This window comes from Eurosta solidaginis, chromosome 3, assembly GCF_040869045.1.
Source record: "Eurosta solidaginis isolate ZX-2024a chromosome 3, ASM4086904v1, whole genome shotgun sequence".
NCBI lineage: Eukaryota > Metazoa > Arthropoda > Insecta > Diptera > Tephritidae > Eurosta > Eurosta solidaginis.
Window position 1 is genome coordinate 188,942,175 of NC_090321.1, and position 1,153,433 is coordinate 190,095,607.

The 1,153,433-nt window shown below is 37.1% G+C and overlaps 2 protein-coding genes across 5 annotated transcripts; both read left to right on the forward strand.

Annotated features, from left to right (window-relative positions):
• Window positions 1–214,309: 214,309 nt before the first annotated feature.
• On the forward strand, window positions 214,310–698,932 carry Sema2b (Semaphorin 2b). 4 transcript variants are annotated; one of them, XR_010951199.1, is made up of 17 exons: window positions 214,310–214,856; window positions 325,381–326,622; window positions 561,193–561,280; window positions 574,294–574,345; window positions 621,185–621,253; window positions 622,393–622,500; window positions 637,821–637,958; window positions 640,199–640,331; window positions 642,326–642,682; window positions 673,413–673,641; window positions 680,484–680,820; window positions 681,173–681,336; window positions 687,785–687,937; window positions 690,757–690,865; window positions 694,480–694,552; window positions 696,967–697,024; window positions 697,082–698,932. XR_010951199.1 is itself a non-coding variant. In XM_067774324.1 (16 exons), the coding sequence occupies exons 2-15, from the start codon at window positions 326,436–326,438 to the stop codon at window positions 694,543–694,545; spliced, it is 2,190 nt and encodes a 729-aa protein (XP_067630425.1). In that variant the 5' UTR covers window positions 214,310–214,856; window positions 325,381–326,435; the 3' UTR covers window positions 694,546–694,552; window positions 696,967–698,932. The 4 variants fall into 4 exon arrangements, 3 of the variants coding, with proteins under 3 accessions (XP_067630425.1, XP_067630427.1, XP_067630426.1); XM_067774324.1 differs by having other exon boundaries at window positions 696,967–698,932; XM_067774326.1 differs by having other exon boundaries at window positions 622,396–622,500; window positions 696,967–698,932.
• Window positions 698,933–777,295: 78,363 nt separating this feature from the next.
• On the forward strand, window positions 777,296–778,930 carry jtb (jetboil). Its single transcript, XM_067777874.1, has 2 exons — window positions 777,296–778,046; window positions 778,276–778,930. Exons 1-2 carry the CDS (start codon window positions 777,363–777,365, stop codon window positions 778,396–778,398), a joined length of 807 nt encoding a protein of 268 aa, XP_067633975.1. The 5' UTR covers window positions 777,296–777,362; the 3' UTR covers window positions 778,399–778,930.
• Window positions 778,931–1,153,433: the final 374,503 nt, after the last annotated feature.

Here is a 1,153,433-nt window from a genome sequence, read left to right on the forward strand (position 1 = left end):
GCAATTTTTGATGTTCTTTCTTTCTTGCTTCGTCCAACGCATTTCTTGGATGGCGGCGATGTCAGATTTTGCTTTGACGAGGACATCAACCAGCCGGGCATCTGCAGCAATCCCATTCAGGGAGCGGATGTTCCAGGTACATGCTCTCAATTCATTGTCCTTCAAACGTTTGCCATGGTCGTCATCAATAGAGAGTATATTTATCCGAGGCTTGTTGTTATATTTCATTGGAGTATGGTTTTTTTGTTTTTTTTTTTTATGGTTTTACGTGGCAGTTACCAAGCCCAGCGCACAACCCGCTCAGCGGAGGTGAAAATATTATTTGCACGTTTATATAGCGAGCCGCTTGCTACAAGACAGACGCCCGCTTGCAGCCGCACCTAGAGGTGTACAGTCGCTGCCGATGAGATCTCTCCCCGGCTAGCCCTTAAACCGATTATGTCAGAGTGGCCTAACCAGGTTGTCGCCTTCTTACATACTTGGCTGCAAGCGACCGGCAGTAGTGAGCTGCTTGAACCGCATGCAAAATAATCGCTCTGGCCATTCCCAGGTGAATGGCGGTCAGAAGCTTTCCCCACTTTCGTGGACTTCTACATACGGCTCCACCCTTCAAGGCATGTTGAGAAAAAGTGTACCTCCAAAGTGTGCAGTGAGTGGTAGGTGTTTAATTTATTACTTTTGTGGGACGCCACATCAATGTCAATGCTAAAACAGCACAGAATGTGCATAGGCAGGCTTGCCCCAAGTTTAATCCTGGTATAACGGGCAAAAGAACTCACATAACTACTGGTAACCTGCAGAGCTACAGGGCATGTGGACTTGTAGCCAATTTATCACCATTCAATTTCATAAAAATTGCGTTTAAGTATGCCAAACTGTTTAGAAATTGGGGTTTCGGTTTATAAGTATGTCCTTTGGGCAATTAATTGACAAACGTGTATGTTTTGTCAACATATTCTGAGCAAACGTAGCGACACGTAAGAAGGCCCTTGCTTTGTATACTTCGATCCATGTTTCTTCCACCAAAGCAATTTTCGGGAGCTCGAAAAATTTATAAAAAACCTTCTTTTCTAGACTGATATTCCATATTAAAATATTTCCAGCGCATGCAGCTCATTTTTTTTTTATTTAAAATATCTATGAAAGTAATTTAGTCATATCCGTTAATATGAAATCCATCAAAATTAGAAAAATTTGTAACATTTTTTAATCTGGTAGCTTGTTTTTGGTGAAATTGTCATTGCCCCCGCAAAAGTCAAGTGGTTAAGGTCACATTAAATTGAACTACCACCATTTTTTGTATAATGGATATTACTTTACACTCAGAGAAAACGCCGTTCTAAAATCCAACACCATCGGACTCAATTCAAGCTTTTCATGTTCTTACTTTTTTGTTCTTGAAAAACGAATGACCTGTTCTTAAAACAACAACCTTGTTCTTTATCTGACACCATTTTCTTGAAAAGAGAACGGCTGGTTTAAATATGAACAGATGTTCTATTAATGAGAACGATGTTCTTAAATTCAGGAAAAAAGGTACAATTCGTGTGCACTACAATGTTAAATACAACATTTGGCACAAGTCATCGAGCAGTTTTAGTGGCCAAGAGGCTATAATGTTGCGGTTACGATCGTGTCGCGCGAGTTCGATCACCGTCAAACTCTTAAATTTTTTAAAACAATTTTGTACCTTATATTTTTTTTTAATTCTTATTTTTCGTGCAGTTCCATTTACATATGCACAGATAATTCTCAAACTTGTTACGAAATCTTTTAAATATATATTCAGATTGCATCATCAAATAAGAAGAATTTCTCAATAAAAGAAATATATGAAAAAATGCATATTATAAATTTTGTGTTAGTCTTTTGGTTTTTAATAATAGTTTTTTTATTATTAATATTTTTATTAATGACGAAAAAAAAATTATTAATGGTCAAGCACGAACCGTTCTTGAATTGAGACCGAAAACTGCTAAATCGACCACAAACCGTTCTCGAAGGGTGAGAACGAAAAATCTTAAATCAAGCCCAAGTAGTACTTGAAATGAGCAGAACCTTCCAACACCAAACTGGTCATAAAATATGAACGGTGTGCTTTGAAAAACTGTTCTTAAAACAAACCCAACTGTAACGAGTTAAGAAAAAACGTACTTAACAGACCTTTGTCAACGAATGTTCTTAATTTTGAACTTGTTTCGTTTGTTTTAGAACGATTTTTAGTGTGTATAGCACCTGATCTCAAAATTTTCATGGTCCGATTATAGTTTCAGCCATGATACAATCCAACAACCCCTAGTCTTTATATCTCCGAATTCTGACGGGATATTGTATTTAGTCACGGATTGCTTTTTGAGGACCACATTCCCCCATGATATATCTAGAGTGTTCATGCCCAATATTTACAATGGCATGCCAGACTGGATTCTACCGTTGCTGACAAAAGATATCGAACAGGTTGGCCACCCTATTTAAGAACCCAACCTACCTTAACCTAATAATGATGGAGCAATTTGGTTACTCTATCAACGAGTGCTTCGATTTTCCATACGGGATAAAGCTGATCCCAAAGATTTTTCCGCAACGTTTATTCTGTGTAAAACAGAATAACACGTACTCAGCATGCTTTATTGTGTTTCCTTTACAGGACTCTGATGTCCAGCCTCTTCGTTGTTGAAGCGATGTAGGTAGTCCCGCCATAAGCTGTTCCATATTTATGTCAGTCTTGCCGTGTGATCAATTTATACAGTTTTCAAATGAGGGTATAAGCTTTTAAGCACATAGGCATTTGATGGAGGTAAGAATGCTTATAAATCTATATATATAAAAAGCAGATTGCCATGAAATTTTTAGTTTGGTATATAAATTTGCCCATATTAGTATTTACGATCGTTTTTTTTTTCGGGAAGTAGACCAGAGACGGACTGTGACTGGGATTAGGACTAGGATTGGGACTGAGACTCGGAGTGGGACTGGGACTGAGACTCGGAAGAGGATTGGAACAAAATACATACCACCCTCTGGGACTGGAAATAAAGGATGAAGAAGAATAAGAAGAACTTGAGAGAAGAGAAAGGAGAGAAGGAGACTGAGAAAGAGATAGAATGAGACGAAGATGGAGATAGATGAAGCGAAAAAGACGGAGGGAGGAGTAAACAAAAGGATTAGGAAAAAGTGTAGAGGGGGGAGGGCAGAATTAGACGGAAAAAGCTTATTAAAATGTATGCAGATAGACCAAATTTAGGGCAGAACAACGTCTGCCGGTTCTGCTAGTACTGAGTAAATAAGAAGGAATACTTATGGTGTATATTGTGGAAGGTTAACGCTACAATACCTGACTTAGTTTGGTTTTCTTTCTCTCCGTAGATGGTAAGGAAGTAGTGGTAGATGTTTTAAGGCAGCTTCTTTGAAGCATACTGGTATTATTCCCCTAAGCATCAGCGATATGCCCTCAAAACGGAACAAGCAGTTTATGGTTAACTTGGCTGATTACTAGCCTTAATAACTCCCTTGATATAGATTGCTAGATAATAAGAATGGTAAGACAGAGTTAATGTACTGAGTACACATAGTTAAGAGCCCATGCCCATATAAAGTTAAAGATAAAACTATTTATTTATTTACAATTGAATGAATTAACTTAAATTTGGAACATAAATATCTAGACACAGGAAAAAAAGGCAAGGGAAGTCTGCAGTTATTTCTTGACAAACATCTGAAAGTCCTATTACAGGACTTGCTTGCATTTTATCTGAGCACAAATTCAATACATCTTGAGCTGAGATAGATCGTTTGTATAAAAAGATTTAATTGTGAGATAGACCGTTTTTGAAACAAAATACGATGTAGGACGCTCTGTGAAAGTGAAATTTAGAGAAAGGATCATATTTCCCTTGTGCACCAATATGCTATGTTTTTTAGGGGAGGTTGACATAAGGTCAAAGGACAATTGACTTAATGACCACTTCAAATGGCCGCAACATTAATTGGCATTAAAATCACTTCAAATGGGCATAGGGTCGATTTATGTTATGAGCTTTTTATACTCAGCTGAGCGGAGCTCACAGAGTATACTAATTTTGTTCGCATAACGGTACCCGGTAACGACATAAACGAATCGGGATAGATATAGACTTCTGTATATCAAAATGATCTGGGCGAAAAAAGAAATTCATTTAGCCATGTCCGTCCGTCCGTCCGTCTGTCCGTGAACACGATGACTTGATTAAATTTTGAGTTATCTTAATGAAATTTGGTATGTAAGTTCCTGGATCGCTTTTAAAATGAACGAAATCGGACTAAAACGATATCGAAAATTTCAAAAAAACCGAAAAAGTGCGATAATTCATTACCAAAGACGGATAAAGCGATGAAACTTGGTAGGTGGGTTGACCTTATGACGCAGAATAGAAAATTAGTAAAATTTTGCACCGCCCACTTTTAAAAGAAGGTAATTTAAAAGTTTTGCAAGCTGTAATTTGGCAGCTGAGTATGTAATGTTCGGTTACATCCGAACTTAGCCTTCCTTACTTATTTAATTTCACTTTTTTACATTCAGGAAATATCGGTTTGACCGTATTATGATTTCAAGGAAGGACGATAACGATAACAGTAATTTAGGATCAACAAAAAAGCAAAAAAAAATTTGTGCAGGATTGGTTAGCTGCTTAGGTGAATATATTTTCCTTATTTCAAAGAAATCTTCAATGGCACAGTTTTTAATCCGATTTTGCACTTTAGTGAAAGCAGAATAAGGAAAAGTAGCGTCACAGTTTAATTAGTTTTATTTGTATCTCATAGGACAACTATTTACGGCTGGTTTTTTATTCGATTATTCACTAGAATAGGACCAAAATATATATATATATATATACTATCAGACCCGGCAGACGTTGTTCTCCCCTAGATTTGGCCTATCTGCATACATCTTAATGAACATACATTTTAATGAAAACATTCTAGGGGTATCCGGGTCCACGTTTTGGCCTATATCTTGAGACCCTAGTCACTAAGCGGTACAATATACTACTCTGTACTAAACCACTCATCAACAGCTTTCATTTGATATCCATATTATTTAAACACATTCTAGGGGTACCCGGGTCCACGTTTGAACAAAATCGACCGACGCATCTCTTCAAACACCGGCGACCAACTAACACACATTTTAGCCTTTCCTTTTATATATTGTAACGAATTTGCTGCAAATCCTCTTATTTGCCCCTTTTGCTAGGTTCGTATCGCTAAACTGTTGAATAAATAACTCCAATATTGAATAATGGAAAAATGGCCTTTATTAAAATGCTTCACAATAACACTCAAACTGTGCAACGAATAGCTTAATAACCAAACTGATATCTTAAAGGAAACTGACTTTCAAAATAATAGTGCTATTGCTCGCTAGATATCGTGTTACTCGTAGCTGCTGGACAATTCAAATCAAACTGAATTACTTTTTACTCGCTTGTGCCGCTTTTATAGTTTACGCTGCATACATCTAGGCTCTTCGATTTCCAGAACTTACCAACTATTTCGAATGTTTATAGTTCTCATATAGTTTCTACTTGTTTACAATTTTCTACTTTTCAGCGTCTCTCAGATGTATGTGAGTTTGTAGTTTACAGTCTCTCGCACACACATAGGCGTATAAGTAAATGCATCTGTGTGTGACATCTCTCGGCTGCCTTATATATGTGTATACATGATTTGATTATTGACTTGAACATCGCTTAGCATCGCCTTAGTGATGGTATAGCTTAGGGATGCTAATATCCGTGACAATATATAGATTTTTATTTTTCACACTTCACTATAATATTAAAACGAAATACAAATATTCGTTGCTTTTGAAATTCGGCTTACAAATTGCACATGGAACAACTAAAGACCCTCCTGAATTAAAAAAATGTCTTAGTACTTCTATATCGCGGACCCCCTCAGAAACCCCGGTGGGCGTCGTTATCCGGATTATCCGATTTCGCTCATTTTCAATACCAATCTATTCTAGGTCCAGATAAGTTCGTGTACAAAATTTCGTGAAGATATCTCATAATTTACTCAAGTTATCGTGTTAACGGACAGACTGACGGACGGAAATGGCTCTATCAAATTTTTTTTCGATACTGATTATTTTGATATATGAAAGTCTGTATCTATCTCGATTGCTTTATACCAGTACAACCAAACGTTATCTAATCAAAGTTATACACAGTGTGTACAAATACAGCTGGGTATAACCAAAGAGTATATATTTGTCAAGAGGCGTCACTCGATACTTTTGTTGTTGCCAAAGCAAATTACTCGATGTTTTCTCAAGGTAGTCGTTGGTTTTTTTTATCAGATGTATTTATAAAAACGCCTTCTATATATTTTCGTGGGGTATTTGTGTTTATTTTATTGATTGTATTAAATTAATTAATCAATTCTCTTTCCAAAAATCGTAATTATGCAAAGTCACTTTACCGCATAACTATATAGGATTCAATTAAAAAAAACTAAACAAAACTTCCTTGAGAATCACATTCGACATGACAGGGTTGCTTTGGCAACAACAAAGTATCGAGTGACGCCTCTTAACAAATATATACTCTTTGGTATAACAATAATACGGAACTGTAATTCAACAGTTGTTAACATTTTAATGCGTGGAAGTGCGAAAGAGAATGGTCGACCTATGACACTTAAAAAAATAGAGTTGACTTTATGACCATTTCGTATAAGCGGAATGGTCATGATGTCAATATCGTTGCTGTTGTAACCATTTAAAATTTGACAATGCGACCATTTAATATGATCGTAACTTCAATTGACTTTGTGGCCAGTTGAAGTGGTCATAAGGTCAACTGACGTTACAACCGTTGCCCTTGTGTCACCCCTTGTTAGAAAACGGCTTATGAAAACTTACCTAAGTTCCTCGGCAACAACAACATTAGCTTATCAAAATTCCCTCTTCCTTTTTCAGTGTCAATTCTAATCTATATTTTCAATATGCATCAAAATGCAGTCAACAGGCACATCAACCACAAAGACTTCCGTCTACAAGTGCGATGTTTGCTTTTTATTTTATGTACCCTTTTCACTGCTTTCTGGCACTTGGCTATCGCATTGACTTGCTTTTTCGCTGCCTATTTAACACGTCGCGTAAAATTCGTGCTCACTCACATCCACTCACATCTAAATACATCTGTCACTTCCAACTTATCATCAATTTATTATCAGCCACTTAGGATCAACATTATCAAATTCCATAGAGGCTTATTACAAAATATGAAAAGTGTTTTGACAAAAAAAAAAAATGATCCGAAACACGAAATAAGAACACAAAACTGTTTTGCCAATGCAAGAAAAATGTTACAACCACCAAAAGCAATTTCAACTACGACTTTATGTTGAACAATTCATAATTTTCATAAATGCAAAAAACTTACCAACAACAAACGCTATAAAAGTCTTATTAAGGAGTTGTGTGTTTGATTTGCAACCCTTCGCTGGTCTTGAAGTATTATTCACTCTTTATTTGAAGTATGTTTTTTTCCTTAGTTAGCCGGGAGTTGAAATTTTTATAGAGCGTCAAAAAGATATATTCGATGGCTTATATGACACCCACTTCAACAAATTTTACTACAAATGGCAATGAAAGGATACATTTGCGAAAATATTGCTAAAGTGAAAAGTTGGAGGATGGAGTACATGATAACATGAATTTGAATAAATACTTTTGTGAAGTACCTGTGAAACATTTGTCAAGTGGTTTGAGTTTGAGGAAAAGGAAAATATTTTTGGAAACAGACATACAACGTTAGCATATGCCGAAAAAAAACTTGCGAAGGAAAAAGTGTCCCTTGATTTAAGTAAAATTTTTCATCACACAGCGACGAAATTGTTAGGTGGGCGTATTTGGGTATTTGGTCTAAATGCAATGTAGATATCATAGACCTCCAAATTTGATCAAAAACTTCCGAGAAAATAACGCTTAGTCAAAGTCAGCAGGCCTATAGGACAGGCCGGTCGATATACACTGCATTATATTAGCTGACTATAGAAATTCAAAGTGCGCTCGAACGTGGAGAGGTGGTGCTATTCGCGCCTTTGAAAACACGGTCCATTATAATATGAGTCGAGCGCTTGAGAGTAGCTAAGTTCAGCGGAAAGTCCAAATGTGCAAAGACGCGCTTCTACGTACCAGAATTACCGAAACCCCAATTCGGGATGGTACAGTGCAGTTTAGAACCACAAGCGAATAACCTGCCACCCCGGCTGTAGAGCCTGGTAATAGGTGAATTACAGGAGAGGCTGTCAGAGAACGAAATCCACTGTGAGGGGCACGCGAACGATATTACCATAATTGCAAAAGACAGATTTGAGCATGCTTTTTGACCCAATGTTTTGAGGTTGAACAAAGAATGGTGTATAGAGTAGTTCTACGTGTCATCAATCGAAGCAAGAAGGATATTGTACCATTTACCAGGAGAAGAAACCGGTACGGAATGATGCAATTTATAATGGATGGAGCACGGTTGGAGCCAGTGGCCGAGCTGAAGTTACCGTGAAACTCTGTGGAGAAAGCACGTCGCCAACACCCTATTAAAGGCTACAATAGCAACAATGGTGTGTGGAGACATTGTAACAAAATCCTGTGACTTTAAGATAGATGTGCACGGTGATAGTAGGATCCATCATATGTACAGAGCAGTTGGATGGGCATCAAAACCAACTCTTTTCACCATGAAGAAATCCTTTACTAAGTTCCAATGCTTGTCATGTGTCTGCATTATGGGAGCCATGCGCACATGCCCAAAAGCGGCAATAGAGGTGCTGCTCGATTTAACGACGCTACACATGTTAGTTTAGCTGGCAACCAGAAGCACGTTGGTTACCATTGCTAAGGGGGGCTTTAGGAGAACCATAGTGATATAGTGCCGGAAGAAAAAGAGACTAGAAGAAAAAATTCCACACATCCGCTCCCAGTGATTACACCGGTAAGATTGTTTGGTTAAAAACCGAAAAACGAAGGGCAACTAAGTGGGAGTCCTTGTCGCCAGAACCGAAATGTATATACCTTTCGAAAAATATTTCATCAGAGAGAACAACCTGCAACGAGGCTACATTATTGAGAGAATTATGATACTTAGATCCTGCTCAAAGGAATATCATTAGTTGAGATTAGATAATCAACTTTTCTTGAGAGCGTGGAGATATAGAATATAGAACGAGCTAGCGAATGACTGTTTAGGAAGGCAGTGGCTAAAAGACGCATAGGATTTGAGGCTACCATGTCGATAGGGTTTCTTACAATAAAGGAAGAGTTCAGGCAGGAGACGGCATGCCTCAGAGAACATCCGTAGCATGAACGTCCAGTACGGCGACAGGTAGAGGACGTCCTTCTATAAACGGGAAAGAGACTAAAGATCCTTGGGTCACTAAAGCTGTAAAATTGGCACATGCACTCTCTTAAGCTAAGCTACATAGATTAGTCAGTTAGCTTGGCTTGGACAAGAATGAGCTATAAGTTACAGTGAATAGCCTTCCAAAAATCTTCCTACCTTACTTACTTAATTGGCGCTTAACCGTTTAAACGGTTATGGACGTCCAACAAGGCGCGCCAGTCGCTTTTTCGCTCTGCCAAATGGCGCCAAGGAAGTTTAATTAGTTTTCCACCTAGTCCTTCCAGCGGAGTGGTGGCCGCCCTCTTCCTCTGCTTACATAGACGGGTTCCGATAGAAACACTTTCTTAGCCAGAGCGTCATCTTTAATTCGCATAACATGGCCTAGCCATCGTAGCTGCTGCGTTTTAATTCCCTGGACTATCTATCTAATCTTTTGTTGAGTGTATATTAAAAATTTACAACCCCATAGCGGCCTTAGTATGTATCTTTCCTGAACGTACTTAACTACGCTATGATACGATTAACTTTTTTTAGAAATAAAAACATTGAAGATCATATTTTTATAATAGGTCGAACCAAGTCTTTCAAAGGGCACCAGATATGATTTTTCCGCATACTTCAATCACTGCGCACCCTGCTTATTAGGAAAACAGTAAACTCACTATATCTTTGCAAATATCTGAAGAAGAAATCCAGGTATTTGGTTTGAGAGGTTAAGGGGGAAAGAGATGTCGTGAGACGGAGGGGAATCGGGAGTGGGAGTGGGTTGGGTAGTAGGTGTGGGAAAGGGAGTTGACGTGGGTATTGGATTTGGAATTGGGGTTGGATTTAGAGTTTCAGTTTTAGTTTTAGTTTCAGATTTACTTTTCGTTTCAGTTTTGGTTTTAGTTTAATTTTAGTTTTAGTTTAAGTTTTAGTTTTAGCTTAAGTTTTAGTTTAAGCTTTAGTTTTAGTTTTAGTTTAGTTTTAGTTTCAGTTTTAGTTTAATTTTAGTTTTAATTTCAGTTTCAGTTGTAGTTTTAGTTTTAGTTTAGGTTTTAGTTTCTTAGTTCTGGTTTTAGGAAGAGTTGAAATTGGAGTTGAAGTTAAAGTGGGACTTGGAATCGCAATGAAAAAGTTATATCAGCCTTATTTTTAAGCTTGATCAAAATTTTGATAAAGCCATGCTACTTCCATACCGAGGCACTTAAATATTTTTTTCGTTTGAAAATAACACACCCTAATGTATGTTGACTGTTGCCAATCGCTCACAACGAAACCAAAGCCTCAACGACTGCGGCAATTTGAAAGAAACTTACTTACGCATAAGAAAAGTGAAACCACTTTCCGTCCCCGCTTATGTGACGCGTGCCGGGAACAAAAACAACATGCAACTTACAGAAAACACCAACAACAAAATCATTAACAATAACCAGCCATAAAAGCTATATTCGACATTATAGCCGGTGTATGCTTATTTGAATTCGATGGCGTAAAAAACTTCTTTTGATGCAATCAGAATGAAAGCACTTGCAGCTTAATATATAAATATGTATATGCTTGTGTGAAAATATGGCCATATGTATGTATGTACAAATGAGTGCCTCAGACTTTGTCCCTTACACATATGCTATAGTAACTTCGAATTTGTGCGTTCGTAGCGCCTGGATCTAACACTTAAGGGTGCCATTATATTTACATTTCATATTTGCTTACAATATCCATGAAATTGTTTTCTTTTATTTTTTTGTTGCACAAACCAAACACATTTATTATATTTATGGTTGTTATTGTTCTACATATTACTTCATATTTGTTTGTGTTTTTGTTTCGACAGAAATACGAGTGGGTGTGGCAGTGTCAAGGGTTGTAAAACATACTAGCAGCTCTAGAAGGCGCGGACATTTTTGGCTTTCAGTTAAGTTAACCGGCCACCGTGGTGTGATGGTAGCGTGCTCCGCCTACCACACTGAATGCCCTGGGTTCGCACCCCGGGCAAAGCAACATCAAAATTTTAGAAATAAGGTTTTTAAATTAGAAGACAATTTTTCTAAGCGGGGTCGCCCCTCGGCAGTGTTTGGCAAGCGCTACCAGTGTATTTCTGCCATGAAAAGCTCTCAGTGAAAACCCATCTGCCTTGCAGATGCCGTTCGGAGTCGGCTTAAAACATGTAGGTCCTGTCCGGCCAATTTGTAGGGAAAATCAAGAGGAGCACGACGCAAATTGGAAGAGAAGCTCGGCCCTAGATCTCTTCGGAGGTTATCGCGCCTTACATTTATTTATTTATTTAGTTAAGTTAACCGAACGGCAGACTATTGTTATGGTGTGAGGTCGCCGACCGGAATTCGCTATTTAAATATATAAATTTTAATAAGTATCACATTTATTTGGATAAAAAGGGTCGCATAAACCTGTACAGTTTGTAGACAATAGCACATACTCATATGAATGTATATGACGTCGTACAAAGTATGCCATCATACATTTACTCTTGCATTCTGACAAAGGTGCTTCATTCTAGGAAAAAATGTTGTATTGTTTATATTTATGTATGTATAACGAAAAGTTTAAAGCATTAAAAGTTTTTCACTTTTGGGTTTTATAATATAAATGCGCCTTTTCGAAAACACGGAAAACACACAAACACAGTTGCCGCAAGAAAGGTACATTCCTTTCTATTTTACATGGTAGTCAAGACCTTTACTACTTCCTTCAGAAATATTCTGGTAGCAAGGGTTCTCATCATCTCCACGCCGCAGAGTGATGATAAAAGAGGACCTCCATAGCCTTCGTATTCTTTTTTATTGGCTTTAAATTATCGTATCCAAATTGAAATGGACTAGCAATTTTCCCTATGATGTAGTAATTTTGTTTTGACCGGAATGTTGTTTGTAACTGAAGGCGAAAATCGATACATTCAATTTCCTCTTCCAACTCAAATATTTTTAAATATAAATAAATTTAAAGCTCACTATATTTCGCATAAAAGTTTATTATTTTTTTCTAGTAACTATGGGCGGCTATTCTTCGATTGCTTTAGCCATATCCGGTATTGATTCGCGTTTTACCAAAGAAAGTGAACTGCAGAGCTTCAAAGACATTAACCAAGAGAATAAATCTAAATTTGGAAGTTCAGCATCGACGTTGGAGGGAGCTGAAAAAGCAGTCGCAGAGAACCTAGCGTGGGATAAGAGTAGACTAGATAGCTTTAAGAGTTATTTGCAATTACGAAAAACTAGTGAGGCTCCAATGAACTCTATTGCCTTGGTAACTATTATGCTATGTACAGTTCTTGTTGGCTTTCTGCTGTAAAACCTGTGTCTAAGATCAATGAGATATCAGTTTAGTCATTATACTCAGTTGAGCAGAGCTCACAGAGTATATTAAGTTTGATTGGATAACGGTTGGTTGTACATATATAAAGGAATCGAGATAGATATAGACTTCCATATATCAAAATAATCAGGATCGAAAAAAAATTTGATTGAGCCATGTCCGTCCCTTAACACGATAACTTGAGTAAATTTTGAGGTATATTGATGAAATTTGGTATGTAGGTTCCTGAACACTCATCTCAGATCGCTATTTGAAATGAACGATGTCGGACTATGACCACGCCCACTTTTTCGATATCGAAAATTAGGAAACATGAGAAAAATGCCATAATTCTATACCAAATACGAAAAAAGGGATGAAACATGGTAAGGTAATTGGATTGTTGTATTAACGCGAAATATAACTTTAGAAAAAACTTTATAAAATGGTTGTGACACCTACCATATTAAGTAGAAGAAAATGAAAAAGTTCTGCAGGGCAAAATAAAACACCCTTAAAATCTTGCCAGGTATTACATATATAAATAAATTAGCGGTATCCAACCGATAATGTTCTGGGTCACCCTAGTCCACATTTTGGTCGATATCTGGAAAACGCCTTCACATATACAACTACCACCACTCCCTTTTAAAACTCTCATTAATACCTTTAATTTGATACCCATATCGTACAAACTCATTCTAGAGTCACCCCTGGTCCACCTTTATGGCGATATCTCGAAAAGGCGTCCACCTATATAACTAAGCCCCACAGCCTTTTAAAATACTCATTAACACCTTTCTTTTGATACCCATATTGTACAAACAAATTCTAGGGTCACCCCTGCTCCACCTTTATGGCGATATCTCGAAACGGCGTCCACCTATGGAACTAAGGAATACTCCCTTTGAAAATACTCATTATCACCTTTCTTTTGATGCCCATATTGTACAAACAAATTCTAGGGTCACCCCTGGTCCACCTTTATGGCGATATCTCGAAAATGCGACCACCTATACAACAACCACCACTCCCTTTTAAAACCCTCATTAATACCTTTAATTTGATACCCATAACGTACAAACACATTCTAGAGTCACCCCTGGTCCACCTTTGTGGCGATATTCCGAAAAGGTGTCCACCTATAGAACTAAGCCCCACACCCTTTTAAAATACTCATTAACACCTTTCTTTTGATACCCATATTGTACAAACAAATTCTAGGGTCACCCCTGGTCCACCTTTATGGCGATATCTCGAAACGGCGTCCACCTATGGAACTAAGGATTACTCCCTTTTAAAATACTCATTAATACCTTTAATTTGATATCCATATCGTACAAACGCATTCTAGAGTCACCCCTGGTCCACCTTTATGGCGATATTTCGAAACGGCATTCACCTATAGAACTAAGGCCCACTCCCTTTTAAAATACTAATTAACACCATTCCTTTGATGCCCATATTGTACAAACAAATTCTAGGGTCACCCCTGGTCCACCTTTGTGGCGATATCTCGAAACGGCGTCCACCTATGGAACTAACGATTACTCCCTTTTAAAATACTCATTAACACCTTTCATTTGATACCCATATCGTACAAACACATTCTAGAGTCACCCCTGGTCCACCTTTGTGGCGATATTCCGAAAAGGTGTCCACCTATAGAACTAAGCCCCACACCCTTTTAAAATACTCATTAACACCTTTCTTTTGATACCCATATTGTACAAACAAATTCTAGGGTCACCCCTGGTCCACCTTTATGGCGATATCTCGAAACGGCGTCCATCTATGGAATTAAGGATTACTCCCTTTTAAAATATTCATTAGCGCCTTTCTTTTGATACTCATATCGTACAAACACATTCTAGAGTCACCCCTGGTCCACCTTTATGGCGATATTTCGAAACGGCATTCACCTATAGAACTAAGGCCCACTCCCTTTTAAAATACTAATTAACACCATTCGTTTGATGCCCATATTGTACAAACAAATTCTAGGGTCACCCCTGGTCCACCTTTGTGGCGATATCTCGAAACGGCGTCCACCTATGGATCTAAGGATTACTCCCTTTTAAAATATTCATTAGCACCTTTCTTTTGATACTCATATCGTACAAACGCATTCTAGAGTCAACCCTGATCCACCTTTATGGCTATATCCCTAAATGGCGTCCACCTATAGAACTATGGCCCACTCCCTCATAAAATATTCTTTAATGCCTTTCATTTGATACACATGTCATACAAACACATTCCAGGGTTTCCCTCGGTTCATTTTCCTACATGGTTATTTTCCCTTATGTTGTCACCATAGCTCTCAACTGAGTATGTAATGTTCGGTTACACCCGAACTTAACCTTCCTTACTTGTTTTATATTGAACTGGATAGAAAGTAAAGAGATAATAGTACTGGTGATATAAACTTGAGATAAAACTGCCGATCGAGCAATATTTTATTTAAAAGCTGAGCTTTTATTCTTATTTATCCATAGTTCGAAGTGTTTTTATGAAAATTTACGAGGTAGTCACTTACTAAACTATAATAGTAAGAAAGTGGGCCGAATTACGTTCTGCTAACGTTCGAATCGCTAAACTATTGATTAAATTACTCCAATATCACTGGTTTACAGCCAAAATGCACCAGAAACGCCATTATGAAATTCCTATGTAAAATCACCCCCTGATTCCGAAAATCAAGATTATTTTTAATTCTATGGTAACGTTTTTGAGATATTTATGAATAACCATTTTTTCCAAAAAAAAAAAAAGAAAAAAAAAACACAAAATTGGGTCAACTTAATTCTATATAACTCAAGGACGAATTGAGCAATTTCAAAACAGTGTGAAGATTTTAAAAGGTAATAAAAGTAAACTGTGCATACAACACTTTTTGCTAGACCCTGAGATTCAAAGATAACGAACAATCATTACGGATTTTTTCAATTTTTTTGTAAAAATATAAAAAAATGTGTACTTTGCGAGGAAGGATCTCGAAAACATTTTATTTTTTGCAGGTTTTTTCTCTCTAAGCTCTGTTTTATTACAAAAAAATAAGCCTTCATTCAACAAAATCGATGAACTCATACAAAAGTTATAAGCATTCAAATAAATATATCCATATAGTAAAACTTAAGTACCCTACAAATAATAGCATATGTACATATGATTCTGTCTTAACTCTATAAGCTTATTTTATAATTGAAAAAGTTAGGTGTCTTGTTTTAACGCTTATTTAGATTAGGATCGGTTTCTCTTATGAGAAACCAACAGTAGTCACCCATCACAGCGACATCCCAGATTCCGATATCCGAGATACCGACTTTCAATCATTCTCATTTGCTGGTGAAACCTTCCGCCATGTTCGTCGCCTAGATTTTGCGGGAAAAAATTTAAATGGGAGTGTAGAAAATGAATTTTTAAAGACATATCGCTCATTTGCTGCAACGTCGTCATAACTCAAAAAACATGAAATTTGAGTTAATAACATATAAACGTACCCAATATCATGATCTATGTTGTATAAAAAAATCTTCGTGATCAGTTAAAAATTTGGCACGTGGTATAAAAAAGAAAATATTCCTTTATATGCGCAACATATGGCAGTTAAAATCTTTGAATGGCTCTCCTGGAGAATTGTGTTTTTTGACTTATGGCAACGTTGTAGCAAATGAGCGATATTTACTCCTGAAAGAAAATAAAAAAGTAAGTTAGATAAATACATAAGTGACACATTAGTATAAAATTTTCTTAGGCTGGATTTATCTTTCAATTCAGAACAAATTTTTTGTTTACATTTTTCTTGTTCTTGTTTGTTCGGAACTGGACGATGAATTCAGATTTAGGGCTATATATTCTCAGGTAAATTTCAAAATTTTCATACAAATTTTTTGTTTATCGGTTATAGGTTCTGAAGTTTACTGAGAAAACGGTCTTAAATATGTTTTTTATTTACCCATTTCCGCATAGTTTTTGATTAAGTTATTCACTATCATCTCGTAGTTAGGACTTTTGTGTTTGCCTAAAAAAGAAGTAAAGACCTTTTCAAAAGAATCCCACGATGCTGCCTCCACTGGTGACAATAGTTCTTTGAAATCGTTATTGGTCATCATTTTCCTTATTTGCGGTCCCAAAAAATCCCTTCCTTTATTTTTGCTTCTGAAATCTCTGGAAAGATTGTCTTCAAATGATGAAAAGCTTCGCCTACTTTGTCCAAAGCCTTGACAAAGTTTTTGACAAGGCCGAGCTTGATGTGGAGCGGAGATAGAATTATTTTTTCCTTCTTTATAAGTGGGGAGTATTTTACGTTATCCACACCAATTTGAAACTCGGCTCGTGCATAATGCATTCCTGCATGCACTCGTCACTATTTGACAACTCATTGGAACGGGCTTCCAATGTCCAAAAGGTTATATTAGCGCTGGGCGCTTTGCCACTTGCCTCTTTTTGCATCACCAATCCACAAGACGGAGCATCTCCATTAACGACACGGGATCCTACTCAGCAACAACTACAATCAACATACATAAGTATTCAACATAATTCTATTAAATCCCTTTATTTTGCGTAAATTAAAGTTTCATTTGGAATTGCTTTAAAGAATTACATAGCAATTTAATTTTGTAAATAATTGAATAATTTGATAAACTACTGAAAGTGAATACGTAACTTTAAATTAATTTTGTTAGACTAAGGCCAAAGTTTGCGAATAAATTGCAATCATTGAATTTAAAATATAAATCAGCTCGTCATTTAACAACCAGCAATGTCTTTCCAGTAACAAACACTGTCCTCCTTCGTATAGTACTTGAAAAATTGTTCGTGACGATTTCTATAATATGTTACTTAAACATCGGATGAAACAAATTTAAATTGTTGCATACGAGAGGCGTGTAGTTCGGCCTTTTCCTTTAACAATTCCAAATCCCTTATCCAATTATTGAGTTGTGCCTGTGACAAAGAGTTTCTTTAGTTTTCCATTTGAAATCCAGTACAAAATGATGCCGTGTAATCAGATACTGCTGTTGACAATGAAACTGGAGCCGGAACTAAAGTTAAATTTGATTTTGGCAATGTAGCTTCCGCTGAATTTAGTTCTGGTAATGACACTGTAGATACGCTCGCATAGGTAACTTTTCCTGACTTTCCAACCCCAAATACTTTTGTAGTACAAATATAGCAGTCCATTCAATGGCAAGTTGGTTCCCTCCACTTCATTGGTGTAATAAATTTCATATGTCGCCTAAATAGATAGTTTCAGAAATTAGTCAGCTATGCATTAAAAGGGAGTAAATTCCTAATTTTACAACGCACCTTTTTGTTCCGGTTTCCGATAAAATCAATTCGACTCGACATGTCTTGCACACAGCATTCGGTGTCCATGGTTTTTCTTTGCTTTTAGGCTCAATTCCAAAATACTTATAGTATGTAACTTTCAAAGGATTTGAAAACACACGTCGCATCCTTTTAACGATAAATTGACCGCAGATGAAATAGAACATATCTCGATAATTTGTACACTCAAACTCTCGCGCCCTTTTATTCATATTTTATTTTTAAGTAAATGAACGGTTATAAACTGCAATTATAAACTGAACAGTATTCGGCGAGCCTTGCAGATATTATGAAGGAACAAGGCGCATGTACTATTATTTATACCTAGATCAAGTAAAAATTCAAGCCTACCTAGACAAAAAGGTTCCCTAGTTCTACAAAGAAAACACTACCTGCCTTAAAAATATGCTCTTGCTTGGGTTTGTACCTGTGTTTGAGAAAACGACACTAACAGTTTTTTGTTTCTAATAACCCTTCGAAAATCTACCTGCTAACTAACTGATATACGAATACTAACACATATGTAGCAGTAGGGTACTAAAGTATTAAATGGATATATTTACTTGAATGCTTATAACTTTTGTATTAGTCCATCGATTTTGTTGAATGAAAGCTTATTTTCTTGTAATAAAACAGAGCTTAAAGAGAAAAAAAACCTGCAAAAAAAAAAAGAGGTTTTGTAGATCCTTCTTCGCAAATTACAAATTATTTTTATATTTTTACAAAAAATTTAAAAAAAATCCGTAATGATTGTTCGTTATCTGCAGGACCTAGCAAAAAGTGTCGTCCAGCTGGAGCACTAAGCCTACAGGTCACGGCAGCATACTGTGTAACTATGACTTCCTTCCTCGAAGTACAGACCGGTGTGCGAACACAACAGTTGCGGACAGCAACTTCATAGTAAAAATTCCCAGCAGGGAAGATTGGGTGGAGCCGAGCAGATTCCTGGATACCACAGGCAGCATATCCATATTTACCGACGGTTCTAAACTGGACGGTAGGGGTGGAGGGGGCGTAAATAATATTTGTTTTATTTTTATAAAAGCGGTATTCATGTATAAATTGCCGTGCATCGTGAAATGCCAAATTAAATATTCAACATTTGAATATTGGTTTTCTTTGGATATTTCATTTTTGTTCTGTAAAGTATTTAAAAAATAAAATTTCTCGACCTTTGGAGGGGGGGCGGTGAAATGTCCCCTATTCCCCACGTAGATCCGCGCCTGATGGTGGCATTCATCGCGTCTGTGCACACAGAAAAGTAGACTCCAATTCCTTCAGCCGGTCGTAGAGCCATTAACTGCCAGATTCAGATAAAAATTTAGAGTTGACATGTCCCATTGGCTGTCTCCGATATTTTACAATTTTCCGAACATTTCTTGTAGAAAGGATTGCTCTCACATATGTATGTATACATTAGGTTGGTCCAAAAAATTAAACATTGTTTTGTCTCACGCCTTCATTAGGTCAAGGATAAAAGATAGAAAATTTGGTGGCTAAGGACCACCCTAGCATACGTATGTATAAAGAAAACTCTAAGCCTTTCATATTTTTTATCACTTATGATCCCTAAACTATAAAACTTTTCGGAAATCATAAAAATCAAAGCTTCATATGAAATATTTAGGGAACCACAGAAATAAGATAACACTTACATACATGTGTAAGTATTACGTGTACTTATTAAATCGATTGAGAAATAGACAAAAGTAACGAAAGCGAAACTCACATTCAGTACAAAACATAAACAACTAAGGAATGAGTAAAAAAATCACCGAAGTTGAACCACAATTTTCGCCAAAATTTTGTTTGCGCAGCGCAACCCTCATGAATATTTAAGCGCATCACGAATACTTTAAGTAGTCGGCGCAACAAACAAAGTGCTTACAATTTAGTATCGGTGGATGGAGAACGAAGTTTGGGTTGCTAAAAAAGTATTAAATATTCACCGCACTGAACACGCAACATATTGGCCTAAGGGGTGGCACACATCTACCATGCGTGAAGGTGGGTTGAGCACAAATAAAGGTGGAAGCTATAAAATGTCAAAATGACGTAGAGCAAAGGCGAAGACCCAGAATACTTTTAATAGTCGCACAGATACGTAAATCAACAAAAAGATATACAAGAATAATTTAACGTACAGAAAAGTCTTCACATGTGCATGTGTTTAAGCGCGAGGGCATATGCATAAAGCTGGGAAAAGGGGGTCGTCGTACCCGCCCGAAATGTGGTTGTTTTACACGTAACCTGAGTTAATATGAAGTGTTCCGTTTTCCAATTCTATACATAACTTGATAGATAATATGTCAAGGGCCTTGAAAGGCTTTTGTATGATTAAAGAATGTTTGCTCACTTACGGCCAATGTCTATTATATTTTGTAGAGAACTTAAATAAATTATTCTAAATGTTCCCCATAAGAAAGTTTTGCCTGGGTGTAGTACGGGCCCTGATGGTTTTTAAAATATTACCTTATAATTTAGTAGAATATAAAATTCAGTATTTCTAGACATGCTGGTGTAGAAGCCAGGCGAATCTATCCAATCAGCCTTGGAACTATGCTGCACTCCCAGATTTTACTAATTAAGGCCGTCCTGTTAAAACTATATTACACCTAGAAAAAAAAAAGAAAAAAAAAAAATGTGGACATCCGTAACAACAATAACAAACAAATTACGTTGGTTTGCTTTCTTCACAATGACGGTTTCACGCACTTCACTTACAACGTGTTGAAATAGGTGAATCATCATTTCGTATATTGCGCCACTTATATAAAAAAATAAATGAAAGGCGCGATAACCTCCAAAAGGATTTGGGCCGAGCTTCTCTTCCAGTTTGTGTCGTGCTCCTTTTTATTTTTCCTACAAATTGGCGGGACGGGACCTACTTGCTTTATGCCGACTCCGAAATTGAAAAAAACTTGTTTCTAAAATTTTGATGTTGCTTTGCCCGGGGCGTGAACCCAGGATCTTTGGTGTGGTAGGCAGAGCACGCTACCATCACACATACTTATATACCACTCACTTATCGTCATTATTTTCTCACAGGGCTGGCTCAAGTTTGTTTGCGAACAGCTTTTCCTTCTCGTTCTTTTGTGTCTCATACTCGCTGTTGCTAGATACATGTGTGTGTGCTTTAGTTTTTATGGCGTTGTCTATAGCTGACTGCCGTTTGCAGTTGCCGTGTACATACCCGGCAATATGTACTTACCAAAGAGGATAAATATAATAAGAGCCGTCACTCGTTATTTTTTAGGAATTTACTCGATGTAAACTGTGAGGTAGTCGCTACATTTGTTTTATGAGGGACATTTTTGAATTGCTTTCCATTTATCCATGCGGTGTTGTCACTTTATGCAAACGTGTTTTTTGGAAAGACGATTAAATAATTAATTAAATACAGTCGGAAAAATAAAAAGAAATACCCCATGAAAATGTATAGAAGACGCCAAAAAAAAAGGTGCGACTACCTCATAGTTTACATCGAGTAAATGCCTAAAAAATAACGAGTGACGGCTCTTATTATATCTATCCTCTTTGGTACTTACATCTTTGCTGTGTGAGTAGCTTTTATTTCATCTGCTTACATTTGTTGTTGTTGTGCAACATATACTCACTTGGTAATATGTCGCACTTGCTAATATTCGCCACAATATTAACAAGTAAGGAAGGCTAAGTTCGGGTGTAACCGAACATTACATACTCAGCTGAGAGCTTTGGAGGCAAAATAAGGGAAATATACCATTTAGCAAAATGAACCTAGGGTAACCCTGGAATGTGTGTATGGGTTTCAAATGGAAGGTATTAAAGAGTATTTTAAAAGGGAGAGGGCCTTAGTTCTATAGGTGGACGCCTTTTCAAGATATCGCCATAAAGGTGGACCTGGGGTGACTCTAGAATGTGTTTGTACGATATGGATATCAACTGAAAGGTGTTGATGAGTATTTTAAAAGGGAGTGGGCCTTAGTTCTACAGGTGGACGCCTTTCGAGATATCGCCATAAAGGTGGACCAGGGGTGACTAGAATGCGTTTGTACGATATGGGTATCAAATCAAAGGTATAAATGTGGGTTTTAAAAGGGAGTGGCCCTTAGTTGTATATGTGAAGGCGTTTTCGGGATATCGACAAAATGTGGACCAGGGTGACTCAGAACATCATCTGTCGGGTACCGCTAATTTATTTATATATGTAATACCACGAACAGTATTCCTGTCAAGATTCCATGGGCTTTTGATTTCGCCCAGCAGAACTTTTTCATTTTCTTCTACTTAATATGGTAGGTGTCACACAGGGCCGGCGCCAGCCTATGATAGTATGGGTAGTATTACCCACTCGGAAATTCACTGGAAATCACGTATTTTGTTGTAGTTGTCCTCACGGTTAAAGCTTCTTCATAGCTTCTTCTTCATATAAGCAAGTTCGGAACATCATTATCTTGAAAGTAAATAAATACTCCACAAAAGCCACACACACACATGTGACAAGAAATGAAACAATCGCTACTACAAAAGAGAGAGAGCGCAGCCGATAGCGGGAATGCAAAACAACTACACACACACGTAGTTATATACACAAAAAGACAATATGAGACACGGCAAGTAAATAAACAGCAGAAGTTTCTTGAACTAACTAGGAACGATGTCAAAAGGATTGCATCCTTTTATAGGGGGGCTCCAAAGATCATGAACCTATAAATGATAGAGATTTTTTTCTTGAAATTTTACAGCGCGAAAAAACAAAGGTCAGGTGAAATCGTAAATTTTTTGAGAGAAAGCAAATGTTATATGGATCTTATTCCGGAATTTGTGCGATTCATTCGATTGATAATTACAATTCCTGGATCAACGTGCCCCAATCAAAGGAACTTTTCGGTTTTGGGTGAATTGATGAATGAGTTTATCATTCACAATTCGAAACGAACTGCTGTTTTTGCTATGTAATGATGCTTATATATAGTATGGCCTGTAAAAAAGCAAATACATTTTTAAACCTACATGTATTTGTACTAGTTATTGATTTATGTTGTGAACTTGAAATACTCTTCTATTTTCTACTTTAAAGGACTGCAAAATTCTAGTCATGGTCACGCAAAGGTTAAAAAATATTTTTTCACTACCCACTCGGACTGATCGCATGCCGCCGGCCCTGGTGTCACACCCGTTTTACAAAGTTTTTTCTAAAGTTATATTTTGCGTCAACAAACCAATCCAATTACCATGTTTCATCTCTTTTTTCATATTTGGTATAGAATTATGGCATTTTTTCGTTTTTCGTAATTTTCCATATCGAAAAAGTGTGCGTGGTCATAGTCGGATTTCGGCCATTTTTTACATTTTTGTGCGACTTATGGCATTAAAAGTATTCTAGGCGAATTAAATTAAAAAGGGCGCGGCCACGCCCATTTTGCAAATTTCTTTTATTTTTGTATTTTGTTGTACAATATCATTACTGGAGTCGAATGTTGACATAATTTACTTATATACTGTAAAAATATTAATTTTTTTTGTTAAAATTTGACTTAAAAAAAATTTTTTTTAAGGTGGGCGTGTTCGTCATCCGATTTTGCTAATTTTTATTAAGCATACATATAGTAATAGGAGTAACGTGCTTGTCAAATTTCATCATGATATCTTGGCGGTGCCACGCCCGTTGTCCAAAATTTTACTAATTTTCTATTTCGTGTCATAAGGTCAACGCACCTACCAAGCTTCATCGCTTTAGCCGTCTTTGGTAATGAATTATCGCACTTTTTCGGTTTTTAAAAATTTTCGTTATCGAAAAAGTGGGCGTGGTTGTTGTCTGATTTCTTTAATTTTAAATCGCGATCTGAGATGAACGCCCAGGAACCTACACACAAAATTTCATCAAGATACCTCAAAATTTACTCAAGTTATCGTGTTTACGGACGGGCGGACGGACATGGCTAAATGAATTTCTTTTTTTCGCCCAGATCATTTTGATATATAGAAGTCTATATCTATCTCGATTAGTTTATGACGTTACGGATTACCGTTATGTGAACAAAGTTAATATACTCTGTGATCTCTGCTCAGCTGAGTATAAAAAGGGAACCTTCTGGTCAGGGAGTATAATATTTGCAGGTCCTGTAACTCGACGGTCTAGGTCACAGATGGCTAAGACCTCTACTCTTAACATCTTTGTTAATGTTATCGCGATTGAACACCTCCACTAAAAATTCCACACCCGCCACTGCTAGAAGATTTTTATGTACAATGGTTGGTGGTAGATAGCATGCGCTACTAAATAATGCAGGCTAAGCAATTGTGCCATCACTGAGAAACTCTTTAGCAAATATAAAATAAAATGACGCCAGCCGGTTGCCTTTCGACTTGTTTAAAATACTGCAATTTACTGTTTTTATTACAGATCAACCTGTTCCACCACTACTGCACACAATTTGGCAATCTTACACTATATATATATTATTATTTCGAAAGCTAAATTAAAAATAAAATACGAAAAAGGTAGTACGACAACAGAAAGCAGCCAAGTCCAGAATATAAACAAAGAGGTTGTGTGTCGTACTTTGTTTGACTTTGAAAATGACATCAAACGCAGCGCAACGCGCAATTATTTCCCACGGGATGGCATTTATGCGGCCCTAAACTGCGTGACGCGTTGAATCGCAACAGAAGCAATCAATTGCACCAAGCTGCTACAAAGTCAATGCCAATGCGTCTTTGCTGCCTTTTTTTTATAATAGCTTCGGTTGGTTGCCTTGCTTCATTGTTGGTCTTTAGTATGTTCGGCGTCTTCTTGAAATTTCTTATGCAGCTGTTTTGGCTGTTCGACGTCCGTTTCATGTTTGCCAAAGTTAATTGTGCGTTGGCAATACATTTTACATTTTTAATAGATTGGGTGGTATTTACGACACTATCGTAAAAAGTTGTCTCTCTAATGGTTTTCTAGTGGAAGCACAATTTTGGTCCAATTCTTATAAATGAAAGAATGGTTCACACTTTGCTAAAGTACATTTTTCTTAATATTCTAGAGTATTTACCCGTAGACTGTATTCCATTCTCTGCATTGTGTTACCGCGGATGAGGAATCTGTTCTTATTTTTTTCTCAAAATTTTCACGTGTGAGTTAAAAATGGCTCCCAACGTTGGGCGCACTACTGTCACTTTAGGAGTCATAACAAATGTTTCGATTATTAAAAGGCTATGGCCAGAGAACCCTTTTTCAAACCTTATCAGATGTGTGAAGGGGTGTTTGTGGGAATAAGAATTATGCGGAAGTAATGCATGAAGTTCAACCAAGCAGACAACAACAAAGAACGGATTGCAAACAACGCCTCCAACTTAACTTATCCAAAAGAGCACACTGTACTAATTTTTTGCTACCAAATACTCATTTTACGACATCAAACCTCTAGGGATGCATAATGGCTTCCATTGCATACTGCATTCCACGCTAAACTGCTGCAATTTTCATACATTTTTAATCACAACCACCATTTCCTATAAATAATCGAACATCGGGCGGGCGTACGTGAAATAAAGTGAATTTGCTGTACCAATAAAAATTTACAGAATTTTTATTGAATTTTAGATAGAGTTAGCGCGTGCAGAAAATAAAACCTAGATTTGCTATGAATCACTTGGATTTCTGCTTAGTGTTCAACTAATTTACGCGAGTAAACATGTATACGTATATAATTAAAAATGTTTTTATTTGTATCAAATGCAATAAATTTTAGCTACGTAAAATTCTAATGCCCGTATTACAATTATAAATTTTAAAGGTGGTATGCTGACTTTTATTAGCACATGTAAAAATTTTATAAATTTGTATTTCGTTCTGAATACATTTCTTTGTTTTCTCGTACCAGACATTGTTTATTCGGCGCATTTGAAAATTGGCGACCTTTTAGTTTGAGCTGTCACTAAACGGATGGTTTCATGCACAGGTCTCACTATAACGTGGAGCTTACATTAATAGCACACTTTTCAAACTTTTGTAATATTTATTTTTATCTTTTTAAGATTAAGGGATACGGACTATCAAATCCATCGAACATTTTAAATCGCCGGAACGGAATGAAGTGATATCGGCCATACTGCAAGCCGTTTGCTACAAATTGATACCCCATCTACATGATATATTTTCAAGATGATTACAATATTCATTCCTAAAGCTTGGAAACTAAACCATTCGGAAGCCAAGGACCCTCCTCCTTTATTCTTAAAACAGTAGAGTGACTTTTTGATCTGGGGCTTGTTGAAGTTTTTAATTGAAATCCTTTTTTATGTGGCAAGTTTAAAGCCTAGCGCAGAGGGATCTGGATGTTTGCCGCCTCTTACGACAGGTATATACTAAGCCCCCATAACCCGCTAATGGTTTAAACATTATTAGCCTTAACAAATGACATGTGAGTTCTGCCTTCTCTAGATTATAAAAAGAAGCAAAAACGTGGGTCTTGCTGTAATGAGGACAAGATGAGGAACTTGCTGTCATTCAAGTAAGAGTGAATGCATTAAATTGGAGATTGCGAAGGAACAGCTTAAAAATCAATCGGAGAATACACTTGCCACCTTGTAATACTTTGCACTGAGTAGGCAATTGAAAAGTAAAGTTTTCTCTCGACGCACAGAAATCACGCTCTACAAGTCGTTCATCATACCTTGTCCTGATGTACGGCTCGGTATCATGTACGTTGTGTAGAGAAAGTAAGATGGGTTCTGAAGTGTACGGGAAAAAAGTTCTCGGGGAACGAGGCTAACGAATTTCGAAGGTAATACAAAAACTAGTTCCAAATTATTGCAGGCCAACCCAAACTGAAAATAAGAGCCAAAAAATAAATTATATTTTTGAATATTTTAAATTTATTCTTTTACTTTTATTATTTTCTGGGTAGGCACTATTATTATTTGGAACAAGTTTTTGTTTATTAAAATTTATTAGTATAAGCATCAGAATGAATTACCTTCACTTAAAAATATAATTATTCAAATAATAAATGAAGACTGGCCGGACCCGTGCGCATCTTGCGCAACAAATATAAGGCTGCGTGCGAGTTGACCTAAATTTCTACCTAAATAGAGAAAAAACCTAAATCACCGGAAACTGTCGGCAAGGCAGTGCAAAATAAAAATTTAGAATTTTTATGAGCATGCTTTTCAACCTTAATTCAAATCTCAAATTTCAAAAACAACAAGTAAGGAAGGTTAAGTTCGGGTGTAACCGAACATTACATACTCAGTTGAGAGCTATGGTGACAAAATAAGGGAAAATAACCATGTAGGAAAATGAACCGAGGGAAAACCTGGAATATGTTTGTATGACATGTGTATCAAATGAAAGGGATTAAAGAGTATTTTATGAGGGAGTGGGCCATAGTTCTATAGGTGGACGCCATTTAGGGATATAGCCATAAAGGTGGATCAGGGTTGACTCTAGAATGCGTTTGTACGATATGGGTATCAAATGAAAAGTGTTAATGATAATTTTAAAAGGGAGTAATCCTTAGTTCCATAGGGGGCGCCGTTTCCAGATATCGCCACAAAGGTGAACCAGGGGTGACTTTAGAATGTGTTTGTACGATATGGGTATCAAATTATAGGTATTAATGAGGGTTTTAAAAGGGAGTGGGCCTTAGTTCTATAGGTGTACGCCTTTTCGAGGTATCGCAATAAAGGTGGACCAGGGGTGACTCTAGAATGCGTTTGTACGATATGGGTATCAAATGAAAGGTGTTAATGAGTATTTTAAAAGGGAGTAATCCTTAGTTCCATAGGTGGACGCCGTTTCGAGATATCGCCATAAAGGAGGACCAGGGGTGACCCTAGAATGCGTTTGTACGATATGGGTATCAAATGAAAGGTGTTAATGAGTATTTTAAAAGGGAGTAATCCTTAGTTCCATAGGTGGATGCCGTTTCGAGATATCGCCATAAAGGTGGACCAGGGGCGACCCTAGAATTTGTTTGTACAATATGGGTATCAAAAGAAAGGTGTTAATGAGTATTTTAAAAGGGAGTGGGCCTTAGTTCTATAGGTGTACGCCTTTTCGAGGTATCGCAATAAAGGTGGACCAGGGGTGACTCTAGAATGCGTTTGTACGATATGGGTATCAAATGAAAGGTGTTAATGAGTATTTTAAAAGGGAGTAATCCTTAGTTCCATAGGTGGACGCCGTTTCGAGATATCGCCATAAAGGAGGACCAGGGGTGACCCTAGAATTTGTTTGTTCAATATGGGCATCAAACGAATGGTGTTAATGAGTATTTTAAAAGGGAGTGGGCCTTAGTTCTATAGGTGGATGCCGTTTCGAAATATCGTCATAAAGGTGGACCAGGGGTGACTCTAGAATGTGTTTGTACGATATGGGTATCAAATTAAAGGTATTAATGAGGGTTTTAAAAGGGAGTGGTGGTTGTTGTATAGGTGGTCGCCTTTTCGAGATATCACCATAAAGGTGGACCAGGGGTGACTTTAGAATGCGTTTGTACGATATGGGTATCAAATGAAAGGTGTTAATGAGTATTTTAAAAGGGAGTAATCCTTAGTTCCATAGGTGGACGCCGTTTCGAGATATCGCCATAAAGGTGGACCAGGGGTGACCCTAGAATTTGTTTGTACAATATGGGTATCGAAAGAAAGGTGTTAATGAGTATTTTAAAAGGGAGTGGGCCTTAGTTCTATAGGTGTACGCCTTTTCGAGGTATCGCAATAAAGGTGGACCAGGGGTGACTCTAGACTTTGTTTGTACGATATGGGTATCAAATGAAAGGTGTTAATGAGTATTTTTAAAAGGGAGTGGGCCTTCGTTCTATAGGTGTTCGCTTTTTCGAGATATCGCCATAAAGGTGGACCAGGGGTGACTTTAGAATATGTTTGTACGATATGGGTATCAAATGAAAGGTTTTAATGAGTATTTTAAAAGTGCGTGGGACTTAGTTCTATAGGTGGACGCCTTTTCGAGATATCGCCATAAAGGTGGACCAGGGGTGACTCTAGAATAAGTTTGTAGGATATGGGTATCAAATTAAAGGTATTAATGAGAGTTTTAAAAGTGAGTGGTGGTAGTTGTATATGTGAAGGCATTTTCCAGATATCGACTAAAATGTGGATCAGGGTGACCCAGAACATCATCTGTTGGATACCGCTAATTTATTTATATATGTCCAAGATTTTAAGGGTTTTTTATTTCGCCCTGCAGAACTTTTTTAATTTTCTTCTACTTAATATGGTAGGTGTCACAACCATTTTATAAAGTTTTTTCTAAAGTTATATTTCGCGTCAATAAAACAATCCAATTACCTTACCATGTTTCATCCCTTTTTTCGTATTTGGTATAGAATTATGGCATTTTTTTCATTTTTCGTAATTTTCGATATCGAAAAAGTGGGCGTGGTCATAGTCGGATTTCGTTCATTTTTCATACCAAGATAAAGTGAGTTCGAGTAAGCACGTGAACTAAGTTCATTAAAGATATACCGATTTTTGCTCAAGTTATCGTGTTAACGGCCATGCGGAAGGACAGGCGGACGACTGTGTATAAAAACTGGGCGTGGCATCAACCGATTTCGCCCATTTTCACAGAAAACAGTTAACGTTATAAAATCTATGCCCCTACCAAATTTCAAAAGGATTGGTTAGTTTTTGTTCGAATTATGGCGTTAAAAGTATCATAGACAAATTAAATGAAAAAGGGCGGAGCCACGCCCATTTTGAAATTTTCTTTTATTTTTGTATTTTGTTGCACCATATCATTACTGGAGTTGAATGTTGACATAATTTACTTATATACTGTAAATATATTAAATTTTTTGTTAAAATTTTACTTTAAAAAAAAATTTTTTTTAAAAGTAGGCGTGGTCCTTCTCCGATTTTGCTAATTTTTTTTGAGCGTACATATAGTAATAGTAGTAACGTTCCTGCCAAAGTTCATCATGATATCTTCAACGACTGCCAAATTACAGCTTGCAAAACTTCCAAAATTTTACTAATTTTCTATTCTGCGTCATAAGTTCAACTCATCTACCAAGTTTCGTCGCTTTATCTGTCTTTTGTAATGAATTATCGCACTTTTTCTGTTTTTCGAAATTTTCGATATCGAAAAAGTGGGCGTGGTTATAGTCCGATATCGTTCATTTTAAATAGCGATCTGAGATGAGTGCTCAGGAATCTACATACCAAATTTCATCAAGATACCTCAAAATTTACTCAAGTTATCGTGTTAACGGACGGACGGACGGACGGACGGACATGGCTCAATCAAATTTTTTTTCGATCCTGATTATTTTGATATATGGAAGTCTATATCTATCTCGATTCCTTTATATATGTACAACCAACCGTTATCCAATCAAACTTAATATACTCTGTGAGCTCTGCTCAACTGAGTATAAAAATATTGATTTTTCCATATTGTATGTGCAAATAATTGGCTCTTGTCCATTCAATCTAAATACGTCATAGATCATAGAGCGATGATTCCTGCTGCGAAGCGTACCAACATCACAGTAGTGAATTCGAGATTGTGCAAAAGGTTATTGTGCACGTACTCCACTATGTCCGAAAAAAGGCCTTATTTTTTTTAAACGGAGCCACTACATTTTCTTGAACTGCTATCATGGGATAGGTACTTACCGCAGACCCTAATTGACCTCTGTTCTTTTTAAACGTGAAAACGCATCAAAAATACCAAATTTACCGTATTGTTACTATTTTCTTAGCAGAAATAAACAATTTAGGTTTCCACATCAACTCGCACAGTTTTGACGGCTTTTTTCTATTTTATTGCAGTGCTGGAAAGTTCCAGTGGGATATTAGTTTAGTTACCTAAAATTTAGGCGAACTCGCACTCAGCCTAAGTCTCACATCAAATAACAACAGAAATCAGCCCATCTATCAACCAATCATCTATCAATAAAAACTTACATGCGCTTGCGCTGCCATCAGGCGAATGTTAGCAACTGCCAGTATTGCAGTGTTAGTTCGAATCAAATATTGACAATAGTATCATAGTACAAATAGATTTCTTAGTGTGCTCACAATCGTTTATTTTTAATAAATTATTTTAATAAAATATAGCTAAACAAAAGCACTACGACCAATAATGCACAAAGCTCGCTAAAAGCACGAATCTCCATCTTTACAACCAAAACTTTATTTATAGATTTGGATTCCAAATGAGAGCGAAAAAGGGACCTGCAAATAAAATCTAATAGCTGAAGTAATATACAAGAAGATTGTAGCGCGTTGTATGCGTCGATCTCGATCGCAGCATTTTCGGTAATTTTGACACTTCATTCAGTGCCAAAAGGCAGTGTGTTGGAAAGGGAAGGAAATAAGCATATCTTATTTGTAAACATGTACGATTGCCGTCTTAATAAATAGTATGTTCGTATAATGTTGGCCGCCGTGGTGTGATGGTAGCGTGATCCGATACCACAGCGAAGATCCTGGGTTCACACCTCAGACAAAGCAACATCAAACTTTTAGACACAAGGTTCTAAGTGGGGTCGCCCCTCGGCAGTATTTGGCAAGCACTCCGAGTGTATTTCTGCCATTAAAAGCTCTCAGTGAAAACTCATCTGCCTTGCAGATATCGTTTGAAATCGGCATAAAACAAGTAGTTCCCGTCCCGCAAATTTGCAGGAAAAATTAATAGAGCAGGATGCAAATGGAGAGAGAAGCCCGGCCCAAAATATCTTCGGAGGCTATCCCACGTTACATTTATTCATTTTTATATAGTGAAACTGTCGAGTTATATTTACTTTTTCCTAGCTATCTATAATATACCGACATCGATTTGATAAAATTTTTTTTTATTACATAAATGTTACCTAATCATAACGTGATACACAATTTGCAGGCGTTAAAGTCAAAAAAATGCTTTTTTAGAAGTAAGTACATTACCCAAATTTAACTCAATATTTTGCTTTTTGCCAATTTTTTTATTACTGTGAAATATATATTTGAAGTAACCAAAGTTTATGTTGCAAATTAGTTTGCAAAACTAAGCTCTATTTTCCACTTCCATAGCACTTGTTACGTACAGTTGTACGAGTTTTTTTTTTTGTTTGTTCCATTTTACATGAAATCAAGTTTACACCTGACAATTGCGGAAAGTTTTGGTGAACTAGAAATTCGCTATAATTTAGATGTGTATGTATGTTTCCTGCTGGAAATAAAACTAAATTTGAACTGGTATCAAAGTGGTTTCGACTAAATTACGTTTAAATTATATCCCTTTTTTACGAAAGGTAAACATTTTGATGAATTAAGTAATCTAGTCAATCTCTTTTATACGAATTAAAACCGCTAAATATCATTTTCATTATATTCCATATCTTTGGCTAAAACCTTAGCATGGATGAAAAAGCGTGTATTTTAACAACTTATTTAATTAGTGTTCCCTAATCAGCTAAAGATGAACTAAGCAATTTTCGGAACTCCGTCAAACAACTAACTATGAGAGGTACAGATGCGATCAATGGAACACATTTTTCTCTACAGGGCTAGCGGGTATCTTCCCTGTGCTTAGTTCTTACATATTTACGTGTAAACATAAATGTATATCTAGTTCAAAGTATGGACTCCAAACTTATATGTACGAATTTTTGCTATAGGTAAACTGCAGCTAAATACAAATATTTTTATGCAAACTCTTCACTGTGATTGGTCTTTTTCTCATCCTCTTGGTCATTCGACTGCCTACAAAACACCGTAAGGGAAATCATAAAGCTTTTGTAGAGAAGTTCAACTTTTGCAATTTTTATTTTTATTGTACCACAAATATTTATTGCATAGAATTTTTTTTCCTTTGACCTTTTATTTATATTTGGAGTTTTGTTAGTTTGTGGCTCAATATTTTTTGTTTATTGACTTGGCAATGACATTTTCCATTGAAGGAAAAAGTTTTATTGATTTTGATGTAAGATTTCTTTATGAAAATGCACACAGCACTTGAACCAAAGATATTTTGCTAAAATAGGGCACAAGTTTAAATTGATCTCCTTGCTGTTCCCTGTTTGCACTGGACATAAAACACTTAGCGTTTTCAAAAGCTACATCAAAAACTGATATTGCCACTTTATCGCAAAATTGAAAGGCCCTTCAAAATACATACATATGTATATACTCTAGGCCAATGGTGTTTTGGAAGACCATTTTTTAGTATGGGGTGTTGGAACAAATTTGAGTGGTGCTAAGCTGTTAAAGTATGCAGTGACTTTTTCTTGCAGTGCAAGCTGAGAAAAACAAAAAACCTTTTGGCTTCTTCTCAAGGCTTATGGTTACGTAAATACACTTCTTATATGAACCAAATGTAAAAAGGAAGTAAACTCAAAAGCTCATGTAGAACTTTTCCATATTGGCAGTATAGTAAAGTGTAAATATATAAGCCAGGTACTGCATCATATCATGTAACTAGCTTTACCCGGCGTACGTTTTAACGCCCGAGATCGAATGAATGTTGCGTTTGTTTTTCTGTTTTGTTTGTTGATAAGCTAGTTTATTGTTCTGTAAATTGAATTAAATTTTGTACGAATATTTGGCGAAATTTTCGTTTAAAACATTTTATTATTGTATCTTATTGTAATGCAAGTGAGTACAAAATATTTTTGGTTTTTTTTCGTTCGGAGCAAAGCTAAACAAATTTTTTGGTGTTCCAACTCTAGAGCAAGCAACATATAGCTGGCCATGGGAAAAGCACGAACTCTCTAAATTTAATCCTGTAAGAGTAAGCGATTGTCCTTGTGCTTTGTTGATTGTAATTGCAAAAGAAAAGCGTACAGGAAACTGTAAGAGCTTAAAATTGAATGGCAAATCAGTAGGAATCATTGGGATCCGTGGTATGAGCACATCTTAACCTTTACTTTTACCGCTGATGATTGTTGCTTCGATTACATTCGGCATTAATTTCTTAACGCAAAGTCTGGTTCCATTGCTCAATTTTGGTGGGTCTAAATTATGAAGAAGAATGATTGGTGAACCAATTTTCAAAGTTAATGTATGCGCAAGCATTACAGGTGGTTCTAAAGAGTTAGAAATTCAATTGGATAATTCACAATTTGATCTTCATCTGTAACTGTGTCGATCGATTTATATTTCGTCACTTCACCAGGAATTTGGTTTTGAATGCGATCATTGATTTTGTTAACATGATCATTTTTGAGAGCTAAGAGTGCTCGTTCGCATAGCCAAAAAAAAAAATTTTTTTATTTAGAATTCTAATTCTAAAATATGAAAAAACCTTCGTCTTGATCGAAGGAACCTATAGCAAAAATTTGGAGATTATTGAAGTGTTATTGTGAAGTACTTTAATAAAGGCCACTTTTCCATTATTCAATATTGGAGTTATTTATTCAACAGTTTAGTGATACGAACTTAGCAAAAGGGCAAATAAGAGGATTTGCAAGTAAATTCGTTACAATTGGTGTCAGAAGAGGAATTGTTGAATAAATTGCAAAGCTGCAGAGCACAACGAGGACATGGCGAAGTTAAGTGAATTAAGGATCCGCAACTGAAAAGAGTTGGAAGCACGTGTATTGAATCCCCCTAATCCAGGGTGTTATGCGGACCGTGCCTATTGGACGATTTGCAGCCAGGGGATAAATTCGGCTGTATTCGAACGGAGCCTTCCCGATACCGGGCCATCTCGGGAAGTATTTATGGCCTTACCGCAGTAAGGGGCGCTGCTGTGGCGGACGGTTCTTTCCCCGTATATAATACTGGACCGCTGAGCCCGCCTTGTCGGGCAGGTGGTCGTACGACCAAGATGAACAACTCATTACCTGAATGTAATAAGGAGGATGTAAAGAGGAGGACTGAGTCGCAATCCAAGGACCACAAATACGAATTAAGCGATGCGTCGGACTCGGGGAGCGAGAGTAGTGCTGATTCAATGAACTCCGTGTTGGAGAAGCACACAAATGAAAACGGAGTAGAAGAGTGGAGAAGGGTACGGAGCAGAGGAAGTAAAAGAGCTCTCTCGCAGTACCGTGCAGCACTAAGAATTGTACAACGCTTGGGAGCAGTGGTCGACCCAACAGAAGTGGAGATCGAGCGCTTGGAATGGGCCCATGAAGCGGTAGAAGTAGGTCGAAGGCAGTTCAAAAGGTTTGCTGCGAGAAACCCTCGGTTCTGCAACCGGTACGAGGAGGAAGAAGCGTCGAATGGCAGAATGAAGAGGCAACGTTCGGCACAAGGCGACAAGCCTGCTTTCAAGAGGCAGAAAGGACCCAGTCCTAGAGCCGCGAGGCAGGGCAGTCGCATAGACAAGACAAGTAGGCCCAAAGCTGTAAGACAGATGGGTTCCAATAGCGAGGTAGCAACTACCTCGAAAGCTGCCAGTCAGAGGGAAGTTCCAACTACGAAAGTAGGAGATAAGCCAAAGGGAGATAACGCTAAGACTCCGGCTTTCTCGGAGGCGCTAAAGGGAGTTAACGCGAAGACTCCGGTGTTCTCGGAGGTTCTAAAGGGAGATAACACTAAGACTCCTGCTTTTCCCGAGAAGATGAGTGATGTGGCAAAGCAGTCACTGACCGTGGCGCTGGTTGATCGTAGCAGTCCGTTCGGACAAATGACTACTGAAAGGTGGAGATCTGTGGAAAGGGAGCTTATTAGCTTAATGCTTAAGATGATGCGGGAACAACCAAGTGAGCCCCTTCCAACCTTTGATTCGGGGGGATGGTATAATGGTGTGAAGATGATAGCGTGCGACAACATCGCGAGCTTGCGGTGGCTGGAGGAAGTCGTTCCAAACCTCCAAAGGCAAGGCACGAACGCGCGGTTTGAGGTGGTGGATAAAGCGCAAATCCCCACGGTACCAAAAGTTAAGGTATGGATACCATGCGTGATGAAGTCGGAGGATACACTGCGACTTCTGCAGAATCAGAATCCGAACATACCGACACAGGATTGGAAGGTACTTACTGTATCTCGGCCTACCGAGGATGGTCAGTTCTACATCTTCCAAATAAACAAGCAGGCGGAGGATATTCTGTACACGCAGCTTGGCAAAATGTCCTTTGGCACTGGCAAAATTTACATGCGACTCAGGAAAAGAAGTCCCGAGGATAAAAATCCTAATACGCTGGAAGTGGGCGAAGTCGAAAAGGACCTCAGAAGCCTAAGGGAAAAAAGACAGGTGGAGGTCCCCGACGTCACCACGAACGTGCTAGAAGAGGACCAACCGCTAAATGGTGCTGTGACTCGCACAGAGGAACACACGGCACAACATTCACGAGGGGCTGAAGGGGGCCTCGAATACTCTAAACCAAAAGGGCAAGAGGAGGACGACGACGTCAAGACGAAGGTGCTGGAGGGGGACAAACAGCCCAATGGTGCTGCGAGTCCTACAGATAAACCTCCAACACAGTAAAGTGGCGTCGACCGAACTCCTCCTAACCCTTGAGGAGGGTTCGTTTGACGTGGCGCTGATCCAGGAGCCGTGGCTCTCATCGGGAGGAAAGGTTTCTGGACTTAGCGCGCGCGGGTTTGGCGTTTACTACGCACAAACGGAAGGACGGGTGCGAGCTGTAGAAATGGTAAGGAAACAGCTGCATTCATATATGCTGCCTAATTACACCACCGAGGATCTCGTAGCGGTGGCCGTTGAGCAAAAGAATAAGCAGGCATTTATCCTGGCGTCCTGCTACATGGCCCATGCTGCGGAGGTTCCACCGATGGAGTGCAAAAGGCTAGTACAGGAGGAAGGGCGCAAAGGGCGGTTGGTCATAGGCGCAGATGCAAATGCGCACCACAATGCGTGGGGAGGAGCAGATACGAACGAGAGAGGCGAATCTCTATTTTGTTACATCCTGCAAACCAATTTGCAGATAGCCAACAGGGGAAATGTTCCTACATACATTGGTCCAACATCCAGCAATGTTCTGGATATTACATTGAGCTCCGAACGTGATATATCAAGGTATGATTGGATGGTTCTCGATAGACCATCCTTCTCCGACCATGGGTATATAAGCTTCAGCATCCCACTAAAGAGGGTAGAGAAGGGAGGAACCTTTAGAAACCCTAGGGCAACGAATTGGACTAAATTCCAGAAACATGTAGAAACGAAACTGGGACAACCCAAAGAGGTTGCTAATGTAGAGGAACTGGAGGAGTCGAATGAATTCCTAACAAGGACGCTTATGACTGCGTATAACAAAGCTTGCCCTCTAAGAAGATTCAGAGGAAAAGCGAAGCCGCCATGGTGGAGCAATGAGCTGAGTCTTCTAAGAAGACAGGTAAAAGAAATGTTTAAACTCGCAAAGACCGCGGAAAGCGAAGCGTGTCGGGACGAGTACAGGGATCTACTGAGGATCTACAAGCGTGAAATTACCAGGGCGAAGAGAAACTCATGGAAAAGTTTCTGTACGGACATAGAGTGCTCCAGTGAAACAGCACGGTTGAAAAAAGTCCTAGCAAAGGGAAACATAGTCCAGGGACTAATAAAGAAAGAGAACGGGGAATGGTCACGTGATAGTGAGGAATCCCTTGAGGTGCTTCTCGATACACATTTCCCATCGGGAGACGGTTTAGAAGAACCAGCAGACATCACTCACACTTCGATCACGGAGCTAGTGGTGCCGGGCTTGGTGACCGATACCAAGATCGAGTGGGCAGTGAAGACGTTTTCTAAGTTTAAATCGCCGGGCCCAGATGGTATATTCCCGGCCATGCTACAATTCTCAAGCAGGGCGGTCGTGGAATGGCTTAAAATAATATTCGATGGGTGCATAAGACTGAATCATGTTCCGCACTCTTGGAGAACTGCTCGTGTAGCTTTTCTACCAAAGGCGGGGAAGATCGGTCACGTGTATCCCAAAGACTATAGACCCATTAGCTTAACATCATTTCTGCTCAAAACCTTTGAGAGGCTGATAGATGTGTACATAAAGTTCAACGTGGATGGAAAGCTGCTCTCCACTACACAGCATGCGTACACCAAAGGCAAGTCGGTAGACACCGCATTGCATAGGGTGGTAATAAGCATAGAGAAATCCCTGGAATATAAGGAGTATGCTCTAGGAGTCTTCTTGGACATTGCCGGGGCTTTCAATAATGTTGCAAAATGGGCGATTATGGATGGTCTTAATTACATTAAAGTACATCCTGCCTTAATCAGATGGATCGGCTGCATGTTAAATTGCAGAAAGATTACATCACAATGGGGATTGTACGAGGCCACGAAATCAGTGGACAGGGGCACGCCGCAGGGAGGGGTGCTATCACCTCTGCTGTGGACACTGGTCATCAACCAACTGCTCAGGCAATTCGATGAGGGACCCGTAAAACTTACGGCTTACGCAGATGACGTTGCAATTGTCATAAGTGGAAAATGCCTTCCAACGATTAGTTCTTTGATGGATCGGGCGCTTCGGGATATTCATACCTGGGCATCTAATGTCGGGCTGAAAGTCAATGCGGAGAAGACGGATATGGTCTTGTTTACAAAGAGGTACAAGGTCCCAAATTGGACCAGGCCTAAGTTAGGAGCGGTGACCTTACAGGAGAAACCTTGCACAAAATATCTAGGAATCATCCTAGACAGTAAGCTGTCATGGAAGCTCAACGTGGAGGAGAGGGTCAAGAAGGCCTCAACGGCACTCTATGCATGTAAAAGAATGCTGGGGTGTACGTGGGGCCTATCGCCCTCTCTTTCTCATTGGGTTTTTACAGCGATTGTAAGCCCTATTCTATACTATGGAGTTCTTGTTTGGTGGAAAGCCACACAAAAAACAACCTACGTCAAAAAATTAGAGGGGGTATGCAGACTATCGATGCTTTGCATTACGGGAGCCCTGAAAACAACCCCGACGGCTGCACTGTATGCCATTCTGCACATTCCACCTGTAGACCTGGTAGCAAAGAACAAAGCATTAACGACCGCAACCAGGCTCGGTGCTTCGGGGCAGCTTGAGCGCCGACCATATGGCCATAGTAGTATAGCGTCCTCAGTCACAAGACGAACAGACTACATGATTCCCTACCTGCACTTTGAGGGAGATCTTAAGGCCACAATAGAGGTGGACGGTTGGCGCAAGGGTGCGCAAATGGCGGACGAGGCGATACATGTGTACACCGATGGTTCCAAAATAGTGGAAGGAGTAGGGTCTGCGGTATACTGCGCTGATCCGGAATTAAGCAGATCCTACAGGCTGCCGGATTACTGTAGCGTTTTCCAAGCGGAAATATTAGCCGTAACCAAAGCAGTAGAAACCCTGGAAGAGAATAGCTTAAGCTGCAACCGTGTTAACTTTTATATTGACAGTCAAGCAGCAATTAAGGCAATAATCTCGCATAGCACAGCATCTAAATGCGTGTTAGAGTGTAAGCAGTCTCTGGAGAGAATCGGGACAGGGAGAAGCATACATCTATATTGGGCCCCAGGGCATATGGGAATAGATGGGAATGAAAAAGCGGACGAATTAGCTAAAAAGGGCGCATCCCTTGAAGCTTGCTCCGTAGACGTCCCAATTAGATTGGGCGAGATTAAGCGAAGGCGAGAGGTGGACATGATCGACCAAGCAGAAAAGACGTGGGTTCAAGCGCGGGGCTGTAAAGTGTCGAAGATTATGTGTAGGTCTTACAACCTTAGACTAACACAGTTGCTTCTATCATTAAAAAGAGAGGACTGTAGGCTCATGACGGGTATTCTGACTGGACACTGCCTTCTGGCGTCACATGCCTTTAAATTAGGATTGGTCAGTGATAGCAGGTGTAGGAAGTGCGGGTTGGAGGAGGAAACGATCGAGCACGTTCTGTGCTCGTGCCCTGCACTTGCCAGGCTAAGACTCCAGCTATTAGGAGTGATACAGCTGTCAGATCTAGAAGCAGCAAGTGGCTTAAGTCCTAGGAAGCTTCTAGTATTTGCCAAGAGGACGGAGTTATTTTATAACATAGGTCCTGGTTTTTGATAGGGTTTATCAGTTTGGTCGTTAAAACAAACTTCTGGTAACACTACGGACTCAATCAGTCTATGTGAGGTCCTCATGGACCGGCCAGTTCAACCTACCTACCTACGTGTATTGAATACAACCGGCAATAAACTGGACTTTCAGGCAAAATTAAGAGAGGCAATGGAAGCAGAAGGAATTAACGTGGAAGAATATGTCTTTCATCTTGATGGCGACGAAACAACAACAAAAATTGAAGAGAAAAACGAAACATCGCAGACAGTTACCAGCACAGACTCGAACACGATATTCGCTGCAATATCTGCACAAACATCGACAGTAACATCAATGACGTCGCAAATATCATCCCAACTGGAAGCACAGGAGGCACGCGTTTCAGAAATGTCGTCGCAAATATCATCCCAACTGGAATCGCAAAAGACAGAAATAACATCTCAACTGGCATCTCAACTGGAATCCCAGGAGGACCGTATTACATCCAAGATGGAAACTCAACTGGCAGAACAGAAGACAAGTATTGCATCTCAACTGGAATCGCAGGAGACACGCATAACATATAAGATGGAAACACAGTTAGAAGAACAGAAGACATGTAAGGCTGAGCAGTTGAAAGCACAAGAATCTCGCATATCTTCGCAACTGTCAGAACAGGAAGCAAGGGTATCATCAAAACTGGAAGCGCAGGATGCAAAAATCGCTCAATTTCAAGCAGAAGTCGATGCTTTGAAGGGTCGTATGGAGCAGTTGCAATTAAATCGCCCAGCTGTTTCAGCAAGCAATCCAAAGGTAAAAACACCATCTTTTGACGGTTCTGTTCCTTTCCAGGTCTTTAAGCTACAATTTGAGAAGACCGCAGCAGTGAACAACTGGAGTGATGAAGATAAAGTTGCTGCAGTGTTCATGGCGTTGAAAGGGCCTGCAGTTGAGATTTTACAAACCATTCCAGAGGGCGAACGGAACTGTTATGTAGCATTGATGGGCGCTCTAGAGAGACGATACGGAACTGAGCATAGGAGACAGATATACCAAATTGAGTTGCTGAACCGCTTCCAGAGGCCTGGTGAAACATTGCAAGAGTTTGCGTCGGATATTGAAAGGCTAGCACATTTAGCGAATGCGGACGCAACCGTGGAATATAATGAAAGGGTAAAGATTCAGAGCTTTATAAATGGCATACGGGACGTCGAAACAAAGCGAGCTACATACGCAAACCCAAATCCAACATTCGTAGAAACGGTGTCACAAGCTCTGATTCAGGAAACAGAGTCGCTTCTGTGTAAGCCAGTTTACAAAGCACGCCGTGTGGAAGTAGAACGGCCAGGGTGGGTAGACGAAATATTGGAGACGCAAAGCGGAGTGAAAAAGTTGTCAAATACTTCAAATGCGGGAAGTCCGGTCACATTGCACGTCATTGCGATCTTGGTCCAAATAGTTCCAACAATGTGGGTGGCCGTAAACGCAAAGCTGGAGGAGATGAGCAAGAGCGAGTAAAAGGTATAGATCGAGAGCTAGATCCAGCTATTGATTGCCCTGTGATATCTGTGTCGCAAATTGGTAGCAAATCGAGCTGTCTTACCGTCAGAGGGAATGTGGATGGTAAAGAACGTGTACTGACTGTAGATAGGGGCGCATCTCATTCCTTGATCCGATCTGACTTGGTCAACAGGAGAATAAAACCTTTACCTGGAGCAAGGGTGCGTACGGTCACTGGCGAGTATAACCAAGTTCAGGGAGAAGTGATATGTGAAGTCTTGATTGGAAAGGTCACGGTTCTACACATATTCGTTGCGGCGAAGATCGTTGAAGAAGTCATATTGGGAGTGGACTTCTTGGTTGACCATGACATCAAGATCGATATGCAGAGAAGTGTGATGTGTTATGAGAACCAGGATATACCACTTAACTTCAAGTTGGAGAAAGGATTCAGTAGTAATCGAGTAATGGTGGAGAAGACTCGACAAAGGCCACGAAAGTCAAAAGAAAAGGTTGATGGATCGAATGGTCCAAATAAAGCGAAATTATAAGTACCTGCGAGAAAAAGACCGGAATCAACAAACCCTAATGGACGCACTAAAATGACTAAACGAATTTTTCAGAAAGAATGCAAGGGTGGTTTCAAGCCAGCGCGCACTACTATTTTGAAACGTCCAGACGATAATGATGATACAAAGTCAATCCGTCAAGTGTAAGCTCTGCGAAGAAGTTCATTGGCCAAACAACAGAGGGAACGATCAAGAATAATGAGTAGTAAGATGAAAGGCAGGTACAATGAGAACAAAAATTCGGAAGGTTTCTTGGAGGGAGATTTGGTACTGTTAAACAACCCTCACCGGCGAAAAGGTGTTCCAGCCAAATTTCGGTGTAGTTGGGAAAGCCCTTACAAGGTTGTGAAGAAGATCAGTGATACCATCTACCGCATACAAAGCATTGAGAAACCACGGAGTAGAAGATTGGTACATTTGGAGATGCTAGCGACGTTTAGATCGGGAGATTTTTCTGATCGGGACGATCAGACTTAGGTGGAGGGCAGTGTTGCGAATATTAGCAAAACTAAGGGGTGCGGCTATCTCTAAGCCGATGCTAAGCAGTGACGTGAATACACATCAATAATTCAATCATTATGTATCTACATAAACGAAACAATAATTGCGTCTACACATATGTACCATGTACGTTTGCGAGCAGCGGAGAATCAATGCACAAACACATGCATATATCTGAGATACTCCTGAAAGTATGCAATGAGATAAGCTATAAAATCGTGCAATTGTAGTTACAGCTAAGAAGTTTGAGAGCTGATGGCAACTAGTAAATTCTGGAAGCGCCTAGAAGATGCGAATGTTGAAATCAGAGAGTACAAAAGGCAGCAAATGTAGAGGCGCTGGAATTCAGTTTGATTTGAGCTATCAAGCAGTTTCGATTAAGACGCTATCTAGCAAGCCATAGCAGTATTATTTTGAAAGTCAGTTTCATTTAAACTATCAGTTTGGTTATGAAGCCAGCTAGTTGCAAAGTATAAGTGTTATTGTGAAGTACATTAATAAAGGCCATTTTTCCATTATTCAATATTGGAGTTATTTATTCAACAATTTAGTGATACGAACTTAGCAAAAGGGCAAATAAGAGGATTTGCAAGTAAATTGGTTACAATATATAGATGTAGATATACTGAAGCTAACAATTGTTTTTAATGACGGCAGATTACTAAAGGTCCAAACGGAATAACAACCAAACTCAACAATGCAGTCAAACTTTAGGTGTTAAAATAACCTATGTTTGTACGGCAGCCATAGTTCTGAAAAATCCCATTTGTAGGCAAGGTGCCTTTTTTCCAATTCCATATTTTACTGGAGGTGTTAGGACTTAACGTCATATAGCTCCTTACCAATTTTCATTATCCTACCATTACTACATCCAGAGATATGCAGTATGATATATTCCATTTGTATGGGAGGTGCCACGCCCCCTTTTTCCTAATTCCAAATTTTCTTGGTGGTGTGCTGACTCGAGGTCCATCTATGTAGGAACAGACCACAGGTGGGCAGCGGAGTTTCGAAATCCTTACAGCCATCTTCATCCGCTTCGATTGTACCGATGCTGACCAAGAGATCCGCTTGACATTTTCCCGGGATATCACTTTGGTCCGGGTGCCAGATAATCTGAATCATTAAATACTTCAGTGCAATCACAAGCGACGCCAGGCACTCTCAGACCACCTTCGATCGCAATATAGTTGAACTCAATTCCTTGATACCGCTTGGCTATCAGAGTAGATGTTAAGTTCTCTAAATGTAGTAGCACTGGATAGCATTTTATCTACCGCATCCTTAATCGCAGCAACTTCCGCTTAGAAGACAATGCAGTGATCAGCCAACTTAAATTTTGGGCCTACATCTAGCTGACAGAAGGCTAGAGTGGCCCAAGTTTGAAAATAATTAATGTATATAATAGCAAATGTATCATTTTTTGATAACATAAGTAGCTGGGGTTTAAAGAAAAGGAAAAAAGAAATGGAGGTGCGAGAAAAGTTAAGAAATCGAAACCGAAGCCGGAACTGAAACCGGATGGCGTGCAATCGATAATGTATCGAAAAGTTATCCACATGATAACAAAAATGTATCGAAAAGTTATAGATTTGTGGTCAAGGAAAGGCTATTGATATGTTATCGAAATAATATCGATTTCAAAAAGTTTTCTGTTATTTTAGGTTAGGTTGGGTTGGGTTAGGTTGAGGTGGCAGCCCGAGGGCACACTTAGGCCAGTGATATTAGGCCCGTTGTGATAACACGAAAATACACCATTACCTTTCCTCTTCTAACGATTTTGAGGACCTGATAAAAGCTACCAGGTCCTTGACAACATACTCCAGAACCTGGCTCAGATTATCTAGAAATGGAGCACCCAGAAAGCGCTGCCGTGCTCGGCTTAGTGCCGGGCAGTTGCAGATGAGGTGAATCACCGTTTCCTCCTCCTCATCCTCTTTACAACAGCATCAACGTTAAGGTGCTCCTAACCTTTCTGTATGCTTACCTGTAAGGCAATGACCAGTTAGTACCCCACAAGTGTGGAAATTGTATCCCTATTTAGGTTGTGCACGTGACGGGATCTTTTAGGATCCCATTTTGGCCAGGTTTCCTTCGATATTCGACACTCCGGTGTCTGTAGCCATCTTTCGTCGGCTTGACGGTGGATGTGTTCTTTTAGCATTAGCTTGCGTGGGGCCAGGGGCATATCTAAGCGTTCTTGGTCTGGAAGAATCTGCCTGGTTGTACCTAGCCTAGCGAGTTCATCTGCAAGGCAGCTTTCCTCGATGTCCCTAAATCCAGGGACCCATGTGAGGTATACGCGGTTCTGTTGGGCCATCTCTAGAAAAGATTGGCAACAGTTTAGTGCTAGTTCAGAATTGAACGAGTAGGAGCCAAGAGATTTTATGGCAGCCTGGCTGTCGCTGAAAATAAAGATTTCTTTGCCGACATTGTATGTCCCTATCCTAGCTGCGGCTTCCATGATGGCTGAAACTTCTGCCTGGAATACACTGCAGTGGTCGGGAAGTGTGAAGGAGAGCTGGAGGGCAAGGTCTCTTGAGTATATTCCTCCTCCAACTCTACCGTTTAGCTTGGAGCCGTCCCTGTATATGGAAATGCTGCTGTCAATAGCAAAGCACCTATCCGACTCCGTCCAGTCATCCCTACTGGGAATGTTTATCTTAAAGTTGGCTTCCGCAACTGTTGTGGTCGCACAGCGATCCGTGCTAGGAAGGAGAAAACTGTATTTGTTTATTATACTAGAGTGTCCTGTGGTCTTTCTGTTCCAACACGACAACTCCCTTAGGCGCAGGGCTGAAGTTGCCGCCGCGCGATAACCAGCTAGATCTAATGGAAGGATGTCAAGAATCTACTGGAGAGCTTTGCTAGGCGTTCTTCTTAGAGCATCGCTAATGCTGATCATACTGGATCTATGGACTTTACACAACATGTTAGTTTTCGGTTTGTTATCAAAATATTTTATCCAAAAGTTGTCAATTTTATATCGCATTATCAATTAGTTATAAAAAGTTATCGATTTGAAACCGAAAAGTAATTTATTTTTTTTCGCAACCACCCATTTGCTATCTGCGTGTTATCGATCTTTTATGGACAACTTAACTTAAAAAATTCCTTTCCTATAATTACGTCTGTAAATTTAAATATCGAGCTTCACGAGTACTTGGTACTCACACCTTTTTTTATCGGATTAACATCCTAAATGTCAATCAACTTTGTTAACGATCGATACTTTATGTGCAGCGAGAAATCTAACCAAGGAAAATGTATGCATTTTCGCAAAAAGGATTATCTGGACCTTCCAATGAGTTGTCATGATGAAACCCAAAATTATACCGGTATAACTCCTTCTCTTATGTATCTTGAATATGATTAAAAAGCCTAACAGAGTCCCCAAGAATGCATGCAATAATTTTAAAGCATAACTTTGAAGCAAAGTACTTAATATTTTCAAATTACCTTTTTATAGCTATAACATGTCCTGGCATTGGAATAACGGATTTACATACTTTAATATTTATACATGCAAATATTTTATAACGGTAGCCCGGTAACATATTTCAAGCTGCCAGTTTTATATAACCGCGAAAATTCTTAATCTGAATATTCATATATGCAGAGAAACAAAAATATTGAATTTTGAATGTTGGTAACATATGTATGTGTGGTAGACATGGCGCCTAGAAGTCATGGCCAACTGTGTGCGAACTACCTCACAACTAGTATGAATCTGAAACAAACTGGGTGGTACAATTTTCAAACTACGGGAAGAGACAAACCAGTCTAAAACTATATCAAATTTGACAAAATTTCTAGTTCAAAAGCGCCATGCTTGAAGAATAAATATTCGGCCGAAAAGGGTTAGATTCGGATAGGTTATAGTGGCTGGCCCCCGCAAGGCCGTGGGGACACTTAGACTAGATGGTCCTTTGTAGTACCCCTGAATGAACTAGCTCCCTTGGTCCGTTTTATGTGTAAAGAGAAGCAATTTGTACATCTTATGTAGCGTAAAACGCTTTAGATTTCGGTGGCCGCTAAACAGCCGTTGAAGTGCTTATTCAATGCGTGTTCTGGCTACAGCCGGCTATTTTCAGAGGAAATAAGCAATGCTTTATTTCTCCTCCTCGTCCCTGCAGCTTCGACAGAAGTCATACATTGAGTTTCCTGTGTGGAGACACATCACATGCTCGCATTCTCAGTAAATGTAAACAGTGGAGGAACGATGTACGTTAAATCGGTGTGTTCAGTAGCTTTCCTGACTAGTTTATCAGCAACATAGTTCCCAGGTGCACAACTGTAACCCGGGACTAACCATTGTAGTGCAGCGGAAGGCTAGTTCGTTTAGTTGTTATCTGCATTATATTGCAACCTTTGACGAAGTGCTCCTGCCTTGAAAAGTTTTAATCGTTGCTTCACTGTAAGAGTAAATTGCAACGTACCAGAACTTCTTAGGCAGTAGGCAACGCGCAGTCACCTTTATAGCTGTTAGTTCTACCTGAAAGGTGCTGCTATAGCTCAATAGCATTATACTCAAGGAGAGCGGAAGATATTTTGAGTAGATGCCACTACCCACATTGTCATTCAGTTTGGAGCCATTCGTTAGAGATATCAGCTCATTTGTGTTGCTGTGGGATTTTGATAGAGAATTTTTTTTCTTGGAGAAGGGTCCGAGTGGTATAATCTGGTTGATGACATTTTTCTGCGATGGTTGTCAGAATGGTGGTATGACCATATCTGATGTAGCTTCAGAGCAGGACTGCACTTAGTCTACCCGCATTATAACTCGGCTAGAGCTTACCATACGAGCTTTACCCCGTTTAATAGCGGTAGATTCTGGGGAACAGAACCATTGCAATATTACATGGCTTCACTTTGAGGCCGCTTGCAGCGTACCAATATTCTAGGAGGATTAATGCGGTCTGAAGTAGTTTGCCTAGAGTCTGAAGATATTTTTGGTTGCCAGGAAGGTGCGTGTACATTAAAACCTCCAACATTACACCGCTGGGTGACGTCCTTCACCATTTTGTTTTATTTGTAAGTCGGTACAAGTGGGTTGTTTATGTAGCTTCCGAGTTTCTCTCTATATTGTCGCAGAAGTTGTCCTAAGGGTCTCTTTGTGCCTTTTTTTTTTTTAATTTTCATCTTGGCAATATTTACGCCGTGTTTGTAAGCTTGCGAAGATTCGGTAAGTTTCACTATATTAAAGAGTTCTCTGCAGTTTCGAACCGAGGAAACCTCAGCTCAAATGGAGTTTTTTGGACTAGTATGATAGCAGTCAGACAAAATATACATTGAAGCTAGTATATTTTTCTGGCTTGTTTGGTGTTTCATTGCATAGCGTATAAAAATAAATGGATTAAAATTTATTCATATCCATTCACAGAACAACATTTTCGTAGGTGCCAAGAATAAATTTGTAACTATGTATATACATATATGAGTTAAACTCTAAAGGTGGCTAAAAGTCCATTGAATAATAAAATTTTTTAATTTATACATACGAGAGTGGAACAATGAGTTGGTGAATATGTTTTGCAAAACCTTCACGCCCAAATAACTTATCCGATCTTTCTGGAGACTAAAAGCATTGCTAGTAGATTTAATTTTCTCAAATCATTAGAAACATAATATAATTTAATAAAACTGCAATTGTTGCAGACAACAAACAAAATACAAAAACCTCAAGCGCAAAATTTAGAAAATAGTAAGCAACAGAAAATCTTAAAATTACGTAAGGGACCTAGAGATTTCAACACTGTGCCAGAATGTCTTCAGCATTGTCTTACACATTTTTCTTTCCACTTCATGCTCCACTCTCCAACTCTCTTACAAATTTACACATTTCTATTTTGTATTCATTTATAATTTTATTTCACTACTCCATTCACTGCCATTGTCAGCTTGAGCAATGAGGCCCTAAAGCCCAGTGCAATAACTTAAAAACCGATTGTGGCAGCCGACAAAGTAAAATATTCCTAAAAGCAAAAATGTAGCTGAAAATGAAATAGAAGGAAAAGCAACAAGCCTGCAGTGCAGTGACGAGCAGGCGTGTCGGAATTTTTTTGTAAATATTGTAAAGTTTTCGAGGCAGCCAATTGGCAGTTGGCATAATAAGAAATAGATAATTCGAATTTTTGTAATGTTAATTTCCTTTGAAAGCACATGAGCGCCGAGCCTTATGATTTTCCAATACTATTCGACAAGTCATGTAATGAGATCAGGTGATAGTAGCCACAGTCACTAGGGCAGCCAATGACATTCGTAACATTACAAGGGCAGCATAGTTATTGTCTGAAAAAAGGTTGACATATAATTCATAAAATATTGTAGTAAAATAAAGTAACTTTCAGTTGTAAAATTTGCAAGCGAAATAATTTAGCTTCCTATAGTAGTTCCTTATCAACAAATCTATGAAAACTTCATGAGCTTCTAAGTGTTTGTATGATTGAACTGCAAAGAACACATCTCGGCAGCAGACCCGGCCACAGGGGGAGGGTTTTGGGTGTTCAAACCCCACCCCCAAGGAGAATTGACATCAAAATATAAAAATTTATATTTTTAAAGCATCAGCACAGTATTTAAAAATATAAAAGCTAATTTTAATCGCATGAAAAAATCTATAGAATATGAAACGTAAGTAACAATCAATATTGCATTCAAACCCCCAAATAAGCCGAAATTCGTTTTTATTGTAAAAGTAATACTTTCGGTAATACGGTCGCTTAAAAATCGCTTGGAATTTTTAGAACTGTTTTTGGGTCAAGGCGACTTTAAAACTGCTCAAAAGTGCCACCTTGTTAGACTAAAATTTAATGGCTACAAAACTTTTTCTCGGGTTTTTTGATCTTGAACTTTTAAAATATATGAACGTTGTGAATACCATAGATTGATATGGCTTTGAAATAACATTTCTAAAAAACAATTTTGAAGTAAAAATGAAATTATATAAATGGTTAAAACATGTTAATTATGAGTCGGTTATATGTATGTATTTGAATTTGGGAATATTATCGGTTATTTACTACTTTCTAATGACAAAAAAATAATAAGATTTAAGCTAACCTGCTGCCGAAAAACATTTTTAGTACCCACTAGATACACCCACGCCCCTACTCCGCCCCTCTAATTCTTCCTTCGAACACAATATTCCTTAGCCTGGCAGTAATATTTTTTACTCAAGAGGTTTTGATCACAAGCAAATTCCTGCCAACGATTTGCGAGCACATAGATACGGCACTTTGAAGCATGTAGGTAAAAACGGGCGAGTCTGAAATCGAAAATAAAACAGAACTTGTCCCTGGGTAAAAGGCATAACAATAAATATATCATATGAAGCAAAATATACCTCTCTGAATTTTGCAAGACAACTTTTACGTGGAAAAAATTGCAATTTGTCCGCGAAACAAAAAAATATAGGATGGCACGCCAAATTCACGTGAAGTTAGCGTGCCACCCTCAGAAAACCACCTTAGAGACCAGCTAGGAATATAATTCTTGCACACGAATTTGCCGTAAATTTGCCGAAGATAAATGGCATATTTTATAATTTCGAAAAAAAGTTAAAACTTTTTTATGGTGCACCGCCAACTTCACGTGAAGGCAGCGTGCCACTTTTCGAAAACGACCTAAAAACCAATTAGGAAAACAATTCTTCTAGAGAGTATTTCCAGCAATGGATTCAAAATAGTCCTCAATGTTCTTTGGATATCATTCACGATGAAATTACTGCGGCATTGTAGCCAAAGGATACGCTCCACACCATCTTACCAGCAGAGAGTCAACTCATTTCAATATATATGATCAGAGTTTCAGTTCGAGTTCCACTTCATTGTGTTGCTCCTAGTCCACTTCCTTGGTCAGCAGAAAGTCTCAACCAATCGAACCGAAGACAATTGGAAAATGTAGAGATAGATGGTTAGGTTAGGTTGAAGTGGCCGGTTCTTGACGATCTCATATAGACTGAATGAGTTAATAGTATTACCAAGAACCCCTTTAAGGACCAAACTGAAAACCCCTATCAGAAACCAGGACCCATGTTAAAAAATATGTAGCTGCTTCTAAATCGTATAGCCGTATCACTTCTAATATCCGGAGTCTTAGCCTGGCAAGCGCAGGGCACGAGCACAGAACGTAATCGATGAAATGTGGACCGTTTTCGTTGCTGTTTTTAACACTATCTTATTTACTACCCGGTCTACAGGTGCAATATGCAAAATGGTTGCTCTGTAAGTCGTCGTGGCTGTTTGCTCCCGTAGTGCTTAGAATTAATAGCCTGCATACCCCTATAATTTTTTGGGATAGGTTCTTTTTTGTGTGGATGTCCACCAAACAAGTACTCCATAACATACAAACAAGTACTCAATAACATACGATAGGCTTAAAAATCGCTAAAAGTACTGAATGAGAGCGAGAGAGAGAGAGGACGATAGACTCCACGTACATCCCACCATAATTTTTTCATGCATAAAGTGCCATCGAGGCCTTCCTCACGTTGAGCTCTCACAACAACTTACTGTCTAGAATGATTCCTAGATATTATGCGTAATGTTTCTCCTACAGGGTCCACCTTCTTGCAGAGGCCTAATCCAGTTTTGTACGTTTTAGTTACAAATCCATATCTAACTTCTCCGTGTTTGCGGTCAACCCTATATGAGATTTTTGTATATCCTGAAGCGCTCTCCCTCATAAGGGAGGGAGAAACAATTAAAGTATCTAGTCCCTTCTCTTCTCATCTCTCGCCACATCTTTCTTAGTCTTTGTCTGTCTCCTACTGTCGCTTCCAATTTTCTTTTCTATCAATTATTACTTTGTTCCACTTTTACCCACTACCTTATTCTCTCACTGTCCTTCTCCGTCTTCCTCTTCATTATTTTACATTTTTTACTACATTTTTTAACTTTTCCACTTCTTTCCATACGTTTAACTTGTGCACTTTTCATAATTCATATCAAATATATTGTAACGAATTTGCTTGCAAATCCTCTTATTTGCCCCTTTTGCTAGGTTCGTATCGCTAAACTGTTGAATAAATAACTCCAATATTGAATAATGAAAAAATGGCCTTTATTAAAATGCTTCACAATAACACTCAAACTGTGCAACGAATAGCTTAATAACCAAACTGATAGCTCAAATGAAACTCCACTAATCAAAATAATACTGGTTGCTCGCTAGATATCTTCTTAGTCGTAACTGCTGATCAACTCAAATCAAACTGAATTACTTCTTACTCGCTTGCATCGCTTTTATAGTTTACGCTGCATACTTCTAGGCTCTTCGATTTCCAGAAGTTACTAGTTGTTTCGGCTACAAAATCGCCAGCCACAACTACGTGCACAAATTATTGCTCTCTCTTGTGACAACTCAGATAAGGTATATGCATGTGTTTGTAGTTTACAGTCTCCCGCACACACATAAGCGTATAAGTAAATTCATCGGTGTGTGACATCTCATCTCTCGCTGCCTTGTATGTAAATGTTGCTCGTCGGAATGTGTACATATGTGTAGACGCAATTATTGATTCGTTTATGTAGATACATAATGATTGAATTATTGATGTGCATTCACGTCACTGCTTAGATCGGCTTAGAGCTGGCAGCACTCCTTAGTTTTGCTAATATTCGTAACACTGCCCTCCACCTAAGTCTGATCGTCCCGATCAGACAAATCTCTCGATCTAAACGCTGCCAATCTCTCCAAATGAACCACTCTTCTACTCCGTGGTATCTCAATGCTTTGTATGCGGTAGATGGTATCACTGAGCTTCTTCACAATCTTGTACGGGCCTTCCCAACTGCACCGAAATTTGGATGGAACAACTTTCCGCCGGTGAGGGTTGTATAACAGTACCAAATCTCCCGCCAAGAAACTTTTCGAATTATTGTTCTCATGGTACCTGTGTTTCATCGTACCACTCAATACCCTGGTTCGTTCCTTTACACTCTGTTGTTTGGCCGATGAACTACTTCGTAGAGCTTGCGCTGGACGGATTTGCTTTGCATAATCAGTATCGTTCCCACGTTTCCCCACAGTAGTGCGCTCTGGATTGAAACTACCCTCGCATTCCTTCTCGAAAATTCGTTGCTTCATTTTCCTGCGTCTTTTAGGTTTTGTAAATGCCAGTGTTTCTCTCGCAGGTACTTTTGATTTTGATTTATTTGGCCCATTCGATCTATCAACCTTTGCCTTCGACTTCCGTGGCCTTCGTCGAGTCTTCTCCACCAGTACCCGATTACTGCTGAACCCTTTTTCCAAACTAAAGTTAAGTGGCACATCTTGGTTCTCATAACGCATCACCCTTCTCTGCATATCGATCTTGATGTCATGGTCAACCAAGAAATCCACTCCCAATATAACTTCATCAACAATCTCCGCCACAACAAATTTGTGTAGAACCATGACCTTCCCAATCAATACTTCACATATCACTTCTCCCTGAACTTGGTTATAGTCGCCAGTGACCGTACGCAACTTTGCTCCAGGTAACGGTTTTACTCTCCTGTTGACCAAGTCAGATCGGATCAAGGAATGAGATGCGCCCGTATCTACAGTCAGTACTCGTTCTTTGCCATCCACATTCCCTCTGACGGTAAGACTGCTTGATTTCCTTCCAATTTGCGACACAGATATCACAGGGCATTCAATAGCTGGATCTAGCTCTCTACCTCTTACTCGCTCTTGCTCATCTCCTCTAGCTTTGCGTTTACGGCCACCCACATTGTTGGAACTATTAAGACCAAGATCGCAATGACGTGCTATGTGACCGGACTTCCCGCATTTGAAGCATTTGATAACTTTTTCACTTCGCTTTTGCGATCCTTTCAGTGCCTCCAATATTGCGTCTACCCACTCCGGCCTTTCTACTTCCATACGGCGTGCTTTGAAAACTGGCTTACACAGAAGCGACGCCGTTTCCTGAATCAGAGCTTGTGACACCGTTTCTGCGAATGTTGGCTTTGGGTTTGCGTATGTAGCTCGCTTCGTTTCCACGTCCCGTATGCTATTTATGAAACTCTGGATTTTTACCTTTTCAGTGTATTCCACGGGTGCGTCCGCATTTGCAAGATGAGCCAATCTTTCAATATCTGAAGCAAACTCCTGCAATGTCTCATTTGCTTTTTGGTAGCGGTTTTGCAACTCAATTTGGAATATCTGTTTCCTATGCTCGCTTCCATAACGTCGTTCTACAGCAGCCATCAATGCTTCATAATTGTTCCGCTCTCCTTCGGGAATCGTCTGTAGAATTTCCGCTGCTGGCCCCTTCAATGCCACGAATAGTGCAGCAACTTTATCTTCCGCATTCCAGTTGTTCACTGCTGCGGTCTTCTCAAACTGTAGCTTAAAGACCTGGAAAGGAACAGAACCGTCAAAGGATGGTGTTTTTACCTTTGAATTACTCGCTGAAACTGCTGGACGATTTAATTGTAACTGCTCCATACGACCCTTCAAATCATCGACTTCTGCCTGAAATTGAGCGATTTTTGCATCCTGCGCTTCCAGCTTTGATGTTACCCTTGCTTCCTGTGCTTCTAATTGTGAAGACATTTGTGCCACCTGCAATGATAAGCGCTCCTCTTGTTCTTCCATCTTTGATGTTATGCGTGTCTCCTGCGATTCCAGTTGGGATGCCATATATGTCTTCTGTTCTTCCAATTGCGTTTCCATCTTGGATGTAATCTGTGTCGACATTTCTGACATACGCGTTTCTTGTGCTTCAATCTTGGATGTTATGCGTGTCTCCTGCGATTCTAGTTGTGATGACATTGTCGATGTTTGAGCAGATATTGCAGCCAAAATCATGTTCAAGTCTGTGCTCGTAACTGCCTGCGATGTTTCGTTTTTCTCTTCAATTTTTGTTACTTCCTCGCCATCAAGATGAAAGTCGTACTCTTCCACATCAATTCCTTCCGCTTCCATTGCCTCTCGTAGCCGTGCCTGAAGTTCAAGTTTAACGCCGCTTGTATTCAATCCACGGCTCTCCAACTCCTTCTTTAGTTGCTGGATCTTCAATTCACTGAACTTTGCCATGTCGTTGTTGTCCTCTGGAATTTATTCAACAATTCCTCTTCTGACACCAATTGTAACGAATTTGCTTGCAAATCCTCTTATTTGCCCCTTTTGCTAGGTTCGTATCGCTAAACTGTTGAATAAATAACTCCAATATTGAATAATGGAAAAATGGCCTTTATTAAAATGCTTCACAATAACACTCAAACTGTGCAACGAATAGCTTAATAACCAAACTGATAGCTCAAATGAAACTCCACTAATCAAAATAATACTGGTTGCTCGCTAGATATCTTCTTAGTCGTAACTGCTGATCAACTCAAATCAAACTGAATTACTTCTTACTCGCTTGCATCGCTTTTATAGTTTACGCTGCATACTTCTAGGCTCTTCGATTTCCAGAAGTTACTAGTTGTTTCGGCTACAAAATCGCCAGCCACAACTACGTGCACAAATTATTGCTCTCTCTTGTGACAACTCAGATAAGGTATATGCATGTGTTTGTAGTTTACAGTCTCCCGCACACACATAAGCGTATAAGTAAATTCATCGGTGTGTGACATCTCATCTCTCGCTGCCTTGTATGTAAATGTTGCTCGTCGGAATGTGTACATATGTGTAGACGCAATTATTGATTCGTTTATGTAGATACATAATGATTGAATTATTGATGTGCATTCACGTCACTGCTTAGATCGGCTTAGAGCTGGCAGCACTCCTTAGTTTTGCTAATATTCGTAACAATATTTTGCAAAATTTCTTACATGTGGCATCGCTGTGTTTATTTTTACATAAAAACGCAATAAAACCTCAAATTCCATCATAAAAGTTTAATTTTCAAATTAACAAATTCAGATTTAGTTTATTGGTCAAAGAGCAACCGTAAGACGGTAACCAAAATTTCACTATTAAGGCACAAAAAGCAACAACACATCGTACATTCATTGCTGGTGCTGCAACAAAACATGATATAAAACCAATGACGCCGAAAACTGGCAATACCAACAACGATAACAGTAAAAGGAATCTCTTCGCTATTGGCTAATGCGGCAGTTACCCACCGACGTGTGCCGTACGTAAGGACGTTTGTCGTACGAAGCATGTTTGACCGAACTCTCAAGCCCGTAGGAATCAATGTGTGCGTCTGTGTACATGTACATAACATATTTGTGTGTGTATTGTTTACAGATAAGCACTGTTGCCATTGACCATTTTGCATGCATACTTATGGAAACATCAACTTTTTCCAATTTAATTTTTGATATTGTAAAAGCCGGAATACATATTAAATAAGTACAAATAGATTAAATATTTATAATCAGCACTTTTACATTATTATTTCGCATTATTTCCACAATTTTTCAAACTTTAATTAGGCGTTTTTGCATAAAATTGCAAACGGTCAAAAATTAGCGCACAAAAGTTTACTAGGCAACTCTGTCTAGTGAGAGAGCAATCAGCTGACACGTTCTTACGGAAAAATTCAAAATTGTTTTGATTTCTACGTTCCGGGCTACGTACGTACGGGCGTTGCACGTCGGTGAGTTTTCGTTTACATTGCACACTCATAAGATAGGTCGTGTCAGCTGACACGTTTTTTCTACGTACGTTCGTGAGTAACTGCCGCATAAAGCTTTATGAAAATATGATTAGAAATCAAAACAATTTTGATTTTTTTCGTAAGAACGTGTCAGCTGATCGCTCTCTCACTAGACAGAGTTGCCTAGTAAACTTTTGTGGGCTAATTTTTGACCGTTTGCAGTTTTATGTAAAAACACATAAACGAAATAATAATGTAAAAGTGCAGATTATAAATATGTAATCTATTTATATTTATTTAATATTAATTCCAGCCTTTTACAACATCAAAAATTAAATTGGAAAAAGTTGATGTTTCCATAAGTATGCATGCAAAATGGTCAATGGCAACAGTGCTTATCTGTAAACAATACACACACAAATATGTTATGTACATGTACTTAGACGCACACATTGATTCCTACGGGCTTGAGGGTTCGGTCAACAAACGTACGACAAACGTCCGTGTGTACGGCACACGTCGGTGGGTAATTGCCGCTTTAGACAGCAGCATCTCAGCAATCAGGATTTCCGACAAACTACAGCAAGAACTTACTTAATCGCTCAAATGTTCTTAAGCTAAAAAAATTCCATACTGGCTAAAACATTTACCAATGCAGCGATGTAATCGGACAAACTGTAGGAAGAAGCAACACTGAAGTAAGCTTGCAATATCAGTAATAACAACAGCAAAAGCAGCATTTCAATAGCGGCAAAATTTTCGAAAAAATAATCTAACAAAAATAGAAATTGCTACAACTGAAGCCGCAAACGTTTTCGTGTTGCTTAAGCTTGGAAGCGACAGCAAAATGGCAGCTACAACTGGGATAACAAAAGAGGTATGTTGGATATGTTGGAGGCATTGCAGCAAACACACTGCAACACACACTCACAAACATACATACCACTAAGTCGGAAAAGAAGTTGATGCGGAGGCAATGCAGACATCCAAGAAGAAAATTGTCTTCCTGTATGAATTTCATAATTTCCTTGGCCTAGCTGCTTAGCTGATACATATGAACGAAGAAGAAGAAGCAGAAGTTTCTACTAATACTAGCAGCTTGTAGCATCAATCGAAAATGTAGGAGGTGTCTGTTGTAGCAACCAATTTCCTTTTTGGTTAAAATCTAAGTCAAGTATTTGTAAGTTTTGCATGTAAGATGTACGGATTTGGCTGTGTGAGTGTGAAGTGTGTTATGTAGCAAAGTTGAATTGTGTATAGATGAAAGTGCTTATGTATTTGTAAACCTATGCCTCGTGTAGGTGAATGCATTTAATGCTGTGCGTAGTTGTAGGGGATTTGGCCCGACGTCTTACGGCTTACTTCTCTGCAACTTACAAATTACGAATTTTCATTTAAGCTGCTAGGTTTTTATTAAAAACTTAACACACAGTCAGCAGCATGCAGCAGAGAAGTAATTGTGGCTATGCTGCACAGTGTTATTACATTTGTAAGACAGAGCTAATGGAAAATAAGAACTTGTAAAAACTGTAGACTTCAAATCACGCTGAAACTCGCATAAAGGATATCTTTGTGGTGTTTGAACAATTTAAGCTAAATAAGCAGTTGGGTCAGGTGATGAATATTGGATTTACCAATGTGGTCGTTTTGTGAGATTTTGAAATTAACAAAACCGTATTTCGCAGTTGCGTAGTCTGAGTCTAACTAGGGAACTGGAAATGATATGTTGGGTTCAGTTTTTGATGCGAGAGAGATTTCAGCCTTTCGAATGGGAAATATTAGTGATAAAAGGGGCAGATAGATTCGTAGGCAAGGAATGCGCCTTTGATCATACATTCGGCAAGGTTAGCCTTCATTAGAAAAAAGGTGGTTTACGATATATCATAGCTTCAGCGTCCTTAATATTATCGCAATGTCACCCCGACCACCAAATATACTTACTTTTTACTTAATTGGTGCTTAACCGTTTAAACGGTTATGGCCGTCTAACAAGGCGCATCAGTCGCTTCTTCGCTCTGCAACTGGAGTAAATTTGTCACACCAAGGGAGCTTAAACCGTATACCACCTGATCCTTCCAGCGGAGTGTGGGCCGCCCTCTTCCTCTGCTTCCATAGGCGGGTTCCGGTGAAAAATCTTTCTTAGCTAAAGCGTCATCTTTCATTCGCATAACATGTCCTAGCCAGCGCGGCCGCTGCGTTTAAATTCGCTGGACTATGTTGATATCTGCATAAAGCTTGTACAGCTCATCATTAAACCTTCTTCGGTACTTGCCATCGCCAACGCGTAGAGGTCCATAAATCTTTCAAAGAACTTTTCTCTTGAACACTCCCAGAGCAGCTTGATCTGTAATGGTCCATTCTTCTGCACCATATAGCAGGACGAGTATTATAAGTAACTAGTAGATCATGATTTTTGTATGTTGAGAGAGTACTTTACTTTTCATTTGCCTACCCAGTCCTAAGTAGCATTTATTGGCAAGAACGATTCTTCGCTGGATCCCAGAGCTTAAGTTGTTGTCAGTGTTAATGCAGGTTCCCAAATAAAAGAAGTCTTTTACTACTTCGAAATTATGGCTGGCTGCAAAAAGTAGCGTGGTTGCCAATACGCATATGCGCTGGCTCTTTGCGCGATGACAACAGGTACTTCCTTTTGTCTTTATTCACCATCAAACCCATCTTTACCGCTTCTTTCTTCAGCGACCACCAAAAATAAGAACTGTCTTTTATACGGCGAATGATATGCTTCAATAACGGCAGCGAGAATTTGTTGTCCAGTGGATTCAAATACGGCAAAAAGTAAGAGGCTTCCCCCCGTAGAAGGGAGAGCATATTTCTCACTCGCTTTGTACTCCCCAAGATTAAAGGATTCCAGTCCACTCAGAAGAAAAATTTGTGTATTGAGAAATAACAACATCCTCAGAAAGGACACTTAAAGAGCCGCGTACGTACGCAATGTGGACAAGGTGTAGTGTTAATGAGCCATATCTTGAAGAGAAAGGGTGGAAGAATTTTTCATTCAAAAGATGCTCAAACAAAGGTCATTAGAGCATGAACCTTAACATGCTACGAACCACTGAGACTCCGACATCGTAATGTTTGTCGGACATAAGCATGCTTCAAACCATGACGCATAACCGACTCCAATATGTTCTATAATCATGAATGATATAATCCAACATCATGCAGATTGCCCTGACGAAGTGAACTATCAATTGTTTGTACTATAACACAAACAAAGAACCATTTGCTTTGGAAGAGAAAGAGAAGGGGTGAGAAGTAAGTATATGAAGATTGTAGGAAAGTAGGAAAGCCGGTGAATCATTTAAAGCTAAAGGGAGTCACAGATAAGGACGGAGAGGATGCTGGAAAAGTGTGAATAATGAGAAGGAATGGTGGCGAAAGAAATTAAGAGTGAGAAAGAGAGGAGAATACGAATAATGGTTACAAGTAACAAATAATAGTAATAGGATAGTAACAGGAAGAGGAATAGTAATAGGAATAGGAATTAGGAATAAAAGTAGGAATAGGAATAATAATTGGAGTTGGATTCGGAACAGGAATAGAAATAAGAATAGGAACAGGAATGGTATGAGAATGGGTGGGAATCGGAAAAGAAATAGAGATAGAAATATAAAAAAAATTAAGGATAAATTCAATATAAGTACATACATATGTGCATTTTTTTTCGACGGGACAGTTCAGCACTCAAAATGGTTGCCGAAGCACTGCTTTTTATTTAAAACTACTTTTTTCACAAATGTTTGATGTTGCTTTGCCCAAGACTTGAACCAAGGACCATTCGTCTGGTAGGCCGAGGACGTTATCATCGGAAAATATATACTCTGACTTGGTACAGCCTACCGTATTTGCAAGCTTTCGTCAAACAAGGATTATTTCATGAATTTCAACGGAGACGTAAACAAAAATGGTTTTATTTTTAATGTTCTTCCTCTCAGTTAAGATCGTAAAATAAATAAAAACACACAATACATAACTGAAACGAACAAACACACTTAAATATTTTGAAATGTGCCCGTGTAGTTTGCGTATTATTTACCCTTTCGAATATTTGCTGATGTCATTGCCTGATCCGTTTGTTTTGCAAAAGATGACCTAATCCGTTTCATGTGCAGGATATCCGGAGTGGGGGAAAAGTCGTATGTATGTTATGCAACCCTACAATTGACATCCATTTTACAGCCGCAGTTTTTTTCAATACTATTTAAAGGCTACTAAATTTTATTTCAAATTTTTTTTCGATAGCTATCACCGAAAAATGTTGCTTCATTTAACAACACGAATACTTGGCTCAGATAAAAATAAAAACGGGAATGGGTGGAAATACTTGAGGTAATGTGGAAGTGCTTGATTTTGAGGGCACATAGAAAATCAAAAACTTGCTAAGTGCTGTATAAATATGTATATGTGTATTAGGCCGGGTCGATTTGTGTGGAGGCAAAAAAATCGCCCACTGCTCTGTGAAAATCATATTCTAGGGATCAAAATAAGAAACTTTGCCGAAGGAAACATACCTCTAAAACGAATTCTGATGTCCCCCCCTTTGGGTCGTAGGGGCAAATTTTGAAAAATCCCACTTTGAAATGCCTATGTTTTTTCTTTTTGGAGTTTATTTTTCTCTTTAGAAATTTATTAAGTCAGAACATATGTGAATGAAAAAATGAATTTAACTTAGTAATAGAAAAGAAATTAAAAAAAAATTATTAGAAATTTGCGTTTTTACAACCCCCTTTTAAAACCAAGGCATCACTGTGATGCATTTGCATGTCGTAAACATAGTTGTGTGGGTTTTTTATTCCACCGTTTTAAAAAATGAAGGTATCACTGTGACACAATTGCAGATCGTAAAATTGCTTGTGTTGTTTTTTTAAGCCACCACAAGACATAGCAGGTAGAATTGAAATTGCCCCTTCCAAAAAGTTCGTCCCAAAGGGGAGGGGGGGGGGGGCATAAGAATTCGTTTTAGAGGTATGGTTCCTTCGGCAAAGTTTCTTATTTTGATCCCTAGAATACGATTTTCACAGAGCAATGAGCGATTTTTAAATCGACCCGCCCTAATGTGTGTACATTAAAGTGGTCCAAAATAATGCACTTTTCGGAAATTTGCAAACCCACACATTGTTCCTTGTGAAAAGGACAGAGACACAGAGGTTTGTGTCTCCGCTGTTAAGCACAAAGCACAACTCGTTTTGTAGCCTTCTTCAATAATTGCCGCTAGGTGGGTCTCTTTGAGAGCCGAGCCTATAGAGTTACAAACCAAAAAGAAGCTAATATAAGCGCGTTAAAAATATTCAGTCTTATTTGATCGGAAATTTTGAATTCTGAGAAATTAGATTCAAAATCAACAACCTCATAAACCCCCTAATACAGAGTTTTAAGAGAATATAATCGCTTTAAAAATATTTACCGCCATATTGGGTTCAACATTTTGAATTTAAAAAAAATGACACCAGATTTAAAGTCAGCTACCTCAAAGAACACCGCGTACAAAGTTTCAAAAGAGCAGAATTTGAATTTTTAAAAGCTGGCATCGAATTTCTCATCAGCGATATTAATGTACCCCGTAATAGGGATTTTGATCCCAAAACAATACGCAATATGGTCAGAATTACCGTTTTAATTTCACAGATTTCAATTTCGCGACATATTTTTAGGCGCTACGGTCATTCAACCCATCCGAAGCAGTTGTGAACTGATGGAAATATTTCTCACCAAAACACGAATTGTAATATACAAAAAAAAAATTTTGCCATTTAAGGAAAATGTGAGAATTGAGCGCATATCGATTTTCTTTATAAAAGCGACGAGCGTGACTTATAAAGTCACATTTTTACGAAATAAAAAAATACGTGTCCCGGTTTTTTACAAAGAACAATTTGGGGGTAACCTTTGCGAAGTTCACAACAATATTTTTTTTCTTTATTGGTTTCCGATCGGTTTGATAATTTTACATATATGTTTGTTAAGCTTTTCCGATCTATTGGGTGTAGTGCAAATAAAACAAGTAATTTCACCTTTCAGCTCGACGTTTCGCCAAATTTCCTTGGCTTAATCTGGAGCGAAGCTGTGTTTTTTCAACAATAAAAAATAAAAACACAAAAATAACAAGAACATTAATTTGAAATTATCACCAAATATACATATTCACATTTTACACTCATTTATGAATTTTTACTTACATTTAGATTACGGCATTAAATTTAGAAAGTAAAACATAATTTACAAAACTAAAAGGATACCATCTACTGTGGTACACTTGTTAATGCCGTAATCTAAATATAAGTAAAAATTCATAAATGAGTGTAAAATGTGATAGCAAGAAAAGGAGGTCCTAAATGTTCTTAATTATACCATCAAAATTTAACACGCTTTTATTAGAACAATTAGGACTGTGATATAAACTGTAAGATTTAATAATTTAGATGGAAAGTTTTAATGTTAAAAATATATAATTATGTACAATATGGAATTTTTAGGTCGCAGGCGAAGAAGCCTAATTATCGTTAAATGTTACAATGAACTTAAAAAGTGTTATATTTCTTTACAGTTAATTTTATTAACCAATAATAAGAGCTTATTTTTAAAAAAGTTTTTTTTCTTTAATTTTATTTTTAACTTTTTAGTTCGCTTTATTAACAAGTAATAAAAGCTTGTTCTTAGAAAAGTGTTTTCTTAAATTTAATTTAAATATCATTTTTTTTTAATTTTTAGTAGTATAAAATATTGTTAAAATTAGTTATGTAATCTTTACTTAGTTATTTGTAACGTTTCTCATCCTAACCATTTCTTTTAATGCATCAACATTACAAGGTTTCTTCGAAGTCAACTTTGAACAGTCAACTTCTTCAATTCGAAGACCTGCTAAAGACCTAACTCGGCTTCAAGGCACATAAGCTTGACCAGCCGCAAATAATTTGCAGCCTAGATAAATAACAGAATGATCTACAGTAGTTCCCTGCATTTTGTGCACACTTGAGCATTCTTCTTTCAGCTGTGCCATGATTAAATTTAGAAGGAAATTGAACTGATTTAGGCTATATTGTGTGAACGCCATCGTTACCAAAGTCTACGCGAATCGATGGTATATCGTTATGGTGTAGTTGAGCACGTCTGTAATATGGCCATATAATTTCAGTGATGTGACCTATTGCTCCATTTACAAGTCCCTTAGCAACGTCAACGTTAGATCTCAACATAACTTAGGCACCAACAAATATTTCTAGTTATTTTGCATAACCTCCTGTTTTGTTAATGTCTGAGTGTATTATATTATTAACATTAATCTGATCACTGTTTGTTGTTCCATCAATTAATTGATTTTGCTAATAATCAGTTATCAGGTGAGTGAAAGAAATTGTGCTTTGAAACGATACGTTTAGCCAACTGTCAACAACCAATCGATAAAAACGTTGAGTGAATAGAGCGGAAAATTTTTATGCTCACTAATTTGTCGTAAAGTTGCAACTGTGCGTTCCAAGAAGTTATCACTAATCAACTTCGCCAGCAGTTGTGCTTTTGGAATGCGCCCCATGCTTTGTTCAACTCATTCAAATGAATTTGTATATATAAGCATACACATGTTCACTTGTTCTTGCAACAACAAAACGTTAAATACATACCGCTCATTTGCTCCAACGTCGTCATAACTCAAAAAACATGACTTTTGAGTTAATAACATATAAACGTAGTCAATATCATGATCTATGTTGTATAAAAAAATCTTCGTGATCAGTTAAAAATTTAGCACGCGTTGTATGATAATGAAAATATGCCTGTATATGCGCAACACATGGCAGTTAAAATCCTTGAATGGCTCTCCTGGAAAATTGTGTTTTTTGAGTTATGACGACGTTGTAGCAAATGAGCGATACATACATACATAAGAATATACAGATTTTCAAGAAAACATATCGTATGTGTTTGCCAAAAGTGGTTTCACTTCGGATATCAGCATCTTCGGTTGTCAGATCTTTCGCGTTCAACGCTAACGCGGTGACAGGATGAAATAGACTCTCAACCAAATTACTAATACGAATCGCACGTTTAAATAACCATGACTGAATATGAGTACACGATTTTTTATATCATGATGCGAATATATTGGGGCATATTTGTAATCGAAATAAAATGTGACTAAGTTAGTTGAAGCATTTTTGATGAGAGCACATATAAAATTGTGTCAAACAGTGCTAACTAACTTAAAATCATATTTTATTGTAACTTTGCCTATGTCGCGTTCAGTTTACAACTACTCATTGCAAAACTCTGCTCTGTGGGTTAAATCTGTAAAACAAAATCAAGTGCGTAGAAAAGTATGCAACATTGAGCGATAACAGCCTAAATTCTACGTTCGTTGTATACACAAACAAATCCGTTCTTGAGCCGCTGTAGGTTATTCACCATCCCTCTAAACAAAGGACTTAGGATTTTATTCCCTTGTGAACACAAACCTTTACCGATAACTCTGTTATCGATTAATTTATCGAATTCTCGCAAAGTAATATTGCATTGTCATCAGAGTTATACATGTATGCAGAATTTCAGCTCAATCGGACACCGGGAAGTGTATCAAATTTAACTTGCAAGATTTGATCACAGACAACAGCCAAGTGAAAGTAAATAAAAGCTTATAAAAATAAAAATCTACATATTTTAGTAGTTTCAGTCTCCAAAGACAAATTTTTACTTGGAGCACTGTGCGACACCCTTTAACCGTGTTCAAGTGGGACCGACATTTATATGACATATTCTGACCTTACATTACATTGCGGGGATGATACTACAAAATCATTTATTTGATTTGCAAGGGTCACCCTAGTGTACATAAGCCATTGTTAAGTTTTTTTTTGCAATTTGTGTATCAACTTATAATACTCTACAGTAAAAATTGTCTACACAGCAATCTTTATCAAGAAACTCAATAAGTTAATGCATATATGCAGGGGCATATCCAGCACGATTTGGGAGGGGGCGATTTAAGACAACTTTTTAAGTTAGATAAAGTGATCTTAAAATTTTTACTAAGTTTTGCTTCGACCTTCATTATTTTCGATATTTTTATAAAAATATGTGTTATTAAGTATGTAACACCAACAATCCAAATATACACTTAAGACTTTTTAGAAAATTCCGGGAATTTTTATGCAAATTTTTAGCTTTCAGTAAGAATTTTTAGAAATTATCTCTCAGGTGGGGTTTTGCATGAACGTTTGCGGGCAATCAAAGAGATATTTTTTGAAATACATATCGCTCATTTGCTGCAACGTCGTCATAACTCAAAAAACACAATTTTCCAGGAGTGCCATTCAAAGATTTTAATTGCCATATGTTGCACATATAAAGGCATATTTTCATTTTTATACCATGTGCTAAATTTTTAACTGATCACGAAGATTTTTTTAAACAACATAGATCATGATATTAGGCACGTTTATATGTTATTAACTCAAAAGTCATGTTTTTGTGTTATGACGACGTTGCAGCAAATGAGCGATATGTGCATATATACAGTGTTGCCCTTGTGTCGCTTTGCGAAGATTTCATCCTTTTTAGAAAATTTTGCTCCTTTGAAAACTATTTCAAATATTTTTAGAACTATTTTGGGGCTCAATATTTTACCCTGTCATAAACATCAAAATTAACAAGTAAAGAAGGCTAAGTTCGGGTGTAACCGAACATTACATACTCAGTTGAGAGCTATGGTGACAACTTAAGGGAAAATAACCATGTAGGAAAATGAACCGAGGGAAACCCTGGAATGTGTTTGTATGACACATGTATCAAATGAAAGGCATTAAAGGGTATTTTATGAGGGAGTGGGCCATAGTTCTATAGGTGGACGCTATTTAGGGATATCGCCATAAAGGTGGATCAGGTTCGACTCTAGAATTTGTTTGCACGATATGGGTATCAAATGAAAGGTGTTAATGAGTATTTTAAAAGGGAGTAATCCTTAGTTCCATAGGTGGACGCCGTTTCGAGATATCGCCATCAAGGTGGACCAGGGGTGACCCTAGAATGCGTTTGTACAATATGCGTATTAAAAGAAAGGTGTTAATGAGTATTTTAAAAGGGAGTGGTGGTAATTGTAAAGGTGGTCGCCTTTTCGAGATATCGCCATAAAGGTGGACCAGGGGTGACTCTAGAATGCGTTTGTACAATATGGGTATCAAAAGAAAGGTGTTAGAGAGTATTTTAAAAGGGAGTGGGTCTTAGTTCTATAGGCGGACGCCTTTTCGAGGTATCGCAACTTAGACTTTGTTTGTACGATATGGGTATCAAATGAAAGGTGTTAATGAGTATTTTTAAAAGGAAGTGGGTCTTCGTTCTATAGGTGGTCGCTTTTTCGAGATATTGCCATAAAGGTGGACCAGGGGTGACTCTAGGATGTGTTTGTACGATATTGGTATCAAATTAAAGGTATTAATGAGAGTTTTAAAAGGGAGTGGTGGTAGTTGTATATGTGAAGGCGTTTTCCAGATGTCGACCAAAATGTGGACCAGGGTGACCCAGAACATCATCTGTTGGATACCACTGATTTATTTATATATGTAATACCTGCCAAGATTTCAAGGGTTTTTTATTTCGCACTACAAAACTTTTTTATTTTCTTCTACTTAATATGGTAGGTGTCACAACCATTTTACAAAGTTTTTTCTAAAGTTATATTTCGCGTCAATAAACCAATCCAATTACCATGTTTCATCCCTTTTTTAGTATTTGGTATAGAATTGTGGCATTTCTTTAATTTTTCGTAATTTTCGATATTGAAAATGTGGGCGTGGTCATAGTCGGATTTCGTTCATTTTTTATACCAAGATAAAGTGAGTTCAGATAAGTACGTGAACTAAGTTCAGTTAAGATATGTCGATTTTTGCGCAAGTTATCGTGTTAAGGGCCATGCGGAAGGACAGACGGACGACTGTGTATAAAAACTGGGCGTGGCTTCAACCGATTTCGCCCATTTTCACAGTAAACAGTTAACGTCATAAAATCTATGCCCCTACCAAATTTCAAAAGGATTGGTAAATTTTTGTTTGACTTATGGTATTAAAAGTATCCTAGACAAATTAAATGAAAAAGGGCGGAGCCACGCCCATTTTGAAATTTTCTTTTTATACTCAGTTGAGCAGAGCTCACAGAGTATATTAAGTTTGATTGGATAACGGTTGGTTGTACATATATAAAGGAATCGAGATAGATATAGACTTCCATATATCAAAATAATCAGGATCGAAAAAAAATTTGATTGAGCCATGTCCGTCCGTCCGTCCGTCCGTCCGTCCGCCCGTTAACACGATAACTTGAGTAAATTTTGAGGTATCTTGATAAAATTTGGTATGTAGGTTCCTGAGCACTCATCTCAGATCGCTATTTAAAATGAACGATATCGGACTATAACCACGCCCACTTTTTCGATATCGAAAATTTCGAAAAACAGAAAAAGTGCGATACTTCATTACAAAAGACCGATAAAGCGACGAAACTTGGTAGTTGAGTTGAACTTATGACGCAAAATAGAAATTTTGTAAAATTTTGGACAATGGGCGTGGCACCGCCCACTTTTAAAAGAAGGTAATTTAAAACTTTTGCAAGCTGTAATTTGGCAGTCGTTGAAGATATCATGATGAAATTTGGCACGAACGTTACTCTTATTACTATATGTACGCTTAATAAAAATTAGCAAAATCGGAGAAGGACCACGCCCACTTTTAAAAAAAAAAATTTTTTAAAGTAAAATTTTAACAAAAAATTTAATATCTTTACAGTATATAAGTAAATTATGTCAATATGCAACTCCAGTAATGATATGGTGCAACAAAATACAAAAATAAAAGAAAATTTAAAAATGGGCGTGGCTCCGCCCTTTTTCATTTAATTTGTCTAGGATACTTTTAACGCCATAAGTCGAACAAAAATTAACCAATCCTTTTGAAATTTGGTAGGGGCATAGATTTTATGGCGTTAACTGTTTTCTGAGAAAATGGGCTAAATCGGTTGATGCCACGCCCAGTTTTTATACGCAGTCGTCCGTCTGTCCTTCCGCATGGCCGTTAACACGATAACTTGAGCAAAAACCGGTATATCTTTACTAAACTCAGTTCACGTACTTATCTGAACTCAGTTTATCTTGGTATGAAAAATTAACGAAATCCGACTATGACCACGCCCACTTTTTCGATATCGAAAATTACCAAAAATGAAAAAATGCCATAATTCTATACCAAATACGAAAAAAGGGATGAAAAATGGTAAGGTAATTGGATTGTTTTATTGACGCGAAATATAACTTTAGAAAAAACTTTATAAAATGGTTGTGACACCTACCATATTAAGTAGAAGAAAATGAAAAGTTCTGCAGGGCGAAATAAAAAACCCTTAAAATCTTGGCAGGTATTACATATATAAATAAATTAGCGGTATCCAACAGATGATGTTCTGGGTCACCCTGGTCCACATTTTGGTCAATATCTGGAAAACGCCTTCACATATACAACTACCACCACTCCCTTTTAAAACTCTCATTAATACCTTTAATTTGATACCCATATCGTACAAACTCATTCTAGAGTCACCCCTGGTCCACCTTTATGGCGATATTTCGAAAAGGCGAACACCTATAGAACGAAGGCCCACTCCATTTTAAAAATACTCATTAACACCTTTCATTTGATACCCATATCGTACAAACGCATTCTAGAGTCACACCTGGTCCATCTTTATGGCGATATCTCGAAAAGGCGTCCACCTATAGAACTAAGGCCCACTCCCTCTTAAAATACTCATTAACTCCTTTCGTTTGATACCCATATTGCACAAACGAATTCTAGAGTCACTCCTGGTCCACCTTTATGCCGATATCTCGAAAAGGGGTCCACCTATAGAACTAAGCCCCACGCCCTTTTAAAATAATCATTAACACCTTTCATTTGATACCCATATCATACAAACAAATTCTAAAGTCACCCCTGGTCCACCTTTATGGCGATATCTCGAAAAGGCGAACACCTATAAAACGAAGGCCCATTCCCTTTTAAAAATACTCATTAACACCTTTCATTTGATACCCATATCGTACAAACAAAGTCTAGAGTCACCCCTGGTCCACCTTTATTGCGATACCTCGAAAATGCGGCCACCTATAGAACTAAGGCCCACTCCCTCTTAAAATACTCATTAACTCCTTTCGTTTGATACCCATATTGCAAAAACAAATTCTAGGGTCACCCCTGGTCCACCTTTATGGCGATATCTCGAAACGGCGTCCACCTATGGAACTAAGGATTACTCCCTTTTAAAATGCTCATTAACACCTTTCATTTGATACCCATATCGTACAAACGCATTCCAGAGTCAACCCTGGTCCATCTTTACGGCGATATCTCGAAAAGGCGTCCATCTATAGAACTTAGGTTCACGCCCCTTTAAAATACTCATTAATACCTTTCATTTGATACCCATATCGTACAAACGCATTCTAGAGTCAACCCTGATCCACCTTTTATGGCTATATCCCTATATGGCGTCCACCTATAGAACTATGGCCCACTCCCTCATAAAATACTCTTTAATGCCTTTCATTTGATACACATGTCATACAAACACATTCCAGGGTTTCCCTCGGTTCATTTTCCTACATGGTTATTTTCCCTTAAGTTGTCAACATAGCTCTCAACTGAGTATGTAATGTTCGGTTACACCCGAACTTAACCTTCCTTACTTGTTTTTTTTGTATTTGGTTGCACAATATCATTACTGGAGTTGAATGTTGACATAATCTACTTATATACTGTAAAGGTTTGTAAATTTTTTGTTAAAATTTTACTTTAAATAATTTTTTTTTTTAAAGTAAGCGTGGTCCTTCTCCGATTTTGGTAATTTTTATTAAGCATACATATAGTAATAGGAGTAACGTTCCTGCCAAATTTCATCATGATATCTTCAACGACTGCCAAATTACAGCTTGTAAAACTTTTAAATTACCTTCTTTTAAAAGTGGGCGGTGCCACGCCCATTGTCCAAAATTTTACTAATTTTCTATTCTGCGTCATAAGTACAACTCACCTTCCAAGTTTCATCGCTTTATCTGTCTTTTGTAATGAATTATCGCACTTTTTCGGTTTTTCGAAATTTTCGATATCGAACAAGTGGGCGTGGTTATGGTCCGATATCGTTCATTTTAAATAGCGATCTGAGATGAGTGCTCAGGAACCTACATACCAAATTTCATCAAGATACCTCAAAATTTACTCAAGTTGTCGTGTTAACGGACGGACGGACATGGCTCAATCAAATTTTTTTTCGATCCTGATGATTTTGATATATGGAAGTCTATATCTAGCTCGATTCCTTTATACCTGTACAACCAACCGTTATCCAATCAAACTTAATATACTCTTTGAGCTCTGCTCAACTGAGTATAAAAATGCACTTGATTGTGATGGTAAGCGTGCTCCGCCTATCACACCGAAGATCCTAGGTTTACGCCCCGGGCAAAGCAACATCTAAATTTTAGAAACCAGGTTTTTCAATAAGAAGAAATTTTTCTAAGCAGGCTCGCCCCTCAGCAGTGTTTGGCAAGCGCTGCGGGTGTATTTCTGCCATGAAAAACTCTCAGTGAAAACTCATCTGCCTTGCAAATGCCGTTCGGAGTCGGGATAAAACAAGTAGGTCCCGTCCCGCCAATTTGTAGGAAACATTAAAAGGAGCACGACGCAAATTGAAAGAGAAGCTCGGCTTAAGATCTCTTCGGAGGTTATCGCGCCTTACATTTTTTTTTTATTTTATTTTATTTATCTATAGAAATATGATTCAGAAATTATATCCTTTCTAAGTTATAAGAAATCCATAACTTAAAAATAAAGGTGCGTATTCAAAGTCGAAATATAGTTACCTATACTTCAAATTTGGTCACAGCTTTTTTGACATATTGTCTATAGCAAGTTATTTTAAAAAGCCTACTTACATAACATTGATTGTGAATATGGCCATAGTTTTTTGAGTATTTTAATGTAGAGAAGCATTTTTATTAGTCTTTTTAAATTGACTTACAGCTTATAGCTGTTAAAAATACCAATTAAAAGGTGCACTGCTAAGAGCTTGACTTTAACGGATCAGTTCAATTAATAATTTTGGTGCGGTCTTGCTACACAAAGTTTGGGGCACGCTTCTGTGTGGAAGTGTAGCATAAAAGTGAAATCCCTATTGACCGCTTTTTGAAAATTCTCAACGACAACACTGTTCACAGCATTTTCGAAGAACGGTACTTTTGACATAGCGGCTACGGTTACCACTTCGATCCATTTATACAAAACTGGTGCTTTTTGTTTAGGTTTGGTCTGATGGCCACTTTTCCTCCAGTCTGGTCCTTTGTACGGAAGCGAGAGCAAAAGTGATAAAAAATAGATTTGTTTGCGCCACTAAAATATATACTTACCAAGACCGATTAACAAAATTATAGATTTTTCTTCAAGATATCACATTGCAATGCATATTCAGGCGGCTTTTAAGTGTCAGCCGATATCAAAACTATGAAATAAAAGATTTATTTTTATGTGTGTATATAGTTATGTATAGAAGGATACATATATGAGCTTGTATTAGAAGTAGTATTAAGTTCTCTTAATTTAGTATTAAGAGAGAAGTTAACTTTAATTAGTTATAAGGATACCGTTATTCGAAATTGTTAACTCTTTGAACATTGGCATAGCTCCATTCGAATTTCGGTTTAGATCAGATGTAAAGTGAAGCTCGTGAAATAAAGATCATTTTAATCGACTTTCCGTCTACATCATTATTGGCGCAGTCAACGGTTGAACTTACGGCTCGTGGAAAATTAGTTATTAATAAACCACATGTATTTAAATTTCGGAAAGAAATAAAGTATATTTTAATTGCAAAAGTGCTGTTGGTTATTTGAACAAAAAAAAAAAAAAAAAAAAAAAAACTTTAACGAAACCAAATGTATGATTTTGAAATACAGACTGAAATGAGAAAAACAAAAGAAGTGTATAAGTTTGTGGCTCATTTAACTTTATATAATTTCAAACATTGATTTTAACAAAAAGCTGTGAAAAAAAAAATTCAGATAAATTAACGTTAATAATAACCCGTATAGCGAAGTAGCGTTTTAAATCGAAAAACAAGAAACAAAAGCTACAACAAAATTTAAAGGACAGTCCAAAGTTCAGTGAATTGATCATTTAAAGTCATTTAAAGGTCAAAGGAATTTTAACAGAAGTTCGAAAATATTCAAAGATTTAAAAGGCACAAAGTCGTTTAGAGGGCAAACTCATCAGTCGATCCAGCTAAAGTAAATCAGAGCAGAGAACTTCCTTTTCCAATCAAACAACAACAAGCAAGCATAGGTAGAGAGAAGCCAATTAAATTGAGAAGCAGCAACATCTACAACATAGACTTATGAGAAGTACACGAACAACTTGAATTTCGAAGGGCAAGAAGCTGCAAGAAACCGAAAATGGAAGGCCTGGACATAAATGTTAGATTTAAGTTAATAACAGCAAATATTAATAACATTTCAAGTTTCAATGGCGATAGAGATGCGCTCCTAATTTTCCTACAGAGAATAGATTCGATGGTTCCAATTCTCGATTCGTTTCCATTAGATTATCGTTGTTTAATTATGGGTAGCGTTAAAGATAAAATTGTAGGTGATGCAAGGAGATCTTTGTTGGTCAATGGAAATGCGGATAATTGGCCAGATATTAAACAAATTTTAATTGACAATCACGGCGAAAAAGATTCCGTAGATGACCTTATTGATAAAATTAGAACTTGCCGTTGTGATTCAACAATCGAAAATTTTTACAAAAAATTAAATACATTATTATGTAGGTTAAACAATGCTTTATATTTTAGCAACGAAAATAATGCAGTAATAAATAGTAGCAGCAATGCCAGAATTGCTTTACATACATTTAAACATGGTTTACCAGAGCCAGTTAAGAGCATTATAATTAGCAGGAATCCATCAAACCTTAAAGAAGCTTTTGATGTTATAAAAAAAAATGGTTATTTAATGTACACAACCAACAGTCATTATTCTGTTAGTAACAGAGCACAGCACGTAGGTAATGTACAAAGCGCAGATAGGAACGTGGAACATAACAGAAGTCGACAACAGCACAGGCAAGACAGCAATAGGTATTTTAATGACATCGGAAGCAGAGCAAATGTACGAAACAATTTGGAAGGTAACAGACACCAACAACACATGCAAGACAACAGGTATTTTAATGAGTATCCAAGCAGAGGAAATGAAATCGAAAACGGAAATGGACGTGAATTGAGACAAAATCCAAATACACAAACATCTATGCAGTCAAGGAGAGCGCTTAATTCTAATATGCAAGCAGTGAATGGTAACAGAAACGTGGGTAGGTATACATTTGGACACACAAATAATTCACAAAATTCATACATAAATAATACTCAACATCGCAATGATAACGAGTCTATGGAAATAGGTACAAATGAAATGATGCAAAAATTTTCAAGCACTAAGCCTAGAAGATTACCCTATATAATAATTAATACAAAGATAAGAAAACTTAAATTTATTATTGATACGGGTGCAGAATTCAGTGTCATAAACCCTAAAGTTTGTAGCCCTAAATGGAAAATGGACTCACCGGATTTCACACTAAAAGTATTAAATAAAAAAGTCAGTACTAATACTTTATATAGGATACCACTATTTAAAGAATTCAATAAACCAAATACTTTTGTTCAATTCTTGGAAGTACCATTTCACACATACTTTGATGGCATAATTGGAAATAATATTCTGTTTGATCTTAATATAATATTTGATTATAAAAAGAGAATGTTGTTAACAGACAGTGCAAGTGTGCCAATTTATTTCAACGAAGAAGAAGAATCTTCTTATGATAAATATTTAAATAATGAATTGGTACAGGTTTTTACATGCGAGGAAGAAAAAAATGAAAAGTCCTTAAATAGTTTATTTTCTGAACACTTAAATTCGAAAGATAAGGCGATGCTAAAATCTGTTTTAAATAAATACACTGATCTTTTTTATAAGGAAGGCGAGAATTTGACCTTCACAAACGAGATTAAGTACAGGATTATCACAAAAACAGATGTCCCGATATACAGCAAACTTTATAAATATCCTGCTGTACACAGAGCAGAAGTCGATAGGCAAATTAAAGATATGCTAAATCAAAAGATAATAGTTCATAGTAATAGCCCGTACAACGCGCCTCTTTGGGTTGTACCAAAAAAAATCGATAGCAGCGGAACTCCAAAGTGGCGAATCGTTATTGATTATCGAAAGCTAAATGAGCAAACGGTAGATGATAGGTTTCCTATTCCGAATATGGAAAACATATTCGATAAATTAGGTAAATGTAATTATTTTAGTACAATTGATCTCGCGAAAGGGTATCACCAAATTGAAGTTCATCCAGATGATAGAGCAAAAACTGCGTTTTCAACCGCTGATGGTCACTATGAGTTCAATCGCATGCCATTTGGGTTGAAAACTGCTCCAGCCACCTTTCAGAGGCTAATAAACTACGTATTGAGGGAATACATAAATAAAATTTGCGTAGTATATTTAGACGATATATTAATCTTTTATCTTTTCTACTGGATTTCAAGAGCATATCGACTCTATACAAAAAGTTCTAAATCAGCTACGCAAATCAAATTTAAAAATACAGTTTGACAAATGCCATTTTGCTGCAATATCAACGAAATTCTTAGGTCATATCATTTCTGTTGAAGGAATCAAACCCGATCCTTCCAAAATTGAGGCAATTAGTTCCGTGAAATTACCGCAAACTGAGAAAGAAATTAAACAATTTTTAGGTATAACCGGCTATTATCGGAAATTTATTCGCGATTATGCGAAAGTAGCATTACCGATGACTAAATTTTTAAAGCAAAATGCAGTAATTGACGTTAAAAATAAAGACTATATTAGTTCATTTGAATCTTTAAAAAAATTATTGACTAGTGATCCAGTTTTACAGCCACCTGATTTCGCGGAAAAATTTATTTTGACCACGGATGCGTCCCAATTTGCCATAGGTGCTGTATTGAGTCAGAAAAATCATCCAGTTTGTTATGCCTCGCGCACCTTAGCTGAACATGAAATACGATATTCAACCATTGAAAAGGAACTTCTAGCTGTAATTTGGGCTGTGAAATATTTTAGGACGTATTTGTATGGACGAAAATTTCTAATCCAAACAGACCACAAGCCTTTGACATGGTTACATAATATTAGAGAACCTAATATGAAATTACAAAGGTGGAAAATTTTTCTAAATGAATATAATTTTGATATTTGCTATATTAAAGGCAAAGATAATAAGGTTGCTGACGCATTAAGCAGATATTTAAGAAAATCAAACGACGACAATAGCGTTGACATTTTTAATAACGAGCAAATTGATTTTGCTGATACTAACATAGATATTCGCTCTACAGATGCAACTGTCCACAGTGGTATTGAGGATACTTTAAAATACATTTTTATTACGGAAAAAAGTGTAAATTATTACAAAAACCAACTTTATCTTAGTTACGGTGATACAGAAAATATTTTTACAGAAACTGTTAATAAAAAAAGTCATACTTTTGTCGTCATTAACGAGTCTTCTGATTTAGTATATATATTTAGTAAAATACTTTTGAAAAAGGGCATAATGTGTATATATTGCGAAGATGATGATCTTTTCATAAAGTTTCAAGATATTTATATTAATAATTTTCAAAACAGCAGCTTAATTTTGTACAGATCAATTACTAAGTTAGTAGAAATTACAGACAAAGACGAGATTTTAAGTTTAATTGAAAACGAACATATTCGAAACAATCACAGAGGAATTAAAGAAGTTTTTTACGAATTAAAAGATCGGTATTTTTATCCCAAACTTTATAAATTGATCACAATAGTAATTAATAATTGCAAAACTTGTCAGCTCGCTAAACACGATAGAAAACCACTAAAAATTCCGTATCAAGTTACGAAAAATCCAACTCACTTTAATGATATTGTGCACATTGACATTTGGTATCCAAATAGAAATTGTATGTTTTTAACCACAATAGACAAATTTTCCAAATATGCAACTTTTCACAAGTTAAATGATGGGAACTGGATAGCGATATTGGACGCTTTAAGACAGCGTATACAGTTTTTAGGAAGAATGAATAATTGTTTTTGATAACGAAAGATGTATGTTACACAGTGCTGTCGCTTTGTTCTTGAAAGAAAATAATATCGAAGTTCATAAAACTACGCCATACCTTAAAACAGGCAATTCCGATATCGAAAGGTTGCATGGTACATTAAATGAGCATCTGAGAATAATGAACGTGGATAAAAAGAAGAAAGGTTTAGAGTTAGAGGAGAAGCTTTTTCAAATATTTAATATTTACAATAATACAATTCACACTACAACAAAGAAACGTCCTATCGATTTTATAATTAAAAATTCTGACAAAGATTACATTCAAGACTTATGTAAAAAATATCAAGATGAGAAGGCTAAACGAATAAATAAGCTTAATGAAAATAGAAATCAACCAACTGACCAACAAGATAACCTTGTTAAAACCAGAAAAATTGCAAAAGCTGAACCAAAATATAAAGAACTTGATAACTATATTAAGGAAGGAAATTATGTTTTGGATACATCTACTAAGCAAAATAAGAAATATTATAAATCACAATTGAAAAGAAAATATAATTATCAAACCACTAGTTAAAGAAACAAGAGAATTTTGAAATATTAACAATGTTTTAAAATATATGTAACTAAAATTATTATTTTTTTTAATATCTTACCATTGTCGAATTGTTTTTAACATTTCTTTTCTTAAATAAGAAGACTGTGTTAACATTTTTAATTTTTATTGATAACGTTTGCAGAGACGCAAACATCTAAGGGTGGAGGAGTTATGTATAGAAGGATACATATATGAGCTTGTATTAGAAGTAGTATTAAGTTCTCTTAATTTAGTATTAAGAGAGAAGTTAACTTTAATTAGTTATAAGGATACCGTTATTCGAAATTGTTAACTCTTTGAACATTGGCATAAGCTCCATTCGAATTTCGGTTTAGATCAGATGTAAAGTGAAGCTCGTGAAATAAAGATCATTTTAATCGACTTTCCGTCTACATCATTATTATATCTTTTTTCATAGTAGGGCAATAGGATCACTTAACACACATTCTCAGATTTTTGCAGGGTCGATTTATTAACCTATATCGCGCCATCGATTTTTCGATAGGTTTTGGGCTCAGGAAAAAAAATTCCACTAAGCATACCCAAAAAAATAATTTTCGAGCCTGCAAAATTTGAGTTTTTTGACTATTGTTTTCTTTGATTTTTAAGTTTTTTTTCATGACCTACTTAAAAAATTTTCATTTGATTTTAATATTTTCATGTATATCCTGTCCGACTCAAAATTGTCCGCTAAAAACTTTGGCGATAACAGTTTTTTGAAAAAAAAAAATATTTTTTGGGTTTTGAGGAGTGTTTTGGTGAAAAAATTTATTTTTCGCCATTTTTTAAGGGTTTCTTCAGAAACGTGCAAAAGTGTTGCCAATGAAAACGAATTTGTCTCATAGTTCCTATCCCACTTAAAATTATGCGTTAAAAACGTTGGCATTAACAGTTAAAAAAAAAAATTTTTTTTTTTTGGTTTTTGGGACTGGTTTTGGTCGAAATCAATTTTTTTCATTTTCAAGGCTCCAAATCATTTTTTATGTATATGTTTCCGTTAGACCCACCAATAAGTATACCAAAATGAACAGGGGACGAGCTAAGTTAATTTAGCCATGTCCGTCTATCCGTCCGTCCGTCCGTCCGTCTGTCCGTCTGTCCGTTTGTTTGAACGCAAACTAGTCCCTCAATTTTTGAGATATCTTGATGAAATTTGGGTAACAGTCATATTTTGATGGGGGATTTGACATTTGTCGGAATCGACCGGATCGGACAATTATAACATATACCTCCCATACATTCGATTGTTCAATGAGAGGGTTTTCGCTATTCCTGCCTCATTTCTGCCTCATTTTAACAGCTAGCAACATCAAATTGTAACATATGCTGACGTATTGGGCATAGATGGTTGTCTGAAAAAATCGTCAAGATCGGACATATTTATAATAAAAAAAAAAAAATGTTGAAAATCCTCTGACCCGAACAGTCGGTTGTATGGGATATATATTATAAATATGTCCGATCTTGACGATTTTTTCAGACAACCGTCTATGCCCAATACGTAAGCTTGTGGTAAATTTGATATTGCTAGCGGTTAAAATGAGGCAGAAATGGGGCAGAAATGGCGAAAACCCTCTTATTGAACAATCGATTGTATGGGAGGTATATGCTATAGTGGCCGGATCCGGTCGATTCCGACAAATGTCAAATCCTCCATCAAAATATGCCTGCTTACCAAATTTCATCAAGATATCTCAAAAATTGAGGGACTAGTTTGCGTTCAAACAAACGGACAGACGGCCGGACGGACAGGTGGATATGGCAAAATCAACTTAGCTCGTCCCCTGATCATTTTGGTGCACTTATTGGTGGGTCTAACGGAAACATATTCATAAAAAATGATTTGGAGCCTTGAAAATGAAATAAATCGATTTCGGCCAAAACAAGTGCCAAAAACCAAAAAAAAAATTTTTTTTTTACAAAAAACTGTTAATGCCAACGTTTTTATCACATAATTTAAAGTGGGATAGGAACTATGAGACAAATTCGTTTTCATCGGCAACTCTTTTGCACGTTTCTGAAGAAACCCTTAAACAAAAAAATGGCACTCCTCACTCCTCAAAACCCAAAAAATATTTTTTTTTTTCAAAAAACTTATCGCCAAAGTTTTTAGCGGACAATTTTGAGTCGGACCGGGTATAAATGAAAATTTTAAAATCAAATGAAAATTTTTTAAGTAGATCATGAAAAAAACCTTAAAAATCAAAGAAAAAATGTCAAAAAACTCAAATTTTGCAGGCTCGAAAACTATTTCTTTGGGTATGCTTAGTGGAACTTTTTTTCCTGAGCCCAAAACCTATCGAAAAATCGAATGCGCGATATGGGTTAACTTTCGTCCATGCAAATCAACCCAGCTTAATGCGTATATATGTATGAGTGTATGTTTATATGTAACTAAAATCCTCTTTACGTCCATATGGATTTATATGTAGCTTTGTGGTCAAGAGTCAAGCAACCACTCATTCATATGCCGTTTTATATCTCTATAAGTTCACAAGCTTCTGTGTGTTTAAGCTAAGTAATCCAGTGTATGCTCCACTACACAACTGCATTATTTATTCACTTTTTATAACATAAATGCATTCACACTGTCACACACACACTCACATATGGCTTTGAATTTTATTGCATTTATATTTTTATTGCATATATTTTTTTAAACAATATGGTTTCATTCTTAATTTCCTTGTGTTTGTGCTGGATTAGTGCATTCATCAATGTAAATATGTATGCTTGCAATTGGTATTATTGTTGTTGTCAGATGAGTGCGGCCGCCGTGCTCTGCTCCTTGGTTAAAGCCTCGGACAAAAATCTGTCTCAATTGGAAACAAGTTTTACTAAGCGGGGTCGCTAATCAGCAGCGATTCATGAAAAGCGTCTCAGTGAAAACTCATTTGGCTTGCAGATGCCGTTCGGAGTCGGCATAAAATATATTGGTCACGCCAAGCCAATTTGTAGGAAAAAATTAAAGGAGCACGATGAAAATTGGAAAAGAAACTCGGCCTTAAATCACTTCGGATGTTATCGAGCCTTGCATTCTTTTTTATATGAGTTTTATTCGAAAAATATTTACGTTGAAAGAAAATAAATTTAAATATTTTCTAGTAAGTTTGGTTAGTACTTAGTAAAAAATTAAACAAATTGCTTTTAGCATTTTCATGAATTGTGTTTATCCCACTTTTAACACGCCGTTTACCTTTCTAATAGGCTACGAAATTCAAAGCAAATAAGAAATTTAAAATCGAAAGTATTTCTTTAAAAAATAACCCACGTGGTCATTCACTTTTTGGTTGGGCTAACTGGCTCCAGCAGGCCACACCAAAGGAATTTAAATTATTTTCCACCTGGTCCTTCCATCGGAGTAGGAACCGTCCTCTCCCTCCGATTTCATAGGCGGGCTGCGATAACAATACTTTTTTGTCCGGATCATCTTCTTTCATTCGCATAACATGACCTAGCCAACAAAGCTGCTGTGTTTTAATTCGCTGGATTACGCTGACGTCTGCGTACAGCTCGTACCTAGAGCTCATCATTAAAACCTCTTCGGTATACGCCGTCGCCAACGCGTAGAGGTCCGTAAATCTTTCGAAAAATCTCTTTCTCCAACACTATCAGAGCCGCCTCATCTTATGTTTTCATGGTTCATGCTTTTGTAGCCATCCTGCTAGTATAATAAGTGACTTGTAAATCATGATTCTCATTTGCCGAGAGAGGAATTTACTTTTCAATTGACTGACTCCCAAATAAACGAAGTCTTTTACGATTTCGAAATAATGGCTGCCGAAATGTTCGTAGTGTCCAAGCAGCAAATGCACTGACTCTTCGCTTGATGACAAATGATACTTCGTTTTGTCTTCTTTCACTATCAATCTTTTCTTGCGGGGTTTTCCGCTGTCCAAGCGGAGACTGACGTAGGCCGTTGTGGCCCATTGTGCTACCACGCGGGGGCCTCTATTTCCTATTTCCCTACTTCCGAAGAATGTTTAGACCACAGTGAGGCTAAGCCCGTGCGTTTGCCAGATGAAACGCAAGATGTCGTTTGTGTGTGCATATTCATTTGTTTGTTGGCCCATATAGGCATCATAAGTGCCCATGAGACAGTGACCTATGAGAAAGCCCACTATTGGGCTTATAGAGATACCGTTTAACAGTATCACCGATTGCGATCTCTTTTCATCCAGTTTAGGCCAGATTTGCTTGGATATTCTACATGTAGGTTCCATGGCCATCTGGCGTTTGCTTGATGCGTGAATAGAGATCGCAAGCAGTGCTTGCAGGTGTTTAGAGGAGGGCTGGCCCACGAGCGGAGGTTATTGTTTGCGGATTGGTGCCTTCCTTAGCTAGCTCGTCAGCAGCGCAGTTTCCTGCGATGTCACAGTGGCCAGGAACCCATATAATGTTCAGCTAGCTTGTTGGGGGTTTCTCTGCACTTCAACGCCACTAGTGACGAGGTCTTGCTGCAATGCAGGGATTTTATGGCAGCCTGACTGTCCTAGAAAATTGAAATAGAATTGGTCACCTGCAGGTTAGCAAGATAGAGGGCTGCTTCCCGGATAGCTTTAAGTTCAGCCTGAAAAACACTGCAGGGGTCGGGTAAGAGTAAGCTTTCGCTTTTTTATAAGATTTGGTACATAGTAAAAATATTGTTGATGGTAGATTAACTAGGTTGGAAGCCGCATTGATAAGGTCCAATCAATTAATGGACCGTATGGTATCTTGACAGGACCATATATGCGGAAATAAGAAGCTGATTCCGCGAGAGTTTGTGCAATTTTCTGGATCCCCCCTCTTGTGGACTGGAATTTTAATCGTCTGGTATGAACTTCTTCGAACAAATTTTGGATAGAAGTTGATGCATACGCCCGACCAACTCCTCGCGCAGTTCATGAGAAGCGCCACTGGCAATCCATCAGCTCCAGTGATCTATTCTTACTTCGTCAATGTCGTGTGAGCGAACATTTATTACATCATGTTCGATGGGAGTTCACATCTCTTTCCATTTAGGAGCACAGAGAAATTGTCCCTCTATAATCTGAGCACCCCCTAAACATCGGTTACCAGGTCTTTCTTATCGTCTTTATAGGAGTTTGCCCCGGCCTTAAAACCTTCTGTCTGTCGTCTGATTTTTTTTGGTAAAATTTTCCGGCGTTATTCTTGGTGGCTCGCACCTCGCACTCATACCTTTCTGCCTCAGTTTTTTCTTTCAACTTCTCGCTTCCCTGTTCAACTCGCGGTTGCATTCATACACTTTTCTTGTTGTGTAGGAAGCAACCTTGCGATTGCAACCAGTTGCTATTTTCTCTTATGTTGTTGCTTTTACCAGCACAAAGGCGGGCGAATATTTTGAATGCAGCGAGATAGTGATTCGAGCCGATATAAGGTCCTCGAATCGGGCGTACATCTAAGACGCATGCTGTCCATTTATCACGACGTCGTCGATCTGGTTACATGCATTTCGATCCGTGGACAGCCTTGTGGCTTGCTATATATATATCTTCATGCTTGAACCGGGAAGTCGGCCAGTCCCAGCCTATAAGGGGAGCTTTTTTCTTGTTGTTGTGTTCGTAGCGATGAGGACACTCCCTGGAGGGGAGCTTTCATTGTGGAGGTTGAACTTTCCGACCGTGGGTCCAGAAGCACCGTCATTGGCCATGCTGTCGTTAAAGTCGCCAAGCACCACTTTTATATCATGGCGGGGCAGCGCTCGTATATGCTTTCTATACACTCGTAGAATGCTTCCTTCATCTAATTATACTTCTCCTTCATCGGTGCATGGGTGGAAACGAATGGGGTATTAAAAGATTCCGATTTTATACATATAGTGACCAGACGCAGGCATGAGCGTCAGTAATTGGCGATGAAGTCACTCTCCCACCACAAGTTCAACACCGAAACTGCATGGCCACTCAGAATTTTTAATTGTCTTTTTTAATGGCTTCGTCCGTCACATTTCTTAGATGGCGGCGATGTCGGCTTTTGCTTTCACAAGACCATCAACCAGCCGGGCATTGGCACCAATCCTATAAGGGGAACGGATATTCCAGCCCTTTCAACTGTTGCCTAGGTCGTCATTGAAAAAGAGTTTTCTCTTCATAAAACGCTTAGTTGGTATTCTCATTGGATTCTACTTTTACGGGGTGGGTCCCAAGCTCAGACACAATCCGCTCAGCGGAGATGAGTCATTTATGATACGTGAATATATAGCGAGTCGCATGATTCAAGACCGATGACCACTTGAATCCGCAACTTATGGTGATCAGACGCTGGTAATGAAGTCTCCCAACCAGCCCTTTAGCCGGTTATGACGAAATGGCATAGCTAGGTTGTCACCTTCTCACATTAGCTCACGACCAAACGGATGTTCGGTGAATAACCAGCGGAAACTTGGAAGCAAGCGACTGGAAGTAGTAGGCTCCTTCAGCCGCATGCAAAGGAATAATCGTGCCCATTCGGTGGTGAATGTTGATCAAAAGCTTTCCCTACTTACGTGGACTTCTATACATGGCTCCACCCTCCTCCTTTCCTGCGTAGTTGTTATGCTTTAAAAATAATGTCAAATACTAGTTGTATAGAAGCCAAATCACAAGAGCATACACAAATTTAAAAATATTTTAAAAATAAGATCTTCACAAAGAATGCGCTAGTAAAAGCTTCGAGACTTGTCAATAAGTTTGAATTAGTATACAGTGTAAATGTCAGTTGTAGACCGGATATGTCCACTATATGAAGCAATAAAACTTAAAAATAGAAAATAAAAATAAAGCAAACAAACATCGAAGGGATATGCTAACATATATGACTTCATGTACGTAACGATGTCAATGTTTTTATGTTAGAAAGTAAGTAAAAAGGATTTCCACTAAAAGGATATGTTTATGTTCAAAGTTGGCATAAAAGTTCAAAACAACAAACAACTAACATATTTCATTCAAACTTATGCAAAATGGGGAAAAACGTCATACTAGCTATACTTGAACTTGAGCTGTTTAAGTGAAAGATTGAAATGCAAGAAAAGTCCTTTACATATACAGATACACATTCATACATTTGTATATATTTATATGAAATATATAAAATGTGTTGACTGGCCATGGGAAAGGTCGCCAAGGCGTGAAGTGGTCATAGCATGAATTTCTATTAATAGAAAAAATTTCAATAGCTGAAATTGGTTGACAATCCGAAGGGCGCCATAGATGCGCTATTATAATATTGCTGTTGTTGTTTACTTTTTTCGTAGGAAGATATATGGCAAACATTAATGTTATGGGGAAACGTAAACACATTCTCGCCCCCATTCTACTCCATGAGAGAAAGGGCTAAGCATGCTCCAATTTGTACGAATATAGGCATGGACAAACCAACTCATGATGTAGCCATTTACTGCTATTTTTCGAAGCATTAAATTAAAGTGGGTTTTGGAGAAATTATTATTTTGACATAAAGAGATGTGAATGTCTGAGCAAACATTAAGGACTATTTTGGCGCGCCTGAATGTATGCTTCTGTGTAATACAAATGCACGCATATTATGACCAAGAAAAAATAGCTGTAAATTCCCTGCAGCAATACTATAACACTATGGGGCAAATAAAGCGTTTTTCTAGCTATTGGACCAAATCAGTTTTATTTTTAAGATAACTAGGCATATAGAAAAGTATATACGAGGCGCGATGTACCTCCGCGAAGATTAAGCCAAGCTTTCCTTCCAATTCGGGCCGTATTACTATACTGCCGAGTGGTGACCCCACTTTAAGAAAAAACTGGTTCCAAAGGCTTTTTATGTTACTATAATCATCGCCCAAGCTTCCACGTGGTAGGCGAGCACGCTACCACCACACCATGGCAGCCGTCGTAGCATAAGCGCATAAAAAAGTCTCCCTTTTTAAAAATATAGATTTTTTCTTTTAAAGTTAAATTTGCGCTCTTTCTACAATATTTTTTTGTATTTAAAAGTTAATAACAGATAAAATGATGACGTCTGATTTTTTTCTCGTAGAGCCGAAACCTGCTCGTTATTGGAGACATACGAAGTTGCTTTGAATAAAATATCGGTATATTCACATTCTGCCTCCGCAACAGGAATAACACATCCATAGCCTTTGGAATCGTGGGGATCAGTGCTCTTTCCACTACCTCCAACCGTGCTCTTACGCCTTAAGTTTGGCGATTTGGTACAATTGCCCTTAGCTGTTTCTAGATCACGCTATTGTTGCATCTTATCAACTTAGTCATATTGTATGATCCTGCTGAATTGGACGATGGTAGTATTTATTATTATTATTATTATACAAATAGGGACACTTGGAAAGCATTTCCCTTTTTATCATCTTTATTAATTGGCGCTTAACCGCCCAACTGATTTTGACCGCCGCATAACAAGCCACACCAGTCAACCCTGTTGTTATCCTCAACTCAGTGAAGGCTCTGAGTCGATGTATCTCATCTAATTCTCAAAACGTAATCTAGGTAGCGAAGCTTTGAGATTTCGTACGTGATCTATACTGTTGTCTGCGTAAGTCTGATGCAGCTCATCATTGAACCTGGTTCAACACAAACGGTTGGCAGCATGAACATGACCATTAATCTGCGGGAGAGCTTATGAGATGGATTTTGATAAAAGCTTAGTTCATCAAGGGAAAATGAGAGGTGCCACAAAGCCCCATCAAAAAAGTTTTGTATTTTTGTGTGGACCAGCCTAAAGAAGGGCACCATAAAGGCGCAGCAGGTGTGGGGTAGCCGTAAGGCGACTAAACCCTCCACATCTAGCTTGGGCACGGGTGAAATTACATAAAAAGAAAGACCTCTTTTTTTTTTTTTTTGAATGGATGTTGTGGCAGCGCGCTGCCCTCAAGTAGCCCAATGAAACCAGGCAAATCCTGTTCACGCGATCGATTTATACATATGTATCTATATCATAACTTTGATTATTTTTTTTGCCGAGTCTTTTATGGGCAGCGATTTGTCAAGCGTCGAGTTCTGAGACTGCTCAGCTACAGAAGAGATATCATCAGCTAAGGGTAATGCTTAAAGAGAACAGAATCAATCATTTTCTACATTAATTATTAAGAGTGGTGAGAACAGCGTTTTTTATAGAAAAAAGGGAGTCCGAGCTATCAAATGTGTTTGAGTGAGAGTTAAAATCTTGGCATAAACACCGAAAAGGTTCATTTAGTTCGAAATTCGTTCTACATTGTTTCAGCAGGAGAGGTTTGAAGTGTCTCGAAGGTCGAGAGGGAACACAAAAGCTCACTTCATTCAAAAGGAATGGGCTTGAAATTGATCCACTTAAAAGTTTTGTCATAAATATTGCACCAAGCATTTCCCTTCCACTAGCAAGAGTTGGAAGATTGATAAGCTCAAATCGATTAGTATAAGGTGGAAGATTATATAAGGAGTCCCATTGAAAATTTCTTAAGGCAAATAGTAAACATTTTTTCTGTATTTATTCGAAACTGTCTGCATGGTCTTGATAACGCGGATTCCAGATTACTGAGCAATATTCCAATGTTGGCGTCATTAATGTTGTAAAAAGTGCTTTAGTTACGTAAGTGTCGTTAAATTCTTTTGATCACCGTTTAACCAATGCAAAAACACCTTTGCCTTTATTCACTGTAGTATTAATATGAAGGTTGAATTTACATTGCACCAGGTAACCAAGTGATTTAAATCCGTTTGAAGCAAGGAATGTACCTCAACGGACGCGTATGATTTGAAAAGTTTTACATCGTCAGCGTACATCAAGATTTTTGAGTATTTTATTGTATTGGATAAATCGGTTATGAACAACAAGAACAGAATCGGACCAAGATGGCTGCCCTCAGGAACACCACAAGAAACATTGATGACTCCAGAAAGTGTATTTTTAAAGATTACTTTTTGCATACGATTACCAAGATACAAACAAATCCAACATATAAGACGGGGTTGAAAACCAAGATGACCGAGCTTATAAATAAGTAATGGGTGTGATACTTTGTAGAAGGCTTTACTGAAATCGGTGTAAATTACATCGGTGTGAAGGCTTTTTCTAAATCCATTAGAAACGTGAGTGGTAAATTCCAGTAAATTGGTGATAGTTGATTATTCCTTACATAATACCTTTTTTGATCTTGCAATTATGGGCGAAATAGAGAACGTTAGATTGTGGGTAACAAAGCTTCAAATAACTTTGGGATTGAGGATAAATTTGCTATACCCCGGTAGTTTTCTATTGGAGACCTATTTCTATTTTTATGGAGCGGGATAAGAAAATATTTATTCCCCGTTGTTGGGAAAACACCATATATTAAAGATAAATTAAATAAATCCGTTAGCGGCTGATAGATGTTTGCAGTGCATTTTTTAAGAAAGTGTGTCGGGATCCTGTCAAGGCCGTATGTATATGATACTTTTAAAGTTTTCAAATAAGATAATACATCCTCTGAAGATATAAATGGCGCTCTGATTGAATTAAATGTATCAAGATGGTACAGGTATTCATTAGGCGAAACGTTGGTTTCAATAGAGTAATTTTATTTGAAAAAATCGCTGGATGATGATAACCTTTTAACCCTGCGTTTAGAGTTTACGAATCCGTAAAATGCTTTCGGATTGCAAATCATATTTTTTTTTTCATTTTGCAAATATAAGCTTTGTAACACTTTCTGTTCAATTGAAAATACTTATGACGTAGAACTGAGTACTGCAAGTAATGGTTATGTAAACCCGTCTTCTTAAACAACTTGAAAGACCGAGACTTTTTATTTTTTAAATTTTCAACTCTTTTTTGAACCATACTTGACTTGTATCGGAATGTACACAAATCCGCTTAGGTACGTATTTTTCCAAAAGCCAGTAAATGGTGTTGTAAAAGTGAGAAACTCTTTGCTCCACGTCAGCATTAAATATTAGCCACACTATTTGAGATAGATCACGATTTAATTTTTTGAAGTTGGCTTTCGCAAAGTCAAAGCTATAACTGGATTTGAATCGTTTATTATCGCGGTTACAAGTATTACTTAACACTTCGTAAACTATTTTTAGGGAGGGGTGGTAAACATCTTCAGGTTCAATAATGGGCTTAGACTAATGAGTTTGGTTGATACTCTCGTTGCTGCGAGTATAGACAATTTGGTCTGTATTTGCCCTGTGCATACAATCCAGTGTTGTCTGTATTACTTTGTTTCCAGCTATGGTTTCCCTAGTGTGTGCCTGTGTAAGAAGGGCTCTGGACCACACAATACTGCAAAAGCACCCCGCTAGGCTAAACATTTGCTTGTTTATTACTTTCTGATCCCTGAAGATCGGAAATACATCCTTAAAAAATCTTGATTTTGGCTCCCAGATCATTTAGGACTCCAATGCACTCATCCACTAGCTTAGAAGTGGAGGATTCGCCTCTCCTGCAAAATTCTCTGCTGCAAAATTCTATTGAATTGATTTTTGGCTGAAAAATAGTGGGACAGCATCCCATTGGTATTGGTTTCTTGAAGTTCGGCCCGTAGATGCCAGCCCCGTTTTTCTTTATCAACGGACACCTCAACATTTCGTGAAATTATGATTAAGGGGGAGAGCTGGGGTTGCCTTTAATCAGTCATAACCTGCGGGGAATGAAGTGCCAATTACAAATTCATTTTTTTACCCTTACTTCCTTATAATAGAGTTGAGAAATGAACTGCTTGCTTTGCAACCTGAGTGAATTTTACCATTTGCTCGCAACCATCGGTGTGCTTTGCTGTTTACTGCACATTGTACTGCGGCATATTTTTGGGCGCAGGCTAGTCTAACGCTACGTTAGGAACTTTTCTTTCGAATAATTCAAAAGCATCCCGTCGTATCTCGACAACGTTGATGTTTCCGTGTCATACATCAAGGTAGGTATGATAAGAGAATTAAAGCGCGTGAGGAGTGGGTGTATGCTATTTGCCAAATCTTCATTTTCGCGTTTCAGCAGCTCGACAATTTTATTAGTGCATCAAACTCCTCAGTTTCTTGTATGCGAAAGAGTTACATATCCCACTATTGGCGGTCATATATGGGCCAGAAAATGATTTTTCCTACAGGGCATATACATACATACGTTATGTGACCTCTACTTGATACTTAAAATCATATATGTAAGTACTGCTACTGCTTCTAATGTTTGTCATTGATGTGGTAAGAAACGTTCATACCAACTAGACGTCATTTGGTCTCCCATCACTGCAGACGGTGGGGGTATAAAAGAAGTATGTAGTATTATGAGTTTGTAACGCAATTCGTATTTAAATTTATTATTATATCGTTATGTTATGGTGTCTTTTTTACACAGCAAGTTTTTTGTGAAATTTTTAGTTATGGAAGAAAAGAAATTAAATTTACTCGAAACACACACATGAATTGAAAAGGGTAATATGAAATCAAAGTATATGCCGAGCTCCTGCCAACTTACTTAGTCGCGGAACATTCTTCATCATATGTCTACATACAACAACTACAAATTCGCTTATAAGTTATTCATATTATGTAAAACCTCTTTAAAGCACATCTACGCATTTTCGAATATTTTTTGTATGATTTTATGCAGAATTTTTTTGTGCTGCAGTTAATGCCAAAACATTTATGCGCAACACATTTTTCTGGCAGCCGTTTTTTTTCGATTACTTCCACATGAGTACAGCGTTTGTATGTAGGTACCGTTACGTTCAACGCCATCAATGGGTGAAATTTTTTAATTTAATTCCCTTTATCCATGTTGACATGGGTATTAAAAAGCGATAAGTGGAAACACATGCTTCGGGTTCGCTGTTACAGGGGGGGCAAGCGTCGAAAATTTCATATTTGGTAAGTAAAAATTTAAAAAGGCAGAATACTTAGAGCAAATTCTTTGATGCATTGTTCGGAATATCGCTCATCTGCATTCACGCTTTAATGAAATGAGGCCTTAAAAAATTATTTTTATATACACATCTTTGGACGTCAACTTGATGGATCAATTTAATGGCAGCGCAGGGACGTATCTCTGCATGAAAACTCAGCTTTCGCGGTATAACTGCCATTGAACAGTAATACGTTAATTACAACCAAAGCTCAGTCATTATTTGCCCGAGATAGCCATGAAAATTGTAAACCGAAAGCTAGAATCCTTTTAAAGACTTTTAATACTGTTAAAATAGAGCTTTTTCTCTTAGATGATTAAGGGAAAAAGGAAAGCCGCCATGGTGTTGTAAGGAGCTGAGTGTTCTTAGAAGACAGGTAAAATAAATGTTTTATCTGGCAAAAGTCGCGAAGCTTGCAGAGACGATTGCAGGGACCTCTTGGAGATCTACAAGAGCAAATTTCATAGGGCGAAGAGAGCCTCATGGAAAAGTGTTTGTGTGGCCATCGAGTGGTCCAGCGAAAAACATCCAGCTAGAGTCCCATTAAGCATTTGTTCATTTTATAACAATTGTTCTCGATTCTGATGGTGCTTTTCACTTTGGTCGTTGAGCAAATATCAGATAAAACTGTGGGCTCATTCTGTCCATGTGAATTTCTCACGAACCAGCCAGTTCAACCTTACCTACTCTTATTACTCAAAAACAGCTAGTATTACGGAACCATCTACGACTGAACCAGAGCTCAAAAGACCTGCAAAGAGGGGAAATTGCAGTTTAGTAGAACATCGCAATGGTAAAAGTGTCAGCAGTCTCCGACTATCTCTCATAGTGAACGGTTCGTTCTCTCGTTGTGTTATTTAACTTCTCGCAAATCGTGCTGCAATACACAGCCCACGTGTGTTTTCGTTGACGGATTCTGTGTTTCAATAATTAATTTCTTTTTTCTTTATATACACACAGTGCATATAAAAAATTAATTATTCCTAAATAAGTGGCGAAACCATGGCCCCCGGGCCTCCCCTTATAGGCGCTAATCGGTTTGCTTTGCTATCCGATAGCACAACAATAAAAAAAAAAAAAGTGAAAAATAAAAACAAAAAAACAACAATAATCACTCCAATTTTAAATTTCCCTGCACTTCAGTCTCCCAAAAAACCCAACCCCAAATTCATAGTTTTGGAATCTGTTGACAAAAATAAGCCGCTGTCACATTTCTCTTGCTTCTCAGTTCACAACTCCATTCGAGCTGTGAGCAAAGAATTCCAATCTATTTCTGAACTACGCGATGGAAACATATTGTTACTAGTGAATAACACCAGCGCCGTGGAAAGGTTCATCTCCCTAAAAGAACTTCCTGGTATATGCCGTATAAACGCAAAGTATCACGAAAACCTTAATTACAGGAAAGGCACAGTCTATGCTCCGTTCCTCAACAATGTATCAAACGAAGAAATAGTATGAGAGCTTAGTTCCCAAGGAGTTGTAGACGTCTACAAATTCCAACGGAAAGGCAACAATGACAAACTATTCCCAACTGGAGTCATATTATTAAAATTTGACCTTTTCTATATCCCAGAAAAGATGGACATCGCCTGGCGAAATGTCCATGTGAGGCAATATATCCCCAACCCCATGCGCTGTAAGAACTGTCAACTGCTCGGCCACACAGCAAAACATTGCAAGCGGTCGCCAGCTTGCGTTAATTGTAACCTACCCCTGCAACCCCCAGAACCCTGCTCACGCACTTTTTACGCAAACTGTTCCCTGAATCACCCTGCCTCCTCCAATAAGTGCGAGAAATTTATTCAAGCGAAGGAAATCTTAAAAATAAAAGTCACACAGAAATGTACCATGCGAGGGGCAGTAAAAATACACAAAACAAATATAACAATTCCAGCCGTATCCTCTGGCACATATTCTTCTACTCTCTCAAACTCCCAAAACAATACCGAATTAAATAACAACCAACCCACAAACATTACCCTATGTAATGAACAAACTTCTACTCCAGTAGTAGAAATGCAGGACGTCTGCATCTCACAACCAACCGACCAGTTAAGAGAAAACACTCAATTATTCCTACAATCACTCAATTCACACGCATTAGCCACTCAATCACAAGATCAACACGACAAGTACCCTAATAATTTACAACCTTCTGTTTTAAACAACAACTCAAACGAAGAAAATTATTTAAACAGTATACCTTACAACTATTCATTTCACTTCAATGGTATGAGCAACTTAAATGAGATGAACACTCATCCTCTCACAACACCTTTAGCTCCCATAGATTCCACATTAATGTCATCCGATGAAGATTAAACTAATATTCCTTAGCCTCCCTTTATCCGGTTCCCCTCTTGTCTTTGAGTCTGCCTACCCGCTGGGTATTCAAGGTGAATCGAGAGCCTTTAAACTCTCTCCACTCACCTCCGCCAACGGGAATGCGGTCTACAGGGGGAGAGGTGAATCGTGTAAAGAGGAGCTAAGCATTAAGTATAAAGCAAGTAACGATCAACTGACAAACATAACAAAAACATTTACACTAACAACTTACAAACATATCAACATACCTTTATATTTATGTACATGTTGCAGTTAAACATACATAACTTCTTGATTTTCTTTTCACTTATTCCTCCTTATTTACTTTATTGTATTTCTTAATGACGACTAAAGTACTTCAATGGAATATCAAAGGCTATTTTAATAACTATACAGAACTGCAACTAATGTTAAGTAAGCATAACCCTGACATTATTGCCTTACAGGAAACACATTTTCAGAATAAAAACTCTCCTACACCACCTAAGGCTTATGCTGGATATTACCATAATTTACCCACAAATACATCAAAAAAACAGGGAATATGTGTCTTAATTAAGCAAGATATCCCGCAGACAAAATTAAATGTTTCATCGAATATTTCGGTAATAGCAATAGAAATTAATATAGAGTTCAAACTCACTGTAGTGGCAATATATATTCCACCAGACCAAGACTTCAATTCAAGTGAAATCCTTTCCATACTCTCAAACATATCAACGCCAGTCTTGTTACTAGGCGATTTGAATGATTGGAGCCCCCTATGGTGGAATGGGACAGTAAACCAAAGAGGAAAAAGCATTGAAGAAGTCATTCTAGCCTCAAACCTTATCGTTATGAATGATGAATCCCCGACTCACTTCTCCACCCACAAGACTTTCACCAATATATATATTTCCATCTGCAGCGCAAATATAGCACCTAAATGTTCGTGGAAAATTCTGAAAAATCTCCACGGGAGCGATCACTTCCCAATCATTATCACTCTGGAATCTAACCACCAGAAACACAGAGTACGAAAACCCCCTAGGTTCATTACCGATAAAGCCAACTGGCCGCAATTTCAGAACTCCTGCATTGAAATGTGTTCAAAATTTCCCACCTCGGATAACATCAATAGAGAAGCTGCAACAATAAAAAAGATCTTACGCACAGCATCTCACTTAACTATACCTCAAACAAAAGCCAAATTGACACGCCCATCAGTTCCATGGTGGAATAATGATCTAACTAGCTTAAGGGATAAAAAACAAAAAGCGTGGATGGAATATAAAAAACATGAAAACGAAATTAATCTGATCGCTTATAAAAAGGCCAATGCCTCCTTTAGATACCATTCCAAAACAGCTAAGCGAAACTGCTTGCCAACCTTACCGCTTCCATCAACCCCAGCACTAACCCAAAAGACGTTTGGAATAGCATTCGGCTGATTTCAGGTTCTCAAAAACAAAGTAAAATCACAGTGATACATACAGAAAGTGGTCCGATCACCGACCCCAATGAAATCACCAAGCATTTTGCGAGAGTCTGGTCCGAATTGTCCAACGACGCAAGCTTCGATGAAAAATTTATTCATCAGAAATATTCAACACTTAATGCACCAGAATACCACCCTAACTCTATTTCGGAAGCTGCCAATTTTATCGAAAAGCCCATCTCCTTTGCCGAACTAAACATAGCGATGCAATTTGTTAAAGGTAAAACTACGGGACATGATAGAATATCATATGATATAATAAAAAATGCTCCAACTGATGTCAAAATTAGACTTCTGAGGCTTTATAATAATATCTTTGGGCAAGGGATTTTCCCACAAAACTGGAAACACGCTGATATTGTACCTATACTAAAGCCAAACAAATCACAAAACGACGTTAATAGCTATAGACCCATTTCCCTTCTCTCTTGTCTTAGTAAGATATTGGAAAAAATCATTGCAAAGCGTATAATGTGGTTCGCTTTGAAAAACAAGTATTTAAGTCCCAACCAAGTAGCATTTAAACCTGGGCAAAGCACATCCGACGTACTATTGCACTTCGAACATCAGCTGTCAACCGCTATTTCAAATCGAAACCACGTCACCGCACTTGGTCTCGACTTCGAAAAAGCATTTGACAGGATCGGTATACATGTAGTTTTGAGACAGCTCAAAAAACGGAATATAGGTGCAAAAATATTCAACCTCGTAAAAAGTTGTTTGACCTACCGCACTTTTCGAACAAAGGTTAACAATAAATACTCTGATAGGGTACCCCTGTATAATGGAATTGCACAGGGCTCCCCTATTTCGGCAATATTCTTTATTATCGCATTCGACGAAATAAATAATATATTAGCAAAATACGATGTCATGCACTCTATTTATGCCGATGATGTCCTTATTTTCTCAAAAAGGCACAACTTGAACGAAGTTAATAACACATTCCAGCATTTACTGAGTGATATCTCTCTATGGGCTTTGAGCTCTGGAGCAAGATTATCATTTAGTAAATGCGAAACATTACATATTTGTAGAAAGCGTAATTGCGACAGATTCAGCTTAACTTATAATAATCACACAATCGAAAGCGTAGACAATCTAAAAATACTAGGAATAATCTTTGATAAATCGCTTAGCTTTAAGGATCATTGTAATTATATCAAACGTAAAATTAACAATAGATTAAATCTCATCAAATATTTTGCCTCAAAACATAGTAACATTCATCAAAATACTTTAATGAATTTAAAAAAATCTTTAATTATATCTGTCATTGATTATGGTTTACCAATATATGGTCAGTGCCCAAAAAGCACGCTAGCATGCATATCGAAAGTCTACCATTCGGCAGTCCGTAAAAGTCTTCGGGCTTTCCCAACCACACCAACTAAAAACATCCTGGCAGAAGCTGGACTTTTTGAATTGAGGGATAGAATCGAGTACACTACACTTCGCTTGATCCCAAAAATCTTCTGTTCTAGTAATCCAATTATCCATAATGACTTAAAAAATGCTATCAAGAGAACCAACAAAATTAAGAGAAAATCAGTTATATGTAAGGTCGCCGAGGGAGCCGCGAAACTATGTGTGCCCATAAAACCTAAGCTCACTGTACCATTGAGATTCCCACCGTGGGAGCTCCCCAAAGAAAATATTATTACCAGCCTGTTACAGTACCCAAAGCAAGGTACTTCGAATTCCATATATCAAACATTATTCTCCGATATCAAGAATCATTGGAACATCAAAGGCTGGAGTTTCATTTTCACTGATGGATCTAAAGACAAAGATTCAACTTCGTTCGCTATCGTATCTGAAAAAGGTCACATTCTTCGTACAGGTCTTTTATATCCACATAACTCAGTTTACACCACCGAGATAACGGCAATCAGCCTCGCTACCGACTACGCGTTTTCAACTAAAGGGAACTGGGTAATCTGCTCGGATAGTAAATCCGGCATTGAAGCGCTCTTGAGCCCAAGCACGAAAGAACCTATTATCGAAAAAATTCGGTATAAGCTATGCCAGCACAAGCAGAAAATAAAAATCATGTGGGCTTCCGGACACAAGGGAATCGTAGGCAATGAAAATGCCGATATCGCAGCAAAAAGCGTTAGCAATATGCCTAGCTTCTTTTTTGATGTATTTATTAAAACCGACATCCTAAGAAAAATCATCTTTAATTCCTATGTATCTGAGAACTGGATCACCTACGATCACAGCTACAAAACAGTAAACACTGAAAGACTAAAAGCTATAATACCAACAGGCGTATCTTCGCTCACAACAAAAATCTTCACCCGTCTCCGAATGGGACATACACAAATCACTCATCAACTTCTTTTAAAAGGGACGCCTGCTCCAATATGCTCTGCCTGTGACTGTCCACTGTCCATTACGCACCTAATAGACAACTGCACCAAGTACAACAACGGCAGATTTAACATTTTCAATGGCAGGAAACCTTCCGATTTATTAAAAGAAATTTCAATAGAACATATTTTAAGTATTTACGATTTTATATACCAAACTGGACTACTTTATGATATATAAAAGCTGTTCTCCATTAATGTCTACACAATGTACTAAGCTATTCTGTTGATTATTTATAATTTAGTAAAAAATCCTCTAGAATTAGATTAAGCATCGTTAGAATTTTCAGGCCGATAGTCTTAGCCACTAGTGCCTTCTCAAAGTAATATAATTATTTATAATTGTATTTCTCATAAATAAATAAATAAATAAAATAAAAGTGTCAGTTTAAAACACTGCGCGGTAACCAAATTAGGATTAATTTAACCTTCTAATGAGATATTCTTGTGCTGGCTCAAAATCAGTGCGATTCGCTGCAGTGTAGCTCATTCAGCTTCAGTTTTTGACCACGAAATCTTAACTAAAATGGGCGTGTTGTCAATCGATTTTGCGCACTTTCACATTTCAACAAGATATCTCAAAATTTACTCTGGCCATCGTGTTCTCAGACGGAAGGGGCACATGGCTAAATGAGTTTCTCTTTTCATCCTGAGTAATTTGATGTGCCGAAGTCTAAATTTATCTCGATTAGTTAATGTCGTTACTGACCGCCATGTCACTAATGTTAATGCATTTCGTAAGGTTTGCACAGCTGAGTATAAAAAGTTAAGTATATGCTGGAAAGATTTTTACACTTGCAAAATAATTTAGGTCAATTTGACCTGTAGGGTTAGGGTTCTCCATGTCTAATGGGCACTCGTGCAGCTACTATTGGCATTAACCTCTATGAATACTACAGCAAGTACAAATGAATTAGGACTTGGAGATGAGTCGGCAGCTTCCTAGTTAATGTCTGAGTAATGATAAATTCGCAAATTAAGTAGATTTAAGTTCCCCTAGTGTACTCGATTTGTGCCAGTTGCTAAACTGTAGGTAAGCGCCAATAAGGAAAGTGAGGAAAATTCCAGGAGAGGCAACATTTTTTTTTGCTTTATTTAATGGTTCATTAGCTTATAACCTCTGTACTCACTGTTGTTGTTGTTGTTGTTGTAGCGATAAGGTTGCTCCCCGAAGGCTTTGGGGAGTGTTATCGATGTGATGGTCTTTGCCGGATACAGATCCGGTACGCTCCGGTACCACAGCACCGTTAAGGTGCTAGCCCGAACCATCTCGGGAACGATTTATGTGGCCACATTAAACCTTAGTCGCCTCTTACGACAGGCATACCTACCGCGGGTATATTCTTACCCCCTTACCCGCTGGGGGGTCTCTGTACTCACTAATACAGCTTTGTAGCAAATAAAGAGTCAACACAATGATGGTTAAAAAGTTTGCTGCATCTATCAAGGCGCACGTTTCCTGTCTTATTCTGCCTGTTTTTTCACTTCCTGAAGTTCATGGGTCTCCAAAAACGGTTGTTATAATTGGAGCGATAAGAATACTCCCCATAAGGTTTTGGGGAGTGTAAAAATTGTTGATGGTCCTTTGTCGGATATAGATCCGATAAGCTCCGGTAACAAACACCATTAAGGTACTAGCCCGACCATTTCGGGAACGATTTAATGTGACCGCATCGAACCTTCTTGGCCATACTCTGGTTCCATGAGGCATTTAGATTCGCTAGAGCCTCGCCTGCTTAATAAGTGAAGCTGAAGCTGTAAATTGCGCTTTTCAACCCACTGAGTCCAGTATCTAAACACTGAAAGTGAGTGACCCTTCGGAAACGCCATAAGAGCACAATTCTGCTATGGAACGCAAAGCCTTCGGCTCAAGTTTTCTGTTACGTAATTATAGACTTAAAAAAAAGCACGCCTGGAGGTATGCTACAAATATAGTTTTTCATCACGACAATCAAGAACATCAAGTACCAAACCATATAAGTAAATATATCAGGACAATATATAATTAGTATTTACACAGCGAATACAGGAAAGATATATGATTGTGCTTTCCAACTGGTTGTGTGGGTTCTTTTGAATATAGATTTTTCGTGACGAAACTACGTGAATGCAGCATGAAAACGAATTTTTCCTCCCTTTATGTACGTATATTTGGAAAACGAGAACGAATTTAATAAAACTAACTTAACAACTTCCCTGTCCAATGAGTCATATGTGACTCACAAGCACGTATTGAAATAAGTTCATGAGTCATATGTGACTCATTTCTTTATACAACTTAAATACGCTTTCTTGGTATGAACGTGTCGTTATATATTTGTGAATTCTATGTGAGCGTATATCAAAACACCTAAACTTTAGGCAAATGAAAGAAAATTTCGAAATTTTTTTTCTGATACCTTTTTCTCATTTTCTTCAATTTTGGTATATACTTCTAATTTCAATTAAACAAAAAAGCACACTAATACACGCTTTTGGTATTTATATATCAATTTACCGTTATTGTGATTCGAAAACTTAAATTATTTCTTATGGCCCTATATGTTCACATGTGACTCATTGAACGTGGTAAACAAAATTGTTTTTGCTACGTTCAGGAGTCACATTTGACTCGCAAAATAAAATAGCCAAAATAAGGTAAATATATGTCAAATTATTTATAAAAATAATATTTTATAATATATATTCATATTATTCAATTATGCAATACAAAAAAAATAATGGCCGTGGGGCATTCTCAAAGCTTCCAAAACTTCCAAAACTTTATTGACTTAATTAGAGGATCTGAGCTTGCTTATATTTCACACCTGTCTCAAACTTGATCAAATACACAACTGAACAAAACTTATGTATATATATACTTTTAGGCGCAAATATCTAGTCTACGGCTTTTTCAGTGCTAACATAGCAATACACATTGCCTATGGAATTCTTTAATTCAGCAGAAATGCATACACGCGGTTAAAGGCAGCCCAATAATCTAAATCCCTGCATTTGTTTCTGCTTTTAAGAGCTTTTAAGAGAAAAAATAAATAAACAGATCTTCATTCGCTTATTATTATTCCGCTTAAAAACAGCTTAGGCTAACGAAAAGCGACTTCCTATTAAACCACCACTAATTTTTTGTAGCCCCCTTTGAGAAGGGTTGACAAGATGTCATTTTGTATGGTCGTCATTTTTGAGGTGAAGGTGTTAAGTTCAATTGACAGGCAGACCACAACAATTGCCACAACACGCACTTTAACGCATTACAAATCGGTATTTTTGAGAATGAATATCATGATTACCCAATTAACATAACTGAACACAATTAACATAACTGAACATTTTCAAGTTCAAATGAGGTAAATTAGTATAACTGGAAAATACATACGTTCAACTTTGTCAGTTGGATGACACCTATGATGCATGTCATTTACGTTTTTTTTTTTTTTTTCAAAACACCTATTACCTTCCAAATGTAGAAGAAGCCTCAGAACTCTCGTTATCCATATCATAGTCCATAGGAACTGGGGACCAAAGGCAAAACTAGAGCTTGTAAAGTTACTATGCAGAGCTCTCACATGACCCATATTAACGTAAGGTATAAGATTCAGCCCTAGACAAGTAGTACAATATCATTAAACTGAAGAAGATACGACTGCCTTCCTATACAGAGATAACAGAAGTACTAAGGTCAAGTCCAACAGATGCGTTTAATATTTATTTACTATATTATAACTTCTATCTGGTTTTAATAGTGTTTCCTGATACAGATTATACTGGAACCAAAGTATAGATACTCATCATCCAGGTGTGGCCTCGTGCATGTCTCGTAATAGATTCGAAGAACTACTACGTTGTTTCCATGCAAGTGTGGATGGCCATAGTTCTCCCGATGACAAATTAAGGTATTTCTTGCGGGTATTTTCCCGCAGATAAACATTTATCTATAGATGGATCGACGATACCTTATTTTGGATAACATGGAAATAAGCAGCACATTCACGGCAAGCCAATTTGTTTTGGGTATAAAATATGGTCACTCTGCGCTAGATTGGGATATCTCATTTTTGGAGAACAATATCATGAAGTCAGCAAGGCTCGTCACGATGCTACTGGAAGCCTTAGAGCCAACAAAGTTGAAGACACTCCAATCAAAGATGTAAAAACTATGAAAAAAACTGCAAGGGGCTCCTACCATCAAGTAACCGATATAAATTCCACCATAACTTTAGTACGCTACAACGACACCGTCACCTTAACGGAAAGCTAGTTTCGCCCAGTCGGCAATGTATAGAGATGGATCAGCCGCATTGCTACCTAATATACAACAAGTTTGTGGGTGGAGTAGCTAGACTTGATCAAAACGTCGGAAAATACAGAATGGGAATAAGGCTGAAAAGATAGTATTGGCAAATCTTGATGTTTCCCATAAACGTGTGCGTTAATAATGCATTTCAGTTATACCGGCTTTCAGAAGCAGGACAAGGTAAAACCCTCTTTTTATCTTTCACGAGGTAAATAGTGCAGACGTACTTGCAATCAGCATCAATTCCACGACGACTTGCAGCAGGAGCCTTGACTGGCAATTCAAAAGGTTGCTGATTCTGCATGACTGGATCGAAACGCCCATCATATCATAAAAAATACAACTCAAATTCGATGCCGCCATTGCTACGAAATTTAAGTGCAGTAAATGTTCGGTTGGGCTGCAGCAACTCTGCTCCCAATTTTTCATACTATAAAATAACTTCAACTGGTTTATATGTTCAGTTAACTTATAAATTTAATTAAATTATTATTTTTTTAACGAGATGGATTGCTTTCTGAGATTTTCTTCCTTTGGGCGTTAATAAAATAATTATCAGAAATTAACTGTGTTCTTTATTTGCGTATCAAAATCCGCAGCCATATGCTCCCAGCGCCCAATTTTAAGGTGCGATCCTGGCACACAGGATGTAAAAAATTTGAAAAAATTAATGACATATTTTTGGTTCCTTAAGAATCTGCTGGGATGGTTAATACAAAGGGATAAATTTTAGCATTATTCACTGCTTGGGATAATATGGGTTAGTTTGGTCGCATTACTTCTTCTGCAAAGACAACTACAGTCACATGTCACAGATTTTAATAGAAGCAATTGTAAGAGTTTTTGAAAGCAAACAAGTAAACCATTTCTACTTTCTCGGTCCCAGCAATTGTGGCATTTTCATTTAGCACTTTCATTTCATTTCATTTATTAGAAATTACATTAGCACAGTAAGATAATATATCTTTTATATTACAACAAACAGTGTCATAGATATTTATTTAACAAGATTGAATAAAATTTTGGGATAAAAAAGGGATACACAGTATTACTAAAGTTAACCTAAGTTAATAATGCTATACAAAGTACAGTAGTAGTGATATGAAATATATATAGATATAGTAGACATATTAAAAACAGTTAATTAAAACTATACACAAAGTAAACGACTTGGGAAAAAATTTAGTAAAAAAGAAAAGAAACAAAATGGTCAGATTAAGATTAATGTGTAAAGAAATAATTGAAAAGAATGTGCTTATAATTGCTTTGGTTTACATTGTTCCTTATTGCAGCTTGGATTGAGTTCCATATACGTATGGTGTTAATTAAAAACAGCCTTGTAGAAACAACAAAATTGAAGCTGGGTACAACTATACTACATGACCTGAGAGATATAGCAAATGTTAGTTTTTCATATAAGTACGGTGGGGATTTAGTAGAAATCAACCTGAACAAGAAAATCACATTTCTAGCCTTCTGATAGGCGAATATGTCACATCCTAAGAGTTGAAACCGCCACGCAGAAATATGATCGAACCTGCGTAACCCAAATACGTAGTGAGTTACCTGATTAAAGGCAATCTCAATTTTATGTGCAGAGCACGAATCTAATTTGTTGTAAACTAGCTCCGAGTAAGTTATTATTGGCAATACAAGCTGTACGGCAAGCTTTCTTCTAATTTGCGGAGGCGTAAACGGTGCAGATTGCCTCAGATTGCGCAATGTACCATACACTTTACCAACAACAGAGTTGATATGGTCAACACAAGTTAGGTTTGAGTTAATTACGAAACGAAGATTCGTGATTTTAGTAACAGTTTGTAGACCAGTATTATCAATGCATATAGTAGGAGTTAGTACATCGACGACCTTTTTCTTAGAAATAGGTAATACAAACGATTTATTAGCATTAAGGCAAAGACCATTACTATTGGCCCAGTACTGCACGCATGATAGGTCATTATTTGCTTTGACACAAAGTGTGCTCAGGTTCGCGAAACTACCAGATAAATACATTTGTATATCATCTGCATACGTATGCATGCTCATGTGCTTACACACTGAAAAAATGTCATTTATAAAAATACTATATAATAAGGGCCCAAAGATGGAGCCCTGCGGAACACCTTGGATTAAGTTTTTCATACCCGACACTTCACTTCCTGTGTAGACAAATTGAACTCTTCCAATTAAATAACTTTCCATTAGCAAGGCGCTTTTAGTAAATCCGAAGTATAGCTGTAGTTTATAACAGAGCAACTCGTGGTCGACAAAGTCGAAGGCTTTTGAAAAGTCTAGTAAGCAGTGAGCTGGTTATTATCGAATTGCATTGCACATCAAAATTTTGGTTAACTGGGATCATCACAAAGACACACACTTTCACCCTTCGAGCACATGGCGGACGCAATAAAAACAAGTAAGGACGGACTGTCTTCGGCTGTGCCGAAGACTTTATACCTTTCATGAATGGCGCTGAACAATAATCTTATCCCGTTCGTAATCTCCAAATAATCGGATGTATAAGATAAGAAATATATAGTGAACAGATGTACAAACCTAAACGATTTTTAAGATAAATATAAAATACAAAATGGCAAAAAACCCCTCTTATCGGAACAATCGGTTGTATGGGATATATATTATATATAGCTCCGATCACAATGATTTTTACAGGAAATCTATGATATATTAGAATATATATCACGAAGTTTCACATTTTTATATTGGAAACTAAGGGAGAAATGGCCAAAAATGTTTCTATCTGAATGATCGGTTGTATGGGATAGGTATATACTATATACATATAGCTCCGATCAAAGTGATTTTCTCAGGAAATCTTTTATGATATATTAGAATAAATATCACCAAGTTTAACGTTTTTATATTGGAAATTAATGGAGAAATTGCCAAAAATCTTTCTATCTGACGATCGGTTGTATGGGATATATACTATATATAGCTCCGATCAAAGTGATTTCTTCAAAAAATCTTCTATGATATATTAAAATATATATCACCGAGTTTCACATTTCTACTTTCTAAATTAAGGGAGAAATGGCCAAAAATCTTTCTATCTGAACGATCGGTTGTATGGGATATAACTATATATAGCTCCGATCAAAGTGATTTTTTCAGGATATCTTCTATTACATATTGGAATATATATCACCGAGTTTCACGTTTATGCTTTCTAAATTGCGGCAGGAATGACCAAAATCGTCTTATCTGAACGATCGGTTGTATGGGAGATATATGTTATAGTGGTCCGATCCTACCGGATCCGACAAATGTATAATACAATACAAAAATACATCCTTGTGCCAAATTTCATTGAGATATCTCAAAATTTGAGGGACTAGTTTGCGTTCAAATAGACAGACGGACATGGCTATATCAACTCAGTTCGTCGCCCTGATCAATTCGGTATACTTAATGGTGAGTCTATCTTCTATATTTCTCAACGTTACAAACATCGGACCAAAGTTAATATACCATTTCATGAAAGGTATAAACAGTGTTGTAAAAATAAACGTAATGAACCACAAACGACCTGGCAAAGCGTTGCGCTTGTAACGGGATATAAAGTGCATTTGAATACCAAATAAAAACTGAATGACGTTGAAAAGCATATAAAATGCGTGTAAAAATAAGCCCTTGTAGGGTGGGATTTGGATAAATATAAGATGTGTGAAGTGTGAGTAGCAGTTGAGTGGTAGGTATTATGAGGTATTTGGTTGCGGTGCTTAAGGTAACAAAAGACACGCGTAATGCAGAACTAAACTTAAAGCAGGCGTCAAAATGTCTGCAAACGAAGTGAAAAACACCAAATACAACAAACAACAAAAAAATATAGTACCAACAACAATAGTTAAACTAAAATATAAACATGCCACATACTCATGTTATGTACAGACAGACAGAAAGGCAAACTTAGCGTCATACAGGCAGCGGCCAAAGCCACACATTTGAATGGCAAGAAAATGCAAGTGAAAGCAATAAGCAATGAACGCGAGTTTCAAATTACCCGCAAGTCTATTGTCATGAGGCGGTTAAGGGTGGTGGTTAAGGGAGAAGTGCATTTGATTCTATGAAACCTATATATGTATATTTATATGTATGTTTGTTGGTGTGCATCTGTAGTGAAATGCATTCTACTTGCCTTTCTTCAATCCTAAGTGTTGGAAGTTTGGTTTTAAGTGCGCTCTATTGTTTTTGTTGTTTTTGGTAATCCTGCCACCAGACAGGTTAAATACGCCACCAGGATATGCCGCATGTGTCGCCGTTGGGATGAAAACTAACACAAAAATATTTACCTACATGCATACGTAGATATAATAGATGAATGTACATTAGTAGAAAAGGCATTACTAAAACAACAAACAGAGTGGAAATCTTACTAGAGAAGATACAAAAAAACAAAACAAATGCATGCATGTAAGAATAGTTAAGATACAAATAACAATAAAAAAAGGAAATGCCATGATATCAGCGACATTATTTGCGGTGCAAGCGATAGCAAACTGCAGCAAAAGTTTTAGTTGTTGTAGACATGCAGCCTCAACCCGCTCAACAACAACGATAACGGCAATAAACAAATTGGCAAATCGGTTAATTCTTTTCGCAGCTATTTACTTTACACTAATGTACAACATACGACAGCATATTCATGGAAGTTTGCGTATGAAAGCTTCGTTTTTGTCGTAATGTCAACTTGATTTTGAGATTACTTTTCTGTTATTCAAAGTCAACTCGTTTTATTTAACAATGAACACAGTGTAACGTAGCAAATGCTACGCCACAATATCTATTTCCTATTTAGTGCCCACCCCTAACATCATATTTTCCATTTACTGCCCACCCCTAGTAGTGTATGTACCGACATACATATATACATACATACCGGCCCAACAACCATCGCGCAAGCACAAAGCAAGCCAGCGATGGTGAACGCACAATGCTTGGGAATTTTCATTCGTGGCGCGTTGTGCATACCCACCAAAACTTGTTTTGTTGTCAGCGTTGAGTTATCGGTTTATTATCGTTAAGTCATCGCCCTGTTATTGACGGGTTACAGATGTGTCATCGATTAAAGTGAAGTTTAATCGGTTTTTTTAACAAACCGATGATCCGTCGATAAGCGATAATAAATTGGTAACAATTCGAAAAATCGATAACTTTTCTATATTAAGTCGATAACATTTTGATAACAAACCGATAAATTTTCGATAACAAATCGATATTTTTTAAAACAAATCAATAATACACCGTTAACAAATTGATTACACACCGATAAAAAACGATAATTTTTCGATATCAAACCTATAGAGAATAGATAACTTCTTGGTAATATATGAATAAATTTTCGATAAGTAACCAATAATAAATCGATAAATTTTCGACAAATAATCAGTAATTTTTCGATAACAAAACGATTACTCGTCAACAAAAAATTTCTCCCAGTTAAGATTGAAAAACTAAGGCTATAATTGAAAAAAAAACAGGGTGGAGTTTTGTTAGTTGGTCGGTTGCTGTGCCGCAAAGACCCGGGCTCCATTTTGATGCACATTCTCTTAGAACAAACTGCTGCTGTTTAATTAATGCTCGCCGGAACTCCATTCATACAATTTTGCATGGACAATCAACCTGCTAATATCTTTTACAGAATATTAATCTACTTGCAGAAGTTGCGGCCGTAAATAAGTGTCGATAGCTAGAAATCCTGTGTGGTAGAGCTGGGCATTCATACAGATAGTGTGCAACTATTGTTTTGCTGTCCTCCTCGCTGCAGCTCCAGCAAATGCTGTTAAAAAGGATACCCATCCTCTCAGCATGTGGACGAAGTGGCCAGTATCCCATGATTGTCGCAGAGATCCTAAAGATTTCTTTCCTTAACGTATAAAGTAGCATCTCAGTTTTCCTACTGTCGTAATTCGGACAACTTTGCTTGGTTATCATGCGCATGTCCGAGGGGTACTAGTTGGAGACCGCCAATTCTTTGAATCAGCCATGTATGTTTCTTTTGATTGATGTAAGTGGAAGATGCATCTTGACCGCCTCTTCAGCATTCAGCAATTATTCTGCTTTTGTTGTCTCGTCTGCCTTCTCGTTTCCCTCAATGTCCTTGTGACCAGGTACCCATTTAAGAGTTATGTTTGCGAAATTTGCTACGGCTTGAAGTAAACTCTTGCAGCTGGTGGCGGCCTTATACGAAGTGATGGGTGAGGTAAGCGCCCTGAGCTGTACTTTGCTCTCTGGGTAAATGCATATCTCGCGAATCACTGTCGAGGGGCGATCGCGCTTCAAAAATCGCTTTTTCGTTCAGATCGGTCCATACATCTATACTGAATTCCCTGTAATAAAGGGAATTGGCAATGGTGGGTACAGTACTTGATGAATCGACGTTAGACGTCCAATTCCCTTTGGGAGAAATCAAAAGAAGAAAGGAGTAGCATATGATGTATCAAGCAAAAAAGTCGTGGACAGAAGCGCGGGGCTCCTAAGATCATATGCAAATCTTACAACGTCAGACTCACAAAGTTGCTTATATCTCTAAAGAGAGAAGGCATACAGTTTACGATGGGCATACTAACTGAACACGGCGATCTGGCGTCACATGCATATAGGTTAGACTTCTGCATTAAAAAAAATGCAGAAAGTGCGAGCTGTAGGAAGAAACGGTTGAGCACATTCTGTGTTGGTGTCCTGCGCTCGCCAGATCAGGCCTGCAGCTTTGTAACTACGCGGTAGAGTAACCAGGTCTCGAGGCAGCTGTTAAGCTAGGTCCAGGAGAACTTCTAATATTTGCCAATTGAACGAAGTTATTTTATTAGGTAAGTCCTGGTGCCTAATTGGGGGTTTTCGTTTGGTCGTCAAACAAATTCTGGTAACATTATGGAAACATTCAACCTTTGTGAGGTCCTTATTTACCAGCCAGCTCAACCTAGTCTAATACGCTTAGGTGTATGCCTTAGCATTTCTTTCAACACGAGGTAAAATTTTAAAGTATCAACTAAATTAATTATTTAAATATGAGTAAATCACAGTCACATGGATTACAATTTGCAACAACAATTTGAAAAAAAAAAACATAATTCATTATACTTTTCATACAAAAAGAATTTTAATAAACGTAATGCGAAAGAAGCTTATAAAGATTCACAACTCTCTCTCTCTCATATTCGTGACACCCTCGCTCGCAACTCATGTCCCCTTCCACTCCATTTCTTAAGTAGAGTGTGTCATGCAATTTGTCTGCATTGACACCTTTTCTAATTCTTGGAATTTACTGAAAACATAAAATATAATACACTAAAGGATCATTAACACGTGACTGGGACACAGGCAAACACAAAAACAAAAAAAAAAAACGAAACTTTATCACAAAATGAATTTCGGGTCACAACACCAAACAATTGGCAGGCGCAACATACCCCCAAAAAGAGTATTAATTTCACATAAAATTCAGCAAAGGTGTTAAAGGTAAAAATAAATATAAATGAGTGCTAAGCAAAATAAACAAAAACACCGGTAAATAACATCAAATATTAAATTAAAATAACAAAAAAAAACCCGAGACGACACATAATAAACAAACTCAGCAAATGAGTCAAGTTTTTTCGGCAACACAAAAATTACTTTTACCCATCCCCATTAACAACAACTTTGCCTGAACTCACATATATTTAAATATAAATAAAAAACGTTTGTAGCTGAAGGACACAGAATTAGAGGAATAAATGAAGTAACAAAAAAAATTTTACCGAATTTCACACCTTCATAAGGTTTCATGGGCTACCCTTCACTGCGAAATTTTACGCCTAAAAGTATGAAACGTATGCCGAACAAAGGCAAATAATACGATAGTATTATGTGTTTTATACCCAGCTGTGCTAGTAAAAACAAATTTAAAACTTTGTTTGCATACGGTGGGTTCTAGACTGGGTACGAAATAAAAAGATACTAAAGTACGCCCTTAAGTTTGAAGCTAAAGTTGGGTTATGGGAGCCGGATATTTTGTTGTTGTTGTCACTTCGTTATTTGGTGTTCAGTTTTTTTAGAATATATACATATGATCTTTTTCTCGTAGTACACCGATAATCATTCTTTAAGTGGTTACACTGACCACCGCCGTGGTGTGATGGTATCGCGTTCCGCCTACCACACCAAAGATCCTGGGTTCACGCCCCCGGCAAAGCAACATCAAAATTTTAGAAACTAGTTTTTATACTCCGAGTGTATTTCTGTCATGAAAAGCATCTCAGCAAAAATTCATTAAATTTGAAGGATTACACTTGATTAACTAGACAAAACTTTATGAAAATTACTTCTAAGCTCCAAATAATATAAGTGGATGTGCAAGGGATTACCAAGATTGTCAAGACCAAAATAATGATATATCAATTTAAAGGATGATATGCGAAATACTCAGATGAGCTAGCTAAATAGGGAGCATCGCAATCAGATTGGTGAGGTTTACGTTAGGTTACGTGGTAGCTGCTCTGATAGGGAAAGCTCATTTGAACAACATGAAGGTCCGTTGTGATACCACATACAATAAAATAACGGTGACGTAGCTATAGCTACTTAGAGAATCATTGCGGAGCAACGATATAGTTCCGAATGATACCGATCTCAACCTTGGATAAATCCTCGGGAGATCCAAGTGAGTCGCGACCCAAGTACTTTCGCCCAGTTCTGGCAAAAGCTTGGCAATCAAGCATGATTTGATGATTCCACCTGATCATCCTCCATACAGCTACAGCAGGATAGAGTTTCCAGTATATTGAGACGCACCGCATGGATACCCATGGGGCAGTACCCTGTGAAAACCCCAATGACCATTGATAGGTGAGCCTTAGTGAATCCAATTATTTCGGCAGACTTCCAGCCATCCACTTCCGGCCAGAAAGATCTTGCAAGAAGTGGTGTCCGCCCAACGTTTTCTGAGCTGACCACAGCTGGCCAGCGGAAATCCCACAGCTATCTTCATCCGGTTAAATTGTACCGATGCGGGCTAAGATATCCGCTTGACAGTTGCCCGGAATATCACTACGGTCCGGGACCCAGATAATCTTAATTATAAAATAGTTCGATGCAATCGCAAGCGAGGTCAGGCACTCCCAGACCACCCTCGATCGCACTGTAGTTGAACTTACATGATAGCCACTTGGCTATCAGAGTAGATGCTAAATTTCCTAACCGTAGTAGCACTGGATAGAATTTCATCGAGAGCATCCTTAATCGCAACTACTTCCGCTTCGATACACTGCAGTGATCAGCCAACTTAAACTTACGGTTTACATTTAGTTCTTGACAAAGGACCCTCCACCTGCCTTTCCATCCAACTTCGACCCATCCGTGAGCAAGTTAACCGGTCCCTGCCCCAGATGAGTCCTCTTCCCGACTACTCTCTCGAGAGAATGACTTGGGTGAAAGTTGTATATGGAGCAGTCATCGGCATACAATAGTCCGTCCTCTCCGGGATAAAGTCGAACCTGGTAAGAAGGCTAGAGGGACCGAAGTCAGAAAGCCCATAGCCCATATCACGAAGCCTGACCAACGACCGGGCCGCGGCCGCTTTTCCCGCAATATCTACTGGATGTATGTTCAGTATGACATTCAGTGCCAAGGTAGGCGTTGTTCTAAGAACGCCACTGATACCGACCAGCGCCGTCCGTTGCACTGACACTAACATTTTCGAGGTGCTCGCCGTGTTCACTGCTTTCCACCAGACCAGCACCCCAATCAGATTGGGCGATATTAAAAAAGAGCGAGAGATGCATATGATCGACCAAGTGGGAAAGGGATGAACCCAAGCGAGGAGCTATTGAAGATCATGTGTAAGTCTTACAACATTAAAGTAACGAAGTTACTCTTATCATTAAAACGAAAAGGGATGTAGGCTTAAGACGGATATTCTGACTAGACACTGCTTTCTAGCGTCACATTCTAGTCAGTGATAGAAGATGTAGGAAGTGCTGGTTGAAGGAAGAAACGATCGAGCACGTTTTGTGCTTGTGCCCTATGCTTGGCAAGATAAGACTCCAGCTATAAGGAGTGATTGAGCTATCAGATTTAGTAGATGTAAGTGGCAAAGGTCAGTTTGGTCGGTAAAGATTATGGACTCGTTTTACAACAGGTCCTCATAGACCAACCAAATCAAAATAACATAACTTTTGGTTAAAATCGTACAATAATGACATACATTTTTTCTATAAACAAGAACTCAACGAATAAAATAATTCATTAACTAATTTTTCAAATGGTTTCAGTCCTGGCATTTTATTAGTAAACATCTCCAAAACTGCAGCTATTAAGCTTGGTTCTAGAAAACCAAGAACAGAGTTATTTTTTAACATAAACCGCTGCCTAATTGGGGCTTTTCGTTTTGGTCATCAAAAAAATTCCTTTATATTGACGCATTCAAACTATGCGAAGTCTTTATTAACCGGCCAGTTCTACTTAACCAAACTTCCACAATAATAAGGGTGTTTCAAATATAGTAAAAATAGGTTCTTTCTAGTGCACTCAAAAAATAATAAAAACAAAATAAAAAATTTTAAGCACTTCCTTTATATAAATGGGCAAAAATGAGCGAAAAATGTCTCATATAAAAACATATTCTTGCTAAACTTTGATTTTTAAATTTTGACGTAGAAATTACAAAAATATTTGTGATAAATAAAAATATAAAAGTGGATTGGAAGGTTGGTAGGAAAGAAGATATTATTGGTCTATCAATTGCGCTCCACCTTTATTTTTTTACTTCTCCTAAATATTTTTGCAATTTCAATGTCAAAATTTAAAAATGAAAGTCTAGCAAGAGTATGTCTTTATATAATGAGACATTTTGCCCTGATTTTTTTTCCATTTATATAAAGGAAGTGCTTAAATTTTTTTTATTTTATTCTGTTATTTATCTGTTAAGTTTTTCGCTTGTAGCTCAATGAGAACTTACATAAAAATCAATCCCTAAATTCCCTCCGTTCCGTTTGATTTAAATATCTCAGTCCGTGTGCCCCCTAGCGAAACTTTTTGTATTGTGTCATCGGCTGTCATCGAGCTCTAAATTTTTAGCCTCTAGCTCATTGAGAAGTTACTTAAACCCTGTTTCAAATTTCCAAATTATTATCTAATTTTTTCGATCCGTGTGCCACCTAACGGAATTTTTTCTCCTTTTGTTCCTTTGTCACGGTGTCTTAACCAGTCTCTGAGGTTTCATGTTTGTCGCTCAATGCGAAGTTACTTTATAATCGATCTCAAAACACCAAATTTCCTAATTCTTATCTAAATATTTCGATCCGTACGCCACCTAACGGCATTTTTTTCTCCTTTTCTTAAACTTTCTCGGCGTCTTATCCTATACATGAAGTTTTAGAGTTGTAGCTCAATGAGAACTTACATAAAAATTAATCCCAAAATTCCCTCCGTGCGTCCCCTAGCGAATCTTTTTGTATCGAGTCATCGACCTCTGAATTAATTTGAAATTTCAAGTCACTAGCTCATCGAGAAGTTACTTAAAAGCTGGTTTGAAAATTTTCAAGTTCTTATCTAATTATTTCGATCCGTGCGCCACCTAACGATTTTTTTCCTTTTGTTGCATTGTCACAGTGTTCTAACCTATGTGTAAAGTTTCACGTTTGTAGCTCAATGAGAAGTTACTTAAAATTTTATTCCAAGATTTGTATGAAAAGCGAACAAACATTCAACCGACCTAATATAAAGGAAGTAAAAATAATGCCCATTAACTTTAAAGTGGATTTTTCTTCAAATACCTATGCTTGAAAAAATTATTTGTCAAATACATACGCAGCAACTTAATAAAAAAATATAAGGGGACCCTGCCATCGCCATTCCTTGAGTTGAGTTTCTACACATTGATGCTCGAAACATTTTTTGATTGCTCACGCATTAAAATACCGAGTCTCCGGTGCCTTTAAGTTCTCACATTCATCTTTATTTCATTATCTTCTGCTTCCGTCCTCGTTGTTGTTCTAGCAGCGTTCGTTTGCTACTGGCTGCAGTATGGAATTGCATAGTGAAAATTGGTTTTTCAACTACTAGTATAAAAATGAATAATTTCCTTCGTAGTATTAAATCAGCGCGATATTCCAACAAGAAAATTAAGGCTTGGGTTCCTTTTGTATCTGCTTTAAAATATTATTAAAAAACTGCTGAGAAAAATAATTTTTTGCTAGCTGGAAAACATGCAGCCACACAGCTGCAGTGAGGCAACTCTACTTAGAAAAATTTTGCAAAGAACTTTTAATGTTATTTGTCTCTTCACCTGAGTCTTCGGTATGGTAAGCCAGCACATAACCTTTATACCATTGCGGCATCACTTCCTTAGCTCCTTAGCTTAGCTTACCAGTAATTAAATTAAGTACTAACAATTTTAGATTTGCAACTGACCGCAAGTCATAACATCAGCGAAGGAAACATCTGCAGAGTTCATTTGGCTTGATTGTGGAAAGCGCCAGTTTTCAGTTTTAAGCGCCTAAAAGTATGCATCGTTATTGTAGCCACTAAAGTTTATTAAATCTCTGCAACCGTAAATGAAGTAAAGTATTTATGCGTCTATATATAATAAGTACTTGCAAAATTACCCTGCAGTAAAACACCGAACTAGGCAGAATAATGACGTCATTGTAATAAACTAGTCTTTTACTCCGCAAAAACTGTTCTGAAAAAAATGTAACCGATAACAAATTTTAAGTTATATTTTTTGTAAGTGGATCTCTCCTATTATATTGAAATTATGTATGGCGACAAATTGTAGACGAAGAAAACAATCAATATTTTTTTTTATTTTCGGCACGTTGAATGAGAGTCTGATGTCATGTCGACTCTGAGTGAAGCTTTGCACTAGATAGTGTAGCTGTCATTTCAAAATCGCTTTAGGTAGGAAAGGCTTGAAGAATGCTTTATATCAGAGTTTTTATCATATACGGCTCATTTCAGGTCAATATATGTATATTTAGATAATGCTGAGATAAGGTGTTATAGAAGGAGGTAATCTCAAATGAATTGAGACAGCAAGCCCATAAATTATAGACCCAGAACGAAGCAAATACTTTTTGAAAGGCCTTCAGTATTTTGAAACTAAATTCAGAATTTTTAAATTGTATTTCGAATTATTTGTACCCAAAAACGTGTCTTTCCTCCAAATTCATTTCGCCTTTTCGTGACGGAAACTACTTTTTGTTACAAAACAACATGAAAAATTTATATGTGGAACTTTTTTTAAGAACCTGTTTTTTTCTTAGAATGCTCGCCCCTTTTGCTAGTTGACATATTGTTCTTGGCACTGCATTGTGTTTGCGATATTTTCACAAATTTGAAGTCTACTTTTAGGAACATTAGGCACTTAACAACTGCATGAAAATATTAGATCAGCTAACCATGAAAGTTCCAATTAAAAATATATTAAATTAAAAAAGCAAAGCTTTTAAGCTAAAAGAAATTTTATTGACAAATCCCAATATAAAAAGTCTGCCTGAAAGTATGCTACACAAAGAGCTTTTGTTTGCAGCGATCAAGAACTTGTGAAAAAAACGTATACTATATCAATATATCACACGAGAATATAGGGAAAAATTAAGAGACGTTTTTGAGTATAATAATCGTGCAACGGTATACATATATAAATTTTTAATTGTATAAAAATGCACTAATATGGATAGGCGCACTGAGGGATTAAAGGGAGGTGGCACTTCACTTTAGTAAATAAAAGGCGCGAGAACTTTCGATTTCATCTAGGTATATCAAATAATAAAATTTATTTATTTTTTCTTAATTTAGTTATAGATTTAACAATTCCGAATTAAGACCTTTGTTGATTTAGAGTAGATGATTATAGTTAGGCTGATGGCGAATAACTAAATTTACAACGGCCCAGCACATTCCACTGGACCGTTTACTTCTTTTACTGAGAGCATACATATGTAGGTATACATAGATGTGTGTACGCTAAACAGTAATTATGTTTCTTATTTACAGGGTTCTTCAAACAGCTAAATATACATGGTATTCCAAAAGGGTGAGTATAGAATAAAGGTAAGTAATTTTAAGCAAATATTTCATATAGGTAAATGTTTCAAAGGTAAGTAAAAGGCAAGTATTTATAATATAGGTATTAGAAATTAATTTATTTCAAGATAATTATAATTTTTCTTTTCAGATAATGTATATATTATATATATAAATTTATTTTAATTCTCCAACTCTATGAGGTTCTCGCTCATGTCTTCAACATTAATGAACAAGTAAGGAAGGCTAAGTTCGGGTGTAACCGAACATAACATACTCAGTTGAGAGCTATGGAGACAAAATAAGGAAAATCAATCTGGGGTAACCCTGGAATGTGGTTGTATAACATGTGTATCAAATGAAAGGTATTAAAGAGTATTTTAAGAGAGAGTAGGCCATAGTTCTATGGATGAACGCCATTTAGGGATATCGCCATAAAGGTGGACCAGGGCTGACTCTAGAATTTGTTTGTACGATATGGGTATCAAATGAAAGGTGTTACTGAGCATTTTAAGAGGGAGTGGGCCTTAGGTCTATCGGTGGACGCCTTTTCGAGATGTCCCCATTAAGGTGGACCAGGGGTGATTCTATAATGTGTTTGTACGATATGGGTATCAAATGAAAGGTGGTAATGAGTATTTTAAAAGGCAATGGGCTTTAGTTCTATAGGTGAACGCCTTTTCGAGAAATCGCCATAAAGGTGGACCAAGGGTGACTCTAGAATATGTTTGTACGATATGGGTATCAAATGAAAGCTGTTAATGAGTATTTTGAAAAGGAGTGATCCTTAGTTCCATAGGTGGACGCCGTTTCGAGATATCGCCATAAAAGTGGACCAGGGGTGTCTCTAGACTGTGTTTGTACGATATGGGAATCAAATGAAAGGTGTTACTGAGCATTTTAAGAGGGAGTGGGCATTAGGTCTATAGGTGGACGCCTTTTCGAGATATCGCCATTAGGGTGGGCCAGGGGTGACTCTAGAATGTTTGTACGCTATGGGTATCAAACGAAAGGTGTTACTGAGCATTTTAAGAGGGAGTGGGTATGAGGTCTATAGGTGGACGCCTTTTCGAGATATCGTCATTAGGGTGGGCCAGGGGTGACTCTAGAATGTGTTTGTACGATATGTGCATCAAACGAAAGGTGTTACTGAGCATTTTAAGAGGGAGTGGACATTAGGTCTATAGGTGGACGCCTTTTCGAGATATTGCCATTAGGGTGGGCCAGGGTGACTCTAGAATGTGTTTGTACGATATGGGTATCAAACGAAAGGTGTTACTGAGCATTTTAAGAGGGAGTGGGCATTAGGTCTATAGGTGGACGCCTTTTCGAGATATCGCCATTAGGGTGGGCCAGAGATGACTCTAGAATGTTTGTACGATATGGGTATCAAACGAAAGGTGTTACTGAGCATTTTAAGAGGGAGTGGGCATTAGGTCTATAGGTGGACGCCTTTTCGAGATATCGCCATTAGGGTGGGCCAGGGGTGACTCTAGAATGTGTTTGTACGATATGGGTATCAAATGAAAGGTGGTAATGAGTATCTTAAAAGGGAGTAATCCTTAGTTCTATAGGTGGACATCTTTTCGAGATATCGCCATTAGGGTGGGCCAGGGGTGACTCTAGAATGTTTGTACGATATGGGTATCAAACGAAAGATGTTACTGAGCATTTTAAGAGGGAGTGGGCATTAGGTCTATAGGTGGACGCCTTTTCGAGATATCGCCATTAGGGTGGGCCAGGGGTGACTCTAGAATGTGTTTGTACGATATGGGTATCAAATGAAAGGTGGTAATGAGTATTCTAAAAGGGAGTAATCCTTAGTTCTATAGGTGGACGCCTTTTCGAGATATCGCCATAAAGGTGGACCAAGGGTGACTCTAGAATGTTTGTACGGTATGGGTATCAAACGAAAGGTGTTACTGAGCATTTTAAGAGGGAGTAATCCTTAGTTCTATAGGTGGACGCCTTTTCGAGATATCGCCATTAGGGTGGGCCAGGTGTGACTCTAGAATGTTTGTACGATATGGGTATCAAACGAAAGGTGTTACTGAGCATTTTAAGAGGGAGTGGACATTAGGTCTATAGGTGGACGCCTTTTCGAGATATCGCCATTAGGGTGGGCCAGGGGTGACTCTAGAATGTTTGTACGATATGGGTATCAAACGAAAGGTGTTACTGAGCATTTTAAGAGGGAGTGGACATTAGGTCTATAGGTGGACGCCTTTTCGAGATTCGCCATTAGGGTGGACCAGGGTGACTCTAGAATGTGTTTGTACGATATGGGTATCAAATGAAATGTGGTAATGAGTATTTTAAAAGGGAGTAATCCTTAGTTCTATAGGTGGACGCCTTTTCGAAATATCGCCATTAGGGTGGGCCAGGTGTGACTCTAGAATGTTTGTACGATATGGGTATCAAACGAAAGGTGTTACTGAGCATTTTAAGAGGGAGTGGGCATTAGGTCTATAGGTGGACGCCTTTTCGAGATATCGCCATTAGGATGGGCCAGGGGTGACTCTAGAATGTTTGTACGATATGGGTATCAAACGAAAGGTGTTACTGAGCATTTTAAGAGGGAGTGGACACTAGGTCTATAGGTGGACGCCTTTTCGAGATATCGCCATTAGGGTGGGCCAGGGGTGACTCTAGAATGTTTGTACGATATGGGTATCAAACGAAAGGTGTTACTGAGCATTTTAAGAGGGAGTGGGCATTAGGTCTATAGGTGGACGCCTTTTCGAGATATCGCCATTAGGGTGGGACAGGGGTGACTTTGGTATGTTTTTGTACGATATGGATGTCAAATTAAAGGTATTAATGAGGGTTTTAAAAGCGAGTGGCCCTTAGATGTATATGTGAAGGCGTTCTCGCGATATCGACCAAAATGTGGACCAGGTGATTCAGAAAATCATCTGTCGGGTACTGCTAATTTATTTATATATGCAATACCACTAACAGTATTCCTGCCAAGATTCCAAGGGCTGTTGATTTCGCCTTGTAGAACTTTTTCATTTTCTTCTACTTAATATGGTAGGTGTCACACCCATTTTACAAAGTTTTTTCCAAAGTTATATTTTGCGTCAATAAACCAATCCAGTTACCATGTTTCATCCCTTTTTTCGTATTTGGTATAGAATTATGGCATTTTTTTTAATTTTTCGTAATTTTCGATATCGATAAAGTGGGCGTGCTTATGGTCAGATTTCGCCCATTTTTTATACCAAGAAAAAGTGAGTTCAGGTAAGTACGTGGGCTAAGTTTAGTAAAGATATATCGGATTTTGCTCAAGTTATTGTGTTAACGGCCGAGCGGATGGACAGACGGTGGACTGTGTATAAAAACTGGGCGTGGCTTCCACCGATTTCGCCCATTTTCACAGAGAACAGTTACCGTCATAGAATCTATGCTCCTACCAAATTTGAGAAGGATTGGTAAATTTTTGTTCGACTTATGGCAATAAAAGTATTCTAGACAAACTAAATGAAAATGGGCGGAGCCACGCCCATTTTGAAATTTTCTTTTATTTTTGTATTTTGTTGCATCATATCATTACTGGAGTTGAATTTTGACTTAATTTACTTATATACAGTAAAGATATTAAATTTTTTGTTAAAATTTGAATTAAAAAAAATTTTTTTTTAAAAAGTGGGCGTGTTCTTCATCCAATTTTGCTAATTTTCATTTAGCACATATAGAGTAATAGTAGTAACGTTCCTGCCAAATTTCATCATGATATCTTCAACGACTGCCAAATTACAGCTTGCAAAACTTTTAAATTACCTTCTTGTAAAAGTGGGCGTTACCACGCCCATTGTCCAAAATCTTACTAATTTTATATTCTGCGTCATAACGTCAACCCATCTACCAAGTTTCGTCGCTTTATCTGTCTTTTGTAATGAATTATCGCACTTTTTCGGTTTTTCGAAATTTTCGATATCGAAAAAGTGGGCGTGGTTATAGTCCGATATCGTTCATTTTAAATAGCGATCTGAGATGAGTGCTCAGGAACCTACATACCAAATTTCATCAAGATACCTCAAAATTTACTCAAGTTATCGTGTTAACGGACCGACGGACGGACGGACGGACGGACGAACGGACGGACGGACGGACGGACATGGCTCAATCAATTTTTTTTTCGATCCTGATTATTTTGATATATGGAAGTCTATATCTATCTCGATTCCTTTATATATGTACAACCAACCGTTATCCAATCAAACTTAATATACTCTGTGAGCTCTGCTCAACTGAGTATAAAAATAAATACATAAATGAAGTTTAGGAGTAATTTAACAGACTAATATTGAAAACTTCTTGAGTTGTTCCCAGTTTACCAGCACAGAAAAAAGACTAACTAGAATAAGTAGCAAAAAAAAACTATTTAAGAGAAAACGACGCAGAAGTTAATAACATTTCCGCTTCACAATGTAGCAGGTCAGTGTGTGAGTGTATGTACTACCTTCAGTAGAAAACAACACTCAGAACGCATCTGTTGGGGGAAAAGGAACCGCAAGAAAGTTGCACCAAAGCTACCGAGAAACTATATTCACATTTACATGTAAGCGCTTACATACTTATCTAGCCTCAATGACTGAGCACAAAAGCGGAAAAACTGATGCAGTAAGTAACAAATATTTTAGTTTCGATGAGATAGAAGCAATGCGGAGGATAAAGTGTGAATGAGCGAGGAAAGTAAAATATTTAATGCGTTAATCTTGATTCTAATAAATCTTGAAGTTGTTGCCACTTTTTCACTTTACTAACTCTTTAGCTCATTTTTCTGTTTTGTGAGTATGTGTGTGTGTGTGTGCGTGTAAGTGTTTTCATCAGGCATGCTTAACCAACGAAACGATATCATTTCGTTACGATAATCAACGTTAATAAACGAAACGAAGTCATTTCGTTTCGTTTATTAACGTTAAGATCGTCAAATTAACGAAATGATTTCGTTTCGTTTTCAGCCATAGCAAAACGAAATCAAATCGTTTATGTTGATTATTAATTTCAAACTATGCTGGCAAAGCTGATTGATGGCGGAGTCATTAAAGGTGAAAGCATTAGCCAAGCTGATTGCAACTTTTCTCATGAATTTTGACAGTACGAACATTTCTCAAAGTATTTTTGACATTACCACCAACGAATTACACAAACAAATTACATAGAGTTTGTGTGTGTATGTGCGCTCGTTGTTGCCACCTTACGGCTTCACCATTGCTATAGCATTGCCAGCACAATTCAAACATAAAGTATCACGTTTTTGTTAACGTTTTTAACGTTAACGAAAGCTTCTCGTTTCAGTTAAAAACGAGATACAATTTATTTTGATAATTTCTTTATCGATAATATTTCGAAGTGTTTCAACGGAAACGGTGAAAATTTTTTGATAAACGATTAGCTTAACGTTAAGGTGCATCCCTGGTTTTCATAGACAACTTCATTGGGAGACAGCAAGCTGCTTGCATACCCCGAGTGCTAACTGCCATAAGCCGAAAAGGGTTAGATGCTCTCAAGTTTAACTACACACACACACACACACACACACACAAACAACGAAATATACACATATTTATATAAACTTTATATGTTTAAGGGTATTAATTTAAGTCAATTTGGCTGCTTTCCTAAGCACTGAAAAGTCCATTTGTTTACTTTTCGCATGACCACACAAACACACACACGCAAGCACCCATGCAAACAGACAAACAGACAGGCAGGCTTTGATTGTGCATACTTAGTTGCAGGTTGTGGCGAGGGGAAAAGACGGTGATAGTCTCACACTCTTGGGTTAAGTGCAACGCATTAGAATTTCCCTAAAGTAATAAAAAAATACTCACAAGTTCGTAACTTATTAACAAACTCCACAACGTAAGCGTTCCCTACGCGGGCGTCGTATGCGGGTGAAGAAGCGTCGCGTTAAGGGAAGTAATGCGCGATAAGGCGCTTAGGAAATGGAAAGTGAATTTGTTGGAAAATTATTTTGTGTTTATTTTGTTATACAGACGGTAATTACACTTGACACAATGAATATCGGGCTGCACTAACGGCAAGATATGCGTATCTAAATGAGGAAAAAAGGTTAAATTTCATGTGATGGTTCGGCGAAAACGCGTTGTGAAATAAAGCGTGAGTTAATATTAATTAGAGCACCTTGGTATGTGTAGTGACCAGTTTGATTAACTGTTTTAGTGACTTCAACTTCTTAAGCAAGTTTTTTTGAATTAACCTCCAGTTGCTTGAACTTTGAATGAGATTATAATCAATACTGAGTGGAGTTTGCAAAAGTTTGGGTAAATTGTTTCGTTGGACCGTAAAGAAACAAGTAAGGAAGGCTAAGTTCGGGTGTAACCGAACATTACATACTCAGTTGAGAGCTATGGAGACAAAATAAGGGAAAATCACCATGTAGGAAAATGAACCTGGGGTAACCCTGGAATGTGTTGTTTGTACGATATGGGTATCAAATGAAAGGAGTTAATGAATATTTTAAAAGGGCGTGGGCCTTAGTTCTATAGGAGGACGCCTTTTCGAGATATCGCCACAAAGGTGGACCAGGGGTGACTCTAGAATTTTTTTGTACGATATGGGTATCAAAAGAAAGGTGTTAATGAGTTTTTTAAAAGGGCGTTGGCCTCAGTTCTATAGGTGGACGCATTTACGAGATATCGCCATAAAGGTGGACCAGTGGTGACTCTAGAATTTGTTTGTACGATATGGGTATCAAATGAAAGGTGTTAATTAGTATTTTAAAAGGGAGTGGGCCTTAGTTCTATAGGCGGATGGCTTTTCGAGATATCGGCATAAAGGTGGACCAGTGGTGACTCTAGAATTTGTTTGTACGATATGGGTATCAAATGAAAGGTGTTAATGAGTATTTTAAAAGGGAGTGGGCCTTAGTTCTATAGGTGGACGCATTTTCGAGATATCGCCATAAAGGTGGACCAGGGGTGACTCTAGAATTTGTTTGTACGACATGGGTATCAAATGAAAGGTGTTAATGAGTATTTTAAAAGGGAGTGAGCCTTAGTTCTATAGGTGGACGCATTTTCGAGATATCGCCATAAAGGTGGACCAGGGGTGACTCTAGAATTTGTTTGTACGATATGGGTATCAAATGAAAGGTGTTAATTAGTATTTTAAAAGGGAGTGGGCCTTAGTTCTATAGGCGGATGGCTTTTCGAGATATCGGCATAAAGGTGTACCAGTGGTGACTCTAGAATTTGTTTGTACGATATGGGTATCAAATGAAAGGTGTTAATGAGTATTTTAAAAGGGAGTGGGCCTTAGTTCTATAGGTGGACGCATTTTCGAGATATCGCCATAAAGGTGGACCAGGGGTGACTCTAGAATTTGTTTGTACGACATGGGTATCAAATGAAAGGTGTTAATGAGTATTTTAAAAGGGAGTGAGCCTTAGTTCTACAGGTGGACACCTTTTCGAGATATCGCCATAAAGGTGGACCAGGGGTTACACTAGAATTTGTTTGTACGATATGGGTATCAAATGAAAGGTGTTAATGAGTATTTTAAAAGGGAGTGAGCCTTAGTTCTATAGGTGGACGCATTTTCGAGATATCGCCATAAAGGTGGACCAGGGGTGGCTCTAGAATTTGTTTGTACGACATGGGTATCAAATGAAAGGTGTTAATGAGTATTTTAAAAGGGAGTGAGCCTTAGCTCTATAAGTGGTCGCCTTTTCGGTATATCGTTATAAAGGTGGACCAGGGGTGACTCTAGAATGCGTTTGTACAATATGGGTGTCAAACGAAAGGTGTTAATGAGTGTTTTAAAAGGGAGTGGACCTTAGTTCTATAGGTGGACGCCTTTTCGATATATCGCCATAAAGGTGGGCCAGGGGTGACTCTATAATGTGTTTGTACAATATGGGTGTCAAATTCGAGATATTGCCATAAAGGTGGACCAGGGGTGACTCTAGAATTTGGTTGTATGATATGGGTATCAAATGAAAGGTGTTAATGAGTATTTTAAAAGGGAGTGAGCCTTAGTTCTATGGGTGGACGCCTTTTCGAGATATCGCCATAATGGTGGACCAGGGGTGACTCTAGAATTTGTTTGTACGATATGGGTATCAAATGAAAGATGTTAATGAGTATTTTAAAAGGGAGTGGGCCTTAGTTCTATAGGTGGACGCCTTTTCGAGATATCGCCATAAAGGTGGACCAGGGGTGACTCTAGAATTTGTTTGTACGATATGGGTATCAAATGAAAGGTGTTAATGAGTATTTTAAAAGGGAGTGAGCCTTAGTTCTATGGGTGGACGCCTTTTCGAGATATCGCCATAATGGTGGACCAGGGGTGACTCTAGAATTTGTTTGTACGATATGGGTATCAAATGAAAGATGTTAATGAGTATTTTAAAAGGGAGTGGGCCTTAGTTCTATAGGTGGACGCCTTTTCGAGATATCGCCATAAAGGTGGACCAGGGGTGACTCTAGAATTTGTTTGTACGACATGGGTATCAAATGAAAGGTGTTAATGAGTATTTTAAAAGGGAGTGAGCCTTAGTTCTATAGGTGGACGCATTTTCGAGATATCGCCATAAAGGTGGACCAGGGGTGACTCTAGAATTTGTTTGTACGATATGGGTATCAAATGAAAGGTGTTAATTAGTATTTTAAAAGGGAGTGGGCCTTAGTTCTATAGGCGGATGGCTTTTCGAGATATCGGCATAAAGGTGTACCAGTGGTGACTCTAGAATTTGTTTGTACGATATGGGTATCAAATGAAAGGTGTTAATGAGTATTTTAAAAGGGAGTGGGCCTTAGTTCTATAGGTGGACGCATTTTCGAGATATCGCCATAAAGGTGGACCAGGGGTGACTCTAGAATTTGTTTGTACGACATGGGTATCAAATGAAAGGTGTTAATGAGTATTTTAAAAGGGAGTGAGCCTTAGTTCTACAGGTGGACACCTTTTCGAGATATCGCCATAAAGGTGGACCAGGGGTTACACTAGAATTTGTTTGTACGATATGGGTATCAAATGAAAGGTGTTAATGAGTATTTTAAAAGGGAGTGAGCCTTAGTTCTATAGGTGGACGCATTTTCGAGATATCGCCATAAAGGTGGACCAGGGGTGACTCTAGAATTTGTTTGTACGACATGGGTATCAAATGAAAGGTGTTAATGAGTATTTTAAAAGGGAGTGAGCCTTAGCTCTATAAGTGGTCGCCTTTTCGGTATATCGTTATAAAGGTGGACCAGGGGTGACTCTAGAATGCGTTTGTACAATATGGGTGTCAAACGAAAGGTGTTAATGAGTGTTTTAAAAGGGAGTGGACCTTAGTTCTATAGGTGGACGCCTTTTCGATATATCGCCATAAAGGTGGGCCAGGGGTGACTCTATAATGTGTTTGTACAATATGGGTGTCAAATTCGAGATATTGCCATAAAGGTGGACCAGGGGTGACTCTAGAATTTGGTTGTATGATATGGGTATCAAATGAAAGGTGTTAATGAGTATTTTAAAAGGGAGTGAGCCTTAGTTCTATGGGTGGACGCCTTTTCGAGATATCGCCATAAAGGTGTACCAGTGGTGACTCTAGAATTTGTTTGTACGATATGGGTATCAAATGAAAGATGTTAATGAGTATTTTAAAAGGGAGTGGGCCTTAGTTCTATAGGTGGACGCCTTTTCGAGATATCGCCATAAAGGTGGACCAGGGGTGACTTTAGAATTATACGATATGGGTATCAAATGAAAGGTGTTAATAAGTATTTTAAAAGGGAGTGGGCCTTAGTTCTATAGGTGGACGCCTTTTCGATATATCGCCATAAAGGTGGACCAGGGGTGACTCTATAATGTGTTTGTACAATATGGGTGTCAAATTAAAGGTGTTAATAAGAATTTTAAAAGGGAGTAGTGGTAGTTGTATATGTGAAGGCGTTTTCGAGACTTCGACCAAAATGTGGACCAGGGTGACCCAGAACATCATCTGTCGGGTACTGCTAATTTATTTATATATGTAATACCACGAACAGTATTTCTGCCATGATTCCAATGGGTTTCGATTTCGCCCTGCAGAACTTTTTCATTTTCTTCTACTTAATATGATAGGTGTCACACCCATTTTACAAAGTTTTTTTCTAAAGTTATATTTTGCGTCAATAAACCAATGCAATTACCATGTTTCATCCCTTTTTTCGTATTTGGTATAGAATTATGGCATTTTTTTTCATTTTTCGTAATCTTCGAAATCGAAAAAGTGGGCGTGGTCATAGTCGGATTTCGGCCATTTTTTATACCAATACAAAGCGTGTTCAGATAATTATGTGAACTGAGGTTAGTAAAGATATATCGATTTTTGCTACAGTTATCGTGTTAACGGCCGAGCGGAAGGACAGACGATTTACTGTGTATAAAAACTGGGCGTGGCTACAACCGATTTCTCCCTTTTTCACAGAAAACAGTTACCGTCCTAGAATCTAAGCGCCTACCAAATTTCACAAGGATTGGTAAATATTTGTTCGACTTACGGCATTAAATGTATCCTAGACAAATCAAATGAAAAAGGGCGGAGCCACGCCCATTTTGAAATTTTCTTTTGGTTTTGTATTTTGTTGCACCATATCATTACTGGAGTTGAATGTTGACATAATTTACTTATATACTGTAAAGATATTAAATTTTTTGTAAAAATTTCACTTTAAAAAAATTTTTTTTTTAAAGTGGGCGTGGTCGTTCTCCGATTTTGCTAAATTTTATTGAGCATACATATAGTAATACAAGTAACGTTCCTGCCAAACTTCATCATGATATCTTCAACGACTGCCAAATTACAGCTTGCAAAACTTCTAAATTACCTTCTTTTAAAAGTGGGCGGTGCCACGCCCATTGTCCAAAATTTTACTTATTTTCCATTCCGCGTCATAAGTTCAACCCACCTACCAAGTTTCATAGTTTTACCCGTCTTTGGTAGTGAATTATCGGACTTTTTCGATTTTTCGAAATTTTCGATATCGAAAAAGTGGGCGTGGTTATTGTCCGATATCGTTCATTTTAAATAGCGATCTGAGATGAGTGGCCAGAAACCTACATACCAAATTTCGTCAAGATACCTCAAAATTTACTCAAGTTATCGTGTTAACGGACGGACGGACATGGCTCAATCAAATTTTTTTTCGATACTGATGATTTTGATATATGGAAGTCTATATCTATCTCGATTCCTTTATACCTGTACAACCAACCGTTATCCAATCAAAGTTAATATACTCTGTGAGCTCTGCTCAACTGAGTATAAAAACAAATTTTTTCCAGCTTCAATGGCTTTTAGTTGTCAGAGATCTTAAGGGCAGGCCAAGTACTACTTTACGGAACAAATTGCACAAAATAGCTTTTCTAGACTATTGAGCCTGTTATACGGCTGTAAGACTTGGGTTTTGTCGAAGGTTGAGCTAACACTTTGTCAATCCAGGGTTGGGTACAAGTCTCAGAAACTTCCACGCGTACACTCAAGCTATTGGGAGAATATCAGCTTCACCCACCAATGTTTTGGCGGGACAAGGGAGCGCGATGGTCTAGCTTGTTACCATGCGAATGAGTAAGTAGTTGATGGCGAATATTACCCCCCAGCGGATCAGGGGGCTTAGAATATACCCACGGCAGGTATGCCTGGCGTAAGAGGCCACTAAAATACCAAATTTTTTGAAGGGGTTGTATATCGCAAACTATTGAAGAGGTTGCCAGCACAATTGAAAGCTTTTCAACCCAATTGTCAACCTTACCTATTCGCTGCGAATCCTGTTTTAGTCCCTCATGGATCTAGGGGATCGCACGGCCTGTATGGTCTAGAAGGCTTCATGTGGTCATACTAAATCGTTCCCGAGATGGTCGGGCTAGTAAGTAACTTAATGTTGCTTGTTACCGGAACGTAACGGATCTGCATCCTGCAAAGTACCATAAACACTCGTAAAACTCCCCAAAACCTTCCAGGAGTGTCCTTATCGCTACAACAACAATAGCAGCTCCTACGGAGGGATTATCAAAAACAGTTAAGCATACAACCGCAAAACAGCGAAGCAACCGAGATGGCCAAAAACCATATTGAACAGAGGGCAGGATCGGATTGGCAAAAATTGCTCACTAACTGAGCGGGTGTGATAGCGGACGACCAAGGGTCACTGGGCAGCGGAAATATTGGGCAACAGATGCAAATAAATGAGCAGTGGGATGACAGTGGTGGCCAATGTTCATAGTAGAAGTTGTAGTAAATCGACTTAAGCTGATAGTCGGTGGCAAGATAACCGGCAGCAGCGACTAATGTCAGGATGGCAACATCTGACTGGCGAAATTATAGCGGAAGGCAAATAGTGGAACAAGCTGAAAGCTTGCGAAGCACCGCTCTCAGAACTACCACGATATCTCTTCTTTAGCGCCCAGAACATCTTTGAAACAGGGAAATTTGTTGAGTCATCTTGCTCCAAAACTCTGTTGATTGAAAAGTATTCGACCTCCTCTCCCTGAATATCGTTGAATATATACGAATTGATTTTCAAAACCTGGTCATTTCGTGGCGTCAAGATAGCCCTCTCGCAAAGCCAAAAGTTATCAGACTCCTAGATCATTATAAACAGTAGAGATTAGTTCTTGCAAAGAATATACGGTACGGCACAAATTATCGGGCAGTGTATTTTGTCCTCGTCTTCGGGGTATGTACCATTTCCAATCTTTAGCAAAGTTTCGGAGAAGTTCTGCGCATTTATGTTGCCTCCGATTCGAGCGCGCATATTTTCTGTTAAATGCATTCTTTTAATGTTACACCATAAATATGAGCTCTTCAAACACGCTCGTATTTCATTTGCTCTTGTACCGCGTGGTATGACCGGTAGTATCTGCCGAAAATCTCCACAAAAGAGAAAAGTAACACCACCCATAACTTGGTCATTTTGGCGTATATCCCTCAGCGTTCTGTCCACAGCTTCTACGGCTGTCCGGTTCGCCATGGTGAATTCATCCCATATTACCAACACACAGTCACGAATAACGCTGGCTTTTTCGCAATTTCTTGCTATGTTGCACATTGGATATTCATTGATATCTAAGTGTATGGGGATTTTGAACATGGAATGGGCAGATGAAGCCACTGCCAGAGCTATTTTGCCTTGAGCTCGCTCCTTTGCCAAAACAATTTTAGTTAGGAAAGTTTTTCCAGTCCCACCAGGGGCATCTAAAAACAAAATCTCACCTACTTCATTATCGACACTATAACAAACGCGTTCGAATACTCCTCTTTGCTCATCCGTTAAACGTTGAATGCCATTACGTAGAGTGTCCGCAAGTTCTGTAAGATTATACGAAATTTCGCTTGCGTATTCCCTGTTCACGCGTTCACCGTCTATAGATGGTTCGGGTAAGCCGTTTTGGGATAGTGAGTTCGACGATAAACTGACTAAATAGTCCACGAAATCTTTGCAGGTATACAAAACTGTTTGCTCTTATCCCCGTGACAAAAAATTAATGGCTATTGGAGCGCATTGTATGATCGATGTGTCTCGTATATACGATGAAGACGATCGTCATGAGTGCACAAAACAATATCGCGCCTTTCACACTCTTGGTCAACTAAAACAACTGCAACTTCATTTGTAGTAGGAGGATTGTACCTTCTTGGATGTTCTGTTGCGGGCCTTTTATCAGCACATATTACAAATTTATAATTATTTTCTTCGGGAACGAAATCAAGGGCATTTTTAAAATCGCGAACGTATGGATTTACATCATGTAGCATATTTTGCAGAATAGATATCAAACTACGATTAAGTTGTGGAAAGTTTTCGTTTCTAATAGCCGCCTGACCTTCATAATTCGCTACGAAATATATTTGCAGGAACTTTGGCTCATTCTCGGGTAACAATGGACCAATAAGGTGATAAACCTGCCCTTGGACTTTGAAGGTAGGTATAAAAGGTCCTTCCGTCACTTGTTTTGCTCCAAAAGATGTCATTTTAAATGCACTGGTATACGCACAAATGTTTTCTAAAAAGTGCTTTGACTGCGAGTGATCACCGTTGAGCAGAGCTTTCAAAACTTCAGGCGGATTTAGGAAAATTTCGTAACTGACCTTTCCATTGGAACAACACATTCCAACCGTTTCTTTTTGGAATTTAAGGGCTTCACAAAATCCGTATTTCAAATTCATTTCACCAATTAATGAGTATTTAGCATAATCTACTAAAGGGTTATATACAAAAGCACTTTTTGTCTTAGTAATCCCGGAGAGTAAGCCGTTACCTACATCAATATTTGGGGGAAGCTCTTCAAAGTCATTTTGTTCCCTATTTAGCGTATGTCGCACGCGGTCAACATGCAGGCGAACTTGGCGATTTTCCTCTGCCTCCAACTGCCGTATTCCGCGTATTCTTTCCCTCTCGTTGGCTCTGTATGTTTCTTGATCTTCATGTAGGCGTTCATAATTTTCTGCAGTCATAACTATACTGCTGGGTTGTTGGTTGCTACTTTCCAGCATTCTAGTAATGTTATGGCGATGTCGATCATTTATCAAACGTTCCTCACGATGCGAAAACGTTTAGGATGTCTTAAGCTCACAATCGGCGTTCAACATATCGACCCTTTCATTACTTGTTTGGCATAACCTTGGACATGCTGAGCGGATGCGCTGCTCATTTAACCGGGACTCCCTTTCGACAACAGGTTCAGAACCTCGAGACAATATGTGGCGCTCTCGGTCATTGCTGAGTCGTATAAGTTGTTCTTCTTCATTTTCAAAGAAGCGATTTAAATTTGTGCTAATTTGCTGCGTACTTAAACGAATTTCTCTCTCAGGGGAGGTTTCAAATTCGCGCGACAGCGCGTGATGTTCACGATCAGCCAATTGCCTATTGACCCATTGGTCACTTGTTCCCTGTGACCTTAAGTTTGCTGAGCGGATGCGTTGATCATTTTAACGGCATTCTCTTTCGAAAACAGGTTCAGAACCTCGAGACAATATGTGGCGCTCTCGGTCATTGCTGAGTCGTATAAGTTGTTCTTCTTCATTTTCAAACAAGCGATTTCAATTTGTCCTAACTTGCTGCGTACTTAAACGAATTTCCCTCTCAGGGGAGTCCCTGATTAACACATGTAAAAGGTTTATACTAGGTTCTAACACACACCAAATTGGCAATTTATACTATTTGGGCAATTTATTACGCAATTTGTCATATAATAAATTGTAATAATAAATTGCCAATTTAAAAAAAATTGCGTAATAAATTGTTTCAAACTGCAAATGCAACATTGTAAAGTGTGTTTATTGAGTATATTTAAACGTCAGCTACGCACGGCTGAACTATATGGTTGGCTCATCTCATCAGCTGATTTTATGTCTTTCATTTCACTGGAGTAGGGATTGTCAAAAGAAGATGGCAAACTCAAAATGAAACCAAAACATTGAACACATTTTCTTACAACACACAAAAATTTCAAAGTTTTATGTTTTCATTCCATTTCATTCGCCTAATACCAACACGCACATTTTGACAGTCTGAACAAAGGTATGTTCTTGCTGTAGAGATGAGCCAACCAGCTAACAAATTACTATTGTGTAAGCTAAATCGAGTTGTATGAACAGCACTCAATTCAAATCGAAATTTCCTCAATTTATTTTTCTGTTTGAACATAGTATTAAAATCTTAGCTAAAGGTATTTAATATTGTAGGTAAATTTATAGATTTTGTAGCAAATACATTTTGACCGATAACTCAGTCATCGATTAATTTATCGAAATATCACAAAATTCAAATGAAACCTGTGACCATTCTCTATTGTTTGATGCCCATATTGTACGCATATTAAGAGGTTTTAGGTAACCTCATTTTAACCGATTATCGTAATATGGCAGCGTGAAATAATTTTTTTTGGTACGCCACTGTATCTATTTATGAATTTGATTTTTAATTTATATGAAATTGAAAAAAAACTTTGCAAAGGCATTCTTTGATATTTGTTTGGAAACTAGTGTATTTTCCTTCGTTTTTCAAAAAAAAAAAATCCATAAAAGTAGCTTAATTATAGCTTAAACAACTATATCGTTTTTGTTTCTCACGCGATTTTAATGAAATAAGTTCTAGATTCCCTTCTGGATTACAGGCTATCCATCTGTGAAAGTCTCATAAAAATCCATTCGTTAGTTTCCGAGATTATCGATATCATACAGACAAACAGACAAACAGAAAAAGTGGTGCCGATGGATTTTACGACATTCCAAACGTCAAGTACACTAATTTTTTTTTAGAAATCTTGGATGTACAGACACGTTTTTCTAGAGATTTATCTAATATATAAAATTCTTCTGTCACGGTTTTAGAGGCTGAACTCCTCCGAAACGGCTGCACCGATTCTCATGAAATTTTGTGAGCATATTGGGTAGGTCTGAGAATCGGCCAACGTCTACCTTTTTTTCGCTACGTGTCTAGGGTCTTGAGATCAAAACGTGGACCCGGGTACCCCTAGAATGCGTTTATACAATATGGATATCAAATGAAAGCTGTTGATAAGTGCTATAGTACAGGATAATTTTCACACCCCTGGGTGACTAGGGTCTCGAGATATAGGCCAAAACGTGGACCCGGATACCCCTAGAATGTGTTTATACAATATGGATGTCAAATGAAAGCTGTTGATGACCCCTATAGTACAGGATAATTTTCATACAACTGGAAGGCTAGGGTCTCGAGATATAGTCCAAAACGTGGACCCGGGTACCCCTAGGATGTGTTTATACTATATGGATATCAAATGAAAGCTGTTGATGAGTGCTATAGTACAGGATAATTTACGTACAACTGGGAGGTTAGGGTCTCGAGATATAGCCCAAAACGTGCACCCGGGTACCCCTAGAATGTGTTTATACAATATGGATATCAAATCAAAACTGTTGATGAGTGCTATAGTATAGGATAATTTTCATACAACTGGGAGGCTAGGGTCTCGAGATATAGCCAAAAACGTGGACCCGGGTACCCCTAGAATGTGTTTATACAATATGGATATCAAATGAAAACTGTTGGTGAGAGCTATAGTACAGGATAATTTTCATACAACTGGGAGGCTAGGGTCTCGAGATATAGCCCAAAACGTGGACCCGGATACACCTAGAATGTGTTTTTACATTATGGGTATCAAATTGAAGCTGTTGATGTATGCTTTTGCACAGGGTAAGTTTTACACCGCTGGTTGACTACGGTCTCGAGATATATGTAGGCCGAAACATGGACCCGGATACACCTAGAATGTGTTTTTATATTATGGGTATCAAAGTGAAGCTGTTGATGTGTGCTATAATACGGAGTAAGTTTTACACCGCTGAGTGACTAGGGTCTCGAGATACAGGCCAAAACACGGACCCGGATACCCCTAGAATGTGTGTGTATTATGGATATGAAATGAAAGCTGTTGCTGAGAGCTCTAAAGTTCATTGTGATATTCGATTTAGTCGCATCAACCTGGCAAAACTGATAAATATGCATGCGAAGCCGAAATAAAGACAAGAATTAATAATACCCACATACCTATTTACATACATCCTAATCGATTTGCCTGAAATTTCGTATATATATATTAGTATATAAATTTGCCTATATTAGTTTTTACGATGCTTTTTTCCGGGAAGTATACCAGAGACGGACTGGGACTAGGATTTGGACTAGGACTGGGACTGAGACTCGGAATGGGACTGCAACAAAATACATACCACCCTCTGGGACTGGCAATAAGAAATGAAGAAGAAGGAGAAAAACTTGAGAGAAGAGAAAAGAGAGAAGGAGACTGAGAAAGAGATAGAATGAGACGAAGATGGAGACGAAGCGAAAAAGACGGAGGGAGGAGTGAATAAAAAATTAGAAAAAAGTGTAGAGGGGTAGGAGAGAGTTAGACAGAAAAAGCTTATTAAAATGTATACAGATAGGCCAAATTTAGGGCAGAACAACGACTGTCGGGTCTGCTAGTTATAGTATGGATTCCAGAAAATGGCGAAAGTCCCTCGAGTTGGCATCACTGCCTGATGCTTGCACCCTATTGATCAGTTGGACTGTGTACCTTTCACTCTTGTATATGGTTGTGTGCTTTTAGGCGCCAGTAAAGTTCAGAATTAGAATTAGATACTGGCGCAAATTACATTGAATTCGGGTACAATTTTTTCTTTGACTGCATATTTCATACAAAGTTGTCTTTGAAATAATCGAAACTTATAATTTGCTTAATTATTATTTAAAATTCCCTCACAACTTTTTATTCGTATTTAATTGTTAATTGCTAAAAAAAAAAAAAACACAGCAAAAACTAGTCTGATTAATTATCTCCCCTTTCCACTTTGATTTCCAACCCAAATGCACAGATTTTTTAATGCGCCCCTTGTAACAATTCATTTTACTTAAGTGGCCATTTCCACTTGCACTTACGACCATGTGAATGAGTGCTTGAGTGCACGCGCGACGACGCCTAAATATAGACCACCAACTAACGGGCCAACGGGCAATGACATTTATACATTAAAACAACGCCAGCCCAACCTTTATTACTACTGCTACCACAACTAGCGACTTTTATTGTTCGTACATACATACAAACATATTTTCAAAGTTGACACCCAATTGTGGACGAAAAAGTCCTCTGGTGCCATACAAAGTTGCAGTGTGACAGTTGTCATGGTCAAAGTTCGTTGCATACTTAAAAGCGGTAACGCATTAGCAAAAGTATCCTTAGGCAAGCGAACAAGGCAAATAAGGCATCTAGGCGTTGATGAGGGGACAACAAAAGTAAGTATGCAAGCAAGACGCTATGTCATAAGGAAATTGTAGAAATAAAATTTAATTTATGTAATTTGAATGAGAAATGACGGACGGCATAACCCTTTTCATTTATTCATGGCCAGTTGTGCGGAGTGGCGCGTGGCAGGGGAGTACGAGTGCTATAATGAATGTAATTGTATTGTGTGGGTGCACAAGAGTAATGTGGCAAGCAGTGGCTATGTGACTTGAATTAGGTAATATTTAATTTCTTAAGTACATGTAAATTGAAATGCAAGTTGTTTTCGTAGGAAGTTTTTAACAACAGTTGTCAAAACAAATTTACCAATTTGTTGTTTGTATTTGTTGTATCTAGTTGTATATCTTTTTTGTGTCGAAAATTAGGAAAACTTAACATACACTATTGGCGGTCGCGCTGGTGTGGGGATAGCGTGCTCGTCTACCACGCCAAATACATGAGTTCAAAGGCCAAAATATGCAAGATCAAAATTTTTAGAAAACACTTTTTCAATTAAAACAATATTTGATATGTAGACATCATTGCTCACGGCATGGGGGAATGCAGAATGTGTAGATAAGTGTAAGCATAAAGTAATCGAAAGTTTAATGGAAAGCTATCGATATTTTGTAGAAAAGTTATCGATTATTTTTTAAATATCAATTTGTTATCAAAATGGTACCGAATTGTTATCGAAAATTTGTCGATTCGTTCTCAGTTAAATTTTTTGTTTTAAAAAGTTATCGATTTGATGTGAAAATGTTATAGATATCTTATATAAGTGCTACTGATATGTTTTCGAAAATTCATCGATTTGTTAAGCAACAGATTCCAATAAGACTTCAACAAAATCGATAGAACGTCTGTATCCCGTCGATAACAAATGAATAAAAAATCTATGGCTCGGCGATAACAAACCGATAACTTGACGATGATAATTCGCCATATATAGTTAGCCGATACAATACAATATAATAACTGGTCGGTTGTTGCCTATAAGAAGCCATTGAAGCTCTTCTGAAAAGGTTCAAAATTATTTGTTTCTATTAAAGATACCTCTGGTTGTGGTTCAAATTCAACCCCTCGGTGCGCTCTATTTTAGCGCATTGGATTCACGAGATTAGATTATGGAGGGAATACTTCTCTGCTCTCCTAAATGGTGGCAGCAATTCACCGCGCAGAGATGAAGAACCCAATCCCGCAATTGATGATGATGGAATATATGTCCCCCGCCCGATTATGACGAAATTAGAATAGCAATAACCAGATTGAAAAACGACAAGGCCGTGGGCGCTGATGGATTGCCTGCTGAGCTCTTCAAATACAGCGGCGAGGAGTTGGTAAGGCGCATGCATCAGCTTCTTCGCAAAATATGGGCGGACGAGTGCATGTCCGACGGTTGGAATCTAAGTGTTCTTTGCTCAGTCCACAAGAAGGGGGGTACTGCAAAATGCACCAACTATCGTGGAATCAGCCTTCTTAAATCGCATATAAGGTCCTTTCAAGTGTAATGTGCGAAAGATTGAAGCCCACCGTGAACCGGCTGATTGGACCTTATCAGTGCGGCTTCAGACCTGGTAAATCTACCATCGACCAGATTTTCGCAATGCGCCAAATCTTGGAAAAAACCTCTGAAAAGAGAATCGAAACACATCACCTCTTCGTCGACTTTAAAGCCGCTTTCGACAGCACGAAGAGCAGCTGCCTATATGCCGCTATGTCTGAATTTGGTTTCCCCGCAAAACTTATACGGCTGTGCAAAATTACGTTGAGCAACACCATCAGCTCAGTCAGAATTGGGAAGGCCCCCTCCGAGCCGTTCGAAACTAAACGAGGTTTCAGACAGGGTGACCCCCTATCGTACGATTTCTTTAATTTGATGCTGGAGAAAATTATACTAGCTGCAGAACTTAACCGCACTGGAACAATATTCTATAAAAGCGTGCAATTACTGGCATATGCTGATGACATTGATATCATCGGCCTAAACACCCGCGCTGTTAGTTCTGCTTACTCCAAACTGGAAAAAGAAGCGGTAAAGATGGGTTTCATGGTGAATGAGGACAAAACGAAGTACCTGCTGTCAAAGAGTGAGCATACGCGCCTTGGCAACCACGCTACTGTTGGCAGCCATAATTTCGAAATAGTAAAAGACTTCGTCAGTGGCGGATCTAGGGTTTGGTACTGGGGGGCTTGAAATTTTTTCACTATCAAATTTTGTTTTTGTTTTCCATGATGTGTTAAATAAATGTATACAGAATATAAAATGACATGACAAAACGAGGATTTTCAAAATTAAAAAAAATTAAATAACTTACTAATAAAGTACAAGCAATATTTTCTGAAATGAAGTTCTTCTTTTATTCAGCACACTCGAGATAATGATATAACAACCGTATAAAAATAGTCATAAAAACCTTTCTTTCAAACCCACTTATTGCTGGTTCAATGTTCTATCGACCAATCCAAAGATTTGAGTAGTCGGGGCTTCGATTTACAGAAAAGATCGGTTATTTCTTCTATGTCCGTTTCTATTTCATTGTGGATGTTCCCTAGTGCCAGACCAGTCAGTCGATTTTCAGACATGTTGACTCTGAAATAAGTCTTCAAGCGCTTTAGAACAGAAAAAGAACGCTCTGTGGTCGCTGATGTCACGGGGATAGTCGCAAATATTTGCAACAGTTTCATAGGTAGGTAGGTTGAACTGGCCGGTCCATGAGGACCTCACATAGACTGATTGAGTCCGTAGTGTTACCAGAAGTTTGTTTTAACGACCAAACTGAAAAAACCCTATCAAAAACCAGGACCTATGTTATAAAATAACTCCGTCCTCTTGGCAAATACTAGAAGCTTCCTAGGACTTAAGCCACTTGCTGCTTCTAGATCTGACAGCTGTATCACTCCTAATAGCTGGAGTCTTAGCCTGGCAAGTGCAGGGCACGAGCACAGAACGTGCTCGATCGTTTCCTCCTCCAACCCGCACTTCCTACACCTGCTATCACTGACCAAGCCTAATTTAAAGGCATGTGACGCCAGAAGGCAGTGTCCAGTCAGAATACCCGTCATGAGTCTACAGTCCTCTCTTTTTAATGATAGAAGCAACTGTGTTAGTCTAAGGTTGTAAGACCTACACATAATCTTCGACACTTTAGAGCCCCGCGCTTGAACCCACGCCTTTTCTACTTGGTCGATCATGTGCACCTCTCGCCTTCGCTTAATCTCGCCCAATCTAATTGGGACGTCTATGGAGCAAGCTTCAAGGGATGCGCCCTTTTTAGCTAATTCGTCCGCTTTTTCATTCCCATCTATTCCCATATGCCCTGGGACCCAATATAGATGTATGCTTCTCCCTGTCCCGATTCTCTCCAGAGACTGCTTACACTCTAACACGCATTTAGATGCTGTGCTATGCGAGATTATTGCCTTAATTGCTGCTTGACTGTCAATATAAAAGTTAACACGGTTGCAGCTTAAGCTATTCTCTTCCAGGGTTTCTACTGCTTTGGTTACGGCTAATATTTCCGCTTGGAAAACGCTACAGTAATCCGGCAGCCTGTAGGATCTGCTTAATTCCGGATCAGCGCAGTATACCGCAGACCCTACTCCTTCCACTATTTTGGAACCATCGGTGTACACATGTATCGCCTCGTCCGCCATTTGCGCGCCCTTGCGCCAACCGTCCACCTCTATTGTGGCCTTAAGATCTCCCTCAAAGTGCAGGTAGGGAATCATGTAGTCTGTTCGTCTTGTGACTGAGGACGCTATACTACTATGGCCATATGGTCGGCGCTCAAGCTGCCCCGAAGCATCGAGCCTGGTTGCGGTCGTTAACGCTTTGTTCTTTGCTACCAGGTCTACAGGTGGAATGTGCAGAATGGCATACATTGCAGCCGTCGGGGTTGTTTTCAGGGCTCCCGTAATGCAAAGCATCGATAGTCTGCATACCCCCTCTAATATTTTGAGGTATGTTGTTTTTTGTGTGGCTTTCCACCAAACAAGAACTCCATAGTATAGAATAGGGCTTACAATCGCTGTAAAAACCCAATAAGAAAGAGAGGGCGATAGGCCCCACATACACCCCAGCATTCTTTTACATGCATAGAGTGCCGTTGAGGCCTTCTTGACCCTCTCCTCCACGTTGAGCTTCCATGACAGCTTACTGTCTAGGATGATTCCTAGATATTTTGTGCAAGGTTTCTCCTGTAAGGTCACCGCTCCTAACTTAGGCCTGGTCCAACTTGGGACCTTGTACCTCTTTGTAAACAAGACCATATCCGTCTTCTCCGCATTGACTTTCAGCCCGACATTAGATGCCCAGGTATGAATATCCCGAAGCGCCCGATCCATCAAAGAACTAATCGTTGGAAGGCATTTTCCACTTATGACAATTGCAACGTCATCTGCGTAAGCCGTAAGTTTTACGGGTCCCTCATCGAATTGCCTGAGCAGTTGGTTGATGACCAGTGTCCACAGCAGAGGTGATAGCACCCCTCCCTGCGGCGTGCCCCTGTCCACTGATTTCGTGGCCTCGTACAATCCCCATTGTGATGTAATCTTCCTGCAATTTAACATGCAGCCGATCCATCTGATTAAGGCAGGATGTACTTTAATGTAATTAAGACCATCCATAATCGCCCATTTTGCAACATTATTGAAAGCCCCGGCAATGTCCAAGAAGACTCCTAGAGCATACTCCTTATATTCCAGGGATTTCTCTATGCTTATTACCACCCTATGCAATGCGGTGTCTACCGACTTGCCTTTGGTGTACGCATGCTGTGTTGTGGAGAGCAGCTTTTCATCCACGTTGGACTTTATGTACACATCTATCAGCCTCTCAAAGGTTTTGAGCAGAAATGATGTTAAGCTAATGGGTCTATAGTCTTTGGGATACACGTGACCGATCTTCCCCGCCTTTGGTAGAAAAGCTACACGAGCAGTTCTCCAAGAGTGCGGTACATGATTCAGTCTTATGCACCCATCGAATATTATTTGAAGCCATTCCACGACCACCCTACTTGAGACTTGTAGCATGGCCGGCAATATACCATCTGGGCCCGGCGATTTAAACTTAGAAAACGTCTTCACTGCCCACTCGATCTTGGTATCGGTCACCAAGCCCGGCACCACTAGCTCCGTGATCGAAGTGTGAGTGATGTCTGCTGGTTCTTCTAAACCGTCTCCCGATGGGAAATGTGTATCGAGAAGCACCTCAAGGGATTCCTCACTATCACGTGACCATTCCCCGTTCTCTTTCTTTATTAGTCCCTGGACTATGTTTCCCTTTGCTAGGACTTTTTTCAACCGTGCTGTTTCACTGGAGCACTCTATGTCCGTACAGAAACTTTTCCATGAGTTTCTCTTCGCCCTGGTAATTTCACGCTTGTAGATCCTCAGTAGATCCCTGCACTCGTCCCGACACGCTTCGCTTTCCGCGGTCTTTGCGAGTTTAAACATTTCTTTTACCTGTCTTCTTAGAAGACTCAGCTCATTGCTCCACCATGGCGGCTTTGCTTTTCCTCTGAATCTTCTTAGAGGGCAAGCTTTGTTATACGCAGTCATAAGCGTCCTTGTTAGGAATTCATTCGACTCCTCCAGTTCCTCTACATTAACAACCTCTTTGGGTTGTCCCAGTTTCGTTTCTACATGTTTCTGGAATTTAGTCCAATTCGTTGCCCTAGGGTTTCTAAAGGTTCCTCCCTTCTCTACCCTCTTTAGTGGGATGCTGAAGCTTATATACGCATGGTCGGAGAAGGATGGTCTATCGAGAACCATCCAATCATACCTTGATATATCACGCTCGGAGCTCAATGTAATATCCAGAACATTGCTGGATGTTGGACCAATGTATGTAGGAACATTTCCCCTGTTGGCTATCTGCAAATTGGTTTGCAGGATGTAACAAAATAGAGATTCGCCTCTCTCGTTCGTATCTGCTCCTCCCCACGTATTGTGGTGCGCATTTGCATCTGCGCCTATGACCAACCGCCCTTTGCGCCCTTCCTCCTGTACTAGCCTTTTGCACTCCATCGGTGGAACCTCCGCAGCATGGGCCATGTAGCAGGACGCCAGGATAAATGCCTGCTTATTCTTTTGCTCAACGGCCACCGCTACGAGATCCTCGGTGGTGTAATTAGGCAGCATATATGAATGCAGCTGTTTCCTTACCATTACTACAGCTCGCACCCGTCCTTCCGTTTGTGCGTAGTAAACGCCAAACCCGCGCGCGCTAAGTCCAGAAACCTTTCCTCCCGATGAGAGCCACGGCTCCTGGATCAGCGCCACGTCAAAAGAACCCTCCTCAAGGGTTAGGAGGAGTTCGCTCGACGCCACTTTACTGTGTTGGAGGTTTATCTGTAGGACTCGCAGCACCATTGGGCTGTTTGTCCCCCTCCAGCACCTTCGTCTTGACGTCGTCGTCCTCCTCTTGCCCTTTTGGTTTAGAGTATTCGAGGCGCCCTTCAGCCACTCGTGAATGTTGTGCCGTGTGTTCCTCTGTGCGAGTCACAGCACCATTTAGCGTTTGGTCTTCTTCTAGCACGTTCGTGGTGACGTCGGGGACCTCCACCTGTCTTTTTTCCCTTAGGCTTCTGAGGTCCTTTTCGACTTCGCCCACTTCCAGCGTGTTAGGATTTTTATCCTCGGGACTTCTTTTCCTGAGTCGCATGTAAATTTTGCCAGTGCCAAAGGACATTTTGCCAAGCTGCGTGTACAAAATATCCTCCGCCTGCTTGTTTATTTGGAAGATGTAGAACTGACCATCCTCGGTAGGCCGAGATACAGTAAGTACCTTCCGATCCTGTGTCGGTATGTTCGGATTCTGATTCTGCAGAAGTCGCAGTGTATTCTCCGACTTCATCACGCATGGTATCCATACCTTAACTTTTGGTACCGTGGGGATTTGCGCTTTATCCACCACCTCAAACCGAGCGTTCGTGCCTTGCCTTTGGAGGTTTGGAACGACTTCCTCCAGCCACCGCAAGCTCGCGATGTTGTCGCACGCTATCATCTTCACACCATTATACCATCCCCCCGAATCAAAAGTGTCGTCACGTTTGGAAAAAATTAAGAAGAGTGTGCTGATTTAATGATTGTCAGTAGCTGTTTGAGCACTCTTGAATGGGTCACTTTTGCAATGGTTATGCCACAATAAAATCTCATTTTGAGCACTGTCTCATTGTGATTGGGGAAATCTTCTTTATAAACTTTAGCAGCAAGTACAATTTCTTCAATCGTTCTTCCTGCAGAGTATGCTGGAATCAGTCCCTCCAGAGGCAGTATCTTCAAGAATTCACCTTTGAACCTTGACGTCAATGAAGAAATTATGTAGTCCAGGAAAGGGTAGTAAATTATAGTTCTGTAAGTACAATGTCAACGAATCATTCACCCCTATTAAAAACGTAAATACACGCATTTACTCAACAAGAACTCACCGGAAAAATTCGAGAGGAATCTTACTCTTAGTTGGAACATTGGAGCGGTGCTTTTGTTGGCCACAAATGCGGGGAATTTCCAGTTTGATTCCCAATTCACATGCTTTTTCCTCGGCTCTCTCGAAGACTTCACAGAACGATGTTTCGTCTTCACTCGGCTGGACAAAAATCATGATTATATGATCAGTATAAGCACAGGCCGATTTCAGTTGCAATTCAGGTTGTTGAAGTGTTCTACTGAGAGTCACAATCGGCGAATTCACATCGTTGAAAGTGGAGAGCGATCAGAAATTCGGATTTCTCAATAGCACTGAGAAGTTGCGATGCTTTTGAAAACGTTTCAAGATCTTTATCAAACTTCAAGTTACCTAACACTTCAGCAATATGTGGGAGAAATTCACTAACGGTTTCCACACTATCGTGTTTTTCAACCCATCGAGTGAGGCAAAGTGTTCTGAGGCGAGTTTTCTGTGATTCGGGTGATCTTTCTTTGATTTCATTCTCAAGTGCTTGCGTTCTTTTGTGTGATGATGCGAAAAAATATATTACTGCAGAAACGGTTCCAAGCATATTTCGAATTTCGGGAACTTCACACGCCTTGAATACAGAGAGACTCAAGTAATGGTTGAAGCAGTGAGTGTAAAATGCAAGTGGTTTCTCTTTCAAAAGCAATGCGCTAACTCCATTTTCTTTCCCAGACAAATTCGATGCCCCGTCGTAGCCTCGAAGATTGATTAGATCCAATTCCTCAAATATTCGCCCCTTCACGTCTTGTCCAGTAGTCGATGTCAACAATATAAATCCTAGAAAGTCCTCGCGTAGAACAATGTCCTCCACATCGACATACCGGATGCATAAGGTTACCTGAACTTTATGACTTGCGTCTGTTGTTTCATCAGCTATCGAAGCGTAAAATTTGGCCTTTTTTATTATCTCCACAAGTTTAGTTCGAACGGAGAACACATGATACAGCTCTGGGGGGGGGTGCTTTAGCCCCCATATCCCCCTCCCACTAGATCCGCCACTGGACTTCGTTTATTTGGAAACCAGCATCAACACTAGCAACAATATCAGCACTGAAATCCAGCGAAGAATCAATCTTGCCAATAAATGCTACTTTGGACTAGGTAGGCAATTGAAAAGTAAAGTCCTCTCTCGGCGAACGAAAATCATACTCTACAAGTCACTTATCGTACCCGTCCGGCTATATGGGGCAGAAGCATGGACCATGACAACAGCAGATGAAGCGGCTTTGGGAGTGTTCGAGAGAAAAGTTCTTCGAAAGATTTATGGACCTCTACGCGTTGGCGATGGCGAGTACCGAAGAAGATTTAATGATGAGCTGTACGAGCTATACGCAGACATCAATATAGTCCAGCGAATTAAAACGCAGCGGCTGCGCTGGCTAGGCCATGTTATGCGAATGAAAGATGATGCTTTGGCCAAGAAAGTGTTTCTATCGGAACCCGCCTATGCAAGCAGAGGTAGAGGGCGGCCCCACTCCGTTGGAAGGACCAGGTGGAAAACGATTTAAACTCCCTTGGTGTAACCAATTGGCGCCGGTTGGCGGAGCGAAGGAGCGACTGGCGCGCCTTGTTGGACGGCCATAACCGTTTAGACGGTTAAGCGCCAATTAAGTAAGTAAGTACGGATTCACGAGTACTTGGTACTCATGCTTTTTTTTCCAAATCAAACGAAACTTTCTTCAAATTATACGAAAGTTACTTCAAATCAAATGAAACCTTTCAAATCAAATGAAACAATTTTAGTTTCAAAAGAAATTTAACTCTTGTGCCAAGTGGAGTATCACCCCATCGCGGCCGCCGAATCAAATCTGCTAATCTTAGAAAGTTTTTGAAAAACTACCGATTTCAGCGTTTGTGTGAAAAACACCATACTTTAATTCAAAAAATTGCTATCTTAGAACTTAAAAAAAAAGATATCTATGTATGTACATATGTACATATACGATCAGCGTACGCCAGCAATTCTGGGCTATTATACCACTGCGGAATAGCACTATTACTATCGTTCAGCAAATGAAACTCCTCGTGCCCACGTTTGCTGCTTTTCCTTCTAAGTGGGCGCATTTCTTTCTTCTCCACGTTGTGATAACCTGCCCATACACCCAGCGATGTTGCTAGGATGCAAGACTCTCAGTGGGCTGATCAACAGCTGTATGTTCCGCGAGCAGCTGGCTTGAGTCATTGCGTGCGTTTTCTTCACAAGTTAGTGATTCGAGTCGATATTTGGGCCCATAGCATGTAAGTAAATACCATACTTTGTTCTGTTCCAGTTGGTAGTCCTGCCAGTATTCGTAGTTCTCTTGTGGATACTCTGCAATATCGTTATTGCAGTCTATTGAGTCACTCTCTATAGCCTTGGCATTGTAAATACACTACACTTTATTAGCGGTGTGCAGGCTTTGAGACGGTGGTCTTTTATTGGCTGGATGGGCACTAGCATTTGCCACTCCATTAGTGAACCTTTGTAGTTTGCTACTAGTTGTTTGATTTTGTTGATATTGCGGCCTATTCTGGTAATTGACTTGCCTGATTTGGAGAGACTGGGCTTAGGATTATTTGCCAGTCGCCCAATGTTATTTGCGAGGATTGTCCTGTAATTCATATTTCCCAATTTGAGACACATATGGAGAGCCTGTGTTAAACAGGTTGGTTCACGTACACCTAGCAGACTTGGAAGATTTCCGTTAAGTCCCCTTATAAAGGTATCGAGTGCCTTTTCTCTATAAGTAGCCGTCATGGCAGATAGGGCTTCCTCGCCTAGCTCAAGGCAATCAATCTTATCTAAAATTAATGACAGGTATTGATAAACCTGTTGATAGAATTCTTCATTGCCTCTCTGGGCAAGGGTTGTCATCTGGTATTCTAAGGTGGTCACATCCGTTTTGTATGAGTAGTGTAACATCAGACATTTCTTAATTTTACCCCAGTGTAAAGGTGTCCTTTAAGACTCGAGGGCTGTGTCTGCTTCCCCGATGATCTTATGTCTAATTGTATGTAATATTGCGAAATATTTCGGGGCATCCTACATCCTGCCATACATTAGTAGTATTCTATTTACTGACTTCCTCCAGGAACTGAACTCATCATCCTTGCCTGAAAATTCCCTCAGGCACTTCACCACATCTGGCACTCTCTCAGATTGTTCTATGTTACTGCTGAAATCTACGGGAGTTTCCTAGGGATTCAACGGGTTGTGTAGCGCAATATATAGCTTCTCCAACCCAATTGTCAACCTCACCTTCGAGCGGCGAATCCCGTTTCACTAACAGACGAGGCTCTGGCGACCCCAAGCTCCTCATGGAATTTGGGGTGGGGAGGGAGGGATGGCCTGAAGGTTTAATGTGGCCATATAAATCGTTCCCGAGATGGTCGGGCCAGCACCTTAATGGTGCTGTGTTACCGGAGCGTATCGGATCTGTATCCGACAAAGGACCATCACATCGATAACACTCCCCAAAGCCTTCGGGGAGTAACTAATCGCTACAACAACAACAACAACAACAACAACGGGAGTTTCCTCTTCTTCTTCTGATGGTGGGTTTAATAAGGCAGAACCTGTGTTTTTTATTAGGGATGTCAATTCCCTTTTTGGCTAAGATTAAAAGTGGTTGGGGAATTGGAAGAGGATGTTTGTAAATTAAGCTTCGAAAGAGTCGCTGCTATCTGTTCTTCCTGACTCATTTTGTGAAAATGAAATTGTTTTAGTAATTTTAATCCTATAATTTATTTTTATATTTCTACAATAATTTTTTCCTAATGCTAGTTTACTTTCTAACTTTAACTTATAATAATTCTTTCGGGATCTGCGTCATTCCTTACTGGGTTTCCACAATGGAGATAAAGGCGGGTGTAAAGATGATGGGCGCAGATGATGAGGGTAAAGATGATTGATTTTATTTCTTTATTTTAATTTGTATGTTTCTTCTCTTTTTACCAAAGTCACTTAGAGCTTAACCGTTTACAATTGCTTATAACTTTTTTCCGTGTTACTATTTTTGCTTTCTATTTTTTGTTGTAAAGATGTTGAGAGTAAAGATGATTGCTTTTATTTATTTATTTTACTTTGTATTTTTTTTATTTTGTTACCAAAGTCACTTAGAGCTTAACTGTTTATAATTGTTTATAACTTTTTTTTTTTGTAACTGCTTTTTTTGTAAAGATGAGGGGGGTAAAGATGATAGCTTTATTTATTAATTTTATATTTTTTTTGTCACATATTTTTTTACGATTTTTCCTTAACTGCTAATATTTTTGTTTTTATACCTTTCATGAACATAAAATGGTATATTACTTTGGTCCGATGTTTGTAACGTTGAGAAATATAGAAGATAGCCTCACCATTAAGTATACCGAATTGATCAGGGCGACGAACTGAGTTGATATAGCCATGTCCGTCTGTCCATCCGTCTATCCGTCCGTCTGTCTGTTTGAACGCAAACTAGTCCATCAAATTTTGAGACATCTAATGAAATTAGGCATAAGGATTTATTTTTGTTTTTAATTAGACATTTGTCGAATCCGTTAGGATCGGGCCACTATAACATATATCTCCCATACAACCGACCGTTCAGATAAGACGATTTTTTTCATTCCTGCCGCAATTTAGAAAGTATAAACGTGAAACTAGGTGATATATATTCTAATATATCATAGACGATATCCTGAAAAAATCAATTTGATCGGAGCTATATATAGTTATATCCCATACAACCGATCGTTCAGATAGAAAGATTTTTGGCAATTTCTCCCTTAATTTCCAATATAAAATCGTTAACCTTGGTGATATTTATTCTAATATATCATAGAAGATTTCAAGAAAATATCAGTTCGATCAGAGCTATATATGTATAATATATCCCATACAACCGATCGTTCTGATAGAACGATTTTTAGCCATTTCTCCCTTAATTTCCAATATAAAAACGTTAAACTTGGTTATATTTATTCTAATATATCATAGATGATATCCTGAAAAACTCAATTTGATCGGGGCTATATGTATATAGTATATACCTAACCCATACAACCGATCGTTCCGATAGAAACATTTTTGGCCATTTCTTCCTTAGTTTCCAATATAAAAAACTGAAACTTGGTGATATATATTCTATTATATCATAGAAGATTTCCTGTAAGAATCATTTTGGTCGGAGCTATATATAATATATCCCATACAACCGATCGTTCAGATAAGGGGGGGGGGGGGCAGCCGAAGGCAGTCCCGTCCTTACTTGTTTTGTTTTGTTTTTTATGATTTCTTCTAATTGTTCGCTATTAGTGGCTGGACTATACGGTACGTCCGTTTTGCGAGAATACAATTTTCCTAGCTATTTAGGGGCCTGTTCCAATAGTAATTTTTGTTTATTATATTTTTTTACACTTCTCCGCGTCACTTTGTCGCTCGGGCGCGAGATAAATAAAACGCGAGACTCAAGTTTGTATTTTACTATTTATTTATTCCAAACTTGGTTAGACGGCACTATTTGCCTTTGACACTTAAATTTATGTTTTATTATTTATTCCAAACTTTGTTAGGCGGCACTATGTTCCTTTAGCTCGCGAGTGAGTTCAAGACAAACTTAACTTTAAGCTACCGCTTACCAACAAACCTGAGCCTGAGCCGGCCTACGTGACCAAAGATGCCTGGTCAGCAGAATAGGGATTGCGCATGTTTTTCTCACCTGAAATGTTTGGTTTGTTAGTTGCGCGTGTTTCTCTCACCTAAGGTGTTTAATTTCCTTAGCTAAGACGGCGGATGCGCGTAGAGCGCAATTGCATATTTGGTTGCAATATTATTCAAAAGTATGCGAGCGTTTTGCCGGTGGAATTGTGTGGGAACTGAATCGCATGATAATTTGCTGATCATGTGGGAATGGGTTTAACGAAGTATGGTATTAACTTGTACACTTCCGAAACACTCGGGCTATGCCTGCCGTTAATCATACGTGATCGCCTTGTTTTGTCAGGAAAAAGCCTGCCATGGCGTTTAGATGTCATGGCGGGGACAGGTAGCGTATGTATTTTCCAGCTTAGCTACTCATTGAAAATGTCCTTATTCAGTGGAGTGGAAAAAAACGGATTAAGAAAAGGTAGAGGAAGAGAAATATGGAGATAAATAGTGATCTATAAACATTTCTTGCTAGCTTTCTGCTTTAAACTTATCAAGGTAAAGCTGTTTGTTCTTGCTCTATGTTTTGGTATATCTACCACTCAAGTACTTCAAACGATTATTTTTTGTCTTTGAGTACGTGAAAGCTCGAACAAAAATAAACATTTTAAAGTGTAAGAATATGGCCTATGTCAGGTATTTTGTCGGTGGCAGTCAATCTAGGGTAAAGTAGAGGTCCTACAGAATAAAACAAAGAATTTTTTCACTATGCACCAAGAAGGTGTAGAGCAAGAGTATGTGATGGAAGGAGTCAATGAGATTGGATGTTGGATTACTATTACGGTGAGATGATTAGCGTTCGGCCAATAGCTGTAGTCAAGTAGGGTTTCAGCTGTGCGGCGATATGTTGTCGGCCGCCATAGCTGATAGTGATGCGACATGCGGTTGTTTGCCAACGCTATCAGAACGGCAACAGCAGGGCAATAGCGATGGTGAGACGACGGGGCGCGGAAACAGAGAGACGGGCGTGTCGGTGAAGAAGCAGGGGCCTTGTCACACCGGCAGAACTTCGAGGAATCTCCCTCTCTCTCTCTTGTGCTGACTCACTCTCTGGAGATCCTCGCCTCCATGACTGCATAGTCACAGAAGTGTATCAGCTTATACTCCGTATACCGATTCGTGGGCTAAGAGCAAGTGCACTATTAAGACACATTGGTAGCTACTTAAGTGTCGGTTAAGAAGCCAAAAGCAAATAATAGAATAAAAAAATTAACCGCTAGATTTTGGCACTTCAGTAAGTTTTGGCGGCTAAATTGTTATTGCCCAGCTATGAGATGTTGCCGCCCAGTTATTCAAGCAGTAACAAGATGCACTTTCAGGCGCATGTGATATAACAGAGTAGGAAAATGTTCTAACTCAGAAAAAAAACTTTTTTAAAAAACGCCCTATTTCTGAATATTTCTGAATTTGTTCCAAAAAGGCTTTGAACTGAGCTATGAGATAAGATATTTTTCAAATATATTCTGAGAATAGTGAGAGTTGTGACATCTATTGGAGTGGCCATACAAATAAGCGCAGTTTCGGCGTCGGATAGGTGGTGGGAGAGGGACTTTGTCGCCAAGTATTGGCGTTCAAGCCTGTGGACGAATGCCTCGCCGCTATCCGAATAAAAGCAAAATTTTTGGGTATATCATTCATCTGCGCCCATGCACCGACAGAGGAGAAAGACGATGAGGTGAAAGACGCTTTTTATGAACAATTAGAACGCACGTACGAGCGCCTCTAGTATTTTGGATGTGCGCACGATCCGTTGACCTAACATCGACTCGGACAATTATATCGTCGCAGCTAAAATACGCACCCGCTTCAGAACGGCTAAAGCCAAGGAACAAAAACACAAAGAAAGCTAGACATCGAAAAGCTTCAACCACAACAGACTGCCAATGATTTAGCAACTCGACTCTCACACCTACTCTCTGAGAGCACAACTCGGCCTGAAGGAATACAGGAGCAGTGGGAGCATATCTCAAAAGCACTTCGTACTGCCGCCGAGGAAAAAATTGGTTACCGGCGGCCACGTAAAAACAACTGGGCTGCGTTGCAACCGAAAGAAAGACGCTGCCTACAGGGCTACGTTAAAAGCGAGCGCAACAAGAGGAGTGTGTGAACGCTACCGCGAGTTAAAAAGGGAAGCGAGTCGCCTTTTCAGGAAGAAAAAAGCAGAAGCAGAAAGGCGTGAGTGCGAGGAGCTTGAGCTGGTAGCCACCAGGAATAATGGCCGAAAATTTTACCAAAAAAATTCGGCGACAGACGGAAGGTTTTAAGACCCGGTCAATATCCTGTAAGAACAAAAATGGCGACCTTGTAACTGATGTGCAGAGAGTACTTAGATAATGCAGGGAGCATTTCTGTGCTCTCCTAAACGGAGAGAGCGATTTACCGCACATAGATGACGAACCCAATCCCGCAATCGATGATGATGGAATAAATGTCCTGAATATGACGAAGTCAGAATAACAATAACCAGATTGAAAAACAACAAGGCCGCGGGCGCTGATGGATTGCCTGCGGAGCTATTCAAATACAGCGGCGAGGAGTTGGTAAGGCGCATGTATCAGCTTCTTCGCAAAATATGGGCGGACGATACATGCCCGACGATTTGAATGTAAATGTTCTTTGCCCAGTCCACACGAAGGGGGATACTGCAAAATGCACCAACTATCGTGGAATCAGCCTTCTTAATATCGTATATAAGGTCCTTTCAAGTGTATTGTGCGAAAGATTGAAGCCCAACGTGAATCAACTGATTGGACCTTATCAGTGCGGCTTCAGACCTGGTAAATCTACCATAGACCAGATTTTCACAATACGCCAAATCTTGGAAAAACTCCGCGAAAAAAGAATCGACACTCATCACCTCTTCGTCAATTCTAAAGCCGCCTTCGACAGCACGAAAAGGAGCTGCCTATATGCCGCTATGTCTGAATTTCGTTTCCCCGCAAAACTTATACCGCTGTGCAAAATGACGTTAAGCAACACCATAAATTCAGTCAGAATTGGGAAGGCCCCCTCCGAGCCGTTCGAAACTAAACGAGGTTTCAGACAGGGTGACCCCCTATCGTACGATTCCTTTAATTTGATGCTGGAGAAAATTATACTATCTGCAGAACTTAACCGCTCTGGAATAATATTCTATAAAAGCCTGCAATTACTGGCATATGCTGATGACATTGATATCGTCGGCCTAAGCACCCGCGCCGTTAGTTCTACTTACTCCAAACTGGAAAAAGAGGCGGAAAAGATGGGTTTGATAGTGAATGAGGACAAAACGAAGTACCTGCTGTCATCGAGCAAAGAGTCAGCGCATACGCGCCTTGGCAACCACGCTACTATTGGCAGCTATAATTTCGAAATAATAAAAGACTTCTTTTATTTGAGAACCGGCATCAACACTAGCAACAACATCAGCACTGAAATCCAGCGAAGAATCACTCTTGCCAATAAATGCTACTTTGGACTAAGGAGGCAATTGAAAAGTAAAGTCCTCTCTCGGCAAACGAAAATCATACTCTACAAGTCACTTATCGCACCCGTCCTGCTATATGGTGCAGAAGCATGGATCAACACAAGAGTAGTTGAAGCGGCTCTGGGAGTGTTCCAGAGAAAAGTTCTTCGAAAGATTTACGCGTTGGCGAAGGCGAGTACCGAAGAAGATCTAACGATGATCTGTACGAGCTATACGCAAACATCAATATAGTCGAGCGAATTAAAACGCAGCGGCTGCGCTGGCTAGGCCATGTTATGCGAATGAAAGATGACGCTCCGGGTAACAAAGTGTTTCTATCGGAAGCCGCCTATGGAAGCAGGGGTAGAGGACGGCCCGCACTCCGTTGGAAGGGCCAGGTAGAAAACGATTTAAACTCCCTTGGTGTGACCAATTGGCCCCTGGTGGCAGAGAGAAAGAGCGACTGGCACGCCTTGTTGGACGGACATAACCGTTTAAAAGGTTAAGCGCCAATTAAGTAAGTAAGTAAGATTCTGAGAATAGGGCGATTTTCAATTGAAAGCCTAGATAACGTAATATACAATAAGCCGTTGATATTTCGAAGGACTGGTCGATAAAAATACCAAGAAAAACAAATAGTTTTTAATTAAAATCCCCAAAATGAGTAATTGTAACTCAGCTTTATTTTTACGTTTTGGTAGGCTCCATTCAATGTGTACGCACATACATTCGCATCCAGCAATTCTAAATATGAAATTTGCCTCAACCAGAATTTATAGCATACCATTAGGCGTACAAGATTAATCAAATATTAATGTGCTTAGAGTCATAATTTTTTTGCGCACCTTTCACAATATTACACGCACAATACCGCAAAATTTTCCAAATGTCATGCATAAACTCCCTGCTTTCCCTTTTTGGTTCTAATTTAATCCAATGTGAAAGTTCATTTATTTGTTATTTCTCACTTTGCGCAGCATCTGTTATGATTCCATGAAGTTGACAAAGAGACGCGCATAAATTGTTTTGGCAAAAATATAAATTCATATTTAAAAATGTGTGAATTTTACCTGTAGCTACAATTTATATGGTATACTCCCGCATCCTTCTGTATGCATTTTACCCTCATCACTTTTTACTGCTTCTTCTATGCTACGCTAAACGGAAGTGTTTCTTGTTTGTTTTTTTTTTTTTTTATTTTTTTTTAAATAATTTCATTTCATTTTTTTCACTCATTACTTTCATATCTTTCCGCTTTCACTTTTGCCTTACTCTCAAAATTCTGTGTGTTGTATTCCATTTACCGTCATACCACTTTTTGCAATGAGCGGGGGCGTGTGGGGGGGGGGAGGAAAGAGGGCATCTTGTCCCGGGCGCTACTCACAGGGGGCGCCAAATGGTCCACAAAGCAGAACTTCCTGGATAGTTTGTATTTTTATTATAACTGATTTCTAAAAAATATTGATTTCCTAAAAAATGCACGCATATATCCGGAACACCTGCGACAGGTTGTTGAATAATTGAAAGCATATATCTTTTTTTCTCACGTTCAATGTTACGATGGGAATTATTAAAAGATGCTTTAACAAAAACTGTCAAACGTGAATCTGAAATACGATGGAGCGCCAGAATACAAGCGGTTAGCGTTATCATCGATGGGCTAGAGAATGTAGGAGAACACTTAGAACAATTAGCAAAGGACACTAACACCACAAGTGACACCAGAAGCGAATCTACAGTTCTGTTGGAAAATATACTCAATTTTAGTTTCATAATACTAGCTCATTTCTGGTATGAAATCTTAAGGAGGATTGATCGTGTGCAGCTCAGATTAAAAGATCCGGAGATGAATTTTTGAGAAGCGTATCATGATCTTAAATAAACAGCGACTGAACTATCCAAAATTCGTGACTTTCTCTGTAAAGAAGCAATAGAAAAAGCCAAGTCTCTTTGTGAAAAATGGGATACTGATACAGTAAAACGTGAAAGGAGGCACCGCAAAATAGGCTACAGATATTGGTCTTACCGCAGAATGTGAAATTTCTCGATTTATGAACAGTGTTCTCGATCCTTTTCAACAAGTAATACGTACTAGATTTACACGACTAAATGACCTTAATTATAGATTTGGATTTCTCTTAGACGTTGGAAATTTGTTAAACAAGGATAATAACGACTTAGAAAACATTTGTAAGAACTTAGGTGAATTTCATAATACAGATTTCGATGGAACAGAAATTTTTATGGAAATATGTGACTGTAAAATATAACTTCGCAGTAGAAAAGAAATTGAACATAAAACTCCATTAGAATTACTTACTTTTAGTATCTTGTATGGAGAAGCTGTTTTTCCAAACTTGCGAGTGGCACTTCAAGTACTCTTAACTATCTCAGTATCGATTGCTAGCTGCGAACGTTCATTCAGCAAATTAACATTGAAAATTACATTGTTTTGGTAATATAGCGGAGAGGGGAGAGGTGGGGGATTGGGGTGCCAACAAAATATTTTTCCGCGGGCGCAATAAAACCTCACTACGCCACTGGCAATATGTGTCACAATTCTTCATGCAAATTGGCAAAATTTACTTTTACTTGTCATGAATAAATACAACATTCATACATTCAAATAATTCTGTTACAACAATATTAAGCTGAAATTTGTCATTAGAAATATGTAAAACGCAGATTTTGTGCGCTTTTTTCCGCTGCTGTATTAATTTATTTTCGTGATTTGTGGCAGCGACATTTGTTTGTGTGTGAGGGAATGTTGGTTGCTTCTCTTCAGGTGTGGCGGTTTGTTGTTTGTTGTAACTTAATAAAAATTCTTTTAGGTCATAAACGAAAATGTATCGTAATTTTTATTTTCTTATGCTTGCACTTTTATTTAGTTAATGAATATCCACATTTCTTAAAGGCCATTAAGCAGTTGCAAATCATGACGTCATGCAATATATTTCGTTCCAAAGTTAAAGGTACTGGAGCTTGATTCGAGCCATAGGCCGAGAAAACGGAAACAATGTGGCTCTTGAGGAAAATTAAAAATATTTGTAAAGTATCACAAAAGCGGCACTTTAATCTTTTTTTCACAATTCTCGGTATAATTAAACTAACAAGTCACAAGAAGACTTAGGCGTTTAAAATAATTATCGTAAGAAGCCAATTACACGCCAACATATCAGCACCACCCGAAAGACGGGTACCGATGCATATAAGCAAATTTTTTATTATAACTTGGTATTAAAGAGTAGTGACATTGCAAATACTGCGCCACAATGTTCACATACCCATCCTCCACACTACATAACCATATAAAAAATTATATATATTAACTTGCGTACATACAATACGGCACACATACATATATATCAACCGCATACATGTCTACTTCACAACCACCATGCAAGCGCTATGCATTCTGGCGATTAAGCACAAGCATTTCATTCGCTGTCATACTATAGGAAGCAATTCACAACTTATTCATAGGCAGCGATGTACAAAACATTAAACTTAAATCGTATAAGGACAGCTAATCGTAGGTAAGTGGAGTGGCTTCCAGCTGCTGTGATGGTTGCCAAGGAATTCTCTTTGGCTCAGAGGGTGTCGTTTACCACGTGCGCTTCGTCATACCTACTCTCGCCCACATATCTTCTGAGTAAAAAGCGATTTGCCTCCCCCATTACTAACAGAAGAAAGGTAATGCATTCTGTTCGGGTAAGAGTAGAACACGTCCCAATGCTATGCCACACGCATTGAGACTCCCCTACTACCTGGGCGAATGCCAGAGTCAATATATGGAGCTTACATCTATCTTTAATGGGAGGGGGCTGTTTAACAACGTTGGCTTCGGTCAACGGGTCTCCCTTTTGTTTGAGAGAAATGAAATCGCGAGCATTCCACACAAGTAAGAGTAGCTGTTTACAAATTCGCCATTGGCATAAGACCGGTATTTCTACAACCATCGAGCTCCATGTAGTTAGTCCTGCATAATTAGCCAAAAGTTCATATTACTAATTTTTGGACATCCTATGTCCGAGGCTAAACCAATTCCGCCGTCATAACTCTCTAGTGAGTAGTATGGAAATGGCGGTTCTAGACCAAATGGAGAAAGGAAAAATGAGAAAGGAAAAGTATATACACACCGACACACATATATATACAGCAAAACAATTCCGTTGCCTGGTTTTAGGCGCATACGTATTAAACCGCAAAATATCAAAACAATTTCGTTGCCTACATTTAGGCGCATCCGTTCAAAACCGCAAATGTGTGTGTGAGTGTGTGTGTGTGTGTGAACTTTACTGGTCTGATACTGATCAGTCGCTCGATTTCTTGTTGGGTTCACAAAATTCACACACACGCACACACATTTGCGGTTTTGAACGGATGCGCCTAAATGTAGGCAACGGCATTTTTTTGCTGTTTTGCGGTTTTATACGTATGCGCCTAAAAGCAGGCAACGAAATTGTTTTGCTGTATATATATGTGTGTCGGAGTGTATATACTTTTCCTTTCTCATTTTTCCTTTCTCCATTTGGTCTACGGCCATAACCGTTTAGACGGTAAAGCGCCAATTAAGTAAGTAAGTAATTTGATCTAGAACCGCCATTTCCATACTACTCTGGTGAGAGCTGTATATAAACCCATACGGTCAAAATATATAAAATCACATTTCTTCGGAACAGTTCGTGACTGCTCCCAAAATAGAGACCTGATGCGGTCGAAAGTTGACAACTACGTACCTTATGCTTTTAATATTTTTACGAGATAACCTTTTTTCTGGGCGGTGGATCGGGTCCCTATACAATAAAATTCGTTCTGAGAAATTTTTCTGTACGCGAATTGGGCTGTCATTTTTCGAAACCATGTGTATCGAAAGCGTTTTCCATTGCTAATATCTGAGAGAGTTTTCCTCCCGGGAAGTGGAGCAGGGACCAAGCCACTCTAGAAAATCATAATGATATAATTTCTTTAAAATATTTGAAAAGAGTTGATTTAGGACGCACCTTTTTCGAAAAACCGTTATTATGATTTAAGAGAAAGAGGAGGAGAGGGATTGAAAGAGAAAGAGATAGATGGGGCGGAACAAGGACAGAGAGAAGATGAGGTAATAAGATGGAACGGTGATAGACAGAAGAAGAGGCAAAGGGAAAGAAAGATTTCCAGGGATGAGAGAGAGACACCAAGGAGGGGAAGGTCAAGAGGAATCAGAAGAAGAGGAAGAGTGAGGAAAATAGGCAGGTAGCGAAATGGGACAGGTAGAAGGCTGGAGGCGGAGAGGAATGATAGAGGTAGAGTAGGGAAAGAGGGCGTATTGATAGAGAGAACAAGAATTAAACAAGGAAAAAGAATAAGAGAGGAAGTGTGACAAATAAAAGTAGGAGACTATTGCTAAGATAATGGATTCGTTTTATCGGTATCAGTTACATATCGGTAGCAGTGTCATAATAAACCGATGAGTCCACGAAAGCCAATCGACAAGACGCCGCAAATAGATTTGGAACACTGATAAAAAGTCGATAAATTTTAATAAAAGATCTATGGGTTTTCGGTAAAAAACCAATAAATAACACGAATATAGCAATTCGACAACATTTTGATAGCAAAAGGATAACAAACCCATAATTTTTCGATAACACGTCTATAACTTTTCGATATAATCGGTAGTTTGCCGATAATATATCGATAACTTTGCAGTAAATTGTCGGCAGCATTCGATAAATATTCGATAAATAATTTTTTGGTTAAAAAACGATAACACGCTGATAACAAATTGATAGCGCACTAATAACAAATCGTTAACTCTTCGATTATATATGATAATATTTACTACAATTAATTGTTAACTTTAAGACAATAAATCAATACTGAAGCTATATATCTTCGAAAAAATATTGATAACCTTTGTTATCGACGGTAAGTTAATAAAACTACGATGCAAATCGATAACTCGTCTATACCTCGTCGATAACACACCAATAACAAACTGAAAATTCGTCGACAAGAAATGTATAACACGCCCATATCCCGTCGAAAACAAACCGATAACTCATTTATCACCGCTAACTTATGGATAACTAATCGATAACTAACCGCTAACATATCGATAGAAAATCTATAACATGCCGCCCGGTCTCGGTTACGGCGTTGGTTTTGAATTCCTATATTTTCTTTCCTTTACTTTATTTTGCTTTCCTTTATTTTCCTTTCTTTACCTTAACTTGCCTTGATTTGATGTCTGGTTTCTCTCATATCAACTTTACAAAAATTTACAACGTACATTGTTCCCACGTTATGATACGGTGTGGTGACTACACAAGTGTAGTGTTTACACATCAATAGTTTGCTTAATTTTAGCGCTACCTATGGTTTTTTTCTTCCAATATTAAATCTACCAGCCCGTAACCAACGTCAAGGTTGTTGTTAGTGAAGGAAGTAATAAGTGATATACGCAGGACACGGGATGCATATTAATCGTTTCACATCGCTTGCTGCTGTGTTTGATATCGCTTAGCCATTATTGTGTCAGTTTCCATTACTGTTTTACTTAGGCTTTTTTAACCGCCATTTCTCTAGCGATTAAGCGACTTATACCTGGTATCCATTGGAGTTTGCTTCAAACGCTTGACAGCTTTGCGGCCTCTCTGTTGATGACTTTTTTATTGTCACGAACTTTGGTATGAGTATTAAATGCTTTTCTTACGATTTGTATCAATATAAGAAATTTATTATTTTGAGTCTACACGCATGATTTGTACGCAATGAGGTGTGATTTTTGGTTAATTATAGTGATGTAGGGGTCCATTTCTTAACATTTGTGAGTATGTGCAAGCTTTATTTTGTGTCCGTTATAGCAAAAACTTGTTTGACTTATTGTTATAGAGGTTGTTGTCGATTCTGTGGAGCTATGTACGGGCACACCTAGATTACCGTTGTATTGCTAATATGAGTCATTATATTTTTACCTTTCGAATAAGTGAAATTGTAAATGACTAATGAGATACGTGATATGAAAGTTCAAGTTTGATAACTAATAATGGTAGAAGACTTTAAGTCGCAACAAAGTTAAGGATTCTTACGAATTTTTAGAGTAAATTTTTCCTTATGATGTGCAAACATCTTCGTATGCTATATAGCGGAATATGGAATGTAATTGTATGCGCAGTCACTACACTGTAGCGTAATTTGGAAACTATGAACGTAGTTATCGGTTTGTTATCGACGCGTTATCGGTTGTTGTAAGTCTGTTATCGACAAGTGATAGACTGGTTTTCGATTTGTTATCGGGGTGTTATAAACTTGCTACAGATAGGAAAGGTTTTTATTGAGTTACCTATTTTTTAGCGACGAGTCATCGGCTCACTATTGCTCAATTAGTTATCGCTAATTTCGTCATAAAAAATTTATCGATTTGTTATAGTTACGTTATCTTTTTGCTATGCAGACCTTACTATAATCAAAAAACTATCGATTTGAAATCAAAACTCTATCGATGTTTTATCGAAAAGTTATCGATTATCTTAAAGTTGTCGATTTTTGATCGAAAATTTTTAAATTTTTTATAAATATTTTATTGATTTTGTGTCGAAATATGATTGATTTCTTGTCGGATTTCTACCAGTTAAATATTGGTGTCTTATTGATTTGTTATCGCAGACTCATCGGCTTGCTATGAAACTGATACCAATAAAACTTCAATCGATTACATATCTGTAACCCAACCTTCAACCAGCCGATATTAAATCAAAAAGATGCTGATGACAATAATATTTCGCTACCTATAATAAGCTGAAAAAAGAGCAATAATAATCGGCTTTAGGCATTTCAAGAGAGTACGAAATTATTTGTCTCTGGTAAAGTGACCTCTGTTGTGGCTTAACTTGTGAGCTCAATTTAACTTACAAAAAAACATTGCACCTGTATGTTTCTACATCCAACTTCAAGAGTACTGCGTACTTACGACTCTATTTTAATGTTTCGAGTATTCAAGATTTCGGCGTGGCCTAAATTATCGGTTGTGAAAAACTTAAGAGAAAACGAGAGATATAAGTTAAACGACTTTCCGATCGCACAAAACAAAAATTTCATACAAAAGAAGCGCACAAAAAGCGGCTCGACTGTATATCATCTAAACAGTGAGACGCGGATATCAACGAAGCTCGAGGCAGGTATGGACGAAAAAGTAATGCATATTGATAAAAAGTTGTGGTCTAGTGTGTAGCTCTAAAGGGGCGTACTTCTTGTTGCATTCCTAGAATATTTTAGGTAGTTATATCGAATTCTATATTTCTATACTAAAATGTCGTATCCAGAAGGTTGTCGTTTTTGTAGCGATAAGGACACTACCCGTAGGCCTTGGAGAGTGTTATCGATGTTGATTGTCCTTTGCCGGATGGATATCGGATACGTTCCGGTACCCAGCACCATAAAAGTACTAGCCCGACCATCTCGGGAACGATTTGGTATGACCACATGAAACCTTCTAGGACATGCCCCTCCCACTCCCCTAGGAGTTTGGGGTCCCCAGAGCCTTTCCTGCTAATGAAAAAAGGATTCGCCACGGGTAGGTGAGGTTGGAAATTGGGTTGGAGGAATTATATATTGCGCTGGCAACCGCTTGAAAGGGTTGCGCTACACAACCCCTTGAATCAATTTGGTATTTTAGTCGCCTCTTACGACAGGCATACCTACCGCTGGTATATTCTAAGTCCCCTAACCCACTGGGGTGTATCCAGAAGGTCTATCTAAGTTGTCTGACTGCACCAAAAAACACCCAAAGAAATACCCAGATTCGAAAAAGTACATCGTTCTCTAAAACTGCGGATCCGAAAAAGTACGAAGTTCTGTAAAGGGCACGAAAAAGTATCTGTTTAAATGGTTTCAAAAAATTACTCGGTTCTAGAACAGTAACCAGAACCCAAAAGATAGAAAGTTTTGAAAAAGTACCTGTATTACAGGAAAAGTATCATACTCAGAAACAGTGCCCAAATCCGACAAATTTACACTTAGGGCCACAAAAATGATCTGGTTCTAAAAGAGTATCGGAATTCGAAAACGTACCAATTTTTTAGAAGTACCAGAATCCCGAAAAGTTCCCTGTTCTGAATAAGCACCCGGTTTTAAAAGGTAGCCGGATTTCAAAAATGGAGCCAACTCTGAAAAAGTACCCGTATCCGAAAAAGTACCGGTTTTTAGGAAGCACATGTTTTATTCTTTTAAGCAAAATTTATTTTATTGTAACATGGTTAGATATGCAATTTGATATATCTCTATAACTCTTTTGTTATACCTTCCAGCTTCAAATAGTCGTTTTTCATAGTTTTGTGAAACGTGTAGCATACTTTAAGGGTACACAACTTGTTAAGAAGACAAAATTATGTGTAAACGACAACGTAGCTCATAAACCAATTAATATAAAAAATAGAGCTCCACACTACCAAAATTGGGATACATGAAGTTTAACAATTAAAAGGCTGTTATGGTGTTATTCACAAAGATCAAAGAGGATGAACCTAAGAGGAAGAGCATAACAAAAATGGGGACTATACCCTCTGACAGCTATAATAGTAAAGGAAATCTTCGAAACGAAAATGAAAAGTGAATCGTATACATTCTTTAAACAATGAAACTACACATTCTCCCAAAAAAAAAAAAAGAAAAAGACTCTTGCATTATGTAATTATTACCAAATACGCCCAAATCACTGAGCTTTATTCGTGCGCTATGATATTCGACAACAGTTTAAGCTAAAAACGGATCATTTTTCAATTTCCTAGTTACATATTGACACACACAAGCACATGAGCAATGTACATATATGTGCACATGTATAAGTGTATGTTTTTTTCTGCGAAAAAGTTCTGTAGAAGAAAAAAATCTCAATGGGTGCGAAATGTGTAAGGTTTTTTTCTTTTGCTTTCTCATTCGTTTATGCGTTGCTTGGTTGTTTGATTATTTGTTGGCGAGTCTGTCCGGCCCAAACGTTCAAGCGATTACCATTACTTGCTTGGTAATTGCACGTCTCACCTGTAGACACAAACCATCATACGACATAGCATTTTGGAAGGGTCCATTCATGTAAGAATCTCTGTATTATGCTCTTAGTACACACTTTCATGGGCGTAGCTATGAATTTGTTAAGAGTGAAGAAGAAGTTCAAACATTAAAATTCAGTAGGTTACCTAGAGCACCCTCTCCATACATGGGAACTTCCAACACTTCCACATGCATATTTTTTATCCATTGCAAATGCCCATAGTCAGTGTCGAGTGAAGCACTTTCAACCAACCAGATAACTTCCACATTAGTCGTCATCAAACCACTTGCCTTTGGACTTGAACAGGTGGGCATTATCAACATTCCTTTCCTCGGGCAGACTGTCCAAATACTGTATCTATATTAAAGACACTGCAGGAGTCAAACAGTCTTTGGGCACTATCGCGTTATACGATCCGTGATCGAAATCTATTTTTAAATCACAGTAGCTTTGAAATGACCAATCGGATCAGTGAAATATGTGAAATGGTGGCTACCAGCAGTACTCGTTAGATCCATAACTTATTACGAATCTTCTGATAGTTTTTGATTTATTGTTTGAGTGAAATTGCTTTTCGACACGTTATCGCAAAACACGATACGGGTGCTGCTTTGCGATAACTGGCACCAATTGGGAGCACCACATGCCTCTTCCAGCTCATGGGAGAACTCCTCTTTCCTCTGCTTTCAAAACTGTGTTGTCGATTGAAATAATTTCTTGGCCGGAGTCTCTTCGTTTATTCGCATAACAGGGTCTAGCCGTCGAAGCCTTTCGATTTTTATTCGCTGCACTGTCTTCATATTGTTATTATACATATTTCGCAGAACTTTTTTTTTGAACACTCCTAGAGCCATTTAATCTTCTCCCCACACAGTCAGTGATTCCGACCCATACATAAGGATAGATATGATGAGCTATATGTAGAGCGTGAGAGAGGTCTTTACTTTTACAATTGTCAACTTAGTGAGAAGTAGCACTTATCTGTTAGATTTCTAAGCGGACATTGTTTTGCTGCTAATGCCAGTTCCCAGGAAGACGAAGTCCTTCACAATCTTGAATTTATATAAACCAACTGTGACGTGGCTACGAAGGCACAACAACCATATCCCAAGCTAAGCAGGAACAGAAAAAACCTGGTTAAATAAACAGCACTGGGTCAATTCAACTGAAATTTCTGTCAATTTTAAACAATCGCAATTAGCTGATGAATGAACTTCGCACAGATTATTGATTCTGAATTGCACGTTTCAACAGTCAAATCACCATTGTTAATCACACAGAAGCCATAACTCTGTTGACTTTAACAAAGAAAACTGTTAAAATAACAAAATAAGAAAAATGGTGCAGGCTGTTGCAGTAATTCTCACAATGGTTATATAAACGAAGAAGTGATCAATTTTCATATTAAAGACAACTTTTCACTGTTCAAATTACCAATGAAATCAGTTCTTTTAACAGAAAAATCAGGTTAACTTTTTGGGAATATTTAATTTTTACAAAACATTGTTAATAATAGACCAAGAGTTTCTCTTCTGTTTAAATGACAAAACAAATTTGATCTGTTGTTTTTTATTGTTAATAGTTGCGCTGAGGACGATTACCGAAGGTAATCGAAATATATCTGTTAAACAAGAACTTCTTGTGTTTTTATTAAACCTGACCTCGAGCCAATTTAATTCAAAGACAAATTTGATCTCTTGACAAAAAAACTTAGTTGAATTAATCATAATGCGATCAATGCGAATGTCTGTTAATGCAATAACAACAAACCCGATTTTTTGAGTTTAAAAGCACAATTTTTTTCGATGTGCAACAAAACTGCATCGAAAAGGTATTGCGGTGTTGAAAAGCTCTAATAGCTATCATACTTTCATTTTCCGACTCTGTGTTGTGGTAATGACCCCAGTTTAAGCCTCCTCCTCTGTACATGACCATGTGCACACTCACAGTTAAGCGCACACGCAGCTTAATTTTCCTTTGAGCTTACGCTACGCATACAAAAAAGCTTGACGTGCAGAGCGACAGAAGTCATTGTAGTGAAATTGGATTCCAGCATCTAACATTGCATTGTTATGAGAAATGAAAATTGAGAAATATTGGCAAAGTCGCGATGTATTGAAGCATGGAGTACAGTGAAAGACCAAATTCTGCCGCATAGCTCAGCGAAGCGGTAAGCCAAACGACCAGTTGCCATACGAAACAGCTAACATCATCACATTTTTTTTTACGCTGATTCATAGAAACAGACACATACGCATACATACATATGTACAACCCTTCCTGCATTAAAAATTCCACTCGCCTACATTTCGAATTTTCAGGAGGCAACAAACATTGGCCTTGGTGATGATGCTGCAAAAACATTTCACTTGTTTTGCTGCCAAAACGCGTGTCCAGAACAGGTGTTGCCTTTCATTGTATTCGTGATGTAGATGTAGTTGTACGTATGTATGTGTATGAAGCACCGTTATTGCTGTTTTCATTACTGTTTAAAATTTATGTTGCTGTTGCTGTTGTTGATTTTTTAGTCGTTATTGCTTTTAGGTATTGATATCTCACTACTTAAGTTACATACATTTGTTTTTATTGTTTTTGCTGCATGTAGTGATGACTTAAGAAATTATCTGAATTTCAACTGTAGAATGACGAATAGTTAGCAAAGGACTCTACAATAACATATAGGGACAGTGAGTAAAGATGGACTTAAATTAGAAAAAAACAAGTAAGGAAGGTTAAGTTCGGGTGTAACCGAACATTACATACTCAGTTGAGAGCTATGGTGACAACATAAGGGAAAATAACCATGTAGGAAAATGAACCGCGGGAAAGCCTGGAATGTGTTTGTATGACATGTGTATCAAATGAAACGCATTAAAGAGTATTTTATGAGGGAGTGGGCCATAGTTCTATAGGTGGACCCCATTTAGGGATATACTCTATACTCTAGAATGTGTTTGTACGATATGGGTATCAAATTAAAGGTATTAATGAGAGTTTTAAAAGGGAGTGGTGGTAGTTGTATATGTGAAGGCGTTTTCCATATATCGACCAAAATGTGGACCAGGGTGACCCAGAACATCATCTGTTGGATACCGCTAATTTATTTATATATGTAATACCTGCCAAGATTTTAAGGGTTTTTTATTTCGCCCTATAGAACTTTTTAATTTTCTTCTACTTAATATGGTAGGTGTCACAACCATTTTATAAAGTTGTTTCTAAAGTTATATTTCGCGTCAATAAAACAATCCAATTACCTTGCCATGTTTCATCCCTTTTTTCGTATTTGGTATAGAATTATGGCATTTTTTTCATTTTTCGTAATTTTCGATATCGAAAAAGTGGGCGTGGTCATAGTCGGATTTCGTTCATTTTTCGTTCAAGTAAGCACGTGGACTAAGTTCATTAAAGATATGTCGATATTTGCTCAAGTTATCGTGTTAACGGCCATGCGGAAGGACCGACGGACGACTGTGTATAAAAACTGGGCGTGGCATCAACCGATTTCGCCCATTTTCACAGAAAACAGTTTGCGTCATAAAACCTACGCCCCTACCAAATTTCACAAGGATTGATAAATTTTTGTTCGACTTATGGCATTAAAAGTATTCTAGACAAATTAAATGAAAAAGGGCGGAGCCACGCCCATTTTGAAATTTTCTTTTATTGTTGTATATCGTTGCACCATATCATTACTGGAGTTGAATGTTGATATAATTTACTTATATACTGGAAAGATATTAAATTTTTTGTTAAAATTTTACTTTAAAAAAATTTTTTTTTAAAAGTGGGCGTGGTTCTTCTCCGATTTTGCTAATTTTTATTTAGCGTACATATAGTAATAGGAGCAACGTTCCTGCCAAATTGCATCATGATATCTTCAACGACTGCCAAATTATAGCTTGCAAAAATTTTAAATTACCTTCTTTTAAAGTGGGCGGTGACACGCCCATTGTCCAAAATTTTACTAATTTTCTATTCTGCGTCATAACTAATTTTCTATTCAACTCATCTACCAAGTTTCGTCGCTTTATCTGTCTTTTGTAATGAATTATCGCACTTTTTCCGTTTTTCGAAATTTTCGGTATCGAAAAAGTGGGCGTGGTTATAGTCCGATATCGTTCATTTTAAATAGCGATCTGAGATGAGTGCTCAGGAACCTACGTACCAAATTTCATCAAGATACCACAAAATTTACTCAAGTTATCGTGTTAACGGACGGACGGACGGACATGGCTCAATTAAATTTTTTTTCGATCCTGATTATTTTGATATATGGAAGTATATATCTATCTCGATTCCTTTATATATGTACAACCAACCGTTATCCAATCAAACTTAATATACTCTGTGAGCTCTGCTCAACTGAGTATAAAAAACACGTGATCTCGGCTTACATGGCCCATGATATTATGGTCCCACCTCCAGAGCCCCGAGCATGGTACGGTAATCGGCTGTGATGCCAACACAAGACACAAGACACAAGAGGTAAGTGTCTCCTCATGCATCCTTAATTCTAATCTAAGTATTTGCAAATACTGGCACTAATGGTCCACAGAGATAGTGACTGACTGAAAATGGTCCACAGAGGTAGGGTCGCTATGATCTATATTCCAACAATATGGAGGCAAATAAACGTTATCCTCCCGTCGAAAGTGGTGAGACGTTCATACGAAAATGTCAAAGACTTACTTACTTAATTGGCGCTTAACCGTCTAAAAGGTTATGGCCGAAATGTAAGGCTCGATATCCTCCGAAGAGATCTAAGGCCGAGCTCCTCTTCCAATTTGCGTCGTGCTCCTCTTAATTTTCCCTACAAATTGGCCGGACGGGACCTACATGTTTTATGCCGACTCCGAATGAGTTTTCAGTGAGAGCTTTTCATGGCAGAAATACGCTTGCCAAACACTGCCGACGGGCGACCCCGCTTAGAAACATTTTCTTCTAATTGAAAAACCTTATTTCTAAAATTTTGATGTTGGTTTGCCCGGGGTGCGAACCCAGGGCATATGATGTGGTAGGCGGAGCACGCTACCATCACACCACGGTGGCCGATGTTAAAGACCACTGGCCTACAAACCTCATACTCTCAATCTTTAAGGTTGTGGAGTGGCTTTGAACATCTAAATTAGATCAGTTCACGTTTTGGGATGAACTCAATCAATGCCGGAGAACAGGACAATGCAAGACGATTTGGGCTCGAATTATGATGCTGATACAGTCCAAGGCAGGAATACTGGCTGGTCAAGGACAGAGTTTGCCGATTGGTTGGCTACCATCCACACATGCCCTGAGGTAGGCGAGCTGTTGTCTCTTCTAGAATTCGGCTAATCGAAATCTCCAAAAATTCAACTGTGGCTGTAGGCGTATATCATAAATGGTTTGTATAATGGAGTCATTAGATCGCGTGTACCTAATATATTGAGTTCCATTGCGATGGGGGGGCTTGACAAAACTAGCATCAAGCTGAAAGTGGGAAGGATCAAAAGCATGCCTGAGAATACTGAATGTGAGGGGAAGGACACTCCAAAAAGGTTTCAGCTTAATCCTTAACTTATAGCATGTACATACGCACGGGATCGACCGCAAAGGGTTGTCTTAAACTGAGAAAATACAAAATGTGGATGACTTCGCAAGATGTTTGTTGAACGCTGTCAAAACTGATCTTACCACAGTTGTTAACTTCGAAAAGGGGGTATAGAAAGTGCTGTGGATATTAGAAACTAAAAATAAAGTTAAAAACAGAAGATAGAACTATGGCAGGGCTGTACTGTAAGCATCCGCGGGTAGCCAGTTCTTTTTACTTCATCCAGGAGATGGTTTTAACCATAGCAAGAGCTGCTGGCGTTCATGAGGCATCCGAATATCATACTTTGCTGATTCCCTGCGCACAGTAAACATAATTAATTTTCCAAATCCAGGAAAAGTTTTGAAATGGATATGAACGAGGTGATCAATTAAATACGTACGACTTCACTGCTTTGTTTCCTTAGGAGAACTTTATTAGTGCAACGAACGTGAGTGTGAGGTCTCTAAGTCTTTATGGCCATGTTTGCATAGGATTGAAATAACCTTCTTTCTTAAGCTAAAAAAAAATTGGCATTGGGAGCACATTTTGGTCTCATCACATGTCATTGGGTTACTGAATTGATACTTTCACGCTGGCGCATATCAACAAGCTTGATCTGAAGAAGCTGGCAGACGAAAAGGAAATTGGTCGATCAGGAGGAAATAAGGAAGATTGATCTTTCGCCCATTCTTATTTAGATATGGGAAAAGCACGTGTTTTTAAAAAATAAATAAAAATGTAAGGCGCGATAACCTCTGAAGAGATCTGGGGCCGAGCTTCTCTTCCAATTTGCGTTGTGCTCCTATTGATTTTCCCTACAAATCGGCCGGATGGGACCTACATGTTTTATGCCGACTCCGAACGGCATCTGCAAGGCAGATGAGTTTTCACTGAGAGCTTTTAATGGCAGAACTACACCCGCAGCGCTGGTATTTCTAAAATTTTGATGTTGTTTTGCCCGTGGTGTGAACCCAGGGCATACGGTGTGGTAGACGGAGCACTCTACCATCACACCACGGTGGCCGCCGAGCACGTGTTTTTAGTGAAGACTTATTAAGAAACTCCTGGTTGAATGAACTCGCCCCTACCCGACATTTCCTGGTGAGGCATTTACAATTGACAAACGTATGGGACGCTCCGATGCACGCCTTCTCAACTTAACCTAGTGTATTAACTGATTTATTTTGTTTTGTTGATTTTCCAACAGGGTGCATAAATGATGTATATTGCGATTTTCCGTCATACCTTTTCAAATTTGGTTTCGAGACAAACCGGTTTCGGCGTTGTGTCATCAGCAGTGTCGATTTTCGCTCTCAAATTTGGCAAGGGATGACGGAAAAATCGTTCCAATATACATCTATTGTATTAAAGTGCCTTGAATACTCCTTTCGATATTTGAAATATCAATTTTTTTGAGATGCCATCCTGTTGGAACCTAGCCTAATTTGTAGCCCTCTGGTAGTTCTTGCACATATTTTAAGCCACCGGAAAATTAAGCAAAACCTACCTGCGATGACTGGCTAAATAGCATTTGTCAAAAGACCACTGTGTTAAGCAACAAACAATCGAGAACAGTAAAAAAAATCAATATTGCTCTAATTGTGCTCATTTACTCATTATTTCGAAGATACATAATCTCGCTTACAGATATATTTGCTGCTTATCTCTTCTGTGTTATTTGGCTCTTGTATAGAAAATTGATATTGTAACGAATTTAGGAAAATCCTGGTTATTATACACCTTCATCTAGCGTTCGAATCGCTGAACTGTCGAACAAATAACTCCAATATTCAGTATTGCAAAGTGGTCTTTATTAGCGTACTTTGGGAGTAGTACAATTATACTTCACTTTACAACTAATAGCGTGTTTAAATCAAACTGATTCGTCATTCCTCAGCTTGCGCTGCTTTTATACTCTCTGTTGCCTCGTCCGCCTATTTCTCCTAAGGTCTAGATGTTTCACCTTCTAGTGCTGTTGTAATTTAGTTATATGCGTGTGTATGTGCGAGTTAGAATTTCGGCTGATAACTACATGTGTGTGTGTGGCAGATATATCTTCACTTCGAGCTGCTGGTTATGCGTGTGCATGTACATAAGTTTGGCTGCTTGCAGTATTTGTTGTTGTGATTATTTACTAACAGCATAAAAATAAAAAATATAAGGCGCGATAACCTCCGAAGAGATCTAAGGCCGAGCTTCTCTTCCAATTTGCGTCGTGCTCCTCTTGATTTTCCATACAAATTGGCCAGACGGGACCTACATGATTTTATGCCGACTCCGAACGGCATCTGCAAGGCAGATGAGTTTTCACTGAGAGCTTTTCATGGCAGAAATACACCCGGAGCGCTTGCCAAACACTGCCGAGGGGCGACCCCGCTTAGAAAAATTTTCTTCTAATTGAAAAACCTTATTTCTAAAATTTTTGATGTTGCTTTGCCCGGGGTTTGAACCCAGGGCATCCGGTGTGTTAGGCGGAGCACGCTACCATCACACCACGGTGGCCGCATTTACTAACAGCATAGTGATACTAATTTTCGCCACAACATTCTCCTAGCCAGTTCCGGTAGCCATGTTGTAGGTTTTATAGTGAGTGTGATCAAAATTATATTGAGTGCAAAAGGGTTGGGCCTTTTTTTTCTGTAAATTTCAAAAATATGGAAATTCAGGAATAGGGACATACTTTTGTCTAAAACACTTACATCGTTTCAACGACATATATACGATTGAAATTCTAAGCTACGGCTTCTTCTCTTTATGCTGGTACCGCAAGAATCTATTTTCCAAAGAGAATTTTTAGCATAATATCAGCAAATTACAGTATGCAAAACCGTTCACTGTAACGTAATGAAATACCGATGAGTGTTTCATTCAAACCATTCACATTAAACTAAGCAAATAAACGATATGAACTAAATGACTTTGGTTTCACATATCCACCCCAAATGGCTTCGAAAAAGAAAAAAAAAATACCATGAAAGAATAGCTCTCGGTTATATCAACTACGCACCACCGCCTCTTTAACAGCAACAATATGCAACAACTGCAGCAATGCTCACTGGTAAGTACACATTCGTAAAATGATAGCAAGGCAATGAGCAACAAGCAATGAGATAAATTCTGCTGCCGCTGCCCGAGGACGTGTAATACAAGATGGACCATCCCTCAAATTACTGTAGGGATCAAAACAAATGACTGGAAACAAAACCTAGAACACCACCGAGTAATGAAAATATAAATATGTACATTAGAGCGTATCGTGAACGAAATCCAAAAACTACATCCTGCATACGCGGTATATATTTACAGGTGAAGAGTCCTTGTCGTAGTATGTGCTCTTTTTTAAAAAAAAACTTTTTTTTGAAGCCATGGAAATAACTTCGATTCCTGCAAACTTCGTAATTATTAAAAAAGTTAGCCCAGTAGAAAATGATGCACGTAATATATTTCAAACATGCCAAAAAATATAACTGAAAAGCGCGACACATTTTTTCTCTTCGCAACCAATTTGCGACTAAATACCGACCTATTACTTATTTGATGCACGAAGGCGCTTCGCTTACTCCACGTTGATATATTAAGACCAACCTTGTTTTTTGGCAACTAGCGTTACATTATTCAGAAAAATCAAAGTTAAAATTAATAACGCGTTGTAAACCCCTTTTTATACCTTTCATGAAAATGAAAAGGTATATTAATTTCGTCACGAATCCCAAAGTTGGAAGTCCTTAAAGACCCGCCATTAAGTCTGCCGAAATAATCAGGATGAAGAGCTGAGTTAATTTAGCCATGTCCGTCTGTCCGCCTGTCCATCTGTCTGTTTGTATGCAAACTAGTCCCTCAATTTTTGCGATATCGTGCTAAAATTTGGTGAGCGGGTGTATTTGGGTGTCCGATTAGACATTTGTCGGAACCGGCCGGATCGGACCACTATAGCATATATCCTCCATGCAACCGATTTTTCAGAAAAAGAGAATTTTTGTCATATCTTCCATTTATCAGATTGAAGCTTCAAACTTTCCTGGTAGAACGTCCAGACATTTTGTGCCTTTTCATTTACCACTTTGCCGGCAAAATGTTGCCAAAAATAATCCACTGCGTAATTGGTGTTCGCACTACAACAACTTGTATAAAGGCCCAGCTTTGAGTGAATACTCTCACGTCTGGCCTGATATTTTGTACTTTCTTTCATATGTACGGTTGAATTTAATATATACATTTGTATTTCATTATTTTTAATTGTAACATTAATTTTATGTTAATATATATCTAAGTAGTCTACCGCATTGTGTCTGTGTCGACTTTAATCCAAATAAAATAATATAAAGAATAAAAAAAAATATGCTTTTGTATATTGCACATATTGTTGTCTGAAAAAATGGATGAGATCGGTCGTATATATAGCATATATCCCACACAACCGACTGTTCAGATAAGAAACTTTTCGCAATTTCAGCTCAATTTTAACAGCAAATTCCATCAAATACTTACGCTTACGTCATATACTGTTGAAGTAAGTAATTCGTGGTGGTTCTTACATGCTGACCACAAAAAACGTGAAACTTTGCATCCTCACACAAAGTACCTACGTATTTTTATACTCAGCTGAGCAGAGCTCACAGAGTATATTAGTTTTGTTCGCATAACGGTACCCCGTGACGGCATAAACTAATCGAGATAGTTATAGACTTCTCTATATCAAAATGTTCTGGGCGAAAAAAGAAATTCATTTATCCATGTCCGTCCGTCCGCCCGTCCGTCTGTCCGTAAACACGATAACTGGAGTAAATTTTGAGGTATATTAATGAAATTTGGTATGTAAGTTCCTGGGCACTCATCCCAGATCGCTATTAAAATTAACGATATTGGACTATAACTGCGCCCACTTTTTCGATATCGAAAATTTCGACAACCGAAAAAGTGCGAAAATTCATTGCCAAAGACAGATAAGGCGATGAAACTTGGTAGGTGGGTTGACCTTATGACGCGGAATAGAAAATTAGTATTATGGACAATGGGCGTTGAACTGCCCACTTTTAAAAGAAGGTAATTTAAAAGTTTTGCAAGCTGTGATTTGGCAGTCGTTGAAGATATCATGATGAAATTTGGCAGGAACGTTACCTCTATTAGCAAAATCGGATGACGAACACGCCCACTTAAAAAAAAAAATTTTTAAGTCAAATTTTAACAAAAAATTTAATATCTTTACAGTATATAAGTAAATTTTGTCAACATTCAACTCCAGTAATGATATGGTGCAACAAATTACAAAAAATAAAAGAAAATTTCAAAATGGGCGTGGCTCCGCCCTTTTTCATTTAATTCGTCTAGAATACTTTTAATGCCATAAGTCGAACAAAAATTTACCAATCCTTGTGAGATATGGTAGGGGCATAGATTCTATGATGATAAGTGTTTTCTGTGAAAATGGGCGATATCGGTTAAATCCCCGCCCAGTTTTTATACACAGGAGACCATCTGTCATTCCGCTCTGCCGTTAACACGATAACTTGAGCAAAAATTGATATATCTTTATTAAACTTAGTTCACGTACTTACCTAAACTCACGTTATCTTGGTATTAAAAATGGGGGAAATCCGACTATGACCACGCCTACTTTTTCGACATCGGAAATTACGAAAAATGAAAAAAATTCCATAATTCTATACCAAATATGAAAAAATAGATGAAACATGGTAATTGGATTGGTTTATTGACGCAAAATATAACTTAGAAAAAAACTTTGTAAAGTGGGTGTGACACGTACCACACTAAGAAGAAGAAAATGAAAAAGTTCTGCAGGGCGAAATCAAAAGCCCTTAGAATCTTGGCAAGAATACTGTTCCTGGTATTACATATATAAATAAATTAGCGGTACCCGGCAGATGAAATTCTGGGTCACCCTGGTCCACATTTTGGTCGATATATCGAAAACGGCTTCACATATACAACTCCCTTTTAACCCTGCTTTCATAACGTACGTCTGCGAGGCGTATCACATTTTTTATTTTTGGTCTCCCTCTTACAATTGCTGTCTCAGGAAACTCATACTCACATTTATATCAGTCGTTACTCACAGCTTTGCAGTGGTGGTGGATTTTGCAGAGTGAGTTTCGTATTTCATGAAATATGGATATTACATACGCTTGAGAGACGTACCGTTATGATTTGTGTTACTTTTACGCTTTAAATTTATATTTTATTTAAGGTACCTAGGCCATCGTCGTAGAAATTTTAACTCAAAAATGGCAAGAAGTCAAGGACTAGACGACATGCAAATCGCTAAGTATCTGCAAAACCTTTCCAGCGACTATAGTTCCTCGGAAGAGGATAGTGAAGTGGAAGACGAGTTATTAGAAGATGTTGTTTGAATTGACACAGAAGATGAGTGTGTTGATGAAGAAGATAGTATCGAGAACCTAAATGACAAACGGTTCTACGATAAGTGCATAATTGTAGTACCTAAGCCCACAATACGTAGTAGAAGCCAATATTGCTGGACTACTTCAAAGGGAAGAAATGCTGGAAGAGAGCTGTCAATGAACATCGACGAACAGCCAGAGGTCCTCCTACCCGAGCATGTAAGTCTTTATGCTAACTTATCTCGTGTTTTGATGCCTTTTTCACGGATGAAATAATACCTGAAATTACGCAGTGGACAAATGTTGAAATATCTCTAAAACGTGGAATTAACATGACAAGTAAAACGTTTGGAGATACAAGTTCAATGGAAATTCGTTCCATTTTTGGAATACCTACTCTATCTGCCTTACTAAAAGACAAACACCTGTAATCTACTGAGTATGTACATTCTGCCCATCAAAAATTCGGCGTATGTCTAAAATGACTTGTACGAAAATGTTCAAAGCCCGTATGCAACGAAGATAAAAGTATTATTTGCAACTCATTTATAGAGAATGTCAAAATTGTACTTTTATGAATTAACATTGTATAAAAGAAATATTGGTAACTTATTGAATTATTTGAAAAATTGTTATTTTATTTTTTAGGAAACTTTTAGTTCCTCGCAAAGAACACTGGCTTTTTTGTTGATTTTTGGATGACAATAAAACTAAAAAAAAAGTATTAAAATAAGCAATTGCTTTTTATAAAAATGAATTTTATTAAAAAAATAACATTGAAATATCTGAAGCATGATGATTTTTTTTTATATGTACTCATTAATCATCAGGTGATGTCCTTAAACATTATACGCTTGGCACGCGTATCGTTGTGAATTAAGGGGTACAAAATAACGTTATGAAGGTAGGGTTAAAACCTTCATTAATATCTTTAATTTGATACCCATATCGTACAAACACATTCTAGAGTGACCCCTGGTCCACCTTTATGGCGATATCCCGAAATGGCGTCCACATATAGAACTATGGCCCACTCCCTTTAATAACACTCTTTAATACCTTCCATTTGAAACCCATGTCATACAAACATATTCCAGGGTTACCCCAGGTTCATTTTCCTAAATGGTGATTTTTCCTTATTTTGTCTCAATAGCTCTCAGCTGAGTATGTAATGTTCGGTTACACCCGAACTTAGCCTTCCTTACTTGTTTTATTTTATATTTATCTTAAAAATGTACATCTGCTCACTATATATTTCTTATCTTCTACAGCCGATTATTTGGATATTACGAATGAGATAAGGTTATTGTTTAGTCCCATTCATGAAAGGTATGAAGTATTCAACACAGCCGAAGGCAGTCTTGTCCTTACTTGTTATACCTGGTTTTGTCATACGGAAAACATAATTTTTTGATTCCTATTAAAATAAAATAATAAAAAAAAATTATGAATCCCGGGAAACATTTTAACATTTTTCTCACCCATTCTGATACGCCCTTATATATACATATATGGAGCTACAAATAAAAATATCGACATTTACAACAAACCTTATTTGGCAACAAAGACAAAAAGCTAAAATAACAAAGAACTTAGAACATATAATAAAAATAAAAAAAACAAGAACAGGACACTGAAAGTATAAGCAAAGTCAAGGCAAGGCACAATAATGCAACCAACCAAACACAGAGCAATAGCAGAACAACAGAGCAATTGATGTTCGAGGCGAGGTAGGAGAGTATTTCTGCTTTCGGCCTTCTCACCAACGTAATCAAATGAATTATAAACGATTTCTTAAACGTTTATCCTTTGGCAGTAGCGTGTATTGGACAATAACAAAAACAAGATGTTTAAGAGGCGGAGATATTTGTACATCAAAACAAAGCAACAATAAGTTAATATCAAATGACTAAGTTCGGGTTTAACGGAAAGTTATATAACCCACTGTGTTTTTTTTTTCAAATTATATAAGAAAGCATATTGTGTAAACTGTGCCAACTTTTCATTGAAACGAGTTTCCGTCATCCCTTGTAATATTTGCTCTCAAAACAGATTTTTGAAAAATTATCCTGAAAATGGCACGCTGCCGAAATCGGCTTTTCTGTAAGACAAATTTGACAAGATATGATGGAAATTTGTTCCAATATGCGTCAATATACCAGCTATCGTCAAACATATTGGGCGATATATTAAAACACATCGCGGACCGTCAAATTGGACGTCTTTAGTCCATCTTCATACCAGGTACATCTACCATCGACCACATTTGCACTACGCTCAAAGTATGGAAACACACCCGTGAAAAAAGAACTGACACCCACATCTTCATCAAGGACATTGCACTTACGCCCTGAATATCATGCCCAGAACCGCACCTTACTCCTTTCGTTTTATTTGTCAGTCCTCTGAGCTCTTCAGTGCTAACATAGCTGATGTTGCTTTACCATGACTGCAGCATTCACACTGCTCTATGATTTCGCCTAGTAAAGACGCTGATCTCCGGCCTTTTCCTCTCCGCTTTACTGAATGGTCACGAAGTCCCTTTTTGCTTCGAAGGCTGCTAGCGTGTTATGATTGTTATTCTTGACACTTCTCTTCATTAGGCTCAGAAAAATACTGCCTAGGCCCCAGGACATTTTTTATTGACTTATCATCCACCTGATTTTTTTAGAGGATGTGTTGCGAACCCTCCCCCCTGGGTGGTAGCGAAAGCTAAATCGCTTACTAGCTTGGTATGCGAATAGGCGAAGACGCTTTAGAATGAAAAGTATTTCAGAAAAAACTTCAGTTTAGAAAGAATCATAGGAAGGAGGAAACTTCCACTGAGTTTAGAAACGCAGATGGAAGATGCCTTAACCTCTTGGTGCTGCCAATCGGGTTCAGTTATTGCTGAACAGGGATGGAAGGCGTGACTTATTACGAAACGGCCGCAATCTCTTAAGTGTTAATAAATGATGATGATGATTATCAGGCTTTAGCACTACATAAGGTACAGCGCACCTTACAACTTTTTCACGCATTGAATCCATTACTTGAACTTTGGTAAAGTAAAGATCTGTGCTTCAGTTTACCACCTTATCCCAAGGCAACCATATTCTTATAAGCCACCAAATTAACCCAATGTAAGCGGTTTAATCGGTTTGTCTAGCAATATCTTAAGCTCCCTTTCTACATATCGCCATTTTTGAACTGATATCTGTTCATGGCAGCAGCTGGAGTCTCAGCATTACAAACTTTAGACTCTGGGCGAAACGCGGGGTCTCAGATTCACATCCCTTTGGCCTCTTAAAGAAATCTGGAGTCTCAGTGTTACGTATGTTTGTGTTCTCCATAAAAATTCGTATCACGATGTGACCCCCCTAATCTTCTCCAATAAATCTGGAGTCATGATGTCACCTGCCTCATCACCAAACTCAACATTCACGCAAAAATGTTGTTGTGATCGCGCTTATCAGAAAACTGTCTCCGACTGACCTCTACTGCCACAAGGAATTAAGGGATCATTCTCCTCGTAGATTGGACGAAAGGCTCATTTGCCCTCTCTGCAATACAGCCGAATATACATGCCGGTTGCAAATCATACAAAAGGCACGGTCTGCTTAGCAACATTACGGCGGGCAACTCTTGATCGCACAATATCGCCGCCCTCCTAGGAGGTGGAAAGTCGTCGCCACCAAATAGCTCAATTGCGCAGTCCAAATCTATGGGGCTTGGTTAAGTCCTCACACAATCAACAAAATCTCCACCCTAGTAAGTCTTTAATCTGTCCATTTCCATTTCAATGACAAGGTTACAGTATAGGCAGGGTGCGGAGAACTTTCAAGTGGGAAACTTTCAAACTGCCAGAGTAGGTTGTACTAAGTTTCTATTTCTCCCAATAAAACTCGTTCTTATCATTTTAGGCTCCCGTAGTAATACAGCTCCTGCCAATATATTTATACCGTCTTCAGAAACCTTCCTCAGTTGTCATCTACACGATCGGTTGAAATGTCGATGTGGTTCAAAAAGTTAATTTTTTGCTTATACTCTACTTTACAATAAAACAAGCAGGTAGGTATATTCAACCAAAAAATCAAATAATGCAGCTTTGTGCTATTGCTCTGTATCAACGGCAAACTTGTGAGCTCACGTTGATGACGGTATGAAGGTGTGCGTGTTCGCCAGATAAATGCCGCATCATTGGAAAATTTATTTGTGCACTCTATGTTCCAGCTGTAATGGCTCATTTTATTTTCCGACTGCTAAGATAGTCTAGCTGTCAGTCGACCGGACAGGTCAACAAGCATTGTCGTCGCAGACGTTATTTCGTAAGACGTTTATTCCTTGCCTTCGAAAGGTGACTTCGAAAAATTACAAGTGAGGCAGGAAAAGTTAAAAAGGCAAATAAGTTAGGCGTTATATTGATACGAATACAAACATACGAAATTTTGAAAATCGAACCATCTGTAGAGGTCTAATCAATGAGACGAGAACACCAACGTCAGTGAAACTTTGTTTGATTTTTTCGACAGTCAGCATCTGCAATTTTTTTGTTGTAAATAATATTTATACCTTTCGATTTGCAGTTAAGTTGTTAGATTTGGCTTATTTAATGCATTGTTTTGTAATTTTGTTTGTATTTATTTGTTTTTATTATCTTTTTTTTTTCAACTTTCATTCAGTGGGTTCTTAGATATTTTAGTTCTTGTTGAAATGGCGCTTTGTTGTCACACGTGGGCGTGGACTTTGTTGCGCTTGTTAACCCTCTCTATGCTGATGTGATTGATTTTTGTTTAGTTTTATACTCAGTTGAGCAGAGCTCACAGAGTATATTAAGTTTGATTGGATAACGGTTGGTTGTACATATATAAAGGAATCGATATAGATATAGACTTCCATATATCAAAATAATCAGGATCGAAAAAAAATTTGATTGAGCTGTGTCCGTCCGTCCGTCCGTCCGTCCGCCCGTTAACACGATAACTTGAGTAAATTTTGAGGTATCTTGATGAAATTTGGTATGTAGGTTACTGAGCACTCATCTCAGATCGCTATTTAAAATGAACGATATCGGACTATAACCACGCCCACTTTTTCGATATCGAAAATTTCGAAAAACCGAAAAAGTGCGATAATTCATTACAAAAGACAGATAAAGCGACGAAACTTGGTAGATGAGTTGAACTTATGACGCAGAATAGAAAATTATTAAAATTTTGGACAATGGGCGTGGCACCGCCCACTTTTAAAAGAAGGTAATTTAAAACTTTTGCAAGCTGTAATTTGGCAGTCGTTGAAGATATCATGATGAAATTTGGCAGGAACGTTGCTCCTATTACTATATGTACGCTTAATAAAAATTAGCAAAATCGGAGAAGGACCACGCCCACTTAAAAAAAAAAAAATTTTTAATTATGTTAATAATAATCAGCTTAAAGGCCGTGGTTAAATAAAACACAATGTCTAAAATTTCATTGTTTTTTTTAATTTGTCAATATTTCGGCTTCAGTCTGAACCACAAGAAGAATATCACGATCATCAAAAAAACTCTAGAGGATAATGAGTTTCCAAGTAGCTTGGTCAATAAACTGGTCCGAAATTTCTATACCAGAGCACGTAATGAACGTAAACCTGAAGAAGCAAATAACAAAATATACAAAGCGATAACCTATGTCCCAAGAATAGCAGAGAGGATCAAGAGATCGGATTTATATGACAAAGAAAAGGTCAAAATAGCGTTCACATACAACAATACATTGAAAAAAATTTACAGTAATACAAAGGACAGAATTCCAAAGAATGAGAAATCCAACCTAATATACAGAATCCCATGCAACGGTGACGGGTCTCACTTATGCGAGAAGGTATATGTGGGGACAACAAAATTAAAATTAAAGACAAGGATTTCCGGTCATAAGTCCAATATTAAACTTAGAAACAACGCTTCGGAAAATAAAACGGCCTTAACGGCCCACTGTAAGGATACGGGCCACTATTCCGATTTCCAGAATGTTACTATATTGGACATAGAGAAACAATATAATAAGCGCTTCACCATGGAAATGCTCCACATTATGAACACACCTAATGATAAGAGAATTAATTTTAAAAGTGACACAGACCAATGCGCATATGCATATCGCAATTTATTGCTTAAGCAACAACACAAAATGCAAGTCTCACAGCGCACATGAAAGAAATCAGCGTACAGAAATTATTCCGCTAGCAGCATACTTGGGATCAACAAATCATAATGTTGGATGACGACATATTCGTTGATCTATTGTTTGTATCCCTATATATTTGTTTGTGCATATTTTAGTTTACATTTACTGTACTTTAAAATTGTATACATTTTTGATGTTTATTTTACTTTTGTTTTCCGAACATATGATCAGTCGATAAAGAATAACCACAAGTGTAAGTTGTGTCTCGTTTATATGTATACCTAGTTGTATAACGTAAATTTTAATGACCATGTATCTGAAATGAATACCCCCTTTTTATACATTTGTATTTACTTACAGTCCTGAAGATGGCCTCAGACTTAAGCCGAAATATTGACAAATTAAAAAAACCAATGAAATTTTAGACATTGTGTTTTATTTAACCACGGCCTTTAAGCTCATTATTATTAACATAACGTAAACGCATAAGGCTATAAAAATTACCAAAAAAAATTTTTTAAGTAAAATTTTAACAAAAAATTTAATATCTTTACAGTATATAAGTAAATAATGTCAACATTCAACTCCAGTAATGATATTGTGCAACAAAATACAAATATAAAAGAAAATTTCAAAATGGGCGTGGCTCCGCCCTTTTTCATTTGATTTGTCTAGGATATTTTTAATGCCATAAGTCGAACAAAAATTTACCAATCCTTGTGAAATTTGGTAGAGGCTTAGATTCTAGGACGATAACTGTTTTCTGTGAAAAAGGACGAAATCGGTTGAAGCCACGCCCAGTTTTTATACACAGTCGGCCGTTTGTCCTTCCGCTCGGCCATTAACACGATAACTTGAGCAAAAATCGATATATCTTTACTAAACTCAGTTCGCATAATTATCCGAACTCACTTTCTATTGGTATAAAAAATGGCCGAAATCTGACTATGACCACGCCCACTTTTTCGATATCGAAATTGCGAAAAATTAAAAAAGTGCCATAATTCTATACCAAATACGAAAAAAGGGTTGAAACATGGAAATTGGATTGGCTTATTGACGCAAAATATAACTTTAGAAAAAACTTTATAAAATGGTTGTGACACCTACCATATTAAGTAGAAGAAAATGAAAAAGTTTTGTAGTGCGAAATAAAAAACCCTTGAAATCTTGGCAGGTATTACATATATAAATAAATTAGTGGTATCCAACAGATGATGTTCTGGGTCACCCTGGTCCACATTTTGGTCGACATCTGGAAAACGCCTTTACATATACAATTACCACCACTCCCTTTTAAAACTCTCATTAATACCTTTAATTTGATACCCATATTGTACAAAAATATTATAGAGTCACCCCTGGTCCACGTTTATGGCGATATATCGAAAAGGCGTCCACCTATAGAACTAAGGCCCACGCCCTTTTAAAATACTCATTAGCACCTTTCATTTGATACCCATATCGTACAAACAAATTCTAGAGTCACCCCTGGTCCACCTTTATGGCGATATATCGAAAAGGCGTCCACCTATAGAACTAAGGCCCACGCCCTTTTAAAATACACATTAACACCTTTCATTTGATACCCATATTGTACAAACGCATTCTAGAGTCACCCCTGGTCCACTTTTATAACGATATTCCCAAAAGGCTTCCACCTATAGAACTAAGGCCCACTCCCTTTTAAAATACTCATTAACACCTTTCGTTTGATACCCATATTGTACAAACGCATTCTAGAGTCATCCCTGGTCCACCTTTATGGCGATATCTCGAAAAGGCGTCCACCCATAGAACTAAGGCCCACTCCCTTTTAAAATACTCATTAACACCATTTATTTGGTACCCATATCTTACAAACTAATTCTAGAGTCAGAGTTAGTGTAATTCACTAACTTTTTTAACGATATTTGCCATCGCTTTATTTGCGAATCGATAACTATAACGATTTCGTTATTCAGTAACTATTTTTTATTGATATTCGTTAATCGACGATCAGCTGTGTTGTTAAATAAACAGCAAGCGAATTGGCTGCGTTAAAAATCACGAAATTTACATTTCGGCCAATTTTAGTTAAAACAAGTAAGGAAGGTTAAGTTCGGGTGTAACCGAACATTACATACTCAGTTGAGAGCTATGGTGACAACATAAGGGAAAATAACCATGTAGGAAAATGAACCGAGGGAAACCCTGGAATGTGTTTGTATGACATGTATATAAAATGAAAGGCATTAAAGAGTATTTTATGAGGGAGTCGGCCATAGTTTTATAGGTGGACGCCATTTAGGGATAGAGCCATAAGGGTGGATCAGGGTTGACTCTAGAATGCGTTTGTACGATATGGGTATCAAATTAAAGGTCTTAATGAGTATTTTAAAAGGGAGTAATCCTTAGTTCCATTAGTGGACGCCGTTTCCAGATATCGCCACAAAGGTGGAGCAGGGGTGACCCTAGAATTTGTTTGTACAATATGGGAATCAAACGGAAGGTGTTAATGAGTATTTTAAAAGGGAGGGGGCCTTAGTTCTATAGGTGGACGCCGTTTCGAAATATCGCCATAAAGGTGGACCAGGGGTGACTCTAGAATGTGTTTGTACGATATGTGTATCAAATTAAAGGTATTAATGAGGGTTTTAAAAGGGAGTGGTGGTTGTTGTATAGGTGGTCGAATTTTCGAAATATCGCCATAAAGGTGGACCAGGGGTGACTCTGGAATTTGTTTGTACAATATGGGTATCAAAAGAAAGGCGTTAATGAGTATTTTAAGAGGGAGTAATCCTTAGTTCCATAGGTGGATGCCGTTTCGAGTTATCGCCATAAAGGTGGGCCAGGGGTGACTCTAGAATTCGTTTGTGCAATATGGGTATCAAACGAAAGGAGTTAATGATATTTTTAAAAGGGAGTGAGCCTTAGTTCTATAGGTGGACGCCTTTTCGAGGTATCGCAATAAAGGTGGAACAGGGGTTACTCTAGACTTTGTTAGTACGATATGGGTATCAAATGAAAGGTGTTAATGAGTATTTTTAAAAGGGAGTGGGCCTTCGTTCTATAGGTGTTCGCCTTTTCGAGATATCGCCATAAAGGTGGACCGGGGGTGACTTTAGAATATGTTTGTACGATATGGGTATCAAATGAAAGGTGTTAATGAGTATTTTAAAAGGGAGTGGCCTTAGTTCTATAGGTGAACGCCGTTTCGAAATATCGCCATAAAGGTGGACCAGGGGTGACTCTAGAATTTGTTTGTACAATATGGGTATCAAAAGAAAGCGTTAATGAGTATTTTAAGAGGGAGTAATCCTTAGTTCCATAGGTGGACGCCGTTTCGAGTTATCGCCATAAAGGTGGGCCAGGGGTGACTCTAGAATTCGTTTGTGCAATATGGGTATCAAACGAAAGGAGTTAATGAGTATTTTAAAAGGGAGTGGGCCTTAGTTCTATAGGTGGACGCCTTTTCGAGGTATCGCAATAAAGGTGGAACAGGGGTGACTCTAGACTTTGTTAGTAGGATATGGGTATCAAATGAAAGATGTTAATGAGTATTTTTAAAAGGGAGTGGGCCTTCGTTCTATAGGTGTTCGACTTTTCGAGATATCGCCATAAAGGTGGGCCAGGGGTGACTCTAGAATTCGTTTGTGCAATATGGGTATCAAACGAAAGGAGTTAATAAGTATTTTAAAAGGGAGTGGGCCTTAGTTATATAGGTGGACGCTTTTTCGTGATATCGCCATAAAGGTGGACCAGGGGTGACTCTAGAATGAGTTTGTACGATATGGGTATCAAATTAAACGTATTAATGAGAGTTTTAAAAGGGAGTGGTGGTAGTTGTATATGTGAAGGCGTTTTCCAGATATCGACCAAAATGTGGACCAGGGTGACCCAGAACATCATCTGTTGGATTCCGCTAATTTATTTATATATGTAATACCTGCCAAGATTTTAGGGGTGTTTTATTTCGCCCTGCAGAACTTTTTCATTTTCTTCTACTTAATATGGTAGGTGTCACAACCATTTTATAAAGTTTTTTCTAAAGTTATATTTCGCTTCAATAAAACAATCCAATTACCTTACCATGTTTCATCCCTTTTTTCGTATTTGGTATAGAATTATGGCATTTTTTTCATTTTTCGTAATTTTCGATATCGAAAAAGTGGGCGTGGTCATAGTCGGATTTTGTTCATTTTTCATACCAGGATAAAGTGAGTTCAAGTAAGCACGTGAACTAAGCTCATTAAAGATATGTCGATTTTTGCTCAAGTTATCGTGTTAACGGCCATGCGGAAGTACAGACGGACGACTGTGTATAAAAACTGGGCGTGGCATCAACCGATTTCGCCCATTTTCACAGAAAGGAATTAACGTCATAAAATCTATGCCCCTACCAAATTTCAAAAGGATTGGTTAATTTTTGTTCGACTTATGGCGTTAAAAGTATCCTAGACAAATTAAATGAAAAAGGGCGGAGCCACGCCCATTTTGAAATTTTCTTTTATTTTTATATTTTGTCGCACTATACCATTACTGGAGTTGAATGTTGACATAATTTACTTATATACTGTAAAGATATTAAATTTTTTGTTAAAATTTTACTTTAAAAAAATTTTTTTGTTAAAAGGGGGCGTGGTCCTTCTCCGATTTTGCTAATTTTTATTAAGCGTACATATAGTAATAGGTGTAACGTTCCTGCCAAATTTCATCATGATATCTTCAACGACTGCCAAATTACAGCTTGCAAAAGTTTTAAATTACCTTCTTTTAAAGCTGGGCGGTGCCACGCCCATTGTCCAAAATTTTACTAATTTTCTATTCTGCGTCATAAGTTCAACTCATCTACCAAGTTTCGTCGCTTTATCTCTCTTTTGTAATGAATTATCGCAATTTTTCGGTTTTTCGAAATTTTCGATATCGAAAAAGTGGGCATAGTTATAGTCCGATAACGTTCATTTTAAATAGCGATCTGAGATAAGTTCTCAGGAACCTACATACCAAATTTCACCAAGATACCTCAAAATTTACTCAAGTTATCGTGTTAACGGACGGACGGACGGACGGACAGACGGACGGACATGGCTCAATCAAATTTTTTTTCGATCCTGATTATTTTGATATATGGAAGTCTATATCTATCTCGATTCCTTTATATATGTACAACCAACCGTTATCCAATCAAACTTAATATACTCTGTGAGCTCTGCTCAACTGAGTATAAAAACGCAAAGAGTATGACATTTCGGTGAATACTATACTAATTATCTCACTCCGATGAAAGGATCAAGTGAATACCCATGTGGCATTCCTTGGTGCTTCCAATTTTGTCGGCAGGCAACGAAACGAGGTAGGAACTGTCCAGCTTTATTTATCGGGAAAAATCGTGTAAATGGTTAAGTACGTAAGCAAGTACACTGTTACAAAGAATAAGCAAAATATAAACTTTGTTTGGCTCGAATTAATCGATTAAATCGATTTTTTTTCTAGAATCGAATCGAAAAAATATATTCTTCTATGATGACAAAATCAAATTAAAATTTATTGCGAACAAAGTTTAATAGTCCCCTCCTTTTGCTAAAAGTTTGTTTGTTATCCGCCGAATCGCTTGAACATCGTCGGTAAACTCGCTTTCGACCAGGCAAACAGAATTTCATAGTAACCAATGCCAGTTTGAGCAGCACTGATTGCATACAAGCAGGTTAATAAGCATATAAGCACATGTAGGGTTGGTTGTGTGTGTGCTTTTGCTTTCCTCTGATAAGCACGTTGCCAGATCCGGTACTTTAGTACCACCGAAAGTGGTAATTTTTTCATCGGTATAAAATGGTATGCTAAAAAAAATCTACTTGAAAACTTCGATATTGACTATACTCGCTGTCTGTAACAGTGTAAATATATTTCTCATATATCTGGGTTTGCTTTGATTTCCATTAATTTTCTAGACATAGCCAAAAGAATTTCATTATGGAATTGAATTTTTGTATGTATATTAGACTGGGTCTATTTATTAACCGATATGATAATTGGATTAAAAATAAGTATTTAAGAAATTTTTTTCTTTTAATTCCCAAATATGTAGATATCATTTAATTGTTTCAGTATTGTAACGAGGCTTTTAACTTCATCCCATTTAGTACATGTCAACAACAAAACCACGATAATTACTTCAATCACAGCGGATTTCTCATCCGACATTGTGTTTTATCAATAAACGTGAGCTATGGGATTTCTTATCATGAATTGTTTCGAGGAAAAAAGATTCCAGGAAAGATTTGGACATCAAAAAATAAGTAAATAAATGAATATAGTACTCACAAAAAAAAAAAATAAATAAATAAATAGAACGAGGTGTTTGAATTCTGGAAAATTCGAATAGCCTTAAACAATTGAATTGAATACCATTGAAAATTTTCAAAACGTTTAGAGAGCTGCAAAGAAGACCTTATTAGATTCGAAAGTAAATTTTTTGTGAAACGCGTATAAATATATGTACATATATACATAGCCCTGAAGAGTTTAATATCCCTGCACAAAATCGTGCGATTGATCCCTTTAGAGAGTGGTCTACGATTGATCTCTTTCGCCCACATTGGGGTATATAGGATGCCCTAGTCCCTATTGGTTAGAGTTGGAATTAGTCAGTTTGAAATCTATGTAGCCCATTTTAAGAAACATACCGAATCTTAGTTATATCTAAATTACAATTATCGTCGACCCAACCTTTTGGTATGAGTTGGCCACTAATAGATACTTGGTAATTGAATAGAGTCTTGACAATTTAATCCAAGTTTTGTATGTGTTCGAACTGAATGGACTTCGGATTCCAACTAATCAAAGAAAGTAAAGGCAAAATTTTCAGCAAACACAACTGGTAGCATTTCTTACGTAACGCGTTCTAATGTAATCAAGATCTAGTTCCATTTAAATTACTAGATTTGTATAATTACAGCATTAGGTTACAAAAGCGATTCTAAGTGACTGCACAAAGCAAACGAGCAAATTTAAAAAAATTTACAAAACGACGCATTACAAAAACTTTCGTATGTATATCTGCAACGAAAAGCTTCTCAGTGAAAATGTGGCTGCCAGATGCCATTCAGAGTCGAAATAAAACATGTAGAATCCATTCTACCAATTTGGAACAGGATGCCAATTCGAAGAGTACCTCGGCTTTAATCTCCTCGGAGGAACATCACGCTTTGTATTGTTTTGTTTTGCCTCCAATACATTCTCATATTGAGTCATCTTGAAAGATACTGCGGAAAAATATCGTCTTCAATTTGAGAAATAGTGTGTAGGATGCCAAAGGTAGAAGTTTTTTAAGTTTTCCTATAACTTCGTAGAACGGAATCTACATGCAGATGCGTTTTCACTAACGCCTTTATTCTTAGCTGGTAACAACATTATTCTAACCGATTACAAAAATGACACAACTTTTAGTATTCTGATTGCGGATAATTACGTTACCAGTAAAATAAAGGGTAACATCTTGCTTTGCCCTGGATTTGAACACAGAATCTTCCGTGTGGTCGGCGAGGCACGCTACCACCACACCAAGAGCGGCCGCGGTAAAAGGGTGTGATTTTGTTTTTTCGAAAGAAGAATTTACTTTTCAATGGCTTATATGGATATCCCTGATATCAATATCATCAGATAGATTGTGCCATCGGGTTTTAAATCTGCTGCTAGATTTATCACCTCCCGCATCATGTTAGAAAAATTACATTAGTCGTATTGTCTGAAACCTCGTTTGGTTTCATATGGATCTGAGAGGTCCTTTTCAAACCTTACGGAACGGTTGGTCTTGGTCAAGGTCATTTAGCAAAGCCTTTTAAATAGTGCAGATACCGATACAGCAAGTCGAAATAAATGCCAATAGACCAGTCTGGTTAAATACTACTCTTTTTTAAAACAGCTCTAACGTTCGAACTGCAGTTGTTATTTATAAAATTAATCGTGCTGGATAGCTTAGTTGACGGTTTGATAACTCAGCTAGAACCAAAATATATTTGTATTAGACTTCAAATGAAATAGAGTACCACCTCGAAAAATATTAGCCAAAATGCCCCAAAAGTATTTAACTGAAACATTAACTTTTCCGAAATGCTATTTTCTAAGCCGAGCGATTAACTTTCGCGAGAGTTGGCTTTCGCGCGATTCTGCTTAATGATTAATTAAAAAAAAAAACTTTAAATGGACCGTCTTTCATAAAAAGTCATAACTCTGAAGCAAAGTTTATTAAGTTCAAATATGGGGATAAACAATCAGTAAATGCATTTCCTTTCCCAGTAGGAATGTGAGGAATACATTGAAATTTTGCTAAATTAAAAGAGGCATGAACTTCTTCTGAAGAAAACATCTGCCCCACAGGCAGGTGATGAGTAGCTGTAGCGACACACAGGGCCGTAGAGAGAAAATCCGCGACCGGGACTAAACAATTTACGGGCCCCCTATAAAAATACTCTAATTCATTTGATTAATTTTAATTAATGACGTCTTATTCATGAATCATTATAGATGCATTACATCAAACCAAATTTTTGCCACATCAACTAAATTATTTTTGGACTAAGAGCTGAAAGTAAAATTAACACAGAATATTTACTATTTATACTATTTTATTGTAGCCTAGAAAAAAAATCCCTTTTAAGAGCCACATATTGTTTCAAACAATTATTTAAAAAAAATTAATGTAAGGTGCGATAACCTCCGAAGAGATATAAAGCCGAGTTTCTCTTCCAATTTGCGTCGTGCTCCTCTTGATTTTCCCTACAAATTGGCCAGACGGGACCTACATATTTTATGCCGACTCCGAACGGCATCTGCAAGGCAGATGAGTTTTCACTGAGAGCTTTTCATGGCAGAAATACACTTGGAGCGCATGCCAAACACTGCCGAGGGGCGACCCCGCTTAGAAAAATTTTCTTCTAATTTAAAAACTTTATTTCTAAAATTTTAATGTTGCTTTGCCCGGGGTGCGAACCCAGGGCATACGGTGTGGTAGGCGGAGCACGCTACCATCACAGCACGGTGGCCGCCACATCTTGAAAACATTTCGACCAAAATAGATGCTTTGTTCATTTGCACCAGGCTGTATTGTAGGCGTACAATGGGGACTGAAGGTACGCCTAGAATGTGTTTGCGCGATACGGGTACCAAACGGACAGTGAGAGAAAGGAGTTTTATTACAATGTGGTTTTCATAACCATATTTAAAATGGTTTTGGAAATATCGAGGAAAGTAGAAAGCAACGTAATTATAAAATGCACGACTATATGAATGATTCCAAAAATAGGCCTGAAGTGTACCCAAAAGGATGCCCTCACTGTCCAAAAATTATTCCGAAACAATTTTGAAATGGCTCTGAAGTTTTCCTGAAATTTTACCTAAAATAATTTCGGAGTGCTCATGAAATCGTTCCGAATTGGTACCGAAATATTCTCGAAATAATTCTAAAGGGATCTTGTAACTGTCCGGAAAAATTCTTGAAACTATCCTGAAGTTGTCCCGGAATGGTACAAGAAATAATCCGGCAGCGATCTCGAAACTGTTCGAAATTGGTTCCGATATATTGCCGAAATGACACTGAAGTCATCCCGAAATGTTCACGAAACGGCGCCGAAGTGCCCCAAGAATATAAAATACAGTACCATCCTCTTTAACACTTTATCAAAGTTCATCAATCCATTTCGCATGGACAAAAGTGGCATAAAGGTCTATATTAGTTTATATGTACGCGCAGAATAGAGAGGAAGGTAGAGTAGAAGAGGAATAGGTTCACAAAAAGCGATATGTAGGCCATTAGGCGAAGAAAAGCTTGCAAAAAACGCACGTATAGTGTAGAATCACCATCTACCAGACTCAACAGTTTAACAATTAAACATCCTCAGGTGCAGGTCGACCAGCAGTAATTGAAACGCGATCCATTGTCCTGCCGTTCGTTTGATTGTGATGCGACATATCTACTGGCACCAACGCAGTTTAAAATTTTTACCGAAAATCGATTTAGTTGTTGTTGTGAGTCAGCTAGAGCCACAGTGATGCCGCTGGGAGCCATAGGGAGCAAAAAGAAGAACCATTGCTATAAAACATGCAAAGAGATCAACATCGACTTCAGACGCACGTAGAGAATTTATTAAACACATCATTAATGATTGCCCCAAGACGGTGCTTCAGGGCTTGAGTATGACGTTCAGTTTTTGAAAATCTATAAACCAATATTTAGGCATAAACTTGGTAAACCGATTGTCATCAGGCAATCATTAACAATAAAATCCATTTGCTTCGAAACAAGAAAACATACATCAATATTTTTTTTAATGATAATTTTATTAGACAACAATATCGCAACGACAAGAGCCTCCGTAATTAGGAGCTTTTTTTTGCACGACCATAACAAATTAGCGAATTGATTTGAAAAATATAACCCTGCAAAAATTGTTGGATTACGTGTTCCATTTTCTTCATGTTGGAGTACTCTAACAATACTCCTTTGCAATGCGTTTGCGGACCACAATCAGCCGATCATTGCTCGTTTTTTATCGACCGTGATCACGACACGATGACGATCGAACAGAGTTGCCAAAAGTATAATATTGCATACAAATAACTGATGATAAAATTTTACTATGGCAACTCTGATAAAATGCAACAGCGCACTGGTTTTACCCTGCAAAAATCGCGAGTATTCCATGCATGCATGTATGGATTACTCGCTATGGACCAACCGAGTGCTCCAAAATTCCACAATTCATACAAAAAATATGGTCCAATTAACATTGCGATGTCCTAGGATGGGACAATATACTCCAGCTCCGCATTACATCAGAGTAATCCATGGAGTACCCACAGTCCAATAAACGTCGTGTAGTGATTACAATCGTTAAAAACGAGCAATGATCTGCTTACAATATGTTCGTGTAGAAACATGAGATGGTCCATTGCTGCATTACAGTGGAGCATAATGGTAAGTACTCCAGTGGACCACATGATCCAACGATTTTTGCGGGGAACAATTTTTGCACGGTATTTATACATTCTATAGTATAGAGAAATATTAGTCTCTTTATTCACGCAAATGCTAAATAACATAAGATTATTCGTAGTATAAAATATAAAAGTTGTATTCCCCCTCTTCATTTATTTTCATTTTGAATTAAATTCACTCCGATAATTCTTTCCGACAACACAATTCCTCTTTAGTGCTTTGGCATATGATCCTCTGTGGGTGCTCCATGGAGTACCACAGTGAAAGTACTTTGGAAAGTACTCTCACGTATGTACTCTATGGAATACTCACAAACAAAGCGAGAGTGGGATCACCTACTCCGCTCCTAGGACATCGCATTTTTTGTATGAATACAGTTCAGTTTTGGAACACTCCTATACTCCCAAAGGAGTATTCCTTACACTATTTATGGAGTACTCGCGTTTTTGAAGGGAAATGCAAAAAAAAAAAAAACAAGTAAGGAAGGTTAAGTTCGGGTGTAACCGAACATTACGTACTCAGTTGAGAGCTATGGTGACAACATAAGGGAAAATAACCATGTAGGAAAATGAACCGAGGGAAACCCTGGAATGTGTTTGTATGACATGTATATCAAATGAAAGGCATTAAAGAGTATTTTATGAGGGAGTGGGCCATAGTTTTATAGGTGGACACCATTTAGGGATATAGCCATAAAGGTGGATCAGGGTTGACTCTAGAATGCGTTTGTACGATATGGGTATCAAATTAAAGGTCTTAATGAGTATTTTAAAAGGGAGTAATCCTTAGTTCCATAGGTGGACGTCGTTTCCAGATATCGCCATAAAGGTGGACCAGGGGTGACTTTAGAATATGTTTGTACGATATGGGTATCAAATGAAAGGTGTTAATGAGTATTTTAAAAGGGAGTGGGCCTTAGTTCTATAGGTGGACGCCGTTTCGAAATATCGCCATAAAGGTGGACCAGGGGTGACTCTAGAATGTGTTTGTACGATATGGGTATCAAATTAAAGGTATTAATGAGGGTTTTAAAAGGGAGTGGTGGTTGTTGTATAGGTGGTCGCATTTTCGAAATATAGCCATAAAGGTGGACCAGGGGTGACTCTAGAATTCGTTTGTGCAATATGGGTATCAAACGAAAGGAGTTAATGAGTATTTTAAAAGGGAGTGGGCCTTAGTTCTATAGGTGGACGCCTTTTCGAGGTATAGCAATAAAGGTGGAACAGGGGTGACTCTAGACTTTATTAGTACGATATGGGTATCAAATGAAAGGTGTTAATGAGTATTTTTAAAAGGGAGTGGGCCTTCGTTCTATAGGTGTTCGCCTTTTCGAGATATCGCCATAAAGGTGGACCAGGGGTGACTTTAGAATATGTTTGTACGATATGGGTATCAAATGAAAGGTGTTAATGAGTATTTTAAAAGGGAGTAATCCTTAGTTCCATAGGTGGACGCCGTTTCGTGATATCGCCATATAGGTGGGCCAGGGGTGACTCTAGAATGAGTTTGTACGATATGGGTATCAAATTAAACGTATTAATGAGAGTTTTAAAAGGAAGTAGTGGTAGTTGTATATGTGAAGGCGTTTTCCAGATATCGACCAAAATGTGGACCAGGGTGACCCAGAACATCATCTGTTGGATTCCGCTAATTTATTTATATATGTAATACCTGCCAAGATTTTAAGGGTGTTTTATTTCGCCCTGCAGAACTTTTTTATTTTCTTCTACTTAATATGGTAGGTGTCACAACCATTTTATAAAGTTTTTTCTAAAGTTATATTTCGCTTCAATAAAACAATCCAATTACCTTACCATGTTTCATCACTTTTTTCGTATTTGGTATAGAATTATGGCATTTTTTTCATTTTTCGTAATTTTCGATATTGAAAAAGTGGGCGTGGTCATAGTCGGATTTTGTTCATTTTTCATACCAAGATAAAGTGAGTTCAAGTAAGCACGTGAACTAAGTTCATTAAAGATATGTCGATTTTTGCTCAAGTTATCGTGTTAACGGCCATGCGGAAGTACAGACGGACGACTGTGTATAAAAACTGGGCGTGGCATCAACCGATTTCGCCCATTTTCACAGAAAGGAGTTAACGTCATAAAATCTATGCCCCTACCAAATTTCAAAAGGATTGGTTAATTTTTGTTCGACTTATGGCGTTAAAAGTATCCTAGACAAATTAAATGGAAAAGGGCGGAGCCACACCCATTTTGAAATTTTCTTTTATTTTTGTATTTTGTTGCACTATATCATTACTGGAGTTGAATGTTGGCATAATTTACTTATATACTGTAAAGATATTAAATTTTTTGTTAAAATTTTACTTAAATTTTTTTTTTTTTAAAAGTGGGCGTGGTCCTTCTCCGATTTTGCTAATTTTTATTAAGCGTACATATGGTAATAGGAGTAACGTTCCTGCCAAATTTCATCATAATATCTTCAACGACTGCCAAATTACAGCTTGCAAAAATTTTAAATTACCTTCTTTTAAAACTGGGCCGTGCCACGCCCATTGTCCAAAATTTTACTAATTTTCTATTCTGCGTCATAAGTTCAGCTCATCTACGAAGTTTCGTCGCTTTATCTCTCTTTTGTAATGAATTATCGCAATTTTTCGGTTTTTCGAAATTTTCGATATCGAAAAAGTGGGCATGGTTATGGTCCGATATCGTTCATTTTAAATAGCGATCTGAGATGAGTGCTCAGGAACCTACATACCAAATTTCATCAAGATACCTCAAAATTTACTCAAGTTATCGTTTTAACGGACGGACGGACGGACGGACATGGCTCAATCAAATTTTTTTTCGATCCTGATTATTTTGATATATGGAAGTCTATATCTATATCGATTCCTTTATATATGTACAACCAACCGTTATCCAATCAAACTTAATATACTCTGTGAGCTCTGCTCAACTGAGTATAAAAAAAAATCGGAACTTTAATTAAAAACTTTCAAACACGAAAAGTTGCTTTATTTATAAATCAAATGGCATTTGAGTACTTAGCATACGTTTTATCATAAGATGAAGGGTTACTAAGTCCATCGCCAGTGGACAGACGCCTTCTTAGAGAAGTATATAAACCAGGCATGCTTAACGAACGAAACGATATCATTTCGTTACGATAATTAACGTTAATTTGACGATCTTAACGTTAATAAACGAAACGAAGTGACTTCGTTTCGTTTATTAGCGTTGATTATCGTAACGAAATGATATCGTTTCGTTCGGTAAGCATGCCTGATATAAACCATTCCACCTGAATGCAACGGAGTTTCGAAAGCTGTACCGAATAACCCCAGACTTGGCTCATGATATTATTTCTCAACTTGATGGTCAATTAAGGGATACAAGAATAACTGCGATATCAACAGAGAAAAAAATTAACTCTGCATTTACTTTCCTTTTGTTAAAATAGGTAAAAGCTTGCACAATAATGACTTTTAAAAGCAGTTATTATATGGAATTTGTTTCGTTTTGGCATTCCCTTTGTGCTTTTCGCATTTTTTAGGTTTCGTTAAGCTGTGCTACCACCTTTCTACTATTTTAAATGTCATTTATTGCGAGTCGTTAAAACTAAGTTAGTGAATAGTACAATCGATAAGGCAAGCGACAAAATCGTTAAATAAAATCTCGACAAATCGCATCGTTATAAGTTAGTGAATTCCACTACTGGTCCACCTTTATAACGATATCCCGAAAAGGCGTCCACCTATAGAACTAAGGTCCACTCCGTTTTAAAATACTCATTACCACCTTTCATTTGATACCCATATCGTACAAACCAATTCTAGAGTCAGGCCTGGTCCACCTTTATGGCGATATCCCTAAATGGCGTCCATCTATAGAACTATGGTCCACTTCCTCTTAACATACTCTTTAATACCTGCTATTTGATACGCATGTCATACAAACACATTCCAGGGTTACCCGAGGTTCATTTTCCTACAGGGTGATTTCCCTTATTTTGTCTCCATAGCTCTCAACTGAGTATGTAATGTTCAGTTACACCCGAACTTAGCCTTCCTTACTTGTTTTTGGTTTGGTTTTCTCTTTGTTTATCACCTTCATTATTGTTTCACGATTGGCTTTGGGCGATACGTTGTCAAAGGAATAGTTTCACTTTTGGAACTATCAAAGACGCTCTTTTTTCAACATAAAGTGACATTTGAGTGTCGATTGTTTTAAACATTCCCCGTCTGATGGCATCTTAACCCAATCGATTTCCTTTTCCCAGCTTTTTCGCATTTTTTTGCACTCAAGCGAGATACAAACTCAACGAACTTTTTCTGAATTTTTATTTAATTGTATGCCAACATCTTTGTTCACGGTATGAGGGAATTCAGAATGTAAGCGTAAGTGTAGTCACTACACGAACTGTTATCGATAAGTATGACCGTGTTACCGACTCGTTATCACTTTGTAATCGACAAGTTATAGGCGAGGTATCGATTTTTTGTCAAAGTGAAGCGAAATTTCTATCAATCAGAAAAGGTTATCAAAAAGGTTATTTATCGAAAAGTTTACAATTTGTTATCAAAAACTTATCACTTATTCTTGATTTGTTTTCGGAGTGTGTTATCGCGTTTTTATCGATTATTTAACTAAGTTACCGAGTTAAACACTTTTAAATTAAATAAATTAAAATTAAAAAATAAACTTAAATTACATTTAACATTAAATATAATTAAAAAATAATTTTCATCTTCGAACTACCTCTCTACTATGGGTTTTGACGGCTCACAGCAGGTCAGGGGGCTTAGAATATACCCGCGGTATGTATGCCTATCTTAAAAGGCGACTAAAATACCAAATTTATTCAAGGGGTTGTCCTCTCAAGAGGTTGCTAGCGCAATATATAGCTCCTCCAACCCAATTGTCAACCTCACCTACCCGTGGCGAATCTTGTTTCATTAACAGTCGAAGCTGTGGCGACCCCGAACTCCTGATGGATCTAGGGGGTGGGAAGGTGATAAGGCCTAGAAGGTTGCATGTGGTCATGCCAAATCGTTCCCGAGATGGTCGGGCTAGTACCTTTATGGTGCTTGTTACCGGAATGTACCGCATCTGCATCCGGCAAAGGATCATCAACATCGATAATACTCCCAAAGGCCTTCGGGGAGTATCCTTTCGCAACAACAACAACAACAACAATGGCCTGAATAAAGCAATTGGTTTTAAATTCGGCGTTAAACAAACATAAGTACCAGCAGGAGCTAGCAATGTTACAGTACACTCGTGTACGAGGACCCTGTATAACAACGGGAATTTAGTTTAATTGGTAGCTAAGTGAAATAAGTGGTAGTACTGCTATACTGACAGTGAGAAAATTGAGTCCTTGTGTAGAAAATATCAAGTATACAATCAACTTTTATTGACGATTCAGTTTTAAGTGTCACTGATAGTGCGAAATACCCAAGAGTACTTTTGCAACCCGGGGGCTAACAACAGAACATAGAGCCAAACGTACTAATTAGAGCATGTCGGTTGGTTGGAAAAGTTCCATAAGAGCAAAATCAATGCCGGAGATGTATTGAACGGAAACTCGGCACATCTTAACATATGAAGCACTGGTTTGTTAGAAAACAATCAGCTGAGGTACACAAACAACTGGGTAAATTTCAGCGATTTGTGTTCGCAAAAATCAAACGAACGAACTTCGGCCATTCTTTACAAAAATAGAATGGATATACATACATGATCGGAGAATTATGGAGCCAATTCAAGGTTAGGTGAGGAGAAGCGCAATTCTAGCGGGTTAGAGGGCGTAGAATATACCCGCGCCAGGTATGCCTATCATAAGAGGCGACTAAGATACCAATTGATTCGAAGGGTTTTGTAGCGCCTCAACGCTTCCAAGAGGACTCCAGCGCAATTTATAACTTCTCCAACCCAATTGTTAAACACACCTACCCGTGCGAATCTTGTTTCTTTATCAGCCGACTGGCGACCACAAGTTCATTATGGAACTAGGGTGGGGGAGCGGATTGCCTAGAAGGCTCAGTGTTGTCATACTTAATTGTTCCCGAGATAGTCAAGCTTATACCATAATGGTACTAGTTTTTTGAACATAACGCATCTATATCCGGCTAAGGACCATCCACATCGATAACACTCCCCCAAACCTTCGCGGAATGTCTTTATCGCTATAACAAAAATAACAACAAGAACAGCAATCGAAGAAACGACCGGGTGACTGTGAGAACCTTTGGGTAGTGCCAACGCTGCTGGTGGAACGCAGAACTGTGAATCGGTGGAAGAATTGTGGATGCCACGTCCAAACCATGAAGTTTGTGAAAGGCGAATTGGTTGAGGGATACCCAAATTACTAATAGATGTAAAAGCAGTGAATCTAAGGTAAGTCGACTGGTGCCTAGCACGTTCAGTGGAGTAAGATGTTGGTGAATTTGGGGATGGTGGTGGAAAATGGTAATCTATTTGCTGGTAAGTGATAAAAGGTTAATGGCAGATTGGCAGCGCGTGTTTAGTGGGATTATGAAATGGTAAGCCGGTATAAAAATAATCAGTAAAATGGTGGATCTGCGATTAACTGCTTGATATTGGATGTTACATGGAAAACTATGATAGGCGAACTTTGAAGTGTCGACCAGTGGAAGATGAAACGGCGAATAATTTATTTTCACAACATAGCCCTTGAAGGCATGTGAAGTGGTACCAGGGTTCCGACTGCTTGTAATGCTAATGGAGCAGTCTATCGGCTGTGGTACTGTGGTGCTGTTAAAATCGGCATTACAAACTTAAAGCGTAATTAGACTTAGCTAACTCGCTTCATATTGTGACGAATATTAGCAAAATTAAGGGATACTATCATCTCTAAGGCGATGCTAAGCAGTGACTTGTATGCACATCAGTAGATCAATCATTATGTCTGCACATATGTACATACACGCAGCGGAGAAGAGACGCACAAGCACATGCAGATATCTTATCTGAGATGCTCCCAAAAGTATGCAATTATAATTGTGGAAGTGTAGCTCACACATACACGCGCTTATGAGAAGCTATACACGTGCATCTGTAGCTATAATTTTATAGCAGTAACTAAGTAAATTCTGGAAGCGCCTAGAAGATGCAGCGAGGAAATCACAGAGTATAAAAGGCAGCAACAGTAGAGGCGCGACAATAAGTTTGATTTAAGCAAGCTACTGGTTCTGAAGTATCAGTGTTATTGTGAAGTATTTTAATAAAGACTATTTTACATTATTGAATATTTTAGTTATTTATTCAACAGTTTAGCGATACGAACGGTAGCAGAAAATTTGGAATAAGCGGAATTGCACAAAATTCGTTACAATTGGTGTCAGAAGAGGAATTGTTGAATAAATTCTAGAGGACAACAAGGATATGGCAAAGTTAAGTGAATTGAAGATCCAGCAACTGAAGAAGGAGTTGGAGAGCCGTGGATTGAATACAAGCGGCATTAAACTCGAACTTCAGATACGACTACGAGATGCAATGGAATTAGAAGGAATTAACTTGGAAGAGTATATCTTTCCTCTTGATGGCGAGGAGACAACAAAAATTGAAGAGAAAAATGAAACATCGCAGACAGTTACGAGCACAGACTTGAACATGATATTGGCCGCAATATCTGCACAAACATCGACATTAACATCAATGTCGTCGCAAATGTCATCTCAACTGGAAGAACAGAAGACATATATGGCATCTCAACTGAAATTGCAGGAGATATACATAACATCAAAGATTGAAGCACAAGAAATGCGTATTTCGGAAATGTTGACACAGATTACATCAAAGATGGAAACACAACTGAAAGAGCAAGAGGCACGCATAACAGTACAACTCGAAGCGCAAGAGGCGCGTATATCATCAAAACTCGAAGCGCGTATGGACGAGAAAATAAAGCAGTTTGAGGAAAAAATCGAAGCCGAAGTGGTTGCTTTGAGATGTCGTATACAGGAGTTGCAACTAAATTGCCCAGCTGTTTCAGCAAGCAATACGAAGGCAAAAACTCCATTTTTGACGGCTCTGTTCCTTTCCAGGTCTTTAAGCTACAGAGATTGTTGATGAAGTCATATTGGGAGTGGATTTCTTAGTTGTTCATGACATTAAGATCGATATGCAGAGAAGGGTTATGCGTTATCAGTACTAGGATGTACCACTTAACTTTAGTTTGGAGGAAGGGTTCAGCAGTAATTGAGTACTGGTGGAGAAGACTCGACAAAGACCACGGAAGTCAACGGTAAAGGTTGATGGATCGAATGGGCCAAATAAAGCGAAATGAAAAGTACCTGTGAGAGAAACACTGGCATTGACACAACCAAAGGGACGCACGAAAACGAAGGAATTTCCCAGAAGGAATGCGAGGGTAGTTTCAAGCCAGGGCGCACCACTGTTGGGAAACATGGGAACGATACTGATTTTGCGAAGCCAATCCGTCAAGCGCAAGCTCTGCGAAGTAGTTGGCTAAAAAACAGAGTGCCAGAGAACGATCCAGGATAAAGAGTAGTAAGAGGAAACGCAGGTACGATGAGAACAATAATTCGGAAGGTTTCTTAGAGGGAGATTTGGTACTGTTATACAACCATCACGGGCGGAAAGGTGTTCCATCCAAATATCGGTGCAGTTGGGAAGGCCCGTACAGAGTTGTGAAGACGATCAGTGATGTCATCTACCGCATACAAGCAATTGGGAAACTACGAAATAGAAGAGTGGTACATTTGGCGATGCTAGCAGCGTTTAGATCGAGAGATTTGTCTGATCGGGACGATCAGACTTAGGTAGAGGGCAGTGTGGCGAATATTAGCAAAACTAAGGGATACTATCATCTCTAAGGCGATGCTAAGCAGTGACTTGTATGCACATCAATAGATCAATCATTAGGTCTGCATATATATACGTATACGCAGCGGAGAAGAGACGCACAAACACATGCAGATATCTTATCTGAGATGCTCCCAAAAGTATACAATTATAATTGTGGAAATGTCGCTCTCAAATACACGCGCATATGAGAAGCTATACACGTGCATCTGTAGTTATAATTTTATAGTAGTAACTAAGTAAATTCTAGAAGCCCCTAGAATATGCAACGAGGAAATCACAGAGTATAAAAGGAAGCAACAGTATACAGGAGTTGCAATTAACGCGCGCGATAATCAGTTTGATTTAAGCAAGCTAGTGGGTGTGAAGTATCAGTGTTATTGTGAAGTATTTTAATAAAGGCCATTTTGCATTATTGAATATTTGAGTTATTTATTCAACAGTTTAGCGATACGAAAGGTAGTAGAAGATTTGGAATAAGCGGAATTACAAAAAATTCGTTACAATATGATATAAATAACTTCAAACTTTCTTGACTTGCGTTCACATTTAAACCTGTACTATATAAACTATCTAAACTATTTGAGAAAATAATATATTTTCATGGCGGGTGGCAAGTGAACCTCCAGACAGTCCGGCATTTTGCCATACTCTGTGTAACCCGGCTGAAATTGAAAAGCATACTCTGTATAGTCAAATCGAAAGCTAATTAAATGTAATCTGTGCGACGTGTTTCCATTCAAACAAATGTATATATGTTGCTATGGACTTATATTTGTATATACCGGTAAGTTACGAATAAATATTCTCCATGTTATGTTAGGGATTTAGTAATTGGTGAGACAAATTCCAAGTCTGTCATAAAGTTCTGACATTGCGTCGTGTTTCAGCTCAAGTTAATCAATAATTAATGTAGTTCGAATGCCAGTGATTGGCACCGAAACGGATCTTAATGCTATGTAACTTTGCGTCTTGTGGACGAAGTTCATGAAAATATGAAAATATTTAACAAAAAAGTTGCTGTCACGTAACGTATGGATGTAGATTGGTTAAATAAATTGTATTTGTAATACATAAATAGCAAATGGTCTTATATGAGAATGAATGTTTGTACGCCAGGCAGTTTGTGCGGGTAGGAAGTGAGCTTACTTAAATTAGTGTAATGATAAAATAATTTGAAATGCATTAAAGATTAATGATTAGTTCGGAAGTGAATTAGGTATGCAAAAGGCTCTCCTGTAGTCTGACACAAAAATAATCCTTTATATGTGCACGTTCAGACTAATGAAAAATTAAGACAAGACATTTTTTCCTGTCGGGACACGAATGAAGTATGTGGCTATACTCCCAAAGGTAATCCTTCCTACTATTTAAATCTGTTTCGTCAGCACTTTGTTGAAAAAATTGAAATATGACTTAAAAACTAATTGAATAAAAAATTAACCACTTATTAAGCCACTCTCACTAACACTTACATACACTCTCACATTTATTTTTCTCTCTTTACCACGGTCAATGAAAATATTGTATTGCTTAAAATTGTATTATATGTACTATATAGCAAAAGATTTAACAAATTTTTCCCTGACTTAACACAACATTTTTTAACGGCATTTTAATACTTTTATTATATACATACAAGCATGTACCCATGTAAGAATGCGCATTAGATCGAATTATGCAATTATTTGCAATTCAACAGTTTACAATTAATGCAAAATCACCAGCTTGCCATAACTTAAATTTTGAGTATTATTTAAAAGACAGCAAGGCGAATCCATACCAGGTGGTGGCAAAGCGAATTCAAGCAATTCGCGGTGAAGAAGAATGTCAAGTCAAAAGAAAATGTTCATTGATTTCGATTAACTGACATGTTGTAGTACAAGGCGCTGTATGGAAAATTATCAAGAAGAAGCAATCAGCTGATTGGATAACAACACCTGGTTCTGAATTCGCCTTGAAAGACAGTCTAATGCACTTAAATACACACTCTCACATACATATGCAAAGCGAATTCATTACATGTGGTGTTATCCCATCAGCTGATCGCTTCTTCTTGATAATTTTCCATACAGCGCCTTGTACTACAACATGTCAGTTAATCGAAATCAATGAACATTTTGTTTTGACTTGACATTCTTCTGTACGGCGAATTGGTTGAATTCGCTTTGCCACCACCTTGTATGGATTCGCCTTGGCCAGCGCTTATTGAGCTGTCGCACCTTTTGCACTATAAATTTTTAAAATAATTACACAAACAAATACGCATATATTTTGCATACTGATATAGATTATACTTAATATTTTTTTTATTATAATTATTTCATAATAAGCAATTTTCACTGATTAGAAATTAAGTTATCACTTCGCGATTGAGCGAACGTGCTTAAAGGGCCCATTATTCATATTTAGCATAGACTTGACTTGACTTGAGAACTGTCACTTACAGTTCTGTTAAATGAACATTGCATGTTACTGATTACTCAAAAGTTAGCAACACTTAATTTGACTTAGAAATCTGTTGAATTTTGATTTTCTATGTAAATTCTAAGTGACGTTTACATTCTGAGATGCCATTTGTTTGTTTCCACTTCATTTTAACATTTTGTCATACAAATTGACATTTATTTATTATGATGCCAGATTGTATGCGCTAAGTTTCCAAGTTTACGCCAAGTCAAGCCAAGTTTATGCTAAGTATCAGTAATGGGCCCTTAAGGCTTCGCTGCGTATATGGAACTAGCAATTGCGGAAGCTAGCATCATGGATAATGAGCGGCGGTTCATTACGGTTATTGCTTCTGGATCCCATAAAATAGTTTTTGTCCCATAAGATGATGTTATTTGGCGTTTATGCTTGATTTCCTTCTAAATTGGCATACTTTTGGGGAAATATTTTAATGCATTGGGAGCAATGTTCGGACTTTCAACCACGATAATATTGTTGCAGCATTCCACCGCTGTAGGGTGGTGTATTTGATCAATCTAGCGGCCAAAATTAAAACAGCAGTTATTTCTGTTAAAAAGTGGTTGTTTCACTGCATTGTTATGAAAGGAAATTTCGATCTATCAACTTTTGCCTTTGACTTTCGTGGTCTTTGTCGAGTCTTTTCCACCAGTACCCGATTACTGCTGAACCCTTTTTCTAAACTAAAGTTAAGTGGTATGTCCTGGTTCTTATGGCGCATAATTTTTCTCCGCATATCGATCCTGACGTCATGGTCAACCAAGAAGTCCACTCCCAATATTACTTCATCAACGATCTCCGCCACAACGAATTTGTGTAGAACCATGACTTTCCCAATTAATACTTCACATATCACTTCGCCTTGGACTTGATTATATTCGCCTGTGACCGTACGCAACCTTCCTCCAGGTAATGACTTTACTCTCCTGTAGACCAAATCAGATCGAATCAAGGAATGAGATGCCCCCGTATCTACAGTCAGTATGCGCTCTTTACCATCCACATTCCCTCTGACGGTAAGACTGCTTGATTTCCTTCCAATTTGCGACACAGATATCACAGGACATTCAATAGCCGGGACAAGTTTTCGTTCTTTACATTCGACACGCTCTTGCTCATTTCCGCCAGCTTTGCGTTTACGGCCACCCACATTGTTGGAACTGTTAGCACCAAGATCGCAATGGCGTGCAATGTGACCTGGGTTGCCGCACTTGAAACATTTAATAACTCCGGCATTCTTCTGTTGAGATCCCTTCAGTGCTTCCAAAATTGTGTCTACCCACTCTGGCCTTTCTACTTCCACACGGTGTGCTTTGAAAACTGGCTTACACAGAAGCGACGCTGTTTCCTGAATCAGAGCTTGTGACACCGTTTCTGCGAAGGTTGGCTTTGGGTTTGCGTATGTAGCTCGCTTTGTTCCGGCGTCCCGTATGCCATTTATAAAGCTCTGAATTTTTACTCTTTCAGTGTATTCCACGGGTGCGTCCGCATTTGCGAGATGAGCCAACCTTTCAACATCTGAAGCAAACTCCTGCAATGTCTCATTTGCTTTTTGGTAGCGGTTTTGCAACTCAATTTGGAATATCTGTTTTCTATGCTCGCTTCCATAACGTCTCTCGACAGCGGCCATCAATGCTTCATAGTTGTTCCGCCCTCGTTCGGGAATCGTCTGTAGGATTTCGGCTGCTGACCCTTTCAATGCCACGAACATAGCTGCAACTTTATCTTCATCATTCCAGTTGTTCGCTGTCGAAATCTTCTCAAATTGGAGCTTAAATACCTGGAATGGAACAGAACCATCAAACGTTGGGGATTTTACCTTCAGAGTAGACGTTGAAGTGATTAGACGGTTCAATTGTAACTCCTGAATCCGATCTTTCAAAGCATCCATCTCGGCCTCCACTTTATTTTGTCGTTCACTAACAGCCTCCAGCTGCGATGAGAATTTTGTTTCCTGTGCCTCCAGCTTTGTTGAGATACGTTCTTCTTGTGCTTCGAGCTGTAATGTTATGCGTGCCTCTTGTTCTTTTAATTGTTCTGCAATTTGTGACGCCATGTGTGTTTTCTGTTCTTCCAATTGTGATGCCATATATGTCTTCTGTTCTTCCAGTTGAGATGACATGTTGGTGGATATTTGCGATGACATTTCTGTTATACGTGCCTCTTGCGCTTCCAGTTGGGATGCCAATTGCGACGACATTGATGCTACTGTCGATGTTTGTGCAGATATTGCAGCCAATATCATGTTCAAGTCTGTGCTGGTAACCGTCTGCGATGTTTCGTTTTTCTCTTCAATTTTTGTTGTCTCCTCGCCATCAAGGTGAAAGACATACTCTTCCACATCAATTCCTTCTGCTTCCATTGCCCCTCGTAGCCGTGCCTGAAGTTCGAGTTTAGCGCCGCTTGTATTCAATCCACGGCTCTCCAACTCCTTCTTCAGTTGCTGGATCTTTAATTCACTGAACTTTGCCATGTCCTTGTTGTCTTCTGGAATTTATTCAACAATTCCTCTTCTGACACCAATTGTAACGAATTTACTTGCAAATACTCTTATTTGCCCTTCTGCTAAGTCCGAATCACTAAACTGTTGAATAAATAACTCCAATATTGAATAATGGAAAAATGGCCTTTATTAAAGTACTTCACAATAACACCTATACTTTGCAACTAGCTGGCTTAATAACCAAACTGATTGATAGCTCAAATGAAACTCTACTATTCAAAATAATACTGCTATTGCTCGCTAGATATCGTCTTAATCGCAACTGCTTGACAACTCAAATCAAACTGAATTACTTCTTACTCGCCTCCCCCGCTTTTATAGTTTACGCTGCATACTTCTAGGCTCTTCGATTTCCAGAAGTTACTAGTTAGTTCGGCTACAAAATCGCCAGCCACAACTACGTGCACAAATTATTGCTCTCTCTTGTGACAACTCAGATAAGATATATGCATGTATTTGTGCATTGCCGCTCAGATGTTCGTATACGTACATATGTGTAGACGCAATTATTTATTCGTTTATGTAGATACATAATGATTGAATTATTGATGTACATTCACGTCACTGGTTAGCATCGGCTTAGAGACGATAGCATCGCTCAGTGCTGCTAACATTCGTTACAATATCAATTAAAAACTTATTTACCTGTCCTAAAAGAAAATTTAACTAGATTTGATGAAGGCTAAACAAGTGAACAAGTATTTAGGTTAGAAAAGTATATTACTTTTTAATCCAAAAATACATCGAACTGCACACAATTTTTATACAACTTTAGATGTGCGCGGTTAGCTCCGTTGATGTTGAAGATGGGTTTTGTGGTATGTATGCTATTCAGTGGACATCTAGGAACGGCTATGGCAGGTTCTCTGAAAAATTTTCTACCTACTATTCCAAAACAAAATACAATTTTTCAATTATAGAAAAATTAAAAAAAACAATAATCATTACAAAAAATTATTGTTCTGGCCTTGAGCTCGTTTCGAACCTTGAATCTTTTATCAATAGGCTTTTAAAAGAAAAACAATTGTTAATAAAACAAGAGCACTTGGGAAATATCAAACAAAGTAATTGATGTACGAATCTTATTATTTCTATTTAACTTTGAGTTTAAGTTACTTTGAACTTTGTAATTTTAAAATGTTTTATCAATATTTTAATTTTCAATATTGATTTTTCAATTATCAAAAATTTTCATTATGAAAAGAAATTTGTAAAACAAAAAGTTAAAAGATCAAAATAAAACATAAATTTAATTTATTTATAACCTACAATTGACACTAACAAATCCAACATTATCAGTGTCTTGCAACAGATGGCGCAACGCTGATTAAATATAGTTGTTAAAGAGGAATAGAAGTAGCAAATTTATCAGTCAAAGAAACCACCGCTGTATAGCTAAATGGTTAGCGCAGCATGCCCAAAGCATACTGATGATGAAGGCTTAGCACCCTTCGAAATGGATCTATATGCGCAACTATGACAGGTTGTCTGAAAAATTTTCAACTTACTATTCCAAAAACAAAATACAATTTTTCAATTATTAAAACGAGTACAGCTATAAAAATGAGGGAATATGGTATAAATTTCATCATTTTCTTCGCACTTGATACTGTTTTCGATATTTTCAGAATTTGGGAGCAGCCCGCAAACTCTAATTTTCGCTACCGCTTAAACTCAATCGCCAAAAATATATAAAACAGTATCACGTGCGCAGAAAAGTGCGCAACATTTAGTATCACATGGTCACAAGAAATAACAGCTAACTTCTGTATGTTTATATTGGACTTAGACGGTTATTCCTTGTGAAGATATGATACTACATGTTGCATACTTTTTTGCACACCATACAATTTTAGATGTTTTGGCAATGGGGTTTTAGAGTTAGCGAAAGCTAACGCTAAAACTTCATCTCTAAAAATGAATGAATGCAACATTTAGTACCATATGGTCATGAGAAATAACCGCCTAAGTCCAATATAAAAGTATAGAAGCTAGCTGTTATTTCTTGGGACAATGTGGTACTAAATGCTGCATACTTTTTTATGCACTTGATACTGTTTTAGATATTTTTAGCGATGAAGTTTGAGCGTTAGCGAATGTTGGAATTTTGGGGCTGGCGGATTATGCTAATGATATTGATATTGTAACGAATTTAGGGAAATTCCGCTTATTCCAAAACTTCTGCTAACGCTCGAATCACTAAACTGCTGAATAAATAACTCCAATATTCAATAATGCAAAAATGGTCTTTATTAGACTACAGAAAGTACTTCATTATTTGCTCGTGCCTCAGCTGGTGCTGCTGTTATGCTCTTCGGTTTCCTCGGTCGCATATTTCTAGGCGTTTCTCCTTCTAGAGTTTACTAGTTCGCTTAAGATTGCATACTTTTGTGAGTATCTCAGAAATATACATGTGTATGTGTGAGAACTACTTTGCTGATGATTGCATACTTTTGTAAGTATCTTTCCGCTGCTGTATGTACATATGTGTAGACATAATGATTGATTTGTTTATGTAGATACAAGTGACTGCTTATTATCGGCTTAGAGACGATAGTATCCCTTAGTGTTGCTAATATTCGCACACTGCCCTCCACCGAAGTCTGGTTATCCCGATCGAACAAATTTCCTGATCTCAACGCCGCCAGCCTTGCCAGATGAACCACTTCCATTTTGGTTCGTGGTTTACCAATGATTTTTATGCAGTAAACTACATCGTTGATCCGTTTTACAAATTTGTATGGGCCTTCCCAGTTACACTGCAATTTCGGGGACAAACCTTTTTTCCGTTGTGTGTTGTATAACAGCACCAAATTTCCTTCCTGAAAACCTTGTGAATTAATTGCTTTATCGTATCTGGATTTCATCTTGTCACTCATAATCTTTGTTCGTTGCTTTATCAGATCGTTTATTTCTCTCAGCTCTTCTTTCAAAACACCAGCGGATTTCTTAACATTTCTCTCCGCATCGGCATCTATTCCAAACTTCAAATGGGCTGGCAGTCGAAGGCCATTGCCAAAAATTAATTTTGCAGGGGTTTGGCCCGTTGCCACATGCACTGCTGATCGGTCAGCCATCAAGTATAATGGTATGCGGGTATCCCATTCTTTATGGAACTAGTCCACTACTTACCTTAAGTGCTCCTCCAATGTTCTATTGAATCCTTCCACCATACCATCGGACTGAGGATGCAATGCAGTTGTCCGTGTTTTTCGAATACCCAATGATTTACACATTTCCTGGAACAGAATGTAACTCCATTGGTACACCATACCTTGCAACCCAATTGTTTATAAGCACTTCTGCTACTGTTTCCGTTTCTTGATTTGGGATTGGGTATACCTCTGGCCATTTGCTGAAATAATCCATAACCACCAGTACATATTTGTTTCTGCAGTTCCTAGTAGGAAATGGACCTGCGACATCCATAGCGATCCTTTCAAATGGCGCACCTGAGTTATATTGCTTCATCTGGCCATGACTTCGGGTTTTGGGCCCTTTCACTCTGCTGCAAACCTCGCAGTTCGCAACCCACTCAGTGACCGACTGACGGCAACAAACCCAATAGAATATCTGTTTAATCTTCTCGAGCGTCTTCGTGATTCCAAGATGACCTCCGCTTGGATCATTATGCAGCTCGCTGAGCACGTCAGGAATACTCTTTCTGGGAACAACTATCAGTTTCTTCTTGCCTTGACCATCCTCACTCTCCCATACTCGATGCAAGCAACCGGATATCAATTCTAAACTGTTCTACTGTGCCCAATATGACTTCGCAATGGGATTCTCTGCTGATATCTCCTCTCTATTTGGTCTTTCGTTTCGTTCTCAATTGCGACTTCATATGATACTTCTCCTAGAACCTTGGTGTCTTCTCCAGTGGCTGTACACAATCTTGCTCCATGCAATGGTCTTATTTTCTTGTTGACTAATTCCGCTCGAATGATGGAATGAGATGCACCCGTATCTACAGTCAGTAAACGTTCCTTTCCATCCACATGTCCTCCGACAGTAAGATTGTTTGACCTTCTTCCAATTTGTGAGATAGAGATTATGGGGCATTCAATTGAGGGAGCCAGCTGTCGTCCCTTGCGGCTGACTCGTTTTAGTTTAACGATTGATTGGTCTTGGAGATTTGCTCATCTCCTTCAGCTCTGCGTTTACGACCACTCACATTGTTGGAACTGTTAGGGTTGGTGTTGCAATAACGCACAATGTGCCCTGGTTTCGTCACTTAAAGCATTTGACTGGATCATTATTTTTCTGCTGCGTACTCTTCAATGCTTTCAAAATTGTGTCTACCCACTCTGGTCTTTCTACTTCCACACGATGAGCCTTATATGCTGGTTTACTCAATAGGGAGGCAGTTTCCTGCGTAAATGCATGTGATACCGTTGCTGCGAATGTGGGTTTTGGGTTTGCATATGTCGCTCGCTTCCTCTCAACATCTCGTATTCCTTTTGATAAAGCACTGAATTTTTACCCTTTCGGTGTATTCCACGGGCGCGTCCGAATTTGCCAATGAGCCAATCTTTCAACATCTGAAGCAAACTCCTGCAAAGTCTTATTAGCTTTTTGGTAACGGTTTTGCAATTCTATTTGGTGTATTTGCTTCCTGTGTTCGCTTCCGTATCGCCTTTTTAGAGCGCTCATCAATGTTTCGTTCTCCCTCTGGAATGGTCTGTAAGATTTCAGCTGCAGGTCCTTTCAATGCGACGAACAGCGCAGCAACTTAATCTTCAGCACTCCAGTTGTTTACTACTGCGGTCTTCTCAAACTGAATCTTAAACACCTGAAAAGGAACAGAACCGTCAAAGGATGGTGTTTTTACCTTTGGATTACTCGCAGGAACAGCTGAGCGATTTAGTTGTAACTGCTCCATACGACCCATCAATCATCGACTTCTGCCTGAAATTGAGCGTTTTTTGCATCCTTCGCTGCCAGTTTTGATGATACCCTTACTTCCTGTTATGACAATTGCGAGGATATGCGAGTTTCTTGTGCTTTCAACTACTCAGCCATACATGTCTTCTGTTCTTCTAATTGTGTTTCCATCTTAGATGTAATATGTGTCGACATTTCTGAAATACGCGTCTCTTATGCTTCAATCTTCGATGTTATTTCTGATGTTATTTCTGACGACATTTCTCCAATACCTGACTTCTGTTCTTCCATCTTGGATGTTATACGGTTCTCCTGCGATTCCAGTTGAGATGACATATCGGTTGATATTTGTGACGACATTTGCTTCAACACTGCTAGTATCGCGTTAGTGTCAACACTTGCCAATGGATTCGGAGTCTCTATCTTCTCCTCCATTTTAGTCGCTGGCTCTTTTACATCAGGATAAAAGACATACTCTTCTACGTTAATTCCTTCTGATTCCATTACCAGTCGTAGTCGTGCCTGAAGTTCGAGCTTATTGCCGGTTGTATTCAATCCACGGTTCTCCAACTCCTTCTTGAGTTGCTGGATCCTCAATTCTCTCCACTTTGCAATGTCCCTGTTGTATTCGAAATCTTCCAAATTTATTCAACAATTCCTCTTCTGACACCAATTGTAACGAATTTAGGGAGACTCCGCTTATTCCAAATCTTCTGCTAACGTTTGAATCACTAAACTGTTGAATAAATAACTCCAATATTCAATAAAGTGAAAATGGTCTATATTAGACTACTTGAAAGTACTTCACAATAACACTTCACAACAAATAGCGTGCTTAAATCAAACTGATTACTCAAGCCTTAGCTGGTGCTGCTTTTACACTCTTCGGTTTCCTCGTTCACATAATTCTAGGCGTTTCTTCTTCTAGAAGATTGCATACTTTTGTGAGTATCTCAGAAATATGCGTGTGTATGTGTGAGAACTACTTTGCCTGTGATTGCATACTTTTGTGAGTATCTCTCCGCTGCTGTATGTACATATGTGTAGACATAATGATTGATTAGTTTATGTAGATACAAGTGACTGCTTATTATCGGCTTAGAGATGATAGTATTCCTTAGTGTTGCTAATATTCGTCACAATGTCATGGGACTTAAAAAGCGTACTGCAATATCTGCCTTCTTCGGGCAGGATTATGAGTACAAGTTGAATCTTGCCAACAAATGCTAGTATGAAGTGAGGAGGCTATTTCAATGTGAACACCTCCCTTGGAAAACAAAAATCATATATTATTCTCTATAGGGACAAGATGAGATGGCCCTTGGAGTCTTCGAAAGAAAAGTTGTCCAATTGATGCTAATGCAGGTATAAATATACAGCAGCGAAGAAAACGCGAAGGGTACGTCGCTAGGCCCGCTCCAGAAAGTATGCGTACATACACCCGTTTTTGGTAGTATAACAAGGCGTAGACCTCCACTGAATTGAGAAGAAGACTTCATCGCCTTTTTTGCAACCAAATGACGTCAGTAATCGCGATTAAGCGATGACATACAAATTTATATATACATTTTTGAAAACAATAACGTCAGCCCTTGGGATACATTTTTCGTTCTTTTTTTCTCCAATACCCTCAGGATCACCATCAAAACAAATTGTATCATTTGCCGAACATCGATTATTCAGAAGCCAAATATCATCAACTTCAAATACGAAAATGGTTTGCATTTAGCGCACGAGTTTCCACAATAAGTTTCAGCGAAGCATCACATTTTAAATGAAAAGCTCACGCCTGTGCACTTTTGTGCAAATAAAAATGTCTGTCTCACATTTGGTAAGACGGCCGGTGGCTTCGGCTCAAGCGGCTTGCTTCCGAATTTGCTTGCAATTGTATGCCGCCACTCTATCTCACATAGAAGACAGTAAAAATGTGCCCCAAAGGCTTTTAAGCAACTTTGGCTCGCTGCTGCAAAAACGCAACAACAACCACCTTTTTTGTTGGCAAAGACGTTGCGGCGGTGCTAGCGGGCACGACATTGCCAAAACTTCAAAATATGTCTGCAACAATTCATTCATGCAGACATCAACGTGCAACGACAACAACAATAATAACGTAAAAGGCCCTATAATGCAGCAAGTGAGACATGTCTAGCACTTTCCAAGAAACAGAACTTATGTATGTATTATTGCGGTTGGCTTTGTATTTTGAATGCATGGCTCTGTTGTCGTTGACGGCGCTTTGGTTGCATTTCATTTTATAAGAGAAAAGCTAGTTTTATTCGTACTTGACCTTACTTGAGTTCAGCGTTGCCAGGTGATGAAAAAAAAGAAGCTAGATTGGCAAAAAAAAAAGGTTAGAAAAAGCTAAATTTAGAAAAAAAAAGAAGCTAAAAAAAGTCCAGAAATTTTTTTGGTTAATTCATAAAATTTTTTTTTATATTATATTTGACACATTTGTAAATAAAAACTTATAAACATAACTTCTTGTTTCAAAACATATCAGACACATTTTCCTTGACTAGCACATGGAATTACTTTAAATGATTGCATATGTGTATATACACAAAAAAAAAAAAATATTACAAACTAATTATTTATATAAAATATTCCCCGTCTGAAAAATCAGAAGAGCTTAAGTCTGCGTATAAAGTTTGGCTATTTACCATAGATATGGGATCATCGGTAATTTCAAAAGCATTACAACATTTGGATAAGCGTTTTAACGAGCATTTTAATTTTTAGTTTGTTCCTTAATTTCGTTTTCAGAATTTTCATGCCACTAAAAATTCTTTCAAGCTCCGCGTTACTGAGTGGTAATACTAAAAAACTAAATATGAATTCGATAAGTTCGTCTAATGCATTTTTATGTTCTCGGACTTCCGACCAAAATTCCATGGTGGAGTGTACATTTTTCCATTGTATAGTTATAAGTTTTCGCCACTGCAGCTCTATTAATGCTATTTGACTTGAAGAATAACTATACTTCTCTTTTTCAAAATAAGAAAATACATCTTGCTTTGAAACTGTCAACGAATTTTCAGCAGAAAAAGAATTAATCTTTTGTAGAGAACTCATATTATTAGGTATTAGGTGTTCACAGGAACTATTGAAATTGTTTTATTTTGGAAATTATTAAAAATACATTCGGATTAAAAAAGGCTAGAAAAAAGTCACGAAGCTAAACCCAAAATTTCGAGGCTAAAGGCAAAAACAAAAGGCTAAATCTAGCCTCGAAAAGGCTAACCTGGCAACACTGCTTGAGTTACTGACTGTCTTCTGTCTTGAAGACTGTTGCTTGCTGCTTACTAAATTTGTGACTTTGTAAACGCTGTAGATACTGTCTTACATTTCTACTAATTTTTTTTTATTATTCCTCATTTTCATTTTATAAACAAAATTTACGTTGATATCGTCAAATAGAACTTTGTAACTAAAAGTATGTATATTTGTGTGTGTGTAGGCAGAATTGGTGGGCCTGACTGCAACACGAGCAAGTACCTACGAGCTCTGGAAAAATGAGAAAAAGTTGGAAAAACGAAATTGCAATGCAGGCTTTGACATTGAGTTGTTGCTACTGTTCAACAACATGTGAGAAAAATAAAATAAATAACTTATTTTTAGGCAAAAGCTAAAATGACTTTGTCTGTTTACAGATATGCAACTCATTTGAATTCAACTACAAAGCGTTTTATCGATCAGAGCTGGAAGTCAGCAAGATTTGACATATCTACTTGGCGAGCAAAACGTACGGGACTATGGGGCATCTGCTTGCAGGAGTAGGGGAGAGATCTGAAATTTATTGTACAAATTCAACATTTGCCTTATCGCGACAAAACTGCTTAAGTAACACATGAGTAACTGCGTAAATGTGGGGACCAATACCGGCCAAGGTGTAGAGATACCCGTACCAAGGTTTTATTGCTGGCAGGTAGTTTGCATAGCTTGCAGCAAATAGCCTCTTCCGATGGCTAGGTTAGGTTGAACTGGCCGGTCCATGAGCACTGACATAGACTGAATGATTCCTTAGTTTTACCAGAAGTTTATTTTAAAGACCAAACTGAAAAACCCAATCAAAAACCAGGACCTAAGTTATAAGATAACTCCGTCCTCTTGGCAAATACTAGAAACTTTCTAGGGCTTAAGCCACTACTGCTTCTAGATCTGACAGCTGTATCACTCCTAATAGCTGCAGTCTTAGCCTGGCAAGCGCAGGGCACGAGCATAAAACATGCTCGATCGTTTCCTTCTCCAAACCGCACTACCTACATCTGCTATCACTGACCAAGCTTAATTTAAAGACATGTGACGCCAGTCAGAATACCCGTCATGAGTCTACAGTACTCTCGTTTAAATGATAGAAGCAACTTTGATAGTCTAAGGTTGTAAGACCTACACATAATCTTCCGATGGCTAAAAATGAATGAATATTTGGCGCGATGTGTCTCCGTGGAGATTTGGACCAAGCTTTCCTTACAATTAGCGTAGGCCTACTTCTTATGTTTTGTGCTGACTCCAAATGGCATAAATATACTCATAGTCTTCGCTCGGAGTATTAAGCTTTGATTAAGCATTTTGATGTTGCTTTTTTGATTTTAAAGAGTAATATGGAGTATGTCAAAGCGGGAAAAAACAAGGGTCGTGACAATAGTACTAGTTTCATACCAATCCAAGTAGCAATCTGTGGCGTTGGCAGCGCATCAACGACAAAGGCTCACAAAACTTTTGGAGGTTGAGGTTGATCAGGTACAAGTAAATCGTTGTCTTTGAGCTTCGTTACTCCATTCTTTCGCACAATATGCTGGATGGGACATTATATGCGATATTAAGCAGGTTGGCTCTGTTTTAATTATTACCAAATCGCCATTATTGTAAATAAAGTAGAGAATGCCTAAACTCAGTTCTATAGGCACTCGCATTTTACGTCGGAAATGTCTCACTTTATAGTGGTCACGTTCCCCTTCCTTTATGGTGTAAGAAGGTTTTGCAGATACAGGCAAATCTTTGTGCATATGGTATGGATCCGGTATGTTTTGATACTAGCAATTTCTGGTAGTATCCAGACTACTTTGGAAACGTTTTTTGACTTCTAAAGACTACGAGTCTGTAGATTTTAGTGTGTTCCTGGACTGGCATGATTACTGCGGGAAAATTTTAGTCCCGCCTTTGCTTAATAGATCTAGGGCAGGAATATTACCTTTTTCCATCTCGTTATAGTTGGGTGATGGAACGTATTCCCCTCGGCAGAGTTCGGAAAAAGGCATCAGTCGAAAGTTCAATTTTACATATAACTGCAGTGTCTTCCTGCCTTCGCGGGTTAGCATAATAAATACCGCTTTCCCAACTAGGGAATTTGTTGTTTATTCAGATAGCCAGTCTAAGCTCTGTCACTGTATGCTCTTCTTATTCTAGTTGCGATAAAGAGACTCCCTGAAGAGTTTGGGAAATCTTATGTTGTTTTAATTTTCACAGTGAAAAAGTGGTTGATGGTACTTTTTCCGAATGCTGATCCTTTACATTCCGGAAATTAGCACAACGGAGATACTACCTCGACTATCTGAGGAACGATTTTTTGTGACAACTTTGAACCTTTTAGGTCATCTATTCTGTGATGAACTTGGAGTCGAAAGAGCACACCTGATAAATTAACAGAATTCTTCACGGATAATTGAGGGTGAAAATTGGGTTCGAGAAGCTATAAATTGCGCTGGAAGCCCTTTTAAAGGCATACACTATACAAATCCTTAAATCGCGATAGCTTGACCTTCTTGCAATGGTAAGAAATATATTTTTTATTAAAACTAACTGGGTTTCAAAGCATAAATATATCTCAGACAACTACCATGATGATGGCAGGCACTTGCTTAGTGAATCTGGCTTTCAGCTGTCCCTTTGTGACTTTGAACAGGTGGCTCTGGAGGCAACTCATAAAGAGTAGGGCTGACACAAACTCTTGCCAGAAGTCGACTCTTTTGAGGTCAAATATTGAGTCTAAGAGCACGGCGGAGCTATTTTGGTATACCAAAGTTTATCTATGGTTGATAAAGAGTTTTCCAGTGTGCTGCACTTTAACTGGGTATATGCCACTCAACCTTATCTAACATTAACTAAAAAAACTGTTATTAAATATAATTTTAACAGTTTCCTCAAAGACCAGAGTTATAATTAAATGTTAACTTGCTAAGAGTTTTCTTTAAAGAGAAAGTTGAATCTCACGCAGACGCAATGCAATCAAAACAAAGTTGAACATAATATTTACATAAAAAAATTGCAAAAAGCCGGTATGACGATAACTATTCCCAGTATTTCCAAATGCATGCATACATATGCGCTTTGAAATGTTTTTGCTATTGTAGCGGAGGTTTCAAATGTGGTAAATAATTAAAAGAAATGCCAGTATTTAGTTAAGTAAATGCATCGGAATGCTGTTACTTCTATCATAGTTCCTACTTCAATACGTAATTCTCTTCAAGAGCGCGCAACATTTAGCTGTTAGCCCACCAAAGTGGCGAGCTTAAAAGCAATGCACAACAGCTGCTAGAATAGGTGCTACGGTGAACGATTCCAGTGAATATGAACACAGCCCACGAAGGTGGCACGAACGCTGCAATGAATGAGCGGTAAAAACGGCAGTGTCGACAGCGATTAAGGACATACCTTGCTGCTGCTGGACATATTTATGTATAATGTGGCGAGCTTGAATATTGTCGCTGCAATGAGCGAATTTTGTTGCATGAACGAGTATTATAGCAGGAAAACCAGAAAAACCGCTCACATACTTTTGATTTCTTGATGGGGCAACGATTTGGGATCACACGAAGGCAGAGTAGAGGTCGGTTATTGTAGATTTTTGGATGCATTGTAGGGATGCCGCTTGCGTTGCTGTCGTTGCCGCAGTGACTGCGACTCTTGGGATTTCGGAAAACTGGCTGCTGCTGCATTTGAGTTGCCTCTTCGCCGCCTGACTTTTTGTTAGGCTAGCATGCACAATGCGAATTGCTTTGGTATTATTTTAACGGACTGGTTGGTTGGTTGGTTGGCTATGTTCGTACGTTCGTTTGCTGTCAGAAGACAAACAGTTTGTGCGGCAATTGCGAAATGAGCGGTTCGTTTTGGCGGATAAGTCGAGTGTAGAGACGCGTTTAAAAAATTTGGCGAATATTTATTGTGAGTGTGAAATTAATTAAAAATATTTACAAGTACAGAGTTTTTGATATTACAAATAGTACAATCAACTATTCGAATACAAGAATACAATGCAAAAGTGTAAAATGTGTTGAACGTTTTTTGTGCTGCTTGAAGTAACTTGGACGAGTAAGAACTTTTCTTGAAACCGCATTCCAGTTAAGATAAATGCAGAAAAACTGGTCAGTGACTGCGATTTAAAGTAGTGAAACAAGTTTGAGGCTGCTTAGAGTAGGCAGTGTTAATATTAATTAAAACGTCATGTACTTAAATGTAAGGAACTGCAGAAAGTGCTGGTGAGAATTTGCTAATTCATAGATTTTACAAGTTAGTTGAACGAAAAAAGATAACAATATATTCAGTGAGTTCTAAATCATTTATGTATCAGCGGCCTAAAAGAAGCTTCACCATCGACAAATTCAACAGCTGTTACATTAAAAAGGTTAATATTTAGTAATATTTTATAGCTTAATGTATGGTATACATAACTACATATGTATTTATATGAAGAAACTAAACGAAAACAAGTAAGGACGGGACTGTCTTCGGCTGTGCCGAATACTTCATACCTTTCCTGAATGGGACTAAACAATGATCTTATCCCATTCGTAATCTCCAAATAATGCGCTGTATAAGATAAGAATTATATAGTGAACAGATGTACATACCTAAACGATTTTAAGATAAATATAAAAAAATGCCAAAAACCCCCTTATCTGAACCATTGGTTGTATATTAGAATATATATCACCAAGTTTCACGTTTTTATATTGGAAACTAAGGGAGAAATGGCCAAAAATCTTTCTATCTAAACAATCGGTTGAATGGGATAGGTATGTACTATATACATTAGGGCGGGTCGATTTAAAAATCATTTCCCATTTCATTGCTCTGTGAAAATCGTATTCTAGGGATCAAAATAAGAAACTTTGCCGAAGGAACCATACCTCTAAAACGAATTCTGATGTCCCCCCTTTGGGTCGAACTTTTGGGTAGGGCAGTTTCAATTCTACCTGCTGTGTCTTGTGGTGGCTTAAAAACAACAACACAAGCAATTTTACGATCTGCAATTTTGTCACAGTGATACCTTCATTTTTTAAAACGGTTGAACAAAAAACCCACACAACTATGTTTATGACATGCAAATACATCACAGTGATGCCTTGGTTTTAAAAGTGGGTTGTAAAAACGCTAATTTCTAATAATTTTTTTTAATTTCTTTTCTATTACTAAGTTAAATTCATTTTTTCATTTACATATGTTCAGACTAAATAAATTTCTAGAGAGAAAAATAAACTCCAAAAAGAAAAAACATAGGCATTTCAAAGAGGAATTTTTCAAAATTTGCCCCTACGAACCAAAGGGGGGGGGGGGGGCGCATCAGAATTCGTTTTAGAGGTATGGTTCCCTCGGCAAAGTTTCTTATTTTGATCCCTGGAATATGATTTTCACAGAGAAATGGGCGATTTTTTTGCCTCCCCACAAATCGACCCGGCCTAATATACATATAGCTCCGATCAACGTGATTTTTTCGGAAAATCTTCTATGATATATTAGAATAAATATCACCAAGTTTAACGTTTTTATATTGGAAACTAAGGGAGAAATGGCTAAAAATCTTTCTATCTGAACGATCGGTTGTATGGGATATACATATACTGTATATAGCTCCGATCAAAGTGATTTTTTCAGAAAATCATCTATGATATATTGAAATATATATCACCGAGTTTCACGTTTATACTTTCTAAATTAAGGGAGAAATGGCCAAAAATCTTTCTATCTGAACGATCGGTTGTATGGGATATAACTGTATATAGCTCCTATCAAAGTGATTTTCCAGGATATCTTCTATGATACATTAGAATATATGTCAACAAGTTTCACGTTTATACTTTCTAAATTGCGGCAGGAATGACCAAAATCGTCTTATCTGAACGATCGGTTGTATGGGAGATATATGTTATAGTGGTCCGATCCTACCGTATCCGACAAATGTCTAATATAATACAAAAATACATCCTTGTGCCAAATTCCATTGAGGGACTAGTTTGCGTTCAATCAGATAGACGGACGGACGGACAGACGGACATGGCTATATCAACTCAGTTCGTCGCCCTGATCAATTCGGTATACTTAATGGTGAGCCTATCTTCTATATTTCTCAACGTTACAAACATCGGACCAAAGTTAATATACCATTTCTTGTTCATGAAAGGTATAAATATATCAAAAGCCATTAGAATAAAATAATATGTATGTCAATAATCTCCTTTAATATAAACTAGACAACTTGAGACAAACTTGGTATAATTAATACTTGGGCTATTCCAAAGTGACAGGTGCAAACTTTAGTCTCGACTGTGGGTAAAATTTTCAGGTGAATATTTGTTTGATAAAGAGCGGAACATGGCAGAGTGTATGATGTAATAAGAAAATGCATAGAAATTTCCATATTGCAACTACGTGATCCAATGACCCCTACGATACAGAGCGCTTTGGGAAACAGGGATTCAATATACTGACCCTGATACAGATGCCTGTATCCGAATTCGAAACGGTCAAGGAATAACCGCCTAAGTCCTCTGTAAAATTATAGCAGTTAGGCTATTTTATATATCTTTGGCGAAGAGTTTTGGTGTTCGGGAATGTTGGAGTATGGGGGCAGGTATCTGTGGACCGAACTCCAAGAAATCGATAGCGGTTGGATGCTACCCCACAATTTTTCAGGCAGAAGTCCATACAATAAAAGTGAAAAATGTCTAACATCAAAAAAAAAAAAAAAATATTCCCAAAAATGAAAAAAATAGATATTAAAAATATTTTAAAGTGATGTATGATATTTGCCGTAGAAATTCTTCCCTAAATAAGCACCCAAATTCCAACCTTCGTTATCGCTTAAATTCCGTCGCCAAAAATCTAAAACAATATCAAGAGCGCAGAAAAGCATGCAACATTTAGTAACATACGGTCATAAGGAATAACCGCCTAAGTCCTATGTGTATTCCGACAACTTACTGAACTATCATTTACATGTGTCAATAGCTTAAAATTAAAATATGGATAGGATAAATTTAAAAATATCCTTTTTAGCCTTACAACTTGCTTAACTTTGATGCTCGGAGCCACGTTCATACCGACACCATCAAAAAACTTAATATATTATTTTCTTCTGTACGTGTGTTTGTGACTGAACTCCTCTTAAACGAGTTGACCGTTTTTGATGAAATGATGTGTGTATGTTCAAGGGGATTTGAGGATGCTTTAGATTCACAATTTGGCCCGTTTTTATACTCAGTTGAGAAGAGCTCACAGAGTATATTAAGTTTGATTGGATAACGGTTGGTTGTACATATATAAAGGAATCGAGATAGATATAGACTTCCATATATCAAAATAATCAGGATCGAAAAAAAATTTGATTGAGCCATGTCCGTCCGTCCGTCCGTCCGTCCGTTCGTTAACACGATAACTTGAGTAAATTTTGAGGTATCTTGATGAAATTTGGTATGTAGGTTCCTGAGCACTCATCTCAGATCGCTATTTAAAATGAACGATATCGGACTATAACCACGCCCACTTTTTCGATATCGAAAATTTCGAAAAACAGAAAAAGTGCGATAATTCATTACAAAAGACCGATAAAGCGACGAAACTTGGTAGATGAGTTGAACTTATGACGCAAAATAGAAAATTAGTAAAATTTTGGACAATGGGCGTGGCACCGCCCACTTTTAAAAGAAGGTAATTTAAAAATTTTGCAAACTGTAATTAGGCAGTCGTTGAATATATCATGATGAAATTTGGCAGGAACGTTACTCTTATTACCGTATGTACGCTTAATAAAAACTAGCAAAATCGGAGAAGGACCACGCCCACTTTTAAAAAAAATTTTTTTTAAAGTAAAATTTTAACAAAAAATTTAATATCTTTACAGTATATAAGTAAATTATGTCAAGATTCAACTCCAGTAATGATATGGTGCAACAAAATACAAAAATAAAAGAAAATTTAAAAATGGGCGTGGCTCCGCCCTTTTTCATTTAATTTGTCTAGGATACTTTTAACGCCATAAGTCGAACAAAAATTAACCAATCCTTTTGAAATTTGGTAGGGGCTTAGATTTTATGGCGTTAACTGTTTTCTGTGAAAATGGGCGAAATCGGTTGATGTCACGCCCAGTTTTTATACACAGTCGTCCGTCTGTCCTTCCGCATGGCCGTTAACACGATAACTTGAGCAAAAATCGATATATCTTTACTAAACTCAGTTCACGTACTTATCTGAACTCACTTTATCTTGGTATGAAAAATGAACGAAATCCGACTATGACCACGCCCACTTTTTCGATATCGAAAATTACGAAAAATGGAAAAAATGCCATAATTCTATACCAAATACGAAAAAAGGGATGAAATATGTTAAGGTAATTGGATTGTTTTATTGACGCGAAAAAACTATATAAAATGGTTGTGACACCTGCCATATTAAGTAGAAGAAAATTAAAAAGTTCTGCAGGGCGAAATAAAAAACCCTTAAAATCTTGGCAGGTATTACATATATAAATAAATTAGCGGTATCCAACAGATGACGTTCTGGGTCACCCTGGTCCACATTTTGGTCGATATTTGGAAAACGCCTTCACATATACAACTACCACCACTCCCTTTTAAAACTCTCATTAATACCTTTAATTTGATACCCATATCGTACAAACTCATTCTAGAGTCACCCCTGGTCCACCTTTATGGCGATATTTCGAAAAGGCGAAGACCTATAGAATAAGGCCCACTCCCTTTTAAAAATACTCATTAACACCTTTCATTTGATACCCATATCATACAAACAAATTCTAAAGTCACCCCTGGTCCACCTTTATGGCGATATCTCGAAAAGGCGAACACCTATAAAACGAAGGCCCACTCCCTTTTAAAAATACTCATTAACACCTTTCATTTGATACCCATATCGTAAAAACAAAATCTAGAGTCACCCCTGGTCCAGAAAGGCCCACTCCCTCTTAAAATACTCATTAACTCCTTTCGTTTGATACCCATATTGCACAAACGAATTCTAGAGTCACCCCTGGTCCACCTTTATGGCGATATTTCGAAAAGGCGAAGACCTATAGAATAAGGCCCACTCCCTTTTAAAAATACTCATTAACACCTTTCATTTGATACCCATATCATACAAACAAATTCTAAAGTCACCCCTGGTCCACCTTTATGGCGATATCTCGAAAAGGCGAACACCTATAAAACGAAGGCCCACTCCCTTTTAAAAATACTCATTAACACCTTTCATTTGATACCCATATCGTACAAACAAAATCTAGAGTCACCCCTGGTCCAGAAAGGCCCACTCCCTCTTAAAATACTCATTAGCTCCTTTCGTTTGATACCCATATTGCACAAACGAATTCTAGAGTCACCCCTGGTCCACCTTTATGGCGATATCTCGAAAAGGGGTCCACCTATAGAACTAAGCCCCACGCCCTTTTAAAATAATCATTAACACCTTTCATTTGATACCCATATCATACAAACAAATTCTAAAGTCACCCCTGGTCCACCTTTATGGCGATATCTCGAAAAGGCGAACACCTATAAAACGAAGGCCCACTCCCTTTTAAAAATACTCATTAACACCTTTCATTTGATACCCATATCGTACAAACAAAATCTAGAGTCACCCCTGGTCCAGAAAGGCCCACTCCCTCTTAAAATACTCATTAACTCCTTTCGTTTGATACCCATATTGCACAAACGAATTCTAGAGTCACCCCTGGTCCACCTTTATGGCGATATTTCGAAAAGGCGAAGACCTATAGAATAAGGCCCACTCCCTTTTAAAAATACTCATTAACACCTTTCATTTGATACCCATATCATACAAACAAATTCTAAAGTCACCCCTGGTCCACCTTTATGGCGATATCTCGAAAAGGCGAACACCTATAAAACGAAGGCCCACTCCCTTTTAAAAATACTCATTAACACCTTTCATTTGATACCCATATCGTACAAACAAAATCTAGAGTCACCCCTGGTCCAGAAAGGCCCACTCCCTCTTAAAATACTCATTAACTCCTTTCGTTTGATACCAATATTGCACAAACGAATTCTAGAGTCACCCCTGGTCCACCTTTATGGCGATATCTCGAAAAGGGGTCCACCTATAGAACTAAGCCCCACGCCCTTTTAAAATAATCATTAACACCTTTCATTTGATACCCATATCATACAAACAAATTCTAAAGTCACCCCTGGTCCACCTTTATGGCGATATCTCGAAAAGGCGAACACCTATAAAACGAAGGCCCACTCCCTTTTAAAAATACTCATTAACACCTTTCATTTGATACCCATATTGCACAAACGAATTCTAGAGCACCCCTGGTCCACCTTTATGGCGATATCTCGAAACGGCGTCCACCTATAGAACTAAGGCTCACTCCCTTTTAAAATACTCACTAACACCTTTCGTTTGATGCCCATATTGTGCAAACAAATTCTAGGGTCACCCCTGGTCCACCTTTATGGCGATATCTCGAAACGGCGTCCACCTATGGAACTAAGGATTACTCCCTTTTAAAATGCTCATTAACACCTTTCATTTGATACCCATATCGTACAAACGCATTCTAGAGTCACCCCTGGTCCACTTTTATAACGATATTCCGAAAAGGCGTCCACCTATAGAACTAAGGCCCACTCCTTTTTAAAATACTCACTAACACCTTTCGTTTGATGCCCATATTGTGCAAACAAATTCTAGGGTCACCCCTGGTCCATCTTTATGGCGATATCTCGAAACGGCGTCCACCTATAGAACTAAGGCTCACTCCCTTTTAAAATACTCACTAACACCTTTCGTTTGATGCCCATATTGTGCAAACAAATTCTAGGGTCACCCCTGGTCCACCTTTATGGCGATATCTCGAAACGGCGTCCACCTATGGAACTAAGGATTACTCCCTTTTAAAATGCTCATTAACACCTTTCATTTGATACCCATATCGTACAAACGCATTCTAGAGTCACCCCTGGTCCATCTTTACGGCGATATCTCGAAAAGGTGTCCATCTATAGAACTTAGGTCCACGCCCTTTTAAAATACTCATTAATACCTTTCATTTGATACCCATATCGTACAAACGCATTCTAGAGTCAACCCTGATCCACCTTTATGGCTATATCCCTAAATGGCGTCCACCTATAGAACTATGGCCCACTCCCTCATAAAATACTCTTTAATGCCCTTCATTTGATACACATGTCATACAAACACATTCCAGGGTTTCCCTCGGTTCATTTTCCTACATGGTTATTTTCCCTTATGTTGTCACCATAACTCTCAACTGAGTATGTAATGTTCGGTTACACCCGAACTTAACCTTCCTTACTTGTTTTCTTATCTTTTTGGGAAGTGAACAAAGGGTGACCTATTCTAAAAAAAAATGTTTATGGTGCCAATTGCTTGAAATTTGGTACAGGGGTATCTCGTTGGCTAAGTTAATACTTGAGAAACTCTTTTTTCCGAGTAGAGGATCCGGGCCGGACCTATTCCAAAAATTCTAATTTATGGTGCGAGATGCTTGAGAATCAGTACATGCCCTAACTCTTTGATATTTGAGAAAATTTTCTTTCCGGGAATGGGGCCGACCCAATATAAGAAGTCGTAGTCACGGTGTGATTTGCTTGAAATTTAGTGGAGGAGCTCCTCTCGGCAAGCTTAATATTTGGAAGGATTGTCAGATTTGTTTGAAATTTTTTATTTAGGCAGCCTATATAATGGGTTAATGCTAAACTTGACCATGAGTCAATAAAGCTAAATTCGAAGCTTTTTTGAAAAAAAAAAACTAACTTTTTCAGTTCGCCGGTCTCCAGAGATACGACTTTATTAACGACTTCGCTCAGATACGGCCATTCTCATAGAGAGTCTGAGATACGTCCTTCTTAACAAAACTCTTAAGTTACGACGTTTCTATTAAGCTAGATCGAATTATAAATTATTTATAATCAATTTTCTACGAGTGAATTTCGTCACGGCTCATTTCGTCATTTGCGGCCATCGTGGTGTGGTGGTAGCGTAGGTTCAACTCCCGGGCAAAGTAACATCAACAATTTACAAAAAAGCTTTTTTCAATTAGAAAAAGAGTTCGCCCCACGGAAGGGATTTGGCAAAATATTCTGAGTGTATTTTCTGCCTTGCGGCTGCTGTTCGGAGTCGGCATAAATCATGTAGGTCGCGCTCCGCTAAGAAGCTCCGCCTTAATCTCCCGGGGATAAATCGCACTATGTATTTTTTTATTTGTCATTTAGTACCACTTCTAGCAATGATGCTTACATTCTATATCAACACAAACACCTTCTCAGCACTGTCTCAATACTGTAATGATTTATCAGCACTATTTAAGGTTTATTTAACATTTTCCGGTGAAATTCAATGATTAGGTTTATTAACGCTTACCTTTGCTATTTGCTCGATTCAGTATTTTCGTTGGCATGTTGATTTCATTTTGTATATACATAAGTATGTACGAATGAGTATTGAAAAATCTATATATATTTATATTTTTATACCTATCGATTTTCGTTATTCCCAATTACATCATAGTCTTACTACGAACTTTGATTTTACTTGGGCTTTGCGAAAATTTTCAACAGCAATGAGCCCATTCAAGCATCAGGCCATTGCAGACCTTTAACCAGCTTGCATACAAATTTATTCATTGCTGAACTGGAAAGGTAAACCATTGCTATTCTGGTATTCTGGTTGGCCATTTGCTTGGTTATTTGCTTACCCGGCTGTATATTGTTTCCGTGGTTACGGGTACATCGGAACGATTTAGTGAACGTTGTTAACTCGTTGGTATAATTTAAAAATTCTTTGAAAAACTAGAACTTGAAAGGGGAGGTAATGTGTAGCTAGTACATATTTATTATTGGCGAAATAAATATTTATAGTTTTGAATGTACAGAAGAGGTTAGTATTTTGTGTTCTTTGTAAGAATTGTTTACTTAAATATTTAAGTTACTCACATTAGTGCGTGTCATGAGAAAGGTTCAAATGTTCCCACCGGCTGCGAATGCTTACCGTACTAGCGAACAGAGCTTTCTATGGCCCGTAGTTGATTCATGTGATCTCATAATTAAATGGTAGATAATGTTTACAGATGGGAAAGTGGTAAATACCCAAATGGTAAATACCTGGTAAATTGGTTATATATGGTAAAAATGGGTAAATACCCAAGTAGCATCAAAATGGCGCCTAGGGCGCTACTTGGGCCCGGCTCCATAGCCGGGCAGCACAGCAACCAACCAACCCCAATATTCACCCAAAAGAAGGGTAAAAATAATATTTTGGAAATTATGGGAAACAAACACACAAATTCAATCCAAAATGTACCCAATTTGTCCTATATTGGTGGGTAGTTATCCATTACGCTATCGGTTGAATTAGTTTTAATCTGTAATCCACCGTTTTTTCAAAAATATATACCCAATAACGAATTTCATTGCAAAAATTTAAGTTTATCCAGTAAACATTTGAAGTCAAAAAATAATAGGAAAAATATTTAAACTGGAGCGTTTACAGTCGGTATGCGTTTAAACAGCTCATATTATACTCTACTGTAAATTCCCAGCGTCATTTTTAACTTTAATAAACTCTGATTATCTTACACCCATATGGCCTTTTTTAGGCGTCTTCAGCGCTTATTGGGGTACCCCTGGACAGAGCGTGGGAGCTTTGCGGTCACATTAAAAATGTCGAGAAGCGTCCATGAGCGGAAAAACGTCGACGTTTATACAAAAAAACAATAGCAAGGGTAACAAAAATGTAAAAATGTAATTCATTTTGTATTAAAATGAAAAATTGTTGTAACAAAATTCCAAAATTTGTTCCAAACTCGCTGTGACGAACATAAATAGTTGATAAATGATAATTCTTGCATGCTAGGTTAGGAGCTTTTAGGCCGTTTCAATTTTCTTTAACCCTCCTACGCGTATCGACGCTTTTCTGATTCCTACATTGCCCACTTATCTTGGGCTCGTTTCGGATTCTTAAATTATGAGCACCGTGAGCATGTTTGAGGGGTAGCTTTGTTTGCGTAAATATGTGTACCCTATAAACATTCTCTTATAATTCTGGAGTTCAATATGGGTCCGGAAAATATCAGCTTCAAATATGCTATCACCTTAGAGCCATTTATGACTCCAATTTGATGAAATTATGAACAAACGAAAAATATTAAAATCAGTAAACTAGGCAGCTCCGGAATAAAAACTAAGAAATTTTTCTGCAACAATTTATTCTAAATAAATAATTAATTTAACTAATTTTGAAGAACTTAAAAGAAAGAAAGAAATATTTACTAGCATATTGCGATGGTACCATTTCGAAAACCGCCACGAATTCATCGTCAGGCAATTTCGTAATGTTATTAAAGGTTTCATCGAGATTCGAACCGCGAATCACACGGTGAAACTGCGGTTACCTTACCCACTAGGCTATCCTGCTTGTATTTGTCTCCTTGCTTAATTCAGTTTATCTTATTCATACACTAACAACAAAACTGAGACATTCTGCCTCTATTAATTTGTGTGTAAAGTTTCTTTTTCGGTGCGAATGAGAAGCTTTGTAAACTCGGGCTCAGTTTTACATATTTATGTTTGCTTGTTTTAATAGTGTGTTCAACTTATACTTATTATTAAGAATTCATGAGCTTAACACCGGCTTATAATAATTGAATATCCAATTATTATATTTTTCTAAAAGAAACTGAAAAAAAGAAACAAACATTTGTTAAGCTCATGAATTCTTAATAATAAGAATAAATTGAATACACCATTAAAACAAACAAAAATAATTCAACTAATACTTATTTTATTTCTACCTTATCCTCATGAGAGTTTTATCACAAAAATTTTCTCCCCTATGTTTTCCGCTTCGGATATAAGTCAAACATTCTTCCTAAAAGCCCTGAAGTAGTGTCATTAAAATACTCAAAATTAGCAGTATATGACGCCAATAAGGCTCATATATGATATCGAAAGGAAGCCTGTATAAGACTTATGTTAGAGGCAAAATAGGCTCCTAAATTAGTTCATAACGAGTGCAAACGATCCAAAGTTTGGACTCCTTTCAGACTAATTGTTGACTCCGAGTGTTTGCTGGGTTGTTTGTTTAAAATCAAAACGAAAATTTTTTAATTCCAAATGACGTATAAATTTAATTGCTGAATTGCAATTCCAAGCAGCCTCGATTCAAATGATTTTTAAATACCCAAAAAAAGATACAAAAAAGGAATATTCCGGGTATTTTCCTGGTATTTACCCATAAAAATGGTAAATACCTGGTAGAATAATGTTGGATTGAACGCGCCTCCGAGCACCAAAGTGAAGTTTGTTGAAATGCTTTTTCAAATTTATCCCATCTTTATATAAATTTTAAGTTCTTGACATGCCTGTTCTGGCGAATATAATTATATACATAAAAGATTCCTAACTTACTCGATAAAACAAAAAAATTATACGAGATTTGTAATATTACGGTCGATGTAACTTCCCGAAAAGCTAGAAGCTTGAAATATTAAACGAATTTCGAAAGTCAAAGCAAATGAAATGCCCAGCGCTAATCGCGACGATATTTTAAATGGTTTGCGGCTCTGCACTAAATACTTTACAAAACCAAATCTTGAGTATTTTGTATGATTCAAAAGTTTTCAAACTTTAAGCTGACTAAATTTATGCAATACAAAAAGAAATTGATTGACGTCCGCATGCATTGAATAACATTATTCTTCACTATCCTTTGCCATTGCACAATAATTATGTTTGTCTCAGTTGAAAGAAGATGCAGCTGTGCATATTTCAGACATATTTTAATTTACTTATTTATTTCTTTTTTTTTCAAATTCTCTTTGGCTACACTTGTTTGGCATAATCCTTTCACAAAATATAGCGAATAAAAAAGTGTAGATACTCCAGTAAAATGCTTATAATTTTAGTCCCAAGTCGACGAAAACGAGCACCAAAAAATTGTTGCCGTTTTTGTTGAATTTTTTAAGTTATCGTCAACATTTTTGCATGTCTCTCATTTCAAGCCGCTGTTGTTGGTTCTACCTCAACTGACCAAACAACCAAGGAGTGTGCCGCCACCACCACTAACAAACCACAAAAGAGAAGGCAGTTTGAGTGAAGAACGTAAAAAGAACAAAAACCTAAAAAAAGAAAACAAGTTTTGACTGCAGCTTGTTACGCGACATGTTGCCAGTTTGTTTGGCATGTTACATTACAAAATAAGCTAAAAGCCGGTTGCGTTATAGGTCGGTGATGAAGACTTTGAGCTGCTGTGGTGAATGAGTACAAAAAAAAAAAAGTGAACTACATGACAGGGGCTTGTGGGAGAGAGTTTGCATAATGAAATGTGGCGCTGAATATATAGGCGCAGCTCCTTTTTGCAACCGGTTTCGCCAAGAGAACATCAGAGAAAAGGTCTGTAGCCAGCAGATTCAAATTCGTAGAAGTAACAACAAAAAATATCTTGAGTTTCTTAAGCAGTAGCTGTTACATTGCTTGAGCCTCGTCATAATACGTAAGCGGTGCAATGAACAACGGTTTTGCGGTTGCATTGTTTAAGTGTGCTTGCACCATAAAAGTGTGGCCATTTTGTTGTTGATGTTTGATGTCAAAAAGCGGAGCTGGCTAACGCCGCATAAAAATAACAACAGCAAATAAGCAAACAAAAAACCTTTACACACACTTACTTATATATAAATATGCATATATTAACGACTTGTAAGCCACTAAATTTACCCAATCAACAACAAAATTTAAATTCTCAAAAGTTGAAGAAAATGATCACAAAAAGAAAAAAAATGATTATATCTTAATATATAAAAAACACGTGTCACAACATTTTTGGGCGCGATGGACTCGTAAACTACTGAACCTATTTTGAATTTGTTTTGCACTCCGTGTGTAGTTTGATCTAACTTGAGAGATAGGATGGAATTGCAAATTTTTTATTTTTGTTTATACGTAATAATAAAATGTTACGTATACGTAGTGGCACTCATATTTTCAGGTGATGCGAATATACTTCCGTGTAATTGCTTGGCGAATGATATCAAGTATATCACATCACCAGGCCCGTCGAGAGGGTGGGGGTGGGGTTCCTGAGGGGTCCGCGATTTAGAGGTACTATGACATTTTTAATTCAGGAGAGTCTTTAGTTGTGTAGAGGGTAATTTTCATACCCCTGGGTGACTAGGGTCTCGAGATATAGGCCAAAACGTGGGCCAGTGAATGCCTAGACAGTGTTTATAAAATATGGATATCAAATGAATGCTGTTAATAAGTGCTTTAGTACAGAGTAATATATTATCCAGAGACGGACTGGGGCTGGGATTAGGACTAGGACTGGGACTGAGACTCGGAGTGGGACTGGGACTGGGACTGGAATAAAGTACATACCACTCTCTGGGACAGGCAATAAGGGATGCAACAGAATGAGTAGAAATTGAGAGAAGAGAAAAGAGAGAAGGAGAAGGGGGTTGAGAAAGAGATAGAATGAGACGAAGATGGAGATAGATGAAGCGAAAAAGACGCAGGGAGGAGTGAATAAAAGGATTAGGAAAAAGTGAAGAGGGGGAGGCAGAGTCAGACGGAAAAAGCTTATTAAAATGTATGCCGATAGGCCCAATTTAGGGCAGGACAACGTCTGCCGGGTCTTCTAGTATATATATAAATCGATCGCGCAAGAGGATTAGCCTCATTGGGCCACTTGAGGGCAGCGCGCTGCCACAAAGTCCATTAAAAAAAGAAAAAAGAAAATACAGGTATCAGATTTTGCATCGTAACATCATGCAGGTTACTTTAAATATGCCTTGTATATCATTTTTAAAATAGGGCTGTGTTGATTTTGGTTTTTCTGTGCAGGTATTTATATCTACAATGCTTATCCTTGCGTTGCAACTAGAGAGACGTTCTGTAGCATGTTCAGGGTATACAGAACCAAGTGTTGTTAGCAGCGTCCATGTTACATTGTTCACGCTCTCCAAATCTGTGTCAGACCAATCGGTTGTACTAAAAGTTTAGATGAGTCGGGAATCGCGTATGTGTTATTAGCTTTAAAAGGGTTTATTAAGCTCATTTAGGATGGTCGATAATGGATTTATAGTGAGGCAGAATCATAGCGGGCTTTATACATCTCCTTCAAAAATTCTTTTCTTAAAAGCTATAGGAGCCCATTTCATGATATTTCCTTGATTTAAAGTTATTTTATGGCTAATTCCCACAAGACCGAAAGATGGCGCAGCAGTCGCTTTATATCACTGGTTACAGCCAAAATGCACCAGAGACGCCATTATGGAATGCCTATGTAAAATTACCCCATGATTTAGAAAATCAAGGTTATTTTTAATTCTATGGTAACGTTTTTGCGATATTTACGAATAACGGTTTTTTCAAAAAAAAAAAAAAAAACTTGGGTCCACTTAATCATATACATCGCAAGAACGAATTGAGCACTTCCTAAACGATTTGAAGCTTTCAAAAGATAATAAAATTTTCTATAAACTGTGCAAACAACACTTTTTGCTAGGCCCTGCAGATTCAAAGATAACGAACAATCATTACGAATTTTTTCCATTTTTTTTGTAAAAATATAAAAAAAAAATGTATTTTGCGAGGAAGGATCTCGAAAACTTTTTATTTTTTTGCAGAATTCTTTTTGTCTCTCAAGCTCTGTTTTATTACAAAAAAAATAAGCTTTCATTCAACAAAATCGATGGACTAATACAAAAGTTATAAGCATTCAAGTAAATATATCCATTTAATACTTAAGTAACCTACTGGTACATATGTGTTAATATACGCTAACTAACTGATATACGAATTGTAACATATATGTAGCAGTAGGGTACTTAAGTATTAAATGGATATATTTACTTGAATGCTTATATCTTTTGTATTAGTCCATCGATTTTGTTGAATTAAAGCTAATTTTTTTATACTCAGTTGAGCAGAGCTCACAGAGTATATTAAGTTTGATTGAATAACGGTTGGTTGTACATATATAAAGGAATCGAGATAGATATAGACTTCCATATATCAAAATAATCAGGATCGAAAAAAAATTTGATTGAGCCATGTCCGTCCGTCCGTCCGTCCGTCCGTCCGTCCGTTAACACGATAACTTGAGTAAATTTTGAGGTATCTTGATGAAATTTGGTATGTAGGTTCCTGAGCACTCATGTCAGATCGCTATTTAAAATGAACGATATCGGACTATAACCACGCCCACTTTTTCGATATCGAAAATTTCGAAAAACCGAAAAAGTGCGATAATTCATTATAAAAGACAGATAAAGCGACGAAACTTGGTAGATGAGTTGAACTTATGATGCTGAATAGAAAATTAGTAAAATTTTGGACAATGGGCGTGGCACCGCCCACTTTTAAAAGAAGGTAATTTAAAATTTTGCAAGCTGTAATTTGGCAGTCGTTGAAGATGTCATGATGAAATTTGGCAGGAACGTTACTCCTATTACTATATGTTCGCTTAATAAAAATTAGCAAAATCGGAGAAGGACCACGCCCACTTTTAAAAAAAAATTTTTTTAAAGTAAAATTTTAACAGAAAATTTAATATCTTTACAGTATATAAGTAAATTATGTCAACATTCTACTCCAGTAATGATGTGGTGCAACAAAATACAAAAATAAAAGAAAATTTCAAAATGGGCGTGGCTCCGCCCTTTTTCATTTAATTTGTCTAGGATACTTTTAACGCCATAAGTCGAACAATAATCAAGCAATCCTTTTGAAATTTGGTAGGGGCATAGATTTTATGACCTTAAATGTTTTCTGTGAAAATGGGCGGAATCGGTTGATGGCACGCCAAGTTTTTATACACAGTCGTCCGTCTGTCCTTCCGCATGGCCGTTAACACGATAACTTGAGCAAAAATCGACATATCTTTAATGAACTTAGTTCACGTGCTTACTTGAACTCACTTTATCTTGGTATGAAAAATGAACGAAATCCGACTATGACCACGCCCACTTTTTCGATATCGAAAATTACGAAAAATTAAAAAAATGCCATAATTCTATACCAAATACGATAAAAGGGATGAAACATGGTAAGGTAATTGGATTGTTTTATTGAAGTGAAATATAACTTTAGAAAAAACTTTATAAAATGGTTGTGACACCTATCATATTATGTAGAAGAAAATGAAAAAGTTCTGCAGGGCGAAATAAAAAACCCTTAAAATCTTGGTAGGTATTAGATATATAAACAAATTAGCGGTATCCCACAGATAATGTTCTGGGTCACCCTGGTCCACATTTTGGTCGATATCTGGAAAACGCCTTCACATATACAACTACCACCACTCTCTTTTAAAACCCTCATTAATACCTTTAATTTGATACCCATATCGTACAAACACATTCTAGAGTCACCCCTGGTCCACCTTTGTGGCGATATTTCGAAACGGCATCCACCTATAGAACTAAGGCCCACTCCCTTTTAAAATACACATTAACACCTTTCGTTTGATGCCCATATTGTACAAACAAATTCTAGGGTCACCCCTGGTCCACCTTTATGGCGATATCTCGAAACGGCGTCCACCTATGGAACTAAGGATTACTCCCTTTTAAAACACTCATTAACACCTTTCATTTGATACCCATATCTTACAAACGCATTCTAGAGTCACCCCTGGTCCACCTTTATGGCGATATCTCGAAAAGGCGACCACCTACACAACAACCACCACTCCCTTTTAAAACCATCATTAATACCTTTAATTTGATACCCATATCGTACAAACACATTTTAGAGTCACCCCTGGTCCACTTTTATGACGATATTTCGAAACGGCATCCACCTATAGAACTAAGGCCCACTCCCTTTTAAAATACTCATTAACACCATTCGTTTGATGCCCATATTGCACAAACAAATTCTAGGGTCACCCCTGGTCCACCTTTATGGCGATATCTCGAAATGGCGTCCACCTATGGAACTAAGGATTACTCCCTTTTAAAATACTCATTAACACCTTTCATTTGATACCAATATTGTACAAACAAATTCTAGGGTCACCCCTGGTCCACCTTTATGGCGATATCTCGAAACGGCGTCCACCTATGGAACTAAGGATTACTCCCTTTTAAAATACTCATTAGCAACTTTCCTTTGATACCCATATTGTACAAACAAATTCTAGGGTCACCCCTGGTCCACCTTTATGGCGATATCTCGAAACGGCGTCCACCTATGGAACTAAGGATTACTCCCTTTTAAAATACTCATTAACATCTTTCATTTGATACCCATATCGTACAAACGCATTCTAGAGTCAACCCTGATCCACCTTTATGGCTATATCCCTAAATGGCTTTCACCTATAGAACTATGGCCCACTCCCTCATAAAATACTCGTTAATGCCTTTCATTTGATACCCATGCCATACAAACACATTCCAGGGTTTCCCTCCGTTCATTTTCCTACATGGTTATTATCCCTTATGTTGTCACCATAGCTCTCAACTGAGTATGTAATGTTCGGTTACACCCGAACCTAACCTTCCTTACTTGTTTTGTAATAAAACAGAGCTTAGAGGGAAAACAAAAAAAACTGTAAAAACTAACTAACTGACATACGAATCTCAATTCGTTCTTGAGATATATATGATTAAGTGGTTCAATTTTTTTTTTTTTTTGGAAAAAAACCGTTATTCGTAAATATCTCAAAAACGTTACCATAGAATTAAAAATAACCTTGATTTTCGAAATCAGGGGGTGATTCTACATAGGAATTTCATAATGGCGTCTCTGGTGCAGAAAAAAAATTGGAGTTTGTGATCCAGTGTATTCAACGCTATCTCATATAATCTATAGAACTTTTAGTAGCCAGGAGTATGGACTGCTGTCCAAAGCTTTAGTAAAGTCAATATAGACTGTGTAAACATTCCTTTGCTTCATTTCTTTGTTCCTTAATAACAGAGTCATTGATGAATTGCTGATAACACCCTTTGCTATTTTTTGTACACCCTTTTTGTTTTCATAGGCCAGGCAGGACGTTAGGAGACAAGTAATTGGCCTATACTTACAAGTATCTTCTGGGGTTATTGATTCAGTTTAAAGTGGGTTTTTCTAGTGGCGAGATATGCAAGACACTTTGTTGTAAGTGCAGAAGTTATGAATACCGTCAGGGGACTTTAAGTTATGTGTATTTCCAACCGCTTTTCGCACATCGTTTTTCATTTCTGGTTAGGTTACTCATTTTCCCTAGGTTTATTTTATTATATTAAATTTTATTTCATTTTATTTTTGTTTTTGAATTCGAGAAATAAAGAAACTACATACTAATGATCTAATTTTTAGTGTGAGAAAGCTATGAAAGTTTTTTTCTATGCATTTGAGAATTGAAGCCGGAGATTTGAGAATAGTTTTAGTTCTCAAACGTATCCAAAATTGAGATTAAGCAAAAATGAGTATTGGGTTGTTTTATACAACACAGGAAGTATTTGTGTGTAGGTTTAAATGTCTCTATGATATTTAGTTGAGTGTTCACGTTTAATCCATAAAAACTGCTGCCTGGACTTTAGTCGGCTCTTATACTGACTGTGTACTTATAGTACTTCATTTGATAATTCTACTTTTTTTTGAAGGATGTACTCCATATTTTCGGCTACATTTCATCGCTTGTTATTCTTTTTAAGCTCGCTGTTGGCAACTACTTTGCATGAAATTCGTAATTGTTTTGCTTTCTTATTTTTTGGCTATTTTTGCTGCTTACTTTTGTGCTAGTATTTTGTGGTTGTTGTTATTTTGGTTTTTAAAAAATCTTAAAATATGCTGGTTGGATTTTTCTTTGGTAGGTTCAAAAGGGTCATTAATAAATCTTGCAGTTTTAATTTTTAAATAAATTTTCAAAATATATTAGGGGCCGTGTGCTAAAATTTATCTGCTAGATAAGGTTCAATACTCAAAACAAGTAAGGAAAGCTAAGTTCGGGTGTAACCAAACATTACATACTCAGCTGCCAAATTAAAATGGGCGGTGCACACGCCCATTGTCCAAAACTTTACTAATTTTCTATTCTGCGTCATAAGGTCAACACACCTACCAAGCTTCATCGCTTTATCCGTCTTTGGTAATGAATTATCTTTTGGTTTTTTCGAAATTTTCGATATCGAAAAAGCGGGTGTGGTTATAGTCCGATTTCTTTTATTTTAAATAGCGATCTGAGATGAGTACCCAGGAACTTACATACCAAATTTCATTAAGATACCTCTGGACGGACAGACATTGCTAAATAAATTAATTTTTTCGCCCAGATCATTTTGATATATAGAAGTCTATATCTATCTCGATTAGTTTATGCCGTTACGAGGTTCTGTTATGCGAAAAAAATTAATATACTCTGTCAGCTCTGCTCAGCTGAGTATAAAAATGCCACTCAGTACAGTGAGTTTATTATTTACAACGTACTGCCTCGAAAGGTGTGATATGTCACATTTTATTAAATTTTGTTTGTTCTGATAAGTTTTATTCCACTAAAATGACAAAATAACATCGCACCAAAATACCTGCACTATTAAGAAGTTACATCAAGAGAGATTCTGGCCGACTGGGTAAATTATTTTTTTTTTTGAGTAAGCTTTTTACAAAAATACTTTTTATAAGAACAAACAGTTGTATGGGACCTATATCTAGAAAGTAGACGCTTTAGCTCGAACGGCTCGATATGTCGCACAACAACATCACGTTTAGCGCCGTTTAGCTACCAGCAAAACATATCGGCTTACTATAACACGGAAAATATAACTGTATACGGAGCATGGAGCACACTCAAAGCAAACGTTACCACAATCAATCGACATTAATTTACTACTGCTCGACGAATAGTTGGCAATATGTAGTTAAAACTACAAAAATATTCTAAGATAGGATGTTTTTTCAAGATCGGTTAAGTTTTGCAGCGTGTATCATTTTCTTCACCATCAAATTAAAGAAATCGCATGATGTGTGGTCACCCTGTCTTTAACCTCATTCAGTTTCCCAATTCTGACTGTGAGGTGAGGGTGCTGCTCATCGTAGTTTTTCACAACCGTATAAGTTTAGCGTGGAAACCAAATTCAAACATAGCAACATAGCAACATAGATTTCACATACACTTCCTGTGATGTTCGTATCAGTTGTTTTTCCATGGTTAATTTAAGCTTAAGTTAACTTAAACTCAATCTCACATGTTTCTGAAATAAAGTTTACTGTTTGGTAGACAAACCGCATGAATTCCCGGACCATGTTCCATGCTTTCTGGTCCTCCCAATGATTTGTATTTTTAAACGGTTTTATTTAGCTTGACCTGAGTAAAAAACATAATTTTGTAATTGAAATTTAAGTAACTTCCCGATAAGCTACAAGCAGGCCACATAATATGCTTCAGAACCCGATGACAATGCAATAATTAGAAAAAAAAACTCCGGCAGCTGGCGCATGAATCGAAATATTTCAAAAAATCGTATTTGTGGTACGATTTGGCCCATTTTTGGAACAAATATTACATACAGTCCGGTAGAAGTAACATCAAAATACTTTGGAGTTCGAGGAGGGACAAACATACGTGGCACTGAGTTGAGTAAAGTCTTTGGAAGGATTATGTATTGAGGAGTTACAATTGTTACAAAATTGTCAGGAAAGAGTCTTTGCAATAATGAGGCACTAAATGAACTAAATAAAATGAGAAATAAAATGCAATTAAATAAAACCTAATAGCTTAGAAATAAAATAAGTTAAAATTTTTTTTAAGTTAAACGGTGTTATTGAAAACAATATTTACATTAAGTAATAATAATACTAAAAGATAGAAAATAAGTAGGTAGGTCCTAGGGACTAGTCATCACACTCCTCATCAATCTAGGGCGTTGATCAGAAAATTAAATAAAAGCATTGGCCGCGTGAAATTTCTAAAAACGTGAGGCGTAGCATAACCTGATTAAGGTTCAGTTGGTCTTACTTATACATACATATATGAAAATATGAATAGAAATTTGACGCGGCCCACACCTCTTTTTTCTAAAAGGTAGTCAATTCTGCAGGTAAGTTTTATATGGCAACATTAAAATATTTCTCTGCTGCTAACCTCTTATAAATAACATACATATGTACATTAGAGTGGGTAGATTTGTATGGACGAAAGTTCGCGCCATCGACTTTTCGATAGGTTCCACAACGTATACCCAAAAAAATAATTTTCGAGATTGCGAAATTTCACTTTTTTACTTTTTTTCGACTTTAATTTTTAAGGTTTTTTTTCATGACCTACTAAAAAAATTTTCATATGTATACCCTGTCCGACCCAAAAATCTCCTCTAAAAACGTTGGCGATAACAGTTTTTTGAAAAAAAAAAAAAAAAAAAAAAATCTAATATATAAAATTCTTCTGTCACGGTGTTAGGGGCTCTTAACTCCTCTGAAACGGCTGAACCGATTCTCATGAAATTTTATGAGCATATTGGGTAGGTCTGAGAACCGGCCAACGTCTACCTTTTTTTCGCTACGTGCCTAGGGTCTAGAGATCAAAACGTGGACCCGGGTACCCCTAGAATGTGTTTATACAATATGGATATCAAATGAAAGCTGTTGATGAGAGCTATAGTACAGGATAATTTTCATACTACTGCGAGGCTAGGGTCTCCACATATAGCTCAAAACGTGGACCCGGATACACCTAGCATGTGTTTTTACATTATGGGTATCAAATTGAAGCTGTTGATGTATGCTTTAGTACAGAGTAAATTTTGCACCGCTGGGTGACTACGGTCTCGAGATATAGGCAAAAACATGGACCCGGATACACCTAGAATGTGTTTTTATATTATGTATCAAATTGAAGCTGTTGATGTGTGTTATAATACAGAGTAAGTTTTACACCGCTGAGTGACTAGGGTCTCGAGATATAGGCCAAAACATGGACCCGGATACCCCTATAATGTGTGTGTATAATGGATATCAGATGAAAGCTGTTGCTGAGAGCTCTAAAGTTCATTGTGATATTCGATTTAGTCACATCAACCTGGAAAAACTGATAAATATGCATGCGAAGCCGAAATAAAGATAAGAATTAATAATAGCCACATACCTATTTACATACGTCCTATTCGAGTTGCCTGAAATTTCGTATATAAATTTGCCTATATTAGTATTTACGATGCTTTTTTCCGGGAAGTATACCAGAGACGGACTGGGACTGTGATTAGGACTAGGACTGGGGCTGAGACTGAGACTCGGTGTGGGACTGGGACTGAGACTCGGAATGGGACTGGAACAAAATACATACCACCCTCTGGGACTCTCTTGTTAGATGAAGAAGAAAGAGAAAAACTTGAAAGAAGAGAAAAGAGAGAAGGAGACTGAGAAAGAGAGCGAAGGAGACAAAGATGGAGATGAAGCGAAAAAGACGGAGGGAGGAAAGAATAAAAAGATTAGGAAAAAGTGTAGAGGTCTAGGGCAGAGTTAGACGGAAAAAGCTTATTTAAATGTATGCAGATAGGCCAAATTTAGGGCAGAACAACGTCTGCCGGGTCTGCTAGTATATATATATACGTTTTAGCGGCCATTTTTGGGTCGTACACATGGGTACACATGAAAATTTTACAATCAAATGAAAATTTGTTTAGTAGGTCATGAAAAAAACCTTAAAAATCGAAGTCGAAAAAAAGTCAAAAAATGAAATTAAAATTATTTTTGTAGGTATGCGTAGTGGAACTTTTTTTCCTGAGCCCAAATCCTATCGAAAAATCGATAGCGCGATATCGGTTAATAAATCGACCCAGTCTAATATATATATATATGAATACAATTATCATACTAATAAAACTTCATGCTCTATTTACATATATTTAACTGGAAACCACAAATGTCCATTGAATAAAAAACACATTAGTGAAATATAAAAGCGGGAACATTGAATAGTTAATAACTAAATGATTATAACCTTGCAGGGATACGCTATAAATAATATAATAAAAATAACAAAAACGTACCAAAGAAAAAACTAAAAAAAAAAAATATATGGTAAAATACAAATAAAGTAATTTCAGTCATTATTTCGAAATTAGGAGTTTCGAATTCCATAATCTACCCACTATCAATAAATATATGCGTGGCTTACGTATCAAGTACATTTTGGACACTGATTGCGTTGAAATATTTTATAGATTGCAATGTGAATCATATTAATTTCAATTTGAATATTTTCACTGTTTTTGGAGTAAGCAGAGTTGCCAATTTCAAACCCAAATTGGTGTGAGATTTTAAGAAAATGCCACAGTGGATCTCTAAAAAGCGTGATAGAGCTTATAATTTGAATTAAAGCGCTGTATTCCAGTTAAAGCGCGATATCTACATTATAAGAAATCACTGCAGAAATATTGTACACTTTTTTCTTATTATAAAATAGTAGCAGCCATTTTCTTTATCGCTCTGTTTCCTTAGAAGCGGCGTCTTTTCCATGCAAGGTACTAAAGTCAGATTTATCAATTTACTAGAAGAAAATTTGTTAAAGTTAACACAGTTAAATTAAAAAGCACTTAAATTAAAGAGAATCCAATAAACAACATATGGGAAAAAGGGCGGCAAATAAGAACGAGATTCAGAGAACCTATTAGAGATTACAACAAGAAAACACGGAATCCAAACATTAAACCTAAGTCTAACTTCGCGAATCACATGCTCGGAAATGAATGTCCCCCAGCAAACATCAATAAAACAGTTAGGGTCCTTTACATACAAGCAAAAGGCCGACGTTTCAACGTACTCGAAAACATGGAAACCTGCAAACAGAAAGCGTTCGACGGTAGAATAATAAAAGATCAAATAAACACAATTTCTGAGACAATATTTGAGCCTTTAAAATTTGTTTAAAAAAAAAAAAGTAATCACACAGGTACAACAGACAAACACACAACAACAAATAAACACAAAATAATAAACACACCAAAGCTACAAACCCATAAAGAAGTTCAAACGACTAGAATTACTGACTTTTACCTGCCTCAGCCAGCCACACAAATCGATCAGTAAAAACCACCCTCGGTTCTGAATGAGCACACAGCACATACACATAATTAAATATACACAAGCATCAATCTTGACAATACCTGCTCATGTACCTACCAACTATAAATACAAGACAAATGACAACAACAGATTAGAACGAAAATCTACACAGATGATGGCACAATGCCGAAACAGGTTTCTCTCGAAACCAAATTTAACAAGAGACGACGGAAGAGCGTTCTAATATACATCATTTGTCCACCCTGTCGGAAAATCAACAGAAAAAAATAAGAAAAAGGACACTTCTGCTCAAATAGAATTAAAATTCCATACCCAACCTTTTTCGAATGATTTTCATTGTACCCCAGAAATTTCAATCGCCATAATATATTTTCAGTATGATCTTCAATATGAAATTTACTACGTTAATATAATTTCGGTTAACTTAAATAGTATTATGAGAAAATTGTCATCTTCATCACGATCACCATTAATTGGCGTTTAATCGAATAAGCGATTTTGGCCCTTTCGTAACAAGTCAAGCCAGCTATCCCTAATTCGCGATAACTAACGCAAATTGGGAGCATTAAGGATGGTAATGCCTTCCTCCCCTGTCTCTTCCAGCCTGCTTATAAACTGTATCTTCGTCCATTCGGGCTAAATGACCTAGCCAGCGAAGCTATTGAGGATTTATTCGCTGCATTATTGCTATATCTACGTAAAGCTCACACAGCTCATAAATATACCTTCTTCAATACTCACCGTCGGTATCACGGACAAGACCATATATTTTTCGGCGAGCTTTTCTCTCGAATACTACAAGAACCATCTCATCTTCTATCAACACCTGATATTATTCCGAGCCATACATCAGGACCGGTATGATGAGCGTTATGTAGAGCGTGATTTTTGTTCGCTGAGACAGGATGTTACTTTTCAATTATCTAACCAGTCCAAAGTAGCACTTGTTGGCAAGAGTTATTCTCGTTTTATTTCTTAGCTGACATTGTTATTGTTCTGTGATAAATAAACCACAAGAAAGAGTGTGCTTTGTCTGAAGCCTCGTTTGGTTTTGAATGACGTGGAGAAGATTCTTTGCAATCCTTACGGTGCTGTCGATAGTGCTCTACGTCATTTCACAGTCTTATAAGCTTTGCAGAGAGCTTTAACTCAGATACACCAGCATACAAGCAACTTATTTTCGCGCTGTCAAAGGCTCTCAAAGCAGTCGATAAGAAGAGAGTGAAGATTCTCTTATCGTGAGCATTCTCCAGAATCTGGCGCATCGTAAGGTTAGGCTAGGTTAAGGTGGCCGCCCGAGGGCACGCTTAGGCTAGTAATATTAGGCCCGTTGTGATACCACGAAAATACACCGTTACCTTCCTTTTTCGAACCATTTTGAGGTCCTAATAAAAGCTAGCAGGTCCTCCACGTCATGCTCTACAACCTGGATCAGATTATCTAGAAGTTGAGCACCCAGAAAGCGCTGCCGTGCTCCACTTAATGTCGGGCAGTTGCAGATGAGGTGAGCCACTGTTTCCTTCTCCTTATCCTTTTACAACTCCTGCAGCATAGATGATAAGGCGCTCCTAACCTGTCTGCATGCCTTTCTGTAAGGCAATGACAAGTTAGTGTCCCCACAAGTGTAAACATTTTATCCCTACATAGGATGTACACGTGACGGGATCTTTTAGGATCCGATTTAAGCAAGGTTTCCTTCGACGTTCGACACCCTGCTGTTTATATCCATCTTTCCTGGGCGTTATGGCGAATGTGTTCTTTTAGCATTAGCTTGCATGTGGATAGGTGGATAGGGGCATATCTAAGCGTTCTTGGCCAGGAAGAATCTGCCTCGTTGTACCCTGCCTAGCTAGTTCATCTGCAATGCAGTGTATACGATTCTGTTGGGCTATCGCTTGAAGAGATCGGCTACAGTTTAGTGCTAGTTCAGAGTTGAACGAGTAGGAGCCAAGCGATCTTGGCTGCCGCTGAAAATAAAGATTTCCGTGGCATATACTCCACCTCCAACTATACCGTTTAGCTTGGAGTGGTCCGTGTATATGGAAATGTGGCGCATCGTAAAGATCTAGTCGATAGTAGATTTACCAGATCTGAAGCCCCACTGATAAGGTCCAATCAGTTCGTTGCTAGATAGAACCTTATACGCTGTATATAGCAGGTTGATTCCGCAGTAATTGGTGCGGTTTGCTGTATCGCCTTTCTTGTGGATGGGAAAGATCATAATTGAATTTTAATGTGAAGGCATGTGCTTATACGGGCATATTTTGCATGGTAGTCGATGCATGCTTTTTACCCACTCTTCTCCGCCGTGTTTGACCAGCGCGGTGGGTGCTCCGTCATAACCTGGCGCATAATGATTTTTTAGATTGGGTATTGCCATTCCAACTGCGTCATAGTCTGGTGCCGTAAGCTGTTTTCCATCATCGGCGGGTATCAGGTTCGTCTTCTCCTTCGCTAGATAGCAATGGAGAGAAGTGTTCCTTCCACAACTAAATCCCAGCCTGTATGTCAGTTACCAGCTTGCCACACCGCTGCCACTTCGGCTATCCTTTCGTTTCTTTAACAAGCAGACAGAGAACAATTAGTTGTACGTTTATGAAAAATGCATTCGAGCCGTGGTTCGTGAAACAATGAAAAGCAGTTAATAAATCTGTTATTAACTTGAAAATTGTCTAGACATTCAATGTATGCAAAGCACAAGGGCAAATAGAAATTAAAAACTCAGACACATTACGTCACATACCACAAACAAGCTCAAGCCCATATAAAAACGACCGTACATTAGAAAGGAAAACCCGGAGCGCACAGCAGCGGATAAAAAATGAAAATTGTATGATGCGAACAACATTGAAAAGGGGGCGTGAATTCAGAAACCTTGACGTTGAATAAAAGAAGAATAATGAAAGAGAAACAGAAATAAGTAATAAAAGACTGTGAGAAAATGTTGGAAATAAAATAAAAAAGAAAATATATATAGAAAGAAAAATATAAAAATTATAAAAATAAACGAAGAACTAAAATTTAAATAGGGACTGAAAATAAAATGGAGGATTTTAACAAAAAAGCAGAACGAAGGATGCTGTGTAACAAAAGCAAAATAGGAGCTTGAAAACAAAAAACAAACCGACAACAAACAAACAACAAATCGAACACGCGTCGACTGTTTATGTGTAGGTATTTTATATGTATGTGTTATAGAGCGGAAGTTAACGGTACGCATATTTGATTGTAGGCTAAAATGCGCATATCTATATAGGCGTGAATGTACCCTGCAAAAAACGCGATTAGTCTAGGCTGAATCCGGGATGAGTCGCAATGGAGCATGCGACCAATGCCAGTTTTGAGCTCTTTGTATGAGTTGAGCTGTTCCCTTTTGTTTGAGCATTACCTATGAAGTGACTAACTCTACCCATTTATTCCCGAAAGGGTTCGATAGGACCAATCCCCTTTGTACCCATATGGAAACATATGAAGACTAGTCCTTTTCGGTTCAATAAGAATAGAAATAGGGATCTGTAAGTCCTGCCAAAATTCAAAATAAGTTTGGTATAAAAGTGAAGTACGTTGAGTTAGTAGGAGTAGAGGATGATGTTTATTTTTTCCAAATTATGTAAAAATTTAAAAGTACATGAAAAACATACATACGGGCCGGACCCGTGCGCATCTTGCCCAACCAATATAAAAACCTTTTATCAAATATAAAGAGAAATCAACTGTTATATCAATCAATTAAAGATTACAGCTTGCGCTGCTATCTGGCATATGGTAGCAGCTGCCGGTAATGCAGTGCAAATATTCGCAATGGTGCCATAGTACAAATAGATTTCTTTGTGTGCTCACAATCGTTTATGTTTAACAAATTATTTTAGAATTAACAATTTTTGTTGTTATATCGGCCTACTGATTTGTAAGATCGCAGGTTTGAATCGAGCTCAAGGCTTGTTTGCTGTGACAGCTGAAAGGTTATAGCAGCGGCGCCTAAACGTTGCCGATGAAGGAATTTAGCAGTTCCCGAAATGGATCTATACAACGAGCTTTGGCAGTTGCCTAAATTTTTTCTTTCTTCTATTCTAATGTAAAATTTTTTTCAATTAAGAAAAAAAATTATCATAACAATAATAATGACAAAATAATTATTGTTAGGCCTTGAGCTCGATTCAAACCCGTGATTACAAATTATTTTAATAAAATATAGCTAAACAAAAGCATTACGACCAAAATTGCCCAAAGTTCGCTAATAGCCCGAGTCTCCATCCTTACAACCAAAACGTTATTTATAGATATGGATTCCAAATAAGAGCGAAAAAGGGACCCGTACATTAAAACAGCAATTAGAAATAATATATATGATTCTCTGAAAATTCAACCCTGACTCGGGCGTAGTCTTTAATTCCTAGTAATTTAGGTTCGTCCGTCCGTCCGTCCGTTAACACGATAACTTGAGTAAATTTTGAGGTATCTTGATGAAATTTGGTACGTGGTTCCTGAGCACTCATCTCAGATCGCTATTTAAAATACACGATATCGGACTATAACCACGCCCACTTTTTCGATATCGAAAATTTCGAAAAACCGAAAAAGTGCAATAATTCGTTACCAAAGACAGATAAAGCGACGAAACTTGGTAGGTGAGTTGAACTTATGACGAAGAATAGAAAATTAGTAAAATTTTGGACAATGGGCGTGGCACCGCCCACTTTTAAAAGAAGGTAATTCAAAACTTTTGCAAGCTGTAATTTGGCAGCCGTTGAAGATATCACGATGAAATTTGGCAGGAACGTTACTCCTATTACTATATATACGCTTAATAAAAATTAGCAAAATCGGAGAAGGACCACGCCCACTTTTAAAAAAAAATTTTTAAAGTAAAATTTTAACAAAAAATTTAATATCTTTACAGTATATAAGTAAATTATGTCAACATTCAACTCTAGTAATGATATGGTGCAACAAAATACAAAAAATAAAGAAAATTTCAAAATGGGCATGGCTCCGCCCTTTTTCATTTAGTTTGTCTAGGATACTTTTAATGCCATATGTCGAACAAAAATTTCCCAATCCTTTTGAAATTTGGTACGGGAATAGCTTTTATGACGCTAAGTTTTCTATGAAAATGGGCGAAATCGGTTGAAGCCACGCCCAATTTTTATACACAGTCGTCCGTCTGTCCTTCCGCATGGCCGTTAACACGATAACTTGAGCAAAAGTCGACATATCTTTACAAAACTTAGTTAGCGTACCTATCTGAACTCACTTTATCTTGGTATATAAAATGAACGAAATCCGACTATGACCACGCCCACTTTTTCGATATCGAAAATTACGAAAAATTAAAAAAATGCCATACTTCTATACCAAATACGAAAAAAGGGATGAAACATGGTAATTGGATTGGTTTATTGACGCGAAATATAACTTCAGAAAAAACTTTGTAAAATGGTTGTGACACCTACCATATTAAGTAAAAGAAAATGAAAAAGTTCTGCAGGGCGAAATAAAACACCCTTGAAATCTTGGCAGGTATTACATATATAAATAAATTAGCGGTATCCAACAGATGATGTTCTGGGTCACCCTGGTCCACATTTTGGTCGATATCTGGAAAACGACTTCACATATACAACTACCACCACTCCCTTTTAAAACCCTCATTAATACCTTTAATTTGATACCAATATCCTACAAACACATTCTAGAGTCACCCCTGGTCCACCTTTATGGTGATATCTCGAAAAGGCGTCCACCTATAGAAATAAGCCCCACGCCCGTTTAAAATACTCATTAACACCTTTCATTTGATACCCATATCGTACAAACATATTCTAGAGTCACCCCTGGTCCACCTTTATGGCGATATCTCGAAAAGGCAACCACCTATAGAATGAAGGCCCACCCCCTTTTAAAAATACTCATTAACGCCTTTCATTTGATACCCATATCGTACAAACAAAGTCTAGAGTCACCGCTGGTCCAACTTTATGGCGATATCTCGAAAAGGCGACCACCTATACAACTACCACCACTCCCTTTTAAAACCCTCATTAATACCTTTAATTTGATACCAATATCCTACAAACAGATTCTAGAGTCACCCCTGGTGCACCTTTATGGCGATATCTCGAAACGGCGTCCACCTATGGAACTAAGGATCACTCCCTTTTAAAATACTCATTAACACCTTTCTTTTGATACCCATATTGTACAAACAAATTCTAGGGTCACCCCTGGTCCACCTTTATGGAGATATCTCGAAACGGCGTCCACCTATGGAACTAAGGATTACTCCCTTTTAAAATGCTCATTAACACCTTTCGTTTGATACCCATATCGTACAAACAAATTCTCTAGTCAACCCTGATCCACCTTTATGGCGATATCCCTAAATGGCGTCCACCTGTAGAACTATGGCCCACTCCCTCATAAAATACTCTTTAATGCCTTTCATTTGATACGCATGTCATACAAACACATTCCAGGGTTTCCCTCGGTTCATTTTCTTACATGGTTATTTTCCCTTATGTTGTCACCATAGCTCTCAACTGAGTATGTAATGTTCGGTTACACCCGAACTTAACCTTCCTTACTTGTTCTTAAATAATTCGAACCAGTTACTTGTAATCATTTTTATTTTGCTCATTTCGTTGCCGTTTTTTTAATATTTCTTAAAGTTTCTTAAAGATATCAAACTGACTAATCGTAACCGTACCCGAAAGGGACTAAAGGGATCAATTATGCCCGAATGTAGACAATCGGAGACCAATCTCTTTAGGGGTTCATCGCACGATTTTTTGCAGGGTAGCTTCACCTTTTGCAAGCTATTTTTAATATTGGTGGTGTATGTACATATGTTTGTGTTTGAAAACGCAACAAAGAGCAATCATCATTATCGTTAAAAGAGGCGCTTATAAAACTAGACAAATTGCCACTTTAGAGAGCCAAACGCCACCGACCAACTGAGACCACCACTATGACCCATTGTTGGAGGAAATGGTGGCAAATATTGTACGTTGTACGGGCAGTAAAAAAAATAAAAACGAATGCTGTTACGGCAGAATAAAACGCTAAAATGCTAAGAACAGGGAAGGAGTAGCAGCAGTGCGAGAAAAAACAACAGTAGCACAAATGCCAAACACATTGCCGACATAGACTTTAGGGACAAATTGTAACTACGAATCAAATACAAAGTGAGTAGCCATTGCAACTGCTGGTAATAGTTACAGTTTTCCGAGTGTTGAAAGCACATAATACCAGTGGGAAAATGTTCATGACCAGACGCACATATATGTACGTGCAATTCATGACTGCTAGAAAACTAGAGATGTGCCGCCCACCATACGTGTTTTCCGGTAAGATTTCCAAAAATTGAATGTAAAGTATGCGGGAGTTTCTTAACTTATGTATATTGGAACGACTTTCAGTCATCCCTTGTTATAATTCTCTTTGAAGAAAAACCATTTTCAGCTTTGTTCCATCTTCAGTTCCACTTTTCATTGTGACCTTTTTTATTGCCTGAGTAGTAATTATATTTTTTTTTTTTATAGCACGAAGGTACAAGCGGAGGTATTGATAAAAAATGGTAAGGGATGGGTTCAACCAGGCATGCTTAACCAACGAACCGATATCATTTCGTTACGATAAATAACGTTAATAAACGAAACAAAGTCGTTTCGTTTCATTTATTAACGTTAAGAACGTCAAATTAACGAAATGATTTCGTTTCGTTTTCTGCCATATCAAAACAAAATCAAATCGTTTATGTTGATTATTAATTTCAAACTATGCTGTCAAAGTTGATTGATGGCGGAGTCATTAAAGGTGAAAGCATTATCCAAACGGATTGCAACTTTTCTCATGAATTTTGACAGTACGAACATTTCTCAGAGTATTTTTGACATTACCACCAAAGAATTACACAAATAAATTACATGGAGTTTGTGTGTGTATGTGCGCTCGTTGTTACTATCTTACGGCTTTACCATGGCTATAGCATTGCCAGCACAATTCAAACATAAAGTATCACGTTTTTGTTAACGTTTTTATCGTTAACGAAAGCTTCTCGTTTCGGTTAAAAACGAGATATCATTTATCTTGATAATTTATTTATCGATAATATTTCGAAGTGTTTCAACGGAAACGGTGGAAATTTTTTGATAAACGATTAGCTTAACGTTAAGGTGCATCCCTGGGTTCAACACACCAGTAACTTATGCGATGGATAGCTCATTTGAATTTTCTGTTTCATTTCTGTTGTTTTTTTTCTTTTTACTTGTTTATTCGTCACTATATGTTTGCTTGTTGAAAATCCGCTTGAAAGGTTCGAATTTTTCGTCAGAGATAGTGGATCGATCATAGAACGGCTCAAGATTTTGATGACACCCATAAGACTGACACTATACTGCATAGAGAAATCCTTATAATACAAGACACATGAATCAAACGTCTTCCCACCTCTGCTATTAATGTCGATAATGAACCAACTCCTCAAGCATTTCTAAAAGTAATCCGTTACATTCACGGCATAAGCAGCCAACATTTCAGTAAAGATAAATTGAAAATTACTCCCATAAATTGGCGCTCCGCAGCATCTATCGAGAAGGCATATCAATCAGGTCTTGTATACTGGAAGGTTTAAAGCCCCGAATATGACCACGCCAAAGTTGGCAGAAATAGGCTTGCAGAAACAAAAACACAACACAATATACTTGGGGGTCTTTGTGGAAGGTACTGTGTATTTATTAAACCTTAACCGTAACTGTAAGGTGTGGCAACGTTTTCCGATCTAGAAACACCAAGTAATTGACATTAATTTTTGGGAAATTCTTGTACCCTAGGTCTTAAAAAGAGAAATCTTACCATTCGTGCCTCTGTAGTATTCATTTATGGACTTCCTGTCTAGCAATGATATTCGACGAACTTTTTTAGTAGAAGTGTACAGAATGCTGGAATGATCAAATCTGATATTGCTCCGGACAGGACTGCATTCAGTCTAATCATATTACAACAGCATCAGCTTAAATCTATAGTGGAGCATCTTTTGTTAATGTTGCATTGTAGTTATCCCGCAGGCCATACTGCTTCATCGTAAAATAAATGTGCTTATTATTAGTTATATCCATCCTTGTTTATCGCAGTTCAGTTAACCGTCCAATATGTCGTAAACTCTGGGGAAAGTTTAAGTCTGACTCCTTTTAGGAGCTGCGCACTGAAAGATGATGTTTTGGCAGCGTCTGGCGAATAGAGCCATTTTAGTCTTCGAAGAATTGACCTTAAGTCCATTCACACACGTCGAAGGTTTTGCGGAGTGCTGCCGATGTGTATGGTCCTTTGTCGGTTATGGATCCAGTGCATTCTGGTAACAAGCATCATTAAGGCACTAGCACGACCGTCTCTGGGATGATTTAGTATGACAATATTGAACCTTCTATGAAAATCCGGTCCCTCCACCTAGTTTTTTTGGGAAAGTGAGGTTGACCATTAGATTGTGAAAGCTGTGAAGCTATAAAGCTGTGTATTGTGCTTACAGACCACTTTAATACCATGTTATCAATCTTGAATAGGTTAAGTTTGCTCTTCTTGAGCTTGTCTTGAGCTTAGAGCTGCTGTTAGAGAAATGTCAGCTGCGTATGTGTTGACATGGCAACCGGCTTTCCTAGTTTTTGAGTTATAGGGTATTCGCCGTGGTGTGATAGTAGCATGCTCCGCCTACCCCATCAAATATCCTAGGTTCACGCCCCTGTCAGAGCAACATAAAAAATTTTAGAAACAAGTTTTTTCAATTAGAAGAAAATTTTTCTAAGCGGGGTCGCCCCTCGGCGGTGTTTTGCAAGCAATCCGATTGTATTTCTGCCATGAAAAGCTCTCAGTGAAAATTCATCTGCCTTGTAGATTTCGTTTGGAGTCGGTATAAAACAAGTAGGTCCCGTCCCGCAAACTTGTAGGAAAAATTAAAAGAGAAGCTCGGCCTAAAATCTCTTCGGAGGTTATCGCGCCTTACATTTATTTTTAAGCCATCCGCCGTAATATTCACCAGTGTGTGCCTCTGGAGAAATAGTGCGAATAGAAAAGTCTGTTGGGCTTGGTTCAATAGTCCTTTTAGGAATAATTTGCTTTAGTAATTCCATAAATGGTCGATTTAAATGCCAAATTGGGAAGGCAGTCATTGATGGCTTGCGGACTGACGTTGCTGAACACGACCTTTATTTTCAGAGAGTCTCCCAGTAGGAAGTTCTTGAAAGCAATCCATTACTATATTTTCTCCACAAACCTTACCTAATTCCTTAAGCATAATTTACATCGAAAATATAAACTGTAAAAATTACAAAATCATTCGAAACACAGAAAAAAGCTCTAGAACTTTAAGCCGATCATCGAATTAAGCATAAAAAATGCTCATCCCCAACTCAAATACAAAATAGTTCGATGTAAATAAAAATGAGCAAAAGTCATGTGTAGGACCATAGTTTGAAGCGTAGAAGATAAAAGTCGTAAAAGCAGATTGAGGTCACAATCAGCCAAAGCTGTAACTCAAGTCGGGTAGTAGAAATATGAAGTACCTAGAAAAACGTGTGAGGTCAGTGTTGTGGACTGTTGATGATAGAAAATATTTTGTGAACATTAGTGCCCACAAAAGCCCCAAAAAGAAAGTAAAAAAAAAAAAACAACAAACAAACTAGAGCAAATAGTAATTTTTTCTTCTGCAAATAAGTAAATGGCGATGAAATGCAAGGAAAACGGCAAAGACCGTAATTGTATATTGCAGCAAGGGGAATTATGCTCGCCATCAGAGTATGCTGTAATATGTATGTAGGAGATTTGGAGGAGTAAACATTATAAAAACAAAGGCAAAAACACAGAAGAGGTTACAGAGGAATACAAATTAGAGAAAAATGTGCTGCGAAATTTATGAAATGAAAGCAACAAGCTAAAAGGACAACGATGTTAATGCTGTGTAGTAAAAAGCTTATCGACACACATACGAACTTAGTTACACATACATACATAAAACATATAAAATAAGTGAGGCGTCCGAGGTTAGGGACGTGTCGAGGAAGTTCATTATGATGGTCAAAGCAGTTGTTGATTATAAGGCAGTCGGTGCAAGGCAAAGACAAAAAAGAAAAAAACGAAAGGAGTGTTGAATAGCAGAAAACCTAGAACAAGTAGTCAAAGCAAACAAGCTAAACCGCGAAAGAGGCAGTCGTGAATGGGTAGGTAGGTGGTTGGTTGGCTGGACAGTTTGTGTGCTAGTTGTTGCTTTGCTCCATTGTTGTTGTGAGTATTTAACTGGTACGAACTAAACTGGCTATTATGTGGGTAAAAATGCAGTAATAATCATAATAATGGTAGTATAAAGCGTCACAAATACATGCACGCATAGACATTTTTTTCACATAAAGCCAAAGCCAATTTTTTGACAAATTTCCCCGTTTAGAAAAGGAGTGAATAAAGTGAGCTGTAAGACAAAACCAAATACCGATAAAAAGCTGAATGTTAGAATAATTGCAAACGACGGCATTAAATTTATGCATAATAGCAATAATGAAAGAGTGCTTTGAAGAAATATTTGTTTTAGCAAAATTTAAAATTGAATAAATTTTTTGCACTAAGATGAAACAACGTTCGTAGCGAAGAGAATATTGACAAAAAAAAAATTGTGCTGCTTTATTTACTCATTCCAGTTGGATGCGCTTGCTTTTAAGCGAATTGAATACAAATTTTTAAAACTAAAAAAACTTAACACCGCATAGTAATAATTTCAAAAATTTAAAATAAACAGGCAATAACTGGCATGTTGAGATGTCACTATTTCTGAACTATGTTGAATGTGCCCACAGTTTTAACTGAATTTTTTTTTTTTACCAAACCGGAGACCCTCTTTATCAACCAGGACTTATGCTAAAACATAATTCAGCCCTTTGTAAAATACTACAAGTTCTTTGGAACGTATCTTTATTGCTGCCTCAAGATGTGGAAAACTCTGCCACATCTTGTAGTAACTGCCTTTACCTCGCGAGCGCAGGTTACAAACACAGATAGTGCTCAATGGTTTCTTTCTGCGTGAACACAAAACTAACGCATTAACTAGCAAGTGAAAAAGAAACCAAAGCGAGCCAAAATAAAAATTTTATTCATTTTAATGGACAAAGACGAATTCATTAGAACTTGACCTCACCTCCTTTCTGCGCCATTGTTTGTGCTTGTAAAATTGTGCAAAACTAATTTGTCTTTTCTGTTTGGTTTAGTTTTTGGTTTAGTACTTGAATTGCCGAAACACGCATCCGCCCTGCCATCCCCTAGATCCATGAGGAGTTCGGGGTCGCAGAGCCTTGGTTGTTATTGAAACATGATTCGCACGGATAGGTGAGGTTGACAATTGGGTTGGAGAAGCTAGGGGGGGGGGGGGGGCCCGAAAGACGCTCTATGTTTGCTGAATAAATGCAGGCAGTTGACTTACTACTCACACCATTACACATATTTTCTCTACAGCACTGAATTTGCATCCACTTGTACCAACGTAAAGTGTAGCGTATAACTAATTCCTAAGTATTTCATAAAAGTCTTATTTGAATTTCATTTTAAGAAGGTATATCTGTTGAACCCAATGTTGCATTCCAATACATTAAATATTGTCCAAAATTATTTCTTTCCAAAATTGAATTTTTTGATTTATTATGTGTATTGTACATGTTAAAGTTTTTAACTACGACTCTTTACTGGAACTCCGCATTAAATGCTCACCAAATAAAAAAAAAAAAAGATTAAAGTAATGACATGTCAATCTTATTTCCTCTAAAAACAAATAAAATGACAAACAGATCTAGCGTGGCTCTTTTTGAAATAAGACAGACTAACAAATTGCAAAAACGGATTACTGACTTAAGCTTTTACTTAAACAAAAATCCTAATTTTTAATGTCGCTTGTATTGTTGGCAGCGAAACTATTGCAGTGATTTTATATGGCTGGCATACAACCTTAGTCACAAACAACAAAGTGCTGAGGTGCGAAGACGACAACAATTAATGGTGCAATTAAAAAGGCATTAACAACAATTAAACGCTGTGGTAGGGTGGCACAAAACACTATAAGCGTTTGTTAGCGCTAACGCTGCTGTAATCACGGTATGGTGCCTAAAAATAGGCAACACTTACTTCTGGTATAATTTAATTTTTATACTCAGCGTGCTTTGCACACAGAGTATATTAACTTTGATTGGATAACGGTTGGTTGTACAGGTATAAAGGAATCGAGATAGATATAGACTTCCATGTATCAAAATCATCAGGGTCGAAAAAAAATTTGATTGAGCCATGTCCGTCCTTCCGTCTGTCCGTTAACACGATAACTTGAGTAAATATTGAGATATCTTCACAAAATTTGGTACACGAGCGAATCTGGACCCAGAATAGATTGGTATTGAAAATGAGCGACATTTTGGAAAACACAAAAAACCTGATTGTTTAGTAAATAATACACCTAGAATGTTGAATTTTGACGTGTGGACTGATATTGAGATTCTTGATAAAAAATTGAAAAAATTTTTTAAAATAGGCATTGCACCGCCCACTTGTGACTAAATAAATTTTACAAATATTATTAATCATAAATGAAAAATCTTTAAACCTATCTTAACAAAATTCGGCAGAGACGTTGCCTTTACTATAGGGAATATTTTGAAGGAAAATTAACGAAATCGGTTTAGGACCACGCCCAATTTTATATAAAAGATTTTTAAAGGGGCGTGGACGAAAATAATAAGCTTTATATTAGCGAAAAAGAGCTTTGTATCAATGGTATTTCATTTCCCAAGTGGATTTATAACAATAAATAGGAAAAACTTCAAATTTAAAAAAATGGGCGTGGCACCGTCCCTCGAAGAAAAATTAACGGATCGTAATAAAATTGGGTACACAGATTTCCTCAATAACAGGAAATATTTCTAGAAAAAATGGACGAGATCGGTTAAAGACCACCCCCGCTTTTATATAAAAGATTTTTAAAAGGGACGTAGACGAAAATAATAAGCTTTATATTAGCGAAAAAGAGCTTTGTATCAATAGAATTTTACTTTTTAAATTGAATTATAACATTAAATTGGAAAACACAAAAATTTTTGAAAATGGGTGTGGAACAGCCCCTTTTATGACTAAGCAATTTTCTATGTTTCGGGAGCCATAACTCGAAGAAAAATTAACGTATCGTAATAAAATTGGGTACATAAATTATCCCTATAGTAGAACATATTTCAAGTTAAAATGGACGGGATCGGTTAAAGACCACGGCAACTTAGATAAAAAACAAGTTTAAAAGGGTCGTAGACTAGAATAATAAGCTATAACTTAGCAAAAAAATAGTTTTGAATAAATGATATTTCACTTATCAACTTTTACTGTAAGAGGAAATGGGGAGACATTTTTTTTAAACGGGCGGTGCCACGTGTTATGTAGAAAAGTAATTTACCTGAAATTAAATGTGCAATTGAAACTCACGCTGAGTATATAAGGTTCGGTTACACACGAATTTAAACATCTTTACTTGTTTCACCGCTATTTTTTTAAGGTTATGTTATTCGAGACCGTAATTTGGTTTGTGTAAATAATATAAAAAATATATATATCTTACCTTAAAAATTTGTACGTATTACATATAAATAATGAAAGCTATATTTTGGGGTGAAACGCTTGTAAATTGTTTTCAAACCGATTTAAGCTTAAATTAATTTAAACGTGGTCTGCATGAAAACCAATAAACAAAGTTATTTGAAGCAGTACATAGTGAAAATAATTATCAATTGACGTGCTTTTGATTAGCGAAACTGGCTCATATTGCCGTATACAGTTTTGTTTTTGTTATTGATCTTAAATAAATAATAGAAAATTTACACACCCGAATTCATCTGCATTCATACTGGTGGATGCCTCATTTGAATTCCCCGCTTCATGCTTTGTAATTTGCCTTTTGCCTTTTTGTTCATGATCCTTTGATAAATACTTTGATACAGATATACTATGTGTTTTTAATCTCAAATGTTGTGGAATATTTTTCGACGCGTTCAACAGAAATTGATCGGCGACATTGGATTTATAGCACTGCGTTATTATCAATGGTTCTGTCTGCGTAAAATTCGTACAGTTCATCACTAAATCTTCTTCTGAAACGCGTAGAGATCCGCGTATCTTTCGAAGAACTTTTCTCTCGAATACTCCCAGACTCAGCTCATCGGATGCCTGCATTGTCCTGCTTTGTGCTGCTGCACCATATAGCAGGACAAGTACGATTAGAGTGATTATTCGTTGGATTTTTTAATAAAGTTTCTCGCATTCATGGATTTCTGCCTCTGCTTTTTTCTTCCTGAAAAGGCGTCTCGCTTCCCTTTCACACACGCTTCTAATTGCATTCGCTTTTAACGTAGTCATCTAGTCAACGCCTTTTCTTTCGGTTTCAACGTGGCATTCTTCACGGTGCTAGTTGTTTTTCTATAGCCGCCACTAGCCAATTTTTTCCTCGGTGGAGGTGCAAAGTGCTTCAGAAATATGTTCATACCGTTCCTGCATTCCGTCGGGTTAACTTGTGCTTTCATAGAGCAGGTGTGAGAGTTGAATTGCAGCCATGGGGTCACCCATGTAGCTTGATGTATACTTTTATTTATTTACTTTGTGCTGTGTATAACCATGTTTCGAGCACCGCTGAAGTCGTTCAGCCTTAGTCCATTAGCAGATGTTTCATTGTGTAGGCTAAACTTTCCGGACATGTTGCCAAAAAAACCTCCTTCTCACCCTGGTGTCAAAGTCGCCAAGCCTGACTTATAATATGACATGGGCAGAGCTCTTGTGTGTGTTCTAAGCGTTTATAGCGAGTTCAGTACCAGGTGTTGTTATCATATCAGCTGATTGCTTCTTTTTGATGTATTTCATACAACGCTTTGGTACAACAATATGCCAGTAAATCGAAATCAATTTTTAATTTTCTTTTAACTTGGCATTCTTCTGCACGGCGAATTGGATTGAACTCGCTTTGCCAATTCGCTCTTCCTTTTTCATTTTTTTTATTTAGCTCGTACCTATTCGAACAGGTGAAATACTTTCAATGTATATTGGCTTTATTTAGAACGTTAAGATCAGAGACGACAAACCAATGCGCTAGCCGAATAAAGAAAGAGCAGTTGATTTGCTTCTCACACCAATACACATCTTTCCGCTGGAGTACATAATTTGCGTTCATTCGTAGCAATGCTTTGCGTAATGAAAATAAATTTAAAATTAAAATCCTAAATATTTCAGTAAAGGATAAGTGACTTTTATTTCTTAGTAGAGCTAAATGTATGAATCCTTTTTAAAAAAAGTTGCATCCGTATATGTTCAGCAGTATCTGATATTACTCCCCTCCAAAATTTAAGAGAGATATGTATAGATAAATACTCTTTAAAAATTGTGTTAATGTGCGAGATCCTTACAATTATTAAGTTTTTAACTGATCCATTTTGTTTTGAAACCTTTCTCTATACGTTTTCCCTTAACTTAATAAGGTGAACTCCTTTTAATGAGTTAAAAGCAAAGGTTTTGTAATAAGCTTGGCTGTAATCTGTTCAAACCGTTTTTGGCAACCTTCAATTACTTAACAGCAGATAAGCGAAACCACGAACATTTTCCATTAAATGAGCAATACAAGAAATTCAATCGTTGCACTTATTGGACATGTATTGGGATAAAAGCTCACTAAGAGACTGATGACTGTGCGAGTAAACACATATATACATACACGCATAAACCCACCCTAAGGGAAAATTTGAGTGTACTGTGCCCAATCCACAAAAGAGGTGATTCCGCAAAGCGCGTCAATTCCCGCATAATCAGACTGCTTAATATCGCTTATAAGGTTATATATATTATTCGTACAGTGGAAAAGACTGATGCGCATACAACAACAAACTGATTGAACCAATGCAGTGGGGCTCCAGTTCTTGTAAAGTTACCATCGATCAGATTCTCACTATGCGCCAGATCCTAGAGAAGATTCACGACAAGAGAGTCGACACTCACGATTTGTCGACTCCAAAGCTGCCTTTGACAGCGCGAAAAGAAGGTGCTGTTATGCTGCTATATCAGAATTAAATTCACTGAAGAGCTAACAAGGCTCTGCCAAATGACGTCGAGCAATATAATCAACTTTGCAAGGATGTGAAATGAACTCTCCGAGCCATTCGAAACCAATGGAAGTTTCAGATAAGGCGCCTCCCCTTCTTGAGAAATTTCTTTGCGCTTTTTAGAAGATAATTCTGCCAGCAGAACTAAACCGTGAGGTTAAAATCTATTGTATGAGCCTGCAATTGCTGGGATATGTTTATGACATTGAAATTATTGGCCTGAACAAATGCGCTGTGAGTTCTATCTTCTCAGGATTAGATAAAGAAGCAAAAAGTGGGCTTTGCGGTAAATAACGAAAATACAAAGTACTTGCTGTCATCCAAAAAAGAATCGGCGCATTCGCAACTTGCAAGCCACGTCACTGTTGAAGGATATAAATTCGAGAGTGAAGGATTTTGTCTGTATGGGAACAAGTATTAACAGCAAAAATAATGTGAGCTTAGAAGTCAAACGGAAAATAACTCTTGCCAATAAGTACTACTTTGGACTGAGTAAACTGCAGTCCTGATTTTTAAACAGTAACTTTGATCATTATTCATTCAGTTTCCTGCTGGGTATATGGAATATGTATCGTAAAGCAATCACAAGCTCTGTGGAAATCAATCAGCTGTTGTAGGTTTTTTCATATTAAATGTAATAAACTTTAAGCAAAGTGGTGGATTTAAAGCCACTGTTTGAGAGTATTGGAATAATGAGATATGACGGGGAAGTGCTTAATAAATGTGTTCTTGTATGTTTGACATTTATATGTACCTCTTGTGAAAGAGTGTAAAAGAAATATACTCATGTATTACGAGCCATCTATGAGGGGAACTACAAAATGTGTGTCGAAAATTTTCGCCTAGGCAAAGTGACTGAAAAATGCACTTAAGGCCCAATCTACGACAAACTTACTAATATATATTTAGCACAGTTAGATAATACCAAGGCGAATGAAGTAGTCTTCCTTGTGGTCTTAAATTTAAGAAAACCTTAGAACAGCGCGAAAAAGGCGGACAAATCCAAATCACAAGGTACCAACAGCGCGTTATGTAAACACATTCCTTTATACCGAAACACAGATGGCCCGCGTACCATACAATTTACTAGAGGCAACGCACAGGGATTAATACTCTATCTTAAATATCAATAACGAAGATATTTGCTTCCCCCAGGGGGTTAGGGGGCAGAATATACCCACGGTAGGTATGCCTGTCGTAAGAGGCGACTAAAATACCTGATTCAAGGGGTTGTGTAGCGTAACCCTTTCAGGTTGCCAGCGCAATATATAGATTCTCCAAACCCAATTGTCAACCACACCTATCCGTGGCGAATCCTGTTTCATTAACAGCCGAGGCTCTGGCGACCCCGAACTCCTCATGGATCTAGGGGTGGGATGGCGGTATGGCCAAGAGGGTCGCATGTGGTCATAACAAATCGTTCCCGAGATGGTCGGAACGTAACGGATCTGCATCCGACAAAGGACCATCAACATCGGTAACACTCCACAAGGCCTTCGGGGACTGTCCTTATCGCTACAACAACAACAAGGAGAACAATGAAATTTGCTGACTTCAAATGCCCGATGATTAATTTTTATTCGGCTATACAGACCATATTGCCACAATAATTACAGCCCGGAACATAAAAAAAACATGCAAAAAGCTCAAGTAGGTTATAGCAGGCACAAAGGGACGAGTAGACTCATACGTACCGGAGCTGGTAGCAGAAAAAATCGATTTTACTTTCAAGCCTTTTCTGAAAGTATATGTTCAAAGAAATTAGTGACATTCTGATCTTATCTTTACATCGGAGTGGACTTGTAGTGCCAGTCTTTGCTCAGCCGAAAAATGTTCGAACTTCACAAGTTTGAGCTGGAAAAAAATAGAGCTCAAGTTAGGCTCCTTGACTCCCTTCTGTTGTATTGACAGCAAGTTGAGGCATTCTAATCAGAAAAAACTGGAAATTTAATTAATGAAACATAAAAGCAAGGAGCGGTAGGCAGAAATATATTTGTGGTCGAGCTCTTCTTCCAATTTTCGTCGTGCTCCTTTAAATATTTCCTAAAAATTGGCAGCACAGGACCATCATGTTATATGCCGACTCCGAAGGGCATCTGCAAGGCAGATGAAATTTCACTGAAAAGCTTTTCATTGTAGAAATACACTTGGTGTGTTTGTCAAATCACTGCCGAGAAGCCACTCTGCTTAGAAAAACTTTTTTCTAATTGAAACAACTTTTTCGAAACGTTTGATGTTGTTTTGCCCGGGGTTCGGATTCAAGATCTTGGGTGTGGTAGGCGGCACGCTATCAGCACACCACGACGGCCGCCGTCAAACATGCTCGACGCAAAATCAACATCCGACCGATGCATCTAAACATGTAAGTAGTTTGACAGAAAGTAACAGGAAACTGTTGATGGATATCACCTTATCCATGTTACTGTACCTTGACAAGTGTAAAGTAATATAAGGAATAGGAAAGAGAACAATTTAGTTTCAGTGATCAAATAGAATTGATTCTTTATTCATAAAGCACTTTCTTTTATACAAAATATTTCTACATTACTAATACATATTTACACTAATACTTACAAACTAGATATACATAAATTCATAATACATAAATGCAAGTCAGCGTATTATAATAACCCATTTATGTGCATATGTATATAGTTCGACAGTCAATATGCCTAATGGGCATATATGTCGGTCAGAGTGACTAATCGACATATGTGTCGGCCAATGTGACAGATTGACAAATTTAAACAAATATGTGTCGTATGTGCCGGCATGCACATATGATGTTCAACTCCTGCTGAGTTCAAGTAATTATTTGGGTCAGTAAAATTTGACTACTTGTGTGGTCTATATGTGTGTGTATATACTGTACCATCAAATGCATTGAAATTTAAACGCATTCCAAGTAACGCTACAGTAGTTAACACACTTCATGGTGTTTTAGGAATTTTTCATAGACCCAAACAAATTATTTCAATATTGATTATGCTACTCCTTAACTTTCTTCAATCTCTTCCAAGTTCATTCTCCACCTAAACAGAAATCGTTTGGAATCCTGACAACTACTTTAAATGGACTTGAACTGAGATTGCGTTAACTTTGTTGAGGTTTTTTTGTGAGGAATATCGTTTTGTCGTTAGAAGACGAAAACTTTAACTCCGTTGGTGATCGCAATGCAGACAGTTAAGCCCCAATAGTCAAGAATGTATGATTAAATTTAGGTTGTGTAAATCTTTTGTCGCTAGGTGGCGCTGTAGTCACAATATTTACAAAATTTTTTACAACCTTCCTAGTGACTCAAACTCGAAATAAGAATAAGAAAAAGTCAAAAATAAACACATTATTAGAAAATTCTAAAAGAAAACTGTAAAAAATCAACGAAGGGATTCAAAGAGTTACGTACTGCAAGGCGTTGCCAGCATTATTTTTAGCATAAGAGCCCAATTTTCAACCTAACCTGTCTGTGGAGAGTCCTGTGTATTCGGCAGGCGAGGCCCTGGCGATTAAAAGTACCGAAGGAGGGGGTTTGGCCTTGAAGGTTCAACGTGGTCATATCATTGTTCCCTAGAAGGCGGGACTCGTGACCTAATATTGCTGTTTTCCGAATCGGTGCACACCAACATTCGGCAAAGGACCATCAACATCGATAAAACCACCCAAAGCTCCTACTAGTCATATTTTCGTTACAAAATGTTTAAGAAGACAGCATCAATGAACCAAAGTATTTGGGTTATCATTTCAGCGAACTTTTATTATTCCTACTCCTTATACAATCATTTTACTGATTGCACTGATTCTAGAACTGCAACACATACCTATATGACAGAAGCACAAAGTAAAGAAGCAATATTAACTGTCTACCGCTAAAAACAAGTCGAATCACTGCTACGAACATATGTACGGGTATTAGGCCATCATGTGCATACATAAGCATGGGAATCAAAATCGGATCTATATATAGAGGATAGCTCTTTATAAGAATTTAAAGCTTAGTCAGTTCATTTCATACAGACACAAACTGACTAGATGAAGTAAAGAGCGAATATTATTATGTCATATATATTCTACAATATACATACTTAAAAGCATACATACGTTTATATACACATATAAATATGTACACGTAATCATGTGCATACGCATACTCACATATAGTGGCACATGCCAGATGCATAGCTTTTAAATCGATATCCTTGAATGAAGGCAGTCAGTGCTGTATAAAGTGCAATGCTGCAAACATATGCACTTAGTTGCTTCACATTTCCACATGAACACATTAATATAAGAATGTGTTGTATGTAGGTATGAACGTTAGAATAGTGTTGCGAACGTGAAATACTGACCCACAGTAAAAAGATTGAATGACCATAATGTTTATGGAATTAATCGTTGTGAAGCATACGTCGAGAATTACAACGAGAAGACACCAGTTTACATGACATTTTTCTTATAGAGCAGGGGTACGTGAAGTGAAGAATAACAATATGTAGCCGTACGTACATAAGTTTGATATTTATTCTCGAATATACATAGACAGTTTTGTGTGTGTTTGCTTAAATGTTATAATCAATACTTTAATTATAAAATAAATTTTTTTCAAAATCTTTGCAATGTTATAAAGTTAGACGTGATGTCGCTGCTATGATAGGACTGATCACAGCTTGCAAATGCAATACATAATATTATCAGGCATGAAAATTATCTACAAAGCGTTCGAAACAAATTTATTTTATATTTTGTAATTTCCTTATTCGGCATCGACATATCAATAACCTTGTCATAGTAAATCCATCTTTTCGATAATTAATAGATAACTTTTCTATAGCAAATCGATAACCAATCGGTAACGCAGCGAAAACCAGTCTATAACTTTCTGACAAAAAATCGACAAACTTTCGATAAAATATCGAAAATTTTCGATACATTTTGTTTAACTTTCGATAGTAAATCGATAGCAAAGGGCTAACTTTAAAAAATAGCTAACTTTTTCATAACAAATCGATATTTTTGCGTTAAAAATTAACAAGCGGATAGCGTACTTGTACACAGGGTATTATAACTTTGATTGGATAACGGTTGGTTGTACAGGTATAAAGGAATCGAGATAGATATAGACTTCCATATATCAAAATCATCATTATCGAAAAAAAATTTGATTGAGTCATGTCCGTCCGTCCGTCCGTCCGTCTGTCCGTTAACACGATAACTTGAGTAAATATTGAGATATCTTAACCAAACGTGTACGAGCTTATCTGGACCCAGAATAGATTGGTATTGAAAATGAGCGAAATCGTATGAAAACCACGCCCCCTTTTTATATATATAACATTTTGGAAAACACAAAAACCTGATTATTTAGTAAGTAATACACATAGAACGTTGAAATTTGACGTGTGGATTGATATTGAGGCTCTTGATAAGAATTTGGAAACATTTTTTAAAATAGGCGTAGCAACGCCCACTTGTGATAAAATCAATTTTACAAATATTATTAATCATAAATCAAAAATCGTTCAACCTTTCGTAACAAAATTCGGCAGAGAAGTTGCCTTTACTATAAAGAATACTTTGAAGAAAAATTAACGAAATCGGTTAAGGACCACGCCCACTTTATATAAAAGATTTTTAAAAGGGTCTTGGACGAATAGAATAAGCTATATCTTTGCAAAAAGAGCTTTTTATCAATGGTATTCCATTTTCCAAGTGGATTTATAACAATAAATAGGAAAAACTTCAAATTTAAAAAACGGGCGTGGCACCGCACCTTTTATGACTAAGCAGTTTTCTATGTTTCGGGAAATATAACTCGAAGAAAGATTAGTTCAGAATAGAACCATATGTATATGTATTATTGATCAGCCTTGTAACACTATTAAGCACGCACAACAAACAACAACAGCATTTCAAGTGTACAGCTGGGTATGTAATGTTCGGTTTCACCCGAACTTAGACTTCCTTACTTGTTTGATAACAAACCGATAATTCATTGGTAAGCATTGAACAGCAATAATTACTATGTGTTGGTGCTATTGCACTCAGATTTGTTACTCATCTGCTCACGCTGTTGGGGTTTTTACGTGCAAAAAGTTGATTGTGTACATTTAAAGGCCAAACATAAGTTGCTCGTTGGCCCGGACTGTGTCTGTTCGCAATTTACCAATTTTAGAACCAATGTGATATAAATATTGATAAAGACATAATAATATAGGAGGAGCATGGTTGTGAGAGCTATGTATTTTATAATAAGAGCGGATTAAGGTGACAATTTCTGAGGAATTAACACAAAGTGTCATAATTAAACAGCAATGCTGTGCTAAAGGAATGAAGAACGCTACCGATTGTAGAGAACTTTCTGTCAATCCAATAGAAGTAGAAAACGTTAGATATATAGTCTTCATCCTTCTTAGGAGTTACACCATATTTTCTTCTTTCTTGATCCTATTTTTTTAACAAGAACACATATATATGTAATCTGGCATCCCAATGCATGCACTGTGAAAGGCAACCCTACGTCGTAAAACATGAGAAGAGAGGGAGAGAACGAATAACAAAACAGTCAGTCATAAGAGATAAGTGGTCAGCCGAACATCAGCAGTATCAGCCGTATTTTACAAAACTTCTTAAATCTTTAATTTGACTCTGAATTTGTCTGAAATATTATTCTACTTAAAATTGAACTGAATTACTTTACTGTACAATATATAGTTTTCATTATATAAACATTTTTATTCACAAATCAAACTCTTTTGATTTACATGGGGGCTCAACCGCTCAACCAAGCAGACAAATTTCTGGTGAAGCAGCATGTTACGTTCAAATAAAAAGCAGCGTGGGAAGAACAAGAAACCAAGTTCGAGCACAAAAAGTGAAGAAGTGTGTATCCAAAGCGAAGCGAACGACACTTTCAAAATACAACGGCGTAAAGTAGGTGACAAAGACGAAAACGACGAACAGTTCAACGCGCAGGGCAACAGCAACATACTTGAATCTACTCCGTGTGTAGCAAGCAGAGCAGGCAACAGCGCAGGCAGCAGCGCAGTTGAAGCAGCAATGGACAACGAACGAGAAAAACGAGACAACAGCTTTGAATCAGACGAAGAAAATACATATGTACGTTCTAGTGAGTTGGCAGAACTAATCAAAGTACTCGCTGAAAAATTAGAAAAAGACGATAAAAACAAAAGCAAAAATAATGTTACCGTGGAAAGTTTTTCTAAAATTATACCGGATTTCGATGGCATTTCGATACCAGTTAATCAATGGATACGCAATTTCCATGATAACGCAGAAGCATACGAATTAAGTGCAAGACAAAAATTTGTAAATGCTCGTAATAAAATGGTAGGTACGGCAAAATTGTTCTTAGAAACCACCACTGTTTATGATTACGAATCGTTGTGCGCAGTATTACGAGAAGAATTCGAGCAGAAGTTGAGTAGCGCTGAAATACATAAGCAGCTGCGCTGTCGAAAAAAACGTACTTCTGAGAAATTTCATGATTATGTTTTGCTAATGCGAAAAATTGCGGCGCTTGGAGAAATAGAAGATGAGGCTGTCATAAGTTACATAGTTGATGGCATAGATGTGCGAGACGATTTGAAATTTCCTCTATATAGTTCAACGACGTTTAAAGAATTACGGAAAAGGTATGAATTAGTAGAAACGATGATAAAAAATGGTTCATCAAACAGACACCGACAAAATACACAAATAAGTATGCGCGAACAATCGGAGAAAGACATTAAGGTGGAGCGTAAACAATCGCACTGCTATAATTGTGGGTCTGCTCAACATAAAAGGGCAGAGTGCAAAGAAGAAACAAAGTGTTTCAAATGTAATGGCGTAGGGCATATGGCGAAGCAGTGTACAAATGCCAAGCCTACTGTCAATATGGTGGTAAATCAGACACGTACCAAAACAATTAAAGTTAATGGTATTTCTGTACCTTGCCTGATAGACACTGGCGCGGATGTCTCTCTTATGCGCAAGAGGAAATACGTGGAGATTTTTAAAAATCAGCAACTACAAAAGTGCGTTGTAAAGCTATTTGGATTAGGTAACGTTGCTACGTCAGCATTGGGTGAAATAGTAACACAGGTCCAGGTTGATGAGCTAATTACCACACATACATTTTTAGTCGTAGAAGATAACAAATTAAGCGTTGATATGATAGTTGGATATGATTTTTTACAAAAGTTTGTGGTCACTATGAATGGTGGCAACTTCAAGTTTTCATGGTTAGACGAAAAACCAGAGGAATGCGAAGCTGCTTACAATATTTTTAACGTAGCTTGTAATGAAGTAGAAATAAATGTAGATCAAAAATACAATGCAGCTGTTATGAAGTTGATAAAAAATTATAAGCCGGTGAGTAATCCAAAAGGTTCTCCTATAAAACTATGTACTATACCCAATGAAAGTACAATCAGCTTTCGTGAAAACCCCAGTCGGGTTTCAGCGAGTGAACGAGAATTTATAAGAAAGCAAGTAGACGAATGGCTGCGTCAGGGGATTGTTAGGGAGTCATGCTCTGATGTTGCAAGTAAAGTTGTACTGGCTAAAAAGAAAGACGGTAGCTACAGGCTTTGCGTAGACTTTCGCAAGCTGAATTCTCTTGTCCTTAAAGATAGATTTCCAGTACCAGTAGTAGAGGTGGTGATCGAAAAGATGCAGAGTGCCAGATATTTTTCGGTCATGGACCTTAAGAACGGTTTTTTCCACGTTGAGATTGAAGAACAAAGCCGAAAATATACAGCGTTTACAACGAAAGAGGGCCTTTTTGAATTTAATAAAGCACCGTTCGGCTTTTGTAACTCCCCAGCAGTCTTTGTACGTTATGTAAATCATATTTTTCAGCAACTGATAAACGAAGGCATCATGGAAATCTATATAGATGATATCGTTGTATTTGGAAACACGGCAGAGCAGTGTTTAGAAAATATGGATCGCGTTCTGCGGCAAGCTGAGCAGTTTGGTTTAGAAATTAACTGGACAAAATGTCAATTTTTAAAACAAAGAGTAACTTTTTTGGGTCACGAGATAGAAGACGGGCGGGTCTGGCCAAGTCAAGAGAAAGTAAAAGCTGTGAAGAAATTTCCTTTGCCAAAAAACATTAGAGGTGTTCAGGCATTTCTCGGATTGACGGGTTATTTTCGTAAATTTGTTCATAACTATGCTGTAATCGCTAGACCGTTGACATCGTTGTTAAAAAAAGAGGCTGAGTTTAAAATTGGGAATGAACAGATACAAGCTTTCGAGAAATTAAAATCAGCACTTTTGGAAGAGCCAGTACTTAAAATTTTTCGTCAAGACTTAAAAACACAGTTGCACGTTGACGCATCAAAATATGGCTTTGGGGCCACATTGCTACAACAACACGAAAACGGGTGGCACCCAGTGTTTTACTGGAGCAAGAAGACATCGCAGCAAGAGGAAAAATTGCATAGTTACCTTTTAGAAGTAAAGGCAGCCTATCTAGCAACGAAAAAACTACGTCATTACTTAATGGGTATGGAATTTGATCTGGTTACTGATTGTTCAGCTTTTAAACACACCACGAAGAAGAAAAATGTTCCACGTGAGGTTGAACAGTGGTTGATGTATCTTCAAGACTTCAAATATAAAACAGAACATCGTGCGGGAAACAGGATGAAGCATGTTGATACTTTAAGTCGCTTTCCTGTCATGCTGGTAGTGTCAGAGATTCACGCACAAATACGCCGAGCACAGCAGAAAGACGAATATTTAACAGCAGTTGCGGAAATTCTGAAACACCATCAGTATAAAGACTATCAAATAAGAAATAATTTAGTATACAAGCAAGTTGAAGGACAACATTTGTTGGTGGTGCCTAAACTCATGGCGAAAGAGGTTATTGCAAAAGCTCACTGCTTCGGACACATGGGTATGCAAAAGACAATGCACTGGATAAGGCAGGATTATTACATACCACACTTAGAGAAGAAGGTGAATCAATACATCGCAAATTGTGTTGAATGTATTACACGTAACAGAAAGTTGGGCAAGCAGGAAGACTTTTTACACTGCATCGACAAGGGCGATACTCCACTTTCCACACTTCACATCGATCACTTAGGTACACTAGATCCAACGTCAAAGAACTATAAATATATTTTGGCTATAGTGGATGGGTTTTCCAAGTATACGTGGATATACCCAACGAAGTCAACAGATGCGCAGGAAGTTGTCAAGCACATGGAAGATTGGGTCACTTTATTTGGTAATCCATTACGCATTATCAGTGACAAAGGCACAGCTTTTACGTCAAATTTATTTAAAGATTTTTGTTCCAAGAACAAAATCGAACACATAGAATCAACGGCAGTAGTGCCGAGGGGAAATGGGCAAATCGAAAGGACGAATAGAGTCACACTATCGGTTTTGTCAAAAATTTCAGCCGCAGAACCCTCGAAATGGTATAAATACACATCGCAGGTGCAGAAAGCTATAAATTCACACATTCATTCGTCAACAAAGTTCGGTCCTTTCGAAATAATGTTTGGTGTAAAAATGCGCAATGAATGCGATCTCGAACTGATGCAAATTTTGAAAGATGAACTGGTATCGAGTTTACAAGTTGAGTGTAACAAAATAAGGCAAGAAACAAGATATCAAATCGAAAAGGCGCAAGAAAAATATAAGCAACAATTCGACAAGAAACGTAAAGGGCATCACGGATACCAATTGCATGACTTAGTTGCCAATAAGGTCACGCAATTTAAGACGGGGCAAATGTTGGGTAGGATCTGTTGATCTGTCGTCTGTTCGGAGAGGACGTGTTTTTTAATCGCGCCCTAATTATGTCTTAATAACTAATAATTTTGCAATGTTTTTATGCATGGTGCATAATAAACTGTTTGAGATATTGACTCTTATAATGTGAATAGTTCGTTGTGATCGCAGAGTGTATAGAAAAAAATAAAAACAAACAATTTTGTAATTATATCTATTCAGTTGTGCATGGATTTGTCTATTTATTTAATTAAATATGACTTGCCGTTGTGGGACGAAAGTGGAACGTGCTCAGGCCAAAGTGCAGTGCTCTAATTGTAATAAGCTTTTCCACCTACATTGCGTTGGTATGCAACAGACTGACTTAGAGTACCTTTTGAGTTCAAATACCCAATTTCTGTGCGATGAGTGTAAAGCTGTGCGCCGTTGTTCTCTTCGGTCTCCGCTTAAAAATAATACAGCAAGTAATGAGCGCCAATGCAACCAAAACATTGACAATCAATCTCTTGCGTTGTTGATCGATGAGCTCGCTGAAGTTAAAGCTCTTAATTCTAATATTCTGTGTGTGGTTAATGCTGTGAGAGAAGATAATGAATGCCTTCGCAATAAAGTTGAGACTCTTCAAACTGAAATCATTGAATTGCGCTCTATGCTTGCTGAAAATAAATCGATTGTGTCGCACTTGCTATCTGAATTCAGTGAAGTGCGTGGTATTGTTAGTGGCCCTTTGGCCAAAGAGAAGGTTAGTGGAAAGGAAATAATTGTGTCTGATGGTAATGGTGTACTCAGTGCAGTCAATACTTCTGTTCCAACAACAAATATGCCATACGCCTTCGTTGCTGCTTTGTCAACTAGTGTAGTTACTAATACTTCCTCTTCTTATACCTCTTCTTCTGCTTCTACTGGCCAAGAGAAAATGCTGCCGTCCCCTCATGTTGCTACTCCCGCTACTGGTACTCCGACTGCGGCGCCAGTGTTTCCAGCCAATATGAGTGCAACTAATTTAGATGAACCATCTGCAGGTGCTGATAACCTAAGTGATTGGAACACTGTGCGTAAAAAAAAGAGGTCTAATAAAAGCAAAAATAAGTCCTCTGGTTCTAGTACAGCGAATTCTTCCCAAAGCGATTTAAATTCAAATCAGTTGCAAGGTTCTGGTAACAATGCTGATTCCAGGGCAAATATCAACGCTAGCCACCCAAAAAATGCAAACGCTCGGAAATTAATTAAACCCTTATTTATTGGGTCGAGCTCCAGTAATGAGTTACGAGCTGTTGTCAGAAGAAAATGGCTCCATATATCTCCCTTTTCTACTTCAGCAACAGCTGACCAGGTAAAAAAATATATTGCTAGACATACTGGTATGGAAGAAAACTCCATTATTTGCAGTAGTCTTAGCAAGAAAGGTGTGGATCCGAGCTCTTTGAGGCACCTTAATTTCAAGTTAGGCGTTAATGCCAACTCATATGCGATGCTGTTGCGGCCTGAACTATGGCCTGCAAATATTGTTGTGCGCCCATTTAAATTCAAGCCAAAAAACGACGAAAACCAACCGATGTCCGACGGCAATCGGTTGGGTTAGATGGAAGAAATAATCACCTAAGATTATATATGCAGAATATGGCTGGTGTTAGAACAAAATCCCAGCTGGTGCGGCTATTTAGCTGCCATGAAGAATATGATGTTTTTGTCTTCATTGAGACGTGGCTAAATGAAAACTTTTTCAGCGAGGAATATTTTGATCCTATGTTATACAATGTTTTTCGCAAAGACAGAAATTCAAACTTTACTGGTTGTGCACGAGGTGGTGGAGTTCTCATTGCGGTACATTCCAAACATCATGCTTCTGAAATCATACTGGAAAATAATAGTGCGCTACTTGACCAGCTATGTGTATGCATTCGAGGCTCATCAGACACTGTTTTTGTTTGTACTTCGTATATACCGCCCAATAGTAGCTACGACTTATACACTGCACATGTCGATAATATTACGTCACTGGCATTGAACAAAGTTAGTGGTGATCATCTCTGCGTGCTGGGTGATTTTAATCTGGGTAATGTTAAATGGTCACAGACTCTATCAAACTCGGCTTTAATAGCATGTGAGGTCATTGGCTCCAGTGAAATATATTTAATAGATAGTTTTTTAAGTATTGATATTAAACAAATTAATCGTTTTTCAAACAGACTAGGTCGTACTTTGGATTTGATATTTTTATCTAATAATCTAAATTTTTCACTTTTTGAATGTATTTCTCCTATTAAAAAATCCGATTTGCATCATGTTCCATTAGTTCTTGATCTTGAGTTTTATAAATTTGCCGAAGCGAGTACTACCAGCTCTAATTTTTCTTTTAATTTTAAGAGATGTGATTTTTCGAACTTGAACAATCTTTTGCTGGAAATAAATTGGGATAATTTGTTTTGCAGTCTTGATACCACTAAAAGGTTTGAGATATTTAAGTCTACTGTTCTGCAAATTTGTAGAAATGTCATTCCCTTGGCTTCCAAAAAGAAGTACAAGGTGCCCTGGCATAATAGAGCCTTGATGAAACTCCGGAATTTGAAAAATAAATTTTTCCGTAAATTTAAAAGAACTCAAAATCCAACGTTTTTCAACTTGTATAAAGAGTATGATAAGAAATTCGCGTGTCTGGATAAATTCTTACACAGAAATTATATTTTAAATTTTGAGGGAAATCTTAAATCTAACCCAAAATCATTTTGGAACTTTGTCAACTCGAAGAAATCAGTTTCGAATATTCCGTCCTCTCTTTTTCTTGCTGAAGAAGCTGTCGATACTCCGGAGGATGCTGCAAATCTTTTTGCTGAATACTTTATGAACAATTTCACTTCTGACTCTGTCAATCATGATAACATTACTTTTAATATTCAGGCTTCGATTGACTTCGGTAATGTAGTATTGTCTAAGGAAGATGTTCTTAATGGGCTTATTCGGCTTAAGACGTCGACTATTACCGATATCGATGGGTTCTCTGCAATTCTGTTTAAACAATGTGATTCCCTAGTCTATCCACTGTTGTTAATTTTTAATAATTCGTTATCTACAGGTACTTTTATTGATGCGTGGAAAGTAGCATTCATTACACCTATTTTCAAGAGCGGCAATAAAAATGATATTACTAATTATAGGCCTATTTCAAAACTGTCCACCATTGCGAAGCTCTTTGAATGTATCATCCAAGATAAATTACGTTTCTGTGTAAAGAATTTTGTGTGTCCTGAGCAGCATGGATTTTTTCCAGGACGTTCAACTGTGTCTAATCTGACTATTTTCTCGGATGACTGCCTTGCAGCTTTTCAGGAAGGATATCAGGTTGACTCTGTGTATACTGACTTTTCCAAGGCATTCGATCGGGTTTCCCATGTTATTTTGATAAAAAAGTTAGCCTGTTTGGGCTTTCACTCAGTATTTTTGAGTTGGATTGAATCCTACTTATTTAAGCGTCGCTGCATGGTTGTAGTTGATGGTGTTAGGTCTCGTCCATTCGTTGCTTCCTCCGGTGTTCCACAAGGTAGTATCCTGGGTCCACTGTTTTTTGTCATGTTTATTAATGATATTCGCTCTTGCTTCTCTAAAGTAAGATTCTTGCTGTATGCAGATGACCTGAAGATATACTTGCCTATTCATAGCCTTCATGATGCGGTATTGTTGCAAGAAGCTTTGGATAAACTTAGTAACTGGTGTAATAATAATCGGTTATCACTTAACCTAAAAAAGTGCTTTCAAATAACTTTTTCGAAGCGTGTAAACTTGATTGATACCGTGTATCAAATATCAAACTCGCCCCTGTTGCGGGTTAGTGAAATTAAGGACTTGGGTGTAATATTTGACACGAAGTTTTCGTTTTCAAGTCATATTAATGTGTGCATTGCTAAGTCGTATGCCATGCTAGCTTTTGTTAGGCGTCATAGCTTGGATTTCAGTGACCCGTATACGCTAAAGCTTTTATATTCTGCGTTTGTGCGATCCAAACTTGAATACGCTTGTTTCATCTGGTCTCCGTATTATTCCTGCCATGTTGCAAGAATTGAACGAATCCAAAAAGTATTCGTACGCTTTGCATTACGCAGTCTGCGCTTCTCGGATCCTGTCCCGACTTATAAAGCTCGTTGCTTATTGATCAACTTAAAATCATTGCAGGACAGGAGGACAATTTTATCGTTGTCGTTCGTTTTCGATTTGTTACGTGGGGTTGTTGATTGCCCTGTGCTCTTGGAGAGGATTTTCATTAATATACCGGCTAGAGCTCTTCGTGCTTCTGAGTTTTTTCATATTGGTGTTCTCAGGGCTCTTTATGCGCGGAATGCTCCAATTACTAGAGCCTTAATTGAGTTCAATAGAATTTCTAAATTTTGTGAGATAAATTTTTCTTGTTCGAAAGATGGCTTTCTGAGTATTTTAAATACTTTTTATAAGTAAGGTAATTTATATTATTATACATTATTAACTACTTACACTTTTATAATTAGCCTATAAGATTCTTTTTTAATTGGCTTAAATAAATAAATAAATAAATAAAGTATGCCGGACCTTACGAGATAACGAAAGTAAAGCGAAATGGCAGATACGATGTACAAAAAGCAGCAGAATTTATTGGTCCTAACAAAACATCAACAAGCGCTGACAACATAAAGCTTTGGAGTTATATTAATGAAAGCGATGATGACGATGGTGTAGAGGAGTCATCTGGGACAGATGACGAACAGGATGGCCAAGTGTAATCTGGCATCCCAATGCATGCACTGTGAGAAGGCAACCCTACGTCGTAAAACACGAGAAGAGAGGGAGAGAACGAATAACAAAACAGTCAGTCATAAGAGATAAGTGGTCAGCCCAACATCAGCAGTATCAGCTGTATTTTACAAAACTTCTTAAATCTTTAATTTGACTCTGAATTTGTCTTAAATATTATTCTACTTAAAACTGAGCTGAATTACTTTACTGTACAATATATAAGTTTCATTATATAAACATTTTTATTCACAAATCAAACTCTTTTGATTTACATATATATACCTACATAGTAAAACATCTTCATCGCTTTCATTTTCGCATTCGCTCTTTCAGGTTTTTCTTCTTTGATATATATTTTAACCCTAGGACTTATACCCAAGTACAGGTGTGGCCAGTAGCTACTTTGGAGTGATGTAGCTCCTAAATCGCTAAAGATATTGACTTTAAATTGATCTAGGAAAACGAAGTAAATCTACGTCGATTGGTGTCTTATATCTCATGCTAGGTCCATGCATTGATGAGATATAAGCTTTCAAAGTTGACACCTACGACTTCTTATACCCGGGTACAGGTGTGGCCAGTAGCTTTTTTCTCGTTTTTTCTCATTCTTTGAAGGAAACAAATTTTTATTTATTATTTTCTTTATAAAATATTATTTTATTTGTTGTTTCTTATAACTAAATATGCAAATAAATTTAAATTATTCAATTGTCTTCATTATTTTCACAAATATTACATGTAAATGTATTTGAAGAATGCTGTATGCATATTGGGCGCAGACATATTCTGCACATGTTACGCGTTCGTCTTCTGTGTTGGTCATGGATGTAGCAGAGAAAACAGCTTCCAACCTGCTGTTTCTTTGGTTTTGCACCAGCAGCTGCAGATGTTGATGGCCTATTGTCAGCACTTCCTTGCAAGGCCGTACTTATGAAACTCGCGACTGCACTTTTTGTGTTGAAGTTCCGCATCACTTGCTGATTCACCGACCGCTCTTCAATTATGGGTATAGACAGTTCCTTGGCGAGCTGACGAAGAAATCTCTTACGCTTCGCATTGGTGCATCTGATGTTGGGATTATTCTCATAATATATGATGTACGCTGCCAATGCCATCAAATCAATCATATTGAAGAATAGGGACAACGGCCAACACTTTGTCATCCCTTGGCAAGTATATTCTCCAAGCAATTGGTCCATCACGCCCACTCCTCCTTTTGTCTTGTTATAAAACTCGATCATTTCTGGTTTGCCGCTTTCGCCAATGTGATCATCGTCATGCATTGATGATAGTAATATAACTGCCTTGTTTTTTTTTTGGCACATAGGAGTAAATGGATATGTTGGACCTAAAACCGGATGTACTTGACCTCTCTGGACGATCTTTGTGTGCCAACATCTCCTTTGGTATGTAGGGCTTATTTTTCCGCAGAGTTCCAACTGCCGTCAAATTCATAGATGACAAGCTTTCCAGTAGATTTAGGGATGTAAAAAAATTGTCCGTCGTTATATTTCGGCCGGTTCCATGAAAGCGGCTTACTAAATCCTTGACCACGCGTTCACCCTGGTTAGTTTCCCGTCCCGTAGGTGCTTGGCCAGTATATATTTGTCCATGCAGTGGATATGCGTTTTTGGCATCACATAACCACCACACTTTGATGCCATATTTTGCCGGTTTCGCGGTATGTATCGCGTGAAACGGGTGCGGCCACGATATGGAAACAGCTGCTCGTCTACCGTTAGATATTCACTTGGCTTATATGACTGCTCAAAGTTGTAGTTCATCATGGTCCACAGCTCGGATATTGGTGCAGCTTTGTCAGTTACCAAACGTTGTGCCCGTGTGTTGCCATCGTCAAACCTTATAAACCGCAGTATGGCCTGAAAGCGGTTAATGCCCATTGACGCACGATATAATGGACAATTTTCCACTGACCACAAGTCCTGCGCACATTCGGCATTGCTGCGGTTAGCGCCAGTCATAATAAGCACTCCAATGAACGCATACATTTCGCTCAAAGTAACCTTCTTCCATGTTTTTGGTTCCGCCTCTGGATGTTTTGCGTTTAATTCCGCATATGTAGCTTCTGCATTTTTGTTGGTGTTGCGTACTGTAATATCCACCATTTTCGGAGTCATAAAACATTTATATGTATTGACTATTGACATCATAGTAGTTGATCTTGCGGGCCCACTTCGCTGTCGCAAAATATTTTCTTGCCTAGTTTGGCGTGCAAGTCGTGGCTGTGAGCTCCATATGGTACTATCACGTGCTACGAATTCAGCTGCACGCAAATTAATCTCCTCAGGATCATCTGCAGCATCGGATTCATTGTCAGTTTCTTCGTAATCAGCCTCATCTACCTGGGCATTATAAATTGTGTAATCAGGGTCTTCTACATCCGATTCAACCACGCCATCTTTTACTGCTACTTGTTCGCTTTCATCCCCTTCAGGGTCGGAAAATAATTCATCATCTGAGATTTCGTCAAACAGGTTTTGTATGTACTGCTCTTTTTCAGCGTCAGATAATCTATATAAAAATAATTTTTATTCCATTTATGAAATTATATTTGAGTTATTTGTATTTACCTCATTTATTGATTCGAAGACAAATATTCCATGTTCCTTCTGCCATCCATGTTGTAATATTTTAAAATTTTTCTGACTTGTTATTTTCACAAATATAAAGCAACTTCACACTCCAAAAGAACGCTTTACAATGAATATAAACTCGCAAAACTGCCGTTTATATAGCTGCAACCCTTAAGTTTCTGGAAGCATTTCTTACCTGGCAGGTAGTTGGATTATATCAAATGTTGTTTGTCAGCAAATTCTAATGTCTTCTTCTAAATAATTAAGAGTGCGCGAAAAAGGTTGTATTCTAAAAATTCTAACAACAATAGAAATTATTGACTTCTTAGAAATAACTTAGAATGCGCGCAATTCTTAGAAGCAGGCTACAAATATATGTTTATAACTACTTAAAATGTTCGTAAGACAGTCAGATACAACATTGCATTAAAAAAAATAACTTGTTTCTCAGAAAAAATGAGAAAAAACGGGTAAAACAGGCTACTGGCCACACCTGTACCCGGGTATAAGAAGTCGTAGTAAAAGTTGGGTATAAGTCCTAGGGTTAATAAGGACATTAGTCGGTTAGTGCTTTTGTGAGTCTTAACAAGTAATAATAGCAATGCCATCGAGTAGTAATACGAATAGCTGAAACAGACACGTCCCTATATTATTTTCAGTTGTTATGAAAAAGGTTTTTCATTAATTATATATGTGAGTATGTGTTTCAAGCGCACTCATATTGGAATCCGCCCATGTCAATTTGTACGTATAGTCTTGAAGTACTACGCCTCCTACACTGCATGTGCTCATATGTAGGTGTGTTAGTAAGCATATGTGTATTTTACTTGTCACATCTCAAGGATATCACAATTCACATATAAATTAAATTGTTTTACATGTCGTTGACATTTAATCGCTTTATTAATTTTTAAAGCAGAGTACTTAAATGTAAAGGGAAATTTAGCCTAAAATTATATGTTCAATATTCTTTGAAATCAATACGCTTTTATTAAGAGTTTTAAGTGCGTTATGTTAATCTAAATGTTTGAAAAATTTAAGGTTCTGATAGTAAAACTAATTGCACATTTAAAAATTTTGACACACCAATGAACTATCGTCAGAGAGATTACTCCGCACATTTTTGAAAGTCAAATTTCAAATTCGAAACTTACTCTTAGCCCCGGTTGTTCAGTAGTTGGTTAAGCTAAACTTAAACACTAGTCAAATTTAAACTCCAGTTAAACTAATGAGCAAATTTTCAGTCACAGTTTAAAGCCGCCTTTGGGGTAGGCTTTTTTGTAGGGTAACATTTTTTTTTTGATTATCTAAATAATTTGTAGATACGGCAACAGCTAGATTTTGTTTACCCAAAAAACATGGAAAAACTATTTCTACATACTTAGAGAAATGTATAGATATCTAGTTCCGGAGCTGATATCCAACATCATGCTCTAATTATTCTTAAACCAAATAGTTCTCGAGTTGATGTCCTTCAATCTCCAATCACTATCCAACCTTTGAGAAATTTCGTAAAATGTATACTTCCCGAGTTCATCTCAAACGTCATATCCTACATTGGATATCAAGTTGAGGTGGGTTGAAAAAAAATCTCCTCCGAGGTGGTACCAATGCCAACAGCTGTTTATTGTGAGAAATAAACACCTGGTTGACAACAGGAAAGAAACTCTTAATTTGAAATAAGTTATATATATTTTATTTTATTTTAATGAAAATACTGTAGCATTGGAATCCTACATTTGAGTCCACTTAGAGAACCACACATAAATGCAAGTTGGGAACTATCTTTTCTTCAACATAAATAATAGCACTTTTTGCTTTATAAAAAGTTTCCTTTTTTGCTGAGAACGTTATGATTCTCAAGTTGAGTCACTATTTCGCAACAACTTATGAGATTTTAGAAATATGCCTAGTTATCAACATGAGATCTAATGGTACTCAAGCCCAAATGCTTGTTGGGCATATTCGACGCCATTTCGAACGAACGCCAATAACTTATAGGTTAACTAGAGTTTAACTCAGCCAGATCGGCCGTTAAGTTCAGCTTAAACTTCATTTAAAATTTACCGAAAAACTGCAGAATAAGTTTAAGCGTAGTTTAACCGACAAACTGAGCTCAACTTGTACTGAAAACCCGGGGCTTAGGTGTAGAGTTTAGATTTATACTCAATATCAGCGCCCAAAATTATATATGGTTTAATGTCAAAATCATATTGCCCAAAAAGTAGAAGTGTCAAATCAGTTAATCTCCGGCCATCACCTATATGGTTCCACCATGGCTGGTATGGTGGAATTTTCTTGCTAAGTGCAATCAAAATATAACAAATTCAAAAATTATTATAGCTGTAACATGATTTACGCTTAAAAAGCTTCCGAAATAACTACTCTGCAAAAAAGCACTGCCATTATTTTTCAAGTATGCTTTGTAAAGGTATTTTTCGTACACGAAGGTATGGATAAAACTATTTAAAACTTTATCATCATCAAATGCTTCAATTTTAAATTTTCTCAAAAATGTCCATAAAAATATATTAACATTTTAATGACTTTTAAAAATGGCGTATTATTTCAATTTAATTGTTTCTGGTAGAATTAAAATTTGTTTTCGAAAGATATAGCGATTTTTTGCTTGTATCGCCATTGCTTCCATAGTGCGATTTCGATATTATGATATACGTTTTTTAAAGTTTACGAATTCGTTTTAATCGTTTAAACATTTTTAAGGAGCAACATACTGGTGACAGAACTGAATGTTAAAGATAGTACCAATCGCGAAAACCTCTTTAAAAATACTTAGGCGTTACAGAATTGAGCAATTTTCCCGTCGAGCGTCCCTAAACACCTCGTTAAATAGTAAAACCTCCATTAAACAAATTAAAAAAAGCTCGCCACAGGCTGTCGTTGCAAATATTATGGTGCATAATTTTAGGCGCACGTTTCTGCATGTAATCTGAGTCTAGTCATTGGAATTTATATTTAATCCTACGCCTAAAATTATACTCCGTGGAGATATGTCCCGAATGGTGTACAAACCAAAATTGAAAATCGTTCCAAATTAATTCCAATTCCTACCCTGCCAGAAAAATCCACAACAATGAATATATTAGGCAAAATTTTTCTATTAAAAATAAGTAAACAATCTCTTTTAATTGTTCTAAAATTTCACTATAATTTATATATAAAAAATTCAAAATTTTACTGAAAGGTCTGACATGTTAAAAAAAAATTATTATAATCTATTTATACAACAGATTTCAAGTCAAAACCGTAGCCTAGCTGAAGCCGGAACTGAAAACTGACGGTGTGTTATTAGTTTTCAGGTTAGGGTCGTTTTATCCATTTCCTATCGACTGGTGTGTTATCTAATTATCCATTTGTAGTCGAAGTGTTACAAATTTGCTATCCATAGCAATGTTAAGCGACCATTTTGTTTTGGACGATTTATCGGTATGTTTTGATATGTTATAAAAGAGTTATCGATTTTTAATTTAAAAACTATCGATTTGTTAACGGTGTATTATCAAATTATCGGGGTGTTATCGAATTATCTCTGTGTTACCAAATTATCGATTATCAAAAATCTAACGTTTTCTTATCAAAAGGTTATCGATATATTATCGGAAAGTTTTCGGTTTATAATCGAACAATTATCGACTATTTATCGGAACGTTATCTAAATGTTACGAAAACTTTATATATGTCATATCTAAATGTTATCGAATAGTTTGCGAATATTTATTGGAATATTACAAAATTGTTATCGGCATGTAATCAATCTGTTACCGATGACTCATCGGTTTGTTAATAAACAGATACCAACAAGGCTTCAATATAATATTGATGATACATATGTAACTCGTCGATAACAAGCCAATAAGAAACGAATATTAAGTCGGTGACGGGGCATTAAGAAGTCGATAACAAATCAGTAACTTAACTTTATTATTTCACTTTTGATAATAAGTTGATAGTAAAATAATGACTTGTCGGTATTGATTGTTACCGATAAAAAGCCGACGAAGCTTTTCTCAAAAAACACGAAGATATTTGTTTGCGGTTAAGTGACCTCTATTTAACTTCGAACCCGGGATAAGCTCTAGTTAATTCCTGGAAACATTAGCAAATAACTCAAATAATTTTGGTCCTTATTCTTAACATATTTAACTATAAAACTACCTTCTTGCAAATTTTTGTCTCAATTAAGTGGGTAAATTTTATGTCACCCTTAACCTCTTGTACGTAAGAGTAAAATTTTTGAGTTGTGGCTGGCTTTGAGTAAGCGCGCTACCCGTTTTTCTGTTTGCTTATTATCACCATTGATATTGTGGCACTGTGAGCTTCGATAACCCTTTTGTTAGAGATTTAAAAAAAAAGCAATTGACAAAAAAAGGCATGAAAACTAATGCTTCAACTCTTTGTGTACGAAACATTGAGTTAAACCAAATATGCCTTTATCTTTATACGTGGCACACATGTAAATACTGTGAAGCATTCAGAAAGACTAACAGGGAATTAAAAATAAATGTAAGGCGCGATAACCTCCGAAGAGATCTAAGGCCGAGCTTCTCTTCCAATTTGCGTCGTGCTCCTCTTGATTTTCCCTACAAATTGGCCGGACGGGACCTACATGTTTTATGCCGACTCCGAACGGCATCTGCAAAGCAGATGAGTTTTCACTGAGAGCTTTTCATGGCAGAAATACACCCGGAGTGTTTGCCAAACACTGCCGAGGGGCGACCCCGCTTAGAAAAATTTTCTTCTAATTGAAAAATCTTATTTCTAAAATTTTGATGTTGCTTTGCCCGGGAGTTGAACCCAGGGCATACGGTGTGATAGGCGGAGCACGCTACCCATCACACCACGGTGGCCGCCAACAGGGAATTAGTCAATGAAAAATCCATGCTTCCCATGCCATTGTCAATCTTTTTGTCTGCATGCGGTTTGTTTTTGGTTCGTCGCGGGTATAAGCTCTCGCCGTTGGACTCCCACTGCTGATGTAATGTGATGGCATTGTGGCAAGTCTGTGCTGCCCGCACTTAATCCACAACCCACACATACCTCAGAAACAAAAAAACGTTATATGCACATGAAAGAAGATGGAGATATATTCGACTCCTTTACATAAATGAAAGTGAAAATTTCCATTCACTAACGCAAAATTTAAAATAATAATGAGACGAAATGAACTGAAATTGAATAATGTGTGACGATATGCAATGAAATGGAAAGCTAAAATTTTGTAAATTTGTTAAAAATATATACATTTATACTTCATTGTATATTGTAAATTGAGCATTCCATGGAAAGTTGTGAATTTCTCCTTATTATTTGTCAATGCCAATGTATTGTATGTATATGTTTGACACAAGAACAGCAATATCCAAACTAGGCAAACTGCCTTGACTTGTTTGTTTTCGCATCACGCATGCGATGCGAACGACCCCTGCAGATGCACTTAGTGCCCTAGTGGGAATAGCTCCCTTCCCTATTCTAATAGAGAAAGAGGCAGACTTGCTGCACTGAGACTTGAAGATATCTCTAAACTAAAGGGTGGAAACATGACAGCGCATATGAAAAAATAAGAAAATCCATAGGAAAACCCGTATTGCAACTACTTTATTCAATATCCCCAAGCTCAGAATCCTAAGGAGTTTCGAGGTATCCGTTATGGACAGAACTCTTTGGAAACGTGGGATTCCATATGCTGTCCCTGACTCAGAAGTCTGGTTCACGGATGGATCACTATTTTCCAGAAATCCATGTAACAGAAGTTTGCAGCATGGAAAGTCTATGAAGGAGCTTGTCCTCAAGAAGTATCCTCATAATGTTAAAACAACGTTTTATTAGCATGGTATCCCGGGCATCAGGGATATGAAGGTAATAAACACGCAGACTACTCAGCTGGTCGCCATAGCAGCTTTCTATGGTGCAGGGCTCTTCCGTGGACTCACAAAGGCAAACAATAGAGAAACCATAAGTAACTGGGAAACAAAGCAGTCCAGATAACACTGGATTGAATGCCGAGGCCAACGACAGGACAAATTGCTTATACTCCCAGCAAGGAGAGTCTCAACCAAACTTATTAATCTAAGCAGAGAGGACCTACAACTTCTCACTATGTACTATACGGGACACTGACGTCATCTAAGTAAATTGAATTTAACCAACACACAAATCTTTCACTGTTGTGAGCTGCAGGATGAAATTTTCTGCGAATGCGTCGCTCTGAGAGGCGGAGACCCTCCCACCTAGGTGGCGTGAATCTTAATCCCTTCGTTGTGTGAAGTAAAAAGTCTGAAGAGGTGATATAATACATTAAAAGCCTCCACATACAGTAATAGGCTGAAAGGTCAAACACAGTAGATATAAAAAAGCACGCAGTGTGTCGAGACCTAATTATAATAATATTAACATTTATGGTCGAAAACTGCAAAAATGCCTACGATTTGTCACATACCAACCGTGGAATGCTCCATGAATTTTCCATATGTCAGTACTTGAGTTTTCTATTTCTTTTTTGTTATTACGGCTCAAAAAGGTTGCTGACGTGTTGGTCCGAAATAAATGGATTTATATCCTTTATGCTTAATCACCAATGTTCTAATAAGCAGAAGCATTTGCAATGACAGTAGAAGTGAGGATGTTAGCGGGCGTGTGCACCCTCTAAAGTTGTTGAGAATACTGTAGCGCTTGGGCTTAACATAATGCAAGCAATTGCAAATATATATATGTACATAACTTCTTTAATATTTATTCATTTGTTTGAGTAATGTTTGAGGTATGTATATTTGGCTTTGTAGGTATGTATGTAAGTACATTTTTCCATACCGCAAAATACTCATCAGCAGCTTAGCATCACAACATCACCACCCACCGTCGTACATTCACAAAGGTTCACTCTATTTAGCTTGAAGTGTGTTTTACAACTCTAACTACTACTCATACAATGCAAATTTCTTTAAAGTACATATTCTGTCTATAAAAACTCTAGCGTATACTCGTTTCATTGTAAATTTTGTGCTTCTGGCATTCGTATACAGTATGGATGAGAGTTGATGAAAGTCCCTTTCGTGTGTGTGATAGCTTGAGTTGGCATTTGTGGTGCTTATCACCGATCATCATACTAATCGATTTTACTTATTATATCCTGTATCTTTGGAATGAGATAAACAAAAACACACAAAAGTGTGCAAACAAATGAAAGCTTAAAACCATTTGTAGAAATATCAAAACACGGCTAACTTTTTATACATTTCATGAAAATGAAATGGTATATTAATTTCGTCACGAAACCGAAAATTGTAAGTCCTTAAAGGAAAATAGATAGACCCACCATTAAGTATACCGAAATAATGAGGTTGAAGAGCTGAGTTGATTTAGCCATGTCCGTCTGTCCGTCTGTCTGTCTGTCTGTTTGTATGCCAACTAGTCCCTCAATTTTTGAGATATCTTGATAAAATTTGGTGAGCGGGTGTATTTGGGTGTCGGATTAGACATTTGTCGGAACCGACCGGATCGGACCACTATAGCATATATCCTCTATACAACCGATTTTTCAGAAAAAGAGGATTTTTGTAATATCTTACCCAATTTAACAGATTGAAGCTTCAAACTTCACCATATACTTTCGTATATTGCACATATTGTTGCCTGAAAAAATTGATGAGATCGGTCGTATATATAGTATATATCCCCCACAACCGATTGCTCAGATAAGGAACTTTTCGTAATTACTGCCCCATTTTAACAGCTAGAAGCTTCAAATTTCACAAAATGATTACGTATATAGCATATATTGTTGTCGGAAAAAATCATAGAGATCGGTGGTATATATATTATATACTTCATATAAACTGTCATTTTTGCCCCTTTTTTACGGCTAGAAGCTTCAAAATTCATCAAATTTAATCAAATGGTTACGTTTACGTCATATATTTTTGAAATACGTGATTCGTAGTCATAGTTTTTACATGCAGACCACAAAAAACGTGAAGCTTTGCATCCTCACACAAAGAACCTACCTGTTTTTATACCTTTCATGAAAATGAAATGGTATATTAATTTCGTCACGAAATCGAAAATTGTAAGTCCTTAAAAGAAAATAGATAGACCCACCATTAAGTATACCGAAATAATCAGGTTGAAGAGCTGAGTTGATTTAGCCATGTCCGTCTGTCCGTCTGTCTGTTTGTATGAAAACTAGTCCCTCAATTTTTGAGATATCTTGATAAAATTTGGTGAGCGGGTGTATTTGGGTGTCCGATTAGAGATTTGTCGGAACCGACCGGATCGGACCACTATAGCATATATCCTCCATACAACCGATTTTTCAGAAAAAGAGGATTTTTGTAATATCTTACCCAATTTAACAGATTGAAGCTTCAAACTTCACCATATACTTTCGTATATTGCACATATTGTTGCCTGAAAAAATTGATGAGATCGGTCGTTTATATAGTATATATCCCCCACAACCGATTGTTCAGATAAGGAAATTTTCGTAATTACTGCCCTATTTTAAGAGCTAGAGGCTTCAAATTTCACAAAATGCTTACGTATATAGCATATATTGTTGTCTGAAAAAATCATAAAGTTCAGTGGTATATATATTATATACCCCATATAAGCTGTCATTTTTGCCCCTCTTTTACGGCTAGAAGCTTCAAACTTCATCAAATTTCATCAAATAGTTACGTTTACGTCATATACTTTTGAAATACGTGATTCGTAGTCATAGTTTTTACATGCAGACCACAAAAAACGTGAAGCTTTGCATCCTCTCACAAAGTACCTACCTATTTTTATACCTTTCATGAAAATGAAATTGTATATTAATTTCGTCACGAATCACAAAATTGTAAGTCCGTAAAGGAAAATAGATAGCGTCAGCAATAAGTATACTGAAATGATCAGGATGAAGAGCTGAGTTATTAAGCCATGTCCGTCTGTCCGTTTGTCTATTTGTATGCAATCTAGTTTATTTTATATTTATCTTAAAAATCGTTTAGGTATGTAGATTTGTTCACTATATATTTCTTATCTTATACATCCGATTATTCGGAGATTACGAATGGGATAAGATTATTGTTCGGCCCCATTCATGAAAGGTATGAAGTCTTCGGCACAGCTGAAGGAAGTCCCGTCCTTACTTGTTTTCTGCTAGCTTCGTGTTTTTTTTGTATTGCTTTTTATTAAGTTAATTCATTTTCGTCTATTATCCGAGATTCAATATGGGATTGTGTTAGTCTTACTTTCGGTTGTGTTTTTTCAATGCAAAGTTTATAAAAAGTTTAAATTTCATTATGCTGAAATATGGCAAGAAAAGTTTATTCAAAAATTCCAGTATTAGTTTTATTTTGCTTGAACATAATTGGAATTCTCAATTATTACCTCAAATGTTTTGAAGATGTATGTAACTAATATTGATAAATCGCCCTTGGGTTCCTAAAGTCTAAAAAAAGCCAGATAAATAGGAAGCCGATTTTTATCCTGGGTCAGTTAACAGAAAACGTGATCGACTCTCGATGGCCCGCCTTAGCAGGAGAAACTGCTTAGCAATGATCTCCTTATATATATATACATACATATATATATATATATATATATATATATATATACTGCGCGAAGTCATATTAATCGTGTCAAATAATATGGTAGAAAAATAGCGGATCTTCATTTATAAATATCATAAAGTACCATAAATATGATGACATTATGCTTCTTGTAATTTTCTGGCCAGTTTTTATACTCAGCGTGCTTTGCATCAGTATCGAAACAAAATTTGATTGATCCATGTCCGCCCGTCCGTTCGCCCGTTAGCACGATAAAATGAGTAACCATCTTCACCAAGTTTGGTACAATAGCTTATCTGGACAGAGAAGAGATTGGCATTGAAAATGTGTGAAATCGGGTGATAACCACGTCGACTTTTTATATATATAAAATTTGGAAAGCACATAAAACCTGATAATTTAGTAAATAATACACCTAGAATGTTGAAATTTGACACGTGGACTGATATTTAGACTACATAAACATTTGGAAAATTTTTAAAAAATGGGCGTGGCACCGCCCACTTGCAATAAAATCAATTTTAAAAATATTATTAATCATAAATCAAAAACCGTTAAACCTATCGCAACAAGATTTGGCACAGTGGTTGCGTTTAATATAAGGAATGCTTTGAAGAACAATTAACGAAATCGGTTAAGGACCACGCCTACTTTTATATAAAAGATTTTTATAAGGGTCGTGGACGAATAAAATAAGCTATATCTTTGCAAAAAAGAGCTATATATCAATGGTATTTCTTTTCCCAAGTGGATTTATAACAATAAATAGGAAAAACTTCAAATTTAAAGAAATGTGTGTGGCACCGCCGCTTTTATGACTAAGCAATTTTCTATGTTTCGGGAGCCATAATTCGAAGAAAAATTAACGGATCGTAATAAAATTTGGTAAACACATTTTCCCTATTGCAGGAAATATTTCCAGGAAAAATGGACGAGATCGGGAAGACCACGCCCACTTTTATTTAAAAGATTTTTAAAAGGGTCGTAGACGAAATTAATAAGCTATATCTTAGCGAAAATGAGCTGTGTGTTAATAGAATTTTACTTTTTAAATTGAATTATAACATTAAATTGGAAAACACTAAAATTTTTGAAAATGGGTGTGGCACCGGCCCTTTTATGACTAAGCAATTTTCGGCGGCCACCGTGGTGTGATGGTAGCGTGCTCCGTCTACCACACCGAAATACCCTGGGTTCACACCCCGGGCAAAGCAACATCAAAATTTTAGAAATAAGTTTTTTCAATTAGACGTAATTTTTTCTAAGCGGGGTCGCCCCTCGGTAGTGTGTGGCAAGCATTCAGAGTGTACTTCTGCCATGAAAAGCTCTCAGTGAAAACTTAACGCCTCGCAGATGCCGTTCGGGGTCGGCATAAAACAAGTAGGTCCCGTCCCGCCAATTTGTAGGAAAAATTGAAAAGGAGCACGACGCTAATTGGAAAAGAAGCTCGGCCTAAAATCTCTTCGGAGGTTATCGCGCCTTACATTTATTTTTTTTTTAATTTTCTATGTTTCGGGAGCCATAACTCGAAGAAAAATTATCACATAATAATGAAATTGGGTACACACATTTTTCTTATAGCAGAAAATATTTCTAGTAAAAACGGACGGGATCGGTTAAAGATCACGGAAACTTAGATATAAAGCAAGTTTAAAGGAGTCGTAGACTAGAATAGTTAGCTATAACTAAGCAATGATATTTCACTTATCAATTTTTATTGTAAGAGGAAATGGGGAGTAAATTTTTTTAAACGTGCGGTGACACGTGTTATGTAGAAAAGTAATTTATCTGAAATGAAATGTACAATTGAAGCTCAGGCTGAGTATATAATGTTCGGTTACACCCGAACTTAGACACCTTTACTTGTTAATTATGTGAATGTTTTTTGTGTATGCTTTTCTGGTCTTTTCAATTTGAAATGAAAAATTTTTATTTTTCCTCCAGTTTTACCCAACGTTTCACCAAACTCCTTGCCATCATCAGGGGTTAAGTATAGAAAGAAAAAATTTATTAATAAATTTAAAATTTAATTTGATGATGCCCAGGAGTTTGGCGAAAGGTTGGGTAAAACTGGAGGAAAAATAAAAATTTTTCATTTCAAATTGAAAAGACCAGAAAAGCCTATACGGACATTATATTATTTCATATCATATCAAACATATGATTTCATATATATCTTGTCACAATCGTGCTTTATCAAAAACTTTTGTTGCCCGTATTGAAGCAATTTCTCTGGGATGGAGACCGAATAGCAACCAATAAGAAAATTTATATAAGCAATATTGAATTTTTAAGTATATTAAAAAACTTCATCTCTCAATATACGCTCAAATGAGCATCAGCTTAAAAGAGCAGTTTTACAACGTCACGAGGTCTTAGAAATAAATAAGTAGATAGATGATCCTTTATGCAAATTTTTCTGTGATATGATCCGTTGACACGTATCATATGATACAAATGTCACGTCATTTTATAATTCCTTGTTTACGCGTTCGTTTCACAAATTTATCATGCAATTAGTTTAACTTATCACTAACAATAATATTGCATATGAATTATTTCCTATATTTCATCGTAGTACAGTTGCACCTCCTTAAAATCTAACTAATCATCATACCTTGCATTGCGCCGCTACTAATAGGCATTGATGCCTATACTCAACTCTGGATTGTCTTCGTTTTACTTTCCTGTTTCCAATATCGGAGCGTGTTTACGTACTTTGGTTAATTATCAGTTCCTTCGCAACATTTTTTTTTGGCTGTCTCTATTGAAAACAAAATCTTTTTATTTTAGATAATTTAATACCACTGTTTCCTAAAATCATATAACATAATTACATGATACCATTTTATGCCACATAGTATTATATCATATGGACTAGATCATGATCAAATCATGCCTTATCCATATTATATATTATCATAACCCATATATTGGCAGAAAGCTCTTAATAATTTTTTTCCAAACATAATGCGGGCAACTATTACTGAAGCACACTCCTTGATATAGTTTTTTCCAACAGCGTGATATATCAGAACATTCTTAGCTGAAATGAGGCTTATTATAGCAAGTTCTTCCATAGATCCATATCATAAACATTACATATTTTATATCGTGTCATGTTTAAATCACATCGAGTAACGTTTATATCATATCGTATAATGTTCATGTCACGCGTCTCCTATTTCTATTATTTCGTGTATTGTTCATGTCATATCACTTTGCAACATAAATTCAACAAATATGAATCTTTTGAAACAACTTCGGACAAAACTCTTCTTCAAACATATTGTCAGATGATTCATATCATATCTTGTTTTGAAATATGTGTCCTAAAAATTTTGCCAATCACATCATATCCGACATCACATCAAGTCAAATAATAATGTTAATATCACATCAGATCATTCAAAATCATACCTTATCAGTTTAACTATCATATCGTGTCTTGTCATATTAATTCATAACATATCATATCGTATTAAATGTAGCAAAAATGTTGTTTGTATTCATATTAGACAATGTCTTGCCAATGGTTTATATATCATATCGCTTGTATCATATCATATGATATTTTATCAAATCAAATCTTATAAATCATACATATTAACAAATCGCAAAATAACGTTTAATATCATATCCTACACTTTAAAAACTTGTCTTTTTTGACTTATCTTCTAAAAGCTATTTAAATTTATGAATCATAACTGACCATATTAAATATTAATTCATATTTGTTTTAAAACTGTTTGTTGTGGCACATATGTATGTAGCTTATTGAAGCCAATTTTAAGTTGTTACGTAAAAAAAAAAAAAAAAAACATATGCAAGTGTTCGAAGTGATGATGAAAATAAAAATACTCTCAATAAGCTGTATTGATTTTTAAATTTCTGTTTTCAAAAAACAAACAACTGTAAAATGGTTCTAAACATTTTCACACGTGCACAACAAAGAGTTTTTGGTGTCTAGAAATGTCAACCCCGAATAGTGGATACAATTTTATACGCTCACACAAACTTTTATATACATATATAGCTGTGTGACTGCGTTTTAATATAAGCGCTTTTGACAACAAATTTATTTAAAAAAGGATTAGCTGCAGCTAAGCGACATATTCAAATAGATGGAAAGGAATGGTAAATTGAATATCGCAACTAACACACAAATTGCGCTTAACTCAAAGCAAAGTATACGAACATGTAGCAGTGTGAGTAAACAACAAAATACCTATGTGCTGTAAATATAAGTAGGTGTGTAAGTGAATGTTAGTGTGTTTGTGAAATTTATAATGTTTTATTTGTTAGTAAGCTTGTTTATTGTGACGCGAACCTTTTGATCAACAGCAAGAGCAGCTTCAAACGCCTTTAATCGCATAAATTTACGATGAAAATCTATATTAAATATATTTGTATGTATATGTATGTGTTTATAGCAGCCGTAGTCATGCCAATGACATTAAATGAAATTGTCAAAACTCACTCAAGTTTTCTTCATTTATTTTCTACATCGCTACTTGCTCTATATATATACATACATATACACGCTGGTATACTTATGTACTTAGCAACGATGAAATCAGAAAGCGTGAGAAATTCAATTTACTTTGACGCCCATCATTTTATTTTACTTTATGCTTAAATTTTTGTTTGATATTGGTTCAACTCATATCCACTGAAGTTAATTTGTTGTAGCAGACTCTAAGCAATATTTTAGGAAATTGTTAAAAGAAATTTAAAAATAAGGAGGAAATAAGCTTGAATCATACGTAGGTAGTTTATTGATTAAGGACTTTTTGTCCTCCATTTTTGTTTTACATCCTTGTAGCAACAAAGAGGCTGCACAAATCCCATTAGTAGTTTGAAAGTATATAGAAAATTTAATAAATTTCTAAGCCTACATTATTTCACAACAATTTAGTGTCACATATAATTACTGGAAAATTTAAGTAGCTTTAAATAAGACTTGACACATTCATTTTCAACCCTTTTTATTTTAGCTAAGTAATGCATACACTGAAAGGATATACTGATAAAAGCGATATCAAGTTCATGCAGATAGAATTGAATCAATACAGAAGAAATTTTTACTTTTCTCTTTAAGGAATTTTCATTGGGACTCTGCGTAAAATCTTTCAACTTATACTAGTTGGTTAAAGCTTATCAATCTTCCAACTCTCGCAAGGCGTAGAGAAATGCTAGGCGTATTATTTATGGCTAAACTACTGAATGGACTGATTTCTACCCCCTTTCTTTTGAACGAAGTAAACTTCAATCAAGACATTACAAACCTCTTCTTTTGAGGTGGAGAACTAATTTCGAATTAAATGAATCTTTTTGCTGTTTGTGCCATGATTTTAACTCCCACTCGAATTCATTTGATATAACGGATTCACTTTTTACTATAAAGAAAACTGTCCTATCCTATCTTAACTCGTAACAAAATAAAAAAGTCTTTATATGCTTAAAGTGTTCACTTATATAACAATGTACCATATTTATAATTTCCAACTGTTATGTATAAAACTCAGCTGATGATTTTTATTTTGTAGCCGAGCAGTTTTAGATCTCGATGCTTAACAAACCTCCGCCTATCATCAACTCGGCAATACCAAAATCCGTGCTTCATGCGGATGCACCCCTTGTGTCGGTTGGGCGGGTTTTGGATAGTATTAATCCCTTGTGTTTATTATTATTATTAAAATCAACCGAAATTCCTTTAAATGTTTATCAATCGCTAAAAAACTGTTGAGCCAACAGCGCAAAATTTTTATTTTTGAATTTACTGCTTAAACAGTCAAATAAACTAAAAAACAATCCATCATGCGTAAGCCAAAGCTCTGCTAACATAACAATTATTACGGCCACCCTAAAGATACCAGCTAAAACTTTTAAATTAACACATTTCCATCAACACACATATTACAGTGATGGCTGTTAATTCTACTAGATAGGGATTCTGTAGCACCATGGTCATAAGAAAAAAGTAGTGAGTGTCGTGACTCTTTAAAGTTAGCTGATGAATTTTGCGTAGAATTGACAGTTGTTCACTGTTGAAATTACCAATAAAATCAGTTATTTTAACAGAAAAGTTAGCTAGATTGATTGTAAATCTGTTATATATACAGAATATTGTTGACTTGAGACCACTAGTTTATCTTCTGTTGAAATAACTAAACGAACTTCTCCTCTTGACAACAAATTCGGTAGAACTAACCATAATACGAACAATTTTACCTAATGTCTCTGTTAATTCAGGTACAAAAATCTCGATTTGTAGATATTACTAACGTTATTTCTTTCGGTGTAAGTATGTTATAACGACTTTATTAGGGTTGACGTTAAGGTAACATACATTTTAATTGCTTTCACATGTCATTGTTATTTATCTTGGTGTTAATTTTTTCCTGCTGCTTTTATTCTCAGACCAAAATGACGAAAATGTGTTGGATGCAATCACTTACCCTAAGCCAACCCTCCCTTAATCAATGTGCACATTGTTATTTTTAACACTTGTTTCTATTCACACAGCAATTTTCCAAAAATTATAATTTTTCTTTTAACAATTTTCAATTTTGGAGTAAGACAATTCAAGCATACACACATACATATATCGTATATCCACACATTAGCTGTGCATGAATAAATGCTTTCAAAGTGTGCAGTACCATGAAAAATGTACATATGTATTTACGTATTTATTATAAAACATAAGGGTGAGTCAAATCTTATTAGTTTTATAAATGTTAACGTTTGAATGTAAGTAGCTTAGCCTGCCCAGTTTTGTCAAATAAATGCGACGACTGGACGCATATGGACAACGTTTGGGTTGCAAAAATCCCAAAGTCTGAATGGAGACACTGAATTTTATTTTTAATGGCAAAGGATTTTTATGCATACCAGGAAGTGTATTTTTTTAAATATTTTCTAGTCATTGTAACTGCTCATCTATTGACCTAGATCAATGATTCTGAGCATATGAGGATCACACGGTCAAGGCTTCAGTAATTTTGAAAAGGTAGACAGTGCTATCCCTTTCGCCTTTCGAAATTATTTTTTAAATCGCCCTTCCCGAACCTTCCTCCTTTAATAGTTTTTTTTAAATTTTTATTACTCTAGGTTTATTTGCTGTGATGGCGTTAAATCTTACAGCCTCCATCATATAGTTTCATCTTCATAACTTATCATTCATCGCGCTCAGTTTATATCGCATCCTATCATGGTAAGATTCATGCTCATATTGCACACCTAGATCCAAGGCGATCAACTAAAAATCATAAAGTTCAGCAAAGGCGAAAAACTGATTTACTTGTTTATAAAGCAATTATAGATTTTTATCAAGCCCTCATAAGTACACTCCGAAAAAATTTGAATAAAATGGCACTTAAGAAAATTTGGCCACGCGAATGAGGAAAAAATTTCTTAAGTGCCATTTCATTCCCATTTTTCTTCAATCGGGAGAAATTTTTTTCTGAGTGTAGTGCAATTTATACTTTATGGAGTATAGAGACCGGTAGGTGTTGAATTGGGGAATCCCATAGTATGCAGTACTTCAAAATTTAAATTTTTTTGTCTAAGCTATCTCTTTATCTAAGAGTGCGATATCATAAATTGCTATGTTTATACCACATCCTGTAAATTTCATTTCATATCATGCTAAGTTTTATCACATCGATATCACGTTGATATCATATCGTGTCATATCGTGAACATGTTTAAAAAATGTCCCAACTCAACATAAATTCAATACATTTTCGACAGTTGAATATTTTTTTAACAATCTCCGAGAAAGTTTGTTCCTCAAACAACTTGTCAAATTGGGCTTTATTTTACAACTGCTGAGGCATGGTACATTATAGATAAACGATACTTGGTATAGGGTCATATAGACCGAAGTCTATGAAACATTGAAAAGGTAGCGGTGGTACGCGTCTTCCACTGCGGCAATGCCAGCTTTTATATCGGTTTAAAGGGTTAATAAATGCCTATTTAAGGATTATTTTGCAGCTGATCGAGAGACCATAACAAAATTAGTTGAGATCAACTCAATTATATGTTTGTACCATTTTCTTTTATAACTTTCGGGCCATTTGAGGCTGGTAAGGGGATCTTTTGCAATTTTTCTGGGACTATTTCGGGACTCTACGGACTTTCCCGATATCTTTTCTGGACCATTTCGGTAGAGTTTCGGATTTGTTTTCTGCTCCAATTTCAAAAATAATCCTGAAATTATACCGAAAGCAATAAAGAAATATTAATAAGATTATTTTTATTGGTTTTCAAAGTAGAAAAAAAAAACCGGCACACCCTAATATTCATATATGCCTTCTCGTTTTACAAAGTGGCTACACCTTCATTACAATTGCGCAAGTAAACACCAACTGAACCTTAAACCAACCTCTTTATTGTAAAATTGAGAGCATAGATATTACATTTTAAATATTTGAGTTAAATTTAAAGCGTTTTTCATTGGCAAATACCTTCTTTGTGTGACTTTCATTTCCTTACTTTTATTTTCTATAAAATGTGTTATATCTTTTGACGCTTCGTTTTTTGATTTTGCTCATTCTACTTATTTAACTGTTTCTTATGTATAAGCAAAACTTATGTAGAAATCTTGCATGTTTTAAAGGGACGAAATTTGTTGTCATTTGTGTTTTTAGGTTGGCGAAACTTCTAAGTAGCTTAGCATTATTAATTCATGCTAAAAAAGTTTCGCATAAACACACATACATCGAAAATCAATTTAATGAGAAAATGTGATTTAAGTTCATTGTGGTGGAATAGAAATTCCAATTAGTAAGTATTACTATTAGGTTTTGGGAAAAACTTTTAATATGATACGAAAATATGAAGGTGTTCTTTATTTTAGTAAGAGATGGGCAGTTTTCATTACCATTTTAGATATATGCGCGAATTCAGCAAAGACTGAAAGCAGAGTCATGATGAGAAATAACTTATACTGTTGTTGTTGTATTAACGACAAAGAGACTCCCCGAAGGTTTTGGGGAGTGTTATCGATGTTGATGGTCCTTTGCCGGATATAGATGCGGTACGTTCCGGTAACAAATCACCATTAAGGTACTAGCCCGACCATCTTGGCAACCATTAATATGACCAAATTAAACCTTCTAGGCCATCCCGCCGCACACCCGCTAGTTCCATGGGCTCACGAGAGTATCGCCTACTAAATATATGTATGATACATTCATATTTGTAACAGGATTCTCTTCGCGTAGATGGGGTTGACAATTGTGCTGCGGAAGCTTTGAAGCTATAAAGCTTTGTACTGCGTTTATCAACCCCTTGAATCCCAAACACCTGTACTCATGTATGCTTTCTAACTTCAGCACCGGTGACTTAGCGGTGCCGAAATAGGGGGAAAAAAGAACCATCCCTAATCCCAAAAATAAGGGTTTCTCATAAGCGCAGATGCGAATTCGCATCACAGCGTATAAAGAGAAGTCAGTATTGAAAATAAAGGTGAGTCTCTGTTTTGTTATATACAACTGACCCCCAGTTCCATTGAATTAGGGCAGAGGGTAGGAGGCCTAGAAGGTTCAATCTGGTCATATTTCATCATTCCCAAGATGGTCGGGCTTGTACCTTAATAGTTGTTACCGGAACGTGCCGTATCTATATCCCGCAAAGTTCTATAAACATTGATAGCACACTCCAAAACCTTCGGAGAATGTATTTATCACAACAAAGACATATGAATGGAGGGTCCTTGACAGGCCAACCTTTTCAGGCCATGCATATATAAGCTTCAGTAGATGGAATATACCTTAGGTGTTCTTCTTGGCATTGCCGGTGCTTTTCAAAATGTCTGGAAACGAGCAGTCATTGACAGTCTCAACTCGATTGAAGTAGACCAGGCCTTAACGAATTCGCTCCGTTTTAAGCTGTAGAATGCGAGGTCACAAAATCTGTAAACTGCGGAACGCCGCCAGACAGATGTCTGTAAACATTTAGCTCTCTGATATATCAGGCGCTTCGGGAGATACATGACTGGGCATCTCGAATCGGCCCTTCTTTACCGCTGTTGTTGGTGGGTAGCCACATAAAAAGTATAAATTATAAATGATTAGCATAACGGAAAGCAACATTGTACGCCATTCTGCACATCTCACCTTCAGGCATAGCATAGCAAAATACAGCAATAGGAATTGTTACAAGGCTTAAGGCCTCGGCGCAGTTTGAGCGCCGGCCGCATGGCCATCGCTATATAGCTTCATTCAATATAGGGCACACGGACTTAATGTTCCCGATGTTTTCAAATTCAAGGAAGGGTAAGGCAGGGTGCTTTACTTGATGAACCGATAGCAAACGTGCCATTTAGGTGGGGAGAAATCAACGGGAGACAGGAGTTGGATATGATCCACTCACAAATTTGCTCATATCTCTAAAGAGAGAAGACTAAATGCTCATGATCTGCATACTAACTGGGCACTGTCTTCTAGCGTCACATGTCTATAAGGTATGTCTCATCAGTAACGGCAGATGTATGAAGTGCGAGCTGCAGGAAGAAACGGTTGAGTACGTTCTGTGTTCGTGTGCTACGCTCGTGAGGGCAAGGCTACAGCTACAAGGGGCGGCAGAGTTGCCAGATCTCGGGCAGAAACTAAGCTGGGTACTAAACAAATTTTAATGGGAGTTTTCCGTTTGGTTGTCAAACAAATTTTGGTAACACTATAGATATATTTAATCTGTATGAGGTCTTTATCGCCGGCCAGTTCAACCTTACCTATATCGCAAACCATTCACATACGAAAAACCAATTTCAAGTAAAATAACAAAAATATAGTTTAAAACAAATAAGGAAGGCTAAGTTTGGATGTAACCGAACATTACATACTCAGCTGCCAAATTACGGCTTGCCAAACTTTTAAATTACCTTATTTTAAAAGTGGGCGGTGCCACGCCCACTCTCCAAAATTTTACTATTTTTCTATTCTGCGTCATAAGGTCAACCCACCTACCAAGCTTCATCGCTTTATCCGTCTTTGGTAATGAATTATCGCGCTTTTTCAGTTTTTCGAAATTTTCGATATCGAAAAAGTGGGCGTGGTTATACTCCGATTTCGTTCATTTTAATTATTTTTATTAAATAATTTCTTTTTTCGGCTAGATCATTTTGATATATAGAAGTCTATATCTATCTCGATTAGTTTATGCCGTTACGGGGAACCGCTATGCGAACAAAATTAATATACTCTATGAGCTTTGCTCAGCTGAGTATAAAAACTAAACAACACGCCGTAGCACAGAGGTTTGTGTCTCCGCTATTAAGCACAACTCGTTTTGAGCGAGTTATTCAACCACTGCCTACTTCAATAATTGCCGTTAGATGGGTCTCTTTGCGCGCCTAACCTAGAGAGTTACAAACATATAAGTGAAGCTTATATAAGCGTGTTAAAAAAATCCTGTTTATGCCTGCCGCAATGAAAATGAGTGCAATCAAGATTTTCACATCAAATCTCCTATATTTTATGAGAACTCTGTCATACTTCAAAAGTGAAAAACATTTCTTAGCACATTCAAACCAAACATTTCCCTTGTTGCTGTGTCATTAATACGTAAGTTTATCAGCGAAAGCAGCACGAACAAAAACAAAACGTCAATACCATTGTTAGAATAAACATAAAATCGATTAAGTATCAAATATATTTGTATGCATGTATTTGTAAATAAGTGTAGAAGTAAACCAATTTTGATTGTTTGTTTTTTCGTTTATTCAACTTAACTCAATGCAATCATATGGGCATACCATACATACATACAAACATGGCATATCATTAATTCAATAGACGACAGTGTTACAATTGATAAGCCAAGCATTTACATGTCAAGCCAGGAAAAGGCAGATTGAAACCACGCAAAGCATCCACAATGCATATATGTATGTAGGTATGAACCTGCGTAGATCATTGTTAACATGTAGGAAATAATTGAGGTATTGTGTAAAAAAAATTTTATACGTGGCCCTATTACCACCGAAGAGACCCCAGCGGGTTAGAGGACTTAGAATATACCCGCGGTAGGTATGCCTGTCGTAAGAGGCGATTAAAATACCAAATTGAATCAAGGGGTGGTGCAGTGCAACCCTCTCAAAGTATTGCCAGCACAATATATAGCTTCTCCAACCCAATTGTCAATCTAGAATATTTTTTTTTCTAATTGAAAAGACTTTTTCCCACTTTCTTTCTTGCCCGAAAATCGAACCATGGATCTTCGATGTAGTAGTCGGGGCTCGCTGCCACCACGCCGCGACGGCCGTAAATTCTCTTTTAAGTATTATTAATGTCTCTTTAAATTTCTGTGAGTAGGCGATGTATCGTAAATGCCGCTTATATCCTGCGAGTGTGATGGTTGCGGAATGCGCTGCTGACTCTTCTCAGAGTCTCTGACTACTTTTGAGTAAGCAAACGGAGTTTTAAGCGCAATAAACATTGTTTTCCTGTCGGAGTATATGCTAAGGCCTAGCAGTCTTATTAAAAGATGCTGGCTGAGTTTGGAAGACTAATGAGAAGCAAACTGAAATTGGTCTTAAAAATCCCTGCTGCGATTCCGAAGGCTATTTCGTATTAATTATTGTATAGCGGAGGTCGTCAGCTTATGAGATAGTTATCTGCTCTCACTCTAGGTGTTTTATTACTCTCTTTTTTTATTACCCACTGGCAGAGTAGCGACATTGAAAGAGGATATTGTTTATATGCGTAGGTTCTTTTAAATTTTTAATGTAAGCTATATTTTCTGTTTTAATTTTTTGTTAGACTTAAGCAATAAAATAACAATTGTATAGCATACTTACGCATTATATTTCCAGTATTAACAATCATGCGCGTATACGTATTGCATCGCTGCTCGTTACTCCATGACTAAACCACTAACACTACGACAATTTTACTTTTACCAACACATCCCTAGATCTGCACAGCCTGCCCGTTGAATTTAGGGAAGGTCGCCATACAATCGCCCGTTGGTTAATATGGGTGTCAAGATGTATAGATGTATAGCCGCATCACTATACTTGCGCTCAGGCCCCAGTTCCTGCCGACTTTCGTTTAACACAAAGTATCTAGGAATCATCCTATACAGTAAGCTGTCATGGAAGCTCAACGTGGAGGAGAGGGTGAAGAAGGCTTACTCTACACCTTATGAATGTAAAAGAATGCTGGGGTGTACGTGGGGTTTATCGCCCTCTATTTCTCATTGGGTTTTTACAGCGATTGTAAGCCCTATCCTATACTATGGAGTTCTTGTTTGGTGGAAAGACACACAAAAAGCAACCTACCTCAAAAAATTGGAGTGGGTTTGCAGACTATCAATGCTTAGCATTACGGGAGCCCTGAAAACAACCCCGACAATTGCACTATATGCCATCCTGCACATTCCACCTGTAGACCTGGTAGCAAAGAACATAGCGTTAACAACTGCAACCAGGCTCGGTGCCTCGGGGCAGCTTGAGCGCCGACCATACGGCCATAGTAGTATAGCGCTATCATTCACAAGACGAACAGACTACCTGATTCCCTATCTGCGCTTCGAGGGAGATTTTAAGGCGACAATAGAGGTGGACAGTTGACGCGAGGGTGCTAAAATGGCGGACGAGGCGATACATGTGTACACAGATGGTTCCAAAGTAGTGGAAGGAGTAGGGTCTGCGGTATACTGTGCTTATCCGGAAATAAACAGATCCTACAGGCTGCCGGATTACTTAGCGTTTTCTAGGCGGAAATAGCAGCCGTAACCAAAGCAGTAGAAACCCTGGAAGAAAATAGCCCAAGCTGCAATCGTGTTAACTTTTATATTGACAGTCAAGCAGCAATTAATGTAATAATCTCGCATAGCACAGCATCTAAATGAGTGTTAGAGTGTAAGCATTCCCTTTAGAGAATCGGGACAGGGAGAAGCATACATCTATATTGAGTCCCAGGGCATATGGGAATAGATTGGGATGAAAAAGCGGATGAACTAGCTTAAAAGGGCGAATCCCTTGAAGCTTGCTCCGTAGACATCCCAATTAGACTGGGCGAAATTATGCGAAGGCGAGAGGTGCACATGATCGACCAAGCAGGAAAGGCGTGGGATCAAGCGCGGGGCTTCGAAGTGTCGAAGATTGTGTGCAGGTCTTACAACCTAAAACTAAAAAAGTTGCTTCTATCATTAAAAAGAGAGGACAACAGACTGATGACGGGTATTCTGACTGGACACTGCCTTCTGGTGTCACATGCTTTAAATTAGGCTTGGTCAGTGATAGCAGATGTAGGAAGTGCGGGCTTGAGGAGGAAACGATCGAGCACGTTTTGTGCTCTTGCCCTGCGCTTGCCAGGCTAAGACTCCAGCTATTAGGAGTGATACAACTGTCAGATCTAGAAGCAGCAAGTGGCTTAAATCCTAGGAAGCTTCTAGTATTTGCCAAGAGGACGGAGTTATTTTATAACATAGGTCCTGGTTTTTGATAGGGTTTTTTTAGTTTTGGAGTTTTTATAACGTACTTAATTAAGATTTTTCCGTTTGGTCGTCAAATATACTCTGGTAACACAATGCACACATTCAGTATCTGTGAAGCCTTTTTCGCCCTGTCAGTTCAACCTAATTTAGGGCAACTACAAAAAAAAAAATTTATAAAAAAATTGCTACCAAAAAAATTTCCTGCAGAGTACTTTAACCAGCTCATAGAAACATACACATTACAAAAAAGCGATTCAATATGCGTGAGTTAACGTACTTTTCGTTTGATGCCAGCAAATGGATTTGATAATGAATGTTCAAATTTATTGCTGATGTCGAGCGATTGATAAGCTCCAACAAAAGTCGAAAAACCAAACCCAACAAAAGCAAAGTAAATCTAACAAAAGCAAATAACAACCAACTAAATATCATTGAAGTCAAAAAATAGCAGAGACCGACTCAGAATCAAGAATAACAAACAAACAGCCAAACAAACAAATGAATAAACAATCGGCTACGTAAACATACAATCACAATAATAGCACGCAATCCTGCGAAGGGAAGAACGCATCAGCACCAAAGTTAGCTAAGTGGCTTCGTCGAAGGCCATTGCCTGCACGTCAACATGTGTGCGAGAGTGTGGGTGAAGGACGATTATTGCGTGCGTTTATGTGGATTATGTTGATTTTAACTTGCGTCTGTGATCGTGGTCAGGCGTTGATATTGCCAACACTGATGCTGGAGCTCGATTATGGTTAATGGCGAAGGTACACATACAAAAAGCTATTTAGTTAGGCGTATTTCATTCTCTTGGCGGCCACCGTGGTGTGATGGTAGCGTGCTCCGCCTACCACACCGTATGCCCTGGGTTCGCACCCCGAGCAAAGCAACATCAAAATTTTAGAAATAAGGTTTTTAAATTAGAAGAATTTTCTAAGCGGGCTCGCCCCTCGGCAGTGTTTGGCAAGCGCTCCGGGTGTATTTCTGCAATGAAAAGCTCTCAGTGAAAACTCATCTGCCTTGCAGAAGCCGTTCGGGGTCGGCATAAAACATGTAGGACCCGTCCGGCCAATTTGTAGGGAAAATCAAGAGGAGCACGACGAAAATTGGAAGAGAAGCTCGGCCTTAGATCTCTTCGGAGGTTATCGCGCCTTACATTTATTTTTGTTTTTATTTATTATTTCATTCTCTTTTTCGATCTAATGTTTTTTTATACTCAGCGTGCTTTGCACACAGAGTATATTAACTTTGATTGGATAGCGGTTGGTTGTACATGTATAAAGGAATCGAGATAGATATAGACTTCCATATATCAAAATCATCAGTGTCGAAAAAAAAATTTGATTTAGCCATGTCCTTCCGCCCGTCCATCCGTCCGTCTGCCCGTTAACACGATAACTTTAGTAAATATTGAGATATCTTCACCAAATTTGGTACACGAGCTTATCTGGACCCAGAACACATCGGTATTGAAAACGAGCGAAATCGGATGATAACCACGCCCACTTTGTATTTATATAAAATGTTGGAAAACACAAAAAGCCTGATTATTTAGAAAATAATACACTCAGAATGTTGAAATTTGACGTGTGGACTGATATTGAGATTCTTGATACAAATTTGAAAAAAAAAAAAAAAATTAAAATGGCCGTGGCACCGCCCACTTGTGATAAAATCAATTTTACAAATATTATTAATCATAAATCAAAATTCGTTAAACCTATCGTAACAAAATTCGGCAACGAGGCTGCCTTTACTACAAGGAATGATTTGAAGAAAAATTAACGAGATCGGTTAAAGACTACGCCCACTTTTATATAAAAGATTTTTGAAAGGGGCGTGAACGAAAACAATAAGCTATGTCTTAGCGAAAAAGAGCTTTGTGTCAACAGAATTTTACTTTCTAAATTGAATTATAACATTAAATTGGAAAACACTAAAATTTTTGAAAATGGGTGTGGCACCGCCCCTTTTTATGACTAAGCAATTTTCTATGTTTCGGGAGCCATAACTTGAAGAAAAATTAAAATATCGTAATGAAATTGTGTACACATATTTTCCTTATAGCAGAAAATATTTCTAGTAAAAATGGACGGGATCGGTTAAAGACCACGACAACTTAGATATAAAACAAGTTTAAAAGGGTCATAGACTAGAATAATAAGCTTTAACTTAGGAAAAAATAGTTTTGAATCAATGATATTTTACTTATCAAGTTTTATTGTAAGAGGAAATGGGAGAATTTTTTTTAACGGGCGGTGCCCCGTGTTATGTAGAAAAGTAATTTATCTGAAATGAAATGTGCAAGTCAAGCTCATGCTGAGTATAAATGTTCGGCTACACCCGAACTTAGACACCTTTTCTTGTTATTATTATTTTTATTATTACTATTTTAATTTTAATTTTTAATAGTTCATGGAAATCTTATCGAAACTGTTGAGCTCTTCACCACTTAGTGATTATATAAGACTGATGGACCGGTTCTTTTTGTGGGGAACGCGGTAGGTGCAGCAGGCTGAGAAGGAATTAAGCTAGAAGGATGATAAGTAGCGCACTTTTGGCTAGTGAAATTTTACGGTTCGCTGCTAGAAATAAAAAAATTTATCACTTTAAAGAGACGAAGCTGAAACAAGTTATTAAGTCGGGCAAATTTTGGATCCAAGTTTTTCTGACTGGGCTCTTCACATCTGTTCCTTGCTGAGAACTTCGTGTCGTTTCTTTTCAGAGCACTTTGTTTCAGCTTCCTTCTGGGCACTTCACATCAGCTTCTTTCGGAGCTATTCATGCCATGTGTAAGGCCAAGTGCCCATGAAAAAGCTAAAGCAAAGTGCTCAGCAAGAATCTTCGTAATCCATCTCACGAAATTTCGTGATAAGCTCTGCAAGAGGTGCCTTCTAGGCACCTTGCATTAGCTTATTTTGGAGCAATACATGTCACCTGTAATGCGAAGTGCCCTGAAGGGAGCTGAGGTGAAATGATCAGAAAAGAGCTTACGCAAAGTGCTCAGCAAGGAGCTTAATGGGCCATTTCTTATTTTTTCATCGTTGTATATCTCCAAGAGAACTTTTCATGAGTACTTCTGGCATCATCTAGAAGTTTCGAAGTGGCCAAACAATTGTTTACATGACTAAGGGCTACACCCATAAGGACTGTTCAGCTTTGTATTGAATTGCCGGCATATGCAAAGATGGTTTTGTGAGCTTCCTTCCGCATTTTAATTTGAAATCAAACACAATTCTGTAATTATAACTTGGTGGGTAACATTCACAGATATTCCATTCAAATTGTCTGTAAAAGTTGGAAATTAGAAACGATATAAAAATTATAAAGCCAAACTGGTTCCTGCAGACTATGTGGTGATCATCTTTAGCAAGAATTTATTAACCTTAAACTATCGTATTCTTTGCACCAAGAAACTTTGTGCGGCTTAGTAGTGGCTGAGGAAACGGACTTTTTGGATCTATGATTTATTCAACGTTCAGCTTCTTTAGAGAAAAATATTGCCACCTTGTGGGCTCCGACATATGCTTTCCGAGTTACTTAGACCTGTTGACCTCAAAATCCATAAATTGCGAATTTAGTATGTGCGGAAAATTAAGCAAATAGTTATGTTCTAGTTGCTAAACTGGAATTAGGGATTTTTTGGAGAAGAAAATGGTCTTGAGCTATGGCCAGTTTTCCACTTTGAGAACGGAAAATTAATAAAACCTTTAGAAAAGGGATTCGGGAAATAAATTTCTTAACAAAACTTTGAAGAACGCCTCAAATCATAAATTCCTCCAAAAACTTTCTATCGCGAGACAAATTCCTTACACTTTGAACTGAGATAGAGCATTCTTCAATCGAAGGCAGGAATAAGATGTTTTTAAAACAAATTTCGAAAAAGCATTTTTTCGGGTATGCAGTATTTACAGATAAGGGTGTGCTCAACTCAGTCAATGATAAACATATTCTTAAATTCACTTCCTGAAATATTGAAAATTTTTGATTTATCCCAAGATACATGCAACATTTTTTACAAAAAAAAAACAGGACAGTGGTCCGCTGATAAGATTTCTGGTGTGCAGAAGCGAACTACCATTACAAACTTACACATTTTATATTCAATTCTATTTCCGAAAGCCGAGTACATACACGAGTTTACTTAACACCTCAAATTTATTGTGGCTAAATGTAACTTTTATTGCTATTGGTATTGTCGTTGTTGTCATTGTCACTCCTAAGGATTAATTTAAGTTTATTTGTTAATGGTACATTTATTAATTCCTAAGGATTATCACATCAGACACATCAACACAACACATCAAACGATATCATGATCATATGACTCGTAGAGATAAATTTAATGCCAATGCATGCCAAAACAAACACTAACATACACATACTTTTGCAAACAAGGGACACTCTAAATCAGCACACAACAGCCCAAACGGACGAAGGATTTCACTATCAGTAACATTTGATGTTGGCTTTGGTCGCTTTAACGTTTAGTTTCAATTTTGGGAAGCGGACGCGTACACGCGCAATCGAGTTGTAGTGGAACGTTGCGTTTGCGATTGTGTGTTAGTTTTATCTACATCATTACTATAGCTTTAGAATAGGCAGTGCTTTTACGATATTATCGCTGCTTCCATGACCGGTGACCTTTACCAATAAATGAACTAGCTAGCGGTTGGTGGCTGGTGTACGATGGCTGGTGGTTTGGTGGTTGTCGGATGTCAGCCCTCATCAGTTGGTAATGACGGAAATGTAAAATCCATATATTATTGCCAAAGTGATTGGTGTGATTGCCATCGTCTGTGTTGTTATTGTCATTGTTTAATATTGTCGTATTTTGCCCATCAAATATTTTACTACGAAATTGTATTAAAATTATTTTGTTTCTATTTAACGCTATTTTGGGACAATAGATTTGCTTATTAAACCTATGTACATAGATGTGTACGCCTTAAGTATTGCATGATGCCTGTCTGTGCCCTTTGGGCGTAAGGGTCACAACCTTTTAAAACTAATGTGGGTATATCAACCCAATTGCAAACGTGTAGTTATATATGTATATCAGTAGACTTTTCATTTGACGTGGCGCCCACATTCATTGTAAGAAAATAGTTATTTGTGAGCGCCTTTTGGATATACTTCATATGTGCATAAGCGCTTACAAACGGACGTCTATGTGGTTGTGTATGAAATCCTTTGAATGTTATCGGTGTTGGTAGACACATCCGTTTAATTGCGTAAAATTAGTTTTAATGCATATCTGTCAGTTGTACGTGTATACATATGTATGTGGTTGAATAGAAATTATATTCGTGATACCCCATACATATATAGCAGATATAATAGAGAATTACACCCATTTTGATCTAATTTTATTGATATGGAACTTTTAGCTAACAGCATATCTGCACCTAGAGCTCTAACTGAGAATATTTAATAAATATCATATTTTATCCCCACTGTCTCCACTGTAGTTTTATTTGACTTTTTATTTTTTCGTATTGAAAATTTATAAAGTGGGGCCACGTGCACAGTTTCAACTTTTGTGAACTTTTTCATTGCATGACGTATGGATTGTAAGGTTGCTATACATGAAATATTTGTAATGATTGAAGAAATGATTGAAGATTTAATAGAGGTTTAACTTAAATCTTCTGCGTTTCGAGATTTAAATTTGTATGATAAAACTTGTAAGATCCTCTCAGATGCCTAAATCTCGAATAAAGCTCTATGTGGAGATATGCTATAAGGCGTGTGCTTAGATTTAAAAATATTGTAAAGACTTACATATGTAGAATTTTTATACTCAGCTGAGCAGAGTTCTCAGATTATATTAATTTTGTTCGCATAACGGTATCCCGTAACGGCATAAACTAATCAAATCAATATATCAAAATGATCTGGGCGAAAAAAGAAATTAATTTAGCCATGTCCGTCCGCCCGTGAACACGGTAACTTGAGTAAATTTTGAGGTATCTTAATGAAATTTGGTATGTAAGTTCCTGGGTACTCATCTCAGATCGATATTTAAAATGAATGAAATCGGACTGTAACCACGTCCACTTTTTCGATATCCAAAATTTCGAAAAACCGAAAAAGTGAGATAATTCATTGCCAAAGACGGACAAAGCGATGAAACTTGAAAAGTGAGTTGACTCTAGGACGAAGAATAGAAAATTAGTAAAATTTTGGACAGTGGGCGTGGCAACGCCTACTTTTAAAAGAAGGTAGTTTAAAAGTTTTGCAAGTTGTAATTTGGCAGCTGAGTATGTCATGTTCGGTTACACCCGAACTTAACTTTCGTTACTTATTTGTTGTAACAATTTACAGAAGTTTTGTAATTCTTGAACTTATCTACGCATCGCCGAAAAATTTATCAACCATAGCCAACGTATGTATGTACATATATGTATGTATATATTCTCGGTCGAAAACGTCACATTCCTCCTCTATGAATATCCTTCCTAATTTCTTTTCTTCTCTTTCAGTCTCTGCCTACCTCACTCAAGCTTCCCTTATGACACCTCTTATTTTTTTATTTCCTTTCACCTAGTTACCTTTATGTGGTAAAATATTCTAAGTGTGCCATAACTTTGTAAAATTGTTGCACTATTGAATCCCAGATTATATATGCCAAAAGCTGAGATGGAGGAAAAACTGGTTTTCAAGATACAATGGCTTCAAAATTTAGTATTCCCCTCATACATCCCGGAAGGAAAATATGCTAGCTACGAGCTGCGTAACTACAAGTTGGTTTCCAATAAACTGATGTGCACTATTATCTGTTTACTTCCTTTGAGAAAGCTAATTTCTTCTGTATGACAATGGCTGAAAAAAATCAAGGGTGGTTATTTTTGGTGACACAGACTTCAAGGGTAATCTTTATTGTCAATTTTTAAAGAAGTGATCGCATAACTCCGAAGAGAATGCTCTATTGTCAACTTCGTGAGCTGAAGAGACCACATAGCATCGAAGAACATGTTTAATTATCAACTTCAGCGGAGAAGATACATTCCATTGAGAATGCTTTATTGTCAACTCACTCAAACGCGAACTCCCCATGCATTTGAGGTGGAACCACAGCCCCGTGATTCGCCCACTAGGGGTATCAATACTACAATATATACAGTTGTGATAACTGCTGTTACTGCTCCCCGCTTGTACAGCTTTTAACAACGACTGTGATGGAGTCGCGTCAGTGATACGCCGCATACACACTGCTCCTTCTCGAGTAATACATGACTCATGGATTGGGTGGGGAAGCCAATGTTTTAAAGTCCCCTTTTACGGCCGGTATATATGATATAGATAAAGCACTTAAATTAACATGAACTCTAACTATTACTAAGTTAATGGACTTTGCGGAAAATAATAGAATTAAATTTTCAATAGCCGCCATAGACCATCTTATTATTATTTGATATCAAATAATTTAATTTATACTTTAAATATTAAAAAAGTTGTTTACTCCCACATTAAAGTTCAATTTTGAAGTTTATAGATATATAGGAGCACTGTGACGTAGTGGCAGCAGCAGTGGGCGTTGCGCCTTGACACTGACACTGACATTTCGCTTCCGCTTTATGTCAAGCTAAACAACAATCATCGACATGATGACGATAATAACAATAATAATAAAATCAAACATATAACATGCAAATGCAGAGTGTAAAAGTGCAAAAAGAAGAAATTATTTAAAACGAAATTAAATGGACGGAGATGACAAAAAAAGTAAATAAAATTGCAAGTACTGCCGCATGCAAGAAAAATGAATGGACAATCATCATAAATGCCACCCAGTAAGCACAAAAACGAGGACTGCATCAAAATTATGATGAACTAACAAGCTGGAAAAAATTGACTCCCACGAAAAACATTATTTTAAATAGCTGTCTCTAACTTAAAAAAAAAAAAATTAGATTTGTCGCTGTTCTGAGAAAGCAAAAATATTCGAATTCTTCTTATTCTCCTATAATGAGTTAAAATCTTAAAACTCGAAACACTCAAATCCACACTGATCATAGCGAACTCTCACCGCTATAATATTATTGGCGGAACAAGTTCACCTCCCATTCGTTGGGTTTATTCGGTTTATGTAAATCTAAATAGATTGACATGTATGTGTTTATATACATATGTAAGTTTTACATAATCGTCCAAGCCAAACAAAGGACTAGGCGAAAAATTTAGTAAAAAATTGAAATAAAAAGTGAAATATTCACCAACAAATTCACATTTTTAGTGCTGTTGACCGTAATATATATGAGGTGGCATAAGTATGTATTTGGAGCATTCCACGGTTGGCACGAAATAAGTCGTATTAAAAAAAATTTGCTAAACACGAGCAAAGTAACTCTTAAAAAAAAACAAGAAAAAAATTATTGATTGTGTAACAGTTACGGCCATGGCTTTCTAGTCGAGGTCCACAACATTAATGCACTGTGACATAAGCAGTTTACATAAAGATGCGTTTAACGCAGTCTTACGCATGATGAGTAGATTGCACGTGTTTTTATGGAGAAGGGATGATCGACATAAAAAAGTAGCCAACTTCCAACTTTTGTAGCAAGCGATGCATAAGTAGAAGAATTCGCCATTAGGTTTGGCTAAGGGTGCTTTCGCACTTTGCAAGTACTATTATTTTTACCACTCGTTGGTAAATTTCTAAAACTTTTCACAGTTAAAAACTGCAATTTAACAAATGAATAGAACACAAAATATGTTAGCATGTAATTTTCTCGTATAGTGAGAATGTTTATAATAGTGATTCGCGAAATTTTGTATGTAAGTGGTCAAGGCGATTGCCAAGTCTGAAGTTTCTTCATATTTATAAACGCAACATCTTGGTTGATTATGGTAATGTTACTGATATGCATACGATTGGGTTGAACGCGTCTTTATGAAACACTTCATTGTGGCTCGGTCATTACAGTCGAATGCTCTTATTTACTGAAACTCATCCATGTAAATATTGCCAGAGATGATGTATATTGGAACGATTTTCCGTCATCCCTTGTCAAATTTGGTTTTGAGACCAACCAGTTTCGGCGTTGTGCCATCATCAATGTCGGGGTTCGTTCTGATCAGTTGTTGTCGTTTGTCTTGTATTTATAGTTCGTAGGTACATGTGTAGGTATTGTCAAAATTGATGCTTGTATATTTTTATGTGTATGTGCTGTGTGCTCATTCAGAACCGAGGGTGGTTTTTACTGATCGATTTGTGTGGCTGACTGAGGCAGGCAAAAGTCAGTAATTCTAGTCGTTTGACCTTCTTTGTGGGTATGTTGCTTTGGTGCATTTATTGTTTTGTGTTTATTTGTTGTTGTTTGTTTGTCCGTTGTACCTGTGTGATTATTTTGTTTCTTGTAAACAAGTTTTAAAAGCTTAAATATTGTGTCATAAATTGTGTTATCTGTTCGTTTATTATTCTACTGTCGAAAGTTTCCCTGTTTATAGATTTCCATCTATTCGTGTACGTTGAGACGGCGGCCTTTTGCTTGTATTTGAAGGATCCTAATTGCGTTTTGATGTTTTCTGGGGAACATTCATTTTCGACCATGTGATTCGCGAAGTTAGACTCTGGTATAATGTTTGGATTCCGTTTTTTTTTTGTTTTTTTTTTGTAATCTCTAATATATTCGCTGAACCTCGTTCTTATTTGCCGTCCGCCGCACAGGGACAATGTCAAATCAAAAAAAAATTTGCTTTGATTCGAGTAACTAACATTTCGTGTGCCAAGGCATTGCTTGGAAATTATCAAGAAGAAGCAATTAGCTGATGGGATAACACCACCAGGTACTGAATTCGCCTTGCATGATGTCAATTCGAAAATCGGCGAAAATTTACGGTTTTCCATAGAATGCTCGATTCACATTTGTTTATTTTAGCACGTATTTAGTGGTATGTTTGTTTGCAAATGCATTTAGAGGGGGCGTTACAAGCTTAAACAAATGTGAATATGTAAATTTTGTAAACCAATTCATTCGTACGTTCTTCTTTGTGTGTTTTTATTTGCAGCGATATGCACTATTGCATTTTATAACAGCCTGTCGCAATTTTTTTTTAATCGCACAGACATACTGCTTCTGGAATTTTTTTGTATGTATTTATAAATATCATATAAATATACTAGCGGATCCGCAGATGTTGTTCTGCCCTAACTTTGGTCTATCTGCATAACTTTTAATAAGTTGTTACCTCTTACTCTCCCTCCTCCTCTCTACTCTTCTTTATCCTTTTATTCACTGCCCTATCTGCGCCTCTTCCTCCTTCTCCGTCTTTTCCATCGTTATTTTTCCCTCTAGAACCCTCCTTCTCCCTCGCCTGCTCTCCTTCCCTCGTTTTTTTCTCCACCTTAGTTCTTTTTATCCTTCTATATCTCTTATTCCCAGTTGCAGTCGGAATCCCAGTCCTAAATCCAGCTCCAGTCCTACTTCGAGTTTACCATCCAAACTGGCAAAATGTATATGTATAAGTACTTGTTTAAGAAATTGAACAAGTAATATCAACAACTAGAAAGGGAATAAAGTTTGTCTTAAATTGCTTGTGATACTGAAACAGCATATTACAAAATATCAGACAAAGTAAAAATTTTCTCAAAAGTCGAGAATTAGTGTCAAAATTTGTTTGTGTATGTGCCTATATTCTCGTATTGTCGAAATGTAGCTTTTAATAATCATACTAAAATTGGATATGTGGACTTCCGCGAAGGTTGTATTGGAAATTGAGTTTTGATAACTTTCAATAAAATAAAAATAAATATTTTTGAACTATTTTAGTTGTCAAACTGTTAGTCTAAATTATTTTTTATTTCTTTTATATTTAAAATATTTTAGAGCTACCAACCAAAAAAGCAGTACATCAATTTTCCAAGGCAACAAAGCAGTATAAAATAAGTTTAAAAGGGTCATAGACTAGAAAAATAAGCTATAACTTAGCAAAAAATAGTTTTAAATCAATGATGTTTCACTTATCAAGTTTTATTGTAAGAGGAAATGGGGAGACATTTTTTTTTTAACGGGCGGTGCCTCGTGTTATGTAGAAAAGTAATTTATCTGAAATGAAATGTACAATTGAAGCTCACGCTGAGTATATAATGTTCGGTTACACCCGAACTTAGACACCTTTACTTGTTTTATTTCAGTTAGTTTTTGCGTACTTTTTTCAAGTTTTAAATACATATTTTAAGCCGGTGTTCATCAAAATTGAAACTATGGCTGCACTGGTAAGAGTAAAATCATCGTTTTTGTAGTGATTTAATCGTGGATTAGCTAGCAGCGTGGCAAAACGTATGCACGAATGTTTGATATATTGAAAAAAAAAAAAAAAAAACACAAAGTCTTTTCGCTTTTGGTAAAGGTTTCAGAGTACTCGCTTTTATCGAGTGTACTCGATACCTTTTAGTGAGTATAAGTACAACCATTGATATTTTGATGCAAGTAATTTTAATGAGTGTCGGTATCGATACTTTTTTCTAAAAATTGTTTCAATATCTCTACCAAACTGCATAAAAATATAATTCTTGGGAAAATGGTACTTAGCAGTTATACACTTTAAGCGATACTTGTAATCTTATATATTATTTCTAATTGCTGTTTTTATGTACATGGCCCCATTTCGCTCTTATTTGGAACCCAAATCTATAAATAAAGCTGTGGTTGTAAAGTTGGGAATTCATGCTATTAGCGAGCTTTGGCAATTATTGGTCGTAGTGCTTTTGTTTATCTATATTTTATTGAAATAGTTTGTTAAAAATAAACGATTGTGAGCACACAAAGAAATCTATTTGTACTATGGCACTATTGTGAATATTTGATTAGAACTGACACTGCATTACCGGCAGTTGCTAACATTCGCCAAATGGCAGCGCAAGCGCGTGTAAGTTTATAGATTTTTGGTTGATAGAACAGCTGATTTCTGTTGATATTTGATATGCGGCGTTTATATTTGTTGCGCAAGATGCGCACGGGTACGTCTCGTCAAAAATAAAAGGGGTACTCCCTCACTGTTTTGAAAGTTTCAAAGCATGGATTTTAAAATTCTTTTCAAACTTATCAATTTTCTTTTCAAATATGCTTGGGAAAACGCAGACCGTCGACGTTTTTTTATAAAATTAAGGAAAACTTTCTAAGTTTTATGTTCTTTCAATAGCCAAAATACCCTGAAGGTAAAACTACCTATATGATATTATCTCCCAATTCCATATAGTTTTAAGACTTACAAAAAATGTTTTCTCAAATCATTCAAAAACCTTTTAGTTTAGTTTAAACTAATTATATATGGCTCCATAAATATGCAAACGTCGTAGAATGCGTCCTTGATTTTTTATTTTTGATTTTTTCCCCCTTTTCTATTCTTTATTATTCATCTATCAGCAGAGTACTGACTAAATACTCAACTACTTAGCAACTGGTCGTACAGCAGTCAACAGTTCGCTTTTTGATGTTGATAGTAATCAAAGAGTTATTTTTTTCGTTTTAACTTAAATACAAATGTAAATAGAGCTAGTTTACCGAAAATAGTATAATGCTATGCCACCATGGAAATCGAAAGTTAGTATACAAATAAATGTGTAAAAAAATGAGCAAAAAAATTATGAAAAAATGCTTTATTTACTTAAGCATTCAGCTTTTTCAAATCCTAAAAATGACTTTGTTCTCCCCTCGTCAGCCTTTTTAAATGTACTTTTCGCATATTTAGGTTGTTATTTGATAGGCCGAACGAACGTTTCGTAAAGCAGCACGCCTCACTTACAAAGGAAAAACTCCCAGTAATTCAAACACTCACGCCACTGCATTCCCCGTTAATTCAACGGTTGCCCAGCATTTATGTTTGCATATGCTGGTGTGGTTGAGGTCGTGCGCCTGCAACGTGACCACTTTCGTTTAATTTCTATTACCGGCGTTGTTATCATTTTTGTTGCACTTCTTTTGCGCTCGCTCAAACATTTTACATGTAGATTGTTTTTAGTTTATTGGGTTTTGTTGTTAATTTGGCATGCTTGCTATTTTCACCGGCATTGACTGCGGCTCATTGATGAATATGGTGGTGGTGCTGGTGCGATGGTGAAGAGGCCCAGTTGGTTATTTTGTAAGTGATGCAGGTTTTCCCGCTATTCTTGTGAATGGGGGTGGTAAGGGTTTGTTTACTTTTCTCATAGAACTAATGAAAAATGGTTCACCAAAAATTAAAGAATCAGGTTAATGCCCTGAGGGGTGCTGCTATTTTGAGTTTTTTTTTTTTATTTATGAATATTTATTTATTCTGCTTGTTGTGAAGACATACTTCATCATTTGTATTTGGTATATATATAAATGTTTTGACTCAAGTTTCATGTTCATTTATAATGGAAATGCCATGTATACAAAAGAGTTTGTCCTTAACATCATTTATATTTATGAATAAATAAATAGCTGGTGCAATCTTACAAAATATTTACCCTTCTTGTAAATGTCGCTGATCTTTGGTATACCTAATTAAGACGAACAAGGTGTTTCAAAAGAGTTTTCTTCAAATATTTTTTCTAAATTGGCGTAATTTTTTGCGATTTCGAGCTTTCAATCGTGCAACCAATACGTGTTGTAATTTCTATTCGTAGCTTTGAATGAGGTACCTACTATCATAAAGACAACACGACACTGTTGGCAGCCATAATTTCGAAATATAACCCTGCATAAAATGCGATTAGTCTAGCATGAATACGGGATGAGTTGCAAAGGAATATGCGACTATAGCCAGTTTTGATCTCTTTATATGGGTTGCAGTGATCCCTTTTGTTTGAGCATGTCCTATGGAGAGACCAATTGTACCTGTGTATTCCTGAAGGGGTAGTGTCGGACTGGTCCTCTTTATACCCTTACGGGTACTGTCGAACAGATCCTTTTTGTACTGTTCGACACTTTCCCTTTGTACCCCTTTGTGTATTGTTCGACACTTCCTCTTTTTGCCCCTACGGGCATTGTCGACAGATCCTTTACCACTCTCCGTTATTCCCTTACAGGTACTGTTCGTCGCGTCCTCTTTGTACGGGTACTGTCGCACAGATCCTCATTGTTCTTACAAATTTTATAATTTATTAAACTCTAATACAATATTCTCGTATTAGTGTTGTAGAATAATAAAAACAAAACAACTATTACGATAATGGGACATACGGTCCTAGTATTTTAGGTTCGGTATAGAACTCCGCATTTTTCTTAAATAATTCTATTCAATCAAATTTAATCTTTTTATTTTATTAATTTCGTTGCTGTTTGTGTTTTTCAATCTGCTACATAAATTTCAAACTGACTGATGCTTAATTTACCGAAAACGGACTAGAGGGGATCAATTATACCCCAATGTGGACAAAAGAGATCAATTGCAGACCGCTCTCCTTAGCGATTAATCGCACGATTTTTTGCAGGGAAATTATGCTCTACAAGTCGCTTATTGTACACGTCCTGCTATGTGGTGCAGAAGCATACACCATGACAACATCAGATGAGGCGGCTTTGGGAGTGTTCGAGAGAAAAGCTTCTCGAATGATGAGCTGTATGATCTTTACGTAGACAAAAACGTAGTCCATCGAATCAAAACGCCGACTAGGCCATGTTATACGAATGCAAGATGATTCTCCGGCCAAGCAAGTATTTTTGATAGGTACCCGCCTTTGGAAGCAGTAAGTAAATTATTGGTTTTTTGAGATCTGATATCTGTGTCGCTCCTAATCTGATAGCTGCGGGCTATATATAAATTCATTCATTGTGTACTACGTACATATGTATGTATATGGCAAGACTTATTACATATTCTCTATTTTTATGTCAATCATAATTTTCTATTTTATGCTCTCTATGAGTTCTCATCAATATTTTGTAACTTCTGTTTTTCTTATCTTTGACTTGCTGCCCATACAAACTAAATACAAAAATTGTTATGATTATTGCCTTTTTCTGCCTGCACTCTTCCAACTTTAGTAGCAAACCGTTGATTATTGTTGGTTTAACGTCTTACAACATTTATTTGAGTTTGTTTTCGTTGTACTTCCTCTTGCAATGCTACTTTGGTTTGTTGTGTATTTGTACTCCTTAATCATATACATAGTTAATATCTAACAACGTTGATTTATAGAAACATTTTTTTTTACATGAAGCAACTTTATTACTTGGCGGCGTATTCAACTTGTTTAAGAATTTTATAACAGCAATATTCCCTGTATTTCCACCTCCAACATTCAAGTCCAACCCCATAACCTGACCACCACATCTAACTTGTACTCTTCGTACTACATTTGCACTTTCTCTGCTTGATATTTTGTATGTTTTTTTTTATTTTTGTGTGAAACAGTCAGCCTGATGTAATGCAGTCAAATACATGTAGACAATGTTAACTCCCACAAAACATAGAACGTTTGCAACATAGCAGCATTCGACGGCATTAAAAACTTTTTTTGTAAACCCATTAAAAGGCTATTCATCAAAAGTTTTGACATTGCGCTTTCGTTGCCTGTTTGCATCCTTCACTGACTCGGTTGCCTCGGTCCATCTGGTCTGGTCGTCTATAATATAGTTAACTCTTATATAACAGAGAGCCAACATGAGTACTTCAAACACCATACAACTCAACTTCTTGGCACTTTGCTTGACTTCTTTTATGCACGTTTTTGTATTTTTTTTTCTCCATTTGCTTATGATTCGTCAGTTGGGCGTTTGGTTTGTTTAGTAAATAAATAAGTTTGCTTTGCAAACAATCATAATTTGCTGTACATTACACTTAATAGGCGCAATAAAAATTTGCTGGAACATGCTGTGAGGTTTTACATTGGAAGGTATAATTTTGTTTTTATGTATTTCTGTAAACAATTGGAAGCAAGTTGAATATAATTTGATTTATATTTGCGACAAAAGCACGTCTTGAACTTATGATAGATGTTTGACGGATCTCTAAAATTACTTACGTTAAGTTCTTCGTTTCTTTAATGATGCAACGAATGGCGAAGATTATTTTTTTTTTTTTTCTTATATGAAGTAAGGCCCGCGTGCATTACTTTCATTTTTAAGGCGTCAATTCCGCACCTGAAAGGACATGACAAAATCTTAGTCAACGCAATGAATAGCTGAATCTTCAGAATATTACATTTTCCATAACTAAGGAATGTGAAAATAGACAATTGATTTCAATTCATTAAGTCGCGGATGAGTACTGAGGTTTGTAATACGAGTACTCGGGATTGACGGTTAGGCTCATTGAGCATAAAAAGGTAAATGATGGAAAAGTTTTTACAGCAATAATGCTTCAAAAAATCATATATTATAGATATATCTGTTGGAAAAAGAAAAGTTTTTGTCTAAAAAGACCTTGTTTTCAAACATTTTTGGTTAACGTTGTAAATTCTTAGAAGAACACGAACTACTTCCAGCCTTATCATCGAACCCGCAGACATTCTTATGAGCTTCGCTATCTATCCACTTTACTCTCCTCTGTCTTATTATCACTCTTCTTAATCTTATCCTAACCACTTTGCAATTCGTCTCTAAGTGTTGCATTTTGTGCTGTTCCTTTATACACCATTAGGTACATACTAACATCTGTATGTTTTCAATCCTAAGTTGTGGAATATTTATAGGCGCGCTCGCAAGAGCGTTGTAATATTGGACTTTTAGTAGTGCTTTTATAAGCTCATATTGCTTTTTTTTTTTTTCTCGGACGTTGTGGCAGCGCACTGACCTCAAGTGGCCCGATGAAACCAGCCTAATCCTGTTTTTTGTTTTTTTTTTTTTTTTTGTATCCTAATTCTTATTTATGTGTTACTTATAATTTTTTTGTTACCGAGTCTATGAGAGGCAGTGGCTTCTTAAGCGCCGAGATCTAAAACCGCTCAGCTACAGAGAAACTCATCAGCTGAGAAATATAGATTCACAAAATACAATAGACTAAAAGTATAAATATAATTTTTTAATTTTTAAGAGAAGATAGAACCGTCTTTTTTATGGCAAAGAGCGAGTCCGAAACATCAATTATTCTCGAGTGAGAATTATAATCTTCACACAAAAATAGAAAAGGTTCGTGTAGTTGGAAATTGCTTCTGCATTGTTTAAGAATTATAGGTTTATTATGCCTTGAAACTCGGCATGGAACATTCAAGTTTACTTCTTTCAATAGAAATGGGCTTGAAATCGATCCATTTAAAAGTCTAGCCATAAATAGTACACCTAGCATTTCTCTACGACTTGCAAGGGTAGGAATATTTATTAGTTTTAATCGATTAGTGTAAGGAGGAAGATTATACGGAGAGTCCCATTGAAGATTTCTAAAGGCGAAAAGTAAAAACTGTTTTTGAATTGATTCTAGTCTATCTACATGAACTTGATAACGCGGATCCCAAATTATCGATCCATATTCTAATATCGGCTTCACCAATGATGTAAAAAGGGTTTTTGTAACGTAAGGATCACTAAAATCCTTTGCCCATCTTTTCACAAATGCTAAAACTCCTCTCGCTTTATTAACTGTGGCATTAATATGAGGGTTGAAACTAAGTTTGCAATTCATTGTAACTCCCAAGTCGACAAAAACATCAACGCTTTCCAGAGTTTGGCCATTAATTGTGTAGGAAGCTGGCTGTATGTTCCCACGTGAAAAACACATAGATTTACATTTTTCTATGTTGAGAGGCATAAAATTCGCATTACACCAAGTAACTAAACGATTAAATCAGCCTGGAGTACAGAACGTTCTTTAACCGACGCGTATGACTTAAAAAGTTTTACGTCGTCGGCATACATTAAAATTTTAGAATATTTTGTAGTTGTGGAAACATCGTTTATAAAGATCAAAAACAGAATAGGACCGAGATGGCTGCCCTGAGGTACACCGGAGGGAACATCGATGACATTCGAACAAATTTTTTTAAAAATGACTCTGTGAGTTCTACCGCAAAGATAGGAGGAGATCCAGCGAGTTAGTCCAGGTTGAAAACCAAGCAATTCGAGTTTATAAACAAGTAATGAGTGGCGTACTTTGTCGAATGCTTTGCTGAAATCAGTGTATATAACGTCGGTATGATGATTGTTTCTAAATCCATTAAAGACGTGAGTTGTAAATTCAAGCAAATTGGTTGTGGTTGATTTGGCTCTACAAAAGCCATGCTGAGAACTATCTATCAATGTAGAAATCGAAAATGTAAGGTGATTAGTAACGATTGCTTCGAAAAGCTTAGGGATAGCGGAGAGCTTTGTTATTCCACGATAGTTTTCAATAGACGACTTGCTTCCTTTTTTATGGAGTGGGATAAGAAAAGATTCCTTCCAAGCCGTCGGGAAAATGCCATTTTTTAAAGAGAGGTTAAACAGATCAGTAAGGGGCTGGTAAATGTATTCCGCACATTTTTTAAGAAACCAATTTATACAATTGTTTTTGTTATTGATATTAGAGAAATATTACAAAGATTACAAACGGCGATGGTTAATAGGACATGTTTTTGAATTTCCCTTCTTCATCATGTAGCTTTTCAGGACCTGAGTATTGAATTCGAAACCTCCAATATTCATACTTTATACTAGTGTAAAGGCAGATGCTTTTATCCACTCAGCCATTTCCCATAAAATAAAATATATTAAAAAAAAAGGTAAAATAATATAAAATTAAATTTAAAAAATTAAGGACCTTTTTGTATGTAGGCTATTATGGATCCATGTAGCGAAATTAAAAAACCAGGTTTTTGAAAATTTTTCACTTGATGCCCTGGGCATCAACCTGGTTTTTTAATTTCACTACATGGATCCATAATAGCCTACATACAAAAAAGTCCTCTAAGAACAAATAACTGGATTAGCCCATAATAAAATAAAAAATTAAAATAAAATAAATTAAAAGAAAGTTTAATAAAACAATATACATATAATTTATATAAAAATTGAAATCAAATATTACCATTTATAACATAAGCAACCGCAGTAGGTATGTATGCAAAAATATATCCCTTGACGGATGTTGACCCCACACTTGCACTGAAAACGTTACCACAACCTTTACTCAGTTTTCTTGTACATTTTCTGGGGATCCTGATCTCCTGGCAGATTTCTGCTTCACCCCTGTAGGGGTTAAAATTCTTATCATATTTAAAGAACAAAGTCATTTATTTATTTGCTGTTTGAATTTGTGGTAAGAATTACAAAAAGCGAGTAGCTCTACAATACGTTTCAATTTGACATTTTCAATCAGACGTCAGATATGCCAGTCTATCTCACGATAGAAATACGAGCCAGATTAACTCAGTTGAGAACTAAAAGCAGCGTAATTTAAAAAAAGGGCAGCTTTTATCAGTTAACGCAGAAAGAAAAGACCTCAACAGACTGCACGAGCGGATTCTTTCACAAAACAACACAACTAGCAAAACAATGCGTCAACTTTAGCTGCGCTCAGCTAGGAACGCTGCAAGGATAAAAAATTAGCAATCAGCCTGCAGGACACACAGCAGTCGTTGATGGCTAGTCAAAAGAACAAAGTGTCGACCGGCTGTCAGAAAAAAAAAGTGTGCAGTAAAAAGTGTGTGCCGTGCACTGAAGTGTGTATAGCGATGCCGGTTAAACGTGTGCACGCTGCGATAACAGTTTCTTGCTTGGTTGTTTTTGTTGTTAGCTCTGCTAATGCTGCAATTGCAACACGCCTCTTGCTCCATACCACCCAAACTCTTGGCTTCTTAGCAAAAAACATTGTCCTTGCCATTGTGCCGTAAACTGCCGGTACCAGTAGTCAATTAACTGATAATCAACTTTATATAGTTGCTTGTATATATATAATTATATAAATGTGTATGTGAATGTATAAGTGTACATGTTTTTTATTGCTAATCCTTGCAAACAAGTAAATGCGTTGTAAAGCAAATACGAAAAATATGTGCAGCAGCAGGATGCACGCACAAAGCACTGTACAACTTACCCAGCGGGAAGGTAAGCGAAGAAAGCAGTGTTGCAAGGAAGCAAAATAAGCACGCGACTTTCACTTGCGCTAAGCTGATTGCCTTCCTCGTCGCTCATGTCGCTCGATTCATTATGTAGAAAACTTACTTTTATCCAAGAGGCATGGCTGGATGGCTTAGTTTGTCGAACGGTGAGAACTTGATTGCTGAACGTTTACATTTGCGCGAATGATGCTAAGATGGACTTAACAATAAACATTCGTAATGAGTTGTCGATGGGTTGGGTGTTGGTAAGGGTGAGTGTGAGTGAGGTGTTGCCATGCGAATGTTTATTGTACGATTGTGTTATTGTTGCATGTTCGGCATGGTGCTGGTTCCGATGATGGGGAAGGTGTTGCGTGCAGTTTGGGGTGGATTATCCAGGGAAACGCAATAAATGCTTATAATCAACAAAAAAGAGGGAAAGTAATTTCGAAAGCAGTCGCGTTTTGCACGTAACTAATCAGCAGCAACTTTCAGCGAAAAAAAAGCATCGCAACGCAAGACTCAAATGGTGGCAGAAAAAGATTTGTAACATACGGTATTGTTGTAGTGCACATAATATGCTGCAGGTGGCTATTTCGATAAACTATAATATGTAATAATTAGCGGCCACCGTGGTGTGATGGTAGCGTGCTCCGCCTATCACACCGTATGCCCTGGGTTCAACTCCCGGGCAAAGCAACATCAAAATTTTAGAAATAAGATTTTTCAATTAGAAGAAAATTTTTCTAAGCGGGGTCGCCCCTCGGCAGTGTCTGGCAAGCGCTCCGATTGTATTTCTGCCATGAAAAGCTCTCAGTGAAAACTCATCTGCCTTGCAGATGCCGTTCGGAGTCGGCATAAAACATGTAGGTCCCGTCCGGCCAATTTGTAGGGAAAAATTTAGAGGAGCACGACACAAATTGGAAGAGAAGCTCGGCCTTAGATCTCTTCGGAGGTTATCGCGCCTTACATTTATTTTTTTTTTTATTTATAATATGTAATACAGAACATACTTCGATTGCAGATAAAAGTAAAATAGTTGGGAGACGAACAGAAAACCAGTAGAGTCGCTTTGTCATCAATTGATTTTATGATAAAATTGTTTATGTCCAACCATTAATTGCCTTTTGACTTCAGTAGAATGAATCGCTTAAAAGTGCTAAAAACATTGTTTTTTGTTAGCTTCTCTGTGACAAAATTTTGGGCTCGAATTTTGACAGGGAACAATTAAGAATAGTCCGGAACTACTTGTAAACCAATTTATTTATTTATATTTGTTTCTGTTTCACCTCGGAACAATTTGGGGTTATTCGACTACTTTGGCTCTTTTTAGGGATTAGTTTTGGGATCATTCGAAATTGATTCATAACTACCACTGTATTGTTTTCAGAATATGAGGAGATATAAGGCGTTCATTAAATAGGATTAAGTAGACCTTACACCTAAAAGTCACAAAGTCTGATTGTAACAATTACAGAGGTATCACCTTACTCTCGATTCTTAGCAAAGTATTCTCCACGATCTTACTGTGCCGAATTCAAGAGGCAGTGCACGGAACTCTAAGAGAAAATCAATTTGGCTTTAGACAAAACCGATCCTGTTTTGATCTAATAAATACCGTCTGAATGATTGTCGAATAATGCTGTGAATACAGAACATCAGCTTATTTACTTTTTATTGACTTTAAAAAAGCTTTTGATAGCCTCGACAGGAAATACATTTGGGAAATACTACGAAAACGAGGGATGTCCAATAAAATAATTAATATTATAAAGGCAATGTATGCCGAATTTAACTGCCGGGTCAGTCGCGATGGGTGCCTCTCAGAACACTTCGAAGTTAAAAGCGGGGTACGACAAGGATGCATACTATCGCCGCTCTTGTTCATCTTGGCATTAGAAGAGATTATGAAGAACGCACAAAATGGTGGACACGGTGTACAGTGGACGCCTTTCACTCAGCTAGGGGACTTAGAATATGCAGACGATGTCTGTCTGCTAAGTCGCAGAAATACTGACCTTCATCACACTTTAGAAACTGTCAACACACATGCAAAGGAGGCCGGACTAAGCATCAATACAGCGAATACCAAAGTCATAAGATGCGGCTATAGTATTTCATATAGGCCATTAATGCTTACGCTTGACGAAAATGAAATCGAAAGTGTAGAGTCCGTTTTTTATCTTGGTAGTATTGTCTCAAATAAAAGCGATGCAGATGAGGACGTTTAGTCTCGCATAAACAAAGCAAGAATGGTTTTTGGGCAACTGACAAGCGTGTGGAGGTCCAGTCAAATATCTTTAAAAACGAAGCTTCGACTGTTTAACTCGAATGTTAAATCAGTACTGATTTATGCTTGCGAGAGGTGGAAAAGCTCAACTTTAATTCAGAAACGTCTACAAGTTTTTATTAATAAATGTGTGCGCCGAATCCTCAAAATTCGATGGCCGGAAATAATTTCAAATGACAACATATGGTCTAGAACAAATCAACCTAAGGCTGCCACTGAAATAACCAAGCGTAAATTGTTGTGGATTGGTCACACTCTCAGAAGACCTCCAGTAAATATAGCCAGACAAGAACTGGGATGGAATCCACAAGGAAGGCGACGACCTGGTGCACCTGCGAAAACTAGACGCAGAACTGTGGATAAAGAACTCGAAGACGCAGGACACATGTGGAATTATATCACAAGAACTTCACCTAACAGAATAAGATTTAAGTCGGTGGTCGAGGCCCTATTCTCCAATAGGAGTTGACGAAGATGATGATGATGACCTGCCGAGCGCAGGACCCGAACACAGAACGGGCTCAACCGTTTTTAGCTGCAGCTCGTACTTCCTATACCTGCTGTTGCTGACCTGACTTATAAGCATGTGACGGCAGAATGCAGTGTCTAGTTAGTATAGCCATCGTGAGCCTTAATATTCTCTCTTCAGAGATATAAGCCACTTTGTGAGTCTAATATCGTAGGTTTTGCATATGATCTTAAAAAATTTGCAGGCCCGCTTTCTTGTCCCAGTCTTTCCTGCTTGATGGATCATATGCAGCTCCTTACTTCTTTTAATTTCTCCTAAACGGATTGAAAGTCTGTTGCCGTTTTAGCGAGCGTTGCACCCTCCTTCGTCAACTCTCTCCTTCCAATGCTTCTTTGTATTCCAGAACACTTCTTGATGCACCACAGTATCCAGACTTTAAAAAATTGTATTCCCTTTAGATCTTGGGACTGTTATTTGTGATAACATCATCGGAACTGAATAAAAATAATATGACATAGCGCAACATAAGATATCATAACCTTACATAACATAGCGCAACATAAAATAGCATATTCTTACATAACAAATGAAAGCATAACCTTATATAACATAGCATGACATAAAATAACTTAAGATAGCATAAATTTACATAACATAACAAAAAAGCATGACATAACATAACATAGCATTATTTAGTGTGACATAAAATAACAATATAACTGACATAACGTAACAACATAACATATTATAACATAAAAAAGCAACATAATATAACATAGGGCAATGAGAAAAATGTAAGAAAAATTTACATGACATAACATAACATGAAATAATAAAACACAAAATATTAGCCTATATAGCTAAATAATTTCTATCATCGACGTAATGCAGTGCCTTTATGAAAACAGTTTAATATGCATACAAACCAAAAGAAAAGAAGTAAATTAACATATATTCTAAACAACAAACTTACTACTCAATTAACATTTTCAACAAAAATTATTTTTTTTTTATTTTCACATTTCACAGTGCCGCATTTTTTATTTAATTCTCTTCACCAGTTTTTAACAACCAGATTTTTTACCCAATTAAGAGATGAGGTTACTTAAAAATTCCCTTTTGGTTTAAAAATTTATTTGTTTGCTTTGAGTTGCATTTTGTAAGAATTCAAAAGCCACAATGAAGTAGTCAAATCACCTTACTCTTCTATCTTTGTCTGGACATTGAGATTGGCTGAAGAAAATGCTGCGGTAAATTCTTGCAACTGAGTTGCATTGTTTGTAAATTCTATGAGGAAGAGTAAAAGAAATCAAGTGATATGGGAAGAAGTTAATAGGCTTGAAATTTATGTAGGGGAGAATATGTTGACCTGCTACTCAATAGTTACTTAACTTGTAAACGATCGATGGCTAGTTAGTTGATTGTACGGTGATGCAATACCTAAGTTGAATAATGTATTGTATCACATATCACTTTGTTGATTCAATAAACTCCGAAACTACTTATCCTATTGGCTTAATTTATGGTTTGAAACGAAGACTTTAAAGGCGAAGGTGCCAGTGCAGATTGCGGATGAGGATGAGGAGGAAGAGGTCGAGAACGAGGATGAGAATGAGGATGGGGATGGGGATGAGGTTGAGGATGAGGATGAACATGAGAATGAGAATGAGGATGAGGATACAGATGAGGATGAGTATGCGGATGAGGATGAGAATGTGGATTTCCTTTATTATTAGCTGTAGTCTTCCATGTTTTTTATACAAATTAAAAATTCTTACTGTTTTACTACAAATAATTTGAAGAGCTCGGTCACTTTATCTTTTTATGCAAAATTTTTTCAAACAGTGGCAAAATCTTTAATTTCCTAAACTTTGATCAACATTTGCTCTCATCTAAAACAGATCCAAATAGCTACAAGTCGTTGTGTTAAATTGTAGCTCAACACTTTAAGCTGCTGGCTTCCATCATCAACTTAATAAAAATTGGTTCTCTTTCACACCAAAGCTCCATAAAAACAAGTTAATATCAGAATAAATTTGCAACAAATTAATATGTTTTACCTACGCTGCAAAGCCTTGACATTGTGGCACTAAATTGATATTAATTCGGGGTTAAAATAACGTCTCCAAATACACACAAACCTTCAAGCAAATAAGAACGAAATATAAAAAAGCAAGCTACATTACTGCAAACTCAACCACAGCTTCAACGTCACATCTTCACTAAATACATATGTAGTGGATATGCCTGCGCTTGAAAGTGTGCTAAACGTAGGGCTGCTTTACTGCTTAGCAACACCTTGACGTCACTGCACACCTTTCGCGCACAACAAAGCAACTGTTATGCCAGACGTGTCTGTCTCGTTGTCTATCTAAATGTCTGTCGTCTATGTGGTATAAGACCACTCGTGTGCCAGTTGCAACATTACCGTCTATTCGTTTCAAGATCCTTTTGCTGTTTTGCCTTTGTGAATTGGCTGATGCCACATGGCACTGCGGCATATGAGTGACTTATGTCTGGCATATAGAAAATTTACCAGACCACATACATAGATATACTTATACCAGGGATTGTAAATTATTTATGTTTGCGCAAATACGGCATGCATTATTTGATGCATGATGATTAGAAAATTAGGGAAGAAAATAAGACGATTTGTTAACAAAAAGTTATGGAAATAATATTGATTAGTTATCGAAAAATTATCGATTTGTTATCGGAAAAATATCGGTATGATATCGGAAATTTATCGATCTTTCGATAGAAATTCGATATTTTTTTGAAAAAATTCGATCTTTTTTGATAATATATTGATTGATAATCAATAACTTTTCGATAATAAACCGATAACAAGTTGATAATGCACCGATAGTATACCGGCATTCTTCCAAAATAGTTGTAATTGATAACAAGCAGATATTTCGTCGGTCACCGTGGTGTGATGGTAGCGTGCTCCGCCTGCCACACTGTATGCCCTGGGTTCGCACCCCAGGCAAAGCAACATCAAAAAATTAGAAATAAGGTTTTTCAATTAGAAGAAAATTTTTATAAGCGGGGTCGCCCCCCGGCAGTGTTTGGCAAGCGCTCCGAGTGTATTTCTGCCATGAAAAGCTCTCAGTGAAAACTCAAATTCCTTGCAGATGCCGTTCGGAGTCGGCATAAAGCATGTAGGTCCCGTCCGGCCAATTTATAGGGAAAATCAAGAGGAGCACGACGCAAACTGGAAGAGAAGCTCGGCCTTAGATCTCTTCGGAGGTTATAGCGCCTTATTTTTTTTTTTTATAGATATTTCGTCGATAACAAACCAATAATATGCCGATAACAGCTTTTTCGTATTAATAAAGGAGGTTTTCGAACCCGCTAGACGATTCCAAAATAGTGCTTAAATGATCCCGAAATAGGCGCTGATATTATCCCCTATTTATTTTGAAATGGTATTGGGATGATATCCAAATGAGTCCATAACAAACTCAAAACAGTTCCCAAAAAGACCTGAAAGAGTCCGAAAATGACCCAGAAATATTCGTGAAATAATTCCGCAATTTTCCTTAGAACATTCCCAAACTTATCTGGAAATAGTACCTAGAACAATCCCGAAGTGATATCCAAATAGTCCCGGAATTTTCCTAACATTATCTCGCAATAATCCCAAATATTCCGAATGAATCAAAAAAATCGAAACTCAGAAATATAAAAGTCGAATCCATTTATCGATATCCTTTAAAAATACTGTTCAATAAAACTTATAGCAAGTACGATCCCTGTTATGTATTTAACAATGTATGAATGAATGGACAGAATAAGTGCGATAAAGAACAAAAAAAAAAAAACGAAGCCCGAAAACAACAAAACCAAAACTTAGACGGAATACGTCCAGGGATGCAGCATAAGATGAATAATAAAATGATGTGGAAAATTTGCAACATTGTAGGGAATAGTAAAACCACACGCAAACACAATCTTACATAAACGCACACACACACATCGATTGTGAAAATCAGCCACGCTGCTCAATCGGCTTTCCCATAATTGGCAACGAAAACTTGCGAAGCATAAGAAATTGTGAAAAACGCAGAAAATTTGCTAAAGGGTTAAACCAGTTGGTTTGTTGGTTTGTTATTAAAGTTTTCATCCTTAGTGTGCTCAGCAGACAGGATTAAAACAACTTCATGGCATATGTATGTGTGTATTATTTGATATATGTATGTAAGTATGTTGGTGTTGGTGTGCAAATATTTTGTCATGTTTGCACACTCATTCGCACAAACAAGCGTTTACCTCACCCAACAACGTTGACTGCACTGCCTACGTCGACATTGACACTGCGCTGCCATTGTAAGTGATGTGTTTCCTCTGCTAGTCACTGCTTGTTGTTGCACTAGCTCTTGTATTGGCTCAGTCACTGCCATTGTTTACCCTTGAACATTTTAGCTTGACTTTGCTGGTGAGTGAGTTTTTTTGTTTGGTGTTTTTGCATCAACACTATTGTAACTCCGCTTTTGATTGTTATATTTGTTATTGTAGTTGTTGAAGGAAATCATATTGCCGTAGCGCAGCGCGTAAATGCGAGCAACGAGCAATAAAGTGTTTCATAGAAAAAAGCGACCTGTTCAATAAACGTTTTTTGTTTTTTTGCATATACATGAATGAAAAGTTGAAGGCTTCACGCTAAGTAAAGTGTGCATTGAAAAAAATTATTGCAAAAAAATTGCATTTACTTTTTGTCTGAATACTTTTGGGAAATTTAAAATTTTTCACGAAGCAGGCAAATATCCCACGTTCAAGCGCAGGCGCTAAGCTTACACTCATTTGTTTTAACAAAAAAATTTTTTTCTCCTCACAATATAACGTTATTCGCTTACTAATTGCTACTTTTTTACTCTCTTTCGCTCTCAGTTTAGATATGGCCTCTCACGCATTCGTATTTTAGTGCGCTCGCACAGCATCGTATCGAACACCTGCATACAGTTAGCGAGCAGAAAAACGAGCAACGAATTGAATGCTGACGACGTTTTTTGTTGTGCGTGTGCTTTAAATGCCGTTAGGGAAGCGGAAGCGCAAACTTTTAGCTCAAGCTCGTTGCCTGCTTCCGTTAAATTTTCTGCACCGTTTACCGTTAGCGGTAAGCAAAGTCACTTACGCTACTTCGTCACCGAGTACAATTTCGCCGCATAAGCAAAGGATTTACAATTGAGTGAACTTCGTATCGTATATTCGCTTTACGCATTCGGCGTGTCGTTGTATTAATAGTCGCGTTCATATTTATTTAAAACAAAATTCTAGCGCTCAGCAAATTCAGTTCGTGTTTGCATTTCGTGTTGTGCGGTTATCAATTAACGGTTGATTCGCGTCAGTCATATTTAGCGTTAAAGTAAGCGAACGAAATATGTTTTCACGGTTTTGAAATCCAAAAAACATTGCATACAAGTGGCGTAAATTTGAAGTATACATAAATATAAAATTTTAGTGTAGAAAGTATAAATATGCATTTAATAAAATGACATATCAACATTGACAACGACACTAAAAATAACACGAATCAAAATAAAGAAGTTAAATTAAAAACACATCGTAATATTTGCGAACAAAGCTCCCTGACGTTGCAAACTAAATAAAAAGTTAGTAGAAGAAAACAACTTATAAAACTGCGGCAAATGTTGTTAAAACAACTTGTAGTTGCATGAAAAAAAATTTAAATCAAAAACCTATAAATCACTGAAAAAATATGCTCAAACCCAATCTAATGTATTTGATAAATGACTGAATAAATGAGTCACAATATATTCAAAATACTTAGTGAATCAAGAAATACTCATGTCAAGCTACATAGTGAACTTTTAAAAGTTGCAAACTGGTTAAAAATGTTGAAAACCAAGTAAAGTTTGAGTGAAAACATATACTCAAAAAAAAAAAAAAAAAAATTATAAAATAAAATAAAAAAATCTTCAAAAATGTGCTCAAAACACAGCTGCTGGCACTTTGGTGCTGCATGGATAACGCGTCGGTTACTCACAGCACTGCTGATTTTATTTATTGTGGATTATGCTTATTCGGATTATGAAAACACATGGAACTTGTATTATGAACAGCCATGCTGTTTAGGATCAGGCGGTGGGCATCACATACGACATCATAGAGGTGAGTGTAATTAAAAAAAAAAAAAAAAAACATAGGCCCTCAAATTTTAGACCCAGAAGAGAGAGACATTCTAAGGGCCTTTGGTGCGGTGAATCTTAATACGGTGTCAGAAGTTAAAAATTTGTTCGGATTTTATAGACAATTGAATTTGAAAATATTAAAATCACATTTTCTGCTATTTTCACTACGCTTTTTTGTCACAAAAACTCATTTTTAATAAAAAACTGCATTGAAAATGCACTATTTTCCTTGAAAATATAGCTCTATTTTTTGAAAGTTCTATTTAGAAAATGAGACATCGTTCGTTAAATTATATTAGGTTTTTCGATATTTTCTCGATATGAAATTTGTTCACAAATTTGAAGCATACTTTTGAGCATGTTAGCCACTTAATGGCTGCCTGCATGTGTGTTCAGCTAAGGATGCATTTTCGAAACAAAGAAATATTAAATTAATAAAACAAAGAATTGAAGATAAAAGACACTATATCAACTACCCCACCTCCTACAGCATTCCAAAGCTTGTAGAGGAAAGTCTGCCTGAAAATATGCTACGCATATTGCTTTTGACTGCAGCGATCAAAGAAGTAGAATTCAGAAATGTTTATGTAAAAATATCACAAGTAAATATTAGAAAAATTGGAAAGGTGTTTGTGAGAGAAATGGTGCCGCTTTCAAACGTTGTATGCAAATTTTTGGTGAAAACTAGTTTTTGTGGTAAAATTACATATAGAATGACGCTGAAGAATGTGATTTTAGTAAGAGTTTCTCGAAAAAAAGCTATAATGAAAAGTCTGATTAAGAACTCAGATTAAGCAATGGGAGCTGCAGAACTGCAAAAAGGTCAGGGGATAAAATATTTACCAAGAAAAAATGAAAAAAAGGGTACAATATATACGGAAACTAGAGTACAGAAAATAATATTTTGAGCAAAATCTATTTTACCTGGAAATAATCGAGACGTATATGCGGATTTCGACTAATTGACCGGGAGCGGAGAAATAATTTGTAAACACTCGAAATCCCTATAGAAAAAAAAATTATTAAATTTCGTTTATTCTAATTAAATGAAATCAGTTAGATGAAACCAGTTTCACTTGGAATTAGCTAATTTTTTCCTGACTGGTTAAAGAAAAAGTTGATAAAATATATTAAATACATATTGGAATGACATGCAATGTTTGTAAATATAGAGTAATAGTTAACATTGAACAGGTTTGAGCAGTTTCTTGGCCCTATTTTTGAAAGACAGGAATGATATGATCATTCGGAGTTCACAGCAAGGTTAAAATTCGAATGTTCTATGTGCTCTTCTTGTAACTTCAAAGAACATGAAAAGACTGAGGGAACAAAAATAAAAATTTGTGCCTGGAAATAAGCAAAAAATGTTTGTGTCATCGGTATGTTGACATTTTGGTTATCACAAAATTGTGCATTGCTAAGCATAGTATGCACCAGATTAATTTACCAGCATTGTTAATTTACACACAAAAATGCAAATTAAATAAAACTTGAAAATTTATTGCATATTTATAGGCGGCAAGCTACTTTTTTTCTTCTCTGCGATCTTTCAAATTCTTTGCACAAAGATTTTCTCTGGTTGTCACAGAACACATGAAAATTTTGAGTAAATTAATTTACTATAAATTTTACTATTTAGTTAACTCTTAAACGGCACTCTATGCAAACTTTCTTTACGTGAGATCTTTATTGACAGCCTAGATCAATTTTACCAAGCTACAAGATTTTCCGAAATTGCTTGATTATGCTGTACTGGCCTTCATAGCAGTCAGGAATGATAAATCCCACGTTTATGTGGGAAAAGTTCATTTTGTGCACCGACAAATAAATTTGCAAAAGTCCGCTCCTAAAGTTGATGCTTATTTTTTGTACAGTTTCAAGGGGATTAGGGGAATTAAAGAGCTTATCAAGGCCAAAAAAATGACTTATCGAATTTAAACATCACACCCCCTCAATATCGCCTTCCAATTTAGGGTTGAACTTTTGCCAAGGATCTATGTAGAAATGGCTATTTAATTTAATAAAATATTTCCTACCATAAGCGCCAAATTTTTGGCTAAAGACATATTTGGAAAATCTTACAGTTTCAGAGTAATATGCTAAAGAAAATATATGAGTTTTCATACTAAAGCATAAAGCAACATCATATCATTGCCATTCCAGCAAAATTGACAATTCCAGAAAGCTTTTGCACAAACTTATATATATTTGTTGCTTAAAATTTAATTAAAATTCTCAGTAGTGGAGGGAGTAGGGTCTGCGGCATACTCTGCTGATCCGGAAATAAACAGATCCTACAAGCTGCAGCGTTTTTCAGGCAGAAGTTAGAGCCGTAACTAAAGCAGTAGAAACACTGGAAGAAAATAACTTAAATTGCAGCCACGATAGCTATTATATTGCCATTCAAGCTACAATTAAGGCATTAATCTCGCATAGCTAGCACAGCATCAAAAAGTGAGCAATAGTGTAAGCAATCCCCGGAAAGAATGGGGACAGGGGGAAGCATATATCTATATTGGACGCCAGGGCATATGGGAATAAATGAAAATGAAAAAGACGACGAACTAGCTAAAAAGGCCGCATCCCTCGAAACTTGCTCCATAGACGTCCCAATAAGATTGCGCGAGATTAAAAGAAGGCGAAAGGTGCATAAACGCGGGGTTGCAAAATGTCGAAATTCATGTGTAGGTTTTACAACCTTAGTCTAAAAAACTTGCTTCTATCATTAAAAGGAGAAGATTGTAGACTCATGATGGGTATTCTGAACGAACGGAGGAAAAAACCCGTTTTTATTTGTTTGTGTATACGTGTTGTGGTCGTGCCCTGTGTTTGCCAGGCTAAAACTCCAGCTATTAGGAGCGATATGGTTGTAAAATCTAGAAGTAGCAAGTGACATAGAAAAAAGCTTCTAGAATGTGCAAAGAGTTATTTTAAAAATAGGTCCTGGTTTTTGATAGGGTTTTTCATTTTGGTCCTTAAACAACCCTCTGGTAACACTACGGAATCATTCAGTCTATGTGAGGTCCTCACGGATCGGCCAGTTCAACCCAACCTAAATTTCCAGTACATTTTCGTTATTGCTGCGCTTACTTTTTGATGTTTTGTATCCTAAAGTAGAGCCCGAGCGGTGCCAAACTTTTGGCCGATATCGTTACCGTTTAATCCCCTGCGGAGAAAATAATTAAACAAATTAAATAATAGCTTTACAAAGACATCTACATAGTCCAGCGAAATAAAACGCATTGGCTACGCTGGCTAGGTTATGTTATGCTAATAAAAGATGACGCTCCGGCTGAGAAAGAATTTTTATCGGAAAAAAATGGCCCCCACTCCGCTAGAAGGGCCTGGTGGAAAACAATTTAAATTACAGTTAGCCCAACAAAAAAACGACTCTTGCACTTTGTTGGACTCCCATAACCATTTAAACGGTTATGCGCCAATTAGGTGAGTAAGTAACAGGGAAGGGTGACAATGCACTAAGAAATTTCATACTGCACTGCCATTTCTTTTTCTGGCTTTTAGGTGAGCTTAGGACATGTGATTTGAAATGTTGTTTCGAGGTCAAAGACAATATATGTAATACGTAGGTCAAGAAACTCCACTAATTGGTGTTTGGCTTTAGATACGGCTTATGGCTCTAGAAAGCTTAAAATGTTGCTGTTATTGTTTCAACGATAAAATTACTCTGGAAGGGCTTTGGGAGTGCTATCCGAGGTGATTGATATACATTAATTACGTTCCGCTTACTACAGCTATTGAGGTATCAGCCCGAAAAATTCGAGTACGATTTGATATAACCGCGTTAAACCTTATATGCCATCCCAACCTACCCCTAGCACGCTACGAAGTTGCATTCAACAACACCTTGGGAAAGTTTCGAGCTCCGTTTTTGAAGCTTTCCTAATTTTTTTGAGTATAAATTTTTGTAGCGCAACTCCTTCAAGTTTAACAAAATACAAGATATACATAAGTCTTTCAGAACTCTCACTGAATTTGGAAATTTGTTTTTCGAATAGATTCTCCTTCAAGTAAACTGCGAAAATCTTTTGTAAGTGGAAGAAAATCTTACACACTCTTTGGAAAAAAATTTTAAAAAATTATTGTGATATATGAGATCTATAACTTGTACTTATTGTTATTACTAGGCCTGGAAGCACTGCGATCTTTGGGCAGATCTATTGTGCATGCCTTTTCAGCCTAATTTTGTATCTGGAGGCTTTTGATTTATCTAAGTACCTCTTCAGGCTTTTTACTGCATATCACATAGGGATTAAGAGTCACACCATCTATATGGGTGAGTCTCTGCCTAGCCAGAGCGACAAATTTGCAGAGAATGTGAACCGGCGTTTCATCATCCAGCTCACAGAAACGAAAAATTTGGATATCGGATAGATTTAACTTAGGAGATATCGTAGACAACAGTGTCCGTATAGTACCCAGATATATTTCTTAGGTCCTCCCTGCTTAGATGAATGAGTTTGGCTGATACATTCGTTGACGGAGGTATCAACAGTTTCACTTGTCTTTGCCCTGGGCAGTCAATCCGTTGACGTCTGAATTGTTTAGTTTCCCCATTTACTTATAGTTTCCCTGGTGTGTGTTTTTTGTGAGTCCACAAAAGGGCTCTGGACCATTGAATGCTACTATAGCACCCTGCTTTGCTAGGTAATCTGCATGTTCATTACCTTCATGTCCCTGATGCCCGGGAACCCATCCTAACAAAGCCTTGTTTTTGGCCCGCAGGCCATTAAGGATTTCAGTGCAGTCATCCCTAGCTTAGATGTAACTGTGTAGGATTGCAAGGCACGCAGGGCGCCTGGCTGTCCGACATAATGTAGATGTTCTTCAATGTTCCTTTGTCGAATATCGATCCATCCGTGAACCTTATACTTTGTTATACTAAAATTTATTGTGCTATGAAAGTGATTACTAAAAAAAGACTCAGAGAGTTTCAAATAAGAAGTCGGAAATTTTCGAAAAATTTTTTCAAATTTTTTCGAAAACGTTTTGAGATTGGTTTGCTTATTTTCACAAATTAACTTCATAGAAATTTTTGGTGAAAATCTGAAAAAAAAAAAAAAAATTTATTTGAAAAAATTTGCCACTGCTGTTTTTTTGTGCGCTATTGTAGGTACATACACGTTGCTGTTACGAAACTTTGTGAATTTGCTCATTTAAAACCAAATTTTCTATAAATGATGTTTTCTAAGAAATCAAATTTTGCTTTCATGAATTTTCTGTACTCTGCGCGAGCTAAGCTTTTTATGGTTTTCACTTTATTTGTTTTTTCTTTTTTTTGTTGTTGTTTGTTTGGTATTTGTGTATACACTATTTGTGTTTAAATTTAGTATTTTATTTTCATAAATTTTTTCTTGAAATATTTTCTTGTTGTTGCGCTGCGGTGCTTATTTGTATTGTTGATTCTACAATTTCGTTTGCTTAAATCTCTTAACAAAATAATTTAGCTTTAAGCCGATTTTCTATTATTTCTATGGCATTGTTTTCCACTTTACGCCACTTAAGAATTTTGCTGCCTTGGCAACCTCATGCCAACAGCTTTCTGTCCGATCTTAAATTTTCGTTATTTGGTTTGTATTTGAGTTGCCTTAGCGAAATTGTTTCATGTCATCTTCTTAGTTGCTATTTTACTTTTGTTTGACCGCAATGATTTTCTTTTGGTCTTGCAGAATTTTTTCTTGCTCTTCCCCGTTGCCGCATAGCAACAATTTTCTTGAACAACAACTATTACTTTAACCAATGTTGTCCCTTCTGTTGCACACTTTACATGTTCACCAACCCAGGAAGCATGAAGTTGTTGTTTTATTGAGCTTCTTTTACAATTTTTCTATCAACTTTTCTTTTACAGTTTTATCAGCCTCTCGGACATCCTCGGCATGAGTTGACTCCAATCACACTTCATGCACCTTCTACAGTTTGCAATGCGCTGACTGGTTACAAAATTAAAAAGTTTTGGCTTTTTTTCTTTTTGTAAATCTTTGTATTTTTCTTGCTTCATCATTTTTTCTTTACGTTTTTCGGTTACATACATAATTGGGCTTTGAAGTTTTCGCTATTAGGGTCTAATTAGTTTTCAAGTGTTGTTTTTATAGACTCAAAGTTCTTTCTGCGTGCCGGATGATTTTAGAACGAGTTTGACTCGCATTATTTTGTTTTTTTATCAGCAACTTGTAAAGATTTCTGATGTTGATAAGTTGTAAAAAAAATATTTTTGTTTTTGCTTTAATTTCACAATTTATTCATTGGCTTGAGTTCGCGATATGCAAGCCGAATGTTTCTTGGGTTAGTGCTGAGATTTTGACGGTATTCCTTAATTGTTCTAATTATGTTTCAGTTAATATTGAAACTCTTTGTGTTGGAATATAGGTTTTGTTGATAATTCGGCATGATGGGGATAGGACTTTATTGCGTTAATGGGTAATGCGTTGATAATGAGTAAGCTTTCTTGAAACTCGTTTAAAAGGAAATTGAAAACAAAAGTTTCACTGTGTTAAAAATTTTGAAAATTTAAGGTACCTCTAAGTTAAGTTAAACTTGCTGTTCATTAAATACATCATAAAGACTGAATATGACCATAGGTTAGGTTAGGTTAAGTTGATGCCGGTCCATGGTGACCTCACATAAACTGAATGAGGCCGTTGAAGTTTATTTTAACGACAAAACTGAAAACCCCTATAAAAAACCAGGACGTACATATGTTATAAAATAACTCTGTCCTCTTGGCAAACACCAAAAGCTTTCTAGGACCTAAGCCACTTGCTGCTTCTAGATTGACAGCTGCATTGCTCCTAATCCTGTATCGCTCTAAGGCTAAGACTCCATAGCCTGGCAAGTGTATGGCCCGACCACAGAGTGTGATTTATCGTTTCCTCCTCCAACCCGCACTTCCTACATCTGCTATTACTCGCCAAGCCTAATTGAAAGGCATGTGATGCCAGAAGGCAGTGTCCAGTCTCTTTTTAATGATAGAAGCAACTTTTTTAGTCTAAGGTTGTAAGACCTAAACATAATCTTCGATAATTTACAGCCCCTCGTTTGCAACAACGCCTCTCCCAATCGGTCAATTATGTGCACCTCTCGCCTTCTTTCAATCTCGCCCAATCTAATTGGGACATCTAGGGAGCAAGCTTCAAGGGATGCGCCTTTTTTTAGCTAGTTCATCTGTTTTTTAGTTCCCATCTATTACCATATGCCCTGGTACCCAATATAGGTGTATGCTTCTCCCTGTCCCGATTCTTTCAGATACTGCGTACACTCTAACACGCATTTAGATGCTGTGTTATGCGAGAGTATTGCCTTAATTGCTGCTTGACTATCAATATAACAGTTAACACGGTTGCAGTTTAAGCCATTCTCTCCCAGTGTTTCTACTGCTTTGGTTACAGCTAATATTGAATATGGCAAAAACATTACCAGAACTCGCTTGACAGCCATGAAAGACTTCTCAGTGTAATTTTATCTTGAAGAGAAGCTCGGCCTAAAATCTCTTTGGAAGTTATCGCGCCAAGCAAGACCAAAAACGTCAGCCTCCGAGGACAGTTTCAGCGATGTTCTGTGCTTACTGAACCGTACACGGAGAGCTATGTGCCTAACAATATGCAACACACATTTCCATGTCAATTCTATTTTATGATATTATCAGCACAGATTTTACTGTATTTTAATGAAATTTTTTTTCTTTTTCATTGCCAATTAAAGCATAAATAATATTTATTTAACGAATTTAACTTTGCTTTTTGTAAAAAGTAAGCCATCAAAAAAATAGGCTAACATTAATGCGCCATTTAACTGCGAATAATTTACAAAATAATTTTATTATTATTGTAGCCTATTTTAAGCTGCGAAGCAAAAAATCAGTTTGTTTAAAATACGAACGCAGCTAAGGCTACTGTAATGAAAATATTTGAATTAAAAATAGGGTTTGGAAAGCCAACCGAATTTAACTTTAAGCCATATTCTGTAGCCACTTTTTATATAATGATAAACAATTTTTTCACGTTCACGGAGAGTTATGTTTTTCTCACCACGCAAAGCCCTAAAGTATGCAATAAAACTACATATTATGAGAAACAGGTGAAACAGGTGTAGTAGCTATTCACAAAAGGAAAGAGAGAGAGAGAGTATTGCAAATGTTATAAACACGATAGTTAATAAGTTAGCAAATAGTTCTAGAAATTAACAGTAAAGGCAATGAGATGAGTCTGATATATGTTTGTGTGAGTGTGTGAAAAATTCGTTTTTCTGTCAGTATTTATGCTATCTACCAAAGGCATGTCCTTTAACACTAATCTGATTTAGATCGAGGACTAGAACGTGTGCGTTAAACTTCTACATAGCAACTGCGAACACTTCTAATGGAGTTTAAAGAATTAAAACCTAAAAATAAATAAAATAAAGTTTTTCTTTATATGACAAATTGTAGATAGAAAATAAATTGCTATGCTAAACTGCAAACAAATTAAAATTCATGCAGTCATACAAACAAATCGATATGCAGACACCCTAGAGAGTTAGCGAATTGCAAAATGTAATACAAAAATAAAAATTGTTAAGAAGTAGTAAATTGAAATTTCAAAAAAACAAAAGAAGTACAACTACACTTTGTAACACACTCTACGCTGAGTGAAATAAAAAGAAACACGTTACTTGCAATATAGAGGTTTACGCCGAACACTTTATCGGCGGCGGCGGCGCAGGCTCTTTTATACACCGGCGGCGGCGGCGTGGGCGGTCAGAATCATTTCAAATGCCCCTAGAACCTACTAAAGGATTTTTTATCACTGATTTCGATTATTATTTCAGCCAACCGCAATATAAAATTAAAAAAAAAATCGGCACCTTTTGGGTATTTTGCTTTTTTTAACAACCTCAGGACAATTTGAAAACATATTCGCCTTGGGTCATTTTCTTTGAATTCATTGTTCATTATTATTATTTTTTTTGTTTTTAAAAAAATATGCAAAGTGAGCAAAAAAATTTATTATCAAACATTGCTTTTAGTGTTTTGTTTTAATAACTTAGAGAATTGGGTGATGCAAAGTCCGTGTTAAGCTGAAAGTGCCTTTTTTTAAATAACTTTTGAACAGTTAGAAAGAGCTGAATTTCGCAATTAGTTTCCAATAACTGGCAGTGATGCGCATCCGTTGATACCACTTTCGATCATATCCGAACAATTTTCGATATGAACAATAAATGGCCTTTACAATCTTAAACGAGTAGAAAATATAGTAACGCGTCGGACGCCGCCGCGCCGATATTTTTGACATTTGGCGGCGGCGTGCGAAAAACGACAAAAATCGGCGGCGGCGGCGGCGTTTATCGGCGGCGTATATCTCTATTGCAATACGGCGTTCAGTGGACAATTTTGAAGAATTTCGATCTGGAGAAACGCTGACAGTAATACAAAAGAAAATATGTTTTATGGTTTACCCAAAAAATTTCTCATCTCATTACATCAATGAACAGAAAACTGGCAGTGGGATTTTTACCAAATTTCATCAGTTAAATTCTTCTATTTTTTGGATTAGATAATTATGGAAAAAATCATATGTTTTAAATAGATCATTGCATACCAATCTTGAAAAGCATTGGATTTTCACAATATTTCTAAATCGAGGCGATGCAGTGATGAATAAAGCATTTTTTTTTCACGGTACTTATTGAGGACATTTCATGTGAGAGCTCTGCCCATGGATCTACTTTACTTGTTATTTATGTTTTGGGAGTAAAAAAAGCCGGAGGAAAAAATGATCTAGGAGGCAAATTTTGAGGGTCCCCGAAGTCTTCATAGTTAGGATAAGGATAAGGATAGCTCACTTCGACAACACGAAGGTCCGTTGTGATACCACATACACCAAAAATAAACGTGACTTAGATCTAGCTACTTAGAGAATCGTTGGGTAGCAACGATAAAGCTCCGAATGATACCGATCTCAACTTTGGATAAATCCTCGGGAGATCCAAGTGAGTCGCGACCGAAGTACTTTCGTCTAGTTCTGACAAAAGCTGGGCAATCAGGCATAAAGTGATTTGGTGATTCCACCTCATCATCCTCCATACAGCTGCAGCAGGACGGAGTTTCCAGTATATTGAGACGTACCGCATGGATACGCATGGGACAGTGCCCTGTCAAAACCCCAATGACCATTGATAGGTGAGCCTTAGTAAACCCAATTATATCAGCAGACCTCCTGCCATCCACTTTCGGCCAGAAAGATCTTGCTACCCTGCAAGATGTAGTGTCCGCCCAACGTTTGCTGAGTTGACTCGAGGCCCAGCTATGGAGGAGCAATCCACATTTGGCCAGCGGGATCCCGAAATCTCTACAGCCATTTTCATCCGGTTCAGTTGTACCGATGCGGGCTAAGAGATTCGCTTGACAGTTACCCGGGATATCACTATGGCCCGGGACCCAGATAATCTTAATTGTAAAATAATTCGATGCAATCGCAAGCGAGGTTAGACACTCCCAGACCACCCTCGATCGCACTGTAGTTGAGCTCAAGGCCTTTATAGCCGCTTGGTTATCAGAGTAGATCTTAAATTCCCTAACCGTAGTAGCACTGGATAGAATTCCATCCACCGCATCCTTAATCGCAGCAACTTCCGTTTGGAATACACTGCAGTGGTCAGCCAACTTAAACTTGCGGCTTACATTTAGCTCTTGAAAAAAGACCCCCCACCAACCTTTCCATCCAGCTTGGACCCATTCGTGAACAAGTTAACCGGTCCCATGCCCCAGATAATTCTTCTTCCCCACTCCTCTCTCGGTGGAACGACTGGGGTGAAGGTTGTATAGGGAGCAGTTGCCGGCATACAATAGTCCGTTCTGTCCGGGATAAAGTCGAAATTGGTAAGAAGGCTAGAGTGTCCGCGGGCCCATATCCCATATCACGAAGCCTGACCACGACCTTGCCGCGGCCGCCTTTCCCGCAATATCTACTGGGTATATGTTCAGCATGACTTTCAGTGCCAAGGAAGGTGTTGTTCTGAGAGCGCCACTGATACCGATCAGCGCCGTCGGTTGCACTGACACTAACTCGCCGTGTCCAGTGCTTTCCACCAGACCAGCACCCCATATAGCAGAATCGGTTTGGCCACCATCTTATAAAGCCAGTGTACTATTCCTGGCGAGAGTCCCCATCTCTTTTCGACAGCCCATCTGCAGCAGTACAAGGGAATGGCGGCCTTCCTGGCCCGATATTCCACATTGTGTCTCCAGGACAGTTTCTTGTCCAAAACAATCCCGAAATATTTAACCCTATCAGAAAGTACCAACGGTACCCCTCCAATCGAGGGAGTTCTGAAATCGGAATTCTTATATCTCCTTGTGAAAAGGACCAATTCCGTTTTTCCCGAGTTGAGCGCCAATCCACATGATTCAGCCCATCTAGCCACAGTATCCAGTTAGCCCTGCAAAACATCGCGCAGGGTGCCCAGAAATTTGCCTCTGACTAGGATAGCGAGGTCATCTTCATAGGCAACCACCCGACAACCATTGGCTTCCAGCTCCACAAGAAGCTCGTTGACTACCACAACCCAGAGGAGAGGAGATAGGAAACCCCCTGTGGCGTGCTCCTACACATCTTCCTCTTAATTATGGCCCCTCCCCACTCCGCTGCGACAATTCCGCCGCATAGAAGTTTGCTAATAAATTCAACCAGAGCCGTCTCGATTCCTAAACCCACCAGAGCTTTTTCGATTGCCACCGGTAAGACATTGTTAAAAGCCCCCTCGATGTCTAGAAAGGAACCCAGAGCATACTCTTTGCTTTACAATCGAATGGAGAGCCCTTTCCGTCGATCTGCCCTTGCAGTATGCATGCTGTGAAGCCTACAGTAACCCCCGAGGTATCCTTTCCCGTAGGTACAGGTCAATCGACCGCTCAAACGTCTTAAGAAGAAACGACGAGAGACTGATTGGCCTGAAATCCTTAGGTGATACATGAGAGCTTCTGCCGGCCTTCGGAATGAGAAGTCTTCATAGTACTCCCAGGACAATCTTAACTTAAGAAATAAACAAACCCCTGTTATTGAACCTTCTTTTCAGCTTTATAATACACAGCACTAAGTCATCTGCATACCTGTTTGGGTTAAATGCTTGATTTTTCTTCAACACGGTCGTTTATGACAAGCATTCACAGCTTCCAATCAAAACTTAGGCAAGAGCCTATGTGTCGTACACCCGAAAATGTCTGAGATACCAATAAAGTGAGAGACGGCAGTATTTTAGACTCCAACGTTTTTCAGTAGGCAAATTGATTCCTTCGAAGGCGTAGTTTTTTTTTGTAGATATCAGTAGATAAGCTTTATATAGCTTGGATAGAACCGAAGCTGTGAAATTTATCCCCTGATGTTACAGACAGGTATAGCCCCCGTACGATTTTAAAATTTGAATGACTGAAACTTGACAAGACTGACCTTTTAATTTGGGCAAGTATTCTTTCTCTACAACCAATGAACTGCAAGCGATTTTTCGTATGAGTATTTATAGCCTATTTTACAGTCCGCAAAATGCATGCGTAAGGGAGCTCCCAACTTGTCTTTCACCGTGCTATTAAAGCTTATGTAATCTCTTAAAGATCTTCTCGAAGTGGCTCTGCTTGAGAAGGGTTGGTATTTTTTCGCAATGCTTTTTCTTGGTCTCCATTTTGGCTCCCACAGTTTCTGGTACAGTTCTCTGGTATTTTTCCTAGTAGTCAGCTTCTCATTTCTCTTTCCAATCCCTAGACATCTGTGTAACTCTTCAAAGCTATAATTTTTCAGTTTTGAGTGCCTTAGCATTAGAAATATTTTTTTTCAATTACACACGTCCTAGGCAACGAATTTTCTATAACCATAACCTTATCTTTCAAAACTCAATGATTGCTGTTGCAATATAAAATCTGATGCATTAGCAATTATACTTGTTCCTGGAGTTCTGGAAATTCGCCCTTTCCGATCTGCCAAGCAGCGCTAGGTTAACTGTTGTTTGCCTGATATGCTCTGATCTTGAGAAGCGCGTCGACTCCTAAAGTCACAATACAACACGCTTTAACCATCTTTTACACCAGATTGTTGGTTTTAGCATATGCAACCATTTTGCAAAGAGAGACGAAAAGACGTTCTTGAAGAACGTGCTTCTTATGCCCCAGTGGACTAGTGCTGTTTATTTAGCAATTGGGTAGAACTCGGTGCTAGGAATCTCGTGCATACCGACAACATTCTCAATAGCTAACAAAATTAGTGTATATATAAATTGTGTTTGATGTGAGCTGCATGTCAAAAATTTTGAGTTTTTCAATAGCAAGAAAGAAATTTATAGACTGGAACCTAGTCCTTGCCAACAAAAAACTTACACCTCCAATTCTCGTTAATTACAACATCATCAAAGATATAATTTGGATCTCATACACACTAAGTAGTTGGCAAAAGCTTAATTTGTAATTGTGTAAACTATTTTATCTTACGGACAAAGATAAGAACCAATGAACCTCATGCATTAAAAGTGAGCGGTTTCTTGGAGTCTCCATTTTTGAGTGCAATTTCGTATCCTATTTTTACAACAAAAACACCACCTTTGAACTAAATCGAGTCTAGGAAAACATTCTGTTTTTGTGAGTATATTTTTCTCTTCCAAGAGCCATCGTGCGCTAATACAACTTTTGACTGTTAGCGTAATAAGCGCTTACTCTAACTAGCAACTATAACAACGAGTACAAGCTGACACGCTATGCTAATGCTGGCGCGCCAAACTTGTAGAAACTTTAAGTTTTTTTTTGCGTTTTTTTTATTACAATTATAGCTTAAATTGTTGGTTAATTACGCGTTTACACATAGTTCTTTTATTTTTTCATTCTGGTTTTTTTTATGCTCCATTTTCGCTAGCTTTCTTTTTGGCATTTTCTTAATTTTTTTATACGAAACGTTTTCTCATTCTGCTCCACTTGCCGCTGCCACACAAAAGTACATTTGAGGTACACATTCATACAATTTTATATTTTTACATTTTTATTTTTCTATGTGTTTCACGTAAGCAGTTTCGGTTCGTTGGTAAAGTTTGCTCTTGGGCCGCCGTCGCTTGATTTACTTCCCTGCTGCTTTTACTGTTTGCTGCCACTGCCGTGTTACGTTGATGCTTTAATTGCTGTCGGTGCTGAGGCTACACACAAAAAAAAAGAAAACATAAACGCCATAAAACTAAAAAAAAAATGCAACAAAAAATTATATATTATACACACACACATATAAACACATACACCCCTACCTGTAAATTCAAAAAGTATAGCACTCACAGTTTCGGCACATGAGACGCTGCTGAAGAAACAACCACACGGCGCCTGTAAACATGAAACATTGCTGCTAATACTCATACACTCACACACCGGCAGGCACGCAGCTTTATTTTTTTGTAAGCTTTCTTTTTCAACCCATTTTTTGAGGTGGTGCTGAGTTGCGTCGTTACTTACTATATTGGCACTTACTTACTACTTACTTGCAATACATACGTACATTGCAGTCTAGCAGTAAGGTAGCAGCAACATAGTTAGTCTGCCAGCTGCCACCTGGTCGTTGTCCGCACCAGGTAAATATTTTTTTATATGAAAAAGTTTTTCCTTCTTTATTTACTTCTGCTTTTCATTGCTGCTGGTAGTGAACTCTTTTTGTGTTTTTTTTTTTTTTTTTTTTTTGTTTTGGCTTGTTTCACGCAGAAGCTGCCCGCACAACATAACGTAGCATAACTTAGAAAAATGTACACACGTATTTAGTAATGATATTGCAAAGCCCAAGGTGCAAGGTGTAAAATATACGCAGCCAGATTTCACTCTGAAGCGTAGGCGTCTGTTTTAAATAATTCTACCTAAGAGCATTTTCTACATACAATTTTTTTAAAATTTAATTATTTATAATTCGGGAAGCAAACAAAATTCCACAAATTTTTTTTAACCCGCGGTTGGATTTTTCGTTTATCTGAATGTTAAACAGCAAGAGCTAGTCATATAAATCTTTTCCATGAAACAAATAAGTCAGCATTATTAACTGGCGCGTACTTAGCTATTTTGGCCGTTTCTTAACAATTTAGTGCAGCTATTCCTCACCCGCTATAACTGACGCTTACTGGAAGCACCAACGAAGGTCAAATCTTTCTCTACCTTTATTTCCCAACTCATTGAAGGTTTCCCCTTTCCTCTGCTTCAAAACTGCGATGTTGGCTGGAACGCTTTTTTGACTGGAACGTCTTCATCCATCCGCATAACATTACCTTAGGAGCAAGGCTATGGCGTTATTATTCGCTGCACTATCTTCATATATTACTCGTCGTCGGCGTAATAGACGAGACCATACATCTTCCGGAGAACTTTACACTTCAACAATCCAAGAGCCTCGATACCGTCAATTATTCCGAGGCATACATCAGGGCAGGTATAACGAGCGACTTGCGTTGATTCAATTTCCTACTCAGCTCAAAATAGTACATCTTGGCAAGAGTTATTCTCTGTTTGATTTCTTAACTCAAATAGACAAATTCCTTCGTAGTCTCAAATGTATATCAATCAACAATGACGTGACAGCAAGTAACTCATCTTGTCCCCACTTTTTTGCATTTTTATATAATGCAGAAGAGGCAGAACTCGCAGCGCGATTGTTAAGGCAAATATAAACAGAATCAACATAAGCTAATTATAGATTGTACCAACCCGGTTTAGTTCTGCTGCTAGAACTATCCGCTCCAGCATTATGTTGAAGACAATCCGCTCGAAAGAGAGCCACCTTGTCTGAAACTTTATTGGTTTCGAATAGTTCGGAGTGATCCTTCTCTCCTGGTGGTGTTGACGTTGTATTGGACTTAAATTCAGACATTGCAGCATACAAGTAACTTTGTTTGCGCTGTCAAATGCTGCTTTGAAGTCAGCTAAAAGATGGTGAGTGTCGATTATCTTATCGTGAGTCTTCTTCAGGACTTTGCGAAATTTAAGTAATATTTATTTCCAAGAATAAGTCCAAATATTCTATGGTGCTTCTCTTCAGAAAAAAAATTTTAAAAAATCAATGCAAATTTTAACAGATGTATTATTTGTGTTTTGTTAAACTAAAATTGAATGCGCCACAAAACTGCATAATCAAGTAAAAAATTGGAAAACTTGGCAACATTTTTTCAAATTTTCGAAATTTTTCGAAATAGTTTTTTAAATTTGTTTCCATAGTTTCGGTTACAAAGACTGTAATGGTCTTTTCCTAAAATATCGAAAATTAAAAAAGAAGAATTCATTTCATGAAATTTGAAAAAAATTGTCCGTGCTATTTTCTGTGCGCTGCTGTATAAATTTTTGTATATTTATTGGTATAAGAATTTCCTGTGAGTACCTGCCTAGCTCCACTCACTTTTTCTATATTTTTGTTCGTTAAGTTGCTTGGCAAACATTTGTCTTAAGTTTATTATTCTCGCACCGGTTGTACAGCAAATTTCAAATAACAATATCACCACTTTCAACTGTTTCTTTGGTTTTTTGTAATAATTTACAAACCTCTGTCTTTTTTGTTGTTGTTTTTGGTGGTCTATACATATTGTATAGATTGTATACATTTATATGGCTAGTGCGTGCCATCATAACAACGTGAATCAAAGTTTGAGTAGAAGACACACAGTTGTTTTTACTATTAAAAACTTTTTATTCTTATTTCCAACTGCGCTTAGTTGGTTTTATGTGCATAATATTTATATATGTATATATATAAGTATATACAGCAGCGAACAGAAAAAAAGCAGTGGCAATTGTTTTTTTTTCAAATTGCATCAATTGTATTTATATATTCATCCTTATCGCGAGTTTTATTTTCACACGAAAATATTCACAGTTTTTGTTCACACTATCGCAGAGGGTGGCGAAACGTATCAGTCGGCCAAGTTATCCATTGTGGACAAAGCAACGGATCCAAAATGTTGAGCACCTCACTGAAACAAGATCGGCTAAGACCCACTTCATGGTCCTTTCCGACGCCTTTTCCCTATGCGAAAAAACGAAGACATGTACTCAATTTTACAATTGGTGTAACTCCAAATTTTTGCTTCAATGGTGGTAAGGAGTTGGTAAGAATAACTAGCAAATATTAGAATGGCGACTTGCATAGCCTGTAATATTGGTGAAATCTTATTGAAAAAAATTAACTTGTTATTCAAAACTGCTCAAAATAGTAATTTTTATCTTACAGTGAATCATTTAGCTCCAAATAGTTAGAACTGTCCCTTAATTGCCTCCGAATCGCTTTCACATTTATATCCTCCTCGAGCTCAATCAATACCAACCTAAGTGCAATACTAAACGTTATTTTATAAATTTTGTATTTCTATTTTTGTTTTATTTTGAGGAAATATATGCTTGGTTACAAAATTTACACAATTGTAAGTAAATTAATTGTTCACTGCTAATTCACAATAGAGCATCAGTGAAGTGAAGGCGAACACCTTTCCGCGTGAACTTCGCGATAAGGGTGATTATGTCTAAACATATGTATCTACACGCAGCGGAGAAGCAACGCACAACACCATGCATATATCTGAGATACTCCTGAAAGTATGCAATGGTTGCGCAAATGTCGCTCACACATACAAGCACATGGGGTATGAGAGAAGCTATAAAAATTGTGCATCTGTAGTTATAGCTGAGAAATTTATAGCAGATAACTAACTAGTAGATTCTGGAGTTGGAAGCGCATAGCAGATGCAACGAGAAATCACAGAGTAAAAAAGGCCGGAGCAGTAGAGGCGCAAGAATCAGTTTGATTTAAGCAAGCTACAGTTGCGAGTTATAAGTGTTATTGTGAAGTATTTGAATAAAGGCAATTTTGCATTATTGAATAGTGGAGTTATTTATTCCACAGTTTAGTGATCCGAACGTTAGCAGAAGGTTGCAAATAAGAGCAATTTCAGTAAATTCGTGTCAATATCATATAATTATTTCTAGTCGCCTCACAGGTTCCTTTTTCGCTCTTATTTGGAATACAAATCTATAAATAAAGTTTTGGTTGTAAAGATGTAGATTCTTGCTATTAGCGAGCTTTGGACATTATTGGTAGTAGTGCTTTTGCTGAGCTATATTTTATTAAAATAATTTGTTAAAAATAAAAGATTGTGACTACACATAGGAATCTATTTGTACTATGGCACTATTGTGAATATTTGATTAGAACTAACACTCCAATACCGGCAGTTGCTACCAGATGGCAGCGCAGGCGCATGTAAGCTTTTATTGATAGATGATTGATTGATAGAACATATGATTTCTGTTGATATTTGATATGAGACTTTTGTATTTTGATGTGCAAGATGCGCACGGGTCCGGCTAGTAGTTTTTATTTTTTGAAATTTTAAGAAAAGTTTTTTTACGAAGTTTGTAACTTAAAACAATATCAAAAGCGTTTGCGCAAAAATTCGTATCTTTGAAATAATTTTAAGAAAATTTCGAACTTTTTGTTTTAAATTGTCTGAATGTGAGTATGCAGTTTTTTAAATTAAAGACAAACTGAAAAACCCTTCGGAATAAGATGGAAAATGAGCACAAATTTTGAGATACCTATAACTTGTATTTTGTTCGACTAAAATTGATTGTGCCAAAAAACTGCATACTCCGAAAAGTTCAAAGAATTTCAAATAAAAAGGTACGAATTTTTCGCAAAATATTTTCTCATATTTTCGATGTTATTGGAAAATAGTTTTGAATTGGCTTAGCATTGTTTCAATTACAAAACTCATGAAAGTGTTTTCCTCAAATAATGCAATTAAAAAAAGAGGAGATTTTAGTTATAGAAACTGGATTAAAACTGCCACTGCTATTTTGCTGTTCGCTGCTGTACAACAGCAATATGTTTTGTTTTTTTTTTGGTTTTGTTGTTAAATTTGTTTTGTTTGTTTGGTTGGTTGGATTTTGAAGTTTTCATTTACATTTTCGCGCCATTTATCGATGGTTTTTTTGTATTTTTTTACTTTTTTGCTGTCTTTATATTAGTAGTTGCTACTTTTTTGTTTATCATCAGAGTCTGTAAGCGCCCATACACCCATAACAGCAATTAAATTTTTTTGTGTGTTTTCATTTAATTAACAGCGTAAACATTTAAGTAGCATTTTCGGCTTCCTTCATTTTCATTCTTAAGAAACTCATTACCTTCCGGCATTTGTTTTTAAGCTTTGAAGGCAACCGAATGCATTGCAAATTAATTGTTTTGCTTTCTTTAATTGTATAGTGTAAAAAATGTTGTTTTTGTAGTGCTCAAAGCAGTTACAGACAAAGTTACATTAACATTTAAGTTGACTGGTCAGAATTTTCAACATAAAACTTAAAATATTTTCTTTAAAAATTCTTTTTTTATTCTTAAACTTGCCCAATGCGGTGTTCTTTTTCACTCATATTTTGGCGCTCTTGTGGTTTTATTAATTTTCTTCCATGTGTTAAAGAAATTACTTAATGTAAACATCTCTTTATCCATTGTGCTCCCCCGGTGTTATGTAAGTTGTATGCCTAGGGAGCATTTCCTTTTTTCTTTAGTTGTATTTGGTTTTGTTTTTGTTTCAGTTTTAATTTTATTTAACCAATATTAGCCAAAGTCAGTAACTCATTCCCATCATTGTGGTAAGCAGCTGTCGACAGCGTTTTTTTCGTTTTTTTTTCATTTTGTGAATTCCTAATTTAAACTTGGAGCAATGTTGGGCGGCTATAATTAACGCAGCCACGAACACAGTAATTAAGTGTTAAGGATATTGCGTATAAATTTTCATTGCTGGTAGTTTGTGTCGGGTTAATTTCTTTTGGTGAATCGCTTTGAAAGTAAAACCTTTACACACTTTATTTATGCTTTGGGTAGAAGCCTGCAAATATGAAAATTACGTAAAATGTTCCGAAAAATAATCATAAAAATAAACATAATTAAGCGCGACGTCTCTCAGATAAATTTAAATCCGATATTCTCTTTTCATTTGTTTTAGACTACTTCTAGATTTTTCGAAAAATCACATTTAATTTGTTTTGTATTAAATATTTTGTGAAAAATCGTAACAATGTGACATCAAGGCAGGCAAGGCAACAGCTGTTTTGATTATACCTTGTAAGTCTTTTCAAAGAGCTTTAGAGCTTAGCCACAGTGAGAAAACAATTATTTTAAATTATTTTGATTTTGTAGGATTTTTAACTTTGAAAGATTTTTTTACAAACATTTTTTTCCCCAACAATACAATAGGGTAGGCTATTGTGAGCTTATCTCGGATAAAGGAGTCACATAGCTTCTATTTAAAAAATTGCACCTGAGATGCAAGCTTCAGCTTCAAAGTTTGTTTTTCCGATAAATTTGTTTCCATGGGTGGGCTAGCGAAAAAAAGGTTGAGCTATCCTGGACTAACCTCTGGACTAATTTTAGAATTTTATTCAATTTAAGGGGCTTTTAACTTGAAAATTTGAAAGAAGGCCGAATAGTTTCCCGAAGCTGTACAAAGCTCTTGATGACAAGCCCTGGGCATGGATTAACTTGAGCTTGATCTTAATTCAAACCAATCGGAAAGTATTACTTGTAACGAATCAAAAAAATGCTTCGGCAATAGTTTACTGTTGACTTAGTGTAGTTATTTATATAACTACCATAACTGAGATATGATAAATTTCTGAGCTCCAGTTACTACTGAAACTGATCAAAGTAATTTTTCCAGAAGTAAAGAGATCCCAGAAAAATCGACTATTTGTCGATAGTGAAGAAATGTTTCGTTAATTGTTTTTTTTTTTTTTCAAAATCGAAAAATTTTGCGAACTCTTTAGTTAGAGCTTTTCAGGAGAACGAGCTATTTTTTCCCGGAAATTTTTTCGCGGATTCGAATCCAGCTCAAGGCCTACCAATAATTATCTAATTGCTGTTTTTATATACAGGTCCCTTTTTCGCTCTTATTTGGAATCCAAATTTTTAAATAATTGAAATAATTTGAAATAAATTGATTTATAGAACAGCTGATTTCTGTTGATATTTGATATGAGACTTTTATATTTGTTGGGCAAGATGCGCATGGGTCTGGCTCGTTATATGTTATTATTGTTATGATAAACTTTTTCTTAAATGAAAAATTTTTTTAAATTAGAATAGAGGAAAGAAAAAATTTAGACAACTGCTAAAACTCGTTATATAGATCCATTTCGGAAACTGCTAAATTCCTTCATCGGCAACGTTTAGGCGACGCTGCTATAACCATTGAGCTATCACAGCGGTTGTTTCTTGTTGGTATATCCAAGAGCACGGAAAAAAGTGTCAATGAATATGACACTATGGTATCATTGCCAAGAAGTCCAATTTTCACATCGATTCTGCAAGAGATGCCGCAGCGCTTTGAACATCAATTGTCAAGAAAGAGGATAGAAGTAGAAATAACCAAACCGCTTTGGCAATTGTCTAAATTTTTTCTTTCTTGTATCCTAATTTAAAAAATTTTTTTTTCTGTTTTTATTTATTGGGCCAATAATTTCTTCACTTTTGTGTCTTATGGAGCTTTTCGGCCGTTGGTTTTAAAGCAAAAAAACAAAGTTTTTTCTTTTTTCTTCTACATGTTTCGGTGCTATTTTGCACCTTCCTCAGGAAGTCTGTTTATTGGACAAAAAACATAAAATAATTTACAAACACACACACACACAACTGATATTGTCCAGATCGTCCTTAAAATTGACAGCTTTTTTTATTCTTTGCTGTATTCGAAGGCCTTCCAGTGTCAGTCTTGCTTTTTCTTTCTTCTACATCCAAAATTTTTACATTTTCAAAATCAGCTGAGTGTTGTTTATTTGTTAAGTGTTGAGAAAGCGCAGTTGAGTTTTTTCCATTTTTGGCATCTGCTCTGTGCTCGGTGATTCTGACACCCAAAGCTCTCTTTGTTGTGCCAATGTATATTTTGTTGCACTTTTCTTCAACGTTCCCATTGCACTTTATTTCGTATATGACGTTGTGTTGTTGTTCCTTAAGTGTTGAGTGTGGCTTGTAGGCAAAGCATGTATTGTTCTTGTCCATTATTTTGTTCAATGTTTTGTTGTCCGTTAAGCCTGGTATGTATGTAACTCTCCTGTATATTGTCTTTTCTTGTTCATTGTTTGGGCTGCATTTCTATTATAATTTTTAATTTTGTTTATTGTTGTTGTTATAAGCATCTCTGATACTGCATTAGGGTACCCATTTTGTTTATGTATGTTTTTTATTTTTCGCCTGTTTTCATTTCTGAACTCCTGATTACTGAGTTTGAATATTTTTTCAATTAAGTTCATTGCAGTATTTTTCTTTTGGGCCCAGAGATGGTGCGAGTGATAATTTATCCTACTCGACGATGTTATTGATTTTGCGTACCAGGTCGTTATAATTTTTCGATTTTTTCTTATAATTTCTATATCTAGGAAGGATGTTTCAGCGTTATTTTCTCTTTCTGCAGTAAACTGGATTTTATTATGTTGAGCATTCAAATTTTTTAATATTTCTTCCCCGTCCTGTATTTTAACAATTGCTAATATGTCATCTACATATTTATTTATGTATTTAACATATGTGCCTTTGGATTTTTAAAGGCTGCTGGGCTGTCGTTTTTTCATTTAAGAAAAATGTATCATAACAATAATAATATAAAATAATTATTGTTAGGCCTTGAGCTTGATGCGAACACGCGGTCTTACAACTCAGTAGGCCGATATAACAACAATTGGAAACTTTTTTCGACATCGAAAAATTTTCGAACTTGCAAAAATAACTACTTAAGTTCTGTCCCAAATGTGACAAGAAAGAGGAAGTCCCTTAAAGAAATATTTTCGACCAGTAAAGAAATAAAGGATCAAATAAGACATGATTAAAGAAAATGAGAAGTCTACACTTTTTCGAACTTTGATTTTTCCCCCACTTTTAATTTGTCGCTGTCCTTTTTTTCTTAAAAATCTTTAGTTGTGTTTAGTGTTTAGTCTTTTAACTCTATAGATACCACCAATGGTGTAAAAAATCAAAGCGAGAAAGTTTATTAAAAAACTTAATTTAGCGTAAATTTACTTTAAGCTACCAAGCATTCATCTCTAGCCATCAAAACCTACTTTAAAATCTGTCTAACGTTAGCATTCTCGCGCAATCAGGCAAAGTTTTTGTTTTCACTAATTAAATAACATTTTCTTTGCAACTTATTTACTTTTCATTTAAGGTTCTTATTTATAATTTCCAACACATTGTTGTCTGCCTTAAAGCGGCGGAATTAGCTGTTGACCAGCGATAACACGAGAGGATTATGCGCGCTTATCTTGAAAGCTATTTCAGCAGGTGAGAGTGTGGGTGGAAGGCTGTAGAAAAGTTTTAATAATGAAATTATCAGAAAAGGCACTTAAATTGTAGTCAAAGCTATAAGAAGTTAACTGTAATAAATAAGCGCGATATCTAATGCTATGCAACAATTGAAGGCGAATGGTTGGCCTAGTAAAATGAGGGAGAGATATTACCGTAATTTATTTGTGGTAAATTTGTATGCTTCGAAATGTGCGAAGTTATGCTTATGTGCGGCATATTCGAACTTGTTTATTCAAGTATGTTTGTAGGTATTTTGGTTAAGAACATTTGTCTAAGTATATATGCAGCTAAGTGCAAAAACCTATACCTATATTTCATATATGCGAAAATAATTACTCATACGCACCGCTCTTGTTGTGTGTAAAAAAAAAAGCAGTAAGATGTTCATTGAGAATATACGAGCGCTTCCATGCGTATGTGTGGCTGTATTTAACTTGATATCATACGTGCCCATGTATTAGTTTTGCCTAGCTTAATGAAGAAATATTATTGCCATAATGTGGGAATAAAACAGACGGCTTTGTTTGGGGTACAGTATGTTGGTGTGTATTGTTGCTGTGTGTGTAGAAGCATATCGTGTGGTACATAAATGTGCGAATTATGTCAGAAAGTCAGACTATTACAGCGACTTCAAACAGGAAAGCGTATAACTGCTTTGCTTGTATGTGAATTCACAAGTACCTGCTGGTCAAAGTAGAAATACATAACTAAATCACAGTTACGTTTTTATTGAAAAAAAAGTAAAGCTCATTTTGTAGGTCAAAATTTTTAAGTGAATATTTGATTAGTCTTTGTAACATATGCATATATACGTTCCAACGTTCTTTTAGTGTATTTCTACTGAACAAAAAACAAAAAGAATATTACAAGGTGTATATGAAATTTTCGGATTAAAGATATTATGAAATTTTTTTGGATGAAATATTGTTTTTCCGTTCTTCATCCTCACAATCTTTCCACATTAGTACACTGTGCAAGAGATTTCCTTTGAGAGCAATAGCTCTATCTCTGACTTAAAGAATACAAAGTTCTTAGCTCCAGTCATTTATATTTGTCATATTTTGCGTGAGTGATTGCAAAGAATACAAAATGCATTTCGGGTCAAAGTCTGCAGCTTTTTACATATTATAGTAATTTTTTATTTAAGAGTATTTTTTTTAGAATATTTTAATCAATTCCACAGACTGACAAATTTTGTACCCAGAAATGAACCAATAACTTATGAAAAGAATTTGGTACGCTGAATCTAAATCAAGTGTCGGATATTTTAAATTGGTTCTACTTTTCGAGACATTTGTACCAGAAATTTTCTATTCTATATTCACGGCTTTATGTCACAAATCGAAAAAAACTACATATAATTGGAAACTGCAACTTTTATTCTTGGAAATTCAATTTTATTTTTCAGAGAGCTTGTTTTGGCTCTTTGGGTGTTGAAATATTGTTCTTTGAACACCATATATAAGGTTTGCAATAAATTGGCGGCCACCGTGGTGTGATGGTAGCGTGCTCCGCCTATCACACCGTATGCCCTGGGTTCAACTCCCGGGCAAAGCAACATCAAAATTTTGGAAATAAGATTTTTCAATTAGAAGAAAATTTTTCTAAGCGGGTTCGCCCCTCGGCAGTGTCTGGCAAGCACTCCGATTGTATTTCTGCCATGAAAAGCTCTCAGTGAAAACTCATCTGCCTTCCAGATGCCGTTCGGAGTCGGCATAAAACATGTAGGTCCCGTCCGGCCAATTTGTAGGGAAAAATGAAGAGGAGCACGACGCAAATTGGAAGAGAAGCTCGGCCTTAGATCTCTTCGGAGGTTATCGCGCCTTACATTTATTTTTTTTTAATAAATTCTTTATAAAATGTTTCACGAATTTGAAGTATACCTTTGGGCTCGCTAGTTTCTTGATAATGCATGTCGGTGGGTTCAGCAAATCATACCTTTTCGAAACAAAATAAATTTAAATAAATTAAACAAAACATTTAAGAAAAAGGGAAATATATAAAAGTGTGCTACAGGTGTTGCCTTCGCTGCGATGCAGGGCGTAGAAAGAAAAAAAAAACATATAAATGCACATGGAGAAACGATTGCACTTTCAAACGTTTATGTAGATTTTAAATGAAAAATTGTGTTCATCGCAAATTTACGTATTAAATGCAGCCATTAAAAGTAATGTACTTTTCTTAATATAAGAATATCTCGAAAACAAGAGCGAGACCTTTTGAAAAGTATACGCTCATTTCTGGATCTCGACTCTTTTCATATTTGGGCGTTCTATGTTATATTTCTCTCACGAAATGTTTTTTTTGGCTCTTATCGCTTGAATTTAAGAGTAAGCTAGAGGATTAAAATATTCTAGTAAACTATTTACCGGAAAATTATACAGGAGATGTTCTCGGCGAAAATCTTTGTACGACGAACGTGGAAGAGCACAGAGCCTACACAAGTAAATTCGCCGCCTTGAAGTATGCTAAAATTCTTCAAGCTTAGTTTCATTCGCCTTTTTGGAGCAAACAAACACTGCTGGTATACCTGCAAACGAAGGGCGTATGAAATTTTCGAAATCATTAACTCGCGCGACTGGAAAAGTCTACCCATGTTGAAATAGGATTTTTTCTTGTACGTGTGAGCAAACTTTTAGGCGTAAATGAAAGAATTAATAGCAACGTAGTGCTGCCACGCCATCCATTAATACATCCAAAAAACACTTCCAAATGCCCAAAAACTATTATGCAGAAACAAAGTTCCAAATAAATTTTTCCGCGTTAATTTTTCATTTTTTAATTTACAAAATTCTATATGAATTTAATGCAATATATATTTTTAAATAAACAATAATAAAAAAGAATATTAGAAAATAATAAAATGATTAAAATAATAAAAAATGAAATAACATTAAATTAAATAAAAAAAAATTATAAAAAAATTTAAATGAAAATAAAATAAAATTAATTTTAAAAAATAAATTTAAGTAAAATGAAATGAAAAAAAAAAAAATAAAAAAAAAAAATAAAAAATTTAATTAATATATGAAAACTAATTAAAAATTGAATAAATTTTAATAAAATAAATAAAATTAAAAAACATAAAATAAAAGCAAAGTTAAGTTAGTTAAAATTAAAGTAAAATAAAAAGACATAAATATATTATATAAAAAAAATTAAATAAAACCAAATCAAGTGAAATGGCGTGAAGTATCTACAGTATCTATAGTTACAGAAAAGTTATTGGTTTTCTTTCGAAAATTTCAATTTGTTATCAAAAAGTTATCGATTTGTTATCAAAAAGTTATACCGCCTCTGAACAGCATCTGCAGGCAGATGAGTGATCACTGATCAGCTTTCAATGGTAGAAATACACTCGGAGTGTTTGCCGTATCACTGTCGAGGGGCGACCCCGGTTAGATAACTGTTTCTTCTGATTGAAAAAATGTTTTGTTAAATATTTAGTGTTGCTTTGCCCGTGGATTGAACCCTGGCTTTTCGGTGTCGCAGGTGGAGCACGCTACCATCACACCCCTGCGGTCTCCAAAAAACGCAATAACAAGTTGATAAATCAGCGATAAGAAGCCGTTAACGAACGGATAACTGATCGAAAATAACTCGCTAGCGATAACGGAGTTATCCCCCAATTTACGTAAAGATTTTGGTGACGACGAGAGGTTCTTGGACCTGCCATAAAGTTAGAGCTATCTACAAGAATGAACAATGGCTCCCATTTCATATAAATCCTTCAACTTTCTACGAAAATCAATTCGATAGTTTTTTTATGCCGTAAGCAGAAATGCCGTCTAAATTCTTAGTAGCACGTTGCATAAACACATAGACTTCCTGATGCCTCCGATAAATATTAGAAAAAAAACTGGTAGAGAGAGAAGGTAAACCTTCCAAATATAAAGCCCTTCAGGACACTACACATATAGCTGAACACTTTGTGACCAACTTAACCTTGAAAAGATAATGTAGCTTTAACAAGACGAGCTAAACTATAAGTTTATTTAGAAAAATTTATCTGTACGAGGCAACCTATCAGAAAATTCCATGTCTAATTAGTTTCAAAGTTGTAATAAGTCGAGAATAAGGCATTAACTCGTCGGTATCGGTTGTTACCGATAAGAAGCCGATGAATCTATTCTCACAAGCTCAAAAATATTTGTTTCTGATAAAGTTACCTCTGCTTCGGGTTTTTAAGTTTTTTTATGTTTACACATCGAACTCACGAGTGCTTGTACTCACGCCTTTCTTTTTTGTTTTTTTGTTTTGTTTATCCTAATTTAATGTGCAAGTAGTTTGTTGTGTCTGTCACCTGTTTGTTATTATTATCATTACTTTTTTGTTGCTTTTATATTGCGCGCTTTGTTTGTTTTTATAAGTAGGCGCGTGCTTTTTGATCGAATAATTTATGCACTCACACATGTGTACATAAAAAAAGATATTGTCGTGCACATGTTATCGTATTTATCACTCCCCAGTTAAGTAATGTCTGGTATATCCTATTAAAAGCTTATAGCTCCCTATCAAAAAAAAAAAAAAGAAAAACAAGGCCGCACATAAATCCCCTGCATAAGCGCGCGCCTATGTGTATGCTTCATTCAACTGTGAAGTCTTTTGTATGAAATGAGAACGAATTCGACGATTCCATTAAAGTGCGAATATTTTAGCATACACTTAAAGATCAATATTACAAACGACTTGCAAAAAAAGCATCTTTCTTCATATACGTTTTATGTTGAATATTGACAATTTTTATTACATTTTATTTTGACACAACAAACATTGACATATAAAATTATGTATGATTAGATATGTAAATATATGAAGTATTTATTTGTAAAAAAAAAAATAAACTTAGTATCTATATACGAAAATATATATACGAGGTTGAATTTATATGTATGTGTATCATGAAGGTACTTTGAGGCAGCGAAAAGTAGAATTTATCGGTTCTTCGTCCGTAGCTGCGTTAAGAATCGTCTGCATTTTGAAGTCCCTTTCACAAATTTATATACATAAAGATGTGTTTTCCATACTTGTAACACGTATCTCGCAGGTTGTTGTGCTTATAAGTGCTTCTTGGCTGAGTGTTCACCTTGCGAGCGTAGACTTGTGTCACATGGTTTTCATATGACTTCTTTTATGATATACTTTTTATTTACTTTTTTATTTCTTTTTTTGCTGTCTCGTTTAACATTGGGAAACATATTCATAAAAACGTTTTTTTTGCAGACATTTTTTCAAGGACAGCTTTTGTTTTTAAAAAACGATTTTTACTTAAAAGAAGTAACATATTTACTGACACAAGCTAAAGTCATATGTATGTATGTATGATGAAAGTAGTTTTCTTAAAGGTTCTTGTGCCATACATTTCACATTTCGCTAACAGCTTTTGTGAATAACATAGCCCGACAAAATTTGAAAGAAGTTCATACCTAGAAATGAGCCAACACTGGTTTGCTTAGTTTAAATAACGAGTCGGATTTTTCATTTTAGTTATTGTTTTCGAGATATTCATACATCAATCAGGTTCTCCGCCAGAATTCTTCAAGTCATATTTCTTCGAAAATTCCTATTCATTGCATACTTATATTTTTTGAGTATTTCCCATACAAACGAGCTCCCAAGTTTTCCGGATATTTGCTTGTGATAAACAAATGTACTTATTCGATCGCTACGAACGAATGCAGTAAATGTAGCATACATGTAAGTTGAATGTTTTCTTTTATTAATTAAAATTATTTATGTTTCGAATATACACTGTTTTCCAAAGCCATCTATTTAGAGTAAATCCATATAGAGCCTACCAAAAAATTAAATCAATGAAAATAATTGTACTTTGAAATTTTGTACAAATATCACGAAAAACAGAACCAATTTACAAATTTTGATTTCGGCTTCTGATTTAGCATACATACCAAAGTTTTAAGAAAAGTACAAGCTATTATAATGTACAATTTTTCGGCCTGTGTAGTTGAAAGACAAACGTGTCGAAATTAAAAAAAAAAATTAAAGTGCCCTTATAAATTGTTTAACTATATATACATTTTTTCATGTTTTGTATTTAATTTATGCTTCAAATGTGCACGAGTTGGAAGAAATAAAATTGTGTTTTGGAAATAAAAAAAATTTAGCCGTGATCTTTTTATTATTTTATGTTAAACATATACATATATTAAAAATTTGTATAATCTCGTTTATAAATTTGACATTGGTAAATTAATTTATATAAATCTAAATAATAACCCCTCTGCGTACGCCATTTCATCCTTTGCCTTTCCCATTCCATGTCCTTCTCTTCGTGCCTGTCCATATGCCCTCTCATCTCTTCTCTTCGCTTTGCCTCTCTGTCACCATCCCTTTCCATCTAGCTCTACATCCACCTTTTTCCCTAAATCTTTTTAAAAATCCCATCCTTTCCCCAATTTTTGCAAAAAAGTATGCCAAAAATAAACCTAAACACAAAGCTACTTATATGCAAAAATTCAACCAAATTGCATCATTCAACAGTTTTTTAGAACACGTTGGTCCCTGGTTTATTTAATGGAAATAATTTTGTCTCAAATGTTAATCTCTAAATAACAGAATAGGTCGGTCCACAACCTCGGTCGGTCCGTAACCTCTATTTCTCATTCTCACAATTCTTCTCCCTATAGCTTTTCCTATCGCACTATGGATTAGGATATGGTGGTCCTCGGCACACATCGCGGAATCAAAGGAGAGTCTCTGTAAAAAAGCGCACTACAAATAACATGTTTAAGAATAGGTCTGCCCTTGGCTCACTTTCCAGAAAGAAAGGTTTTTCAAATACTAAGCTAGTAATAAATATAACACCGTAACAATTTTCAAGAAAATTAAGAATTGTAGGTAATCGCCTAAGAATATGCAATAGAAATTAGGCAAAACTATACATGCCCGGATAAGTGAGAATTCCATTTACAAATACTTCAACAAAAGTAGCATAGCCAGTCTTTTGCTAAATTAGTACAAATATTCTGAAACTATGCAAAAACACATAGCAAATCCAATATTCTGAAACTATGCAAAAACACATAGCAAATCCAATATTTGTACACGAGAGTTTCGAATAAATTTTCTTTTTCCCCCGCAATAATTCAAAGCAATACCATTTAATATATGTATCTTGAAATTTCTTTGTACAGGCAAACATCAATTACAAATCAATCCTGTCCGCTAGTTATAAAATTATAATAATTGGTGGATGAAATGGACACTATAATTTAAGAAATCGCTGATAGGAATTAAAAATTTGTATTATTATTTTTGAGTTCCAGAACACTGCCTACAAATTTACATATTTAACTTATTGTTTACTCCTAAAAGTGTCAGATTTGTTTAATTAGGAAAATAAACGGCAGCAAAAAATGCATGGTTGTCTATCGAAAAATTTTACGTAACTTATTTTCGCTTTGGTCTATGCTCCGCAATTCTTTTGTTAACCGCAAGGATAGCATTATTTCAAACAACATTGAGAATCTTTAGTTTGTATTAACAAATGAATGTTTTAATCGCGGTTTTTATAAGCACTTAAAACTATTTACTTACATTGCTTAAACTATCTAATCCCTAATTCCTAGAGCACGGATACTTCCTGAATATCATACCACTAATCGTCGGCCACCGTGGTGTGATGTAGCTCCGCCTGCAACACCGGAGATCCTAGGTTCACATATCGGTCAAAGCAACATTAAAATTTTAGAAACAATTTTTTTTTCAATTAGAAGAAAATCTTTCTAAGCGGAGTCGCCTCTTCGGAGGTTATCTAAAAACTCATCGGTATTAGTCGTCCCGAGAAACATTCAGAAAACAAATTTCGGTTTCTATTGCATTCTTATCTGTTACGACAAAAAAGAACTAGAAAAAAATCATTATTTTAATCAAATTAAGGATAATGGCAAATAGATTATTATTAATAACTGTATTGCGTGTGCTACAAACCAACAACCACCAATTAAATATAGACTCATTTAAACAAATGTATTTTCACGTATCTAACAAAAAAATATTACAAACGTTGACCACAAAAGAGCTGTTAACTGCGCGCAGCGATTTAAGCAGAGTGTACATACATAAATATAATGTCTTCATTGAGGTTGTGAAATGCAAACAGAAATTGCATGTAAATAAATGCACAAATACACTGATAGTTAAGTACATAAATACTTAATATTGTTTGAGTTAAAGAAGTAAAGAAGGCTAAGTTCGGGTGTAGCCGAACATTGCATACTCAGCTGAGAGCTTTGGAGACAAAACAATGGAAAGTGAATTTAGTGTAACGCTGGAATATGTTTGTATAACATCGGTATCAAATAGAAGGTATTAAAGAGTATTTTAGAAGATAATGGGCGATAGTTCCATAGGTGGGCCCCTGTTCGAGATATCGCCGTAAAGGTGGACCAGGGGTGACTCTAGAATGTGTTTGTACGATATGGGCATCAAATTAAAGGTATTAATGAGGTTTTAAAAGGAAGTGACCCTTAATTGTATATGTGAAGGCGTTCTCAACATATCGACCAAAATTTGGACCAGGGTGACCTAGAACGAACAGTATTGCTGCCATGATTCCATGGGCTTTTGATTTCGTCCTGCAGAACTTTTTCATTTTCTTCTACTAAATATGGTAGGTGTCACACCCATTTTACACAGTTTTTTCCAAAGTTATATTTTGCGTGAAAAAACCAATCCAATCACCATGTCTCACCCCTTTTTTCGTATTTGGTATGAATTTTGGCATTTTTTTAATTTTTCGAAATTTTCGATATCGGAAAAGAGGGTGTGGTCATAGTCAGATTTCGCCTATTTTTAATACCAAGATAAAGTGAGTTCAGATAAATACCTGAACTAAGTTTTGTAAAGATATATTGATTTTTGCTCAAGTTATCGTATTAACGGCCAAGAGGTAGGACAGACGTTCGAATGTGTATAAAAACTGGGCGTGGCTTTAACCGATTTCGCCCATTTTCACAGAAAAAATTACCGGCATAGAAGCTATGCTCTTATCAAATTTCACAAGGATGTGTAAATTTTTGTTCGACTTATGGCATTAAAAGTATTCTAGACAAATTAAATGAAAAATGGCGGAGCCACGCCCATTTTGAAAATTTTTTTTTGTATTTTGTTGCACCATATTATTACTGGAGTTGAATGTTGACATAATTTATTTATATACTGTAAATATATTGAATTTTTTGTTAAAATTTGACTTTTAAAATTTTTTTTTTAAGTGGGCGCGTTCGTCATCCGATTTAGCAAATTTTTATTAAGCATACTGTAACGAATTTAGTGCAATTCCTCTTATATGTAACCTTCTACTACCGCTCGTGTCGCTAAACTGTTGAATAAATGGCTCCAATATTTAATAATGCAAAATGGCCTTTATTTAAATACTTTCAAAATAACACTTCTATTGCTCGACAGATAGCGTACTTAATCGAAACTGATTATACTGATATTGCTCGCTAGATAGCGTCTTAAATCCAACTGGTTGTCCCACCTCTACTGTTGCTGCCTTTTATAGTGTTTGGTTTCCTCGGTGACATTTATAGGCGGTTTTGTTTTAGAATCTACTAGTTGGTTATCTGCTATAAGTTCCTCAGCTACAACTGCAGATGCACAAGTTTTATAGCTTCCCTCACAGCGCATGCGCGTGTATTTGTGAGCAACACTTCCCCAATTATAATTGCTTATCTCAGTTAAGATATCTGCATGTGTTTGTGCGATGCTTCTCCGCTGCGTGTACGTACATATGTGTAGACATAATGATTGAATTATTGGTGTGCATACAGTCATTGCTTAGCATCGGCTTAGAGATGACAGTACCCCTTAGTGTTGCTAATATTCGTAACAATACATATGGTAATAGGAGTAACGTTCCTGCCAAATGTCGTCGTGATATCTTCAACGACTGCCAAATTACAGCTTGCAAAGCTTTTAAATTACCTTTTTTTAAAGGTGGGCGGTGCCACGCCCACTGTCCAAAATTTTACTAATTTTCTATTTCGCGTCATAAGGTCAACCCACCCACCGAGTTTCATCGCTTTAACCGCCTTTGGCAATGAATTATCGCATTTTTTCGGTTTTTCGAAATTTCCGATATCCAAAAAGTGGGCGTGGTTATAGTCCGATTTCGTTCATTTGAAATAGCAATCTAAGGTTAGTGTCCAGGAACTTAGGTACCAAATTTCATTAAGATACCTCAAAATTTACTTAAGTTATCGTGTATACGGACGGACGGACGGACGTGGCTAAATGAATTTCTACTCTGTGAGCTCTGCTCATCTGAGTATAAAAATATTAACTTATTTGTAAATATATAAATGACAACTTCGATCAGCAGTAAGTAAATATTTAACAAATATCATATTGCAAATTAAATATATACATATGTAATATAATATTGGGCGCTTTCAGCAAACACAACTGTTTATCAGTCCTTGAGTTATAACTTTTAAAACGCTCCGTTGTATGGTTTTGGTCCACTCAACGGTTGGGATTTTGCGTCAAATTACTGAGCATAAACTCTTTCGCTACATTCGGTCAACGTGTTTATTCGCCTGTCTGGCAATTCTTTGACATATCCATCTTTTCGTACATAAAATTATAGCGAAGTGTGAAAAATAAGTTAAGATGATTGTTCCCTTTGGCAGTTGGCTAAGCTCGTTCACAAAACAATTTTTTTATCACTCGACCGACGGAAGCACGTTTGCAACATAAAAACAAAAATGTGTTAATTGTTGATTGCTTCGTAAGAAACAGCGTATGTAGGAAGTATGAACTGCAGGAACAAATGGTTAAGCACATTCTGTGTTCGTGTACCTCATTGGCTTGATCAAAGCTCCAGTTTTTAGGGGCGGCACAGTTGCCGGCGGAGTTATTCTATAACATTTGTCCTGCTACTTTAATGTGGTTTTTTGTTTGGTCGTCAAATTTGCTTAGACTATGTACTCATGGCGGCCGCCGTGGTGTAATGGTAGCGTGCTCCGACTACCACACCGAAGATCCTGGGTTCACGCCCCGGGCAAATCAAATCCAAAATTTTAGAAACAAGTTTTTTCAATTAGAATACAATTTTTCTGTATATTTTTTCCATGAAAAGCTTCTCAGTGAAAACTTATCTGCCTTGCAGATGCCTTTCGGAGTCGCACTAAAAAGAAATGGACCCATCCCGCCAATTTGTAGGTAAAATAAAGAAAAAAAGAGAACGCCGCAAATTGGTGGAGAAGCTCGGCCTAAAATCTATGCGGATGTTATCGCGCCTTACATTAATTTTTTTCATGAACTCAGTCAGTCTATGTGAGGTCCCTATTGACCGGCCAGTTCAACATAACCTTACTTAACCTGACCACTCAACAACAAAGGAGAATAAAAGGTTTAAATACAAATTTCTTGATGAGTTTGCTCCATATATTTGCATAATTTCGATATGATTCCGAGCACATTTCAAAAATATTTTCTACCAAAATAATCGGAGGAAAGAATTAGGTCAATGGCATTAACGTTAATTGACCTTATGGTCGCTTCAAAGGAACATGGAGTCAGTTAAAGGTATAACCATACGAAATGCTTACAACGTCAAATTTTAAATCGTTGCAATGTCAACGATATTAACTTTATGACCATCCTGCTTTCCCTGAATGATCCTAAATTCTACGTTTTTTTATTAATTGGCCATAAGGTCAGTTATGATGTTTCACACCTACACATATTAAAATGTAAGCAACTGTTGAATTACTTTACGTCTGATATATATGTCTTTGAGCAGTCGAATTAAAAGAGAACATTTCTTTATTTCAAGTTCTCGGATACGCTCATTGCGCTCATTTCACGAAATTGGGGTCCTATTCTAGTGAAAAATCTGATAAAAGTCTAGCCCAATTATCAAAATGAATGATTGAAAAAAATTTTTTGTAGAAAATAGCTTTTTTTTATACTCCGGTCTAATTTTTTCGAAAAATTGGATTTAAATCCGCTCCAGAATAAAAATAGGTTATTAAAATAAAAGTTTGCTAAAAACTGGAAAGAAAAATCGCACGCTTTTCATGAATATGTTTGCCTGCGGTGCAACTTTTCCTTATAATAGTTTCATTAATCGCCAAATCAAACTAAAAGCTAGGCCGGCGAGGATTCCTTTGAAATAACAAAAACATATCAACTAATCGCCTAACTAATTCCACATGCGTGCCGGGCTAAAATGCCAAAATTAAGAAAGGTCCTTAAGTGAACTGACTTCATGACCATTTTTGCGGTCATAATGCCAAGTGGTCTTATGGCCATTTGAGGTGGCGATAACGTTAATTTACTTTTCGGCCATAAATTTTATGTCACCCCACCAAATAATTACTAAAGAAATCCCGAAAAAATGTCTATATGATTCCTAAAACAATCTTCAAAATGCTTCGGAAATAGTTTTGGAAACCGTCCCGATATATTTTTATGATAAACCCTACTAGTGTTGGCAAACTATCGATAGCGATGAAGGTAGTATCGACAGTCTGACACTACTGCCGCCACCGATAGTTTCTTGTGACGTTGTTTTTATTCTTTATCTGCGAAAAACAATATTTTGGCTAGATTTAATTCTTGTTGTTTTTCCATATTCTGTTATTGAGCTTTGTTGCTTTATTCTGTTTTGTGCCTTGCATCCAGAACGAGATGTAGTGCTATAATATTTCTGAATGGTTGGAAGCCCAATTGGTTCCTACGATACCAACGCGATTCGGAAGTTATCCCGAAATGATCCAAAGACAGCCTGAAAATGATACCAAAAAAATCCGAAAATATTCCCCAAACTGTCGCTTAAGAGCACCTTGAAACTGGGGAAATAATACTAAACTAATTTCCAAGTTATCTAAGAAGCGTTCAGAAACTATACAGAAAAAGTTTATGAATTATACCGATATGGTTGCGAATCGATCTCGCAAACAATCCCATAATATTTCGAAAATAGTCTGCAAATCATGCACTAATACTACTGAAATGGCTCCAAGGCGAATCGTTTCTTTGGTAGGCAAGGCTCCAGCGACCACAAGTTTCCCATCAAATTAGAGGTTTAAAGCGTGATGGCCTACAAGGTTCGTTGTGGTCATATTAAATCGTTCCCGACATTGGCTTGTACCTTAATGATGCTTGTTGTCGCAACGTATTGGAAAATCAACATCGATAACACGCCGAAAAATCTTCGGGGGCAACAGCAACAAAATGGCCACTGCTCTTTGTATGTTTGCCGCTAAAGATGGACCAAAATTATCTCTAGGTTGAAGTGGCTGCCTCCGCTGTCCAATCGGAGACTCACGTAGGCCGTTGTGGCCCGTTGTGCTAAAATTATCTCTAAGTGTGCCCATAAACAATCTTGGAAATAGTTCCTTGGAACGGTCTGAGAACGACAAAAAGCTAATGTTGTCGCAATGAGGGACGAGTGGAACTTTCTCAAACAGAGGGAATGTGGTGGATTTTGAGAGGGTGTCATTGCTCAATTTCCCACATTTGCTTGCACCGCAATTTGTACATCTGAGATTTCAAATATTACTATTGGTAATAGACTGAGTATTATATCGTTTTCAATAACTGCTTCCAAGGAGATCGTGAAACTTTTTAGTACAATCAGTGGGATTATTGACATTACAGCAACAAGGTGAAAAACAATTCATACCTTAATTGTTAAAAACAATTCTACTTCAGTTTATTTGCATACATAAGCCATGTTTACTTTTCAAATAATATAAAGCGTTATATAAGAACATACATACATAAGTATATGTGTGAATTATAAATGTGTATGCATGCACATCAATGCTTTGTTATAGCGAAGCAGTGCCGAAGGTTACTTCTGAGCTTATCAGTGTCATTAACATCTGTGTATTAAACTGCTGCGGTCAGCTATAAACAACTCATTAATGAAAGTATATGTGTAAGTAGTAAAGAGAGCATATCCGAAGGCGAGGGCAGTCAAGTGTACAGCAAATAAGCGGAAACGCCTGCAAGTATGCTTTACATTGTTACAATACATAGTTAATTCAATTATCAGTTAATATTTCATGATAGCTTTACAATCACAAATATATGCACACAAACAATTGAACGAACATACCCTCACACATACATACATAGGTGCATGCATACACAAATACGCAAGTATGTATGTAACAAAACACCAACGCAAACAATGAAACAAGCTGAAAGCCACGTAAATAATGTAAATAAACATTGACGAACAAAAGCAATAACAACAACATACAACTTAAGCAATAATAATGTTAATATTAAATGAAACTAAATATTTAAGCTGCCAACGCCAATGCCGGTAGGCGGAAGTAAATGAAAATGCCAGCGTCAAGCGTATAGAAGAATGTCATTTATTATAAATGCATTACGTTAAATTGTTGAGTATTGAGTGCGTGTCTTGGTATTTGTATGCATATACATATATGTGTGTGTGTCCGTTGATGCTATGTGTGATTGTACAAATAGCTATTAATGCGATCACCCTAAAAACGTAATGTAATACAGTGTGGCATAGAAAAAGTCAAAATGAACCAACTAAAAGAATTTTGTGGAAAAACCACAGCAGAATAAAGAAGAGGGCGCTTTTCTTGCTATAGATATGAAGGGGAGCCAAATATAAGGATGACCTTAAGCGAAAGTACAATTTGCTTTTACTATTTGGCCAGTGCCGGACTAGACAATTGAGGCCCCAACTGTCAAAAATATAGAAAAATATCATGTAAAATATGTGTGGGAGTAATGAATTATTGAGTTGTTGTTGTGGTTTTATCCGCAAATACACTTCCTGAAGGCAAATGGAGTGGTAATATATGGACAGTCCTTTGCCAGATATGTATCCGAAACACTCCGGAATCAGCATTTACTGGTACTAGCCTAGCTGCCTCAAGAACGATATATTGACACCTAAAGCCTTCGAGGGTATGGAGTTTAATTATCCCTTGAAGTCGCAATGCTGTCCACTTTTGACATACTATATAAGTTTGTTAACCTGATTATATTATATGTGGGAAAAGTAGGGAAGAGATGATAATATTTCACGAAAATATTGAATATTGGGAATACTAACAGTAAATTTGTTGTAGATGAATGCGGTGGGTAAAACAGGCAGGTAAATGAAATTAAGTGTAAGAAAGGAGGAAAAGGAAAGGTTTGATAAGATAGAAAAAGATTTTCAAAATGGTCGGCTAGTAACAAATAAAGTGAAAGCATATATATTCTATACTTAGTAGAGTCATTCCATATGGGAAAAGAAAGAAAATTTAACTTGAGAGGTGAGCTCCGGCGGTAGGGAAAAAGAAGGCGAAGATGAAGGGAAAAAGTTAGAGCAACTGACAAGAAACATCGAGGAGAGAAAAAAATACAGAGAGAATGGAGAAAGCAAAGGGAAGGTAAGGGTAGAGAAATAAGAACAGAAGGAGAAGGGTGTGCGAAGAGGACAATCAAAAGGTAGAAAAGAGGAACTCTAACAGCACCAGGAGAAAGAAGAGAAGAAGGAAGGGTAAGAGAGAGAAATATGGAAAGAAGTGGAAAGAACATACGGAAAGAAATGAAACAAAAGAGTGGTAGTACAAAAAGAGGATCGTGAGTGGGTGATGATAATGATTAGGTTGATAAGCGAGAGTGGGTTCCGTAAATTTATGGGAAAAATATAGAAGAAGAACAGCAAGAGAGGAAAGGGAAATTGTATTCAAAAAGAAAAGGCTAATGAAATACAAGAGAGATGCAGAAGGAATGAGAGAGATTAAGAGACCGGAAGAGAGTATTTAAGAGGAAATTGGGTGTGAGCGGAAAGCCAAAAAGTGGCACGTAGGCAAAAAGGAAGCTGGAATGCAACTCCAAGCGCAAAAAGAACGTGTACGGGAACAAAAATTAGAAAGAATAGGGGAAAAAGAAATAGAGAGCAAAATAGAAAATATGGATGAAAAGAGAAAGTTATGACTGAAATAAAATTTCTGAGGAGGAGGCAGAAAGATAGAATAAGTGAGAGGTAGATATAAATTTAATTGTAGAAATAAATTGAATGCCTGGAAGTGTAGTGTCGGTTTGGTCCTTGAAATACCCCCACAAGCTCCATCGGACAAGTCCGCTTTGTACCCTTTAAAGCACTATCCCCAAAGTACTGTAAGTTACGTCTTCTTTTTTCACATAAGGCAGATGCATAGAGAAAAAAATAGTAAGATTAAAATTAGTAATATTAAATCCTTTTTGCACCCTTATGGGCACTATCATATAAGCCCTATCCTAGGTATTATATTTATAGGTGAGTAATCAAAGCCATATTCATAACGGACTAGTGAAGATTTACTATAGCCGATGTAGACAAATAGAATTAATGTGAAATTATCTAAGAATTGATCTTGCATGTAAGATGTTTATAAGTCATTTCGAAATCGAATTTCGAATCCTTTTTAAGGTCTTAAAAGAAGTTGCAAAGTGCCATCTTAAACATAAAACTTTTAATGAGACGGCTTAGAAATTTTTGAGTACATTTTTTCCTTATCCTTGCGGCTATATAAATTGCAGCGCAGCTCTAAGGGTTATACGGGGGATTCTTTTTATTTCTCAATACCAAAAAAATGAGTTGCAATATAAAAAACTCGCCATACGAAAAATTTAATTTCCAAAAACTTCTCAAATTAAGCTCAAAGCATACATCTATATTGGGTCCCAGGGCATATGGGAATAGATGGGAATGTAAAAGGGGATGAACTAGCTGAAAGCACGCATCCTTTGAAGCTTACTACGCAGACGTCCAATTAGAGTTGGCGAGATTAAGAGAAGGTGAGAGGTGCACATGTTCGACCAAGCGGGAAAGTCGTGGGTCCAAGCGCGGGGCTGTAAAGTGTAGAAGATTGTGTGTAGGTCTTACAACCTGAGACTAATAAAGTTGCTTCTATCATTAAAAAGAGCGGACTGTGAACTCATGACGGGTATTCTCACCGGACATTGCCTTCTGGCGTCACATGCCTTTAAATTAGGCTTGGTCAGTGAAAGCAGATGTAGGAAGGGCAAGTTGGAGGAGGAAACGATCGAGTACATCTTGTGCTCATGCCCTGTACTTGCCAGGCTAAGACGCCAGCTACTAGGAGTGATACAGCTGTCAGATCTAGAAGCAGCAAGTGGTTTAAGTCCTAGGAAGCTTCTAGTTTTTGCCAAGAGGACGGAGTTATTTTATAACATAGGTCCTGGTTTTTGATAAGGTTTTTCAGGTTGGTCGTTAAAACAAACTTCTGGTAACACTACGGACTCATTCAGTCTATGTGAGGTCCTCATGGACCGACCAGTTCTACCTAAACTAACCTTACCTAAGCTCAAAATTTAAGGACGGTCTTTTATTCGTATGCGAACATTCCCCTTTTATACACACATCTCATAACATATATATATTTCAGGAATACGGAAGGGAATAGGCCCCAAAAATTGCATTGCCTGCGAACCACAAAAAAAGTGATTCCCTCCTGTTCTTTCACACGCACAAACACCCGCTCACATAGTTTTGACCCGAGCAAAACCTTACATCTATAAGCTGGTAGAGCGTAAATATTTAACAGTTAACTTGAAAGGGGGAAAGCATAAATAAAGTGAAGAAAGTAAAAATGCACAAACCTACATAGTTGAATACAAACTTGGAAGGGGAGCGAGTGAGCTATTGTCGTACTCATAAAAACTACTTGAGAAAATTAAAGAAAAATAGCTGCAGAACAAAGATTTTTGGTAGTTTTTGTTTGTTGTTCTTTTTGTATGTATGCTTGTCTGTTCAAAATGGTCTATTACAAAATGTACAAGAACATATGTGTTTATCCAATGCTTGCCTTTTGTCGTACGTACTTTTGTAAGAAAGTTAGGCGGCGCTTTTGGACATGAAAATATATTCGATGTTCGCTCGATATCCAATGTTCAATGCAATTCAATTGCGTTTATTATGCGGTTGTGGCGCAGTGCTTCAAGAATTAAGTAAGCATATTTTATTAGTATGTTTTCCCTTGTGTAATACCCAGAGAGCATTGCATAACAAAAGAATATAAATATGTTGGGCGTTTTATTTCATCTGAGTCAATCAAGCTTTTAAGAAAGAAAAAAGCGAATTACACACTCATTGGAATTACAAAGCGTTTGATCAAGGATGCACTCGCATTGGCTCTAAATGGCTTGTTTTGGCTGACAACAACATCAATATGGCTCCGTTTGGCTCTAGCCATATATTTTTTTTATTTTGTTTTATAATAACACAATTTTTTTTATTGTTATTTTTTTTTTTCATTTTCGCTGGAATCTGCGCAGATAGATTCATTTCGAAAATTGGTAAGTCTTTATCGTTAGCACGCTTAAGGCCCGCTGTGCTGTAGCTATACAACGGTGGTTTGGTTGACTGATAAATTGCTACTTCTATTCCGCTTTACCAACTTTATTTTTAACAGTGTTGAGTCATCTATTGCAAATTCCCTTATAATGTTTGATTTTTGTTTAGGTTAGGTTAGGTTGCACTGGCCGGTCCATGAGGACCTCACATAGACTGATTGAGTCCGTAGTGTTACCAGAAGTTTTTTTTAACGACCAAACTCAAAAACCCTATCAAAAACCAGGACCTATGTTATAAAATAACTTCGTCCTCTTGGCAAATACTAGAAGTTTCCTATGACTTAAGCCACTTGCTGCTACTAGATCTGACAACTGTATCACTCCTAATAGCTGGAATCTTAGCCTGGCAAGTGCAGGGCACGAGCACAGAACATACTCGATTGTTTCCTCCTCCAACCCGCACTTCCTACATCTGCTATTACTGGCCAAGCCTAATTTAAAGGCATGTGACGCCAGAAGGCAGTGTCCAGTGAGAATACCCGTCTTGAGTTTACAGTCCTCTCTTTTTAATGATAGAAGTAAGTAAGGTTGTAAGACCTACACATAATCTTCGACACTTTACAGCTCTTCGCTTGAACCCACGCCTCTCCCGCTAGGTCGATCATGTTCACTCTCTCTCCTTCGCTTAATCTCGCCCAGTCTAATTAGGACGTCTACGGAGCAAGCTTCAAGGGATGCGCCCTTTTTAGCTAGTTCGTCCGATTTTTCATCCCAATCTATTCCCATATGCCCTGGAACCCAATATAAATGTATGATTCTCCCTGTCCCGATTCTCTCCAGAGTATGTTTACACTCTAACATGCATTTAGATGTTGTGCTATGCGAGATTATTGCCTTAATTGCTGCTTGACTCTCAATATAAAAGTTAACACGGTTGCCGCTTAAGCTATTCTCTTCCAGGGTTTCTACTGCTTTGGTTACGGCAAATATTTCTGCTTTGAAAACGCTACAGTAATCCGGCAGCCTGTTGGATCTGCTTATTTCCGGATCAGCACAGTATACCGCAGACCCAACTACTTTGGAACCATCTGTGTACACATGTATCGCCTCGTCCGCCATTTGCGCACCCTTGCGCCAAACGTCCACCTCTATTGTTTTTTTTTACTGTCAATTAAATTTTGGCATTTCCATGTGATTCTTCATTTATTTAAAAAATTTTTTTTTTTTAGTTTTTAATAATTTTTGTGATAATTATTGTATATTTTTTAATTTTTCCATAACTGAATAATTATAATATATTTTTTTTAATTCAAATAGAAAATTAAAAAAAAATCTTTTAAAGTTATAGAGAAATTTATAAAAAGAATAATTTCCACATAAACTATTGTTATAAGCCTTGACCTCGAGCTCGAACTAAGAACCCTTAATCAATATGCCGATAAAAAATCATTTTGGTAGAATTACACCGATTTCTCGAAAGACTATGCTACAGTCTCAATTTCAACATTTGGGGTTCCATTGAATTTTTATTTCAAGGGTGAACTCATATCATACTAATAGAAGATCGTTTATAGAAATAAAAAGTACAAAATCTTATTCATTTGTCGCAACTTCCGGAATGCCTCAAAGCAGAATTCTTCACGATCTCTTATCTGTTCTGTTTTTCAACGGTTATAGCACATGTTCTGAATATTCTCACTTTATGTTATATGCCAATGACCTGAAATTGTTTAACAGAGTTAAATACTTGTCTGGCGTTTGTCGGTTACAAAATGGCCTCACCAATCTATCAGAAATATTAAATAAATGTTTTCATATGACCCTGTCTAAAACTGAAAATTGAATTTTTTCAAGTTACTCCATTCTTAACAATCAATTACCTATAGTCGAGGTATTCTCTGATCTAGCGATTCTTTTTGACTCTGGTTTCACCTTTGTTAATCATATTAATTGTGTTATCCATAAAGGCGTATGAATTAAGTTTTCTTAAAGTAATATGCAAAAGACCCTTATACAAGGAAACCTTTATTAGTTGTTTTGTCCATAGTACAGGTTTACAAGTATGATATGTATGAGAAGGAAGCAATTCATTCCTCTTTCTAACACATTGCAGTTTGACACTTCGGTCAGTGTCAAACTATTGTGGAGCTCAGTGGAACCTGCGTGGAACATGCGTTTGACACTGAACGAAGTGTCAAAATTACCGGGGTTTCTGTCGTTGGAAGCGACGCAAGGAAACAAAAAAATTATCGGAATATCAGATATGGGTTGGTGTGATGGTAAATTTTTTGAACGAATTTAGTATGAAAATGTAGTGCGCCTATATGGGTCCTACAGAAAATTATACAAAAGTCTTGAATTGGGATATCTGAGGACCCGTAGTTATTCCAGTATTAAGAATACAAACACGGTGCTAAGTTTTTCTACCCGTTCAAAAGTTCTCCGCGAAAAACAGTTTGAAACCGAGGTTGACCGCAATAACCGTCCAAAAATGTGGAAAGAGAAATAAAAAGACGTGTTTTGTCCTGTTATCAATAGTCCAAAGGCGAAAAAGTATTCGAATTATTAGGAGCGAGGCAAAAACGCCTCTATTAATACCTCCCCCGACAGTTTTGGTCGTGTTTTAGCAATCGTCCCCGGTAATAAAGTATCACAATTTGTTAATTAAAATTGTCCAAAACATATGGATTTTAAAGAGGGATGTAATTAAGTGCTCGTTCGAAAGTAAATAAGGGCATTTCTTTGTAATTTTACGATAAAATTTTTACGCAGTTTTCGTTAGCAGCTACTACACTTTTCTTGGACCTAAGAAGTACAACAGTGCCAAATAGCATCCACAAAAAAACGAACAAGAACAAGCATTTTATCAGGTGAGCGTGGCTGTGTATGTGCGTGCTGCTACATACCATACTTGTAGACCTGTACTATGGTCTTGTCTAGTCGAAGCTGGAATACGCTTTGATTATCTGGAGCCATTCTTATTCTTCCCACTCTGGCAGATTAGAGCGTGTGCAATGCAGTTTCACTCGCTTGACTCTCCCAACGCTTCGCTTTACTGAACATTTCCCATCCTATAATACTGAATGTTTGCTCATAAATTTGAAATCTCTCGCTAGTAGACGTACAATTCAGTCTCTATTGCTCATCTATGTCATTATAAATGGCTTGATTGACTGTCCAGTTTTGCTTGAGCGAATATGCTTTAATGTACCAAATATAATCCTTAGTTTCTTTTACCTTTTTCATGCGGTTTTTGTTGGATCTAATTACCTTTGTTTTGTCAATATTACTAGAGCTGTAAATGAGTTTAATATTATCAGCCAAAAGCTAGGTCTTGACTTTGCAATGCCGATAACTCTGTTCGCCGCTAAGGATCCTTCATTTTTTATATAGTAAGCCCTATATATTTAGTCAAGAAGATTTTTTAATAATTCGCTATGTACATATAAAGTCTGTAAGATTTTGTTATCATAGACCCAATATAGGAAGAAAAAAATAAATAAATAAATAAGAATAACGCTAGTGCACTTTGAAAGCAAGCGATAAATCAATCGATTGCCACTCATTCACAGTAACTACTATGGGCAATGTTTTTGGATGCATCAATTAGCCAAATTTCATAAGCTTTAAATAATTAAACACATTTTTTTTTCGAGCTACCATCTGAAATTACTGAACTCTGAAGATTTGCGCGGCAAACTTTTGCTTTTTGTTTATTGCCCAATGAATTCATACACATCTTCTCCCACATACCACTGACCGTTCATTGTTTATTCAGTTATTGAGTTTTTGTTGGCACATTTTACGAATTGTTTTCCAAATTCTTTTGCTATGCATTAAATGGACACAGCGACGCATTGACTATCCAACTTATAAATAACCGCTCGCATATCTATACAATAATTCATACATAATAGGGTAGACTTATGCGGCAGTTACTCACGAACGTACGTACCAAAAACGTGTCAGCTGACACGACCTATCTTATGAGTGTGCAATGTAAAAGAAAACTCACCGACGTGCAATGCCCGTACGTACGTAGCCCGGAACGTAGAAATCAAAACAATTTTGATTTTTTCCGTAAGACCGTGTCAGCTGATCGCTCTCTCACTAGACAGAGTTGCCTAGTAAACTTTTGTGCGCTAATTTTTGACCGTTTGCAGTTTTATGCAAAAACACCTAATTAAAGTTTGAAAAATTGTGAAAATAATTCGAAATAATTTTGTAAAAGTGCAGATTATAAATATGTAATCTATTTATATTTATTTAATATTAATTCCAGCCTTTTACAACTTAAAACTTAAATTGGAAAAAGTTGATGTTTCCATAAGCATGCATGCAAGCTGGTCAATGGCAACAGTGCTTATCTGTAAACAATACACACACAAATATGTTATGTACATGTACACAGACGCACATATTGATTCCTACGGGCTTGAGGGTTCGGTCAAACGTGTTTCGTACGACAAACATCCGTACGTACGGCACACGTCGGTGGGTAATTGCCGCTTTAAGCATACATATGCTTATGTTTATCCCTGAATAGACCAGTCAAATACTTAGCTGTTGTATGAGAAACAATTTGTTGCATGCAACGTCTCGCACTAAATTTTTGGCGCGTCCCTCTTATAAGCGCAAAACCAGTAATCTTTGATTGAGGGTGGTTTTGATTTTTGTGCGTGTGATTCTGTGCAAGTCCTAAATTATTTTATTCGATTTTTTTTCAGCAACATTTTCTTTCCTATTTAATTTTTGTTTTTGTTAGTATTTTGCTTACGTGCGGTGCTTGAATAATTTGCAGCAGATTGTGAAAGTTAAATTGGTTTCTTGAATTCATTATATATTTTTCGTCACTACAAACAAACTCTCGCATTGGCAGCCCTCCCATACATTTCTAAAATGCACCAACCCTCTTATATTATCATCCTATGACCATAAATGGAGTTTTAGTATTTTTCTGCCATATTTTTTTTGCCATTTTCTATTGTTTGTGGCAACCCATTTTCAGAGGGTTGCACGAAAACATATTGCAATAAATGCAATTTGTGGGCGCTTGGTGTAAGTGACTTTTTTTTGTTTAATTCTTCTGTACAAACATCTTGATTGCTTTTCATTAGGTTTGTTTAAATGTGTGTGTGTATTTCTGCTTACCTGAGTTGCGGCTTGGCATAGAAGCTACCTACTCAATAAAAAATTACGAGTGGATAATTGGCAAAAAGATGTGCGAATTAAGGAAAATGAGTGTCTTAAATGGGCAGACTAAATAAGTGTGCTTTTGCGTAGTGATATTCAAAAATTTCGTTACTGAACCTCCCTAGTTTACTGCCTGTGAACGACGTAAAAGTACGTTCCAACTAAGCTCAGTGACGATGGAAAGAAATTACACAATCTATAAAGTCTAGTGCAGCGATTGTCTTATGGAGTGACACGCATTTGTTGTTGTAGAATACTTAAGCAAGCGCACCGCATAGACAAGCGCACGACACATCCGCGCGCGCACGCATTCTATCCTATCGCCCACAATCGAATATAGTCTGCTGTGCCCATTTGGAACTAAACTGCTCTATTTTATGTAAAATTACTTTTGAAGCAATATTTTTGGGTATATTTTTGATTCCCCTGTACGTAAACAATGAAGCTTTGTTTGATTTATTTAATTGAACGCATGTAGATGTAATTTGTCCGACTGAGTTCGTGTACGTGTCAGCGCCATCTCTGCTCGCTGATTAGCTGTCGCTATTTTTTTGAGAAATCAAAATGAAGAATAGTCATGCACTGACAAACATTTATTTCACCTCACTTGAACTTAAAAATTGAATATGGAATAAAAAAAATAAATGTAAGACGCGATAACCTCCGAAGAGATTTTAGGCGTGCTCCTATTAAATTTTTCCTACAATTTGGCGGGACGGGACCTACTTGTTTTATACTGACTCCGAACGGTATCTGCAGGGCAGATGGGGTTTCACTGAGAGCTTTTCATAACAGAAATACACTCGAAGTGCTTGCCAAACATTGTCGAGGGGCGGGCGACCCCGCTTAGAAAAATGTTCTTCTAATTGAAAAAACTTGTTTTTAAATTTTGATGTTGCTTCGCCCGGGGCGTGAACCCAGGCGCTACCATCACACCACGGCGGCCTACTCAAGAAAAAAATTAGCAAGTGTATAAATGGTAAGAAGATGTGCGAAAATGAGAAAATGATTGTCTTAAATGGGTAGACTAAAAAAATGGTGCTTTGGCTTAATTACATTAAAAAGTTTTGATGCTGAGTCTCCCTAATTTGCTGCCTGTAAACGACCGTAAAGGTACGTTCCAACTAAGCTCAGTGACGATGAAGAGAAATTATATAATCTATAGAGTCTAGTGCAGCGATCGTCATCCCACAAGCGCTTTCACGCATTTGTTGTTGTAAAACGTTTAGGCAAGCGCACCGCATAGACAAGCGTACCACAGATCGTCGCGCGCACAATATAAGGAAGTCTGCTGTGCCCATTAGGAACTATACTGCTATAATTTCGTGTAAAATTACTTTTGAAGTGATATTTTTGGGTATACAATTTTTGGTTCCCCTGTACGAAAAATATTAAGCTTTGTATTTATTTAATTGAATTGATATTGATTATCAAAATAAAAAAAGAATTAAATTATTTCCGGAGTTTGAAAAAAATTCTAACTCAATATTTTTGGTCAGTTCTGTAGTTTTTTTCAAATCCATTTCTTGTGATTTTTCTTCATACTATGATTTATTTTTACCTGTTTAAATTTTTTCGTTTTATGGTTTTTATTTTTATTTTTTTCCTACTATGCAAGATAAATGAATTTCATTTTATTAAATAAAAACGTTCAACGAATTGAGGACCAAAAAAATTGGTCGTAGTAACGTCAAGGTACGTTGCATTCATGTAATTAAATTTAAAAATTATAAAAAACTGTAAAATTCATCACATAGGGCAGGTAACTGTCAAATGTAATAAAAACACTTTAAATTGATGATACAAAGTGTATATGTATGAATTCAGAATCAATTTGAGAAAAAGTGAAATACTATGTACCACCATTAGGGTGGCTGTCGGTAAAACAAATGTAAAGAATATTACAAAAAAGTGTATGTTCTCATTAGAATTGTTTAAGGAGTGTCAAAATTAAGATTTCTCTATAGAGACTAAAAAAATTTAAAATAATATTTTATTTTCTAATACACAAAACTGATAATTCTAGATTTTTAACGACTGTGCGATAGCCCTTAAGCGGTCCAATCAGAACAAAAATCTTTATTTTAAATGGCATACCATATTATTATTGATTTTGGATAGTAGAAAACAAAACATTAAATCTTGATTCTTCTGGTCTTTTGAGAGATATTTTAACTTCGACTCTTGTGCGAAACAACTTGCTAGTATATAATGGGTACCAAAATTGGTTTGTGGTATTTAGATGGTCCCAATTTTTAATGCCAGGTTTTTTATTTATTTCTTTTGTTATAAGTATATGGGGTATTCCATCCCATTTCGACCAACTTTGAACCCGACCCCTTTAGAATTGGCTGAAAGTTTTTCTTCTTTTTCTAGCTGACGAAATACCTTTTTCAGAAGTTTTTCAAATTTTTTAATCCAACTCAAAAAAGTTATGAATTTAAAAAAAAACACCGTTTTTGTTTTCAAAATGCCATAACTTTTTCAAAAATTGATCGCTTGGGATCTTTTTTTTTTAATTTGCTTTTAAATGTACTTTTCGGAAAAAATTCAAAAAAATGTTTAAAGTTTTTTTGTTTGTAATTTTTCAGTTTTTCGAGATTTTTCGAATTTCGCCCTTTTTTTCTCATAAAAAACTTCAGTCAATTCTGCAATCATTACCACTAATCCCGGAGTGGGCATAGACTTTTTTTTTTATTTAATTAAAAAAAAAAACTTTAAAATTTTTTTTTGTATTTTTTCCGAAAAGTACATTTAAAAACATATTAAAAAAAAAATGATCCCAAACGGTCAATTTTCGAAAAAAGTTATAGCATTTTGAAAAAAACACCGTTTTCCAACTCAAAATAAGTTTTAACACCGTTTTTTGCAAAATGCTATAACTTTTTTAAAAATTGACCGTTTGGGATCATTTATTTTTAAATATGTTTTTAAATGTACTTTTCGGAAAAAATACAAAAAAAATTTTGAAGTTTTTTTTTTTCAATTAAATAAAAAAAAAAATTCTCGGCCCACTCCGGGATTAGTATGGGTTGATTGCAGAATTGATTGAAGTTTTTTATGAGAAAAAAAGGGCGAAATTCGAAAAATCTCGAAAAACTGAAAAATTACAAAAAAAAAAATAATTTTAAAAATTTTTTTGAATTTTTTCCGAAAAGTACATTTAAAAACAAATTTAAAAAAAAAGATCCCAAACGGTCAAAAACTTTAAACATTTTTTTGAATTTTTTCCGAAAAGTACATTTAAAAACAAATTTAAAAAAAAAGATCCCAAACGGTCAATTTTTGAAAAAGTTATAGCATTTTGAAAACGAACACGGTGTTTTTTTAAAAATTCATAACTTTTTTTGAGTTGGATGAAAAAATTTGAAAAACTTCTGAAAAACGCCTTTCCTAAGCTAGAAAAAGAAGAAAAACTTTCAGCCAATTCTAAAGGCGTCAGGTTCAAAATTGGTCGAAATGGGATGGAATACCCCATATACACCTCCGCCTTTTTTTTTAAATACCTTTGGAGCTTTTGCGTCCTAATTTTGCATAGATACTCAACAAAGACCGCTTTGTAGCAGTTGGTGTTTTAAGTTCCCTTCAGGGCTTAAGGATTGGTGTAGTCTGATCGACTTGCAAGTGTTCTTCAATCATGTTAATATCTTCCTCTCTGAGGTTTTTTATAACGGCCAAAAAACATGTTTTAAATTAATGACGTGAAAATAAGTCGCAATATGCGTTGACAAATAAAGAAAGTTAGATACATGTGGGACTTTCAAAAAAGGCTATTAAGTTTTTGATATCATGAAACACAAATGTATGCCACATCTGGATGGAATGCTGATAAAATGGAATATTTGGAATTTCTATTTTAGTTAGCCTACCGAGATTTGAGATAATATAATTGCAACAAAATGGATCAATTGTAACAAATTAAAATATACCCCACACTAATGTACAAAAATAAGTGACATTCCGCATATATATGCATATTCATATGTTTAAGATTTATCTATGTGTTTATAGGGAATGTGTTTATATGTGTGTATATACATATATTACGTGAATTAACCTTTCAAACTCAAAAAAATTCATTTTAATTTGACTTAAACGTATTTTTACAAATGCAAAAACAGATAAAAAACAGAAATTTTATAAAAATAACTCGATGAAAATGAGGACATAGTTTTTTAAATTAAAATTCTTTCTTCTGAATTTGGCACACAATATAAAGTGTCTGGCAAAAAACGCAAATTGCCAATGCAAAATATAGCACTTAATTTACAAAACTGGTAATATATTAAAATTTATGCAATTCTTCACACGAAACTTGGCAATTAAATACATCTGTTAATTGTTGTTGTTTTTTTTAGCTGCGCATTCAATTTTCGTATATATGTATATTAGGGTATCCCTAATTTAAGGAACAATTAACAATAAAAACGAAACGTACTATTTTTTTATTTTAATGTGTGCTGACGGACTATAAAATGTTTGCATATGTGTAACGCTCCTTTGTTGATATCAAATAATAACAAGTAAAGGTATCTAAGTTCGGGTGTAGCCGAACATTATATACTCAGCCTGAGCTTCAATTGTACATTTCATTTTAGATAAATTACTTTTCTATATAACACGTGGCACCGCCCGTTTAAAAAAAAAAAAAAGTCTCCCCATTTCGTCTTACAATAAAACTTGATAAGTGAAATATCATTGATTCAAAACTATTTTTTGCTATAGCTTACTATTCTAGTCTACGACCCTTTTAAACTTGTTTTACATCTAAGTTGCAGTGGTCTTTAACAGATCCCGTCCATTTTTACTAGAAAAATATAAGGAAATTTGCGTACACAATTTCATTACAATATGTTAATTTTTCTTCTAGTTATGGCTCCCGAAACATAGAAAATTGATTAGTCATAAAATGGGGCGGTGCCACACCCATTTTCAAAAATTTGAGTGTTTTCCAATTTAATGTTATAATTCAACTTGGAAAGAAAAATTCTATTGATACAAAGTTCTTTTTCGCTAAGATATAGCTTTTATTTTCGCCTACGACCCTTTTGAAAATCTTGTATATATAAATGCGGGCGTGGGTTTTAACCGATCTCGTCCATTTTTTCTAGAAATACTTCCTGCTGTAGGGAAAATTTGTGTACGAAATTTTATTACCATCCGTTAATTTTTCTTGGAGCTATGGCTCCCAAACATAGAAAATTGCTTAGTCAAAAAAGGGGCGGTGCCACGCCCATTTTTTAAAATTTGAAGTTTTTCATATTTAGTGTTATAAAGCAAATACCATTAATATAAAGATTTTTTTTGCAAAGATATAGCTTATTTTATTCGTCCACGACCCTTTTAAAAATATTTTATATAAAGGGGCGTGGTCCTTAACCGATTTCGTCAATTTTTCTTCACAGCATTCCCTATAGTAAAGGCATCCTCTCCGCTAAATTTTGTTATGATAGATTTAACGATTTTTGATTTATGATTAATAATATTTGTAAAATTTATTTTATCAAAATTTTTTTTTTTCAAATTTTTATCAAGAGTCTCAATATCCACACGTAAAATTTCAACATTCTTGATGTATTATTTACTAAATAATCAGGTTGTTTGTGTTTTCCACAATTTTATATATATAAAAAGTGGTCGTCGTTATCATCCGGTTTCGCTCATTTTCAATACCAATCTATTCTGGTCTATTCTAGTCTAGATAAGCTGGTGTACAAAATTTGGTGAAGATATCTCAATATTTACTCAAGTTGTCGTGTTAACGGATAGACGGATAGACGGACGGACGGACGGACATGGCTCAATCAAATTTTCTTCTCGATACTGATGATTTTGATATATGGAAGTCTATATCTATCTCGATTCCTTTATACCTGTACAACCAACCGTTATCCAATCAAAGTTAATATACTCTGTGTGCAATGGACGCTGAGTATAAAAATAAAATGTTACGTATATGCACCGGTACTCATCTTTTCCCGTTGCTTCGATTATGTTTGCATGTAATTGGTTGGTGCTTACTATTTGAACTGAATTTAAACGCAATCACTAAAGGCCCTGTTTCAGTGCCTATAGCAGTCAAGCAACTGGATGACCTTGAAAGCGCCTGTGCTCAATTTTCCTGTGCTTAACTTCAAAAAGCTTTCGATCGAGTGAATTTACCAAACATTTTTTTATTCTTTTGAAAATCGGTAAATTTTCTGTAAGAGTACGCTTACACAGCCTCCGATTTTGATCGCCCGATTCCATTCGTAATCGTTCGATAAAAATAAACACATGTATTTATCTGAGCCTGCGTACATTTCAACCGATCACCGAATTGTTTTCGGCCGTTGTCGTTTTTCACTGCCGATAAATTCGCGCTGGTTTTTTTTTTATCGTCCGATACATTGCGTGCATTTTCTGTGAAATATTAATTATTTGTGCGATGGAGTGAAAAATTAATTAATTGGGTGCAAAACAGGGGCCCTTTATGGGATAAGCACATAAAAGCATAAACGCAAGCGTATTTTTGCGAAAAAGTAAGAAAAAAGTTGCCGGCCGGTAATCGGTTTCAATTGTGACACCATCCCGGCCGATTTCATCAGCTGATTGCAATTTTTCGGTGTATCGGTGGCTGTGTAAGAGTATCAACGTCACTTTGTCGTCAATATACATTTTTAGGGGAAGTATTTTAAAAAATGTGTACAATTTTGAGCTTTGAGCTTAAAGTCTGTCTCGTAAAAACAAACTTACTTGGTAAATAACGGGCAAACTAATATACACTTATCAAAAGGCATACGTACATACGTTAAGCGTAGCTTTTAATACACAAATAAAAATATGTATTTTGCAAAATTAATTGAAACTGTTCCAGCGTATAAATTAAGCGATTCGCATATTTTAAATTAATTACTGAAAAGTGCTTGAAATTGTCTTTTTTTTAGCCAGACATAAATATTTAATGTACATTCTTATTACACTTTATTTATTCATTTGTTAACTTAAAAAAGCCATAAATAAAATTGTATCACAATAAATTATGTTAAATATTGGCTAGCTGAGCGACAAAAAAATTCAGATACGTGTTATCGTCAGAGTAGAACAAAAATGTATTCGTTTTTCTGTGCCTGTGATTTTGCATATTGAAATTCTTTTATGAAAACTATTTATTTGCCTTTCAAACTGGAACTGAAAAACTCTGTTACAAAAGCAGTGCTATTCTAAAAACAGAATTCAAATTACAAAAAAAAAAAAAATTGATGTTGCTTCGGTCGGGATTTGAACCCACGACGTTCTGTGTTTAAAGCGAACCACAACACCACTGCGCCCGGCTGTTCACATCCGCCATTACGCAATGCAAATGAGTCTTAATATCACTCTGAAAAGTGTGATACTGTACAGTTACACCATACATTGTACTATTTTGGTGCTTAATTTGAAAGTACACAAAAATTAGTTTTGATATTACTCCGAAGAGTGTTAACCCTGCACTATATTTTTTTGTGTTTCTGGAGGTGCCCAAGGCTTTGGGACAAATAACAAACGGCTTGAAGAAAAAGTCTAAAGTGTTAAGAAACAGATGTGGAAACTCAAAGTTGATATGAGGCAGCTGGTATGAACTATCATTTTTTTTTGGGCTCTTGTCTGATTAAGAGCCACACAAAAAGATACGTAAGAGCAAAAATTTGAAGGAATACGCAAGTTATAAATGACGATCGTTACAAATGCTTTAAAAACTACTCCGACAGCAGGGTTTCATGACCTTGTGGCCAACAATATTGTAACGAATTTTCTACAAATCCTCTTATTTGCAATCCTCTGCTAAGTTCGAATCACTAAACTGTTGAATAAATAACTCCAATATTGAATAATAGAAAAATGGCCTTTATTAAAGTACTTCACAATAACACTTATACTTTGCTACTCGCTGGCTTAATAACCAAACTGATTGATAACTCAAATGAAACTCTACTATTGGCCGCCAGATCTCGTGCTTAATCAAACTGATTGATAGCTCAACTCAAACTGAATTACAGCGCCTCTACATCTGTTGCCTTTTATACCCTTTGGTTTCCTCGTTCGCATTTTTCCAGAATGTACTAGCATTATCCATGAGCTCTCAAACTTCTCAGCTATAACTAAAATTGCACACTTTTATACATCTTTTAGGCGCTTCCAGAATCTACTAGTCCAGTAGCTCTCAAACTTCTCAGATATATGCATGTGTTTGCGCATTGACTCTCCGCTGCTCGTATTCGTACATGGTACATATGTGTAGACGCAATTATTTATTCGTTTATGTAGATACATAAAGATTGAATTATTGATGTGAATGTTTGTAGTTCACAGTCTCTCGCGCGCACATAGGCGTATAAGTAAATGCATCTGTGTGTGACATCTCTCTGGGCTGCCTTATATATGTGTATACTTGATTTGATTATTAACGTAAATACTGCTTGGCATGGCCTTAGCATCGCCTTAGTGATGGTATAGCTTAGTGATGCTAATATCCATGACACTGCCCTCCACCTAAGTATGATCGTCCCGATCAGACAAATCTCTCGATCTAACTGCCGCTAGCATCTCCAAATGTACCACTCTTCTAACCCGTGGTTTCCCAGTGGTTTGTATGCGGTAGATGGTATCACTGATCTTCTTCACAACTTTGTACGGGCCTTCCCAATTGCACCGAAATTTAGCTGGAACACCTTTCCACCGGTGAGGGCTGTTTAACAGTACCAAATCTCCCGCCAAGAAACCGTCCGAATTAAAGTTCTTGTCATGCCAGTGTTTCATCTTACTACTCGCTACCCTGGGCCGTTCCTTCACCCTCTGTTGTTTGGTCAATGAACCACTTCGTAGAGCTTGCGCTGGACGGATTTGTTTTGCATAATCGGTATCGTTCCCACATTTCACAACAGTAGTAGGTTTCGTCAATGCCAGTGTTTCTCTCGCAGGTACTTTTGATTTTGATTTATTTGGCCCATTCCATCTATCAACCTTTGCCTTTGACTTTCGTGGTCTTTGTCGAGTCTTTTCCACCAGTACCCGATTACTGCTGAACCCTTTTTCCAAACTAAAGTTAAGTGGTATGTCCTGATTCTTATGGCGCATAATTTTTCTCCGCATATCGATCCTGACGTCATGGTCAACTAAGAAGTCCACTCCCAATATAACTTCATCAACAATCTCCGCCACAACAAATTTGTGTATAACCATGACCTTTCCAATCAATACTTCACATATCACTTCTCCCTGAACTTGGTTATATTCGCCAGTGACCGTATGCAACTTTGCTCCAGGTAACGGTTTTACTCTCCTGTTGACCAAGTCAGATCGGATCAAGGAATGAGATGCGCCCGTATCTACAGTCAGTACTCGTTCTTTGCCATCCACATTCCCTCTGACGGTAAGACTGCTCAATTTTCTACCAATTTGCGACACAGATATCACAGGACATTCAATAGCTGGATCTAGCTATCTACCTCTTACTCGCTCTTGCTCATCTCCTCCAGCTTTGCGTTTACGGCCACCCACATTGTTGGAACTATTAGGACCAAGATCGCAATGACGTGCAATGTGACCTGGGTTGCCGCACTTGAAACATTTAATAACTCCGGCATTCTTCTGTTGAGATCCCTTCAGTGCTTCCAAAATTGTGTCTACCCACTCTGGCCTTTCTACTTCCACACGGCGTGCTTTGAAAACTGGCTTACACAGAAGCGACGCTGTTTCCTGAATCAGAGATTGTCACACCGTTTCTGCGAATGTTGGTTTTGGGTTTGCGTATGTAGCTCGCTTTGTTTCGGCGTCCCGTATGCCATTTATAAAGCTCTGAATTTTTACCCTTTCAGTGTATTCCACGGGTGCGTCCGCATTCGCTAAATGTGCTAGCCTTTCAATATCCGACGCAAACTCTTGCAATGTTTCACCAGGCCTCTTGAAGCAGTTCAGCAACTCCATTTGGTATATCTGTCTCCTATTCTCAGTTCCGTATCGTCTCTCTAGAGCGCCCATCAATGTTTCATAGCAGTTCCGTTCGCCCTCTGGAATGGTTTGTAAAATCTCAGCTGCAGGCCCTTTCAACGCCATGAACAGTGCAGCAACTTTATCTTCCGCATTCCAGTTGTTCACTGCTGCGGTCTTCTCAAACTGTAGCTTAAAGACCTGGAAAGGAACAGAACCGTCAAAGGATGGTCTTTTTACCTTTGGATTTCTCGCTGAAACTGCTGGACGATTTAATTGTAACTGCTCCATACGACCCTTCAAATCGTCGACTTCTGTCTGAAATTGAGCGATTTTTGCATCCTGCGCTTCCAGCTTTGATGTTACCCTTGCTTCCTGTGCTTCTAACTGTGAAGACATTTGTGCCACCTGCAATGATAAGCGCTCCTCTTGTTCTTCCATCTTTGATGTTATGCGTGTCTCCTGCGATTCCAGTTGGGATGCCATATATGTCTTCTGTTCTTCCAATTGCGTTTCCATCTTGGATGTAATCTGTGTCGACATTTCTGACATTCGCGTTTCTTATGCTTCAATCTTCGATGTTATTCGTGTCTCTTGGGATTCCATCTGTGATGACATATACGTTTTCTGTTCTTCTAGTTGAGATGACATATACGTTTTCTGTTCTTCTAGTTGAGATGCCAGTTGAGATGTTATATCTGTCTTTTGCGATTCCAGTTGAGAAGCCACTGTCGATGTTTGAGCAGATATTGCAGCCAAAATCATGTTCAAATCTGTGCTGGTAACCGTCTGCGATGTTTCGTTTTTCTCTTCAATTTTTGTTGTCTCCTCGCCATCAAGGTGAAAGACATACTCTTCCACATCAATTCCTTCTGCTTCCATTGCCTCTCGTAGCCGTGCCTGAAGTTCGAGTTTAATGCCGCTTGTATTCAATCCACGGCTCTCCAACTCCTTCTTCAGTTGCTGGATCTTTAATTCACTGAACTTTGCCATATCCTTGTTGTCTTCTGGAATTTATTCAACAATTCCTCTTCTGACACCAATTGTAACGAATTTTCTGCAAATCCTCTTATTTGCAATCCTCTGCTAAGTTCGAGTCACTAAACTGTTGAATAAATAACTCCAATATTGAATAATAGAAAAATGGCCTTTATTAAAGTACTTCACAATAACACTTATACTTTGCTACTCGCTGGCTTAATAACCAAACTGATTGATAACTCAAATGAAACTCTACTATTGGCCGCCAGATCTCGTGCTTAATCAAACTGATTGATAGCTCAACTCAAACTGAATTACAGCGCCTCTACATCTGTTGCCTTTTATACCCTTTGGTTTCCTCGTTCGCATTTTTCCAGAATTTACTAGCATTACCCATGAGCTCTCAAACTTCTCAGCTATAACTAAAATTGCTCAATTTTATACATCTTTTAGGCGCTTCCAGAATCTACTAGTCCAGTAGCTCTCAAACTTCTCAGATATATGCATGTGTTTGCGCATTGACTCTCCGCTGCTCGTATTCGTACATGGTACATATGTGTAGACGCAATTATTTATTCGTTTATGTAGATACATAAAGATTAAATTATTGATGTGAATGGTTGTAGTTTACAGTCTCTCGCGCGCACATAGGCGTATAAGTAAATGCATCTGTGTGTGACATCTCTCTGGGCTGCCTTATATATGTGTATACTTTATTTGATTATTAACGTAAATACTGCTTGGCATGGCCTTAGCATCGCCTTAGTGATGGTATAGCTTAGTGATGCTAATATCCGTGACAATATGAAACTTACTACGGTAACAAAGGCCAAGGCCACGAGACAGATGCAAAAGCCCACATGGGCAAAGCTAATTTGCGACTTTTAAAGTATGACAGGTGAAAGAACCAGTGAATGTAGAGAGCTCTTAAAAAAAGTGCAGAAAGAACAGAAAACGCCTTATACGTGTACACCGATGGTTTCAAATTAACAGAAAAGGAAGAATTCGCTATATACTTTGCTTGGGTTCGGTCAGAAATCGTAGCTGTGAAGAAAACAGCAGAAATACCAGGGGAACCGTGCCATAGCTACACTTCCAGATACATTTGCAGCAACTCGACCATAAAGGCAATAATCTAACTTAGCACATAATCCAGAAGCGAGTTTGAGTTCCTTTACCATATTTTGTTAACTTCAAAGCAGCCTTTGAGAGCGCGAAAAGAAATTGTTTGCATGCTGATTTATCTGAAATTAAGTTCCATGCAAATTCGATAAGGCTTTGCCAAATGACTTCGAGCAACACCATAAGCTCCGCAAAGATAAGGACGTCTCCGAACTATTCGGAACCAAACGAGATTTCGGACATGGTGTCTCCTTCTTTCGTGCTATTTCTTTAAAATACGTTTGCTGATGATATTGATATTATTGGCCTTAACAAACGCGTTGTGAGTTCCACCTTCCCTGAATTAGATACCAATTCAAAAAAAAAAAAAAAAAAAAAAAAATGGACAAGTCGCTCATCATGCCTGTGTTGGTGTCAAAAAAAGATGAGATAGCTCATGAAGTGTAGGAGAGAAAATTTTTTGGGAAAATTTATGGTCTTTTCCAACAGCGAGTATCGAAGGTGGTATAATTATGAGCTCTATGAGCTCTACGCAGATAAGACGATAATGCAGTGAATAAAAACGACAAAGGCTTCGCTAAATAGGTCATGTTAAGCGAATGGACGAAGACGCTCCGGCCAAGAAAGTATTTCAGTCGATAACGTTGTTTGGCAGAAAAGGGAGAGGTAGACCTCCACAGTGTTGGGATAGGTAGGTGGAGGAAAACTTGACCTAACTTGGTACTCCCAATTGGCGTCAGTTTTTGTGATCGAGGAATAGCTGGCGTGATTTCTTACAATTGGCCAAAACTGCTTAGGTGGGTAAGCGCCATCTTATGATGATGATGATGATATCAGATATCTCACATCCCAAATAAAGCGATTATTAACAAGTAAGGAAGGTTAAGTTCGGGTGTAACCGAACATTACATACTCAGTTGAGGGGTATGGTGACAGCATAAGGGAAAATAACCATGTAGGAAAATGAACCGAGGGAAACCCTGGAATGTGCTTGTATGATATGTGTATCAAATGAAAGGCATTAAAGAGTATTTTATGAGGGAGTGGGCCATAGTTCTATAGGTGGACGCCATTTAGGGATATAGCCATAAAGCTGGATCAGGGTTGACTCTAGAATGCGTTTGTACGATATGGGTATCAAGTTAAAAGTATTAATGAGGGTTTTAAAAGGGAGTTTGGTTGTTGTATAGGTGGTCGCCTTTTCGAGATATCGCCATAAAGGTGGACCAGGGGTGACTATAATGCATTTGTACGATATGGGTATCAAACGAAAGGTGTTAATGAGTATTTTAAAAGGGAGTAATCCTTAGTTCCATAGGTGGACGCCGTTTCGAGATATCGCCACAAAGGTGGACCAGGGGCGACCCTAGAATTTGTTTGTACAATATGGGTATCAAAAGAAAGGTGTTAATGAGCATTTTAAAAGGGAGTAATCCTTAGTTCCATAGGTGGACGCCGTTTCGAGATATCGCCATAAAGGTGGACCAGGGGTGACCCTAGAATTTGTTTGCACAATATGGGCATCAAACGAAAGGTGTCAATGAGTATTTTAAAAGGGAGTGGGCTTTAGTTCTATAAGTGGACGCCGTTTCGAAATATCGCCATAAAGGTGGACCAGGGGTGACTCTAGAATGTGTTTGTACGATATGGGTATCAAATGAAAGGTGTTAATGAACTTTTTCATTTTCTTCTACTTAATATGGTAGGTGTCACAACCATTTTATAGAGTTTTTTCTAAAGTTATATTTCGCGTCAGTAAAACAATCCAATTACCTTACCATGTTTCATCCCTTTTTTCGTATTTGGTATAGAATTATGGCATTTTTTCATTTTTCGTAATTTTCGATATCGAAAAAGTGGGCGTGGTCATAGTCGGATTTCGTTCATTTTTCATACCAAGATAAAGTGAGTTCAAGTAAGCACGTGAACTAAGTTCATTAAAGATATATCGATTTTTGCTCAAGTTATCGGGTTAACGGCCATGCGGAAGGACAGACGGACGACTGTGTATAAAAACTGGGCGTGGCATCAACCGATTTCGCCCATTTTCACAGAAAACAGTTAGCGTCATAAAATCTATGCCCCTACCAAATTACAAAAGGATTGGTTCATTTTTGTTCGACTTATGGCGTTAAAAGTATCCTAGACAAATTAAATGAAAAAGGGCGGAGCCACGCCCATTTTGGAATTTTCTTTTTTTTTTGTATTTTGTTGCACCATATCATTACTGGAGTTGAATGTTGACATAATTTACTTATATACTGTAAAGATATTAAATTTTTTGTTAAAATTTTACTTAAAAAAAATTTTTTTTAAAAGTGGGCGTGGTCCTTCTCCGATTTTGCTAATTTTTGTTAAGCATACATATAGTAATAGGAGTAACGTTCCTCCCAAATTTCATAATGATATCTTCAACGACTACCAAATTACAGCTTGCAAAAGTTTTAAATTACCTTCTTTTAAAAGTGGGCGGTGCCACGCCCATTGTCCAAAATTTTAGTAATTTTCTATTCTGCGTCATAAGTTCAACTCATCTACCAAGTTTCGTCGCTGTATCGGTCTTTTGTAATGAATTATCGAACTTTTTCGGTTTTTCGAAATTTTCGATATCGAAAAAGTGGGCGTGGTTATAGTCCGATATCGTTCATTTTAAATAGCGATCTGAGATGAGTGCTCAGGAACCTACATACCAAATTTCATCAAGATACCTCAAAATTTACTCAAGTTATCGTGTTAACGGACGGACGGACGGACGGACGGACGGACATGGCTCAATCAAATTTTTTTTCGATCCTGATTATTTTGATATATGGAAGTCTATATCTATCTCGATTCCTTTATATATGTACAACCAACCGTTATCCAATCAAACTTAATATACTCTGTGAGCTCTGCTCAACTGAGTATAAAATTTGTATTCACAACCCTTATAATAACAATAACCGACAATTAGGGAAAGTACTTCAATTAGTAGTAAAAAGTTTTCTCATAATAATACCTTAAAGTTAGCCAATAGAAAAGTTAAACAACTTTTCATAAAAATAAATATTAAAGTCTATAGTCGAACTGAAAACTTTAGCATGAAGAAAACCTTTAATATAGATACTTCTATTTGTATTTGCGCGGTATGGTAAAGCCTCACACGTACGGATATATGTATGTGTATATGTTGGGTTCTTTAAAAAGTCAATGTCCGCACATAGCACCAGTGCCCTAGCAATATTTAGTAGATATGCGGCTTGAAAGGCAAACACAACAAACACAACAAAGCCCAAAAACGCCAATGAAACGTTGGCTCATATCTTAATATATATGCGCGTGTTTATTTAGTATCCCTGCAAAAAATGCGATTAGCCCAGGATGAATCTGGGTTGAGTATGCGACCAATGCCAGTTTTGATCTCTTTGTATGAGTTGAACTGTTCCCTTTTGTCTGAGAATGTCCTATGAAGAGACTAATTGTACCAATTTATACCCGAAAGGGATCGATAGGACCAATCCCATTTTGTACCCATATGAATACTAGTCCCTTTTTGATTCAATGTGGACTCAATTAAGCTAGTCGCATTTTTCGTGGCAGCAACACAATTGCCACCAAATCTATTTGATGTAAGTTGACCGTCCGCTTTTCAAAAAGGAATAAAAATATTCTCCGAAAATTGAACCATTTCTTCGGCGTAATCGTTAAGTCCTAGTAATAGGGCCCCGCATTTTTCTTAAATAATTCGATTCAATCACCTGTAATCTTTTTTATTTTTCCCATTTCGTTGCCGTTTTTTTTAATATTTCTTAAAATGGGCTACATAGATCTCAAACTGACTAATTTCAACTGTACCCAAAATGAACTAAAGGGGATCATTAATGCCCAAATGTAGACAAATGAGATAAATCGGAGACCAATCTCTTTAGAGATTAATCGCACGATTTTTTGCAGGGATATTTCAGAGTAGAACGAGAGAGTATGTTAGCCTATGTTAGCCATCGGTAAAGTCCTCTTTCACTTAACATTAGAGCAAAACACAAAAAAAGATAGGAATCAATAAGCATTGTTGGAAGTGGCAACACCACTAACAACAATAAACACATTCAATATATTAACAAATTCCTAAGCTAAGCATAAGCCTCATCGAAAGGATGAAGTGAAAACGAATCGAGGCAAATATGTTAATAGTTTGTAATATAACCACGTACGTGATATAATGGAACACACATTTAAACATATATGTATAATTGTATTTATGAATATATATACTAAGTTTCTATTCATTTAATATGTACGATATATAAATATTGTTTGTCTGGATTGTACTTTTCAGTTGGGTATTTGTACTCTGTTCTTTTTTTTTTTTTGAAGAAAGCACTTCCGCGTCTAAGCGTCTCTTGGTTTGAAGGTTTGCACTGGCTAGCCAGATCTCCCCAGTTTTAATCAAACAAGAGTTCTTTTTATGGTTCTTTTTTTGAAGTCGAGGCTTATATGAATAAAAACCTAAGACTGTTGAAGCGCTTAAAATAATTATTCGACAGGGATGGTAGGATCTGTGGCCTAAGTTCAAGCCAGGGCCTATGTAATTTTCTTGGTTGTATGGTATAAATTATAATGGATTAAATGGGCCCATTATTACACAAGGCGAACCAAAGCGTTTTTTTTAAATATGAAAGCAAACAAGTAAAGGTGTCCAAGTTCGGATGTAACCGAACATTATATACAAAGCTTGAGCTTCAATTGTACATTTCATTTCAGATAAATTACTTTTTGACATAACACGTGGCACCGCCTATTTAAAAAAATTTCTCCCGATTTCCCCTTAAAATAAAACTTGATAAGTGAAATATCATTGATTCAAAATTATTTTTTTGCTAAGTTATAGCTTATTATTTTCATCTGCGACCCTTTTAAAAATCTTTTATATAAAAGTGGGTGTGGTCTTTAACCGATCCCGTCAATTCTTTCTAGAAATATTTCCTGCTATAGGGAAAATTTGTGTACCCAATTTTATTACGATCCGTTAATTTTTCTTCGAGTTATGGCTCCTGAAACATAGAAAATTGCTTAGTCATAAAAGGGGCAGTGCCACGCCCATTTTTTATATTTGAAGTTTTTCCTATTTATTGTTATAAATATACTTGGGAAATGAAATACCGTTGATATAAAGCTCTTGTTTGCAAAGATATAGCTTATTTTATGCATCTACGACCCTTTTAAAAATATTTTATATAAAAGTGGGTGTGCTCCTTAACCGATTACGTATATTTTTCTTTAAAGCATTCCTTATAGTAGGGGCAACCTTTTTGTCGAATTTTGTTACGATAAGTTTAAAGATTTTTGATTTATGATTAATAATATTTGTAAAATTGATTTTATTACAAGTGGGCGTTGCCGCGGCCATTTTAAGAAATGTTTTCAAATTTTAATCAAGAGTCTCAATATCAGTCCATGCGTCAAATTTCAACATTCTAGGTATATTATTTACTAAATAATCAGGTTTTTTGTGTTTTCCAAAATGTTATATATATAAAAAGTGGGCGTGGTTATAATCCGATTTCGTTCATTTTCAATACCAATATATTCTTGTTTAAGATAAGCTCATGTATCAAATTTGGTGAAGATATCTCAATACTTACTCAAGTTATCGTGTTAACGGACAAACGGACAAACGGACGGACAGACGGACATGGCTCACTCAAATTTTTTTTTCGATACTGATGATTTAGATATATGGAAGTCTTGTTCTATCTCGATTCCTTTATACCTGTACAACCAACCGTTATCCAATCAAAGTTAATATACTCTGTGTGCAAAGCACGCTGAGTATAAAAATCGTCGGCTGAGTCCTGTATATGCCAATTTGGAAAAGAGCCTAAAAACTTATGTTGACTTCAGCGAATAATAATTAAATAAGTATAAATATTTTTCATACTTTTCAAACTTTTTCTATGTGCTCTCTTGCTTTTTAAACGGTTTTATTTAGCTTGAGTTGACTGGCACGAATTTTGTAATTGAAATTTAAGTAGCTACAGGCTTGAAACTTGGATATAGTTCAGAACCCGATGACAATGAATAATAAGAAAAAAATCGCCGCTAGGTGATGAAAGGATCGAGATATTCACAAAAATCGTATTTGTGGCCCGATTTGGCTCATATTTGGAACATATAATACATACAAGAATAGAGCAACTTATGAAAAAAATCGCCACTAGGTGGCGCAAGGCTCGAGATATTAAAAAAAATCGTATTTTTGGTTCCATTTGGTACATATTTGGAACACATAATACATACATTAATAGAAAGCGACCCATAAAAAAATCGCCGCTAGGTGGCGCAAAGATCGAGATATTCAAAAAAATCATATTTGTGGCCCGCTTTGGTCCGTATATGGAACACATAATACATACATGAATAGAAAGCGACCTATGATGTCCGATTTGTCTCATATTTGGAACAAATATTGCATACAGTCCAGTAGAAGTGACATCAAAATATCTTGGAGTTGGAGGAGGGACAAACATACGTGGCGCAGAGTTGAGTAAAGTCTTTGAAAGGATTATGTGTTGAGGACTTAGATTGTAACAAATTGTCAGGAAAGCGTCCTTGTAATAGTGAGTCACTAAATGAACTAAATAGAATGAGAAATAATAGGCAATTAAATAAAGACTAAAAACTTGAAAATAAAATAATTAAAAAAAATTTTATGTTAAACGGTTTTATTGAAAACAATACTTACATGAAGTAATAATAAAGCTAGAAAAAATTAGGTAGGGCCTAGGTACTAGTCATCACACTCCTCAGCAAACTAGGGCGTTGATCAGAAAATTAAATAAAAGCGTTGGGCGCGTCAAATTTCTATTGATAGTCATAAGTAAGACCAACTGAACCTTAATCAGGTTATGCTACGCCTCACATTTTTAGAAATTTCACTCGCCCAACGCGTTTATTTTATTGTCTGATGAAAGCCCTATATTGAAAAGGAGTGTGATGACTAGTACCTAGGACCTACGTAATTATTATCTAGCTCAAACTTAATATATTTTTGTGAAATGTAAGCATTGGTTTAATTGTTACAAATGATGTTGCATAATTCTTGTTTCCATGATATAACATATCACATTGATTTGATGTTCAATAAAATTAATGCCAAAAGCTTGCTTGCAAATTTGTGTGTCCAGATGGAATTTTCTGAAAGCACAAAAATATCGACGCACGGTGAGGTATTTGATCAATTTAGCCGGCCAAAAGTCGATTTTTCAAAATATTCCAATTTTTTTAAATATTCTCCCGGCGTTCGTAGATGTTCACTGAATAGTACACATACCCCAAAACCCCTCTGCAACGTCAACGGAGCTAACCGCGCACATCTGAAGTTGTATACAAATTGTGTGTAGTTCGATGCATTTTTGGATTAAAAAGCAATATACAGTTCTAACCTAAATACTTGTTCACTTGTTTAGCTTCAATCAAATCTAGGTAAATTTTCTTTTAGCACAAGTAAAAATGTTTTTAATTCATATGTTAGATTTTTCATACCGCATGTTTTACTTAACTGAGTTATTGTACTTGTAATGATATTACTTTTCAATATTAAATTTTTTAAAACCCTTGCAAACGGAAGGATATATCTTTTTTTTCATGGCATATAATGTCAGTAATTTTTTGGCAATACATAAGCTTGTGTTTGTTTCAAAGTTTAATAGCAAAACCGTCTGCGCATACCTGCGATTCTTTGCGTGGCGACCGTACTCAAAAGTGTCAATAGAAATACGGAGTAAAATACCTTTCGTTGAATACCCATATTAATATACATATCTCATGTAATGCCAAAAAATTACCCCGTGTCCCTCCGAAACCGGGGGCTGGATCTAAGTAATTCTGCACGAAACACCGTGAAATTACTGTCACAAATTTCCTTTCATAACGATGAAGTGAGGCAACCACTTCTTTAACAGAAATAACTGCTGTTTTAGTTTTGATCAATCTATCAAATACCCCACCGTTCGACGTGCAACTGGTTCTGTGATATTTAAGCCAAAAGGCTAAAAAAGTAAATCAAATAAATGAATTTAACTCAGCTGGTAAGGAAAAAAAGGAGAAAAAATCAAAACTTGTATGTTAAGAAATCGGGTCAATCGATTTTTCATATGTATTTGATTGTTTAAAAGCGTTGAGTTGTTGAGTCTAAGTAAATGTGTAAATGTGAGCATAACAATAGAGTGTAAGTAATGTGGGTGTGGGTATAGTTATGTGTGATTTCAATGTCCATGGTATTCGTTCAAAGCTTTCACATTCACACAACATACATAAATGTGTGGAATTTAATAACTGAAATGGAATGGATGATATTTATTTAGGTGATTAAGCGACCAACAAAACTTAAGCGTACATATATTTACATACGAATATATATATAGACGCATTTGTAATTAGAGATACCAGCTTTTATTCTATAAATATGCTGCCCCTAATACCGCAAAATACTATTATGGTGCTGAAGGTGTGTTCATTTACTCGCCCTCAAATGGGTTTCATCATTATCTGAATTCTTGTGTGTTTGTTGTAGAAAATATTATTTTCTCCTTTTTGTTATCTTATTTTATGGCGTTACGCGTCATATGGTGTTATTGTTGCTGAATATTCATATTACATATTTATTTCTTATCAAATATTAGTCTCTTCATTGACTTTTGTTTAATGATTTTTTTTATCTCTCGAGCCAAATTAGTTTTATTTTTATGTTAATTACCAGAAAGGGGTGCATGAGTTCTATTTTGAAGCAAAAAGTAGGTGGAAATATATATTTACTCACTTTTGAGAAATCACCGTTATTACGCAGCCATCTTTTGAAACATTTGGTTAACATTTGGGCAATCGAATAAACCAATTATTGAATTCCGGCTGCTTTGCGAAAAAAAAATATAATTTTGTTTTTTGATTGGATAAATTTGTGTTCTGATTTTTGCTTTTTTCAAATTCAAAAAACAGAGGATTAAATCGAATATAATTTTTTATTGGCATTTCATTATTTCAAATGATTTTCATAAAAATCGACTAATAGTTCAATACTACTCTTCCATGATTCAATGATACGAGATTTGCTCGGCTGACAAAGTTTCTGACAATTGCAGCCACCTTGCTCCCAAGTCGAATTGACATCCATTAACTGTATTGTTTATTTGCGATTTTTCGAAAAATATTAATAGTAGAACTAGGAAGCAAACTGTTACAAATACCCGACAAGGTCTGGGGTTAGATTCAGTAACTATGAGATTCAAAATGTACAATTTTTTTCATTTAATTTATATGAAAGAAAAATGTAAATGAAAAATAACTCACACATCCTGAATACAGGTACTGAACTGCATAATTCCTTAGAACAATTTTTTTAATTTTATGATGGATTTATTAACTATGTCATGATCTATTAGTGTGGCTGAACATAATTAATTTTATGTAAAGTACGGACACCAAGGAATCGTGCACTTCCGTAAACCTATGAACATACGAAAGCTAAAGCAATTTAAAATTCATTGTTCAACGTCAAAATTTCAATTAGTAAATCGATTCACGTAAAGATGTCATTAGTGAATAATGGAGATGCCATAACGAAATGTACTCATTGAGCATGTTAACTTATTCATTCCGTATGTTCGGAACATTCGTGTCCATTTAAGAATATATAGACTTGGTTAATATTTGAAATATTATGTATATACTTATTTGGAATATTCGGACCTCGTGAGGTAGTATGAAACGAACGTGTTCCGAATATTCTTAATTAACAGTTTATCCGGAACACTTCTATTAATACTTAAACATAAAAGAGCTCTTTAAAGCACAAAAGTTTAACTCTTCTGTAAAAGTCAAGGGCGGAATATAAAGTTCTAAAGCAATAAGCCATTTTCTTTGCGGCTGCTGAGTAGAATATCACCCATATCGGCAGCCAGTTCGAAATCGTACTACCCCAAAATACAATAATTTTTCAAAAATTCCCATTTCAAGATTTTTCACAAAAACGCCCTATTTCAGAATTAGGTTGAAGAAAGCCTTATCTCAGAATGCTTTTCATTAATTATCACTACTAATATACTACTAGAGCTACTTTTCTTCTACAATTTTCGCTGAAGGGGATTGAATTATTCCCCGTTTTCTTTACTTTGCTCTGTCGTCATTGGAGAACAAACCTCTAGAAATGATGCAATAAAAACAAGGAAGGTGAAGACATTTGTACAACAACCAAAAATTTGTTGGCCCTCATTTTCCGGTCATGAAGATTAAAGTAGTATGGTTGGAAAGTTTTTGGTAAAATTTACACCACCCACTTCATCCTGCTGAATTTGCGTATATTAGCGATTAGTTTGCATAGATAGATGTTGGGTCTTGGGACCGTATACCGTTATTTCCCAGTTTTCATATTACAATCCTAACAGATGCTCATCCGTTACTTCATGATGTTGTTCTAGATCGCCAATCATCTCGCTGACGCCAGCACTGTGCTTCCATGTGATACTCCGAAAATCCAGCCATTTAGTTTCGTTAACTAAAACGTGTCTATTTCCTCTCAGTAATAGGAAATAAACCCTCCCATAAAACGATATACATACCACAGGCACAATTTTCCTGCACGTTATTTCATATTACCGAAAATCGATAATGCATTATCTTAACCAATGCTGCAGATAAGTCTTAAATTTATGAGGGCGAGTATTGTCAAATGCGATTCTATTGTGTAATGTTAACTTCACCTGTGTGGTTAACAGAGAAGAAGCAGTTGAAATTTATGCTGGAATTGTGTACTTTCAGTGACAATTTTTTCATCCGTCACAAGTTTAAAGTTCTTCTTTTTTTTCTTCGCTAAATATATAACTTACGCCAAGGTACAAATTTCGTCTGAATTTCTCACTTAAACTTATGGTACAGCCAATTTTGAAACAATTTTTATAATTCTTCTGAAATTGGATTGTGAAGCCATCCACTTACATAGGCGGGTGATTTTGTATTCACATTCGTCACTCTTAGAAAATGGCAAATTTTTCGTGTAAATAACACACTTGAATTTATATTTCATTGCCATCTTATTAAATGAGTAGTCGCCACTAGGTGGCACAAGGTTAGATAAAGTTGATCAAAGCTCAATGCTGACGGGTGAAACAATTTTTTTACGCAAATTAAATTTATTATAAAACTAAACAATGGTTGACATTTGTCTTTGCGTAAAATCCAGGAATTGTAAAAATTATAAGTTTTTTATAGGACCGGTTTTTTAAAAATATTTTTATTTTTTTGAGTTGAATTGTTTGCTTCTGTGAATTCAAGTTTCTTTTCGGCTTCATTAACCACCAACTGAGCTATTCCAAAAATCGTATTTATGTTTCTATTTTATAGGAAATTCGATACGCAGATAGCTTATTTATTGCCTGCATTAGAGGGAAATCGAAAGAAAGAGATACAGTTAAAGATGAAATGTTTTTGGACTTTTTTTTTTTAATTAGATGTGGAATTTATGTTATTTGAGTTCTGCTAAGAGAAAAGAGTCTGAAGTAGGCAAGTTGATACCTGGTCAAAGGAACATCTGGAGCAACGAGGAGACTGACGATTTTGTAGATGCTACGAAAGCTGCCAAGTAACCTTATCCGCTTACAACAATAAAAGGAAACATACATAGCAGATTAAAGGAGCTGTCAGCCGTCAATTGGTACTCCTCGCTCACCTGCAAGGTAACCAAATGAACCTGGCCGAATTAGGATAGTAGGAGAAGAGATATGGGCAGTTATATATTGCCGGAACTTAAGGAAGTAGGTAAATGCTCTGGAAAAATATAAGCAGGAGTGTCGTCTAGTCATATGTTAACATCAGCAATGGGTTCCAGGAGTAATGTGCATCAAAATGATGCCTCGTGCGCTTCTTGGGCTCGGAACATTAGCATCCGAGCTTCAAAGCAAACAAACCAAACCAAAAGAGGCGCTGGCTGCAAACGGTGTTTGTTAAAGTCTTCACGTCGGATTATTGTAAGCATATATAATAATGTTATAAGGAAAATGGGACTTTTAAATAAAGTTTAAAGAAAACTTATATATGCATAACTTTATATGAACAGTTAAGTGTAGGCTTTAAACCCCATATGAAGACTGTAACATTTTACGGTCACATTAAACTTTTTTCAAATCAAGGCAAGCTTTTCTCATTTCTGATGCAACTTTTGTGATTATACTCAGCTGAGCAGAGCTTACAGAGTATATTAATTTTGTTCGCATAACGGTACCCCGTAACGGTATAAACTAATGGAGATAGATATAGACTTCTTTATATCAAAATGATCTGGACGAAAAAAAATTCATTTAGCCATGTCCATCCGTCCGTCCGCCCGTCTGTCCGTAAACACGATAACTTGAGTAAATTTTGAGGTATCTTAATGAAATTTGGTATATAAGTTCCTGTGCACTCATCTCAGATGGACATTTAAAATGAACGAAATCGGACTATAACCACGCCCACTTTATCGATGAAACTTTGTAGGTGGGTTGACCTTATGACGCAGAATAGAAAATTTATAAAATTTTGAACAATGGGCGTGGCACCGTCCACTTTTAAAAGAAGGTAATTTAAAAGTTTTGTAAGCTGAAATTTGGCAGCTGAGTATGTAATGTTCGGTTGCACCCGAACTTAGCCTTCCTTACTTGGCAAGGTTTAAATCTAGGTATCATTAACAAGAGTTTAAACTCGCACTGAAAAACCAGGCATAAGTATGCAAAATTTCAGCTTTTATAGAGTGAATTGGTGTGGCAGTAACTGGCTTTTTTTCTAGAAATCTTTCAAATAAATCAAGCCAAGCAAGACTCGAAGTTTATGTATATAATTTGATAGCCACATAAATCATAAAAACTGATCAGAGTGCAAGCGAACTCGGAATTTTAAAAAAAGCTACTTTTTGAACCGAAATGGTACTTTTTGAAAGAAAGTTTAAACTTGTTTTGTACGCATACGTCGAATCTAATTAATATGTATAAAATTGAAACATTCATTCCAAATTAGAATTTTAAATAATCTGAGGTTAATGTGGTTGTTTTGTTCCGAAGTTACTCTCCTTTCGCGATATCTCAGGAAAAAATTAAAAAAAAAGAAAGAAATGCGAAGTGCCTTAACCCTGTTGTCAAATTCAATTATCAATAGGAACTACTTCTAGGCATTTGAACAGTCAGAGCAAGTCTAACCATTAAGGGAAAAGTACTGGCCGATAAAGCCTGGCGATTATATAGGACTGCTTTAGCTTCATATCTATGTAAACATCAATTTTTCAATGGGAGAGAACCCGTTGCCACAACGCTAAGTTTACATGTCCTCGCTAAAACTTTTATTTCGAACGCATCAATAGCTATTGTGGACCAAAAACCCTTTGCCGTATATTTGATAAAGCAACAGAATAAATTTTAGCACGCGTGCCATTAAAATGGCCACTTAAGTTAACGACGTTATTTGCGTTCACACAATCCTTCTCCAATTATCGCATACAAAATTTATTAAGTGAAAACTAGCCAGTGTGTATTCCTGCTCGTTTTAATAAATTCTTAATAAAATATGAATAAAGCCAATTGCGTTACAGCGCATACATAATTTAGAAAACAAATGCCAAGACAGCGAACAATGTTAAACTTTTTTTTTTTTTGAATAACAAATTTAATGTTTCGTTGTTAATGGCAAATTTACTTCTGAAGACTTGCGTTTGCTTAGCATGAAAAATTGATGAGTTATATTACATAATGTATCCACTGATCATATTGTAAGGAGTAACTACAAAGAAAACAGCTGATTTGTACATCAAATACTGACTTTATAAACGTGAAAAGGGACTGAGTGATGAGTAATATGATTACGTTGTTTTAAAACTGATAAACGTCACTAATTACTTTTTGAGAATTTTTAATTCGACATAACAATTACGTGTTTAGGAAATTAATTTAAATTGATTCCTTACCAATACTTATATTAATTACCTTTATCTTTGCATTTCTTATTTATTTATAGGTAAGCTGCTATTTGTTAACGAAAGTTTTGGAATTTGTTATGAGATTCAGTGGGAGCCTAATTAAATTTTGTATGTGTAACGCAATATTAAGGAAGCAAGGCAGCTCTCGAAAAGAATATTATCACCTGCGCATCGCTTGATAAATAGGTAATCATTGCGATGTAATCTAAGGGAAATATAAATGATTTTCAGGGGGATTGTAATGTAAGTTTTCAAATATCAATAACTAGCTGTTGGTACACATCAATCACAAAAATTACTTTACTTTACTTTGATTCTGAAGTATTTTGATTTTAAATTAAAAATTCTGCATGTCATATCGACACTTCCCTTGCACTTTTAAAGTGGGCATGCAGACTCCCAAACTCACTTTATGGCTCATAAAATGTGTCATCTGAAACGCTTGTGCCCAAACAAAAATTTTACCTACTGGATATTTACCATTAATTTACACTTTTTTCTATGTGAAAGCGATACAAGTGCCTTTTGAACCAACTATGAAATTTACTTTGAAACAATGTTAGCCAAATAGAAGTGAGGCAGTTGATTTACTTCTCATACTATTACACGTTTTTCCGCTACAGCACTGAAATTGCATAAGTTCTCAGCAATTTGATGTGTGGTGTAAAAAATTGTTAAACTTAGTTCTTAAATATTTCAGAAATAGATAGGCAAATTTTTATTTTAAGTAGCTATTTTTGCAGAATTAAGTATTGAAGTTTTGTATAAAGTAGATTGCATCGCAGTACGTTCATTAGCGTTCGAAATAACCTGCTGTTGTTGTTGTTGTTCTAGCCATAAGAAATATGTTTGAAGACAACTCTTTAAAGGCCCTTCCTTGGCAAAAACTCCTACAAAATAAAGCTTAAAATAGTCTTGCATATGTTTGACGGTGCTTAATAGCTTTTTGATAGAGTTAAAATGCATGCTTAAGAATTTGTCATGCTTGCCTTGGAAGCCGCTTTATCCTTTGCTATAGTTCTCAGTGAAAGCTGGTTAGAAGGCTTTTCAACCAAGCAGATTGTTTCGCAATCACGGCTCATCTGCTCCATATAAACTTAAGTAGAAACTAAAAGTTTAATTTCCTTACCTCACTTAGTCTAGATTATAAAACAAGTGTATCCAGAAATCTGAGTCGCTTTGTTTGCAGTTCGGGACTTCTGCAGGCAAATGCATCAGAAATCCAATTTCCTTCGCTTTTGCTGAATCTGGGCACCTCAGAAAGATACCATTGAGTTGTACCACGGAAGAAAGTGACGCTCGGTACTTCTGTACAGTTTAAGGCTATGACCTAAATTTTAGATTTAGATTTAAAGATACGGGTCAAGCTGCAAGTATTTTCAAAGTAAACATTTAAGATGATAAGGTAGCATTTTCAGTTCTGAAATCTATTTGTTTTATACATAATAAAAATTTCGGGAGCACGACAGTGTAGATGAGCTTGCTAAGCTTTTAAAGTACATGAGGGAATGGTTTTTAATTTTTACTACTTAAAACATGCAAATAAATGCGCAAACCACAAATGAACTTTTGTTACTCAGCTCAATTTATTCAAGAAATGGCAATAAAATTTTCAAATCCCCTACGAGGCTTTCGATTGCTACGAGTTCGAAAAATCTGAAAAATTTCTGTGCTAAAGTGCAATACAATTTGTTACGCCTAAAAGTAGGCATTAAAGCATAACACAAATAACTTCATTAAATGCACCCGCCTAACAAACACACAATTACAATTTTAATGTAAACTTTAGTGTATTTTGTGCTTAGAAGAAGATTATCTTGCCACCCTTCTCTTGAGCAATTTTCGTATTTACAACAGGAAACAGCACTGGCACATAAAATTGCAAATAAAGCCACATGTTTTTGTGAGCATTAAATTGTAAGAGTGTCTAAAATTATGCAATAAAAATTCGATGCAGTGGCTTAAGCATGAAGAAGTAAAATAAAAGAAAAAAAAAAAAAAAAAACTAGCACGAGGAGCTAAAGAGCACGGGAGATTATATATGAAGCAACTTTCTGGACATTATTTTATAGAAAATTTTAATATATAGCGCATATAATTTTAACCCTGAAAATATGTAAGTACAAAGTTATTCAAAATTGCATGAAAAACCGCAAATCCACAAAAAGAATGCCGTGCTGTTGAATTTTGTGCAAAAGAAAAATGTGGGTGCATAAATTAAAAGCACATGCTCGCTTTTTAAAGAAATAAGGTGCATATGTCACACTTTCTGAGCAGAGCTGTTGTATGCTGAGATTCCTAAAAATAATATAGAAGTTAAAGTATATTTAAATAAATCTGAATACTTGTTACTCTAGCTTATAGAAAAAAAAAATATATATAAAGCGGAGTCATTGGTGCCGTTTGTCGTATCGCTGTAGTCGTATTCCTAACGTAATCAGCTGTTTATCGTTACGACGGTAAACCAAAAACCAATTGGTTGGCTACGATACGGTAACGACCACCAATAATCGATTGCATTGATTCCCATAAGGTTGGTCGAATCAGCTGTTATAAGGTTACCGATACGGTTACCGATAAAGCACCAATGTCTGCAGCTATATGATCATACAATTTTGAAAGGTTGTAATTTGTAGCATGTTTAGGGCTGCGCAGTAAACATTTTTCTTTGCATACTTTCAGGCGGTCAAAGCAACTGAATGCCAAACAAGAAATCACTAAGAAAAACTCACTTCCGGCAGCTGTTAATATGAGTGATAAGCATAATTTAAGACAGTTGGGATCAAATTTTAAATAAAGCTTGCCACTTAAGGGTTGCATATCTTAAACATCGTTTTTGTTATGCCCCACTTTATTATGCATTTTGCTATCAACTGCAAATGTTACAAACGTCGCAGTAAATTTAAGGTCACCAAAGTCGAAATATTTCTATTATCAATTTAAAAGAAAATAATGCCGCATGCTAAGCAATTGCAAAGTCAATATATATACGTGTGTGTATGCTTGCAATCAGTCGTAAGCAATCAACAACATTTGCTTAATGTAGCCCCCAAACTCCACCCATTTCTGTGAGCCTTAATTTATGCACCCTTTTTGTTTCTTTTGCTGGGTCGTCGCTGTATTAAGCCAAGATGGCACTTTTAGTGTTGAACTTTTATGAATTGTGTAAATACAAGTGCATGCATATATAAATATAAATCCATAAATTTAAAATATTGCTTTTTTTATTTGCGTCAACGTCCAGCAAACGGAACGCCTGAAGGTAGGCGTAGAAAAAATTAAAAAAAAAACGAGCCAGAAAAAGTTGAATGCAAGTTTTACCTTAATCTTTATTATTTATTATTATTATTTTTTCCTTACAAATAAGTTTGTCGGTATACGCCCCCACTCAAATTTGAAGTTTGGTAGCATTTCTGGTGACGCCATGGCTATTTAGTTGAAACGGAAATCTGTTGTCGGAAGAATGGGCGGCGAAACTGTGACACTATAAGTAAAAACGTTAGTTTACAAAAAAAGTTGAAATTGTGTATGCCTCATTTGAAAATCCGAGGTTGGAAAAAGGTGACATTGAGTGAATGCGTATATGAGTAGCTCTATTTTTAGCTACAGAAGTTTAGGTTATAACTCATATAATGTGAAAAAATGTTAATAAGGGCTCTGGAATTTGAGAAGCATATTGAAAAGATATTTAATTATTCCGATACTAATTGAGGGTTTACACTAAAGTTTGATAACTGAGTTAAGACAAGTAATATTTTTCCACGCTGCAAGAGTATGACGCGATTTTCAATATATAACCTGCCCTTCTGGCTTTATTTGCATATATTTCATTTACTTTCCGTCGCAAGGGAGCGTGAAAACTTTCGTAAGAAGGTATTTAGTTGACTTAAGTCATTCTCTTCCACTCATTTCGTTTATTGTTCTTGCATGCGCTTGTAGTTCGCAACCGGTTCATGAAATATTTTTGGTATATGGCTAAGGCTTACTATCCTAACTCTGGAGTTTCTGGGGTTTAGATATCGTATGGAGGTATCGAGCACCGCTGGCAACAAAATGTATGCATTTATTAGGTACGCGGGTGGGTACTGAATGTGCTGATGAGGTAGTCAGGAAAAACTTCGAGGTGTATACAAACAAGGCAGATAGCCCTATACAATCTACATTGGATTATTTCCTGAAGAAAATCAAGTAACACACTTAGGGAGCCAAACTTGCTTTGTACTATTACTCAGAATGATTGTGGGTTCTCAAAGTTATTTTATCGATATTGAAATAAGAACAAAATGAGCTCCCTTATCACACCAAACAGTTCTACAGTGGAAGTACTTAAGGCGTTCATCACAGGTCACTGTGCTTTTTCAGCGATGAGACGAAGACGGCGTGGAATAGTAGTCATTATCTAGGACTACAGATGTAGCCGATGTCTATGACTACAGAAAAGGCAACTAATATATCTAGGCTTACTGATTTTTGACAGTCTTGTAGAGATACTTTGTACTATCTGTTAAAAAAAATGCGATTATCTACGACGAATACGTGACTGGTGTACCGTTTTATACAGAAACGGGTAGTATAGGACGATCTAGACCCCTACGGGTACTGTCCGACAGTTAATATTTCTGCTCTCCTTAATATGCTTACGGGTACTACACCTCTTATTTGTACCCCCATGCGCACAGTCGTACAGGTCACCTTTTTACACGTACGGGTATTTTTACCGATTTTGTAATTTTTTTAATTAATACAATATTATTACAATTGAACAAACGGTCTCAATATTTTAATGTATAATAATCAGTTTTGGTTCCATTTATTTTTTTAATGAATTAAATAGGCGATATAGGCTCATATTACTTAATACAATTTTTTTGTTACTATCAATAGGATTAAAAGCCACATTTTTGTCAACCCTAAGTCGTTTTACAGCTTCATTAATTCAAAAGGGAAGATAAAAGGGTTTCCTTCTACAATGAAGCTAAATGATCAGATTTCCAACGATAGCTTCGAAATTGCTAACATGTTTGCGGATTTCTTCGAATATAATTATTCAAACACCTATGATTACCCGCCATCGAATTATCCTTTCAGATTGTCTCCTATGGATTCCCAGGCAGACCCATATATATGTACTGAGGATGTTTTAACTCATCTGGAAAATCTAAAAATTTCTTACTCTAGTGGTCCGGATCATATTCCGTCCGTAGTGCTGAAATCTTGTGCTCGATACTTATATCGACCTCTAACCTGTTTGTTTAATGCGTCCCTGAAGCAAGGGGTATTCACCAAGAAGTGGAAAGAATCACTCATTATACCACTGCATAAAAATTGAAGCAGAACGTGGGTTATAAATTATAGAGGAATAGCCAAACTCAACACTTTTCCTAAGCTATTTGAATTGATTATCACAAAACAGATTGCTTTTAGAGTATCTTCATTAATTGACTTTTCACAACACGGCTTTTGCAAGGGTAAATCAACGGTGTCCAACTAGCTCGAGTTTACAAGCTTTTTATCCAACAGTTTTAAGCCTAATTGTGAAGTTGATGTTATTTATACTGATTTTAGTAAGGCATTTGATAAAGTTTCTCATTCTATACTTTTATTCAAACTTGATCGGTTAGGATTTCCTCCTTTGCTTCTATCTTGGGTTTCTTCATATGTGAGGGAAAGAAAACAAACAATTGTATTTAATAATTGTTGGTCTCGGTTCATAAACGTAACTTCTGGTGTTCCACAAGGCAGCCATCTTGGTCCGGTTTTGTTCCTGTTGTTCATTAATGACCTTCCTAGTGTTTTGAAGGGCTGCAAGCCGTTGATGTACGCTGATGATGTCAAACTTGTAATGCCTATCCGCTCACCCGTGGATAGGGCATGTCTTCAGGCTGATCTGAATAGTCTTGGTGACTGGTGTAATGTAAACGCCATGTCACTAAACCTATCTAAATGTAAGTTCATGTGTTTTACAAGGAAGTCCTTCCAATCCCATTATTATGTTATTGGCGACTATGTAATCAAGCAAGTCACTAATTTTATTGATTTCGGCGTTACAATGGACCCAAAACTCGATTTTAAACTTCATATTGAATCTTGCGTGAATAGCGCTAAAGGTACTTTGGCTTTCGTTAAACGTTGGTCTAAAGAATTTAATGACCCATACGTTACAAAAACTCTTTTTACATCATTGGTCAGACCTACTTTGGAATATGCTTCAATAATTTGGAATCCGCGCTATCAGGTTCATTCGCTTTAAAACACTTACCATGGGATCCTTCTAAAAATCTTCCACCCTATTGAAGCCGGTTAAAACTAATACAGCTACCCACATTGCAGATCCGCAGGGAGATGCTTGGTGTCTTATTTATTGTTAAATTAATAAGAGGGTCAATAAATAGTCCATTTTTGCTTGGTGAAATTAAGTTTAACGTTCCTATTAGGCCATCTAGACATTTTCAATCCATTTTTGTAGCTACATGCAGGTCGAATTATGAAATGCACGAACTACTTCACTGTTTATGTCGTGATTTTAATAAACACTGTAAAAATTTAGACGTCTGCGACTCGTTTCTTGGTATTAAAAAATACCTTTTAACTACATTAAATTTGTAATTCGAAATGAAGCAAAGAACGCTAAACCATGTTATACTGTTCAACCCTCTGTTTCAAATTTGTAGTACCAGTTACTTGAAACTTGTTTTCAAAATTGCGTTGTGATCATTATTTTTATATGTATGCAATCAAATTTACTCTCTATAAATTCTATTCTGTATATGTTTTATCTACTATTAATTTGCTTTATTGTCAATTTCATAAATTATTATTTACTAGCTCCTTCATGAGTACATTTTAACACATTTACAACATTTTATCTTTTGATTACTTCTAAGTTTTTAATTGAAATTGTCAAGCATTTAGTTCAATACTGTTTAAATATTATTTTAAAATTGATGACTGCTTATGTTGTTTATATCGTGTATTACATCTGAGATTTAAGTGTCGGTATATTTGGTCTGTATAATTGTTTAATTTGTAGACTGATAAATAAATAAATATTAGAGAACATATTTCTGAATTTCACTTATACATCAGTCAGATTTCGGGAGCTGAGTTTTGAGCTCGAGTTAACCCACATTCATACTGGTGGTAAAACAGATACCTCTATCCAACCAAGCATATGAATGCCCTTTTGGACGTTTTGTAATTTGTTTCTAAGTATTGTCTTTTTTTTTTTTTGTAATCCTTTTTATATAATATATTGTAACGAATTTACTGCAAATCCTCTTATTTGCAACCTTCTGCTAAGTTCGAATCACTAAACTGTTGAATAAATAACACCACTATTTAGTAATGCAAAATGGTTTTTGTTAAAGTACTTCACAATAAATAACTCTACTATTGCTCAACAGATAGCGTGCTTAATCGAAACTGATTGTAGCGCTTCTACCGGTATCGCCCTTTATACTCTTTGATTTTCTCGTTGCATATTCTAGGCGCTTCTGTTCTAGAATCTACTAGTTGGTTATCTGTTATAATTATAACTACAGATGTACGTGTATAGCTCTCATATGCACGTGTGTTTGTGAGCGACACTTCCGCAATTATAATTGCGTATCTCAGATAAGATATCTGCATGTGTTTGTGCGTTGCTTCTCCGCTGCGTGTACGTACATATGTGTAGACCTAATTATTGATTCGTTTATATAGATACATAATGATTGATGTATGGATGTGCATACAATCACTGCTTAGCATCGGCTTAGAGATGGCAATGTTGTTAATATTCGTAACAATATGTTTTTAATGTTTATGTTTATTCCAAATCGCGTGGAATATTTCTAGGCACGTTCAACAGAACTTGACTAGTTAATAAAAAAATAAATAAAAGGCGCGATAACTTCCGAAGAGATTTAAGGCCGAGCTTCTCTTCCAATTTGCGTCGTGCTCCTTTTAATTTTTCCTACAAATTGGCGAGACAGGACTATTTGTTTTATGCCGACTCTGAACGGCATCTGCAAGGCAGATGAGTTTTCACTGAGAGCTTTTCATGGCAGAAATACACTCGAAGTGCTTGCCAAACACTGCCGAGGGGCGACCCCGCTTAGAAAAATTTTCGTCTAATTGAAAAACTTGTTTCTAAAATTTTGATGTTGCTTTGCCCGGGGCGTGAACCTAGGGTATCCGGTGTGGTAGGCGGAGTACGCTACCACCACACCACGGCGGCCGCCAACTTGACTAGTAGCTTTCGTATTTAATCAGTGCGTTACTCACAAAACGTGCAGCGGGGCATTCATATGGCTAACTGAATAGAGGCATCCGATTTAACATTAGTATAAATGTAGGTGAACTCGAGTTTAAACCACAGCTTCCGAAAAGCTAGCTGGTGAAGAAGTGAAGTTCAAAAACATGTTATAGTAGCCATCGCCGCATGCAAATTTTGTAATTTTTCCCTACTGTCATACATTTTTTTTTTTATTTTACCAATTTCGTTGCCGGTTTTTTCTTTTTGTTTCTAAACGTTACATAAATTTCAAACTGGCCCATGCCAACTGTATCCCAAAGTTACTAGAGGGGATTAATTATATCCCCTATATAAATGTACAAATTAGTTCAACCATAGACAACTTTCTTTAGGGGAAATTGAAAGTTGCCTGCGTTTAGGCACATCTGTTAGTTAGTTTATTCTTATTTCCAGCGCAAGTTGTGGAGTCGAGTTATTTTAAAAGTAGATTGTGCGAAAATAAAAATGAAGAAAAAATGCATATAATCACAGGTTTTCAAGGGAATATCTTTTTTCCAATGCTTTAACCCAATATGGACTTTTTTAAACGGTTTTATTTAGCTTGACTTGACAGACCGGCGTCCGCCTGGCCGGCACGGATTTTGTAATTAAAATTTAAGTAACTTCCCGATAACCTACAAGCTTCAAACTTGGAATATAGTTCAGAATCCGATGACAATGCCCTAATAAGAAAAAAACGCCGATTGGTGGCGCATGGATCGAAATATTTCAAAAAATCGTATTTATGCTCCGATTAGGCCAGTGCGCGGACATTTAGAAAGAGTATGTTGGTAGACGAAAAATGAAAATAGTGGAAAAAGTTGGTACATTTTTTTTCCAAGATAACAATAGCTACAATTCATATTTGTACAAAATAATTCATATTTGTACAAAATAATTCATAATTTATTGTAAAACAAATAAAGCATATTTCACCGAAATAACACCTTTGAAAAAAATACATACATGTAAATTTGTATATACATAGCTTATGTCTATATGATATTTGCTTTTCCCTGTATTTGGGCTTGAAATACTGACGAAAATTTGCCGAAACGTCTAATTACAACAACAATTTTCCAATGTACCAAAAATACAGCGACAAAATAACACACGGCATCTTATCGTTTACTTAAAATTTTTTTTATTTTCGTTCAAAATTATTCACAAAAAACTGATGAAAATAGCGCAGGAAAATACTTGCCTGCTCATTTACTATATTCCCTTGATAAACAAATTTATTTCTTGTTTGAATTTGTGCAAAATTTTTTCAAAATTGGATAGTTTGGTTAGTGTCTTAATGATATTTGGGTGCGCTCGGCAATTAAATACGTTTACATAATGATCGCAGTATTTAGTTTCAATACGAATATATTGAAATGTTGGTAGATTGGCTTATGGTGGTAGAAGTGGTAGAAAATGAAAATGGGTCAAAAAGTTGGTAGATCTACCAATAAAGTGGTAAAGTTCGTGCACTGGATTAGGCTCATATAATGGAACACATATTACATACATGAATAGAAAGCCACATATGAAAAAAATCGCCGCCAGGTGGCGCAAGGATCGATATGTTAAAAAAACTCGTATTTGTGGTCCGATTTGGCTCATATTTAGAACAAATATTACATACAGTCCGGTAGAAGTGACATCGAAATACTTTTGAGCTCGAGGACTTAGATTGTAACAAATTTTCAGGAAAGAGTCCTTGTAATAATGAGTCACTAAATGAACTAAATAAATAAATAATAAATGTAAGGCGCGATAACCTCCGAAGAGATCTAAGGCCGAGCTTCTCTTCCAATTTGCGTCGTGCTCCTCTTGATTTTCCCTACAAATTGGCCGGACGGGACCTACATGTTTTATGCCGACTCCGAACGGCATCTGCAAGGCAGATGAGTTTTCACTGAGAGCTTTTCATGGCAGAAATACAATCGGAGCGCTTGCCAGACACTGCCGAGGGGCGACCCCGCTTAGAAAAATTTTCTTCTAATTGAAAAATCTTATTTCTAAAATTTTGATGTTGCTTTGCCCGGGAGTTGAACCCAGGGCATACGGTGTGATAGGCGGAGCACGCTACCATCACACCACGGTGGAACTAAATAGAATGAGAAATAATAGGCAATTAAATAAAGACTAAAAACTTGAAAACAAAATAATTAAAAAAATTTTAAGTTAAACGGTTTGTTGAAAAAAATACTTACATTAAGTAATAATAATACTAAAAGCTAGAAAATAATTAGGTAGGTCCTAGGTACTAGTCATCACACTCCTTATCAATCTAGATCATACAATTAAATAAAAGCGTTGTGCGCGTGAAATTTCTAAAATTGTGAGGCATTGCATAACCTGATTAAGGTTCCGTTGGTCTTACTTATGAATATAAATGGAAATTTGACGCGTCCAACGCTTTTATTTAATTGTCTGACCAACGCCCCAGATTGATGAAGAGTATGATGACTAGTACCTAGGTCCTACCTAATTATTGTCTAGATTTTAGTATTATTATTACTTAATGCAATTATTGTTTTCAATAAAACCCTTTAACATAAAATTTTTTTAAATTATTTTATTTTAGGTATAGATTGCCATATGAATCTTCTCTTCATTCCGTCACCGGGAAATAGCCCTCTATGCACTGCACTGAAGGTGAGATTTAAATCAAAAGCCAACACTTTCATCCCAGCACTTTCATCCCTTAAACAAAATTTTGCAATTCTTTGTTTCTATAATCCTTCCATTTCACGCTTCTGCAAATTTCATCTCATACTTTGTAAAGCGCAAACGGAAAACTTAAATGAAATCCCACGCACATATTTTTCCTGTAGCATTTGAAAGAAAAGTATCTTTAAGAATGTGCGTTGAATGAACAGCTGTCAGACTGTCCATGAGCATACTGGCATGCTTATGTGCATACACAACAACAAAAGGAAGTGAAATTTGACTTAAATAAATATAAAAGGAGAAGAGTTAAAAAGTAAAAGAAAAACATAGCAGTTTCCTGTTTATTTCTTTTATAAATATAAATAAAAGCAAAAACAGTCAATAGCAAATTTGAAAGAGGTTTTTTATTTTACCGTCACTTGAATTTCATTTGACATTCCGAGTGCGTGCCTATGGTACCCTAAAGCACCGCGTACACTTCCGGCACACCATCCCATGCTGTCATTTAGCTTCTACCTTTGAATAACTCTTCCAGTGATCAGCTGCTCCGATATATGTACATCGTCATCAGCTTAAACGAAATTGCTACCTCTCACATGAACGTCTAAATTTCTTTACATTTCAAAAGTTACAAAAGCATAATGTTAGGCAAATCTCTCAAGTATGTGTGTGTGTGCATATGCCTTTGTTGCTGTTTGTATTTTATGACAAGCCGCTCGTCGTCTCTATAGTTTGTCGTTTGTTGAAGAATTTTGTTCGCACTACTGCAGATATGACACGCACGCACCAAGCACCTTTTAAGCTCGTCCGCCTAAATGTATGCCACACAAATGCTTCCGGTTTTTTTTGCAAAAGTAAGCAAATGCTTTGAAGCATATAAAGTGCACGCATATGAAAGGAAAACAAAATGTGTGTCAACACGTATGTTCATATGTACATATATATAAGTTTGAAGTTTACGTGCAAACTTTTTTTAAAGCTAATAATCTCAATTTTGTCTCTAAATAACTTTTGTTTGAAAATGTTCTTTATTAACTGGATTTATGTTATAAAAACAAAGTTCTTGTGCTAGAGGCAATTAAATCACAGCGCTTGCTTAGACGTTGGTGTATTTCGAGAAGATTCATGGTTGCATTTAAAATTCTGAATTTCCTTTGATGTATTTAGGGAAATCTTTAGTATACACAAACTGAGGAAGTTTTTTCATATATTGCAAACGTTAGTAAACAGGGAGCTATGTCAAAAATCTTAAATTTGTAGGTCATGCATACGATATCGTATTCCCAAATTTATTACCTTGCAGCGCAAATGAGAGACTGTCACGTAAAGCACTAGTATCGTATAATAGATTTAATATCTACCGACAAACTGGTACTAATCGGTTGCAGAATATGACAGTTGGTAGCCAGGCTTGTACCAACAGGGCTTAAGTGTGAGCTGTACGAATGTTAGTTGATTTTTCAAAGTCAACGCCTACTTCTGACCCACCTACGACTAAACTAGTTAAGAACACGTACAATACTTCTGTAAGGGGGAACAATTACCGTTTTGTGGCAATCACAACAAGTGTCTATTGAGGGCAATGTGAGGGGAAATAATTTAAACTAGTACCAAATCTTAATAGGGTCTACTCTCACGCAGAAAGAGGTAAGTAAAAACTTACAATTCCACTGGCTTACCCAGTTTTTTTTTGCTCTTCCTCAGCGTTGTAATTTTTTGTGTTGATCGCTGTTTTGGTAATGACCTTTTGTGAAATTATTCGATGCAAATTTTAAAAAAATGTTAAGATTTTATTCCTAACTCCTAAGCAAATGGACCAGAAATACCCTATCATATTATAACGTGAGGGTGGAAATGTATACCAGAACAACTTTTTTGCTTCTATACGCATTTAGATTATTTTCCTTCCTTCCCGTAAAATCACTTTAGCAAAATAGTACGAACTCAAAATGCCAATAGCAAAAAAAGTTGACCATATATCTCTCAGACAGAGTTGGAATTAAACCGCACCCAAGTATTTAATTTCAAATAATAATGCGCCGTTTTTCCTCTTGCATGTTCTAGAGCTGATTGTTCTCTCAACTATTTCTCGCACATCCTTATGCACATATGATAGAATTACGAAAGGGTCTAATTTTAGGCACTTTTTTGTAATACCAAAATAAAAAAGTGCCTAACTTCTAAAGCTGTTACGTCTATAGTTTTTATTATTCGGCAGGTATACAACATACTTTTTAGTACATCTCTATATGTTTGGTAGTATTTTTTTATGCTCTAACAAATTTGTATACTCTTGAAAACAAAGTATGTGAAAATTTAACCTAAACTTCATCCTTCAACATTTAGTGGACTATGCATTCACAAGTTATCAGCATAAAATGTGCGTGCAACAAAACGTTAACATACTTTTAGGTGCAAATACATTCTCAGCGCTTTTGACATTGTTATACTTACTAACGTAGTAATGTAGAAGGAAAGTATGGAAAATGGATAAAAAGTAAATAAGTTTCTTCTGAACTGAATATGGGTTAAATGAAAATGCACAAAACAATGATAAAGAATTTTTAGTAGTATATGTATAATACCAAAATGCGTATATCTATACAATTGATTGTAAACAATATGCTTGTTGAGTATAGTCTGCTCTGCGTATGTGGAAGTAAATATAAACAGAGTATTAATTAGAAAAGATAAACTTAACCCTAGGACTTATACCCAAGTACAGGTGTGGCCAGTAGCTACTTTGGAGTGTTGTGGCTCCTAAATCGCTAAAGATATTGACTTTAAATTGATCTAGGAAAACGAAGTAAATCTACGTCGATTGGTGTCTTATTTCTCATGCTAGGTCCATGCATTGATGAGATATAAGCTTTCAAAGTTGACACCTACGACTTCTTATACCCGGGTACAGGTGTGGCCAGTAGCTTTTTTTCTCGTTTTTTCTCATTTTTTGAAGGAAAAAAAATTTTATTTATAATTTTCTTTATAAAATATTATTTTATTTGTTATTTCTTATAACTAAATATGCAAATAAATTTAAATTATTCAATTGTCTTCATTATTTTCACAAATATTACATGTAAATGTATTTGAAGAATGTTGTATGCATATTGGGCGCTGACATATTCTGCACATGTTACGCGTTCGTTTTCTGTGTTGGTCATGGATGTAGCAGAGAAAACAGCTTCCAACCTGCTGTTTCTTTGGTTTTGCACCAGCAGCTGCAGATATTGATGGCCTATTGTCAGCACTTCCTTGCAAGGCCGTACTTATGAAACTCGCGACTGCAATTTTTGTGTTGAAGTTCCGCATAACTTGCTGATTCACCGACCGCTCTTCAATTATGGGCATAGACAGTTCCTTGGCGAGCTGGCGAAGAAATCTCTTACGCTTCGCATTGGTGCATCTGATGTTGGGATTATTCTCATAATATATGATGTACGCTGCCAATGCCGTCAAATCAATCATATTGAAGAATAGGGACAACTGCCAACGCTTTGTCATCCTTTGACAAGTATATTCTCAAAGCAGTTGGTCCATCACGTCCACTCCTCCTTTTGCCTTGTTATAAAACTCGATCAATTCTGGTTTGCCGCTTTGGCCAATGTGATCATCGTCATGCATTGATGATAGTAATATAACTGCCTTTTCTTTCGGCACATAGAAGCAAATGGATATGTTGGGCCCTAAACCGAATGTACTTGACAAAATTCCAACTGCCGTCAAATTCATGGATGAAAAGCTTTCCAGTAGATTTAGGGATGTAAAAAAATTGTCCATCGTTATATTTCGGCCGGTTCCATGAAAGCGGCTTACTAAATCCTTGACCACGCGTTCACCCTGGTTAGTTTCCCTTCCCGTAGGTGCTTGTCCAGTATATATTTGTCCATGCAGTGGATACGTGTTTTTGGCATCACATACCCACCACACTTTGATGCCATATTTTGCCGGTTGCGATGGGATGTATCGCGTGAAACGGGTGTGTCCACGATATGGAAAGAGCTGCCCGTCTACCGTTAGATATTCACTTGGCTTATATGACTGCTCAAAGTTGTAGTTCATCATGGTCCACAACTCGGATATTGGTGCAGCTTTGTCAGTTATCAAACGTTGTGCCCGTGTGTTGCCATCGTCAAACCTTATAAACCGCAGTATGGCCTGAAAGCGGTTAATGCCCATTGACGCACGATATAATGGACAATTTTCCACCGACCACAAATCCGGCGTACATTCGGCATTGCTGTGGTTAGCGCCAGTCATAATAAGCACTCCAATGAACGCATACATTTCGCTCAAAGAAACCTTCTTCCATGTTTTTGGTTCCGCCTCTGGATGTTTTGCGTTTAATTCCGCATATGTAGCTTCTGCATTTTTGTTGGTGTAGCGTACTATAATATCCACCATTTCCGGAGTCATAAAACATTTATATGTATTGACTATTGACATCATAGTAGTTGATCTTGCGGGTCCACTTCGCTGTCGCAAAATATTTTGTTGCCTAGTTTGGCGTGCAAGTCGTGGCTGTGAGCTCCATATGGTACTATCACGTGCTACGAATTCAGCTGCACGCAAATTAATCTCCTCAGAATCATCTGATTCATTGTCAGATTCTTCGTAATCAGCCTCATCTACCTGGGCATTGTCAATTGTGTAATCAGGGTCTTCTACATCCGATTCAACCACGCCATCTGCTACTGCTACTTGTTCGCTTTCATCCCCTTCAGGGTCGGAAAATAATTCATCATCTGAGATTTCGTCAAACAGGTTTTGTATGTACTGCTCTTTTTCAGCGTCAGATAATCTATATAAAAATAATTAATTTTTATTCCATTTATGAAATTATATTTGAGTTATTTGTATTTACCTCATATATTGATTCGAAGATAAATACTCCATGTTCCTTCTGCCATACATGTTGTAATATTTAAAATTTTTTCTGACTTGTTATTTTCGCAAATATAAATCAACTTCACACTCCAAAAGGACGCTTTACAATGAATATAAACTCGCAAAACTGCCGTTTATATAGCTGCAACAGTTTCTGGAAGCATTTCTTACCTGCCAGGTAGTTGGATTATATCAAATGTTGTTTGTCAGCAGATTCTAGCAAGGGTACAATATAATGTCTTCTTCTAAATAATTAAGAGTGCGCGAAAAACGTAGTATTCTAAAAATTCTAACAACAAGAGTCTGACTTCATGGCTCTCAAGCTATCTTTCTAATAGAACCAAAAAGGTGCTTTATAAAAATATTATTTCAAAATCAATTCATGTTACCTCTGGTGTACCTCAGGGCAGTCATTTAGGCCCATTGCTTTTTACTCTTTTTATAAATGATCTGCCACAGATTTTGAATCATTCACGAGCTCTAATGTATGCCGATGATGTAAAAATTTGCTATACATGCTTGCCTTCGGAGTTAACTCGCTCAAATCTACTTCAGGTTGATTTGGACTCATTTCAACGCTGGTGTACAATAAATGCATTAGTTCTAAACTGTTCCAAATGTAAGTTCATGACATTTCATCGCGTGTAGCCTGTCCTGTCGTGTCTTATGCACTTTATGGCACTCATACGCTCCATCTTCGATTAACGATTTAGGGGCTCTGTTTGACTCGAAACTGAGCTTCAACTCACATATTTCAGCTATTACTAATAAAGCAATGGGTACCCTTGGTTTTGTGAAACGCTGGGCTAAGGAGTTCAAGGATCCGTATCTGACCAAAGTCCTCTACACTTCGCTGGTCCGCCCAATACTTGAGTATTGCTCGTGTGTTTGGTGTCCATTATATATTACTCATATAAAGCGTATTGAGTCTTTGCAGAAACAATTTTTAATTTTTGCTCTACGGGCCTTTAACTGGGACTCAAATCTTCATCTTCCGTCTTATAGAAGTAGACTTCTTCTCATTAATTTGCCAACTCTGGAAAATCGTAGAATATTACTCGGGGTAATGTTCCTGCATAAGCTAATTCTAGGTGAGGTTGACTCCTCTGAGCTGCTAAGTCGATTGAGCTTTGCAGTTCCTGCTAGGACGTCCAGACACTACGTGCCCTTCCATTTACCCCTGTGTCGTAGAAATTTTGGCAAAAATGATCCTATACGTGTTTGGTGCTCGTACTATAACGACTTGTATAATTGCATTAGTATCGAATGTTCGTTTGTTGCCTTACGCAATGGTATACTTTTCAGTCTCAACTGATATCTTAAAGTTTATTTGTTTAATTTGTAATGATAGTTTAATTTTAGTTCTTGTTCAATGTTAAAAGAAATTGTAAATTTTTAATTTATTCCATTTTTAATTCTATACTTGTATATATTTTTACGCTATCTTTTTTTTATGTTACTTTCCTTTGTATTTTGTTAGTCGACCACTCTTGTTAGTTGACTTTAAATAATTAAATAAATAAATAAATAAAATTAAATAAAAAATAGAAATTATTGACTTCTTAGAAATAACTTAGAATGCCCGCAATTCTTAGAAGCAGGCTACAAATATATGTTTATAACTACTTAAAATGTTCGTAAGACAGTCAGATACAACATTGCATTAAAAAAAATAACTTGTTTCTCAGAAAAAATGGGAAAAAAGGGTAAAAGAGGCTACTGGTCACACCTGTACCCGGGTATAAAAAGTCGTAGTAAAAGTTGGGTGTAAGTCCTAGGGTTAATTTACCATCACAGGCATACGAAGTAAAATTAAAGTGCTTTCTTGTAACGAGTATTTGGTGTCAGAAGTTCCCCCAATCTAGTTACGATAGTTGCACTACATTTAATTCATCAGAAACTTCATACATAAATACTATGAAGTGCGCTTAAAAGTAAGCACTGTTTTTCTGAAATTCATTGAGCGGCAGTTGTGCTGTCGTAAAAAGCTTCACAGTATAAGACGTAGCTAAATATAGACTACTATGGTAAAGTCTGGTAGATTTCTAACAGTTGATTTTTTTTACAGCGATTTATAGATATTTGTGTGACACGAAAATGACAAAAAACTTTTCCTTTAGATTAAAATAACTTGATAATTTAATCAATGTTTTTACTGGTAAAAACACTGTCCACATATGAGATCTATGCGAAGTCTTTATTGATTAGCCAGTTCAACCTTGTTGATAACTAATGGCCGAAGAATGTGAATTCTGTAACGCTGCCTGATATATTTACCCAAATAAAACAAAAGAATTAATTGTTTTTGTTGTAGCGATAAGGATACTCCCGGAAGGCCTTGGGGAGTGCTATCGATGATGTTGGTCCTTGCCGGATGCAGATCCGGTACGTTCCGGTAACAAGCACCATTACCGGGAAGGATTTGGTATGAGCGCATGTAACCTTCTAGGCCATCCCCCACCCCTAGATCCATAAGAGCCACGGCTGTTGAAGAAACAGTATCCGACACGGGTAGGTGAGGTTGACAATTGGATTGGAGAAGCTATTTATTGCGCTGGCAACCCCTTGAAAGGGTTGCGCTACAAAACCCCTTCTAAGCCCCCTAAAAAAACCTCTAAAAGTATATAAGATCACAATAACGATGAATTCTAAATTCTGATGGCTATACGCTTAACTTCTTTAAGCAAAATTAAACCACATTGCATACTTTTAGGTGCACTTAATTTCCTTGTAGAAGTTTTCGTAAATCGGGTTTGACGTTAGTAATTTTTCAAACATTTTTGGAGACATCGCTGCTATATTGAATACTTCCTATTATACAATTTGTTTAACTTGTTTTTCTTTTAAAAACATTTTTAAAATTATTTGTCTTCCTAAATCCACATAATGCCATGTCTGTTGACAATTGTAAATATTCACTCCCTCATGTTATTTTGCAAAGCCCAATTTAACTTTCCCGATAAATCCTAGTATAAAGCGTTTTCTTATGTAAAGGCCAAGAAAATTGAGAAACGTGAACAAAATTTAAGGAAATGAAGATGATAGAGAATTTTAAATTTTGAAAAGCTACACATGCATAGTTACGCACATACCCATCAAAAAAGCATGTAAGACATTGCTGGATATAATAGCACTGTTTCTACAACTGTCTAATATACCAGGTCAACTGTCGAATAAGCAACGTCGTAATAATCCAAGAAGCTTCTTATCGGAAGCCTTATATTGAGTACCCAATACTCACTCTTATGACTTACACTAAGAGCTAATACAAAACTAAGCTTATGGACTACCCTGCCCATTTAAAAGATTGGAGATGATTTCTAAAAAAGTCCTCCTTGATAGGTCCTATCAGCTTTACACAGAAACTTTTCTTTTAAAATCCCATGCTTTGAGCTAAAATAAAACGAGATGCACATTTTTTGGTGGATATGTAAACGTGAAAAAGTGTTTGCCATTCAATGCTCATACTCATATATTCTTGCATGAGTCGAAACCAAATTGACAACTTTTGTGCTTGAATAGGATAAAATTAGAACAGCGCAATTTGTGATTTCCGGAAGCAAAACGTATTTTCACATTTTTTAATTAATTTTTTTTTTTTTTGCTGAAAATAACTTTTAAATTGATAACGTGTGACTGCATGCTGTATATATATATAATTAAAAAAAAGGCAAAGTAAGTTAAGTATTAAAGAAATGTAACAAAAATGCTTTCAGTTTCTGACATATTTTTTATGCTTGAATTAAAAAAAAAAAAAAAAAATTGTCGAAAAAACTCTTCTGTGTCCCTTACGCCTAACATCAGCAAAATTTATTCACTCCTACATTGTGATAAAAAAACAATCACACATGTTTGCGTTATTGTCCGTCTAATAAATCTAAAATTTATGACACACGCAACACGAGCTCCGACCCTCATCCTCCGACTATGTCACCTACATTCACCACAATCAAATAAAAGTATACACTTGCTTGGACACACACCCTGAAAATGTTTTGCTAGGAATACTATTACTATTTGCGGAATCGCGGGGTGTTCGTTGCTCATGCAATAAAGCAAATAACTAGGCAGTTATGTAATTGTTTGAATGCATGTATATGTAAGTTCGAAAAAAAATCTGCCATAAATCAGTCTACATGCAAGCGGCAAACCAACTAAAAGCTTACACGTAAAGAAAAGTGGCAGTTGAGCTGATTGCATGGTAGCTGACGGCTGACGCCTGAAATTAGGCAACATAAAAATTTGTCTATGCGCATAAAAAGTGAAATTAAATACTGAAATTGCTTTCTATGATGGGCTCTAAATGTAATTTGTATGTGTTTGCCGACCATTACTAGAATAAAATGAATTAAAAAAGAAAATAAAGAGCAAACAAAAGTTGATGTGATGTATAAGAAGAAAAAAAAACGTGAATTAAGGTACTTATAGGCTCTGCGTATGTAGTGAAAACTAATTATTATGAGAGCTTCTTGGTTTTGAAAGTACAATCGAATTTTATAAAGGGCGAAGTTGAAGCTAAGATCTAACTAGTACTTCTTAAAAAAAAAAGGAAAAAAGTAAGAGTTGCATACTTTTAGGCAATTTAGCCTACTCCATATGAAGATGTGTACATAAGAGCTATTATATTATACTAAAGAACTTTGGTGCTTTTTTGAAGTCATCTACTCTTGAATTTGTTAGAAGCTACGCCCAAATACTTCGAAAAGCTGTAAGAAAAACTAGATCAACATTAGATTATCTAATAAAAGTTAGGTTTCTCAATATAAATCCTTTTGGGAGGGAGTAGCAGAAGGACTGAAACTGAGTAATTTTGAAAATCATCTCGCAGTAAAAAAAAAAAAAATAAAAAAAAAAATACTTGGCGCGTTTTACCTTCGAGGAGATTTAGGCCTTGCTTCTTTTCAAACTTGGGTCGTGCTCATTAAAAATTTTTCCTACAAATGAGCGAGAAGGTACTTACATGTTTTATGCAGACTCCGAACTGCACCTTCCAGGCAGCTAAATTATCACTGAGTAGCTTTCCATGGAAACTATACACTCGGTATGTTTGCAAACCTCTACCGAGAGCGAGTACGCTTAGAACAATACTTCTCTAATTGAACCCACGAGCTTCGGTGTGCTAGGCGTAGTACGCTACCACCACACCACGCGGGCAGCCACGGACATAGTTGTTATTCTTGAAATAATGCTATAATATCCCAGAAGGTCCTTAAATGATCCCGAAACAATAAATCATTAATTCGATGAAAGTTCCGAAATAATCACAGAAACCATTCTGAAAATCCAAAGTTTTACAAAAATATGCCTCTGTCTTTAAAGAATCTCGCAATGATCCCGAAACGATTTTTAAATAGTGCCAAAGGATTCCGAAGTTGTACTGAAACTATTCCGAAAATAGCTCCGAAATTATGCCGAAAGCTTTTCTAAATTCATACCAAAAATAATCACAAGTGACCCCTGAAATAATTTGGGAAATTAGCTTCAAATGATATCAAAATATTATCGTAACTCTTCTGAAAACTATCCCGAAATGCGTCAAAGAGAGCCCCGACATGATCAAAGGATAGTGCAGAAGTGCAGTAGCATCAAAATGCTTAGGTAAACAATCCCAAAATGATCTTGAAGTGGTTCCGATGAAAACATGGTACAATATTTTTCCTCAAAGGGTTCCGTAATTATACCGAACTATGCAAAATGATCTCGAAATAGTGCCAGAACTATCCAGACGACAATCTTGAAATGATACAGAGATATTCTGGAAATAAACCCGAAATTGTTCAGAGGTATAACACTTTAAATTTTTTAAATAATCAGAAGTGACCCCATCTTAAACTATAAAACAGTGGCAACTACGAGACAGCTATGACCAATTTTCAAATAAATATGTAAAAAATAAGGATGTGTGGAAATCCCTTTACACAAATGTTTGTTGAGAAAGAAAGTAAATTATTTAATAATGTGTCAACCTCGCAAGTATCAACTAGTTTGGATATATTGTTTTATTAATGTTCACACAATTCGTTTGAGCCTAGATATACATATAAAGGGGAATCGCGATAAAAGGTGCAAGCGCTCTTTTATTGCTCAAATATCAATTCTGTTAATATCATATTTGCCGCCATGTATGATGGTTTGTGAAAAGCTGAAAAACTATGAAGTGATATTCATTTATTCAATAACAAAAATCTCTATCTTTGCTTTCCTGAAAAACTACTTTGTTTGTCGCTTACAACGTTTTTCGCGATTATCCTTCGTATGTGCATATACCGATAACGCTACACATTTCTTTCTTCCTATTTTTATGCGCCTAAGCCTACGTTATACCTACATATGTCACTAGGAAATCACAGCAAATTCTTATATTTATTCATGCATTTCCGCGGCAATTAAATTGTAATAATATTTGCATTTACACAATATCATAAGAATGTAGCCTGAGGAAACCATTAACTATTATTAATATGAACAGGAGTTTCACATTCATATACCCGTTGTTATGACATCAGTTCTACGTCAAACTGATACGTTAAATATGCCGGCAACAATAAATAGTATAATTGCAAACAATTATAAGTAACTTGCGGATATATGTAGCTTTTAACATATGTACGCACAAATGAATATAATACTAGGGTGATTGCCACAGCTTTTTTGGACAACCAAAGTAAGCTTTATTTTGAAGAATCTAATGTTTTGAAAATGTGTTGATTATTTATCGATACGTTATCAGCAAATTATCAATTTCTTATAAAAATGTTATCGATTTGTTTAAAAAACTTATAGGAGCGTTACCGATTTGTTTTCGAGGGGTTGTCGATGTTGCGTCGATATCTCATCGATTATTAAACGATTTCTCATTTTTTATCGAAAATTAATCGATTTGATATAGCAAAGTTATCGATTTTTTATCGAAAGTTATCAACTTGTTATCAGAAATTAGCCAATTTGTTATCGTTACCAAATTGATTTGTTATGAAACAGATACTGATAAAATTTAAATATGAAATCGATAACACTGCTGAAACCTGTCGATAACAAGCCGTTGAGTAACAAGTAAGACAATGATGATGCGGAGTTAACAAACAGGTAGCTTTCTGACACATTCTAATTTGAGCAACACCCTTTACAACTGCACTTTTAAATATCAATTACATTTAAGAAAAGGTCTTTGATATTTGAATAGTCAACCGATCTTTCGAAGGCGTCAGATGAACTTTAGAAATGTTGAATAGACTTTAGAAAATAACAAAAAATTAACTTAAGAAATAATTTGGATTATTAAAATTTAAATTTACCTTAGAACGACCCTATTAATTTTTTATTTAATTTCAGTTATGGTGTAGATAATAACAATATAATTTTGATAGTGTCGAAACTACATTTAGTTTTTTCTTCTTAAAGTGTATTTGACTTTGACATGATCTAGTTTGAAACTGACCGATTTAATATCATGATGCGTTCTGAACCGGCTACATACGACGATATGTGGTCAGTTCTAACAGCTATGGAATCGTAACATATGAGCACGGATCGAAAAATATTTTCACTCAAGCGATAAAAATTAGGCTGTCCAACTATTTAAAAAAAATAATAATATATTAGATATGGATCTAGTGAGTACGCGTTGTCCCTACTTTACATATTTCACTAACACACCATTTCGGGGCAATTGTGGTTTAAAGAAGACATTCGACCACGGACCGTATGTTACGATTTGGCATATACCAAATCATTTTAAATAATTTGAAAGACTTCATCAGTTATGACTTGGTCAAACCAAAATGTCGATGGCATCTAAAATGATAGGAAAAGATCTGATATTATCTAATATGGCAAAGTCTTATCTGGTCGATATGTTTTGATCTGTATGAGATGATCTGATTTGAATTTGTCTCATTTTCTCAAAGCAGATTTTGATTTACACGATGTCATTAGAGATGTTTTGATGTTATGTGGTTTGCTGTGATCTAAAGCGATGTTATTGAAATTGGTTTGATCTGATATTATTGCTTTGATCTGATATCACATGATTATATAAACCCAGCGTTAATCACATGGTCACACAAAAGCGATTATATTGGATAACACCAGATGAAATGGTTTGGATTAAAATTATCTAATTTTATCCAAGAGCTGCTTAGATGTGAAATGATTTTCTGTGATCTGATATCACATGGTTAGACAAAATTAGCACTAATCATATAGTAGATTTTTGTCATACTTTTATGATGTGATCTCATCTGAAAAGATAGTATAAGTATAAGATCGGTGATGTTTTCTGATCTGGTTGAAAATGGTCTTGATTTTGTTTCATCTCGTATGCTCAGAACTGATTTAAACTGACATGTTGTGATCAAAGCTCTTTTGATGTGATAGGATTTTCGGTGATCTTATACAATTCTATTATAACTGGACTGTTCTAATAGCACTGAATTTCTCTGATTTCTCATGATTATACGAAATCATCTTCAATTATATGATATATATGAGTCCATGGTTTTTATCTGCAACCTACCACCAACCTCTGACATCGTTCGTTTGAAGGGACTACACTGCGTATGAGCAACTTTTTTTCCATACAATGTCAAACGCATGTAGGAACAGTTGTAGTTAAATAAGCCCTCCTACAAGTGGATAATTAAAGTGCTTATTTGCGAAAAAAATTATAACTTCAAAAGGTAAATTTTTAATTAGCACACAACAAAATATTTGCGCAGCTAATGGTAACAACAACAACCTGAACTTTCAGTGCACACCGTTAGGTTTATGTGCAACATTTCCGAGTATTGGGGTAACTAGATAGAAGTAAGTCAATTAACACTGGCCGCAACTAAGAATATATGGGTATAACAATATACTTATACAACAAGCATGTCTCTAGGTGAGTTCATGACGTTAATGACCTCTTATTTATTAATGAATGCAGCAATTATAACTGCCTGTTTCTGTCTTTGCTTGTTTGATATTTAGTTTCTATGTAGCATTTTAAAAAAAAAGAAAAAAACCCAGCTTTTCAAACTTTTTACCTTCATTTATAAAATTTTACATAATTTATCATTTCATTCCACAATGCAGTGCTATTTTCGTGTATTTCTATATAAACTACCCACATTTAAATATAGAAATAACTAAAAGCATATCTCCCTTAAAGCACATTGTCGATATAAAAGTTTGATTGCATAAATGCAGAGTTTTCTCATTGTCTGACTTAAGTTACGTTCAATTCTTGCATGCGTCCCTACGTTGTCGATAATGCGTGTGACCTAATTTCAACCCTCTTTTTCTTTAACATTTTATAGCTCGTTATTTTACCCATTTTGTCCCCTCTTGAACATGTTCGGAATGTTTACCCATCCTTGGTGATAAGTTAATAACTTTAACTCTTCCGCTGTGTTCGCATGTTTATTGGCTGTAGTTAAGTTTCGTTTGCTTTTATTACTTTTTACTACTGTTTTTCTTTTTTTTTTTTGTAAATTGCACATTTAAAGCTTTATATTCGCTTTCCATGAAAATTGATTTAAATGCTGCTGTAAAAACTATTATTATTAAGTATGTCTGGAAATACATAATATATATACATAGTTATGTTGTTATGTTTGAGGGGGTATGTAAATTATTTGCTTGAAGACTATGTAGCTAAGAGCGGCACAATATGCTTACACCAAAGGCAAGTCAGTTGATAGTGCATCCCATAGGCCTTACCAAATTGGACCGACTCCATGTTGATGGTAATCAATCAATTGCTTAAGCTATTCAAGAGAAGGCCAGTCAAACTTACGGCATATGAAAATAACATTTCAGTTAGTTAGCACAAGCGGCAAATGTGTATCAACGGTTAGCTCTGTTGTTGTTGTTGTTGTAGTAGCAGTGCTTCGCCCCATCCAATAGGTGCGACCAATCATCAATATCCTCTAACGGGAGTCCAAGGAAACTTGCTGTTTCAACAGGGTTGGACCATAATGAGAGAGGTGTTAGAGGCATTGGTTTCATATTACAATTAAAGAGATGGTTGGCGTCATGTGGGGACACATTGAAAGCGGGGCATACATTTTGTATGGCGGGGTTGATTCTAGATAGCAAAGAGTTTAGCCTGTTACAGTATATAGATCGAAGTTGAGAGTGACTCGTGTTTCCCTGGGGAGTGTGCATGTTTTGGGTACTGTTCTTTGAGTACTGCGCAATTCCCGGCATAAAGGTCCGACGCCTGTTTTTGGAGGACTTGCTTGTATTTTTTGGCTTCATACGGCTGGGTTCTCAGGTGCCGTATTTCCTCATAATGCTTACGGAGATGACTCCTTAAGCCCCTGGGCGGTATTGGCTCATCAATCAGATGCCGGTTGTGATGCCCAGGTTTCTGGGTATTCAACAGGAACTGTTTGGTTATCATCTCATTTCTCTCCCTGATGAGGAGTATTCTCGCCTCATTATGTAGGTGGCGTAATGGGGACATAAGAAGACAGCCCGTGGTGGTTCTGAAAGCAGTATTTTGGCAGGCCTTTAGCTTCTTCCAGTGAGTATTTTTTAGGCTTGGCGACCGTATAGGGGACGCGTAGCATGCAATCGGCTGGCCAATTGCTTTGTAAGTAGTAATGTCCGTTTCTTTATCTTTTCGCTAAGTACTGCCAGCAAGAGATTTGAGGATTTTATTACGGCTCTGGATTTTCGGTACAATTGCGGCTGCATGGTCACCAAAATGTTGATCCTGATCAAATGTCACACCCAAGATTTTGGGGTGTAAGACAGTCGGTAGAGTAGTGCCATCGACGTGGATGTTCAAAGTGGTCGAAATTTGGGACGTCCATGTTGTAAATAAGGTCGCGAAAGATTTAGTCGGTGATAATGCCAGGTTTCACGAGACAAAAAAACTGGAGAGTTCATGGAGGTAGCCGTTTATTCCGTTGCAAAGCTCATTGATCTGTGGGCCCGGGTCTGGGGCCATTATTGTGCAGTCAACGGCGCAGGAAACGATAGTAACTCCTTCTGGTGGTGAACTTAGTTTTGATATGAAGAAGTTAAACAAAAGTGGGGATAGGACACCACCCTGTGGCACCCCTCTTGGTTTTGATGTTTCATGCACCGATGCCTGCCGACCACCCAGATAATTTGCGGTCACCTTTTAAGACGAAAATCCTTGGACTGAACCCTCCTAGAGGGTGCCGGCTGGTAATAGTCACTACAGAAACCCCGCTAGGGGAGTGCTAGCTAAGTTCAGGAATCAGTGCCATTAGTGCCTTAGCTCCTTAGTGGCTCTGGCATATGGAAGTGGCTCTTGAACGTGGTCTCAAGGTGAGGGCCGGATCGTTGGTGTTATGCGTTGCCGTGCCGATGGTCAGCCTGGCTGGGGGCCCTTTCAAATAGCTCAGTCGCTAACGGAGCCCCCTGGGAACCAGGCCACACCCAGTTGTAATCCGGACCTTACCCCAGGTATAGCGGATCTCTGCCTGGGGTGGACGATCCCGTTCTCCGCAAATAGTGGGTTCAAATAATGGAGCTTTTTAAAAATAAAAACAATTTTAACGAGGCCAGGACTCGTAAAAAATCGGAAGGGCTAACACCCATCAATCTGGGAGTTCGTGCATTGCAGGGTCCCTCTACAAGCCGCGGCACGACTATTGCGGGAGGGTGCGCAAAGGCTTCAGGCGGCGCCGGCGCATCGTTCATCGCCGGAACTTTCTCTAGGGGAGCTTTTTGGGGCAGCGACTGGACCTGCTGCCTCTGCTAGAAACCCTCTCGGTAGGCAGTTTGCTACCGGAGAGCTGCTAGAATGGGGGAGCAGCCTACCCGCTCGCCTCTGGCTACGCCGACGGTGTTCCCCCAAAGGAAGGATAGGCCACCTCCCTCGCAGATGCACAGTAGGCATAGGCAGGTGGCTATACGCATCCTGAAAAGGTTGGCGAACGTCCCTAACTTGCTCACCATGGCGTTGCCTGGTGGCGCTGAGGAGTTAGGGGCTGAAATTGAGCGGGCGAAAACCATCATCCCTGATTTTAAGAGGTCTGCTCCGGTGAAGGAACAGGCCTCCGGAAAGCGCAACCGTTGCGCTGCTAAAAGGTTTAGAGACAAAGGCCCCTCCTTCCCAGAGGTTGTTAAAAATAGCATCCTTGTGGGGGTCTTTGAATCTAATCCTGAAAAGGAGCATGTTCAAGGAAAAATGGGACTGGATAAGGACCAAAATGGCCAGTTTTTCAGTCGCTGTGGTAAGAGGGAACCCTGGACTTCCACCTGCTTGCAAAGAGGTGGGCCGGCATCAGGGGCAAGTCAAGTTGGTGGCCTGCGACGACCAGAGGTCAGCCGACTTGTACAAAAAGGCGGTGGCTAGGTTGGGTGAGTTCTACCCTGGTGCGATGCTCAGGCCTGTCAACTTTAAGGACATCCCATCTAGGCCGAGAGCTAGAGTCTGGATTCCATCCAAGCCGGATGATACAGAGGGAGTCCTTGAAGTCATAAGGACCTTCAACCCGGAGTTTCCTTGCTCTAGTTGGAGAGTACTGAAGATGGAGCATAGCACCAGGGCGACGGGTCAGGCGATACAGTTACTCAACAAAGAGTCACTGCCTTTCTTGGAGCGCGCGGATGGCGCTATTAAATTCGGTTTCGACAACGTGAAGATTAAGGTTTACGCGAACGACCTGAAGGCGGCCTATGATCCGGCGCTGGAAATAGAGCCAGAGGAAGCAGAGAGCGAGGAGGAGGAGGACGCAGAACCAAACACGGTTAGTCCGGTGGATGACACGCTGTAAAGGGACACGTCGTCGATCTCCTCGCTAACGCTGGACAGGCTTAGTGGTTACACTGGAGAGGAGCCAATGTCTGATGAAGACGGCGACTTGACAGTGGTGGAGGTAAAGCAGCTTCTGCTGCGCTGCTGCTCCAGTTTTCCAGTGGAGCAGCTGATATAGCCCTTATCCAAGAGCCTTGGGTAGTAGGGCATAAGATTTGCGGGCTCAAAGCGGCAGGACTGACGTTGGTGAGTGGTGTCACACATGGGAAACAGAGAACTTGCATACTGGTAAGATCTGAACTGAATTTTCTTTTTCTCCCCAAGTTTAGCGACGAGGATGCTACAACTATGACGTTGACGGTCGGTGGTACGGATATTACACTGACGTACTTTTACTTTCCTCATGAGGAGTCAGCTCCGACGGAGCTAGTCTGTAAGATAGCTCGGGATGCAAAGGGGCCCCCACTACTAGTGGGAGATGCCAATGCGCACCACGGAGCTTGGGGCAGTGGTGGCACGAACGAGAGGGGTGAGTCACTCTTTGATTTTGTTATTTATCATAACTTTAAGATTTGTAATAGGGGTTCGGTGCCCACGTTTGTCACTAAGAGCAGACAAGAGGTTCTGGACGTCACCCTGATCTCGGGCAGCGGGGAATCTATGATAAAAAATTGGGCGGTGCTTTTTCGGATCATAGATTTGTCGGCTTCGACCTCGGCGAGGTGGCGCTCAAAACTGTCTGGCAAAGGAACCTTAAAATGCCAACTGGCTTATCTAAAGTGAGGAGCTTCAAAAGAGGCTCTCAGGATTTAGTGTTCATATACCCCAGAACTCTTCGGAGCTGGATAATATGGTTCATTCCTAAACGAAGGCATGCGGGGAGGCTCTTGATTAGGCCTGTCCTAGGAAGAAATCTAGAGGTAAGACCAAACCACCATGGTGGAACATGGATATAGATAATCTACGCAAGGCATGTCGGAAAGCATTCAATCTTGCTAAAGCCTGCAGGGAGGCTGAAAAATGGGATGCATACAAGGTAATCCTAGGGGATTATAAGAAACTGCCAAGGTCGTCGAAGAGGACCTCCTGGCGGAAGTTTTGTAGCGAAACGGAGACGATGTCTGAGGGATCCAGGCTCAGAAAGGTGCTCTGCAGTGCTCCAAAATGTGTTCCGGGATGCCTGCAAGGATCTGATGGGACATGGACGAATCCGGCAGAGAGCACCCTTTGCCTGCTCCTGAGTATGTACTTTCCGGGCGCTAGTGATAAAGTAATGAGTGGAGGAGTTCATTGCTATGGGTAAAATTAAATGGGCTCTAATGTCGTTCAAGCCCTTCAAAGCACCAGGACCGGATGGATCAGCCCCGGTACAATTCCAGCAAACAATCGAGCTGAGTTCTTTTTGGCTGTATAACATCTTCAAAGCAGTTTGTGCTCTTAACTATATTCCACGGGGTTGGAAAGATTCAAGGGTCACCTTTATACAAAAAGCTGGAAGGACTGGCAACGCGACGCCCAAAGACTTCAGAACGATATGTCTGACATACTTTCAGCTAAAGACACTCGAAGAGGATAATGGACTCCGCATTGAGGGAATCCTTGGAGGGAATGTTATCGACATCCCAGCATGTGTATATGAAATGGAAGTCCACGGAGACGGTCTTGCATGCAGTTGTCTCCCAGATCGAGAAATCCTTGGCGTTCAAGGAATTCACACTCATAGCTTTCCTCGACATTGAGGGAGCTTTCAACAACGTTACCCGCTGTGTGGTAACTGATGCACTAATCGGCTTGGGTGCCGATTCGGGGCTAGTGAAACTTGTTCAGCAGTTACTATTGCGAAGAAAAGTTCATGCCGACATGGCTGGTCCAGCGGTGATCAAATGCATACGGAGAGGCAGCCCGCAGGGGGGGGAGTACTTTCCCCACTTCTATGGGTTGCCACACTTAATGAGCTCTTGGTTCTTCTTGAGAAGGACGGATGCAGGAAGGTAATCGCATATGCAGATGATCTTGCGCTGTTAGCTAGCAGGAAGTTTCCACAGGCACTATGCGATATAATGCAAACAAAGCTGAGACTGGTGGAGAACTGGACCAAGAGTAAAGGTCTATCGGTCAATTCAGCCAAAACTGAACTATTCTTCTGTTCACAAGGAAATGTAAGATACCTGTGTTGCAGATGCCGGTGATAGCGGGTATGACCCTGACGCTGAGGGACTCTGGCAAATACCTAGGAGTAATTTTGGATAGGAAACTATCCTGGAGGGAAAGCGCTCAGGAGTGTGTGAAAAAAGCAACTGTGGCACTGTACAGCTGTAGGAAAGCTGTTGCGCGAAGATGGGGATTATTACCGGATATTACCCTGTGGCTCTACACCGCTGTAGTTAAACCAATTCTTTTATACGGGGCAGTGGTCTGGTGGACGAGCTTAGATACTGAATCAAATCTACGGGTGTTCCAGAAGGTACAAAGAAGTGCTCTAATCTGCGTGGGGGGTGCCCTACGCACCACCCCTGCGGAGGCGCTGGACACTATTTTTAATGTGCTGCCAATAGATTTAATGGCCAAGCAATGTGCGGCCTTTTCTGCTCTGCGGCTGCGAGAGTTATCTGGATGGAGAGACATGCACCCATCCTTAAGTATCTGGATTCGCCTTCGTCGGACTATTGCGCTCTGAATGTATTTTTCAATATGAAGTACGAGGGTATTATCCCGGATAGGGAATATTGGTTGAAGGAGCCGCCGGACGTGAGCGATAGGCTGCAGATATATACTGACGGCTCCAAACTGGATTATAAAGTGGGTAGCGTTGTCCTTGCACCTCAACTAGGGTGGAATTTATCATTTAGCCTACCCGATCATTGCAGCGTCTTTCAGGCGGAGGTGGCTGCTATAAATGAGGCCGCTGGTCACCTGGGAAAGGCTGCTCACGGCTATAAGCCAATTTGTATTTACTATGACAGCCAGGCTGCACTAAAAGTACTTGGATCGGTAGCATGTAAGTCCAGGACAATAGAGAAGTGCAGCAAATATCTTAACGAGATCGCTGAGCAAACTTCCCTCAGTCTGGTATGGGGGCATGGACACTCGTATATACCGGGCAATGAGGTGGCTGACGAACATGCAAGAGGGGGAATATCCGATCCGCTTTCGTTGTCCTGAAACGGATTGGGCATGCCGCTCGTTACCTGTTTTGAAAGGGATTTTCCTTAGGGAAGCGGGTGTGAGATGGAGCAATCTTGAATCCTGCTACCGTTCCAAACTTGTGTGGCCTAAATGGCAGGCGAGACGGACAAAAGTCTCCTTCTTCTTGGTAAGGAGGCATATCTCTGGTGGTTGGACTTATAACCGGCACATAGCAATCGGGAGGCACGCACAACGGCTGGGTGCTCCCTATAATGATTACTGCAGGAGCTGCAAAGACGAAGAGGAGATAGAAACAGTCAAACATTTTCTGTGCGATTGTCCCGCGCTTTGGCACAAGAGGAAGAAATCTCTGGGATCTCCCTTCTTTGACGATCTTTGTGGGATCTTTTTGGGCCTAAGTGAACTGGTGCTCGCACCGGTGGCCACTCTAACCTAACCCAACCTTTTAAGACATGGGGGAAGGGTAGACCCTTCCAGGTCTTGCAGTGACGTGCCATGTTTAACCGTATCAAAAGCTTTGGATAGATTTAGCGCAACGAGTACTGTTCTATGCTGGGGGTTTTGATTTAAACCGCTGGTGCTATGGAGTTTTCTAAAGTCATGCTGCACATTTGCTTTGAAGTAGGGGAGCAAAATGGCTTCAAGCGTCTTGGCTACTGGCGATAGGTGAGATATCGGGCGATATCACTCTCCTATGTTAGCTGGTTTCCCAGGCTTTAGTAGCGGGACCACCTTGGCCATTTTCCATTTTTCGGGAATGACAATGTTTGAAAGAGACAGGTTGAAGACATGTGCTAAATATTTGAACCCCACTTTCCCTAGGCTTTTAAATATCGGCATGGCTATGCCGTCTGGGCCCACAGCTTTGGATGGCTTCGCATGACCGATGGCAATATTAACCTCTTTGGCGGTGATGGTAATTGGAGACGCACTGAATTTATGTTTATGTACGTGTCTGGTGGCCCTCCGTCTATCTTTGTCGCCCGTAGAATGCATTATATGTTGTCGGCAGAAAGCGCTCGCGCATTTTTTTGCATTCGACAGCACTTTATCGCCAAAGGCGATGGAAATTTTGACATTGTGCGTTGTCGGATTCGATAGGGATTTTAAGGTGGACCAAAGCTTATCTACACCGGCAGAGAGGGTACAACCGTTTAGGTGCTCCTCCCATTTCACCCGATTGTGTTCATCCACAAGCAATCTGATACGTTGGTTTATACCCCTTATTTGGGGGTCGCCGGGATGGAGCTCTCTTATAAGGTTACGTTCTCTCGCTAAATTTGGGGCCTCCGCCGGAAAGTGAGACCGAATTTCGGGAATTGTACCATCGGGAATGAAGCGAGCCGAGGCGGATTCGATGACCTTGCGCAAAGCACGCACCCCTTGACGAGCATCAGTCGGGATAGGGAGGTAGCAAAGCCTCGTAAAGGATTTTTATTCGTCCCTCTTTCCTTCTTTAAAGTATATGAAAGTGCGTTTTTCTGTGATGATGAAGTCGGCGATACGCTCGAGCGAAATAAGTATAGGTAGGTGGTCGGATGCCAATGTTACCACCGGCTGCCAGTTGACGCAGTTTACGAGTCCTGCGCTCACGATTGAAATATCCGGCGAACTGTGACAGCTTCCTACCATACGTGTTGAGGCGTTTCCGTTTATTGTGCGGAACTTCGTTTCTTCTATTTGATCCGCCAACATCTCACGCCTACTGCCTGCCTGCAATTTCGAATGCCATAGATCGTGATGGGCATTGAAATCGCCTAAAATAATACGATTTTTGTCAGTGAGTAAGGCGCTGATGCTTCAACAGGTGGCAGGAGGGATGTAGATGTTGATGATATCTAGGTTTTCATCGCCTGACCGGACAGATAAGCCTTGACGTTCTAAGACACTGTCCCTGCGGTCGATGTCGGGATCAATTATATGATATTGCACTGAGTGGTGTATGATAAACGCGAGGCCGCCTCCATTTCCGCTCTCGCGATCTTTTCTGTGGAGATTATACCCAGGGCAGTTCTGCAGAGCAGATATTGCTGTGAGTTTAGTCTCTTGAATCGGTGCAATGCGGATGTTGTGCAGCTTCATGAAATGGACTATCTCCGTGATCTTCCCAGTTCCAATCCCTTACAGTTTAACTGCAGAATTCTGAAGTGCAACGGGGGAGACGTCACCACTATGGGAGTAAGTGACGGGTGGGTGACTACGCCTGGGTTGTAAAAGGCTAGCACGCAGCTGCTGTGGCCCTAGGACTGGACGTCCTTGGGTAAGCATTGGGGTACTCGGTATATTTGGGTTTGCGATCTGGCAACATGGCGCAAGGAAACCCGTCGGGGGGTTGCCGTCGCGGAGACCAGAACATCTAGGAAAGTGGCACCATCCAAGGCAGGAGCTGCATTGGGTGTATGTCGCAAACATATATATTCTGTACTGGCAAACGGTGCAAAAGGAGGTAGGGACTAAGAGTCTGTTTCCCTTACCTGCACTATTTCTGCCGGAAAAGAGGGAGGAAGAAGACGGGGCCAGGGGCTGATGCTCGGCATTTCTACCGACTCTACTACGGAGATAGTAGTTATGAGTGGGAGCGGCCGCATGAATTGGCGGCGCCGTGGGGCGCGAGCAGTAGCGGGTACTTGTTGTGGCTTGCTGAGCAGCGGGGCTGCTGGAAGGTAGTGGAGGCGCTAAGGCGTAGACTATGGGACGCCCTTGGCGTGAACAGCAAGGAGCCACAAAAGATTTATAAAAGTTAGGTGGACGTCGAGTTTTGGGATCAAGCCCATAACAACCTGTCCGATGCAACCATCCCTTGCAGGAGACACACTGACAATAGTAGGATCGTCCTAAACAGATAATTTTCCGGCAGACGCAGCAAACCCATTTCTCAGGGCCGGGGCCAGGAGACAATTTGTGGGAGGGACGTAATAAATTAAATGGGGATACACTGAAATTACAGTCTTTGATCCGGAAAAATCCTGAGTCGCTCCTGTACATAGAACCGACTGCCTTGAGAAGCGAACTCTTAGCTCTCTGATAGATCAGTTGCTTCGGGATGAACAACACATCCAAATCCAATCTAGTATTATTTACTTGGAAATATAAGGTCCCTAATTGGACTATGCCTAAGCTTGGAAGGGTAACTCTGCGAGAAAAGTACAAGCGCAAAATATCTTGTAATTATGCTAGATAGTAAGTTTTAGTTGAAACTCCAAGTGGCAGGGAGAGCGAAAGTAGCACCTGTTGCACTGTATGTATGAAATTGAATGCCAGGATGTACGTGTGACCTATAACTTAAATTCAATCATTGGGTAGTTTTGGTATATGCCAAGCTCATATTTTACTATGGGGTCCAATTTTGGTTGAAAGCCGCATAAAAAATTACGAATATGGGAGCATTGAAAACTGTCATGACAGAAGAATTGCATGCCAGGCTGTCTTTCATTGAAGCCGTGAAGAAAGCAGGAGAAATTCTGGTGGAAGCGTGCTTAAGCTGCAGTAGCGTCAAAATATATATTGATAATCACGCGGCGATCTGGGCAATAATCTCACGTAGTGGCTACATAGCGGCTACACTAGTCTTACATGGAAATTACATAAATATCTCTCCACCGGTAGACTTCTACAATAACAAACAGGTAGCTTGTATATTTTGTCTACCATTTGGCTGCTAATCTACCTCTTAAGGGATCATCTAGCATGGAACACTGAAACGGATGATGATTTCCGCTTTTAGCCTCTAACGGATAATGTCCCTTGTTATGAAGCGCACGACGAATATGGCTTTTTCGCCACAATTCCTTGATGGCTGCCCATTTATCCCTTGGCACGTTGCGGTAATAAGCCTGCAGAGATTTAACAGCGTCCCTCTTTAAATTTTTTTCCTCGTAATTCGTCCGGCCCGAATTTTTTTGGAATTTTCGATGTGGCTGCATCTACTGGTGCAGCTTCAAGGTTACGCCAAACAGTTTATACACCCAACAGCGCTCCGAATATGTAAAACCGTTTTCGGCGGTTGATCTACTCATCTTAGAGGTGCTTGTGGCCTATTCCGTTGAACTCTAGCGACAGACAACATTTACCTGGTGTTCACCGCTGGCTGAAAAGCCATGCTGTTGATTAAAGTGGACTGTTCTGTTCCATGAAATTCCTTCGCAAAGCTTCAGATAGCATATTAATTACATAACTCCCAGTGATGATAGATTTGGGTTGAGCGAAATCCAACCGGAAATCAGTTAACGTAAACTCACAACAAACAAATCGACGATATATAAAAGAAAAAGTGAAAAATAAAAGAAAAACAAGTAAGGAAGGCTAAGTTCGGGTGTAACCGAACATAACATACTCAGTTGAGAGCTATGGAGACAAAATAAGGAAAATCAATCTGGGGTAACCCTGGAATGTGGTTGTATAACATGTGTATCAAATGAAAGGTATTAAAGAGTATTTTAAGAGAGAATAGGCCATAGTTCTATGGATGAACGCCATTTAGGGATATCGCCATAAAGGTAGACCAGGGCTGACTCTAGAATTTGTTTGTACGATATGGGTATCAAATGAAAGGTGTTACTGAGCATTTTAAGAGGCAGTGGGCCTTAGGTCTATCGGTGGACGCCTTTTCGAGATGTCCCCATTAAGGTGGACCAGGGGTGATTCTATAATGTGTTTGTACGATATGGGTATCAAATGAAAGCTGTTAATGAGTATTTTGAAAAGGAGTGATCCTTAGTTCCATAGGTGGACGCCGTTTCGAGATATCGCCATAAAGGTGGACCAGGGGTGTCTCTAGAATGTGTTTGTACGATATGGGAATCAAATGAAAGGTGTTACTGAGCATTTTAAGAGGGAGTGGGCATTAGGTCTATAGGTGGACGCCTTTTCGAGATATCGCCATTAGGGTGGGCCAGGGGTGACTCTAGAATGTTTGTACGGTATGGGTATCAAACGAAAGGTGTTACTGAGCATTTTAAGAGGGAGTGGGCATTAGGTCTATAGGTGGGCGCCTTTTCAAGATATCGCCATTAGGGTGGGCCAGCGGTGACTCTAGAATGTGTTTGTACGATATGTGCATCAAACGAAAGGTGTTACTGAGCATTTTAAGAGGGAGTGGGCATTAGGTCTATAGGTGGACGCCCTTTCGAGATATCGCCATTAGGGTGGGCCAGGGGTGACTCTAGAATGTTTGTACGATATGGGTATCAAACGAAAGGCGTTACTGAGCATTTTAAGAGGGAGTGGGCATTAGGTCTATAGGTGGACGCCTTTTCGAGATATCGCCATTAGGGTGGGCCAGGGGTGACTCTAGAATGTGTTTGTACGATATGGGTATCAAATGAAAGGTGGTAAGGAGTATTTTAAAAGGGAGTAATCCTTAGTTCTATAGGTGGACGCCTTTTCGAGATATCGCCATAAAGGTGGACCAAGGGTGACTCTAGAATGTTTGTACGATATGGGTATCAAACGAAAGGTGTTACTGAGCATTTTAAGAGGGAGTGGGCATTAGGTCTATAGGTGGACGCCTTTTCGAGATATCGCCATTAGGGTGGGCCAGGGTGACTCTAGAATGTGTTTGTACGATATGGGTATCAAATGAAAGGTGGTAATGAGTATTTTAAAAGGGAGTAATCCTTAGTTCTATAGGTGGACGCCTTTTCGAGATATCGCCATAAAGCTGGACCAAGGGTGACTCTAGAATGTTTGTACGGTATGGGTATCAAACGAAAGGTGTTACTGAGCATTTTAAGAGGGAGTGGGCATTAGGTCTATAGGTGGACGCCTTTTCGAGATATCGCCATTAGGGTGGGCCAGGGTGACTCTAGAATGTGTTTGTACGATATGGGTATCAAATGAAAGGTGGTAATGAGTATTTTAAAAGGGAGTAATCCTTAGTTCTATAGGTGGACGCCTTTTCGAGATATCGCCATTAGGGTGGGCCAGGTGTGACTCTAGAATGTTTGTACGATATGGGTATCAAACGAAAGGTGTTACTGAGCATTTTAAGAGGGAGTGGGCATTAGGTCTATAGGTGGACGCCTTTTCGAGATATCGCCATTAGGGTGGGACAGGGGTGACTCTAGAATGTTTGTATGATATGGGTATCAATCGAAAGGTGTTACTGAGCATTTTAAGAGGGAGTGTACATTAGGTCTATAGGTGGACGCCTTTTCGAGATATCGCCATTAGGGTGGGCCAGGGGTGACTCTAGAATGTTTGTACGATATGGGTATCAAACGAAAGGTGTTACTGAGCATTTTAAGAGGGAGTGGATATTAGGTCTATAGGTGGACGCCTTTTCGAGATATCGCCATTAGGGTGGGCCAGGGTGACTCTAGAATGTGTTTGTACGATATGGGTATTAAATGAAAGGTGGTAATGAGTATTTTAAAAGGGAGTAATCCTTAGTTCTATAGGTGGACGCCTTTTCGAAATATCGCCATTAGGGTGGGCCAGGTGTGACTCTAGAATGTTTGTACGATATGGGTATCAAACGAAAGCTGTTACTGAGCATTTTAAGAGGGAGTGGGCATTAGGTCTATAGGTGGACGCCTTTTCGAGATATTACCATTAGGGTGGCCCAGGGGTGACTCTAGAATGTTTGTACGATATGGGTATCAAACGAAAGGTGTTACTGAGCATTTTAAGAGGGAGTGGACACTAGGTCTATAGGTGGACGCCTTTTCGAGATATCGCCATTAGGGTGGGCCAGGGGTTACTCTAGAATGTTTGTACGATATGGGTATCAAACGAAAGGTGTTACTGAGCATTTTAAGAGAGAGGGGGCATTAGTTCTATAGGTGGACGCCTTTTCGAGATATCGCCATTAGGGTGGGACAGGGGTGACTCTAGAATGTTTGTATGATATGGGTATCAATCGAAAGGTGTTACTGAGCATTTTAAGAGGGAGTGGACACTAGGTCTATAGGTGGACGCCTTTTCGAGATATCGCCATTAGGGTGGGCCAGGGGTGACTCTAGAATGTTTGTACGATATGGGTATCAAACGAAAGGTGTTACTGAGCATTTTAAGAGGGAGTGGACACTAGGTCTATAGGTGGACGCCTTTTCGAGATATCGCCATTAGGGTGGGCCAGGGGTTACTCTAGAATGTTTGTACGATATGGATATCAAATTAAAGGTATTAATGAGGGTTTTAAAAGCGAGTGGCCCTTAGATGTATATGTGAAGGCGTTCTCGTGATATCCACCAAAATGTGGACCAGGTGATCCAGAAAATCATCTGTCGGGTACTGCTAATTCATTTATATATGCAATACCACTAACAGTATTCCTGCCAAGATTCCAAGGGCTGTTGATTTCGCCTTGTAGAACTTTTTCATTTTCTTCTACTTAATATGTTAGGTGTCACACCCATTTTACAAAGATTTTTCCAAAGTTATATTTTGCGTCAACAAACCAATCCAGTTACCATGTTTCATCCCTTTTTTCGTATTTGGTATAGAATTATGGCATTTTTTTCATTTTTCGTAATTTTCGATATCGATAAAGTGGGCGTGGTTATGGTCAGATTTCGCCCATTTTTTATACCAAGAAAAAGCGAGCTCAGGTAAGTACGTGGGCTAAGCTTAGTAAAGATATATCGGATTTTGCTCAAGTTATTGTGTTAATGGCCGAGCGGAAGGACAGACGGTAGACTGTGTATAAAAACTGGGCGTGGCTTCCACCGATTTCGCCCATTTTCACAGAGAACAGTTATCGTCATAGAATCTATGCTCCTACCAAATTTGAGAAGGATTGGTAAATTTTTGTTCGACTTATGGCAATAAAAGTATTCTAGACAAACTAAATGAAAATGGGCGGAGCCACGCCCATTTTCAAATTTTCTTTTATTTTTGTATTTTGTTGCATCATATCATTACTGGAGTTGAATTTTGACTTAATTTACTTATATACAGTAAAGATATTAACTTTTTTGTTAAAATTCGAATTAAAAAAATTTTTTTTTTAAAAAGTGGGCGTGTTCTTAATCCAATTTTGCTAATTTTTATTTAGCACATATAGAGTAATAGTAGTAACGTTCCTGCCAAATTTCATCATGATATCTTCAACGACTGCCAAATTACAGCTTGCAAAACTTTTAAATTACCTTCTTGTAAAAGTGGGCGGGGCCACGCCCATTGTCCAAAATCTTACTAATTTTCTATTCTGCGTCATAACATCAACCCATCTACCAAGTTTCGTCGCTTTATCTGTCTTTTGTAATGAGTTATCGCACTTTTTCGGTTTTTCGAAATTTTCGATATCGAAAAAGTGGGCGTGGTTACAGTCCGATATCGTTCATTTTAAATAGCGATCTGAGATGAGTGCTCAGGAACCTACATACCAAATTTCATCAAGATACCTCAAAATTTACTCAAGTTATCGTGTTAACGGACGGACGGACGGACGGACGGACGGACGGACGGACGGACGGACATGGCTCAATCAAATTTTTTTTCGATCCTGATTATTTTGATATATGGAAGTCTATATCTATCTCGATTCCTTTATATATGTACAACCAACCGTTATCCAATCAAACTTAATATACTCTGTGAGCTCTGCTCAACTGAGTATAATAAGGAAGGCTAAGTTCGGGTGTAACCGAACATAACATACTCAGTTGAGAGCTATGGAGACAAAATAAGGAAAATCAATCTGGGGTAACCCTGGAATGTGGTTGTATAACATGTGTATCAAATGAAAGGTATTAAAGAGTATTTTAAGAGAGAATAGGCCATAGTTCTATGGATGAACGCCATTTAGGGATATCGCCATAAAGGTAGACCAGGGCTGACTCTAGAATTTGTTTGTACGATATGGGTATCAAATGAAAGGTGTTACTGAGCATTTTAAGAGGCAGTGGGCCTTAGGTCTATCGGTGGACGCCTTTTCGAGATGTCCCCATTAAGGTGGACCAGGGGTGATTCTATAATGTGTTTGTACGATATGGGTATCAAATGAAAGCTGTTAATGAGTATTTTGAAAAGGAGTGATCCTTAGTTCCATAGGTGGACGCCGTTTCGAGATATCGCCATAAAGGTGGACCAGGGGTGTCTCTAGAATGTGTTTGTACGATATGGGAATCAAATGAAAGGTGTTACTGAGCATTTTAAGAGGGAGTGGGCATTAGGTCTATAGGTGGACGCCTTTTCGAGATATCGCCATTAGGGTGGGCCAGGGGTGACTCTAGAATGTTTGTACGGTATGGGTATCAAACGAAAGGTGTTACTGAGCATTTTAAGAGGGAGTGGGCATTAGGTCTATAGGTGGGCGCCTTTTCGAGATATCGCCATTAGGGTGGGCCAGCGGTGACTCTAGAATGTGTTTGTACGATATGTGCATCAAACGAAAGGTGTTACTGAGCATTTTAAGAGGGAGTGGGCATTAGGTCTATAGGTGGACGCCCTTTCGAGATATCGCCATTAGGGTGGGCCAGGGGTGACTCTAGAATGTTTGTACGATATGGGTATCAAACGAAAGGCGTTACTGAACATTTTAAGAGGGAGTGGGCATTAGGTCTATAGGTGGACGCCTTTTCGAGATATCGCCATTAGGGTGGGCCAGGGGTGACTCTAGAATGTGTTTGTACGATATGGGTATCAAATGAAAGGTGGTAAGGAGTATTTTAAAAGGGAGTAATCCTTAGTTCTATAGGTGGACGCCTTTTCGAGATATCGCCATAAAGGTGGACCAAGGGTGACTCTAGAATGTTTGTACGATATGGGTATCAAACGAAAGGTGTTACTGAGCATTTTAAGAGGGAGTGGGCATTAGGTCTATAGGTGGACGCCTTTTCGAGATATCGCCATTAGGGTGGGCCAGGGTGACTCTAGAATGTGTTTGTACGATATGGGTATCAAATGAAAGGTGGTAATGAGTATTTTAAAAGGGAGTAATCCTTAGTTCTATAGGTGGACGCCTTTTCGAGATATCGCCATAAAGCTGGACCAAGGGTGACTCTAGAATGTTTGTACGGTATGGGTATCAAACGAAAGGTGTTACTGAGCATTTTAAGAGGGAGTGGGCATTAGGTCTATAGGTGGACGCCTTTTCGAGATATCGCCATTAGGGTGGGCCAGGGTGACTCTAGAATGTGTTTGTACGATATGGGTATCAAATGAAAGGTGGTAATGAGTATTTTAAAAGGGAGTAATCCTTAGTTCTATAGGTGGACGCCTTTTCGAGATATCGCCATTAGGGTGGGCCAGGTGTGACTCTAGAATGTTTGTACGATATGGGTATCAAACGAAAGGTGTTACTGAGCATTTTAAGAGGGAGTGGGCATTAGGTCTATAGGTGGACGCCTTTTCGAGATATCGCCATTAGGGTGGGACAGGGGTGACTCTAGAATGTTTGTATGATATGGGTATCAATCGAAAGGTGTTACTGAGCATTTTAAGAGGGAGTGTACATTAGGTCTATAGGTGGACGCCTTTTCGAGATATCGCCATTAGGGTGGGCCAGGGGTGACTCTAGAATGTTTGTACGATATGGGTATCAAACGAAAGGTGTTACTGAGCATTTTAAGAGGGAGTGGATATTAGGTCTATAGGTGGACGCCTTTTCGAGATATCGCCATTAGGGTGGGCCAGGGTGACTCTAGAATGTGTTTGTACGATATGGGTATTAAATGAAAGGTGGTAATGAGTATTTTAAAAGGGAGTAATCCTTAGTTCTATAGGTGGACGCCTTTTCGAAATATCGCCATTAGGGTGGGCCAGGTGTGACTCTAGAATGTTTGTACGATATGGGTATCAAACGAAAGCTGTTACTGAGCATTTTAAGAGGGAGTGGGCATTAGGTCTATAGGTGGACGCCTTTTCGAGATATTACCATTAGGGTGGCCCAGGGGTGACTCTAGAATGTTTGTACGATATGGGTATCAAACGAAAGGTGTTACTGAGCATTTTAAGAGGGAGTGGACACTAGGTCTATAGGTGGACGCCTTTTCGAGATATCGCCATTAGGGTGGGCCAGGGGTTACTCTAGAATGTTTGTACGATATGGGTATCAAACGAAAGGTGTTACTGAGCATTTTAAGAGAGAGGGGGCATTAGTTCTATAGGTGGACGCCTTTTCGAGATATCGCCATTAGGGTGGGACAGGGGTGACTCTAGAATGTTTGTATGATATGGGTATCAATCGAAAGGTGTTACTGAGCATTTTAAGAGGGAGTGGACACTAGGTCTATAGGTGGACGCCTTTTCGAGATATCGCCATTAGGGTGGGCCAGGGGTGACTCTAGAATGTTTGTACGATATGGGTATCAAACGAAAGGTGTTACTGAGCATTTTAAGAGGGAGTGGACACTAGGTCTATAGGTGGACGCCTTTTCGAGATATCGCCATTAGGGTGGGCCAGGGGTTACTCTAGAATGTTTGTACGATATGGATATCAAATTAAAGGTATTAATGAGGGTTTTAAAAGCGAGTGGCCCTTAGATGTATATGTGAAGGCGTTCTCGTGATATCCACCAAAATGTGGACCAGGTGATCCAGAAAATCATCTGTCGGGTACTGCTAATTCATTTATATATGCAATACCACTAACAGTATTCCTGCCAAGATTCCAAGGGCTGTTGATTTCGCCTTGTAGAACTTTTTCATTTTCTTCTACTTAATATGTTAGGTGTCACACCCATTTTACAAAGATTTTTCCAAAGTTATATTTTGCGTCAACAAACCAATCCAGTTACCATGTTTCATCCCTTTTTTCGTATTTGGTATAGAATTATGGCATTTTTTTCATTTTTCGTAATTTTCGATATCGATAAAGTGGGCGTGGTTATGGTCAGATTTCGCCCATTTTTTATACCAAGAAAAAGCGAGCTCAGGTAAGTACGTGGGCTAAGCTTAGTAAAGATATATCGGATTTTGCTCAAGTTATTGTGTTAATGGCCGAGCGGAAGGACAGACGGTAGACTGTGTATAAAAACTGGGCGTGGCTTCCACCGATTTCGCCCATTTTCACAGAGAACAGTTATCGTCATAGAATCTATGCTCCTACCAAATTTGAGAAGGATTGGTAAATTTTTGTTCGACTTATGGCAATAAAAGTATTCTAGACAAACTAAATGAAAATGGGCGGAGCCACGCCCATTTTCAAATTTTCTTTTATTTTTGTATTTTGTTGCATCATATCATTACTGGAGTTGAATTTTGACTTAATTTACTTATATACAGTAAAGATATTAACTTTTTTGTTAAAATTCGAATTAAAAAAATTTTTTTTTTAAAAAGTGGGCGTGTTCTTAATCCAATTTTGCTAATTTTTATTTAGCACATATAGAGTAATAGTAGTAACGTTCCTGCCAAATTTCATCATGATATCTTCAACGACTGCCAAATTACAGCTTGCAAAACTTTTAAATTACCTTCTTGTAAAAGTGGGCGGGGCCACGCCCATTGTCCAAAATCTTACTAATTTTCTATTCTGCGTCATAACATCAACCCATCTACCAAGTTTCGTCGCTTTATCTGTCTTTTGTAATGAGTTATCGCACTTTTTCGGTTTTTCGAAATTTTCGATATCGAAAAAGTGGGCGTGGTTACAGTCCGATATCGTTCATTTTAAATAGCGATCTGAGATGAGTGCTCAGGAACCTACATACCAAATTTCATCAAGATACCTCAAAATTTACTCAAGTTATCGTGTTAACGGACGGACGGACGGACGGACGGACGGACGGACGGACGGACGGACGGACGGACATGGCTCAATCAAATTTTTTTTCGATCCTGATTATTTTGATATATGGAAGTCTATATCTATCTCGATTCCTTTATATATGTACAACCAACCGTTATCCAATCAAACTTAATATACTCTGTGAGCTCTGCTCAACTGAGTATAACAATAAATGTAAAGAAGGTGAAACAGAGATAAGGAGGAAGAAAGGCCAGCATAATAACAATATCGATATTAATTTCAATTATAGCAACGATGCTTAGGGCTATACATAAAAGCTTAGGGCTATCGCCACAGTTGTGAAGCCAAGTCAAGGCAAGGACATAAAAGGAATAGAAAGATAAGCCCCCAGCGGGTTAGAGGCTTGAAATATACCCGCGGTAGGTATGCCTGTCGTAACAGGCGACTAAAATACCAAATTGCTTCAAGGGGTTGTGTAGCGCAACCCTCTCAAGGGGTCGCCAGCGCAATATATAGCTTATCCAACCCAATTGTCAACCTGAAATACGCATGCTAGCACTATATAGATTCGTTTTTTTTTCTGATAACGGCGCAACTCCTTAACCGGTTGTCTCGAAACCAAATTTGACAAGGGATGACGGATATCGATCATCTATAGCTCTATATCCTTTTGCTATTCACATATCTTTTTTACATAGTAAAAAAGTTCCTTCGTGTTGCCTAAACATTGCGTTTTAGACAGCAATTTGTCGTCGCCACAATACCTAAATCATAAAAAGTAGTTAGAACACATACACACTTATATAGTAAATTTAGCACAAAAAAAAAGAAGCAGACATTACAAATAACGAAAAAAAGTTGTCAAATCCCAACATGCAACAATTAATAAAAACCTACGCAAGAAATAAGGAGTACTAAATAGGCAATGAATTTCAAATTCCGGTTGTAATTATTTAAATGGTGAAGTACTTAGTGCCTATGGAAAAGAACTGTGATACAGAAAACAAAAATTTGTCCCCAGAAATATAAATATAAAACAACCAAGGTAGAGGAAAGGGAAAGCTGGTAAAAAGCGTGAAAAACGGAGATTGTTTTTTCTTGGAAAAGCAATAAGTGATATAGTTCTCTGAAGGCAAATCAAAATCAATAAATCTTCTGTATGAAGAAAAAATAACGAATGTATAGAGAGACACACAAATTGAAGAAAAACCTAAAGAAGCATATGCGTTTTCTTTAGTCACTTTGATTATGTTGCAGCATATTGTAGTGCTAACTAAACACAACCCTACACACGCACACACAGAGGCACACACACACCAGTTATACAGAAGATGAGAGTGAAAGTTTGAGAGGCACTCAACTTAAAAATAAATGCTAGAAAGTTGGAAGAGGTAAACAAAGTGATGGCAATCGGTAAAGTTGTTTGACGCGCAAAAGCTTTGCTCTGTGCAAGCGAGTGGGTGACTGTGATTGTGATGAGCTGGCAGGTTGTTAGATGAAAAGACCATAGTGTACAAGTACAAGTGTGTTGACTTCGTTCTGACAGGCACTCGCTTAAGTGAGCATAACGGGAAAATCTGGGTTGCCATTGTTGTTTCGGTTTGAAAACGGTCAATTAGGGTTCTGTGCATAGACGTAAACGATTGAAAGAGGGTTTATGTAGTCACAAAAGTCTTGCTCCTGTTCCACAGCATTTTCATTTTATATCATGGCGTAAAGTGTTCAGTTCAGAGTTATTTATTTTCATTAAATGTTTAATTTATTACGGAGGGTTACTCCTTTAAGTGTAAAAAGCAGAGAAAACGGAGAGTTTTTCAAATTATTGTTAAAAACTTTTTAATTTTAATTTCTGTACTCAAGTTCACTATATTTGTGTAACACAAGAATCTGGAGGTCAATTAACTATGAAAAACTGAAAAATGTACACTTATTGAAAACTCATTTGCGCACACAATTTACACTTTGAATTTAGTTGTGTTTTTATGCACAAAATTTTGAAACTAAAAACAAAATTTTCATTTGTCAGAAAAAATAAAGAAAAAACGGCCTAATGTCAAAACCCCTATCGAAATATAAACTGGCTTGTTTGTTTTTAATGAACTACGTTGTATTTTTCTTGTATTTCGTTATTTTTTTTAAATATAGTTCACACGCTTACACCAGTACTGAAACTTTATTGACTGCCTCGACAAAAAATATAAGAGAAAATACAAGAAAAATACATTAAAACAAGTGAGGAAGGTTAAGTTCGGGTGTAACCGAACATTACATACTCAGTTGAGAGCTATGGTGGCAACATAAAGGAAAATAACCATGTAGGAAAATGAACCGAGGGTAACCCTTGAATGTGTTTGTATGACATGTGTATCAAATTAAAGAGTATTTTAAGAGGGAGTGTGCCATAGTTCTATAGGTGGACGCCGTTTAGGGATATCGCCATAACGGTGGATCAGGGTTGACTCTAGAATTTGTTTGTACGATATGGGTATCAAATGAAAGGTGTTAATGAGTATTTTAAAAGGGAGTGGGCCTTAGTTCCATAGGTGGATGCCTTTTCGAGATATCGCCATAAGGGTGGGCCAGGGGTGAATCTAAAATTTTTGTGTACGATATGGGTATCAAATAAAAGGTGTTAATGAGTATTTTAAAAAGGAGCGGCCCTTAGTTGTATATGTGAAGGCGTTTTCGAGATATCGACCAAAATGCGAACCAGGGTGATCCAGAACTTCATCTGTCGGGTACCGCTAATTTATTTATATATGTAATACCACGAACAGTATTCCTCCCAAGATTCCAAGGGCTTTTGATTTCGCCCTGCAAAACTTTTTCATTTTCTTCTACTTAATATGGTAGGTGTCACACCCATTTTACCAAGTTATTTTTCTAAAGTTATATTTTGCGTCAATAGACCAATACAATTACGATGTTTCATCCCTTTTTTCGTATTTGGTATATAATTATGGCATTTTTTTCATTTTTTGTAATTTTCAATATCGAAAAAGTGGGCGTGGTCATAGTCGGATTTCAGCCATTTTTTACATCAATACAAAGTGAGTTCAGATAAGTACGTGAACTGAGTTTAGTAAAGATATATCGATTTTTGCTCAAGTTATCGTGTTAAAGGCCGAGCGGAAGGACAGACGGTCGACTGTGTATAAAAACTGGGCGCGGCTTCAACCGATTTCGCCCTTTTTCACAGAAAACAGTTATCATCCTAGAATCTAAGCCTCTACCAAATTTCACAAGGATTGGTAAATTTTTGTTCGACTTATGGCATTAAAATTATCCTAGACAAATTAAATGAAAAAGGGCGAAGCCACGCCCATTTTGAAATTTTCTTTTATTTTTGTATTTTGTTGCACCATATCATTACTGGAGTTGAATGTTGGCATAATTTACTTATATACTGTAAAGATATTAACTTTTCTTTTAAAATTTGAATTTAAAAAAAAATTTTTTTAAAAAGCGGGCGTGGTCGTTCTCCGATTTTGCTAATTTTTAGTAAGCAGACATATAGTAATAAGAGTAACGTTCCTGAAAAATTTCATCATGATATCTTCAACGACTGCCAAATAACAGCTTGCAAAACTTCTAAATTACCTTCTTTTAAAAGTGGGCGGTGCCACGCCCATTAGCCAAAATTTTACCATTTTTCTATTATGCGTCAGAAGTTCAACTAACTTACCAAGTTTCATCGCTTAATCCGTATTTGGTAATGAATTGTCGCACTTTTTCGATTTTTCGAAATTTTCGATATCGAAAAAGTGGGCGTGGTTATTGTTCGATATCGTTCATTTTAAATAGCGATCTGAGATGAGTGCCCAGGAACCTACATGCCAAATTTCATCAAGATACCTCAAAATTTACTCAAGTTATCGTGTTAACGGACAGACGGACGGACGGACGGGACGGACGGACGGACGGACATGGCTCAATCGAATTTTTTTTCGATACTAATGATTTTGATATATGGAAGTCTATATCTATCTCGATTCCTTTATACCTGTACAACCAACCGTTATCCAATCAAAGTTAATATACTCTGTGAGCTGTGATAGGAGTTTGATATGTTTGCACTTACAGCACCATTTTATTTGCAGGAGACCTTCACAGCTACAAAAATTAAGGCAGATTTACACAGACGCTTTGGTTGTGTTGCATTCATTAAATTCATCTGTAGGGCGAAGTATCGAAAAATTTACATAAATGCGTTGGTTGCGTGCCTACGCTTTGACAACGCCATACGAAAAACACTGAAACGCCGTACGTTATCTTTTCTTTGAAGCGACCAAAGCGTTTATATAATTTTGCCCTTATGCAATTGTGTAAACAGCCTTAGAAGGAAATTTTTCCATGTTACACGTGTGACGCTTTATATTTTGACTCTAATTTAAATAAATTTTTCTTTCCGTATGTTTCCGCATTGTTGCAGGTCACAAATCTTCTAGTATTCTTATTTCTGCGGAAATATATGCAACTATTTCATCTGTAAATACTAAAAAGTTGTATTAAACTATAAAATGCAAGTCAGCCGAAGTACTCTTACACCAAAAATGCAACTCTAGACATGAGATTTGCATCAGGTCAGCGAGGCTGTTTGTAGTTTTGACATTTATCGCTTAGTTGACATACTTGTATAGGTTCACTATGGAAAAGACTGCAGTGTAACAAATAGACGCAATAGATTAAAGCAATGTGTTAACAGGCGACAGTAAACTTCACATTTCTTTAACATTGGATATGGAGTAATGCTGCTTAAGAGAAACGAAGGGCGATTACTCAACAATAAATGTATACTTATATATATAATCTTATTGAGGTAAAGTTTAAAGTACGCAACTGGTCGACGAATGTTTTATCAAAGTTAGTATTGTCTCCAATTGTCTTTAAGAGATTTTTTTTCACGACGATGCCGTCAAGGTGGCGTTTTGCCAATACCGCCATGCTCAGCCGGTGGTTAGCTGTGACACGTTTCAACCAGTCGCGGTCTAAATTTGGGCGGAACCCAAAGCATCCAGGTCTGGTCACCTAGAAAATCGTCCGCTCAATAAGATTGCGTACGTTTATGAACGTAACCGTCAGATAAACGAAAGTCGGGCAATTTTTGTTGTTACATCGGCCTACTGATTTGTAAGATCGCGCGTTCGGTCGAGCTCAAGGCCAAACAATAATTATTTTATACTTATTATTGTTAATATTAATTTTTTCATGAAAGAAAAAATTTTAAATTAGAATAGGGGAAAGAAAAAATTTAGACAACTGCCAAAGCTCGTTGTATAGATCGATTTCGGTAACTGCTAAATTCCTTCATCGACAACGTTTAGGCGCCGCTGCTATAACCATTCAGCAACCACAGCGGTTTGTTCCTTTGTCTTCATTATTTCTACTTCCGTTAGTTTGTCCCTGTTCTTGGTCAGTGTCTTTTCAACTTCTCCTGCTTACTTAAATGTGTATGAAAATTTTTCTGTAATATGTAATGTCTTTTACCATAAAAGATCGCAAGTTGTGTGAGCTAATGTCACAGACCAGGCGATTATAAATATCACCCCACCAACTAGACCCACGTAGTTTTTCCAAAATTTAATTCTACTGAAATTTACATACTTGATACATCGATATTTTCCGATGTTTTTTATCATCGATGCTTATTTTGTCGATACATCGAAACATCGAAGTATCGATGTTGCTCCTCAAAATTTGCATCCCTATTCTCATAAGACGGCAAAAAGAAAAGCTAGTCAATCTGTTGATATTTTTTAAATAATATTTTCATATCGTCGCCCGCTTGCCAGAGGCATGAATGTGCCAAAATGAAAATGTTGGGAAACCTAGTTTCAAATCTTATTGCTCTCTCAAAATTAGAAAAATTAGTTTCGAGTGTAAAAACGTATTTATATATTGTACTGCTCTTTTAACTGAGATAATTGTTCTACTTGCATCCCTTCTATTCTCCCAGATTTAGCATATTCATTTTTCTTGCACAACAAAAATTTAAAAAGCTGATATATTTTTTGTTAACAGAGCTATACAAAAAAATTAAAAGTAGTCGGATCAGGCTAATCTGCTCATGCTTTCTAAGAATTTTGTGGCGCTGAATCACAATAAGCTATAAGAATTGGCCCAACTGGCCATGGTATGGCCTTAACCTCAAAAGACGTAAAAAGATCACTACAGATTGATTTTTGAATAACGGTAGGGCCAAGCCAAGATCAACTAGGCAAATTCCGTTGGCGGATTGGGATTCGGAGCATCACATCAACATCCGCTGCTTTGACTTATTGAAAGTATGTATGTAAATGAAAAAAGTTACACATTCAATTCAATTTCATATACACTAATGTATTTTATTTAAGATATTATTGCAAACATGGAACTAGTCCTTATTCTCATCAGAATCAGAATCTTCTGAAATGTTGGGTTCGCGAAATGCGTTGCCCTCAAGATTTTTATAAAAAGAATGATATTATTTTGGTATAACCAGTTTTCACACAATTTTTCCAAGTATTTTAGTTTTGATTCGGGAAGAGGCAACGGCTTCGAATAAACCGGTTTGCCTTCAATTAAACGACTATTTTTTTAGGATATTAAGCTATTAAAAATTCTTCATCGGTATAGTTTTTTTTGAAGAATACCAGGAACGTATACCCGAACATTCGAACATACGAATATGTGCTGTTCTTATTTTTTTTTTAAATTGTTTATCCATATCAACGAATGTGTAATACAATGTGCCACATTCATTTTTCTGGCTCAAATTGGTGAAAATGGCATTGCAAATTATTGGGGTTTCCATGTACGTAGGAAGCTCTAGATTTAAGTAGAACCTAGAGAATCTAGGTAATCCAAAGAGGCCTCTAACACAAAATCGGAAAATTGCACAGTAAGGTGCTTCTGACTAGCGGGCGACGATATTTGAAAAATAACTTTTTTTCGAACGAAAGAAAAAACCTCGAAAAATAACGAGAGAAAAATTGCTATTTCTTCCAGCGCGAAATAAAAGCTTTAGAAAATAACTGTTACTTTACGAGGGAAATAAAAATCGCAAGAGATATCGATCGTACTTTGATCGCATAAACCAAACTTCAAAAATAAGTGTTACTTTCCAAGCGAAATAAAAAAATCAAAAAATTAACCGTTAATTTCTGAACTAAAAGCAAACTGTAAATGACTACCTGAGCAAAATAAGAAAAAAAAATAAAATTATAACTACAATTAATTTAAAAGCGATTTTGGGACTAAAACACGATCTCTAATTAAAAAGAAAAAAAATGTGCACATTCGATAATATTCGAAGAGTTCGGGTAAAGTTAAAAAATTCAATAGAGATATTGAATATCTTCTCAAAAATTTTGATAAGAATTTTAATGTTTATTATTATTTCATGCACTATCATAAAGTTCTAAGAAGAAAACTGTGGTGACAAAAAAACACCGTAAACATTTCAAGGGCATTTATTGAATTTTGATATAGAGTTTCTCATATCTTTCACTCCTGAAACAGAAAAGGGCCATAAAGCTTCGGTCGTGTGTAAATAAAAAATATTCTTAATAGCAACTATTCCACTATCGAGGAAGCAAAAACATCATTGTGGTAGCAGCTTACTTGTCAGATCTCTCTTTAAGCATGACGGAGTTCGGAACTCAGACTGTGATACTCTGAAATGCATACCACGAATAATAACTAGTCATAATAACATGAATAACATCTGGTCAGGACTATAGCAACAGGAGGTGGAAATATTTCCAAATCTTGTAAGAAATATGAAGGTTGACCTTGTAGTGGCCATCCTTCTAAGATTTTGGAAGATAACAAAGACAATTTACACAAGAAAGATAGGAAAAAGTTTTTCAAATCTGTTGGTTCAACATAATTTGATCTAATATCAAGGAAGAAATTTATAATAAATAAAATTCGTTTAGTGAATAAACACCGGTCAGCATATCTCCGGGATGGGCAAGTCAACAACGTCCGCTCTACACCACCTTAACATTAATATCTAGAATACCTTTGAAAGCGGGCGCTGAGTGATACTTACAACTTTTTTGATATACAGTCAACCTTAAACAACAAAGCCCATTATGGTGTTAGCATAGCGCTCGTGAGAAAAGGAGTTCAACGGTCTGTATGATAAAATTTATGGCTACAATGGCTGTCTTCGGGGTGGCATCTTATCGGTTTCCATCAAAGTATACGGAGCAGTTTCCTGGAAATCTCGGGAATATCTGCCAAAGTTCTCACCAACTTCTATCGTTTGTTTTTGCATTGCTAGAATCATACGCACTTTAACCCCGCCAATGCGCTGCTCTATGTAACTCTCTAACTCATAACGAAACCGACCAAACAGCAACGAAATCCTTATTACAGCTTAGGAATTCTTTGGCAGAAACATAATCATTCAGTGTCATCTTAGAGCGGAATTGGAGAAACAGCTTCTCAGCATCCACTTCCTTGAAACGAAATAGGTTTATGGAATAAAATACCAAAGAATATTTCGAGATCTTGAGGACAATACCAATATAATGCTATTGCTTGAGCACAGACATATTGGCAACATTAAAAGGCACCGCTTTAGATTAGAGTTCAATAATTTTGAGTTTGTGGCCAGTCTGAACCACTTAGCATTCACTAGCGCCATCCCGTTGGCTCGTACACCCCATATTCTAAGAAGAAGCTAATCGATTAATAGTATAATATCGGCTTCCGCTAAAGAGAGTCAGTTGACTAAAGAAAATAGTACGATGATTGCATATAAGGTATTCTCTTTAGCCCCTCCTTAGCGGCTTACAAATGACTTGAACATCCTGAAAGTCAAGGACCACTTCTCAAAATGCTAACTGGGAACAGACAAACACACATTATGTATTAATTTGCATTTATACTTCTATTTTTAATCCCCCGTTGAGGTCATTGCACGCCTACATGCAACTACTCGACCAGTCAGACAACCGGAAAAAATAGACACACTAGCAGACAGTTTGGCAACACGCTGCTTGAGAGCACGACTAGACGCAGATGAGTGTGACGCGTTATGCAAATGGTATTGTCACAATACCAAGTAATTTTTTTTTTTTTCATTCACCCTACCAATGCCAACCTTCTTAGTGACTTTGCTTTCACTTTGTGCATTTTTCTTTTGCTACTTTCCCCTCAATCGCTGTAATTTTTCTCCCCATTTTTTCTCGTTGGTTAGAATATATTTTCTCAACCATTTCTGCCGTTTTGCTTCTTTCGTTTCGTTCCTTCACCAGTTACTCAGAGAATATGTTAATCCAATAAATAACTACACCATTGCATGTTTACTCACAAAGCGGGGGCTAAGGGTAGATTAAATCAACCTCATGGTGTGGGGTTTATGTGTGGGTGCAGTTTTGTTTTGGTTGTATAAATCGCTTAACTGGCTCTGCGGCTTTTTATATGCGAGTTTAATTAGTTAGTCATTCGTATAAAAAGGTTAGGGTGCGGACAACCAAGTTATCTTAGTTTGTTTGCTTAGGATTGGAAAAGTGAATGGCGACTTTTTAAAGAGATTTAAGCAGGAAGGTGAAAAATAAGCAAGATTTTTTTGGGTAATACTGTAATGAATTTTGGGGGATTCCGATTGTTTTAAACCTTCTGCTAACGTTCGAATCACTGAACTGTCCAATAAATTAAAACTGGTCTTTATTTAGACTACTTTGGGAATAGTACTTCACAATTATACTTCACAAGTGTTTATATCAAACTGAACTGATTCCCCAGCTTGAGCTACTTTTATACTCTCGGTTTTCTCGTACATGTTTATTTATACTCAGCTGAGCAGAGCTAATAGAGTATATTAACTTTGTTCGCATAACGGTAATCCGTAACGGCATAAAGTAATAGAGATAGATATAGACTTCTATATACCAAAATGATCTGGGCGAAAAAAGAAATTCAATTAACCATGTCCGTCCGTCCGTCCGTAAACACGATAACTTGAGTAAATTTTGAGGCATCTTGATGAAATTTGGTATGTGGGTTCCTGAGCACTCATCTCAAATCACAATTTAAAATGAATGAAATCGGACTTAAACCACGCCCACTTTTTCGATATCGAAAATTTCGAAAAACCGAAAAAGTGCGATAATTCATTACCAAAGACGGATAAAGCGATGAAACTTGGTAGGTACGTTGACCCTACGACGCAAAACAGAAAATTAGTAAAATTTTGGACAATAGGCGTTGCACGGCCCACTTTTAAAAGAAGGTAATTTAAAAGTTTTGCAAGCTATAATTTCGCAGTCGTTGGAGATATCATGATGAAATTTGGCAGCCACGTTACTCCTGTCACTATATGTGTGCTAAATAAAAATTAGCAAAATCGGATGACGAACACGCTTACTTAAAAAAATTTTTTTTTCTAAAGTCAAGTTTTAAAAAAAATTTAATATCTTTACAGTATATTAGTAAATTATGTCAACATTCAACTCCAGTAATGATATCGTGCAACAAAATACAAAAATAAAAGAAAATTTTAAAATGTGCGTGGCTCCGCCCTTTAATTCGTCTAGAATACTTTTAATGCCGTAAATCGAACAAAAATTTACCAATCCTTGCGAAATTAGGTATTATTGGTAGGGGCATGGACTCTATGACGATAACTGTTTTCTGTGAAAATGGGCGAAATCTGTTGAAACCATGCCCAGTTTTTATACACAGTCGACCGCCTGTCTTTCCGCTTGGCCATTAACATGATAACTTGAGCAAAAATCGATATATCTTTACTAAACTTAGTTCACGTACTTATCTGAACTCACTTTATTTTTGTATAAAAAATAGCCGAAATCCGACTATGACCACGCCCACTTTTTCGATATCGAAAATTACGAAAAATGAAAAAAAAATGCCATAATTGTGTACCATATATGAAAAAAGAGATGAAACATGGTAATTGGATTGGTTTATTGACGCAAAATATAATTTAGAAAAAACTTTGTAAAATGGGTGTGACAATTACCATATTAAGTAGACGAAAATGAAAAAGTTGTGCAGGGCGAAATCTAAAGCCCTTGGAATCTTGGCAGGAATACTCTTCGTGGTATGACATATATAAATAAATTAGCGGTACCCGACAGATGATATTCTGGGTCACCCTGATCCAACTTTTGGTCGATATCTCAAAAACGCCTTCACATATACAACCACGGGCCACTCCCTTTAAAAACCCTCATTAATACCTTTAATTTGATACCCATATTGTACAAACAAATTCTAGAGTCACCCCTGGCCCACCTTTATGGCGATATCTCGAAAAGGCGTCCACGCATAGAACTTAGGCCCACTCCCTTTTAAAATACTCGTGAACACCTTTCATTTGATACCCATATCGTACAAACACATTCTAGAGTCACCTCTGGACACCTTTATGGCGATATCTCGAAAGGCGTCACCCATAGGACTAAGGCCCGCTCCCTATTAAAATAGTCATTAACACCTTTCATTTGATACCCATATCGTACAACACACATTCCAGAGTCAGCCCTGGTCCACCTTTATGGCGCACCCCCTTTTAAAATACTCTTTAATATCTTCCATTTGAAACCCATGTCATACAAACACATTCCAGGGTTACCCTGGGTTCATTTTGCTAAATGGTGTTTTTCCCAGATTTTGTCTCCAAATCGCTCAGCTGAGTATGTAATGTTCGGTTACACCCGAACTTAGCCTTTCTTATTTGTTTTAGTTTATGCTTTTCTACTATCTATATGCGGGTGTATGCGTGAGTATCAATTTCTTGTCTTAGCTGATTACTACATATGTGTATGTGATATATTCTTCGTCGCCTTCTATGTATGTGTGTAAATGATCACTGATGTGTCCTTGTACACAAGTGTGGTTTGCTTTAGTGTTTTTGTTTTTGTAATTATTTACTAACAGAGTGCATAGCATAGTGATGCTAATATACGCCACAATACCTTAAACCTTTAACGTATAATATTATATTATTTAAAGATTCGTTTCAGGCATCGCAGCAAAGTTTAACTGTGCAGTTTTGTATATTTATTGATAAAAATAAAAAAAAATAAATAAATACAAGCGCGATAACCTCCGAAGAAATTTTAGGCCGAGTTTCTCTTCCAATTTTTAATTAAATTTTCCTACAAATTGGCGAGACAAGACATACATGTTTTACGCCGACTCCGAATGGCATCTACAAGATGTGTGTTTTCACTGAGAAGCTTTTCAAGGTAGAAATATATTCGGAGTATATGCCAAATCACTGACGAGGATCAACTCCGCTTCGAAACACTTTTTTCTAATTGGAAAACTTGTTTACAACATTTTTAATGTTACTTTACCTGGGAGTTGAACTCAGGGCTAATAATGTCGCTTCTAAATTAATGTTTCCAGATTGTCTATTAATTTTCTTATATTAATAAAAATTTAAGTACATGTGTTCGCAATCACAAAAAAATAGACATTAGTACTAAGTAACCGTGAATGTCGATGTGTAAACATACATGTGTACTTATAGACATTTTATGTTCATAACAAAATTAGGACTTGGCCAGGGGTTGGCCTAAACAAACACCGCCAAATGATCGGTTTTATCATTATATGTTTCATATTACTATTATTATTAGGACTCGATGCACTTTGGCCCGTATTAAGATCTATTGCGTTTGATCTTTCAGCCTCTTGCTGTATCGAGAGGCTTTTACTTAAGAAACCGTCAGGCTTTTTATTCCATATCACAAAGGTATCACAAGCCACGCTACCTCGATGGAGGAGTCTCTGCCTTGACAGAGCGACGCATTCGTAAAAAATGTGAACAGGCGTTTCATCCTCCAGATTATAAAAGCAACATATTTGTATTTTGGATAGATTGAACTTACTTAGGTGATATCGTAGGCTACAGTGTCCGGTATAATACCCAGTGACAGGTCGAAGGACTTCCCTGCTTAGAAAAATGAGTGTGGTTGTTTCTTTTGTTTGCCCTGGGCGTTCAATCCTGAACTGCTTTGTCTGAACTGCTTTGTTTCCCAGTTACTTACAGCTTCCATAGTGTGTGCTTTATCAGTCCACAGAAGGACTCTGTACCAAAGAATGTTACTATAGCACCCTGGTGGGCTTGCTAGTCTGCATATTCATTACGTTCATATCCCTATATGCACGCAAGGCTGCCTGGCTGTCTAAAATAATGAGGATACTAATTAAGGATAAGCCCCTTGATGAATATCTTTTCGATAACAGAATGATCACTTTTAATAGAAAATCGATAACAAATCGACATTTTTTTTAATTTTTTAGAGGTTTTCCTGTCAATTTTATATTGATTTAAATTTTTTGAGTTAGGCTCTTTTGACCATTAACCGTGAAGTACAAATAAAATAATTTATTCCACTTTTCCAACCCAACGTTTCGCTAGGCTTCCTAGCATCATCAGGGGTGATCTATTTATTTAAAAGACAACAAAAAATAAACAACCGTGAAAAACAATAATAAGCCTTATATAAGACACTTATTAACAAATTTACGTGTAACAACATTAAAAACAAGAAGAAACAACACTTACACAATATGTTTTTTTTTTGTTGGCATCGAGAATCTATCGACTAATTTTTCACACTTCCACTATTGTTGTTGTTGTTGTTGTGGCGATAAGAACACTCCCCTAAGGCCTAGGAGAGTGTTATCGATGTTGATGATTCTTTGCCGGATGCAGATCCGGTATGTTCCGGTAACAAGCACCACGACCAACTCGGGAACAATTTGGTATGACCACAAAAACCTTCTACTCGGAGACATTTGGGTCCGTTTTGAGTGCCCTCAGCTAGGGCGGGTCTTCAGCGTTCCACTTTTTTCTCTGATCAACTTAAGTAGAAGTGAAATATCAACCTTAACAACGTCTGCCAGACTGTCGCAAAGTCGTACGCCCAGAAATCTGAGTCTTCTTCTTTGAAGTCCTGTTCATCGGCAGAGAAAGTTATGAATCGGCTCTTCTTCCTCCTCAACCTGACAATTTTTGTAGTAAGATCTTATTGGTCGGTGCGCGCTATGATGACACTCTTAAGTACTCTGCATATTTCTTTAGTTTGAGAAGGAAACTGGTTCATTTCCTACCCAAGCAAGCCCAAAAGACCGCGAGATCTTGCAATCAAGCCGATTTGTCCACAACAAGTCCTAATCTTGTACCCTTCGATTTTTCTCCTGTCCGGCTTGCTTATGTCCAAATCAGAACATTTCCTTATTTTGATAATCAAATAGGCGATAAATTTCGATAGCAAGTAGATAAATTATTCGTAAAATTTCAGCAACTTTTCGTAAACAAGTCGATAGATTTTAGATATCGCGTCGATAATGAAATGGCAAAAACCTGATAACAAATCGATAACTATTCGATAGCAAATCGATAATTTTTTGATAACATATGGATCACTTATTGATAGCTTTTTCATTAGAAAATCGATTAATTTTCGATTTTATATCGATAATTCGTGAATAAATTATATTTATATATATACATACATATATACAAAAACCTGAACGTATTATCCAATTTAAAAGCATTCAACTGTCGGCAACAGCAAAGTTATGAACATTAAATATTGTAATTGGGTGTGTGTATGTGAAGTTCCTTTACATGGAGGCGCATAATTGAATATTCCATTGAGCGCCTAAAATCACACTATAATTCCGCACGCTATCATACTTACATGTGTGCGCAAAAGGGCTAAAGATATGTGATAAAATGAATGATTGTGGCGAACATAAGTGTTGGAAAATGCAGCAGATAGTAATGTTTACTTTGGACGCTTATTGGGCGAACGTCTGCATGCCTGCCTGGAATGATGTTCGTCTGGTTGATTGTCTTCAAATGCCGTCGACAAGCTATGCATGCATGCATGCATGTCATTTAAATGCCAAAGCTGCTCATTTCAAATTCCGCTGACATATTTTCGCTAAAGAAAACAGCACCAAAATAGAGCAACAGCTAAAGTGGCGATGGTTTTTAAAATGAACCTGTGGTATACTAGAACATTGGAACAAAATATTGTGGTAGGGATGCGTAGTACAGGAAAGGCATTGTTGACAAAATGAAATGAAATGACAACAATAACAAAATATGAATGTGCATGCAGTTTGCGGTTAGATGTTTGTTTGTGTGTGTAATGAAAACCGTATATTTGTAGCCTAGTGTTAGTGAGTAGTGAAGGCCAAAACAGTGCATTTGAAAAAAAAAAGAATTGTTGTATAGCAAGCGTTAAAGAAATTAAGCGAGAATGAGGGCAGCAAACTTTTACTACTACCTGCATATATATTATTTACATAAATATATATGTATGGGTATATCTGCTTATCTATTCCTATGTAAAACTGTTTACTTTCAAACGATGTTGGTAATAGCGAAATCGCAGGTACCGTCAACGACAGATGGCTAGCTATTGCGCACAATCGACGTGATGTATGCAGAAAAACAACGGTGTCAGTTGTAAAGATACATATCTACTATACATACAGAAGTGAATACAAAAATAACAGTGGCAATTTTAATCAAAATTTTCATTTTTATGATAACTTAGGAAAATACTTCTTTGCATTTTGTAACTGAAAGTATGCATCCAACATGGATTAATTTTTTGAAAATTTTCGAGAAAAGTTTACAAAAATTACGAACTTTTTATTTGGAGTTTACAAAATTTTTTGGATTCGCAGTTTTCTTGTTTATAGTCTAAAAAAGTGCAAGTTATATGTCGCTTTAAGTGCGCATTGATGTTTGACAATTTTTTTCTACGCGCCCTACAAATAAATGAAAATATAAAACCTCCTTTGGAAAAAAAATTTCAAAAAACAATACGAAAATTAAAAGAACTTAAACTTGTACTTTGTTGGACGAAAATTGATTTAGCTAAAAACTGCGCTAAAAAACTGTCACTCCAACTTACCAACTTTGCTAATATCTTCCAAACGGTGGTTCTGGGTATAAAGAGGGCGTGAACGCTCCTATCGGAAGACTCTGCGAGGGGGCGAGAATTTGCATTTACTCAGATAGCCAAGCAGCCCTCGTGTTACTTAACTCCCTCATCACATTATCGAAGAACGTTATTATCCTCAAGAGGCTGCTTCAAATCGCAGCTAACTTCGCAAACATAAGCCTCATCTGGGTACCTGGTCTCAGGAACATTGACGTCACCGGGAAGGCAAACGAGTGTGGCAGAGCCCATGCTAGGATATGCGAGACGGTCGAGGTACATCAGCTACTTAAATCAATCAAAAGAAAAAAACATGGCAGATTCAAGGAGTTAGTGGTCTCCTACTGTTATTCCTCGAACACCTGCAAGTTACTGAGCAAACCTGGCCGAATTACGTTAGTAAGAGAGCAGAAGACCTACTTAAAACGTCAAGAAAAGAAAAGGGGATCATACAATCACTTTACACTATCTGCTCGGCCTTCATGCTCAGGGAATAGGGCTCTCTCCTTTCAACATCATTTGCAGGAGCTGTATCGAGGAAAGCAGCAAAGAAACCGTCGCGCACTACCTGTTTAAATGCCATGTTCTAGCTCACACTGAGTTCATAACTATGAGCAGTTATATACTACCGGAATTAGGCATATGCTCTGAAAAAGATATCAGCCGATTTATTGTCTACACCATTTAGTTTGAATGGAACACCGACAGGCCATAGTAAAATAGCAGCAATAAGTTTCAAGAGAATGTGGATCGTAATGGCACGTCGCGACGTGCGCTACTTGTATTCGGGTCATTGGTATTTGGACAGCACAGCAACCACGCAGCCAACAAAACTACACACGTAAAAAAAGTCTCCATTAAAAGCACGAAGTTTTCATACAATTTTTTTTATCGAAAACGGTTCTGGATTGGTTTGCAAAAATTGGAAGAAGTTTATTTGATAAAAATTGCCACTGCTGTTTTGGTGCGCGCTGCTATATACATATTGTTACGAATATTAGCAAAACTAAGGAGTGCTGCCAGCGCTAAGCCGATCTAAACAGTGACGTAGGTAGGTAGGTTGAACTGGCCGGTCCATGAGGACCTCACATAGACTGATTGAGTTCGTAGTGTTACCAGAAATTTGTTTTAACGACCAAACTGAAAAACCCTATCAAAAACCAGGACATAAGTTATAAAATAACTCCGTCCTCTTGGCAAATACTAGAAGCTTCTTAGGACTTAAGCCACTTGCTGCCTCTAGATCTGACAGCTGTATCACTCCCAATAGCTGGAGTCTTAGCCTGGCAAGTGCAGGGCACGAGCACAGAACGTGCTCGATCCTTTCCTCCTCCAAACCGCACTTCCTACATCTGCTATCACTGACCAAGCCTAGTTTAAAGGCACGTGACGCCAGCAGGCAGTGTCCAGTCAGAATACCCGTCATGAGTCTACAGTCCTCTCTTTTTAATGATAGGAGCAACTGTGTTACCCTAAGGTTGTAAGACCTACACATAATCTTCGACACTTTACAGCCCCGCGCTTGAACCCACGCCTTTCCCGCTTGGTCGATCATGTGCACCTCTCGACTTCGCTTAATCTCGCCCAATCTAATTGGGACATCTACGGAGCAAGCTTCAAGGGATGTGCCCTTTTTAGCTAGTTCGTCCGCTTTTTCATTCCCATCTATTCCCATATGCCCTGGGACCCAATATAGATGTATGCTTCTTCCTGTCCCGATTCTCTGCAGAGACTGATTACACTCTGACACGCATTTAGATGCTGTGCTGTGCGAAATTGTTGCCTTAATTGCTGCTTGACTGTCAATATAAAAGTTAACGCGGTTGCAGCTTAAGCTATTCTCTTCCAGGGATTCTACTGCTTTGGTTACGGCTAATATTTCCGCTTGGAAAACGCTACAGTAATCCGGCAGCCTGTAGGATCTGCTTATTTCCGGATCAGCGCAGTATACCCCAGTGACGTGAATGCACATCAATAATTCAATCGTTATGTATCTACATAAACGAAACAATAACTGCGTCTACATATATGTACCATGTACGTATACGAGCAGCGGAGAGTCAATACACTAACACATGCATATATCTGAGAAGTTTGAGAGCAACTGGACTAGTAGATTCTGGAAGCACCTAAAAGACGTATAAAATTGTGCAATTTTATTTATAGCTGAGAAGTTTGAGAGCTCATGGGCAATGCTAGTAGATTCTAGAAAAATTCGAACGAGGAAACCAAAGAGTATAAAAGGCGACAGATGTAGAGGCGCTGTAATTCAGTTTGAGTTGAGCACTCAATCAGTTATTGATTAAGCACGCGATCTGGCGGCCAATAGTAGAGTTTAATTTGAGTTATCAATCAAACTCGATTATTAAGCCAGCGAGTAGCAAAGTATAAGTGTTATTGTGAAGTACTTTAATAAAGGCAATTTTTCCATTCTTCAATATTGGAGTTATTTATTCAACAGTTTAGTGATTCGAACTTAGCAGAGGATTGCAAATAAGAGGATTTGCAGCAAATGTTTACATGCATGCGAATTTTTATGTACATATTTATATAGTCAAATGTCAGTTAGTGAGTCAATGCATAACGGAAGCAGAAGCTACTACACCCTGTTAGCTGTAACAGAAGTGAGTAGAAATATTTTCTATTATAAAAGCAACTGTCATATACGAGCAGCAATAGGAAGACAAGAAGCTAGGAGACTGCCAAACACGTTAGCAATTACTTTATTTTTTCCCACTGTCTTTCATTGCCACATTTTCGCGCAATTTGCCATCTTTTGTCAATGTCACGTGCACGGCACGTTGACAATTTTTGTCAAGGCAACATACAATTTCGTTCTGTTGGGGAAAAATTAAGTTTTCTCCTTTTTTTTGTATCACTTTGATTTGTGTATGTATGCGCATAAATGTGTTTACTAAAGGCACACCTATAAGCATACATTTTTGAGGAACTTATTTATGTTTATGAAATTGAAAATGAAAGTTTCTAAATTAAAATCTGTATTGTAGAATATTTTTGTTCGGAACTCTGTGACACCGAACACATTTAGGAAGGTTAGAATGCTGCTTTCAGTTATATAACAAGTTATAACGCAATTGCTTCTGTAGCATCACAAAGATGTGCACCTTTTCTAACAACTATACTACTACATATCGCTCGGTTACTTCAATAGCGTCATAACTCAAAAAACAAAATTTTCCAGGAAAGCCATTCAAAGATTTCAACTGCCATATGATGCCCATATAAAGGCATATTTTCATTTTTATAGCACGTAAAACATAGATCATGGTATTAGGTACGTTTATATGTTATTAACTCAAAAGTCATGTTTTTTGAGTTATGACACTATTGAGGTAAATGAGCGATACCTCCTTGCTTGAAAAGTGTCTGAAATCAGACTGAAAGAAACAAATGCAATGAAGTTGGCACATGAGGGAATTTTATGTAGGTCATAATCGCTTTTTTCAAATACGTAAACTTTTCAAACGAAATCATGCTCTACAAGACACTTATTGTACCGCTCCTGCTATATCGTGCAGAGCATGGACTACAACAACATCAGATGAGTCGGCTATGAGGGTGTCCGAGGTGAGAGTTCTTCCAAAAATTTACAAACCCCTACGCCTTAGCGAGTACCCGAAGAAGATTTAATAATGAATTGTACGAGCTTTACGCAGACATCAACATAGTCCAGCGAATTAAAACACAGCGGCTACGCTCCGGCTAAGAAAGTATTTTTATCGGAAACTGCATATGGAATTAAAGGAAGTTGGCAGCCCCACACCACTGGAAGGACCATGTGGAAAACGTTTTAAACTCTCTTTGTGTGACCAATTGGCGGCAGTTGGCAGAGCGAAGAAGAGAATGGCGCGCCTTGTTGGACGCCCATAACCATTTAAGCGGTTAGGCATCAGGAAGTAGTACAACTTCCCAAATAGTGTATTCTGACTAATGCTTAGGTCTTAAGTAAGTTGTTGTGTCGGTAGAACAATCTAAGTTTCGTACATCTTCATAGCTAAATAAACCAAATAATACATTTGTGATTAAACTTACCATGCACCGGTTAAAAGACGTCAGTCACCGGTCAACTGGTTCTTTGAAAAAATGAAAAATTGTTGGGAACAACGAATCATTCGCAATTTCAGCATCTACTTTTAATTAATCATCAGTCACCTTTCGACTTATTGTTCATTAATACTCCCACTTCTTCCTCTTCTACCAATAGACCACCTGAATCAAAGATCTACCGAATCATCGCTCACCAGTGCCGCCGACTTTTATTTATACACCGCTGATAGTTCCACTATCCACTGAACGAAATAACTTAGTGCAGAACGGCAAGTGAAATTTCTAACTCAGAGCTAACCTGACATATGCGAGCTGTACGGGAAAACTATTAAAATGGCGGGAGTACCAAGTACTACTGTAAACAAATTTTTTTAAATTAACCACAGCTCACCCAGGGGTTGAGGTTAACTAAGAGGCAACAAGTTTGTATTTTACTATCGGTTTTTATCGATAACGAATTTTTTTGTCGATTTTTGTTATCGGCTTGTTATTGCCAAGTCATCGGCTTTTTATTGGTTTCTTATTAGTAAACTTTACCGATGTATCGTTGATTTTATATTTCAATTTTATAGCCGTATTTGTTTCATGACAAACTCTAGAAGTCGTTCGTAACAAACCGATAACACATAACCCAATAATCTTAACATTTCCAAACCATGAAATTTTGATAACAAACCCATTACTTTTTACCAAATGTTGAAAAAAGTCGATACATTTGTGAAATAATGCACCGATATATTTTCGATCATAAATCGTTAACTTCTAGATAACATATCAATAACGTTTTTACATATACCGACAAATTTTTTTTAAGAAGTCAATAACTTTCCTGTAAAAGCTCGGTAACTCATTGATAACTTTGAACTCAAATTTATAACACTTTAATAACAAATCGATAACTTCTCTTCACCTCGTCGAAAGCACACCTATTAGCCGATTACTTGTCGTTAAGAAATGGATTACCCGCCCATAACGTGTCGATAACAAACCGATAGTTCATCGTTACCAAACCGATAACACTTCGGTAAAAAAAAGTTATAATTCACCTTGCCTTACCATAACTTGCTGGTTTTTTTCGATCATATCAGCAAACCTATGTACGTTGTTCCAACTTTACGGTACAGCAAATATGCTACATAATGCTTATATATTGAATACCACTATGATGTGAGTTAAGATGTTTCCACATCCCCCCTGCGGGTAGGGCGCCAAGATCATTCAAGGATTTTGTGTAGCGCAACCCTTTCAAAGTGGTTGCCAGCGCAATATATAGCTTCTCCAACCCAATTGTCAACCTCACATACCCGTGGTGAATCTTGCTTCTTTAACAGCCGAGGCTGTGGCGACGCCAAGTTCCCAAGGTTTCATATGGTCGTACCAAATCGTTCCCAAGATGGTCGGGCAAAGGACCATCAACATCGATAACACTCCCCAAGGCCTTAGGGGAATATTCTTATCGCAACAACAACAACAACATGTTTACACATCAAAAACGCTTAGCTGGAAACAAGCAAGTTGACTTTTTTTATAGATTTAAAAAAATTCACAGTTTTCATAAATTTCATGACTTCCTCCCAGTTTCAAATTCCAATGAATAAAATCCTATTAATTGTTTTTTAATAATTTTTGTTCAAATAAATATTCATGATGGCAAAACTCTACAATACAAACTCTCATACAAATAAAGCGAAGTAAACAAGCAGATATCTAGTTAACTAAGAAGATAACAGTTGAGTTTTTGCATGTAAACACATACATATAAATATTTACATTTGTGTTTCCACAAAATCACAAGTACTAGAGCAACACCGAAAAAAAGTAACGAATTCCTAAATGCGCTCGAGTAAACTAACCTGCGAAAACTAACTAACTTGATTTGCTGCTGAGTTGGCATACTGAACATGCAACTCTATTTGATTTTTATTCATTTCTTTTTTAGACTTTACGAATTCATGCACAGTTATCCTGTCATCCGATAGTACAGTCACTCGCACACATATGCAAAGAAGCTTACAAATATCACAAAGCATTTTATCTACTGAGCTATCGCCTCAGACTTTTTATGCTGTGTAGTTGGCATTTAGTTAGTTACCATTCCTATTGAAAGTTTTTTGTTGTTGTAGCTGCTGTTTTTGTTGCTCCACAACAATGTCAGTTAATAAATTTCACTTGCATATGCATGTGTATGTAAATTTGGACATAATTGGAAAAAAGGGAAATTTGTGTTATCTCATGTAGGAGAGAGCATGACAGCTAAATATAGTGCTTTACATAATTATAGCAACTGTCCATTTTTAAAAATATTTTTTCATATGCAACGCTCTGTAGGTAAGCTCCCTAACTCGAGTGATGTTGATTTTACACTGCGAGCAGGTTAAGTAGGTAGTGAGTGCTAGCTTTCGCATGATCGCCCTTAAACGGGCCAACTATTGTCGACTTTGACTGCTCATAACTCCCCCTAGCGGGTTAGGGGGCTAGAATATATCCGCGTAGACATGCCTATCGTAAGAGGCGACGAAAACACCAAATAGATTCAAGGGGTTGTGTAGCGCAACCTTTTCAAGGGGTTGCCAGCGCAATATATAGCTTCTCCAACCCTGTCAACCTCACCTATCCGTGGCGAATCCTGTTTCATTAACAGCCGAAGCTCTGGCAACCCCAAAATTTTCATGGATCTAGGAGGTGAGATGGCCTAGAAGGTCGCATGTGGTCCCGATATGGTCGGGCCTGGTACCGGAACGTACCGGATCTGCATCCAGCAAAGGACCATGAACATCGATAACATTCCCCAAGGCCTTCCGGGAGTGTCCTTATCACTACAATAACAACAAAAAAAAAACTGCTCATAACTAAAAAAGTAATCAAGATATCGATCTCCGGTTTTTAGAAATTTTCGTTCGGTAAAATATAAATGACTTTTTTCGAGTAACGTTTATTTTCTCGCATATTTCTAATTAAGTTTGAGGTAAAATAAAACTTTCGAAGGCCAATATTTAAAAGGAAGGAAATGCTCAGCTCTGCTGACAAAAACAACAACAAGATCTGGAAATTTTTGTAAGGGATAAAGATAAGCACCATATCTTACCAAAGTTTAATTATCTACAAAACTGCATTCTCATTCGTGTTTGGAGTTCGAATATTCATGTGTTTTGCGAAACACCTTGAGCTTTAGTTTATATTGATTTTATTACATATTTGTTCATGTTTTTATAAAGAAAAGAAAGTCGCAAAAATTGTTTTTCTCAGGCAAAACTAGGTGAAAATTGCAAACAGTTCCTGTGTCAATACTTTTTTCCGTGATTGTAAATCTCTTATACCAAATAATAAAAGAAAATATTACGTATGCGTACTGGTACCCGTAATTTCAGGTGATATGGCGTGTAATTGGTTGCTTGGCATTTATTATAATATTTTCCTAAATGTATTAAAATATTTTGAAAATTATAAGCAATTTGAAGGTTCTCTAGGGTTTTGTTCAAGCCTGACATCTTCCACTGCAGGCAATACGGGAGACAGTCACGTAAGTTGAGAATTTCGCACTAAAGGTTAAATGACTACCACCAAGCTGGTGCTTATCAAAAGCAGAGTGAGACAGTTACTAACCACACGTATACCAAGAGTTATTTTATTCTTTGCTGAAAAGAAAACTTATTGAAAATTGAATACCGAGTGGAAAGCTACTCTACCTCATCCGCTAGTTGGCAAATGCCTTCTCTCAGCAAACTTTTGAAAATTTTCTTATTTGAGACTTCGTTTGAAGAACGTCCTACCTCAGATATTTAAATACACTTCGTCTGAGAAATTTACTGACCGACATCCTGTTTCAGAGATGGGTTCAAAAAATGCACTCTCTTAGTATTTCTATCAACCGCGTACTATTCTAGCAAGTATTCAATATATTTGCTTCTGAGGTAGAGCGCTAATGAGAACAAGTTTCAAGATAGAGCATTCTTCTATAAAGTTCTGGAGCACGACGTGTTCGAACTGTCGAAAGTCTAAGACTTCGGTATGAAAAATAAATGATTAAAAAACTCATTAAAATACATAGTTCTGTGTGCTATTATTATGGAAAGTATCTGAGTATATGTAAGACAAGAGGTAAGGGGAAAGTGGTAAGGCGCGCAAACGTAAACAGACAGTCAATGCAGATATCAGTTAGAATTCGGCAAAGCAGCATTGCCGCTGGTCATTCGAAATGGAGATTTTTCTATAATATTTTTTTTTTTCATTATATGGCCCTTTCCAGCAGGCACTATGAGAAGATTCCTACATTTAGAAACTTAGCTGTTTCAACTAGCAATTATGAGGAGGTCCTCAGTCTTATTTAAACCCAGTCAGTCAGTAAGTTCTTATGCCAGAAAATTGATCTTCAGCGTTCAATACTCACTCACACTCACGCAGCTGAGATATGCGATATACTACAAATGTATTTAACGTATGTCCTGCATGTTATGAGTCCTTACAAGGCATTAACCATATTTTTAATTCTAATGTGGAACCAAAGAATCTTAGAATATTGTCTTAGTGGTCAAAACATCTTACAACTGTCAGTTTCCCCGGACATTCGTTAGAGGATATCAATGAAAAATCATAAGTTATTGCAACTTAAAAAATAGAACGACAACGTTTTATAGCCCTCCACTAAAAATGTGGTTTGCGCTCAAATATTCCTTTTGAGATCCTTCGTATCAACATAAAGATATACTGCCGTTACGTAGTATCCATTCAGTGAAGTATTAACCATAATATTCTTCATATTCATATCTACTATGCAATTAATAAGAAGTTTCACACCTTGATTAAGGCTACATAAGTGGGCCCAACGTTGGGCGCTGGTTTTATATCTTACGTAAGTTTTGGCCTAAACTGAGTATTTTTTTACCACCTGAACTTTACTTATCGATAGTGTCTATTTAAAGTTTCTTTTAATAATAATAATCATACTAAAGCCCAACGATTTGCCCTCCATCCCGTCCAACCTACACGATGCAATGGGAATTAGAAAATATTTTTTTTTTATAAAACTGGAAAATATTTCAAATATAAATTATTATCTAGAAACAATGAGTGAAAATATTGTATGATTTTGGCCTCTCTTTTTTCAACTTAAAATATATTTCTTCTAATAAGCAGATTTTCTGAATGCTTCCTCTGGCAACGCTGGCTGCAAGTAATGACAGCAACAAATGCAGCAAACCCAAGACAAGCAGGCTGTGTCTAAGAGTGGGTGTCGATAACTGTGAGTGTTGGTAAGAGCTTAGAATTGCAAACATTCTCGTACATGTTTTTATATAAGTAAATTTGTGTGCAAGTGCTACTTCTCAAAACTGAATGAACTTAGTGTTCATTCCAAAGTATTTGCTGTTTGATATTCTTTCTGGCTTTTTTTGATATTCTTTCTGGCGTAAATAATATGCATACATTTTTGTGTTTTAAAAATTCATGAATGTAAAGCTTGTTAATAGGTTTTCTTGTTTTTTTTTTTGTGTGCTGGCATACCAAAGTTCAACAAATGAAAATGGATATAAAAACATGTAAAACTTGCGAGTAGCAAATAAGGGTCTTTTGAATTCAATTAGATTTTGATTACGATTTTGTACAACTGTGTAATTTGTGGTTATTGCAAAAACTTTTCTATCGATTCCAATTGCTTGCAATGATACGGTACCAGTTGTGGTTATAGAGCAGTTAAACCAAACCGATTTTGAAGGTTTCTAAACATTAGCAAAAATTTTTTGAAACAAAGCTGAGTTATACTTTAAGTCTAAGTCAAACGATATGATATTGATTTTATTAAAGAATTTAGGTCAACCAATCTGTTTTCTTCGAAATAAATGTGGCTTGTGAAATCAACAATTCTGGTATTTGAATTAACACTTATTCTGTAAAATTGATCGCCTAATAGTTAATTCAATCGAATTTCTTGACAAGAGAACAAATTTGTTTAGCCATTTCAATGGAAGAGAAATTGTTGGCTTTCTCTTAACAAAATTCTTTAAAAATTTAAGATTTTCAATACATCTCACTAATTTTTCCGTTAAAGGAACTGATTTCATTAGTCATATTTACACTGAATAACTGCCAATATAATGCAAAAATATCGGCTAATTTAAAAGTGTAACTTATGCCCACGGCGTTCACTACTTTGTTCTTATGACCATGGTGTCGCTGAAGTCCCCTTCATATCTTTAATTAGACTGCGGACTTATTTATATGTATGATCGTGCACCTCAAATATGTACCACAATATTTGTAGCTACACCAGTAGTGAGCATAACGATTGTGTCCATTTGGGTAAACGTTCGGTAATTTTGCAGAAACGATAGCTTTTAGTTAAAGACTTTTATTACATGCTTGCAGTATCACTGTTCTTATGATATATATTTGGCCACGAATATTGTATTAATCACAATCGTCAATTAGCAAACTTTCAACCTGCGTTTTTTTTCATAGTTACGCAAACAAAGAGTTGAATGTGTTTAGGCCATAAGCGTTTTCATTGTACTAACCCATGTAATTTCATTTAAGTCTGGGATATTGACTTTATAACTTTGCCTATTTAAATTTTGGCCGTACAGCAATTGAATCCCTCCGCAAAATATTAGAACCACCACCATTGAACAAACTTTCAAAAGATGTATGTTTTAGGTGCAACATTTGAATGCGGATGAGGTATGAATACAATAGAAGATTCCTGCAACGAAAATGGTAGAAATTCACGCAAAGCAGTAGCTAAAAACTTATTCACAGAGCCTTCAACATCAGAGGTAGTTCCAACAAAACCAGCAGCTAAAAAAAATATTTAGCCTGCAAACCGTTCTCAGGCGACTGAGCCTGAACCTAGGCTGCAATCGCTCCTAAAAAATCCATATTCGTGCCAAGATTCGAGAGGGAGACTACTGAGGAGGATCTGAAGTCCTATATCTGCTCAAAAATGAAATAATAATTCGGGAATTAAATTTTAGCTATGAAAGAAACGTATCTTCCTTTAGATTAGATGTACCTATTGAACATTTTGATAAATATCTTGAGTAACGATTTTTGGCCCCCTGGGGCATTTTTGCGGGAGTTTGAATATAGGTGGAATAAGAGTGTTCCGCACTAAGCAAATATCCCTCTTAATAGCACTGAGTCGGCTTCTTGCGGAATTTTTTAAATTAAATTATTCTTTTGAGACCAACATTTCGCCTAATGAATCTATATCCAATCCATACCATTTGATATATCTAATTCAATCAGAGCGCCATTTATATCTTCAGAAGATGTATTATCTTATTTAAAAACTTTAAAAGTATCATATACATACGACCCTGACAGGACTCCGACACAGTTTCAGCTGCATACATCTGTCTGCCGCTAACAGATTTATTTAATTTGTCTTTAACATATGGTGTTTTCCCAACAACGGGGAATAAATATTTTCTTATCCCGCTTCATAAAAATGGAAGCAGCTCTGCAATAGAAAACTACCGGGGCATAGCAAACTTATCTGCTATCCCAAAGTTTTTTGAAGTTATTGTTACCCACCACCTAACGTTCTCTATTTCCCCCGTAATTGCAAGCTCGCAACATGGATTCTTTAAGGGCAAATCAACTATCACCAATTTCTGGAATTTATCACTCACGTTTCTAATGGGTTTAGAAAAAGCCTTCACACCGATGTAATTTACACCCATTTCAGTAAAGCTTTCGACAAAGTATCACACCCATTACTTATTTATAAGCTCGGCCAACTTGGTTTTAAACCCCATCTTATATGTTGGATTTCTTCGTATCTCGGTAATCGTACCCTAAATGTAATTTTTAAAAATACACTTTCAGGCGTCATCACTGTTTTTTCTTCAACAATAAAATACTCAAAAATCTTGATGTGCGCTGACGATATAAAACTTTTCAAATCATACGCGTCTGTTGAGGAACATTCCTTTCTTCGAATGGATTTAAATCACCTGGTTACCTGGTGCAATGAAAATTATATGCCGCCCAATCTTAAAAAATGTAAAGTGATGTGTTTTTCTCGGGAAATTTCACCGCCAGCTTCATATACAATTAACAACTATAGTCTAGAAACTGTAAATAATTTTGTTGACTTGGGAGTCATGATGTATTCCAAACTTAGTTTCAATCTTCATATTAATGAAACAGTGATTAAAGACAAAGGTGTATTTGCATTTGTTAAACGGTGATCAAAAGAATTTAACGACCCTTACGTAACTAAAGCACTTTTTACAACATTATTGAGGCCAATATTAGAATATGGCTACGTAATCTGGAATCCGCCTTATCAAGTCCATGCAGACAGTCTCGAATCAATAAAAAAAAGAATTTTTACTATTTGTCTTAAGAAATTTTCAATGGGCTCTGTATATTATCTTCCACATTAAAATCAAAAAAAAAAATTGGGTTTTTAAGATGAACGCAGAATGCTTAGGTTCCCTCAATAGGTACCAAACATTACCCACTCAGCATTTAGGTGATTCAATTTTGAATTTCCCTACATATCAATACAATTTGATTACTCTTTCTGAATAAATAATGAGTTATCATACAATTGAACAAAAGAAATAATCAGAAATTGATGATGAAAAACTAAAAAGCATTTTTCGATCACTTTTTGGAATCATTTCTGAAGTCCGTTAATGACTAAATTTTAATATTTCATAAAAACCAACAAAAAGAATAATCAAATATGCTTACCTTAGATGATCAAAAACTAAATATAGTTTTTCAATCACATTTTGGAGTCATATAGGCGATCAAATGTGTTTACTTTAGGTGATCAAAAATTTATAATCATTTTTCATTCAGCTTTCTGGATCTTTTATGAATATATTTGTTGACTCAATAACGAATTTTAGACTTATTGAAATTTTACTTTTCATTAAAAATTTTATTATTTTTACATACACATATTTTTTCAATCATGAAGCTAAGAAAAAATATATAAAAATTGTATTATTTATGCAAAACTCATTCTTCAAGACAAAAATAATGTAATGCTGCTCGTGAACGAAGATTTCCCCAACCATTTCTCCCCTTCAGTTTCCCAGAAAATATATAAAAATTGGACAATACGTAGGTTGTGAGCTATTTGAACCCCAGGTAAGTGAAACTATCTTGACATACCTGGATATGGCTTCAACATCCCGTATCGTATCCGTATTTTAAGATGCAGACGATAACGCTGATGTTGGATGTTGTAGTCGCTGGTGTATATCTGTCAAGTTTGTTTGCGAGTTAGCTGTGGTTCGAATAGCTCACTTTCGCATGCTTTCTTCCCCTGATGAAATAAAAATATTATGTAGTATCCTATTTTGAATGAGATATGAAGAATAAATGCATTATAATGGCATTCAAAAATGATTCAAAAATCTCAACCAAAACGATTGAAATATATTCACGAATATGATCAGAAAATGACTGTCAAAAGCAGTCAAATATTACTCTAAAGCTATTAAAGCTCAATTTTACAATGATATCAAATATGAATAAAAAGCGTTTCGAAATCGAATCATAAATAATTATTCAAGAATAATCACATTTATGGTACATTTTTCTCACGACGATACGTTAATTTTCGAACAGAAAATGTTTTTAAATTTGAACGTTTTTAATCATCTTGGGGTATGATATTTAAATATTTTTTGATCCAAATTTTCAAAAAATGCTAGCTGGTTACAAATAGTTCACTTCAAGTTGAGTGAGAATGTTTATATATCGCTTGTATATCAGTATATGGTAAATTTTATGCTATGTAGAGTCACATAAATATGTCAATGAAAAAACATTAATACATATATACATACACATATGTAAAATTTTGTATGTTAATAGTTTGTGTGGCGGGTAAGAAATTGAATGTCAGTTTAAGTTGACATTTTCACTAGCAGCACCAAAGTATTTTAATATTTTATATTGAAATTTTTCACATGCTCATATCGTCTAACCTATCTACCTACATACATATATATATACGCACTGTCTATGAACATAAATAATTTTACAATATATTTTGTATGACACATACGCACTTCATGTACACGTAAAGGAAATTGCTTTTGCATAGACAAATTCATACAACATGTGCACTATAATATATTTAATATATTTAAAAGTCAAACAGCTGACTTAGTGATAAATTGAAAGTTTAATACACATGAAATAATAACAAATTGGGATAGTTGTATGGTATACAACAACAAGTACAGCAACGAAAACAATCAACATTCACCTGCTGTTTTTTTGACACCCCACAAATTGGAGTAAATCATGCATTTTATACTCAAGCAAAATATTGTAAACGAACAATTTATATGAATAGACAGGGACGCCTGTGCGACTTTGTTTTTATGTAAGAATGTATGAATGTATGCTTGTATGTATGTAGAAGCTGTTTACTGTGAACTAAATGCGGCATCTTACTATATACATTGAAAGATGTATAAAGTAACTTAAGAGAATGTTTTTACGCTGAGAAAAACTATGTCAAATTTGATTTATTGATTGCACTTATGCTGGTATTTCTTTTCTTTGGTATTTTCATAACAATTTTTCTTTCAGATATGTACATACATATACAGTGAGGTGCGTGTGAGTGTACAGCTTTACATATTTTATTAGTGTTAAGGTCAATTGCTTGTTTCACATATTTGGCAAATTATTGATTGTTGGATGAGAAATTGATTTAAGATTAAACTAATTTAGATTGAGCTATACTTTATTATAGATATGTACAGTACAGTCGGAATGTAATAGAACAAGATGAAAAAAGTTGTTTTTGCCAGTTTATCGTATAATTTTTTAAAATATTATTCACATATTCGCAGAAGTTTTGTACATTCAACGTAGTTCTATGATGCGAAGACATTTTTAATGAATTTTACTGAAAGTTACATCAAAATTTATAAGAAAACAGTGAGTATGTTTTTTTAAGCGATTTTCTTGAAAAAGGCCATCCTTTTTTTTTTTAAACGGTTTTATATAGCTTTGATTGACAGGCCGAACGACGCGAATTTTGTAATTGAAATTTAAGTAACTTCCCGATAAGCCACAAGCTTGAAACTTGGAATATGGTTCAGAACCCGATGACAATGCAATAATAAGAAGAAAAAACTCCGTTAAGTGGTGCATGGATCGAAATATTTCAAAAAATCGTATTTGTAGTCCGATTTGGTTCATAGTTGGAATACATAATACATACATGAATAGAAAGCGACATATGAAAAAAATCCCCGCAAGGTAGCGCAAGGACCGAGATATTAAAAAAGATCATATTTGTGGTCCGATTTGGCTCATATTTGGAACAAATATTACATACAGTCTGGTAGAAATCACATCAAAATATTTTGAAGTTCGAGGAGGGACCAGCATACGTGGGGCTGAGTTGAGTAAAGTATTTGGAAGGATTATGTATTGAGGACTTAGATTGTAACGAATTGTCAGGAAAGACTCCTTGTAATAATGAGTCACTAAATGAACTAAATAGAATGAGAAATAATAGGCAACTAATAAAGACTAAAAACTTGAAAATAAAATAATTAAAAGAAATTGTATGTTAAACGGTTTTATTGAAAACAATACTTACATGAAGTAATAATAAAGTTAGAAAAAATTAGGTAGGGCCTAGGTACTAGTAATCACACTCCTCAACAATCTAGGGCGTTGATAAGAAAATTAAATAAAAGCATTGGACGCGTCAAATTTCTATTGATAGTCATAAGCAAGACCAACTGAACCTTAATCAGGTTATGCAATGCCTCACAATTTTAGAAATTTCACTCGCCCATCGCATTTATTTAATTGTCTGATCAATGCCCTAGATTGATGAGGAGTGTGATTACTGGTTCCTAGGACCTACCTAATTATTTTCTAGCTTTTAGTATTATTATTACTTCATGGAAGTATTGTTTTCAAAAAAACCGTTTAACTTAAACATTTTTTTTTTTTTATTTTATTTTGTTCTAAATAAGAAGTACAATATTTTGATGTATGTTTCGGATCCTTATCTTGTTCGTAAATGAATAAACTACCAATCAAATTAATGCCACATGGCGTTGGAGTATATTTTTATACTGCTCTTTTTCATAATTCCTTCAATTTTTTTTAGTTGACCAACGCCAGCGTAGCTGAAACAGCCCCAAACCATCACTGAGCCACCGCCATGTTTCACAGTTGGCATAATGCAATCTGCATTGAATCTTTCATTGACGTTTCTGCGAACATATTGACATGGCAACCGAAAAGTTCGCATTTTGATTCGTCTGACCATAAAACTGATTTCCACTGATCAGTCGTCCAGTAAATATATTCTTTAACGAACTTCTGTATTTTCTGTTTATTTACTGGTTGTTGAAGTGGCTTTCTGACAGCAGTGCGTCCAATCATACTTTTTTCTTTAAGCCGGCCTTTGACAGTCGTGCGCGATATTGGTGAACTAAAGTCTTCATTGATTTCAGCACGAATTTATGACGCAGATTTCCATCGATTGACCTTGATTATTGTATATGTCTTATTGTCGATTCTTTGCTTTGTCTTTCTAGGTCAACCAGATCGTTTTCTGTTAGCATTCTGTCCAGTTTCCCGATATCTTCTAATGGCCGTGTGAACTGAACACAGAGATATTTGCAAAAGTTTGGCTATTTCTCGATTGTTTTTTCCTTTTTAAACGGTTTTATTTAGCTCGACTTGACAGGCTTGGCTGGCTGGCACAATTTTGTAATTGAAATTTAAGTAACTTCCCGATAAGCTACAAGCTTGAAACTTGGAATATAGTTCAGAACCCGATGACAATGCAATAATAAGAAAACACAACTCCGATAGGTGGCGTGTGGATCGAAATATTTCATAAAATCGTATTTGCGGTCCGATTAGGTTCATATCTGGAACACATAGTACATACATGGATAGGAAGCGACCTTTGAAAAAAATCGTAGCTGGGTGGCGCAAGAATCTAGATTAAAAAAAAAATCGTATTTGTGGTCCGATTTAGTCCATATTTGGAACACATAATACATACATGAGTAGAAAGCGACCTATGATGTCCGATTTTGCTCATATTTGGAACAAATATTATATACAGTCCGGTAGAAGTGACATCAAAATATTTTGGAGGTGGAGGAGGGACAACTAATTCGTGGTGCAGAGTCGAGTAAAGTCTTTGGAAGGATTATGTATTGAGGACTTAGATTGTAAAAAAGTGTCAGGAAAGAGTCCTTGTAATAATGAGTCACTCTATGAACTAAATAGAATGAGAAATAATAGGCAATTAAATAAAGACTAAAAACTTGAAAATAAAATAATTAAGAACAAATTTTTAAGTTAAACGGTTTTATTGAAAACAATACTTACATGAAGTAAATATAATAATAATTTCAAATGAATAAGAATATTGACAGTTGTCAAGAAAACATAAAAAAAAAAACAAAAAAATCAATTATACTAAAAGCTAGAAAATAATTAGGTAGGTCCTGGGTACTAGTCATCACACTCCCCAGCAATCTAGGGCGTTGATCAGACAATTAAATAAAAGCGTGTGACGCGTCAAATTTCTATTGATAGTTATATATAAGACCAACTGGACCTTAATCAGGTTATGCTACGCCTCACAAATTTAGAAATTTCACGCGCCCAATGCTTTTATTTAATTGTGTGATCAACAACTCTGTTGAGGAGTGTGATGACTAGTACCCAGGACCTACCTAATTATTTTCTAGCTTTTAGTATTATTATTACTTGATGTAAGTATTGTTTTCAATAAAACCGTTTAACTTAAATTTTTTTTTTATGATTCAAGGTTCGATTCGAGCTCAAGGCCAGAACTAAAATTTTGTTCTAATGATAATTATTGTTAATTTTTAGTTTTTCTATATGGTTAGCGCAGCGTGCCTAAAGCGTACTGATGATGAAGGCTTAGCACCCTTCGAAATGGATCTATCTGCACAGCTATGGCAGGTTGTCCGAAAAATTTTCTACTTACTATTCCAAAAACAAAACTACAATTTTTCAAATTTAGAAAAATTCAAAAATAACAATAATTATCATTAGAAAAAAATTATTGGTCTGGCCTTGAGCTCGAATCGAACCTTGAATCATTTATCAATCAAATAATAATTAGGGCTCATATTTTGACGGATATTTCGTTTCGCTTGACCATTTTCAATCTGGAAAAATATAATTTTTATTCTATTTCAACATCAACGTCTCTTTTTTATCTTGTTCTAATACTTTCCGACTGTACTGTACATATGTACATACATATATAAATGCATACATAATTTTATAGGGAAAACTCAAGCATATCTGCCTTTATGACACAATGACTTAGATCTACGATATTTGAGAGGAATAGGTAATTCGACAAGATTCTTCAGCCTTATGGAGATGGATAGCCTAAATCTTTGTAGGAAGTCGCATTGTCTGAAAAATCGTTTGAGTTCGAATGTCTTGCGAAGGTCACACACAATTTTATCAAAACTGGTGGTGCTGCTCAAAGTCATTTGGCAAAGCCTTCCGTTTGCCGGAAATTTGAATTCAAACAACGCAGCTCACAACGAAGTCCTTTTCGCGTTGTAAACATCGACTAAGAAGTCGACAAAATTGTGGTGTACTTGCTGGGTCAGAAGCCCCGCTGAATAAGTTCCTAACACTTCGTCGACTTTGTGTTTCAAGGTTTTGTACAATACGTTAGATAGGACAAGCTAATACCGAAGAAATAAGCGCAGCTAACAAGATCGCTTGTGGGGTGAGCAGAGTACACCGAATTGCCAATCTGTATGCATGCGATCATCAGACCATACATCAATATACTATGTACAAGAGTTTGCGCACGCTTTTTCTTCTTCTTCTCATGGCAGTGCTTCGCCCATTGAACAGGTGCGATCACTCACTAATTGTGATCGATATACTTTAAGTAAGATTTTATACTATTACAGAATTCTGTACGAAGTTGTGATAAAGTGACGAGTTTATCATCGGAAAATCTGCTTTCCTCAACTGCGAGTTTCCTGTATTGAATGTATTAAGGAAAAAGGTTCGCCGGACATTTATCAGCATATGACTTTGATGTTTTCTTGTGAATGACTACGAGTGCCAAGTGACATGAGAATCAAAATCAATTGAGGCGGATATGCACCTTATGATGATGAGGCGCTCCTCTGATTTCAATACAGCAGACTGAGGCGCCTTTAAGGAGCAGTACGATTATTGCTATAATAAATTATTCCATCCAATTCAAACAAGATTTCCACCCACTAGAGTGCTTGTTAAGGTGTTTAGTATACATGAAGTATAGAAAAGATGGAGAAACTCGGAACGTGTAAATATTCTACGGTGGTATTAAATTTCTTACCTACGGGATCCTACTAGATTTTACAGCACTCATCAAAACTAGTTCTTATTGTTTTCCTATGATACATTACATTTGAGTTTTATCTATTATAAGAATAGCTCTTTTTATGCGAGAGCAGAAATCACAAACCACACCCCTAGATGAATAGAGAGCTAAGTCAGAAATATGCAGTTTTGAGACTACGCACATTTCCTTGTTCCCCTATTCAATACCGACCAATCTGTGTACACTAGTGAACAAAAGTTCCAAAAATCACCCAGGCAGTGCTTCGTAAAAAACAAAAATTGCATTGCGCTTATGAGGTAGTCAGTCAGTTTATTGCCGGCCCATAACATTGTAGTTTTTTGATAAGGTCGCTATTTTGAGCAAGGTGTGTGAAATATTCTTACTACTGCTATTGAAGGGTGACGCTTAGTTGAAAATATTATACAGCGAGAACTTAGTTATTCCTGCAGGGTTAACTACACACACGTGTAGGTGGTAATACTCAACGCCTATACCGGCCCAAATTTGCTAGTAAATACCAGTATTTGCAAACTCACTTGATTTGCTCAGAATTTACAATCATTGAATGTCAATTTTTTAATATTTTTGACTTTTTCTTCTTCTTTCAACGTTTCTATTCCGCTTACCTTCGCATAATGTCGCATGTATGCCAAATTTGAATGCTAAACATAAATCCTTCAATATAACACTTACTAAAAAAAAAAGAGGATGAGAGCGTATTTGTCATGTCTTTGGTTGGCAGAAAACTTTGCTAGTCATCAAGGATGAAGGATGTGGCTGTAAATATTCCTTTTACTTACAATCATTTACTCATTCGATACCCTTCACTGCACTCTGCCATGTCTGACAAGTCACTTTGGTAAGTCTGTCAAATGCTTGCTTGCCTACTAACTTAAGGAAATTTTATATGCTGGTACTCGAAATAAAATCAATGAAAATATCAAACATCAACTGAATGTTGAAACGAAAAGTGAACGAAAACAAAAATTTTCAGAGTACACATTTGAGCTTTCTGCATTGGTTTTGTTGTTGGTATCGCTACTCTTTGGCTGCAGCGCTAAAGTGACGGAAGTGACATCATTGCATTGCCGTAAAATGGAGAAAATTTCAAGCATATTAATCAGTTCAAAGGTTATGCAATGCTTAAAGAAGCAGCAGTCACACTCTTAGCAGTGAAAAGCTGTTGAAAGTCACATTTTGGCAGTGAAAATCTCTGTTTTTGAAAAAAAAATTTATTTTTTATGTTTTGCGTTTCTACCGCAAGGAATTTTGCAGTTTTGTGAAGAAATGCATAAATAATTTAAAAAAAGGCATAAATCGTTGAAAAATGTGCGAAATCTTTTGGTATATCCAGCTGGCGCGCAGCAAGGAATGCATTTTTTTTTTTTTTTTTGACTTGACGTCGTTTTGGCTATGCGGCTTTCTTTTGATTTCTTCGCTGTTCTCGTTGAAATTTGGCATGACTTAGGCGACTAGACACGCTAATGTTTCCTGCCAACTACATATCAGACTCTATTTGAGCTAGTCGCCTAACGTCTTGGCCTCTTTTGGCTAAAATTGAAATGCATACTCGGTATTGTTTGCTGCAGCGAAAGCTTATGCGGAGTAGAGTGAGTGCATGTTGCAGTTAGATTTCGTCTCGCTTATGCTTACGCATTCGATTCACTGCGTGATTCCTCTTAAGCTTATCGTCTTCAAATTCATAATTCTTTTTTTATACTCTTGCTTTTTTCTGTGTAATGGAAATGCGCTACTTTGTCTTTTACAATATAAAAATCATCAAATGGAACTAAACCTCTTTACACTTCCGCTGCAACTTTTTCTCTACAATTTCTTTTTATACTCAGTTGAGCAGAGCTCACAGAGTATATTAACTTTGATTGGATAACGGTTGGTTGTACAGGTATAAAGGAATCGAGATAGATATAGACTTCCATATATCAAAATAATCAGTATCGAAAAAAAAATTTGATTGAGCCATGTCCGTCCGTCCGTCCGTTCGTTAACACGATAACTTGAGTAAATTTTGAGGTATCTTGATGAAATTTGGTACGTAGATTCCTAGGCACTCATCTCAGATCGCTGTTTAAAATGAACGATATCGGACTATAACCACGCCCACTTTTTCGATATCCAAAATTTCGAAAAACCGAAAAAATGCGATAATTCATTGCCAAAGGCGGTTAAAGCGATGAAACTTGGTAGATGGGTTGACGTTATGACGCAGAATAGAAAATTAGTAAGATTTTGGACAATGGGCGTGGCACCGCCCACTTTTACAAGAAGGTAATTTAAAAGTTTTGCAAGCTGTAATTTGGCATTCGTTGAAGATATCATGATGAAATTTGGCAGGAACGTTACTACTATTACTATATATGTGCTAAATAAAAATTAGCAAAATTGGATGAAGAACACGCCCACTTTTTAAAAAAAAATTTTTTTAATTCAAATTTTAACAGAAAATTTAATATCTTTACTGCATATAAGTAAATTAAGTCAAAATTCAACTCCAGTAATGATATGATGCATACAAAAATAAAAGAAAATTTCAAAATGGGAGTGGCTCCGCCCTTTTTCATTTAATTTGTCTAGGATACTTTTAATGCCATAAGTCGAACAAAAATTTGCCAATCCTTCTCAAATTTGGTAGGGGCATAGACTCTATGACGGTAACTGTTCTCTGTGAAAACGGGCGAAATCGGTGGAAGCCACGCCCAGTTTTTATACACAGTCCACCGTCTGTCCTTCCGCTCGGCCGTTAACACAATAACTTGAGCAAAAACCGATATATCTTTACTAAACTTAGCCCACGTACTTATATGAACTCACTTTATCTTGGTATAAAAAATGGCCGAAATGTGACCATAACCACGCCCACTTTATCGATATCGAAAATTACGAAAAATGAAAAAAATTCCACAATTCTATACCAAATACGAAAAAAGGGATAAAATATGGTAACTGGATTGGTTTATTGACGCAAAATATAACTTTGGAAAAAACTTTGTAAAATGGGTGTGACACCTACCATATTATGTAAAAGAAAATGAAAAAGTTTTGCAGGGCGAAGTCAAAAGCCCTTGGAATCTTGGCAGGAATACTGTTAGTGGTATTACATATATAAATAAATTAGCAGTACCCGACAGATGATTTTCTGGATCACCTGGTCCACATTTTGGTCGATATCGCGAGAACGCCTTCACATATACATCTAAGGGCCACTCGCTTTTAAAACCCTCATTAATACCTTTAATTTGATATCCATATCGTACAAACACATTCTAGAGTCACCCCTGGCCCACCCTAATGGCGATATCTCGAAAAGGCGTCCACCTATAGACCTAATGCCCACTCCCTCTTAAAACGCTCAGTAACACCTTTCGTTTGATACCCATATCGTACAAACATTCTAGAGTCACCCCTGGCCCACCCTAATGGCGATATCTCGAAAAGGCATCCACCTATAGACCTAATGTCCACTCCCTCTTAAAATGCTCAGTAACACCCTAATGGCGATATCTCGAAAAGGCGTCGACCTATAGACCTAATGCCCACTTCCTCTTAAAATGCTCAGTAACATCTTTCGTTTGATACCCGTATCGTACAAAAATTCTAGAGTCACCCCTGGCCCACCCTAATGGCGATATCTCGAAAAGGCGTCCACCTATAGACCTAATGCCCACTCCCTCTTAAAATGCCCAATAAAACCTTTCATTTGATTTCCATATCGTACAAACACATTCTAGAGACAACCCTGGTCCACCTTTATGGCGATATCTCGAAAAGGCGTCGACATATAGACCTAATGCCCACTCCCTCTTAAAATGCTCAGTAACATCTTTCGTTTGAGACCCGTATCGTACAAACATATTCTAGAGTCACCCCTGGTCCACCTTTATGGCGATTTCTCGAAAAGGCGTTCACCTATAGAACTAAAGCCCATTTCCTTTGAAAATACTCATTACCACCTTTCATTTGATACCGATATCGTACAAACACATTCTAGAGTCACCCCTGGTCCACCTTAATGGCGATATCTCGAAAAGGCCTCCACCGATAGACCTAAGGCCCACTCCCTCTTAAAATGCTCAGTAACACATTTCATTTGATACCCATATCGTACAAACAAATTCTAGAGTCAGCCCTGGTCCACCTTTATGGCGATATCCCTAAATGGCGTCCATCCATAGAACTATGGGTTACTCTCTCTTAAAATACTCTTTAATACCTTCCATTTGATACACATGTCATACAACCACATTCCAGGGTTACCCTAGGTTCATTTTCCTACTTGGTGATTTTCCTTACTTTGTCTCCATAGCTCTCAACTGAGTATGTAATGTTCGGTTCCACCCGAACTTAGCCTTCCTCACTTGTTCATTTTCAATTTGTCTTTTCTGCAGATTTTTGCGCTTGAAAGAAAGCGAAAATTTAAAGCTTTCTGTTAGTGTGTGCGTATAGTAGATGAAGTTCAATATTTCTTGGCCTTAAATTTTGCAGTAAAATGTGTTCATTGATGAATATGCTGGAATTTAAGGAGAATAGTTTTTCATGAAAAAAAAAAAAAAAAAAAAAAAAAAATTTACGAATTATATAATTCTATTGGACCTTATAGCGGTCTCCAGTACACTATGCTGGGTTGGACCCTATATGAAACAAAAAGTTGCAAAAGTTCCCTCTAAATTTGAAGCTATTAAAACTTTTTTTGAACTTTGCAGAGACAGCTCAAACTGTAGTTTTTATTTATTTATTTATTTCAAAGTAAATCTAGGACAAATTAAAATATCCTTACAGACTATTTACAAATTATTAGCTTAAATATTATCTACCATAACAAATCATTTAGTAGAAGTTTTAACTTTGATTTATTTACTGAAAAATCAATTTCCCTGGCATTAGGAAGAAGATTAAATTCCTTCAATGATCTAGCAATAGGCGAATTAGCGACATATGTCATTCTGGCTCTATCCAGTAAAAAAATATCATGATTTCGAAGTGTTCTAGAGGGTATATTGAAGCAAATACGCTCCAAAAGAAACGGCGAGTCAATCGTTCCCCCTATGAAATCATAAATAAATGTCAGCGCTAGAATAGATCTTCTACTATCCAGAGACTTCAGTCTTATAAGTAGACATCTAGAGTAGTATGATGGTAAAGGATCCTGAAAACGTAATGGCCGGAGCCCAAAACGCAAAAACTTGTTCTGGATCATTTCAAGTCGCTGTATATGACAAGCGTGGTATGGTCTCCAAACGAAGGAAGCATATTCCAGTTTAGACCACACAAGCGATGTATATAGTAGCTTTAACGTATATGGATCATGGAAATCCGAGCTAAAGCAACGAATGAACGTAAGCATTGAATATCACTTAGCAATAACACAGTTAAGTTGACTCTAAAAGAGAAATTTAGTATCGAAGACAACTCCAAGATCTGATATTTCATCAACAGTTTTCAAAACAGAAACACCGATGTGATACGAGGTGTTAATACCATTACGGGATTTTGAAAATGAGATTTGAAAGCACTTATTAATATTTAAATGTAGGCAATTCCTACTACACCAATCTATTACTCTGTCAAAATCTGACTGCAGCCGTAGGGAATCTGCCTGATTTGTGACTGATGTAAAAATTTTCAAATCATCTGCGTACAACAAAAAATTCGAGTAAATGAAGCAATGACGTATGTCATTAATAAAAATTACGAATAGGAGAGGCCTAGGACACTTCCTTGAGGAACACCAGAGGTCGCGGTAAAAGAACGATAACTGACACCATCGACCACAACAGTACAACTAAAAAAAAAACAACTCCGATCCGCCAGGTAAGACTTCACCCATGATAGAATATTGGAGTGAAATCCCAGATCAGCAAGTTTTAAAAGTAGTAATTTATGGCTAACTTTATCGAAGGCCTAGGAAAAATCAGTGTAGAAGGTATCTACTTGTGCTCTATTATTAAAAACTGAGGGACAATATTCAGTAAATACAGCAAGATTAGTCGCAGTCGACCTATCGGACATAAAACCATGCTGGTTGGGTGAAATAATACTCTTACCGCAAACGATATCTTTTCCTTAATTATAGTCTCGAAAAGTTTCGATAATGTGGAAAGTTTTGATATTGGGCGGTAGTTGGCACTATTGCTCTTATTGCCACTCTTGAAAATAGGAATAATGGAAGTTACTTACTTTCCAGGTATTAATAAAATCTCCCCGCTTTAGAGATTTATTGAAAATTAATAAAATGGGATAAGAAATTGCAACAGTATTTTTTAGTAAAAATGAACACAGTCCATCCACATTAGATTGTTTTGAGGACTTTAACATCGAAATTCCCCGAATAACATCATCAAGTGATATGGAAGATTCTCCAAAATTTATTTGAGTATTAACATCAGTATGCCTAACCACATCAGGCAAGACAGTATCAGACACAAAGTTTGAGCTGCAGAAATCTGCAAAAAGATTGACGGCATCAGTAAGAGAGTATGCAGAGATTTTATTATAAAAAACATGAGATGGGATGCTAGACCGTGACTTTTTAGCTCTAACGTAGCGCCAGAAAGATTTCGAATTCGACTTAATGTCGCATTCAAATTTCTCAACATATTTTTTATGAGGCCGATTTCTTAGGGATTTAAATTGCTTTGAATAATATACATAATTTTCCTTAAAAGTAGGCGATTTAGACAGTTTGTGCTTTTTAAAAATTTGTTTCCTAAATTCTTAAGTTTTTTTAACTCCTTCCGCATTCGTGGGATCAAACTACTATAAATTTGGTTCACATTACCTTTGAAAATATCAAAGCACTCACTGACTCGAACACCAGAGCATATACTATCCCAATCAAATGCTTATTTTGGCGTTGATAGCATCAAAGTCACAGTTTCTAAAATTATAGTTTCCTGAGTTCATATCTAATCGAATTTTTTTAAACTTATAAAGTTTTTAACTTGCTTATTAAACATTTCTTTGCCTTAAGAAGCTCTATAATTCCATTTAATGTCATCGTTCTAGTGGTTACCCGATTCTCAAAAAGAACTGGGAGAAAAAATGTACCCGGTTCTCAAAAAGTACCCGGCTCAAAAAGAAATCGATTTAAAAAATACCTGATCCGGCCAAATAAATAAAATTAATAAATGAATACTTCTCGCTATTTAGCTGCGAAGAGACTTAGGCAGGAAAAATACCGGTTTTTAAACTACCCGGGTCTGAAAAACATTGAAATAGTACCAGAATCCTATAACCAGTCGGTTAAAAAAAGTATGTACCCGGATCGGAATAGGGACCCTGTTAATAAAAAATTTCCGCATCCAAAACGTAAAAGGTTAAAAAAACACAAGTTAGTAAAAGGAACTCGAATATAGAGTATTCAGATTCGAAAAAAATACCTCGTTCTGATAAAAAAAATTGGCTCTGAAAAATACCAAACTGCGTATTTTGACCATTCTTAAATCCCCTTGAACACACACATAAAAATCTTAATAAAATCAAAAATTGCTCTCATTACACTAGGGAAGAAAAAAAAACATAAAAAAAATTGCGGCAGGATTTTTGCTAAGGGTTTCCAACGGTCTGCACAGAACCTAAATCTGAAATCTGATTTTCAAAATTTATTAAAGTTTTCGAAATATTCGTGTCTAAAATGGCCGACTAAAATCCAAATAAAGTTTTTAACCAGAAATATGGATCCTGGGACTAAACGTTCACATTCCCAAAATCCCGAGAGGAAAATAATCTAAGAAATAGTCATCCCTAATAGGTATATATGTATTGCAGATTTTGTCAAAATCCATAAAAAACCCAACAGAGACTTAATTTTGGGACAATCCCGGAATCGCGGTATTGAAATTTCAGCCCCGCGTATCTCGGTAGTCAAAAAATTCTGAAAACCATCATCCCTAGTATGCAACCTATTATTCAATTCTTAAAATTTTCATAATGGTATATGTGTCCTTTGGCTTAAGATTTTTTTATATGCTTTGCTTGATATTTTACTCTTAGCTTCCTTCTTGGGAGGTATTTGAGGTTATTTGACTTAAATGCATACGTTCTTCTTTCTCAGTTTATACTTTTTTTTTACCAATTTTCTTTACGTCTCCATAATTAATGTACAGAATTCATATGAGAGTGTGTATGTGAGTAGACCATATACACAATTCTGTAGCTGCTGCTTATTGAAAGATCTGTTAACCGGCTAATAAATCGGATAGATGAGATGTAAACAATTTGATGTTTGACCAAGTAAATGATTTCAGTTCTCAGTTAGCTCGAAAACATTTTCACGAAGGACAGTTCATTTACGAATCACACAAATACATTTCTTGCCACTACAATAGTGAATTTCGTTCGTAGCAATGCTTTGCATAGGTTTGCAATTGTTGGAACCTTGTTTAAGAATGCTGAATCCCGATAAGCTCACTCACTTAAATATGTATGATGTTGCCGAACCTAGTGGCTTTTTAAGGTATGACTGCTGTCATACAAATCAAGCAATTTACTGATTTAGTCGTCTGCCAGTGTCTACTAAAAATATATTCCTTTAACAATTTTTTTATATTCGCTACTAATAAGTAGTACATTATTCGATTCTGCCAAGAATACCAAACGGTATACAGCCCAATTCCTTTGCGTTAGTTAAGCTCTCAGAATTTGTGTTGAGCACGTTTAGAGCTAAGGTGCAGATTACATGTAGGCTCCTTACTGCACAACTGTGCTTAGAAAAGCACTGCGTAATACAATAAAAATAATATTGAAAATAGTTGAGTAAAAGTGGCATATAGATATTTAATTTTTTCCCATTTTGCATTATTTTCCAGTCACCTATTTAAGATTTAAAGCATTGTGTTTCCAACATCGCATAGAGAGAGTAAACATATATGTTTTTTTCGCTCCCCTCTTTTTGTCTTTTCGCAAGTTTTCCATGTAGGGAATGAAGTAACAAACGACATTTACTACATCGGGCACCAACGGAAAACTAACTGCCAGGACAATCGAACATAGGTGCCAGCAGGACGTTGTAGGAAAAGAAAATGTTAAAAAATATAAATTGGAATAAATATAAAGCAACAATGGAAAAAGGTGCAAAGAAAAATAAAGGAGCAATTTAAGGAAAGAGGAATGTGGCAACAAAGCAATTTCACAGCAGCAAACAATAGCCAATTTAGACAGCAGGTGTGCCCATAGAGAATGCATAGCATGACGTCAATTGTTTGCGACAAACCACTTTGGTACGGAATGTGTGGTGAAAGTTGAAAATGGCATAAAACAGTTATAAACGGCTGATTTATAAGAATGTCTGATATTATGATTACACGCCCTGCGGAAAAAAATGATCAATTGATACAAAAATCTTACAAACAATTGACTACAGTCGATTTCGAAAAGTAACCAACTTTGAGCTGACTACAAAAAGGCAACTCTAAACTGGTTGTAAAGTCATGCAGCGTTGCCATGGCTAAAAAGGCATATAAATAACAAGTAAGCAAGGCTAAGTTCAGGTGTAACCGAACATTGCATACTCAGCTGCCAAATTACAGCTTGCAAAACTTTTAAATTACATTCTTTTAATGGTGGGCCACGCCCATTGTCCAAAAATTTTTCTAATTTTCTATTCTGCGTCATAAGGTCAACCCACCTACCAAGTTTCATCGCTTTATTCGTCTTTGGTAATGAATTATCGCACTTTTTCGGTTTTTCGAAATTTTCGATATCGAAAAAGTGGGCGTGGTTATAGTCCGATTTCGCTCATTTTAAATAGCAGGAACTTACATGCCAAATTTCATTAAAATAAAATTTACTCAAGCTATCGTGTTCACCACCATACGGACGGACATGGCTAAATGAATTTCTTTTTTCGCCCAGATTATTTCCATATCTATATCGATTAGTTTATGCGGTTACGAGGTACCGTTACGCGATCAAAATTAATATACTCTGTGGGCCCTGCTCAGCTGAGTATAAAAACGTTGTGTGCTTTGTTCATATCTGAATTTGAGTAAAAGTGAATTGCATCTCAGATAGGGAATATCTTATTTGACAGATAAAACAGTTGGAAATAGGACTAAAATAAATTGACTCAATAGCCTAGTTGGCAAGTAGTAAAAGAATAACCACATATGATATTTCTTCAGCCATTGCTACACAAAAGTAAGTAGCTTTTCTCAACGAAAATAATAATAGTAATAGTGCACGTAAGTTAATTGGGAATCAACTTATAGTTAACATTTCGTTAGCTTCTTTTCTTGCTGGGCACAAATGAAAATATTTGTCAGTAAATAAAATTTGCTGTTAGCTCACACAAAAGACGTGTTATGCTTGCTTAGGTTTTTGTGTTTCGTAGCTTTTTCCTAAATTTTTTCTACATATATATTTTATATTATTGCCAGCATCGGTATCAGTATCAGTATCAGAGTCATATAAGTATCAGTATCCACATCAGCATCAGTATCGGTATCAGTATCAGTATATCAGTATCAGTATCAGTATCAGTATCAGTACCAATATCAGTATCAGTATCAATATCAGTATCAATATCAGTATCAGTATCAGTATCAGTATCAGTATCAGTATCAGTATCAGTATCAGTATCAGTATCAGTATCAGTATCAATATCAGTATCAGTATCAGTATCAGTATCAGTATCAGTATCAGTATCAGTATCAATATCAGTATCAATATCAGTATCAGTATCAGTATCAGTATCAGTATCAATATCAGTATCAGTATCAATATCAGTATCAGTGTCAGTATCAGTATCAGTATCAATATCAGTATCAGTATCAGTATCAGTATCAATATCAGTATCAGTATCAGTATCAGTATCAGCATCAATATCAGTATCAGTATCAGTATCAGTATCAGTATCAGTATCAGTATCAGTATCAGTATCAATATCAGTATCAATATCAGTATCAGTATCAGTATCAGTATCAGTATCAGTATCAATATCAGTATCAGTATCAGTATCAGTATCAGTATCAGTATCAATATCAGTATCAGTATCAGTATCAGTATCAGTATTAGTATCAGTATCAGTATTAGTATTAGTATCAGTATCAGTATCAGTATCAATATCAGTATCAGTATCAGTATCAGTATCAGTATCAGTATCAGTATCAGTATCAGTATCAGTATCAGTATCAGTATCAGTGCCAGTATCAGTGTCAGTATCAGTATCACTATCAGTATCAGTTTCCGCCTTTTACTGTCCGTTTTGACTAAAAAGTAATATTTAAATTCACTTATAAGTGAATACGGCTAGTGCCCAACGGTATGGCGAATGTTATTTACCACTGCCAACAGCCGTGCCATCAAATAATAATGCCAAAGCGTGTGAGACAATGAGAAATAGTTAAACGGGTTGTAACAAGTGAACACTCAGCATGCACTCTTTTATAGACTTCAAGTCAGTAATGTGACATAAAGGAACCGCTTTTCCCTTCAACTAACCATCGAGTCAGCTTGGGCCAACTTTTTGTGGCAGCCATTTTGACGAAATGATAACCAAGCAGTAGAGAAAGACTAAGGGTAAGAGTAAGATTAAAAGTAAGAATAAGGGCAATGGGGGAGTAAGAGTAAGAATAAAATTTAGAGTTAGAGTGAGATTAAAACTAAGAGTTAGAGTAAGAGTAAGAGTAGGATTAAGGGCAAGAACAGTAGTAAGATAAGGTAAGAGTAAGAATAAGAGTAGGAGAAAGGGTAAGAATAATAGTAAGAGTAAGGGGTAAAGAAAGGAAATTAGTTAGAAAATGAGTAAGAGTAAGAGTAAGACTATGAGTAATAGTAAGAGCAAGAATAACAGTAATAATAAGAGTCGGAGTAAGAGTAAAAGTAAGAGAAAAAGTAAGAGTAAGAGTCAGATTTTTTTTAAGATAACTACTAAGAATAAAAGTTAAAGGCAAGATTAAAAAAAATGATTATGAACATGAATATGAATATATGTATGATTACGAGTAGGTGCATACTGTATAAAACTATAATCGACATTCGGTATCATCGAAATTGTTAGCTAAGCCTTGTTATTGATAAAATTTCAAGTACTTGTTTCAAAATGAATATCATAAATCTTATTTTAACAAATTGAAGTGAACTTAAACTAGTTTTTACCCAACTTAATATTTTATTTAAAGCGTTAATATCGTCAAGAGCATTTACTGATTATACATGCTCAGCGTGGTATGCGCGACCTCTTTATGTGGTAATAGCCAACAATAAAAGGGGCTACAGGTGGAAGTACAAATAGAATTTTTACTGAAATATAAAGAAATTTTTTCCGCTTTTGTTTTAACACTTTCCATTGTCCTCATTTCAATGTTTATTGCCCCACTGACTTTAACTAGCTTCGATACTGCATTTAGAATACCTTAGGCAATGCTCACACAATAGTTGAATTCCATCCTCTGCCACATTTCACATTTTATATGCTTCGTTGCACAACCCAACGCCATCTACTGCTGACCTATTCAGAAAACGATTTGCGTCCGTTTGTCTAATGCTCATTTCAGTTTATGTTTGCGGTGGGTGAGTATCTGTGTGTATGTTTGTGTGCAAGCCAGCTGACCAACAAACCAACGAACCCCAACGACTGACCGCCATTCATTCAATAGCTAGTGGGTAGCTATCTTAAATATTTGATTAAATCGGATGTATGTCTGTATAGGTAAGCATATAAAAGCTTAGAAAAGCAAAAAACAAAAACAGTCCAGTATAAAAGACAACAATGGTTGAGCAAAATGTACAATAAAATATAAATAGATAGAACACATCTACTGCTCCTATATGGTATTATAAGCTCGGAGAAAACAAAACATAGAAATATAAAAATAAATGTGATTTAGAATATAAAACACACGCTAGAGGATCTTATTGCTATTAAAGCACAAAAGCCACCAGCAGAGTAACAGCAGCTTGCGTCCATACTCTCAAGGTGAACAGGCTATACATTTATATGTTTAGATATCTATATACATTGAAGCTTATATGTAGTTTTGGTAGAGGTGATGGCCGCATTGATGTCGATCAAAATGTTGAATGGATAAACAGGCATTTACCAACGACCTAGGCAACAGCAAGCTGCCGGTAACAACGGGTAGTAAAAATAAAAGTAGCATACTTATAGGATAAATGCCAATTTAGTCTTCAGTTGCACCAATTTTTTGTGAATGTGTATGGATGTGTTCGTATTTTTAGAAGTGTAGGTAATTGTATAGATTGTTTTACGAGCTTGTTTTGTTGCTTCATATAGTTGATAAAGATATTGAATGATGTGTAGTGAAGAAGTAAAACATGAACGAGAAGTCATAGATAACATATGTGAATGCTTTTAAAAGTCTGCGAGGTTATTTTTCGTATCAATTACTTACTTAAAATTAGCGGTTGGCAAGGTGAAAGGGCTGTGTACTGTCCTGCTATAACGAATCTTCAAGATTCAAATCACCTAAACTGTAATATGAAAACATTTGAGACAATTTTTTTTAAAGTGAGTTACATCTAGGTGAGAATGTATTTCTCCGCTTAACTTCATCCATCAGAGGTCCAAACTTGTAGAAAGAGAAAAGCTCGGATTTAAACTTCTCTAAGATTTATCGTATATAGTTAGTATGTATTATAAATATATCTATTTGTTATGTATACTTAAGTAATTTGAATTATGCTCTTTATTAATGTTCATATTTTCTTTTCTTCCAGGTATGTCTTCCAAAGGAGATTATCATTAATATATGAAGTCGGCTAGAAATCTTATCTACTTGGATTTTTTGGACCTATCAAATTTGGATTTTTCAATAGGAGTTCTGTATATAATAAAGTTCGTATTTTTGGATTCCTGTTTCAATCACAACAGAACAACTGGACGGATTAACATAAAATTTGGCATACAGATGGCCAATAGTCAGGGATGATTTTTTTAGGTCGATTTAATTCAGCGACAACAGATTTTACTTATACCAATAAATCATTTAGATTGAAGTCCAACCAACTCAGAAGAGAAAAATGTTTCGAAGCTGTTCCCGTCCCTCCCCTTTGAAATAAAATTTATTCAAGGCGCGATATACCTCCTCTTCATGGTAGAATACACTCGGAATGTTAGCCATATCACTGCCGAGGGGCAACCGCGTTTCGAAAAACGTTTTTCTAATTGAAACGTATACCTTTTGATGATTCCTTGTTGGGGACTTGACCCCAGGATCTTCGGTACGGTAGGCGGAGCACACCAATAGCACACCATGGCGGCCAATGATCACTTAGATGATAATTCAATAAAATTTCGGTATCATTTTGAGATAATTTGGGCATTGTTTTCGGAATAGTCTTTGAAGTATTTCTAGGATAGCTTTTGAATAAATTTTTAGGGACAGTTTACTTGTTTATTTGTTGATTTTTTTAGAGTTATTATGGAGTTATTTTCTTTATCTAAACAATTGGGGCATCATTTTGGTATGGTCGCGATTATTTAAGGACCACTTGGATGTTGCTTTAAGGATCATACTGAGGTTTTTTTTGTAATAGTTTCGATATTGTTTTATGAATCACATTGGAACTATTTCGGAATAACAGACATCCGAGCATTCAAGGATTTCCCATTACAATTAGTATAACTTTTGATTAATTGTATATTCATTCAGATTTTGGTCTTAAAAATCATGAAAAAGTATGTAGTTCTTTAGATTATATACAGGATATTCTCGGAATTGTGTGCTCAATTATTAAAAATATATTTCCAGGGAATTTCGATGGAATCACCAAACGTTTAAACATATAAATAAAACAGAATACAAGGTGCGATAGCCTCCGGAGAGATTTTAGACCGTGCTTCCCTTCCAATTTGCGCCGCGCTGCTTTTAATTTTTCCTAAAAATTGGCGGGAAGTGGCTTCTATGTTTTACGCCGACTCCTAACAGCATCTTAAAGGTAGATGAGTTTTCACTGTGAAGCTTTTCGTGGCAGAAATACACTCGGAGTGATTGCCAAATCACTGCCGAGGGGCGACCCTGCTAATAAAACTTTTTTCTAATTGAGAAAACTAGTTTAAGAAGTTTTGTTGTTGCTTTGCCCGTGGATCGAACCCAGGATCTTTGGTGTGGTAGGCGGAGCACGTTACCAGCACACCACGGCGTACTGTTTCTGTGCTATTTTGAATAATTTCGGGATATTTCCCCCTCTCCTGCGATGTGGAAAGTTTTGGACTATGACCAAAACTTATAAAATTTCACATTTGGTTCAGTTATAGGTCAAAACAATTTTGAGAACAACGACAATAAAGTGTTATATTTTGTTAACACCGTTATATTGTGTTCGAATAATAAAAACACATGTTACGTATACGCACCAGCAGCCGTCTTTTCATTTGGTGCGGATATTTTTGGGTGTAGTTGAATCGTTTTTGGGGCCAGTTCACAAACAAATTGTTAAAAATCTAAATTTCACAAAACTGTACTCTCGTAAATACTAAATTGGCCGCAAAACTTGTAATGGATATCTTATCTTAATTTCTAAAGCAGGCTCCGTCAATGCTTGCTTTTATTTTAAATTTGTATAGGGAATTGGTATGTAGTAAATAAATAATAGCTACCACAGCGTATGCCAAAATAGCAAATAGATTATTCTGAGGAATAGAATCGAATACTTACACACACATACAAACATATAAGCTATCACATAAATAAATATACAACTTCAGTGCTTAGAAATTTGACACATGCTTTTAAGCTCACAACAGCAACATCACTGTTGAGTCTTTATAAGACTAGTAACAAAATTTCTATTAGAAGCCTGAATTAACCCAATAATACATCACAAAAAAAAAAGTAAGAAAAGCTTACAAATGGTCTAAATGAGTGGCAGTTGGTCTGCAGGGAAATTACCACACCTGACATACTCGATTGCCCTGATGAGCGCCCACAAACTCCCACATGCCCTTTTCTATATTTGTTCTGCCGAGTATTTGTATGTACATATATATGTGTTGTTTTGAATTTTGTGCGCTCCTTATACTTACTTGTTTGGCACTGGAGTATTGACAGCGTTTGACAGCCATTACTGGCTCGTGTATGTATCTTACTTTAAACCATTTAAAGCGATTTGTTTGCTTATGGTGGAAATAAAAAAAGAGCAAACAAGTAAGGAAGGCTAAGTTCGGATGTAACCAAACATTACATACTCAACTGAGAGCTTTGGAGACAAAATAAGGAAAAATCACCATTTAGGAAAATGGACTAGGGTAACCCTGTAATGTGTTTGTGTGACATGGATATCAAATGGAAGGTATTAAATAGTATTTTAAAAGGGAGTGGACCATAGTTCTAAAGGTGGACGGCTTTTCGAAATAACGCCATACAGGTGGACCAGGGGTGACTCCGGAATGTGTTTGTACGATATTGGTATCAAATGAAAGGTGCTAATGAATATTATAAAAGGGAGTGGGCCTTAGTTCTATAGGTGGACGCCTTTTCGAGATATCGTCTAAAAGGTGGACTAGGGGGACTCTAAAATGTGTTCGTACGATATGGGTATCAAATTAAAGGTATTAAAGGGGGTTTTAAAAGGGAGTGGCCCTTAGTTGTACATGTGAAGGCGTTTTCGAGATATCGACCAAAATGTGGACCACGGTGACCCAGAACATCATCTGTCGGGTACCGCTAATTTATTTATATATGTAATACCACGAACAGTATTCCTGCCTTGATCTCAAAGGCTTTTTATTTCGCCCTGCAGAACTTTTTCATTTTCTTCTACTTAGTATGGTAGGTGTCACACCCATTTTACAAAGTTTTTTCTAAAGTTATATTTTGCGTTAAAAAAGCAATCCAATCACCACATTTCATCCCTTCTTTCGTATTTTGTATAGAATTATGGCAGTTTTTTCATTTTTCGAAGTTTTCGATATCGAAAAAGTGGGCGTGGTCATAGTTGGATTTCACCCATTTTTAATACAAGGATAAAGTGCTCAAGTGCGCATATAGTAATAGGAGTAACGTTATTGTCAAATTTCATCATGATATCTTCAACCATTGCCAAATTACAGCTTGCAAAACTTTTAGATTACCATCTTTTAAAAGTGGGCGGTGCCACGCCCGTTGTCCAAAAGTTTACTCATTTTCTATTCAGTGCCATAAGTTGAACTCATCTACTAAGTTTCATAGCTTTATTCGTCTTTGGTAATGAATTATCACACTTTTTCGGTTTTTCGAAATATTCATTTCATTTCATTTCGATATCGAAAAAGTAGGCGTGGTTATATGCCGATTTCATTCATTTTAAATAGCGATCTGAGATGAGTGCCCAGGAACTTACATACCAAATTTAATTAAGATACCTCCAAATTTACGCAAGTTATAGTGTTTTTAGGGACAGACGGACGGACGGACGGACGGACATGCCTAAATGAATTTCTTTTTTCGCCCAGATCATTTTGATATATAGAAGTCTATTTATCTATCTCAATTAGCTTATGCCGTTACGGGTACTGTTATGCGAACAAAATTAATATACTCTGTGAGCTCTGCTCAGCTGTGAATAAAAAGGGGTTAACCAGAGAGAAAGGGGTGTTAGAGGCGTTGGTTTCACATTGAAATTGAAAAGGTTAATTAAGATTTATTGTTAGTGTCATGTAGGGACATGTCGGGGTTGATTCTGGGTAGGTCAGAGTATAACCTATTACAATATCTGTACCGAATTCGAGCGAGAGTGACACCCGTCTCCCTGTGCAGGCTGCTTTCCCCCACTGCGAGTTCTGCGAGATGCCTCCTATGGAAGTGTATGCCTACCGTGGAAATATTCGTAGCTGCTTAGCCGCTACCGAAAAGGTGGAAATAGAAAAGCGGGTTAGAGTTCAACTCCAATCTAATTGTGAGTGATTAAAAGAAGGCGAACGCTGCACATGATCTACCAAGCAGAAAAGGGGTGGAACCAAATGCAGGGCTGCAATTGTCGAAGATGCTTTGAGAGGATTTCAATCTTTGACTAACAGAGTTACTCTTCTCATTGAAAAAAGGGGACTGTGAGCTCACGATGGGTACTCCGACTGAACGCTGTCTTTTGGCATCACATGCGTTTAAATTTGGCCATGTCATCGATAGTAGATGTAGAAAGTCGGGTTGGAGGAAATGATCGAGCACATTTTGTGCTCGTGTCCTGCGCTCGCAAGACTGATACTCCAGCTATAGGAAGTGATACAGCAATCATGTCTAGAAGCAGTAAGTTCCATAGATCCTATAAAGCTTGTAGCATTTCCCAAGAGGAAGGAATTATTTTAAAATGTAAGCCAAGTTTGAATGTGAGACAATTTTTCTTGGTAACAAGATGAGTTCCTAACTCAATAGACATTTCACAGTAGCCTCAAAAAAGTGCAAACAAGTTGCATTAAAAGTCAAAACCATATTCTCCTAAGAATTATAATAGCCGTGATATTAAACCTTTGTATTTAGATGAGGTCTGCCTCTGTTGTTGATGCCACGTATGGAGGAAGGAACAATTCTCTTTTATCTTTCTTCTTTTCTGATTCTGTCTCGGCCCTTATTACTTACTTATTTTGCCCTTAACCGTTTTAACTATTATGGCCTATAGCTACGACCAAGGAAATTAAAATCGTTTTCCAGCTGCTCATTTCAACGAATTGAGAACTGCCCTCTTTCTTTTCTTCCACAGACGGGTTCCTCCAGCGTTGTTGTTGGAATATTTTGATATCTGGGTAAAGCTCGTGCAGGTCATCATTAAACCTTCTTCGGTACTCGTCTTCGCTAACGATTAGAGGTCCGTAAATCTTTCAAAGAAATTTTCTTCAGAAAACTCCCTCAGCCGATTAATTTGATGTTGTCATTGTCCATGCTCCTGCACCATATAGCAGGAAGGGTACGATAAGGTACTCGTAGAGCATGATTTTCGTTTGCGGATAGAATACTTCACTTTTTAAGTTCCTACCTAGTCCAAAGTAGCATTTTTCGGAAAGAGTGATGCTTCGCTGGTATTTGAAGCTGACGTTGTTGTTTGTGTTAACTTCTGTTCCCAAATAAACGCAGTCTTTTACTATTTCTAAATTATGGCTGCCAACAGTAGCGTGGTTGAAAAGGCGCAAAAGCGCTTGCCATTGCTCGATGACAGCTGGTTCCTCGTTTTGTCTTCATTCATCATGGAACCCATTTTTTCAGTTTCTTTCTCCAGTCTAGAGTAAGCTAAACTTACGCCGCGGCTGTTCAGGGCGATGAAGTTAATGTCGTTGGCATAATGCACGATTTAACAGAATATTGTTCCAGAGCGGATAACCTCTGCCGCTAGAATGATTTTCTCCAGCACTAAGTTAAGGAAATCGCACTATTGCGGGTTATGCTGTTTGAAAACTCGTTTAGTTGCGAACGGCTCGTAGAGCTCCTTCTTAATTCTGATTAAACTGGTAGTTAAAGGCAGTGATGCAAACGTGATTTATATTCAATTACTATTCATTTATTGAATATTAACACTTAAAACTAACAGTAGAAATTGATGTATAGAATGAAGATTTAGACTATTGATATTTGAAAGGTATGAATCAAAGATTTATAAAATGATTTTAATGAATTAAATGATGCGCTTTGGGCCTTCTTCCGCGATCGCACGTATATGTTCCGATGACTAATGCGTAAGGATATTGGCACATGTAAACGCAAGACGAAAAATGGTTCACTGCAACTGCGTGAGTTGATTAATATAAATTGAAAAACTTACGATACTGTTTGGAGATACTTCCTTTAATATCGATTTGATCGGTAAAGTTGAATGGATTGAATCTGCTTGAAGATGGTTGCACTTTGTTGGTAGACTTCGACATTCTAGAAACTGATGATTGATTACAGTAACGATGTACGATATGTCCATCCGACTAGTTGATGATTACGAATAAGAAGAGAGCGAAATTACGGATTTCACTTGTGTATATAGAAGATTACGTCATTGGATGGCAACTCCAATGAGTGTTGGTTGGAAGAAATGGATGGCAACTCCAGTCTACTTCACCTGCAGGGTTGTATGAGCGCAAGTCATACAACTAGTTAGGTGAGCGAAATTCACTTATGAAACGGATAGTGACCTAAGGAATAGAATACTATTTAAGTGATCACAACTCACTTAAACACTGGTAATGTTGCTCAAAGTCATTTGGCACAGCCGCGTACATTTTGCTGGGAAAGCAAATTTGGACATAGCGGCATAAAGGTAGGTCATTTTTGTGAGGCTTTAAAACCGACGAATAGGTGATATGTGTCAATTCTTTATATTCGAAGAGCCGATAGGTGTCCCCTCCACTATCTTAGTGCTTTCTGTACGTAGCTTAAAAGGTCGATGTTTTAATTCTTACAGGATTTCGCCCTTGACTTCAAAACTTCCGTCTGTCGCCGTATTTTTTTGTAAAATTTATGGGCGCCACCAGGAGGCTAGCAGCTTCAGGTATTCGCACTCACGCTTTTCTGCCTCTGCTTTGTTTTCCTGTAAAGGCTTCTATCATCTCTTTTCTACTCGCGGTACCTTTCACACACTCTTTTTGTTGCGCTCGCTTTTAATGTAGTTCTGTAGGCAGCGTCTTTTCTTTCGTTTGCTACGCGGAATTTTTCATCGTACACATTCTTTTTCCGTGGTCACTTGTTACCAGTTTTTTCCTCGGCGGCGGTGCAAGAATTTCACGTCAGACTCTTTTTAAATACTCCTTTCTGTGCGCATGACGTCATTCCCTACAATAGGCTCCTCTTTCTCTTCTATTTGCAGATGCAAAGTATACTTTATAGTACATTTTCCGGAATTGAAACAATATTGTTTTTCATTTTCCAAAACTTAGCGTCGAATTCCGCGTTGTCGTTGTTTGTAGCAATTGCTGCATTTTTGATTCTCTTGCATATCATTTAAAGCTCTTGCCATCGCATTTGCTTGGTTCCTAATTAAATTTGCATTGCCTTTTTCATGTTTTATCACTGAGTATATACTTTGGCGCCATTTTAGCAATTAATTTGCTTTCAATCGCCTCGCTGTGGCTGATTTAGACATTCCAACAATGCTTAGTCCAAATCACTATGGAAACTTCTGTGGTATTTTTATTTCATTTTATTAAATTTCAGCATTTCCAATACTGCTTTCACTGTCTGGTATTCGCTGGCAACTTAATTTACTTGAGTGTCACTGCTAACACCGTTAAATAGCCATAGAAGACACCCAAACAAACAACCAACATTTGAACACCAGCGAGTATGGGCTTTACCAAAGCTGCAGTTGTGGGCTGCAATGTGATTGTTCGCTAGAATTAGTGTCACTATCAGCGCCTTATGCAATCTAAATTAAAGTATTTTTAATTTGCACAAATTCGTTGTTATGCGGTGAATGGCGAAAGAATGAATGAGAAGGGTCGCAGTGCAGCTTAAAGCTATATTTGAATGAAGGTCGAAAGATAAAACAATTAACATTGCTGTGTTCACTTCAAACTTAATTGCATCAGTCGGTGTCAGGTCAGAATAGTAGATGTAGTTTGTGAAATGCAAAAAATAGTCACTATGAGATAAGTTATTAGTTCTCTAGTGAGAAACTAAAAAAAATATAATTTTATGACGACTCGAAGTCGTTGTACTTTATTTCATCATAGCAACTTATTTACTAACTTTACAATATGTTTCTTACTTCTACTTATCGTATGAAGTCACGTTGGTTGGCAGGTGATTCCTCTTGTTGTTGTTGTCGCTTTATTTACTTCCTCATTTCCAATGAATAGTAATGCACGGTCAGCTATTGAGTAATTGCGCGTGTGACCTACTTTTAGGTCGCATGCTTACGCAGCATTACATACCGCTATCGTATGGAGAGTTACATATGCTTACGCAGCATTGCATACTGTTTTCGTATGGATAGTTACATATTTATGTGTGGGCAGTTTTGGAGCCCAATTTCAGAGTATGTGGCGTTAACTGATATAGTTTTAACATTAAGCTTTGAAAGTTTGATAGAGCTGTGCATTTTTATACTTTTTTATTACAAGTTCCCTATTTTGATTCATTTTCCTGATTTCTGACAGTTAAAGTTGTAAACTGGCATACTGAAAAATGAAATAATTACATCTATATACCCAGCGTGTACCTTTACACAAGGGTATTATAACTGTGGTTGGATAGCGGTAGTTAAACAAACGAGATAGATATATACATAGTCCGTTACCACAATAACTCGAATAAAAACTGAGATATCTTGACGAAATTTGGTATAATGGCTTACCCTCCTACGGAAGAGATTGGCATTGAAAATGTACTACATCGAACGATAACCACGCCCAATTTTTCAAAATTAAGAAATGCGATAGTTCAATACAAAAGACTGATAAAGAGATGAGACTTGATATGTGAGTTGACTTTATGACGAGATATAGAAAATTGGAAAAATTTTGGAAAATGGGCATGGTATCGCTCAAATTTAGAAGAAGATAATTTAAAAGTAAGTTAAATTTGGCGTGAAGGTTATCATTTATGCAGCACAGTCGGAAAGTATTGGAACAAGATGACTAGAATTGATTTTGTCAGTTTATCGTATCATTTGTTAAAACATTATTCGCATATTAGCAGTAGTTCTGTACATTCAGCGTAGTTCTATGATCCGAAGATATTTTTAATGAATTTTACCGAAAGTTCCATTAAAATTTATAAGAAAACAGTGAGTATATGACATTAAGCGATTTTCTTGAAAATGGCCACCTTTTGCTTTGGTGATTGCAGCGCACAATTTCGGCATCCTTCGATGAGTTTTTGAAGTGTCTGATGTGGAATATTATTCCACGCACGTTTCGCTCACACAATTCCAGAGATCAGGAAAGCTTGTTGGCTTTAGATCTCTCTCACGACGATCCTATTCTTCCCACATTAGCTCGATGGGATTTAAATCGGGGGATTTTGGTGGCCACTCCATTATATCAAGTTCACCTGCATCTTTTTTTCGTTCTAAATATGAATTATAATATTTTGATGTATGTTTCACATCATTATCTTGTTGGTGAATGAATCCACGACCAATCAAATTAATGCTAGATGGTATTGCATGGCGTTGGAGTATACTGTGATACTGCTCTTTTTTCATAATTCCTTAAATTTTTTTTAGTTGACCAACGCCAAAGTAGCAAAAAAGCCCAAAACCATTACTGAGCCACCGCCATGTTTCACAGTTAGCACAATGCAATCTGCTTTGAATCTTTTACTGACGTTTTCACGAACATATTGACGCCTATGGCTACCCAAAAGTTCGAATTTCGATCGCCTGACCATAAAACTGATTTCCACTGATCAATCGTCCAGTAAGTGTGCTCTTGAGCGAACTTCAGTCTTTTCTATTTATTTACTGGCCGTAGAAGTGGCTTTCTGACAGCAATGCGCCCAATCATCCCCTTTTCTTTAAGCCCGCCTTTGACTATCGTGAGCAATATTGGTGAATCCAAGTCTCCATTGATTTCAGCACGAATTTATGGTGCAGATTTCCGTCGACTGGCCTTACTTTGCATATATTTTGTTGTCGATTCTTTGATTTGTCTTTCTTGGTCGACCAGATCGTTTTCTGTAAGTATTTTGTCCAGTTTCCCGATATCTCCTAATGGGCGTATGAACTGACCACAGAGATATTTTCAAAAGCTTGGCTATTTCTCGATATTTTTTCCCTCTTTTTTGCAAAATAATGATTTGGGCTCGTATTTCGATGAATATTTCCTTTCACTTGACAAATACAGTTCTGAGGGTATTTCAACATCAAGATCTTTTTATACTCAGTTGAGCAGAGCTCACAGAGTATATTAAGTTTGATTGGATAACGGTTGGTTGTACATATATAAAGGAATCGAGATAGATATAGACTTCCATATATCAAAATAATCAGGATCGAAAAAAAATTTGATTGAGCCATGTCCGTCCGTCCGTCCGTCCGTCCGTCCGTTAACACGATAACTTGAGTAAATTTTGAGCTATCTTCATGAAATTTGGTATGTAGATTCCTGGGCACTCATCTCAGATCGCTATTTAAAATGAACGATATCGGACTATAACCACGCCCACTTTTTCGATATCGAAAATTTCGAAAAACCGAAAAAATGCGATAATTCATTGCCAAAGGCAATTAAAGCGATGAAACTTGGCAGATGGGTTGACGTTATGACGCAGAATAGAAAATTAGTAAGATTTTGGACAATGGGCGTGGCACCGCCCACTTTTACAAGAAGGTAATTTAAAAGTTTTGCAAGCTGTAATTTGGCAGTCGTTGAAGATATGATGATGAAATTTGGCAGGAACGCTGCTACTATTACTGTATATGTGCTAAATAAAAATTAGCAATTTGGATGAAGAACACGCCCACTTTTTAAAAAAAAAAATTTTTTAATTCAAATTTTAACAAAAAATTTAATATCTTTACTGTATATAAGTAAATTAAGTCAAAATTCAACTCCTGTAATGATATGATGCAACAAAATACAAAAATAAAAGAAAATTTCAAAATGGGCGTGGCTCCGCCCATTTTCATTTAGTTTGTCTAGAATACTTTTAATGCCATAAGTCGAACAAAAATTTACCAATCCTTCTCAAATTTGGTAGGTACATAGATTCTATGACGGTAACTGTTCTCTGTGAAAATGGCCGAAATCGGTGGAAGCCACGCCCAGTTTTTATACACAGTCCACCGTCTGTCCTTCCGCTCGGCTGTTAACACAATAACTTGAGCAAAAACCGATATATCTTTACTAAACTTAGCCCACCTACTTATCTGAACTCACTTTATCTCGGTATAAAAAATAGCCGAAATCCGACCATAACCACGCCCACTTTATCGATATCGAAAATTACGAAAAATGAAAAAAATGCCATAATTCTATACCAAATACGAAAAAAGGGATGAAACATGGTAACTGGATTGGTTTATTGACGCAAAATATAACTTTGGAAAAAATTTTGTAAAATGGGTGTGACACCTACCATATTAAGTAGAAGAAAATGAAAAAGTTCTACAAGGCAAAATCAACAGCCCTTGGAATCTTGGCAGGAATACTGTTAGTGGTATTGCATATATAAATAAATTAGCAGTACCCGACAGATGATTTTCTGGATCACCTGGTCCACATTTTGGTCGATATCGCGAGAACACCTTCACATATACATCTAAGGGCCACTCGCTTTTAAAACCCTCATTAATACCTTTAATTTGATATCCATATCGTACAAACACATTCTAGAGTCACCCCTGGCCCACGCTAATGGCGATATCTCGAAAAGGCGTCCACCTATAGACCTAATGCCCACTCCCTCTTAAAATGCTCAGTAACACCTTTCGTTTGATACCCATATCGTACAAACATTCTAGAGTCACCTCTGGCCCACCCTAATGGCGATATCTCGAAAAGGCGTCCACCTATAGACCTAATGTCCACTCCCTCTTAAAATGCTCAGTAACACCTTTCGTTTGATACCCATATCGTACAAACATTCTAGAGTCACCCCTGGCCCACCCTATTGGCGATGTCTCGAAAAGGCCACCTATAGACCTAATGCCCACTCCCTCTTAAAATGCTCAGTAACACATTTCGTTTGATACCCATATCGTACAAACATTCTAGAGTCCCCCTGGCCCACCCTAATGGCGAGATCTCGAAAAGGCGTCCACCTATAGACCTAATGCCCACTCCCTCTTAAAATGCTCAGTCACACCTTTCGGTTGATACCCATATCGTACAAACATTCTAGAGTCACCCTTGGTCCACCTTTATGGCGATATCTCGAAAAGGCGTCCACCTATAGACCTAATGCCCACTCCCTCTTAAAATGCTCAGTAACACCTTTCGTTTGATACCCATATCGTACAAACATTCTAGAGTCACCCTTGATCCACCTTTATGGCGATATCTCGAAAAGGCGTCCACATATAGAACTAAGGATTACTCCCTTTTAAAATACTCATTACCACCTTTCATTTGATACCCATATCGTACAAACACATTCTAGAGTCACCCCTGGCCCACCCTAATGGCGATATCTCGAAAAGGCGTCCACCTATAGACCTAATGCCCACTCCCTCTTAAAATGCTCAGTAACACCTTTCGTTTGATACCCATATCGCACAAACATTATAGAGTCACCCCTGGCCCACACTAATGGCGATATCTCGAAAAGACGTCCACCTATAGACCTAATGCCCACTCCCTCTTAAAATGCTCAGTAACACCTTTCGTTTGATACCCATATCGTACAAACACATTCTAGAGTCACCCCTGGCCCACCCTAATGACGATATCTCGAAAAGTCGTCCACTTATAGACCTAATGCCCACTCCCTCTTAAAATGCTCAGTAACACCTTTCGTTTGATACCCATATCGTACAAACATTCTAGAGTCACCCTTGGTCCACCTTTATGGCGATATATCGAAAAGGCGTCCACCTATAGAACTAAGGATTACTCCCTTTTAAGATACTCATTACCATCTTTCATTTGATACCCATATCATACAAACACATTCTAGAGTCACCCCTGGCCCACCCTAATGGCGACATTTCGAAAAGGCGTCCACCTATAGACCTATTGCCCACTCCCTCTTAAAATGCTCAGTAACACTTTTCGTTTTATACCCATATCGTACAAACATTCTAGAGTCACCCCTGGCCCACCCTAATGGCAATATCTCGAAAAGGCGTCCACCTATAGACCTAATGCCCACTCCCTCTTAAAATGCTCAGTAACACCTTTCATTTGATTCCCATATCGTACAAACACATTCTAGAGACACCCCTGGTCCGCCTTTATGGCGATATCTCGAAACGGCGGCCACCTATGGACTAAGGATCACTCCTTTTCAAAATACTCACTAACAGCTTTCCTTTGATACCCATATCGTACAAACATATTCTAGAGTCACCCCTGGTCCACCTTTATGGCGATTTCTCGAAAAGGCGTTCACCTATAGAACTAAAGCCCATTCCCTTTTAAAATACTCATTACCACCTTTCATTTGATACCCATATCCTACAAACACATTCTAGAGTCACCCCTGGTCCACCTTAATGACGATATCTCGAAAGGGCGTCCACCGATAGACCTAAGGCCCACTCCCTCTTAAAATGCTCAGTAACACCTTTCATTTGATACCCATATCGTACAAACAAATTCTAGAGTCAGCCCTGGTCCACCTTTATGGCGATATTCCTAAATGGCGTCCATCCATAGAACTATGGCCTACTCTCTCTTAAAATACTCTTTAATACCTTCCATTTGATACACATGTCATACAACCACATTCCAAGGTTACCCTAGGTTCATTTTCCTACATGGTGATTTTCCTTATTTTGTCTCCATAGCTCTCAACTGAGTATGTAATGTTCGGTTACACCCGAACTTAGCCTTCCTTACTTGTTTTTATTTTGTTCTAATATGTACTTTCCAACTCTTTAAATAAACGAAATCGGCTTGGCGACCACGTCCACTTTAAAAAAGTCGATAGCGGCATTTCGAACGATGGAAAAAATGCGATAATGCATAACCAAATACCGATACAGTTATGACAAAAAATAGAAATTTAGTTAAATTGGAAAAAATAGGCGTGGCACTGTCCAAAATTAGAAGAAGAAAATTTCAAAGTTTTGCAAGCCGTAAATCAAAAGTAAATGAAAGTATTATGTTGAAAATTGTTGCTTAAAAATTGACAAATTTTTTTCTATGCTCGCGGCAGCACTGGTCGCTGCGCTCGCTCGGTATGTAGCGAAAGTTACAGATGCTCTACGAAGCTCATGAGATCACAGCCACAAGTTGATACACAGCAAGGAGAAGTGAAACATTCACTCGAATCTGCATTGACTAAATACCACCCAAAACCTTGGAAAAAATTCACCTCACATCATGTCTGCGAAAATTTCTTACAGTTCATGCTAACATGATGTAACGAATTCTGGGGAATTCCGATTATTTTGCAACCCCTGCATACGTTCGTATAGCTCAACTGTCGAATAAATAACTCCAATATTCAGTACTGCAATATGGTTTTTATTTAGTCTACTTTGGGAGAAGTACAATTATTTTCGATATCACGTACTTCACAAAAGCGGGCTTAAATCAAACTGATTAGTTATTACTCAGCTTGCGGTGCTTTTATACTCTCTGTTGCCTCTTTCGCATTTCTTCTAAGGTCTAGTAATTTCGCGAACAGTTGTATCTTATGATTGGTTACCAGCTACGTACATGAATGTTTGTAGTTTATGCTTTTCTACTAGCCATATGCGTGTGTATGTGTGAGTAACTGTTTCAACTACTTCTTCTCTTAGCTGATGACTACATATGTGTATGTGAGGTATCTTTTCACTTCGAGCTACTGATTATGTGTGGAATATTCTTCGTTGATTTGTACATAAGTGTCGCTGCTTGCTGTGTTTTTTTGTTGCGATTATTTACTAACAGCATAGTGATGTAGGCGGCCACCGTGGTGTGATGGTAGCGTGCTCTGCTGGGTTCATACCCCGGGCAAAGCAACATCAAAATTTTAGAAATAAGGTTTTTCAATTAGAGGACAATTTTTCTAAGCGGGGTCGCCCCTCGGCAGTGTTTGCCAAGCGCTCCGAGTGTATTTCTGCCATGAAGAGCTCTCAGTGAACACTCATATGCCTTGCAGATGCCGTTCGGAGCCGGCATAAAACATATAGGTCCCGTCCGGCCAATTTGTAGGGAAAATCAAGAGGAGTACGACGCAAATTGGAAGAGAAGCTCGGCCTTAGATCTCTTCGGAGGTTATCGCGATTAAAATTTTGTTTTTTTTTTTTGTATATTGATGTCAACATTCGCCACAATAGGTGTGCTCCTATTCCTATTCGCTGTAACGAAATTATTCACAAAGTTTTCGCACAACTTTAACATCATATACAAAATTTCTTGTCAACACTCGTAACCGAATATTTGCCACTCACTTCGTTCTCAAAAACGTTGATATATATTTGTAACCAAATGAAGATTGGTCTACTAGTCATAAATAAATCTCCCAGCTACGCGCTTTTGAATTTGCTGTTACATAAATTATGCTTTAACAATAAATCGACCGTGTCGCAAACAAAATTTTAAATATTAAATAAATAAAGCGAAAGAAATTTAGCAGGTGTGACATGATGCGCTCCTCACAGCCTTAAATGCTACAGACTGTGAAGTAAGCACCAACGATTTATATTTTTTATTATATTTGACAAATTTTTTGTTTGTGTTTTTATATTTGCTTGAAATCACATTTTGTGCTCGAATGGAAGTAACCTTAAATGATGGAGCTTCCTCCCTTCAGTTTCAAAACTCCTCTTGCTGTTAAAATAATTGATGACCTTCCCCTATTGGAGAAGCCGGCGTTGTGCAGCCATTATTGTCACACTCTCACATTAACTAGCTCGTATCCTCTAACTTGTACTTTCATAACCATCGTCTCTGCTCTATTGATATTTACCTTCCGTTTATTACTTTTGAATGCTTTTTAAACTTTACACGTTTTTTCTTAGTTAAAGATTTTTCTTGATTTTTTACAAGAAGCTGACACGCTTTGCAAAAACTTGACTTCATTCAATCCATAGTTGATGTCTACGGCATAAAACGAGTGGAATACGATAGTAAGGGTAGTTGAAAGTTTATTCTGCACTTTTTGCAATATCTAAAGATTCTCGCTGAACTCACCATATGCAATTGGCGTACAGACGCTTGAGCTGGCCACATTCGACAGTTGTGTTGCTTCTATTTATTTCGCTTAAAATATTCGGTATTCTTTGTTAAAGAACGTTACGGTTAAAAAACGCTTATGTTGAAATATGTTAAGATTTTTTTTAAATAAATCTGGTTAAAGTTCGCTATAAATCTTCACAAAGCAACTTTTATCAAATTTCGTCATATTAATTCTTATATTTTTATTATAATTATTTTAAGCGAAGATTACCTTTAATTGTTCGAAGGAACTCTCCACATATGACACATGCAACATCATTCGCTGTAAGTTTGACGGGTTTCTCATCGAACCTCTTGAGCATTTTGTTGATAACCAGCGTACACAGCTGAGGTGCCAATACCCCGTTCTCTTGCGTGGCTCTGTTCACTTATTTCATAGCCTCATACAATTGTGAAGAAATTTATCTGGTTGGGGCTAGATGTTCTTCAATATAATTAGATCCATCCATGCTCGCTCGTTTGGAGAAGACTCCTAAGACGTATTTATTGCTCCGAGAAGTTCTTCAAGAGTAGGATATACGATTAAATCGTATACACCCATCGAACATTATTTTAAGCCATTCAACGAGCGCTTTTTTCGAAATTCGTAGCGTTTCAGGGAAAACTCCACCTAAGCCTGGCGATTTAAACTTAGAGAAAGTCTTCACTGCTCATACGATCTTGGTATCGGTCACCAAGCTTGACATTAACCGCTCCGTGATCGAAGTTCAAGTGCTGTCTGCTGGCTCTTTTGCATCACCTCTCGATGGGAAATGTTTGTCGGAAACTGTTTTTCAAAAATCTGATAAAAATGTACTACTATGCACAATAAGCTCCAACATTATCACCAATACCATTGCTTGCTTTTCAAGCTAAACCTCAAAGTTGTCAGCTGCTGTTGTACGACAGCACTAACTTTGCGCCACTTTTCTGCGTTCTTAATTATCCTAACTTAGCTAAATTCTACTATTTTTACTAGCGCTCTTATATTTGACTTAAACGCAAAACAGCTTATCAAGTTGCTATAAAACCGTGAAGCCTTTGTTTAAAACAGCATTCTCCCTGTCAATATCAATTAATTTTTATACTCAGCATGCTTTGCACAGAGAGTATATTAACTTTGATTGGATAACGGTTGGTTGTACAGGTATAAAGGAATCGAAATAGATATAGACTTCATTATATATCAAAATCATCAGTATCGAAAAAAAATTTGATTGAGCCATGTCCGTCCGTCCGCCCCTCCGTCTGTCTGTTAACACGATAACTTGAGTAAATATTGAGAGATCTTCACCAAATTTGGTACACGAGCTTATCTGGAGCCAGAATAGATTGGTATTGAAAATAGGCGAAATCGGATCATAACCACGCCCACTTTTTATATATATAAGATTTTTGAAAACACAAAAAACATAATTATTTAGTAAATAATACACCTAGAATGTTGAAATTTGAAAAATTGTTTTAAATGGGCATGGCACCACCCACTTGTAATAAAATCAATTTTACAAATATTATTAATCATAAATCAAAAACCGTTAAACCTATCATAACAAAATACATCAGAGAGGTTGCCTTTACTATAAGGAATGCTTTGAAGAAAATTAACAAAATCGGCTAAGGACCACGCCCACTTTTATATAAAAGATTTTTAAAAGGGTCATGGACGAATAAAATAAGCTATATCTTTTCAAAAAAGAGCTTTATGTCAATGGTATTTTATTTTCCAAGTGGATTTATAACAGTAAATAGGAAAAACTTCAAATTTAAAAGAATGGGCGTGGCACCGCCCCTTTTATGACTAAGCAATTTTCTAGGTTTCGGGAGCCATAACTCAAAGAAAAATTAACATATCGTAATGAAATTGTGTACACATATTTTCCTTATATCGGAAAATATTTCTACTAATAATGGACGGGTGAAAGACCACGGCAACATAGATACAAAGCAAGTTTAAAAGGGTCGTAGATTAGAATAATAAGCTATAACTTAGCAAAAAATAGTTTTGAATCAATGATATTTCACTTATCAAGTTTTACTGTAAGGGGGAATGGGGAGACAATTTTGTTTTAAATTTGCGGTGCCACGTGTTATGTAGAAAAGTTATTTAGTTGAAATGCAATGTACAATTGAAGCTCACGCTGAGTATATAATGTTTGGTTACACCCGAACTTAGACACCTTTACTTGTTACTCATGAAAATTATAAGCCGTGTTTGAAGAGTAGTAAGGAATCATGGCAGACTTAGATGTCCGCAATTCTATTAGAAAAATCACTTTGCATTTTTTTCAAATACTTGATAAGCGATTTTCCCCAGATACCAACGTTCCAAAGTATTATTGCTCTTACTTACCTACATAATCTCACAAATAAGCCAGTCATTCTTTTCAACATGTCCCTATAAGTTTATATCTATGTAGTATATATAATATAGCCATAAGTATTCTAGCAAGTGTTCCCACTTGGCTCACGGGCAACATTAAATATTGCAAAATTGAAATAAAACAAGCAAAGTTGTAAGATAAATTTCTACAAAAGCTTATACATACACCTGAAGTTATTATTTCATTGTCACCTGCTCAGGCACAGATTGCATTAGAAAGCACAAACGCTGGTAAGATAAAGCAAGCTAAATCGAGTTGTTTATTGTGCGCGTGTGTTGTGTGTGTGTGCCTGTGTGTATGCGTGTGCAACTGTGTATCTTTACGATCACATCTTCTTGCTGCAAAAGCACTACTGGCAATATTAGCTTGGCTAACACAAATTTTCAATACCAAAACACTCAAACATACATACATTTATATACTAGAATGCGTTTATTTCTTAGCAAATGTTTGTGCTTTAGTATGGCAAATGTTTTTTTAAGAGTTTTTTGCAGTGACTTAAAATATTATTTTCTATTTATTTAAACAGTTTAAGCGTTTGACCAAATTTATCGCAACAGAACAAATTTGTGTTTTAAAGCGATTTTATTTTGACATAGTCACGTGTGTGTATGTGTGTTTTTGTATGTTTTTTACTACTTTACACCAAGCAGGCTGTAGGATTTTGTATTTTCACATTTATATACCTTAGAATATGACAAACAATCTTCAACTTTCCTGGCCCTTAGGTTAGAGTGACCGGCTTCGTCCAAGATGAGACTCACATAGGCCGTTGTGGCTGGTTGACCTTTGTAGTTAGTTTTTTATGACTTTAATCTTTTTTAGTTTACTCTATTTAGTTCCTTTGTAGAATGTATGTGTATTACAAATCTTTAGATCAGTGAGCTTCACATCGTATGAACGAGATATAGACGACTTATCGAAGGTTATAATTTGTTGTCGAAAATTTATAAATTTATTTTGGAAAATTTATCGATTATTTTTCGAAAATATAAGTTCTCAAAATGTTGTTGATTTCTTATCGAAAAGTTATAGATTTATTATCAAAAAGTGATCGATATGCAATCATAGTGCTTCGAATTTGTTGTCCACAATTTATCGAAAAGTTATCGATCTTGGCGGCCACCGTGGTGTGATGGTAGCGTGCTCCGCCTATCACACCATATGTCCTGGATTCAACTCCCGGACAAAGCAACATCAAAATTTTAGAATTAAGTTTTTTCATTAGAAGAAAATTTTTCTAAGCGGGGTCGTCCCTCGCAAGTGTCTGGCAAGCGATCCGAGTGTATTTCTGCCATGAAAAGCTCTCAATGAAAACTCATCTGCCTTGCAGATGCCGTTCGGAGCCGGCATAAAACATGTAGCTCCCGTCCGACCAATTTGTAGGGAAAAATCAAGAGGAGCACGACGCAAATTAGAAGAGAAGCTCGGTGTTAGATCTCTTCGGAGTTTATCGCGCCTTACATTTATTTTTTTTTTTATTTATCGATCTTACATAAAAATTTATCAAAATGCTGTTTATTTGTTTTCGAGTATGAAACGATTTATTAGCGAAAAGTCATAGACTATTTATCGAAAAATATGTTATCTAAAAGTTATCGCAGTGTTATCGACTTTTTATTGGCGTGTTATTGAAAATTTATGGATTTGCTATCGAAAAGTTATAAATTTTTTGTGGTAGACTAATCATAGTGTTACCAATTTGTTATGGGGATGAAATCGACTTTTCAACGATTCATCGAGTTTGCTATTGAAAAGTTGTCGACATTTTATTAAAATGTTATGGATTTATCATAGAAAAGCTATGGCTTTCTTATCGAAGTTTCACTAATTTATTGTGGTGGTTTTCTCTATTTGTTTACGACAATCCATCAGTTTGCCATTAGGCAGATAACGATTCATCTTCGACATAAAATCGATGAAACATCTCTAAAACATCGAAATTAAACCGGAACAAACTGATAACATGACATTAAAAATTCGCTGTCATTAATTAGTTGCTTGTTAAGCACTAAATTGTCGGTATCTGTCTAAAAGTCCGAAATTACTTGTTTTCGGTAATGCTACTACCTCTGCTGTGTTTTAACTTCAACTCTTTTGCGAGATTAAGTTAATTTAAAAATATTATTAAAGCCTTATTGAACTTTTAAAAAGTATGTAGTTCAGAGGGCGTTAGTCCTCATACTAAAAGACTTATTTCTTTTAAGGAGCACAAGTCTAAGATCTGCTTAAAAACTACCTTCCGATTTTGAGTGTAGTAGGAATGATGAGCATTCTGTTTTTTTGGAACTTTTTGAGAAATGTTCTTAACATTGTTAACATTAACAATTTTCAACTTGACGTTGTGAAAATTTCAGATGGTCATAACATCAATTGAACTTATGACAATTCGAAGTGATCAAAAGGACTTATCTGGCGAAAAATGGCACGCCCAATTTTGATTCCAACTTCTGTACGTACTTTTTTCCAGATTTTGCTTCCATAACTTCAGTTTTCCCATTCCAAAACGATCTGTTTGTCTACATATTTGATAAACTGGAAAAGGTGTTGACATTAAGCGGTTGTTAGCTATTTTACAGGGAATTTTATCACTCATTTTGGTGCTTCATATAATTCACATTTTACACTATTCTGTCACTGTTTGTTTGCTTTACTGAAAATATTACTTATGGCTGATAGAGGGTGTTGAATTGAAGCTGACGATTTTCTTCCAAGTTGCTGTTGTGTGGTCTATATATAAACAAATCTTCACACAAGCTTTACCTGAAGACACGTAAATTTTAGGGCCAAATTTAGCTTCAAACATAATGGCAGCAGCTTTCGATTAATTTTATTATTATTAAATTTGTATTTGTGTTAAAAGCTACTGTTATTTTGTTTATTTAATACTGTGACGAATATTAGCATCACAGCAACAAATACAGTAAGCAGCCAAACTTATGTACATGCACACACATAGCCAGCAGTCCGAAGTGGAGAGATATCTCACACACACACATGTAGTCATCATCCGAAGTTGTTACTCACACATACACACGAATAAAGCTCAATTACCAAACAGGAGATATAATAACTCAAGAAGGTGAAACGTTTAGACCTTAGAAGAAATATGTGTACGAGGCGGCAGAGAGTATAAAAGTAGCGCAAGCTGAGGAATGACTAATCAGTTTGATTTAAACACGCTATTAGGTATGAAGTGAAGTATAATTGTACTACTCCCAAAGTAGTCTAATAAAGACTGTTTGAAATACTGAATATTGGAGTTATTTATTCGACAATTAAGCTATAGGAACGTTAGCAGAAGAATAATAACCAGGATTTCCCTAAATTCGATACAATATATTTGATAAATTGGAAAAGGTGTTGACGTTAAGTAGTTCTTAGCTAGTTTATTAGCTATACTAAATCTGTCAATACTACCTACTTGTTTGCTTTGCCGAAAATATTAGTTATGGTTGATAGAGCGTGTTGAATTGATGCTGACAATTTTCTTCCAAGTTGCCGTTGTGTGGTCTAGATATAAAAAAAATTGTTCAACGAAACTGTACCTTAAGACACATAAATTTTAGGGCCAAATTTAGCATCCGTATACCTGGCAGCAGATTTCCCTTGATTTTAAATAATTGTATTTGTATTTGTATTAAAGGCTACTGTTATGAAATGTTAATGAAAAATAAATTTAAGATAAAAAACTATCGCAAACACACTATAAAAACGGAAATGCTTTGCGTGTTATTTATAAACCACAAGCCGTTCAATGCCATTTATTTGTATTTTTGTGTTGGTATTAGTAACCGTAGGTATCGGCCGCCTTTTCGTGTGCATGTGCTGAACGTTTGCGCCATGCCATATGCAAAACGAAGATAAGAAGATCCACTACCCCACATAAATAACATAAATACAAACACATACATACTGCTACAACGCCAACGAAAACAACAAACACATACAAATAAAAGTGTGTTACAACCTAACCGTAACCACAATATAAACAACAAGACAAACAATACAAGAAATGAATAAGCAAAAAATACAATACGCGCATAAACAAATTGAAAATGGAAAATAGCAGCTTTTGTAAGGAGTAGAGGAGAGCGAAGAAATAGTAGGTGTCAAATAAATCAGCGCGCAGAATGAGATGGTGCGCAGCATGCGGGAGCTCCAAGCTACCAAATAGCATACGAACGTGTATTTATTTTAAATGCTGGCAATTGAATAACTTTGTTTCCCTCGTTTTTTATTCTTCTTTCTACTTGATATTAGTACAATAAAACAGCTGGTGTTGTTACACACACACATTACCTATTCGAGCTCTTTTGTTAGACAAAACTAAAGTGCAGATGATATGTGTATGTTTGTATATACAGCTGTGCTCACTCTGATATCTTTGACTCGCACCACCACATCCATCAACAGAAAATGCTTCATAAGTCGGAATGAGTGCCTTAAGTGATGCTCGAAGCTTTCCATTTCCACGCTGTTGCCTTAGCTTGTTCTTTAGACGAGTAAAATAGCGAAACTAGAAACAGATATGGTGCGAGATAACTGTGGAATGCTCCGGCTATTGGTTAGGTATCATCATAAAACAAATGATGCAAATTTATTTTCTTACCTGTGCCCAGCAACGGCTTTCTTATGCTCTGGCAAATCAGTTTCCAAACAGTAAATCAAGCAGTCAGAAATTTGTGCTTTCGTGGCATAATTTTTATACTCAGTTGAGCAGAGCTCACAGAGTATATTAACTTTGATTGGATAACGGTTGGTTGTACAGATATAAAGGAATCGAGATAGATATAGACTTCCATATATCAAAATCATCAGTATCGAAAAAAAATTTGATTGAGCCATGTCCGTCCGTCCGTCCGTCTGTCCGTTAACACGATAACTTGAGTAAATTTTGAGGTATCTTGATGAAATTTAGTATGTAGATTCCTGGGCACTTGTCTCAGATCGGTATTTAAAATGAACGATATCGGACTATAACCACGCCCACTTTTTCGATATCGAAAATTTCGAAAAACCGAAAAAATGCGATAATTCATTGCCAAAGATAAAGCGATGAAACTTGGTAGATGGGTTGACGTTATGACGCAGAAATAGAATAGAAAATTAGTAAGATTTTGGACAATGGGCGTGGCACCGCCCTCTTTTACAAGAATGTAATTTAAAAGTTTTGCAAGCTGTAATTTGGCAGTCGTTGAAGATATCATGATGAAATTTGGCGGCAACGTTACTACTGTTACTATATATGTGCTAAATAAAAATTAGCAAAATCGGATGAAGAACACGCCCACTTTTAAAAAAAAAAATTTTAAAAGTCAAATTTTAACAAAAAATTTAATATCTTTACTGTATATAAGTAAATTAAGTCAAAATTAAACTCCAGTAATGATATGGTGCAACAAAACACAAAAATAAAAGAAAATTTCAAAATGGGCGTAGCTCCGCCTATTTTCATTTAGTTTGTCTAAATTTGGTAGAGGCATATATTCTATGACGATAACTGTTTTCTGTGAAAATGGGCGAAATCGTTGGAAGCCACGCCCAGTTTTTATACACAGTCCACCGTCTGTCCTTCCGCTCGGCAATTAACACGATAACTTGAGCAAAAACCGATATATATTTACTAAACTTAGTCCACGTACTAACCTGAACTCACTTTATCTTGGTATAAAAAATGGCCAAAATCCGACTATAAGCACGCCCACTATATCGATATCGAAAATTACCAAAAATGAAAAAAATGCCATAATTCTATACCAAATACGAAAAAAGGGATGAAACATGGTAATTGGATTGGTTTATTGACGCAAAATATAACTTTAGAAAAACCTTTGTAAAATGGGTGTGAAACCTACCATATTAAGTAGAAGAAAATGAAAAAGTTCTACAAGGCGAAATCAACAGCCCTTGGAATCTTGGCAGGAATACTGTTCGTGGTATTGCATATATAAATAAATTAGCAGAACCCGACAGATGATTTTCTGGATCACCCTGGTCCACATTTTGGTCGATATCGCGAAAACGCCTTCACATACACATCTAAAGGCCACTCGCTTTTAAAACCCTCATTAATACCTTTAATTTGATATCCATATCGTACAAACACATTCTAGAGTCACCCCTGGCCCACCCTAATGGCGATATCTCGAAAAGGCGTCCACCTATAGACCTAATACCTACTCAATCTTAAAATGCTCAGTAACACCTTTCATTTGTTACCCATATCGTACAAACAAATTCTAGAGTTAGCCCTGGTCCACCTTTATGGCGATATCCCTAAATGGCGTCCATCCATAGAACTATGGCCCACTCTCTCTTAAAATACTCTTTAATACCTTCCATTTGATACACATGTCATACAACAACATTCCAGGGTTACCCCAGGGTTCATTTTCCTACATGGTGATTTTCCTTGTTTTGTCTCCATAGCTGTCAACTGAGTATGTAATGTTCGGTTACACCCGAACTTAGCCTTCCTTACTTGTTTTTTCTGTTTTTAAGGAAGTCGTGTATTTTTTACTGGTTTTACATATATATATATGTGTGTATATTTGCATGGAGTAGCAGAAATGAAATGCCTGGATAAAAAGTATAAATGGTTTACAAGACTTATATTTTTTTGTAAAGATACCTGCATCTGGCATACTTTTCGAAAATAATGCCTCAGTAACTTCATTTACCTAAATGTGTAATGGAAATTTTGGTTTGCGTTTTTCAATGCCCTCTTATTTAGTAACCCAGTTATCATTATTAGAATAGCCAAAAACTGCCACTGAATAACAACACAACAGTTTCCTTAACAACAGTGTAGGGCGCGAGTGAGTAACGTGATATGGGGCTTAACAGTAAGGGATGGTCCGAGAACGGTTTGCGGCAGAGATAATTCTAACCGTGGAATGACCGGTGGAAGGCAAAAGTTGATCAGCAGGTCGTAAGAGCAGCCGAAAACCTGGCTTTACCAATGATAGTCTTGGGTAGGCTTCAGCTGAGCGGAGGTATGATAGCAAGCAGCCATCAGTTGAGTAGTGACGCAATCAAATTCCACATCCAGATACGAAAAAAAAAATTTTTGACTGCCTTCACTACCTAATTCTTCAACGAAAACTATATATATACATACATTAAGACAAATGTTTTTGTACTACACGCTGTTTATTGCCACAAACACGGCAACACTTGTAGCACACTTTCAGGCATACTTTCCTTTATTGGGGTTGGAGTTGTGTAGCAAATGCAGTAGTCGATTTAATTCCTTTAAATACAAATCATTTGTTTTTTAAATTTGTGCTTTGCTAAAGCCTCTTACCTCCAGATTATGTGACGTTCTTAACGTTCCTAAAAGTGGACTTCATGGCAGGAAAAAAATTTTATATGGTATAAATATGTCGAACCTTTACCTTTTAAAGAACAATGTATGAAAACTCAAAGGTGTCTGCCAAAAAAGAAAACAGTGTTCTGAAGGTAAACAGTTGCTTATCAGCTACTACATGATGGTTTGCGATGAAACAAGTAAGAAAGGCTAAGTTCGGTTGTAACCGAACATTACATACTCATCTTAGAGCTTTGGAGACAAAATAAGGGAAAATTACCTTGTAGGAAAATGAACCTATGGTAACCCTGGAATGTGTTTGTATGACATGGGTATCAAATGAAAGGTATTAAAGAGTATTTTAAAAGGGAGTGGGCCATCGTTCTATAGGTGGACGCCCTTTTGAGATATCGTCATTAGGGTGGGCCAGGGGTGACTCTAGAATGTGTTTGTACGATATGGATATCAAATTAAAAGTATTAATGAGGGTTTTAAAAGGGAGTGGCCCTTAGTTGTATATGTGAAGGAGTGATCGAAATATCGACCAAAATGTGGACCAGGGTGACCCAGAACATCATCTGTCGGGTAACGTTAATTTATTTATATATGAAATACAAATAACAGTATTTCTGCCAAGATCCCAAGGGCTTTTGATTTCGCCCTGCACAACTTTTTCATTTTCTTCTACTTAAAATGGTAGGTGTCACTCCCATTTTACAAAGATTTTCTAAAGATATATTTTGCGTCAATATACCAATCCAATTACAATGTTTCATCCATTTTTCATATTTGGTATAGGATTATGGCATTTTTTTAATTTTTCGTAATTTTCGATATCGAAAAAGTGGGCGTGGTCATAGCCGGATTTTGGCCATTTTTTATACCAAGATAAAGTGAGTTCAGATAAGTACACGAACTAAGTTTAGTAAAGATATATCGGTTATTGCTCAAGTTATCGTGTTAACTGCCGAGCGGAAGGACAGACGGTGGACTGTGTATAAAAACTGGGCGTGGCTTCAACCGAATTCGTCCATTTTCACGGAAAACAGTTATCGTCATAAAATCTATGCCCTTACTAAATTTCATAAGGATTGATAAATTTTTGTTCGACTTATGGCATTAAAAGTATTCTAGACAAATTAAATGAAAAAGGGCGGAGCCACGCCCATTTTGAAATTTTCTTTTATTTTTGTATTTTGTTGCACCATATCATTACTGGAGTTGTATGTTGACATAATTTACTTATATACTGTAAAAATATTAAATTTTTTGTTATAATTTGACTTAAATTTTTTTATTTTTATTAAGTGGGCGTGTTCGTGTTGTTGTTGTTGTTGTTATTGTAGCGACAAGGTTGCTCCGCGATGGCTTTGGGGAGTGTTATCGATGTAATGGTCCTTTGCCGGATACATATCCGGTACGCTCCGGTACCCCAGCACAATTAAGGTGCTAGCCCGACCATCTCGGGAATGATTTATATGGCCACATTAAACCTTCAGGCCATCCCCACCCTCAAGTTCCATGAGGAGCTTGGGGTCGCCAGAGCCTCGTCTGTTAGTGAAACAGGATTCGCCGCGGATAGGTGAGGTTGACAATTGGGTTTGGAGAAGATATATAATGCGCTGGAAACCTGAAGTGGTACGCTACACAGCCCCTTTAATCTGGTATTTTATTCGCCTCTTACGACAGGCATACCTACGGTGGAAATATTCTGACCCCCTAACCCGCTGGGGTGGGCGTGTTCGTCATCCGATTTTGCTAATTTTTATTTAGCACACATGCAGGAAATAGAGTAACGATCTTGCCAAATTTCATTATGATACCTTCAACGACTGTCAAATTACGGCTTGCAAAACTGTTAAATTACCTTCTTTCAAAAGTGGGCGGTGCCACGTCCATTGTCCAAAATTTTACTAATTTTCTATTCTACGTCATAGGATCAACCCACTTAGCAATTTTCATTGGTTTATCCGTCTTTGGTAATGAATTATCGCACTTTTTGTGTTTTTCGAAATTTTCGATATCGAAAAAGTGGGCGTGGTTATATTCCGATTTCCTTTATTTTAAATAGCGATCTGAAATTAGCGCCCGGGAATCTACACACCAAATTTCATCAAGATACCTCAAAATTTACTCAAGTTATCGTGTTTACGGGCGGACGGACATGGGTAAATAAATTTTTTTTTTCGCCCAGATCAATTTGTTATATAGAAGTCTATATCTATCTCGATTAGTTTATGCCGTTACGGATTACCGTTATGCGAACAAAGTTAATATACTCTGTGAGCTCTGCTCAGCTGAGTATAAAAAGTGTTTTCGACAATAAACTACATGGCAAGTACACAGGAGAAATTCATAAAATTAAAGAATTTGGCAAAGGAATCAGATTCAAAATACCAAAGGCCTTTAAAAAAGTATAACCTCACTTCAGCATCTTAATTGTAATCTGCTGTTTGCTGATCACCTGTTTCTTGCTGCTTGTCGCTCAGTTGACCTATGATTGTTGGGCTGATTCATTGTAGTAGAATTTTAGGAACAAAATAAGCTGGCGTGAGGGTTTAACTTTTGTAACGCTGAGCTCGATAATTTGTTTTTTCTTGCAACTGATCCGCGTTTTGTCTAATGCTAACGGACTGAGCTATGTATTTGTTCAAAAGAAGTTCATACACTAAGCTGTTCGCAACCAGATTTTAAAGAATTTCCAAATAAAAATTTTCCAAAATTGTGTTTTTCTCTAAATTAATATGCTCCTTTTTGTTTGTGTTAGTATAAACATACATATATCATTATAAGCGATCTTCGGTAACTGTTTCACTTTTCATACAAAATTTTTCTTACATTTTAAACTTTTTCGCACTTACTTATCCAAAACTAGCCTAGCAGCACTAACTGTATTTTAAAATTTTTTTATATACACCCAAATCTTTTCACAGCAATTTGTTTCCTTCTACAGTTTCTTTCTTACACAGGTTATTCGCTCACTTATTGTTCCGTTCTTCTTCCGCCAACGAAGCATAACCAATTCACCTGCCATCCAGCCACTCAACAAAAGCCATTATTCGCTCAGATAAGCGGTTTAATGGTGACCTCTAACGCCAGCCACTTAGGTTGTCTTTCCAATGGTTGCCTACTGCAGGGCAATCGAACGGTTGGTTGGTCAGCTTTCCTTTTGGGAGAAAAAACAATTTAAATTTTGCTTGAGTATGCAAATACTAATCCCAAATGCGTTAAATTTTCGAAGTAAATGTATAAATAAATAGATATTTCAAAATTATTTCGTTTAAAGCTTATACAGCGTTTTGTCACGATAATGTATTGGGGGAGAGTTGGATTGTGCTTTTGTTTGTGAAGACTAATAGGAAAGTATTTTTACTTATATTTATTCCTCAAAATGTATATTCGGCACAACCACAATAACACTGTGCAACAGCAAGCCATGGAATTTTTTGAAAGGTTGCGTTGCATGGAAGCGTTTTTGAGAATTAAGTTGTAGTTTGGTTAGGTTCAACTGCTCACAAGGTAATTGTTTCCAATCATAGCTTGCTCGGTAATTTGTTGTGATGAGTTATGAAAAGTCGCTGCGATGTCAATAATCGCGCAGAGCGCTAGATTTTTTTTAGCTGCAAAGTCTTTTCAAGTTTTTCCCTGAGGTTAGGAACTGCCACCTCCCAGGATTTTCCCGACGTAAAGAAAAATTCATTCCTACGCGGGGAGAGTTTGTTTTGGCTGACCACTCTAATGTGATAATAGAAACGAGCATAGGCCAATTGGTCATTACGATGGGGCAAACTTTATATACACCGAAATGATTAATGCACAAATTAATGTGCTTCATTATTTGTACGTACCTCCGCCACATAACAGCAGATAAAATTAACATATTTAATATGAAAATAACGCTGACAGTTGCTGCAATATGTAAAAATATTTCTGTGTGCGTCTACTTATTCACTAAATTTTTCAATTGTTGTAATATTACTAATTGAAAATTAAATACAAAACTTTGCTAATCATTTCACCGCACTTAAAATATGTTCAAACGTAATGTATGAACTTCCGATATGTTAATCAAAAAGACAAAACTAAATATAAACTCATTATACTTATTATGAAATTAAGTTAATTTGACAGCCGGCAGCAACCACATATATAAAAAAAAAACAAAAAAAAATGTATTCAAATAACTGTACATACTAATTCATATCTAAATGTGATATAATCTAATACTCGTAATATGAAAGTATTTCAGTATGTACAATGTTTTTTAAGTGTACATGTGTATGTGAGTATGTGTATGTATGCGTAACTCATGTAGCACTTTATAGAAATGTAATTATTATCTTGTCATGCTAGAAGTCCCTCAACAAATGTCGGACATTCACAGACCATGTTCGTTGTAATGGAAATACAAATATATTACGTATACGCCATGTACACACTAAATTTGCTTATTCAAAAGGAAATGCCATTGTGAAGTCTTTATAATTAGAAAACATGAATACATACTTACATATGTGTATACCATGGGCATAGCTGCGGGTAGTGCAGTATATTGTGAGTGTATTACACTTCAGTTAAATTTAAGCAGTTTCAGGAATTTTTGAATGAGCACTAGCCCGAACTGTGATCTGTTGTCGTTAGCGACATAAACACATTTTCATTTATTTATTATGATAAGTAAGATTGCTTCACGCAACCAGTGTTGCCGTCTTGTTACAAATTCAATTTTGTTATACTTTTTTCTTTTCTTTTGAAGCATTTTCTGTGAAACAAGAAATAATAGACACATATGCGCATTGACAGATTTTGTCTAACTAGGAAGCAGCTTTAAAAGCGAAAACAACAACAGTTTGGTATTCAAACGGAGATTAACAAGTGCTAACAAGTTCTATATTGGACTGAGTTGGCCATTGAAAAGTAATGTAAAACTATGTAAGTTTCTAATGGAGGTGTGACTCCATATAATCCGCTGTTCGTGAGACGATGGGATTAAATTGTTGGAGACTAAAATTTTTGTGGAAGTTTTATTATCTTGTCCATGATAAATCAGCGAGTATTGAATGGTGCATAACGATGAGCTGTATGAATTGGCTAGGTGGTGTTATGCGAATGGAAGAAGACGCTTCGATCAAGAAAGTATTTCTATCAACATCGAAAAATAACTTGATTAGGCCACGCGCCTCTTTAAACACAGCAAGTTGTGCAAATATTAAGATATCTAAGCTTAGTTTGGTCCAGTGAATTATCTGAAAAAAAAATGGTTTTGAAAATGGTTCGGCCATTATAGCTCAGATTTTAACTATCTACTTATCGACATCGAAAATTTATACAAATGCAAAAACTTTTATTATTCAATAACTACTTCTGATGAAAAGCTGAAACTGCAAAATAGTTTCGTTCAATATCCCTATGTGTGGGGATCTATGCGAGGTGTTCCGAAGAAATCGGGAAAAATTGAGTGGTAGTTCAGTTTTGAATGAGTAAAATTCAAGGGATTTGGCAGCCGCTTTTGCAGTAGCTAAAAATATAGACTTTTTTGCCGAGGGGTGATCTCCTATCCAAAACGCGTCTTCTAGCTATCTGATACTTCTGCTTGGAAAACACAGAAATATCAGGTAATCTGAAAAAGAGTTGAAGGTCTCGAACCTTTATACCCCCACACTCAAACCTACAACCTGGAACCGTCGGTATATATGGAAACGCTGCTGTCAGCAGCGAATTGCCGATCTGATTGCAAACAATAATCCCCGCTGGGAATGTTTAACATAAATTTGCTCAGCGCAACTTTTGCAATTGCATAGCGGTCTGTGATTCGACGACGAAAACTGTATTGTTTAGTACGCTAGGGTATCATATGGTTTTGATAATCCAACTGGACGACTGCCTTTAACGCAAGGGCGACCTTGCCCCTACTCAGTATACTACCAGATACAAGGCTATCAAGAATGATCTGAAAAGCTTCGCTTGGAACTATCTTAAAAGTACCACTTAAGCTGATCATACTTGTCTTTCCACTTTTCCCAAAAATTTAGTTTTTACGCATTCCTTGGGCTGTTTATTATACGACAACCCCATCCGTATATACATATTGGGTGGCAATTCTCCATTTTTTGTCAAAAGCTTTTATAAGTGTATATTGTTAGTATTCTCTCTTCTGATAGTTTAGTGTATAAGACAAGCTTCACTTTATCTGAGTTGACGCTGAGTCCGCATCGGCAGGACCACAATGAAACAAAGAGCACTACTCACTGCATCACATGTCACCGAAAGTTTGAGGGAATTTGTCTCTGTAAGAAAAAGCTACGTCATCAGCATATGTATTCTGCAAAAACGTCTTAATTTTTTTTTTTTTTTTTGAATTACAATATACCTCACTGTTTTGTACTATACTTCACTTTTCGCTGTTTTGTGTTTTACTATACTTTACCGTTTTGTACCTTTTTTTACTGTACTGAACTGTCCTTTACTGGACTTTACTGTTTCGTATCTTAGGGTACTGTTTTTTACTATACTGTACTATACAATACTTTACTTCACGTTTTTGTTTTGTACTGTACGGTACATTACTTTCCTGTTCTAATTAATACTTCAATTTTTTACAAAGTTTTTACTTAGAAATTGCTGCACTTTTTCTCCAGCTTACGGCAACACTGGCTGCTCCCATATATCCCACTCATCATTTAGGTGATTTAATTTTGAATTACCCTACATATCAATACAATTTGATTACTCTTTCTGATTAAATAATGAGTTGTCATAAAATTGAACAAAAGAAATAATCAAATATTAATACTTTTCATGATGAAAAACTAAAAAGCATTTTTCGATCACTTTTCGGAATCATTTTTGAAGTCCTGTAATGACTATATTTTAATATTTCATAAAAACCAACACAAAAATAATCAAATATGCTTACCTTTGATGATCAAAAACTGAATATGGGTTTTCAATCACATTTTGGAATCATATTTGAATCAAATGTGTTTACTTTAGGTGATCAAAAATTTATAATCATTTTTCATTCAGCTTTCTGAATCTTTTATGAATATATTTGTTGACTGAGTAATGAATTTTATACTTGTTGAAATTTTACTTTTCATTAAAAATCTTATTTTTTTCACATACACATATTTTTTCAATCATGAAGCTAAGAAAAAATATATAAAAATTGTATTATTTATGCAAAGGATATTCTTTAAGACAAAACCAATGTGACGCTGCTCTTGAACGAAGATTTCCCCAACCACTTCTCCCCTTCAGCTTGCCAGAAAATATATAATAATTGGACAATACATAGGTTGTGAGCTATTTGAACCGCAGGTAATTGCAACTATCTTGACATACCTAGATACGGCTTCAACATCCCGTATCGTATCCGTATTTTAAGATGCAGACGATAATGCTGATGTTGGATGTTGTAGTCGCAGGTGTATATCGGTCAATTTTGTTTGCGAGTTAGCTGTGGTTCGAATAGCTCACTTTCGCATGCTTTCTTCCCCTGATGAAATAAGAATATTATGAAGAATAAATGCATTATAATGGCATTCAAAAATGATTCAAAAATCTCAACCAAAACGATTGAAATATATTCACGAATATGATCAGAAAATGACTGTGAAAAGCAGTCAAATATTACTCTAAAACTATTAATGCTCAATTTTACAATGATATCAAATATGAATAAAAAGCGTTTCGAAATAGGAATCATAAATGATTATTCAAGAATAATCACCTTTGAGGTACATTTTTCTCCCGACGATACGTTAATTTTCGAACAGAAAATGCTTTTAAATTTGAACGCTTTTAATCATGTTGGGGTATGATGTTTAAATACTTTTTGATCAAAATTTTCAAAAAATGCTGGCTGAGATGCTACTACAACTTGTGCTGTGAGTGTTAGGAATGTACTGAAAACCAGAAGAGTTATAATCGAGTTACTTGCTTACTTATAATCTAGCTGTATACATTTAATATGAGATGTTATTTTACACACATGCTATATATGCCGAAAACTCATAAGTACTTATGTGCATTGCAATTATTACAAGTCTTTTTGTCTAATATTGCATTGCTCGTCTGTTCATTCGATCCAACTCTGGGGTTTGAGTGGTAGGAAAATGAATTGGATCAGAATAAGCTTTGATGTACAGCAACGTAAAATTAATGTTTAACATTTGAGTTTAATATTGAAACATAAAAAAATAAAAAAAAAACATAGTGCTTAGTGATATGCTTGCTTATTTGCGTATGACCTACATTGTGTCATAAACATTATATAGTTAGACTTAAGCATATACATATATAAAGCAGTTGAGTTAAAGCATTCATGCTATACAGACATTGCACTGAATAGAAAATCAAATGCCAACATTCTTATGCGTGTCACCTTCATGGCCGATATAGACTGCATTTAAAGTGAAACTCAGACGAACCATTTGCTATCGATAAATGAGTCTCATCAAACAGGAATACAAAATTATAAATGTTCCCTGGTCAGGGTAACCATAGATTTAACTGGCTGGATAATGAGGACTCCATATAGCAATCTGAAAATTGGTAAAGATTTAATGAGGTATGGGAGTAAGAAGTGAGAATAGGAGAGGAATAGAAAGTAAGGATTGGAAACGATAGCAGAAATGGAGAAATAAAACAGAAGGGAATGGCTCTATTTCGAGGTCATTTCGAATCCCCAATCCTTTTGAGTCACTCTTGATATAAGTTCGCGAATGTTTTTAAAAAATTCCGTACTATTTTTGATTATTATGAGACTTTTTCACACCGAAAGTGTAAACTTCGCAAATAATAGCTGAGATAACTACTAGAATTTTCAATGTTAGTAGCAATCGAAGTTATCACTATTACTAAGAATTCATGGGCTTCGGCTATGTTTTATTACAAAATACTGTACTCTAAAATCATGTTTCATTAAAGACAATTTCTATATTACCGATACTATAATACATACAAGCCTACAAACGTTTGGGTACATGTGTGCGAATGAATGAACCTCTATATAAATATTTATTTTTCCATGCTATCAGTCTGACTGTTTCCAGCAATCACTCATTGAAATTGCCCTACCCAAAAGTTCGACCCAAAGGGGGGGGGGGGACATCAGAATTCGTTTTAGAGGTATGGTTCCTTCGGCAAAGTTTCTTATTTTGAATATATAAGAATATGATTTTCACAGAGCAATGAACGATTTTTAAATCGACCCGCCCTAATATATATATAGTTATGTATAAATATGGAAGCAAATTACATACACACATTCCTAATTATTTCCCTTTTGCTCCAAGTATGTATCGACAGCTGCCATTTCCACTATTCATTCGTCAAAAGAAAAGGTTAGCTCATATTAATTCTAGACATTTTGGTTGTGCTTGAAATGATTACAAGCTACAATACATTTAAGAATAAAACAAAGACCAAAACCAAGAGTAAGAGTGAGAGCAAAAGCCAGACTTAGAGCAAGACCAATAGCAAGACTAAGAGCAATAACAAGCCCTAAAACAGAGCTGAACCAATACTAAGGCCAAGACCAGACTGAGAAAAAGTCCAAGAGAAAAGCCAAAGCACGAGTAGAATCAAGAGCAAGAGCCCGATTAAGAGCAGGCCCAAGAGCATGACCAATAGGAAGGCTGAGTGCAAAGGAAGGCTAAACTGAAAAGCAAGAGTAAGAGCTTGAGTCGAAGAGCAATACCTTGAGCAAGGGCAATACCAAGATTAAGACCAAGACCAAAACAAAGACAAGTCCAGGAACTTGCCATTTGATCATTTCCACTCTGTCTCTACAACAATTCATTTGTTGAGTTTCCTTATCGCAAAAGTCTAAACTTTGGAAACTGCCCAGCGATATTCTCAATGTTGTTGCTGGCACCTAAGTTGTTAGTGTTTTAAAAACTTATTTCTTGTTTTCACTTCGCAGCTTGCTTCTTCTTCTTCACTAAGAGGTTATTTCTTTGGTGTCACCCATAAAAAATAAACATTTCGTGTAATCTTTAAATTTGCAAAAATGTGCGACGTCATTTACACTATACTAAATTCACACAATCGCTTTTTCACATAGATTGTAAGATATTTCGATGGCTTAAAGCATTTTGCAGCTTATAGAATTTAATTGTCTATAAAAATTTAGCAGCACAACTTCCGGCGGGCGTATAGTAAGTCGCAAGAGTTCACCAATTTAACGATTTTATGAGAAGATAGATAAGAAGTGGAAGGAGGACACCGAAAATGGCAATTATTAGCTACTAAACGACGGAAAATATTCATACATTTTTACAAGACACATTTGTGCATATGAAAAGAACCGCATTTGAGTTGTTGTGTGCATGTACATATATGTATAAGTGAAAACGCGTAATTTATGCAAAATCAAAATTACAAAACAATTCTACGTTAGTAATTTAACAAGTTGAACGTAATGACAAATACCAAGCAAGTCTTCGGCGAACTGCAGTAATCCTGAATTGGATAAAAATTTCAACTAAGATTACTATAATCACAATCTCGGCTCTCTGAGCAGCCGTGGTCCTTCGCTTTTCATTTGATTTTATATTTCCTCAAGGTGACCTTTCAAATACACATGCCTTATTTTAAAAAAATTTCTCATGTCCCGACATTAACTGCGGAAAGTCGGACAAGTGATCAGGTACTTCAACTTGTGATTTATAGAAAAAATTTAGCTTCCCGAACGCTACTAAAGCTCTTCCTTTACAACATTAGTCAGGCCGATATTAAAATATGGTTTAATAGTTTGGAACCTGACCTACCAAATTCGTATTTGAATCATTCCAAAAACTATTCTTACTTTGCTTACTTAGAGAGTTTCAGCGCGTTTCTTTTTATAATTTGCCACTTTATACTAATTGCCTGAAACTTATTAATCTTGTAGATAAAGTCAATTTGTCGGCATGCGAAACTTTGCCCTGTTTGGGTTAAAAGCAAAATGCTAGAGTGCCTAAAGTTGCGAGGCGCATAGGTCATATCACAATCAACAACTAATCTCAGCCCTATTTACTACCATATACATCGTCGTATGTTCAGCATGGAATTCAATGCCAAGCTGGCATTGTTGTTCTAAGATCGCCATTTACACCAAAATCAGTCTGTTTTACTACCACTAATAGTTTGTTGATTCTAGCGTTGTTCAAGGTGATCCACCAAACCTACACTCCTTGGAGCAGAATCAACTTGATTATCATCTTATAACGCCAGTGTACACCTTTTGCCATGAGTATACGGTTTATTATCTATCTCTCCATCTTTATTATTTAATTGTTTATCACTGATATCATCTACAGCGAGTTCGAATCCTCGCAATTCAGGATAATCCTAGGTGTTATTGTTTATAAACTACTAGTATGGAGGTTTTATATTCTAAGTGCTAATGATCGTTTTCATTTTGTCTACATACCTGGCAATATATAATATGGATTTCTGAGAATTAAAATTTTCACCACATGTGACGTTTCATACCGAGTACTGATTCCCATTTGAATATATTAGGCTGTTATATTGTGGCTTAATATCGATTAAATGTCCAAAAGTTGTGGATTACTTATCGCAAAAAAAAAGATATCGATTTGTTATAAAGGAGCTATCGATATCTTATCAGAGTATTAGCAATTGGTGATCGGCATATTATCGTCTAGTTTTCGAAATCCATCGAAAATATATCGATTTTTATTGAAAACTTATTGATATGTTATCGAAAAGTTATAACTTTTTCATACTAAAGGTATTGATTATTTTGGTATTCGCCTTGAAAGTTACGACACTGATAGCGGATAAAAATTCTAATCTATGAAAGGTTTCGTCTCTTTGGTAACCAACATTAGGTAGGTAGGTTGAACTGACCGGTCCATGAGGACCTCACATAGACTGATTGAGTCCGTAGTGTTACCAGAAGTTTGTTTTAACGACCAAACTGAAAAACCCTATCAAAAACCAGGACCTATGTTATATAACCAACATTAACAACGAAAACAATGTCAGCTTAGATATCAAACAGTGAATAACTCTCGCAAACATGTGCTCCATTGCAGGCAATTTAAAAGTAAAGTCCTCTCTCGATGGCAAAAAATCATGCTCCAGAAGTTACTCATCCAGTCATGAAATATGGCTCGGATTCATGAATGGTATTGTGAGGAGACGAGATGGTTTTTTGATTGACCAAGGAAAAACATTAAAAGTAATGATGATGATTGTAACGAATTTGATAATACTTTACTAGTAGCTATCGGTTCGTAAAACTTAACAGTCAAAAATATATATTCAAACTCTGATCACCATTAATAAGATTAATTTAATACTAACAATAATCGCGCAGATTTACACTTTATTGTTATGCCTATACTTGGAGTTGAAACAATAATAATAAAAATGTGGATCCCTAAGCTGATCACACAATACTAGGACCATAAGCTCCATTATCACATACATTTTTTCTTCTTTTTATTTTAAAAAATATTGTAAGTATTAGAGTTAAAAAAATGATACAATCTTTAAGAATTCTCATACGGGAAAAAGAAGAACATGTCCGTATCCATTGGTGAGGAAAGACAATATCTCCGACGTTAACAATAGTGTGCAATCATAGCGAATCGAACAGTATCCGCAGGGGTATAAAGAATACTGAAAACAACTAAAGACGGGACTGTCTTCGGCTGTGCCGAAGACTTCATACCTTTCATGAATGGGGCTGAACAATAATCTTATCCCGTTCGTAACCTCCAAATAATCGGATGTATAAGATAAGAAATATATAGTGAACCGATGTACATACCTAAAAGATTTTTAAGATAAATATAAAATAAAAAATTGCAAAAACCCCCTCAATTGAACGATCGCTTGTATGGGATATGTATTATATATAGCTCCGCTCGAAATGAGAAAATCTTCTTTGATATATTAGAGTATATATCACCAAGTTTCACGTTTTTATATTGGAAATTAACGGAGAAACGGCCAAAAATCTTTCTATCTGAACGATCGGTTGTATGGGATATATAGTATATATATCTCCGATCAAAGTGATTTTTTCAGGATATCTTCTACAATATATTGGAATAAATATCACCAAGTTTAACGTTTTTATATTGGAAATTAAGGGAGAAATTGCCAAAAATCTTTCTATCTGAACGATCGGTTGTATGCGATATATACTATATATAGCTCCGATCAAAGTGACTATTTCAGGATATCTTCTACAATATATTAGAATAAATATCTCCAAATTTAACGTTTTTATATTGGAAATTAAGGGAGAAATTGTCAAAAATCTTTCTATGTGAACGATCGGTTGTATGGGATATATACTATATATATCTCCGATCAAAGTGATTTTTTCAGGATATCTTCTATGATATATGAGAATAAATATCACCAAGTTTAACGTTTTTATATTGGAAATTAAGGGAGAAATTGCCAAAAATCTTTCTATCTGAACGATCGGTTGTATGCGATATATACTATATATAGCTCCGATCAAAGTGATTATTTCATGATATCTTCTACAATATATTAGAATAAATATCACCAAGTTTAACGTTTTTATATTGGAAATTAAGGGAGAAATTGTCAAAAATCTTTCTATGTGAACGATCGGTTGTATGGGATATATACTATATATATCTCCGATCAAAGTGATTTTTTCAGGATATCTTCTATGATATATGAGAATAAATATCACCAAGTTTAACGTTTTTATATTGGAAATTAAGGGAGAAATTGCCAAAAATCTTTCTATCTGAACGATCGGTTGTATGCGATATATACTATATATAGCTCCGATCAAAGTGACTATTTCAGGATATCTTCTACAATATATTAGAATAAATATCACCAAGTTTAACGTTTTTATATTGGAAATTAAGGGAGAAATTGCCAAAAATCTTTCTATCTGAACGATCGGTTGTATGCGATATATACTATATATAGCTCCGATCAAAGTGACTATTTCAGGATATCTTCTACAATATATTAGAATAAATATCTCCAAATTTAACGTTTTTATATTGGAAATTAAGGGAGAAATTGTCAAAAATCTTTCTATGTGAACGATCGGTTGTATGGGATATATACTATATATATCTCCGATCAAAGTGATTTTTTCAGGATATCTTCTATGATATATGGGAATAAATATCACCAAGTTTAACGTTTTTATATTGGAAATTAAGGGAGAAATTGCCAAAAATCTTTCTATCTGAACGATCGGTTGTATGCGATATATACTATATATAGCTCCGATCAAAGTGACTATTTCAGGATATCTTCTACAATATATTAGAATAAATATCTCCAAATTTAACGTTTTTATATTGGAAATTAAGGGAGAAATTGTCAAAAATCTTTCTATGTGAACGATCGGTTGTATGGGATATATACTATATATATCTCCGATCAAAGTGATTTTTTCAGGATATCTTCTATGATATATGAGAATAAATATCACCAAGTTTAACGTTTTTATATTGGAAATTAAGGGAGAAATTGTCAAAAATCTTTCTATGTGAAGGATCGGTTGTATGGGATATATACTATATATATCTCCGATCAAAGTGATTTTTTCAGGATATCTTCTATGATATATGAGAATAAATATCACCAAGATTAACGTTTTTATATTGGAAATTAAGGGAGAAATTGTCAAAAATCTTTCTATCTGAACGATCGGTTGTATGGGATATATACTATATATATCTCCGATCAAAGTGATTTTTTCAGGATATCTTCTACAATATATTAGAATAAATATCACCAAATCTAACGTTTTTATATTGGAAATTAAGGGAGAAATTGCCAAAAATCTTTCTATCTGAACGATCGGTTGTATGGGATATATACTATATATAGCTCCGATCAAAGTGATTTTTTCAGGATATCTTCTACAATATATGAGAATAAATATCACCAAGTTTAACGTTTTTATATTGGAAATTAAGGGAGAAATTGCCAAAAATCTTTCTATCTGAACGATCGGTTGTATGGGATATATACTATATATAGCTCCGATCAAAGTGATTATTTCATGATATCTTCTACAATATATTAGAATAAATATCTCCAAATTTAACGTTTTTATATTGGAAATTAAGGGAGAAATTGCCAAAAATCTTTCTATGTGAACGATCGGTTGTATGGGATATATACTATATATAGCTCCGATCAAAGTGATTTTTTCAGGATATCTTCTATGATATATTAGAATATATATCACCGAGTTTCACGTTTATACTTTCTAAATTTGGAATGACCAAAATCGTCTTATCTGAAAGATCGGTTGTATGGAAGATATATATTATAGTGGTCCGATCCTACCGGATCCGACAAATGTCTAATATAATACAAAAATACATCCTTGTGCCAAATATCATTGAGGTATCTCAAAATTTGAGGGACTAGTTTGCGTTCAAACAGACAGACGGACGGACAGATGGACATGGCTATATCAACTCAGTTCTTCGCCCTGATCAATTCGGTATACTTAATGTTGAGTCAATCTTCTATATTTCTCAACGTTACAAACATTGGACCAAAGTTAATATATTATTTCATGTCCATGAAAGGTATAAAAATATCTACACGATGGTGCCCGGAGCGGTATAAAAAGGACCTTTCCGACACTACCCATGCCGGCCTAAACAGGTTCAATTAGTCTCTTCATAGGACATGCTCAATAAAAAGGGATCACTGCAACTTATATAAATAGATAAAAAGTAACGATAGTTGCGAATTCCTTTGCAACTCATTTTGCATTCATCCTTGAACAATCGATTTTTTTTCAGGTTAAGTTGTCGTTGTTGTTGTAGCATAATGTGTCTTACATTGTATTGTGATGTGCGATACTTGATAATAAATTCAAAAAATGTTCGCACTTAAAGCAAATATTTTCATTAACTTACTCCTAAGAAAAATAAGATCTTAAGTTGTTAAATAATGCAGCGTAAGAAAGGTGAAGTCAGCACCTGATGGGTTAGAAAACATATTCACATCAGCGCAAGCCCTTGAAATAGGATCAGTTACACATAAATAGTTCTGTAAAATCAAATTTTTAAGGGTTCAAGCTGTCTGAGGTTTCTGCATAGTACATTGAACTTAATTTTATCAAATAGTGATGGACAATCAACGGTCCCTGAAATTATGCCAATGACAAATGAGCAAGATATAATGGATCGCCTATTTGCAAGCGTATTTAATTCAATTAAAAGGCATCAAGATTCATTCGAAGGCATTGGTTCAGAAAAGTTTAAAAATCGAAGAGCAAATCGTAAAAAAACTTTCTGAACAAGCGCAAGCCGATTTGGGAGGCCAATTCGGTAGGGTCTCCATATGACAGCCGCATACTCCAACCTCGATCTGACAAAGGCACAATACAATGACTTCATAGTGTAGCAGCTAGTGAATGCGGAACAATTACGACGTATGAACGCAAGCATTGCGTAAGATCGAGTTATGGCATAGTTTATATGCGTAGTGAAATTTAATTTAGTGTCAAAATACACCTCTAGGTTTTTGATTTCTTGAACAGATTGCAATGTATAGCCAGCGATACTATAGCCAGTACGAAGGGAATTAACTGATTTTGAAAAAGTCACATGAAAAGCATTTTTAATGTTTTGCTGGAAAATCACTTCGATTTCTACTTTTGGTATTCGGATACAAATTTTTTGTGTAAAAAATATGGGTATTTTGTCTTCATGTTTGGCAAAAAAAGTTTTGTCCTTAAGTTTTTTAATATTTAATGTGTGTAATATTTATAAACAACGGAATAAAAAGAAAGGAAAATTTACATACAAAAAGCGTCTAAATTTATTGACATTTCCTCTTGAGTTGTTAAACAGCACAAATTTGTGCGCATACATACATGAAAAACCTTATATACAAACATAAATACATATACATATGTATGTATGTGTATCTTATCCACATTTACTCTTTACTTTCCTAAATTTAGGCGTTTTCACTGAATTTCATGTCAACTCAAATAAACTTAAAAATCTGGAATATTTGAGTTGGGTTTTGTTGGCTGTCAAATAACACACGAGACATACAAACCAACTCGACAGCCAGCAGCCAACTAAAATTGGTAACCCTGTCAAGCAGTCAGCTATTCAGCTAACATTAAGCATATGCTAACGCATCGTTGACAGACGATAATGACGTTAAAACGAAAGAAATACACATTTTTTTTCCATAGTTTTGGCATGCGTGTGTGTACATAAAAAAATAAATTTGTTGGTTTGTGAAAGCATCACACATTCCGTGACTGTCCCTTATTTGCATATATATGCTCCTATTTAAATGTGTACTCTACATGCATACAGCAGTGTGTATAATTATGGCAGCCAAATTTTCTAAAAGAATTTTTTGATAATGCTTGTTTGCTTCTACTTTCATTAATTTAAAACATGCAAATAGCAAGCAATTTCAAACACGTTTTGATAATGTCCGGAATCAGAAAAGTTGGGCCTAATTCCGCTTTTAAAAAGTCATATAAATTAATATGGACATCTTTCAACAACCTATTGTATCAGAAAATATTATCAGGGCATATATGTAATACTCCTATATTGCTAATAGAAAATGCTCGCAATGTGTTTTGAATTCGAAATCAAAGCAAGACAGCCTATACAATTTTTGTGATTGTAGCAGCATAAGTGTGACAAGAAAAAATTTAAATTTAGGTATATTCGATTAATGAATACAAAAACATAAACATTTAAACAGCAATATATCGGCACTCTGATATTTGGGAATGTACCTAGCCTTTTGTAGCAATATAGGAGTATTACATATATATCCCAGGGCATTTTTCTTCAAAAGAACGTGAAACGAAGTTATAAGGAGCTATGTTTAAATTATACTAGTTTTGGGATTTTCGTCCCCTTTTTACTGAAAAGAAGGTACCATGGAAAAGTTTTTACGAAAGATTCATGCTCAACGTTGGAAACCCTTAAAGAAAACATTTGATTTTGCATTTTTTGCACTAAACTTACAGGGCGGAGTTTTTTGTGTCTTAAATATTTATGATCGAGTCATTAAAGGTGAGTTATCGGAGTAGTTTTGGACAGCATTCCCCAATAATGTTCAAAAATCGGATGTTCTAGGTTGTCGCGTGTCTCTTCATTTGTAAAATGAAATTATTTTCCGAAGTTTTGTCTCCCTCTTGTCGCTCTTTGCATATCCCAATGTATTTCGGTTTCCCTCGTCTTATTCCTATTCATACTCGTATCTATATCTCTAGCTCTATCTCTGTCCCTTTTCCTATTCTAATCTCTTAATCTATCTTTGCCACCTTTCCTGTTCCTATCTCTATCCCTAACCCTAGTCCTATTTCTACTGCTAGTCCTATTGGTATTCCTATAACTTTTCCTATTCCAATTGATTTTGATATTCCTATACCTATTCTTATTCCTAATTCCTATTCCTATTTGTATTCCTATTCCTATTTCTATTACTATACCTTTTCCTATTCCTATTCCTATTCTGTTTCCTATTCCTGTTCCTTCTCCTATTCCTCTTCGTATTCTTATTCTTATTCCTATTCCTATTCCTATACCTATTCCTATCCTATTCCTATTCCTATCCCTCTTCCTATTCCTTTTTCTGTTCCTGTTCCTATTCCTATTCCCATTCCTGTTCCTATTCATATTCCTGTGCCTATTCCTATCTAATAGTAATTTCTTGAATAATAATCAAGTTTACTGGGTTATCTTTCCCCAAAAACTATATTCAAGAAGATCCTGGGTTGAAGTATCGGGCAAAGCAACATCAAACCCTTCGGCAGTAAGTTGGCAAACACTCCAAATGTTTTTTTGTCATGAAAAGCTTCACAGTGAAAACTCATCTACATTGCAGATGCCGTCCGGGGTCAGCCTATGAGTTAACTACAAGTTGCTTTCAAATACTTTTTTTTTAATGATCTACCTATTTTTCAAAGACGACGGCCAGGAAAAGTCAGAGCTGTTTACGCGTTCATGACATGATAACAAAAAAAAAATTTCAACGCTGGTTCTTTTAGTAGCTACTCTGACTGAAATTGAATAAGAAACGAGTTAGCTTGTTCCTAATGATTGATATTTATTTTCTGTGACGTATGAATAGACTTATCATAGCTTAAACAAAATAATATTTTCTAAACAAAATGCTTCTGTTTTTTTTTCTCGCATATGTACGTATGTACATATGTTTCTGGGGCACTCATTCGTGTCAAAATGACGTTAACATCTCCGTTTTGTGAACTTCGATTTTTTGTTGCTGCTAAAATCTAACCCTTTTGAATGAAAAATCTTAACATTTGTACATATTCGTTGAATTTAAGCTGCTTTTTTTGGATTTCCCTTGGCAGTTTCAAAAACATCGTATCTTAGTATAGATGCAACACATTTTTATCCAGGGCATATGGGAATAGATGGGAATGAAAAAGCGGATGAACTAGATAAAAAGGGCGCATCCCTTGAAGCTTGCTCCGTAGACGTCCCAATTAGACTGGGTGAGATTAAGCGAAGGCGAGAGGTGCACATGATCGACCAAGCAGGAAGGTCGTGGGTTCAAGCGCGAGGCTGTAAAGTATCGAAGATTATGTGCAGATCTTACAACCTTAGACTAACAAAGTTGCTTCTATCATTAAAAAGAGAAGACTGTAGACTCATGACTGGTATTCTGACTGGACACTGCCTTTTGGCGTCACATTCCTTTAAATTAGGCTTGGTCAGTGATAGCAGATATAGGAAATGCGGGTTGGAGGAGGAAACGATCGAGCTCGTGCCCTGCACTTGCCAGGCTAAGACTCGAGCTATTAGGAGTGATACAGCTGTCAGCTCTAGAAGCAGCAATTGGCTTAAGTCCTAGGAAGCTTCTAGTATTTGCCAAGAGGATGGAGTTATTTTATAACATAGGTCTTGGTTTTTGATATGGTTTTTCAGTTTAGTCTTTAAAACAAACTTCTGGTAACACTACGGACTCAATCAGTCTATGTGAGGTCCTCGTGGACCGGCCAGTTCAACCTAACCTAACCTATGGCAACATTTATCTTAAAATATTACTTCTCCTACTCAAATATTATATGGCACCAAAGTTGAGCTTAACTATTTAGGAGGACGTGACCTTTACTACACTGCTCATAAGTAAGCCAACACTCAATTTAAAATATAAATAAAATAAACAAATCCTATCTTAAATATCTTTGCTTATTCAGTTTATCTCGTACTTCCCAAATATTCATGCTTCAGCAGCTTAAATGTTTTGTCACGCTTAGGCACTCAATTCCATTTTTTCTCGTTGTTAATTCATTTTGGGTCAACGGACTAAAATATCTTTTGACACGCGTGTTATCCTTTTTGGGCGGTATGCATTAAAAAATATTTTTTTTTGCAAATTTATTGGTATGTGGCGCAGTTCGCAAGTATTCCCGTTTATAGTAAAATATATAATTTAGAGAAAAAAGGATGTGAAAATAGAAAGAAAAAGAACAAAAAAAAAAATATAAAAAACAATTTCTAAAAATTAAAATATTCATACCACGGAAGGTGTTTGTGTGTTTGCTGTATGTATCTTTCTTTCGATGCAAGTGAATGTACTTTAGTGGGTTTCCGGAAGTCAGTGTAGTATAGTAGCTGAAGTATAAAATTTTTTTGCTTTGACAGGCATGTGTGAAAATTTAATAGTTGTATTAACTCAATTTGGTTGATATTTATGCTCTTGACAGAAGAATGAGAAGGGAAAAAGTGTTTTCTCTAACGGAATCCTAAATACTGTTAGAGTGAAAAATTTGTATTACGTATACGTCACGTACGCCGTAAGTTAATACAACCACAACGCCGCACAGTGTTTCGTGTAGAACAAGCTAGCTGGACAAAATTATTTTATGAGATTTTCTGTTTCATATGCAGTCATTTATTACAACTACGTCATTTTTTTTAGCCATATGTTCTTTTTTTTATTTTTTTCCAAAATTTTACTTCATATGCATACATTTGCTTATTTCATATACAGTAACTCATGTGAATAAGTGACATAGATCCAAAAAAATTTAAAGGACTTAAGAATATTACTTTATTGTACTTAAAAACTCTAAAAAATTTTAAAAATTCGGAAAAAAATTAAAATTTTTATGAAAATTCGTCGAATTTTTTAAATATAATTTAGTTTTTGTTATAGATCGTGACTAATTTTCTTATGGGAAATTAGTTAAAATAAATTTGCGAAGCGAAAATTGTAAGAATTATCCAAAAAGGGGTGTCTACTTATTTATGTGAGTGACTGTACATATGCACATACATATTTTTTATTTATTTGAGTATTTATCGTGGCACTAAAATTTTTACAGAATTATTTTATAGTACCAGTCAGGAATGTAAAAGTGAATTACAATAATAATAATAACAATGTAAATAATTAAATTAATTATGTCAAAATTACAAACTTAAAAGTAAAGTATCATACAAAGTAGAAAAGAAAATAGATTTAAATTGAATAAAACCTGATCCAACAAAAAGTTATAGCGTAGGTTATCTTTTATAATTATGTTATTATTCGCTATCATCACTTTCATTGGATGAGTCACTTGCGGAATAGTCATGAACATCAGCAACACTACTGTGAAAGCTTGAAACAACTGGGGTATTTATTGACTCCTCAACATTATCGGGGGACAGTAAATTTAAGACTTCTGAAGTCAGACTTTTAAATTTTTTCTTAGGTATCTCCCTAAAACTGTTAACTAAAGGATCCGATGTTATAAGCAACATATTCATAAGATCTCTATTCGTGGCTTCACGCCTGCTTTTGTGTGTTATAATGGCTGAATCGTCTCAAATCTTTGCTACGGGCTTCCTGTGCTTCCTCGGAAAGTTGACCAATAGGTAAAATTGCTGATTTTATAATTTCAGTACTATGCACTAAGAATTTATGAACTGTAACAGACATATTAAACCATGGATAGAGATCTATGTATAGTTTTTTAGTCTCGACCGCAAATTTTTCAAATCTTTGGATATTTATATTGTACCCAGATGCTAATGCGCGAAGGAGAGTGTCGAATCTTTTGATGAGCGTTACATCCAATCCCGTAATCTCAGCACTAGCCTCAGAATTTTCGAAAAACCTACGAGCAGTGTTGCCGTCATTGATATTGCCGAAACCTGGTTTTGGTTTATCTTCATAAATCCATTGTATGTACCTGTTTTTATGCCTTGGTGACTGGTGCGGTAGGTTGTGGCAGGTTGAAGTCAATGATCTTCGCCTTTTTGCTTTTGGTGTGCTCTTGTTGACCTTGCGCGTTTATTTTTGTATGTTTTATGGCTACGTGTTTATTCCCTGTAGCAGGGAATTGGTTTTGCCGTTTGTAGATCAGCTTTAAAGGTTCAAATATCTCGTCGGAGCTGGTACGTACATACATCCTATTTGATATGTAGAGATAACTAAATCTACAAAAAAAAAAAAAAATTTAAAATAGATGTGCAAAGAATTCGCAATGATTTTTTCTTTCGACTATTAGAGAATACTTGCGACTATAACATATGTAAAATTAAGCCCGGATGTCCGAGGATGTATGTAACTTTTTTGTCCCTAAATTTAAAAATAAAGGGAAAATACCTTTTCTTCTTAATAACGGAATGTTAAATATATTTAAAATACTCTAATTATGAATGAATTACTATTAAAAAATTTTACTTACCTTCGAGCTTAGAATCCATTAAAAAAATTATGTAAAAGTGTTCACTTAAAAGAAATATGAATCTTAATATTCAACAAGAATTTGCAAATTAATCAATGCATTTTACGTCCACTCCTGCCTTCTTACTTCAATTACTCAATATATATAAGAAAAAATCTCAAAAAAAAAAAGCAAAAGTCCCGTTATTTTATTTGTTTTATTTCATTTCTCATAACACTTTTCTTGGAATAAGAACTTTGTTTTTGTCCAGCTAGCTTGTTCTACACGAAACACTGTGCGCCGTAAGTATGCATACTAAACCTCTTCAACTTTGAAATGAGAACATTGCAATTGAATTTAACCCATTACCGTCCACCGTCCCCATACGAAGACACCTCTTCAAATTACGAAATGTGTTCTTAAACACCGAAAACTGATTACGTAACTGAAATAACGACATATAGATAGCGCAAATAGTATATGTAAACATATAGTATATGTAAACATAAACTTAGCTTGGTTGTGTCAATTTAAAGTGCTTCAAAGTTAGGCATTTGGTCGAGTTTATTATTGAGGAATATTTATTTATATTTTTCGAATATATTGTGTAACCACAGTAAACTATTTTCAAACAAATATTTAATTAATATTGCCCATGCTTTAAGAATGTGCTGAAAAAACCAAAAAGGGATTAATAAGGTATAGTTTTATATTGACGTCCCCACCTGGAGACAATTGGCATAACCATTACTTTTTTTTAAGGTTTACAAGGTGCTTTTGAAAGGCATTACTATGGCACATCTTAAGGTGTGTAAGGGTCAAAATAACTTTGGATAATGGAAAATGAAGACAATGACTGTGAGTATGATATATGTATTAGTTATCCTTGCTGACCCTGTCATTCTAAATGATGAAGAGGCCGTAAATAAATTTGACTTTGTATGCACTACCATGCCAAATGATGTGACTGGCAGAATTGAAGTAGTGCCATGTCTTCAAGATGATTCCGATTGGGATGAAGGTGATGATGAGCATGCATTCTTTGCTATAGGTGAAATGTGTTAATGCAGATAATTACGGTGTACCAGTTTGGACACGATTTTCACCTTATTGTAATATCGAATATCACTCCACTGATGTGGTTCAAAAACGATGCTTGGGCGCTACACGTTTTACTATGCAAAGTTGACAGTACATCCCCAGTGGATGAATTGTAATTCAGACGATACATTGTGCGAACGTATTTGGAACCTACTTCGTTCAGACAACCTCATCCGCTGTAGTCAATGTTGTATCAAAAACAACGGTCACAACCCTGAATGCTTGACAAACCACCTGCAGTGCGTAGTTTGTCACTATAAGTGCCACTGGAGAAGTGAATTGTGTAAAAAACACTTTACGTCGAAAGCAAGTGATTAGCTCAGTTCCATACTGAAACTTCCCTTTGTCCTCGGATGAGGACAGATATTTTTCTCGAAAAAGAAACAAAATCTAGTTTTTTTTATGTCAAATTTCTTTTTTGACAATGAATGAACTAATAACTAGCAATGAAAAATATTTCCTAGCAGCAGATTTGATTTGGGGGTTAATGGGTTAAACATAGGTACCTGGATTCGCTTCCCAAGGCAGTCGGTTCTATGTACTGGAGCGACTCGGGATTTTCCCAACAGCAGTTGCGTCCTAGCCTTTCATACCCCAAGCGTAGTCAACCGTCACTTACTCCCAGAGTGACGACGTCTCCCCCGTTGCACTTCAGAATTCTGCAGTTAAACTGTAATGGATTAACTGGGAAGATCACGGAGATAGTCGATTTTATGAAGCGGCACAACATCCGCTTTGCTGCGATTTAAGAGACTAAACTCACAGCAAGATCTGATCTGCAGACTTATTCTGGGTGTAATGTCCACAGAAAAGATCGCGAGAGCGGAAATGGAGGTGGCCTCGCGTTTATCATACACCACTCTGTGCAATACCATATATTTGATCCCGGGCTTATCTGTCCGGTCAGGCGATGCAAACTTAGAAATCATCAACATCTACATCCCTCCTGCCACCTGTTGCCCCAGTGGATACCGCCCTAAAATCAGCGCCTTACTCACTGGCAATAATCGCATTATCTTAGGCGATTTCAATGCCCATCATGATCTATGGCATTCAAACTTGCGGGCGGACAGTAGGGGTGAGATGTTGGCGGATCAAATAGAAGAAACGACGTTCTGCACAATAAACGGAGACGCCCCCGCACGTATGGTAGGAAGCTGTGACAGTTCGCCGGATATATCAATCGTGAGCGCAGACTCGTAAACTGCGTCAACTGGCAGCCGACGGTAACATTGGCATCCGACAACCTGCCTATACTTATTTCGCTTGAGGATGCCATCGGTCATGCTAAACCATCCAAAGCAGTGGGCCCCGACGGCATAGCCATGCCGATGCTCAAAAGCCTAGGGAAAGAGGGTTTCAAATATTTAGCGCATGTTTTCAACCTGTATCTTTCAAACTTTGTCATTCCCGAAATATGGAAAATGGCCAAGGTGGTCCCGCTACTAAAGCCTGGGAAACCAGCTAACATAGGAGAGTCATATCGCCCGATATCTCTCCTATCGCCAGTAGCCAAGACACTTGAAGCCATTTTGCTCCTCTACTTCAAAGCAAATTTGCAGCTAGCCTGTCATCAGCATGGCTTCAGAAAGGCCATAGTACCACCACCGCGCTAAATGCTATTAGCACCCAGATAACTTGCGGTTTAAATCAAAACCCCACTATAGAACAGTACTCGTTGCGCTAGAGCTATCAAAAGCTTTTGATACAGTCAACTATGCACGTTACTGCAAGACCTGGAAGGGTCTACCCTTCCCCCATGTCACAAAAGGTGGACCGAAAATTATCTGGGTGGTCGGCAGGCATCGGTGCAATTTATAAACGAAATATCAAAACCAAGAAGAATTAAAGAAGGGGTGCCACAGGGTGATGTGCTATTCCCACTTTTGCTTAATTTCTACATATCTAAGCTACCTGCGCCACCAGAAGGAGATACTATTGTTTCCTACGCCGATGACTGCACAATAATGACCACAGGCCCAGGCCCACAGATCGATGAGCTTTGCAACAGCACAAGCGGCTACCTTCCTGATCTATCCAGTTTTTTTCGCCTCGCGAAACCTGGCATTATCGCCGAGCAAATCCTCCGCGACCTTATTTGCAACATGGACGTCCCAAATGTCGACCATTTTGAACATCCACATCGATGGCACTACGCTGCCGACTGTCCCACACCCCAAAATCTTGGATGTGACGTTTGATCTGGATCTACATTTTGGTGAGCATGCAGTCGCAATTGTACCGAAACTCCAGAGCCGTAATAAAATCTTCAAATCTCTTGCTGGCAGTACCTGGGAAAAGGCAAAGAAACGCTCATTACCACTTACAAAGCAATTGGCCAGCCGATTGCATGCTACGCGTCCCCTATATGGTCGCCAAGCCTAAAAACTACTCACTGGAAGAAGCTACAGGCCTGCCAAAATACTGCTCTCAGAACCGCCAGGGGCTGTCTTCTTATGTCCCCTGAACACCATCTACATAATGATTCGAGAATACTCCCCATCAGTGAGAGAGATGAGATGCTAAACAAACAGTTCCTGTTGAATACGAAGAAACCTGGACATCCCAACAGACATCTGACTGATGAGCCAACACCGCACAGTGGCTTAAGGAGTCATCACCGTAAGCATTATGAGGAAATACGGCACCTGAGAAAAAACACAAGCAGTTCCTTAGGAACTCCGCAAACAGGCGTCGGACCTTTATGCCAGGATTTGCCCGGTGAATCCAGTACTCAAAGAACAGTACCCAAGCTTGCAGAAGATGAACGCACACTCCCCAGGGAAACGCGAGTCACTCTAGCTCAACTTCGATCTGGATACTGTAACAGGTTAAACTCTTGCCTATCCAGAATCAACCCCGACATACAAAATGTATGCCCTGCTTGCAATGTCTCCTCACATGACACCTCTTTAATTGTAATGTGGAACCAACGCCTCTAACACCCTTCAAATTATGGTCCACCCCTGTAGAAACAGCAAGTTTCCTTGGACTCCTGTTAGAGGATATTGATGAAAATTTGTGATCGGTCGCACCTATAAGATGGGGCAAAGCACTCCTACAACAACAACAAGGTACCTGTATTTAAAAAATTTTGTATGAATTTCGAAAAAAAGTTATTCAATTTCGATGATCGGCAATTATATAAACTATTTGAGAAATTTTCTGAAGTGTTTACAACTTTTGCCGATGGTGGAACTTTTTTTGTAAAAAATTGTTTTTGTTTAAAATATTTTCGTTGGCATCCTAATACATATTGTAACGAAATTGCTTGCAAATCCTCTTATTTGCAATCCTCTGCTAAGTTCGAATCACTAAACTGTTGAATAAATAACTCCAATATTGAATAATGGAAAAATGGCCTTTATTAAAGTACTTCACAATAACACTTATACTTTGCTACTCGCTGGCTTAATAACCAAACTGATTGATAACTCAAATGAAACTCTACTATTGGCCGCCAGATCGCGTGCTTAATCAAACTAATTGATAGCTCAACTCAAACTGAATTACTTCTTACTCGCCTGCCCCGCTTTTATAGTTTACGCTGCAACTTCTAGGCTCTTCGATTTCCAGAAGTTACTAGTTAGTTCGGCTACAAAATCGCCAGCCACAACTACGTGCACAAATTATTGCTCTCTCTTGTGTCAACTCAGATAAGATATATGCATGTGTTTGTGCATTGCCGCTCCGCTGCTCGTATACGTACATATGTGTAGACGCAATTATTTATTCGTTTATGTAGATACATAATGATTGAATTATTTATGTGAATGTTTGTAATTTACAGTCTCTCGCGCATACATAGGCGTATAAGTAAATGCATCTGTGTGTGACATCTTTCGGCTGCCTTATATATGTGTATACATGATTTGATTATTGACGTAAATACTGCTTATCGTGGCCTTGGCATCGCCTTAGTGATGGTATAACTTAGTGATGTTAATATCCGTGACAATATATATGGAGAAATGCGCCAAACTTTGGTTTTTTTTGGAGAAAAAAAATTTTTTTGAAACATGGTATCACGCAAATATCTTTTTGTTAGGAACATTGGGGGGTAAATTGGAGCTATAGTGCATCGCCGTTACTCGTCTTACATAATGCCTCAAAAAGATATAGTCAATAGATCGAGCAAAATATATATAAATTGAGGTCGTTTTATTAAATATACATTTATTTCAACACTTATGTACCGATTATATCGAAATTTTAACAAGATATGGTATCCCCATGCAACTGTTAGCTATGTAAAATTTTTTTGATATACGAAACCCGGTTTTGTAGATATCGGTAAAAATATAAAACCGAATAACCGCCAAATATTTTTTACTTCAAAATTTGCAACACTTTTATTTTAACACCTTTCTACCGAAACTTTAAAAACATATAGAACGAAGTATGTTTAAGTGAAAAAGTTTTAATACCCGAGATCCGGTTTTGGAGATATCGGTAAATATGTAAACCCGGAAAACCTTAAATTTGTTTACTTATTTAAATACTTCTTAATCGATTGTTTTGAAATTTTATCAGGATGCATATATCTATGTGGGGTATATTTAGTTAAAATTTTGTTGATACCCGAACCCCGGTTTTAGAGATCAAAAATATGAAACCGGGTAACCGTCAAATATTTCATTACCGTTTGTTAATTTTTTCTCTACACCACAGTAGTATACCATCAATTGCCTCATCTTGGAATATTCACGCAAGGAAAGTTATTGATGTTTGTACATGGGGCAAATATACGAAATTTGCGACAAAAATTGGCAATCGTCAAAAAGTGTAGAAAATTTTTTGTTTTTTGTTTATTTTAATTTTTGCACCAAATTTGTGTTTTGTTTCATTTACCTTTAAATAAAACCTGGTTTAAAAAAAAAAATTTTTTTCTACACTTTTTGAGGATTGCCAATTTTTGTCGGAAATTTCGGATATTTTCCCCATGTACAAACATCAATAACTTTCCCTACGTGAATATTTCAAAATGAGGCAATTGATGGTATACTACTGTGGTGATAAAAGTAAAATTGTAGCTGTGCCCACAAAAAAACATGCTCCTGAAAAATATTTACGCAACCAAGTGCTTCCACTTTTCTGCCTCTACCTTCAAAACTGAAAGGGGCACATCGAATTTGAAGCCTTAGGTATTTTAAGTCCCTGATAGGCTATTATCATGCATAATCCAAATTTCAATACTCAGTTGCCTCAAAAAGGTATAAGCAAAAAACTGTCAATATTGAAAATGACAAAAAAAGTATCGCTATTTTGATTGAAGGGCACATTAATTTTGCTTATACGTATAGAATCTCCGTCTCAAAAACAAGATTCAGTTTAAATTCCATAGCGTTTCAGCTATGCCTCATAATTTTATCGATAAAATTCCAAAAAAAATCAAGGGTAACTCTTGAAAAAGTGTAAAAATCGACGTTTTTTACGTTTCGAAGTTATGTAAATACTTACTATCAACCTTTTTGATTTTTAAAATCATCACATCGAATAGTTAAAAGGTCAAACTTAATGTCATTGTACTTTTTTCTGGCCTTAAGTTTTTTGCCCGTGTGTAAAACCCGAGTATCCAAAAAAGATAAAGTTTTTGTGATTTGCCCATATGTTTCTTCTGTACATGTCTTTGTGACTAAACTTCTCCTTAAAGAATAAACCGATGTTGATGAAATTATTCGAGCATATTCAAGAAGATTTAGAGATGCTTCCAATTAACTATTTAGTCTGTTTTCTCTATTATCTTTCTGTCAAGTGAAACACTATTCTAAATAAAAAGTATTTAAGTATGGTGCGATTTGTTTGAAGTTTGATACAGAGGAACTTCCTTGATTACTGTTTGAAAAACTTTTCTTTCAGGGGAGATGACCACGGATCAGACCAGGAAGTGAGCTCTTCCAAAAATATAATTTTGGTAGTGATTTGCTTGAAACTTTGTATCTTATTATTTGAAACTCTTTTTATTCCGGGAAGTAAACGCGGGGCCGATCTATTCTAAAAAAATCGTTTTCATAGTGCGATTTGCTAGAAATTTTGGTACATCGATACCTCCTTGACTATCTTATTCGAAAAACTTAAATTTTCGGCAAGTAGACCAGTGACCAGTAGTGTGGGAGTGCGAATGGCAGTAGTAGTGGGACTAGGACTGGGAATGTATTTGGGAGCGGACGGGAGATGAAAAGAATAAGGGACGGACAATAATAGTAAGGACAGTGGAACAAAGGTTAAAAGAGAATATGATAGATACTGAAGAGGCGAATCGTAGATCAATTTCGAAATGTAGGCAAACCAATTTTCAGGCAGAGCAAAGTCTTCCGGGTTCGCTTGTAAATAAATCCAAAGATACTGTGTCGATATAAATTATAGCGCTTTTCGTTTTCCGTCACAAGTTAAACATTTCTTTATAATAGGTGGTAGCTTCGGCTAATTTTGCCCATTTTTAGCACACTTATAAGTGATCCTGTTTTCTTAGTAAAGTAAAGCCCTCTATTAAAGAACTTAAATCATGCTCCATAAGACTCTCATAAAACCAGTCCTAAGAAATAGCTCGAAATCATGGACGGTAACTAGGGAGAATAAGAAAATGCTCGGATAAATTAAGAGGTAGGGAGATACTTTTACTGAGTTTCGAGATAGAGCAAAAGAAAGCTTAAGTGCGTGCGATTATATTTAGAACACAAGTTAATATAGTTCGTTTTTTGCTTAAATCATTAAATTCTATGGTTTTATGGTTTTTTAATTCCATATTCTTCGTTCAGTACTCTCCATTTAGTAAACTTCTATAAATTTGTCATCTCCAATGCAAAGCCATTATTTTTTTCTTGTTTCATTATTTTTTCGCTAAAAGCCAGAATTTTACATTATGAACTAATTTTTATTCTATAAAATGTATAATAAATTTTTATTTTAGTATTTTTTATCTTGAAAGCTTATTCCAATTTCCTCATTCTATATGAATTTCAAAATGTCGGGTTTTGTTTGTCCTCTATTAGCTGCCATTGTTAGTTAAGTGCATTCTATAGCGTATTATACCATGCCGTTTTGGCCAGTTGGCAACTAATTTGCATAAAGGTCAATATTTAAATAGGCAAATTGGCTAATTTCAAATACTAGTTTGTTGTACGTGAACAGATTTTTTTGCTTTGTTGCTGCTGTCCAAATTTAATGAATCCTGATTGTGTGCACAAAATGTGTCTGTGTGTGTGTGATTTGACTTTTTTAAATTGAGTACGCGGTTGGCACAGCAATGAGTTGAAAAATTGATTTCCAAATAAAGTTTAAGTGAGGTTTATAAATATATACAATTTTTAAGAATTCTTAAGAGGAAAAGCTTAGTTTTGTTAAATTTTTTCAGTATTTAGAGGCAAATTATGTATAATAAAACGAATCATTTTGTTGTCGTGTGAACTCAAATTCGTATGATATCACATCATTCGTTCACTTCAGCGAATGGCATTCACTGTCACTGAATGCCTTTATGAAATTTCTGGTACTATATAATGTTGAGTAGGAATGAGACTTGTGCCCTTTTGGCTTCCGGTTTTAAGTTCTAGGTAAAGGTCTCTCTTTCTTCTTCGCGTCAATGTACAGCGCGTTTCGCACGCAGCGTGACCCTACTGGCAGCGTATTTTTGTTACGTCGTAGCGCAATTATCCTCATCGTGCCAGCTGTTTTGCGGGCTCGCTAGACACCGATGATCACAGCAGAGAAGATCATAATCTCCGGAGCCAAGAGGAATATTCATCAGCTGTTTGTTTCGTGTGCGGCTCCCCAATGGCAAACCTTTCTTCTGACACTGCTTGTACGTTTGTATCACATAGAGTGCGATTATCTAGAACACTGGAGCTCCATATTTTCGTTCTTTTTTTTTTTGGGAGCCGAGTAGCTTGATTAATAAATTTGTATGCTAGAAACTGTTACTGCAGGTGAACATAGCTTGAGGCGTACCGAAGGCATTCAAGCTCAAGCCATTGAGTAATGTTACATCGTGTAGGCTGAATCTTATGACTTTTAGGCATGCTTGCCAATGGCATTAAAGTCCCCAAGCCTGATATTGATATTTTGGCGTGGAAGGCCAATGTATTCAGCGTGTTTTACACACAGAGTATATTAACTTTGATTGGATAACAGTTGGTTGTACAGGTATAAAGGAAAAGAGATAGATATAGACTTCCATATATCAAAATTATCAGTATCGAAAAAAATTTGATTGAGCCATGTCCGTCCGTCCGTCCGTCCGTCTGTCCGTCTATCTGCTAATACGATAACTTGAGGAAATATTGAGATATCTTCGCCAAATTTGGTACACGAGCTTATCTGGACACAGAATAGATTGGTATTGAAAATGAGCGAAATCAGATGACAACCACGCCCACTTTTTATATATATAACATTTTAGAAAACACAAAAAACCTGATTATAAAATTTTTTTAAGTGGGCGTGGCACCGCCCACTTGTGATAAAATCAATTTTACAAATATTATTAATCATAAATCAAAAATCGTTAAACCTATCGTAACAAAATTCGGCAGAGAGGTTGCCTTTACTACAGGGATGCACCTTAACGTTAAGCTAATCGTTTATCAAAAATTTCCACCGTTTCTGTTGAAACACTTCGAAATATTATCGATAAAGAATTGATCAAGATAAATTGTATCTCGTTTTTAACCGAAACGAAAAGCTTTCGTTAACGTTAAAAACGTTAACAAAAACGTGATATTTTATGTTTGAATTGTGCTGGCAATGCTATAGCCATGGTGAAGCCGGTAACAGAGAGCGGGCATACACACACAAACTCCATGTAATTTGTTTGTGTAATTCGTTGGTGATAATGTCAAAAATACTCTGAGAAATGTCCGTACTGTCAAAATTCATGAGAAAAGTTGCAATCAGCTTGGCTAATGCTTTCAACTTTAATGACTCCGCCATCAATCAGCTTTGCCAGCATAGTTTGAAATTAATAATTAACATAAATGATTTGATTTCGTTTTGATAAAGCAGAAAACGAAACAAATTCATTTCGTTAATTTGACGATCTTAACGTTAATAAACGAAACGAAATTACTTTGTTTCGTTTATTAACGTTAATTATTGTAACGAAATGATATCGGTTCGTTGGTTAAGCATGCCTGCTTTACTATAAGGAATGCTTTGAAGAAAAATTAACGAAATCGGTTAAGGGCCGCGCCCACTTTTATATAAAAGATTTTTAAAAGGGTCGTGGACGAAAACAAAAAGCTATATCTTAGCAAAAAAGAGCTTTCTATCAATAGAATTTCTAAATTGAATTATAACATTAAAATTTTTGAAAATGGGTGTGGCACCGCCCCTTTTATGACTAAGCAATTTGCTATGTTTCGGGAGCAATAACTCGCAGAAACTTTAAAATATCGTAATGAAATTGTGTACATATATTTTCTTTATAGCAGAAAATATTTCTAGTAAAAATGGACTGGATCGGTTAAAGACCACAGAAACTTAGATATAAAACAAGTTTAAAAGTGTCGTAGACTAGAATAATAAGCTATAACTTAGCAAAAAATAGTTTTGAATTAATGATATTTCACTTATCAAGTTTTACTTAAAGAGGAAATGGGGAGACTTTTTTTTTTAAACGGGCGGTGCCACGTGTTATATAGAAAAGTAATTTATCTGCAATGAAATGTACAATTGAAGCTCACGCTGAGTTTTTTTTGAAGTTCCTCATAGGATAAGTGCTTATCATTGTTGGCCACATCTTCAAATAGTGGTATGTCTTATTTCTCGAGAAATATTTGTTTGGAATATATGAGCAACTCTATGATGAAAGGGTTCCTTTGGTTCCATTTTTGGGAAGTGCGAATAAAACAATGTTTCAATAAAACAATGTTTCCGAAATCACAAAAAATCTAAAAAACTCAGTGTTCCCTACAACGTTATAAAAAAAACATGGACAACACAAGAGGAAACTTGCCCCTAGAAATATGCACCATATTTTTTAACTTTTGAAACATCGGTGATTTCAGTGCAAGTAATCAAATGCGAGCAATTGTTTTTTGCGCAGTTCGGTTTTCAATAGGCTTGAGAAATGTTTTGTCTCTTTTCTATGCTTTCGAAAATCTCTAGTAGCCGTTACATAATACACACGATAATAGATGACAATTTTGAAAATAATGAGGGGTGCGCCTAGAATCAAGCAACGACTATAAATATGTCTAACATATGATAACCGTTTGCTATCATCAGCTGATGGCTGCTGGTAGTATGTGAGACAAGTAAACTAACATTGCATGAAGTTAGGCGCATTTTATACCATTCGATATAAGGGATATTTTAAATATTACAAAATGCTCCTTATAAAGTTTAAGCAAAATTTAAATTTAAAAGGAAAGTCAATCGTATGAAATATAATCTTCTTTAGAGCTGTGAATTCTCTAATCATATTTCGTACTCCGAATTATATTATAAAAATCTTGGGTTCCGGCAAAGCTCAAAAATTGCTTGATAGAACTTTCGCAAAAGCTTGAATTTCAAAAAACAAATTTAATAATTATTTTTTTTAACAGAACTTTAATTTTCGTTGCGCCTTTGTTCTACCCTCATAGCCATATATATCCTTTTGCTCTACTTATAATCCATTATTATGCAAATCTCTTCTTAGTCTAATATTATTATTATTACTTATGTGTTGCTATTCTTACTGTCAATGGAATTTTGTCTGACTATGCTTTATGCTAGCTGTTGTTGTTGTAGTTAGCGCTGTTGCTATTCAAAACAAAACGTTGATTTTATTGTTGTTACCGTTCTTAAAGTCTCTTGTTAAAGTTTCAGTTTTTAACGCCTCAGTTAATGCTTTTGTTTTGCAGCGTAAGAAAATAGTAGCAGATTTACTTGTCGTGGTGGATTTACTTTGTTGTCTTATTTTTAACTAAACGCTTTATGTTGATTTTTCTTTTACTATCACACACTTACCTTACTGCTTTAGCATTGTCCTTTCGTCACTGCTTTAGAATTTCAAATACACCAGCAAACAACGTTTCTTGCTCAATGCATAGCATATTTTCAGTCGTGCTGCGACACAATTTGCTATTTTAGTAATTTGCATTTTGAATTAGTTTTTTTTTTTTACTTGGTTTCTATTGATTAGCGTGCAACCTCGCAATGTTGCGAGAAAGCAGCGGACAAAGTTCATAGCGTACATTTTAATTTGTTGAAATTATCATACTATATGTAGTCCTGTTAGCATTGCACAGCAGCCGATGTCCCGTGTTTGTGACGATAATACCGAAAATGTATACCTTTGTTCTATTTAACAGGTCCCCTGCTCTCTTTATATCTTCAATGGGTAATGTTTACATGGTTGTCGAAATACCGTTTTTAAAAGTACTAACTCCAATAATTGCAGGAATCTGCTAACCACCTCGTATCTGTATAGTACCGCTATTTTCCAAGAACGTCTGCCTCTTACGTGCTTTTACGGTCCCGTAGCCAAAATCCTATTACCCTTAGCTTACTAAATTTACAGGAAAAAAAGTTCTCACCTCAGCAAATATCTCGTCGCCATAAATATTACAAAGATTTCATAGCAGAGATCTCGTAGCCATCGCATCTGGCAAATAGCTATATCGAGATTTGCTAAATATGCCAAGGCGAGAAAATTTATCGGTCAACCATATGTCTAAGAGAACTTAATGATTCATCACAGCATGACAAACGATCACTTTATTAATACCCGCATACGACATAAATAGTAAGTTACGTATCTGCATACTACCGTCGATGTACTAATACATCTTGAGTGTTTTTTTTTTCAGCTTTTTGTTTCAATTTATCACGGTATTTCGTAGGAAATGTTGAAACGAATGTTAAATCTTGCTGTTCATGTAAAATAGTTGGTGATTTTCCAACAGTGCACTTTAGTGAATTTTAAATGAGCGTTGACAGAATAAATGTATGAATTCAGATTTTTTTCCTTTGGTTTCCAAGTTCTATGCTGATTTGCTGCCAAGACTTTTTATTAGATCGATGGCATTGTAAAGCAGGTTTGTTGAAGTGGTTTCTTTCTCTCCCGTTTTGTAAACGTGTTGTGTTTTTTGTACTTCGTAATCTTGTCTCTTCTTATTTACTTATGTTTTACGCTTAACTAATGTCCATTAACATGCATAAGAGGTCCTTGCTTGAATGTCACTTAAACTTATTCCTTTTAATGTACCGTTAAAAGCTTTGCTGACAGAATGCTTACTTACATACAAACATATTTTGTGTGGCTATAAGTATGCGTTGGTTGATGATGGTCGCGGTGCTTTGGTTTTTGGGCTATTTATATTTTTGTCTTTTATTTTACCTGGTTAGAGAGTTTTGACAAAAAAAGAAAAAAAAATTTAAATACATGGCAAGTGAAAATTAAAAAAAAATTTATTTATGTATATATGAATTTGTTTTTCAAAACTCATGCATAAGGCGCATTAGAAAAGCTATTTTAAGTGTGAGGTGTGCATATCTAATTATACACCATAATGGTGTACTAATCATCGATCATTGAGGTGATCCCAGCCATTGCGATTATTAAGTTATCTCGTATACCAGTGATCTACTGTCCAGCATTCTAGAACCATCCGCTTTCCACACGACAGTCAAGCTTCTATATAGTTTCGGGTGATAGGTTACTAGCAAGCAGCTGAATGGTGAAAAGAAGTCGTTTGTTTATCCAAACTGGGCATCGTCTAACGGACAACTGACGTTCTGACTTATAAGCCTGGCAGTTACCGCTTTATCCATTAAATTTACTGAAAATAAAAGTAAGCAGTTTTGAAGTGCTAACTTGCTAACCCTTCAGACCTGAATTCTAAATCTATTACAGTAAAATTTGAAGAGATACATTTGACGCGCTTCTGACAATCATTTAAACTTGTTTGTTTTGCATTTCATAATAAAAAATAAAGAAATAAGAATGTTGTTTTATTCAAAACCAAATATTACACACAAATAAATCCAAACAACCTGAAAAGACGGGTACCGATGCGTATACGTAATATATTTTTTTTAACCCTCCGATAGATTGTGGCGTCTGGCCAGACGAGAAGGCTTTATTTTCGTGAATAACTTTACTGCTATCCACTCCATCATGAAAGCTTTAGTGACTTTTTAAGTTTAGAGACGGTCTTTATAATCATTAGAAAATCGATATTTTTTATTTTATTTTTTTTTTTTGTACCAAGGTTTATTATGTCACATTTTAGCGTTGTCGTCTGGCTAGACGAACATATTTTTAAGCCTATAAGACCTCATAGTTCGTATTCATTTCAAAATTCATCAATAATTATTCAAATATTTGTGGATAAAGTTCAAGGTGTCAAATTTCGTCTGGCCAGACGACAACGCTTAGAATTTGTTGAATTTATTCACCGCTAATCGGAGGGTTAATTGTTTGGAATACAAGTGAAGCCAATAGATGCAAGGAGATCAGGGCTATTTTCTTTCTTAATTTGCGTAGTACTTGTTCTAAATTTTTTCCTACAAATTGTCGTAATGGGACCTTTTATTCCGATTAAACATAAGCAAGTCATACAAATACACTCAATGCCGAGAGCGACATCGATTAGAAAAAACTTTCTAGAGTATTTTGATATTTGGTTTTTGTGGGATTTGTGCCCAATATTTTCGATGTGGTAGTCTATTATGCTACCATAATGGTTGCCATACTACTTATAATAGACGTAGAACCTTCATTATATTCACAACGCACAATCATAATCATCAACATTATGTTTGTGTTTAAGGACACATTTTCCTCTGCGTTTTGATGAATTTATGTAAAAGTAGTGCTGCAAACTTTTGTGTCTCCTTTTCGTTTTCCCTCTATGTTAAATTGTCCCGGTGGTATGAACTTTGTGTGAAGATTCATGTTTGTACGTTAGTAGCAATTCTCTTAAAAACTTGCCGCTGTAATCTCCTCTACAAAAATGTGTTGATCTGTGCATCTCGAGCGGGACCTTTTGTGGGAGGTAGTGTACGCCTCTGAAATTCGGTTAAAACTTCAAGTCTCTAACTTGCCTGCCAGGAAGTCATGTAAACAAAGATCGAGGAATTCCAAATCACTTTTGAATAGTTAAATCTTACTAGCTTCTCGTTTACGCATTAGGTATTAAATTTGCAGGTTAAACGAAGCCTCTCAAAAATTGATCACAAGACTACTTCCGATCTGTACGATTTTCCGCGCAAAATTTAGCGAAACTTTTTGCCATATGTGATACATTGTTTTTATTCCTCAATCACATGTTAAATTTTAAGTTTGGAACTTAAGATTGGTATGAGTTTTCTAACAATCTTGACTCGTGCGCCACCGAGCGTTGATTTAGTTGCTGTTTTTTTACGTTGTTGTTGTCGTTATAGCGATAAGGACCCCCGAAGGCCTTGGGTGGTGTTATCGATGTTGATGGTCCTTTGCCAGATGCAGATCCGGTACGTTTCGGTAATAAGCACCATAAAGGTACTAGCCCAACCATCTCGGGAACAATTTGGTATAACCACTTGCAACCTTCTAGGCCATTACGCCCTCCCGCCCCCTAGATCCATCAGGAGTTCGGGCTCGCCAGAGCCTCGGCTGTTAATGAAACAGGATTTGCCACGGATAGATGAGGTTGACAATTGCGCTGACAACTCCTTGACAGGATTGCAGCGCACAATCCCTTGAATAAATTTGGTCTTTCAGTTCTCGTACCTACCGCGGGTATATTCTCAGCCCCCTAACCCGCTTGTTATGTGTATTGCTGTCCTGAACGAAGTGTAAGGTTTTAAGATTCTAGCTCAATGAGAAGTTATTCCAAAATCGATCGTAATAATATAATTATAATTTTTATAGCCACAATGTTTAAAATTTGTTTACACAGCGTATAGCTGTACACAAGGCTGTTATAATTTTTATAATAAAACGTAATGCGTTGTTACAGAAATCGAGAAAGATATAGACTTCCTTATATAAAAATTATTAGCACTGCCAACAGCATAGCCAGTTTCGATTGAGCCACGACTGTCCGCCCGTTTTCCATCCCTTAACAGGATAACTTGAGTAAATTTTAGATATATCTACGAAATTTGTTATGCTGGATTATCTGGGCCCAAAATGGATTGGTTTTGAAAGTGGGCTGAATAGAACGATATCCGCGCCCACTTTTTTGATATAGGAAATTTCGAAATATCTACAAAATGCGATTATTCATTACGAAAGAATATTGTAAATTTTCAATTGGTGTATATAGCAGTGACAACATTCCCGCCAAATTTCAACATGATATCTTCTTTGGCGCTTTTATAAAATTTATATTTTTCGTCATAAAGTCAACTTACATATCAAATTTTATCATTTCCGGTCCTTCCGTTTTTTTTTTTTTTTAATTTCGAGAGAGATTTTTCTTAGATGTGGCCGGCGTCTCTAACCGATTTCTTTAATGTTTATAGTGTGTATATACAGTGGCAAGTAAAACCCCATTTCGAAACGCTAGGACGAGAAATAAAAATTTGGAAAAATTTTCTGAAATAGGCGTGACATTGCCCACATTAAGAAGAAGACAATTTTAAAGAACTAAAAGTCGTAAATCAAAAGCCATTAGATTTGTCGTATTCAAATTCAGCATAGAGGTTGTCTTTTCCGCTAAACATGCTATAAATTGAACACCACTTTAAATATATCCTTAATAAACATATATATATGAGACCACACGCTGGGTATATATTGTGCTGTTTCGGCCTAACCTAGACTTCCTTACATTTTCTTAGCTAACTTCATTTCAGCTAATTAAGTCTGAATAAGGCTATGTTATTAACTGAATGAGTTTCCAGAATATCACTTTATTGTTGTTATATTCTTGAGCTTATGAAATATTAAAATTGTATGGCCCTAATTCTACTTAATAGCATTTGTTATGGCGCTTATTTTTGCCTCTCTTCCTTACCGCTTGCTAGTGTGCTGCCATCAATGAAGCCTCATAAAATGACGAGTTAATACGCCACACAAAATCACGTACAATAAACTGTCGACACACCAAGTCGGGCACACGCTGTAAATATGTAGGTATGTTTGTATGCAAATACAAATACATACATTTCCATAAACTTTCACTAAAGTACCTCTTCGTTTAGTCAATGCGGAGTGTCAGTGCTGCTAGGCACTCAATGTCGCTCCCTAAGCACGTGCTTTGATACACACACACAATTATGAGTAAAGATATGTATATTTGAGTCATGTACGTGGTTTGATTAAAACTTACAACACACTTCACTTATTTACATAACACAAATATGTTACGCATGCAATCCTGCCACAACATTCATAGCTACAGTATTTACCCTACAAAATCTTTATTGTACATGACTCTGTAATTACCTTCTCATCACAAAATTGCCTACCTTTCACATTTTGTTTATTTTACGCATGTAAACGTACAGTGTGATATGTGTGTGTACGTAGTAGTTTTTCTGTTCATGGCAATAATGCCACGGTCAAAAACAATAACAACAAAAACATCTAGCGAAAAACTGTTTGTAATTGGCATTTACGTCCAAAGTGACATTGATGTCAATTTGTGTGTGCGTGAATGACTGTGTCCAGAAGCCACTGGCCACTGGCTGTGTATACTTCGTTGAATTATGCCACAAAAATTAGCAAGCAACCAGTCCAACCACTCCAATTAGTGAAGATATTTATCATATCGAATGAGTAGGCCAAAAGAACGTGAATTTTGGAAAGAGAGATAAAATAAAATTTATTTAGTTTTTATATTCAGCGCCCATTCTGATTCACAAATATGAACATTGCTTTAACAAAATCAATGAAGGTTTACATAATAAGTTTTTTTTTTACAATTAAAAATGTACTGCTCAAGTCTCTTAAATAAACCTGTACAGCGGTTAGGTTAGGTTAGGTCGACTGGCCGGTCCGTGAGGATTTCACATAGACTGACCCACCATAGTGTTGCCAGAAGTTTGTTATACTCAGCTGAGCAGAGCTCACAGAGTATATTAATTTTGTTCGCCATTTAGCCATGCCCGTCCGTCCGTCCGTCTGTCCGTTAACGCGATAACTTGACTAAATTTTGAGGTATCTTAATGAAATTTGGTATGCAAGCTCCGGGCATTCATCTCAGATCGCTATATAAAATAAACGAAAACTGACAATAACCACGCCCACTTTTTAATTTAAAAGTCTTGCAAGATGTAATTTGGCATCTGAGTATGTAATGTTCGGTTACACCCCAACTTAGTCTTCCTCACTTGTTTAACTAAAAAAAAAAAAAACTATTAAACTGAAAACCCCTAGCAAAAACCACGACCTCTGTTACAATATAACTCCATCCGCTTTCAAAATATTAGAAAATTTCAAGGACCTTTACCAATTGCTGCTTCTAGATCTGATAGCTGCTTCGCTCCTTTAAACTGAAGTCTTAGCCTAGCAAGCGCAGTACATTAGCATAAAATGTGCTCGATTGCTTCCTCCAACACACTCTTCCTACATTTGAAGCTAGATTCACTTCCTGAATTCGAACCCTGCTACCACTGACAAGGCCTTAAAAGCAAATGACGTCAGAAGACAGTGGCCAGTCAGAATACCCTTCGTTAGCCTAGAGTACCCTCTTTTGTTAGTCTAAGGTTGAGAGACCTGCACATGATCGTCGACACTTTGCGACAACTTTGCATGTGCAACTCTTGTCTTCCCTTATTCTCGCCCAATCTCATTGGAATGTCTATGGCTCATTCGGGTTTTCACTTCTAATTATTAACATATGCCAAGAAGATAGATATATATACCTCCCTAAACCGATTGTTTCCAGGGATTGCTTCCACTCTAGTTGTTGTGTTTTGAAAGATTTTAGCCTTAATTGTTGCCTTAATGTCAATGTAAAAGTTAACGCGGATGCAGTTTAAGTTACTTTTCTCCAATGCTTTAGTCACGGGTACTACTTCCGTCTGAAAAACACGTGCTTATTTCCCAATAAACACTTATCTCTTTCACATTGGCAAATTCTCTGTTCTGTTATGTAAGTGTGGCCAACCATTTGTATCAGAAAGTATGGTTTACACAAAGTTCTTAGTTTTATTATTTATAGCACCAAAAAACTTGCTTCACGATAATACACCCACCTACTTATCGTTGAGACCCTAACTAATGTGGTCTCTTTTTTTGCTTATCGTATCATAGTTTTTTGGGATAGCGGAAACCTGAGAATTGTTTTAGCGTCTGAGTATGAGAATGAGAAAAATGCTTCCAGAACGTTATAATTTACATCGTTCGCTCATAAAATGCATGCAAAAACTGAAGTTAGAGCGGAGTGAATATATTTCAGCTATTGTGAACAGTTCAAAGATGCAATTTCTGTGGAATGAATTTTAATGTGTTCGAGCTTTGTCTGCTACCAAGTAGTAGCGCACTCTTGAGCACGGTTAAGCACGTTCTGTTTTCATGTCCTGCGCTCGTCAGATCAAGGCTCCAGCTATTAGGGGCGGCAGAGTTGCCAGATCTTGAGGCAGCAATTAAGCTGGGCCATAGAAAACTTCTAGTATTTGCCAAGAGGACGGAGGTATTCTATAAAATATGTCCTGGCACCTGATTGGAGTTCTTCCGTTTGATCGTCAAACACATTTTGCTAACACTATGGACACACTCAGTCTATGCGAGATCTTTATCGACCGACCAGTTAAACCTAACCTAACCTCTATCATGACTTTATCGTTTTCTATTCACGCGTTCTCCGGACTTGGAACTACACGTAACCATACTTCGGTACAAGGGGAATCATTCAAAAAATTTTAGTTAAGAAAACGAAATGAAAAAACATTTTTATGCATACATTTGAAAAACAAAAGGTTCGATATGTTTATTCATATTTATTTCTATCTTTTTTTTCCAGATCATGTCAAAGATTTCAGTTGTGGTCCCCTACACTATAAAACATTTCATTTCGACGAGACCAATAACTCGCTTTATGTGGGTGCGATGTAAGTACAAAACCATAAATACTTTTTTGACTTAATTTAAAAAATTAGTTTACTTACATAGTTAATAAAGTGGTTTTTATTTATTTGATGTGGTGGTGAATTTTGATATGAAGTTTGCTTGAGCTGGCTTGTCAGGTAACCTTTTATTAATAGGCAAATATGCCCTTCGGAATTGAGATCGAACAATATTTGAAAAGACGACCAATGAATGATGCCAAAATAAATGCAAGACAGAAGCTAGTTAAATGAACTAAATGTCGAGTTAATACGTCCTAAATTTCTCCAAAGTTTTATGCAGCAGTTGAATGTTCGCATAAACTGTTTTTCTTAATTGACCGTTTCAACAGTCAACTCAACAAAAAAATAATCAAACGCATAAAAGTGAAGTTAGCAAATCTCGAATCTCGAATCCTGCTTCCACACTAAGCTCGTGTGGCCTGAATGGGACGCGAGACGTACAAGGAGTCTCCTTCTTCTTGGAAGGGGTGACATATCTCTGGTGGTTGGACTTATAACTGATCACATAGCAATCTGGAAGCATGCACAACGGCTGGGTACTCCTTATAATGATTAGTGCAGGAGCTGCAAAGACGAAGAGAAGATAGAAAGCGTCAAGCATTTTCTGTGCGATTGTCCTGCGCTTTGGCGCAAGAGGAAGAAATCTCTAGGATCTCCCTTCTTTGACGATCTTTGTGATCTGGCTTAGAGGGAACCTAAGAAATTCCTGACATTTGCTGAATCGACCTGTTGGTTTTAGTAGGGGAGAGATCCACGTGGTATCACAATGGGACCTTTTTGTGCCTAAGTGTACTGGTGATCGCACCGGTGGCCACTCTAATTTAACCTAACCGAAGTTAGCGAAGCGTATTTCAACATATGTTGATAATCTGCTGCATGTAGCTGCACACAGCGAATAATAGCTAGTTAGCTGCTAAGTGAAAAAAATTTTTGGCGTTTTTTAAGTGCTTTTTTGAGGTGCATCGCAAAGTTCACGAAGCACTCAAACAAAAAAAAAAAAAAAAACACCCATGAAAGAGTTACACAATTCCTCTTTTCACAACTAATAAGCGCTAAATACACAAACAAATTCTAGCTACATCACATTTAGATCACCGCAGAGCAAGCTAATTTTTGAGAGGGTGCTTCACTAACTTCACATAAACTTACCGAAGCACCCCAAAAAAATATTTTCAGTGTAAGTCGTTGTTAAATGAACACACCACTTTTTTTTTGTGAGCCAGTTTAGTTATCCATTAAATTAATATTTCTTGCTTAGTCTTATGCAATTTTTAGAAAATCAACAAATATCATAATTCTCTTTTTTTTTAAAGATATTGTATGAACTGATCCCAAGCACATGAAATCATAAAATAATTATATTGTAACGAATTTACTGCAATTCCCTTTATATGCAACCTTCTGCTAACGTTCGAATCACTTAATTGTTGAATAAATAACTCTACTATTCAATAATGCAAATGGACTTTATTAAAGTTCTTCACAACTACTATTGCTCGCCAGATAGCGTCTTAAATCAAAACTGATTGTCGCGCCTCTACTCTTGCTGCTTTTATACTCTGTGATTTCTCGTTTGCATACTTCTAGGCTCTTCCAGAATTTAGTTAGTTACTGTCATATAATTATAACTATAGATGCACGTATATAGCTTCTCATATGCGCGTGTATTTGTGAGCGACACTTCCACAATTATAATTGCATACTTTTGGGCGCATCTAAGATAAGATATCTGCATGTGTTTGTGCGTCTCTTTTCCGCTGGGTGTACGTACATATGTGCAGACATAATGATTGATCTATTGATGTGCATACAAGTCACTGCTTAGCATAGCCTTAGAGATGATAGTATCCCTTAGTGTTGCTAATATTCGTCACAATATTTTACATGATTTACGAAATTTGTTAAGTTGAATACGGTGCGAAGTACTCTGCACCTCAATATATTTAGAAGCTTCTGTTAAGCAATTAACGTACAAGCAGCAAAAGGTTTGAATGCCAGTTGGTAAAATATTTAAACATTTTGCAAACATTTTTTTTTCCATTCGACTAACATTAACAAGCCAACATCAATTTTTAATTAAGTATGCCAATTGCGTTGCTCAAACTGCTCAACAAAATATCAAATTTTACCATTTTTCGCACTTAATTCTCTTAAACTTTTCTGCATTTCACTCTCATTCCGCATTAATAAGACCGTCACGTTTAATTATGAAATATGTACAAGCTCAAACACTTTTCAACGGTATCAACTTTCACAAGCAATAGATTACATAGACATGGAGTGTAGGGATCCAGTTGAATGCAGTTATGCTGAAGTGTAGAGGAATGAAGATAATTAATTGTAGCCCAGCTGGAACCAAATTTGCTGAGTCTATATCATGCCACTGGTTATAGCACTAAGTGGTCATAAAAATCATAAAAACAACAATGCGAATCGCTGCGAAATCATAAATGGGTTCATAATGATTTGAGAAATGACAGCAAATTTGAATTTGCGAAGTTTAAAGTGTTGTTGCCCTAACACATGCCATTATTTAAGCTTGCATACGCCACCCATTAACAAACTTATATGGACCAATCTGCGTACACAACAATGAAGGTTTCAATATACCCACGTAGCTGATTTGCAAAGTACAACATATTTTATAGTGGTCTTTGGAAATGGTGACACTTACTTATTAGCAGACGAAAATTTCTCCGGAAAATATGTATATGGTACCCTGCAGGAAATGAAGCTACTTTATAAGTCACTTTCAATTGGTGTCGGTAGAGCCTAGTGCTGAGTACTGTTTGTATATTATAATAGATTTGGATAAGCTATTTTTACGAGGCGATGGCCAAAAACGTGTCAGTTATCATTACCTCTGCATGACCTGTAAACTAGATATTATAAAACTACCTTTACCCACATGATAATCATGTCTTCCTTTGACCGGTTTAACGCTAGCTTGCTTTTACTAGAAACTAATTACTTACGTGTTGCCCTTTGGGAGATATGCTTATATTATTTGAGTAAATTAAAACTTTTTAAATTAAAACCTCAAAACTTAAGCTTTTCGGTAAATTACGCTATCGAAGTACCATTCTTTTATTTTTTGCCTAAATGTTTTTTCTGCTCATGGTGTTGCACATAGAGGTTAGACACAACCTTCGGAGCGATAAATGCAACAGAGGCAGTCAGTGTTTCTTGCACATTATTACTAATATTTCGCAGTCGATTTAAATACACTTCTTTTTTGTTGTTTTTTTTTTTTATCAACCTACGCTGATTTATTCCACTTGCACCTTTTTATACTCAGCTGAGCAGAGCTCACAGAGTATATTAACTTTGTTCGCATAACGGCAATCCATAACGGTATAAACTAATCGAGATAGATATAGGCTTCTATATATCAAAATGATCTGGGCGAAAAAAGAAATTCTTTTAGCCATGTCCGTCCGTCCGTCCGTCCGTCCGTCCGTCCGTAAACACGATAACTTGAGTAATTTTTGAGGTATCATGATGAAATTTGGTATGTGGTTCCTGGGTGTTCATCTCAGATCGCTATTTAAAATGAACAAAATCGGACTGCACCACGCCCACCTTTTCGATATCGAAAATTTCGAAAAACAGAAAAAGTGCGATAATTCATTACCTAAGACGGATAAAGCGATGAAACTTGGTAGGTGGGTTGACCTTATGACGCAGAATAGAAAATTAGTAAAATTTTGGGCAATGGGCGTGGCACCGCCCACTGTTAAAATAAGGTAATTTAAAGGTTTTGCCTTTTTTTTGTTGTGCCAGAAAAATGAATGTGCCAAATCTCGGAAAATGGAAGGAATGCGAGCAGAGAAATTATCTCAGTTGAAAGAACATAGTGTGAATATAATATGTAGATACATTTTTACATTAGAAACAAATTCTTCTAATTTTGAGAGAGCAATAAACTTTGAAACTCGATTTCCCAACATTTTCATTTTGGCATATTCATGCTTCCGGCAAGCGGGCGACGATATATTGAATATTTATTTATTTACTTAGAATTATTTCCATTTCAATTTGTCAATTTAACAGGCCACCATTGCATGATTTTGAAACAAGTTAATAGCTGATTTCTTTTAATTCACTAAAAGTGAGTAACTTTTCGGAATCCCGCCAAATAGTCAGCTATTAGTTAGCTTGCAGGGTATTTCATAATGAACGTGAAGTTAGCGTGATACCCTCGTCAAAACTAACATACTTATATTACACTGATCGAAGCGCGACATTGCTGGTATTTTGTCGCGTATTAGCTGCTAATTATTTGGAAAAAGAGAAATTATGTCACCCTATTCTTTTGCTTAAACCTATTAATTTTTTGGTCCCTACAAACTTCAAGTTCATGCGCTTTAAATGATGCCAAATCCGTTTATCGAAGTAAATTTAATAAATTGTTGTACAAGTGATACGCAGATATGAACATGGCTGGTTAGTTTCTATGCTACCGGACCAGAGAGATCGAGTTCATATAGCCTTTTCGGCTGACTTTCTCTTGGAAATAACATCAACTTAAATTATTTTGTTAAGTTCAATATAACCCCATTTGTTTTTGTACTCAGCTATGCAAGGCCTAAGACTTGGTCTCCTCGAAAGCAAAGCCGTTTTATTAGGGCGGATCCAGAGAAACATTTTGTGAGTAACTGCAAGAACAAAAAAATCCTACTTTTTCGATAGCCCCTATTGATTTGACCGGTCTAACAATTTGAGATAGCTGACTTAAGTCAACCGAAAAAAAAAATTAGCAGTGCTTATCCATTCATTGGTCCATCCATCAGCTGAGCCCAAGGAGTCATCCTCACAAGTTTTTTTGCTATAAATTTCATTAAAAAAAATGTATTGCCATGAGATTTTACATAAAACTTGTTCTGACCGTGTCTAGGACTCCTGCTAAAAATAGGGTTAGCAAGCATGCAATCGCCACCCTTTTTTATTTATAAAATACGAGCCAGACTCGTGTGCATCTTGCGCAACAAATATAAAAGTCTCTTATCAAATATCAACCGAAATCAGCTGTTCTATCAATCAACATAAAATTACAGCTTGCGCTGCCATCTGGTGACTGGTAGCAACTGCCGGTAATGCAGTGCAAATATTCACAATAGTGCCATAATGCAAATAGATCAATCGTTTATTTTTGCAAATTATTTTAATAAAATGTAGCTAAACAAAAGCGCTACGACCAAAATTCCCCAAAGCTCGCTAATAGTCCGAATCTCCATCTTTACAACCAAACTTTTATTTATAAGTTTGTAATCCAAATAAGAGTGAAAAAGGGACCTGCACATAAAAATAGCAATTAGAAATAATATATACGATTATCTCAAAATACAATGTAATTCTGTGATAATTTAATACCCAGACTTTATTTATCAAATTTAGAAAAAATAAAAAATTAAATCAAATAAAAATTTCCATAAAAACCAAAACCCAAATTGCTTATTCTAAGTGGATTAAGTACACAAAATCATGCGAATGCATATGAATAATCTTTGCGTGAAATAAGTTTATATATGTTGGGTTAAACTGGCCGGTCAATAAACACCTCACATAGACTGATCATCTCCATAGTGTTAACAGAATTAGTTTAACGAGCAAACAGAAGAGCCCCAATCAGGTACCAGTCCTTTTTTTATGGAATAACTCCGTCCTTTTGGCACTAAAAGTTTTCTAGCACGTAGCTTATTTGCTGCCGCAAGATCTGGCAACTCTGCCGCCTCTAATAACTGCAGCCTTGATCTAGCGACCGCAGGACATGAACTTTTATATATATGTCGATTAATTTCTAAATTGTATTTAAAATATAGGCGTAGCAGTACCCTGTTTTTTGAGCAATCATTCTTCTACGTTTTCGGAGCCAAATTTGGAAAGAGAATCGACGAATCGTGAAAAAACTTCTGTACACTTTTTTCCTTTATGCAGAGGAATATTTCTACCAGATATTTGCTAGGACTGTAGGCACGCATAGAAAGTGGGCAACCCTTTCTTTCTCTTGACTGTAATTCCTACAATCATTCAAGAGGATTCCCATTATTTCTGGGTGCAGGTTAAACGCAAGCCTCGCTTGAGTTGTGACCTCACAGGTTTTCATCGAGTTCCAAATTCCAATGGCAATTTTCTTCTTTTTGTAAATTAATGTAAGCGAACTATGCACTGCAGTCGACTCAGTGATATTCAACAATACCCTGGTCCTTGCTAGGTCATAAGGCACTATCGTCAATTTTACTGTGACAATGTATACAGAGAAGTGTGTTTTTCGTCCTCAATAATCACTTTTCTCCATTTATCGACTTAGAGGATACGAATATTTAATCTAAAATAAGTAACTAGCTTTTCTCAGTTCAGCTACCGTTTTTTGTATCGATAGTCTGTAACCCATTATTAACTTTTGTTAACGGAATTGAAGCCACTTTCTTCCATTAAAATTAAAAATACTGGGGTTCTTTTTCTCTTCTGGTGATGATAAAGAGACGTATAGAAGGTTTTAGGGAGTTTTATCGTTGTTTATGGTCGTTCGCCTAATTTTATCCGGTTGGTTCCGAAAAACAGCACCATTAAGGTGCTAGCACGACCTTTGAGGTAACGATTTGATATGACAGCGCTGAACCTTCTTGGTCATTCAACCCCCTTTTTGTGTGAAAAACTTAGGATTGATCATACAACGACCACAGAATAAGTGAATAAAATGTACCATTGCCTTCTTTAGATATCCTGCTTTGTTTGGTCTTGCAAATTCCCATTGTTCAGAAAATGTCTATAACTTTTACAAGTAATAAATCTTTGCGCCTTTTAATTTTTTTTAAGCTCAAATCAACGTAAATATTTCATGCGGGTGCAACTACAAACTTGCGTTCATCGTCTCTCTGCATTACCATTTGTTTAAATGTCAACTTCTACTTGCCAAAGAGCATCAGTGAAATGAAGATTAATGATTACAGTTTGACAACAATTTAACCGCATTATGCTTGTAAATAAAATGAATAAAAAATAAGCTAGTAAGGAAGAAATTAGGAACTTATTATCAAGTACTTTGAACGAGCATTCCATGGGAATCCGTAAATTTTCGCCGAATTTCCGGAAAGTTTTCATTGTTGTTGTTGTTGTTGTTGTTGCAGCGATTAGGTTACTCCCCGAAGGCTTTGGGGAGTGTTATCGATGTGATGGTCCTTTGTCGGATACAGATCCGATACACTCCGGTAACACAGCACCATTAAGGTGCTGGCGCGACCATCTCGGGAACGATTTATATGGCCACATTGAACCTTCAGGCCATCCCTCCCTCCCCACCCCCAAGTTCCATGAGGAGCTTGGGGTCGCTAGGGCCTCGTCTGTTAGTGAAACGGGATTCGCCGCTCGAAGGTGAGGTTGACAATTGGGTTGGAGAGGCTATATGTTGCGCTACACAACTCCTTGAATCCCAGTTTTCATTGTTAATTTTCAATGTCAATATATTTTAAATATATTACACCTCAACATTTCAGGGAAGACGAATTTAAATTTAGTATCAGGAACTGTCTGATCAGACCTGTCTTCCAGTACCCGTTGCAGTATGAAGAGGATCCGTCCGAGACTACTCGCTCAGGCATACAAATGTACAGTAAGTCTCTCAAACAAACTGGATCACTCCAAACCACTTAAAAAATCAATATTAACATTTTTCACTGAATTCAACAAAACTTATGATTTTATCTTCATTTCATTAACTCACGCTTTTATCATAGTAAAATTCATTAAATTCTTTTTCGATTGCTCGTATTTCAACACCCAGTATTTTCTACGCTATCAAGCAAACACTTTTTTAATCACTAATCACTTAAACAAATTTTTTTTTTTTAATTTTATTCTATTTGAGCTAGACCAATAGTATTCTATTTCTACGTCTTATATTGTGGTTTAAGGATTGTGTAAAAGTGAGCAGTGCTAGCCTCTCCTCCCTTTGACGGGATCTTTTCTGAACTTTAAGGGAACACATTTTGTCTGCTTCGAAATCTAACGGAGCTTCTATGAAATCATTAAATCTTTGGGGAGCACTTTCCTAAAGGTGTTGGCTTGTTTTCCGAATTAAATTTGCTTGGTTAATTTTTTCGATTTACAATTGTTTCGGTACTCCTTAATTTGGCGCTATCGCCTAATTATTGGAAATATTTCGATATTGTTTTTGGTTACTTTGGGGACCATTTTGGACAGGATTTCGGGATCAATTGAAGAACGGTTTTGGAGCTATTTCGGTATCGTTTTTTGGGTATCATTAGGGATCATTTCGGGACTATCGCTCGACTCTTTTGTATTATTTTTGACATATTTTCGGCTGTTTTCGAGATTATTTCGAGATTTTTTCCGAATAATTCCATTCATTTCATAACTAAGAAGCATCCTGGCTGAAATGAAAAAGTATGTCAACTTACATTTTCATACCGTAGCTTAAACAAAAATATTTGCAAAAAAACATGTAACGATAAGTGCGCAGAGGAAAAGGCTGACTGATACACAGACGGATATATAAGCAATAGTAACTTAATTATACCTTTCGTGAACATGAAATGGTATATTAACTTTGGTGATGATGTTTGTAACGTTGAGAAATATTGAAGATAGACTCACCATTAAGTATACCAAATTGATCAGGGCGACGAACTGAGTTGATATAGCCATGTCCGTCTGTCCGTCCGTCCGTCTGTCTGTTTGAACGCAAACTAGTCCCTCAAATTTTGATATATCTCAATGAAATTTGGGACAATGATGTATTTTTGTTATATAAGACATTTGTCGGATCCGTTAGGATCGGACCACTATAACATATATTTCCCATACAACCCATCGTTCAGATAAGACGATTTTGGTCACTCCTTCCGCAATTTAGAAAGTATAATCGTGAAACTCGGTGATATATATTTTAATATATCATAGAAGATATCCTGAAAAATCACTTTTCTCGGAGCTATATATAGTATATATCCCATACAACTGATCGTTTTGATAGAAAGATGTTTGGCAATTTCTCCCTTAATTTCCAATATAAAAACGTTAAACTTGGTGATATTTATTCTAATATATCATAGAATATTTCATGAAAGAATCACTTCGATCGGAGCTATATATAATATATATCCCATACAACCGATCGTTCAGATAGAAAGATTTTTAGCCATTTCTCCCTTAATATCCAATATAAAAACGTTAAATTTGGTGATATTTATTCTAATATATCGTAGAAGATTTCCTGAAAAAATCACTTTGAGCGGAGCTATATGTATACAGTATATACCTATCCCATACAACCGATCGTTCAGATAGAAAGATTTTTGGCCATTCTCCCTTAGTTTCCAATATAAAAACGTGAAACTTGGTGATATTTATTCTAATATATCATAGAAGATTTCATCATTTCGATCGGAGCTATATATAATATATATCCCATAAAACCGATTGCTCAGATAAGGGGGTTTTTTGCTATTTTTTATTTTATATTTATCTTAAAAATCGTTTAGGTATGTATATCTGCTCACTATATATTTCCTATCTTATACATCCGATTATTTGGAGATTACGAACGGTATAAGATTATTGTTCAGCCCCGTTGATGAAAAGTATGAAGTATTCGGCATAGCCGAAGACAGTCCCGTCCTTACTTTTTTTTTTTTTTTGATTAAGGCTTCCGAATTTTTGTGTCGAGGTTTCCGTTTTTGCATAGTCAAAAGAGCTTACTTTTTATTTTGAAGCAAAGCTCATTCATACGCGAGTCCGGGTCTACTGCTTTTGTTGTGCAGCCATCTGATATGGAGGCCATGGGGACTCATTAGATATTGCTAAAATCAGGTTGAACTATCTTTGCTAATGCACTAACATCAAAAATTTGAATGGAAATCAAATACTCTAATTTTTGAGAGTATTTATCTTTTAGGTTTATTTGTTTAAGATTTGCTCTTTGACGCTTGCATCGTCTTAGTTATTAATAAAATATTTTTTAAAAACAATATTATCCTTTGTGCGATTTAAATTCATTTGCTTCTAAAACATTTTTTGTAAGCACAATTTAATGATGCTTAATATTTATATGCAACAGCTTGCCAAAGTACTTTAAAATTCCTACAAACGCTTACTTAAATTCTTTTTTGCTTTTGAGTACAAATTATCACCACAAACCTCTTAACACTTGTTTAGTGAAAAATTAAAAAGTTTTCAACTTGACCATTGCCAAACCGTTTGTGCATAAATCAGCTCAACTTGCGCATTTGTACAACAGTTATGTAAAGAATATCTGTACATTAAGTTTATCTTTTAGAGCTCTAAATTTTTTTCACACATTTTCGAGCAGCCCAGGCATTCGAGCAACGAGTACGCGCGCACTTGGAGGATTATACTGTAAATCGATTCGAAAGGAAATGCAATTCGAAAGCTGTCAAATTAATTACCTTTTCTTTTTCAAATCCGAAAGATGTTTCTTTCGAATCGAGTTACAAAATAAAGCCTCTGAGCCCCTATCGTGTTATACCATCCATGATCGCTATAACTTCTTTTTTAATCACAATAGATCTGAAATGGTGGATCATATTAATGAAATATGTGAACTAGCGCCAAATAGTACTACTTTGATCCATAATCTATTAAAAATTTAGAAATAGTTTGATAGCTACATAGCTATCGCTGGAGTGAAAATGGTTTTCATTCACTGATCGTAAAACTAAATAATGCTTATTACTCGAAAATTGTCAAGCTTGAAATCGAGTGTTCTGAGATTTTTCGATTGAATCGAGTAATTTTTATTTTCATTTCTTTTGACTTTTTCGTCAGAACTTTATTTGTAGTTAAGAGACTCTCAAGATACATCCTAGGGTCAAAGGCATGCTGCGTCGATTCTGGGAACTTTCGATTCGACAAGCTTGTTGTCTGTAAAAATCGTTACGTTACTTAAGGTCGGCAGTCGATCGTCTGGTGTATTGCGCTAATTGATGTCTATTGCCGAGCTATGTATCTGCATCGACCACGTGGTAAGGGAAGGTACAGATTCCTTTCGGTAAAAGCAGTAAATCAGCTCATTTGATCACACCATATCAGTCACCACCAGCCCAGAGAATTGAATAATTATCGACGTAAGAGTTCATCCTTCCGTTTATTTAGAGATCGTGATTTAGTCTATACCCTGAAAGCTGAAATTTGAGCTACATTATGAAAATATACATTATAATTACCATACAGTAAATATACAGTAAAAGTAATAGTTCCAGTTGTATTTATATTGAGTACAATCTACATCCAGTTACGAAGCCAGATATAACATTTCGAGGGAACATAATACGCCAAGCATAATCAAGACGTATACAGCACAGCTGGGGGTAATTTTTAAACGGTTTTATTAGCTTGAGTTGACAGGCAGGCCGCATGCACGGCCGTTGTGAACGAATCTTGTAATTGAAATTTAAGTAACTTCCCGATAAGCTACAAGCTTGAATCTTGGAATATAGTTCAGAACCCGATAACAATGCAATAATAAGAAAAAAATCGCCGCTAGATGGCGCAAGGATCGAGATATTCGCAAAATTCGCATTTGTGATCCGATTTGACTCATATTTGGAACATATAATACATGCAAGAATAGAAATCGACTCGTTAAAAAAATCGCCGCTAGGTGGCGCAAGGATCGAGATATTCACAAAAATCGTATTTGTGGTCCGACTTGGCTCATGCTTGGAACACATAATACATACAAGAATAGAAAGCGACCTATCAAAAAAATCGCCGCTAGGTGGCGTAAGGATCGAGATATTCAAAAAAATCGTATTTGTGGTCCGATTTCATTTGGTTCATATTTGGAACACATAATACATATATGAATAGAAAGCGACCTATGATGCCCGATTTGGCTCATATTTTATAATACATGCAAGAATAGAAATCGATCTGTTAAAAAAAATCGCCGCTAGGTGGCGCAAGGATCGAGATATTCACAAAAATCGTATTTGTGGTCCGACTTGGCTCATGCTTGGAACACATAATACATACAAGAACAGAAAGCGACCTATCAAAAAAATCGCCGCTAGGTGGCGAAAGGATCGAGATATTCAAAAAAATCGTATTTTTGGTCCGATTTCATTTGGTCCATATTTGGAACACATAATACATACATGAATAGAAAGCGACCTATGATGCCCGACTTGGCTCATATTTGGAACAAATATTGCATACAGTCCAGCAGAAGTGACATCAAAATATTTTGGATTTGGAGGAGGGACAAACATACGTGGCGCAGAGTCGAGTAAAGTCTTTGGAAGGATTATGTATTGAGGACTTAGGTTGTAATAAATTGTCAGGAAAGAGTCCTTGTAATAATGAGTCACTAAATGAACTAAATATAATGAGAAATAATAGGCAATTAAATAAAGACTAAAAACTTGAAAATAAAATAATTAAAAAAAAATTTTTAAGTTAAACGGTTTTATTGTAAACAATACTTACATGAAATAATAATAATACGAAAAGCTAGAAAATAATTAGGTAGGTCCTAGGTACTAGTCATCACATTCCTTATCAATCTAGGGCGTTGATCAGACAATTAAATAAAAGCGTTGGGCGCGTCAAATTTCTATTGATAGTCATAAGTAAAACCGACTGAACTTTAATCAGGTTATGCTACGCCTCACATATTTAGAAATTTCACGCGTCCAACGCTTTTATTTAATTGTCTGATCAACGCCCTAGATTGATAAGGAGTGTGATGACTAGTACCTAGGACCTACCTAATTATTTTCTAGCTTTTCTTATTATTATAATTTCATGTAAATATTGTTTTCAATAAAACCGTTTAACTTAAAATTGTTTTTTAAATTATTTTATTTCTCTTAAATTGATAGGGATTAAATATTAAAAAATTCAAAACTTTTTAAATAACAGCTTGATTGCGACTTCAAACTTTTCAAATATATAAAACTATAGCCAGTAATAAATAAAATGTACAATAAAAGAAAATTTTTATTTTCTTACAGGGATCGCATTTTTCGATTAAATCTACAAAATATAAGTCAATCAATATGCGAGGTAAGTCAACAAAGAACTAGTAATGTAATAAGTTAAAAAATGCTTCTTAAATATAAATCGACAAATAGAAGGATAGATACAAAATAAAAATGCATACAAGTTGTTCTTATGCTCCGATGGATATGAAAGCAATTTTTCTACTACAGTGTTCCCAAAGCGACTAAAGAAATGAGGCGATAACGATATCAAAAACACACAAAGAAGTATGTAGAATATAGCAATGCAACGGCAGTTATTTTAAATAAAAAAAAACAGAAAAAATTATAGAGGCACAGCGAAAATAATAAAAAAACGTTGAAACGGAAAAAGTATTGTCATAGGAAATCTTTGCAATATTCACACAGTTTTGCTTAAGCAAAATTGTTTTCGCAATTTTTATTATAATACAACGTATAAATATTTATTGATATCAACCAAAGTTAAAGATCTTACGCAAAAATCGCGAAAACTCGAATTTGAAACACGAATCTTCAGTAAAACTTCAAAATTTTCACAAAAAAATGTTAGTGTTTTTTTGAATATGCAGTTTTGTAAAACATTGACTTTTAGTATAAAAAAGTGATAAAGATTAGATAGCCACATAAAAAAATTTCCTGCATATTAGTTTTTTGTTCCCCAGCTATGTTGAGCATATTTTTCCAAGTAGAACTCGTCAGCCAGAACAAAGCTAACTTTCAAAAAATGTTTTAAGCTTTTTGAAAAGAGCATCGCCGAGCTTTTATCTGTTTGTTATAGGATCCGATAAGGAATCGATACTTTTCCGATAGCAAGTAGATCAATTTTTAATAAAACAAGTAAGGAAGGTTAAGTTCGGGTGTAACCGAACATTACATACTCAGTTGAGAGCTATGCTGGCAACATAAGGGAAAATAACCATATAGGAAAATGAACCGAGGGTAACCGTGGAATATGTTTCCATGACATGTGTATCAAATGAAAGGTATTAAAGAGTATTTTAAGAGGGAGTGGGCCATAGATCTGTAATGCGTTTGTACAGTATGGGTGTCAAACGAAAGGTATTAATGAGTATTTTAAGAGGGCGTGGGCCTTAGTTCTATATGTGGACGCCTTTTCGAGATATCGCCATAAAGGTGGACCAGGGGTGACTCTAGAATTTGTTTGTACTATATGGGTATCAAACGAAAGGTGTTAATGAGTATTTTAAAAGGGAGTGGGCCTTAGTTCTATAGGTGGACGCCTTTTCGGAATATCGTTATAAAAGTGGACCAGGGTTGACTCTAGAATGCGTTTGTGCAATATGGGTATCAAATGAAAGGGGTTAATGAACATTTTAAAAGGGAGTGGGCCTTAGTTCTATAGGTGGGCGCCTTTTCGAGATATCGCCATAAAGGTGGACCAGGGGTGACTCTAGAATTTGTTTGTACTATATGGGTATCAAATGAAAGGTGTTAATGAGTATTTTAAAAGGGAGTGGGCCTTAGTTCTATAGGTGGACGAATTTTCGGAATATCGCTATAAAAGTGGACCAGGGTTGACTGTATAATGCGTTTGTACAATATGGGTATCAAACGAAAGGTGTTAATAAGTGTTTTAAAAGGGAGTGGGCCTTAGTTCTATGATTGGACGCCTTTTCGAGATATTGCCATAAAGGTGGACCAGGGGTGACTCTAGAATTTGTTTGTACGATATGGGTATCAAATGAATGGTGTTAATGAGTATTTTCAAAAGGCGTGGGCCTTAGTTCTATAGGTGGACGCCTTTTCGAGATATTGCCATAAAGGTGGACCAGGGGTGACTCTAGAATTTGTTTGTACGATATGGGTATCAAACGAATGGTGTTAATGAGTATTTTAAAAGGGAGTGGGCCTTAGTTCTATAGGTGGGCGCCTTTTTGAGATATCGCCATAAAGGTGGACCAGGGGTGACTCTAGAATTTGTTTGTACTATATGGGTATCAAATGAAAGGTGTTAATGAGTATTTTAAAAGGGAGTGGGCCTTAGTTCTATAGGTGGACGAATTTTCGGAATATCGCTATAAAAGTGGACCAGGGTTGACTGTATAATGCGTTTGTACAATATGGGTATCAAACGAAAGGTGTTAATAAGTGTTTTAAAAGGGAGTGGGCCTTAGTTCTATGATTGGACGCCTTTTCGAGATATTGCCATAAAGGTGGACCAGGGGTGACTCTAGAATTTGTTTGTACGATATGGGTATCAAATGAATGGTGTTAATGAGTATTTTAAAAAGGCGTGGGCCTTAGTTCTATAGGTGGACGCCTTTTCGAGATATTGCCATAAAGGTGGACCAGGGGTGACTCTAGAATTTGTTTGTACGATATGGGTATCAAATGAATGGTGTTAATGAGTATTTTAAAAGGGAGTGGGCCTTAGTTCTATAGGTGGACGAATTTTCGGAATATCGCTATAAAAGTGGACCAGGGTTGACTGTATAATGCGTTTGTACAATATGGGTATCAAACGAAAGGTGTTAATAAGTGTTTTAAAAGGGAGTGGGCCTTAGTTCTATGATTGGACGCCTTTTCGAGATATTGCCATAAAGGTGGACCAGGGGTGACTCTAGAATTTGTTTGTACGATATGGGTATCAAATGAATGGTGTTAATGAGTATTTTAAAAAGGCGTGGGCCTTAGTTCTATAGGTGGACGCCTTTTCGAGATATTGCCATAAAGGTGGACCAGGGGTGACTCTAGAATTTGTTTGTACTATATGGGTATCAAATGAAAGGTGTTAATGAGTATTTTAAAAGGGAGTGGGCCTTAGTTCTATAGGTGGACGAATTTTCGGAATATCGCTATAAAAGTGGACCAGGGTTGACTGTATAATGCGTTTGTACAATATGGGTATCAAACGAAAGGTGTTAATAAGTGTTTTAAAAGGGAGTGGGCCTTAGTTCTATGATTGGACGCCTTTTCAAGATATTGCCATAAAGGTGGAGCAGGGGTGACTCTAGAATTTGTTTGTACGATATGGGTATCAAATGAATGGTGTTAATGAGTATTTTAAAAGGGAGTGGGCCTTAGTTCTATAGGTGGACGAATTTTCGGAATATCGCTATAAAAGTGGACCAGGGTTGACTGTATAATGCGTTTGTACAATATGGGTATCAAACGAAAGGTGTTAATAAGTGTTTTAAAAGGGAGTGGGCCTTAGTTCTATGATTGGACGCCTTTTCGAGATATTGCCATAAAGGTGGACCAGGGGTGACTCTAGAATTTGTTTGTACGATATGGGTATCAAATGAATGGTGTTAATGAGTATTTTAAAAAGGCGTGGGCCTTAGTTCTATAGGTTGACGCCTTTTCGAGATATTGCCATAAAGGTGGACCAGGGGTGACTCTAGAATTTGTTTGTACGATATGGGTATCAAATGAATGGTGTTAATGAGTATTTTAAAAGGGAGTGGGCCTTAGTTCTATAGGTGGGCGCCTTTTCGAGATATCGCCATAAAGGTGGACCAGGGGTGACTCTAGAATTTGTTTGTACTATATGGGTATCAAATGAAAGGTGTTAATGAGTATTTTAAAAGGGAGTGGGCCTTAGTTCTATAGGTGGACGAATTTTCGGAATATCGCTATAAAAGTGGACCAGGGTTGACTGTATAATGCGTTTGTACAATATGGGTATCAAACGAAAGGTGTTAATAAGTGTTTTAAAAGGGAGTGGGCCTTAGTTCTATGATTGGACGCCTTTTCAAGATATTGCCATAAAGGTGGAGCAGGGGTGACTCTAGAATTTGTTTGTACGATATGGGTATCAAATGAATGGTGTTAATGAGTATTTTAAAAGGGAGTGGGCCTTAGTTCTATAGGTGGACGAATTTTCGGAATATCGCTATAAAAGTGGACCAGGGTTGACTGTATACTGCGTTTGTACAATATGGGTCTCAAACGAAAGGTGTTAATAAGTGTTTTAAAAGGGAGTGGGCCTTAGTTCTATGATTGAACGCCTTTTCGAGATATTGCCATAAAGGTGGACCAGGGGTGACACTAGAATTTGTTTGTACGATATGGGTATCAAATGAAAGGTGGTAATGAGTATTTTAAAAGGGCGTGGGCCTTAGTTCTATAGATGGACGCCTTTTCGGGATATCGCCATAAGCGTGGACCAGGGTTACTCTAGAATGCGTTTGTACAATATGGGTGTCAGACGAAAGGTATTAATGATTATTTTAAGAGGGTGTGGGCCTTAGTTCTATATGTGGACGCCTTTTCGAGATATCGCCATAAAGGTGGACCAGGGGTGACTCTAAAATTTGTTTGTACGATATGGGTATCAAATGAATGGTATTAATGAGTATTTTAAAAGGGCGTGGGCCTTAGTTCTATAGGTGGACGCCTTTTCGGGATATCGCCATAAACGTGGACCAGGGTGACTCTAGAATGCGTTTGTACAATATGGGTATCAAACGAAAGGTGTTAATGATTATTTTAAGAGGGCGTGGGCCTTAGTTCTATATGTGGACGCCTTTTCGATATATCGCCATAAAGGTGGAAGAGGGGTGACTCTAGAATTTGTTTGTACTATATGGGTATCAAATGAAAGGTGTTAATGAGTATTTTAAAAGGGCGTGGGCCTTAGTTCTATAGGTGGACGCCTTTTCGAGATATCGCCATAAAGGTGGACCAGGGGTGATTCTAGAATGTGTTTGTACGATATGGGTATCAAATGAAAGGTGTTAATGAGTATTTTAAAAGGGCGTGGGCCTTAGTTCTATAGGTGGACGCCTTTTCGAGATATCGCCATAAAGGTGGACCAGGGGTGACTCTAGAATTTGTTTGTAGTATATGGGTATCAAATGAAAGGTGTTAATGAGTATTTTAAAAGGGCGTGGGCCTTAGTTCTATAGGTGGACGCCTTTTCGAGATATCGCCATAAAGGTGGACCAGGGGTGACTCTAGAATTTGTTTGTAGTATATGGGTATCAAATGAAAGGTGTTAATGAGTATTTTAAAAGGGAGTGGGCCTTAGTTCTATAGGTGGACACCTTTTCGAGATATCGCCATAAAGGTGGACCAGGGGTGACTCTAAAATGTGTTTGTACGATATGGGTATCAAATAAATGGTGTTAATGAGTATTTTAAAAGGGCGTGGGCCTTAGTTCTATAGGTGGACGCCTTTTCGGGATATCGCCATAAACGTGGACCAGGGTGACTCTAGAATGCGTTTGTACAATATGGGTATCAAATGAAAGGTTTTAATGATTATTTTAAGAGGGCGTGGGCCTTAGTTCTATATGTGGACGCCTTTTCGATATATCGCCATAAAGGTGGACCAGGGGTGACTCTAGAATTTGTTTGTACTATATGGGTATCAAATGAAAGGTGTTAATGAGTATTTTAAAAGGGCGTGGGCCTTAGTTCTATAGGTGGACGCCTTTTCGAGATATCGCCATAAAGGTGGACCAGGGGTGACTCTAAAATTTGTTTGTACGATATGGGTATCAAATGAATGGTGTTAATGAGTATTTTAAAAGGGCGTGGGCCTTAGTTCTATAGGTGGACGCCTTTTCGAGATATCGCCATAAAGGTGGACCAGGGGTGATTCTAGAATGTGTTTGTACGACATGGGTATCAAATGAAAGGTGTTAATGAGTATTTTAAAAGGGCGTGGGCCTTAGTTCTATAGGTGGACGCCTTTTCGAGATATCGCCATAAAGGTGGACCAGGGGTGACTCTAGAATTTGTTTGTAGTATATGGGTATCAAATGAAAGGTGTTAATGAGTATTTTAAAAGGGAGTGGGCCTTAGTTCTATAGGTGGACACCTTTTCGAGATATCGCCATAAAGGTGGACCAGGGGTGACTCTAAAATGTGTTTGTACGATATGGGTATCAAATAAATGGTGTTAATGAGTATTTTAAAAGGGCGTGGGCCTTAGTTCTATAGGTGGACGCCTTTTCGGGATATCGCCATAAGCGTGGACCAGGGTGACTCTAGAATGCGTTTGTACGATATGGGCATCAAACGAAAGGTGCTAATGAGTATTTTAAAAGGGAGTGGGCTTTATTTCTATAGGTGGACGCCTTTTCGAGATATCGCCATAAAGGTGGACCAGGGGTGATTCTAGAATGTGTTTGTACGATATGGGTATCAAATAAATGGTGTTAATGAGTATTTTAAAAGGGCGTGGGCCTTAGTTCTATAGGTGGACGCCTTTTCGGGATATCGCCATAAACGTGGACCAGGGTGACTCTAGAATTTGTTTGTAGTATATGGGTATCAAATGAAAGGTGTTAATGAGTATTTTAAAAGGGAGTGGGCCTTAGTTCTATAGGTGGACACCTTTTCGAGATATCGCCATAAAGGTGGACCAGGGGTGACTCTAAAATGTGTTTGTACGATATGGGTATCAAATAAATGGTGTTAATGAGTATTTTAAAAGGGCGTGGGCCTTAGTTCTATAGTTGGACGCCTTTTCGGGATATCGCCATAAACGTGGACCAGGGCAGGCATGCTTAACGAACGAAACGATATCATTTCGTTACGATAATCAACGCTAATAAACGAAACGAAGTCACTTCGTTTCGTTTATTAACGTTAAGAACGTCTAATTAACGTTAATTTCACGATCTTAACGTTAATAAACGAAACGAAGTGACTTCGTTTCGTTTATTAGCGTTGATTATCGTAACGAAATGATATCGTTTCGTTCGTTAAGCATGCCTGGACCAGGGTGACTCTAGAATGCGTTTGTACAATATGGGTATCAAATGAAAGGTATTAATGATTATTTTAAGAGGGCGTGGGCCTTAGTTCTATATGTGGACGCCTTTTCGATATATCGCCATAAAGGTGGACCAGGGGTGACTCTAGAATTTGTTTGTACTATATGGGTATCAAATGAAAGGTGTTAATGAGTATTTTAAAAGAGCGTGGGCCTTAGTTCTATAGGTGGACGCCTTTTCGAGATATCGCCATAAAGGTGGACCAGGGGTGACTCTAAAATTTGTTTGTACGATATGGGTATCAAATGAATGGTGTTAATGAGTATTTTAAAAGGGCGTGGGCCTTAGTTCTATAGGTGGACGCCTTTTCGAGATATCGCCATAAAGGTGGACCAGGGGTGATTCTAGAATGTGTTTGTACGATATGGGTATCAAATGAAAGGTGTTAATGAGTATTTTAAAAGAGCGTGGACCTTAGTTCTATAGGTGGACGCCTTTTCGAGATATCGCCATAAAGGTGGACCAGGGGTGACTCTAAAATTTGTTTGTACGATATGGGTATCAAATGAAAGGTGTTAATGAGTATTTTAAAAGGGCGTGGGCCTTAGTTCTATAGGTGGACGCCTTTTCGAGATATCGCCATAAAGGTGGACCAGGGGTGACTCTAGAATTTGTTTGTAGTATATGGGTATCAAATGAAAGGTGTTAATGAGTATTTTAAAAGGGAGTGGGCCTTAGTTCTATAGGTGGACACCTTTTCGAGATATCGCCATAAAGGTGGACCAGGGGTGACTCTAGAATTTGTTTGTACGATATGGGTATCAAATGAATGGTGTTAATGAGTATTTTAAAAGGGAGTGGGCCTTAGTTCTATAGGTGGACGAATTTTCGGAATATCGCTATAAAAGTGGACCAGGGTTGACTGTATAATGCGTTTGTACAATATGGGTATCAAACGAAAGGTGTTAATAAGTGTTTTAAAAGGGAGTGGGCCTTAGTTCTATGATTGGACGCCTTTTCGAGATATTGCCATAAAGGTGGACCAGGGGTGACTCTAGAATTTGTTTGTACGATATGGGTATCAAATGAATGGTGTTAATGAGTATTTTAAAAAGGCGTGGGCCTTAGTTCTATAGGTGGACGCCTTTTCGAGATATTGCCATAAAGGTGGACCAGGGGTGACTCTAGAATTTGTTTGTACTATATGGGTATCAAATGAAAGGTGTTAATGAGTATTTTAAAAGGGAGTGGGCCTTAGTTCTATAGGTGGACGAATTTTCGGAATATCGCTATAAAAGTGGACCAGGGTTGACTGTATAATGCGTTTGTACAATATGGGTATCAAACGAAAGGTGTTAATAAGTGTTTTAAAAGGGAGTGGGCCTTAGTTCTATGATTGGACGCCTTTTCGAGATATTGCCATAAAGGTGGACCAGGGGTGACTCTAGAATTTGTTTGTACGATATGGGTATCAAATGAATGGTGTTAATGAGTATTTTAAAAAGGCGTGGGCCTTAGTTCTATAGGTTGACGCCTTTTCGAGATATTGCCATAAAGGTGGACCAGGGGTGACTCTAGAATTTGTTTGTACGATATGGGTATCAAATGAATGGTGTTAATGAGTATTTTAAAAGGGAGTGGGCCTTAGTTCTATAGGTGGGCGCCTTTTCGAGATATCGCCATAAAGGTGGACCAGGGGTGACTCTAGAATTTGTTTGTACTATATGGGTATCAAATGAAAGGTGTTAATGAGTATTTTAAAAGGGAGTGGGCCTTAGTTCTATAGGTGGACGAATTTTCGGAATATCGCTATAAAAGTGGACCAGGGTTGACTGTATAATGCGTTTGTACAATATGGGTATCAAACGAAAGGTGTTAATAAGTGTTTTAAAAGGGAGTGGGCCTTAGTTCTATGATTGGACGCCTTTTCAAGATATTGCCATAAAGGTGGAGCAGGGGTGACTCTAGAATTTGTTTGTACGATATGGGTATCAAATGAATGGTGTTAATGAGTATTTTAAAAGGGAGTGGGCCTTAGTTCTATAGGTGGACGAATTTTCGGAATATCGCTATAAAAGTGGACCAGGGTTGACTGTATAATGCGTTTGTACAATATGGGTCTCAAACGAAAGGTGTTAATAAGTGTTTTAAAAGGGAGTGGGCCTTAGTTCTATGATTGAACGCCTTTTCGAGATATTGCCATAAAGGTGGACCAGGGGTGACACTAGAATTTGTTTGTACGATATGGGTATCAAATGAAAGGTGGTAATGAGTATTTTAAAAGGGCGTGGGCCTTAGTTCTATAGATGGACGCCTTTTCGGGATATCGCCATAAGCGTGGACCAGGGTTACTCTAGAATGCGTTTGTACAATATGGGTGTCAGACGAAAGGTATTAATGATTATTTTAAGAGGGTGTGGGCCTTAGTTCTATATGTGGACGCCTTTTCGAGATATCGCCATAAAGGTGGACCAGGGGTGACTCTAAAATTTGTTTGTACGATATGGGTATCAAATGAATGGTATTAATGAGTATTTTAAAAGGGCGTGGGCCTTAGTTCTATAGGTGGACGCCTTTTCGGGATATCGCCATAAACGTGGACCAGGGTGACTCTAGAATGCGTTTGTACAATATGGGTATCAAACGAAAGGTGTTAATGATTATTTTAAGAGGGCGTGGGCCTTAGTTCTATATGTGGACGCCTTTTCGATATATCGCCATAAAGGTGGAAGAGGGGTGACTCTAGAATTTGTTTGTACTATATGGGTATCAAATGAAAGGTGTTAATGAGTATTTTAAAAGGGCGTGGGCCTTAGTTCTATAGGTGGACGCCTTTTCGAGATATCGCCATAAAGGTGGACCAGGGGTGATTCTAGAATGTGTTTGTACGATATGGGTATCAAATGAAAGGTGTTAATGAGTATTTTAAAAGGGCGTGGGCCTTAGTTCTATAGGTGGACGCCTTTTCGAGATATCGCCATAAAGGTGGACCAGGGGTGACTCTAGAATTTGTTTGTAGTATATGGGTATCAAATGAAAGGTGTTAATGAGTATTTTAAAAGGGCGTGGGCCTTAGTTCTATAGGTGGACGCCTTTTCGAGATATCGCCATAAAGGTGGACCAGGGGTGACTCTAGAATTTGTTTGTAGTATATGGGTATCAAATGAAAGGTGTTAATGAGTATTTTAAAAGGGAGTGGGCCTTAGTTCTATAGGTGGACACCTTTTCGAGATATCGCCATAAAGGTGGACCAGGGGTGACTCTAAAATGTGTTTGTACGATATGGGTATCAAATAAATGGTGTTAATGAGTATTTTAAAAGGGCGTGGGCCTTAGTTCTATAGGTGGACGCCTTTTCGGGATATCGCCATAAACGTGGACCAGGGTGACTCTAGAATGCGTTTGTACAATATGGGTATCAAATGAAAGGTTTTAATGATTATTTTAAGAGGGCGTGGGCCTTAGTTCTATATGTGGACGCCTTTTCGATATATCGCCATAAAGGTGGACCAGGGGTGACTCTAGAATTTGTTTGTACTATATGGGTATCAAATGAAAGGTGTTAATGAGTATTTTAAAAGGGCGTGGGCCTTAGTTCTATAGGTGGACGCCTTTTCGAGATATCGCCATAAAGGTGGACCAGGGGTGACTCTAAAATTTGTTTGTACGATATGGGTATCAAATGAATGGTGTTAATGAGTATTTTAAAAGGGCGTGGGCCTTAGTTCTATAGGTGGACGCCTTTTCGAGATATCGCCATAAAGGTGGACCAGGGGTGATTCTAGAATGTGTTTGTACGATATGGGTATCAAATGAAAGGTGTTAATGAGTATTTTAAAAGGGCGTGGGCCTTAGTTCTATAGGTGGACGCCTTTTCGAGATATCGCCATAAAGGTGGACCAGGGGTGACTCTAGAATTTGTTTGTAGTATATGGGTATCAAATGAAAGGTGTTAATGAGTATTTTGAAAGGGAGTGGGCCTTAGTTCTATAGGTGGACACCTTTTCGAGATATCGCCATAAAGGTGGACCAGGGGTGACTCTAAAATGTGTTTGTACGATATGGGTATCAAATAAATGGTGTTAATGAGTATTTTAAAAGGGCGTGGGCCTTAGTTCTATAGGTGGACGCCTTTTCGGGATATCGCCATAAGCGTGGACCAGGGTGACTCTAGAATGCGTTTGTACGATATGGGCATCAAACGAAAGGTGCTAATGAGTATTTTAAAAGGGAGTGGGCTTTATTTCTATAGGTGGACGCCTTTTCGAGATATCGCCATAAAGGTGGACCAGGGGTGATTCTAGAATGTGTTTGTACGATATGGGTATCAAATAAATGGTGTTAATGAGTATTTTAAAAGGGCGTGGGCCTTAGTTCTATAGGTGGACGCCTTTTCGGGATATCGCCATAAACGTGGACCAGGGTGACTCTAGAATTTGTTTGTAGTATATGGGTATCAAATGAAAGGTGTTAATGAGTATTTTAAAAGGGAGTGGGCCTTAGTTCTATAGGTGGACACCTTTTCGAGATATCGCCATAAAGGTGGACCAGGGGTGACTCTAAAATGTGTTTGTACGATATGGGTATCAAATAAATGGTGTTAATGAGTATTTTAAAAGGGCGTGGGCCTTAGTTCTATAGTTGGACGCCTTTTCGGGATATCGCCATAAACGTGGACCAGGGCAGGCATGCTTAACGAACGAAACGATATCATTTCGTTACGATAATCAACGCTAATAAACGAAACGAAGTCACTTCGTTTCGTTTATTAACGTTAAGAACGTCTAATTAACGTTAATTTCACGATCTTAACGTTAATAAACGAAACGAAGTGACTTCGTTTCGTTTATTAGCGTTGATTATCGTAACGAAATGATATCGTTTCGTTCGTTAAGCATGCCTGGACCAGGGTGACTCTAGAATGCGTTTGTACAATATGGGTATCAAATGAAAGGTATTAATGATTATTTTAAGAGGGCGTGGGCCTTAGTTCTATATGTGGACGCCTTTTCGATATATCGCCATAAAGGTGGACCAGGGGTGACTCTAGAATTTGTTTGTGCTATATGGGTATCAAATGAAAGGTGTTAATGAGTATTTTAAAAGAGCGTGGGCCTTAGTTCTATAGGTGGACGCCTTTTCGAGATATCGCCATAAAGGTGGACCAGGGGTGACTCTAAAATTTGTTTGTACGATATGGGTATCAAATGAATGGTGTTAATGAGTATTTTAAAAGGGCGTGGGCCTTAGTTCTATAGGTGGACGCCTTTTCGAGATATCGCCATAAAGGTGGACCAGGGGTGATTCTAGAATGTGTTTGTACGATATGGGTATCAAATGAAAGGTGTTAATGAGTATTTTAAAAGAGCGTGGACCTTAGTTCTATAGGTGGACGCCTTTTCGAGATATCGCCATAAAGGTGGACCAGGGGTGACTCTAAAATTTGTTTGTACGATATGGGTATCAAATGAAAGGTGTTAATGAGTATTTTAAAAGGGCGTGGGCCTTAGTTCTATAGGTGGACGCCTTTTCGAGATATCGCCATAAAGGTGGACCAGGGGTGACTCTAGAATTTGTTTGTAGTATATGGGTATCAAATGAAAGGTGTTAATGAGTATTTTAAAAGGGAGTGGGCCTTAGTTCTATAGGTGGACACCTTTTCGAGATATCGCCATAAAGGTGGACCAGGGGTGAATCTAAAATGTGTTCGTACGATATGGGTATCAAATGAAAGGTGTTAATGAGTATTTTAAAAGGGCGTGGGCCTTAGTTCTATAGGTGGACGCCTTTTCGAGATATCGCTATAAAGGTGGACCAGGGGTGACTCTAGAATTTGTTTGTAGTATATGGGTATCAAATGAAAGGTGTTAATGAGTATTTTAAAAGGGAGTGGGCCTTAGTTCTATATGTGGACACCTTTTCGAGATATCGCCATAAAGGTGGACCAGGGGTGACTCTAAAATGTGTTTGTACGATATGGGTATCAAATAAATGGTGTTAATGAGTATTTTAAAAGGGCGTGGGCCTTAGTTCTATATGTGGACGCCTTTTCGAGATATCGCCATAAAGGTGGACCAGGGGTGACTCTAAAATTTGTTTGTACGATATGGGTATCAAATGAATGGTGTTAATGAGTATTTTAAAAGGGCGTGGGCCTTAGTTCTATAGGTGGACGCCTTTTCGGGATATCGCCATAAACGTGGACCAGGGTGACTCTAGAATGCGTTTGTACAATATGGGTATCAAATGAAAGGTATTAATGATTATTTTAAGAGGGCGTGGGCCTTAGTTCTATATGTGGACGCCTTTTCGATATATCGCCATAAAGGTGGACCAGGGGTGACTCTAGAATTTGTTTGTACTATATGGGTATCAAATGAAAGGTGTTAATGAGTATTTTAAAAGGGCGTGGGCCTTAGTTCTATAGGTGGACGCCTTTTCGAGATATCGCCATAAAGGTGGACCAGGGGTGACTCTAAAATTTGTTTGTACGATATGGGTATCAAATGAATGGTGTTAATGAGTATTTTAAAAGGGCGTGGGCCTTAGTTCTATAGGTGGACGCCTTTTCGAGATATCGCCATAAAGGTGGACCAGGGGTGATTCTAGAATGTGTTTGTACGATATGGGTATCAAATGAAAGGTGTTAATGAGTATTTTAAAAGGGCGTGGGCCTTAGTTCTATAGGTGGACGCCATTTCGAGATATCGCCATAAAGGTGGACCAGGGGTGACTCTAGAATTTGTTTGAAGTATATGGGTATCAAATGAAAGGTGTTAATGAGTATTTTAAAAGGGAGTGGGCCTTAGTTCTATAGGTGGACACCTTTTCGAGATATCGCCATAAAGGTGGACCAGGGGTGACTCTAAAATGTGTTTGTACGATATGGGTATCAAATAAATGGTGTTAATGAGTATTTTAAAAGGGCGCGGGCCTTAGTTCTATAGGTGGACGCCTTTTCGGGATATCGCCATAAGCGTGGACCAGGGTGACTCTAGAATGCGTTTGTACGATATGGGCATCAAACGAAAGGTGCTAATGAGTATTTTAAAAGGGAGTGGGCTTTATTTCTATAGGTGGACGCCTTTTCGAGATATCGCCATAAAGGCGGACCAGGGGTGATTCTAGAATGTGTTTGTACGATATGGGTATCAAATGAAAGGTGTTAATGAGTATTTTAAAAGGGCGTGGACCTTAGTTCTATAGGTGGACGCCTTTTCGAGATATCGCCATAAAGGTGGACCAGGGGTGACTCTAGAATTTGTTTGTATTATATGCGTATCAAATGAAAGGTGTTAATGAGTGTTTTAAAAGGGCGTGGGCCTTTTTTCTATAGGTGACGTCTTTTCGAGATATCGCCATAAACGTGGACCAGGGGTGACTCTAGAATGTGTTTGTACGATATGGGTATCAAATTAAAGGTATTAATGAGGGTTTTAAAGGGGAGTTGCCCTTAGTTGTATATTTGAAGGCGTTTTCGAGATATCGACCAAAATGTGGACCAGGGTGATCCAGAACTTCATCTGTCGGGTACCGCTAATTTATTTATATATGTAATACCACGAACAGTATTCTTTCCAAGATTCCAAGGGCTTTTGATTTCGCCCTGCAAAACTTTTTCATTTTCTTCTACTTAATATGGTAGGTGTCACACCCGTCTTACCAAGTTTTTTTCTAAAGTTATATTTTGCGTCAATAGACCAATACAATTACCATGTTTCATCCCTTTTTTCGTATTTGGTATATAATTATGGCATTTTTTTCATTTTTCGTAATTTTCGATATCGAAAAAGTGGGCGTGGTCATGGTCGAATTTCGGTCATTTTTTACACCAATACAAAGTCAGTTCAGATAAGTACGTGAACAGAGTTTAGAAAAGATATATCGATTTTTGCTCAAGTTATCGTGTTAAAGGCCGAGCGGAAGGACAGACCATCGACTGTGTATAAAAACTGGGCGCGGTTTCAACCGATTTCGCCCTTTTTCACAGAAAACAGTTACCGTCCTAGAATCTAAGCCTCTACCAAATTTCACAATGATTGGTAAATTTTTGTTGGACTTATGGCATAGAAAGTATCCTAGACAAATTAAATGAAAAAGGGTGGAGTCACGCCTATTTTGAAATTTTCTTTTATTTTTGTATTTTGTTGCACCATATCATTACTGGAGTTGAATGTTGGTATAATTTTCTTTTAAAATTTGAATTTAAAAAAAAAATTTTTAAAAAGTGGGCGTGGTCGTTCTCCGATTTTGCTAATTTTTAGTAAGCCGACATATAGTAATAAGATTAACGTTTCAAATTTCATCATGATATCTTCAACGACTGCCAAATAACAGCTTGCAAAACTTCTAAATTACCTTCTTTTAAAAGTGGGCGGTGCCACGCCCATTGTCCAAAATTTTACTATTTTTCTATTCTGCGTCATAAGCTCAACTAACTTACCAAGTCTCATCGCTTAATCCGTATTTGGTAATGAATGATCGCACTTTTTCGATTTTTCGAAATTTTCGATATCGAAAAAGTGGGCGTGGTTATTGTCCGATATCGTTAATTTTAAATAGCGATCTGAGATGAGTGCCCAGGAACTTACATACCAAATTTCATCAAGATACCTCAAAATTTACTCAAGTTATCGTGTTAACGGGCAGACGGACGGACGGACATGGCTCAATCGAATTTTTTTTCGATACTGATGATTTTTATATATGGAAGCCTATATCTATCTCGATTCCTTTATACCTGTACAACCAACCGTTATCCAATCAAAGTTAATATACTCTGTGAGCTCTGCTAAACTGAGTATAAAAATCTATAAACTTTCTATAAAAAGTGGTAATTTTTTGATAAAATATCGTTAACTATCATAACTTTTTTCTAGTAACTCGATAGCGTTTGGACAACTTATCGATAATTTTTTATATAAAATCGATCACTTTTTGATAAAAAATTGATATTTTTTCGATAAAAAATCAATGTATTTTCGATAAAAAGAAAGAAACCGCCGGCAACAAATTGTTAACCGACGCATAACAAATCCATAACTTTTGGGTAACAAATCAATCATTTTTTCCAGGTAATCGATATATTTTCGATAATTAGTCCATCATTTTTCGGCAACTATCCGATAGATGCTCGTGGTTAAAAACACCGTCTCCAATCGGGACCAAAATTTACATATATGTGAATTATTGATCTAAGTCTTATGGTCGAGCCACAATGAAGTTTTTTATATATGTATGTAGATGCTTTCAACGCAATATTATGCATGATGGGCAGATTGCACGTATTTTTATAGAGAATGGCAGATTGACCGACACCACCACTATCTGACATGAAAAAGTAGCCACCTTCCAACTTTTGCTGCAAGCAAGGCATAAGAAGAATAATTTGACATGTGTTCTGGCTATGAGTGCTTTCACACTTTGCAAGTGGAATTCTTTTTCCCACTAATTGGTACTTTTCTAAAAATTTTCACAGTTAGAAACTGCATTGTGAGAATGTTTATAACAGTGCTTCGCGAAATTTTGTGTGTGAATGGCAAGGCAAAATAGGCTTTAATTGCTAAGTCTGAAGCCTTTTATGTTTACGGATGCAACATTCAGCGTGATTGTGGTGATGTTACTGGCATGCATACGATTGCGGTAAACACAACTATATGAAAAACTTCATTTTGACTAGGTCATAAACGTCCGAAAGGATGAGACTGGCAAAACTCGTATATCTAATTTTAAAGGAGCACCCTATTATACATGACTTTGTACATGTATCCATATCTTATATATTAAGTACATATATGTAAGTCTTTCTTAACAACGTATCTTTATATTAAAGTTTAGGTAAATATACAATGTGCATAAAGAAAGTAATAAAATAATGCAGCTGGCTTAAGTGCTTAGCATATGCTTGGTTTGATTTGCGAGTTATGGCGCCGCATAACTCAACTCAAGCTTGAAATGCAAACACGAGAAATAAAATATGTACAGCGGGGAGAATGAAGTTAATGCATAACGAAATGCGAGTAAGATCCATACGTACAAATATGTACATATATCTTGTGCGATAGTCAAAATAACAAACATTGCATTTTTTAAAGCATTCGGCTACAAGATAAAGCAGATGAATCTTATGCGGCAGTTACCCACCGACTTGTGCCGTACGTAAGGACGTTTGTCGTACGAAGCACGTTTGACCGAGCTCTCAAGCCCATAGGAATCAATGTGTGCGTCTGTGTACGTGTACATAACATATTTGTGTGTGTATTGTTTACAACAAAGCACTGTTGCCATTGGCCAGTTTGCATGCATGCTTATGGAAACATCAACTTTTTCCAATTTAATTTTTGATATTGTAAAAGGCCGGAATAAATATTAAATAAGTATAAATAGATTACATATTTATAATCTGCACTTTTACATAATTATTTCGAATTATTTCCACAATTTTTCAAACTTTAATTAGGTGTTTTTGCATAAAAGTGCAAACGGTCAAAAATTAGCGCACAAAAGTTTACTAGGCAACTCTGTCTAGTGAGAGAGCGATCAGCTGACACGTTCTTACGGAAAAAATCAAAATTGTTTTGATTTCTACGTTCCGGGCTACGTACGTACGGGCGTTGCACGTCGGTGAGTTTTCGTTTACATTGCACACTCATAAGATAGGTCGTGTCAGCTGACACGTTTTTGGTACGTACGTTCGTGAGTAACCACGGTTTTAGCCAACATTTTTGAGTCTTGCTTACTCTCTTCAACTCTTTACCTCTTTCTTGCATTTTTTTGGTTTTTTGGCATATTTATTTGTAGGATTATTTTTGTGTGACGCGTCTTGCTGGCAGCCATACTACTACGTTCCGGGAATGATTTAATATGACCCTCTAAGCCATCCCGTCCGAACCCGAAATTTTCAATTTTTCAGCACTGTGCGACGTTACGTATACGTAACATTTTCATTTGTAGATCATTGAATGTTAGTATAGCAAAATGCTTATCTTATTCCTTAAACATTTTTTTTTGATTTTTGACAATTTTTTGTCAGCTGAGTTGAGCAAAATGCACAAGTAAGCTAAAAAAAATTTAAAAATGAGGAAATTATTTAAGGGGATTAGGACCAACACCATATCATACTAAAATTCAATGGCCTACATAACTGCATACTCAGAGAATTTCTAAAAATTTTTAGTGAACATTTCGCATTTCGAATTGGAATTTTCGCAAATTTTGCTTAAAGTCTTGAACTTTAGCTAACATGGATTTTATTGTATACTTGTATCATTTAAGCAGGTAAAAACTGGGATAAATCCAATACTTTTTGACTATCTACACCTCGTTTTCTCTCGCAATTCAGCTACTCTTATTTTCTTATATTTCCGCAATAAACAATTTTCTCTCACATGTTCTTCCTCGTTTTGAAGTAAAAACTTCATCTTTTACTCTATGTGCCAGTTTTGAACTTATAAAGAGTATTTTTCATTTTCAAAAACTTTACATCAGTTTTCTTAACCAATTTTAACGGCTCCAATGAAAAGGTTGATACATTATTTCTGGCACGCATATCAACCAATAATTTATGTTTTCAATGCGACAGATATATATTTTTATATTTTTTTTGTAAATGAAAGAAATTATTACCTCTTAGAAAAATGGCAGCTTATGTATGTATATATTTTTTGAATAAAATTCAAATACCAATTACGTATGCCAAGTTGAGCTATATTATTTTTAAGAAAAAAAAACAAAAAAAAAAAAAAAAAAAAAATGGTCCCCTCTCCTTCTAGAAGCAAAAACACAAAAAAAAAACAAAAATTATTTTCAATGCACAGTGACTTAAAACTATTATTTTCTGATCATAATGTACATTTTCTTGCAGCATAATATCAATTTAAGATTTTCCTGCAGAGTTCGGGGCCTAGGCACGAATAATAAAGCCTACATGGCATAGAATTACATATTTCGTGTTCGAAACAGCAACTGTTTCAAAAAAGATTATGTCACTACTCAGTACAGACAATTTTTACAGATTTTTTTAAGTTAACTGAGCGATCTTCAGTCAATTGTTTGATGATTTATTGCCAGAAGGTATGTCTTTTTAATAATTACTAATAAATTATTTAATTGCATGATTATAAAATTATTTTTTTTATTTTTTATTTTAATTGTTTTTGATTATTATTAGTTACAAAATTGACGTTATTATTTGAATAATGTGAGTTAGTTTAGATTATTTTAGTTATGTAATCAATTTAATAACTGCTTGATTATTATTAATTATTTGATTAATTATAATTATTTGATTAATTTTAATTATTTGATTATTGCTTATCTTTTGATTGTTTTTAATCTAAAATAATAACTAATTTTTCCAATTATTTTCTATATTTTATTTTGATTCTTTTTAATAATTATTAGTTGCTAAGTCATCCGAAAATGATTAAAATAAAAAAGTAGAGGAAGCGACCATTCTTATTCTCAATGGTAATTTAAAAGCTCTGCTATGAATAGAAAATTTCAGTTTTGAACCACTGTGTAAATAGAGCTATTTCATCGCTGCTATTTGAGCGTTCTTGTTTCCTGATGAAAAAAAAAAAATTTCTTCAACGAAAAATCGAATTCAATAAACAAACGCATAACGTGATCAAAATACCAAATAGCATTTTAAATAGCGGTGCATTCAATAGCAATCGATGGTTTTATCAAACGCTTTTTATTCTTTTTTTTGTATTCAATACATGTATTTATGTTGTCTTTATTTCCAATTCTAAAATGTGTTTGTTTCTGCTTTAAGTTCAAAGGACAACGTACGTTAAAGCTTTTGAAATGAAATTGAATATATTCTTATTTTGAGTCGCGTACATTACCTTATGAATATTTCTTTTTTACTATTACGCTGTCGCTGTTTATTCAATTGTTGCATTTGCTTGGGCACATTCAGTAGACGTGACTTTATGTAGGTATTTTATATGTTTTCGTTTATTTGGTAGACATTTTATCACGATTTAAATAAAAGGAAATATTTATCTAATATGTTTTTTCGTTATTTGTGTATATGTAAAGGATAACATGATTACATACATAATAATGTCTGTAGGTACATATATACCAAAGCAGGATATCAACAGTTCACCGTAACATAATGTACCAAAAAAACACAAAGAAAAAACGTAAAATTCTTTTCAAGCTTGTTTTCTACCTTTTTAAGATCTGGTTTACATATAACGAAAGTATCTTCATTTTCGTACTTAACTCCTAATCGTTTATTATATAACTAAATTTCCCATATGAATTTTTCCTTTCGATATTCAGTAATTATGAATAATTTTTAGAGATGCGGATTATTTTTTCATAGAAAAAGTTTCACCTGTAGATTGTAATCTCTAATTGGAAGTATAAAATAAAAGAGAAACGTGAAAAGTTGACAGGAAATAGTCTAGTTCCCAGGAATGGAACATATGTAAGAACGTAGATTACCTATTGAGGATTTATTGCAGATTATTGCATATAAACGTGGTCTAATTTTTACACTCTGTATATAACCGCTTTTGATCTAGGTTAGGCATATAGAGCCACTTCTTAAATTAAAAAATCTCCCTTAGCACTAACCCTATTACACGGCAATGAAAAAGCGGATGAACTGGCAGAGGCCGGTACTTCGTTAAAAACCTCTAAGGTAGTTACGATGCATCATCCACTAGCACTAATAAAGAGCGAAAATCTTATGAATCTCAAGAAAACCGCGATTCGGAATTGGTACTTTAGGGTTACCTGCAAAATTACCAAGCAAACATAGCCTGACTATAACCAGTGAAAAACAGAGTCTCTATTAAAAATGTCTAGGAAAGAAGTATTCAAAATCACATCCACCATTGCAGGACACTGACCATTTAATGAATGGGAATCGCCTTTCACGACAGATGCAGTAGCTGTAGTGTGTCCAATTGCAAGGAAATGGTCACCCATTTCCTCTGCGAGTGATCGGCCCTGGCGAGAGGATGCGAGCTCTGGTGCTGCCCGACCTGGGAGGGCGGTGTCGGAATGCTCCATAAAGGACGTCAGAAGGTTGGTTGATCAAAACAAATGTTTTGCGTAAACAGGCAGAGTAAAAAAAAAATAGTGACAAAGAAAGGCAATGCAAGGAAACGCAGGACAAGGCGAGTCAAGGCAGGCAAAGGAAAGGAAAAAAATGTTTTATGCGTGTTATTGAATAAGTATAAACAAGTTATTTTTTTGGTATTAAATGTTTTATATTTGCTATCGATAACAACGGTTAGCAATGAGTTGTCGTTTTTATTTATCGAAAAATTACCGATTTATTATAAAAAAAAATGTGAAATTTTATCAATTGGTAACAACCTCTTGCGAATCGAAGTAGTTCCGAAATAGCTCAAAACTATTGTATTAATAGACGGTACTCGCTTTATTTAGTGCTTTCGACTGACCCTTTCATTGTTGTGATGTCCTACGAAAGGACAATTGCCTCATTTGTAGATCTTTTAAATACGTCATATACGAGCTCAGTTGCAAATGTTCTTAAAAATTTGCAGCATTTGATTAATGTACTTAAATACTAATAGCTCAAGCTACAGCGCCGATGCTAAAAGTCTGGTAGGTAACTGTCTGGCTCAGCATCCGATTAGCACCAGTTCGGTGGTGGTTCCTAAACCTCTTGTGCGAAACTGTCGCTCTTCGTGATTGTTGCCCATAATTGCTGAAGAATAATTTGTTTTCCGGCTATTACCGATTTGTTATCGAAAATTTATAGATTTGTTTATGGAAAAGTAGTGGATTTTTTATAGGTTTATTATCGATACCTTTAAAACACTCGATAAAAGCCGATAAGAAAACAATAAGAAGCGACTAATTCGACGATAATAAGATAATAACAAATCGCTAACTCGACAATGTTTTTTCGCTATCTATAATAAGCCGATAATAAAACAATAACTTGTTGTTATCGATTCAACCGATTTTCTGCAATAGCCTGGAACTATTTATATCTGGTGAAATTACCTCTGTTGTGATTCAGTTTCAACCCCTAGGCACGTATTTCTTTCGAGTGCTGCCAAGGGCCATCCCACCTTCTCTCTACCCCATTAAATATACCGGCACATGCATGACGCATACGACGGGTATGATTGGTGAGCGTTATTTTTGTTCGTAGAGGGATGACTTTTCTTCCAGTTATCTACTAAAGAGTTGATGGATTCCTAAGCACTTAGTAGCATGCACTCTTTTCGCTTTTAATGCTGATTCCGATATGAAGTCGCCCACAGCAAACTGCCAACTTCTCAAAAAAAAAAAAAAAATTAAAATAAAAAAACGATTAAATTACCAAATTCAACAAGTAAGGAAGGCTAAGTTCGGGTGTAACCGAACATTACATACTCAGTTGAGAGCTATGGAGACAAAATAAGGGAAAATCACCATGTAGGAAAATGAACCTAGGGTAACCCTGGAATGTGGTTGTATGACATGTGTATCAAATGGAAGGTATTAAAGAGTATTTTAAGAGAGTAGGCCATAGTTCTATGGATGGACGCCATTTAGGGATATCGCCATAAAGGTGGACCAGGGGTGACTCTAGAATGTGTTTGTACGATATGGGTATCAAATGAAAGGTGTTACTGGGCATTTTAAGAGGGAGTGGGCCTTAGGTCTATAGGTGGACGCCTTTTCGAGATATAGCCATTAAGGTAGGCCAGGGGTAACTCTAGAATGTGTTTGTACGATAAGGGTATCAAATGAAAGGTGGTAATGAGTATTTTAAAAGGGAGTGATCCTTAGTTCCATAGGTGGACGCCTTTTCGAGATATCGCCATAAAGGTGGACCAAGGGTGACTCTAGAATGTTTCTACGATATGGGTATCAAACGAAAGGTGTTACTGAGAATTTTAAGAGGGAGTGGGCCTTAGGTCTATAGGTGGACGCCTTTCAAGATATCTCCATTAAGGTGGGCCAGGGGTGACTCTAGAATGTGTTTGTACGATATGGGTATCAAATGAAAGGTGTTAATGAGTATTTTAAAAGGGAGTAATCCTTAGTTCTATAGGTGGACGCCTTTACGAGATATCGCCATAAAGGTGGGCCAGGGGTGACTCTAGAATGTGTTTGTACTATATGGTATCAAATTAAAGGTATTAATGAGGGTTTCAAAAGCGAGTGGCCCTTAGATGTATATGTGAAGGCGTTTTCGCGATATCGACCAAAATGTGGACCAGGGTTATCCATAAAATCATTCCTGCCAAGATTCTGAGGGCTGTTGATTTCGCCCTGTAGAACTTTTTCATTTTCTTCTACTTAATATGGTAGGCGTCACACCCATTTTATAAAGTTTTTTCTAAAGTTTTATCGTGCGTCAATAAAACAATCAAATTAGCATGTTTCGTCCCTTTTTTCGTATTTGGTATAGAATTATGACAATTTTTTCATTTTTCGTAGTTTTCGATATCGAAAAGTGGGCGTGGTTATAGTCGGATTTCGGCCATTTTTTATACCAAGATAAAGTGTGTTCAGATAAGTGCGAGGACTAAGTTTAGTAAAGATATATCGGTTTTTGCTCAAGTTATCGTATTAACGGCCGAGCGCAAGGACAGACGGTGGACTGTGTATAAAAACTGGGCGTGGCTTCAACCGATTTCGCCCATTTTCACAGAAAACAGATACCGTCATAAAATCTATTCCCCTACCAAATTTAAGAAGGATTGGTAAATTTTTGTTCGACTTATGGCATTAAAAGTATTCTAGACAAACTAAATGAAAATGGGCGGAGCCACACCCATTTTGAATTTTTCTTTTATTTTTGTATTTTGCTGCATCATATCATTACTGTAGTTGAATGCTGACTTAATTTACTTATATACAGCAAAGATATTAAATTTTTTGTTAAAATTTGACTTTAAAAAATTTTTTTATTAAAAAGTGGGCGTGTTCTTAGTCCGATTTTTCTAATTTTTATTTATCACATATATAGTAATTGTAGTAACGTTCCTGCCAAATGTCATCATGATATCTTCAACGACTGCGAAATTACAGCTTGCAAAACTTTTAAATTACCTTCTTTTAAAAGTTTGCGGTGCCACGCCCATTGTCCAAAATCTTTCCAATTTTCAATTCTGCGTTATAAGTTCAACCCACCTACCAAGTTTCATCGCTTAATCCGTCTTTGGCAATGAATTATCGCATTTTTTCGGTTTTTCGAAATTTTCGATAACCAAAAAGTGGGCGTGGTTATAGTCCGATATCGTTCATTTTAAACAGCGATCTGAGATGAGTGCCCAGAAACCTACATACCAAATTTCATCAAGATACCACAAAATTTACTCAAGTTATCGTGTTAACGGGCAGACGGACGGACGGACATGGCTAAATCAATTTTTTTTTTTTGATACTGATGATTTTGATATATGGAAGTCTATATCTATCTCGATTCGTTTATACCTGTACAACCAACCGTTATCCAATCAAAGTTAATATACTCTGTGAGCTCTGCTCAACTGAGTATAAATACACATTTTTAGTCACATCGAAAATTAAACAACACCTTCGTTAAAAAAAAATGAAAATTTTAGATTTAAGCATATTTTGAATAAATTTTAATAATTTTGAACTCACAAGTTGTTTAACATTCATTATTTAATTGGAAAATGCTGCAGCCAAATTTTTGGCTCGTAGTAATTTAATCCTTTCGTTTGCAATCAAATTTACATTTACAGGATTGCTGATAGATAAAGAAAGAAGAGGAACAAAACTTTACCATAATTTATTCGACAAAATGCACTTAAGTAGAAATTGCGAATGCAATTCAATGCAAAATGCGCAAATTGCTCGGAAGGCATACGACCTGTGATCTTACAACGGTCTCCGCCCACAAGCATTAATATTTATTTTTTTTGTTCACTGTCTCTCTCTCTCCTTTTTATGCTCTATGATGCACTATTTCCAACGCCCATCGATACTTTAATATCCAAATCGTTTAAGTATATAAAAAGAAAAAAGTGCTACAGTTAAGCAACTGACCAAAATTACTTCCTCAAGAGGAAATGCATACACTTACAATATAGACATTAGACCCATTTAAAACAACGACAACCTTTTTCTGAAAGAAAATAGGTTCACAGCTTTACAGTTGTAATTCAACACTAGGCATTTTGATAGATATTTTTTTTGTAGATTCAGGATGAAAAATGTCCTGCGTCAGGGTCCCACTTATTTGTTCCGAGAGCATTTGTAATAGATGTCCTCGTCTGTATAATCGTAAACGGTCTCCAGCTTAGGCGCTTCCTTTTCCTTTTTGTTTATATTGCGATACTTGCCATCAAATCTCATAGTAAAGATAATTTTTTGTATGTTTTTTTAATAGCATGTTGAATTTGCGCCCAATATATAGATCGATAGTTAAATCTAATGGCGGCCACCGTGGTGTGATGGTAGCGTGCTCCGCCTATCACACCGTATGCCCTGGGTTCAACTCCCGGGCAAAGCAACATCAAAACTTTAGAAATAAGATTTTTCAATTAGAAGAAATTTTTCTAAGCGGGGTCGCCCCTCGGCAGTGTCTGGCAAGCGCTCCGATTGTATTTCTGCCATGAAAAGCTCTCAGTGAAAACTCATCTGCCTTGCAGATGCCGTTCGGAGTCGGCATAAAACATGTAGGTCCCGTCCGGCCAATTTGTAGGGAAAAATCAAGAGGAGCACGACGCAAATTGGAAGAGAAGCTCGGCCTTAGATCTCTTCGGAGGTTATCGCGCCTTACATTTATTTTTTTTTTTTTAGTTAAATCTAATGCCTAATAGTTGACTACATTCTTGGAAATTATATTTCCTGAAAGATTTAGCAGCCACCTTCTAGGAGTGATTTCTATATCGCCCTCTCCTGAATGTTCTATATTTCTCCTGAATGTTCTACGACAACTGCAATACATATATTCAAGGAACGTTTGTTTCACATCGAACAAATTTGTTTTTATTTATAGATAAAGGAGTGAATCATTTTTCGTGCAGAATGAAATAATATATTTAAAGTAGTATAGCTGCATTTAAAGAATATTCCAGTAGAGAAATTCATTTTTGTTTTATAGCTGTTTTAACAAAAATGTTATAAAACTTCACTACACCTTGCTGATAAGGTTTCGTATTCCATTTCTAGAGAGGAATTCCATCTGTACTTCTGTGAGAGTGTTAGTTCTCCTTAATGGTATGGTATGCAATTCAAAGTTCAAAGGGCCGTTTGTTTCACAGCGAACAAACCAACCTGTTTTGTATTTAATTTTATTATTTTTGAACAATCTACTTTCAGTTAGAAAAGAATCAAGTTTTTTCCATGCAGAAAGAATGAATATACCTAAAGAGTATACCTGCAACTAAATAATATTTCAACCTAGTGCTTAGTTTTTGGTTTATAGCTGAAAAAATAAAAAATTTAAAAATCTTTACTATATTTTGCTGAACATGTTTTGCAGCCAACTTTTAGCGGTGATTTCCATCTGGACTTGTCAGCTGTTATACATTGGTTTAGCGATCGTTTGTTTCACATCGAACAAACAAACTATTTTCCGTGCAGAACGAAAGCAAATATTTAAAAAAATATACCTTCAAATAAATAATATTTTAACCTAGTGATTTGTTTGTGATTTATAGCTGCATAGATAAAAGTTTAATAAATCGTCACTATAATTTCGCTAAACTTCATGCCCCTTCTGAAGAAATGTCCACATTTTATTGAAAAAACCTTTGCACATAGGTAAGTTTCAGGAGCAAGAGCAAGTTTTCAAATTGGAGCTTTCTGGAGGGAGTTCTTAAAAATTAACACGCGGCCCCCGTGTTGTGTAGGTAGCGTGTGTCGTTTAAAAAAATTATAAAAAAGTTTCTTCAATTAGGAAAAAAGCATAAAACATGTATGTACTGCCCCTCCAATCTATTAAAAAAGTGAAATAGAAGCACGACGGACGCAAATTGGAAGATAAACTCGGCCTAAATCGCCACGGAGGTAAAATGAGCCAAGTATGTTTTTTTTTTTTGTTAGATGTATGAATGAAATAAATTTTTTCCGTTTTAATACAAATAATATTTTAAATTTTAAGCAACTATCTAATATACATACATACACACCATAACCTCTTACATGCGCGCTCATAGTTCCTTCGGCATGTAAATAAAAAACAGCTGTCGTGTTGAATGGACCAGCAGTGCCTTAACACTTTTGTGATTCTTTCTTAACAAAGTTTTTGTTTGATTTTTTATATTAAATTTTTTTGCGTTATAACACTTTTTCCTTTAACTTCACTTGCATTGGACGTAGTCATATTCGTGGCTGAGTCTACACTTTCTTATGGGCCGCTTTTTTCCTTGGCACTTTGCTGCTTATGCATTTTCGATTGCTTGCCGACCAATTCAATCTTCCTCTCATTTTCCCATTTGTGCTGTTGCCTTATCGTTATTTATTCATTCCCATCTTTTTTTTGTTGTACAGTTAAATCTTCATCTATTGATTCTGCTGTTGATGTCCATCGGTTGGCAATATTTTTCCCACCATTACAGACCATTACCGCATTTGACTAAGCAAATAGATGTGAAAAACAAGTAACGGTATCTAAGTTCGGGTGTAGCCGAACATTACATACTCAGCTGAGAGCTTTGGAGACAAAATAAGGGGAAATCTCCATGTAGGAAAATTAACCTAGGCTAACCCTGGAATGTGTTTGTATGACATGGGTATCAAATGGAAGGTATTAAAGAGTATTTTAAAAGGGAGTGGGCCATAGTTCTAAAGGTGGAGCAGGGGTAACTCTAGAATGTGTTTGTACAATATGGGTATCAAATGAAAGGTGGTAATGAGTAGTATAAAAGCGAGTGATCCCTAGTTCCATAGGTGGAAGCCTTTTCGAGATATCGCCATAAAGGTGGGCCAGGGGTGACTCTAGAATGTGTTTGTATGATATAGGTATCAAATGAAAGGTGTTAATGAGTATTTTAAAAGAGAGGGGCTTAGTTCCATAGGTGCACGCCTTTTCGAGGTATCGCCATAAAGATGGACCAGGGGTGACTCTAGAATGTATTTGTACGATATGGGTATCAAATGAAAGGTGTTAATGAGTATTACAAAAGGGAGTGGGCCTTAGTTCTATATGTGGATACCTTTTCGAGATATCGCCATAAATGTGGACCAGGGGTGACTCTATAATGTGTTTGTACGATATGGGTATCAAATTAAAGGTATTAATGAGGGTTTTAAAAGGGGTGGTGGCAGTTGTATATGTGAAGGTGCTTTCGAGATATCGACCAAAATGTGAACCAGGGTGACCCAGAATATCATCTGTCGGGTACCGCTAATTTATTTATATATGTAATACCACGAACAATATTCCTGCCAAGATTCCAAGTGCTTTTGATTTCGCCTTACAGAACTTTTTCATTTTCTTCTACTTAATATGGTAGGTGTCACACCCATTTTAAAAAGTTTTTTCTAAAGTTATTTTTTGCGTCAATAAACCAATCAAATTACCATGTTTCATCCCTTTTGTCGTATTTGGTTTAGAATTATGGCATTTTTTTTTCATTTTTAGTAATTTTCGATTTCGAAAAAGTGGGCGCGGTTATAGTCGGATTTCGTCCATTTTTTGTACCAAGATAAAGTGAGTTCAGATAAGTACGTAGACTAAGCTTAGTAAAGATATAACGGTTTTTGCTCAAGCTATTGTGTTAACGGCCGAGGGGAAGGACAGACGGACGACTGTGTATAAAAAGTGGGCGTGCCTTTAACCGATTTCGCCCATTTTCACAGAAAATAGTTACCGTCATAGGAAGGATTGGTAAATTTTTGTTCGACTTATGGCATTAAAAGTATTCTAGACAAATTAAATGAAAAAGGGCGGAGCCACGCTCATTTTGAAATTTTCTTTTATTTTGGTATTTTGTTGCATCATATCATTACTGGAGTTAAATGTTGACATAATTTACTTATATACTGTAAAGATATTAACTTTTTTTTTTTAATTTGACTTAAAAAAATTTTTTTTAAAGTGGGCGTGGTCGTTCTCCGATTTTGCTAATTTTTATTATGCATACATATAGTAATAGGGGTAATGTTCGTGCCAAATTTCATCATAATATCTTCAACGACTGCCAAATTACAGCTTGCAAAACTTATAAATTACTTTCTTTTAAAAGTGGGCGGTGCCACGCCCATTGTCCAAAACTTTACTAATTTTCTGTTCTGCGCCATAAGTTCAACTCACCTACTAGAGTTTCGTCGCTTTATCCATCTTTGGTAATGAATTATCGCACTTTTTCGATTTTTCGAAATTTTCGATATCGAAAAAGTGGGCGTGGTTATAGTCCGATATCGTTCACTTTAAATGGCGATCTGAGATGAGTGCCCAGGAACCTACATACCAAATTTCATCAAGATACCTCAACATTTACTCAAGTTATCGTGTTAATGGACAGACGGACGGACGGACGGACATGGCTCAATCAAATTTTTTTTCGATACTGATGATATTAATATATGATCTATGTCTATCTCGATTCCTTTATACCTGTATAACCAACCTTTATGCAATCAAAGTTAAAATACTCTCTGTACAAAGCACGCTGAGTATATAATAAGCAGCTATTCGGATATTAAAGGTGAAAAGGAAAAAGGAAAATAATGACATATACCCAGCAAGCATTCTCAGGGAAGTCCGTTTTTATGATATGCATCTAAGAAAGCACAATCAAGAAATCTAAGTTCAGGTACAGCTAAATATGCTATACCCAGGTTTGCTCTGAAAAACCATACTAAGAAGAAATTTTAAGAAAAAATATGGAGAAAATTAGACAAAATTAGCCTTTTCGCGCCTACTGGGATAATATATCTTTACATTTTCAAATTATTTTTTCTGTATGAAAACTTTTATCTTAATTTCCCTTTACAAATTCTTTGTTTTCTTAACCCACCAAACCATATTTGCTCTATTACGCCTATAAATCCCATCTATTTAGCTGTTGTTGTTAAACATGGCGGCCGTCGTGGTGTGGTAGTCGCTTGCTTTGCTTTTTTTTATACCTTTCATTAAAATGAAATGGTATTGTTATGTATTGTATATTAACTTTGGTCCGATCTTTTTAACGTTGAGAAATATAGAAGATAGATTCACCATTAAGTATACCGAATTGATCGGGGCGACGAACTGAGTTGATATAGTCATGTCCGTCCGTCCGTCTGTATGTTTGAACGCAAACTAGTCCGTCAAATTTTGAGATATATCAATGAAATTTGGCACAAGGATGTATTTTTGTATTATATATATCGGACCACTGTACAACCGATCGTTCAGATAAGACGATTTTTGTAATTCCTGCCGCAATTTAGAAAGCATAAACGTGAAATTCGGTGATATATATTCTAATATATCATAGAAGATATCCTGAAAAAATCACTTTGATCGGAGCTATATATAGTTATATCCCATACAACCGATCGTTCAGATAGAAAGATTTTTGGCCATTTCTCCCTTAATTTCCAATATAAAAACGTTAAAGTTGGTGATATATATTCTAATATATCATAGAAGATTTCCTGTAAAAATCATTTCGATTGGAGCTATATATAATATATCCCATACAACCGATCGTTCAGATAGAAAGATTTTTGGCCATTTCTCCCTTAATTTCCAATATAAAAACGATAAACTTGGTGATATTTATTCTAATATATCATAGAAGATTTCCTGTAAAAATCATTTCGATCGGAGCTATATATAATATATATCCCATACAACCGATCGTTCAGATAAGACGATTTTGGTCATTCCTGCCGCAATTTAGAAAGTATAAACGTGAAATTCACTTCTCAAAAAAAAAAAAAAAATAAAAATAAAAAAACGATTAAATTACCAAATTCAACAAGTAAGGAAGGCTAAGTTCGGGTGTAACCGAACATTACATACTCAGTTGAGAGCTATGGAGACAAAATAAGGGAAAATCACCATGTAGGAAAATGAACCTAGGGTAACCCTGGAATGTGGTTGTATGACATGTGTATCAAATGGAAGGTATTAAAGAGTATTTTAAGAGAGTAGGCCATAGTTCTATGGATGGACGCCATTTAGGGATATCGCCATAAAGGTGGACCAGGGGTGACTCTAGAATGTGTTTGTACGATATGGGTATCAAATGAAAGGTGTTACTGGGCATTTTAAGAGGGAGTGGGCCTTAGGTCTATAGGTGGACGCCTTTTCGAGATATAGCCATTAAGGTAGGCCAGGGGTAACTCTAGAATGTGTTTGTACGATAAGGGTATCAAATGAAAGGTGGTAATGAGTATTTTAAAAGGGAGTGATCCTTAGTTCCATAGGTGGACGCCTTTTCGAGATATCGCCATAAAGGTGGACCAAGGGTGACTCTAGAATGTTTCTACGATATGGGTATCAAACGAAAGGTGTTACTGAGAATTTTAAGAGGGAGTGGGCCTTAGGTCTATAGGTGGACGCCTTTCAAGATATCTCCATTAAGGTGGGCCAGGGGTGACTCTAGAATGTGTTTGTACGATATGGGTATCAAATGAAAGGTGTTAATGAGTATTTTAAAAGGGAGTAATCCTTAGTTCTATAGGTGGACGCCTTTACGAGATATCGCCATAAAGGTGGACCAAGGGTGACTCTAGAATGTTTCTACGATATGGGTATCAAACGAAAGGTGTTACTGAGAATTTTAAGAGGGAGTGGGCCTTAGGTCTATAGGTGGACGCCTTTCAAGATATCTCCATTAAGGTGGGCCAGGGGTGACTCTAGAATGTGTTTGTACGATATGGGTATCAAATGAAAGGTGTTACTGGGCATTTTAAGAGGGAGTGGGCCTTAGGTATATAGGTGGACGCCTTTTCGAGATATCGCCATTAAGGTAGGCCAGGGGTGACTCTAGAATGTGTTTGTACGATACGGGTATCAAATGAAAGGTGGTAATGAGTATTTTAAAAGGGAGTGATCCTTAGTTCTATAGGTAGACGCCTTTTCGAGATATCGCCGTAATGGTGGGCCAGGCGTGACTCTAGAATGTGTTTGTACGATATGGGCATCAAATGAAAGGTTCTAATGAGTATTTTAAAGAGGAGTGATCCTTAGTTCCATAGGTGGACGCTGTTTCGAGATATCGCCATAAAGGTGGACCAGGGGTGATTCTAGAATGTGTTTGTACGATATGGGAATCAAATGAAAGGTGTTAATGAGCATTTTAAAAGCGAGTGGGCCTTAGGTCTATAGGTGGACGCCATTTAGGGATATCGCCATAAAGGTGGACCAGGGGTGACTCTAGAATGTGTTTGTACGATATGGGTATCAAATGAAAGGTGTTACTGAGCATTTTAAGAGGGAGTGGGCCTTAGGTCTATAGGTGGACGCCTTTTCGAGATATCGCCATTAAGGTAGGCCAGGGGTGACTCTGGAATGTGTTTGTACGATAAGGGTATCAAATGAAAGGTGGTAATGAGTATTTTAAAAGGGAGTGATCCTTAGTTCCATAGGTGGACGCCTTTTCGAGATATCGCCATAAAGGTGGACCAAGGGTGACTCTAGAATGTTTCTACGATAAGGGTATCAAACGAAAGGTGTTACTGAGAATTTTAAGAGGGATTGGGCCTTAGGTCTATAGGTGGACGCCTTTCGCGATATCTCCATTAAGGTGGGCCAGGGGTGACTCTAGAATGTGTTTGTACGATATGGGTATCAAATGAAAGGTGTTAATGAGTATTTTAAAAGGGAGTAATCCTTAGTTCTATAGGTGGACGCCTTTACGAGATATCGCCATAAAGGTGGGCCAGGGGTGACTCTAGAATGTGTTTGTACTATATGGTATCAAATTAAAGGTATTAATGAGGGTTTCAAAAGCGAGTGGCCCTTAGATGTATATGTGAAGGCGTTTTCGCGATATCGACCAAAATGTGGACCAGGGTTATCCATAAAATCATTCCTGCCAAGATTCTGAGGGCTGTTGATTTCGCCCTGTAGAACTTTTTCATTTTCTTCTACTTAATATGGTAGGCGTCACACCCATTTTATAAAGTTTTTTCTAAAGTTTTATCGTGCGTCAATAAAACAATCAAATTAGCATGTTTCGTCCCTTTTTTCGTATTTGGTATAGAATTATGACAATTTTTTCATTTTTCGTAGTTTTCGATATCGAAAAGTGGGCGTGGTTATAGTCGGATTTCGGCCATTTTTTATACCAAGATAAAGTGTGTTCAGATAAGTGCGAGGACTAAGTTTAGTAAAGATATATCGGTTTTTGCTCAAGTTATCGTATTAACGGCCGAGCGCAAGGACAGACGGTGGACTGTGTATAAAAACTGGGCGTGGCTTCAACCGATTTCGCCCATTTTCACAGAAAACAGATACCGTCATAAAATCTATTCCCCTACCAAATTTAAGAAGGATTGGTAAATTTTTGTTCGACTTATGGCATTAAAAGTATTCTAGACAAACTAAATGAAAATGGGCGGAGCCACACCCATTTTGAATTTTTCTTTTATTTTTGTATTTTGCTGCATCATATCATTACTGCAGTTGAATGCTGACTTAATTTACTTATATACAGCAAAGATATTAAATTTTTTGTTAAAATTTGACTTTAAAAAAATTTTTTATTAAAAAGTGGGCGCGTTCTTAGTCCGATTTTTCTAATTTTTATTTATCACATATATAGTAATTGTAGTAACGTTCCTGCCAAATGTCATCATGATATCTTCAACGACTGCGAAATTACAGCTTGCAAAACTTTTAAATTACCTTCTTTTAAAAGTTTGCGGTGCCACGCCCATTGTCCAAAATCTTTCCAATTTTCAATTCTGCGTTATAAGTTCAACCCACCTACCAAGTTTCATCGCTTAATCCGTCTTTGGCAATGAATTATCGCATTTTTTCGGTTTTTCGAAATTTTCGATAACCAAAAAGTGGGCGTGGTTATAGTCCGATATCGTTCATTTTAAACAGCGATCTGAGATGAGTGCCCAGAAACCTACATACCAAATTTCATCAAGATACCACAAAATTTACTCAAGTTATCGTGTTAACGGGCAGACGGACGGACGGACATGGCTAAATCAATTTTTTTTTTTTGATACTGATGATTTTGATATATGGAAGTCTATATCTATCTCGATTCGTTTATACCTGTACAACCAACCGTTATCCAATCAAAGTTAATATACTCTGTGAGCTCTGCTCAACTGAGTATAAATACACATTTTTAGTCACATCGAAAATTAAACAACACCTTCGTTAAAAAAAAATGAAAATTTTAGATTTAAGCATATTTTGAATAAATTTTAATAATTTTGAACTCACAAGTTGTTTAACATTCATTATTTAATTGGAAAATGCTGCAGCCAAATTTTTGGCTCGTAGTAATTTAATCCTTTCGTTTGCAATCAAATTTACATTTACAGGATTGCTGATAGATAAAGAAAGAAGAGGAACAAAACTTTACCATAATTTATTCGACAAAATGCACTTAAGTAGAAATTGCGAATGCAATTCAATGCAAAATGCGCAAATTGCTCGGAAGGCATACGACCTGTGATCTTACAACGGTCTCCGCCCACAAGCATTAATATTTATTTTTTTTGTTCACTGTCTCTCTCTCCTTTTTATGCTCTATGATGCACTATTTCCAACGCCCATCGATACTTTAATATCCAAATCGTTTAAGTATATAAAAAGAAAAAAGTGCTACAGTTAAGCAACTGACCAAAATTACTTCCTCAAGAGGAAATGCATACACTTACAATATAGACATTAGACCCATTTAAAACAACGACAACCTTTTTCTGAAAGAAAATAGGTTCACAGCTTTACAGTTGTAATTCAACACTAGGCATTTTGATAGATATTTTTTTTGTAGATTCAGGATGAAAAATGTCCTGCGTCAGGGTCCCACTTATTTGTTCCGAGAGCATTTGTAATAGATGTCCTCGTCTGTATAATCGTAAACGGTCTCCAGCTTAGGCGCTTCCTTTTCCTTTTTGTTTATATTGCGATACTTGCCATCAAATCTCATAGTAAAGATAATTTTTTGTATGTTTTTTTTAATAGCATGTTGAATTTGCGCCCAATATATAGATCGATAGTTAAATCTAATGGCGGCCACCGTGGTGTGATGGTAGCGTGCTCCGCCTATCACACCGTATGCCCTGGGTTCAACTCCCGGGCAAAGCAACATCAAAACTTTAGAAATAAGATTTTTCAATTAGAAGAAATTTTTCTAAGCGGGGTCGCCCCTCGGCAGTGTCTGGCAAGCGCTCCGATTGTATTTCTGCCATGAAAAGCTCTCAGTGAAAACTCATCTGCCTTGCAGATGCCGTTCGGAGTCGGCATAAAACATGTAGGTCCCGTCCGGCCAATTTGTAGGGAAAAATCAAGAGGAGCACGACGCAAATTGGAAGAGAAGCTCGGCCTTAGATCTCTTCAGAGGTTATCGCGCCTTACATTTATTTTTTTTTTTTTTGTTAAATCTAATGCCTAATAGTTGACTACATTCTTGGAAATTATATTTCCTGAAAGATTTAGCAGCCACCTTCTAGGAGTGATTTCTATATCGCCCTCTCCTGAATGTTCTATATTTCTCCTGAATGTTCTACGACAACTGCAATACATATATTCAAGGAACGTTTGTTTCACATCGAACAAACTTGTTTTTATTTATAGATAAAGGAGTGAATCATTTTTCGTGCAGAATGAAATAATATATTTAAAATAGTATAGCTGCATTTAAAGAATATTCCAGTAGAGAAATTCATTTTTGTTTTATAGCTGTTTTAACAAAAATGTTATAAAACTTCACTACACCTTGCTGATAAGGTTTCGTATTCCATTCCTAGAGAGGAATTCCATCTGTACTTCTGTGAGAGTGTTAGTTCTCCTTAATGGTATGGTATGCAATTCATAGTTCAAAGGGCCGTTTGTTTCACAGCGAACAAACCAACCTGTTTTGTATTTAATTTTATTATTTTTGAACAATCTACTTTCAGTTAGAAAAGAATCAAGTTTTTTCCATGCAGAAAGAATGAATATACCTAAAGAGTATACCTGCAACTAAATAATATTTCAACCTAGTGCTTAGTTTTTGGTTTATAGCTGAAAAAATAAAAAATTTAAAAATCTTTACTATATTTTGCTGAACATGTTTTGCAGCCAACTTTTAGCGGTGATTTCCATCTGGACTTGTCAGCTGTTATACATTGGTTTAGCGATCGTTTGTTTCCCATCGAACAAACAAACTATTTTCCGTGCAGAACGAAAGCAAATATTTAAAAAAATATACCTTCAAATAAATAATATTTTAACCTAGTGATTTGTTTGTGATTTATAGCTGCATAGATAAAAGTTTAATAAATCGTCACTATAATTTCGCTAAACTTCATGCCCCTTCTGAAGAAATGTCCACATTTTATTGAAAAAACCTTTGCACATAGGTAAGTTTCAGGAGCAAGAGCAAGTTTTCAAATTGGAGCTTTCTGGAGGGAGTTCTTAAAAATTAACACGCGGCCCCCGTGTTGTGTAGGTAGCGTGTGTCGTTTAAAAAAATTATAAAAAAGTTTCTTCAATTAGGAAAAAAGCATAAAACATGTATGTACTGCCCCTCCAATCTATTAAAAAAGTGAAATAGAAGCACGACGGACGCAAATTGGAAGATAAACTCGGCCTAAATCGCCACGGAGGTAAAATGAGCCAAGTATGTTTTTTTTTTTGTTAGATGTATGAATGAAATAAATTTTTTCCGTTTTAATACAAATAATATTTTAAATTTTAAGCAACTATCTAATATACATACATACACACCATAACCTCTTACATGCGCGCTCATAGTTCCTTCGGCATGTAAATAAAAAACAGCTGTCGTGTTGAATGGACCAGCAGTGCCTTAACACTTTTGTGATTCTTTCTTAACAAAGTTTTTGTTTGATTTTTTATATTAAATTTTTTTGCGTTATAACACTTTTTCCTTTAACTTCACTTGCATTGGACGTAGTCATATTCGTGGCTGAGTCTACACTTTCTTATGGGCCGCTTTTTTCCTTGGCACTTTGCTGCTTATGCATTTTCGATTGCTTGCCGACCAATTCAATCTTCCTCTCATTTTCCCATTTGTGCTGTTGCCTTATCGTTATTTATTTATTCCCATCTTTTTTTTGTTGTACAGTTAAATCTTCATCTATTGATTCTGCTGTTGATGTCCATCGGTTGGCAATATTTTTCCCACCATTACAGACCATTACCGCATTTGACTAAGCAAATAGATGTGAAAAACAAGTAACGGTATCTAAGTTCGGGTGTAGCCGAACATTACATACTCAGCTGAGAGCTTTGGAGACAAAATAAGGGGAAATCTCCATGTAGGAAAATTAACCTAGGCTAACCCTGGAATGTGTTTGTATGACATGGGTATCAAATGGAAGGTATTAAAGAGTATTTTAAAAGGGAGTGGGCCATAGTTCTAAAGGTGGAGCAGGGGTAACTCTAGAATGTGTTTGTACAATATGGGTATCAAATGAAAGGTGGTAATGAGTAGTATAAAAGCGAGTGATCCCTAGTTCCATAGGTGGAAGCCTTTTCGAGATATCGCCATAAAGGTGGGCCAGGGGTGGCTCTAGAATGTGTTTGTACGATATGGGTATCAAATGAAAGGTGTTAATGAGTATTACAAAAGGGAGTGGGCCTTAGTTCTATAGGTGGACACCTTTTCGAGATATTGCCATGAAGGTAGACCAGGGGTGACTCTAGAATGTGTTTGTATGATATAGGTATCAAATGAAAGGTGTTAATGAGTATTTTAAAAGAGAGGGGCTTAGTTCCATAGGTGCACGCCTTTTCGAGGTATCGCCATAAAGATGGACCAGGGGTGACTCTAGAATGTATTTGTACGATATGGGTATCAAATGAAAGGTGTTAATGAGTATTACAAAAGGGAGTGGGCCTTAGTTCTATATGTGGATACCTTTTCGAGATATCGCCATAAATGTGGACCAGGGGTGACTCTATAATGTGTTTGTACGATATGGGTATCAAATTAAAGGTATTAATGAGGGTTTTAAAAGGGGTGGTGGCAGTTGTATATGTGAAGGTGCTTTCGAGATATCGACCAAAATGTGAACCAGGGTGACCCAGAATATCATCTGTCGGGTACCGCTAATTTATTTATATATGTAATACCACGAACAATATTCCTGCCAAGATTCCAAGTGCTTTTGATTTCGCCTTACAGAACTTTTTCATTTTCTTCTACTTAATATGGTAGGTGTCACACCCATTTTAAAAAGTTTTTTCTAAAGTTATTTTTTGCGTCAATAAACCAATCAAATTACCATGTTTCATCCCTTTTGTCGTATTTGGTTTAGAATTATGGCATTTTTTTTTCATTTTTAGTAATTTTCGATTTCGAAAAAGTGGGCGCGGTTATAGTCGGATTTCGTCCATTTTTTGTACCAAGATAAAGTGAGTTCAGATAAGTACGTAGACTAAGCTTAGTAAAGATATAACGGTTTTTGCTCAAGCTATTGTGTTAACGGCCGAGGGGAAGGACAGACGGACGACTGTGTAAAAAAAGTGGGCGTGCCTTTAACCGATTTCGCCCATTTTCACAGAAAATAGTTACCGTCATAGGAAGGATTGGTAAATTTTTGTTCGACTTATGGCATTAAAAGTATTCTAGACAAATTAAATGAAAAAGGGCGGAGCCACGCCCATTTTGAAATTTTCTTTTATTTTGGTATTTTGTTGCATCATATCATTACTGGAGTTAAATGTTGACATAATTTACTTATATACTGTAAAGATATTAACTTTTTTTTTTAATTTGACTTAAAAATTTTTTTTTTAAAGTGGGCGTGGTCGTTCTCCGATTTTGCTAATTTTTATTATGCATACATATAGTAATAGGGGTAATGTTCGTGCCAAATTTCATCATAATATCTTCAACGACTGCCAAATTACAGCTTGCAAAACTTATAAATTACTTTCTTTTAAAAGTGGGCGGTGCCACGCCCATTGTCCAAAACTTTACTAATTTTCTGTTCTGCGCCATAAGTTCAACTCACCTACTAGAGTTTCGTCGCTTTATCCATCTTTGGTAATGAATTATCGCACTTTTTCGATTTTTCGAAATTTTCGATATCGAAAAAGTGGGCGTGGTTATAGTCCGATATCGTTCACTTTAAATGGCGATCTGAGATGAGTGCCCAGGAACCTACATACCAAATTTCATCAAGATACCTCAACATTTACTCAAGTTATCGTGTTAATGGACAGACGGACGGACGGACGGACATGGCTCAATCAAATTTTTTTTCGATACTGATGATATTAATATATGATCTATGTCTATCTCGATTCCTTTATACCTGTATAACCAACCTTTATGCAATCAAAGTTAAAATACTCTCTGTACAAAGCACGCTGAGTATATAATAAGCAGCTATTCGGATATTAAAGGTGAAAAGGAAAAAGGAAAATAATGACATATACCCAGCAAGCATTCTCAGGGAAGTCCGTTTTTATGATATGCATCTAAGAAAGCACAATCAAGAAATCTAAGTTCAGGTACAGCTAAATATGCTATACCCAGGTTTGCTCTGAAAAACCATACTAAGAAGAAATTTTAAGAAAAAATATCGAGAAAATTAGACAAAATTAGCCTTTTCGCGCCTACTGGGATAATATATCTTTACTTTTTCAAATTATTTTTTCTGTATGAAAACTTTTATCTTAATTTCCCTTTACAAATTCTTTGTTTTCTTAACCCACCAAACCATATTTGCTCTATTACGCCTATAAATCCCATCTATTTAGCTGTTGTTGTTAAACATGGCGGCCGTCGTGGTGTGGTAGTCGCTTGCTTTGCTTTTTTTTATACCTTTCATTAAAATGAAATGGTATTGTTATGTATTGTATATTAACTTTGGTCCGATCTTTTTAACGTTGAGAAATATAGAAGATAGATTCACCATTAAGTATACCGAATTGATCGGGGCGACGAACTGAGTTGATATAGTCATGTCCGTCCGTCCGTCTGTATGTTTGAACGCAAACTAGTCCGTCAAATTTTGAGATATATCAATGAAATTTGGCACAAGGATGTATTTTTGTATTATATATATCGGACCACTGTACAACCGATCGTTCAGATAAGACGATTTTTGTAATTCCTGCCGCAATTTAGAAAGCATAAACGTGAAATTCGGTGATATATATTCTAATATATCATAGAAGATATCCTGAAAAAATCACTTTGATCGGAGCTATATATAGTTATATCCCATACAACCGATCGTTCAGATAGAAAGATTTTTGGCCATTTCTCCCTTAATTTCCAATATAAAAACGTTAAAGTTGGTGATATATATTCTAATATATCATAGAAGATTTCCTGTAAAAATCATTTCGATTGGAGCTATATATAATATATCCCATACAACCGATCGTTCAGATAGAAAGATTTTTGGCCATTTCTCCCTTAATTTCCAATATAAAAACGATAAACTTGGTGATATTTATTCTAATATATCATAGAAGATTTCCTGTAAAAATCATTTCGATCGGAGCTATATATAATATATATCCCATACAACCGATCGTTCAGATAAGACGATTTTGGTCATTCCTGCCGCAATTTAGAAAGTATAAACGTGAAATTCGGTGACATATATTCTAATATATCATAGAAGATATCCTGAAAAAATCACTTTGATCGGAGCTATATATAGTTATATCCCATACAACCGATCGTTCAGATAGAAAGATTTTTGGCCATTTCTCCCTTAATTTCCAATATAAAAACATGAAACTTGGTGATATATATTCTAAAATATCATAGAAGATTTCCTGTAAAAATCATTTCGATCGGAGAATCTGCACAGACGGCTCAAAAATGGAACCGGGAAGTGGCGTTGGTATTTACTTAAAGAATTTGCAAATAAATTAACCGTACCGACTCCCCGACTCACGCAATGCATTCGAGGCGGAGGTCTGTGCCATAGGGAGAGCACCCAAACTGATTCAATATAGTGCGGTCCATCGTGAAAAGTCGGATATGGTGCCGAGGTGTCGAGCCCTGCTGGCGTCCATTAGAAACCTAAGTGCCCCCCTTTGCTGAGTTCCAGGGCACAGCGATATTGTAGAAATTGAATTTGCAAAGGCCAGGAAAGATTCCGAAAATAATATATGCGAGTTGGATAGCTCCGCTGGTAACTGGAATGATTGCGAGATCTCAAGGTCCTGATGACCATATTTGGATAGTAAAGCAATAAGCTTCCTTCTCAAGCTTCCAAGTCTGCATAGGTCATTGCGCTATTGCACTAATATCCCGACGACGGTGCATACTCTGCAGCAAATGTCGGTATGAGGAGGAGGAAGATTCGATTCATCATTTTCCCCACCAGTATCGTTTTTTTTTCCTTCATTCGTACTTAGTTTCATTAGAGAAAGCAAACCGTTCGTTAAGAACCACTAGGTTGAAATCCGGTTGGATGAACGTGTCTTCCAGGGGCTTTGTTTTAAACTCCCAGGCCCTCTTCACTTAACCCTACCTAATCGTCCATATAAAGCAGAAGGAAGCAATGACAAAGTCATGAACTTTTTTACGAATGTTTGCTGGGCATACCTGCAATAGATTAAACTACAAATGTAGCTGCGTATGGTAGTATTTGCAAAAGCGTGTGTGCACTCACGCCGGTCTAATGACTTCGTCTTCAACTATCAATATCCTTTCCGTTTTTAGTTCAAGTTCAGTTCTTATTGCTTTTTCATTTGCCATATTTCAGTAAATTTTTTTTTTTCGATTTTTCTTCGTCCTCGTGCAAATTCTCAACGTGCTTTTGCAGATGATTTTTATCTTTCTTTTATTTTCACTGCTGCCAATATTATCTTCTTCTTAACTTTTTATCGACACACTTTTTTTACAGATAGAATGAGTGCTTGAGCGTGAGCGTGTGTCTTCGAACTTCTTCTTATCCGTTGGTATTCAACTTTTTCATTTCAAATATTTTTTCTTGCATTTCTTTTTTATTTCTTGCATCTTTTCCTCTTTTTTCATTAAGCCAGGCTAAGTGCAAGTGAATATATAAAGAGTGCGGTTTAAGTATTGAATCGAAGTGTTCGTAAGCGTGAGTTGTGAAGTTATCCTTCATTTCACTTAAGGTTATGTTACAGTAAGTACATTCTTAAATTCACATTTTGTAGCTGCATAACTGAGGCAGATTTCAGACAAAGTGCTGTATGAGTAGTTCTAAATAAAAATTGAAGTGTTTAGATACATTCCGGTGCTTGTGTACACACTGTAAAAAATCGTGCTACAAGTATATGCGCAATAACGGCCTACTGAACTCAAGACCTAACATTTCTTATTTTATTATTGTTATGGTATATTTTTTTTTAAATGAAAAAAAATTTTAAATTAGAATAGAAGTAAGAAAAAATTTATACAACTGCCAAAGCTTGAGTACTCGCATCTTCTAACTCTAGTCCGCCGAATAGGTTTTTTGATGCCCCTCCATTCTTTAGGCCTGTGAGTTTGGTTGTCTTTTCCTCTTGCTTCCTGATAAGTCCGATGAGGTCAATTTCGAACTGCATACTAATGTACTGTGGTAGCCTTTTTGTCCATACATCGCTCAATGGACAGAGCCAGAGGGATAGGGATCGTGTAATCATAAAATATCGACCATTGACTTAAGTGGGCGGCGGTGGGCGAGATAGCCTAAAATGTTCGGTTCTCGTCAACTAAGTGCTTTTTCGTGCAACGACAGCATATCCGTTTGCATATCCATTTCTCCCTCAGAAAATCTCATTCAATTTAGTCAAGCGTGCAGTTGAAGCACTTGATCGTAGGTTGCTGAATATATGTGGTCGTCTTAGTTTGATAAGTGTAGTTGTTGTCTTTCTCGCTGGAGGCTTTCGGCAGATGCTGCCAGGCACTGAGCGCGGTACTTCGGCGGACAAAATCAGTGCATGACTCAAGGCCTCGCCACTATGTTGAAATGTAAAAAAATTGCACTTAAAAATAAACAATAAAAAATTTGAAAATTATTCAAAATGTGCACAAATCACTGGAAAGCAAGATTGGCTGGTGTATCACCGATTATCATATAAAAAGACTATACCCAAATGACAGTTGTATGTGGATTTTATTTTGTTAAGTAGGCTTGAATAATATTATTTGTCAACAATGTTAGTAAGTTCAAACAATACATCGACACTTTTTATTTTTGATCGCCTGTGATACACTGACATCCCAAAGGTGCTTTCAGCGAACACAACTTTTATTGATACATTGCAAACATGTTTGTTGTGTTTGTTGAAAGCGCCTAATCTGTTAATTAGAATGTCAATAGAATTATGGCAAAACAAATACTGCTGTCAGGTTATCTTTTCTATAAAATACATACAGCCGTTGGCCTTAAACAGTATCAAGTTTACAAAGTCCACATTTCTCATTTAATTTTATATTACATGTCATAGGTACTGAATACGGAGCGCATCGAGCTTTAGAAGTTAAGCCCTGTTTTCAGAACAGGCTCAACTCAGTCTGTCAGCTAAACTACGCTTAACCTTACTTACTTACTTAATTGGCGCTTAACAATTTAAACGGTTATGGCCGCCCAACAAGGCGCGCCAGTCGCTCCTTCTCTCTGCCAACCGGCGCCAATTGGTCACACCAAGGGAGTATAAATCGTTTTCCACCTGGTCCTTCCAACGTAGTGGGGACCGCCGTCTACCTCTGCTTCCATAGGATGGTTCCGCCGGGTTCTTGGCCGGAGCGTCATTATTCATTCGCATAACATCGCCTAGCCAGCGCAGCGGCTGCGTTTTAATTCGCTGGACTAGGTTGATGTCTGCGTATAGCTCATACAGCTCATCGTTAAATCTTCTTCGGTACTTGCCATCGCCAACGCGTAGAGGTCCATAAATCTTTACGCTCAAACTTATTCTGCAGTTTTTCAGCCTACTTTAACTGAAGTTTAAGCTGAGATTAAGCGGCCGATCTGGCAGTGTTAAACCCTAGTTAACCTATCGGTGATTTGCGTTCGTTCGAAATGACGTCGAATATACCCAAAAAGCATTTGGGCTTGAGTACCATTAGAGCTCGTGTTGATTAATAGCATACTTCTAAAATCTCAAGAGTTTTTTCGAAACAGTTACTCAACATGAGAATCAGCGTACTCAGCGAAAGAGGGAATTTTTTATAATGTGAAAAATGCTATTACTTAAGTGGAAAATATGATAGTTCCCAAATTGTTGTTCTTTAACTGGACTGAAGTGTGAGATTCGAATACTACAGTATTTTCACGAAAATAAAATAAAATACATATAATTTATTTTTGATTAATTACGCTTCATTACTACTGCGAGTATCAATCAGGTGTTTATTTCTCACAATAAATAGCTGTTGGCTTTGGTAGGAGTCTTGCCGCACTTATTGAAGTTACCAGACCACTTACAAAAAGAAATATCATGCACTTTAGAAAAAAAACGAACTACGAACCACTGCTCCTACAACCACTTATTCAACTAAAATGGACGGACCAGATCGGACGTGGATAATTCCCCTGATCAACGCTGCCTTCTCCCCTGTTCTTCTCTACCTTGCCAACCATCAAGAGATACTTACGCATCGCCATCCCAACCAATTCAGAAAGCCTAAGGCTTAGGTCATCTCACGACTGAAAAGAAACTTTCACACCTTCATTTTACAATAGCAACCAGTTTCATTCATTTATTAATATACAAAAAAATATAGGTCATTCTGACATATGTATAATAAAGATGCTCCTTATGAATATTATTCTTATTGCTGAACCATTTGATGATAAGATAATTTAAATTCAGTTGGTCACGCTAATAATATTATTAATATTATGTTACGAACTTCCATTGGAAATTTTACATTCATATTTACGCTTATATATACCAATGCTGTTACTAACACGTTTCTGTCCACCTACTTAATTTTTATAATGTTAAATAGAATGAGGACAAATCTAATTCAGAATGGTTTCATGATATTCAGTAGCATGGAAGAAAACAAGAATTGTCAGAGGAGTACCTGGACAAAAAAAAATATAATCACCGTATTAAAATATCACTAAGGGAGTGATGAGAAAAGAAACAAACCAATAGCTTCTGTGCTCAGAAATTACTGGAACATTATTTAAAAGGGAGTCAAGCTACTCTTTATCATAAACTAAATAAGTGATGAGCGATAAGTCAACCAATATGCAAATAAGAGTAGATAATTCACAAAAATTCATATTTACAACTCCGTCTCCCGATCACTATCAGCAGGCGCCTGTTGTTGTTGTCGTTCGACGAGCGTAGGTTTGTTTGCGCGGTAATGAGCTGTGTAAAATTTAAGTTAATTGATTAGAGTTTTCACTCACAAAACTTTTACATATAATTTAGCCAGATTATTATGAACGAGAATATGTATACTATTCTTTCAATTGCATACTACTCTTCCACTTCGGTGTACCATTTACACCCATTCCCGCTAGAGTAGTACCCGCAACTACCGTAGTTCAGAGACTCCGACTTATGTATTACACTATATGAAGGGGTATTCTAAGAGGGTAGCTTCTTTACTCTTTACGCTTTTCTTTTCTTAAAACAATTTAGTTTTGAATTTTTATATAGACTTTCCCCTTTTTTGTTTTGTTTGTTCTAGTGGTATATACACTGTATACAATGGTTTTAACTAGTACAATTTAATTACCTAACACCACTAAAATTCACGAAAACAAGTGATAATTATTTGAAGTCTCGATACAAAAATAAGGAAACTTTTGTTTTCCTAATTAAATATATTCACAGTATAAATTCCGACTAATAATAATGTATTACAATTTCGATATTATGCTAATTGAAAACAAACTACGTACCTTATTTTTTCTTTACTAAGCTTTCAGCCATCACGAATAGTCACCCAATGTAATTAAAAGTCAGCAATGCGCCTATGTAACCTCACAACTTGGATACCGATCTTTTGTTTTTTTCTTCTTTTCTTTTTCTTGATCGGATCCGCTCTGATAATTGATGAAGAATACTTAAATAGATATTCGTTAGCTTTAAGCTACAGTAGCCGCAAACAACGCATTTTAAAGATTTTCCATGGAGTTGACTTCCCATATCTTCGCGGAGTCACTAAAGACACACTCGCCAGGAATAAGCGCAACTCGTTTCTAGAAAAGTTTAGTTTTAAAGTCGGCTGTTCAGAAGTAAACCAAAATGTTTGTCGGCTTTTCCGCCTGTCACTCGCGTTATATTTTGGTAAGCGCTATGTATTAAACTTTTACTAAAATAGCAAATGGTTTGCCATAACTGGCGATATATTTCGATTGAAAAAAAACACGTGTCGCCTCCTCAGCACCTGAACAGAAAAAGGCTGAGCCAAAAGGTTTTTTCCACGGAAATGCCTTTCCCACGGCTCTCCGTCCGTTTGACAGTTGTCATATCATTGTGAACGCTCCTTGTTTAAACATCGTAAATCTGACGCTAAGGTGAAATAAAATTTTAAACTTTACAAACTATTTAATCTTGGTTCTGATGAAAGTCGCGCTCACAACGTGTTGAATATTCACTTGCGAACTGTACATTTCTCAAAATCTCTCAAAGTTTGGATAATAATTTGAAAATGCGAATGACCTTGGAGATCAACTAGACAACTATAAATTTTAAAAAATTTCTCAAAGGTTGGATAGTGATAGAAAAATGAAGTTGGATAACTAGAGCCATGTTGGATATCATCTCCGGAACTAGATATATATTTCGCTGGGGAAATATCTTTTAAATATTTGTAGGGTAAACAAGATCCAGCTGGTGTTGTATCTACAAATTATCTAGATATTAAAAAACTAATGTTGCCGTGCAAAAAAGCCTACCCAAAGGCGGCCTTAAACTGTGACTGAAAAACTGCTCAGTAGTTTAACTGGAGTTTAAAATTGACTAAAGTTTAAGTAACTTAGTTTAAGCTTAGTTTAACTAACTACTGAAAAACCGGGCCTTAATAGTTTAGGCTTTCTTGTTGCTTTTCTGGCAGATACATTCCACACGAAATTGTTTCACAGTTATATTCCATGAAACTAAGACACATTTTCTTAAAGTTTCAAATAAAGATTATTAATGATTTTTTTAATCTTTAAATATTTTATAATCTCATAATAACTTCTTTAATTTTTTATTTCAGCGAGATGTGCTTATATTGGAACCTTCTGGATCAGACATACTAAGTTGTGTGTCCAAGGGGAAACGTGAGGTATGTATGAGCACAAATGGAAACTAACACAATTATAATAAACACATATATATTTTTAAATTTATTAAACACATGTAAGAGTAATTGTAAAATTAAGTAAGTAAGCCTAATAGTACTCAAGCACTCGTACAACATGCTTGAAAAAAATTAACGTAAATTAAGCGAAACACCTTTGGCGGATACAACGTTTCGTAAGACGATATTTTTCAAAAATTATACGCTAATTACTTGCGAGTAAATAACATTTGTCGCTCTTTTATTAGTTTTATTTGGGGTGCTTAGCTAAGTTCACGTGAAGTAAGCGAAGCGCCCTCGCAAAAATTGACTGATATTACATTGATCGAAATGCGAATTTGCTGATATTTTGCCCCATATTAGGTGCTAATAAGTTGCGAGAGGAAAAACTATGTCACTCTTTTCTAAGTAAGTAGACGTGAACTTAGCGAAGCGCCTTTGTAAAACCTGATACCTTTCTCTGATGCCAAAAAAAACATGTGAATTTAGCGAGGCATACCCAAAATGCTCTGAGATAATCGAAGCAATTAGCAATCAATTAGTGTATTACTGGCGACAAAAAAACGACCCAATAGTTTTTTGATCCATCGAAGGTCTTTCACTAATTTCGCGTTTATTTGAAATGATTAAGTTATGTAAACAAATAAAAACTTATTAGTATAAACCCACCTTCCCATTTATATTAAATAACAAAGAACACAAATGTAGTGTCAGTAAATTTAAATACAAAAAAATTACACATTTTCAAAATTTAGTATTAAAGAATAACAACAAATTTTACATATTTTGGCATATAAAATTTATTTTAATTGCAAATGATAAACAAAAAAATAAATATAATGAGAATGCAATTGTGTTTTTCTCTTTCTCCCTCTCTTCCCAATATGTTGTTTGGTTTTTTTTTTTTTTTGTTCAAATTTTTTATGAAATCATTATTTTCACGTTTACTTTGTTCTGTTTGTGTGTGTGTGTGTGCTTCATTTTCATTTCTGGGTACAATGCAAAATCTGTGACAACAAAACAACTTTAATATGAACAACAACAATATATGCCACAAATACATGAATAATATGTACGTAACACAAATACACGCAAACATCCTGCACAAAAAACTTATATCCAAGAAGGTGGAATGTCGCAATCACATACGCGTTATACAACCGATGGACTCTGGGACACGTTTATATGTTTGCGGTACGAATGCGCACAATCCAAAGGACTACGTGATAAATGTGAGTATAGATAATGGGAAGCCATGAATTAAATACAAATACATACGTATATACAAAAATATTTTATATATGAACTTTATAATATATATCAGTACTATCTAACTATTTCCTTAAATAGCGTTGTTGGTGCGTTGTTGTTGTCTTAGGTGAAATTAACAAAATTATAGGAGAATGTAGAGAAAGCTATATAATTTTGGGTATTTATTATTGTTGTTTTTTTATGAGAATGTTGGTTCGCTTTGGTGTGACCACAACGGCCCAATATATTTGCTCACATGTGGTTATGTTTCCATGTGTGTGAGTTAAGATGGGCCGAATTTTTCTTTTTAATAATAAGTTCCTAAATATGTTGTATGTAGAATTAAGTTCGTGAACTGATAGAGCGTATGCATGGTGCTAGAATGTGGGCAACGACCTTTGACTATTGTAATTTATAATATATTATATTGTAATTTATAATTTCCACGAGGTGGTTAGACCCGCTTTAGGAAGGGTAGGGGTCCTCTTTGAGACCGTATATGATATTACAATGGGCCCATTGGTGGCCTAAGTAGTGAGCTGTTACTATAGTGTCCAGCTCAGCCCTTGCAACCTAACCTAACCTAAGGCTTTCAAGCATTATAAAATTACGCGCAAACTTCATGTACTTTCAAAGTATAGTCGAATTTTTGATTCGTTACCGTTGTCTTACAACAAAAACTAACCAATGTATACAGGTAATACAAGCAAGCCGCTACCTTGATGCGCTGCGGCGGAATTTAATAAATAAATAATTCCAAAGTAATCTAACACATTCCGTGGTATTTCCCTTTGCCGAACTCTGACTTCTTCTCCCATTATTCATCTTACCTTTCATCACTCTTTGCCTCCTCCTCCCACTTTTCGACCTTTACTCTACATATCCCTTTATTCCTTCCTTTATCTATCTCTTAAATTGTCCGCTTCTCTTCTACTAGTTCTCTATTTCCTTCGCTATTCCCATACCTTTTATCATCGTTTTGCTGGTCACCTCTCCTCATACCTTATCACTTTCGCACTTCGCTGAGAAATTAAAGAAACTTTGAGGTATCTATTATGAATAAAACTTTTTGGAAACAGGTCATCTATATACTTACCTTGATTAGGAGTTATCATGAAGCTAATGAACAGGTAGGTCACCTAGCCAATCAGAGTGCCATAGCGGCATTCTATGGTCCAGAGCAATTCTGTATACTTCACAAAGGCACATAATAAGGAAACTATAAATAACTGGGAAGGAAAGTAGTTCAGAAAACATTGGATTGAAAGACAGACCAAATTATTTATACTCCCAGCAATGAGAGTATCATCCAATCTTATAAATCTGAGCATAGAGGACCTATGAACTCTCACTGGGTACTATACGGTACACTTTAGTCTACCATATCACCTTAGTAAGAAAAATCGAAGATAAATCTATCCGAAAAAAAACTTGTCACTTTTTTGACCTGCATGATGAAGCGCCAGTTCACATTCTCTACGAGTGCAAGGCATGGACTGTTCCAAATAGGCGGCCTCCATATACTGTAATTGACTGTAAGGTCAAGCATAATATATTTAAATAACGGTCACCGTACATCGAGGCCTAATAATAACAATAAATTAACAGTTTTTATATAGATAAAGTTTGTCATATATATAATAGTTGTTATATTTATAACACCTATCATATTTATAGCAGCTGTCATATTTATTGCTTCATATCAAAGTTCGATCTGCCCTAATACCAACATTATACGTTCATTGAGCTCGTTTTGGTTTACATTATAGTTTCCACACTGGCATGCGCATATTTTGGCTAAACAAATGTGCGGTGGACCCACTATTGCCACTCCAGCTTTCATAGCAACCTCATATATTTACTTAAGTACATGTATGCATACTTAGTTACAGCTACGTGCTTGTAACTATATGCTATTTGCAATATATTTGACTGCTCTTTGATATGCTTTATAAATGAGCAAAAATAAGCCTGGATTAGTAAATTCCGCCACAAAATAGGTCTTCACACTTATCTATGTATAACATACATGCACGCAAACACATATTTGTAACTATTAACGTACATATGTAGTATTTGGCCTAACTATTTCACACACTGACAAAACACTGCTGTACCTCGTGTGAACATTACACTGAGATTAGTTGTTGGTCAGGGTCATAACAATATTAGCATTAAATTAAAGTCACAAAGTAGGTATGTTTTGTTGCTTTCGGCTGAAAAGATTATACGTAATGTTTGTTTAAAATTTTAGATTTTTCATGTCTGCAAGACAAATGTTTTAAAGCTAATGCAACACAAATTATATCCATACCGTTTAAATCGGCTTACTAAACCTTTCAAAAACCACGAATTAAAGAGTGAGAAGACGGAGGATTTGTGAAATTTGTATACAAAGCTTAAACTGCAGAATCAATTAACACAATGTAACACAGTTAAATCCCATTTTTTATATAATTTATATATACATACATAGCTCAAATCTACTTTTTAATTATTAGCATTTCGATTCGGGGTTATAGTTTCCCTCTTCCCTATAACGCTGTATCAAGCCATGTGAAAGATGATTCTTATTAAAGAAATGCTCTTCACTAAAACAGGTAATGTTTTTTGCCACTGGTTGATTATTTACTCGAATTTACTTAAAATCAGCAGAACACAGATAAGAACCCTCATATATCTCATAAAATTTCACTCGACTCAGTCTATTGGTATTTCTTGTTGTTATGGAACCTTTGACAAGCATACTTACTCTGGGTTGACAATTGTTTCGCAGTTGTACCAAGTTTACCTGGTGGCACGAAGAAGATGATCGGCGTCTGCCCGTGTGCGTCTAGCTGTCCCGGAGCTTCAGCCACTTATGTGGGTTCGTTGACCAAACGACCGACCAAACCACCAGTTACGACAAACCCAAGGCCTAACAAGAAAAAATTTACGCACACGTAAGGGTTAAGGAATATCTTACCTCATCACTCAATATGATCGTTGATTAACCTTTTTAGAAAGCGACACAACACTTTGTCTTTTGCCTAGCGGTTCTTCTATCAATTACTTACCGCTCTTAACCCACCCAACCATGACTTCTCAGATGTTAATGAGATGTCCCAAAGTAAAGCAACAACAACAACGAATTTCAGACCATTCTTACAAACTTAACAATTCATGTTTTATTTAATAATAAGACTAATCAACTAAAAAGAAAAAGATCAGAATTTGATTTCATAATAAATTTAGTACTAAAGCAAAAAAAGGTACCAATTTTTACTATTAGGCTTAAGACCGAACACCTATAGGAACGGCATGGAATCGAAACTATATGCAAAAACTAATCTTACAAACTTACTAAAGAGTGTGTGATATTTAACAGGTGAAATATTATTAACACAGAGAAACGAATCATATTAAATCAAATATAAATTATTTGATTGAAATTTCCGCGGTTTTGAAGTATGTTACGAATTCAGTATTAGTAAATATTAATCTCAAACAATTTAAAGATATTTCTAATACCAACTCGTTTCGTTGATTTCCTCGTTCTCTCACGATTCATGCTTAATGATCATTAACACGGTAGTTAAATAAAAAATTATATGTACATATGCAAAACAAAAAAACCAAATGGTATGAAAATATAACAATTTTATTATAAACTTACGTGCATTGATGTTGCAGGAACTCGACGAAGGCCTACTACGATGCTTCTGCTTTGCTGTAAAATGGTACTTTAGCACATATGTAAATTTTCTAATTAGAATTTGATATTGCGATTGCTTCGAGTTGCAATCAGATTTTTGTTTTCCTATTCTTATTGGAACGACAATAAGACCCCTGGAACTCTCTCTCCAATCACTTAAAAAAATATCACTCTCTCCTTTTCTAACTTGAACATTTAATTATAATAACCTATATTATTATTCTGATTTTACTTTAATTATAATGAACCATGAAACTCAAAAAGATTGTAATTTTCTTTGTTAAATTAAAAGGAAATGCATTGAAACTTTGATACCATTTAATTTAATAAGATTATGTCACCCACACTATATTTTTCTCTCTCTTTCATATTAAGTATGTATATACTTTTTTCTTTGAGTTATTTTACAGAAGTAAGTATACATATTCGTATATTTTTACTTTAATTGGAAGATTTAATTTTTACAATTTTTTTGTGTTAAAAATTGTTTCCGTGTTTTTTTTTTTTTTTTTTTTGAACATCCTATATTCTGAAATTTGTTTAACTTAAATTTTTCTATTATATTTACATGTTTTTTTTTCCTCGACTTTCACCAAGAAAAAGTGATTTTATTCAGACTATTACGACTATACTGCGACAAAACTAGTTGTATACTGGAAGTCAAGATGGACTTGGAATTTCTCTATTTCTCCTGACTCTTGACTGCATTTACTTATGTATATGTTTTTTTTTTTTTTTGTTCTTGAAAAGGTTTTAAGTAAAATGCACTTATGAAACTATTTTAACTTTCCACATTTCGTCACTGCAACAGAGCCTGCGAGTTTTCCATGCTGAAGTTGATGATGATGTAGCCCCAGTCCTTGTCATTGCGAATCCCAATCCGGACATTGATTCCCTTTTAAACTTTTATGGTTTTATTTAGATGACGGTTTTGCGCGTTTAAGTTCCCGAAAAAAATGAATTATTGTTCCTCTAGAGAGGGTTAGCGCACATTTAACTTTCCGCTTTACTTGCGGAATTTAATTCGGCACGATTTTTACCTTTTTGACCGGTATTAGCTTCATCGCGCGAATATACATTTTAGGCAAACTTTATCCAGCAAAAGACCCCGCTATGTCTAAATCCGACGCTTTTATAGGCACGGAAAAACAAGTCAAAAAGGTGGCGTGATGCGAAACAGAGATAATTAAATAGGGATGGAGATCGATATTTATATACATTTGTCCTTTTTTAGTTGTTTTATAGGACATTATCTGACGGTAAATTGTGTTTTAACCTTTGCATTCCTTAATATCTTTTCCGTGGTACCACCCTATCTTACCATGTATGTCTTGCAATTGATACATGGAGTTTCCTTTTGTGGCGAGAACTGTAGCTTTAACAAAAACGGGTGCTAGTTTGGCATTAAACTTATTCGCTTTGTTGCTCAGAACGAAATTGCGCCGATATACATTTTCACCAACACTAAATGGTTTTACTCTGCTTCGGAGGTTGTAGCGTTGAGCTGATTTCTCAAAAGCATTTTGTATATTGTTGGCCAACTCAGTACGCACGAGTCGGAGTTTGTCTATGCGGTCTATTACAACATCCCCTCTCAAAGACTCGAGCGTACGCAGCAGACTATAATCATCTGCATGACTTACCATCTGTTGACCGAACATAGCATAGTATGGCGTGCAGCCAATAGTTTGGTGAAATGAAGACCGAAGTACTTCAGCTATCATTTGAAGATTTTTGTCCCAATTGGTTTGATCAGATTGGAGATATGACCTGATACCAGCGATAACGGAGCGATTGACCCTCTCGCTCGCGTTAGCTTGGGGACTATATAGGGCCGTAAACGAATGTTTAATACCCCTGGAAGATAAACAATTTTTAAATTGGACGGACTTGAACTGACTGCCGTTGTCAGATACAATGCATTCAGGTGCACCAAAAATTGGGAAAATTTGTTTTTCTAAAAAGTCGCAAATTGGAGTGGCAGTAAACTTTTTGACAGCTTCGATAAATGGAAATTTCGTCAAATGGTCGAGGACTATAAAAATGCCAATATTACCCTGCTTAGAGCGCGGATAAGGACCTAAAAGATCTACGTATAACCTTTGGCATGGACGTACCGAATTTAGGTTTGCTTTCATAGGTGGACGAAGAATTATATTTGTAGATTTATTCTGCTGGCAAATATCGCAGCGAGAAATGAAACTTTTAACATCATTTACCATCGATGGCCAGTAGAAATTTAAGCGAAGGCGTTCTAACGTTTTTGCCATACCACCATAGTATTTGTTTGGAGGACAATGGGCCTTTTCGATAGTATCCTGGACTAGTTCCTTTGGAATCCACAGTTTCCAACATAAGAGTTCTCTTTCTTCATTTCCATTCGCGTATTCTGTTCGCTTATACACTTTATCGGCTTTGACTTGCAGGTGTGGTAAACTACTCTGAGCTTCTTGAATTTTCTGTTTTAATTTATTGTACTCGTCGGAGTTGAAAGCTTCCGAATCTAAATTGACTGCTGGACAGACAGAAATTTCCCCTAGCTCATCAAAGTTTTGCCTCGACAACGCATCGGGAACGATATTCTGAGAACCACGTCGGTGCTCAATTTTAAACCGATAACCCTGTAGTTTGAGTGACCAGCGCGCTAATCTACCACTTAAGTCGTTTTGCTTCATTAGCCACTGCAAACTTGCATGGTCAGTCACTATCGTGAAATCTTGGCCTTCGACGTAAGCACGGAATTTTTTCAAGCTAAGAATAGCTGCCAGGCACTCAAGCTCGGTTACGCTGTAATTGCTTTGTGCGCGATTTATTTTTTGCGAAAAATACGCGACGGGAACTTCTACACCGTCGTCATTAACTTGGGCCAAAACTGCTCCTACACCTAGTTTGCTAGCGTCACATTGAATAAGAAAAGGTTTACTATAGTTAGCATTAGCCAGTATTGGTGCTGACGATAACAGGGTTTTAAGCAACTCAAATGCGGTTTGGGCATCTTCAGTCCATTTAAAAACTTTAGCCTTTTTCAGCAAATTTGTCATTGGTGCAGTAACTGCAGCGAAGTTCGGTACAAATCGCCTATACCAACCAGCCATGCCAAGAAATCGGCGTAATTGCTTGATAGTGGTTGGTTGGGGATATTGTGTAACCGCAGATATCCGGGTCAGTACGGAGTGTACCGTTCCCTACAATATACCCTAAGTACTTCACTTCTCGCAGACAAAATTTGCTTTTCTCAATATTGATTGTTAAGCCCGCGTTTCTTAAATGATATGCAACTTCCGACATCGTCTTCATGTGAGCATCAAAACTTTCTGATACGATGAGTAAATCGTCAAGATATACGAATACACTCTCTCTTAAATTCGATGGAATCACGCGATCCATTAATCTACATAAGGCCTGAGGGGCATTGCATAAGCCAAAAGGCATTACGCGGTATCTATACAAAGGACGGTTTGGTACCGTAAAACAAGTCAAATCTCTGCATTTTTCCGATAATGGAATTTGCCAAAATGCTCGCCTTAAATCGAGCGAAGATATAAACTCAACTTTTGGTAAGCGACTGAGTATCCCATCTATGTGGGGTAAGGGGTAAGCGTCTTTAATAGTTACGCTATTTACTTTGCGTGAATCTAAACACAGACGAACTTTTTCACCTTTACGGACTAAAACAACCGGACTCGACCACGGACAGTTGGGTGACTCCTCGATTATTCCCAACTTCAGCATTTCATCTATTTCCCTGTGAACTAACTTTTCTATAGCAGGTGAAATAGGAAAATATCGTTGTTTCAACGGACGGACATTTGGCTCTAACTCAATTACGTGCTCAATAAGGTTGGTTTTGCCAAGACTTTCCTTAGCATATGACGGAAATAAATCTTTTGTGATTTGCAAACGTTTTTGTTGCTCAGTTGTCAGGGTGTGCATATTATTTAAAACATCAGTATTATTATTATCGGTGCTTACACAATCGATTTGGCTTATCAGATGGGGAGCTATTTGGAATGCGATCCAGAAATCTACGCCCAAAATCAAATTTTGCTTCAAGCTAGGGACAATATAAAAAAGTAGTTTTGATGTTTTGCCTTTATAGGTAATTTCAAATAAGGAGGTACCAAATACAAATTGGTCATTGGCATCAGCAGTTCGTATGGATGAACAATGATTGGTTTTAATATTTTTATCCGCGCAGATCTTTTCAGCCAAGTTGCTGCCTACACAAGAAACTTGCGCTCCACTATCGAGCAAAGCTAGATGAGTTTCGTTAATAATCTCTACTTCGGCATATGGTCGAAGTTCTGACGAATGCTTTTGCAAAGAACATATTAAATTGGTTAGCCCTTTTCTACCTGCTTTAACTTTTCTCCAAAATTTACTTGCCCGTATTGCCGAACGTGATTTAGGTGGTGTGCCCTTTTCGATATTATTGAAAATTTCTTTTCGTTTTTCTTGGTAAAATTTCAAACGATCTTGGTACGGTACTAAATTTCTTAATTCTGGTTTATAAAAATTCTTAGTTTCAAGATTGGGCTTAATTACTTCTGGCGAGGAACCGTTTTCGAGTCCTCGCTCGCTTGCAAGTTTCCCGACTTACACTTTACACACGTAGGTTTGTACAAGCCTACACTACCACAACCATAGCAAAATATCGTTCGCTCTGCCAAGCAGTCGAAGTAACGATGCCCTTCTTTGCGGCAATTCCAGCACATCAGCTGATTGTTGCTCCTACGCCGTGTCACCTCGTCAACTTCAATAGCGTCTTCGACGCGTTCTTCTTCTATTTCGTCTACAACGTCAACTTCGTTAACTTGCTTACGACCAGACGTATTTCGATTAGGGGTGGAGAAAGCAGTATTACTTGAAGACGATTGTCTAGCGATTTCTTGAAGTAAGCTTTCGTGTTTGATGCATAACTCGCGCAATTTAGCTACCGAAGGAATGGAAACGTATAAAAGTTGTTGCCTCAAGCGAGGTCTTAACCCTCTCTGTAGTATTTCTACAAGTTCTGCCTCTGGGATAGGAATGCTCAAGTTTTCTGCGATTTTAAAAATAGCATTGCGGTATTCATCAAAGGTTTCGGACATATTTTGCTTGCGCATACGTATTGCCTCTTTACTATCCGTATCAGTACGGTGTGCGGCAAAATGGGTACGGAGAGCTTGACAAAGATTAGGCCAAACAACACGATCTACTGAGCGTCTGCAACGCCAGTACCAATCTTTGGCCTCCTTAGTAAACACGCTTTGGACATGTTCGCAGAACAAAGTGAAATTTCCTCCGAGGGTATCGATCACCTGTGACTCGACTCTATAAATAAAATTTTCTACCGATAGACGTTTGGAGCCATCAAATTTGATGTCCCAGTTTGAAATAAGGGCGGCAATTTTGCCAGAATTAATGACGTATGATATGTCACTACTGCGTGGAAAACCTACATTAGAATGCCTGTAAGGATTTCCTTGTGCATGTATATTTAAAGGTGTGTCACCATGTTGACTAAGACCATTAACAAAATCCGGTGGATCTTGTGGCCAATCAACTAATGGTGGTAAATCATTATTTTGTGGAGGTTGCAAGTTTACATTTTGCAATTAGAGACAATATTATTCACGGATTGATCTAACCGCTGCTCTAATTAAGCAAATCGGGTTTCGAAATCTTGTAATAAATTAGCTTGTCGCGCGGAGATAACGGCGCTGACAATATTTCGGATTCTATTGTGTTCCGGTGGCGTAACGGATATGATGTTTCTGTTGTTTTGTTCCATGGTTCTTGCTGGTGATTGTTGTGACTGTTGGGATTGTTGAAGACCCGAATTTTCTGCGGCTGCTTGTGTTTCAACACTAGTTTCTGCCGGTTGCTGCTGCTGTTGTGCGGCCTGTGAGGTAGACTGTCGCTTTTGAATAGTGGGACTAGTTACCGATCTAGCTTGTGAACGAAGAGGGTACGGATTTGGTCGAAAGTTATTGGGATTGCATTGTGCTCTACACTGAGGACAAGTTGTATTGTTCCCTAGCCAATTCAAAAGACAAGACCGATGGAATTTGTGATTGCATGCAGTACGCACAGCATCAGAAGTCAAGGTAAAGTTTTAGCGGCAAATTGTGCACAAACGGCTTGGAGTTAGTGGCGGGGGTGCATACTCATAACTGTGACGTAACGGCATTGTGCGTATATTAAAAAAAAATTGCAAAAAGGTATATAGATATATATATATATATATATGTAAAGATATTAAAAATGTATATGAGTGTGTATTTATTCAAAATACAGAAAAAAAATTCAAAAAAACTTTGTTAAAGCAAATTCAAATCAAATATGGTCTTACTCTTCAATTGTTGTTGTTTGTTTTGTTGTTATACGGCCAAAGACATTTGTGTGTTTTTTCACTTTCATGTGGTGTGAGAATTTTTGTTATTGCGGTACGTGCAACACACGCATTCCAACTTGCAACAAAAATTTGATGGAACTAAATCTTGATCTTTAAACATACAATAACGAGATTCTACATTCAAGTGGTATTTAAAATATGCATATAGCCAAATTCAAAATATATCCAAGATGAAAAAAGAAATAACGTAAAATACGTCAGTTTTTATTTGCAATTATGTGGTCAAAGCTACTGGTATGGTTAGTACGACATGAATTTATCTCATCGTTTCAAACTAAATTCCAAATACCAATGGCTATGAAACCGGTACTACAAAAATAAAAATTAATGAAGAGAAACAAAATTCGTATAGGACAATGGTTTCTTCTACGCTGGGGCCCCACACTGTTGGGCGCCATTTTCTGTTATGGAACCTTTGACAAGCATACTTACTCTGGGTTGACAATTGTTTCGCAGTTGTACCAAGTTTACCTGGTGGCACGAAGAAGATGATCGGCGTCTGCCCGCGTGCGTCTAGCTGTCCCGGAGCTTCAGCCACTTATGTGGGTTCGTTGACCAAACGACCGACCAAACCACCAGTTACGACAAACCCAAGGCCTAACAAGAAAAAATTTACGCACACGTAAGGGTTAAGGAATTTCTTACCTCATCACTCAATATGATCGTTGATTAACCTCTTTAGAAAGCGACACAACACTTTGTCTTTTGCCTAGCGGTTCTTCTATCAATTACTTACCGCTCTTAACCCACCCAACCATGACTTCTCAGATGTTAATGAGATGTCCCAAAGTAAAGCAACAACAACAACGAATTTCAGACCATTCTTACAAACTTAACAATTCATGTTTTATTTAATAATAAGACTAATCAACTAAAAAGAAAAAGATCAGAATTTGATTTCATAATAAATTTAGTACTAAAGCAAAAAAAGGTACCAATTTTTACTATTAGGCTTAAGACCGAACACCTATAGGAACGGCATGGAATCGAAACTATATGCAAAAACTAATCTTACAAACTTACTAAAGAGTGTGTGATATTTAACAGGTGAAATATTATTAACACAGAGAAACGAATCATATTAAATCAAATATAAGTTATTTGATTGAAATTTCCGCGGTTTTGAAGTATGTTACGAATTCAGTATTAGTAAATATTAATCTCAAACAATTTAAAGATATTTCTAATACCAACTCGTTTCGTTGATTTCCTCGTTCTCTCACGATTCACTGATCATGCTTAATGATCATTAACACGGTAGTTAAATAAAAAATTATATGTACATATGCAAAACAAAAAAACCAAATGGTATGAAAATATAACAATTTTATTATAAACTTACGTGCATTGATGTTGCAGGAACTCGACGAAGGCCTTCTACGATGCTTCTGCTTTGCTGTAAAATGGTACTTTAGCACATATGTAAATTTTCTAATTAGAATTTGATTTGCGATTGCTTTGAGTTGCAATCAGATTTTTGTTTTCCTATTCTTATTGGAACGACAATAAGACCCAGGAACTCTCTCTCCAATCACTTAAAAAAATATCACTCTCTCCTTTTCTAACTTGAACATTTAATTATAATAACCTATATTATTATTCTGATTTTACTTTAATTATAATGAACCATGAAACTCAAAAAGATTGTAATTTTCTTTGTTAAATTAAAAGGAAATGCATTGAAACTTTGATACCATTTAATTTAATAAGATTATGTCACCCACACTATATTTTTCTCTCTCTTTCATATTAAGTATGTATATACTTTTTTCTTTGAGTTATTTTACAGAAGTAAGTATACATATTCGTATATTTTTACTTTAATTGGAAGATTTAATTTTTACAATTTTTTTATGTTAAAAATTGTTTCCGTGTTTTTTTTTTTTGAACATCCTATATTCTGAAATTTGTTTAACTTAAATTTTTCTATTATATGTATATGTTTTTTTTTCCTCGACTTTCACCAAGAAAAAGTGATTTTATTCAGACTATTACGACTATACTGCGACAAAACTAGTTGTATACTGGAAGTCAAGAAGAACTTGGAATTTCTCTATTTCTCCTGACTCTTGACTGCATTTACTTATGTATATGTTTTTTTTTTTTTTTGTTCTTGAAAAGGTTTTAAGTAAAATGCACTTATGAAACTATTTTAACATTCCACATTTCGTCACTGCAACAGAGCCTGCGACTTTTCCATGCTGAAGTTGATGATGATGTAGCCCCAGTCCTTGTCATTGCGAGTCCCAATCCTGACATTGATTCCCTTTTAAACTTTTATGGTTTTATGTAGATGACGGTTTTGCGCGTTTAAGTTCCCGAAAAAGTGAATTATTGTTCCTCTAGAGAGGGTTAGCGCATATTTAACTTTCCGCTTTACTTGCGGAATTTAATTCGGCACGATTTTTACCTTTTTGACCGGTATTAGCTTCATCGCGCGAATATACATTTTAGGCAAACTTTATCCAGCAAAAGACCCCGCTATGTCTAAATCCGACGCTTTTATAGGCACGGAAAAACAAGTCAAAAAGGTGGCGTGATGCGAAACAGAGATAATTAAATAGGAATGGAGATCGATATTTATATACATTTGTCCTTTTTTAGTTGTTTTATAGGACATTATCTGACGGTAAATTGTGTTTTAACCTTTGCATTCCTTAATATCTTTTCCGTGGTACCACCCTATCTTACCATGTATGTCTTGCAATTGATACATGGAGTTTCCTTTTGTGGCGAGAACTGTAGCTTTAACAAAAACGGGTGCTAGTTTGGCGTTAAACTTATTCGCTTTGTCGCTCAGAACGAAATTGCGCCGATATACATTTTCACCAACACTAAATGGTTTTACTCTGCTTCGGAGGTTGTAGCGTTGAGCTGATTTCTCAAAAGCGTTTTGTATATTGTTGGCCAACTCAATACGCACGAGTCGGAGTTTGTCTATGCGGTCTATTACATTGTATTGTAATTCTGGAGAGTATTCTAGGGGGATAAAAATTGGCACCGTAACATGCCAATTGCAAGGAGAGGACAAGGAAAGAAGCTCTTGAAATGATTGTAAAACAAATAGAGGTGTTCCTATAAAACCAAGGATCAACTCTGGGTACCATTTCTTGTTATTGCTTATTTGCTTAACAATGTCGTGCTTAGGTAATTGTAAGAGTCCCGGGTTTCAAAAGAGCCGAAGGGCTTTTTTTAAATTTTTTAATCGATCTCAATGCTACAGAATTGTCACAGCGGAGGAAAGAGGAAATGAAGAATGTGCAGGACACCACACAAGCGGCTTTTCTGTCTCCTTTTCTTTTATAATTTTGTTGGAGCTACCAAGTTTAATTTTTAGTAGATTTTAGCGCTTCCAGGCATTAATTTCACACTTTTAATTGAAAACTGGAGGAATAATATGATATATTATTTGTTCTGTGGCGAATTGATACAAGTACACCAGACTTGGTAGGCTGTAAATAGTTCAGGGCTTCTTTGGTCGCATTTAGACTACTCTTGTACATATGAACGTCAGCTAAGTAAGGGCTACTAAAAAATCATTTTGACCCAAATTGAATCATGTCTCTGGCTAAAACCTAATATTTGTCCTGTACGATTGACATACCTAACGCGGGATACTTTGAAGTCCCCAAACCGCTCAAACACTTTCTTGAACGCTTCGGAGTTTAACGTGAGCTTCCGAACAAATATAATGATCTGTGTTCCAGTTAATTAAACAAAATAAGCTTAGTACAGAAAAGAAAATTAAAGAAAAGAACAAAAAAAAAAAAAGCAGAAAAAAACATTTATAAAAAAAAATAAAGATTTAATTAAATAAAACAAATTAAGGTGAAATAAAATAAAATAAAATAAAACTGAAATAAAATAAAATAAAATAAAATGAAACTAAATGGAAGTTGAAAAATATTTAAAAATTAATATATTTAATGTGAAAAAAGTAAATAAAATAAATTGTTTTTCCTTTATCGGTCTATTGTTAAAGTATTCATGGTTCGAAACGCCCTCAAGGCCAGAACAATAATTTTTGTAATGATTATTGTTTTTTCTTAATTTTTCTATAATTGAAAAATTTTATTTTGTTTTTGGAATAGTAAGTACAAAATGTTTCAGACAACCTACCATAGCTGCTCAGATAGATCCATTTCGAAGGGTTCTTAGCCTTCATCATCAGTACGCTTTAGGCACGCTAGATGCGCTAACCATTTAGCTATACAGCGGTGTTTTGTTTGACTGTCAAATTGCTACTTCTATTCCTTCTTACCAACTATATTTATTCAGCGTTGCGTCATCTGTTGCGAGACACTGATAATGTTGGATTTGTTTATTGTCAATTACTTTGTTTTGACATTTCCCAAGTGCTCATGGTTTATTACCAATCGTTTTTGTTTTATCGGCCTATTGATAAAGTATTCAAGGTTCGAAACGAGCTCAAGGCCAGAACAATAATTTTTTGTAATGGTTATTGTTTTTTCTTAATTTTTCTATAATTCAAAAATTTTATTTTGTTTTTGGATAGTAAGTAGACAATTTTTCAGGCAATCTGCCACAGCTGCGCAGATAGATCCATTTCGAAGGGTGCTAAGCCTTCATAATCAGTACGCTTTAGCATTAATGACAAGGAAAGGAAAGTTAAAAAAGGAAGAAATGATACGAAATGACAGGAAAGGAGAGGAAAGGAAAGAAAAGCAGACGAAAGGAAACGGAGGAAAATAAATAACAGTACAGCAATGTAAAGTGACGAGTGTAGCGGTTGAATTTGAACCACTGTGCGAACTCTATTTTCCATAAATTTTGAAGTTGAAAATATTTTAATCTATCGATCCCCATGTAAATATGTAATTGCTTATGTCAGCTGTGTCAACCCTTAGCTTTATTTTTTGCCTGTGGCTACCTGTAAAAGTAACAACAATTACGAACCTTAACAACAACGTCATCATCTTAACTACTCATATCAAAAAATATACCTTTTCCATATTCTTTTGCAGCATTCAATTTACACACTTACCAATATTGTTTTGTTTTTTCTCTTTTCGCTTTTGGTACGCGCTTTGGGCTGAATTCCTTCAACAACACTCAACGACCTCAACTCAACAACGCCAAAACTTGCTGATGACGATATGTAACATTGCCGCCGCCTGACGTGCGCTCACACACTTACGCACTTACACATACGCGCGCTTGTTAACATAAATGTCTTATTTTGCCTACAGGCGAACTTAACACATTTACCCAGATCCGAATACGTGCCTGGCATTGGCTTAGGCATCGGCAAGTGCCCCTACGATCCTGCCGATAATTCCACAGCCATTTATGTAGAGAAAGGAAATCCCCTTGGATTACCAGCGCTGGTAAGTGGTAGACAAAAAAATAACACCTAAAGTAAAATATAAAAAAAAATTGTACAAAAATGGCAAATATGTGCATGAGGTTATATACAAAAAAAAAACGTAGAAGCTGAAAAGAAAAGAGGTAGTGTTTTTGCATTACAAACAAACGAGCATTACTATAAAACTATTTGTACGTTTGTTAGAAAGGATTATGTTGACTTCATTGTAGCTACAGCCAAAAAGACCGAACAGAAATAATACTAATAGCAAATGCTATTAAAGTGTACGAATAAGGAATGGAAAAAAATAAAACAATAAAAAAATAACTTTTGTAGATATGTCAATTGTAATAAAATTTGCCAAAGAAGGCCAACACAAAATGGTTGGTCATGTCTTCCACAGCTTCGGCAATGATAGTCATTTCCGAAGCGCATACGCCTGCCTCGCAAAATCTAGTCTTTGAACTTTAGATTGCGCCGAAAAATTTACTAGCGAATTAAATTATACGCCCACAATGAATGTAAGCGAAGAAGGTAGAAAGCTATGAAAATAATTTGGAATTGCTTTTCGTCTTATTTATACCCAGCTGCGTTAAACACTTTGACAGCGTAAGCTAGATTGTAATGATATAAAGGAATAAAGATTGTTACTGGCTTTTGTTATTCAGTAGATAGCCAAACAAACAAGACTAAACCAACTTCTTATAAGAACAGATATAGATATTATTAGTAACCTTTCAGTTGGGTGAATTCATAGCCGTCCGACAGTCATATTGCTTGTCAATTCTGCACATCCCACCCGTATACATTGTTTCCAAAAATAAAGCGTTAGTAACAGAAAGATCAGTTCATTGAAAAAAATCCATCAAGTTATGATTTTGCAAGCTTGGTATTGTAGCTTTGAGTTCAGACTTCACGACTATACTGGTATAGTATCACCTAACTTCGAACGGACTTATAGCCATAGCAAACAGATAGGGAGGGTTGGATTACCGTAACGGTGTGGAGAACGCGGATGCTACGATACAAGTATGCTCCATTGGGTTAAATCTAATGTGACGAAGCAGGGCAAGAGATGGAGGTAGTGATGAGATAGATATATATGTATGGGTTGAATTAGAGAAATAGAAAATATCCATTGAGATGGAGATAAAGGTAGATAAAAAGATAGGAAAAGGAAGGGACTTCGCTGCAGACGAATCAATATCTATGCATGGAACAAGTCCAAATCTAGTTTCTACTGCATTTGAGCTTCTAACGAACCAACTCCGTTATATCCCCTCCGAAACCTAACTGCGAGCACTTTACTAATTCTAATTAAATTGGTTGGCAAGTCATTGTATGTGCAGATAGCATAGGTTTGACCCCATGGGGGACTGGCCACATAAAAGCGGCCTTAAAATCAATTCTGACTTACATAATCTTATTCATCAGGCACTAAAAAATACCTTTTTTTAGAGTAATCGCTCCTGAATGGAGTGAAGCTTTCGTCAGTGGGTAAAAACCTTAGCGTTTTTAAGACGGTTAACTGAATTGAAATAAATTTTAGAGCCACGAAAGCCATTACTGAACTGGTGCGATTTTCAGAAAACAATCAACCCGTTGATCTGGACGTTCCTCTGTGCATCTGATTCTCTGCTTGTCCGCTATTATTGCTAACCAATCTCTTATATTCCTTAATACATTCATCAAAATCCTTGTGCACACAATGACTTGAGTAAAGAAACTTGCACTGGAGTTCTATTTTATGCAGGATTAATGGGCGCTCGCGGAAGTCAGAGATTTTTGGGAGTGCATGTTACAGCTGGGTATATAATAATTGAAATAATTTGAATCAAACATATTTCGCGCGCTGCATTGTAACATTGGTTTTTTTTTTGGCCATGAGAAATAGAAGTAAAATAATCAGCAAAAAAAGTAAAAAAAAAAAATGTGAGAAAGAAAGTAACAAACTTTTGTAAAATAAAATCGGCTAAAGTGTAATAATGTAGTAATACTATTGACATTGCCGCAATGGCAAAATCGAATTCTGTTGAAATGGCGCGCTAATTTTACACTTTACTGCTTTGCCTTGACACAGGAGCCAAGCGTTAAGTCGGCAGTCAGCTGCCTCTCTGTGAATTTATATTCTTGTTCTTCTTCTTTTTTTTCTTTGTACAAACTCTTTTTTTTCTTTTTTGTAAGCTACTACGTATTATATTAGCCCTAATGCGCAAGCTTTTATCATTTTCCTCTAATTCTCTTTCTATTTTTTTATTGCAGTATTCTGGCACAAATGCTGAATTTACCAAGGCTGATTCGGTTATATTTCGGTCGGATTTGTATAATTTAACATCCGGCAGAAAGGAACACAATTTCAAGCGTACCGTGAAATATGATTCCAAATGGCTTGATAGTGAGTACAAAAATACTTCTACATAAAAACTCCAATTTCTTATATACATTTATATTGTAAGTTTGTATGTTCGTGTGTATATATATTTAATCTTTCGGTTTTTTTTTGTTCTTTTTCCAACGTAGTTTAGTGTTTAATGGGTTAGAAGTTATAGGCGAATAGGTTGCATTAGGTGCTGTAGTTATTTATTGGGCTTTTGTCATTGACACCTGCATATTGCGCTAGTCTAGAAGCAAGGAAGTTATAGCATTCCTTTAAGGTTTTGAAAAATTTGCTCGAGATTCATACGCAAGTATTAAGCCCGTACAGCGGCGAACACGAAAATAGCAGTGGTAACTTTTATCAAATTTCGTCAATGAAGTTCTTTTTTTTATTTTCGATACTATAGGCAAATACTTTGATGAATCTTGCAATTGAAACTATTCAAATCCATTTCAAATTCGTTTCGAAAATTTGAGAAAATTTAACGAAAATTTTTCAGTGATGGAAAATGATAAATTACTCCAGAGTTATTTTTTCTCTAGTGTTCCGACTCTGAACATGAACAGTAAATGAAGCAGAGCCGTAGCATAAAAAAGTGAGAGCATCCCTTACGCTCTGCTACGTGTTACATCGTATTTCAGAGCGGAACAAACAGCAGAATAATAGTTCCGAACGAAATGCCTTTTATAGTAGGGAATGAACAAATAAAAAATGTAATGATTATATGCCGAATAAAACCGCAAGTACAAAAACAACAACGCCAAATGCTACTTCAGTTGCAACAACAAAAACAAGAGAAAAGAGAAAGTTCGGCATAACAATACCGAACAATGCAAATAGCATTTAATTTTGATAGTTCTTGCTCCTCTACAAAAAACATTTCGTTTGGAGATTTTATTCTGCTATTTGCTCTGCTCTTTTTATGCTACAGCTCTGCTCTATGCTCTGTTCTTGTTCAGAGCCGTAGCAGTAGCAGTGATTACTTTTGTTGCTATTGCTGCTCTGGGGTAGCCAATAACAACTCTGAAGTTTTTAACTTTTTGTACATAGTTTTTTGAACTTTTTGAATATACGGGTTTGTATCTCTGATGATTCTAGTCCAACGAATTAAAAATTTTTGGTCTCTGGATATTCGAAGCCTGTATTTTATTTTCTTTCATATAAGAACGCAAAGTTTATTTGTGTGTATAGGTGAAAATCTGAAACATTTGAATTTCTAGAGACCTATACATTATCCTTTGTCAGACTAAAATGCATAGAGCTACAAAATTTTATACTCAAAAATAGCCTGTTTAAACTTAGTCCAACTCAAAATTTTCGATTTATTTTAGCTACATTTGGTATAATTGCTTGTTTTCACTTTTCTGCAAAAAATATTATTTGAGTACCGAAATATTTTTCTATACTTTCGGTTTTCTATACGTCAAAGTACTACGATGATATGGTTTGTTGTATGACAGGCCACTCTGGAAAGAAAAATGGAAAAGGTGGGGAGAGTAAGGAGAGATTAAAAGTCAAAATTGAGTCCGAATTTGCTATTGAAAATAAAGGTTATCAAGGAGTTACTGAATTTATATAGGCGAGTTATGGGTTTTATAATGAAAATTGAATGATTTACTATCAAAAGTTACCGGTTATTAATCGTAAATTTATCGATATGGTAGCAAGAAATTAGGTACATTCAATCAGCAAGGTCATACACTGTGTGGTGGTGAATTAGTGGAGAGGTAAAAGAGTTAACACTCCGCACAGGAGTCTTTAGGTTAGGCACAAACCAGGCACTCCTGGTCCAGTTATACCACTATTTTTCCGGCTATCGACAACTGTCAGACATTTTTAACATATTTTTCAAGATAGAAAATGAAAAGCATTTATTCGTTGTGAGTGTACAAAGCTAATAATGCTTTGAAACTCAAAATACATCCCATGTGAAGTTTATATAGCCTTTAATTTTAAACTTATGCTTATCCTTAAATAAATTTTCTTTTTTTTTTTCTTTTTTCGTTCAACAGAACCAAATTTCGTCGGCTCCTTCGACATTGGTGAATATGTTTTCTTCTTCTTCCGTGAACATGCTGTTGAATATATAAATTGTGGCAAGGCCATATACTCACGTATAGCACGCGTTTGTAAGAATGATCGTGGTGGCAAATATATGATCAGCCAAAATTGGGCAACATATCTGAAGGCGCGCATCAATTGCAGCATTTCCAGCGAATTCCCATTTTACTTCAATGAAATTCAATCGGTGTATAAAATGCCAAATGATGACACAAAATTCTATGCAACCTTCACGACGAATACAAATGGCATACTCGGTTCAGCTGTGTGTAGCTACGACATACGCGACATTAATGCAGCCTTTGATGGTGAGTATTTATGTAGATACACACACACAAGTATGTACAATTACATATTAATATTTAGATAATATTGTAGAATGTTGGAAGGGACTTGTGGGGGAGGGGGAATATTTTGTGTGAAAAAGTGTGCGCTATAAAGGTTGGCATATGCGTTGTTGACTGCCGTTGGCAAGTTTTCGACACATACCCTGTCGGAAATGCTGCGAAAAAAACTTCAAGAGTAAGTCACCAATGAATTCAAAAAGTTTTTTTTAGAATTTTGTTTGCTGTTCGGAAAATAAAAGTTATTCTTTGACTATTTTTATTTTGGTCGGAAAATAAAAGTTATTCTTTGATTTTTTTATTTTGATGGGAAAATAAAATTTATTTTCTTATCTCATTCATTTTGATTGGAAAGTAGTAGTCATTTTTAGAGTTTATTGAGCTCGGAATAAAATAATTTTTAGAGTTTTTTGAGTTATTTTTACGTTGATCGGAAAATAGTGCTTTTTGGAGTTTTTAACAGGAATTAATTGAACGGGAAATATACTTTTTTTTACTTTTATGAGTTGATCGATTATTTTTGATTATTTTCTTTTTGCTAAGATTATTATATTTTCTTACGTAAATTTAAATGAGTTTAAGCTTGTATTCACAATAATCGGTATATTAAATTATGATGTTAACTACGCTCAGAATCTCACGGAATTTTGTTTTGTTCATTGTGTTTTTTATTCGGCTTGGCAAATAAAATATTTTTTTAATTTTTTTTATTTTGATCGGAAAATAAAAGTTATTTTTTTATTTATTCGAAAAATAATGGTTACGCCCACGAAATAAACTTGGAAACAGCGAATCTATATACTGCTCATGACTCAGTAGTGTAGCTTACTGACAGATCAAAATTTGATGACGGAAAAACGGAAGCTGGCGTTAACGGGCGGAACTTCATGAGATTGGCAAGAAATTTGATGTTAACCAACTATTTTTCTGGTAGAAATCCATGCAGTGGAAGTTTGCGGTAGATAAAGTTTTCGGCTAACTTTCGAGGAATACCCTGATTATATCACACATCCAGGCAGCCTTACGTGCTTTGAAGAGTTACACAATTACTTCTATGCTAGTGTATGAATGCAATTGAGTCCCAACTGAGCTGGGAGCCAAAAACGAGGTTTTGTAATGATAGGTTCCTGGGCCCATGAATATAAACGAAATGAAAACTACCTATTCAAACAGAGTGCTATCGTAGCATTCTATTGTTCAGAGCCCTTCCATGGACTCACAAAGGCACACACCAGGGAAACCTTATGTAAGTGGGAAACAAAGCAGCGTAGACAGCACTGGATTGAATGCTCAGGACGAAGACAGGCTTAACTGTTTATACCCAAAGCAACGAGTGTATCGTCATTAATTTAAGCAAAGAAGACCTAGGAATTCTCACTGGTTTATATATGGTACATTGTAGCTTAAGATATCACCTAAGTATTTTATATCTATTCGACATACAAATCTCTCGCTTTTGTGAGCTAAAAGATGAAATGCCACTTCACATTATTTGCGAATGCGTCTCTCTGCCTAGGCAGATACTCTTCCATCCTGTTAGTTTGCGTGACTCTGAATTCCTTCGCGATATGAAGTAAAGAGCCCAAAATGTACTTAAGCACATTAAAAGTCTTCATATAAAGTAATAGGCAGGAAGGTCAAGCACAATAGATCTAAATATGTGTCCCAAAAATTGTTACGTGATTGCCATGTCGCACACGCAATTAGAGCACATTTGTGCTATAGACCCTTGATCTAAATAAAGATCGAAGCGCATCGAGGGCTAATAGTAATAATTAAAATAAAATTATTATATGTTGTTATGACAGAAAAAACTGAAAAGAATTAAATATAGAGGCAGACGTCTTTGTATATTATATCCATTGAATCATCGTCAATCTTCATATATTGCCAAAGGTTAAACAGCACTTATTAGTAAAGTGGAGGAAGACGGTGACGCTACAGAGAATATTCCATCGTAGCCGTTTCAACGAGTTATTTCCTTCAAGTTTGTTTGCTGTTTAAAAAATTACAAGAGAGCTTTTTCGTTCGGCCGACTAAGTAATGAACACGTTTCTTTTTCAGCGGATGCTTCATACTAGAGCAGCTGAAACTCGTAATACCTAAATACTAGCCTTCGTCATTTAGAGAACGTTAGGCACGTTCCAATGTCAGCAGAGTTGGATCATTCGATTCTAGGTTGTTGAAGGTTTAGCTGACATCTAGAGTTACAATGAAACAATTTCCTCCCTTACAGTTTTCACCCAAAAAGCGTCACTTTGGGTTATTTGCACCACTTTCTTTGCTATATTCACGTCAAGAAATGGAAAAATTTGTGACCTAAACTCTACTAAAATTTAAGAAATATTCCGTCAATTAAACATCTTTTCCCAAACGAACAAAAATATCTAGCTCAGGGAGTTTATCGGAAGAGTCAAGTATTGTATATAGTGCGCTTTTAACGGCAGGCATTTGAGGCTATAGCTGTTTGTCAAACTATACGAGTTTTGTACCAAGATTTTATAATATCACCATCGTTGTGCGCTTTTTGATTATTGCAAATACGCCAAGTGGAAAGTATGTCATTGATAAAAGCTAATGTAAGCACCTTCTTATGCATTCTGTGTGAACTAAGTGCCCTTTACACAACTTGAAGTATCGCCTTATAGCCCAGTTAGTTAGTTTTTTGTATTAATGCTCGTATAAACCTTCAGTTTTGCGAAAACAGCTGCCATTACATAGGAAAAATAGTACTGATAATATTCGAAATTTCCTGCAGGGTATTTACAATGATATGCATGTGTATAAATACATGTGCCAGTTTGAATATTATTTTTCCACTTATTTTCATTCATTTTCTTATTTTTTGTTATGCGCGCCTAGATTTATTACACCGGCAATTATTCTTACCTTTGCAGTGCGCTTGTATTGGTAGCATTAGCGCTTAGCCCATTCAAGCATATGTATATGTATGTATGTGTGTGTATAACCAAGACTTAAAGGTGTATTTTTTGATGCATAGAATGGGTGGTATCAAAGAGAATGTAGACATGAACTCGAGTGTTTATATGTATGTGTACAACTGAGTGTGTAACACCACCTGGTGGCTTTGGTTGGAACATTTAAAATATTTGGCTTACAAATTCATATTGGTGTATATGCATGTATGTATGGGAATATATCCACAAGGCATAAAAATATATCAGACTAAAATTGCATTAGAAAAATTGATAGAATTCCTAAGCGAATTAAAAAGATATTTCAGATAAATTTTCGACATGTGCAAAAGATATTTTTATTGAAATTAAAAAATTCCTCATTATTCACATACTACAATTTAAATTTTTAGAGCTAAAGGATAAATCTTAGAAGCTTGGTAATTTTTGAAGTTTAAGAGTACTAAATGCTTCGTAGTACCTTTAGGAAAACAAATTTATGTCACAAGCCTATAGATGATCCTCGGTGCTTAGCTCTAAGCAATGTTCACTATTTTTATACCCAGTCTGCTTTGCACACAGAGTATATTAACTTTGATTGCATAACGGTTGGTTGTACAGGTATAAAGGAATCCAGATAGATATAGACTTCTATATATCAAAATCATCAGTATCGAAAAAGTTTGATTGAGCCAAGTCCGTCCGTTAACACGATAACTTGAGTAAATTTTGAGGTATATTGATGAAATCTGGTACATAGGTTCCTTAGCACTCATCTCAGATCTCTGTTTAAAATGAAAGATATCGGGCTATAACCACGCCCACTTTTTCGATATCGAAAATTTCGAAAAACCGAAAAAATGCGATAATTCATTACCAAGGACGGATAAAGCGATGAATCTTGGTAGGTGGATTGACCTTATGACGCAGAATAGAAAATTAGTAAAATTTTGGACAACGGGTGTGGAACCGCCTACTTTTAAAAGAAGGTAATTTCAAAGTTTTGCAAGCTGTAATTTGGCAGTCGTTGAAGATATCACGATGGAATTTGGCAGGAACGTTACTACTATTACTATATATGTGCCAAATAAAAATTAGCAAAATGGGATGAATAACACGCCCACTTAAAAAAAAAAAAATTTAAAAGTCAAATTTTAAGAAAAAATTTAATATCTTTAGAGTATATAACTAAATTATGTCAACATTCAACTCCAGTAATGATATGGTGCAACAAAATACAAAATAAAAGAAAATTTCAAAATGGGCGTGGGTCCGCCCTTTTTCATTTAATTCGTCTAGATTACTTTTAATGCCATAAGTCGAACAAAAATTTACCAATCCTTGTGAAATTTGGTATGGACATAGATTCTATATTAAGTAGAAGAAAATGAAAAGTTCTGTAGGGCGAAATCAAAAGACCTTGGAATCTTGGAAAGAATATTGTTCGTGGTATTACATATATAAATAAATTAGCGGTACCCACAGATGATGTTCTGGGTCACCCTGGTCCACATTTTGGTCGAGATCTCGAAAACGCCTTCATATATACAACTAAGGGCCATTCCCTTTTAAAACCCTCATTAATACCTTTAATTTGATACCCATATCGTACAAACACATTATTGAGTCACCCCTGGTCCACCTTTATGGCGTTATCTCGAAAAGGCGTACACATATAGAACTAAGGCCCACTCACTTTTAAATAATCATTAACACCTTTCATTTGATACCCATATCGTACAAACGCGTTCTAGAGTCACCCCTGGTCCACCTTTATGGCGAAAGTTCGAAAAGGCGTCCACCTATAGAACTAAGGCCCACTCCCTTTTAAAATATTTATTAACACCTTTCATTTGATACTACAAACAAATTCTAGAGTTACCCCTGGTCCACCTCTATGGCGATATCTCGAAAAGGTGTCCACCTATAGAACTAAGGCCAACTCCCTTTTAAATTACTCTTTAACACCATTCATTTCATACCCATATCGTACAAACTCATTCTAGAGTCCCCCTGGTCCACCTATTTGGCGACATCTCGAAAAGGTGTCCACCTATAGAACTAAGGCCAACTCCCTTTTAAATTACTCATTAACACCTTTCATTTGATTCCCATATCGTACAAACACATTCTAGAGTCTCCCCTGGTCCACCTTTATGGCGATATCTGGAAAAGGCGTCCACCTATAGAACTAAGGCCCATTCCGTTTTAAAATACTCACTAACGCCTTTCATTTGATATCCGTATCGTACAAACAAATTCTAGAGTCCCCCTGGGCCACCTATTAGGCGATATCTGGAAAAGCCCTCCACCTATAGAACTAAGGCCAACTCCCTTTTAAAATACTCACTAACACCATTCATTTCATACCCATATCGTACAAACTCATTCTAGAGCCCCCCTGGTCCACCTATTTGGCGACATCTCGAAAAGGTGTCCACCTATAGAACTAAGGCCAACTCCCTTTTAAATTACTCATTAACACCTTTCATTTGATTCCCATATCGTACAAACACATTCTAGAGTCACCCCTGGTCCACCTTTATGGCGATATCCGGAAATGGCGTCCACCTATAGAAGTATGGCCCACTCATTTTTGAAATACTCTTTAATACCTTCCATTTGAAACCCATGTCATACAGACACATTCCAGGGTTACCCTAGGTTCATTTTCCTACATGGTGATTTTCTCTTATTTTGTCTCCAAAGCTCTCAGCTGAGTATGTAATGTTCAGTTACACCCGAACTTAGCCTTCCTTGCTTGTTTGGTTTGGTTTCAGCCGAAATTTTGTAGTCTGTAATCTTCTTCTTCCAAAGGTGGCGTTTGGTCGAAAAGATAGGTAGTCGGTTCTGGCCCCAGGGTTGTAACATCTAAAAGCGGGAGGTCGCACCAGATAGCTTTTACTCCTTTGTTTGCTTGCTGATATTCTTACTGGGCGCACAGTTTTGAATGCTGCATCTTCAAAAATTTTTTTCTCCCGTTTTACTCATTAATGAAAAGCGAGATTGAGAATGAGAGCAATCGGCTTAACTGGGATTGTTGATGCCTGAATAGGAAGTGTCCCTTCTTTGATGTTCAGTTGGCATATGGCCAGAATTGCCCAGGTGGTGTGGAGCATGACCAAATGTTTTGATAGAAAAATGTAATATTTCATGAAACGACAAAATCTGCAATCTGACTGTGGGGTGGAAGTGGTTCTAAGGCATTTATATTAAACCAAATGAGTTTCAGTTTATCACCCATGACTATTCTTCTAAGTATATTAGCTGAATATGACTGAATAATGTCGATTGCTCATTCATTCTGGTAGCAGGCTGGAAATTTGAACTACCTCGGAAATAGTTATAAGGGTATTACTATCATTTATGAAGACAGTCAAGTTCCCCAACGGAATAGGGGGCTTAGAATATACCCGCGGTAAGTATGCCTGTCGTAAGACGCGATTAAAATACCAAATGGTCGGACTTGGTACCGGAATGTACCGGATCTGCATCCGGCAGAGGACCATCAACATCGATAACACTCCCCAAGGCCTTCGAGGAGTGTCCTTATCGCTACAATAAGAACAACAACAGCAACAAAACAATCAAGGCATCCCGAATCTCCAGATTTCTAACAGAATATGTGATATCAGATTTCTTGGACAACAACGGCAACTGTGAAGGCCAACCAGATAAGTTAAGCTTTTAGCATGTGTTGGCAATTTGCTCAACCTGCTTTGTCGGATATGAGTACGCTCCGATACAAGAAAATTATGGTACTGGCACGACTTCCTTGAAAACAGTATTTACCCTTCGACCTTTTTGGTCGGCGTATTTTAGCCGACTTTCACGAAATGCGTCTACATCCCATTAAGCTTACGGTTACAAGTTTTTACTGTCTCATTTTAATTCACCCCTCTGTTGATCCCAAGGCAACCCAAATATATTGCCATATATAAGGCCTAGGGTAGCGTCGTGTGTAGAAGTATTTGCAAGTGAGGAAAGCTGCTGACTGCCATTCACCAGGGATTGGCCAGGGCTATTCCTATGCGTACTGTTCAGCCAGATCACTTCATGTCACTTGCGGCAAAGTATCTTCTGAGTAGCCACTGAACATCCGTTTAGTTTTGAGCTTATGTTGAAGGCGAAAACTTGGCTACTATATTCCGACAAAATTGGTTTAAAGCTGTGTAGCAGGCCTCATAAGCCATCCCTTCACCTTTTACAACTTATTTTTATTTCCAAACGCACAATGCCAAAAATTTAAAATTCTTGTTGTCGCCAAGACGATAAGCTGCCATTTGTATTCTCACATGCGATTTTATGCGGTAAAAGTACAACTTGGTAGTACTTGCATATGACAGCAAACTGTTTTACCAACTTATTCCAATAACAGCTGATCATTTAGAGGTCTATCCCGTCCTTCCAAAAATTTAAGACTTCCTTTCTTTTCGAGCCACGGACCTGACCAGATGTCTTACCATTAAACCGAGTTACGGAGAATAATATTGAAACCGATAGGAAAGAAGAACGAAGGGCATGAAATTTTCTCTCCCACACTGAAGCGTGCTTCCAACTCCAAATCGCAATCTATATGCCCCAGTCATCAATCATCTTTAACCAGCGAACGTCGTGGCATACAAAGTGATTTTGTGCATTGTTTTGTGGTGGTGAAGTGTTATAAAATTTCTTTCTTATATATATAAAATATATATAGTTATATAAATTAAAACAATTGAAAAGAAAAATCTATGAAAAGATTATAATTATAAGTTCGCTACAGTAAAGATCCCTTGTCGCTAATAATCGTAAAATTTTAAAAGCGGACTTTTCTGATACATATATACATACTTTTGTATGTATATGCAAATACAAGTGCCGATGAAATGTGAAATTGAACAACTTTAAAGAATTTTTTTTAAACCACTATAATTAAAAATAAAAGTACTTTTGCATATATTTTTCAAAAAAAAAAAAAAAAAAAAAACAAACATATATATATATTATGTATATATTTATATACATATAAATGTATTGTCTAAAAAAAAAAACAAAAAAAAAAATGGAAACAAATGCCCAATTTTGTGAAAACAGGGAATTTTTGAATTTATAATTAATAAGTTTTGAAGTAATAAAACTAAAAGTACACAAATAAGGAAAATTAGTGCAACTAAAATTAAAAGAAAAGAAAAGAAAAAAAAGGTATACAAAATTTTTTTAGTTGAATACATATGTGTGTACGTATATATGTGAACGTTTGGAAAGTTTAAATTTTTCGATAAAAAGCAATATCTATATATATATATATATCTATATACAGGTAAATATGTACATATATATGTATATATATATATGTATATGAATATATATTAAAAAATTAATTCCTATAAATCGAGTTAATTTTTTTCTTTGGGTTTTACGTATATACGTACAAACATACATTCGGTAAAAATTATCGTGAGAGAAAAAACAGTCATATAAAACTACAACAAAAGAACCAGAGACGCGGGAGATTTTTTAATAGATACATACTATGTATCATAACTGGTGACACACAAACCTAGGTTAGCCTAAAATGTTATCATACGATTATGCTAACGAATTAGGGTAATGACAACATAAAACAAGTAAGGAAGGTTAAGTTCGGGTGTAACCGAACATTACATACTCAGTTGAGAGCTATGGTGACAACATAAGGGAAAATAACCATGTAGGAAAATGAACCGAGGGAAACCCTGGAATGTGTTTGTATGACATGTGTATCAAATGAAAGGCATTAAAGAGTATTTTATGAGGGAGTGCGCCATAGTTCTATAGGTGGACGCTATTTAGGGATATAGCCATAAAGGTGGATCAGGGTTGACTCTAGAATGCGTTTGTACGATATGGGTATCAAATGAAAGGTATTAATGAGTATTTTAAAAGGGCGTGGACCTAAGTTCTATAGATGGATGCCTTTTCGAGATATCGCCGTAAAGATGGACCAGGGGTGACTCTAGAATGCGTTTGCACAATATGGGCATCAAACGAAAGGTGTTAATGAGTATTTTAAAAGGGAGTGGGCCTTAGTTCTATAGGTGGACGCCGTTTCGAGATATCGTCATAAAGGTGGACCAGGGGTGACTCTAGAATGCGTTTGTACGATATGGGTATCAAATGAAAGGTGTTAATGAGTATTTTAAAAGGGAGTAATCCTTAGTTCCATAGGTGGACGCCGTTTCGAGATATCGCCATAAAGGTGGACCAGGGGTGACCCTAGAATTTGTTTGTACAATATGGGCATCAAACGAATGGTGTTAATGAGTATTTTAAAAGGGAGTGGGCTTTAGTTCTATAGGTGGATGCCGTTTCGAAATATCGCCATAAAAGTGGACCAGGGGTGACTCTAGAATGTGTTTGTACGATATGGATATCAAATTAAAGATATTAGTGAGGATTTTAAAAGGGAGTGGTGGTTGTTGTATAGGTGGTCGCCTTTTCGAAATATCGCCATAAAGGTGGACCAGGGGTGACTCTAGACGAAAGAACGTGAATTACGGGAGTCCCTGTCGTGAAGACTTACCTCCGGTGTAAAACACAGATCAATGTCCGTTGATCTTCGGCCCAACAAGTTGGTACCAATGCGGTGAGCTGGGGTGTTCAAGTCAACCAGCCTTGGTTTGGCCGAGGAGGAATATCCATCCTCCTCTTCCATTTTCGGGTAATGGCACCCGGTTGCACGGCAACTCCACCGCGAGTTCCGTGCTTGCCTCAAGACCCCTCTTTCATTGATTTTGATATCTCAGTATCTGGTTAACAAGTTAACCAGATTGAGATATTTAGCGGCGCTTGGTTTTGCTCAGATGTTGCTTAAAGGGCCGCACTACGTTGACAAACGAAGTGAGCTTTGGCATCCAATCATGCGCCGTCCTCAACACCAAACACCATCACAATTTAAATCAAGGGATGTGACCAACCTTTTCCGCACACAGACCTGTGAGTGCCGAGTGCCCGCCTCAACAATGCCCCTCGACATCGCTTGAGGCCACACTACGTTGACAAACATTGTGTGCCATTGTCTTCTATTGGCTTCCATTTTCGCTACTAATTTCGCTCCAATTTCCACTCAATTACACAACAATTATGCACCGATTTTGCCTCCAAATACACTCCTACCACAATTAAGGGATGTGGCCAACCTTTTCCGCTCACAGACCTGTAAGTACCGAGTACCTGCCCCAGCAACATCTTTGCACTGCAGTCCGCCACACTACAGTGATTTGACAACGTCAAATCTTGCCACATATAGGGTGTGGCCGTCCACACAGCGAACGCCTTCTATTCGCTTGCGCAGTCTAAAGCAGCCTCAAAACATCTCAAAAGACGAGATGAGCACCGGCCCACTCGTACAATTATCGATTGCTTTTTGGCTGACGATAGACATGCGCTCTTACACCATCTTTCGTCAATTATTTTCAGCATTTGTCACAATTTAAGGGATGTGACCAACCTATCATCTGCCCCTCAGGGTCAGCTTCTCAATGAAATTGGGACCGCCGTGGCAAGCATGAGACCGAATTCCCTTGGGTCTTGGGTGCCCAAGGGAAAACAAGTCTACTCAGAGCGTGTGTCATAAGTGAACTCTATTTGAAACCACAGCCACCGCGATGCTCCCACAAGGGGGCCATCCCAGGACAGGAGGTGAGACCTGAGTACAAAGCATCGTTCGATGCAGTGCACCAGATCACACTGGCTTCTCCTGCTCCCGCGGTAGCACTTTTTATAAAGACCTTGCCTAGGGTCTCACAGGGTGATACACCGCGTCCACCCTGCTGCCTTTCGAGTAAAACACCTTACTCATGGATTGGGTACCCATGGTATTATGGTCGCCTTTTACGACCGGTATACCTACCGTGGGCATATTCTAACCCCTAACCCACAGGGGGAGGGGTGACTCTAGAATGCGTTTGTACGATATGGATATCAAATTAAAGGTATTAATGAGTATTTTAAAAGGGAGTAATCCTTAGTTCCATAGGTGGACGCCGTTTCGAGATATCGCCATAAAGGTGGACCAGGGGTGACCCTAGAATTTGTTTGTACAATATGGGTATCAAAAGAAAGGTGTTAATGAGTATTTTAAAAGGGAGTAATCCTTAGTTCCATAGGTGGACGCCGTTTCGAGATATCGCCATAAAGGTGGATCAGGGGTGACCCTAGAATTTGTTTGTACAATATGGGTATCAAAAGAAAGGTGTTAATGAGTATTTTAAAAGGGTGTGGGGCTTAGTTCTATAGGTGGACACCTTTTCGGAATATCGCCACAAAGGTGGACCAGGGGTGACTCTAGAATGTGTTTGTACGATATGGGTATCAAATTAAAGGTATTAATGAGGGTTTTAAAAGGGAGTGGTGGTAGTTGTATATGTGAAGGCGTTTTCCAGATATCGACCAAAATGTGGACTAGGGTGACCCAGAACATTATCGGTTGGATACCGCTAATTTATTTATATATGTAATACCTGGCAAGATTTTAAGGGTGTTTTATTTCGCCCTGCAGAACTTTTTCATTTTCTTCTACTTAATATGGTAGGTGTCACAACCATTTTATAAAGTTTTTTCTAAAGTTATATTTCGCGTCAATAAAACAATCCAATTACCTTACCATGTTTCATCCCTTTTTTCGTATTTGGTATAGAATTATGGCATTTTTTTCATTTTTCGCAATTTTCGATATCGAAAAAGTGGGCGTGGTCATAGTCGGATTTCGTTCATTTTTCATACCAAGGTAAAGTGGGTTCAGATAAGTACGTGAACTGAGTTTAGTAAAGATATATCGATTTTTGCTCAAGTTATCGTGTTAACGGCCATGCGGAAGGACAGACGGACGACTGTGTATAAAAACTGGGCGTGGCATCAACCGATTTCGCCCATTTTCACAGAAAACAGTTAACGCCATAAAATCTATGCCCCTACCAAATTTCAAAAGGATTGGTTAATTTTTGTTCGATTTATGGCATTAAAAGTATCCTAGACAAATAAAATGAAAAAGGGCGGAGCCACGCCCATTTTTAAATTTTCTTTTATTTTTGTATTTTGTTGCACCATATCATTACTGGAGTTGAATCTTGACATAATTTACTTATATACTGTAAAGATATTAAATTTTTTGTTAAAATTTTACTTAAAAAAAATTTTTTTTTTAAAAGTGGGCGTGGTCCTTCTCCGATTTTGCTAATTTTTATTAAGCGTACATACAGTAATAAGAGTAACGTTCCTGCCAAATTTCATCATGATATCTTCAACGACTGCCAAATTACAGCTTGCAAAATTTTAAATTACCTTCTTTAAAAAGTGGGCGGTGCCACGCCCATTGTCCAAAATTTTACTAATTTTATATTTTGCGTCATAAGTTCAACTCATCTACCAAGTTTCGTCGCTTTATCTGTCTTTTGTAATGAATTATCGCACTTTTTCGATTTTTCGAAATTTTCGATATCGAAAAAGTGGGCGTGGTTATAGTCCGATATCGTTCATTTTAAATAGCGATCTGAGATGAGTGCTCAGTAACCTACATACCAAATTTCATCAAGATACCTCAAAATTTACTCAAGTTATCGTGTTAACGGACGGACGGACGGACGGACGGACGGACATGGCTCAATCAAATTTTTTTTCGATCCTGATTATTTTGATATATGGAAGTCTATATCTATCTCGATTCCTTTATATATGTACAACCAACCGTTATCCAATCAAACTTAATATACTCTGTGAGCTCTGCTCAACTGAGTATAAAAAATCATACCATCCAACTAATCAAGTTTGTAGCAGCTGTACCTTGTCTGCAACGACCTCACGAAAGGCCTTTCAACGAGTTGCTGTAGATCGGTAAGTGCTCTCTTTGCTTTATCTTTAGTATTGATTTCTTATTATTTTTACTGAGTTGACATTTAACTTGTAAACGAGAGAACTTGCAGTTTTGCGAATTGTCGAAATCCCATATCACGGTTTAAATGTCAACCTCAATGAAACCTATATACAATTTTTTTTATCAACTTAACATTCTGCTGCTTAACATGTAAAAATCGCGATTTATGTCGCATACAATTTTTTTTGTTTCGGTACCCAAATATACGATATTCGCGTAGGCATATTGCTACATGTCCGAAGATGATATAGATTATTAATTTTATTTTTTGTCCATGCGAGAAACAAATGCAAAAGCCAGAATTGTTAATATAATGAAATATTAGGCCGGGTCGAAATAAGAAAATATTTTTTTTGTTTGCGACATATAAGAATTTTTTTTAATTGCACTAAGTTTTCTTTTGGCGAGCTTTAGATAAAATGTAAGTTCAGCTTATGAATAAATAGTAATTATCCACTTTTAAAAGTAAGAAGAAACGCTAGAAAAGGAACATTTAATTGTAAAGAAACATTTATTTTTATAATATACATATGAAGTTTTGTCATTAATTAAGAATGAGATGAAATTGTTGTTTTTTGTTCTTTTCGGGAAAATAATCATGTGTGAGTAGTTGTGATTACTACGGTTTCCTCGGGCAATGGTTAGCTAAGAAATATGTGATGTGAAGTACTGTTAGGGGTTTTCAGCTAAATTTTTCTGGCCAATGGAAACCATGGATGGGTGGGTTGTGAGCCACTAAATCAGCTTCCACCTTGATTTAGATTTATTCCAGCTTTGTTGAGACCTACAAGCATCGAGTTCCTAGAGTTGGTTTGTTCAAGTTTAACGTAACGTTTTGGTCTTTTTTTTTCAGTTTGGGTCAATTTAAGTAATTTTTTTTCAGGGACTCTATAATAAAATGTAGTAGTGTGGATAGCTTATCGATTAGCCAAGAACCTTCCCAGCCACTGAAGCCTAGCCTTGATAAATGGGTCCCAATTGGCTTTTCTGTTCGCTACCAACAATTATACTTAGTTTTTATGACTTTCCCCACTAGGTAGCGATGTACCTAGGATTTTTCCAATACCTCAATTGGAGTACGAGGGAAATCCAAGGTCTTCCTTACCAGCCTCATTCATTGATGGTTACAGCTGGGGGAATTCAGTGGCAGATTCTGACCACCATATGAAGCGACTGCAAGCAAGTATCTATCTTGAGTCAAGCGGCTTACAATACGAATGTGCAAGTGATACATTCGTCCCCGTTGAGCAGGTTGTTCGCAGAGCTTGGAAGCTGCCATGTAGTAAGCTTCAGCATAGCCTAACGCTGTTCCAAACATTGCAAAACGAAAAATGAGCACATATCTCACGCTTTAAATTATGACTTATTATCCACAAACAATAAGCGTCTCAACCTTTTCTTTGACCTTCCTCAGAAGAAAAAATTTAAAAGTTTATGCTTAGATTATGTAAAAAGGCTGTTCGAAGCTTGGCGCCACAGCCTCCAAGTGTAGCTTTGCTGCCAATTTTCTAACAAGAAACCGCATTTGGAAGAGAATTACCCAGCGGCTTAGGGGAGTTATAATATACCAGCGGCAGATATGCCTGTCAAGGATTTGTGTAGCGTAAGCCCTTCAAGGGGTTGCCAGCGCAACTTGTAGTTTCTCCAACTAAAATGTCAACCTTAACTGCCCATGCGGAATCCTCCGAGTATCTGGCGGTCCCAAGTTCCTCATGCATGTAGAGAATGGGGGCGGGATGGACTAGAGAAATTGAGCTCCCTCGCATGTGATGTGAAACCACAGTCGCAGCGTTACTCCGACGAGCGGGCCTACCCAAGACCAGGAGAAGAGACATGTATAGAAGTAAAATTAACAGTAACAGTTTTCCTGCTAATCGTTGGAACATTTTTTTATAACACCAGTCATGGATGGATCGGCCGCCGTGGTGTGATGGTAGCGTGCTCCGCCTACCACACCGAAGATCCTGGGTTCACGCCTTGGGAAAAGCAACATAAAAATTTTAGAAACTAGGTTTTTCAATTAGTTGATAAATTTTATAAGCGCGATCACCTCTGCAGTGGTTGGCAAGCAGTCCAAGTGTATTTTTGCCATGAAAAGCTTCTCAGTGAAAACTCATCTGCCCTGCAGATGCTGTTCGGAGTCGGCATTAAACAAGTAGGTCCCGTCCCGCCAATTTGTAGGAAAAACTAAAAAGGAGTACGACGCAAATTGGAAGGGAAGCTCGGCCTAAACCTCTTCGGAGGTTATCGCGCCTTACATTTTTTTTACTCATGGATTGGATGAGCCACAGTTTTATGGTAACATTTTACGAGCGGCACAACTTTACCGTTGGCATATTCTTTGGCCAATCCACAGGGGGGGCATAGCAAGTGCAAAATGATATCAAATACGATAGTAAAAAAAAAGCAAGAAATCGGAACATCAACTACAAGATATTTCAATTATGTAAGCCTTGACTACCAAAATCCAATCAAAATTGCGGTCAGTGGTTTTACAAAAATATCCTTATAAGTTGGGCCGGCATATCTAAAGCAATCTTGTGGTAATACTCAAAGTAATTGATATTTCCTAATAAATTCTAAACGCATTTATATGCACAAACTATAAATATTTATGTGTATTTTGTATTTTATTTTCTTTTTTTTCGTAAATAAATCTGCTTTTTGGTAAATGCGACAAAATTGGCTTTATTTTCAATCGAAATGCAAATAGTTGAGAATAAAACAAATTTCTGCAAATAAACTCAATTCCTTCCATTTTACAAGCATTCGATGAAAAAATTCGTTTTTCAAATTGTACATATTTACCAACGTAACAAAAATAAGCTGCAGAAAAATTCATACATGAAAATTATTATCTCATAACTATGTATGGACAATTCACATCGCAACAGTAAAGAAAGTAGGACAGTTTGCAGGGTTTTTTGTGCATTTGCAAAACAATTTCCGCAGCCCTGCTTGATGAAAACCTAGAAAAAATGCTGCATTGCGGTTATTGTTTTTGTTTTTTTTTTTTTTTGTTTTGGAATTTTAATTCCAATTTAAATAATTTAAATGCAAAACGAGGTTCTTCATATTTTCAGCTTACAATATTGTAAATAATTTATACATATATTTTTTTTTTTTGTCAAAACTATCTGGAATTTATATGCTGTAGAAGGTGCTATTTTAAGTTTTATTAAAGAATTTTTTATCGCGCATATATTTCTAAGGGCATTCCATTCCGTATCGAGCAACAAATGTCGATACAAACGAAATGCAAAAAAAAAAAAAACAAAAACTCCCGTTAAAAGGAGGCATCTCAATGAAACTTCATAAGAAAGTTGTATGGCGATTACTTCTTTTACTGCATTTATACTTAGCGTGCTTTGCACACAAAGTATATTAACTTTGATTGGATAACGGTTGGTTGTACAGGCACAAAGGAATCGAGATAGATATAGACTTACATATATCAAAATCATCAGTGTCGAAAAAAAAGTTGATTGAGCCATGTCCGTCCGTCTGTCCGCTAACACGATAACTTAAGTAAATATTGAGATATCTTCACCAAATTTGGTACACGAGCTTATCTGGACCCAGAATAGATTGGATTAGATGAGCGAAATCGGATGATAGCCACGCCCACTTTTTATATATATAACATTTTGGAAAACACAAAAAACCTGATTATTTAATAAAAATACACCTAGAATGTTGAAACTTTACGTGTGGACTGATATTGAGACTCTTGATAAAAATTTGAAAAAAAAATTTTGAATGGGCTTGGCACCGCCCGCTTTTCATAAAATCAAATTTACAAAAATTAATCATAAATCAAAAATCGTTAAACCTATCGTAACAAAATTCGGCAGAGAGGTTGCCTTTACTATAGGGAATGCTTTGAAGGAAAATAAACGAAATCGGTTAAAGACCACGCCCACTTTTATATAAAAGATTTTTAAAAGGGCCGTGAACGAATAAAATAAGCTATATCTTTGCAAAAAAGAGCATTACATCAATGGTATTTCTTTTCCCAAGTGGATTTATAACAATAAATAGGAAAACCTTCAAATTTTAAAAAATGGGCGTGGCACCGCCCCTTTATGACTAAGCAATTTTCTATATTTCGGGAGCCATAACTCGAAGAAAAATTAACGGATCGTAATAAAATTGGGTACACAAATTTTTCCTATAGTAGAAAATATTTCTAGTAAAAATGGACGGGATCGCTTAAAGACCACGGCAACTTAGATATAAAGCAAATTTAAAAGGGTCGTAGACTAGAATAATAAGCTATAACTTAGCAAAAAATAGTTTCGAATCAATAATATTTCACTTATCAAGTTTTATTGTAAGAGGAATGGGGAGAATTTTTTTTTTTAAACGGGCGGTGCCACGTGTTATGTAGAAAAGTAATTTATCTGAGATGAAATGTGCAACTGAAGCTCACGCTGAGTATATACTGTTCGGTTACACCCGAACTTAGACATCTTTACTTGTTTTTTCTGTTTTCTGTTTTTCGTGACATATTTTAAATTTTTTTATTTAAAAAAAAAAAATAAATGTAAGGCGCGATAACCTCCGAAGAGATCTAAGGCCGAGCTTCTCTTCCAATTTGCGTCGTGCTCCTCTTGATTTTCCCTACAAATTGGCCGGACGGGACCTACATGTTTTATGCCGACTCCGAACGGCATCTGCAAAGCAGATGAGTTTTCACTGAGAGCTTTTCATGGCAGAAATACACCCGGAGTGCTTGCCAAACACTGCCGAGGGGCGACCCCGCTTAGAAAAATTTTCTTCTAATTGAAAAATCTTATTTCTAAAATTTTGATGTTGCTTTGCCCGGGAGTTGAACCCAGGGCATACGGTGTGATAGGCGGAGCACGCTACCATCACACCACGGTGGCCGACCATTTATTTTTTTATTTACTCTTAAAATTAATTCTTGTTTTATTGTCGGCCATTGTGAATACATACAAGTGAAAAATCTTTCTATTCTTCCATTGCAATACCTACCTGTCAAATAATAGCTGTCAGGGAGAACAGCTGTCGCGAATTGGCCAGAGAATGGAAGAAAGGTTTGTTTTTGCTCGCGGTTATTAAATTGAAGTGCCATGAATTGCTCATTTGTGTTTCAAATCAACTTTTCTTTTAATGTGTATACAGAAAATTAGACTACATATTGACGAATTCTAGCAACACTAAGAGACTACTATCATCTCTAAGCCGATACTGAGCAGTGAATTCTATGTACATAACCAAATTAATCATTATGTCTACACATATTTCCAAACAAGCAGCGGAGAGCAACGTACAAACACATGCATATATCTGAGATACTCCAAAAAGTAGGCAATTATTTGTGCAAGTATCACTCACATATACACGCGCATATGAGAAGCTATACACGTGCATCTGTAGTTATAATTTTATAGCTGGTAACTAAGTAAATTCTGGAAACACCTAGAAGTATGGAACGACGAAATCGGAGAGTATAAAAGAGCGCAATCTGAGCAAAAATAAAATGAATTTGATTTAAGCACGCTATCTGTCGAGTAGTATAGGTGTTATTGTGAAATACTTCAATAAAGGCCATTTTGCATTATCGCATAGTGGAGTTATTTATTCAACAGTTTAGTGACTCGAACGTTAGTAGAAGGTTGCAACTAAGAGGAATTGCACTAAATTCGTTACAATATTAATATTCATTTCTTAAATCAAGTTAATAGATTAAATTTGGGCAGCCATTTATGCAAACATTTTAAAATAAGAAAATAATGCAATATAAAAGTCGTCTACAAAAATGTTTGAAAAACACTATTGAGCAAATGATTTAAGTATACGAACAGCGATTGAACAGGTGATCGAGGCTGTTTACTATTGTGAACATTTCTGTCAATCATTCGCCACTTGTATGAATTCACATTCTTGTCGCCTGTTCAATTGTTCATTCTCCATTTTTAAAAATATTTTGCAAATCGATCCCCATGGAGCGCATAAAGTAATGATCTGGATATAGTCAATGGCTGATACTGAAAACAATGATGAAATTATCTCGAAATGATCGCACAATTATTCTCAAAACAATCCCAAATACAATCTTAAAACAAATCCGAATACCTCAAAAAAAATAATAAAGTATAAGTCCCGAAAATATTTCGCATGCAGTCCCGAGATTATCTCCAAACTGATCTTGAAAACGCTGCCGAAATTATAGGCATATAAAAAGAAAATTGTTCCGAAATTCTTCACAAATTGTCTCAAAAACAAGTTTTTAAATATCGAAATTATAATCTGAAAATGGTTCGGAAAATAATAGAGAAATCATACTGAAATAGTCCCATTAGCCCCGAAATTGATTCTGAAGTCACGTCGATAGTTTAAAAGATTCTTGCTTCGAACTCGAGCTAATTCAAATATAGAGATATGTAGTTCAAAATTTGTCCCCAACTGATAAGAATAAATTTCAAGGTAGTGGCAAAACTTCACCCAAATATTTCTAAAATTTTCGGAAATAACCCTTAATTTAGCTCAAAAGCTTTGGCCAAACAATGTGGAAATGATTCCAAAATGGTTCCTTACTGTAACGAAACTTATCAGGAAATTGGCCAGATTTTATGCCATAATCTATTTTGAAATTATTCAGGGATAGTTGCGAAATAATTCCAAATGGATCCTTAAAATATATATATAATTGATCTAGAAAACAACTTTTTCAGGAGCATAGTTGATTCAAAAATTACTTCGAGAAACAGTTTTGGAATCATCCCGAAGCGGTCTCTATTGGTTCAGACATTGATAATGAAATCGATCACAAAAAGAACTAGAGATAGTCTTAAAATTGCCCCAACAGAGGAAGAATATAATTCCGTGTATAAACTCAAAAATATCCTAAGGAAAATTTCAAAATGATCCAAAGATGGTGCGAAATTTTTCTCGAAATGATCCTAAGTACCAAATTATCTCAAAAATAATCTTCCAAAAATTATTTTCAAGTGGTCCTCAAATGTCCTGAAATTTATTGCGAAACAGTACTAATTTTACCCCGAAATCTTTTCTGAAAGTATCCAGGAACTATTGCGATGATCCCTAATATAATTGAGGTAGTTCCCAGTATATTATGAAAGCTATCCCGACCCAAAATGGTTCAGAAATATATCAAAGCAATGGTGTGACAAAATGATCTAAAAAAATGGCAAAATCATACAGAGGTTGTTTCAAAATTATTTCAAAATAATCTTTAGATAGTTTAAAAATGATATAAAAATGATGATTAGCCCAGTAAGAGTTTCGAAAATATTTCCGCACGAATCATTAAAAGGTCTAAAAGATGGGCATTGCATTGTTGAAAACTACATTATCTGAGCCTTCAATGATTTAGTTGAGGGGGATGCCACTGCTCTTTTTTGCAAAATTGCTATAACCGGATCTTTAAGATGGCGTTCTTCGAACCGGATTTGATCGAATTGTGTGTCCCTGATCTTCTCACCTTTGTATATAATGAAAGAGCATGATTAGCAAAACTCACTTCCAATCAAATTAACCATGTTTCAATATTTTGCAATTTGATATAGAACGACTCACCAGCACATATAAATAGTAAACATACATACTCCTTTGTGTTTGCTAGTACTATCATTTTTTGTTTTACGCCAAATATTGTATTGCATGCAATCGGAAACGGTAAATAGTATGTAAAAAAGCGCTAACACTGTCATCATTGAATCTCAAAGCGTGTTGCTCGCTATATTTGTTAGTATGCGCTAGTAGTCTAGAAAACTTTGATGTTGTAGTTAGTTGCTCATTCATTTTTCATATTCACTGAATATTTGCATTCACGTGACTTAATGATCATGACAGACAAGCCACACAATCGGAGGCCAACAGAACTAAACAATTTTTACAAAAGATACAAAGAGGTTAAGCGGTTTGCAGTGGCAGCTAGGTTTTTAAACACAAAACTGCATTTTTCAATGCAATTTGATGTGGCGCCTAAACAGGTGCTGTTCAAACGCCCAAGCATACCACGCATGTAGCAATGAAAATAACAACAACGAAAAGTGACAGATATGCAATTTTCTACGCGGTTGTTTCATTCATTTGCACTTCTTAATACTCAGAACAACTGCCCGCTGCATATAAGAAATATTTACATTTATACCTTTTTATGTTGTAACCTACACCAAAACAGTGTTAGACAATAAGCCCCTTTGTACCTGATGAGAATGAGATATACCACTGAATATATGTAGTACATTGCCAAAACAGATGGCTCAGAGAAAAGAAGAGTATTTATGGAGGCCTGCGTTCCCTTTTATCTTCTTTCAGAGGTGAAAGCATCGAAAGCTTCAAAGACAGTGTGGCAATTTGACCAGCATTGAAGCTCATTCTAAGTCGCATTTGCCTCCGATAATATGGTGAAGTATTTCGTCTGAGGCTGCGTTCAGAGCTAGGCTTCGTGTGTTTTCGGGGAACGCTAAATTAATAACTCAGTCTAATGGCATTGCATAAGCTGGGCCTGAAACCCGTATTCCTATATGCCGGTTTATTACTTTTTGTTTTTGTTTCTTTGTTTTTTTTTTTTATTTATGTATTATTATTATATATATTATTTTTTTTGTTAGTGGTATTAGAGATAAATACACACAAATTTTATAAAGCAATTTGAGCCTACCTCATTAATTAAAAATAAATTTTTTTAGGTTTCAATATTTATATTTTTTTCCTTCAATGCCCTGCAAGTTTGCCACTTTTGTATGTCGTTTGCTACGCTGGGTGAAGAGACCGTGTCTCCAATCCATGCCCAGACAATCACTGTATTTACAGTTATTGCATCTTCACTTCTGCTTCGTACCTCGTCTCCTCGTCTCTTCCGCTGTTGAAGTATAATACGCTTATTGGCGTTTGAGGGTATATGCTGCCAAGCTTTTTACTTTGAATCCTCGCAAGGTGAAAGTTCTTCAAGTCCATCGATTGTCTAACGCTGAGGGATTGAACTAATGGTGCTGGTAGATTGGCTGTATGATATGATGGTGAAGCCGGTTGTCTACTGTGGAGTTTTTGTCTATTATACTGCACTAAACCCTTCCTACACGCTTACGGATTGGCATCAGTTAAAAGTGCCCGTTTTGAAAATGGCAGCTACTCGGGCTGCAATAAAGGTTCGAAATGCGATGTTTAGATTATGAATTACGGGTACTATAGCACTTTAACCGTCTTCGACTTTAATCTTGACAGGACAAAATACTGTGCACTAACTTTCACTCGGTTGCTACCATGAATACTATCTCAAGGGCCGTTGTGTTTTGGTGGTGAGATGCTTATCCTACCACACCGCCCACGATTCAAGTCCCATGTAAAGCAGCCATGGCAGAAATGCACTCGGAGTGTTTTCCAAATCACTGCCTAGAAGCGACCCCACCTGGAAAAACTTTCTTCTAATTGAAAAAAAAATTTGTTTCTCAATTTTTGATTTTGATTTGCTCGGGAATCGAAGCCAAGACCTTTGGCGTGGTAGGCAGAGCCCGCTTTAGTATGAATGAGTATATTCACGTTATATACGCTGAGTACTTAGCCAGAGTCTTTTCTATGAAACCCCCGACTATATTTTTCACTTTCTTGGAAGCTTTAGTAGATGTCGCAAACCTGCAATTTTTTCTTGTCTTGTTCACATTTCACATGCTTTTTTTGTTACCATATTTGAAAATTGCTTTAAACGGGCTCGAGTTTTTCTTGCCACAAGAAATGTGGGGGACTCAAGCGCAATACAAAGTTTTATAGCTTCACAGCTTCCGCTACCCAATTATGAACTACTACAACACTACCCGGGGGGAATCCTGTTAATAATATATGAATCTATATTATATGTATACCCCAAGTTCCTCATGGAATGGAATGGAAGGCGGGATGGCCCAAAAGCTTTAAAGTATTCATAATAAATAGTTCCCTAGATAGTCGAGCTTGGATCTTAATGATGTTTTGTTACCGGAATGTACCAAATCTATATCCAGCAAAGAACTATCAACATCGATAACAATCCCCAAAATCTTCGGGGATTGGTATATATTTACAACAACAACAATATTCCCAGTAGTACAATCCATATACATAGATATTCATATATAACCACATTTCTGGGACTTAAATTTTCGTGCTGGTATTTCCACTAGGTAAAGCTTACATTTTTGCTTTGCTTGCATTCGCTATGCCACTTTTGTAGCAGAACGACTCAATGAGTAAACGTGTAGGTGAATGCTTTTTTCTGATTTTTTTCACCCAGTCGAAAGAGATTTATTTCCTTGTCAACGGATACAGGGCAACATGCTATACATTCAGAAAATATATTTATATACCTATACTGTCCTATAAGCTGCATTTCAACAGCGGGTGCTTTTCGTATGCGTCAAAGATATAAAGCTGTATGTATGTGCATATGTATGTTTGCATGCGATATAGAAATGTCGCATGCAACGACGATTAGAACTGCAGCAAAACAACTAAACAATATCCTGTACAACGATTTCATAGCATTTTATGTTATGTGTCTTATGTGTGTATAAATGTCTTCAGAAAAATGTGCAACAACAAAATAAGAAAATATGTGAGCAGATGTCACGTTTAGTTTACATCAACGACGTGTTGTTTGCTCGAATGCGAATATGATTCCGTGTGCTCTCTTTAAACCAGGGATAGCCAATAACTAACATTTTGCGAAACTGATATTTTCAATTAAAACAGCTATTTAATGGCTTTTCTTAAGGAATGCAAAGTTATCGAATACAAAGAAGGAAGGGAAAGAGAAAGTAGAGGAAAAAAAGAAAAGGATAACAAGCCTTATCGGCGAGTTGTCGGTTTGTTATCGACGGGTTACGGGCTAGTTATAGAGCTATCGATTTGTTATCAGGAGGGTTAAAAACTTGTTACCAAAGGAAAATGCTTTCGATGAGTTACCGAATTGTTATCGAAAAATTATCGTTTTTTATCGAGAAAATATAAATTTTTTATGTTTTATGCTTGAAAGGTATATTTTCGAAAAAATATTTATTTGTAATACAAACTGTAGAGATTTGTTATCGAAAACTTTTGGATGTTCTTACGAAATCTAATGGATATTATTTCAATAACACATCGTTAAAATTTTCATAACAAACCAATTTTTGTTCAATAGTAAACCGATAGCACGTCTCTAATTTACCGATAATATGCCGACAACTCTTCGAGCATACCTGTTATTGACAGCAAGCTGATAACACATCTATCTAGAAATAAATAAATTCAAGGCGCGATACTGATCCAAAGAGAGTTAGGTTGATATCCTCTTCGTTTCTAGGTCGTGCTTCTTTAAAATTGTCCTACAAGTTGGCTTGACGGGACCTACAAGAGAAGTTTTTCATGGCAAAAATACAATCGGAGTGCTCACCAAAAAGCTGTCAAGCAACTCCGCTTAGACAAACTTTCTTCTAAATTGTTTTTAAATTGTTTGATGCTGCTTTGCCCGGAAATTGAGCACCACGGCGGCCGCCGTCTATTAAAAACCAATAATATGCCAATATCAATAACAGTCCGATAATTTTTCGTATTCATAAATGAATTTTCCGAGCCCTACTAAGTTATTCCAAAAATAGTAGCAAAATCATTTCGAAAAAGTCTCTAACATAATCGCATTATTATTTCGAAATAGCTCCGGAATGATCCCAAGATGATTCTATAACAATGTCTAGATATTCTTGAAGTAGTGCCGGTAAAGTCTCGAAACTATCTCAAAATAATCGCGAAATTCTACCCAACACATCTCCAAATTGATAACGAAACAGTACCTAAAACAATCCCATAGTGACCTCAAAATAGTCACAGTAAAATTCCAACATTACTACAAAAAGATCTCTAAATGGTCCCAAAATTTTCCCCGAACAGTCCAAAAAATATCGTAAATTGGTTCCGGAAATAATACCTATAATGTTAAGTATACATTATGCTAATTCTAGCAGAGCAGACGAGAGCTTTTCCATTCAAAAAACCAATTTCGCGCGCAAAATAATAGTTTTAAAAAAACCTAAATCAAACCAAACGATCTCAGTGGTAGTGAGAATACAATTGAAAATAATTAGAAAACAAGTAAGGACGGGACTGTCTTCAGCTGTGCCGAAGACTTCATACCTTTCATGAATGGGGCTGTACAATAATCGTATCCCGTTATTAATCTCCAAATAATCGGATGTATAAGATAGGAAATATATAGTGAACAGTTGTACATACCTAAACGATTTTTAAGATAAATATAAAATAAAAAATGGCAAAAAACCCCTAATCTGCACGATCGTTGTATGGGATATAACTATATATAGCTCCGATCAAAGTGATTATTTCAGGATATATTCTATGATATATTAGAATATATAACACCGAGTTTCATGTTTATAATTTTTAAATCGCGGCAGGAATGACCAAAATCGTCTTATCTGAACGATCGGTTGTATGGGAGATATATATTATAGTGGTCCGATCCTACCGGATCCGATCAGTGTCTAATATAATACAAAAATACACCCTTGTGCCAAATTTCATTGAGATATCTCAAAATTTGAGGGACAAGTTTGCGTTCAAAGGGACGGACGGACGGACAGACGGACCCACGACAGACAGACGGACGGACGGATGGACAGACGGACATGGCTATATTAACTCTGTTCGTCGCCCTGCTCAATTCGGTATACTTAATGGTGAGTCTATCTTCTATATTTCTCAACGCTACATGGCGGCCACCGTGGTGTGATGGTAGCGTGCTCCGCCTATCACACCGTATGCCCTGGGTTCAACTCCCGGGCAAAGCAACATCAAAATTTTAGAAATAAGATTTTTCAATTAGAAGAAAATTTTTCTAAGCGGGGTCGCCCCTCGGCAGTGTCTGGCAAGCGCTCCGATTGTATTTCTGCCATGAAAAGCTCTCAGTGAAAACTCATCTGCCTTGCAGATGCCGTTCGGAGTCGGCATAAAACATGTAGGTCCCGTCCGGCCAATTTGTAGGGAAAAATCAAGAGGAGCACGACGCAAATTGGAAGAGAAGCTCGGCCTTAGATCTCTTCGGTGGTTATCGCGCCTTACATTTATTTTTTTTTTTTATTTATTTTACAAACATCGGACCAAAGTTAATATACCATTTCATGTTCATGAAAGGTATAACATGTGAAGGTGTCTAAGTTCGGGTGTAACCGAACATTATATACTCAGCGTGAGCTTCAATTGCACATTTAATTTCAGATAAATTACTTTTCCATATAACACGTGGCACCGCCCGTTTAAAAGAAAAACGTCTCCCCATTTCCTCTTACAATATCACTTGATAAGTGAAATATCATTGATTCAAAACTACTTTTTGCTAAGTTATAACTTATTTTTCTAGTCAACGACCTTTATAAACTTGTCTTATATCTAAGTTGCCGTGGTCTTTAACCGATCTCGTCCATTTTACCAGAAATATTTTATGCTATAAGAAAGATTTCTGTACCCAATTTTATTACGATCCGTTAATTTTTCTTCGAGTTATGACTCTCGAAACATAGAAAATTGCTTAGTCATAGAAGGGGCGGTGCCACGCCCATTCTTTAAAATTTGAAGTTTTTCCTATTTATTGTTATAAATTTACTTGGGAAATGAAATACCATTGACATTGAATACCATTTTTTGCAAAGATATAGCTTATGTTATTCGTCCACGACCCTTTTAAAAATCTTTTATATAAAAGTGGGCTTGGTACTTAACCGATTTCGTTAAATTTTCTTCAAAACATTCCTTATAGTAAAGGCAACCTCTCTGCCGAATTTTGTTACGATAGGTTTAACGATTTTTGATTTATATTAATAATATTTGTAAAATTGAATTTATCACAAGTGGGCGGTGCCACGCCCATTAAAAAAAAATTTTCAAATTTTTATCAAGAGTTTCAACATCAGTCAACACGTAAGATTTCAACATTGTAGGTGCATTATTTACTAAATAATCAGGTTTTAAGTGTTTTCCAAAGTTTTATATATATAACAAGTAAGGAAGGTTAAGTTCGGGTGTAACCGAACATTACATACTCAGTTGAGAGCTATGGTGACAACATAAGCGAAAATAACCATGTGGGAAAATGAACCGAGGGAAACCGTGGAATGTGTTTGTATGACATATGTATCAAATGAAAGACATTAAAGAGTATTTTATGAGGGAGTGGGCCATAGTTCTATAGGTGGTCGCCATTTGGGGATATCGCCATAAAGGTTGATCAGGGTTGACTCTAGAATTTGTTTGTAAAATATGGGTATCAAAAAAAACGGTGCTAATGAGTATTTTAAAAGGGAGTGATCCTTAGTTCCATAGGTGGACGCCGTTTCGAGATATCGCCATAAAGATGGACCAGGGATGACCCTAGAATTTGTTTGTAAAATATGGGTATCAAAAAAAACGGTGCTAATGAGTATTTTAAAAGGGAGTGATCCTTAGTTCCATAGGTGGACGCCGTTTCGAGATATCGCCATAAAGATGGACTAGGGATGACCCTAGAATTTGTTTGTACAATATGGGTATCAAAAAAAAGGTGCTAATAAGTATTTTAAAAGGGAGTGATCCTTAGTTCCATAGGTGGACGCCGTTTCGAGATATCGCCATAAAGGTGGACCAGGTGACCCTAGAATTTGTTTGCACAATATGGGCATCAAACGAAAGGTGTTAATGAGTATTTTAAAAGGCATTAGGCCTTAGTTCTATAAGTGGACGCCGTTTCGAAATATCGCCATAAGGGTGGACCAAAGTTATATTTCGCGTCAATAAACCAATACAATTACCATGTTTCATCCCTTTTTTCGTATTTGGTATAGAATTATGGCATTTTTTTCATTTTTCGGAATTTTTGATATCGAAAAAGTGGACGTGGTCATATAGTCGGATCTCGTTCATTTTTTACACCAAGATAAAGTGCGTTCAGATAAGTATGTGAACTAAGTGCAGTAAAGATATGTCGATGTTTGCTGTAGTTATCGTGTTAACGGCCATGCGGAAGGACAGACGGACGACCGTGTATAAAAACTGGGCATGGCTTCAACCGATTTCGCCCATTTTCACAGAAAGCAGTTAGCGTCGTAAAATCTATGCCCCTACCAAATTTCAAAAGGATTGGTAATTTTTTGTTCGACTTATGGCATTAACAGTATCCTAGACAAATTAAATGAAAAAGGGCGGAGCCACGCCCATTTTGAAATTTTCTTTTTTTTTTTTTGTATTTTGTTGCACCATATCATTACTGGAGTTGAATGTTGACTTAATTTACTTATATACTGTAAAGATATTAAATTTTTTGTTAAAATTTTACTTAAAAAAAATTTTTTTTTTTTAAGTGGGCGTGGTCCTTCTCCGATTTTGCTAATTTTTATTTAGCACATATATAGTAATAGGAGTAACGTTCCTGCCAAATTCCATCATGATATCTTCAACGACTGCCAAATTACAGCTTGCAAAATTTTAAATTACCTTCTTTTAAAAGTGGGCGGTGCCACGCCCGTTGTCCAAAATTTTACTAATTTTCAATTCTGCGTCGTAAGTTCAACTCACCTACCAAACTTCATCGCTTTATCTGTCTTTGGTAATGAATTATTGCACTTTTTCGAAATTTTCGATATCGAAAAAGTACGCGTGGTTATAGTTCGATATCGTTCATTTTAAATAGCGAACTGAGATGAGTGCTCAGGAGCCTACATACCAAATTTCATCAAGATACCTCAAAATTTACTCAAGTTATCGTGTTAATGGACGGACGGACGGACGGACGGGCGGACGGACATGGCTAAATCAAATTTTTTTTCGATCCTGATGATTTTGATATATGGAAGTCTATATCTATCTCGATTCCTTTATACCTGTACAACCAACCGTTATGCAATCAAACTTAATATACTCTGTGAGCTCTGCTCAACTGAGTATAAAAAGGGTTATCATCCGATTTCCTCATTTTCAATACCAATCTATTCTGGGTCCAGATAAGCTCGTGTATTAAATTTGGTGAAAATATGTCAGTATTTACTCAAGTTATCGTGCTAACGGACGGACGGACGGACGGACGGACGGCCATGGCTCAATCTAATTTTTTTTCGACACTGATGATTTTGATATATGGAAGTCTATATCTATCCTGATTCCTTTATACCTGTACAACCAACTGTTATCCAATCAAAGTTATGTGTTCAAATACAGCTGGATATAACAATAAAAATTAACATATATCACTAAGAAACCCTTTTTTTATATTCAGCTGAGCAGACGGTACCCCGTAACGGCATAAACTAGTCGAGATAGATATATACTTCTATATATCAAAATTATCTGGGCGAAATAAGAAATTCATTTAGCCTTGTCCATCCGTCCGTCTGTCCGTAAACACGATAACTTGAGTAAATTTGGAGTATCTTAATGAAATTTGGTACGTAAGTTCCTGGGCACTCATCTCAGATCGCTATTTAAAATGAACGAAATCAGACTATAACCACGCCCACTTTTTCGATATCGAAAATTTCGAAAAATAGAAAAAGTGCGATAAGTCATTACGAAAGACGGATAAAGCGATGAAACTTGGTAAGTAGGTTGACCTTATGACGCATAATAGAAAATTAGTAAAATTTTGAACAATGGGTGTGGCACCGCCCCCTTTTAAAAGAAGGTAATTTAAAAGCTTTGCAAGCTGCAATTTGGCAGCTGAGTATGTAATGTTCGGTTACGCCCGAATTTAGCATTCCTTACTTATTTTTGTATATCGCTTTTCAGGTTAGCCGTTAAATGCAATCTCTGCTTTAAACAGAAGAATGAAGGTTGTATATATGTATGTGACAAATATTAGATATTTCTTAGCACATAAGTTGTTGACGCGATTTCTGCCACGCACGATGAGGTAAAAATTTTTGTAATTTCTGTCGGTTCATGGTTGAAAATTTGTTAAGGTACACGCATAGCTGAGTGATGGCCAACAAGTTCAGAAGCATTCACAATATTCGTTTGTAGATAAATTTAAAGAAGCATTTCGCTGGTTAAGCTTTTCCAACAACTTAATAGAATAAATGTGAAAGTTTAGATGTTTGCCTGTCTGCATGCCCCGATGTTTGTCAGTCAACCCGTTTGGATCTGATTCTAACCAAATTTGTTTTCTTTTACGAATGATATTTATTGTGTGAGCCATACAAGTGGGGGTTGAGCAATTTGCGAAAAGTTATCAGAGCTACAACCCGTTCACTTCGGCGGAATCCACATATTGGACCTTTATCAATGATGTTTGATATTCAAGTAAAGTAAAGCCTATTTCAACCCTTCTTAACCGCGACTAAGCAAAATGATAAAATATCTTTCGCATTCGTCGATGAAGTGCTAACGAATGCGAAGTAATGCGCAGGCGCTTTCTGACGTCAATACATAATGCATTCTTCGGTCCAAAATCTAGACGATAGCCCAACAACGGCACATAAAAGCATAAAACCTGCGTGCTTCCCATTACCATCATCAGCGCAGAGGTTAAAGTAGTCATTGAATATGCAAAAACATCTAAACCAGTAAGGTAGCGGGTCTGCCATGATGATGGTTACAACCCTTGGTATAATGGATTAAAATATCGTTTTATATATTATTATAATGAACGAAAACCATGGTGTAATTAATTTCAGTAAATTTCTATTCGGCGTCGTCCCAGTTGTTGCGAAAATATATAACAGAATATACATATAGGCTTTAGTTATTTTCGAATTCCAAAAAATTGAAATACACTTGTCTGACGGTAGATTTGTCAATTTAATCTATCTCCAATCCAAAAACAAAAAAAAGTTTATTACAAAGCACATACTTTACCACATAACATCATTTAATATTTTATTCAACATTTTCCTACTTTCAGGCAAATTCAAGGAGCAAGCAACTTCAAATTCCGCATGGCTGCCAGTACTGAATTCTAAAGTTCCCGATCCACGACCGGGCACATGCACAAACGATACTGCAGCACTACCAGATTCAGTGTTAAATTTCATACGTAAACATCCGCTAATGGACAAGGCGGTAGATCATGAATTTGCCAATCCAGTCTTTTACAAAAGGGATATCGTACTCACCAAATTGGTTGTGGATAAGTGAGTAAAAAAAAACGAAACACTAAAAAATTTGCACTTAATTCATTAAAAGTGAATATGATAGTGTAGAAAATAGTTAAGTTGTTGTTGTTGTTGTTGTCAAAAACGATGAAAAAGATTGAACATTCTTTATGTGTTTTGACAATGTAAGCATGTGTATATGGATATGTGTAAATGTAACTACGCAAATTCGCTATACACAGGACACAGGTTCGCAGTCACTGCATGTCATGGCGTATGAGTAACGCGAAGTATCGTGTTGTATACGGAGTTGTTTTTTCCAACACCGCTGCGTTAAGTTTTTGTGATAATATGACAACTCTTGTCACCTTTTTGGTGCTTCTGTGAACTCTTTGTATTTGCAATCAAGATATACGCTTTTTAAAATTACCAACATACCTATATGTATACATTTTTGGCAAGTTTTTCGATTATTGTAAAACTTTAATAGACGACTAGCAAACTCTCTTTATGTTGCTGGTGGATTCTCCTTTGTACTCACAAATTAACAACCGGTGACTTCAAAATGGATTCAGGTATGTGTTTCAAGCAGAAGTCCTCCAGATTTGGTAGGCATGCAAATCACTCGAGGTGCGGATATAACTGGTAAAGTATACATCTTTTCTGACAGCCAAGTAGCAATAAACGCGCGAGCTGCACAATATTCTAGCTCTAAGCTAGAAGGCGTATGCAAGCAACTTTTTGCTGTATTAACCGACACAATTAAAGTATACTTTATCTGGGTTGTGGATTCTGAAGTATACATTATATGGGTTCTGAAAACGAGGAAACAACGAACATCAAAGCCGGCATACCTATACTGGCAGCCAAGGGGACATGCAAAATACAAAATTAGTCAAAAGTGGAACATCACTTTGAAATTTAAATTTGAAGAGCTATATGATCAGACTACAATGAAAGGACAAGGAGTATACTAAGACATTCGGCTTCAATTAATTTCAGTGGAGGTTGCGAGATAATCAATTAATTTTTTCATACAAAAACTAAGGGCGATAATTCCCGCTTTTTTCCACTGAATAGTTTTAAATCTGCTGGACTAATGCCAAGAATTCCCGATATGACGGGAGTTCCCCATTAACTTTTTTATACTCAGTTGAGCAGACCTCACAGAGAATATTAACTTTGATTGGATAACGGTTGGTTGTACAGGTATAAAGGAATCGAGATAGATATAGACTTCCATATATCAAAATCATCAGTATCGAAAAAAAATCGATTGAGTCATGTCCGTCCGTCCGTCCGTCCGTCTGTCCGTTAACACGATAACTTAAGTAAATTTTGAGATATCTTGATGAAATTTGGTATGTAGGTTCCTGGGCACTCATCTCAGATCGCTATTTAAAATGAACGATATCGGACAATAACCACGCCCATTTTTTCGATATCGAAAATTTCGAAAAATCGAAAAAGTGCGATAATTCATTACCAAATACGGGATAGGCGATGAAACTTGGCAAGTTAGTTGAACTTATGACGCAGAATAGAAAAATGGTAAAATTTTGGACAATGGGCGTCGTACCGCCCACTTTTAAAAGAAGGTAATTTAGAAGTTTTGCAGGCTGTTATTTGGCAGTCGTTGAAGAAATCATGATGAAATTTGGCAGGCGAAATCGGTTGAAGCCGCGCCCAGTTTTTATACACAGTCGACCGTCTGTCCTTCCGCTCCGCCTTTAACACGATAATTTGAGCAAAAATCGATATATCTTTACTAAACTCAGTTCACGTACTTATCTGAACTCACTTTGTATTGGTGTGAAAAATGGTCGAAATCCGACTACGACCACGCCAGCTTTTTCGATATCGAAAATTACGAAAAATGAAAAAATGCCATAATTATATACCAAATACGAAAAAAGGGATGAAACATGGTAATTGTATTGGTCTATTGACGCAAAATATAACTTTAGAAAAAAACTTGGTAAAATGGGTGTGACACCTACCATATTAAGTAGAAGAAAATAAAAAAGTGTTGCAGGGCGAAATCAAAAGCCCTTGGAATCTTGGAAGGAATACTGTTCGTGGTATTACATATATAAATAAATTAGCGGTACCCGAAAGATTAAGTTCTGGATCACCCTGGTCCACATTTTGGTCCACTAAGGCCCACTCCCTTTTAAAATACTTATTAACACCTTTCATTTGATACCCATATCGTACAAACAAGTTCTAGAGTCACCCCTGATCCACCTTTACGGCGATATCCCGAAAAGGCGTCCACATATAGAACTAAGGCCCACGCTCTTTTAAAATACTCATTAACACCTTTAATTTGAAACCCATATCGTACAAACGAATTCTAGAGTCACCCCTGGTCCACCTTTATGGCGATATCTCGAAAAGGCGGACACCTATAGAACTAAGGCCCACACCCTTTTAAAATACTCATTAACACCTTTCATTTGATACCCATATTGTACAAACGCATTCTAGAGTCAACCCTGGTCCACCTTTATGGCGATATCTCGAAAAGGCATCCACCTATGGAACTAAGGCCCACTCCCTTTTAAAATACTCATTAACACCTTTCATTTGATACACATATCATACAAACAAATTCTAGAGTCACCCCTGGTCCACATTTATGGCGATATACCGAAAAGGCGTCTACCTATAGAACTAAGGTCCACGCTCTTTTAAAATACTCATTAACCCCTTTCATTTGAAACACATATGGTACAAACAAATTCTAGAGTCACCCCTGGTCCATATTTATGGCAATATCCCGAAAAGGCGTCCACCTATAGAACTAAGGCCCACGCTCTTTTAAAATACTCATTAACACCTTTCGTTTGATACCTATATTGCACAAACGCATTCTAGAGTCAACCCTGGTCCACTTTTATAACGATATTCCGAAAAGGCGTCCACCTATAGAACTAAGGCCCACTCCCTTTTAAAATACTCATTAACACCTTTCATTTGATACCCATATCGTACAACCAAATTCTAGAGTCACCCCTGGTCCACCTTTATGGCGATATCTCGAAAAGGCGTCCACATATAGAACTAAGGCCCACGCCCTCATGCTCATTAATACCTTTCGTTTGACACCCATAGTGTACAAACGCATTCTAGGGTCACCCCTGGTCCCCTTTATGGCGATATCGCGAAACGGCGTCCACCTATCAAAATAAGGATCACTCCCTTTTAAAATACTCATTAACACCTTTCATTTGATACCCATATCGTACAAACAAATTCTAGAGTCAACCCTGATCCACCTTTATGGCTATATCCCTAAATGGCGTCCACCTATAGAACTATGGCCCACTCCCTCTTAAAATACTCTTTAATACCTTTCATTTGATACACATGTCATACAAACACATTCCAGAGTTACCCTCGGTTCATTTTCCTACATGGTTATTTTCCCTTATGTTGCCACCATAGCTCTCAACTGAGTATGTAATGTTCGATTACACCCGAACTTAACCTTCCTTACTTGTTAATAGTACTTTTAGTTGTTCTATACAAATTGCGGGAATTCCATAGTACCAACATGCGCGGGGATTCCCGCAGTTTGTTTTATTGAAGGCTCTTCTAAGCAAAAAATAAACGACTGGTATATTTAAACATTGAACGGGGATTACCCATATTAGAATTAGTTGAATTGTGGTTTTCTTGTTATCGACAGTAGTCTAACACTTTACCAACACTACCAATGTATAGTGAAAAAAAGTTAACCGTTTGAAAGACTCGATTCAAAATGTGCGGTAATTCCCACAATTGCTTTACTGTGGGACACTTGAGTGACGGGAATTCCCGCAGTAAAGCCGAATGTGTTAAGTAGATCTAGATCCGACACCCATAAGCTCATAGCGATTTGTTGGCCACTGGGCTTTAGGCACGATAAATTTTTCGCATGATGATCACCGCAGAAGTTGTAAAGTCGTAACTGCAAAAGAGACAGCTGAGTATTTTTTTCTGTTAATTGCCCGGCTCCAGCTAGAACACGTTTAAGATCTGTCGTAAGCCCTGCTTTGGAAAATCTGGGTAGATTATCTGAAATAGACATCAAAATATTCTTGATTTTATAAACAACTCGGCCTATTTGTTGTACATATCCGATGTAGCACTCAGTAGGTTCAAATAAGTTTTATGCCGTCATAGCGGCTTTTTATGAGCTAATATAACTTAACACTCTTGGCAGCTCACAGCGAGAAGGCTTTCGAGCAGCATTCTGTGACTCCTTTTTTCGTGATTTCCGTAGGTACTTTTGTCTCCATATCTATTATCAATTTCATTTCCTAAGCTCCATATCTTTTACTAAAATACATGTGACCCGGCCTATGAAAAGGGGCTTATGACTCAAAAAAAAAACAGGTGTTAACAGCTGTTTTTCGCAATTTCTTTTTTGAGTCATAAGCCACCTTTTCATAGGCCGGGTCACATATATAAAATTTCGTAGCCCTCCTCAATATGGTGTCAAAGATATTTTAACACTTAAAATTTGCCTATTTCCCCTAATTTGTTTCCAATCCTAAAGTTCCCTAGTACAAATAATATTGTCTCGGTTTCAGCGAATTTCATCGCCTTTATTTATTTCTTTATATTTTGTGTTTTTTTTTTTTTAATAAAAAGCTTTTTCAGAATATTGGTAGTGGTTTCAAAATTGAATTAATATTTGGTATTTTTTGCAAAAGTTAAACACTTTTTCCGTAGGGTGATTGAAATAACCCCATCTTGTGCATGGTAAAATCAGAATTTTTCTATGGGCGAGTTCTTTCTCTTCTCCGAATAAAATAACTTGAGTATAGTCGTTTTCCTAAAGCCTGAGACGGATTGTTTCACACTGCCACGGTATTGATCCGAAACTCGTCCAAATATATCGGGAGAGGTGTCAAAAGTCGCGTTTTGAACCCAGGAACACGAATCCGAAAGCGGAAATTAAAAGTTTTATTTCTGTCAAAAGATATTTCCAAAAAACCGAAAAATGGCCCGGTGTGCCCGGTTCTGCAGTATATATTTCAATAAGCTAGGTTAGTTTCTATCATCATATAACATCCGACCAGATACTTGCGCTCATAGATTAAGTTTTCTTACTTGGTCTTTTTAAGATCAGAGCCTATAGTTCCTAACTTCAACTAGATTGCTCAAAACAAATGCGACACCAGCAACAAAAAAAATGACTTTTGTTGAGGGCCTTAGGAAATTTTAGTAAGCTATCGACACTCATTAGCGTCTCAACGTTTTTCCTTGCTTAGTCCCTAGATACAGATGTTGGTATTCAAACCATTGATTTAGGAAAACCGTATTCGTACCTACTTATATTCAGCAGAAAACCTCAAGAAGTTAACTTTTGATAGGCTTTCCGTCGTCACATAATTTGCAGCCAGATTAGGTTCCGCAGTTGCAGTAACTTTTACATAAGATTCCATTTTCGTGTTTTCCTTATATATCGACACCTCTTTCCAAAATCCCCTTCTTCTCTTTCTTTCTATCACTCTAAAATTCTTTCTCTTATTCTTGTTCTTCCACTTCTCTTTCCTCTCTCTTTCGCTTGTCCTCTCCGTTTATCTTCCTCTTACTGTTACCCATCACTACCTATCTATCTACTAATCACTGTTACTCTTATATCTAAACTAACTCCTACTTTTTCTCTTACTCCTACTCCTACTCTTACTCCTACTCTTACTCTTACTCTTACTCCTGCTCTTACTATTGCTCTAACACTTACTATTACTCTTACTCTTACTCTTACAATTACTCTTACTCTTACACTTACTCTTACTCCTCTTACCCTTACTCTTAGTCTTACTCTTGCTCTTTTTATTACTATTACTCTTCTTCCTGATTTTACTCTTCTCGCACTTCTACCTTAATCTTGCTTCTACTCCTACTCTTACTCTTACTTTTACTCCTGATCTTACTCTTACTCCTGCTCTTACTTTTACTCTTACACTCACTCTTACTCTCACTGTAACTTTTATTGTTATTTTACTATTTAATGCTCTTACCCTTAATCTTATTCTTACTGCTACTATAAACTCTTTCTCTTGCTCTTACTCTAATTCCTACTTTTACTCTTACTTTTTAGTAATTTTCTTACTCTTACTTTTAGTCTTACTATAACTTTTACATTTTAATATTACTCTTACTTTTACTTTAATTCCCACCCTTACCGTTCCTCTTACTCTAGCTCTTACCCTTATTTTTCCTCCTACTAAAACTCTTACTCTCACTGTTACTCTTACTCTTATTCTTACTTTTACTCCAACTTCTAATCTTATTGTTACTTTAGCTCTCACTCTTGCTCTCACTCTCTCTGGTTTTCGCCTTCTTTTTTATTATAAATCTCATCTTAAATCTTAACTTTTTCGTAAATCTCGGAGGCCTTTGCAGTAGGAAAAAACATACACACACACAAACACTCGTTTTTTAATAAAGAATGCCGAAAATGTATTTATTTTATGAGTAGCCGTTGGTAAAAAAAATTGCCCAAAGTAATTTATTTAAGCTTCAAAAAGGGTTCAGAATGATTGTAGGTATTCGGCGCAGCTATAACTTTTCTTACCATCACTGGGTCAAAACCAAAATTTATCGTCACTGCATAGCTATAATTCGAGCAAAATATTTTAATTAAGCACTTACATGCAGTAATAAAAAATGCAACAACAACAACAAGAACAACCGAAAGTGGTATTAACACCAAATAAAGCATGAAGAACATTAAAAAATATAAAAAAAAAAACTTGGTGCTACCGTCCCTTAGTAATTCTATTTTTTCTTTTTACTGCATCACAATTTTAACTCTTTTTCATACTTACACTTTTGCTCTCTTCTTCTTCTTTTTCCATCACCAACATTCTCATACCCCATAGAATTCGCATCGATAAACTAAATCAAGAGTATCTGGTGTATTTTGTTGGCACAAGCACTGGTCTCATTTACAAAATTGTTCAATTCATACGCTACGGTCAACGTTTCTCCAATTTACTCGATGTGCTGCAGGTGGCCTACAATGAACCGATACGCGAAATGGGTTTGAGTCAGAAGACGGGCTCATTGTACTTGGCTACCGATCACAATGTTAAACAAATCGATTTGGCGATGTGCGCCCGCCGTTACGATTCCTGTTTCCGTTGTGTAGCCGATCCATATTGTGGCTGGGACAAGGATGCGAGCATCTGCAAGCCATATCAGTTGGGACTATTACAGGTGAGCGAAATGATAATGTGATTGTCAAATAAAAATTACTTGTTTGTTGGTATAATGGCCAATTTTTTGGTTATTTTGTGTGTGTGTGTGTGTGTATGCGAACATGGTGGTTGCCTTTGAATGCCGCTATTGTCGTTGGTGTCAAGGCAAATGCGACATTCAATGCTTTAATCAATATTCCGCTTGACACTTTTACAAGGCGTTCAGACAAATATATTTTTTTTTTTGTAATTCAGTGGGGCTTGGTTAATTATTTTCTGTTATTTTTCGCTTTCATTTTTTAAATTATTTTTTTTTTACATTTCCACAAATACATTAAATTAATTTTCTTTGCATATCTCCCTTGCCACAGGATGTTGCCAATGAAACTTCCGGCATTTGTGACACGAGCGTTTTGAAAAAGCGTATCACCGCTTCGTATGGCCAGACACTGCACCTGTCGTGTTTTGTTAAGATTCCTGAAGTGCTGAGACAAAAATCAGTGCGTTGGTATCATCATTCAACGGAGCGAGGGCGGTAAGTTTGATTTGATAATATTCATTGAATATATTCAATAAAAATTTTTGAATGAGCATTCCGTGTCAATTTGGGAAAGGGTTGAACTCAAATCCAGATAGTTAGGTACGCAATTTAATTATATAATTCACTACAGTTTGATTGTAGAATTACACGGTTACTTTCGCACTTTATTGGCGCTTACTTGTTTAAAAGGCTTCTTCGTTGAGCTAACTGATGCCAGTTGGTAACCTCAAGGGAACTTAAGTAATTTTCCCATTGGTCCTTCCAGAGGAGTGGGGGCATCCTCCTCCTTTGCTTTCGTAGGCGGGTTCCGGTCAAAATACTTTCTGCTGCTTGTATTATTTTTAAGTTAAAAATCGCTAAATGTCACGCTGTTTGAAACCTCGTTAAATTAAGAACGGCCAGGCAGGTCCTTTCTAGTTCTAACTGAGAACATGGAGTTCATTTCCATAGCCGTATAAGTTCTTCGGCAATACGCGTGGGGAAATTCGTGCTGCCAAAGTGTGTCAGCTCTTTTTTGATGAATTTTTTCCAAGTGTTGGCGCGTAATAAAAATATGGTGTGTTTACCAGATTTGAAGCCACACTGCGCAGGTCCAATTAGCCGCTTGACGGTGAGCTTCAATCTTTTGCACAATAACCTTGAGAAAATCTTATATGAGATATTAAGATGGCTGATTCCACGATAGTTGGCACAGTTTATTGGGATCTCCCTTCTTGTGGACTTGGCAAAGAACACTTAGATTCCAATCGTCAGGCATTCAATCGTCCAAACACATTTTGCAAAGAAGCTGATGCATGCGCCCTACTAACTTGTATAGCACCGCAAGCATTCTATCGCCGCCAGCGGTTTTGTTGTTTTTTAATCTGGCTATTGCTATTCTGACTTCATCATAATCGGGAGGGGCGAAAATAGTTCAATCATCATCGCATTCGGGGTCATCATCCCTGGGCGATACATCCCTGTCCCTATTATACAGAGCAAAGAAATGTTCCCTCCTCTGTCGCGGACTTTTTTTGGTAAAATTTTGCGGGCATTAGTGTCTAGCAGCTCAAGCTCCTCACACTCAGGCTCTTCTGCCTCTGTTTTTTTTCTTACTTTAAAGGCATCACGCTTGCCTTTTCACCTCGCAGTAGCGTTCACACACTTCTTGTTTCCCTCGCTTTTAATGTAGTAGCGTCTTTTCTTGCGGTTGTAATGCGGCATTCTTTTTTGCACCAGCTTTTTTCCCATGGTCGCGGGTAACCAATTTTTTCCTCGCTGGCGGTACGATGTGCTTTAAAAATATGTTCCCACTGCTCCTGAATTGCGTCCAGTTTACCTGTGCTCTAAAAAGCAGCTTTGGAAAAAAAACAGAAATTAGGTACAACAAATTGGGACTTAATTTTTCAAAAGATAATAACGTCGATAGAGCGCTTTCAATTTGTCTCCATTAGAGATGCAAACAGGAGGGTGCACTTTTGTGATTGACACTACACTCAACAAACCCACCACTGACATTTTAAGTGAGTGATAAATATGATACAAATAAAGATAAAGAATTTCACCCCACAAATATTTAACACACAAAACTGTAAACTCATAACTTTTTAATAATGCAAACAGCTGTTAGGAAATTTTTAATATACGCATGCTTTTTTGACTTGTATTATAAATAATGGATGCAATTTGTATCTCTTTTAACACAAGCGACAATACGCCGCACTTTTCTTAAGCTAAAATGTATGAAGCTAATAACTACGTTAACTGCAACCCTCGCATATTAAGAATAAAATATTTTTCTCGGAAAAAAAATGTTTGGGTGAGAGTGGGGTGGGCTTGCACGCAAGGAAATATGCAACTGAAAAAAAATATGATAACAAGAAAAATATCAACACTTGAAAATTGCTGCGTTCAATGTGTCCTTGGAGACAACAGCTGTTTGGTTTTCGTTTATGTTCACATAACAGAGGAGAAAGTATACAAGAAATTTGTGCATATCTTCAAATATAAAAGAAATTAAGTTTTAAAAGTTTAATTAACTGAAAATAAGGAAGGCTTGTCTTAACGTAGAATAACGTCGAGTTGAAACAGAAAGTGAAGAGTGGAAAAGTTTTGAATCTGGTTGTTCAAAAACTTAAAGCTGCCTTTGTTTTATTAATTGACTTCTTTCGAATTTCAGTTGCTTTGGACTCACGGACCCTTATTTGTGAACCAGTAAGATGAATATTGGGTTTTGCTTATGAACCATTTGAAATTTCCAATGCTCCAGCAGTGTTTCCTTGATACATCTTTGCAACTTTCAGGGACTTCATTAATACTGGAACCATAGTAGCATACATGAACAAGAAGTTATAGATGAAAGATATGAGAAATTTAAAGACGTGTTAAGTAGGGCCGCAAAATATAACTTAAGCAATAAATGGGCAAATATAAATTTCTTTAAAAAAAAATGTAGACTTCTCGTGGTCTGTGTTTGAATGTGATACTGGAAGGCAATCGGAAGCTAAAACAAATGTAAAAATGAAAGTTATTTAAAGAGTCCTTTGGCAAGAAGAGCGTACTTTCAGAAATATATCAAACGCTAACCAGCACTGTCTGATTTTAAATGCGCAACCCTGAGGATAAAAAAAAACCTAAATCTGAGCTAAATTTTTCCGAATTGGGTCATATTTTCGCGATATTCGTGTCAAAATTTGCTAAAAACGCGTATTTCTGCCCGGAATCACGGGATTTTCAGATACCAAAAATATGGCGTGGTAAAAAATTACAAAAACTGTCGTTTCAGTTACATCAATGTTTGAATATATACTTTTGGCTTTGTGTATGAGCCCAAATATCCGAACTGTGGACTTCAGATATCAAACTTGGAACTTTTTCTTATATTCGAGGCGCTTAGGAAATAAGTTGTATATTTTCTAGAGATTCTTTTCAAAATCATAACAGAATGATTTGATTTTATGCGTACAATCTCGGCAATTCTTTACCCTTTATCTCACAGAGTATGTAATGTTCGGTTACACCCGAACTTAGCCTTGCTTACTTGTTTTTGTTTGTTTGTGTATTCTGCATATTTTTGCTGCTTTTTTGTAAATCTATTCTCTAATCTCAAATTTCCTCTCAGCCTCCCCCTCTTCATTAACGGCTTTCTCGTTATCTTTGCTCGTGACTTTCGCCATCGCTTCCATTGCAACTGTTTTCAAAACTCCGAATTGGAAGCGTTTTGCTCCAATGAAAATCAAGATACTGAGTGTGTCTCCAGTGCCACCTTCGAGCAAATTAATACGTTTCATTAAGTAGCTAATTCAGGTCGAAATATAATTTGAATATCTCAACTTAAGTGCCAACTTTGAAATAATTATTCCTTCTTCCCACTACACTCGGAATGTCAAACGTAGAGATAAACTTGGAAATAATCATTAAAACCGATGTAGTTGTTCTCCCTTGAATCGTTGACCAGTAAATATAAAGTTTTTAGTAATAAAATTTTTTCGAATATTTTTCTCAATATTGTTTTAAGCCTCAAGAAGCGAACAACCAAGATTATTTACAGTGCATTTCAATTCGTGCGATGATTTCCCATGCATTCAATAAGTTTATTCCGCTTATCAGCTTCCTCCCTTCCTTCAACTAAATCATTCCGCACAATCAGAAGGTGACAGCACTAGCGACAGTAAATTTTTGCGCGTACTAAATTGGCATCCTCCTTTCGACAAAATTTTGTTCTAATGTTCGCTAAAACTTTGTAATTTCTATCAATGAAATCAATTTTGACTTCAACCAAAAACGTGCATCGAAATTCTGTTGCTTCAGTATTAGCCAAGTTTTATGTCAACAAACGTCACGCAACTTCCTCCCTTCAGTTCTCACATTTCTTCATCTTCAGCGCATTGTAACGCTTTCAACTTCATTTCCGTACAGCACTCGACACATTTGTACGCATTCGAATACAGACGCAGACACAAATAACAATGAAAATAAAAATCTTTAAAAGCAAAAGAAAAAAAATTAAGACGAAAAATTGAAATTGAAAACTTTTCGTTACTTCGATGACTTCTACCATCTCATTCCAGGCGCTTACTTAAGGAATGCTGTTGCCAACACAATACGATGGTAACTGAGATAAAAAAAGTTTTTCCATCAAATGAAACCATAACCTTAAAATAGCTAAAGCGTCTTGACAGACGTATATACATATAAATATTTATTTGTAGAGAAAGCAATAATCAACAAATGTTTAGGAGTTGGGATGGCACTGTGGGTGCGTCAAAACCGCATAAAAATACTATTTGCCCTACGCTTAACTTAAGAAAATACGTTTAGCCTAAGACGGCTGGATTTTCAAATCAGCGCGCAAGTCAAAAGGCAGAACTCAACAAATTTAAGGTGTCAATTTAACGCTCTGTAGAATTTAAAGACAACATTTTTTTTACACGTTACACGTGCCACGTAGATTTTGTTAAAGCATTTATTTTTGAAATTATTTTTTATAGTTGATACAAATATCCCACACTGTTGTAACTTTGACATGTTTTCAAGGTGCGGACGCTGTTTGTTTGTTGTGATATGCTTGGCTATCATGCCAAACGTCCCAGGTTCAATTCCTGGGTAAGTAATAAAAACATGAATTATCTCCAAAAGCGGGTTTTATAAAGAGACCCCCCGTAGAGATTTGATTAAGTGACCTAATGTATTTATGCCACAAATAGCTTCACAGCAATAAAGAAGGTGCCTTATCAAGAACCGTTTGGAGTCGGATTAAAAACTGAAATGATATATTTGTATATAGATTAAGATCTCTCAAATGCGCGAGAAATGTTTCGTGTGTAATAAATTCTGCTGCCAAGTTATGAAGGTGTCCTTGAACGGCAAAGATTGTTTTCGTAGTATCATAAGGTAAGTTTAGCTATGAAGCTAGACAGCTACACTAACTGTCTGGCTCCTTATACTTCAAACCGTGTATGAAAGTAAAGAGATTGGAGGCAATAATGTTTCAACCATAAGGAATATATTGAAATGGGCAAAATATTTTTTTTTTTTTTTGTTTATGCTGTCCTCGAGTTTTTTTTTTTTTTTTTGTATATTTTGTTCCCGTTCTGTAAATTTAAATAGCCGGGCCCATGTGGTATATATCCTGCTACGCTGAAAAATTTCATGTTGAGCGATCGTAGGACAGCTTAAAATAATATTCCATGGGTGTATAAAAATGAATCATGTACCGAAGATCGATCATATGTACTCCAAAAAGTACAGGCTTAGTAGCTTAACATCATTTCTTCTTAAACCCTTTGATGGATTTGTACAAAAACTCCAACATGGATGAAAAACTGTTCTCCACAGCACAACATGCGTATACCAAAAGTAAGTCGGTAGATACCGTGCTCCATGAAATATAGATAGTGTGCCTTATGAGTGTTCTGAAACATTGCCGGGGCTTTCATTAATGTATCTAGCCGGCAATCATGGATGTTCTTAAACACATTGAAGTACATCGACCCATTACCAGATTACCAGGTGTATACGAAGATCAGTGAGGTTGTATGAGGCTACGAAACCAGTGGACAGGGTACCGCCGGCACGCACCTCTGCTGTGGACACTGTTCATCAACCACCTGCACAGGCGTTCGATTACATACTCATCAAGCCGACGCAGATGGTGTTACAGCTGTCATAAGACGAAAGTGCTTTCCTAAAATTAGTTCTCTGATGGATTAGGCGCGATTGTAAAGCCATATACTATGGATTCCTTATTTGAAGAGAACCTACCTAAAAAAAATTATTAATGCTTAGCATTACATTCTCCAAATTCAAACTTTAGACCTGGTGGCAAAGAACATACCTTAGGTTAGATATAAAAAGTAAAGGACAAAACGGATGCTATTGATTGATAACTTTTTTCCTAAAAATGCGTCATATTTTTTGGTGCTGCAGACGGACCTTCATCAAAGAAGCTAGCGGCCTTACGTGAAAAGGAAAATTAGTTATTTTATTACACAAATTTGTAATTCCATAAAGTTTCTTTGTGAACGTTCTATAAATATCAGATTTCTACAAACTTCCAGCTCATCAATGTTGTTCGAGCAGAGGCATGATCAGAGGATATTTTCCAAAGAATTAAGTTAACTTTGTTGGGTATGTTTAGAAGAAGTACGCCATTAAGCTTGCAGTAGGCGGCAAGTTGAGAAAAAGTGTACCCCAAATCAGAACGTCCTTGCTGTACGGGAAAGGGTGTTATATTTGTCTAGGTATTTGGTTTACTACGTTTGGCACAACGCCACTTCAAATGACTTGGCAATGTTAAAAGAAAAGAAAGTATATTGGATAAGGTCACCCTTGCTATAACAGGCTTTAGAATTCTCTTACCCAGTGGCCGACCTGCTGAACTGCAGGGATACTATGCATTCAAATTTTATATCAGAATTTTTAAATTTCAAACTAAAATTGCTTTTATTTTATTTATTTACAGATATGAAATAATTTACAGTCCCGCCAAATACATTGAAACCTCTGAGGGAGGTTTGGTTATAATATCAGTGAATGAAGGCGATGGCGGGCGATATGACAGTTATTTGGATGGAACGCTGCTCTGCAGTTATAGTGTCAATGTTGATGCGCACAGGTGAGTGGGAAAAACGAAAAAAGGGGAGCAGAAACATAAAAAAGCAATGAAGAAGAATATGTATATGGCGTGCACGCTGTGTACCATACAAGAAAGCACTTTCGCACACAAATGAATTTTCATATTACATAATTTAAACAAACAAATTAATTTATGATTATTTTTAGTAACCAAATTTTATATTCCGATTAATACAAAGCAAGTGCAAGTGACTCTTTCTTACGCACTGTCTGCTAATACTCATTTCATGTAATAGTGAAAATTGTTTTGTAGACGCGCACATCACCTTGTGAAATGCTGTGATGCCTTTCTCGGGAGCACGGAGATGCTTAAGGCGCTGCTGGATGTTATTTCATAATTCAAAATGCTTTTTGTTTAATAAAATTTGAAAGCTTTTTCAAATGTGTACAAGGTCTTTGATGCTTGAACATTTTATTGCGTATTTGAGCACGATACGTTCACACGCGTATTTACGTGTACACACATACAAACACGCTACAATTCCCCTTTGCTTTAACGCTTTAATTAAAATTCAATTTTACGTTTGTGACAAGGTGCTATTTATTTGCTATTGTTGCTTTCTTCGTTTTCATTTTCATTACAATTTCCAGTTTACGTTTTCCATTTAATCAACACACCTACACCTACAAACATACACCCCCAACTCTTCCCAATTATGAACGCCCATCCTTCCGCGCACTTAATTTCCTTTTGCTTTGGAATTTGTTCAACGAATAAGCATTGAATATACGCGATAAATTTCAGTATTCACAATTTTACCATTCATCATTTATCGCACACCTTGCCTTACTTATGTAACACAAGAGTATGTATGTATGTATGTTTTTTTTCCAATAGGTACTTTAGTCACAATTTTAATCTTCTTTGCAATTGCTGCTTCTCGCATTTGCGCGCTGTCCATAATTCGCAACGCTTGCTGTGTACCGCGCTCGTCTGCAGCTGCTGTGCAGATATTTGTGTGTGCTATTTTCACACTTTCGACCCGCGTGGGGTTAATTTATGTATGTATTTATATGTGTGAATACATGTAATGATAGGGTGACTTAGAAAATAGAAAACTATACTCGACATTAGTGCAATAGGCAGACTTTCTAACGAAGTGTTGTGTTGAGGGGTGGTCAAGGGAAGTAGTTTTCACCGCAGGCATTCCTGTCGTAAGATGCCTTTAAATTACGCTGATCCGAAGGTGAGTGGGTTTAGAAAATCGTTCCCGAAGCAAACAGTTTAGTACCAAAAGGTGTACGTGTCGGAACGAAACGGATTGAATCCAGGAAAGGCCTGTCGCTTTTCGTAAAACTTACTAAGCGGGGATAAATAGTTGACGCGATACACCTCCTCGAAGCTTTTAGCCGTGTCTTTTTTCCGATTCTCATCGTGCTTTTTTTAGTATTTTCTACAATTTAACATAATCTACATGGTTAATGCCGACTCCGAACGGCAGATGAAATTTTGCTGAAAAACTTTAAATGACAGAACTACACTCGGAGTGTTTGCCAAACCATTGCCGAGGGCCGGCCCAGCCAAGAAAGTTTGTATCTAATTGAAAAAACTTTTTCTAAAGATTTCAATTCAATTTGCTATGGAAAAATTATTAACTTGTGATCAAAAGTTATCGATTTGATATCGGAAAACTATCCCTTTTGTATCGGATTATTACCAATTTGTTAACGGTGTGTAATGTTATCGGCTACTCACAGGGTTTTTTATGTTACAGATACCGATAAAACTTCACTATAAACCCCATTACACGTCTTCCCACCGGCTATTTCAAGACAACTAGAAGCCAATAAGAAGCGTATTACTAGGCGCTAAAGTACTAACTGGACGATAATAATTCTCTGCACGAGTATCTGGTTCTCACGCCTTTTTAAACGGTTTTATTTAGCTTGACTTGACAGGCCTGGCGGCACGAATTTTGTAATTAAAATTCAAGTAACTTCCCGATAAGCTACCAGCTTCAAACTAGGAATGTAGTTCACAACCCGATGACAATGCAATAATAAGCAAAAAACCCCGAGAGTTGGCGCATGGATCGAAATATTTCAAAAAATCGTATTTGTGGTCCGATTTGGCTCACTAGATTGATAGGGAGTGTGATGACTAGTACCTAGGACATACCTAATTATTTTCTAGCTTTTAGAATTATTATCACTTAATGTAAATATTGTTTTCAATAAAACCGTTTACTTAAATTTTTTTTTTATTATTTTCGAGGTATGTCCGACCTTTTTTTTATACTTCGAGCATTTGACACCAAATTCATAATTAAGTGTGTCCGTCTTCGTATAGTAGTTTTGTTTTTGCTAAAGGAGTAGACAAAATTTATTTATTAAAGAAATCACCCAAAAAGATAAGTGTGTTAAGGCTCCTGATGTATACTTAGGTAAACTAACTCTCTGTTTAACTATTTGCTAAAGCACATAAATAAATTTGAAAATTTAATCCTTGAGCGACTTTCATTTATAATTTGATTTCAAAATGAAACACAACTGACTTTTATAGCTTAAAATGTTCCTAATAAAAAAAATTTCAGTACCAGCCTAATGTACATATATAAGTATCCTACGTCTTTGTATCAATGATGTTAAGGTCCGTTAATTTATTTTCCAGGACTAATTCCCTTTACACACCATTACCAACTTCTTCATTGCTTTACAAATAGGTAACCAGGAATGGGTGGGAGCATTAATTTTCTTGAAATTATTTTATTTCGTAATTTTTTTTGCACTTATTTAAAATGTTTTTAATAAAATTTTACATTCCCACTTACTCGTTCTTCCACTACTTTTTTTTCGCAGATGTACGCCACCTTCGAAGAAAAATGATTACCAAAAAATCTACTCACATTGGTGTAACGAATTCGAGAAATACAAGTCAGCGATGAAGCAATGGCAGGCCAAACAAGAGGTAAGTCGCTATAAACACCTTTGCGCTGTGGAAGTGTTATACATTTTTGTTTTTACTTTCATACTTACTTGTTGTTTTTAATTGTTAACATTATCATAGCCATTTTAATGCACTTGTTTCTTAAGTCTTGCTTGTGTCCTGTGACTCCATGTAGCAACACATCAACCAGAGGGGTTAAAGGTTTTACGTACAATTTTCATTACATTTCGGACGTCCAGGAAAGAATTAATTAAGTTTTTAATGTTTTCTCAATTTTATTTTTACTTCGTCCACTTTTGGTTACTCTCACACCATGTATTGATACAACAATTCAGCTGACTTCATTGAGCTCAGTCAGACATTCCCTGCATTCAAAAGCCAAAGTAGTCAGCAAACATTCTAGTTCATTGATTACAATTTTGTGGGGTTATTTATACTAGTCAGCTTTTGAGTAGTTAATTGACTAGAACTTTGTGGCGTTCATCATACTAGTCAGTATTAGAATAGTTCAGTGGCTATAACTTTGTGGTGTTATTCTTACTAGTTAGTATTTGAATAATTTATTTGACTAGAATTTCGTCTGTTGGACTCGAGGAAATGCGCGAGTGCTTTCTGTAGCCAATTTGCAATGCATACTTCAGTCGAATTGTATGTATCGTCCAAATCAACGGGCACATAAACACAAGAATGACGAGTCGCACCTCACCGTTACCTCAAGAGAGGTTGAAGAAGCCATTGAAAAGGCAAAGCCTTCCATATCAATAGTCCCAGACGGAATACCTATGCTGATGCAAAAACACCTAGGCCATGAGGGCATCAGTAGCATAGCACATTTTTTCTACTTGTCCTTAAAAGCCTTTGCCATTCCAGAATAACGGAGAATGGTAAGAATAAACCCAGTACCAAAGACCGGAAACCCAGCCAGTATCTACCGATATCCCTTTAGTCAGTAACGAAAACCTTTAAAATCATCAGTATGACTTCCGTAAAGTGCATATCACTACCACCGTTCTGAACTCCATTAACGCGCATCATAGGACGGTGCTAGTGCAGCTTGGTCTGTTTTGACACAGTCAACTACAACTGGCTTCGTATGTACGTATTTTTATTAAAATTTATTCCAAAGTATAATGTATTGAAGTGAAAAATTTTAAAGTGATATTTGTACATATACACATACTTTATATACATATATGAAATACATACAATGATGTAGTATATTAACTAACAGGATGCTGATGCAAATATCGACTAGTATGTCAATTGGTATGATATTGGTGTATGTATATAATAACTGGTATGCCATCTGGTATAATGCTGGCGCAAAGGCTGACTAGTATGTTAATTGGTATGACGCTGATGGGTATGCTGACTAGTATGGCATCTGGTACGATGTTGGTGTATGTAATGACTAGTTTGTCAATTGGTATGATGCTGATGCAGAGACTGGCAATTGATATTTCATCGCCGTGTTAAAATGAATAGAATAATTAAAGAACTCATACTAGCTGGAATTTTTGGCAAACTAGTATTCTTCTAGTAATCAATTAGTTGGTTTAACTGCAGGGTTGTGATGAGTGCGCAGTATTTTAGACAAAAAAGTCTGTTTCTTAGAATTAGGATTCGATAACGTTATATCTTGTGATTTCCGTTTCATAACTGGAATGAAGCGGGTACATTCTACACCTAATCAAAACAGCCCACTGTACCGTACAACAGCTGCAGTACTTGTGGTCATCATTACGCAACAATTTTACTGTGTTTCTCCACGCTCACAAAATAGTCCACAATTCGCTTGGAAGCATTTAAAACCTCATGCCTCATCTCCCATCGCATGCAGGTAATTTTTCTTTTTAGCAGTTTACAAAATTTACGCGCGACAAAGTCAGTTGCGTGAAATTTTACATTATACACTGTTTTAATTAATTTTTTATGTTCTCTCGTTATGTTTCATCTATTGTTCGATTCAGCTTGCTCCTTATTCCGTTCGAAGTTTATGTGCGATTTAAGTGGCAGGGCGCACGTACTGTTGGTTGTAAATAATTATATACCCCGCCCTCAAACGGTTGTAGAAAAAATGCAATTCGTTTCTATTTAAGACTGTCCTTAGAGTGCGTAGAAGAAAATTAGCGAGTTTATATGTGTGTTGTTGGGCGTGAACATTGACAGCTGTAGCAAACGCATTTTGGTTGGTTTTTGTTGTGAAAATAAATTTGTTTTTTTTTTTTGTTGTTAGTCTCAGTTCTTACTATCAATTTAGTTTACTTTGCGCTAATTACTTTACCTATAATAAAATCAAATCTATGTAGCCCTAAAATGCTTGATTTACGACTTCTTGTTTTTCTTCAGCAATATTTTTTGTTAATTTACTGAATATATTACATGGCTTTTAATGCGTTTATTAGATATGACAATTTCGTTACGTTCTGTCTTTCGGGACTTCCAAGTACATATTGTGGCAAATTTTAACATCACTAAGCCACTATTAAATAAGCACAACAAAAAATACGGCAAGCAGCCACACTTATGTACATGCGCACACTTAACCAGCAGCTCGAAATGAAGAGATATCTCACATACACACATGTAGTCATCGGCTAAGAGCAGAAGTTTCTACTCACACATACGCATAGCTAAATAACCAAGCATACGATAGAACTGTTCCATTTTCGTGAAAAGTCTAGACATTAGAAGAAATATGCGAACGACGCAACAGAGAGCATAAAAGCGGTTCAAGTTTAGGAATAACTAATCAGTTTGGTTAAAGCACGCTATTGTGAATGTACGTGATATTGAAGTATAATTGTACTACCCCAAAGTAGTATAAATAAAGAATATTTCGCAATACTAAATATTGGAACTATTTATTCTACAGTTCAGCGTTTCGAACGTTAGCAGGAGGTGCGTAATAATCAGAAATTCCCAAAATTCGTTACAATATATTTGAGATCGGGCCACTTCTACAATTTTTTTATCGTTATTGTTCCTGAAAGTACCGCTGCTAGTCTCCAAAATCCATTTGGAGTTCTAAGAAAATACTTTTTTTTTTTTTTGCTTCTGAAAACCGTCAATTGAGTTTACGTGGTTGTGCGCAGGTGTCGAGTTATTGTAAAAATTGCGAACATTGACGAATTTCAGTTAATTCAAAGAAGAAATTTTCCCAGAAGCAAAAAAAGTTCTAAAATTTTTAATGAATTTTGAAGATCTTAAAAAAAATTCTAGAAATACCTGACATAAAATATACCAAAACTGCACTACGGCGAGACTTTCAACAAACAATATCCAGTTTCTGATTACAAAATTTACTTAGATTTTTGTCAGCGTAGATATAGCAGTAAAAGGTGTTTTTCGAAATTCAGGACACGTATATCTCGAAAATTGTATCAATGCGGTTAATCTGCCTCCATATTAATTGTTTGTGCAATAAAAAATTTTAGTAGCCATATGCAAAAATCACGCCACAGGTTTTTTAAGTTTTTCTTTTGTTTAAAAAAAAAGTGAGTTCTCGGGATAGTCATTCCTATTGTTTATGTATGTATTTATTATATTGCTAATCATTACTGTATTAATATCTGCATACTAGTTATTACATACCTGATTGCTAATTCCTAATTTTTTTCAAATTATATTTTTAGCAATGCAATTTGAAAGAGAAAGGAAAGCACATAAATGACGTCTATAATAATGATGCTGTGGTCTGACCGCCAGGTAAGAATAAAAGTGGAGTATCAGTTTACAAAATAAATTGTGCTGTAAGGTGAAGGAAATATATCAAATGTGCAACTGCAAAAATTGGAGTTGGCAAATCACTTGACATATGAGCAACAACATGTTTTTTGTGACAGTGACTTCTCCGAATTTTATCCCTATGAAGACTGAGCAGGGATACAGGAGCAAATTATCAGTTTGTTCTTTCTCGTTTTTAATGTGGAACTTTCTTCTATAATGAGTTGAAGAAAATTAGGTTTGCTTTTTATAAATTAGTCATAGCTATACCCTTAGCCCATCACAATGATACGTTTTATTTTTAATATTTTCACAAGTTGTGTCACACATGACTAGCACAACACTATTTCCAAATTCTAAATTCCATTTGAAACCAAAATATTTAATAGCATTTTGAAACAACAAAAACCTACATTTTAAATCACACTTTAGTACTGTTGTAATTCTAGCATATGTGTTCGTGGTATAGTAACATTTAATAAGCTGATATAGCGTCAGCTACTGCTACTTGCTGTAGCACAGATCGCCGTTTCATTGATTTAAATTGTGGCAGCTAATTGTACAGCTATTGTTGAGTCTGTGTTTGAGATTATTGGTGAGCTTGATTGTGAACGAGATACAAATGCTGTCAAAGTCAGTCACTCGAATTTACGAAAGCTGTCGCTTCTATTTACTGTGAGCTTTTAGTCGTTGTGATGAAATATAATCGGGTACAGTTGCCAGATTCTTCGTACCACTTATTTTGTATTTTATACATTACTAGAAAGAAAGGATAAAAAAAATGCCAAATTTTTGGGCAATTTTCAACAGGCCAAAACGTCACTCTAAGTGTCTAGTTTTAGTCGTTTTCGTCAAAATTTAAAATTTTCTACGTTTTTGAGTTTAAATTATGGTTAGACAACGAGCCGCCGTGGTGTGATGGTAGCGTGCTCCGCCTACCACACCGAAGATCCTGGGTTCACGCCCCGGGAAAAGCAACATCAAAAAACTCTAGAAACAAGTTTTTTCAATTAGAAGAACATTTTTCTAAGCGGGGTCGTCCCTCGGCAGTGTTTGGCAAGCACTGCGAGTGTATTTCTGCCATGAACAGCTATCAGTGAAAACTCATCTGCTTTGCAGATGCCGTTCGGAGTCAGCATAAAGCAAATAGGTCCAATCCCGCCAACTTGTAGGAAAAAAAAAAATAGGAGCACGACGCAAATTGGAAGAGAAGCTCGACCTTAGATCTCTTCGGAGGTTATCGCGCCTTACGTTTATTTTTTTTAGACAACATTGATCGGAGGTGAAAGTTGCTAGGTAAATGGCGCTTATTGGCGTGGAGTGAAACAACAAAACGTTTATCTGGATTAGTTTGGCTCTTTGTAGGGCTTTTGACTAAAAGTCACATTTAATATTAGTGATTTCTTTAATATTTTCGATCTAGCGAATGACTTACCTAAAACCACGCTGAGAGGAATCGAAAAGTTACGTTAAGTTAAGTTAAATAGTCAACGGAACTGAACGGCTAGATCTTCAGAGTATCATAATGTCCTAAACATGAAACATGGAAACATACTGCTAAAGTCGGCGAGATGATTGACGATTTTGAATAATCTCATGAAGTTGCGGATGAATATTTGGTGAAGCTTGTAATACGAAAACGGGGGATTGACGGTGGATTGTAATCCAAGTATTGAGGTAGGGTTATTGAGCAGAAGGAGGTGGCTGGTGTAAAAATATATAGCGGCAGAGGCTTAACAGCAACGAGGCATCAACAAATCGGAATTTATGGACAAAAAAAAAAATGTTGGCTTTATTTAAAACCTGGAAATGTTTTACGATCAAACCCGACACAAATTGCTCTGACTTTTTCTATCAATCCACCTGTTTCCCCACTGTCTAACTCTCTTCTTTTCTTATCTCCTCTCCTCTGTGGATTTTCTAGTTTACCTTAATCGTCTCATTCAATATCTGTTTTCCTTTCATCCTTCCGTAAATTTCCCCGCTTTTACTCTTACTTTTCCATCTTTGATCTTATCTTATTCAATTCGTACTCTCACTGCCCATAATCTTAGTCTTCATCTTCTTATTCTCTTTACTAGTCTGACTGCCCTCTAACTTCCTATATTTTCCCCCTTTCCATTGTTTTCTCTTCTATTTTCTACATCAGATACATCAAGGTGGCCTTTTTTTCGCACATAACATTACTAAGGTAGTAAAAAAGTAACAAAGTAGTACCAACAATTTTTTCTCCCTACTACTATAAAATTCATGACTGGATAATGAGGGCCGTCAAGTTTTTGTTGTTGTACTACTGACTTCACCTGTCGGTTTTTTTCGCGTGTTGGCTAAATGAAACCTAAAGTATATAATACTCGATTAATGTACCTTCTATTTTTTTCTCTTTTTTCTTACAGGCAGCGAGAACAACCACTAAAGACTGACATTTTTAAGCTTTTGAAAGACAATATTTTCGTAAATTTTAACAATTTTGATTTGCAACAAATTATGTTAATTAAAAAAGTTTTACAGGTAATATAAATATCAGACGGAAAAAAAGGAAACGTATAAAATTACAAAACTTGTACAGCGAGAAAAAAAGTTAATTAAATTAGGCAGATAAAAGGATTGTGCATTTGAAAAACATTACAAAAAACATGCATGAGATCATCATGATATGAATGTCAAAACAGTGTAACACAAGAATTAGAAAAGGCAAAAAATACAATTTTTACTATGTGTGCAAAGTTTTTAAATCGCAAGTGAGAGCAAAAAGCCACACTCATATTAACAAACATTTATAAACACATATGGGTGGAACACAATACAAAAAAATTATTTCTCTTATTTCAAAGCTTATTTAAAAAAGTTGTTATAAAGTGAAATTAATCAACATTGACAAACGCGACAGGCTACGGATATTTATAGTCAGTCAATATTTAGACTAAATTGTTATATAACAATATTTTTTCAAATAGTTATTGAAAATTTATATTTAAACATCTTGAGTTACTAAGTACGTCATAAACTTGAATTTTTATTTTGCTCCATCCTAAGACACTAAAAGCTTGAGTCGAAAAGGACGACAACAGAAAAGTTACTAACAAATAGATCCTGCCAGCAAATACATATAAAAACGAGAAATAAGCAACATACAAAATAACAAAATAAAATGAAAATAAAGAAGAGCAAAAACAACAACTGATGGTATTTAAAAACGAATATGCAAATAAAAAAAAAAAAAAATTACAAATATTTAAAATAAAACACTTTTATGACATATTCAGTGAAGTAGAAACGAAAAGCTTAGCAACTGTACACATATACAAGCGCATTTATTTTTTAACACCATTATTAGGGTACTCCATAAATAGAGGTTTTGTTTGAACTGTGAGGCGGCTTAGGAGAAAAAATTGTTAATCTTCTTTATTGTTCTCATTCAGGATATCAATTATATTATGTGGTCTGTAAACAATTGTTTAAAGAATAATTGTCAATTTAATGATTAATAATTAATTGATTTCACAAAAAAATTAATAAATTAATTACTTTAAGTTAAATGATTAATAAGATCAATTGAATAAATTTTGATAAGTTTTAATTGCAAAAATAATATAATTAATGTCAACTAGTTTGTATTATTTTTTTAATGGGCAGTAATCAAGATTATTTTTAATTAATTAATTATTAGTCACAAAGTCATGAGATATAAAAATTCATTCAACATTAATATTGAAAAAGGCAAAGAAATTAATGATTATTTATGTTAATGGAAATTTAACAGGTCTGTTTATATTGAAGCGGCCACCGTGATGTGATGGTAGCGTGCTTCGCCTACCACACCGTATGCCCTGGGTTCACACCCCGAGCAAGCAACATCAAAATTTTAGAAATAAGGTTTTTCAATTAGAAGAAAAATTTTCTAAGCGGGGTCGCCCATCGGCAGTGTTTGGCAAGCGCTCCGGGTGTATTTCTGCCATGAAAACTCATCTGCCTTGCAGATGCCGTTCGGAGTCGGCATAAAACATGTAGGTCCCGTCCGGTCAAATTGTAGGGAAAATCTTGAGGAGCACGACACAAATTGGAAGAGAAGCTCGGCCTTAGATCTCTTCGGAGGCTCTCGCGCCTCACATTTATTTTTATTTATGTTTATATTGAAGATATAGTGCATATATTTTTTTTTTTTTAGTGCATATTTTGCGGTTCACCTAAATGTTTTTTAAAAAACGTTTGTCATGAAGAAAATGGCAATGGTGAAAAGGTTTTAGATTTTGAAATCATAACTTGTTTACTTTGTTTAGGTGGTCGGCAACAAATTGTTAGGCGATCGCGAAAGTAGCTCTATAAACGGCGGCAGGCCAAGGTCATAATACCAGCTAGGATTTCAGGAGCTAGGATTTCAGGGATGGCGACAGCCAAGGAGGGGTATGACAGCAGTCGGAACGAGTTAGGTAGCGGAGCAAGCAATAGCAGTGGTCGGATGATAGAGCCTGTACCAATCGCGCAGCTGGAAGTATAGGAGTGTGGTGGAAACTGTGCCTCGGTGGTAGATAATTCATTTGGCGATAGATACTTCACAGGTAAGCTGTCTTGCCCTCTCACAACACAAACCGTTCCCGAGGCCAGGCCAATGCCAAATGGCTCATAAAATCATTGAGAATCAAATTATTTTATTTATTTTGAAATCCTGCTACTGGTAGTCAGTTGATGCTAACTTCTTATGTATATGTGTTATAGTGCGGTTAAAAGCGCAGATAGAGTTACGGTGAGAGTCGTACTGAATACAGTCAGTTGAGTAGACGATATGAAATAAAAAGTGTGCACCTAGTACTCAACCTTAATATCTTTCTCAAACTAAGGAGCAATTTCGACGTTGAAAGAGCCGAAACTCATTATTGTCGCTTTAATTAACGGGTCTACGAGGCAGGCTGTCCTAACGGAGACCTCTTTTGGCCATATCATTGGCTAGGGTTGATCTCTGAATATTCTTTTAGTTAATTTTTTTTTTTATTTATTTTTTGATATTATGCTATTAACTGGAAAAGCAGTAAAAGTACACGTAACTCCAACTTGAACAATCTCCTTTGTTTTTATAAATACTTCGAACATCAACATAGAAAATTACACTTTTTTAATATTTGCTGACTCTCGCGCTACACATCCAACAAATCTGGAGAGCGTCTCCATAAGCATTTCTCTGAGACGTTGTTTTTTTGTTAAAATGTGGTTTGCTACCATATTCGCGCGAGGTCGTTGGAATATGTGTGTATATGTATGGCATTTGTAGTGATACCATTTTGTAATTTATATTTCAGCCCTATTTTTGGCCCTCAACACATTTTAGTGGTCTGAATTGCTCCCTGAGAAGGCCTACCGATACATATAAATTTTTTTATACCTTAGAATTATAGATTGAGTGCAATGGGGGCGCAAAAGTTTTGAACTTGGCTTTTTATGTATAGATAATACGCTGAAGCGACTAGACAGGGTGCCTTATATTTGAACAAAAATTGCATTATGGGTTACCCTAATAAGCACTGCATTTACAAAAAAAAAAAAAAAAAAACACATTTATATACACATAGTTACATACGCATAAATTCATTTATTCATTTTCTAAATGTTTTGTATTGTTTATTTATATGCAGCCATCAAAACCACCTGCCAATACTCAAATACGAACACAAAAAATATCAATAAAAATTCGAAGAAATATCAAAAATTTATAAAAAAAAATATGAAAAGAAAATGTAACCAATTAAAATGCAAGCTACAAATGAATAAAACAATTAAATTTTTGTAAATTATTTATAGCAGAAAATTTTAAAATGCACACACATAGAAATGTACATACACAAACATTTTTTTTTTGGTCTAAATTCAAAACAAAATTTAATATTTGCTATTATAAGAAAATTCTGCCGACAACTTGGTGATAGCGTAAGAGAGAATTTTTTCTAATTATATATGTACATGTGTATGTAGATATAGTAAATGTGTTATAAAAGCTGTTACCGTTGCTAAGTTAATTAATACTAGATATATATATATATGTATATGTGTGCCGTAGGGTTTATTTTCTAAGCAATTTTTGACTGTAAGTAATTTCGGTTCGTTTTAATTAACTTTATGCTGTAAATAGTAGGTTAATAAATTTTTTTAAGTTTTATTTCTTTATTGAACAAGTCAGAAAGCCTGCCTATAAATAAATAGCTATAAACAAAAAAAAATATAATAATAATATTAGTAAATAAAGCGATAAGAGTGTCAGATTTTAAATTCTCAAGTAATTCAAGTTTAACACTAAGTCGATGTAAATAGTGTGTATATATAAATATATTTAGTATAAAAGAAAACAAAACAGCTTATTTTATAATTATTTTGCTTGTGTTATACGCATTTTACGTAAAACAAACGCGCTTAAAAGTATTGAGAGTTTTATGCAGAATAAAGGTGAGTTTAACTTCTTTTTAATAAATTTAATATATATTTATGACCGTCCCAGTAGTTGTTTACTAAAAATTTTAGTTCGTCATATTTCAAACTATTTGATTAATCGATTAATTTTATTATCTGAATGGTAGAAAGAAGGACTTCCCGGATTTGCCCTCCATGCTTTGATAACTAATTAATCGATTTCATTATTATAAAATTTATTATTCAAATTACCAATAATTCATTGCTCAAAATTTCTGTTAAAAAAAAAAAAATAAAAAAAAATCGATTAGTGTTAATAGCTGAACACTCAAATAAGAGGATTACCCAAGAAATTAGTTTGAAAAAGTGACTAGTCAATTTATCTTTACTTTTTATATTTTAATGAATCAATTAATCGCTTACATTATTATTCAATTCATTCTTGAAATTACCAATAATTGATTATTAAAAGTTCTGCTTTGTTTTTTTTTCGAATTTCTTCATGAATCGATTAATTTTAATAGTTGAATGATGAGAAGGAGAATTATTCGAGAAATCAGTTTGACAATGCTACAAGTTACATCATTTTGATTGAATTATTATTAAATTTATTGTTTAAATAACCAAAACTTTTTTTATTCAAAATTTGAATTAGACGGTTTTCAAACTATTTGATTATTCTACTAATTTAAATAGTTAAATGATCAAAATTTTAGTAAGTCACTTTTCAACTTACTTGATTACTAATAGATTAATTTTGATAGTTGATTGATCAAATGGAATAATTAGTCGAGAAATCAGTTTGAAAAAGTGACGAGTCACATAGTTTTGACCCTCAATACTTTAATGAATTCAGTCATCGATTAAATTATTAATCAATTCATTAATAATATTAGAGCGTTAAATATATATATAATTAAAATTTGTTCAAAGTAGATTTAATTCCATTTAGTAAAAAAAATTATAGGAATTGCATCAGCACTGTCTAACGCAAGGCTGCGTTGTGTTAAAGCGCTGATAGTTTAGGCTGAATCTCTTACTATCCACACTAATACGACTGAAAGTGAAAAGTTGACTCAGAGTAAGAGAGCTACCGACAAGTACCGTGTTTGCCTTGTAGTATACTGTTATGGTACCTGTGAAAAGGGTGCTATGAAACGTTTGAGTATCGTTCAGAAGGTCTTGTGAGATGCCTCCTGTAGCTGCCGCGTGTGCACTGGCTTGTTCCCGGAGCTTCAGCCTGGGGCGGGGTAGTTCAAACAGCTACAGGACCAAGATACCTTCTCCCTATTCTACAGTCCTAACAAGAAATATTTATACTTGCACACTAAACGTAAAGAAAACTATCACCTGAATCTTACTTCTACAAGCGTACTTACGTGTTCAACCCTTATCACCTTGCAGCACATATATAGGTTTCGGCTGCTCTAAACCCACCCTACCTTGGCCTTTAAGATGGTTATAAGGCCCCATTAGACCACCCCCCACTTCCTTCGATCAGACCAAACTAATTATTTTAGCAATCCATTATAAAAACTATATTTATTTACATTCAAGACATAATTATGTGCTTATGGTACTTAGGATTCTAAGAGAAGAAACTCAACTTTCAAATTTCACATATGCTTCTATCACTTAACTACTAACACATTTTTTTGATGGGTCTTATACAAAAAGACAATAACTAACCTACCTCAACAGCTGGTATCGTATTTGGTCATTGCCCTATATTCTTAAAGTATGTAATTTTCATGTTCTAATTACATACCTACATACACATGCATTGGTTTTCGCAAAGAAACAGGAAAGGAGCAAACCAAGAACTAGGGAAGAGTGGGAGAACAGAGTCTACCACGTTTGGTTCTCAAATAAAAACAATGTTGGCAGAAAGTTTGAGTGAATCAAAAAAAAATGAAATTCTTTATATTATGAATGAATTCCAGTTCGTTCATAATCTTTGCATAGTTGTGTATGTATGTAGCTCAACAAACTAAGCTCCTCCATATGTACGTATCATCGTATGTATGATCACTTAGAAGAGAAGATCTGGATAGTAAACCAAACGTAAAAGAAATTTAAGTACACTAATTCCGCGGGTACAACCGCACTTGTGTATATACACACGTATATAGGTACATATGGATGAAAAAAAAATTGTTTTTATAATTAGTGAAGAATAATAATTCAATATGACTTACATTGGTGTCAATAAAGCAGTCCCACGTAGCGAAGAGGCCTCCTTGCTGTGTGCGCTGAAATCTTAGGTTTATGTTTGTTTCATATATGCATATGTTATTTATTTTCCTATCCACCCTAATAAGTATTCATGTTTTTAGTTATTGTAAGAAATGAAATGAAACAAATCGACAAGAATTTCAATTGAAAAGCAGAAGAATAGTAAGGGAGGGATCACTAAATGTGATGATCTCCTAAATCACGTGACAGCATGCATGTGTATAAATATGTAAAATGTAGGTGTGCATTGAAATCGAGACTTTAAGATAAAACTAAAAGGAGAAAACCAACTCTTGTTGAGGGAGACTAATGATTATTTTGGCCCTCAGAAATGCCAAAATGACACTCTTATTTTAATCATTATTTAACAAGTATTATCGTTCTAATTAGATTTTATTTTCATTGACCTAATTAAGTTAGGTTAACAATAAGTTAAAAGGGGTAACTCTTTACTAAATTACCCTTTGGTTTTCTTTAGATAAGAAAGCAAATTCCTATGTAATATTTAGCGCGATTTAAGATTTTTCTTTTTCTCCTCTTTAAATTAATGTATAATTTCCTTCGGAATATAAAATGTTAACACCTTTTATCGCAATTAGCTTAGTGTGTGCACGTGTTTACACACACGTATATATAATGTTAAGTTATTTTTACTTTGGTGCATGTTTAATTTAACATAACATTTATTGGCACGGCAAAGTTAAAAATATTTTACTTTGGGAGCAGTAAAATTCAATTAGGATAAAAAGCAATATATTTGGGAGAGAAAATATGTTTATTTATCTGTGTCACGGATTTGTGGCTTCCAGGTGTAGGATGATGATGCTGATTCGCAGAGGATCGGCCTCCTCCTGGTGGTTTCCGAGTCTTGATGGTGGTAGCAGCTAGTTAAAATCTGGATGGTGGTTGCAGCCTGGTAGCCAGCAGAGATTTAACACGCGTTGCCGATTAAAATATTTGAAGCGCACACTTTTTATTTACTACTTTAAATAATATTTATATAACCGCGTCAATATATATTTATATCGTTTGGTTATACCATTAAACGTGGTTTTGAACTCATGATTATGTTGGCGTGTCTCTGCTGGTCTTACCTCCTTACACGTTCGTTCCCAAAAAAGAAAAGAAAGAAGTTTTTCCGGAAACTCAAGTGGGCAATTTTTGAAGGCTGGCAAATCAGCTGTTTCATGAATGTCATTGAAGGAAGTGTTCGGAATGACACAACTTTTAGTACAAATTGGGTTAATTGACAAGGGGAAAATGATATATACCCTATCGTAAGTTGTGTGGTTTTTTTCGGAATAATCATTATGACGAATATGTTTTTTTTTTTCTCAGGCACGTACGCCAGTACACACCCCCCCACCTAGAGTGTTGGTGCGTTGTTTTTGGCTTCCAAAATGTCTTTTCGATGGTATATTCCTCGTTTTCCACTCGAATCGTCTTCAAGGTCATACATGCAGTTTCCTTTTAGTGCCACCACCTTAGCTTTGATGAATTTTGGTGCAAGTTTTGCACAGAACTTCTTTGCTGCATCACTTTGTGCAAAATTTCGCCTATAAACCATGTCTCCTACATTAAAGTTTTTGGTGGAGCTACGCAGGTTATACCGTTTAGCTGAGTTTTCAAACGCCAGTCTAATTTTATCAACTAAAGACGTTCGGATCAGTTTAAGCCTGTCTGTTCTATCTATTTGCTGGTCATCTAGTACCTGGAGTGTTCGCAAAAGAGGATAGTCCTCGCTATGGGATAGCATTTGTTGACCAAACAGTGCATAGTATGGTGAGCATCCTATTGACTGATGGTAAGCACTTCTTAACGCTTCACCTATGTCAAGGAGATGTTTGTCCCAGAGCGTCTGATCATCCTTCAAGTACGCTCGGATGCCTTGTAGTATCGACCGATTCACCCGCTCGCTAGCATTAGCTTGAGGGCTGTATAAAGCTGTATATACATGTTTTACTCCCCGTTCCTTAAGCAAGTTATTAAATTGCGAAGATTTAAACTGTTTTCCATTATCACTAAGGATTATTTCTGGGGTTCCGAAGATGCTGAAAACTTGCTCTCTCATGAAATTACAAATGCCGGACGTATTAAAATTTCTAACTGGTTTGAGTAATGGGAATTTAGTTAAATGATCAAGAACAATTAAAATGCCGATATTGCCTTGTCGGGATCGTGGATATGGGCCAAGTAAATCTATATACAATTTTTGGAATGGACGTTGAACAGCATACTGGGTGGACATTGGAGGTCGCAGGATTACATTAGGCGCTTTGCTTTGACGACAAATGTCACAATTTTGTACGTAGTCTTTTACATTCGCGACCATGTTTGGCCAATAAAAATTCACGCGTAGACGCTCCAATGTCTTTGCTATGCCTGCGTGGCCTTTATTTGGCGGAGAGTGTGCGTCTTGGATAACTCTCTCGACTAAAGTTTTTGGGATCCACAATTTCCAGTTAAATGCTTCTCGAGACGGGTCTCCGTCAGGGTGTTCAGTTCGTTTATATAAATGACCATCTACTATTTGCAGATCAGGTAGTTGGCTTTCATTATTACGAACTTGACGTATTAACTTTGTGTACTCATCGGACGAAAACTCGGACGACATGAGATCTATAGACGGACGGACTTGTAACTCACTAATATCTTCGAAATTCTGCCGTGATAAACTATCGGGTACTACGTTTTGGGAACCTTTTCTATGCTCAATTGTAAATCGATATTTCTGGAGCTTAAGTGACCATCGGGCTAGTCGGCTAGAGAGATCTGACTGGCGCATCAACCATTGCAAGCTGGCGTGATCTGTGACGATGGTGAAATCTTGCCCTTCTACGTAGGCTCTAAACTTCTTCAAGCTAAGCATAGCTGCAAGACACTCTAGCTCTGTAACGCTATAGTTGCTCTGAGCCTTGTTTAGCTTTTGCGAGAAATAGGCAATTGGTACTTCGACTCCATCGTCATTTTTCTGCAATAAAACAGCACCAACACCAAACTTACAGGCATCGCATTGTATTATGAACGGTTTTTCATAGTTGGGACTCGTCAAGACTGGGGCACTACATAGTTTTTGCTTAAGGCTTTCAAACGCTGATTGTGCCACATCGTTCCAGCTGAAGTGTTTACTTTTCTTTAACAAGTTGGTCAGTGGAGTGGTAACAGTGGCAAAATTATCGACAAATCGTCTATACCACCCTGCCATACCTAGGAAGCGTCTTAGCTGTTTTATGTTAGATGGGACTGGATAGTTTGTTACAGCAGAAATTTTATCGGGATCCGTTCTAAGAGTGCCATCACCAACAATGTAACCAAGATAACGTACTTCCTTGATACAAAATTTGCTTTTTTCGACATTGATTGTTAAACCGGCTTTCCTTAGGCAGTGAGCAACATCGGACAAAACGGACATATGTGTGTCGAAATCTTCCGACACTATCAAAAGGTCATCTAGGTAGACAAATACTTGGTTCTTTAACTGGGGAGGAATAACACGATCCATCAAGCGACAGAGAGCTTGTGGGGCGTTGCACAGGCCGAAGGGCATCACGCGGTATCGGTAAAGCGGACGATTTGGGACTGTAAAACAGGTGTAATCTCTGGAGTTTTCTGCTAAGGGAATTTGCCAAAAGGCGCGTCGCAGATCAAGGGAACTAATGAATTTAGCCTTTGGTATTCTACTTAATATACCTTCTATATGTGGGAGGGGATAAGCGTCCTTTATTGTGACACTATTTACTTTTCTGGAGTCTAAACACAGACGGACTTTATTCGGCTTTTTCACTAGAACAATCGGACTGGACCATGGACTATTTGGAGACTCCTCGATTACACCTAACTTAAGCATCTCATCAATTTCTGCATGGACAAGCTTTTCCACTGCAGGAGAGATTGGAAAATACCTTTGCTTAATCGGACGGACGTTCGGTTGGAGCTCAATAACATACTCCATTAACGAGGTTTTTCCCAAGCCTTCTTTCTCGAAGTTTGGGAATCGGCTTTTAACTTTTTCAAGACGACGTTTTTGCTCAAAACTTAAGGGAAGAAGGTTTTCTTCTTCTTTCCATGGGGAAGGTGATATCTCGGCAACTATGTGGGGTGCGATTTGGAACTTGGCCCAAAAGTCAACTCCTAGTATAACTTTTTGAGACAAGCTAGGTATTATAAAAAATTTTATTTTCTCACTTCTACCTTCAAATTTGACGTCAAGTTCTACTGTGCCATAAACAACTTGCATTTTGCCATCGGCTGTACAAACTGCTGTTGTATGTTTGCGCAGTTTAGTTTTCGTACTAATCTCTTCAGCTAAATTCGAACCTAAACAAGAGACCTGTGCTCCACTATCGAGTAGGGCTAAATATTCTATTCCAAGGATATGTATTTCCGCGTAAGGCCTCACATCAAAGTTTTTTTGTTCAATAGAACAGATAGTGCTATTAAGCTGTTTTCGATTCTCCTTAACTTTTTTCCAAAATTCTACTACACGTGCTGACGATCGAACTAAACGGCAGTTTGTTTTCGCATAATCAGTGTTGAATATTTTGCTTCTAATTTCATTATAATTTTGCATGCGAACTTTATATGGTATAATCGTATGAACGAAAGGGGTTAGTTTATTATCATCGCTAATATTATTATTATTTTTCCTCTCAAGTACTTTTAGACAATCCTCGCTTTGCGACTGAGGTGCAAATGTAGATTTATTATTTACGATTTGTTCTTCTGATCGTGGCGAGGGGTCTGTTTCAAACCCTCGCCCGCTTTCACGTTTCCCGGGTTACAGTTTTTACATGTAGGTCTGTATACATTACTGGCACCGCAACCGTAACAAAATACACTTCTTTCCTCCAGACAGTCGAAATACCGATGTCCTTCATTTTTGCAGTTCCAGCAAATAGATTTTGGTTTATTTAGATTTGTTGAAATTCCATCAATCTCGTATTCTATGTTTCCTGCTGAATCTTCTTCAGGGATCAACTCATTCACAAAACGTCGCTGTGGTGGTCGTTGATTGGTGGCAGATACTGTGGTGCTACACTTCGCAAGTTCATTCAGAAGGCTTTCACCTTTAAGACAAAGTCTTCGCAATTCAGCCATTGAACCGATAGGCAAGTATAAGAGTTGTTGGCGAACGCGGGGTCTCAGATTATGTTGCAATATTTCCACCAGCTCAGGTTCAGGCAAGGGAGTTTGTAAAGATTCTGCAATTTTCAGAACAGCATTTCGATAGTCATCGAATGTTTCGTTTGGCCCTTGCTTCCTACTGCGAATTGATTCCTTTATTTCAAAATCACTTTTGTGTTGTTGAAAGTTGGTTCGCAAAGCCTGGCAGAGAGAAGGCCAAGTGACACGCTCAACAGATCGCCGGTATCGCCAATACCAATCCCTTGCTTCGCTTACAAATAGGATTTGGACATGCTCACATAATAAACCGAAATTGCCGCCTAAGGTATCGACAACCTGACTTTCTATTCTATATATAAAGCTATCAACTGAAAGACTAGGGGAACCATCAAATTTAATATTCCAGTTTGATATAAGCTGAGCTATTCTTCCCGAGTTTGGAATATTGGTACTATCACTAAACCGTATTTGGTCTATATTTCTATGAAAATTCTGATTCTGAGAATCGTACGCTAACTGAGGAATATCAATAGGCCACGAAGGAGTTGATACATTTGGTTGTACCGTGCGAGGTGGATTAACATGTGACGGGCTGTTGTTTACAACAGGTTGCGCCGACTGTGCATTTATATTTAGTCTCTCTACTAAGTTGGCTATGACACCATCGAGTTTTTGCTCTAGAATTTGGGTAACGCGATTTTCTAAATCGTCAAAAATTGTTGCCTGCCTGGCAGATATCACTGCCGAAACTATGTTTTGGACTCGGTTGTCCTCTTCAGCATTGATGTTGATTGCACCTTGCTGTTGAAGTAGAGGTAAACTCGCTGCTCCTTGCGATTGGTGCTCAGGTAAACTACCTGCTCCTTGCTCTAGCGATTCTCGATGTTGGAAACTCGCGTTTAATCTCCGTCTCTCGTTAGGAGGATTTCCTGTCTGGGCAGCTAGACGCAATCTAGTATTCGGGCCTGGTTTCTGGGTAAATTCCTTGCTACAGCAATTCGCGTTGCATTGGGGACATGAGCTCTTCTTTTTGAGCCAAGTCAACAAGCACGTTCGGTGAAAACGGTGGGAGCAGACTGTTGTCAAAAGCTGATCGTTTTCATGGAAACTTGTCCTACAGATCGTACATCCGTTCTCCATTTTCAAAAGAATTTTGAAAAAAAATGAACAAAATAAAAATATGGATAACTAGCTATACTGACTTTTTCCCGTCGTAATATTAACTAGTCTCGAGTAAAAGGGTATTTTTGTTTTAGCAACCTTCGAAAGGATGCCGCAAAATCGAGTTCAGAAAATATATTATAATATTCTTATAATATTAGTATTATTAGGGCGATTCAAAAGAAAACACAAAAAAATATATTGATATCTAATATTGGTCTGTCACAATATAGAATAGTTCCACAAAATTAAACCAAATTTCATAAAAAAAATCAAAATATGATAAGTATAGAAAAATCTTCCAAAAAAACTGATAATTATCTATAATCAAAAAATGTTGTTCTGATTCTCCAGTCGTAGGGGTGTCAGAACTGGGTGATATCAGGCTAATGTAAGTACGCTGCAATCGTAAGGCATGGGTCAAGAGAAAGAAATAATCCACAAATTTAAATAGGTGGAGTAAACAATATTTCAAATCCTTAACAAAACTCAAACGAGTTGGATATCAAATCTTATCTTGCTTATAAAATTACACAAATTGTTGGGTACTGTCGGTAAGCCAGTTAGCATTTAGCTATACTGCAACTTAATTCCTCACAATTGAACAAAATGCAACTAACAAGAAGAAAATGTTTATTTCGAAAATTAAAGATATATAATTTATAAGATCGTCTACATACTTGGTGATTCGCGGTCAATTCCCAAGGCATATAACCCAAAAGAGTTGCAATTCCAGCAAATACTTGAGCACATAAACGCAAAAAAAAATTTATAAGAAAAAATTTTATTCCTTGGTAATTCCTCTTTGCATGAAAAGCTGGTCAAATCCGTAGGCATTAAGCTACATGGATTGCATTCCAAGAAATTTTTCGCTCAAAGATTCTTACATCACCAAAGAACTATGGCCGGACGGACAATAACGTATTCCAAAAGGGAATAAATACTACAGGCCAAAGAATGCTACTTATATAATCTCTCGGGCCCCACACTTGGACGCCATTTTCTGTTATGGTACCTGTGAAAAGGGTGCTATGAAACGTTTGAGTATCGTTCAGAAGGTCTTGTGAGATGCCTCCTGTAGCTGCCGCGTGTGCACTGGCTTGTTCCCGGAGCTTCAGCCTGGGGCGGGGTAGTTCAAACAGCTACAGGACCAAGATACCTTCTCCCTATTCTACAGTCCTAACAAGAAATATTTATACTTGCACACTAAACGTAAAGAAAACTATCACCTGAATCTTACTTCTACAAGCGTACTTACGTGTTCAACCCTTATCACCTTGCAGCACATATATAGGTTTCGGCTGCTCTAAACCCACCCTACCTTGGCCTTTAAGATGGTTATAAGGCCCCATTAGACCACCCCCCACTTCCTTCGATCAGACCAAACTAATTATTTTAGCAATCCATTATAAAAACTATATTTATTTACATTCAAGACATAATTATGTGCTTATGGTACTTAGGATTCTAAGAGAAGAAACTCAACTTTCAAATTTCACATATGCTTCTATCACTTAACTACTAACACATTTTTTTGATGGGTCTTATACAAAAAGACAATAACTAACCTACCTCAACAGCTGGTATCGTATTTGGTCATTGCCCTATATTCTTAAAGTATGTAATTTTCATGTTCTAATTACATACCTACATACACATGCATTGGTTTTCGCAAAGAAACAGGAAAGGAGCAAACCAAGAACTAGGGAAGAGTGGGAGAACAGAGTCTACCACGTTTGGTTCTCAAATAAAAACAATGTTGGCAGAAAGTTTGAGTGAATCAAAAAAAAATGAAATTCTTTATATTATGAATGAATTCCAGTTCGTTCATAATCTTTGCATAGTTGTGTATGTATGTAGCTCAACAAACTAAGCTCCTCCATATGTACGTATCATCGTATGTATGATCACTTAGAAGAGAAGATCTGGATAGTAAACCAAACGTAAAAGAAATTTAAGTACACTAATTCCGCGGGTACAACCGCACTTGTGTATATACACACGTATATAGGTACATATGGATGAAAAAAAAATTGTTTTTATAATTAGTGAAGAATAATAATTCAATATGACTTACATTGGTGTCAATAAAGCAGTCCCACGTAGCGAAGAGGCCTCCTTGCTGTGTGCGCTGAAATCTTAGGTTTATGTTTGTTTCATATATGCATATGTTATTTATTTTCCTATCCACCCTAATAAGTATTCATGTTTTTAGTTATTGTAAGAAATGAAATGAAACAAATCGACAAGAATTTCAATTGAAAAGCAGAAGAATAGTAAGGGAGGGATCACTAAATGTGATGATCTCCTAAATCACGTGACAGCATGCATGTGTATAAATATGTAAAATGTAGGTGTGCATTGAAATCGAGACTTTAAGATAAAACTAAAAGGAGAAAACCAACTCTTGTTGAGGGAGACTAATGATTATTTTGGCCCTCAGAAATGCCAAAATGACACTCTTATTTTAATCATTATTTAACAAGTATTATCGTTCTAATTAGATTTTATTTTCATTGACCTAATTAAGTTAGGTTAACAATAAGTTAAAAGGGGTAACTCTTTACTAAATTACCCTTTGGTTTTCTTTAGATAAGAAAGCAAATTCCTATGTAATATTTAGCGCGATTTAAGATTTTTCTTTTTCTCCTCTTTAAATTAATGTATAATTTCCTTCGGAATATAAAATGTTAACACCTTTTATCGCAATTAGCTTAGTGTGTGCACGTGTTTACACACACGTATATATAATGTTAAGTTATTTTTACTTTGGTGCATGTTTAATTTAACATAACATTTATTGGCACGGCAAAGTTAAAAATAGTTTACTTTGGGAGCAGTAAAATTCAATTAGGATAAAAAGCAATATATTTGGGAGAGAAAATATGTTTATTTATCTGTGTCACGGATTTGTGGCTTCCAGGTGTAGGATGATGATGCTGATTCGCAGAGGATCGGCCTCCTCCTGGTGGTTTCCGAGTCTTGATGGTGGTAGCAGCTAGTTAAAATCTGGATGGTGGTTGCAGCCTGGTAGCCAGCAGAGATTTAACACGCGTTGCCGATTAAAATATTTGAAGCGCACACTTTTTATTTACTACTTTAAATAATATTTATATAACCGCGTCAATATATATTTATATCGTTTGGTTATACCATTAAACGTGGTTTTGAACTCATGATTATGTTGGCGTGTCTCTGCTGGTCTTACCTCCTTACACGTTCGTTCCCAAAAAAGAAAAGAAAGAAGTTTTTCCGGAAACTCAAGTGGGCAATTTTTGAAGGCTGGCAAATCAGCTGTTTCATGAATGTCATTGAAGGAAGTGTTCGGAATGACACAACTTTTAGTACAAATTGGGTTAATTGACAAGGGGAAAATGATATATACCCTATCGTAAGTTGTGTGGTTTTTTTCGGAATAATCATTATGACGAATATGTTTTTTTTTTTCTCAGGCACGTACGCCAGTACAATACAATTTTACTTCTTTTTTCATACTAATTTGTCAGGTATGCTATAAATTCACATACTTAATTCAAATCTCTTTATAATTACTAATATGTTCTGGCATATAGGAACCCTTACTTACTTCCTCTGTTGTCATCTTGATTTGCCCGAGAACAGAGCACGGCAAGAATTTTAAATATGCAAAACTCTTGGTAGTTCTCACACGTATGTAGATCGCAATCATTATGTTTGATATATCGTGGCGCATGCCGTTGGTAAAACGTATAACCTTTGTGACTTGTCACAGCGCATTGCATAGAAGTGCTGAAAAATGTTTTTGAGTTCATCGACACTTATTCAGTATCAGTTTGGAATTTCGCGCAGAGTTACGTTCAAGTTGATATGCATGTTATATATATGGTTTTTTTTTTAACATTTAAATGGTGTTCCTTGAAATTAGCTGGTGGAATCTTATTTATATCTGGTTCGGATTTGTATATTTTTAGAAGCAAGTCTTAGAATATCGTATTAACATTGTGCGTTTCATCATTCTATGTATGTTTTTAAGTTGAAATTATAAACTAAAATTTTTTCTTCGAAAATTTACATAAAACATGTTTTTTTTATTTCCCGTGATGCTTATCGTATTCTTTATAAAAGTCTCAAAACTTTTGTACAAATATGTGTAATATAATCTTAATAATGGCGCTTTGTTTGCATAATGTTCAAGAAAAGCAATAATATTGGTCGGATAATACCTAATCGTAGTTACAAATACAGCAACAAAAAACAACAATGAGAAATCAATGTGAATTTTACCTGCTAATAGTGAGATATATCTATATATATATATATATAATTAACTATATAATAAGATATTAAAAATTAATTTAAGTTAATAAATATATACAAATATTTGCATATAAAATTTTAAGACAATTTTTCAATAACATAAATTTAGAAGAAAAAAAATCATATTATAAAGAGTGCTTAAATAAATTTATAGACTAAGAATTCAACTATTATTTCTCTGTGTAACTGCAGAGATTTTTAAAGATATTTAAGGCATTTGGAAAAATAAGATGGCGTATTAATGAGAACGCATTTTGCAGAAAGTTTTTATAATGCTCGGTGCAGAAACGACGTATCCGCTTTTTTTTAAAGAAAACTTGATATAATTATTAATTTTAAATTCTTAAACTTGATTTAATTAATATCAAAATTGGACACTTATGATATTTTTTTCAACTTGACAAATCATTTGTAATATGCATTAGTTAAAATTATATATGTAGATATCTAATTTTAATTGGAAATCACATTTGAAGAACTGCAAGGTTTCTAAGGAAAAAAATTGAGAGATAAACAAAATTTAGCTTGTTTTGGCGAATCATGGCGTAATAACAATTGTATAGGTTTATAAGTAAGATACGTTTATTCCCTTCTCTTTCTAATACACTGCCGTTTTATACTGGCCGAAATTACCATGGTTCCTACCATCGGGAACCATGCATAGCTACAATAATGGGGGGCTGTGAAGGTAAATTTGTTCCTTTTCCTTGCTTGACGGTGTACAAAAAGAGCCATTTTGCATAGCGACAGGTGACTTTGTTCAAAAGATGAAATTTAAAACTTACCGTCTTTGCCTGCGCCCGAAACATGGTTTTATAACCCTGACCTTTCTACCCATAAAAAAAAACACACACACACAAACGGGTAAACCATTTTGCTGCAGGCGGTAAACACGGTTTTATTGTTTTAGATCTACGCAGCAAAAAACGGCACCCGCCTCGGATTAGCAAGAATTAAGTAAACAAGGCACACGGAAATGTAAAGCAGACGACCATTTTTTGAAATTGTATTTTAAAAAGTAGCTGTGCAAAGAGACAAATTGAGTTCTTGTCACGGAGTTCAGGATGGCGTGTTAGAAAGAAAAGCTGCCAACGTCAACGACCTGTAGTAATTGCATTACCTTGGTGAACAATCTTATTAATTTTCGAGTTTAATGCTACTAGCGGCTGTCATTGTATTTCAAGTAAATATTCCGAATCTGTTATACCACATTTCCGTTCCAACTTCTTAGTCTATCGTGTAAATTTTATATTATTTATTTTATATTCGTAAAATTTTTCTATAATATCAGAAAAACGTACTTGAAGGTAAAAGGAATGTATGTGTGTGTATGTGTTTGTATATATGTGATTAAAGTAAAAATATAAACAAAAATGTATTTTCAATCGATTGAAGACATCAAATTCAAAAAATCATATATACATGCATACACTTAGTTCTGAAAATAATAAAACCGAATCGAAATTGCCACAAATTTTTTTCTAAACAAACACCACTGTAATATACTAAAATTATGTGAAATGTTTTGTATGACAATCACATGATGATAAAGAATTAAATTTGCTCAAAACAAAATAGAGTAAAATATAGTTAAAAACAAAAAATAAAAAATAAACAATAAAAAATAAAAACAAAAAACATGATAACTTTGTTGCTGTTGAGCATAAGTGACAGAATAAAAAAAAAAACGAAAATGTAGCGGGTATATTTTAAAATTACGTTAAGTACATTTTTTAGTAAATAAAATGAAATTTTAACAGAGCTGCTCCGTTTATTGATTTCACTTTTCCATTTTTCATCATTTCTTGTCACATTTGGTTTGCAGATAGTTCCAACTTCAGTCAACTTTTGTTTGGTAAACGAACATGGCACTGAAGATAACACAGGTTTGTCTCCAAACTTAATTTGCCAAGTGATGACTGAAAATTGTTGCTCAAACTATCTAATATTTCTAAAAATAGCACATTTAAATAAGAGAAAGCTCTCTAAAAAAATATATATATATGTATAACGTTTAGTTATTTGGGAGATTGAAAAAGCGATTTATTTTTATTTTTTACTATTTAATAGTGAATAATTACATTTCGAATTAAAACTCAGTTATTTATATTTACAAACACGGACTCATATGCTCACAAAAAAACAAAAATAAACACTAAATACTTACCCACATTCGAAAGTAATTTTAACCTTTAGTAATAGTTCAAATAAGAGATTAAATGCTTAAAATAAAAACAAAAAAACTATTACGAAATTGTAATAAATTTAAGAATAATGAGCGCAAAAATTAATTAATAAATGAAATAAAATAGTATAATGGTATCTTTGAAATGAATAGTGAGATATCTAATAAAAATCTTGTAATTTAAATGAAAGTAAATAAATGTGATAAGATTCTTAAAAAAAATGTTTAATTTACACCTAAAGTTTTTACAGAATATTGTGGAGATCGGGTAAGTTTAACAGCCCGGAGCGAAACATTTTCGATAAAAAGTTCTCTTCCATCGAAATCTGTATTATAAAATTCACCCAAGTTTTTGCGATTTATTTCTAAGACATTATAATCCTTGTTTAACAAATTTCCAATGTCTAAGAGAAATTCAGATTTAAAACAAGTAAGGAAGGCTAAGTTCTGGTGTAACCGAACTTTACATACTCAGCTGAGAGCTTTGGAGACAAAATAAGGGAAAATCACCATTTAGCAAAATGAACCTAGGGTAACCCTGAAATGTGTTTGTATGACATGGGTTTCAAATGGAAGGTATCAAAGAGTATTTTAAAAGGGAGTGGGCCATAGTTCTATAGGTGACCGTAATTTCGGTATATCGCCATAAAGGTGGACCAAGGGTGTCTCTAGAATGTGTTTGTACGATTTGGGTATCAAATGAAAGGTCTTAATAAGTATCTTAAAAGGAAGTGGGCCTCAGTTCTAGAGGTGGACGCCTTTTCGAGATATCGCCATAAAGGTGGACCAGGGACGACTCTAGAATGTGTTTGTACAATATGGGTATCAAATGAAAGGTATTAATGAGGGTTTTAAAAGAGAGTGGCCCTTAGTTGTATATGTGAAGGCGTTTTCAAGATATCGAACAAAATGTGGACCAGGGTGACCCAGAACATCATTTGTCGGGTACCGCTAATTTATTTATATATCAATACCACGAACAGTATTCCTGCCAAGATTCCAAGGGCTTTTGATTTCACCATGCAGAACTTTTTCATTTTCTTCTACTTAATATGGTAGGTGTCACATCCATTTAAGAAAGTTTTTTCTAAAGTTATATTTTTCGTCAATAAATCGATCCAATTACCATGTTTCATCTCTTTTTTCATATTTAGTATAGAATTGTGGAATTTTTTCCATTTTTCGTAATTTTCGATATCGAAAAAGTGGGCGTGGTCATAGTCGGATTTCGACCATTTTTTATACCAAGTTAAAGTGAGTTCAGGTAAGTACGTGAACTAAGTTTAGTAAAGATATATAGATTTTTGCTCAAGTTATCGTGTTAATGGCAGAGCGGAAGGACAGACGGTCGACTGTGTATAAAAAGTGGGCGTGGCTTCAACCTATTTCTCAATTTTGTTCGACTTATGGCATTAAAATTATTCTAGACGAATTAAATGAAAAAGGGCGGAGCCACGCCCATTTTGAAATTTTCTTTTATTTTTGTATTTTGTTGTACCATATCATTACAGTAGTTGAATGTTGACATAATTTCCTTATATAATGTAAAGATATTAAATTTTTTGTTAAAATTTTACTTAAAAATATCTTTTTTTTAAAGTGGGCGTGTTCGTCATCCGATTTTGATAATTTTTTTTTTAGCACACATATAGTAATAGGAGTAACGTTTCTGCCATCCACCATTTCATCACGATATCTTCAACGACTTCCAAATTACAGCTTGCAAAACTTTTAAGATATCTTCTTTTAAAAGTGGGCGGTACCACGGCCATTGTCCGAACTTTTACTAATTTTATACTTTGCGTCATAAGGCCAACGCACCTACCAAGTTTCATCGCTTTATCCGTCTTTGGTAATGAATTATCGCACTTTTTCGGTTTTTCGAAATTTTCGATATCGAAAAAGTGGGCGTGATTGTAGTCCGATTTCGTTCATTTTAAACACCTATCTGCGATGAGTGCCCAGGAACCTACATACCAAATTTACTTAAGATATCTCAAAATTTACTCAAGTTATTGTGTTTATGGACGGACATGGCTAAATGAATTTCTTTTTTCTCCCAGATCATTTTGATATATAGAAATCTATATCTATCTGGATTAGTTTATGCCGTTACGGATTACCGTTATACGAACAAAGTTAATATACGTTGTGAGCTCTGCTCAGCTGAGTATAATGAAGGTCATTTAGTCGTGTAAATCTTGTACGTATTTCTTGTTGGAGACGATCGAGAATGCTTTTCATAACGCGAGAAACGTCACATTCTGCGGAAAGACCAACATCTCTAGCCGACTCTCCGGGAATTTTGCGGCTCCTTCTTTCTTACACGTTTTACTATATCAGTATCCAATTTTTCACAAAGAGATTTCGCTTTTTCTATTGATTCTTCACAGATCGTGTCTCGAATTTCGGATAGTTCGGTCGCTAATGATTTAAGACCATAATACGTTTTTCTAAAATTCATCCCCGGATTTTGTAATCTGAGCTGCACACGATCAATCCTCCTTAAGATTTCATACTAGAAATTAACTAATGTGATGAAATTAAAATTGTGTATATTTTGCAACAAAATGGTAGCTTCGCTTCTGGTGTCACTTGTGGTGTTAGTGTCCTCTGCTAATGTAAGTGTTCTACTGTATTCCCTAGCCAATCGACGATAACGCCAACGGCTTATATTCTGGCGCTCCATCGTGTTTCAGATTCACGTTTGACAGTTTTTGTTGAAGCATTTTTTAATAATTCTCATCGTAGCGTTTAACGTGACAAAAAAATATATGTACATACATATATGCTTTCAATTATTTCACAACCGGTCGCAAGTGTTCCGGATATATGCATGCATTTTTTAGTATAGAAAATTTTTTCCAGAAATCAGTAATAATACAAATGCAAATTATAAAGGAAGTTCAGCTTTGCGGACCATTTGGCGCCCCCCTGCGATTAGTGTCCGGGACAAGATGACCCCCCTCACAACGCTACTAGGTAATATGTATTATTTCTAACGAAAACATCCGTCATAAGAGTCTATACATAGAAGTTTACAATTAATAATACAAGTCCTTCAGCAAAAATTATTTCCGAACTTTTGATTTTTTAGTCCGAAAGAAATTATTTTATTAGTCTGAAAATAAAAGTTTAACCTGGACTTAAAATTCCGACCTCAGAACAATAAACGGGGTATCGAATTTCAAGGCCATTTCTCAATTTAATCGGACCTAATGGGGAAACAACAGGTGCAAGTTTACTATGGAAAACTATATTTAAATACTCTCCCATCAAACACTTGGAGTCAAAAAAGCCAAAAAAGCTCATTTATAAATATGATATGATTTTATTTCCCTTCTTGCAATGATCGTTCGATATGAGCTTTATTTCATTCATTATTTGAGTTCAAATAAGAGTGTAATAAGACTCCTGAACATATTCACAAAAAGCTCAGAATTTGTCTCTTATATGACACGTATTTGAATTATATATTAGGATTTTCCCGTCATGGGCGGATTTTTTGCAGATCTAATGCAAACATATTAAATGGAGAATCCTTTAAATAATTGTTTTTATTATCAAAATTTTTATACTTTTGGCATAAGGCTTCTAATTTTTATAATATTGGATTCATTTCTGCCCTTTATCATTGAGTTTTTCTGTTATTTCTGAAACCCATATTTCTCTTCTTTATTGGACTCTTATCAAAATTATAATTATGAGTGTTCCGGAAATGTTGGGTTATAGTTTTTTGATGACAAATTTTTGGTACAAGTACAAGTGTCCCTTCAGGTTTCCAACAGAGATATTTAGGATAATCGATTAGTAAAAAATTAGCATCATTTAGATGGGTCATTTCTTGGTTATTAAACCGGGCTTTTACTCTGCCCGGACTTTACTTTTATATGTGGATTTTTTTGAAAAAGTCCGAAGAATAAAAAGGATGCATGATTGGCATAACATGCCGTAGTCGCTGTGATTTAATTCGTTTGACTATGTTGATGTCTGCGTAAAGCTCGTACAGCTCATCATTCGAGAAACTTTTCTCTTGAACACTCCCAAAGCCGCCTCATTTGATGTTGACATGGTCTATGCTTCTGCACCATATAACAGGACGTGCACTATGAGCGACTTGTAGAGCATGATTTTCGTGTGCCGAGAGTGAACTTTGCTTTTTATTTTGGACAGACGGCGGAGTGAGTGAACGGTGTTTTGGTTGACGGACACCTTACGGTTGCTCGTGTAATCGGTGAACGCTGGTCGTTTTTCGGTGAACGGTGCATCGGTTTACGGTGATGGGGTTCGCAGCGAAATGGAGTTTTATGGATCAGTTGAGGGCGATTGGATAGGCGGCTGGTGGCGGCGATGTCGAAACGGTGTATTGATTTCCAACTAGCGGGTTGTTGGTGGAATCGATACCCGACGAGTCTTAGATGACAAATTGGTGAGTTGGTGGATGTCGCTCATTATTACTGGTGAATCAGTGGATCACCGGCGAATCGTGGAAGATCAGTGATGACAAATCGGTTGGTCGATTACAAAACAACCAGTGGTTGGTGTGTATCGATGGATAGGGCTGGTGAATTTGTTATGTGCAACGAGCAACCGGTGGTTAGCGGAATCGATGACGGGAGAGTTGCATCTGACGAATCGGTTGATCGATTGCAATCGGTTGTTGGTGAAATTGATGTCCGGCGAGTCGCAGTTGACGTATCGGTGGGTTGGTGGATAGGATTGGTGAATCGGCCATGCGCAGACGACTAATTGGTTGTAACCCGGAAATTTTTGTACTACTAAGGCAGCGAAGTATATCCTACGGGATGCTCAAAAAGTCCCGAAATTGTCCCGAAACAACCCCCAAACGATTCTGAAGTTTTATTGAAATTATGTCTAAAATAATTTCGAAGTGGTTCTAAAATGGTTCCGAATTGGTCCTGACATAGTCTCAAAATGATTCAGAAGCCATCGCAAATGTACACGAAACAGTGCTGAAGTAGCACCAAATGGTATTCTATGGGACTTAAGGTTCTGCAGATTATGCCTAACACGGCATAGCAGAGAAAGGCCGATGGCCGTAGAGAGAGTACGAATGGAGCAGGAGCAGTTAACATTGCTGTACCACCAAGCGAAGATAATAGAACACCGTCGTAGTTTTTTGCAACACTAGCGGTATAGCAATTCATAGCACGCTAGTAGAAGAGCATTAATACCTGAGTAATGAGTTAACCAAAGAGCAGTTGATAACGAAGAGCGTTGTCACAGCGCCGATGTTTTCCATCGGTGAAGAGTAGCGACTTAAGTGTTTGTTTACTAGGACTTTTCTATCGTGGGGAATGGCAGAGGATATTTTATTCAAAGATAGTCGCTTAAAGAAACTGAGGAAACTTCAGTTAGGATTCTAGGTATCTTGCTGGTCAGCGTAGTCTACACCAACTTGTGCTACACGCTAGGTGTACGAAGGGAAAGTTCAGTTGAGATTAGAGAACGTGCACCCTATAGACACACTGATGATCAGAAAACAGCAGCATCGACTTTTACCAATTAATGACTCAACGAGGCAGTAAGACCAAATACGTTATTTTCCACATCTTCACTTAATTAGGCTGATTTAAACTAACAAATCTAACTGTTTAAGTAAATAAACTTATGAAGAAATGGGCCAATATAGCAAGTATTTAGTGATTAGCTCAATTCGATGAAATTAACTTTACCACCTACACTCATTGCTCTTTGCCCTTTGCTGTGTTTCTCGTGGCCCTCCATTGTAGTAGGAATTTAGGTGCAGTGCGGCAAGTTGGGCTAAACTACTGGAATGCTAGGTTACACCTCAATATTTCGTTTAATAGCCTTACACTTTAATTAGCTTTACACTATTTGCTCCTCTAACTTACCCTGTAATATATTCTTATAACTCTAATGTACCCGAAAGACTTTGTCCTTCCTGGTTTGCCCACATTCAACAAGTGTGCCTTGCTTTCCCTCTTCTTTCTATATACCATTCTCGTCTACTTCATCCTCCGTTTTTCTTTGTAATCCTGTCGTTCCCAAAAAAACTCCATCTCTCAGTACCACCCAAGGTCTCATTCCCACTCTCACTCCCTTTCCCACTCTAGTGAGCCAAACTAGGGGTAAAACATATTTTAATATTATTAAAAATTCTTTAATTAACAACATCTACCATGAAATTTAATTGGCAAACGAACCGTCAGTGTGAATTTCCTTAGAAAATTTGGTATAAATAATAAAACCACATTCCCTCACACAAGTATACATATATACAATAATGCAACAATAAAAGCGATTGGTAGAGCCAAACGCTCCCGTTGAAGAACGAGTGAATTAACGATGGATAGACGCCTTTGGCGCTTTTTCTTCAGCAATTAATGCTGTGCTTTTGTATTTGCCCACAGCTAAACCTACGTATTTACATACGTACGTACGTACAACCACTATAGCCACTGACGTCGATATAAACAAATGGAAATACATACGTCACAAATACCGCCAATGGTACATAAATACATGAACTACAAACAACTATTCGAGCAGCTTTATTACGAGCTTTATAAGTCGAGTCGATTCTGTAAGTATATATATGTACTATATATATTTACGAGGGCTACAAAAGTTTACAGAAAGTTGAAAAATAAATAAATAAAATAGACAATAATGTGTTCGGCTGCTTCGAATGGTGCTGAACAAATAATCTGATGAAATTTTGAAAAATTCATAAAACCTGGAAAAACAACTGTATGAGATAAATATTACACATAAGACCGATCTTGATGATAACAATGCTAGGCTTATACATATGTATGCATCTGAAAAAATTTCAAGCATGGATCTGTTAAATGAGGATTAAATGACGTAGATAGTTACTTATACGCAAAATTGGTTGTATGGGAGACATATGCTTTAAGGCATACACGAACAAAGTATTAATCGGACATCAAAATATAGCCGCTCACTAAAAATACCCTAAAAACTGAGGTATTATTTCAACTGATTTCAAACAGACAAACGCACCGACGGTATACCTGTTGGTGAGCCTTTCTGTTCTCCTTTAAATTCTTATAATCAGACCAAACTTAATATACCATTTCGGTTCTCTCTCAATAATTGTAGCATCATCCAAATTCAGAATTGACTTCTCGATAAGCTACAAGCTTGAAACTTGGTATATATGTAGTTCAGAACTAGATTACAATGCAATAATAAGAAAAAAACTCCGATAGGTGAAGCTTGGATCGAAATATTTCAAAAAATCGTATTTGTGGTTCGATGTGGTTCGTATTTGCAACACATAATACATACATGAATAGAAAGCGATCTATGAAAAAAAAATCGCAGTCAGGTGGCGCAAGAATCGAGATATTAAAAAAAAAATCGTATTTGTGGTCCGATTAGGTTCATATTTGGGATAGAATTTTAATAGAAAGCGACAAATGAAAAAATCACCGCCAGCTGGCGCAATGATCCTGATATTTAAAAAAATCGTATTTGGGTTTCGATTTGGCTCATATTAGGAAAACGTATATGTCATACAGAAATAGAAACCGCTTTAGTAAAAAATTCACGCTAGATCCCGCAAGAATTGAGATATTCAAAAAAACTCGTTCTTGTCTGTCCGATTTGGCTCATATTTGGAACAAATATTACATACAGTCCGGTACAATGACATCAAAATACTAGGGGGTTCGAGGACCGACAAGCATACGTGGCACCGTGTCGAGTAAAGTCTTTGGATTATGTATTGAGGACTTAGATTGTAGCAATTGTCTGGAAAGAGCCCTTGTAATAATAAGTCTCTTAATGAACTAAATATTATGAGAATTAAATAAAGACTAAAAACTTGAAAATAAAATAATTAAAAAAAATTGTTTAGTTAAACGGCTTTATTGAAAATAAATACTAACATTAAGTAATTATAATACTAATTATAATACTAAAGACTATCAGACTATTAAAAAAAAGCGTTGGACGCGTCAAATTTCTATAGATAGTCATAAGTAAGACCAACTGAACCTTAATCAGGTTATGCTACGCCTCTCATTTTTAGAAATTTCACGCGCCCGATGCTTTTATTTAATTGTCTGATCAACGCCCTATATTGATGAGGAATGTGATGACTAGTACCTAGGACCTACCTAATTATTTTCTAGCTTTTAGTATTATTATTACTTAATGTAAATATTGTTTTCAATAAAACCGTTTAACTTAAACATTTTTTTTTTTTTTGTAAATATTTTATTTATGGTTTTTATTACACGTGCATTGTTTTAAATCGAGTTGATGTTGTTACGCTTTTATGTTTTCGGTATTTTAAATAATTTTGTAATATTAGAAATAAGACAAATATTTTTTTTTATGCAGAAGCAGCTACATAAGTACTGCAAGAAATAGTTATGTCAATCCAATAATTTGTTTTGGATTTGTAGCTGTGTATATTACAATTTTATGACTTTTCGGCATAACTTGCGAATTTCTATACATCCATTATAGATTCCTTCACATTACATTGAAAATAACCATCTCACATATGTAGCTAGGCTGTAAAATGCAAAAAAATGGTTTTAAAAACGCCGCTTTCTGTGTGGATCCATTACATGTCTAAGTAGGTATTTAGCGACTTGATTTTATAATACAAATAAATATATTTTTTTACGGTTCTTCGAAAACTTCCAAACCAAACCTCGCCCTCATATTCTTCCATCACCACCAGCTCTGCGATTCAACTAACGCCATCATTTCAAAAATAATTGTGTTGCTACAATTAACACAATTGTAGAATTTGCTTTTACAATTAATTTTAGTATTTGTTGTTGCTTTGCTTTCCACTTTAGCAGTCATTGTGTTTCGATTTCGAACTAAAGCAAATTACCGGAATTATTTCTTGTAATTAAACATTAAATTTTTCTTGCAGCAATTTCATTAGTGGGAAAGTAGGATGCCACCTAGGAATGTTTTTCGTCTACCACCTCTTCTGGGCAAAAGTATTAACATAAATATGTATGTATATTTGGTAAGGTATTTCTGTGCATCTCATTTGGAAAGAGTTTAAGAAATGATTTGCCAGCCTGCAGCTAAAATTGTGCTTATATTTCCACTCAAATAAAGCTCGTTAATATAAGAAGAGATCTATTATATGTTGAAGTAGTATGCAAAAATAGTAATTTGTTAATTTATAGGTGAACTTATAAGTAATAAATCTGTATTTAGTATAAATTAATGGAGAAGAATGCGTTAGCGTGAAGGCTTAAAGAATTTGTAGTTAACCCTCCAGCATAATCACTTAAAATACATAAATAATGGTTATGGGATCCGCAACCAGGACTAAATGATACGCCAATTTATAACAAAAAAACTTACTTACTTAAATGAGGATTAACCATTTAAACGCCAAACAAGGTGAGCCAATCGCTTCTTCGTTCTGCTAATTGATAACACCTAGCGAATATAAATCATTTTCCCACTTGTCCTTTCAGAGAAGTGCTGGCCGCCCCTTCCTCTGCCTGCATAGACGGGTTTCGATTAAAATACTATCGTAGCCGTAGCATCGTCTTTGATTTGCAAAATATGGCCTAGTCGGCGTGTTTTCATTCCCTAGACTATGTCGAAATCCGCGTAAAGCTCTCACAGGTCAAAACTAATTCTTCTTTGGTACTCTCCGTTGCCAAAGGGTATAGGTCCGTAAATCTTTCTAAGAACTTTTTACTCTCTTGTTGTCCATATAGCAGGAAGGGTACGATAGGTGACTTTTAGAACGTGATTTTCATTTTCCGAGCAGGGCCTTACTTTACAATTGCTCTCCAAATTAGCATTTATTGATAAGAGTGATTCTTCGCTGGATATCAGAGCTGTTGTTGGTGTTTTTGTTAATGCTAGTTCGCAGATTAACGAAGTCTTTTACTATTTCGAAATTATGGCTGCCAACAGTAACGCAAATGCGCTGACTCTTTGCTTGATGACATCAGGTACTTCGTTTTGTCCTCATTCACCATCAAACCCATCTTTTCCGCTTCTTTTTCCAGTTTGCAGCAGGCAGAACTTACATCGCGGTATGTGATATCAATGCCATTACACTGAAAGAAAAAGACTGGTAAAATCAACAAAAATAAGGGTCAATTCAACCGAAATTTCTATCAATTTTTAACCATCGCAACAAAATATTGAATCAACTGCGTACAAATCGTTGATTCGTAATTTACCGTTTTATTAGTCAAATAACCAAAAAAAGTTGTTTCATTACTTTACCCATGGTTTTGTTAAATTAACAATTATTACTGTCGCTCTAAGAATACCAATCAAAACTGTTAATATGAAAGGGATTTCTGTTCATTCGAAATAACCAGCGTAAACTGTTAAATTAACAGCGTTTATTGTCGAAATGACACTGATAGTGAAATCTATTAAAATAACAGATATTTCTGTTTTTTTCTAGATTAATAGCGTAAACTTTTACATCAGTAGAGTTTTCTGTTCATATCTATGACAATTATACATGTGGAAAATATAAAAGCCGGGTAAATATATTTTTAAACTTACGTGGGTTTTTTTTTTTATTTGTATAAATTACACATAACTACATTTCATTTCGAATGATTTTATTGCTATATTTAGTAATATCTAATAAAATAATAATAACTTAAATCTGAATTCAAAGAAACAAAACTTGTTCCGAATCACCATCGAAAGCTTTGTACGAAAGTATGTTGCCATATATATACGTAAATATGTGAATACATAACTACGCATGCTTGCTACATATATATATGTATATATTCTACATACATATTCACACACGCGTTAGTACATGCTCTAGCGAAAATAAGAGTATTTACCGTTTGTTAAACCACATTGGCGTCGGTTTCAAGAAATTTATTGCAACTTTACAATTAAACATTATACACTTTATTACTTTGTTTTATTAAACGCACTTTCACCAAATTTGATTTTTTATAATTTATTTAATCTATAGTTTTGAACTTCGCCGCGCGTCAATTTACTGCTTATTCTCAATTTCTTCTCTCGCATGTAGAGTTGCCACACGTGATTTTTCCAAAAAAAAACTTGTAGTATAAATGCTTGGCATAACATTTTAAATAAAGAACTTGTAAGCTATAGAAAAGTTAAGAATGAAATTGCTGGAAGGCAATTCACCATTGGAGTAACTATACATGTAATTCGGCAAGTTTAATCCTAGTAATACTTTATTTTGTAACGATTCCAAAACAACTCAAACCTTTATGCTGTCGGAAACATCAACATTAAAAAGGATGTTTTTATTATCTTATTATATTCGTTCGCGTGAGTGAAAATTCGTAAAAACTTTAACAAAATGTTAGATACTAATTTTGGAAAAATCTTGTTCGTTCAAAGAAAACTTTTGCAACAACAGTGCGCAATTTTGCATTTCGCTTGGAGGAGAAGTTGCAAAATTGTACCCGATAAATAGGTGTTCCGGTATCGCATAATTTTTTGCAGTGTTATGCACATTAAATTCAAAAAAGGGGTTTTTTGTTTTGTATTGATAACTGAAAAACTAGTTTTTTGTTGTTTTCCCATTTGATGTTTTTTCGATTTGATGGTTTTGTTAGTTTGGTTGGTGTTTTTTTTTTTTGAATAAGTGGCACCATCGTCATAAGTACAAAGTAGAAATCGCAGTGAAATTGAAATTTGCTCATGCATTGACTGTTGTTCGCTATGGAAATGACCTGTAAGATCAGTTGTGTTAACAGAAAAATCAGTTAGATTGATTAGGAATCTGTCAATTTTACAGAATTTTGTTATCTTGATAGCGAAAATTTCTCTTTTGTTGAAATGACTAAACTAGTTTGTTCGCTTGACAAAGAACTCGGTCGAATTAACCATAATTCGATCATTTTCACCGAATCTCCGTTAAGCCAAGAACAACAGAACAGATTTGTTGATTTTACTAGCACCATTTCTTTCAGTGTAGCAAACGCATATAATATGGTTCCAGAGCGGTTAAGTTCTGAAGCCAGTAAAATTTTCTCCAGCAAAAAAAGACGATGCACGATAAGGGCTCATCCTACCTGACACCTTGACTGGTTTCGTACGGCTCGTAAAAGTCCTTCCCAATTTTCACTGAGCTGATGCAGTTGCTCAACGTGCTGAACATAGTTGCATATAGGCAGCTCTTTTTCATGCTGTCGAAGGCGTCTTTAAAATCGACGAAGGGGTGATGTGTGTTGATTCTTTTTTCGCGGTTTTTTACCAAGATTTGGCGAATAGTGGAAATCTAGTCGATGGCAGCCTTAACAAGTTTGAAGTCGCTCTGATAAGGTCCAACCCACCGATTCACGGTGGGCTTCAGCTTTTCGCATAATACGCTTGACAGGACTTTATATTTGATATTGAAAAGGCTGATCCAGCGATAGATGGCAATTTTACAGAATAAATCTTCTTATGATCTGGGCGAAGAACACTTAGATTCCATTCTTCAGGCATACACTCGTCCGATCATTTTTGCAAAGAAGCTGATGCATGCGCCAGCCTCTATGTAGTAAAATATTTGATATATTAAGGTCCGGTTTTTCAGTAGTTGGTTAAGTTAAACTTAAACTAAGTTTGCTTAAACTCTAGACAAATTTAAACTCCAGTTAAGCTACTCAGCAGTTTTTCAGTCATAGTTTACGGCCGCCTTTGGGGTTGGCTTTTTGGTGCGGCAACATTGGTTTTTTTGTTATCTAGATAATTTGTAGATACGACAACAGCTGAATTTTGTTTACTCAACAAATGAAAAAAAAAATTTCTCCAGCGAAGTAAGTACCTAGTTCCGGTGGTGATATCCAACATCATTATTTAATTATTTTTAAATGAGATAGTTCTCGAGTTGATATCCAACTTCATTCTCCAATCATAACCAATTTTTGAGAAATTTTGTAGAATTAAGAGTTTTATCCAATGATATCCAAGGTCATTAATATTTTCCAATTATTATCCCAATTTCGAGAGATCTTGAGAAATTTACAGTTCTCAAATAAGTATTCAACACATTTCTCTAGTTGATAACCTACACTGGATATCGAGTTAAGGTGGAGTTGAAAAAATCCCCAAGGTGGTACCAACAAAGCCAAAAACGATTTATTGTGAGAAATAAACACCTGGTTGATAGCAGCAATGAAGCGTAATTAATCAAAAATAAATTATGTATATTTCATTTTATTTTCATGAAAATAGTGTAGTATGGAATTTTAAATTTGAGTTCAGTTAGGGAACCACAAGTTGCTAATTAAATTTTTTCAATTTAAGTAAAAGCATTTTTTGCTTTATAAAAAACTCCGTCTTTAGCTGAGTACGAGTTGAGTCACTGCCTCGAAACAACTCTTGAGATTTTATGAAGCTCTAATGGTTCTAAAGCCCAAATGCTTGCTGGGTATTTTCGGCGCCATTTCGAACGAACGCAAATAACTGATAGGTTAACTAGGGTTTAACCCTGCCAGATCGGCCGATTAAGCTCAGCTTAAAATTCATTTAAAATAGACTGAAAAACTGCAGAATAAATTTAAGCCTAGTTTAAATGACAAACTCAGTTGAACTTTTACTTAAAAACCGGACCTAAGTTACTTTAAATGATTCGTACTGTGCTGGTTTAATGGTGTGTGAAAGGGCGAGCCATAGCTCGAAAAAAGAAAGGGGCAGCCAGAGGAGTATAATAAAGGGGTAAAAGATGAAGAGAGCGAAGAAGCATTGCTAATAACGCACTACTAGAAAATCCACTGTCACTGATAAGTTTCGTTGAACGATCGGAATTCCACACAATTTAAGCTTAAAAAACATATTGTATACTTACACTCATAAAAAACACTTACCAAAAAAAAACAAGTAAGGACGGGACTGTCTTCAGCTGAGCCGAAGACTTCATACCTTTCATGAATGGGGCTGTTAATCTTATCCCGTTCGTAATATCCGAATAATCGGATGTATTAAATAAGAAATATATAGTGAACAGATCTACATACCTAAATGATTTTTAAGATAAATAAAAATATACAAGTAAGGAAGGTTAAGTTCGGGTGTAACCGAACATTACATACTCAGTTGAGAGCTATGGTGGCAACATAATGGAAAATAACCATGTAGGAAAATGAACTGAGGGTAACCCTGGAATGTGGTCGTATGACATGTGTATCAAATGAAAGGTATTAAAGAATATTTTAAGAGGGAGTGGGCCATATTTCTATAGGTGGACGCCATTTAGGGATATCGCCATAAAGGTGGATCAGGGTTGATTCTAGAATTTGTTTGTACGATATGCGTATCAAATGAAAGGTGTTAATGAGTATTTTAAAAGGGAGTGATCCTTAGTTCCATAGGTGGACGCCTTTTCGAGATATCGCCATAAAGGTGACCAGGGGTGACCCTAGAATTTGTTTGTACGATATGGGTATCAAAGGAAAGGGGTTAATGAGCATTTTAAAAGGGAGTGGGCCTTAGTACTATAGGTGAAAGCCTTTTCGAGATATCGCCATAAAGGTGTACCAGGGGTGACTCTAGAATGGGTTTGTATAATATGGGTATCAAACGAAAAGTGTTAATGAGTATTTCAAAAGGGGTGGGGCTTAGTTCTATAGGTGGACGCCTTTTCGGGATATCGGCATAAAGGTGGACCGGGAGTGACTCTAGAATTTGTTTGTACGATATGGGTATCAAAGGAAATGGGTTAATGAGTATTTTAAAAGGGAGTGATCCTTAGTTCCATAGGTGGACGCCTTTTCGAGATATCGCCATAAAGGTGACCAGGGGTGACCCTAGAATTTGTTTGTACGATATGGGTATCAAAGGAAAGGGGTTAATGAGCATTTTAAAAGGGAGTGGGCCTTAGTACTATAGGTGAAAGCCTTTTCGAGATATCGCCATAAAGGTGTACCAGGGGTGACTCTAGAATGCGTTTGTATAATATGGGTATCAAACGAAAAGTGTTAATGAGTATTTCAAAAGGGGTGGGGCTTAGTTCTATAGGTGGACGCCTTTTCGGGATATCGTCATAAAGGTGGATCAGGGGTGACTCTAGAATGTGTTTGTACGATATCGGTATCAAATTAAAGGTATTAAAGAGGGTTTTAAAAGGGAGTGGTGGTAGTTGTATAGGTGGTCGCCTTTTCGAGATATCGGCATAAAGTTGGACCAGTGGTGACTCTAGAATGCGTTTGTACAATATGGGTATCAAACGAAAGGTATTAATGAATTTTTTAAAAGAGAGTGGGCCTTAGTTCTATAGGTGGACGCCTTCTCGAGATATAGCCATAAAGGTGGACCAAGGGTGACTCTAGAATATGTTTGTACGATATGGGTATCAAATGAAAGGTTTTAATGAGTATTTTAAAATGGCGTGGGGCTTAGTTCTATATGTGAACGCCTTTTCGAGATATCGCCATAAAGGTGGACCAGGGTTGACTCTAGAATATGTTTGTACGATATGGGTACCAAATTAAAGGTATTAATGAGGGGTTTGAAAGGGAGTGGTTGTGTATGTGTGAAGGCGTTTTCCAGATATCGACCAAAATGTGGACCAGGGTGACCCAGACCATCATCTGTTGGGTACCGCTAATTTATTTATATATATAAGACCACGAACAGTATTCCTGCCAAGATTTAAAGGGTTTTTTTTCGCCCTGCAGAACTTTTTCATTTCATTCTACTTACTATGGTAGGTATCACACCCATTTTACAAAGTTTTTTTTTTAAGTTATATTTTACGTCAAAAAACTAATCCAAATACCATGATTCATCTCTCTTTTTGTATTTGGTATAGAATTATGGCATTTTTTTCGTTTTTCGTAATTTTCGACATCGAAAAAGTGGGCGTGGTCATAGTCCGATTTCGGCCATTTTTTACACCAATATAAAGTGAGTTCAGATAAGTACGTGAACTGAGTTTAATAAAGATATATCGATTTTTGCTCAAGTTATGGTGTTAACGACCGAGCGGAAGGACAGACGGTCGACTGTGTATAAAAACTGGGCGTGGCTTCAACCGATTTCGCCCTTTTTCACAGAAATAGCAAATTTCACAAGGATTGGTAAACTTGTGTTCGACTTATGGCATTAAAAGTATCATAGACAAATTAAATGAAAAAGGGCGGAGCCACACCCATTTTGAAATTTTCTTTTATTTTTGCATTTTGTTGCACCGTATCATTACTGGAGTTGAATGTTGACATAATTTACTTATATACTGTAAAGATATTAAATTTTTTGTTAAAATTTGACTTAAAAAAAATTTTTTTTAAAAGTGGCCGTGGTCGTTCTCTGTTTTTGCTAATTTTTATTAAGCATACATATAGTAATAGGAGTAACGCTCCTGCCAAATTTCAACATGATATCTTCAACGACTGCCAAATTACAGCTTGCAAAACTTTTAAATTACCTTCTTTTAAAAGTGGGCGGTGCAACGCCCATTGTCCAAAATTTTACTAATTTTCTATTCTGCGTCATAATTTCAACTCACCTACCAAGCTTTATCGTTTTATTGGTCTTTGGTAATGAATTATCGCACTTTTTCGGTTTTTCGAAATTTTCGATATCGAAAAAGTGGGCGTGGTTATAGCCCGATATTGTTCATTTTAAATAGCGATCTGAGATGAGTGCGCAGGAACCTACATACCAAATTTCATCAAGATACCTCAAAATTTACTCAAGTTATCGTGTTAACGGGCGGACGGACGGACGGACATGGCTCAATCAAATTTTTTTTCGATCGCGATGATTTTGATATATGGAAGTCTATATCTATCTCGATTCCTTTATACCTCTACAACCAACCGTTATCCAATGAAAGTTAATATACTCTGTGAACTCTGCTCAACTGAGTATAAAAAGAAGAAAGCATCTCCTAAAAAATGTTCTTTAAATTGAGGAAAATTTCAATATATAGCAACAGTTGAAATTTTTTATAACAATTGTCAGTTCCTCAGAGCCGCAATATGGGTGAGAAATTAGAAATTCTAACTTGCTCTTGCTTTAGTAAATATTTTCCTCATTTTACGTATTTTTTCTAAGTGTAGGATAAAAAATAAACTAAATTAGTGAAGAGAAGCGATACTGACAGCATTTCAATTGAAATCTAGTCTATTCCAGCTAAAGATTTCAACAAAAATAATAAAACATGATTTAGAATCTTGTCAACAGCTGTTTTCGAATATATTGATTTTAAAATCTGTGCATACTTGGCGTAGCAGAAATGGAAATAAAATCATGGAGTGAGAACAAAAACGCCAATGTGAATTTATACCTCACAGAAATTTGTTTATTTTGTCTGTCTTCGTGAGTTTATTTCAGCTTTTCTTCTTGTGAATATTTTTTTTTGCTGCAGTAGGTTTTACGTTGTTGCTACTGCAGAGCAAAACAAAATAATACAATGAGGCATCATTGCTCAGGAGAAATAAACACATTCAAACAAACACGAGCATATTTAGCTACAGCATGTGAAATATATATATTTTTTATGTAAGTACAGTGTTGTTTGGATGTAGTTAACTAACTCTTGTAAAAGCCCGTTCACAATTTCCGGTTGTTCTACATTAATGCTCTATTTTTCAGTGCGAGTTTAAACTCCAGTTCAAGTTGACTACATTCTTGTTTTGGTACTTTGTTCGAAAACATAAAATTTTGCTGCTCATCTCGTCTTATACGGCGGAAGTGGCAGTGTTAAACTCTAGTCGAATTTATCTGGAGTTTAAAATCGCGTTGAAAAACTGGGCATAAGTTTGACATTTTATTTCAAACCTTGTTTCATGTCTGGGCATCCAATTCTTTTTTAATAACCTTTATTTTTTTTTAAGTTTTGAAGTAAATCGCGAGAATATACTCGCTTTGTTCGCTCAGAAATGTACTTTTTATACTCAGCTGAGCAGAGCTCACGGATTATATTAACTTTGTTCACATAACGGTAATCCGTAATGGCATAAAATAATCGAGATAGATATAGACTTCTATATATAAAAATGATCTGGGCGAAAAAAGAATTTCATTTAACCCTGTCCGTCCGTCCGTCCCTCCGAAAACATGATTACTTGAGTAAATTTTGAGGTATCTTGATGAAATTTGGTACGTAGGTTCCTGGGCGCTCATCTCAGATCGCTATTTAAAATAAACGAAATCGGACTAAAACCACGCCCACTTTTTCGATATCGAAAATTTCGTAAAACCGAAAAAGTGCGATAATTCATTACCAAAGGCCAATAAAGCGATGAACTTGGTAGGTGCGTTGACCTTATGACGCAAAATAGAAAATAAGTAAAATTTTGCATAACGGGCGTGGCACCGCCCACTTTTAAAAAAAGGTAATTTAAAAGTTTTGCAAGCTGTAATTTGGAAGTCGTTATATCATCATATATCATGATGAAATTTGGCAGGAACGTTACTCCTGTTACTATATGTGTGCTAAATAAAAATTAGCAATATCGGAGAACGAACACGCCCACTTAAAAAAAAATTTTTAAGTCAAATTTTAACAAAAAATTGAATATCTTTAAAGTATATTAGTAAATTATGTCAACATTCAACTCCAGTAATGATATGGTGCAACAAAATACAAAAATAAAAGAAAATTTCAAAATGGGCGTGGCTCCGCCCTTTTTCATATAATTCGTCTAGAATTCTTTTAATGCCATAAGTCGAACAAAAATTTACCAATCCTTTTGAAATTTGGTAAGGGCATAGCTTCTATGACCACAACTGTTTTCTGTGAAAACGGGCGAAATCGGTTGAAGCCACGCCCAGTTTTTATACACAGTCGTCCGTCTGTCCTTCCGCTCGGCCGTTAACACGATAACTTGAGCGAAAATCTATATATCTTTACTAAACTTAGTTCACGTACTTATCTGAACTCACTTTATCTTGGTATAAAAAATTGCCGTAATCTGACTGTGATCAGGCGTACTTTTTCGATATCGAAAATTACAAAAAATTAAAAAAAAAATGCCATAATTCTATACTAAATATGAAAAAAGAGATGAAACATGGTAAATGGATTGGTTTATTTCCGCAAAATATAACTTTAGAAAAACTTTGTAAAATGGGTGTGAAACCTACCATATTAAGTAGAAGAAAATGAAAAAGTTCTGCAGGGCGAAATCAAAAGCCCTTGGAATTTTGGCAGGAATACTTTCGTGGTATTACATATATAAATAAATGAGTGGTAGCCAACAGATGTAGTTCTGGGTCACCCTGGTCCACATTATGGGCGATATCAGGAAACGCCTTCACATATACAACCAAGAGGCACTCCCTTTTAAAACCCTTATTAATACATTTAGTTTGATACCATATCGTACAAACACATTCTAGAGTCACCCCTGGTCCACCTTTATGGCGATATCTCAAAAAGGCGTTCACCTATAGAACTAAGGCCCACTCCCTTTTAAAATACTCATTAACACCTTTCATATGATACCCATATCGTATACACACATTCTAGAGTCACCCCTGGTCTACGTTTATGGCGATATCTCGAAAAGGCGTCAACCTATAGAACTAAGGTCCACTCCATTTTAAAATACTCATTAACACCTTTAATTTCATACCCATATCGTACAAACACCTTCTAGAGTCACCCCTGGTCCACCTTTATGGCGATATCCCGAAATGGCGTCCACCTATAGAACTATGGCCCACTCCCTTTTAAAATATCCTCTAATACCTTCAATTTGAAGCCCATGTCATACAAACACATTCCAGGGTTACCCTAGGTTCATTTTGCTAAATGGGGATTTTCCCATATTTTGTCTCCAAAGCTCCCAGATGAGTATGTAATGTTCGGTTACACCCGGACTTAGCCTTCCTTACTTGTTTCGGCTCGTTTTTTTCGCGCGCTTTTCTATGTCAATGATGTTTACAAATTTCTGATGGGTGATTAATTCACTTTCAACGGAAAACAATTATATATTTCATTGAAATTGAAATTACAAAGTAAGACTTACGATATGTATATTAATGTATAATACTAACGTATATAGCTACGGGATGCCTCTAACCAACGAACTTATTCGACTTGTGGAGCTCTTAGCATAGGTTCCCGAATCTTTTTCAGATATTTTCTGTTGATGGCTGGAACTGTCATCCCCATAATCCCTCTTCATATGTCAGGATACGACTAAGAGGCTTATAAATAAAAAATTACAAGCATCCTTAAAGGAATTTTTGGCTGACCCATAAAAGACTTTAGAGTACATAGTATAAAGCAATGAACATCTCAGTTAAAAATATGAAAGCAATATTTTGATTAAGATGCAACTGTCACACTACTCTTACCTATACTTCACTCAAATGCATCTCATGAACCGCTCATAAAAATCGATTACCTTTCATATGTGTAAGTAGTGTACCTCACATAAAAATTATTTATTCCCTATAACATTTCTTCGGAGCCGCTTAAGTTACACTTATGAAGCTTGGCATAGCTGCCAATATTTTGAATATCAAATTTTGATCGAAAATTAGGGTATATTGGAAAAAGTCGTGTGTCCGCAACCTCGGAATATGCATCACTTGTGTTCGCTAGATATTAGTAATATTGGAAGCCCTTCAAGAGGAAGTGTGCACTCATAGAATTATATTATCATATATATTAATACGCAATCGCAAAGATAATTCCATTTCAATTTCGCTTTGATAATTCCTCTGTTTTAGATTATTCGCCGATTTCAAAAAAAGGCATCTTCAGTGCGTAGATTGTCAATTTTGTACAAAGGGGTGAAATATTAAAAACTATAAACCGCTACGCCTGGGAGGGAGTGAAATTTAGATTGGAGCTAACCAACATAAGATATGTGTTTTCAAGAAGAAGATAAGAAAGGAATTTTGGCCTCTATCTCAAACAAAGAGAAATTTGTGTATTCCATGTCTTAAAGTCTCTATAGAAGCTTTCATTTTAATACAAGCCGTATCCGTGCCCATTTTGCGCAACAAAATACAAATTTACATGCGCTTGCGCTGCCATCTGGCGAATATTAGCAACTGCCGGTAATGCAGTGTTAGTTCTATTCAGATATCCACAATAGTGCGATAGTACAAAAAGATTTATTTTGTGTGCTCACAATCGTTTATTTTTAACAAATTATATTAATAACATATAGCTAAACAAAAGCAATACGACCAATAATGCACAAAGCTCGCTAATAGCACGAATCTTTACAACCAAAACTTTATTTATTGATTTGGATTCCAAATAATTCACTGAATTGGTGAATTTTCGATCGCGAACGATACTAGTATATATTGTGCAGTAGATTCAAAATATAGTCATCTAATTTGTTTATACTCAGCGTGCTTTGCATACAGAGTATATTAACTTTGATTGGATAACGGTTGGTAGTACAGGTATAAAGGAATCGAGATATATCAAAATCATCAGTACCGAAAAACAAATTTGATTGAGCCATGTCCATCCGTCCGTCTGTCCGTTAACAATTTTTTACAAATATCATTAATCATAAATCAAAAATTCATTAAACCTATAGTAACAAAATTTGTCAGAGAGGTTGCCTTTAATATAAAGAATGCTTTGAAGAAAAACTAACGAAATCTGTTAAGGACCACGCCTACTTTTATATAAAAGTTTTTTAAAAGGGTCCAGGACGAATAAAATTAGCTATATTTTTGCCAAAAAAGCTTTATATCAATGGTATTTCATTTCCCAAGTGGATTTATAAAAATAAATAGGAAAAACTTCAAATTTACAAAAATGGGTGTGGCACCGCCCCTTTTATGACTAAGCAATTTTCTAGGTTTCGTGAGTCATAACTCGAAGAAAAATTAACGCATCGTAATAAAATTGGGTACACAAATTTTCCCTACAGCAGGAAATATTTCTAGAAAAAATGGACAAGATCGGTTAAAGACCACACCCACTTTTATATAAAAGATTTTTAAAAGGGTCCTGTACGAATAAAATAAGCTATATCTTTGCGAAAAAAAGCTTTGTATCAATAGAAATTCACTTTCTAAATTGAATTATAACCTTATATTGGAAAACACTAAAATTTTTGAAAATGGGTGTGGAACCGCCCCTTTTATGACTGAGCAATTTTCTATGTTTCGGGAGCCATAACTCAAAGAAAAATTAACATTCGTAATGAAATTGTGTACACATATTTCCCTTATAGCAGAAAAAAGACCACGGCCACTTAGATATAAACAAGTTTAAAAGGGTCGTAGACTAGAATAATAAGCTATAACTTAGCAAAAAATAGTTTCGAATCAATGATATTTCACTTATCAAGTGTTATTGTAAGAGGAAATGTGGAGAAATTTTTTTTTAAACGGGCGGTGCCACGTGTTATGTAGAAAGGTAATTTATCTGAAATGAAATGTACAATTGAAGCTCACGCTGAGTATATAATTTTCGATTTCATCCGAACTTAGACACATTCACTTGTTTTTTTTTTTTTTTTTTGCCTTTTAAGAATTTTGATGCCAATACATACACTTAAAAATTAATCATTAAAAAATCAAATTTAAAGATAAAACAGGTCTTAAAAATTTTATTATATTTCAAATATCTTAAATTTCCCAACCAAAAAAGTAGTAAAACACATTTCCAAGGCAAGAAATCAGTATAAAATAAATATTACTGCTTTTGTTCTGTGAAAATTGGTTAAACATAGAAATGTTATATTTCAACATTAAATTAACATTGTAATGAAATTTTACTGTATGAATGATTTCAAAGCATAAAAGCAGTGTATGTCAAAAAACTCTATGAATAAAAAAGCAGTAAGTTTCATTTTACCGCTTTAAAATATACAAGGCATGAAGGCAGGTCGAGTTTAATTTCGAGCTGCGACAAGAATTATGTTCCAGAATTTCATGATAATGTTGTATACCAAATAAATATATATATTTAGTTAAAACAAACGTAAAACTCGCACTTCGTATATCTCTGATTTCACTATTTACACTTTGCTGCTTTTTTGCTATGAACGGCAGTATAGTCCCCTATAATCTTCTATAACAAATAATTTCATATGACGGAGCATAGGTGAGTAATCAATTTCAAATTTTAGTATGGGACATGCGAGTATGGGGAATGGGCACCTTTGTTCTATATTAACGATTTTCATGTGCCCATCTTTGTGTTCATCATATCTAGACCTTACTGTTTAAATAATATTGTATAATATATCCACTTTAAAAATATTCTGTCAAATTTGTGCATTGGCGCATTTAAATTCATTTTTGCGTTTTCACATAAATATTTGCTTGTCATTGCTTATCTGACTTTAATCTTCTTACTTCCGCTATACCTTTTAGGATTTTTTTTATTTGCCTAATTTTTATTTACATTCAATTAGTTGAGAAAATGTCTATTTAACCTTTGATGTTCAATGCTAGAAAAGAAATAAAAGGAACCAATGAAAAGCAACGATTGAAATCTTTAAGATTGTTGATACAAGAAATTTTGTAATAAAGCAAAGCTTACACAATAAATATTGACAGTTGTTTACTGTGCATATCTTCTCATGTAAATATGTCAAATTCATATGGTAACAAAGTATAAGCATCATCTCTAGAGATGGGAAAGGGGTAAAATCCAAATGGTAAATACCCGGTAAATTGGTTATATTTGGTAAAAATGTGTAAATACCCACATATTTATCCAAAAGAAGGGTAAAAATATTCGTTTGGAAAATATGGGAAACAAACACAAATTCAATACCAAATGAACCAGATTTGCAATATATAGGTGGGTATTTATCCATTGCGCTATCGTTCGAGTTTAAATCCCTAATCCAGGGTTTTTAATAAATTTTTACCTAGTAATGCATGCCCTTGTAGAGATTTTAGTTAACCCAGCAAAAATTTTAAGTCAAAAAAGAGTCAGAGGAAATACCTAAATCGGAGCGTTTACAAGCTCATTTGGGAGGCTCGAGTTAAATTATTTCATTTCTTGCAATGGTCGTCCTTTATGAGCCTATTAACATATATCATTTGATCCTAAATAAGAGTTATATATGAATCTTAAAAGGCTTTTGAACAGGTCACATATATCCTCTACTGAAACTCTTTCCGATATATGACACTTATTTGGCCTATTTATTAGGCATCGACAGCGCTAATTGGTGCATATATGTCTCGACACACCAGGACAAAGCGCGATAGCAAGGTTAGCAAAATGTGCAATTGTAATTAATTTTTTATTAAAATTTATTTTTTATAAAAATGTATATAAAAATCGCAAAGAAAAAATCATTGATAAATGAAAACTTTTCTGATTCCAAAATTTCCCGCTTAATTTGGACTCATTTCGGATTCTTGAATTATGAGCGCCAAGAGCGTGTTCGAGGGGTATTTATATTTGCGTAAATATATGTACCCTATTCAGATTCAGTAACTGTGAGTTTTAAACCCAGCTGAGCAGAGCTCACAAAGTATACTAATTTTGTTCGCATAATGGTACCCCCGCAATGGCATAAACTAATCGAGATAGATATACACTTCTATATATGAAAATGATCTGGACGAAAAAAGAAATTCATTAATTATGTCCGTCCGTCCGTCTGTTCGTAAACACGATAACTCGAGTACATTTTGAGCTATCTGAATGAAATTTGATATGTAAGTTCCTGGGCACTATTTAAAATGAACGAAATCGAGCTAAAACCACGCCCACTTTTTCGATATCGAAAATTCCGTAAAATCGAAAAAGTGTGACAATTCATTTCCAAAGACGGATAAAGCGATGAAACTTGGTGTGTGGGTTGACCTTTTGACGCAGAATAGAAAACTAGTAAAATGTTGGACAATGGGCAGGGCACCGCCCACGTTTAAAAGAAGGTAATTTAAACGTTTTGCAAACTGAAATTTGGCAGAAACATTACCTCTATTACTATACGTGTTCTGAGCAAAAATAATAGGATGACGAACACGCCCACTTTTAAAAAAAAATTTTAAATATATAAGTAAATTTTGTAAACATTCAGCTCCAGTAAGGATATGGTGTGACAAAATATAAAAATAAAAGAAAATTTCAAAATGGGCGTGGCTCCGCCCTTTTCACTAATTTGTCTAGAATACTTTTAAGGCCATAAATCGAAAAAAAAATTTACCAATCGTTGTGAAATTTGGTAAGAGCATAGCTTCTATGACGATAACTGTTTTCTGTGAAAATGCCCGAAATCGTTGAAGCTACGCCCAGTTTTTATACACAGTCGACCGTCTGTCCTTCCGCTCGGCCGTTAACACGATAACTTGACCAAAAAATCGATATAACTTTACTAAACTTAGTTCACGTACTTATCTGAACTCACTTTATCTTGGTATTAAAAATAGGCGAAATCCGACCATGACCACGCCCACTTTTTCGATATCAAAAATTTCTAAAAAAGAAAAAAAATGTTATAATTCTTTACCAAATACGAAAAAAGGGATGAGACATGGTGATTTGATTGGTTTTTTGACGCAAAATATAACTTTAGAGAAAACTTTGTAAAATGGTTGTGACACCTACCATATTAAGTAGAAGAAAATGAAAAAGTTCTGCAGGGCGAAATCAAAAGCCCTTGGAATCATGGCAGGAATACTGTTCGTGGTATTACATACATAAATAAATTAGAGGTACCCGACATATAATGTTCTGCGTCACCCTGGACCACATTTTGGTCGATATCTCGAAAACGCCTTCACATATACAACTAAGTGCCACTCCCTTTTAAAATACTTATTAACACCTTTCATTTGATTCCCATATCGTACAAACACATTCTAGAGTCACCGCTAGTCCACCATTATGGCGATATCTAGAAAAGGCGTCCAAATGTAGAAGTAAGGATCACTCCCTTTTAAAATACTCTTTAATTCTTTCATTTGATACCCATGTCATACAAACACACTCCAGGATTACCCTAGGAGGAAAACCTTTCCAAAAAAACGTCACTCTTGGTCGACAATTTTGGACTCTTATCGGACTCATAATTAAGAGCGCTTCGAAAATATTTCAGGGTTGATATAAAAAAAATTATTATTAAAAAAATTATTACTAAAAAAGTATTATTTAAAAATTAATAAAAAATTTTCAAATAAAACGAATTGATAACTGAAGAAAGATGGCAAAGGCAAGTTGCTCCACTTTTTATACTCAGCTGAGCAGAGCTCACAGAGTATATTAATTTTGTTCGATAACGGTAATCCGTAACGGCATAAACTAATCAAGATAGATATACACTTCTATATATCAAAATGATCTGGGCGAAAAAAGAAATTCATTTAGCCATGTCCGGCCGTCCGTCTGTCTGTCCGTCCGTAAACACGATAATTTGAGTAAATTTTGAGGTATCTTGATGAAATTTGGTATGTAAGTACGCCCTCATCTCAGATCGCTATTTAAAATGAACGAAATCGGACCATAACCACACCCACTTTTTCGATATCGAAAATTTCGAAAAACAGAAAAAGTGCGATAATTCATTACCCAAGACGGATAAAGCGATGAAACTTGGTAGCTTGGTTGCGTTATGATGCTGAATATAAAATTAGCAAAATTTTGGACAATGGGCGTGGCACCTCCCACTTTTAAAAGAAGGTAATTTAAAAGTTTTGCAAGCTGTAATTTGGCAGTTGTTGAAGATATCGTGATGAAATTTGGCAGGAACGTTACTCCTATTACTATATGTGCGCTAAATAAAAATTAGAAAAATCGGATTACGAACACGCCCAATTAAAAAAATGTTTTTAAATCAAATTTTAACAAAAAATTGAATATCTTTACAGTATATAAGTAAATTATATCAACATTCAAATCCAGTAATGATATGGTGCAACCAAATACAAAAATAAAAGAAAACTTCAAAATGGGCATGGCACCGCCCTTTTTCATTTAATTCGTGTAGAATACTTTTAATGCCATAAGTCAAACAAAAATTTACCAATCCTTGTGAAACTTGGTATAGGCATAGATTCTGACGATAACTGTTTTCTGTGAAAATGGCCGAAATCGTTGAAGCCACGCCCAGTTTTTATACATAGTCGTCCGTCCGTCCTTCCGCTCGGGGTTAACACGATAACTTGAGTAAAAATTGATATATCTTTACTAAACCTAGTTCACGTATTTATCTGAGCTCTCTTTATCTCGGTATTAAAAATGGGCGAAATCCGACTATGACCACGCTCCCTTTTTCGAATACCAAAATTTCGAAAAATGAAAAAACATCATAATTCTTTACCAAATACGAAAAAACGGATGAAACATGGTGATTGGATAGATTTTTTGACGCAAAATATAACTTTAGAAAAAACTTTGTAAAATGGGTGTGACACCTACCATATTAAGTAGAAGAAAATGAAAAAGTTTTGCAGGGCGAAATCGAAAGCTCTTGGACTCATGGCAGGAATACTGGTTGTGGAATTACATATATAAATAAATGAGTGGTACCCGACAGATGATGTTCTGGGTCACCCTGGTCCACATTTTGGTCGGTATCTCGGAAACGCCTTCACATATACAACTAAGGGTCACTCCCTTTTAAAACTTTCATTAATACCTTCAATTTGATACCCATATCGTACAAACACATTATAGAGTCACCCCTGGTCCACCTTTATGGCGGTATCTCCAAAAGGCGTCCACCTATAGAACTAAGGCCCACTCCCTTTTAAAATACTCCTTAAGACCTTTCATTTGATGCCCATATCATACAAACACATTCTAGATTCACCCCTGGTCCACCTTTATGGCGATATCTCGAAAAGGCGTCCACCTATAGAACTAAGGATCACTCCCTTTTAAATACTCATTACCACCGTTCATTTGATACTCATATCGTATGAACATAGTCTAGAGTCACCCCTGGTCCACCTTTATGGCGATATCTCGAAAAAGCGTCCACCTATAGAGCTATGGCCCACTCCCTTCTAAAATACTATTTAATACATTCCATTTGATACCCATGTCATACAAACACATTCCAGGGTTACCCTAGGTTCATTTTCCTACATGGTTATTTTCCCTTATTCTGTCTCCAAAGCTCTCACCCTGCAGTCAAAAGCCCAAGTAGTCAGCAAACATTCTAGTTCATTGACTATAATTTTGTGGCGTTATTCATAATAGTTAGTGTATGAGTAGTTAATTGACTAGAATTTTTTGGCGTTCATCATACTAGTCAGATTTAGAATGGTTCATTGACTATGATTTTGTGGTGTTATTCACAGTAGTTAGTATTTGAGGAAATGTGCGAGCGCCTTCTGTAGCTAGTTTGCAATGCATACTTCGGTTGACAATGCTGCATATCGTCCAAATCAACGAAAATGCCAAGCCTTCCATATCAATAGTCTCAGACGGAAAACCTATGCCAATGCCAAAACCCCTTGGCCATGAGGGCATCAGCAGCCTAGCATATTTTTTCTACTTGTCGTTTAAAGCCTTTGCAATTCCAGAATAACGGATAATGGTAAGGATAGGAAGACCAAAGACCGGAAACCCAGCCAGTGTCTACCTTTGGTCAGTAACGAAAACGTTTAAAGCCGTTATTGTTCCCCGGTTAAATGAAATTCTTCGGTAATCCAGCCATCATCATGACTTTCGTAAAGTGCAATCACTATCACCGTTCTCAAATCCATTAACACTCATCATGGGATGGTGCTAGTGCACCTTGGCCTGTTTTAACATAGTCAACGACGATTGGTTCGTCCTTCTCCGTTAGATAGATAGATAACTTATTGAAGATTGCACTGCGACTATTGGTCTATTGTGCCCTCACCTCCTTCACAACACATCATCCAAGCCGACTTCCTTGATGAACCCTAGCAGTTCTCTCAGCTTGAGGGATTTAATGTGAGAATGCCATGGTGAGCCCATAAACTAAGCCCTGCGTCTTGAGATTGTTTCACATTCCATGAGGATATGGTCCGCCGTCTCCGCTGATCGATCACAAAATCGGCATGTGTTATTCCGTTACTTTTTAGGTTTTATATATGTGTACGTATTTTTATTAAAATTTATTCCAAAGTATAATGTATTGAAGTGATAAATTTTAAAGTGATAAATGTATATATAAATTAGGGTGGGTCGATTTGTATGGACGAAAGTTAACCGATATCGCGCCATTGATTTTTCGATAGGATTTGAGCTCAGGAAAAAAAGTTCCACTACGCATACCAAAAAAAATTTTTTATTTTTTTTCGACCTTGATTTTTAAGGTTTTTTTCATGACCTACTAAAAAATGTTTATATGTATACCCTGACCGATCCAAAAATGTTCACTAAAAACGTTGTCGATAACAGTTTTTTGAAAAAAAAAAAAATATTTTAGAGGACATTTTGGGTAGGTCAGGGTATACATGAAAATTATACAATCAAATGAAAATTTTTTTAGTAGGTCATGAAAAAAACCTTAAAAATCAAAGTCGAAAAAAAGTAAAAAAAATAAAAGTTCGCAGGCTCGAAAATTAGTTTTTTGGGTACGCGTGGTGGAATTTTTTTTCCTGAGCCCAAATCCTGTCGAAAAATCGATGGCGCGATATCGGTTAATAAATCGACCCAGTCTAATATACATACTTTTTCTATATATGAAATATAATGAATAAAACAAATTTGAGCTAATTTATAAAATTTCAAGTAATTTTTCAACCCAACTAGGACTAGTATATTAACTAGTAGGATGCTGATGCAAATATCCACTAGTATGACAACTGGTATTATAATGAAGCATACACTGAGTGGTATGCCAACTGGTATGTTGATAATGAATACACTAACTAGTATGTCACAGTTGGTATGATGTGATGTATATAATAACTAGTATGTCATTTGGTATAATGCTGGCGCAAACGCTGACTAGTATGTTAATTGGTATGACATTGATGGGTATGCTGACTAGTATGTCATCTGGTATGATGTTGGTGTATATAATGACTAGTTTGTCAATTTGTATCATGCTGATGCAGAGGCTGGCAACTGATATTTCGTAGGACATCACCGTGTTAAAAATACCAGTTGCTAATATGGAAAAAAGACAGAACTCATACTAGTTAGGATTTTTTGCAGACTAGAATTCTTCTAATATACAACTAGTTGGTTTGACTGCAGGGCAGCTGAGTATGTAATGTTCGGTTACACCCGAATTAGCCTTCCTTACTAGTTTCTTTATATATTTTGTATGAAAGAAAAATGTGCATTTAAATCCTCACACTTATTGAATACAGCCCCTGGGATCCAATATGAGTCGGATATATGTTTTGAGTCCAATTTTATGAAATTATGAACAAAAGAAAAAGTTAAAATTAGTAAACTTGGTAGTTGCGGAATGAAAACTCAGAAATTTTTCTGCGGCAATTTAATTTAATTAATACTAATTTCATTTTTATCTTATCCTCATGGGAGTTTTATCACAACAGTTTTCTCTGCTGTGTTTTCCTCTTCAGATATGTGTCATTCATCCTAAAAGCCCTGAAATAGCCTTGCTGAGAAACGCTCATATCTCGGCTTGCTCGTGTATTCCACCCAATGCAAATATTGAAGTTTTTATACATTAATATTTAAGTAGGCAATAACTATAAAAATGATAACGCGGTTCCGGATTCCTACTGAAAGAATTACTTTGCAAGCTTGTAGAAAAAATGCTACTTTTAATAATGAGCTACTTTAAATGTGTGCATGTGTATGACTTTTAAGAACATTGCACTTTCAAAACAGCCTTCAAGCTTTAAGTCAGTATTTCAAAACAGCCCTTAAGCTTTAAGTTATTTTTTTAATCCTATTTAAAAAGTTGTCAGAATTGAATGTGCAATCCTCATTGAAATAAGAACATTCAATTTTTTTTTTATTTCGGCAAGTTCTATCAGTGAAAGTTAGCAAAAACCTTACGCAAATCAATTACTTTTTTATAACAAATTGATAAACTTTCGATAACAAACCGATTACATTTCGACAACAATCGAAATCACGCAGATAACAAATTGATAACACTCCAATAACAAATCCACAACTTTCTGACAACAAATCGCTTTAATTTTCATAAAATATTGTTAAGTTTTCGAAAGAATCGACAGCTTTTCGAAAACAAATCGAAAACTTGTCGCTTACCTCTATTATAGATAGCAAGTTAAAAACACTTTGATATTTAATCGAAAACTCTTCGATAATATCGTGCCGATAGCAAACCGTTTACACTTCGATAACAAATTGATAAGTGGTCGTTCGTTTTCGAATATGGCATTGGTCTGAATTTTTATATTTTCTTTCCTCCCACCTCCTTTTCATTTTTCCTTTCTTTTCTTTTCTTTTTTTCTTTTCTGTTTTTTCCCTTCCTTGCCTTTTTTGCTCTTGCTTTGGCCTCTCAACCGTGACAATAATCATAACCATCGTTATTACCATCCATATCATTATCGATATTGTCATTTTACTGCTATTTTTCTTCCTTTTCTTCTTCTGTTTTATCGGGTTTCTTTCTTTTCCTCTGGCGTTGCCTTTCCTAATTTCCATTAACTCACTTGCTGTATGTTTTCCCTAATATCAAATCATGGTTTCCAATTTAAGCTAAAGTGTAGTAACTACACTTAAGTTTACATCCTCCATTTTTCCATACAGTACACCACTTCCCAGCAATCCACTTGCACTTACCTTACGCTGAGCAGAGCTGGTTTCACATAAAAAAAATTAGAAACAAAATCAATGACGCTGTGTACGCATGGAATCAAATCTCCAGCGCCCGAAACGTGCACAATCTTTTTTTGGACCCAACACCAGATAGATCATGCTTTCTTGATCGAATAAAATGCTATTGAGACCAGGAAAGAACCTGCTCATAATAAGGAGATCGGTTTTATTCTCTACAGTACTTCAAAAGCCTCTCTGTGAGGAGTATTCGACCTGAAAATGTAATAATCGCTAATACAGTAGGTGCCGTTAATTAAGTAGAAACTGTTACTTTTTCAAGACTCTAATAAAAGAAGCATTAAAAACGCAATGGAGGATTGAAAATATGCTAAACTTTAATTGCCTTGATCAACACTTTCACCTGGATGTGCACATCCTTTCTTGTTATTTTTATACAAAAGTGTTAATAGAACTTGCAATCGTACACGTCTGCAAAGTTTTTAGTTTGTCTATGAAAAAAAACAAAGAAAGTTAATAAATAAATAGAGCAACGAAAACCAAACAGCAGTCTTAAGTTTAAGAAGTAATGAGAAAGAAAAGAGAAATCTAGACGAAGGTAAGCTGTAAAATATCAAGTTAACCACAATATTATAGAATAAACAACTACGAAGGAAACACTTAAACTCAATCGAGTTATGGTTGCTGCTTTTGTTGTATGTATAATATAAATTCAAAGTTAACTCAAATTTCTGTAGAGTGTAAGTAAAGTTATGTTTGTTGGTTGTAAGGTAAAAGGAACCTAAAATTGCAGTTAGCTAAAGTCGTGTTATATAAATAGAGTTGCCATACTTTTAATGATAAAGCTTAATCTTTAAAACTTGCCAGCCGCAACACAAACAGATGCTCTCCGGTTACTTATACATAAACATATATATATGTGTATACATATATCACACACACACACACACACATATGTAACATTAACTACAAGGCTGTAACGGAAAAAGTTGGGCCATCAGGTGGAAATGGCAAACATTTCTCACATTTAAGCCGGAAAAACAATTCACAACTGATGCTTGGCGTACACCAACAAACTTCTGCTCATCGCAACGTTGCTAACGTGTGTTGGTGGGGGCGCTATTGAGGCAGGGATTGTATATAGCTGTTATTGGTCAAAATTCGAATTAAAAGGGTAATTCCAGCTATATATTAGGTTAGGTTGAACTGGATGGTCAGTAAAGATCTCACCTAGATGGAATGTGTGCATAGTGCTACCAATAAAACTCGAATCTGGTACCAGGACTTGCGTTACACAATGACTTTGTCATTATGGCAAATACTAAATACTAGGACCTGGATCAAAAGCTGCCTCGAAATCTGGCAAGTCTGCCAGAACAGAACCTTCTATCCCTCTTTGAACGAAAACTTAGTATAAATTGTATGGTGCGGCCTAACAGAAGTCTCTTTAATACCTCTATGCATTTCAGGACACTTCTTGATGAAGTCCTTTAAGAGATAATACATATAAATGACTGGACTGCAGCTTGAACATGCTTCCCCCAGATGTCTGTTGATCTCTTCACGGCTACAATGTATAGCCTGTAAGATCTACTTATTTCTAGATCGTCACAATGAATAGCAGACCAGACCCCTTCAATTGGTATACACGTGCATAGTATTTTTTGCCATTTTCGTACACACGTGGATTCTATTGTGCCCCAATATGTCCTTTGTAGCTCAGGTACGGGACTATATAATATAGTCTCTTTGCCATATAATAGATGGCGCTATACTGCTATGACCATAAAGCTTGCACACAGGTTGCCCCAAGGCCGTGTTGCAGTTGTTAACGCTATATTTTTTGCCATTATATCTGCAGGTGATATGTGCAGAATGGTATGCAATTTTACTGCGTGGAAAGTGTTTAGCGTTTCCATTGCTCCCGTTATGCTAATCTGCATACCCTCTCTAGTTTTTGGCTACACGTACTTTTGTGTGGCTGTCTACCCACACAAGGACCCCATAGGAAAGAACGGGTTTGACAGTTTCCATCAATACCTAGTAGGCCGGGTCGATTTGTGGGGAGGCAAAAAAATCGCCCATTGCTCTGTGAAAATCATATTCTACGGATCAAAATAAGAAACTTTGCGGAAGGAACCATACCTCTAAAACGAATTCTGATGCCCCCTCCCCCCCTTTGGCTCGTAGTGGCAAATTTTAAAAAATCCCACTTTGAAATGCCTATGTTTTTTCTTTTTGGAGTTTATTTTGCTCTTTAGAAATTTATTTAGTCAGAACATATGTAAATGAAAAAATGAATTTAACTTAGTAATAGAAAAGAAATTAAAAAAAATGATTAGGAGTTAGCGTTTTTACAACCCCTTTTTAAAACCAAGGCATCACTGTGATGCATTTGCATATCGTAAACATAGTTGTGTGGGTTTTTTAATCAACCGTTTTAAAAAATGAAGGTATCACTGTGACACAATTAAAAAAAATAAAATAAATGTAAGGCGCGATAACCTCCGAAGAGATCTAAGGCCGAGCTTCTCTTCCAATTTGCGTCGTGCTCCTCTTGATTTTCCCTACAAATTGGCCGGACGGGACCTACATGATTTTATGCCGACTCCGAACGGCATCTGCAAGGCAGATGAGTTTTCACTGAGAGCTTTTCATGGCAGAAATACACCCGGAGCGCTTGCCAAACGCTGCCGAGGGGCGACCCCGCTTAGACAAATTTTCTTCTAATTGAAAAACCTTATTTCTAAAATTTTTGATGTTGCTTTGCCCGGGGTTTGAACCCAGGGCATCCGGTGTGGTAGGCGGAGCATGCTACCATCACACCACGGTGGCCGCCGACACAACCGTGTGACACAATTGCCGATCGTAAAATTGCTTGTGTTGTTGTTTTTTAAGCCACCACAAGACACAGCAGGTAGAATTGAAATTGCCCCTACCCAAAAGTTCGACCCAAAGGGGGGGACATCAGAATTCGTTTTAGAGGTATGGTTCCTTCGGCAAAGTTTCTTACTTTGATCCGTAGAATACGATTTTCACAGAGCAATGAGCGATTTTTAAATCGACCCGCCCTATTACCTAGTGAGCGAGTTTGGGCAATACGACTTTCGTGATCCTAGTATCTTTGCTCTCTCTTCCACTTAAACTTTCCCATGACAACGTACTATCCTGTTTAATTACGAGATATTTTGTCCTGTATTTTTCGTGGGGTTACCCCTCCAAGCTAAGGCTAAGTCCACTTAGGGATCTTATGTTTACTTCCTAGCAAATAATAATAGATCGGGTTTTTCCGCGATGGCGGCTAACCCGACTCCAGATGTCCAGATCTTGGTAGACATCAGTCGCTTATAAAAACTGAGACGACATCTGCATACGCTGTCGAACCGCCTAAACAAGTAGTTGATGACCAGCGTTCAAAGCGTTGATGATAATACCTCTATTAAGAGGTTTTGTGGTCTCGCTTAGAACCCATTGCGACGTGATTATTCGGCAGCTTTCTATGTAGGTAATCCACTTTTTAAGTCCAAATGTACTTCCATTGAGTTGAGACTGTCTATGACTGCTCGTTTGGACACATGCTGCAAGCCCCTGCAATGTCGAGAAAAACAACTAGCGCTTATTCTAGGGCTTTCTTTAAATTCATGCAGTATTAACTGAATTTCTACCGGTGTAAGCATTTTGTGCTAAAGAGAATAATGCTTCACTCATGTCCGGTTTACCATACATATGTAGGTCTATACATCTCGCTAAGGTTTTGTGCAGATGACTGGCCCTTTCCATTTCGGTATGAGCCATTCTCCAAGATTGCGGGACGTGTTTCAGTTTTATGCAACCCTCAAAAATTGTTCCATTTCATTTTATACTCACTCCACATGCCATCTGCAACGGAGCAGAGCATATCCCATCTGGACCAAGTAATTTGAACTTCACAAAAGTTTTAATCGCTCAGCCAATTTTGGTATTTGTCACCAATGGTTTTGCGCATTTAGAGGTTAGACATTGTAACACAACTCTGCTGCATCATCTTCTCATGGGAAGAGTGTGCTAAGTAGCGCCTCAAGGCACTCCTCGCTAACTGTGTGACCATTCCCCGTCGTCTTTTTTTTTTATCAGTGCCTGGACTGTATCTCCCTTAGATAGAACTTTCCTCAGTCTTGTCGTTTCGCTGGAGCGTTCTCCGTCCGCAAAGAAGTTTATCCATGAAATCCTCTTCGACCTGCTGGCTTCACCTTTATAGATCCCCAAGAGATCAAATTTTACTTTTAATATAAAATTTATTTTTTCAGTTTTATGTCACAAAAATCAAAAAATTATTTTTAATAATTAAAATAAAATTTTTAATAATTAAAAAAAAAAAAAAAAAATCGTACATTTTTCGAGCCCTGCATTATAGTGGTAAAGGAAAGGGGCTTGAACAATTCGCAAATAAACACATACACAAACACATATTTATATATACATATTTCCACTATAACACATTAGGTACTGTTTAAGCGTCCAAGTCGCTGCACAGGAAAGCGTCTTTTGGTTGCGTAGGAAAAGACGTTTTTCGACTGTCTACCGATCGCTTTACCATTTGCCGTTAATACTGCATATATAATCCATTGCAGGAAATACCTTTACAGCTACCTGTCCTCACTTTTCCCGCGCTCTTGGCTTTCCCATAGCTTTGTTTACCTTGCTTCAAAGCCTCTCACCACGCCCATAGGTCTTCCTACCTTACGCATCACATAAATTACGCTAGTTAGCCTAATGTGCGTCGTAAAATAACGCCAAGCCGAGCAACTGGAAGGAACTCTTACACACCAACGAATACTCTATATTTTTGTCCTTGTATAGGGAATATAACTACACTAATGGTGGTTGCTGGATCGCTGGTAATAACTTTAATGCAATTCAGCTTTTGTGTTTGCTGGCACTGTGGCGTAAAACAACCGCACACATATATATATACTAACACCTTTGAGAGTTGAATTATTAAAGTGATAACATTTTAGGCATGTTTTGGGGTGAAATTTTCGGTTAACCTAAAAAATCACTAAACTGACAATATTTACTAAGCTTAATAGGATTGTTAGGCCAGAAATTTGAACTTCAAGAAACTGTTGTTGTTGTTGTTGTAGCAGTGCTTCGCCCCATCCAATATGTGCGACCAATCACAAATTTTCGTCAATGTCCTCTAACGGGAGTCCACGGAAACTTGCTGTTTCAACAGGGTTGGGCCATAATGAGAGGGGTGTTAGAGGCGTTGGTTCCACAATACAATTGAAGATATGGTTGGTGTTATGTGGGGACACATTGCAAGCAGGACATACATTTCGTATGTCGGGGTTGATTCTGGATAGGTAAGAGTTTACTGTTACAGTACCAAGAGTGCGTCCCTCCTCTGCTAGTTCTGGGTATTATTTTAAGTAATGGATTCGCGGGGAAATTCCCGGCATAGAAGTCCGGCGTCTGCCTGTGGATATCCCTGTTGACCTGCTTGTGTTTTTTTTTCGTCATAACGGCTGTGATCTGAGTTGCCGTATTTCCTCATAATGCTTACGGAGATGACCTCTTAAGCCCCTAGGTGCTGTAGCCTCATCAATTAGATGTCTGTTGGAATGCCCAAGTTTCTGGGTATTCAAGAGGAACTGTTTGGTTAGCACTTCATTTCTCTGCCTAATGGGGAGTATTGTCGGCTCCTTATATAAATGATGTTCTGGGGACATAAGAAGACAACCCGTAGTGGTTATGAGGGCAGTATTTTTGTAGGCCTGTATTTTCTTCCAGTGAGTAACCTTTAGGCTTGGCGCCCATATCGGGGGCCGCGTAGCATCCAATCGGCCGGCCAATTGCTTTGTAAGTGGCAATGAGCATTTTTTTATCTTTACCTCAAGTGCTGCCGGCAAGAGATTTGAGGTAGATCCTGATCAAACGTCACACCCAAGATTTTAGGCTGTAACGCAGTCGATAGCGTGGTGCTATCGACGTGGATGTTCAATATGGTCGACATTTGGCGCGGCCATATTGTAAATAAGGTCGCCGATGATTTAGTCGATTACAATGTCAGGTTTCGTGAGGCGAAATTTATTTGTGGTAAGTATGCCCACCAGAAATTTAACTGTTTGATGCAGGTCCTATGATTATTAAAAAGAATCCCCACTTGAAAGTGGATATGTAAGAATATTTTGGTATTAGTAGGTCGAAATAATGTCGTTTATATAATCAACCTTCAAAAAGCAAAGATTCATCAAGCAACTAATATAAAACTTGAATAACAAACGTGGAACAAAATCGATTGGTAAGGATCGATGCCAGATATAACTCGTACGTTCTGTGTGTGCGCACTTTTTTAAATCCAATTTGGATCAACTATGATACAAACGCACACGAATATACTTCCAAAATCCCCAGTGGCCTAGGGGGTTAGAATATACCCGCGGTAGGAATGCCTGTCGTAAGAGGTGACTAAAGTACCAAGTAGATTCAAGGAGTTGTGTACCGCAACCCTCTCAGAGTGCTATCGCAATATATAGCTTCTCCAAACCCAATTGTCAATCTCACGTGGCCAATCCTGTTTCATTAACAGCCGAGGCTCTGGCGACCCCGAACTCCTCATGGATCCAGGGGGTGGGAGGGCGGTATGGCCTATACGGCCGTACGGGGTGATAACAAATCGTTCCCAAGATGGTCGGGATTGGTACCGGAACATACCGGATCTGCGTCCAGCAAAGGACCATCAATATCGAAACACTCCGCAAGGCCATGGGGAGTGTCCTTATCGCTGCAACAACAACAACAAGGTACTTCCAAGAGGAGTAAAATGGATACTTGCTCTCCCAATATGCAGCCTTCAACATCCTCCATTCAGTCTTGTAGAGAACAATGGAAGTGAGCAAGTGAATATATATCGCTAACTAACTCAAACTAACCTCTATCTGTTTCTTAAAATTCACACAGTGCATTTGTAATTTATAAGCAATATAGTTTAGTAAAAAAGTGTACGTTACTACTTTTATGCAGCTAATCATATTGCAGAAACTTAATTCTTCCTATTACTTGCCTCCTATTTTAATTCTCTATTTGGACGATCTATCTCTCTTTCATTAAAATTTTGATAAATTATTCAAATGTAGTACTTACTGTCAACCAAGAAAGAATCGGCGCATTCACGTCTTGGCAGCACGTCACTGTTAACGGATACAAATTCGAGACTGTGAAGGATTTCGTCTATTTGGGGACCAGCATTAACAGCAAAAACAATGTCAGATTAGAAACTGAGAATAACTCTTGCCAACAAGTCCTCTCTCGACAAACAAAAATAACGCTTTACATGAGAAGACAAGACGGCTGTTGGAGTTTTCGAGAGAAAAGTTCTTTGGAAGATTTATGGTGCTGTCCGTGATGGCAACGGCAAGTATCGAAGGAGATATATTAATGAGTTTTATGAGCTTTATGCAGATATGACGACAGTGCACTGAATAAAACTCAAAAACTTTGCTGGCTAGGTCATGTTATGCGAATGGGCGAAGACACCGCAGTTTAGAAGTAGAGTAAGAGGGAGATTTTCACTGAGTTGGTAAAGGAAGGTGGAGTATGACCTGACCTCCCTTTTTGCTCCAAATTGGCGTCAATTATCGCGAAACTGGGATAGGTGGTGCAACTAATTAGCCAAAGTCAGCAAAGTCGCTTAGGCGGTTAGCCGCCAATTAATGATGATGATAACTCATATGAGAAGGAATTAAGTATAACGTTATTACCAACATAACTCAGGGCATTATCGTGTTATACGATCCTTGGCCGAAATCAATTTTATAAATCGTTATAGCTCTGAAATGGTGAATTCTTTTAATGACGTATGCTTACTAGTGACCTCACGTAGTCATTAGATCCATTTTTATACTCAGCTGAGCAGATCTCACAGAGTGTATTCATTTTGTTCGCATAACGGTACCCCGTAACGGCATAAATTAATCGAGATAGATATAGACTTCTATACATCAAAATGATCTGAGCTAAAAAAGAAATTCATTTAGCCATGTCCGTCCGTCTGTCTGTCCGTGAACACGATGACTTGAGTAAATTTTTGGGTATCTTAATGAAATTTGCTATGTAAATTCCTGGGCACTCATCTCATTTGGTATTTAAAATGAACGAAATCGGACTATAACCACGCCCACTTCTTCGATATCGAAAATTTGGAAAAACCGAAAAAGTGCGATAATTCATTACCAAAGACGGCTAAAACGATGAAACTTGTTAGGTGGGTTGACCTTATGACGCGGAATAGAAAAGTATTAAAATATTGGATAATGGGCGTGGCATCGCCCACTTCTAAAAGAAGGTAATTTAAAAGTTTTGCAAGCTGTAATTTCGTAGTCGTTGAAGATGTCATGATGAAATTTGGCAGGAACGTTACTCATATTACTGTATGTGAGCCAAATAAAAATTAGCGAAATCGGATGACGAACACACCCACTTTATAGAAAAAATTTTAAAAGTCAAATTTTAACAAAAAATTTAATATCTTTACAGTATACAAGTAAATTATGTTAACATTCAACTCTAGTAATGATATGGTGCAACAAAATACAAAAATAAAAGAAAATTTCAAAATGGGCGTGGCTCCGCCCTTTTTCATTTAATTTGTCTAGAATACTTTTAATGCCATAAATCGAACAAAAATTTATCAATCCTTGTGAAATTTGGTAGGGACATAGATTCTATGAAGATAACTGTTTTCTGGTGCGAAATCGGTTGAAACCACGCCCATTTTTATAAACAGTCGACCGTCTGTCCTTCCGCTCGGCCGTTAACAAGACTTGAGCAAAAATCGATATATCTTTACGATACTCAGTTCACGTACTTATCTGAACTCTGTTTATCTTGGTATAAAAAATGGCCGAAATCCGACTATGACCACGCCCACTTTTTCGATATCGAAAATTACGAAAAATGAAAAAAATGCCATAATTCTATACCAAATATGAAAAAAGAGATGAAACATGGTAATTGGATTGGTTTATTGACGCAAAATATAACTTTAGAAAAAACTTTGTAAAATGGGTGTGACTCTTACCATATTAAGTAGAAAAAAATGAAAAAGTTCTGCAGGGCGAAATCAAAAGCCCTTGGAATCTTCGCAGGAATACTGTTCGTCATATTACATATATAAATAAATTAGTGGTACCCGACAGATGATGTTCTGGGTCACTCTGCTCCACATTTTCGTCGATATCTCGAAAACGTCTTCACATATACAACTAAGGTTCACTCCCTCATTAACACCTTTCATTTGATATCCATATCGTATAACACACATTCTAGAGTCACCCCTGGTCCACTTTTATGGCGATATCCCGAAATGGCGTCCACCTATAGAACTATGGCCCACTCTCTTGCAAAATACTCTTTAATACTTTCCAATTGATACCCATGTCATACAAACACATTCCAGGGTTACCCTAGATTAATTTTCCTACATGGTGATTTTCCCTTATTTTGTCTCCAAAGCTCTCAGCTGAGTATGTAATGTTCGGTTTAACCCGAACTTAGCCTTCCTTACATGGTCTTAAAATTTTTATACATTTGACGTATTAATCATGAATTTAGTGAAATTTTCATTTTAGTGAAATTGGTTCTTCATCCGTGATCGTATAACACAATAAGGGCCCAGAGTAAACTACCTTCGAATGAGATGAGTTGAAATAAGGAATTTTTATAAAAATTGACAAAATACGTAACGTTCTTTGATACAACACTTCGAACGGAAGAGTGAATCACCAATAAGTAGGCACCATGTGGATGGCATTGCATTAACGAATGACCTACACCAAAAAATACATTGTGTGACGTTCGGTAAGGACCTACATTTTGGCGAGCATGCAGCCGCAATTGTAACAAACTCCACACGTCTCTTGCCTTCAGCACTTGGGGCAAAGGAAAAGAAAGAAATTGTCATCACTATTTATACGGAAATTGGACGGCCGCATATATGAATATTCACCAAGCTTAATTAACACACTACAAGAAACTGCAGACCCATCAAAACACCGCGCTCATAACTGCCATGGGATATCCTTTTATATCTCTGGTTCATAATCTACACAGTGAGGTGAAAAAAAAAAAATAAATGTAAGGCGCTATAACCTCCGAAGAGATCTAAGGCCGAGCTTCTCTTCCAATTTGCGTCGTGCTTCTCTTGATTTTCCCTACAAATTGACCGGACGGGACCTTCATATTTTATGCCGACTCCGAACGGCATCTGCGAGGCAGATAACTTTTCACTGAGAGCTTTTCATGGCAGAAATACACCCGGAGCGCTTGCCAAACACTGCCGAGTGGCGACCCCGCTTAGAAAAATTTTCTTCTAATTGAAAAATCTTATTTCTAAAATTTTGATGATGCTTTGCCCCAGGTGCGAACCCAGGGCATACGGTGTGGCAGACGGAGCACTCTACCATCACACCACGGCGGCCGCCATGAGGTGAGAATACTTCCCATTAAATCAGAGAAATGAAATGCTGAACAAACAGTAATTCCCAGAAACCTGGACATCCCAGGAGACATCTGATTGAAGAGTCCCCGCCTCTCAGGAACTTCAGGAACTTAAGAAGTCATATCGGTTTGTACTTTTAAAAAAATCCGACACTTAAGAATTCAGCCGTAATGGAGCATGATAAGGCCTTCAGAGGCATCCACAAAAATTCGTCGGGTTATTATACTGACATATCCAATATATCTTTTGAATCACAATGTGAAACCAACGCCGCTAACATTGCCTTTTTGGTCCAACGTTGTTGAAGCAAAAGTTTCCTTGGACTCCAGTTAGATATTGATGACAAATTGTGAGTAATCGCACCTACAACAACAACAGCTCATTCGCCAATAGCAAACATCTCGTACCTCGAAGTTACATGCAGTTAATCGTATTTACTAGCCAAATATACCGGAATTTACGCTCCCGTCCCTAAATGGGAAGGAAATCAAACTCTCTACCGAGGTTAAATATCTCGGAGTTATTCTAGACAGGAAGCTTGACTGGAAGCGAAATGTGGAGGAACGATCCAGGAAAGCCACAATGCCTCTCTACGCTTGTAAGTCGGCAATCGGAAAAAGGTGGGGTCTCCAGCCCCGCATAGTCTATTAGATCTACACGGCAGTGGTGAGACCCGTACTCTTCTACGCCATCACCGTATGGTGGACGGCACTCGGTATCGAGTAAAGAGCAGTAACGATAGTGCAGAGGATGGCGACAATGCTTACCAGCGGTGCCCTTCCCTCCACTCCCACCAAAGCCCTTGACACCATATTATTCCTTCTCCCAACTGATTTAGATTGTAGATATTGTGCCTCCTGCAACGCGGCAAGGCACAACGCTATCGAACCATGGAGGGACTGCAGGTTTGGTGACATCCGGATCCTGAAGCAGGTCGCCGAAACCTTCTTGAAATTGGACCATACAACATCGCCCCTTGCTGAGACACCAAATTTTCCACAAGAATCCCAGAGAGGAACGAGTGGGCAAACGGCGTGGAGCCGAGATATCACGAAATCTCCGTTTTTACAGATGGCTCTAAACTAAACAACAGAGTCGGCAGCGGAATATTCTCGGAGAAGCTCAATCTAGGCGAGAGCTTTCGCTTACCCGACCACTGCAGTGTTGTTCAGGCTGAACACATAGCTATCTGGGAAGCAGCCCTTTATCTTGCTAACCTGCAGGTGACCAATTCTATTTCAATTTTCTCTAACATCCAAGCTGCCATAAAATCCCTGAAATGCAGTAACACCTCGTCACTAGTGGCATTGAAGTGCAGAGAAACCCTCAACAAACTAGCTGAAAATTGCAATCTAAGCATAATATGGGTCCCTGGCCACTGTTACATTTCATCCGCGCTGCGGATAAGCTAACTAGGGAAGGCACCAACCTGCAAACAATAACCTCCGCGGGTTGGGCTAGCCCTCCTCTAAACACTTGCAAACACTGCCTGCGATCTCTTTTGGCGGATCAGGCAAACGCCAGATGGGCCAAGGAACCTACATGTAGTATATCCAAGCAAATCTGGCCTAAGCTGGATGAAAAGACATCGCAATCGGTGATATTGTTAAACCGTATCTCTATAAGCCCACTAGTGGGCCTTCTTACAGGTCACTGTCTCATGGGCACTCACGGTGGCTATATGGGCCTGCAGACAAATGACTTCTGCTGCATCTGTAGGGACGAGGAGGAGATAGAAAGCATTGAGCACTATCTGTGCCACTGTCCCGCACTGTCAAAAACCAGGTACCAATGCCTCCACAGACACTCCTTTGGGTGCCTTGCGGAGCTTGAATCTATAAACCCCAACGCCATCTTGCTTTTCATTAGGCAAACGCGCTGGTTTAGCCTCACTGGGGTCTAAACTTTCTTCTTCTTCGAAAGAAGGGTAACAGGAAATGGGGGCCCCGCGTAGTAGCACAACGGGCCACAACGGCCTACGTGAGTCTCCGCTCGGACAGCGGAGGCAGCCACTTTAACCTAACCTAACCTAACCTTACTAGCCAAAGGCGATGAAGGCGATGAGCAGCCAAAAACCCATAGAGCTATATTTGAAAATGTTTGTTTTGGCCTTCATCTACAAAATTTTTTTTTCTGAATTTTCGCCGTATTAGTTTTCAGATTAATTATTTTAAAGAAAAATTACAAATTTACTATTTATATTGGAAAACTGTAAGGTAGTGAATCTTCGCTGTAATTTCTTTTTGGTTATTTGTTTAAATGAAGTAATATCGAGGCGTGTCTTGGGTTTGGTTTGGTTGGCAAGCTTTTATTAATATATGCATTTTTAAATAAATTCTATTTTTGTTTCACTCTGAATTTCGACATTTTTGTCAACAAGCAAGAATTTTTTTAAGCTGCGCTTGTAACGGAAAAAGTATGCAAAAGTAGCCTTTCAACATAAGAATAACTTACTTGCTTTCTTGGTGCTTAACCGTTCAAAAAGTTTTCGCCTTCGAAATAAATTTAAATAGTTTTCAACCTGATTCTTCAAGCGGAGTTGGCCGCGATCTTCCATTGCTGATGTTGAGTGAAATTTTATCCGGCATCAAATTAAAGAAATCGGACAAAAGGGGGTGAACCTATCTGAAATCACATTTAGTTTTAAATAGCTCGGAAAGCTCCTTCCCAATTCTTCAATGTCATTTTACAAAGCCGTATAAGTTTTGTGGGGAAACCAGACATACCGGGCTTTAGACTCTTTTTCGTGCTAGTAAAGGCGGCCTTAAAATCGACGAAGAAGTAATGTGTATCAAATCTTGTTTTCCGATTTTTTCCAAGATTTGGCGCATAGTGAAGCTAACTTGAAAATTTTAAATTTGCCACTGTATTCTCGAGTTACTAATACCTTCAGTAAACAGCTAGGAAAGGATTCGAAAAACCTAAAAATTGCATTGGCTCATATGTAGAAGGCAGTTAGTCTGTCGCGTTTTCTGAATTGAGTGCTGTTTTGACCTTGGTGTGTGATATACCAAATTAAGAAAGCTGATTCCGCTATAGTTGGCGCAGCTTGCAGGATCCCTTTTCTTGTGAACTGGGCAAAGAACAATTAAATCCCAATGATTAAATATGCATCCGCTAGACCATATTTCGCACAGAAGTTGATGCATACGCCTTACTAAACCACGCCACCGTGTTTGAATAGCTTCGTAGGCAATCAGCACCCGCTTTGTTGTTTTTTAGTTTGGTTATCGCTATTCTTATTTCGTCATGGTCGGATGGGAGAACATTTATTAAATCATCATCAATGACGGGCTCGGGGTCATCATCTTCCTTGGGCATTTCATCGCTCTCTCCTTTTAGAGCATAACCTTATCACCCTCTGGTCATCGGTTACCAGGCCGTTTTCTTCCAGTGTTTTTACCATCAGTTGAATACCACTGCAATGAGATTGTTAATAAGCATTAATACTTTCCTATTACATCGAAAGCGTGCACCCACCTTTGTCCACTTATTTAATGTTGGTTTTAATATTTATAAATAGAAAATTTACAAACATTTTGGTTAAAAATGTACCCGGTTTCAGTGCATTTGTCAGTTCAAATAAATGCATATCTAATACAAAATAACCACGAGGGTTAAAAAGTTCATTTTACAAGCGCAATAGCGATCATAAACTTGGGGTGCTGTGACACGTGTCGGAGTCATATTTTCGATATAAAGTAAGAATTGAATTTTTGACATTTTTGCAAGCTTAACAATGCTATGAAATATGGATACCATAAGCTTAAGCTGAAAGTATTGGCAATTATGTAATCCTGTATAAATACTACTTTGTAATATAAGATTTGATTAATGAAGCAATTGCAATAACAGATGTTGGAGTTTTACGTACATATGTACATATATCTACTTTGTACCGGTATATATGTATGTGACCCAACGATGAATTGGCAATTGTTATGATTCATAGTAATTATATTGCATATTGCACAACTGCAATAACTTCAATACATTGCGCGTTTATATATACCAGGCATGCTTAACCAACGAAACGATATCATTTCGTTACGATAATTAACGTTAATAAACGAAACAAAGTCATTTCGTTTCGTTTATTAACGTTAAGAACGTCAAATTAATGAAATGATTTCGTTTCGTTTTCTGCCATATCACAACGAAATCAAATCGTTTATGTTGATTATTAATTTCAAACAATGCTGGCAAAGCTGATTGATGGCAGAGTCATTAAAGGTGAAAGCATTAGCCAAGCTGATTGCAACTTTTCTCATGAATTTTGACAGTACGAACATTTCTCAGAGTATTTTTGACATTACCACCAACGAATTACACAAACAAATTACATGGAGTTTGTGTGTCTATGTCCGCTCGCTGTTACCACCTTACGGCTTCACCATGGCTTCAAGTATCACGTTTTTGTTAACGTTTTTAACGTTAACGAAAGCTTTTCGTTTCGGTTAAAAACAAAATACAATTTATCTTGATAATTTCTTTATCAATAATATTTCGAAGTGTTTCAACAGAAACGGTGGAAATTTTTTGATAAACGATTAGCTTAACGTTAAGGTGCATCCCTGATATATACATAAGTATGTATCTATGTTTGTATATTGTGTTACATTAAATGCGATTGGAAGTGACATCATGTGATTTATAATATATACTTTCCCGTATACGAATATCGATATTGATATTTTATTGCAGTGCTAATTATTGTAGTTTAAGTTTGGTCAGAATTTCAACTCAATTAATTAGTCTGTCAATTTCATGACAACTGGATGATTTTTTTGTTGTGTGCACAAAAATTTGTGATTAGTTTTTAGAAACGGTGTAATTTTTTTACAAGAGATTTGGTATATTTTTGATTTTTAAACATCTTTCCTAACGCTATAGAGGAATAAAGAATGTACACATAAGGTAAAATGCACATGAATCGTTCCATCATCGGGGCGTACAAAATATGTCAGGTGTCGCTAACAGCATCCCCGTGTATTTGAAAAGCAACGTTACACAACCGTGGATAAGTGAAAAAAGAGCTAAAAATCTCTTTGGAACACTTCAAAGCAGTTAAATTACTTTAAATATGTCTAGATAACCAAGATTTTTTGATCAAATACTTTTTCTAACATTGAAAATGTACATACTGTAAGAAATTGTGGGGGATTCCGACTATTTTAAACCTTCTGCTAACGTTCATATCGCTGAACTGTCGAATAAATGACTCCAAGAGTCAGTATTGCAAACTGGTCTTTATTTAGACTACTTTGGGGGTAGTACTTCACAATTGTACTTCACAACTAAAAGCGTGTTTAAATCAAACTGATCACTGATTCCTCAGCTTGCACTGCTTTATACTCTCGGTTTTCTCGTTAACCCATTTCTGCTAAGGTCTAGTCATTTCGCGAAAATGTATTCGAAAACAGTTGCATCTCGTGCTTGGTTACCAGCTATATACATGTATATTTGTAGTTTATCGTTTTCTACTAGCCATATGCGTGTGTATGTATGAGTATCAACTTTTGCTCTTAGCTGATGACTACATGTGTATGTGTATGTGAGATATCTGTTCACTTCGAGCTACAGGTTATGTGTGTGGAATATTCTTCGTTGCTTTGTACATAAGTGTCGTTGCTTGCTGTTTTTATACTCAGCTGAACAGAGCTCAGAGAGTATATTAATTTTGTTCGTATAACGGTATCCCGTAACGGCATAAACTAACCGAGATAGATATAGACTTCTATATATCAAAATGATCTGGGCGAAAAAACAAATTCATTTAGCCTTGTCCGTCCATCCGTCCGCCCGTCCTTCTATCCGTTAACACGATAACTTGAATCAATTTTGAGGTATCTTAATGATATTTGATATGTGAGTTGTTGGGCACTCCTCACAGATCGCTGTTAAAAATGAACGAAATCGGACCATAACCACGCCCACTTTTTCGATATCGAAGATTTCAAAAAATCGAATAAATGCGATAATTCATTACAAAAGACGGATAAATCGATGAAACTTTGTAAGTTGTTCACCTTATGACGCAGAATAGAAAATTAGTAAGGGGTACTGCCCACTTTTAAAAGAAAGTAATTTAAAAGTTTGGCAAGCTGTAATTTGGCAGTCGTTGAAGATGTCATGATGAAATTTGGCAGAAACGTTACTCCTATTACTATATATGTTTTAAATAAAAATTATCGGATGACGTACACGCCCACTTTTTAAAAAAAATTTTAAGTAAAATTTTTACAAAAAATTGTATATCTTTACAGTGTATAAGTAAATTATGTCAACATTCAACTCAAGTAATGATATCAAAAAAAAAATACATAAATATAAGGCGCGATAACCTCCGAAGAGGTCTAAGGCCGAGCTTCTCTTGCGTCGTGCTCCTCTTGATTTTCCCTACAAATTGGCCGGACGGGACCTACATGTTTTATGCCGACTCCGAACGGCATCTGCAAGGCAGATGAGATTTCACTGAGAGCTTTTCATGGCAGAAATACATTCGGAGCGCTTGCCAAACACTGTCGAGGGGCGACCCCGCTTAGAAAAATTTTCTTCTAATTGAAAAACCTTATTACTAAAATTTTGATGTAGCTTTGCCCGGAGTGCGAACCCAGGACATACGGTGTGGCAGGCGGAGCACGCTACCATCACACCACGGTGGCCATATGGTTCAACAAAAATACAAAAACAAAAGAAAATTTCAAAACGGGCGTGGCTCCGCTCTTTTTCTTTTAATTTTTCTAGAATATTTTTAATGCCATAAGTCGAACAAAAATTTACCAATCCTTGGGAATTTTGGTAGGGGCATGGCTTCTATGACGGTAACTGTTTTCTGTGGAAATGGGCAAATTCGGCTGAAGCCACGCCCAGGTTTTATACACAGTCGACCGTCTGTCCTTCCGCACGGCCGTTAACAGGATAACTTGAGCAAAAATCGATATATCTTTACTAAACCTAGTTCACGTACTTATCTGAACTCAATTTATCTTGGTATTGAAAATGGGCGAAATCGGACTATGACCAGGCCAACTTTTTCGATATCGAAAATTGGAAAAATGCCATAATTTTTCCCAAATACGAAAAAAGGGATGAAATATTGTGATTCGATTGTTTTTTTGGGAGCAAAATATAACTTTAGAAAAAACTTTGTTAAATTTGAAAATTGCAGGGCGAAGTCAAAAGCCCTTGGAATCAAGGCAGGAATACCGTTCGTGGTACTACATTTATAAATAAATTAGCGGTCCCCGACAAATGATTTTCTGGGTCACCCTGGTCCACATTTTGGTCGATATCTCGTAAACGCCGTCACATATACAACTAAGGGCCACTCCCTTTTAAAACCCTCATTAATACCTTTAATTTGATACCCATATCAGTAAAAACACATTATAGAGCCACCCCTGGTCCACCTTTATGGCGATATTTCGAAAAGGCGCCCACCTGTAGAATTAAGGCGCACTCATCTGTAACCCCTTGTCCACTATTAAGGTAATATCTCGAAAAGGCGTCCACCTTTAAAACTAAGGCCCTCTCCCTTTTAAAATATTCATTAACACCTTTCATTTGATACCCATATGATACAAGCACATTCTAGAGTCACCCTTGTTCACCTTTATGGCGATATCTCGAAAAGGCGTCCACCTATAGAACTGATTCCCACCCCCTTTTAAAATACTCTTTAATACCTTCATTTGATACCCATGTCACACAAACACATTCCCGGGGTTACCCTAGGTATATTTGCCTATATGGTGGTTTTCCCTTATATGACAAAGGATAAAGGAAAATTGTTCCAAAAAACGTCACCATTGGTATACAATTTGGTCGATATTTCCCAAACGTATGTGATATGGAATTTAAAACCACTTATAAACCATCGAAACCCTGCAAAACCAACGCAGCTATACTCTCAGCTGAGTATGTAATGTTCGGTTACACCCGAACTTATCCTTCCTTACTTGTTGTTGTTGTGATTATTTACTAACAGCATAGTGATGTCAACATTCGCCACAATAAATTTCACGCTTTTGTCTTGACCATGGTGGAATAACCAGGTGAAGTAAGCCGTCAAATATCTTGCTCTAAGTTCTTCTTCTTAATTCTGTCATTCGGCTATCTGAAAAATTTTCAACAATGTGCAGCGCTCCATTAAAATACATGTGTTCGACATCAAGCGTCGAAGGAAAAGAGAAAGACGAAAGCTCAGTATGTAATATGTCGATAATGATAACAACGATGCATATGGTTATCGTCGTGGTTGCAAATATAAGGTAAGGCAATAAAAAGCTTGGAAAGGATACGTAGGGAGAAGTAAAATAAACAAGTAAGGAAGGCTAAGGTCGGGTGTAACCGAACATTACATACTCAGTTGAGAGCTATGGAGACAAAATAAGGGAAAATCACCTCGTAGTAAAATGAACCTAGGGTAACCCTGGAATGTGTTTGTATGACATGTGTTTCAAATGGAAGGTATTAAAGAGTATTTTAAGAGAGAGTGGGCTATAGTTCTGTAGATGGACGCCATTTAGGGATATCGCCATAACGGTGGACCAGGGCTGACTCTAGAATTTGTTTGTACGATATGGGTATCAAATGAAAGGTGTTAATGAGTATTTTAAAAGGGAGTGGGCCTAAGTTCTATAGGTGGACGCCTTTTCGATATATCACATAAAGGTGGACCAGGGGTGATTCTAGAATTTGTTTGTACGATATGGGTATCAAATGAAAGGTGTTAATGAGTATTTTAAAAGGGAGTGGGCCTTAGTTCTATGGGTGGACGCCTTTTCGAGATATCGTCATAAACGTGGACCAAGGGTGACTCTAGAATGCGTTTGTACAATATGGGTATCAAATGAAAGGTGTTAATGAGTATTTTAAAAGGGAGGGGGCCTAAGTTCTATAGGTGGACGCCTTTTCGAGATATCGCCATAAAGGTGGACCAGGGGTGACTCTAGAATTTGTTTGTACGACATGGGTATCAAATGAAAGGTGCTAATGAGTATTTTAAAAGGGAGTGGGCCTAAGTTCTATAGGTGGACGCCTTTTCGATATATAGCCATAAAGGTGGACCAGGGGTGATTCTAAGATTTGTTTGTACGATATGGGTATCAAATGAAAGGTGTTAATGAGTATTTTAAAAGGGAGTGGGCCTTAGTTCTATGGGTGGACGCCTTTTCGAGATGTCGTCATAAACGTGGACCAGGGGTGACTCTAGAATTTGTTTGTACGACATGGGTATCAAATGAAATGTGTTAATGAGTATTTTAAAAAGGAGTGGGCCTAAGTTCTATAGGTGGACGCCTTTTCAAAATATCGCCATAAAGGTGGACCAGGGGTGATTCTAGAATTTGTTTGTACGACATGGGTATCAAACGAAAGGTGTTAATGAGTATTTTAAAAGGGAGTGGGCCTTAGTCCTATGGGTGGACGCCTTTTCGAGATATCGCCATAAAGGTGGAACATGAGTGACTCTAGAATTTGTTTGTACGATATGGGTATCAAACCAAAGGTGATAATGAGTATTTTAAAAGGGAGTGGGCCCTAGTCCTATGGGTGGACGCCTTTTCGAGATATCGCCATAAAGGTGGAACAGGAGTGACTCTAGAATTTGTTTGTACGACATGGGTATCAAACGAAAGGTGTTAATGAGTATTTTAAAAGGGAGTGGGCCTAAGTCCTATAGGTGGACGCCTTTTCAAAATATCGCCATAAAAGTGGACCAGGGGTGATTCTAGAATTTGTTTGAACGACATGGGTATCAAACGAAAGGTGTTAATGAGTATTTTAAAATGGAGTGGGCCTTAGTCCTATGGGTGGACGCCTTTTCGAGATATCGCCATAAAGGTGGAACAGGAGTGACTCTAGAATTTGTTTGTACGATATGGGTATCAAACCAAAGGTGATAATGAGTATTTTAAAAGGGAGTGGGCCTTAGTTCTATAGGTGGACGCCTTTTCGAGATATCGCCATAAAGGTGGACCAGGGGTGACTCTAGAATTTGTTTGTACGATATGGGTATCAAACCAAAGGTGTTAATGAGTATTTTAAAAGGGAGTGGGCCTTAGTCCTATGGGTGGACGCCTTTTCGAGATATCGCCATAAAGGTGGAACAGGGGTGACTCTAGAATTTGTTTGTATGATATAGGTATCAAACCAAAGGTGATAATGAGTATTTTAAAATGGAGTGGGCCTTAGTCCTATGGGTGGACGCCTTTTTGAGATATCGCCATAAAGGTGGAACAGGGGTGACTCTAGGATTTGTTTGTAAGATATGGGTATCAAACCAAAGGTGATAATGAGTATTTTAAAAGGGAGGGGGCCTTAGTCCTATGGGTGGACGCCTTTTCGAGATATCGCCATAAATGTGGAACAGGGGTGACTCTAGAATTTGTTTGTACGATATGGGTATCAAACCAAAGGTGATAATGAGTATTTTAAAAGGGAGTGGGCCTAAGTTCTATAGGTGGACGCCTTTTCGAGATATAGCCATAAAGGTGGACCAGGGGTGATTCTAGAATTTGTTTGTACGACATTGGTATCAAATGAAATGGGTTAATGAGTATTTTAAAAAGGAGTGGGCCTTAGTCCTATGGGAGGACGCCTTTTCGAGATATCGCCATAAAGGTGGAACAGGAGTGACTCTAGAATTTGTTTGTACGATATGGGTATCAAACCAAAGGTGATAATGAGTATTTTAAAAGGGAGTGGGCCTTAGTTCTATAGGTGGACGCCTTTTCGAGATATCGCCATAAAGGTGGACCAGGGGTGACTCTAGAATTTGTTTGTACGATATGGGTATCAAACCAAAGGTGTTAATGAGTATTTTAAAAGGGAGTGGGCCTTAGTCCTATGGGTGGACGCCTTTTCGAGATATCGCCATAAAGGTGGAACAGGGGTGACTCTAGAATTTGTTTGTATGATATAGGTATCAAACCAAAGGTGATAATGAGTATTTTAAAAGGGAGGGGGCCTTAGTCCTATGGGTGGACGCCTTTTCGAGATATCGCCATAAAGGTGGAACAGGGGTGACTCTAGAATTTGTTTGTACGATATGGGTATCAAACCAAAGGTGATAATGAGTATTTTAAAAGGGAGTGGGCCTTAGTTCTATAGGTGGACGCCTTTTCGAGATATCGCCATAAAGGTGGACCAGGGGTGACTCTAGAATTTGTTTGTACGATATGGGTATCAAACCAAAGGTGATAACGAGTATTTTAAAAGGGAGTGGGCCTTAGTTCTATGGGTGGACGCCTTTTCGAGATGTCGTCATAAACGTGGACCAGGGGTGACTATATAATGTGTTTGTACGATATGGGTATAAAATTAAAGGTCTTAATGAGGGTTTTAAAAGGGGTGGTGGTAGTTGTATATGTGAAGGCGTTTTCGAGATATCGACCAAAATGTGGACCAGGGTGACCCAGAACATCATCTGTCGGGTAACGCTAATTAATTTATATATGTAATACCACGAACAGTTCTCCTTCTAAGATTCCAGGGGCTTTTGATTTCGCCCTGCAAAACTTTTTAATTTTCTTCTTCTTAATATGGTAAGTGTCACACCCATTTTACAAAGTTTTTTTCTAAAGTTATATTTTGCGTCAATAGACCAATCCAATTACCATGTTTCGTCCCTTTTTTCGTATTTGGTATATTATTATGGCATTTTTTTCATTTTTAGTAATTTTCGATATCGAAAAAGTGGGCGTGGTCATAGTCAGATTTCGGCCATTTTTTACACCAATATAAAGTGAGTTCAGATAAGCACGTGAACTGAGATTAGTAAAGATATATCGATTTTTGCTCAAGTTATCGTGTTAACGGCCATGCGGAAGGACAGACGGACGACTGTGTATAAAAACTGGGCATGGCTTCAACCGATTTCGCCCTTTCTCACAAAAAAACAGTTATCGTCCTAGAATCTAAGCCTCTACCAAATTTCACAAGGATTGGTAATGTTTTGTTCGACATATGGCATTAAAAGTATCCTAGACAAATTAAATGAAAAAGGGTGGAGCCACGCCCATTTTTAAAATTTCTTTAATTTTTGTGTTTTGTTACACCATATCATTACTGGAGTTGAATGTTGACACAATTTACTTATATACTGTAAAGATATTATCTTTTCTTTTAAAATTTGACTTTAAAAATTTTTTTTTTAAAAAGTGGGCGTGGTCGTTCTCCGATTTTGCTAATTTTTATTATGCGTACATATAGTAATAAGGGTAACGTTCCTGCCAAATTTCATCATGATATCTTCAACGGCTGCCAAATTACAGCTTGCAAAACTTCTAAATTACCTTCTTTTAAAAGTGGGTGGTGCCACGCCCATTGTCCAAAATTTTACTAGTTTTCTATTCTGCGTCATAAGCTAAACTCATCTACCAAGTTTCATCGCTTTATCCGTATTTGGTAATGAATTATCGCACTTTTTCGATTTTTCGAAATTTTCGATATCGAAAAAGTGAGCGTGGTTATAGTCCGATATCGTTCATTTTAAATAGAGATATGAGATGAGTGCCCAGGAACCTACATACCAAATTTCATCAATATATCTCAAAATATACTCAAGTTATCGTGTTAACGGACGGACGGACGGACGGACGGACATGGCTCAATCAAATTTTTTTCGATACTGATGATTTTGATATATGGAAGTCTATATCTATCTCGATTCCTTTATACCTGTACAACCAACCGTTATCCAATCAAAGTTAATTTACTCTGTGAGCTCTGCTCAACTGAGTATAAAAATGAAAATAAGGCAGGAAGCAAAGTTAAAAGTCAAAACTGAAACCAAAACTAAATTCAAAAGCGAAATCGGACGGCTTATTATCTATTTGTTATCGAAGCATTAACAGTTTGATATTAATGGGTTATTGATTTGTTATCGTCGGAATATAAGCTTGCTACCTATTCCTTTTCGATGCGTTGCTGATTAGGTATAGAGAAGTTAGTGATTTGTTTGGCAAGTGCTATAAACTTTCTATCGATATTAACGGCTGTCGGTTATTTATCGATTTTTGTTCACAATCTATCTGTTAAATATCCAGAAGTTAACGATATACTATGGGTAAGTTGTCCATTGTTTTTCGAAAAGTTATAGATAAGTTATTGAAAAGTTATATATTTTTAATCGAAAAGCTGTCGATTTGTTCTCGTAGTTCTATCAACTCTGTTATCGGTTATACCGATTAGTGGTTTGTTGTGAAACAGATAACAAAGAAACGTTAACATATCATCAATGATAAGCGGATTATAAACTAAATAGAAGCAGATGACTCCGAGATAACAAGCCGGTTAATAAGCCGATAATGACACAATAACTTGTCGTATCAGTTGTTACAAAATAAAAAAAAAAGAAGCCGATGAAGCTCTCCTTTCTGGTAAAGTTACCTCTGTTGTAGTTTAAGTTAAACTCTTTAATGTCAGCATTTGGACGTGAGCTATTTTATTTGAAATCCTTAGTTTTTCCAGAGATACACCTGTTAGTTTACATATCAAGCTTCACGAGTACTAAGTACTCACGCTTTGTTGCCAGACTTTCAATTAATTGACCCTCTGTTCAAATTTGCAGCTTACCCTTATACCGCCTTATTCGTGTTTTAGCAGTTGTCGACCAAGGTGGCGCATAACGTAGAGGGCTCCAACTTTTTTCCGGTCCCAGGAGCTCCCATATCTGCCTATCTAATCCAAATTCACTAATTGAAACTTTTTGTAGTCCAACCCGATTAAAACATGGTCTCTGTGGACTCACTTTATAGGATCTTTATAACAAATATATTCATTTTTAGTATATCAGAGCATCTAACACCACAGTCAAGTGTATCTTTATTTATATATTAGTGGCTCACTCGTAAAATAAAACTTTCACTTCCGTAAGGTAACTTGCACTTTTCTTCGGAGCAATCCTAGGGCCGACTCACCTGCTGTTGTCAGGGTCTATGCTTTGCACCATAGAGCAGGACGAGTATGATAAGTTACTTGTAGAGCATAATAATATACACTCCTATAAAATAACAGATAATAAAATTAAAAGCAGAACTAACTCCTCTCCCACCGAAACACCAAAGATAAGGTACGTGGAACTGCCCTTATGAATAACAACATAAATCTGCTTTAATATCATCCATATTTTCGCTTTTGTACAGCGACAATTGAATAAGTAGCGATAAGAAATGGATACGGTAATTTTACAAATGCAACTATGTAAACAACAACGAAGATCGCGGCTCACAAACAAAAGCAATTTACCGATAAAGAGCATGTGTGAGTAAATACGTAAATAATCTCAGATCAAAGATAGACCATGGGCTATTTTGGAGAAACAAAATCAAAACTTGTGCCAACTTTACACAGTTGGCAATAATATGTATGTATGTATGTATGTATAAAAAAATTAAACACAATTTTTTAAGTTAAACGGTTTTATTGAAAACAATACTTACATGAAGTAATAATAATTCTAAAAGATAGAGAATAATTAGGTAGGTCCTAGGTAATAGCCATCACACTCCTTATCAACCTAGGTCGTTGATCAGACAGTTAAATAAAAGCATAGGGCGCGTGAAATTTCTAAAAATATGAGGCGTAGCATAACCTGATTAAAGTTCAGTTGGTCTTATATATGACTATCAATAGAAATTTGACGCGTCCAACGCTTTTATTTAATTGTCTGAACAACGTCCTAGATTGATGAGGGGTGTGATGATTAGTACCTAGAACCTACCTAATTATTTTCTAGCTTTTATTATTATTATTACTTAATATAAGTATTGTTTTCAGTCATACCCTTTACCTAAAAATTGTTTTTAATTATTTTGTTTTCAAGTTTTTAGCCTTTATTTAATTGCCTATTATTTCTAATTCTATTTAGTTCATTTAGTGACTCATTATTACATGGACTATTTCTTGACAATTTGTTAAATATATAATCCTTCCAAATACTATACTCGATTCTGCGCTACATATGCTTGCCCCTCTTCGAACTCCAAAATATTTTGATGTCACTTCTACCGAACTTTATATAATATTTTTTCCAAATACGAGCCAAATCAGACATTATAAGTCACTTTCTATTCATGTATGTATTATGTGTTCCAAATATGAGCCAAATCGGACCACAAATACGAATTTTTGAAATATTTCGATCCATCGGAGTTTTTTTCTTATTATTGCATTGTCATCGGGTTTTGAACTATATAAGCCTGTAACTTATCGGGAAGTTAATTAAATTTCACTTACAAAATTCGTGCCGGACAGCCTGTCAAATCATGCTAAATAAAACCGTTAAAAAAAAATATTTACAATCCGAAAATTTGTTAATATAAATGGGTAAGAGCGAGTAAAGTAGAAGAAAATATACCCAGCTCTAGTTTTTGACCTATCCATTAAAACAAAATTCTCCGCAAAATGTTAGCAGTATCAAATAATATGAAAGCTAAAATATTCTAGTTGCACCACCCACGAAAGAAAGTATTGGCACAAGGACTTTTTGCGTTGGCATTTAATAAAACAATTGCTTTATAAAAACATGTACAAATATATAATAAAATCAGTATAAATCAAAGTTCAATATCCTATGCGAAATTTGGAAAACTTAAAATCGAAACACGAATCTTCAGTAAAATTTTAAAGTTTTTACTAAGAATTTTTAGTATTTTTCTCAGTCTATGGAAAAAAATGTCTTAACTCACTTTATGTTATTTTATAATGAGTTTTTGACACAGAAAAAGAGGGCGTGGTTATAATCTGATGTTATCCTTTTTCAACACCAATACTTTCTGGGTGCAGATAAGGTCGAGTACCACATTTCCCTCGCGGCGGGTATGCCCGTCGTAAGAGGCGACTAAAATATCAAATTGATTCAAGGGGTTGTGTAGCGCAACCCTTTCAAGGGGTTGTCAGCGCAATATATAGCTTCTGCAAGCCAATTTTCAACTTCAGCTATCCGTGTCGAATCCTGTTTCTTTAACAGTCAAGGCTCTGGCGACCACAAGTTCCTCATGGATCTAGAAGGTTTCATGTGGTCATACCAATACGTTCCCGAGATGGTCGGGCTACTACCTTGATGGTGCTTGTTGCCGAAACGTACCGGATCTGCAACCGGCAGTGAACAATCAACATCGATAACACTTCGGGGAGTGACCTTATCGCTACAACAACAACAGCAACCGCCAACTTTAGTTATTGTGTTCACGTAGGGGAGGTTGGATGGGTCGACATAGATCTACCTAAATATTGGTAAGTTTGATATATAGGAGTCTATATCTATGGCGACATGTTTATACCATAAAGCGAACATTTTCCTTTTATTCTTACATGTGTAAGATGAAGAACAGCCGGTTATAAAAGTTGATGCGCTTTGCAAGTTTTTCTCTTATTTCAGATTATAAAATTTATTTTGATTATTGTCCTAACTGCTCTCTAGTTTATTAATGTAATTAAAGCAGCGGGCCTCATTTAGTGGAATAATTATTGGCGCCACTTCACACGTATTATTATTCTCTTTATGTCCTATTACTCATATTTAACATAGACTTGACTTGACGTGAGAACTGTCACTTACAGTTCTGTTAAATGAACATCGCATGTTACTGATTACTCAAAACTTAGCAACACTTGACTTAGAAGTCTGTTGAATTTTGATTTTCTATGTAAGTTCTAAGTGATTTTGAGATGCCATTTGTTTGTTTCCATTTCATTTTGACATTTTGTCATACAAATTGACATTTAAGTCAATAAGTGCAGTTAATCGTGGCTAATTTGCCAAGTTTACGCCAAGTCAAGTCAAGTCTATGCTAAGTATCAATAATGGGCCCTTTTCGTCTTTAGTTGTCGCTGAACAAGCAGAGTAGCAAAATCGGGGGAGGCTATTGTTTATTAGCGCATTTGCGAAAAGATATTTTGCAAACAAACGCTCATGCGCAGAATGTTTTCATGGTTTAATGTTAACAATTTATATTTTTTTTAATTTATCCTTTGACACGAGCAGTTGCGAAGATAGCTTTGACATTTTTTTTTTTTAATTTTTACTTTTAAGCTATTTTACTTCCTTTATATTAGGTCGGTGGAATGTTTGTCCGCTTTTCATACAAATCTTGCAATCGATTTTGAAGTAACTTCTTATTGAGCTACAAACGTGAAACTTTACACATAGGTTAGAACACCGTGACAATGCAACAAAAGGAAAAAAATCCGTTAGGTGGCGCACGGATTGAAATAATTAGATAAGAACTTGAAAATTTTCAAACCAGCTTTTAAGTAACTTCTCGATGAGCTAGGACTTGAAATTTCAAATTCAATTCAGAGGTCGACGTCAGCCGATGACACAATACAAAAAGTCTCGCTAGGTGGCGCAACGGAATGGAGGGAATTTTGGGATTGATTTTCATGTAAGTTCTCATTGAGCTACAAGCGTAAAATTTAACATATAGGTGAAGACGCCGTGACAAAGAAACAAAAGGAGAAAATAAAAATAAAATAAAAAAATTGTAAGCACTTCCTTTATATAAATGGACAAAAATTTGTGAAAAATGTCTCCTTATATAAAGACATATTGTTGCTAAGTTTTGATTTTTAAATTTTGACATAGAAATTGCAAAAAAGTTTATGAGAAGAAAAAATATAAATATGGAGCGCAATTGATTGACTAATAATATATCCTTTCCTACCAACTTTACAATCCAAGTAATGTGCGCTCCACTTTTATATTTTTACTTCTCATAAATATTTTTGGAATTTCTATGTCAAAATTTAAAAATCAAAGTTTAGCAATAATATGTCTTTATATAAGGAGACATTTTTCGCTAATTTTTGTCCATTTATATAATGGAAGTGCTTACCATTTTTCAGTTAATTTTTATTATTGGTTCTTTTTTAAAATTATGAGATTCACTTATCATATTGTATAAAAACAAACGAAAAGTAGGGATACATTTTTTTTCTTGGGTGCCCTCAATATGCGAAAAAGTCTTTCGATAATTAAGGAATAAATAAAGTTTCGGGATTTTTTCGATAACTTATCTATGACTACACGAGCTGTGAGTACAATGTCGTGCTGAATGGCCAGAGCAGCCACTCCATTCAAGCGATTCTACAATAAAAAATTGAGCCAAAAATTAATTTTTAATTTTAGAATAAAATTCATAGATCTTAAAGCAACTATAATTACTTACTTCTTTTGTCGTGTTTCTCAGAATCGTCTTTATCTGTTTCAAACGTGAGAAAGTGCGCTCCGCGGTTGATTTCGATACCGGTAATGTAGCTAACATCCTCAGCAATACGTTGATATTCGCAAAATTTTCTTCTGGAAAATGGTCAAGCGCATCCAGAGTTTCCAGATTTGATAACGCCTTTACGAAATTTCTGATAAAACTCTGTCTTGATGAATTTATCAGCTACTCTTTCAATTTCATTCAAATCATGCTTTAAAAAAGCCCAAAATCCTTCTAGTATACATATTTTCATGATGTAAGACCCTAGAAAAGGATTGAACACTGCTACACGAAAATAAGCTTTTGTACTTTCAACTTCAGGATTAGCCCGTTTTTTGTAGTATTTAATGCCAATGTCAAGAGTTTCAGAAATTTTTTTCGAAGCTTCGTAAATTTCAGAAAAATCGTCTCCTTTTCATACATCCTTTTTACTTCCTCGCGAAAATCTTTGGCGAGATCTATGGCTAGAACCCAATCCAAATTAACCTTTTACAATTCGCGACGCAAAGGCAACAAAAGTTGTTTTCCAAAATGGCTTTTCTTTTAGGTGTATGCAAGAAATTCATACCTGTCATGAAAATATTTTTTTCTTTCTAATTTTGGAGTGATATAAATGATTTATTACTGCAAGGAGGTTAATAGTAGTTTGATAAATGAATGCATACATGAATATGTATAAGTAAAATTTTTCAAAAATTATATTTTCAATTTTCCATGGGGCGAAGAGGGATTTATCCTCTTGATCCCTCCTTATCTACGCCACTGGACTCAAGCAATAAAGTAGTATTTATATGGTATATTTACGAATTATTTCTTGTGTGTTAACAAACATGCGTGCATACCTTCTACCTCATTGATTTTTCATAAACAACTAAACCAATACCAATAAGATGATTTTAGTTTTACTCACACAGCCACAGGTTTGATTTTGGAATGAGAAGTTCTTTAAAAACAAACCACTGTGCGTTGATAAGAAAAAATGCTCCAACAACAAAATGTGCACAGAAAATATGACTTCGTGTAATTCAATGGGACTTAAGCCACTTAGCAGTTGATCCATGAATTTAGTATGAAATCGTGCATTAAAGCATACGTTGGTGTTCCGCTGAATGAGTACAAAAACAATTTAAAAACAAAAAAATATGATGTCGCCTATAAAGGTTTTTTTACTTTCGACATTTGCAATTGCAACCATGACAAAAGCCGCCGTAATCTCAAGTGATAATGCATCGAAAATTTCACCCGAAATCATCAGTGAACTAAAAGACTTTGCAGACTTGATTCCTACAGCCACAGTGCACGAAATAGTCGCCAAGCACTACGTTATTGATTCGAATTTCCGCGAAGTGTTCAAATATGTACGAAGCTCACAATTTACTGAGCTACTGCAGCAAGCTCAGCAAATACCAGAGATTTTAGATATTCTGGATTATTTGCATGTACTAGCGCCCGATGCGGCAGCTTACGCTGCTCGACTACGCACCACATATGACACCGTGAACATGGCGAGGTCATCCGATGTACAGATGCAGCTGTTTGAACCGCAACTTAATTTTGTGCTGTTGAATGACTTGGAGAGTGATGTGATTCAGGCCGTGAAGAAGGAGAATGATTTTATGGAGTTAATACACACGCCATCCCCAACATCACCACCCGCTCACCACTTACGCACGTTTAACAGTTTTGTTGAAGAGCTGATGGGACACTTGCCTCGCAACCAATACGTACAATTGATTAATCAAAAGCGTCAGAAAAAGCTGACATTTGCACAATTTTATACAGCGTTACGCAGCGTTGAATTACGTCCGATGGTGGATGCGACATTGGTGAGTAAACTGTAGCACGCCACGACGCGGCACATAAAGGTTTGGGGGGGAAATGTGTTTTAGCGGTCCGCTTGGCTGCACCACCTCCGCGTTTTAAGTGCATAGCTGGCTGCTTGAATGGGTGGCGTAATAAGCGACCTTCTGCCTGACATATGGCAAATTGTAAAATTCCACTTCATTGCTGATTCGTATTTTTTTCTCTTTTTCTTTTTTCGCTTGCATTTTACAGAAATCTTCAAATCTGTCATCAATAATTAAAATGCTCAGATCGAATGGCGTCGATGTGAAGAGCTTAGAGACCATTGCGTTTAAAGTGATTTCCTGGGGGCCCGCACTCATTTCACTGCCATAAAGTGGTTATGCTTTTTAAAGTTGTACGCAGCATTGCATTTAAATGGAGCAGAGAATATTATATTGACCTAAATATGCCGGAACGATAAAACAAAAAGTTAATTTAAGTGTAGTGTTGTGATTGAATAAAATTATTGTGATCTAATTTTAAAGGCCATAAAAAATTTTGTAGTTTGAAAAAATTTTTGAAGTAAGGAATCTTATAGTTATAATTAAATATTTTAATAACAGCTTTTTTATTTTAAATGTTTAGTTATAATAAGGTTTCAAGTAAAAAGTAAAGGTGACACACTGATGTCTTCAAGCTTGTCAAAATCTAGATAACTCTGCATGGAAATCCTACACTTAGAACAAAAAAAAAAAAAAAACACTTGCCTAAAATGAGAGAAACATTCCGAAAAAGGTCTTAATATTTAGTAAAACTTTAATATATTAAGTAAGTATTTCTTATTTTATTCCTTCAAAGCTTTTCATTGATTAAAGGGAAATAAGAAATTCACTGCCGTGACAGTTACTAAATTTAATTTTTGATGTGTAAATATCTCTGCTCACGGTATTGGCGAATACTGAATGCAAGCGTAAATTGTAGATAAGGGTAAGTAAGCATAGTCTTTGAAAGTGGTATGCTATATGGGGGATATAAGTAGAGTGTAATATGTGGTATTGATAAACTTCACGGAGTACTAGAGAATGTAAAAGTAATGGTCACTTCACTGCAGCATATTGTGGAAACAATGTACGTTGTAGAGTTGATATGAGCGAAAACAACCAAAATATCGCTTATACAAAAATTAAAATTTTGGAGCATATACACAATTTTTATTCATTCATGCAAGCGCAGGAAGAGATGTATACACTGCTGTTTGCTGGACATAAATAGCCAAATAGTGCATACAAAAACAAAGCACGTGGTTAAATATTCAGGTTTGAGTTAAAATTTGCCTTTGTTGGTTGTAACATCTTTGTACATTATTTGGTTGAATTAAAATGAAATATAAAAGTGCTAGCAAAGCAAAACATAAAATAAAAGAGAATAAAGTAGAATAAAATAAAATAAAATAGAATAAAATAAAATAAATTAAAATAAGATAACTTAAGATAATATAAAATAAAATAAAACAAAATAAGATCGTGGTTTCGAATCGAGCTCAAAATAAAATAAAATAAGAAAAAAAAAACAAAGTTAAATAAAATAAAATGAAATAGGTAATATAAAATAGAATAAAATAAAATAATTTAAATAAAATAAAAATAAAAAAATATAATATATAGTAAAATGAAGTAAAATAAAATTACATAAATAAAATAAAACCAAAAGAATTAAAGAAAAAAACAAAAAAAAATTATTATATTAAATTTGGCTTAATAAAAAAAAGCATTAAATTGAAATGAAATTGAATTAAACTAAATAAAATAAAATCGTTTTTTATTCGACAAGTTATCCGCTTTTTATCGAAAATTTTTGGATTTATCATCGAACAACTATCTATGTATATGTTATCGGATTGTTGCCAATTTCTTATTGGAGCTTTATCGAAAATCGATGGGTTACCAAAAAAGTTACCGATTTGTTATAAGCATATACATTTGTCTTCCGGAAACTTTGTTATCAATTTGTAATGGATTTCTTAACGAAACAGATACCTATAAAACTTCAACACAAAATAGATGACAAATGTGTAACCCTTAGAATATGATGACAAGTCGATAACAAATCGAAGACAATAGTTATTCTTGTCGGTATTGGTGTTACCAATAGCTAACGAAGCTCTTTTCAGGTAAAGTTGCCACAAGCTGAGCCTCAACCCCAGGGTTATCTTTTGTAATTTAAAAAAACAAGATATTTTTACACATCGAACTTCATGAGTACTCACGCTTTTTTTTATAAAACTGTCTCTATTTTTGAGAAAATGATTCCTATTACCAAGAAAAAATAAAATACTTTTGATATTTAAGAAAATTACTTGTCTAAATTTATCTGTCTATTTTCTACGCATTTTCCTCGTTTTTTGGAAGTTTTTGCTTTGATTGTGCAAACTTCTGGTAACATTACCGACTCTTCAGTCTACGTTAGGTCCTCATGGACCAGTCAGTTCAAATTAACCTAACCTGCCAGTTCAACTTAACCTAGCCAATCATTTTACTCGCTGATAAACTTGGAAAAATATGGAAAAAAGGATTCAAAATACCAAAAACAATGGTGGGACTTCAAGCACTTGTCTAGTTAACCGTGTAAAGATGGTAAATGTTCAAATTTACAAGCCTATAAATGTTATTAAAATAGTCCCAATAAATTTCTCAAAGTATAGAATATTCCATTTCCAGAGACAGGGCTGTAATGGATTTAAAAAGTCTCAAGATAACTTTAAAGCAGTACCAAAACAATCTTGAAAAACATATATTTTAGAAAAATGTATTTCATGCTATGTTCAACTTCCTATGTTTTATTATTGTAAATTACCTAGGCAACTCACAATATCTCTTATTGTTTGTGAAGTATTTTTTTAAAAACGGCATTTGCGAACAATGAGTTTTATGTCGTATTCAAATACATATGTAAGGAAAGCTTTAAGAAATCAAAATTGATGCAACCTCTTATCTTTTATTTTTTTTTTTTTTTGCATCTTGTTCTTTTTCTTTAAAATATTTAAAGAAAAATAAATTATTTGTTTGGCATTAATTTAGCATACTTGATATACATAGGCTACCTAATTGTATTTTTATACCTTTCATGAACATGAAATGGTATATTAACTTTGCTCCGATGTTTGTAACGTTGAGAAATATAGAAGATAGACTCACCATTAAGTATACTGAATTGATCAGGGCGACGAACTGAGTTGATATAACCATGTCCGTCTGTCCGTCCGTCTGTCTGTTTGAACGCAAACTAGTCCCTCAAATTTTGAGATATCTCAATGAAATTTGGCACAAGGAAGTATTTTTGAATTATATTAGACATTTGTCGGATCCGGTAGGATCGGACCACTACAACATATATCTCCCATACAACCGATCTTTCAGATAAGACGATTTTGGCCACTCCTGCCATAATTTAGAAAGTATAAACGTGAAACTCGGCGGTATATATTCTAATATATCTTAGAAGATATCCTGAAAAAATCACTTTGATCGGAGCAATATATAGTATATATCCCATACAACCGATCGTTCAAATAGAAAGATTTTTGGCAATTTCTCCCTCAATTTCCTATATTAAATCGTTAAACTTGGTGATATTTATTCTAATACTAGCCTTTACCCGCGGCCCCGTCCGCAAGGAGAAAATGAAATATGTGAGCTATTCACGTTAGCCTGCTTATCAAGTTATCTCTTTAAAATTTTTTTTCTGTCTAATGCATTTTATATTTGCAATTGAGTAAAAAAAGAACTAAATGAGCTGATAACCTGATAGGAACCCCAAATGATCCCACAATTATCCAGAAAAAACCACAAAATGACCCCGACGCTATCGCGGATGGATCCCGAAAACCATCCAGAAATGCCCCGGAAGGGTCTCCAAAAGTTCCCGGAATAGTCCCCAAAAACCCGAAATGACAACGACACGATTCTAGACTTATCCAGAGAACCACACAGAAATGATTCCTGAAGGGTACCTAAATGATACCGAAATAGTCCCAAAACAGTTCCGAAATGACCCTGACGGACTCCCGGACGGATCTCAAAAACCATCCAGAAAATATCCAGGAAGGGTCCCTAAATTATTTCGACATAGTCTAGAAAAAGTTCCAATATGACCCCGAGGGGATCCACGACGGATCGCGAGGACCATACAGAAATGATCCCTGAAGGCCCCGAAATAGTCCGGAAATGACCACGATGAAATCCCGCACGGATCCAGAAATGATCCCATGGAACTTGGGGGTGGGGAGGGAGGGATGGCCAGAAGGTTTAATGGGGCCATATAAATCGTTCCCGAGATGGTCGGGCCAGCACCTTAATGACGCTGTGTTACCTGAGCGCACCGGATCTGTATCCGGCAAAGGACCATCACATCACCCCCAAAGCCCTCGGGGAGTAACGAACTAGTCCCGAAAAAGTCCCGAAATGACCCCGACGGGATCCCGTACAGATCCCGAAAACCATCCAGAAATGAAACCGAAAGGGTCCCCAAATAATACCGTATTAGTCCCGAAAAAGTCCCGAAATGACACCGACGGGATTACTGACCGATCCAGAAAGCTATCCAGAAATGATGCCGGAAAGGTCCCCAAACGATCTCCTAATAGTCCCGAAAGGACCTTGACGGAATCCCGGATGGATCCCGAAAACTATCCAGAAATGTTGCCGAAAGGCTCCCCAAATAATCCCGCATTAGTCCCGAAATGACACCGACGTGATTCGTAATCGATCCCGAAAACCATCCAGAAATTATGCCGAAAATACAACAAATGATCCCGAAAAAGTCTCGAAATGCCCGAATGGATCCCGAAAACCATACACAAGCGATGCCGGAAAATACCCCAAATGATCCCGAAAAAGTTCCGAAATGACCCAGACGGGATCCCGGACGGACCCCGGAAACTATCCAGAAATGAAGCCGGATAGGTCCCCAAATAATCACCTAATAATCATTGCGTAAGAAAAGAGAATTGATGATGAAACTAAGAGGTAAAAAGATAAAACTTAAAGATATCGATTATCAATAAGGGGGACAGAGTGGGGATAAGAGAGTATTTGTTAGCAATCAGCTCACAGCGACAAAAAGAAAGCTGATATGGGCATCCAAAAATAAGGCAAGGGCGGCGGGCTGGAAATTTGTATGGGAAAAGGAGGGTAAAATCATGGCAAAAAAGGGAGAAAATACAAAATTTATTTATATAAACAATGAATTAGATATAGACAACATCAAATAACCCATATTTATTTATTGATTTACTTTATTATTTATAAAAAATTTAATTAATTATATAAATTTTTAATTTTTTATATCGTATTTTGCTTTTATTTTATCTAAATTTTTTTCATCATTTTCAAAACTTTAGCTATGAATAGCATCAGATACAATAGACACTCTAATTTTAATGAAGTTGATGCAATAAGCTTTAATAACCATTCTATTAGTTGCATATACTTAAAATCAGATCATTAAGGAAAACTGTCTGTCCGTTCTTAGCAGAGATCAATGAACTTATAGATAGCGTAGATGTAATCGTTTTAGTTGAAACCAACATAAAATCGTATGAGGAAGACTTATTTCACATAAATGGATTTAACACTGAGTACTATAACCGGGAGGAAAGGAGAGGGGATGGAATAGCTTTATACATCAGAGAGAACTTTATTTATGAATGCATATTATTGAAACAATCTCTTTTGAGATTATTCAAATTAAAATAGCCGAAAATAACGTAAATCGGTTAAAATGCACTCTGCATGCTATTTACCGCCCACCTCATACTAATGTACGCATGTTTGTTAGTGAGCTTGAAGGTGTTTTACGAAATACGCACAAAGAAGAATGCGAAATATTAATAGGAGACATCAACATAAATACACTCTGTGCTAACAACAACGAGAATGTCTCATTATACTTAGATATGCTCTCCTCGTTCGATATAGAAAGCGTAATAAGTGACAGTACAAGAGTGGACATAAAAAGGGGGACAGGTACTAGCATAGATCATATATTTATTAAAAGCAGAGCTGCCGACGTAGACGCTGCTACTGTAGGGTGTAATATCACAGATCATTACGCGCTGGTACTTGGCCTCTCTGAAAAAAGACCTAACAATAGTGTATTGAATTGCAATGCACCCCCCTCAAATGCGTTAAACTGCAGAAAAATAAGAGAGCATATAAATAGCATAGACTGGAATGATGCTCTTTTAATGACTAATGTAGATGATCTATATGAAAATATACTTTCTCGATTTAAAAGCATCTATGAAATTTCAGCTTCCAAGGCCACTATTAAAAAGAATAGAGCGGCAAATAACTGGATGACGCAAGATTTAAATATTCTGTGTGGTAATAGAGATAAGTTGTATCGAAGATGGAAATATAAACCTCGTGATAATCTCTTAGAAACTGAGTATAAAAGATATAGAAATTTCGTAAACAAAGAAGTCCATAAGACAAGAAATCTTTATTACCAACAGAATTTTTTTGAAAACAAACACAATATTAGGAAAACTTGGCAAATAATTCATGAAATAATTGGCAAAAATGTTAATAATTTAGATGACGTCATAAAAAAAAACTTCAAAAACATTAACTTGAAACTTATCTGTCATTCTCTAGCAAAGACATTTGGGGATGGGGTGAAATGTGCAATACATACCTGTGATATTAGAACTATAAGTGCAATTGACTGTAAAACACCAAATTCAATTTATATAGACGAGATAAGCGAAGGTGAAATTTACATCATTATACTAAGACTTGACGATCATAAAAGCCCTGGAATTGATGGTATTAGACCTATAGACCTAAAACAAAATGTATCTGTGATAACACCAGTGATAACTAAACTTGTTAACCTTAGTTTGAGGCAGTCCTCTGTACCTGAAGCCTTAAAGATCTCAGTTACTATCGTAGTGTCGCACAAAAACCTAAAAGAAGCTGCAAATATTATGCAACGTAAACTGGACATCGTTGCCAAATGGTCGCATGACAATGGATTGCTAATTAAATCTTTGAAAACAAAATTAATGCATTTTAGACCCCCGCATTTACTGCAGCAATTACGCAGTCCTTTTGCAAGCCTACAGAGCATTATCGGAATCGTACATTCGATACGGCATTACAGCATGGGGAACCCCTTCCAGCCTTAAAAAAGTTCAATTGAGCCAGAACTACTGCTTGAAAATATTAGCTAGAAAGCTGAATGTATGCACAGTTAATACCCCGCTGAATAGGGAACTAGGGATTCTTGACATCAAGTCTATTTTTAAAATAACGATAATCAATGAGTTCTATGACGAACAAAAATTTCAAACAAAGATTAACCATAATATCGGGACACGAGCTCAGGTGCAAAACAAACTCAGAGTACCAAGGTTTTTGAATAATTACTCAAAAAATACCATATCCGTTCTAGTACCCACCCTTTTAAAATAACTACCATCAAACTTGCTCAACCTGCCAAAAGTACCTAATAGAAAAAAACTTATTTATAAATACATAAAAAGCTTATTGTAGAAATTTCTTGCCCTAGTTTTAAGATTAATTTATCGCTTAAAATTGTTATTTCTAAAAAATTTTTATTTAATATCTAATTCTCTTACTACAAATACTTCGTCCAAATTTAATGCAACTCGCTAGCCGCCAAGTGCGATGAAAATATTTTAGTTTTTATCTAATAGCGCTAATCATAAACTTTTTTATTATCAAATTTTACTGTTTTAGGCTACTAGAATATAATAATTATTAAATAATTAGCTATAATCTTAAACTTTGTTAAAGGCAAAATTTATAGGATTAAACTAATAATTATGTTAAATGTTTTGTAAATCATGTCGTAGGAATGTTTTAATTTTTTTTAATTTAATTTAATTTATTTGGATTAAAGTCGACACAGACACTATGCGGTCGACTACTAAGATATATAAAACATAAAATTAATGTTAGAATTAAAAATATTTAAATTCAACCATACATAGGAAAGAAAGTACAAAATATCAGGACAGACGTGACAGTATTGAATTATGCAACTCGGAAAACGAACATTCAAAACTGATGCAGTTATACAAGTTGTTGTAGTGCGAACACCAACTTCGCAGTGGATTATTTTTTGGCAAAATTTTGCCGGCAAAGTGGTAAATAAAAAGGCACAAAGTGCCTGGACGTTCTACCAGGAACAGCAAAATTTAGTCGACTAACAAGATCAGATGAGTCGATCTCGCCCATAATGAACTTGTGAATGAACATTACCCCGAGTAAAGTTCTTCGATTTTCTAAAGTTGGCAGATTTATAAGGAGAAGCCTATTTCTATATGGTGGCAAATGCACACTAGAATCCCAGTTAAGACCACGTAGTGCAAATATAATGGATTGCTTCTGTACTGACTCAATACGCTTTATAAAGTTTTGATACCCTGGGCACCAGACACACGAACAATACTCTAAGATTGGTCGTACCAACGATGTGTAGAGGGTCTTAGTCAGATACGGATCATTAAACTCCTTAGCCCATCGCTTCACAAAACCGAGTATACCCGTTGCTTTGCTTACCGTTGATGAGATATGCGTATTAAAAGTCAGTTTAGGATCAAAAAGAATGCCTAGATCACTTACGACAGATATACGCTTCAAAGGCGTGCTGTTTAACGTATACGATGTCAAACTTGGCTTCACTCGGTGAAATGTCATTAGTTTACACTTCGAGCAATTCAAAACTGGTAAATTTGCAGTACACCAACATTGAAATGAGTCCAAGTCTGCCTGAAGAAACTCCATACGGGAAGACTCCGAAGGCAAGTATGAGTAACAAAGTTTAACATCATCTGCATACATAAGAGTTCGGGAATGTATGAGAGTTTGTGGTAAGTCATTTATAAACAAGGTAAAAAGTAAAGGACCCAAATGACTACCCTGAGGCACACCAGACGTTACATCAAACAACCTAGAAAAGCTATTTTTAAACAAAACTTGTTGACTCCGATTCGCGAGATAGCTTTCGAGCCATGCATGCAAATGCTTTGGAAATCCAAGTAAATCAAGTTTGTAAACTAAAAGCTCATGATTGACAGAGTCAAACGCTTTACTGAAGTCGGAATAGATCACATCCGTTTGCCTATTGTTTAAAAATCCATCCATTACAAAAGAAGTAAACTCTAGCAAGTTGGTAGTAGTTGATCTACGCGGCACAAACCCATGCTGGCAGGGCGATAATATGGAGCTACACATGTGTTGAAGTTGACATGTAATTATTCGCTCAAATGTTTTGGGAATAGCTGAAAGCTTAGCTATACCTCTATAGTTCTCGATACTAGACCTACTACCTTTTTTGTGTAGAGGTATAATAAATGATTTCTTCCAAATAAATGGAAAAGTGGCATATTCCACAGATAATTGGAATAATTTATGTATCGGCTCAGATAAGTTAACTGCACAGTATTTGAGTACACAACTAGGAACACCATCTGGACCCGGAGAAAAAACCGGTTTCAAACCGAGAAGGCTCTGAAGAACAGTATTCTTATCAATTACTGGATTAGGAATGCAATTAAAACTTTCCAAGTTGTAGGAGTGTTGACCGGGTTGAAAACGTTTAGATGAGTAGGTCGACCTGAAGAATTCTGCAATAATTCCGCGATATCATTATCAGAACTAGCATTCTTGCAACCAAAAGAAAAAGTAGCTGGAAAACCAGACGTTTTCCTCTTGGAATTAACAAAACTGTAAAATCTTTTCGGATTGTTGAAAAATTGAAATTTACAACTGCTTAAGTACAATTTATAACATTGTTGGTTTAGACAATGAAAGTTGCAACGAGCAACCGAATATTTAGAAAAATCGGCAGACGATCCTGATCTCTTGAAACGTTTATAAAGCCTAGATTTAACATTATTGAGTCTAATAAGTTGTGTTGTGAACCAAGGTGGTTTACTTGTTCCAGCACTAACACATCGAAGGGGGACACAGCTTTCAAAGAAGCCATCAAGAATACCGTAAAATAATGAAGTCGCTGAGTCGACGTCCTTACTCGAACAAAGATCTGACCAGTCATGAGTAGCAATCAATTCGTTGAGTTTTATGAAGTCCGCCTTATAAAAACATCTTGAGTGGGATCGAGATTTTAATTTTGTAAAGCACAGCTCCATAGGAGGCTGAATAATATCAATTGCTATTTCAAGCGTAGGATGTAAGGGATCTTCTGGAAAAGATAAAGGAGAAATACGATTGAGAGCAATACCCACTGATTCATCCACAAATACCAGGTCAAGAACCTTGTTTTTACAATTTAAAACATTGTTGATCTGTACGAGAGATGTATCTAAAATATTCTTAACGAAATCATGCTGACAGGTGGGAGTCAAAGTGTTTGAGTCGCTCAAGCTAATCCAATTTACCGAGGGTAAGTTGAAATCACCAAGAACGACTAAGCGATCTTTGTCTCGTAACTGAGAGTACAAGTTTCGAATAGATAAATTATGGCAATTGTAAACATACATATCCGACCGGGGCGGAATATATGAGCACCAAATATAAGTTAAAACATCGCATTGAAATCTTTACTGCTATAAACTCAATATCAAATGCGTTGTCCGACAACAGCAACACGGATGAAAGACTTGAGTCCACAGCAATAAGAACACCGCCTGCTCTAGATATACGATCATGCCGGTAAATGACGTAGTTACTTGAAAAAAGCTCAGCGTTAAAATTGTCAGGTTTTAACCAGGTCTCGGTGAAAGCAACAACCTGCGCTGTAAAAGCGAAACTGTTAAGAAAAAAGGTATTTAATTTAGATCGTAAACCACGAACATTTTGGTAATGAACGACTATAGAGAGTGAGTCGGTGACTACTTTTTTGCTGTACCCGCTGTTAAGGTAATAGAGTTTTTTCGCACTATATTGGTATTTCTCTTGTACAAATGCACCACAGAATGCTCCGGCTAAAAAGAACTGTCAAGAACACTATCAACATAAAGGTGTGGCACAGTTATTTTAAAAGATGAAATTTCCCTTTCATATTTAAAGTTAAATTTGAAAACTTCAACACTAGAATTATTAATATTAAGTTTAGAGCATATATAATTTGAAATATCATCGACAGTCAATGAAGCATGCAACCGAGAAAAAGCTTCGAGGGTTAATTGTTAAACCTAATGTATGACTTAATATAATCAAGTAAATACAATACAATACAATAATACAAATGACCAAGATGGGATCCCGAAAACCGTCCAGAAATGTTGCCGAAAGGGCCCACAAATGATCCCGTATTAGTCGAAAAAAGGCCCGAAATGACCCCGACGGTATCCCGGACGGATCCCGAAAACATCTAGAAATAATGCCGGAAAATACCCCAAATGGTCCCGAAAACCATCCAGAAATGATGCCGAAGGGGTCCACAAATTATCCCGTATTAGTCGAGAAAATGTCCCGAAATGACCCCGACGAGATCCCGGACGGATCCCGAAAACCATCTAGAAATGATGCCGGAGAATACCCCAAATGTTCCCGAAATGACCGCGGCGGGATCCCGGACCGATCAAGAAAACCATCCAGAAGTTATGCCGGAAGGGACCCCAAATTATCCAGAAAAAGTCCCGAAATGACCCCGACAGGATCCCGAACGGATACCGAAAACCATCCAGAAATGATGCCGGAAAGGTCCTCTAATGATCACCTAATAGTCCGAAATGACCCTGACGGAATCCCGGACGGATCCCGAAAACCATCCAGAAATGATGCCGAAAGGGTCCCCAAATGATCCCGTATTAGTCGAGAAAAAGTGATGATGCCGGTAGTTACCCCAAATGATCCCGAAATAGTCCCGAAGTAACCCCGTCCCCGTAGTGACCCGGATCCCGAAAACTATCCAGAAATGATGCCGGAAAATACCCCAAATGATCCCGAAATAGTCCCCGCCGAAGACAGTCCCGTCCTTACTTGCTTTTTACTAAAATTGTATATGGTAAACAACAACAAAGCACACATGCCTTACCTTTTACAAGAAAATGCTTCGTTTTTGTAAAAAGTTCACAAATCTATACATATTTTATATTATAAAATATGCAATGCGTTTTAAAATAAAAATATAAGGCCCTAGTGGTGTTAAAGCTCGTTTTAATTTCGAATAAATAAACCAACTTTGCAATTATAAATAAAAATAAATGTAAGGCGCGATAACCTCCGAAGAGATTTTAGGCCGAGCTTCTCTTCCAATTTGCGTCGTGCTCCCTTTGACTTTCCCTACAAATTGGCCGGACGGGACCTATATGTTTATGCCGACTCCGAACGGCATCTGCAAGGCAGATGAGTTTTCACTGAGAGCTTTTCATGGCAGAAATATACTCGGAGCGCTTGCCAAACACTGCCGAGGGGCGACCCCGCTTAGAAAAATTTTCTTCCAATTGAAAAAACTTTTTTCTAAAATTTTGATGTTGCTTTGCCCGGGGTGTGAACCCAGGGCATGCGGTGTGGTAGGCGGAGCACGCTACCATCACACCACGGTGGCCGACTAGGCAATTATGGCCACCCTAATACACATTCGTATGTACATACTTGCATAGGTTTTGTTTTATACTTAATAAAAAAAACTACATTTGCCACTGTGTCACAATATGTGTCGTTATTCTTAAGATCAACCTGAGACATACTTAATAACTGCAACACTTGTACTTACCCAAAAGATTTGTTAAATTTACAAGCAAAAGTGGAAAATTAAGCCACCGCCAGCTGTTACAACACTTGAAGACACTTTTGAAACTAGTTATACATACATACATACCTGCATACATTCTCACTCTCAATGCCTTTTGTGCATTTTCTCTGAAACTTTTCATTGCCTACACCCACTCATCACGGGGTCAGACTGATTTCCATTTTACTCGACAAAAGTGTTCCACTACACTTACCGCCTTGTCCAATGAGCGATTAGCAAAGTAAAAATTGCGCTTTTGGGTACTCAAATAAGAATAACTTTCTCAACGCCTCTTTTTTTGTGCCATAAGGCGTTTGTATGTTTGTAGGTGTTGTTTGACTTGGGACTCTGCATTTTAGACACTTGTGAAATGTAAAACATGAAAAGAATAGAGATTATATTTTATATCATATACATACAAACATACTTTTGGGACAAAAGAAAAACAATTACAAGTTTTAGTTTAGCGCGCCTAAAAGGGCGCAATACAATTTGCATAATACTCAAACAAAAAGCTGGCGCCCAACATTTGGGCAGCCTCTGGACGAAGAGAAGCCCCTGTTGTATCATTTGTTGTATTCGCCGTAACCGTTATAACCGCAACTAAATGCAAATAAGTGTAAATTGAATATAGGTTAGCGTTTGTACAGGCACTTCAGGCGAGTATTCATTTGTGTTTGCAGGTGTGTAGTGTTGTTTGAAGATAGTACAGTTAAACGAGAGGATGATTTGTATGTAAGTTGTATGCAGCTTACCTAGTTCGCTCACTTTCACATTAAATTATATGTACTAAAACTCAATAAAATGAATTCTTTTCTTATTTCGCTTGACCTTTTGTTATTTGAGGCAATGATACTTGGTCCCAATCATGACATATGTACAAAATTTTTATAGCAAAAAGATCGAGACCATATTAAGGGCATTGAACACTACCTTAAAATGAGTTTCAAACATGTATTTCTTCAATTGCAACATGATATCTTAAGTGAATTTTGATTTACAGCGCTTAAGACTTTAATATTTTCTTCTTCCAAATGAGGACTGTGCCACGCCCATTTTCCAAATTTTTCCAAAATTTTACCAAATTTCTATTTGCCGTCTTAAAGCCAACTCAAATATTTCGAAATTTCGATATCTATTTTTAAAGGGGCGTGGGGCGGAATGGCCTAGACGTTTCAACGTGGTCATATTAAATCGTTCCCGAGATGTGTCTTCGGAGAGTGCCTTTATCGCTACAACATCAACAACAACAACAACAACCTAATGACCTTTCAAACTTGTATAACAAAACATATCATAAAAATTCGTTTTAAGGTATGTATTAGCTCTAGGCTTAATGCCTTAAATATGTTAACTAAAAGGACGAAATACAACAAGGTAATAAAAATTCTTTTTTATAATTTTGTTTTAACTCAAGTTTATGCTTTTGTACTTATTATTTAAATTAAGCACCGAAACAATGCTCACGGAAGGCCTGCTTTAGCTTCCTTTTTAGATAGTTCGCCTCAGTTAGCATTTAGATTATATCTAGGGAATAGATTGTAGGAAAACCGCAGAGATTATAAAAAGGATTTTCTGCGCCTTGAAGTAGGCAATAAATTTTCATGCTTTATTTAATTCCCAATTTATTTGAAAAATAACATTACATAGGCCAAAAATAAAAAAAATTTAAGTGAAAAGTTTGTCACCAAATGTGTCGTTAGTATCTCTTATTAGAACAGCCTTTTAAAAGGTATATTTGTTTTTGTTGTATTGGTACTGTACTCTTTAAGAATAACTTCAAAAATGAGGTTATGTGATTAGTTGGTTTTTGTAGTGTGAGTAACTTAAAAATAAAGTGCAAATTTAAGCTATTTAAAAATACATAAAATATCTTTGAATTGAAATAAATAAAAATGAATGTTGAATTCAAAGATATTTACTTCATTTTGAAATAATTTAAGTGTATTTAGCTTGTTGTGTTCTTTTTTGTTATATAAAATTTCACCAGTGCCTATATTTAGTGTTTATTTCCACAAGTATTTCAAATTCAGCTAAAGCTTTAGTTGGGTTCCTCATGGATTCTCACGTTGGGACTTATATCTGACTATTAGTCAAAGTATTAAGATTCTAAAGTGTTAATATCAGCTGCCACTTTCTGCCACTAACTATGTTTTGCGACAGTTTTCTGATAGCGTCACACTGATAAATTGTTGTCGTATGTTATATGTGCTTACATGTAACATACGACGATATGCAAATGTAAACTTTTGTGTATGTTTGTTGTTTTGTTATTCTTATGTATGCAAGATCTTTTAGTAACCTTAATATCTTTATTTAATCCTATTAAACATTGTATTTACGATAGAGACATCTTACCAATTCGAACTATCGCGCATGTACATATATGCATGCGGTGAAAATGGATGGTTGTGGGTCGGTATGAAGGTATCCCCGCACCAATTTTATGAAAAAAAGGACGTGTGGCACTCGGGGACTGCCGCGGTAAAGCTATTGCATACTTATGCAGCTATAATATTTATGCAACATTTTGTTTTCTTTGATATTAATTCAAGTTTTATCTTTGAGCGTGGTGACCGATAAGAAAACAAATTTTTTACTTTTATTGAATAAATGAGAAGTTAATATTTAACTTTCACTTTAACTTTAACTTTATTTTTAACTTTAACTTTAATTTTCACACTAACTTTAACATTCACTTTAACTTTAACTTTAACTTAAATTTTAACCTTAACTTTAACTTTAACTTTAACTATAACTTTAACTTTCACTTTAACTTTAACTTTAACTTTAACTTTAACTTTAACTTTAACTTTAACTTTAACTTTAACTTGAATTTTAACTTTAACTTTAACCTTAACTTTAACTTTAACTTTAACTTTAACTTTAACTATAACTTTAACTTTAACTTAAATTTTAACTTTAACTTTAACTTTATGATCCGGGGTGGGCGTGAGCTTAGCACCTGCTAACAAGCCAACCTAATATAAACGCACGCAAGTCATTTTCTGTAAAAAATGTCTCATGCACATACAACTTGTATGAGAGCAACTCAAATTGAATTTGCTGCGTGAAAACCTAACTCGATTTCCAATTTTTGTTCTGCGTGACATTTAGATTTGAAGTTTGCACACATGCTTTACATTGTCGCAACGCATGCTTATTTGGGTTAGGGCAAAAAACGCCGGTTGCTTGCGTGCGCTAAAAAAACGCAGTGCGGTTTTATTAGGTTGGCTTGTAAGCGACCATATATGTATGTATACGATAAGCGATAGCACAATGGCTACTTCGTGAAAATCGACAGCTCTTTTAGTTTGATTTCGATGGTCGTACGGTGAAGAAGTGTCGCACGCGCGCTTAAAACAGAGTACCAAAGAGTGCGTGTGACACGTGTCCACCATTCAAGCAATGAAATCAAATTAAATAAATAATTGATTTTGCTTTCGTGCTCGCTACGCGTTCGTGTTTACTAACACATTCTCAATTTGGTAACCGTGTAAATATAATGGTGCCCACCGGTGTTTATGATAGAGATCCAATTGTATGTATTTGTCCTGTTGCTAACGCCGAACCTTTACGAACCTTTCCGAACCTTTTCGAGCCTTTTCGGATCTTTTTTGACAAATATCCGTTGCAGTTTTTTTTGGGTTAGTCGCCAAGCCCGCGTTAAATCTATGCAATAGCTTAATAATTCCCACACATATTTGTAAAGCCGTGACATAAGTTTCACGTTGATATCTCTACTGGAAGTATTTTTGGACACCAACTCCATATAAGACCGACGAGTGTGCATGGCTGGCACGTTGGCTAAATGTATATGAAAACATCAATATGCTTTTTCGAGGAACAAAAAGTCAAACGATGGTTTTAAAAAAAAATGTTGCATATTTCAAAAAGCAAAAATCTTTTTAATGCTATCCGGCTTTTCACGTTAATTAAAAGAATAATAATAATATTTTCCAGATGAAGTTTATTACTAGATTAGTGTTCTATTTGTTTTAGCTTCCCAATGCTCGAAAATTCAACTTAAAAGTATTCGTTATGCAGTTAACAAGCACCAACATTATCCTATTCCGCAGCCAAAGTGTTCGCTAACGGACCAAGTAAGTATATGCTTTTGCACACATAAGGTCGTGTTAGTAGCACGGCATGAAAAGCAACGTTATTCCTCCATTACCACACCCACCCACATACGTTATTATAAAGATGCAAGCAGAAGGACCAAGAGGAATGAAATGGTGAAAATCATTGAGGTTATGGCTATGGTGACGATGATGCCCATAGTTGTAGAACAAATCACAAATTTGTAGTGTCGTAGCATATATTGGTACTAGTGCATGTGTGGGTGTGTAATAGAATCGACACATGAGCCGCATAATGAAGACATTTCAAATGGCAACAAAGTACCTACCGAGCGCTTATATCCACGGTTAGCTGGGCGAATGTTTACGTTTTCGATTACATATATGTAAATGTAGGTATGCTTGTAAGTTTTTATTGCACTACGTGTTGAACTATGTGAATATCTTCATTATACATTCCAATGATCGTCATTGCCGCGTCTGTAGTTAAAAGTTCGCTGTGGATTTTCTCATAGATGTTTATATGTACATACATATAGACATATGCTACAATATGGATAGGTTTGCTTGAGCGGCTATAGCACATACCCAGCTTAAAATGGTGTTAGTGATGATAAAAAATATAAAAAATAATGAAAATTACATAGCATATATGACGAGACCAAATAGAGTTTGGAAATTGCTCGTGTTCCAAGTCTGCATTATTCAAAATAGCTTCGGCTGCCATTCTCTTCAGCAAAAAAACTGAAAATCTCATTTTAGTCCAAGAACCTTGGATCGTTGGAAACAATGAACTGTTGTCTAGCACGTGGTTTCAGCTCCAAACCCAAAATTAGTAATGCAGTGAAGGAAGCAAACCTCCGGAAGCTGCCTCTGATCATTGCCACTGATGCTAACGCTTATAATATAACTTGGAATTTTGTGGACATGAACCCTTGAGGTGAGTGTCTTTTAGATTTTATCTTGCCTAATAATCTTAGTTGAAGTAATCTCAGCAGCGAACATAAGTTCGTTGCGGCAAATAGAATAGAATTCCTAGATATAACGCTGTACTTGGCCTCCTTAGCGTGTCTCATCAAAGTTTGGCGAGAATCTGAAACCGATCTCCTACTCCCATCACAGATACATAAGTTTCTGTCTCCTTAATGCGATCGCCCACTTTTGTAGCCCATAGGAACATCATACGAATATGTAAGTTCATTTCGTGTTGACACTTGTCACATCAAGTTTTGCCTTCCGTTAAGAGATGATTAAGCGCACGCTCATCCTTATGAATCGACGAAGTAGTAGACGTGGTCAAACAATCTTGTAACGCTGCATTTCACGCCTCCTACCCCATTCCCAGTCAAGAAAAAGAGATTTCTTTGTTTCGGAAGACCAGCTGAAAACTCCCTAATTAAGCAGAACTTACCGGATATGGGCAAGCTTATAAAGATGTCGTAAAAACGTAGAAGAAAACTTGGAACCCAACAGGCTAGAAAGGAAAGATCTTTTAAAAGAAAAACGCTTCCGAACCGAGTTACACAAAGAAACCCAATTGTGGATAGACGTCAAGGACACTTCGACACATACTTTCCTTGCTGTACCAAAAACAACTAACAGCGGACCACCCTCCGGTCAAAATTTTCCAACTTTCTACAAGCATACTCCAAAGGCGAACCCGTAGAGACATAACAAAAGAAATTAAATGCTGAACAAACAGTTTCTCAAGAAGTCATCTCTGTAACTCTTTGAAGAAATCAGGCGTATGAAGAAAGGGAGCACGAAAAGGCCTACAGAGCCATCCAAAAAATTTTACAGACTACTGTGACAAGAGCTGCCAGGTGAATCCCTTTCTCAAAGATAAATATCCCGAATCCCCAATATTCTGCTGGTAACGTGTCCCCATATGACACCAACCATCTTTTTAATTTCAGTGTGGAACCAACGTCTTTAACTCCCTTATATATGTGGTCCAAACCGGTTGAAACAGCATGCACTTCCGTTAGAGGATATCGATGACAATTTGTGAGTGATTTCAACTTTCGGGAGAGGCGCAGCACTGCTACAGCAACTTCTGCGAATAACTTTTTTTAATTTCACGAAATACTCGAATCCATTGGACACATTTTCAACTTTTATTTAGTGATACCCTCTAACTATTGCAGATGTTTTAACATGTTTTTTCTGTGCACTTCACATTTTTATACTCAGTTGAGCAGAGCTCACAGAGTATATTAACTTTGATTGGATAACGGTTGGTTGTACAGGTATAAAGGAATCGAGATAGATATAGACTTCCATATATCAAAATCATCACGATCGAAAAAAAATTTGATTGAGCCATGTCCGTCTGTCCGTCCGTTAACACGATAACTTGAGTAATTTTTGAGGCATCTTGATGGAATTTGGTATGTAGGTTCCTGGGCTATTTAAAATGAACGATATCGGACAATAACCACGCCCACTTTTTCGATATCGAAAATTTCAAAAAATCGAAAAAGTGCGATAATTCATTACCAAATACGGATAAAGCGATGAAACTTGGTAGGTGAGTTGAACTTATGACGCAGAATAGAAAACTAGTAAAATTTTGGACAATGGGCGTGGCACCGCCCAAGAAGGTAATTTAGAAGTTTATTAGAAATTTTGCAAGTTGTAATTTGGCAGTCGTTGAAGATATCATGATGAAATTGGCAGGAACATTACTCTTATTACTATATGTCTGCTTAATAAAAATTAGCAAAATCGGAGAACGACCACGCCCACTTTTTAAAAAAAAATTTTTTATAAATTCAAATTTAAAAAAAAAAGTTAATATCTTTACAGTATATAAGTAAATTATGTTAACATTCAACTCCAGTAATGATATGTTGCAACAAAATACAAAAATAAAAGAAAATTTCAAAATGTGCGTGGTCCGCCCTTTTTCATTTAATTTGTCTAGAATACTTTTAATGCCATAAGTCCAAAAATTTACAAATCCATGTGAAATTTGGTAGAGGCTTAGATTCTAGGACGATAACTGTTTTCTGTGAAAAAGGGCGAAATCGGTTGAAGCCACGCCCAGTTTTTATACACAGTCGACCGTCTGTCCTTCCGCTCGGCCGTTAACACGATAACTTAAGCAAAAATCGATATATCTTTACTAAACTCAGTTCACGTACTTATCTGAACTCACTTTGTATTGGTGTAAAAAATGGCCATAATCCGACTATGACCACGCCCACTTTTTCGATATCACATAAACAACTACCACCACTCTCTTTTAAAACCCTCATTAATACCTTTAATTTGATACCCATATCGTACAGACACATTCTAGAGTCACCCCTGGCCCACCTTTATGGCGATATCTCGAGAAGGCGTCCACCTATAGAACTAAGGCCCACGCCATTTTAAAATACTCATTAACACCTTTCATTGGATACCCATATCGTACAAACAAATTCTAGAGTCACCCCTGGCCCACCTTTATGGCGATATCTCGAAAAGGCATCCACCTATAGAACTAAGGCCCGTTCCCTTTTAAAATACTCATTAACACCTTTCATTGGATACCCATATCGTACAAACAAATTCTAGAGTCACCCCTGGTCCACCTTTATGGCGATATCTTGAAAAGGCATCCTCCTATAGAACTAAGGCCCATGCCCTTTTAAAATACTCATTAACACCTTTCATTGGATACCCATATCGTACAAACAAATTCTAGAGTCACCCCTGGTCCACCTTTATGGCGATATCTCGAGAAGGCGTCCACCTATAGAACTAAGGCCCACGCCATTTTAAAATACTCATTAACACCTTTCATTGGATACCCATATCGTACAAACAAATTCTAGAGTCACCCCTGGTCCACCTTTATGGCGATATCTTGAAAAGGCATCCACCTATAGAACTAAGGCCCATGCCCTTTTAAAATACTCATTAACACCTTTCATTGGATACCCATATCGTACAAACAAAATCTAGAGTCACCCCTGGTCCATCTTTATGGCGATATCTCGAAAAGGCGTCCACCTATAGAACTAAGGCCCACGCCATTTTAAAATACTCATTAACACCTTTCATTTGATACCCATATTGTACAAACGCATTCTAGAGTCAACCCTGGTCCACTTTTATAACGATATTCCGAAAAGGCGTCCACCTATAGAACTAAAGCCCACTCCCTTTTAAAATACTCATTAACACCTTTCGTTGGATACCCATATCGTACAAACAAATTCTAGAGTCACCCCTGGCCCACCTTTATGGCGATATCTCGAAAAGGCATCCACCTATAGAACTAAGGCCCACGCCATTTTAAAATACTCATTAACACCTTTCATTTGATACCCATATTGTACAAACGCATTCTAGAGTCAACCCTGGTCCACTTTTATAACGATATTCCGAAAAGGCGTCCACCTATAGAACTAAAGCCCATTCCCTTTTAATATACTCATTAACACCTTTCATTGGATACCCATATCGTACAAACAAAATCTAGAGTCACCCCTGGTCCACCTTTATGGCGATATCTCGAAAAGGCGTCCACCTATAGAACTAAGGCCCACGCCATTTTAAAATACTCATTAACACCTTTCATTTGATACCCATATTGTACAAAAGCATTCTACAGTCAACCCTGGTCCACTTTTATAACGATATTCCGAAAAGGCGTCCACCTATAGAACTAAAGCCCACTCCCTTTTAAAATACTCATTAACACCTTTCATTGGATACCCATATCGTACAAACAAATTCTAGAGACACCCCTGGTCCACCTTTATGGCGATATCTCGAAAAGGCGTCCACATATAGAACTAAGGCCCACGCCCTCTTAAAATACTCATTAACACCTTTCATTCGATACTCATGTCATACACATTCCAGGGTTACCCTACGTTCTTTTTACAACATGGTGATTTTCCCTTACTTTGTCTCCACAGTTCTCAACTGAGTATGTAATGTTCGGTTACACCCGAACTTAGCCTTCCTTACTTGTTCTAATATATAGTTTTTTGTGATGCTTTCAAGGTGAATTCCATATACAAATTAGACGTGTACATAAATTTACCCCTATACCTTGGGATGCATCGTCTAGGGAATGATGCCATGAGTAACTAAAAGCCATTCACACATTGAGAACTACTAGGCCACTCCCACCTCACTTCTCGACAAAGTACTTCTCTTAATGACCCTTTTTTTCAGCTTTGTAAAAACCATTTACACCTTTCCGCTGCTCATTCTGCTTCTTCTTCTTCAGTTACGTTGCGGATTTTGTAAAATTATGCAAACTATTTGTGTATTCAGTGTGTGGACAGATTTTTAGTGTCTTTTTTTCGCCCTCATAAATTAGTGACTCATTCCTTTGTGGATTGTGACATCTGTGTTATTAGTATATTTGTGTGCGTGCAAAGGACTTTGTGTATTCATTTGGATTTGTGTCACGTGCACAGCGAACTCTTTGTTAGAGGAAAAATATAAACAAAAAATTGAATTTATTTAAGGTTTTTAAATATTTTATATTCCTGTTTTTATTTGCCCTTTTTTGATTGTTTCGCACGATGTCTGAACTATGTAAGGGGAAGTGTTTTTCCTTTCAGAGCAGAAAGCATGGAAAGCCTCAACGAAGGTGTGGGAATTTAACCAGCACTTTAACTATTATCGTCTTAATCCTACTTCCGCATGGTACTATCGTCAATTTTTCCGTCGGTAAGTGAGATAAATACCTATCGTTAACCACTTCCGCTGATCGGAACCTAAGTTTTGGTAAATTTGGAATCGGGAAAACGCACTTCAGATGAAGAATCACTGCAAAATTGTCTCATCTGGAGAGCGAAAAGAAGCTCTGAGAGTAGCTTTCGCTGGTAGTACTGTACCAGACTCAGCCACGGAAGGAGTTATCGAAATAGTCCTGAGAAGATGGATTTAAAACGCATAAAAACCGTTAAAAAAGGGTGCAGTAAAGGCACGTTTAGGCTGTGGCAAGGCCGATGGGAAAATGAACAGTGAGGCAAATGGACAGCGAAACTTGTAACCAATGAAGGGCCCTGTAGAACATGAAGCTTTGGTGCGGCACATTACTATATTGCTCAAATGTTCTCGAGACATTTTTTTCAAAATATACCTGTGCAAAGTAAAGCAAAGTCGAAGTGAGTGCGCTTACTGCGATACACCCAAGAACGATGCAGAACACATCGTGTGGACACGATGGCGCCAAATGCTTGACCTGGACGGAAGAACAACAGAATGGCTTCAAAAAACTAGAAACATAAAACGCCACCCAAAAGCAGTTCCGATGTGGGCAACTGTACAAAAAAAGGGTAATTTTTATACTCAGTTGAGCAGAGCTCACAGAGTATATTAAGTTTGATTGGATAACGGTTGGTTGTACATATATAAAGGAATCGAGATAGATATAGACTTCCATATATCAAAATAATCAGGATCGAAAAAAAATTTGATTGAGCCATGTCCATCCGTCCGTCCGTCCGTCCGTCCGTCCGTCACCCGTTAACACGATAACTTGAGTAAATTTTGAGGTATCTTAATGAAATTTGGTATGTAGGTTCCTGAGCACTCATCTCAGATCGCTATTTAAAACGAACGATATCGGACTATAACCACGCCCACTTTTTCGATATCGAAAATTTCGAAAAACCGAAAAAGTGCGATAATTCATTACAAAAGACCGATAAAGCGGCGAAACTTGGTAGATGAGTTGAACTTATGACGCAGAATAGAAAATTAGTAAAATTTTGGACAATTGGCGTGGCACCGCCCACTTTTAAAAGAAGGTAATTTAAAACTTTTGCAAGGTGTAATTTGGCAGTCGTTGAAGATATCATGATGAAATTTGTCAGGAACGTTACTACTATTACTATATGTACGCTTAATAAAAATTAGCAAAATCGGGGAAGGACCACGCCCACTTTTAAAAAAGATTTTTTTTTAAAGTAAAATGTTTACAAAAAATTTAATATCTTTACAGTATATAAGTAAATTCTGTCAACATTCAACTCCAGTAATGATATGGTGCAACAAAATACAAAAATAAAAGAAAATTTCAAAATGGGCGTGGCTCCGCCCTTTTTCATTTAATTTGTCTAGGATACTTTTAACGCCATAAGTCGAACAAAAATTAACCAATCCTTTTGAAATTTGGTAGGGGAGTAGATTTTACGACGTTAACTGTTTTCTGTGAAAATGGGCGAAATCGGTTGATGCCACGCCCAGTTTTTATACACAGTCGTCCGTCCGTCCGTCCGTCTGTCCGTTAACACGATAACTTGAGTAAATTTTGAGGTATCTTCATGAAATTTGGTATATATGTTCCTGGGCACTCATCTCAGATCGCTATATAAAAGGAACGATATCGGACAATAACCACGCCCAATTTTTCGATATCGAAAATTTCGAAAAATCAAAAAAGTGCGATAATTCATTACCAACTACGCATTAAGCGATGAAATTTGGTAGGTGAGTTGAGCTTATGACGCAGAATAGAAAACTAGTAAAATTTTTGCCATTGGGCGTGGCACCGCCCACTTTTAAATGAAGGTAATTTAGAAGTTTTGCAAGCTGTAATTTGGCAGTCGTTAAAGATATCATGATGAAATTTGGCAGGAACATTACCCTTATTACTTTATGTCTGCTTAATAAAAATTAGCAAAATCGGAGAACGACCACGCCCACTTTTTAAAAAAAAATTTTTTTTAAATTCAAATTTTAAAAGAAGAGTTAATATCTTTACAGCATATAAGTAAATTATGCCAACATTCAACTCCAGTTATGATTTGGTGCAACAAATTACAAAAATAAAAGAAAATTTCAAAATGGGCGTGGCTCCGCCCTTTTTCATTTAATTTGCCTAGGATGCTTTTAATGCCATAAGTCGAACAAAAATTAACCAATCCTTGTGAAATTTGGTAGAGGCTTGGCTCCTAGGACGATAACTGTTTTCTGTGAAAAAGGGCGAAATCGGTTGAAGCCACGCCCAGTTTTTATACACAGTCCACCGTCTGTCCTTCCGCTCGGCCGTTAACACAATAACTTGAGCACAAATCGATATATCTTTACTAAACTTAGCACACGTACTTATCTGAACTCACTTTATCTCGATATAAAAAATGGCGAAATCCGACCATAACCACGCCCACTTTATCGATATCGAAAATTACGAAAAATAAAAAAATGCCATAATTCTATACCAAATACGAAAAAAGGGATGAAACATCGTAACTGGATTGGTTTATTGACGCAAAATATAACTTTGGAAAAAACTTTGTAAAATGGGTGTGACACCTACCATATTAAGTAGAAGAAAATGAAAAAGTTCTACAAGGCGAAATCAACAGCCCTTGGAATCTTGGCAGGAATACTGTTAGTGGTATTCCATATATAAATAAATTAGCAGTACCCGACAGATGATTTTCTGGATCACCTGGTCCACATTTTGGTCGATATCCCGAGAACGCCTTCACATATACATCTAAGGGCCACTCGCTTTGAAAACCCTCATTAATACCTTTAATTGTTATCCATATCGTACAAACACATTCTAGAGTCACCCCTGGCCCACCCTAATGGCGATATCTCGAAAAGGCGTCCACCTATAGACATAATGCCCACTCCCTATTAAAATGCTCAGTAACACCTTTCGTTTGATACCCATATCGTACAAACATTCTAGAGTCACCCCTGGCCCACCCTAATAGCGATATCTCGAAAAGGCGTCCACCTATAGACCTAATGCCCACTCCCTATTAAAATGCTCAGTAACACCTTTCGTTTGATACCCATATCGTACAAACATTCTAGAGTCACCCCTGGCCCACCCTAATGGCGGTATCTCGAAAAGGCGTCCACCTATAGACCTAATGTCCACTCCCTCTTAAAATGCTCAGTAACACCTTTCGTGTGATAACCATATCGTACAAACATTCTAGAGTCACCCCTGGCCCACCCTAATGGCGATATCTCGAAAAGGCGTCCACCTATAGACCTAATGTCCACTCCCTCTTAAAATTCTCAGTAACACCTTTCGTTTCATACCCATATCGTACAAACATTCTAGAGTCACCCCTGGCCCACCCTAATGGCGATATCTCGAAAAGGCGTCCACCTATAGACCTAATGCCCACTCTCTCTTGAAATGCTCAGTAACACCTTTCGTTTGATACCCATATCGTACAAACATTCTAGAGTCACCCTTGGTCCACCTTTATGGCGATATCTCGAAAAGGCGTCCACCTATTGAACTAAGGATTACTCCCTTTTAAAATACTCATTACCACCTTTCATTTGATACCCATATCGTACAAACACATTCTAGAGTCACCTCTGGCCCACCCTAATGGCGATATCTCGAAAAGGCGTCCACCTATAGACCTAATGCCCACTCCCTCTTAAAATGCTCAGTAACACCTTTCGTTTGATACCCATATCGTACAAGCATTCTAGAGTCACCCCTGGCCCACCCTAATGGCGATTTCTCGAAAAGGCGTCCACCTATAGACCTAATGCCCACTCCCTCTTAAAATGCTCAGTAACACCTTTCGTTTGATACCCATATCGTACAAACACATTCTAGAGTCACCCCTGCCCACCCTAATGACGATATCTCGAAAAGGCGTCCACCTATAGACCTCATGCCCACTCCCTCTTAAAATGCTCAGTAACACCTTTCGTTTGATATGGCGATATCTCGAAACGGCGTCGACCTATGGAACTAAGGATCACTCCTTTTCAAAATACTCATTAACAGCTCTCATTCGATACCCATATCGTACAAACATATTCTAGAGTCACCCCTGGTCCACCTTTATGGCGATTTCTCGAAAAGGCGTTCACCTATAGAACTAAAGCCCATTCCCTTTTAAAATACTCATTACCACCTTTCATTCGATACCCATATCGTACAAACACATTCTAGAGTCACCCCTAGTCCACCTTAATGGCGATATCTCGAAAAGGCGTCCACCGATAGACCTAAGGCCCACTCCCTCTTAAAATGCTCAGTAACACCTTTCATTTGATACCCATATCGTACAAACAAATTCTAGAGTCAGCCCTGGTCCACCTTTATGGCGATATCCCTAAATGGCGTCCATCAATAGAACTATGGCCTACTCTCTCTTAAAATACTCTTTAATACCTTCCATTTGATACACATGTCATACAACCACATTCCAGGGTTACCCTAGGTCCATTTTCCTACATGGTGATTTCCCTTTTTTTGTCTCCATAGCTCTCAACTGAGTATGTAATGTTCGGTTACACCCGAACTTAGCCTTCCTTACTTGTTAGTCTTAGTTTACGGATACACGCTTGATCCGACGGCACAAATGATGGTAAGTTAAGCATTTTCATGCTCAAACTTACAAATTCAACCTTCACCATCCTCCCCGTTCTGAAAATAGGAATAAATTTGGCAACTACGAACAATTCATCGTCCCATCACTTAGCCGCCGACTATCCACTTTCCATCAATGGCCATTAACCAACCGTTTTGGCAGAAAAGCCATCCCACCGATAATTTATGGTTCCCATTTCAGCAGTTGAATTTGGCATCAGAAAACTGTTATGAGGTTCAACCTACTCCGTTCTGATTGTACCAGCTTTGGCTCCCTCCACTGATTTGATCGCTACATGCTCGTCGTTCCTCTTATCTTTAATCGTGACTTATATTAATATTTTGAAAACAAACGGATAACTCGTCGATACAAAATTGAATGCACGTCAATTACAGTCGAAAAGCTTGTCGCTATCAATTCGATAACACACTAATAAAAGAGCTATATGTTTTTGAAGGAAAGTCGATATGTTTTCGGTTACAAAGCAAAAACAAATCTGTTGTTGTTTTTTTTGTTGTTGTTGTAGCGATAAGGACACTCCCCGAAGGCCTTGGGGAGTGTTATCGATGTTGATAGTCCTTTTCCGGATGCAGATCAGGTACGTTCCAGTACCAAGCCCGACCATCTCGCGAACGATTTGTTATCAACACATGCGACCTCCTAGGCCATACCGCCCTCCCACCCCCTAGATCTGTGAGGAGTTCGGGGTCGCCAGAGCTTTGGCTGTTAATGAAACAGGATTCGACACGGTTAGGTGAGGTTGATAATTGGGTTTGGAGAAGCTACATATATATTGCGCTGGCAACCTGAAAGGTAGCGCTACACAACCCCTTGAAACTATTTGGTATTTTAGTCGCCTCTTACGACAAGCATACCTTCCGCGGGTATATTCTAATCCCCTAACCCACTGGGGACAAAACCAAATCTATATTTAATCGATAACCCGTCCATATCAAACCGTGGTTCATCTGTAACGATTGTTGTCGATGAAAAATTTAAAGTACTTTGATAACATATTGAAAACTCTTCTGTGCCGCGTCGAAAACACGCCGCTAACAAACCTATAATAAACAAAAGCGACTACTCGCCAAAAAGATATGAGAACAAGCCCACAACCCGTCGAACACTACTCGATAACGATTGTTATCGGTCACAAACATTTTAATGCTATTATAGCAAATTGATAACACGCCGTCCGTGCCGGCTCCTCTTTCCCCTTTGGTTTGTCATCTTTCGCTCCTTCTCCCCTATATTCACTCTTCTCCCCATCATCACGCCAGTTTTTGTTTCTGAGTGTACAGTGCTATACTAGCCCTCAACAAAACTCAGCTCATTTTGCGCCCCAGAATGAGATCCTTCGAACACAAATTTTACATAAAGTTTTTTTATCTTAAAAATGTTTAAAGTTGCAATATGGGTATAATTCTAGCACCATCAACAAATTCACATGTACCGCAATAGGCAAATGTAAGAGTGTAATTGGATTTCAGTTGCAGTGTGTAATTATGACACCCAGCGTTCGCACATTTGCATATTTAACCAAGTCAAGAACGCTAAAGGCAAGAATAAGCAATCGAATTAGGTCGCTGAATTGTAATTCTGACGCAATAGGCCAATATCAGTTGGTGCGTTAAAGGTCGTATAAGGAGTATTTTCACAGGCGAGGTGCTTGTCATATTGTTAACTACTTGTAAGCTGACAATAGTGCCACTGGCAAGACAATAGGGATAGTCGAAGTGAAGCTGAGATATAGTACAGATGCTTAGCAAATTGTAGATTGAAGGGCAGGGAAAATTGCAGGGACGATTATTACATTTTGATAGCTGTCACGGGACTTGCTTGGTTGCCATGAGTAGTTGCAAAGTTGATGAACAGAACGAACGTAGTTACTTGCGACTTTAGTACTTGTGGCGGTTAATGATGATTTAGTTTGCGGCACATAAACAGATAAACATTACCTTGCGAAAATATTGAGGCGTTGAAATAACAGCAGCGACTAGGTGACAAGTACAATGCAAATGGTTACATATTGGAGAGAGGAGCATTTGCGTACTCATATGTTCATTACGTGTAACAAAAACAACGTTGCATGCAATGCAACATCTGCACGTGTATGTGCCAAGCACAAGAAAATCGCTACTTTGTATGAATGTAAGCATCTATTTATGTGTGTGTAGATATTCAGAGGTGATCAAATCAGTAGCTGGTGACAAATTGATAAGATGGCGGTAATAGCAGTGGCATCGTTGATTGGGTGCGGTTATAAATGCATATGGCGTATTCCATCCCATTTCAACCAATTTTGAACCCGACCCCTTTAGAATTGGCTGAAAGTTTTTCTTCTTTTTCTAGCTTACGAAAGACGTTTTTCAGAATTTTTTCATCCAACTCAAAAAAAGTTATGAATTTAAAAAAAAACGCCGTTTTTGTTTTCAAAATGATATAACTTTTTCAAAAATTGTCCGTTTGGAATCTTTTTTTTTTTTTTTTAATTTGTTTTTAAATGTATTTTTCGGAAAAAATACAAAAAAATTTTTAAAGTTTTTTTTTATTTTTCAGTTTTTCGAGATTTTTCGAATTTCGAAAACGCCGTTTTTGTTTTCAAAATGCTATAACTTTTTCAAAAATTGTCCGTTTGGAATCTTTTTTTTTTTTTTAATTTGTTTTTAAATGTATTTTTCGGAAAAAATACAAAAAAATTTTTAAAGTTTTTTTTTATTTTTCAGTTTTTCGAGATTTTTCGAATTTCGGCATTTTTTTTTTTCTAATAAAAAACTTCAATCAATTCTGCAATCATCCCCACTAATCCCGGAGTGGGCCGATTTTTTTTATATGTTTTTTTTATTTAATTGAAAAAAAAATTTCAAAAATAAATTTTTTTTATCAATTTTATTTATATATCAAAAAAATGTAAGAAAATTATTTTTAAGTATTCATTTCTTTATATATTATGGTTTACCGGCCTAATTCAGTTGCTGGACCGTGAAAGCGAGTCATTTTAATCGTAGATTACCATAATATATAAAGAAAAGAATACTTAAAAGTCATTTTCTTACATTTTTTTGTTGTGTAAATAAAAATAAATAAAATTGATAAAAAAAAAAAATTTATTTTTATTTAACAACGTGACATCAGGACGGACAAGGCGACAGCTGTTTCGATTATACCTTGTAAATCTCTTCAAAGCCTTTTCTCCCGGGAGTGGGAGTCGAACCCGCACTCCTACGATAGTTGAAATGGTTATAAACGCATTCAGCTACGTCATGCCTTAGTTGTTGTAAAGTTTTTCCCAATTGCCTTCTTTTTGCATATTTTAATCTTTTACACATTGCATACTGGGGATGGAATACCCCATATGTAGGTGTATGTGGTTGGGGGCTTTGTGTACCTATGGAATATGAATTTAGCATTTTCGGTTATACATCATCCATACATGCCTGTATATACATATATACATATATTTCATACTTGCAGGCTCTATAAGCCTAATTCATTTGACTTTGTATGCGTGTGTTTATGTCAATATTGCGAGCATATTGAGTGACATGTATCATGCAACGCGTGTGGTTGACTGGCAATTAATTTGTGTATGTCAGTTTATGACCTCATACTCGTTGTATTGTTCTATTAAATGCCCCTACAACTAAACGAAATGTTCGCAACTATATTGAATCTTTATTTGAAGTAACTTGATTTCTATTCTTTTAATTTAATCATGACTTAGCATGCAATAAATTTTTTTGAATCTTGCAACTTTTTTTGTTAAGAGATCTATGAGTTTATGCATTTATTGTGACGTTAGCCACTTGACTTTTGCGGGGACAATGCCAGGCTCACCAAAAACAAGCTGCCGATTGAAAAATGTTACGAATTTTTCTAATTTTGATGGATTTAATATTAACGAATACGGCTTAATTATTTTCATAGTTATTTAAAAAAACAAAAAAAAGAAAAAAAAATTAGCCCCATGTCTTGGAAATATTTTAATACGAAATATCAGCCTAGAAAAGAACGTTTTTAATAAGTTTTTCGAGCTCCCGAAAATTGTTTTGGTGGAAAAAACATGGATCGATGTATGCAAAGACAGGGAATATAGCCTCCTTAAGTGTCCGTACGTTTGCTCAGAACATTTTGACACAACATACACGTTTGTCAATTGCTTGCTCAAAGGAGGTCCTTATAAACCGACACCGCAATTTATTGATAAATTGGCTACAAGTCCACCTTTTATATTTTTTTATTTATAGTATAATTCAAGCGTTGCGCTTTAGGATGGAATTGTCAAACCATTTTTTAGGGAGAACATTACCCTGTAGCTCTGCAGGTTAGCCACTAGTTATGAAAGTGTTTTTGCCCGTTGTACCAGGGGTCACCTTGGGGCAGCCCCGCCTATACATATTCTGTGCCCTTTTAGCATTGACATAGATTTGCAGGCTTTGGAGGTACACTTTTTCTCAACATGCCTTGAGAAATATCCACTGTAGCGGCATGATAATAGGGTCATGCTAGAACAACAGGATTTTTCGTATTTTTTTTTTCTGTCTAGGGGTCAAGCTGCCATATTCATTTATCAATGTATATTAACCAATGTATGAATCATTATCCACTATTTTTCAATAAAATTGCATGTTTTACTGTATTCTGAATAGCTATGTATGGACATAAATCGTGCTAAAGTATATTATTATTGTCTCAGATGACCATTGCGTTTTCATCCTGAAGGAAATTTTCATCCCGAAAAATGACAATATCGGCTTAGACAGTAACGGTATGGCAACGCTTCTAGCAAAACAACAAACATTATGAAGTTTAAAAAATCCCCAGGTAGGTAGGTTGAACTGGCCGGTCCATGAGGACCTCACATTGACTGATTGAGTCCGTAGTGTTACCAGAAGTTTGTTTTAACGACCAAACTGAAAAACCCTATCAAAAACCAGGACCTATGTTATAAAATAACTCCGTCCTCTTGGCAAATACTAGAAGCTTCCTAGGACTTAAGCCACTTGCTGCTTCTAGATCTGACAGTTGTATCACTCCTAATAGCTGGAGTCTTAGCCTGGCAAGTGCAGGGCACGAGCACAGAACGTGCTCGATCGTTTGCTCCTCCAACCCGCACTTCCTACATCTGCTATCACTGACCAAGCCTAGTTTAAAGGCACGTGACGCCAGAAGGCAGTGTCCAGTCAGAATACCCGTCATGAGTCTACAGTCCTCTCTTTTTAATGATAGGATCAACTGTGTTAGTCTAAGGTTGTAAGGCCTACACATAACCTTCGACACTTTACAGCCCCGCGCTGGAACCCACGCCTTTCCCGCTTGGTCGATCATGTGCACCTCTCGACTTCGCTTAATCTCGCCCAATCTAATTGGGACATCTACGGAGCAAGCTTCAAGGGATGCGCCCTTTTTAGCTAATTCGTCCGCTTTTTCATTCCCATCTATTCCCATATGCCCTGGAACCCAATATAGATGTATGCTTCTCCCTGTCCCGATTCTCTCCAGAGATGCTTATACTCTAACACACATTTAGATTCTGTGCTATGCGAGATTATTGCCTTAATTGCTGCTTGACTGTCAATATAAAAGTTAACACGGTTGCAGCTTAAGCTATTCTCTTCCAGGGTTTCTACTGCTTTGGTTACGGCTACTATTTCCGGTTGGAAAACGCTACTGTAATCCGGCAGCCTGTAAGAGCTGTTTATTTCCGGATCAGAACAGTACACCGCAGACCCTACTCCTTCCACTAATTTGTACACATTTTGTACACATGTATCGCCTCGTCCGCCATTTGCGCACCCGTGCGCCAACCGTCCACCTCTATTGTGGCCTTAAGATCTCTCTCGAAGCGCAGATAGGGAATCATGTAGTCTGTTCGTCTTGTGATTGATGACGCTATACTGCTATGGCCATATGGTCGGCGCTCAAGCTGCCCCGAAGCACCGAGCCTGGTTGAGGTCGTTAACGCTTTGTTCTTTGCTACCAGGTCTACAGGTGGGATGTGCAAAATGGCACACAGTGCAGCCGTCTGGGTTGTTTTCAGGGCTCCCGTAATGTTAAGCATCTATAGTCTGCATACGCCCTCTAATTTTTTGAGGTATGTTGTTTTTGTGTGGCTTTCCACCAAACAAGAACTCCATAGTATAGAATAGGGCTTACAATCGCTGTAAAACCCAATGAGAAAGAGAGGGCGATAGGCCCCACGTACACCCCAGCATTCTGTTACAAGCATAAAGTGCCGTTGAGGCCTTCTTGACCTTCTCCTCCACGTCGAGCTTCCATGACAGCTTACTGTCTAGGATGATTCCAAAATATTTTGTGCAAGGTTTCTCCTGTAAGGTCTCCCCTCCTAACTTAGGCCTGGTCCAATTTGGGACCTTGTACCTCTTTGTAAACAAGACCATATCCGTCTTCTCCGCGTTGACCTTCAATTCGACTTTAGATGCCCAGGTATGAATATCGCGAAGCGCCCGATCCATCAACGAACTAATCGTTGGAAGGCACTTTCCACTTATGACAATTGCAACGTCATCTGCGTAAGCCGTAAGTTTTACGGGCCCCTCATCGAATTGCCTGAGCAGTTGGTTGATGACCAGCGTCCACCGCAGAGGTGATAGCACCCCTCCCTGCGGCGTGCCCCTGTCCGCTGATTCGTGGCCTCGTACAATCCCCATTGTGATGTAAACTTTCTGCAATTTAACATGCAGCCGATCCCTCTGATTAAGGCAGGATGTACTTTAATGTAATTAAGACCATCCATAATCACCCATTTTGCAACATTATTGAAAGCCCCGGCAATGTCCAAGAAGACTCCTAGAGCATACCCATTATATTCCAGGGATTTCTCTATGCTTATTACCACCCTATGCAATGCGGTGTCTACCGACTTGCCTTTGGTGTACGCATGCTTTGTTGTGGAGAGCAGCTTTTCATCCACGTTGGACTTTATGTACACATCTATCAGCCTCTCAAAGGTTTTGAGCAGAAATGATGTTAAGCTAATGGGTCTATAGTCTTTGGGATACACGTGACCGACCTTCCCCGCCTTTGATAGAAAAGCTACACGAGCAGTTCTCCAAGAGTGCGGTACATGATTCAGTCGTATGTACCCATCGAATATTATTTTAAGCCATTCCACGACCGCCCTACTTGAGACTTGTGCCATGGCCGGGAATATACCATCTGGGCCCGGCGATTTAAACTTAGAAAACGTCTTCACTGCCCACTCGATCTTGGTATCGGTCACCAAGCCCGGCACTACTAGCTCCGTGATCGAAGTGTGAGTGCACCTCAAGGTATTCCTCACTATTACGTGACCATTCCCCGTTCTCTTTCTTTGTTAGTCCCTGGGCTATGTTTCCCTTTGCTAGGACTTTTTTCAACCTTGCTGTTCCGCTGGAGCACTCTATGTCCGTACAGAAACTTTTCCATGAGTTTCTCTTCGCCCTGGTAATTTCAGGCTTGTAGATCCTCAGTAGATCCCTGTACTCGTCCCGACACGCTTCGCTTTCCGCGGTCTTTGCGAGCTTAAACATTTATTTTACCTGTCTTCTTAGAAGACTCAGCTTATTGCTCCACCATGGCGACTTTGCTTTTCCTCTGAATCTTCTTAGAGGGCAAGCTTTGCTATACGCAGTCATAAGCGTCTTTGTTAGGAATTCATTCGACTCCTCCAGTTCCTCTACATTAGCAACCTCTTTGGGTTGTCCCAGTTTTGTTTCTACATGTTTCTGGAATTTAGTCCAGTTCGTTGACCTAGGGTTTCTAAAGGTTCCTCCCTTATCTACCCTCTTTAGGGGCATGTTGAAGCTGATATACGCATGGTCGGAGAAGGATGCTCTATCAAGAACCATCCAATCATACCTTGATATATCACGCTCGGAGCTCAATGTAATATCCAGAAAATTGCTGGATGTTGGACCAATGTATGTAGGGACATTTCCCCTGTTGGCTATCTGCAAATGGGTTTGCATGATGTAACAAAGCAGAGATTCGCCTCTCTCGTTCGTATCTGCTCTTCCCCACGCATTGTGGTGCGCATTTGCATCTGCGCCTATGACTAACCACCATTTGCGCCCTTCCTTCTGTACTAGCCTTTTGCACTCCATCGGTGGGACCTCCGCAGCATGGGCCATGTAGCAGGACGCCAGGATAAATGCCTGCTTATTCTTTTGCTCAACGGCCACCGCTACGAGATCCTCAGTGGTGTAATTAGGCAGCATATATGAATGCAGCTGTTTCGTTACCATTACTACAGCTCGCACCCGTCCTTCCGTTTGCGCATAGTAAACGCCAAACCCGCGAGCGCTAAGTCCAGAAACCTTTCTTCCCAATGAGAGCCACGGTTCCTGGATCAGCGCCACGTCAAACGAACCCTCCTCAAGGGTTACGAGGAGTTCGCTCGACGCCACTTTACTGTGTTGGAGGTTTATCTGTAGGACTCGCAGCACCAATGGGCTGTTCGTCCCCCTCCAGCACCTTCGTCTTGGCGTCGTCGTCCTCCCCTTGCCCTTTTGGCTTAGAGTATTCGAGGCCCCCTTCAGCCTCTCGTGACTGTTGTGCAGGGTGTTCCTCTGTGCGAGTCACAGCACCATTTAGCGGTTGGTCCTATTCTAGCACGTTCGTGGTGACGTCGGGGACCTCCACCTGTCTTTTTTCCCTTAGGCTTTTGAGGCCCTTTTCGACTTCGCCCACCTCTAGCGTGTTAGGGTTTTTATCCTCGGGACTTCTTTTCCTGAGTCGCATGTAAATTTTGCCAGTGCCAAAGGACATTTTACCAAGCTGCGTGTATAAAATATCCTCCGCCTGCTTGTTTATTTGGAAGATGTAGAACTGACCATCCTCGGTAGGCCGAGATACAGTAAGTACCTTCCAATCCTGTGTCGGTATGTTCGGATTCTGATTCTGCAGAAGTCGCAGTGTATCCTCCGACTTCATCACGTATGGTATCCATACCTTAACCTTTGGTACCGTGGGGATTTGCGCTTTATCCACCACCTCAAACCGTGCGTTCGTGCCTTGCCTTTGGATGTTTGGAACCACTTCCTCCAGCCACCGCAAGTTTGCGATGTTGTCGCATGCTACCATCTTCATACCATTATACCATCCCCCCGAATCAAAGGTTGGAAGGGGCTTACTTGGTTGTTCCCGCATCACCTTAAGCATTAAGCTAATAAGCTCCCTTTCCACAGATCTCCACCTTTCAATAGTCATTTGTCCGAAAGGACTGCTACGATCAACCAGCGCCACAGTCAGTGACAGTTTTGCCACATCACTCATCTTCTCGGGAACAGCAGGAGTCTTAGTGTTATCTCCCTTTGGCACCTCCGAGAAAGCCGGAGTCTTAGCGTTAACTCCCTTTAGCGCCTCCGAGAAAGCCGGAGTCTTAGCGTTATCTCCCTTTGGCTTATCTCCTACTTCCTTAATTGGAACTTCCGTCTGACTCGCAGCTTTCGAGGTAGTTGCTATCTCGCTACTGGAGCCCATCTGTCTTACAGCTTTGGGCATACTTGTCTTGTCTATGCGACTGCCCTGCCTCGCGGCTCTAGGACTGGGTCCTTTCTGCCTCTTGAAAGCAGGCTTGTCGCCATCCGCCGAACGTTGCCTCTTCATTCTGCCATTCGACGCTTCTTCCTCCTCCTACCGGTTGCAGAACCGAGGGTTTCTCGCAGCAAACCTTTTGAACTACCTTCGACCTACTTCTACCACTTCATGGGCCCAGTCCAAGCGCTCGATCTCCACTTCTGTTGGGTCGACCACTGCTGCCAAGCGTTGTACAATTCTTAGTGCTGCACGTTACTGCGAGAGAGCTCTTTTACTTCCTCTGCTCCGTACCCTTCTCCACTCTTCTTCTCCGTGTTCATTTGTGTATTTCTCCAACACGGAGTTCATTGAACCAGCACTACTCTCGCTCCCCGAGTCCGACGCATCGCTTAATTCGTATTTGTCGTCCTTGAATTGCGACTCACTCCTCCTCTTTACATCTTCCTTATTAAAGTCAGGTAATGAGTCGTTCATCCCCAAATACGTGAAAAAATTTTGAGTGGAACTAAATTCTTTTTTGTATCATGAGCCTGTGAAAAAAAATCGACACTAGGTGGCGCAAGGATCGAAATATTCAAACAAAAAATCGTGTTTGTAGTCCGATTTGGTCCATATTTGGAACAAATATAACATACAGTCCGGTAGAAGTGACATCAAAATATTTTGGAGTTCGAGGAGGGACAAGCGCCCCAGCGGGTTAGGGGGTCAGAATATACCCGCGGTAGGTATGCCTATCGTAAGAGGCGACTAAAATACCCGATTCAAGGGGCTGTGTAGCGCAACTCTTCAGGTTGCTAGCGCAATATATAGCTTCTCCAAACCCAATTGTCAACCTCATCTATCCGCGGCGAATCCTGTTTCACTAACAGACGAGGCTCTGGCGACCCCAAGTTTTCATGGAACTTGGGGGTGGGGAGGGAGGGATGGCTTAATTTGGCCCATAAATCGTTCCCGAGATGGTCGGGGGAGCAACCGTATCATTACAACAACAACAACAACAATTAGGGACAAGCATATGTGGAGCAGAGTCGAATAAGTCTTTGGAAGGATTATCTATTGAGGACTTAGATTGTAACAAATTGCCAGGAAAGAGTCCTTGTAATAATGAGTCACTAAATGAACTAAATAGAATGAGAAATAATGGGCAATTAAATAAAGACAAAAAACTTGAAAATAAAATAATTTAAAAAAAATTCTTTTAGTTAAAGGGTTTTATTGAAAACAATACATACAATTAAGGCCCGGCTTTTCAGTACAAGTTCAACTCAGTGTGTCAGTTAAACTACGCTTAAATTTACTCTTCAGTTTTTCAGTGTACTTTAACTTAAGCTTAAGCTGAGCTTAAGCGGCCGATTTGGCTGGCGGCTCGAATACCATTAGAGCTCATGTTTATAACTAGGCATACTTCTTAAATGTCTAGGGTTGTTTCGAAACAGTGGCTCAACTCGAGACTCATAGCGTACTCTCCATAAGAGGAAATTTTTTATAAACCAAAAATGCTATTACTTAAGTTGAAAAAATTTAATTCCCAACTTGTGGTTCTCTAACTGGACTCAAATTTAAGATTCCATACTACAGTATTTTCACCAAAATAAAATGAAAAATATATAATCTATTTTTCATTATTTATGCTTCATTACTGCTATCAACCAGGTGTTTATTTCTTACAATAAACAGCTGCTGGATTTGGTGGTACCACCTTTGAGAATTTTTTCAACTCCACCTGAGCTCAATATGCAATGTGGAATATCAACTGGAGCTATGTGTTGAATATATATCTCTCGAAATTAGGATAATAATTGGAAAATATTAACGACGTTGGAGATAAACACGAAAACTTTTAATTTTCCAAAATTTCTCAAAGGTTGGTAGTGATTGGAGAATAACGTTGGATATCAACTCAAGAACTATCTGGTTTAAGAATAATTAAAAAACAAGTAAGGAAGGTTAAGTTCGGGTGTAACCGAACATTACATACTCAGTTGAGAGCTATGGTGACAAAATAAGGGAAAATCACCATGTAGGAAAATGAACCGAGGGAAACCGTAGAATGTGTTTGTATGACATGTGTATCAAATGAAAGATGTTAATGAGTATTTTAAAAGGGAGTAATCCTTAGTTCCATAGGTGGACGCCGTTTCGAGATATCGCCATAAAGGTGGGCCAGGGTGACCCTAGAATTTGTTTGTACAATATGGACATCAAACGAATGGTGTTAATGAGTATCTTAAAAGGGAGTGGGCCTTAGTTCTATGGTGGATGCCGTTTCGAAATATCGCCATAAAAGTGGACCAGGGGTGACTCTAGAATGTTTTTGTAAGATATGGGTATCAAATTAAAGGTATTAATGAGGGTTTTAAAAGGGAGCGGTGGTTTTTGCATAGGTGGTCGCCTTTTCGAAATATCGCCATAAAGGTGGACCAGGGGTGACTCTAGAATGCATTTGTATGATATGGGTATCAAATGAAAGTGTTAATGAGTATTTTAAAAGGGAGTAATCCTTAGTTCTATGGTGGATGCCGTTTCGAAATATCGCCATAAAGTAGACCAGGGGTGACTCTAGAATGTTTTTGTACGATATGGGTATCAAATGAAAGGTATTAATGAGGGTTTTAAAAGGGAGCGGTGGTTGTTGTATAGGTGGTCGCCTTTTCGAAATATCGCCATAAAGGTGGACCAGGGGTGACTCTAGAATGCATTTGTATGATATGGGTATCAAATGAAAGGTGTTAATGAGTATTTTAAAAGGGAGTAATCCTTAGTTCCATAGGTGGACGCCGTTTCGAGATATCGCTATAAAGGTGGGCCAGGGGTGACTCTGGAATTCGTTTGTGCAATATGGGTATCAAACGAAAGGAGTTAATGAGTATTTTAAAAGGGAGTTATCCTTAGTTCTATGGTGGATGCCGTTTCGAAATATCGCCATAAAAGTGGACCAGGGGTGACTCTAGAATGTTTTTGTACGATATGGGTATCAAATTAAAGGTATTAATGAGGTTTTAAAAGGGAGCGGTGGTTGTTGTATAGGTGGTCGCCTTTTCGAAATAACGCCATAAAGGTGGACCAGGGGTGACTCTAGAATGCATTTGTACGATATGGGTATCAAATGAAAGGTGTTAATGAGTATTTTAAAAGGGAGTAATCCTTAGTTCCATAGGTGGACGCCGTTTCGAGATATCGCCATAAAGGTGGGCCAGGGGTGACTCTGGAATTCGTTTGTGCAATATGGGTATCAAACGAAAGGAGTTAATGAGTATTTTAAAAGGGAATGGGCCTTAGTTCTATAGGTAGACGCCTTTTCGAGGTACCGCAATAAAGGTGGACCAGGGGTGACTCTAGACTTTGTTTGTGCAATATGGGTGTCAAATGAAAGGTGTTAATGAGTATTTTTAAAAGGGGTGGGCCTTCGTTCTATAGGTGTTCGCCTTTTCGAGATATCGTCATAAAGGTGGACCAGGGGTGACTTTAGAATATGTTTGTACGATATGGGTATCAAATGAAAGGTGTTAATGAGTATTTTAAAAGGGCGTGGGGCTTAGTTCTATAGGTGGACGCCTTTTCGAGATATCGCCATAAAGGTGGACCAGGGGTGACTCTATAATGAGTTTGTACGATATGGGTATCAAATTAAAGGTATTAATGAGGGTTTTAAAAGGGAGTGGTGGTAGTTGTATATGTGAAGGCGTTTTCCAGATATCGACCAAAATGTGGACCAGGGTGACCCAGAACATCATCTGTTGGATACCGCTAATTTATTTATATATGTAATACCTGCCAAGATTTTAAGGGTTTTTTATTTCGCCCTGCAGAACTTTTTCATTTTCTTCTACTTAATATGGTAGGTGTCACAACCATTTTATAAAGTTTTTTCTAAAGTTATATTTCGCGTCAATAAAACAATCCAATTACCTTACCATGTTTCATCCCTTTTTTCGTATTTGGTATAGAATTATGGCATTTTTTTCATTTTTCGTAATTTTCTATATCGAAAAAGTGGGCGTGGTCATAGTCGGATTTCGTTCATTTTGCATACCAAGATAAAGTGAGTTCAAGTAAGCACGTGAACTAAGTTCATTAAAGATTTGTCGAAAACTGGGCGTGGCATCAACCGATTCCGCCCATTTTCACAGAAAACAGTTACCGTCATAAAATCTATGCCACTACCAAATTTCAAAAGGATTGGTTAATTTTTGTTCGACTTATGGCGTTAAAAGTATCCGAGACAAATTAAATGAAAAAGGGCGGAGCCACGCCCATTTTGAAATTTTCTTTTATTTTTGTATTTGGTTGCACCACATCATTACGGGAGTTGAATGTTGACATAATTTACTTATATACTGTAAAGATATTAAATCTTTTGTTAAAATTTTACTTAAAAAAAAATTTTTTTTTTTAAGTGGGCGTGGTCCTTTTCCGATTTTGCTAATTTTTATTAAGCGTACATATAGTAATAGGAGTAACGTTCCTACCAAATTTCATTATGATATCTTCAACGACTGCCAAATTACAGCTTGCAAAAATTTTAAATTACCTTCTTTTAAAAGTGGGCGGTGCCACGCCCATTGCCCAAAATTTTACTAATTTTCTATTTTGCGTCATAAGTTCAACTCATCTACCAAGTTTCGTCGCTTTAACTGTGTTTTGTAATGAATTATCGCACTTTTTCGGTTTTTCGAAATTTTCGATATCGAAAAAGTGGGCGTGGTTATAGTCCGATATCGTTCATTTTAAATATCGATCTGAGATGAGTGCTCAGGAACCTACATACCAAATTTCATTAAGATACCTCAAAATTTACTCAAGTTATCGTGTTAACGGACGGACGGACGGACGGACGGACGGACGGACGGACGGACGGACGGACGGACGGACGGACATGGCACACAAGTTTTCTTTAAAAATCCGATATATTTCGGTTACTCCGCGGTAACCGTCCTCAGGGATATAAACTGCAAAATCTATACAAACAAATAACATTATATAAACAAAATATTGATGAAACAGTAACAACAAATGACATACATTAATTTACACGTCCTCTTGCTTAGGCGTGGAGTTTGTTACTACTTTATTTGTAATTAAATGTCTGTAAATATGCGCGACGTTGTCCGTGTCAGTCTTGTAGTTCAGTCGTATATTTGGCGGAGTGTTTATAATGTGTAACATTTCAAGTGAGAAACGCTTGGAATAATTTGCTTCTTGCTGTAAGATGGATGCTTTAGCGAAATTGGGAGAGTGTCCGCTCGATGCACAGTGTGCCATTAGCGCAGTTTTATGTGTAAAAGAATTTTGGCATTGTTTGGTGTCTGATTTGTGCTGTGCCAATCGCGTTTTTAATTTTGATTTGGTTGTACCAACGTATACCTTGTTGCACAGCTCTTTCTGGTTTCCATTACATGGGATTTTATAAATGACATTACTTTTGTCCATTTCCGGTATTTTTGACTTAGTTCTGTTGAATATGTTTTTAAGGGTACTTGTAGGCTTGTGAGATATTTTTATTTTCTCTTTGTCGTAGCAATCTGACATCATTAAGCGTTCAGATAAATGGGGTACGTAAGTTACCGATTTGAATAGTTTGGGTTTGTCTTGAATTTGATGCTGAATATTGTATTTTGATCTTTTAATTAGGGAGTTTATAATGTTGTCTGGGAAGTCATTTTGTTTTAATAAATATTTTATTTCGTCCGTAATCTCCTTGTGGTAAGTTTTGTCAGATATATTTAACATGCGTCGTATACAGCCCATTGCTGTATTCATGATCATCGTTTTAGGATGTTTAGAGTTAAAATTGATGATTCGTCCAGACGCTGTTTGTTTCTCATACCACCGTAATTTTAGCTGGTTACCTTCTTTTATTATAATGGAGTCCAGATAAGGTAATTTGCCCCCGTCTTCTAAATCTACAGTAAACTTGATATTCTTGTGAAAGGAATTAAGCGTATTCAGCGTATTTTGAATCTCGTTTTCTTGTATGATTGCAAAAAGGTCATCAACATATTTTGTAAGTACTCTCGGTTTCTGTTTTAGTTTTGTCATTGTTTTTTCCAAAAGTTCTTCCATAATTATGTCAGCAATGACTGGCGATGCAGGTGATCCCATGGGCATTCCTTTTAATTGTGTGTAGATTGTGTCGTTAAATTTGAAGTACCTATTTTCTTCGATGCAAAATTTAAGTATATCCATAAACGTTTTCTTTGGTATCCTGGTGTGTTCTTTTATAATCGTCCATTTATCTTGTATAATGTCAAGTGCTAATTGTGTAGGTATGCTAGGAAACAAAGAAACCACGTCGAAGGAGATAAGTTTTTCATCATCACAAATCAAGGTATTATTAATCCTCTCTTTAAATTCAAGTGCGTTCTTTATGTTATATGGAGAGTTGGCTGTTATGTTCCTTAAAATATTAATTATGAACTTACACAGACCGTAAGATGGGGAATTAATCGCTGAGCAAATTGGCACACTGTGCATCGAGCGGACACTCTCCCAATTTCGTTAAAGCATCCATCTTACAGCAAGAAGCAAATTATTCCAAGCGTTTCTCACTTGAAATGTTACACATTATAAACACTCCGCCAAATATACGACTGAACTACAAGACTGACACGGACAACGTCGCGCATATTTACAGACATTTAATTACAAATAAAGTAGTAACAAACTCCACGCCTAAGCAAGAGGACGTGTAAATTAATGTATGTCATTTGTTGTTACTGTTTCATCAATATTTTGTTTATATAATGTTATTTGTTTGTATAGATTTTGCTGTTTATATCCCTGAGGACGGTTACCGCGGAGTAACCGAAATATATCGGATTTTTAAAGAAAACTTGTATTTATTTTTTAATTGACCTCGAGCCGGCAAAAATATATATAAAATTTTTTGTTAAAATTTTACTTAAAAATGTTTTTTTTTAAGTGGGCGTGGTCATTCTCCGATTTTGCTAGTTTTTATTAAGGATACATATAGTAATAAGAGTAACGTTGCTGCCAAATTTCATTATGATATCTTCAACGACTGCCAAATTACAGCTTGCAAAATTTTAAATTACCTTCTTTTAAAAGTGGGCGGTGCCACGCCCATTGTCCAAAGTTTTACTAATTTTCTATTCTGCGTCATAAATTCAACTCACCTACCAAGTTTCATCTCTTTATCCGTCTTTGGTAATGAATTATCGCACTTTTTCGGTTTTTCGAAATTTTCGATATCGAAAAAGTGGGCGTGGTTATAGTCCGATATCGTTCATTTTAAATAGCGATCTGAGATGAGTGCTCAGGAACCTACATACCAAATTTCAACAAGCTACCTCAAAATTTACACAAGTTATCGTGTTAACGGGCGGACGGACGGACGGACGGACATGGCTCAATCAAATTTTTTTTCGATACTGATGATTTTGATATATGGAAGTCTATATCTATCTCGAGTCCTTTATACCTGTACAACCAACCGTTATCCAATCAAAGTTAATATACTCTGTGAGCTCTGCTCAACTGAGTATAAAAATAGTGCGAAATGTGAATAAAAGTAATTTCAAGTATGTAAATGCATATTAACTAAGCAAATATTCAAGATATGACTTGACACTTATTTCGGGAAATATTAAGTAAATAAATTTCATAGCTGCCTGACGATGCGCCACGGAACGACTTACTACCATTAAGACGGCTTGTCATGTCAGCAAACGATCGGAATAAACGCTTGTTTCCTGCATGAATTGTCAGTTGGAAATAAGCTAAAGGAAGAAAGAAAGCTTGAATATACCTAATAAAATATGTTTATTCGTACTTACCCAGCAAGAAAATGTTGTTGACAATTATAGCAAAATGTAGTACTGCTGCTGCACTGCCTAATTCGGTAAACAATAAGCCTTAAAATAATATTATGCAACCGAGAAAATATCGGAAGATACCACAGAAAAAACGATCGAAAAAATAACGTATAGGGGAAGTTTTCAAGAACTTTGTAAAGGTACGGTACCAACGCAGAAACCACTCCATCTCTAGCCACTAGGAAAAGGCTCGGAAGTTGCTTTTGATTAATCCTTCAGCCCCAGTATAAATTTGATATCTTATATATCTTATATATTATTTCTAATTGCTGTTTTTATGTGAAGATCCCTCTTTTGTTGTAAAGATGGAGATTCGTGCAATTAGCTACCTTTGGGAATTATTGGCCGTAGTGCTTTTGTTTAGCCATATTTTATAAAAATAATTTGTTAACAATAAACGATTGTGAGCACACAAAGAAATCTAATTGTGCTATGGCACTATTGTGAATATTTGATTCGAACTAATACTGCAATACCGGCAGTTGCTAACATTCACCAGATGGCAGCGCAAGCGCATGTAAGTTATTATTGATAGATGATTGATTGATATAACAGCAGACTTCTGTTGATATTTCATATGAGACTTTTATATTTGTTGCGCAAGTTGCGCACGAGTCCGGCTAGTATTCTATTTAATACCCCAAAATGACTGAAAAATAACCCCTATTACAAGGAGTATTCCATTCAACAGATACTCCTTTTGATATTAGCCTTTTGGCCAAAAGAAACAAATAAGGATTCAATTTTGTGATGGGTATATATTCAAGAACAATACACATGCCATTAGCCTCCTTCAAAATAACAAAGAACACTTTGAGCCGGCACGCGTTTTAACTTAACACAAACCAAATTAGATCTATGATATTAGAAAGGAAGTGAGTCGATATTTCTAGATGGCCTTCTGAAGATTTCCTTTACTTCTTTAATTTGACATGAATATTAAATTATACTAAACATCACATCCGGCTCCCATAGTTTGTGAGTAGGGAAAGAAGAAAACTTTCATCTTCCAATATGTTTTTATACTATAGTTAAGTATAATTTAAAAGCTTTGCTGGCTGTCGTATGTATTAAAGAGTTTTAAAGAAAGATATGATAATCAAGAAAAGGAAGGAAGGAGCAGAAAATAAAGGCAAAAAAAGGAAAGAAAAAGAATAGAAACAAAGGAAAAGGGGGATTAAGGGATATGCACGGAATGAAAGTAAAGGAACGGAAAGGGAGGGAAACGAAAGGAAAAGGAAAAAACAAATGAACAGAAAAAAAGAAAGGAAAAGAAAAGAAAAAAAAACAAGTAAGGAAGTCGAAGTTCGGGTGAAACCGTACATTACATACCCAGCTGTACACTTTAAATGCTGTTGTTGTTTGTTTTGTGTGCTTAATAGTGTTACATAAAAGGCTGTGCAGCAATACGTACACATATGGCCCTAGTCTGAACTAATTTTCGTTTAAAAAAAGCAAAAAGTATACAAAGGCTAACACCAATGACCTTGAGTGGGTAATAATGCATTTTTCTTTCAGATATGGGGATTTCCCTGCTGTTTATTTTAAAATAAAGATATAACAGAACAATAAAAATACGATAGGTACAAAACTATTCTTCCCTAAGATTTAACTTATCATTTTTGCCTACGACCCTTTTTAAAGTAATTTATATAAAAGTGGGCGTGGTACTTAACCAATATTATCCATTTTTACTAGAAATATTTCCTGCTATAAGGAAAATATTTGTATCCAAGTTTGTTACGATATGTAAATTTTTCTTCGAGTTATGCCTCCCGAAACATTGAAAATTGCTTAGACAAAAAAGGGGCGGAGCACCACCCATTTTCAAAAGGTTTGATGTTTTCCTATTTAATGTTATAATATAAGTTAGAAAGTAAACTTTTTTTGATACAAAGCTCTTTTTGCTAAGATATAGCTTAGTATTTTCATCTACGACCTTTTTAAAAATCTTTTATATAAAAGTGGGCGTGGTCTTTAACCGTTCTCGTCAATTTTTTTTGGAAATACCTCTCTTCCGAATTTTGTTACGATAGGTTTAACGATTTTTGATTTATGATCAATAATATTTGTAAAATTGATTTTATCACAAGTGGGCGGTGCCACGCCTATTTAAAAATTTTTTTTTTTCAAATCATTATCAAGAGTCTCATATATCAGTCCACACGTCAAAATTCAACATTCTAGGTGTATTATTTACTAAATAATCAGGTTTTTGTGTGTTCCAAAATGTTATATATATAAAAAGTGGGCGTGGTTATCATCTGATTTCGCTCATTTTCAATACCAATCTATTCTGGGTGCAGATAAGCTCGTTTAGCAAATTTGGCGAAGATATCTCAATACTTATTCAAGTTATCGTGTTAACGGGCAGGCGGACAGACGGACGGACATGGCTCAGTCAAATTTTTTTTTCGATACTGATGATTTTGATATATGGAAGTCTATATCTATCTCGATTCCTTTATACCAACCGTTATCCAATCAAAGTTATAATAAACTGTGTACAAGTACAGCAGGTATAAAAAGAAGAGAAAAGAAAAGCAAAGAAAATAGAAGAAAAAACGAAAACAAAAGAGAAGAAAGGAAAGAGTAAAACCCGCTGTGGACGTGTTATTGGATTTTATCCACAGCTTTTGGGCATTTTATAAATTTATTGTAGTCTCCATGTTACTGGCGAGTTATAGACAAGTTAGCTATTTGTTCTCGACGGATTAAATATTTTTAATCGATAGCAAATTTTATTGATTTTTACCGGCTTCCTATCTAAAAGTTATCAAGTAGTTCTAGATTTCTTATCGAAAAAAAATCGCCATCCTATAAAGAAATGTATCAATTTATTATTTTTTTGATAAAAATATCTTTTTTTTTCGATTATAAGTTGATATTTTTTCGATACTAAGCCGATAACACGTCCATAACACAGGTCAACAAAAAAAATTTTTTTTTGTAAATGGGTTTTGCCATATATATTCGGGTTCTATGTTCAATTCAATAAAAAAATGTAATTACGAATCAAAAATATTTGGTTTTGTAGAAGTTATAGTGATTTGAAAATTTTGCATTTTTGCACCAGGCTAATGTAGGTCCTTTCGCGCTATTTCGGTCGATAGAGGGCGGCGGGTAGCTACCTGATGCAGCGATGCATCGAAAAAAGATCTACATAAAGCACAACATACTCATCTTAAAAAAAAAACCAAAAAAATTTGGCTGAGAAACAGTAAAAAGGAGATAAAAGGTCCCAGATACACATGATTTTAGGTAGATTTGGCAATTCTTTAAGTACATATTAAGAAATTCATCGAAATTTTTACTGACGGATTGGCAGGCCTAGCAATAGAGCATGTCAGCTACCTGATAGCGTTTTTGTAAGTAACATTTTTTTTAAGAAGCTTTGCAATCACAGAGGAATGATGCCTCAAGGCAGCTTTCAAACACCGAGTTCATCTGCATCCGTACATTCCGAATTTGGGCCTCAATTTGAACCAGGAATACCAAATCTCATCAACTCTAAAGATCTCAATAACTTAATAAGATACTTAAATCTATCAAAAGACAAAGCAGAGTTATTAGCATCGCAGCTTAAACAACGAAATTTACTTACTTCTGATGTTCGAATATCTCGGCAAAGAAAGCGTAATGAAGAATTTTCTTGTTTCTACAGTAAGGAAGATGGACTCTGTTTTTGCTATGACGTGAAAGGTTTATTTGAAGCAATTGGTATTCCTTGTATTACAAATGAATGGCGCCTCTTTATAGACAGCTCAACAAAAAGTCTAAAAGCAGTTCTACTACACAATGGAAACAAATTTCCATCTATTCCACTGGCACATTCCATACATCTCAAAGAAAATTATGACATTATTAAAATGCTATTAACTGCAATCAAATATACGGAATACAAGTGGGAAGTTATTGGAGACTTCAAGATGGTTTGTTTTTTTACTGGAATTGATATACCAAACACTCCTGTTATCTTTTCCTATGGGATAGCAGAAATGATGCCGCCCACTATCGCCAAAAACATTGGCCTGAACGTACTGAGTATGGAGTGGGAAGATTTAATATTAAACATGAAGCAATTGTCGATCCAAAAAATTTTTTAAGCCGCCATTGCATATTAAATTGGGCCTTATTAAACAATTTGTGAAGTCTCTTAATTCTGAGTCTAAAGCTTTCAAATATTTGCAGACTTTTTTTCCAAAGCTGTCAGAGGCGAAAATTAAAGCTGGAGTCTTTGTTGGCCCTCAAATAAAAAAAATTTTGAACTGCGATATTTTCCCGGACCTACTTAGCAATGAGGAAAAACTATCGTGGAACAGTTTTAAGGCAGTAATTCATGGCTTTCTTGGAAACCATAGGGATGAAAATAATGATGAACTGATAACTGACATAATTACGAATTTTTCCGCCATCGGATGTAAATGATGCGCATGCTATATTCACATTTGGATAAATTCACAGATAATATGGGGGCTTATTCAGAAGAACACGGGGAGCGATTCCATCAAGATATAACGGAGTTTGAGAAGCGCTACCAAGGCCAGTATACGGAAAGCATGATGGGGGACTATATTTGGACGTTAATAAGAGAAAATGTTAACGAATATGGCAGGAAAAGCAGGAAAAATAATTTTTAAACATTTAAACTGTATTCTAAAATTAAATTTATAAGAATAAATCTTAAATTGATTTTTCTATACTAGAATAAATCAAAAAAATCAAGTCAAATTTTGATGAATTTTCATGTTTTTAGTTTTTCTCATTTTTTTCGAACAAAACCAAATCAAAAACTTTTTTATGTTCACGTTCTTATTTCTGGGTGCAAAAGGAATAAAAAAAATATACGTACGGCCCATGTACAAAAATGTTGTTGACCAGTGTAATTCGATCATAATATACCGACATTTCTTCGAGATTAGTTGTTGTCGAAAACAAGCCGATAACTTTTCGATAACAAGTCAGTAATATGCTGATAACAATCCGACAATAAAAACAGCCGATAAGTTTTCGTATTTACAAATGCATTTTTTTGAACCATGCTAAATGATTCCACAATTATACTGAATTAGGCTTCGGAATGATAACAAGGTGATTCTATTACGATCTCAAAATAGTTCTGAAACAATTCCGAAACGATCCCGAAATAAGGAAAGTGATTTCGAAATAGTCTAGAAATGACCCCAATATTATAACAAAAAGGTTTGGAAATTTTCCTAAATTATCCCCGGAGAGTCAGAAGTGACTTAAAAATAGTCCTGATTTAAATAGTCCCTGCCCTACTACAAAAGTATGCCATCGGGACGTAATATGATTTTTTGGCTAAAGTTTAGAGCAATACCGATTATTTTCGGACCATTGTAAAAATCTAGTGTCATGTTTACATTATTTCAATTCAAACAGAGCAGAGATTTACCATCCCCGAAACCTATTTCTGGCAAAATAAGATTTTTCGAAAAACTTTAGACAATAAGTCATCCTAAACGATGTCGATATTAGTGAGAAAACATTTAAAAATAACAAGTAAGGAAGGCTAAGTTCGGTTATAACCGAATATTAAATACTCGGCTGAGAGCCTTGGAGACAAAATAAGGGAAAATCACTTTGTAGGAAAATTAACCTAGGGTAACCCTGGAATGTGTTTGTATGACATGGATATCAAATGGAAGGTATTAAAGAGTATTTCAAAAGGGAGTGGGCCATAGTTCTATAGGTCGACGACTTTTCGAGATATCGCCACTAAGGTGGACCAGGGGTGACTCTAGAATGTGTTTGTACGATATGGGTATCAAATTAAAGTTGTTAATGAGTATTTTAAAAGGGAGTGGGTCTTAGTTCTGTAGGTGGACGCCTTTTCGAGATATGGCCATAAAGGTGGACCTGGAGTGACTCTAGAATTTGTTTTTACGATATGGGTATCAAACGAAAGGTGTTAATGAGTATTTTAAAATAGAGTGGGCTATAGTTCTATAGGTGGTATTTGTACGATATGGGTATCAAATTAAAGGCATTAATGAGGGTTTTAAAAGGGAGTGGCCCGTAGTTGTACATGTGAAGGCGTTTTCGAGATATCGACCAAAATGTAGACCAGGGTGACCCAGAACATCATCCGTCAAGTAGCGCTAATTTATTTATATATATAATACCACGAACAGTATTCCTGCCAAGATTCCAAGGACCAAGTTTCATCGCTTTAGCCGTCTTTGGCAAAAAGTGAGCGTGATTATACTCCAATTTCGTTCATTTTAAATAGCGATCTGAGATAAGGAACTTACATACCAAATTTAATTAAGCTACGTCAAAATTTACTCAAGTTATAGTGTTTATGGACAGACGGACGAACGGACGGACATGGCTAAATGAATTTCTTTTTTCGCCCAGATCATTTTGATATATAGAAGTCTATATCTATCTCGATTAGTTTATGCCGTTACGGATAACCGTTATGCGAACAAAGTTAATATACTCTGTGAACTCTGCTCAGCTCAGTATAAAAAGTAATCACTGAGAAAAATCGATACAATTTTAAGCTAAACATATTGCACCTTTTTGTTCTTGGCTAGCGGTTGTGATGAAAAGTTCTTTGGTCAAATTGTTACAAATCTGGAAGAGTTCCAAGTTTAGTGTCCCAGAAACAATGTTTCCCTGTATAAAGTTAGCATTGTATACCAGCACTTCAACTCTTCACCGCTAGTCCTTTAATATTTTTTTTTATAAATAGAAATGAAAATTGAGGATAAATCTTTGGAAACACAGTGCTTCTGGGAAAATTACGGAAGGTAGTGAAATTTCCAAACATTAATATGGAGTATTGCACATTTCGTATGGACCAATATTCATTAAAAACCAAAGCTTGAACTTTTCAGGATTCTTCACTCATGGCCGAAGCACACCTTGTGTCCAGAGTTTAACTTTTAAATGCAACCTGGAAGTAGACTGTGAGACGAGCTGAACTATAAATTTGTTCGAAAAAATGTATTTGTGCGACGTCAACTTTCAGAAAAATTCCATGGCTATGTTTTGCTAAATGGCTTTTATACAATTTCAATACTACTATTATTATTTTTTTGTGCTTTTGTTGATTTCTTACAAGTCATACATACAAACGTACACACATACATATTACCGTCTATAAAACCTGTCGGAAACTTTTTGATTGCATGCTCGATTATGCCATTAATTTGGCAGTTCAAATGAGTCAGATGAAAAAATGATAAATGATGTTTCAATTAAATGAATACGAAAATAAAAATGTAAGTATGAATATTATGAATATAAATGCATACAGCCAAGGGCATAGATATATCACAGGCCTTTTACATAAAGGTACATATTTATGTACATAAAAGAAGTACTTAATGTGTCATTCAAAACTTCATTGCCAATGTAGCATGTAATTTGTTTTGATATTGTTACAATTTTGAATATACATACATACATAAATGCATATCATACATTATAAATTGTAATACACAAACACATAGACAGAAATGAACGCCTTTAAGCTGGTTTTTTCCTAACTTTTTGTTATTGTCATCTTAGTTCAGCGCCTATTTTATGATTTCGTGGTTAATTTTTATACTCAGCTGAGCAGAGCTCACAGAGTATATTAATTTTCTTCGCATAACGGTAATCCGTAACGGCATAAACTAATCGAGATAGATATAGACTTCTATATATCAAATTGATCTGGGCGAAAAAAGAAATTCATTTAGCCATGTCCGACCATCCGTCTGTCCGTAAACACGATAACTTGAGTAAATTTTGACGTAACTTAATTAAATTTGGTATGTAAGTTCCTGGGCACTCATCTCAGATCACTATTTAAAATGAACGAAATTGGACAATAATCACGCCCACTTTTTACCAAAGACGGCTAAAGAGATGAAACTTGGTACTTGGGTTGACCTTATGACGCCAAACAGAAAATTATTAAAATTTTGGACAATGGGCCTGGCACCGCCCACTTTTAAAAGAAGGTAATTTAAAATTTTGCAAGCTGTAATTTGGCAGTCGTTGAAGATATCGTGATGAAATGGTGGATGGCAGAAACGTTACTCCTATTACTATATGTGTGCTAAAAAAAAATTATCAAAATCGGATGACGAACACGCCCAGTTTAAAAAATAAGATATTTTTAAGTAAAATTTTAACAAAAAATTTAATATCTTTACAGTATATAAGGAAATTATGTCAACATTCAACTACTGTAATGATATGGTACAACAAAATACAAAAATAAAAGAAAATTTCAAAATGGGCGTGGCTCCGCCCTTTTTCATTTAATTTGTCTAGAATACTTTTAATACCATAAGTCGAACAAAAATTTACCAATCCTTGTGAAATTTGGTAGAGGCTTAGATTCTAGAACGATAACCTTTTTCTGTGAAAATGGGCGAAATCGGTTGAAGCAAGCCCAGTTTTTATACACAGTCGGCCGTTAACACGATAACTTGAGCATAAATCGATATATCTTTACTAAACTTAGTTCACCTACTTACCTTAACTCACTTTATCTTGATATTAAAAATGGGCGCAATGCGTCTATGACCACGCCCACTTTGTCGGTATCGAAAATTTCGAAAAATGCAAAAAATACCATAATTCCATACCAAATACGAAAAAAGGGATGAGATTGATTTTTTGACGCAAAATATAACTTTAGAAAAAAACTTTTCAAAATGGGTGTGACACCTACCATATTAATTAGAAGAAAAAGAAAAAGTTCTGCAGGGCGAAATCAAAAGCCCTTAGAAACATGGGAGGAATACTGTTCGTGGTATTACCTATATAAATAAATTAGCGGTACCCGGCAAATGATGATCTGGGTCACCCTGGTCCACATTTTGGTCGATATCCCGAAAACGCCTTCACATATACAACTAAGTGCCACTTCCTTTGAAAACTCTCACTAATATCTTTAATTTGATACCCATATCATACAGCACATTCTAGAGTCACCCCTGGTCCACCTTTATGGCGATATCGCGAAAAGGCGTCCACCTATAGAAATAAAAATCACTCCCTTTTAAAATACTCATTACCACCTTCCATTTGATACCCATGTTATACAAACACATTTCAGGGTTGCCTTAGATTCATTTTCCTACATGGTTATTTTCCCTTATTTTGTCTCTAAAGGGCTCAGCTGAGTATGCAATGTTTGGTTACACCCGAACTTAGCCTTTCTTACTTGTTTTGTTTGTTATAATACATCTAAAGAACGCTTAAAGTGCACTTAAGCTTGTTCAGCCACCTCCAATTAGTATTCTGATTTGCATTTGCGCATGGTGCCTAATTTAACTTGAGCGGATATAGCCGTCCAGGGATAACTTAATATGACCAACCTAAATTTCAAATTATCACTAGCTCCAGAAGTTTATGTTAAGAGAGTACCCTTTAGGAAAACTTCTAGTTTTAACAGAGCGATTGCGATTCTGGTTCAACTAGATTCGAAACTTAGTGTTCTTTGCCCATTCCACATGAAAGGGGTTCCTGGAAGCTGCGTCAACTATCGCGATATCAGTCTTCTAAATATCGCATATAAGGTCCTGTTAAGTGTATTTTGCGAAAGATTGAAGCCCACCGTGAATTGGTTGGGCTGGACTTTATAATCTGGTAGGTCTACTATCGAAAAGTAAAGTCCTCTCTCAGCGAACGAAAATCATGCTCCACAAGTCACTTATCGAAACCGTCCTGCTATATGGTGCAGAAGCATGAAGCATGACAACATGGAATGATACAGTTCTGGGAGTGTTTAAGTCTTTAAATGATTTACTGACCTATACGCGTTGGCAAGGGCGATTATCGAAGAAGATTTAATGTGCGAAAGACATCAACATAGTCTAGAGAAACAAAACACAGCAATGTAATTTTATCGGAACCCACCTACGGAAGCCGAAGAAGAGAGAGCTGCCTTCTAGCGAAAAGGGCAAGGTGGAAAACAATTATTTTCATTTGGTGTTACCAATTGGCGCCAATTAGTACAGCGAAGTAGCGTCTGGTATGTTTTGTTGGACGGCAATAACCAATAAGCGCCCATTATCTAAGTATCTAAGTTAAAGCAGTTGGCAGTTCTAAATATGCAACAGTGCTAAGGGTTTTAGTTCTTGAATTACCAAAAATTGATTGCATTATGGTTAATTCGGTTGCATACTCGCCAAAATATAGGTCCTGATCGAACGATGCACTCCGAAATGTATGTGTATGACAGTCGTTAGCTTAACGTCATCGACGTGGATGTTCTATGGTCGACATTTGTTTTGTTCACGTTGTAAATAACGTCGCCGAGGATTTAGTTGGTGACAGTGTTAGAATTCCTGAGGTGAGAAAACTTAAAAAACTTGGGAGATAGTCATTATTTAAATGGCATACATATCTTGTCGATGATTTCCGCTTCCCACGACCATTGGATTCTTCCCGACCAACAGCTGTCTTCTCAATGTAACCCCATTTAATTTTTTGCGTCCCTCCCACAGATTTTCACCAAATTTTAATGCTCCACACCATCTTGATTCTGGTTCATGCCCCTGTGGGTATCGCGGTCTACGCCTTAGCGCCCTCCACTACCTTCTAGCAGCACCGCTGCTCAGAAAAAAAAGCCACTGCTACTCGCACACGAGTACGTAGGTAGGGAAACAGAAGATAAGTGTCTATCACTTTTCGCACCGTTTGCCAGTACAGAATATGAAAAATTTACCCTACTTCTTTCAGGTTCGCCACTACATCCGTAAATTTTCAATAAATATATGTATTTTTTTCAGGCAAGCCATTTTAGGTGTATCATAACAGCAAGAAAGGGCAGGTAAAATCCTTTGAAAATACATTTTTGATAGAACTGGGAAAGATATGTAAAATATAGGCCCCAAATATTATTGAATTTAATCAAAAACTCTATGTTTAGTGTATAAATCCAATTAAGAACAAGTAAGGAAGGCTAAGTTCGGGTGTAACCGAACATTACATACTCAGTTGAGAGCTGTGGAGACAAAGTAAGGGAAAATCACCATGTTGTAAAAAGAACCTAGGGTAACCCTGGAATGTGTTTGTATGATATGTGTATCAAATGGAAGGTATTAAAGAGTATTTTAAGAAGAAGTGGGCCATAGTTCTATAGATGGACGCCATTTAGGGATATCGCCATAAAGGTGGACCAGGCCTGACTCTAGAATTTGTTTGTGCGATACGGGTATCAAATGAAATGTGTTAATGATAATTTTAAAAGGGAGTGGGCCTAAGTTCTATAGGTGGACGCCTTTTCGAGATATCGCCATAAAGGTGGACCAGAGGTGACTCTAGAATTTATTTTGTATGATATGGGTATCAAATGAAAGGTATTAATGAGTATTTTAAAAGGGCGTGGGCCTGAGTTCTATAGATGGACGCCTTTTCGAGATATCGCCATAAAGATGGACCAGGTGTCACTCTAGAATTTGTTTGTACGATATGAGTATCAAACGAAAGGTGTTAATAAGTATTTTAAGAGGGCGTGGGCCTTAGTTCTATAGATGGACGCCTTTTCGAGATATCGCCATAAAGGTGGACCAGAGGTGACTCTAGAATTTGTTTGTACTATATGGGTATCAAATGAAAGGTGTTAATGAGTATTTTAAAAAGGAGTGAGCCTTTGTTGTATATGTGAAGGCGTTTTCGAGATATTGACCAAAATGTGGACCAGGCTGATCCAGAACTGCATCTGTCGGGTACCGCTAATTTATTTATATATGTAATACCACGAACAGTATTCCTTCCAAGATTCCAAAGGTTTTGATTTCGCCCTGCAAAACTTTTTCATTTTCTTCTACTTAATACGGTAGGTGTGACACCCATTTTATAAAGTTTTTTCTAAAGTTATATTTTGTGTCAATAATCCAAACCAATTACCATGTTTCATCCCTTTTTTCGTATTTGGTATATAATTATGGCATTTTTTTCATTTTTCGTAATTTTCGAAATCGAAAAAGTGGGCGTGGTCATAGTCGGATTTCGGCCATTTTTTACACCAATACAAAGTGAGTTCAGATAAGTGCGTGAACTGAGGTTTGTAGAGATATATCGATTTTTGCTCAAGTTATCGTGTTAACGGCCGAGCGGAAGGACAGTCGGTCGACTGTGTATAAAAACTGGGCGAGGCTTCAACCGATTTCGCCCTTTTTCACAGAAAACTGTTATCGTCCTAGAATCTAAGCCTCTACCAAATTTCACAAGGATTGGTAAATTTTTGTTCGACTTATGGCATTAAAAGTATCCTAGACAAATTAAATGAAAAAGGGCGGAGCCACGCCCATTTTGAAATTGTCTTTTATTTTTGTATTCAACTGGAGTTGAATGTTGACATAATTTACTTATATACTGTAAAGATATTAAATTTTTTGTTAAAATTTTACTTTAAAAAAATTTTTTTTAAAAGCGGGCGTGGTCCTTCTCCGATTTCGCTAATTTTTATTAAGCGTACATATAGGAATAGGAGTAACGTTCCTGCCAAATTTCATCACGATATCTTTAACGGCTGCCAAATTACAGCTTGCAAAATTTTAAACTACCTTCTTTTAAAAGTGTCGGTGCCAGGCCCATTGTCCAAAATTTTACTATTTTTCTATTCTGCGTCATAAATTCAACTCACCTACCAAATTTCATCGCTTTATCTGTCTTTGGTAATGAATTATTGCACTTTTTCAGTTTTTCGAAATTTTCGATATCGAAAAAGTGGACGTGGTTATATTCCGATATCGTTCATTTTAAATAGCGATCTGAGATGAGTGCTCAGGAACCTACATACCAAATTTCATCAAGATACCTCAAAATTTTCTCAAGTTATCGTGTTAACGGATGGACGGACGGACGGACATGGCTCAATCAAATTTTTTTTCGTTCTGCCCTGCAAAAATCGCGAGTACTCCATGCACGCATGTATGGAGTACTCGCTATGGACCAACCGAGTGCTCCAAAATTAACCACAATTCATACAAAAAACATGGTCCAATTAACATTGCGATGTCCTAGGACCGGACCATATGCTCCAGTTCCGCATTACATCAGAGTAATCCATGGAGTACCCACAGTCCAATAAACATCGTGTAGTGATTACAATCGTTAAAAACGAGCAATGATCGGCTTACAGTATGTTCTTGTAGAAACATGAGTTGGTCCATTGCTGCATTACAGTGGAGTATAATGGTAAGTACTCCAGTGGACCACATGATCCAATGATTTTTGCAGGGTGATGATTTTGATATATGGAAGTCTATATCTATCTCGATTTCTTTATACCTGTACAACCAACCGTTATGCAATCAAACTTAATATACTCTGTGAGCTCTGCTCAACTGAGTATAATGAAATAAGCTTTTCTTGTAGTTGGAGTTGATTGCAATTATCTCTTCCGATTTTGTACCCTTACCTTGATTACCTGTTTGCTTGATAAAAAGAGAGACACCGCACTTCCGTGCCATTTCCTGAAATCGAAATTCGAAAATTGATAAAACAAACATATGTACAAATGTTAAAGCAATGCAATACTTATTTATGGGTTTGTTTATCAATTCCTTCAAAATATACTTGAACCAATACCACCGGCAAAGCAAAAAACCGAAAAAAGAAAACAATAAAAAATATACAGCAATTTACCTGCAGGAGGGAAAAAAACAAATCAACAATCAACTTTTTGTCAATATTTGCTGACAGCAAAATAAGAAAATAATGAAAATTGAGCAAAATAATGATATGAGGGTGAAAAAAAAAATTATAAAGCTATAAAAATACATACATAGATATACGCGTATGCTGACCAGAGATCGGTTTTGAGTACTAATAAAATTAGTGTACTTAGTCATGTGTTTAAATGTGTACTTAGTCAAGTACAGACAAATACTATGAGTGATTAGCACATTAAATAGGAAATACATACGAGTGCCCCGTAACACATATGTCTCATACATATATAACATTGTTGAGTATAAACTGATGTCATAGTCGCTTTAACTCAGTACCACTTTGGTTTCGTGTGTAATACACTGTATACTTAGTTTATCATCGGTTTTACTTTAGCGCTGTATTCAGTTTATTTTCGTGTACATCGTTGTGTTGCTAGCGTCAGAAGACTGATATGATTTTATTTATTTTATTGCACTATTAGTCTTACTTATTCCAATTAGTGTTTTCGTATAACACAGTTGACTTTCTTGCTCAATAAGTCAATTGAGTACTCAACTGCTTCGTGGCTTATGAGCGGTTATACATTTTACGAAGCATGACTATGTAAATGTGTGTTAGAGGATATAAGTGCTTGATATTCTTTGTTTGCATACGCACTAATACTCATTTTTTGGTTAGTCCACTAATAACCTTAAAAGATGAATAGTTGCAGCTCACTGATGCTGACCGCATGAAAATGATTATATAACGTAACAATACTCACACCACCGTATTCAATTAAGTCAAACGTAACAGCGATGCGTTCAACGCAATCGTATGCATGCGGTAACAGCGCCACAATCACGCAAGATGTTGTATTTGTAAATTTTAAGGAATTTCAGACTTGGCAATTAAATTCACCTTACCCATTCACATAAAAAATTTCGCGAAGCAGTGTTATATACATTCTCACTATACAAGAAAAATACTTGCTGACATTTTGTGTATCATATTCATTATTTAAGTTGCAGTTTTTAACTGTAAAAATGTTACAAAAGCTCCAACGCGTGGGAAAAATAATTTCACTTACAAAGTGTGAAAATATCCGTAGCCAAAGCAAATGTCGAGTTCTTCTTCTTACGCTTTTCTTGCAACAAAATTTTGAAGTTTTTCATGTCGGATGGTGCCAGGGTCGCCTAATCCGCCGTTCTCTTTAAAAATACGTGCAATCTACTCATCATGCATAAGATTGCGTTAAAAGTATCTATTTAAAAAAACTGCTTATATGACGGGGCTTTAATGTTCACCCTTTCATGGGCTTAGCCACTCCAAAACAAAATCTGAAAATATAAAACAACTGCAAACAAAGGTTGATTTGGAACAAATAAGACAAGGAATTCTGTTAATAAAAAATTTGAACTCAAAAGTTTTAGGAAGAGTACCGATTTTGCTGGCACACCTTGAATTTTGGGCCAACCGCGCACCCACAAGCTAACACAATTCCAAACATAAGTGACTAAAATTTATAAATGAATGGCGGTTGCTTGTTCGTTTGCTTGTTGAGTTGATTGTTTGGTTTGTCGGTTCACTGGTTGCTGCCTGGCTAGTTTGGTTAGCCGGTTTGTCGGCTGGCTGACTGGCCGCCTCGGTTTTGCTTCTTTTGCCTATATGAATCCACCCAGCAAGTTAACACAAGCTTTGGTTAAAAATTCGGTTTTGTTTGCTCTTCAATTTTGCAGCTAAGCAAATTAAGCACTTGCACGGCATGGAGCAAATATAAATAAAAAATTAAAACTACAATGAAAAAAACTAGGCCATCAATAGCCATTTGTTTGCTTGTATTTCACTAGAGCTTTTAGCACTTTAATCCCTTTGTAGTTAAAATTCACTTTTACTCTTACAACTAGCACTTTCCAGTTGTTTGTGTAGTGAAAATGGATGTATTAAATCTTTTTTTCCTTTTAATCTGAAATCGCGATTGTTGATTTATGCTCTTTTTTTAACTCTCAGGTCTATGTGTAAGAACGAGATATTGCAAATAAAGTCAAAAATAAACCAAAACACTCATATTGAATGGGTAATACTACATACAAAAGAAGGACACCAAATATAAAAAACATTTTTGTTTTTTAACTAGAATACCCGGGAAACTTTGCCCTTTCTAAAAGATGATTTGCTTACGCTTCTCCTGTTTAATCTCTATTCCATTCTCTTCTAATTTATCTCCCTTTTTTAGCCTTGTCCTTTTTTATTACACTTTTTTTCCTACCATTCTCATTCCCCAACACATTTCTACTCCAACCACCACTCGTACTCCCACTCCCACCCTACTCCAACTTCTACTTCAGCGCCCACTCCCATTTCTTCTCTCTATATATATTGTTACGAATATTAGCAACACTAAGGGGTACTGCCATCTCTAAGCCGATGCTAAGCAGCGCCTTGTATGTGCACATCCATAAATCAATCATTATGTATCTACATAAATGATTCAATCATTATGTCTACACATATGTACGTATACGCAGCTGAGAAGCAACGCACAACCACATGCATATATCTGAGATACTCCCGTAAGTGGCAATGAGAGGAGCTATAAAATTGTGCATTGTAGTCACAGCTGAGAAATTTGATAGCTGATAGCCAACTAATAGATTCTGGAAATGGAAGCGCCTAGAAGATGCGAACGAGGAAATCAAAGAGTATAAAAGGCAGCGACAGATAGAGGCGCTAGAGTTAGTTTCGATTAAGACGCTATCTAGCGAGCAATATCAGTATTATTTTGAAAATAGTTGGAGTGTTATTGTGAAGTACTTTAGTAAAGGCCATTTTGCATTATTAAATATTGGAGTAATCTATTCAACAGTTTAGTGATTCGAACTTAGCAGAAGGTTGCAAATAAGAGGATTTGCAGTAAATTCGTTACAATTGGTGTCAGAAGAGGAATTTTTGAATAAATTCTAGAGTTGCAGAGCACAACAAGGACATGGCGAAGTTAGGTGAATTAAGGATCCAGCAACTGAAAAACGAGTTGGAATCCCGTGGATTGAATACAACCGGCAATAAACTCGAACTTCAGGCAAGACTACGAGAGGAAATGGAAGCAGAAGGAATTAACGTGGAAGAGTATGTCTTTCATCATGATGGCGACGAGACAACAACAAAAATTGAGGAGAAAAATGTAACATCATAGACAGTTACGAGCACAGACTGGAACATGATTTTAGCTGCAATATCTGCTCAAATATCGACAGTGTCATCTCAACTGCCAGAACAGAAGATATATATGGAATCCCAGGAGAACCGTATAACATCCAAGATGGAAGAACAGAAAACATACATGGCGTCACAAATTGCAGAACAATTAAAAGAACAAGAAGCACGCATAACATTACAACTCGAAGCACAGTAAGAGCGTATCTCAACGAAGCTGGAGGCACAGGAAACAAAAGTCTCATCACAGCTGGAGGCTTTTAGTGAACGACAAGATAAAATGTAGACCGAAATGGATGCTTTGAAAGATCGTATACAGGAGTTGCAACTAAATCGCCCAGCAGTTTCAACGAGTTATCCAAAGGTAAAACCACCATCCTTTGACGGTTCTGTTCCTATCCAGGTCTTTAAGGTACAATTTGAGAATACCGCACTCTTCGTAGCATTGACAGGACCAGCTCCCGAAATCTTACAGACTATTCCAGAGTACGAACGGAACAGCTATGAAGCATTGATGGCCGCTGTCGAGAGACGTTATGGAAACGAGCATAGAAAACAGATATTCCAAATTGAGTTGCAAAACCGTCACCAAAGAGAGAATGAGACATTGCAGGAGTTTGCCTCGGATGTTGAAAGATTGGCACATTTGGAAAATGCGGACGCACCCGTGGAGTACACCGAAAGGGTAAAAATCCAGAGTTTTATAAATGGCATACAGGACGTAGAACGAAGCGAGCGACATATGCAAACACAAAACCCACATTCGCAGAAACGGTATCCCATGCACTGACTCAAGAAACAGCGTCGCTTCTGTGTAAGCCAGTTTTCAAAGCACGCCGTGTGGAAGTAGAAAGGCCAGAGTGGGTAGACGCAATATTGAAGGTGCTGAAAGAATCGCAAAAGCGGAGTGGAAGAGTTAGCAATTGCTTCAAATGCGGGAAGCCCGGTCACACTGCACGTCATTGCGATCTTGGTCCTAATAGTTCCAACAATGTGAGTGGCCGTAAACGCAAAGCTGGAGGAGATGAGCAAGAGCGTCTCAGATGCAGAGAACGAAGACTTGCCCCAGCTATTGAATGTCCTGTGATATCTGTGTCGCAAATTGGAAGAAAATCGAGCAGTCTTGCCGTCGAAGGAAAGCTAGATGGCAAGGAACGTGTAATGGCTGTAGATACAGGCGCATCTCATTCCTTAATCTGATCTGACTTGGCCAACAGGAGAGTAAAACCGTTACCTGGAGCAAGGTTGCGTACGGTCACTTGCGAGTAAAACCAAGTCCAAGGCGAACTGGTATATGAGGTATTAATTGGAAAGGACATGGTTCTACACAAATTCATTGTGACGCAGATTGTTGATGAAGTCATATTGGGAGTGGACTTCTTAGTTGACCATGACATCAGGGTCGATATGCGGAGAAAGATTATGCGCTATAAAAACCAGGATATACCAATTAACTTCAGTTTGGAAAAAGGGTTCAGCAGTAATCGAGTAGTGGTGGAGAAGAGTCGACAAAGGCCACGAAAGCAAAGGTGAAGGTTGATGGAACCAATGAGCCAAACAAAGCAAAATCAAAGATAGCTACGAGAGAAAAACGGGCATTAGCGGACGCACTAAAACGACTGAAAGAATTTTCCAGAAAGGATGAAAGGGTGGTTTCGAGCCAGCGCGCACTACTGTTGTGAAACATCAAGACGATACTAATGATGCAAGGTCAATCCGTCAAGATCAAGCTCTGAGAAGTAGTTCTTCATTGGTCAAACAACAGAGTGCGAAGGAACAATCCAGGATAATGAGTAGTAAGATGAAACGCAGGTACGATGAGAACAATAATTCGGAAGGTTTCTTGGAGGGAGATTTGGTACTGCTATACAACCATCACCGGCGGAAAGGTGTTCCGTCCAAATTTCTGTGCAGTTGGGTAGGCCCGTACATAGTTGTGAAGAAGATCAGTAATACCATCATCCGCATACAAACCATTGGGAAACCACGAAGTAGAAGAGTGGTACATTTGGAGATGCTAGCGGCATTTAGATCGGGAGATTTGTCTGATCGATGCGATCAGATTTAGGTGGAGGGCAGTGTTACGACTATTAGCAACACTAAGAGGTACTGCCATCTCTAAGCGGATGCTAAGCAGCGCCTTGTATGCAAATCCATAAATAAATCATTATGTATCTACATAAACGAATCAATCATTATGTCTACAAATATGTACGTATACGCAGCTGAGAAGCAACGCACAACCACATGCATATATCTGAGATATTCCCGAATGTATGCAATGAGAGGAGCTACAAAATCGTGCAATTGTAGTTACAGCTGAGAAATTTGATAGCTGATAGCCAACTAGTAGATTCTGGAAATGGAAGCGCTTAGAAGATGCGAGCGAGGAAATCAAAGAGTATAAAAGGCAGCGACAGATAGAGGCGCTAGAGTCAGTTTCGATTAAGACGCTATCTAGCGAGCAATAGCAGTATTATTTTGAAAATAGTTGGAGTGTTGTTGTGAAGTTCTTTAATAAAGGCCGTTTTGCATTATTAAATATTGGAGTTATTTATTCAACAATTTAGTGATTCGAACTTAGCAGAAGGTTGCATATAACAGGATTTGCAGTAAATTCGTTACAATATATATATATTTATATATCTTAATATATAAAAAACGCGTATCACACAATTGAGGCCAATGGACTCCTAAACTACTGAACCGATTTTGAGTTTGTTTTGCTCCCCGTGTGTAGTTTGATCTAACTTGAAAAATAGGATAGGTGACTGGGTGACTGGGCCAAAACGTGGACCCGCGTACCCATAGAGTGTGTTTATAGAATACGGATATCAAATGAAAGCTGTTGATGAGTGCTTTAGTAGAGGGTAATTTTCATACCCCTGGGTGACTAGGGTCTTGAGATATAGGCCAAAACGTGGACCCGGGTACCCCTAGAGTGTGCTTATAGAATATGGATATCAAATTAAAGTTGTTAATGAGTGCTTTAGTAGAGGGTAATTTTCATACCCCTGGGTGACTCGGGTATCGAGATATGAGCCAAAACGTGGACCTGGGTGCCCCTAGAATATGTTTATAGAATGTGGATATCAAATGAAAGCTGTGGATGAGTGCTTTAGCAGAGGGTTATTTTAATACCCTTGGGTGACTAGGGTGTCCAGATATAGGCCAAAACATGGACCCGGATACCCCTAGAATGTGTTTATAGAATATGAATATCAAATGAATGCTGTTGATGAGTGCTTTAATACAGAGTAATATATTATCCAGAGACGGACTGGGACTGGGATTAGGACTAGGACTGGGACTGAAACTCGGAGTGGGACTGGGACTGGAACTGGAATAAAATACATACCACCTTCTTGGACAGGCAATAAGGGATGCAGAAGAATGAGAAGAAATTGAGAGAAGAGAAAAGAGAAAAGAGAGAAGGAGTTTGAGAAAGAGATGAAATGAGATGAAGATGGAGATAGATGAAGCGAAAAAGACGGAGGGAGGAGTGAAGAGAAATTAAAATGTATGCAGAGTGGCCAAATTTATGGCAGGACAACGTCTGCCGGATCTCCTAGTATATACGTACATATATTTTAGTTCGGGCGTCCACCAGCAATTGTTAGCAAAAATCACAGCACTTCCTTTGCATGCACCATTTACAACAACTACCAAGTGAAAAGAGATATTTTCTATTTATTGTTTTGCAAGTGATTGTTGTGACAATTTTAAGGTTTTCACTGTCATTCTGATTTTTTGTGGCTTTTGAATGTTTTTATTCGCCAAACTAAGAGTGTGGGCCATTCCGTGTGTATGCGATGACTTTTTGTTGTAGGCAGCTCCGTGCTGTTTCTCCATAGAACAATCGGACGACATAACTGAGCTATAGACAGAACTCGAACAAAGTTTGATTCATACCAACCTTTTCTTTCAACTTACGTCGTGCTTCTTTTCTTTTTTCCTACAAATTGGCTGAACGGGACTTTTCCAATGTTTTCGGTATGTTTGGCAGAGCACTCTTCAACCACACCACGGCGGCCAGATAATAATCCCAAAATTGACTCAAATATTGCCAGCATTGTCTAGAGAAAAGCCAAAAATTATCGCGAGTACATCAAGTAAAGACCCAAAAAGAGTTCCGAATCAATCCAGATATTGTTCCAAAATGATCGTAAAATTTTCTCAACGTTTCGGAAAACAGTCTTGAATTTATAACGCAATTTTTCTTAACTTTTTCAGAAATAATACTTAAACAAAAAAATAATAATACTCAGACAAATGCACAAAATAATCCTGAAATGCCTCCGAAATATTGTAGAAATGCTTTAGAAATATTTTAGAACTGGCCCCAAAAACTGGCCCCAACTACTTTAATGGTGCCAAAATTATACCGAAAGCGATACAAAATTGATCTCGGAGAGGTCACAAAATAGTACAAATAACCCCAAAACCAACTCTGAAAAAAGCCGAATAACTCCTTAAAGGTCTCGAGATAATCCACGCCTCACTTTTTCAAATTTTTTTAGACTTGGACTTATAGAACTCATATTTATGCTAAATATCATCAGTCAAGTTCAAATTCTAACCATTAAACAATTAAATAGAGGCGTGGTATCTTCCCCCACCCATTTGTTTTTTTAAATATTGCCCCAAGATCCTTCCTGAACATTATCGTTCAGAGGTTCTGGCTTATGTTAGCTGCATAGAAAATTCCTTGGAGATTTCCACATGTTTTATATGCTCAATTTATGTAGAAGGAATAAGAAATCGTTTGTATGAAAAATAAAGTGGATATAAAATAAAGTGGGTTGATTACGTCGAGATATATAAAGCCCATCAATTCGATAATTTCAGCATATAAGTATCTCGGTATTTTCCTTTTGGTACTTTCAAAGATCGAACTATAGTAAATACATTCAATTGATTTGTGAATTGTATGCAAATTTTAAAAAAGTGTTTGAATTCGCGCGGAACGACCAATTCACATATCAAATAATCCATATATGTACATATGTACTTATGTATCCGCACATTATATATCGTACATTTGAGTTATTTATATAGTCTGTGGGTGCCGTTTATTGCCAATGCTGACATTTTGTTAATTTTGTTGATTAATTGCATACAAAAGTAAACTTTTTCTCGTTGGCTGGTTGAGTGGCTGACAAATGGACTAGACGAATGGTTTTTTAGTTAGTTAGGTACACTACAGCCAATGTTTACACTTTTTTGAATATGTGGAAACATAACCCTACAAAAAATGCGACTAGTCTAGGATGAATCCGGGATGAGTCGCAATGGAGTATGCGACTATAGCCTGTTCTGATATATTTATATGGGTTGGAGTGGTCCCTTTTGTTTGAGCATGTCCTATGGAGAGACCTGTTTATGCCTGAACGGGCAGTGTCGGACTGGTCCTCGTTATACACCTACGGGTTGTAAAGTAGCGTTACAATAATATAACCCCGCCCTGTACCTCTTTTCTTACTTACGCCTGAATCTCCCCCCCCCCCCCCCCCCCCCCGCCAAGTACCTATTTTCTTACTTATGCCTGAAACTATACCTCTATATAGTACAGCCAACAACCAACAGCTGATGGCAGGCAATCATCACAGTAGTTGTGTATTTCTCCAGTGCTTTGTGGCGAAAGCCGTATAAAAGGAGTGAATTTGCATTTCGCAATTCAGTCCTTGTAGGTGAGCCAGCGGGCCAAAGTAAAAATTGCCACTTCGGGTAGCTAGCTGAGTGGAAGGGGCGCTGGTCACTCTTCACCTGGGCTGGACGACGAGAGTGGTGCCTTCGGACTATTTCCCTCCGTCACCCACCCCGGTGTTGAGTGGAACGACGCCCTAATGACTAAAACACCCCTCCCCTTAGCTCGAGCTGAGTGGAAGGGGGCGCTGTCATGGCGCGGGTCACCCTTCACCGGTGCTGGAGAGTGACGTCTTCGGACTATTTCCCTCCGTCGCCCACCCGGGTATCGAGTGGCATGACGCCGAACGACCAAGCGACCCCTCAGCCCTAGTATTAAAGGCTGGCCGGAGCGGAGCATATCTGACCACTCCCACTAGCGAGCTGGGAAGAAGAGGGCGCGGCCGTGGCGCGGGTCACCCCCCTGCTACGCCTGGACGACGAGAGTGGTGTCTTCGGGCTATTTCCCTCTGTCGCCCTGGCCTGGTAAGGAATGACCCGCCGCCGGAACGACCGCACGATCCCCTCTCCACAGCTCCACATTAACCGGAGTCCTCAAAGTCTCTTCCGGAGGTCGCCGAACCCGCCGATAGAGCCGACGACTACCGATCCGGCCGAAGACTACCGATCCATCCGAACCCACCGACTACCCCCACCGGAACAAACAGCCGCTATTCAGGTAAAATCCGTTACCAGCCTACGTCCCCTATCGCGTTCGCGCTGGTACGCGCTCCGTCGCCCCCGCTGCTGCTGTCGCATCATCTCGTGCCGCCGCACCATTCTACCGCCGTTAAGCCGCCGCTTCCGTCCCGCCGCTGCTACGACGGCCGCTGGCTGCCCGCCATCCTACCGCCGTCAAGCCGCTGCTTCCGTCCCGTCGCTGCTGCGACGACTGTTGGCCGTCCGCTATCCTACCGCCGCTCAGCCGCTGTGCTTATCCCGTCGCTGGTACGCCGACCGTTGGCCGTCCGCCATCCTACCACGGTTAAGCCGCCGGGCCGATCCCGCCGCTGCTACGACGATCGTTGGCCGCCCGCCATCCTACCGTCGTTAAGTCGCCGTTGGCCGTCCGACATCCTACCACCGTTAAGTCGCTGTTAAAACGACCGCCGGCTGTCCGCTATCTTACCGCATCTCAGCCGCCGTGCTGATCCCGTAGCTGCTATGCCGACCGTTGGCTGTCCGCCATCCTACCGCCGTGCTGATCCCGCCGCTGCTTCCATACCGCCGTACCAATCCGTCCGTTACCCTACCACCGTTCAACCGTCCTGCCGACCCCTCCTCTGCTACGACGACCTTTAGCCGCCGCTCCCCCTCACCATCTGGGAACGGAAAACTGCTGCCCTAGTTAACTGAGCGTTACCCCAGCCTTAGACAAAACCCACCTTATAGGGTACAGTCGGAGAGATCTTTTTGTAATGTACGACACTTCCTCTTTTTACCCCTTTGGGTACTGTTCGACACGACCTCTTTTTACGCCTACGGGTACTGTCGGACAGATATTTTCTCTACTGTTCGACACTTCCCCTTTGTACCTCTATGGGAAGTATCTGACAGGCCCTTTTTTTATCCATACGGGTAGTGTCGGACATATTCTCTTCGTGCCTCTACAGCCATAGTCACACAAGACCCTTTTGTTCGGCTGTGGTTACTTTCGGATAAGTCCTCTTTATACCCGTGTGGAATTTCTTACGGATTTTATAATTTTTTAAACTCTAATACTGTTTTCACACAGAAACTTAATGATCTCATTTCACCTTCTAATGAAATCGTAAATTTTTTGTTTTCACACAGAAGTAGTTGCTCCATTAGTATGAAGGATGAAATGTCAAGCGAATAAAATAACAATGCTATATGAGAGACAATGACATTTACTTTGACAAGTGACATTTTTAAGCACCGAACACACCAAAAACTAAGAAATTGAACGCTGCCAACAGAGTTGCATTGGGCTTTTGATTTCATTAGGCATTCGATTAGTCACTAATAAAATAATTATAGATTCGAATTTTGTGGGGAAGATTGAACCCAATAAGCGAAACTGTAGAAAACTGTATTTATTATTCAATAAGCCGTTTTTGTGAAAATAGTATAATACAATATTCTTAATTTTTTTCGTATTGGTGTTATAGAATAATAAAAACAAAACAAATATTACAATAATGGAACATATGGTCCTAGTATTTTAAGTTCGGTATAGAGCTTCGCATTTTTCTTAAATCATTCTATTCAATCACATTTAATCTTTTTATTTTATTAATTTCGTTGCTGTTTGTTTTTTTTTTTTTTTCAATTGGCTACATAAATTTCAAACTGACTGATGCCAAATATAACCAAACGGAACTATAGGAGATCAATTATACCCGATTGTGGACAAAAGAGATAAATCGCAGACCGCTCTCTTTATGGATATATCGCACGATTTTTTGCAGGGAAGTGCATACATCAGCATACATACAAACAATTTTTTAACTACCAACTAAATCCGTCGCGTCGTGTTTTAATCGCTTTTTTTTTTTTTTGGCAAAAATGTTCATGTTTTGTTAGTTTGATTTAGCTTTTCTTTATCAAATTGTTTGTATTTGTTTTTTCAGTTTAGTAACAAAAACAATAATAATACTAACCATATTGCAAAACAGCAGAAATTGTATTGGTGGTTAGATGTACAAATAACAATCAAAGCAAAGTCAACGACCATTTGACCATTTACGCTTACGTAGTTTGGCTTAAAAAATTTGCGCCAATCAAGTAAACAAATGGGCGAACAAATGACCAAATACGATCACACAAATATATGGAATTTGTGTAAATATAAATAAACAAATTGTGTATAGGTTTGGTTTTTGCAGCTAAATTTTATAAATATTTGCGTATAGGAAACCACAGTTTGGTAAGGTTCAACTGGCCAGTCAATTAAGGTCTCACGTAGACTGTATGTGTACGTGGTGTTTCCAGGATTTTTTGACGACCAATCGGAACAACCACAATTAGTAACCAGAAGCTATCTTATTGAATATTTCCGTCCTCTTGGAAAATACTAGAAGTTTAATAGGACGTAGCTAAATTGTTGCCTTGAGATCTGGCAACTTTGAAGCCCTTTGTATCTGAAGCATTGACTTCGGCGGTGCAGGACAAGTGGACACAAAGTCCCCAACTATTTCTTTCTGAAGCTCGCACTTCCTACGCAAACATAATCCTTATATGGGTAATTTGTCACAGGAATACAGGAGGGCAACGAGAAGGAAGACGAACTTGCAAGAGCAGGGGCACTTCTGGAGGCTGCGAGATAGATTGTCCACTTACATTAATCAAATGAAACATACCTAGCAGATTAAAGAAGTAAGCAGTCCCCAACTGGTACTCCTCGGTACACCTGCAAGATAATCAAGCAAATCAGGCCGAATTACGACAATAACAGAATAGAGGACCTTCTTAATATTTCAAGGAAAAAAATCTTTATGATCACTGCCACAATCACGGGTGACTTGCGGCTTCGTCTGCATGCTGAGAGAATGTGGATCGCTTTTAACACCATTTGCATGAACTGCGGCTAGGGGGGAAGCAAAGGAACAGTCGCACACTACCTATGTGAATATCCAGTTTTAGCGCACACTAGGTTTCTAACTATGGGTAGTTATATAATACCGGTACGTAAGGAAGTAGGTAAATGCTCTGTTATCAGCAGGTTCATCGTCCGCTCCAAATGGTTCATACGGAGTATCGACTTGCTATACAAAATCAGCAGCAATTGGTTCCAGGATAAATGTGCATCAATATGGCGCCCCGTGCGCTACTTGTGCTCGGATCTTTGTTATACGGACGGCACAAAAACCAACCAACTAACCTGCATCTTCTGTTTCTTGCTAGTCTTATCCTATAAGCAAATGACGCCATAAGGCAGTGTCCAGTGTGTACGCCCATCGGCTGAACTCGTCAGATATATGAAATTTTTATAAATTTCTCGAATTTTGGAACTTTTTCGTTTTACATACATAGTTCCAAGTACAAAATTTATAGGGGGCTTTTTACAATACGGAAAATAAAAACAGAAAAATTTAGTTGACGAAGTTTGATACATATTACCACTGCTATTTTTTTGTTCGCCACTGTACTTAAGATCAGCTTAAATATAGTATATTTATCAAGAGAAACATACATGTGTGCACTTCCAAAAAGTTTGTTTATAGAGTTATATTATAAAAGCACCAGTTTCAATTAGTGCCAAGTTTAAAATCAACTACCATTCATACTCAAATATATGCAATCCATTTAATTTCTCTAACTACAAATCTTTGCTTTCAATTCAATCAAAAACGTACAACAAAATACCAACAAATTTTCTATGCGTGAAATGCAATTGCATTTTGCAGTCAACGGAAACGGAACTAAAGGTTAACATACAGATTGATGTACTAAAATAATACCACAACAAAAGTTTTGAAAACCTCAAAAGTGGTGGCGGCAACGACGACGCACCGCAACTTTGATGAATTTGCATACATTTTATATCCGCTACGAAGAATGTGTGTGTGCTTATGTGCAGGTGAAAGATATAAAGAGCGTTGGTGATAGTAGAATGTACATATGTGAGTGGATATGTACAGCAGCGAACAATTAAAAAAACAGTGAAAACTTCTAACAAATTACAATGAAAACCTCCCTTTTTATGTTCGAAAATTAAAAACAAAGCGTCTGTGAATTTTGCATCTGCATATATGCAAACCAATATCAAAATCTTTTTCGAAAAAGTTCGAAAATTCGGAAAAATTTTACGGATGGCTGGGGGGCCTGGTGCAATATTGTACCAACAGTACTATTGTGAGGTACAACATTTGTACCAGCAGTTCTCAGCGTACAAATAATAATAAACAGTTTTCATATTGTTGGATGATATATACATATATGGTTGATGAAAAAAATAAGTTTTACAAAAAAGTATATTACTTCTAAGAAAAATGTTTAAAAAGTAAACAAACAATTGCTTCAAATAAATGTTTTCATACATTTGAAAAAGCAATATGGGCAATCCCCGATTATTAAAATCATACAAACAGACAAAATTGGTTAATTCGTTGTAGTTCTATAAATAGAACGAAAACAGCAACAAAAACCAAAGTTTCTTTGAAAACCGCCGTACCAAGCATAGCTTTAACACATAATTGCATACGAAGTATGCAATGTGTAAAAGATTAAAATATGCAAAAAGAAGGCAATTGGGAAGAACAGGCAGGACGTAGCTGAATGCGTTTACAACCATTTCAACTATCGTAGGAGTGCGAGTTCGACTCCCACTCCCGGGAGAAAAGGCTTTGAAGAGATTTACAAGGTATAATCGAAAAAGCTGTCGCCTTGTCCGTCCTGATGTCACGTTGTTTAAATTTTTCCCAAATTATTAAATAAGCAATTCTTAAATTTCGAAAATTTATTTTTGAATAAGATATTTTGCGAAGCACATCTTACAATGTGATATATCACACTGCTGTCAAATTTGTTTTGTTCTGGTTTGTGTTTTGCCCTGCGCACAATTTGCGCAACGTCTTCGAGTCTCAATAGGAATTGGTAAATGCAAGGATACGTTGCCGAACTCCCTTTTTTCGTTGAGATATACGGCTTGGTGATTGGAATCTGCGTACGGCTACAGTTTTAATACCTTTAATACCAGATAATAATGAGTCGGCTAGTGCTATAATGAACTCAATAGATGGAGCTTTGTCTCTTCGGAGATCCCAATAAATTACCCACGCATTCACAGCAGAAAACATTATCAGATGGTAGAAAACTTGTTTCCACCATTTCGTTGACTTACGATCATAGTCATGCATGCCTGCCATTTGATCGGCGCGATCTACTCCACCCATTTTATAGAGTATGGACATGGTATTGCTATTTTTCGTCCATCTTTCAATGTTTTACTCACTATTGTCACTGTCGGCTTATGGCAGTTAATAACTATTATGACTTCCTCTGTATCATGCCATTTAACGCAAAGAAGACCTGAACGAGGACTCATCTCTTTCCCATTTTTGTTTGTTGGTGGTAAATTTTTTCTATTTTTCTTTAATTGTACTAACTAAAGCTTAAACCACACGTTCGCCTAAATTTCCATCGCATTGATTTTGTTTTCTTCCGTTGTATCCCGTCTTAGATTCACATCGCCACTACATTTTTAATTCCACGTTTCACTGATTTGAATGGCATATATTATTTTAAGGATGATCTTCCTTTAAACTTTGTTATTGACTCATCTCTTCTCTCCCTAACCTTATCCTGCTGGCATTTTTGAAATGTACTTTTCAAACACTCTACAACATCGTCGATGTAATAAGTTTGACTGCAATCAATTGGTTTCTGAGGAGATGCAAAATATAATTTTGATGCCAAAAATGTATAGCGGTCACGAGATATGGCAGTCTTTATAATATCATTACTTATTAAAGGATGTTTTGTCCACTAATGTTTTAACCGTCCGTTTTGTGAAAGTTTTATATCCTTTCGTTGTTTAAAATGGCCTGACTAGGCCACCCAACGTGCCCAACGAGAAAACGTGCTTTGTTTATAGGGTGATGTGAAAATTATGTCTGCAATCAATATATTTGTTATACTAATAAAAAAAAATTGAGGTATTTTGAAGAATCGCAGCCCCAACAAACTTTTATTCCATACTTTGCCGGCTTATACGAAATATACTGCGTAAACCTAGTTCGCCCACGGTAAGGAAATAGCTGCTCATCTACTGTTATTGCTGCGTTAGGGGTAAATGCTTCTTGAATATTGTGATTCACCATAGTCAAAATGTCTTCAATTGGTGCAGATTTACTCAACAGCATACGTTCAGTACGAGTGTTAGCTCCAATCAAAACCAACAAACCGAAGCAACATTTTGAATCGATCTAACATTGCATTATAAATATCAGATTGCTGAGAATGCCATAGACCTATTGCTTGCATATTATTACAGTGGAGTAACCCGGAAAATAATAGAAATCCAAACCAAGCATACTTTTCCATTTCGTCAGTGGGCTTTCGTCTTTTGGCTTACATGTTGGATTAGCCTTATTCTAGGCCTTAATCACTTCTATTGCTTTCCAATTCGTCTGACGGACAATTAGATCCACTATTTCAGGTGACATTATGTCACGAAAAATAGACACTGCAATATGCAGAAATCTATGAGCAGGTCCCAATGGTCTGGTGGGGGTTTTGGTAAACCGGTTTAAATGGAGTGCTCTGTTGTTGTTGTTGTAGCGATAAGGTTGCTCCCCGAAGGCTTTGGGTGTTATCGATGTGATGGTCCTTTGCCAGATACAGATCCGGTACGCTCCGGTACCACAGCACCATTAAGGTGCTATCCTGACCATCTCGGGAACGATATATGTGGCCACATTAAAACTTCAGGCCATTCCCTCCCTCCCCACCCCCAAGTTCCATGAGGAGCTTGGGGTCGCCAGAGCCTCGTCTGCTATTGAAACAGGATTTGCTGCGGATAGGTAAGGTTGACAATTGGGTTTGGAGAAGTTATATATTACGCTGGAAACCTGAAGGGCTGCGCTACACAGCCCCTTTAATATGGTATTTTAGTCGCCTCTTACGACAGGCATACCTACTGCCCGCATATTCTGATCCCCTAACCCGCTGGCGTGCTCTAGGTGCTGGCGGTGCTTTTTTCCAAAACATATTATCAATCTTGCACTCGTTATATTGCACTTTTTCACCTAGAAATCGATTCACGCCACTGGCAAGATTTGAGACACTAGGCTCTTTTTCGATTACTTCATCTCATCCAACGTCATAAATATCTTCTTTTTTAAGCAATGCTTCTTTGACCTGAAGTTCATTCTCAATATCAGATACCACTCCGTTATCAAGAGGAACATTACTACTTCTGCAGGTAGCTAATAGAGCCCTATATACTTCGTCTAAAAGTGATATTTCTGTTCCGGCGCAACATAAAAGAAAACACTTTATGAATAATACAGATCACTATTTCAATTGTAAATAAATACTAACACACAACGAATAGCAACTAAATTAAATTCTAACATAACTGCAGATATCTGGCGCCTGTTCTCGTGCTTTTTTAGTAAATCTAGTAAAACTGTCGAAAAGTACGGTACATGACTACACCAAAATTGCAGTGGTGGCCTGTGCAGGCCATTTACCTGAAGCATAAAAGCATATGAAGTTTTTGTGTAAAACATATTTTTTTTCTAATCACTTCGATAGAATGGTTATAAAATTTTCAGAAGCTTCAGCTAACAGACCTGTATGGTATATTGGCGCCGTTTTTTGAAAAATTAAGGAAACAAAAAGATATATCCCTTTAAAAATCGAAATGGCCTGCGTAGGCCACATCACACAACGGAGGGTTAATGTCGGAAGCTTGTTATAAGATAAAACGAACATACAGCCCTGCATAATTTTTATCAGTCTTTACTATATTTGATCTTTTTTTTTGTGGTTTGAAACTCAGAAATTGGGTAATTTCTATATTGTGCGATATACATGCACAGGCTTCGAGGAAACATCTTTTGAAAAATTTGAAAGGGCAAAAAATTTAGAGGAATTTCCGGACTTATATAACATCCACAGTAATCACTTATAATATGTATAGGTATGGAATTTTCTCAAGCAGAAGATCACAACCTACAGTCTGATGAGATTTAATTATCTTTATTGGGCCTGTGTGTGACGCCACAAAGCGGTATCGAGTCAGAATACCAGTCATAAGCTCACATTCCCCTCTTTTCAATGATAAGTGTAATCTTGTTTGTCTAAAGTTGCATGATCTGCATACGATTAACGACATTTTGCAGCTCCTTGCTCGGTTCCACACCTTTTCTGCTTAGTCGATTATGTGTAGTCTTCGATTCCTTTTATTCCTGTCCAATCCGATTGGAACGTCTATGGTACAAGCTTTGTGAGATGCGCCCTGTTAAGCTAGCTTATATTCTCCTTCATTTACATCTATTCTCGTATGCCCAGGGACCCAATAAGGATGTATATTTCTCACACACGTTCAGATATTGTGCTTCAGTGCTCCTTCTACTTAAGTCACGCCTACTTCTTCCGCTTGAAAAACACAAAAGTTTGTAGAATCTGTTTATTTCTGGATTAGCGCAGTATAACTCACGCCCTACCCCTTCCATTACTTTGTAATCATCGGTATCGCCCCGCCTGCCATTTGAGCGTCAGCGAACTGTTATTGCCCTAAGAAACCCATGGAAGAACAAGTAGGGAAGTAGGTAGTCTGTCCGTCCAGTATTTGATAACACTATACAACGATGACGCTATGACCTGTACTCCAGTTATCCCGAGGAACTCGTTCTCGTTGCAGTTCAAAAGGTATGTTCTTCGCTACAAAGATGCTGGTAGAATGGGCAGAATCCTATACAGTGCATCTGTCGGTACTATTTACAGGACTTCCTTTGTGCTAAGCATTGGTAGCCTACATACCACTTATATTTTTTTGTGGGATGTTCTTTTTTGATTGGCGGTCCAGTAAACAAGGACTGCATTGTATAGGATAGGCTTTACAATCGCTGTAAATATCGAATAAAATAGAGGGAGATAGACCTACGTACACCTCAACGTACTGTCACTTGAATAAAGTGCGGTCGAGGCCTTCTTCACTCTGTCCTCTACGTTGAGCTTTCACGACCACTTGGGGTCTAGAATGATTCCTAGAAGCATATCTTCTAGCTTACACGACCATATCCGTCTTCTCCGCGTTGGCGCTCAACCCGAAATAAGATGGCCAGGCCCGACCCATGAAAGAGCTAAGTGTTGGAGGACACTTTTCACTTATGACAACTGCAACATCACCTGCTTACGCCACATATATGACGGGTCAAATACATGCTCAACAAAATTCTGAAAACTTAAATAAAAAGTAAGAAATGTTCTCGAATATCAGAATTACTTTGAAAACGTTTTTGAGATTGTTTGGCATAGTTTCGTATACAGAATTCGTATAACTTTTTTTTTAAATTATCGAATATAAAAAAGAAGGATTTAATTGACAAAATTTTATAAAAATTACTACTGCTATTTTATGGTGCGGTACTGTAGGTATAACCTAACTAAAATGTCAAGGATTGCATTATTTGATTTCCGCTGTTTGCATACATAAGTAGTTGCCGGCATTCAAGGACCAACAACGTTTACGCATATTTAAGTAACATTTGAAAGAAAAAGGGGGTGCAACAGCAAATCATACAGTTTCCAAATTAAGAAGTAAGTATGTAGTTGCCTATATGCTGAGTTGATGCGTAGTATGCCTACGAAGGAGGGGGTTGGGGTGCTAATGTGCAAGCCAACTCATACCTTGGTGTAAGTGCACAAAGTGCATAAATGATTTGCATTTAATGATATTTTACCGTATAAAGCTGCCTATTGACAATTGAAAATGCAGTGCAGCCACAAGCAAGGAGGCAGAAAAGCTGACAAATGCGTTCACTTGCACACCCACATGCACACATACACGCACGCGCATGCCTCATAAGATTCCTTGCATTTATGTGGTGCCATTGAAGCGCCGTTTTCATTCGGTTTGTGTGTGTGTGTATGCGTGTGTGTTTGTATGTACGCATAAATTAATGCACACATTACTTATGTAAATATGAACTTTACAGTAACGGAATTCACATTGAAATTTACATATGCATTTTGTTGCTTTTTTGTTTCCTCGATTCTTTTGTGTGCAATCACTATTTGTAGAAATAGCGTAAGTTGAAGTGCAGTGAGGTGGGATGCGAAAACAATTTTGCCACAAAACCCCACAGCAGGTTTGATTGTCCGGTTAGTTCCTTTTAGTCACATATACACATTGCACTATACATAGTTTCCGGTAAGCAATGCAATATCTGCGCGCATAACGGTAATGTGGTTAAGCGTCTCCATTCAAACACTTTTTGGTTCGTGCGTCCTGTGGTGATCCAATTCATTTCTCATTCAAGTTATTCAATTCAATTGTTCAACTTCCTGCGTGGACTTTGAAAAAGAAAAATGAGTATGATTTGTACAGTAGTTAATATTCAAAAAATTTTAACTCATTTCATCTTTCAGGTTAGGTTGAACTGGCCGGTCCACCAAGACCTCACATAGACTAAACGAGTCCGCAGTGTTACTAACTAGAAGCTTATTTTAACGACCGAACTGAAAAACCGTATCAAAAACCAGGACATGTGTTATAAAATAACTCGTTCCTCTTGGCAAATACTAGAAGCTTTCTAGGACTAAAGTAACTTGCTGCTTCTAGATCTGACAGCTGTATCACTCCTAATAGCTGGAGTCTTAGCCTGGCAAGCGCAGGGCATGAGCACAGAACGTGTTTGATCGTTTCCTCCTCCAACCCGCACTGCCTACATCTGCTATCACTGACCAAACCTAATTTAAAGGCATGTGACGCCAGAAGGCAGTGTCCAGTCAGAATACCCGTCATGAGTCTAAAGTCCTCTCTTTTTAATGATAGAAGCAACATTGTTAGTCTAAGGTTGTAAGACCTACACATAATCTTCGACACTTTACAGCCCCGCGCTTGAACCCACACCTTTCCCGCTTGGTCGATAATGTGCACCTCTCGCCTTCGCTTAATCTCGCCCAGTCTAATTGGGACGTTTACGGAGCAAGCTTCAAGGGATGCGCCCTTTTTAGCTAGTTCATCTGCTTTTTAATTCCCATCTACTCCCATATGCCCTGGGACCCAAAATAGATGTATGCTTCTCCCTGTCCCGAGGCTACTTACACTCTAACATGCATTTAGATGCTGTGCTATGCGAGACTATTGTCTTAATTGCTGCTTGACTGTCAATATAAAAGTTAACATGGTTGCAGCTTAAGCTATTCCCTTCCAGTGTTTCTACTGCTTTGTTTTCGGCTCATATTTCCACTTGGAAAACGCTACAGTAATCTGGCAGTCTGCGGGATCTGTTTATTTCCGGATCAGCACAGTATACCAAATACCCTACTCCTTCCACTATTTTGAAACCATCTGTATATCGCCTCGTCCGCCATTTGAGCACCCATGCGCCAACAATCCACCTCTATTGTGGCCTTAAGATCTCCCTCTAAGCGCATATAGGGAATTTGTCAACTTTGTTCAGAAGATCTTCAGAATGACTGGGCGATATAATCAGAAAGGACTGACTTTATACTTTTTAACACGCTTGCATGGGCTTCTCATGTTCATACGTTTGTTTGTTTGTAGGTCCCTTTTTACGCCAAAAAATAAAACAAATACGCTACAGTAACCGTCTTGAAACTTGGTTGGTGTTGGCGCATAACTGGTTGGCTGTTGATTAAATAACGTGCTTTTCACTTATTGTTCTGATCGAAAAATAATGTATTTACAGAATCAGTTGTATTATTAAATAAATTGAAAGTTTTCGATTCGCATTTTCTTTCCAATGGAGTTAAAAAATAAGAGCATAGGGTTGGAACTAACAGAAAATCAAGGTAAAAGAAATAAATCGTGGAAAAGATACAATTCCATACAGGGTTCTTCGGTGGTATATCTGCTAAAAAAAATATAACAAATATCGTTTTGTTTTGTTGATTTTCTGACATGGTGAATAATTGTTGTATATCGGTACGATTTTGCGTCATCCCTTGTCAATTCTGAATTGAAGATAAATCACTTTCGTCGTTGCGCCATAATCATTTGACAAAAAATGACGGAAAATCGATCCAACATATAACAAATATCTATTTTTTCAAAATATTCCAGAAAATTATTTCCAAATGATTTCGATGATCAGAAAATATTCCGGAAAATATAATGAAGTGGTCATCAAATGACCAAAAACTGATTTAGAAATAAAATAAAAATAAATGTAAGGCGCAAGAAGAAGAAATTTTAGGCCGAGACTCTCTTCCGATTTGCATCATGCTCCTTTTTTTAATTTTTCCTACAAATTGGCGGGACGTGACCTACTTAATTTATGCCGACTCCGAACGGCATCTGCAAAGCAGACGAGTTGTCACTGAGTAGCTTTTCATGGCAGAAATTAACTCGGAGTGTTTTGTCAAACACTACCGAGGGGCGACCCCGTTTAGAAAAATGTTCTTCTATTTGAAAAAACTCGTTTCTACAATTTTGATATTGCTTTGCCTGCGCGTGAACTCAGGATCGTTGGTGTGTTAGGCGGAGCGCGCTACCATCACACTATGGCGGCAGCATTTAAAAATAAAGCTCAAAATAAAATGAAAAATAGCTGGCGCAATTGATCTTCGAGAATATTTTAGGCCGAGCTTTTCTCCAAACCACAACATGCGTACACCAAAGGCAAGTCGGTGGACACGGCACTGCATAGGGTGGTTATAAATATAGAGAAAGTCTTAGAATATAAGGAGTACGCCTAAGGAGTCTTCTTAGATGGATTTTTAGCCCTACCCAAAGGGATCGGCTGCATGCTTAATTGCAGGAAGTTTAATTCCCAGTGTTTCTCCTCATACAGCTAGGCCACGAAATCGGTGGACAAGGGCACGCCGTAGGGTGAGGTATTGTCACCTCTGCTATGGACGCTGGTTGTCAACTAACTGCTCTGCGGTTTGTTGAAGGACCCGTCAAACTTACAGCGTCCACGGGTGATATTGAAGTTTTCTCGATTCGTCATGTACATATCTGTCGGGTTGGCTGCCAACACGGAGAAGACGGAAATGTTATTGTTTACTAAGGAGTAAAAAGAACCAAATTGGGCTAGGCCTTAGCTAGGAGGGGTGACCCTGCAAAAGAAGCCTTGTACCAAATATATAGGATACATATAGTCATATTAAATCCTTCCCGAGATGGTCAGCCCTGTACCTTAATGGTGCTTGTTAGCGGAACGTAGAGGATCGGCATTTGGCAAAGGGCCATCAACATAGATATCATTCCCCAAACCATTCTGGGAGTCACTATATCGATACAACAACAACCAGGAAAGTGGGAAGGGTTTAATTTTTTTAATAAAACTGTACAGCCAGTGGAGCCTTCCAAAACTTTTTCCATCTGTGTACCGAATTCTATCAAAACCTAGGCGTAGGCGTAGGAGTGGGCTAGGGCCTCAATTTACAAAAAAATTTTATTTGTTTTATTAAGTAGAGCCTTCCATACCATTTTTCATCTGTGTGCTGAACTTTATCAAAAACGATCAAGGAGTTCCAGCATGACTAAATAATTAAAACCGCACTGTTCCCAGTTGGAGAGGGCTTATCTTTTTAAAGGGTTTACCCCGTAAATCTTTTCAGAAAATTGGCTATTTGTGTGCCAAAGTTCATCAGAACCTGGATAAGCGTGTAAAATTTACTATTAAAAAAATTTACGCATAGGATTTATGTCGCGCTAACTTTTCCCTTACATCATTTCGAAAGCATCTATAGCGAAAAAAAAATTCTCAAAACATGGAAAGCGAAATTGATTATTCGCCCGTAAGGAAGAATGTTTGAAGTATGGTTTGAGTGTACGAACAGGGAGATCGAATAATGTTTGGCAGTGTTATGACGGATTTTATGCAGGTTAGTATTAACTGATTTATATAAGTGCAAAAGTTAAGGTTTCTTTCTCACATAACGTGAAATCATTTTGCTTATAAGAGGCGTTGTACAGGAAGTAAAAATGTGGGCAAGCTTATGATACTTAAAAACGCTCCACTCTGAAGCTTACGGCTTCGCATATGTTTGTTTGTTTTAGTGCTACATATTCCTACCTCTGAGCACTATTGTTCTGTCATACTTAGTTCCCTGCAGGAAAATCATGAACTAAATTTGCTTTCAAAACTGCGAAAATAGATGTATTTCAACACTACTGTTACGTATTTCAAGGACACTCGATTATTCCTTGCCTTCGGCTGTCGTTCGAATCACTGAACTGTTGGATGAATAAACTGAATGTTTTGTATGCAAGTGCTTTTTACTAACAGCAATACTGTGGTAGCAGAACTTCACAAATTTATTTGTTCGCACACTTCACTTAAAACGTATTTAAATCAAACTCATTGACTATTCCTCGAACTGCGCTGCTTTTATACTATCAGTCGCCTATTTCGCACAGGGTCTGGACCAGTGGTGTCCAAAACGAAAAATGTGAGTATATAAGTGAGAAAGAGAGAATGGGAGCATCCCAGTAGGAAATTTCAACCAATAACAGCATATTGGATTGAAGTAGAAAATTTGGAACATGTTAGACTTTCAAATAAAATTTCAAGTGTGTTACTTGTTAAGCCTACACATTTTTTAATTAGGGGGGTATTTTACAGATTTTGTATTTGATAAAATTCTTGTATTACCGATGTTAATGGTTTAATGCAAATTAATTTTTATAAGTGTGTGGACTGATGGGAAAACATTATTACTGGTAAAATAAATGCTTTGTAGATCAACTGAACAAAAATACAATTTTTTAGGAATATTGCATCAACCATCAACTTGCATTCGATTCAAAGAGCACAGCGAGAAAGACACACATTTCGATTGTTATTACGAAACTTTAAATAAATAAATATAAATAAAAAAATTCATTCTGATTTTTTTTTTCGTGATGATATATTTATATAACTCCTTTTATATATTTGGATTTGTAAACCTATATTATATCTCTAATAAAATCTTCAATATCTATACTTTCGTGACAGCTTCTTAATAAAAGTATATTCGATAAATGACTTCATGTTAAACTGTTGCGCTGCTTGGAGCAAATGAACTTAAAGCCCGAAAAAATTTTCTCACAAAACTATGCGATTCTTCTAAATTTTTCCAGAATTCAATATTATCTCCGTATGGTGGAATGTTTTCGCTTCGTAAGATGATTAGCTCGGACTGAATTTCAAATTCATACTTACTTATATCGCATTTGAAGGGATTTTCAAAGATGTCAAGAAATGGTTGAAAACAAACAAAATCCTGAAATTTGTCTTCAAAATTGTTAAACAATTTTTCGAGAACTGTAGTATGATCACTCGGCTTAACATCCGCATGTTTCTTAATAATATCCGAAGTTTTCGGAAAATGGGCATACTCGCCAGATTAAAGTTCCCTTAAAAGTAAAAACAGTTCTGCTTGGAATTGATGCACATTTTTCCAGCATCGTTTATTCCTGTTTCTTTTCCTTGTAGCTTTAAATTGAGTTTGTTCAAAAAAAAGGAGATATCAGCCAAAAATGCTAAATCCAAAATAAAATTGTCATCCTTTAAAGATCAAACTAGGGCAGGGCGTCTTCGTTACAATTAATTACAAGAAATTGCAAAACTTCTTCCCTCAACTCAAATAACCTGTTGAGACAATCACCACGACTTAGCCAACGAATGTCTGTACATATCTTTAGGTCATCATGCCGACCATAAGTTGTTTTTTAAACTTTCTGTGGGTGAGGGAATGGTGCCCTTCCCGGATTTCATTGATAATCTGTTCTGCACGTTTCGTGACAGGATAACCGCTAAGAAATTTTGGAGCGAGTGCAAGTTGATGAAAAATGCAATGAAATGTCTTCCAGAAATTCCAATTTTATTCATTTGGCCTATGAACCCTTCATTCTTGTCGGTCATAACGTTTGCCCCATCCGTACATACTCCTGCAAATTTGTTTGCATCAAAAACTGTAACACCTTTTCGTTTACTACGTCGAGCAAGAGCTTTCTTGTCACATTACCACAGAATATTTCAAGATAAAACATTGTTTCAGTTATTTCAAAATTTACGTTATCTATCCGAGCACATATCTCCAGTTGACATAAATAATTAATATCGGTGGTTTCGTCCGAGCACAGAGAAAAAATTGGCAATCATTAATTCTTTTCTTTATTGCAGATTGAATGTGTATTCCCAGTTCATCAATCCGTCGGGCTACTGTTCGGCGGGATATGGGTATACCTTTAACTAGTTCTGTATCAAGACTAATTTTTTGAAAAATTTTTAGACAAATTTTTTTAACAAAATCACCATCTATAAAAGGCCGGCCTTGTTTAGCAATGTCTGAGCTGATCATGGAAGATAGCTCAGTTTTCATTATTCTATTTGATTGCTTGACAACTTGCTCATTTTCTACGTTAGCCAACCACCCTTTGAATTTTTCCAAAAAGTCTAACTTCTTTTCTTCATATAATACCTGACTAGCTTTTTGTCTAAAATTTGTATATTTTTGTAGGAGGAATCGAAATGCCTTTTAATATCTCATCTATAGCCTCATTCGAACGACTTGTAACATAAAAGGCATTGCAAGTCGCCAAAGGCATTTTCGAGCATACAAAATTTCTCACCGGGCATTGTATTGCATACACAATTGCATACGCTGAGCGTCGCGGCCAAGCTTGGTGTTTATTCGTTCCTGGTTCGATATCCTGGGCTTACGCAAAGCAACATAAAATTTTTAGAAACAGGTTTTTTCAATTGGAAGGAAATTTATCTAAGCGGTGTCGCCCCTCGGCAGTGTTTGTCAAGCACTCCGTGTATATTTCTGCCATGAAAAGCTTCTCAGTGAAAACTCATCTGCCTTGCAGATGCCGTTCGGATTCGGCATAAATACTAAAAGGAGCACGACGCAAATTGGAAAAGAAGCTCGGCCTAAAATATCTTCAGAGGTTAACGTGCCTTATATTTAAATTTTTAATTACTCATCTGCTTACATTACTGTTGTGGTCGTGCAGCATTTATTTACCAGCTGGTGGGTGACGTGTCAAAACTGGTGAAATTCGCCACACACATTACATAAAAGTAACAATTTTATATATTATTTTTAATTGGTGTCTTTATGTGCAGGTCCCTTTCTCGCTCTTATTTGGAATCCAAATCTATAAATAAAGTTTTGGTTGTAAAAATGGGGATTCGTGCTTTTATTAAAATAATTTGTTAAAAATAAACGATTGTCAGCACAGAAAGAAATCTATTTGTACTATGGCACTATTGTGAATATTTGATTAGAACTAACACTGCATTACAGAGAGTTGCTAACATTCGCCAAATAGCGAATGGCGCATGTAAGTTTATAGATGTTTGGTTGATAGAACAGCTGATTTCTGGTGATATTTGATATGAGACTTTTATATTTGTTGTGCAAGATGCGTACGGGTCCGTCTGTACATTTTTATTTTTGTATGAACAAATAATAAAATGGTTCCAAATACGCTTATAATGGTATCTAAAACTATAAGAGAAAAAGTTTAATTAAAACGATTTTTATATAGAGCTATTTTGAAACACTCAAGAACCTTGCCCTGAACTTTGATAACTTAAATTATTCTCTCCAGGTTGTGCCGACTGGCCATCCACTGTCATCTCTTGAATTGCATTTGCATTTAACTTGTACTTCTACGCCCGAGTATGGAAGTTTTGTTTTCAATTAAAGTTTTTTTTTGTTTTTAACTGAAGGAGCTGAGATGAAATGCTACTTATTTTATGTACATAGATCCCACGTACCTACCATGTTTAGTCACATGCTGCTCAAGAGCCAAATATATTGTTCTTCAGTTTTTAGCATAGTTGCATGTTTTGCAAGAACTTCATCTTTTCGAAACATGAACTGTAAATACTCCTGAGTGCATATGCGAGGCCATCATGATGTGGCGGTAGCGTGCTCGCCTACCACACCATAGACACTGGGTTCAAAGGCCGAAAAAGTAGCACCAAAATTTTAGTTTAGTAAAAAAACAAATTTTCTAAGTAGGATCGCCCCCTGCAGTGGTTTGGAAAATGCTCCGAGTGTATTTCTGCCATGAAAAGCTTCTCAGTAAAAACTCATCTACCTTGCCACTGCCGCTCGGAGTTGGCATAAAACATGTCCCATCACTTTGTAGGTAAAATGAAAAAAGCACAATACAAATTAGAAAAGAAACTCGGCCTAAATTTCCTCGTACATATATCGTAGTTTTGACATATGTGTGTGTGATGGATGCAGGTTTAGTATTTTCTATAACATCAGTTCACTGACTAGGCTGTCCTTCTAAAAAGATACAATATGTATATACTTTAGCAACACATACATGCATGAACACACACAAACGATATGCTGGTTGCGGTTAAGTTGATCTAAGCGGATACCGGAAACCCATAATTATTCAATTTCTTGTCAACATGTTAGCCAGTCAGTCAGATGCTCAGCCAGGCGAGTTCATGTAGGAGTCAAAGTCAGGGTCGGTGGCAAGCACGTGGAAGGATGAGTGTACGTTTAATATCAAAATGCGTGCAGAATGACCCTAAACATACCCAACAAAAAATGTCCACCTTATGTTGCATATTATTCCAAAATGCTTAAAGTGTCGGTGGTACAAATCAAGTTTTAAAGAGCACTACGCGGCTCCGTCTGAGCAGGTAAACAAAACGTAGACTTTTGTTGAATTTGTGTGTAAGTTATAGTCTATGAGAGGTCTTTGTTAACCGGCCAGTTCAACTTAACCTATTCATTCATAACTTTTCCAAAATGTTACAGAGCATCGATCAAACCCGCAACAAACTTCTGGTATGGATGGGAGTGACAAAGAGCTTCCGATTTGAAACAATTTTTTTCGGTTGCAGTAGCGATAGGAAACCCGAAATAATTTTGAGGTGATCTTAAAAATAATCCCGAAATAAATCTGAAATTATACCGAAAAAAATGATGAATTAAAAAATAAATGAAAGGCGCGATAACCTCCGAAGAGATTTAAGGCTGAACTGCTCTTCCAATTTGCGTCGTGCTCCTTTTAATTTTTCGTACAAATTGGTGGGACGGGACCTACTTGTTTAATTCCGACTCCGAACGGCAAGGCAGATGAGTTTTCACTGAGCGCTTTTCATGGCAGAAATACAGTCGGAGTGTTTGCCAGACACTGCCGAGGGGCGACCCCGCTTAGAAAAATTGTCTTCTAATTAAAAAAAAACGTGTTTCTATAATTTTGATGTTGCTTTGCCCGGGGCGTAAAAGCTTCCGTGTGGTTGGCGGAGCGCGCTACCATCACACCACTGCGGCCGCCCGTGCAAAGATTAAAAGATAATTCCGAAACTATCTCGAAAACAATCATGTATTTACCCCAAAATATTTCGGCATTAATTCCGAAAAATCCAAACTAGTACCCAAACTATTCCGCAAATAAACACAAAATGACCCCGAAATCCATTCCGAATTTCTTTGAAATTGTCTAAAAATAGTTTTGAAACAATCCCAAAATTGTTTTGATGTAGCCCTAAATCATGTACTATTCCCGGATACAATCCTAAAACGATCACGAAAGCAATACAGTATTAATCTGGAAAATAATCCCAAAAAACTCTTCCCAAAATTATCCCGAAAATAATCGCAATATAGTTCCGAAATTATCATGAAACTATATCGTAATATTCCGCTTTGAAAAAATTGCTTATCAATCCATTTATACGATCTATCCCCTCAGGTAAATGGTGACTGTTATCCCAAAAGGGAAGTTGAACTAGGGAAAACGGATCACGTCCTCTTTTAATGCAGAAGGTGTGAGTTGACACACTCTGCATTACTAAGAATCGTCCTAGTAGTTGGCCCGTATTCACCAGTTCAATAGCCCTGGGTGCAATTGTCTTTATTTCTTGATTAAGGTTTCGGTTTGTATCGTTGAGTTTGCTCTTGTCAATCCCTGTATATTAAAAATTAAAAAGCATTTCGTATGTCTGAATCCAAATATTTAGTTACGGAAAGCGAGGAGCGCTGAGACGAATATAGAGATCTATTGAGGATCTGTTAACGTGAAATGAGCAGGTCGAAGAAGGTTGCATGCAAACAATTCTGTGTGGACATAGAATGCTCCAGCGAAACGGTAAGACTGAAGAAGAGTCCATCTAAGGAAGATAAAGACCAGATAGTGATAATAAAGGACGACGGGGGATGATCACACCGAAGTAAATAATATTTTCAGGTGCTTACACTTGTCATCAAGAGATGATGCGGAAGAGCTATATTACAACGTTCACACTCTAAATACAGAGCGAGCTTTACCAAGATTTGTGTCAAATACCAAAATTGAATGGGCTATTCAAACTTTTGGTGAGTCCAAATCGCTGGGTCCATATGGGATATCCCTTCTTTGTTGCTAATGGCAGCTACGACGATTTTAGAGTGGCTTAGACCAATCTTTGAACTGAACCACGTCCCACACTCTTGGAGAACGGCTCGAGTAGTATTTATAGCGAAAGCGGGAGAAACCAGTTATCTGCACCCAAAACACTACTGGTCTATTAGTTTGACATCTTTTCAAATATGAGTTAGGCAATATTCTTTCAGCACAACGTTCTTACATCGAAAGCAAGTCAGTCGAAACTGCATGGTGCATGCAAAAGTTGGCCATGAATATAGAAAAAACCGTGAAATACAAAGAATCTGCCCTAGGTGCTTTTTTGGACATTACCGGCTAACAATGGAGCATGCAATGCAAGGCCACAAACTCTAGGTTAGGTTAGGTGGTAGCTAGGTGCCCTAATAAGGGAAGCTCAATTGGATAACATGAAAGTCCCTTTTGATACCACATACAATAAAATAACGGTGACGTAGATATAGCTACTTAGAGAATCGTTGGGTAGCAATGGGTGGCCATAAAGAAACACAAGGTAAAGAAATGGCCGATGAGTTGACAAAGAAATGTGCGTTCCATATGATTCATAAAGCAGGAAATGCGTAGGCAGAAGCGCGTGGCTGCAATATTTCTAAGATCAAGTACAAATCCTTCAACATAAGCCTTACAACGTAGCTTGTATCTCCAAAGGGAGAAGGTACAAGTTACAAAATGGGCATACTCATTTTACTCTGCCCTCTGGAGTCATATGACCGATTTTCTGGGAAAGTAAACCAAGTAGTTTTTTTTTTTTGGTCGAATATTGCAAGCACTGGGATCTTGCGGGGTTCATGATATATTATAGTAGCTGTTGAAAATACTGTCATTCAATTTTAGTCTTTTTAAATTAACCTTACGCTCTTTTTATAAAACGTTGTGAATAAAAAAAAATATGGTCGGAAGTAGTTCAGCAAACAAAAAGGTAAATATAACGTGTTTGTTGCGACTGAATTTAGCAGTGCAAGTTTTATCTATTAGAAAATTAGCTATAATATCATAACACGTAAAGTTTTTAAAAAAGTTATGTTCCAACTAGCAGTTATGTGAAAAATAAATATGCCGCAAAAATCGTATGCAACGTTAGCAGTGCAAAACCAAAAAAGTTTTTTTAAAACATGTTAAAATACGTTTTAATTTAATTTATTTATATATTTTTTTAATATTACACGGTTCAATTAAAAAAACGGTTCAATTAAAAAAAGTTAAATTTCCAAAGATTTGAAGACATTGTTAGCTTAAATAATATGTAACGTTAGCAGTGATTTTTTATTTTAAATTAAATTGTTCCTTTCCGTTCTCTTACACAGGAGAAGAAAGCTCAGCAAAATAAAAAATATAAAGAAAACCTGAAGAGCAGATGTGAAAAAATTACCACTGAAAGCTATAAATGAAATTCAAAAAGCAAATCGAGAAGCTGTTCGTGAGAGGGAAAGAAAGTGTCGGGCAGGAATGAGATTGGCTAAAGTCAATCATGAAAATGTAGCTGTTAGCGACGATGATAAGAGTGAACGCCACACGGCCTACAAATCTGTCCAGTCGCTAGGAAAGGCTGTCTCTAAAGTAGTTCAAGCCCATCTACGTTCGCCAACGAAAAAAACAGAAATTATTTCGAGAATAATTAAATTTGTTTACTCAATTTTCGTAACTGTAACGTTCCATGCTTTGTGTAATACAATCACAACCAGCCTTGTCACACCCATGCGATATATCATAAAGTAAAATTAGGATGAAGGTCTCAATGAATCTTACAAACCTTATCCATTTCCCTCCAATATTTAAGGAGATATCTCGGAAACCATTCGAGATATTGAGTTTAATAGAATTACTTATTGCAGCACTCATCAGTACCTTTTATTTGATACCCATATTGTACTAACACATTTTGGATCACCCTTGGTCCACATATTGGTCGATAACTCCAAAATTGGTTGAGCTATCGAAATAAGGGATATCTTAAATCTTAAAGTAGACATCTAGTAATGCAATGGTGAAAGTTTCATTCAATTCCATCATTCCAATTTATAGTGACCCGCGCACAAACGTAAAGACAGACAGACAGTAAGACCGACAGAAATTTTAAATCTGTTCATTTGGATTCCACTGGCTCCTTTTTTTATTTTCTGTATATCTGCAATGTACAGAGATCAACGGTTACAATTTTATTATATGTAGAGATACTCAGTTTTCGCACGTGTAATGTTAGCAGTGCTTTGTGTAACGTAGGCAGTGCCTTATTTTATGTTAAATTACGTTAAAAAAATCCTAAAGATTTTGGTTAAGCGGTATGCCATGACCTTGTGGCATCCTTGCTATATAACAAGAAGTAAAATTGGGATGATTGTCTTAGCAAGTTCGCAGACATTAAAGCAAACATGATCTGTATCTTGATCTCACTTCCAAATGATGTAACGTTAGCAGTGCGTTTCACGCGCTTATAACTTTTACGGTATGGCAGTCATCAAATTAATTTTACTCTTAAAATGAAGATATAGGTCTATCTGATAGCATAAGTAGAAGAAACTTTGACGTTTCTAACATTTTTGTTATTATTTCGTATAAACTAAATAAAAACTCTATGCGAATGTAACGTTAGCTGCCGGAAAATTGGCCATATGATTATAAGTTAGGCCTGCTCAGTAAGAGTAGATGTAAGAAGTGAGATCCGCAGAAACGTTTGAATACACCATGTGGTCGTTACCTGCGCTCGCGAGGTAATGCTCCAGCTATTATAGGCGGCAGAGGGGCTAGAACGCAAGGCAGCGATTAGGATAGGTCCTGGAAAACATGTAGTATTTGCCAAGAGGTCGAAGTTAATCTATAACATAAGTCATAGTACCTTTTTGTAGTTCTTACACACATCTGATTAATGTAAGGTCTTTATTGACCGGCCAGACCAATCTTACATAACCTAAATGTAAAACTTATTTCAGTGAATAAGATCACTTGACAATAAATTTGAGCACCTCGACTAAAGTTCTTGAACTTCTTATAATAGAAACGGTACTTTTAATTGGAGTAGAGCCTTCAGGACAATTGGCTAAGTAAACACAACTTTTTTTTGCTGGGTATCAAAAACTATATTTTGTTGCATAAGTAAATGTGAAGGGAAATATACATATTTGTAAGTACGTCTAAGTAATAAAAAACACAAATTTTCTTCATAATTTTATTCCGTTCGTCAGTTTGTAATATAAATGAATCAAATCGTTGGGTTTTACTATGCACAATAAGTAAAAATAAATAAAAATACCAGCAATAAAATATATTTTTATTTGCATACATATTAATATCCTCTTCTATATATACACTCATGGACAAAATAATAGGTGTACCCAGCGCTGCTTATCATTATTTCAAGATTTTGCCAAAGAAAACAAATTTTCGGTTCTAATATAAATAACTTTAGTTACTTATACTAAATATATGAAAATGATTATAATTCATCCAGTTAAAAGAAAATTGTATCATAATAAAAAAAAAATCGTTGGTCAAAATAATAGGTGTATGAAAGTTTTCTTAAAAATCAAAGCACACCATTGAAATATAATTCCTTACTCCACTGTTTTCTTAATCACCGGTATCCCCTCATTGTTTTGTATAACTTTGCCTTTTCTATCGGTCGCGGCTTTAATTAATTTTTGGCAGGTTTCCAATGGAGTGCTATTCTATACCCACAAGTTATCAATCGGGTTGAGGTCAGGGGCTTGACTTGGCCGTTGCATACATTTGACAATTCCATTTCTGAACCACTCAGATACCAACCGAAAAGTATGTTTTTAATCTGAGTGGCATGTTTTTCAAACATCCCATAATAGAGGATCCAAACTTTACCAAGAGAAGCCTCTCGACCATTACGTTTCCTCCTCCATGCCTAGTTGTCCTTTTGGTGTATCAAGAAGAACAAGCTTTGCCTTTCGGGTCATGTACAGTACTTTTTGAGGCCTTTCCATACAAATTAATCTGCACTTCGACACTGAATAAAATATTTCGCAAATTTTTTCCTTCAATGGTACAGCACCAATGCAGATGTACAGTGGCAAAAGCTTATATCTTCTTTATGTGTACCGTGGGGTAAAGGGATATTTTGCGAAATATTAAGCTGACATATGCGGTGAAAAACATGCCGCTCAGCTTGCGTCATCACCAAGATAACGATTCGAAACATAATTTTCGGTTGGTATCCGAGTGATTCCCAAATGGAATTGTCACATGTATGCAATGGCCAAGCAATCCCCGGACCTCAATCCGATTGAGAACTTGTGGGGATCGGATAGCACTCCATTAAAAGCCTGCCAAAAATTAATTAAAGCCGTGAATGATAGAAAAGGCAAAGTTATATAAAACAATGAGGAGATACCGGTGATTAAGAAAACAGTGGAGTAAGGAATTATATTTCAATGGTGTACTTTGATTTTTAAGAGAAGTTTCATACACCTATTATTTTCACCAACAACTTTTTTTATTAGGAAACAGTTTTCTTTAATCGAAAGAATTATAATGATTGTCATATATTTAGTATAAGTAACTAGAGTTATTAATATTATTACAAAAAATTCGTTTTCATATGCCAAATCTTGTAATAATAGAGGTGTGTACACCCCCTTTTTTTATTGGACGTTGGGGTAGCGCACTACCCTCAAGTGGCCCAATGAAACCAGGCTGATCCTGTTCATGTGCCAGCACCCCGTGGGAACGCCGTTAGGCATAAGTCACGGGGCGGGGGAAAGGCGATTTAGTCGCCACTACTTCGTATGCGCATTTCTCTGCGCTCCCTTTCAGCATGCATCAATTTGGTCATTATTATAAAGGCCATCTTGCTCACAGCAAACCAACAATCTATTTGTCCGCACATTCGTGGAACTAAATACCTAATGGAAGACTCCTCTCCAAAAACTCTGTTTACAGAGAGTCTTTCGCCGTGAAAACGAGGACAGTGAAACATTACATATTCTGTGCTTTCCAATTCGGAGGGACAGCTTGGACAGAAATGATCCTCCTCTATCCCACGCTTATGTAGATATTCCTTGAAGCCGCCGTGCCCGCTCAATATCTGTGTGAGGTGGTAATTTAGTTCACCGTGTTTTCGCTCGTACCATTCCGCTATATTCCGGACTAGCATGAAGGTCCAGCGCCCTTTTCTCGAATCTTCCCACCGTTCTTGCCACCTAACTATTGTTCGTGACCTTGCGCTTTTCTTAGCATCTTCAGATGGTCGGCTGATTCCAATGCCATACAGATCGGCCATTTCACCTGAGAGTAGATCTACTGGAATTTTCCTGGATAAAACATGGATCGCGTCGTCGGACACCGTCCGCTAAGCACATGCTATTCGTATAGCAGTAATGCGGTAGGCTGCTAGTATATCTTTTTGGTGGACCATTTTAGATCCTTGCCATACTGGTGCTGCATATAATATTATAGAGCTGGTTACGTTGGATAATAGCTGACGGGTAGCTTCGCTTGGGCCGCCGATGTTGGGCATTATTCGCGTTAGGGCTCCACTAACTCTCCCTCCACCGCCCTGAAGTTCTCCCTAAAAGTTAGTTTTGAGTCAATGATTACTCCTAGATATTTCACGGAGGGCTTTGGATTTATTTGATAATCTCCTATGGTTAGAACCAACTCATCCACAATCCGCTTTGAGCTCACCACTTCTGTCTTATTGCTAGCCATCTCCATCCCCATGTTCGTCAACCATTCCCTAATTCTTCCCACGGCGTCATTACATAATGCTTGGAGCAGATCAAGTTTCTTGGCCACTGCTACTACGACAATATCATCTGCATATCCGACAATTTCCGTGCCTCCGGAAAGGTCGATTTGTAGCACCTCGTCATACATCGCATTCCAAAGAGCTGGACCTAGAACAGATCCCTGAGGGACACCGCCCGTGATGTTGTGCTTTCTTGATCCCTCATCCATATCAAAACGGAGTACTCTGTCGTTTAGATAGCTACCAGCGTGTGTACACCCATTATTTTGTCCATGAGTGTATATATAAATTTATGATAAATTCTAATGTATGTAAATACATATGTAGCTCATACAAACTTGTGCGTCTAGTCTTCAACCATAAAAGTTTTTTAAATTTGTTTACCCTTAAATAAAGTTTATGGCTCTTGACTTTTACAACACACAATGCAAATTGCGTTTGCATGCTAACATCTCTTGATTATAGACTTAAATAATTATATCAAGTATTGTACTTTTTAGTTGTATCTAGGATATTTTGCTTAAGCACGTTAGTTAAATAAACATTTGCACAAGTTAATTTTAGTGTCAAAATGGCTACTGTATACCCTGATGTCGGTGTTGATAAGCAATCACCAGTTAGAAAAGCGATAATGGACATATTTGATCAAGTGCTCCTACTTGAAAAACTTGATATCTCTTATACCTATGAAAGTCGGATGTTGTTGTTGTTGTTGTAGCAGTGCTTCACCCAATTCAATAGGTGCGACCGATCACAAATTGTCATCAATATACTCTAGCGGGAGTGCAAAGAAAAGAAACTTGCTGTTTCAACAGGGGTGGACCATAATGAAAGGGGTGTTAGAGGCGTTGGTTCCCCAAATCAGTTTAAGAGATGGTTGGTGTTATGTGGAGACACGTTACAAGCAGGACGTATGCTTTTTATGTCGGGGTTGATTCTGTATAGGTAAGAGTATAACCTATTACAGTATCTAAATCGAAGTTGAGCTAGAGTGACTCGCGTTTTCCTAGGGAGTGTGGGTTCCTCTTATGCAAGTTTTGGGTAGTGTTCTTTCAGTACAGGATTCACCGGACAATTGCTGGCATAGAGGTCCGACGCCTGTTTATGGAGTTCACTGAGGACCTGCTTGTGTTTTTTGGCTTCATACGGCTGTGTTCTCTGGTGCTGTATTTCTTCATAATGCCTACGGAGATGACTACTTAAGCCCCTGGGCGGTGTTGGCTCATCAATCAGATGTTTGTTGGGATGCCCAGGTGTCTGGGTATTCAACAGGAACTATTTGGTTAGCATTTCATTTCTCTCCCTAATGGGGAGTATTCTCGCCTCATTATGTAGATGGTGTTCTGAGGACATAAGAAGATAACCCGTGGCGGTTCTGAAGGCAATATTTTAGCAGGCCAGTAGCTTCTTCCAGTGAGTAGTCTTTAGGCTTGGCCACCATATCGGGGACGTGTAGCATACAATCGACTGGCCAATGGCTTTGTAAGTGGTACGGGGCGTTTCTTTATCTTTTCCCCACGTACTGAAAGCAAGAGATTTAAGGATTTTATACAATTGCGGCTGCATGCTCACCAAAATGTAGATCCTGATCAAACATCACACCCAGGATTTTGGGGTGTAAGACAGTCGGTAGCGTAGTTCCATTGACGTGGATGTTCAAAATGGTCGACATTTGGGACATCCATCTGCCGGTGATTTAGTCGGTGATAATGTCAGGTCTCGCGAGGTGAAAAATTGGAGAGATCAGGGAGGTATCCGTTTATTTTGTTGCAAAACTTATAGATCTGTGGGCCTGAGCCTGTGGCCTGGTGGCGAAGGTAGCTTTGATATGTAGAAGTTAAACAAAAGTGGTGATAGGACGCCACCCTGTGGCATCCCTTGTTTAATTCTTCTTTGTTTTGATGTTGCGTTTCTAAATTGCACCGATGCCTGCTGACCACCCAGATAATTTGCGGTCCACCTTTTAAGACTTGGTGGAAGGGTAGACCCTTCCAGGTCTTGCAGTAATGTTGTTGATCGTATCAAAAGCTTTGGATAGGTCTAGCGCAACGAGTACTCTTTTTTATGGTGGGGATTTTGATTTAAACCGCAATTTATCTGGGTGCTAATGGCATTTAGCGCAGTGGTTGTGCTATGAAGTTTTCTAAAGCCATGCTGATGACAGGCTAGATGCAAATTTGATTTGAAATAGGGGAGCAAAATGGCTTCAAGTGTCTTGGCTACTGGCGATAGCTAGGAGATATCGGGCGATAAGAATCTCCTATGTTAGCTGGTTTCCTAGCCTTTAGTAGCGGGACCACCTTGGCGATTTTCCATTTTTTGGGAATGACAAAGGTGGAAAGGGAAAAGTTGAAGACATGTGCTAAATATTTGAAATCCTCTTTTCCTAAGCTTTTTAGCATCGGCATGGCTATGCCGCCTGGGTCCACTGCTTTAGATGGTTTATCATGACCGATGGCATCCTCACCCTCTTTGGCGGTGATAGTAATTGGGGAACTGCTGAATTTATGTTTATGTGCGCGTCTGTTGGCCATCCGTCTAACTTGTCAACAGCAGAATGCATTATATATTGTGGGCAGAAAGCGCTCGGCCATTTTTTTGCATCCGACAGCACTTCATCGCCAAAGGCGATGGAAATTTTGTCATTGTGCTTATTGTCAATGTGACCAAAGCTTACCCACACGGGCAGAGAGGTTACAACTACTTAGATGCTCTTCCCATTTCGCCCGCTTATGTTCACCCACAAGCAATTTGATGCGTTCGTTTATATGCCTTATTTGGGGGTCGCCTGGATCGAGCTGTCTTATAAGGTCACGTTCTCTCTCTAAATTTGCGGCCTCCGCCGGAAAATGAGGCCGAATTTCGGGAATTCTTTAGGTGGGAATAAATCGAGACGAGGCGGATCCAATGACCTTACGGAAAGCACGCTCTCCTTGGCGAGCATCAGTGGGGAAAAGGAGGGCAGCCAAGTGGATGTCTGTAAAGGATTTGTACACATCCCACTTTCCTTTTTTAAAGTTTTTGAAAGTGCATTTTTCGGTCAAAATGAAGTCGGCGGTACGCTCGAGCGAAATAAGTATAGGCGGGTGGTCGGATGCCAATGTTACCATCGGCTGCCAGTTTATGCAGTTTACGAGTCCTGCGCTCCCGATTGATAAAGCTTGATTGATATATCTGGCGAACTGTGGCAGCTCCCTACCATACGAGTGGGGGCGTCTCCGTTTATTGTGCAGAACGTCGTTTCTTCTATTTGATCCGCCAACATCTAACCCCTGCTGTCCGCCTGCAGGTTTGAATGCCATAGATCGTGATGGGCATGGAAATCGCCTAAGATAATACGATTATCGTCAGTGAGTAAGGCTCTGATATTAGAGTGGTATCCACTGGGGCAACAGGTGGCAGGAGGGATGTAGATGTTGATGATTTCTAGGTTTACAATGCCTGACCGGACAGATAAGGTGGTAGGGACTAACAGTCTGTTTCCCTGACCTACACGATTGCTGTCGAAAAAGAGGGGGAAGAAGACGCTGGCGTGGGCTGATGTTCGGCATTGCTACCGACTCTACTACGGAGATTGTAGTTATGAGTGGAAGCGGACGTATGTGCTGGTGGCGCAGTAGAGCGCGTACTTTTCGTGGCTTGCTGAGCAGCAGAGCTGCTGGAAGGTAGTGGGGGGCGCTGAGGCGTAGACTAGGGCACGCCCCTGGGCGTGATCAACAAGGAGCCACAAAAGATTTATAAAAGTTACGAGGACATCGGGTTTTGGGATCTAGCACAGAACAACCTGTCCGGTGCAACCATCCCTTACACGAGACACACTGACAAGAGAATGACCGTCCTAAAAAGATCATTTTCCGGCAAACGCAGCAAAACCATTTCTCAGGACCGGGGTCAGGAGACATATCCGGATTGGATTCGATACCTTCCCGGAGCAGGAGAGTATGGTGCAGTCTCGCTGCAAGGAGCTTCTGGAAGGATGACAATTTGTTGGAGGGGCGCAACGAATTATATGGGGTTATACTGAAATGACAGCCCTTGGTGGTGAAAATCCCGAGTCGCTCCGGTACATAAATCCGGCTGCATTGGGAAGCGAGTCGACGAAATTCGGTAGAGCGGGGACCTTAGGAAACTAAGAACATTAGTAGAAAAGCATTCAATGATTGCCACACCAAAAATGTCTGGCAGTCATACAGCGATGAGCTCAAGCAATACAAAACAAGTAAAGGTGTCTAAGTTCGGGTGTAAACGAACATTATATACTCAGCGTGAGCTTCACTTGTACATTTCATTTCAGATAAATTACTTTTCTACACAACCGCCCGTTTAACAAAAAATTTCTCCCCATTTCCTCTTAAAATAAAACTTGATAAGTGAAATATCATTGATTCAAAACAATTTTTGGCTAAGTTATAGCTTATTATTCTAGTCTACGAGCCTTTTAAACTTATTTTATATCTAATTTGCCGTGATCTTTAATCCATCCCATCCATTTTTACTAGAAATATTTTTCGCTATAAGGAAAATATGTGTACCCAATTTTATTACGATCAGTTAATATTTCTTCGAGTTATGGCTCCCGAAACATAGAAAATTGCTTAGACGTAAAAGGGCCGGGCCACGCCCATTTTTTTAAATTTGAAGTTTTTCCTATTTATTGTTATAAATCCACTTGGGAAATGAAATACCATTGATATAGAGATTTTTTTTGCAAAGATATAGCTTATTTTATTCGTCCACAACCTTTTTAAAAATCTTTTATATAAAAGTGGGTGTGGTCCTTAACCGACTTCGTTAACTTTTCTTCAAAGCAATCCTTATAATAAAGGCAACATCTCTGCCGAATTTTGTTACGATAGGTTTAACGATTTTTGATTTATGATTAATAATATTTGTAAAATTGATTTGATCACAAGTGGGCGGTGCGACGCCCATTTAAAAAATTTTTTTCAAATTTTTATCAAGAGTCTCAATATCAGTCCACAAGTCAAATTTCAACATTCTAGGTGTATTATTTACTAACTAATCAGGTTTTTTGTATTTTCCAAAATGTCGCTCATTTTCAATACCAATCTATTCTGGGTCCAGATTCGCTCGTGTACCAAATTTGGTGAAGATATCTCAATTTTTACTCAAATTATCGTGTTAACGGACGGACGGACGGACATGGCTCAATCAAAGTTTTTTCGATACTGATGATTTTGATATATGGAAGTCTATATCTATCTCGATTCCTTTATACCTGTACAACCAACCGTCATCCAATCAATGTTAATATACACTTTGTGCAAAACACGCTGAGTATAAAAAAAACGATACGAGTAGCAAAAGCAATGTCTTGGTAAACCATCTGGTTCTCAATATAAACTACTCGTGAGCTTTCGCGACTGAATAAGGTTTTTTCCAAAAATCATTACAACGCAGCTTCCTTAGAGAAGAGGACGGAATATGGACGAGCTCGGAAGTGGAATCCCTATACCACTCATTAATACACACTTCCCATATTGCGATCAAACACCAGAAAAATAAGAGGTTTCCCTCTAGAATGTATGATTTACAAAGAGGGCGAATCGCACTCCATACCGAAGAGTCAAAAATGGCCTGCGTTTTGGTACCCCCGCACCGAACAGCTAAAAGTCGCAAATTCCATCCATCTTCCAAGCGGATATACTAGGTAAAGAGAGAGTCTGTATTTTCTTCTTTGATAATCAAAAAAGCGATGGTGAGCAATGCAGCCCAGTAGCGCTCAAAGGGCTTTATTCACCATTTATGTTATCTAAGGCGGCCGCCGTGGTGTGATGGTGGCGTATTCCGCCTACCATACCGAAGATCTTGGGTTTACGCCCCGGTAATAGCAACATCAAATTTTAGAAACAATGTTTTTCAATTAGAAGAAAATTTATCTAAGCGGGGTCGCCCCTCGGCAGTGTTTGGCAAGCACTCCGAGTGTATTTATGCCTTGAAAAGCTCTCAGTGAAAACTTATCTGTCTGGCAGATGCCGTTCGGAGTCGGCATAAAACGAGTAGGTCCCGTCCCGCCAATTTGTAGCAAAAATTAAAAAAAAGGAGCACTACACAAATTGGAAGAGAAGCTCGGCCTAAAAACTCTTCGGAGGTTATCGCGCCGCGCCTTACAACATGTAATCTAAGGCCATCGACAACTGTAAGAGGGCGTTACGTAAAACAGCAAATCTTGCGCACTTGAAAAATTGACGCCAAAGAAAAAACGAACTGGCTGCATTGTTTGCCACTCGGGCAGTAACGATGAAACGGGCAGTTTCATCACAAAAGGTTGACATTCTTACCAATCTCAAGAAAGCGGCAATGTGCAATTGGTACTCTACGAATACCCGCAAAATCAAAAATCAAACATGACCTAACTACAACCAAAGAAAAACAGAATTTCTGTTGAATATGTCTAGGAAAGAGATATGAAGGATCACAACCCACTCTAGCTGGACACTTGCCATTCGGCACATGCGAAAGGTGCAGTGAGGAAGCTTGCTAGGAGACAGACACCAATTTCACCTGCGACTGCCCGGTCGTGACTGCATGATCTACGGGCGGTGTCGAAAGAACGTAAAGGACATCAATAGGTTCATTGATCTAATGAGTCGATTTTAGTAAACATTAAATGTCCTAAGAAAATGTACATCAAAATGACGCCTATTAAGTTATTGTAGCCTGGCCTCTTCGAATGTGCAACAGAGCAACCTAACAAAATAAAAGCAGATAATTGTTGACTTTATTACAGGATTCTGGAAAGTAGCTCGTTTCTAGTTAACTACATAATGTCAGTTTTTAAGTGCTTGTAAAGTCAAGCAGCGTTGCCACTGCCACCACAATAACGCAGAAGTTGAAGAATATCAAATTTATATAATTCTATATAATGTAAGGACGCGCTGTTTTCTTCTATAATATAAGTCCGTGCCAAGTACAACGTTGTTGCGCTGCTTCGAAATTATTAAATTGTTAGTTGTACTTGGTATGGATTCTTTCAAATGTATGTATGCACAGCAGCAAATACGAAAATAGCAGTGGAAATTCTGATGAAATTTTTATGGTTGTAGCGTTCTCCACTTTCCACATTGAAGCTCCCAGGTTCAAGTCACGGGCAAAGTTATATCAAAAATTTAGAAAAATAGGTTTTCAGTTACAAACATTTTTTTTTAAGTCGGGCCGAACCTCGGCAGTAATTTGGCAAACACCCCGAATATATTTCTGCTATGAGTGACTTTCAATGAAAATTCATGCACTTCGGTGTCGGTATAAATTATGTAGATCAAATCCCGCCTGTTTGTAGATAAAATTAAAAAAAGGAGGACCACGAAATTTTAAAGAGATAAATCGCACCAATTAATATTTTTCAAATTAATCAAAAACTTGTATGACTTTTGTAGTTGAAAGCACGCAGAACAGTCACGAAAACTTTTTTTGGAAATTCGAGGATGTTTTACGAAAATTAAATTTTTTTACAGCTTTCTGAAATTTTTTGGGTACCTTTGCGGGATTGTACCCCAAATAATTTTAGTCAAATTAATTGCAAGTTATAAGTCTCTTAAAGCTCTCATTCATCTCTGGATTTTTTTTTGTTCGAAGGGTGTTTCAGAATGTCTTCCATATAAAAAATTGTAGAATGTGCACTTTGTGTGAAAGAAAATTTAAATACCCCTCGAAAAAAAAAGTAATCCCCTATATAAAGAGTCAAAACTGGTGCGCTTCTTGTGCATTCGGAATTACAACTTGCTCACTCTTTGTCTCTTTCACATGCTTTTTACTGTGGAGTTTAACATGGCGATGTCCTAGTTTTTCTATAGTTTCAAACCAGATACAAATTTCCACTTAAGAACTAGTTGGTTTGTTGTACTACTTCAATAGCTCTGAACTAGTGTAAAAATTTACAGTTTATATCTAGTTCTTTTATTGGTGCCAAAAAAGACCTTCTTCGGTAAACGCCGTCGCCAACGCGTTGAGGTCCGTAAATCTTTTGAACAACTTTTCTCTCCAACACTTCCGGAGCCGCCTCATCTGATCTTGTCATGTCCATGTTTTTTCACGATATGGCAGGACGGATACGTTAAGTGGCTTGTAGAGCATAATTTGCGTTTGTCAAAGAGGGCTTCACTTGTCAGTTTCCTACCTAGTCCAAAGTAGCATACATTTGCAAGGGTGATTCTTCGCTTCATTTCAGAGCTGATGTTGATGTTTATGTTAATGCTGGTTCCCAGAAAAACGAATTCTCTTACTATTTTGAAATTATGGTTGCCAACAGTAGTGTTGTTTCTAAGACGTAAATACAATATTTTGTTCTCATTCACCATCAAATACCAACTCTTACTTTAAGATAATACGGATCCCAGCGAAATTTTGATTCTCCAAAATTGCTCTCTGTAGGACATAGGCATATTTAATATGAAATGACTCCAAAATAAGTTGCATGTCATTGTCTTTACTTACTTTGTTGAATCTGTCGCGAACTAGTTCCTCTGGCTAAGCATTTTTCCTTCCAAATTCCTTACCTATGTATATGCTATAGAGGTTACGTAAGGGAAAGGCTTCAAAGTGCGGAAAAAGAAGGCATACTTAAAATCGAAGCCCTTTGAAGCAAGTAACAGTTTGTTTTTTAGATTGCATATTTATCAAATATATATATATATTAAGGGGCATATTATGTATTACACAAAGAATCATATCTTCTCGTGTGAATCACAGTTCGTATGAAATAAGAACATTCATTCACATTAGTCAGTGGCAGTAAACCTGATTGCCTTTCTGAAATTTTTGGTTTTATATAGTGATAAAAGTGAATGCCCGTGAATGCGGTGCAAAGAGTCACGGCGTCATACGTAATCTGGCCTTAAGTAATAAATATGAAAACCTCAACTGTTGATTTTTGAACTAAAAAGAATCTCGTTACTATCGAATTAGTACATACTTGTTACTTAAGGTCTAGTTCTGAACCAGGCATTTTTATTACTAGTTACTGTCTTTCCTGCAGGGTCAACGCTAATAACACCTTTTCCAGTTTAAGTTCAGAAATTTGAAACCCAAGTTCAGAAAAATTACAAATAAAGTTCAGAATTTTCAACTTAAATTCAAAAATTTACAATTCAAGTTCAGAAATTTACAATTGAAGCTCAAAGTTTCCAATTTAAGTTCAGAAAATTACAGTTCAAGTTCAGAAATTCCATTTTAAATTCAGAAAATTACAATTCAAGTTCAGAAAATTACAATGCAAGTTCAGAAATTTACAATTCAGGTTTAGAAAATTGCATTTCAAATTCAGAAAATTACAATTCAAATGCAGAAAATTAAAAGAAGGGTGTTATTTTTCAAAAGTTATTCCAATTCATACAAAGTAATGTAGTACTTGTATGTTATTTGCGGATGTTGTGTTGATGCTTCGTTGACAATGGTGGCTTGGATATACTGTACCCCAAGTTTTCTCCAAGGCGGGTACATCCCGAGCTAAGAAATCAAAAGGAGAATAACTCTTTTCAGCAAGTGCAAGAGACGCTCCGGCCATGAAAGTACTTCAGGTGACTCCGCAGTTTGGAAGCAGTGGGGGAGACCTCCACAGAGTTGCTACATAGTTAGAGGTGAGAGACTTAATTTTTTTGGGCTACAAATAAATTTAGAAAACTCTTAACAAAAAGTTTGATAAAAAAATTTTAAGGACTATCTTTATATAAATGGACCAAAAAATAGAAGGCAATTTTTCCTTTAATACAGACTTATTCTTGTTGAATTTTAACTAAAAAACTTTAACAATAGCTCTTGCAAAAGAATCTTGGGATTTAAAACTATAAAGGTGGAGCGCAATCCTTCAATTTAAGGCAAACCATGTACTTGGGATTAACTAATTGCTTATTTAAAATTTAAACACGCACTCTACCTTTAAAATTTTAAATTCCAAAATTTTTTACAAGAGCTATTGTTAAAGATTTTTAGTCAAAATTCAACAAGACTAAGTCTGTATTAAAGGAAAAATTGGCTTCTATTGTTTGGTCCATTTATATAAAGTAGTCCTTAAAATTTTCTTATCATCTTTTTATTTTAAATTTTTTAGTACTGCCTACAAAAAGGCAATTGCAACTTTGATTAGTAATTTAAGTAATTCCTAAGTGAAAATTCTTATCTTTATCTACTTGGTCAAAATAGCAAGATTTAATAGAATTAGTGGAGTTTTCGCTGACAACACTGGCGAAAATAACAGAATTCCACCTCGCACCATAACAAGAGAATTCCAACACGTTTGTCAGCTACTTAATTTGCACATCTGAAAATCTTGGTGAAATTCGCATAAGCCTGAAAGTCTAAAAGGAGGCTAGCCATGAAGGTATGGCCTAATCTTCTAAATAGTTCGACTTGTGCGTTACGTAGCTCAAATTTTTTGATCAACCATTGCACTGTCACCGAGTTTTAAACTATATTTCAGGTTCCAAGTCTCTAGATATACAGGAAGCTAGTTGAAAATCGATTGCAAGATTCCCAATTTTAAACTAGTTTTCTCAATATCTCGATCCATGCGCCACCTATCGGAATTTTTTTTTTTTTTTTGATAAAATATTGCATTGTTACCGGGTTCTGTGGCGCTATGAGAACAACACCTACCTTGGCACTGAATGTCATGCTGAATATACATCCAGTAAATATTGCGGGAAAGGCAGCCGCGGCCCGGTTGTTGGTCAGGCTTCGTGATATGGGTTATATGATTTCTGATTTCGGACACTCTAGCCTTCTTACTAGTTTCGACTTTATACCGGACAGGACGGACTATTGCATGCCGGTGGCCGCTCCCTATACAACCTTCACCCCAGTCATTCCCCCGAGGGAGGAGTGGAGAAGAGGAATTATTTGGGGCATGGGACCGGTTAACTTGTTCACGGATTGGTCCAAGTTGGACGGAAAGGTTGGCGGGGGGGTCTTTTGTCAAGAGCTAAATGTAAGCCGCAAGTTTAAGTTGGCTGATCACTGCAGTGTATTCCAAGCGGAAGTTGCTGCGATCAAGGATGCGGTAGATGAAATGCTATCCAGCGCTACTACGGTTAGGGAATTTAACATCTACTCTGATAGCCAAGCGGCTATAAAGACCTTGAGCTCAACTACAGTGCGATCGAGGGTGGTCTGGGGGTGCCTGACCTCACTTGCGATTGCATCGAATTATTTTACAATTAAAATTATCTGGGTCCCGGGCCATAGTGATATTCCGGGTAACTGTCAAGCGGATCTATTAGCCCGAATCGGTACAACTGAACCGGATGAAGATGGCTGTAGGGATTTCGGGATTCCGCTAGCCACCTGTGGATTGCTCTTCAATAGCTGGGCCTCGAGTCAGCTCAGCCAACGTTGGGCGGACACTACGTCTTGCAGGATATCAAGATCTTTCTGGCCGAAAGTGGATGGCAGGAGGTCTGCTGAAATAATTGGGTTCACTAAGGCTCACCTATCAATGGTCATTGGGGTTTTGACAGGGCACTGTCCCATGGGTATCCATGCGGTACGTCTCAATATATTGGAAACTCCATCCTTTTGCAGCTGTATGAGGATGATGAGGTGGAATCACCAAATCACTTTATGCTTGACTGCCCAGCTTTTGCCAGAACTAGGCGAAAGTATTTCGGTCGTGACTCACCTTGGATCTCCCGAGGAGCTATCCAAGGTTGAGATCGGGATCATTCGGAACTTTATCGTTGCTACCCAACGATTCTCTAAGTAGTTATATCTACGTCACAGTTAGTTTAGTTTATTATATGTGGTATCACAACGGACCGTCATGTTGTCCAAGTGAGCTTCCCCTATCAGGGAAGCTACCACGCAACCTAACCTAACCTAACCTAGTTAAAAGTCGATCGCAAAACTTCCATTTTAAAATTTATTTTCTGTATATCTCGATTCGTGCGCCACCTAGCGGATTTTTTTCACTTGAATTGTAATGTCTCTCAGGTCTGAACTATGTTCTACGTATCAAGTGTCTAGCTCAACGGGAAGTTACCGAAAAAGACTTTTCCGTTGGTCAAAAATTCGGATGGAAATGAGGGGAAAAACATGAAAGCGACTTAATATAAAGGTATAAAAAGGGCTAAATAGGAGATTTTTTTTAATTTTTATACTCAGTTGAGCAGAGCTCACAGAGTATATTAACTTTGATTGGATAACGGTTGGTTGTACAGGTATAAAGGAATCGAGATAGATATAGACTTCCACATATCAAAATCATCAGAATCGAAAAAAAAATTGATTGAGACATGTCCGTCCGTCCGTCCGTTAACACGATAACTTGAGTAAATTTTGAGGTATCTTGATGAAATTTGGTATGTAGGTTCCTGAGCACTCATCTTAGATCGCTATTTAAAATGAACAATATCGGACTAAAACCACGCCCACTTTTTCGATATCGAAAATTTCGAAAAACCGAAACAGTGCGATAATTCATAACCAAAGGCAAATAAAGCGATGAAACTTGGTTGGTGAATTTTTGTAGTAAAATTTTGGACAATGGGCGTGGCACCGCCCACTTTTAAAAGAAGGTAATTTAAAACGTTTGCAAGCTGTAATTTGGCAGTCGTTGAAGATATCACGATGAAATTCTGCAGGACCGTTACTCCTATTACTATATGCATGCTTAAGAAAAATTTGCAAAATCGTAGAACGACCACGCCCAGTTTTAAAAAAAATTTTTTTTTAAGTAAAATTTTAACAAAAAATTTAATATCTTTACAGTATATAAGTAAATTATGACAACATTCAACTCCAGTAATGATATGGTGCAACAAAATGCAAAAATAAAAGAAAATTTCAAAATGGGCGTGGCTCCGCCCTTTTTCATTTAATTTGTCTAGGATACTTTTAATGTCATAAGACGAACAAAAATTTACCAATCCTTGTGAAATTTGGTTGGTGCTTAGATCCTGGGACGATAACTTATTTCGGTGAAAAAGGGCGAAATCGGTTGAAGCCACGCCCAGTTTTTATACACAGTCGACCGTCTGTCCTTCCGCTCGGTCGTTAACACGATAACTTGAGCAAAAATCGATATATCTTTACTAAACTCAGTTTACGTACTTATCTGACCTCACTTTGTATTGGTATGAAAAATGGCCGAAATCGGACTATGACCACGCCCACTTTTTCGATATCGAAAATTACGAAAAACGAATAAAATTCCATAATTCTATACCAAATACGAAAAAAGGGATGAATGATGGTATTTGGATTAGTTTATTGACGCAAAATATAGCTTTAGAAAAAAACTTTATAAAATGGGCGTGACACCTACCATATTAAGTAGAAGAAAATGAAAAAGTTCTGCATGGCGGAATCAAAAGCCCTTGGAATCTTCGCAGGAATACTGTTCGTTGTATTACATATATAAATAAATTAGCGGTACCCGACAGATGATGTTCTGTGGTCCACATTTTGGTCGATATCTCGAAAAGGCGACCACATATACAACTACCACCACTCGTTTTTAAAACCCTCATTATATATTTATATTTATATTTATTCAATACTGTCTATGAAAGAACATTCCTTACAGACTAATAACAATGGTGTAGGTTACAAAATGAAACATACCTACTTAAAATAAGAGAATAAAATATTAAAAAAAGCTTGTTTTCCCAAGGAAAAATCCAGAGAAATACTCTGAGATAGAATATTAAATTTGCGCATAGATCTTGCAAGAGGAGCATTACTGGCAAATTTAGTTTTGACTTTTTTCCAGTAAAAAGGATAGGTGACGCGAAGATTTCGCCTTGGAATGTTAAAAGTAGTCCTTTCCAGAAGATAAGGACAATCTATGGTACCATGAATAACATTAAACATGAAAGTCAAAGATAAGATTAACCTACGGGTTTCGAGAGATTGTAGGTCAAGTAACATAATACGGGATGCATAGGGTGGAATGAGAGTATCAAATTTGAGGGACCGTAAAGCGAAATTAATGAACACCTTTTGAATACGTTCTATTCTTTTTATTGATATCTGGTTATACGGCCAGACAAAACTGCATATTCAAGGTTTGAGCGAACAAAAGTTATTACAACATTTTAAGAGTATAAGGGTCTGAGAACTTGGTGCAGTTCCGACGAATAATGCCTAGAACAGAGAAGGCCTTGGCAATGATGAAATCAACATGTTTGTTAAAAGACAGTTTCGGGTCCAAAAAAACTCCTAGGTCCTTTACTTCGACAACATTCTGAAGGACAGTATTAGAAATGTGGTAGGACGTACTTCGAAAATACAAAATTTTAGCAAATGTCATTTTAAAACATTTCTTTATGTTTAAAGGGAGACGAAAACGAAGACACCATGAATGAACAGCGTTGATATCGCATTGAAGCTTTGCTTCATCAGAGGCATCTTGGACTTTGGCGAATATTTTGAGGTCATCGGCATAAATTAAAAAATTTTCGAAGGAAAAGCAGCTACTAATGTCATTGATGAACAGAACAAATAGTAGAGGGCCTAAGACGCTCCCTTGCGGTACCCCAGAAGAGGGAATGAAAGGTTGTGAGAACACACCATCAATGGTAACAACACAACGTCTATCAGTGAGATACGATTTTATCCACTCCAAAAAGCTGGAATGGAAGCCCACAAATGCTAGTTTTTTAAGTAGTACTATATGAGAAACTTTATCAAAGGCTTTTGAAAAGTCTGTATATACACAGTCAACCTGAAATCCAGCCGAAAAGGCAGTATTGCAGTAGTCGGTGAACACAGCTAAGTTCGAGTCTGTGGACCGCACTGGTACAAAGCCATGCTGATTATGACAAATAAGCGACTTGGTTGCAAAGAACAATTTGTCTTTTACGATGTACTCAAAAAGTTTTGAAACGGAAGAGAGCTTCGAGATGGGTCTATAGTTCCGAACATCATTCTTTTTACCAGATTTCAAAATCGGAACTATGTGTGCTACTTTCCAATCATTAATGAAAGTACCTGATGAAAGAGATAAATTAAACATTATTTTAAGAGGTTCGATGAGAGCTGGGTATTTCTTTAGCAAAATCGCCGATAGGCCATCAACGTCGGTCTCAGACGAAGGCTTCAGTGAAGTCAGACCCATCCCTATGTCCTTAACAGACAATACAAGAGAACCAAAATTTAGATAAGAGCTAAAGTTCGAAGAAAAGTTTGCAGAAGAGGAATTCTCATCAGTAGAAAAGTTTGACTTAAAACACAGGAGTTCGCCAGCTGCGATGCCAATATGTTGAGAGACGTACTTAATAATATCATCACTAGTAACAGACGAGGTGAATGACGATAAATGGAACCAAGAGTTACGAACGGCTAGGTTGAGATCGGTGTTATTATTAGTGCCTAACACAACAGCTGACTTTTTGTGTTTGTTATTTTTCACTGTCCCTGTATTTGAGCTAATTGCTTTCTTGCTTGCATTTGCAGTATTACTCAAATGGGGAAAAGGCAATGAGTTTTTAACAGACCGCATATCAGCGAGCGCAGTGTCTGAATTTGTTCTAATGCGAATATTAGTGGTAGGCAAGATTGATGACAAATTGCCAGCAGCATCAGCAACAACAGTAGTACTCTTCTCACTGTCACTAACAACAAGTAATGAGTGCTTCGAGCTCTTTGCAGTATCTTGTGCTTGCTGATAATGCGTGCGCTTAGGCTTATTAGTGTTGGGAGAAGGTTCATTACCCTCTGCTTTAGAGCGCGTAACTCTATCATTTGCACTTTTCACATCAGAAGCAGGAGTAAGATTGGTGTTACAAACACTATTAACACCCACAAGAACGGACTTAATTTCACTCAAAGATGAGAATGCTTTTTCGAGAGTAGATACATATGTTGGAATGTTTGTATTTACACAAATATCACATCTGTATAATAGATTTAAATTCGATTTTAATAGTTTTATGAAATGCAAGTTTAATTTCGAGCATTATGAATGCACCTTTTGGCAAAAAATATTACAAGAGATACTGTCACTCTCCAAGAAATGATTGTCACAAATTATACACTTAGACATTGCAGAAATATAAAGATAAAAATAATAATATGCGAGCGAATGAAAAACACGTCTGCATGCACCGACAATGATATAATTAAAAGATGCCATTAATTTGATACCCATATCGTACAAACACATTCTAGAGTCACCCCTGTTCCACCTTTATGGCGATATCTCGAAAAGGCGTCCACCTATAGAACTAAGACCCACTCCCTTTTAAAATACTCATTAACACCTTTCGCTTGATACCCATATTGTACAAACGCATTTTAGAGTCACCCCTGGTCCACCTTTATGCCAATATCTCGAAAATGCGACCACCTATACAACTACCACCACTCCCTTTTAAAACCATCATTGATACCTTTAATTTGATACCCATATCGTACACACATTCTAGAGTCACCCCTGGAGATTTGCAACGCCCTCCACCAGCAATGCAACATCAAACTTCCAGATGTGGCTGTCATAAAAAGCATACGCACAGGGTACAGTGGCACGAAGTCGGCACTAATAAGCCTTACAGCGGATGATGCCAAGGCGGTTCTTAATACGCAAAGAATCCGGGTAGGATGGGTTTCCTGCCGAATTAGAGAGCTCAAGCAAGAGAAACGCTGTTATAGGTGCTGGGGCTACGGGCATATAGCTAAGAAATGTAAGGAGACTGTAGATAGGTCTAGCCTATGCAGGAAATGCGGCCAGGAAGGTCATAAGGCTGCAAGTTGCGAAAACGCACCGAAAAGCGCGCTATGTGGGGGACAACATTCAGCAGGCAGTTTTAAATGCCCACAACGAGAGGGCAGCAAAATGACTGTCTCATAAGGGTATTGCAGCTCAATTTAAACCATTGCGAGGTAGCCCAAGAGTTATTATCCCAAACAGTATATGAAGGAGGATATGACATAGTGGTACTCTCTGAAGAATACAAAAATCGCCAGGAGCAGGGTTGGCTCTCAGATTCAGCAGGGAAAGCCTCAATTTGGGCACCAGGGAAATTTCTCCCACAGGAAATTATGACGCCAACGGTAGCAGGATTCACGTGGGCAAAAATCAACGGTATATACATCTTCAGTTGCTATGCCCCTCCGAGCATGACCATCGCCGATTTCGAAGATATGATATACGGGATCACCATTGAAGCACGAGGTAAACACACGCTTTTAGTGTGTGGAGACTTCAATGCATGGTCATCTGTGTGGGGCAGTAGACGAACCAACGAAATAGGTAGAGTTCTTTTCGAAAGCCTTACTTGTTTGAGGCTAGGACTCCTAAATGAACCAGGAATATATACCTTCGATACAGGTACCAGACGAACCATTATAGATCTCACCTTCGCTAGCAGCGAAATAGCAAGACGAGCAAAATGGTCCATAAGCAACGTCTACACACACAGCGACCATAAAGCTATTAGCGTAGAGCTGCTCGAAACTCCACGAACGGTAGCAGCAAGACATCGACAAAGTAGGAAATGGAAACAGCACCTATTCGACCCACAAATATTCGACATTATCTGGAAGGACGCCATAGTACGAGAATCGCATGCGGAAGACCAGTCGGTTCAAATCACTAAGTTGCTATGTATGGCATGTGATGCTGTCATGCCCAGAAGTCGCGGAAAAGCACAGCGCACTCCAGTATATTGGTGGAATGACGAAATTGCGGAATAGCGTAGAAAATGTCACAAAGCACGAAGAATAGCGCAGAGGGCACGCTCATCACCACGATATGCGGAGCTACACAGCACCTATGTCGCACGAAGAAAGGCACTTAAAAATGCCATAAAAAATAGCAAGAAGTTATGCTTTAGGGAACTGCTGGATAATGTCAACCTAGATACTTGGGGGTCAGCCTACAGAACTGTGATGGCCAAAGTTAAAGGACCGATATCACAGCAACCTATGTGCCCAATACTGATGAATATTATTGTTGAAACACTTTTCCCGGCGCAAGATCGCTGGACTTATCCAAGCGAGGATATAGAAAGTACGGAAATTTCGCAAATTACAGAGCAAGAGGTGCTGGACGCTGCAAAAATAGTTGCTGATAACAAATCCCCAGGACCCGACGAAGTACCAAACATAGCCCTTAAAGCCGCGATCACAATTAGGGCTACATTATTCACTCATCTTTTTAATGCCTGTATGCAAGAAGGCGTGTTCCCTCGCCCGTGGAAACGACAAAGACTTTTCCTATTGCTGAAACGTGGTAAACAGCCGGACCAACCATCCTCATATAGGCCACTTTGTATGCTGGATTCCCTAGGGAAGATTTTCGAGCGTATAATTAGTGAGCGCCTACAGCTGACTCTAGAAAGACCAGGTGGCTTATCGAATGGTCAATATGGATTTCGCAAATCAAGATCCACCGTAGATGCAATACAAACAGTCGTCAATATAGCTAGAGAAGCTATCTCTGGAGGCCAAAATAAAAGGAAGCTCTGTGCACTGATTATGTTGGACATCAAGAATGCTTTTAACACTGCGAACTGGATGCAGATAATGGAAGCGCTGCAAAGCTTCGGCACTCCAGCTTACTTACGCAGAATAATAGGTAGCTATCTTAAAGACAGAGTACTTCTTTTTGACACGGATCAAAGAACAAAAGAGTACAAACTCACAGGAGGCGTCCCACAGGGATCTGTTCTCGGTCCAACGCTTTGGAATGTAATGTATGACGGGGTGCTAAAGATTGATCTACCAGAAAACACGCAAATTGTGGGATATGCTGATGATATTGCAGTGGTAGTAGTGGCCAAGAAACTGGACCTGCTTCAAGCATTACGTAATGACGCCGTAGCAAGAATAAAGGAATGGCTGGCCAATACGGGACTGGAGTTGGCTAGCCAAAAGACGGAAGTGGTATTAGTAAGCTCCAAACGTTCGGCGAACGAGTTAGTCTTAACTGTCGCGGATCACCAAATCACCTCAAAGGATTCCTTAAAATACTTAGGAGTGCACATTGACTCTAAGTTAACTTTCAAAGAGCACTTCAGAGCGGTGGGGGAGAAAATTACCAAAGTTAATGGATCACTTATGCGAATAATGCCTAACATTGGTGGCCTGAGCGAAGCTACACGTCAGCTATTGTCCACAGTAACCAGCTCAATAATACTATATGCAGCACCAGTGTGGTATGGATCTAAACAGACCCATCAAAAAGATATATTAGCAGCGTACCGACTTGCTTCTTTAAGAATAGCAAGTGCTTATCGGACGGTATCCGACGACGCGATCCTGGTTCTAACCCGTAAAATCCCAGTTGACTTACTGGCAAGCGAAATGGCCGATCTGTATAACACTAATATCGAGCGACCATCTGAAGAAGACAAGAAAAGAGCAAGGACACAAACAATAGCTAAGTGGCAAGAACGTTGGGAGGCCTAGAGTAAAGGGCGTTAGACTTTCACACTAGTTTGGAACGTAGCCCAATGGAAGGAGCGGAAGCACGGCGAAATATACTACCATCTCACGCAGATAATGGGTGGACATGGCGGTTTCAAAGAGTATTTATGGAAGCGTAGGATAGAGGAAGGTCCTCATTGCCCAATGTGTACCACGGAGTTAGAAAACGCAGAACACGTCATGTTCCACTGCCCCCGTTTCCACGAAGAAAGACTCACCTTGCTGGAGTCTTTGGGCAGGAACCTACCACGAGAAATTTAGAATCACATATGTGAAACAGGAAAGAGTGCTGGACTACAGTGAGCAAAATGGCGTTTATAGTAATGACACGCCTGATGGATGCTGAGAGGAGCGCAGAGAAATGCGCATGCGAAGCAATGGCGATTAAATGGACACTCAGAGCAAATAGCGGGAACCTGGACGCAGGAAACAACAGCAGGCTCTTCAAAAATGAGAAATATGGAACGCCACCCTCAAGTAATGCGAAAGTGGTGCCGGGGTGGGCGACGGTTCCAGAACGGGGCTGTTTTTTAGTCTACGGACACACGGTTGATGCGACGGCAGCAATTATGGTGCATTAGGCATTTTTCAGCTTCCCGCAAAAAAAAAAAAAAAACAACACCCCTGGTCCACCTTTATGGCGATATCTCGAAAAGGCGTCCACCTATAGAACTAAGCCCTACGCCCTTTTAAAATACTCATTAACACCTTTCGTTTGATACCCATATTGTACAAACGCATTCTAGAGTCACCCCTGGTCCACCTTTATGGCTATATCTCGAAAAGGCGTCCGCCTATAGAACTAAGGCCCACTCCCTTTTAAAATGTTCATTAACCCCTTTCATTTGATACCCATCGTACAAACAATTTCTAGGGTCACTCCTGGTCCACCTTTATGGCGATATCTCGAAACGGCGGCCACCTATGGAAATAAGGACCACTCCCTTTTAAGATACTCACTAACACCTTTCATTTGATACACATGTCATACAAACACATTCCAGGGTTACCCTCGGTTCATTTTCCTACATGGTTATTTTCCCTTCTGTTGCCACCATAGCTCTCAACTGAGTATGTAATGTTCGGTTACCCCCGAACTTAACTTTCCTTACTTGTTCACTGCTATTTTTGTGTTCACTGCTGTAGGTTGCTACAGAAAAACGTGTGGTGTGCGAAGATTGTGTGGTATCCAAGAAGCAGGTGCAGCTTCATATAATTGAGTTCAATAGCAAAGTAATTAATTAAGAATATTATAGGAAAAAGATTTATTCGTCTCAGTGGAACAACTAAAAAGCATCATTTACTGCTGTGGTCGTCTTTGTAGCAAATGCTCTTATAGCTCTGGTAATAACAAGTTAATCGTAGCACAAGTAAATGAGTAGGATTCGCTTAAGAAGTAGTAGCAATTAATTGTGTTAGCGGTTTTGAAGGAAGATTGAAAATTGTGAGTTCGTATTAGTACATATAAATGAAATTTTCTTAGAAGCTTCTACGGTCATATTATAAAGGCTGTGATAATAATTATTATTTTTTGGCCTCGGTTAACCGCCTTGCCAGAGCGACGCATTCGTAGAAAATGTAGACGGGCGTTTCATCGTCCAGCTCACAAAAGCGACAAAATTGTGTTTCGCATAAATTCAACTTACTTAGTTGATTTGGTAGAATACAGTGGCCCGTATAAAACCCAGTGAGAGTTCGTAGGTCCTCTGTGTTAAGATTAAAAACTTTGGCTGATACTCTCATTGCAGGGAGTGAATATAAATACTTTGGCATGTCTTTGACCTGGGAATTCAATCCAGTTAAGGCACTAAGTGCATCAGGAGATGAGTTTTTAATCTCACCTTTTATGCCAATACAAACTAAACTATGCACTTAGTTTAATTTTGCTATTGCTGTTCTTTCCGTTGTCTTCGGCCACGAAACTAATGAAGCATAGGTGATTATTGGCCTCACAACAATATTAACTGGCAGGCGAAGAAAGTTCTTGTTCCTTTGTTTGAGGTAGCATGCAGATAAGCATTGCAAGTGAGATTTCTGTTCAGTAGTATTCCTAGGAATTTTTCTTTCATTGAGAATCTGATTTTGATGCCACTAAGGTGTAGTTATGGTGTGTATAGCTTTCTTCTCCTGACAAAGAGTCTTTTGGTATTACGCCACCTTTCTATGATGCGCAGAGCTTGTTGCAATTTACGGATTACGGATTCATCTGCATACCGCTGTGTGTCAAATCCATCTGATTTCAGCAAATGAAGCAAGTTATTTATGAATAGGGCCTACGAGAAATAAAAAAGTACAGCCCTTTAGGGTATCACCTGGAAGCCACAATTAGCTCGGTTGTCCCTCACAACTCAATTTGGATGGCATCCATCGAATGATCACTGGGCGTATATTCTTGCCAATCATAGCTTTTTCCAAAGCCAGAGGTGTCGTGTTATCGAAAGCAATTGACATGTTTTTAAAATCGCAGGAGGCTGTGTTTTCAGACTCCAAAGCTTTAATGAATTTTTTTCGTGAGGCGTCTCCGTCGATTTTCCTAACTGATAAGCAAATTGATTCCTCAACAGTTTTCTTAGGTTGACCTTCCAAAAGTTCCAATCCAAAATTTTCTCCCTTCCCGTTAGAAGAAACTAACTGAGTCTGAATGTTCGATACGACGAAGGTAGTTTTGCCCGGGTTTCTCTGCCTTTGGTATGAATACTACCTCAACCTCTGCCCAGCTGCTTGGAACGTATGCGATCAGTAGTGATGCCTTTTATATATTGCATAATGCTGAGGCTATATAGTTTGTTAACTGCTGTAACAGACAGGGACAGACCCACCAGATCGTGTTGACTTGAATAGGCTGCAGCAAGAAAAAGCCCATTGTACCCGCTTGACAGTGGTGAACTTTGTTCTTTAGTTCTTTTCTCTACCAATAATGATCGGCAAGCCTCTCATTGTATGAGTGTGGGCTATGAAACCATTACAAAATATTGAAACGAAAAATATGTCAGTATTTTAGAAAAAATTTAACACTAATCGTACTTGAGCTTAATCTACAAACTTCCCTATTTTCCGTGCCAGAAATAGTTTCCTACAAAGACAAACCATTTCCTAGCCGTCTACATACCCAACTATACCGTTGGATAATATCCTTCAAGCATACCAAACACGCATTTCATCCAACGCTGACGAAGCGTGTCATAAACGCAATTTTTGGCGCTTGTAAATTGCAATAAAATTTTTGTAGTACATTCGTGAAGCAACCATGCACAACAACAGTGCCAACAGCAATGACATGCACAGCATCAGAGCGGAAATACCGTTATATAGCTCTATAAGGAAGGCGTATAACGAGGCGTGGCAAGGATGAACATGGCGCGTTGCAGTAATCTAATATTTGGCACCATCACGAAATAAGAAAGTATTTTGCGAGCTCTATTGTGTGAAACAGCAAAACACAAAAAATAATAACAATTTCATTAAAGCAAATGAACAACATTGAAGCGAAGTAGAATTGAATGATTAGCATGACATGAAAGTTTTATTTTGCTCGGTGTATAGAATAATCAGCTATTGCGTCAAGCTCAACGCCTATCATTTATAGTTCTTTATGTTTTTGTATTTCGTCTGGGCATCTGGAGTCGGGTTAAACGCCAACACGTAAAAACCAGATCAAGTATTATTCACTGGGAAATATAGGTTCCCGAATTGGACCAAGCCCATGCTTTGAGAGGTTAAATTACAGTACAAAATATGTAGGAATTATACTAGAAAGTTAATTGCCGTGGAACTATGTGGCAGAGAGAGCAAAGAAAGCACTGTAAGCATGTAAGAGGATGCGCCCACACTCTCTCCTTGGGTATTTCTGGCAATTGTTAAGCTCATACTTTACTATGCGGTGCCTGTATGTTGGACGGCCACACCAAAAAGCACGTATACCAAAAAACTAGAGGGGGTAGCATAACGAAGGCCTTTAAACTACACCGACAGCAGCATTACATGATATTTTTTAGCTCATCCCGCCTGCCGACATAATGGCTAAAAATAAAGCGTTTGTGCCTGCAACAAGGCCTTATGGTCTTATGGCAGCTTGAGCACAGGCAATAGCAGTATATAAAATCGTTACATTGATGTCTGGGACCGTTCTATACTTGAGCATTCTGGCTGCTCTCCATATAGCATAGACCCCGGATGCGATTTCATCAAGAAAAAAAGTTACTTTTTGATTTTTATACTCAGTTGAGCAGAGCCCACAGAGTATATTAAGTCTGATTGGATAACGGTTGGTTGTACATATATAAAGGAATCGAGATAGATATAGACTTCCATATATCAAAATAATCAGCATCGAAAAAAAATTTGATTGAGCCATGTCCGTCCGTCCGTCCGTCCGTCCGTTAACACGATAACTTGAGTAAATTTTCAGGTATCTTGATGAAATTTGGTATGTAGGTTCCTGAGCACTCATCTCAGATCGCTATTTAAAATGAACGATATCGGACTATAACCACGCTCACTTTTTCGATATCGAAAATTTTGAAAAACCGAAAAGTGCGATAATTCATTACAAAAGACAGCTAAAGCGACGAAACTTGGTAGATGAGTTGAGCTTATGACGCAGAATAGAAAACTAGTAAAATTTTGGACAATGGGCGTGGCACCGCCCACTTTTAAAAGAAGGTAATTTAAAACTTTTGCAAGCTGTAATTTGGCAGTCGTTGAAGATATCATGATGAAATTTGGCAGGAACGTTACACCTATTACTATATACACGCTTAATAAAAATTAGAAAAATCGGAGAAGGACCACGCCCACTTTTAAAAAAAAAATTTTTTTAAGTAAAATTTTAACAAAAAATTTAATATCTTTACAGTATATAAGTAAATTATGTCAACATTCAACCCCAGTAATGATATGGTGCAACAAAATACAAAAATAAAAGAAAATTCCAAAATGGGCGTGGCTCCGCCCTTTTTCATTTAATTAGTCTAGGATACTTTTAACGCCATAAGTCGAACAAAAATTAACCAATCCTTTTGAAATTTGGTAGGGGCATAGATTTTTTGACGTTAACTGTTTTCTGTGAAAATGGGCGAAATCGGTTGATGCCACGCCCAGTTTTTATACACGGTCGTCCGGCTGTCCTTCCGCATGGCCGTTAACACGATAACTTGAGCTAAAATCGACATATCTTTAATGAACTTAGTTCACGTGCTTACTTGAACTCACTTTATCTTGGTATGAAAAATGAACGAAATCCGACTATGACCACGCCCACTTTTTCGATATCGAAAATTACGAAAAATGAAAAAAATGCCATAGTTCTATAGGGCGAAATAAAAAACCCTTAAACTCTTGGCAGGTATTACATATATAAATAAATTAGCGGTATCCAACAGATGATGTTCTGGGTCACCCTGGTCCACATTTTGGTCGATATCTGGAAAACGCCTTCACACCACTCCCTTTTAAAACTCTCATTAATACCTTTAATTTGATACCCATATCGTACAAACGCATTCTAGAGTCAACCCTGATCCACCTTTATGGCTATATCCCTAAATGGCGTCCACCTATAGAACTATGGCCCACTCCCTCATAAAATACTCTTTAATGCCTTTCATTTGATACACATGTCATAAAAACACATTCCAGGGTTTCCCTCGGTTCATTTTCCTACATGGTTATTTTCCCTTATGTTGTCACCATAGCTCTCAACTGAGTATGTAATGTTCGGTTACACCCGAACTTAACCTTCCTTACTTGATTTTTTTAACAATATCACGACTTTTCTGTGTTTAGTGGTTTAGATATATAAACAAGTTAATAACCAAAGTCCGCAGTCTAGGAAAGGGGCTATCGCTTTTAAAGCTTCCCCACAAAAATATGACTGAAATCTCTGCTTATTGGTTTTATTGCTACGTATTACGTTTTTTTTCAGTAAAATTCACATTATTTGTTTATGTATCTCTACAACATCTCATACAACACATTGGCAATTGTAGCATAAGTACATATCAATTTTTATGCATTGACTGGATCTTACATTCATTGGTGTTAGCGCCAAAAACAAAAGGAAAATGTAAAAAGCATAAATGCATAGGCAAATATCGCTTCAACAGATTGTATTGCATTTTTACAGTCGATTACCTTGAACCAGGCATGCTTAACGAACGAAACGATATCATTTCGTTACGATAATCAACGTTAATAAACGAAACGAAGTCATTTCGTTTCGTTTATTAACGTTAAGAACGTCAAATTAACGTTAATTTGACGATCTTAACGTTAATATACGAAACGAAGTGACTTCGTTTCGTTTATTAGCGTTGATTATCGTAACGAAATGATATCGTTTCGTTCGTTAAGCATGCCTGCCTTGAACCAAGGGCCCCAGTTGCCTAACAATGTGGATACGGCAAGTAGTGTCTCGATGGCTGAACGCTGGCACGTGCTCAATATGAGGTTGTTTAGAATTACCAGCAAATATATTTTGCACTTTAAACAAATATCAAAAAAGGATGAAAAAAAGAATACTTAATAAAGAGTACGCATAGCATTCGTACGAGAGATGTTGCGAATGTGGAGTTTTATATATTCTATCCCGCAAATAATAACGTTTGGCACTAAGTAAAGTTTAACGCATGTGATTCTTTAAGGAACTAAAACAACTCGCTTGGTACCTTGCTGTGCTAGATACAACGAATTGTAGTGACCTGAATGTCGAATACATCAAAGAGACAATACTATCCTTACACACATATGTACACAACATCGTTAACACTGACCTTGCGGCAGCGCAGGTGCTGTTTCGTTCTATCACTATCGCATAGATGAATGGATTTGCAACTCTTTGTTTCGAGAGAGCGCTGTCAAAATGCACATTTTTTATAACATTTATCAATGATGCCACACCAAACAAAAATGAATAGATCTGAAAATGGGGATTTTTGACATACATTTCGGCGATTATAGTTTCAATCATTTAATAAAATGATAGTCGTAAAATATTTATGTCCTTAAAGTTATTTTACAATAATACGACTAGTTAGAGTTAAATATAAACAAATCTAAGTAAAATTTACATTTCGATTAAATTAATTAGTCAAATATTGTAACGCATTTAACTCGCAGTGAAAACCATATATTCTTTTGAAATTTCAGTAAATCGGACCTATGATATAATAGTTAACATTATTTAATGGATAGTGCTTATCCTACATGTCTGGCGTTCTAGGTTCTGTGATCAAAATGGACTGGTTGCATCGGGAGTTCATATTTACAAAACCTATTTTTAGTGATAATTTTTGAATGGGAAATAATATTTACCCTCCGCCTTCGAACTAATAATACTTACACTAAAACAAGTATTTTTATCCTTTTTCCCATAATTTTTGAACGCTATTCTACAGTTGTAGGTCAAACTAAAGTTTACCAAAATTTTTGGCACGTTTTTCGTTTTGGCTGACACATTTTTTGTTCTGGCACCCGCTTCAGCTGGCGCGAGGGATTTATCTGTGATTGTTGCCAGCAACAACTAGAAGATAAATCCCTCGTGAGAGCGAAAATATGAGAGCGTAAGCAAAAGATTCGTATCAATCTAATCTATGACTATCGTATGCGTAGTAAAGTAGATGCAGCGCGATACAAATACTTAGATTATGCATTATTGTGGCTGCATGTATTTTGATTGGTTGCCCATAATTTTACCAACTGAATATTGGAAAATTAGGCAGAGTTATGGAAGTCACTTTCGTGATTTCAATTGTTAGCGCTTTGTTATCGACAGCAACCGTTATTTACAAGCTATCGATTTGTTATTCATTTATAATCTGTTTATTATTGGCATATTATCGACGAAATGTAAACGAGTTATCGATCTGTTATCAAAAAGTTATCGATGTGCTATCGAACAATTTTCGGTCTATTGTTTTAAAAAATTTATAGAAATCATTTGATCTGTTATCGACTAGTTATCGTAAAATATAGATTTGTTACCTAAAATTTATCGGTTCGCCGTAGATATGCTATCGACTCCAATACAGCTACCACCACTTTTCTTTGATATTCGATAATCTTTCCGTAAAAATTCGATAAAATATCGAAAACTATTCAAGAATAAATCGCTATGTTTTCAGTAACTTTCTGGTAACGAACCATTAACTTTTGGACAAGGTCTTAATAATTTTTTAAGAATAAATCGATTATTCGACACTCTTTCGATAAAAAATCATTAACTTTTCGATAATAAATCAGCAAGATGACGATAATAACCCAATTGCATTCCCCATAACTTTTCGCTTTGAAGATCTTAACGGTTTGGAGCTAATGGCGGCCACCGTGGTGTGATGGTAGCGTTCTCCGCCTACCACACTGAAGATCCTGGGTTCACGCCCCGTGCACAGCAGCATCAAAATTGTAGAAACACTTTTTGCAATTAGAACAAAATCGTTCTAAGCGAGGTCGCCCCTCGGCAGTGTTTGGCAAACACTTCGAGTGTATTTCTGGCATGAAAAGCTCTCAGTGAAAACTCATCTCCTTACAAATGTCGTTCTGAGTCGGCATAAAACAAGTATGTCCTGTCTCCCCAATTTGCTCGGCCTAAAATCTCTTCGGAGGTTATCGCGCCTTAAATTTTTTTTAGTAACACATGCTGATCTCTTTCGAGAAGCCGAGTGCTGTTTGCCAGCTTTACTTGGTGTATAGAGAAATCCTAGCTTCGTTCTGTTTGCGAAACATTTTATATGTAATATGTTTGACCTTGGTATCACTTTTGAAGGGGAAAGAATACAAAAAAATCGTGTAAGTGGTTTATAGGTACCACCCTAATGCTCACTTTATAGTATCTGAAAATCTTTTGTCATATTTTTGATAGTATTCGCAAATGAGTGCTCCGCTGCCTCTTCCATCCTTTCACAATAGTAGTCCAAACTGCCGGACCAAATGCCCATCTAATGAATATGGGCTCTAAGTCTGCTGTGGTTATTCTAGGGTTATTCTAGGGTTATTCTTAGAGTGGTAGTTTATGGCTTATTGTTATAATTGATTCAGTGTTTTAACCGAATATCATACGTTGAGCATGGCGCAGTTCGATCGTGTGATGTCAGTGCTGCACTTTAGGTTTTTTTCCCTATTTTTTATGATATGAGACCCTATGGCTTAGTGAGTAACCAGGCCCTCTATTCTGGCTTGCTCGTCCACCCCTGCCTATTGTGGGACGTAGGCTAGGCGGAATTTATTGCTTGATGCCTAACTGTTTAGTTTCTCCTCGTAATGATCAGTAATTTACATACGATGTATATTGGAACGGTCTTCCGTCATCCCTTGTCAAATTTGGTTTCTAGACAAACCGGTTTCGGCGTTGTGCCATCATCAGTGTCGATTTTCGTTCCAGTATACATCATTTATCCACCCTGTCGGAAAATCAACAAAACAAAATAATTTATATATCTTACATTGGGATATGTCCTTGAGTTCGGCTTGACTGTCACTGATAGCTCGGGCGTAGTTCTTCAACCTGTTGTTATACTCAGTTGAGCAGAGCTCACAGAGTATATTAAGTTTGATTGGATAACGGTTGGTTGTACATATATAAAGGAATCGAGATAGATATAGACTTCCATATATCAAAATAATCAGGATCAAAAAAAAATTTGATTGAGCCATGTCCGTCCGTCCGTCCGTCCGTCCGTCCGTCCGTCCGTTAACACGATAACTTGAGTAAATTTTGAGGTATCTTGATGAAATTTGGTATGTAGGTTCCTGAGCACTCATCTCAGATCGCTATTTAAAATGAACGATATCGGACTATAACCACGCCCACTTTTTCGATATCGAAAATTTCGAAAAATCGAAAAAGTGCGATAATTCATTACAAAAGACAGATAAAGCGACGAAACTTGGTAGATGAGTTGAACTTATGACGCAAAATATAAAATTAGTAAAATTTTGGACAATGGGCGTGGCACCGCCCACTTTTTAAAGAAGGTAATTTAAAACTTTTGCAAGCTGTAATTTGGCAGTCGTTGAAGATATCATGATGTAATTTGGCAGGAACGTTACCCTTATTACTGTATGTACACTTAATAAAAATTAGCAAAATCGGAGAAGGACCACGCCCACTTTTAAAAAAAAAATTTTTTTAAAGTAAAATTTTAACAAAAAATTTAATATCTTTACAGTATATAAGTAAATTATGTCAAGATTCAACTCCAGTAATGATATGGTGCAACAAAATACAAAAATAAAAGAAAATTTAAAAATGGGCGTGGCTCCGCCCTTTTTCATTTAATTTGTCTAGGATACTTTTAATGCCATAAATCGAACAAAAATTAACCAATCCTTTTGAAATTTGGTAGGGCATAGATTTTATGGCTTTAACTGGTTTCTGTGAAAATGGGCGAAATCGGTTGATGCCACGCCCAGTTTTTATACACAGTCGTCCGTCTGTCCTTCCGCATTGCCGCTAACACGATAACTTGAGCAAAAATCGATATATCTTTACTAAACTCAGTTAACGTACTTATCTGAACCCACTTTACCTTGGTATGAAAAATGAACGATATCGGACTATGACCACGCCCACTTTTTCGATATCGAAAATTGCGAAAAATGAAAAAAATGCCATAATTCTATACCAAATACGAAAAAAGGGGTGAAACATGGTAAGGTAATTGGATTGTTTTATTGACGCGAAATATAACTTTAGAAAAAACTTTATAAAATGGTTGTGACACCTACCATATTAAGTAGAAGAAAATGAAAAAGTTCTGCAGGGCGAAATAAAACACCCTTAAAATCTTGCCAGGTATTACATATATAAATAAATTAGCGGTATCCAACCGATAATGTTCTGGGTCACCCTAGTCCACATTTTGGTCGATATCTGGAAAACGCCTTCACATATACAACTACCACCACTCCCTTTTAAAACTCTCATTAATACCTTTATTTGATACCCATATCGTACAAACTCATTCTAGAGTCACCCCTGGTCCACCTTTATGGCGATATCTCGAAAAGGCGTCCACCTATAGAACTATGCCCTACACCCTTTTAAAATACTCATTAACACCTTTCTTTTGATACCCATATTGTACAAACAAATTCTAGGGTCACCCCTGCTCCACCTTTATGGCGATATCTCGAAACGGCGTCCACCTATGGAACTAAGGAATACTCCCTTTTAAAATACTCATTATCACCTTTCTTTTGATGCCCATATTGTACAAACAAATTCTAGGGTCACCCCTGGTCCACCTTTATGGCGATATCTCGAAAATGCGACCACCTATACAACAACCACCACTCCCTTTAAAAACCCTCATTAATACCTTTAATTTGATACCCATATCGTACAAACACATTCTAGAGTCACCCCTGGTCCACCTTTGTGGCGATATTCCGAAAAGGTGTCCACCTATAGAACTAAGCCCCACACCCTTTTAAAATACTCATTAACACCTTTCTTTTGATACCCATATTGTACAAACAAATTCTAGGGTCACCCCTGGTCCACCTTTATGGCGATATCTCGAAACGGCGTCCACCTATGGAACTAAGGATTACTCCCTTTTAAAATACTCATTAACACCTTTCTTTTGATACCCATATTGTACAAACAAATTCTAGGGTCACCCCTGGTCCACCTTTATGGCGATATCTCGAAACGGCGTCCACCTATGGAACTAAGGATTACTCCCTTTTAAAATACTCATTAATACCTTTAATTTGATATCCATATCGTACAAACGCATTCTAGAGTCACCCCTGGTCCACCTTTATGGCGATATTTCGAAAAGGCGACCACCTATACAACAACCACCACTCCCTTTTAAAATCCTCATTAATACCTTTAATTTGATATCCATATCGTACAAACACATTCTAGAGTCACCCCTGGTCCACTTTTATGGCGATATTTCGAAACGGCATCCACCTATAGAACTAAGGCCCACTCCCTTTTAAAATACTCATTAAAACCTTTCTTTTGATACCCATATTGTACAAACAAATTCTAGGGTCACCCCTGGTCCACCTTTATGGCGATATCTCGAAACGGCGTCCACCTATGGAAATAAGGATTACTCCCTTTTAAAATACTCATTAACGCCTTTCATTTGATACCCATATCATACAAACGCATTCTAGAGTCACCCCTGGTCCACCTTTATGACGATATCTCGAAACGGCGTCCACCTATAGAACTACGGCCCACTCCCTTTTAAAATACTCATTAACACCTTTCGTTTGATGCCCATATTGTGCAAACGCATTCTAGAGTCACCCCTGGTCCATCTTTACGGCGATATCTCGAAAAGGCGTCCATCTATAGAACTTAGGTCAACGCCATTTTAAAATACTCATTAATACCTTTCATTTGATACCAATATCGTACAAACGCATTCTAGAGTCAACCCTGATCCACCTTTATGGCTATATCCCTAAATGGCGTCCACCTATAGAACTATGGTGCACTCCCTCATAAAATACTCTTTAATGCCTTTCATTTGATACACATGTCATACAAACACATTCCAGGGTTTCCCTCGGTTCATTTTCCTACATGGTTATTTTCCCTTATGTTGTCACCATAGCTCTCAACTGAGTATGTAATGTTCGGTTACACCCGAACTTAACCTTCCTTACTTGTTTGAAACTTTTGCTTTTCATGACTTTCGCCAAATTCACTGCAGGGTTAAATTCACCGTCATCTACTACATTAGCGTGCCACATGGTTAAATTGGGCGACTTTTATTTATTCAATCAACATTACTTTTTGTTGGTTGAAACTTCTTTTTTGATAATCAATATTCCCTTGCTAAACTTTTGCTTCAACTTTCAATAAAAACGATTGCGAATATTCGCAACCACCCAAACGATCACGTATGAATGAACGAAACTTCAGCTAGCATTATAGCTACGTCTAAGGCGTATGAGAAATATAAATGCCCAAATAAATACGCAAAACTCACGCAGCGATGGAATGTCACGATAATTTTTTTTTCTTCTAAAATATTCCGTTATAGAGGATTTTTTGTTTGCATTGCCAATAAGCAAAATATCTGCGTGAGTAAAAAATAAAAGAGTATTGCTAAACGCTTCAGAAGCAACATCCAAAAAAACAGTTGCATTAGCTGGGTAATAGTAAAAGAAAGGGAAAATAAAAAGGAAAATATACGAGTGAAACACAGTGGGAGAATGAGATTTGAAAGTATTGATTGCTTAATCTGCCAATAAGGCTCTAACCAGCCACATGTGATATGCCCCCATAATTTTATTTAGGACTACGGTGCGTTTGCCAATTGGCATGCTTTTCAGTATTTATACTCAGTTGAGCAGAGTTCAAAGAGTACATTAATTTTGTTCGCATAACGATAATCCGTAATGGCATAAACTAATCGAGATAGATATAGACTTCTATATATCAAAATGATCTGGGCGAAAAAATAAATTCATTTAGCCATGTCCGCCGTCTGTCCTTTCGTCCGTTCGTCCGTCAGTCCGTAAACACGATAACTTGAGTAAATTTCGAGGTATCTTGATGAAATTTGGTATGTCTCTGATTGCTCTTTAAAATGAACGAAATCGGACCACGCCCACTTTTTCGATATCGAAAATGTCTAAAAACCGAAAAAGTGCGATAATACATTACCAAAGACGGCTAAAGTGATGAAACTTGGTAGGTGGGTTGAACTTATGACGCAGAATAGAAAATTAGTAAAATTTTGGACAATGGGCTTGGCACCGCCCACTTTTAAAAGAAGCTAATTTCAAAGTTTTGCAAGCTGTAATTTGGCACTCGTTCAAGATATCATGATGAAATTGGCAGGAACGTTACTCCTATTACTATATGTATGTTTAATAAAAATTAGCAAAATCGGAGAACGACCACACCCACTTTCAAAAAAAATTTTTTTAAAGTGAAATTTTAACAAAAAATTGAATATCTTTACAGTATATAAGTAAATTGTGTCAACATTCAACTCCACTAGTGATAGGATGAAACAAAATACAAAAATAAAAGATTCTATGACGGTAACTGTTTTCTGTGAAAATGGGCGAAATCGGTTGAAGACACGCCCAGTTTTTATACACAGTCGACCGTTTGTCCTTCCGCTCGGCCGTTAACACGATAACTTGAGCAAAAATCGATATATCTTTACTAAACTTAGTTCACGTACCTATCTTAACTCTCCTTATCTTGGTATAAAAAACGACCGAAATCCGACTATGACTTTTTCTATATCGAAAATTACGAAAAATTAAAAAAATGCCATAATTCTATACCAAATATGAACAAGTAAGGAAGGCTAAGTTCGGGTGTAACCGAACATTACATACTCAGTTGAGAGCTATGGAGACAAAATAAGGAAAATCGCCATGTAGGAAAATGAACCTGGGTAACCCTGGAATGTGGTTGTATGACATGTGTATCAAATGGAAGGTATTAAAGAGTATTTTAAGAGAGTAGGCCATAGTTCTATGGATGGACGCCATTTAGGGATATCGCCATAAAGGTGGACCAGGGCTGACTCTAGAATGTGTTTGTACGATACGGGTATCAAATGAAAGGTGATAATGAGTATTTTAAAAGGGAATGGGCTTTAGTTCTATAGGTGAACGCCTTTTCGAGAAATCGCCATAAAGGTGGACCAGGGGTGACTCTAGAATATGTTTGTACGATATGGGTATCAAATGAAAGCTGTTAATGAGTATTTTGAAAAGGAGTGATCCTTAGTTCCCTAGGTGGACGCCGTTTCGAGATATCGCCATAAAGGTGGACCAGGGGTGTCTCTAGTTGTACGATATGGGAATCAAATGAAAGGTGTTACTGAGCATTTTAAGAGGGAGTGGGCATTAGGTCTATAGGTGGACGCTTTTCGAAATGTCGCCATTAGGGTGGGCCAGGGGTGACTCTAGAATGTGTTTGTATGATATGGGTATCAAATGAAAGATGGTAATAAGTATTTTAAAAGGGAGTAATCCTTAGTTCTATAGGTGGACGCCTTTTCGAGATATCGCCATAAAGGTGGACCAAGGGTGACTCTAGAATGTTTGTACGATATGGGTATCAAAAGAAAGGTGTTACTGAGCATTTTAAGAGGGAGTGGGCATGAGGTCTATAGGTGGACGCCTTTTCGAGATATCGTCATTAGGGTGGGCCAGGGGTGACTCTAGAATGTGTTTGTACGATATGGGTATCAAACGAAAGGTGTTACTGAGGATTTTAAGAGGGAGTGGGCATTAGGTCTATAGGTGGACGCCTTTTCGAGATATCCCCATTAGGGTGGGCCAGGGGTGACTCTAGAATGTTTGTACGATATGGGTATCAAACGAAAAGTGTTACTGAGCATTTTAAAAGGGTGTGGGCATTAGGTCTATAGGTGGACGCCTTTTCGAGATATCGCCATTAGGGTGGGCCAGGGGTGACTCTAAAATGTGTTTGTACGATATGGGTATCAAATGAAAGGTGGTAATGAGTATTTTAAAAGGGAGTAATCCTTAGTTCTATAGGTGGACGCCTTTTCGATATATCGCCATAAAGGTGGAATAAGGGTGACTCTAGAATGTTTGTACGATATGGGTATCAAACGAAAGGTGTTACTGAGCATTTTAAGAGGGAGTGGGCATTAGGTCTATAGGTGGACGCCTTTTCGAGATATCGCCATTAGGGTGGGCCAGGGGTGACTCTAGAATGTTTGTACGATATGGGTATCAAACGAAAGGTGTTACTGAGCATTTTAAGAGGGAGTGGGCATTAGGTCTATAGGTGGACGCCTTTTCGAGATATCGCCATTAGGGTGGGCCAGGGTGACTCTAGAATGTGTTTGTACGATATGGGTATCAAATGAAAGGTGGTAATGAGTATTTTAAAAGGGAGTAATCCTTAGTTCTATAGGTGGACGCCTTTTCGATATATCGCCATAAAGGTGGACCAAGGGTGACTCTAGAATGTTTGTACGATATGGGTATCAAACGAAAGGTGTTACTGAGCATTTTAAGAGGGAGTGGGCATTAGGTCTATAGGTGGACGCCTTTTCGAGATATCGCCATTAGGGTGGGCCAGGGGTGACTCTAGAATGTTTGTACGATATGGATATCAAACGAAAGGTGTTACTGAGCATTTTAAGAGGGAGTGGACATTAGGTCTATAGGTGGACGCCTTTTCGAGATATCGCCATTAGGGTGGGTCAGGGGTGACTCTAGAATGTTTTTACGATATGGGTATCAAACGAAAGGTGTTACTGAGCATTTAAGAGGGAGTGGGCATTAGGTCTATAGGTGGACGTCTTTTCGAGATATCGCCATTAGGGTGGGCCAGGGGTGACTCTAGAATGTGTTTGTACGATATGGATATCAAATTAAAGGTATTAATGAGGGTTTTAAAAGCGAGTGGCCCTTAGATATATATGTGATGGCGTTCTCGCGATATCGACCAAAATGTGGACCAGGTGATCCAGAAAATCATCTGTCGGGTACTGCTAATTTATTTATATATGCAATACCACGAACAGTATTCCTGCCAAGATTCCAAGGGCTGTTGATTTCGCCTTGTAGAACTTTTTCATTTTCTTCTACTTAATATGGTAGGTGTCACACCCATTTTACAAAGTTTTTTCCAAAGTTATATTTTGCGTCAATAAACCAATCCAGTTACCATGTTTCATCCCTTTTTTCGTATTTGGTATGGAATTATGGCATTTTTTTCTTTTTCGTAATTTTCGATATCGATAAAGTGGGCGTGGTTATGGTCGGATTTCGCCCATTTTTTATACCAAGATAAAGTGAGTTCAGATAAGTACGTGGGCTAAGCTTAGTAAAGATATATCGGTTTTTGCTGAAGTTATTGTGTTAACGGCCGAGCGGAAGGACAGACGGTGGACTGTGTATAAAAACTGGGCGTGTCTTCCACCGATTTCGCCCATTTTCACAGAGAACAGTTACCGTCATAGAATCTATGCTCCTACCAAATTTGAGAAGGATTGGTAAATTTTTGTTCGACTTATGGCACTAAAAGTATTCTAGACAAACTAAATGAAAATGGGCGGAGCCACGCCCATTTTGAAATTTTCTTTTATTTTTGTATTTTGTTGCATCATATCATTACTGGAGTTGAATTTTGACTTAATTTACTTATATACAGTAAAGATATTAAATTTTTTGTTAAAATTTGAATTTAAAAAAAAATTGTTTAAAAAGTGGGCGTGTTTTTCATCCAATTTTTCTAATTTTTATTTAGAACATATAGAGTAATAGTAGTAACGCTCCTGCAAAATTTCATCATGATATCTTCATGACTGCCAAATTACAGCTTGCAAAACTTTTAAATTACCTTCTTGTAAAAGTGGGCGGTGCCACGCCCATTGTCCAAAATCTTACTAATCTTCTATTCTGCGTCATAACGTCAACCCATCTACCAAGTTTCATTGCTTTAACCGCCTTTGGCAATGAATTATCGCATTTTTTCGGTTTTTCGAAATTTTCGATATCGAAAAAGTGGGCGTGGTTATAGTCCGATATCGTTCATTTTAAATAGCGATCTGAGATGAGTGCTCAGGAACCTACATACCAAATTTCATCAAGATACCTCAAAATTTACTCAAGTTATCGTGTTAACGGACGGACGGACGGACGGACATGGCTCAATCAAATTTTTTTGGATCCTGATTATTTTGATATATGGAAGTCTATATCTATCTCGATTCCTTTATATATGTACAACCAACCATTATCCAATCAAACTTAATATACTCTGTGAGCTCTGAGTATAAAAAAGGGATGAAACATGGTAATTGGATTGGTTTATTGACGCAAAACATAACTTTGGAAAAAACTTTGTAAAATGGGTGTCACACCTACCAAATTAAGTAGAATAAAATGAAAAAGTTCTGCAGGGCGAAATCAAAAGCCCTTGGAATTTTGGCAGGAACAGTATCGTGATGTTACATATATAAATAATTTAGCGGTACCCGACAAATGATGTTCTGGGTCACCCTGGTCCACATTTGGGTCGATATCTCGAAAACGCCTTCACATATACAACTAAGGGCCACTCCATTTTAAAACCCTGATTAGTACCATTAATTTTATATACATATCGTATAAACACTAGAGTCACCCCTGGTCTACTTTTATGTCGATATCTCGAAAAGGCGACCACCTATAGAACTGAGGCCCACTCCCTTTTAAAATACTAATTAACACCTTTCATTTGATACCCGTATCGTACAAACAGATTCAAGGGTCACCCCTGGTCCACATTTATGGCGATATCTCGAAAAGGCGTCCACCTATAGAGCTAAGGCCCACTCCCTTTTAAAATACTAATTAACACCTTTCATTTGATACCCATATCGTACGAACGCATTCTGGAGTCACCCCTGGCCCACCTTTATTGCGATATCTCGAAAAGGCGTCCACATATAGAACTAAGGCCCACGCCCTTTTAAAATACTAATTAACACCTTTCATTTGATAACCATATCGTACAAACAAATTCTAGAGTCACCCTGGTCCACCTTTATGGCGATATCCCTAAATGGCGTCCACCTATAGAACTATGGCCCACTCCCTTCTAAAATACTATTTAATACCTTCCATTTGATACCCATGTCATACAAACACATTCCAGGGTTACACTAGGTTCATTTTCCTACATGGTGATTTTCCCTTATTTTGTCTCCAAAGCTCTCAGCTGAGTATGCAATGTTCAGTTACACCCGAACTTAGCCTTCCTTACTTGTTTTAATTTCACTTTCTACTGCCACGTGCTGGTTCCCCATATACTTTTACTTTTTTTCATGAGTCGTTAAAACTGAGTTTAATTGTTGAGTTTCACACAATAATGAAAATGTTTTTGTTTGCTAAAAAATTCCAAACGTTCCAATGTTACGAACCCAGAGGAAAATTATGTAAACAAGTACACGCACAAACACATCAGCAAGTTAAAATATCCTTGCAAAAAATCGAGCGATAAATCGCTAAAGAAAGCGGTCTGCGATTGATCTCTTTTGTCCACATTGGAGTATAATATATCCCCTATAGTCCCTTTTGGGTATATTTGGCATTACACAGTTTGAAATTTATATAGCCAATTGAAAAAAAAAAAAAACAATAAAAAACACAGCAACGAAATGAATAAAATACAAATATTAAATGTGATTGAATAGAATTATTTAAGAAAAATTCGGAGCTCTGTACCGAACCTAAAATATTAGGACCATATGTTCCACTGTCGTATTATTGTTTTTTTTATACTCAGTTGAGCAGAGCTCACAGAGTATATTAAGTTTGATTGGATAACGGTTGGTTGTACATATATAAAGGAATCGAGATAGATATAGACTTCCATATATCAAAATAATCAGGATCCAAAAAAAATTTGATTGAGCCATGTCCGTCCGTCCGTCCGTCCGTCCGTCCGTTAACACGATAACTTGAGTAAATTTTGAGGTATCTTATGGAAATTTGGTATGCAGGTTCCTGAGCACTCATCTCAGATCGCTATTTAAAATGAACGATATCGGACTATAACCACGCCCACTTTTTCGATATCGAAAATTTTGAAAAACCGAAAAAGTGCGATAATTCATTACCAAAGACAGATAAAGCAACGAAACTTGGTGGATGAGTTGAATTTAAGATGCAAAATAGAACACTAGTAAAATTTTGGACAATGGGCGTGGCACCGCCCACTTTTAAAAGAAGGTAATTTAAAAATTTTGCAAGCTATAATTTGTCAGTCGTTGAAGATATCATGATGAAATTTGGCAGGGACGTTACCCCTATTACTATATGTACGCCTAATAAAAATTAGCAAAATCGGAGAAGGACCACGCCCACTTTAAAAAAAAAAATTTTTTTAAAGAAAAATTTTAACAAAAAATTTAATATCTTTACAGTATATAAGTAAATTATGTCAAAATTCAACTCCAGTAATGATATGGTGCAACAAAATACAAAAATAAAAGAAAATTTCAAAATGGGTGTGGCTCCGCCCTTTTTCATTTAATTTGTCTAGGATGCTTTAAATGCCATAAGTCGAACAAAAATTAACCAATCCTTGTGAAATTTGGTAGAGGCTTAGCTCCTAGGACGATAACTGTTTTCTGTGAAAAAGGGCGAAATCGGTTGAAGCCACGCCCAGTTTTTATACACAGCCGATCGTCTGTCCTTCCGCTCGGCCGTTAACACGATAACTTGAGCAAAAATCGATATATCTTTACTAAACTCAGTTCACGTACTTATCTGAACTCACTTTGTGTTGGTGTAAAAAATGGCCGAAATCCGACTATGACCACGCCCACTTTTTCGATATCGAAAATTACGAAAAATGAAAAAAATGCCATAATTATATACCAAATACAAAAAAAGCAATGAAACATGGTAATTTTATTGGTCTATTTGACGCAAAATATAACTTTAGAAAAAAACTTGGTAAAATGGGTGTGACACCTACCATATTAAGTAGAAGAAAATGAAAAAGTTTTGCAGGGCGAAATCAAAAGCCCTTGGAATCTTGGAAGGAATACTGTTCGTGGTATTACATATATAAATAAATTAGCGGTGCCCGACAGAAGATGTTCTGGATCACCCTGGTCCACATTTTGGTCGATATCTCGAAAACGCCTTCACATATACAACTAAGGGCCACTCCCTTTTAAAACCCTCATCAATACCTTTAATTTGATACCCATATCGTACAAACACATTCTAGAGTCACCCCTGGTCCACGTTTATGGCGATATCTCGAAAAGGCGTCCACATATAGAACTAAGGCCCACTCCTTTTTAAAATACTCATTAACACCTTTCGTTTGATGCCCATATTGTACAAACAAATTCTAGGGTCACCCATGGTCCACCTTTATGGCGATATCTCGAAACGGCGTCCACCTATGGAACTAAGGATTACTCTTATTTAAAATACTCATTAACACCTTTCTTTTGATATGCATATTGTACAAACAAATTCTAGGGCCACTCCTGGTCCACCTTTATGGCGATATCTCAAAACGGCGTCCACCTATGGAACTAAGGATTACTCCCTTTTAAAATACTCATTAGCACCTTCCTTTTGATACCCATATTGTACAAACAAATTCTAGGGTCACCCCTGGTCCACCTTTATGGCGATATCTCGAAACGGCGTCCACCTATGGAACTAAGGATTACTCGCTTTTAAAATACTCATTAACACCTTTCATTTGATACCCATATCGTACAATCGCATTCTAGAGTCACCCCTGGTCCACGTTTATGGCGATATCTCGAAAAGGCGTCCACATATAGAACTAAGGCCCACTCCTTTTTAAAATACTCATTAACACCTTTCGTTTGATGCCCATATTGTACAAACAAATTCTAGGGTCACCCATGGTCCACCTTTATGGCGATATCTCGAAACGGCGTCCACCTATGGAACTAAGGATTACTCTTATTTAAAATACTCATTAACACCTTTCTTCTGATACCCATATCGTACAAACACATTCTAGAATCACCCCTGGTCCACCTTTATGGCGATATTTCGACACGGCGTCCACCTATAGAACTAAGGCCCACTCCTTTTTAAAATACTCATTAACACCTTTCTTTTGATACCCATATTGTACAAACAAATTCTAGGGTCAGCCCTGGTCCACCTTTATGGCGATATCTCGAAACGGCGTCCACCTATGGAACTAAGGATTACTCGCTTTTAAAATACTCATTAGCACCTTTCATTTGATACCCATATCGTACAAATGCATTCTAGAGTCACCCCTGGTCCACCTTTATGGCGATATCTCGAAAAGGCGACCACCTATACAACAACCACAACACCCTTTTAAAACCCTCATCAATACCTTTAATTTGATACCCATATCGTACAAACATATTCTAGAGTGTCACCCCTGGTCCACCTTTATGGCGATATTTCGACACGGCGTCCACCTATAGAACTAAGGCCCACTCCTTTTTAAAATACTCATTAACACCTTTCGTTTGATGCCCATATTGTACAAACAAATTCTAGGGTCACCCATGGTCCACCTTTATGGCGATATCTCGAAACGGTGTCCACCTATGGAACTAAGGATTACTCTTATTTAAAATACTCATTAACACCTTTCTTTTGATATCCATATTGTACAAACAAATTCTAGGGCCACTCCTGGTCCACCTTTATGGCGATATCTCGAAACGGCGTCCACTTATGGAACTAAGGATTACTCCCTTTTAAAATACTCATTAACACCTTCTATTTGATACCCATATCGTACAAACGCATTCTAGAGTCACCCCTGGTCCACCTTTATGGCGGTATCTCGAAAAGGCGACCACCTATACAACTACCCCCACTCCCTTTTAAAACCCTCCTTAATACCTGTAATTTGATACCCATATCGTGCAAACAAATTCTAGGGTCACACCTGGTCCACCTTTATGGCGATATCTCGAAACGGAGTCCACCTGTGGAACTAAACATCACTCCCTTTTAAACTACTCATTAACACCTTTCTTTTGATACCCATATTGTACAAACAAATTCTAGGGTCACCCCTGGTCCACCTTTATGGCGATATCTCGAAACGGCGTCCACCTATGGAACTAAGGATTACTCCATTTTAAAATACTCATTAACAACTTTCATTTGATACCCACATCGTACAAACGCATTCTAGAGTCAACCCTGATCCACCTTTATGGCTATATCCCTAAATGGCGTCCACCTATAGAACTATGACCCACTCCCTCATAAAATACTCTTTAACACCTTTCATTTGAAACCCATATTGTACAAACAAATTCTAGAGTCGACCCTGATCCACCTTTATGGCGATATCCCTAAATGGCGTCCACCTATAGAACTATGGCCCACTCCTTCATAAAATACTCCGTAATGCCTTTCATTTGATACACATGTCATACAAACACATTCCAGGGTTTCACTCGGTTCATTTTCCTACATGGTTATTTTCCCTTATGTTGTCACCATAGCTCTCAACTGAGTATGTAATGTTCGGTTACACCCGAACTTAACCTTCCTTACTTGTTTTTTTATTATTTTACAACACCAATACGAAAAAAAATTTAGAATATTTTATTAGAGTTTAAAAATTATAAAATCCATAAGAAATTCCATATGGGTAGAAAGAGGACTTGTCCGACAGTACCCACAAGCTAACAAAAGAGACTTGTGTGACTCTGGCTGTAGATGCGCGAAGAGAATATGTCGGACACTACCCGTATGGATACAAAAACGGACTGTAGGACACTTCCCATAGGGGTACAAAGAGAAAGTGTCGAACAGTACAGAAATGATCTGTCCGACAGTACCCATAGGGGTAAAAAGGGGGTGTATCGAACAGTACCTAAATGGGTACAAGGAGGTAGTGTCAAACATTACAAAAAGGATCTGTCCGACAGTACTCGTAGGGGTATAAAGAGGACCAGTCCGACATTACTCGTTCAGGCATAAACAGGTACAATTGGTCTCTCCATAGGACATTCTCAAACAAAATAGACCATTCCAACACATATAAAGAGATCAGGACTGGCTATGTCGCATACTCCTTTGCGACTCTTCCCGACTAGTCGCATCCTAGACTATACGCATTTTTTGCAGGGCGCGTATTCCTCTGCGACTCAACCCGTATACATCCTAGAATAAACACATTTTTTGCAGGGTACTTAACATATATATATATGTATGTGTCCTTTCCACATTGCTCTCATACTGGCATTTGTGTCATACATGCCGCACTCTAATACGCTTCACAAGTATCCACATTATTGTGTTCGTTCATTGGAAATAAATTTAAATCTTTTTTCCTATGTGGCCATTCCTTTCACTTTGTTGGTGATCATTTGTAAATCTTTGCAATTCAGTAGAGTTTTATTACTATAAGTGGATGCAATTTTTGATTCTGATACACACATACATTCATGCGTGTTTATCTTTAAAGGCATTGTGTAGTTTTTAGTCGATGAATTGGTATGCAATCAAATGTTTATTGGCCTAAAGGTTTCCAGATTTTACACCATGTGATAAGTTTGTTGATATTACTTATCCTTTGCCTTTGGAATGGATATAAACATAAATTAATACGAAAAGTGAAATGTGATCGGTGCCGTGTAGGTGCATAGTAATAGGTAGTAAGGTTGTGGTTTGTTTTACGAAAGTATTTTTATCGGAACCCGCCTATGCAAGCAAGGAAGAGCGGCCCCACCCTGCTGGAAGAATCAGGTGAAAAGCGATTTAAATTGTCTTGGTGTGACTAATTCGCGCTAGCTAGCAGAGCGTAGAAGCGACTGGTGCGCGTTGTTGCACGGACATAACTGTTTAAACGGTTAAGCGCCACCTAAGTAAGTAAGTGGGCTTAGAAAAACCACGGGAGGGTACATTTGGGTTTTTGATTTGATGTGTTAATTAATGTTGGGCAATTTTTCCTAGCGAACACGATATACCAAAAACCATCATTCCTTTGTCATTCAGTCGACCCATTTGCCTTCCAGATGAGATTAAAGAAACAGTGCATCCATGCACCCATTTATTTTTAAGCATTTTTTAATTGCCAAAATTTTGAAGGCAAAATAAAGTTAAGACAAATAAATTTCGTCTTATGACTTTCCGAACTGCAGTTTTTTTGTGGACGACCAACTCACACCAAAGTTGGCACCATTTTTTCCATCTTTATTTTGAAACCAATTTGGGAGATAATTTTTACTGTTGAACCAAAGCGTATCAATAAGGTTCACATCCTTTCTGTCAACATTTAAAGCAGTGAGTTGATTTTCTCAAGATTTTGCAGATAGCTATGTAAATATGGCACACACTAAACAAATTTGAGCGTAGTTTAAAAAACCAGAAGCCGTCTGCTTTAGGGATTGAGGGAACTGTAGACACATTACGGGAGTTATTCAACTTCTTCGCGGGAATTCGATGATATCACATGCAAGCTGACCTAGAAGGTTTGATGTGTTCATGCTAAATCGTTCCCGAGATGGTCGGGGTTGTACATTAGTGGTGCTTGTTATCGGTACGCACCGGATCTACATATATCTGGCAAATGACCATCAACATAAATAACGCTCTCTAAAACATTCGGGTAGTGTCTTTATCACTTCAATAACCACAACAATTGATAAAAGGAGTCATTGACTGCATTACATGTTTTGATTTTTTATGATATCGTCTCATTAAATCAAGTTCAACGTCTCCCATAAGGATGTTTCATTATTTGAGGTAAATCGACTTCAATGTGCTAATTCTTCCTTATATCATGCCATTTAGTCGTAGCTAGCTGCTCATCCGATCTGATGATTTTACAAGGATTTCAGAATAAAGTGTGATGGTATTCATCTTTTTTCTCTTTCGTGAAAGAAGATACACATGGATGAAGGGTTTGTGTGCCAGTGAAATTAAAGTCGGCAATAACTGCAAGCCCAAAGTTACGAGAGGCATTCTCAAGAATAAGCATATCATTGTAATTTATAAAAAATTTTCACATTTGAATAAATTGAATAATTTGTAATTTTGATCAATTAAGCGTGTTTTTAATAGTTAAAATAGAAGAAAAATACTATGAAAACCTATTAATTAGTGCAAGTGGTGTTTGTAGCTTCCAATCTGGGGAATCATTTTATTGCTTGGATTGAACATTTCTTTTTGGGAATTTTATAATACAATACAGCTTAGATAAAAAAAAATATATCAATAACAAAACAATTGTAGATATAAAGCAATATGACCAAGTCTCGCTAATTAAATACAGATGATAACATTGATATAATATTTAATAGCAGAAGCGCTGCTAATAAAAAAAAGCAATGCTCTAAAAATCCATTGTTACTAAGCTTTTAAACGCGCCAAAAAAATTCCACACCGTTAGGATTAAACAGCATATAGATTAGTATGTACCTAAAAGGCTTAATAAAAAAATGAATAGCATTAAATAGCATAAAAAGGAAGGCATTCATATGGTTGAATGGTTAAAGGCATCTTATACTGGTATGAATGTTGGAGATTCGAGATCAATACTCAGCTCCCGAGAAGCTAGCTGATGAAAAAGTGAAATTCAGAAACATGTCCTAGTAACCATCGCCGTTTTCAAACTTTGCAATTTTTCTCTTGTATTAATTACATATAAATTTTTGCTAAGAATCTTTTAAATAATTCGAGCGAGGGCTTGAAACTATGTCCGTTCCAGTCATCAGAGCCCTATATGCAGTTTTATAGATGTATTGTGCTGCTCTGACACGCCTCTATTCTGATTACAGCATTATAAACAAAACTTAACACAGAAAACTCTAAAACGATTATAAGCAAATTATGCGGAAGATATCGCATGAAGGAAAATTTGGTAAGGACAAAAATTGTAATCTCTGCAGCCCGCACTTCTTAAAAAAGCAAAGTTATGGTGCTACGAATCTCGTCCTTCCCGACATCATCAACAACGCGGCTCTAGCTTCAACTGAACTTAAATAAATAAATGTTCATGTGTATCTGCAAGCATAATTGTATATATGTATATATTCTGTAAGATCTACCAATCTGTAGATTAAACAAGTAAAGGTGTCTAAGTTCGGGTGTAACCGAACATTATATACTCAGCGTGAGCTTCAATTGTACATTTCACAAAAATTGTCTCCCCATTTCCTCTTACAATAAAACTTGATAAGTGAAATATCATTGATTCAAAACTATCTTTGGCTAAGTTATAGCTTATTATTCTAGTCTACGACCCTTTTAAACTTATCTTATATCTAATTTGTCGTGATCTTTAACCGATCCCGTCCATTTTCACTAGAAATATTTTCTGCTATAAGGAAAATATGTGTACCCAATTTTATTACGATCCGTTAATTTTTCGTCGAGTTAATGCTCCCGAAACAGAAAATTGCTTAGTCATAAAAGGGGCGGTACCACGCCCATTTTTTTAAATTTGAAGTTCTTACTATTTATTTTTATAAATCCACTTAGGAAGTGAAATACCATTGATATAAAGCTCTTTTTTGCAAAAATATAGCTTATTTTATTCGTCCACGACCCTTTCTAAAATCTTTTATATAAAAGTGGGCGTGGTCTTTAACCGGTTCTGTTAATTTTTCTTCAAATCATTCCCTATAGTCAAGGTAACCTCTCTGCCGAATTTTGTTACGAAAGGTTTAACGATTTTTGATTTATGATTAATAATATTTGTAAAATTGATTTTATCATAAGTGGGCGGTGCCACGTCCATTTTGAAAACATTTTTCCAAATTTTTATGAAGAGTCTCAATATCAGTCCACGTGTCAAAATTTCAACATTCTAGGTGTAATATTTACTAAATTATTAGGTTTTTTGTGTTGTACATATATAAAAAGTGGGCGTGGTTATCTTCCGATTTCGCTCATTTTCAATACCAATCTATTCTTGGTCCAGATAAGCTCATGTACCAAATTTGGTAAAGATATCTCAATATTTACTCAAGTTATCATGCTAAGGGGCGGACGGACGGACGAAAGGACGGGCGAACGGACATGGTTCAATCAAATTTTTTTTCGATACTGATGATTTGGATATATGGAAGTCTATATCTATCTCGATTCATTTATACCTGTACAACCAACCGTTATCCAATCAAAGTTAATATACTCGGTGTGCAAAGTACGCTGAGTATAATTAATAAAAAATGGTAGAAATACATCCAACATCTTTGCAATAACATGCCCGAGGGGAAACCTCGTTTAGAAAATTTTACACTAAGGTATTTTGATGGAGATTATCCCTTGAAAAAAGTAATTTTGCTGCCGGATTAATAACGGCTTGGGCTTGCCATGCGTAAACCATTTAAGTTGAAATTGATGGACTGGTAGATTCCGCGTTGGTAGTAGCGAACGGGCTATATGACCTGGCAGTGGAGTGGGAATCACAACTGCCGGTCAAGTTATTGGTTCATAAGAAGTGACAGTATGTCTGTCTGCAGAAGTATTCAATAAAAAATAAGCTGCTTAGCTGATAAGTATGACAATCGGTTTCATATTCCGAAAAAATTGGTATACAAAATAGTCCCGGATACTAGCTTTTATTAGTAGAGTAATTTTCGCTGCTCAAATCCTCGTCTGAACAGACTCCACCATTTCATCTGATGATATGAACAATTTCACATGCCCAATTATAGACTTTAGGTGGTTATCCATATTCAGTTATAGAAACATTAATTTTGAAATCAAGTAGAACCTGTTGAGGCCATTAAAATTTCCTTTCCACAATCATTATTTCTAAACTCTTGTGGCCCAGCTAATTACTTATGTATCATAAGAAAATCTTCCAATATTCAACCTTCAGGGAGTAATATATATTGTCAACTAAGGCGAGAACGGCGACATCAATTTTGAAGCGAGGGTTATTAGCCTTAGCTACTGCAGCGTTACGCATCGTTATGTACAAAAACAATCACAAAAGATAAATCATATTAAAACTCATTTTTTCATTGGCACCACAAAACCTATACCGGTCGACTGCTGCTCATGGTGGTATTTTGGTGGCTTCCAAGCGAACGACAAAATGTTTTAATGCATCAACGCGAACACCGTTATTTAATGACTTAATTTTTTGCTCATCCAAGTGAAAAATTAAAATAAGTTTTTTTGCACGTGCTGCTCCCTTATTAATTTTTCTGATTTTTTTTTGTCTAGTTATAAAGTTCTTTGTTAATACGCATTCAAGCTCACAGCTGTTGCTAATATGCAGGGAGTTGATTTTTATAATTTTACTGCTATTCATGTATTTTAAAATGTTAGCAGTGCCGAATTATTCCTTTTGTTTTGGTGATTATGCATATAAGCTGTAGTGAATTCGGGCGAGTGCATCAAATTTGTGTGAGTATGAGTCGGGGGTTTTTATTAAAAATTGTTAAAAGTAATTTTTTAAAATTTTAATTTAATTTTGAATTTTAGAACGCGATTACTTTCCCAATATATTGTTGCAATTTAGGTACAAATCCTGTATACGACCTCTCAAAGCATCCACCTCGACCCCAAATGTTTCCTCAAATTGTTAAATTTTTGCATCCTGCTCTTCCAGTTTCGATGAAACATGCACTACCTGTTTGTTTTTTTTATTTGAGCAAACAGCTCCGATGATACCTGGACCAACATTTCTGATATACGTGCCCCTGGGCTTCCAGTTAAGATGTTATATGTGTCTTCTGCATGTATAATTGTGTTTCCATCTTGGATGTTATGCACGTCTCATAATACTCCATCTTGGATGTTGTTTGTGTTGACGTTTCTGAAATACGCGTCTTCTTTGCTTCAATGTTGGACCTTATTTTTGACGTAAGTATTTGCAGATATCACGTTCTAATCTGTGTTCGCCATTGTCTGCCGTATTTCGTTTTTCTCTACACCTTTTTTTTTTGTCCCATCTCATAGTCTTGATTGTAGTTCGGATTTATATCCGATAGTATTCAATCCGCAAATTTCCAACTCCTTTTTTATACTCAGTTGAACAGAGCTCACAGAGTATATTAACTTTGATTGGATAGCGGTTGGTTGTACAGGTATAAAGGAATCGAGATAGATATAGACTTCCATATATCAAAATCATCAGTATCGAAAAAAAATTTGATTGAGCCATGTCCGTCCGTCCGTCCGTCTGTCCGTTAACACGATAACTTGAGTAAATTTTGAGGTATCTTGATGAAATTTGGTATTTAGATTCCTGGGAACTCATCTCAGGTTGCTATTTAAAATGAACGATATCGGACTATAACCACGCCCACTTTTTCGATATCGAAAAACCGAAAAAGTGCGATAATTCACTACCAAAGATGGATAAAGCGATGAAACTTGGTAGGTGAGTTGATATTATGACGCCGAATAGAAAATTTGTAAAATTTTGGACAATGGGCGTGGCACCGCCCACTTTTTAAAGAAGGTAATTTAAAAGTTTTACAAGCTGTAATTTGGCAGTCGTTGAAGATATCATGATGAAATTTGGCAGGAACGTTATGTATGCTTAACCCATATGATCCCAAGCAAATTTTTTTTCGCATATTTGAATGAAACTTGTAGATTAGGGTAAAATGGGTCACTGAATCCATATTTGTGGTCAAAATTTTTTTAAGAATTTTAGTTTTCGAGATATGAGGTGATCGATTAATCGAACACTGGGCACAAGTAAGTGTTTTTTTTTATTTTTTTATTTTTTTAATCTGGTTATTGCTTTAGCTGAGTAAAAAACTAAATTATTTCAAGGTAACGATTTATTAAATAACTTTTAAAAGGACATAACAAGTTAATATATTACTTTTACATTACTTTTTTAAATGGTATGACTCAAAACAATGGGTGAATAGTGCAATGTTACATGTCTTGAATATGAAAGAACTAGGCTTGTGGCACAAGTTGCATCTCCATTTTTTATTATTTTCGATTTTTACAATGAGGTACTTAGATTATGGAGGGAATACTTCTCTGCTCTCCTAAATGGAGGCAGCAATTCACCGCGCAGAGATGAAGAACCCGATTCCGCAATCGATGATGATGGAATATATGTCCCCCACCCGATTATGACGAAGTTAGAATAGCAATAACCAGATTGAAAAACAACAAGGCCGTGGGCGCTGATGGATTGCCTTCGGAGCTATTCAAGTACGGCGGCGAGGAGTTGGTAAGGCGTATGCAGCAACTTCTTAGCAAAATATGGGCGGACGAGTGCATGACCGACGGTTGGAATCTAAGTGTTCTTTGCCCAGTCCACAAGAAGGGGGATACTGCAAAATGCACCAACTATCGTGGAATCAGCCTTCACAATATCGCATATAAGGTCCTTTCAAGTGTATTGTGCGAAAGATTGAAGCCCACCGTGAATCGGCTGATTGGACATTATCAGTGCGGCTTCAGACCTGGTCAATATACCATCGACCAGATTTTCACAATGCGCCAAATCTTTGAAAAACCCGTGAAAAGAGAATCGACACACATCACCTCTTCGTCGACTTTAAAGCCACCTTCGACAGCACGAAAAGGAGCTGCGTATATGCCGCTATGTCTGAATTTGGTTTCCCCGCAAAACTTATACGGCTGTGCAAAATGAAGTTGAGCAACACCATAAGCTCAATCAGAATTGGGAAGGACCTCTCCGAGCAGTTCGAAACTAAACGAGGTTTCAGACAGGGTGACCCCCTATCATGCGATTTCTTTAATTTGATGCTGGAGAAAATTTTACTAGCTGCAGAACTTAATCGCTCTGGAACAATCTAATGTCTAATATCTAATATCTAATATATCTAATATCTAATCTAATATCTAATATATATTATAAATGGGAAAGTTTGGATGTTAAGATGTTTGGATGTTTGGATATTTAGATGTTTGGATGTTTGGATGTTTGGATGTTTGGATGTTTGGATGTTTGTCCAGACGTTTGTCTTTGTGACTCAATAACGCAAGAACGGCTGGACCGATTTGGATGAAATTTTGCACACATATAGCCAATAGTCTAGAAGGATCTACTAGCTATATATTTTTCAAAAGGGGCGTGGTCCCCGCCCCCTAGGAACAGTTATAATTTAATTATTATATTTTTTCGTCTTTGCGACTGAATCACGCCAGAATGGCTACACGGATTTAGATGAAATTTGGGACACAGACAGTAGTCTACTAGCGAAATTTTTTTCGAACATGGAAAGAGGGGTGGGGGTCCCACGACCCTTCGAGAAATCATTTTTCATAATTTTTACACATTATAACTTTACGTATACTGGCCTTCACCAATATCACAGACTCAAGGGGTCAAATAAGTCGAGGGCTTACAAAGTAAGCAGTGACACCCTCCGCTCGCCCCCCTTTATCTCCACCTCTGGTGTAAAATCCATAAATTGTTATAACTCAATCTAAATTTTCTCCTAAATCAATAGTTTTTGGTATCTGGTACATACAGAACGAGATCTAGACAATTTTGGAGGAACGATCAGTGGTCCTCTCCTCTACTCCCGCCATCCGCCCTCCATCAATTGTTTTTATTAGCACGCTTTTATTAGCTTTACCTGTATGTTTCTATCTAACTTTTTATTCGCTCCAATGCGCCTGCTGCCTTATTAACATGGTTTTATAATTAGCTTCACCTTATTTGTAATCCCGTAAGAGTCATATCGAGACCCTTCCGGGATCATTTCTGGATGGTTTTCGGGATCGGTCCGGGATTACGCCGGGGTAATTTCGGAACATTTTCGGGACTATTTCGGGATCATTTTGGGACCCTTCCGGGATCATTTCTGTATAGTTTACGGGATCCGACCGGGATCCCGTCGGGGTTATTTTGGAATATTTTCGGGACTATTCCGGAATCATTTCGGGACTATTTCGTGATCATTTGGGGACCCTTCCGGCATCATTTCTGGATGGTTTTCGGGATCCGTGCGGGATCTCGTTGGGGTCATATGGGGACTTTTTCGGGATCATTTGAAGGCTCTTCCGGCATCATTTCTGGATGGTTTTCGGGATCCGTCCAGGATATCGTCGGGGTCATTTGGGGACTTTTTCGGGATCATTTGGGGGCTCTTCCGGCATCATTTCTGGATGGTTTTCGGGATCCGTCCGGGATCTCGTCGGGGTCATTTGGGGACTTTTTCGGGATTATTTTGGGGCTCATCCGGCATCATTTCTAGATGGTTTTCGGGATCCGTCCGGGATACCGTCGGGGTCATTTCGGGACTTTTTCGCGACTAATACGGGATCATTTGGGAACCCTTTCGGCATCATTTCTGGATGGTTTTCGGGATCCGTCCGGGATCCCGTCGGGGTCATTTCGGGACTTTTTCGCGACTAATACGGGATCATTTGGGATCCCTTTCAGCATCATTTCTGGATGGTTTTCGGGATCCGTCCGGGATCCCATTAGGGTAATTTCGGGACTATTAGGGGATCATTTGGGAACCTTTCCGGCATCATTTCTGGATAATTTTCGGGATCCGTCCGGGATGCCGACGAGGTCATTTCGGGAGGGGCTCTTCCGGCATCATTTCTGGATGGTTTTCGGGATCCGTCCGGGATCCCATCAGGGTAATTTCGGGACTATTAGGGGATCATTTGTGGACCTTTCCGGCATCATTTCTGGATAATTTTCGGTATCCTTCCGGGGGGGGGGGGGGGGTGGGGGGGGGTTTGGGGATTATTTCGGGATCATTTGGGATACCTACCGGCATCATTTCTGGATGGTTTTTGGGATTCGTCCGGGATCCCGTCGGGGTCATTTCGGGACTTTTTCTCGACTAATACGGGATCATTTGCGGACCCTTTCGGCATAATTTCTGGATAGTTGTCGGGATCCGTTCGGGATCCCGTCACGGTCATTTCGGAACTATTAGGGGATCATTTGAGGACCTTTCCGGCATCATTTCTGGATAGTATTTGGAATCCTTTCGGGATCCCGTCAGGGTCATTTCGGGGCTTTTTCGGGATCATTTAAGGATGGCTTTCAGGATTCGTCCCGGAACCCGTCAGGGTAATTTCTGGACTTTTCCGAGACTATTTCGGGATCATTTTGGGACCTTCCCAAGATCATTTCTGGATGGATTTCGCGATTTGTCCGGGATGCCCTCAGGGTCATTTTGGGACTATTACGTGAGCATTTGAGGACCGTTCCGGCCTCACTTCTGGATGGTTTTCGGTATCCGTTCAGATTCCCGTCGGAATAATTGCGGGACTTTTTCGGGATCATTGGGGTCCCTTCCAAAATCATTTCTGGATGGTTTTTGGGATTCGTCCGGCATCCCGTCGGGGTCATTTCGGGACTTTTTCTCGACTAATACGGGATCATTTGCGGGCCCTTTCGGTATCATTTCTGGATAGTTGTCGGGATCCGTTCGGGATCCCGTCAGGGTCTTTTCGGAACTATTGGGAGATCATTTGAGGACCTTTCCGGCATCATTTCTGGTTAGTTTTCGGGATCCTTTCCGGGTCCCATCAGGGTCATTTCGGGACTTTTTCGGCATCATTTAAGATTGGTTTTCAGGATTCGTCCGGTATCCGTCAGGGTAATTTCTGGACTTTTCCCAGACTATTTCGGGATAATTTTGGGACCCTCCCAAGATCATTTCTGGATGGATTTCGGGATCTGTCCGGGATGCCGTCAGGGTCATTTTGGGACTATTAGGTGATCATTTGAGGACCTTTTCGGCATCACTTCTGGATGGTTTTCGGTATACGCTCAGGATCCCGTCGGAATTATTGCGGGACTTTTTCGGGATCATTTGGTGTCAGTTCCGGCATCATTTCTGGCTGGTTTTTGGGATTCGTCCGGCATCCCGTCGGGTTCATTTCGGGACTTTTTCTCGACTAATACGGGATCATTTTCGGGCCCTTTCGGCATCATTTCTAGATAGTTGTCGGGATCCGTTCGGGATCCCGTCAGGGTCTTTTCGGAACTATTAAGTGATCATTTGAGGACATTTCCGGCATCATTTCTGGATAGTTTTCGGGATCCTTTCGGGGTCCAGTCAGGGTCATTTCGGGACTTTTTCGGGATCATTTAGAGATGGCTTTCAGGATTCGTCCGGGAACCCGTCAGGGTAATTTCTGAACTTTTCCGAGACTATTTCGGGATAATTTTGGGACCTTCCCAAGATCATTTCTGGATGGATTTTGGGATCAGTCCGGGATGCCGTCAGGGTCATTTTGGTATTAGGTGATCATTTGAGGACCTTTCCGGCATCACTTCTGGATGGTTATCGGTATCCGATCAGGATCCCCTCGGAATCATTGCGGGACTTTTTCGGGAATATATCGGGATCATTTTGGGACCTTCCCAAGATCATTTCTGGATGGATTTCGGGATCTGTCCGGGATCCCGTCAGGGTCATTTAGGGGTGCGTTCGAGATCCCGTCAGGGTCATTTCGGGACTTCTTCGGGAATATATCGGGATCATTTCTGGATGTTTTATGGGATCCATCCATGACCCCTTAAGGGTCATTTCGGGTCTATTAGGTAATCATTTGAGGACCTTTCCGGCATCACTTCTGGATGATTTTCGGTATCCGTTCGGGATCCCGTCGGAATCAATGCGGGACTTTTACGGAATCATTTGGGATTCCTTCCGGCATCATTTCTGGATGGTTTTCGGGATTTGTCCGGGATCCCGTCGGGGTTATTTCGGGACCTTTTCGGGGCTAATACGGGATCATTTGGGTATCCTCTAGGGGTCGTTTCGTGACTTTTTCTGTATTATTTCGGGATCATTTTGGGACCCTTTCGGCATAATTTCTTGATGGTTTGCCGGATCCATCAGGGTCATTTCGGGACCATTTTGGGATCATTTGGGGACCCTTCCGAGATCATTTCTGGATCCGTCCGGGATGCCGTAGGAGCCATTTCGGGATTTTTTGTTACTTTTCCGGGATAGTTTTTGCACCCTTCCGGGATCATTTCTGGATCTGTGCGGGATCCCATCTGGGTCAATTCCGGACTATTTCGGGATCATTTTGGAATCCTTCCGGAATCATTTCTGTATGGTTTTCGCGATCCATCGTGGATCCCCTAGGAGCCATTTCGGAACTTTTTCTGGAGTTAGTCGGGATAATTTAGGGACCCTTCCTGGATATTTTCTGAATGGTTTCTGAGATCCGTCCGGGAGCCCGTCAGGGTAATTTCGGAACTTTTTCGGGATCAATTTGGTACCCTTCAGGCATCATTTCTGTGTGGTTCTCTGGATAAGTCTAGAATCGTGTCGTTGTCATTTTGGGTTTTTTTGGGACTACTTCGGGAACTTTTGGAAACATTTCCGGGGCGTTTCTGGATGGTATTCGGGATCCGTCCGCGATAGCGTCGGGGTCATTTCGTGGCTTTTTCTGGATAATTTCGTTATCATTTTGGGATCCTATCAGGTTATCAGCTCATAAAGTTCTTTTTGTTACTCAATTACAAGAATAAAATGAATTAGGCAGAAACAAAATTTTAAACAGATAACTTTATAAGCAGGCTAACGTGAATAGCCCACATATTTCATTTTCTCCTTGCGGACGGGGCCGCGGGTAAAGGCTAGTATATTATAAATGGGAAAGTTTGGATGTTAAGATGTTTGGATGTTTGGATGTTTGGATGTTTGTCCAGACGTTTGTCTTTGTGACTCAATAACGCAAGAACGGCTGGACCGATTTGGATGAAATTTTGCACACATATAGCCAATAGTCTAGAAGGATCTACTAGCTATATATTTTTCAAAAGGGGCGTGGTCCCCGCCCCCTAGGAACAGTTATAAGTTAATTATTATATTTTTTCGTCTTTGCGACTGAATCACGCCAGAATGGCTACACGGATTTTGATGAAATTTGGGACACAGACAGTAGTCTACTAGCGAAATTTTTTTCGAACATGGAAAGAGGGGTGGGGGTCCCACGACCCCTTCGAGAAATTATTTTTCATAATTTTTACACATTATAACTTTACGTATACTGGCCTTCACCAATATCACAGACTCAAGGGGTCAAATAAGTCGAGGGCTTACAAAGTAAGCAGTGACACCCTCCGCCCGCCCCCCTTTATCTCCCCATCTGGTGTAAAATCCATAAATTGTTATAACTCAATCTAAATTTTCTCCTAAATCAATAGTTTTTGGTATCTGGTACATACAGAACGAGATCTAGACAATTTTGAAGGAACGATCAGTGGTCCTCTCCTCTACTCCCGCCATCCGCCCTCCATCAATTGTTTTTATTAGCACGCTTTTATTAGCTGTACCTGTATGTTTCTATCTAACTTTTTATTCGCTCCAATGCGCCTGCTGCCTTATTAACATGGTTTTATAATTAGCTTCACCTTATTTGTAATCCCGTAAGGGTCATATCGAGACCCTTCCGGGATCATTTCTGGATGGTTTTCGGGATCGGTCCGGGATTACGCCGGGGTAATTTCGGGACTTTTTCGGGACTATTTCGGGATCATTTTGGGACCCTTCCGGGATCATTTCTGTATAGTTTACGGGATCCGTCCGGGATCCCGTCGGGTTATTTTGGAACATTTTCGGGACTATTCCGGAATCATTTCGGGACTATTTCGCGATCATTTGGGGACCCTTCCGGCATCATTTCTGGATGGTTTTCGGGATCCGTGCGGGATCTCGTCGGGGTCATATGGGGACTTTTTCGGGATCATTTGAGGCCTCTTCCGGCATCATTTCTGGATGGTTTTCGGGATCCGTCCGGGATATCGTCGGGGTCATTTGGGGACTTTTTCGGGATCATTTGGGGGCTCTTCCGGCATCATTTCTGGATGGTTTTCGGGATCCGTCCGGGATCTCGTCGGGGTCATTTGGGGACTTTTTCAGGATCATTTGGGGCTCTTGCGGCATCATTTCTGGATGGTTTTCGGGATCCGTCCGGGATATCGTCGGGGTCATTTGGGGACTTTTTCGGGATCATTTGGATGCTCTTCCGGCATCATTTCTGGATGGTTTTCGGGATCCGTCCGGGATATCGTCGGGGTCATTTAGGGACTTTTTCGGGATCATTTGGGGGCTCTTCCGGCATCATTTCTGGACGGTTTTCGGGATCCGTGCGGGATCTCGTCGGGGTCATTTGGGGACTTTTTCGGGATCATTTGGGGGCTCTTCCGGCATCATTTCTGGATGGTTTTCGGGATCCGTCCGGGATATCGTCGGGGTCATTTGGGGACTTTTTCGGGATCATTTGGGGGCTCTTCCGGCATCATTTCTGGATGGTTTTCGGGATCCGTCCGGGATATCGTCGGGGTCATTTGGGGACTTTTTCGGAATCATTTGGGGGCTCTTCCGGCATCATTTCTGGATGGTTTTCGGGATCCGTCCGGGATCCCATCAGGGTAATTTCGGGACTATTAGGGGATCATTTGTGGACCTTTCCGGCATCATTTCTGGATAATTTTCGGTATCCGTCCGGGATGCCGACGAGGTCATTTCGGGATTATTTCGGGATCATTTGGGATACCTACCGGCATCATTTCTGGATGGTTTTTGGGATTCGTCCGGGATCCCGTCGGGGTCATTTCGGGACTTTTTCTCGACTAATACGGGATCATTTGCGGACCCTTTCGGCATAATTTCTGGATAGTTGTCGGGATCCGTTCGGGATCCCGTCACGGTCATTTCGGAACTATTAGGGGATCATTTGAGGACCTTTCCGGCATCATTTCTGGATAGTTTTTGGAATCCTTTCGGGATCCCGTCAGGGTCATTTCGGGGTTTTTTCGGGATCATTTAAGGATGGCTTTCAGGATTCGTCCGGGAACCCGTCAGGGTAATTTCTGGACTTTTCCGAGACTATTTCGGGATCATTTTGAGACCTTCCCAAGATCATTTCTGCATGGATTTCGGGATTTGTCCGGGATGCCCTCAGGGTCATTTTGGGACTATTAGGTGAGCATTTGAGGACCGTTCCGGCATCACTTCTGGATGGTTTTCGGTATCCGTTCAGATTCCCGTCGGAATAATTGCGGGACTTTTTCGGGATCATTGGGGTCCCTTCCGACATCATTTCTGGATGGTTTTTGGGATTCGTCCGGCATCCCGTCGGGGTCATTTCTGGACCTTTTCTCGACTAATACGGGATCATTTGCGGGCCCTTTCGGTATCATCTCTGGATAGTTGTCGGGATCCGTTCGGGATCCCGTCAGGGTCTTTTCGGAACTATTGGGAGATCATTTGAGGACCTTTCCGGCATCATTTCTGGTTAGTTTTCGGGATCCTTTCCGGGTCCCATCAGGGTCATTTCGGGACTTTTTCGGCATCATTTAAGATTGGTTTTCAAGATTCGTCCGGGATCCGTCAGGGTAATTTCTGGACTTTTCCCAGACTATTTCGGGATAATTTTGGGACCCTCCCAAGATCATTTCTGGATGGATTTCGGGATCTGTCCGGGATGCCGTCAGGGTCATTTTGGGACTATTAGGTGATCATTTGAGGACCTTTTCGGCATCACTTCTGGATGGTTTTCGGTATCCGCTCAGGATCCCGTCGGAATTATTGCGGGCCTTTTTCGGGATCATTTGGTGTCCCTTCCGGCATCATTTCTGGATGGTTTTTAGGATTCGTCCGGCATCCCGTCGGGTTCATTTCGGGACTTTTTCTCGACTAATACGGGATCATTTGCGGGCCCTTTCGGCATCATTTCTAGATAGTTGTCGGGATCCGTTCGGGATCCCGTCAGGGTCTTTTCGGAACTATTAGGTGATCATTTGAGGACATTTCCGGCATCATTTCTGGATAGTTTTCGGCATCCTTTCGGGGTCCAGTCAGGGTCATTTCGGGACTTTTTCGGGATCATTTAGAGATGGCTTTCAGGATTCGTCCGGGAACCCGTCAGGGTAATTTCTGAACTTTTCCGAGACTATTTCGGGATAATTTTGGGACCTTCCCAAGATCATTTCTGGATGGATTTTGGGATCAGTCCGGGATGCCATCAGGGTCATTTTGGTATTAGGTGATCATTTGAGGACCTTTCCGGCATCACTTCTGGATGGTTTTCGGTATCCGATCAGGATCCCCTGGGAATCATTGCGGACTTTTTCGGGATCATTTGGGGTCCCTCCCAAGATAATTTCTGGATGGATTTCGGGATCAGTCCGGGATCCCGTCAGGGTCATTTAGGGGTGCGTTCGAGATCACGTCAGGGTCATTTCGGGACTTCTTCGGGACTATATCGGGATAATTTCTGGATGGTTTGTGGGATCCGTCCATGACCCCTTAAGGGTCATTTCGGGACTATTAGGTGATCATTTGAGGACCTTTCCGGCATCACTTCTGGATGATTTTCGGTATCCGTTAGGGATCCCGTCGGAATCAATGCGGGACTTTTACGGAATCATTTGGGATTCCTTCCGGCATCATTTCTGGATGGTTTTCGGGATTTGTCCGGGATCCCGTCGGGGTTATTTCGGGACCTTTTCGGGGCTAATACGGGATCATTTGGGGATCCTCTAGGGGTCGTTTCGTGACTTTTTCTGTATTATTTCGGGATCATTTTGGGACCCTTTCGGCATAATTTCTTGATGGTTTGCCGGATCCATCAGGGTCATTTCGGGACCATTTTGGGATAATTTGGGGACCCTTCCGAGATCATTTCTGGATCCGTCCGGGATGCCGTAGGAGCCATTTCGGCATTTTTTGTTACTTTTCCGGGATAATTTTTGCACCCTTCCGGGATCATTTCTGGATCTGTGCGGGATCCCATCTGGGTCAATTCCGTACTATTTCGGGATCATTTTGGAATCCTTCCGGAATCATTTCCGTATGGTTTTCGCGATCCATCGTGGATCCGCTCGGAGCCATTTAGGAACTTTTTCTGGAGTTAGTCGGGATAATTTAGAGACCCTTCCTGGATATTTTCTGGATGGTTTTTGAGATCCGCCCGGGAGCCCGTCAGGGCCATTTCGGAACCTTTTCGGGATCATTTTGGAACACCTTCAGGGATCATTTCTGTGTGGTTCTCTGGATACGTCTAGAATCGTGTCGCTCTCATTTCGGGTTTTTTTGGGACTATTCGGGGAACTTTTGGAGACCCTTTCGGGGCATTTCTGGATGGTTTTCGGGATCCGTCCGCGATAGCGTTGGGGTCATTTCGTAGCTTTTTCTGGATAATTTCGGGATCATTTGGGATCCTATCAGGTTATCAGCTCATTTAGTTCTTTTTTTTACTCAATTACAAAAATAAAATGCATTAGACAGAAAACAAAATTTTAAACAGATAATAAGCAGGCTAACGCGAATAGCCCATATATTTAAAATTTTCCTTGCGGAGGGGGCCGCGGGTAAAGGCTAGTATCTAATATATATATTATAAATGGGAAAGTTTGGATGTTAAGATGTTTGGATGTTTAGATGTTTGGATGTTTGGATGTTTGGATGTTTGGATGTTTGTCCAGACGTTTGTCTTTGTGACTCAATAACGCAAGAACGGCTGGACCGATTTGGATGAAATTTTGCACACATATAGCCAATAGTCTAGAAGGATCTACTAGCTATATATTTTTCAAAAGGGGCGTGGTCCCCGCCCCCTAGGAACAGTTATAATTTAATTATTATATTTTTTCGTCTTTGCGACTGAATCACGCCAGAATGGCTACACGGATTTAGATGAAATTTGGGACACAGACAGTAGTCTACTAGCGAAATTTTTTTCGAACATGGAAAGAGGGGTGGGGGTCCCACGACCCTTCGAGAAATCATTTTTCATAATTTTTACACATTATAACTTTACGTATACTGGCCTTCACCAATATCACAGACTCAAGGGGTCAAATAAGTCGAGGGCTTACAAAGTAAGCAGTGACACCCTCCGCTCGCCCCCCTTTATCTCCACCTCTGGTGTAAAATCCATAAATTGTTATAACTCAATCTAAATTTTCTCCTAAATCAATAGTTTTTGGTATCTGGTACATACAGAACGAGATCTAGACAATTTTGGAGGAACGATCAGTGGTCCTCTCCTCTACTCCCGCCATCCGCCCTCCATCAATTGTTTTTATTAGCACGCTTTTATTAGCTTTACCTGTATGTTTCTATCTAACTTTTTATTCGCTCCAATGCGCCTGCTGCCTTATTAACATGGTTTTATAATTAGCTTCACCTTATTTGTAATCCCGTAAGGGTCATATCGAGACCCTTCCGGGATCATTTCTGGATGGTTTTCGGGATCGGTCCGGGATTACGCCGGGGTAATTTCGGGACTTTTTCGGGACTATTTCGGGATCATTTTGGGACCCTTCCGGGATCATTTCTATATAGTTTACGGGATCCGTCCGGGATCCCGTCGGGGTTATTTTGGAACATTTTCGGGACTATTCCGGAATCATTTCGGGACTATTTCGCGATCATTTGGGGACCCTTCCGGCATCATTTCTGGATGGTTTTCGGGATCCGTGCGGGATCTCGTCGGGGTCATATGGGGACTTTTTCGGGATCATTTGAGGGCTCTTCCGGCATCATTTCTGGATGGTTTTCGGGATCCGTCCGGGATATCGTCGGGGTCATTTGGACACTTTTTCGGGATCATTTGGGGGCTCTTCCGGCATCATTTCTGGATGGTTTTCGGGATCCGTCCGGGATCTCGTCGGGGTCATTTGGGGACTTTTTCGGGATCATTTTGGGGCTCATCCGGCATCATTTCTGGATGGTTTTCGGGATCCGTCCGGGATCCCGTCGGAATCATTTCGGGACTTTTTCGCGACTAATACGGGATCATTTGGGAACCCTTTCGGCATCATTTCTGGATGGTTTTCGGGATCCGTCCGGGATCCCATTAGGGTAATTTCGGGACTATTAGGGGATCATTTGGGAACCTTTCCGGCATCATTTCTGGATAATTTTCGGGATCCGTCCGGGATGCCGACGAGGTAATTTCGGGACTATTTCGGGATCATTTGGGATACCTACCGGCATCATTTCTGGATGGTTTTTGGGATTCGTCCGGGATCCCGTCGTGGTCCTTTCGGGACTTTTTTCGACTAATACGGGATCATTTGCGGACCCTTTCGGCATCATTTCTGGATAGTTGTCGGGATCCCGTCACGGTCATTTCGGGACTATTAGGGGATCATTTGAGGACCTTTCCGGCATCATTTCTGTATTGTTTTCGGAATCCTTTCGGGATCCCGTCAGGGTCATTTTGGGACTTTTTTGGGGCTAATACGGGATCATTTGGGGATCCTCTAGGGGTCGTTTCGTGACTTTTTCTGTTTTATTTCGGGATCATTTGGGGACCCTTCCGGCATAATTTCTTGATGGTTTGCCGGATCCATCAGGGTCATTTCGGGACCATTTTGGGATCATTTGGGGACCCTTCCGAGATCATTTCTGGATCCGTCCGGGATGCCGTAGGAGCCATTTCGGGATTTTTTGTTACTTTTCCGGGATACCTTTTGGACCCTTCCGGGATCATTTCTGGATCTGTGCGGGATCCCATCTGGGTCATTTCCGGACTATTTCGGGATCATTTTGGGATCCTTCCGGAATCATTTCTGTATGGTTTTCGCGATCCGTCGTTGATTCCCTCGGAGCCATTTCGGAATCTTTTCTGGAGTATGTCGGGGTCATTTGGGGACTTTTTCGGGATCATTTGGGGCTCTTCCGGCATCATTTCTGGATGGTTTTCGGGATCCGTGCGGGATCTCGTCGGGGTCATTTGGGGAATTTTTCGGGATCATTTGGGGGCTCTTCCGGCATCATTTCTGGATGGTTTTCGGGATCCGTCCGGGATATCGTCGGGGTCATTTGGGGACTTTTTCGGAATCATTTGGGGGCTCTCCGGCATCATTTCTGGATGGTTTTCGGGATCCGTCCGGGATCCCATCAGGGTAATTTCGGGACTATTAGGGGATCATTTGTGGACCTTTCCGGCATCATTTCTGGATAATTTTCGGTATCCGTCAGATTCCCGTCGGAATAATTGCGGGACTTTTTCGGTCATTTGGGGAATTTTTCGGGATCATTTGGGGGCTCTTCCGGCATCATTTCTGGATGGTTTTCGGGATCCGTCCGGGATATCGTCGGGGTCATTTGGGGACTTTTTCGGGATCATTTGGGGGCTCTCCGGCATCATTTCTGGATGGTTTTCGGGATCCGTCCGGGATCCCATCAGGGTAATTTCGGGACTATTAGGGGATCATTTGTGGACCTTTCCGGCATCATTTCTGGATAATTTTCGGTATCCGTTCAGATTCCCGTCTGAATAATTGCGGGACTTTTTCGGGATCATTGGGGTCCCTTCCAAAATCATTTCTGGATGGTTTTTGGGATTCGTCCGGCATCCCGTCCGGGTCATTTCGGGACTTTTTCTCGACTAATACGGGATCATTTGCGGGCCCTTTCGGTATAATTTCTGGATAGTTGTCGGGATCCGTTCGGGATCCCGTCAGGGTCTTTTCGGAACTATTGGGAGATCATTTGAGGACCTTTCCGGCATTATTTCTGGTTAGTTTTCGGGATCCTTTCCGGGTCCCTTCAGGGTAATTTCGGGAATTTTTCGGCATAATTTAAGATTGGTTTTCAGGATTCGTCCGGGAACCCGTCAGGGTAATTTCTGAACTTTTCCGAAACTATTTCGGGATAATTTTGGGACCTTCCCAAGATCATTTCTGGATGGATTTCGGGATCTGTCCGTGATCCCGTCAGGGTCATTTAGGGGTGCGTTCGAGATCCCGTCAGGGTCATTTCGGGACTTCTTCGGGAATATATCGGGATCATTACTGGATGGTTTATGGGATCCGTCCATGACCCCTTAAGGGTAATTTCGGGACTATTAGGTGACCATTTGAGGACCTTTCCGGCGTCACTTCTGGATGATTTTCGGTATCCGTTCGGGATCCCGTCGGAATCAATGCGGGACTTTTACGGAATCATTTGGGATTCCTTCCGGCATCATTTCTGGATAGTTTTCGGGATTTGTCCGGGATCCCGTAGGGGTTATTTCGGGACCTTTTCGGGGCTAATACGGGATCATTTGGGGATCCTCTAGGGGTCGTTTCGTGACTTTTTCTGTTTTTTTTCGGGATCATTTTGGGACCCTTTCGGCATAATTTCTTGATGGTTTGCCGGATCCATCAGGGTCATTTCGGGACCATTTTGGGATCATTTTGGGGACCCTTCCGAGATCATTTCTGGATCCGTCCGGAATGCCGTAGGAGCCATTTCGGGATTTTTTTTACTTTTCCGGGATAGTTTTTGCACCCTTCCGGGATCATTTCTGGATCTGTGCGGGATCCCATCTGAGTCAATTCCGGACTATTTCGGGATCATTTTGGAATCCTTCCGGAATCATTTCTGTATGGTTTTCGCGATCCATCGTGGATCCCCTCGGAGCCATTTCGGAACTTTTTCTGGAGTTAGTCGGGATAATTTAAGGACCCTTCCTGGATATTTTCTGGATGGTTTCTGAGATCCGTCCGGGAGCCCGTCAGGGAAATTTCGAACTTTTTCGGGACTATTTCGGATCAATTTGGTACCCTTCAGGCATCATTTCTGTGTGGTTATCTGGATAAGTCTAGAATCGTGTCGTTGTCATTTCGGGTTTTTTTAGGACTACTTCGAGAACTTTTGGAAACACTTCCGGGGCTTTTCTGGATGGTTTTCGGGATCCGTCCGCGATAGCGTCGGGGTCATTTCGTGGCTTTTTCTGGATAATTTCGTTATCATTTTGGGATCCTATCAGGTTATCAGCTCATAAAGTTCTTTTTTTTACTCAATTACAAAAATAAAATGCATTAGACAGAAAAAAATTTTAAACAGATAACTTTATAAGCAGGCTAACGTGAATAGCCACATATTTCATTTTCTCCTTGCGGACGGGGCCGCGGGTAAAGGCTAGTATATTATAAATGGCAAAGTTTGGATGTTTGGATGTTTGGATGTTTGTCCAGACGTTTGTCTTTGTGACTCAATCACGCAAGAACGGCTGGACGGATTTGTATGAAATTTGGCATGCATATAGCCAATAGTCTAGAAGGATCTACTAGCTATATATTTTTCAAAAGGGGCGTGGTCTCCGCCCCCTAGGAACAGTTATAATTTAATTATTATATTTTTTTGTCTTTGCGACTGAATCACGCCAGAACGGCTTCACGGATTTTGATGAAATTTGGGACAGAGATAATAGGCTACTGGCGAAATTTTTTTCGAACATGGAAAGGGGGTCCCACGACCCCTTCGAATAATTACTTTTTAACAATTTTTACACATTATAACTTTACGTATACTGACCTTCACCAATATTTCAAACTCAATGGGTGAAATAAGTCGAGGGCTTACAAAGTGAGCAGTGATACACCCCCCCCCCCCTTCCTTTCCCCTCTCGTGCAAAATCTATAAATTGTTATAACTCAATGTAAATTTTGTCCTAAAATCAATAATTTTTGGTATCTGGCTCATACAGATCGAGATCTAAACAATTTTGGAAAAACGATCAGTGGTACTCTCCTCCTCCCGCCATCCGCCCTCCTTCAATTGTTTTTATTAGCACGCTTTTATTAGCTTTACTTGTATATTTCTTTGTAACTCTTCATTCGCTCCAACGCGCCTGTTGCCTTATTAACATGGTTTTATAATTATCTTCACCCTATTTGTAATCCCGTTTGGGTCATATCGAGACCCTTCCGGGATCATTTCTGGATGGTTTTCGGGATCCGTCCGCGATCCCGCCGGGGTCATTTCTGGACTTTTTCGGGACTATTCCGGGATTATTTTGGGACCCTTCCGGGATCATTTGTGTATAGTTTTCGGATCCGTCCGGGATTCCGTCGGGATTATTTTGGGACATTTTCGGGACTATTCCGGGATCATTCGGGACTATTTCGCGATTATTTGGGGGACCCTTCCGGCATCATTTCTGGACGGTTTTCGAGATCCGTCCGGGATCCCGTCGGGGTCATTTCGGAACTTTTTTCTCGACTAAGACTGGATCATTTGGGGACCCTTTCGGCATCATTTCTGGATGGTTTTCGGTATCCGTCCGGGTCCCGTCGAGGTCATTTCTGGACTTTTTCTCGACTGATACGGGATCATTCAGGACCCTTTCGGCATCATTTCTGGATGGTTTTCGGGTTCCGTCCGGATCCCGTCAGGGTCATTTCGGGGCCCTTTCTCGACTAATACGGGATCATTTGAGGACCCTTTCGGCATCACTTCCAATGGTTTTCGGGATCCGTCCGGGATCCCGTCGGGGTAATTACGGGACTTTTTCTCAACTAATACGGGATCATTTGGGGACCTTTTCGGCATCATTTCTGTATGGTTTTCGGGATCCGTTCGGGATCCCTTCAGGGTCATTTTGGTACTTTTTCTCGACTAATGCGGGTTCCTTTGAGGTACCTTCCGGCATCATATCTAGATGGTTTTCGGGATCCATCAGGGATCCCATCGGGGTCATTTCTGGACTTTTTCTCGACTAATACGGATCATTTCGGGTAGCTTCCGGCATCATTGATAGATGGTTTTAGGGATCCGTCCGGGATCCCGTCTTGGCCATTTCGGACTTTTTCTCGACTTATACTGCATCATTTGGGGACCCTTTCGGCATCATATCTGTATGCTTTTCGGGATCCGTCCGGGAACCCGTCGGGGTCATTTCGGACTTTTTCTCGAAATAATACGGGATCATTTGGGGACGCTTTCGGCATCATTTCTGGATGGTTTTCGGGATCCGTCCGGGATCCCGTCGGGGTCATTTCGGGACTATTTCGGGATCATTTGGTGTACCTTCCGAATTCATTTCTAGATGGTTTTCGGTATCCGTCCGGGATCCCGTCGGGGTCATTTCGGGACTTTTTCTCGACTAATACGGGATCACTTGGGGACGCTTTCGGCATCATTTCTGGATGGTTTTCGGGATCCGTCCGGGATCCCGTCTTGGTCATTTCGAGACTTTTTCTCGACTTATACGGGATCATTTGGGGACCTTTTCGGCATCATTTCTGTATGGTTTTCGGGATCCGTTCGGGATCCCTTCAGGGTAATTTTGGGACTTTTTCTCGACTAATACGGGATCATTTGGGACGACTTCGGCATCATTTCTGGATGGTTTTCGGGATCCGTCCGGGATCCCGTCACGGTCATTTCGGGACTATTTGGGGATCATTTGAGATACCTTCCGGCACCATTTCTAGATGGTTTACGGGATCCGTTCGGATCCCGTCAGGTTTATTACGGAACTATTTCGGATCCTTGGGGTACCTTCCGGCATCATTTCTATATGGTTTTGAGGATCCGTCCGGGATCCCGTCGGGGTCATTTCGGGAATTTTACTCGACTAATACGGGATCAGTTGGGAACGCTTTCGGCATCATTTCTGGATGGTTTTCGGGATCCGTCCGGTATCCCGTCGGGGTCATTTCGGGACTATTTTGGGATCATTTGGGGTACCTTCCGACATCATTTCTAGATGGTTTTCGGGATCCGTCCGGCATCCCGTCGGGGTCATTTCGGTACTATTTCGGATCATTTGAGGTACCTTCCGGCACCATTTCTAGATGGTTTTAGGGATCCGTCCGGGATCCCGTCAGGGTCATTTCGGGACTATTTCGGGATACCTTCCGGCATCATTTCTGGATAGTTTTCGGGATCCATCCGGGATTCCGACGGGGTCAATTCAGGACTTTTTCTCGACTAATTCGGGATGATTTGGGGACCCTCTCGGCATTATTTTTGGATGCTTTTCGGGATCCGTCAGGAATCCCGTCGGGGTCATTTCGGGACTTTTTCGGGATTAATACGGGATAATTAGAGGAGCCTTTCGTCATCATTTCTGGATGGTTTTCGGGATCCGTACGGGATCCTGCCAGGGTCATTTCGGGACTATTTCGGGATCATTTGGGGTACCTTTCGGCATCATTTCTATATGATTTTGAGGATCCGTCCGGGATCCCGTCGGGGTTATTTCGGGACTTTTTATCGACTGGTATCGGATCATTTGGGGACCCTTTCGGTATAATTTCTGGATGGTTTTCGGGATCCGTCCGGGATCCCTTTCGGGTCATTTCGGAACTTTTTCGGGACTATTTCGGGATCATTTGGGGTATTTTCCGGAATAATTTCTGTATGGTAATCGGGATCATTTGGGGTCCTTCCGGCATAATTTCTGGATAGTTTTCGGTCATTTCGGGACTATTAGGGGATCATTTGACGACATTCCGGCATCATTTCTGGATAGTTTGTGGGATCCGTGCGGGATCCCGTCGGGGTAATTTCTGGAATTTTCAGAGATTGTTTCCGGATTATTTTGGGCCCATCCAAGATCATTTCTGGATGGATTTCGAGACCTGTCCGGGATCCCGTCAGGGTTATTTAGGAGTCCGTTCGAGATCCCGTCAGGGTCATTTCGGGACTATTAGGGGATCATTTGAGGACCTTTCCGGTATCATTTCTGGATAGTTTTCGGAATCCGTCTGAGATCCCGTCGGGGTCATTTCAGGACTTTTTCGGGACTAATACGGGATCATTTTGGGACCCTTCCGGAATCATTTCTGTATGGTTTTCGCGATCCGTCGTGATCCCCTAAGGACCCTTCCTGGATATTTTCTGGACGGTTTTTGAGAACCGTCCGGGAGCCCGTCAGGGTCATTTCGGAACTTTTTCGGGACTATTTCGGGATCATTTTGGTACCCTTCAGGCATCATTTCTTTGTGGTTCTCTGGATAAGTCTAGAATCGTGTCGTTGTCATTTCGGATTTTTTGGGACTATTCCGGGAACTTTTGGAGACCCTTCCGTGGCATTTCTAGATGGTTTTCGGGATCTGTCCGCGATAGCGTCGGGGTCATTTCGTGGCTTTTTCTGGATAATTTCGGGATCATTTGGGGATCCTATCAGGTTAACAGCTCATTTAGTTCTTTTTTTACTCAATTACAAAAATAAAATGTATTAGACAGTAACATCTTTTTAAACAGATAACTTGATAAGCAGGCTAACGTGAATATCCCATATATTTAATTTTCTCCTTGCGGACGGGGCCGCGGGTAAAGGCTAGTATATACTATAAATGGGAAAGTTTGGATGTTTGGATGTTTGTATGTTTGGATGTTTGGATGTTTGTCCAGACGTTTGTCTTTGTGACTCAATAACGCAAGAACGGCTGGACCGATTTGGATGAAATTTTGCACACATATAGCCAATAGTCTAGAAGGATCTACTAGTTATACATTTTTCAAAAGGGGCGTGGTCCCCGCCCCCTAGGAACAGTTATAATTTAATTATTATATTTTTTCGTCTTTGCGACTGAATCACGCCAGAATGGCTACACGGATTTTGATGAAATTTGGGACACAGACAGTAGTCTACTAGCGAAATTTGTTCCGAACATGGAAAGAGGGGTGGGGGTCCCCTTCGAGCAATTACTTTTTAATAATTTTTACACATTATAACTTTACGTATACTGGCCTTCACCAATATCACAGACTCAAGGGGTCAAATAAGTCGAGGGCTTACAAAGTAAGCAGTGACACCCTCCGCTCGCCCCCCTTTATCTCCCCATCTGGTGTAAAATCCATAAATTGTTATAACTCAATCTAAATTTTCTCCTAAATCAATAGTTTTTGGTATCTGGTACATACAGAACGAGATCTAGACAATTTTGAAGGAACGATCAGTGGTCCTCTCCTTCTACACCCGCCATCCACCCTCCTTCAATTGTTTTTATTAGCACGCTTTTATTAGCTTTACCTGTATGTTTCTATGTAACTTTTCATTCGCTCCAATGCGCCTGCTGCCTTATTAATATGGTTTTATAATTAGCTTCACCTTATTTGTAATCCCGTAAGGGTCATATCGGGGCCCTTCCGGGATAATTTCTGAATGGTTTTCGGGATCGGTCCGGTATCCCGCCGGGGTAATTTCGGGACTTTTTCGGGACTATTTCGGGATCATTTTGGGACCCTTCCGGGATCATTTCTGTATAGTTTTCGGGATCCGTAAGGGATCCCGTCGAGGTTATTTTGAAACATTTTCGGGACTATTTCGGAATCATTTCGGGACTATTTCGCGATCATTTGGGGACCCTTCCGGCATCATTTCTGGATGGTTTTAGGGATCCGTCCGGGATCCCGTCGGGGTACTTTCGGGATCATTTGCGTACCTTCGAGAGATAAATTCTTGATGGTTTCCGGGATAATTACGGGACTTTTTCGGGGTTATTTTGAGTCCCTGTAGGCATCATTTCTGGATGGTCTTTGGGATTCGTCCGGCATCCCGTCGGGGTCATTTCGGGACTTTTCGCGAATAATACGGGATCATTTGGGGACCCTTTCGGCATCATTTCTGGATGATTTTCGGGATCCGTCCCGGATCTCGTCGGGGTAATTTGGGGACTTTTTCGGGATCATTTGTGGGCTCTTCCGGCATCATTTCTGGATGGTTTTCGGTATCTGTCCGGGATCCCGTCGGGGTCATTTCGGGACTTTTTCGCGACTAATACGGGATCATATGGGAACCCTTTCGGCATCATTTCTGGCTGGTTTTCGGAATTCGTCCGGGATCCCGTCGGGGTCATTTCGGGACTTTTTCGCGACTAATACGGGATCATTTGGGAACCCTTTCGGCATCATTTCTGGATGGTTTTCGGGATCCCATCAGGGTAATTTCGGGACTATTAGGGGATCATTTGGGGACCTTTCCGGCATCATTTCTGAATAATTTTCGGGATCCGTCCGGGATGCCGACGAGGTCATTTCGGGACTATTTCGGGATCATTTGGGATACCTACCGGCATCATTTCTGGATGGTTTTTGGGATTCGTCCGGGATCCGGCGGGGTCATTTCGGGACTTTTTCTCGACTAATACGGGATCATTTGCGGACCCTTTCGGCATCATTTCTGCATAGTTGTCGGGATCCGTTCGGGATTCCGCCACGGTCATTTCGGGACTATTAGGGGATTATTTGGGGACCTTTCCGGCATCATTTCTGGATAGTTTTCGGAATCCTTTCGGGATCCCGTCAGGGTCACTTCGGGACTTTTTCGGGATCATTTAAGGATGGCTTTCAGGATTCGTCCGGGAACCCGTCAGGGTAATTTCTGGAATTTTCCGAGACTATTTCGGGATAATTTTGGGACCTTCCCAAGATCATTTCTGGATAGATTTCGGGATCCGCCCGGAATTCCGTCGGGGTTATTTCACGACTTTTTCGGAATCATATTGGGTACCTTCCTTCATCATTTCTAGATAGTTTTGGGGATCCGTCCGGGATCCCGTCGGGGTCATTTCGGGAGTTTTTCGGGATCATTTGGGTTCCCTTTCGGCATCATTTCTGGATGGTTTTCGAAATTCGTCCGGGATCCAGTCGGGGTCATGTCAAGACTTTTTCGCCACTAATACGGGATTATTTGGGAGCCCTTTCGCCATCATTTGTGGATGGTTTTCGGGATCCGTCCGGGATCTCGTCATGGTCATTTCGGCACTATTTGGGGATCATTTGGGAACCTTTCCGGCATAATTTCTGGATAGTTTCCGGGATCCGTCGGGGATCCCTTCAGGGTCATTTCGGGACTATTAAGAGATCATTTGAGGAACTTTCCGGCATCGTTTCTGGATAGCTTTCGGGATCAGTCCGGGATCCCGTCGGGGTAATTCCGGGACTTTTTATCGACCAATACGGGATCATTGGAGGACCTTTCCGGCATCATTTCTAGATGGTTTTTGGGATCCGTCCGGGATCCCGTCGGGGTCATTTCGGGACTTTTTCTCGACTAATACGGGATGATTTGGGGACTTTTCGGCATCAATTCTGGATGGTGTTCGGGATCCTTCCGGGATCCCATCAGAGTCATTTCGGGACTATTAGGTGATCATTTAGGACTTTTCCGGCATCATTTCTGGATGTTTTTCGGTATCCGTTAGGGATCCCGTCGGGGTCATTTCGAGACTTTTTCGGTATCATTTGGGTTCCCTTCCGGCATCATTTCTGGATGGTTTTCGGGATTCGTCCGGGATCCCGTCGGATTAATTTCAGGACTTTTTCGGGATCATTTGGGGTACCTTCCGGCATCATTTCTAGATGGTTTTCTGTATAAGTCCGGGATCCCGTCGAGGTCATTTCGAGACTTTTTCGCCACTAATACGGGATGATTTGGGGACCCTTTCGCCTTCATTTCTGGATGGTTTTCGGGATCCTTCCGGGATCCAGTCAGGGTCATTTCGGCACTTTTTGGGGATCATTTGGGAACCTTTCCGGCGTCATTTCTGGATAGTTTCCCGGATCCGTCAAGGATCCCTTCAGGGTGATTTCTGGACTATTAAGGGATCATTTGAGGACCTTTCCGGCATCATTTCTGGATAATTTTCGGGATCAGTCCGGGAGCACGTCGGGGTCATTTCGGGACTATTTCGGGATCATTTGGTGTACCTCTCGGCATCATTTCTGGATGGTTTTCGGGATCCGTAAGGGACCCCGTCGGGGTCATTTCGGGACTTTTTCTCAATTAATACGGGATCATTTGAGGACCTTTACGGCATCAGTTCTGAATAGTTTCCGGGATCCCGACGGGGTCATTTCGGACCTATTTCGGAATCATTTGGGGTACCTACCGACATCATTTCTGGATGGTTTTCGGGATCCTTCCGGGATATCGTCAGGGTCATTTCGGCACTTTTTGGGGATCATTTGGGAACCTTTCCGGCGTCATTTCTGGATAGTTTCCCGGATCCGTCAAGGATCCCTTCAGGGTGATTTCGGGACTATTAAGGGATCATTTGAGGACCTTTCCGGCATCATTTCTGGATAATTTTCGGGATCAGTCCGGGATCGCGTCGGGGGCATTTCGGGACTATTTCGGGATCATTTGGTGTACCTCTCGGCATCATTTCTGGATGGTTTTCGGTATCCGTTAGGGATCCCGTCGGGGTCATTTCGAGACTTTTTCGGTATCATTTGGGTCCCTTCCGGCATCATTTCTGCATGGTTTTCGGGATCCGTAGGGGATCCCGTCGGTATCATTTCGGGATCATTTGGTGTACCTTTCGGCATCATTTCAGGATGGTCTTCGGGATCCGTCCGGAATCCGGTCGGGGTTATTTCAGGACTTTTTCGGAATGATTTTGGGTACCTTCCTTCATCATTTCTAGATAGTTTTGGGGATCCGTCCCAGATCCCGTCGGGGTCATTTCGGGACTTTTTCGGGATCATTTAAGCATGGTTTACAGGATTCGTCCGGGATCCCGCCAGGGTAATTTGTGGACTTTTCCGAAACTATTTCGGAATCATTTTGGGCCAAAATGATTCCTGGATGGATTTCGGGATCTGTCGGGGATCTCGGCAGGGTCAGTTAGGGGGCCGTTTGAGATCCCGTCAGGGAAATTTCGGGGCTTCTTCGGGACTATTTCGGGATCATTTCTGGATGGTTTTCGGGATCCGCCGGGAATTCCGTCGGGGTTATTTCACGACTTTTTTGGAATCATATTGGGTACCTTCCTTCATCATTTCTAGATAGTTTTGGGGATCCATCCGGGATCCCGTCGGGGTCATTTAGGGACTTTTTCGGGGACAATACGGGATCATTTTCCGACCTTTCCGGCACCACTTCTGGATGGATTTCGGGATCTGTACGGGAACCCATCAGGGTAATTTCAGGACTTTTTCGGGACTATTTCGGGACTATTTCGGGATCATTTGGGGACCATTTAGGGGCCATTCCATGACTTTATCTGTATTATTTCGGGATCATTTGGGGACCCTTCCGGCATCAATTCTTGATCGTTTGCCGGATCCATCAGGGTCATTTCGGGACCATGTTGGGATCATTTCTGGATCCGGCCAGGATGCCGTAAGATTCATTTTGAGATTTTTTTGTTACTTTTTCGGGATAGTTTTGAAACCCTTCCGGGATCATTTCTGGATCTGTACGGGATCCCCTCTGGGTCATTTCCGGACTATTTCGGGATCATTTTGGGATCCTTCCGGAATCATTTCTGTATGGTTTTCGCAATCCGTCGTGGATTTCCTCGGAGCCATTTCGGAACTTTTTCTGGAGTATGTCGGGATAATTTAGGGACCCGACCTGGATATTTTCTGGATGATTTTTGAGATCCGCCAGGGAACCCGTCAGGGTCTTTTCGGAATCTTTTCGGGATCATTTTGGAACACCTTCAGGGATCATTTCTGTGTGGTTCTCTGGATACGTCTAGAATCGTTTCGTTGTCATTTCGGGTTTTTTTAGGGACTTTTCCGGGAACTTTTGGAGACCCTTCCGGGGCATTTCTGTATGGTTTTCGGAATCCGTCCGCGATAGCGTGGGGGAATCATTGCTAGACTCTTTCGGAATCATTTGGGATCCCTTCCGGCATAATTTCTGGATAATTTCGGGATCATTTGGGATCCTATCAGGTTATCAGCTCATTTAGTTCTCTTTTTTACTCAATTACAAAAATAAAATGCATTAGACAGAAAACAAAATTTTAAACAGATAACTTGATAAGCAGGCTAACGCGAATAGCCCATATATTTAAATTTCTCCTTGCGGACGGAGCCGCGGGTAAAGGCTAGTATATTATAAATGGCAAAGTTTGGATGGTTGAATGTTTGGATGTTTGAATGTTTGGATGTTTGTCCAGACGTTTGGCTTTGTGACTCAATCACGCAAGAACGGCTGGACGGATTTGAATGAAATTTGGCACTCATATAGCCAATAGTCTAGAAGGATCTACTAGCTATATATTTTTCAAAATGGTCGTGGTCCCCGCCCCCTAGGAACAGTTATAATTTAATTATTATATTATTTCGTCTTTGCGACTGAATCACGCCAGAATGGCTACACGGATTTTGATGAAATTTGGGACACAGACAATAGTCTACTAGCGAAATTTTTTTGAACATGGAAAAAAGGGGGGGAGGTCCCACGAACCCTTCGAGCAAATACTTTTTAATAATTTTTACACATTATAACTTTACGTATACTGGCCTTCACCAATATCACAGACTCAAGGGGTCAAATAAGTTGAAGGCTTACAAAGTAAGCAGTGACACCCTCCGCCCCCCCCCCCCCCTTTTATCTCCGCTCTGGTGTAAAATCTATAAATTGTTATAACTCAATATAAATTTTCTCCTAAATCAATAGTATTTGGTATCTGGCACATACAGATCGAGATCTAGACAATTTTGGAGGAACGATCAGTGGTCCTCTCCTTCTACTTCCGCCATCCGCCCTCCTTCCATTGTTTTTATTAGCACGCTTTTATTAGCTTTACCTGTATGTTTCTATGTAACTTTTCATTCGCTCCAATGCGCCTGCTGCGTTATTAACATGGTTTTATAATTAGCTTCACCTTATTTGTAATCCCGTAAGGATCATATCGGGACCCTTCCGGGATCATGGGGTTATTTTGCGTCCCTTTAGGCATAATTTCTGGATGGTCTTCGGGATTCGTCCGGCATCCCGTCGGGGTCATTTCGGGACTTTTTCGCGACTAATACGGGATCATTTGGGGATCCTTTCGGCATCATTTCTGGATGGTTTTCGGGAACCGTCCGGGATCTCGTCGGGGTAATTTGGGGACTTTCGGGATCATTTGGGGGCTCTTCCGGCATCATTTCTGTATGGTTTTCGGGATCTGTCCGGGATGCCGTCAGGGTCATTTTGGGACTATTAGGATATCATTTGAGGACCTTTCCGGCATAATTTCTGTATAGTTTTCGGGATCCTTTCGGGGTCCCGTCAGAGACATTTCGGGACTTTTTCGGTATCATTTGGGGGCTCTTCCGGCATCATTTCTGGATGGATTTCGGGATCTGTCCGGGATGCCGTCAGGGTCATTTTGGGACTATTAAGATATCATTTGAGGACCTTTCCGGCATCATTTCTGCATAGTTTTCGGGATCCTTTCGGGGTCCCGTCAGAGTAATTTCGGGACTTTTTCGGGATAATTTAAGGATGGCTTTAAGGATTCGTCCGGGAACCCGTCAGGGTAATTTCTGGACTTTTCCGAGACTATTTCGGGATCATTTTGGGACCTTCCCAAAATCATTTCTGGATGGATTTCGGGATAAGTCCGGGATGCCGTCAGGGTTATTTTGGTATTAGGTGATCATTTGAGGACCTTTCCGGCATCACTTCTGGATGGTTTTCGGTATCCGTTCAGGATCCCGTCGGAATCATTGCGGGACTTTTTCGGGATCATTTGGTGTCCTTCCCAAGATCATTTCTGAATGGTTTACGGGATCCGTCCAGGACCCCTTAAGGGTCATTTAGGGACTATTAGGTGATCATTTGAGGACTCACTTCATTCATTTTGGGACCTTCCCAAAATCATTTCTGGATGGATTTCGGGATAAGTCCGGGATGCCGTCAGGGTTATTTTGGTATTAGGTGATCATTTGAGGACCTTTCCGGCATCACTTCTGGATGATTTTCGGTATCCGTTCGGGATCCCGTCGGAATCATTGCTAGACTCTTTCGGAATTATTTGGGATCCCTTCCGGCATCATTTCTGGATGGTTTTCGGGATTTGTCCGGGATTCCGTCGGGGTTATTTAGGGACCTTTTCGGGGCTAATACGGGATCATTTGGGTATCCTCTAGGGGTCGTTTCGTGACTTTTTCTGTATTATTTCGGGTTCATTTGTGGACCCTTCCGGCATAATTTCTTGATGGTTTGCCTGATCCATCAAGGTCATTTCGGGACCATTTTGGGATCATTTGGGGACCCTTCCGAGACCATTTCTGGATACGTCCGGGATGCCGCAGGAACCATTTCGGGGTTTTTTGTTACTTTTCCGGGATAGTTTTTGGACCCTTTCGGGATCATATCTGGATCTGTACGGGATCCCCTCTGGGTCATTTCCGGACTATTTCGGGATCATTTTGGGATCCTTCCGGAATCAATTCTGTATGGTTTTCGCAATCCGTCGTGGATCTCCTCGGAGCCATTTCGGAACTTTTTCTGGAGTATGTCGGGATAATTTAGGGACCCTACCTGGATATTTTCTGGATGATTTTTGAGATCCGCCCGGGAACCCGTCAGGGTCTTTTCGGAATCTTTTCGGGATAATTTTGGAACACCTTCAGGGATCATTTCTGTGTGGTTCTCTGGATACGTCTAGAATCGTTTCGTTGTCATTTCGGGTTTTTTTAGGGACTTTTCCGGGAACTTTTGGAGACCCTTCCGGGGCATTTCTGGATGGTTTTCGGAATCCGTCCGCGATAGCGTGGGGGAATCATTGCTAGACTCTTTCGGAATTATTTGGGATCCCTTCCGGCATAATTTCTAGATAATTTCGGGATCATTTGGGATCCTATCAGGTTATCAGCTCATTTAGTTCTCTTTTTTACTCAATTACAAAAATAAAATGCATTAGACAGAAAACAAAATTTTAAACAGATAACTTGATAAGCAGGCTAACGCGAATAGCCCATATATTTAAATTTCTCCTTGCGGACGGGGCCGCGGGTAAAGGCTAGTATTCTATAAAAGCGTGCAATTACTGGAATATGCTGATGACATTGATATCATCGGCCTAAACATCCGCGCTGTTAGTTCTGCTTACTCCAAACTGGAAAAAGAAGCGGTAAAGATGGGTTTGATGGTGAATGAGGACAAAACGAAGTACCTGCTGTCATCGAGGAAAGAGACAGCGCATAAGCGCCGTGGCAACCACGCTACTGTTGGCAGCCATAATTTCGAAATAGTAAAATACTTCGTTTATTTGGGAACCAGCATCAACAACAGCAACAACATCAGAACTGAAATCTAGCGAAGAATCAATCTTGCCAATAAATGCTACTTTGGATTAGGTAGGCAATTGAAAAGTAAAGTCCTCTCTCGGCGAACGAAAATCATACTCTACAAGTCACTTATCGTACCCGTCCTGCTATATGGGGTAGAAGCATGGACCATGACAACACCAGATGAAGCGGCTTTGGGAGTGTTCGAGAGAAAAGTTCTTCGATAGATTTATGGACCTCTACGCGTTGGCGATGGCGAGTACCGAAGAAGATTTAATGATGAGCTGTACGAGCTATACGCAGACATCAACATAGTCCAGCGAAATAAAACGCAGCGGCTGCGCTGGCTAGGCCATGTTATGCGAATGAAAGATGATGATCTGGCCGATATCTCGAAAACGCCTTCACATATACAACTACCACCACTCCCTTTTAAAACCCTCATTAATACCTTTAATTTGATACCTATATCGTACAAACACATCATAGAGTCACCCCTGGTCCACTTTTATAGCGATATCTCGAAAAAACTAGAGCCCACACCCTTTTAAAATACTAACTAATACCTTTCATTTGATACCAATATCGTGCAAACAAAGTCTAGACTCACCCCTGGTCCATCTTTATGGAGATATCTCGTAAAAGCGTCCACCCATAGAAATAAGGTCCACTCCCTTTTAAAATAGTCATTAACTGCTTTCGTTTGATACCCATATTGTACATACGCATTCTATAGTCACCCCTGGTCCACCTTTATGGCGATATGTCGAAAAGGCGTCCACCTATAGATCTAAGGCCCATTTCCTTTTAAAATACTTATTAACACCTTTCATTTGATATCGTACAAACAAATTCTAGAGTCACCCCTGGTCGACCTTTATGGCGATATCTCGAAAGGGCGTCCTCCAATAGAACTAAGGCCCACGCCCTTTTAAAAAATTCATTAACACCTTTCATTTGATACCATATCGTACAAACAAATTCTAGAGTCACCCCTGGTTCACCTTTATGGCGATATTTCGAAAAGGCGTCACCTATAGAACTAAGCCCACGCCCTTTTGAAATACTCATTAACACCTTTCATTTGATACCCATATCGTACAAACAAATTCCAGAGTCAGCCTTGGTCCACCTTTATGGCGATATCCCTAAATGGCGTCCACCTATAGAACTATGGCCCACTCCTTCTTAAAATACTCTATAATACCTTCCATTTGATACACATGTCATACAAACACATTCCAGGGTTACCCTAGGTTCATTTTCCTACATGGTGATTTCCCTTATTTTGTCTCCATAGCTCTCAGCTGAGTAGGTAATGTTCGGTTACACCCGAACTTAGCCTTTCTTACTTGTTGATTGCTGGAATTGGAATTCCCTTAACATTGCCATTTGCTTGTTGTCCGCTAATCGTGGAATTTATTCAACAAATCCCAACACCAATTGTTGCGAATTGTCTATAACTCAGGGCCTTCTTTTATCGTTAGAATCACTTGACTGTAGGTAAAATACTCTAAAATGATCTGTATATAAAATGCTGCTTGTTTACAGTACTATTACTCTGGTAGCAGAGTTTGACAATGTTTTCGCATACAGCACTTACAACGTATTAAAATCAAATCATCTGCTGCGTTCTATACTTCTACGTATATGTGTGCGTAGTGTCGTCTGCGCTCTTTGTGACTGTATACATGTGTGCATAATATGGTCTACTCTCTTTGTTGCTGTATACCAAGCGTAGGCAGATTTGTAAATGCCTGTGTATAGGTAAGTGAGAGCGCACTGATCGCGCGAACGAATTGGTTTTCATGTCAGTCACTTGTTCGACAGCAACTAACAAAGACTTCTATTTTTTTGATGCGCAATATGAAAAGAGAACAATTTTCTATGCTAATCAAAAACAAGTAAGGAAGGTTAAGTTCGGGTGTAACCGAACATTACATACTCAGTTGAGAGCTATGGTGACAACATAAGGGAAAATAACCATGTAGGAAAATGAACCGAGGGAAACCCTGGAATGTGTTTGTATGACATGTGTATCAAATTAAAGGTACTAATGAGAGTTTTAAAAGGGAGTGGTGGTAGTTGTATATGTGAAGGCGTTTTCCAGATATTGACCAAAATGTGGACCAGGGTGACCCAGAACATCATCTGTTGGATACAGCTAATTTATTTATATATGTAATACCTGCCAAGATTTTAAGGGTTTTTAATTTCGCCCTGTAGAACTTTTTCATTTTCTTCTACTTAATATGGTAGGTGTCACAACCATTTTATAAAGTTTTTTCTAAAGTTATATTTCGCGTCAATAAAACAATCCAATTACCTTCCCATGTTTCATGCTTTTTTTCGTATTTGGTATAGAATTATGGCATTTTTTCATTTTTCGTAATTTTCGATATCGAAAAAGTGGGCGTGGTCATAGTCGGATTTCGTTCATTTTTCATACCAAGATAAAATGAGTTCAAGTAAGCACGTGAACTAAGTTCATTAAAGATATGTCGATTTTTGCCCAAATTATCGTGTTAACGGCCATGCGGAAGGACAGACGGACGCCTGTGTATAAAAACTGGGCGTGGCATCAACCGATTTCGCCCATTTTCACAGAAAACAGTTAATGTCATAAAATCTATGCCCCTACCAAATTTCATAAGGATTGGTTAATTTTTGTTCGACTTATGGCGTTAAAAGTATCCTAGACAAATTAAATGAAAAAGGGCGGAGCCACGCCCATTTTGAAATTTTCTTTTATTTTTGTATTTTGTTGCACCATATCATTACTGGAGTTGAATGTTGACATAATTTACTTATATACTGTAAAGATATTAAATTTTTTGTTAAAATTTTACTTTAAAAAATTTTTTTTTTAAAAGTGGGCGTGGTCCTTCTCCGATTTTGCTAATTTTTATTAGGCGTACATATAGTAACAGAAGTAACGTTCCTGCCAAATTTCATCAAGATATCTTCAACGACTGCCAAATTACAGCTTGCAAAACTTTTAAATTACCTTCTTCTAAAAGTGGTAGGTGCCACGCCCATTGTCCAAAATTTTACTAATTTTCTATTCTGCGTCATAAGTTCAACTCATCTACCAAGTTTCGTCGCTTTAGCTGTCTTTTGTAATGAATTATCGCACTTTTTCGGTTTTTCGAAATTTTCGATATCGAAAAAGTGGGCGTGGTTATAGTCCGATATCGTTCATTTTAAATAGCGATCTGAGATGTGTACTCAGGAACCTGCATACCAAATTTCATCAAGATACCTCAAAATTTACTCAAGTTATCGTGTTAACGGACGGACGGACGGATGGACGGACGGACATGGCTCAATCAAATTTTTTTTCGATCCTGATTATTTTGATATATAAAAGTCTATATCTATCGCGATTGCTTTATATATGTACAACCAACCGTTATCCAATCAAACTTAATATACTCTGTGAGCTCTGCTCAACTGAGTATAAAAAATATACGTACATTCATGCATGTTTTTAACATTCGCTGCGCAAACATGCGATAGCCATACACGATGTCGCTACGCCACTTGTTCAGCGACGACTAAATCATTTGGTAAGCATAGAGCGCAACCCTACAAAAATCGTTGGATCATGTGGTCAACTGGAGTACTTACCATTATACTCCACTGTAATGTAGCAATTAACCAACCCATGTTTCTACACGAACATATATGTATATATTGCAAGCCGATCATTGCTCATTTTAACGATTGTATTCACTACACGATGTTTATTGTCTGTGGGTACTCCATGGATTACTCTGATGTAATGCGGAGTTGGAGTTATGGTCCAGTCTTAGGACATCGCAATGTTAATTGGTCCATATTTTTTGTATGAATTGTGGTTAAGTTTGCAGCATTCGGTTGGCCCATAGAGAGTACTCCATACATGCATGCGTGGAGTACTCGCGATTTTTGCAGGGAACATGTCTGTGTGCAGAACGTAACCTGTTTGTCTGATCAATTGATCTATGAAAAGCCGATGTCTGTTGTATACATACATTTGTTCGTAGCTTTCGCGTTTTTGTCGCATCTGTTTAACTACTTACATGCATGCATGGAGTACTCGTGATTTTTGCAGGGTTCTCAACAATATCAATAAATTTTTCACTCCAAACCACAGATTAACAGATTGTAATTCAGTTTATCATGGACAACAATGGATTTTCAGGACCAAAAAAGATTTTATAGAGAGAATAGAAGACCCGGCAGACGTTGTCCTGACCTAAATTTGGCCTATCTGCATACATTTTAACAAGCTTTTTCCGTCTGACTCTGCCCTCCCCCCGCCCCCCTCTTCACTTTTTCCTAATCCTTTTATTCACTCCTCCCTCCATCTTCTTCGCTTCATCTATCTCCATCTTCGTCTCATTCTATCTCTTTCTCAATCTCCTCCTTCTCTCTTTCCTCTTCTCTCAATTCTTTCTCATTCTTCTGCATCCCTTATTGCCTGTCCCAGAGGGTGGTATGTATTTTATTCCATTCCCAGTCCCAGTCCCAGTCCGTCTCTGGATAATATATTACTCTGTACTAAAGCACTCATCAACAGCTTTCATTTGATATCCGTATTGTATAAACACTGTCTAGGCATACACTGGCCCACGTTTTGGCCTATATCTCGAGACCCTAGTCACTCAGGGGTATGAAATTACCCTCTACTAAAGCACTCATCAACAGCTTTCATTTGTTATCCATATTCTATAAACACATTCCGGGGGTACTCGGGTCCATGTTACGCTTATATCTCGAGACCCTAGTCACCAATAGGTATGAAAACAACCCTGTACTAAAGCACTCATCAAAAGCTTTCATTTGTTATCCATATTGTATAAACCCTGTCTAGGGGTACCCAGGTCCATGTTTTGGCCTATATCTCGAGACCCTAGTCACTCAGGGGTATAAAAATTACCCTCTACTAAAGCACTCATCAACAGCTTTCATTTATTATCCATATTCTATAAGCACATTCTAGGGGTACTCGGGTCCATGTTTCGCCTATATCTCGAGACTCTGTACGTCAATCGCAACCAAACCACCGCGTGAGGTTTACACAACTTGTGTGAAAGTTTGAACAAAATCGACCGACGCATCTCTTCAAACACCGGCGACCAACTAACATACGCCTTTCTTTATATATATATAGATTTTTATTTTTCACACTTCACTATAATATTAAAGCGAAATGCAGATTTTCGTTGCTTTTGAAATTCGGCTTATAAATTGCACATGGAACAAATAAAGACTCTCCTGAATTAAAAAAAATGTCTTAGTAACTCAAATCGCGGGCCCCCTCAGAAACCCCGGGCCCCCTCTCGTCGGCCCTGGTGATGTGCTATACTTGATATAATTCCCTATAATATTTTTTATTGATAGGTACGTTGTTTAATTAAACACCAACCAATTACACGAAAGTATATCCGCACCATTTGAAAATGTGAGTGCCGGTGCGTATACGTAACATTTTATTATTACGTATAAACTGATAAAAAAATTTGCAATAAAATATTTCAACTATAAACTGAGATATAACCTATCCTATATTGCAAGTTAGATCAAACTACACACGGTGTGCAAAACCAATTCAAAATCGGTTCAGTAGGTTAGGAGTCCATTGGCCTCACACATAGTGACACGTGTTTTTTTATATATAGAGATATGCTTATTTTTGAATTTTTCTGTCTATCACAGGTTTTTTTTTTAACTGTACGTAATGTAAACTTAACATAATGTTATTACCATGGTTTGCACACAATTGTAATTACTCAATATTTACTTATTTACTTAATTGGCGCTTAACCGTCTAAACGGTTATGGCCAGAAAACAAGGCGCGCCAGTCGCTCCTTCGCTCCGCCAACCGGCGCCAATTGGTCACACCAAGGGAGTTTAAATCGTTTTCCACCTGGTCCTTCCACCGGAGTGGGGGCCCCTTCTACCACTGCTTCCTAGGCCGGTCCCGATAGAAACACTTTCTTGGCCGGAGCGTCATATTTCATTCGCATAACATAGCCCGGCCAGCGCAGCCGCTGCGTTTTAAGTCGCTAAACTATGTTGTTGTCTGCGTAGAGCTCGTACAGCTCATCGTTAAATCCTGTTCGGTACTCGCCATCGCCAGTGGCGAACACTCCGAGAGCCGCTTCATCTGATGTTGTCTGGTCCATGCTTCTGCATAATATAACAAGACGGGTACGATAAGTATCTTGTAGATTATGATTTTCGTTTGCCCAGAGAGGACTTTACTTTTCAATAGCCTACCTAGTCCAAAGTAGCATTTATTGGCAAGATTGGTTCTTCGCTGGATTTCAGTGCTGATGTTGTTGTTAGTGTTGATGCTGGTTCCCAAATAAATGAAGTCTTTTACTATTTCGAAATTATGGCTGCCAACAATAGCGTGGTTGTCAAGGCGCATATGCGCTGACTCTTTGCTCGATGACAGCAGGTACTTCGTTTTGTCCTAACTCGCCATCAGACCCACCTTTACCGTTTATTTTTCCAGTTTGGAGTAAGCAGAACTAACGGCGCGTGTGTTTAGGCCGATGATATCAATGTCATCAGCATATGCCAGTAATTGCACGCTTTTATAGAATATTGTTCCAGAGCGATTAAGTTCTGCAGCTAGTATAATTTTCTCCAGCATCAAATTAAAGAAATCGCACGATAGGGGGTCAACCTGTCTGAAACCTCGTTTAGTTTCGAACGGCTCGTAGAGGTCCTTCCCAATTCTCAATGGTGTTGCCCAACGTCATTTTTGCACAGCCATATAAGTTTTGCGGGGAAACCAATTTAGACATAGTGGCATAAAGGAAGCCCATTTTCGTGCTGTCGAAGGCGGTTTTAAAATCGACGAAGAGGTGATGTTTGTCGATTCTTGTTTCGCGGGTTTTTTTCTAAGATTTGGCGCATTGTGAAAATCTGGTCGAAAGTAGATTTACCAGATCTGAAGCCGCATTGATAAGGTCCAATCAGCCGATTCACGGTGGTCTTAAATTTTCGCACAATATACTTGACAGGGCCTTATTTTGCGGTAATGTAAGGGTAAATCCGAGACTACGTTGAGATCAGCTCGAGACTATTTTGGTTTTTCAGTGGTTGTGTTAGATAATATATCGATATAATTTTGGAATATCTAAGGGAACATTTCGCAATTATTTTGCGATAATTTGAGATAGTTTTGTGGTTAAGTATGAATTATTGTGGCAGGTTTCGATAATATGTATTTATGAATACAAAATTCGGACTGTTATTATTATGCTATGTTGTTGTTGTTGTAGCAGTTATGCTATCGGCATAGCATATCGAAAAACTATTAATTTTTTATAAAAATTATAACAATAAATTATCGATTTGCTAAAGAAAAAATAAAGATAGGCTATCGATTTTTTATTGAAAATTTATATTCGATTTATATTCGAAGAGTTATCACAAAGGTAGTGTTATTCAAAGATTTGCCATTAACATCTGAACTTCACTTAATTTTTTTTTGCACTACATTGTTGTTATAATCTACATATTTCATTCGTTCTTCAATTACAACAAGTAAGGACGGGACTGTCTTCGGCTGTGCCGAAGACTTCATACCTTTCATGAATGGGGCTGAACAATAATCTTATCCCGTTCGTAATCTCCAAATAATAGGATGTATAAGATAGGAAATATAGAGTGAACGATGTACATACCTAAACGATTTTTAAGATAAATATAAAAAAAAAAAATGGCAAAAACCCCCTTATCTGAACGTTCGGTTGTATGGGATATATATTATATATAGCTCCGATCGAAATGATTTTTTCTTGAAATCTTCTATTATATATTAGAATAAATATCACCAAGTTTAACGTTTTTATATTGGAAATTAAGGGAGAAATTTGCAAAAATCTTTCTATCTGAACGATCGGTTGTATGGGATATATACTATATATAGCTCCGATCAAAGTGATTTTTTTCAGGATATCTTCTATGATATATTAGAATATATATCACCAAGTTTCACGTTTATACTTACTAAATTGCGGCAGAAATGACCAAAATCGTCTTATATGAACAATCGGTTGTATTGGAGATATATGTTATAGTGGTCTGATCCTACCGGATCCGACAAATGTCTAATATAATACAAATATGCATCCTTGTGCCAAATTTCATTGAGATATCTAAAAATTTGAGGGACTAGTTTGCGTTCAAACAGACAGACGGGCATGGCTATATCAACTTAGTTCGTTGCCCTGATCAATTCGGTATACTTAATGGTGAGTCTATCTTCTATATTTCTCAACGTTACAAACATCGCACCAAAGTAAATATACCATTTCATGTTCATGAAAGGTATAAAAATCTATTGAAATTTCCAACCTTGTTAGGTTAGGTTAGGTTAGGTTGGGGTGGCTGCCCGAGGGCACACTTAGGCCAGTAGTACTAGGCCCGTTGTGATACCACGAAAAAAACACCGTTACCTCTCCTCTTCGAACCATTTTGAGGACCTGATGAAAGCTACCAGGTCCTTGACGTCATGCTCCACATTCTGACTCATAGTATCAAGAAATGCAGCTCCCAGAAAGCGCTGCCGTGCTCGCAGTTCCAACCTTGTTAAAAACAAAAACAAAAAAAAACTATATAACTAACCATAAAACCATAAATTACACAACTTTTCAAATTTCTCCCAAGCCGTCATATCAAAAAATGCATTTCTTGTGATACCGTTAATACTATTTCACACAGCATCAACTCATCCATAGTCACAATTAGCATACCTTGTTAAAATGAGAAACATATTTCGGCGATTAATTTTTATAGATATGAATAAAAGATACACCCACTGTTGATGCCACATTTACATACAGACATATATGTATGTAGATTTAATATTTTGAAGCGAACTGCTCCGTAGAAAAACTAGTGCCGTTGTTTATAGCACAAACTAAAAATGTTGAACGATATATAGTTTAGTTAAAGGCCTGGACAAGCTATGTTGCCCTAAAACTTCCTGAAAATGAAGAAAAATGGGATTGACTTTAGGCCACCTCTAACTTAATCTAGACAAGATATTTAAAAAACATTTAAAACAAGTAAGGAAGGCTAAGTTCGGGTGTAACCGAACATTACATACTCAGTTGAGAGCTGTGGAGACAAAGTAAGGGAAAATCACCATGTTTTAAAATGAACTTGGGATAACCCTGGAATGTATTTGTATGAAATGTGTATCAAATAAAGGTGGTAGTGAGTATTTTAAAAGGGAGTGGGCCTTAGTTCTATAGGTGAATGCCTTTTCGAGATATCGTCATAAAGGTGGACCAGGGGTGACTCTACAATTTGTTTGTACGATATGGGTATCAAATGAAAGGTATTAATGAGTATTTTAAAAGGGGAGTGGGCCTAAGTTCTATAGATGGACGCATTTTCGAGATATCGCCATAAAGATGGACCAGGGGTGACTCTAGAGTTTGATTGTACGATATGAGTATCAAATGAAAGGTGTTAATGAGTATTTTAAAAGGGAGTGGGCCTTAGTTCTATAGGTGGATGCCTTTTCGAGATATCGTCATAAAGGTGGACCAGGGGTGACTCTAGAATTTATTTTGTACGATATGGGTATCAAATGAAAGGTATTAATGAGTATTTTAAAAGGGAGTGGGCCTAAGTTCTATAGATGGACGCATTTTCGAGATATCGCCATAAAGATGGACCAGGGGTGACTCTAGAATTTGATTGTACGATATGAGTATCAAATGAAAGGTGTTAATGAGTATTTTAAAAGGGAGTGGGCCTTAGTTCTATAGGTGGATGCCTTTTCGAGATATCGTCATAAAGGTGGACCAGGGGTGACTCTACAATTTGTTTGTACGATATGGGTATCAAATGAAAGGTATTAATGAGTATTTTAAAAGGGAGTGGGCCTTAGTTCTATAGGTGGATGCCTTTTCGAGATATCGTCATAAAGGTGGACCAGGGGTGACTCTACAATTTGATTGTACGATATGAGTATCAAATGAAAGGTGTTAATGAGTATTTTAAAAGGGAGTGGACCTAAGTTCTATAGGTGGACGCCTTTTCGAGATATCGCCATAAATGTGGACCAGGGGTGACTCTAGAATTTATTTTGTACGATATGGGTATCAAATGAAAGGTATTAATGAGTATTTTAAAAGGGAGTGGGCCTAAGTTCTATAGATGGACGCATTTTCGAGATATCGCCATAAAGATGGACCAGGGGTGACTCTAGAATTTGATTGTACGATATGAGTATCAAATGAAAGGTGTTAATGAGTATTTTAAAAGGGAGTGGGCCTTAGTTCTATAGGTGGATGCCTTTTCGAAATATCGTCATAAAGGTGGACCAGGGGTGACTCTGGAATGAGTTTGTACGATATGGGTATCAAATGAAAGGTGTTAATGAGTATTTTAAAAGGGAGTGGGCCTTAGTTCTATAGGTGGATGCCTTTTCGAGATATCGCCATAAAGGTGGACCAGGGGTGACTCTAGAATGAGTTTGTACGATATGGGTATCAAATGAAAGGTGTAAATGAGTATTTTAAAAGGGAGTGGGCCTTAGTTCTATAGGTGGATGCCTTTCGAGATATCGTCATAAAGGTGGACCAGGGGTGACTCTAGAATTTGTTTGTACGATATGGGTATCAAATGAAAGGTGTTAATGAGTGTTATAAAAGGGAGTGGGCCTTAGTTCTATAGGTGGACGCTTTTTCGGAATATCGTTATAAAAGTGGACCAGGGTTGACTCTAGAATGCGTTTGTACAATATGGTTATCAAATGAAAGGTGTTAATGAGTATTTTAAAAGGGAGTGGGCCTTAGTTCTATAGGTGAATGCCTTTTCGAGATATCGTCATAAAGGTGGACCAGGGGTGACTCTACAATTTGTTTGTACGATATGGGTATCAAATGAAAGGTATTAATGATTTTAATACAATAGGATGCTAATCTTAAGCCACTAAGAAAATTACCTGTTTTTTGGAATTTTTTTTTCCATCCGACCTTTGCATTCGTAGGTTTCAATAAACCGCAACGTAAAATCTTTTTCTTCCACGAACTTGCTCATTTCACGTTCTCACAAAACTAACATACCAATGCTTGTCAATCACGTTGGCCACGATCAAATAGACCAGCTGTCAAGCGAAAAAATTTACAAATTTTGATTTTCATCAACGCGAAGCCGACAACAAGTACGTGTGAGCACGTTATCAAATGAAAGGTGTTAATGAGTATTTTAAAAGGGAGTGGGCCTTAGTTCTATAGGTGAATGCCTTTTCGAGATATCGTCATAAAGGTGGACCAGGGGTGACTCTACAATTTGTTTGTACGATATGGGTATCAAATGAAAGGTATTAATGAGTATTTTAAAAGGGCGTGGGCCTTAGTTCTATAGGTGGACGCCTTTTCGATATATCGCCATAAAGGTGGACCAGGGGTGACTCTAGAATTTGTTTGTACGATATGGTTATCAAATGAAAGGTGTTAATGAGTGTTATAAAAGGGAGTGGGCCTTAGTTCTATAGGTGGACGCTTTTTCGGAATATCGTTATAAAAGTGGACCAGGGTTGACTCTAGAATGCGTTTGTACAATATGGTTATCAAATGAAAGGTGTTAATGAGTATTTTAAAAGGGAGTGGGCCTTAGTTCTATAGGTGCATGCCTTTTCGAGATATCGTCATAAAGGTGGACCAGGGGTGACTCTAGAATTTGTTTGTACGATATGGGTGTCAAATGAAAGGTGTTAATGAGTATTTTAAAAGGGCGTGGGCCTTAGTTCTATAGGTGGACGCCTTTTCGATATATCGCCATAAAGGTGGACCAGGGGTGACTCTAGAATTTGTTTGTACGATATGGGTATCAAATGAAAGGTGTTAATGAGTATTTTAAAAGGGCGTGGGCCTTAGTTCTATAGGTGGACGCCTTTTCGATATATCGCCATAAAGGTGGACCAGGGGTGACTCTAGAATTTGTTTGTACGATATGGGTATCAAATGAAAGGTGTTAATGAGTGTTATAAAAGGGAGTGGGCCTTAGTTCTATAGGTGGACGCTTTTTCGGAATATCGTTATAAAAGTGGACCAGGGTTGACTCTAGAATGCGTTTGTACAATATGGTTTTCAAATGAAAGGTGTTAATGAGTATTTTAAAAGGGAGTGGGCCTTAGTTCTATAGGTGGATGCCTTTTCGAGATATCGTCATAAAGGTGGACCAGGGGTGACTCTAGAATTTGTTTGTAAGATATGGGTATCAAATGAAAGGTGTTAATGAGTATTTTAAAAGGGCGTGGGCCTTAGTTCTATAGGTGGACGCCTTTTCGATATATCGCCATAAAGGTGGACCAGGGGTGACTCTAGAATTTGTTTGTACGATATGGGTATCAAATAAAAGGTGTTAATGAGTATTTTAAAATGGCGTGGGCCTTAGTTCTATAGGTGGACGCCTTTTCGATATATCGCCATAAAGGTGGACCAGGGGTGACTCTAGAATTTGTTTGTACGATATGGGTATCAAATGAAAGGTGTTAATGAGTGTTATAAAAGGGAGTGGGCCTTAGTTCTATAGGTGGACGCTTTTTCGGAATATCGTTATAAAAGTGGACCAGGGTTGACTCTAGAATGCGTTTGTACAATATGGTTATCAAATGAAAGGTGTTAATGAGTATTTTAAAAGGGAGTGGGCCTTAGTTCTATAGGTGGAAGCCTTTTCGAGATAACGTTATAAAGGTGGGCTAGGGGTGACTCTAGAATTTGTTTGTACGATATGGGTATCAAATGAAAGGTGTTAATGAGTATTTTAAAAGGGAGTGGGCCTTAGTTCTATAGGTGGACGCTTTTTCGAGATATCGTCATAAAGGTGGGCCAGGGGTGACTCTAGAATTTTTTTGTACGATATGGGTATCAAATGAAAGGTGTTAATGAGTATTTTAAAAAGGAGTGGGCCTTAGTTCTATATGTGGACGCCTTTTCCTGATATCGCCATAAACGTGGACCAGTGGTGACTCTAGAATGTGTTTGTACGATATGAGTATCAAATTAAAGGTATTAATGAGGGTTTTAAAAGGGAGTGGCCCTTAGTCGTATATGTGAAGGCGTTTTCGAGATATCGACCAAAATGTGGGCTAGGGTGATCCAGAACATCATCTGTCGGATACCGCTAATTTATTTATATATGTAATACCACGAACAGTATTCCTTCCAAGATTCCAAGGGCTTTTGATTTCGCCCTGCAAAACTTTTTCATTTTCTTCTACTTAATATGGTAGATGTCACACCCATTTTACCAAGTTTTTTCTAAAGTTATATTTTGCGTCAACAGACCAATACAATTACCATGTTTCATCCCCTTTTTCGTATTTGGTATATAATTATGGCTTTTTTTTCATTTTTCGTAATTTTCGATATCGAAAAAGTGGACGTGGTCATAGTCGGATTTCGGCCATTTTTTACACCAATACAAAGTGAGTTCATATAAGTACGTGAACTGAGTTTAGTAAAGATATGTCGATTTTTGCTCAAGTTATCGTGTTAACGGCCGAGCGGAAGGACAGACGGTCGACTGTGTATAAAAACTGGGCGTGGCTTCAACCGATTTCGCCCTTTTTCACACAAAACAGTTATCTTCCTATAGTCTAAGCCTCTACCAAATTTCACAAGGATTGGTAAATTTTTGTTCGACTTATGGCATTAAAAGTATCCTAGACAAATTAAATGAAAAAGGGCGGAGCCACGCCTATTTTGAAATTTTCTTTTATTTTTGTATTTTGTTGCAACATATCATTACTGGAGTTGAATGCTGACCTAATTTACTTATATACTGTAAAGATATTAACTTTTCTTTTAAAATTTGAATTTAAAAAAAAATTTTTTAAAAAGTGGGCGTGGTAGTTCTCCGATTTTGCTAATTTTTATTAAACAGACATATAGTAATAAGAGTAACGTTCCTGCCAACTTTCATCATGATATCTTCAACGACTGCCAAATTACAGCTTGCAAAACTTCTAAATTACCTTCTTTTAAAAGTGGGCGGTGCCACGCCCATTGTCCAAAATTTGACTATTTTTCTATTCTGCATCATAAGTTCAACTTACCTACCAAGTTTCATTGCTTAGTCCGTATTTGGTAATGAATTATCGCACTTTTTCGATTTTTCGAAATTTTCGATATCGTTCATTTTAAATAGCGATCTGAGATGAGTGCCCAGGAACCTACATACCAAATTTCATCAAGATACCTCAACATTTACTCAAGTTATCGTGTTAACGGACAGACGGACGGACGGACGGACGGACGGACATGGCTCAATCGAATTTTTTTTCGATACTGATGATTTTGATATATGGAAGTCTATATCTATCTCGATTCCTTTATACCTGTACAACCAACCGTTATCCAATCAAAGTTAATATACTCTGTGAGCTCTGCTCAACTGAGTATAAAAATTAAAAATTTAATTGCGTAACTGTCACGGTTATGGATTTCTAGTCGAATTCCGAAACTTTTCACTGCCGTCCATAGCAAAAAGGCGGTAAATTGCACTTACTGCTTTTTAGATATTTTAATGACAACACATTTTTGCGCTTTACAAATTTTTGAGTTTATTCATTGACTAAAGAAATACTTATTAAAAAATTACAGTGGAATATAAAACATGGTTTTAGTTTTGATGCTTTCTTGAAAAAAATTTCCTAAATAAAAATTCAATTTTCACTGATTTCAGTTTTACACTTTACTGCTTTTTTACTATGAACGGCAGTACGAACGAGTACTCTTTTTCACTAAGATCACTCCCACATGTTACTACTGTGAGAAATATTCAATCAGTATTTTTAATTGTGAGTAAATAAAAACAAATATTTAAAGTGAATGAAAAATTTTACACAAAAATATAAACTTTTAATCATAACATTGAAATTTTCCTCAGTAGATGCTACCTGTGTAGATAATTTTTTAAAGGGTTTTTAAGTAGTTGGTTCAATTTTTCGTAGATGTTGCCCATATAGAAAATATGGGTGGCACCACATCGAGACTTCCTTTATAATTTTAAAAGCTGGAGACATTATTATAGATGCTGTCAAGAAAGAAAATTAGAATAGCTAGCCCTTTTGAGTAAAATTGCAAACGAATTCAATAGTGAGTAATAAAGCTTGAACACCGTTCTCAGTAGAGAAAATCGTTTTATCGTAGGACTCAAAAACATGGTTTTTATTACAGCTGTAAATAATCAGAATGCACGCAGTACAATGGCAGTGAGTTTAAATGTGTGCTTTTCTCAACAAATTTTTATCTTTTCTCAAATAAAGTTGCGCGTTTCTGAAATACATTTGCCAATTCTCAAAAACCTGTTCCTCCTTTAAATTTGTCCTTTTCTAAAATACATTTACCCGTTTCTCATTTGAATTTGCCCTTTGTTAAGTAAACTTGACCAATTTTCATTTTCTCACATTTGCCAATCGTATATATATTAACACGTGTTCTGAAATTCAATTGTCTTTTTTTCAAATTATTTGCCTATTTACCCTGTTTCTCGAAAAAATTTGTCACTTTCTCAAATACATTTATCAATTTCTCATAAACATTTGATAGTTTCTCAAATTCACTTGCAGGTTTTTCAAAAAAACTTTCAAATGACTCGAATACAGTTGCCCTGTCTCAAATACATTTGCCCTCTTTTTAAATATTTCTGTCCTTCTCTCAAATCATTTGTCCTTTTCTAAAATGCAATTGGAAATGGTGTAGCAGAACTATTTTTGTTCGGATAAGAGTAGGTACGAGTACATACTTCACTACTTTGCTCAAGCATCCAGCTTTTTTCGTAGTCGTGCACCTTTTAGACGTACTCAAAAAATGCCGCGCTTGCTCTGAAAACACAGAAAACGGAACATAGCGCAGAACCACACCTTTAGAGCTTTTCATGGGCTCTCCTACGAGCGGATCAGTCATAAAGTGTTTTAATTTCCTTCTTGGTACGGCTGGGTATAAAAAATACTTAAACGATTTGCGAATTTTGAATAGAAGGTAAAATTCTTATCGCGAAATCTAGTGCAGTCAACGGAAATCAAGTAATAGCAGGAATTTCGAATTACACTTTTAAATTTCGACATCCACATTTAATAAACTCCCACGGCTTGTCTTAGTTGAAATAATATTATGCTGGAATAAAAATTAACAAAACGAATATATGCATAGATACACAGACCGAGAACGAAGAAAAATGAAGATGTGCTTATTGATGTATGTATGTATATAGTTAAGGAGTTCCCTCCACAGATTTGCTATGCCATGAATAAACGAAGAACAAAGGTGCAAAATGCAAATGTGTTGGTGTGCAAATTATGGTTTAACACCTCATTGAACTTTTCAGTCTGCGACGCTTGACTCGCTTCTGGCGCAAAACCTTCTTTCACTGCACACGCTTACGCTCTTTCTTATCAACTAATTTCTTGTCTGCTTTGTAGATGTTTGTATGTACTATGTGCATATTCTCCCTTTTATTTGAGCTTTCCAAATTTGAATTTCATATTTAAATTGGCACTCAAACGAAGTTTAAACATAAAACCTTGGCTGCGTGAGCGTGTAAAATGTTAGCGGTCTTTGTTCTTATTCATTTGCATACATAGGTACATATGTTTTACGTATGTATGCCTGTACGCAGGGCCGTAGGGAGAAAATCCGGGCCCGGGACTAAACAATTTACGGTCCCCCTATACAAAAATCCACTAATAAATTTCATTAACTTGAATTAATGACTTCTCATTCATGAATTACACTGCGTTACAAAAACGAACTTTAGTTCTGTCCTATGAACCAAATATACTTTTCGGAAAAGGGAGAAAAAATAAAAATACACGTGTATCGGCGTTTTTCATATACACGTCAGAATTTTTTTTTTTATGTATAAAATATAAAGCTCGTAGTGTCCGTCTGTCCGCCATAAACAGTTTAGTGTTAGAAAGTTACTATTGATAAACTACAAATATATGGAGTAGGATGGGTTGAAAAACAATTTTTTTCGGAACGCTTTAGTAGTTTAAAAATTTGGAGTCCCTTCAAGTTATGCCGAAAAAAAGTGAAATATTTTTTTTTTAATTCAGGAAATTCTGAAAATTGATAAAAATCTATTTTTTTTTTTAATTTGACGTGATACATACATTTCCTCTGCCTGCAAAAATTCAGCTAGATTCGATCACGGAAAAATGGTTAAAAATCGATCCAAAGTCTTTCACACAGGCGGACAGGCGGATACTACGATACTTTCCGAAAAAGTATATTTGGTTCATAGGACAGAATGTGTGTAGCGCGGTGTTATTGATGGATTACATAAAAAAAAAAAATGTTTGCCACGTCAACTAAATGATTTTTGGACTAAGAGCTGACAATAAAATTAACACAGAATATTTACTATTTATACTATTTTTTGTAATGTAGAAATAAAATTCTCTTTTAACAGCCACATATAATTTCAAATAATCGTTTCTAGTTATATGGTAACATTTTAATACATTTCTGATAAATTGAATGATGATTATAAATTTTAATTACTCAATATAGAAAGTTCGGATATCAAAGAGTGGCTTTACTTGCTTTTTTCGCTGCAAAATTTTTATACTAATATCAAAATTTAATTGTCTTGCCAAAACGGATGCAACACAAAGCGTGGCAAGTCCTGAAACTTGCTCTTGAGATGAACACGATCTATGAAAGTGTTTGATTCTTGAAAGGACGCTGAAGGAACATTCTGCACTAGCTACAGTGACAGGTATAGTGCAAAAGATACGTAAAGCAAAACAAGTGTTAGGGAAAATCGTATACAGATTTTGAACATATGTAGATGGCAATTAGCAATTCCAATGGAGGACCTTTATCAACATTTGCTTCGTAAATGTGTTTCAAGTGAATTATTTCGCATTTAAGCTTTGAGAAATGTCCGACTTGTATTTTTTGACAAATTTTGTTGCGCTCGCCCGAACCGTAGTTTTCTCCATGCCTTCAAATTGCCACAAGAAGGAAACCGTCCCGCTCAGATTTCTCATAGCTGCAAATCGTTCAGTAATGCCAGTGATTACCGAATCAACGATCACCATGTATTGTGTATGTATTGTTTTTAAAATCAGACTCTGAATTATCCGTAATCATCTCATTTAAATTATCTTCACAACGTCTTTTGGGTTTTCTCTTTCGAATGTCCGGAAACTTTGGCGAGATGGTCAATTGAATAGCAACTCTTTTGCATTCGCTAAAATTTTTTCCCATTGGTTCCTGATCAGCTTTAAACCAGCTAATAAGGCATCTAGATGTCGGACCTAAACATGTTGTTGTTGTTGTAGTAGTGCTTGGCCCCACCTAACAGCTACGACCGACAACAAATTGTCATCAATATCCTCTACCGGGAATCCAAGGAAACTTGCTGTTTCAACAGGGGTGGACCATAATGAAAGGGGTGTTAGAGGCGTTGGTTCCACATTACAATTAAAGAGATGGTTGGTGTCATGTGGAGACAAATTGCAAGCGCGGCATACATTTTGTATGTCGGGGTTGATTCTGGATAGGTAAGAGTTTAACCTGTTACAGTATCCATATCGAAGTTGAGCTAGAGTGACTCGCGTTTCCCTGGGGAGTATGCGTTCCTCTTCCCAAAGTTTTGGGTATTGTTTTTTAAGTACTGGATTCGCCGGGCAATTCCAGTCATAAAGGTCCGACGCCTGTTTGCGGAGTTCACCAAGTACCTGCTTGTGTTTTTTTGCTTCATACGGCTGAGCTGTCAGGTGTCGTATTTCCTCAAAATGCTTACGGAGATGACTCCTTAAGCCCCTAGGCGGTGTTGGCTTATCAATCAGATGTCTGTTGGGATGCCCAGGTTTCTGGGGAGTATTCTCGCCTCATTATGTAGATGGTGTTCTGGGGACATAAGAAGACAGCCCGTGGCGATTCTGAGAGCAGTACTTTGGCAGGCCTGTAGCTTTTTCCAGTAGGTAGTTTTTAGGCTTGGCGACCATATAGGGGACGCGTAGCATGCAATCGGCTGGCCTGTTGCTTTGTATGAGGTAATGAGCGTTTCTTTGTCTTTTCCCCAAGTACTACGAGGAAGGGATTTGAGGATTTTATTACGGCTCTGGATTTTGGGAACAATTGCGGCTGCGTGCTCACCAAAATGTAGATCCTGGTCAAACGTCACACCCAAGATTTTGGGGTGTATGACAGTCGGTAGCGTAGTGCCATCGACGTTGTTGTTGTAAATAAGGTCGCGGAGGATTTAGTCGGTGATAATGCCAGGTTTCGCGAGGCGAAAAAACTGGAGATATCAGGGAGGTAGCCGTCTAATCTGTTGCAAAGCTCATCGATATGTGGGCCTGGGCCTGTGGCCATTATTGTGCAGTCATCGGCGTAAGACACGATAGTAACTCCTTCTGGTGGCGGAGGTAGCTTTGGTAAGTAGAAGTTAAACAAAAGTGGGGATTGGACACCACCCTGTGGCACCTCTTGTTTAATTCTTCTTGGTTTTGATGTTTCATTTCTAAACTGCAGCGATGCCTGCCGATCACCCAGATAATTTGCGGTCCACCTTTTAAGACATGGGGTAAGGGTAGACCCTTCCAGGTCTTGCAGTAAAGTGACATGGTTGACCGTATCAAAAGCTTTTGATAGGTCTAGTGCAACGAGTATTGTTCTATTGTGGGGGTTTTGGTTTAAACCGCAATTTATCTGGGTGCTGATGGCATTTAGCGCGGTGGTGGTGCTATGGAGTTTTCTGAAGCCATGGTGATGACAGGCTAGCTGCAAATTTGCTTTGAAGTAGAGGAGCAAAATGGCTTCAAGTGTCTTTGCTACTGGCGATAAGAGAGATATAGGGCGATACGACCCTCCTATGTTAGCTGGTTTTCCAGGCTCTAGTAGCGGGACCACCTTTGCCATTTTCCGTTTTTCGGGTATGAGAAAGATGGAAAGAGATAGGTTGAAGACAGCACTTTACTGCTAAAGGCGACGGGAACTTTGTCATCGTGTCTAGACGGATTCGATAGGGACTTTGTTCATCCACAAGCGATCTTATGTGTTGGTTTATATCCCTTATTTGGGGGTCGCAGGGTTCGAGCTGTCTTATAAGGTCACTTCTTTCGCTAAACTTGCGGCCTCCGCCGGGAAGTGGGGCCGAAATTCGGGAATTCTACCGGCGGGAATTAAATGAGCCAAGGCGGATTCAATGGCCTTGCGGAAAGCACGCTCCCCTTGGCGGTCATCAGTCGAGATTGGGAGGGCAGCAAAGCGGTTGTCTGTAAAGGTTATTTATTCGTCCCACTTTCCTTTTTTAAAGTTTATGAAAGTGCGTTTTTCTGTGACGATGAAGTCGGCGGTACGCTCGAGCGAAATAAATATAGGCAGGTGGTCGGATGCCAATGTTATCATCGGCTGCCAGTTGACGAAGTTTACGAGTTCTGCGCTCACGATTGAAATATACGGCGAATTGTGACAGGTTCCTACCATACGTGTGGGGGCGTCTCCGTTTATTGTGCAGAACGTCGTTTCTTCTATTTGATCGCCAACATCTCACCCCTACTCTCCGCCCGCAAGTGTGAGTTCCATAGATAGTGATGGGCATTAAAATCGCCTAAAATAATGCGATTGTTTCCAGTCAGTAAGGCGCTGATATTAGGGCGGTATCCACTGGGGCAAACAAGTGGCAGGAGGGATGTAGATGTAGATGATTTCTAGGTTTGCATCGCCTGACCGGACAGATAAGCCTTGAAGTTCGAAGACACTGTCCCTGCGGTCGATGCCGGGATCAAATATATGATAATGCACAGAGTGGTGTATGAGAAACGCGAGGCCGCCTCCACTAAGGGACGTACTAGGGCGTGAACAGCAAGGAGCCACAAAAGATTTATAGAAGCTACGTGGACGTCAGGTTTTGGGATCCAGCCCAGAACAACCTGTACGATGCAACCATCCCTTACACGAGACACACTGATAAGAATATGACCGTCCTAAAAGATTCTTTTCCGGCAGATGCAGCAAAACCATTTCTTGATACCTTCCCGGAGCAAGAGAATGTGGAGCAGTCCCGCTGCAAGGAGCTGCTGGCAGGATGACAATTTGTGAGAGGGACGCAACAAATTAAATGGGGTTACACTGAAATGACAGTCCTTGGTCGGTCCCGAGTCGCTCCGGTACATAGAACCGACTGCCTTGGGAAAGCGCAGTCGGACCTCAACATCTATGGTGGCGTCTTTAGCTTGGAGGACAACGTTTCTTTCATTCTTTCAATAGAGGACAGCAAGATACATTCGAACTTGTTGATGTAATTGAGAATGCCGGTAACGTCGCCGTATGCTTGCGCAGTCAAATTTGGCTTTTGGCTGAAAGACTATGAAGAGAGATCGGTACATTTTTTTTTAGGATGCCCCATAGTTGTGGAGTGCTGGTGAAAATAGTGAAGCATTTTTGTACCACTCCGAAGAAAGTAATTGCAGCCGTACAACATATTGCAGCATCAACACCAAATAAATTGAGACTTTGCACAAGGCGAGTAGCATTCGAGTTTTTGTCAAAAATGTGACGTAGTGCTCCGTTGTAAGCTCCTTTCATATTGGCGCCGTTATCGTACCCTTGTGCACGAGAATCTTCAATAAAGTATGGCAAATTAGATCAGCGATTTTCTGACCAGTTTTGTTGGTTACAATTCACGAAGGCCAAAACCGTTCTTGAATTTTAAAATTTGTTGCTTTCGAATTGAAATGGAGTTAGCGCAAAATGAACGTATTCAAAGTGACTAGCATCAGGCAAAGCATCAACGATAATAGCAAAATTCTTGGCTTTCTTGACTTGATCTAATATAGTTTCCCTCACGTGCTTTGCACAAATTTCTATAAACTCGTTCTGAATGTCTGGGGAAAGCTAGTGAACTTGTAAACGTTTGTGCTGCTGTTGTATAATCCGAACTTTCTCCAAGTTATGTCTAAGTATCGGATCATATTGGCTTATGATATCTTAGATACCCAAAAAATGTCCATCGTTTCGTTCACTTAGATATATACTTTCGACTTTGAAAGTTAGGCTTCTTTCACACAAAAATAAAATAGTGCCCAAAATTCTATATAAAATTTCTTTCCACTTTTGAGTTTCAGTGATTAGCGGGTCATTGATAAGTGTATTAACTGTAGCCTCATTTTGAATTAGATTTTGTAACATTGGATATAACATTTAATATGATCTTGAGTATTTTCGTGTGATGGCAGTTCATCGTATAGCTTCTTCCATACCTGGAATTTCGAATATCCGCAGAACAAATTTTAGGTCGATTTAAGGTATTGGTGCTTAACAGACGACATGGTAGGCAATAAAAACATTGCTACTGGCACTCCTCACTAACCAGTCACGCTCCACTTTCTCTCCATTTGGCAAGATTCTATTTAACAACGAGGTTGGAAATGCCTCGTCATGACAATCACGTGGAAAAATAACAGGAAACTGTTGATGACCTCGACAAATTATTTCGTTGACTTCTTCAGATCGCAAAAACTCATTATTCACGGTACCGATATCGAAGTCGTTTAAATAATCCGGAATTTGATACAGAGTTGGTGATATTGACTTTTTGAAGATGAACCTTCATCTGTGTCACCACGAAAACTTTACATTTTTGTTTGATGTTTTTATTGTCTCCTCAGGCCCAGGCAAAAAATCATTATCAATATTCGTTGCCTTTGAAATTCGGCTTAAAATTTTCACATGGAACAACCAAAGACTCTCCTGAATAAAAAACAAGTAAGGACGGGACTGTCTTCGGCTATGCCGAAGACTTCATACCTTTCATGAATGGGGCTGAACAATAATCTTATCCCGTCCGTAATCTCCGAATAATCGGATGTATAAGATAAGAAATACCTAGTGAACAGATCTACATACCTAAACGATTTTTAAGATAAATATAAAATAAAAAATAGGTAGGTACTTCGTGTGAGGATGCAAAGTTTCAGGTTTTTTGTGGTCTGCGTGTAAAAACTATGACTACGAATCACGTATTTCAACAAAATATGACGTAAACGTAACTATTTCATGAAATGTTTTGAATTTTGAAGCTTCTAGCCGTAAAAAAGGGGCAGAAATTGCGCAAAGTTTCTTATCTGAACAATCGGTTGTATGAGATATATTCTATATATACCACCGATCTCAATGATTTTTACAGACAACAATATATTCTATACACGTAAGCATTTGGTGAAATTTGAAGCTTCTAGCTGTTAAAATGGGGAAGAAATTGCACAAAGTTTCTTATCTGAACAATCGGTTGTATGAGATTATATATACCACCGGTCTCTATGATTTTTTCAGAAAACAATATATGCTATACACGTAAACATTTGGTGAAATTTGAACATATCTAAACGATTTTTAAAATAAATATAAAATAAAAAATAGGTAGGTACTTTGTGTGAGGATGCAAAGCTTCACGTTTTTTGTGGTCTGCATGTAAAAACTACGACTACGAATCACGTATTTCAAAAATATATGAAGTAAACGTAGCTATTTGATGAAACTTGATGAATTTTGAAGCTTCTATCCGTAAAAAAGGGGCAAAAATAACAGTTTGTATGAAGTATATAATATATATATCACCGATCTCTATGATTTTTTCAGACAACAATATATGCTATACACGTAAGCATTTGGTGAAATTTGAAGCTTCTAGATGTTAAAACGGGGCAGAAATTGCGCAAAGTTTCTTATCTGAACAATCGGTTGTATGAGATATATACTATATATACAACCGATCTCTATGATTTTTTCAGACATCAATATATGCTATACACGTAAGCATTTGGTGAAATTTGAAGTTTCTAGCTGTTAAAATGGGGCTGAAATCGCAAAAAAAAAATATATATATACTATATATATACTATATATACCATCATATATATATTATATATATCACCGATCTCTATGATTTTTTGACACAACAATGTATACTATATACGTAAGCAATCGGTGAAATTTGAAGCTTATAGCTGTTAAAATGGGGTAGAAATTGCGAAAAGTTTCTTATCTGAACAATCGGTTGTATGAGATATATACTATATATACAACCGATCTCTATGATTTTTTCAGACAACAATATATGCCCTATACGTAAGTGTTCGGTGAAATTTGAAGCTTCTAGCTGTTAAAATGGGGCTAAAATTGCAAAAATATATATATATACTATATATATACTATATATACCACCATATATATACTATATATACCACCGATCTGTATGATTTTTTCAGACAACAATATATGCTATATACGTAAGCATTTACTGCAATTTGAAGCCTCTAGCTCTTAAAATAGGGCAGTAATTACGAAAAGTTTCTTATCTGAACAATCGGTTGTGGGGGATATATACTATATATACGACCGATCTCATCAATTTTTTCAGGCAACAATATGTGCAATATACAAAAGTACATGGTAAAGTTTGAAGCTTCAATCTGCTAAATTGAGTAAGATATTACAAAAATCCTCTTTTTCTGAAAAATCGGTTGTATGGAGCATATATGCTATAGTGGTCCGATCCGGCCGGTTCTGACAAATGTCTTATCGCACACCCAAATACACCTGCTCACCAAATTTTATCAAGATATCTCAAAAATTGAGGGACTAGTTTGCATACAAAGAGACAGACGGACAGACGGACAGACAGACAGACGGACATGGCTAAATCAACTCAGCTCTTCATTCTGATTATTTCGGTATACTTAATGGTGGGTCTATCTATTTTCCTTTAAGGACTTACAATTTTGGGTTTCGTGACGAAATTAATATACCATTTCATTTTCATGAAAGGTATAAAAAAAAATGTCTTAGTACCTCAAAATCGCGGGCCCCCTCTCGACGGGCCTGCCTGTACGAGTATGCTTTTGATGCTTATGTATTTATATACATAAGTTTACAAGTTTGCGGATGCTCGAGTATTTCGGATCTTTTTCGGTTGAGTTGTGGTTTAAAAGGCGTTTTCAGGGAATCGGTTTATGGGTATTTGCGTATTTATTTGCCGAATATATGAATAATGTTAATTATTGTATTATAAAACCACAGATATGGCGTATTTAGCGGTGTAGAGCCTTTAAGTTAAGTAAGTGGTGCGCATCGCCAAGATGGTTTTGACTTTGAAAATTTTACGCAGTTTCCTCACAGTCTCCATAAAGAGTAATGGGGTAATTGTACGGATGAGAAAGATGCACCCTTACAGTGAACCATGAAAATTGCTTTGAAATATTTGGTAAATATTCTTTGTATGTATATGAAAATTAAGAAAAAGATTAAATATCTAATTCGCAGAGAAAAGAGGCCACTTAAAAATTTTAGAACCATTTAGTTATTCGATTTTAGATTTTTTCGCAATCGCAATTAAACGATTATTCGATTTTCAAAATGGATTTTCTTTAAAGTGCTCATGTACAAATATTCCATTTCAGCTAATCGAATATGAGAGCATTAGAATAATTCGGTTAGTGGAATATCAAAAGCTCTATTTATATCTCTAACAACATGTCTTTGTTTGCCCGTATAAAGTAGCATTTTGAAAGGCTATGTTTAAGCTTTTTAAAATATCTGAATTTTTGTAAAAATATTCTAGAAGAAATTAACCCTTGAAATGTGCATGGTATATCACCACCGTCCTCACCCACAGTCACATGAAAAAAGGACGTTTCATACCTGCATGAGTGTGAATGGCGAATAAGAATGGAAATACATGTGCGGGGGGGGGGGGGGGGGGGGGGGGGAGGGGGGGGGGGGGAGAAAAGGATTGCAAGTAAAGCGGGAAAAAAGATGAGGGCCGTCCGGTCCTTCCATCCTCTTCAGCAGAACTTGCGTGAAGACATGGACACCTAGCTAGGGCTCCTATTACCTTAAATTTCCACCAAACCTGGCACTCGTTTGTCCGCTCGTCATTCCCCTTATTCCCACTTCCACTTCCACTGAGCAAAGTTTGAACAACATTTTGGCCCGGTGCCTTAGCCTACTATGCCTATACGTTGGATATTTTCTTTCGGCATATCCCATATTCGCATCCATACGCTTGCACACTTATGTATTCTAGCCTTTAAACACGCAGCCAAACAAACGCCTACACAGATAAATGAGAGTCGTAAATTGTTGTTGTTCTCTTATACATATTTTAAATCTATTTCTCTAGATTCAGAAAGCATTCACGTTGACTTTTGGAAATAAAAATGAAAGTAATGAAAAAAAGAAATGTGATCAAAGAATGTAATAGGATTCCGAGGTTTTACTATAAATGTAGGTCTAGGTTTTTCTGCCCTTAGACAACGACACTAAAATAAAAATTTCAAGAAATGTGATATCCGAATAATAAGCACTTTAGCAGGGTAAATTACACAACACTTGTTTTTAGTATGATTTTCTTTCTTCCCTTTCTAATATTCCAAATAAGCGATATGGGCAAAGCTATTAAATTTCAAATAAAACATTGAACTTGAATTTAGTCTGAACCAACCACCACTGCGATGAAAATCTTTGTACTATGAATTTATTCTTTTGAGAAAATATTAAATTATTGTCTGATCTTCAGACGGCATTACTAAAGAAATTCTTCATATCCCAAAGGAGACATTCCGACATAACAACCAGACATGAATAAAAGCTTTGTATATTTGTATGTAAGCATAAATGAAATAACCAAACGAACGATACTTGTGGATAAACTCAATAAGTAAATAGAGCATTCGAAAAACAAATTTTGCAATTAAATAAGCGCAAAGGATTTATATACATATATGTATGTAGGTACTTTAGAGAAAATGAAATCGAATTATAAACATTTTATTTAATTATACAATATCCAGGTTCAAAACACAGTGAAATTATTAACATAAAACTAACGAATAAAGCAACCAGCAATTTCTTCTCGTGAGAGCCAAATAACTTTGAGTAACACCACCAGCTTCGTAAGAATATGAAAGAATCTTTTCGAGCCCTACGAAAATAAACAACGTTTTAGACAAAGTGACTCCTCATTTTTTAACCTAACGCTGGAGCAACAAATCATGTGCTGATATATTTGACCTTGTGGAACAAGAATAGTTATCAAAAAAAGAATTATTGTAGACAGTAGGCGCTTAGAGTATTCGAAAGAAAACTGCTACAGTAACTTTATGGCCCTCTTCGTGATGCCAAAGATATGAATCAAAGGCGGTTTAATGGCAAGCACTTCTAATTTTTGTGCAGATATAAGCACCAATTCGTGAATATGATTACAAAGATATGGATAAGGCCGATAAACAAGTTGGACTTATCTTGCGGAGATTCAAATATGCCTCGACCGAAATATTCACGAATTGTTATTGCAAATTTTGGCATCTCCAATTTTGACTTTTTGTCCCCCTTGCTACGGAAGGTAGCATAGGTCCACCATTTTCGCCCGCAAACGTTGACTTCTTGCTTACGTTTACATACTACGGGCGGATGAAAAAATCGAATTTTACGATGTGTTGTCATCACTAACAGGATGAAATGATATAGAAAATGAATGTATGTACATTTTTTGGGGAATTGAAATAGGATTTTGATATGAAAATATTTTTGTGCCATATTAAAGGCTGAATATAAACATATGTGTTTTTATGTATAAAGAGTGTAACTTTGTTTGACCTCATGGAATTTTATTTATGAATTGTTTTTGTTTTTGTTGTATGAGTGAATAATTCAATGATTTTGTTCAATATAATTAGTTTTATTAGTCCCCCAAAAAATACCCCTTTTTCTATCTGTTGTATCCCCAAATCCCCCAATTTGTTATTATCTGTCCCTCTTTCGACATTTTCGGTCTGGGAACCCTAGTCCCAAGCTAGATAGAAAGTGACTACAGAAATTCCAAATTCAATAACTTTTTGATAAATATTCGACATCTCTTCGATATTATGTTGATATATTTTCGATATCAAGTTGAAAAGTGTTTGATAATACATCGATAACAAACTGATAAATCGATAGCAAGTTTAAAATGATTTGATAATGATCTAATACTTCGATAACTCGTCTGTACCACCCCAATAACAAGCTGACAACATGTTGATAATAAACCGTAAACACTACCATACAAAACTGCTTGTTTCGGTTTCTTCACCGGTTCTGAATTGTAAGCTTTCCTTTCCTTTCAATTTATTTTTCGTATGCTCTCACCATTCATAACTTAGAACAAATTGATGAAATTACAATAAAAACTTATCTTATTGGCATTTACAAAGATCAAAAAAGTTTAAAATTGTTCCGAGACCCTCTTAAAATAAACTTCAAATTTTGTGTTGGTCTTTTTTAACTCTTTTATTTCGTAAGTGGACCGACCCAGTCTAATAAATATAGTACATAATATATGTACATACATACATTTGTTTACACAAGTGAGTAAACATTTGTCTCGTAAGTCTGATTGCAATTGTCATTTGGTTGGTAAGGATATTGCACTTTGTCATTTTTGGTCCTTAGAGTCATATTATAAACACATTCAAATTTGCATCGATCATGTTGACATGTGTGTGTACACTTCTATTCTATACACATAACATACATTATTATGTAAGCACATACGTGTGCTTTTTCCAATGCATCAAAACACAAATATGTAAGTATGTGCGGCTGCATGCACGTGGGCACGCATGAATTTGCTCTCTACATTTGTGCTGCACTCTTTCTATTTCTCTGGCTTTATTTGTAACACGCATACGTATGCATAAATGCATTTGTAATAAAATAAAATTGTTTTGAAATTCTGTGTGAGAACGAGAGGCCTATCCAACACAGGTCATATGGCTAAGTTTGGTTGCATTTCGAAGGTTTTGTGGTTTGCAAAAATGCTCTGTCACGCAATAATCGTACAGTAATTTCAGTATGCGTTATGTTTGTTTTTCGTAACAAATTGCATTTGTATTTGCGTGGGCAAGTGCTGCTCGGGGCATTTATTCGTAATATGCCAACACATTGCAATAATATATCCGTGAACCCAGTTAACGAAATATGGATACACCTTTAAATACGCCTTTATTTTAATTATGTTTATATCTTAATCATTACCATAATGGTAATCGTGATAGTTACCATCACGTTAACCTTATTCGTGGTGGTAATCGTGGTCGTAACCGTAACTATAACCGCAAACATAACCATTTTCGCTACAGTAATCACAACCATAATCTCCATGGAAACCGTAACCGTGATCATGGATATAACTGTAATCTCAATAGCCATAAGTGTAGCTCGAAGACACTCCCCGAGTGGAAACCTCCTTAGTTTGCAAAAGTTTCCTATCTACAAATTCTTGCACTTTGGTTCAGCTTAATGGTATAGGGTTTTCAAAGACCATTAACTTCTACACCCTAATTTGTGGTATGTTCAAGCTACCATATGCGAAAGCGGCCCCCAAGGTACTGTCAAATCATAGCTTGATGTGTCGTTCACTGAGCTAAGCGTGATATCAAGCGCATTACTAAATACAGTAAGATTTATATAGAAATAGTACCGTTTCGATTATGCCTTGTATATCTCTTCAAAGCCTTTTCTCCTGGGAGTGGGATTTGGTCAAATTGGAACAGTACCCCCATTAGCAACTTATAGACTAATTTTGCGTATATAACATATAAGGAACTTCCCTTTATCGCATGTGTAACTACGCTCCCACAGAGTGTGACGCCTACAGCGAGCCTTTCCTAATTGGTCAGCACCTTGAACTCTGCTGATGCAGTTTCCACGTTATGAGCAACATAGAATAATGTCAAGAGAGGAGCCTTTCCTTTTTGAAATAAGAAACTGAAAAAATATACTGACATCTTAGTACAATGATTATGTGTCGGTATATTCAAATTCTGATGCCGCTGAGCCGGCAGTGCATTCTCAGACTTTATCGCACATAGGATTCATACATTGGCCATTGGTGTAGTAGAATCTGCGCCCTGCCTACCACCGCTTTATTGCCTTGCCATGAAGGGGTCTGGAACATATTTTGCCCTTAAGGATAGCAAGAGACACTGAATTGCCTCCATTTGTCTACTCCCAGGAAACTGTAATTTTTATGTTAAATTCCCCAGGCGTATATAGGTTGATATCATACTCCGTTATGTGCGTGTCAATACTAGCCTTATGCGCGGTCCTGGGACTGGGTCCTTTCTGTATACAAAAAGCGCGCTTAATGCCTTCATACAAACGCTGTCTATTCTTTCCACCAGAAGACTTTCCCCCCTCATACTATTTGCACTAAAATGAGTTTATCGTATCAAAGCTGTTATTAGCGGACTGTCTTTAACAAACTTCTACGGCCTTACGAGCCTTTGCCAAGAACTGTTTCTTCCAGTGAGTTGGTTTCACCAGCTCCACACTTTGAACTATTATTATTTTTCTTCATTTCTGCTTAGTAACCTTCACCACCCATCATAATCTCCTGTCGCTCACTCGTAGAACTCATGGAATTTTCGCTATTTTGTACCGCCCTGGCCCCTGTCTATTATCAGTTTACGATTATGAGTGTTTAGCCTTGGTCGTATCACCACCTATCCAGCTGTCTTACGCTTATATAAGAAAGAAAAAACGTCCACCCAAGTAGCGGTCTTTCTGTGGAAAAGCCTCGAGGCAACTCGACATGAAGAAAGGTCCATTCAAATATAGCATAAACCCTGAAATAGTATGCGCTCATTTAGAATACGTGAGTCACTCGCGGACCGGTGTGCGGTCCGTATAACACGAAAACTCCATCACATCATCGACAAGGTCCCTATTCTGGTCAGGAACGTTTTTCGGTTTAGAACTCTCATAAAAATAAAATAAATGTAAGGCGCGATAACCTCCGAAGAGATTTAAAGCCGATCCTCTCTTCCAATTTGCGTCGGGCTCCTCCTGATTTTCCCCACAAATTGGCCGGATGAAACCTACATGATTTTATGCCGACTCCGAACGGCATCTGCAAGGCAGATGAGTTTTCACTGAGAGCTTTTCATGGCAGAAATACACCCGGAGCGCTTGCTTCTAATTGAAAAACCTTATTTCTAAAAATTTTGATGTTGCTTTGCCCGGGTTTTGAACCCAGAGCATCCGATGTGGTAGGCGGAGCACGCTACCATCACACCACGGTGGCCGCCAGAACCCTCATACTCCTTCAAATACTACGGATACAGTTCAACATGCATTTCATTAAATGTAACTTGGGTCAAATTCCATATCTTGCCACTGTTCCAAAGTGTTTGCAAATATACGCATATGTTAGCTTATGTTACGTTTATTACACAATGTTTACAAGTGCGCAATTACAATTGCATTACGTCTGGCCGGCAGCTGAACAACAGCAAAAGAGCACCAAGGTACACAGCGGACGTGCGAATACGCACTCTACAGTGGGGCTAAGTAAATGAATGAACATTTTGCATGTCGATTTCATCATTTTCGGGCAGTAATGTACGAGAATAGTCTGTATGTGAATACGCACAAACAAATTTCCTACATTCAAATGCACAAACGAATAAATAAGCTCGAATTTACGGTGGAAAGTTGGATCTACGATGGAATTTGTAAGTTACACTTGTACATGTTTGCTTATGAGCAAAAAGCAGGTATATAAACCAAGTTGAAATGCTTGCAAAGTGCAGTGCGATTAAATAAGCAGCACAGTGAAACTAAAAAGGATAACTTTGTTATTGTTGTTAATTGTAGTTGTTTTGATATTATTTATCTTTTCTGAATGCATTTTTTGGACTGTTTTGTTCATGGTCAGCGTCACTATTGTGGATTTTGTTAAATGCGTTTCCAAAGTGTTAAAACATTAATACCAAACAACGTTAATCATTCGTAAATTATAATGAACTTCTGGAATGAGAAAAGGAAATTTAGTCTCGGTTTACCAAATTTTATGATTATTATGTTTCTGTATGTGTAAGTTTTCAAGTTTTGTGTGTATGTGCCTTTGTTTGTTCACTTCTCTGCAACAAATCGTGCGATTAATCCCTAAGGAGACTGGTTTGCGATTGATCTCTTTTGTCAACATTGGGGTATAATTGATCCCCTCTAGTCCCTTTTGGGTATATTTGGCACCAGTCAGTTTGAAATTTATATAGCCAATTGAAAAATAAAAACAGCAACCAAATTAATAAAATAAAAAGATTAAATGTGATTGAATAGAATTATGCGGAGCGCTATACCGAACCCCAAATACTAGGATCATATGTTCCATATGAAAAAAAAAAATCAAAAATATTGTATTAGAGTTTAAAAAATTATAAAATCCGTAAGAACAAAGTGGATCTGTCCGACTGTAACCAAACAAAGAGGACGCGAAGAATACTCGTAGGTGTACAAAGAGGGCGTGTCGAACAGTACAAAAAGAATCTTTTCGACAGTATCCGTAAGGGTGTACAGAGGACCAGTCCGACACTACCCGTTCAGGCATAAACAGGTAAAATTAATTTCTCCATAGGAGATGCTTAAACAAAAGCAGGGATGCACCTTAACGTTAAGCTAATCGTTTATCAAAAAATTTCCACCGTTTCCGTTGAAACACTTCGAAATATTATCGATAAAGAAATTATCAAGATAAATTGTATCTCGTTTTTAACCGAAACGAAAAGCTTTCGTTAACGTTAAAAACGTTAACGAAAACGTGATACTTTATGTTTGAATTGTGCTGGCAATGCTATAGCCATGGTGAAGCCGTAAGGTGGCAACAACGAGCGCACATACACACACAAACTCTATGTAATTTGTTTGTGTAATTCGTTGGTGGTAATGTCAAAAATACTCTGAGAAATGTTTGTACTGTCAAAATTCATGAGAAAAGTTGCAATCAGCTTGGATAATGCTTTCACCTTTAATGACTCCGCCATCAATCAGCTTTGCCAGCATAGTTTGAAATTAATAATCAACATAAACGATTTGATTTCGTTTTGATATGGCAGAAAACGAAACGAAATCATTTCGTTAATTTGACGATCTTAACGTTGATTATCGTAACGAAATGATATCGTTTCGTTGGTTAAGCATGCCTGAACAAAAGGGATCACTCCAACCCATATAAAGAGATCAGAATTGGCTATAGGCGCATATTCCTTTGCGACTCATCCCGGATTCGATTAGTCTAAGCATTTTTTGCAGGGTTGTTATACTGATTATATACACAGTCGTTACATTTACCTACGGCCGAAGCAGTTAAATGACAAGCATTTCTATACACTCAGAAAAAACCTTTCTCAAAATGAGGAAACCATTTCCAAAATTTTTCTTGAGCTCGATTCGAGCCCCCGATCTTACAAACCAGTAGGCCGATATAACAACAAAAATTGTTAATACATCCCAGAGCACGGGGAAAAAAAGTGTCAATAAAATATGACACTATGGCAGCATTGCTATAAAAGAAGTCCAATTTTCACATCCATTCTGCAACAGATGTCGCAGTGTTGTGAATATCAGTTGGCACGAACCAGAATAGAAGTAGGATTAATGAAGACAAACAAAAAACCGCTGTGATGGCTGAATGGTTATAGCAGCGGCGCCTAAACGTTGCAGATGAAGGAATTTAGTAGTTCCCGAACTGGATCTATACAACGAGCTTTGTCAGTTGTCTAAATTTTTTCTTTCTTCTATTCTAATTTCAAAATTTTTTCAATTAAGAAAAAATTTATCATAACAATAATAATGATAAAAAATTATTGTTAGACCTTGAGCTCGATTCGAACCCGCGATCTTACAAATCAGTAGGCCGATATAACAACAAAAATTGTTAAAATTTTTCTTTTTAATTGAAGAACATTTCAGTTATGAGTATAAAAATTTTCTTTAATTTTAACCCTAGTGGGATAACGCACGTCTGTGAGACGTACGTCGTTTTTATTTTGCTCTCAGTCTCTCACAATCGTAAAGAGAGAACATTATTATTTTCAGTTTTCTCAGCTATCTTTACCAGCTTATCAGTGGGGGGTGTTTTTGAGTAGTAACTTTTTTGTTTGCTGAAATATATACGATTGTTTTTTAAAAGTACGTCTAAGAGACGATTCGTTATCTTTTACGTGACTATAAATTTTATATGTAATTTTTGCCTAAAATGGTAATTTCAGCTAATATTTTTTTAATTATAGTTTAAGACAGTTAATTCGTTCAATTGAATTACAAAAAAATGTATTTTATTTTAAGTTTTTTGCTATAAACTGAATTCCTTCGAAAAAGACTGATTTTTGTAGGGACAAGTCCAAGACAAGTCAAACTTAATTTTTAATATATTAAAAAAACAATATTTTTCTTTAAAAAATATTTAAAACAAGTGAATGTATATCAAATAAATTATTTAAAAAAAAATGTATGTCTTTTTTTTTAATTTTTAGGCTCCTTAAACTTGAATACGTCTCTCAGACGTACGTTATCTTTCTACGGTAAAACAATAACGTTATCTTGCTAGGGTTAAGGAAACTTCTGTTTAAATTTTTTAATCAGAAATGCTTGATTGCATATCAAATTCTGACAATATTTAAATGCACGAGTTAGCGCAATGAATAAGAGCACTCGACTGTAAAGTTGAGCACCTTGACTAAAAATCCACTGCCATAATGTAATTTAGTTTTTTAATTTTTTTTTTATTAATTTTCTCAATTTTTTAGAAAAAATTACCAAAAAAAACAAAACTTGTTGCAATTTTTAAAAATATATTAATTCCAGATTTAGGGTAAAATTTTTATGGCGAAATATCGTAAACAACATTACTTTATTTTAATAGCTGTTTACCTCGTTTTTAAACGGTTTTATTTAGCTTGAGTTGACAGGCAGGCTGCATGCACGGCCGTTGTGAACGAATTTTGTAATTGAAATTTAAGTAACTTCCCGATAAGCTACAAGCTTGAAACTTTGGAATATAGTTCAGAACCCGATGACAATGCAATAATAAGAAAAAAATCGCCGCTAGGTAGCGCATGGATCGAGATACTCACAAAAATCGTATTTGTGGTCCGATTTGGCTCATAATTAGAACACATAATACATACAAGAATAGAAATCGACCTGTGAAAAAAAATCGCCACTAGGTGGCGCATGGATCGAGATATTCACAAAAATCCTATTTGTGGTCCGATTTGGCTCATATTTGGAACACATAATACATACAAGAATAGAAAGCGACCTATGATGCCCGATTTGGCTCATATTTGGAACAAATACGTACAGTCCTATAGAAGTGGCGTAGAGACGAGTAAAGTCTTTGGAAGGATTATGTATTGAGGACTTAGGTTGTAAAAAATTTTCAGGAAAGAGTCCTTGTAATAATGAGTCACTAAATGAACTAAATAGAATGAGAAATAATACGCAATTAAATAAAGACTAAAAACTTGAAAAGAAAATAATTAAAAAAAATTTTTTAAGTTAAACGGTTTTATTGAAAACAATAATTACATGAGGTAATAATAATATGAAAAGCTAGAAAATAATTAGGTAGGCCCTAGGTACAAGTCCTCACACTTCTTTTCAATCTGGGCGTTGATCAGACAATTAAATAAAAGCGTTGGGCGCGTCATATTTCTATTGATAGTCATAAGTAAAACCAACTGAACCTTAATCAGGTTATGCTACGCCTCACATTTTTAGAAATTTCACGCGCCCAACGCTTTTATTTAATTTTCTAATCAACGCCCAGATTAAAAAGGAGTGTGATGACTAATACCTAGGACCTACCTAATTATTTTCTAGCTTTTCGTATTATTATTACTTAATGTAAGTATTGTTTTCAATAAAACCGTTTAAATAAAATTTTTTTAAATTATTTTATTAAGAACTTTATTTGAGTGTACTCAACATTTAAAAGCAATCACACAGTAAGCCGTGCAAAAGTGTCAGAATTTCTCTGGAAAAAAGTAAGCGATTTTTATGTATTTCACAAGCGAGTCAGGTATACATACATATATGTTTTATAATTTTTTTGTTATTGATATTGGAGAAGCATTACAAAGTTTGCACATGGCGATTTTTTTGCTGTATTCGAATCTCCTACCTCCATACAGATGTAAAGATAAATGCCTCTATTCATTCAGCCAAATGAAATCCTCGGTGCACACTTTGTAATTGGTCTCTAAGTATAGCCTTTTTGTTGTATTCCTCATTAAAATAATAAGTATACTATATGTTTTTTATCCAAGCTGTGTGAAATAATTTTAGGCTCGTTCAACAGAACTTGATTGGTGGCATTGGATTTTTCTGACAACGCGTTATCAGCAATGCTTCCGCTTTTCACTTTTATATCAATACTGCTTATATGTATTTAATTATTGGCAGGCTTATATCACTAATAAAATTCTGCTGAACAAGTCTGAAATACAGATATATTTCCTAGTAACCATCGCTTTGGGCAAAGTTTGCCCTTTTTCTATAATATCAGTAAGCTGTTTTATACAAGTAAACGGTTTAACAAAAGTTAATGGCTTTGTTGAAGTAAGCGGTATTATACAAATAACGGGTTTTAAAAAATATTCCAAAGAAGTACCCCTTCCAAAAAAGCCACCATTCCAACCATCCATAATTTTAAGCTGTGAGAAGATTTCAAAAGAGCAAGAGATTTAATAAACGTGGTACAAATAAAGTAGGCGGTTTAGTAAAATTAGTCGGTGCCAAAAAGTCCACAGTGAGAGGTATAGAAGATGTGATTGGTCAAAAAAAAAGGTTGGCCTTGTGTTAATGTTATGAAGTATTTAATTGATAAAATAAAAATCAACAGTTTCATTTAATTTTGTGCCAAAAAACTTCAGAGTTGAAAAAAAATAAACAATTTTTTTTTGTACTTTTGCTATAGGGTCATTATATTTCAAGACAACCGTTCCGACCAGGACACGATTTTTGCTTTCAATGAAATTTTAATATGTTGTTATTTGGTCATATTAATGCAGCACGTATTTTTTTTGCCTCATAAATTTTTTTTTTCGGTTTTATCGGCAATTGAATTCGATAAAATGCAATCGATATTTTATTCACCTATTTTTTTTTCAACTGTCAATAACTCTGTCAAAAATTAACCGATTATCATGGTTTTTTCTTTGAAATTTTCGCTATTATTTTTACTTTCATATAAATTTATAAACATTAGCATATAGCTAAAAAAAAGTTTTTTAGTATTTAGTAAAAATTTATGACTTTTTCAAAAATTAATATCTCAAAAATAGGTTATTTTTTTTTTGTTTAAACTTTTTCTATATTGAGTCAACAGTTTATATTTCAACTTGGCTAAATGCCCATTAGCCAAAAATTCGTTGTTTTCGAAATATGAATTTTTGAATATTAAACTTTTTTCGCCATATATTTATGCAAAACATATCAGCATATAAGGCGATCAATGCCAAATGCTTAAAATTAATAAAAATATCACATTTATTATTGAAAATATTCATATTGTGACGAATATTAACAACGCTAAGGGATACTATCATCTCTAAGCCAATACTAAGCAGTGACTTGTATGCCCGTAACCAAATTAGTCATTATGTCTACATATATGTCCATACAAGCAGCGGAGAGCAACGCACAAACACATGCATATATCTGAGATACTCCCAAAAGTAGGCAATTATTTGTGCAAGTATCACTCACATATACACGCGTATATAAGAAGCTATACACGTGCATCTGTAGTTATAATTTTATAGCTGGTAACTAAGTAAATTGGCGGCCACCGTGGTGTGATGGTAGCGTGCTCCGCCTGCCACACCGTATGCCCTGGGTTCGCACCCCGGGCAAAGCAACATCTAAATTTTAGAAATAAGTTTTTTCAATTAGAAGAAAATTTTTCTAAGAGGGTTCGCCCCTCGGCAGTATTTGGCAAGCGATCCGGGCGATATATCGAATTCAGTTGTCGTTAAATCGGAAAAAAAAAATGTTTAAGCCAAAAAAAAAAAAAAAACACGTGTTTCATTTTTTTGACCAAAGAACAACATACTAAAAGTCCAAAGAAATATTTGTTTATTTTTTTTCAACTCTGAAGTTTTTTGGCACAAAATTAAATGAAACTGTTGATTTTTATTTTATCAATTAAATACTTCATAACATTAACACAAGGCCAACCTTTTTTTTTTGACCAATCACATCTTCTATACCTCTCACTGTGGACTTTTTGGCACCGGCTAATTTTACTAAACCGCCTACTTTATTTGAACCAAGTTTATTAAATATTTTGAAATCATCTCACAGCTTAAAATTATGGATAGCTGGAATGGTAGCTTTTCGGGAAGGGTTACTCCTTTTGAATATTTTTTAGAAACCGTTATTTGTATAATACCGCTTACTTTAACCCTTTCGCGAAATTGATGCCATATGGCAACAGTCAACTTTGAGGCGCTGTGGAACCAAGACCGACTCAAATATTAAATATTTTTATTTAAACTTAATTTTACTAAACCCTTAGGAGTATCCCGTTCTCTTAGTTTTATTTTTTTGGGCAGTTTAGAGCAAAAAAAATTTTTTTTGGTGATACCACATCACTAAAATCTTTCGAGGAAACATCCTTGTAGAAATTCCCATTTTTTTCGAAACGTCAAATATTTTCCGGCGCAATTAAATGAAATAATATAACTAAAGAATTGTAGAAACTTTTTGCTTAAAAACTTTTTTTTTTTAATTCTGTAGCCTTGTAAAATTTTTCGTCTAGAGGTACACAAAAATGTAACATTGGCATGCACAAGAATGGCGCATTTAGTTCGGCAGAAACATTTGTCGTTATAAGTTGAACTGTTGATGGTAAAGATTACTTTTGCGAAAATGGCAAGAAAAATTAAAGATTCCGAAATAGAAAAAATTCTAAACAACTTTGATGAGTCTGATATCTCTGATTTAGAAGATTCAGAGGAACCTGATTTGTTATTAGATTTGCTTGATGCTCTTGAAGGAAATCAAAGCTTCGTAGAAGAAGAGTTATCTCGACCAGGGCCTTACGAAATAAGTGCCGGAAATATTGAAGAAGATAATCTGGCAGCTTGTACAGCAAGTTTAGATGATCACGATTCTGATGGGCCTTTTAAAAAAATGTATGTGTTCCATTGGAAAAAAGAGAAATGGCATGTTCCAGATGTAAGTTTTACGAAATATATTCCAAACAAAATGCCTAAAGCACCTGTACAATATTTTTTGGAGTATTTCACTGAGGACTTCGTTGAAAAAGTGGTTGATACAACGAATCAGGTCTCGCTTTTGAACAACGGGAAATCAGTTAATTTAAAAAAGAAGAGTTTTATAAATTTTTAGCGCTCGAAATTATGATTGGTACAATTATCTACCCTCGATTAGAGATGTATTGGTCAAACACTAAGGAGATTCCTTGTTTTCGTGAAAGTATGTCAAGAGTAAGATTTCATTCTCTGCGTCACAACCTCAAATTTTCTCTTGATCAGACTTCAGATGATAAATTGCACAGAATTCGCCCCTATTAGAAGTGATCTATAAAAAATTGTATGCGATTCCTTAAGTTGAAAATATTTGCGTTGATGAGATGATGGTCCCATTCACAGGAAAAACTATGCTTCGACAATATATGCCAAAAAAACCCTAAAATGGGGAATAAAATTTTTTTGTCTTTGTAGCTCAATAGGTGTGATCTATGATTTGGAGATTTATCATGGGAAAAATACAATTGTAGGAGACTTAAAACTGGGCTTTTGTTCAGACATAGTTATTCATTTATCAAAGACGATTCCTAAAAATAAAAATTTTAAAATTTACTTTGATAATTATTTCACAACTCTGAATTTGATCAAATTTTTGCAGCAACAGGGAATTTGGGCAACTGGCACAATTCGGGGTAATAGGATGGGTAAAGCTTCTCTTTCTTCCGAAAAAGACCTTAAAAAAATAGGCCGTGGCGGTTATGACTACAGAATAGAACGACATAACAACATTTTTGTTTTAAAATGGCTTGATGGAGGAGTTGATACACTTGCCTCAGCTATTTATGGAACGGAATGTATAAATAAAGTTCCAAGATTTTGTAGTGAAGAAAAAAAAAATTTAGATCCAGCTGCCAAACATCGTTGCTATGTTCAACAAAAACATGGGTGGCGTAGATAAAATGGACTTTCTGGTCTCGATATACCGAATTTCTATTCGTTCTAGAAAATGGAATCTCAAAGTTTTTGATCATTTTATTAACCTTGCGGTTTGTAATGCCTGGTTAGAATACAAAATGGACTGTGAAAACAACCATATCGCATCAAAAGAATGGATGGATCTTTTGGCATTCCGAAATGGCATCGCAGATGGTCTCCTAGCGCTATCAGCGCAGCAAACGATCAACGAAAGCGCGGGGGTCCCAAAATCAACTGTTATAGAGGATAATGAATGTAGTCCATCTTTATCAGCAACAAGCAGTCCAACGACTTCCAGACAACAATATGAAACAGCTCCATCTTTTTCTCTACGACATGATGGATTTCGTCATTGGCCGGAGCATAACGTGGAAAAGCGGAGGTGTAAAATCAAGGAGTGTACAAGATATTCGAGATTTATGTGTTCAAAATGCAACGTTCACTTATGCAAGCCCAACGGAACACGAAACTGCTTTAAAACGTTTCACAGTTGTTAAGTTAAGTAATAGAATAAGAAAGTAAGTATCTAGTATTAGTAGCAGTTTTTCAATAATATGTTTTTTACTTTATGTTTTTTAGTTTTGAATGAATTTTTCTTATTTATTTATTTTTTATGTTTGTATACATATTCTATATATTATTTATGTATGTACATATGTTTCTAAATTGAATTTTTATATAATTCCATTTTACTTTAAGTTTGTTAATGTAAAAACTGAAATTTAAATTTAGGAAATACTTTTGGAATAAATATAAACACTTGTCAAAATAATATTTCCCCTAAGGAAATTGATGCCATATGGCATCATGCTCAAAAACCTATTTCGAAAAAAAAAAAATTTAACTTGCGATTGCTTATGACTATTGAGGTCAAATAAGGCAGTTATTTGACTAAATTGGATTTTTAGAACTAAAAACAAAAAAGATGAAGTGAAAGGGTTAACAAAGCCAGTAACTTTTGTTAAACCGGTTACTTGTATAAAACAGCTTACATCTATGCATGTAGGCATGTGTGATTGTGCTTATTGTAATTAAGTTTTCAAATCAGCGTATTTTGCCTTTATTTGCTAAAATGTATTTGCTTCTTGTTGGTGTATATATAGTATAATCATATATGATAACATGTACGTATTTATAGTTGCGTTGTTTTGTATTTTGTATTTGTTTGGGGCACTCGTATTAACCACAGTCATTGCCACCAATTTTCGACTAACAAACCAATAACAGTCAAACCATTCATGTCACACAAAAAATAGCAAGCAACCACACAAATATTCATATATTTTGAAAATTGAACTTTTAAACATATATACATACATCCAAACATGCATACAACTGGTAGAAAAGCCCAAACGCACAGCATGAAATCGCATTTAATTTTATTTACTCTTACCTACGCATATTTTTAATTGCCACATGTGCGTACATATATGTATATGTATATACGTAGTTGGTATTAGTGTGTATTTAACAAACACCTTTGCCCATATTTGTCCATTAAACTCAAAGATCATCTGTTATTCCTGCCAAATACTCTGAAATCACAGATATAATGAGAATTTAATATCCTTTGAATTTTGCCATTTGTCCTTCACAGTTAAAAGCGAATATTTAATATCACATTTACTTTATATTACCGAGGGCAATGTTAAATCAGCATCAAACACGTAATAATGAGTAAATGCAATGAAATTGTTTAAGAGCGAAAGGACTCACCCTTTAGATTTAACGTATTTTCACGAAATGCTTTGAATACAATACTTATTAGTAATTGAATTTTAAAAATGTCCACTGCCTATATATACAAAGAGCCAATTGGATTTAAATTTATTGTGATAGGTCAAAAGCATAAAATTTGTTTAGAATTGGTTGAAAAATTTGTTTTGTTATGCATATTTGTTTTAAAATACTATTTGACTTGACGTTAGGATCTTTTATTGAACAGCATTCCGTGAAAAATTGCAAGTTTTGGCCAATTTTCTACAACAAGGAGATTTATATATTAATAAGTATGAATTTAAAAAAATGTCTAAAAAATAATAATTTTATAAAAAAAATAATTAAAAAAACTGTTTACAATAAACCGAAAAAATGGCTTATGAGAAAAAAAATGAAAGAAAAGCAAACAAACATAATTAAAATAAGTAAATAATAAAAAATAAATATGAAAAAAACTTATTTACAAAAATATTTAAAACACGGTTTGGGTAATAAGTAAACAATCAAAAAAAAAATTAAAAACAAAGCACTTACAAAAAAATTAACAAAACACGGTTTGGGAAAAAAATAAAAGTACAAGCACAAAAATCTATATAAATATTAAAAAAAAATTAAAAAAATGGTTTGAAAACAAAATAAAATTCTAAAAAAAAAAATAAAAAAAGATTAAAAAAATAAAATGTATTGTGGGGAAAATAATAAAATTACAATGGAAAAAAAATAGAATTTTAACAGATTATTAACAAGAAATTACAATAAAGGTTCAAAAATAAACAAAACAAGTAAGGAAGGCTAAGTTCGGGTGTAACCGAACATAACATACTCAGTTGAGAGCTATGTAGACAAAATAAGGAAAATCAATCTGGGGTAACCCTGGAATGTGGTTGTATAACATGTGTATCAAATGAAAGGTATTAAAGAGTATTTTAAGAGAGAGTAGGCCATAGTTCTATGGATGAACGCCATTTAGGGATATCGCCATAAAGGTAGACCAGGGCTGATTCTAGAATTTGTTTGTACGATATGGGTATCAAATGAAAGGTGTTACTGAGCATTTTAAGAGGGAGTGGGCCTTAGGTCTATCGGTGGACGCCTTTTCGAGATGTCCCCATTAAGGTGGACCAGGGGTGATTCTATAATGTGTTTGTACGTTATGGGTATCAAATGAAAGCTGTTAATGAGTATTTTGAAAAGGAGTGATCCTTAGTTCCATAGGTGGACGCCGTTTCGAGATATCGCCATAAAGGTGGACCAGGGGTGTCTCTAGAATGTGTTTGTACGATATGGGAATCAAATGAAAGGTGTTACTGAGCATTTTAAGAGGGAGTGGGCATTAGGTCTATAGGTGGACGCCTTTTCGAGATATCGCCATTAGGGTGGGCCAGGGGTGACTCTAGAATGTTTGTACGGTATGGGTATCAAACGAAAGGTGTTACTGAGCATTTTAAGAGGGAGTGGGCATGAGGTTTATAGGTGGACGCCTTTTCGAGATATCGTCATTAGGGTGGGCCAGGGGTGACTCTAGAATGTGTTTGTACGATATGTGCATCAAACGAAAGGTGTTACTGAGCATTTTAAGAGGGAGTGGGCATTAGGTCTATAGGTGGACGCCCTTTCGAGATATCGCCATTAGGGTGGGCCAGGGGTGACTCTAGAATGTTTGTACGATATGGGTATCAAACGAAAGGTGTTACTGAGCATTTTAAGAGGGAGTGGGCATTAGGTCTATAGGTGGACGCCTTTTCGAGATATCGCCATTAGGGTGGGCCAGGGTGACTCTAGAATGTGTTTGTACGATATGGGTATCAAATGAAAGGTGGTAATGAGTATTTTAAAAGGGAGTAATCCGTAGTTCTATAGGTGGACGCCTTTTCGAGATATCGCCATTAGGGTGGGCCAGGTGTGACTCTAGAATGTTTGTACGATATGGGTATCAAACGAAAGGTGTTACTGAGCATTTTAAGAGGGAGTGGACACTAGGTCTATAGGTGGACGCCTTTTCGAGATATCGCCATTAGGGTGGGCCAGGGGTGACTCTAGAATGTTTGTACGATATGGGTATCAAACGAAAGGTGTTACTGAGCATTTTAAGAGGGAGTGGGCATTAGGTCTATAGGTGGACGCCCTTTCGAGATATCGCCATTAGGGTGGGCCAGGGGTGACTCTAGAATGTTTGTACGATATGGGTATCAAACGAAAGGTGTTACTGAGCATTTTAAGAGGGAGTGGACACTAGGTCTATAGGTGGACGCCTTTTCGAGATATCGCCATTAGGGTGGGCCAGGGGTGACTCTAGAATGTTTGTACGATATGGGTATCAAACGAAAGGTGTTACTGAGCATTTTAAGAGGGAGTGGACATTAGGTCTATAGGTGGACGCCTTTTCGAGATATAGCCATTAGGGTGGGCCAGGGTGACTCTAGAATGTGTTTGTACGATATGGGTATCAAATGAAAGGTGGTAATGAGTATTTTAAAAGGGAGTAATCCTTAGTTCTATAGGTGGACGCCTTTTCGAAATATCGCCATTAGGGTGGGCCAGGGGTGACTCTAGAATGTTTGTACGATATGGGTATCAAACGAAAGGTGTTACTGAGCATTTTAAGAGGGAGTGGACATTAGGTCTATAGGTGGACGCCTTTTCGAGATATCGCCATTAGGGTGGGCCAGGGGAGACTCTAGAATGTTTGTACGATATGGGTATCAAACGAAAGGTGTTACTGAGCATTTTAAGAGGGAGTGGACATTAGGTCTATAGGTGGACGCCTTTTCGAGATATAGCCATTAGGGTGGGCCAGGGTGACTCTAGAATGTGTTTGTACGATATGGGTATCAAACGAAAGGTGTTACTGAGCATTTTAAGAGGGAGTGGACACTAGGTCTATAGGTGGACGCCTTTTCGAGATATCGCCATTAGGGTGGGCCAGGGGTGACTCTAGAATGTTTGTACGGTATGGGTATCAAACGAAAGGTGTTACTGAGCATTTTAAGAGGGAGTGGGCATGAGGTTTATAGGTGGACGCCTTTTCGAGATATCGTCATTAGGGTGGGCCAGGGGTGACTCTAGAATGTGTTTGTACGATATGTGCATCAAACGAAAGGTGTTACTGAGCATTTTAAGAGGGAGTGGGCATTAGGTCTATAGGTGGACGCCCTTTCGAGATATCGCCATTAGGGTGGGCCAGGGGTGACTCTAGAATGTTTGTACGATATGGGTATCAAACGAAAGGTGTTACTGAGCATTTTAAGAGGGAGTGGACACTAGGTCTATAGGTGGACGCCTTTTCGAGATATCGCCATTAGGGTGGGCCAGGGGTGACTCTAGAATGTTTGTACGATATGGGTATCAAACGAAAGGTGTTACTGAGCATTTTAAGAGGGAGTGGGCATTAGGTCTATAGGTGGACGCCCTTTCGAGATATCGCCATTAGGGTGGGCCAGGGGTGACTCTAGAATGTTTGTACGATATGGGTATCAAACGAAAGGTGTTACTGAGCATTTTAAGAGGGAGTGGACACTAGGTCTATAGGTGGACGCCTTTTCGAGATATCGCCATTAGGGTGGGCCAGGGGTGACTCTAGAATGTTTGTACGATATGGGTATCAAACGAAAGGTGTTACTGAGCATTTTAAGAGGGAGTGGACATTAGGTCTATAGGTGGACGCCTTTTCGAGATATAGCCATTAGGGTGGGCCAGGGTGACTCTAGAATGTGTTTGTACGATATGGGTATCAAACGAAAGGTGTTACTGAGCATTTTAAGAGGGAGTGGGCATTAGGTCTATAGGTGGACGCCCTTTCGAGATATCGCCATTAGGGTGGGCCAGGGGTGACTCTAGAATGTTTGTACGATATGGGTATCAAACGAAAGGTGTTACTGAGCATTTTAAGAGGGAGTGGACATTAGGTCTATAGGTGGACGCCTTTTCGAGATATCGCCATTAGGGTGGGCCAGGGGTGACTCTAGAATGTTTGTACGATATGGGTATCAAACGAAAGGTGTTACTGAGCATTTTAAGAGGGAGTGGACACTAGGTCTATAGGTGGACGCCTTTTCGAGATATCGCCATTAGGGTGGGCCAGGGGTGACTCTAGAATGTTTGTACGATATGGGTATCAAACGAAAGGTGTTACTGAGCATTTTAAGAGGGAGTGGACATTAGGTCTATAGGTGGACGCCTTTTCGAGATATAGCCATTAGGGTGGGCCAGGGTGACTCTAGAATGTGTTTGTACGATATGGGTATCAAATGAAAGGTGGTAATGAGTATTTTAAAAGGGAGTAATCCTTAGTTCTATAGGTGGACGCCTTTTCGAAATATCGCCTTTAGGGTGGGCCAGGTGTGACTCTAGAATGTTTGTACGATATGGGTATCAAACGAAAGGTGTTACTGAGCATTTTAAGAGGGAGGGGGCATTAGGTCTATAGGTGGACGCCTTTTCGAGATATCGCCATTAGGGTGGGACAGGGGTGACTCTGGTATGTTTTTGTACGATATGGATATCAAATTAAAGGTATTAATGGGGGTTTTAAAAGCAATTGGCCCTTAGATGTATATGTGAAGGCGTTCTCGCGATATCGACCAAAATGTGGACCAGGTGATCCAGAAAATCATCTGTCGGGTACTGCTAATTTATTTATATATGCAATACCACTAACAGTATTCCTGCCAAGATTCCAAGGGCTGTTGATTTCGCCTTGTAGAACTTTTTCATTTTCTTCTACTTAATATGGTAGGTGTCACACCCATTTTACAAAGTTTTTTCCAAAGTTATATTTTGCGTCAATAAACCAATCCTGTTACCATGTTTCATCACTTTTTTCGTATTTGGTATAGAATTATGGCATTTTTTTCATTTTTCGTAATTCTCGATATCGATAAAGTGGGCGTGGTTATGGTCAGATTTCGCCCATTTTTTATACCAAGAAAAAGCGAGCTCAGGTAAGTACGTGGGCTAAGTTTAGTAAAGATATATCGGATTTTGCTCAAGTTATTGTGTTAATGGCTGAGCGGAAGGACAGACGGTGGACTGTGTATAAAAACTGGGCGTGGCTTCCACCGATTTCGCCCATTTTCGCAAAGAACAGTTACCGTCATAGAATCTATGCTCCTACCAAATTTGAGAAGGATTGGTAAATTTTTGTTCGACTTATGGCAATAAAAGTATTCTAGACAAACTTAATGAAAATGGGCGGAGCCACGCCCATTTTGAAATTTTCTTTTATTTTTGTATTTTGTTGCATCATATCATTACTGAAGTTGAATTTTGACTTAATTTACTTATATACAGTAAAGATATTAAATTTTATGTTAAAATTTGAATTTAAAAAATTTTTTTTTTAAAAAGTGGGCGTGTTCTTCATCCAATTTTGCTAATTTTTATTTAGCACATATAGAGTAATAGTAGTAACGTTCTTGCCAAATTTCATCATGATATCTTCAACGACTGCCAAATTACTGCTTGCAAAACTTTTAAATTACCTTCTTGTAAAAGTGGGCGGTGCCACGCCCATTGTCCAAAATCTTACTAATTTTCTATTCTGCGTCATAACGTCAACCCATCTACCGAGTTTCGTCGCTTTATCTGTCTTTTGTAATGAGTTATCGCACTTTTTCGGTTTTTCGAAATTTTCGATATCGAAAAAGTGGGCGTGGTTATAGTCCGATATCGTTCATTTTAAATAGCGATCTGAGATGAGTGCTCAGGAACCTACATACCAAATTTCGTCAAGATACCTCAAAATTTACTCAAGTTATCGTGTTAACGGACGGACGGACGGACGGACGGACGGACGGACGGACGGACATGGCTCAATCAAATTTTTTTTCGATCCTGATTATTTTGATATATGGAAGTCTATATCTATCTCGATTCCTTTATATATGTACAACCAACCGTTATCCAATCAAACTTAATATACTCTGTGAGCTCTGCTCAACTGAGTATAAAAAGATAAAAAAAAATTATTTACGAAAAAAAAATAAAAAAATATTATAAAAAAAGTACATGTATAGACATTGTCTTAGAAAATTATAGCCTCAGTTTTTCTCTATAAACTAAAATGATAAATTAAATTATTTAGAGTTTCCTACTTTTGTATAAAAGTTTTGACTAATTTTAAGGAAAAATTTACTTCAATTTTTTAGCTCAGTTAATAAGAGCATGCGGCTGTAAATTTTACCACCTCTGATAGCAATCCACGGAAAACAGAATTCAATTTTTAAATTTTTTTATAAAATTTTGTGCATATTTAAGAAATTTATTTCTAAAACTAAGGTAAAAATAATTTTAATACGATGTATTCCCAAAATCCATCTATTACCGCTGACTAACTGTGACCACTGAATCGCCGCAGTAAATTCACACTTTTTATGTGCCATTCATTGTGACGCAGTAGAGAAAAGCAATGTTTCCATGCATTTTTATTAGCGTTTGCTCATTAGCTAATGCTTGCTCAGCTGTTGTTTGATGTTCCATATGTATGGTATTAATGCTGCCTTACAAGCCCATTCAAATTTGGCATCGCTCTTCCGCTATATTTATGATGGGAAATATATGTGGAAAAACACATCGATGGATTAGTTTCTCTCGTTTTTCCGCTTTCTAGACTATCACTCGACTAAAAAGAGGTTTTCCCAAACTCGCTGTTTGGGTAGAACATTTGGTGTACAAGTAAAATGTATATTTCGAAATTTAATTGTAGTTAAACACACACAAACTCAAATCATAGCAACACATTTAAATTTTCCGCCTCGTTTTTACTTAAGGTTCCTTCGAATGAGCCCGTAAACTTCTGTAGCAACTGGTGGAGCCAACGAAGAACTGAAGCATACATTAGAGATAGCCCGATACAACGCTATCAATTATACGGGAACAAGTATTTTGCTTCAGTAAAGGCACCTACGTTTTAAAAGTTCAAATATAAATAAAAAACTTGTATTTCATTTTTGTTGTTGCTATTTTTAGTTTCCATCAGTTTTTGATGTTTTACTTCTTCCTTTTGCTGCAAAGTTAAAAGTTGCTGCTTAATAGAATACATATGCACACACAACAGAAAAGTTCTGCTTCACACACCTACTTTGCAGCAACGCCTTTCGATGCTTCAGGCACCTTACTCAATTTCCAAAGCTCCTCTAACTCTAGGAGCCTTAAGCCAGCTTTTTGATATTGCAGTTGGTTATTTATTTGCTAACATTTCCTATATGGCTCCTAACGCATACATATACACACAGACATTTGGCGTACTATGTAAACACATTTAATGCTTTATCAACTTTTGAATTTTCTTGCCTTATCTGTTTGTCAACGCTGTTTGCTAAGGTCAATGTTTTATTGTGCTTCTTATCGGCTTTAGATACTCAACACTTTTTTGTTTGCATAAAACTTTTTTTGGTTAAATTCTACATGGATTGCTTTTGTAAATTTTGTTTTTTGTAAACTCTCTGAGTGAAAACTAGGAAAATAGCTATTAAAATAAGGTAAAATGATACACATATGATATTTCGTCTGAGAAATCCTGCCCTAAATTACGAAATTTTGTATGTTTAGTTCGGATTGCTGCTGAAAAGTGTAAGAGGCCCTCCTCAGGTTTAATTTCGGGGTTTGAAATGTGTAGTTTTTTAAAGACGCAAGAACTATATTTGAGGCGAGTTGAGGATTACTCGGAGATCGTTTTTAGAACATTTCGAACAATATCGGCACCGATTCGGGATTACTTTCTCAATTCTTTTGACATATATTTGAAACAGGAAATACCGAGCGCTTAGATGTAAAACCAAACAGATGCGCTCGGCAAACAGAGTGAATGGAGATCAGAAAAACCAAGGAATGGGGTAGCTTTAGGGGGATGTCCCGCAGTTTGGACTCGAATTGTTGATCGCTTTGGGCAGATGAATCATATATTACCAGTTATTTCAAGGCGTTACCTTGAAATTAAACTTTTTGTATAAATTTTTATTTTCGATTGGTGAGTAGAATCTTGTTTGGCGTTTCGAAAACGCCCTATCTCAATTATAAGATTGTTTGAAAAATGCCCTACTACATAATTTCATTCAAACACGCCCTGTCTGAGTAGAACTTCAACGCATTTTGACATAAGGTGGACCGTTTATAAAAAAGTTCTGAGATAGGGCACCCTTTAACAGAATTCTGACATAGACTAATTCCGAGGATACGACGTTTTCGAACTAGCAAACGTGATATTTTAATTAATTTCAATTCAGTCGTCGATTTGTAATTCGTAACACGGTTGACACACCATGGTTTCATTTGGGAACAAAATTCATTGTAAAAAAGGACCATGTCTCAAAAAAAAAGACCAAATTTTTGTTTTATCTTATCAGTATACAAACAGTTCGTCAATCCACAACAGTTCCGTGATCGTTGTAAAATACAAAATTTTAGGTTGTTTCAATGGTTTTCTATATAGAATTTTACTCTAAAAACAAAGATGACTTTGCTTTAATTCAAGCTGAAGAAACACAAATAACGTATACTTCATGGTATTATATTTTCAAATTTCAAAGTTCTAAGTTCCAGCTTTATGTTGTTGATTGCAATGAAATAAAATGTATAGTACAATTAGGTTTTAGTAAGGAACGGTTCAAAATTTGGGTTCTGGTGTTGCCGAACTATGTTGAAAACTTAGCAAATCATAAATGAAACAAAGCAATTTTGTTAGTGCTATTTTTTAGATGCTTATTTTTTCCCTTAAAGTTTAAACTTCATATCAGAGCCTTGATTCAGCAAGTGTGAGTTTTGATCCCAGGCCTTAGGGGTTAATGGGGTTCTGCTAGCACCTACGGGAATAATTTTATACAAATCATTTTTTCCGAAATCAACTCTCTTCTGCATTTGCTTTAAAAGCTGAATATGAAAACTAATTTTTTAAATCGCAATTCGTTGCATATTTATAAAGTTATCGCCTTCAAGAAGTATTTTTGCCTTCCAGTTAAAATATTTCTTGTACCAAGATACTTAGTTTTCAATTCCCTTGCGTGGCTTAACACCACAATAGTCCTGGAATTCCATGAACTCATTGAGCCGGGTGAGGAAGATTTAAATATCGACGTGTCAAACGAGAAGTAATGCATAGTTTTTCTTTGTACAAATTTTGAAAGTTTTAGGCTCACTGCAGAATGCTCGCTATGCTAGGCGAGAAACAATTTTTATTTTCATATATTTATACCTTTATGGCACTGTGGCAACTTTAAAAATTCTCCATAAGAATTAATTTTCATAGCTTTCTATCTTTATATTATAACAACAATTCTCGCTTCCATCCTGTAGCCAGCCTTACTTTTTCTTTGGCACATTGATATAGTTATTCCTTAACAACAACAACAACATCTCTCGACATGCTTGAAATAAGAGAGAGATAAGTACACTTAATATAAAAAAATTAGTTTCATTGTTTTATTTAATTTTCAATTGATTCAACTTGACTGTCATCGTAAAGGCTTCATCAGTGGCAAGCCCTCTCAAATGTCTTAGAGGCACATGTACATTTGAAATATATACTTTTAGCTCTATTACACCCCGATTCTAGTGTGGTAACAACATTCTTCACCACGGTAACGAAATCATGTGGAAACTTTTACACCCTTTTGGTATTCTATCCGCGAAAGTAGACGGATAATTTTTTGCCCACAAAAGTAGGTGGTTACATCGAAATAACCACACAACAGCTGTTGCTTAGAAAAAGGCAAAACTGAAAAATAAAGAAATGTAAGCGCAAATAAGTAAAGATAATAGTAAAAAAGTGTTGCCTCTTGCTATACATATTTGTTTACATTATGTACTTTCACAGAATAAATTACAATATAACTATTAAGAAACTTATCATGCATAATATGCATATACACATCGTCGCGTTTATTCGTTAACCTCGTATCTACGAGTGACACATTTTCGGTAAAGCCATGGCGGAACCATACAAGGTGGCAGCATAGTGACATACCTACAAACATAAATAAAAATTCCATGTACTTTGTTTTTGTAAATTCGATGGACGAATGTCAAAATCGTACTGCGCCGGAAGTTGAGGTATCAAATCAAATAAAAAAGTTTATATTCAGCTGTCGGATGCTGCCACTTTGTATCGTTCCGCCATGGATAAAGCGAAGAAACCCAACTTTTAAATTTCACCACAGACATTGGTGAGTTTTTCGACATGACAGCGCTACCACTTTAGCCAGAATCGCGAATAAAAGAACTGGTAACGATTTTCGGTTACATAATGTTCTGGGTACTATTTTACCGGTAACGCTCAGAATCGGCCCGTTAGTGACAAAAATCTTCCGATCGAAGATTGTTTGATAAAAAATCGCAATATCTTGCCATTGTCATTATTATTATTATAAAACAAGAGTTTTTTTTGATAAGCCGGTTGTTTAATTAACAATTAACGACAATGTATTTGCCAATACTAGCCTTTTTAATGCCTCGCCTAAATTATCTCCTAGGTGAAATGTGATTGTTTTGGTACATTTTATTGACTGAGCAATTTGTTGAGGTGAGAGTGTAATAAAGTCCTTTGTATGGCAACTGAAAGTGAACGACTGTGCATAATAGCGTAATCCTGGTGCTTAGCTCGCCTGATCGGGGTTGGTCTTGCCGCACTTATTGAAGTTACCAGATCACATACAAAAAGAAATATCATGCGCTTTGGAAAAAAAGGGGACCACGAAACATTACTCCTACAACCACTTATTCAACTTAAACGGACGGACCAGATCGGACGTGGATAATTCCCCTGATCAACGCTGCCTTCTCCCCTGTTCTTCTCTTCCCTGTCCAACCATCAAGAGATACTTACGCATCGCCATCCCAACCAATTCCGAAAGCCTAGGGCTTAGGTCATTTCACGACTGAAAAGAAACTTTCACACATTCATTTTACAATAGCAACCAGTTTCATTCATTTATTAATTTATAAAAAAACTAGCAGACCCGGCAGACGTTGTTCTGCCCTAAATTTGGTTACTGCATACATTTTAAAAAGCTTTTTTCGTCTAACTCTGCCATACCCCTCTACACTTTTTCCTAGTATTTTTATTGACTCCTCTCTCCGTCATTATCGCTTCATCTATCTCCATCTTCGTCTCATTCTATCTCCTTCTCTCTTTTCTCTTCTCTCAATTTTTTCTAATTCTTTTTCATCTCTTATTGCCAGTCCCAGAGGGTGGTATGTATTTTGTTCCAGTCCCATTCCGAGTGTCAGTCCCAGTCCCACTCCGAGTCTCAGTCTCAGTCCCAGTCCTTGTCCTAATCCCAGTCCTAGTCCTAATCCCAGTCCCAGTCCGTCTCTGGTATACTTCCCGGAAAAAGCATCGTAAATACTAATATAGGCAAATTTATATACGAATTTTCAGGCAAATCGAATAGGACGTATATAAATAGGTATGTGGGTATTATTAATTCTTGTCTTTATTTCGTCTTCGCATGCATATTTATCAGTTTTGCCAGGTTGATGCGACTTAATCGAATATCAGAATGAACTTTAGAGTTCTCAGCAACAGCTTTCATTTGATATCCATAATACTCACACATTCTAGGGGTATCCGGGTCCATGTTTTGGCCTATATCTCGAGACAGTAGTCATTCAGCGGTGTAAAACTTACTCTGTATTAAAGCATATATCAACAACTTCAATTTGATACCCATAATGTAAAAACACATCCTAGTGTTACCCTGATCTACGTTTTGGCCTATATCTCGAGACCCTAGTCACCAATAGGTATGAAAACTACCCTGTGCTAAAGCATTCGTCAACAGCTTCAATTTGATACCCAAAATGTTAAAACATTGTCTAGGCGTTCACGGGCCCACGTTTGGCCTACATCTCCAGACCCTAGTCATGAAAATTATCCTCTACTAAATCACTCATCAACAGCTTTCATTTGTTATACATATTGTGTAAACACATTCTAGGGGTACCCGGGTCCACTTTTTGGCCTATATCTCGAGACCCTAGTCACCCAGGGGTATGAAAATTATCATGTACTATGGCACTCATCAACAGCTTTCATCTGATATCCATATTGTATAAACACATTCTAGGGGTACCCGGGTCCACGTTTTGGGCTATATCTCGAGACCCTAGCCTCCCACTTGTATGTAAATTATCCTGTACTATAGCACTCATCAACAGCTTTCATTTGATATCCATATTGTGTAAACACATTCAAGGGGTACCCGGGTCCACGTTTTGATCTCAAGACCCTAGGCACGTAGCGAAAAAAGAGGTAGACGTTGGCCGATTCTCAGATCTACCCAATATTCTCACAAAACTTCATGAGAGTCGGTTCAGCCGTTTCGGAGGAGTTAAGCCTCTAAAACCGTGACAGAAGAATTTTATATATTAGATATAGGTCATTCTGACATATAACAAAGATTCTCCTTATGAATATTATTCTTATTGCTGAACCATTTGATGATAAGATAAGTTAAATTCAGTTGGTCACGCTAATAACATTATTAATATTATGTTACGAATTCCATTGGAAACTTTACATTCATATTTACGCTGATATATAGTAATGCTGTTACTAACACTTTTCTGTCCACCTACTTAAATTTTATAATGTTAAATAGAATGAGGACAAATCTATTTCATGAATGGTTTCATGATATTCGGTAGCATGGAAGAAAACAAGAATTGTCAGAGGAGTAGCTGGACAAAAAAAAAATATAATCACCGTATGAAAATAGAATAAGAGAGTAATGAGAAAAGAAACAAACCAATAGTTTCTGTGCTCAGAATTTACTGGAACATTATTTAAAAGGGAGTCAAGCTACTCTTTGTCATAAACTAAATAAGTGATGAGCGATAAGTCAATCAATATGCAAATAAGAGTAGATAATTCACAAAAATACATATTGTCACGGATATTAGCATCACTAAGCTATACCATCACTAAGGCGATGCTAAGGCCATGTATACACATATATAAGGCAGCCGAGAGATGTCACACACAGATGCATTTACTTATACGCCTATGTGTGTGCGAGAGACTGTAAACTACAAACTCACATACATCGGAGAGACGCTGAAAAGTAGAAAATTGTAAACAAGTAGAAACTATATGAGAACTATAAACACTCGAAATAGTTGGTAAGTTCTGGAAATAGAAGAGCCTAGATGTATGCAGCGTAAACTATAAAAGCGGAACAAGCGAGTAAAAAGTAACATGCCAACCTAATAAAACCGCACTGCGTTTTTTTAGCGCACGCAAACAACCCGCGTTTTTTGCTCTAACCCAAATAAGCATGCGTTGCGACAATGTAAAGCATGTGTGCAAACGTCAAATCTAAATGTCACGCAGAACAAAAATTGGAAATCGAGTTAGGTTTTCACGCAGCAAATTCAATTTGGGTTGCTCTCATACAAGTTGTATGTGCCTGAGATATTTTTGACAGAAAATGACTTGCGTTCGTTTATATTAGGTTGGCATGTAATTCAGTTTGAGTTGAGCACTCAATCAGTTATTGATTAAGCACGCGATCTGGCGGCCAATAGTAGAGTTTAATTTGAGTTATCAATCAGTTTGGTTATTAAGCCAGCGAGTAGCAAAGTATAAGTGTTATTGTGAAGTACTTTAATAAAGGCCATTTTTCCATTATTCAATATTGGAGTTATTTATTCAACAGTTTAGTGATTCGAACTTAGCAGAGGATTGCAAATAAGAGGATTGGTGTCAGAAGAGGAATTGTTGAATAAACTCCAGAGGACAACAAGGACATGGCAAAGTTCAGTGAATTGAAGGTCCAGCAACTAAAGAAGGAGTTGGAGAGCCGTGGATTGAATACAAGCGGCGGTAAACTTGAACTTCAGGCACGGCTACGAGAGGCAATGGAAGCGGAAGGAATTGATGTGGAAGAGTATGACTTTCATATTGATGGCGAGGAAGTAACAAAAATTGAAGAGAAAACCGAAACATCGCAGACAGTTACGAGCACAGGCTTGAACATGATTTTGGCTGCAATATCTGCTCAAACATCGACAATGTCATCACAGATGGAATCCCAAGAGACACGAATAACATCCAAGATTGAAGCACAAGAAACGCGTATGTCAGAAATGTCGACACAGATTACATCGAAGATTGAAGCACAAGAAACGCGTATATCAGAAATGTCGACACAGATTACATCGAAGATTGAAGCACAAGAAACGCGTATGTCAGAAATGTCGACACAGATTACATCGAAGATTGAAGCACAAGAAACACGTATGGCAGAAATGTCGACACAGATTACATCAAAGATGGAGGCACAACTGAAAGAACAAGAGGCACGCATAATAGTACAACTCGAAGCGCAAGAGGCGCGTATATCATCAAAACTCGAAGCACGTATGGACGAGAAAATAACGCAGTTTGAGGAAAAAATCGAAGCCGAGGTGGATGCTTTGAGAGGTCGTATACAAGAGTTGCAATTAAACCGCCCAGCTGTTTCAGCAAGCAATATAAAGGTAAAAAACACCATCCTTTGACGGTTCTGTTCCTTTCCAGGTCTTTAAGCTACAGTTTGAGAAGACCGCAGCAGTGAATAACTGGAATGCGGAAGATAAAGTTGCTGCACTGTTCGTGGCATTGAAGGGGCCAGCAGCGGAAATGCTACAGACGATTCCCGAAGGAGAGCGGAACAATTGTGAAGCATTGATGGCTGCTGTAGAACGACGTTATGGAAGCGAGCATAGAAAACAGATATTCCAAATTGAGTTGCAAAACCGCTACCAAAAAGCAAATGAGACATTGCAGGAGTTTGCTTCAGATATTGAAAGATTGGCTCATCTTGCAAATGCGGACGCACCCGTGGAATACACTGAAAGGGTAAAAATCCAGAGTTTCATAAATGGCATACGGGACGTGGAAACGAAGCGAGCTACATATGCGAATCCAAAACTAAAATTTGCTGAAACGGTATCGCATGCTCTAATTCAGGAAACAGCGTCGCTTCTGTGTAAGCCTGTTTTCAAAGCACGCCGTGTGGAAGTAGAAAGGCCAGAGTGGGTAGACACAATTTTGGAAGCAATGAAGGGATCTCAACAGAAGAATGCCGGAGTTATTAAATGTTTGAAGTGCGGCAACTCAGGTCACATTGCACCTCATTGCGATCTTGGTCCTAATAGTTCCAACAATGTGGGTGGCCGTAAGCGCGAAACTGGCGGAAATGAGCAAGAGCGTGTCGAATGTAAAGAACGAAAACTTGCCCCGGCTATTGCATGTCCTGTGATATCTGTGTCGCAAATTGGAAGGAAATCAAGCAGTCTTACCGTCAGAGGGAATGTGGATGGTAAAGAACGTGTACTGACTGTATATACGGGCGCATCTCATTCCTTAATCCGATCTGACTTGGTCAACAGGAGAGTAAAATCATTACCTGGGCCCGTACAAAGTTGTAAAAAGGATTAGTGATGCCATCTACCGCATACAAACAATTGGGAAACTACGTAATAAAAGGGTGGTTCATTTGGAGAGATTAGCAGCGTTTAGATCGAGAGATTTGTCTGATCGGGACGATCAGACTTAGGTGGAGGACAGTGTCACGGATATTAGCATCACTAAGCTATATCATCACTAAGGCGATGCTAAGGCCATGCTAAGCGGTGTTTACGTCAATAATCAAATCATGTATACACATATATAAGGCAGCCGAGAGATGTCACACACAGATGCATTTACTTATACGCCTATGTGTGTGCGAGAGACTGTAAACTACAAACTCACATACATCTGAGAGACGCTGAAAAGTAGAAAATTGTAAACAAGTAGAAACTATATGAGAACTATAAACACTCGAAATAGTTGGTAAGTTCTGGAAATAGAAGAGCCTAGATGTATGCAGCGTAAACTATAAAAGCGGCGCATGCGAGTAAAAAGTAATTCAGTTTGAGTTGAGCACTCAATCAGTTATTGATTAAGCAAGCGATCTGGCAGCCAATAGTAGAGTTTAATTTGAGTTATCAATCAGTTTGGTTATTAAGCCAGCGAGTAGCAAAGTATAAGTGTTATATTGAAGTACTTTAATAAAGGCCATTTTTCCATTATTCAATATTGGAGTTATTTATTCAACAGTTTAGTGATTCGAACTTAGCAGAGGATTGCAAATAAGAGGATTTTCAGGCAATTTCGTTACAATATTTACAACTCCGTCTCCCGATCACTCTCAGCAGGCGCCTGTTGTTGTTGTCGTTCGACGAGCGTAGGTTTGTTTGCGCGGTAATGAGCTGTGTAAATTTTAAGTTAATTGATTAGAGTTTTCACTCACCTACCTAGTCATATTTATGTGACAAAAATTTTACATATAATTTAGCCAGATTATTATGAACGAGAATATGTATACTATTCTTTCAATTGCATACTACTCTTCTACTTCGGTGTACCATTTACACCCATTCCCGCTAATGTAGTACCGCAACTGCCGTAGTCCAGAGACGTCGACTTATTACATTATGTGAAGGGGTTTTCTAAGAATGTATCTTCTTTGCTCCTTTGCTATTTCTTTTGAATTTTTATATAGACTTTCCCCTTCTTCTTTTTTTGTTTTAGTGGTAAATACCCTGTATACAATTTATTTAACTAGTGCAATTTAATTACTTAACAACATTAAAATTCACGAAAACAAGTGGTAATTATTTAAGGAGTCTCGATATCAAAATAAGCAAACTTTTGTCTTCCTAATTAAATCTATTCATAGTATGAGTTTCGACTAATAATAATGTATCAAACTGTTGGTATTATGCTAATGAAACAAACTACGTATCTTATTTTTTGTTTTTCTAAGTTTTCGGGAATCACGAATAGTCACCCAATGTAATTTAAAGTCAGCGATCTGGTGCATGCGCCTATGTAACTTCATAACCTGGATACCGATCTTTTGAGTTTTGTTGATGAAGAATACTTAAATACCTATTCGTTAGCTTTAATCTACAGTAGCCGCAAACCACGCGTTTTAAAGATTTTCCATGGAGATGACTTCCCAAATCTTCGCGGAGTCACTGAAGGTACACTCGCAGGGAATAAGCGCAACTCGTTTCTTGAAATGTTTAATTTTAAAGTCGGCTTTTGCGCCTGTCCGTTTTTGGAACTATTTTCGGCGTGCTTGTATAAATTTCACGAAAATACTTCACTCGCGTTATATTATCGTAAGTTGTCTGTATTAAACTTTTACTAAAATATAAAATGGTTTGCCATAACTTCTGATTTACTCGGATTGGAAAAAATGCGTGTCGTCTCCTCAGCAGCTGAACAGAAAAAGCCCGAGCCAAAACGTTTTTCCACGGAAATGCCTATCTCACGGCTCTCCGTCCGTTTGACAGTTGTCATATCATTGTGAAAGCTCCTTGTTTAATATCGTACATTTGACGCTAAGGTGACCACCAGTCAAAAAAATGTTCAACTTTAAAAAATGTTCAACTTTACAAACTATTTAATCTGATGAAAGTCGCGCTCACAAGAGTTCCATTGAAGTAAATTCAAAATTATATGTGGGTTAACGAATGTGTCGCGGATTTTTTGGGCAATATTGTGAATTTTTACCTTAGTGGAAGAGAAATAAAAGTAACAAAATCTAGGGTACTGCCTAAAACGACAAAAGTTGAAAAAAATGGACCAGCGGATCAAATAGGGTTGGAAGGGACCTTTTTTGGTCTAAATGAACAATAGCGGTAACCGTGATTCGTAATGACTTTTATCAAAGAGTATACTTTTCCTTTTCATTAATTCATCATCCGCCTCACTACAAAAGTGGCTACGAAATGAGCGAATTTTATATTTAAATTTAGTTCTATTTCACTCTCAATGAAAAAGTGAAAGTTCATTCAAATTGCAGCTAGTTTTCATGCCATGTTTAACCTCAGAACAAAAAATTATGTCTATTGCTGGCCAAAGGTCACATTCTATTTATGTTGGATTAATATATGATAAAACGAAAAGAAATAAAACGAAATAGAACAACTAAAAAAACACTAACTCACAGTAATTAAACGTGTGAGAATTGCTAATGAATAATAGACAAAAATAAAATAAAAATTTACTCCCAGAACTGCATACCAATTTGCGAATTTTAAACCTACTGCTATTAGTTTCGCAAAGAGACAAAAAAGGAAAGGCTTAAAAGTTAAAAAATTATAATGAAGGCGCATTGCAAATTAGCATAGAAAAAAAAATGAAAAGTAGAAAAAAAGGATTGCGCATTGCCGCAAACTAACAAGAATTTCGATGGCATTTTATATGCATTTGCATTAGGGTGCTTAAATTTTTATGCGTCATCGGCGTGAGTACCAAGTACTCTTGAAGTTCGATGTGCTACTATACAGGTTTACGTCTGGAAAACTAAAACTGTTGAGTAGTCTAGAGCTCGCCAAGGGGCTGAAGTGAAACCACAACTGAGTGACATTGCCAGAAGCAAATAAATCGCGCTTTTTGATAAAAGCTCCGCGGACAAGCTATTATTTTATTATAGTCTTAAAATCGATATTGCATTATTATTTTCGAGGGATCAGTTTGTAATCGCCGAGCCATGAGTTTCTAATTGATTTCTTATCGGCTTGTTATTGGATAACAGAGATGTCGTCGCTTTTATTATGAAGTTTTATGGGTGCCTGTTTTATAACAAACCTGTGAGTCATCGATAAATAATCGACAAGTTTTTGACAAAAAATAGAAAAATTTTTGATATCATATCGGTTATTGCTGCAAACGACATTTTTTGCACATATATTTGTATCTCAACTGGTGAGTGTAATATAACCCTATCTGGGCTGTCATTGCGAAATCCTCTATTAAAGAATTTTTTTGGGAAGGTCCTATTTCAGAACGTCACGTTAGTTTTTGATGTCAACTTGATAGTTTTTTTATAATAAATTAATAATTTTTCGATAACATTCCGATAGCAAATCGATAACTCTTTGATAGCAAATTTAAATATTTTTCATAGAAAATCGATAACATTTTGATAACGAAACGATTATTTTTCGATAGAGAATCAAAAATATTTCCTTGGAATATTGATTTTCGATAACTTTTCGATAACGAATTGAAAACTTTTCGATTACAAATCGAAAGATTTTTGACAGAATATAGCTTTTTTATATAATAAAAAAATTCTCGATAAAATATCGACAACAAGTCAGTAGAAAACTAATAAAATAAAACTTGCACATGTAAAAATATCGAAGATTTACCGATATTAAATCGAAATTTATAAATAATAATCCAATAAATATTCGATAGCATATCAATATTTTTTAGTAGAAAATCGATAACTTTTTAATAAAAACCGATTTGTTTCCTTTAAAAGTCGATAACTTTGGAAACATTTTCGCAAACCAATCTAAAACTTTTCGATAACAAATTATAAACTTTTTGACAAAATGTCTATATTTTTCCAAAATTTAATCGATAAGATTTCGATAAAAGATCTTTAAAAAGCACTCATCGATGACAAACCGAGACCCTTTGAATGTATCCTTCACATGTAAGGGACATTTTTAATAATTTTTTTTGTCGATTCTGTACAATAAATGTGCTTGGTGTATGACCTCAAAAAAAGATTTTTTTTTTGATTGAATAAGCACTCTTCTTAGTGGAATAAAAAGTTTACCGGGTGGGTACCTCATAAAAAACTTGAAAAAAGATTGTTTTGTTGATAAAAGATAAGTACCAGTCTATTACCGCCAATACATATAAATATATACTAAAAATATAACAAGTAAGGAAGGCTAAGTTCGGGTGTAACCCAAAATTACATACTCAGCTGAGAGCTATGGAAACAAAATAAGGGAAAATCACCATGTAGGAAAATTAAGCTAGGGTAACCCTGGAATGTGTTTGTATGACATGTGTATCAAATGAAAGGTATTAAAGAGTATTTTAAGAGGGAGTGGGCCATAGTTCTATAGGTGGACGCCATTTAGGGTATCGCCATAAAGGTGAACCAGGGCTGACTCTAGGATTTGTTTATACGATATGGGTATCAAATGAAAGGTGTTAATGAGTATTTTAAAAGGGAGTGGGTCTTAGTTCTATAGGTGGACGCCTTTTCGGGCTATCGTTATAAAGGTGGACCAGGGTTGACTCTAGAATGTGTTTGTACGATATGGGTATCAAATTAAAGGTATTAATGAGGGTTCTAAAATGGAGTGTTGGTAGTTGTATATGTGAAGGCGTTTTCGAGATGTCGACCAAAATGTGGACAAGGGTGACCCAGAACATCATCTGTCGGGTACCCCTAATTTATTTATATATGTAATACCACCAACTGTACTTCTGCCATGATTCCAAGGGCTTTTGATTTCGCCCTGCAGAACTTTCTCATTTACTTCTACTTAATATGGTAGGTGTCACACCCATTTTACATAGTTTTTTTTTAAAGTTATATTTTGCGTCAATAAACCAATCCAATTACCATGTTTCATCCCTTCTTTCGTATTTGGTATAGAATTATAGCATTTTTTTAATTTTTCGTAATTTTCGAAATCGAGAAAGTGGGCGTGGTCAAAATCGGATTTCGGCCATTTTTTACACCAATATAAAGTGAGTTCAGATAAGTACGTGAACTGAGTTTAGTAAAGATATATCGGTTTTTGCTCAATTTATCGTGTTAAAGGCCGAGCGGGAGGACAGACGGCCGACTGTGTATAAAACCTGGGCGTGGCTTCAACCGATTCCGCCCTTTTTCACAGAAAACAGTTATCGTCCTAGAATATAAGCCCCTACCAAATTTCACAAGGATTGGTAAGTTTTTGTTCGACTTATGGCATTAAAAGTAAAAAGGGCGGAGCCAAGCCCATTTTGAAATTTTCTTTTATTTTTGCATTTTGTTGCACCATATACTCTAAAGATATTAAATTGTTTGTTAAAATTTGACTTAAAAAAATTTTTTTTTTTTAATTGGGCGTGGTCGTTCTTCGATTTAACTAATTTTTATAAGGCATACATTTAGTAATAAGTGTAACATTCCTGCCAAATTTCATCATGATATCTTCAACGACAGCCAAATTACAGCTTGCTAAACTTTTAAATTACCTTCTTTTAAAAGTAGGCGGTGCCACGCCCACTGTCCAAAATTTTACTAATTTTCTATTCTGCGTCATAAGTTCAGTTGGTAATGAATTATCGCACTTTTTATGTTTTTTGAAATTTTCGATATCTTTAAAGTGGGCGTGGTTATAGTCCGATTTCGTTAATTTTCAATAGCGATCTGAGATGAGCACCCAGGAACCTACATATCAAATTTCATCAAGATAACTCAAAATTTACTCAAGTTATCGTGTTAACGGACGGACGGACATGGCTCAATCAAATTTTTTTTCGATACTGATGATTTTGATATATGGAAGTCTATATCTATCTCGATTCCTTTATACCTGTACAACCAACCGTTATCCAATCAAAGTTAATATACTCTGCGAGCTCTGCTCAACTGAGTATAATAAATATGCAAAAAAGCGTAAACTCATATAAATTTGAATATATTTGCATGAAGATTCGTATAAAATGCTGTATTTTCCCATATTGCACTGTGCTCGCCTTGCCGGCCATGGCTTAATTGCATTTCGTGGACAATTAATTTCATTTCTATTGCCCATTTCTACGTAATTAAATTGCAAATTACTTCCTTTTCGACTTGGGCTTGCGCATGCGTCCTTCGACCAAAGTTCTTCATTCTTTTTTTTCGCTCTTCATGTAGTTGCTGCACATAGTGAAAAGGAAGCGCAGAAAAATCTGTGTAATGAGAAATGTGTACGCTGTGACCGATTTGCTGCTTGTTTCACATTATTGGATATATTAAGCAACTAAAATTCATTTAATCTGACGTTGCCCGCTGGTTAGCACAAACTATTGCTTATCCTTTGCACTTGTCTTCATCAGTGAATGCCTTGAATTGCCTCAGGTTGTTTTTATAAAAGTAAAAAAAAAGACGTCAATTGCAAGACATTGTGGATGGCAACACAACCATTGACTTTGTACGGTTCGCGCTCTGGCAATGGTCAATCACTAATTGACACTAATTTTTTGTCAGCTAATTCGTGCTAATTCTTTGGTGTTCTCGGCTTAGTTTAAAAGTTTTGTTTTATTTTCCTGTTGCAAATTTTTTTTAAGATTTCTAGGTAAAAAAACAAATTAAAAGGTTGAAAAGGAGATATTAGAAGTTCAAGCCGATGCGGGAATAGAAAACGGATGACATTGACGTTGGTCAATTTGTTATCAGTGTGCTATCGATGAGTTTTGTTATCAAGTTTTCTGTCAAAAATGTATTGGTTTATTATCAAAATAGTAATTAATTATTTATCGAAATATTATCAGAAAGTTATCGACTTTTTATTTGAATGGTAGCAATTTGTTTTCGGAGAGTTATAGATATATGTTTTTATCAAATTTCGACTTTTTAACGGTGCGTTGTCGATTTGGTTTTCATAAGTTGTCGAATCTATATGAAAGGTTATCGGTTTGTTATAGAAAAGTTTTGTATTTTTTAGCGATATGTTTGCGATACTTTATCAACGAAAATCAATTTCTTTTCGATGTTTTACGAAATTGCTAACGGTGATCCTCTTGTTATCGAAAATATTTTCATACTTTACTGTCGAAAAGTTAGCGATTTGTTATCAAAATTTTATCGACTTATTTTCGAAAAGGTATCGAATTGTTATCGGTGTGATACAAATTTGAAATCGATGACTTATCGGTTTGTTATAAAACCAATAACGATAAAACTAAAACAAATATATAAATGACACATCTACATATAACCCGTCGATAACAAGTCGCTAAGAAACCAGTAAGAAGCCGATGACCCAGTGATAACCAGTTTGCGTAATAAACCCATTACATGATGGTAATTTTTCTTTGGTCAATAAGCTGTCAAGAAAACAATAAACCATCGGTATCGTTTGTTTAAAATAACTAGCCGACAAAGATGTTCTCAAACAGCCCAAAATTATCTCCTTCAGGAAGAGTTACCTCTTTTTTCAAAAATAATCTACTTAGTTAAGCGAATCAAGATTTTTGGAAATGAAAGTGCTTTTGTTCTACTAGATACTAACATTGGTTGTTCTATGGACTAAGAAAAATTCTTTGAAATTTGGAAAATACTACCACCATCTTTTTGAGCTCAATCTTGGGCTGCAAAACACGCAACTTTTCTATACTAAAGAAATAAATTATTCAAGCATATTTAGTAATAAAAAACCTCTTAAAATAATTAAAATAAAATAATATTTTTATATATAAAATAAAATTTATTCGAAAATTTAAAATTTTACTTAATCTTTGATCCTTTGTCTCAATCAACCGTAATGCAAAACAAAGACATTTCAAGCACGCATACTTTTGAGCTTTTTGTCTTTGGGATAAATTGAAATTGGCTTTTAGACAGTTACCAACTTACCAGACGCATTTACCTTTTGTCCATTTGCAGCCATTTCCGCCCATTTTTCTTACATTTCACTGCTGCTATTGTGACAAAAATGTTACGATTATAGCGTTTATCTTATGAAGACGTTGGCGCTCTGCTCAATCCATTTCAATCGCATTGCCTTTGTCTGCATTCAACTTAGTGTTTTTCAATCATCGAAGCTCACTGCATAATGCAATGTCAATATTTTCGTAATTTTCGCAGAGATTTTCCTTTACACACAAACTCACCTCATTAGATGGTATACTTACCTCTGTTTTTTTATTTTTATATAAATGTAGATATGTATTGCAAACTTTGTATGTACATAGGTATATATTTTGAGTAAGTGTTTAAGTTGTCAATACAGTGACTGTTCAAGTCTAGTTGACAGCTACAGGCTACGGACTGCTTGGTTGCCTTTAAAACATATAGTCGTATAAAAAAAAAAAGTTCAATAATGCTCTCTAGACTAGAATAATTGTTTTTGCAAATGACGATGTGATGCTGATGAAAAGTTTTGTGCTCGTTCCAAGTCCTTTGTAGGAGAGCAGTGACGTAGTTAAAATTTTTGGTAAGAGTTATCTACATCTAATTCTATAAAGTATCATTGTTGAAATAATCAGCAACTCTCTCTTTCAAACCGAAAGTCTATATCTTTCGATCAGCTATCGAGTTGTGCGTCAACACCTTTTACCTTATCTTATGGTTGTAAAATTTGAAGATTAATTGGTGGACCCCCTTATGTCTACGCCCATATGGCAAACAATAATATTGTTAGTATTTTCTTGCGTACGTACGGCGTTGTTGCTTTTGTGCAAAATGATTATTATAACAATGGAAAGTTGGTCTAAATCAAAAGCGTTGGGTAAATAAATATTTTGTAATCGAAAACTTTCACTCATAACTTCTAAAGAGTTTTAAGGTTTTCTTGTAGTGGAGGAAAAGTACGTCGTACTTGCGGAAAAAGAAAATTTCGCCGAATGATTGCAAAAACAACAACTAGCAGTTAGTAAATTTAAAAAGTTTTTACAATCAATAGGTTTTTAGAAATTTAAAATCTCTAAAATCAAACCAAAACGATAATCAACTTTCAGCTCTTCAGGGGCAGAAAAAGTATAGTTGTTAGAAGTTTAAAACCAAGTCTTTCGATATTTTTTCTGACTATCTAATTGAGCGTTTTTTTAGAAAAAGCTATTCTATTTTCACACTTCATACATTACTGGTTGTTTTTTTAGCGATAAAGAATTCTTTGAAGGTTTTGTTATCGGTGTTGATGGTCCTTTGTCGGATAAAGATCTGCTACGTTCCATCATGGTACACGCCCGATCATCTCCGGAAAGATTTAATATCACCACATTGACAAACCTAGAAAGTGCGAGGAAGAAGAAAAAAAGTGGTGCCAAGAAATACTGTCAAAAATGGAGAATGTGCGTGGCAATGATCAGAAGGAGATGAAGTAGTAGAAGGGAAAGAGATGAAAAAAATAATAGATGGAGGAGATGAGCAAGAAGAAAGATAAAGGAGATTTTAAGAGATAGACACAAATCAAGAAACTGAAAAAAGGAGATATGGAGGAGAGAAATGGATGAACATTTAGAAAACGAGTGAGAGGCAAGAGGACAAAAACATCTTTTTTGCATATATACTTTTTAATTAAATTAAGGCGTTTTGCAAGCCGTTGAGCAAAAGTGTGTAACCTTTCCTTGCTGGTATTTATACTACACTTAATGAAAATAACAAAATCGAATGGCAATCACCGAAATTTGACGTTGTAATTTTTTATATGACAAAAAATGTTTCTTGTAAAAATGAGCGAATTCCATCTGGACACCATACCCACTTTTTATACCCATCCTTGTCCGTGTGCTAGCAGGAAGCTTTAGCAAAAATTCATATTTCTTCACTTAACTAATTACACAGGCTTATCTGTACTCTGTATATAATGCTCGAAATCAACTTATTCGATATCGAAAATTTCGAAATATGGACAATGCATTAAAAAATACTGGTAAAGTTATGAAACTTGTTATGTTGATTGACCTCGTGATAAGATATATAAATTTGCAAAAAATTTGAGAAACGCACGTCTCCCACATTTAGAAGTAGAAAATTTATGCCGTAAATCATACTTGACAAAATATTTATGGCACGTAAGTCCATTACCGATATTAGTGAAAAGCACGAAAATTAAAAAAAAATTGTATATAAAGTATTTGTTTAACCGGCTTTAGGTCCAATTTTTAGTCTTACAATACCAAAAATTGTTTCTTCTTTAGTTTACCAATATATTTCGGTTACACACGGTAACCGTCTTCAGGGCTTTGAACTATAAACAAATTACAGAAACATAAAAATAAAAATACAATTTACATAAAAAATTAAACAAACATGAACATTTCTCTACATTCATTATTTTACACGTCTTCGCTGTTTAACGTGGAGTTAGTCACTGTCCGCATATTGTTTATCAAGTGTTTGTAGTAGCTCGCGCAGTTATCAATGTCCGTTTTGTAATTCATTGGTATGTAAGTCGGTGTGTTTAAAATATGAAGTACTTCTAAAGTCAATCTATTATTATATTGTTTCTCTTCCTGAAGTATTGTTGTTTGGTTAAAGTTCGGAGAAAAATTGTATATATTCCTTGTCAGCTCCTTCTACACATTTTCCAGTTTAAGTTCAGAAATTCAGAAAATTACAATTCAAGTTCAGGAAATTTCTATTGAAGTTCAGCATTTTCATTTCAAGTTCAGAAAATCAGAGTTTCAGAGTTTCGAAACGGCAGGTGGAGGAAGGCTGATCTGTGCACACAGTACTAATATGTTACTTGTTGGATTGTGGACGCTCCGTTGATTTCGTCATCACCGCTGTCCTACTCAATGCCGATCAATGTTTGTGACCCTGAGAATATAGCTGGCTGTCATTGTAAACGACCTCCTATAAGAGTAGGGGAGAGAAGAAAGGAAACGGTTTTTTTCACTATCTCCTTCATATGAGCAAAATTGATTTAAGTGTGTTAAGAAGTCGAATGCTTTCTTAAAACATAGTAGGCCTTCATATCCTTGTACCAAATTATAAGCGCTAACATTTACCATATTACTTACTTTTATTTCCATTGCATGAAAGAAAAAAATCTTGATAAACTTGTAATTTTCTGAACTTAATTTGGAATTTCTGCACTTGAACTATAGCTTTCTGAATTTGAATTGTAAATTTCTGACTTTAATTTGGAATTTCTGAACTTGAATTGTAATTCTATGAACTTGAACTGGAAAAGGTGTAGTAAAGCTTATCACAAAACTTTTAATACCAGAGTAGAACAAAAATTTACCAGTTTTAACGAGATTTTGTAAGAAGCTTATTGCTATAAAATCAACTGTTTAATAACTTCTTAAGGAAGGTGATATTTGCATATGTTTAATTAGTATTTTATTTCAGCTTTCATATAATTTAATGTTCATTACATATAACTTAAAATGGATCTTTAATATATATTTTATAATTTAGAGTAGACGCGACCTCGAGGTACGTCCTAAATGAATCACAGCTGCTTATTTTCTTAGAAGTGCGCTACGTTCAAATCCCAATACTAAAAGGCTGCGCGGTTACTCAAAGTATTGCCTAAAGATATATTTGATTCAACGTCTTCTCGAATAAATATAGAGATTTACTTTGAGTTCGACTAAATGTACTTGCTTAACAGTTTGCGTAGTGCATTGACCATTTAAAGTCAACCATCAATCGCTAGCGTATGGACATTGCATACACTGACACACACACGCACACAATTACAAATATACATCCTTATAGTGCAGTGCAAGTCTGTGGATGGCCGCAATCAATTGCAAGTTAGCTATTATGGCTTTAGTAAAGGTTTTCGTGAAGATACTTTGATTGGCTATTGGCATGTTGCACGTTTGCATGGAGCATATTTGTTGTTTCTTCTTGATTGCATATTTACTTTCTTGTGGTTCAGCATGTTTACCGTCATAAAGATATACAGACGAAAATATAGTAAATTTATATATTATAAGGTTAAAGTTTATGCCTTTGACCGCAAGTTTCCCAATATGATTTCCATTTGCAACTGATATGTTGAGTACTTAAATATAATGTTTATAGATATTTAGACTAACGCAATTACTAATAAACATAAATATTTTGCTGTATTGGTTAGCCTAAAGGTGTTATACTATGGTGCTTTGTTTTATATTCCTTTTAACCTAAGGTATTGGATAGTAGGTAAATACAGATAAAGACGGCGATGTTGTAGATATGGATTGGAAATGTTAAAAAATTGTGGGATGTTACATAAAGTCTGGCAAAAATCCAATTTAAGCGCATTTCTTTTGTTTCCTTCCATAATCCAAGATCTGAATGCACACATTGCCAAACCTTAAAAAGTTGTATCAATTAGGAAAACAAAATTTTCTAAGCAGGATCACCTCTTCGCATTGATTTGGCAAATACTCCGAATGTATTTCTACCATTAAAAGCTTCTCAGTGAAAATTCATCTGGCCTGCAGATGCCGTTAGGTCTCAGCATAATACATGTAGGTCCAGTCCCGCCAATTTGTGGTGAAAATTTTAAAAATATGGCACAACAGAAATTGAAAGTTTATGAAAGTTCGGCCTAAATCTCCTCTAAGGTAAATCGCGTCAATTATTTTTTTGTATAAATGTGAAGTCCCACGTCGGATTAACCGCCAACGCGGAAAAACAAATCTAGTATTATTTACTAGGAAGTATAAGGCCCCTAATTGGACTAAGCCTAAACTTGGAGGGGCAACCCTGCAAGAAAAATATAGTACAAAGTATCTGGGAGTTATACTAGATAGTAAGTTGTCGTGGAAACTCCATGTGGAAGGGGGAGCCAAGAAAGCCTCCACGGCACTGTATGAATGCACCCAAACTCTCTCATTGGGCATTTACGGCGATTTTCAAATCCATACTTTACTATGGGGTTCTTGTTTGGTGGGCAGCCACACAAAAAAGTTCGTAAACCAAAAAACTTGTGAGGTTATGTAGAGTATCTATGATCAGAATAACCGGAGCCTTAAAAACTACCCCGACATCAGCATTACGTGTCATTCTACACATCCCGCCTGCAGACCTAACGGCCAAAAACATCGCGCTAGCAACAGCAACAAGGCCCCGAGGCAGCTCGAGTGCAGACCTTATGGTCAGAGCAGTATAGCGCCATCTAATATTGGGCAGAAATGGCAGAACATACTATAAACGTGTATAAAGATGGTTCCAAATTAATGGAAGGGGTTGGGTCTGCTGTATATTGTGTCGACCCAGAAATAAATAGATCCTCCAGGCTGCCAAATTACTGCAGCGTTTTTCAGGCGGAAATTATAGCAGGGAATATAGCAGCAGAAATTGTGGAGAAAGCGTGCTAAAGCTGCATTCGCTTCAAATTAAATATTGATAGTCAGGATGCGATTAAGGCAATGATCTTACACAGTACTTCATCAAGAAGTGTTCTGGAATGAAAACAAGCACTGAAAAAACTTCGCTTAGGCCGTACTATACATCTTTACTGGGTTCTCAGTCATAATGGGATAGAAGGTAACGAAAAGGCCGATGAGTTGGCAAAGGAGAGTGCCACACTCGCTGAGTCGACGTTAGACGTCCCAATCCGTTGGGGAGAAATCAAAAAGGGAAAGGAGTTGTATATTATCCGTCAAGCAGGAACGGCGTGGGCAAAGGCGCGGGGTTTCAAGATTTCTTAGATCACGTGCAAAGCCTACGATATTAGACTCACAAAGTGGCTCATATCTCTGAAGAGGGAAGACTTAAGGCGCACGATAGGCATACTGACTGGGCACTGCCTTCTGGCGTCACATGCTTATAGGTTAGGCCTCGTCAGTAACAGCAAATGCAGGAAGTGTGAGCTGAAGGAAAAACGGTTGAGCATATTCTGTGTTCATGTCCTGCGCTCGCCAGGTCAAGGCTCTAGCTATTAGGGGCGACAGAGTTGCCAGATCACGAGGCAGCAATTAAGCTGGATCCTAGAAAACTGCTAGTATTTGCCAAGAGGACGGAGTTATTCTATAACATATGGCCTGGCACCTGATTGGGGTTCTCCCTTTTTGGTCGTCAAACACATTCTGGTAACACTGTGATCAAACTCAGTCTATGTGAGGTCTTAATTGACTGGCCAGTTCAACTTAACCTAACCTAAGTCCCACGAGAAAAGATCCCTTACTTGAATGCCGCTGATAATACATGGTGAGCAGGTATAACAGGTATTGCGCACAAGCTTTCGCATTATGGCGCGTATTTGGTCCAACTACTGTCGACTTTGATTGGCCATAACTCAAAAATAATATAATGTATATAGACGTCGATCTTCTCTTTTTACCAGTTTGCAAGACAAACTTCCATTTGTATTAGATCGTAAAAAAATTGGCTGAAAAGGTCTTTTCTCGCCAAGAGTCACAAATAATACTAAGGACAACCTTCGTGTCAAAGTGACCACCTCTGATGTACGGCTTGTAAAATATTTAAATTTTCTTCTTTTTAATGTGAGTGATGCCACGCAGAAACTTTCCTTCGAAGCACTTTACTGACTTCCTTTTTTTTGTTGTTAAAGTGCCAACCCACGTATCAAGTTTCATGAATTTATAGGTCTTTGGTAATGAATTATTTTTAATATCGAAAAAGTGGTCACGGGGATAGGGGCAGTTAGGATAGGGGTAAATAATATCGGCAGCCAAATCTTTATTTTCAGCAAGAACAAGGCTGCTGTAAAATCTCTTAACTCTTACTCATTCAATTCTGAACTAAAACTAAACTGTTGCCGATCTCGTCCAGAGAAGGTTTTACAGAACGGTGTACACTTCCCATGGGCCAACAAGCACAGGGTCATAGAGCAAAAGTGCATTGCAGATGAAATTGCCAGGAAGGATAGGACCAGGTGTTGCAAAGAGGAGGAAAATGAGGAAGGGGTGGTTCACGCAAAGTAGTGCTTTTTGAGAAAAGCTGCGCCAGGTCGTGGAGTATGACATCAAATATTTGGTAGCATTAATCAGGTCCTCCAAATGGTTTGAAGAGGAAAGGTCTTTTCGTGATATCACAACGGACATAATGTCAGTAGCCTAAGTATGCTCTCGGGCGGATACTTTCTACTTATTAATTGAATATTTTTCAAGTAGTTTTCGATGACGCTTTCTCATCAACTTAAAGAAAGTTGGATAATAAATATACTCAAAGAAGTAAAGATCTTCATGATCGATTCTCTAATTAAAGACATTTGTGTAACCGACAAACTTGTAGTTTTTTTTTTTAAATTCTCCATCTAGGCGCATATTTTCATTAGCTCTTTGACCAAAAAACAGATTTTCATTAATGTCTATAGACGAAACCTGTTTACCCCTTTGGACATGCTCTTGCTAACTAATTAATTCAGCAAATACCTGAAAGGATTACATCATTGTTTTTAAGCGCAAATTGCAATTAAGAAAATTACCTCGAGCACCTGCACACCAACCAATTCACTATTTGGAGCGCACACAAACTCTCTCATTAGTCTAACTTAGACTCTTTTATCGTTGCATTGTCTGACTGCCCAATGCAGCTTTGCTAAATTTTAATATCTTTTTTTGCAACGTCTTATAGGTGAACTGCTTTTGTTGTATTTTTCTTTTCTTTTTGCTCCAAACTCTGTGCGCTTTTTCAAACAAGAAATTTGCATAAATCCTTGTGAGTCGGTCTCCCCACCAATTCGGCTTATGTTTAGCCGCTGAATAGTAAAAGTGAAAATTTAAAACAATTGTCCTTGATAAGAAATGCACTTTATACTTTTTCTAGATCTTGATTAGCCATTTCCTTTGCTGCTCCTTGTTTTTTGTCAACCACTTAAGTATTCCAGAAGTGAATGCTGACGTAAGATACCGAAAGTAAACTTTTGGGGGCAAGTTTGCTTTGACACCTTTGTTGCGTTTCTCTTTCTTATGGATTGCTTTGTTATCATTTCCACTTTAGCGGAAATACCGGAATGATCAAAAGGGTAATAGCAGCTGAATTAAATTTTTCGCATTAATCGTTAGGGAAATATATTTTAAAATTAAAAGGATACCTCTTCCTTTGCATTCGTTAGATCAACTCTTACTTTTGGATGACAGCAAAGAAATATATTTGTTCCTGGTTGCGTACGGTAGAAGACTATCTGATAAAATAGTATCCTTCTTCTCCTTCATGTAGCAGTCCATCTCTCCATCCAAAAGGTACCATCACTCACAAATTGTCATTGATATCCACTCACTTAAGTCCAAGAAAAGTTGCAGTTTCAATAGTGTTGGTTTCGCATTCCAATTGTTAAGAAGGTTGGTGTTATCTTAACACACATCACATGCAAGACATACATATATCCCGATTAATTCTATATAAGTGATAGTTAAACACAATAGAGTACCCAGATCTAAGTTGTGCTAGATCTACGACCGGAAGCCTGACTTCCTCTTCTGCGAGTCTCCGCTGTTGGAATCGGAGATCAGGGTTAGCCGAGCGTTAGTCTTCATAAGACTTTGCCGATTCTTTATGGATGAGGCTGAGAGTCAGTTTCAGTTGCTCATTGCTGTTTAGTTCTTGCATGCCAGATCTCTTCATTGTGCTTGCGAATAAACAACTTTTGGATATGTCCTCCTGTTAGGATGCCCAAGCTTCTAAATATTTAACAGAAATTGTCAGCGGTTTCCTTCAATGTGTTTATTTTAAGCTGTTGTTGTTGTTGTATTAACGATAAAGACACTCCTCGAAGTATCTGTGTAGTCTTATCGATGTTGATGGTCCTTTGCCGGATATAGATCCGGTACATTCCGGTAACAAAGCACCATTAATGTACTAGCCCGACCATCTAGGGAACGATTTATATGACAACATTAAACTTTCTAGGCCATCCCGCCCTCCCCACACCCTAGTTCCATGAGGAACTTGGGGTCGCCAGAGCCTCACCTGTTAATGAAACAGGATTCGCCACGAGTAGGTGAGTTTGACAATTGGGTTGGAGAAGCTATATATTCCGCTGGCAACCCCTTGATAGGGTTGCGCTACACAACCCCTTGAATAAATTTAGTCGCCTCTTACGACAGACATACCCACCCCGGGTATATTTTAATCCCCCTAACCCGCTGGGGGCAGTTGTTTTAAGCTCGGCGACAATATTGGACATGCAATGCACACAAGAGGCTAGACAAATTCTATATAAGCAGCTAATCGTGTTTCTTTGTCTTTGCCACAAGTGCTTCCAACGAGGTACTTGAGGATTTTGTTACGGCTCTAAACTTTAGGTGCAATAGCGGTTTTATGCTCGCCGAAATGCAGGTACTTAGCGAACGTCGCACACAATATTTTTGAGTGCCAGCATTGCCAACATATGCCACATCCACCCTCTAAGTAAGATTACCTAAGACTTGGTCGGTGATAGTGAGAAAATCAATTTCTTGATCAAAAATAAAATTTCTATGGCAAAAAATCTCTCCCGTTTTTAATGTTAGAGGAATATTTTTTAGTATCAGATATGACGGGCGGCCACCATGGTGTATGGTTTAGTGTTCACCTAACTAACCAATGATTCTGTGCTCTAGTGATCGGATAGCTAACATCGAACAACTTGAACCAAATTTTCTAAAGCAGCCCTGCACAAAAAATTTGAGGAAGTCACGCAAAACAATAGTTTCGCTCTTCAGGTTTAATGACTACTTCCAAGCTGGGTTGCTAATCAAATGCAGAACGGAACATTTGCCAGCAAATATTATATTAAAAGCGCTTAAGCCTCAGCTTTATGAGTTTATGTTAATTACTCAAAGGCAATTACTATTTAGAACCACCTACGAAGGGATCAGTTAAGAATGCGTTGGACACCACAGTGTTAATATTGTGATGAATATTAGCAACGCTAAAGGATACTATCATCTCTAAGCCAATACTAAGCAGTGACTTGTATGCACATCAACAAGTCAATCATTATGTCTATAAATATGACCATACAAGCAGCGGAGAGCACAAACACATGCATATATCTGAGATACTCCCTAAAGTAGGCAATCATCTGTGGAAGTTTCACTCACATATACACGCGCATATGAGAAGCTATAACGTAAATTATAGCTGGTAGGTTTATAGCTGGTAAACAAATAGTAAATTTTAGAACCGCCTAGAAATATGCAAACGCGGAAACCGAATAGTATAAAAGCAGCGCCAGTTGAGGCATGGAATCAGTTTGATTTAAGCACGCTATCTGTTGAGCAGTAGAAGTGTTATAATGAAGTACTTTTATAAAGGCCACTTTGCATTATTGAATAGTGGAGTTATTTATTCAACAGTTTAGTGATTCGAACGTTTGTAGAAGGTTGCAAATAAGCGGAGTTACTATAAATTCGTTACAATATTGTCTGTTGAAAATACTACGTGGAAACCGAATTGGAACTAGTAGCGTACTTTAGTGCCATAGTTCTGCGCTTGTTCGCAACTAGTGCTATTTGGTGCACCGACTTGTCACTGCGTTAACCAGTCCTTCGAGTATATCTACCATTTTTGATTCAGCAAATTCCTGTCGGGGTCGAAACTAAATTAATAGGTTCGCCAATTTTAATGAGCTACATGGCAAACTATGGTCCCTTCAGTAGACTCCCACTGAGTTTAATACCGAAAGTGAGGAGTGACTTGTCTCTCCTCTCTAAGCAAGAACGCCCACATACTCAGCTACGAGATACTCAAAATAGCATTTGGTGTCGCCATTACGACATAAGTTAGGCGAGATAAGTTGCAGAGGAAAACCTATCGGGAATCTGTATTTCCCAGTTATTGATTTTGAACTTCTCATTTTTTATAAAAACCCAGATCGAACGAGCATTTGTTAAGAAGAAGAAAAAGGTTGTTTGGTTTCGTGTTCTCAATTATTCATTTCAAAAATGACATGCTATTCTAACTAGAAAATTTTTTCTCGAAACATTTCTAAGAGAAACGAAGATTCTAAGCATGTTTGGAAAGTTTGGGTGCATTTGGCATTATTAAGCTCATTCATTTTCTACTAAACCGTCCTCCCCTATTGGTGGAGTGTGACAAAGCGCAGATAGAAACTTATATGTCCAAAACGTTTGGCTATGCATCTGTCTGCCTCGCAGATGAACAATTTTCAAGCAAAAATTGACAAGTAAAGCACTTCAACGTTGTGATTTTATGCGAGCTCCTTTTCTTACTTTCTTTCAAAGGGCTACCGGCAATCAACCAAAGCGTGGCTGCTCGGCTGAGCGTAAAATTTTGTTATTATAAAGCATTTTCCACTTTGTTGCCAAATAAGAGATACGGGCGGTTCGGAGCAGTGTTACTGCTGTTGTCTTAGCTGTTGCCGTTGGTTTTTCTGTCGCAGCTTTTCTTTATTTCTCTCATTTTCAAAAGTGGTGTTACATCCCACACATTCATACAAATATTCATCCTTACCAGCGGTCGCCTAGCGTTATTGCTTTTTCTCCTTATAATTTTGTGCTAAAATGTATATAAATTGATGCACATAAAAAGCTGGAAGTATAAAGTAAAAAATTCTAAATTCAATTCTCAGAATAGTGAGCAACGTTCATTTGCTGCTTAAAGAATATTTAAAAAGAAGTTAACACTCGAGTTGAAGGGTCATGCAAATCCGCAAATTGTAGTAGCCAATGCAGCTAAAGCAGCAAGATGTATCAACAATGAGTGAAGTTCACACTGTCGACAAGTTGCAATCAAATGAAGAAAAGAAGAAAGAAATATAGTGAGAAACGTCAAAAGAATGAAGAAGTGTAAAATCTTACTTTAATACATTTTCATGCATTTAAAGAACGTTTTAAACTAAATATTAAGTGAGTTTGGAACAAATTGAACGTTATCTCATGAAATCTATTTAAGGCCCTTGTGTCGCGTGTGCTTAAGATGAAGAGTTCTGTTTTTTTATACTCAGAGACTCTGAGTCAGAGTGCTTTGCACACAGAGTATATTAACCTTGATTGGATAACGGTTGGTTGCACAGGTATAAAGGAATCGCGGTAGATATAGACTTCCATATATCAAAATAATCAGAATCGAAAAAAAATTTGATTGAGCCATGTCCGTCTGTCCGTTAACACGATAACTTGAGTAAATATTGCGACATCTTCACTAAATTTGGGACACGAGCTTATCTGTACCCAGAATAGATTGGTATTGAAAATGAGCGAAATCGGATGATAACCTCGCCCACTTTTTATATATATAACATTTTGGAAAACACAAAAAACCTGATTATTTAGTAAACAAATAAGGAAGGCTAAGTTCGGGTGTAACCGAATATTACATACTTAGCTGAGAGCTTTGGAGACAAAATAAGGGAAAATCACCATGTAGGAAAATGAACCTAGGGCAACCCTGGAATGTATTTGTATGACATGGGTATCAAATGAAAGATGGTAATCAGTATTTTCAAGGGAGTGATCCTTAGTTCTGTAGGTGGACGCCATTACGGGATATCGCCATAAAGGTGGCCCAGGGGTGACTCTGGAATGCGTTTTGTACGATATGTGTATCAAATGAAAGGTGTTAATGAATATTTTAAAATCGAGTGGGCTTTAGTTCTATAGGTGGACGCCATTACGGGATATCGCCATAAAGGTGGGCCAGGGGTGACTCTGGAATGTGTTTTGTACGATATGGGTATCAAATGAAAGGTGTTAATGAATATTTTAAAATCGAGTGGGCTTTAGTTCTATAGGTCGACGCCATTACGGGATATCGCCATAAAGGTGGACCAGGGGTGACTCTAGAATTTGTTTATACGATATGGGTATAAAATTAAAGGTATTAATATGGTTTTTAAAAGGGAGTGGCCCTTAGTTGTATATGTGATGGCTTTTTCGAGATATCGACCAAAATGTGGACCAAGGTGACCCAGAACATCATCTATCGGGTACCGCTAATTTATTTGAATATGTAATACCACGAACAGTATTCCTGCCGAGATTCCACGGGCTTTTGATTTAATATGGTAGGTGTCACATCCATTTTACAAAGTTATCTCTAAAGTTATATTTTGCGTCAATAAACCAATCAAATTACCATGTTTCATCCCTTTTTAATATTTGGTATAGAATTATTGCATTTTTTTTCATTTTTTTGTAATTTTCGATATCGAAAAAATGGGCGTGGTCATAGTCGGATTTCGGCTATTTTTTATACCAAGATAAAGTGAGTTCAGATAAGTACGTGAACCAAGTTAAGTAAAGATATATCGATTTTTGGTCAAGTTATCGTGTTAACGGCCAAGCGGAAGGATAGACGGTCGACTGTGTATAAAAACTGGGTGTGGTTTCAACCGATTTCACAGAAAACAGTTATCGTCAATCGAATCTATGCCCCTACCAAATTTCACAAGGATTGGTAAATTTTTGTTCGACTTATGGCATTAAAAGTATTCTAAACAAATTAAATGAAAAAGGGCGGCGCCACGCCCATTTTGAAATTTTCTTTTATTTTTGTTTTTTGTTGCACCATATCATTACCGTAGTTGAATGTTAACATAATTTGTTTATATACTGTAAAGATATTAAATTTTTTGTAAAATTCGATTTTTAAAATTTTGCAAATTTTTATTTGGAACACATATAGTACAGGTGTAACGTTCCTGCCAATTTCATCATGATATCTCCAACGACTGCCTAATTACAGCTGGTAAAACTATTAATTTACCTTCTTTTAAAAGTGGGCGGTGCCACGCCCATTGTCCAAAATTTTACTTGTTTTTCATTTTGCGTCATAATGAATTATCGAACTTTTTCCGTTTTTCGAAATTTTCGATATCGAAAAAGTGGGCGTGGTTGTAGTTCTATTTACTACTAAGATCACATAACCGGCAATTAAAACCAAAAATAATGGAAAGAATTGAGAGGGTTCGGGTGATACAGACCGTTATATATGTAGCCGTGTCAGGGATCCATAGACCAAATTTGAACAAAATATCTTAAAAATGATTCAAACAAAACAAAACAAAACAAAATAAAACAAAACAAAACAATACAAAACAAAACAAAACAAAACAAAAAAAAAAAACAAAACAAAACAAAACAAAACAAACAGAAAAAAGGGCATTTCCTGTAAAAAATTAGTTTTGAGTTTTTTGGTCTCTTGGTGAATAGGGTTCTGCAAATAATATTTATTTCCCCAAATTTAAACCAGAAAATCCATTACCGGTAAAATATTCTTGGGGTCATGCAGGGACTATTTCCAGAACCAATTTTACATAATTGACGCATAATTTAGTATAATTCTGAAGAAGTGTAATGTTGGTATCATTTCGGGACTATTTTAAGATCGCTTCGGGATTTTTTAGATACTATTTCAAGTTCAAATTGTGAATGGATAAGAACACACTTCGGGATTATTTTCACTAACTTTTCGAGACTATTTCGGGACGGGTCTGCGATCATCATGGAATTACCTTGAGAGCATTCAGGTGCCATTTTGAAACAACTACGGTATTATGTTACAGACTATTTCGGCATAATTTTAGTACTTTGAGAGAATCAATTGGTAAGGTGCGGAAAACAGTTTTTGAATGCGAAAATTTATCGGGCTGTTATTTTTATGCTATTGGCATATTATTGCTTTGTTATTGACAAGTTAACGGCTTTTTATTAATAACAACTTTTCTCGAAGAGTTGTCGGTGTATTACAAATATTATTATTAAGTTATCGAAATGATATGGGTTGACTATCGAACTTTTATCGAAAAAATATCAGTTTGATATCGAAAATTTATAGATAAGTTATCGTAAAAGTTATAGGTTTGTGGTAGGAAAATATCGTTTTGATATCAAGAAAATACAGATTTGTTACCGAAAAATTATCGGTTTACTATCGAAAGGTTATGTAATCGGCGGCCACCGTGGTGTGATGGTAGCGTGCTCCGCCTATCACACCGTATGCCCTGGGTTCAACTCCCGGGCAAAGCAACATCAAAATTTTAGAAATAAGATTTTTCAATTAGAAGAAAATTTTTCTAAGCGGGGTCGCCCCTCGGCAGTGTCTGGCAAGCGCTCCGATTGTATTTCTGCCATGAAAAGCTCTCAGTGAAAACTCATCTGCCTTGCAGATGCCGTTCGGAGTCGGCATAAAACATGTAGATCCCGTTCGGCCAATTTGTAGGGAAAAATCAAGAGGAGCACGACGCAAATTGGAAGAGAAGCTCGGCCTTAGATCTCTTCGGAGGTTATCGCGCCTTACATTTATTTTTTTTTTTATGTAATTTTCAACGAAAAAATAACGATTTGTTTCCAAAAAAGTTTAATGCGAAAGAAATATCGCAAAAATCTCGGCATTTTACCGAACAGTTCTCGTTCCACTGATTCTTTTTGTGGTTTTAAAATGTTCTTCAATAAAGTATAATTTCCGCAATTACGCTCTGTAACACAACATAACTTGAACTGTCCTAAAGTAGCCCCAGGCCATGGATAATTTTACAATATTCAAATAACAATCAATCAAAATGGAAAACGAATGCGTGTTGCCGCATAATCACCCAGTTTCAAAGCAAATTAGTAAAAATGAAAATGAAAAAAATTATTTTGAATGAATAATAAGAAAATGAGCCGACATTGGCTTAGGTTGCTTAATTTTGAACACTTGATGGAACTGTGAACAAGAAGGGGCGGGTGACCATGTAGCCTACAGCAATGCGCTTAGCAAGCAACTAGAAATCTTTCGGGCCCAAACACACCCTTCACTGGCGTAATATTCCACCAAATACTACCACCATAAGCATTTTACTTATACCAGTAACTTATTTCAATTCACTCTTATCACACCACAAGCTCATCACCAGTGTAGCCATCAATCCTCATTTGATTATAATGAGCCTGGTGTATCATTTGCCTTGGCTATTTTTCAAATACTCTTGACCCAAGCCACACGCGGTGAGTTCGTTTGAGCAAACTTTGCATGCTGCTAAATTTTTGAGTTGGTTGCTTGGTTGGTTGGTTGTTTCGCCGTTGCTGTTTGACTATTAAAAGCATTAATAAGCGAATTCCGAAAACTTCATTACCATTCCATTAAATGCGCGCATACGTCAGAGAAAAAAAGAATGAGTAACTTCAGTTGAACATTTTCGTTTCAAGTGTGCCCATTTCTTGTTTCAAAGTGTTGCATAAAACATTTAACATCAATCCAAACCCACCTTCAACCACACTTTTTTCAAGAGCAACAAATAAATTCATACCTAAGTAGTGTTGCTTCGGCCTTGTAGTCGAATGCCTCAAACTTACGTTCGTCAAGCAGCAGGGCAATGAGTTCACAGTATGCTTGCCAATGAAGCGGTCGTAGTTGAGGTAAGACGATGTTGGCCTCCACTTAAACAAAGTGCAAAAGATTCGTCTTTACCCAAAGCACTAAACGAGATAAATGAGAAATGTGAAAATGAAACATCACCTTTGCTCTTCATTGTCAGCCTTAGCCCAAACCATTTTGACACCACTGCATGCAACAATCGCTCCCAATACAGGGGTAATATTTACTTTGAAGAAATCGTATTTTGATTCCCAATAGCTGTTCTCGTTGAAGTCGGCATCCTTATTGCTTTGGCAAATGCTATAATACTTGGATTTTGTCTTCCCTCTCCTTTTGTTTTTTGGCATCGTAAGAGCGCCGAGTCCAAACGCTGTATGTTAGTGCTGAAAGTTAAAGCGTAAGGCCAAATTCGAAAAGTACATGCATGTAGCTCATACTTACGCAATGCTGCACAGTGAGGGAAGTTGTTGGCATTTTCCTTAAAATCAGTAAAATTAAAAATATAAGGGAAATGTGCATCTTTTGTTTGATCATCTAGATTCGTTTTAAAATTTAGTTGCTGAAACCATATAAATAAGTTAAAGAAGGCTTACCTGGGAATATCACACATTTCCACTCGGAAACAGTTTTGTACATTGTGAGTGCGTTCAGTGAGTGCCAAATGACGTAATATCCGTTTAGTTTGCTTACTTCCTGTTTTTATTGTAAGGGGTACGTTCCACATTACAATTGAAAAGATGGTTGGTGTCATGTGGGGACACATCGCATGCAGGACATAAGTACATAACGTATGTCGGGGTTGATTCTAGATAAGTAAGAGTTTAATCTGTTACAATATCCACAACGAAGTTAGGCCAGGTTAACTTATGTCTCCGTTGGTAGTATTCTTTCTTCTTCTGCAAGAATAGGATAGTGTATATTGATAACGGACTTCACCGGGCGCATCCTGGCAAACGCGTTTACCAGTTCTGTGTTGTTTTGTCTTAGTGCCTTCTTATGCTCATCACGACCAAACGATTGTAATGCCAGGAGCTTGATCTCATCACAGATTGCTGCGGCATTCTTTGTCAACTCTGCGCCATTTTTGTTAGCCCTTATCCCCTCAGGGGAGACCGTGAAGGACTTCATCTATCTAAAAATCAACATTAACAGCGAAAACAATGTCAGCTTAGAAATCAAACGGAAAATAACTCTGGCCAGATACTGGAAAATAAGGTTCACACCCGACGAACAAAAATCAAAAAATTTAATATATGGCTCGGAAACATGGATGGTGTCCAGCGAAGATAAGATAAGATGGCTCTCGAAGAAAAACTCTCCGGAAGATTAAAGTTCTACCCGTGAATACAGCGAGTATCGAAGGAGTAATAATGACGAACTGTATGATCGTACACAGATATGAAAATAGGTTAGCGAATTAAAACCCAAAGGCTTAAATGGCTTGATGATGTTATGCGAATGGAAGAAGATTTTCCGGAACAGAAGTTATTTCATTCGAAAACGTAACTTGAAAGCAGAAAAACGGGAAATCCTCCACTGAGTTTGGAGAGGCAAGTGGAGGTGGGCATGTTCTCCCTTGGTGCTCTTGCGTCTATTATCGCGAAACGGGGATAACTGATGTGTACTGTTATGAAACAGCAATAATCGCTTGGGCGGCTTAGCGCCACTCAATGATGTTGAGTGATCCCCTTACGGGTTAAGCATCTTTTGCGTGGACGCTTCAACACTGTCTCCAATCATCAAAGTGGATAAGTAAGATTCGTCTATAGTCTACGCACTCTTTGGACAGCGGATACAATGTCATCATATATGGTCCTACAGGAACTCAGAGACTTGCTATACTTTGATCTGATTTTGAATGTTGAAACTTATCTTGCAATGCTGATTATAATACCGCAAGTGATAACAGTGAAGAAACTATCCCCTATTTGTACACAATTTTGTTTGTTCGGATAGCTTTATAGACCACTGTACCCATTACAAAGACAAATTATCCATACAGCACTTTTGTCCATTCTTCGTCCATTTCGAAGCACGCTAACTAGGTAGTCCAATCATTCGAACGTCGATTTGTCTACTTCCCGTCTAATGCGGTCCCCACATCTTCGCGCATTTGAACATGACGAATGGTTTGAGCTTTTGGATAACATTTTAATATTGGTTTATAAGTTGCTGTAACATTTTCCAATTCACATTCTAGCTTTATAGTAAGTAAGTACAAACCAACGTACATGGCGCCTCCAAGTAAAAACATCGCTCCAATTTGCCTCAAGTCATTGTAAGATAACCGCACGGATAATTTGTATTTTTATTTTGTGTCTTGGGTTTTTTTTTGTGCCCTTCTTTCTATTTTCCTATTCCTGTTTTTACGTTTTTCGCCTGTGTGTCCATTAGGTTAATGTGCACTTCAAACGAAATTAAGATAAATTGATTAAAATTAAAAAGACAGCTGGACAAATGCGGTTACACGTTAGGCAACAACAACGCCAATGCGCACAGCATTCCGTAAATCATTCCATATTTTCACATCTCTCACAGAAGCAGCAAATAGTAGCTAAATGCATTTAGTACTTAAAGTGGGAGTAAAAGTCATTTCTCATTTTTAATAATTGGAATGAGTTTATTTCATTTGTTTCCTATTCTAGCATGTAACTATGGGGTAGTAAATTTTGCCCCCGGAAACGGAAACATCAACGGAAGCTATTTGGTTTGCTTTTAATGAAGTGCACTTTGTGCAAAATCGCTGCGCAGATTAAATGTTTAATTTACATTTTGCAATCGCATAGTAAAAAATGTTAAGAAAAATTCAATCTTACTGAAATGAAGCGGTTGCAAGAAGCCTTTGTGATGGTTTAATTCCGACAGAGAATTGTGTGACAACTAATTAATTTTCACGATAAATACAAGTTGTTATTATTGCTCAAAACAAAAAGAAAGCGTAGAACGAATTCGAAAAAAGGGATAAAAAAGCCAATTGGCTGCTCAGAAGGTTTTAAAACTTTAGAGAAGAGAAATGAATTACAGTCTGATGGAGAAATAAGCAGGCAGTTAGGGTAGGTTAGGTTAGGTTGATCTGGCCGGGCAATAAAACCCTCAAGGACAGACTCACTTAGTGTTGCCAGAATTTTTTTGACGACCAAACGAAGAAGCTTTAACTGGGTACCAGGAATTACGTTATAATAAAATTGAAGAGCTTTGTCCTTTTGGAAAATACTTGGGTCAAGCTCAAAAGTTGTCTCCAGCTCCGAAAACTCTGCCGCCACTAGAAACTATATCCTTGACCTTGCGAGCTCAGGACATGAATACAGAATGTGCTCAACCTTTTACTGACGGGACCTTACTTATAAGCTTGTTACACCAGAAGATTGTATCCAGTAAGCATGTCCATCGTGAGCATTAGGTCTACTCTCTTAAGAGATATGAGCTATTTTGTGAATCCTGGTTGATGGATCATATGCAACTCCTGTTCCCGTTGGCTTTATCCTGCATGGATTCGGACTGTTACCGTCGATTAATTGAGTGCTGCGCCCACGTTTTCCAACTCATCGCCTTTTTTGCTATCTTTTATACCTTAGGACCAGGAACCTAGTTATGATTTTTGCCCCGGCCTGAGAAAGGTCTCTGCAATGCTTCTTTTCATTCCAGAATACTTCTTGATGAAGTAATGTGTGAGATTATTGCTTTTGATCGCCACTTGACTATGAATATATATTTAAATATATTAGATAGCGTAGATCCTGAACAGAAAAAAGGCGTGAATACCAAGTAATTGTGAGGTTCGATGCGTAAACATACATGGTTACCTCTAGTAAGCTAATACTCAACAACAACAATGAAGCCTACCTATGAGTTATAGCTCTCAATGCAAAGAACGCAGCAGTATTTTAAGAGGGAGTGGGCCATAGTTCTATAGGTGGGCGCCATTTAGGGATATCGCCATAAGGGTGGACCAGGGGTGACTCTAGAATGAGGTTGTATGATATGGGTATCAAATTAAAGGTATTAATGAGGATTTTAAAAGGCAGTGGCCCCTAGTTGTATATGTGAAGGCGTTTTCGAGATATCGACCAAAATGTGGACGAGGGTGACCCAGAACATCATCTGTCGGGTACCGCTAATTTATTTATATATGTAATACCAGGAGCAGTACTCCTACCAAAATTCCAAGTGCGCTTGATTTCGCCCTGCAGAACTTTTGTCATTTTCTTCTACATAATATGGTAGGTGTCACACCCATTTTACAAAGTTGTTTCTAAAGTTATATTTTGCGTCAATAAACCAATCCAATTACCATGTTACATCTCTTTTTTCATATTTGGTATAGAATTATGGCATATTTTTCATTTTTCGTAATTTTCGATATCGAAAAAGTGGGCGTGGTCATAGTCGGATTTCGACCATTTTTTATACCAATACAAAATGAGTTCAGATAAGTATGTGAACTAAGTTTAGTAAATATATGTCGATTTTGGCTCAAGTTATATTGTTAACGGCCCAGCGGAAGGACAGACGGACGACTGTGTATAAAAACTGGGCGTGGCTCCAACCGATTTCGCCCATTTTCACAGAAAACAGTTAACGTCATAAAATCTATGTTCCTGCCAAATTTCAAAAGCATTGGTAAATTTGTATTCGATTTATGCCATTAAAAGTATTATAGATGAATTAAATGAAAAAGGGCGGAGCCATGCCCATTTTGAAATATTCTTTTAGTTTTGTATTTGGTTGCAGCATATCATTACGGGAGTTGAATGTTGACATAATTTACTTATATACTGTAAAGATATTACATTTTTTGTTAAAATTTGACTCTAAAGCTTTTTTTTTAAAGTGGGCGTGTTCATTTAGCACACGTATAGTAATAGAAGTAACGTGCCTGCCAAATTACATCATGATATCTTGAACGACTGCCAAATTACAGCTTGCAAAACTTTTAAATTACCTTCTTTTAAAAGTGGGCGGTACCACGCCTATTGTCCAAATTTTACTAATTTTCTATTCTGCGTCATAAGGGCAACCCACCTACCAAGTTTCATTGATTTAGCCGTCTTTGGTAATGAATTCTCGCACTTTTTCTGTTTTTCGAATTTTTCGATATCGAAAAAGTGGGCGTGGTTATCGTCCGATTTCGTTCATTTTAAATAACGATCCGAGATGGATGCCCAGGAACCTTCATACCATATTTTATCAAGATACCTCAAAATTTACTCAAGTTGTCGTGTTTACGGACGGACGAACGGAATGAAATGAAATGAAACGGATGAATTTCTTTAAGAAAAAAGTACCACAAGGTTGAAAAGGTGAAAGTGCATTATAAATGAATGAGTGAGGTTAGGTTAAAGAGAGGGGAACGTAAGAGGATGAAGCAAGTGATGGAACAGGAAGGCGGAAAGCTAGATGGAGGTGTAGGAGGGGAGAAAAGCAAAGAGAAAAAGGGAGGGTAAGGGGAATGAACAAAAGAGCGATGAACAATTATGAAGGCAATTAAATAAACAGAAAAATGGAGAAAGAGATGGAATGGAAGAATAGAAAATGAGGAAGGGGCCGAGGAAGAGAATTGAGTGCGAATCAAGGAAACTAAAGGAAGAGATAAGATAAATAAAAGAAACAGAGCGAGAGAGAGCAAGGGTGAATAAATATCATGCGATGGCTTAGATTATTAGAAAATTGTTTTATATTTAACTAAACTGTAGCTAAGCGAGAGGAGATCAAATGTAACATTTGCTCTTTTAAATTTATTAGTTGAAGTGCACATGCACTTCCTTTCCACATTAAATATTCAGGCACATCGATCTTGTTGATGGTATACAACTATGCTCTTATGCTTTTCAATTAAAGTTGTTGTATTCAATTTGTAAATCTGTATTGAATTTGTAACCAATCAACGAAGTCTAAATTTTTTCCTACCTTTTCACTCACAACAAGTGAAATCAATCAATGTGCATTCAAATAAATTTAATTAAAATTTTTTTTTCTCTTTATCTTGCTTATTTTCACTCAACTTTTATCAAAGAGGCGATTCAGGCAATAAATTACTAAACAGTTGCGAATGAAAAGGCAATTTTTTTTTTTTCATTTCAGCTACTCTTAATCAGCTTAAATGCTTTCGAAGAATGAACTCGTGCAACATATTAAAAACACGTGTCCAATACAATTGCACACTCTAAGAAGCACTATGGGTAAGAAGAAAAAATTGTCCACTGTATGAGTGAAAGCTTTGATTCTTAGAGTCATATGGATGCAGTCCTCCCACCCAATCAATTTATATGTACCTAGTTGAACGCGCAGAAGCAAAGGAAACTGACACAGAGGGCTTGTAGAAAAGAAAGAGCTTCCTGTAATTCCAGGTAACATAAGGGGACTAAAGGAAGTTCGTTTTTTTTTTGAAAAGTTTGTTTAAAAAGAGAATAAAAGAGTAGGTAAATATTTTAAAATGAATGAAGAGTGGAAGGGAAAAGAGAGCCAAGCAGAAAGCTGGAAGAGGGGAAATTTAAAAACAAGGCTAAATGAATTGAATGAAAAGCAAAGAAATAAGTGGGAGAGAAAGAAACCAAAGACAGCGGAATATAATGAGACAGAGCACAAGAAAATTTGAGATCAAGAGTAAAACTATGACGAAAAAGAAGAGACGATAAAATAAAGGTGAGTGCTGGTGATGTAAGATGTGTTAGCATGAAGGCGAGGGTCAGCACCTTTTTCTGTTTTACTTCAGAAAATTGCAATTGAATTTCAGAAAGTTACAACTGAAGTTCATTTTTTTTCATAGGTCGCCTTATATTCTTGTATGTATCATGTTTTGCGAGTATGATCCAAATCGATGACAGACCGTTAACATATTCATACCACTCCAAAAAGTAATCGATAAACCTTTGATGAAAAATCGATAAATTTTTGATAAAAAATGAATAACAGCTAACACGCCGATAATTAATTAAAAATACTCCGTTAATAAATTGACAACACGCCAAATCAATAACGTTTTTATAACATATCTATAAATTTTTAAATATAAAACATGACTCTCCATTAATAAATAAGTCTGAAATCGATTACATTTTCATAAAATATTGCTACATAAAAACTGGATCACTTTTCATCAACAAACCGATATATGAAAATAATAATAAATTGTAGGTAAATATTTTTTTATCGAAATATCGACAGCTTCTCGATAATAATCGATAATTTAGAACTCTTTTTCGATACCAAACCGATAATACTGGATAAAAAATTGCTAACCCATTGATAGACTTTTCGCCGACAGAAATTTTTTTAAAACTTTGATAACAAATCGATATCCTCTTCGATAACACACCTTTATAAAACCTTGTCTTTCCTTTATTTTTATTTCCTTTTCCTCGTTTCCTTTATTTTCCTTTCCTTTCCTCTTCTTTCCATGCCTCGCTTTGCCATGTCTTGATTAGTACTGTACTTTTGCTCATATCAACTCTACCACATACAATTTTTCAACAAAGTCTACGCTTACGCTTCGACTTACCTAGATAATACTTACAGACCATAAGCAAAGGTGTTTCCGCTTCAGTAATCTGTTGAGGAAAATTATGAGGAATGGATTTAATTTTTATGACCTTCGTCACGGTTTTCTCCTGAGTAAGGCCCCAGATTTTCTTTCCCACTATGGGCTTACCGAACACTTTTGCTACAACACAATCGACAGCGATACTTCCGGCTCTTCGCTTTACCATTTCGTCATTGGCATTGTTCAAGACGTCAAGTGAGCGAATTTTAGTTATTATCCCCTTTCGCAAGTACATACATACACACATATTAGGGCGGGTCGATTTAAAAATCGCTCATTGCTCTGTGAAAATCGTATTCTAGGGATCAAAATAAGAAACTTTGCCGAAGCAACCATACCTCTAAAACGAATTGTGATGCCCCCCCCCCCCCCCCAGGTAGGGGTAAATTTAGAAAAATCCCACTTTGACCCATTTAGAGTGCTCCAATCGAGTCCAAATGTCTGACCGACCCCCACTAACTTTGGAGGCCCGACCCACCGATGCCAGTGGCACACTCCCTGGAACCCCCCTGGGGGTAAAGTGCATGTAAAGTGCAAAACCGGCGATTTTTTGAAATGTTTGAAATGTTTGTATGGTGAACCCCCAGGGGGGTGTGCCACTGGCATCGGACTCGATTGGAGCACTCTAAATGGGTCAAAGTGGGATTTTTCAAAATTTACCCCTACCTCGATGGGGGGGGGGGGGGGGGGGATTATATATGAGAATATGATTTTCACAGAGCAATGAGCGATTTTTAAATCGACCCGCCCTAGTACATATGTATCTCCAAAATAAACTTGTTTTCATAATTGATGAGACATACTGCAAAATCCAGCCATATGTATGTATGTGTACACAATATGAGCAACATGAAGTCCTCCATGGCGTATACGTAACATTTACGGTCGCTGAGGTATCCCACTGCGCCGCTTTGTATGGATGTATGTACGCATGTGTTTATAATTTGTAGCAGACACATTAATCAAAAAATTGTTTCTCATTGTTGTGGCTGCACGCACCACGAATCACTAACACTACCGTAACGTGCAAACACTTATTGACATTATACATATGTATGCTATACGCATAACAATTACACCGTATAACAGCAATTTTCCAGCAAAGTCACCATGATATTTTTCTGAAAGGTTGCATTGCACAGATAAATATTTCTGAACACACATAGATTCAGGCAGACCTCTTAAATTTGAATTAGATTTGGTAATCAATTGATTATTTCAATCGGTTTACGAAAAAGAGCGATTACTATTAAAGAAAAGTTCGAAGAATAAATCAGTTGCAAAAAAATTAAAAAAGCATTTTTTACTATAAAACAAATGTAATTCCCGAGATTTTAAGCTGAGCTTTTCTGTCGTTTCTTGAATAGAGACTAGTATCATGTTTTGGGCTGGCATTGCGCTATGAATGCCATAGCGAACGGTGATATTTTCATAAATTTGAAATGAATCATGCATTGTTTCCAAGTTTGTAATATTCATTACTTTTTATTTCAGTTTGGATCATTAATTTGAAATAGACAATGTATATGCAAATATATGCCTGGTGCAGGAACTACGGGTATGGCCCGCACCCCTTGAGCAGGTGTAACGTTGAACGAAGGACATGAAATGATGCTCATTGTCTGCTACGCCAACACCAGGCATGTGGTATGATGTAGCAGCGAGATGAATGAACGGAGTTTGATTTTATAGTAGCGAAACTACTCCTGTGTCTTTTTGAGTACAAAAAAAATCACATGGTGGGGGAAAGTCCTTGATATGATGATATCAACGGATTCCTAGGATCGTTCTTTCATTAAGAAATTGGGAGGTTTGAAAAAAATCTCAATGTTTGATCATCGCATGATCCCTTTCATTATAGACTGGGAGAGTGAAACAAAATCATCACGTTGAAATCCAAAATGAACATCTTGGAGTATATTCAACAGGCTAGGCAGTAATAGGCTCGGCAAAAACGGAACAACCATTCTATCTGCAGTAACGTTGATAGCCCAGCAAGATCTTTGGCAAAAAGTTTTCAAATATTTACAAAGTTGCATGTCGAATTTCAAGTAGCGAGAAGACCATCTCACCTTGGTTTGATTAAAAATTTGCGATATTAGGCCGAATCGCACGAAGGAACTCAACGAATGCTATTCAAGAAATGACTTTCAGAATTATAAGAGCTCAAATATAATCTAGCCACACTCAGCGCAAGAACCTAGTCTTGGCGAGTACTTTGCGAATCCGTCAATACCACGAGGAACCCAGCATTGCCTGGAAGGTTTTTAGCCAAAAATTATTCAAATAACACCTTTGTCAAGCGCGCTGAGGGAACATGGGCGGAAATAGTAGCTGGAACCCTGAAATACTTTTAGATTCTCCTTGTTCTGATGGCTTGTAGAGCACCACAAATAACAGAAATGGTACAGCATGAAGCAATTGATGGGCTAACAGAAAAATCTTGGTAGAAGACAGAATTGCTTGGGCAGTAAATAGCTTTTCGCCATATTAATCATCAGGGTTTGATGGTATTCTCCACAATATGCTGCAGAAAACTCTAAAGTTAAGGAGCTAAAAGAAATTTTGTCTGCATGCATTTGTCAAAGCCACATTCTATCGTCGTGGTGGAAAGCATGGGTGTTCTTTATATCAAAGTCAGGAAGAAAGGTACACGAGCTGACCAAAAATTTCAAATAGATAAGTCTTTTAACTTTTGTGCAAACAACCTTTATAAATTGCTTGATGTACACAAAAGGGAACCATTTGATGAGATTCTCCTCATCCACAGAGACAGTCCTACTTAATTTTGGTGTTCAAATCAACTATGCCTTAATAATTTACTCTGGCCGCGTATTTTTATGTGGCAGGTGCTTTCAACAACGTAAAAGCTTACGTGACAGCCCTCTAAGGCGGGGGTGGGGAAGCAGTAAGGAATTAGTTCTCGTATTCTGACCGCGATATATCACCTGTGCTGGGGGGGGGGCGAGAATTAGTAAGCAGATGTGTAGAGGCACACCACAAAGTGGGGTACTCTCAGCCATATTCTTGCTAAAATCGACAAAAATGGTGTCCCTTCAGTGTTGAATGAAATTATGGAAACAACGTTGGCAAACTAAGAAGATGGGGACAGGGAAGTGGTCTAAGGCTAATTCAAGACATTTTTTCGAAACATCAGCTTGCTATTCTTGATGTTAGTTATACACAGAGACGTTGATAACGCGTTCGTGGTAACAACGCTACTAGCCAGTGTCATCAGTGTTGCTAGTGGACAAACAAACGCAGATGGTGTTGGCTAGATAGTGTGTTTTACTACTGTAAATAGTATTTATATATTGTTGCTTTTATTATTCATTTATACACTTCTATTGCCTTATTGCCTCTTGCGATCTGTGTTGTTGTGTTTTTATTATTAGTGGTAAAGGTTGTGATGATTCATCAAGTGTTGGTGAAGGTAATCCAAATGTCAGCGGAAGTGTTTTCGGGCGAATGCTGTCTCCGGTCTACCACCGGTCTTCTCTATAAAGCGTGCATGTTGCACGAGCTACATATACAAACATTTAAATGCACATACATGCATACCAATGCACGCACATAGAGACTAACAAGGCTCAGGGATTGTAAGCACATTTGTCCGCTTGTTGCTTTGGTTATGGTTATTCTTGGTTTTTATAATTTCTCCACCTTCGTTAGTCGTGTGCACACGGAGGCACAAAGAGCTACACATATGGTACTCGTTTTTTTTATACTCAGCTGAGCAGAGCTCACAGAGTATATTAACCTTGTTCGCATAACGGTAGTCCGTAACGGCATAAACTAATCGAGATAGATATAGACTTCTATATATCAAAATGATCTGGGTGAAAAAAGAAATTCATTTAGCCATGTCCGTCCGTCCGTCTGTAAACACGATAACTTGAGTAAATTTTGAGGTAAAATGATGAAATTTGGTACGTAGGTTCCTGGGCGCTCATCTCAGACCGCCATTTAAAATGATCGAAATCAGACAACAACCACGCCCACTTTTTCGATATCGAAAATTTCGAAAAACCGAAAAAGTGCGAGAATTCATTAACAAAGATGACAAAACTTGGTAGGTGCGTTGACCTTATGACGCAAAAGAGAAAATTAGTAAACGTTTGGTAAATGGGCGTGGCACCGCCCACTTTTAAAAGAAGGTAATTTAAAAGTTTTGCAAGCTGTAATTTCGCAGTCGTTGAAGATATCACGATGAAGTTTGGCAGACACGTTACTCCTATTACTATATATATGCTAAATAAAAATTAGCAAAATCGGATGACGAACACGCTCACTTTAAAAAAAAATTTTTTTAAAGCCAAATTTTAACAAAAAATTTAAATCTTTACAGTATATAAGTAAATTATGTCAACATTCAACTCCAGTTATTATATGGTGCAACAAAATACAAAAATAAAACAAAATTTTAAAATAGGCGTTGCCCCGCCCTTTTTCTTTTAATTCGTCTAGAATACTTTTAAGGCCATAAGTCGAACAAAAATTTACCAATCCTTGTAAAATTTGGTAGGTCTATAGATTCTATTACGATAACTGTTTTCTGTGAAAATGGGCGAAATTGATTGAAGTCACGCCCAGTTTTTATACACAGTCGACCGTCTGTCCTTTCGGTCGCCCGATAACACAATAACTTGAGCAAAAAACGATATATCTTAAAAACTTAGTTCACGTACTTATCTGAAGTCACTTTATCTTGGTATAAAATATGGCCGAAATCCGACTATGACCACGCCCACTTTTCCGATATCGAAAATTACGAAAAATGAAAAAAATTCCATAACTCTGTACCAAATATGAAAAAAGAGATGAAACATGGTAATTGGATTGGTTTATAAACGCAAAGTATAACTTCAGAAAAAACTTTGTAAAATGGGTGTGACACCTACCATATTAAGTAGAAGAAAATGAAAAAGTTCCGCAGGGCGAAATCAAAAGCTCTTGGAATCTTGGCAGGAATACTGTTCGTGGTATGACATATATAAATAAATTAGCGGTACCCGACAGAAGATGAAGGGCTACTCCCTTTTAAAACCCTCATTAATACTTTTAATTTTATACCCATATCGTACAAACAAATTCTAGATTCACCACTGGTTCACCCTTATTGCGATATCTCGAAAAGGCGTCCACCTATAGAACTAAGGCCCACTACGTTTTAAATAATCATTAACACCTTTCATTTGATACACATGTCATACAAACACATTCCAGGGTTACCCTAGGTTCATTTTCCTACAAAGTGATTTTCCCTTATTTGTCTCCAAAGCTCTCAGCTGAGTATGTAATGTTCGGTTACACCAGAACTTAGCCTTCCTTACTTGTTTCAGTTAAAATTTTTTTGGCGTTTTCCTCTTTTGCCACATGTTGGTGCATGCAGCATGAAAAGCAATTATTGCTACCATTTTGTAATTAAAATTGCATGTCGTTGTTATAATTGTTGTTGTTCGCCTTTACTACTTCGTTTGTCGACAGCCATAGCTGCACGCATACAAATGCGCACATGAGCTGCTAACAAGCATACAAGGGATATCGCTTTTTATGAGTATTGTTTGAGTGATTTTATATATATATTAGGGCGGGCCGATTTAAAAATCGCTCATTGCTCTGTGAAAATCGTATTTTAGGGATCAAAATAAGAAACTTTGCCGAAGGAAACACACCTCTAAAACGAATTCTGATGCCCTCCCCCCATTGGGTCAAACTTTTGGGTAGGGGCAATTTCAATTATACCTGCTGTGTCTTGTGGTGGCTTAAAAAAAACAACACAAGCAATTTTACGATCTACAATTGTGTCACAGTGATACCTTCATTTTTTTAAAACGGTTGAATAAAAAACCCACACAACTATGTTTACGACATGCAAATGCATCACAGTGATGCCTTGGTTTTAAAAGGGGGATGTAAAAACGCTAATTTCTAATATTTTTTTTAATTGCTTTTCTATTGCTAAGTTAATTTCATTTTTTCATTTACATATGTTCTGACTAAATAAATTTCTAAAGAGAAAAATAAACTCCAAAAAGAAACAAGTAAAGAAGGTTAAGTTCGGGTGTAACCGAACATTACATACTCAGTTGAGAGCTATGGTGACAACATAAGGGAAAATAACCATGTAGGAAAATGAACCTAGGGTAACCCTGGAATGTGGTTGTATGACATGTGTATCAAATGGAAGGTATTAAAGAGTATTTTAAGAGAGAGTAGGCCATAGTTCTATGGATGGACGCCATTTAGAGATATCGCCATAAAGGTGGACCAGGGCTGACTCTAGAATGTGTTTGTACGATATGGGTATCAAATGAAAGCTGTTAATGAGTATTTTGAAAAGGAGTGATCCTTAGTTCCCTAGGTGGACGCCGTTTCGAGATATCGCCATAAAGGTGGACCAGGGGTGTCTCTAGTTGTACGATATGGGAATCAAATGAAAGGTGTTACTGAGCGTTTTAAGAGGGAGTGGGCATTAGGTCTATAGGTGGACGCCTTTTCGAAATGTCGCCATTAGGGTGGGCCAGGGGTGACTCTAGAATGTGTTTGTACGATATGGGTATCAAAAGAAAGGTTTTACTGAGCATTTTAAGAGGGAGTGGGCATTAGGTCCATAGGTGGACGCCTTTTCGAGATATCGCCATTAGGGTGGGCCAGGGGTGACTCTGGAATGTGTTTGTACGATATGGGTATCAAATGAAAGGTGGTAATGAGTATTTTAAAAGGGAGTAATCCTTAGTTCTATAGGTGGACGCCTTTTCGAGATATCGCCATAAAGGTGGACCAAGGGTGACTCTAGAATGTTTGTACGATATGGGTATCAAACGAAAGGTGTTACTGAGCATTTTAAGAGAAAGTGGGCATTAGGTCTATAGGTGGGCGCCTTTTCGAGATATCGCCATTAGGGTGGGCCAGGGTGACTCTAGAATGTGTTTGTACGATATGGGTATCAAATGAAAGGTGGTAATGAGTATTTTAAAAGGGAGTAATCCTCAGTTCTATAGGTGGACGCCTTTTCGAGATATCGCCATAAAGGTTGACCAAGGGTGACTCTAGAATGTTTGTACGATATGGGTATCAAACGAAAGGTGTTACTGAGCATTTTAAGAGGGAATGGGCATTAGGTCTATAGGTGGACGCCTTTTCGATATATCGCCATTAGGGTGGGCCAGGGGTGACTCTAGAATGTTTGTACGATATGGGTATCAAAGGAAAGGTGTTACTGAGCATTTTAAGAGGGAGTGGACATTAGGTCTATAGGTGGACGCCTTTTCGAGATATCGCCATTAGGGTGGGCCAGGGGTGACTCTAGAATGTTTGTACGATATGGGTATCAAAGGAAAGGTGTTACTGAGAATTTTAAGAGGGAGTGGACATTAGGTCTATAGGTGGACGCCTTTTCGAGATATCGCCATAAAGGTTGACCAAGGGTGACTCTAGAATGTTTGTACGATATGGGTATCAAACGAAAGGTGTTACTGAGCATTTTAAGAGGGAATGGGCATTAGGTCTATAGGTGGACGCCTTTTCGATATATCGCCATTAGGGTGGGCCAGGGGTGACTCTAGAATGTTTTTACGATATGGGTATCAAACGAAAGGTGTTACTGAGCATTTTAAGAGGGAGTGGGCATTAGGTCTATAGGTGCACGCCTTTTCGAGATATCACCATTAGGGTGGGCCAAGGTTGACTCTAGAATGTGTTTGTACGATATGGATATCAAATTAAAGGTATTAATGAGGGTTTTAAAAGCGAGTGGCCCTTAGATGTATATGTGAAGGCGTTCTCGCGATATCGACCAAATGTGGATCAGGTGATCCAGAAAATCATCTGTCGGGTACTGCTAATTTATTTGTATATTCAATAACACTAACAGTATTCCTGCCAAGATTCCAAGGGGTGTTGATTTCGCCTTGTAGAACTTTTTCATTTTCTTCTACTTAATATGGTAGGTGTCACACCCATTTTACAAAGTTTTTTCCAAAGTTATATTTTGCGTCAATAAACCAATCCAGTTACCATGTTTCATCCCTTTTTTCGTATTTGGTATAGAATTATGGCATTTTTTTAATTTTTCGTTATTTTTGATATCGATAAAGTGGGCGTGGTTATGGTCGGATTTCGGCCATTTTTTATACCAAGGTAAAGTGAGTTCATATAAGTACGTGGGCTAAGTTTAGTAAAGATATATCGGTTTTTGCTTAAGTTATTGTGTTAACGGCCGAGCGGAAGGACAGACGGTGGACTGTGTATAAAAACTGGGCGTGGCTTCCACCGATTTCGACCATTTTCACAGAGAACAGTTAACGTCATAGAATCTATGCTCCTACCAAATTTCAAAAGGATTGGTAAATTTTTGTTCGAATTATGGCATAAAAAGTATTCTAGACACACTAAATGAAAATGGGCGGAGCCACGCCCATTTTGAAATTTTCTTTTATTTTTGTATTTTGTTGCATCATATCATTACTGGAGTTGAATTTTGACTTAATTTACTTATATACAGTAAAGATATTAAATTTTTTGTTAAAATTTGAATTAAAAAAAATTTTTTTTTAAAAAGTGGGCGTGTTCTTCATCCAATTTTGCTAATTTTTATTTAGCACATATATAGTAATAGTAGTAACGTTCCTGCCAAATTTCATCATGATATCTTCAACGACTGCCAAATTACAGCTTGCAAAACTTTTAAATTACCTTCTTGTAAAAGTGGGCGGTGCCACGCCCATTGTCCAAAATCTTACTAATTTTCTATTCTGCGTCATAACGTAAACCCATCTACCAAGTTTCATCGCTTTAACCGCATTTGGCAATGAATTATCGCATTTTTTCCGTTTTTCGAAATTTTCGATATCGAAAAAATGGGCGTGGTTATAGTCCGATATCGTTCATTTTAAATACCGGTCTGAGATGAGTGCTCAGGAACCTACATACCAAATTTCATCAAGATACCTCAAAATTTACTCAAGTTATCGTGTTAACGGACGGACGGACGGACGGACGGACGGACATGGCTCAATCAAATTTTTTTTGGATCCTGATTATTTTGATATATGGAAGTCTATATTTATCTCGATTCCTTTATATATGTACAACCAACCGTTATCTAATCAAACTTAATATACTCTGTGAGCTCTGCTCAACTGAGTATAAAAACATAGGCATTTCAAAGTGGAATTTTTCAAAATTTGCCCCTACGACCCAAAGGGGGTGACATCAGAATTCGTTTTAGAGGTATGGTTCCTTCGGCAAAGTTTCTTATTTTTATCCCTAGAATATGATTTTCACAGAGCAATGGGCGATTTTTTGCCTCCCCACAAATCGACCCGGCCTAATATATATATATATATTTTTTGGTTTTTATGACTTTTTTTTAACTCTCTTGTTATGTTTTATTTTGTACCTGTTCGCGTTTGTGTTGTTATTATTTATTATTTAGCTTTTTTGGATTCAAATGGCCATCCATGAATCAAAACTTCTCATTTCATATAATCGATAAATGAATTGGAAAGTGTTGAAAACTCGAAAATATTATATGAAGATATAAACGTATAAACTTTTAATGTACTCATTTGTTGTTTATATAATCAGTGGCGGCGTAGACTTTGAGAAATACCGGTGGAAACGGCGAATTTGGTAAATAATTATTGATTTCCACAAATTTTTCCATTTATTCTCCAAACTTAGAGAAATTTTTAAAAATGTTTGACTATCAAATTTATTCATATATATTTTTTTTTTATATTTATTTATTATTAGTCCAAATTTAACAATTAATCTGACTACATATAGGGGACGTCCTCAACAAACTTGGATGCGTACGATTTTCAATGAGAGCTCTTCCACCGCCACCTGGAATGAATTAAGACGTTTAGCGACTGACAGAAATCGCTGGAGAGTGTTTGTCTCCGCCCTATGCTCCGACTAGGAGCGATAAGTTGCGCTTCTGGATGGCTATGGTATTAGTTTTAACTTTTGCGATTGTCAACTAGATGTTCAATTCTATCTAGGAATATAATAATATTACATATAGTTACGCAGTACAGATAAATTACAGTGAAAAAAGTTTGTATTAAAATAAAATATGTATATGTGACCCCGCCTATGAAAAGGTGGCTTATGACTCAAAAATAAATTGCGAGAAACAGTTGTTAAAGATAAACAATGCATTTCTTCAGTTTCGTAGTAGTTTTCTATTTTTTGAGTCACAAGCCACCTTTTCATAGGCCGGGTCACATATATTATTAAATCAGTTGTCGGGAGGGACTGCAATGCCGAGCAACGGGAATTGATTATTAGTTCTGTTGGAATAGACGTGATTTCGAGCAGCGGATGTATATTTAACACACAGTAAGTAAGGCTGCGATGTGTGGGAGGTTGGAAAGGACGTGATTTCAAACGACTCCTCCAAAGTTACTGGAACTGGTGATAGGAGTGGGAGATGGGAAAGGACCCACCCAAATCATTGCGTATTTAGAGAGTCAGTAGATATTTTTTTATTACATGGAGTGAGTCACACGTATCAATGTTTCTGCAGTACTTATTAAAATCAGTACACACACAACGAAAAGGTTCGTGTATTTCAAAATTCGATCTGCATGTGCTTTTTTTCATTGTGGATGTGAGGTTGGAAAGCAATCGTTTCCAATCCTTTACTGAACAATATACATTACCGTTTGAACTATTTAAGGTAATTTTGAAACAGTTATGACTTCAAGGCAGTAAGTATATATTTTTTTATACTCAGTTGAGCAGAGCTCACAGAGTATATTAAGTTTGATTGGATAACGGTTGGTTGTACACATATAAAGGAATCGAGATAGATATAGACTTCCATATATCAAAATAATCAGGATCCAAAAAAAATTTGATTGAGCCATGTCCGTCCGTCCGTCCGTCCGTCCGTTAACACGATAACTTGAGTAAATTTTGAGGTATCTTGATGAAATTTGGTATGTAGGTTCCTGAGCATTCATCTCAGATCGCTATTTAAAAAGAACGATATCGGACTATAACCACGCCCACTTTTTCGATATCGAAAATTTCGAAAAACCGAAAAAATGCGATAATTCATTGCCAAAGGCGGTTAAAGCGATGAAACTTGGTAGATGGGTTGACGTTATGACGCAGAATAGAAAATTAGTAAGATTTTGGACAATGGGCGTGGCACCGCCCACTTTTACAAGAAGGTAATTTAAAAGTTTTGCAAGCTGTAATTTGGCAGTCGTTGAAGATATCATGATGAAATTTGGCAGGAACGTTACTACTATTACTATATATGTGCTAAATAAAAATTAGCAAAATTGGATGAAGAACACGCCCACTTTTTAAAAATTTTTTTTTTTAAATTCAAATTTTAACAAAAAATTTAATATCTTTACTGTATATAAGTAAATTAAGTCAAAATTCAACTCCAGTAATGATATGATGCAACAAAATACAAAAATTAAAGAAAATTTCAAAATGGGCGTGGCTCCGCCCATTTTCATTTAGTGTGTCTAGAATACTTTTAATGCCATAAGTCGAACAAAAATTTACCAATCCTTTTGAAATTTGGTAGGAGCATAGATTCTATGACGTTAACTGTTCCCTGTGAAAATGGGCGAAATCGGTGGAAGCCACGCCCAGTTTTTATACACAGTCCACCGTCTGTCCTTCCGCTCGGCCGTTAACACAATAACTTGAGCAAAAACCGATATATCTTTACTAAACTTAGCCCACGTACTTATCTGAACTTACTTTATCTTGGTATAAAAAATGGACGAAATCCGACCATAACCACGCCCACTTTATCGATATCGAAAATTACGAAAAATGAAAAAAATGCCATAATTCTATACCAAATACGAAAAAAGGCATGAAACATGGTAACTGGATTGGTTTATTGACGCAAAATATAACTTTGGAAAAAACTTTGTAAAATGGGTGTGACACCTACCATATTAAGTAGAAGAAAATGAAAAAGATCTACAAGGCGAAATCAACAGCCCTTGGAATATTGGCAGGAATACTGTTATGTGTTATTGAATATATAAATAAATTAGCAGTACCCGACAGATGATTTTCTGGATCACCTGATCCACATTTGGTCGATATCGCGAGAACGCCTTCACATATACATCTAAGGGCCACTCGCTTTTAAAACCCTCATTAATACCTTTAATTTGATATCCGTATCGTACAAACACATTCTAGAGTCAACCCTGGCCCACCCTAATGGCGATATCTCGAAAAGGCGTGCACCTATAGACCTAATGCCCACTCCCTCTTAAAATGCTCAGCAACACCTTTCGTTTGATACCCATATCGTAAAAACATTCTAGAGTCACCCCTGGCCCACCCTAATGGCGATATCTCGAAAAGGCGTCCACCTATAGACCTAATGTCCACTCCCTCTTAAAATGCTCAGTAACACCTTTCCTTTGATACCCATATCGTACAAACATTCTAGAGTCACCCCTGGCCCACCCTAATGGCGATATCTGGAAAAGGCGTCCACCTATAGACCTAATGCCCACTCCCTCTTAAAATGCTCAGTAACACCTTTCGTTTGATACCCATATCGTAAAAACATTCTAGAGTCACCCCTGGCCCACCCTAATGGCGATATCTCGAAAAGGCGTCCACCTATAGACCTAATGCCCACTCCCTCTTAAAATGCTCAGTTACACCTTTCGTTTGATACCCATATCGTACAAACATTCTAGAGTCACCCTTGGTCAACCTTTATGGCGATATCTCGAAAAGGCGTCCACCTATAGAACTGAGGATTACTCCCTTTTAAAATACTCATTACCACCTTTCATTTGATACCCATATCGTACAAACACATTCTAGAGTCACCCTGGCCCACCCTAATGGCGATATCTCGAAAAGGCGCCCACCTATAGACCTAATGCCCACTTTCTCTTAAAATGCTCAGTAACACCTTTCGTTTGATACCCATATCGTACAAACATTCTAGAGTCACCCCTGGCCCACCCTAATGGCGATATCTCCAAAAGGCGTCCACCTATAGACCTAGTGCCCACTCCCTCTTAAAATGCTCAGTAACACCTTTCGTTTGATACCCATATCGTACAAACATTCTAGAGTCACCCTTGGTCCACCTTTATGGCGATATCTCGAAAAGGCGTCCACCTATAGAACTAAGGATTGCTCCCTTTTAAAATACTCATTACCACCTTTCATTTGATACCCATATCGTACAAACACATTCCAGAGTCACCCTTGGCCCACCCTAATGGCGATATCTCGAAAAGGCGTCCACCTATGGCCCTAATGCCCACTCCCTCTTAAAACGCTCAGTAACACCTTTCATTTGATTCCCATATCGCATGAGAAAGTTAACCTTGGTGCGGAGATAATTTTTTTTTACAAAACTAGAGACGGTGTAGATACAAATGTTGTTGAAACTTTCAATCAACCGTAAAATGTTAAATTTATTTTCTAAATTCGCTTTCAATACATTTTTTCCGCTGAATAAACTATGTCAATTAGGTTGAAAAGGCTTGCTTTGAAAAAACTGTGAAAAAATGTGTGATTGAAGCACGAGTGATAAATAAGAAAAATAACTGCACTAACTTATGGTTGTTTAGTGGAGCCGAGATAAAATACCAAATTATATAAGCCTCATGTTACTATTTTTAGTAGAGCTTACGATTTCTCGAACTTGTTTGAGAAGATATTCCGCGCAAGTCTTCGCTTTGCGCGTGTTTCTCGAATCTCGAAACACTCATAAGGCTTCAAGCGTCTCGACATTAAATTTAATCTATGTACTGGCTGTTTTACAAAGAGCTTACGATTTCTTCTGGAGCAAAAGCAAAAGTTTTCACAACATCACAATTAAAAAACACCGAAAGTTATAGAATATTGGCAATGCAGCAATGTCGAGAAGCTCGAGATCATTTCGACCATTTCGAGTTTCGAGAATTTCGCGAGAACCTGAGTTCTCCATAAAAAAATTAGAATATCGTGAACAAAATTATGTAAATATGTATGTTTTGAGTGAAGTATCATTGAAAAGACAATATGATTACCAAAGTAAACCACTATTAAAAACAACAAAAACAGAGTGTATAAATACTCTCAATAAAGCAATACAGCGAATAAATTGAATGTCGAGAAATTCCTGAGATTTACGACTATTTCAGGATACGGGAATCCAGCGTGAAGACGAATTCTTTTGACTATATGCCTTATAATCCTGAAAGAGACATCAACTAAAGACATTAAGTAGAAATTTGAAATCAAAAGGTTTTATGTAGCTATGAAGAAGGGTTTTTTGTGGCCCTTGAATATGACTCAAAGCGAAGATTCTTAAAATTTTGTGTAACTCAAATTTGTTAAGCCCATGAAATGATCCCATGACGTGAACAAGTTTATTTAGCATTTTTCGTTTGAAAGTATTTAAACAATACAAGCTCGTCGATATGTATATTTTTAAAGTTCTTGTAATTTATAACTTTACTTATGGATAGCGTATTTTCTTTGCCCCTACCCGTGACAATTATAAAATTTATTACAACTTTATATGTACTACGATATTAAGAGCTTTTTTACATAGCAGTACTGATTCCTGTTAAGTGAATGCTGACGGTAGTGCGAGTCATTTTATATACATTTTTATGACATCGGACCGTCTAAACTAAGTATTAAACATTGAGCTGGGCCGAATACTGCCGCCGCCACTGCGTCGATAGTTATGGCATTCCGTGCCGGCGCACCAACATTGACAAAAATCGACGGCGGCGGTGGCATTTATCCCTTGTATGTGTGTTAGCTTTATTTATTTATTAAAGAGAAAATTTAGATTTATTGTTTTAGATATGGAATATTTTATAGCGCTAAAATTTAAACGACATATTTCCATTGGATGACAAAATTAAAATAAACCAACGTACATTCATGCGCTTGTACATAGAGTGTTGTCCGACGGACAGATAATTTAGGCAATGACCAACTAACTAGCGCACCAGGCTAAAGCTAAATAAATACGCCACACGCAAATTTTTTGAACTCCTTTCTTAGACGCCTTCTTTGACCGATTTAGAAATAAATGCCAGTTTGAAGGAAATAGAGTTCTTCAATGCAAGGGGGGTAAAGTTCTGTGGGGGCGTGGTATCTGATTAAATATCGCAGAGCATAATACTGTAATGATTTCTGGGGAATTCCGCTTATTTGAAAACTTCTGCTAACGTTCGAATCGCTGCACATTCGAGTAAATAACTCCAATATTCTGTATTGCAAAATGGTATTTATTAGACTACTTTGGGAATAGTACAATTATACTTCATTTCGCAACTACTAACGTGTTTAAATTAAACTAGTTAATTATTCCTCAGGTTGCGCTGCTGTTTTACTTTCTGATGCCTCGCCCGTATATTTCTCCAAAGGTCTAGACGTTTCACCTTCTAGAACTCTTGTATCTCCTGCTTGATAATTAGTTATATGCGTGTGTATGTGTGAGTAAGAACTTCGGCTTTTGATTACATGTGTGTGTGTGAGATATCTCTTCACTTCGAGCTGCTGATTATGTGTGTGCATTTACTTCTCGTCGCCTTCCATGTATGTGTGTAAATGATGATTGATGTGTTCATGTACACAAGTGTAGCTTGCTTTAACGTTTTTGTTGTTGTGCCTTTATTTACTAATAGCTTAGTGACGCTAAACTTCGCCATAATACTATCATGGCAGTTATACTTCACAGGGAGGTGCACGACATGGATATTGTTTCAGTGGAGGAATTGGAAAAAGGGAGCATGGCAGCTCCCGTACAACTTTGATTTCCATATCGCATAAATATATTATTTTCTGATTAGTTGATATTTACTGAAACTTGGCGTAGTTGTCAATATTAAAGGAGGTGTGCTCTCATAAAACTTTATAATCATTTCGTATTTGATGGGCACCATCTTTTCCAAAAATTATTTTTGATGCAGTTTGATGGAGCATCAACCATGCAAAAGAATAACAATGTAAAAATCCTATATGACAAGTTTCTATGGAAAATCCAAATAAGTTTTTGGCTGCCACGTAAGATGTTTATTTGTTGATTAGCAGATTTATACTCTAAACTGACGACATATTTTAATACGTATTCGAAAAGTTACTTCAACTTCATTTTAGTTAAGCCCCCATTCAAATATATTCGGTGTTAATAAAAAGCAATAATTTGTTAATTATTTCATTATTTCTGTGTGAAATTGATATAACACTTAATTGTTTTTCTGTTTTCCTGTCTCGATGGAGAAATATTGAATAACAATTAGAACTCACTGGTGTTACAGCTGTGAATTATGAATAGTGATAATTAAATTACAAAAAAATTCAAAATTAAACGATGTGAAAGTATCTTATCAATTCATGCCAATTTTTCAACTTTGAACCTTCTTATAATTAAGAAAAATAATAGCATTTTCATATCAATCTGCTTTGGACTCTTTAGCTCTCTCTGAATTTAATCTCAAATTATGAAATAATTTTATTTGCAACAAAGGTTTTTTATTCACATTTGAATAAGCGAAAGTTCAATGCTCAAAAAATCTGAGAAGTAGGAATAATTACAATTATAGAAAAGAAACAAGCTGGGACAAAAATTCACTGCATAACTGACAGTGAAAGAAATAAGTAGGGCAAGTCTAAAATTAATGATTTTGTACAAGTAAAAGAAAATAATATGTACAGTGATGTCTCATGAAATAGATACACTATTAAAATCGCATAAATAAAAAAAGAAGGAACCTTTGAATCCAAAGATTTTTTACTTAAAGATAGAAAAGTTATCATAGTAGGCTTCACATTGACAATTCAATTCAATTCAATCAGTCCAAGCCATTGCGTCACAAATTTTAAATTTTTAGCAGTGTCTCACTACGTGTGTAACTTATAAAGATAAGAGAAACAGTTTACCTATAGTCGTGTCCAGTTATTTGATTGCTGCAATATTAAGTCGGGTGTCGTTTATTATTGCTGACTTTTAAGCTTTGACCAACCGTATAATTCCCTACTTTCCGAAGGGAATTTGTAGCGATGCGCCTTTAGTATGGCCATAAGAATCCTTTCCATTTCTCAATAATATTTGACTGCAAGAATGGCTTTTATAACACCATATACTTATATTCTCAAACACACTAAGGACTTACGACCCTGTCGTCAGAGAAAATATCGTTCTAAACTGAAAGAAACAAGTTCAAAATTAAGAACATTCGTTGACAAAAGTCTGTTAAGTACGTTTTTCTTAACTCGTGACCGATGGGCTTGTTTTAAGGGCAGTTTTTCTAAGTACACCGTTCGTATTTTATGACCACTTTGGTACTGAAGTGCGAACCTTCTGTGCTCATTTCAAGCACTACTTGGGCTTGATTTAAGATTTTGCTTTCTAACGCTTCGCGAACGCTTTGTGGTCGATTTAAAATTTATCGGTTTAAATTCAAGGGCGGTTTATACTTGATCTTTGGGGGAGTGGGATGGTAATTTTTTCAATTAGTACCCATTTATTTTTTTTTTTGTTAATAATAATTTTTTTGTTATTAATAAAAAATACTAATAACAAAAAAACTATTATTAAAGTCCAAAAGATGAAAAAAACGCATAATATGCATTTTGTTATGCATTTCTCTTATTGAGAATTTCTTCTTTTTATTCACGAAATCTGAATATATACTTAAAACATTTCATAACAAGTTTGAGAATTACCTGTGCATATGTGAATGGAAATGAATGAAAAATAAGAGTTAAAAAAGAAGAAAAAAATTGTTTTAAAAAACTTCTCAGAGTTTGACGGTGACCGTTGGGCCACTACAACTGCTTAATAGCTTGTGCCAAATGTTGTATTTAACGTTGTAGTGCACACGAATTGTACCGTTTCTATTTTCTTGAACTTAATTTAAGAACATTGCTACTTAATTTAATAACATTGTTCTCATTAATAGAACATTTATTCATATTTTAAGACCAGCCGTTTTCTTTTCAAGAAAATGGTGTCAGTGCAAGAACAAGGTTGTTGTTTTAAGAACAGTTCGTTCGTTTTTCAAGAACAAAAAAGTAAGAACATGAAAGGCGTGAATTGAGTCCGGTGGTGCTGGATTTTAGAACTGCGTAAGCACAACCGTTTTATGTTGTTTTATCAGAACTAGTAATTGGCTAAATTTCCTCGTTGACTCATGAGTATTCGCTTCTTAAATAATCAACAATCAACTGGATCCAAAAATATAACCTTTTATTTACATATACTATAGACGCGTACTCCTTCTCGAGGTTGTGCTGAATGCTTTAGAGTGCACTACGATTTGGTGTGAAGCCATATTTTAATTTGCGGAATATTATATGCCTCTTCGCTGATTATTCAAGTAGGCTAAAGAATGAAAACTTGCATCAAAACGAGCTGGGTTATGGTTAGGTTTGCCAGATTTTTATTTCAGGTTCCCGGGACAAACCCAAAAATTTAGCCAAATTCCCGGGATTTTTAAAAATTTCCCGGGACATTTGAAAAATAAGAAACATCTACATATATATTTGAATGGGTTGCTTAGTCGGCGAAATAAGTTTTAGATAAAATTAAACTAGTTACACTCTTTTATTTATAACAAATATTTTTATGAAACGGGCTAACAATTAGAGCTTACGATTTCTCGCTAGTTTCGAATTTCGAATTACTCGTAAGGCTCGCGAGCTTCTCGGCATCAACCTAATCGATTCAGCGGCTGTTTTATAAAGAGCTTACAATTTCTTCTGGAGCACAAGCCAAAATGTCTGCAAAACTACAAGTAAAAAGTAAGAACGGGACTGTCTTCGGCACAGCCGAATGGGGCTGAACAATAATCATATCCCGTTCGTAATCTCCGAATAATCGGATGTATAAGATAAGAAATATATAGTGAACAGATCTACATACCTTAACGATTTTTAAAATAAATATAAAATAAACAAGTAAGGAAGGCTAAGTTCGGGTGTAACCGAACATTACATACTCAGTTGAGAGCTGTGGAGACAAAGTAAGGGAAAATCACCATGTTGTAAATAGAACCTAGGGTAACCCTGGAATGTGTTTGTATGACATGTGTATCAAATGGAAGGTATTATAGAGTATTTTAAGAGGAAGTAGGCCATAGTTTTATAGATGGACGCCATTTAGGGATATCGCCATAAAGGTGGACCAGGCCTGACTCTATAATTTGTTTGTACGATATGAGTATCAAATGAAAGGTATTAAAGAGTATTTTAAGAGGAAGTAGGCCATAGTTTTATAGATGGACGCCATTTAGGGATATCGCCATAAAGGTGGACCAGGCATGACTCTATAATTTGATTGTACGATATGAGTATCAAATGAAAGGTATTAAAGAGTATTTTAAGAGGAAGTAGGCCATAGTTTTATAGATGGACGCCATTTAGGGATATCGCCATAAAGGTGGACCAGGTCTGACTCTATAATTTTTTTGTCGATATATGTATCAAATGAAAGGTGTTAATGAGTATTTTAAAAGGGCGTGGGCCTTTGTTCTATATGTGGACGCCTTTCCGAGATATCGCCATAAAGGTGGACCAAGGGTGACTATAGAATTTGTTTGTACGATATGAGTATCAAATGAAATGTGTTAATGATAATTTTAAAAGGGAGTGGGCCTAAGTTCTATAGGTGGACGCCTTTTCGAGATATCGCCATAAAGATGGACCAGGGGTGACTCTAGAATTTGTTTGTACGATATGAGTATCAAATGAAAGGTGTTAATGAGTATTTTAAGAGGGCGTGGGCCATAGTTCTATATGTGGACGCCTTTTCGAGATATCGCCATAAAGGTGGACCAGGTGTGACTCTAGAATTTGTTTGTACTATATGGGTATCAAATGAAAGGTGTTAATGAGTATTTTAAAAGGGAGTGGGCCTTAGTTCTATGGGTGGACGCCTTTTTGGGGATATCGCCATAAACGTGGACCAGGGGTGACTCTAGAATGCGTTTGTACAATATGGGTATCAAATGAAAGGTGTTAATGAGTATTTTAAAAGGGAGTGGGCCTTAGTTCTATAATTGGACGCCTTGTCGAGATATCGCCATAAAGGTGGACCAGGGGTGACTCTAGAAATTGTTTGTACGATATGGGTATCAAATTAAAGGTGTTAATGAGTATTTTAAAAGCGAGTGGACCTTAGTTCTATAGGTGGATGCCTTTTCGAGATATCGCCATAAAGGTGGACCAGGTGTGACTCTAGAATTTGTTTGTACTATATGGGTATCAAATGAAAGGTGTTAATGAGGGTTTTAAAAGGGAGTGGCCCTTAGTTGTATACGTGAAGGCGTTTTCGAGATATCGACCAAAATGTGGACCAGGGTGATCCAGAACATCATATGTCGGGTACCGCTAATTTATTTATATATGTAATACCACGAACAGTATTCCTTCCAAGATTCCAAGGGCTTTTGATTTTGCCCTGCAAAACTTTTCATTTTCTTCTACTTAATATGGTAGGTGTCACACCCATTTTACCAAGTTTTTTTCTAAAGTTATATTTTGCGTCAATAGGCCAATACAATTACCATGTTTCATCCCTTTTTTCGTATTTGGTATATAATTATGGCATTTTTTCATTTTTCGTAATTTTCGATAACGAAAAAGTGGGCGTGGTCATAGTCGGATTTCGGCCATTTTTTACACCAATGCAAAGTGAGTTCAGGTAAGTACGTGAACTGAGTTTAGTAAAGATATATCGATTTTTGCTCAAGTTATCGTGTTAGCGGCCGAGCGGAAGGACAGACGGTCGACTGTGTATAAAAACTGGGCGTGGCTTCAACCGATTTCGCCTTTTTCACAGAAAACAGTTATCGTCCTAGAATCTAAGCCTCTACCAAATTTCACAAGGATTGGTAAATTTTTGTTCGACTTATGGCATTAAAAGTATCCTAGACAAATTAAATGAAAAAGGGCGGATCCACGCCCATTTCGAAATTGTCTTTTATTTTTGTATTTTGCTGCACCATATCATTAGTGGAGTTGAATGTTGACATAATTTACTTATATACTGAAAAGATATTAAATTTTTTGTTAAAATTTTACTTAAAAAAAAATTTTTTTAAAAGTGGACGTGGTCCTTCTCCGATTTGGCTAATTTTTATTAGCGTACTTATAGTAATAGGAGTAACGTTCCTGCCAAATTTCATCATGATATCTTCAACGACTGCCAAATTACAGTTTGCGAAAATTTTAAATTACCTTCTTTTAAAAGTGGGCGGTGCCACGCCCATTGTCCAAAATTTTACTAATTTTCAATTCTGCGTCATAAGTTCAACTCACCTACCAAATTTCATCGCTTTATCTGTCTTTGGTAATGAATTATTGCACTTTTTCGGTTTTTCGAAATTTTCGATATCGAAAAAGTGGGCGTTGTTATAGTCCGATATCGTTCATTTTAAATACCGATCTGAAATGAGTGCTCGGGAACCTGCATACCAAATTTCATCAAGATACCTCAAAATTTACTCAAGTTATCGTGTTAACGGACGGACGGACGGACGGACATGGCTCAATCAAATTTTTTTTCGATCCTGATGATTTTGATATATGGAAGTCTATATCTATCTCGGTTCCTTTATACCTGTACAACCAACCGTTATGCAATCAAACTTAATATGCTCTGTGAGCTCTGCTCAACTGAGTATAAAAATAGGTAGGTACTTTGTGTGAGGATGCAAAGCTTCACGTTTTTTGTGGTCTGCATGTAAAAACTATGACTACGAATCACGTATTTCAAAAATATATAACGTAAACGTAACTACTTGATGAAATTTGATGAATTTGAAGCTTCTAGCCGTAAAACAGGGGCAAAAATTACAGTTTATATGGGGTATATAATACCACCGATCTCTATGATTTTTTGACACAACAATATATACTATATACGTAAGCAATCGGTGAAATTTGAAGCTTATAACTGTTAAAATGGGGTAGAAATTGCGAAAAGTTTCTTATCTGAACAATCGGTTGTATGAGATATATACTATATATACAACCGATCTCTATAATTTTTTCAGACAACAATATATGCTATATACGTTAGCATTCGGTGAAATTTGAAGCTTCTAGCTGTTAAAATGGGGCTAAAATTGCGAAAATATATATATACTATATATATATACTATATATACCACCATATATACTACATATACCACCGATATCTATGATTTTTTCAGACAACAATATATGCTATATACGTCGTATATCGAGTTCTCGATTTCTCGGGTCTCGAAAATCTCGCTTGTGTTCGAGAAGAAATCGTAAGCTCTACTAACAATTGATACGTTTACTGTGTTTAATGCGAATTCAATATTCTATGGATTCATTTTCCAAACGTTATATTAAAACACAACAGTTGCCTTGCAAAATGAATATTTAGGTGTGCGAAATGTCAAACATTGACAATATTCAGAACCACAGTAGGGTTGAATTTTTCTTCTTTACAGAGTTGCATGCAATATGCTAATGAGCTGAATACAATCAAAGCCGCAAATATGGCCATGTTTCGCAGCAGATTATAATTTCAAATTCACCCTCAAATTAGCATCCGCAAGCCGTTTAAACACTATCTCTAAATTTACTAAATGTTCGTCGGTACTTTTTCCAAAAACAATAATGTCGTCGATATACACGTAGCATATCCTCCCTATATACTTTTTAAGGACGTCATCAATCATTCGCTGGAATATAGCCGGAGCGTTTTTTAACCCAAAAGTTAATCTCAGAAATTGGTACTTTCCATTCATGGTTGAAAACGCTGTTTTGGGTATATCTGTTTCTTTCGTTGTGATTTGGTGAAAGCCTGAGGTCAGATCTATAGTTGTGAAATATTTTGCTTTCCCTAAACTGGCCAGCGTTGCATTAATATCTGGAATAGGATAGGCGTCCGGCACGGTGACTGCATTCAGACGTTTGAAGTCCACTACCATTCTATACTGCTTTTCACCAGAGGGTTTGGGTTTTTTCGGAACTACCCAAATAGGAGAATTGTACGTATATGAATTTTGATATTGTGAAAATGCCGGGACATAGCGCTTCTCGGCGGGACAATTTAAAATTTGTGAAAAATACGGGATGTCCCGGCCAATACGGGACATTTGGCAACGCTAGTTGTGGTTCATATAACACATCATATAAATATTCGGCTTACCATCACCGTTGTTCTTTGCGACCTCTGTTTACTACTAGAGGGTAAAGCGGCTCCCACAAAAAGGGATGCATATTTTCCAAATCCTACCAAAAACTAGTGCATTGCAGGTCCAGGCATTGCTTCGAAAAAATGAATGTGGATAGTTGAACATATATTAAGCTTCAACTCTTTATATTAAGTTAATTTAAATGGACCTTTTCTTAAAAGCTTAAAGACTTATGTCACAGGAGACGATTTAGGCTAAGAAATCGCTTCTGGGGCTTTTTTATCATTGTGGACAAATAGAACCAAACGCCTGATTTTTTCAGTGACTATCGTGGTTTCATTCTGTATCCCTTTCTATCACCCGCTTAAGCTAGCTGGCTTTATGAGTATTCGCATTGAACATCCTGTCAAAAAGCTAAAAAGTAGCCATCTTGAACATTAAGATGGGCAGTTGAAAGATAAGAAATCACACTTGTTTGTACACAATGTTTTTTATGTGACTGCGAAAATGGAATGCTTCAAGGATTTTTAAATTCTTTACCTTTTAAAATAAAAAAAATAAATCCATCGGTTGTTGAAATTTTTTCATTTAAAAGGTTTCGAAAACATATGGCTATATTTCATAGAACATCACTGTATGTAGGTAAAAATATTAGGACTGGGAGTGCACTTATATTCGAATATCCGAATATCTAACCGGATTATCCGTTAACATGGATAAAATCTGGGATGCATGGATATCCGGTTAGTATTCGTTATCAAAACTATACGGTTACTATATTCGTTTATTTAACAGAAATAACAATAGGCTAATTCTCTCAATCTAGTACCGTTAGCAACTTTTTATTTTTATACTCAGTTGAGCAGAGCTCACAGAGTATATTAAGTTTGATTGGATAACGGTTGGTTGTACATATATAAAGGAATCGAGATAGATATAGACTTCCATATATCAAAATAATCAGGATCGAAAAAAAATTTGATTGAGCCATGTCCGTCCGTCCGTCCGTCCGTTTAACAAAAAATTTAATATCTTTACAGTATATAAGTAAATTATGTCAAGATTCAACTCCAGTAATGATATGGTGCAACAAAATACAAAAATAAAAGAAAATTTAAAAATGGGCGTGGCTCCGCCCTTTTTCATTTAATTTGTCTAGGATACTTTTAACGCCATAAGTCGAACAAAAATTAACCAATCCTTTTGAAATTTGGTAGGGGCATAGATTTTATGGCGTTAACTGTTTTCTGTGAAAATGGGCGAAATCGGTTGATGTCACGCCCAGTTTTTATACACAGTCGTCCGTCTGTCCTTCCGCATGGCCGTTAACACGATAACTTGAGCAAAAATCGATATATCTTTACTAAACTCAGTTCACGTACTTATCTGAACTCACTTTATCTTGGTTTGAAAAATGACCGAAATCCGACTATGACCACGCCCACTTTTTCGATATCGAAAATTACGAAAAATGAAAAAAATGCCATAACTCTATACCAAATACGAAAAAAGGGATGAAATATGGTAAGGTAATTGGATTGTTTTATTGACGCGAAATATAACTTTAGAAAAAACTTTATAAAATGGTTGTGGCACCTACCATATTAAGTAGAAGAAAATGAAAAAGTTCTGCAGGGCGAAATAAAAAACCCTTAAAATCTTGGCAGGTATTACATATATAAATAAATTAGCGGTATCCAACAGATGATGTTCTGGGTCACCCTGGTCCACATTTTGGCCGATATCTGGAAAACGCCTTCACATATACAACTACCACCACTCCCTTTTAAAACTCTCATTAATACCTTTAATTTGATACCCATATCGTACAAACTCATTCTAGAGTCACCCCTGGTCCACCTTTATGGCGATATTTCGAAAAGGCAAACACCTATAGAACGAAGGCCCACTCCCTTTTAAAAATACTCATTAACACCTTTCATTTGATACCCATATCGTACAAAAAAAGTCTAGAGTCACCCCTGGTCCACAAAGGCCCACTCCCTCTTAAAATACTCATTAACTCCTTTCGTTTGATACCCATATTGCACAAACAAATTCTAGAGTCACCCCTGGTCCACCTTTATGGCGAAATCTCGAAAAGGGGTCCACCTATAGAACTAAGCCCCACGCCCTTTTAAAATAATCATTGTCACCTTTCATTTGATACCCATATCATACAAACAAATTCTAAAGTCACCCCTGGTCCACCTTTATGGCGATATCTCGAAAAGGCGAACACCTATAAAACGAAGGCCCACTCCCTTTTAAAAATACTCATTAACACCTTCATTTGATACCCATATCGTACAAACAAAGTCTTGAGTCACCCCTGGTCCACCTTTATGGCGATATCTCGAAAAGGGGTCCACCTATAGAACTAAGCCCACGCCCTTTTAAAATAATCATTGACACCTTTCATTTGATACCCATATCATACAAACAAATTCTAAAGTCACCCCTGGTCCACCTTTATGGCGATATCTCGAAAAGGCGAACACCTATAAAACTAAGCACACTCCCTTTTAAAAATACTCATTAACACCTTTCATTTGATACCCATATCGTACAAACAAAGTCTAGAGTCACCCCTGGTCCACCTTTATTGCGATACCTCGAAAATGCGTCCACCTATAGAACTAAGGCCCACTCCCTCTTAAAATACTCATTAACTCCTTTCGTTTGATACCCATATTGCACAAACGAATTCTAGAGTCACCCCTGGTCCACCTTTATGGCTATATCCCTAAATGGCGTCCACCTATAGAACTATGGCCCACTCCCTCATAAAATACTCTTTAATGCCTTTCGTTTGATACACATGTCATACAAACACATTCCAGGGTTTCTCTCGGTTCATTTTCCTACATGGTTATTTTCCCTTATGTTGTCACCATAGCTCTCAACTGAGTATGTAATGTTCGGTTACACCCGAACTTAACCTTCCTTACTTGTTTTATTTTAGTGTTCAATAAATTTGTTAAAATTATAAATTTATTCAAACTAGCCGGACCCCTGCGCATCTTGCGCAACAAAATACAAAAGTCTCATATCAAATATCAACAGAAATAACCTGTTTTATCAATAGATCATCTATCAGTAATAACTTACATGCACTTGCGCTGCCATCTGGCGAATGTTAGCAACTGCCAGTAATGCAGTGTTAGTTCTAATAAAATATTCACAATAGTGCCGTAGTACAAATAGATTTCTTTGTGTGCTGACGGTCTTTTATTTTAAACAAATTATTTTAACAAAATATAGCTAAACAAAAGCACTACTACCAGTAATGTCCAAAGCTCTCTAAAATCAGGAATCTATATCTTTACAACCAAAACTTTGTTTATAGATTTGGATTCCAAATAAGAGCGAAAAAGGGAATATGTACAGCAATTAGAAATAATATATAAGATAAACAAGTTGTTGCACTTAGACAAAAAGAATACCCCTAATATTTAAATACTGACCGTATTTATCATTTCAATTAACAATAAATACAAAACAAGGCTCGTATCGAGAAATATCTTGTTTGATATTGAACTATGCTTGTTCTGGTGTAAAAAAACAAGTGCCGGTATAATTTTCCGTCTTTAACCAATTACTGGCGGGACTTGATACATTTCAGACACTGGATAATCCTTTTTCAGAAGTTGTTTAAGTGGCAAGATATCTTTTGGCGAACTTACAAAGATTGGGAAATACTTTTTTCATGATCTTGCCATCAACAGAGATTGTGGTTTGTTTTTTATTCATTTACCAAGCGCTAAGATTTGTATATATCCCTTGGGTCACTCTCATTATCATTTAGGACTATATTAACGGCCATAAGATCTCTGTTTTACTTATGCGTTTCTTTGCATTCACGAATATACTGATTTTCCGTTTATTTATCCCGAAAGCCAGATTTTTTGCATTCTATTCAAACATTCGCTTATGTGTATATAAGTGCGAGGAAAAAAGATACTTAAACATATACAAAACACGTCACAACAAATTTCAGCCATTATTAGCTTAGTCCAACCTGAATGTGTTTATAATTAAAAAAGTTTTCTTATTTTGTTGCATGACATTTTGTGTCGACACAATGAAATGCTACCAAATCCTGGCATTGCCAGCTCGCTGAATGTGTGCAAGCGGCTGTTTGGCAGAGAGAAATTGGTAGCAGCAGCAGAAGAAAATGATGAGCTTAATAACGTGCGCTACTTGCTTTAATTAGCAACAGTAAAGACAACAACTACAACAACAATAAAACCAGTGGCGGTTAATGCGAACTTTGGGTTGGCAATTTATGTTGAATGGAACATAAATGAACAAAAAATTACCCACAATGCAACATCAAATGAACTTTCACCACTTTCACCCAATTTCCCATTTCTTATGTCAAAAGTTTCGCAACTTGTGCTGCCACTTCATAAATTTCACATATCTACATGCATATGTATGTAAGTAATCAAACTTTTGTGTAAATGACTAAAAAACTGATGCGCTGCTGTTTAATAAGTTTAATAAGTAACAATTGAAATGACTGGGGCATAGGGACGAGCTAAATTATTTGAATAAGTTTGCTGATCTACATAATTCGCATTAGGCTTTGCAAGTAAAATAAAAAAAAGTGAGGACGGGACTATGGGGCAGAAATTACGAAAAGTTTCTAACCTGAATAATCGGTTGTATGAGATATATACTATATATATCACCGATCTAATCAATACAGACAACAATGAATGCTCTATACGTAAGCATTCGGTGAAATTTGAAGCTTATAGCTGTTAAAATGGGGCAGTAATTATGAAAAGCTTATCGGGAAAATCGGTTGTGAAGGATATATGCTATATATAGGATGGATCTCATCCATTTTTTCAGACAACAATATGTGCAATATACGAAAGCAGATGATGACGTTTGAAGCTTCAATCTGATAAATTGGGGAAGATATGACAAAAAACCTTTTTTCGGAAAAATAGGTTGTAAGGGGGATGCTTTAGTGCTCCGATTCGTCCGTTTCCGACAAATGTTTAATCGGACACCTAAATATACGCGCTTACAAAATTTTATAAAGATATCTCAAAAATTGAGGGACTAGTTTGCATACAAACAGACAGGCGGACAGACGGATATGGCTTAATCAACTCAGCTCTTCATCCTGATTTCTTCTGTATACTTATTGGTGGGTATATCTATTTTCCTTTAAGGTCTTACAATTTTGAGATTTGTGACAAAGTTAATGTACCATTTCATTTTCATGAAAGGTATAAATATTCATTAACAACGGATGTGGAAAATGGCGAAAGCAATACTTATTTATGAGTTCAGAGAAAATGATGTGAAAGGTGAAAATTTGTCATTTATTGAAATTAACGCGGAAGTTTGTGCCAAGTGAATTTAAATTATAAAGGTTATATCTCAGTGCATGCAAAGGAGATACTCACAAAACTTAACTAGGGACTGGACAAAGTAGATTAGAACAGATTTGATCCATACAAAACAAATTCCACAGCTTAGTATGCAACTCTTATAAAATTGAACGGTTGTTTTATAGTTGGCACGTTATCTTTACTATATAAAAATTTTTTTAGAGCAAAACAACCGACATACCGAACCAATTTTAGAAACCTCATTCCTACTATGGTTGAAGTGTTAAAAACAAATTCAACCACCTCATGTCTTAGTTATTGTAAACTTATCGCAATCGCCTTCTTTAAAAATTGCTTTAAAAAAATGTTTTCATACATTTAAAAGCAAACAAAGTTAATGTTTGCTTAAGACTCGTTTTTCAACGCGTCAAGGCGTTCTGTTGCTATCCTGTGGCAATGTCAAGGCGTCAAAGCAAAGCAACGCAATTAAAGCGCTTATGAAAATCCATCTTATATGCGCTTAGATAAATACATAGAACGATTAGTCTAGGACAAATCGTAACCAATTTTTTAGTTTTTGACATTGACTAAAAGACAAGGTATAATTCTTTCAGATAAACTATTCAGTGCATTAATATTTTATGGTACAAATAAATGAAAGGCGCAATAACCTCCGAAAAGATATTTAGGTCAGGCTTCTCTTCGAGTTTGCATAGCGCAACTTTTCAATTTTTCCTACAAATTGGCGGGACGGGATCTGCCTATTTTATGCGACTTCGAACGTCATCTGCATGGCAGATGAGTTTTCCTGAGAAGCTTTTTGTGGCAGAAATACGCTCGGCGTGCTCATCAAATCAATGCTGAGACGTGACCTCGATTATAACCGGGTTAGGGTGCTTAGAATATACCCGCGGTAGGCATGCCTGTCGTAAGAGGCGACTAAAATAACAAATAGGTATAAGTGGTTGTGTAGCGCAACCCTTTGAAGGGGTTGCCAGCGCAATACATATCTTCTCCAACCCAATTGTCAACCTCAACTATCCGTACCGAATCCTGTTTCGTTAACAGCCGAGGCTCTGGCGACCCGAACTCCTAATGGATCTAGGGGGTGGGAGGGCGGTTTGGCCTAGAAGTCCACATGTGTTCATACAAAATCGTTCCCGAGATGGTCGGGCTTGGTACCGGAACGTACCGGATCTGCATCCGGCAAAGGACCATCAACATCGATAACACTCCCCAAAGCTTTCGGGGAGTGCCTTATCGCTACAACAACAACCTCGCTTAGAAAAACGTTCCTGTTATTGTTATTATATAATCCGATTTCTTCAAAGACAAGTTTGTTATTTTTGTAAAATGTATATTTTTCAAGTTATTTTATCACATATATTATTTCTAATTGCTGTTTTTATGTACAGGTCTCTTATTCGCTCATATTTGGAATCCAAATCTATAAATAAAGTTTTGATTGTAAAGATGGGGATTCGTGCTATTAGCGAGCTTTGGGCATTATTAGTCGTAGGGCTTTTGTGTAGCTATATTTTATTAAAATAACTAGTAGACCCGGCAGACGTTGTCCTGCCCTAAATTTGGCCTATCTGCATACATTTTAACAATATACTATAAAAGCGTGCAATTACTGGCATATGCTGACGACATTGATATTATGCCTAAACACCCGCGCTGTTAGTTCTGCTTACTCCAAACTAGAAAAAGAAGCGGTAAAGATGGGTTTGATGGTGAATGAGGACAAAAGGAAGTACCTGCTGTCATCCAGCAAAGAGTCAGCGCATACGCGCCTTGGCAACTACGCTACTGTTGGCAGCCATAATTTCGAAATAGTAAAAGATTTCGTTTATTTGGGAACCAGCATCAACACTAGCAACAACATCAGCACTGAAATCCCGCGAAGAATCAATCTTGCCAATAAATGCTACTTTGGTCTAGGTAGGCAATTGGAAAGTAAAGTCCTCTCTCGGCGAATTAAAATCATACTCTACAAGTCACTTATCGTACCCGTCCTGCTATATGGGGCAGAAGCATGGACCATGACAACAGCAGATGAAGCGGCTTTGGGAGTGTTCGAGAGAAAAGTTCTTCGAAAGATGTATGGACCTCTACGCGTTGGCGATGGCGAGTACCGAAGAAGATTTAATAATGAGCTGTACGAGCTATACGCAGACATCAACATAGTCCAGCGAATTCAAACGCAGCGGCTGCGCTGGCTAGGCGATGTTATGCGAATGAATGATGATGCTCCGGCCAAGAAAGTGTTTCTATCGGAACCCGCCTATGGAAGCAGAGGTAGAGGGCGGCCCCCACTCCGTTGGAAGGACCAGGTGGAAAACGATTTAAACTCCCTTGGTGTCACCAATTGGCGCCGGTTGGCGGAGCGAAGGAGCGACTGGCGCGCCTTGTTGGACGGCCATAACCGTTTAGACGATTAAGCGCCAATTAACTAAATAAGCATACATTTTAATAAGTTTTTTCCGTCTGACTCTGCCTTCCCCCCGCCCCTCCCCCTCTTCACTTTTTCTAATCCTTTTATTCACTCCTCCCTCCGTCTTTTTCGCTTCATCTATCTCCATATTCTTCTCATCCTATCTCTTTCTCAATCTCCTTCTCCTTCTCTTTTTTCTCTTCTCTCAATTTCTTCTCATTCTTCCGCATCCCTTATTGCCTGTCCCAGAGGTGGTATGTATTTTATTCCACACCCAGTCCCACTCCAAATCTCAGTACCAGTCCTAGTCCTAATCCCAGTCCCAGTCCGTCTCTGGATAATATATTACCCTGTACCAAATCACTCATCAACAGCTTTCATTTGATATCCATATTGTATAAACACTGTCTAGGCATTAACTGGCCCACGTTTTGGCCTATATCTCGAGACACTGTACCTGTAGTAACTACCGCGTGAGGTTTACGCAACTTGCGTGAAAGTTTGAACAAAATCAACCGACGCAACTCTTCAAACACTGGTGACAAACTGACACACATTTTAACCTTTCTTTTTATATATACAGATTTTTATTTTTCACACTTCACTATAATATTAAAACGAAATGCAGATTTTCGTTGCTTTTGAAATTCGGCTTAAAAATTTCACATGGAACAACTAAAGACTCTCCTGTATTAAAAATGTCATAGTACCTCTAAATCGCGGGCCCCCTCAGACCCCCCCCTCTCGGCGGGCCTGGTGATGTGCTATACTTGATATCATTCGCTATAATATTTTTTATTGATAAGCACGTTGTTTAATTAAACACCAACCATTTTACAGGGAAGTATATCCGCACCACCTGAAAATGTGAGTGGCGGTGTCTATACGTAACATTTTATTATTACGTATAAACAAATAAAAAAATTGCAATAAAATAATATTGGGACTATAAACTTGATATAACCTATCCTATATTTCAAGTTAGATCAAACTACACACGAGGTGCAAAACAAATTCAAAATCGGTTCAATATCCATTGGCCTCAAACTTGTGACACGTGTTTTTTATATATTAAGATTTGTTAAAAATTAAACGATTGTGAGCACACAAAGAAATCTATTTCTACTATGGCACTATTGTGAATATTTGATTAGAACTAACACTGCATTACCGGCAGTTTCTAACATTCGCCAGATGGCAGCGCAAGCGCATGTAAATTTATAGATGTTTGATTGATAGAACAGCTGATTTCTGTTGATATTTGGTATGAGAATTTTATATTTGTTGCGCAAGATGCGCACGGGTCCGGCTCGTATCTATCAAATTGCCAATTAAACGCACCCAATCATTCTTATGGTTATTTGCATATGCTATTTGTCTAAGAAATTTACTCAGTTACATTTAATGGCAGTTGCGTCTGTGACAAATCAAAATTTATAGTTGAATTGAAGTAAATATCATTTCCGTTGCTTTGATAAGATTACAAATATCTATAAATCATGCATTAGATATTTCCGTTAACCGGGCAGAAAAAAACAAACACATTTATTCATATGCGTTTACCTGAAAATGCAACTATGAATACAACAAATGCATGCATCATAGCGTCAAAAATTCCTTAGATAGACAACGTCGGTGTCCTAACATATTTTCGGAATGTAAATATTTTAAACACAAATTGCAAAAACTTTATTTTTTTAGTTTTTATTGCAACTGAATATACATTCCATACACACAAAAACGCTGATTTTCTGTTCTATTGAAGCATATAATATTTTTCTTATAAATAACTCAAATAACGGTTGCTTTGCAACATTGCTTTCTTCATTTTGTATGCGAAAGCATATTCATAAGTTCTTGGGTGTATTTGAATATGCGATGATTGTGATATGTGTGTGTGCGTGTATGTACGCAATCGCCGGTGTGTGAAAATGCATGTTTATATTGTATTTTTTTCTAAAATTATTCTTTCAAATATTTTATAAATATATCGATGTATTTATGAACGTAAATATATTAACATTCCTGTAATAGAAATAAATACTTACCTACGTTCGCATATGCATTTCCCTTGACGGAAGAAAAAGTTGTGGAAATTTTGTGGAAAGGAAGAAATAGATAAATATATATATCTTTGAATATACGTATGTATATATGTAAATTGTGATAGAAGGAAATTCAAGACGGCAGTAGACTGTAGTCTTTCCAATTATATATACATATGTACGGACGTACATCAACATTTGCAACAATCAGAGAAATGCATTGACGCTCTGCTGCTTCCTTATGGAAAAGTTTCGAATGCCCTTTTTTATCAAACTTTTGACAGTTCAAACAATTATTTCAACTTCTTTTGCTAACTTTAATATATAATATATGTATAATATTGTAACGAAATCTGCGAAATTCCTGATAGTTATACACCTTCTGCTAATGTTCGAATCGCTAAACTCTCGAATAAATAACTCCAATATTCAGTATTGCAAAATGGTCTTTATTAGATTACTTTGGGCGTAGTACTTCAAAATTATACTTCACAACTAATAGCGTGTTTAAAACAAACTGATTAATTATTCCTCAGCTTGCGCTGCTTTTATACTCTCTGTTGCCTCGTAAGCATATTTCTCCTAAGGCCTAGACTTTTCACGAACATGGAACAGTTGTATCGCATGCTTGTTTATTTAGCTATATGCGTGTGTATGTGTGAGTAAGAACTTCGTCTCTTAGTTGTTGACTACATATGTGTATGTGAGATAGTTTCTTTTGCTTTAAACTGCTGGTTATGTGTGTGAAATATTCTTCGTTGCCTTGTACATAAGTGTGGCTGCCCGCCCTTTTTGTTGTTGTGATTATTTACTAACAGCATAGTGGTGTCAACATTCGCCACAATATATATTTATTTCAAAAATCTTTGCCCTCAGCCGCTAACGTATTGCATATAATATTTCTCTTGTTAGTCAAAGAGCTCAAGGTTTTAATTTTGAGCTATAGATAAAACGTTAAAATTTGGTATTTACAGCAATCGTCAAGGCCATTTTTCACCATGGGGGCCTAGTTTGGTGGAAAGCCACTATTAATCATACGCGAAACAGGAGCCCTGAAAAATATTCCAACAGCAGTATAAAAATAAAAGGATTGTATGTATTAAGGCCTTGGGCAGCTTGAGTGCAGGCCGTATGCTCAAAGCAATATAGCGCCATTAAGTATAGGGCGAACGGATTACTTGATCCCGTAACTGAGCTGTAAAAGATAATTTGGCACCACCCAAGAGCCGGATGGTTGGCGCAAGGATGGTAAAATGCCAAATATTACATTTACGTGCATACCGATGGTTACAAGCTACCGGATGGGGTAAGATCTGCTGTTTACTACGTCGATCCAGAAAAAAGGCTGCCACATCAGTGCCATTCAGGCGAAAATTGTAGCCGCTAAGAGAAAAAAACTCTAGGGGATGCGTGCTTAAACTGCAGTAGCGTTAATATACATATATATTGATAGTCAGTCGGCGATCAAGGCAACAATCTCAAGCAGTAATTCGTCAAAAAGTGTCCTGGAATGCAAGGAAGCATTGAAGAGACTTCTCTCAGGCCGAGCCATACATATTGTCTTATCTGAGATGCTCCCGAAAGTATGCAATTATAATTGTGGAAGTGTCGCTCACAAATACACGCGCATATGGGAGCTACACACGTGCATGTGTAGTTATAATTATATACCAGTAACTAAGTAAATTCTGGAAGCGCCTAGAAGATGCAACAAGGAAATCACACAGTATAAAAGCAGCAACAATAGAGGTGCGACAATTAGTTTCATTTAAGCAAGGTATTGGTTGTGAAGTATCAGTGTTATTGTGAAGTACTTTAATAAAGGCCATTTTGCATTATTAAATATTGGAATTATTTATTCAACAGTTTAGCGATATGAAAGTTAGTAGAAGGTTGCAAATAAGAGGATTTGCAGTAAATTCGTTACAACTGGTGTCAGAAGAGGAATTGTTGAATAAATTCCGAAGACTTCGAATACAATTGGACATGGCAAAGTTGTGGGAATTGACGATCCAGCAACTGAAGGAGGAGTTGGAAGTTCGTGGATTGGCTACTTTTGGCGATAAATCCCAGCTACAAAGACGACTAAGTGTAGTTATGGTATTTGAAGGAATCAATGCTGAAGTGTATGTCTCTCATTATGATAGCGACAAAACAACAACAAAAATGAAAGAAAAAAACGAAACACCGTAGACAGTGACAAGCACAATATCTGCACAAACATCGACAATGACATCTCAGTTGGAGTCACAGGAGGCACGCAATTCAGAAATGGCATCGCAAATATCATCTCAATATGGAGGAACAGAAGACATATATGCCAATGGAAGCGCAAGAGGCACGTATATCTGGAATGTCGACAAAAATTTCGGAATAGGTATCATCGCAGCTCTTTGGGAAACTGGAAGAGCAGGATGCAAAAATTTTACAACACGAGGACAAAATTGATGCCGAGATAGAAGCATTGAAAGGTCTTATGCAACAGTTACAACTAAATCGCCCAGCTGTTCCAGCGAGCAAATCCGAAGGTAAAAATCCCATCTTTTGACGGCTCTGTTCCTTTCGAGAGAAAGACGTCAGCAGTGAACAACTGGAATGCTGAAGATAAAGTTGCTGCACTGTTCATGGCATTGAAAGGACATGCAGCTGAAATTTTACAGACAATTCCAGAGTACGAACGGAACAACTATGAAACATTCATGAGCGCCTTAGAGAGACGTTACGGAAGCGAGCATAGGAAACAAATATATAAAATTGAGTTGCAAAATCGTTACCAAAAGGCGAATGAGACATTGCAGGAGTTTGCGTCGGATGTTGAAAGATTGGCTCATCTCGCAAATGCAGACGCACCCGTGTAATACACCGAGAGGGTTAAAATTCAGAGATTTATAAATGGAATACGGGATGCCGAAACGAAACGAGCTACATATGCGAACCCAAAGCCAACATTTGCTGAAACGGTATCCCCAGCACTGAACCAGGCAATAGCGTCACTTTTGAGTAAGCCCGCATACAAAGCTCATCGCGTCGAAGTGGAAAGACCAGATTAGGTAGACACAATTTTGGAAGCGCTGAAGGGAATACAACAAAAAAATTCCGGAGTTATGAAGTGTTTCAAGTGCGGTAACCCAAGTCACATTGCACGTCATTGCAGCACCGGTCATGGTAGTTCCCACTTGGCTGGTCGTAGACCCAAAGCTGGAGGAGATAAGCAAGAGCGAGTCAAATGTAAAGATCGAGAACTTGCCCCACCTATTAAATGTCGTGGATGGCAAGGTGCGTGTACTGACTGTAGATACGGGCGCATCTCATTCTTTAATCCGATCCAATTTGGTCAACAGGAGAGTAAAGCTATTACCTGGAGCAAGATTGCGTACGATTACTGGCGAGTATAACCAAGTCCAGGGAGAAGTGGTATGTAAAGTCTTAATTGGGGACGTCATGGTTCTACACAAATTCGTTGTGGCAGAGATGGTTGATGAAGTCATATTGGGGTTGGATTTCTTAGTTTACTATGACATGAGGATCGATACGCAGAGAAGGAGTATTAAAACAAGGATGTGCCACTTAACTTCAGTTTTGAGCAAGGGTACAGCAGTAAGCGAGTGCTGGTGAAAGAGATTCGACAAAAACCACAAAAGTCAAAGGCAGCAGATCGGGCAAGGGTTGATGGAACGAATGGGCCAAACAAATCAAAACCGAAGGTGCCTGCGAGGAAAACACTGGCATTGACAAATGGATGCACTGAAACGACTGAAAGAATTTTCCAGAAAGAATGCAAGGGTGGTTTCAAGTCAGCGCGCACTAATGTTGTGAAACGTCAACACGATAATGATTATCGGGACGATCAGACTTAGGTGGAGGGCAGTGTTACGAATATTAGCAACATTAAGGAGCACTGTCGTCTCTAAGGTGATGCTAAGCAGTGACTTGAATACACATCAATAATTCAATCATTATGTCTATACATATGTACGTACACGCAGCGGAGGAGCAACGCACAAACACACGCAGATATCTTATCTGAGATGCTCCCAAAAGTATGCAATTATAATTGTGGAAGTGTCGCTCACAAATACACGCGCATAAGAGAGCTACACACGTGCATCTCTAGTTATAATTATATACCAGTAACTAAGTAAATTCTGGAAGCGCCTAGAAGATGCAACGAGGAAATCACACAGTATAAAAGCAGCAACAGTAGAGGCGAGAGAATCAGTTTCATTTAATCAAGGTATTGGTTGTGAAGTATCAGTGTTATTGTAAAGTACTTTAATAAAGGCCATTTTGCATTATTAAATATTGGAGTTATTTATTCAACAGTTAGCGATACGAACGTTAGTAGAAGTTTGCAAATAAGAGGATTTGCAGTAAATTCGTGACATTATCTTCTGGGTTCCCGGTCATGAGGGAAAGGTGGTAACGAAAAAGCCAATAAGTTGGCAAGGGAGAGTGGAGCGCTCCATGAATCGACAGTAGCCGTTCCAGCTCGTTTGCGAAACAGGACTTGCATATTATCCATCAAGCAGAAAAACCTCACTATGGCTAGACCTGTAAAGAAAAAGTACCAGTACAAGTACAAGTATCAGTACCTCAGTACTACGAAAAATTAGTACAAGTATAAGTATCGAGGTACTTGTACTTGAATTGTTGAATTACAAGCAAAGTACATGTAAGTATTTTCGAAGTACTTTCATAAGTATTGAGCGGTTTTGAAGCGGACCAACCAGCACCTTTACGATCACCTAACTTTGACAAAATGGTTGAAGAAAAATTTTACAGGTATTTTAATGATACATCAACAGATTTCAAATTTCTTCAGAGTTATCCTCTTTTGAAGGACCTATCACTCAAAGTGAATACGCCCTCAGCTTCCTCCGACCCAATAGAGCGTTTATTTTCCTTAGCAGGCATTGTTTATAGTCCTAGAAGGCAACCAATCATGGAATTTTCGTATTTGCCAGAGTCCCTCAGCATCAGGGTCATACACGCTAGCACCGATAGCTGGAACACAGGTATCTTATATTTCCTGGTGAACAGAACCAGTTCAATTTTGGCTGACTTGACCGATAGACCTTTACTCCTAGTCTAGTTCTCTACCATTATCAGCTTTGTTTGCATTATATCGCATAGTGTCTGCGGAAACACTAACTAACAGCGCAAGGTCATCTGCATATGCGGTTACCTTGCTGCATCCGTCCTTCTCAAGAAGAACAAAGAGCTCATTAAGTGTGGCAACCCATAGAAGTGGAAAAAGTACCCCCCCCCCCTCCCTGCGAGGTGCCTCTCCGTATGTATTTGACCACCGTTGAACCAGCCAGGTCGGCGTGCACCTTTCTTCGCAACAGTAACTAATGTACAAGTTTCACTAGCCCCGAATCGGCCACCAAGCCAATTAGTGCATCAGTTATCGCAGAGGGCGTAACTTTGTTGAAAGCTCCTTCAATGTCGATGAAAGCTATGAGTGTGAATTCCTTGAACGCCAAGGATTTCTCGATCTGGGAGACAACTGCACGCAAGGCCATCTCCGTGCACTTCCCTTTCATATACGCATGCTGGAATGTCGATAACTTTCTCTCCAAGGACTCCCTTAATGCGGAGTCCATTAACCTCTAGTGTCTTGAGCTGAAATGATGTCAGACATATCGGTCTGAAGTCTTTATGGGTCGCGTGGCCAGTCCTTCCCACTTTTGATATAAACGTGACCCTTGAATCGTTCCAACCCGATGGAATATAGTTAAGAGCACAAACTCCTTTGAAGATGTTATACAACCACACAAAACCCAGCTCGATTGTTTGCTGGAATTGTACCGGGGCCAATCCATCCGGCCCTGTTGATTTGAAGGGCTTGAACGACATTAAAGCCCATTTAACTTTACCCATAGTAATGAACTTCCCCTCATACGACTCATCAGTGTGAGTCTCCCTCCAGTTCATTACTTCATCACTAGCACCCGGAAAGTGCGTATTCAGGAGCAGGCAAATGATACTCGCTGCCGAATCCGTCCATGTCCCACCAGATCCTTGCATGCATCCCGGGACACATTTTGAAGCACCAGAGCGCACCTTTCTGTTCCTAGATCTTTCAGACACCGTCTCCATTTCGCTACAAAACTTCCGCCAGGAGGTCCGCTTCGACGACATTAGCAGTTTCTTGTAATCCCCTAGGATCATATTGTATGCATCCCATTTTTCGGCCTCCCTGGAGGCTTTAGCAAGATTGAATGCTTTCCGACAAGCCTTGCGTAGATTATCTATGTCCCTGTTCCACCATGGTGTATTGGTCTTACCCCTAGATTTCTTCCTAGGACAGGCCTTATCAAGAGCCTCCCTGCATGCCTTCGTGAACGATTGAACCATATTATCCAGCTCCGCAGAGTTCTGCGGTATATGAACACTAAATCCTGAGAGCCTCTTTTGAATCTCCTCACTGTAGATAAGCCAGTTGGATTTTTTAAGGTTCCTATGCCAGACAGTTTTGAGCGCCACCCCGCCGATGCCGAAGCGGACAAATCTATGATCCAAAAAAGAGTGGTCATCAAGCACCGTCCAATTTTTTATCATAGATTCCCCGCTGCCCAGAACCACCTGCCTGCTCTTAGTGACAAAAGTGGGCACCGAACCCCTATTAGAAATCGTAAAGTTATGAAAAATAACTAAATCCAAGAGTGACTCACCCCTCTCGTTCGTGTCTCCACTGTCCCAAGCCTCGTGGAGCACATTGGCATCTCCCGCTAGTAGTAGTGGCCCCTTTGCATCCCGAGCTATCTTACAGACTAGCTCCGTCGGAGCTGAGTCCTCATTAGGAAAGTAAAAGGACGTCAGTTTAATATCCCTACCACCGACCGTCAACGTCATGGTTGTAGCATCCTCGTCGCTAAACTGTGGGAGAAAAAGAAAATGTTGTTCAGATCTTACCAAGATGCAAGCTCTCGGTTTCCCATGTGTGGCACCACTCACCAATGTCAAACCTGCGGCTTTCAGCCCTCAAATCTTAACCTGTAAGGTTAGGTTGAACTGGCAAGTAAATAAAGATCTCACCATAGTCCTACCAGGTGTTTTTTAAGATAAAACAGAAAAAAAACACCAATAAGGTACCAGGACTCATGTTAGAGAATAACTCCGTCCTGTTGGCAAATATTATAAATTTTCCAGGATCTTGTTTGATTGCTACCTAGATATCTGATAACTCTGGCATTCCTAATAGCCGGAGCGGTGCGTAGACCTCACGAGCGCGAGGCAGCAGCACAGACCTTGCACGACTATTTCTTCTTGCAGCTCACACTTCCTACATCTGCACCTGTTGACGAGGCGTAACTTATAAGTATGTGATGCCAGAAGGCAGTGTCAAGCTAGTATGCCCATCGTCAGACCTGTAAAGTACTGAGTACATACTTGTACTAGTACCAAATAGGTACAAGTACTCAAGTACTCCAAATCTAAGTATAAAGTATAAGTACTACAGTACTTGTATTTCGAATCCCAAAAGTACAAGTAGATATACTTACGAAATACTTGCAAGTACACGAAAGTACTTTTTCTGATAAAATATGTCAGTTTGATTCATAAATGGAAGATCAAAATATGTGTAAAATTTATATTAGAAAGCACCAAGAAGTAAAACTACATATCAAATAAGTATAAATTGTACAACAGCTAACAATATTAAAGTAGTAAGTAGTTTTCGTTTGAAAACGAAAATTCCGTGATAGGTTGCCTCCTAGGACTATAAACAATGCCTGCTAAGGAAAATAAACGCTCTACTGGGTCGGAGGAAGCTGAGGGCATATTCATTTTGATAGGTCCTTTATAAGAGGATAACTCTGAAGCATATTGAAATCTATTGATGTATCATTAAAATACCTGTAAAACTTTTCTTCAAACATTTTGTCAAAGTTAGGTGATTGTAAGGGTGCTGGTTGGTCCTCTTCAAAACCGCTCAATACTTATGAAAGTACTTCGAAAATACTTACATGTACTTTACTTGTACTTCAACAATTCAAGTACAAGTACCTCGATACTTATACTTGTACTCATTTTTCGAAGTACTGAGGTACTGATACTTGTACTTGTACTGGTACTTTTTCTTTACAGGTCTGTACTGTAGTACTAATCTTTGTACTTAGATTTGAAGTACTTGAGTACTTGTACTTATTTGGTACTAGTACAAGTATGTACTCAGTACTTTACAGGTCTGACGATGGGCATACTTGCTTCACACTGCCTTCTGGCATCACATACTTATAAGTTACGCCTCGTCAACAGGTGCAGATGTAGGAAGTGTGAGCTGCAAGAAGAAATAGTCGTGCAAGGTCTGTGCTGCTGCCTCGCGCTCGTGAGGTCTACGCACCGCTCCGGCTATTAGGAATGCCAGAGTTATCAGATATCTAGGTAGCAATCAAACAAGATCCTGGAAAATTTATAATATTTGCCAAGAGGACGGAGTTATTCTCTAACATGAGTCCTGGTACCTTATTGGTGTTTTTTTCTGTTTTATCTTTAAAAACACCTGGTAGGACTATGGTGAGATCTTTATTTACTTGCCAGTTCAACCTAACCTTACAGTTTAAGATTTGAGGGCTGAAAGCCGCAGGTTTGACATTGGTGAGTGGTGCCACACATGGGAAACCGAGAGCTTGCATCTTGGTAAGATCTGAACAACATTTTCTTTTTCTCCCCCAGTTTAGCGACGAGGATGCTACAACTATGACGTTGACGGTCGGTGGTAGGGATTTTACACTGACGTCCTTTTACTTTTCTAATGAGGAGTCAGCTCCGACGGAGCTAGTCTGTAAGATAGCTCGGGATGCAAAGGGGCCACTACTACTAGTGGGAGATGCCAATGTGCTCCACGAGGCTTGGGACAGTGGAGACACGAACGAGAGGGGTGAGTCACTCTTTTATTTAGTTATTTTTCATAACTTTACGATTTGTAATAGGGGTTCGGTGCCCACGTTTGTCACTAAGAGCAGACAGAAGGTTCTGGGCAGCGGAGAATCTATGATAAAAAATTGGACGGTGCTTGATGGCCACTCTTTTTTGGATCATAGATTTGTCAGCTTCGGCCTCGGCGGGGTGGCGCTCAAAACTGTCTGTCATAGGAAGCTTAAAAACGCCAACTGGCTTATCTACAGTGAGGAGCTTCAAAAGAGGCTCTCAGGATTTAGTGTTCATATACCTGACCTAGGAAGAAATCTAGGGTTAAGCCTCCAGGGAGGCCGAAAAATGGGATGCATACAAGATGATCCTAGGGGATTACAAGAAGCTGCTAAGGTCGTCGAAAAGGACCTCCTGGCGGAAGTTTTGTAGCGAAATTGAGACGGTGTCTGAAGGATCTAGGCTCACAAAAGTGCTCTATGATGCTTCAAAATGTGTCCCGGGATGCCTGCAAGGATCTGGTGGGACATGGACGGATTCGGCAGAGAGTATCATTTTCCTGCTCCTGAATACGCACTTTCCGGGTGCTAGTGATGAAGTAATGAACTGGACGGAGACTCACACTGATGAGCCGTATGAGGGGAAGTTCATTACTATGGGTAAAGTTAAATGGGCTTTAATGTCGTTCAAGCCCTTCAAATCACCATGGCCGGATGGATTGGCCCCGGTAAAATTCCAGCAAACAATCGAGCTGAGTTTTGTGTGGTTGTATAACATCTTAAAAGGAGTTTGTGCTCTTAACTATATTCCACGGGGTTGGAACGATTCAAGGGTCACCTTTATACCAAAAGTGGGAAGGACTGGCCACGCGACCCATAAAGACTTCAGACCGATATGTCGGACATCATTTCAGCTCAAGACACTAGAGGTTAATGGACTCCGCATTAAGGGCGTCTTTGGAGGTAAAGTTATCGACATTCCAGCATGCGTATATGAAAGGAAAGTGCACGGAGATGGCCTTGCGTGCAGTTGTCTCCCAGATCGAGAAATCCTTGGCGTTCAAGGAATTCACACTCATAGCTTTCATCGACATTGAAGGAGCTTTCAACAAAGTTACGCCCTCTGCGATAACTGATGCACTAATTGGCTTGGTGGCCGATTCGGGGCTAGTGAAACTTGTACAGTAGTTACTGTTGCGATAAAGGTGCACGCCGACCTGGCTGGTTCAACGGTGGTCAAATGCATACGGAGAGGCACCTCGCAGGGAGGGGTACCTTTTCCACTTCTATGGGTTGCCACACTTAATGAGCTCTTTGTTCTTCTTGAGAAGGACGGATGCAGCAAGGTAACCGCATATGCAGATGACCTTGCGCTGTTAGTTAGTGTTTCCGCAGACACTATGCGATATAATGCAAACAAAGTTGATAATGGTAGAGAACTGGACCAGGAGTAAAGGTCTATCGGTCAATTCAGCCAAAATTGAACTGGTTCTGTTCACCAGGAAATATAAGATACCTGTGTTCCAGCTACCGGTGCTAGCGTGTATGACCCTGATGCTGAGGGACTCTGGCAAATACCTATGAGTAATTTGGATAGGTAACTACCCTGGAGGGAAAACGCTCAGGAGCGTGTGAAATAAGCAACGGTGGTACTGTACAGCTGTAGGCGAGCTGTTCCGCGAAGATGGGGATTATCGCCGGATAATACCCTGTGGCTCTACACCGCTGTGGTTATACCAATTCTTTTATACGGGGCAGTGGTCTGGTGGACGAGCTTACATACTAAATCAAACCTACGGGTATTCCAGAAGGTACAAAAAGTGCTTTAATATGCGTGGGGTGTCCTGCGCAACACCCCTGCGGAGGCGCTGGACACTATTTTTAACGTGTTGCAATTAGATTTAGTGGCTAAAAAATGTGCGGCCTTTTCTGCTCTGCGGCTGCGAGAGCTATCCGAATGGAGAGACAATGTGAATCTATCCTTAAGTATATGGAAACGCCTCCGCCGGACTATTGCGCTCCGACTGTATTTTTCAATATCAAGTACGAGGTTATTATCCCGGATAGGGATTATTGGTTGAAGGAGCCGATAGGCTGCAGATATATACTGACGGCTACAAACTGGATTATAAAGCGGGTAGCGGTGTCTTTGCACCTCAACTAGGGTGGAATCTATCATTTAAATTTCCCTTGTTCTTGTATGGGTGCCTGGACACTCGAATATACCGGGCAATGAGATGGGGCACATCCGTTCCGCTTTCGTCGTCCTGGAAGGGATTGAGCATACCGCTCGCTACCCGTAAGCTCATTTTGAAATGGATTTTCATTAGGTAAGCGGGTGTGAGATGGAGCAATCTTGAATCCTGCTACCACTCCAAGCTCGTGTGGCCTGAATGGGACGCGAGACGCACAAAATGTCTCCTTCTTCTTGGTAGGGGGCACATATCTCTGGTAGTTGGACTTATAACCGGCCACATAGCAATCGGAAGGCACGCACAACGGCTGGGTGCTCCCTATAATGATTACTGCAGGAGCTGCAAAGACGAAGAAGAGATAGAAACAGTCAAACATTTTCTGTGCGCTTTGGCACAAGAGGCATTTTCTGCGATCTCCCTTCTTTCACGATCTTTCTGTCTGGCTATATTGGAACCTAAGAAACTCCTGACGTTTGCTGTATCGAGCTGTTGGTTTGAGTAGGGGAGAGATCCACGTGGTATCACAATGGGACCTTTTTGAGCCTAAGTGCAATGGCGCTCGCACCGGTGGCCACTCTAACCTAACCTAACCTACAGTTTAAGGAATGAATTAGGTGAAATACTGAATTTTGGTTTTTATTTATAATTTCTTTCTGCCGTAGCTGAAGGAACTACGCCTTCTCCGATTTCTGCATCTAGAGTATCGATTTATAGGCTTTTGAGGATCTGTGCTTCGTCCACCACCTTAAACAGTGCGCTCGTGCCTTGCGACTGGAAGTCAGGATCAACACCCCCTAGTTAACTCAAGGAGCGTTATTGCTGCATGCTATCAACTTGTCCTCATTGTAATACCCCGCCGAATCGAAGGATGGAAAATGTTCACTCAATTTGTTTTGCAAAATCCTGATCATGAAGTTGATGGTCTCCCTTTCTCGACTTCTCGGAACACAATTCCCAAAAGGGATGTGGCCAAATAAATAAGGGCCCTATCGCCGAGATAATTATCCTATCCTCATGGCCGAGAAATTAAAAGGAGTTTGGTCGCTTCAGTGGATGCTGCTTTTTCACTCCGCCAAAACTTTTTTCTGCCTTATCCCTGTCTTGTTAACTAGCTGCCTTTTTTTTCCAATTGCTCGCTTCCCCGGCTGCTGTGAGAGATTAATCTTACTATCTCTTTTTCTTACACTTCTCCATATTCAATTCTATTCGTACTTGCCTGCTGCTTTCAGTCCGAGCTCACTGATTATTCGTTACTATCACTCTTTTCCCCCAGGACTGGAAACTTTCTCCCCTTTCCTTCCAAGCCTTATACTCGTTATCTTTTGGAAAATCCATATGGGACGTGCCACCACCTTACCGGCAAGGCGTTATTATAATATACTAGCAAACCCGTCAGACGTTGATCTGCCCTAAACTTGGTCTATCTCCATAAATTTTAATAAGCTTTTTCCGTCTAACTTTGCCCCCCTCCCCATCTCCCCTTTTTCTTAATCCTTTTATTCACTCCTCCTTCCGTCTTTTCGCTTCATCTATCTATATCTTCGTCAATCTATCTCATTCTCAGTCTCCTTATCCTTCCATCTTGTCTCAAGTTTTTCCCATTCTTCTTCATCTCTTATTGCCAGGCAAATCGAATAGGATCTATGTAAATAATTATGTGGGTATTATTAAATCGTGTCTTTATTTCGGCTTCGCATGCATATTTATCAGTTTTGCCAGGTTGATGCGACTAAATCGAATGAAAATTGCAAATTACTTTAAAGCTCTCAGCAACAACTTTCGTTAGATATCCATATTACACACACATTCTAGGGGTATCCGGGTCCATGTTTTGGCCTATATATTGAGACCCTAGTCACCCAGCTGTATAAAAATGACTGTACTAAAGCACGCATCAACAGCTTCAAATTGATACCCATAATGTAAAAACACATCCTGGTGTTACCCTGATCTACGTTTTCGCCTCTATCTCGAGACCCTTCACAAATAGGTATGAAAACTACCCTGTACTAAAGCGCACTTCAGCAGCTTTCATTTGTTATCCACAGTGTACAAACACTTTCTAGGGGTACCCGAGTCCACGTTTTGGCCTCAATCTCGATACCCTTGTCACCAATAGGTATGAAAAGTACCCTGTACTAAAGCACTCATCAACAGCTTTCATTTGTTATCCATATTCTATAAACACATTCTAGGGGTACCTGCGTCCATGTTTTCGCTTATATCTCGAGACCCTAGTTACCCGCGGGTACGAAAAACTTCCCGTATCAAAGTACTCATAAACAGCTTCCATTTGATACCCATATTGTACAAACATATCCCAGGTTTACCCAGGTCCACGTTTTGATCTCAAGACCCTAGCCAGAACGGGATAAAATTATCCTATGTCTGTATCCTGGTTCTAAGCTACCCCTCCATCAATTTCAGCCAATTATGTTCATCCGTTCCTTCCTCTCAATCACTTTTTGTCTATTAAAAAAAGCGCATCAACTTCCGTTGCGTATTTTTAAAGGTTTAAGCATTCAAAGGGACATAGGGACAGAAAAAGCGACTATGTTTTATACTATGTAGTGATGTACATCCATACATACCTATAAACCTACGCCCGAAGTTAAATAACGCAGCGAATGCAATATATGTATGTACGTATGTATGTGGCGCATCATGCCTCACTCAAAAGCAATTAGCGCGCACAGTTCACAGCGAACAACCACACAAACACATTTTTTAATATTACGTTTGTTTAAACAATTTGGCTGATATAAGAAAGGAATCAAGTCTTTTTTTTGTATGCAGATCGAAGGTAAATATTTCAAAGTTTTACCGAATAGTAGACTTTTTTAAATCCATCTATCCGTTTATGAGTTATAGCTGTGTAAAAAAAAATTTATGATTTTTTACTACATTCTGGCAATTTACCACGCCTCTATAATATATATCTTCAAATTATATTAACTATACCATCTCACGTATCTAAGTTTTCAAATACAAAAAACCTTTTTAAAATCGGAGCATTATGTGTGAAGTTATGTGCATACATGGCATTTAGCGTCTTTATTTTATAAGATTTATATAGATTAGGAATATGTGGCTCCGCTTAGATATAGCCGCATATGTCCCGTGCAACAAATCATCTAACAGGCACATTTTTCATAGCACCATGGATGCAGTTTTTTGTCTACCTATGCCGGGGAAAAGCGTAGGTGAAATAAACAAAGCTTCTCCGCTACATACTAGGGCAAGATGAAACTTTCCCCCTTGTCACCGACTCCTAAGTCAATGAAATGAAAACCGGCAAAAAGGAAACGGCTTACCACCATTCGAAATCGACTGGAATCAGCATCCTTTTACTTTTCAAACCACTTCGGTATTCAGAGCGAGCCATAGTATCTTCTACGGATGTTTGGTGTCATGTGAGGACACGTTGCTAGCAGTGCATACATGTTTCGGGGTTGATTCTAGATATTTTATCCTGTAACAGTATCCAAACCGAAGCTGTGCTAGAGTAACCCGCGTCTCCCTAGCGAGATTGCTTTCCACCTTTGCTAGTTCAAGCTAATTATTTAAAAAACGTGGCTCGTTGGCCAGTTCCTTACAAAGAGGTCCCACGCCTTTATGTGGATATCACTGAGGACCTTTTGTGTTCTTCTTCTACATACGGTTGAGTCCTCAGGTGCCGTATTTCCTCACAATGTTCGCGGAGATAACTTTTTAAGTTCCTGGAAGGCGAGGCCTCTTCAATCAGATGGCTGTTAGTATGCCTCGGTTTCCGGATATTCAACAGAAACAGTTTCTTCAGCATTCCATTTCTCTCCCCAATTGGTAGTATTCTCGGCTCACTGTGTAAATGGTGTTCTAGGTACATAAGAAAACAGCCGGTAGCGATTCTGGCAGCAATTTTAGAGAGGCCTGAATTTTTTCCAGTGAGTTGCCTTTAGGCTCGCGACCGCATTGGGGACGCAGAGCATGCAAGCGGCCGGCCAATTGCTTTGTAAGTGTTAATGAGCGTCCCTTTATATTTCCCCAAGTGCTGCCGGCAAATGATTTAAGGTACAATTGCGGATTTAAGGTACAATTGCGGATTTAAGGTACAATTGCGGATGCGTCATTAATCCTTCCCTAATGCACCTTAATACTTCATCAGAGCAGAATTTGACCTGTCTTTAACATATCTTTCATTGGACTTTAAAATATCTTATAAACGACTTTGTCTTAGTTTTGACTCAAATTTGACTCCACTTTTATTTAACTTTGACTCGACTTTGACCTGCTTCTGACTTGACTTTGGCTTGACTTTGATTTGGCTTTGACTTGACTTAGACTTAATTTTGACTTGACTTTGACTTCACTTTGACTCGAATATGACTTGCCCTTGATTTGACTCTGACTTCGCTCTAACTTGGCTTTGACATGAGCTTGACTTAACCTTGCACTGAGTATGACTTGACTTTGTCTTGCTTTGAGTGAAATTCGACTTGACTTTGACTTGACTCTGACTTTACTTTAGCTTTGCCTGTAATTGAATTATACTTGACTTTGACTTCGACTTGACTTCGGCTTGAATTTGACTTGACTTCGACTCGTAAAAATATCAAATTAGGTTACGTTGCGATTCTCTGCATCATATAGTGCCTAGACATTCTTAGAGAAGTCCACAAGTGTAGTTGGTGTTTAAATGTGTGCGATTTTGTGCACACATGTAAGTATTAGTAATGCAATCAAGTGAAAATGTTTTTGATTTACATTGATGAAGTAAACAGTTGCCTTTCGAAAGAAAATATCGTAAGAAATATTTTGTATAATCTTTTTTTGCAACATTTTTCTTGGTTCAATTAATCGTAAAATTGGTACCTTCTTCTGCTGTTACGAGCAATATGTCTTTCCTTATTTGAGTTGTTCTTTTTCTTTAGATTTTTTTTATGTGTGGAAGTGTGCTATTTGATTTGTAAATTGGATATGCGAAAAAAAAGTATTTTTATATGGAAATTATTTGTTTTAAAAATATCTTAAGTGTTTGCCTTAAACTTTTGTGCAAACATACTGTAACGAATTTAGTGAATCTCCGCTTATTTTACACTTTCAACTAACGTTCGTATCGCTAAACTGTTGAATAAATAACTCTAATAGTCAATAATGAAAAATGACCTTTATTAAAGTACTTCACAATAACACTGATACTTCACAACCAATAGCTTACTTAAATCAAACTGATTACTGCTTACTCAGCTTTAACTGTTTTCATACTCTGTGATGTCTCGTTCACATACTTCTAGGCGTTTCTATTTCTAGAATTTACTACTTGTTTACCAGCTATAAATTTCTCAGCTATAACTACAGATGCACGATTATTAAAGCTTCTCGCATTGCCATATGCGCGTGTATATGTGAGAGATACTTTCACCTACTTTTGGGGGATTTCAGATATATGCATGTATTTGTGCGTTTCCCTCCGCTGCTTGTATGGACATATGTATAGACATAATGATTGATTTGTTGATGTGCATACAAGCCACTGCTTAGTATCGGCTTAGAGATAATAGTATCCCTTAGTGTTGCTAATAGTCGTCACAATAAGAAGTTGTAAAGTAACATTTTAAGTGCTAATAGCAAAGTTCAACAAAATAAGAATTTTTTCTTGCAACACAGTTCCATGGTACTTAGTGCAGGTCATTTTGGTATTCAAGGGGACTGACCAGCGCAATTTACAACTTCCACAACCCAATTACCAACCTCACCTACATCAGGCGAATCCTGTTACAAATATGAATGTATCATACAAATATTTGACAGTCGAGGCTCTGTAGACCCCAAGTTCCTTATGGAATTAAGGGGTGGGGAACGGGATGGTCTGGAAGGTTCAATGTGCTCATATTACATCATTCCCGATATGTTCGGGTCAGTACCTTAATGGTGCTTGTTACCGCAACGTACCGGATCTATATCCGGCAAAAGATCACCAACATCGATAACACTTCCCAAAACCTTCAGAGAGTGTCTTCACCACTACAACAACAACAATAGGGCAGGTAATTTTCGCCTATAATACTTACGGTCATTCACGTTTAAGTATTTTTAATTTACATTAAATATTAGGATGAGACACAGTGCCTTTGGTCAAGTTGTAAGAAGTCTGAAAGAGTTACAACTTTTGCGTCCTAGAAAATATTGCCTATGCAAAGTGTAATATTGTGGCGAATGTTAACATCACTATACTGTTAGTAAATAATCACAACAAAAAAACGGCAAGCAGCCACACTTATGTACAAGGCAACGAAATCCCACACGCATAACCAGCAGCATGAAACAAAGAAATTATCTCACACACACATATGTAGTCATCAGCTGAGAGACGAAGTTCTCACTCATACATACACACGCACATAGCTAAATAACCAAGTAGGCGATACACCTGTCCATGTTCGTGAAAAGTCTAGACCTTAGGAAAAATATACGAACGAAGCAACAGAGAATATAAAAGCAGCGCAAGCTGAGGAATTATTAATCAGTTTGATTTAAACACGCTATTAGTTGTGTAGTATAATTGTGAAGTGCTACTCCCGATGTAGTCTAATAAAGCCCATTTTGCAGTACTGAATATTGGAGTTATTTATTCGACAGTTCGGCGATTCGAACATTAGCAGAAGGTTTTAAATAAGCGGAATTTCCCAAAATTCGTTACAATCCGCGATTCGTACTTACAGAGGTATTTTACCTCAGAAGTGACAAGAGAAAGAGGGTAAATCTTTAGCAACATGTTGCTTCAACGCCTAGCAACTTCCTGATGCCTTCGGGAACAATTTTAAAGAGTGGTGCAGGGAGAAATGGTCCATTGCCAAGTGTTAATATGAAATATTACTTAGTTTATAAGGACCCATATTTCTTAAGAAAATTTAAGTTTAAACTAGATGAGCTGGACTAAACGCTTGTTCAAAAAAATTATCTGTTAGTCTATTTTTTACAGTGTAGTGATACTTTTAGTAAGCAATTTTTTTTAATATTTAAATTAAAGAAAATCACACATTTTTACGCAACCATTCATCTAAGTATATAAAAATTAAGCCTTTCAAGCTTCACACGACTCCCTCAAAATGTCTTCTTTTTAACATACATTGGAATTCAAAATTTAATAATTCAATTAAAAACCGCATCTTAGTGAAAATATTATGACAGGTTTATTAGTTTTTTGCGTGGCATATCGCTGCAGTTGATGTGAATTCTACACCAATGTACACTCTCAACCTTCCGATACTTCCAACAATTTTCAAAAATTTATCAGCAAAGAAAATTACTTATAATTTGATTAAAAAGTTGCTTGCAAAATAAATTAAAAAGGTTAAGAAAAGGTAAGCGAATTAAGGCGAGTGCGGCTCAAATTGAAATGAGCATCTCATGCGCTCCGATTTGGGGAGCAACTTTATATTGCAGGCGTCACCACAGAATTATTGTTGCTTTTGTAATTGTTGTTGCTTGCGGTTTCTTTACATACTTGGTTACTATTATTTAATAGTATAGCGAAACAACTTTGATGGTGTTGATGGAGTTGGCACTTCTTTTTATGCGACGCATCTCAAGTGCCTGCAATTGGGTCTGTCATAAGCTTATAAACTATCATACAAATAAATTATTACTAAATGTACCCTGTGAGGAATGAATTGGAAAAAATTAATAAACTAAGTTAGGTGAGGTGACATAAGGTCCACGACCAAAAGGTAAATCGAAGTTATGAACATTTCAAATGTACTAAGATCAATTAATCTTATGACCACTTCATGGGCATACTATCCAGTGACTTCATGACTTTTCTTTATTTTACTTTATGACCACAAAGGACATTTTTTTTGACCTTATGACAAGAAGTACATAACGATATACAGTAAGTTAAGATCACCACAAAAGCTAAAGACTTTTACAGGATTGGCTAGACATTTAGTTTAATATATTCCTCTGATCTCAAATGAGTAAGGCCCAGCATTTTATAGGATTTTGAATTTAAATGAAATCAGAACTAGTGAGAATAGCGCCACAAGCAATATTCAAAGAGGACCTCATTGAGGTAGTTTTTTATCCGTTTTTTCACTATGTAGAATGGGATCAAAGTATTTGAAAGGGTGCACCGTATCTAAAAATTTGAAAAAAATTGTTCCTTTTTCATTCGAATGTACAAAGGTAAAGTGAAAGCAATAAAACGTAAATTAACAGCTGTTACCATTTTAATACATTTGGTCTTATGCACTTGAGCAAAAAAGAGTTGACTTTATGACCATTTCGGAAAAGTGGATACCTTATGAGTTGCCCTAATATGTGTCATTTAACTGATTACCTGGCAGAGCATTAGGGGGAAGCTAGAAATATCTAACTAAAATACGTTAAGAAAAGTGACGTAACATCGCCACAATTACCCAAGATGTTGCTCATGTAAATATAAAAAGCATTTCTGATTTATCTGATAAACCTTAAGGGCCGTTTAAACCTTACTTATCCATATCCATATAAAACAGCTGATCCAACCAACCTTATCGAAATCAATGGAATTAGTCAATGGTGCCATACCATAACGTCCTAGCCATTAACATACCATAGCCAACCAATTGGTTTTTGGTTTTTCGCCATATCCATAACCCAAAAATATTTGAGTTAGAGAATTTATTAACTTTTTGTAAATTTTATTTATTGTTTTGAATACGCTTTGACTAAGGGACTTATTTTTTGTGGTATGTTAGTAATTTTTTGCGTTTTCTTCATTTTTATGAAAGTTTCACGATTTTTAGGTTGAGGCATCAATAACTGATGCCAATTCATATGGATAAGTAAAAAATATGGTTATGACTATGGTGTTATGAATATGTCAAATTTCCAGGCCCTTTACTTCGACTTGCACATTCACATATAAAATTTGGCGAAGCACTATTATAAACATTCTCACTATAAAAGAAAACAATTTAAAACATAAGTATTTCATCTCCTGATCTTTTGTTAAATGCAATTTTTATACTCAGTTGAGCAGAGCTCACAGAGTATATTAACTTTGATTGGATAACGGTTGGTTGTGCAGGTATAAAGGAATCGAGATAGATATAGACTTCCATATATCAAAATAATCAGGATCGAAAAAAAATTTGATTGAGCCATGTCCGTCCGTCCGTCCGTCCGTCCGTCCGTTAACACGATAACTTGAGTAAATTTTGAGGTATCTTGATGAAATTTGGTATGTAGGTTCCTGGGCACTCATCTCAGATCGCTATTTAAAATGAACGATATCGGACAATAACCACGCCGACTTTTTCGATATCGAAAATTTGGAAAAATGGAAAAAGTGCGATAATTCATTACCAAATACGGATTAAGCGATGAAATTTGGTAGGTGAGTTGAACCTATGACGCAGAATAGAAAACTAGTAAAATTTTGGACAACGGGCGTGGCACCGTCCACTTTTAAAAGAAGGAGTGTGATGACTAGTACCTAGGATCTACCTTATTATTTTCTAGCTTTTAGTATTATTATTATTTCATGTAAGTATTGTGTTCAATAAAACCGTTTAACTAAAATTTTTTTTTATTATTTTATTTCTAAATTAGGTTAAACCAACTAAAACTCCGCGGGTTCGAATCGAGCTCAAGGCCTAACAATAATTTTTTATCATTATTATTGTTATGATAAATTTTTTCTTAATTGAAAAAAATTTTAAATTAGAATAGAAGAAAGAAAAAATTTAGACAACTGCCAGAGCTCGTTGTATAGATCCATATCGGGAACTACTAAATTCCTTCATCGGCAACGTTTAGGCGCCATGCTATAACTATTCAGCCATAACAGCTGTTTTTTGTTTGTCTTCATTAATCCTATTTCTATTCTAGTTCGTGCCAATTGAAATTCACAACACTGTGACATCTGTTGCAGAATGGATGTGAAAATTGGACTTGTTTATTGTAGGAAGAGTACCAAAGAGTGGGAAAAATAATTTAATTTGTAATGTTTGAAAGCATTCTTACTAAGATGGGTTGATTTGCATGGACGAAAGTTAACCCATATCGCGCCATCGATTTTTCGATAGGTTTTGGGCTCAGGAAAACAAAGTTCCACTAAGCATACCCAAAAAAATAATTTTCGAACCTGCAAAATTTGAGTTTTTTGACCTTTTTTTCTTTAATTTTTAAGGTTTTTTTCATGACCTACTTAAAAAATTTTTGTTTGATTTTAAAATTTTCATGTATACCCTGTCCGGCTCAAAATTGTCCGCTAAAAACTTTGGCGATAACAGTTTTTTGAAAAAAAAAAAATATTTTCTGGGTTTTGAGGAGTGTTTTGGGAAAAAAAATTAATTTTTTCGCCATTTTTTTAAGGGTTTCTTCAGAAACGTGCAAAAGTGTTGACGATGAAAATGAATTTGTCTCATAGTTCCTATCCCACTTAAAATTATGCGATAAAAACGTTGGCATTAACGGTTTCAAAAAAAATTTTTTTTTGGTTTTTGGGACTTGTTTTGGTCGAAATCGATTTTTTTCATTTTCAAGGCTCCAAATCATTTTTATGGTTTCGTTAGACCCACCAATAAGTATACCAAAATGATCAGGGGACGAGCTAAGTTGATTTAGCCTTGTCCGTCTGCCGTCCGTCCATCCGTCCGTCTGTCCGTTTGTTTGAACGCAAACTAGGCCCTCAATTTTTGAGATATCTTGATGAAATGTGGTAAGCAGGCATATTTTGATGGGGGATTTGACATTTGTCGGAATCGACCGGATCGAACCACTATAGCATATACCTCCCATATGATCGATTGTTCAATAAGAGGGTTTTCGCAATTTCTGCCCCATTTCTGCCTCATTTTAACAGCTAGCAACATCAAATTTTACCACAAGCTTACGTATTGGGCATAGATTGTTGTCTGAAAAAATCATCAAGATTGTAACGGGGCCATAACTTGCGCATATGACAAATTTTCCTACAAAGTACTTTTAACCGTCCGATTAGCGGTGAATAAATTCAACACATCTTAGCGTTGTCGTCTGGCCAGACGAAATTTTACACTTTGAACTTTATCCACAAATATTTGAATTTTTATTTAAATTTTGAAGAATACTCGTCGCACACTGCGACTACCTAGAAATAAGTTTGAATTTTTATTGATATATTTTGAAATGAATACGAACTATGAGGTCTTATAGGCTATGTTCGTCTAGCCAGACGACAACGCTAAAATGTGACATAATCAACTTTTGTACAAAAAAACAAAAAAAATAAGAAGAAACAAATATCGATTTCGGAATTATTATAAAGACCGCCTCTAAACTTAAAAAGTCACTAAAGCTTTTCATGATCGAGTGGGTAGCAGTAAAGTTATTCACGAAACTAAAGCCTTCTCGTCTGGCCTGACGCCACAATCTATCGGAGGGTTAAGTTTTTACCAACAAACTCATTCAACTCTTGCTTGCATGCAAAACTCGACACTCAGGCACATTAAGAACACTCAGACGCGCATTACTGTCACATTTGATGTTCAAACTTTGTATTTTGTTAGTAATATTATTGTTGTTGTTTATTTGCGGTAAAATCGCTTGCTAGTTCTGCCGTTGAATAGTGTGTGGCAGACAGTCGCTGTATGATGTTAGTAATGATGTTAATGATGATGATAGCGGTTAAGTTTTGTCACGATGTACATACCTCTATCACAAAAAATATACCCACAAAATGGAGTAAGTGATTACAAAAAGTATTCAAAAACCTTGCCGAGATGAATGTGATTTTGACCATAACTACATATCATTTATGTATGTATATGTGTCGTTCCGCCATAAAAGTCATCTAACTCAAATACCGTCCATTTTACATGACGAGTAGCTATAGTGGGTCATGTGCGCTAGCTTATGCATGATGACCATTGTAATGAACGATTTTTGTCGACTTTGAATGGTTGTTTTTGTTTTGCCCTGAAGAATAGGCACAGATCCAAATTCACATCTTGAATATAAAAAAAATTTCATAGCACTCCAATATGCCCCAACATATAAATTCCATTCTTATGAAAGTGCCTGAATTTCATATGAAGGTGCAAAGAAAAAGCACTTCCATATGAAGCCAAGACATTTCGGTATGATATTCAAATTTACACTAACAAATTGGTAACAACAACTTTTTAAAAAATAACGTCTCACCGCACTCACTGCATTCGCAGATAAGTTGCTATGCGCTACGCACGCGGATAGTCAGCGTTAGTATTGGTTCCTTGTATTTGCACAATTTAGAACGCGAAGGCGGTTTAAGATACGATGTTCTAGGCTTCAATTCTTTTTTGAAATGTTTTTATTATATGAAAATATTTTAGCAATTATTTCTGTTGTTTTTCAATTAACACTGTCTGCTTTCAAACTAAGTTATGACGCAGTGGTTTTTCCTTTTAACGGCCTTATTCCGAACGTTACCTATAAGTGTGTTACCGGAGTATTATGTAACCGAATATTGTTTTCAAGTTCATGTAGCTGCGGTTTTGGTCTACAAAAAAAAACTGAAAAAGTGAACTAAATTTTGAGTTAAAAAGTATTATTATTGTTTGGAAATTTTTGTAGATTAATATGAACACATTTTTGTTGAAGTTTTACTCGTTACGAAAAATGAAGAGAGTCGAATTTTGAAATATATAACACAAAAGTAACAGGTTGAAAATTCAGTTCGTGTGTATGTTTGCTCTGAACTGTACGAGAAAACTTGCTTTGAGTGGCACTGTCAGCACATCAAATTATGCGTCACATATATACATTTTGAATTAGATAGAATTATGAAAAAAGCCAGCATTCGCTAGCGTTATTTAACATCGGGAGTATACTTATAGGCATTTGTGGATTTATGTATGTGTGTATTTTCCTTTCATATCAGCTTGACATACATATATATATATATATATATTTATGCCTGTTAATGTTGTTAATGGTTAAGGTTTGCATTATCCTTCTGCATTTCTTGAAAAAAACTCTTTCGTTAAAAACTTTAAACGTTTCGTTAAAGCTTTTAAATAAAAGTTTCAAAATAATTTTTTGGTATGTTTGTATGTATGTATGTATGAACATATATGCTAATGTTTCGATTTCATGTTAACGATTTCACTCACATGAGCAGGGTGGCTTCACAGCAACCCGGAAAGTGCTTCTGTGTAGTTTCTTTCCGGGAAGTGGACCAGGGACCGATCTATTCGAACGAATTCTATTCACTATTTGATTTACCTGAAATTTGGTATATAGTTAACCCTTTTTGTCATAAAGAACAAGTACGGAAGGCTAAGTTGGGGTGTAACCGAACATTACATACTCAGCTGAGGGCTATGGAGACAAAATAAGGGAAATCACCATGTAGGAAAATGAACCTAGGATAACCCTGGAATGTGTTTGTATGACATGTGTATCAAATGGAAGGTATTAAAGAGTATTTTAAGAAGGAGTAGGTTATAGTTCTATGGGTGGACGCCATTTAGGGATATCGCCATAAAGATGGACCAGGGCTGACTCTAGAATTTGTTTGTACGATACGGGTATCAAATGAAAAGTGTTAATGAGTATTTTAAAAGGGAGCGGGCCTTGGTTCTATAGGTGGTAGCCTTTTCGAGATATCGCCATAAAGGTGCACGGGGTGACTCTAGAATGCGTTTGTACAATATGGGTATCAAACGAAAGGTGTTAATGAGTATTTTAAAAGGGAGTAGGCCTTAGTTCTATTGGTGGATGCCTTTTCCAGATATCGCCATAAAGATGGACCAGGGGTGACTCTAGAATTTGATTGTACGATATGGGAATCAAATGAAAGGTGTTAATGAGTATTTTAAAAGGGAGTGGTGATAGTTGTATATGTGAAGGCGTTTTCGAGATATTGACCAAAATGTGGACCAGGGTGTCCCAGAACATCATCTGTCGGGTACCGCTAATTTATTTATATATGTAATACCACGAGCAGTATTCCTGCCAAGATTCCAAGGGCTTTTGATTTCGCCCTGCAGAAATTTTTCATTTAGTTCTACTTAATATGGTAGGTGTCACACCCATTTTGCAATTTTTTTTGTCTAAAGTTATATTTTGCGTCAATAAACAAATCCAATTACCATGTTTCATCCCTTTTTTCGTATTTGGTATATAATTATGGCATTTTTTTCATTTATCGTAACTTTCGATATCGAAAAAGTGGGCGTGGTCATATTCGGATTTCGACCATTTTTTACACCAATACAGAGTGAACTCAGATTAGTACGTGAACTGAGTTTAGTAATGATATATCGATTTTTGCTCAAGTTATCGTGTTAACGGCCGAGCGGAAGGACAGAGGATCGACTGTGTATAAAAACTGGGCGTGGCTTTAACCAATTTCGCCCTTTTTCATAGAAAACAGTTACCGTCCTATAGTCTAAGCCCCTACCAAATTCCACAAGGATTGGTGAATTTTTGTTCGACGTATGGCATTAAAAGTATCCTAGACAAATTAAATGAAAAAGGGCGGAGCCACTCCCATTTTGAAATTTTCTTTTATTTTTGTATTTTATTGCACCATATCATTACTGGAGTCGAATGTTGACATAATTTACTTACATACTGTAAACATATTAAATTTTTTGTAAAAACTTGACTTAAAAAAATTTTTTTCTCCAAATTCTCCAATTTTGATAATTTTTATTACGTATACATATAGTAATAGGAGTAACCTTCCTGCCAAATTTCATCAAGATATCTTCAACGACTGCCAAATTACAGCTTGCAAAACTTTTAAACTACCTTCTTTGAAAAGTGGGCGGTGCCACGCCCATTGTCCCAAATTTTACTAATTTCGTATTCTGCGTCATAAATTCAACTTACCTACCAAGTTTCATCGCTATATCCGCCTTTTGTAAGTGGGCGTGGTTATAGTCCGATATCGTTCATTTTAAATAGCGATCTGAGATGAGCGCCTAGAAACCTACATACCAAATTTCATCAAGATAATTCAAAATTTACTCAAGTTATCGTGTTAACGGACAGACGGACATGGCTCAATCAAATTCTTTTTCGATACTGATGATTTTCATATATTGAAGTCTATATCTATCTCGATTCCTTTATACCTGTACAACCAACCAACCGTTATCCAATCAAAGTTAATATACTCTGTGAGCTCTGCTTAACTGAGTATAATAATTAAAAGAAATGTTTAAGTTAAACGGTTTTATTGAAAACAATACTTAAAAAAAATGTAAGGCGCGATAACCTCCGAAAAGATTTTAGGCCGAGTTTCTCTTCCAATTTGCGTCGTGCTCCTTTTAAATTTTTCCTACAAATTTGCGGGACGGGACCTACTTGTTTTATGCCGACTCCGAACGGCATCTGCTAGGCAGATAAGTTTTCACTGAGAGCTTTTCATGGCAGAAATACACTCGGAATTCTTGCCAAACACTGCCGAGGGGCGACCCCGCTTAGAAAAATTTTCGTCTAATTGAAAAACTTTATTTCTAAAATTTTGATGTTCCTTTGCCCGGGATGTGAACCCAGGGCATCCGGTGTGGTAGGCGGAGCACGCTACCATCACACCACGTTGGCCGCCAACGCTTTTATTTAATTGTCTGATCATCGCCCTAGATTGATGAGGAGTGTGATGAATAGTACCTAGGACCTACCTAATTATTTTCTAGCTTTTAGTATTATTATTACTTCATGTAAGTATTGTTTCCAGAAAAACCGTTTAACTTACACATTTTTTTTAATTACTTCATTTTCAAGTTTTTAGTCTTTATTTAATTGCCTATTATTTCTCATTCTATGTAGTTCATTTAGTGACTCATTATTACAAGGACTCTTTCCTGACAATTTGTTACAATCTAAGTCCTCAATACATAATCCTTCCAAAGACTTTACTCGACTCGGCGTCACGTATGCTTGCCCCTCCTCGAATTCCAGAGTATTTTGATGTCACTTCTACCGGACTGTATGCAATATTTGTTCCAAATATGAGCCAAATCGGTCATCATAGGTCGCTTTCTATTCATGTATGTATTATGTGTTCCAAATATGGACCAAATCGGACCACAAATACGATTTTTGTGAATATCTCGATCCTTGCGCCACCTAGCGGCGATTTTTTTCCATACGTTGCTTTCCATTCTTGTATGTATTATCTGTTCCAAACATGAGCCAAATCGGACCACAAATACGATTTTTGTGAATATCTTGATGCTTGCGCCACCTAGCGGCGATTTTTTTTTCATAGGTCGCTTTTTATTCTTGCATGTATTATGCTTTCCACGTATGAGCCAAATTGGACCACAAATACAATTTTTGTGAATATCTCGATCCTTGCACCACCTAGCGGCGATTTTTTTCATGTGTCGCTGGTATGTGTTATGTGTTCCAAATATGAGCCAGATCGGACCACAAATACGATTTTTGTGAATATCTCGATCTTGCGCCACCTAGCGGCGATCTTTTTCTTATTGTTGCATTGCCATCGGGTTCTGAACTATATTCCAAAGTTTCAAGCTTGTAGCTTATCGGGAAGTTACTTAAATTTCAATTACAAAATTCGTTCACAACAGCAGTGCAGTTAAGTCAAGCTAAATAAAACCGTTTAAAAACTGATAGATTACGTTCCGATTCAGTCATTGCCGGACGATGATATGGCAGTGGACATAGTTAAAAAGAAAAAAAAAACATTATATAAGTTCGCGAATTTCGCACTTAATGTAATAAAATAAATAATAAATATTTATTTATTTCTTTTTTCAAGTTTACATTGAACTTTATTGACTTTGTTGAGGAATTTGTTCCAGTCATTTTACTATTTTATTGCTATTAACTATCTGCATGCAATTGTCAACCTCACCTACCCGTGGCGAGTCCTGTTTCATTAACAGCCGAGGCTCTGGCGACCCCGAACTCCTGATGGATCTAGTAGGAGAGCGGGATGGCCTAGAAGGTTGCATGAGGTCATACCAAATCGTTCATGAGATGGATGGGCTAATACCCTTTGTGTTTGTTACCGGAGAGTACCGGATCTGCATCCGGCAAAGGACCATCAACATCGATAATACTCCCCAAGGCCTTCGGGGAGTGTCCTTATCGCTACAAAAACCACAAAAAACCTATTTGGCTGGTAACGTTTTAATCCGCAATCAGAATACGAACATTTGTTCGTCATTTTCGTAACCGGTGCGAAGAATCTTGTTACCAGCTTAGAATAAAGCGATACAACTTTGAATGCATGCAACTTCAGCCAACACATTTAGTTAAAAAAATTATTTTAACATTCATGTCACCTATGTCATACATAACCACATAAACATATGTATATTGTGTTGAACATATTCACATTCATGCAGTGCGCCTTCATAGATAATGCAAAGATCTCTTTAATTATGTGCTTTGCAGGGAAAATTTTGCCATTTCTTTGTTACATTGATTTAATTTACATCGTTGTTGTAGTACAGCATCTTTATGGCTACAGGAGTATCTTTCATTTACATATTTTTATACTCAGCTGAGCAGAGCTCACAGAGTATATTAACTTTGTTCGCGTAACGATAATCCGTTACGGCATTAACTAATCGAGATAGATATAGAGTTCTATATATCAAAATGATCTGGGAGAAAAAAGAAATTCATTTAGCCATGTCCGTCCGTCCGTCCGTCCGTCCGCCCGTAAACACGATAACTTGAGTAAATTTTTGAGGTATCTTGATGAAATTTGGTATGCAGGTTCCTGGGCGCTCATCTCAGATAGCTATTTAAAATGAACGAAATCGGAAAACAATCACGTCCACTTTGTCGATATCGAAAATTTCGAAAAACCGAAAAAGTGCGATAGTTCATTACCAAAGACGGATAAAACGATTAAACTTAGTAGGTGCTATTACTGTATTATTACTACAAATTTTAACAAAAAATTTAATATCTTTACAGTATATATGTAAATTATGTCAACATTCAACTCCAGTAATGATATGGTGCAACAAAATACAAAAATAAAAGAAAATTTCAAAATGGGCGTGGGTCCGCCCTTTTTCATTTAATTCGTCTAAAAACCTTTTAATGACATAAGTCGAACAAAAATTTATCAATCCTTGTGAAATGTGGTAGGGACATAGATTCTATGACGATAACCTTTTTCTGTGAAAATGGGCGAAATCGGTTGAAGCCACGCCCAGTTTTTATACACAGTCGACCTTCTGTCCCTCCGCTCGGCCGTTAACACGATAACTTGAGCAAAAGTCGATATATCTTTATTAAACTTAGTTCACGTACTTATCTGAACTCACTTTATCTTGGCATAAAAAATGGCCGAAATACGGCTATGACCACGCCCACTTTTCCGATATCGTAAATTACGAAAAAAGAAAAAAATGTCATAATTCTGTACCAAATATGAAAAAAGAGATGAAACATGGTAATTGGATTCGTTTGTTGATGCAAAATATAACTTTAGAAAAAACTTTCTTAAATGGGTGTGACACCTACCATATTAAGTAGAAGAAAATGAAAAAGTTTTGCATGGCGAAAGCAAAAGCCCTTGGAATCTTGGCAGGAATACTGTTCGTGGTATTACATATATAAATAAATTGGCGGTACCCGACAGATGATGTTCTGGGTCACCCTGGTCCACATTTTCATCGATATCTCGAAAACGCCTTCAAATATACAACCAAGGGCCACTCCCTTTTAAAACCCCCATTAACACCTTTCATTTGATACCCATATCGTACAAACACATTCTAGAGTGACCTCTGGTCCACCTTTATGGCGATATCCTGAAATGACGTCCACCTATAGAACTGTTGCCCACTCCCTTTTAAAATACTCTTTTAATACCTTCCATTTGAAACCCATGTCATATAAACACATTGCAGGGTTAATCTAGGTCAGGCATCGGCGTTTCATACATCTTAAGATGGTGAGCAGCTCACACAGATAGCCTGCGCTCTTTGTTTAGTGAATGGTTCAGTCTGCAATGAGCAGTTGACGTGTCAACATCGAGTGTTGGTATCGCTAGTTGCGCAGCGAAAAAATGTATGCACGTATTTACGTAAATACATTTTATTAATATGAATTAATTTAACAAATTTAATATGAAAAAATGCAACTCTCCTCAAAAAGTTTTAATTTTTTTGTTGCATTCAACTTATTTAAGTTTTTATGCGAACTTTAAAAATGTCGTTTGATGTTATTTACATACGTCGCTGAAAATGTTTTGTAGCATATACCCCATTGAATTTGCCCAAAGGCGTTGTTCAACATAAAATATTCGCTTGCCATTGTGCGCATCAATAATTTATTATTTATTGCGTGCTTAGCCGTTGCAGTTTTACAAGCGAATGATCAGTGAATCAATTGGTTCGTACGATCAAAGCGCTCTCACTAATACATCCACACAACATTTTTGCCGACACTTGCTCTAGGTTCATTTTGCTAAATGGTGATTTTCCCTTATTTTGTCTCCAAAGCTCTCAGCTGAGTATGTAATGTTCGGTTACACCCGAACTTAGCCTTCCTTACTTGTTTTTTTTTTTCTTTAGTCGTTTTAAAATCTTCCGCAGACAAATGCTTTTATTTAACGTAGTGTGAGCAAATTTGCCTGTCTTAAAATCAGGCATGCTTAACCAACGAAACGATATCATTTCGTTACGATAATCAACGTTAATAAACGAAACGAACTCATTTCGTTTCGTTTATTAACGTTAAGATCGTCAAATTAACGAAATGATTTCGTTTCGTTTTCTGCCATATCAAAACGAAATCAAATCGTTTATGTTGATTATTAATTTCAAACTATGCTGGCAAAGCTGATTGATGGCGGAGTCATTAAAGGTGAAAGCATTAGCCAAGCTGATTGCAACTTTTCTCTTGAATTTTGACAGTACGAACATTTCTCAGAGTATTTTTGACATTACCACCAACGAATTACACAAACAAATTACATAGAGTTTGTGTGTGTATGTGCGCTCCTTGTTGCCACCTTACGGCTTCACCATGGCTGTAGCATTGCCAGCACAATTCAAACATAAAGTATCACGTTTTTGTTAACGTTTTTAACGTTAACGAAAGCTTTTCGTTTCGGTTAAAAACGAGATACAATTTATTTTGATAATTTCTTTATCGATAATATTTCGAAGTGTTTCAACGGAAACGGTGGAAATTTTTTGATAAACGATTAGCTTAACGTTAAGGTGCATCCCTGCTTAAAATAGTCAAAAGTAGACAAATTTTTATGTCGCTTGGTTTATATGAATAAATGTGTTAATATGAGTATGATTAAATTTTTCCCAGCTTTGTGTCTGCGGCATGAGCGCATTATTAAATTAAAATTTTATTATGACATTGCGGAGTAACAATTTTTGAACTCGTCTGCCATTTGCACTTTTCATTATTTTAGGTAAATTTTGCTAGTTTATTTTGTCAATTATTTATTCTCATACTTATTTGGGTAAGTCTGTGTGCAAATTTACATACTAAATGAGTTTGTAGCGCGTCCGTGCGTTAAATGCACTACAATGATTTCTTTTGAATTTTATGATTGATGATGAAGCGAAAAATGTACGCACGCATTTACGTAAATACATTTTATTAATATGAATTAATTTAACTAATTTAATATGAAAAAATGCAACTCTCCTCAAAAAGTGTCCAACCATTTGAATAAAATTATTGTTACATTTTTTTTTAATTTTATAACTTTACAGAACAAAAACACACTTGGAGTGTTTTCCAAACGCGACCCCTGTTAAAAAACTTTTTTTCTAGTTAAAAAAAAGGTGTTTCTAAATTTTTGAGGTTTCTTTTCCCGGAACTTTAACCCAGGATCTTCGGTGTTTTAGGCGGAGCACGCCAGCACCACACCACGGCGGTCGCCAGGACGAACGACTTGCTTAAAAATCATTCAGATCTAAGGTGGCATTTTATCAAACAAACAGAGTTACCTTAAGGATTTTTGAAATTATGTTAAGCCCCACATTTGTGGGTTGGATATCGAAATAAATCTGCTCCAGATCATTCCTTTCGTATCAGGTTATGCAAACAATGATTAACCTGTCCGGAGAACGAGCGAATATTCAACTGGTAGTAAATTTTTTTTATTTACTGCCCCCTCTTGCCTTAATTTTGATGATGCAAATAAGCATTTTATATATGCCTACGCCAGTGATGATAAAGTTAAGCTTTTTCCCTTTTGTGTGATGTTTTTATTAAAAAATTTACAAAAAAATAAAAGCGATAGCTGAGCAAAAATTTGTGACTTTTCAAAATCCCTATCTTCATTTTATTTGAATAAAAAAATTTGTCCAACACTGTTTTTGGGTTTGATGGAAACCTGGGCCCGTATAACGTGTTACGATCAGTGACTGAAGCCCATTTGGAACCAATCGATAACTATCCAATTGTCAAACTATTTCTGAAAATTATAATACATTATGGATCTAATGAGTACTATTTGTCGCTACTTCACATATGCCATTAATCTGATCCACCACTTCAGAGCTTTTGTGATTTAAAAAATGAGTTTCGATCACGGATCATAACACGTAATACGGGCCCAGGTGTCAAGAATAGTATGAGGGATTTCTCACTCGTTAACGGGGAAAAGCCGAAAATTAAGCCTTAATTTAGAATTACTTTTATACTCAGCTGAGCAGAGTTCACAAAGCATATTAATTTTGTTCGCATAACGGCACCCCGTAATGGCATAAACTAATCGAGATAGGTATATATATCAAAATTATCTGGGCGAAAAAAGAAATTCATTTAGCCATGTCCGTCCGTCCGTCTGCCCGTAAACACGATAACTTGAGTAAATTTTTCGGTATCTTAATGAAGTTCGGTACGTAAGTTCCCGGGCACTCATCTCAGATCGCTATTTAAAATGAACCAAATCGGATTATAACCACGCCCACTTTTTCGATATCGAAAATTTCGAAAAACCGAAAACGTGCGATAATTAATTACCAAAGACTGATAAAGCGATGAAACTTGGTAGGTGGGTTGACCTTATGACGCAGAATAGAAAATTAGTAAAACTTCAGACAATGGGCGTGACATCGCCCACTTTTAAAAGAAGGTAATTTAAAAGTTTTGCAAGCTGTAATTTGGCAGTCGTTGAAGATATCATGATGAAATTTGGCAGGAACCTTACTCCTATTAATATATGTGTTCTAAATAAAAATTATTTATATCGGACGACGAACACGCCCACTTTTAAAAAAAATTTAACAAAAAATTGAATATCTATACAGTATATAAGTAAATTATGTCAAAATTCAACTCCAACATTTGTCTCCAAAGCTCTCAGCTGAGTTTGTAATGCTCGGTGACGCCAGAACTTTTCCTTCCTTTCTTTTTTCAGTTGTTTTTGCTTTTATCGGCCTATTGATAATAAATGATCGCATTCGAACCTGGAATTGTTTATCATCAATAGGACGATAAAAACAAAAACAATTTTCAATTAACCAATAGCACATTTCTTTTTTGCTAGTTGGCCATTAGTAATACAAATAAATTTTTAACATATTATATTATTATGTCAAAGACACAATGAAGTTCTTCATATTGATGCGCTCAACGCAATCTAATTCAAATCGCGACAATCACGCAAGATTTACCTACGTTGCCGTTCTCCATAAAAAAGCGTGCAATCTACTCATCATGCATAAGATTGCGTGAAACGCATCTATATGAATGACTGGTTATGTTAAGGGCTTTCATAAGTTAGAAGTTGAAAACCATCTTTCCTTAAGGCCCAGTTTTTCAGTACAAGTTCAACTCAATTTGTCAGTTAAACTACGCTTAAACTTATTCTGAAGTTTTTCAGTCTACCTTAAGTCTACTCAAGTGTAAGATTCCGATACTACAGTATTTTCACGAAAATAAAATAAAATATATCTGATTTATTTTGGATAAATTACGATTCATTACTGCTTTCAACCAGGTGTTTCTTCTCACAATAAATAGCTGTTGGCTTTGGTGGTACCACGTTGGACATTTTTTTTCAACTTCACCTGAACTCGATATCCAATGTAGGATATCAACTGGAGAAACGTGTTGAATATTCATTTGAGTACTGTACATTTCTCAAAATCTCTCAAACTTTGTATAGTGATTGGAGAATGTAGTTGAATATCAACATGAGAACTATCTGGTTTAATAATAACTAGATAATGATGTTGGATATCACTGCCGGAACTAGATATATATTTTGCTGGAGAAATATATTTTAAATGTTTGTTGGATAAGCAAAATCCAGCTGTTGTCGTATCTCAAATTATCTAGATCAGGCATGCTTAACGAACGAAACGATATCATTTCGTTACGATAATCAACGCTAATAAACGAAACGAACTCACTTCGTTTCGTTTATTAACGTTAAGAACGTCAAATTAACGTTAATTTGACGATCTTAACGTTAATAAACGAAACGAAGTGACTTCGTTCCGTTTATTAGCGTTGATTATCGTAACGAAATGATATCGTTTCGTTCGTTAAGCATGCCTGATCTAGATAATAAAAAACCAATGTTGCCGTGCAAAAAAGCCTACCCCAAATGCGGCCTTAAACAGTGACTGAAATACTGCTCTGTAGTTTAACTGGAGTTTAAATTTGACTAGAGTTGAAACAAACTTAGTTTAAGCTTAGCTTAACCAACTACTGAAAACCGGGCCTAAATCTTATGATATAAAAATAGCAGTCATTGTAAAAAACCGACCACGTCACATTTGGATTGTACCCTGCACTTGTTGTTACCATCAAATTGTGAACGCTTATTTACGGTTGAATTGCAAAAACACTGTTCAAACGATGCATGCACCCAAGGCGAGGAAGTTAAGTGACTGCAACCGCCATTCAAAATGTTAAACATAAAACACAGCACTACCGAAAATGTGTATAAAGGCTGTCAAACCATTAGAAGATTTGCTTACACATAAAATAAATAAATCAAAGCAAATAAATAAACAATTGATAGTTGAGTGGCACAGCGCTGCAAGGCTAGCAGCAAAACAAAAAGGAAGGAAAAACATACAAGTGGAAGTAAAAGCGTTAACGGTAAATATGCGAAAGGCATCAATTGGTTGACTGTCGAAGCTGAGTGCTTCCTTGATGTGTAGGTTTATTTGAATTCGTCGTTAAAAATTTACTATAAACTTTCCTTTGAGTGTTTTTTGCTCGCATGCAGTTATGGATGTGTGAGTTTGTGATTGTATATCACAGATTTTGTAAATAAAAATGTGGTAAATACGTAAAATAGAAAGCATAAACAAATCTCCAATTGTAACATCATCATTTAGGGTCACTTCAGGCACTGAAGTTGTTGGTACACTCAAGCAAACATGTTCAATTTGCTTGAATGCGTATCCACTGCACCCTTGCATAATTTTAGGGGTGCAAGCACAAATTTATATGCTAGTTATACCAAGCTAGTTTGTACACAGGGTATTATAACTTTGATTGGATAACGTTGCTTGTACAGGTATAAAGAAATCGAGATAAATATAGACTTCCATATGTTCAAATCATCAGTATCGAAAAAAAATTTGATTGAGCCACGTTCGTCTGTCCGTCCATCCGTCTGCCCGTTAACACGATAACTTGAGTAAATATTGAGATGTCTTCACCGAAATTGGTACACGCGCTTACCTGGACCTAGAATATATTGGTATTGCAAATGAGAGAAATCGGATCATAACCATGCCCACTTTTTATATATATAACATTTTGGAAAACACAAAAAACCTGATTATTTAGTAAATAATACACCTAGAATGTTGAAAGTTTACGTGTTGACTGATATTGAGACTCTTGAGAAAAATTTGAAAACAATTTTAAAAAAAATGGGCGTGGCACCGCCCCTTTTATGACTAAGCAATTATCTATGTTTCGGGAGCCATAACTCGAAGAAAAATTAGTTCCGAATGGAACCATATGTATGTATGTGTATTATTGCGCAGCCTTGTAACACTATTAAGTACACAAAACAAACAACAACAGCATTTCAAGTGTACAGCTGGGTATGTAATGTTCGGTTTCACCCGAACTTAGACTTCCTTACTTGTTTTTAATTTAACTTTTACTATTTTCTACTTTGATTGTTTACCTTGAAGCACGTGATGCGTATGTTGGTAAATACTAAAATTTGTTGAATGTCAAGATTCTTTCAGCGCAATTAGAGAGGTAAGAAAAAACAATTATTTTATGTGGATGGTGTTCAACTACCTACGGGGTAAAGTATATCAACCGTTCCACTTAAAAAGCTGCATCCCTTCGACTTGAATGAAATTTGGTGAAATTGCTGTGCTATATAGTAGTGTTAATTTCACTTAAGTTCGCTCCTAAATTTTGGATGGTTACGGAGATATAAGCGTCTGAATTCTCAATTTTTTTTGTGGAAGCCTTTTATTCTAATAGTCATAAGACGTGCAATTGGCTTTCTAAGAAGAAATGAATAAAACGGTTTCTAAAGTATTTTTTCCATTCTTTTCGAATATAAATATAAACAAATTTTTTTGAAAAATTTTAGTACACATTTTTTTTCAAAGAGGGGCATTTTTCATATTTTTATTCTTACTTTTAACTAAAAGCTTGATATTTTTCCTTCAAAATGATACCTATTTTATTTTGGCACACGAAAATTTCTTTAAAATATTTTTATTTTTTAATTTATTTAATAATTTGGGAAAAATTTAAACAACGTGACATCAGGACGGACAAGGGGACAGCTGTTTCGATTATACCTTGTAAATCTCTTCACAGCCTTTTCTCCCGGGAGTGGGAGTCGAACTCGCACCCCTACGATAGTTGAAATGGTTGTAAACGCATTCATTTACAACCATTTCAACTATCGTAGGGGTGCGAGTTCGACTCCCACTCCCGGGAGAAAAGGCTTTGAAGAGATTTACAAGGTATAATCGAAACAGCTGTCGCCTTGTCCGTCCTGATGTCACGTTGTTTAAATTTTTCCCAAATTATTAAATAAATTATAAAATTAAAAAATTGCTTCAAATAAATGTTTTCATACATTTAAAAAAAGCAATATGGGCAATCCCCGATTATTAAAAATCATTTTTATTTTTTATTTTTTTTTTTCAAGTTTGAACATTTTATGTATTTTTATTTATATTTTTAAATAAAAGCTTGATATTTTTCCTTTAAAATGATCTATCCTGAACATATCTTGTTATGCTGCCCGAAAATTTCTTTGATACGTTGTTTTTTTTAACATAGAGGTACAGATAAATGTATCAATTTTTTTATGCGCGCTTTAACTAGTTTTTTTTTATTTTCAAAGGAAAGCTTTCTCATTATTTCATTGTATAAAATAGTAATAAATTGTAATAAAAATAAAGTTTTGTACAAATAAATAAATATAACTCACATGTTCACTAAGCATTAAGCAAAATATAATACCACAATGAAAAAAGTGTAAGAACATAAAAAGCAGGCATACCTAATTTTTTACATCCGTAAAATTAGTCTTGACCTTTACCGAAAGAAATTCAAGGGTTTAAAACTCATGCATATTGAGACCTTACAATGTTTAGGCATTAATAGTTTATAATTTTCGGCATTTTTATCGAATTTTTCTCTAATAACGAGCCTTTAACGTTTCTTGCGCATTCATGCTTAGGCCTGAGCAGTTTGCTTTGTTTTTTGTGTGGGCTTTCCAGTGATTAACGAGCCTTGGAAAATAAACCGCGAATTATTGCTTAGGCCTGAATTGCCTGCATTACGCGTGCCTTTAGGAATAGATTGTTCAATAATGGTCGTGCGTGAGTAGTTTGCAACCACCTGTATTGTTTTTTATGTATATATGATAAAAACCCTTTAAATACTCCTTTATCTTGGAGAAAACCCACAGTAGATTTGAAGAAATCTTAGTGTACAGACAAATACATTTTTATACTAATCAGCGTGTGCAAAATAGTGCTTTATGATAATAGAGTTTCGCATTTTACCGGTATTTCAATTTACGCGATTTATAATGAATAAGAGTGTCTTCAAGTCTCGGTGCTGCAACCCTTTAAATATAAGTAACCATTCAGCATCTGGTCGGACCTTGAGAAAAATATCGGAAAGTCTAAGGAAAAAATATGTGTTCCTACCAAAAAAAATATATGAAAGAAATTTTCGGGCAGCATAACAAGATAGGTATCATTTTAAAGGCAAAATATCAAGCTTTTATCTAAAAATAGAAATAAAAATGCATAAAATGTCCAAACTTGAAAAAAAAAATAAAATTAAAAATTATAAAATTTATGGATGAATTTTAGCTGGAACTCTATATGTTTAAAATAAAAATGTTTTAAAGAAATTTTCGCGTGCCGAAATAAAATAGGTATCATTTTAAAGGAAAAATATCAAGCTTTTGTTTAAAAATAAAAAATAAAATATGAATAAATAAATAAATTTTTTTTAAATAAAATTTTTACTAAAATTTTTTTAAAAAACTTTGGAAACCGCTTTATTCATTTCTTCTTAGAAAGCCTACTTACGACTTATAGAAGAAAGGCTTCCACAAAAGAAATTGAGAATTCAGACCCTTATATTTCCGTATCCATCCAAAATTTAGGAGCGAACTTAAGTAAAATTAACACTGCTATATAGCACAGCAATTTCACCAAATTTCATTCAAATCGAAGCGATGAAGCTTTTGAAGTGGAACAGTTGATATACTTTACCCCCTATGTGTTTTTAAATGGTTGTAATATTTCGCACGCCAAGCTATGTAGAACCAAAGAATTAAGTTCCGCGTAAAGCAGCATTAGGATTTATTATTATTATTATTATTTATTGTTAAAATATAATTAAAATTACAAATTAACCTAATTTATCTGCACTAGCTACCAGGGCTATCGGCTTAAACAGGTTTAAAGTTTGATTGAAGTTATCACGGATAGTATAATGTATTAGATATTAAATGAGATGAGAAATGTTTAGTTCTTTAAAAAAATTTGACATTCTTATAATATTCTGTTCGGAAGGAACAGATAGAATATGGATTGGGTCTGAGTCTTCGAATGTTGACGAACGTATGGCGGATAGGCCAGGACAATGTAGAAGTAAATAGGGTATGGTTAAGCTGTTGTTATTGCAGAAGTTGCAGATGGGCTGCGGAGTCTTTGTTAGGTGGTGTTGGTGAGTCAGGAGTGTATGACCCAGCCTTAGGCGTACAAAGCATCGATTCATCCAGGTGGTAGTCGTTGTTGGAAGTTGTATGGCGGCGCAGTGAGGGTTTACTGCTTTATATTTATGTTGGAAGTCGTTCCAATTTATGCGCACGTGTGAATTTAAAGCTCTCGAGTATATTTTTTTTATTGATATTGTACTAAGGGGATTGTACGTGTGGAGGCACGATTTTAAAGCAAGTTTTGCAGCTTTGTCAGCATTTTGATTACCGATTATGCCCGAATGTCCAGGGATCCACATTAGTTTCGCGTATGGTGTATTTTTAATTAATAGTTGTTGCAGGTGGAATATTGGGCCAGCCTGCCATTGTATGTTTTTTGCAGCGTTAAACACTGATTGACTGTCCGTGCATATTAAGGTCTTTTGCTTACTTTTTACGAGATTTAGCGCTGAGACTATGGCCTGCAATTCGGCGTCGAATATGCTAGCGTAATCCGTAAGTATTCCGTGGGAGAGGGTTTTTCCATTTTCGTTCGTAACTGCGAATGCAGTGCCATGGCTTTGCTTGGTGCCATCTGTGAACAGCAGGTTCCAGCCGCTCTCTTTCAGCGGGTTTACAATTCCCAAGAAGGCTTGCTTATATATAGTACAGTTGGTGCTCTGTTTCTTTAGTGAACAAAGATCTTCGATAAACATTTGTGAATCAAGTGCCCAGGGTAGTAGCTTGGTTTCCTGGATTGTCATTGGAGCTATTTGTAAACTTAAAGTATCTGCGAGCCCTTTTATCTCGCATAAGGCTGACTTATGGGTCAATGGTCGCTTTCTTCTGTGGAGTAATTTTATTTCATGGTGAAGTATGTGAGTGTTGTTGCAAAATAGCTTGTATATTATACGACTTCCGAGATAGTTAGTGCGATCTTCAATTGCTTGAAAGCCTCCTTCGGCAAGTAAGTTTTTGATAGGTGTTGTCCTAAATGCGCGTAGACTTCTCCGTACTGCAGCGTGAAATGGTGCTTTGATTTTATTAATGCTAGACTTCGTACATTTACCGTATATTTGTAAACCGTAATCTATTTTGGATTGGATTATTGATTTTGTTATATTAAGTAATGTGTTTGTGTGCACAGAGCTTTTCCTTGATGACAGGTATTTTACAATGTTAAGTCTGGTAGCTAGTTCACTTCTTAGTTTAATACAGTGGTGCTTATAGCTAAGTTTATTGTCAAATATGACACCTAGTATTTTTATGTTATTTACATTGGCTATGTTTTTGTTTTTATATTTGATGTTGATGTTGTTACAATTATGTTTTCTACAAACATGCAGGTGCTTACATTTCTCAAGTGAAATATGAGCACCTGAGTGTTGTGACCATTCCTCTAAAGATTCTAAAGCCGTTTTGAATGAATTTTCGATATCACTTTTTGTCTTATTGTTGGATATCAAGAATAAGTCATCGGCATACAAACAATACTTAATGTTATGTTGGAGGCTCATGATTTTGCCAACTTCATCAAAGGCTATTAAGAAAAGGGTTACAGAAAGTGGAGATCCTTGGGGGATTCCATTGTGTTGAGTGTAAATGGGAGAAAGGTGGTTGTTTGCCTTGCAGCGAAATTTCCGGTTACTTAGAAATGATTTAATATAGTTAAATATTTTGGGTCCCACTCGCCACTCTTGAAGTTTCCTGAGGACTATGTGGCTTCCGATCTTGTCAAAAGCGTTGGCAAAATCAATTGCCAGTACAGATGAGTGATTTATTGAGGAAAATTGTTTGGAGAGATGGTGGTCTAAGAAAAGCAAAGCATCTAGCGTACTGACGCCGGCTTTAAATCCGACCTGAAATGGTGATAAATGTTTTTTGGTTGTTAAGAACCACATTAACCTTTTTGATATAATTTTCTCCATTATTTTGCTCATACATGATATTAAGGAAACGGGGCGGTAACTTTCTATAAGCGAGGGGTCTTTTTGTGGTTTCAATATAGGGACAACTATAGCTGTCTTGAAGCTTTGGGGGATAATTCCGGTGTTATATATTGAATTGTATAGTTGAAGTAGTCTTTGTTTAAAAGGATTGGGGGTATGCTTCAGCATTTCATAATTTATTTGGTCAAGCCCAGGTGACTTTCCTTTGCATGTTTTTAAAGCCGACTCGATTTCCGAGAAATTAATGGCGTTTTCAAGGTAGAGAGCAAGCTGGTCAGTTGTGTCCGCTGCACGCATGTGTGGGATGCTGTGCGCGGAGGCTATGAACTGTGGCGAAAAGTTGGAAGTTTCGGAAGATTTTGATATTTTATGTGCAAACTCTGATGAAATTGATAGTGGATTTGTGATGATAGTGTTATTTATCATTAATGAGGGGATAATATGGGGATTGTATCTTCCAGTGAGAGTTTGTATTCCTTTCCAAATTTTTTGGGTGGAGCAGGTAGGGTTGAGTTCTTTAGTGAAATCTTCAAAGCTTTTGGTTTTTGCTTGTCTCTTTTCTCTGTTAAATCGAGCGTTGCACTTTTTATATGTTATCAGAGAGTCGAGAGTTGGGCACTTTTGGTATTCTCTCCAGGCTTCCATTTTTTCATTTCGTAGCTTGTTCAGTTCTCGAGACCACCATGGGACATTTCTTGACGCTTTTCGCGGGTTAGTCCGAGGTATTGTTAAGTTGGCTGCCTCTCTTATAGCCCTTTGAGTTATTGCGGCTTCTTTATTTGGGTTAGTTTTGTCGAAGTCGGGCAGAAGCTTTTCATTTAGCACTTTTACAAATTTGTCCCAGTTGGCTCTTGTGGTATTATATCTAGAAGGTCTGGTAGGGTTAGGAGGATTCTGGGTGGAAATTTCTAGAGAGCAAACTATCGGAAAGTGGTCGCTGTTATGAAGATCTTCTAGAGTATACCAGGATATAATGGGAAGTAGTTGTGGTGAACAAATGGATAGGTCAACGTGTGTAAAGGATTTATGCGTGGAGAAATGTGTAGGACTGTTGTTATTAAGGAGACATAAATTCGAGGCTAAGATAAAATCTTCAATTATTGTACCTCTGTGATTAGCGCTTGGTGACCCCAGAGAGGGCTCCAGCCATTAAAATCACCACATATTATTACTGGTGTACTTAATGACGAGATAAGCTGTTGTAATTCTAATTGTGAGAAAGTTTGATTTGGTGGGATATATACAGAAATTATGGTGATAGGGTATTGAACGTTGAATTCTACTGCGACTGCTGATATGTTGGAAGTAATGTTCACTCTTCTGTGTTTAAGGTTTCTGTGAATTAATATGTTCTGTGAATGTTTGTACGATATGGGTATCAAACGAAAGGTGTTACTGAGCATTTTAAGAGGGAGTGGGCATTAGGTCTATAGGTGGACGCCTTTTAGAGATATCGCTATTAGGGTGGGCCAGGGTGACTCTAGAATGTTTGTACGATATGGGTATCAAACGAAAGGTGTTACTGAGCATTTTAAGAGGGAGTGGACATTAGGTCTATAGGTGGACGCCTTTTCGAGATATCGCCATTAGGGTGGGCCAGAGGTGACTCTAGAATGTTTGTACGATATGGGTATCAAACGAAAGGTGTTACTGAGCATTTTAAGAGGGAGTGGGCATTAGGTCTATAGGTGGACGCCTTTTCGAGATATCGCCATTAGGGTGGGCAAGGGGTGACTCTAGAATGTGTTTGTACGATAGGATATCAAATTAAAGGTATTAATGAGGGTTTTAAAAGCGAGTGGCCCTTAGATGTATATGTGAAGGTGTTGTCGCGATATCGACCAAAATGTGGACCAGGTGATCCAGAAAATCATCTGTCGGGTACTGCTAATTTATTTATATATGCAATACCACTAACAGTATCCCTGCCAAGATTCCAAGGGCTGTTGATTTCGCCTTGTAAAACTTTTTCAGTTTCTTCTACTTAATATGGTAGGTGTCACACCCATTTTACAAAGTTTTTTCCAAAGTTATATTTTGCGTCAATAAACCAATCCAGTTACCATGTTTCATCCCTTTTTTCGTATTTGGTATAGAATTATGGCATTTTTTTCATTTTTCGTAATTTTCGATATCGATAAAGTGGGCGTGGTTATGGTCGAATTTCGGCCATTTTTTATACCAAGGTAAAGTGAGTTTAGATAAGTAGGTGGGCTAAGTTTAGTAAAGATATATCGTTGTTTGCTTAAGTTATTGTGTTAACGGCCGAGCGGAAGGACAGACGGTGGACTGTGTATAAAAACTGGGCGTGGCTTCCACCGATTTCGCCCATTTTCACAGAGAATAGTTACCGTCATAGAATCTATGTCCCTACCAAATTTGAGAAGGATTGGTAAATTTTTGTTCGACTTATGGCATTAAAAGTATTCTAGACAAACTAAATGAAACTGGGCGGAGCCACGCCCATTTTGAAATTTTCTTTTATTTTTGTTTTTTTTTTGCATCATATCAATACAGGAGTTGAATTTTGACTTAATTTACTTATATACAGTAAAGATATTAAATTTTTTGTTAAAATTTGAATTTAAAAAAAAATTTTTTTAAAAAGTGGGCGTGTTCTTCATCCAATTTTGCTAATTTTTATTTAGCATATATATGGTAATAGTAGTAGCGTTCCTGCGAAATTTCATCATGATATCTTCAACGACTGCCAAATTACAGCTTGCAAAACTTTTAAATTACCTTCTTGTAAAAGTGGGCGGTGCCACGCCCATTGTCCAAAATCTTACTAATTTTCTATTCTGTGTCATAACGTCAACCCATCTGCCAAGTTTCATCGCTTTAACCGCCTTTGGCAATGAATTATCGCATTTTTTCGGTCTTTCGAAATTTTCGATATCGAAAAAGTGGGCGTGGTTATAGTCCGATATCGTTCATTTTAAATAGCGATCTGAGATGAGTGCCCAGGAATCTACATACTAAATTTCATCAAGATACCTCAAAATTTACTCAAGTTATCGTGTTAACGGACGGACGGACGGACGGACGGACATGGCTCAATCAAATTTTTTTTCGATCCTGATTATTTTGATATATGGAAGTCTATATCTATCTCGATTCCTTTATATATGTACAACCAACCGTTATCCAATCAAACTTAATATACTCTGTGAGCTCTGCTCAACTGAGTATAAAAACGTTTTTCTAAGCATGGTCGTTCTCAGTGAGAACTCATCTGCCTTGCAGCTGCCGTTCGGTGTCGGCGTAAAACGTCCCAACCCACCAATTTGTATGAAAAATTAGAAATTAGGACTACACAAATTTTAAAAGAAGCTCGGCCTAGATTACCTTCGGAGGTTTATCTTGCCTTGCGTTTTCTTTAATCTGGTAGTAGAACTTTACAATGTATTTGCGTACTTCAGTTAATAAAAATTAAACTGATTGACTATTGTGCCGTATTTATACCCTCAGTTGGGTCTAGACTTATCGCGAACAGCCTTCTCAATTAATTGTTTATTTACTTCTCTCATATGCTGCATCTCACATTTGCTGTTTTTTTTCTATGTACATATAAGTGTGAGTAATCCATCTGCGCTAGTTATGTATTATCCTCTTATGCTACTAAACAGCTCATTAGTGTACTCTAAATATATTGAGTTTCAATCTACTTATTTCATACCTACTCATTCTCACTCTCAATGTAATAAAAATAAATCAATCGCTTAGAGAATGCTAGAGACTCATAAGTCGAGTCAGTCTTTGTCTAACTTTGTCGGAATAAGTCGACGTCAACATTTAAATAATAATTAATAAAACAAGTGCAAATAATATATTGTTTTTGTTTAGTATATTTAACAAGTACTATTGCTATTTTTATGTGACTTTTAAAGTAAATGTGGATAAAGATTAAAAAAGCTGAATATTTGATAATAAATACGTAATGTTCTTAATTAAAGAATTGACCTTAAAATTAAAATAGTTTCATTTCCGATATAAAGTCAGAAACCCGAAACTTAAATGGCGACGAGGGAAAAAATCGGCAAAAAATAAGAACATTAAGATCTTGTTAAGTCCTTTACATGCGTGAAAATAAAAAACATTTAAAAAGTAAAAAAATTTTATGAAATCGAAATTGGATAAAGCCTCTTAGGCCCTAAAACTATGCGTGATATAAGTAAATATATGTTAAATGTGCAAAAAATTTAACTAAGCAACCTTGATTTTCAAAAATATTTAAACCTCAGTGGATATAGTTTTTACATTAAAGCGAAAATCTCGAAAAATTGTGAAGACGAAAATAAAAACTTAATATTATACCGAAATTAGTGGTATTACATACGTACGCATAACATACTTTCAAAAATATACCGCAAATCACTTAAGTGCTCATAAATTACAACAACTAAAAAATCGTTTAAAAGTGCACTTGACTTCAAAACGAAAAAGTTATGACCTGCTATAGCTGTACTTAAAATCAAGTCAAAGAAAAGCAACACAAAATCTGAGAAACAGTTCTAAAAATTAAAGCACACTCTTTTCGCTCTCAACTCTGCCAAAACATACAGCGATATTGTTGTTAAGTGTATAGATATAGTGTATATGTTGCGCCAGATAAATGGTGCTGAACAAAACTACTAACAGACATGAAGTTTATATACATTGTTGCCAACGAAAAATTGCTGCGAAACAAAGCCATCTCGCGGTAAAAGTTGCCCAACTGTGCTGCGTTCATATCAAACATGTTGTGTTAAAGTAAATGTTGACTGTAGCAAGTTAGAAATTTTTAACACATGTTGCGTGACAGAAAATCTCAAAATATAAATGTTTATGACAACAAAAAAATTAAAAATTAAAAATATAAACGAAAACGTAAACTAATCAAAACACAAAGAAATAACACAAAATGGCACTAACATTAGCAGAGGGGTTGAGGGAGGCACGGAGTATTCCCTTTTTTGATGGTCAAAGTGAGTACACCATAACACATTACTTGCGAGATGTATCTAAAATTTTGTCGCTGACAATTGAAGAACAAAGGCCTATTATATCCAATGTCTTATGTAACAAATTGAAAGGACGAGCATTACACGTTATACAACATCTCAACGAGCCGAGTTTCGATGATATATTAAATAGGTTAAAAGAGGAATTTGGTGTTAAGTCCACATATTTGAATCTAAGAAACGAAGCTATGAATGTTAGGGCCTCAAATATTGAAAATTTGCATAATAAACTAGGATCCATTTTACAGAAAATGAATACGAAATATATTTTAGAAGGGAGTATTGATGTTTTATACACCCCGCAAAATAATACAAAATTAATTTTTGAAGTTTATTTACAATTTTTGCCATTTCATGTAAAAACTTTGTTATTGCAAAATAATATAAACAATATGGAAAACGCCTTCACATATTACTTACAAAATAACTTGTTGCAAGATATTAATATAATTCGCGGCAGCCTGAAGGCTGACACTGATTTTCACTCTAATTTTAACGGGTTGAACCATAAAAACCATGCCAATAAAAGTAACCAAGCAAATAACAATCTCGGTAAACAAAATTCAGGAGTTTTCCGCAACAAAAATACAAATTTTGAATATAATCCGAATTATAAAAATTCGAACATATACAATAGAAATTTTGAAAATAATCAATCCAGAAATTTTAATAGCAATGTCAACTACGGCAGAAATAGTGGCAATTGGAGAGGTGAACAAAATTTCAGAAATTACTCTGGTAGATTTCCCAACAGCACAGGGCATAATCGGCAACAGCCCGTTGTTCCAATGGAAGTCGATAATTTAGAAAATTTTCAGCTTTCTCCTCACCGACCGACTTACCCCTGATAGATTTGACTATCGAAGGCATAAAGGTAAGGTGCTTAGTCGACAGTGGCTCAGCTACAACGTTGGGGGATTTCAAAACCTTTAAAAATTTTCATAATCGTAGAATATTGAAAACCCCTATTCTGATAAAAACCCTTTTTGCCTCTGAAGTCATATCAGAAGAAGTCATAGTAAATATTCCAGCAGAACTCGAAAGAGAGAAAGAAACAATGTCCATAAAGCTTGTGAACCTGAAAAATAAACCGTTCCAGTGCATATTAGGATTAAATGTTCTTGCTCCTTTAAAAATGATGATAAATTTTTCACAAAAAGTAATAAATATAGGCGATAAAATAATTCCATTTTTTAACAATAATAGCTCAAGTTACCTTTCCGTTAATGATGAATTTTATGCATACTGTTCTCAAACTGACACATATCCAGACAACTTATATTTGGATAAAAGCAACTTTGATGTGGATCCATTACTTAGTAAAGATTTGAATGACGAAGAAAGCCGGATGTTAAAAAAATTTCTATTAAAGTATAAAAGTATTTTTTTTCAAGAGGGCCAGTATTTACCAGCTTTAGAAGCAGTTAAGCACCAAATTATCACAAAACCTCATGCCCCTATATATACAAAGAATTATCGATATCCTTACGCGTTGGAAGAGGAAATAAATATTCAGCTTAATTCTATGTTAAAAAACGATATAATTAGACCTAGCAAATCCCCATATAATTCACCGTTGTGGATAGATGCGAAAAAATCAACAGGTAAGGTTAAGAAGTGGCGTTTGGTAGTCGATTTCCGTAAATTGAATAGCCTTACTATTGATGACAAATTTCCCATACCAAATATTGAATCTCTTTTTGAAAAACTTGGGCGGGCGCAATACTTCTCAACCATCGACCTTGCAAAAGGATTCCACCAAATTTTAATGGACGAATCTGATATAGAAAAAACAGCTTTTTCCGGACCTAATGGACATTACGAGTTTACGCGCATGCCCTTTGGTTTGAAAAACGCGCCTGCTACGTTCCAGCGCATGATGAATACAATTTTGTCGGAACATATCAACAAAATCTGCATAATATATATGGATGATATTTTGGTATTTTCTACTTCTATTAGCGAACATTTTGAGAGCCTAACAAAAATATTTAACTGCTTATCCACAAATAACCTAAGAATACAATACGATAAATGCAAATTTTTATCTAGATATACAGAGTTTCTGGGCCATATTATCACACCCGAAGGTATCAAGCCAAACCCGGAGAAAATACAGGCTATACAAAGAATAAAATTACCAAGCACCGTTAAAGAAATCCAATCCTTTCTAGGCTTAACGGGCTATTACCGAAAATTCATAAAGAATTACTCAGTGATAGCTTCTCCAATAATTAATATTTGAAAAAGGATCAAAAAATCAACACGAAAGATAAACAATATATCGAAGCATTTGACAAACTCAAGCTTATTATGACTTCACCCCCTCTACTAGTATTTCCTGATTTTTCCAAAACATTTACTGTGACAACCGATGCCAGTAATGTTGCTATAGGCGCGATTTTAAGTCAAAATGGAAAGCCAATTTGCTTTGCAAGTCGTACATTAAATGGTGCGGAAAAACGATATCATACGCTAGAAAAAGAGCTTCTAGCCATAGTGTGGGCGGTGCGTCATTTCAGACCTTATTTATTCGGACGTTCATTCGTTGTTCAAACGGATCATCAACCCCTTAAATGGCTCTATTCTCTAAAAGATCCAACCACACGGGTTTTAAGATGGAAAACCTTACTAAGCGAATACGAATTTGTTGTGGAATATATTAAAGGTAGGGAAAACAATGTCGCTGATTTTTTAAGCCGACAAAACGATAATAATTACTTTATGGATAAGGAAGAAAATATCGATATAAAATCCTTATTCGAAAATTCTTTAGAAACGGTGCATTCAGCATGCGAAAACCTAAATGAACACTTTCTTATATCCGAGTCCATAGTAAACAGATACACCACTCAAATTCGTATAGTAAGGAACAAACTCATCGAAAGCGAAATATTATATAACAAATATAGAATAGTCTATGTAGCCGAAGGCGACTTACAAAATAGCATTTATCTTACAGATCTTTTTAGGAAATATATTAAAAAAGGAACAACAGGAATTCATTCAGAGTTGCCTGACAGTGCGTACAATGTTGTACAAGAAAAGCTGATTAGTTTATTTTCTTACGACAATAACATTAAATTTACTAAATGCTGTAACAAAGCTTTAGATTTGAAAACAGAGGAGGAAATTTTAGAGGTAGTGGAAAAGGTCCATACGGAAGGGAACCATAGGGGTGTGCTAGAAAATTACGAACAAATGAAATTAAGGTACTTTTACCCAAATATGAAAAAAGTTATTAACAGATTTGTTAACAAATGTGATGTGTGCAACGAGAACAAATACGCAAGAAAACCTCTAAAAAAAATTTTTAATCACACAGAAACTCCTAGTAGTCCTAACGAGATAGTTCATGCCGACGTATTTTATTGTTTTCGAGCTTGTTTTCTAACCACTATTGATAGATTCACGAAATTGGCTTCCATTCATAAATTGCCTGATAGAAACATGGTCACAATCAAGATCAAACTTCAAGAAAGATTTTCTTGGTTGGGTGTACCTAAAAAACTGATAATGGACAACGAGTTCAATAATTCACTTATACGATTATTCTGCCGCGAAAATAATATTATTCCGCACTTCACCACTCCAAACAGCTACACCGGAAATTCTGATATTGAAAGGTTGCATTCCACATTGCTAGAGCATATACGCATTTTGAAAAATTCAGACAACTCCTTAGAATTAGAAGAAATCATGATCAAGGCTATTGGTTTTTATAACAACTCCATCCATAGTTCAACCAACGTAAAACCGATTGACTTTATCAATAGAAGCGACATAGATTTTGAAAAAATAAAAAATTATACGTACAGAAAAAAGAAACAAGCAATCAACAAATTAAATGCAGAAGCAGAAAGGGTTCCATACTTCAACAACAGCAAAGTTTACATGAAGAATCCTGTTGCTAATAGAAATAAAGTTGCAAAAAGGTTTGTACAATTGCCAAAAAGTTTTCCTAATAAAGTTGACATGGCAAATATCAAGAGGCCGCATAAAATAACGTAAATGTGCTTATGCGAATTTTATAAAAGATTTTAACATTTACTCATAAATTACAAATTAAAAGTACAAAGTGTGAATTTTCCGAAGTTTTTCTTAAATATTATAATACAAATAATATATATTTTATTACAACTGACATATACGTACATAAACCCAAATGCAAAATGTTTAAAACATATTACGTATGTAAACAGCAAGTATTGATTTGAGTTATAAGAAAAACAAAAACAAAAAAAAAATTATAATTTTTAATGTAGTATCAATGTAGTATCTACGTTCATTTAATGCACAAGCATTGTTCATTTTTCATTTATTCATGTAACTAATATTTAAAATTTTCGTATACATGTATATAATTTTACACCCTAAGATAAATCGCAGGGACTCGATTTAATTTATGTGGAGGGCGAGTTATGTATTATCCTCTTATGCTACTAAACAGCTCATTAGTGTACTCTAAATATATTGAGTTTCAATCTACTTATTTCACACCTACTCATTCTCACTCTCAATGTAATAAAAATAAATCAATCGCTTAGAGAATGCTAGAGACTCATAAGTCGAGTCAGTCTTTGTCTAACTTTGTCGGAATAAGTCGACGTCAACATTTAAATAATAATTAATAAAACAAGTGCAAATAATGTATTGTTTTTGTTTAGTATATTTAACAAGTACTATTGCTATTTTTATGTGACTTTTAAAGTAAATGTGGATAAAGATTAAAAAAGCTGAATATTTGATAATAAATACGTAATGTTCTTAATTAAAGAATTGACCTTAAAATTAAAATAGTTTCATTTCCGATATAAAGTCAGAAACCCGAAACTTAAATCGCTCTTTGTACTGTGTATTTGTGTGAGTAATGTCGGCTGCGTTCTTAACTGCTATTAACATGTGTCCGTAAATATATTCCTTCTTACATTTCTTTTGTGGTTGTGCAGTTTTAGGAAGGTTGAAATAGATGTGCTTCCAATCCTCTCTTGCTTCAAGCTTGAGGAAAAAAATTTCGAAATTCTAACTTTTCGAAATACCTTCGGTGAGATTCTGGTGAAAATAAATCAACGCGTATTTGGATATTGAAGAGCTCGTATTTCGAATAGCCCACTGTTTCAACTCCTGGCTTGAAATTTATTTTAATTCACCATACTACCGGAACGAATGAAGATTGCAATCAACACAGCTCTACATATTGTTATTATTATTATTATTATTATTATTATTATTATTATTATTATACTCAGTTGAGCAGAGCTCACAGAGTATATTAACTTTGATTGGATAACGGTTGGTTGTACAGGTATAAAGGAATCGAGATAGATATAGACTTCCATGTACCAAAATCATCAGGATCGAAAAAAAATTTGATTGAGCCATGTCCGTCCGTTCGTCCGTCCGTCCGTTAACATGATAACGTGAGTAAATTTTGAGGTATCTTGATGAAATTTGGTACGCGGGTTCCTGAGCACCCATCTCAGATCGCTATTTAAAATGAACAATATCGGGCTATACCCACGCCCACTTTTTCGATATCGAAAATTTCGAAAAACAGAAAAAGGGCGATAATTCATTACCAAAGACGAATAAAAGGATGAAACTTGGTAGGTGGATTGAAGTTATGACGCAGAATAGAAAATTAGTAAAATTTTGGACAACGGGCGTGGCACCGCCCACTTTTAAAAGAAGGTAATTTAAAAGTTTTGCAAGCTGTAATTTGGCAGTCGCTGAATATATCATGATGAAATTTGGCAAGAACGTTACTCCTATTACTATATGTATGCCTAATAAAAATTAGCAAAATCGAAGAACGACCCCGCCCACTTTTAAAAAAAAATTTTTTTAAAGTCAAATTTTAACAAAAAATTTAATATCTTTACAGTATATAAGTAAATTATTTCAACATTCAACTCCAGTAATGATATGGTGAAACAAAATGCAAAAATAAAAGAAAATTTCAAAATGGGCGTGGCTCCGCCCTTTTTGATTTAATTTGTCTAGGATACTTTTAATGCCATAAGTCGAACAAAAATTTACCAATCCTTGTGAAATTTGATAGGGGCTTAGATTCTGGGACGATAACTTATTTCTGTGAAAAAGGGCGAAATCGGTTGATGCCACGCCCAGTTTTTATACACAGTCGACCGTCTGTCCTTCCGCTCGGCCGTTAACACGATAACTTGATCAAAAATCAATATATCTTTACCAAACTCAATCCACGTACTTATCTGAACTCACTTTGTATTGGTATACAAAATGGCCGAAATCGGACTATGACCACGCCCACTTTGTCGAAATCGAAAATTACGAAAAACAAAAAAATGCCATAATTCTATACCAAATACGAAAAAAGGGATGAAACATGGTATTTGGATTAGTATATTGATGCAAAATATAACTTTAGAAAAAAACTTTGTAAAATGGGTGTGACACCTACCATATTAAGTAGAAGAATATGAAAAAGTTCTGCAGGGCGAAATAAAAAACCCTCGAAATCTTGGCAAGAATACTGTTCGTGGTATTATATATATAAATAAATTAGCGGTATACAACAGATGATGTTCTGGGTCACCCTGGTCCACATTTTGGTCGATATCTGGAAAACGCCTTCACGTATACAACTACCACCACTCCCTTTTAAAAGCCTCATTAATACCTTTAATTTGATACCCATGTCGTACAAACACATTCTAGAGTCACCCCTGGTCCACCTTTATGGCGATATCTCGAAAAGGCGTCCACCTATAGAACTAAGCCCCACGCCCTTTCAAAATACCCATTAACACCTTTCATTTGATACCCATATCGTACAAACATATTATAGAGTCCCCCCTGCTCCACCTTTATGGCGATATTTCGAAAAGGCGACCACCTATAGAACTAAGGTCCACTCCCTTTTAAAACCTTCATCAATACCTTTAATTTGATACCTATATCGTACAAACACATTCTAGAGTCACCCCTGTCCACCTTTATGCCGATATCTCGAAAAGGCGTCCACCTATAGAACTAAGCCCCACGCCCTTTCAAAATACTCATTAACACCTTTCATTTGATACCAATATCGTACAAACGCATTCTAGAGTCACCCCTGGTCCACCTTTATGCCGATATCTCGAAAACCCGACCAGCTATACAACTACCACCACTCCCTTTTAAAACCTTCATTAATACCTTTAATTTGATACCCATATCATACAAACACATTCTACAGTCACCCCTGTCCACCTTTATGCCGATATCTTGAAAAGGCGTCCACCTATAGAACTAAGGCCCACTCCCTTTTAAAATTTTCATTAACCCCTTTCATTTGATACCCATATTGTACAAACAAATTCTAAGGTCACCCCGGGTCCACCTTTATGGCGATATCTCGAAACGGCGTCCACCTATGGAAATAAGGATCACTCCCTTTTAAAATACTCATTAAGACCTTTCATTTGATACCCATATCGTACAAACAAATTCTAGGGTCACCCCTGGTCCACCTTTATGGCGATATCCCTAAATGGCGTCCACCTATAGAACTATGGCCCACTCCCTCATAAAATACTCTTTAATGCCTTTCATTTGATACACATGTCATACAAACACATTCCAGGGTTACCCTCGGTTCATTTTCCTACATGGTTATTTTCCCTTATGTTGCCACCATAGCTCTCAACTGATTATGTAATGTTCGGTTATACCCGAACTTAACCTTCCTTACTTGTTATTATTATTTATTTTATTATTCTCATAAGTATACGAACATATATAGATAGCTTAATTATACTTATTTACAATATCATATTGGGAAGCTGGAAAGAACGGGTTTTCAATCCTATCCTGTTAAACTTTTTTATTGGCCACTTAATCAGTTAACATTGTATTATTGTAATACTGTGAGAATGCTGGTGACTCCTATCAAGACAGGAAATATCGGCTTTAAATAATGAGTTCCAGCTTAATGAGTGGTTGGACAGCTCAACTCCTATTAAGTACAGGTTACTACGATTACTTTGCGTCTGAAATCACAATATATGTACGTTGGCGAGAGATTTGTAGGGTCGGGTATATTTTACTGCTTTAGCCATTATTATTCTCCGTCTGCTCTCCAAGATCGTATATTCCATGAAAAATAAAATAAAATAAAATGAAATAAAATAAAATAAAATGAAATAAAATAAAATAAATTAAAATAAAATAAAATAAAATAAAATAAGGTAAAATAAACAACAAATAAAAAAATAAAGAACAAAAAGCAAATTTAAATCAAATAAAGAAGAAAAGTGAAGTTAGTTTAAAAATAATTTTATTTATTTCATGTCGCCTGTTTACTTCATACCAATTAATTTAATTTTTTATTTTTTTTGCATTGTTTGCTATCTAATGTAATTTTATATTTATTCTTTATTATATCAAACATTTTTTTCTACCGTAAATTATGTGCAAAACCTTCATTAAGGTTTTAATTTCTCACAAAAAAAAAAAAAAAAAATGGGAAATAACGCTCGTCGAGATTAGATACAAAGCCCGCGGACATTATTTTCCTTTTGAAAAGAAAATAACGCCCACGGGCTCTATTTACTTTTTTTTTAAGAAATACCGCCACGGGCGTTAAAATAAGGACCGTTTTTTCACTACACTAATACAAAATATTTACCTAGCAGAACAAATTTGAGAAAAATATTTGAAACTTTCACTAAAGAGTAAAATAATTTCCAAATATCAGATAAATTGGTAATGAAAAAAAGAATGCCATGAAAAAAATATAAAAAAATATTCCTTCAAATTAAAGGTAAGTTTATTTAGCGAGGCGCAGAAGTTTTTATTCATTCCATATGTATATACTTTCCTCAACTCAAAAATAAATAAAATAAATGTAAGGCGCGATAACCTCCGAAGATATTTTAGGCCTAGCTTCTCTTCCAATTTGCCTCGTGCTTTTTGCCGAGAGCTTTTCATGGCAGAAATACACTCGGAGTGCTTGCCAAACACTGCCGAGGGGCGACTCCGCTTCGAAAAATTGTCTTCTAAATTGAAAAAACTTGTTTCTAAAATTTTGATGTTGCTTTGCCCGGGACGTGAACCCAGGATCTTCGGTGTGCTAGGCGCAGCACGCTACCATCACGCCACGGCGGCCTTAACTCAAGGAATATTTATTTATTTTAATATCTTCTTTATTAAAGTATATGTTACTTGTTATAAAATTAAAGCCAGCTTCGTTGCCGTCGTTAATAAAAATCACAACCGCTTACACTCTTTTTTCTTGGAATTATACAAAACAAATTTATGGTTGCTTTATTTAATAATAAAATGCAAACGTGTGTAGTAGAAAGAGCATTAATTATTTGGATATTTTGCTTAATATTTGTCTATAGTATGTATGTGTGTTTATATGTAAATGGAAAAACTGAGCGGTATTATTAAGAACTTTGTCTGGAAGTGATGGACACGATTGCGTAGACGAAGTTTGCATTTATGCAACTACACACCCACACACCCCCCCCCCCCCCCCCCCCGATGTATATTGAATTTAGAACATGTTGCACGTGTCTAAAGGATTTAAAAGCAGGCAAATATGAAGATTACGTCTTAAAGAGTAAAGAGGGCAAATAGAAACAAGTGTACGGGAGCAGAGTTCTATTGGCATATGAATAAATGTATGGTTGTGTGTTTGAAGTTGAAATCTAAAAGAGGAAAACTTGATGGAATATGCACGAGTGCGTTGGGTGTTGCTGCATATATTTGATTAGCTGTTCGGATTTTATAAATTTTTTTTTTTTGGTTCAACGTAAAGTTTGTGTACAACCAGCAAACAGACGCACATATAAATTTTAAAATTAACATGCACATGCGAATATGTGAATTTGAAATTGAAAAACTGAAAGCAGTCAGGGTTGTGCATCAAAAAAATCCTGTTTATGAAAACACTAAATATTTAAATACAAGGAAGAGTAAGAGCTTTGACAACAAACAATTTTGACAAATCAAAGTGTTCAAAAGCATTAACTCAGCATATACATACATATGTTTGTTTGTTGGGTGTGTTTTGTTTATGTACAAATGTCAAATATATATGTAAACGTAGTTCAAATTTTCAACAGCAAACTCACTTGGGACATTTGAACAACAAACATGTATTTCATTTAAGGCTTTGACAAAAATGAATGTCATAAAACGACAGGTTTGATAAAAAATATGTGAAACATATTTGAAATAGCCGACTGTCAAAAGGAGTCGCCCAAAGTTACTTAAACTAGCTAGTCTTCGTTCATCAATAACTTTCTAGATCGTATGTCAATTTGGAATGCTAGATTACAAATCATCATTCCTGAGGAAATGATACTTTCTTAGCGAGTTGGTTTTAGCGATTTGTTATCGACAGGTTATTAATTTGCTATCGATCGACAAAGGTAATAAATATGATATGAAAAAGTAATTGATTTGCTATCGATATATTATCATATGTTGTCTTCGAAAAGCTATCCAGCTTATTATTACCCAGTAATAGATTATCTATTGTAAACTTATCTGTAGATGTGAAAACCTGTTATACACGACACAATAAACGTACACCAAAGGCAAGTCAGTAGACACGCACTGCATGGGATGGCGCGATTTATTCCGAGAATGTTTAGGTCGAGCTTCTCTTCCAATTTGCATCGTGCTACTTCTCCTTCCGTATGAATTGGCGGGACGGGACCTACATTTTTTATGTCGATTCCGAACGTTATCTGCAAATCAGATGAATTTTCACAGCAGAAATACACGCAGAATGCTTGCCAAATCACTTCCGAGGGGCGACCCGACTAGAAAAACTATTTTTTTATTTGAATTAATTTTTTTCAAAATTTTTGGTGTTACTTTGTCCAGGAGTTGAGCCCAAGAACCTTGGTGATCTGGAGATTATAGTTCAAACGGATGTCTGGAACAGAAGAAGTATGGCTTATTAATTTTCTTAGACATTGTCTTGGATTTCAACAAAGGCTCTTAATGGGCGTTCTATGACGGTCCAAATAACATTATAGTATATTCAGACATAACCAGATGGATTAAATGCATGTTAATTTGCTGGAAGATTACTTCAATGGGGTGTATATCAGATCTTGAAATCATAGGACAGGAGCACGCCCCAGGGCGGGGTATTATTACCTGCGCTGTGGAGGCTGGTCATCAACCAACATCTCAAGCGGCTCGATGAGAGATCCGTCAAAGTTAGGGCGTACGCAAATGCCTTCCAACAAACAGCTCTTTGATAGAGCGAGCGCTTCGGGATATACATACCTGGGCATCAAATGTCGGGTTGACCGCCAACGCGGAGAAGACGGATTTGGTCTTGTTTATTAAGAGGTTAAGCTAGGAGAAGTTATCCTGCAGGGGAAACCTTGGAAAAGATATTTTGGAATCATTGTAGACATAAGTTTGTCATGGAAGCTCAACTTAGAGAGTATAATGATGAAGGCCAATTCGCCCAAATTTCTGCACTGTATAAAAGTATTGACTTATGTATCGTTTGGTCTGCGCGTTTTCTCGCAGGCTCCTTGAAAGTGTTCTGAGAAGGTTAGTTTAGCCGCACCCCAAGGTATTTTGTTGAGCTGTGTGTTTGTACATGCTGTTCCACAACCATCATATTGTGACGAACATTAGCATCACTGCTGTTAGTAAATAATCGCAACAACAAATACAGTAAGCAGCCAAGCTTATTTACATACACAGACATAACGAGCAGCTTGAAGTGAAGAGATACACACACACATGTAGTCATCAGCCGAAGTTGTTACTCACACATACACACGCATATATCTCAATTACCAAGCAGGAGATACAACAGTTCTAGAAGGTGAAACGTCTAGACCTTAGGAGAAATATGCGGACAAGGCAACAGAGAGTATAAAAGCAGCGCAAGCTGAGGAATGACTAATCAGTTTGATTAAAACACGCTTTTGGAAGTATGTGATTTTGAAGTATATTTGGACTAATCCCAAAGTAGTCTAAATAAATACCATTTTGCAATTCTGAAAATTGGAGTTATTTATTCGCAGTTCAGCGATCCGAACGTTAGCAGAAGGTGCATAATTATCAGGAACTCCCAAACATTTGTTACAATATTGATTTTGGTGAGAATGCGTATCTTCTTCACGATCACTATCTTAATTTTCCATGCTCACTCATCCATCTATTTACATAGCGCATTAGTTGAATCAATTTTAGCCGCGCCAGTTCACAGTTCTGAGCTTTAATTACGGCAGACACGTTGTTGTTGTTTTTGTAGCAGTGCTTCACTCCATCCAATATGTGTGATCACTCACAACTTGTCATAAATATCCTTTTACGGAAATCCAAGGAATCTTTCAGCTTTAACAGGGGTGGACCACAGTGAGAGGGTTGTTAGAGGCGTAGGTTCTACATTGCAAATTAACGAGATGGTTGGTGTCATGATTCTGGAGAGGTAAGAGTACATGTTACTTGTGTTCCAGATCGAAGTTGAACAAGAGTGACGCGCGTATCCGTAAGGAAAATGCTTTTCTCTTCTCAAACTTCACGAGTAGATACTTTGTACTCACGCCGTTTTTCATGGGCTTTAACAAAATTTTAACTCAAAAATATATCAAAAAGAACAAAAATCTGCCTTATTACGGTAGATAAAAAGAAATTTGTATAATGAAATGGAACTTCATTCTTCTTTAAATGAAATTTGCATTTTCATGCAAAGAAAGCTCTGTCAATATTAGCGTTAATTATGTTGCAAGCGAAAGTTGCAAACAACATTTTAAGAGAAAAAAAACCGAAATAATTTTTTGTGCAGCTATAAAATGTTGCTCATTCACTGCCTTTTGAACAGCGTAGCGCCAAAGCGGCGCCTTTGGCCTGAGTAATATTTGGCATTATTGAAAATTGTTTTTAACAACCAGCTTTTGCACGCTCAAAAAATTCTGGGTTTGGAAAAATTTCCATTAAAATTTTTTTTATTTTTTTCTGCATGAGTTTAACAAAGTTATAATTAGTCCTGTATAGAATATGAGCGTATGCATGGCGCAGCATGTGCGATTAATTAAAAACTATCTCAAGGGCTACCGAATTGCATAAAGCAACTACTAAGTGAGGAGCCATGAGAATGATCGTTAAACTAATAACAAGCATAGATACATCTTATGAGGGTAACAAAATTGTATGCAAAACATAATCTCAAACAAGTAAGGGTGTCTTAGCTCGGGTGTAACCGAACATTATATAGTCAGCGTGAGTTTCAATTGTACAGTTCATTTCAGATAAACTACTTTTTCATTACTAAATTCGTTACGACGGATTTATTTTTATGAGGCTCAAACATTTTTGGAATGCAAATTCGGAATAGGAATTGGCACCTGTCAATGTATCCCAATTTCCTCTTACAATAAAACTTAGTAAGTGAAATATCATTATTACAAAATAATTTTTCGATAAGATATCGCTTGTTTTTCTAATCTACGACCCTTTTAATATCTTTTGTATAAAATTGGGCATGGTATTTAACCGACCCCGACTATCTTTACCAGAAATGCTTCCTGCTATAAAGAAAGTTGTGTTCGCAATTTTATAAAGATATGTTCATTATACCTTTCATGAAAGTTAAATGGTATATTAATTTCGTCACGAAACCCAACATTGTAAGTCCTTAAAGGAAAATAGATAGACCCACCATTAAGTATACCGAAATAATCAGGTTGAAGAGCTGAGTTGATTTAGCCATGTCCGTCTGTCCGTCTGTCTGTTTGTATGCAAACTAGTCCCTCAATTTTTGAGATATCTTGATAAAATTTGATGAGCGGGTGTATTTGAGTTTCCGATTACACATTTGTCGGAACCGGCCAGATCGGACCACTATAGCATATATCCTCCATACAACCGTTTTTTCAGAAAAAGAGGATTTTTGTCATATCTTCCCCAATTTAACAGATTGAAGCTTCAAACTTCACCATATACTTTCGTATATTCGACATATTGTTGTGTGAAAAATTGATGAGATCGGTCGCATATATAGTACATATCCCCCACAATCGATTGTCAGATAAGAAACTTTTCGTAATTACTGCCCTATTTTAAGAGCTAGAGGCTTCAAATTTCAACGAATGCTTACGTATATAGCATATATTGTTGTCTGAAAAATCGTAAAGATCGGTGGTATATATAGTATATATATGGTTATATATATAGCATATATATATAGTATATATATAAATATTTTCGCAAATTTTAGCCCCATTTTAACAGCTAGAAGCTTCAAATTTCACCGAATGCTTACGTGTATAGCATATATTGATGTCTGAAAAAATCATTGAGATCGGTGGTATACATAGTATATATCTCATTACAACCAATTGTTCAGATAAGAAACTTGCGCAATTTCTGCCCCATTTTAATAGCTAGAAACCTCAAATTTCACCAAATGCTTACGTATATAGCATATATTGTTGCCTGAAAAAATCATAGAGATCGGTGGTATATATATTATATACCCCATATAAACTGTCATTTTTGCCCCTTTTTTACGACTAGACGCTTCAAAATTCATCAACCTTCATCAAATAGTTACGTTTGCATCATATATTTTTGAAATACGTGATTCGTAGTCATAGTTTTTACATGCAGACCACAAAAAACGTGAAGCTTTGCATCCTCACACAAAGTACCTACCTATTTTTTATTTTATATTTGTCTTAAAAATCGTTTAGGTATGTACATCTGTTCACTATATATTTCGTATCTTATACAACCGATTATTTGGAGATTACGAACAGCATAAGATTATTGTTCAGCCCCATTTATGAAAGGTATGAAGTCTTCGGCACAGCCGAAGACAGTCCCGTCCTTACTTGTTTTTCTTCGAGTTATGGCTCCCAAAACAGAAAATTTATTGATCATAAAAGGGGCGTTGCCGCGTCCAATTTATAATCCAATTTATAATTCCACTTGGAACACGAAACACCATTGATATACAGCTCTTTTTTGCAAAGACGTAGCTTTTTTATTCATCCACGACCCTTTTAAAAATCTTTCTTCGAAGCATTCTGTTTAGTTAACGCAACTTCTCTGTCGAACTTGGTTATGGAAAAAAAAATTTAAAATTTTAATCAACATTCTTGGTGTATTATTTGCTAAATAATGTGTTTTCCAAAATGTTGTATATATAAAAAAGGGCGGGGTTATCATCCGATTTCGCTCATTTTAAATAGCGATGGGAGATGATTGCCAAATAACCCATATACCAAATTTCAATAAGATATCTCTTTACGGAAGTTATCGTGTGCACAGACAGACCTCACAATAAATATTGATAAAGTTGCCAAAAGATTTATCTACGACACATATAGAAAGTCAACGGCCACCGACACAATAATACGCAATACCTCAAATCACCCTCAACAGCATAAAAATGCAGCATTAAGGCATTTGGTACATAGACTTGAAAGAACACCTCTTACACAAGAGGCATATAAGAGAGAGCTTGAAGTAATACATAACATTGCAGCAAACAACGGATATAAAAAAGCACTAGTCGATAAACTTAGAAGGACGCGTGGAGAACCAAAAAGAAATAATTAAAAGAAAAATAATAACATCTGGACGACTATGACATATACTGGAAAAGCAATACATAAATTGGCAAACTTCTTTAAAAACTACAACATTAATACAGCATTCAAAACTTCGAACAATCTAGGACGAAAACTAAGGACCAACACTAATCCAGAGGATCCGTTTAGGAGCCACGGCGTATACAAGCTTACCTGCGGATGCCAACACAGTTACATAAGACAAATAGGACTACAAATAAGAACGAGGTTCAGAGAAAACATTAGAGATTACAACAAAAAACACGGAATCCAAAGATTATACCAGAGTCTAACTTCGCGAATCACATAGTCGAAAAAGAATGTTCCCCAGCAAACATCAATAAAACAGTTAAGGTCCTTCACATAGAAGCAAAGGCCGCCGTCTCCATCAATCTCTTAATCAAATCCTTTCTTCATTCTTAATCCTGAGCGCTTTGATACGAAGTCTATATTTATCTCGACTGGTTTATTCCTTTACGATCAAACGTTAAATTACGAAGCTTAAAATAATCTGTGTGCAAAGCACGCTGAGTATAAAAAAAAAATTGGTAAAGAGTGAAAGATATCAATGAGTGCGTGAAATGAGCATGAATTTAAGTGGGATTTGTTCCTTTATTTAAACTGATATCTCAGATCTATATTTCATTTTATTCAATAAAGATTGGTGCAATAAGAGCTTAGTAGGAACAGATGGCCTTTTGTATAAAAAAAAGAACGTTGGTTTACTCAAGTATGCTAGCTTAAATATGAATTTGAAAGAATTGACAAAGGAGAGAAGAAAAAAATCAAGGAGAGAAGAAAAAATTAAGTCGACTATAACAATGAAGCTTGGAAATATTTTTTTTTTTCATATAGATAAAGAGGATCCCTGATCACCAGATGATAAAGGATTATATTGTAACGAATATTAGCAACACTAAGGGATGGTGGCCACCGTGGTGTGATGGTAGCGTGCTCCGCCAACCACACCGTATGCCCCGGGTTCAACCCCCAGGCAAAGCAACATCAAAATTTTAGAAATAAGGTTTTTCAATTAGAAGAAAATTTTTCTAAGCGGGGTCGCCCCTCGGCTGTGTTTGGCAAGCGCTCCGAATGTATTTCTGCCATGAAAGGCTCTCAGTGAAAACTCATCTGCCTTGCAGATGCCGTTCGGAGTCGGCATAAAACATGTAGGTGCCGTCCGGCCAATTTGTAGGGAAAATCAAGAGGAGCACGACGCAAATTGGAAGAGAAGCTCGGCCTTAGATCTCTTCGGAGGTTATCGCGCCTTACATTTATTTATTTATTTAAGGGATACTATCATCTCTAAGCCGATACTAAGCAGTCACTTGTATCTACATAAACAAATCAAACATTATGTCTACACATATACACATGTAAGCAGCGGAGAGATACGCACAAACGCATGCATATATCTGAGATACTCACAAAAGTATGCAATCATCGGTGGAAGTATTACTCACATATACACTGCGTATATGGCTATGCGAGAGGCTACAAACGTGAATCTGTAGTTTATAGCTGGTAACTAAGTATTAAATTCTAGAAGAAGAAACGCCTAGAAGTATGCGAACGAGACAGCAGAGTGTATAAAAGGAGCGAAAGCTGAGTAAGCAGCAATCAGTTTGATTTAAGCACGCTATCAGTTGCGAAGTATAAGTCTTATTGTGAAGTATTTTTAAAGTAATCTTATGAAGACCATTTTGCATTATTGAATATTGGAGATATTTATTCAACAGTTTAGCGATACGAGCGTTAGTAAAAGGTTCCAAATAAGCGGAATTTCCCTAAATTCGTTACAATTGGTGTCAGGAGAGGAATTGTTGAATAAATTCTGAAGATTTCGAATACAACTTGGATATGGCAAAGTTAAGTGAATTAAGGATCCAGCAACTGAAAAAGGAGTTGGAGAACGGTGGATTGAATACAACCGGCAAAAAGATCGAACTTCAAGCACGGCTACGAGGTGTAATGGAGTCGGAAGGAATTAATGTGGACGATTATGTCTTTTATCCTGATGGGGACGAGACAACAACAAAAATTGAAGAGAAAAATGAAACACCGCAGACAATGGCGAACACAGGCCTGAACATGATATTGGCTGCAATATCGGCACAAATGTCCGAAATATCAACACAAAAATCCACAAACATGTCATCGCAACTGGAATCACAGTAGACACGTTAACAATCAAAAATGGAATCACAGGAGACACGTATATCCGAAATGTCGTCACAAATAACATCCAGGATTGAAACACAGGAGGCACGTATATCCGAAATGTAGGGACAAATTTCAGCAGAGGTATCATCGCAGATCTCTGCACAACTGAAAGCCCGTATGGACGAAAAAATAATGCAGTTTGAGAACAAAATCGAGGCTGAGGTAAATGCTTTAAAAGGTCGTATACAGGAGCTGCAACTAAATCACCCAGCTGTTTCAGAAAGCAATACGAAGGTAAAAACTCCATCTTTTGACGGCTCTGTTCCTTTCCAGGTATTTAAGCTTCAATTTGAGAAGACGTCAGTCATAAAGAGATAAAGTTGCTGCACTCTTCGTGGCACTGAACGGGCCTGCAGCGGAAATCTTACAGACTATTCCAGAGTACTAATGGAACAGTTGTGACGCATTGATGGCCGTTGTCGAGAGACGTTGTGGAAGCGAGCAATGGAAACAGATATACCAAATTGAGTTGCAAAACCGTTACCAAAAGTGAATGAGACATTGCAGGAGTTTGCTTCGGATGTTGAAGGGTTGGCTCATTTGGCAAATGCGGACGCACCCGTGGAATGCACTGAAAGGGTAAAGATTCAGAGCTTTATATATGGCATACGGGACGTCGAAACAAAGCGAGCTACATACACAACCCTAAAGCTAACATTTTCAGAAACGGTATCACATGCATTGGCTTAGGAAACTGCCTCACTATTGAGTAAACTAGCATACAAAGCTCATCGTGTGGAAGTATAAAGACCAGAGTGGGTAGACGCAAATTTGGAAGCTTTAAAGGGAACGCAACAGAAGAATAATGATTCGATCAAATGCTTTAAGTGAGGGAAGTCAGGGCACATTGCACGTTATTGCAGCACCAACCCCAACAGTTCCAACAATGTGGGTGGCCGTGAATGCAGAGCTGAAGGAGATGAGCAAATCTCCAAGAGCAATCAATCGGTAAACTAAAGCAAGTCAGCCGCAAGGGGCGACCGCTGGCTCCCTCAATTGCATGCCCCATAATCTCTATCTCACAAATTGGAAGAAGGTCAAACAGTCTTATTGTCGGAGGAAATATGGATGGAAAGGAACGTTTACTGGTTGTAGATACGGGTGCATCTCATTCCATCATTCGAGCGGATTTAGTCAACAAGAAAATAAGACCATTGCATGGAGCAAGATTGCGTACATCCACTGGAGAAGACACCACGGTTCTAGGAGAAGTATCATGTGAAGTCGCAATTGGGAACGTCACGGTAGTACACAATTTTATAGTGGCAGAGATTGTTGATGAAATTATAGTTGGAGTGGACTTCTTAATCGACCAAGGCATCAAGATCGGCATGCAAAGCAAGACGATGCGATATAACATGGATGTGCCGCTTAATTTCGGCTACGAGAGAGACTACAGCAGTAAGCGGGTGCTGGTGGAAGAGAGGCTGCAAATACCACCAAAATCCGAAGCAGTCATCAGGGCATAGGTTGATGGAGATTGTGGGACAAACAAATTGTGGGTTGTCGAAGCAGCAAACAAATCAACACCGAACATACTTGTAGGAAAATCCTGGCTATGACAATAGATCTCTAGTTAAGGAAGATAGGTGTTGGTTTTATTTAATATATTTTATTACAAAAACTAGAACGTATCATTTCCAACATGAAAAATTAAATAATAATCAAACCAGAAAATTTTTGAAAAACAGAAAAATCCAAACTGAAAATTAAATAATTTGTTACATTTACAATAACAAAATTTTAAAGTAATAACTATTAAAGTTGTTTAGGCAACCAGCCTAAATATTCACGACCACCCTAATGCACACTTTTAGTAATATTAGGGCGTATTCACAGTCCTGAGTTAGAGTATGCTTCACTTGGTGCGGCACTAAAAAGATAGAGTACATTTCATTTCTAAGTATATCATAGTCAGTTTAGTGGCATGCTGTAACGAGAGCCTACTTTAGGCAAAATTATATTACATAAAAAAAATCTATTACACAATGTTGTCAAATCACTCGTCTGGACGTTTGCTTTTTGTTATTCATTTCTTGCGCCTGATTGCTAAAAATGTAAAAAGTAAACAATTTGTTAATTAAAAATGTATTTTAACCTCGTTAATTAATTAAAATTTGTATTTATTACTATAGAACAATAAAAGAGAACAAAACTGGAGTAACCGTGAGAAAGACTGCTTGCGGGAACTAATAAACTGTCACATAAATGTTATAGAAAATTGACGAAATTTAATAAAAATTGCACTGCTATTTTTCTTTTCGCTGCTTTATATGTATATATACTCATATCTGCTTGGAAGAATGATTCCATTTAAGTATTTGGTAGTAATTAGTTTTATTATTCATTCTATACACAAATCCAGATAAAATACAATAAGAAGTGGTTAGCACCAAATGATAGAACGGTGTTAACATGTAGTATATTTGAAATATTTAGATTGAATTATGTTTGTTATTCATACTAGAGATATGGTTACGAGGACTTGGTTTTGAATTTCACTTCGTCATCAGCTTGTTTTTGAAATGCAGGTACTTGAGTTCGAAGCTCGCCATCCGATGAAGAAGTGAAATTCAGAAACTGCCCTAGTAACCATCGCCAAATTGTATTAAATAATGAGCTTTGCTCGTAAAACGAATTATGTTTTTTAGTATTTAAAGTAACCTTGAACCCTAAAACAAATGGATCAAATCGTTCTTTATATATTTTTTTGGCTTTCCCATTAATCGCGAATCGTCAATAATTTCAAAATCTTTTTCGATTTCCTCAAAGTAAGACATTTTCACTCTTCTTGAATAAAAAATCCAGCTTAAATTACCGAATACACACGTAAATTGAAATTTCATTTCATTTGACAGATTTTAGTAATAGCTTTAGTTACACCTTTTCGGCTCTCTAACTTTAGCGATGGCTCTAACCGATGAATCCGCCTTTTTTGCGACTATGATAAAGATAAAGTGTACTTTTTATTGAAATATGCTCTAACGTTTTTAGCGCATCCTTTAACTTGACTATGAATATGCCCCATTATTATTTACCGGTAACGGCCCACCCCTGCCGGGCGCTGACTTCAAAGGGGAAAGACTCGACCAAAGTTAGCTATCGGCAGGTGGTGCGGACCTTTTTCGTTTTAAACCCTTTCACTTCTTTTACGAACGTTGAAGAGCCGGCAACCATCCCACAGGTGAGTAATCAAAAACTATCATTTTTTCCTAATTCATATTATAAATTGTGATACTTGTATTTAAACGTAAATTTGCGATTTGGTAATTGAATTAAATAATCCATTTCTTTCACGTTGCGAGCAATTGTGAATAAATTATTGTTATTAGTTACTAATTCTATTTCTCTTTCTTTTTTATTTGCGACGCATACACCCGACTTCCCGGGTCCACCTTGCCCTCGCAAAAAAAAGTAGAATAAATATAACTAAGAATAAAGAATAAACGAATTAAATATAAGAACCCTACAGAACTCCCCCTTCACGAAAAATTAACATCAAACAAATTAAATGTTACTCTCTTTTTATGTGTATTATTGGTGGTATTGTTTGTGTGTGTTGTTTCAAGAATCGCTGGTTTTAACCTATCTATAGGAATAGTTTTAATTTTATCATTGATTTCAAGTTTAAAATATTTAATATCCTTTACAACAACTCTGAAAGGTCCTTCATATGGTTGTTGCAACGAATGTTTATTTAAAACGGGAACAAAAACAAATTTACAAGCTTTGAGATATTTAGGGACGTAAATCCGGTATATAAATTTTTATGATTATTTAAATTAGATTTAATATTCCGAAAATGTTCACGTAAACTACTCAAAATTTCAGTTGATGAACTATTCTCAGTTGATGGAACAACAAGTTCCCCCGGTAAAGGCAAAATCTGACCAAAAACCATTTCCGCTGGTGTAGCCGAGATATCTTCTTTGTAAATAGATCACAAAAAAGTAATATGACAGGTAACTCGCCATACCAATTATTTGTGTCCTCTCTAGCCGTTATAATAGCTTTTAATTGCCTTGAATCCTTTCAACCATACCATTTCCTTGAGGGTTATATGCAGATGTTGTTTTTTGGTACCACCAAGTAATTTAGTTAACTCTGAAAATAATTTCGATGTAAATTGGCTACCTGTCAGTTGTTATCTTTAACGGAACTCCAAACCGAGAAATATATTCTCTAAAAAACTTATTTGCAATTTTAGTTGCTGAAATATCTTTTGATGCATATGTCTCAGGCCAACGTGTAAATCTTTTAATAAGCGTTAAAATATAGCGATGTCCTTTTGAAATAGGTAATGGTCCAATTATATCTAAATGGATGTGCTCAAATCTATTTTTGGGAATATGAATTTTGACAACAGGGGATTTTGTATGACGATAAACTTTAGACTTCTGACAATTAAGACACTCTTTTGACCAAATATTAATATCCTTATTCATATTAGGGCAATAATTTTTTTAACTATGAGCCGTCGTGTAGCTCTTGTACCCGGATGTGCTATTCTATGTAAAATATCATATACTGTCTTCCGCAAATTACTCGGTACAAATGGCCTGGGAGTTTCTCCTGAAATTTCACACCGACGCCCCGATTCTGAGCGTTACCGGTAAAATAGTACCCAGAACATTATGTAACCGAATATCGTTACCAGTTCTTTTATCCGCGGTTCTGGCCAAAAACTCACCAGTGTCTGTGGAGAAATTTGAAAGGTAGTTTTTTCCCTATCACGGTTTCCACTTTGGTCCATTTGGACCAGAAATGGTCCCTTCCAACCCCATTTGGTCCGCTGGTCCCTTTTCTCCAATTTTGGTCCTTTTTAGGCAGTAGCCACGATTGGTACTTTTTTTCTTTTTCACTCAGGTAAAAATTCACAATATTGCCTAAAAATTCGAAACACTTTCGTTAGCCCCATATAACTTTGAATTTACTTCAATGGAACTCTCACCAAAAAAATTGCTCAGTTAATAAAATGTACCAGAACAATAAGTGTTGACAAACACATTGTCGTTAATTGTTGATGAAATAACCGACTAATCAAAAAAACTCTTGTTTTATAATAATATTAATAACGGCTAGATATTTCGATCGGTTATACAACACTATGTAAAATATATGAAAATAAAAATTGCTTCTCGCCTAGCATAGCTTAATATTTAAATCTTTCTCACCCAGCTCAATGAGTTCAAGGAATTCCAGGACTATTGTGGTGTTAAGCCACGCAAGGTAATTGAAAACTAAGTATCTTGGCACAAGAAATATCTTAACTCGAAGACAGAAGGAAGCAAATGCAAAAGAGATTTGATTTCGGAAGAAATGTTTTGTATAAAATTATTCCCGTAGGTGCTAGCAGAACCCCTCAGACCTGGAATCAAAACTCACACTTACTGAATCTGGGTTCTGATATGAAGTTTAAACGTTAAGGGAAAAAGTAAGCATCTATAAAAATAGCACTAACAAAATTGCCCAGTTTCATTTATGAATTACTGAGTTTTCCACATACATAGTTCGGCAACAGCAGAACGCAAATTTTGAACCGTTTCTTACTAAAACCTAATTGCACTATACATTTTATTTCATTGCAATCAACAACATAATGCTAGAATCAAGAGCTTTGTGACCAAAACTAGGTTCACAACGTTTGGTTGGTGAAAGACATAGGCTTATCCTATGTCAAAATATAATACCATTTTTGGTTGCATGCACATATATTTGTTTGTTCAGCTTGAATTAAATGAAAGTCTTCACTATATTTAGTAAAATTTTATATGGAAACATCCTAAAATTTTGTATTTTATACTAATAAAATAAAACAAAAATTTGGTCATTTTTTTGGTCCCAAATGAAAACATGATGTGGCAACCGTGTTCGTTTACCGAAAATGTCTCACCTTTAGATACGAGGTTAACGAATAAACGGGACGACGTTATATGCATATTATGCAAGATAAGCTTCTACATAGGTATATTGTAATTTATTCTGTGAAAGTACATAATGTAAACAAATATGTATAGCAGGAGGAAACACTTTTTTACTGTTATCTGTACTTATTTGCGCTTACAATTCTTTATTTTTCAGTTTTGCCTTTTTCTAAACAACAGCTCTTGTGTTGATGTAACCACCTACTTTTGTGGGTCAAAAATTATCCGGTTACTATCGCGGGTAGAATACCAAAAGGGTGTAAAAGTTGCCACATGATTTCGTTACCGTGGTGAAGAATATTGTTACCATCTAGAATCGGGGCGCAAATATTAAAATTTAAAATGGGAGTACTAATTAGCTTTAAATTTAGATATTGAGAATCAGATACAAGTTGACTTAAGTCATCATCTTTTTGTTGTTCAGTTTGTAAAATTTTAAAATTCAGTTCTGTATTGTATATTGCATGAACCTCAAAAACTCTAGATAGCGTATCTGCTACAACATTGGATTCTCCTTTAACGTATTGTATGTCATCAGTAAATTGTGCTATACATTCCAAGTGTCTCGTTTGTCTAGGACTCCGTTCTGTTTTTGAATTTAAGGCTGTGGTTAAAGGTTTATGGTCCGTATAAACTGTAAATTGTCGTCCTTCCAAAAGATATGGAAAATGTTTTATATTTAAATAAGTTGCTAATAGTTCCCTATTAAAAGCACTGTACTTAGTTTCAATTGAAGAAAGTTTTTTTGAAAAGAATGCAAGAGGTTCAGTCCTATTATTATAATTTTGTTGTATAACACCACCAATAGCTGTATTAGATGCATCTACTGTTAAAGATAATTTGGCATCTTTGTTAAAATGATTTAACAATATCGTAGATTCAAACTTATTCTTAATGCATTCAAAAGCTTCACTCGATATGCTGTCCAAAATCTATACTTGTTACGCCAAAAGTACATTTACTTGGCTTAATGTTTAAACCGTAATCTGAAAGACGTTGAAAAAGTACTTGTAAATTTTTTAAATGCTTTTCTTCATCGTTGAAAAGTTTGCGCATAATTTCTAAGTCCGAAAGGCATTCGCATAAATTCAAACATACCGAAAGGAGTTGTAATTGCCGTTTTATAAATGTCTTCCTCAGCAATAGGAATTTGTTGATATGCCCTTGCTAAGTCTAATTTTGAAAATATATTTTTATTATGAAGATTCATATTAAAATCCTGAATGTGGGGTAAAGGATAACGATTAGGTACAGTTACAATATTTAATCTTCTAAAGTCGCCACAAGGACGCCAATCGTTTACATCTTTTTTAGCTACAAGATGAAGTGGAGGCCACTGAAGAATTTGAAGGCCGGCAAATCCCTGTCTTAACCAAAAAATCAAATCCTGTTTTAGCAACTTTGTATTTAACCGGATCCAAGCGTCTAGGTTTAGAAAATGGAAGGCTTCCTTCTATTACAAGTCGATGTACTGTTGCATGTTTAACAGGTTTTTTATAGTCTGGCTCCGCATTAAGTGACGGAAACTCTTTTAATAATTTTGTAAATTTATTGTCAACCGCAAATAGTTTAGTAATTGGATATCGCAAAAATAAGTTATGGTATTAACCCAAAGATTTGTTAAAGGATCTACTAAACATTTATGCTTAATATCGATCAATAGACCATATTTGCAAAGAAAATCGGCCCCAATTATCGGTTTAGCTATATCAGCTATCAAAAACGTAAAAGGAAATTCACGTCTTAAACCTAAATTTACATTTAAAAGCCTTTTCCCGAAAGTAGAAATTGTTGAACCGTTAGCTGCTGTGAGAATTATATCTTAACGTTTCGTATGAGGAAAATTAGATGCGCGTAATGCCGAAATTTCTGCCCCACTATCAATCAAAAAATTTTGTTTATTATCTTTGTCAAAAATGAATAAGCGACTAGTTGAAAATTCTAAATTCCCGATATTCGTCGCTGCAACAACGGTCGAATTTAGTTTGTCGAATCTTTATTATTATTGTAAGAACACAAATTCGAGAGTTATTTCCAAATTTTTAGTGGAACCTACACAACCCATTTGGATTATTACGCGAGTTAGAACGACGCCTAAAAGAATTTCTAAAATTGTTCCTAGAATTAGATCGCGACCTAGACTGATTTCGACACATTTCTGTTTTAATTTCAGCTAACTCCAAAGAAAGTTTCTGAAAACTTTCACACATCAAAGAGGTGGTTTTAACAATATTTTGAACAACCGAATTTTGAACTTTTTTATTTACTGAGAAAACTTCATTTTTATTCATAACTTCAAAAATAATATCCGCTAATTTTGTTAATTCATTAATATTGTCAGAACTTGAGCCAGCCAAAAGGGCATTTAAATTTTTGGGAAGTTTTCTCAACCAAATTTTCACTAAAATTTGAACCGGCTAACAAAATTAATGACCGATAAAACTCAGAGGGCTTGCGATCACCCATTTCAGAATCACTCAAAATTTTGTCAAGCTTTGAATTTTCACTAAGAGAATGTCTTTCTATCAAAACTTTTTTAAGTTCACTAAACTTGTTATTGAGGGGAGGGTTTTGGATAAAATCTAAAATTGTTACTATTACTTCTTGTGGAAGTGCTGTTATAATGTGTTCGTATTTGGCATTCTCTTGCGTTATATTTTTGGTGCTAAATTATGTTTCAGCATGTAAAAACCACGCTTCTGGACAACTAGTCCAAAATTGTGCAAGTTTGACTGATATTGCTGAAATTTCGTTTTGATTGTAATTATCATACGGATTTGTAATATTTGGTTGAAAAGTGTCATTTGTTATATTTATTAATGAATCATTTAAATTATTAGAAAGTGTAGGTGCTTGTGTATTGTGTTGTGGTGAACGAAACATGTTATATATATGTATATTGAATTAGTCAAAGAAGGAGTTTACAATTTTAAATGTTTAGCACTAGAAATTTACTGGGTTAAAAGAAAGAACAAAACAAAAATAAATAAATTAAATTGTGTAAAAAATTTCAATGATGTGCAAATTGAGCTTTCCTATTTACGCAAGACAAAGTATCTAAGGCACAATTTCAAATGATCTATTTAAATATAGATTGGCAATTATCTCCGAAAATTCACTTAACTTTCAGACGACTGAATTTAAACCATATTTAAATGTCCACCATTGGTTATTTAAATACGAATAGAACAACCCTGCTTCTATTGGGTTATTAAACCACCAAACTAACGCTAATGAACAAAATACACTATTTATGTGTGACTTCAACAGAAATATAAACGAAAAAGAACGTATGTTATGTTGATTTGCACATCACTGTATATGCAATATTAAAAAAAAAATTTAAATGTCTTTATGACATATATGTATGTATATAAATAAATTATAAATCCATCAATATATATAAGTACCAATGCATTTGGTATGTATGAATTCTCCACGTTTAATCCAATTTATTAATATTAATAACTCACTTTTTCATCACCAGTATTTGTATATTACCCAAGAAATGTACTTGTATTTTCACGCAACCTATTTCCGATTATCATTTTGTACACTGGCTATACACTGGTAATTCTTTAAAAACTGTCACAGTTCGTATGAGGCATTCAAATAAGTGTTGTTGTATTTACTGGTAGACACTTATTCATAGACTTTATTATTTAAATTTTGGGGCTAATGAATTGTTAACAAAGTTGATCCAGATCTCCCTGGGATAGATAGTTCCGTTATTGGTGTAGTTGTGTTGTCTTGTCTGTTTTAATATGTATTTAAATCGACCCTTAGCAATAAGTGATGTTGATGGTGATGACGTAAATTGTATGACACGATTTATTTGAAACTACAAACAGAGCTGCACACTTTTTCTTGTTTTTTTTTTTTTTTTAATTTGATTCTGATGATAGGTTATTCTTATTTTGACATCTAGTTTATTTACGCGACTTCTATGTTGTCCATTAGTGACCTTCTCTTCATTTAGCTTGATTATGTGCGATTTTGGTGTATCGGTTTTACTGCTCGTTAATCTTGTATATATTGGCAGAGATCGCCAACTATAGATATCCAGTTAAGGATAATAGGTGTTGGTTTTATTTAATATATTTTATTACAAAAACTAGAACGTATCATTTGGAACATGAAAAATTGAATAATAATGAAACCGGAAAATTTTTGAAAAACAGAAAAATCAAAACTGAAAATTAAATAATTTGTTACGTTTACAATAACAAAATTTTAAAGTAATAACTATTAAAGTAGAATAAATATAACTTAGGATAAAGAATAAACGAATTAAATATAAGAACCCTACAATAAAAAAAACAAGATGGACGTATTCCGGTAAGAGTACTCAATGAGTTCAAGTCACCAAGAAGCTGAAATAGTTATTAACTGTGAACAACTCCAGGAACACATTTCAACCAGCAACACTGATCTTTCAAATGACATCACGGCATGGACAGAGGGGCTTGAGGAAGACTATCAGAGTAAGGCAAAACAATTGCTCCTAAAGTACGCCAACATATGTGACCAATATGGCTCCAAACCAGGGCGCACCAACGTTGTGAAACATCAAATTGACACTGGAGATGCGAGGCCGATCCGTCAAGCTCCTCGTAGTGTTCCAAAAGCGATTCGGGAAGTTGTGAGTCAAATCGTACAAGAAATGAGCGACAGCGGCGTCATCGAACCATCAGCTAGTCCATGAAGCTCACCTGTGGTACTTGTGAAGAAGAAGGATGGAAAAATAAGGTTTTGCGTGGATTATCGAAAGTTGAGCGACGTTACTAAAAAGGATAGCTACCCATTGCCAAGAATTGGCGTTACGACTCGCTATCTGTTAGGAAATAGTTTTCCACACTGGACTTGGAAAGCGGCTACTGGCAAGTGGAGGTGAAGGAGGAATACAAAGAGAAAACAGCCTTCAGTGTCGGTGATGGTCTTTGGCAATTTACAGTGATGCCTTTTGGACTTTGTAATGCACCACCTACTTTTGAGAGACTCATGGACCAGGTACTGAAAGGACTACATTGGAAAACATGCTTGGTGTACCTGGACAACATTATCGTATTGGGCAAGAACTTTGATGAACATCTTAAGAACTTAGAGGAAATTTCCAGAGAATAGCTGGCGCTGGTCTGAAACTAAGTCCCAAAAAGTGTTCGCTGTTTAAAAACGAAGTAAATTATTTGGTTCACAAGGTAACGACAGAGGGCATCCGAACTGCGAATGAAAAGATAGAAGCTGTAAATGTTAGCCAAGACCACAGAACTTGCATGAATTAAGAAGCTTCCTTGGGCTAAACACATTTTACCGCCGGTTTGTAGCAAACTTGTCCAGCGTAGCCCAGAGCCTCAATGAGCTTACAATAAAGCTTTTGAATGGAAGAAGCAGCAAGAAGTGGCTTTCAAAATATTGAAGGAGCGTTTGTGTACTGCCCCAATGTTGGCATATCCGATTCCAGGAGTAACGTTTATTCTAGATACAGATGCGAGAGGATATGCTATAGGCGGCGTTTTGTCACAACTGGTCGATGGATAGGAGAAGGTAGTTGCGTATTACAGCCGTTCAATTAGAAAACCAGAGAGGAACTATTGCGTTACAAGGAGAGCTGTTGGCATTTGTTGAGTGCATTAAACATTTTCACAAGTACCTCTAGGGGCAGCGATTCCGCGTCAGGACAGATCACGCAGCGTTAAAATGGCTCTTGAACTTCCGTAATTCAGAAGGACAATTGGCACGGTGGATCGAGCGACTACAAAGCTATGACTTTTCCATTGAGCATCGAAAAGGTAGTACCCATGGAAAAGCTGACGCAATGTCACGAAGACCATGTAGTTTGGAATGTAAGCACTTTTCAAAGGCCGAAGCTAAAGAAGACATTATAGATGTCCGGCTAATGACTATAACGTGTACGGATGAATGGGGCAAGGAACAAATAAGGAAGTGTTAGCTAGAGGATACTGTTCTGTCACATGTTATGCAAGGGCTCGAACGAAACGAAAGACCAAATAGAGAGGAGATGTCAGCAAAGAGTCCCATTGCGAATTCTTATTGGGTACAGTGGTACAGTTTAGAATTGATATCCCGTTGCTTGTATTGAGTAGGGGAGAGTGAGGATGGTCAATGCAAGAAAAAACTGATAGTTGTTCCCAGAAAGTGGATTCCTGACGTGCTCAGCGAGCTGCATAATGGTCCAAGCAAAGGTCATCTTGGAATCACGAATACGCTCAAGTAGATTAAACAGAGATTCTATTGGGTTGGCTGCCGTGAGTCGGTCACTGAGTGGGTTGTGAACTGCGAGGTTTGCAACAGAGTGAAAGGGCCCAAAACCCGAAGTCATGGCCAGATGAAGCAATATAACTCAGTTGCGCCATTTAAAAGGATTGCTATGGATGTCGCAGGTCCATTTCCTATTAGTAACTGAGGAAACAAATATGTACTGGTGCTTATGGATTATTTCAGCAAATGGCTAGAGGTATACCCAATCCCAAATCGAGATGCGGAAACAGTAGCGGAAGTGTTTATAAACAATTGGGTTGCAAGGTATGGTGTACCAATAGAGTTACATTCTGACAAAGACCAGGAAATGTGTAAATCATTGGGCATTCGAAAAATACGGACAACTGCATTGCATCCTCAGTCCGATGGTATGGCGGAACGTTTCAATAGAATATCGGAGGAGCACTTAAGGAAAGTAGTGGACAAGTTCTATTAGGAGTGGGATACCCGCATACCATTATTCTCGATGGCTTACCGATCAGCAAAGGTAATTTTTGGCAATGGCCTTCGACTGCCAGCTGATTTGAAGTTTGGGATAGATGCCGATGCGGAGAGATGTCAAGAAATCCAATGTTTTGGAAAAAGAGCTGAGAGAAATACACGATCTTATAAGGCAACGATAAAAGATTATGTGAAAAGATGAAAGCCAGGTGCGATAAAGCAATGAATTGGGAAGCTGTTCAGGAAGGAGATTTGATGCTGTTAAACAACCCACAACGGAAAAAGGTTTGTCCCCGAAATTGCAGTGTATCTGGGAAGGCCCATACAAAGTTGTAAAAGGGATCAACGATGTAGTTTACCCCATACAAACCATTGGTAAACCACGAACCAAAATGAAAGTGGTTCATCTGGAAAGGCTGGCGGCGTTTAGATCAGGAAATTTGTCTGATCGGGACGATCAGACTTAGGTGGAGGGCAGTGTGACGAATATTAGCAACACTAAGGGATACTATCATCTTTAAGCTGATACTAAGCAGTCACTTGTATCTACATAAGCAAATCAATCATTATGTCTACACATATACACATGTAAGCAGCGGAGAGATACGCAACACATGCCTATATCTGAGATAATCACAAAAGTATGGAATCATCGGTGGAAGTATTACCCACATATACACGCGAGATATGCGAGTGGCTATAAACGTGCATCTGTAGTTTATAACTAGTAAGTTAACAGCTGGTAACTAAGTAGTAAATTCTAGAAGAAGAAACGCCAAGAAGTACGCGAACGAGACAGCAGAGAGTATAAAAGGAGCGAAAGCTGAGTAAGCAGCATTCAATTTGATTTAAGCACGCTATCAGTTGCGAAGTATAAGTGTTATTGTGAAGTATTTTCAAAGTAGTATAATAAAGAGCATTTTGTATTATTGAATATTGGAGTTATTTATTCAACACTTTAGCGATACGAGCGTTAGTAAAAGGTTGCAAATAAGCGGAATTCCTATAAATTCGTTACAATATAATTTTTGCTTTTTATATTCAGTTGAGCAGAGCTCACAGAGTATATTAAGTTTGATTGGAAAACGGTTGGTTGTACATATATAAAGGAATCGAGATAGATATAGACTTCCATATATCAAAATAATCAGGATCGTCCGTCCGTCCGTCCGTCCGTTAACACGATAACTGAGTAAATTTTGAGTTATCTTGATGAAATTTGGTATGTAGGTTCCTGAGCACTCATCTCAGATCGCTATTTAAAATGAACTATATCGGACTATAACCACGGCCACTTTTTCGATATCGAAAATTTCGAAAAACCGAAAAAGTGCGATAATTCATTACAAAAGACAGATAAAGCGACGAATCTTGGTACATGAGTTGAACTTATGACGCGGAATAGAAAATTAGTAAAATTTGGACAATGGGCGTGGCACCGCCCACTTTTAAAAGAAGGTAATTTAAAATTTTTGCAAGCTGTAATTTGGCAGTCGTTGAAGATATCATGATGAAATTTGGCAGGGCCGTTACTCCTATTACTATATGTAAAAAAATAAATGTAAGGCGCGATAACCTCCGAAGAGATCTAAGGCCGAGCTTCTCTTCCAATTTGCGTCGTGCTCCTCTTGATTTTCCCTACAAATTGGCCGGACGGGACCTACATGTTTTATGCCGACTCCGAACGGCATCTGCAAAGCAGATGAGTTTTCACTGAGAGCTTTTCATGGCAGAAATACACCCGGAGTGCTTGCCAAACACTGCCGAGGGGCGACCCCGCTTAGAAAAATTTTCTTCTAATTGAAAAATCTTATTTCTAAAATTTTGATGTTGCTTTGCCCGGGAGTTGAACCCAGGGCATACGGTGTGATAGGCGGAGCACGCTACCATCACACCACGGTGGCCGCATTATATATGTACGCTTAATAAAAATTAGCAAAATCGGAGAAGGACCACCACCACATTAAAAAAAAATTTTTTTCAAGTAAAATTTTAACAAAAAAATGTATATCTTTACAGTATATAAGTAAATTATGTCAACATTCAACTCCAGTAATGATATGGTGCAACAAAATACAAAAACAAAAGAAAATTTCAAAATGGGCGTGGCTCCGCCCTTTTTCATTTAATTTGTCTAGGATACTTTTAACGCCATAAGTCGAACAAAAATTAACCAATCCTTTTGAAATTTGGTAGGGGCATAGATTTTATGATGTTTTCTGTGAAAATGGGCGAAATCGGTTGATTACACGCCCAGTTTTTATACACAGTCGTCCGTCTGTCCTTCCGCATGGCCGTTAACACGATAACTTGAGCAAAAATCGACATATCTTTAATGAACTTAGTTCACGTGATTACTTGAACTCACTTTATCTTGGTATGAAAAATGAACGAAATCCGACTATGACCACGCCCAATTTTTCGATATCGAAAATAACGAAAAATTAAAAAAATGCCATAATTCTATACCAAATACGAAAAAAGGGATGAAACATGGTAAGGTAATTGGATTGTTTTATTGACGCGAAATATAACTTTAGAAAAACTTTATAAAATGGGTGTAACACCTACCATATTAAGTAGAAGAAAATGAAAAAGTTCTGCAGGGCGAAATAAAAAACCCTTAAAATCTTGGCAGGTATTACATATATAAATAAATTAGCGGTATCCAACAGATGATGTTCTGGGTCACCCTGGTCCACATTTTGGTCGATATCTGGAAAACGCCTTCACATATACAACTACCACCACTCCCTTTTAAAACTCTCATTAATACCTTTAATTTGATACCCATATCGTACAAACTCATTCTAGAGTCACCCCTGGTCCACCTTTATGGCGATATCTCGAAAAGGCGTCCACCTATAGAACTAAGCCCCACATCCTTTTAAAATACTCATTAACACCTTTCATTTGATACCCATATCGTACAACCAAAGTCTAGAGTCACCCCTGGTCCACCTTTATTGCGATACCTCGAAAAGGCGTCCACCTATAGAACTAAGGTCCACTCCCTTTTAAAATACTCTTTAATGCCTTTAATTTGATACACATTCCAGGGTTTCCCTCGGTTCATTTTCCTACATGGTTATTTTTCCTTATGTTGTCACCATAGCTCTCAACTGAGTATGTAATGTTCGGTTACACCCGAACATAACCTTCCTTACTTGTTATACATAATTATATCACATCTCAAAAGGCTCTGAAGTTCGCCTAGATAAACCAAATGCCTAGCGTGTAACATGATTGAAAACTACGTTCATAATATGAGACATTTTCTTGCTTTAAATGACTGCAAACTCGATTATGGATTTGGATTATAAGCTACCGGCAAGCTAGAGACTTGAAGTTTTGCGACTAGCCATGAAAATGCAACACTAACAATAAGACAATTTTCTAGACGAGGTAGAGATCGAGTTACATCGAGATACATAGAAAGGCCCTACAGTACAGAGCACGTGCTATCTTGCGACTGATTTTAAGTATTTTTTTTTTATTGATCTTGCAACATAATATATGACACCTATGTAGTTAAGAACTTGATGATATGACGAACTTTTGTACCAGCCGGGGAAGTTTTACGATCAACTATTAAGAAACTTCCCACTGAGCCACAAACTTCGAACCCCACACATAGCTCATAGAACGAAGACAATTCAAAAATCAACGATAGAAATGATAACCAAGTAAGCGAGATTAACAATATTTAGAGGTATTCTTATTTAACTTTCTGGAGGGCTTGAGACTTGACATTTTGAATGTTCTGAGGCCAAAGAAGTAAACTGCCTATAGCAAAAAGTTCCGCTTGTGCGAGGAATCCTGTATTAATTTATTTCTGATAAGCTATTTACATCAGCTATTTGGTAAAAATTTAAATATCAAAATTTATCAACAATATGTTGGTCCTTTATAAAAGTTTGCTATGAGCGTTTCCTTGTCTTTTGTGTAAGTTCTGTCAACAAGGGACTTCAAGATTTTCTTACGGCTCTGAGCTTGAGGTGCAATTGCGATCACTACAGAACGTCCCGCTATTTTTGGTTGGTGGACAGTCGGTAGCACATTGCCATCAACGTGGTTGTCCAAGTTTTACAGAATTTGCGACGTCTACGTCATAAACAAGGTCGCAGAAGACTTGGTGGGTGAAAGTGCCAAGTACGAGGGACAAAAAAAACTGGAAATAACAGTGAGAGAGTTCTTAATTTTACAGCATTTCTCATCTACGGAATTGTAAGAATCTGTTGCCAGTATTATGCAGTAATCGGCATAGGAAACAAACGAAAGTAGTTCTGGTGTGGCAGGGTGCTTCACGAAAAAAAATTTAACAAAAGTGGGGATAGAAAACCACCCTGAAGTACCTCTTTTTTAATTCGTCGAAGTTAAACCCAAACATAAACAGTTGGACTTCACAAAATTTCCGTTTCTCAAAACCAGACAGAAGAAGTCATTATTACAAGTCGCAATCGACAATACTCGCCATCTGCCCCCGGCAGAGGTTTTGCAGCAACGACGCTTTAAAATATTAGAGCTTATAGAAATTGATGGCAAATAAGAAATATGTGGCCTATCAAAAATTTGTTTTAAACAGCTCTGGCTGACCTGTAAACGTTTAGACAATCATGAAATAGCCGTATTATCAAACCCGAGAGAAATGGTTACGACTTTCCCTATCTATCCGCCTGCCTTTCCTCTGGGTAATCCCTTTTAATCTTCTTATATTTCCTCTCCACTCTGCATATTCTAAGTTACCTTAATAGGTCCACTGAATTTCCCTATCCCTTTCATTCTTCCGTAAATCTTACCGTTTTTCCTCTTACTATTCCTTCTCTTGCTCTTATCCAAGTCTAACTAACCCAATTAGTCTTAATTTTATCCTTAGATTATCCTTACTCTTCCTGTAAACTTCTTTTTGCTAACACTTCCCTCCAACTTCCTCCACTTTTTCTTCTTGGAAAACAAAGGCATTCTCATCATTTTTCGGTCATGTTCCCGTTTCCTTCCTATGTTTGAGATATATCGAGCTTGGCACTTTTCCGCACATTACATTGCTAAAGTGCTAAAAAAGTGGAAAAAGTGGCAAAAGGGTACCAAACATTTTCCCTTCCTTCTACTTGTTAATTCTTGTTCTGTTTACGAACAAATTTCGTAAAATATTATTAATATTCACTAATATGCAAAAAAAACAAACAAAAAAAAAACTGCACTTAACATTATATTTTGTATGAAGGCGTATTTTCGATATAAAAATCAATTACTCGGATGTATTAAATATAAAGCATAAAACAATAATAAAATAAATATGTAAATGTCACTTATCAAATAATGCACTTATTGATTAGAGCAAAAAGTCGCATAAAGTTATTAAGCGATTAAATATTTAATGAATTTTTGGGAATCCATAAATAAGTACAATTGTGGTTATATGCTGCAACTGGTAACAAATACTATAATGGAATTTGTAAATATTAATATTCAAAATAAAAACAGTTCAATGCACATCTACATGGTTTGTTTAATTCGTTTGTTTTTGCTACTTTCGCGTATTACTTTTTTGTTTTTTTTTTTTTTATTTGACCTAAATTTATGTTTTATTTTCCCGAACGCGCGAAAATA

Excerpts from the sequence above, each read along its gene's own strand:
- Sema2b (XM_067774324.1), top strand. The coding sequence starts at position 326,436 with ATGTGCTCAAAACACAGCTGCTGGCACTTTGGTGCTGCATGGATAACG. Across the intron at positions 680,821-681,172 it reads ATCAGTTGGGACTATTACAG|GATGTTGCCAATGAAACTTC; the intron begins GTGAGCGAAATG and ends CCCTTGCCACAG. Across the intron at positions 681,337-687,784 it reads CATTCAACGGAGCGAGGGCG|ATATGAAATAATTTACAGTC; the intron begins GTAAGTTTGATT and ends ATTTATTTACAG.
- jtb (XM_067777874.1), top strand. The coding sequence starts at position 777,363 with ATGATGTCGCCTATAAAGGTTTTTTTACTTTCGACATTTGCAATTGCA. Across the intron at positions 778,047-778,275 it reads CGATGGTGGATGCGACATTG|AAATCTTCAAATCTGTCATC; the intron begins GTGAGTAAACTG and ends TGCATTTTACAG.